Source organism: Sciurus vulgaris (assembly GCF_902686455.1).
Source record: "Sciurus vulgaris genome assembly, chromosome: 8".
Classification (NCBI taxonomy): domain Eukaryota; kingdom Metazoa; phylum Chordata; class Mammalia; order Rodentia; family Sciuridae; genus Sciurus; species Sciurus vulgaris.
The window spans coordinates 97,110,807-98,209,590 of record NC_136468.1 but is presented as its reverse complement, the minus strand read 5'-3'; the positions used below and the strand labels follow the sequence as shown (position 1 = coordinate 98,209,590).

The window sequence follows — 1,098,784 nt, the reverse complement described above, 5'->3', positions numbered from 1 at the left end:
TAAATCGATGAGGCAAAAATTCCCTATTCAACATTATCAGGATCATTTGGATTAGCCACAAACAAGACTACATCCCAACAAAGATGTTAGATGCTCCGGCAAAAGGAATCATCCTCTAAGACAAACGGGGATAAAGAAAAGAGATTATTTCAATCAGCTCCCTTACTGAGGACTGTGACCATTTTAAGAGCAAGCTGGATAAAGTCCAGGTCCCTGGGGTGCTGAGCAAGGCGGGACTCTGAGGGTAGCCTGGCACCTGCTGTGTCTTCTTCTAGGCTGGTCCAGCTGAAGGAACATGGGCATGGATTCAGATTTAGCCTCCCACTGACCAAGGGCTCCAACGTTTCCGCCCTCGAGGTCAGGCCCTCCCTGCCTGTGGGCAGTGTCTTGAGGATCCGCCCTGTCTCCCATCCACCCCCATCCCAGCAGGTACACCTGGGCAGCGGACCAAGAGCATCTGGCCCCTAAATTTTTCCACCATTTCTATGGCTACAGGAAGGGACAACTGAGTGTTTTCACCTCCACAAGGCTCCTCCCTCCTTCAACTGTCTCCTCCTAGCACAAGCGATGTGTTGGTTCCCTCCATCAGCTCTTCTAGCTTCTAGTATTAACTTTCCAAATGCAGATGGATCTCTCCTCGACTTTGAAGCCCTCCTGACTGACCAAGCTTTACCGTAAATAGAATGCTTACTCCTCAGATTGGAACAGAAGGCACTCTGAATTCCACAAGTGGCCTGACTCTCCAGCCTGGCTGCATCTACCCTGATGGTGGTGCTTGGACCTCCTCTCCCCTAGGAGATGGACTCCTGGACCTCTTCTTCTTTTTTTAACTATTTAGAATTTTAGACTTTCAAATATGTTGCAAAATGGTGCCCATGCCCTTCCTTCTGTTTCCCCTAAGGTTAGCATATTTCCTAACCATAACACAGTCGTCATGGAAACCATGATAAATTGATAGAGCACTTAATGACTGCAGATCTTCTACAAATTTGCAGTTTTCCCACCAATATCCTTAGCGGGTGCAGGATCCTGTCAAGAATCCTCCTTTCATTTAGTTGCGAGGAGGCACTTCTGGTCAGTCTTTGTCTTTTGTAATCTTGACAGGAGTTTTTTGTTTTGTTTTTAATTTCAATGATTATGTTATTTGTAGAATTTGCACCAAGAATAGTTTTAAGGTAACTGTGAAAGCATATTTTAATTGTGTTTTAAAAAGGTGACAAAATAATTAACGATCTTAACCATTTTTTAGTGTACAGTTTGTTAGTGTTAAGGATGTTCATATTGTTGTACAGTCTCCATTATGTTTTCATTTCCCTGAATTAAAACTGTACTCATTAAAAAACAGTTCTCTGTTTCCCCTATACCTGAACCCTGGAAATCACCAATGGATCTTCTTTTTCTATGAAGTAACTTTCAAAATATAGTCTCCTATTCTTGCCATATGAATTCTACCCTTTACCCTTACCTGAACATGTCATTTTGCTTCCTCTGTGTTCTCTCATTCTTGGGATGCATGTTCTCCTGTTTATTGGGTCAGCAGACTCTCCTTCATGGCTATTACTTTCCTATTGGTATTGGTAAATTCGAACTATGAGCTAATCTGTAGTAGGGATTGTTTTTGTGCGAGTTCCTACAACAGGATTGTGGAAACATTGCCTGGTTCCATCAATATTAGGGTGCCAGACCACTTGGATATGATAAAGAATACAGATGAAAAGTCCCTAGGATGGGAGCTTCTGTTTCCATGGAGATTGTGTGTGTCATGCTCCTGGTACTTGAATACTGTTTTAGTCAAATTTTTCATCACTGTGACCAAAAGATTTGACAATAACAACATAGAGGAGGGAAAATTTGTTTATGTCTCATGGTTTCAGAGGTCTCAATTCATAGATGGCTGACTCTAAGCCCAAGGTGAGGCAGATAACATAAAAGGACATGGAGGAAGAGAGCAGCTCAGGACATGGTAACCAAGAAGGAGAGAGAGAAAGAGAAAGAGAAAGAGAAAGAAAGAACTCTTCTCACCAGGAACAAAATATAAAGCCCAATGTACACCCCCAGGGACCTATCTCCTCCAACCACAACACCTGCCTACAGTTACCACCCCGTTAATCCATATCAGTGAATTAATGCTTGGATTAGGTTTAAGATCTCATAATCTAATTATTTCACCTCTAAACTTTCTTGTATTTTCTCATAGATGAGCTTTTGGAGAACACTCATCCCTAAGCCACAACAGATGTGTTCACTAAGTTCTGTGAATTATTATAAAATAGCACCACTCCCAACTTATAGCCAAGTTATATAGAGTAGGTAGCTTGAGGACCCAGTAGTTGAATTTAGCACTCAAAGTAGAGGGCAGTCTTGTAGGACTTAGTCCTTATATTTTGGGGTCTGAATTAAGTCCAGATACTTCATTTCATATTTGAATTCTAGGACACCTGGATGGTGTCTGGAGAAGTGGAGAATTTGTTAGTTTGCGGGGAAAAAGTCTTGCATACTATGTTGCTAGAAGTATTGTTGGGAGTAGACTAAAAGAAGAAACAGGAGAATTTTTTTTCTTCCATTAATTGACTTTTTATCCACATAGAATTCCATACAGATACCTAGTATCCTTGCTTCTTCTGCTAAGCCAGTGTGTGTGTGTGTGTGTGTGTGTGTGTGTGTGTGTGTGTGTGTGTTTTGTGGGGGATGCAGGGCATATTCTCCCACTTCAGAAATAGGCCACTGTGATTTTATGTTCAGTGTAGGTCATTCCAGCTAACAGTAAACGTGGAAGTTGAACCCTGGACTCTAAGAGTCACGTGTGTGGACGTGTGGGGATATAGATATTAGAATCCCAACCCCACTCATCAAGTCTCATTCTCCATACAAATACTACAATGAATCCTGCCTGTTTCAGTCATGTTGCCCTAAGGGACTTTGACTCCCTACTTCACTTTTCTTGCTAAGTGTTTTCTTCTCTTAGTTATGAGCTAAATTAAAAACTTGAAACAGAAACCATATCTGCCCTTTTTTTCAGTATTTCTGCATATTTAGACCTAAACTGGACATCTTCTGCATTAGCATGGTCAACTAATGATCTCACCATGCCTTGCCTATGATCTTATGATTATTATTTATGTTTAAAAATCAAACTTGCTTTAAGATTTCTTTAGTTCCCTCCAGTAGATAATTTTCAGAGATGATGCTTCCTAGCTTCCCTTAGCCGCACCCTCTCTAGAGGCCAAATTTATGTGCTCTCATGGCCCTTGTGATGCAATTTTTCTCCTCATACCTCCCCAGAGTGAGACCTGGTCCGTTTTGACCACAGGTGAATGACTGACCTGGCCTGAGAATTGCTTTGTGTTCACTTCCAGTGTGACCGAACTCTTTAGTAGCATCTACACCTGGAGTACAGGTTGTGTGCATAACTTGAAGTTTAATTCCCTGTTTTTAGCAAACTTTCATGGGTCACTCTGCCACTGAAGCAGATCTTCATTATCTTTTTATTTCTCTTTTATTAAAGAAATGAAATTCAGCTGTCACTCCCAGCATCGCATACTATAGCATTTGTCTGGATGCTGAGCAGCCTGAAGACAAACCTCCCAGAAATCACCACACCTCTGGCAGTTTGGCTTTCTAATATGCATTGCTGTTTCTTGGTATCAGACTGTTAGCTACCTCATTTCTGGAGCCCATTTCAAAAGCATTAGTATTTCAGTTCAGTTCTCCTTGAACTCTCTCCCAGAAATCCATCTGGTAAATGTCTGGGGAACCTAAATCTTTCTGTGAGCTCTTGGCGACAAAAACACAGATGCCACAAACTTCCCTCTTCAGAAACTCCTTTTTCTATTGTGTTGAACCAAAGAATAACCAAGGGTCACCATACTGACAACCAGACCCCACCAAAATAGCCATTATAAGAAATCTATAACACTCCTTTTAAATCAACAGACAGCAGAAAGGGATAAACTCTTGGCATCTATTCATTGGACAGAGGATTAATATCCAGAATTCATAAAAAAACTCAAAAAGTTCAACCACAAAATCTCAAATAATCCAATTAATAAATGAGTAAAAGAGCTCAACAGACACTTCTCAAGGAAATACAAACGGTCAATAAATATTTGAAAAGTTGCTCAACATCTTTAGCCATCATGGAAATGCAAATTAAACTATGTTAAGATTCCATCTCACCCTTGTCAGAATGGCTATCACCAAGAAAATGAAACATAGCAAATGCTAGCAAAGAAGCAGGAAGAAAGGAACACTTGCACACTGTTGGTGGGTATATAAATTAGTGCAACCACTATGAAAACAGTAGGGAGATTCCTCAAAAAATTAAAAATAGAACTACCATATGCTCCAGCCCTACCATTCCTGGGTATATACAAAGTCATGATACTCTGGAGCTACCCACATGCCCATGTTTATCATGGCACTATTCACAATAGCCATGTTATGGAATCAGCCAAAGAAACCCATCGGGGATGAAGGGATAAAGAAAATGTGATACATCTATACATCTATATCTATATCTATATATAGATACATCTATATCTATGTATTTATCTATATACACACACACACACACACACACACACACACACAATGGAATATTAGAAGACCAAGTCGTTTTTAGGAAAATGCATGGAACTGGAGATTATCATGTTAAGTGAAATTAGACACAGAAAGACAATCATCATATGTTCTCTTATTTGGAATCTAGGGGAAGGAAGTAGATAGGGGTCTACTAGGGAAGGGAAAGGAGATTAGGAAGGATAGATACCATCAAGTATGTTATATGTGTGTGTGAAGTCACAATGAATCACACTATTTTGTATGATTAATATGAAATAATAATTATAAGAAAATAAAACAACAGAAGAACTGAAGGAATAATGCATGCACTTTATTGATAAAATAAGGTTCTCATCAAATATCCTTTTATAGGTAATTCTGCTCGCTCCAAGGGTGGGGGTCTTGTCTATAAAGGTTTGTTGTGTTCATTTACCTTATGTTTCTTGTATCCTTTTTTTTTTTTTTTTTCTCTTCTCTCTTTTTGTACCAGAGATTGAACCTGGGGGTGCTTAACCACTAAGCTATACCCCTAGCCCTTTTGGATTTTTTATTTTGAGATAGGCTCTCATCAAATTCCTTGGGGCCTCAAGAAGTGGCTGAGGCTGGCTTTGAATTTACAATTCTCTTGCCTCAGTTTCCCAGTACACTGAGATTACAGCATGCACCACTGAACCTGGTTTGTTTTCTGTGTCTTAACTCATGTGCTGTCTGTAAATATTTTTAATAAAATTTTTCTTGTTAATCCTTAAAGAGCGTAGGCACTTATAGGAAGAGTTTAACAGGTGCCACAAAAATTCATGCAATATTTCAGGCAAATTTTTCACATAGTACCTTTCAATTTTAAGGGAAAACTTCACTGACACACATAAAATTTCAATCTATTATAAAACAAGAACAAATATTAATCACTATTGGTTAGATGGTGAATGTCCCTTCAAAAGTCCATGGGTGGTCCCCAGGGTGGTATTGTTGGGAGGTCTACTTCGAAGGACTGTGGGACCCCAGCTTCTACATCTTTCTCTTTTGCTTTTCTTGTCATGACGCAAGCAGTTTGCTCTGTTATTCACTTCCCACCATTGTGATCAGGCACCCCAAAAGATGTGCAAAGCACTTAACCAAAAAATGTATATATATAAATATATATAAATACATATATATGTATATATCTCTGTATCTTCCTGTAGTCTATTGATATTTGCATTTTCTCAAGACCTCAATATATGTGAAGTCCCACAGAAAAAAAACTGACCTGCAGAATTGATTACCTCATTCTACTCATCTTGAAGGCCTCTCTGGCACTTGCCATCACTGATGTACATAAACACTAAAAAATCAGTTAGCAAAATAGTGCATTTGGAATTAGCAGATATTGTTGACACATTTATGAACTCTTTAATTAGAATAAACAAAACATCTATTTTTAAAGTCAAGCAATCTTGTCTAAGGAATTAAGTAGATTGTTAGGAAAATAAGGGATTTAGAGACTTCAAGTTCATCAATACTGCTAAAGACAGAAGTAAAGTAATTTTCTGTCTGGAAGAAGTGTATACACCTTTTTCTTAATTTCTCCTATCCTGTACATAAAAATGCCATATGCTGAATCCAATTTTCAAAATCATATAGGTAGTAATACTAAACTATATATTCTCTTTTTCCATTAAATACAAAATTAAGATGCTAAGAATAATGAAAAGTCACAAATATTAAAATCTCTAACAGGAAGAATCTATTACTACTGTGTCTTATTGGGCACTGAAAAACCAATGGGTTTGGGTTAAGAAATAATTCTGGACAATTCCTAAGTCTAAGCAGACCTACTGACCTGCAATAATCAGGAAGGGCTTTGAACATCCCAGTCTTTTTTCCTGTCTCAGAGATTCATAGAGACTTGCAATAAAATAAAACAGTGGCCATCTCTCTGTAGTCCATGCACTGACTTGTGAAGCAGATGGAGTATCATTTTCTTCCAATCACTATATTTCTTGATGTATTTATTGAACATCACAATTCTTGCAAAATAAGAAAGGAAGGTATGGGAGGGTAGAAGAACTAGTTGGAGACATCCATAGAGTCAGAATCAGTGGTATGCTGATAAATGTGAACAGCCAACTCTCCTGAAAAAAACTGTATGTAATAATATGTTACAAATTTAATTGAGATCAGTGACGTCACACAAAAGTAACACTTGCAAAATATACAATACTCTTTATTGAAAATTCCATCTACCAAATTGATTTTTACAGAATGTTTTCATTATTTTTGCCAAACTCTCACATCCGTAGCCAAGTTATAGGTGCAATCCATTCAAAACTTGTCAGATTTAGCATATAAATAAATGTTTGCTTATGATCTGACTCAGGAAAGAAATTGCTCATGTCATCATGAATGTGTATAGTTCCAATAGAAATGTTGGTTGATATTTTCCTTTATGTTAATAAGCTTAACAAAGTGATAAAAATGTGTGTTGGAATTGCATGCACACATTTATGACATTTAGTGACTTCTTGCTGAATCAACTGTTTACAAATACAGGAAAAATATTTCTCAATCATTGGGTACTATTTAGAATGCAACTACAACAGACACAACATATTTTTAATTATTATCTGCAGTAACAATCAATAAACCATAAATCAAGTTCCTAGTTTGTAGCATTTGCAGAATTCCAAGGTCTAAGTATTTCCATGATGATCAATTTCAAGTTACTAACATAATGTCCCTAAACAAAAAAGATGTGCACTAGCACTTAATTACATGGTATGTTCACCTAAATATAGGATATTTATATATATAAGCATATGTGTATCATTAAAAAGAGTAAAGTGTGATAAAGTAGCGAGTGATGATTTTTGAGTATTTATTACTTTTACTTTAATATACTTTGTTAGTTTAATCGATTTAATTTTTCAAATGGCTGATATTAACAACTAGCTCACATAATTCCTGAAAAATATGAACCATTGGTTTCTTGAACTGGAATAACTTGGTTCCAAGATACCATCTTCTAATAATCTCACACCAAGTCCTGCATAGGGACAGAGAGAGGAAAAGCATGCACAAATTGTTAAGAAGAAATAAGTCACAGCACAATTCAATTTATTTTCACAAAGACTTCAGTACATTTTCAACAACAACAACAAAAAGGTATATTTTTTAAATGATATTGAAAAAATTTAAAATCCATGGGTTAAAAAATAAACATTGATCATCGATCCCCCCTGCTCTTAAATGCATGTTAGTTTAAGATGGATCATAGATTTACATAAAAGTTCAAATTTGAATGCTTCAAAAATATACAGAGAAGTATTTTTAAAATCTTGGAATAATTCTTAAGAAAAACACAAAGAGTGACCATAAAATAAAAATTAATAAATTAGACTTAATTAAAATGAAAACCATATATACGCACAACCCTATTCCATTCACTTCCATTCATAAGTTTTTTAAAAACTGAGTAAACTAAGAATCAAAAAATTATTCCATGTGAAACTTAGGGACAATATCGTATTTAAACTTAGAAATGTTCCCAATAGGGCTGAAACAAATCAAGAATGTCCATTACATTCCATACTCATGAACTGGAAGACTATATTGTCAAAATTTCCATACTGTCCAAACAAATCTATAGATTAAATGCAATTCCTTTCAAAATATCAGTGACTTTTTTTTTTTTTTTTTCAGTGCTAGGGATTGAACCCAAGACCTCATGCTAGGCAAGCACTCTTTCACTGAAAAATATCACCACACCCATTGACACTGTTGATAGAATTATTTTTTTAAATCTTAAAATTCATGTGGAGCCACAATAGATCCAAAATAACCAAAACAATCTGGAGGGAAAAGAGAAAGCTGGAGGCATCATACTCCCTGATTTTAAAATATATGATAAAGATAAAATAATTAAAATAGGATGGCACTATCATAAAGACAGACATGTGGACCCAAGAACAAAATAGGAAGCCCAGAAATAACCACAAACATGGCTTGAAGAAGTGTTCCCTGAATACTCAGCAGTCTCATCAACAAATGAGTTTTGAAAAATGGGATTGTCACTTGTAAAAGAATGAAATATGATCTTTGTACAAAAATCAACAGAAAATTGATGAAAATTAAATGGAAGACTCCAAACTATAAAACTCCAAGAAGAAATCATAGGGGAAAATCTTATGACAATAGTCTTAGCAATGATTTCTTGAATACACTACCAAAAACAGAGGCAAGAAAAGCAAAAACGGACATTTGGAACTGCATAAAACTAGAGAGCTTCCGTCTAGCAAAGGAAACAATCAACAGAGTGGACAGACAGTCTATGGAATGGGAGAATATATTTGCCAACCATATATCTGATAAGAGATCAATCTCTAAAATGTATTAAGAAATCCTACACAAAAAGCAACAACAACAAAAGCCAGATTTTTTTAAATGAGCAAAGGAATGGACTTTTCTCCAAAGAAGACAAATGCGTGGTCAAAATATAAATGGAAAGATGCTCAATAAAACTGATTATCAGGAAGAAGCAAATCAAAACCACAGCAAGGTACCACCTCACACCTATTAGGATGATTGTTATCAAAAATTAAGCAAATAATGATAAGAAGAAGTATTGCCAAGGATGTGAAGATCCTGGGGGTTTTGTGCACTATTGGTAGAAATGTAATATGATATAGTTATTATGAGAAATACTAGGGAGTTTTTGCTATACAGATTTAATACAGTTCCTATTAAAATTCCAATGAAATTATTCATAGAAATAGAAAAAGCAGTCATGAAATTCATTTGGAAAAATAAGAGATCCAGAATACCCAAAGTAATCCTCAGTGAGAAAAGTGAAGCAAGAGGCAACACAATGCCAGACTTTAAATTATACTACAGAGATATAGAAACAAAATTGACATGGTATCAGCACAAAAACCGACAGACATGAAGACCAATGGAACAGAATAGAAGACACTGAGACATACGCACATAAACACAATTATCTCATACTAGATAAAGGCACCATAAACTTACACTGGAGAAAAGATAACCTCTTCAACAAATGATGCTGGGAAAACTGGAAATCCATATGTAGCAAAATGAAATTGAACTCCTCTCTCTCACCCTGCACAAAACTCAACTCAAAGTGGATCAAGGACCTAGGCATTAGACCAGAGACATTTCACCTGCTAGGAAAAAATGTAGGCCCATCTCTCTATCATGTTGGCTTAGGAACCGACTTCCTCAACACGAGTCCTAAAGTGCAAGAAGTACAATCAAGAATCAAAGAAATGGGATGATATCAAACTAAAAATCTTATTCACAGCAAAGGAAACAATCAAGAACATGAAGAGAGAGCCTACAGAAATGGATAAAAATCTTTGCCACAAGCATCTTTACCAAAAGATAGAGTAATGATCTCCAGAACTCAAAAAACTTAACACCAAAAAACAAATAACCCAATCAATTAATGGGAAAAGGAACTGAACAGGCACGTCACAGAAGAAGAAACACAAATAGTCAACAAATATATGAAAAAATGTTCAACATCTCAAAAAACTTAAACTCCCATGTGATCCAGCAATTCCATTTTTTAGTATTTAGCCTAAAGAAGTGAAATCATCATCCTGAAGAGTTATTTGAGTTCTTGTGTTCTTTGCAGCATTATCTGTATTAGCTAAGATGTGGAAACAACCTCCACAGGTCCACAGGTGGATGAAAATCTAGAGAAAATATGGTAAGCCATAGAGTGAAGTACTATACAGTCTTACAAGGAGCAAATTCTGCCATATGTGACAACATGGGTGAACCTGGAGGACATTATGCTAAATCAAAAGTGCAATCACAGAAGTACAAATGCAACATGATTCCTCTCAACTGAGGGATCTCAAACAGTAAACTTATGGAAGGGAAGAGTAGAAGGGTGGGTTTTAGAGGTGGAGAGGAGGGGGGAATAAATGAGTTGCTATGCAACAGGAGAAACATTCAGTTAAGCAAATTCTAGAAATCTGCTCTATAAAACTGTGCCTTTAGTCATTTACACTGTGCTGTACTCTTAAAAGTATGTTTACTCTGGAAAGTGTGTTCAGTGATAGATTGTTAAGTGCCATCACTACAATTTTTTTAAGAAAACTAAAATGAATATACACTTTTAAAGAATGTGCATTTAAACACACGCACGCACACCCACCCACAAACTCAGTCTTTCAAGAGTTTCAGACTGATGCTATGAGGCTTCTTTGGATCCGGGCTTTGAAGTCCCAGGATGAATGTTTGTGGCATTCTTTTGAACAAGTAAGTTGAAAAGGGCAGCTCAGATTGAAGGGGAGAATATTTAGACTTCTATGTTAGTGGGGGTGAATACTACAGCCGCCAGTTTTCTGCTGCTATTCAGATGAAAATGAACTTTAAGTTCAATTATTGAAGGTGGTGGAAGAAGTAATGAGTGTCCCCTACAACTTTTCAGGTTACCAGAAGAAAAAAAAATTATTATAACAATTGAAAAAAGAATGTTCTTTACAATCCTGTGATTTAACATTGTGTTGGTAGTCCTAAGTAATGCAATATGACAATAAAAAGAAATAAGAACTATCATACTAGAAAAGACTATGTAGTTACTATCTCCCAATAAAAATATTCTTCTTGTTTAATTGTCATTTATATGTCTATTAGAGCTAAAGTAAAATCTTGGTATTATGATTCGATACAAAAGCATCACACAAAAATCAATTTTTTTCTTCTCCTTAGAACCAAGGATGTATCCTTATATACTTTTAGAATACACAATAACATGAAAGATTGGCAAGCTGGAAGGCATCTAAGAATAAAATAACAAAAAAGTTTGAATCTTCATGGATAAAAGAATAAAATTTAATCAGCAGACACCATCAAAATCCTGAATAAAAAGAAAATCTCCCATGCTCATAGTAGGTATGAAGACTTAGTAATTGTCTTTTCTCTATAAATTCATACCATTAAACACATTAGGGTCATAAAAATATTATCAAGAAACTAAAAATGTGATTTTAAAAATTTATTTTGAAGTGCAAATGCCTGAGATTAGAGGTCAATTTTCTACACAAGAAATAAATGAAAATCTATTCATACACAACCACAAACACAGATCCCTTATCACACATCTCAAAAATAAATTACAGATAGATTAAAATTCTATCTCAAAATTAATCAAAAGTATCAAATTATTGAAAAAATTTAAAAGTTTATATTTATGTAATTATGGTATGAGAGGTCATTTTCTTTTTTATACCAGGGATTGAACCCAGGGGCACTTATCCACTGAGCCACATCCCCAGCCCTTTCTATTTTTTATTTTGAGAAGAGTCTCATTAAGTTGCTTAGGGGCTTGCTAATTTGCTGAGGCTAACTTTGGACTTGTGATCCTCCTGCCTCAGCCACCTGAGCTGCTGGGATTACAGGCGTGCGCCATCACACTTGACAAGTGATCATTTTAAACATTAAAAATTTAAGGGTAGGTGGGCTGGGGATATAGCTCAGTTGGTAGAGTGCTTGCCTTGCAAGCACAAGGCCCTGGGGTCAATCACAAGCACTGAAAAAAAAAAAAAAATTTAAGGGCAGGGAAAACATTCTCCCTTTTTGTAATAAAATATAACTTAATATTATATTTTTACAGGACATGTGAAAGACTAAAAGAAAAATGTTTATAAGTACTTATCTAACAAAAAGCAAATATTCAGTATATAATAGACCTCTTTAAAACCAATAATAACCAACAACCAAATAAAGTACACAAGTAAAACCTTTACAGAAATAAAATATCAAAGAAAAATATCTATGTGCACCCAACCTTACTAGAAATCATAGAAATTGTAATTAAGGCAACATAAAATACTGTTTTTCAGCAATCAAATCTGTAAAAATTAAGGCATGCAGTAACATCTCAATTGCAGAAAAGGAATTCTCACACACTGTTGTGAGGATACATTGAAAGAGCACTCGTATCTCTTGCTTTTTACCTGAAAGTCACACTTAACTGTATGCTTAAGAAGCATGTATAAAATGCTTATTTCAGCATTGTTTATGAAAGTAAAATACAGGAACCACTTAAATGTACAACAAGGAACAGTTCAATATTCCATGCTATCCACATGCTATTGAATATTATACTGATGTGTATTAAATATTGCAGAAAGATCTATAAGTGCAGCCATGGGAATACCGTCAAGTTGTATCTTTGAATGAAAAAAAAAAAAAGGCAGGTGATAGAGTATTATAAACAATATGAACAAACAAACCCAAACATCCCTAAACCTTACAGTATTTCTTTAGAAATATTCAAATTTATTTATTCACACATTTATTCACTCAGTATTCATTAAGGGTCTCCCATGTGACAGGCATTTTAAAAAATTAATATAATATAAAATGTAAGTATTTGTGATGAGATAGAGATAGAAATAGAGATATACAGATAAAGATATAGATATAGATATATATGCCTCCAAATGCGGACATATCAAATAACAGTCATTTTTACCTGTAACAGTAACAGGATTCAGTTATAGGTCAAATGAAAAATAAGTTGTATCTGCAATATTTGGATACTGACACTGAAAATAGCCAGGTATTTCTTATAAAATTAAAATATATTAGTTCTAAAGAAACAATTATTGATGTTTGGCAGGATTGGTTATGAGAATGAAAATCAAAAGCAGCATAAATGACCTAGAGAGAGTAGATGACTTTATGAAGGGATATTAAAATTAAAGGATAATTAAAGAATATTATTATGCTGTATGCATTGAAAAGATATTGAACTTTTATCTTTGGATGGTGAAATTATTTCTGATCTTTATTTTGTCATATTTGTTTTACAAAAAGCAGCACAAAAAGTCATAAAAAGCTTATTTACAAAAAATGTAAATATTGTACAATCCATTTTTTCTCAATATTCTTACCATGAGCTTTCTTTGATTGCCCTTGGGTTCTTTTCCAAATACTCCTCAACTGTATTGCAAATGAAGGTTAACTTTCACTTTATCTGATTTTCCTTCTGACTTAAACATGGCATCTCACTTTTATCCCGAGTATTGTATTCTTTTCCTAATCGGCCACTTTTCAGAAACATGGGGGTACTACCCTGCCTTTCCTTTACTAAGTAGCCATAAGTAGCAAAGTGTTCCTACAAGGATATTTCTTCTTCTTCTCAAAAATAAGGGGCACAAACTGTGATGTCAAAAGATGTGGATGCGGTGGCGCACGCCTGTAATCCCAGTGACTCCAGAGACTGAGGCAGGAGGATCTTGAGTTCAAAGCCAGCCTCAGCAAAAGCGAGGAGCTCAGCAACTTAGTGAGACCTGTCTCTAAATAAAATACAAAATAGGGCTGGGGATGTGGCTCAGTGGTCGAGTGCCCCTGAGTTCAATCCCCGGTCCCGCTCACCGACAAAAAAATATGGGTTTAAACCCCAGGGGTGTATTTCCCTCAATCTGACCTGGAAGACATTCTGTACGATGTCAACTTTAGTTTTCCATCTTGAAATGGAGACTGTGGTAGCTTGTTTGAAATTGGTATGCAAAGGACCAATAGGGTCTAAGGAGGGAGCAACACAGATTTGGCACATGAATTTACTTCTGCCCTCCTATTTTCTTTGGTTGTTTCCTTTTGAGACAAAACATGATGACAGATACAGAATTTTAAAAGATATAAGATGCCCCAACTTGTATGACAACTGAAAGCGAATTTTCTAACAAGAATTTCACAGAAGTTCATGGGCTCTATTTTGTAAGATATTCCTAATTCCTAAAATGCTAAAATTCTTAAGAATATTCTTCCTTTGTTATTATGTTATTTATTCACTGAAATCAAAATAGTCTCTTAATTTTAATATATTCTCCCTGAAGCCTTTATCTCATTTTTTTTTTCATTTACACATATTTATGAAAAATGGCCCATGGCATGGTTTATTGTCTGTTCTACTTGAATTTTATAATGCAACTTCTCAAGACGCCCACCAGGTGGCAGTACGCACTTCTGTGGTGGCAGTGGAGAAGGAGCGCCGGGAAATCGCTTTGCTGACCACATCCCGCCGCTGAGGCTCTGAAGCTTTCCTGACCTTACTCATCATTCGGAGGACTAATCCTCACCTGGAGAATATTCAGAGCTCTGCGTTTCTGTCCCGGGGCTCGGCGTTGTTCTTCCTGTTGCCCATCAGCGTACACCTCAGTAATAAAATGACCATTTTAGAAGATGCATGAAGCCGGGAGATTCACACCTACCCACAAGGTCTTCAGCTCAGTCGTTTACAGTTTGTAGGGTCTCATTTCAGAGTGGAAAGGACTTCTGCGCAACCTTGAGGTACAACCAGAAAGCATGTCATAAACCTCTGGCACTGCATCCTGAACCCATGGTCTCACTTACAGCAGATGTCACTAACCCATCATGAGAGTTCTACTCAGCTAACTGCTCTTTTTCTCACAGCCCCCAAATTCCAATCCAGGAGCTTCCTTGGCTTTAGAGTTAGAAAATCTTGGATTCCAACATGAGTCTGGAGGTGCTGTCACCCATCGGCTGTTAAGTAGCAGGAACTGAATCTCCAAAATCAGTCTCCAAACTGAGTACAAATACCTCATCTCTAACACTCATCCTCCCACCATCTCTACTGTGCCACCAAGGTTCCCAGATTGTCTTTTCTGCCAAATTTGATATTATTTTCATATGTATCTTTATACTGTAATCAAGATTTTTTCTTTCCTGAATCATTTTCCAATTGCATCTTAATCTGTAACAACTCAGTAGTTAAAAAGAAAGAAAAAAAAAAAATCAAACCTTGTGTATCAAAACCTTAACTCTCATTAGAAGTGAATGCAAGATTTGAGTCAAAATCCCAAAATGGAACTACCAAAGAATCAGATTACACTTTCATCTTGAAAGATAGTCTGAGGAGAGGGAACTGCCAACCAGAGTGAGGAAATGAGGCCAGACAAAATAGTCCAAAATAGAGTAGCGGGGAGAAGAAGAAGGAAGACTGTTTGGTGGCTCCTGGCAACCTAACATGCTTCCTTCAAACAAAGGCCTTTGCTTTTATATTCCTCAGTCCAGAATTTATTTAGAATAGATTTCCCCAACCAAGGAAATTAGTCTGAGAAAAGTACTGCCAACCTTGTCCCAGGGCAGAGATGATGATGGTAATGGTCAGGATTAAGCACCATCACTTGGCAACATCTGCAGCCCTCAAGAGCAGTGACAGGTGAAAGGACTCCAAACCCACAGTGAGCAGAAAAGGAGTCCTTAGGCTGGGGGAGGAGCCTGACTCCTCAGAGGGACTCAGCTGTGATAGCAGCTGCAGAGGCTGCCAGACCTTCTGCTAAGGAAGTGAGCTGCAGGTGAGGGAAGTAGCTGTGGGTCCAGCAGCGGGTAGCTCAATAAGATACCATTTTTTTTTTTTTTCATTGTGACTCAGGAAATACTTCATTTGTTGTGAGTGTAATATTATGTAGAAGAAGAATATTTTGAATAAATTCTTAGCGATGTTATAGGAAAGATACTGTCTTCACAGGGATAATGGTAAAAACTCTATGGTGGAAAAATGATAAAAACAATACATAGTGTCTCATACACTATTTCCAAATTCTTTTATCTTTACTTGTATGTAAAATAGTCTTGCTTTAATATGATATAACTACCATGCTGTTGTTTAAAAACACGATATGGTTTTTGCTTCTTTTAGTGTGTTTCAAAACGCACTTCACTGTTGCAACTTTTCTCAGCTGGGATTCAGTGAGAGAGATACCACCAAATATACATTTAAGTTCACTGGAAAATTTTGCAATGCCAGTATTGAGAAAGTGTCAAAGTCCACGAATCCAGTTTCTGTTATTTTCAATTCCTAGGTTTTAAGATTAGTCACACGTAGATCAGGATACATTAAAACTTCGGAAATAATGAACCTTGTTATAATAGCGATTGTATTTTATTTCTGACTTCATGTTGGCTTACTGTTTTGTATCTTTTCTCCCTAATTCTCAAATTATGTAACTGAACTGCACAATTTAGCCTTTAATTTTATTGGTATGCAACACTGGTTTATTCAAATTGTTTTTCTTCAATTGTTTCAACTGCTCATGTCTCATCTCCCTGAAGTAGATTATAAACTCCTATAGGAAGGAATTGCTAAGCACAGGTTCATTTTGTTGCCAACGGTTTCTAAAATTTCACATTCGATTAAAATAGCCAGAGGTGATCCCCTCTGAGCACTCCTAAGGGGCAATTAGGTTCCATTGTTCCTTGAGCTCAGTGATATCCTTGTTAGTCATAAACCATAGTTCTGTAAGCATTGGGTGGCCACACATCTGGTAGCTATGGATTAATAACAACCTAATGCAGGATGCATTTTGGAATGCACAAGCTACTATTTCTGAAATTACACTGTCAACTGGAGGAGGCTTCTTTATCTTCCAGATGTAGAAACTGAGGCCCAGAACAGATTAAAAAAAAAAAAAAAAAAGTCTAAGTCACAAGAATTTTAATGTGAAAGAGTTACTTGAAAATTAAAGCAAAACATAACTTTTACCCAAATTTAGAATTTTAACACACATGAAACAAGCATAAACCTCTTCTTTCCCTCCCCTTCTGTCTCCTGTCATTCCAGTCAGGAAAGGAAAACACTAAGAAGTCCAGCGCAGCACCTTACCCAAGGCTACATTAAAACTTTGCTTTTTTTATTTTATTTTTTTATTTTGGTAAAGATAACCAGTGTTCCTGCATTTGCTGCTTTCACATCCTTCTGGGTCACTCTGGGAAGTGTGCAATGTCACTGGGAAGTGTACGGTATCACCATGTCACTCACTGGTCTTATGATCTAGTTTGGCCAATGGCTGTGACTAGAAATGACATGTTTAGTTCCTATTCTGAGGGTATTTTTCAAATATATTTTTATATGTTGATAGACCTTTATTTTATTCATACGTTTTTATGTGGTACTGAGAATCAAACCCAGTGCCTCACACATGCTAGGCAAGTGCTCTCCCACTGAGCCACAACCCTAGTCCCATGCTGAGGGTATTTATTTTTGGTATTCTTCCTCTACTCCACTCCTTAGTAATCACAGGGCAGAAGGAGGCTGGGTCTTTGAGTCATTGGCTGGATGACAGCGCTACTTAGCCTATCCTGGCCTTTATGTGAAGGACAGAAGCATTCCATGTGCTGCATGGTTGAGATCTGGCCTTTTCTTTGTTACCACAACATAGTCTAGTCCACCCTAACTAATATACTTACATAGAATCATGTTCATCATAGCAAATTCAATTTTTAAAAATTAATATTTTGTCTTTATACATATTTTTCTATGTATGTATATACTTAATTATATATCTGCAATAATTTCATTTACTTGCAAATAACATGAAATTCAAATAACAATGGCTCAAAAGTATAGTGGTGGAGGTTTCAAGATGGCGGCCTAGAGGGTGGCTGCATTTCATGTTGCTCCAGGACTCAGGATTCAAAAGAGGAGATATTGAGAGACTTGGGACCAACTCAAAGCAGCCAGGTGAGTCTCTCCCATTGGGGAGGCGTCCTGGATGGGACGGTAGTCCCAGAACGCAGGGAACTTTGTGAAGTGGAGCTGCTGGCGAGGCGCCCCTCCCCCCGCTGGAGCAGTGAGCTCGGACAACTGGGAGCATCATAGAGAAGGCCGCTCGGCGCAGTGCTGGGACTTGGAGCAACCACTGGGGCTCCGGTGGCTGCGGGGGGGCGGGAGGGACGAGGAGAGCTGTGTGGACTCAGAGCACCGGGGCCTGCCCTGAGGAGGAGGAGGAGGAGCATGGCCACTTGGATTCCGAGTGGCTATACCGGAGCTGCAGGCGGTTGCCAGAGGAGAAGCCGCGCGGTGAGCTGTTTGGACTCAGAGCGACTGCTTCTGAACACCGGGGTCTGCCCTGAGGACGAGGCGGAGGAGGAGGAGGAGTGCGGCGGGTCGTTTGGACTCGCAGTGACTGCATTAGAGCTCCAGGCGGCTGCTCAGAGGAGAAGGCGAGTGGTGAGTTGTTTGGACTTAAAACGACCGCTCCTGAACACAGGGGGGCTGCCTGGAGGAGAAGCGCAGTGGGTCGCTTGGTCTCAAGTGCCCGCACCAGAGCTCTGGGCGGTTGCCTAGAGGACGCGTGCAGCGGGTCACATAGATTCAGAGCCACTCAGAGCGACCGCTCCTGAACACCCGGGGGGTTACCAGGAGGAGGAGGAGGAACGGGGAGGGTCATTTCGACTCAGAGTGATTGATTGCCCAGGGCTACAGGCGGTAGGTGGGAGGAGGCACGCAGTGAGTTTCTTGGACTCCTAGTGACCGCACCGGAATACGGGGCTGCTGTCTGGAGAAAGAGGTGTGTGGCGGGTCTCTGGGACTCAGAGCAATTGTATGGAGCCCCAGGTGGCTGCTCAGAGGAGGGGGCCGCATAGCCAGGCGATTAGGTGCACAGCAAGGTCCCAGGATCTAGGAGGCTTCTTGGTGGAAGAGCCCCACAGAGACACGCTTAGGGGCGCAGCGAAGGTTCCAGGACTGCAGGCAGATTCTCTGAGGAGGGGCAGCCTAAGGAGATTCATCTGCGAAGGGTGAGGCTCCCACACCCAGGAGGTAGGGCCGGGCCCCTGGGAACTTTGCAGAGGAAGGCAGCCCAGCCCAGGCGGTAGCTGTAAATTGAGGAGAACCTCTAGGAGGGAACTGACCAGCGAGACCTCCCCACCGGGTGAGTCTTCCCTGCTGGGTGAGGTTTCCCCACAAGGACGGTAAAACCAGAGACACAGGCCCAAACAGGCCTTGCCTCAGCCCGCAGCCTAGGTCCCCTTTAGACAACCATTGGTCAACAAGTGGAGGCACCTCTGCCCACTAGCAGGGAATATACCCCACCTGAAGGCCACCACTCCTAGAGAGGCAGCTTCCTTGTGGAGCACCGCATTATCAACTTCCTCCAAGACTTCAGCCTACTGAAGGCTAAGGGGGGATATATATAGAAATCTTCAGGGACATTGTAAGTCAATAGAGGAAACCTACAATATCTCAGCGGTACACTGATACCTGAACAATATGAGAAAACAAGGAAAGAAAATGCTGCAAACAAATCTAGATGTTACATCAATAAAACCCAATGACAGCATGGCAGAAGAAATGACAGAAAAGGAGATCAGAATGAACTCCTTAAAATGATAATTCCCTGATAATTAAAATGATCAGGGAAGCAAACAATGAGATGAAAGAGCAAATGCACGCACTGAATGATGAGATGAAAGAGCAAATGCAGGCATTGAATGATTGCACCAATCGACAGTTAAAAGAGCAAATACAGGAAGCAAAAGATCATTTCAATAAAGAGTTAGAGATAATGAAAAAAAAACAAACAGAAATCCTTGACATGAAGGAAACAATAAACCAAATTAAGAACTCCTTAGAAAGCATATCCAGTAGGATAGAACACCTGGAAGACAGAACCTCAGACATTGAAGACAAAATATTTAACCTTGACAACAAAGTTGAACAAACAGAGAAGATGGTAAGAAATCATGAACAGAATCTACAAGAACAATGGGATATCATGAAAAAGCCAAATTTAAGAATTATTGGGATTGAGGAAGGCTTAGAGAAACAAACCAAAGGAATGAACAATCTATTCAATGAAATAATATCAGAAAATTTCCCAAATCTGAAGAATGAAATGGAAAATCAAGTTCAAGAGGCTTATAGGACTCCAAATACACAAAATTACAACAGACCCACGCCAAGGCACATTATAATGAAAATACCTAACATACAAAATAAACACAGAATTTTAAAGGCCACGAGAGAAAAGAACCAAATTACATTCAGAGGGAAACCAATATGGATATCAGCAGATTTTTCAATCCAGACCCTAAAAGCTAGAAGGTCCTGGAACAACATTTTTCAAGCCCTGAAAGAAAATGGATGCCAACCAAGAATCTTATACCCAGCAAAACTTACCTTCAAATTTGACGATGAAATAAAATCCTTCCATGATAAACAAAAGCTTAAAGAATTTACAAAAAGAAAGCCAGCATTACAGAACATTCTCAGCAAAATATTCCATGAGGAAGAGATGAAAAACAAAGAAGCAAATCAGCAAAGGGAGGAATTATCCTAAAGGAATTGTCAAATAAAGGAGGAACCAAGTTGTGTCAAACAAATAAATAAATAAAATTTTAAAAATGAACCAAATGACTGGGAAACCAAATCATATCTCAATAAAAACCCTGAACATTAATGGCCTGAATTCATCAATCAAAAGACATAGACTGGCAGATTGGATTAAAAAGAAAGATCCAACAATATGTTGCCTACAAGAGACTCACCTCATAGAAAAAGATACCCATAGACTAAAGGTGAAAGGATGGGGAAAAACATACCATGCACATGGACTCAGCAAAAAAGCTGGAGTATCCATCCTCATTTCAGATAATGTGGACTTCAAGCCAAAGTTAGTCAGAAGGGATAAAGAAGGTCATTTCATACTGCTTAAGGGAAGCATAAATCAGCAAGATGTAACAATCATAAACATCTATGCCCCAAACAGTGGCTCATCCATGTATGTCAAACAAATCCTTCTCAATTTCAGAAACCAAATAGACCATAACACAATAATACTAGGTGATTTTAACACGCGTCTCTCACCACTGGACAGATCTTCCAGACAAAAATTGAACAAAGAAACCATAGATCTCAATAACACAATCAATAATTTAGACTTAATGAACATTTATAGAATATACCATCCAACCAAGAGCGAATACACTTTCTTCTCAGCAGCACATGGATCCTTCTCTAAAATAGACCATATATTATGCCATAAAGCTAATGTTAGCAAATACAAGAAGATAGAGACACTACCATGTATTCTATCAGATCATAATGGATTGAAGTTAGAAATAAATGAAAGAATAAAACACAGAAACTATTCCAACATCTGGAGATTAAACAATATGCTATTATATGATGAATGGATAACAGAAGATATTAGGAAGGAAATTTAAAAATTCTTAGAGGTAAATGAGAACAAAGAAATATCATATCAAAATCTCTGGGACACTGAAAGCAATTCTTAGAGGGAAATTTATTTCATGGAGCGCATTTAATAAAAGAAGTAAAACTCAACAAATAAACGACCTAACACTGCAGCTCAAAGCCCTAGAAAAGGAAGAACAGACCAACACCAAAAGTAGTAGAAGACAGGAAATAGTTAAACTCAGAGCTGAAATCAATGAAATTGAAACAAAAGAAACAATACAAAAAATTGACAAAATAAATAGTTGGTTCTTCGAAAAAATAAACAAAATTGATAAACCTTTAGCCACACTAACAAAGAGAAGATGAGAGAAAACCCAAATCACTAAAATTCAGAATGTACAAGGAAATATCACAACAGACACCAGTAAAATCCAAAACATAATTAGAAGCTATTTTGAAAATCTATACTCCAACAAAATAGAAAATTTCGAGGACATCAACAGGTTTCTAGAGACATATGAATTGCCTAAACTGAACGAGGAGGACATACACAATTTAAATAGACCAATTTCAAGTACTGAAATTGAAGAAGTCATCAAAAGCCTACCAACAAAGAAAAGTCCAGGACCAGATGGGTTCTCAGCTGAGTTCTACAAAACCTTTAAAGAAGAGCTCATTCCAATACTTGTCAAAGTATTCCATAAAATAGAAGAGGAGGGAACCCTCCCAAACTCATTCTATGAAGCCAATATCACCCTGATACCTAAACCAGACAGAGACTCATCGAGGAAAGAAAATTTCAGACCAATATCCTTAATGAACATCGACGCAAAAATTCTCAACAAAATTTTAGCAAATCGCATACAAAAATATATTAAAAAGATAGTGCACCATGATCAAGTGGGTTTCATCCCAGGGATGCAAGGTTGGTTCAACATCAGGAAATCAATAATTGTAATTCACCATATCAATAGACTTAAAGTCAAAAATCACATGATTATTTCAACAGATGCAGAAAAAGCATTTGATAAAATACAGCACCCCTTCATGCTCAAAACACTAGAAAAAATTGGGATAGTGGGAACATTCCTTAACATTGTAAAGGCCATTTATACTAAGCCCATGGCTAATATCATTCTAAATGGTGAAAAACTGAAAGCATTCCCCCTAAAAACTGGAACAAGGCAGGGATGCCCTGTTTCACCACTTCTTTTTAACATCGTTCTTGAGACTCTAGCCAGAGCAATTAGACAAACCAAAGAAATTAAAGGGATACGAATTGGAAAAGAAGAACTCAAACTATCCCTGTTCGCTGATGACATGATTATATATTTAGAGGAACCTGAAAATTCCACCAGAAAACTCTTAGAACTCATAAGTGAATTTAGTAAAGTAGCAGGTTACAAGATCAATGCTCATAAATCCAATGCATTTTTATACATAAGTGATGAATCTTCAGAAAGAGAAATTAGGAAAACTACCCCATTCACAATAGCATCGAAAAAAATATAATACTTTGGAATCAATCTCACAAAAGAGGTGAAAGACCTCTACAATGAGAACTATACAACACTAAAGAAAGAAATTAAAGAACACCTTAGAAGATGGAAAGATCTTCCATGTTCTTGGATAGGAAGAATTAATATTGTCAAAATGGCCATACTACCTAAAGTGCTATACAAATTCAATGCAATTCCAATTAAAATCCCAATGACGTACATTACAGAAATAGAGCAAGCAATTATGAAATTCATCTGGAAGAATAAGAAACCCAGAATAACTAAAGCAATTCTTAGCAGGAAGAGTGAAACATGGGGTATTGCAATACCAGATCTTCAACTCTACTACAAAGCAATAGTAACAAAAACGGCATGGTATTGGTACCAAAATAGAACAGTAGATCAATGGTACAGAATAGAGGACATGGACACAAACCCAAATAAATACAATTTTCTCATACTAGACAAAGGTGCCAAAAAATATGCAATGGAGAAAAGATAGCCTATTCAACAAATGGTGCTGGGAGAATTGGAAATCCATATGCAACAGAATGAAACTACCCCATATCTCTCACCATGCACGAAACTAAACTCAAAATGGATTAAGGACCTCGGAATCAGACCAGAGACCCTGCAGATTATAGAAGAAAAAGTAGGTCCAACTCTTCACCTTGTTGGTCTAGGATCAGACTTCCTTAAAAGGACTCCCATAGCACAAGAAATAAAAGCTAGAATCAACCACTGGGATAGATTCAAACTAAAAAGCTTTCTCTCAGCAAAGGAAAATATCAGCAATGCGAAGAAGGAGCCTACAGAGTGGGAGAATATCTTTGCCAATCATACTTCAGATAGAGTACTAATCTCCAGAATCTATAAAGAATTCAAAAAGCTCTACTCCAAGAATTCAAATAATCCAATTGACAAATGGGCCAAGGAAATGAATAGACACTTCACAGAAGATCTACAAGAAATCAACAAACATATGGAAAAATGTTCAACATCTCTAGTAATAAGAGAAATGCAAATCAAAACCACCCTAAGATTCCATCTCACCCCAATTAGAATGGCGATTATCAAGAATACGAGCAACAACAGGTGTTGGCGAGGATGTGGGGAGAAAGGTACACTCATACATTGCTGGTGGGGCTGCAAATTAGTGCAGCCACTCTGGAAAGCAGTGTGGAGATTCCTTAGAAAAATTGGAATGGACCCTCCATTTGACCCAGCTATCCCACTCCTTGGCCTATACCCAAAGGACTTAAAATCAGCATACTACAGAGATACAGCCACATCAATGTTCATAGCTGCTCAATTCACAATAGCCAGACTGTGGAACCATCCTAGATGCCCTTCAATTGATGAGTGGATAAAGAAACTGTGGTATATATATACAATGGAATATTACTCAGCCATAAAGAATGATAAAATTATGGCATTTGCAGGCAAATGGATGAAATTGGAGAATATTATGCTAAGTGACAGAAGCCAATCTCAAATAGCCAAAGGACGAATGATATCGCTAATAAGTGGATGATGACACATAATGGGGGGAGGGAAGTGTTAGTGTTAGGGTTAGAGTTAGGGTTAGGGAGGGGGGCAAGTATGGAGGAAGGAAGCACTGTATAGAGGGAAAAGAGGGGTGGGAGGGGTGGGGGGAAGGGAAAAATAACAGAATGAATCAAACAACATTACTCTATGTAAATTTATGATTACACAAATGGTATGCCTTTACGCCATGTACAAGCAGAGAAACAACATGTATCCCATTTGTTTACAATAAAAAAAAAAAAGTACAGTGGTTGGTTTTTCTCAGGGTGAAAAGAAGCAGAGATGTAGGCAGTTCAAAAATGGTGCCTCATCCTCAAAATATCATTAATATCCTGCCTGCTGTGAGCAAACTTTTCTACCTGGGGTTGCCTGGTCTCAATGATTTTACCTCTGATTATTTATCCAGGAAAATGCAAAGCAAACATGGCATGGTGGGTCCTGGGAGCCGTCTTGACAATAGGTGCTTGGGGAATGGAGGGTCAGAAAAGGCTTCCTTAAGGAAGTGGTGTTTAAATGGCTTCTGAACAATGTCGAGGGTTTACAAGTTCGTTCCCCTGCAGAGGAAACTGACCTGTGTGGAGGCCATTGTGAGAGGGGCCAGACCATGTTAGGAAATCTGTAAGGCGTTCAGTGTAGCTGCAGCAGGGTGCAAGTTGAGCAGGGCGGGCAGGGCTGGGACTGAGCAAGTGGGGGGCAGGTCTGCAGGAGCCTGGAGGTCGCACCAAGGAGTTGGAACATCCAGATGGCAAAGGGAACCACCATAGAGGAGAGTGACCAATCATTTTCATACTTTAGAAGCCCCACTCTAGCTGGGGTCTGAAGAAAGGGTTAGAGGAGAGGGAAGAGGTTGGAAAATCAGAGGCCAGGGGAGGGCACTGGGCAATTCATGTGAAAATGATCTGTGGTGAGATAGCAAGGAGAAGCAGAAAACACCATATGGTGCTAAAGAGGCTGAGGCAGCACTTGATGACACATTCCTGGCCTGGGGTACCAGGTTCCAGACCACTGCAATAAAGCAAGTAACAGGAATTGCTTTTTTTCTTCCCAATGCACATAAAAAAGTTGTTTATACTGTATGATAGTCTATTAAGTGTGCAATGGCATTAAGTCTCAAAAAGTAATGTATATACATATATATGTCTATATATTAATTTAAATATGCTTTATTGCTAAAAATTCAATAGTTTATTAATGTGCAACAGCATTAAGTCTCAAAAAGTAAGGCACATACATTAATTTCAAAATACCTTATTGCTAAAAAATGCTAATAACCATCTGAGCTGTTCTAAAAAATGGCAATCATAGACTTATTTGACTCAAGATTGAAACAATTTGTTAAAAAAAAAAAAACATTTTTGTAAAGCACAATAAACTGAAGCATCCTGCACTAGTAGTCTGTTTGCATCTCAAATTGCATGCATATTCATAGGTTATGTACATATTTCATTATTGATAATTTATTCACATTATAAAGCTTATGCAAAAACAAATATTATACCAGGTTATTATCTAATTAAATAAATTGTATATTTTAATTATTATATCTTGTTTATTAATTACTAGTTCAGAATTTTATGGTTTCCTCAAAATATTAATATACATTTTCAGTTAGAATGTGTTTAATTTTGAAATCTTGGTTTAATATTGTGTGGTAGAGTGATTCAAATATCTATATCTCGTTTTAAATTTTAAATTTTATTTCAATGCTTAAAATACTTCCTTATTAAAAATATTTAAAATGAAGTTCCTCATTGGCTGTACTTACTCTTTCAGAATATATGAAATGTTTAATATTTTCAAGAAATTATGCAAAGATTTTATTATAATTATCCTGCAATTTGTCAACATCCTAGAGAATCTTAATTGGTTTCTCTGCCAAATGAATCAGGAGGATTTGCATGTAACAAATGACATAAAAAAAAATAAACTATTTGGGAAAATTTAAAAGCAATAAGAAAAGATTCCAGGTATTTTTTAAGAATATAAGTTTGAGAGCATTTATAACAGAATGCAAGAGACTGGGTAATTTGTAAAGAAAATAAATGCATATTTCCTGCAGTCCTGGAGACTGAGAATTCAAATGTCAAGATGCTGGCATCTGGATGGGTCATTTCTTATGGATACACTGCATGGTGGAAAGCAGAAAGCAAGATGGCATAGTTATGCTTGCTCCTGGCCAATAATAGGGTTGGGGGAAGGGGACCAAACTTACCTTTTTGTAAGGAGCCCAGTCCTGCATTAATTAGTGATAACTAACCACATCTGTGACAACAGCTTTAATCCATCTGAGGCTGGGCCCTCATGGTACAACTGCCTCTCAACACCATTGCATTAAAGATGAACTTTCCAACACATGAACTTTGGGGGATGCTTTCAAACTACAGCACATGTAATGTCTGTTTTCAATATTAACATTATGGTAGTTGTGGAGACATTACTAAATATCAGTTTTTATACAGGTCTATCTCTTTACCAGGAGTTGTTTCATAAAGCAGTAATTTTCTCAGTGTTTTAAAACATCACTCTAATTTTGAAGAGAAAGATAATGGTGATTATTTTTTCAAATATACCACTTAGATAGCAAAATACTGACAATCTTATGCACTCAAATTCAAAACGCTTTCTGCAGAATAAAAACAAAACTTGTCATGAGATAAACTCTAAAAACTAAGTGGGACTAAATATTTTTGTCATCATTCTCTGCTATGGTCTGGCTGTTTGTCCCCTTCTAAACACATGTTGAAACTAAATCCCCTAAGTCTTATATTAATGGTATGTGGAGATGGGAACTTTGGGACATAATTAGGATTAGATGAGGTCAAGAGGATGGGACCCCCATCATTAGTGGCTTCCTTGGAAGAAGAGCAACCCAAGCCAATTCACTGGCTACATCTCAGCCTGTGGTATCTTCTGCCATGTTATGGTGCACCAAGAAGCCCCTCACCAGATGACATTTCCATTCTTTTGGATTTCCCAGGTTTCCAAATCATGATTTAATCTTTATATATTTCCAGTCTCAGGTATTCAATTATAGCAACAGAAAATAGAACAATATGCTCTTTATCCCATACAAAATATTGCAAACTTTCTAGTGTGTTAAGATTATGTTTTTAATTAAATTAACAACTTGGATGTACTGTGACATATGTATAGGGTAAGTTCACCTCAGCTAGTTTGGATTGCTCATAGTCTGAAGTACCACAGTGATCTTAGTCAACACTATAGAATCCATTAACTAAAGACAATATGTGCTGTCCTGTAACTATGGGACTCAACTCTTTTGAGTTTTCTAGAGGGATATCTCATTTAAGATTAATGAATGGATCTAGAGTTTCTACCACCTGGTGTTGCTGGTGGCAGGGATGAAGAGGAGGAGAGGGGTTAATAGTCAAGGCTAGCACATAGCTGGGATGTGCCTGTGTGACCAGCTTTCTGTAAGAGATGTCCAACAGATTTTGACTTCCTGGTACCTTTACACATACATAGTGGTTGAAGAGCTAGAGACTAAGTTGTCTGTGTCCCAGAAATTTGAGGACAAAGAGGTCATTGAGAAATTACTGATAATGTATATAAAGAAACATTAATTAAGAAGATCATCTTTCTCATGTTTCTGATAAGCATATAAACAAAATTAGAACTATCTAATTTGTTCTTCCTGTAACTTCACCGATTAATTTTCATACCCAGGATAACTGTGGATCATACACTGGAGCATACTGGATATAAAATTGAATATTCAGGAAATATCTGGAGTAGAGGTAGAGATTTGCATGTAATTGGCATATAAGGAAAATAGCAGTAAAGGATATGGCCAAGGAAAGTGTGTAGTGTGAAACAATGAGTGTCCAGGAGGAAATATAAGGAACACTGATATTCAGGAGCAGATAGAGGAAGTGAAGCTCATGAAGGAAATGAGAAGGAATGACCAAAAAGAAAAAAAAAAATCATTAGGCTGAAGATATAGCTCAGTTGGTAGAGTGCTTGCCTTGTAAGCACAAAGCCCTGGGTTCAATCCCCAGAACCCAGAACCACAAAAAAAAAAAAAAAAAAAATCAGAAGAACCAAGAAAGATGATGTCATAGAAATCAAAGAATGAGGTGATGTTTGTTAAGGCAGCAATAATCAATAATTGTCCAGTACTACAGAGTGGCCAAGTGAAACAAGGTGTGAACATGTAAAATGTGGTTTATGTGAACTTAGCAGCAAAGATTTCAGTGTCGATGTCATCACAGTGTTTTCAGTGGTGTGGCCCTGGAAAGTCTCCTGAGGAGAGAATGTAGAGACAGGAAGTGGAGATGTAGAGAATCAACAGCTCTCCCTAGAAACTTAAGGGAGAAGAACTGTAGAAAAGGACGTATGGTTGCCACAGGGATGTGGGTAATGAAGAGTTGGTCTATCTTTTTCTTTAACAAGGGTGGAAGAAGTTTGACTATGCTGCATTTGACCAATGATTTAACAATCAGGAGAACAAGGTTGAAGAAATAGGAGACGGGAGGGTGGGTAGAGGGGAAGGAATGGATAGAGGGGATGGCCTCAGAGGCGAGGAGGAGTGCTTGTAAACAGTGCCAGATAAAAATGGTATCTCCAATCATTTCAAACTTCAATTGAAATAAATCTACACATTTCTTCTCTATTTAGAACCCTGACCTTTCAAGATCCTTTGTATTTTATAATGTTTATATATGTACATATCTTCATATATTTTACATCACATATGATATAATGATATATACACATATATATATTTATCAGAGTTGACTTCACTAGTTTTATATTTATATAATTTCAATAGGAACACAATGTCATTAGTAGAAAGAGATCATCTGGCCTTGATTCAAGTAAGAGTTCAGATTTCTACATTTTTTTCTTCTTTAGGGTATAGGAGAAAATCTTAGAAAATTGGTCTACTTACTTTTTCATTTATTTACTTATCACTGAATATTTATCAGTCCACAAGGCATTATTCTAGAATTTGAAGACTGTTGGGGGCTGTGCCATGTTGGCGGCGCCGGGATGGCGCCTGATCACATCGGCAGTGAGGAGGTTAATTGACATAAGCACACTCAGGTGATTTTCTCGTCCATGCACACAATGTATGCGCATGTGTTCTCGAGCACTAATTGCCTGCTTGGAGCGTCTTGCCTGATCTTTGCGTAAGAGGCGTGGCCCTGCTCTACGCCTCCTGGAGGTGATATAAGCGTAGGCAGAGTGAGACAGAGACACAACAGCCATTAGAAGCAGCCAGAGGGAAAAACACGGACAGCAGCCATTAGCAGAAGAAAAGCAGTAGCAGAAGACAAGCCACAGCAGCCATTAGCAAAAAAGCCAGAAGAAAGAAGACAGCAGCAAGTAGGGCAGTGGCAGAAGGCAGATCGCGGAAGCTCTAAGCAAAGCCTGTCCTTCTCTCAACGTCTCTCTTAAGCAAAGTCTCTCTCTCTGATAAGCAAAGTCTCTCTCTCTCTCTCTCTCTCTCTCTCCTCTCAAAGCAAGTAAACCTCATTTTCTCTATTCTCTATAAACAAGCAAGAAAGCAGTACACTAAAGAGAAAGATAGAAGTGCCTCAGTTTCCACTCCACCACCCATAAGACCCGTGCAAGTTGTTGCTGCAGGCGGTGACAAATATTCATAGATTTTGGAACCGCAAAGAGCCAGCGACAGAAAACGTAGAAAGAAATATCATTTAGCTTCCATGATATCTCTCTCTTTCTCTTTCTCTCTCTCTCTCTCTCCATAGCTTTTGCAATAGATAAATAGGAGTAATCAATTACTTTTTTGACCCTCTACAAGGTTTGGAGGTTAGAGTAGAAGGTGATAAAATAAGAACTCAGCCTGATGCATAGACTAAGGAAGTTGGAGACAAAGGAAGCGCCAGGAGAAAGGGACTGGAAGCATCTAGAACGTGCTCAAAGAAACACTGGGGGAGAAAAACAGTATGTGCAATGTCATGGAAGGATAGAGGAGCCTGACACGTAGGGGACCCTAGGACCCATGAGAACGATGACGTGAAGGACCTCCGTGAGGTCATGTGAGTCTGGAAAGGCAAGCTAGGGCTGCAGCCCAGCGGCCACCTATGCGTGATAATGAACTTGGACTTTATATGGAATATTTGAAGCTTCTCAAAGTTTGAAGTGGATGATTTATGACAGATGGATGACATAAAAAGGTTTCAATTCTAGAAAAATCAGTGACATCAATGTGGCAATTGAAATAAATGTGACTGAGGAAGTGGAACAATAGGAAAAGAGATAGGGGTATACTGTAGCAATCCAGAAGCACTGGGTCAAAAGAGTAACCGGAGGCAGAGGTATAGAAAAGGAGAAAAAGAGACAGACTTGTGAGACATTTAGGGGTTTATATCAGCAGGACTTGAGGAAATGACTGTTTGTAGGGATGAACAAGCAAGAAAAAAATAAACAGAAAACCCCTAAGTTTTAGGTTTCAGAGAATTAAATGATTTTCACATTGACAAAGACTCTCATTGAATAAAACCTTAATCAGTTTTCTCCAACTCCTCTGCTCAGCTAACACTGACTTGGGGCTTCCTTCTCTGTCTTTGTAGAATCCAATATGATCAAGATCCAACTAAGTCACTTCAATCAAAATCTCCAATTTTTGTCTGTTTGTTTGTTTTTTTACTGGGATTGAACTTGGGAGCACTCAACCACTGAGTCACATCCCCAACCCTATTTTGTATTTTATTTAGAGACAGGGTATCACTGAGTTGCTTAGGGCCTCACTGTTGCTGAGTCTGGCTTTGACCTCTCCATCCTCCTGCCTCAGCCTCCACAGCCACTGGGATTACAGGTGTGCAACCCCACACCCAACTAAAATTTTTCATTCTTGTTGTCTGACCATGTTTGATGTCTGGTCATCCTGGTCAGCCTTCAGCAAGAACTCTGTTGCATCAGTATAGCAGAAATCCCCCTTGCCCTTGACATTTCCTCATACCAATTTTCCAATGCCTGCCAGCCCAACTCTGCCTAGGCTATAAATTCCCACTCATTCTTGCTGGAGTTGGACCCAATCTCTCTCCCTGCACCCATAGCAATAGTTTCCCTTGAGTAGCCTTCTCTACCATCTTTAACAAGTGTCATCGAATAACTGTTTTTGTTAATGTCATGAATAAGACATGTAAAAGGAGGATCCAGATCTGGAGGGAAGATCATGAGTTCAAGATTTTTAGGATGGCAAAACAGAAGGAGAAAAGTCCTCAGTGTGATTGACAGTTAAACCTGGATTATTATAACGCACAGATAGTATGACTCCCAGGCGAACAAATAAAATGGCAAAAAAATCCTTTTCCATGATGAGGTTTGAATCGACATTTATCTACATTCTCAGTAATCTCTGAATAAAGTTTATTCAAGGATTTTTTCTAGTTAATCTGCCCCTGACACATTCTCAATGAATAGTTATGCTGCTGTGACCTCGGGAAAGTTTCCTAACCTTCCAGAACTCTAAGGTGTTTGCTGGAGATTATAAGAAAACCTAACGACCTATGCGAAGATTCACTGATTTACATTATGTAAAAGGCTTAGAGAAAGCTCCAGGTTATTTGCTATTTATTGTCACGCACAGATATTATTTTTAAATAATTGTTATTTATGATCATGCAGATATATTATGTTAAAATATTTTCATTAGTATTTCTGTGTGGAATATGTATTCTATCTAAAACTTGCAGAAATCTCTTTTTACAAAAATTTGTTTCACTGTCAAATAAGAACAGAATAGAAGTGGGGAAGAAAGAATGCTGGGGAGACGGGTGTAGGCATGGGGAAGGGACAAGAATTGCACAAATTTTTTTCAAATGATGGATGCAGATATCAACTTATACTGATGATACATTGATTGATTACTAAGCGAGCAAAATAAAATATGATTACAGCATCTGTATTTAGGTCATCTTAACATCATTATGTCATCTGAAACAAATTGCTCAGTCCACAGAATAAGAAAAGTCATGGATACTTATGGTATGCTGTTGTATATTTAAATTCTTATACTTCTGGCCAACAGAATATAGTAACAGGACTAGATTCACTCTCCTACCTGAAACAATTAAAAAAAAAAAAAAGACAAAATACAAGTGACAATGGTTTTCAAGACATTGAGTGAACATCAAGTAAAGGAGGACAGTGATAACAAGAGAAAGTAACCAGATGGGACAAAAGCTGCCTTGTGAAAGTTTCCAGTTTGCAAAAAGGAAAGGAAACCCAGACAGAACCAAAAAGAACTGCTCCTGGAGAAGGTCAGGGTGAACATCTAGACAGCTAAAATTTGCAGAGCAGACTAACAAAGAGCAGAATGGAGAGAGAAGAGCAGAGAACTACAGGCATTTACTGAGCCCCCAACCTCCTCCCTGTAATTCAAGTGTTTAGCTGAGTACTGATCAATTTGGGAAAAGAAGAATATGAGAGGATTAATAAGAATTGGCTGAGCATTCTAAAAGCTTTGCCAATAGTACATGTTCCCACTAGAGAGATTGAAGAACTTAATCAATAGGGTATTGGGCAGTGTTCAAGACAATTTTGACTGAATATTGAAGAATAAATATCATCATGCTGGACACTGCGTGCCATGCCTAAGAAATCTTAAAGGTAACACTTAAAATCATCAAATTACATTCCATGAGAAAGCATAATAATATTTATAAAAATATAAAATACCCAATATCCAGCCAGGTAAAATTTATGAATAGCATCCAATTAAAAATCCAATTAAAAATTGACAGTTATGTGAGAGAATAGGAAAGTATGACTCATATAGAGAATAAATATCAACCAATAAAAGTGAATACAGAAGTGACATAGACACAAGAATAACAGGGAAGGATATATCTATAGCTTGGATCTTAAATATCCCCCCAGGGACCATGTGTTAAAAGCTTTACTTTTAAACCATGATGTGATTCCTAGGTATAGTCCTGAAAAAATTTAAAATAAGGACTCTATGTTAAAAACAACATTTTGCAAGCGATAGATTTATGCAGGTTTTATTTTTCAATTAAAGATAAATTTTTAAAAATCAGTGACTCAGATACTTGTATACAGATGCTCACTATAGCATTATTCATCAGAGTAAAAGATGGAAATAATCCAAGTGTTCATCAAGAGTTGATTGAATAAGTGTGTGGTATGTTTATACAATGTAATATTCAGTCACAAGAAGGAATAAAGTTTTGATAAACCTCGAGAGCAGATACAAAAGGACAATATTATGTGATTCCACTTATAGAAATTATCTAGAATAGATTTCATGGAGATAGAAAGTAAATTAAAGCATATCAGAGGCTATGGATGGGAGTTACTGTTTAATGTTTGCAGTTTTAGACAGGGGTGTTGAAAAAATTTTTGAAATAGATAGTGGTGATGGTTAGACTACAATGTGAATGCAATAAATGCCACTGAGATGCATATGTAAAAATCATTAAAATGGCCAAGCACAGTGGTGCATCCCTGTGATCTCAGCAACTCGAGAGGCTGAGGTAAGAGTTCAAGGCCAGCCTCAGTAACTTAGCAAGGACACCAGCAATTTAATGAGACACTGTCTCAAAATAAAAAATAAAAATGACTAGGAATGTAGCTCAGTGGTAAAGTGTCCTTGAGTTTAATCCCCAGTACCTCCCCCCAAAAAAATCACTAAAATGGCACATTTTATGCTATACAGGTATTTACCATGATTTAAACAAAGAAAAAGAAAACATATCAGTGACCTGAAGAACTTCAATGAGCCTAGTGTACATGTAATTAAAGTCTTCAAAAAAGGGTTAAAATTCAGAAAAATTTTTCTAAACATAATGAATTTTTTATTTCTACACATCCACACAGCTCCATGAACCCCAAACACAGAAGATGTGAAGAAAATAACACCAAGGCATATCTTGATCAAATTTCTCGACTCCAGAGACAAAGGTAAAATCTTCAGAATAGCAAAACAAGAAATATCATACACAGAGGATGAAGATAAGAATGTCAATAGATTTCTCATCCAAAATAACGTTAAATGTTGGCACAGCGCTTACCCAAAACACAAGTTCCAAGTTTCAATCCCCAGCACTCCAAAAACACAAAACAGACAACAGAAACAAAAGGAAAGAAAAAAAAGTATAATAAATAATATAAGTGAGAGAAAATAATGTAGCAACACCTTCAAAGTACTAGATTAAAAGAAGTGTCAATCTAGAAATATTTTTATTTTCCTCCTCATTTATTAACATAAATTTTATTTTGTGTATTTGCAGTTTAGAACATGCTCTGATACACAAGTAGATAGTAAAATAGTTACTATAGTGAAGAATATTTATCTATTATCTTGCATGGTTACTTATTCTTGGTGCAAGAGCAGCTAAAATCTACTTAGTTAACAAAAATCCTTAATGCAATGCAAGTTTTTAACTATAATTCTCATGTTACAACTTAAATAACAAATTTTTAGAGAATATCAGTATGCATGTTGGATCTCCTCATTTCCTTGCTAATTCTTTTTGTTTATTTTCATGTAATTATGTTAGTCTTTATTTTATCCTGATCTCCACATCTTGGATATGTTTTCAGAAATTTCAATGCTTCCTTTATGAAGTTTTCAATATGGTCTTGATCTCTGAGAAACAAAATTTGGGATGCTTAATCTTTGAGATGGGTCAGCTTATATTCCATTGCCATCTGTTTCTATACTATGAATAACCATCAAGTTTTGACTTTCTTTATGTTCTTGTCTTAGAAGCAACTATTTTAGTCAAGAACTTTCTAAACATGAAGGTTTGCCAATAGTTTTCTCTGGGTTTCTCTGCCCAGAAAAGTTGACCTGTTCAACTTTGTCTAGAAATCAAACAGAACCACATCAATAGACTCACTTGCCTTCTGGCTTCTAATAAATTCTGCACAACACCAAAAGATTAGAGGAATGAATGAGGGTATGATTGTGGTGTTGATCTCACTGGTTTATATTCTGCAATTGCCTAGAATGGCTGCCCTTTTCAGTCACAGGTCATAGCATCTTTCAAAGCAGCCCTTTTCATATTACTACCTATTCCCAACTTCTGGAACTTCTCTCCTTTGTCATTTTATGTCTCCAGATAGTGGCAGTGCTGCAGTTGGTAGGCATGGAGTGTTTCACTGCTGTTTGTGCCTTCCCTCCATTGTCCCCATCCCTTTGCAACTAGTATCTTATCGTTGCATTAGACTCATGTGTGTGGTCCATCCTTCTCCTGATGGGACCTTGACTGTAGAGAAGCTGGATTTGCTTGAACCAGTTGGCGCCCCCTTCCAAAGCCTACAGCATTAAAGAATCTAGATAGAGTATTGATAAAAGTGGGTAAATAGTTCATTCTCCTTATAATTCCCCTCCTTATAATTTCTTACAATTGGACCATCTAAGAATGACCTTAAATGTACAGAATTTACCTAAAAGTTATGCTTGTTTTCAAATGACAAAGTAAGTGTTTGAAAGGAAAAGAAAATTATCAGGGATCAGTAAATCAAAAGATTGTCCTTGATCTGAATAATGTCTGAGATCTATTCTTCTCTCCATTTGATAATGTCCACTCTGAAATATCAATTTTTAACATCATTTATAGTGAAAGATACTCACTCAAGCCACCATCTGCCCAGGGTATAGTGCCATTGGCCATTCTCTGCTATATGCAGATTCCTTCCCAGGCAAAGAGCTCTTGAACAGACAACTGATACTTGAGGGCAGAATTCCAGATTTCACAATCTCAAATCCCAGTCAGTATTTGGTTTTATTCCTTGCTAGATTAATGAATATCTTGATTTCTAAACAGAATTAAACATATAGATCAGGTAAGACCCATTCCTTATTCTCAAGTATCTTGTATCATTGAGATTGGGATGTATAAGAAGGAATTATGCACAGAGAAGTAATTATAAGCCAGTTTGACAAGGGCAACAATAGAGGTTGCCTCTGTCTATAAATAAGTATGCCAGGTATCTGACAGCAATGTCTGACATGTTTTCCTATACTTTCTTGATGGTCAATTTTTTAAAAAAAATTTCATTATTTACTAAGTTTTTAAAATTTTTAAAAAATCAAAGAGAAATACTGAAAGGATTCCATGCAAAGATGAAATGGAGCCACAGATAGTACATGAGCATGGGAATGGAGGTCCTGAAGAACAAGTTAAGTGAGCTAAGAAGCCTATATATGCTGAAGAGCTGAGAAGTAGTAAATAATCAGGGACTAAAACAACTCATGTTTTGCATCTCATCTCAACTGGACTGATAAGTTTTCACCAAATACAGTGCCGGATGTTCACTGGGATTGAGACCCTTGCTGTATGTGACCGACCCTTCTACACTGCTACTTTCTTTCAGTAGTTGATACCCTGAATCTGGATTTTTAAGAACAGCTGCTAATGTGCCAGCATTTAGTAATCTGGAGCTTGAATCTGGAGGGGTAAAAAATGACAGGAGAAAAAGAAATTGGCAGTGAAAAGACCTTTGATAAAAATAAGAAACTAATGAAGGAAAATCTTCAAGAAAAAGCAATAAGATCCAAGTATAGTAGACTGGACAAAGTATTTCCAGCTTTGATGAAAAAGAAAAGGCCCCGCTGCCAGTTCCCGCCTGCCGCAGGTTGCTTCAGAGACCAGCACAGGGCGCCAGGGACTTCCCCAAGCAGCCGAGCCCCCTCCGGCAGGAAGCGCCTCTCTAGGCTAGTTTCTCGGGGCAGACCACCCAGTGAGAGCCTTTCGACACAGAGCCAGCCACAAGTCCCCAAGCCAGCGGAGACCTCCGACCCACAAGCAGCTTCTGGGACCAGGGCTGGGCAGCCAGAGACCTCTCCAGGCAGCCTTGCCCCCCTCCAGCAGCAGGCTTCTTCCACAGGGCGATCCAGGATGGCAGACTAGAGGGTGACTGCATCTCCAGTCGCTCCAGAACCCAAGATTCAAGAAGGGGAGGCATTGAGAGACTCGGACTAAAATAGAACCACGGGGTGAGTGTCCCTCACCCAGTGAAGCTCAGCTGGGTGGCAGACCCGGATTCGAGCAGCTTATTAGAGTAGGACACGGCAGATAGGGTCTCCCCCAGGCAGCTCTGAGCACTCTGGTGGTGGGCTCTTCCCACAGGGCCAGATTCTACAGCCTCATACAGCAGGCCCCCCAGTGAGAGCCTTTCTGCACAGAAGCAGCGCAGCCAGCTCTGGCCAGCCCCACTGCCAGCTCCAGCCCGCCCGCAGGTTGCTTCAGAGACCAGCATAGGGCGCCAGGGACTTCCCCAAGCAGCCCAGCCCCCTCTGGCGGGAAGCGTCATTCTAGGCTAGCTTCTCGGGGCAGACCACCCAGAGAGGCTGTCTACACAGAGCCAGCTACAAGTCCCCAAGCCAGTGGAGACCTCCGACCTGCAAGCAGCCTCTGGGACCAGGGCTGGGCAGCAAGAGACCTCTCCTGGTCTCTCTCCCTGGAACCAGTAGCGGGCTAGGGTCAGCGTTCTTCGGAAGCACTGCATTATCAAGTTAATCCAAGACTTCAGGCTACTGAAGGCTGGTAGGTGATACACTGGAAATCCACAGGGACACTATAAGCCAATAGAGGAAATCTACAATATCACAGAGTCCCACTGACATCTGACCAATATGAGAAAACAAGGGAAGAAAATGGCCGAAACAAACCTGGATACTATATCAATAAAACCCAATGACAGCACAGAAGAAGAAATGTCCGAAAGGGAGTTCAGAATGTACATAATTAAAACAATCAGGGAAGCAAACGAGGAGATGAAAGAACAAATGCAGGCATTAAATGAATGCACCAATCAAGAGTTAAAAGAGCAAATACGGGAAGCAAAAGAACATTTCAATAGAGAATTAGAGATACTGAAAAAAATAACAAACAGAAATCCGTGAAATGAAGGAAACAATAAACCAAGTTAAAAACTCCATAGAAAGCATAACCAATAGGATAGATCACCTGGAAGACAGAACCTCAGATATTGAAGACAAAATATTTAATCTTGCAAACAAGGTTGACCAAACAGAAAAGATGGTAAGAAATCATGAACAGAATCTACAAGAATTATGGGATATCATGAAGAGGCCAAATTTAAGAATTATTGGGATTGAGGAAGGCTTAGAGAAACAAACCAAAGGAATGAACAATCTATTCAATGAAATAATATCAGAAAATTTCCCAAATCTGAAGAATGAAATGGAAATCCAAGTACAAGAGGCTTATAGGACTCCAAATATAAAAATTACAACAGACCTACACCAAGGCACATTATTATGAAAATACCTAACATACAAAATAAAGACAGAATTTTAAAGGCCACGAGAGAAAAGAATCAAATTACATTCAGGGGGAAACCAGTAAGAATATCAGCAGATTTTTCAATCCAGACCCTAAAAGCTAGAAGGGCCTGGAACAACATTTACCAAGCCCTGAAAGAAAATGGATGCCAACCAAGAATCTTATACCCAGCAAAACTTACTTTCAGATTTGACGATGAGATAAGATCCTTCCATGATAAACAAAAGCTAAAGGAATTTACAAAAAGAAAGCCAGCATTACAGAACATTCTCAGCAAAATATTCCATGAGGAAGAGATGAAAAACAATGATGTAAATCAGCAATGGGAGGAACTAGCCTAAAGGAATAGCCAAATAAAGGAGAAACCAAATCATGTCAAAAAACAAAAATAGGTCTAATGACTAGGAATACAAATCATACCACAATAATAACCGTGAATGTTAATGGCCTAAACTCATGAATCAAAAGACATAGACTGGCAGATTGGATTAAAAAGAAAAATCCAACAATATGCTGACTGCGAGACTCATCTCATACAAAGAGATACCCATAGACTAAAGGTGAAAGGATAGGAAAAAACATACCATGCACACGGACACAGCAAAAAAGCTGGAGTATCCATCCTCATTTCAGATAATGTGGACTTCAAGCCAAAACTAGTCAGAAGGGATAAGGAAGGACATTACATACTGCTTAAGGGAAGCATAAATCACCAAGACATAACAATCATAAATATCTATGCCCCAAATATTGGCCCATCCATGTACGTCAAACAAATCCTTGTCAATTCCAGAAATCAAATAGACCACAACACAATAATACTAGGTGATTTTAACACACCTCTCTCACCACTGGATAGATCCTCTAAACAAAAATTGAATAAAGAAACCATAGATCTCAATAACACAATCAACAATTTAGACTTAACTGACTTATATAGAATATACCACCCAACAAAGAATGAATACACTTTCTTCTCAGCAGCACATGGATGGATCCTTCTCTAAAATAGACCATGTCTTATGCCACAAGGTTACTCTTAGCAAATACAAGAAGATAGAGATACTACCTTGTACTCTATCAGATCATAATGGATTGAAATTAGAAATAAATGATAGATTAAAAAACAGAAACTTCTCCAATACTTGGAGATTAAATAATACACTATTATATGATGAATGGATAACAGAAGACATCAGGAGAGAAATTAAAAAATTCTTAGAAGTAAACGAGAACAAAGACACATCATATCAAAATCTCTGGGACACTATGAAAGCAGTACTTAGAGGAAGATTTATTTCATGGGGCACATTCAACAAAAGAAGTAGAAATCAACAAACAAATGACTTAAAACTACAGCTCAAATCCATAGAAAAAGAAGAGCAGACCAACACCAAAAGTAGTAGAAGACAGGAAATAGTTAAAATCAGAGCCGAAATCAACGAAATTGAAACAAAAGAAACAATCGGAAAAATTAACAAAATAAATAGTTGGTACTTTGAAAAAATAAACAAAATTGATAAACCCTTAGCCACACTAACAAAGAGAAAGAGGGAGAAAACTCAAATTACTAAAATTCGGAATGAACAAGGAAATATCACAACAGACAGGATTGAAATACAAAACATAATTAGAAGCTATTTTGAAAATCTATACTCCAACAAAACAGAAAACCTCGAACATCTACAAGTTTCTAGAGACATATGAATTACCTAAACTGAATGAGGAGGACACACACAACTTAAATAAATCAATTTCAAGGAATGAAATAGAAGAGGTCATCAAAAGCCTACCAACAAAGAAAAGTCCAGGACCAGATGGGTTCTCAGCCGAGTTCTACAAAACCTTTAAAGAAGAGCTCATTCCAATACTTCTCAAAGTATTCCATAAAATAGAAGAGGAGGGAACCCTCCCTAACTCATTCTATGAAGCCAATATCACCCTGATACCTAAACCAGACAGAGACACATCGAGGAAAGAAAATTTCAGACCAATATCCTTAATAAACATCGACGCAAAAATTCTCAACAAAATTTTAGCAAATCGCATACAAAAATATATTAAAAAGATAGTGCACCACGATCAAGCGGGTTTTATCCCAGGGATGCAAGGTTGGTTCAACATCTGGAAATCAACAAATGTCATTCACCATATCAACAGACTAAAAGTTAAGAATCACATGATTATTTCAATAGATGTAGAAAAGGCATTCAATAAAATACAGCATCCCTTCATGCTCAAAACACTAGAAAAAAATGGGGTAGTGGGATCATTCCTTAACATTGTGAAGGCCATCTATGCTAAGCCCATGGCCAGTATCATTCTAAATGGTGAAAAACTGAAAGCATTCCCCTTAAAAACTGGAACAAGGCAGGGATGCCCTCTTTCACCACTTCTATTCAACATTGTTCTTGAGACTCTAGCCAGAGCAATTAGACAAATCAAAGAAATTAAAGGGATACGAATTGGAAAAGAGTAACTCAAACTATCCCTGTTTGCTGATGGCATGATTATATATTTAGAGGAACCTGGAAATTCCACTAGAAAACTCTTAGAACTCATAAGTGAATTCAGTAAAGTAGCAGGTTACAAGATCAATGCTCATAAATCCAATGCATTTTTATACATAAGTGATGAATCTTCAGAAAGAGAAATTAGGAAAACTACCCCATTCACAATAGCATCGAAAAAAACATAATACTTGGGAATCAATCTCACAAAAGAGGTGAAAGACCTCTACAATGAGAACTACAGAACACTAAAGAAAGAAATTAAAGAAAACCTTAGAAGATGGAAAGATCTTCCATGTTCATGGATAGGAAGAATTAATATTGTCAAAATGGCCACCCTGCCAAAAGTGCTATATAGATTCAATGCAATTCCAATTAAAATCCCAATGATGTACCTTACAGAAATAGAGCAAGCAATTATGAAATTCATCTGGAAGAATAAGAAACCCAGAATAGCTAAAACAATCCTCAGTAGAAAGAGTGAAACAGGGGGTATCGCAATACCAGATCTTCAACTCTATTATAAAGCAATAGTAAAAAAAACGGCATGGTATTGGTACCAAAATAGACAGGTAGATCAATGGTACAGAATAGAGGACATGGACACAAACCCAAATAAATACAATTTTCTCATACTAGACAATGGTGCCAAAAATATGCAATGGAGAAAAGATAGCCTCTTCAATAAATGGTGCTGGGAAAACTGGAAAACAATATGCAACAGAATGAAATTAAACCCCTATCTCTCACCCTGCACAAAACTCAACTCAAAATGGATCAAAGACCTCGGAATCAGACCAGAGACCCTGCATCTTATAGAAGAAAAAGTAGGTCCAAATCTTCAACTTGTTGGCTTAGGATCAGACTTCCTTAACAGGACTCCCATAGCACAAGAAATAAAAGCAAGAATCAACAACTGGGATAGATTCAAACTAAAAAGCTTTCTCTCAGCAAAGGAAACTATCAGTAATGTGAAGAGAGAGCCTACAGAGTGGGAGAATATCTTTGCAAATCATACTTCAGATAGAGCACTAATATCCTGAATCTATAAAGAACTCATAAAACTCTACACCAAGAATACAAATAATCCAATCAACAAATGGGCTAAGGAAATGAACAGACACTTCACAGAAGAAGATGTACAAGCAATCAACAAACATATGGAAACATATGGAAACATACATTGCTGGTGGGACTGCAAATTAGTGCAACCACTCTGGAAAGCAGTATGGAGATTCCTCAGAAAGCTTGGAATGGAACCACTCCTAGGCCTATACCCAAAGGACTTAAAATCAGCATACTACAGAGATACAGCCACATCAATGTTCACAGCTGCTCAATTCACCATAGCTAGATTGTGGAAAAAACCTAGATGCCCTTCAGTTGATGAATGGATAAAGAAACTGTGGCATATATATACAATGGAATATTACTCCGCCATGAAGAATGATAAAATCATGGCATTTCCAGGCAAATGGATGAAATTGGAGGATATCATGCTAAGTGAGATAAGCCAATCTCAAAAAACTAAAGGATGAATGATCTCGCTGATAAGCAGATGAGGACATATAATGGGGGGTAGGAGGGGTTAGCGTTAGGGCTAGGGTTAGGTTTAGGGTTAGGGATAAGGAGGGTGGTAAGAATGGAGGAAGGAAGGACTGTATAGAGGGAAAAGAGGGGTGGGAGGGGTGGGGGGAAGGGAAAAAATAACAGAATGAATCAAACAACATTGCCCTATGTAAATTTATGATTTTTAATAAGAAAATGGAAAAAGAAAAGCTATAGAACACATTCTTGGAAGATTCCAAACCAATATATTTTTTTTCTTTTTGGGTAGTGTCATCACCAGTACCATCATTGTTACCATCTCTTGTTCAATATTTATTCTGGTAATATCCAAATGTTCTGGCATTCTGAGGTCCTGCTTTTATATCAAATCGTTTTTTCTATAGATAGCTTCAGTGATTCTGTATCATCTCAAATATTTCCAAAAGTTCTCCAAAATTTAGAATTTTCTGGACACCTTGTGCTCTGAGCTCCAGTCAGCAGAATAACTGTTATGTTGTCCTATGGCCCCTGTTATCTTTCCTCCTACCTCCTCTATTGCATTCATTCACCCAAAGTACCGATAACCCAAGTGTTTTGTAATGTTGAGATGATTCCAAACACTTACATAATTTGCTCTGTGAGTGATGCATGTTTTGTTGTAAGCAGAACATGGAGTGTAATCCTTCTTCTTGCAAAAATAGTAATCACATATTATCCAAACACATGTGTGAATTATTTTCCTCACATACTGAACTTCAAAACACATAAGCTGAATACTGACAGACACATCGAGAACTCGGGCTGAAGAAGGACTACTCTCTGTCAGCCTTTGACCTGTTCTTTGAAGCCCTGTGTCAACACAGGCACCACTGGGGAGGGTGGAGGGACCTTCTCTGTGTCTGTGGGTCTCCACTTGTTGGTCAAACTGTCTCTCTCAGCAACCTATTCTTCCGCACTTCAGTTAGTCTACACGTCAACAGGGGCCTGCTTCTATCCAAATTATACAACTAGCCTTTGATCATTGCGCTCTAGAAGAAATGGGAACTCACTCACTATCTGGCTAATGTGCTTTGTCTATCGTCTATTGTCTCTCCAGTAAGTATTCCCCGTGAGATTTGCTCTCATTCTGCCCTACTTTGATCAAGATGGAGAAAAGCACAAACTAATCTTTTTGTATGGCAATAAACCCTGTAATTCATGAGTGTAATTCATGAGTGTAATTCATCAGTGTCTTATTTAAACCATACAAAACACCAAAAAGTGCTATGCCAAAATTTTAATATTAATAAAGGGTAAAACACAACACAGCACATAACAGAAGACGGATCAAATAAAATGTCTGAAGACTTCAAGTTTCAGGTTTCAAAGATAAGGAGCTTAGAAGTTCCCACACTGTCCTAAAAAGAAAGAAGCAAAACAAAACAAAACAATAAGACAGAAGGAATTCTTTTCAGCCGTAGACTTTTTCAGCTCCTTCGATGTCCTTGAATGTCCTCGGATGTCCGATGAGTCGGAGGCTGGATGTTGGGGATGGCAGTCTTCATCGCTCGAGTGGTGGTTAGTCTCCAGGCTTGGTGACAAGGGTTGCTTTGCAATCAGTGATGGTGTGAACAGCAGCCAGGGCAGTCAAGTGACAGAGCAACATGGAGTCCTTTGGTCGCAGTGTTGCTGACACTCTGCTCCTGAGGTCCAGGGGTTTAAGTAAGTGATTTTTAGTCTAGGCATGTTCTGGCCTCATAGATAAAGGTTCATATTGCCATTGGTCAGGCATATGTCTTGCCTGTGTCTTATCGACCTGCCACACACTTGCCCTACTTGCTCCACACAGCAAGTATGTAACAAGCGGACAAGGTACCTGCTACATTTTGTGATTTTAATTTTACAAGTCCAGGCAAATACCAAATACAACTTATTATTACTGCATAACACAAAAGTATAGCAATTCCTATTATTTTTCTTTTCTTGTTACATAGGTCAAACTACTGCCCACCAAATTAAAAATGCAACAGGCAGATACAGAAAAATCACAAACTAACTTAAGCAGAAACTCAGAAACCTCTGTAGGAAATCACAGGAAGTCAGTAGAAAATTCTGACCTGCCATTGACAAACTTATGGAGGTTTAGTGTAGACAAATCCAAGCATTTAGGAAGATCTTTGTGTTTCTGTGAGGTTTACCCGCAGAAGTTTGGTCAGTTCTCACAGTATATATCAGAGAAAAATCCCCTTGGGCTTCCCCCAAGGGAAGGAGAAAAAAAACATTTTGAAATACATTAGAGTATTCTGTTCTAAATAAAGTCAGTTCTCAGGAGAAACTATTTAACCAGAGCCTTGTCTTTGCTGGTTCTCCTCTTGTTAATCAAGATGGTTTATGGAACTGAGTCTAACAGAACCATACTAACTTCAGGGAAGGGAAATAATTTCAACCCACTCAGGCTATAATAAGCTTCAGTAAGTCATCCTCATCCTGTCACATGTGGGGCAGTGGAAGATAAACTGAGAACCATGTGTGCAGTTCACAGTGCAAAGCACAGGCTCACTAATAGGCTGAGACCTAATTGTAGGACTAGAGCATGCTTCCCCTCCCCCACACATTACCACTGCATTACTAAAGGCCTGTCTGTACTCCTTTCTGTTACCCACTGAATCATGTTCAGCTATGGAAACAAAATTGCAAGACATTCTCAATGGCAAAATACACAGTTCGAAGACACAAAACAAGCATTACAATCAGATACAGATATGACAAGGTTGGTGGAATGATCCAACCAGGATTTTAAAGAATTGTGAATAGTACACTACTTTCTAATGAAGAAAGTAAATAATGTGCAAGAACAGATGGCAGTATAAGCAGACACAGAGAAATCCTAAGGAAGACCCCAAAATGAAACAAACAATAACAAAATGCTAGAGATTAAAAACAAAAACAACAACAACAACAACAACAAACACAGGGCATTGGTGACGCAAACCTGTAATTCCAGCCACTGGGGAGGCTGAGGCAGGAGGATGGAAAGTTCAAAGCAAACCTCAGCAAATTAGGGAGGCCCTAAGCAACTCAGCAAGACCATGTCTCTAAGTAAGATACCAAAAAGGGCTAGGGATATGGTTCAGTGGTTGAGTGCCCCTGAGTTCAATTCCCAATAAGAAAAAAAGAAAAAAAAAAAAAGTAACAGAAATAAAAACTGCTTTTGATGGGTTTATTACCAGACTGGACTTGACGTAGCTGAGTTAACAATCTCTGAGCCTGCAAATATTTTAATTGATTTTTATGGAACAAAGGACATCCACGTGCAGAATAAGTAAATAAATAAATAAAATAAACTCAAATGTTACACCATTCACAAAATTTACCTCAAAATTTATCACAGAAATGTAAAGCACAAAAATATAAACCTCCTAAAATATGCACAGAAAAAAAATCCATATGGCCTTGGGTTTGGTGATGACTATTCAAAGACAATAGGAAAGGAACATGATTCATAAAATAATCAATAAACCAGACTCTATTAAAATTAGGAATTTCTGCACTGAGAAACATACTATGAAGAGAATAAATAAACAAAGGTTGAGAAAAAATATTTATAAAAGAGATATCTGATACAGGACCATTTTCCAAAATTTTCACAAAATATTTAAAACTCAACAATAAGAAAATATATAACCCAATTTAAGAACTGGGCCAAAGATGTTAACAGACACCTCCCCAAAAAAGACATACAGATGGCAAATAAGTATGTGAAAAGATGTTCCACATCACATGTTATCAGGGAAACCAAAATTCAAAGTACAGGAAATATCACTACTGGGCTTACAACAGTGGACAAAAATTCAGAAGACTAACCACAGGATGTCCCATTCGGTGCCTGTAGAAATGCAATACAGGCACTTTGGAAGACAGTGGTGTGACAAGTTCTTACAAAATAATACATAGTTTTACCCTGTGATTCAGCAACACCACTATTGGTATTTACCCATATTAGTTGAACACTTATGTCCACAAAAGCTGCAAAAACCTGTAGAGCAGGTTTATTCAAAATTGCCAGAAATTGGAAGCAAGTTCTTCAGTGGGTGAACAGATGAACTCTGGTACTCTACAGTGAAATATAGTCAATACTAAAAAGAAATAATATCAGGCCATGAAAATTTATGGAGGAAATTCAAATATATATTACTAAGGGAAAGAAGCCAATCTGACAAGGCTTCATACTGCATGATTTCAACTATGTAATATTCTGGAAAAGGCAAAACTACAGAGACTGTGAAAAGATTAGTAGTTGTGATAATGGAGAGAAGATGATACCTGTGTTCTCAGCTTCGTGTTTTCACATGAGACGATTTCAAGTGAGACATGAAACTTAGGAAAAATACAACAAAGTTATTAAAAGGGGAAGAAGATGAGGGGGACGCAGTCTCAAGGGAGAGAATGGGTCTTCTCAGAGAGGATGGTGACAATTCACTTCGTATTTATTGAGGTAGGAGGGAAATTGCTAGAAGGTCCAACCCAAGTATCACCTCTCAGTTCTGGATTGATTGATTACATTAGCCTGACTGACAAGTCCTAATTGGAACTGGTTGTACAGAATTTATGGTGGGTGGCCTCCAGTCTCAATCATGCTATTTGCCTAGGCCTGAGAATCTCTGGTCTGTGTTGTCTGGGCAGGGTCTTGCTTAAGATTTCTTAGCAATGATGCCCTTTTGAGCAAACATAACTGATTATCTTCCCCCTCTTGTAAGAGGAATAGTTTACAGGGCTGAATCAGCCAAAAGGCCTGAAATAACTGTCTTGTCAGTTCTTGAGGTGCCACTGAGGCAGAGCTGTTCATTAACTGATTTGCTTAAACTCCAGACCCATTTGCTCACGTCTAGATGCACCTAAGCATGAAGAGAAGGTTCATGGAGAGAAAGATGGGAGGTGGAGCACAGAAGACTTTTAGAGCAGTGAAACTATTCTGTCTGAGGCCATAATGGTGAATACATGTCCCTATACATTTATGAAAATGCATAGAATGTACAACACCAAGAGTGAATTCTAATGCAAACTATGGACTTTGGGGAATAATGATGTGCCAACATGGGTCTCTTGATGGTAAAGTAAATGTATCACTGCTAGGGAGATTGATAGCAGGGGAGGCTGTGAAGGTACTAATTTTTCTGTGAACCTAAAACTGTTCTCAAAAACTGTCAGTAAATAAATAAATACAATACATGACATAAAATAAATATTTGACCTCCCATGAGTCATTGATCCTTTCTGTCTCATAGATGTCATTTCCCCCAGGTCTATCTTTAAAAATTTTTGCAGTTCCTCTTTCCCTATTAAACTCCACCAGCTCTTCTTCTCTCTGAGTCCCTGAATCCCATCTGAAATTACCAGAAACAATACCTAAGTTCCTACAATTTCCAACTCCTCCATGTAGACCAACTGAGGAATTAAATCTGCTTTCTAAATCATAACATTTTATCAAGGTACTTTCCTAAACCAAGAACAGTTTTATCCCTATGAGAAAAACCTTGAGAAAGAATATCATCATTGCTGGAATGGTGTCCTAGAACAGTGGGTATCAGATCATGTGATCATTTCTCCTTATCATTTAAAAATTAGTGTACATTCCCATTAAATTTATGCTTATTCATAGTTTATATCCATACACTTCTGATCATCCACTTATGTAATTCTGATGACAATCTAGTTTATTTTTATAAAACAGAAATAGAAATAAATTTCTTCTTCTACTCTTTATGCATCCCAATAAATTATTGTTTTTCACACCCTCATTCTCCATGCAACAGATGCATGATATTGATATGGCACAGTGTGCTTTAGGTCCTATATCTTTTCTCTTATTAGTTTTCCTTCCTTTCACATAATCTATGTGACAGTTTTGCCTAATAGGCTCGGTGGAGAATCATATGGAAGTGGAAGCTCAAAAGTCAGTTTCTGGACATGTGCTCATTTGTAATTATTGGTGGATTTTCTCTGCCATCCCCAAATCCAAAATGTATTGAAAGCATTTTTATAAGATTGCACTTTAATGGGACTTTATGTAAAAACAATTTAAAGAGGAAAATCTTACCCATTACATAAACTAAGCTATGTAGAAATGCTAGTATTCAAAACAGAGAACTTTGGGGTTTGAGAAAGAGTTTAAGTAGAGTTAAGAAAGAGTTTAAGTAGCTGCCATCTTTTTGCAAAAAAGTATTGGCAAAGAGAAACTTGCCACGGCATTGCTATTTGTTAGTATCTGAGATGGGAATAAGGAGGTGCTAGAATCAAAAACCTCCTTCCAGATTCTTTGGTGCTCTGACATGATGTTCTTTTGGGTGAAACTGAAGCCTTGTGGTCTTTCACCCAAGGGAATGGGAACGAGCTGGTGAGTTCTCTTTAAGTTCTGTATAAAAGCCTGTGTTTACCTTCATCTAGCACTAAACTGATATTATGGTAGACATCTCCACCTCCTCTCCCCGTCCCGTTATTTCTTTGAATATATCAGTGTTCAAGAAAGCTTTGTGAAAAGGGGAAGAAGAAGTTTGAGTTAAGTGGGGCAAGCAAATGGAGAGGATGAGACTGGTTCTCTTCCCCCGCTTGTCTCAAGGAATGGGATTGAATGGATTTGAGCTCCTGTGAGGGACCAGTTAGTTTCTTTGCAGGAAATGGTGTTACCAACTGTTACTATTACTACTCAATGGGGGAGTGGGAGGAATAGGCTCTATTGCTCAGTGCTGCACTAGTATTCAGGGCAGATTGGTAGAGAAATAGGTTTTATTCAGCTTTGAAGGAAGACAGAAGAAAACTTTGTTTCAAAATTTCCAGTTTTGGAGACTCTGAGAGTTAGGAAAACTTAGGAGAAACAGCAAACTGGGACAAAAAGCAGGAAATATACATATGCAGATTTAGTCAGCCTTTGCTAGACAGACCAGGGGAGGGCAATCTGCTTCCTTGGTATCCTCCAGGCCAGGGTGGGCAGCCCTTCAGCCCTTATTCTCCACATGAGGAAGTTGTCCTCAATTTCAGAGGGGCTCTTAATTTCATTCTGTTTCAATAGAATTCCATCAGATGGACAAACTGAAGCCCAAAATGTAACTCAGATGGATAAACTTAATGAAGATGCTCTTTCAGAGGTGTGGGCAGGGATGGGGAAGTCATCAAGGGACATGATGTATCCAGAGACTAACACATCAAGATCTGAAGAGATAGAGGGAAGAAACCATGTTGATGTTAACAGGACCTAGTGAGATTTGGGCCACTGCCAGGTGTTGTCATTTGGAAGGGATGCGGGTCACACCTGAACTGTAACAACAAAGCAGGAGAAGAGAATATCACCTCAACCTTACTTCTTTTTCTAAATGGTATTTCCTGAGAATAATTCCCAGTAACAAAAACAACAAGTAGCCAAGGGGCAAGAAAGTCCATCACAGTTGTTATGGTTTAGATGAGGTGTCTCCCCAAAGTCCACGTGTTAGGCAATGCAAGAAATTTATAAGTAAAATGCCTGGGTTATGAGAGGTTTAGCCCAATCAGCGCATTAATCCCCTGATAGGGATTGACTGGGAGGTGACTGTAGTCAGGTAGGCTGTGGCTGGAGGAGGTGGGTCACTGCAGGTGTGCCTTTGGGGTTTGGGAGCTCCAGGGCATGGGAACTCTCTCTCCTCTCTGTACTTCCTGGTGTGGTGTCCTGAGTTGTTTTCCTCTGCCATACTTTTCTGCCATGATGTTCTGCCTCACTTCTCACCCTAAAGAATAGAGTCGGTCACACATGGACTAAGACCTCTGAAAACTGTGAGCTCCCAAATAAATTTTTCCTCCTCTAAACATTTTTTTTTTTGTCAATCTTTTGGTCACAGCATTGAAAAAGCTGATTGAAACAACAGTGCTACAGGCCAGTCTCCTGCTCAGAGCAGGGCAGAGCAAAGTGGAGAACAGATGTGGTGGGGCAAATGGAGCAACACAAATTGTCAGAAAAAGTGTAATCAGAAACATTCAAAACCATTTGTCAAGAGACTTGATGACATTCTACACACGGAATGGAGTCCAAAAGCTAATAGAACTCTGTGAGTCTCTTGGCCCAAGAAGAACTGCTTTGGGGCTTATCCAGTGAAGTATTGCTTCAATTTGGAAAGGAGATCATTTATTCAGTCTCTTCTTGGAACCCAGTACTACTCTACTGTCACAAGGACCACAAACACTGGGAGGATAAGAGACATCTAGGGTATGGACATCAGAGATCTTGTGCCATTTTCTAGAACAAGAAATTACTAACTATGAGTTTGAGCCAAAGAGGCAGGACAGGGCAAATATACAGGACAGCTACAGCTATCCACCTGGGGTGCAGACTCACAGAAGGAAGCATTTCTGGCCTTCAGATATATGGGCCTGGAACAATTATAAATTGGTTAATAAAAACATTCATGACAGTTTTTTTTCAATCAAAGCCTCATAATATCTGAGATATTCATCTTCAATATTTTTAAAGTATTTGTTTTTATTTAAGTGAGTAACATGTGTTGATGCCTGGGAATCAAATACACATGTAGGTAAGAGAGAATACGTGATATGGAAGAAACACAGATTGGGTCAAAGGAAATTAAAGATAGGATTCCTCAAGGAGATGCAGTCTGAGCAATTTCTCCAAGGAAGGACCAACTTTTAGGTCAAGGCTTATTTGTAATACAGAAGTGGTCAGCAACTGAGATCAGGGATGTTAGTAGGATGCAGAGACAAGTAGGCAGGAAGTAGGAACAAAGCTTTGCTGGGAAGTCCAAACTAAACTATCCCAGGAACACTAAAGACACCTGATGATACAGTTTTCTATCTCAGTATCTCCAACAAAGACAGTAATAATGATAAAAATTCACTTCTAGAGTCTTTGATACACACTGGGACATTGTCATTTTGTACCTTATGTAACCAAATATAATTTTCATGTCAACTTCTAAGTAGGTTTTACTCCTATTGCACACTAGGGAAAACTGAACGTCAGAAAGATTACAAGGCCAGGCTCCTATAAGGAAAGGATCCTGAATCCTACCTCTAAATAAACTCTGGATGATCTGTATCCATATTGTCCATTATAGTGACACAAGCTACATATGGCTATTGAAATACAACTTCTGAGAATTGGAATGTGCTATAAGCATTAAATACACACTGGAATTTGAAAATCTTTGCATGAATAAAATAATGCAAAGTATCCCACCAATAAATTTTATATTGAGTATGTCTTTAAATGCTAATAATTTTTTTATAGAATGGATTAAATAATGTTATTAAATTTAATTTTAACAGTTTCTAATTTTTTAATATGGCAACTAGAAAAATTTAAATTACATGTGTGGTAATTTGTTGGGAGAAATCCTAAGTCTTGACTAGCAACTGTGAATGTCTCAAGTGTGTAAAAGGAAAACCTTCACACATTCACGCCCATCAGGAATACCTATGGTGAGGAGCATTTCGCTCTGGCCACTCAGGAAAGTAAACAACTGCTCCCAAATTTACCTAGTGTTACCAAGGGAACCTGTATAGGGGCCTGGTGGTCTGATCACCCGTGGCACATTGTGATTGGGTTAAAAGTCTATCAAATGTATGGTTTTTCCTGCAATAAACGAGTTTGCAGGTTGCTTGCCACAAGCCTACTTCTACCCAAGTCCCGGGGTCTGGGTTCTGACTCCGCAGCTCTTACTTGCGCCTGAGCTAGCCTGGTACCCCCTACATTTCATTATATCTCATAATATTATGGGTCAGGAATTTAGGCAGGATGGAGTGGGCAATTATTCTGCACCATGCTATGTGGGCTGAGGTCACTTGGAGATGTTCACATGGCAGCAAGTTTGGTCTGGAGGGTTCAAGACAGCTTCATTCATGTATCTGGTGCTTTGGCTGGAAAAACTGTCTTACCTGGCTCTTCCTTTCCTCTCCATGTAGTCTCAGCCATCTCCAGATATTCTCTCCAACAAACTACCTCTCTGGTAGTTCAGACTCCAAAAGCCAGTGTTCACAAGACAGAATATGAAAGTTGACAGTCTCTTAAAGCCTATACCTGGAAGTGACACAGATTTTTAGCTTGCATCAAAATCACTGAAAGAACTTGTTAAAAAATCATGTCATGGATCTCACACCTGAAATTTCTGAATCAGTGGGTCTCAGGTGGGACTTAAGAATTTGCATTTCAATAAGGTGCTAGGTATAAACATTTTCCCTCAAATTGATAGAGATTTATTTTCTAATGCAATAGTTGGAAGTTGAGGCCTAATAAATGATTAGATCATGAGGGTTCTATCCTGAAAATGGATTAATGCTATTATCATAAAAGTGGGTTATTTAGTTATCTTAAGGGCTTATTGTAAAAGCAAGTATGGCTCTCTCCTGCTCTTTCTCTTACATTCTCTCTTGCCCTTTTGCCTTCTGCCATCAGATGATGGAGCAAGAAGACCTCACCAGATGCTGATAACTTGATGTTGCATTTCCCAACATCCATAATTATGATAAACAAATTTCTTTTCTCTGTAAATTAGTCTGTGGTACTCCATTACAACAACACAAAATCTAGTAATACACAAGACCACAGGTGATGCTCATAGTCAGGAACCACATTTGGAGATCCAATAGCCTATATTTCAGCATAACTAACAATTCTATCTTACTCCCTGTTTCTGTTGCAATCTTTACCCTTACATACCCCAAGGTATTCCCATGTACTCTCATGTATTCATACTGGTCCTCATCAAGGATCAAAATAAAGATTCAAATACAACTGCAGACACAGTTCTTAGTGCATCAGAGAATAGGCAAGCATGTGTTCATTATTACCAGCAACAGAAGCAGAGAAAGACTAGCAAGTGGGTTGTAAATGTCAGGCACAGGCCTTTACATAGCAGCATTCTACAAACATAAATAATTGGCTTATCATATTAGTTTTCTATTTCTGCATAACATAGCACATTGTCCCAAAACATAAAGGCTCAAAACCAAGAAAACAAGCATTCAGTATCTCATAGTTTCAGGTCATCAGTCTAGAATCAGCTTAGCCAAGTAGTGGGGTTCAGGATCTCTCATGAGGCAGCAAGCAATATGCTAACCAGGGCTGCTGTCATCTACAGGTCAAAAAGAGGATTCACTTTTTTTTTTTTAATTTTAATTTATTTTTATTGTAAACAAATGGGACACATGTTGTTTCTGTTTGTACATGGAGTAACAGCATACCATTTACATAATCATACATTTACATAGGGTAATAATGTTTGATTCATTCTGTTATTTTTTCCTTTCCCCCACCCCTCCCACCCCTCTTTTCCCTCTATACAGTCCCTCCTTCCTCCATTCTTGCCCCCCTCCCACCCCCCATTATGTGTCATCATCTGCTTATCAGTGGGATCATTCGCCTTTTGGATTTTTGAGATTGGCTTATCTCACTTAGCATGATATTCTCCAATTTCATCCATTTGCCTGCAAATGCCATAATTTTATTATTCTTTATAGCTGAGAAATATTCCATTGTGTGTGTGTGTGTGTGTGTGTGTGTATATATATAAATATGTATCAGAGTTTCTTTATCCATTCATCAATTGAAGGGCATCTAGGTTGGTTCCACAGTCTGGCTATTGTGAATTGAGCAGCTATGAACATTGTTGTGGCTGTGTCTCTGTAGTATGCTGATTTTAAGTCGTTTGGGTATAGGCTGAGGAGTAGGATAGCTGTGTCAAATGGTGGGTCCATTCCAAGTTTTCTAAGGAATCTCCACACTGCTTTCCAGAGTGGCTGCACTAGTTTGCAGCCCCACCAGCAATGTATGAGTGTACCTTTTTCCCCACATCCTCTCCAACACCTATTGTTGCTTGTATTCTTGATAATTGCCATTCTACTTGGGGTGAGATGGAATCTTAGTGTAGCTTTGATTTGCATTTCTCTTCAGAGGATTCACTTCTATGCCACTCCATGTCCACTCAGAAGATCCATTTCTAAGCTCACTCTCATGACCGCTAAGAGGCCTCAATTCTTTGCCACATATGCATCTCCATAGGCCTGATTCATGGCATGGCTTCCTCCAGAATGAAGCAATTCAAGAGAGAAAGAGAAAGAGAAACAGAGTGCCCAAGATGGAAGCCACAGCCTTTTTATAACCTAACATTGGAAATAACATTCATTTCTCTGACCTATTCTATTCATAGTTCAATGAAGGGGAAGAAGAATATATAAGGATATGATAATTGACAGTTGTTTAAGGGACTGCCTATGACATTAAAAAACAAACTCATGGACTTCAGTATATTAGGAATTTGAGTACTGACTAAATCAATTACAGTTCATCTTGAGGAGATTAGTACTTAAGGCATACTATGTCCCTTAAAAACATCGATTAAATGTAATTCAAGTACACTGCTGTTTATCTTGTTTTATGACAACAGAATTATGAAATAGCTCCATTATAGTATGTGCAGTATAATAATTACATTAATAGTAATAGCAAGTTCCTATAGGCAAGAATAGTAATAGGCATTCATTTAATTATTGATTTAATAATAAAGTATAAGATCAACATTGTCCAATAACATTTCAAGACTTCAAAATATATTGCTATATGGATCAACATTTTGTGGGATTTGGAGACCTATATTAAAATTTTCTTGCTAAAAATATGTCATGGAATTGAGAAAGAGAAGTAATACCATTCTGAGACCCACATGCCAGGCATTCTGCCAATATTTAAATGTATCGCTCCATTGTTCAGCTCCATCAGAACCCTATAACACAGAAAATAGCACAGAGATTATAAATATCTCACCCAAAGGTCCATGGTTACTAAACACAGTTTTGCCCCATATCTCCAGATGACTATGAAATTCCTTTGTATAAGCTATACTGTTTTGTTACCCACTAGGATTTTGTTTAGCTATATAGTTCATTAAATAAAGTCTCAAAAGTAGCATCATTAGTAGTGCATGTCAATTTCTATATCATAAAAGTTGGTTGTCTTGGTTGTTTTTATTGAGTTTCTCTGATATCAGTGTTAATTTTAATTATGTAATGCTACTTTGTTGTTTAGGGTGCCTTGAGAAATCATACAAGAAGACCCACCGTCTCAAAGATTTGAACTTCTCTGGTAATTCTTGGACTAAGTCCAGTTTCTTCTTACCTTTTCAGATTTCTTTCCCTGCTTAATGGATTCATGTTTGGGAAGGTAGATCTAGGAGTAGCCTCAACTTTCAGAGTTCCTACTATGTCTCCATCTGCATTGACCCACATCTCTCCCAGTCATTCAGGAAGAGTTTCCTCTAAATCTCTTGACTACTTTTTTTGAGCTAATGCTTTCTTTCAAATACCAAAGCCAGTAGCTTTGCTGGCAATCAGTAGTTCTCAAGAGGCAGCTTTCACAGTTGAATAAATTAAGGCTTTTCTAAAGCCCAATTTAACTATTGAGTTCCAACCTTCAAGTTCTCTGGATCTTAAAGAACAAAAATGGAGGGAAAGAGCATTCTAGCAAAAGCAAATAAATATCTGGAGAGTACAGAGGAAAACCACTTCCTGTGCTTAGCTGAAGTAAGTATCACATTGGGGGAAAAAGGGATGATGTGATCAATTTGCATAGTGCTAAAAGATTGAGCACACACTATGGTAAATGTGGGACTGGTAATTGTTTTTTTAAGAAAGAAGAATAATCAATCCTTATTATCTTTTTGTAGAAAACCAATGTTGATGAAGAGCAATTTAAATTTGATGCTTAAGAGCAAGGAGCTTGAAAAATCTTGAAACTACCAGTCAATTAAAACAATTTTGTCACACATATGGGGACACTGATTCCAAAGCAGGTGACACAGAAAAGTTTAATGGATAACTCCACCTATAAAACACAGCATGTCCAGGCAACAGACAGTTGTTAAGGCAATACAAATTTCATTGTAAAGAACTAACTTAGAATTTTCTCTCCCTGAATAATTCTGAATAAAGTATACTCGGAAGGTGTGGTGGGGTATGAAACAGATGACTATTACTAGGAGAAAGAAGAAACTCTTAATTTGGGCTCTATATTCTTGATGGGCCCACATGTCAGGCCAAAGAGACTTTATCAGCTGAAGGATGACAGCCATCTGTATCAAAAAGAGGATGACAACAATTGTCATCATAATGACAATCATAGAGTAGTTCATAATAATGATTTCCCTGCAGCTGAGATCTCTGTAGAACTCAAAGCATCTCTGTTTTTCTGAGTAACTTGGATCTGTTCCATATTGTAAAAAAAATATTGGCAAAAAAATAAGGCTTCCCACCATCCAAATAATAATGCTTAAGACTACCGCATGGTACTTTTGTAATTGTTGTGTCTGGAGTTTCTTAAAATAGATGAGTATTCGGAGTATGACAATGGCTATATAGAAAACAAAGGAGAAGTACATATGCCAGTATATGATGCTGCTAACCACCCGGCAGGTAAAGGTTCCCAGCTCCCAGATGACTGACAGGTAATAACTGAGGCGGAATGGAAGGCTGACCAGGAGGACAGAGTGCAGCACCATAATATTAAAGATGATGGTGGCAATCACTGACTGACTACTCCTCTTGAACATCATGTATGACATTAAAACTGTTCCAGTAGTGCCTCCCAGTAAAACCACGCTGTAGAGTGTTGTCAGAATCGTCCTGCAATATGCATCACAGTGGTTGAGGTCCATGTTTGAGACATTTGGCAAGGCAGTTGTATTGATTGTCTCCATGTTTTGACACGATGAACTCAGATCATAATTGCCTAGATCAAAGTTTAACAAAACTATGATGCACATATGAAAATTGTTCAACAGCTGAGCATTAATAGTATTGAATTTTGCAATCTCAGACTATTTACAAACCCAAAAATTCATACCAAAAAATATTGTCAGAGATTCTGCCTAATAATTCAAACATATTGAAGGAACATAATTGAGTGAAATAAAATAACAAAATTAAGTTTGTCTGAATGTAAACTTCAGAGCTGTGCATCTAGGTATTCTACAAACAGCTATGGGTATGCACACATATCAGGCAAGGAGGGTAGCATGAGACAGATAAACTTCAGGTGCAAAATTTATGGAAGGGTCAAAGATTTCAGTAATCAAAATAAAATTACATGTATGTGTGTGAATATTTTTTGTACCAGCAATGGAACCCAGGGTCGGTGGTGCTTTATCACTGAGCAACATCCCCAGCCCTTTTTATTTTTATGTTTTTTTATTTTGAGACAAAGTCTTGCTATGTTGCTTAGGGTTTTGCTAAGTTGCTGAGGCTTTGAACTTGTGATCCTCCTGCCTCAGCCTCTGAAGCCACTGAGATTACAGGTATGCATCACTATGCCTAGCTCAAAATAAAAAAATATTTTAAAAATTTAAACTAATACTAAAATTCATGGTGGACAAAATAACAAAATTTTAAATTAAGGGAGCATCAGTGTACACCCAGTATACATTCAGGTCAGATTTATAAAGGTCACCCTTCCTGTTGTCAAACTAATTTGGTGTGATGTGGAGACAAACTAATTTGGGATAAAGTAGGAAAAAAAAAAAAACCACATAAATCATGTGTAATTATTGTAAGAAAATGTATCAGAGAACATTTTAGAGTGTATCCTGTGAGCAGCTTTTGATCAGGGAGAAGCCTCTAATATATATTATATATTTCCTGCATCCCTTTCTTTTTCTGTTTTCTTTTTAAAGATTACTATCCATATTATGAAGCTCTCTTTTTTAATACCTTTATTTTATTTATTTATTTTTATGTGGTGCTGAGGATGGAACCCAGAGGCTCACGCGGCGAGGCAAGCGCTCCACCGCTGAGCCACAGCCCCCTTCCATCGGCTTAAAGCTGATTCTTTTCTTGAATGATGTTTTGGTGAAATGCTGGAGTTTGAGATGGATCTTATTAGTTTTTATTTAAGTTTTGCTGGTGTGAGGGATTAAGGAGCGATGATCTTGCAGTAAGCAGTACAGAGCACTGATAATCTGCCAACCTGCACACCAGGGCCAATTCTGCCATTAGGGGCTAAGGGACTGGTCATGAATCACTGTGCCTTCATGAAGCTGTGAAATGAGAAGGTTGTATGCCCTGCATTAAAGTGTGCTTCAGGAATCCAATGAGTTAGTGTGTTTGAATTGTGTTTGAATTTGTTTTTAAATTGAAAAAAAAATTGTTATGATTCTGAAGGTGAAATAAGATGAAGGCATTTTTTACCTCTTTCTCCTTTCTCCAAGTAGGACCAGGTACAGTGAGGTTATATAAAATCATTACTGCATCCATAAGATATTTAATATATATCTGACTATTTAAATTTGGTCTTTTCATGATATCCCATAATTCTTGGAGATTCCATATATCTGACTTTAAAAAAAAAATAAATAAATAAATTTTTTCCAGACCTTTGTTCTGACAGTATGAGTCCCAGACATCCACAGCTCAAACTTTTCTCTCTGGAAGGTCCATGTCATTTCCTCATGTATCTCCAGCACCCCTGGCCAGAGGCAAAGTTTAATCATTTGTGTTTGAGTGAAAAGTTATTCCACAGAGCAAATCTAAACATAGTGAAACTTGAAGTGAATAATTAAATTTTTGTTTGTAAAAAAAATCATTAGACATTAGATCTAGTAAGTGTCTTACCTACAAGGAGATTTTCTTGTACTTTAAAACATAATGACAACTTACTTAACAATCTCAATTTCACATGTTGAAATATGCATTATAATGAAGTGCATACAGATAAAATGTGAGGTTTATAATATTTTTATGTAAAGCAAGAGTTCTAATTGACTTTCAGAAAAACAAGTATACTGATTTACTTTATTAAATTTTGGTCATCTGAAAGTCTAAACAAACAAGATATAAGCCTGAAATGATTTTAAAACAATGAGAGCTGAGATTATTGATCAGTTCTGTAGTTTAAATGGACACATCTGCTAAGGCATTGTGCTATTTGAAAACAGGTAACATTGTCGCTTATCAACTGGCTCATAATGGGACAGACATTTAAAAAGAAGGCTGGCTCTTCAGCTATGAAAATGGAAATGACAATACTTAGTTTGTAAGATTTTTATGAAAAGTTAGATTGCATCTGTAAAGAAACTAACAGACTTTCTGAAATATAACATGTTGTCAAAATGTCAATGTCATCTGTCCCTTTATAATATATACAGGGATATTTCATAAATGTAACACAGAAGGAGCATTTTTTTTTTTGGTGTCTCTAAATGATCCTACAGATATTTAATTCATGGAGACAAGTTCACAGGAAAGGGAAAAGTTAGATGGTTACTTTTCCTTTCCTTCAAGATCTTACCCTTGTAATCACACTGACACTCTTAATCTTACCCTTCAAAAGCCTATAATTCTAGGGATTTTTCTTCTCACTAAACCCAAATATGGAAATTTCTAGATAGGCAATTTATCCAGAAATAAATGGCTACCCAAAGTACTTACTTACTCTTTTCCTTTTACGGTTTGCTTTTGGTGGAAGGCTCAAGGCACTGTGGCATGTTCTGATGTACAGCAGGACTGTTAAGAGCAATTTGCTAGAACCAAGTCACCGGTAACCACAGCAGTCCAGGGATGAATGATGAGGGAGTAGCTCAAGCTTCAGACTGAGGATGCACAAAGTTGAACAGCCAAAATGGAAAGCCCAGATGAACCATCTGAGCCACAAACGGATGTTTATCTCTACAGCTAGGGGTGAAGCAGATTCAGAATTACTCCTATCAGTGAAGACTTTCATTTTCACTACCACAGAGATATTTGCGAAAATTTCCTTCATTAAAATGAACAACTTCTTAAAGGGATTTTTTTCCAATGCTGTTTCTCATCCTGCTTTTATGTGCTACCCCAAATGTTCATATTCAGAATAAGAACAATTTTGAGGAAGTACTTTCTGGGTGACTTTCATTTTCTTAGGGAAAGTTCAAAATATTTATACCTCTCACTTCCAATTCACAAAAGTTTCTTCTCCTTATACGGGCTGTTTGGAGAAATGGTTCTTTTGAAGTTTGGTGCTCTGCTTCAACAAGATGGCTCATTTTTCTCAAATGCCTTTCATTTGCTTACATGAATCTTCTCACTTTCTGTCCTAACTTCATGGTCATTTTTAACAGTCCTAAGACATCAAAGCATAATTTTGAGGAAACACTGGTTTTAGTACAATGTAAAGATACAGGTACCAATATGCCTTCAACAGTTATAGCAAAACCCAGCCCTGAATAACATTATTGTTCATCCGAGGAAATTAAAAAGGACTGAAACTTGATCACCTATAATGCAAATTCATTACAGCCTGCATTTAGGTACCAACTGATAAAATTCTCATTTACTTTGGAAAAGAGCAAGTATCCTCCCCACCTGTGCCATCTGCTACATGATCATCCAACAGTGCTTGTGGCCACAAAGACATAAAACAACAGAATCTAAATGTAATGGAGCCATATGCTTAATTATTTCAAGAAGAACTCTCAATGAAAGGTAGAATTTCAACTCTTATTATGAAAGGCAAATTTGTACTGATTCAACTCAGCTGGAAAAATTTCATATGGGACCAATTTTTCAACCAATTTTAAACATCTCTCCTTAAATCAAATTAATTCAAAAATATAAAATCTGAGTATAGGCTTGGATTTGGACATATTATCTGACAGTCCTTATTTTTCAGATAAAATGTGTTCCTGGAATCTGCAGGATAAAGTACGTTCCCATAGAAACCATGCTATATTTAGGGGTTGCTTGTCTGATGAAGGACAAACTGAGAAATAAGTTAGATGTGACCAAAAATGGAGCAGAAAAATGAAATTCAACTACAATTCAGAACTATGAGCAGCACACAAATTAATTGTTCACATTGATGACATGAGGATTTCTGCTAAAATGTGTCTACGTTGCATTTACAGCATAGCTAGGGAATGCATGAATTCCATACTTTTTCCAACTAAAAATTCAACTTCTTCCTTAGGGGAGTGCCAATAATTTAAGGAAATATAACAAATCCTTAATATTAGATGTAATTAACTCCAGAATAGTATGATCTTCTTATCTAACAGATGAAGTCACCACAGTTCAGAGAGTTTAGGAAATTATCACAAGGCCACAGGACTAATTAGGGGGCAGATAGGGATGAAAACAGTGGGTCCTGTTCCAAATTTTCATTTCCACTGCACCTTGATGCACACACTGTGAGGAATTTAGGATGGTCTCTGTTAGACATGTTAACAATCTATGGCTTAATTGTACATCTGCTCTGGAAATGAACTGAACATTTAAATAAAGGTATATTTTTAAAACCTATAGAATCAAAATGCTTCTTTAAATATAGTTTCCCCCCTTCGAGGCTGTTAGAGGAAGACATGAACATCAATGGTGAGCTTGTTAGTTTTCAGAAGACAAAGTCAATCTGTCCTCATCTGGGGAGGTTAGAAGCAGAGTCGGCTGGGGATGCCACCATCTGAACCACTCCTCCCCTTCCATGGGAGATGTCATTTGAGATGGCCACTGGTGGGCAATCTCTGCTCCTGAAAGAATGGCAGGTGGGGCTTGCAGATCTTTCTGTTAAATTGCTACTGTGGAATATCCTTCGGAAAGTGATAACAAAATCAGAAATTGCTAATTCCCAAACCTATTTCCACTCACAAGTCATAAACTACGACCTTTTTAGTGCTGTGCTTGGTGCTTTGTTTTATCCGAAATATCCAAAGTCTCAGCAAACCTTGACACTGAGGCAGCACCTGGACTCTGAACTCTCCCCATGCTAAGCACCTGTGTGCTTAGTCTGTCTCTTCATCCATCTCTCTCTGTGGTTGGATTTGCATGTTTTACTCCATATCTCTGGTCTCACAGTGCAACCAAGATTTATTCCATGGAGACCTAAGATTGGGAATGAGAAGAAAACAGATTATCCCATCCATTCCCTCCACTTTGTGGACAAAAGATGGAAGTCCAAGAAAACCATTGTAACCCTCTCACTTCTTCCTTCCCCAGAAGATGACCCAGGCAGCATTTCTGAGCAGCTTTGGGAGTCAAGTGAACAAATACATTTTTGAAAAATAAGAAAACACATTCTCTGGCATTTATTTTTCTAGCATAAATCAAGTCTTAAATAATAAAACCATAGTAGGCACACAAAAATCTTGGTTAAGAGTTATGAGTTTTAGTCTTTAAGAGTGTATGAAGGTACAGTCTTCCCTCCATTTTTGCAGATCTATATGAGAAGATTTCAAACGTGGATGGAAAATATTCAGAAAAAAATTGTGTTTGTAGTAAGCATATATAGACTTTTTTCCTGTCATTATTCCCTAAACAACGTAACTATTCACATAGCAATTACACTGTGTTGAATATTATAATCTTGAGATTATTTAAATTATACTGGAAGAAGTATAAAGGTTACATGCAAATATTATCCCATTTTATGTATGAGAATTGAGCATCCATAGATTTTGATATCCAAGGATTGGATACCAAGGGCTAACTGTATACCTTGACCTGGTGGAATATTCTCTATATTTGAAACACAACAAAGATTGAGATTAGACCTTTAAAAACAAACCAAACCAAACCTCTCTACTGAAGGCTGACAAAATGACCTTAATTCATACCACACCAGGCCCCATTCCTTGGCTTTCTATTCGCTCCTAGAGTCAATTCACATCTTTGTGCACTGTGTCCTTTGCACCTCTGCCTAAGTGCTTTTCTCACTTCTGCAGGTAGTGCTGTCACTTGTCATTTAGTTCTCAACATTGATGTCAGCTCTTGGAAAACCCACTCCAACAGCCACAATGTCAGGAGGCTGCTCAGACACTACTATCACATGGCCTTGATTGATTTCTTTACATATGATATGCCATCAACTGTTTTTTCTTACCTATCTATTTCTAATGGTTTTATTGTCTGCATTCTTTTCTGCTGAGATACCTGGCCTCCTGTATCTCAATAGGCTTAACCTTGAATTTTTAGATCAAATAGAGCACACTGTCTGGCATTTTGAAGTCTTGGTCAGTTTCAACAAGTTTGAGAATTAACAGTTGCTGATTTATTTACCACTTCCGAAAGATATATTTCATAGGACCCTAACTGTATTGTTGTTATTTTACAGTGTCCAGAACAGTGCCTAACACACATTTGTTTAACTAATTCAATATATTGGATGAATGTATAACTATACATGATTTTTAAGAGATGCTGTAGAATAATCTTTCTTTTGATATTAACTATATAATATTTTTAAATTAATTTTTACAAATCTAGGGGGTCAGAGTTGAATGTAGAGCAAAGAGGCTCTAGCAAATCCAAGTACATCATCTTAGAAGAAACTGAGCTCAGAGAGGCAGCTTGACCAGAGGGCACACAGAGGACCTGGTTCTCAGCATAGTCTCCATTATTGACCTGGAGCTGCCCAAGGTGGCACTCTCAAAGCACCTACGACTGGAAGCTTCCCCATATTCCAAAAGGTGTTTTCTGCTTTTGGAACACATATCACTTTTCCTATGATCTTTTTAAATTTTGATTTTAAATGTTGTATGTGAATCATCTCTTGTGCCTTAGGGTTCCGGCCTGATTTTAGGTTAGAAAAAGCAGTTTACTTCTTTGAGAGTTATTTTACAATGTGGTTTAATTGTTTTTCCTTTTCTTTATTCTACTGTTTTGTGAAAGGAAGATACCATTTCCTTAAAGCACAGGAAAGGAGCTAGTGGTTTTACTAACACATGATGCATGCTAAACCTAAGAATGAGGTGTAGCTCAGATCAATAGATTAAACTCAACTGTTTTCTGAAATGATAATTATCTTTGAATTCTGACATCCAGAGGGAGTTCCATCAAGATACAATTCACCAAGTATCTGATTAATGTGACAAGGAAGACTTGGTGTAAATTCACGGAGTCCTCTTTGGGGTATGAGAGAACAGATGAACTAAGGTCTGAAAATCATCCCTTGACCACGAAGAAGTGGGCAGAGAAAGAAGGCAACAGTTGGCAGACTCTAGGGTCAGACAAGGATTTTTAAAGATGGAAGCATTTTGCTTATTTATATGATAAAACTTAAAAATGCCTGTCTTGGGCTGCAAGGGAGGCTTGATTTTGAATGCTCCCATCAAAAAGGGCCCAGTGATGGCCTAGTTTGTGCTTTGACAGTTCAAAGAACTCAAATAAATACCATTCGCCATCAAAGATTCCAGAGTCTCCAACGTAAAGCACAGATCTCAGGCCGCCAAAGGAACCTCCCAATTCCTTCTGGCTCAGTAGGAAAATAATTACTTTGTCTTTATTACACCAATGAACTGCAGAACTCTTGGCTTTTTAGCAGGATCTAGCTAGGATGAAGAGCAGTTTTACTAATCAATTTTTACTCAAAATCTCACCAGACCCTTAAAAAAAAGCCCTGTTTTTGAGGAGAGGCCAAGCCCTAAGGCAATTTTGCCTATCAAAATCTGACACCCTGTCCGAAGCTTGAAAAGCAGTTTTAATTAAGTGCACAGGCCAGCCAGCCTCCTTTTAATGGAAATAAAATTCTTTAAATTATATTGATTGCCTTATTAGCAGTAAATAAAAAAAGAATGCAAAAGCTTACAAAAAAAAAAAAAAGAAGAAGAAATAAAAGCTTACAGAGCTCAGTGATAAGTATGGCTGATTATGTTTTACTGCTACTTCAGCTCAAAGGCTCACTCAAGGAAAATGGCATGTGTCATATGCCAGGTTAGAACAGGGTTCAACTTCCCCAAGGACATGTGGTACATTGGTCACTTTCAGAATATTACCTTCTGGATTGCTCCAAATTGCTGCCCAACTGTTGCATCATTGTCCTGTGCAGCGGCAAAGGATAGCTGACAAGTTACTTTAATTGGACTCTTGAGACAAGTGGGACAACTGAAATTCCATCTGATGGGTGAATAGGGAAAGCTATGGAATCTTTGAACCCTTTTATTTTAAAAATGGACACCAGATATTTTTTTCCTGTCCTGAGAAGATCCCGATATTCATTCTCTCTCTCTCTCTCTCTCTCTCTTTTTCTCTCTCTCTCTCTCTCTCTCTCTCTCTCTCTCTCTCTCTCTCTCTCTCTCTCTCTCTCTCTCTCTCTTTTTCTCTCTCTCTCTCTCTCTCTCCCCTTTTCTCTCCCTCTCTCTCTTGGAACAAAATGTAAACCTGACTGGTTCATCAAACACATCTTGGTTTGCTAAGAAAGCTGTGTGTTCTAGCTTATGCTGCAGGCCTTTGCTAACTGTATGACGGTAGTCTTCTTTTTAGATAGTCATAGACTGAGAGCCTGAGGACTACCTCATGGCTCAGTGGGGACTTGAGAATGGCACAGCTAGCTGAGTTGGGCTCACTTACAGGCGCTGGGGGGAAAGATTGAGACAGGAAGGACAGCACTGAGAAAACAATCTCCACCCAAGGCGCTTTCCACAGAGGGACAGTTGGGCTGTTCGATGGAGGCTCAGAGAAAGTGATAGAATTAGGCAGGCTCCAGCTAGTGAGAAGGGCAAGGAGGCAGGAAGAAACCGGGATGGTGGGTGTAGCTAGATCATGGCAGCTACAGGCAATGGTCCTGTTAGTGCGTTCACTCATGCACAAGCCCAGGGAAGAAGTAGTCAGAGGGTAAGGTGGAGCTTTCAGCTTTAACCCACATCAGAGTCGCCTATGTGGCTTACTGGCATGACACTTCCTAATGGTCTGTGGAGGGGACCAGGCACCCACTTCTTTTTTTAATTTTTTTTTTTTTTTTTTATTTTACAGGCTGCATTTTGATTCACTGTACACAAATGGGGTACGTCTTTTCGTTTCTATGGTTGTTCACACTGTAGATTCATACCATGCGTGTAATCATACATGTACATAAGGTAATGATGTCTGTCTCATTCCACCATCTTTCATACCTCTGCCCCCTCCTCCCTCTCATTTCCTCTATGTAACCTAAAGTTCCTCCATTCTTCTCTCACCCCCCACCCCCATTATGTATCATCATCCACTTATCAGGGAAAACATTCGGCCTTTGGTTTTTTGGGATTGGCTAATTTCACTTAGCATGATATTCTCCAATTCCAACCATTTATCTGCAAATGCCATAATATTATTCTTCTTTGTGGTTGAATAATATTCCATTGTGTATAAATGCCACAGTTTCTTTATCCATTCATCTGTTGAAGGGCATTTAGGTTGGTTCCATAATCTACCTATTGTGAATTGAGCTGCTATAAGCATTGATGTGGCTGTGTTACTGTAGTATGCTAATTTTAAGTCCTCTGGGTATAAACCAAGTAGTGGGATAACTGAGTCAAAAGGTGGGTCCCATTGAAAACTTGGAGTTTTCTGAGGCATCTCCATACTGCTTTCAGAGTGACTGCACTAATTTGCAACTCCACCAGCAATGTAAAAAGGCACCTACTTCTGGTTAGCTCCCTGGTTATTCTGATGTCCTTGGTCAGGTGATCACATTTAAAGAGGGCAAAACCAGGCCTCATCTTTCAGGCATCAGGATAGCACATAAAAGGACTAGAGTTTACTGCAGAGATACCTAAAAGGGAAGCTGAAGTTCTCAAGAAGTAAAGGAAGCAGTCACAGTATGTTTGGTAAAAGTCATGAACTCAGAAGCTAGCCAGGTGTGTTCACTTCATGCAAGTCCTGCCCTACTTCTTGCTTGATTGTGGTCTGAGAGAAATGGCCCTAGAAGCAGGACTTAGAGGCAGATCCAACCACTCAGAAGTCCAGGGTATAGAGAAATAGCATATCTAAAGAAGCCTCAGTAGGTGTTTATAGCCAAGAGATGACTCCAAGTAACAGAAAACCAATATAAGTATCTTGAATGAGTTGACGTATTTCTTGCCAAACTTAGAACAGGTTCAGGGTGAATGGCTCCCAGGACAGGTCATTTTGGAAAACTCAAGGGTGGCAGAACTCTGGCCAGGTTTCCCTGTGCTTCTTGTGGCATTTCTCTCATGGCTACAAAATGGAGACTGTTAACCTCCCTTTCCAAGCCCTCACACAAGCTTCTGAAGAGGCAGAAAAAGGAACTGTATGTCCCATAGTGTTTACATTTCTCAGGGAGAAAACACTCCCTAACGCCCTCCCTAGGCCTTCCTTTATACCTGGCCAGAATAGGAAGTTTACTGATTCCTCAATCCATGTGAGAACCATGGTGGTTCACCCACAGTGACTGGAGATGGGTCTCCCTTCCTTGGGTCCTCTGTCCCCTAGTACAGAAAAGTATTGTGATGCAGTGAGCAAGAAGGAAATGGGCAGATCTCTTTCAAGGCAACTGACTGCCTCTGTGCTTACTCACCCCATGTAGGAATTGTATATGCTGGGAATTGATCCATGTTGAATTTATTGCATAAAATCCCTTATGGTTGGTTCATTATCAAATGATGGCAAGGAAATTATGGTCAGGGAGTTAGGCTCTGAATATAATTTAGAGCACTGCCAGTCCTTCCTCCATTCATCCTCCTCCAAATGACAGTGTTGATTCCCAGCACATACCCCTGTGCTGGCCCCGGGGGTCTTCTCTATGTCCTCTCTACCCTAGAGTTGAGAGACATTACTTTTTTAAACTTGGATGTTTTCTCATTTTTCTTTCTTGAGAACAGATTCCTTCTTCCAACCTTTTCCACTTCATTTTTATCAAGGGTCATCTCAGATGCTGCACCTCTACTGTCTTCCCTTCTTCAAGGGAAAACGTCTTAGAAATTGCTGTGCAAAAGTACTGCTCTTTATTCTTTTTTTTTTTTTTTTTTTTTGGGATGACACGATGTCATGCTTTTCTGTATGCCTACAAGAACATTTATGCTTAATGACTCTTACAACCATATGTATTTCTTCCTTGGTTCCATAATTTCACTGTCTAGATACTAATTTTAAAGTTACTTCCAGAGAATAAATACTATCAGTAAGACTATTTCAGTGAACTTCTGTATTCTTTCTTTCCCTTTTCTTTGACCAATTGAAATATTAAACAATGAAATGTGATCTCAATATAGAAACGAGCTTAAATTTGAATACTCAACAGAGGTTCTTTCTTTCCTTTTTTAAACTAGAAAATGATTTTGCAAAACAGTTAACCATTGTATCTATAATTCATGAAGAAATCCTGGTAGCTGGATAATAAATCCAGAAGTCTGAGTGTTGAGCAAAAACATAGAATCATAAAATTATCAGAATTGAAATGAAACCTGTTGGTAATCTAGTGAAGCCACTTTACTCCAAGTCATCTAAACCTGAAAGATGACAAACTTTGCCAGAGTCTCACCTGCAGGAAAGTGCAGAGATAACTCTGGACCCGCTGAAGCTTGTAGCTTGGAACTGCTCAGCTCAATGCAGCAGCCACACGCTAATATGTCGCATGTCGGGGACTTGGAGTTAAAAACATGGTCATACTCTTATCTTACACCATAATAAAAATTAATTCAAGATGTATGAAATACATGAACATAAGACCTGAAACCAAAAGTCCTTTGCAGGAATACAGGGGAAAAGCTCTTGATATTGGCCTTGGTGATGACTGTTTTGGGTAGCACACCAGAAACTCAGGTGACAGAAACAAAATTAAACAGCTAGGACAACATCAAACTTAAAAGCTTCTGCACAGCAAGGGAAACAGACAATAAAATCAAAAGCCAACCATGGATTGGGGGAAAATATTTCCAAACCCTATATGTGATCAGGGATTAATATCTAAAATGCATAAGGAACTTATAATAAAAAAACTAATAATTCAAAAATAGGCAAAGAGTATGAATACATGCACTTTTTTTGTTAAAAAAAGACACACAAATGGATAACAGGTGTCTGAAAAGTTGTGTAACATCACTAATCACCAGAAATGCAAATCAAAACACAGTGAGATTTCACCTCATGCCTCTTGAGATGATAATTACCAGAAAGACAAGTTATATTATAGCACGTGTTGGTGCAGGTGTGGAAGAAAAGTAAACCTGTGTCACTCTTGGTGGGAATTTAAAATAGTGCAGCCTTTCAGTATAGAGGGTTCTCAAAACATTAAAAATAAAACTATCACTCCTCTACTGGGTATATATCCAAAGGGAATGATATTTCTCCACATTGTAGAGATGATTGCAGTATTATTCACAATAATCATAGGAACAACATAAGTACCCAGATGGATAAAGAAGTTATTGTATGTATCTATGTGATGGAACATTATTCAGCCTTTAAAAAGGAGATGCTGCCATTGTGGATTGAACTCAGGGGCACTCAACCACTAAGCCACATCCTTAGCCCTATTTTGTATTTTATTTAGAAACAGGGTCTCACTGAGTTGCTTAATGCCTTGCCATTGCTAAGGCTGTCTCTGAACTTGAGATCCTCCTGTCTGAGCCTCCCGAGCCCCTGGGACTACAGGTGTGCGCCACTGCGCCTGGCTAATACTGCCGTTTTTTACAACAGGGATGAACCTAGAGGACATCATGCCAAGTGAAATAAGTCAAAAACAGAAAGAAAAATACTGCCAAACCTCACTCACATGTGCAATCTTAAAAAAAAATATTGAACTTGGAGAAATAGGATTGGAGAGGTGTTTGAAATGGAAAAATGGGTCAAATGTTGGGGAGGTGAGTCAAAGGACACAAAGTCGCAGTTACATAGAAGTATAGATATCTAATGTACATTAAGAGGACTATAGGCATTACTACATTGTATACTGGACATTTTCTAAGGGAATAATTTTAGGTGCCCTCACTACAAAAGAAGACAGAGAAGGGGGAAGAGGAGAGATACCTTGATTTCTTGACTGATAATCATTTTCCTATGTTCATTTATATCAAAATATCATGCTGGATATTTCCAATACATAATAGAATATATTATTATTAATATATTATTTTCTAAAATAACAAAAGTAGGTAAGGGCCACATGATGAAGTTATGCAAGACATAATGAAGAAGGTGAGATGAATTCTGCATGTCAGCACTTCCTGAACCTCCTTTGGGTTGCTGACCACTTTGAAAACCCAAGGAAAACTATAGACTTTCCCTGAAAACACATGTGCACAAGGTATAAATAGTAATTTCCAATTTCAGGAGACTCATAGGCCTCTGAGGTAAAAGGCAGTGAAGCATTTTTTGCAGGAGAGTGACAAGGTTAGATTCCCCCCTGCATGGCTGCTGGTAATTATGCTTGGCTGAGTTCTCCACAATCCCATGCACAAACGTTTCTCTTAGAAAAATTTTGTCACCCAAAAGAGAAGAGTAATCATATCATGTAAGCTCTAATTACACTTAACCAGCAATAAGTCATTTAGGACATGATTTTACTAAATAAAAATTCACATACACTCTGAGATATCTTTCTCTAACACTTAACAGACACATTAACTCTAACCCAGTGTTTTAATTCTACCATGTAGCTTCTGAAAAAAATGTCTTTAATTATTACCACCCTCTATAAATATCCATAGATCAAGCAAAGCAGGCTTCTAATCATGTAGATACAGGGAAAGAGGGGTTTGGTTTCTGCTTCTGAGAGAAGTAAAATCTTGGAGGGTCTACAGTGTTCCATATCTGAATACTTCATCCAATCTTAGCTTGTAATTATCTCAATTAGCTTGTAATTCCTCTGCAATGTTCAGGTCTCACTAAGAAAGAGATTTGATTTGTGTTTTATTTTCTTGTCATTTGTCTTTTTTTGTCTTCTTCTACATGTCTTGCATAGAGACTGAACAATAGCTTTCAACCACAGACACCAGGGTACAATCATATCTCTGTGATGTTCTAGCTGCATATCCTTAGGCCAGTCACTTAACCTTTCTGACTAGCAGCACCTGTAAATGAATAGCTATTAAGACCTTTGCTTGTTGGTGTATTGCTGTGAATTTGTATAAAAGCAGTACATAACTGCTCTTTAATAAAACTCCTGCCAGGCAAAGTGGCACCCACCTGTAATCCCAGTGGCTCTGGAGGCTGAGGCAGGAGGATGGTGAGTTCAAAGCCAGACTCAGCAACTTAGCAAGGCCCTGAGCAACTCAGCAAGATCCCATATCTAAATAAAATACTTTAAAAGGGTTGGGGGTGTGGCTCAGGGGTTAAGCGCCCCTGGGTTCAATCCTTGGTAACAAACAAACAAACAAACAAAAACCTTCCAATCATGGATGAGCTAGGAGACAACAAAAACAGTAACAGAAACAACAATCCGCAAACCTAAAGCTTGCAGAGACCACTAATGTCTATCAGTCACCCCAAACCCCACTTCCTGCCTTTGCAGCTTCCTCTGCAATTAGGTATGGTCCTGTGACCAAGTTCTATATGTTGTGAGCACCAATTTTCAGCTTAGACCAGCTAGGGGTTTATATTTCTCATAATCAACTCATGTTTTCTTTCTTTTCTTCGCTTTCTTTTCTTTCTTTCTTTTTACTGGGAATTGAACCCAGCAACACAAAAACACTGAGCTACAACCTCAATTCTTTTTTTTTTTTTTTTTTTTTGTATTTTAATTTTAGTTTTGAGACAGGGTCTTATTAAGTTGCAGAGAATCTTGTTGAATTGTCCAGGCTGACCTTAAACTTGCCTCATCCTCCTGAGTCCCTGGGATTACAGGTAGCATCTGACTTGGATCATATTTTCTTGAAGTTTGCCAGTTTAATTCCAAGGAAGGTGGAGCTTCAGGAAAAACTAAACTGATTCCTATTTTCATGTTCTGCTGGTTCACCTTTACCCCTCTTAGGGTAGCTAAATAGTGTGGAAGCAGTCATTGTCAAAAATGCAATGACAGAAATTATGACTTCAAGAACTTTGCTAAAATTCTAAAAAGTGAGGGGTCAAATGCACCCAGAATATGGAATATTCCAGAAGGTCACAAAGTCAAAGCGACAAACCTAAACAGTCAAGCCAGCAAGAGTCCAGGCTTACTCCTTGACCAGGGGAATCAGAACTAAGACAGCCCTCTGTTCCAACCCAGTCCCACGTTTCTCTTTAGCAAACAGATGGCCCCATTTAAAGATAAGTAAGATATGAGAAAGCAGAATTAGACTTTAGCATAAATATCAAACAAGCAGGGAGGAGGAAAGGCATTTAAGCAAGGCAAAGGAAGAACATCATCACAAAAAGAAATTTCCAAAGACAAACGGAGGAAAGATTCAGATAAATAATTACTCATGAGTTTCAGAGAAACGTTAGACAAAAAAGAACTCTAAATTTAAAAGTTCTAAAATGCCGTTATAAAGTAGAAGGAGAAAAAATGAGTTGTCAGATCTTAGAAAAGGAGTAAAAGACAAAAATTTTAAATAGGAGAAGAAAGGCATGTGTCAATTTTAAAAAATGAAATGAATAAATTAGTCAGGTATAAGATAAGCTTAAGGAGATTGAATTAAGTGGATCAGAAAAGAATAAGGATCTAATAAGATTAAGAGACTGTAAAGTTATGGAAAACAAAGATAATCCAATGGTGATATAATTAGTATTCCTGAAAGTGTGAAATAAATGAAGAGAAAAATAATAATCAAGGCCTGGGGATTAGCTCAGTGGTAGAGTGCTTGTCACACATCAGGCCCTGGGTTCAATACCAAGCACCACAAAAAAAAAAAAAAAAAAAAATTAAATACATAAGAAAGAAAACTCTGAAATAAAACATGAACATGAAAACTGAAGATTATCTGTCTCAAAGAAAAAAAATGAAGTCCTGAGCTATAAACATTAAAAATTATCCCAGTAAACTTACTGAAATCCATATTTTTAAAAATGAATATGGTGTCTCAGTAGACAACATCTCTTGCCCCCTTTCCTACATGGACACACACATAGCACATAGACATTTTCAGGAAAGTTCAGATTGGTGTAACTCTTATCCACAGCACTATTCAAGGGAAATATTCAAAATTCAAGGGGAAAAATGGAACGTTACCTTCAAAGCTCTAAGAGGCAAAAGGAGAGTTATCCACAGATTTTATGTCCATTCATATCATTCTTCACGTATAAAAATAATCAGTGTACCTAAGGGGCATGAGAGGATGGCCCAGTAGCATTTAAATAATCTATATAATTTCCCCTAAGCACCCCAAACTCAGGAAATAGTAGAAGAGTGAACTCAGTGATCAGAATTTTATTTTAAGTCCCTTGGTCCCTTCTCCTAACAGATTGCTGACTCTAAACTTCTCACAGATCAAAATTCTCAAAGCCTCACCTTTAAATCAAGAGTCAAATAGTCTCTCATATTGCAGGAAATCAAGAAATCATGATGAACAATGAAACTACATAAACAAAAGTGTAATCAAAATGGGGAAACTGGTCAAATGAATAGTCATGTTGAATCCATTTTTAAATCTAAAACTAAATAAATGTGTGGCATTATAAGAAACAATATAATATAGTGTCTCTGGAAATGAACTACCTGAGTTTGAATGCTCAGATCTATTGGTTTCAAATTTCTGCTCCTAGATTTACTTGCTCTGTGTCTAAGGGAAAGCTATTTAATCCCCAATTTCTTCATCTGTAAAAAGGGGGTCGTATTAGCCCCTAAACTGAAATGTCTTTGGAATAATCAAATTAGTTCCTTTCTGTAATGCTTAGTACATAGTGAGTACCTAGAAAGTGTCAGCTGTTTCTGGTTATCCATTAAACCACTGGGGAAGACCCCACTCCAAATTGCATGAGGAAGTTTCTGCACTGCATGATGAGAAGTGATACAAGAGAACTTGCCATTGCTTTGGAGTCAGATGAAGGCCAATATTTGGATGCCACTTCCTCCTTGTTCCTACACAATACCCCGCTTATTAATACACCTGTGTCCAATATGCAGCATAACATAGATGAAGGACTCACCCAAGTCTATAAATGTTAAGTGTCCAACTGAGATTCTGCAATTAGCCAATGACAGAGATAATGTTTTGACCCCAGATATTTTTTATTATTTTTTAAAAATGTTTTAGAGACTGCATTTTGATTCATTGTACACAAATGGAGTACATCATTTCATTTCTATGGTTGTACATAATGTAGATTTATACCATTTGTGTAATCACACATGTACATAGGGTAATAGTGTCTGTCTCATTACACCATTTTTCATACCCCCTCCCTCTCATTTCCTTCTACATAATCTGAAGTTCCCCCATTCTTCTCTCACCCCCACACCCCCCACACCCCCATTATATATCATTCACCACTTATCAGGAAAAACATTCGGCCTTTGGGTTTTTGGGAGAATATCATGCTAAGTGAAATAAGCCGACCCCAGATTTTTGAAAACTAGAAAAACATTTTCCAATGAACAATAGTGGCATTTATAAGTCAACTTCTTAATTTTTCTGTGGCTTAATTTTCTTCTTCATCTTTAAGCCTGAGGATGTATCAATATTATGAACTCATTTGCATTCCCTCAATTTAATTGACTTCCCTCTAATATGAATTCCTTTTTCTGAAAACCACCAGTAAAAGGAGAAAATTTTAACTTAAGACAAGTAAACACGCCACCCACATTCCTTAACTCTCTTTCCCACTCAAACTCAGAGAAACATTATAATCCTTCAAAACATAGCAGTCTGGGCAGACAATGTCCATCTGAATTAACAGGTCCTCCAGATGAAAATGTTTGATACCCTGAGTAGCTGATGTGATCACACAGCCTCATAACACAGGGTGAGCATCAACTCATTTCCTAACAGGCAGGCCTAGCCAAGGATGAGCTCTCCTCTCTGCTTTATTAGATTTACTTTTCATTTACCTGGAGATATTATTAATTTTAAAATTTAATCAAATTCACTGAGAGACTGTCTAATTAAAACGCCCTCAACAATTTTGTCAAAATTATTAAAGGTAGAACACAGTCTATTAAGGCCTGGAGCACATTTCAGATTTATGCTCTACTGGGCCAACTCAGAAAGTCAAAAAGAGTCATTATAAACGCATCAGAATTATAGGATTTCTTCAAGAAAACAACTTATCATCTCTGAAAGAATAATCTTAAAATTCTTCAGAAGAGACCAAAGAACATTTTATTAATGGAGAAAGTTTTCCAAAGAAATCTAAGCATAATGGTTTTATCTAAATCTATGCCAAGCTGTGTTATGGGGCGCAACTTAAGAACAGACCCGATCACCACTGAGAAGTCCAAATTTGAGAGTCTTTATTAAGCCAGCCAGCTGACTGTCTCACACAATGCCCCCAAAAATGGTTCTTGGGAGAACAGCCCTGACCACAGGGTTGCAGGGGTTTTTATACCATAAATCAGTACATCAATCATAAGTGTCTGTTGCTATGATTCAACTAACATCATGGGATCTGAAATCACTAGCAGAGAGGGATGTGGGTCAAAATGACCTTACTTAGGTACAAACTAAAGAATGGTTACTAATATCTAAACAATCACTGTTGACATCACCGTTAACATGTTTAGGAAACTAGGAATCAAAATGAGAACAATTTTTCATTACACAAGAATTGTCATCTGTCATTTTGTATTGCCAAACAAGTCATGCTAAGCAACTGTTGATGGGTACAGAGTTGGGGTGTTCCCATGGGAGAAGCATTTCCTACAAAACATGGAGTCTCAAGGTAAAATGGAGTCTGTTTAGTCATTGACCACATAGTCTGGCCTATAACATTTCCATGGAGCCAAATATGTCAATCTGCCACAAATTGTCCATTCAAGGTGATTCACATCTATACCCATGCTGATTCACGTGATTCCCATAGTGGCCAGCATGGTCTTTACACTTCATACATATCATCTCCCTTGAGATCTGCAACCAAAATAATCCCCAGTCCCTCAACAGGCTTTCCTGCTCCTGTCCTAACCAAATCTAAGGCAAAATCTTATTCCTGCTTCTTTCCAAACAATGCTGAGAACAAGCAGAAATATCTCAGCAGCTTGCTCAACATTGAAATACTTGCTCTTGGAGTACAACTGATCCTTGGTATCTGTGGGATACCTTTGAGGACCTCCCTCCATTTTCCTAAACTGAGGATACTACAGTCTTCTATTAAATGATACTATGTTTACATATAATCCATATACCTCCTCCCAGATACTTTAAATCATGTCTAGATTACTTATAATACTTAATACAATGCAAATACTATGTAAATGGTCTTTATATCATATGCCTTAGGGAACTATGACAAGATAAAAAATAGTGTGTATGTGTTCTGTATAGATGTAATCCCCTTTCCTGAACAGTTTCAATTTGCAGTTGGTTGAACCCATGGATAGGGGTGGGGCTACTGTGTGAGACTGTGAAGCAACCCAGTTGTTTATTTAACAGAGCTAACAGAACACTCATTTAAACTAGATTCAACATCCCTGACTTTCTATGTCCACTGAAGCGAAGTTATTTCATAACACTGAGCAATCCCAATCAGCTCCCCACCTTACCTGGCCATTTAAAACCACCCAGCCCAGGCTTTAAGACTCTATAAACATTGTGCCCAAATTTCCCCTTTTGAAATCCTACTGAGACTCCTCCAAGAGCTGACTTTGCTTGATCAGCAAGTATTTCTGATGGTGTTTTGAAGAGCTATCATTTGACACAGTGAATTCCCACAGTAAGCCTCTGAGAGTTGAATGTTTTCAACTGCCATTTTAGAGAAGAGGAATTTGAGGTTCTGAGAAATTCAGAAACTGGCTCAAATTTCATATGCTAATAAATAACAGATCAAGGATATAAATCAGAGTGGATCTGTTGAAAAATAGGAATTCATTCCCTCACCAATCCACACATTCTTTCAATATATATTTATTGAATGCCATTAAGCCCTAGCTCATAGTAACAAACAAGGTTTGTGGGGCAGAAGGGGAGGCTTCCTTTGTGATATTTAAATTGTAGAGGAGAGAGAAAATATATGTCTGAAAACGAGGAATAAATGCTATAATTTTTGGTAATGATGAATGCTTCAAAGACTATGAAATAGTCTAAGGGGTAGGTAATGAGAAGCTTTAGTTTTAGAGAGGGTGGTCATATTGGTCTTTTCTGAGACAATTTTGGAGCAAATGTGGATAATCGGAAGGAACCAGCCTTCTGAGGAAATGCTGAGGAATTTCCCAGTCTGAGGGAACAGCACATGCCAAACTTCAGAGGCACAACAAAACAAAGGCACAGAAAGAAGTTGAGAGGGAGGCCAGGGTCTGATCACAGAGTTTACATTTTAAGCTGAGTGGTTAGAAAGCCACTGGGAAATTTTCGGTGGACACTGTTGAGATCTAATTTGTACTTCGAAGTGGCAAAAGCTCATGTGTTAGGAATTGACTGTGATGCAGCAAAAATTGAAACAGGGAGAGGGAAGCTATTGTGGTTGTCCAAGAAGGTAGTAGCAGCAGACATGGAGAGAAGTGGTCAGATAAGAGGCATGTTTCAAAAGTAGAGTCGTCAGTGCTAGACGGTTGAGCGCAAGCGGGTGTGAAATAAAGACAGATCTTCCGAGTGTTGTCTCTTAGCTCCAAATGCACTGCTGTGAAACTAGCATTTCTCCCTTGGCAGTAGGCATGAGGTTAAACTAAACTTCTTCATTAGAAGGTGCTGAAGAGACCCTGGGGAGGAGCAGGCTATTCTCCCTGGTTATATAATATTTCTGAGGTCACCATATATGCCACCTCCCTGTAGGCAACTTCTCCTGCACTTCAAAACAGCCTCTGAGAGCACGAAATTCCTTGGGCAAATTTCCAGCATGGTCTGAGATGCAATTTCTACCCTGGGGAAGATTGTTCTAACATCTTTATGTGGAGCTTTCCAGAGAGACCCATCGGTACAGATGCTTTGTAAGTTATCCTATCATCCAATGGGTCCCCCTTGCACCCTTTCCAACAAGGTGTGCATTTCAGCCATAGGTGGTGGCAGGTGGTGAGGGGCACCTTCATTCACATTTGTTTTCTTTGCCTGTTCTTCCTCACACTTGAAAACAGTGACTTTTCCCTGTATCTCCTATTCCTGTATTCTTTGGAGTTCTCTTTACCTCTTCATGGGTAATTTCTTATTGCTCTAATCTGTTACAGCTAGTGATTTATGATACTAAACTTTCCCTGCTCAAGTTACCATGTGATTTCTGTCTCCTGATTGGATACTGATGGATACAAAAGAGCATCAAGAATAATTTCTTGGTATTTGGTCTGAGCAAGTGGGTAAAAAATGTGGTGTCATTACTGGAACGAGCAAGGCTCCTGAATGAAAGAAATCAAGGGTTCTGCTCTAGGTAAGTTATATTGAAGCTGCTTATGAATATAAGTGGAAATTTCAAGTTAAAAGTTTTCTATTCGTGGTCAGAATCCAGGAGAGAAGATAAAGGAAAGAGATATAAATTGGGAAAATCAGCATATAGATGAATTTAAAACCACAGGACTGTCTAGGATCTTTTCAGAAAGTGTGTAGAGAGGTAAGAACTGGGAACTGAATCCTATGACACACCATTTAGACACTAGGGTGGAGAGAATGAAAGAAATATAAAGAAATCAAAATGGAATGACTCATGAGTTAGGAGAAAACCTAAAAGCGAGAGGTATTCTAATAAATGAAGTATTTCAATCAAAAGATTGCTCTACTGTAGGATATCTTTCTTTGAGACTAAGCAAGATGAAGACTCACAGTTAACCATTGGATGTGTAGATTGATATCATTAATGACTTGACAAGATTGGCGTGGTGGAGTGGGCTATAAAAGAAACCATGGGAATGGACCAAGGAAATAACAGATGAGGAACTGCAAAGATGACAGACAACACTTTTGAAAAGTCTTCTTAAGCAAAACTTGAAGAGAAAGTGAAGGAATGCCACAGCCTTTGCTGGTGAGGATGGCGGACCGGGAGAGACATTGTGCCTTTACTCCACCCTCTCTTACACAGTTGTGAAAGTTCATGGAAAAGAGAAAATGGTTCTACAAAGAGTCATTTGAGACAAAGGCAAAGACTTGAGGGGATGAGGGCATGAGGGGATGGGACCCAGGAAATGACCAAGATTGTCACAACACTCACTGTTTTATCATTTTGGAGTATTTTTACTTTAAAAGATGATCCATGTTGATCTTTTAGCACAGTGTCTTATATTTAGATGCCCTAAAATGTTTTGTGGCTTCAAAACAGCATGGTAGAGAAAAGCCATTTACATCATGCATTATAGTTGCTTTGATCATTTTCATTTAGCTCAGTAAATTTGAATCAAATATGCAAACTCTCATATTTCCTAGTCACTCTATATGATTTTGCTTGGCAGGCTGGATATTATTCTTGTCATGCCATTCTGTGAACTTACTCACAACACAATTCAGGGCTTGCAGTTTTACCCTGTCAGGTCTTTTTAAGAATATTCAAACAGACCAGCTGGAACAAACTTCACTTTGACATGTTTAGCGTTCTTAATCTTTTAACATCCATAAAAGGCAGATTTTATCTTATGAGTTAAATATGTCACAAGTCAATGCTTTTGGAGCAGTTCAATGTGTGTTCACTTCTTGAATGTTTACAACTAACTTAAATCTCAAATAAAAAAAAAATTTAAACTTTGGCAGATCTTTATGAAACAGTGTGTCATCCGGGATGACATTACCAACAGCAATAGCAGATACAGGGCTCTTTTTATCTCTATAAATGTACCAAAATGGGCCAAAGGGTATCTAAAACCCAGGAACGGAAAACTGAGTGTCATTTAAATCATCCTTGTGTGGTTCTTATCACACCATCTTGAAGGGAATATGACTCTAGCCTTATGATTATTGTTTTTATATTTCTATTATGATACAATGCAAATAAAATTAATCTTAAAAATATATGTCATAATATAGAATTGGATATATTTCACTTTAAGAAAAACTCACTACATTATTGTTGTTATTCTTATTGCCCTGGATAAATAAAGATTTCATTATGGATCTGTGCCTCTTATTTGTATACTGATAAGGTTACCCAGAGGTTCATTACCATTGGCTAGAGGAGGTTTATACACAAGGATAGGGCAGTTCCCCCGCCCGCAAGAGGCATGCTGAGTACACAGGCTGGTGACTTAATGCAACAGTATTAGTAACCATAAGCAAGAAGCTGGGGCTCTGGTTTTCTGTAATCATTGCAGCCTCTCACCTGCCCTGGGGCTGCTGACTCCAGAAGCTGGCAATCAACTTCCCACCTTGCTAAGCAGTTGCTAGGAAGAAGTCACTGACACAGGCAAGAGAAGACCTGAGTGATCTCTTATCACAGAGGAATATGGGAACAGGGACAAAAGACAATGTGGAACCAAGTAACAGAAAAAAGTGCTTTTGAAAAGAAGTCCGAACAAGACAGAAAGAAACTGTGGACAGTATTGGTCAATTTTGAAGTGTTCATAAAGTTAGCAACATGTTTCCTAAACAACAGGAAGTTAGATATAAACATATAGGTCGATGGGTTAGGATAAAAATGGAAACAATGAAAGAGGTAGAAATTTAAGAAATTTTAGGTCATAATGTTGTGAAAGTAAACGTGCAATAAAAATTTGAATGCAAACCAAAATGTTGAAGACGATTCAAAAAGGGAGGAGGGAAGATACTTCTTTCAGAACAGATAGTTGGCTCTCTCCCAGTTCGGACTGAAAGTACCAAGGAAATATTAATGTGGGAGCTGGGATGGCACAAAACATGAGCATAGGAAGCTGGGAGCTGGAGCAGACTGCCTTCCTTCAGGGAAGGAACTTCCTCCTAGACTTAGTGCTTAATGGAGCCTGTTCTAAAAGGAAGCAGGATTCACCCGCAACTCACCTTCTAAAAAGATGTCTTGGACACAAGATGCTAAAGCAGAGTTGCTCTTCTACCTGGGGAAGACCCTGGTGTTAGAGAAGCAATGACTCTGGGTCAGTAAGAAAATCCCCTGAAGTCCTCTTATTTACACAGATGCCTACACAATAATTTGCCTACTTATTAAGTTCACAGGCACAATATTTTCCATCAAAATTTAATAGGTATTGACCACCCCTGGTTCCACCCCCATGCTTCATCTTCTGGCATTTCTACAGTGAAAGAAAATACTTAATATCTTTCAAATTGTTTTTAATTATTTTCCTTTTAGTGGCAAACATTTTCCTGGCCTCCCTTTGGTGAAATTTGGTTTTTGTCCTTAAGATTCAAAACTTTGTCTAGGATGTGTAAGTTCTGTCCATTTGTTTGCCCTGTACTCAGTAGGTACCCTGAGGTTCTGAACAGGGCTAACTAAGAGGACTACCTAAAATTCTCTACATCTTAGAGTATCTTTTGTCTTTCTATACTTTTTCTCCATCAGCTCATTGCCTATTTTTAATTTTTTTTTATTTTTTATAGACTGCATTTTGATTCATTGTACACAAAGGGGGTACATCTTTTCATTTCTATGGTTGTACACACTGTAGATTCATACCATTTGTGTAATCATACATGTACATAGGGTAATGATGTCTGTCTCATTCCACCATTTTTCATACCCCTCCTCCCTCTCATTTCTTTACACATAATCTAAAGTTCCTCCATTCTTCTCTTACCCCCATCTCCCTCACCCCCATTATATATCATCATCCACTTATCAAGGAAAAACATTCAGTCTTTGGTTTTTTGGGATTGGCTTATTTCATTTAGCATGATATGTTCCACTTCCATCCATTTATATTTATTCCTGTTACAAATATTGAATCTTGTAATTAAAAGATATTGAATCTTCTAAAAAAAGTTTGACTGTGGTAAACACACATAAAATCGACCACCTTAGCCATTGTTAGGTGTACAGTTTAGTAGTGTGTCTCATTGCCAAGCAGAATGCAATTAAAGTCCTGAAATTCTGAAAGCCTGAGGATAGATCAGAGAGAGTGGCAGCCAGCTGGACTGCGGTTAAAAGTGTCTTGTGTGTAGAACTGAGCATGATGCAGGAGCTAGCCTAGAGTCTTTCTACACCTGTCTGAACTTGAGACTCTATGAACCTGCTAGAAGATGGGGAGACTTGAAGAAGAGATGCAGGTGGCTGCTGTAGACTTTGATGATTGTCTACACTTGACATTTACGATGACACTCTCCCTAGAACAAATGGGAAAACATTTTCTTTCTAAATTCCAGTTTTTTTTTTTTTTAATTTCTTACTTGATTTAGAGATGAGCTTATCCAAAATCACTGTTCAGGCAACCAACAATCACATCTTTGCTTCTACATCCTGCTCTCTGTGAGGTCTGTGACCCAAACTAGCAAAAAAAGTTAGGAGAAAGTTGAAATAGAAAGGATGAACTTTAGAATCTTCTTACCTCCTATTCAAAACTGTCATTTTTGTATTCTGCCTCTATTGCCCCATGTGTCTGCCAAGAACTGATTTCTGCTTGCTGGAAATTCCCAAATAAAACTCAGTGACTCTCTCCTGCTCTCAGCTAAGGCTCCTCAGATCTGGGTCTCATTTCCTCAATGGCTCCTGCTGGTTCTCTGGATTTCCCGCATCTCTGATAGCTGCAGCTGCCCTTGCATGCTGAGTTCTTCTGGCATTATCCAAGCATAACCTCCATCACTGAGCCTCTTTGCCATTGAACTCTCACTACCACCTACTTTAAGAATGCCCCATCACAAGAAGAATGTCCTGTTCCCACTGGTTCCAAGAGGTAGGAGAATCCTTGTCCTGGGCCTCATTTTATTAGAAGTAAATGGGCAAAGTCTACCCGACCTAAGATATGACAGCATCACAGATGTGCATCTCACTGATCTCACACCCCCGAACTGATGACCAAGGATGGATTATCTTGATGCCTTCCTTCAGAAAGACATCTTCTCCAGGAATACCATTTCAATGGCAGCTCCACGGAGGACAATTTGGAAGCCAGAGGGATTTACTAGCACCTCTTGAATTACTCCACACAAAGCTTACTTCACAATTTTTACAGCTGAATATAGTTCCTTTATCTGTAATTTATATGACATTGAAGAGGAAAACATGGTGGGGGTGAGAGGGACTCATTGACCCTGTCACAAGAAAATTAAGAAATGAAACTGCTTGAGTAGCAAAACTTGTAATGAGTGCTGGGAGCAATCTTTCTACCTGGACCTCAAAAACTGTCATTATCCCTAGGTTCAGAATCTGATTGATGCTGACCAGAAGCCAATATAAGAATTATGAGGTTCAGAGAAACATTTAGTTGCTTCAGAAACAAAACAAATAATTTAGAATTAAATCAAGTTGAGGTAAGTATTCTCAGAACATGTTTTCCCTGTTCATCATGTTAAGAATTGGTAAATTTCCATTTTTTAAATTGACCCTGCTTGTGGTGATTCAGCTGTTTTCAAAATTCTCAGATGCCTTGCTATTTACCACAAATATGAGATAAGTCTTGAGCCATTCTCAAACGAAATTCATAGATAATTTTTCCATTTTAAAATGAATTTTGTGACCTTCCTATAGTAATAAGGTAAACCATATATATTTATATACTGTATATACAATGTTCTAACTATAAATGAGTAATGAAAGGAAAAAATATTTATAACAAAATAATATATATGTCAGTGTGCACTCAGGCATAATCACAAGGAGAGAAAAGGCAAAGCAGCCTGATGTTGTCATCCATATTGTAATACCCACCTGAATGCAACTGAAATTAAAGCTTGTGGGTGTGTTGCATTGTATTTTGATGTCATACGTGGTGTTCTTGCTATCAATTGTGTAAATTTCCAGAGGAATGAACAGCTCGGGGAATCAGAATAAAATCTTTCCTCAACATTCATGATAGTTGTACCAGGCATGGTGGGGTACACCTGTAATCCCAGTGGCTCAGGAGGCTGAGGCAGAAAGATCAGGTGTTCAAAACCAGCCTTAGCAACTTAGCAAGACCTAGTCTGAAAATAAAAATTAAGAGGTTTAGGGATGTGGCTCAATGGTTAAGTGCCCCTGGGTTCAATCCCTGGTACAAAAAAAAAAAAAAAAAATTCCATGGTAGTTGCATTTCCATTTTCAAAAAGTTCAAAACATTTCAACCGCACACAAAAAATACTATGCATTTATAAAACTGAATAAAAATTAACTGCTCTGATTATTTTCAGTGCATGCTTCAGTTTATGAATATCTGAAAACTCATTCAAATAGAGTGCAAGTACAAACAGGCTCTTTAATAAAAAAAGAAAGACCTGATAATACTTTTTTGTGCAGACAACTGTATCCAAGTCAAGATACCTGTCCTTGGCTCCACCCCCAAATATTAGTAATCCTCTCTTAAAATGGTAATATTCAAAAATGGTCCTTGAGGTCAATCTCATCCCCATTCCTATGTTATATCAGGTCTCATACCAATTAAAGACAAATAACAAGTGAAATGAAATTATTATATTTATTTCATTTATACTGATGAATAAGATATCTTTTTATAGAATGCTGCATTTTCATATTTGGATAATTTTTCTTTTATAGGCCCACAGAAGTAAGCCTTTTATTATAACACAGTATATATACAGAGAAAAGCATAATTGCCTGGCCTCAACATATCTGATATCTGGAAAAGGTCATAATACAACCTATAAGGTAGAAAATATTATGATAATAATAATATAAGAAGAGAAATCTCTTGAAATTCCCATGAGTAGTTTTTTAAACTTAAATATTTTACTATATTTCTTTATTTTCTCATACATTTTTTGGATATTACAAATTTCTGTAAAGTGTTCATATCTTAGTAATTGTTTTACAACTTTTAGGGATCAAAGAGAGAAATAAAAAACTAAGAAACATCAATGGGAAGAGAAAACAAATAATAAATAAAAGTGATCTAATTTAAAAGAGAAAAAATGACAAATTTAAAATGGAAAAAAATATTGGGAACCAATCATGTTCCCAGTATGTTGCTGTTTTTTCTTCCTTAGAATTAATTTCTATGAATTGGCAATTTTAATGCTAGAAACTCACAGGGCTACTTTCTGTTCCCTTGATGTATGTGTGGATCTATAATGTGATAGCCAACTATAGAAAATCATTAAATTGTGAAGATATATCTTGCTGGGGAAAAAAATAAGTTCTCGATTCACTCAGTTGTTCTGTTCTTACCATTAGTTACTACAGGTTTCCTGACGCATTAAAAATATGAAACTGGATTTGTTCCTTGGCAAGTTCAGATTATGAAATTTTGAAGGCACAGAAATATCAGCAGGAAGGAAATAAAATCCGCAACCCTAATATCAACTTAGCCATTAATAGACATTCTTGAAATAGAATGTGACACATATCACAAGTTGCAAATCAATGGCAAAATGCTACTCAGAATTTGGCAAAAACTCCAAGTTATTTAATGTTTTAAAGGTTGCAATTTTATTATTTTTAAGTCCATTTGTTCGTTAATTCCTCAAATATTCAGAAAACTTTCTTGATGCAGTCTAATCTCATACAGTCTAAATTAGTGGTTACTCCATACATTTCTCAAAAGATTTTAAGAATGTAGTTTTCATTAAAAAAAAAAAAAAAAAAAAAAAAAAAAAACAAAGTAACTTTAAGAGTGAAATGGAACTCCAAAGATTTCAAGAGAACTTTCTGTATCAAAACAAAATCTAAATTAACTGTAGCCCAAGACATCTAAAAATTCTTCCAAAACACAGAATGGGAAAAAAATGTCAATCATCTCTCTTGGGAACACATTTTAATGTCTAGCAGCACACTGATCAGGAATATTCTCTAATTTACAGTTTCACCATTGTTTAGATATGTTCAGTAAACATATAAATGATTTTTGGAGGAACAGCACAATTGCTGTTACTGAGAAGATCCCATGACCTTAAACTTGACCTTTCAAAAGACAAATCTAGAAATCCTTGTTCCAACAGTAGTCTACAAGTTCTGTTTCTCTTCATGTCTAGATACTGGACTTCTCACCAGTTATGATTGATTACCTTGAAAAGTTTCATACTGTTCCTCCCCTTTATCTCTTTTTGCCAGTATGAGTTGAATGGGCCATCTTAGCTGGTGAACCACACAGAGTATGTGTCTTTAGAACTAAAGTATAACCAGGTTATAAGTATAACCTGCCTATAGTGAAGGGGAGTGAAAAGAACTAGACGACTGAGTCCAGTCCAAAGCCCATGAAGAGACCATGCTTCTAGCCAAGGAAATTAGAATGAGCTAACTAGCACCTGTTAGACTCATGTTGCCTGAATGGACCAAGCATAAATTCCATACCAGAAAATAACGCAATATTGCAACTCCAGGTGGAGTCATCATCACTGATCTTTGTATAGGCATCTTTCAGAGACCATAGGGATAAAGTAAAGACTGAGATGAGTGCTCTGATATTTTATAGTCCTTTGTTTGGCTGGACCAAATAATGAAATGTCATTCTTACTTCGCTGGCCCATTTTCACTCCCAATAGGAAGAAATGAATATTGTAGTTCGTGGCTAACGGCACAAAAGGCAATTCCATAGGTCAATTATCTTCTGCTTAAACCAATGGCTTCCCCCCAGAACAAAGAGCAGCAAGTCACAGCAGCTAATTGCTGTGACACTCAAGAAAATTTCATTGTAAAATGCAACATTATCGTTGCAGTTCTTGGAGTGTGCCACAACATGCAAGTAATAGATCCGGAAGCACTGGTAGGGGAGAAAACAAGTAAGGATGATGCCTATAAAAAATAGGTTCTTCAGCTGAGCCCAGAACTCCTGGTGGGACAGTAAGGAGTGGCTTAGCTTCCGCACCATGGACATAATGATGAAGATCTGGAAGACCAAGAGAATCACGGCGAGGGTTATGACAATAATGACTATCATGTAGTTGATGACTTGAACATACTCAAGAGCAAGTTCCTTATGGAATTTAAAACAGTGCTGTTCATTGTACTCCTCATTATTTCCATACTGAGAAATGACCAGGGGTACCACGATGACAATCACCAAAAGCCACATGCCCATACTGGCAGCAACCGCGTGCAGTTTTCTGTAGAATTCCACTTTGTCCTTGTGCTTGAAAAAAATGAGGTACCTGATAACCAGGATCACCATGTAGAAGAGGAATGTGAGGTACATGTGGATGTGCAGCATGGCACTCACAAATTTGCAGAAGGGCAATCCAAACATCCAGGTCTCCTTGATGAGGTAGGACAAGCGGAAAGGTACCGTCAGCAGGAAAACACTGTGGACCACCACCAGGTTAACAACTGCTGTGGTGGTCACGGACCGGGTATTCATTTTCACCAGTTGGAACGAAATGGAGATAACACCTGCCAGTCCTCCAATGAGCACTATGAAGTAGAGCCTGGTTAAATGAGGAGTCAGTATAGGATCACAAGAGGAATTCCCGGAGATATTGTAGCCAGTCATTCTTCTGACATTGCCTGGAAGAGAAAAAGCATCAGCTTACCTGACAAACCTTCAGAGCTTCATTCAGATCACCTTAAAGGCACTGACAACATGGCTTTGCAATTTATCTATGCAATTTATCTATTTACATGACAAACTTTATGTGCCTTAAGAATGAAGATTGTGTCATATGCATGTTTATCTTAAACCTAAAACACAGCAAGTCATTGTATCAGTCCATTTTCTGTTCCTATTAATGCAATACCACAGACTAGATGACTTTATAAAGAAATTAGGCTTATTTTGGCTCATGGTTCTGACCAAGGTCAGGTGTCACCCTTGGTAATGGCCTTCTTGTTGCAGACTTGTAGGGTGTCACAAAGCTTCACATGTCAAGAGACAGGGAGCATGCATGTGTGTCTGTGCCTCTTCTGGTCTCTCTCCCTCTTTTTATAAAGATTCAGTTATAGGGACACCACCCTGATGAATTTATCTGATCTTAATCCCCCCAAAGTTGTCACCTTAAACTCCATAGTTGGATTAAGTTTCTACCCTCTTAACGCCTCACAAAGGGATTCAATTTCAGCATATGAAACCTAGGGAGATGCACACTAATCATACCTAAACCATAATAGTCATTGATTCTTAATCTTTAATAGGAATAAAAATCTAATCTTAATCTTTAAGATGCTATCAGAAAAAAATACACACACATACACACACGTATGGACAAAGTAATTCGCATAAATCTTCCAAGAGAATTACAGACAATGTGGAACTGATACATGAATACTAGTACTATAAGAACCACTAGGAAATATTTTTATACAAGGTATTTATTAAGCATGTGTCTAGTTCTCCAAATCCTTCCACCAGGGAGATTCAAATATATTCACATTGAATTGTTCACGCAGTATCTGACCTTCATAATACATTTGCAATTATTCTTATTCATTTCTTGAATATCTCTTTATACAATGGAGATGGATTGAAAGATGAATGGATGGATAAAATGATACAAGATATTTTTAAAGCATGATTCTAGTTCTCAAAAATCCTTCTAACTCACTTGCAAATGACCCAAGAAGATTCATACTTAATTCATTTAGGATACTGATTAATTTGACAAAAATTTAGATAAGTCAAGGCAGTGACAAGCAATAGAAAGGTTTATCTGAATTTTTCATTATAATTTTATTTTTATGTAACTGTGAGGCTTTACTGTTACATTTAACAGAGTCCCTAACAAAAACATGCATGTCTTCCAATTCTCTTATCCCCTGCCCTCAAATTCATAAGAGGGAAACTGACATTCCTCCTCCAAACTCCTGAAAAAATTCTCTCTCCAAATTATTCAATCCCTCATACTCCATATTCAACTTAGTTATTATGAAAGATTTAGAAGTCTTTCAATTTCATCAAGAAGTTATGTCACATTTCCTATTTAAATGCCTTCAATAGTTTCTCATGTAAGATAAGATCTATATATTTACATGTGTAGAATGTTCTGGTTTACAGTGACAAAGTCTGATCCTTTGAGACCAGATTCAAGAAATAATCAAACTCTGATGGATTGAACATAGGGACATGATGGGTAGAGAAGAATCATAATCATGACCAGATTTCTGACTTGAACAATTGTCTTTGTAGAGGTCTGCTTACTGATACTAGGGAGACTCAAATAAATTCAAAGTGAATTGTTCACTCAGTACCTGACCTTTATAACATATTTGCAATTATTTTTATTCATTCCTTAAATGTCTTTTCAAACAATGGAGTATTACCCAGCAATACAAATGAACCTACTTTTGATATATGTAACACTGATGAATCACAAAAACATACTAAATCAAATATATTCTCAAGGAGGTGACAGTGCCTTAAGGTACAAAAAATATTGTCCTTCATTTGTATTATGGCTTAGGTATGAGGTGTCCTCAAAAGCTCATGAGTAAGAATACTAGACTTTTCAGAGGTGAGGTGACTGATCATCAGGACATTAACCTCATCAGTTCATTGATTCCCTGAAAGGCATTAACTGGCTCATAACTGTAGGCAGGTAGGTTGTAAATAGAGGAGGTGGGTCACTGGGGGATGGGCCTTTGGGGTATATATATATATATATTGTCGTTGGTTAGCAGAACTTAGTCTCTCTGCTTACTGATAGTCATGTCCTGAGCTGCTTTCCTCCCTCATAGCCCTGCCTTGATGTTCTACCTTGCCCCCAGCACAGAGCAATGGAGTCAGCCATCTATGGACTGAGACCTCTGAAACCGTGAGCCTTAAATAAATTTTTCTTCCTCCAAATTGTTCTTGTCAAGTCTTTTGGTCACACCAGTGAAGAAGCTGACTAAAACAATGTGTGAGAAAATATTATTCTGTATATATAAAGCATGGAAATATATATGTATATATATATGTGTGTGTGTGTGTGTACACACACACACACACACACACACACAGAGTATGTAACCACTCAGATATATCTGCTGTATTAAAATTTCAGAAGGAGGGAAGAGATACTTAGGGAAAAAAAGAAAACCTAAAAATGCTTTCTAGGGGAACAGTAATTTTTAACAAATTGAGAAACACTGTGCTCAATGAAAGATACCAGCCACAAAAAGTACATACTATTTGATTTCTTTTTCTAGAAAAGGCATAACTAATGTGAGAGAAAGCAAATCAGTATAGGCTCTGGCCCAGGCTGTGGGGAAAGGAATCGGCTTCCAAGTAGGGTATAGAGATTATAGGGTTATGGAAATGTTTTAAGTCGTGTTGATTACTACCATGGTTATTTGACAACATTCATTGAATTATACTTAAAATTGAGAAATTTGCTTGCATATACTTATACCTCAATAGATTTTTTTTTTAAGTAATAATAACCTAACTCCAGGAAGCCTCTGATTTTGTGAGCATGGAATTCAACTTCAAAGAATCATGATCGGGTATTTCCTTAGGGGCTCTGAGAGGGGTTGCCTCATGGTAGACTTGATCTATGTGATGTGTCATCTCTGCTTGTCTCTTATTTTTCTCGGTGGAAAAGTAATTTCTCAAGTAGGAATTACCCTGCATTCATCTCTGAGTCAGTTATGGCTGTGCCACCATGACTTCTGTTCCCCATTTCCTTTGGCCATTGGCCTACTCAGACTGACTTCTGAAAGAAGAAAGTAAAATCAATAGCACATCACTTGACTTAGGTCCTCTTTCTTTATTATAAACTTTTGTGATATCGCTCTTTCAGATATCAGAAACACATGTTAAACAATTGTCTCTGTGCCAGGACTATACTACATTGCTATATTTAATTTAACCCTCAGTATATGTCTGTGAGTTGGGTAATGTATTATTATACTGAAATCTAGGTGATAAAACTGAGTCCTGGGTAGGATTTGACTAAGGTTTTCAGAATCTGTCTGTCTGTCTGTCTGTCTGTCTGTCTCTCTCTCTCTCTCTCTCTCTCTCTCTTTCCCACCACACACACACACACACACACATACATACGCATACATACACAATACACACATTCCAAAACATTATTGTATGTCATGGAGAAGCATTGTAAATCTGCCAAGTTCAAGTTTCTAAATGTTAACATAAGCAGGAGAGAAGGCCATCAGGAAACTTTGTTCCACTTGCAAGACTGTCTGACAATATATCAACAAAGCAGCTCTTTCTGCTTCTTGGAGTCCTAACTCTCCTAACCCCTTTACTTGGTTTTCAGCAGATCCCATAGGCTAGCCCACTCCCACTCAATAAACATTCTCTTTCTTGCCTACTTTTTATAGAATTTTTCTTGCTAACTTTTGTTAGAGATTTTTTTTGCAGCATTAGTATTTGCATATGACTTCATTTGCTGGTCTGTTGTTATACTGCAAATCTTGGAGGCAGATGTCAGCCAAATGAGAATGTCAACATGCAGAGAGATTAGATCATCTGGCAAGATAGTAGTGAAATTGGCTACTCTGGGACAGCTATGGCCTAATTCTGGTACTCATTAGTATATACCCTAGATTTCAAATATTAAGATGACATAACAAATGTAACTTCAATCAGAAATTATATCAAACGTAAATGGAGTAAACAGTCCAATTAAAACATAAAGTTTGTTAGATTGAATTAAAGAAACAGGATCCAGCTATCTAGTGTTTACAAAAGACACATTTAGAATGCAAGAATCACAATATAAGTGATATATTCATTCTAAAATGTCACTTTTATTTCTAATAGTGGTTCTTCTTTAGGAACTACTTTTACTCACACTTAAACCTTTTTTTGTTTAGTTTTCATACTTTACATATTTTCCATCCTCCTACCTGCTGTCTTTATAATTCTTACACTTTAAATGTGTCACTTGTAAACAAAAATTGCTATGTCTCTTCCCTTAAAAAACCTACGAATTCAGGTCATTTAACTCCGTTTATCCCACCCCTCCATTTTATTGTTTTCATGCATATTAATTCTACATGTCTTTTAAACCCCTGATGTTTAAACGATAGTCATGTATTTTTCCTCACTTAGTGTCCTTATCCATTGCTCTTTATTTCTCCCTGAATTTCTGTGTTTCCATCCAGGATATTGTTGAAGAATTCCATTTACTATTTCTTCTAGTATAAGTTAATTCTTTAAGGGCTTACATGTTTGTGAAAATGTTTTCATTTCATCTTCATAATTAGGATATATTTGCAAGGCATAGAAACCTAGGTTGGCACTTCCTTTCAATACTTTAAAGATGGTATACATTATCCTCTAGTTATCATTATTGAGACTTCAGTTGTCAACATGGCTACTGCTTATTCTGTTACAATTCTCTGTCTCTTTCTTTCTACTTTAACTTATATTGCGTTTGATGTTGTTTTGTACATGTAGTGTTTTTCTCTGTTTATGCTGCTTGGGGGTTCTCATGTTTTCTTAAATTTATGGGTTGGTGTCTTGGTCACTTTGGGGAAACTTTTAGTATTATATTTGCAAATATTCTTTTGCCCCAATCTCTTCTCTCCTGTCAGAGTTCATTTATATTTATACAAGGCATTTTTACTGTTTCTCTAACCTCTACATTTTTGTTAAATTCTGATGCATTTTTCCATCTCTATAACATTGAGTATTTTCAATTATTCTTGTTCAGTACTCCTATCTTTGGTTGTGTTTAATCTGCTGTGAAACCAACTTGTGGGTTCATAATATAAGATATAATTATTTTCAGTTCTAGAATGTGTAATTATTACTTTTATAAATTCTATTATGCTTATGGGATTTGCTCATAATGTTTCATTTTCTTTCTTCTCCTCTAATTTCTTAAATTTATTAACCATATTTATTTAAAAGCCTGTTAGTCGCATTTGTAGATGTAGTTCTATTTTTTTTCCTCTTGATTTTCTGTTACATGATCTTAGCTTTTGGTATGTCTAGTAATTTTGCATACTTTGTTTTTTAAAAAGGTCAAGTTTCCAAATAGCATTTTCTTCCTCCTAGGAAGCATTAGGTTTTCCTCCAATATATTCAGGTGATTTTGAATCAAGGTTTGTTTATTGGCCTACTAAGGTTTAATCTACCTCCAGGTGTCTGGCCCTCCTTTATTTTCAACTACCATTAAAACTATTGTCCTTGATCCCTGTTTTCTGATGGACTGGCATCTAATCATTGTCTTATAAAACTTATGATATCTCTGCTATGCTTTCCAAAAGTTTTCAGATTGAAGATCTTAGTCTCCCACTCCAAAAAGCTCCAGAATTCACCAAAATGTCCACACAAATTGATGAACAACTTCAATTCTCAATTCTTGGCCTTGAATTTAAAAATTCCACTCTTGTGAAAAGGAGCTGCTCAATGAAGCTCACCTGTTTGAGCTTTTCTTTGTTCTGGAATCTCAACCTCTTCATTCATTGCCTCAGCTGCGCTCCACCATCTTCAAGCAAATAACTTCTCTATTTCATTTAGCTTTTTAAATTATTCTTGTATGAAGCATTCATCAGCCAATAGCCATTCTTTCCCATGAAGATACAGAAGCTGATATAATTTTTAATGTTTTAAATCCTTATAGTCTTGAACTCAAGAATTCAACAAAAAAGTTAATTTCCTTGCAAACTTGCAAAGATTATCTCTCAAAGTTTCATAAAATTTATATTACGAAATGAATAGATTATGGTAATATGCTTTGGAAATTTTGGGGTGCACTAACTCGTGCATATAGTAGGCATGCTCTATAAATCCCCATTTCACTTTCTGAGCTTTGGTCACAATGGCCTTGTTCCAGGTGCTCCATCCAATACCTCATTTCCTTCTTTCTTTCTTCTTTTTTCTTCTTCTTCTTCCTCCCCTCCTCCTCCCTCTTCCTCCTTCTTCTCCTCCTCTTCCTCCTCCTCCTCTTCCTTCTTCTTCTTGCCTTAGCACCACTACATCTTCTCCCAAACCCCATTATCTAGCTTTCTAATCCTTTAGCCTCTAAAGCTATAGTCAGATCCTTAGGAATTCTGTGTCTGATCCCATACCAAGTCAGGTCTGCCTGACTTTCTCTTTCAGAATTCTCCCTACAAGTATGACTAAGTAATTACATGAGTGCATGAGTACTGGTTGCTGGCATGTCTCAACCCCTACCCTCAGATTTAAGTTCCATGGAGACAAGAACTGTGTGTATTTTTATTTTTTCCTATTCTTGTTTCTATAGCAGTAGCCAACACACAAAAAATGGTTCTTAAATCTTATGTGGAGGAATAACTAAAGGTCTACCTAAGAGCACAGTGCACTGCTTTGATTCTTACATCTGCTACTGTTTGTACTGTTACTATGGGAAAATTACTTAATCTGTATGAGGCTTATTTTGCTCACCAAAATGTAATCTCTGCCTATCTCATATAGCATTATGAGGCAAATTTGATAATTTATGAAAAAAGTTAAAATAATGTATAATACAATCGTTGATTAATATCAATTACTGTATGAAATAAGAATAAACCCAAAGAATAAAATGGAACATCTTTCAGCCTAACTATCCTCTTTGGGCTGCTAAAACCCTGCAACCTTTTTCTCTCCTGAAAGGAATAGCAAACTGATTGACAATAGCTGAAACAACAACAATCAGGGATACCAATCATGACAACATCTTTCTGTGGCTTTCCCCACCAATGTTCCTAGTTCATGTGCTAGAATAAATGCCACGTGTTATGTGACATCACAATTATTCCCAGGATCTGAGGTATCTTCCTTTCCAAAAATCTGGGACTTTTCTTGCCTGTCAGCATGAAAATAAAAGCAGGTATGGCCACATTTTCAAACCATTCAGTTATCCAATTACATGGAGCAAACCCCACATCTTCCCAGCCCAGACCCATCCACATCATCTATGTTACCCGTTGTTCACTTGCCACCCAACACCTGGTTTTGATTCTCTGACCTGACACACTCTGGTTCACTCCCCACCAAACCCCTGACTCAGATTCAGCAATCCTGACCTCATTATTGAGTGTTTCCCAAGCAAACCCATTGCCAGTACTTTCCCTCAGCTTGATTTTGCAGTCTGAATTCTCTTCTAGATAATACTCTCTTCAAAGCTCAGCTTAGCCCAAGGATTGTTTTAGCTATGATGCATGGGACAGAATGAAGAAGCTGAATTGGAGGAAGACCATCCATATTCCTACTTGATCCTTTCCTGTGGCTGCAGTTCCACTTCAAGTTCTGGAGCAATCAGTTCCCAATCAGGAAGTGTTTATCCACATCTCAGGAGATTCTGTAGGAGCCATTTACTGTTCCAACCCTGTCCTTATGGCATATCCAGTTCTTGCAAAAAGTTTGACTCTGCTTCCTTATCCCAGTTCTATTACTGGGACCACTTAGTTGTTCTGTTTACCTGTACAGGTGCCATCATTATAATTTGATGACCAAGCTCCCTCATCCCACCTGTCTGTGAATACCTCCCCTGTGACTGGGTCCTGACAGGTTTTTCAGATGCTACATATATGTCTGAATAGACCTAGCTTGTTGCTAAGTTCTGATTTCTTTTTCTTTTTTCTTTTTTTTACTCTGTTTTGCCCACACTTAATCAGGACATTGTGCAAAACTCCCAGATGGTCTACCTCCAATTCAGCTTCTTCATTCTGTCCCATGGATTGCAGCTAAAATAATCCTTGGGCTAAACTGGGCCTGCTCTCCTCCACTCTACCTGCTGGGGGCACACTCTTACTTCACATCACTCCTAAGAAACCAGGCTTTGACTCTCCTAGGTAACACAGTGCAAAAGAGAGGAGAGGTTAAAAAGTTCTTTCTGCCTAGAGCATGTTCCTTTAAAAAAAAAAAAAGCAAAGTCTCTTTTTCTTTGCCTCTTTCTACAAGGAACTTGCTCTTTTATTATTCTCTTGGAGACAACGTCATCCTATATAATGAGCACCCTACATCCAAGACTCACAAGCTTTTGAAAGCCAAGGAGGAAGTAGAATATGGCCAAAGGAGGAAGACCATGCAGCAATAAAAGCTTTTGAGATCACAGGTAGTTCAGGAGGCCAGATAGGAATTGGAGCCAATTTCTTCCACAGGAGAAAAACAAAAATGTATATGTGCAAGAAGTATTCCTCTGCATTTAGGGATTGATGGGACTTTTTAATTACTTGACTCAAAATTTCTCTTTCCCCTTTCATTCTCAGAGAGACAATTCAATCTCCTGTGTGCATGACTAGCTTGTAGTCATGACTGAGCATGTCTAAGGACATACCAACAGAGTTGGATGGTGATCTCCCTAGATATAAGCATATTGCTACATTTTCACAATAGCCTCTTCTCTGATCCACAAGAAGATATGGGCATGTGGGACCAGTAACATTATCAATATTGCCTTGAAGAATTGTATTTTCCACATTGAAGTTGAAACATTGAAATATGCGGATAATTTTAATCTGAGTTTTTATTTTAGTTGTGTTATATTGATCTTGCAGGTCAAATTTCTCTGTACAGTGATACAAAGATATTTTCAATTGCAATTGATAACAACAGCAATTCAACTAAAATAAATGTGTTTGTTTTAACCTCAGCTATTAAAGATTACCTAATCTGTTACTTTATGTGTCTGATAGATTTGGATGGAGGACACTTCAAGCATCTGCACATAAAAGAAAGTTCAAAGCTTAAAAACCTTGGAAGGAAATGTCTTCATTGCAAAAAAAATGAGCATATACAAAAACAATAAATGCTATTCAGAAATGTTTTCAATGTCTCACTTCAGAATAATAGCTTGCAAATGGGAACAGACACTGAGACTATGGGAAAGCCACAATGTCTGAGAGATGAAGTGGGCTGTGAAGCAGTGATTGACTGGGTACATGATAGACAGGACTGAGAGATGGATATCACATCCAGGACCTGGGTACGCAGAACAACTGAGCCAGCACCCATGGTTGCCATGCTCAAAGACCAGCTCTGTTCCTGGATTTGAAGTGTGCTACCTGCAGAACTTGCCAACTGTGGTGAAACAAACCCTCTCTTATTAAATGAGAAGCAGCTTCTTCTCCCGAGTGTTAAGTTTGGATTATATGTATTTGAATTTTTCAATATTAGGCTCAAGTTTTGTAATTTCCCTTGAGCTTTGGGATACAGACCATTTGAAGGTGAAAAAAAAAAAGGAATTTAAAAAAAACTAGAAGTCATATAGAATAGAATGTTTTAGACACACTTTTATTTCTTAAAAACTCCATACCCAATTTTTGTAGAAAAAAAAATAGTATAAGCACTAGCAGTATTTGATGTAAGATGGGTGGTTAGTGTTTCTGTAATGATTCAACAAACTCATGAAAGAAGATAGAATATCAACAAGATGATGGAAGGAAAGAGGAGGAAGACGAGAAAAAAGGAGAAAGTGGGGGAAAACAAAGGAAAGGTACAGGAAGGATAAGAAAGAGGAAAAAGAGGAAGAGAGACTCTGAAGGTCCCAGCCAGCAATGCTGTTGTTATTCTTAGGCTCTGAGCCAGCTATGTAATTTTCCTGGGTTTGGGTCTTTATACCAAGAAGTGATGCAAACGTCTTGCCTATTTACCCAGTTGGCTGTCTAATACAATATGAACCATTTACCAACAAAGGCAGCCAATCTGAGATTTGAAAGAAGGCAACAGATATCATGGATACAATCCATTACCAATACAAGGAACTAGGGATTATTAAAAAACAATATTTACATCTACTCGGTCATTCAGTTTTGATATCTCACCCATGTATCTTCACTTTATTTCCTCTTTCCAAAATATTCTACCCTATTCTAATGCTCTTATGCATCCTTGAGGTGCAAACTCAGATTCCAAACTCTCAGGAGCCTTGCTTAGCCCTATAGACATTCTCAATTGCTTTCTCAAAGTGATTTACATAGAACTCTCATTCCTTCCTTCATTAATTCATAATTCCATATTTAATTATTTGTGGACCCCTTAATTGTGAATTTGTTCCAATGTTAGCATAATTTTCTAAAATAGTAGACAGGTTATTAGTTGGATGGATAAAATAATGGTGAAAAAGTTATTGACCTCATTACATCTTTCTTTGATAGAGCTGCATTCAGGTCTACACCAGTAACTAATGTCAGGATCCCAGAAATAAACTGTGGATCCTGAGAAAACTCTCCCAAGGAAGCATGGCTGCCTCCCTGGCAGTGCATGGGCCACTTCATCCTAGGCATGAACCTCTCATTGTAGGTGAGGATCCCTTCTTTTACTCTGCAATGATTTTAGAAGTCTAGCATGAAGTCTTACCTTAAACTCCAGTTTGTTCTTTTCTACTCTCATTCTCCTACTTAAAATACTTTGTTTTCTTTTAGTGAACAAATTTTTAGGTAGATAGATAGATAGATTTATGGATTAGAAGATTTATCAACCTTCTAATATACCTATTAGCACAATATGTTGAACCAGGGCCCATTGATTATTGTAGCTCTGAACTAGCCTTCTCCCCACCCTGGTAGAACACTAGTGTTCTGCCATCTTGCCTGCATGATTTTTTTTTTTTTTTTTTTTTTTTTTTTTTTTCTTGTTCGGCTCTAACCTCAACCCACAGGACAGTTCCTTGGATTCACCTAAGACTTGGCTAGTGTCAATTTCCTTATGTCTTGCCAGTTCCCTTCCCAGTGTCTTGCCCACAAACTTTCTTGGGTCTCAGTGGTCATTGCCCGTGGTGAAGAGACTACCCCAGTGCCAGAAGTGAGACATGGAAGTGGTCTCTGTGGTTGTTATAAAAGAATCTATGATAGAACCAACATCAGAGACCATCCCATTAAATTAGAGTCCTACAAAATTTTCAGAATCCTCCAAAATAATGTTAAGCAATCCACATCCTTATGAGTGTATGGACCTCAGTTACCAGGACCTCTACTCTTTTCAAAATAAAAGAGCATCTATAATCTTGGATTTCTCACTTCACTTGTTGAAAAAATAATATAATTTTTAAATGTTTATTGTACAGTAGGTAGGAAAGATTCAGAAATGGAAAAAAATCAGTGCATTTAAGTCTCCTTCTGTTTGGCAAGAGAGAAAGAGATACATAGATTATTAACAGGAAACCCTACAGGGAAGAAAAAAGTGCTATAAAATTTCAAAAAAGAGAGTAGTTATTTTAAGATATAGTCAAGAGTAGTATCAAAATGGGTACAGGTATTTGATAGATACTGATCTTGAAGGATGAGTTGAAGTTCTGGATGTAAAGATGAGATAAGCACTCAAGCAAGGAGTCTGAGTAAAGAGTGGATACATATTTAGGGAATGACCCACAATCTGAGGTGCCTGGAACATAAAATAAATCAGTAGAACAGACGAGTGTTTGCAATGAGGCTTACACAGTATGTTGCCAAACTCGAGATTTCCTATTTTTTACTGAAAACTATGAGATGCAGGGTATTTTATAATATCAAATAACACTTAATATTTCAATTAAAAAACATTTTGACACCAATGAAGAGTTAGAGAAGGCCAAGACAGAAGCATGCTATCATTAGCTGGCTATCATGTCAGTCAAGTTTAAATAGTATAAGGGTTAGCATCAGTCAGCACCACTTAGGAGAAAATGTCACCAACTAAACAAAAATTGAAGACGGGTGGAAAGAATAGTTTGCGCTTGAGGCTCTTTATGGCAAGTGATGAAATCATTAGATCAAATACAAACTTAAAAAGACAAGAAATAATCACTGGAAATGTTAGGAAAATAAATGACACATTAGATAGAGTTCAAATTCCTCGGGCAAAAGAGCCAAGACTAATTAGTAAGCTAAAAGGGCAAAGAGGCAACAAAGCATCTATCAGTGCCCTCAGAGGACAGAGAATGATGTAAATATAAAAAAAAAAATACTCAGTTGTTATTGAAATTTAAAAATATCCTACTTCACAGTCACTGAGCTTATACAAATATTCAAAGAGACATTCACAGATGGAACAATCACAAAGGGTCAAGAGATGGAAGATTTATAAGAAAAGTTAAGAAACTCCTAAGGCAAAACTTAGAAGTTCCAACATAACCAGGAGACAGAAAAATAAAGTGTAATCCTTAAATGACTAAGAATATTTACTACACATAAAAAAAATGAAATTTTTATGTTGAAAGATCCTGTCAATTGATAAAATATAGCACCCCTTCATGTTCAAAACACTGGAAAATATAGGGATAGTAGTAACATACCTCAACATTGTAAAAGTCGTCTATGCTAACCCCATGGCCAACATCATTCTAAATGGAGAAAAATGGAACAAGATGGGGATGCCTTCTTTTACCACTTCTATTCAATGTAATTCCTTGAAACTCTAGCCAGAGCAATTAGACAGAAGAAAGAAACTAACAGGATACAAATGGGAAAAGAAGAACTCAAACTATCACTATTTGTCCATGACATGATTCTATATTTAGAGGATCCAAAAGATTCCACCAGAAAACTTCTAGAACTAATAAATGAATTCAGCAAAATAGCAGGATATAAAATCAACACTCATAAGTCTAATGCATTTCTATACATCAGTGATGAATCCTCTGAAAGAGAAATTAGGAAAACTATCCCATTCACAATAGCATCAAAAAAATAAAATAAAATAAAATGCTTGGGAATCAATCTAACAAAAGAGGTGAAAGACCTCTACAATGAGAACTACAGGAAACTAAAGAGAGAAATTAAAGAAAACCTTAGAAGATGGAAATATCTCCCATGTTCTTGGATAAGCAGAATTAATATTGTGAAAATGGCCATACTACCAAAAACATTATACAGATTCAATGCAACTCCAATTAAAATCCCGATGTCTTTCCTCATGGAAATAGAGAAAACAATCATGAAATTCATTTGGAAAAATAAGAGACCCAGAATAGCCAAAGAAATCCTTAGCAAGAAGAATGAAGCAGAAGGCATTACAACACAAGAACTTAAACTATACTACAGACAATAGTAACAAAAACAGCATGGTATTGGCATCAAAATAGGCAGGTAGACCAATGGTGCAGAAAAGAAGACACAGAGACGAACCACATATATAGAGTTAACTCGTATTAAACAAAGGTACCTAAAACAAACAATGGAGAAAAGATATCCTCTACAACAAATGATACTGAAAACTGGAAATCCATATGTAGTAAAATGAAATAAAACCCTTATCTCTCACCCTGCACAAAACTCAACTCAAAATGAATCAAGGACCTAAGAGTTAGACCAGCAACCCTACACCAAATAGAAGAAAAAGTAGGCCCAAATTTTCATCATGTTGGCTTAGGACCAGACTTCCTTAACAGGACTCCCAAAGTGTAAGAAATAAAATCAAGAATCAATAAATGTAAATAGACCAATTTCAAGTAATGAAATAGAAGAGGTCATCAAAAGCCTACCAACAAAGAAAAGTCCGGGACCAATTGGGTTCTCAGCCGAGTTCTACAAAACCTTTAAAGAAGAGCTCATTCCAATACTTCTCAAAGTATTCCATAAAATAGAAGAGGAGGGAACCCTCCCAAACTCATTCTATGAAGCCAATATCACACTGATACCTAAACCAGACAGAGACTCATCGAGGAAAGAAAATTTCAGACCAATATCCTTAATGAACATCGATGCAAAAATTCTCAACAAAATTTTAGCAAATCGCATACAAAAACATATTAAAAAGATAGTGCACCATGATCAAGTGGGTTTCATCCCAGGGATGCAAGGTTGGTTCAACATCAGGAAATCAATAATCGTAATTCACCATATTAATAGACTTAAAGTCAAGAATCACATGATTATTTCAATAGATGCAGAAAAAGCATTTGATAAAATACAGCACCCCTTCATGCTCAAAACACTAGAAAAAATAGGGATAGTGGGAACATTCCTTAACATTGTAAAGGCCATTTATGCTAAGCCCATGGCTAATATCATTCTAAATGGTGAAAAACTGAAAGCATTCCCCCTAAAAACTGGAACAAGGCAGGGATGCCCTCTTTCACCACTTCTATTCAACATCATTCTTGAGACTCTGGCCAGAGCAATTAGACAAACCAAAGAAATTAAAGGGATACGAATTGGAAAAGAAGAACTCAAACTATCCCTGTTCGCTGATGACATGATTATATATTTAGAGGAACCTGGAAATTCCACCAGAAAACTCTTAGAACTCTTAAGTGAATTCAGTAAAGTAGCAGGTTACAAGATCAATGCCCATAAATCCAATGCATTTTTATACATAAGTGATGAACCTTCAGAAAGAGAAATTAGGAAAACTACCCCATTCACAATAGCCTCGAAAAAAATAAAATACTTGGGAATCAATCTCACAAAAGAGGTGAAAGACCTCTACAATGAGAACTATACAACACTAAAGAAAGAAATTAAAGAACACCTTAGAAGATGGAAAGATCTTCCATGTTCTTGGATAGGAAGAATTAATATTGTCAAAATGGCCATACTACCTAAAGTGCTATACAGATTCAATGCAATTCCAATTAAAATCCCAATGACGTAACTTACAGACATAGAGCAAGCAATCATGAAATTCATCTGGAAGAATAAGAAACCCAGAATAGCTAAAGCAATCTTAGCAGGAAGAGTGAAACAGGGGGTATCACAATACCAGATCTTCAACTCTACTACAAAGCAATAGTAACAAAACTGGCATGGTATTGGTACCAAAATAAAAAGGTAGATCAATGGTACAGAATAGAGGACATGGACACAAACCCAAATAAATACAATTTTCTCATACTAGACAAAGATGCCAAAAATATGCAATGGAGAAAAGATAGCCTCTTCAACAAATGGTGCTGGGAGAATTGGAAATCCATATGCAACAGAATGAAACTAAACCCATATCACTCACCATGAACGAAACTCAACTCAAAATGGATCAAAGACCTCGGAATCAGACCAGAGACCCTGCAAATTATAGAAGACAAAGTAGGTCCAGATCTTCAACATGTCGGCTTAGGACCAGACTTCCTCAACAGGACTCCCATAGCACAAGAAATAAAAGCAAGAATCAATAACTGGGATAGATTCAATCTAAAAAGCTTTCTCTCAGCAAAGGAAACTATCAGCAATGCAAAGAAAGAGCCTACAGAGTGGGAGAAAATCTTTGCCAATCATACTTCAGATAGAGCACTAATCTCCAGAATCTATAAAGAATTCAAAAAATTCTACACCAAGAATGCAAATAATCCAGTCGACAAAAGGGCTAAGGAAATTAATAGACACTTCACAGAAGAAGATCTACAAGCAATAAACAATCATATGGAAAAATGTTCAACATCTCTAGTAATAAGAGAAATGCAAATCAAAACCACCCTAAGATTCCATCTCACCCCAATTAGAATGACGATTATCAAGAATACGAGCAACAACAGGTGTTGGCGAGGATGTGGGGAGAAAGGTACACTCATACATTGCTGGTGGGGCTGCAAATTAGTGCAGCCACTCTGGAAAGCAGTGTGGAGATTCCTTAGAAAACTTGGAATGGACCCACCATTTGACACAGCTATCCTACTCCTCAGCCTATACCCAAACGACTTAAAATCAGCATACTACAGAGATACCACCACATCAATGTTCATAGCTGCTCAATTCACAATAGCCAGACTGTGGAACCAACCTAGATGTCCTTCAATTGATGAATGGATAAAGAAACTGTGGTACATATATACAATGGAATATTACTCAGCCATAAAGAATGATAAAATTATGGCATTTGCAGGCAAATGGATGAAATTGGAGAATATCATGCTAAGTGAGATAAGCCAATCTCAAAAAACCAAAGGACGAATGATATCGCTAATAAGTAGATGATGACACATAATGGGGGGAAGGAGAGGTTAGTGTTAGGGTTAGAGTTAGGGTTGGGGGGGCAAGAATGGAGGAAGGAAGGACTGTATAGAGGAAAAAGAGGGGTGGGAGGGGTGGGGGGAAGTGAAAAAATAACAGAATGAATCAAACAACATTACTCTATGTAAATTTATGATTACACAAATGGTACACCTTTATGCCATGTACAAACAGAGAAACAACATGTATCCCATTTGTTTACAATATAAATAAATAAATAAATAAATAAGAATCAATAAATGGGATGGATTAAAACTAATAATCTTTCTCTCAACAAAGGAAACAATCAGTATTATGAAGAAAGCCTAACACACACACATCAGATAAAGCACTAATCTCCAGGATGTATAATGAACTCAAAAAACTCAACACCTAAAAGACAACCCAATTAATAAATGGGCTAAGGAACTGAGCAGACACTTCATAGACGAAGATAAACAATTGATCAACAAATATATAAAAAAGTTCAACTTCTCTAGTAATTAAAGAAATGTAAATCAAAACTACACTAAGATTTCATCTCACTCCAATTAGAATGGCAATAATGAAGATTACAAGCAACAAGAAGTGCTGAGGAGGATGTGGGGGAAAAGGTACACTCATACATTGCTGGTGGGACTGCAAATTGGTGCAACCACTCTGGAAAGTAGTATGGAGATTCCTTAGAGAATTTGGAATGAACCCACCATTTGACCTAGCATTCCCACTCCTGGGTCTATACCCAAAAGACTTAAAATCAGCATACTACAGTGACACAGTCACATCAATGTTTATAACAGCTCAAATCACAATAGCTAAACTATGGAACCAACCCAGGTGCCCTTCAACAGATGAATGTATAAAGAAAATGAAGTACATATACACAATGGAATTTCACTCAATCTTAAAGAAGAATAAAATTATGGCATTTGCAGGTAAATGGATGGAGTTGAAGAATATCATGCTAAAGTAGATAAGCCAATCCCCAAAACCAAAGGCCAAATGTTTTCTCTGATAAGTGCATGCTGATAGGTAATGGGGACGGGTGGTAAGGGAAGAATGGAGGAACTTTGGATCGTGCAGAAGGGAATAAAGGGAGGGGAGAGGGGATGGGAAAGTTGGTGGAATGAGATAGATATCATTACCCTATATACATGTATGATCACAAAAATGGTGTGACTCTACATTGTGTACAACCAGAGAAATTAAAAGTTGTACTCCTTTTGTGTACAATGAGTTGAAATGCATTCTGTTGTCATGTATAACAAAAACTAACAAATAAAAAAAAGATCCTGCCAATACTGTGCTAAACTAATAGAAAAGTCTCATATGTAGACAAATGAAGATGGAATATCAAATCACAGAGAACACATTTGCATATTCACATTGATGTCTAATAAGCATCTGAGACTTCACAGCTGGACACCATCCCCAGACCCATAGATAGACACAAAAAGTTGTTCCTTCAAAGTCCTCCCAGCCTCTGGTAGCAGCAACTTCTCTTCCCAGTTGCCCGATTAAAAACCTGGCATTCCTCCCTTATTTTTGTTTTCTCCCCAAATTCACCAACATTCCTATCCCCTGTCATACATAATAGTCCACATGGGGTCCCTGTGTAGGATGTTTTTCCATAGAGGATATTATTGGTACAATTGTAAAATATTAACAAAACCTGGAGATTAAGTAATAGTATTTCTATCAATGTTACTCTCCTAAACTTGATCGTTGTATGTGGATATATAAAAGCATATCTTGTCTTTAGAAAATATGTGCTGCATACCATAGGGATAAAAGCATCATGTTCTCAGTTTATTTTCAGATTGATCTAAGAAATATATAAATAAAAGTGAAAAGTCAAGGTTGCAAAAGCTAAAATTGGGGATTTGGGCAAAGCAGAAATTGAAGTTCTTTTTATCATTCTTACAACATTTCTGTAAATGGTCTGTGTAAAATTATTTCTAAATTATAATATTATAAAAAATTAAATAAAATAAATCTGGGATTGGTCTACTACTCACCATGTACATTGCTATGCCTGTGGTTCAAGTAACATCATCTCTCAGGGGATTCTAACAACAAACTCAGGAATCCTACCTTATTCTACTGCTGTCTCTCCTACAGTGTATTCCCAACTCAATAACCAGAGTAATCTTTCTAAAGGTAAACCAGAAGATGCCATTCTTCTTATCGCAATCCTACAATGGTTTCTCATCTTACTCAGAGTCAAATTAAGTTTTGGAAGTGGTCTGTACAGCCTTTTTGAATATAAGTGATCCTCCTCACTCTCTGTCTTTGAACTTACCCCCATAAGTTTTCCTTTCATTAACATATGCCAGGTAAACATGATGGCTGCTTGCTTTTCCTCAAACACCACTGGCATGCCCTGCCTCAGGACATTTTCACATGAAGTTCATCCTTTGCAGCTCCTCTTTCCCCAGATATCACACTGCTTGTTTGCTCACGTACTTCATGCCTTTGGTCACAGGTCACTTTTTCCGTAATTTTTTTGCCTTGCCACTTAAAATGTTGATACTTAGCCACTCCTAACCACCACACCTGCTATGATATGGATATGAAGTGTTCCTCAGAAGCTCCTAGGTTAAGGCAGGAATGTTTGGAAGTAAAATGATTGGATTTTGAGAGCTATAATATAATCCATTCATCCCAGTTTGAATGGACTAACTGGGTGGTAACTATAGGCAGGTGGGTATGACTGCAGGAAGTGAGTCAATGGGAGCAGGCCCAGAAAGACTTATCTTCCCTGTGGCCCTCCCTTCCTGTGCACCCTCTCTCTCTCTTTCCCTCTCTTTGTCTCCCCCTCTTTCTCTTTCTCTCTCTCTCCTTCCCTGCAGTCATGAGGTGAGTAGGACTCCAGCACCACACCCTTCCACCATGATGTTCTGCCTCACTTTGGACCCTGAGTTATGAACTCAGCTAACCATGTATTAACCTCTGAAACCAGGAGCCAAAATAAACTTTCCCTCCTTTAAGTTGTTCTTTTCAAATATTTTGGTCACAGCAACACAAAGCTAACCCAGCACCTTCTCTTTTCTACATTATTCTCTGTAGCATGTGCTAATGACATCCACGTGGTTTCCTCATCTGTTGCTCCTTCCACTGGAATTCAAGCAACATGCGGACAAAGCATATGCTCTGTTCACATTTTTACCTTTAAAATCTGGAACCATGCCTTTGTGTAACAGCCTCTTGATAAATACTTGCTGAATCAATGAAACCAAACTTCTTCCATGTTCCCAGAGAGCACAGAAACATCAGAAAGTCTTTGAAAAAAATATAAATAGTCATCAGAATTTGCCACATTGAACACTGGAAAAACATCTGAATGACTTTGAAATACCATTTTTGAATTGGAAATTTTGCTTTCTACCAAACTAGCATTCAAGAGAGTGAAGAGGAGAAGCATATTCTGATATACCAACACTCAGAATATTTACCTCTCTGGGATCTTCCCTGAATTATGCTTGTGTATTCCAGCTAAATGAAAAAGGAATCTATAAAGAAAATATACAGGATGCCAAAAATATCATAGTAAACTAAAGTATAAGTGAAACACAACTAAATCTAAAATGTTAAAGACAACACAAATTTAAAATTCCTGTGGGATTCAACATAGTGATAGTGGGGAACATTAAAGAAACAGTGTATGCTAACATTTTTTGTTTTACCAGAGGAGGTTGATATTGCCATTTAACTTGTAGAGAAATCAGAAGTGTGAGTTTAAACTCTTGATGAAAATTTCAGGGCAATTGCTTGGTGAATAAAAGTTGATAACTGGCTTACAAATTACTCAAAAGGAAAAATGAAGCACAGCAAACCCAATCAATCCAATCAGAGGCAGGAAAGAAAAAAGAAAACAGAAAACAAGCAATCATAGTGCATAAACAAGTTTAAAAAGAAAATAATAAAAAGTCAACATCTGAAATCATGCTCAATATGAATGATTTATAATTTGTTCCTTCTTCTACTTGTAAAAAGGAGAAATTACGTCCACAGCTTTGTGAATATGCTAAATCCCAACTGAATTGTATGCTTTAAAAGGGTGAATTTTCTTTCCCCCATGCATGTAGAAATATGTAAGAAATCTCAGTATTGTGTATAATACACCAATAAAAAATAAATTAAAAATAAATGAAAGATGAATATTATGGTTGGTGAGTCATCTCAGTGAAGTCATCATTTAAAAAGAAAGAGAGAGACTGTGTTTAACCAAAGCCTTGGTGATGAGGAAGGAGAGGAAAAAAATATAAGAACTAAGACAGAAGGTGGAGGGGTAGGGCATATGTTTGTCATGCATAAAGCCCTGGGTTCAATCCCCAGCACTCCTGGCCCCCAAGTCCCCAAAAGAACTAAGACAGAGACTGGACAGTGCTGGTGACTACCTTCAAGTCTGGGGCAGAGCAGGAGAGTGCATGGCTTTACAGCCTCCCTGCTCAGACAGCTCAGTGGCAGTACTCAAGAGCTCTGGGAGACTCAGATAAAAGGCCTGGTCCTTCTGATCTTATCACTAATTCCTCTTTGCATCTGACTCTGTCCTTGGATTCCCTTCCTCCTGCTGCCATGCTGAACAGATGGGTCCATGGATTCTACCTCCTGATCACTGCATACAAGGGAACCAACCCTACTCATTGTCTTCACAATGCTTCCCACTGTTATCTTGCTTTTTTCTCAGCCTTCTCCAAACCCATCCCTGCCTTTACTGTGTCTCCAGAGCAGGAGGGACACTTGTACCATAGATCAGAAGACCAAAATCACAGAAGCTTAGTGTTAGAGTGAAGTGTGGTGATTGCCTCCGTTAAATGAGGAAGACACTGAGTCCATGCAGGGACCTTAAAGCAACTGGTCGCTGGCTAAATCTCGGGTCCTGGGTTCCATTCTGGAACTGTTCCCATGACATGGCATTGCTACAGGTGGACTGCAGAGACCCAGGGAGTAGAAGGCAGCACCTATATGACAGAGCCTTGCTTTAAGTCCACCCCCATACTCCACTTCCAGGACAGAGCCAGGATGAATATCCAGCACAGCTAGAAGAGACAGAACAGATTTCCTAACATGAGATTGTTGGTGGACAAATGGCTACCCTGCCTTCTAAACAGCCTTACAACCAATTACATTTTGTTATGTTTGCTGAAAAAGAATAGCAGCAGTCACTTTAATCACTCGCTTTGGGAAAATCAAGCAGCAGTTTATCCAAAATGTATTGAGAAAAGACTCTGGGATGACAGCTCCCACATTAAGGACCATCTCAGGGTAGCTGAAAAATAAGGAAAGAAAGAAATGAAGCTGTCCAAAAATATCAGGAACAGGTGAAAAACAACAATAAAAATCAACCACAGAAATCCATTTGAGAGAATTATATGCCTAAGTAGCATACAAAAAAGTTCCCCCACACGTATCTTTTTTCTTATTTGCACTCTGTCACAGTCATCTTCCTGTACACAGACTGTTGTAGAAGTTTGAGAGAAATCTCCTGGATCTTCGACTACAGTGGCAAACAAGTGCTTAGTTAGGTACCTTTGAGTGAAGTCAGACCTGCAGCTGATAAAAAATACCTTTTTTCACCAAAGAGCATAGCTCAAACATTCTGGTTTGAGCTATTATTTCTCCTATCACTAGGGGAGTTAAACATGGTGCTGACTTTGTAACTCATAGTGATGCCTTTTGATTAACTAGAAGGGAAGCAGAAACTGAGGTCAAAACTCCATGAGGTTGAAACTCACAGGCTTTGTGTTTGTTTCTACAGGCAGAAGCCTACATGGCTCTGCAAGACACATCTGACACCTGTTTCACCACCTGCTTCTTCACAAGGAACAGTCCTTGAGTTCTTTCCATTCCTATGGAGAGCTTTGCACAGATCTGTAGGTCTAAAAGTACTGAGATGTACTGTGACTTCTGATATTCCCAGATGTCCCTCAGCCCATTACAGTTTAGATATGAGGTAGCCCCCAAAAGTTCATATGTGAGACAGTGCAAGAAGGTTCAATGGTGAGATCATTTGATTATGAGAGTTATAACCTAGTCAGTGGATTAACTCACTAATAGGAATTAAATGAAAGCAGGTAATGTGTGACTGGAGGAGAAAGACCACTGGGGATATAACTTTGAGATTTGTATTTTGTCCCTAGGGAGTGGAATTCTTTCTGTGGTTTCTAAATTTCATGTTCTGAGCTACTTCCCTCTGCCATGCCCTTCTGCCATGATGTTCTGCATCACCTCAGGTGCAAAGCAATGGAGTTGGCCATGTATGAACTGAGACCTCTGAAACTGTGAGCCCCAAATAAACTTTTCCTCCTCTAATTGTTTCTGTCTGTTCTTTTGGTCACAGTGCCAAAAAATCTAACTGAAACAGACCCCTACTGGAAATCTTGCCTTAAAGAAATTTCTTGATTTCCAGTAAATTGTTCTTAGGAAATAAGTCTGCCCGGTGGTGTCTGGAATTCTTGAGTTACCTGAGATACTGTGACAGATTTACCACCCTTGTCATACCTTGGGGTCCACTTAATCCCCAACTTCAAAAGACAGAGAAAAAATATACGAGATAAACATGTTTATATAAACACTTAAGGGAGCAGGGCTTCAGACAGACAGATGTGGGTATAGTACTCCTCACTTCTCTGTGGTTTCACTTTCCACAGTTTGGGTTTTCCGTAGTCAACCATGGTCCAGAAACATTATATGGAAAATTCCAAATCATTCCAATTCATTTTAAATTACGTGCCATTCTAGGTAGCATGATGAAATCTTACACCATCCCACTCCATCCTTCCCAAGACATGAATCATTTCTTTGTCCAGTGTGTCCATACAGTTTACACTACCCACTCCTTAGTCACTGAGAAGCCATCTACACTTTCAAATCACTGTCATAGTATCAGTGATCATGTTCACATAATCCTTATTTTTACTTAACCGTTCCAAAGCACAAGAGAAGCGATGCTGGTAATTTGAATATGCCAAAGAGGTCATAAAGTGCTTCCTTGAAGTAAAAAGGAGAAAGTTCTTGACTGAAGAAGGATAGAAAGAAAAGATTATGCCAAGGTTGAGGTTGCTGACATCTAAGGTTAGAAAGCATTTTCTGACTATGAAACTGTGAAGAAGAACAAAAATTGTACTAGTTTTGCTGCTACATCTCAAACTACAAAATACATTGCAACAGTGAGTGATGAGTACTTAGTTAAGATGGAAAAGGCATTAAGTTATAGGGTTGGCTGTACCCGCAATTTCAGCCAGCCAGTAGGAGCCTCGGAATGTATCCCCTAAGGAGAAGAGGGGACTATTGTATTCAGCAATAAACTTCCTCACCTCCAAGTTTCCCTATGGCCTATAAGACACCAAAACATAATTAAGCAAGAATAGGAAATCACTAAAGAATGCTGTTTTCATATGAGCATCCACAGAATCATAGTAGACTATTTTATTAGACTATTTCACTAGACTCATCACTAGACTATTTCAGGCATTTACCTGTCTACCTGCTCATCTGCTTCAACAGCAGTTTTATCTCTTCTTAGTAAGTCCCAGGATTTTATTTCCTTTTCTTTTCAGTGTTTCTATCTTTTTATCTTATTACGAAAAGAGGCAACATAATTAAATAAACTAAAGAAAAATTAAATGAGCAGAAATTTTCCACTCTTTCAAATATTTTAGTATATTCCCTGCTAGTATCTTTCTAAGCATGTTAGTCTGATAGTTATAATAACATTGTACCTCAATTTTCAACCAGTATTTTTCACTCACAGTATATCAAACTACTGAGACTTGATGTCCCTGTACTTTCAAATGACTGCACAATATCTCATCAAGTAGATGCCTCCAAAGTTATTTAATCAAATTGGCAGTGATGGTATGTTTCCAACTTACTGTTGTTGTAAGTAAGTATGATAAAAGCTTTTGCAATTTAAGCATTTTACATATTTTGGATGATTTCCAGAAGGTAATGTCCAAGAAAATGTAGTCATTCGACGTGGAAATATTTATGGATATAGATTTATAGTGCCAAACAGATTTACATTGAAAATCCAAAATATGGCTTAAAGTCAAAAGTTTATTCCTGCTTTCTAATTTAAGATATTCCTATTAATTAGTTTCAAAATGTTTAATTCATATGACTTCAATCAGCCAACAATCTTACTCCCTGTTCTTGTAGGCAAAATTCTGAAATGAGCAGGACAAGAGATGATGGGGGAAATGCCAGACTCAAGTTTGAGCCCTTCATCAGCCCTTGAGACTAAACCCTCAGCCCTCAGTGAGTTAAGCCAAGGGTAAAAGAAAGTTCTGCAGGTATTCTCAGATTCAAATTGTGTCTCCCCTTCACACCCAGAGAACACCCAAGCAGAATCACTGACTTCCATCTTGGAGCCCAATAGAAGCTGCCAGTAAGTTCAGATGCCATGAAAATGCTGAGGAGGACCAGGAATAGAAAGTGATTTTACAAAATATGGGCCCCTTTATTAAGAGAAAGAGGGCATTTCATTTGGAGAATTTACCAAAATCTATGGTAGGAAAGCACTACACATCCAAAGTGAACCTGATAGATCAGCTCATTCAGATCAAAGCTACTGAGGAAGTAGTCAGGCAAATCTGTTGAGAATCATCTTTATTTCATCTTTAAGCCCAGGTATGTCTGGGTTTATGATTCCTCATCAATAATGAGTATCTGTGGCAGTGCAAGTGATTGATAATTACATAGAACGGCAAGTCCTGAGTACCTCGTCGATTCCTGGCATTCTGATGGAATTTCATGTCATCTGGAATCCTCCCAAAGCATTTTTTTCATCCAAAATACTAGACAAAGAAATTGAGGCTCAGAAAAGTTAAGCAACTCTCCCAGATTTTCTCAGCTAACAACTGGCAGCCCTGAGATGAAATCATCAGGATATTTGACTCAGAAGCCCATGTTCTTCACCACCTGACAGGGTCACAGAGCCAGAGAAGTTCCCATACTGTGTGGAAACAAAAAAAAAAAAAAAAAAAAAAAGAAGTGGGCATTCCTTCCTGGCTTCATCCTTGCTCTTCTGAGCTGAGCATTCTCCTAGACTATCAGTCCTTGGTTTCTCAGTGCACTATTTATATCTCTATGACCAGTTAACAGGATCTTTAAAGGCAATTAATTTGAATATTAGCAGGAGTCTTAGAGAAATAATTAGAATGGGTCCCCTCAATATAATTTAAAGCCAATAAATGTTTGAAAAGTAGTTCGTCAGCTTGCAAAGTGAGAGAAAAACAAAACTGCATTAAAATTTTGATTACCAAAATTAAATTTGTCCTAGAGAGTAGTGAGCCTTTCTTAATTTCTCTTTACTTTTTGAATGCTAGGTCCTTATCTCCCCTTGTCTGAAATTGGAAATCCTTCTGGGAGATTGCTATAATAGGCCCTCCTCACCTGATCAGCCCCACATGGCTGAGACCAAGGAGGACTCATGGAGCTATACCTGTGCCCAGTCACCCACAAATGAGTGACCAGATACGGCCTCCTTCTGGAAGTTCCAGTCCTGAGATCTGTCATCTTTCCTCTCCCTGCCTTCTGCCTGGTTTCTGATTCACTTCCCAGTCCTTTTTGTATCACCAGCTTCCTTGAAACCCACCCAGCTGCCCTTGCGCCATAGTCCTTTTTCTTACTTCATGGATCTAGCTGTAGCTTAGACATTCCTCTCTGACCAAGGAACCTCCCAATACCAGCCACCCCTCAGATACTGGTTCTAGCCTGGCTCTGATGCTCTCAGGAGTTGACTTCCTCTGCCATTCCTGCTGGATCCTATGTTCATGGATTGCTTCTGTTTCTCTTCATCCTTCCCTTACATCTGATAGAACCCTGGTCAAGATTTTGAGCCCTGTTTTACACTTTCATTTCCTCACCTCTTCCCTCCATACACAGGAGTTGGAGACATTTCTGGCAAAAATCTTGGGAGACAGGGAGGATTGTGTCATTACTTTTTTTTTTTTTCAGTTTCCCATTGATTTTTCAACCCCAGCTGCCTCTGAACTGCACATTCTAAACATAGCCAAAATGAACTTAGTTTAGACAGTTTGGTCCCTCTGACAACAGTGACTCATGATTGACAGATGTATGCAGCCAAGAATGAGTGTCAATATTTTTGCAGAAAGGAACTTAGCTGCTAGGAACATATTGGCCCTCTGTAAAAGAAGGTCAGGACCTATTTTCCATTATTAAACACAGTGAGATCTATATTAGATGATAGAATGGTTAGAAGAGGAAACAACCATCAATTCTCAACATAGATATTCAAACATGGATTGGAAAATTTCTTGATAGATTTTCGTACAGAAAACTTATCACTAAATCTGATGATCAGCCAATATGATAAGGTAGCCAATCCTGAGATTCTATGACTTGATAAAGACCTGGCTTTTGTAGCCCTGTTTTCCTCTTTTTCTTAGCTCATACCAACTTCCATCTAATACTCAAATTATAGAATTATCCTCTGAGAATGCTAGTTACCAAGAAGCCAAAAACATTTCTTTCAGGGTTCCACTTCTGATTCTGGAACATCGAAATGGGCCAGATATATGTGGACATTTTGAAGTACAAGTTGGTGATGCTTTATATCACAGTTTTTCCAGAGTACAGAAGATAATTCAGAAGATGCAGTGAAACTTCTCATATGCAAACTGTAAAGTTTACTCTTTTTGCCTCCAAAATACTCCCTCCCCACACTCTGATCAGGGAAGCCTAAGATAGAATAGTATGGTGAATCTGAGTCCTGTTTAAGATATTGCATTTCCAAATTCTGTGCTTCTGCTCTGCATCTAAAGCTTAACAAAGTCCCTTAGCTACAATTCAGTGATCCAGAGAGATCCTCATACTCTTTCTCACCCTTGTGATCTCAGAAGAGTCAAGACTTAAACGGATGTAGATGGGGTTCTAATACAGGTTCATCTATCATTTCTGCTCAGGAACATTTCCTTTGCCAACTAGCCCCTTTTTTCAGGAAGCTGCATGAATGGGAGTTGCTCTATTTGTCTTAAATCAAGCTCACCAGCAAAAACAATTTTCTAACTCATATTTTCTTTAAAGTTTCTATTGTATCTTGAATCACTGTTTACTTTCTTCATGGCATTTAATATGATGTTGAATGATAAATGTATGTGTAGATTTGCATATTAATTGGAAATTCTCATCATTAGAATATCCATGAAATACCTCTGGGTACATAGTAAATACTAATTATTTTATTGACTATTTGCTGAATTTAAGGCTTCTAATATCCCTTACTATTTATAAACTTTTCAGTGATGAAAACTTTCGATATAATTGATTTATTTCAGCTGAGAAAGAGAAAGAGAAATAAGTATTTTCTTATACTATGAGACCAGTGCTTTCACTTCCTGGTGCATTCATTACAAAATTATGTTTATGAAAAATATGAATAATTTTTCTTAACTTAAGATACATGCATTTGCCTAAGAGATGTATAAAGGTTGTATGGTAAATGAATGAAGGACACAAAGTAAAGCAAGATCAACTACCCGCAAGCAGTTTATCATTTAGCAGAGGAGACAGACACATGGGGTAGAAATTCATGGAGGTAGCGTAAGACTGCGCCATGAGAGCAGAGTGGTGGGAGAATAAGCCAACCTGGGAGAAGGAGGAACCCAGGAAAACCTCATGAAAGAAGCTGATGTTGAAGTAGAGAAGGAGTGTGGAACGGATATGGCAGGCAGAGAAAGGATGAGACAGAAGGTGGAGACAGGAAATAACAGGAGACAGAACCAAATTAGCCCGTGGGGCAAATACCAAATGCTGAAATTCAACGATTCAACGATTAACGATCAATGTGGTCTTCTCTGTTACAGTCTGAAGTGTATCAATCAGCAAATATACAATCTCCACGTAGACTTTGATTACCTCATCCTAGATTTTCAGAGATGTCCTCAATCCAATTAACTTTTGTAGGGGAAGGGAAGTTTTGGTGAGAAATATATTTGCAATTCCCCTTTTCATTTCCATTTTAGACCATATGCATTAACCTCAAAGTATAGCTTTCCTTTTCATGTATTTGAAAACAGTTTTTTACTCTTCTCAGAAAGACTCATCCATGTTTTCTGAACCACATTCCCTCATGATATCTACTCTATGTTCAAGATATGAAGTAAATTTGAACCTTAGTTACAGATATGTATATTTAGCAAGGCCCATCTGTCATCAGACATAGCCATGGGCTGAACATGACCTTTTTCCCCTTTGACCTTATCCATCATGGAAATCTGAGGCTCTCTGACTAAGGAATTCTCCTATATCTTCCTGGGAACTTCATATAAATCTAGACCCTAGTCAGTGCTCACAATACTCTCAGTATCATGGCAGGCATGTTATCCATCTCCAATATATGAAGGAAAACCTTCCCTCAATATTTAGAAACAAAAAATGTCAGTTGAAAACTTAGCTGTCAAGTTCTCTTTTAGAACAAAAGAGATAGAAGTAAAGTAGTTGAAACTTCATTCAGAAATAGAAATTCTTAAAAGGAAACCATATAAATTGGAAAAAAAAAAAACGCAAAACTTTGCAGTGCACTGGTTTCCTCAACAAATGGTGTTAAGTCACTGAAGAATACAGAAGTTACCACTTTCGGTCGACAAGAAATTGAGCAAATTATGTTATGTGCATTTATGAGTACGAGACAATGAACCCTCCTATTGTAATCATAACTTTCCTATAAAAACATTTTTAAAAAGAAATCATACTTTTGGTCAGCATTCTCTTAACTTTTTTTTACCATCCCTACAAGGTGAACTGATTCCAAATAAAAGGGTCATTTCAACTCTTTGCAGTCCTTTATTTTCTACTAAAGCCTTGAGCATTATTTATTTTTTCTAATCTCTCTGTCTATTCTGTTCCCTAACAAGATTTATTTTTTTCTGTGTCCCAGTGTTTCTCAGCAACTTAATACACGTGGCCAAAAAAATCTTAACTAGCTTTTCATGCTCTATATTATTTTACCCCTTCAAAAATGTTTCATTATTTCTCCCAAAACGTAATTCTTCTACCTACTCTAAAAGTTAGTCATACCACTTTTTTATATCACATTATTTCAAGTTTTGAATACAGTTATTAATTTAGCTCTTCTCCATAATAAAAACAGATATCCAAAGTAAAAACTATGTCTAATTTTTTCCGTTTCCCCCACACTTCTTAGCAGAGCTGATGTCTCTTCAGTTTATTGGAATAATGGATGATATTGTAGACAGTTGTGTTTGCTGGTCTCCTCAGACTCCACGTATGCATTCTTCAAAACCCATTTCCATTTCAAAGTCCCTGTCATTCTGAAGAAGTTGACTCCATTTCTCAGGCCCATGAATGGGTACTGAACTTGGACTAGACTAAGTTGTGCACTACATTTTATCTCCCACCTCACCACTAATCATAATTCACTAACCACAATGGATATATGGCCTAAGGTGGTCTACTCAGTATGATTTTAGGACTCTCTGGAAATGCTACACGAAGACACATCCTCTAGTTTTAAATGGTGGGATGTGTATATTTGAAGCCTAAACAGATTGCAGTCATGTTATCACCATAACAGAAGTCAAGATACTAAACTAATCCTTGCTTCATGATGCTAATACTTCTTGGTTGCAGATATGTAGGTATCTGATATAAGAACTATGTTTTATATGGGAGAAAATGAGAAGAAAAATCCCTTACCAAGTTTTGAACCCATCAAAATCTGATAAAAAAAACAAAGTTAATAAAGTCTATTCAGCTTGAATTAATCAAAATGGTATGATTTAACAAAATCCCTTAGCTGCAATTCAGTGATCCAGAAAGATCTTCATACTCTCTCACTCTTGCGATCTCAGAAAAGCCAAGACTTAAATGGATGTGAATGGGGTTTTAATACCAGTTCATCTATCATTCCTGCTCAGGAATATTTGAATATGGAACCAGTAATGAGATAAATTATGTAGAGCACCCAGCAAAGGTAAGCAGCCACTCCATAAATATAAACAGTTTCCCTGTCATTTCCTTCACATCTAGAGGTCTTTGTCCAAAAACAAAACAAAAAGAAAGAAAGAAAGAAAGAAAGAAAGAAAGAAAGAAAGAAAGAAAGAAAGAAAGAAAGAAAGAAAGAAAAGAAAAAGAAAATGTATCAATAATCAACAATTCTAATAATAACATGTTTTGAAGAATTCGGGATAGAGGACTTCTAACTTTCATAAGGATAACACTAACTCAAATGAGGACTCACAGGGTTCTCTGAAACCTTTAATGCTTGAGACACAGATTAATGGGAAGCCATTACAAAAACCTAACAGTTTACATCCTGTTTCTACACATCAAACTAACAAAGCATGGTGTAACACTGCTTGCTACATTAGTGGAAGATCAAAAGAACACAAAGGAAAATAAATGTGTGGTTTCTGGGACTTTACAATGAAAGTATTCATTGGAAAATGAAGATAATATAAGAGAAAGAAGCTGCAATTTTCTTTATTCAAGTTTACTTAGATATATTTAAGTTAGCCAGACTGTTGGTTAACTTAAATTGTTCAGGAACTTATGTACCAGCAATAAGTTACTAAGAGTGCTAATGCAATCTATTATTCCTGTTCAGTAATATTCCTGTTCAGGAATATTACTGTTCAGGAACCAGTAATGAGATAAATATGTAAAGTACCCAGCATAGGTAAGCATCCACTCCATAAATATAGTTTCCCTGTCATTTGTCATTTCCTTCACATCTAGAGGTCTTTGTCCAAAAAAAAAAAAAAAAGAAAGAAAGAAAAAGAAAAAAAATGTATCAATAACCAACAATTGATAATAACATGTTTTGAAGAATTCAGGATAAAAAACTTCCTATAATAAAAAAATTCCTATGATAAATCTAATGCTTTAGAACCTAGTAGACTATATGACTGTATAGTAACTCTCCTTTACTAATTTATCTTTACATTGTTGAAATGTGAGGAACAATCACTTTTTCATTATTCCCAAGTTCTTCTAGAACATTATAAGAAAATGTAGTCCTTCAGTATCCAAATCAACTAACTAGTTCCATTAACAAAATTGTGGACTCTCATACTTTCAATTTTCATGATTAAATGCAGTAATTTAAATAATAAAGTAGAAAAACATACTGAGCCTGCATCCCAGCCTCACCACTTAATGGCTGTGTAAATCTCTTCATTTCAAAGTATTAGTACACTCAGTTTCAGAGGAAATAATAATAATGTGTGCCTTGCCAAACCATAGGCTCTTAAGAGAGTAAATAGGATCTGCTACCAAAATATCTGGTATAAAACCTGTCCAGCACTCTGTTTCAGATTGTGTCTGGGATTGGGGGATGATGAAACAAAAAAACATGGAAAAATAGTAGAAAAATCATTGACTTTGCAGCTGACAAAAACTGTCTTTGAATTCTAATGCTATTACCTCTGGTCTTAGCAGTTCATTTAATCCCCTGAGTATAGTTTGTGCAAAGGAAAATTTGTTATCAATATTGCAGAATTGTTGTGATTATTAAAGGAGATAATAAAGAGATGTAAGGGATTCAGTTTGCATTAGGAGATTCATTAATAAATGCTAACAAATTATACATAATAGTCAAGGAGAGAAATAAGGTGTCAGTTAAATATTTATATAACTGACAGGTATTTTACAGAGTAGATTGAAGGCTCTTTAGCAGCAAATCTGAAGACAGTGTATATTTAATGTGATGAAGCAATGGCAAATGTAGTGTCTGAGAATTTTAATTGACTAACACTCAAGGGAGACAAGTACAGCATTGAATCCATGTGAAACAGAAAAAATAATTAGAACAATCTAAACGGCAAAAGAAGAAATCTGAACAAAGATCAAACAGATATAAACACATGGGCTAAAGTTAATTCTTTTTTTAAACAGTTTATCCATAAACTGAAGCGTTATAAATTAGCTTCAGAATTCAGAGCTATTCTATCTGTATTTCCTTAAATGTAACAAAGTTGAAGTTAATTGATAAACCCTGGATATATTCATGCTGAGGGCCTTTTTTACCCAATGCTTGATCCATCCCTGATTGCACAAATTCACCACCACCACCACATGTGACTCAGCAGTTTTTCCCACAGCAGGAGTAGCATGTGCTTCTGGCCCTTGGCTTCCTGTTTGCAGGGTGACTTGTTCTGGCCAATAGACAAAGACGGAAGTTATGAGCCTTAAGTGTTAGTGATCGTGTGCATGCCCCTGGGTCTCCATCATTACCATGAAAAAAGCATGGTGAACTAGCCATGCTCCCAGGAAGAATACAAAAGACTCAGGAAGTGAGGTTCCACCACCCAGGAGAGCTCAGCCTCAGTCTGTTAACATCAGACATGGGAGCAGGCTGAGATCAGCAAAGCCAACCAGCTGAGCCAGACCAAATGACTGACTCTCAGCCAAGGCATAGGTCCATGAAGATAAATAATTGCTCTTTTATGCTATTGAGGCTTGGGATCACTTATTACACAGCATTTTGGTGGCAGTAGCTAACTGAACATAATGTTCTTAAGGGGCGTCTTGATTTTTAAATTATTGTCCCCATCTGCTCATGAATTATTCCCAGAAGGGCATCTACACTGTCATCTTTCAGATATCAGCTTTGCTTTTAAAAGAACCGAAAAAAAAGTCTTTGATTCATATCCTGACACACTGATATATTATCTAGAGAAAGAGAGATGGAATGTGTACTGAATGGCATTCTAACTTCTGTGGTCCAAACAAAAGCAATATTAAGTAGGCAAAAGAGAGTCTTTTGTTACCCTTCTGAGCTTTGCTCCTTCCATACTCTGGAGTACCTGTCCCACCTGTTCCCCATGCACACACCTCCTAAGTCCCTTAACCCCCCCTTAGTCCTCTGATCTTTCTACAGCAGCATACATCACCTGTTAGGGCAAGCCCAGGGGTAATGTAGGTGGGTAAGCCTCTGTTACTAAGAGGATCACAGGCAGAACTCCAGTCACTGGTATCTCACTTGGGACCCACTGTCAGTCAGTATCTTACCCACTCTTTGCCTTAGGACTTCTCTCTAGGGCAGAGTCCGCCTGCCTGAGACCTGCCCATGGGTTTTCAGATTTTACCACTAATTAACTAATGGACAAGAAATGTGAAAGATTTCTAGGAAGAGTTACAAAATAGTTAGAAACTTTGAAGTCCTAAAGGTGGTTCTTAAATGGGATTCTTGAATGAATTGAAGGTATCCACAGACTTTGAGAGCACCTGTAATCGATTTTAACCATATAGAGGTGACTGACTATCTTAAACCTCCAGCACTTCTGGCTGCATTTAATCAAACACTTGGGCTGTTGTTCAGATAAATCAGTGTTGTTCATATAAATCAGCGTAGTCTTTTGTCTGCAGTTAAAAATTTGTATTTCTGAGGCACGTAGTTTGCTAGATCACTTCCTGTTCAGTAACATTCAATAAATCCTCTCAGAAATATTTCTGGCAAAAACCAGGAGACAGGCAGGAGCTGTGGGATTTCAGAGAAAAATTGCCTGAAACCAGGAGACTTATAGGAAGCTCCCTGGTGGTGTTTGAAACAGGCAGAAGTTGAGATCAATGACTACCAGGAAAGGTAGATTTTTTTTCTAAGGGGCTTGATTTTTAAGAGGAGTTATCCCAAAGGAATAAATCTGGGATGGAAAATTGAAGATCCCAAGTAGATTAAGATTCAGAGAGGCAGTCAGATCTTCTCCCTGTGTCACTCCACACAGGTCATCACTGGGTCAACCCACAGTTTATCTGTTCCTGACCCCACCACTTGATTTTTCCACCATCTGCTCCCAGGTAGCTCAAATTGAGTTCATCAATACATCAATACTTTAACATGACTACAGCCCAGGGGAAACTAACTGTGGCTGTTCATTAGACAACATGTAGATAGTGGTGCTCAGTCGATGTGCTGGTAGCATCAGCATCACTAGGGTCCCATCCAGACCTGCTGATCAGGACCTCTGGGGGAAGGAACAGTGGTCTGGCATTATTAACACATGGGGCAGTTAAGTCCTGGTCATGTTAAAATTTGAGAACCAATGATTTAGGTCACCCTAAGCCAATCGTCTCTCTGGCCATGATGCATCTGCCTACCAAGTGAAGAAGCCAACTTGGATGATTTCAATAGATTCTTGTGGCTCCATCATTCCTCGGAGTTAATCCAAATAATATCAGTCTCTTCCCTTGCTTCTTTTTTTTTTTTTTTTTTTTTTTTGTACTTTTTAATTCATTGGTGTCACAGAATGTAAAGGAAGATTTTAAGATTCATATCACACAGTGATTCGTTCTCACTCTGACACTTAAAGGACCTGGAATGCCCTTAGTTACAACAATCCCACTATTTGACTAAGCAAGTACAGAGTCCCAATGCTCAACAGGAGAATAAAAGACTTATATAAATAATAAATAAATAGCAATTAAAACTGCATAAGCAAAACAAAAATATCCTTCTATTACTCACTTCCGAGTTCTGTCCAGAAATAATAACTGTCACAGAGAAAATAAGCACTCTTGGCTCTCACACTGTAGGCATTTATTAAAAACTATTTCCCACTAAATGCAATCAGTGCTGCCTACCAGAAAGAAGGAGAGTTGGGACTATACTTTTTAAAAATATGTATGTTCTTGACAAATCACCATGTGTAAGGTATAAATTTTCTGTTGATATCAACTCAAGAAAAAATGGGAAGAAATGAGATAATCAGAAAAATTTGAGCAGTAACTATTGGAGGAGTTTAAAGAATTATTTGAGGTAAGATGATATTACAGTTTTTTGAAATCATCTTTAGAAATGTATATCAAAATATGTATGGATAAAATGATATTATATATGAGATTTTTCTAGAGTTTCTTCAAAATGATGTAGTTGTGGGGGTTGGAGAGGAGATAAAATAAATCAAACCAGAGCATCCTTGAGTGGCATCTGTGTAGCTTCGTATAGCTGAATAATGGGTACAAGGAGTTCATTACTCTCTACTGTGTATTTAAAATTTTCCATAAAAACATTTTAAAATTACTAATCTGAAAATTTAAGAATAAGGGCAGAAACAGCCAAATTTTAAAAAGCGAACAATGATGAAAGTTAGTCACACTTTGATTTTCTAATGTCAAGAGTGGAATATGACTGAAGTCAATACCTCCAAAGACATACTGGCCATGACACTGCCTCCGGGTCACCAGGTGTTCTCAGTTTCTCTACTGGGAACACATCCTGTTTTACTCTCAGAAGAGAAGTTTTCTGGAACAGAGAATCCATGCTGTGAAACAAATGCCCAGAGAATGCTCGGTGCAGGCATGCAGGGCACACAGCAGGCATCTAAAACTGCTAACTCAATAAAAACACTCAAAGTCGAAGAAAGAGACGCAAGCTGACAAAGGACAGTCACGCATTGGCCCCTGCCATGATCCCTGCCCTTGTACTCAATACCTAAACCTCCCTCGTTTTGAGGTACTTACCTTGGCCCATAGGGAGTTACTTGTGATTGTTGGATCTTTGCCCTCCAAGGGAAACTTCTGGTGCCGACTGTCTGTGACAGATACTTCTTTCATCCAAGTTTTCAATGAGCTATCTTGACAAGGTAAAGTGACCAGGTTATCAGTGGTTTTCAAATAAATGAACATTAAAACAGTAATAAGATCTTCTTCATCTATCAAATCAGTGAATTAAACTACTGCGACAATCTTCAGTGTTCACAAAGATGAAATGACACTGTTCATTAAGAGTTGAGATTGGTGCCACATTGCTGGAAATCAATTTGGCAATGCATGGCAAATTCACTAATAGTAATTATGCTCTTTGATATAGGCATTCCTCCTCTAGAAATTAAAAAGAATAATACCAGTCATATATACAAAAGGTATATACTTTATGCAAGGAGATTTGCCCATAATAAATTTGGTATATTATACTGTATTCATATGCTCTAGTCTTTTATTAAAATGATGCTTACCCAGTATATTAAATAAAATAGAAAATTTCCATGAAATATAAGGAAGACAACACTGTGTATATTATGATCTCAGCTATGTAATCTGAATGAATGGATTTATTGAAAGTAAATATACCACAAATTTAAGCCTGATTTCTTTGGTTGAATCATAAATGGTTTTTATTTATTTATGCGTGTTTTTTCAGTGTGTACCACATTTCCCACAATAATCAGAATACTATTTTCATAATCACTAAAATATTTTTAAATGATTCGTTCTCCAAATATTTCTCTACCATACAAAATTGCCCTGTATCTCTCAATTGATTATAATGACTTTGATGACAAAAACACTTGGCATAGATGCTTTGGCCTGTGCAAGTGCATGTAGTTTTTCTGAGCTCAGTTAAAAATGTAATTTAATAACATCCCCATTGCAGGTTCATTTAGAAGATACATGAGACACTATCTATGAGAACACCTTCATAAACCTTTAAATCAGTTTCCTTTGTGTGTCAAATGTTGAGAAAGCTTAGATGGGACACCATCCTAAATATGCATTGTACTCTATGAAATGTTGTAAAATGGGAGCCATTATTAAGACTTAGTTGACGGTGTTCTTTGAGCAAGACATTTATTTGCTCTTTGACAGCTTCTTATTGCTATGCCGTTCTGGAGAGCTTCGTCATAATGAAGCTAAGGAAAGGGCCTGATCTATATGGGGTCAGTACCTTGCAGATCCTCCTTGCTCTCCCTTACTAGTACCTTAAAGCAATCAGCTTTCTCTGAGGAGGAATCCAGGTTTTTCTGCATGCACAGTGCACAATTACAGCTCTCAAACATGACACAATTGTTCATTTTTCCAGGTCTTACAAGGTCAGCTTTGTGTTTGCTACTGCCTGAAAATGGTATCTTGCTTTGCTGCCACCTCACTGGTACTTCTGTTAAGCCACAGAGGAAGAATGTGTCTTCCAAGTACAAAAATAAATTCAAGAACAACAACTCTCTACTTAATTAGAACGTAGGCTGCTCTCGGTTAGCTCTTTCTCTAAGAAATTTTTCTGGAGACAGTTTGAAAGAAATGCAGACAGCACCAGAGACTAACTTTCAGAGCCCAGTTCAATGACTAAATTAGTTCTTTACCTGCGTCCAACCATTTATCTTCGTTATGCTTCAACACGAGCACTTTAAAATTATATCCTTAAATCTCTTAGGCTACTGTCATAGTTCAAAAGAGCGAACTTGTACACCCAAAGCATCTGGGAGATCACCTATTAGCTTAGAGGTCATACATACTTCAATGTTCTCTTCAATTTAGGAAATTTCTTTATTATCGAAAAACTTTCAGGGTCAAAGAATTCACACTATGTTTTGAGAGGCTGTCTGTGGTATTGTTAGATAAAAATAATGCTGGAAAGGTCTGTAGCACATTTTATAGACATTTATCTCTGTAATATCGGACCTACTATCATAATCCTGTTCTTAGGAACATTACAATGTGAAGGTTGTTTCTTTCCATCTATTATTTCCTCCTCAACTGAATACTCCAATCTTCTCTTAGCTCTCAGCCACTGTCTTCTTCCTCTGGACACTGCCATCTTTTCTTATTCAGGCAAGTAACTAAGGTTTCCAGCATAGTTGATTATGGTAAGTTTTGGCTCTGGAACTTGCCTTTATCATTTAATAGCTGGATCATCTTGAGCAAGTTACTTAATGTTTTCATAGTTAACATTTTCCTTATATTGAAGTACTTATAGCAGTACCTATTTCATAGTTGTTGTATTATCTTATATACGTATGGATAACTATATAAAACAAAATAGAACTTGGCAAAGACATTACACTCAGTGGATTTTTATGAGAGAGATAAAGATGACATGAGTATCACATCACTTCCCTTACATGACCAGGCTATTTGGACACTTGAGTTTTCTAATGACCATCATAAATTATAATTCCAAAACTAGAAGCAAAACATGTTATAATTAGAGGGCTAGAGATAGAGTAAGTGGTGGAACACTGCCTAGTAGGCACAAGGCACAAGGTCCTGGGTTCCAACAAACATCAAAAAATATTGTAATTAGGAAATCTCAGAATATAGTGGGACATTTATCATTTGATTGAGTATCCACATGCTGAAACTGAGCAAGATATTTGACCTCTCTAGCTTATGGTTTCCTTATGTGTAGAATGAGGAAGACAAGTTAACTCCCCATTAGGTAAGGTAGCAAAAATGTGAGACTTCAGGTACCAAGTATGAAATTTTAAAATTATTTGTATTTTAAAACATTAGATATCATTATGATATGAGAGGTTCTGGGAGGTACAGGGTACAGCTGGCTGCCTGTAGGGTAATATTTTCTTCATGGGCATAGTGTCTGAGGTTGTGTTGGCCCTGAGAAATCCCACACTAGTCTGACCACATCTCTGCCTGGCTTGACCACCAGAAGACGGAAACAGGAAGAGGAAGAGGCAGTGGGAGTGAAAGAGAAGTGGGGAACACACCAGGTGGGCGAATGATTGCCCTCGGTTGGGAGCAGGTGGAGAGCTAACCCCACACAGAGGGGCATCTCTTACTTACCTTCACACATGCCCTGCCTCTTAGCAAGGGTCTATGGTCTTTATATGAAAAGGAGAAAAAAAATCCCACAAAATTCATGCTGTCACTTGGTTATAGAGATACAACAGTGTGGAGAACAAAGAACGTGAACTTTGGTATCAGACATACTTTCCTATTTTTACAATTACTTTTCATGACACCCATTATTAAACTTTTCCCTTTGGGTACCAGATTCAACATGAAGTATAGTCTTTAATTCATTTGACTAGGATCTTTGTAGAGATTCTTTTGCCATTGATTTGTGAAATTTTGAGAAAGTTCGCTGCCAGAAAACATAAAGAAACTATAGGAGGTTAAAAAAAAAAAATGTTCCCACTTCTTTCTGGTACTTACAGAAATCTAGAAAGTTAAACAACATTCTTTCGCTGGAAGTTTAACCTGAAGGCTTCTTGAATCTGGATAAATGCTTTTACAAACATTTCAATATTTTGAGATTACTGATAGGTCCAAGTCCATGATACTCTGAATTTTGAAAGTTCACCTATCCCAAAGCTGTGGTCCTCAATTTGTAGACAGATTCACACCATTTTCCCCCTTCTATGCATCCCCTAGAATTCCTAGCCACAGAACTTACTGTTGATGCCACCAATAATAAGAGGTGACACAATGACAATCTGAGGAAGGAACTGAAGTCGTTATTTTTCCTGTGTTAATAGCATGCAGGCTCTGGGATTTGGGAGAAAGAGGCCTTGCAGTTCTGCTGGTGGGTTTCAGGTTTCCTTCAAACCATCTGGTTGAAGCATAAGCAGCTACAGTCTTCAGTGGTGGTTTCCTAGATTCCTATACTTCCAGGACAGGGGGGCAGCTTTCCCTAATCTTCCCTCTCCTTGTCCTCCCAATACTACTGCAGTTGCTGACTCTCAATGTTAGAGTCCTTCCTGTGTGAAATACCTGGAGTAGATTCTGTTTTCTCAGGACCCCCTGGATGATGTATTAATGCTGGTTCCATTGTAGAATTGCCTAGGAAACTTTTTAATTCCTATGTAGTGTTCTCACCTGTGAGAATGTGGCCTCATTATCCATAGTTTTTAAAAGCACTCCAATTACTTTCAATGGACATCCAAGGATGAAAACCATCTTCTCTCAATCTCAAATTCTAATTTTCAGTCCCAGACTTTGATCTCCTTCTGTAAAACCCTCATCTCATAAAACAGGTTTATGAATCAGAAAATTCTCTTTATTTCTTTTCCTCAATATGTTTTCCTAACACATTGAGGAAAGGTCAGAACAAGCAATTTCTAATGTAAGAACCCTAGATTCAGGGATATACCTTCCCTAAGATGACCAACACAAACCAGAATTCACCTTCTATGTCGCACTTCCAAGAGTTTCCTTTCTCTACTGAGGTCATATAAATAGTATTATAATTGGATATAGTACATTTCCTAGGTGTATTAATGCTGCAGTTTAATTTATCAGTGATGTAAGTTTGGTGATCAAAATAAATGCAGAATATGGTCCTCCATTGTTATCCACAGGGAACTGGATCCAGGATCTCCTGAGGATATCAAAATCTGTGACTATTGAGCTCATATATAAAATACAACAGTATTTGCATATAACCTATGCACATACTCCCAAATACAATCATTTCTAGATAACTTATAATACCTAAAACAATGTAAATGCTATGTAAATAGTTTTATATTGTATTTTAAAATAATAACAAGAAAAAAGTCTGTACCCCATTCAGTACAAAGGTTTTGCCCTTATAGTTTTCCCTGAACTTTTCAACCTACAGCTAATTTAATCAAAGGATGTGGAACCTACAGATTTGAATGACTAACTGTACCCTTTTCCATGTAAAATGCCCTTTGAAAAGGGCAAACCTTTCAAAATTCAGGCAAATTTGGGGGATTTCTTCTATTCCAAATTTGTGGACTACCTATCTGAAATCAATAAACATTCCTAAAGTTGTAGAGCGAGGTCCTGATTCTGTTCAGTGCTTTGACAGATTGTCCCATTCCTCAGTCTTTTAGAGTAGTATCTAAATAATATCCAAGTTATAGTCAACTATACATATATTTATTCATTTATGTAGCAAATATCATCAAAGTAACTATTCCTACCAAGTATTGGGTTTGTCTGTCACTAAGAACAAAATGAAAATTCAGCTATGGAATTTGCAGAATTGTAAGAGTAGACATTAGCTCACAGGAGAAAGTAACTTAAAGCGCCAAATATAATTTTAAACTTGTGAGGTATTTGGGATTGAACCCAGGGCCTTGAGCATGCTAAGCCACCGAGCTATATTCCTAATCCATAAACATTTTTTTTTTAATTTCATGGATGAGTTAAAAATAGATTGAAAAAAAAAACTTAGTGGGGAAAAATAATTTCCTAAAGCATAAATCCAGAAAGGCAAGCTGGTAAATGAATACTGAAGGCAGTGATACTCTGTATTAACTCAGTGATCTTGGGGACCTTGAGCTTTCATGTTGTTAGGCCAGTGTACACAGGGCACAGCAGACAGAGCCAGGGTTCCATATGAGGTATAAATCAGATTACACTCAACCACACAAAGCCATGACATAAAGAAAGAAAAACACCTGAAGAAAATCCTACCCCAGAGTAAGACAAAGTATACCTGCTTGTCTCAAATTTAGGTTTGGGTGGAAGAGAAATGAATTCTCCCCAAACAATAACTACAAACAAAAGCACCATCATCATTTGGAGAAAGGAATCTATACTATGAGTAGGACCCCAAAACTTCATGTTGAAAATTCATTTTGACATGGTCCAGGGTTTCCAGATACCTGGCAGAAGTACCTGGCACACACACGCATTTATGTATATATTAAAGAATAAATTTAAAGTAAATTATATTTAAGTGATCAGGCATTTAAAAAATAACCAAAAATTACTTTCAGAAATTTGTACTTCTGAAAATGAAAAATAGGCAAATAGAACTAGAATTTCTAAGTACATACTAGAGTAATAAAGCAAAAATTAGTGAACTGTACAATAAAGATGAAAAGTTGCTCAAAACACAGCACAGAAAGAAAGTAAGGCAAAAACACTGTACGAGATTCTCGGCACTTGACACATGCCGCATTTTCTGTCTCAACCCTTACAGTACTACTGTGAAGGAAACCTGTTCCATCCCATTTTAGAAAGGAGGATGCTGAGGCCCAGTAAGGTTAAGTAACTTGCCCAAATTCATACACTTACTAAGAGATGAAACTGTAATTTCAGCCCAGAGAGTTGGCTTCAGTTTTGTCTTTTAACGAGTGTGTTACGTTCCTGTCGAGAAAATGGATATCACAAAAGGAGAGTTGCATAGAGGTTAAATTTGCCCCAGAGTAAATCTTAGAGCAAAATAAAGACAATTTCTTTTTGAGAAATGATGGCTGAAAATTTTCCAGAATTGATGAAAAAGCATCAATCATCAGATTCAGTAAGGTCAAAAATGCATAAGAAGAATGAATAAAAAGAAATCATACCCAGACTCAGCATGGTGAAGCTGCAGACTCCTAAAGAAGAGATGCTAATCGTAAAGGCAGTCCATTATAGAAAACAGATCACTAAAAAGAAATCCTTTACAGAGAGGTGGCTTCTCGAAAGGTGCATGGAGGCCAGGAGACAGTGGGATAGTATCTTTAAAGCAAGGAAAATACCATCCACCTACAGTGTGTACCCCATAGGATGGTCCCCCAAGAACATGGGCAAAATCAACACCTTTTATGCAAATTAAAAAATGGAAGGATAATAATACCATTCTGCCCTTATTAAAGGAACATGTAGAGGTTGCATTTAAGAAAGAAGGGAAGTTATATACAAAGGAAAATTTAAGTTAAAAAAGATATAAGTTAAATAAACTACAAATATATGGGTAAATCTAAATAAACAGTAACATCTACCTCATAGAATTAAAATATAAGACAATACTAAAATATCGGGCTGTAGTGTTACATAATAACTTGGTACAGGCTTTCATGTCAGCATTTTCTAAGTTCTGTGTATTATTGGGGAAGAAACTAAGAGTGTTTAACTTCAGTTTCCTTTAAATTTATATAATAATTTGTACTCATTTGGTAGCACTAAAAGAATAAAAATAAAATACATACCTTTTATAATTATACAAATATGTAAAACACACAATGAAGAAAACTAGAATACGTTAATTCAAAAGCAAAGAAAATGAAGGTTAGAAAGAAGAAAGAGAAGGAAAGAGTGAGGAGGAAAGAAGGAAGGGAAGGAAAATGAAACATACAAAAATGTATAAAATAACCAAGAATTAAACGTTAGAAATAAAGGCACATTTATTAATACACAATTTATAGACAAAATTCTACAGTTTTTAAAAAATATTATCAGACTTTTATGTCTAAAACTCAATTAGAAGTCCACAATTTAGAAGTATCTTACATAAAAAGACCTAGAAAACTTAAAAGGAAAAAAATATATATATATATGTATACATACATACATACACATATATGAAGCAATGCTTGGCAAGTACTAATGAAATAAATAAATAAAGTAGCTGATGTGTCTACATTGTCATTATTACAGAACAAGTCTTAAAACCATGTATGACAACAGCAGATATAGAAATAGGTACAATCTGTTGTCAGGGAAACGGGAATGGCAACTAGTTCTTCCTGAGAAGGTCAAGAAAGAATTGGAAGACACTGCAGGAAAAAAAAAAATTATATATATATCTATATATATATATAGATATATATATACATATATATATATAAACATTTGATCAATGTTTCCTTAGCATTTGCCTATTCCTGGACCTATAATCTATGGGATTTATTTACATTCTCTCCTTTTAATCCTCCTGATGACACTAAGATATGAATGACTACCTCCAGGCTATACTGGTAGTCAGAAGCTTCATATGTGACTGAGCAGGAGATTGAGTGCAATTTTGTCAAACCAGAAAATTTGCAACATAAAAACTCAGAGCCTCAAAGATCTGTTTATAGGTTTGACAGGTAAAATTCAGAATATTCAGTGAAATTTGAAATATAGAGAAGCAATAAATAATTATTTTTGTGTAAATATCCCATGCAATGTTTGGAACATACTCATTTTTAAAATTATTTAACATTTATCTGAAATTCAAATTTCACTGGAAGTCCTTTTGTTTTATTTTCTAAATCTGGCAACTCTGAGTAGGAGGTGAAATAAAAGGGAGGACATAGCTGAGCCGAGATACAATGATGTTTCTCAAAGTTCTCCCCTTGGGTCAAAAGCAAGTTCCTCCTCCATTCGTCTCTCAACAAAACACTCAAATAGAAATAAATACACACATATACATGTATATACATGTATATGCATTTATGTATGAAATTTATGTATATACAACCATTTTCCAATCATTGTTTAATTATTTTTATTATTATTTGATATTACTATTACATCATAGATTTATATACATTAAAATGTGAGAGGAGGAAAGATACATAGGAATATATTCAGACATTCTTTCTTCCATATTCCATTTGTAGCATTGGAAAACTTGTTTTTCTTTTCTAAAACCAGCATGAATCAGATTTACTGCCCCTAAGTTTGCAAACAAGACTCCTAGGAATATATTCACTATAACAATGTCCCACCATAATGACAGTTCCATGTACCATGGGGTCTTTATTTGCTTTGCAGCATAAACCAAGGACACAAATCCTGGCTGAACTGGAAGTGCAAAGCAATCCAGGTTGAGGTTAGTCAGAGATTTGCTGGGGTGGGAGAGTCTTAAACTAAGCTTAAAGATAAAAGAGAAAGATGAGTTGAATTCCATATAAGAGAATTCTATCTTAATGTCAATATCAAAGATTTGAAGATCTGGCTTCAAAACTCTTCTTCTGTAGATAATGTAAGATTGTTAGAGTAGCTTCTGCATCGAATATGTTTCATTTGCATTTAATTTGTTTAATTTCTGCATCATGTTGTTTAATTTGCATGAAAATATCATTGGGAAACATTCAACACCAAATCCTAAAAATACACACATTCCAGTGTATTTGTTTCATACACACTTGTACCGGTTTTCCACATCTGAATAATGGGGAGATTCTAACTGAAAATTCCTCTTGACTGAGAGAAATGGCAGAGCACGTGATCAGAGAGGTTTAGTGAACCTCTCCCCTGACATACCTCACATGCTCTCTTCACCCTCAGGTCGAAGGAGAGATAGTCTGTCCTGGTGGTGGTAGATACTCTCTGCGTTCAGTTGGGTCATTATGTTTTGCTTGGTGAACGTGGAATCTGTAAAGCGCCGACAGATGATGTGCCTCCAGAACTACAGAACTGAATTTCAACCTCAACAGTACCCTCTCATCCTAATTTATCAAAAAGTTAAGATGTAACAAAATATGCTCTGTATTAAACTTATTCTGAGCACATAATCTTACTTTGATGGTTCAGAAGGCAACCCAAGAATCTTATGCCCTTAGACCATCCACAGTTCTATCATTTATTAAAACTGAGGAGACCTAGGGAGTAGTGGAAACGATGTGGGGCCGAACTCACAATATCTGAAAAACTGAGAGCAAGTTGCTCAACCTCTAAGAGCCTGGGTTTCACTAATAAGATTTGTCCTTTAAGGAATAATGAAAGAAGGGGTCTAGAGTAGTGTGTGGTACAGAAAAAGGATAACCATTAGATGGGCATTTCAGCTCCCCTGACCACTGGTTAGAGCCAGAGAAGCAAATGGCATGAGGCATCATCCTGATTTTCTGCTGCCTTAGAAACCTGAGGTTTATCTAAAATAAATAAATTGACCCTTGAATAAATAAAAGCCTGTAAGATTCATATTTATTCACATTTATTATTCATATTCATAATTTACACATATTTAATTATTCAAAGCATCTCTTAAATATGTAAAATACATTTCTAAAAACATCCTTTTTGATTTGGAATTTCTGGTTACTTAAAATTTAGATCAAGAGTTTGCAAACCACAGCCCAAGGCCACATTCCATCTGCCACCTGATTTTATAAATAAGGTTTTGTTGGAACACAACCATACCCTTTCGTTTACATACGATCTCTGACTGCTTTCTTGCTACACTGACAGTTGAGTAGTTGTGACTCTTCACAAAATACAATTCTGAGTCCTTGACCCCAGATCTAACTAATTTTTCTGGTTGTGAAGTAAAGTCAAAGGCAACCTATCGCTAGTGAAAGGCAGAAATTCATTCATGTGCTCAAATGGTGCTAAAGTACAGCTCCATAAGGCAGTGGCATGCAAGACGGAAAATTTTGTTACTAAAGTCAGCTAGATCTGGCTTCAAATCCCACCTTAGGTAGATTATATACTTGTGAGACTGTTGGGAGGATCAAAGTTTAGCTTGATGGATGCAGTAAGGGTTCAATAAATATTTAATCTCTCTACTTTCTTTGCCTCTAAAATTTTAAGTAAATAGCTGCTTTTCCCCCACACTCTGTTCCAATCCAGATGCATGGAAAGCTCAGGTTAAGATCAGTCTGAGTCCATTATAAAATGAGATCAAACAAGGCCATTTTATACTTTTGTCTTAAGCATAGACAAAAATACCATTGCTGAGACGTCCATAAAATACCAAATATCCCCTTTCTTGGTCAAAATCAGTGATTGCTATTTCTTTACCCAGTCATAAAAATGTCTCTGCATTCTGACAGCATCCAATACAGAGTGAACTCTTATTTTCCTTACTCACCCAGCTGAAAACCCAATTCTAGAGTAGATTGTTTCTATCCTGCTAAGACCTCCCAACCCTTGCCGCCATGGTTCCCCATAGTGCATGTTCTCCCTTCTTGCAATGAATAATAAACCCTACCTGTTCAGTTACTGGTGTCCCTGTGGTCTTTACCTGAAAATTGTTGATGGACAGAAGAGTGAGGATTGTTTCAGTTTGATTATATTTGCAATTGTCAAAACAACTACATGTGCAATGGTGGTAGGAGAGAAGGGATATAATGATTCATAATACCAAATTCTAGGCATGTTTCATACATTATTCCTTTTGGTTATCACAAGTCTCACAAGTTGTATGTCATGGTGTCCCTTGTATTTACACAGGAAACTGAGGCTCCATGAAAATGGCAAAGCCACATTATCTGGGATGTGGCAGATGTTTTTGTTTCTTTGAAGTTTACAAGAGCAAAGAGAGTCACCACTGGCTTTCGTTGTTGTTTTGTTTTAATTAAGAAAGGATAGACAATGCAGAGTGTAGTCACTGGCCTTGTCTCCTGTGAAATCTGTATCTTTTGTGTATACTGCACACTCTTGGGCACTAGGACCAGGATGTGAAGATTGTTTCTCTGAACATCTTAGAAATTTGTCTGATCCTCCTTCTCCTAAACATAAACCTTCAGAACAGCTGTTAATTACATCTTTGGTAATAGCACTTACTATGCAGAGTTGAAAATGGGATGAGAGAGAACCATCCACCTAACAACTAGCCTTGGTAACTCCCCAAGGAGACAGTCAAACCACTGATGCCCAGAGGCTCATTTCAGACCTGTGGGTGGTGATCCCTGGAAAGACTATGAAATGGGTGCTGATAACAAGAAGTTCAGGTGATTTTGATACAAATGTATCTTGAGAAAAACTGCCAGAACACATCCGACTGTCTGATTCCTTGTTGTTTACCCAGAGTTCATTCATACTTCCAGACTCAGTCATAATCTTCTGGCTACTCCATCAGACCTCCCACTCCCAGAACTACAATAGAACTCAGGCCAACATTGGGCTACTCATGCCTGAGTGTGGGGCGGCTGGGGGAAATTCAAGACTTGGAGTCAAAATTCATTCTCCTGATCTGCAAGACTAGACAGGTGACCTTGAGTCTTTATCTCCTCATTTGCAATGTAAAGGAAGAATGGTCTCAAAGCTGGTCTGGATCAGAGCTATTCTGTGTAAGTCAACTCAGCACCACTTTCTTGTCGAAAGTGATCTGCATTCTTGATAAGAGGCTTCACATTTCTTTCCCATAAACCTTAATGGTATTAAGATCCATTCTAGAAAACTAGCTACAAACTAGCTACCCACTCAGTCTTTGACTAATGGTATTTACTCTGTATTCTTCGTATTTATGCTAACCATATTTATGCTAACAAATATCAGTCTGGCAAAGATAATCTAACCACTTTGCTTTTCTGTAAATGTCTTTGCCAAGGGCAAAGATACGAATTGGTCTGTTTCAGATCTTTTCCAATGAAGAAAATTTAGCACTACACTTGAAAATTCTCTTATTTAAATTTTCTGGGGAACAAAGTTTAACAAGAATTACTATACCCACTTGCTCTTTATAAACCATAAAACACTTGACAATATATGATTTTCATGATGACACATGACCAATGCATTTGTTTTACAGGCATAAATCCTGTCCTTCCAATAAGATTACAGTCTCCTAGGACACATGGATTATGAATTTTTGAATCACTCTCTTCCCACCCCGTGTGTGTGTGTGTGTGTGTGTATTCATCTTAAAGAGCAAAATAGATATAATGATCCTTATTTTACTGTTAAACATTCTTTTTCCTGACAACTCAACTAGAAGAAAATAAATATGTTTTTGTACAATTTGCTTCTTGGGAAGAGATCTGAAATTACCAGTTCAACAATTTCTCTTAGTAGAGATCTTTTTTGATACATTATACATACATGGATTATAGATATGGGGAGGGAGGAAACAGAAAGACAGGAGAGTAAAGGGAATGTGACCATTTTTTTTTTCTACTTTGCATCTCACATCTAAATGTCTTCATGAAGTCACTGCGTAGGATAAAGGCTGTACCTCTGCAGATAGTACCCCTCCTCTGCAAGATTACAATAAGATAATAAGATCAGCACTACGGTTATCTTTTGTGCAAGGCAGTATAGATGCATCATGTGAGTGTCATTGTACTGAATGACACAGAGAGATGTCAGCAAGTCCATCTGCTCATATCAGTGGTTTTGGTGCTGGGCTGATGACTAAGAGCTCCACAGAGGAAAACAAGGTAGCTGCATTCTAAGCATCGATCACGACATTCTAAAGGACAGAAAGAACATGCAGCGTGTTTTCAGGGGCAGCAGGTCGGAGAACAGTAGTAGATAATGCATGAAAGGTACATGGAGGGATGTTCTCAGACTAGTTCCCAATTCTTCCAAACCAGAGGTGGCTGGAAGCCCAGATGTATGGGTAATTTATTTTTTCATGTGACTCCAAGAATAGAAGCAAGAAATTTGTCTTCACACAAACCAGCAATTTATTCCACGAACTCATTTACACAAAGGACCTAAAATAGTCAAGTTCGTAGAAACTGAAAGTAAAAAAGAGATAACCAGGAGCTTGGGAAGGAGAGTGATAGCTCAACACATGCATTTTCATTTGGGGATGCTAAAAAAGTTCTGGAAATGGATGATGGTTGTGTTGCATAACAAAGTGAATGTCCTCAAGCTCCTGGACTGTATCCAAAATGTTTAAAATGGTAAACTTCGTGCACTTTCCCACAGCAATAATAGAAACTTACAGAGAAAGAACTTTCTTCAGGGCAGATCCTCTCTAGCAAAGAAAGGATGATTTGGGTGAGACTTTTAGAAGTGCAAATGGAATTGAGTGCCACTTCTAATACACTGGAGGGACTTCAGACCCAGAGAAGCCACATTTTTGTTTAATGGGTTAGAGATGATTATGATATGAGCTTTTGTTTGTTTGTTTGTTTGTTTCATTGCATCCTCCAACTGGGGAGTCTCAGGTCTGAGTACGGGCATGAAGGCAAGGAGGAGAGAGGACTTCTGAACAGGAATGGTGAGTAGGTCCCAGGCGCCTGGCCCCAGCCTAAAGTTAAAGTGAGAGGTGGGGAGACTCCAGGGAAATGAAGTGCTGATATCTCTGGAAGGCATTCTCTAACTCTGTGTTTTATTTCCCTCTACTACATTGTAAATTTTTACCGCAGTCATCAATATTCAATATGGTTCAGAGGCCTGGAAACGGCAGCCCAGAGTTGTTTTTGTAAGTAAAGTTTCAGTCTGATCACAGCCATGCCTATTAATTTATGTATTTACTGTGGATAGTTGTTTTTGATTTCTGCACTATGACTGTGGAGCTAACTAGTTGCAGCAGACATTGTGTGGTTCGTGAAACCTAAAACATACACTCTATGTTCCTCTAAGAAGAGTTTGAAAAAAATCATGTCACAGATTTAATTAGTTGTGTTTGTGAAGAAACACAAGGGCTTTGTAACCATTTGGAGGAAAGACTTGGTAGATGGGCAGAGGTCATCTGGAAGGAGATAATAGTCGGGGAAGCAGTCAGCAATGAACACTTGCTACCCATTTTGGATCTGGAGAACCCACAAGCACTGCCCAGGAAGTTTCTGAAATCCTTTAGTAGTGGACTTAGTTTCGTGACATCAACTAAGTGAGACCCTGGACCATGAGATACATTTGTGTTATTCATTTGAGATCTCATCAATGAAGATTTTGGGGTTTTTGTCTCTATCTGAGACTGTCTCATTCCCTAATAAGACCCATGAATATGTCCTCAGTACAATTGCTAAACAGGTGGAACAAAGGGTGTTATTGATCACAGTGATTCTGCATGGACTCACAGGACAATTCCACCCCACAGTAAGCAGTACATTGTTTTTTTTTCTTCCCCACAGCTTCTGAACTGGTGAGGGAGTGAAAGGGTGAGGAAGTGATAAGGACTCTTTTGTGCAAGGAAGTGACAGGCATTATACCAGATATACACAAAGCTGTGCCTGCTTTTCATTAACATTTCCTAAAGATTTTAAATTGTAACATTTAAATTGTCCCTGAGAAGTAAATGAACCACAAACTAACTACTATAGATTGAGTTCCTTTTTATTTTTTAATGGGATTATTCCTAGAGAGAAGAGGGACACCCATCACAAATTCTTTCCCTGCCCCACGAAACTGAAGGACATCCCTGACCAACAGCACTATGACTTTGGCATTGTTAAAGGAGCAGATAACAGAGCGCAGTCTGAACTTCTGTATCAGGGACCATAGTGGCACCCTCAATTCTATTTGGTCTGACCTTGGATTGTCAATGATAATAATAATAATAATAATTATTATTATTATTATTTTCAGCTGGCATTACTTTCTACCAGAGCTCAAGGTGGGAAGTGCTCAGATGCTGAGGGACTGAGAGCAAATAACAAAACTTCAGTCTCCAGTCAGTCCATCCCAGAAAGTAGGTTACATTTGACTTGTAGGAAAGATTTCTTTTTCTTATGTGAGTTAAATTCAACAGATGTCACTCTCTTCAAAAAAATAAAAAAATAAAAGCAACTTAATCCCCAGGAACTGCAATCTTTAGTCAACCAAGTATTTTGAAATCATAGTTACATCCAACCTTGAAAAGAGAAGCAATCTTTGGACTTAGCAACTATTATTTTTAGAGAACACTTAAGGGTTCCAGGCCTTCAGTAATCATGGCACAGAATCTCCATGATGGTGTCTTTTCATTCATTCGTTCACACGTCTATTTCAAGGATGTTTGGAGTTTACTGTGCACCAAATACTATTTGAGAATACAAAGGTAGGAAAGGCGTAGTCCCTGCCCCTAAGCAAATCATATTTTTATGAAAAAAAGACTGTTTATATTAAATTTGATTATTATGATCATCACAGATAATACCAATGGCATCCAAAATAAGAGGGGAGATAAGAAAATGTGGCAAGAAATTTGGTCTACTTTATGAACTACCTTTGAAGATATTTTGCAAAATAATATTTCACAAATATTTGCCCAATGGTGCAATTTTTCTCAAGATTTTTTGAAGGAAATCACCTGTTTGCACACATTCTAATCCTCTTTAACATATTTCTGACACATTAGTTATAACATGCTACAATCCTTATAGTGCTTGCATAATAGCTTATACACAGTAGATACCAATAAACATTTCACAAGTTCATTGAATTTTAGATTTGAAAAATTATTTAGAATAATATTTAGAATCAGCTGTCCCTGTGACCCTTTATCTAAATTAGATTTCTTGCTATTTTGAAAATATGGTGAAATCTGTAATTTTTCCCCATTTAAAAAAAAACACATATTTACATATGTTCACACTTTTGTATGCAGCCTGAGGGGACTGGTGAATCTCCTTGACATCCATGAACTTCCTTGGCATCTCATGAACTCAAGCTGAGCATATCAGATCTAGCCTGTCTTTTTCTTATAATTGTTGGAAATCATTTCTGAAAACATGGTTGGAAAATAATGGCCCATATACCATATCTGGCTCACTGTACCATTTTTATACAGTCAGAGAACTAAGAACAGTTTTCATGTTTTTAATGATAGCATTTTAAATTGCTATGCAAATACTTATATATCATTATCCTCAATTTTATCTCTTGGCCTCTAAAGCCTAAAGTACTATCTGGCCCTTTATTGAAAAAGTTTGCCAAATTTTTGACCTAGAATGGTTAAATATTTCCCAAATTACTAGAAATTACTAGAAAACATTACTAGAATTCATACTGCCTGATTCCTCCTTCACTGGTCTCATTACTCCCATTGGTTAACTAAAATATTTGATGATTAATGGATTGATTGATTTAAACCCACTGAAAAAGAAAAACAAGGAGTAGTAAAACTGGAGTGTTTAATAAATAATTTCTCAGGTAAACAATTATGCAGTTGTGTAGGAAGCTGAAGTCCAGTGAATTTAGTTACTCATCAAAAATCATATTACAAAGAAGCAAGACTAAACTCTTTAAGTTCAGGTTGTATGTTGCTGACTTCATTTTTAAAACTTTATTTCATTCCACATATTTGAAACACACTACTTTCTATAAATAGGAAATAATGTCATGGAAGGAGTTTTACTTAAAGTAAAATTATTTGAAAGGATATTGTTCTTAATTTTTATTTATGTGATTTTTAAAGTTATTTTTCAGATTCTTTCTGTCATGTAATAACAAGAATCAAATGAGAAGGATTATAATAACTATTCACAAGCTGTTTTAAAAATACTTCTTTAGAATTTCCTAAAGACCTGATTGCTATTAATTATTTCTTTCTATTGATTCAGGTACTCAGAATGGCTTCAGACTACATGGGACAATACTGTCAGTAATAGAATTAAAACATTTTGATAATGAAAACAAAAATGAACACACCATTTAAAAGATAAACATCTGAAAACATCTGAATAATTGTATGAATACCAGGTCTTCTGTGATGTTTTTTAGCCAAAAATTTTTTTTTTTTTTTTGACAAATTCTGAAATCATTTTTGTCCTAATTTAAACCAGACTGGAAGAACAGAAAATTCTTTTTTAATGGAGTCATGGTCACAGTAAATAAGCTTGCTTTTTACAGCAGGTACTTCTGAAGATTCTGAATTAAATCAGATCCATGGCTCACGTGCTACGGATCCCTATCCCAAGTCTCCTGCACTTACCTGGAAAAGCCAGCTTTCTCAGGGTGGGGTGCATAGATGGGCTACTTGTCTGACTTCCAAATAGGAATTCTTTGCTAACAGCAGGGCCACTGCAATGCTCCCACGCTCTGCTGCATTCACCAAGGCCCTGGACAGCTCACCCGACAAAAGGAAGCTGAAGTGTTCCAAGTTCCTCAGGATGTCAACAGACAGCAAAACCTCAAAACCATTTCAAGCACACTCATATTGAAAAACCGCGCTCTTAAAGATGAATGGTCCAAGTTGCAAAATGACAGGAAGACTGACTGTCCAGAAATATTTATTAAGGGTTGGGGTGTTTTCGATTTTGAGTCAGTTATTTCAATTGAGCTAAGCTTCATAGAGAATGAAGGGAAAAGAAAATAGTAATATAAGCAAACACAAAAGTAGGAGATAACTGAGTATTGTGTTTAGGGTAAAAGAATATGTATACATATATATATGCACATATATGATATGTTTATACATATACTACATATATTTGTGGGTATCTATGTACCTTGATATCTATCTGTGTATAGATCATTCTATATAGATAGGATAGATACACACAGAAATACATATATACATATATGAAATATACATATATGAAATTTACAGAATCATTCTGTATCCCAAGGGTGCCCTATGGCTTCTCCTTTTATAACTTTGGTGGTTATCTCCTGTACCAATTTTGTTAATACATAGCCCTAAGATATGACACTGTAATCATTTCATTTAATTATAATTAAGAGAGGGAACATTTAAAACCAGTGTACATTAGAGTGTCAGGGGAGGGGCGTGCATTTGTCCACAGCCTCACTATTTTTTAAAAATTTTTTTGTCAGTGGACCTTTATTTATTTACATGTGGTACTCTACCACTGAACTACATATAATCCCAGCCTCCATAGCCTCACTTTTTATATTTGACATTATCTCCAAAAAGAAAAAAAAAAAACTGCACACCCAGACATAAAGATACACTGAAAGTATTGAAAGAAAAATATGTTCCTCAAACAGCACTAATTTATCTTCCATTCTATGTCAATGACATAAATTAATACTTATGTTATAATTATATTGTAAATTGCATAATATGTAGAAATGCGTGAGCTAAACATTCTAATTTATTTATTATCAATATTTTAGACATACCCCCATTTTTAAACTCTATTTGAACATTTCCACATTTTTAAAAAGAAAATACGGAGTCAAAAAATTGGCACTAGCCTTGGGTTCTCTCTACTTTAAGGGCTCCAATTAGAATGATAATTTTGGTAATTTCTGATGGTTTCTGAACTCCTTAACAGTGCTGGGACATAATATTTTTGGCCAACATTGTGCAATTCATTTTTGGGCAACTTTCACATTTTTCATTCAGCAGATATGCACTCTTACTATTATGTGAGTGAAAGTCTTATATGCTTCAAAACTAAGTCATGCTTGAGGGACTTCAAATTTCAGTAATTGTAGAAAAGATTCTTGCAGATAAACTCTCCTACTGAGAGCAGCTAAAAGAAATTGAATGAAATAAAAAATCTATTGGTTTGAAGACTTTAGAAAGTTCCCCAGGCAGTTAGACCTTGAAGAAACAAAATCCTCAGGACAAAGGAAGTTCAAAAAGGTGAATCTGATTGTCAACCCTGCTTTTTGACCCAAAGTCCAGCTAATTTGCAACTGGGTATGGAAATGGAGCAGAAAGGAATGACTGAGATGGTTAGAAGTGAGGAATATCTAGTTTAAGGGGCAGAATGAGAGAAAACCAAGGAAATGGTGCCCTTATAATGATTTCAGTTTTTTATTGTAATCTGAAGGGTCTATGCCTTAGAAGAAGGTAAGAACTAAAACTATTTCATTATAAAATGGAAACCCAATCTCTAGTGAATTAAATGTTAGGTAACTAAGTGGTCACTGAATAGATCAAAGAATTTTCACCATCATAACAGCCCCACCTTTCCTATTGTGCAAAAATTCTCTGGAGCATGATTTGTGTAGTGGTAACTACACAAATTAGCTAATTGGCTCTCAAACTTTTATACACAATGTTCAAAATTCAGCAGCTATTAGCAGGCATGCCAGAAGATAAGACCAAATTACCAAAACTATGAAAATAAACAGAAAATAGAAACAAATGCACAAGGAGGTATACAATTATTAGACTATAAAATAACTAATTACTAGCTTGAGGAAAGGAGATAAAAACATAATTTTATGCTGGAATATATTTTTTAAAAATCGAATGGAAATTCTAAAACTGAAAAATAAAATAAATTAGATAACTGCTGGGGACTAATAGAAGATTAGATAAAGAATATGAGAGAATTGTAGTACAAATCAATAGAAAATAGTATATTGAAGAGCAGAGATGAAATAAAAAGGACAAAAATTACATAAAATCATATGAAAGACATAAAAGACACAAGAAAAAGCTTAATGTATGTATAATTGCTTCTCTAGAAGAAGAGAAGAGAAACTGGAAGAAGCAGTAAAGAGGAAATAAATGAAAAATTCCATCACTAAAAAGTGGCACAGACCCAAGAAATACTATGAACCTCAAACAGTATAGAAGCAAAGAACATCTACACCTGTTTATATCATATCAAAGTTGCCAAAAAACAAAAATGAAAAAAAAATCACAAATGAACTTGAAGGGGCAGAAAACTTTTAAATGAGTAACTTTTAAATGAGTAAGAGTGAAGAGTGGTGTTATGGTTTTGCTGTGAGGTGTCCCCCAGAAAATCACATGTGAGACAATGCAGGAAGGTTCAAAGGAGAAATGATTGGGTTGTAAGTATCTTAACCCAATCGGTGAATTAATCCCTGATGGGATTGAAGTGGTGGTAAGGTGTGGCTGGAGGAGACTGGAATTGGGACCTGGCTTTGGGGTATATATTTTGTATCTGGAGAGTGGAGTCTCAGTCTCTCTCTCTCTCTCTCTCTCTCTCTCTCTCTCTCTCTCTCTCTCTCTCTCTCTCTCTCTCTCTCTCTCTCTCTCTCCCCCCCCCCTCTCTCTCCCTCTCTCTTTCCCTCTCTCTTCTATGGACTAGGACATCTGAAACCCTTCTGAACCCTCAAATAAACCTTTCTTCTCTACAGTTGTGCTGGTCAGATCCTTTTAGTTACAGCAGCAAAATAGCCGACTAAAATAGTGGAAACAGACTTCTTAACAAACAGCAACGAAAACTGAAGGGAATTGAATGGCATCTTTAAAATCATGAAAAAAAAATGTAACGACCAACTTACAGGTACTTTATCCAGTGAAAATATCCAGTATCTTGAAACCAAAATAATAAATCTTTTCAAACAAGTCAAAACAATGATAATTTATATCCTTAGACATGAACTAAGACAAATGCTAAAAGGAGCAGTTCAGAAAGAGCAAGTGCCATCCCAGATGGAAGCCAGAAGTACATGAAGAACTGAAGAGCAACCGGGGTGTGGGTAAACCAAAATAAGTACTGAATATGTAAGACAGTAATAGCAATAATGCCTGACAGGATTTCAAATATAGGTAGACCAATGATTCTAATAGCATGAAGCATGAGAGAAGTAAATTTAATTCAGGTATTCTAAAATCCCTGCATCTTCTAGGAGGTGTTAAAAGTACATATTTATATTGGATTTTAGTTTTCACAAATACTGAAACAAAAGAATGAAAACTATATATAATGAAAAATTTATTTTAAAAAAGTTATGTACAAATGCATGTTCTTTTTAGTATATGTGTATGTTTGGGTACACATGTGCACATGTGGGTTTATCAAATAAATTAGACTTAAGGACAAAAAATTAATTCTCTAAATGGTTATATAGGGGATATGCAGAGGGAGAAGAGAGAGAGAAGGGAAGGGGAAAGAAAAGGAGGGTTTTATGGTTTGGATCTAGAATATCCACTAAAATGTCTTGTTAAAAGCATGTTCTCCAATGCAGCATGGGACTCTGATCTCACCAGTGGATTGATCCATTTGATACATTAGACCACTGATAACTGAATGGACTACTGGGAGGTAGGACCTAGTTGGAGGAATAGGTCACTGGGGGCGTGTCCTGGAAGGAAGAGATCTATCTTCTGGCCCCCTCCTTCCCCCTCTCCTCCTCGCCCGCTCCCTCTCTGGAGCTGAGCAGTCTCCTTCAACACACTCTCCCACTGCTATGATGTTCTGCCTCACCTTAGTTCACCTCAGTTTCAAGCAATGGAACCAGTGGGTTATGTACTGAAGCCTCTGTAACCATGATCCAAAAGAAATATTTTATCCTCCAAATTGTTTTTCTTATGTATTTGTCCCAGTGATCAAAGTAAAGGAATTAGAGAAAGGAAAGGAACATAAGAAAAATGGTGGCACTTCGCTGTCAAAAACGAGGTAATTAAAAAACAGAAAATAACAAGTGTTGGCAAGGATGTGTGGAAGCCAACACCTCCATGCACCAGGTGTGACTATGAAGCAAAGAGGTCCCTGTGGAAAACAATTGGAGATTGTCAGGGACCCAAAATGGGATTACCCTGTGGCCCTGCAATCCCACATTGGGCTACACCTCCAAAAGAACTGAAAGCAGAGTCTCGAAAACCATTTGCAAACCTCCATTCATTGCAGCATTGTTCACAGTAGCCCAGAGATGGAAGGGGCCCAAGTACCATTTACATCTGAAAAAGAAATGTGTTGTATTCATGTAGTAGAATATTATGACACCTTGAAACAGAAGGAAGTCTTACCACATGCTACAATGTGAGTGAGCCTTATGCTGAGTGAAAGAAGCTTGTCACCAAGGACTGTGTGATTCTGCTTATATTTATTTAGTGAGTTATTTTGGTACTGTAGATCTAACCCATGGATGCTTTACCCTGAGCTACATCCTCAGCCCTTTTTTTATTTTGCTAAAATAATAAATAAATAAAGTAACTAAGTTAAAATAACTAAGTTGCTGAGGGCCTCTCTAAGTGGCTGAGGCTGGCCTTGAACTTGTGATCCTCCTGCCTCAGCCTCCTGAGTTGTGGAAATTACAGGTGGGTGCCACCACACCCAGCATGCTTCTATTTTGAGCAGTCAAAATTACAAAACAGGAAGTAGAATCGTGGTTGCCAGTGCTGGGAGAGGGGAGAGGAAATATTTGATAGGTATCGAGTTGCAATTTTGCAAGATGAAAACTTCTAGAGATCTGCCTTTTCTGAGCCAGGGTCTCACTATGTTGTCCATACTGGCCCTGAATACATGGACTCAATTGACCCTTCTTGCCACAGCCTCTCTAGTAGCTGGGATGACAGGTGTGCACCACAACATCTGGCAAAAAATCTATTATACAACAGTGTGAATACAGTCAATGCTGCTGAACTCAAAAAAAAAAAAAAAAATAGTGGCACTGGGTCAATGAATGGTATTAGGTCAGATAGACATTCTGAGAGTGCAGTTCAATAAGCTTCATTGTTAGGAATTTGAGAGAATATACAGATGTTTGGGCTTTTCCAATCTATACAATTTCCAGTTTTTAGAACTAGTTCATTCCTGTTATTATTTCTCATCATTTTGTTTTAAATATAATATAAAATAAATAAAATAACAAAATGGTATTTTTTCTGTTTGTGAATTACACTTCTTGTAAATGCTTTTGTATGACTATGTTATACTTAAAAAATGTGTGTGTGTGTGTGTGTGTGTAAACTTGTTCAATTAAAATTTTTAAATGGGGAGAAATGAATCTTGACAACCTATTCCGTACCACGTGCAAAAATCAGTTCCAGATGGATAGTTGACCTAAATATGAAAAGTGAGTTAGTAAGACTTCTAGAAGATAACAACACAGAATACAAAAACTCACTAACCATTCAAGAAGAGACTGGTAAGTTTAACTGTCTTAAAATAAGATCTAATGCCTAATGCCTGTCAAAAACATCATGAAGAGGAGTAAAAGAGCAAGCCAAGGAGTGTGAGCACATATTTGAAATTCATAGTCACAAAAGACCGATGTCAAACATACATGAATAGGAAACAGATAATATAATAAAATTAGTACATACAAAACACATGCACAGGAAATTTGCAAAATATTTTCTAATAAACACATGCAATGTTGTTCATCTGAATTACTCATTGGAGATGATCAAAACTACAGTAGAGTTTCACTAAACATACACAGAGAGCTACAATTTAAAAGACTCAAAATACTAAGTATTAGCAATGATCTGGGACAAATACAATTTTCAAATACTGCCAGAGGGAGTTGAAAGTTCTACCAATAAAGCTTTACATCTAAGACTGAACATACAAATATACCATGATCCAGAAATTTCATTCTTACATATATGCCGATCTGAAAATGTACATATATATACATATAAACAAAAAACAAAAAAGTTGCAAGGAGGTTCATAACAGCAATATATATATCTGGAAACTTCCCTGATATTGCTCAAATGTTGGTATGGGATTTTCTAGAACATTGAAAATAAGTGAAATGAGGCTACACAGAAGAACATTTATAAACTCCACCTTGAGAAAAAAGAAGCCAGACACCAAAGAATTCACTTGCAGTGACATTTATATGAAGTTCGGCTGCAGACAAAATTGAACTATGATGTTGCAAGTCAGGCTAGTGATGAACCCAGGTGGGGGTCGGAGGGAGGCTGACGGGAGGAGTAGGGATCAGTGGCTGGAAGATGGGAAAACTCTGTGCCATCTCTTAATCTGAGTGGTGGTTACTTAATGTGCTCCCTTATGATGTGTGCATTTTTCTCTATATACATTATATTTCGATAATAAGAGTTTATTTTTTTAAAATGATCTACATGGAAAGTCAGTGCAATAAGCAATTTAACAATGATTATTTTCACAGTTTCATTTTTTCTAAAATAATAGTCCAGCCAACATTCTCCTTTGTCCCTTGGAACTTCAGATTGATTGTACTCCTTTTCCAAATTATTTGCATGTCACTGCTCATTTACCTGGGTAGGAGGCTAACACATCTTCTTCCTCGTTTTGAAATATATTTGGCTGATGCTCCATCTCCACTGAAATAAGTGCCAGAACAATTAGCTCCAAATCCATATTTAAAGCTCATTTGGAACAAATTTACATATGGCATTTGTGAGCTTCCAGTTCTCACCTGTTATGTCAGAATGCAAAATAAACTCTGGTTGAACTCTGCTGCAGATATCCAAAATCACCTTAATCACTTAAAAGGGATGGTTTCCAATATTGAGGCCCCATACAAAAATGACGATTACATGCTGAAAATCTAAAAATCAAGGGAGGGATCTGTGAAGTGCAACATCTCAGGGTTGGAAGACACTCCTTGATACTGAGAATACCTGCCAAATCATCCAGTTTCCATTTCCTCATCTGACAGGCCCAGCATTTAAGTTATTCATTATTATAATCTGAAATGTCTCCCTTTACTATCTACCCCCATCTTTAACTCCACCTTATAGTCACAGAGAAAAATTTTAATCTCTTTTCTGCAAGACAGGTCTGTAATTCCTGATAGCATTTGCCTGGTCTGGCCTGAGTCTTTTATCCTTGTCAGTAACTGTGATCTTTTAAAAATAACATGATCTGGTTTTCAGTTCCTCTATCTTCTAGTCACTTTGTGTCCTTCTGCTTATTTAAGTTCCTTCTTCTTAAGGTTCATCCAGAACTGCACCAAATGCCTTCAGTGTGCCCAGAGCTGTGAAGTGAAGTTCTGTTATGTGAGCTTTCTTTAAACACCACCTGAAGTACATCTTCCAGCATCCTGGGTTTTGGGACCTAAAAAAAGACTTTTGCATTGATCTTCACTAAATGTTATTTTGCTCCAGACTTTCTCAGGACTTTTTGGATCCAAAGTCTGACCACTACACTTTCATTCAATGTGAAAAATGATCCAACAGAAGAGAATCCAGGTTCAAGGCTTTCATCAGCCTCCAAAAGCTTCCAATCGGGCACAAGCCCATTCATTAGTGACCTTTTCCTAGAGCTATTCTGCAAATACCATACAGCCTGTTTCCATAAGATCAACACAGCCACCCGTCACCTTGCCAAATGCCTGGCTGAAAACCATGTAACCTCTGTCTAAAGAATTTGTTCTTCTGCATTATTGTTCACAATATCCCTCTTTTTATCTGATTTTCCAGCCTTATGAATTAAGGCATGAGCTCTTCAGTCACAGTAGGACTCAAAGATTTGGAAGTTCATCTGTCTTCAAGTGCCTGCCCACCAAGTAAGCTGGGTGTACCATAAGCTGGGTAGACCATATAGACTCTTTGGCATCATTGTGCCCCCTCACTACCCCCTCCACCTCTCTCTCTTTAAATATATATATATATATACACTTAATTTATCTGTTTTACAATTTGTGTGGCCTTTGTCTAAAGCAGAACTTTCTCTTCAAGGTGTTCTATGAATTTCAAATTCCACATACAGGGGATCTTAAACAGATGGTGATGAGGCCCAAAGAAACAAGTCTGAAGTCTACACCCAGAATGCTTCTGCTTTTGGAATAACTGATGTCACTGACCTGGTTCCTCAGAGTATGAGAAATTCTATTTATATTCATGTAAGGAATAAGGATTTGGGGGCAGTTGCTAAGGTGACAAATGAATTTTGTGGGCAATATGAATGCACCTCAAATCTAAACTTCCTTTCTGCAAAGACTAGGTTCAAGGCTCATGTAATTCTCAGCAAATAAAGTTTCATGGGGTCATTTAAAAAAAGAATCATCATGGACTTATTTAGAATGGTAGGAGATCTGAGCAATGGTCTTGGAGTAGAAATACTTCCCTTAAATGCGTATGATTTCATTGTTTGTTTGTTTGCAGGACTGGGGATGGAACCTCCGTCATCTTGCATGTGCATGTGAGGCAAGCTCTATCACTGAGCTGCATTCCCAGCCCCTGGCTGTCATTTTTTAAAGAACTTATTTTTTGAGCTGGGTGAGGTGGCACATGCCTGTAATTCCAGTGACTTGGGAGGCTGAGGCAAGAGAACTGTGAGTTCAAAGTCAGTCTCAGCAACTGCAAGTGAAACTCTGTCTTAAAAAATAAAAAAAAATAAAAAGGGCTGGGTATGTGGCTCAGTGTTTAAGTGCCCCTGGGTTCAATCTCTTGTAAAACTTCTTTTTCTAGAAGCAGTGCAACAGTCCTTGCATTGTAGGAGACAGTAATCCTGTATCTTTAGAGAAGAAACCTAATAGTATTTTAATTTGACCTGGATGTGTTAAAATATAGGGGTTTAATTTTTATTTTAAAAACCTTTTTTTAGTCAATAAGTTTCAAACACATCCATACGTACGTACATACATTAAATAAATCTAGTAACAGAATCAACAAATAAGAATCTGTATTCCAGGCTAAGCCAGGCTAGCACTGAATCATGAACTTCAGGTATCCCAGTCCTGATTACTGAAATAGTCTTGGACCTTTTCTCCTGACCCTGACCTTAACTTCCTGCCTCATCTCCGGTTCTGCATCTTCCAAGCTCTTGATTAGTTTCATCTCCCGTGCTTGCCCCTTGGGCTGGAAGGTCGATTAGTTTTCTTCAGTTCCCTGCAAGCTCCCAGCCACCTGATTGAGCCCTAGCCTGTAATTCATCATGAATGATAATTTTTTTTGGTTATATAATGCACCTTTCAACTAAGAGGTTCAGAGAATTTCCCAGAGAGTTGTCAGCTCTTGCCAAAGAGATGAGACAGTTATAGTGGGCCTTTACTTCAGTAGTCTCTAAAGAGCTTTATTCTTCTTTTTTTAATTCCTTGGTTTCCTGTTTACTCAACATTTTTGTCTCACTCTCCTCTTCTGATGGCTACAGAGTACATTTCTTCCAACGATGAATTTATTAATTCATTCAAGGAATGCTTATTACACTCATTATTGTACTTAACAGCTTGGGTCCAGAGCTTCCTGAGTTGGATTCTGCCTCTACTGGGGAAATTGTCACCTGTTTCTCAGCATCTCTGATAGGCCTCATTGTGTAGGCCAGCACTCTGCTAGGCAGCCTCTTTCTCTTCAAATTCCCTCATTTTGTATAGCAGTCTTCCCTTTCACACCCTCTGTCTCATTTTCTATCTTCCCCAACTTGCACATCAAAGTGTAATTTATCTGCCATAATGAATTCATTTACTTAGATTCAATCTCCATGTTGTATTTAGTCTTCAAGAGAAAAGGGGGTCTATGAAATTAAGGACTATGATTTATCTACAAACCAATTCACCAATAATTAGCACGATAGCATAAAACACATTACAAATGCTCAATAAATGTTTGCCTAATGGATGGATGAATGGGTAGATAGATGCTAATTTTGTGTCAGGGAGATATAAAGAATTTCATAATTTTTTTATATTATCCCACACCAATTTTAAAGGTAGGAACTATTAGTTTTATTTTATATATGGGAACCAAACTAGAAATATTGTAGTAATTTATCCAACTCATTTTTAACAAAGATTATTATTACTTGGTATTATATTAGTAAGATTGCATTAATGATATTTATAGTCCTACTGCCTAGTATTTATTGAGTACTTATGACTTCCTGAGTATTTTCTTTACATTGGCTTATGTAGTCTTCAGGCAATCCTGTAAGATAGCAATTTCACTGTGTCACACTCAAAAGTGTGCTTTAAGTGCATGATGATGTAAATGAGGGACATTAAATGTTATATTTTCACTTATTCACACTTCTTTGTCCATAGCGAACTGAGGAAGTAAAATATACACAGGAAACTTGTTTTCCTGGAAACTGTACTACCCAAATACAATCTGTTTATATCTACAGTTTCTCCTCTACCTAGTTCCCATTACCAGAAAAAAAGTCCTACAAATCACTAAATTGTTATCACTAAATCAATTTTTTTTTTTTTTTTTTTTTTTTTTTTTTTTTTTTTTTTTTTTTGGTGGTGCTAGGGATCAAACCCAGGGCCCTGTGCTTGCAAGGCAAGCACTCTACTGGCTGAGCACTCTACCGGCTGAGCTATCTCCCCAGCCCTAAATCAATTTTTTAAAAATATATTTTAGTTGCAGGTGACACAATACCTTTATTTTCTATTTTTATGTTGTGCTAAGGATCAAACCCAGGGCCTCACCTGTGCTAGGAAAGCACTCTACCACCGAACCATAACCCCAGCCCCCACTAAATAAATTTGAACCTTTTTATTTAGTAAGGGGGTCAGGATAGAATCACAAAGTTGGACAACCATGATATAGTATTAAATATATATGCGTATGTACATTGCCATTATATATACATAATATGTAAGCATGTGTGTATATATATATATATATATATGTATATATGTTTCACTTTTACATGTCATCTCAGACCAATAAATAGTTAAACTAGAGTACTGTTATGATAGAAGAACTCAATTATGAATCAAGTTCATCTAATTTCATCTTTCCCAATTTAAAAGTACACTACCATCCAGATCAGTATGTTCATCAATTGTTTTCAGGTGTTGAAATTTAGACTTCGATTTTATTCTTCTTTAAATACTAAAATTTGCACCAATCACCATGAACTGAAAGTTGACCTGAGGACAAAATTTCCTTTGTAGCTAGACTCTGCTATTGTCTAACCAGGAATTTCTCTACTTCCTTTCAAAAGGATTGTCATTTTTTTTCTTGGTTGGCAAGGTGCCCAGTCCTGGTGAATACATTCTTAGCCAGGTTTGGTGATGCCCACCCTCTTTGCTAGTGACTGATTGATCTAAAGATGGGAAAATGAGCAGGCATAGTCACAGGAATGTCCCAAGAAAGACTTCGTTCTCTCTTTGGGAAAAACAACAACAACAACAAAGAGAACTGTCCTTTCTCCTTGAAAACTCAGTTGAATAAAAATAAGTACTCATAGCAAGTCTAAGAACCAACATGCTGAGTTTGGCAGATCAGATCATTAAAGAACTGATCTTGACATCAATGCAACTGTACAAAACCCTATTCACTATTCCACTATAACACCTGCCTCAAGATTTCTTCCAATGTGAGATAATTTAATACCTGTATCATTAAGTCACATTTAGTTATGCTTTCTGTTGCTCTAAATCTAAATAATCCATGACTCAATCAATAAAAATGACTAGGTGCAACTGAAGGAAAATTGGCAGACTTTGCATCCTTCAGAGGCAGCTTAAGTTAAGGTCCTGCCCACAGCCAGAGTGAACCCAAACCAGAGTCTGCCTCTATCCACTTGGGTTAGTTACTGAAACTCCCTGGGTCATAAGATCTTCCTGTAAAAAAACAAGATAATACTTTACTTTTTTTTCTTTTTTGGGGTGCTGGGGATTGGGCCAAGCATTCTACCAACTGAGCTATATCCCCAGCTCTTCACTCATCTTCACAAGATAACTGTGAATAGCAAATGTGCATAATACACAGTTGATTAATATATTAATTGGTGTCAGGTAACTGGTAAGTGCTATTTTCCTTAATTTCCTCAGAATTATCTTCAACAGGGGATGAATAAAGTATTTGCTCAATAATTAATTGCTCTGAATTATCATTGTATGACAAAGGCTGTATGAAAGACAGGAAAATCTTATTTCTTCACTTCCAGAAATTTCTATAAAGAACTTCTGTCATATATCCACAATGCCTTTTTCATTGATGTCACACACTATTCAACCTTTATTTTCTTAATTCCTACCACCTGTGAAGAAAACATACAAAAAAAGTTTTCATAGCTTCCATAATCAGGCTAATGCTACTGGAAAACTAAAATATATCAATAGGTGTTTGAGGTAGACATTGGTGACATTTCCTGTTTGTTGTTTTCTTTCTTTCAGCATTTCTTTCTAGAGAACATAGGGTTTCAGGAATTCATCATCTGGGGATCATTGGAAAATTCATTCTGATAGTATTTCTCTGACTGTGCAGCTGTAAGTCTGCCCAATTTCCAATACAGGTAAGCAACAGACACATCTATACTGTGACTAAAAATGCCCTGCAAATATGTAAGTGAAATGTCCCCATTCTTCTCTACTTGGATCTCACTTTGGTCATACTTCCTGGGAACTATTTTGACTGAGATAAAGTTTGGAGTAGCTAGGAGTTCATTAATTCCCTAAATGTCATGTGTGTGGCTCTAACATTATGAAATACTTGAAAAATATAAGTACTCAATGACTTGGCCGTGAACTACTAAATTTGAGGTAAGTATATTCTTCCAGGTGTAAGACACTTCAGGAATTAAAGACAAACAAACAAACAAAAAACCCATTAATTCTGCTGGTATCAAAACCTCAGAGAGCTCACACGGAATGGATTGAGATCTTGGTAAAATAAATTTGGAACTTCAGTTTCTTTCAACTTTAACTTTCAAAGTCAAGTGAATTGAATTTCACATCATACTTCATTTGGTCTTTAATTATGTTTGGATTTTAACTTGATAGAGAACTTTACCTTTGAATTAAATTTTGTCCTGTGGGATATCATAATAGAAGAGACTTATATCCCAAATGGGGACGTCTTTTCTAAGTCAGCATCTTAATGTTATCATTTTGTCTCAATTCAGAGGTTTATATTGAATAAACTAGCTGGGTATAATATGGGACAGGGAATGACATAGAAAAAAATGTGACTTTGGGAACAGATTAATCATGGAGTTAAGTTTATTTAATATGCTGATCTGACATTTTCTGTAACCTTCTAGAGGAAAAAAAAATATTATAGTGAAAGTTCTAAAATGATCCTCAAAGAAACAGTGGTTCATCTCAGAGAAGCATCCTCACAGAAGTAGAACTATACTGAGAGGTCCCTAATGTCCCCCCTCAAGGGGGTAACCACATAGTTTATTTAGCACAAACTCAATGTTAATCTTGTTGAACTAAGCGAGGCAGCAGCTGAGTATTAGAGGGTTTACAGTGGAGAAGTTTTTTTCTTGTTATTTTGCTCACCTCTTAATCCTCCTCAACAGAGGTGAAACTGATTACTTTGATGTTGGGCAGTAGTAGTTGTCCTACATTTCCATATTGGGTAGAGCTATATCCATGTGATATAAAACCATGACCATGGGAGATGTGGTTTCTTTCTTCTCTCTTTTCTTCCACCATGACATATAGAAATCTATGACTCAAAGTTTCCTTCCTGCAGGTTATGTCCAGTGGGCATAAAATTGGAAAGCCCATTTGGTTCTCGTACAATATTCAGTATCAACTTTGTATTAGAGATCATCTTCATGCCATCTTCCTTGATCATTTTTATTATCTTTGTATATGGCAGTAGAATATATTTTGAAATATTATAAATATGAAGAATAAGTATAACTTGTTCCAATTAGAATTCCATTATTGTGGTTGTACATGCTGTAGAGTTACACCGCTCATGTATTTATATATGAGCATAGGGAAGATATGTCTGATTGATTCTTCTGTCTTTCCTATTACCATCACCACTCCGTTCCCTTCATTTCCCTTTGTCTAATCCAATGAACTTCTAATCTTCCCCTCCTTTGTTGTGGGTTAGCATCCACATATCAGAGAGAACATTCTGCCTTTGGTATTTTGGGATTGGCTTATTTTACTTGACATGAAGTTCTCCTGTCCCATCCATTTACTGGCAAATGCCATAATTTCATTCTTCTTTATGACTGAGTAATATTCCATTGTGTATTTATACCACATATTCTATATCCCTTCATCTTTTGTAGGGTCCCTAGGTTGATTCCACAGCTTGGCTATTGCGAATTGAGCTATTATAAACATTGAAGTGGTCGCATCACGATAGCATACTGATTTTAAGTCCTTTGGGTATTAACCAAGGAATGGGATAACATGGTCAAATGGTGGTTCCATTTCAAGTGTTCTGAGGAATCTCCATACTGCTTTCTAGAGTGGTTGCATTACTGTGCAATGCCATCAGCAATGTATAAGTGAACTTCTTTTCCCACATTCTCTCCAATATTAACTGTTGTTTGTATTCTTGATAATTGCCATTCTGACTGGGGTGAGATAGAATCTCAGTGTAGTTTTGATTTGCATTTCTCTAAGTGCTAGAGATAGTGAACATTTTTTCATATATTTCTTACCATTTGTATTTCTTCTGTGAAGTGCCTGTTCAGTTCCTTAGTCCATTTATTGTTTTTGTTTGTTTGTTTGTTTGTTTGTTTGTTTTTGTTTTGTTTTTGGTGTTAAGTTTTTGGAGTTCTTTGTATATCCTGGAGATTAATGCTCTGTCTGAGGTGCTGGTGGTAAAGATTTTCCTCATTCTATAGGCTTTCTCTTCACATTATTGATTGTTCTCTTTGGTGTGAAGAAGCTTTTTAGTTTGATTCCCATACCATTCATTGATTCTTGATTTTATTTCTTGCACTTTAGGAGTCTTGAGGAATTTGGTTCCTAAAACGACATGTTGGAGAGTTGGCCTAGTTTTTCTTCTAGAAGGCACACAGTCTCTGGTTTAATGCTTACATCTTTGATTCACTTTGAGTTGAATTTTGTTGCAGGGTGAGAGACAGAGGGTCAGTTTCATTCTACTACTTATGAATTTTCAGTTTTCCCAGCACAATTTATCGAAGAGGCTATCCAATGTATGTTTATGGCAACTTTGTCTAGTATGAGATATCTGTATTTATGTGAGTTTATCTCTGTGTCTTCTATTCTTTTCCATTGGTCTTCACATGTTTTGGTGCCAATACCATGTCACTTTTGCTACTACAGCTCTGTAGTATAATTTAAGGTCTGGTTTTATGATGCCTCCTGCATCACTTTCCTTACTGAGGATTGCTTTTGCTATTCTGGGTCTCTTTTCCAAATGAATTTCATGACTGCTTTTTCTATTTCTATGAAGAACATCATTGGAATTTTAATGAGAATTGCATTAAATCTGTATAGCACTTTTGGTAGTATGACCATTTTGACAATATTAATTCTGCCTATCCAAGAACATGTGAGATTTTTCCATCTTCTAAGGTCTTCTTCAATTGCTTTCTTTCATGTTCTGTAGTTTTCATGCAGAGGTCTTTCACCTTTTTTGTTAGATTGAGTCCCAAGTGTCTTTGCTTTTGTTTTGTTTTTTGAGGTTATTGTGAATGGGATAGTTTTCCTGATTTCTCTTTCAGAAGATTTGCCATTGGTATATAGGAGCACAACTGATTTATGGGTGTTAATCATATATCCTGCTATTTTGCTAAATTCATTTATGAGTTCTAGAACTTTTCTGGTGGAGTTTTTTCAGTCCTCTAAATGTAGAAACTGTATCATCAGCAAATAGGCGTAATTGGAACTCTTCTTTTCCTATTTATATCCCTTTAATTTGTTTCTTTTGTGTAATTGCTCTGGCTATGGTTTCCAGGACTATGTTGAATAGGAGTGGTGAAAGAGGGTATCCCTGTCTTATTTCAGTTTTTAGAGGGAATACATTCAATTTCTCTCCATTTAGAATGATGTTGGCCTTGGGTTTAGCATTTATGGCTTTTACAATGTTGAGCCCTATCCCCACTATCCCTAGTATTTCTAGCGTTTTGAGCATGAATGGATACTGAATTTTGTCAAATGCTTTTTCTGCATCTATTGAGATAATCATGTGATTCCTTCCCTTAAGTCTATTGATGTGATGAATTATATTTATTACTTTCATTATGTTGAACCAGTATTGTATCCCTGGAATGAGCCCCATTTGATCACGGTGTACTATCTTTTTAATGATTTCTTATATGATTTGTCAGTATTTTATTAAGAATTTTTGCATCTATGTTCATCAGGGATATTGGTCTAAGGTTTTCTTTCCTTAATGTGTCTGTCTGTTTTTGGTATCAGAGTGATACTAGCTTAATAAAATGGGTTTGGAAGGGTTTCCTCCTTTTCTATTTCATGGAATAATTGGAGGAGTATTAATGTAAGTTCTTCTTTGATGTTCTTGTATAACTCAGCTGAGAAGCCATCTCGTCCTGAGCTTCTCTTTGTTGGTAGGCTTTTGATGATGTCTTCAATTTAATTGCTTGATATTGATCTGTTTAAATTTTCTATGTCAACCGACTTGCAGAGTGGATTAAAAAGCAAGACCCAAATATATGCTGCCTCCAAGAGGCTCACCTCACAGGCAAAAATATCCACAGATTGAAGGTAAACAGTTGGAGAAAAACTTATCATTCACATGGATCTCATAAAGAGCAGGGGTCTCTCATATCAAATGAAGTGAACTTCAAGCCAAAGTTAATCAGAAGGGACCAAGAAGGCTTTTTTACTGCTTAAGGGAACAATACCTCAACAAGACAAAACAATCTTAAATATTTATGCCCCAGATAAAGGAACACCTACATACATCAAATGAAACTGTCACAATTTCAAGAATCAAATAGACCACAACACGATAATACTGGGTGACTTTAACATGCCTCTCTCACCACTTGAGAGATCTTCCAAACAAAAATTAAATAAAGAGGTTACAGAACTAAAAAAATACAATTAATAATTTAGACTTAACAGACATATATAGAATATTTCATCCATCAATAACTGAATACACTTTCTTCTCAGTGGCACACAGATCCTTCTCTAAAACAGACCATATCTTAGGCTACAAAGCAACTCTTAGAAAATACACAAAAATAGAGTTAATACCCTACATTTTATCAGCAATAAAATAAAAAAATAGAAGTGGCTCTTACACCTGGAGACTAAACAATACACTATTGAATGACCAATGCATAGCTGAAGAAATCAGGGATGTAATAAAAAAAAATTTAGAATTAAATGAGAATAGCATCACGATTCATCAAAATCCCTGGGACACAATGAAGGCAGTTCTAAGAGGAAAGTTCATTGCATTGAGCTTATTCTTTAAAAGAATAGAAAGTCACCAATTAAATAACCTAACTTTACCTCTCAAAGTCCTAGAAAAAGAAGAACAAATCAACATCAAAAGCAATAGAAGACAGGAAATAATTAAAATCAGAGCTGAAATTAATGAAATTGAAACCAAAAAAATTCAAAAAATTAATGAAACAAAAACTTTGTTCTTTGAAAACATAAATAAATTGACAAACCCTTTGCTGAACAGAGAAAAAGAGAAATGTGAAATCATTAAAATTCGACATGAAAAAGGAAATATCACCATGGACACCACTGAAATACAGAAGATAATCAAAAACTACTTTGAAAATCTATGCCTTGATCTTCTGTCCCATAACTCCAGTAATGGGGATCTTGTGCAAAGAAATGAAAACTGTTAGCCTTCCCTCCAATTGCAGCATTTTGCAAGCTGACCAGTTTCTACTTTCTGTCTTTATCTTATAATCTTATGATATCATTCTTCATCTAATTTCAGTGTCCATATTTTCTTGTTTGTTCTTGAGAACACACAGTAGATGCTTCCAAAATCATTACTTCCTGCTACGAATCATTGTCAAAAGGAGCTTATCCTAGGATTCTTGGACTTAGAACCTCCTAGGTTTCTGTTGTCTGTGTTGTTGCTTCCTACTCTAAGTAAACTACACTCTAAATGGGAATGGGGAAAGAAAGGAGATGAGAGAAGAGCTGCATTAGAAGGAGGAGACGGAGGGAGACAAGAGGGGCAGAGAATTCTTGATACCTCACAAAGGAGGTCCAAACAGAAAGTCAGGAGTTTCCTAGTCCTTTCACTGGAATCTGCAAAGGATTCCTTTGTCGTGTTGGCTCTACAGTTCAGTTTCAAAATCATAATCTGTGTTGGCCAACAGAGTGAGACTACTCATGCTGTATGTACACAGAGGTATTTCCTCATACAGTTGACAAATCATTGAACAATAATTGAGGATCTTTCAGATGCAGTTTTTAAAGAAGAATGCTCAAGAAAGGATAGGGTCAGAATAATGGGCATGACTCTCAGTTCATAAACTAGGATGCAATAAATGTCCAGGGTTCTATTTAAGTGAGGTTCTTCCTTCAAGACCCCATTCCACCTGGCAGGTTAATAAAAAAAAACAGCACAGCTCTTTAGTGAGAACCCTTCTCTGTTCCGAGCAATGTCTCATTTCCACAGACTAAATGCTTCCAAGACTCAGTATGGCCAGAGGAAGCAGTCATTAGGTCCTAGATTGCTTGTCTACAGTTGCCCTAGCAAGTCGCTTTAGTAGAATATTCAGATTTCTGCCACTCCAGTACCTGACTTGGAACACAGAGAAGGTCAATGGGGCTCCCACAGTCCCATCTGCCCCAAAGCACCAGCGGCCATCTTTTTTTAACCCTGTGCCTCTGTAGTAGAGCTGCCATCAGACAACATAGGATCCCTCTTCTCTCCTAATCTATAAACTTTCTGGTTTCTACTTAGATCCCAACCAGGGAAAGACCTAAGACTAGGGAATCTTTCTCTGAATTCTCTTCAACTCACTCTTCCTCTTTACATGATAAACTCTCCAAGGACATAGAATTATAAACAAAATAAAAATTTTCTTTCTCATTCTGTGACAAACTTCTTAATATACATGCTTCAATGTGGTGAAAGAAAAATACTTATATCACAAGCAAAAGATACTACAAAATGTTAGCCAGCTACTCTCCGTCCTAACCACAAAAACTCTCCTCTTATCTTTGCCTGCCCATCTGCCCAGTAGCTTTGTTGTTAATTTTATGTAACTTCAATTGCTGGCTTCTGCAATTCATAATTTATTTTAGTGGATAAATAACTTAAATATAGACTTTTTAAAGAATAATTATGTTTTTCTAAAAATGATACATATTACCCTCAGACTCTTCAGAAAATTATTAAAGCTGTATTGACGAAAATAATGATCTAAAATGCTACTACCCAGTAATAAACAGATAAGGACTTGATATGTATATTTGAGTGATTTCCAGTTTTATGTGGCAGAAGAGCTGAAATGGAAATTAAGTTTTGTTTCTCTCAGGTATAAGAAATATTATAAGCAATATTTCTATTTAGTTATGCATCATATACTTCAATACTTAATTTGGAGCCTAATGTCTCATGAAGTTATCTTTATTGTAGAATGTTCATTTCACTAATATAATATAAAATTATCTTCTTTATTTTTTCAAATGTGTTTGTCTGAATGTGTTTTCAAAATTAATATTGTCTTGGGTTTTCTTTGTGGTTTCCTAATATCAGAATTTTATTTTAGACATAGTTCTAGCTGCCTTTGTTTTAAAATCTTCGTTTGTCGTCTGTGTTTTAAGTAGGCCACTTCATTCATGACGCATATGTCCCTGTCATTTTAGTCTTACTCTCACTACCTAATTTATGCTTCTTTATCATGAATAAGGAACATGATTAGCTGAAAATCAGCATTATACTTACTGGAAAAATGCTGTAGAGATTCTCATTAAAATCAAAACAGGTAAAAGAGGATATAGACATTAGTCTTTGTAAGGTCTAGCCTGAGTCCTAAGATGAGGTGGATCTATTGATGCCCTGGTGAAGTTTTTAGCAATAAATATCCTGATCCCATTTCACTAATAGGAAGAAACAGAATTGGTTTGAGAACCCGATCACACTGTGACACAACTTATTTTATGTCACTCCTAGCTATGAATGATGGTGCATGCCTGTAATTCCAGTGATTTGGGAGGCTGAGGCAGGAGAATCCCAAATTTGAAGCCAACCTCAGCAATTTTAGCCAACCTAAGCAATTTAACAAGACCATAGTTGTCTCAAAATAAAAAATAAAAACCGGCTGGTGATGTGGCTGTATGGTTAAGCACCCCTGGTTTTCAATCCCTGATATGAAAAAAAGAAAAGAAAGAAAAGGAATGAAAAGAAAAGAAGGAAAGAAAAGACTACCCCATCTTACCAGATCAGGAACATTCATCATCCAGTCTAGACTTTTTTTAATCTAGATACTCTTATTGCTATGGATTACCAATTCCAAACACTAAGTTAATATGACTACTTAAAGGTAAGTATATTTTCAAAAGTCAAATAAATTTGCAAACAAGGAAAGATTTTCCTCACATTAAGTGAAAGATCTGGCAGGACCAATAATTCATGATTTCGTGTCTTCTCCCATCTTTTGTCTACAGAATCGAGTTTGGTACATCTCAGTTGACACATGACACAGACTATTTTGTACTTCCTAACTCTGCCATTTTGTCTCCAATTCCTCTCCAGTCCTGGCCACCACCATCTTACTAGCCACATATGTTTACTTACAGTTTTCCAAATAAACTCTGAACTTTAAATCTTAATGATTTTGCTCAAATTTCAAAAAGTATACTCCCCAGCCTGACCAACCAGAAAGCTCTTACTCATTCCTCAAGACATTTCAGTACCTCCTTTTTGGAACTTCAATTCCCTTCTGAGTAAAATTGTTTCTTCAAGTTTGTTGCTATAGCAATTCCCCTGATGAACCTCATTTATATATATTGATGATATCCTTGAGGAAATGATACTCCTCATATTTGAATCCCTGGATTCAAAACCAATGGAATAAATAATATTCCTTCACTCATTACTCAAAAAATACTGAATCATTACTCTATACCAGGCACCATTTTAGGCTTTGGCAATACAATAAGAAGTTAAAGGGAAATGCCCTCATAGAGCATTGCCAATAAACAGTACTGTAGTAGAAATGAAATTTTGAAAATATTCAATACTTTAGATCATATCATTATAAAAATTACATAATTGGCTTTAAATGAAATTTAAAATTTAATTTATTTCTCATACGATTTGTGTGAGAAACAATTCATTTATGATGCTACTTAACTGCTTAAATTTTTTAGCAATAGTATTTTTTTACTAAAACATACTTCATCTAAATTGATAAGTTTCTCAAGTATAAAATGAAGAAGGTAAATGTGGAAGTATTACTGAAACTTAAAACAATCTTGAGTTCAGTGGCTGACCTTAACACATAGGAGCTCACTCAATATTTATAGAATGAATGAATGAATTCACAGAGCTAGCTTTTATTATAAGAAAAAGATTGAGAAAGATGAAATGATAAATACATCCTGGTTGCTTAAAATATATGTGATTTCTCTGTGTATTATTTACACATATATGATTTCATATTCATTGTTTTTTCAGAAATTCAAATTCCATGTTCATAACAAGATAGGGTAAATTTACCTATTTGAAAAGATTTTATTTCAACTGGCATGAATCCATAACCTTAGTTGAAAGAGAAACATCAAATGCATCCAAGATAAATGTAAAAGGATTTAAAAAAATACAACAGGAAGATTTTGGTTTTGTTTTATTTTAAGTACAAGTCAAGTGCTTTATCACGAAACTAAACCCCTCAGACCAGTAGGAAGTTTTAACACTGAGATCTTACAAAAGAAGTATGTCAAAGAAGCCATTGAAAAGTACAGAGGTCATGTACTACTCTGAAAATAACTAGCCTGATATGTTAGGTGTGGCACTGATGAGGCTCCTCCTGCTATGGATTATCAGTCTGTCAAATTTAAATAATTCTTTAAAATGGTGTGAAAATATTCTGTTTATGTAGACTCTTCCTTAGATTTTGCAATGTTCTCGTATTTTTGACAGATCTAACTTTTTTTTGCCGTATTAAAGAAGACATTTTAAAAGGCTAAAACATCCTATGACTGCCTTGTTTTAGGAGTCCCTGTATTTCTCACCTTCAAGTTGTTATTTTCTTATCTGAATTATTTGGTTAAAAATAAGTACACATAGTATGTGCGCATTGTAGAAAGTATTAAAGAATTTTTAAATTCTTCATCATCCCACCACTCAAACAAAATCAAGATTAATAGTTTGGTATGTTTCCTACTATTCATGTGTGCCCATTCTTGTCCACCTGCAGCACATACACTGTAATCCTAATTTTGCAAAACTTTTGAAAACTAAAAAAAAATAATAAGAAGTACACAGGTACACATCTATATAGAAAGCTATATTTTTATAGTTCTAAAAGTTCTTTATGAGATAATGTGGACTCATAATTCAAAGTTCAAAACATACAGGTGGAGGAGAACAACTGTGCCCATGCAGAGGAGAGTGAGCCTGCTGCAGCTCCCCATGGCTTCCCCGACCAGGCTCCATGTTGAGATGCTGCAGCTATCACCATAGCTGTCCCCTCTCCATGAGGTTGCCTCTACCTTACAACAACAGACAGGGCCTGGAGGCAGCGGCCTGCCACAATAACACCCTCCACAGCACTACATATCCCAATAGGCCACCCAATGCCACTACACAGCCCACACACACAGTCATTTAAAAGCAGTGAAGTTCATCCTAGGTCACCTCTGCCACCATCTTGGGTTACCTCTGCTGCCACCACCACCTTTAGTTGGGGCAGCTTCCATCATGAGACACCAGCCAGGGCCTGGAAGCCCAACACCAGGATACCTACAGGTTAGACTCTGTCAACACTGCCAACTAGATACATGGCCCCTTAATCTAGGGATAACAGCCAGGACCTGGAAGACCATTTGCATGGTCCCTGCAGGCTTTATTACAGCTGAGAGTCCCTTTCTCTCTTCTCTCCTGCTAATAGCCAACTTCTATTAATTCCTCTTTCACTCTTCCTGTGATCTAATACCTCTAAATTCTCACCTCCTACCTCATAACCATCACAACCTACACTCCCCCATTCTCTCTTTGCCCACCATTAGAAACTGTAGACACTATTGCAAACCTACTGTTTATATTGTAGATAATAATTGAACACATTATTTTTGTTTATTGTGACAAAACTGTAAACATCTTACTAGGGGCTAATTGATTTAAAGCTCCATATTGTTTGCATTGTGTGCTGTTAATATTGATCTCCTCCTTAAGGGTGAGGTATTGGAAACCTGTAGGGACACTATACATCTATTGGGTAGAAACTGTAATACCTCAGATCTGCACTGCTAAAGGGGAAAACACATGAATGACATGAAAAAAACAAGGGAAGAAAGCACCCCAAAAAAACCACAATGCTACAATAACTGAATTCATTGACAGCACAATAGAAGAAATGTCAGAGAAGGAGTTCAGAATGTACACAGTTAAACTGATCAGCAAAGTAAAGGATAATGTAAGAGAGCAAATGCAGGAAACAAAGATTACTTCAATAAAGAGATAGAGATTCTGAAAAAAAAAACTGTTTCCTTCAGTGAAATGAAGGAAACAATAAATCAAATTAAAAACAATACAAAACATCACTAACAGACTAGATCACTTGGAATTCAGAACCTCGGACAATGAAGACGAAATATCAAATCTTGAAAATAAAGTTGACCACAGTGAAGATGGTAAGGAACCATAAACAGAACTTCCAAGAAATATTGGATAACATGAAAAGACCAAATTTAAGAATTATCAGGATAGAGGAAGGTATGCAGATACAGGATAGAGGAAGGTATAGAGATACAAAGGAATGCAATATCTTTTCAATGAAATAATATAGAAAATTTCCCAAACCTGAAGAATGAAATGGAAAATCGAATACAAGAGGCTTATCAGACACCAAACATACAATATTACAACAGATTCACACCAAGGTACATTAGAATGAAAATGCCTAGCATACAAAATAAAGATAGAATTTTAAAGGCTACAAGAGAAAAGTATCAGATTACGTATAGAGGGAAACCAATTCAGATCTCAACAGATTTCTCAACCCAGACCCTTAAAGCTAGGAGTTCCTGGAACAACATATACCAAGTTCTGAATAATGATTAATGCCAACCAAGAATCTTATATACAGCAATATTGAGCTTTAGATTTGATGATGAAAGAAAAACCTCCCATGACAAACAAAAGTTAGAAGAATTTACAACTAGAAAGTCTGCAATACAGAACATTCTCAGCAAAATATTCCATGAGAAGCTAAAGAAAAACAACAATGAAAGACAACAAAGGGAAGAATTATGCTAAAGTAAAAGTCAATCAAAGGAGAAACCAAGTCAAGTTAAAAACCAAATATTACCAAAATGACCAGGAATACAAATCATATCTCAATAATAACTCTGAATGTTAACAGTTTAAACTCATTAATCAAAAGACATAGACTGGCAGATTGTATTTAAAAAAAAAAAAAGACCCAACAATATGCTGCCTTTCCCATTTCATAGGAAAAGACATCCACAGACTGAAAGTGGAAGGATGGAAAAAACATATCACTCTCATTGTTTGCATATAAAAGCACAGGTTTCCATCCTCATAGCAAATACAGTGGACTTCAAGCCAAAGTTAGTCAGATGGGGTAAATAAAAACTTTTCATACTGCCTAAGGGAATCATACATCAACCAGAGAGAACAATCCTAAATATTTGTGCCCCAAACAATGGAGCATCTATGTATATCAAATAGATTAGATTTCAGGAATCAAATAGACCACAACACAATAATACTGTGTGACTTTAACATACCTCTCATCACTGGATAGGTCTTCCAAACAAAAACTAAACAAAGAAATGATAGAACTCAATAATACAATCAATAACTTAGACTTAACAGATATATATAGAATATTCCATCAAGGGAGAATACACTTTTATCTCAGCAGCACATGGATCCTTCTCCAAAATAGACCACATCTTATGCCAAAAAAGAAACTCTTGGCAAATACAAAAACATAGAGATACTACTCTCCATTCCTCCAGATAATAATGAAATGAAATTAGAAACCAATAATAAAAAATAGAAGCTACTCCATCTGGAGACTAAATTATATACTACTGAATGACACATAGATAACAGAAACATTAGTGAGAAGATTAAAAAATTCTTAGAGGTAAATGAGAACACTGAAAAACATATCAAAAATGTCTTGGACACTATGAAGGCAGTGCTAAGAGGAAAGTTTATTACATTGAGCTTGTTCATTAAAAGAATTAAAACTCAACAAATAAATGTTCTAATATTACATCTCAAAGTCCTAGAAAAAGAAGAACAAATCAACACCAAAAGAAACAGAAGACAGAGCGATCCAAGATGGTGGACTAGAGGATGACTGCATCTCCAGTCGCTCAAGAACCCAGGATTCAAGACGGGGAGGCATTGAGAGACTTGGACTAAAACAGAGCCACGGGAGCCAGCCACAAGTCCCCAAGCCAGCAGTGACCTCCAGCCCGCAAGCAGCCTCTGGGACCAGGGCAAGGCAGCCAGAGACCTCTCCAGGCAGACGTGCCCCCCGGCATCCCTTCGGCCGCAGGCTTTTTCCATGGGGTGATCCAAGATGGTGGACAAGAGGGTGACTGCATCTCCAGTCACTCCAGAACCCAGGATTCAAGAAGGGGAGGCACTGAGAGACTCGGACTAAAACAGAGCCACGGGGTGAGTCTCCCCTACCCGGTGAAGCGCTACCCGGGTGGCAGGCCCAGATTCAGGTGGCTTATTAGAGTAGGGCAGAGCAGTTAGAGTCTTCCACAGGCAGTTTTGCGCACTCCGGTGGTGGGATCCGCCCACAGGGCCAGATTCTCCAGCATCTCGGAGCAGGCCCCCCAGTGAGAGCCTTTCTGAAAAAAACCAAGCTTCAAGTCCCTAAACCAGGGTGGCGAGTTCCTGCTACAGGTTGCTTCAGGGACCAGGACAGGGCAGCCAGGGACTTCGCCAAGCAGCCCGCAGCCCGGCCCCCTCCGGCGGGAAGCACCTTTCCAGGCTAGCTTCTCAGAGCAGAGCCCCCAATGAGAGCCTTTCCACACAGAGCCAGCTCCAAGTCCTAGAACCAGTAACGGGCTAGGGGAAGCGTTCTTCAGAAGCACTGCATTATCAAATTAATCCAAGAGTTCTGGCTACTGAAGGCTGGTAGGTGATATACTGGAAATCTACAGGGACACTATAAGCCAATAGAGGAAATCTACAATATCACAGAGTCCCACGGACATCTGACCAATATGAGAAAACAAGGGAAGAAAATGTCCCAAACAAACCTAAATACTATATCAATAAAACCCAATGACAGCACAGCAGAAGAAATGTCCAAAAGGGAGTTCAGAATGTACATAATTAAAACAATCAGGGAGCAAACGAGGAGATGAAAGAACAAATGCAGGCATTAAATGAACACACCAATCAACAGTTAAAAGAGCAAATAAGGGAAGCAAAAGAGCATTTCAGTAAAGAGTTAGAGATACTGAAAAAAACCAAACAGAAATTCTTGAAATGAAGGAAACAATAAACCAAGTTAAAAATGCCATAGAAAGCATAACCAATAGGATAGAACACCTGGAAGACAGAACCTCAGATATTGAAAACAAAATATTTAATCTTGAAAACAAGGTTGACCAAACAGAGAAGATGGTAAGAAATCATGAACAGAATCTACAAGAATTATGGGATATCATGAAGAGGCCAAATTTAAGAATTGTTGGGATTGAGGAAGGCTTAGAGAAACAAACCAAAGGAATGAACAATCTATTCAATGAAATAATATCAGAAAATTTTCCAAATCTGAAGAATGAAATGGAAAATCAAGTACAAGAGGCTTATAGGACTCCAAATATACAAAATTACAACAGACCTACACCAAGGCACATTATTATGAAAATACCTAACATTCAAAATAAAGACAGAATTTTAAAGGATGCGAGAGAAAAGAATCAGATTACATTCAGGGGAAACCAATAAGAATATCACCAGATTTTTCAATCCAGACCCTAAAAGCTAGAAGGGCCTGGAACAACATTTACCAAGCCCTGAAAGAAAATGGATGCCAACCAACAATCTTATACCCAGCAAAATTTACTTTCAGATTTGACGATTAGATCAGATCCTTCCATGATAAACAAAAGCTAAAGGAATTTACAAAAAGAAAGCCAGCATTACAGAACGTTCTCAGCAAAATATTCCATGAGGAAGAGATGAAAAACAACGATGTAAATCAGCAACGGGAGGAACTAGCCTAAAAGAATAGCCAAATAAAGGGGAAACCAAATCATGTCAAAAAACAAAAATGAGTCAAATGACCGGGAATACAAATCATATCTCAATAATAACCCTGAATGTTAATGGCTTGAACTCATCAATCAAAAGACATAGACTGGCAGAATGGATTAAAAAGAAAAAATCCAACAATTTGCTGCCTGCAAGAGACTCATCTCATAGAAAGAGATACCCATAGACTAAAGGTGAAAGGATGGGAAAAAACATACCATGCACACGGACACAGCAAAAAAGCTGGAGTATCCATCCTCATTTCAGATAATGTGGTCTTCAAGCCAAAACTAGTCAGAAGGGATAAAGAAGGACATTACATATTGCTTAAGGGAAGCATAAATCAGCAAGACATAACAATCATAAAGATCTATGCTCTGAACATTGGTTCACCCATATACGTCAAACAAATCCTTCTCAATTCCAGAAATCAAATAGACCACAACACAATAATACTAGGCGATTTTAACACACCTCTCTCACCACTGGATAGATCGTCCAATCAAAAATTGAATAAAGAAACCACAGATCTCAATAACACAATCAACAATTTAGACTTAACCGAATTATATAGAATATACCATCCAACAAAGAACAAATACACTTTCTTCTCAGCAGCACATGGATCCTTCTCTAAAATAGACCATGTCTTATGCCACAAAGCTACTGTTAGCAAATACAAGAAGATATACTACCTTGTACTCTATCAGATCATAATGGATTGAAATTAGAAATAAACGACAGATTAAAAAACAGAAACTTCTCCAATACCTGGAGATTAAATAATACACTATTATATGATGAATGGATAACAGAAGACATCAGGAGGGAAATAAAAAAATTCTTAGAAGTAAATGAGAACAAAGACACATCATATCAAAATCTCTGGGACACTATGAAAGCAGTACTTAGAGGAAGATTTATTTCATGGGGCGCATTCAACAAAAGAAGTAGAAATCAACAAATAAACGACTTAACACTACAGCTCAAAGCCCTAGAAAAAGAAGAGCAGACCAACACCAAAAGGAGTAGAAGACAGAAAATAGTTAAAATCAGAGCTGAAATCAACGAAATTGAAACAAAAGAAACAATAGGAAAAATTAACAAAATAAATAGTTGGTTCTTTGAAAAAATAAACAAAATTGATAAGCCTTTAGCCACACTAACAAAGAGAAGAAGACACAAAACCCAAATTACTAAAATTTGGAATGAACAAGGAAATATCACAACAGACACGAGTGAAATACAAAACATAATTAGAAGCTGTTTTGAAAATCTATACTCCAACAAAACAGAAAACCTCGAAGACATCAACAAGTTTCTAGAGACATATGAATTACCTAAACTGAACGAGGAAGGCATACACAACTTAAATAAATCAATTTCAAGCAATGAAATAGAAGAGGTCATCAAAAGCCTACCAACAAAGAAAAGTCCAGGACCAGATGGGGGTTCTCAGCCGAATTCTACAAAACCTTTAAAGAAGAGCTCATTCCAATACTTCTCAAAGTATTCCATAAAATAGAAGAGGAGGGAACCCTCCCAAACTCATTCTATGAAGCCAATATCACCCTGATACCTAAACCAAACAGAGACACTTCGAGGAAAGAAAATTTCAGACCAATATCCTTAATGAACATCGATGCAAAAATTCTCAACAAAATTTTAGCAAATCGCATACAAAAATATATTAAAAAGATAGTGCACCACGATCAAGTGGGTTTTATCCCAGGGATGCAAGGTTGGTTCAACATCCAGAAATTAATAAATGTCATTCACCATATCAACAGACTAAAAGTTAAGAATCACATGATTATTTGAATGGATGCAGAAAAAGCATTCGATGAAATACAGCATCCCTTCATGCTCAAAACACTAGAGAAAATTGGGGTAGTGGGAACATTCCATAACATTGTGAAGACCATCTACGCTAAGCCCATGGCCAATATCATTCTAAATGGTGAAAAACTGAAAGCATTCCCCCTAAAAACTGCAACAAGGTATGGATGCCCTCTTTCACCACTTCTATTCAACATTGTTCTTGAGACTCTAGCCAGAGCAATTAGACAAACCAAAGAAATTAAAGGGATACCAATTGGAAAAGAGGAACTCAAACTATCCCTGTTCGCTGATGACATGATTATATATTTAGAGGAACCTGGAAATTCCACCAGAAAACTCTTAGAACTCATAAGTGAATTCAGTATGGTAGCAGGTTACAAGATCAATGCTCATAAATCCAATGCATTCTTATACATAAGTGATGAATCTTCAGAAAGAGAAATTAGGAAAACTACCCCATTCACAATAGCATCAAAAAAAAATAAAATACTTGGGAATCAATCTCACAAAAGAGGTGAAAAACCTCTACAATGAGAACTACAGAACACTAAAGAAAAACACAAAAGAAAGAAATTAAAGAAAACCTTAGAAGATGGAAAGATCTCCCATGTTCTTGGATAGGAAGAATTAATATTATCAAAATGGCCATACTACCAAAAGTGCTATACAGATTCAATGCAATTCCAATTAAAATCCCAATGATGTACCTTAAAGAAATAGAGCAAGCAATTATGAAATTCATCTGGGAAGAATAAGAAACCCAGAATAGCTAAAACAATCCTCAGTAGAAAGAGTGAAGCAGGGGGTATCGCAATACCAGATCTTCAACTCTATTACAAGGCAATAGTAACAAAAACGACATGGTACTGGTACCAAAATAGACAGGTAGATCAATGGTACAGAATAGAGGACACGGACACAAACCCAAATAAATACAATTTTCTCATACTAGACAAAGGGGCCAAAAATATGCAAAGGAGAAAAGATAGCCTCTTCAACAAATGGTGCTGGGAAACTGGAAAACCATATGCAACAGAATGAAATTAAACCCCTATCTCTCACCCTGCACAAAACTCAACTCACAATGGATCAAGGACCTCGGAATCAGACCAGAGATCCTGCATCTTATAGAAGAAAAAGTAGGTCCAAACCTTCAACTTGTTGACTTAGGATCAGACTTCCTTTACAGGACTCCCATAGCACAAGAAATAAAAGCAAGAATCAACAACTGGGATAGATTCAAACTAAAAAGCTTTCTCTCATCAAAGGAAACTTATCAGTAATGTGAAGAGAGAGCCTACAGAGTGGCAGAATATCTTTGCCACTCATACTTCACATAGAACACTAATATCCCGAATGTATAAAGAACTCAAAAAACTCTACACCAAGAATAGAAATAATCCAGTCAACAAATGGACTAAGGGAATGAACAGACACTTCTCAGAAGAAGATGTACAAGCAATCAACAGATATATGAAAAAATGTTCAACATCTCTAGTAATAAGAGAAATGCAAATCAAAACTACACTAAGATTTCATCTCACCCCAATCAGAATGGCGATTATCAAGAACATAAGCAACAATAGGTGTTGGCGAGGATGTGGGGAAAAAGGTACACTCATACATTGCTGGTGGGGTTGCAAACTAGTGCAGCCACTCTGGAAAGCAGTATGGAGATTCCTCAGAAAGCTTGGAATGGAACCACCATTTGACCCAGCTATCCCACTCCTTGGCCTATACCCAAACGACTTAAAATCAGCATACCTATAGAGATACAGCCACATCAATGTTCATAGCTGCTCAATTCACTATAGTCAGATTATGGAACCAACCCAGATGCCCTCAGTTGATGAATGGATAAAGAAACTGTGGCATATATAAATGGAATATTATTCCGCCATGAGGAATGATAAAATCATGGCATTGGCAGGCAAATGGATGAAACTGGAGGATATCATGCTAAGTGAGCTAAACCAATCTCAAAAAACTAAAGGACGAATGATCTCGCTGATAAGCGGATGAGGACATATGGGGGGGTAGGAGGGGTTAGTGTTAGGGTTAGGGTTAGGTTTAGGGTTAGGGATAAGGAGGGTGGTAAGAATGGAGGAAGAAAGGAATGTATAGAGGGAAAAGAGGGGTGGGAGGGGATGGGGGAAGGGAAAAAAATAACAGAATGAATCAAACAACATTGCCCTATGTAAATTTATGATTTTTAATTAAAATTAAAATAAAGAAATAATTAGGAAATTTTGAAAAAATTCTTGATGGAAGTGTCATATCTAAATATTGAAAAGTATGGAAAAGCATCATGTGATATAGTTGTAAGTTGATCTATAGTTAAAAAAGATGATTCTTTGTATGTCTGGTAATTTTTTTTTATTGACCAATCTTAATCAGATCCCCAATTAAATCTTTGTGACTCAGGTTTTGGGGGAACCACTCTGTCTACCTCTCTATTCCCACAGTAGTTTCCCAAAGCTGTTTCCTGTTACTCCAGGGATATCACTGGCCTGTATTGGTGGTAATTGCTCAGTTTTGGCTTTCTATGAAAAAAATAATATAAATATAAAAATGATATACATTCATATACCAAATCTATAAAAAAAATAAAATAAATAATAATAAATAAATGGGATGGATTCAAACTAAAAAGATTCTTCTCAGCAAAATAAAAAATCAATACCATGAAGAGAGAGCCTACAGAGTGGGAGAAAATCTTCACCACACACATATCAGAGAGAGCACTAATCTCCATGATATATCATGAACTCACAAAATTTACAGCAAAAACACAAATAACCCAATCAATAAATGGGTTAAGGAACTGAGCAGACACTTCACAGAAGAAGATATACAATCAATCAACAAATACATGAAAAAATGTTCAACATCTCTAGTAATTAGAGAAATACAAATCAAAACTATGTAAGATTTCATCTCACCCCAATTAGAATGACTATTATCAAGAATACAAGCAACAACAAATGTTGGCAAGGATGTGGGGGAAAAGGTACACTCATACATTGCTGGTGGAATTGCAAATTGGTGCAACCACTCTGGAAAGCAGTATAGAAATTCCTTAAAAAACTTGGAATGGAACCACCATTTGATCCCACTATCCCACTCCTGGGTCTATATCCAAAAAGGTTAAAATCAGCATACCACAGTGATACAGTCATATCAATGTTTATAGCAGCTCAATTCACAATAGCTAAACTATGAATCCAACCTAGGTGCCCTTCAACAGATGAATGGATAAAGAAAATGTGGTACATATACACAATGGAATTTCTCTTGGTTTTAAAGGAGAATAAAATTATGGCATTTGCAGGTAAATCGATGGAGTTGGAAAATATCAAGTTAAGCAAAATAAGCCAATTCCCAAACAACAAATGACTAGAAGTTTTCTCTGTTCTGTGAATGCTGATCCATAATGGGAGGGCAGGGGAGCCCAAGAGAAGAATGGAGGAACTTTGGATTGCGCAGGGGAGTAAGGGGAGGGGAGGGGACATGGGAGTGGCAACGATGGTGGAATGAGTTTGATATCATTACCCTAGGTACATGTGTGATTGCACAAATGGTATGACTCCACATCATGTGCAACCGCAGAAATGAAAAGTTGTGCTCCATTCGTGTACACTGAATGAAATGCATTCTGCTGTCATGTATAACTAATTAGAACTTTTTTTTTTTTAAAGTGGACTTGTACAACAGATAGAATTCTACACTGAGCCATGGGATTTATGATAAAATTCTATGACCAAATAAAAAAATTCAAAACATACAAATGATACAGGCTGACAATCTCCCTCCCTTTCCCTCTCCCATTCCTCAGAAGATAGCAATGAAAGCAGTCTATTAACTGACATTATTTCTCTATCACCCTCTTTTCTCCTCCTCTCTTGTTTTTTCTCTTGCCCTCCCTTTCCCTACAGGGGACAGAAGAACATAATGCATATGGTGATATGGTGTCTTGCACTTTCCCTCTCTCACATAATAATCTATCTTGGAGATTGTTCACTATTAGGATATAGAGGAGTTCAGCAAATTTTCCATACAGTTGCATTGTTTTTTACTGTACAGATGTGCAATTAATTATTAAAGTCGACTATTAATGGACATTTGTTGTTAACCCTATGCCTTTGAAAATTCTTATTCAAATTCTTCAATAAATAACTTTGCTCTGGAATCATTTGGCATGGATGCAGGTATAGGTGTGTGGTAGTCTACTTTTCATTGCTGTGACCAAAATACCCAACAAATACAACTTAGAAGAGAAGTTTATTTTGGGCTCATAGTTTCAGTGGTTTCAGTCCATGGTCAGTCAATTTCATTGCTCTGGACCTGAGGAATGGCAAAAAATCATGGCATAAAAGTGTAGCTGAGGAAAGCTGCTCACCTCATGGTGGATAAGAAGTGGAGGCAGGGGCAGGGGTAGCAGAGGGCACAAAGAAGATCGTCCAGGGCACACCCTCAGTGGTCTGCTTCCTCCAGCCATCTCCCCCCTGCCTACTCTTGCCACCTTGTTAGTCCATTCATATTATTAATCCATCAAGTGGATTAATATGCTGATTAGATAACAACTCTCACAATCTAATCATTTCACCTCCTGCATAAACACAGAGCTTTTTGGGGACACCTAATACACAAACCATAGCAATCTGTAAGATAAATTTCTACAAGTGAGAAAGTGTATGCACTGATTATTTTGATCAATATTGCTGTCAAATACTCTAGAGATTAATTTCTATTTACCTCCCCTTAACCATATGAGAGTACTGTTTCCCCACACCTGTGTCAACAACTCATGCTATCAAACTCTGTTTTTGTCAATATGATAGGAGAAAAACTACTTCAATGAAGTATTAGTTTATATCTCATTACCGTGAATGATGTACAATATCCCCAATGCATGCAAAAGCCATTCCTATTTGCTTACCCATGAACTGTTATCTGAGTTCTTCATCCTCTTTCCTGTTTTATTGCTGACTTTTTCTCTTATTGATTGATTAAATCTTTTCTACATTAAGGAAATTTGCCTTCATGGTTTTTTTTAAATTAGTTGAAACAATTTTTCCAACTTGCTGTGTGACTTTTGACTTGAGTTATGGTACTTCTGGCTGTGGAGAAATTTTGATTTTTTTTTCAGTTCTGAGAATCAAGCCCAGGTTCTGATACATACTAGGCAGACTCTCTACCATTAAGTTATACTTCCAGCCCCAGAAACTTTGGTTTTTAGGTGTTAAATTTTTAAATATTTTGTTTTATGGTTTCTAGGTTTTGTATCCTAATTTAAAAGACCATTTCCACCTTTCACATAGCTTCCTCCAGAGCTCACAGGTTTGTTCACTTGGAAATATTTGCTACATATGCAGCTTGGTTTAAAAGGGAGGTGTTAATCCAATAATATTCTTTTCAGAAGGATATCCATTTATCTTCACAGTATTTATGAATAATTTGCACTTTCTCTACTGATTCTTCAACCCACTTTAACATGTATGCATTTTTTTTATATTTGTATGGGCTTATGTCTATTCTTCTCTTTTATTCTATTTATCCATCTATTCATGTTGACATGGCCAGACTGTTTTAATTAATCACATACTTGTTATAGATTTAATATATATTTTAGTTTGGAGTAAGAATAATTTCCTTTCATTACACATTTTCTACGCATAGATTTTATTCTATTTTATTCTATTCTAGCTTATTCTTTCCTTGAACTTTAGAACCATCTTCTCTAGTTAAAAATATACACACTTTCAACATTTCCTTTGTTCATATCTAATGAATAAATTAATCTAAGGAAAATTTTCTCTGCATCTTCTGTCAATGTCACTGTTGGGCATTTGCATTTTTCTTCACATAAGTATTTTTAATGAAGGTACAAGTCTCTTTTTCTTTATGGCACATACAAATATGTCATCACATTTTGAGGTACTGGGTGTTAGGAGTTCAACAGAAAAATTCTGGGAGAACCCATAACCATCTAATACATATCTCATTTAATTTCTTTGGCACTGTACTTATTTCATAAAATCAATAAAAGGAACTGTTGATAATATTTACTTGTTCTTACTTTTAAAGGAAGGATTCATTGTTTCCCTGTTCAACATGGTTCAGGGTTTGCAGTTAAAATAAGTGCATTTACCACACGAATAAAGTATCTACCTGATCCAACAATCCAATTTCTGAGTAATATCAGATTGAATTGAAATCAGGATCTCAAAGAGATGTCTGCACTCTCTGGTTCATTGCAATATCATTCACAGTAGTCAAGACGTGGAAGCCACTTAAATCTCCATCTGCAGATGAATGGAAGAACATGACATGGCGTATACTTACCAAGGAATATTATTCGGCCTTTAAAGAGAAAGGAAATCCTGCCACATGTGACCACATGGATAAACCTGAAAGATATTATGCTGTAAAAAATAAAAGAATAAGCCAGACACAGAAGGGCAAATACTTTATGATACCACTTACATGAGGAATCTCAAATTGTCAAAATCATAAATGCAGAGAGTAGATTGATGGTTCCTAGGGGGTTGGGGAAGTGAGAAACAGGGAAGTATAGTCAAAGGGTAAAAAGTTTCAGTTACAGAAGATTAATACAGAAGACTAATCCTAGATATCTAGCATAGAGACTACTACAAAGTCAATAATACTGTATTATATCTTAAAATTTAAAAAAGAGTAGGTCATAAATGTTCTTGTCATACACACAACTAAAGCATTAATATAATAATAATAAAGAGCTCAGAAGGAAACTTTTGGAGGGGATGGGTGTGCAAGCTTGGGGCATAGATTGTGCTGGTAGTTTCATGGGTATATCTCTCTAAAGTCAAGCTGTATATGATAACTGCACAAGTTTTTGTAAGACAAAAGTGAAAAACAACACTGCTGATAACAGAAAAAGGAAGTCAGGGGGAATGAAGGAAGAAAGGAAAGCAGGGAGGGAGAAAAAACTCACCTCTTCCTGGCTTACTACAAGGTTTACTGAAAGCATTTTTCAGAAATATAGGCTCAACACTCCAACACATTAGCACAGGCATCAAATTTCTTAACAAGCTACTAAAGTACAAGAAAAAAATCAAGAACCAATAGGTGAGATGGCATCAAATTAAAAAGCTGCCCAGCAAAGGAAACAAGAATGTAAAAAGAAAGCCTACAGAATGGGACAGATCTTTGCCACCTTCTCCTCAGATGGGGGATTAATATTCAGAATATATAAAGAATTCAAAAACTTAAAATTTAACACCAAAAAAAGATAAATAATCCAATTAATATATAGGCAAAAGAATTAGAGACTTTTCTCAAGAGAAGAAATAAAAATGACCAATAAATATATAAAAAAAAAACATTTGATATCTTCAGCAATCAGGGGAATGCAAATCAAAACTTCACTGAGATTTCATCTCACTCCTGTCAGAATGGCAATTATCAAGAACACAAATAATAATAAATGGTGGTGAGGATATGGGGGGAAATGTACACTCATACATTGTTGATGGGACTGAGAGTTAGTACAACCACTCTGGAAAGCAGTATGACAGTTCCTGAAAAAACTAGGAATCCACCATATGATCCAGTTATCTCACACCTTAATATTTCTCCAAAAAATCTAAAATCAGCATACTATAGGAATACAGCCACATCAGTGTGTTTAAAAAATCTAAAATCAGCATACTATAGGAATACAGCCACATCAGTGTGTTTAGCATGCAGTTCACAATAGCCAAGCTATAGAACAGAACCAGCCTAGGTGACCATCAACAGATGAATGGATAAAGAAAATGTGGCATGTATGTATGTATGTGTGTGTGTGTGTGTGTGTGTGTGTATGTATGCTTTACTCAGCCATAAAGAAGAAAGAAATTATGGCATTTGCTGGTAAATGAATGGAACTAGAAAATATTATGCTAAGTGAAATAAACTGTATCCTAAAACTCAAGGTTTGAATGAATTCTCACATATGCGGAAGCTAGATCAAAATAAGGAAAATGGGAAGTGAAAAAGTGGGGGGAGGGGCTGGAGTTGTGACTCATTTGTCGAGGACTTGCCTAGCACATGGGAGGCACTGGGTTCAACTCTCAGCACCACATATAAACAAATAAATCAATCAATAAAAATAAAGGTCCATCAACAACTAAAAAATTTTTTAAAAAGAAAAAAAAGTGGGGGGAAATCTCATGATAACAGAAGAGATTTTAATGGATTAGAGGAAGACCATGGAGGGACAGGAAAAGGGAATAATGGTGGAATGAATCTGATCAGACTTTCTATGTACATATATGACTTTCACATTTTGTAGATCCATAATGCACTAATGTAAAAAATATATATAAATAAATAGAAGAAAGATCAGTGGACTAGAAGAAAGGGAGCAGGGGAAGGAAGCAGGGGATAGAAAGGGGAGACACTTGGGACCGAATTGGAGAAAATTATATTCCATGCTTGTATAATTTGCCAAAATGAATCCCAATAATGTATACATCTATGATGGACTAATAAAAAAGTAGAATTATAAGAAATAAAATAATGTTTTCCAGGAAGCAATGTGAAAACTTTTATCAATTATTTTTACAGCACTCAAGCAAAGAACCACTCTAATTTTTTTACTTTGAAGTAATTATAGATCCACAGAAATTTGTAAAAAGAAATAAAACAATATAAACCCAGAACATTATATTATTTTTATCAGTTAGAATCTGTTATGGTTTAAATGAGAGATGTCCCCCAAAAGCTCATATTTAAAACAATATTATTTCAGAGTTGAAATTAGATTATGAGAGTTGTAACCTAATAAGTGGATTAATCCACTGATATGGATTAACTGGGCAGTAACTGTAGACAGGTGGGATGTGGCTGGAGGAGGTGGATCATGGCGGGGTCTAGCAGGTATGTGACTTTGGGGTTTATATTTTGTCCCTGGTGAGCAGAACTAGCTCTCTCTGCTTCCTATCACAAGATCCTGAGCTGAGCTGCTTTGAGCTGCTTTTCTCTACCATGCCCTTCTGCATGATGTTTTGCCTCATTTTCAGCCCATAGATATGGAGATGGCTGATCGTGGACTGAACCTCTAAATCCACGAGTCCCAAATAAAATTTCCTCCTCTAATTGATCTTGTCAGATCTTTTGGTCACAGTGACAAAAATGCTGACCATATTTCCCTTAAGCTGTATGAAATGGTCTCTTTGTCCCTTCTGATCAACTTTGACTTGGAGTTCACTTAATCTGATATGAAGATGGAAACCCCTGCTTGTTTACAAGATCCATGTGAATAACATGTTTTTTCCATGTGAATAACATGTTTTTTCCATGATTTACCTTTGATTTTGCCTATGAGGTATTTCTCTTGGAGACTGCATATTGTTGGATTTTGTTTTTTAATCCAATCTGCAGTCTATGTCTTTTGATCCATGAGTTTAGGCCATTTGCATCCAATGTTATTATTGAGATATGATTTTTATTACCTGTCAGTTTGATTTATTTCTTGTTTTTAATTTGAATTTCTTTCTCCTTCTACTGACTACTCTTCTAGTTTAGTTCCTCCCTTTGCTGGTTTTCAGTTTTATTTTTCATTTCTTATTCATGAAATATTTTACTGAGTATGATTTATACTGCCAGCTTTCTCATTGTAAATACTTTTAACTTTTATCATGGAGGGTTTTCATTTCATCATCAATTCTGAAGCTTAATTTTGTTGTGTATAGTATTCTTGGTTTAGGTCCATTTTTTCAGAGTTTGATATATATTATTCTAAGACCTCCTATCTTTGAGGGTCTAGGTTGAAATCAGCTGAGATCCAGATTGGTTTCCCCCTAAATGTGACCTGATGTTTTTTCCTCTGACAGTCTTTACAATTCTATCCTTATTCTGCATGTTAGGCATTTTCATAATAATGTGCCTTGGTGTGAGTCTAGCCATGTTAATGTTTATAGCAGCTCAGTTCACAATAGCAAACTATGGCACCAACCTAGGTCCCCTAAAAAGGTGAATGGATAAATAAACTGTGGTCTATATACACACAATGGATTACTCAGCCATAAAGAAAAATGAAATTATGGCATTTGCTGGTAAATGGATGGAAATGGAGACAGTCATATTAAGTGAAATAAGCCAATTCCAGAAAACCAAAGGCTGAATGTTCTCTCTGATGTGTGTATGCTAGCACACAATAAAGGGGGAGGGGAGAATAGAAGTTCATTTGATTAGAAAAAGGAGAATGAAAGGAAGAGAGTGAGGATGGGAACAGATAGTAGAATGAGCTGGACATAACTTTCCTATGTTCTTATGTAAATAACATGACCAGTGAAACTCCAAATCCTGTACAACTGCAAGAATGGGATTCTAATTAGAATAATTTATGCTACATGCATGTATAATATGTAAAAAATACACTCTACTGTCATGTATATCTAAGAAAGACAAATAAAAATACTAAATAAAACAGTAGCATTGTTATGACAAATTGTAATATAGATTTTCTAATTGTTTAAGAGTTAAACAACTCACATGCTCTTGGAAAAAAAACCTACATGGTCAATATTTTTCTCTAAAAAACACTAATGAAACTTGTCTGCTAAATACTTTGTGTGGTAATTTGCCATCAATATTCCAAAGGAAGGTTCAATTTTAAGCAATTGTTGTTAGGAATAAGTATTGATTATTTTCAGTTCTTCAAAGGAATTTAGAAACTTCCCTTCTTTTTTCTTTTCTACATTTGAAGCCTTGGAATTACCTAATCTTAAAGGTTTGGTATGAAACTGTGTTGGTTTGCTTTGTTTGCTTGTATTTTTAGTTGTTTGTTCTTGTGGGAAGTTGGCAGCTCATAGAGAAATTTATTTCTTCAAAGATAACTGATATAGTTAATTTCTATATTGTTAATTTTACTATTATTATGTAATGTGCCTTGTCAAAATGACCTAAAATTTTGCCCTAAGAACAAACTGAGTTGACATTAACATAAGGATCCCTGCTGTTTTTAGTTTGCATTTCACTATCATTTCATTTTCCATATCAAGGGGATGGTAATTGGGAATTAGGGGTACTTCACCACTAAGTCACATCCCCTGCCCTATTTTGTATTTTATTTAGAGACAGGGTCTCATTGAGTTGCTTAGAGCCTCACTTTTGCTGAGGCTGATTTTGAACTAGTGATCCTTCTGCATCAGCCTCCTGAACCACTAGGATTACAGGTGTGTGCCACCACACCCAGCTCATTTTCCACATTTTTTCATCTTTATGAATCACTTTTTATTGAAATAGCTCAAATATATGATATTGAGTTGAGTTTTATTTAATGATCCTACCTAAAATTTTCTGTCTTTTAAAGGGTAAATTTAGCTTGTTTATAATTATTGACATGATAGTTATGCTAGGATTTGGTTCTCCTTTGTGAAATGCTTTCTGCCATATAGTACTGTTTTTTAATCTTGAACTATTTTTGGATTTATTTTGGGAGTACATACTTCTTGTGATAGTTGAGAAGTCTTTATTTTTCTTCTAGTTGCTTCTTTCTGAGTTTATTTAATATCAGTAGCATTATAAACCTTCTATTTACTAATAATACAATAATATCAGGAATCTTACATTTTGTCACTGTTAGTTCTCTATTCTGATCAGTCATTAATTGATATCCTTGTTCTCCGCTCCCACTTCCTTCCTATGTCATGACACTTCAGTTGGTAGTCTTTTCTTCTCCTTGTATATATTTTGTTGTTAAATAGACATATTCCTCTACTACTTGATTTATTAATTTTAAATGATGCCCTTTGACTTCAGGTAATGAAAATATAAGAGCATCAAGGAACTTAGACCACCTACCACCTCATCATGTTAACTGGTCAGAGTTTAAGACTTACACATTTCTCTTCTTTCACCATACTGTTTTATATCTTAATGTGCTCATATTGCTTTATATCTGTTATGTCTGCAGGAAGTGTTTAGAAAGAGGCAGGAAACTGTGCTGTTGCTCAATGGTAGAGTGCTTACCTGGTATGTACAGCCTAGGGTTCCATCCCCAGAACTACAGAAAAAGAGAGAAGGACCTATAGGGACAAGATTCTAAGAATACTTGTGTGTTCAAGCACATGTCTTTCCCAACTTTACACTGACAGGGCAGCTTGACTTGGCTTCAAAAAATGTTTTCATACTTCCATAACAACTTTAAGCATTTAGTCTAATTTTAAATATCATGGTATAAATATTTGAGGCCAGACTGATTTTTTAAAATTATAAATCAGTAGATCCCTTTAGCTTTGCTCTCCTAAAATTCTTTTTTTAAAAAATCTTATAACTTTACTAAAATATTTCTCCATTTTGACATACCTCTATTTTTGCCTAGGTTATGATATGCCTTACTAAGTACACATTCAAGTCACCTTTTGTATTTTGAAATATTATCTTGAATCATATTTTACAATATCTGTACACTTCAATTTCTTCCTCTGAGTTTCTAATTTTTTAAATATTAAATCTTCTTTGCCTGTGCTTGGTGTCAGATGCCCAGCAAACCATGGCCCCTGGGCCAAATTCCTCCTTTTCTTTATAAATAAAAGCTTATTGGAATACAAGGTATTGTTTATGACTACTTTCATACCACAATGGCAGGACTGAGTCACTGTGATGAAGGACATGTGACACTCAAACCTGAAAATATAATTTCCATCAGGTCCTTTACAGAAAAATGTTGTCAGCCTCTGCTCTCTATCAATAAATTTCTCTCTAATCTCTTTTAATTCTTTATTTCTATTTAATTTTTCTGAGTTTTCTTGTTCTTGTCCTTTATATTTTATATTCTTTTTCATTCAGCAATGTATTTTTTCCTTAGAACTATTTCCAATTTTATTTCTTTTATTTCTGTGATACTTTTATTTTAGTCTTCTACATATTTCTGAGTTCCACTAGAAAACACACTGTCTCCTTTGGCTTCAACATCTCTGATCGCTACCTTTAGTTTTTGTTTTATACAGACCGTTTCTTCCAAAATATTTGTTTTAAATTCATGGCTATATAGTAGGTCGTAATTCAAGATCTTCTCCATGGCAAAGTTTTCAGGTAACTCTCTCATTGACCATTCACTTTCCCCTACATTTTTTTCCATGCAGTGTTATTGTATGGACACTGTTGATTTCTGGGGTTTTCTCTTTTACATCTTTTTGTTATGATTTGACATCTTTCTGAGGAAAGTAGGGAAAGTAGAAAGTGACAGGCCTTACATTAGGAACTATTTCTCATGATTTTTCTATTACATTTGCAGACTTTCTTCTCCTTCAAAAATGGAACCAGGCAGCTGAGCAATATTCTCCAAGGCAGTTTCTCCATGTCCCCACCTCGTGGAGGACAGCGTTTAGAATCTGTATCCCTCTACATGGTGTCTGCTCCAGAGCTCCCACCTCCTACCTGAGAATCATTTGTCCTTCACTTCAAATTTCTCTCTTATAACTGTGGCTCCTAGTGGGCTCTACCTTTTCCATTTCCTGCCCTTTCTACTTTTCTGAGTTCCTCTCCACGTGTTTTGAATTTGGTTTGGTATTTCGACTGTCTCCTGTTTTGTCATTGTTGTTTAATGTACATTCCTATTACTTTTTTATCTCCATTTTGCTTTTTGTTGGTTTTCTAGAAGAGGTGGTTAAAGGCTGGCTTAGTTCTGCTCTGTCACACTGAAGTCTGTGCTGAACAGTTTTAAGTTTCATTTTCCTCATGTGTTAAATGAGGTATCAGCTCTGCTCTGTGGGGTTACTGAAAATGTGCTAAACCATCAATGTAGTCTTCCTAGCACAGCTTGTCTCTCATCCTGAATACCTACTCTGTGAAGAATAAGAGGCGATTATATTACTTCTCATCTTTCATGCTTAGGCTTGATTTCAAAATTATGCTGCAAATGTAAAATTATATCCATGTTTTCTAGTTCTCCAGTGAACTTCATTTATATAAAGAATCACATTAAATATTCCATATCTCAAAATCTTTAAGATGTTAGATACTTAACAAAATACTTGAACTAAAAATTGAAATGAAAAATAGCTTTCCAGGTGAAAGTATATAGAGGAAAACATTCCTGGCAAAGGAGCAGAACACATACAGAGGGAGAACAATGAACAATAGCAGAATATTAGGTCAAAAGGAAATTCAGCATCGGCAGAGGGCCAGGTTAGAAGGACATTGTGCAGGCATAGTTGGCCAGTGTGAGGTCACAAGGGAACGTGAGGCCCTCCACACCATCTAAGGAGTTCTCTCTTATCATAACAGAACATCAATTGAGTAGTCTCTCTGTGGACTCACCCATGCTGACATATGATGACTAATGGATCTAACTTATATCTTGGACATTTTGCACATCCTTGAGTAAGGTAGTCTTTGGGTTATCAATTATAATATCTTTATCTGAAGAAAATAAAAAAATACTTAATAGTTTATTAATGAAAATATGTATACTTTTCTGATTAAAATATTGCTTAAAAGTTTATGTATACTATTTGTGTGTGTGTGCATTCAGAAATGATACTTCCTAATTTGTAATGGTTAATCCTAGAGGGAGAGGAAAGAGAAGAATTAGAAAAAGTACAAAATATAACTTGAACTGCAACTAAGATTTTTTAAAAATTTCTCACTTTCATTTGCTCTGAAAGTCTCTGTCCTTTTAAAAAAAAAATTCATTTCTACTTCTTAGATCCATCTAAGATATTTTATGTTTGCTTCTTTTACTTTAAAAAAAAATCTAAGAAAATGTCATTGACTTTGTCAGGCTATTAAGTGTTGAGTGTTAAGTGTCTAGTTTTGTCAACAGGACAAACTGAAAGTAACGATCCAGCCTGTAAGTCACTGACTGACACAGTGAGTCAGAGGCTCAAAGGAACTCCAGCCCCTCAGTGTTCAGGGTGTCCCTTGCAGAATGCTACTAGGAGAGGTGCCAGTGGATGCCATGCAAGTACCAGGGACACCTCGCTCTTGAGGAGCCCCATGGGCCAGAAGAAAGAAGAGAGAGAAGGCTAGAAGTAGAAAAGTACTCCGTCTGCATGAGGAAAAGTGATTTGGTCAAGGCCGTCTGCCCAGAGGCCTCTGAATGGAGGCAGCAGGGTGAGGAAGGCGAAGGAACAGTTACATCAGCATGGCTAGGTGGAGGAGGAGGATCTGAATCCTTGGCTGCAACTACCCCCAGAAAACTTCAGTGCACTGGCCATGCACCAAATCAAGTCATTGTGAATGTACCATTCTATAGCTAAATTTTATATTTAATAATGTGGCATAGCATCTTTCTGAGATGTGTTCATTTAGCTCTTCACTTGCACACTATTACAACATACAGAGTGCTGCAGTAGTAGAGTGATATGGCACAATTTCTCAATCACTTTTAAATTTTTTAAATTAAAAAATGCAATGCACAATTTCTTATAATTATGAATAAAACTAAAATGTAGACTCATAATACATACATCTTTGGGTTATTTTGGGGGGTTAGATTTCTGTTTTGTTTTTTGGTTTTTGGTACCAAGGATTGAACCCAGGGGTGTTTAACCACTGAGCCACATCCTAACCATTTTTTATATTTCATTTAGAGACAGGGTCTTGCTACGTTGCTGAGGCTGGCTTTGAACTTTTGATCCTCCTGCCTTAGGCTCCCGAGCAGCTGGGATTACAGGTATGTACCACCAAACCCGGCTATATCTTTGAATATTTAGCTATTTCCTGAGAATAAACCCTTAAGTTTGAAATACTAAATCAGAGGCTATGTTAATGTTGACATTACCAAATGGCCTCTCAGAAGCTATGTGGCATGTGTACCTGCCAATACTACATGAGAGAATATCTTTTTCAACACCAAAAATGGTGTTGTTGAACCATTTTAGTTGTTGAAAAACTGAGAGGCAAAAGATAATTTTAGTTTCAATTTGTATTCTTTTATTAATAAGATTAATAATGTTTAATGTTTATTGCCCAAGATTAGCAATAATTAATATTGTGAATTGTCTACGCATTTTCATTGACTATTTTTCAATCTTGTTTCCCAGATCAAGTTTTCATGTTGATACACATAGCACTTGAGATCGATAGGTAGATGCATATAGGCATATATGTATAGTATAAAATACTTTGCATTGTTATATTTTATAGGTATTCTTTGCTTTTCAATTCTATGGTACCTATTGATAGAACTCTTGAGTTTTAGATAGCCATTTGTTCCTTTTTTATGGGTCTGTCTTAGGATCAGGTTTATTTCTGATAATGAGATACCATATTTGAAAATCTAAAAACTACTTAATGACTAATAAAAAACTAAGTTCAGGAAAAGGTAGGGAGTTTTTGCTTCTGGGAAGATAAATACGTTTTTCTCCATTCTTCCCACTCAGTACAGATTAAAACTCTTGTTATTCTATACTAAAAAGACATTAGTAGGCCCTGAAAGATGGAAACAAGGCAGACTGGCTTTGAACCTCAGGACTCAAACAATGGCATTGCAGTGAGTTCCTTGGATTTTATTTTTGCCTCATATATCCTAGACTGGGTGCTGGGAGAGGGGGTAACCCATAAATGCCAATGCATACACACACAAAAATTCTCCAGCAAAAGCATACTCTATTTAGCAAGTAGACTGGAAAAGGGGCACTCTGGCAAGACAGAAAACTTTTAGAATATTACTTCTCTGTGGCAGCCAACACCAGAATAAAGACAGCACCTCCATCCTCAGCCACACCAATGAAAGCTGTGTGGGCAGCCAAGACTTCCACTGCTGCCAGGCTGTAGCCAGGTGCCATTGCTGCCTGCCCACGGCTTAGGTAGTGCCAGAGAAAAGAGTAGGAGTGTGAGATTGTGATCATGTAGCCACACAGGGAGCCTGGTCATCCACCCCAACCTGCATTAATGAGGCAACACACACACACACACACACATGCACGCATACACAGACATGTTTTCATATAAATGAACATTTGAATACCAACATTAAAAACTCAATGCCACTTCTAATTTTCCAAAAACAAAATAAATCATCTAGGTCTAAATCTAACAAAATATATACAGGTCTCTGCTGAAAACTATAAAATATCCATGAAAGAAATCAAAGATATCTAAACAAATGAAGAGACCTACTATGGTTCTGATTAGAAGACAACATAGTAGAGATGCAGTTCTTCCTGCACTCATATACAGGTTTAAAGCAATTTGGATCAAAATCCCAGCAAGAGTTTTTATAGACATATACAATATGTTTTATATTACATGGAAAAGCAAATGAATCAGAATAGATAAAAAGCAATTCTAAAATTAAAGAATAAAAATGAGCGGAATCTGGTTTCTTAAACTACTGTTTCTCGATTCATTAACCATTTTTGTGCATTGTTCCTGACTAACTAACCTATCTTGATCTAATATATTTTGCACAATTCTATAGAGCAATAGTTGTTAAATCCTGTTAATCATAAAAATCATTGGCCCTGCCCCAGAGATTCTGATTTTGTAGTTCTGGGGTTGGAGAAGGAGAATTTGTAGTATTGAAGGATCTCCAGGTAATAAAATGAATAAATAAATAAATATATTTTTTAAATGAGAGAAATCAGTCTACCTGATTTCAAGTCATAAAGCATAGCTACAACAGTTAAGATCAGGTTGTATTTATAGGACAGCAACAATTTTTTACAAAGCTTCAAGAGACATTTAACCAAAAAGGACAGCAAATGGATAGCAAATTAGTCCATGAAAAGTTGTTCAACATCATTGGCTGTTAGGAAAATGCAAAGTAAATTCATAAAGTGGCTTTGGTAAAGATGCAGAGAAACTAGATCACTCAGACATTGCTGATGGGAAAGTAAAATGAAACAGCCTTTCTGAAATACATTTTGGCAGTTTCATTAAAAGAAAAAACCTAAATATTGAGAAATATAAGATACAATAACCATTTTGAAAGAAAGAAAAAAAAACAAAGATGCTACTATCATCAATTGGCAATGCACTCTTGGCTATTTATCTCAGGGAAATGACAATTTGTACACATACAATCTATATACATATGTTTATGCTGCCTCATTCATAATAAACAAAAATTAGAAACAACCTAATCTCCTTTAAAAGCTGAGTAGTTAAACAAACTGGTAGTCTATATAGGAGAATATTATTCAATCATAAATAGATAAACTCTGAATACACATGTTAATTGAATCCACGTATGTGGATGAATCTCCAGAGAACTGTGCTGCGTGGAAAGAGCCAATCCCACAATATTATATACTGTATTGTTTTGTTTATATAAAGTGTTTGAAGTGAAAAAGTATAGAAATGAGAAGCAGATTAGCTGTTGTAGGGGTTAAGGAGAGGGTGGGTCATGAGGGAAGTGAATACGACTATCGAAGGGAGACATGAGGGATCCTGGGGCTGAGGGACTTGTTCTGTATCCTGATTATCTATCAGTATCAGTATCCTGGTGTGATATTCTACTTAGTTTTTCAAATTTTTACTACTAGGGGGAATTTTTTAAAGTTTTCATAGGATCTCTATTATTTCCTGTAACTACATGCCAATCTAAAATACTTCCAGGTCTAGGGTTGTAGCTCAGTGGTAGGGTGCTTGCCTAGCATGTATGAGACTCTGGGTTCGATCCTCAGCACCACATAAAAATAAATAAAATGAAGGTGTCCATCTACAGCTAAAAATAATTTTAAAAATAAATAAATAAATAAGCAATGAGCCTGCCTCTGTTTATAGCCAAATATGCCATTGTTAAAACTTAAAAAAATAAAATAAAATAAAATACTTCCAAAATAAAAGGTTAATTTAAAAAAAAAAAAAAAGAATGTGTGTGTATAATTACATGTATATAATTATTATTGGACATCTAGGATCACCTCACAAAATAGAAATCAATAAATCCCAGGTCTATTCATGATCCCTACAATAAAGGCATGTTTATGTTCACCCTAAATGAATTCAGACTATATATATATATATATATATATATATATATATATATATACAGACACACATACATATACATTATATATATACTTTTTCTTTCAGATTGTTTTTATTAAAAAAATAAACTAGAGAAACTACTTAGAAAAATCTTTGAGAGCCTTTATCCGCCAAGGTTTTTAGGATCACATTATTTTTCTAAAGATTTCAGTACTTTTAATATGATTAAGCACATTCTTACAATTACATAACACATTGCTAATAAGGCCAAGCATTTTAGAAGTAGCATACAAATTTAAGGAGCAATTATGATTAGCTGTGCTGTCACTGCTATTTTGACATTATACTCTTTGAAGGAATATCACAATTAACTATGTATTATCTCTTCTCAAGACCTTTGAACCACTTAATTTTTACTGTATTGTTAAATGTGAAACAATTCAGGATATTTTGTTTCCATGTTATTTTCTATTTCTTGTTAAATATTTTATTTTTATCCATTACTGTAATTATTCTGAGTAAATCATTTGGCCTTATCATGTTCTTGAAATATAATAATCTTAAGTATGATTTAGTGAGAATAAATCTATTACTCTTCCTAGTTGATTTAATGGAAGAAATATTTGGCAAAATTGGCTTCTAGAACATTACCATTGTACTGAGAATAGTGATATAATGCCATCTACTTGCTACTTGGGAAAATTACTTGTAGAAAAAAAAATGACTTGCAAACTATTAAAATCAATGAAGTTTTCCAAATACATTTAAAATTGTTATTTGTTCAGAAATAAGTTAACAGTAATCAGATATTTTCAGCAATTTTTTCAAATATCTTACAAGTTCAACATTTAAGTCATGGATCTATCCATTTGTATATTACAATATTTGCTGATATTTTCTCAGTTAAAATCTCATTATCACTGCTCCCAAATGTCCTAGCTGTTCTTACATCCTTGAAAAAGTACAGTGCATGAATGTTTGTACTTTATTAAAGTGAATTTGATAATGGAAATTCTAAATGGTGTATGTTTTTTGTGACTTAAGCCCCAACATTTTATAATAAACACAAAAGTATTTCCTTGCTTCTCTTTTCTTTCAAAGAAAAAAATCATAAGTGTCTATGGAGTAAACTTTTTATTTAAACTGTAATTAAGCTACATTACCTAGAGCACTTTACTTTAGTAACATGTTAGGTTTGCAAAAACAAATGAGACACAACCTTTCCATAATGAAGTTCTAAATTTAATGTTTATTCCTGAATTTGTAACAGAAAATGCATATACCATTTGTAAGTACCATATATTAACTGATTATGCAACTGGAATTCTGAATATACCATTCAAATTAAATATGTGGTTCTTCTATATGTGTTTAACTTTAGTTAGTCCAATGGAACTTCAATAATTATTATAAGAGTGAGCTAATCTTCTTTGTGACTATAGCATTTGCATATAATTTAAAGTGTTTTAACTTTTTGCTTTTTAAATGCAGGAGTAATAAAATTTAAATAATACATAATTGCATCATAAAAAGTCAGACTGAATAAAAATTTTTAAATGCTATGTATGTTGTATGTTTGACTTATGCCAATAAAATTGCAGTGTATATTTGAAACTGATGAATGTTTTTTAACAAAATTAATCAAGATTAAGGAGTAAACAGGAATATAACAATAATCCTAGAGGAAATTTAAAAGATAAAAAGTGAAAAGCATAACAGTCCCCAAAATGACAATAGGCCAAAGCATGTTTACAGCATGTTTTATTAAACCTTCAGGAATACATATGTTTTATGACCTAACTGTTCCTGAGCAAGGGAAAAAACAGAAACTTAACACCTCATAATATACTCCCAACACCAAAATCAGACAAGGAGAGCACAGTTATCACACCATTCCGGTCCAGCATACATACACCTATAGGGAAATCTCATTAATAAGTTTACATGTAATGTTTTAGACTGACTATCATAGTTTATTAAGATACTAATACTTTATGATCCATAAGGTTTTATATAAGGAATACAAGTATGATTCAACATTTGGAATTCTTTTAAAGTAGTTATTATTTTCATAAATTACCAAATTAAGAAAAATGCAATTGTCTTGATAAGAGACTGAAAAAAATCAATATATTACTGGTGTAAATTTCTAGTAAACAACCAAAAAAAAAAAAAAAAAAGGGAAAAGAAAGAGTTCTTAACTTAAAAAAGAATTAGCTTTTAGAGAGAGTCACAACAATGAAATAGTGAAAGTATTCACATCAAAGTCAGGAAATACGGATACCTATTATTGTTGTTGCTAGTAGGCAATAATATGAAAAGAAATAACTGGCATAGAGATTGAAAAGGAACTTTAAAACTTTTCATCTGACTTGCAGGGTGTCTGGAAAACTATTAAAATCAAGAGTTTTAATAAGTAAGGTATAGCTTGTTCAGGCTTCCTTATTCATAAGCAATAGCCCAATCTGAAAGTAGAATTTTATAAGTCCTCATTCAAAACGGAAATAAAACCTCAAGTTACCCAGAAACAAACATACCCAGGAATAAAAAGACTTGGAAAAAATATACAAAGTTACCAAAAGTCAACTTTTCAGATAAAGTAAAACTTGAATTAACATGCTCTTGTGTGAAAAGATTAAATGTTCTTACTGAATAACTCTATAAATTCAAAGCAGTTCAAATCAAACTACCAACAATTTTTCAATTGAAATTTGATGAATGGATTAGAAATTCCATCAGGAAGAAAAATGCAAAAATACTCAAGACAGCTTTTAAAACACACAGGAGTTAGCCCAACCAAGTATCGAACATCCTATGGAGTTACAGAAACCACTGTGCGTAGTATTGATGCATAAACAAATAGATCACTGAATTTGAATTAAGACTTTAAATATATATGGCAATTCATTCCATACTAAAGATAACTCTCTAGTCATGTCTGCCTTCTAGTTATCCATCTTTTCTATCTAGACACCAACTCCCATATTTATATCTTCAATTCTATTTTTCCCAGTTGTCTCAGTGAATGTCTAATAACCAATTCAAAAGGCAAAATAGAACTTTGATGAAAAAAAATACAGTTCTTCAGAAAACCAGTTCCTGACTCCACCTTCTTCCCTTTAAGAAATGACAATACTATCTATTCAACTATTCAAAATCAGTATCTGGGTGTCATCTTTGATACCCACTTTCCTCTCAACAAGGATCTTTAAGCAAGTCTGACTGATCCCACCTCTAAAGGAAATCCTAATTCCAACCACCCTATTGCTATTAGCCTAGTCTGAGCCACCATTACCTGGCATCTGGGCTCTGTAGTAGTTTGTTAATAATTTTTCTCCTGCCTCTACTTTTGCCATCTATAATCTGTTCTCCCATGTCAATCAAAGTGACCTCTGAAGAAAAATCAAATTCCATTTATTCAATATAAATATGTGTTGAGGTCTTAATATGGCTCAGGTACGGTTCTAGTCAAGGGTTTTTCTCTTTTGTTCTTCGCTATATTCCTTCACCTAAAGAAGTGTATAGCCCAATGAATTGCATTCTAGTGGTTGATGCAAATAGAAACAAAATCAAAATGCAAAACACAATATATCAGAGAGTTGGAAATAAAGCAGGGGTCAGACATGACGTCTTTAGTTGGGTAGAGCCTCAAAGTCTAAATAGGGTAAGTAGAGAGGTCCTTACTGAGAAGACTTGAGAAGAAAAAGGAGGAAGGGAGAGAAGAAGTGACCCATGTGGATTTCTTTGAGTGGGGAGGAGGCTAATCTAAAAAAAAAAAAAAAAAAAAAAAAAAAAAAAAAAAAAAAAAAAAAAAACTAAAATAAAACTAGTTAAAAGTCCCAAAAAGACCCAAACAGTATCATTCCTATTATGTTTAAGGACAGTGAGGAAAAGCTGAGTTGTAGTGAGGGAGAAAAAAGTATAGAGATGATGTCAAAGAGGTAACAATAAAAGAGTGGTGTCCATCAGTGTTATGAACTGAAATTTTTGTCTGCCAAAAATTAATACATTAAGCTGAGTGAGGTAGCACATGCCTGTAATCCCAGCAACTCGGAGGCTGACACAGGAGGGATAGTGAGTTCAAGGCCAGCCTCAGCAAAAGCAAAGTGCTAAGCAACTCAAGAGACCCTGTCTCTAAATAAAATACAAAATAGGGCTGGGGATGTGGCTCAATGGTCCAGTGCCCCTGAGTTCAATCCCTGGTACCCTCCCCACCAAAAATCAGTACGTTAAAACCCAAACCCCCAAAGTCCCAAAGTGGTGGTATTTTGAGGCAGAACCACCATAATGAGATTAGTGTCCTTATTAAAAAAAAAAAAAAAAAAAAAAAAAAAAAAAAAGGACTTGAATCCAGAACTCTGTTTCTTCCATGAGAAGGAACTGGGAAGAGGTTCTATAATAGGAATGAAATCTGATGGCAACTTCCCATCATCCAGAACAATGAGAATTAAATGCCTATGTTTAGCCATCTGGTCAATGGTATTTTATTGTTGCAGCCTGAGAAGATCATGAAGGATCTCATGAGTGAAAAGAATGTTTAATTTTACTCTAAGATAGAGAGCCATGGAAGTTTTGAGAAGAATAACATCATCTGACCTCTGGAGACTGTGATGACAGAATCACCCTGGCTGTTCTGCTGACTGAAGATGGGTAAGGATGGAGAAAGAGATAACCATCCTGGCAGGAAGTGATCATGGCTAAATGTGTATGGTAGCCGTGGAGATGGTAAGAAGTGACAGATTCAGGAAAGATATTTAAAAGCAGAGCTGAAGGATTTAATGCCAGATCAGATATAGAATATGAAAGAAAGAGAGGGGACAAGTCAGTGCCATGGTTTGGGACTTAAGCAACAGGAAGGATAAAAGTATCCTTAACTGAGATAAGAAAGACTACCAGGATGAGCAGATTTGAGAAAAAATATTAAGAGTTTTGTTCTGAATATCCTAAGTACAATATGCTAATTAGAAAACCAAGTGTAGATGTTGCTTAAACAACTAGGTATGTAAGTCTTGATTCAGAAGAGAGTTACGGACTAGACGTATAAGTCTGGGAGCCATGAGTACATTTAAAGTCACAATCCTGGACAAGAGGAAGCAAATGAGGAATGAAAAAATAAGATACCTAAGTACTAAGTTCCAAGGAACTGTGACAATTTAAGGTCTAGGGATGGGGATGATCCCAAAAGTAGATTGAGAAGGTGCATTCAGTGATGTACAAGGAAACAAGATAAAATGTGTCCTGAAAGCCTAAAGGACATATTTCAAGACAGTATGATCATGTGGGTCAAATTCTAGTTGTTTTTAGTATTCTAAGGAGTGCTAGGAGGATTAGAAATGATACAGATTTAAGGATGGAGGTGTCATCATTGACTTTGACAAGGAGATTTGTACTTCCTGGCCCTTATGTGTGGAATGCAGATCCGAGCTTACTGGCAGCTTCTTGCTCTTTAGCTTATAACTACCTCCTCAAGAGTTCTTGCCTGACGACAGCATCCCATGATTTCCCACTGCCTGGGCTTTCTGTATCACAAAGCCTGTTTTGGTCTTGTTCAAACACATCTTAGTATCTGAAATGTTCTTGTTTACCTGTGTGCTTGCTCCTTTTCTTCCTCTGCCCACAAGAAGTCAGGCCCTATGAAAGAGGAGGAGGCCAGGGCTGCCTTACTCATCACTGAAAGTCTGGCACCTAGAACGGACACAGTTTTCATCAGGCTCGCCATATGTGTTCATTGAATAAATAAGTGATTTACTTTGAATCAGTAAAGAAACAGTTTTGAAAAAACTGAATATCTATGAGGTAAGTAATGTAAGTAGATGCCTGATACCGTATTCAAAGCAAATTCCAGATAAAATTATATTTTAGAAGAAAATTAGTAGTGTATTTTTATGATTAAAGTCTTCCTAAAGAAGACCCCAACGTATCAGTCTTTTTCTTAAAAGACTGATAATTTTTTTACATTGCAATTATTTAAATTTGTCTATGAAAAATCATGGTTAAAGATAAAGACTGCCATATTGATAAGTAACAGATTAATGAGGATGCTAAAAACCACATTTTCAAAAGATCCTCTAATAACTAGCCTTATTGATAATTAAGAATATTCACAGGAAGTTGACAGAATAAATTCAAATGACCCACAAATATGAGAAGCTATTCACTCAGTGAAATTGAAATTGAAGTACCAGTTTTTCCTCTTCAGTGGAAAATATTTAAATGACTGATATGATCTATTATTAGACTAGATATAGATTGATCCATTCTCACAGTGCTAGTGCACATACAGTTGGTGAAATTTGGCAGAATCCATCAAAATCTAAATATATTTGATACAGTGATCCCAATTCTAGGAATCCAGATATATATGTTGAGCGAGGGTTATATTATAGTTCAGTATCAGAGCACTTGCCTAGAATATGAAAGGTACTGGGTTCAATCCCCAGCACTGCAGGAAAGAAGATATAAAATGAAGGAAAAGAAAAGAAAGTAAGTAAAGGAACAAAAGAAAAGATATTGTTCACAATGTCCAAGAACTATTCTGATTGCATTACTTAATATTGGCTCATTGATACAGTTAGGCACTATTATTATCCAGTTGAGAAAACTGAAGCCCAGGGAGGTAAACTTCTTTGCCCAAGTTCATTTGTTTAAATTTGTGACTTGGGTTCAAACTCATCCCAACCATATACAGACTGCAGTTTAACAACTATCAGAAATATGTAGGGCCATTAGCCAGAAAAGTGTTAAATAGATTATGAACATCCAAATTATAGAACTCTATTTTTAAAGAATGGTAGGTGGCTGAATAAAGAAAACAAAGATACTTTATTGAATAAGAAAAGAATAAATCACAGTTGATAATTGTACTTTGATTTTGCCTATGTCGAATGTTAAAAATTCTGAGTGTGTATGTAAAATTGTACGTTTATCTGCAGAAAACCATCTGGAGTCAGAGAGACCACAATATTGGAGGTTCAAAGAGGAGATCTGAGAGCTATAAAAAGAATTTTCAGATTTTCATGTACTGTTATTACCTAATGTAAATAAATATTGCCTTGGTAAATGTAAACAGATATCAATACTTTGTATAGAATTATTATTAATTACATAAAAATTAATAAAAGAATACCCCCACACCCATCAGCTAGCTCAAAAATATATTCTGACTTCTCTGAATGCTCTGCTAAGTGTTTAAGTAAGAATTATTGCATAGGCATAAGAAAATATTCTTATTGGCAAGTGTGATGGCTATATTGTATTATGTATTATATTAAATTTTATTTATTATCATTACTTTCCTTTTCAAGGGTGGTTTGGACAATGGGAAATATGCATATGTGGTTTTATATGAAATCTCTGTCATGCAATTTATTGTAAAAAAAATTAAAAACTAGGAGTACCTTCATTGTTCCTTTTTATCCAAATGGCCAATTCCACAGTGTCATAATACAACTGTCTATTATGTGAATATGGGAAAAACTAGGATGGAAAAGCAGCACCAGAACTGGCCACCACTACAAAAATGTCTAAAAAACAGTGATAATGTCATAGACCTGTGTGCACTTGATGTTTACATTTGCTAAATGCAACATTTAGAATTTAATACTTTACTTTGTAATCTAAGTTGTAAATTTATCAATGATGATAATGTAAAAAAAAAAAAGCCAAACCAAACAACAACAACAAAAAAGAACTTAGTATGATGACACTGTAGATATATCTAGTTTTAAAAGAATATAGCTCTTGACTTACAGACTCAAAATTGGAAGTGAGAAAATGATATTATTCAAGGTACAGTGGGCTATAATAATGACAAAGTATTAATATAGATTCAGAAGGACATAGATGAAGTCCTCCACAGGGTGTGGTCAGATGCCTATAATCACTAATGTTCAGCAACCATACAGTTGGAAGAAATCTGCTCACCACCTCCAACCCCTGAATCCCACATCAGGGTGGGGACAGCCTGTAGCTACAGGTAAATCACAGAGCCACAGTGCAGCTGAAGTATACCTTTCTAAGGGTCCCTCACCATGGAAACTCCCTAACAAATAGACCTTTGGAATTTTCCAAAATCCAAGAAAGAGGATTTAAAACACTGAGGAAAAAAAAAGGTGGTTTAAACAATGATAGGAGGCAGACCTTGAAAGAGTACTAAGTTATACTAGACAGCTCCTAAATTTTGAATAGTATAATAAATACTGAAGTTTGCTTTATAAGTTTTCAAGGATACCATCATTTCTGGAAGTCATGGAAGTAATTAATTAGAGATTCATTTATGAGTTTTATGGGGAAGATTTTGGACAACTATATCACTGAGAAGGTTTTCTTCTATAGACCCAAGACTCCTGAGCTAAATGCCATGGAATTTCTAACCAGTTTTGCTAGTGCAGTGCAGATCAACATGGAGTTTATTTGTTCTGAGTTGTTAATGTTAACACTGATGACAGTTAAAAGAGTTTTGCAGGGAGTGAGGGCAGAAAGTTCAACCTGAAGAACCAGTGCCATTTTGACAACCAGAATGCCTAGAATTTAGTATCTAATCATTTATCTGGATAATTAATATTCAGTATTAATTATCCAAAATTTAGTAGTTTCATAGCAGCCCTTTATGAGGGAAGAATGCAAAGTTGATGCCCCAAACAGAATCATTTTCAAGAGGCTGTGGGGTTTTCCATTAAAAAATTATCCAGTTGATGAAAATTATCCAGTTGAGGAAAATGAAACTAAACCCCTATCTCTCACCCTGCACAAAACTCAACTCAAAATGAATCAAGGACCTTGGAAATAGACCAAGACCCCACATCTTATAGAAGAAAAAATACGTCCAAATCTTCAGCATGTCAGTTTAGGATCAGACTTCCTTAACAGGACTCCCATAGCACAAGAAATAAAAGCAGAAATCAATAAATGGGATGGATTCAAACTAAAATCTTCTTAGCAAAGGAAACAATCAACAATATGAAGAGAGAGCCTACGGAATGGGAGAAAATCTTTACCACACGCACTTCAGACAGAGCACTAATCTCCAGAATTTATAAAGAACTCACAAAACTTTACACCAGAAACACATATAACCCAATCAATAAATGGGTTAAGGAACGGAGTGGACACTTCTCAGAAGAAGATATGCAAGCGATCAACAGATATGTGAAAAAATGTTCAACATCTATAGTAAGTAATTAGAGAAATACAAACCAAAACTACCATAGATTTCACCTCATTCCAATTAGAATGACTATTATCAAGAATAAAAGCAACAATAGGCGTTGGCGAGGATGTGGGGGAGAAGGTACACTCATACGTTTCTGGTGGGATTGCAAATTGGTGCAGCCACTCTGGAAAGCAGTGTGGAGATTCCTTAGAAAACTTGGAATGGACACCATTTGACCCAGCTATCCCACTCCTTGGCCTATATCCAAAGGACTTAAAATCAGCATACTACAGTGATGCAGCCACATCAATGTTTACAGCAGCTCAATTCACAATAGTCAGATTGTGGAACCAACCTAGATGCCCTTCAGCAGATGAATGGATAAAAAACTGTGGTATATATACACAATGGAATATTACTCACTCATAAAAAAGAATAAAATTATGGTATTTGCAGGTAAATGGATGGAATTGGAGGATATCATGCTAAGTGAAATAAGCCAATCCCAAAAAACCAACGGCTAAATGTTTTCTCTGATAAGTGGATGATAATACATAATGGCGGGGGGTGGGAGGAGACAGTGGTATGGGAAGAATGGAGGAATGCTGGATTGTGTTGAGGGAGATGAGCGGTGGGGAGGTGACTGGGGGAAGGAAAGATAATGGAATGAGACAAACATCATTATCCTATGTACGTGTATGATTACACAAACATCATACAACCAGAGAAATGAAAAGTTGTACCCTATTTGTGTACAACGAATAAAAAAAAGAGAATAAAAACTGTGGCATACTAGAATCCTTTAAAAAAAAAATTCCAGTTGAGAGTTGCCTGTGTTTAAGGTCCACTGAGACTTTGTTGTGATCATTTCCTGTAACAGGTATGACAAACTGACCATGTTGCTACATGGAGTTCCCAGCTAATAATGAGACAAGTGGTTTTTGTGCTGTTATGCAGTATGGTTTTGTATATGAGCATATTTTGTCTTCAGGTGATGATTCCATCTATGACCAGTGACACAGAGTTCATGGACTCATACCCAAAGATCGTGCTCAGTTGGTGCTGGGTGAGAAGGACACAAAACCTATAACTGGCAGCCCTCAGTCTGAGCCCCTCTGCTGCTCTGAGCCCTGCTTAAAAAGGCAGAAAGTGAAGGCTGCTGTGCTGGTGCAGAAATAGAGAAAGTATATTTTCTGTTGAGTTTTAGGATTTTTCTTTCTCCCCCGCAAAAAAAAAAAAAAAAAAAAAAAAAAAAAAAAAAAAAAAAAAAACCTTCTATTGCTGTCTCTAAAGAGGGTGCTTTCAAAATTGATAAACATCCATTTTCTGGGGCCTCTAAGCTTGGAAACCCTAACCTCCCCAAGGATTCCAATGTCTGTAATTCTTGTCTGTATGCAAGATACTGGAATAAATACCCAAACTAGATGTACGCTGTACACCTGTTTAAGACAAAGAACAAGTGGGAATTTGAGGCTATAGGTTATGCTTGGAGAATTATATATGACTGCTGAGTTTCTGCTGCATTCATTTATCATCCATTATTCAGTGACAGATGCTGGATAATTTTAAAAGATGCTCCCAAATTTTATGATCCAGATGGAAAGTTTGTGTTCAGAGAGGTCAAGGAGTTAAATACCACTCTTTTATGTTTTGTGCAACTATTTGTATTTTTTTACTTTTGAAGCTAAATAAACTTTCATAAGCCGTAAGAAGTAAGTACTTTCTAAGAAGTAAGATAAAACTTCCCCCGCTTCTAAACATGGTTCAGAATCAAAAATGTGTGATTTCTCTTGTTGGTCCTAATAGAATATGACTCTCAGAAGGTGATTTTTTTTATGTTGTATTCTGGTGCCAATTCATTATATGCTTCTCACGATGAAAATGGTACTGAAAAAGTAAAACAGCGAGTACTCAATGTATGAAGAATTGTCGCTTTACTCTATAGTGGACAGTTAGATTTGGAAGGTCTAAAAGAGATTATTTCCATGGCATTTCTGCAGTTTCAGCACAAACATAAGGGCAACACCACGTCCTCCATGGCACACAGGGACAGATTTTGGTATGTGAAGCTGGCAGCGACTCTGCACAGCTACGTGCAGGCAGGGAACCAGACACTCTGGCACTGTTGCCTCCTGAAAGTTGCTTTCAGTGCCAAAAAATGACACTAAGCCCAAGCCTGTGAAGCAATGGGATACTGACATGCCACAGTTCTGGGGTATGGGTAATCTTTCAGACTATTTTGATAATGATGGTGATTTTTAAATTTTAAGGCTGTAATATTTAGGGTTGTTGTCCCACACACTTTAATGACACATTCTCAGAGCTTGAGGTTTAAGGTGGGTTCTATCTGGGAGACCCCCTCTTGCTCCTAGAGACCACTTTGGGGGTCTTTTTGGGAATGGAACGAACAATATCTATCTATATCATGTTTTAAAGATCCAAGGAGAAGTAATACTATTATGTCTTATGAATCTATCTCTTTCTGTACATAATTCCAAGAAATATTTGTAAGGCAGGAACAAACAAATTCTATCCATTTTGAAGCTCTTCAGAAATCCTGTTTGAGGCTGTTAAAAGCAAAATTGCATTCTGGCTATTCTTTTCTCATACTCCACATCAGGGTATGTGGAAAACATGTTTGTTTCCATTTTGCTTTACCTATGTTGAGGTCCCCAGCAGAACAAGTGTAACTGCAGAAACAAGGAGAACTGCTGGACAGGAACCTGAATGTGCTGAGATGTAAGAAGTTTGGCATTTAAAAGGAACTTCCACAGAACTCTTCAGTAATCCTCGTGACCACACCTAAGCCATAAACAAGAGGCTTCCAGTTTTCCCAGATGTATGAGACTCTAAGCCAGAAAGCACAAATGTCCTGAGGATTATCACCCTGTAGGGGATTTGTTTTGAATCCCCAACAGATGCATAAGAACCCACAAGAGGCAGATTGCCAAGTTATTTCTCATTTCTTTGGGTTATAAATTTGCCCAACAGTTAAATCTTTCCAATATTCCCTTCCGGAGGATGTCTACAGAGCTTGACCACTTCCTGTTTTCTTTTTCTTATGGCGTATCCTGATGCCAATTCATAAATGACTATACTGCTATCATTTGTTGGAAGATAATTTTATTTGAAGTAGCTTCCTAATACAGAAGAGTGTTTATGTCAGCATTGCTTACTTTAATTTAGCATTCACCTACAAAGAAGCATAATCTGCTTGATTTCGTAAATTAACATGCTTAATCATTGGTAAAGGATTCCATTATTTTTAGCAGCAAAGAAGAAAGACTGGGATCGTCCTGGAGCTGATTAGTAGGTTGAACTGTCTAGTGGGTTGGCGCACAGGAAAACATTGCAGAGACTGATTCAGGGACCCTGAGCCATCAGGAATAAAAATCCATCCAGGACAGCATTTACTCAAACTCAGATGCATTACCCAAAGCTGAGAGCAGCACCAAAATCAATGTTAATGGCTTAAAAAATTGCCTACTTCCCCAAATGGGTGTATAAGTCTAAAGACATTTGAAAAAGAGCAAGCCACCGTGACAAAAAGCTATGACAAATTGAGACAAACCATGTGACAAAAACATCAGCAATGGACTCCAATAAATGACTTGATGGTTTTAAAACACTTCCTCATACTGAGTTTTAGTCAGTGACAACAGGACTTCACATAAAACTGGACAGGTGCTCTAATTCAGGAGGTAGGTACAGTTATTTTGTAAAAACCTACAGGGAAAAAATAGAAATGAGATATTATTGAGAGTGTCAAAGGAAATCACCTGGTGGCATCTAATAAAATGATCAACTGGTTGGCCAGCACATCTAGGGACAAGGAGTCATGACCCAGCCTCCTAGGTGTGTACTTTATGGGTGATCTTCTTGGAGCACTTGATGATAAACTCCTGCCTGTGAGCACACACACTGTGATTGGGGATGTTCAAATTAATAGAGCTCATAACAAGAATAAAGTTAAAAACAAATCACACCAACCATGTCATCCCGAATTTGAGCCTTTTTAACACTGTTCAAAAAGTATTTTTTCAAGTCAGCAGAGCAAGCGGGAGGGTGAGCCAGGCCACCAACATCGCGGAGCTAGGCGGCGGGCAGCTATCCCGCCCAGCCAGGAGGCCAAGGACAGACGTCATAACTGAGCGACCCCGCCTGACCCCTGTACCTAGGTCGGTGCCATCACTGGTTGGACTCAGTCACAGAGTGAGCTGGCAGGTGAGTCAGGCTGCTTGAATCACGGAGGTAAAAGGTGGGCACCCAACCAGTCTGCCTTGTGGAGCTGGGTGGCAGGCAGCCAACCTGCCCAACCACCAGGCCAAAGACAGATGCCATCACTGAACAAACTGCTCAACCACCACGTGGAGGTTTGTTGCCATCACGGACTTAACCAGAGGCTTCTTTATAGGTGTAGGCATTTTGAATTACTTCTGAGGGTGTGGCCACCATCAGTGGAAGGGCAACTCCCTTCCTGAGACACCTACAGGAGGCTAGAGGACCTTTGACAAGACCCAGGAGCCAAGAAGAAGAGGTATTGAGAGACTCGGGACCAACTCAGAGCCACTGGGGAATAGACCCAACCTGAAGGCCACCACCCCTAGAAGGCCAGCTTTCTAGTGGAACACCACATTATCAAGTTCCTCTAAGACCTCAGGCCACTGAAGGCTAAGAGGTGAGTTATTGGAAATCTACAGAGACAACATTAGTCAACAGAGGAAATCTGCAATATCCCAGAGTTTCACTATTAGAGGGGTAGATACCTGAACAATATGAGAAAACAAGGGAAGAAAATGTTCCAAATAACCTAGATGGTATAGCAATAAAATCCAATGACAGTATGGCACAAGAAATGTCAGAAAGGGAGTTCACAATGTACATAATCAAAACGATCAGGGAAGCAAATGAGGAGATGAAAGAGCAAATACAGGCATTGAATGATCACACCAATCCACAGTTAAAAGACTAAATATAGGAAGCAAAAGATCATTTCAATAAAGAGTTAGAGATAATGAAAAAAACCAAACAGAAATCCTTGAAATGAAGGAAACAAATAAACCAAATTAAAAACTCCATAGAAAGCATAACCAATAGGATAGATCACCTGGAAGACAGAACCTCAGATATCAAAGACAAAATATTTAATCTTGAAAACAAAGTTGACCAAACAGAAAAGATGGTAAGAAATCATGAACAGAATCTACAAGAATTATGGGATATCATGAAAAGGCCAAATTAAAGAATCATCGGGATTGAGAAAGGCTTAGAGAAACAAACCAAAGGAATGAACAATCTATTCAATGAAATAATATCAGAAAATTTCCCATTTCTGAAGAATGAAATGGAAAATCAAGTACAAGAGGCTTATAGGACTCCAAATACACAAAATTACAACAGACCCACACCAAGGCACATTATGATGAAAATACCTAACATACAAAATAAAGACAGAATTTTAAAGGCCATGAGAGAAAAGAATCAACTTACATTCAGAGGGAAACCAATATGGATATCAGCAGATTTTTTTAAATCCAGACCCTAAAAGCTAGAAGGACCTGGAACAACATTTTTCAAGCTCTGAAAGAAAATGGATGCCAACCAAGAATCTTATACCCAGCAAAACTTACTTTCAGATTTGATGATGAAATAAAATCCTTCCATGATAAACAAAAGCTAAAAGAATTTACAAAAAGAAAGCCTGCATTACAGAACATTCTTAGCAAAATATTCCATGAGGAAGAGATGAAAACAACAATGTAAATCAGCAAACGGAGGAACTACCCTAAAGGAACAACCAAATAAAGGAGAAATCAGGTCGTGTAAAAAAAAAAAAAAAAATGAGCCAAATGACTGGGAATACAAATCATATCTCAATAATAACCCTGAATGTTAATGGCCTGAATTCATCAATCAAAAGACATAGACTGGCAGATTGGATTAAAAAGAAAGATCCAACAATTTGCTGCCTGCAAGAGACTCATCTCATAGAAAGAGATAGCCACAGACTAACAGTGAAAGGATAGGGAAAAACATACCATGCACAGCAAAAAAGCCAGAGTATCCATCCTCATATCAGATAATGTGAACTTCAAGCCAAAGTTAGTCAGAAGGAATAAAGAAGGACATTTCATACTGCTTAAGGGAAGCATAAATCAGCAAGACATAACAATCATAAATATCTATGCCCCAAACAGTGGCTCATTCATGTATGTCAAACAAATCCTTCTCAATTTCAGAAACCAAATAGACCATAACACAATAATACTAGGTGATTTTAGCACGCCTCTCTCACCACTGGACAGATCCTCCAAACAAAAATTGAACAAAGAAACCATAGATCTCAAAAACACAATCAATTATTTAGACTTAACAGACATTTATAGAATATACCATCCAACAGAGAGCAAATACACTTTCTTCTCAACAGCACATGGATCCTTCTCTGAAATAGACCATATATTATGCCACAAAGCTACTGTTAGCAAATACAAGAAGATAGAGACACTACCTTGTATTCTATCAGATCATAATGGATTGAAATTAGAAATAAATAACTGAATAAAAAACAGAAACTACTCCAACCCCTGGAGATTAATTAATATGCTATTGTATGATGAATGGATAACAGAAGATATCGGGAAGGAAAATAAAAAATTCTTAGAGGTAGATGAGAACAAAGAAACAACATATCAAAATCTCTGGGACACTATGAAAGCAGTTCTTAGAGGAAAATTTATTTCATGGAGCGCATTCAATAAAAGAAGAAAAAATCAACAAATAAATGACCTAACACTACGGCTCAAAGCCCTAGAAAAAGAAGAACAGCGCAACACCAAAAGTAGTAGAAGACAGGAAATAGTTAAATTCAGAGTTGAAATCAATGACATTGAAACCAAAGAAACAATCAAAAAACTTGACAAAATAAATAGTTGGTTCTTTGAAAAAATAAACAAAATTGATAAACCCTTAGCCACACTAAGAGAGGAAGACAGAAAACCCAAATTACTAAAATTTGGAATGAACAAGGAAATATCACAACAGACATGATTGAAATACAAAACATAATTAGTGGCTATTTTGAAAATCTATACTCCAACAAAATAGAAAATCTTGAAGACATCAACAGGTTTCTAGAGACATATGAATTTCCTAAACTGAATGAGGAGGACATACGCAATTTAAATAGATCAATTTCAAGTAATGAAATAGAAGAAGTCATCAGAAGCCTACCAACAAAGAAAAGTCCGGGACCAGATGGGGGTTCTCAGCCGAGTTCTACAAAACCTTTAAAGAAGAGCTCATTCCAATACTTCTCAAAGTATTCCATAAAATAGAAGAGGAGGGAACCCTTCCAAACTCATTCTATGAAGTCAATATCACTCTGATACCTAAACCAGACAGAGACACATCAAGGAAAGAAAATTTCAGATCAATTTCCTTAATGAACATTGATGCAAAAATTCTCAACAAATACTGGCAAATCGCATACGAAAATATATTAAAAAGATAGTGCATCACGATCAAGTGGGTTTTATCCCAGGGATGCAAGGTTGGTTCAACATCCGGAAATCAATAAATGTCATTCACCATATCAATAGACTTAAAGTCAAGAATCACATGATTATTTCAATAGATGTAGAAAAAGCATTTGATAAAATACAGCACCCCTTCATGCTCAAAACACTAGAAAAAATTGGGATAGTGGGAACATTCCTTAACATTGTAAAGGCCATCTATGCTAAGCCCATGGCTAATATCATTCTAAATGGTGAAAAACTGAAAGCATTTCCCCTAAAAATTGGAACAAGGCAGGGATGCCCTCTTTCACCACTTCTATTCAACATTGTCCTCGAAACTCTAGCCAGAGCGAATAGACAGACCAACGAAATTAAAGGGATATTAACAGGAAAAGAAGAACTCAAACTATCCCTATTTGCTGATGATATGATTATATATTTAGAGGAACCAGAAAATTCCACCAGAAAACTTTTAGAACTCATAAGTGAATTCAGTAAAGTAGTAGGATATAAGATTAATGCTCATAAATCCAATGCATTTTTATACATAAGTGATGAATCTTCAGAAAGAGAAGTTAGGAAAACTACCCCATTCACAATAGCTTCAAAAAAAATAAAATACTGGGAATCAATCTCACAAAAGAGGTGAAAGACCTCTACAAAGAGAACTACAGAACACTAAAGAAAGAAATTAAAGAAAATCTTAGAAGATGGAAAGAACTCCCATGTTCTTGGATAGGCAGAATTAATATTGTCAAAATGGTCATACTACCAAAAGTGCTATACAGATTCAATGCAATTCCAATTAAAATCCCAATGATGTACCTTACAGAAATAGAGCAAGCAATTATGAAATTCATCTGGAAGAATAAGAAACCCAGAATAGCTAAAGCAATCCTAAGCAGGAAGAGTGAAGCAGGGGGTATCACAATACCAGATCTTCAACTCTACTACAAAGCAATAGTAACATAAACGGCATGGTATTGGCACTAAAATAGACAGGTAGTTCAATGGTACAGAATAGAAGACACGGACACAAACCCAAATAAATACAATTTTCTCATACTAGACAAAGGTGCCAAAAATATGCAATGGAGTAAAGATAGCCTCTTCAACAAATGGTGTTGGGAAAACTGGAAATCCATATGCAACCCTAAGATTCCATCTCACCCCAATTAGAATGGTGATTATCAAAAATTCAAGCAGCAATAGGTGTTGGAGAGGATGTGGGGAAAAAGTTACACTCATACATTGCTGGTGGGGCTGCAAATTAGTGCAGCCACTCTGGAAAGCAGTATGGGATTCCTTAGAAAACTTTGAATGGAATCACCATTTGACCCAGCTATCCCACTCCTTGGCCTATACCCAAAGGACTTAAAATCAGCACAGTACAGAGACACAGCCACAACAATGTTCATAGCTGCTCAATTCACAATAGCCAGATTGTGGAACCAACCTAGATGCCCCTCAATTGATGAATGGATAAAGAAACTGCGGTATATATATACCATGGAATATTACTCAGCCATAAAGAATAATAAAATTATGGCATTCCCAGGCAAATGGATGCAGTTGGAGAATATCATGCTAAGCGAGATAAGCCAATCTCAAAAAACTAAAGTCTGAATGATCTCACTGATAAGCAGATGATGACATATATAGGGGGTGGGAAGGGGGCAAGAATGGAGGAAGGAGGGACTTATAGAGGATTAGAGGGGTAGGAGGGGTGGGGGGGAGAAAAGAATAACAGAATGAATCAAAAACAATTACCCTAGGTAAACGCATGGTTACACAAATGGTATGCTTCTACTTCATGTACAAATAGAGAAACAAGATGTATCCCATTTGTTTACAATAAAAATGAATTTTTTTTAAAAAAAGTATTTTTTCAGGGCAAGGGAAACTGCTCTGTTAATGAGAAGAAAAACACATGACTCTCCTTCAAAACCCTTGGGACCAATTAGGGATAACACTGACCCACAGATGTCCCTGTCCCAGGCACTTTTCCTTCTGTAACCCTTATATGATGTCACCACAGTCTCCAAGAGTACCTATCCATAGCTGTACTTATTTCTGAAGCTTACATTGCAAATTGCCACTAACTGGATGGCTTACAAGAACAGAAGACATCCTGTCACATTTCTAGAGGCCAGAAGTCTAAGATAGTGGTGTCAGCAGAACCATCACCCTCTGAATGCTCTGGGGGTAAATCCCTCCTTGCCTCTTTCAGCATTGGGGGATCCAGGAATGCTCTGGCTTGTGGGGGCTTCATGCGAATCTCCACCTCTGTCTGTACCTAACCTTCTCTGTGCTTCTTCTTCTTGAGAGCCAAGTAATCCAAGATAATCTCATCTCCATCTTACCTTAAATACATCCGAAAATACTCTTATTTCAAATAAGGTTAAATTCTAAGGCTCTGGGTAAACGTGTCTTTGACGGCCACCATTCCAACCCCTAGGGTGGACTAAACCCAGTTCCATGTATACAGGCTGCCAGTAACTGCAAATAGACTTATTTGCACCTCCCTCTTGGGCCTGAATGTCTTCTCCAGAGAACTGCCCCACCCTCTCCTGGACCCATGAGACAGCTGCTTGTCTTGCAACTGATAAAAAACCTGAACCTTCGAAGTTACTTCTGCAAACATCCCAAGACACAGGAAAAACATACTGACAGACCTATCAATTGATCTAGTTCTTACAGCCCTTAAGACTGTCCCTAACACTCCAAAGGGAAACATCTCCCAAGTTTCACAATGGATTCAGATTTTGAAATCAAGGCAAGAACAACCAAAGGTGGTAATAGGGTCCTCTTAAAACTGCAAGGTGCTCACTGGGCACAAGGGACATTTATCACATCCCTGTAGAGTTTCTGCCCAACTTAATTTCTCTTCCAGTCCCTGAGCCGTCAGGGAGGGAGGGGGCAGAAAGCTGAATTTAAGGAAAAACTGAATATACCTCCTGAAGAAAATGGAGTCTACCCTATCACATGAATATGAGCACAAAAGGAATGGCAAATACTGAAGTGTTTATAAAAATTATTTTGGAAATATGTAATGTTAATGTTATGAAATTGTGCTTTAACAAAACTTTCTATTAGAGTTAGAACAAAGAGAGAGAAAGAAGCAGGAAGAGGGAGGGATGGAGGAAGAGGGCGAGAGGAAGGAATTGAAAGGGGAATCAGCTTCTACTTCACCCAGCATGAATCAGCCATATAAAAAAGTACAGAACTGATTCTAAACAAAATGAAGGAAGTACAGAGGTTACTTTACAGTTAGAAAAGGGTCCAACACAGAGACACTAAGCTTCCATCTGTGGCAACAGAGACTTGGTCTGCATTTGCTAAAGAGTTGAGCACAGCTAAGCAACAACCTTAAGGGTAAGAAATATTTACAAAAATCTTATCAGAACACAACTTCCCATCTTGTATCTTAAGGAAACATACTTAGTGATATCAACTAGAGCAGACAGAACTTAAATCACCAAGCAACATGCTTCTAAATCAAAATGCCTAAAACAGTAGCACTGGGAAAGTGAAAGATCACCCTGTTACAAACCAAGTATCTTGAAGATAAAAGTATAGCTTACTTTTAAACAAAACAAAGTTTTGTTTAAAAAAATAAAAGTTGTGTAAACATTCTATCTATCCTCTTTAAAAGGAAAAAATAGAGAAAAAGAGAAAGAAATGGGAGGAATAGGAAAGAAAAAGAACAAGGGTAAAAACATGGGTCATGGGGGCAAATGCTGGGGATCACATCAGGGTGAGCCATGTTGGAATATAGTTTGTCCCCCCTGAACTCACTCAGGAGTTTAATCCCTAAAGTCACAACTTAATTGTACAAAGAGGATGGAAATTTAATCTAACCATGATGCCTAGAAGTGGGACCTCTGGAAAGTTGTTATATTACATTAGGTCATTAGGGTGGAATCCCCATGATTGAATCATAATGGCTTTATAAAGAAAGGAAGAGAGACCAGACAGAGATACACACATACTCCCACCAAGATGTGATGCAGCTAAAAGGGACACTGGCCAGAGCCTGTGCCTCTGAGTTTTTAGCCTCCAAAACTATGAGCTAAAATAAGTCCATATTTTTAATAAGAGAGCCTATCTTGGGCATTTTGTTATAGAAACAAAAAATGAACTAGTAATACAGGGAGATAATGGAAAATGGCATGGGTTGTGCTCATGGTGAGTATAGAGAAGGGGTCGTAAACACTTTTCTGTTAGGAACTGAATAATAAATACTTGAGGCTTTGCATGACCTGCCAGTTTCTATTGCAACTACTCCACTCTGCCATTGAAGGATCAAAGTAGTCATAGGCAATGCATGAACATATGAGTGTGGCTGTGCTCCTATAAAATTTTATTCACAAAATTAAGATGTGGCACCATCAATATGCATTTGGAGGAGAGATGATAAAATCAATAACAGAGTTAAAAAAAATATAATTGGTAATTCTACTGCTACCAATTGTAACAATTTTTTAGTGTGCATTTTCACAGATGACCAACCACCTTATCGGTCCATCTCTCAGTCAACAGTGCACAGAGAAAATGCCTAAAATGTTGCCCAATGTTTGAAGAGTTCCAAGTATCTGGCAGTGAAATATTATCCATGAAATAACATGTTTCTTTTATGGGTGACTTTTATGATAGTGTCCAAACCACTGTAGCTGAGCATTTTGACACTGTCATCGAAAGCTCTGGCAAACCAGATTTCTGCTCTCAGTTGCCCATTTAAAGCAGAAAGTCATATTCTGAAGATAGGAGATAGGGCAGCTCAGCAGATATTCCAAAGGCAAAAAATGCAGTCTTGACTTCATTCTTTATAATTTCCTGAGACCACCTGCTCCTTTTGGTGTAGTCCTGCAGCCTACATGGAAGTCATCCGTTGGTTCAGTTCCAGGGTTCCCCATCTACACCCAGAGACCTGAAATCAATATCATAATGCATACAGTTAAGATTTTCATAATAATACCTACTAATGCCATCATTATCCACAGAACCCCACACAAGTTCTATTAGCAACTACTTCAAAAACCAGATTTTCCTGTGTACATTCTCATCCCCTGAATAAGCTAAGCATCTTCATGTCTTCACTGTCTACCAAGTACATAGCATTGGCTGGGTACAGAAGTTCAGCAAGACCCATCAGGTCCACGTAATAAACAGAGAAGTAGAAAAGAGGTACAGTTTATAGATTTTTGCTGATGATAACTGCAATATTTAGCATGACTTTTTCTTGAAAATATATAGTTGGTGCAGAAGACCCAAAGGGAGAGGTCTATCTCCTTCTAGCAACCAAATATGAATGTTTCTTAGAATCTGAATTTCTTCTTGTTTTGTTCTGTCAGTTACCCGTTTACCGCATAATGAACTTGGTAAAACTCAGTGGCTCTAAACAACAAACACTATTTATCAGGTTTAGTTTGGTCCTTTTGATGAGTCAGCTGGTTTGGTCTAGCTTGGCTCGTTACTATAGTGAGCTGGAGGCTCAGCTGGGATGGGATGGTCATGAATGGCCTCATTGACACGCACATGGTTGGCATGAGGGTCGTTTCAGGGGCTCTGCTGGATTAACTGGGATTGTGAGGATGACTGGAATGTTTATTCTAGTGATTGGTCATAGTCGGGGAGGCCAGGCTTAGCTTGTTCACATGATCACAGAGATGGCAAATATAATGTGATACCACTTTTCAAAACTGTCCATGATTTCCATCACTAATGTCCTGACAGCCAAAATTCCCAGGACCGAGGAGGCACTAACAAACTGAAAGCCATCATAGTAAAATTTACTCACTGCAGAGTGTGTGATGGTGAGTGCTCACTCCAGCTGATTTGAGTGCAGGCTCAGAGGTCCCCACGATCTGGCTGATCCAATTGATGGTAGTGGCATGAGTGCACACCAGAGCCACACAATTTCCTTTTACATGTTTAATTGCTACAGTTTTCTATGAGTGGAAAACCAGAGCAACATTCATCTTCAGATCATCTTTACCATTTCTGAAAATAAAACTCGAACATTTTCCAATCATGACAATATGAGTTCTATCTTCAGAAAATCCAAATCCAACTTAGTGTTTTTGAATTTGAACATACAGGTGCCGTTAACTTGCCCTAAAACAGTATATCTCTTTCAAAAATATCTGTGTCACAGTCCCTTTAGTGTACTTTTTCATAGGAGCAATCTCTTTTATCCACATTATCAAGGTCTAGGAGAAAAGCACAAATTAGTCACATCAGAGAAAGATTTTTCGCACAAGACCCATCTTAGGGACAAGTCTAAACAAGCCACTAACACAGCTGGTTTGGCAGGTGGCTCCCTAGGGACACATACTCCTACCCAGCCCTGTTTTAATGATCTTACAGAAACAATCCCATAACATCTGCCAAAGCATCAAACTGGAGTGTAAAACCAATGCAAACTCCTCTATGGATTTTTCATCTTATAAACAGTTCAGAGTTGCTGTCATAAAATTAACAGTTTCCCTGATAAAACACAACATCTGCATTTTATATCTAACATTACCCCCAGCAGAGCAAGTATTTTGAGAGTACCGTCTCCTCCTCAATTGGTACTAAGTACAGGAAAGATATTCTGAGTCCCAGATTATATGAATTTTAGACCATCTACCAGGTGACATTTAGAAATAACCCACCACAGGAGGCCTTTCACATCCAGCTCATAAATTGCCTAACTGATCTTAGAAAAGAATGGTGAGCAGCAGATAGTGGAGGCTGATGGCCCATTCACAGTGGCAAATACATCTATATCCTCATTTCTTTGGTCAGCCATGAAACCTTAGGATGGAGAAGAAATAACATGAAATAAAATGAATTCCTATGAAATACAAAATTATGCCATCTATATCAATACCTAAAACCCATCTTGACTGGAGTTTCCCCTTGTTTCTTGGTACTAGTTTCCTAAATATGTAGCACACACTAGTTTTGCAGATAGTATCAATGCCCCAGACAATTTTTTTTTTTGCAAAAGTTTAAGGGTTACTCTGGTTTGAGTAAGTTTCCTAAAGAGTCCTATGGTAAATGTTTGGTCTCTAGTCCAAGGCACTACTGGGAAGTAATAGAATCTTTAGCCTCAGGGAAGGAAATTAGGTCATTAGGGGCAGGCCTTGAAGAGAATTTTGGGATCCTGACCCTCATCTTCCTCCCTCTCTCTGTTTCCCAGTTACCATGAGATGAGCCAATTCCTCTCTCACATGCTCCTACCATGTTCTGACTCACTACCATCCCACAGACAATGAGGCCAAGTAACTAAAGTTTCTCTATGAGCCAAAATAAATCTCTTCTTATAAACAGATTATTATGGTTTAGATATGACATGTCCCCCAAAAGCTCCTGTTTTAATGAAGTAAATGATTAGATTAAGAGCTCAGTAACTTAATCAGTGGGTTAATCCATTTGATGTATTACTAATTTCAATTGACTAACTGGGTGGTAACAGTCAGCAGGTTGGAGAAAATAGGTCACTGGGGTCATAAATTTAGGGTTTATATTTTGTCTTTGGTGCCTTGATCTCTCTCTCTTTGACTGCCAGCTGTCATGATCTGAGCAACTTTCCTTCACTACATCCTTCTGCTACTATGTTCTGCCTCACCTTAGGCCCATAACAATGAAGTTGAGGAACCAAGGACTGAACGTATGCCAGGGACATGGAATATCTGCCAAGGAAAGTTGCTGGCTGAGGACAGAGCCAACCTAACAGAAAGGCCATGTGGGTTGTACACAGCAATGCCATAGGGGCAGAGCTACCCATGTTCTTTGGGGCACCACCTTGTGCCCCAGAATTGGAGAGGGAGCTACAAGAAATGTCTAATCAACTGGGTGTTAGTCTTGCTTTGGTCCCATCCCTTCTATCTTCATCCCTGTTTCTCCCCTTGGGAATGGAAATGTTTACTCTGTGCTGTTATACATTGTATGTAACTTGCTTTTGATTTTTATAGGGGCTCACAACCAAGAGCTTGCTTTAAGTCTCAGAGGTGAATTTGGACTTAGAATTTGGGGCAATGCTGGAACTATTAAGACTATTGGAAGTCTTGGAGAGTAATTGAATGCATTTTGCATTGTGATATGGATAAGAAATTTGGGGTTTCAAGAGAATCTTATGGTTTGGATGTGAGGAGTCCCCCCAAAAAACTCCTGTGTTAATGCAGGAGGTGAAAAGATTAGATTATGAGAGTTATAACCTAATTTGGATTAATCCCTTTGATATGTTACTGACTTCAGTGGACTAACTGTGGGCTAACTGTAAGCAGGTGGGGCATGACTGGAGGAAGTAGATCACTGGGGACTTTAGAGTTTATATTTTGTCCCCAGTGCTTTGATATCTCCCTCTCTTGTTTACTCTCACTCTCCTCCCTCTCTCTCTCTCTCTTTCTCTCTCTCGCTCTCTCTCTCTCTCTCTCTCTCTCTCCCTCCTCCCTCTCTCTCTTTCTCTCTGCTTCCTAGCTGTCATGGTCTGAGCAGTTTTCCTCTGTCATGCCCTTCTGCCATGATGTTCTGCCTCACCTCAGACCCAGAGCAATGAGTTGTTCAACCACTGACTGAACCTTTGAAACTGTGAGCCTGAATAAACTTTTCCTCCTCTAAGGGTTCTATGCAGGTATTTTAGTCACAGTGATAAAAAGCTAACTAATACACTGTTTATGTCAGGTAGTTTGTAACAAAAGTAGAAACCTGACAAATTCAGGGAGCAACCTCTACAAACAACTTCAGCCTACTTTTTCTTCTACAGTGAATTCTGAGAAGAAATTCTCCTATTGCTCAGAACTATGAATTCATCTTTAGTCAAGTCAACTTCATGATTTATCTATTATTTTCTCATAAATTTCTAAGATTGTTGTCTCATTTTCTGAGTTGTGAGTCCTCTTCTGTTACTATTTTCTGTTGTTCCCCCATTAACATGCTTCCTCACATAACTCTTGTGTTTCTGTAATATTGGCATCCCTATTTCACACTTAAAAATTGTGAAGATTTAGAAATCTACTTTCTGATTTTAGGTTGATGGTTTTAGATTTGAAATAACATTGGTCAAAAATCTATTTTTTTTAATTCAAAAGAGAATTCCATTTTACCTGCTTGTGATCGGAAGTCTTGACAATGGACAGATGGTGTCTCTTGAGAAGAGAGTTCAGATATAAGACTGGGCAAAGAGTGCAGGCAGCCACATGCATACAGAAGAGAGTCTCCATTCTTCCTAATTATCAAATTCTTCTGTGGGAGTCTCTGTTTCAGAACTTTCTCTGCAGAAACTCATGCCATGGATCTCATCTGGGGACAGAGGCTGGCTGGTGTCCTTTGCTCCTCTTCCATTTAATTTCCGTCTGTCGCTCAAGGTGCAGACTAGTCTCCACCTCTACCCTACTTTTCAGTGCAGTCCACTCTCCCCAGAGCTCCCCCTGTTGCACAGTGGAAAGTGGGCAAGCAGAAGGACCACCTACCTCAGCTGTTTTCAAGGAAGGTCTTTAACTAATTACCCTGATGGTTGTTTGTTTGAATTTGTTGACTGAATTTCAAATTTCTCTAGAGCTCTTTAGGGAAAAAAGTTTCCCACATGAGATGTTTCCCCCAGCCTGTATTTTGTGTTATATTATTTTAGCTCTGATTCCTTCAGAATTGCAATGCCTCAGGATTTCTGCTCCAATGATTGCAGCATTTCATATTTTCTCATCACTGTTAGGATTGATTTCTTTTAAAATACATTTTTCAGATCTGTCAAGAAATTTTGGACAGAAGAGGAGATAGATAAAAGCGCTGCATCCTCCAACTTAAAGTAGAAATGTCAAGAGATTACTTAATCTTGTTAACAGAAGAAAGCTCTTGGTAAAAACATATGGATTTGCCTTCTCTTTTGCTCCCCCCTCTTTGTAGTCTCTCTCATTCTCTCTTTCTCTATAGATATTTTTTCATATTTTTCCAAACTTGAAATGATCTTTTAAAATATTATTGTCCTTAATTTTATAGATAAAGAATTTCAATTGAGGCACAAGTATTTTTAATTAACTTAATCTAATTTCAAATAATTAGATTTGAAACTCTGTACTATACCTTATCTACTGCCTGTTAACTATTTTTATCTATTTTTAAATGATTTACCCCACCTAGACTTAAATTCTATTTTATAGGATAATGGTCTGTTCATCTCTACCATTGCTGCCTAAGAGTGGCTTATACAGTAGACAGTGCATGTTTGCTGGATTCAGGTGAAGTGAAAGAGCTAGGATTCTAAACCAAGTGTATCTGACTTCAGTGCTTACACTGTTTTCACCACACTCCACCATCAGATCAAACAAATGTTTCTATTCTTTAGAGATAAGACCCCATTCTCTTCCAACACAAAGCAAAAGAAAGAAAGAAAGAAAGAAATTACATACTAATATAATCCCCTTCCTCCAGCCTGAGATATCCCCCAAGAGATAATGTGTACATTCCATAATTGGGGACACTTGTCTCCAGCAATGAGTTCTGGAGCCCTGGAGAGGGCAAGCAATATGTCTCAGTTTTGTTCTTTGCTTTTTCTTATCGCTTCCCTAGTGTTCATCGAACTTAATACACAAGTTTTCTGTATTAACTAGATTTAAAAATAGAATGTAGCATCAGAAACATCAGCTTGGGAGACAAATAGTAGCAACTGGTTTAAGCTGAAGTTGCACTAATGCTGGAATTCAACAGAGTCTGAACATGATTAGCACACAGTGCTTTTGTTAAAAGGAATCAGCTTATATAAATCAACTTGGCTAGGGCTTTTGCCTGGTTGGGAGGAAAGATGAAGACCGTATGTGCAGGAATACTTGTGTACCTAAAGACCTAGGATGGACCAATGGAATGTATCTCCAAGTATCTTCTCAAAGTTGAGTCCATGGGCCTAGTCCTAAATCCTATAGAGGGTGAAAAATCATTTTGCAAGGTATTCTCAGACTTGGGTAAGAGCAGTGTATTGGCTTCCCAGGTGGTAGCTAAAGTATAGTAGAGTGAGTGTCATGGGCATGGTTTCCATTTGTGCTCAGGACTCAGTAACCATTGTGACTCTGGCCCCATCTAGTAATGTATTGATGACAGGGACCCCACAGCAGTGCCAGGATACCCATGGAAACCTTGAGGTCCAGCAAGAGGAGGTGGGGGCACAGTGGATCTTTGCACAGACAGGCAAGAAGAAAAATAAATAAAAGAAAAGGAGCATTATTTAGTCCACCCTTGTAGTTATTGTAAACACAAATGAGATCCCTCATGAGTTTCCCTCAGAATATTCATAGGGATCTTCAGAAAGTGGACTCCATAGGGGGTTCAGTGTATATTCCAAGAGATAAGGGTATAGGCTGAAATAATTTGAGAAATAATATATTGACATGGTATCAGTTTTACCCACAGCTGTTGGGTATCTGTGAGGATGCTGATTTTAATTTCTTAATTTTTAATCATTTCTTTCTCTCCTAATATCAGGTATGTTTGGGCATAATATCATAGCTTACTTGATAGTGTAGGCTAACTTCCCCATCTAGATGCCCAATTTTACCTTTTGCTGGTTTTGTTGCTTCCCTGAGTTTACTTGCTTAACCTTTCTGTACTCACTCTAGCAGCCACAAATTGATACAGATGAACCCCCACAGTTATGTCCTGTACATCTGCAAATTCAACCAAACACATATCAAAACTCATTTTTTAATGCACAGATTTTTTGTCACTATTTTTATCTATTTTTAAATGATTTACCCCTAGACCTAAATAATATAGTATAACAACTACTTATATAACATATACATTGTATACATTAAATAATCTAGATATGATTTAAAGTGTGCAGGAGTGTGTATCTAGATTATATACAAATACTACTCCAGCATCCACAGATTTTGGTCTCCACAGGGGCCCTGGAAACAATTCCCTTTGAACTGGTTGTGGTGGTGCATTCCTATAATCCCATCTACTTAAGTCCAGCCTGGGGCACTTAGAAATACCCTGTTTCTAAATAAAAACTAAAAAGGACTGGAGATGTAGATCAATGGTAAAGCAATTTACCTGGAATGCACAAAGTTCTGGGTTCAATAGCCAGTACAAGAAAGAAGAAAACAATTCCATGTGGGCATGGCACAACTGTACCTACCTCAAAGCATTACTTTATGAAATAATGAATCCAAATACAGCACATGGCTCAGTTCAATGTAAGCATTAAATTACTATCTGCTATGTTCTTGTTTTTAGAATGATCCTCATAATTATTGAGTTCACCTTCAGTTGGGGCATTATATCCTCTCATCCCACTCTACTTTTCATTTTTATTGATGCTGTTATTTAATCATAGACTTAGGAAAGTTTCTGAAATAGTCATGTTAATACCAAGACTAAACTCTGTGAATCTCCTCTTATACCATGTGAGGCAAACACTCTACCAACTGAGCTATATTCCCAGCCCTCCTCTTTTCTTTTTGATAGGGAGTAGTGTTTGTTGTCAGATAAAGGCTAGCACAATAAAGAAAAATATAGGGAATGGTAAGTCATGATAGTTTAAATAGAAGAATCAGGGAAAAGACATCTATTTGCAATAGAGCTTGGGAGATTTCAAGCCCAGGCACTGATGAAAGCAGAATTCTTATCATTAAACAATTAAGAGAAGACTCCTTGATAACAATAAGAAAACCAGGAGAGCAGCTAGAAGTTGAATAGAGAAATAACCAGGGAATAAGTTAACAACCAAGAGACCTTTAGGGGAGAGCAAGCCACAAAAACTAGACCAGCAAGGGGACCCCACTTTAATTGCATAGGACTGTGAGCAATTGATATTTTAAAAATAACAATAAACTAGCAATTAGTGGAGGCTAACAGCTAGGTGTTATGTCATTCTGAAGATTAACTGAGTGTTGGGGAAAATGGACAAAGATAGCTGGTTAAAACCACATATCATAACTTGGAAGGGAGGTCATGGAAAATGCACATGACCAGTGCTATAATAACTAAGAATCAGTATCAGAGCATACACACTACAAGGGGAAAATAGGCTTTACTGAACTTACCCAACTGTCACTAAATAAATAAACAAGCAAGCAAGTAAATAAGAATCCTCAAGGGGATGAGGGAGAGAAAGCCATAGTTGCTATATCACTTTCAGAATACAATGTATACATTATCAAAATGACTAGTTTTAGCAAAAGAAAAAAAAAGTTGCAACATTAAAATAAGTAGGAGAACGTCCATAAACAGGAAGAAGAACACCCAACAGAAACTCTGAGGGTCCAGATGCTGAACATAACAGAAAAGGACTTCGATGTAGCTACTACAAATACCAAAGAACTAAATAAACTTGGGTTTTTGTTTTGTTTTGTTTTCTGTGGAGGTAGGTTACCAGGGATTAAACTTGGGGGATTCAACCACCCAGTCACATCCCCAGCCCTATTTTGTATTTTATTTAGAGACAGGGTCTCACTGAGTTGCTCAGTGCCTCGCTTTTGCTGAGACTGGCTTTGAACTCAAGATCCTCCTGCCACAGCCTCCCAAGGCCCTAGGATTATAGGCGTGCACCATTGTGCCAGCTGAAAACTTGTTAAAGAGATAAATTTATGGAAGACATGGTGACAATGCCTCATGAAATAGAGAAATTAATAGAAAGTGCCAAATGGAAATTCTGGAGTTGAAAAGTAGAATAACTGAAATTAGAATTTATTCTAGAAGTTCAATAGTAGATTTGAGCTGGGAAAAGAAAGAATTCATAAATATAAAGATAGATCAGTCAATAGTGTATAATCTGAAGAAAAGAGAAGGAAAAGAACAAGAACTGCATGACAATCTCCACAGACACCAGCAAAAAGCATCTGACAATATTCAACATCCTTTTACAAACAATAAACACTCAACAAACTAGAATAGCAAGGAATTTCCTCTATTTGATAATAGACATCTACAAAATAAATTGCACAGCTAAAATTACACTTAAATGTAAAAAGTTGAAAGCTTTCCCTCTACAGTTAGGCAGAAGACAAAAATGATTACTCTTGGCATTTGTTTGTTTTGTTTTATTTTGGGTTTTTTGTTTGTTTCGTTTTGGGAATTTTTGTTTTGTTTTGTTTTTTGTTTTTTTGTTACCAGGGATTGAATCCAAGGGTGCCTACCCACTGAGTTACTCCCTTAGCCCTTTTTTATGTTTTATTTTGAGTCAGGGTATTGCTAAGTTGTATAGGGCCTCACCAAGTTGCAGAGGCTAGCCTCAAATCTGTAATTCTCTTGCCTCAAGTTCCTGAGCCCTTGGGATTACAGGCATAACCACCACACCTGGCAGTGGTTCTTCTTTTAAACATTGTGCTGAGGTTCTAGTCAACCAGTCAGATAATAAAAATAAATGAGACATACAGATTACAAAAGAGAGATAAAAGCATCTCTAGTTTCAAATCACATGATCTTTTATCTTGTAAATTCTAAGGAATCCACTAATAAATGAATAAAGTAAGTTCAACCTACAAAACTCAGTGGTGTTTTTTTCTATACAAGAGCAATGAACAACCAGAAAATTAATTAAGACAGTAACTCTGCCTACAATGGTATCAAAAAGAAAAAATGCTTAGGAGTAATATCAGAAAGGAAACAAGATTTTTTGCAGTACAAAACACCATTGAAAACAACAAAACTATAGATCTATAAAACATCTTTGAAAGAAATTAGAAAAAAACCTAAATCAATGGGAAAATATCTAACATTCATGCTTCAGAGACTTAATGTTAAGATGCCAATACTCCCAAAATTGATCTACCAATTCAATACAATCCTTTTTAAAATTCCAGCTGGCTTTTTTGAGGAAACTGACAATCTCATTATAAAATTTATATATAAATATCATAGTCAAAATAATCTTGAAAAATTTGAAGCAATCATACTCCTCAATTTCAAAGCTAATCAAGACAGCATGGTACTGGCATGAGGATAGAGAGATAGATAAGTAAAATAGAATTGAAAATCTGGAGTTAAACTCTTACATTTAGAGTCAATTGATTTTTTGAAAAGGTGTCAAGATCATTCAATGGCAGAAAAAATATGCTGATGAGATCATTGGATAATCCAAGTAAAACAGAAGGAAGTTAGATGCCCTACCCTCACACCATATACAAATAATTAATTCAAAATGGATTAATTAATAAAATAAAACTTACAGAAGGAAACATATTACAAATCTTTGAGTCCCTGAATTAGGAAATAGTTTCTTAAGCATAAGACCCAAAGCCTAAGAAACAGAATTCAAAAATGTTAAATTAGATTTTGTCAAGGTAAAAAACTTTTTTATTTTTATTTTTTTAGGTCAAAAGACACTATTAGGAAAGTGAATAGATGTGTGGTAGAAGAAAATCATATATCTGACAACAGCCTGGTATTCAAGATATAGAAAGAACTATTATAACTCAATAATAAAGACAATCCAATTCAAAATGGGCAAAGAATTTGAATAGAATTTCTCCAAAGAAGATATACAAATATATACAATAAGCAGATGAAAAGACACTCAATATCATTATGTATTAGGAAAATACAATCAAAACCACTTCACACTCACTAGATTAACTATAATAAAGAAAGAAAAGAAAAAGGGGAAGGAAAGGAAGGGAAGAAGGAAGGAAAGGAGGAAAGGATAAACAGAAGTGCTGGTGAGGATGTAGAGAAACTGAAACTTTGCAATATTACTGGTGAAAATACAAAATGTTGCAACCACTGTGGAAAACTACTTAGTAGTTCCACCAAACTTAAGCACTGAGTTCCTGTACAATCTAGCAATTCCACTCCTAGGTGTATGTATGTCCAAGAAAACAAAAAAAAAAAAAACATGTGTAGAAGAATGTACATTAGCAGCAGTATTCACAGTTGCCAAAATTGGAAATAATCCAAATATTGTCAGCTGATAAATGGATTTGTTATGGTTTGGATGTGAGGTGTTCCCCAAAAGTTCACTTGTGAGACAATGCAAGAAGGTTCAGAGAAGAGATGATTGAGACCCTTAACCCAATCTGTGAACTAATCACCTGATGGACTTCATTGAGTGGTAATTGAAGGCAGGTGGGGTGTGGCTGGAGGAGGTGGAGCATTGGGGGCAGTCTTGAGGTATATATTTGTATCTGGCAAGTGGAGTTTCTCTCTCTGCTTCCGGATCATCATGTGAGCTGCTTACTTACACCACACTCTTACACAATGATGTTCAGCCTCACCTCCAGCCCCAAGGAATGGAGCCTGCTGTCTTTGGAGTGAGATCTCTGAAACCGTGAGTCCTTAAACTTTTCCTCCTCCACAATTGCTCTGTGTGGGTCCTTTAGTCACAGCAACAAAAAAGATGGCTAAAACATGACTAAACAAACTCTAGTCAACCTTAGATTAATATTCAGTCATAAGAAGGAGTAAAGTACACACAACAAAATGAATGAGACTTCAAAATGCTGTGGGCAGTGAAAGTAGTCAGACACCAAAGGTCACATATATTCCAGGATCCTTTGTATGTGAAACGTCGGGACAGGCAGTCAGAGGAGAGCTATGGCTGCCAGTGGTTGGAAGGAGAGAGTTGAGTGAGACTGAGTCAACAAGATGGACTTCTTTTTTGGACTGATGGGAATGTTCTGGACACAGATAGCAATGAGAGCTGCATAATATTGTGAATATGCTAAACACACACACACACACACACACACTTGGCAAAAGTTTAAAAAGATGAATATTACATTACATGAATTTTTAATATTTAAAGTAGTCTTCAGAAGCTTGGGTTAGGGAAAGATTCTTAGATACAACACCAAAACACAAATCTCACACACACACACACACACACACACACACACACACACACAGAAGAGGTAAATTGAAGTTTATCGAAAATGTCTTTGAGGAACAATAAAAATATGTTTTAAAGTTAGATAGTGGTTATGGATGACTGTATAATGCAAATATAATAAAAACTATTGGATTATTTGGTATAGGAATTATATCCCAATAAAGCTGTTAAAACAAAGAGCACTATGGAGTAGAGAGGCCAAAGAGGAGGTGGGATGCCGTATGCACAGGTATTTCCACTTATCTAAGGGAAAGGCATTGAGTTCCTGGCCACGACATGCAGAGGTGCAGGTGAACAGATGTGACTGGATTCAAGAGACATGTAGTAGGGAAAATCTGCAAAAACAGGAAAATAAACATGGCGATAAATAGCATGAGTCTGTAAATGAACGTGGCATTGGAATAATTTACTCTAATGAGCTCTTCAGAGAATAACTGTCAGATAAATCTAAATAAATAATGAGAATCTGCTCTTTTGACTAAGATGTAAAGCAATTCGATGAGTGTTCTGCATAAAAAGCTACATCTTTCTTGATTGCTCTTGGCAACTGCTCAGAACTTCTCACTTAATTGTTTTATTGTGGAGCAGGAAGTTTTGCCATTTCTTTTAAAACTTCCTTCCGCCAAGTAGATTCCCTGTGAGGGACATAGAGGGGAATAAGCCCAACACAGGTGCTCAGGGCTCTTAATAGCAAGTAGAAAGTCATTCGTTTCAGAATAGAGGTTTGAGGCTATTACATTATTAACTAACGGGATTCAATAAACGCAAATCTGAATTTTAAGCATTTTTTATCTCTCATCTTCCATGTACAACAATAGATAACAAGAAAGAAATGAAAGGATAAGTCATTGTTTTTCTGTAAATATGAGTTCATTCTCAGGTCACAACTCACATCTGCTGAGGTGCATTTTACTTTTAGGCTCATACCTTATACTTCAGTGTCTGCTTTATTTCAATCAGCAAAATTCATCCTTCTAATTCATGGCTTTCCTTTTAATTATTGATTTATTTACATAATGTACCAAACCCTACTTCTATACCTGAGATTGTGTCATTTGAAACTCATTTTTCCAAATATCATTTTAACATCTGGTTTTGTGTGCTTTCAGAATTAGATAGCCTAAAGGGAAAATGCTTTGCTGAGTTAACAATAAAAGTGTTTTTTTTTTCAATCCTATTCTGGAAAATGCAATTGATATGGGTTATTAAAAATTTTAGTTGACTGTGATTATCCCTGGATTTTATACTCATGAAGTCAAAGCCCATGTTCTAGTTATTTCATTATTACTAGATAGTGCTTTATTTTGTTGTTTTATTCTCCATAGTTCTGCTAAATTGGTGTTGAATTCAATACTAATATCAAAACTAATGCACCTTTACTTTTAACATTTATACTGTAGCAGCATTTGAATGTAAGAGTTTTTTAATGTGATAAGCTCTGCAAAGTGTTTATAGGAATTTCAGGATCTGAAAATCAGATAGCTTTAGGACAGATAGCTTTTTGTTCCAAAAGGAATTTAATATAGCTTCCCAAAATACAATATAGCAGAGTAAATTAAATTCTAGGTAGGTAAAAATCAGGTAAAGATTGATAAATTTAAAGAAAATAGCAGGACCTTATATGAAACTCTCTGTGGAAAAATTTTAAAATCTGGTACATTGTACATTATTGCAATATATATCCATATTAAGTAGTCTCCAGATAAAACCAGAGTGTTACAGCAATTGGAAGGAGACTCCACCTATCTAGATAATAACCCTTTTGATTAAATCGCTCTACATTTCTTTCCATGACAACTAAATTGGGTAGAAAGAACATTAACATTACTTTGTGCTTATGATAGGGCTTGGTCCATTTTCATAAATTGTTTTCAGATATTTAGGACACCAAAAACTCCAAAGTGATTTTTGTTTTTTGTTTTTTGGTGGTTTTGTTTCGTTTTGGTTTGGTTTGGTTTTTGCCTCCTAGTGGTAGTGTCGGTAACAGTAATAACAATAGAGTTAACTCCAAAGATGCCAGGCCAAGTCGTTACCACAAATAAGAAAATAAAACATACAGCTATATAGCAAAGAGCTAAGATAGTAGTGTAAAGAAACAGAGATGAAAAATGTTTATAATTACCCACAAATATATTACTAATAACAAGCACTCATAGCACACTGCACAGAGCCCTTAATTTTCTACCCTGATAGCATTTCAAGCAGGAGATGAGGATTTTCGTTGCATATTCTCATCATATATCCCTCTTTGGAAAAATGTTATATTCCAAAAGGAGTACCATGAATTCAGTGGGTCAATATTTCCAGTGATTGAATCTCAGAAAAGGAAGTATTAGAAAGCATGATAAACTACACTTTAGGATATAAATATGTGATGGATGGGTAGATGAATATTTAAATAGATTGAAGCCACTATTTTTAAGTATATACTTCATTGACATCAGACATTGTATCTGGTGTTTTGCATAATTTACTCCTTATAATAGAACTATTTCCCTCATTTTAAAAATGTTTTCAGAGTGAGGTTTATTATTATACCAAGGTCAAGTGGGGACAAACTAAAAATTCAACCCAGGGTTTTCTGTCTCTAACTCTTGTGCATTTTGAAAATCATTACATCATGCTCTGACTTACAATATTAACAATTATAAAGAAAATGTTTACTGGGTTCCAATGTGTTTACACTTTGATTGCATGTTATGTGTTTTAAATAAATGATCTCACTTGAGTTAAGTAGTATTTTATAGATGAGGCTCAAAAAGGTCAAACATTTTTTCATTACTGTCAAATCTCTGGGGTCCTTGGGGACCTTACAAATCCGATTATTTGCAAAATTATGTCTTTACTTTTAAGAATTATGACAATTGATGCACAGAAAGGTAAGAACAGTATCTCCCCCACCCCTTCTAGAGGCAAGTGAAACACAAAGAATTCAGTGACTTAGACAGTCTCCTTAGGCAATAAGTGTTAAAGCCAAAATTATAGCTCTTGGGTCTCAGTCATACTATTTCTCTGGAATGCTCCGCACCTGAAGAGGCTACAATCATCCTTTGCTAATTCCAAGGCTCATGAAGTCTTCAGGACTTTTGCCCAGGCTTTTCTGCCTCTGGTGATCTCCAGGGAGACCCAGAGATTGCCACTTAGTAGAAATAGTGCCTGTCTTCTAATGTGATAAGACCATGATGGGTCTGTCAGCACTGTGGGTTTTTTCCTGTCTTTCATTAGTATGTGGGTGTGTGTGTGCGTGCAAGCACATGTGTGAGTGTGTTTGTTAAAAGCCACATTTTAATAAAAGACATTTTGGGGGAATAATATGTTGCTTACTCTCAGTTCAAAAACTAGGCTGGTTTTACAACCTGTAAATAGAGTCTCCAAAGATATAAAAACCTGACTAAAAAGTCCATGATAAAGGACTCAGAAGCAGAGTTTGGGTGTTGGGGGATTATGGCTCAGTGCTCAAGTCTTGCCTAGCATGTGTGAGGCCCTGGGTTTGATCCTCAGCACCACATAAAAGTAAATAAATAAAATATAAAGTTATTATGTTAAAAAAAAGAAGTGAAGTTTAATCAGTACATACATGTGAGCTCCCAGGAAGAAAACAGAAGTGATTTGCAGAGCAGGATTTGGAGAATACCTGTGTATGAGAACACAAAGACTAGCTCTTGGCTAGCCTCCACGGGGGAGCAGATGGCTCCTCTTATCATGATATGGGTAACATGCACTGCTACAGGAAAGCAAAGCAGGACAGTAACTCTGCTGAGCTCTAACACCAAGTGGACGAAGAAGACAGAACAGCTGAGGACATACATACACCTTGCTCCTATGCACTTTAGTAAAAATAGCAACACAGTGAACGTGCTAATCTGAACTACTTACCTTGCCTGATCAGTAAAACGATGACAAAAAGTAGTAACAATGATAACTACGACTTGACAAATCTCTCTGGAAGAGTAAAAGAAGATATATGTGAGTGTATGAATATAAAACCATGCAGATATAGTATATATATTACACTTTATAACTATAGTATGTATATTAAATTTATACTCTATATACAGTACACATAGTATAAATTTATATAGTATACTAAATACATATATGTATATATACAAATACACACATACATATAAGCATTTTTTGCTGTAGTTTGAATCTTGAATGTTCCCCAAAGGGGTGCAGGTGTTAAAGTGTGGACTCTATAGTCTGTCATGCTATTGGGAGGTGGTGGAGCCTTTAAGAGGTGGGGTTTAGTGAAAGGAAGTTAGGTCATTGGGGGTATGTCCCTTGATATGGATATTGGGATCCTGACCCCTTCTCTTTCTCTCTGATTCCCAGATGCTTGAGGTACGGTGAATCGGTCTCCTCTGCCACATGCTCCTGCCATGAGGTACTGCATCACCACAGACCCAAAGCAACAGGACGAGGCAACCAGAGACTGAAACCTGAGAAACTGTGAGCCAAAATAAATCTTTCCTCCTTATAATTTATCTGAGGTATTCTGTCACAGTGGCAGAAAGTTGACTAATACATACAGAACATATACATACAAAACATGTATTTTATGTACACATAGGTAATATATACATTCTCTCTATATAAGGTACTTAGCATAGTGTTTATGCTTTCTTTCATTCAAACACACAATAAGTGCTTATTTCCTCAGTTTTTTGCTCAATTCTTTCCTTCCTTAACCTCATTTTTGTCCAAATGCTTGAGATCAGTCTGAAATTCCTTTTTCTATTTTCATTTGGATTAAAAGTGTGTTTTGATAGTTTACAGAAATCATCATCTCCTGTCTGCTATTAGGGGAATGATGACTTAGATGTTTCTGTCACCTCTGTCCCCTACAGCTCCAGACAGTAAACAGCTGGCATCAGAGGGTAGCAGAAGTTTGTTACCTCACCTTGTGAGTCACAGACACAAAGGAAAAACAAGAGATGAGCGACACAGCCTTCCTCTGACTGCATGCTGCTTTCTGAAAACTCAGTCTTTGCCTCCAACAACCTCATTCGCCCATCAGCCTACAATATCACCTCATCCTATGAATATTAAATAGCCTCACTGAATTGTTGTTACCTTTATGTTAAGGATTACATTTTCCAGAAGATTTGTTTGTCTATGACTTGCCTTTTATGAGGCCCAAAATGGCCTCAGTGGGCACTCTCCCCTTGTTCTGTGCTTCAGTGACCTCCCATCTCCAGTGCTCTGAATACCCATCCACAGCACTGCCACTGGCCCCAGAGGGTCCCAGTCACACAACTCCACCCTCAGTGAAGTCATGATCAGCCTTCAGATCTCGGCCAGAAAGTTGGGTCTCCTTGTTATGTTCTAAAAAAAGAAAAGAAAACAAACAACAACAACAAAACCCTATACTTTTTTCTCTAAGCACTTATTATAGGTTGCAATTGTGTATATGTCTGTGAGAAAAGGGTATTTGATAAATATCTATGTTTTCCACAGCCATAAGCTGCAGACTGGTCAAAACTTTATGTGTTTTCTTCTCTAAGGTATCACTGTAGTTTGAGTACCATGCACATGTTAGGCACACACACATTTGTTGAATAAAGGTTCAATAATGGTCCATCAGAAAGAACCATTCCCATAAGTATTCTTAAGACTTGGCTCTCCTTAGACTGATGCTGAATATGTCCCCATGGAAGTCTTAACTGGGACAATGAGTAAAATAGTCAGGTCTTGGGAAAAGTCAAGGTTGCAAGATTCCATAATGGTCAATCTTTTTTTTTTTAAACCTATTTAACACATTATGAATGGTGCTAGCATGCAAAAAACACCCAGTAAAACACAAGTTGTTCTCTTTGTTTCATGACTAAGTAACTTGCTCTTCCAAACAACAGACACACAAAAAGGGAAACATGTCAATCTCTGAAGCTCTACTGTGATGTGCAGAGTACTTTACCTATGCCAGTTCCTTCAAGGAAAGGACTGACATTTCTACTTATTCCACATCCCCTAAAGCATCTGTCAGTCCAGGACACATAGCAAGCATTTATGAATGTTTGTCAAATTACTGCATGTTTGAAAAGAGGAAGCCTATGCCATCTGGTCAATTATAGCAAAACCAAAGTTGGTTTATGAGAATGCATTTTATATTTATGTGATTTAGAAAAGAAAACGGTAACTGGAATGAAACTCTGAAAATTGATAAACAAATGTTTCCTTTATACCTCACCAGAAAATGTTGAAATAAAAGGCAATTAGGAATGTGTGTTAATCCTAAATTCTTAGCTAACTATGCAAAGGTAAGATCACCAAATTTCAGTGGGTCAGGACAAAGGATCTCAGTTATGTGGGACTTCTGGAAACATTCCCTAAAAAATCCCTTGGGCTTCACAATAGGAATGCTGCCTTGATCTCTTGTCATTGCTTACAACGGAAAATTCCAAGCAAGTACAAAAATATAAAGAATGGTGCAATGAATGCCATGTACCTATCACTTCAGCTTCAATAATTTTAAATCAGACATTTCCTGTTTCATTTATACCATCATCATTTTCTCTCCTAAAATTAGATTATTTTGAAGAAAACCAAACATATTACAGCACTTCATCCATAAATGTGTCATTTCTAAAAGATAAGGATTATTTTAACACAACAACAATACCTTTACACACTTTAAAAAATGATAGTAATTTCTCAAAATCTTCAAATACCCAATCAGTATTCAGATTTCCAAAAATGGTACATAAATGTTTTTATTGTTATTGGTTGATTGGTTTTTATTTTATTTTTTACAGTTTGCTTCTTTGAATCCACTCCAAACAAGGTCTACATCTCCTATGTCTTCTTTAACCTATAGTCCAACCCCTGCTGCCACATTGGCATGTTGTGATTTGTCTTTTGTGTTATTTGTTCTGTAAAGTCTTATACATACTGGATTGCACTGGTAAGTCACGAGGTGACCTATCAATCCCAGCTCCTGGGTTTCCTGTGCAGTTGTAGTTAGAGTCAGAGGCTGGACAGGAATCAGGTTTGATATCTGAAGAATGCTTCATAGCTAGTGTTGTGTGCTTGAGTGTTGTGTGCCATCAGATGGCACATGATACCTGATTGTCTTTTTTGTTATGTTAAATTTGGTCAGTAGATTCACCCAGAACAGGTCCTTGTGAATATTTGCTATCCATTATAAAGTTTTTCGTTAGCTTTCTGCCAAAGACTATAGGTCATTGAATCTCATCACCTGGAGTTTTTTATGAAGAACAATTTTTTGCCAACTGAATATGAAAATGCATCTGTGTGTGTTGATTACTTTTACTTATAGTTTGTCTACAAATTGCACATTCAATGTTTTTCCTTTCAGTTGCCCATTGTTAGAATGATTGGTTCCCTAAACATCTTCCAATGGTGTTCACAGAGTTTCACTGTTTTTTTCTTAAGGATTTAAACACATTTGAACGTATTTGAGTATATTTGTACAGTTATCATGCCTTGCTAATGGTTCAATTACCCATGAGTGGAAGCCAATTCAAGTCAGGGTCCTTTAGATCTGACCCCAGTGGTTTCCAATGACTTTTGTACTTTCAAGATTGAAGTTTCAGGCTTATTTTGTACATTGCTACTATAGACCTAGAATCAGCAATTTCACCCAGGATCCCTGATTCTCTTTATGAGAATTGGGATTTAGGGAATAGTCTGGATGCTTGGAATGATCACTTGTTCTGAGCTGGTAATTTTGCTAACCCTTTTCAGGGGACAAACTTTGAAAATATGTAGCTTTTTAAAGATAAAAATTCATCAGGTGTTTATTATAGAGTTCACACTAACACAATTAAAATTTGAGAATGCTGACTTTTGTGCAATTTTTTGACATTATTATTTGTAACTCTTTCCTCATATTTATATCTCTTAATTTGCATTTCTTTCCTCTTACATTGAATCCTAACAGCATTAACATAATTTCCTATAATTAGCCTAATTATTAGCATAATTTCCTGTACTCTAAAACATATGTACATGAACATACACACACCTATATAAACACATATTTGATTTAAAAGAATAACAATCTCAATAATATTAACACCATGATTGCTAAAAACAGTTTATACTGTTCTTGTTGTCCTGAGGTTATATTTCACAGAGTATGCTATCAAATCATTATGTTTTAAAATCACTTTAATTTTTCTCTCTTTGGTAAAATCACCAACTCAACCCTGAGTTAAGTTCACTCATATCATTTTGTTTTTTGTTAGTTATATTAAATCTTGTTTATAATTATGTAAACAGTATATATGATTCCAAAGTCAAATCTACTAAATAAAATGTGCTAAAACTTCAATCTTCCATCTTTATCCCTTCCACTCTATTTTGTCCCATCCACCTAGAGAAAACAATTAAAGTACTAGGTTTATCACTCTATCATTTTTTATTTGCTTGTTTGTTTGTTTGTTTTCATTACCAGAGATTGAATCCAAGGGTGCTTAACCACTGAGCCACATTCCCAGTCCTTTTTATATTTTATTTAGAGACAGGGTCTTGCTGAGTTGCTCAAGGCCTCTCTAAGATGCTGAGGCTGGCTCTGAACTTTCGATCCTCCTGCCTCAGCCTCCTGAGCTACTGGAATTACAAACCCTCCAGGCCCCTCCAGTGGTTTTCAAGTGTAAGCAAATGCAGACATATATGTATATATTTGTATCTTCCCTTTCTTTAGGTAAAGCATAGTTTGCACACTTCAAGATTAAGAATGTATAAGATTTTTGTGTTTTTAAATGGCTGTATTTCCTTTTTTATATAATGAATAGGTGATGTTTTTAATAACAACAAAAGTCAATAAAATGTGTGATCCCAATCATGAATGCAATTGCACCAAAATAATTGTGGTTACCTCTGGATGAAAGGGCTGTGGGAATTTTCATTTACTTTCATAGGCTTTTCAGTATCTGTAATGAGAAGGTAAAAATTTTGTGATCTCAATCAACAATGCTATTTTAAAAACAGAACTGAGACACTCTCTGTTTCTCTGTTGCTCTCATTATATAGTCCAATGTTTAGTAGAAGATAAGTAAGTTCCTCCACTATCTGACCCTTGCTCACTGCAAACCATCTCTCCTACTACCTCCTCTACTGTAGTTCAAGGTTGGACAGAACCATTCTATTCCCTGAAACCAGCAAAGCCGACTCTGCCCTCTGGGTTTTTGCTCTGGCCTATATGCATCTTCCTGACTTCTCTCCACTCTTCTGCCAACCTCATGCTCCTCCACACAGCTTACAGTCAGGCCCCCTGAGCATAGCTGCATCCTTGTAATAATTGCAACCTATCCTGCTGCAAATTTTGCTTGTCTATCTCAGTTCCTACAGGACAGCACTAGTGAGCACTTTATTTTTACTATTGCTAATAGAGGTAATCAACAATAAGAAAAGGGATGGAACCTGTCCCCCCATGTGCCTTGTACATCTTGTTCACTTTATCTCATTGAATCCTAACCAAGAATACAACCCTCCCTTTCCAGGGAAGGATATCAAGGTCCAAAGAATTGAGGAATTTGATCACCCCAACAACCCCAAACACATAATTTGGTACAAGAAATTATGTAATAAAAGTGTATGCATAATCCATGGCCATTTCTTTAACGACAACTAGGTGAAGAACTGAACTAAGTGTCTAGATCATTTAAACAAAAGGCACCTTACTAGGAGGATGGGATTGGGAGTAGAAATAGGAAATGTTATTTATTTTACCTTTTCCTTTGTGTCCTGAATTATTTCAGATGACTCCATAGAGTGATTGGATTCATCTGCATTGAAAACCCTTGAGAATTTGTATAGGTTGGACCAAAGCAGAATAATGAACTGAATCCTCCCAGGCAGCGAGGCAGAAGCAGACGTAAAAGATGATTTCTGCGTGTTACTTGGCCTTTATAGAATAAGCCATGATGAGCTCCTAGAAAATGCATTATTGATGTGCTATAATAAGGAGAGCTTTCTTTCTCTCTTTTCAAATAATGATTTATTTTATATTAACTGTGCTATGAAGCATTGCCTCTAAAGGTTGTTTTTCAGCACAAAGTGAATTGTATTCGATTTCATACCATGACTTTTCCTTCTATTGCAGTAGCCCTTGTGTTTTGTCAATTCATATCACTATTCGGTTTCTCATACAGCACAGAATCAATGAATTCAAGATATTTTTCTTTCCCCAATCATATCCTTTGTTCCCTGCCTTTAGTCTTCTTCAATTTCTAAGTGATTCCTGATTAATTTATGCTTGCCTCCATATTTCATTTATTTCATCTCCTTCTATAAAAAATAATCCCTTTTAATTATGCTAGGGCTGAGAAAACAGTTATGTTCCAATGTAATTAAATATTTCATGTTTTTAAAAGTGAAGCCTATACTTAATATCTTAAAAATATTAAAATCCACAGCCCCATTCTCATATTGTATATGCAAATTCCAATTGCCTGCCAGGTTGTTACCAGAGTACCAAGACAAACAAACACAATCCAAATGAAGGGATTTTATTTATAATACCAATTAGATAAGAAAAGTTAATTAGAGTTTGATATAAAATTTATGAATCCAAATTATACAATTATTAGTAATGTTCTTCCCTGACTACATTTGATAATGATTTATTTGTTTTCTACTTAGCATTCAGTTAGCACTAACTTATAAATACACACTTGCAAGTGCCGAGATATCTCTTTATTTCTACAATGGAAAGTCCCCATGTGCTAGGCACTGTGCTAGACTTGGTCCCTAATCTCATGGGCTGGGCGGAAGAAGATGAAATCACACTAATGCATGGATAATTATAAACCATGATGAGTGCCCTAAGGATGAAGAGCACAGCACAGGAGCTTTTCTGAGCTGGGACCTAAGGATGAAACAAAGTTAACACATCTTGCCCTCTGCCCCTCACCTGGAGGTTACTCTCTGCACTCAGGCACACACTCCTCTAAACCCTTAGACTGCATTACCTGGCAAGTCGTGGGATTCCTGTCCTGTTTGTAATCATACCCAGACATTCTCCCTGTTAAATGCTTGAGGTAAAATCCTTCTAGACCTGATCTGACCTGAATTTTAAATTGCAGAGCTTTGTCCAGTTACAGAGTTTTCTGCTTCTGCTGTTGACACTGAAGAACATCATATTTGCAGATTCAAAATAACAAAGTTTCGTGTTGGAGTGGCTGCCAACCCCCCAATGCTTCATTTAGGATGTGTGGTCCAAAGAGTTGAAGTATCCGCAGGTAGGGGAGGGTGCACAATAATGGCATGGCAGGGCAATGTGGGAGTGTCCAGGGGCTTTTAGCAGCAATGGGCTGGTGCTCCTGGAAAACTCTGTCCTGTTTATTACTCACAGATAAACTCCCTTTGCACCTTCATACAAACACCCTTACACCCTTCGTGTAAAATGTATACACTTAATTAGAAATATTAGGAAAAGAGTGATGAAGCAAGATGCCTGTGAACATCTAGGAAAAATTCAAGCCACAGAGAGAACAGAAGTAAAAGAAAAAAATGATGTAAATAGACATGGTTAAGACAGACACTGCACTTGGGAATGGATTGGATTCAAGGTTTAGTGAGGTCGTGTTAGGTTCTGAATGACTTTGAACAGGTGAAGTATCATCTTACAGAATTACAGCAATTACTGCAAGACACAACCCAAAACTTGTCCAAGGTCACCTGTCTTCTGAGTGACAGTCTAAATTCAAACTCATTCATCAAGAATTCTTTTTATATCATCACTTAAGTAGAAAATGTTGAAATTAAATGCATGATAAAAAATTCAGAGTTCTTTAGTGATGGCAGGAAAGGCTCATGGAGAAGGTCCTGGGTTGGGATGAAAGGTTCTAAGTTCTGGTCACAGAGGACCCTCAGCATAGCGAGAGGTTGGTAAGCCACACATCTTTAGACAGAACCAATTATTCCCAAGGTGAAGTAATGGGCTGTATGATATTTTAATGTAACCAATTCTCCAGGTAATCATCTCTGATTTAGAATCTTGATGGATGGGTAATGACCTTGCATTTTTCTTCAAAGAGAACCTTGTGGTTGGCTTCTTAATGTTCCCGTCTCTTTAATTAGTTTTAATCCTCATTTCCATAATAGCACACATTACATGTTTAACAAATATTAGTTTACTATCTTGACTTTTCTTCTTCCTAGACAAACATTTGATCAATTATAATGTCACATCAATTTAGTATCTGTGTAGAAAAGAAATATATGTAAATACTAGCTTCCAAGATATTTGCATAAGCAAGGAGAGAGCATTTAATCCTCATTACAACACTTTCAACACTGGAAGTCTGTATTATTATCACCATTTTACACCTGGAGAAACAGACACTCAAAACCAATGTCATGCAACATGTATCCCATTTGTTTACAATAAAATAAAAAAAAATAAAAAAAATAAAAAAAAAAACCAATGTCATATAACTCGGGTAACCCACAGAGTATTTGGCATGAAGTTATGGCAGTTTAATATCTAAGTCTGCTACCATCGGAGGAGGGTGGAATTTAATGGTGTTCCTCAGAACTGCCACATAATGATACAATTAGGGGATCTGTTTTACGTTAATCTTCCCACTCCTGTCACCAGATCATCCAGAACTTAGATCCTGCAGAACACAGCTGGCAGAGCAACCACAAACAGCAGAAAACAGGGAGGTGGTGAGCCAGCTGCAGCATCTCAAGCCACTGCTGAGCTAACAAGCAGAAGCTAAGGACTATGGAAAGGAGGGACAAGGCTCAAGAGTATGAGGGACAAGACCAACCAGGTGCAGAAAGAAAAGGAATCAGACTCCACCAGAGATAGATCATGAGGTATCAATCACATAGCAAGCAGGGTCTGGACATTAATATCTGGACATCTTGCATTTCTTTTAGTGCTAATTAAATATAACCATAGTTTTTCTATCAATTTGTACCTGGTTTTTAACACAGATGAAGGCTGACTCTTTCTATCTTCAGATCTGGTTATCATCTTCATAAGGCCCTAAATTAAAATACACCATGCAAGTCATGTTTCATGCCTCTCATTGAATATTCAAATAGCAAGAGGTACTAACAGGTGGCCACCAAGAACAGGTCCTTGATTTATTCACCATGGGACTGAGTATATAAGCTATAACTGGTGATTGGGGCAAGTTTGGAAGGAAATTATTTTAATGGAAGGAAAGGAAATGGAGAAGAGGGGAGTCTACAGAGACACTGTACGGGACCAATGTCCAGGGACCATACTACCAGGAAAAACAGAAACACCTAATGGAAGTTTTTTAAAGTTATTTTCTGGTATAAAATTGGTGCAAACATCCTACTCTACCCTCTAAGTCTCTTGAATAAAGTGTGTATTGACCCCCAATGCTTTTCCATTAATTAATTCTTATCCAGGATCATCAAGTGTTGAGCTGGTGTCCAGGTTGGTGCAGAAGCAGAAGTTCAGAGAGGTGGCATCCTCAACACAAGTGGGGCACTTCAGTGGGGGAAATATCCTTCATCACGCTTTGAGTCAAGATTCTAATGTTCTGGAATGGTGAGAAGGAGGTGAAGAAAAACAAAAGAGAAAATGAAGGGGAAAAGAGGGAGAAGGAAGGACGAGAGGGAGGGAGGAAGCGAGCAGTGCAGCCCATAGGGTTTGTTTCATTTCTCTTTGGATGTGCAGTTTCACAATTGAGCCTAAGTGTCTCCAGCCTCAAAGTTTTGTATTCTCTACTACACTGTATGCATACAACATAATCCTCATTTTCTAAGAGTCAATTCACTGCAAAACTCAGTCTGTGCAGATTTCAGAAAACAGAGTATATTAATCAGCTTTCTATTGGATTTCCATCACTATAATGAAATGACTGAGATAATCAACTTATAAAGAGATAAGGTTTATTTTGGCTCAGAGTTTTGGAGATTCCAGTTCATAGTCTATTAATCCCATTGCTTTAAGCATCTGATAAAGCAGCTGTTATGCAGGAAGCAATAAAGAAGAGGATGATCCAGGTTCCCACAATCCTTTTTGAGGACACATCCCCAATGAATAAGAACCTCCCATAAGTCCCACCTCCTAAAGATCCACACCAACACCATCTCCATTAGCACTACCCTAGGGACTGAGCCTTCAACATATGAACCTTTGAGAGACATTAATTATCTAAACCACATCACAGCGAAAACATAAATGGTTTCCCCATGACACAGTGAAAACACCTAAACTCTCAGGGAAAATTTCCCAGCCTCTCATCAAACAACTGGATACTATTGCCCTAACATTACTTTCTACTTCCTGGAACAGTCTAGTCTATCACTTCCTGTAGGTTGTCTCCTTCTCAACTTCCCTTCGCCTCACTTTCTGGTGACCAGTGTCCCTCACAGTTTTCAAGTCTCTGCAAGCACCATCCCACCCCTTCTGGACGGGGCTCCCAACTCACTTCCAATTCTCCTAGCTCTCTGCACATCTATTGCCTATCTCTATGTCTCAGTCACTTTAAGTCATCTGTGGCATGCGCCTTATAGACCTAGCATAGTGTACAGGCCTAACTGGATCCCAAAACATGTTGGTCTCTTTGAATTTAAAGATGAGGTGCCTGTGAATTTATTTGCAACAAACCTAAATAATTTGGCTCAACAAAGTGTTCCAAAAAGTTCTCCTGAAAGACAGAGAAACTCCTATTGCAATTACCTAACACTAAATTTAGACACTGCAATACCAGCATGGCTGGTTTATAAGCGGCTGCTAAAATACTGGTGCCTGACTCAGAGATGGCCTACCCAACCAGAAATGTGTTTCCTGCTAGATTCAACTAAAAGGATGAAATGATACACCAAAGGGTAAAGTGCCATCAATCTTGCTTCATACGGCAGCTCATCAGTGGTGGTCATGTGCCAGCCAGCTCCTGTGTAACAATAACCAGACCACTGGGTTGTTGAAGTGAGTCATGAGCTTGGGTGGGCACATGACAGAGGCTTAGTAGTAGTTGCCCTGGGAGATGTGCATGGGGAGATATCTATGGGATTCTAGTCTTTTGGCCAAGGTCCTCCTTACCCTGGAAGAAACCACAACTCCAGCAGACTCCAGGTCCCTCGGGTTTATGGGTATCAAATGTGCTCAGGACTTAAAAATACAGCACCCGCCTCTTCCTGACGCTTTCACTCGCCCAGAGAAGATTCCATCTTCTCAGGAAGTACTGATGGAAATAGAGAGTAGTAAGATAAATGAAGTGCCCCACCAAATGAAATGATAGCCATTTATTCAGTGAGCACTTACACCCAAAAGGAAGCAAACATAAAATTACAAAGTGGTTTACGTCCTCTCCCTTATTTGCTATGGCCAACATTATTCTTCAGGGCTGAGCACTTCTTTAAAAGGCCTCAATGAACTTCACAGATGGTATCCGGACACAAACATCCCTAACAATAGAGTGGATACTTCCGAGTGCTACATTGTGTCCTTGCTTTAACAGGCTTCTTCAAGTTCAATATTACTTGAACTTGAGAAAGGAAGTTTTTGAAGCAAGAAGGTAGGCTAGAGAGATAGGTAGAAAGACAGGAAGATGGAAAGTCCAGAAAGAAAGACAGCAAAAAGATAGCAACAGGGAGAGAGGGAAATGGAGTCAGAGGCATACATGGAGACAGAATGACGTACAGAAGGATACACAAAGGATGTACAGCAGAGCAAGCTGATAGACTACCCAGGCTGGTTCAAAACTGCTTCCATCACAGCCCCAGGGCTGCCCTGGGTTCAATGGCATCTGAGACCTTTTTCTTTCTCCTGAACATTACTCTCCCTCTGCTGTCCTGCCACTCCCTGTCCTCTTCCCTCTCTCAAAACGTATCAGCCCTCCAAGGCCTAGTGCCCGAGTGAGTCCAGCCTGGAGTGGAAGCAACGAGGAGAGGCTTCTCAAAGTGACAGAGGAAGAAACAGACTCCAGAAAAGAGAGCACAGGAACAGAAAGGTCCTGGGGAAAAGATGGGCTGCTGCTGTGACAAGGATGGTATCTCTAGGGAGCCATTTTCATGTTCCAGAGTAAGCGTGATGAGAGCAGGTATGGGCATGGGGCTTCCCTTGCATGGGGCCAGACTTCTCAGGAGGTGAGCAAGAGGCCTTTCCCTATTTCTCTTTGTAACCCTGATGCCAGCCATCTGGAGACCTCTGAGTCCCCCATTCATAAGGCTGATCCTTCCTTTTAATATTCAAATGATGGTGACTTATAGTTAGCAAATAGAGCTTAAGTCACAATAACCTGCAACTTACCTGCAAATGATTCCATAAGAAAATAATAAAATAAGTAATAAATTTTTAAAAACATGTAAAGAAAAATAAATAAAATATGACAATAGGCTAATAATGCATGACTGTGGTAGACATATAGGAAGTCAGAGTGCTATGCTTTTAATATTTTAGGATTAGCTTTCATTAATAAAAAGTTAGAATAGAACTACCACATGATCCAGCGATTCCTCTATTGGGTGTATATCCAAAGGAAAGGAAATATGTATGTCAAAGAGGTACCTCCAAGTTGATGTTCAATGCAGAACTATTTACAGTAGTCAATATATGGAATTAACCTGAGTGTCCATCAACAGATGAGTGGATAAAGAAAATAAAATATAAATACACAGGTGGAATATTTCTCAGCCATGAAAAAGAATGAAATCTTGTCATTCAAAACAATAGGAATGAGCCTGTTAAGGAGTGAGTCTTAAAATTATATTAGTGAAATGAGACAGGAACAGAAAGGCCAAAAGGGCATGTTCTCACTTCCATATGGAAGTTTAAAAAGTTGATCTCAGAAAAATAGAGAGTACACTAGCATTTAATCAGAGGCAGGGAAGGGGAGGAAGAGGAAGGAAAATGGTTAATAGGTACAGGGGTGCAGTTGAATAAGCAGAATAACTTCTAATGCTATAGCACATAGGATAACTATGCTTGAAAAGAATTCATTTTAAATTTTAATTAGCTAATAGAGAGGATTTCAAATGTTACCAACAGAAAGAAATGACAAATGTTTGAGGTGATGGATATGCCAACTACCCAGATTTGATCATATATACATCATATAAACATATATATGTTGTATCTATGTTTTCAAACTTATACTGTACCCCATAAATATTTAAAAATATTGTGTCAATTAAAATTTTTAAATGAACTTTATAAAGCTGAGCTTTTTTTATTAGAGCTTTATGGTTATACATAGTAGTTGAGTTCATCCTGACAGACTCACACATGCACAGAGATCCATTTGAGTTCACAATCCTCCCCACTTTTCCCTCCCATTCTCCTTCCCTTCTCCCTCCTCAGCTAGACTTCCTTCACCCATCTCAATTTGTATTTGATAGGTCTCTGATGGAATCTTATCCCTCCCTCCCCCTTTCCTTTATTTTACTCTAGCTCCTACATATGAGATAAGACATTCCACCTTTGGGTTTCTGACTTTGGCTTATTTCACTTAGCACGGTATTCTCCATTTCCATCCATTTACAAAAAATGCCATAATTTCATTCTTTTTAATGGATTGTGTATCTATCCCTATTTTTAAATAATAAAAATTTAAAAGAAATTTTTAAGTTGGCATTTGAAAAAAATAAAAATGAGAAAGAAGTGGGTGCAGCCTGTTTTCCCAGGAAGGGTGGGAACCCAGAGGGTGAGAACCCAGCTCCCTCTCCTGTTTCTCTTCCGCTGTTGTTTATGCTGTGTGTTTGGAGTTCTTCTTGACCCTTCCACCAGGCTGCCAAATCCGCTGCCTCTCTTTGATTTTGCATTTGCTGGTCCTGCCTTCTCCCCACCCATGTTGACCCCAGCATGGAATACAACCTCTTCTTCCTTGCTGCACACAAAGCCCCCATCCACAGCATTGGCAACATCACTTTTACTAACAATTCCAAGGCAAAGACTAGGGGGAGTTTCTCCATTGCAGAACACCGAAGGATAAATGAAAAGTGACCCAGTCATTCTATAGTATCTGTAGGGAGATTGGTTTCAGGATCCCAGTGGATACCAAAATCCAGGATACTAATGTCCCTATTATAAAAATGGTGTAATATATTCACATAGCCCATGCACATTCTCCTGTATCCTTTAAATCACTCCATATTACTTACTGCAGTTAATATATACACTATGTAAACAGTTGTTAAACAGGACTGTTTAGGGAATAATGATAAGGGGGGAAAAGTCTGTACATGTTCAGTACAGATATGTTTGTCAAATCTTTTCAATTCACCATTGGTTGGATCTATAGATATGGAACCCGAATGTAGTTTGAAAACAAAACTTACAAAACCTCAGTTTGCCCTTATAGTTTAAAAATGAATAACATACTTTAACATCTTATTCTTATGGTAATATTTCTTTAAAACTGGGAAAACTGAAGGGCAGTCATTGCTGATATTCGAAGTTCCCCTGCCACTCCTGCACCAGAAGGTCCAGCTGTGTTTATTCTGGTCATCTCTTCTCAAGACCCTGTGGCTATCATGCCGTTCAGCTGGTTCTCTTGCCCCCTCCACCCCCACCTCCCTGTGTCCACACAAACATTTCTTATGCAGAGCCACTCGGTTCTCTCTCTATTCTGCCCTCTGCTTCTAAATCATGTGTCTGTGTGTAAGTTAGGAGGGGAGCTGCCCCCTATAGAGCTACATATCTATTAATTCATTTGGTTAAGGGAAAATTCATGTGCCCCCTGAGAGCAATTATGCTAGCAGAGGGCAGAAGCCTCGATGCGGTGTTTGTTTTAAATAGCAATTTTTTAAACTCTTGCTTCTCGAAACTGTTAACTTCACCAAAGAACCCTATTTAAAATGTGGCACTCAGTACCAATTTGTATGGGAACTTGGTCTTGGAAGACTGCCACAGGAAAGCAGTCCTATTTAAAATGAGCTATAAGAATGCTACTGCCATTGTATTTTCCTGGGTCGCTGACCTGGGAGAGGACAATTGAGAAAATGTAAAGGAGTCCACCTCCAGTCTATTTTCCCAACCCAGTTATCTGCCCAACTATCATCTGTATTCTTGACTCAGCCCTCCTGCTGACAGCACTATTCAGTCTCAGTCTATTCAGTTTTTTTGGACCCAGATCTCACCCCCACTTTGGGACTTTACTTGGTTCTTTCCTTTGTCAGGATGCAGAACCTATTCTAGGTCCACCCTCTCGTGGGAATCTCTGCTTTCTGAGCATCACCTCCAAGGTTCAGACTCATGAACAGGACTCAGTGGCCTCTGTTCCTCATATGGTTTTTGGCATCCGAAACCTTCACAAGCAACATTCAGGATCAGGTCCCTGTTCCTGTCATTTCTTCCTCGACCACTACAACTCTCACAGGATGTTTCTAGCCAGAGTCTAATTTCAATTCTCCGATTTGGGAAGAGGCCAGCACTCTCTCTTCCTCACTTCTGGAAATTTAGACCACCAGAAAGAACCACTAAAGTATTAATGGCTTAAGACCAGTGAAAGGCCTCCTTGTTCTGACCAAGATTATCTTGGGGTCTTTTGTTGCAATGAAATAGAAACTTCAGGAGAATAAGAAATAGAAATTTATTCAAAGGTCTCACTCTCCAGTGCCCTAATAAATGAAGTACCAGACAACATTTTATTTATTGATTTTCAAAATTTTTGCAATACTGTGGATCAAACCCAGGAGCACTCTGCCTCTGAGCTACATCCCCAGCCCTTTTTATTTTTTTGAGGCAGGGTCTCATCTATGTTACCAAGCTACCCTGGTCTTCAACTTGGATCCTCCTACCTCAACCTCCCAAGTAACTGGAATTACAATTGTGTACTATCATGCCTGGCTACTAGGTAACACCTGCACAAACACACATGAACAAAGGTAGGCTTCTTCCACCACAGAGCAATCCAGCTCCAGAGCTGCACAGCACCACAGTGGGCAAAGCCACCAAAACTATGAGTAGCCTGTGCAACTCTTACCAGGGCAAGACATCGCCACTCACTGATTATTTTATTTGGACCAAAATTTACTGTCATAAATTTATTTTACCAGATTTGGACACTCTGGGACAAATTTCATCCTAATTTTGGTGAAATATGACGGCAAATAAGCATGATTTCTAAACATTTTTATTCCAGGATTTGCCAAAGTTACATGTTCTCCTTTGTTGTTGTAATTTAGTCTATCTGCAGGGGAAATTTAGACCTCATTGAATCTTTTCAAAAGGTCTGCAGTTAAACCATGGACTGTTAATCTCACCTACCCCAATGGAGCCAGGAGGTCTCCTATAATAATTACATGCCAGAAAGTGTCATTATTCTAAGAGCAAGGGTATCATGGTTTAAGAAAACTTCCTCCTGCCCCATGCTCTTATGGGCACACCCCTGTGGTCTCTTCAATGGCTATTCCCAGGCTGCAATCTCTTCCTCTTGGGTCAGTCAAAGTCCTTTCCTTAGATTGGTATAACAACTCAGGAGAGAGAGATCTTTCTTCTCTCTTGAGGTAAGATTCACATACTATAGGTCCGGTGTCACCAGCCATCCTTATCGTCACTGCATGTCCCTAGCTCACCTGCAAAAAGAATGAACCCAACACAAACAAGAGAAACAAAGGTAAGTGACATCCACAGTGTGGAAGTCTCAGTTTCAGAAACCCTCGGCCTCCCCAAAGCTCTGCTGTGAGGTGGTGTTTTCCTTACCTGATGTTGGTTGTGACTTTCTGAACTACCCTAATTACACCAATAAATGCTTGGATGGACTCAAGCTGACTTTCTATCCCTTTGCACTCCAAGAAGCCTAACTAGCCAATGGCCCATAATTTATCTTGATCTTTGACATAATTACTAGGCACCAGGAATTGTGTCAGGCCTTGAGGGAATTGAAATAAATAGGATGGCTTCCACCCTTAAAGTGTTCAGAATCCAGGGGCAAGAGGCAGATGGGTGGCTCTCCTTCCTCTGAGTTCCAGGTTCCTAGAGTTCCCACCCTGTGTGTCAAAGACTCATGCAGATAATGTGCCATCATAATCTGTTCCCTGGGGGCAACTATTTCCCTGGGCCCCTTGCATTTCTACCATCTGATGCAATCATAAAGACCCAGTGAAGACTTATTATGGGAATAAGTAGTGTTATGGTTTAGATGTGAAGTGTCCCCCAAAAGCTCATGTGTGACAATGCAAGGAAGTTTAGAAGTGAAATGATTGAGTTATGAGAACTTTCGCCTACTCTGTGATTCATTACTCCACTGATATTGATTAACTGGGTGGTGACTAGGCCGGTAGGGTGTGACCAGAGGAGGTAGGTCGCTGAGGGCATGCCTTTAGGGTTTATATTTTGTTGCTGGTAAGCAAAGCTCTCTCTGATTCTCTGTTGCCATGTCCTGAGTTGCTTTCCTCCTTCACATCCTTCTGATGTTTTGCCTCACTTGGGGCCAGAGTTATGGAGTTGGTCATCTATGGACGGAGAACTCTGAGACCATGAGCCCTAAACACACTTTCCTTCCTCTGTGTTGTTTTTGCCTAGTCTTTTGGTTATAGCAATGAAAAAAATTCATTAAAACACATGGCATGTAGTAACAATAACAATAATGGCACTTTGTGATTTCAAAGTTCTTTCAGCTATCCTATATAAAATATCAAGGATGCTCAGTTAGGAGCTATTTATAATAGAAAGTCATTTATTATGTATCACAGTCAGGTAAAAACATCCTTTAAAGCTTTCAGCATTCTTTTCTTTTATCTAATGTTAATTTGGGTTTTTTAATAAGCTTCCTCACTGGGAAAAGAACGCGCTGATGTCTGGGAACTAGGGAGGGGAAAAGGGTATTAAAGAACCTGGTCAACTTGTTTCCGTTTTCTGAAAACACAAATTCCTATGTGCTGAAGAGACAGCTCAGGGCCCCAGGGAGAGAATGACCTGCTCCTCCAACGGTGAGCTGGCAATCGAAGTCCAGGATCTGAGGATCTACAAAGCTAAGGACTCATTCTTTCATTCTGGAGACTCCATTGCATGTCAGTGGTGTGCCAGGCATTATTGTAATAGTCATGACTGTCCCCACTCTCCAGCGTTTACAACCTAGTAGTTTTCAAATGGACTTGTCCCCTAGAATTGCCTGGAGAACTTTAAAAAATATTGGTCCCTGGATCCCACCCCTATATGAGTCTAATGTGCAGGCAACGTTGAGAGCCACTGGTCGAAGGGGAGTGGAGGAAGAATGAGCAGAGAATTACTAGCAGAGGATTAAGCACATGATGAAATAGAACTACACGAGGGCCTCACAAGAGGCTTCCCAGAGGAGGCACATCTCAGCATAGACTCAAACAGTCTGATGATATTGGAAAGATGGGAGAAGAAAGTTCTGGTCAAAAAGAGGAGAAAATAAATGCCAAGAATACACCCTGAAAAGAGAGAGAGCCTGGTGAGTTGGAGAGCATAAAAAAAGACCTTATAGAAAGGAAGAACTAGCAGAGGCCAGCATCAAAACACAGAAATTTAAAATTTGAGAGCATTTCTGAAGGCAGTGGGGAGAAATTACAAAGTCTGCACCAAGAGAATGGCAAAGCAATCACCCTGTTTACACCTCGATTATCAGAATCATTCTGAGGGCCAAACCCGCAGAGAGAAGCAGCCTGGTAACAGCATGGTTAATGTGCGTAGATCATTGTGTTAATGATTTATTAGTTTGCTTTTTAAAATCTTGTCCCTATCTAGTCATCATGTTTGATATATTCATATGCTTCTTTTTCTCCCCAGGAGACCAAAGCCACTGCATCATCTCATTAACCTTCACTCACCATTTCTGTAGGAGACAGCAAGGTAAATTATATTAGGGGAAAATTGGAAACACTTAAAGTTTGAAAGACTTGCCAAAAACTCAGTGTGATAAGCTGAGAAAACGCCAAGTTCTGGGGCTGCTTTTTCCCCCTGATTCTGAAGCTTCGATTCATCTGCAAGATGACATTGTCGAGAAGAAGAGGTCAGCTCTGAGCATCTGCAGAGCAGGGCAGCGCTGAGCTTCAAGCTAACCTGCACTTAGAAAAGAAATCAGAGGGGAACAAAATTGCTTTTGCTCAGGGAAACTCTTCCAATTTCAGTTCCAGGGGAAGTAGTTAATTCATGAACCGAGCTGTGAGAAAAATGATTGCATTGGATCCCAGAGGAAAATGATCCAGCCAACTCTCCCACCGCTAATAAAAGACTTAGGTTATTTTACATCTGCCCTCATGGGGAAGGGTCTAGATATTGCTTATCTAAACCTAAAACACTTTGGATTTGATTTGACCTGGTAGAGTTTTTGCTAACTCAGCACCCCATGTTGAGGTGAGCTCATTTATTCAGGTTTGAATCAAATCAATTGTATTTCCCAACAAACTACCAACTCTCATATGCCCAAATCTGATTTTTCTGCTGCTCTTACCTCAAGTCACCTCTCACCTGAGCACTTGACAAAAGCGCTTCAGAGTTTACCTTTTAATTCCAGCACTGAGCTCATCTCACTGCCTGAGTGCAGAAAAAAAAAAAAAAAAAAAAAAGTCTGAGTATAGATTGAAACAGTGCCTCTTAAACTATGACATGCCCCCCAAATAACCTGTGGATCTTGTTAACATGCAAGGTATGGGTCTGAGGGAGGCCTCAGGTTCTGCATTTCCAAAAAGCTTCCCAGTGATACTGAAGCTGCTAGTCCATGAACCACACTTTTCCTCTACCTTTCCTAAAGCTCTGAGATGATTCCTCCTCTCAAAATGATCTCCCCCATCAGCCTGCTTCGATTTTCAGTATTAGAGAGAGGATCTTCTGGGTCTGAAAGGCCTCTGCCCTTCTATAGTCTCCTTTAAAAAATGTTCTCCCTGGAGGATTAATATTTGATACTCTCTCTCAGCTAACAGTATCAGGGATTAGGTTTCAATTGGTTGAAATCCAAACCAAAATGGAATAAGTTAGGACTGTGGATACTGAGAGGAAAAAGTCAGCAGGAAACAAAGGAACCCATTGGTGACGCATCCTCCCTGATAAAAGGGAAACAAACAAAAAAACGAAGACACAGGAACTTCAGATCAGAGGATGTCACTCACAACACACTGGAAAGTTACAGCCTTGGAGCTAAATCACACTTCTGTCCCCAGACTGGAGCCCAATTATGTAGCCTTCTGTATCTGTGTCCTAACCTGCAAAATGGAAATGACGATGCCTATCCCATCCTACCCTGAGGATTAAGAATGGAATATTTAATCTTAGATGTGGCTAAACAAATAGTATGGTAACTGCTCATTATTCCAAATGCAGTCAAAAATGTATTTAATGCCTGTAAAGTTTGAAAAATTCCAATTAGCAGGAAGGGGTGTGAAGGGAACACAGTCAATTACTCAATTTTCCAACTCTTTCTCTGTCATTTTTCCTCCTCTATCTTGTGTTTCTTGATGATCTTCTTTCACTCCTTTATTTGATGCTTTGTTCTTTCCCTAGTGAAAACCTACTAGGGAAATGTCTTATTCAAGAAGAAAAAAACACTAGAAGCTATCATAGATTCCTACTGGGATAGCTTACTTAATTAGAAGGCAACACTGGGAACTGAATACTTCACCTGCCCTTTAGGAACTGACCTTGGACAAGTATATGTTCTCACTCTTGGTTTTCTATTCTCTAAAACAGAAGCAATGATGGCTATCTCAAGGGTCATTGTGAGGCTTCAATGGAATATTGCATGTGGCCACTCCTTCACTGTAAATTGTAATCCCTCTGCATGAACCCCCATCAATGTACCTTGTATCTAATGGACATGTTCCTTAAGAGCAAACAGACCAAGCTAAAGGTTGATTCTAACCTTATTTCCTCATGTCTTTCCAAACTTGAAATGTCCACTCCTGTTCTTTCAACCCTTGCCCAAGCTAATGCTGTTAACTGTTCCCCAATCCGCAGCAATTCATAGGACGGATAGTGGAGAAGCTGAGTTGAATATGTTTTAGAGCTGTTCTTTTTAAACAATAGGTCTAAACAGGGCAAATTCAAATTTCTAAGGGGGCAGCATTTCAGCTACTCAGCCTCTAATGGAAGCTGCTCTCAAAAGCTGGAGGTATCAGGAGTAACATTCTGGCAGAGTTTAATGAGACATGGAGAGGGACTCCCCTTTTCCCCTAGAACTCTAATAGCCTTGAGCCAAGAATCAAAAGCAAAATTGCCAACATATGTTTTGTTTCCCATCAAATGATGTTCCATTTAGGCCATGATGATGTTTCTAAAATCCTATTTAATATAAATTTTGTTTTATATGGGTTAACAGATGGGGCCTGAAAGCTACAGAGCAAAATGGCTATACAGTATGTTATAAGTCACACTGGTAGGATGACAGGCTCCATGTGTTTGTGTAGCTTAGGGAGATATTAAAAAATATAAAGAAAATCAGGTTAACACATAGGTGTTTTTAAAGTGAAAAAAAATCATAATTTGGATGTCTAGGGACTGTTGATCTGATTTTTTTTTTTTTTTGAGAGGAAATGAAATGTTGAGATATCACTTGGATAGAGAATAGCATTTCCATTATCTCAACCTCTTTGAGCCCAGTTTTCTCATTCATAAAATGAGGCTTATTTTAGGCCAAAGACAGCAAAGAGATTTCACTTTATGTGCTATCTCTACCCATAGCAGTTGCTGCTGTTAGGACTAGCCTGAGAAGCATGAGGCTCTGACTTAGTTTTCTCCAGAAAAAGAACCAATAAAGCAGGCGTGTGTGTGTGTGTGTGCACGTGCACAGGTACACATGCACATGCACACATTCAATTATTATAAGGTATTGGTTCACGTTATTGTAAATTCTGAGAAGTCTGCTATGTAAAAGCTGGACACCTAGGACAGCCAGCACCAAAATCTAGGCCTGAGAGCAGGCAAGCTAATGATGTACATCAGCTGATTCTGAGACCCAGAATCACCAAGGTCAGGAGATCCATGTCCAGCTCAAGCAGGCAGGCAAGAAGAGAGTGAGGCCAAAATTCCCCTGCCTTTTTATTCTATTCAATCCCTCAATATATCAGATAAAGTCCACTCCTATCAGGGAGGACCATCTACTTTTAGTCTGCTGATTCAAATTCTAATCTCTTTGGAAATGCCCTTCCAGAAACACCCAGAAATTATATTTAATCAGATATCTGATCATCTCATGGCCCAGTGAAGTTGACACATGAAATTAACCATTATAGGTTCTATCTGATGTCACAATAATTAATACAGTGATGTGTCATTTAACAATAGCAATACGTTCTGAACAATGCACCATGGAGTGATTTTATTGTGTGAACATCACAGAGTGTACTTAGAAAACCTAAGATGGCTATAATATCACTAAGCAATATAATCATTATGGATCCACTGTCATATGTGTGTTCCATTGTTGACCCAAACATTGTTATGTAGCAAAAGACTGTATCTGTCATGAATCTAGAGTAGAATCTGTTAGAGTTTTAGCCAAATGCTTGCAGCCCATGTGAATTAGATAGTTGCTGAAGTTCTTTGCATTCTTAATAATCATTGGACCTAATTTATCCTCCACAAGACAAGGGCACATGTAGAAGGGAAGCAATTGAATATTAAATAGAATATTAGGTTGTTGAGTTAGTCAGCTTTCCATCATTGTGACCGAAAGACCTGAAAAGAAAAACTTAGAAGAGGAAAGATTTATTTTGGCTCATAGTTTCACAGGTTCAGTCCATGGTCGGCTAACTTCACATCCCTAGGCTCCAGATAAGACAGAACATCATGACAGAAGGGCATGGTGGAGGAAAGCAGCACAGAACACAGCTCAGAACATGGCAACCAGGAAGCAGAGAAAGAGAGGGAGGGAGGGAGAGAGAGAGAGAGAGAGAGAGAGAGAGAGAGAGAGAGAGAGAGAGAGAGAGAGAAACAAGTCACCATGGGCAAAATATAAACCCTGAAGGTATATCCCCAGTGACCCACCTGATCCAGTCACACCCTCCTTTCCATATTAGTGGATTAATGCACTGATTACAGCTCTCATAATCTGATCACTTCACCTCTGAACATTCTTGCATCATCTCACACAGGAACTTTTGTGGAATATCCTAACAGTTGAGAAGCCCAAGAGAGCATACGGTTACATAGAAATCATCGAAGAGTATAGTTTTGACTAATAGACTTTCTGAAAGTCGACCCAGCAATATGTGTGACACAAAGACCAAAAAAAAAAAAAAATGCTCACTTGTTTTTTAAAAAAAAGATGTAGGTGTTCACAAGTCTCTCATTCTCTCAGCAACTATAATGGCTTGAGTAATGGTCTCCGAAATGGTATACCCATTTCCTAAATCCCAAATCCCAGAATTTGCAATTGTAACATTTCTAAAATGGCTCTTTGTAGAAGTAATTTTAAAAATTTGGATCATTCGGGATCACACCAGTGGGTATTCAATCCAAGACAGTGTTCTCATAAGAGACAGAAAAAGGGGAGGGACTGAGACAATATGGAGAAAGTTGGGGTAATGCAGCCAAGGAAGCCCAGGAGCATTGACAACCACTAGAAGCTGAAAGAGGCAAGGAAGGATTCTCCTCTAGAGCATTAGGAGGTTGCACCTGCCAATGACTTTGACTTTGGACTTTTGTCCTCCAGAACTGTGAGAGAATAATTCTCTGTTGTTTAAAGTCATTGGATTTGAGAAAACTTTATAGTAGCTATAAGAAACTAATCCAGCAACCTACAGAGTAGTGGTGGCCACAGAGTGGCCCAAGCTGGCTTTGTTCAGAGGACACTGGCACAGATGCCCACCTTCCTTCCCCTTCCTCTGCCCTTCAGACTCCCTTCTTGCCCAGAGTCATCTCTGCATCTCTCAAACAATGAACCCTGGCATGAATTCCTCTAAATCTTGCCACTAACCTGCACCATCTTGCCTTTGATGGACTTCATCCAGGCCAACCCTCAATACTACCTTGACCTTGACCAAATCTTACAATCTAACTCAGCTACCAGCCAATCAAGTCCTACAATCTAACTTAGCTACCAGCCTAATCATCCATCATTAATTCTACTTGCACAGCATGCTCATGGCCACATTGGAGATCATACTGCCAAGCTAGACTTCCTCCCCTTTGTTACCCAAATGATAACGTAAACTGCACACACAAATACAGCCCAACTCTGCCAGCATTTGGCATCTGAGGAATGGAGCAAGACAAGGAGTGCCACAGTAAACAGGCTAGCTATGAGTGTCTAATAAAGAAACTTTCCTTTCTAATTTGTAATATAGACAAAGGAGTCATTTCTGAAATTTCATTGTTCTGGCCTCAGAATTACAATCTATAGGAACAAGAAGTCACATTATGAATAAGTAATCCAAACCCTTAATTTGTTTTGATGTTATTGGCACCTACCAAGGAAATTTGAATTTCACCATATAGCAAACCATCCCCACCACCTGGAAACTTGTACTTTCCAGCTCCACTTCTTATTTCATTCCATAGCCACTTATTTACAGGAGACTTCACTAGGAAAAACAGAGTTAGCTGTCTTGTGAGCTCTACCTCCACAGGGTATCCCTTCCCCCGCTGTCACAGAACACAGTGAGGGACTAATATGTCATCTGGCTTAAGCCTCTTGTTTTTTGATGAAAATGTGAGAAAAAAATAAGCTGTAGATTATATTATTTGCTATATATTATTCTTTAATACTGTGTATTACTCTAGGCTATTTTTACCATCTGTATGATGTAGACTTCCTACTGAAAATCTGGGAGACATTTAGTTCTCATTATAAGAAAGGAATAATCATAGCTTCCTTTCATGATGATAGTGGGACTCAACACACCTAGTTCAGGGCTCGCATATACAGAGTCTTCAGTAAATTTTAACTACTGTGAGTCACAGTAAATATGAGTTACAGTGAAATATTGGGTATTGTGTTTGATGTTATATCCACTCCCCAAAGATACGTATACTTTATTTCCCTACATCTTCTGTCTCCCACTCTAACATTTACACTTCTCTCCATATTCTCTCATAAGTCTGAGGGAGGGATAAAGATGGTGGAAGAAATATAAGCAACACTTGGTTCCTGCTGGATCAGAGAAAGGGCCTCAGCCATTCAAGGACTTAGAGGACGTTTGTCTATAAACTACTTTGCTTAACTGTTTCATATTCAGTACACAGAATCATCATTAGACACTTTTGCTTCAGAAAAGAAATTACAGCATACAAAATCACAGCAGCCTAACAGACACTTGGCTTTGTCTCCAAAATTTCTAACCTGTATACAAAATATGCATTATCCCAAGAAATCATCTTGTTTTGTGAATGACTGGACATGGGTCTCCAAAATTTTCCTGTGCAGACAGCCCTTGCTGCCTGATCCTTCCCCTCTAAATAGAGTAGCACTGCCAGTTTTCTATGGACGACTACAGAGGAAGGGTTTCTGTTTCTGTCCCTGCCAGAATTAATGATTGTCCATGGAGAACCCCAGCCTGGCCCTCTTGGGATGCTGACTCTATGCAGCACTTCAAATCCCAGTACCTCTCCCTGAAGCATCCTTACCCCTCAACTCTGACTGACTCATCTATGTACCCGGCTCCTCCATTCAATCTGCCCACCTCTGCCTTTGCTTCTCAGTCTAACCTATCCTTATTGTCCAGTCCTGGCTTACAGCAAAAATACAGGTAATGAACTTTACCTCTGACCTCCTTGACAAACTTCAGCTCTCCTGATTGCTCCCAATAATTTACCCCACTAGATTATAAGATAGGAAGTGTGCCTGATCATCAGGGTATTCCTCCAAGAACCCCCTGTAATTTTCTCAACCAAAGTCCTACTCTCCACCATCAAGATCACCAATCTCTTAGAAATGTACCTGATGAACTAATAACACTGCTAGAGTAGTGACTGATGAGAAAACCAGGTTTCCACTTGGGACAGGTAACCACAGGGTAGACATTCCCTCCCGCTAAGAGCCTTTCCTCAGGGTCCTCTATTGGCCAAAGCATTAAGATCACAACTTTGCATCATCAATGATGAGTTATTTCAAATCAGGTCAGTCACTTAGTGCATAAGTTGACTAGGACTGCCATAACAAAGCATCAATGACTATGTGGCTTAGTCAACAGAAATTTATTTTCTCATAGGTCTGAAAGCTGGAAGTCTGAAATCAACACATCAATAGGGTTGGTTCCTTCAAAGGCAGTGAGAGGCAATCTGTTCCATGCTTCACTCCCAGCTCCCAGTAGCCTTGGCCACTCCTTGGCTCATACATGGCCTTCTCTCTGTCTTCACATCATCTCCCTCTACTTACGTGTCTCTGTGCCCAGATTTCCAGTTTATGTAGGGACATCAGTCATGTTTGGATCAGATCCCACCATAATGGTGTCATCTTACCATGGTGATCTGCAATGACCCTATTTCCAAATAAGGTCACTTTTACAGGCACCAGGGGCAAGGACTCCAACATATTTTGGAAGAACACAATTTGAACCTTTAGCACTTTGGTACAGAATGTTCTTATTTGTATCAAGAGTCCTAAAGACCTTATATAATTTAAAACTTTTATAATATAAAATTAATTTTTTAGAAAGACAAATAATAATTGATTCCGGGGGGAGGGACTATTATCTCAAAATGCATTTCTTCACAAACATGCAATGTGTTTGTTCTTTAAGAATTTTTTTTTCTTTCTTTCTTTTTCTATTCTAAGTGTTTTCTCTAAAATTTCCCTTGGGCACTCACTTGAATTTACTGCCTGGTGTATCTCAGTGGTTTCTTGGCTTGTATAATGGCATTTTATGTAACTTCCATTACAAAGTTACTGATTTTCAGTACAAGCACAAGCAATATGATCTAATGGCATCTTGGATGATATTATGTGATATAAAAAGTTTTAAATTTTTAAATAGCAATGAATATTAAAAGAACACAAAAGTGACCAAAATCCCTTGCAGAAATTCTGATGCATGTGCACACGAGGGTGATCACAAGCCACTAGCAATGAAAGCAAGGTATTTCCATTAACCCACTGAGGCTGGCACTGGTACCAGGCAATGTGCAAATACAACATACAATCATATGAGGTCCCTGCTTTGAAATGGTGTGGATTTTTAAACATTTTTTTAATTTAGAAGATTTATGAGTATTTTTGGTGTTGCTATTGTTTTTTTCTATTCTGAGTAACCAGTTAAGAGTGCATTAGGTCTGGGACTGCAGTTCAGCTATGGAGTGCTGATCTAGCATGCATGAAGCCTTGGGTTCAATTTCCAACAATGGAAAATAAATAAGGGTTTGTTAATATTTTATGTCAAACTATTTCAAATTCACATGGCTCAAATTTGCATTAAATGCCACTGTACTCTATAACAAGCACCTTTCCTTCAGTAAGAAAAATCATACAGTACCCAGAGGAAACAAGGTAGAGCAGATAGCAGCTGTCTGTCAATACAGAGGCCAGTCTTGTGCTGATTCAGATGTCAATGAATTTTAAGCTTTCCTCTAGTCCTTGGTCTTCATTTTATTAATTGCATGGTCCTGTCTGCCTAGCTCTGAAGGCTACTAACAACAACAACAACAACAAAAATATTAACTCTACTGGCTGTTCTTTTGGCCTGTCCTGACCCTAGTCATGAAAAAGGCTTGTCATCCCTGTATAAGTTCTCAGCTTCTAAAACAAAACGACCTAAAAGCAAATGGCAGTAAACACTCAGCAGTGTGGTGTCATGGGCGGCCAGGGACAGGGAGTCCTAAGACTTGGCTTTTAGTCTTGGCTCTGCCACTTACTAGTTACACTTCCTGGAATGATTTGTTTAACTCCTCTGGGTTTCTATTTCCCTGCTGTAAATGGTTCTGTACATTTTTTGTTAAATTGGTAGAATGCCAAAGGCAACACACTAAATGTTCGACTACTCTTTTATAGAGAAGGTTGAGTCATGTGATGAGGATCTCAAATCATGAACCGTCTCATCTCCCGCCCATGGCTTTCCTGAGTCCCCTGAGGTACTGAGGTCTCACCTGTCCACATAGCAATTGGACTCCTCCCCGGTTTTGCCACCTGTCTCAGCAGAAATGACCACACCCACTGCTTCTGCCTGCAGCTTTAGTCTACACCCTCACCTGCAACCCACACCCCAGTAGGGAAGAAATGGCTATCTTGGCACGTGGGGGTTGACCCTGATCTTGACCTCCCAGTAGCTCCTGGGCAGACAAGCCCAAAGTAAATATGGTGTCCATATTTTCTGAATCAAAACACATCATTTGATTCACAAGAGATTTGTGAATTTTGAAAATAAAATAATCTGAAAAATATGAAAATCAAATCATGTTTTGTTAAACCACTGATGGTCTTAATCAAAAAGGAACCAAATCATGTCAGGTTCATCTCTCTAAGAAAATCTCAAATAGGGCACATGGTCAACACTTTCCCTTATCAGTGAGCAATAGGAATCCTTCTTTCCCCGCCATGCCACTCTGTACACTGCTTTCCATAGCCAAACCCTATTTCTTCTTTCCAAAATCCTTTCCTCTCTACATAAAGGAAGAAACCCCTTTTCAGCCTCATGGAAAAATAAACAGGAGAGCACATCTCTTCTGGGTCTTCAGAGCCTCTATGTAATTCATTCCATTCATTGAATGAAGGCTTGTTATTTTCACAGCATTTCATGAGAGGCGATTCATAAAAAGGCTAGGGATTATACCTTTGGGTTTCATGCTTAACATCTGGATTGGTTTGATTATGTTGTTTCTCATCTTTTGAGGGCAAGAATGAAGAGAGAAGGGCATTAAATCCTCATTTCTTTCCTGCCCCAACAGCACTGAAATTCTCTGATATCAATAAAAGATAGTGGGAAATGAGCTGGGATTCCAACATCTGTGAACCAGGTTTCCCTTAGATCTGATTTGAATATTGAAACCCAAAAGTTGAAGTTAGAAAAACAAGGTGTTCCCTTTGCAAGGTACAGTGGAGCAAATATTTTCCTGGGAAAGAAAAAATTCTTGTAGATATGAATATCATTCTACCCATTTTCTTATGGTAACACTGCTCAAAAGAGAGCTGACAGAGGTCAGAACACATGGCTATTTTAGTGTCATTTGGCAACACTTCTGTACTCCACCAAAAGGTCATTAGAATTGCAAACATCTGGTGTTGCATGCCAACTTTGTTGGCAAGAGAAACCACATATCAGAAATGAAACCCTCTTGTCTCAAACCAGTTTACGTGCCTGCTTGCCTTCAGAAAAGGGAAAGAAACAGATGTGCTTCAAGCTCTGACTTTAGCTTGCCTCCAACAGCCCCCACCCCCCAGCAACACAGATCTGATCTGAAGCCAAATGGGCACCTAGGAGCCCTCTGGGATCTGGTTCACCCACTGCAGCCTCTTGAACCCAATCAATAATTAAGAGGAACCAGAGCTCTTCTGAGTTCTTTCCTTTATTTAAAACAGATAGACGGTGGTCTTTTAAAATAACCAAGAGCTGCAGGGCTAACTCTCAAGGTGAACTTGGACTACTGAGTGGTGGTTGTAGACTCTGTGAACTGCCAGCTTGAGTGACAAGCTGTTTACAGTTATTAGGAGACTCTAGAGAATTGAAGTATTTTCTGTGAATTTCCTGATTTTTTTAAATATTTAAAAATAGAGTGTTTTCTTAAGGGCATCATTTAGAAATCATTTAACTATACTATACTTCCTAATATGTATACAAGGGGCCCCCATATCCCTAGGTTCCATATCTACAAATTCAACTAACTGTGGATCAAAAAATATTTTTTTAAAATTGTAGCTGTATTGAACATGTACAGACATTTCCCTTGTTATTATTCCCTAAGTAATACAGTATAACAACTATTTACATAACATCTGCATTCTATTAGGTATTATTAGTAATCTAGAGATTATTTAAATGGTACCGATTTTTTTTCAAACACTACATTAATTTATGCAAGGAACTAGAACAGCCTCAGATTTTGGTATCCACAGGGTAGGGGATCTGGGAACCAATTCCCCACAAATACAGAGGGATGCTGTATTTAACCTCTATATAGTTTATCAACACAGTAAGAGTAGGGACATTATAATTAATAATGAGGAACCATATAGGTTCAGAACATGTAGTCATCTAGACAGACAGCACAATACACTGACTGAGAGGCACAAACTGAGGAGCCAGCCTGCATTTAAATCCTGACTATGTAACCTTGGATGATTGACTTAACCTTTCTGATCCTCAGTCTGTAAAATGGGCAGAAGAAAAGTACTGCTTCACACAGCTATTATGAGAACCTGAACAATACTATAAAACTGAGAGCTAATCACATTTATAATTTGGTGAAGCACAAATTTGAATCATGTGTGTTGTAAGATTAACTTGCGATATTCTCTCACCTGACTTGAAGGTTTCAAGGAGGGAAGGATGAATAAATTCATAATGGTTCTGGTGCAGTCAATAATCCTTATGAAAAAAGAGTGAAAATACACCCCATGTCAAGACATACACAAAAGTCAACTATATAACTCAGTGGTAGAGTGCATGCTTAACATGCATAAGGCCTTGGGTTCAATCTCTAAAACAAAAAAAAAAGTAAAAAATAAAAAAAAACACTACAGATAGAAATAAATTAAAGACATATATATAAAAGACAAAACATTAAATCAAAAAACAAAAAGAATACCAAGATGGTTTCAGATTTGGATTTTTTTTTTAGGAGGGTAAGGGGTTACTGTGCATTGAACCCAGGGTTTTAAACAAGTTAGGCAACCATTCTACCATTGAGCTACATTCCCAGCCTTTTTCCTTTCTATTTTATTTGAAGACAGGCTCTTGCTAAGTTGTCCAGGCTAGCCTCAAGCTTGCGATTCCCTGACTCAGCTTCCCAAGTAACCGAGATTATAGGCATGCACCACTGTGCCAAGCAAGAATTACTTTTAAAAAAAATTGGCCATATTATTTTTTAAATCTATTAATAATTTCGACTATATTAATACTAAGAAATCCTCATTCGGACATCGTACAAAATTGGAAAGATAGGCACAAACTGGAAGTAGGTATTTGTAACATTTAATAAACAAAAGACTAATATCCAGAATAACAGGATACCTATGAATTGATAAGGAAAAAAGGAAACAACCCAATGAAATAATGAGAAAAGACCTAAACAAACATTCTTCAAGAGAAGATAGGAAAGGCCAAAGGCCTTGTGAAAACATGATCAATGTCATTAGCAGACAAGTTATAAAAGTTAAAATCACAATGAGATATTGTTTCACAACCACCAAGGTGAAATGCCAAGCAGAGGAGGATAGAGAGCAACCCACAGGGGCTCAGACTCACTACCCATATGCAGGTGCAACCTCTTTGTTTAAAATTAGATATTGCCAAGTAAAGTTGAAATAGAAAGTTGAAAAATGCATGATCCTGCACTCCAGGAAGTCCACTCCTAAGAATGTATCCCAAACTTTGTTACAGATCACAATTACTGGGTGTGTTTTTAGAAATCCTGATGCATAGGCTACATCTAAACTAATTAAATAACAATCAGGGATAAGACCCAGGCAGTGTATTTTTTAATACATCTACATGAGTCCAAATTACAGTCAAGCTTTCTAGCCACTTACACCCACTAGCCATTGTCTTTAGACTCTCTTTAGTGGGTGCGGATTGAGGAGGCCCAGAATTAGTGGGATATCTAGGAGACCAGAAGCCTGTTGGACAAAGTCCTGCACACACTTCCTGTCTATAACACAGTGTTCAGGAAAGAAGTCCTCTCCACCCTGAATATCTACCTTTTTTTACACATTAAAAAAAGGAAGTCTTCCAACAGTCCCTTGACCCAAGGCACAGCCATGATCTCCTCCCCAAACATGAGTTGGGCAGCCATACTCAAAGAGTACAAACTGAGAAGTGGTCTTTCTGAACTAAAGGGCCAGGGACTGGGGAGGTCAGGCAAAACTCCTGGAGAGGTAGCTTTAGTTAGAGGTCTTTACTATACAGTTCCAGCAATTTAGAGTTGATATTCCCTTCATGACATCCACTTTTCTGCAGGGTGACTACTCTAACCATGTAAACCTACTCAGCAAATAAGAGCTTTTTCATTATTTTGTAATACTTTCTGTTTTAAAAAAAAAAGTTGACTTTGAAATAGAGATGAATTATCAGGTCTTTTTAACCTAACATCTGTCAATGAAACAAAAGAAAAAAATTTATTTTGAAGCATCATTTTGAATTGCTATTAAATGGATCTAAAATTTTTATTACCTACCTTGGGAGCAATGTTTTTGCCAGTGGCAACTATCAAGAATATAAAGAGATCATCATTTAAAATCTTGACCAGAAGTGGCATATACTCATTTGCTACACAGAAACTGATTTTTCAAAAAATATGTTCAAACAGGAAAGCTCAAGTGACCTGTTTAAAAAATGTTCAAAAACAATGGAGTATTACTCAGCCTTAAAGAAAAATTAAAGTATGGCATTTGCAGGTAAATGAATGGAGGTGGAGAATATCATGCTAAGCAAAATAAACCAAACCCAAAAAACCAAAGACCAAATGTTTTCTCTGATAAGTGGATCCTAATCCATAATGTGGGGGGATGAAGGACCTTTGGATTGTTCAGAGGGGAGTGAGGGGAAGGTAGGGGATATAGGGATAGGAAGGACAGTGGAATGAGGTGGAATGAGATGGACATTATTACCCTACATACATGTATGATTACACTACAGCTGTGACTCTGCACCATGTTCAGCCAGAGGAAGAAGTATCAAAATGCATTCTACTGCCATGTATAACTAATTAGAACAAATTAAAAAATTAAATAAATAAATAAAATAAAATGTGCAAAGATTCTATGTTGAGGGACTGGGGTTGTGGCTCAGTAGTAGAGGTGCCTGCCTAGCAGGCATGGGGCACTGGGTTCGATTCTCAGCACCACGTAAAAATAAATAAATAAAATAAAGGTATTGTGTCAATCTATAGCTAAAACTATTTTTAAAAAAGGATTCTATGTTGAAGTTTTATGCAAATTCATTTCCTTAATATTCTCATGTGAGATGAAAACTTCTTTCTTCACCAAGACCCATGGAAATGCCCACAAATTCCTTCCAGTTCATCTCCATGCACTAGCCAAGGGTCATTATTTTCTGTGTGTGCCATGAGGGGACAGGAAGAGTGACCCTTAAAAATTTTTTGATACAACATGTGCAAGAATATTTATAATAGCATTGTCCTTAAAAGTGAACTACACTAGAAACCACTCAGAGGTCTATCGACAAGAGAATGGATCAATAGCAGGGGGCTCATTCAGTGGAATGGAGAGCACCAGGGGAAATCAGTGAACTACAGAGACATGTCAATATGAAATTATCTCAAAACCCTCATATGAAGCAAGAAAAAAAGCAAGTCACTGAAGAAACACACAAAATTCAAAAATATGCAAAGCCAAACAATAAATTCAAAGGAAAGAAGATACAGGTTTTTTTTTTTTAATTGTAAACAAATGGGATACATGTTGTTTCTCTGTTTGTACATGGCGTAAAGGCATACCATTTGTGTAATCATAAATTTACATAGAGCAATGTTGTTTGATTCATTCTGTTATTTTTTCCTTCCCCCCACCCCTCCCACCCCTCTTTTCCCTCTATACAGTGCTTCCTTCCTCCATACTTGTCCCCCTCCCTAACCCTAACTCTAACCCTAACACTAACACTTCCCTCCCCCCCATTATGTGTCATCATCCACTTATTAGCGATATCATTCATCCTTTGACTTTTTGAGATTGGCTTATCTCACTTAGCATGATATTCTCCAATTTCATCCATTTGCCTGCAAATGTCATAATTTTATCATTCTTTATGGCTGAGTAATATTCCATTGTATATATATACCACAGTTTCTTTATCCACTCATCAATTGAAGGGCATCTAGGTTGGTTCCACAGTCTGGCTATTGTGAATTGAGCAGCTATGAACATTGATGTGGCTGTATCTCTGTAGTATGCTGATTTTAAGTCCTTTGGGTATAGGCCAAGGAGTGGGATAGCTGGGTCAAATGGAGGGTCCATTCCAAGTTTTCTAAGGAATCTCCACACTGCTTTCCAGAGTGGCTGCACTAATTTGCAGCCCCACCAGCAATGTATGAGTGTACCTTTCTCCCCACATCCTCGCCAACACCTGTTGTTGCTCGTATTCTTGATAATCGCCATTCTAATTGGGGTGAGATGGAATCTTAGGGTGGTTTTGATTTGCATTTCTCTTATTACTAGAGATGTTGAACATTTTTCCATATGTTTGTTGATTGCTTGTAGATCTTCTTCTGTGAAGTGTCTATTCATTTCCTTAGCCCATTTGTCGACTGGATTATTTGAATTCTTGGAGTAGAGTTTTTTGAGTTCTTTATAGATTCTGGAGATTAGTGCTCTATCTGAAGTATGATTGGCAAAGATATTCTCCCACTCTGTAGGCTCTTTCTTCGTATTGCTGATAGTTTCCTTTGCTGAGAGAAAGCTTTTTAGTTTGAATCTATCCCAGTTATTGATTCTTGCTTTTATTTCTTGTGCTATGGGATTCCTGTTAAGGAAGTCTGGTCTTTTAAGGGAAGATAAAACCATTCATTCAAGTATAGTCAGACCTCTCAGTCAATGCACCTGCTGTTTTTTCTTCCTGAAATACTTTTTCCCCAGAGTTATTTGACTTCTTCTTCATTGCAATTAGCTCTCTGTCCAAATCCTATATTATATGTGAAGTCTTCTTAGACCAACTAATTTAAAATCAAGCAAGAGAAAACACACTGTACACACAAACATTCCACAGATACGCACCATGTATCTTAGCCTCTGTGCTGGACTGTCCTTCATAGAATTTAACACCTAACATGTATTTGTTTATCCTCTGCTCCTCCCGCTCAAGAAGACCATAACTTATTTTGTTCACTGCTATCTCTCTAGTACCACAAAAAAACTGGTACACACTAGGAGTTCAATAGATAGACAGTTATCTGATCCAAAATGGACATTTATTGAACACTTTGCCCCAGTCTACCAAATTCCAGGTTAGCAAGTATAAACTTTGGGATCATCAACTAGGGTGTATAAAAATGAAACTTTTTTTTTTTTTTTTTTTTTTTTGGCTATCATTTCATTTTATTTTGTTGTCCAACCCCAATTTTCACTGGTTGGAGAAATTCAAAACTTTCCATTTTAAGGTACACAATTTCTTTCTGGGTTTTTCCTTTGGTTCTTTTTAAGATAAATGGTAAATAGAACACTGTACTCCACTGACCACCTGGCCCCTTTTTGTTCCATTCTCTTTGGAAGTGAGCTTAGCTCCTGGGGCATTGGGTTCCTCTCTATGTGAGGAAGAGCTTACAGTACGTAGTTCTCGAATAGTTCCATCTTCTGCTGACATCTGTGACATCTATGACTTATCCAGTCAGATCTTTATTCACCAGCATCCGTCCCCACCTCATCACTGCTGAAATATTCCAATTTCACCTCCACCTGCTGCTCACTAGAGCAGCCTACATCACTGATTATTTTTGTTTTTCCTGCCAAGCTGTGAGTCCCTCTTAGGGGATTTTGCAAGTTCCAGATATTTGCCTGTACCATTCTAGAGCTGCAAGAGATCCAGGAAGGGGAATGCAAAGCTTTTCTCTCTACACAGTGATCCTCACACCATTCCATCTTTCCTGCATATCCCCCAGGTTGGTCTCTGGTACTGCTGCCTCTTCAGACTACACCCAGAAGAAAGACGTCTGGGTGTTTCCAAATTCATCTTGAAGTTTCTCTTCTCAAGCCCAGGGCTTAGCCTAGGGGTGAAGAGGACTTTCTCCTTTCTCAAGCATCCCCGGAGGTCCAAGTACTCATGTCCTTCTCCAACATCCTTCTACCAGCAAACCAAATGTGATCTTATATCTCATTAGCCCTTCCATCCTGAATTCTCTAACTACTCTAGACCATTTCCAAATACTCAATTTTTTTCAAAAATAGTTCTTGGGGCTGGGGTCATGGCTCAGTGGTACAGCACTTGACTAGCATGTGTGAAGCACTGGGTTCAATTCTCAGCAGCACATATAAATAAATGAATAAAATAAAGGTCCATCAACAACTAAAAAGAATATTTTTTAAAAATGGCCCTGGCCATTTTTCCAATAGTTGATTTTCCAAATAGTTGATTTTATTCATAAATTCACCTGTTTCTGAATCCATCATCACTCAAAGCATAGAATGACTCTTTGGGTAGAAGGCTAGGGGCAAAAACACACTGGGGAACAGAGAAACATCTGTTGTTTACTTGGATAAAATTCCAAACAAAATTTTCCACCACAGAAGAATCCATGGCATTGCAAGAACATACGAAATGGTTTTACTACTTTATTTGCTAATCCTTTGGGAAATAAGCATAAGTATATTTTTTTTCTGTAACAGATGTTCACTACCTGCATCTCCCACCCTTTGTTTTAATTTAACAATGCCTAATGGAAATATTCTGATCATGTATTTCATACTTTCGTAACTTGTTCAATATATCATCCAGAAAACAATGACCCTATTCACAAAAGAAGCTTACCTTATTTAGAGTATCAGTTATTATCCCATGTTATACAGTAGTTCTGGAAACTATCTTGATATAGAGAAATGGGAAGAAAGACTTGATTTTAACTCATCCTGCCTGATCTTCCATCTCCTTCCTTACATCAGCTTCTCTTACAGCTGCTAGCTTATTGGTCAATAGCAGTACCCCATACCCTTCCTGTCTATAACAAGTTATCTATGCTTTTCCAGGTATGTTCCATGGACCTGTAGCATCAGCATCAGCTAGGAGCTTCTAGAAATGCAGAGTCTTGGATTCCTCCAAGACCCACTAGATCTACACTTATCAAGTTCCCAAGATGATTCATGAGTACATTGAAGTTGGAAAAGTATTGTTGTAGGTTCAGTGCTTCCAGAACCAGACTGAGCCCCAGCCTCATCCCCAGGAGATATCAATTCATACCAGAATGAAGCCTGAAATCTTATCTATATAATTCTATTTTAGAAGGCCTGTGTACCAGCATGCGAGTTAACATTCCTCAGTACAGAACAATTCTCAAGTTGAATTAGAACCATTGTTCCTCACACTGAGTCTGCACTGACATTGGAGCAGTAACTCAGGGAGGCAGTTGATAGGAAAAAATATGGCCCAAAAAATAACCTAAGACACGCTCAAGCCCTGTCAGTCCTATTGCCATGCAGATCATTGCAATCACAGTTACAAAATCATGCATGTGCTTCCTCCAGCATGTCCCCTAAATGGTACTTTTTTGACTTATTTTTATCCACACATACATCTTTTTTATCTATTTCAAAATTATAACTTTCCTTGGGTTAGAAAGATGAGTGAGGACTGGAGGAGCAGGTGCAGATGTGCTCAGATCACCTTTGGGCTCTGTTGACCCCATCTGGACCATATCACTTAGGTCAGAACATGTGTTCTGGAGCTAGACCATCAGGAGCTCATGTTTTAACTCTGCCTGTGTCACTGAATGACACCACACAAGTCATTTCAACTCTCTGTGCCTCAGTTTCCTTATTTGTAAAATGTCAATGATCATAATTGCACTTACCTCTCAGGGTAAGTTCAATAATTACATGGATTTATATGTGTGTGTATATAGCTTAGAACCATGAATGATACACAGTAAGTACTCGCTAGATTATTACAATTATTTTTACTAATAATTTATATTATTACTCTTACTATATTACATTATCTACTCTTACTATTATTATCTAAATCCAGACAGAAGAATTTAAGTCATTTTTCTTTCATTCTTAACCCATTCTTTCAGCCCTAAGACTTTGAGCAAATTTACCATCTCTGAGCCATCAGTAAAAAAGATGATAAGACTAGCACTTTCCTTATATGAGAGCGAGAGTAATATCAGAAGATCTGTTAAAATCCCTGGTGAGAGTACCCACCACATGTAGACCCTAAGCAAATGCTATATGCTTTCTCTCATTTGCTATTAAAACAAATAGTCCATATAACTAAAGAAAGATTATTTTACACAATTCACATTCAACATGTGAGTCACAGACAATCTGTACTCACCCCTCAGGACTAAGCTGAATGTCACAGCCCCTTTAGTTATGTCCCCCCATTCTCCTTTATGGACCCCATAGCTCTAGTCCTACCTCTTCTAAAGCACTTGGCTCACTGAGTCATAATGTATCCATTTACATGCATGTTGCCCATTCTTTGGGGACAGGTATCATTTTATTTTTATCTATGTCCCAGCAGTCCAGGCAGGGCTGACCCAGAGCCAGCAGTTACATAGATGGATAAATGAATTGTTGGGTGGATGGGAGGAAAGGTGAATGGATAGATGCCTACAGAAGGAGCTCCAAAACCCTCTTGCTGTGGACAGATGTGGAGAGCTGGAGACTACTCTTTCCCATCTAACTCCCGTGGTTTCAGTTGTGTTGAATGACTTCTGCAACACATTTCTGGGTAAATGGTGCATTACTCTATTACATTGTGAATAATGAACCCTTTCCTCCTTGATGCATATACCAGCAGAATATAGAAACAAATGTCCAGAGTTTAGGTAATTTCAACTCCATATCTGAGGAATACATAAATATTAGGGTTGTGCAAACCCTTAGTGAGGTGTTCTAAGTCCTCTCTGATCTGACCCCAGCTTTCCTCCCTATTTTGGTCAGTTCTTTCATCACTGTGACCAAAAGACCTGATGAGAACAATTTTAGAGGAGAAAAAGTTTACTTGGGGCTCACCGTTTCGGAGGTCTCAGTCAGACGTCTGACTTCATGGCTCGGGCCCAAGATGAGGCAGAACATCATGGTGGAGGATTGTGGAGGAGAAAAACAGCTCAGGACATGGCAATCAGGAAACAGGAAAGGTTCAGCTCACCAAAGACAAAATATAAACCCCCAGTGACCCATCTCCTCCAGCCACATCCTACCTGCCTACAGTTACCACCCAGTTAAGCCACACAGTAGATTAATTCACTGATTAGGTTACATCCATAATATAATCATTTCACTTCTGAAAATTCTTGCATTGTCTCACACATGAGCTTTTGGGGAACATCACATATCCAAACTGAAATTTCATTTCTCCTGGATCCTCCTTCTGCCTCCTGAGAACTGAACAGTCCAAGAACACTTTACAAATGCCCCATCATAATCAATTACATCCTTCTCTTCACATCCTCAGAACATCACTGCATTTTTTCTTTACATTATTATTTATCCATTCCATAGATAAGGAAATGAAGACCAGAAAGATTAAGTGCTTTTTCCAAACCCACAAAGCTAATAAATAGAAAAACCAGGAATTTAACCTGGACTGGCTCCAGAACAAATGCTCTGGAACACTTTGCAAATAGAGGCAATACTAACTTACTTTAGTAGACACAGTGACATTCTTTGAAATCACTGCTGTGCTAGACTGGCACAAATTATTAAAAAGAAAAAAGATGAGTAATTCCATAAATCATAACCCTTGGACATTTTAGTGACTAACCGATCAATCTCTTTTTCAGATTGTTATCATGGGAATATAAGACAGACAAATATACACATACACACCAATACAGATATAGATATAGAGGATATGGATATAGATGTAGATATAGACATACATAAAGTCAGTTTCAAATTTATAATGTTTCCCTGGGCCAAAGTGAAGGCTGGAGTTTAAAGCAGAATCAAGTTAACATTAATACTTTTATGAGCTCTTTTACCTACTTGCTATGATAGGAGTTAGAACCCCCTGTCTAGTCTTCCCTCGATCTGCTTATTTCAGGGCATACTTTGGAATATCACACATTTTAAGACTGTGTTGACAACTGACACATGGTATTGATTTTCTTCACCTGCATTCCAGTCACCTTGGATGAAGCTAGCTAAGACCACCTCAGTTGTCACTGAAAATATTGTATTCTCAATTCACCAAAACCTTATAGTTCAAGAAAGGACAAAGGACTGCCTGTGCCTTCTTATATTTCCCTTAGGATACTCTAAACTACAAAATAATTTTAGATTTCCCCAGTGTCACCAAAGATTTACCAAAACCAGTTCCTTCAGTTTTTACCTAAAGACCCAACTGTCAGACCACTCACCTGTCCCCAGTATGGACCCTCCATCCCTGCCCTTCAGAACCCATCTCCTCCTTCTGCTTCAGGTACCAGACTCAAGGTTTGTATTTGACCCTGAAGCCCTTCTGAATGTTGGCATTCCTTGTAAATATCTGAAGATAATGACACCACCTTGCTTTTTTTTTTTTTTTTTTTTTTAGTTCTCTTCCAAATAAAGTGTCTCCTTGTACTTTATCATACTGATCTTTTTTGGGAACCTTGGAGATAAGCATTACTGGTATTACTAACTGCCCCAATCTGTAAATCCTCTGAGGAAGTACAGACAGGCAGTGGAAAAATGCAGAAAAAAAAAAAAGATTCCTGAAAAAAGTCAAAGATCTAGCTGTTTAGCATAGGTAGAAAAACCTGGGTAGTCATTCAAATCATGGTTTTCAACTTCAATTACACAAGAGACTCTTAACCAGTAGCTTGATTAGGACCAAATGTTCCTTTTCTAAGTTTAGAACAAAACTAAAGGAAATGCTTCAAACACTGTATTCCTGAGGGTTTGGAGTCAGTGTGTAGAAGGAGGTTATGATGAAGTCAACCAATGGAGCTACTGAGGGAGTTTCTGACAGTTTAAAATGAAGACTGAGGTTAACCTTTATGGTATTGCTTAAGGGCTCTCCTAGAGGGACATAAATTATATGACCAGAGGCACTCCCCCAGAATCTTGTGATTTTATTGCTTCGTTTATTTGTTTGTTTGATTTTTAAATGACCACAACCTGGAGCAACATTTCCAAAGAAAGTTCTACTCTTAAAATTTTTTTAAGAGTAACTTATTTGGTCACATAATTTTAGGAAATTTGGAGTCAAGTGCCAGGCAAGTGCTTTACCACTGAGCCACAACCCCAGCCCTATTTTTTGTTTTTGCAATATTTCCTCAAAGATTTCACTCTTGAGCAATATGAATCTTTATGCAAAAGAGTGTTCCCAATTTCCTCAATTATTCTTCCACAAAATTTCTTTTTCCTCAAGTGTTTTGTAGGATTCATTTTTACAAAATGTACTTGGGGAAAAACATTGTTCTTGATCTAATGTGTGAGTATGTATGTAGAAATGAAATGCATTTCTTCCCAAAAAAAAAAAACAAATAAACAAACAAAAGAACACACAGAGTTAGGCCCTTTAAGTAAAGTTTAATACTGACTCTATCAGGTATTGGGAGTGTTTCAACATTTTTGAAAATTTCAGTGTGTAACAAAATGCAATGTCTCTCCACACCATAAGGCAAGGGACAAGAGAGAAAGGAGAGTTAGTCATCCAGAAGGCCATTCTGAATTCAAGAGGAAGGTTAGAGACATCAGGGAAGAAAGAAAGGGAGGTGAGAGAGGGCTGCATTGAGCTCTGGGAGCCATGGTTATATCCAACACGGGCTCCATTTTCTGATTCTTTTAATGTGATCTTTTATCCAGACCACTCCTCTCTCTCCTAAGCAATCCTGCCTTTTGGCTCTGCCAAGGACTAGCAGGATAACCTCTCTTAGGCAAAAAATCTCAAGAGTGGTAGATAATCTGCCCTTGGGTTTTATGCAGCAAAATTCCCAAGAATTCATTTAGTATAAAGTCCAAGCTCAAATTCTGAGTTCCTAGCCTTCTTGGCCTCCAGACTCTGTGTTCATTTTTCTGGTCAGTTATAGACTGAATTGTCCCCTCATCCCACAAAATGCATATGTTGAAGTTCTAACTCCCACTGTGACTGTATTTGGAGATATGGCAGAGATATTTGGAAGTAATTTAGGCCAAATGAGGGTCTAGAAAAATGGGGCACAAAGACAAGCCTACATGAGATCACAGCAAGAAGGTGACCATGTACAAACCTCAGGATAGAGCAAACCTTCCAACACCTTTACCCCCAAATTCTCAGAACTTTGAGAAGATGGGTTTCTGTGGTTTGACCTCATGGTCTGTAAGATTTTTGTTAGGGAGACCATACTGATTAAGACAGTCCATGATAGCACCAAAGAGGTCCACTAGACAATTACAAGAAAACTTAATGCAGGAAAATTCCCCTTGGTTTCTTTAGAGAAATACATTTCTGGAACACTTATGCCCCATTGGTTATTTCTCACCATTGGCTACTCCATTTCCAAGAGAAGACTTCCTCCCCACTGCCTTTGAGCATCCTACAGAACAATGATTATTCACAGAAGAGACATTGCCTAACATCAACAACAGAAAAACTACTGGAGGGACCAAGGAACACCAGAAGAGAATTTTACTTTCTTGGTATCTTTTTATGCAAAAAGGAGTTGATGAAAAAAGAAGTTACCCCACCTAACAAAATTGCCCTGATTGTTCATGGTTTTCCAAAGGCTACCTACCATTCCATATACAGCACCAGCAGACACCCAACAAAGCATAAACTCTGACATTTTGGCAGCAGTTGTTTGTCTTATACAAATCATACTATTTTCACAGGCAACTGGAGCTGCCAAAAGGCCCGGCGAACAAACATAGCTTGGCAGATGCCACAATGGTCCCAAGAATACAAGGCCCGGGAAAGCAGACTGACAGGTTCTCACACCTCCCTAAGTCCCAGCAGGCGGACAGAAAGTGACAGACACAAACCCAGCTGCATGTTAATTCCTCTAGCATGCGAAGAACAAAACATGGGAGACGTCTCTGAGCAAGTCATATGGAAGTGTCTTAAAGTATAGCAAAATGCCTCTCAATCCTGCATAGATTTTCAGGTTGTTTAATGGCAAAGACAGCTTAAAAACAAAGTTCAAGATCATAAAATAGGTTTTTAATTGAAGGAGAACAAACCAAGAATATTTTAAATGGTTCATATAGTAAAAGAATTATTTTAAAATAGTAGGAGAGAAAAAGAATTATTTGAACTCTTGGCAATAAAGGACCATTAAATCATATTTTTACAATAAAGACCATCCCAGATTTATGGCAATTCGACTTAAGATGCTCAGCCTTTATGATGACACAAAAGCCTACCCATAACCATTCTGCTCTTGACTTTCAGTACAGGGTTTGTTAAATTGTGTGAGGTTCAGAACTGTATTATAAGATAGGCTTCGTAACAACTGGGATGTTTTGCCCCCCTGTAGGCTAAAGTGAGAGTGCTGAGGGGGTTTGAGGCAGGCTGGGCCATGCTGTGTTGTCAGGGTAGGTGTAGTAAACGCACTTTTGACTTAGATTTTAAAGGTATGATGGGGATTTGTCAGGATGTCACCCTGTCGTAACTCAAGAGCACTTATAATTGGTATCATCTTGCCCATGCACACATGAATCTCCAGGAGACTTCCAGGGAGTATGTGAAATCACCTGTGTCCAGGGCCACCCTTTTAGGTCCTCTACGGTACCCACACTGCTGCCAGGAGTTTTTCAGAACGCAAAACTTCACACCCCTCCATTACTACCATTTGTCCTCAAAGAATAATCTAGAAGCATCAACATGGCCTATCAGTTCCTTCATGATAGCCTTCTGCCCACTCCTCTGTCTTCATCTCCTGCCTCTGGGAACCACCCTACACTTTCCCTATTCCTAACTACTGGCTCCTGCACTTTCTTCATCTGTCTAGCTTTACACATACTGCTTTATCCTCTACTGTGTGAATTCTGATCCATTCCTCAAGCTATGCATCAAACTTGTCCTTCTTTTCCAGAGTTTTCTGAGAGCTCCAGCTAGTGAGCCTTACCCTTCTTCTACACTGCTGGTACATCACCGTCTGTCATGAGGTTAGTATTTGGCATTGTGATCATTTGTTAGAGTCTCTTGACACATGTAGGAATAGTAGGCTCAGTGGGCAAGTGCCCTTGTTCCTTCTCTTTGAATCTCTTTGATACCCTCTAAGTCAAGCATATTATTTATTGCCCTAGAAAGATCTTTTTCCTATTAAAATATGGGAAAACAAACAAATAATTTTTTTTAAAAAGATACAAAAAAAATTCTGAAGCCTATGGAAAAGATAATGTTTCCTGAAAACTGAAGAGTATGTATCTAAGAATAACTTTCAACAACAGAAGAAGAGAGGGAGGAAATTTTTAGTGTATATTGGTCAAATGGTCACAGAGGGTATGACCTTCAGTAAATAAACAAGGAAACCACAAGGACAGAAGAGATTGAGATGAACAAAGAAATATAATAGGAGCTTGTGGAACTTAAAAAAAAAAAAATAATTACAAAACCAAGACTGAATTAGAGTCATACAAAGCTATTTCTTATAGTTCAGTCACATTTCTCCAACTTGAACACCAGGCTTCTCCCTCTGGCTCAGTCTGAGCTGCAGGAATCCCAGCAGGTATTCAGATCCAGCCCTCCCTAGTTATGACACACACAACTTCCAATCCTTACTGTCTGGAGGAATCACAGCTGAGGGTGTAGGTGACAAGAGGGTGTGTAATTAGCTTTCCTGGGGAAGTAGTTGCTAGATCTTGGCAACTAGATGCCAAAAAGTTGAAGAAAATAGGTCTTCAAAGTGAGAGAAGAGAAAACAAAAATAAAAATAGCAGTAGAGAAAGAAATAGAGGTAAGGACTCATTTTCTTTATAAAATACATATTTCCCTTTTCCAAATAAAGTTTTATGTTTATGACAAGCATTAGAATATTTTAAAAATGTCCTGAAACAAGTATTAAAAAGAATTTTCCCACTGTCCCCAAATTAGCACTTCCAACGCTGTCATACACATTATTTCAAAAATCTTTCCACATTAATACATCAAAAATTATGTAGTTACCACATGGTCACTACATATCCTGCATACACATACCCTACACCACCTTTAAGTCCTTGTCAGTCACATTTTATTAGAGTAAGTAAATCTAGCTACTGTGAGAGAGAAACCCAGAAATCTTCGTCTTAACATGTTTGGAGCATATGCCTTCCTCAGACCACAGATTTTGCTTTCCATTCAGAGGCCCCTTCCAGCTCATGATGCTAGATGCTTGAAGGCAACATCTGCAATATGTCTCCAAGGTCTACATGGAAAGGAAGAAAGAAAGGTATCTTTCTTTGAGGTGGCCCAACTCTCAAAGAAGTGTATATCATTTCTGAGCGTATACTATTCGCTGAATTTCAATTGCTATGTCCCATCTAATTGAAAAGGGGCTAAGATATAAAATTTATCTTTGTGCTCTAAATATCAGGAAACACACATATCAGTGAGCATTAGCCATCTTTGAGATATATGACAGTTTTAAATTGCATTCACAAATTCTCTAATATATCTCCCTTCAAAAGGTGAAGTCTAATGCTCGTCCCCTAAGGGCTCAAATTCAAATGTGACTCAGTTTCAAGGAATAGAATACAATAGAAGGGATAATGTGTGACTTCTGAGACTACATAACTGTATTAGTCCATTTTCAGTGGCTAAAACTAAATACCTGAGGCTGGGACACTTATAAAGAAACTTTTGCTGGCAATTTTGGAGGTTCAAAAACATGATGCCAACATCTGCTTGGCTCTGGTCAGGGCCCCCTTGACTGCATCACAATGTGCACATCATGGAAGTAGTAGATGCAAGAGAGAAAAAGTACATGGTAAGTCAGGAAAACAAACATGGAAGGACCAAACTTGCTCTTTTTATAATAACCCACTCTGAGAGGAATTCATTGGAGTCCTACAAGAACTACATTAATCTTTTTCAAGGACAGCACCTGTGGTGTCCTAACCACTCCCCTACCTTTTAGAGTTTCCACCACCTCTTAATATTGCCACATCTGGGACCAAGCCACCAGCATTTGAACCCCTGAGGACAAACCACATTCAAACCATAGCAGTCCTAATAAGTATTATATCTTCCTCTTTGGTCACTCTTCTTCCTTGAATCCATTCCTCTGAGGAATACCAGCTGCTGTGTCATGAAGATACTCAAATTTTCAGAGACATTGAGAAGATGTGAAATTTAAGACCCCTGCCAATAGAAAGGAATGCATTGACAGAGAACCCCTGCTAACAGCCATGTGAGAGCACCAGCTTGCAAGCATCCTCCCACCCCAGGTCAGCCTTCATATACTATGGCCCCAGCCAACATCATGACTACATCCTCAGGAGAGACCTCAGCCAGAGTACCCAACTAAGCCACCTGGATTCTGACACACAAAAGCTGTGCAAAATAATAAACACTTATTGTTCTAAGCCATCGGCTTTGGGGGTAATTTGTTATGCAGCAGCATGTAATTAATACAGTATAGATCAACATGTATAAACAAAGACTAAGCTGCTATCACCTTACCACTAACTGGGGCTTTGAGCACAGATTCCAATATGGAACCTTTAATGGAGGATCAGTGACTCTTCCTTAAACGAGGCAGCTATGGAACTTAGAGTCAACGTCAGCAGGGATGCCTCCCCTACATGTTTCCTTTAGGCCCAGACTCATATACTGGCCCTCTCATTGTTGCCACTAGAATGCCTGGTAAGGCCAGCCCAAGACAAAACAGGCCAAAGAAAAGCAAGCAAGAAGGGAAGGGAATCTGAATTTGGCCAAAAGGACAAGGAGGGGTGTAGCAGGGGGAAGAAGACCCCTGCTCTGTCACCAAACCCCTCACCCCTTCTAGGGAAGTAGTCCAAGGAGAAAAGAGCACATTTGCTGAGAAGGAAACTAAAAGCGAAAGTTTTCCATTCTGACCTAGGATTAGAACCTCTTTCCTTGTTTCTCAAAATTCTGTTTACAAGAGCCCAAATTAAATATCCTTCCTCATTAGCACTCCTCTGATCCAGAACAGGAAGGGTTAATGCAGAGGGGCCTTGATATTCTGTGCTCCTTCCCTGGAGACCAAATGGTGCCATTTCTCAGCCTCCTAGTGCTCTCCTTGTCTACTTCCTGGTATGAAGAGCTCATATGTGCTTCATCGTTTCTAACAATAACCTATTTTCTCAATTTTCTCTGTTCAAATACTCATGAGTTACCCAAATGAAAAATCAACAAAGTGTTTCCAAATTAAGACCCTCTTAAGCTGGCATTAGTGGACAGAGTATTTAATACATTAATTTTTCATATACAGCAACAAACATTAATTGTGAGAGTTTGCCAACGTCTGAAGTTCTTAAATGATTTGTTTTTTTAATAAATTAAAACTGTCTCCTTTTATTGATTTCACACTAGTTATTTCCACCTGAGTAGATAACTCATGTTATTCTCTAGGTGAATTATGGTCAAATTCTGAATTTATGTAGCTCGAAGTTTTTTTTTTTTAAATGTTTCACCAGTAACAACTATTTGGTTCCTGTCAATTAATTTCTTCCTTGTTTGAAAGTCTAAATTGGATGGTGGGCCTATTCCTTCATGGGTGCACAAATAAAAGGATGATAGATAGATAGATAGATAGATAGATAGATAGATCGATAGATAGATAGATAAAGAGGTTAGTGAGAGAGGGCCTGAGGAAGAGAGATAGAAAGGTATAAGGGGATAGAAAACTCTGGGATGCTGACATAGAAAACAGAAGGCTGGACTGAAGCACACAAGAGATAAGACATCAGTACCGCCAGGCAGAAAGCCCAACATGTAGGCTCTGAGACCTAGTTCTGCATCCTGCTCAGGCACTTACAACTTCTTCACCCAAAGCAAATATCTGGACCCATTCTGCAGGTCTGTTTCTATACCTGTGGTAGAGAACATCACAGTTCACTGCCCTGGCAATAGTGTTGGAATATTTAAGTGTAAGTATTTTAGCAATTTAGGATAGTTGTAGGAACTTCTTAGACTGGGTGACTTCAACAGCAAGAATTTATTTCTCACAGGTGTGAAGATGAGATCAAGGTGCCAGCAGATCTAGAGTCTGATAACGGTCCTCCTCCTCATTTGGAGATGGATGACTTCCTATTGTATCTTCACATAGCAGAGAAAGAACACATGCATGCACTTTCTTGTGTCCCTTATCATAAGGGCACTTATTCAGTCACAAGGGCTCTATCCTCATAACCTAATTATTGCCCAAGGCTCCACTGGGGATGAGGATTTCAATATATGAATTGGGTGGAGGGAGGCAAAACAGCAAGTTCATAGAAATAAATCAGTATTAGTCAGGGTTCTCTAGAGAAATAGAACCAAAAGGAGACAGATAGATGATAGATAGATAGATAGATAGATAGATAGATAGATAGATAGATAGATAGCACTGGCTTATACAATTATGGAGACTGAAAAGGCCCATAATCAATCACCAGCAAGCTCTGGACACAGCAAAGCCCGTGGTGGGGTTCAGAGACTAAAGGTTAGAAACAGGATTGCTGAAGGCACAAATCTCAGTCCCTGGACCAAAAGACTGATATTCCAGTTTAAATGGTCAGGCAGAAGAGGCAAAATCTTCCTTCTTTATCTCTTGTTATATTCGAACCCTCTGCAGACTGGGTGATGCTCATTCACATTGGAGAAAGCAATCTGCCTTAACCATTCCCTGAATTCAAATGCTGGTCTTGTCCAGAAATAGCCAAAGACTAACAGAAAACAAGGTTTAGCCAAATATCAGATGACCCCATGATCCAGTCAAGCTGACACAATAAAATCAACCACCATAGTAGGTGACAGTGCTCCAGAAGAACAATCAAGAGTGTAAGAGAACATGAGGATGGAGAGAAAGTGCCTCCCCGAGCTGTCACCTCCAGTCCCTCTCCCTCCCTTTCCATAATTACTCATGGCTGTGCTGGTGGAGCACAGACGGCTTCTCAAGGACTCTAGGGTATTCAGTTCCCCCAAAACCCCTTTGTCAGAGACTGTGTAGCAAATGCCTAGAAGATGAGCCAGGGACTATTCACATCAGCTCCCTTTTATTTCATACTGTAGACACTTTGTCCTTGTCTACCCAAAACCTACAGTTCTAGAAAGGACCCAAGTACCCGCTAAAATAAAATATACCCAAGCATCTCTAATATCTTTGAGGGCACAACAGCCAAGATCCAAACTGTTCTGAGATAACCTGCAATGCTTGGCTGTGGACTAAAACAACCATTCCCTTCTCCTTCTTAGGGTGTTGAAATAACCTGTATCTCTGGGGCTAAGAATTCTAAGTATGGCATCCTAAGGCTTTATCCAAAGCCAAAATAATTCTTATTATTTTACAAAGCCCACTGTGAGCCACAAAGAATACCACACATTTATATTCTCTCCTAGAACGCCCCCACTCCCACCTCTATGAACGCATGATTGCTAAATAGAGCATGGTTCCTGCCCATCTTTTCCCACTGTATCCTCCACTCACCTGTGACATGGCATTTTGGTCAAAACATCACTGAATGAATCACAAACGGTGAGAGTTACCACTTCACAAATAGTGTTCAGTGTGGGTGGTACCTTACCTTAGTGGATTTGTCAACTGCTTCTCCAGGCTCTGGAATCATGGCAACTTTGCAGCATAGAGCTCAAGAAAAATTAGCCAAGAAACCCATTAATATGACACAAAACCGCAAAAGTGCTCTGGGTAGACAGAGGAGAAGACAGATGTAGAAAGCTAAGGAAGTGATTCATAGACACCTAGGTGTCATGAAAGGCTCAAGCCCCAGAAATACTTGGATCATCATTGCTACTCTTCTTATTAACAGAATCAGTTTTTCATTGATCAATAAGATGCTCAAAATGATCTTTAAATTGAATCAATCCAGTTTGGATTTCGGTGAGGCAAGGAAGAATCCCAGGGAATGTAGGATTTTGTCTCCTCTATGCAGTTGAATGAACATACTAATGACTTTAAGACCCTTTTTCATGACCCATGAAGCATGGGCTATGGTGTCATCCTCTTGGATCTCCAGTGCCATCAGGAAAATCTCCTGACCATCCATAGCCATTCGACATTTTTAGATCTTCACTCCAGTATCTCCCTCAATTGCTGCTGGAAATACATTCATTAGAAGCCAACCCAGGTGGATTTGGGGAGCCTGGTCTTTACCTACGGCTCTCAGGACTTTTATTGCCACTGCCACACTACTGCCAGAATTGACAACAGAGTAAGAAAAACTGTTTCTGTTATTATCACATGAAATGGTAGGTCAAATTAATTTTAGGGATCTTTAGAAGAGTGAGTATATTATATTTTAGAGTTGGGATTGAAGTGGAGCTTTGGTAATTTTCATGTCCTAAAAGTAAGAGCAAGTTCTCAAATCCTGGTCTCCAACCCAGATTAATGATTCAAGACTTGGGCATTGTGACCTTACAGATTTCTCCATCTCCACTCCTCTCTCAAGCCATGTGATATGGACACTGTTGATGTCTGCAATATATATGATGTACTCCCTGGACATCCCCTCAGGATTTATTTCTCCAGCTGCCTTGTGGAATACTGACCAAGATCCCTCAGTTCTCAACCCTTTTGGGAATTGCCTCAACTAAAGAGAACTACTTGCCCAAGGCAGTCCTTATCCAGTGACTGATCCACAGAGGGGACCCTCCACTCAGAGCCACTCTGAAGAGTTTCTCTGCTTCAAATCTCCCTGTGTGGTTAACTAAGACCTTCTTGGGTACTATGCTGTATTCAAACTTCTCCCTCTGCCTATTCCTGGTTCCTTCCCTTGTCCCTTGATTTGGTTGAGATAAAAGGTGTCCTCCCAAAGCTCATGTGTGAAACAATGCAAGAAAGTTTAGAGGTAAAATGATTGGTTTGTGAGAGCCTTCAACTAATCAGTGCATTAATCCAGTTGAATTAACTGGATGGTAACCTTAGGCAGGTAGGGTATGGCTGGAGGAGATGGGTCACTGGGGCCATGCCTTTGGGCATATATTTCTGTCCCTGGTGAGCCGAGTTTAATCTCTATCTGCTTTCTGATTGTCATGTCCTGAACTGCTTTCCTCCGAACCTTTCTGCCCTGATATTCTGCCTTACCTCAGGTTCACAGCAACAGAATCAGCTGTCTACCAACTGAGACCTCTGAAACAGTGAGACCTAAATAAACTTATCCTCCTCTAGAATTGCTCTTGTCAGGTCATTTGGTCACAGTGGTAAAAAAGCCCACTAAAACACCTCTACAGGTGTTCATCCCAAGAATACTTCCTAAAGTACTTCCCACTTGCTAACATCCATCCTAAGGCCTCCTTCCTAAAACCCAACAGGTTGCAATGCCTCACTTCATATCCCCTCAGCCCACCTCTGAGTTCTGTCACAGCTATGCCAGACAATCCGTGGCACATGACCAGCTTCCAATCTCAAACACCTGTTCATCCAAACTTGTCTCCCTGAGGTTTTCTCAGCAATGCAGGTTGCAGGTAGGCACAACCTGGGGAGGATGGTAACTTGCAGATAAAAGCTCCAGGTTCTCCATGCCTGAGGGTCCAGCATGCCTAAGGCATGCTGCCATCTCTCAGAGAGTCCTAGAGGAAGTGAAACTTAGCTATGCCCCACAGCCCCCACCCCCAGCAATGCTCCCCTTTCCTGACTTTTCTTCTGACTCACTTTTCCACTCCCTGCTTGTGGTTCCTGGGATCACCTCCTAATAAGCCACCAGCACCCAAGTTCTTGCCTCAGGGTCTGTTTCTGGGTGAAAGAAATGAAGGCATCCTTATTTCTCTGACTTGTATATTCAGCTTCCTGGGGATCAGAGCTTGTGGGCAACCAGGCCAGGTGAGTGGGAGAGTTAGAAAAGACAAGAGCTTAAGGACACTGAGAAAACAAGCTGAGTCAGCCCTCGCTATGCCTGGCCCATGTAAGCAGATTTTATGATAAAATTTATTTTTAAAAGATAGATTTAAAATGCCATCCCTGTTCTGATTTTCTGCACCAGAACTTCCCAGGAGCCATGAGGAGTGGGTGGGAGCTCCGGGAACTGAATGACAACAATGACTGTCCCTCACTGAGTAGGTATTCATGCTGCATGACAGAAAGAACTCTGGGTGGGATTGCATTCATCCTCCAAGTTAACAAAATCATCCCATTTTCACAGATTTCTAAGCTGAGGCTCAGAATAGTAAATCACTTTCTTTGGTCTTACAGTCAATCAGATAAGAATCAGAATTCAAATCCAGACCAGGTCACTCCCAAACCCAACTGCTCACCAGGAGGCCCTTGAAACATGTGGATACTCAGCGCAAACTCTGGGCAGCATGGGGTCTGCTGTGCAGAGAATAGGAATGGCATGGTCTGCATGCTGCAGGGATAGAAAGGAGAATAGATGGAAAGAAAAGGGCCCTGAAAGTCTAACCCAACAGGTTGCAATGCCTCACTTCATATCCCCTCAGCCCACCTCTGAGTTCTGTCACAGCTGTGCCAGACAATCTGTGGCACATGACCAGCCTCCAATCTCAAACACCTGTTCATCCAAACTTGTCTCCCTGAGGTTTTCTCAGCAATGCAGGTTGCAGGTAGGCACAACCTGAGGAGGATGGTAACTTGCAGATAAAAGCTCCAGGCTCCAGCAGAAAGAAGGTTAAAGAAAGAAGAAGATAAGAGGAAAAATGAAAGAACCACAGGAATGCAAATTGGTGCAATTACTATGGAAAGCGATATGGAGATTCCTCAGAAAACTTGGAATGGAACCATCATTTCATCTAGCTATCCCACTCCTCGGTTTCTACCCAAAAGACTTAAAACAAGCATATTATGGTGACACATCAATGTCAACTCACAACACTTAAACTATGGAACCAACCTAGGTGCCCTTCAACAGGCGAAAGGATAAAGAAAGTGTGGCATATGTATACAATGGAATATTACTCAGCCTTAAAGAAGAATGAAATTCTGGCATTTGCTGGTAAATGAATGGAGTTGGAGAATATCATGCTAAGCAAAGCCAATCCCAAAAAACCAAAGGCCAATGTTTTCTCTGATATGTGGAAGTTAATTCACAATAAAGGGTGGGGGATAGAGAAGAATAGAGCTACTTTAGATTAGGTAGAGGGAATAAAGGAAGGGGAGCGGATATGGGGGTAGGAAGGATAGTAAAATGAATCAGACATTACTATGCTATGTAAATATATAACTATACAACCAAGGAATTCCACATTATGTACAACTAGAAAAATGAGAAATTATACTCCATCTATGTATAGTGTATCAAAGTGCATTCTACTATCAAGTACAACTAATTAGAACAAATTTAAAAAATAAAAAAATTCTCTAATTCAAAATTACATTAATAAAATTAATTTGTAATTAAATTTAATCTTAATGATTGGGGATTTTATTACACATTTCTTTAGAAACAAAGATTGGGGTCAGGCAAATGTTCAAAATTTATAAATAAAAAATATGAAATTGATATTTAAAAAAAATATATGAATATTCCAAATATGGAAGGGAAGTTCAAAATATAATATTTATTTTTTATTTGTATATGAAAGCCATTTTTAAGTGGTAACACTGTGATTAATCACCTATCCCAATATCTATTGGCCTTTAAAAGGCATTATATATTTTTGGGGGCTGGGAGATAGCTCAGTCGGTAGGGTGCTTGCCTTGCATGCACAAGGCCCTGGGTTCAATCCCCAGCACCGCCACAACAACAAAAAAAAAGTTCTCAAAAGGCATTATATATTTTTTAAATAAATTTGTTTTATTAGCCCGAAAGAAAAAAAAAAAAAGAAAAAAGAAAGAACCACAAAATCTTGAAGGCCAGCAGGCAGCCCTTGAGAAAGGTGTCTGGTGCCAGTCTAACCAGGCTGATTCTGAGCTGCCTAAGGAGAGACTCTGGGCTCAGTACTGTGCCATCCAGCTGACACCATTTTTAAAATTTTTTTTAATTTTATTTGTTCTAATTAGTTGTACATGACAGTAGCATGCATTCATATATTTTGGTAGATCATACATAAATGAAGTACAATCTCTCATTTTTCTGATTATACACATTGCAGGATCACATCAGTCATGCAGTCATACATGTACATGAGGTTATAATGTCTGTTTCACTCTGCTATCATTCAGCTGTCAACTTTGAACCAATATTTATGAAGTTCTCTCTAGCTGAAGCCAAGGCAGTGAACACAAAAGGTAAGCGCCCTACCTCCAGCCCCAGAAAGTGAAGTACTAATAGGGAAGACTTAACAACTTTTAAGAACTGGTACAGATGTTCCAGAGCAATAAGAGCTATGAAAAAGTTATAATAGGAGTGGGTCAGAGGAGAGCAGTGTCATCTCAGCAACCTTCTCAGGGAGGGTCATGCCCAGGATACAGGAAGAGGTACAGGAAGGAGAGACAAAGCATTTCAGAGGAGCCCTTGTCTTGTGCAATGCTTGGGGAGCAGCAAGCACACCAACTTCAGGCTTGGAGAGAGCTACAGAGATGGGTTCAATCCTGCCTTTGAATGAAGACATTTTCTTTAACCTAGTAACATCCATGTCTAGACAATTTTCAGGCCTCCCTCAAAATATGAAAATTCCTCTGAACTTAATATTCTCCATCCTGCTTCTTCCAGTCCCTTTGTCCCCCTTTCCTGTGTATCACCTGATGACAACCCTGAATTGACCCATCACAGTTTTCTATAAGCAGTTTACAGCTTTTATATTTATTTCTAAGATTCAGAGGACATGAGGGAAGGATCACATTATCCATCCCACAGTCCTCTGCTCATTCCCGTCTTCCGCACTGTCTTCCTTCCACCTACCAAGACAGTTCTCCCCCTGTTGTATATTTCTATGCCTTTTCTTTCTTCAATCTTGAAACTATTTCTATCCCAAATGGAAGTTTTAAAAGCACTTTTCAACACAGGTAGAACTCCATAAAAGGAATGGCAGAACAATCACTCAGAGAGTAAGTCGTTATCCATGTCTGTACTCTTGCCTAGGCAGGTATGAGGGTAGCAGCCCTGGAACTCAATCTACTTGTCTTCAGGATGGGAGGAGCATCAGCTCCCAGCCATGGGGATCACCTTGCACTCAGACCTGCCTGGGTGTATGCATCTTTCTTCTGAAGAAAAAAAAAAAAATCAGGGCAGCTATAAATGGAGAGGACGGAGCACTGTAAAGCCATAGCTTTCTGCTGGGTGTCCTAGGAAATGGTCTACATTACAGAGTTGCTTGAAAGTGTCCTTGGAACACAGATGGGCATTAACAGGGTGGGCTCAGTTTCCTTACCTATAAATACACATGTCATTTTAATGCTGGGCCTGGGAAAGATGGATTTAGTGGGGTCTTTTTTTTTTTTTTTTTTTTTTAATTTGTAACCCAGATTTAGTTGTAAGAAGGGAGATAGTTTTCAGAAAATAGATAGGCTCTTAATAATCATAATATTCCCTGGCCTATGAAACCTTTGCAATGAGATTTATTTTCCCTCTCACTTCATCCCTCTCACCCTTTCACCCTGGAATGTTGCTACCATTTATTGAATGCCTAATGTATGCCAGGACATTTATTATGCTGCTTCAGAGACTCTTTCAGTTATATAAAAAAAAAAAAAAGTCATTTCATTCTGGAAAATCTCAAGCATGCAAGAAACGTAGTCATAAGCTAATATGTCTCTAGAAAATAAGTATTGTTGAGTCTAGAATTGGATTACAAAGGAAAGAAGTGGCAGGGTTTCACCACAATATATGCTGCTTTAAAAAGAAAAGCAAAAACAAGAATTAAGGGTGGAGTCTATAAGTCCAGACCCCTTTAAACAATATAATGGGGGCCATGATGTATAAATTGAGTATTTGGGATGAAAAACTGAGATAGGTCTTCAAAGCATCCCTTCCTTGGATATTCCCAACACCTCTGAGTAGATGTTTGCCATAAGTATTTTAGTCAATGAGAAAATGCTATAGTTTGTATCTTGAGTATCTCCCAAAGGCCCATGTTTTGAAGGCTTGGTCTTCAAGGGAGGCACTTTGAGAAGTATAGTCTAGTGCTCTCACCAGAACTGGGGCTTGTCCTTGAAGGGGATTATAGATTCCAGTCTGTTCCTCTTCCTCTCTATCCTCAAGTAGGAGGTATTCAGTTTTCCTCTACCATGCACTCCTACCATGATGTAGCACCTTGTCACAAGGGTGTTCCACTCATGAACTAGAAGCTCTAAAACTGTGAGCCAGGATAACTTTTTATCTTTATACGTGATTATCTCAGGCATTTTGTTTCAGTAATAGAAAGCTAACTGACACAGAAAATTGGTACTATGAAGTGGGACCATTGACTATAGCTATACCTCAGATGATGTGCCAGAAGCATTTGGAATTGTAAGGAATTTGTAAACATTTGGAGGAGCAGACTAGAGAAAGCGAACGATTCTGCAAGTAGAGTTTAATGGTGGGGACTCAGAGGAATGAATACTGGTAGAAATGTAGACATTAAAAGTGATGTTGATCATGTTCAACCCCAAGAATGGTATTTAGATTAGTCTAAACCCATTAATCTAATTAGAATTAGAATGAATTATACCCCATGTATGTATAATACGTAAAAATATACTCTACTGTCATATGTATCTAAAAGGAACTAAAAAAATAAAAGAATAAATTCTCAGCAGCCAAGTATCTGGAAAGACTTCAAGAAGATAGCGTGTTTGAACTGGATATTGAAGCATAATAGTAGTAGCAAGTCTGTTTTTCTCAAGTCATAAAATCAGTATAAAAATATATCTTTATTTTCCTAAAACTAAAGTTTCTATTTCTGCCTGATATCAGAAAACTTACACACTGCCAACAAACTCAGTCAAATATAAAGTCTTCTTAAAAAAAATTAAAAAGTGAAAGTGATGCTGATGAGATTTCAGAAGAAAATGAGGACTCTCTTGGGAATTGCACAAGAGAACACCCTTGTTAGACCATGGCAAAGCATTTGACTCCGTTTTGTCCATGCCCTGAGACTTTGTGGGAGGTCAAAATAAGAAGTGATGGACTAGTGTATCTGGCAAAGGAAATTTTAAGGCAAAGCATTCGGGCAGTGGCATGGACAGTACCAGCTTCTTTAAGGCAGTTTTACAGTGAGAATCAGGAGCAAGAGAAGCAGAGCAGAAAGATTTGAAGAATTTGCATCTTGGCCAGAAAAGAAGTCCTTACAAAGTTTTGGCCAAAAAAAGAGTGGTTATTAGCACAGATAAGAAGTCAAGTGCTTTGCAAAGGAATAAGAGGAAAGGATGCCACATTGGCATCTCAGGAATCAGCAAGGTCATCCCCTACTTGAAAACCTCAAAGGTGTAGAATGCAAATTTATTTCAAAGACTTTCCTCAGTAGAATCGTTGGAGAAAAGAGCCCCAGGGCATCCTGCCTGCCCAGGATTCACTGCCTAAGGATTCATTTTTCTTGTTCAGCCAGCAAGGCACTGTCACCATGGAGAAGGCCCAGACAGCTTGCATTTGCAGTAGACCAGGACACTGTACATGTGATGCTGGTTTTGCAGGTATGCAGAATGCAAGAAGTATAGGGTCATGCTGACTTCCACCAAAATTTCAAATGAAAACCTGAAAAGCCAGGAAGTGTGTTGTGGGCTCGGAACCCTTACAAGCATCTTCAAAAGGGCAAGGCATGCAACTATGGGATTGAAGTCCAAGTTACAGTAATGACCCACAAAAACAGATATCAGAAATATGTAACACCTGCCAAGGGAAGCTAAGGCAGCATGCAAAATCTGCCTAAGAATGAGGCCATGTAAATTACCACCAGCAAAACTGTAGCTGAAGGGCTGCCCAAGTCCACTTCCTGCCCCAGTATGCTCTGAAGACTAGACACAAAGATTTAGGATATAATGTTTGCCCTGCTGAGTTTTAGTCTTGCTTTGGACTAATTTTTCCTTACAATTTTTTTCCTATTCCTTCCTTCTGGAATAGGAATATTTACCCTGTGCCTGTCCCACCATTACATCTTGGAAAGAATTAACTTTCTTTTCAATTTTTTGTACAGGGTTCACATTTGAGTCTGCCTTGAGTTTCAGAGAAGAGTTTGGACTTGAACTTTTGAGTAATGTTGGAGCAGGTAAAATCTGGGGGACTCTTGAGGATACCCAAATGCATTTTGAATTGTGAGATGGATGTGAATCTGTGCGGGCTGGGGATAGAAGAGTTGGATCTTGAATGTCCCCTCAAAGCATTCAAGATTCATGAGTTAAAGGCATTGTTCCCAGGGGCACTATTGGGTGGTGGTGGAACTTTTGGGAGATGGACCTGGTGAAAGGATTTTAGGTCACTGGGTGCATGCTCTTAAAGAGGATTTGGGGACGCCCCTCTCTTCCTCCTCCTCTTTCTTTTTCTCTCTTTGCTTCCTGGCCATGAGAGAAGCAGTTTTTATCTGCCACACACACCCACCATGATGGGCTGCTTTGCCATAGGCCCAGAGCAACAGTGCCAAAACTGATCATTGACTGGAGCTACAAAACTGTGTGTCAAAATAAACCTATGGTTGGGAGCCAAGGAGCATGCTAATGGAGCTCAGAATACAAGCTTTGCTCCATCTCCCAGCAGAGAATAAACAAGTGAGTATCAGTGGGCCAGCTCCCTCTGGGCCAGTGCAGACTTATCTTCATTCCAGGAAGAACCCTCCCAGTGGAGGTCTTACCAAAACCAAATAAAACCACTTATGGGTTTGTGTAAAGTTTACTATTATAATTATACTAAATTTTCTGGGCTTAGCAAATAAGAATGAAATATTAAAGATTAAGTATTATGCCTATAAATCTAATTTTAAAGAAAAGTCTTCTCTATAATTATTTTTGATTCCTATGAACTAGTTTATTTTCCTATAAAAGGATGAGTTGACTGTATTTTGAGAAATTTTGCTTTGAATCTTTTAACTAAAGTCCTTCTAATGGGTTATTCAGCCACTCAGCACTGATTAAAGAACTACGACTTAATCCTAAGTGTCATAATAAGATAGCATGATATTACTTGGATATTAGACTATTAAACAAATAGCAAAATAAAATCTTATAGAAGCCACAAATGGACTCTTTCAGCCTTGTTGCTGTGCAGGCGGGGAAGCAATGAGATTCTAGCCTGGGAAGCAACCCAAGCAAATTCCCTCCAGGGAACAGAGCTGAGAAGTGACTCTTTCAGACCAGAACTTTATGTCTTCCCACCAAAGTCTGGTAGGACTATAAAGTCCACCCCCGCCCCAACACCACTAGCACCAGAAACAAGAAGAATACTCTGTTCATTTGTTTGCTGTGTTTAAACAGCTTGTAGATTTACAGAATGAGAACATCTCCTCTCCAGCAGTTACAGAGACTTGCCAAGAGCAAATGGGAGCATCCACAGCTAGAGCAATAGAAATACTGCAGGTATTAAAGGCTCAGTGACTTTATGTGCGAAGGTGAAGACTGCCCAGGGAGGGAAGGAGACACACATTAATCTAGACACCGGAAGTCCCACGAGGAGAACCCTGCTGTAAGTGGGTCAGCAGAACAGAGTGAGGGGTAGAATCCATGGGCATTTCCCACCACTGCAATCTTCTGGTGAGTTGCTCCCTGTAAGCACACCAAAATTAATTTGTTTTCTTTTGGTTGGTTGGTCGCTGACTATTCCTGTCCTTTGTAAAAGGAACATTGTAGTTTTGATTTGTCTCAATGAATCCCTTTGCTGATTTAAGGAGTCTCCAGTTTGGAAGCCCCTCAGGTACCTTTCAAGAATCTTTATTTAAATGAGGAAGAACCAAGTGGCAATTACTGTCATGGTCCTGGAGCTTAAAGTAGGTCCACACTCTAGGCCAACAGTTACTCTTAAGTTAAAGTGTTTCAGACAAAGGATAGGATGATGGCAGATAATTGAAACTCGAGGTCTTAAGGGTCAAGCATATTAAAATTAACTGATAAATGATCACTGCAGGCATGAGATGAGCAGTGAACAAGGATCATGTTCTTTATCCCTGGAGAATTCCTTAATGCTGTAAAAGGGGAGTAACTTGCACTAAAGGAAATTGGTTAGTATGATAAGGTGTTAGCTTACCAGTGAAATTTTTGGAGCAAGAAAGGGTAGATTTAACAGAGCCCCACCACGGAGTAGTTGTATGCCCTGGTGCAAATGACTAATTTTGTTTTTATTTTTAATCAGAGTTTTAACAGGCAAGTGCACTGCCAGGATTTCCTATCCTAGTCCTCTCTCTCTCTCTTGTTCCTTGTGTTAACTTCCATGCCTTCTCTGTGTTTGTCCCCAAATTCTTACTCACTCCCTAAGTTCATCTCCCCTCACTGTTGCCTACATATTCTTAAGAAATTTCCTTATAGCTTTTAGAATAAATACTTGATCACAAAAGGACAAACACTGTATGATTTCTCCAATGTAAGATTCTTTTAAAGTCCTCATATTCATAAAGAGAGAGTCTGGGTGTTTTGGTCAGCTTTTTCACTTCTGCGACTGAAAGTTCCAATCAGAACAACTGTAGAGGAGCAAAGATTTATTTAGGAACTAATGGTTTCGGAGGTCTCCACCCACAGACAGTCAGCTCCATTCCTAGGGGCTCTACATGAGGTAGGACATCATGGCAGAAGAGTGGTGGAGGGAAGCCACTCATAGCGTGATCAGAAAGCAAAGAGAGAGTCTCCACACTCCAGTTACGAAATATATACCCCCATAGCCACACCCCCAATGAACCAATTGCTCCTGTCACACCCCACCTGCCTCCAGTTAGCACTCAGTTAACCCCATCAGGGATTAATTCATTGATTAGGTTAAGGATATAATCCAATCATTTCTCCTTCAAACCTTCTTGCATTGTCTCACATGTGAGTTGTTGGGAGACACCTCACATCCAAACCATAACACTGAGGGAAGGGGACAAGGAGGAGTTATTGTTTAATAGGTAGAGTTCACTTTTGTAAGGTGAAAACGTTCTGGTAATGGATGCTCATGGTGGTTTCTAAACAATGGAGTGGGGTTAATGGCGCTGAACTTAGAGTTACAATAGTAATTTTTACATTATATGTACTTAATTCCAAATTTTTAAAAACAAAAAATATGACTCACTCTCTCCATATTTACCTACAAGAGCCAACAAAATAGAAATATGAATCACATTCAGACCTATCTAAACACACACTCTTAGAAGAATAGAGGTGAATACTTTGTTGTGTGTGACTCAGAGGATATTTAAACAATATCCAGCAGAGGGCAGAAGAGTCCAGGTGGCATTTCCCCCTGAACTTTTTATGCTCATTCTTCACTCTTCTCTAATGTGCTATCTTAATTTAATGTTGTTTAAAATGAAAGTCTTTCCAAGATAGCCACTTCAGAAGACAAAGGATAAATGACTTTCCCACAGAGTATCTTGGTTAAATTATCACAAAATTTAAATCATCACATAAAGCAATTACCCAATTGAGCTGGATTATCTGGTGGTAATAGAGTTCCAAATTAACTAGTCATTTTTTTTATTTATTTGCTTGTACACCATTTACTCAGATCATTTTGCAAGGTACACAAATGATTTTACTGGTGTTCCCACAAATGGACATTAAGAATCATGCTTAGGGCTGGGGCTGTGGCTCCGTGGTAGAGCACTTGCCTAGCATGTGTGAAGCACTGGGTTCGATTCTCAGCACCGCATATAAATAAATGAATAAAATAAAGGTCTATCAACTTCTAAAAAATATTAAAAAAAAAAAAGAATCATGCTTAGTCTCAGTGGAAAACCTATTGAAACACAACAGCAAAATTAACAGGATTCGGGTTTTTAGGTGTCCTTCCTTCCAGTTGAGCAATATTGCTATAACCAAATGTCACGAAAGGACCACCATTTGCATCATTGTTAATTGAGAAAATATCATTTCCTTCTCTTGATTTGTTCTCAACCTTGGTTTCACAAAACATATTTTCAAGTTGGCCTCAATGCACAATAACGACTTCAAGGACACTGCTTCTTGGTTTAAAAGAATATTATCATTTTATTATTTCAGAACTCCAAGGGAGTCGTGTACAATGAGAGGAGCAGCATTTTAGTGACAGGGGCTTACTCTCTCAAAGGAAGCCAACCCTTCCCATCTCATTTAAGGCTGGGGATTATTTTTTAACTTCTCATTCCAAACAGTCTGTGAGCCACACAGGTAGCATAAGGATTCGCGTGGAAGGTTTTGTTTAATGGCAATGAGTATTAGCTCTCTTTGCCTTCTCCCTTGACTGCCACTCAGCAACGAGTTTAAATGGCAATTGTGGCAGTCGCAGCAGCCTCTGCCCGGCAAATCTGGTTCTTCCATTTATTCCAATAATTTGGATGCAGATAGCCTTTCTCTTTCATGCATTGAATATGATTCAAGTCTCAAATAGCCATTATTATTTCACCTGCCTTGAAGTGGGAAGGGCAAGCACTCTGATAAATGATTTGAAAGACTGTTTAATTTCGGTAAATACCTAGGTCTGCTGTTAACATGCATTTTTACAACAGTGAAAACATTCTGAAATCCCTCTGTGCATATTGCTGAGTGAGTTGATAGTGATGTGTCTCCTGCATCAATACCACAAAAAGAAGAAAGAAAAAAAAAAAAAAGGATGGAGACTATTTTTCTCTTCTAGCAGTGGAAGAACACTGCTCTCAGAGGCAGCATGTATGAACAATGAGCCTTTTTCTATAGAAAAGATGGAGGATCCTGTAACAATGCACGCTAGGATGGGCTTCATTCATTTAATTCCTTTCCCAAAAATGTTCCCTTTTCCATACTAAGAGTCAAGGTGGAGAGAGAGGGAGGGAAGAGAGATGGGAAAATAGAAGATCAAAAAAGGACAACTCAATAGCTAAATGCCCTGTGGTTTCAGCATCTGAAAACCCTGAGTTAATGAACCATGTGTTACGCATTATGTGAATATTTGCTACAACGTAAAAATAGGTCGATGTCATCTGTAAGCTCAGCTGCCCTCCTGTGCATGGTGATTCATTATGACAAGCTAAGCTTTCATGTTCACCACATTTAGGAACTGTGTAAGAGTTACTTCCATAACCCTAAATCCAAAATTTCCATTCAGAGACTCTAAACAAACTGTATAGACTAAATAAATATCCTTGTGGGGAAGGAAGGGCTCCAATATGGAAATCGCGGTGCCACATGCATTGGCAGGAGTTGCATGCCACAGTAAATTAAAATACAAACAAACTTCTTTGATAGAAAAATCCCATACAGAAAATGGAATCTGGCTGTAGAGAATAGGTCACACAACAATTGGTCTCTGGACTGCGCCGTCAAGGCAAAGCAGGCGGTGCCGGTGAGGTGATGCAGCACACGTGCTCATCCCAGCACAAAGAGCACCATCACCAAGAGCCCAAGCGCAGCTCCTCCCCAACACCCCACACCCCACAGCCCCGCCCTCAAGGCACGTTCCTCCAGTCTCAAGTTGGCGACCCACCAACGTCCCTGCGTCCCACCTGAAGTCATCATAAGAGAGGCTGTGACCTTCAGTTTGTGATGAGGAGTGTGGAAAAGAATCTGAGTCTGTATTGTGTTCTGTGCGTGCCAAACAGCACCTCTTTTAATTAAAAAATAAAATAAAATAAAAACCCAAAGCCGGAAATCACATAACAGACACTGTCTCAAAATTAATAAATGCCAACACTTTATTATACTTGCTTCAGATCTTTGTGAGCTTAAATAATAGATGCAAAATATCCTAGTTAAAATTCAAGTTGTCATTGCTATCCTCCTCAAACCCATTCTCCTGCTTCCCTCCGACCATCCTGCATTTGGTGAATATCATCCTCAAAAGGCTGCTTATCCACATCATTCCATTTAGTTCTTCTAACAACTGTTTGGGATTGATATTGTCCCCATGTTATGGATTAGGAAACTGAGACTCAGGGAGATCAGTGTTTGCTCAGGATCACACAGGGAGTAGGTCAAAGATTTGAGCAAGTTGAACTTGTTCTTATTTGAAATTTGTGCCCTTTTTATTTGTTGCCTACTATCAAAAGAGCTGGCCCTCTGCCTCTACAAGGATTCTTCCCAGGTGAATCATTTTATTTCTTTGAATCTTGACTCATGAGCTTTCTGATTCTATACTGAAAATTCTCTGAAACATTTTCTAATTTTTGTCCACACATAGAAAGCCCAATGTGAACCTTGCTGGCAAGGGAAAAATGGGAGAATTGCACTATCTTATTACATGAACTCAGCATCATTTCTGTCTTTAAATACATGATAAGAACACAACGTATCTGTCTTTAGATATACACAAGTGCAAGCCTGCTATTCTGAGGGACAACTGTGCAATCTATCCTTCTCTGGTCCTTTGCCATTGGGAGTTATATGTGAAGTAGTTTTTCAAACGTCTCTGCAGATCCACTTTGTTGTATAGCCATAAGTTTCAAAAAAGACTCTATAGGAGGAAGGTAAGATATAAGCAAAACATATGCAAGCATAGATTCAACAGTGGCTGTAGCAAAAACTGAAAAATCACTTTTACAAATCAATTTGGGAATGTACATCAAGAACAATCTATCTGTAATGAAACTATCTGTAATGTCTAAGAACTGCTATATTGCTGGATAGGGTAGCACATGCCTGTAATTCCAGCAAGCCCTGGAGGCTGAGGTAAGAAGATCACAAGTTCAAGGTCAGTTTCAGCAATTTAGCAAGACCCTGTGACAAAAATATTAAATGAAAAGGGCTGTGGATGTGACTTAGTGGTGAAGCACCGCTGAGTTCTTCCCCCAATAGAAAGAAAATAGAAAAAAAGAACTGCTAGAGTTTGGGTGTTGAATGTCCCCTGAAGGCCCCCAGGGTGGCACTGTTAGGGACGGAAGAGACTTTTAGGAGATGAGTTTTATGGGAGGTCCTTTGTACATGAGGATTATGGGACCCCAGACTCTTCTCTGCCTCTGGACTCATGAGGTAAATGGTTTGCTTCAGCCCCCCACCCCTGCCCAAGTGATGTGCTGACCTTGCCACACACCCAAAACAATGGGAGTAGAACCTCTTGAATTGTAAGCCAAAATAAATATTCTTTTCTTTATAAGCTAATTGCCTTGGGTATTTTGTAATAGTAATGGGATGCTTACTAACACAAGAATTGTATTCTAAGGCTCTATTCTAAGGAAGAAAACAAAACAATTGGAAAAGCTATATTCAAAACACTTCCCAAGGACTGAAGTTATGGCTCAGTGGCAGAGTGCTTTCCTAGCATGTTGGAGGCCCTGGGTTCAATACTCAGCACCACATATAAATAAATAAAACAAAAGATCCATTGACAACTAAAAAAAAATTAAAAAAAAAAAAAAAAAAAAAAAACAATTCCCAAGTCTGATATTTGTTTCCCTAAAAACCTGGACAGAAACTAGGGGTCCAAGAAATGTGTGGATGTACTACAGAAGAACCCCTTGTTTGAAATGTATATTGATACTAAATTGATGATTTTGAAGGAAACAAGCCTTCCAGGCTCACTTTGGTGATTAGCTGTGTTAAATTTGTCAAGCCAGGTAACCATTCTAAATTTCCAGTTTCAAACTTGCAGAATGTGAAAAACTGACATTTATCTTAAAATTTCAGAAAACTAAGTGCGTTAAATACAAAACAACTTATCCCAGTTACTAGCACTGAGTAGTGCTCAATAAATTACATCTAATAAACTAATTACCTTTGGGGGCCGGGGCTGTGACTCAGTGGCAGAGCTCATGTCTAGCACTTGTGAAGCACTGAGTTCCATCCTTAGCACCACGTAAAAATGAACATATAAAATAAAGGCATTCTGTCCGTCTGTAACTTCAAAAAAATTTTTAAAAAAGAATAATTACATATGAAAGAAGTTTGGGCTTATTACACATGCCATGAAATATGCCTACAAAGGACTAGATTTGAATATACAAAAATGATTAGAATCTGATTTATGTCATGTGTTTTTAGTGCAATAAAAACGATAAGAATTTGATTTAGGGTAGTGACATTAAAACCTTTTTTCCCTCTGTGTAGTAAACATACCTGTTGAAATGCTGTTAGTCAAGTTTTATAAAATTTTAAGATAAAGTGCTATTTTCTAAGCTATTGTCATATAAACTGAGACAAAAGAAGACTTTTTTAATTCAAGGGAAGAAAATTATAGCACACTTTAAATTCAGAGTCCATTGTTATGGTGGAAGAAGTCCCATACTAGAAGCTCAAAGACCTCTCTGGCCGTATCACACATCACAGAAACAATGTTTGCCTGCTGTGTTCCCCTACCCAGGGACGGAGATCAGCGAGTCCTTAGGTTTCCTCACCTTCAAGTTATAATGATGTCTGCTTTGCATGTTTCTTAAACTGAATTACATCCATGTAGGTTGGAAAATTGTTTAGTTTACAAAAGTTTATGTTAGATTAAATCATGTTAAAACAGTATGAATACAATTGTATAAATAAATTGACATTTTATTCATGTAAATCAAGAGAAAGAGATGATGGTTAAACTTGAAAATTTGGGGGAAAAAGTACATATGAACTTACCTCCAGGGAATGCTAAGCTGACATTCATCCTTAGTCACTCTAGTGACTACAGCTTGCATCAATACTGTCCTTTCAGAGACAATCCTGTTTTGAAAAACTGGAGCCAAATAAAAGCCAGAGACCTTACTGAAATAAACAATAGCTATTAAGGATGTCCCCAAGCATGGTGACCTTGTAAAATGGGGTTGTTGTTAAAGAACATTACGTGCTCAAAATTCTGGCCCTGTTATTTCCATAGGTCAAACCAGAAATGTCAACTTCTTTGACCATCTCAGAACCCCCATCATGTTTATGGACTGACAATGGACTAATTTGGGGTCAGGTAATACTCAGTTAGACATGACATTTATCTGCTAATTTAACCAAGATTTCTTAATAAAGAGTTGTACCCAACCTTACATCCCTCCCTAAGTAAAAAGATTAAAGTAATCCATCAATGTAACTACTAACTTCAAAATTGTTTTAACAAGGTCCAAGTGAATATAAACATTGGAATCAAGTATTCTGTGCACAGAAAATTTTTATAACATGCTTCTAAAAATGAAGCTTTTCCTGTGGAAATTGTCAAGTAACTAGCTGTGCTCATTCCTAAGGAGATAAATAGCTACAGGATTTCATTACGTGTTACAAATTTTTTAAATAATTGGTTAAAATAAAATCCATTCTGGATAGCAATCCCTGATATAGCCTCTTATTTCCCACTAAAATATGCATTAAAAATTTTTAATGACAGTTATAATGCAATTTTTTAAAAAATATGCTTGTTAGAATCTGGGAAAATGTCTTCCAGCTCTAACTCCAAAGTCAACCAGTTGACAAAACAACAGGTAACTGACTAATGGGTGCTTTTCCTCTGATAATATGGAGACTTCTGCTATAAAACATGGGTAGGTATGCTGCATATTTTCCAGCTACCACCTCCTGATTCAGACTCTTTCATTCAATGGTTCTTCTGATGCTTTTGTGGAGGTTTTAAGTCACCAAATATTATTAGTCATTTCCCAGGGTACCTGTTGTAAAATGGGGTTGTTGTTAAAGAACAACATCTAGTCAGAAACTGCAGCATCCATAACAACTTGAGTTCTTTGCATCTCGAGAGTCACTATGAACTGAAGTACTAGAAATTAGGGCAGAAGGCCCACAGGGATGACATGACATCCTGGGTATTTCAATTTTCTCCATTTGCTCAATGTATCAGGGAATCTCAGGCCAACAGAAATGCCCTAATGAAAACCCATCAAAGTCTAAGAAGTATGCCATTAAACTACATAAAATGTGAGGGAGAACCATTTAGATATGGGACAGGGAACTGTGCATTCAACGTACAGTGTAGAACTTAAATAATAACGTTAAATGTTTAATATTCACAACCACCAGGACATTCTTCATTTGAGGTAGAATAAATGGGGGGGGGGAATAATGCAAATAGGAGGAAGGAAATATCTTGAATACTCAAATCACAATTTTGTAAAACTCTTTACTGAAGGCATCAGTAAAAAATCATTTTAGTACTCTGTCAGCTTCACTACAATGTTAGAGTACCTGATACCTGAGTCCAAATCTTGCTTGCTATATTACCGTGGACAAATTTCATTTCTATGCTAGGGAAAAAAATGAAAATACAATTATATTCTCTTACAGGATCATATTTAGAATTTACATGTATTAAAAATAATGTAGCTGGCACCGTGGCACACGCTTATACTTCCAGGGGCTGGGGAGGCTGAGGCAGGAGGATCAGGAGTTCAAAGTCAGCCTCAATAACTTAGCAAGATTCTAAGCAACTCAACGAGACCCTGCTTCTAAATAAAATATAAATAAAAGGGACTGGAGTTGGAGATGTGGCTCAGTGGTTAAGCACCCCTGGGTTCAATCCCCAATATTTAAAAGAAAAAGAAAAAAAGAATAATGTAAAGAAGTGCTGAAGATATACAGCTTTTAGGCAATGGAAGAGAGTAGAAGTGGTGATGACAAGAGGGCAGTGGTGACAATGTCTTCAGTGGAATAGAGGGACAACCCATGTACAGCTTTATGTAGTTTCCTATGCTAAAAAATACACCTGGGTAAGAAAGATTCCGTAACTAACTCTTCAGGATGATTATTTAATTTCTATTCCCACCAGAAACAAGTGAAAGAGTCAACCTTCCAACAATCCAACACCTTCACAAATACAGGTGACATTATTTTATTAATTTTGTAGACAAAAATGGAACCCTGCTGTTGTTTTTGCTACATCACCCCTTGAATCTGTACGTGCTTGCACACTGTACTTTCCCCTTTCTGAAATGCCTCTTCATATCCTTAGTCCAGGTTTCCATTGGGCTCTTGTTCATTTTCATAAATAGTCATTCTAACATATAAAATATAACATTTCTTTTTAATGGAAATTGAAAATGTTTCCCAAGTGTATCCTTTGTCTTGTACTTTCATTTACAGTTCTTTAAAAGTACAGAAGTTTTAAAATGTTTTATATCTACTATTCTTTACCTTTATATTGCACCTAGCATTTATTTTTAAGTAAGTTATATGCTACTGGGTGACAAATATCTATCAAATTTTCAACTCCATTTATTAACCAATTCATTGTCTTCATCCTCTTTTCAATTTGAAATGCTTGGTCTTTAACGTGTATGTATGTACACTCTCCACAAACACACACAAGCACAAAATTATATATGTGTATGTTTTAGTGAGCTTCTCGTCTCTGTGATCAAAAGGCCCAACAAGAACAACTTGAAGGAGAAAAAGTTTATTTTGACTCAAGGTTTCAGAAGTTCAGTTCATAATTGGCCAACTGCAGAGCTCTGTGCCTAAGGTGAGGCAGAACTTGATGTGGAAGGGCATGGCAGAGAAAACCTGCTCAGTTCATGACAGCCAGGAAACAGAGACAGAGAGTTCTTCTCACCAGGGGAAAAATATCAACCCCAAAGGCATGCCCCAGTGACCTACGTCCTCCTGCTATACCCTACCTGCCTATAGTTACCACCAGTTAATCCATACCATTGGATTATGAAGTTAAAGCTCTCATAATCTAATTATTACACCTCTGAATCTTCTTGAATTGTCTCACACAGGAGCTTTGGGGGAAAACCACATATCAATACTATAACAGAGTGCTTGCTTTTAACATTTCTATTTATTTTTCTCTGATTTAAATTTTTTTTCAAAGAAGTTATCTAAACATATCAAGAGTGAATTGAGTACATAAAGTATTATTGCCACACTGTAGAATCTTTTGTAAATTCAGAATGTGGCATATCTGCATCTATTGACAGGATAAGATGCCTGTGGCTTATGAACTTTTTTAAAAAAATCAAATTAAAGAGAAGTAGGCTGTAGAATTGCCCTTTATTAAATCCTCTGTTAAATTACATCATTCATCAATATGATATTAGGGTAAGCATAAATGATAATGAAAACACACAAAAAAAATCTTTTTAAAAATAATAAATTCTTTAAAAATTCAAGTTGAACTGTTATTTCTTCATGTATCAGATTTTTAAGTATCCACTGTTGTAAAAGTGTAAGGTATCAATTAAAAAAAGTCTGGCGGTCAATTAGGCAAAATGTATGAAAATGCTGGTTGTGGGCCCTTCTAATACTTGTCAAGCAATTCAAACTCTGAGACTGTAAAATAAAAGAACTTATTTGGGGTCTTTCGAATTGCTAGCCAGGAGTCACAAACTGACATGCACTGACTGACATGGCACTGAATGAGTATTCCAAAGGAAACAGGAAAAGAAATAGCATATGTAGGTAGAAAGCTCTGAAATCATTGCAAGATAATTAACATCATTTGAAGAGAAACTCCTGTTGAAGTTGGAAAACAATGACTGATGGAAGATGAAGAAAAGAAAGTATATACATATTAGAAATGTCCATCAAACAAGAGTCAAATAACACCTCGACACACATTTTGACTACCTGGACACCATGTAATTGTCTGGTCCTTCCAGATGCCCTCAGAAGGGTAAAAATGTCCAAAAGCTCACAATGTGCCCTGCAGCAACCCCAGATGTTTGCAAGAGCTGCTTCCTAAATGGAAGCTTTTTTTAAACAATATTACTTTTCTTGATCATCTTCCTTCACACACAGTTCTTCCACTTCTAAGGGATCCTAAAGTATTAATAGACCAAGTGCTTGAAGAATGTGTGTCAAGGATGAGTGTTCAAGGGACAACAGAGGACTATAACCTCTTCATCCGTCAAGATAGAATCCTGCACCAACAACATTTCAACCACACAGAGGAGCTCTACAGAGCAGTAGGAGTTATGGAGGTCAGTGTTTGACATTAATAAGTGCCCATGGCACGCATTAAATGTAAAACCAAAGTATTAAAATCAGTTATACTGTATTTGTTCCCTTAGATGTCTTCATATGTGTTTTTGTGTTTAAAAGCACAAAAACCACAAATTTGAATGATATATGACAAATATCAACAACAGTGGAATTAAGGGCTGAAAATGGAATTAAAGGCTGAAAACTTTCCTCATAATACTCACAGGCAGATGCCACAGCTTCAGAGAATTGTGAATATGGGAGGGAGCTGGGAGCCCAGGGTTCCCTTAAACCCAAGAAGCCTACAGAAGTGTTTATGTCACAGACAGGAAATGCTCACACTCAAGTGCAAGTTTTTGGTTTCCTTGTGTGGTACAACTCTTTAATTCTACTGAACCTTTGGACAATTTTGTGTGAGGTCACCACCCTGGACTCCCAGCCCATCTACCCACAGTCAAGGACCTGAGAAGAAAGGATCGCACCAGCAGTGCATTCCAGACCAGGTGGAGAAGTCACACAAGAGGCCACCCATGGCGATATGGAACTGGCACCACAGAGGAGCTCGGCTCAAGTGGAGGACTGAGGGGTGAATAGGAGGCCCTCTCCACCACCTCCCCAAGTACGAGTAAGAAAGGACTTCTGATGTCATGGGAGAAGGTGACACTTGATTATATGAGCAATACAGAGACAAGCTCCGTAGTTTGTATTCCTGGCTCTGCCATTTATGAACTGTGTGATGTTAGACAAATTACTGAATCTTTCTGTATCATCTGTAATTTAGGAAAAAGCATCAACCTATTTCATAGAGCTGTTTTGAGGATAAAATGTTTAATATTCACAAAATCTCTGTAAAGTGTCTGGAATCAAGTAAACAATCTGTTAGCTATAGTCTTTATACAATTTTTGCAACTAAAACATTTCTGAATATTTTTAATGAACACAACTTCTTTTAAAATCATAAAATCATAAAAATATTTTTTCTTTATTATAAACATATTCCAGGCCTTGATAGCATAGCAATATATTAAATGTCATTGAATTCTGCACTTTGAAATGGCAATAGCTGCTAAAACACACATCGCAGAGAATTAACCACTTTAACAATTTTAAAGTGCAGAATTCAGTGACATTTAACACATTCAAACTGTTATACAACTCTTCATTGCTATCTAGTTCTAGAACATTTCATTATCCCAAAAGGAAACCCCCTGCTCACTAAGCTGTCATTCTTCATTCCTCTTTCTACCAGTCCTTGAAAACCACTAATCTGCCTTTTGTTTCTGTTTGCCTTTTTAGATATTTCATATAAGTTGAATCATATGAGACGGCCTTGTTTGGCTTCTTTCATTCAATATCATTGTTTCAAGAGTCAATCATGGGTAGCAGGGAATCAGTACTTCATTACTTGTTACAGCCGTATAATATTTTATCACATGGACAGGCTACAGTTGGCTAATCCACTCATATTCTGATGGTTCTTTCTGCCTTTTCCATATTGTGAATAGAGCTGCTAAGGAAATGGATGTAGGTAGATTTGTTTCCATACTTGCTTCCAACTCTTTGGGGGTATATACATAGTAGAATTTTTGCATTGTGAAATTCTATGTTTAACCTATTAAAGATGCAAAGTATATTTTTAAGCAAAGGAATTAAGTGTGTTATAATATGAGAGGCAGTAGAAAGAAATGGAGGTGAACAGCAGGGATGTGACCCACCACTTGGTAACCTTAGGAAATTTACTGCCCTATGCCATCATGTCCCTATCTGTTAATTAGCAATCATAATACTCCTTACCATCTAGTTGTGAAAATTAGTGACATTACCATATGTAATATAGTTAGAATGGGGCTAGGCACATGGTCCTACCTAGTGTTACTTTGGTTTGGTTCCATCTATATGCCTGTGTACAGATTATACACATGCTTGTTTACATAAAACAGTTAAGAATGGTTTTCTTTAAGAAGTCGATTTGAAGGATAAATGATAGGATTCTATCCTCTTTTAATTGTTTTTGTGTGCATTTTTCTCTTTCCTGGAATGAGCATGTATTAATCATCACAATATTTTTAAACTAAGACATTGTAGATTTCTAAGGTGCAAGGTGATTCACTCACTAACTTAAAACCATTCGAGATCCTAGAGCAATGGTTCTTAATGGCGTTTATACTGATTGGCAAGATCAAATCACTGAAGAGCTTCTTAAAAACACAGATCCTTTCGAGTCAATCTGGCCCCATTGAATCATAAGTTCTGGTTGATTCTACTGTGTCATATTTGGAAACGATTGTGTTCCAACATTTTCCATGACCTGGCTCCTCCCTATCTTTCAGTCACATCTTTTCCTTTTTCTTCCTAACATAACACAACTTCCCTCCTGTTAGGTGACATGCTCTTCCCTGCCTCAGGTCATTCCTTTGCCTGGAACACAAGCTCCACCTCACTCCATGGTCTGATTACTAACCCCTATTTATTCTTCAGTCCTCAGATGAAGTGTATCTCCTCCAAGATCCACTGTCCATCAAATGAAGGATGTCCAACAAATGAAAAGCTTCCATGTGTCAGAAAAGTAAATTTCTCTTCTTTCAGTCTCCCAGAGCATTCTATAGCAGTAGCTCCAAACTGTCTTCCCCACATTATATTGAAATGAATAAAACAGGAGAACACAAACTCCAATAAAACCCATGATGTTGAAATATTTACTGTGAAATGAATATTTCAATTTTATAATGGGTAGTTTTATGTATATATTTCTCAAATTAACAGGAAAGTATGTAGTAAATTATGGAGCACAGGTAGCACTGGTTTGCTTTTTTCCATGCAAATCACACATGTGCATGTGCACAAAATATAAAATTCCCCACGGAGTCAACATTTTCTGAAGCAAGTTCTCAGAAACACTAGTTTGAGGATCTACTTAGTGAAAGGGACCTACTCAGTGAAAAGGCGATTCAGTGGACTGAGGGATGTAGCTCAGTGGTAGTGTTTGCCTAACATGTACAAGCCCTGGATTCAAATACCCACATGGCAGAAAGGAAAAAAGAGAGAGAGAAAGGGTCCCTCCAAGAGTAACAAATTTAGAGAATCTGAGATACCCTTTGCTAGGAGCATTGCTGATACTGTTGAACACAATGGTTCTGGGAATTACGTGACCAGGACATGATTTTGTCAAATTCACCTACAAGTGTTCAGAGACAGAAGAGTTCTGAGGAAACACATTTTGAGAAATGATGCCTGATGTATTGTAGCCAGCCCTTTTGCCAAGGTGGCAAACCGATCACACTTAGACACCATGGCATGGTGAATGGCACTTCCTGTCGGAATGGGCCATGTTCTTGCTGTGCCAGGACCAGAGACAGCAGACACATTCTGAGTAGTACTCCACAGGGGATCATCCATCTTCTTTTCCACCTCAAAGCACTCTGCTGTCACAGGCAGTCCTTTTAATTCAATGAATAATATTTTCTCCTTTTGGGACATGAATAAATGAAATGCTAGCTGTTTTGAATAGCACCCATCTGTGACAACAGTCATGCTTATGGGCAGCAGTTAATTAAGACAACTTGAAATAAAGACGATAACGTCTCAGGAATAAGAAGGAAGAAAAGGGGTCTTCCCTTTCTCTATCGGTCAAATTGATTTATAGTATTATATGTGTCATATGTATGTATGTATAGTACCATCTTGCTCACTTATTCCAATGAAGTAGGTTTTTTAAAGTTAGGACATAGTTTTAAGTGTGCATCAAAATGTACTCCTAATTTACAATTTTGGGTGGAACAAGGACAGAGTTTGACTTCTCCTATTTTATTCATGAAATCTTAGCATAGGAAATGCTGCACCATCCATTTATGTTTGTGGCTTCATGTTCGGCATAAAATTAAGGATTTCTTTTTAAACCTGGTGTCATTTGTCAAGTAAGCTTTTAAAGCAATCATTTCCCCAAGTCCCTTGCAAAGACAGTCTACCTTTAAAAAACCACAGTGTTCTGCGTTACCAAACTAGTTGTCACTAAAGAGAAGAACAGAGTGAGAGTCAGAAGTTATAATATTGACCAAGCAAGAAGCAAACCATCTCTGACCAAATGCAAAATCCAGAACGTCAACACTCTATCTCAATTTCCATAAGATAAGCACAACTAACTATATTATACTTAAAATTGTAGATGTTGAACATACCATTTATACAAGGGTACCCATTGTACTATAAAACATATACATATCAAAAAGGTTGAAATACTAAGCTCCATGTTCAAGAAATTTTACCCTGAATAAAATATTTGTTCCAGCAACAATAAATACTTTTAAACCTTTGATTAAGCGTATTTTTCTAAATGGTTAGGAATTAAAGGAGGTTTGGAGAGATTATAGACCATCCACATCTCCTTAATTGTCAAACAAAAAAGGCTGGTTGCCAAACCTCCCTAGAATTGTAGAAGCATTCAAATCATTCGGCACTTTCAAAAGAACCTGCAGTTACCTCTCTTCACGCTAGGTGGTGTACTATAAAATGGATGAATACACTCATTTCCACAAGGTCAAAAGAACAGGAAAGCATAATTTTAAACTTGAAAAATGGTAACTACTTTATATCAGGATTCTTACATGCTTGATAAAGAAAATAGACTTAGAGATGTCAAGAGAAGGAAACCCTTGTTCAAATAGCCAGAGTTTCTTAAAGAATCATTCGTAATGAACATTGGGATACACTGCCCCACACCAGCTCCAGAATGTGCCAGAAAGGTGTGGATGGAGTGGGGAGCCCAATCTGTTTTCCTAACATGTACTCAACTTGATTTTTATGCAAAACTCAGAGAACTTAATTGCTCTAAATCTATCAGTAAGAAATTCCAGTTGGTGGATAAATTCCTAATGTCAATTTTTCCAGTTTATTGAAACTTGTATCTTGACAAAAGTCAGCAGTTAGGGGCTGGGGATGTGGTCTATTGGTAGAACACTTGCCTAGAATGTGTGAGGCATTGGGTTCAATTCTCAGCTCTACACATAAATAAATGAATAAAATAAAGGTCTATCAAAATCTAAAAAAATATTTTTAAAAAATTTAAAGGTCACAGATTTCACTGTCAATATCTCCTAATGAATTTTTGCTAAATTACTGTCAATCCAAGAAAATTCAAAGTATCAGTTTCAGCCCTGTATGTAATAAAATGTTTGGAAAGTAGTTCTAACTTTGCAGAATAGGGAGAATGTATTTTATAGAATGTGATGAAAATGAATCTCTTCAGGGAGAAATGAGTGGTGTTTATGTTAGATATTCAAAAGTTGAACCACATTGATCTGTCTTTTGAAGTAATTACATTGATCTGTGGAGTTTTAAAATGTATTGCTCATTCCCTGTGGATGTTTTCAAGAAACTTAATTTTTAAACCAAAACAGTTTTTTCCCCCTAGTTTGATTCACAAAGGAAACTATCTTTCTGAAGTGCAGCTAATTGTCATACAGGCATACAGGCATGTGCATATGTGCATGCGTGTGTACGTGTGTGTATGCTCTAAAAACCCTTGAAATTAATATCTATATTTGTGTGTGTGTGTGTGTGTGTGTGTGTGTGTGTGTGTGTGTGTGTTGCTGGGGACTGAACCCATGGCCTTGTGTATGTAAGGTGAGCACTCTACCAACTGAGCTATATCTCCCGTCCAATATCTATATTTTTAACCAGATTTTTTAGAGAGTCAAAAACTCTACTCTGCTTCTTTAAACTTACTTCTTAAAAAAATATATTTTTAGTAGGTAATTGTCTAAAACATATTTCTCACACTCTGATTTCAATTAAGTAAAAAAGAAATTTGACTATTTTATAAAGACTTGGCACAATCCGTGTAAGAATGTATTCCCACCCAGTGTCTGAAGGCAGCCATCTGCAGAGGTGCTGAAGGAAGGTTGGCACCTACAGCATGTGGACCCAGGCAATTCTGCTCTTTGAATTGTTGCACCTGTTTTATGGTTTTCATCTTTCCTTTCTTTCTCCCTTCCTTCTTTTCTTTTTTAATTTGACCTGTTATTTCATTTTGCTATAAACACCCAATGCATTCTGGAGGGCCCCTTCTATTTCTGATTTGCAGAGGCCTTGGAAGGTTGATAGCCACACATCTGTTCTAAATGAGTATACAGCCTCAGTGGTTAAGAGTCCCTGGGTTCAATCCCTGTACCAGAGAAAAGGAAGGAAGGAAGGAAGGAAGGGAGGAAGGAAGGAAGGAAGGAAGGAAGGAAGGAAGGAAGGAAGGAAGGAAGGAAGGAAGGAAGGAAGGAAGGAAGGAAGGAAGGAAGGAAGGAAGGAGGGAGGGAGGGAAGAAAGAGAAGGGGGAGGGAGGGGAGAGAGTAGGGAGGGATTGGGGAAAGTGAGGAGAGAAAACAAGAAGGAGAACTGGGTCAAGGGCTGATCCATCCGCCCAGTAGCAGGTACTTTACGATGCCCCTGCCTAGTTTTGCTTTTTAATTACTTTTTCACTCTTGATTATTTCCCAAAAGGTAAAACTGCAGGTGGTTGACTTGTGGGTAGTTGAACTGTTATTTCAAACAAATCTTTCTAATCTAACTTGGAGCTATAATCATAACATTTATAGAAAAGCTTTGATGGCCCCTCAAGTTATATAAATCTTCTTAAGTATTTTATTGTTCATGCACTAATAATATAGTGTATTTTCCTTCTTAACAAAAATTTCTAAATGTGTTTCAGAGAGTTTACTTATAAGAAAGCAGATCTGTATTGTGATACGTGTGTGTGTGTGTGTGCGTGTGTTTGTGTGTCTGTGTTTACAGTAGTCCTTCCTTACCCACAGGGGCTACATTCCAAGACCCCCAGTGGATGCCTGACACTAGGGATGGTACCAAACCCTACATACACTATGTACTTTACTACCCACAAATACCTGTGATAAAGTTTAATTTTTTAAGTCAACATGGCAGGAGTTTAACAATATTAACTAATAATAGAATAGACCAATTATAACAAGAAACTATAATAAAAAGTTATTTAGAGCTTATGAACTGTTTATTGCTGGAGTTTTTCATTTAATATTTTCAGACCACAGTTGACTGTAGGTACCTGAAAGCTCAAACAGTGAAACCAAGGATAAGGGAGATTACTGCGTAGACGTGTGTGTTTGTGTGCATGTGTGTGTTTGTGTGTGTGTGCACGTGCTTGTGTGCGTGCATATACAAATGTACATATGTGAATGCCTGTTTTAATATGAGGTTGACTGAGGAAAGGGCTCATTCTTCCATTTTGGGAAAAGGCTTTCCCATATTTGAATCTGTTCTTGAGTTATTTTTATTGCTTAATTGTTTTCAATGCTTAATTATTTTTATCAAGAACATTGAATGGTAGAAATGTCAACAAAAAAGGAATGACATATTTTGCAAATAAACAGTACCCCTGGACTGTAACTATTTGTGAGCTCTCTCTGGGACAGGGTGGAGGAGTGGTGAACAAAAGCAACAGTTTCCAAGAACAGACAATGGCCTTCTCTGTGACCTGCAGTACAGCTGGCCACACTGGGTTCCCAAACATCAACTCCCTCGCTAAGACCCATGCTAAACATTTCCTCCAGCCAAGTCTGCAATGCCAACATCTCTCACATGTTGGAAACCCGTACTTTTTCTTTTGGATCTTAAAAATCATTCCTTCCGATGGACAAGAATAAAAAGAAAGCATTTTATACATTTTAGTTGGAGAATGACTCCAGTAGATTCATAAATTTCTAAATACATGGGGACCTGAGTTCCTTGCACCAGCTTTTGTCTGGGATTACTAAATAGTCATCTGAATAGAACTTGGTGGGGGTCCTCCTAGGGTGGCCTCACACGCCTGGCACAAAGTAGACCTACAATAAGCTTTGCTGATCAAAGGAGGAACCAGTCACAAACAGAAACTCACTTGTGGGTGAGGATTAAGTTTAGCATGTACAAGGATAAGTCAGATGAAGTTATAAATATATTTTTATTTGTGTCTCCCACAGATTTCTCTACTCTTGCTCCCTCTCATGTATCTTTGAAACATATTTTAAATTTTATGAGGAGTAAATGACACATTACAGTATGCTTTCTCAAATCTTTCCTGAATTCAAGTTTCATCTTCATCATAGAAAAGTAAGGCAGGTTCACTGTTGAAAAAGCAAGTGCAGAAAATTTTATTTTTAAATATCCATAATCTCACTACTTAGAAGTAACAGCTACTGAAATATCTGCAATTTCCTTTGTAGTTATCTATGTTTAATATCTTCAATTTATGTCTATGTTGACCTAATTGGGATATACATATAATTTCATATTCTGCTTGGTTTTTTTTTTTTTGTTTGTTTTGTTTTGTTTTAGTTTTTTTTTTGCACTGAAGACTGAACCCAGGGTTGCTTAACCACTGAGTCACATTCCAACCCTTTTTATTTTTTATTTTGAGAGAGGGTCTCTCAAAGTTGCTTAGGCCCTCACTAAGTTGCTGAAGCTGACCTCAAACTTGTGATCCTCCTGCTTCAAACTCCTGAGTCGCTGGAATTAGACAAGTGCCACTGTGCCCAGCTCCTCATATTCTGCTTTCTAAATTTAATACTATTTCTTACATGAATTCCATATCAATAAGACCTCATTAAAAAACAATATTAATAGCCAAATTTCTCTATCATAGATATGTCCTGTAATTATTTGAAACTCTTTTTTCTATTGTTGAACATTTAAATTATTTGAAGTATTTTATCTTTATTACCATCATTATGCATCATGTTTGTGCACATAATGTCTATGACTCTTTCAAAATAGTGTCCTGGAAATAGACTTAATTTTTAAGGCTTTTGATTAATTATTGTTATTTTACCTTCTAGTTTTACTATGGTTTGTAGATTATGGTTATACCAGCAGTGTATGAGACTGTAATTAGTAGCAGCTACCTTTTTTACTTGTTTGTTTTTTGATGTATTATATGCCAGGCATCAACATGTTTTATATGTTATTTCATTCAGCTTTATCCATAGCAATACAAAGGACTTGCTCTTTATACTCATTTTACAGATGAGAAACCAAGGCCAAGACAAATTACCTGACTTTCACCCAAGGTGATAAAACAAGGATGATCTACTTCTAGGCCTGAGTCCTCTTTGTATTTCAGCAAACTTTGCCCGTATTGAAAAATAGTGATACATTCAGTATTGCTATTTTGATAAAGAAAAATGGTATCGAATCATTGATTTCAGTTCATTATTTTTCTGTTAGCTACTCTGTGGGCTTTCCTGATACAGCTTGAGCCTGTTTCATTTCTTCCAATGTAAAAACATCTGTTTCTCTCACTTGCTATTTAGTGTCTCTTACTATATGAATTTGTTAAATACTGAAAAGCATTCATCCTACATACCTATTAGTGGCTAAATATTATTGCTATCTGGCATTTAATTGTATTTGTTTTGAACGTGTGAGAGTTCTTCATTCCTATGCAGTCACATATATTGATATTTCTCCTCATCCGCTTCCATCACTTCATGCTCAAAAAGCCATTCCATGTCCAGAGATCAAATCAATATTACCTTAAATTTTCTTCTAAAAACTATGTACTTCCCTGTGTTGATCACTAGTCTGCTTTGCCCAGAAAATCTGGCTGTTGGCCATGGATTTCTTCTATTTGATAACATATTATAATAATCCAAGTGGAAACAAGTACTGTCTGACATTTCTGTGAAAACATAATTCATGGAAATTTCAAAGCAACAACTTTGCCCTGCCCCATTAAGCCCCTGACAAAAGGAAAAAACAAAGAAATCATAGGTCCACATTTTTAATGACAACTGGATCCAGAGGATTGGGTTTGGGTCCTGGAGTCCTGCTTTGGTGTATCCAACACAAATCCCTTATCCTGGCACTGTAATTCACTTGCATTGGGTCTCAGTATAGACTGAGATAGTACCAATCTCTCACACATATTAGAAAGTCTGGCTTTTACTGTTTTTTAAATGTATTTTTATTGTAAACAAATGGGATACATGTTGTTTCTGTTTGTACATGAAGTAAAGGCATGCCATTTGTGTAATTATACATTTACATAGGGTAATGGTGTTTGATTCATTCTGTTATTTTTTCCTTCCCCCACCCCTCCCACCACTCTTTTCCCTCTATACAGTCCCTCCTTCCTCCATTCTTGTCCCCCTCCCACCCCCCATTATGTGTCATCATCTGCTTATCAGTGAGATCATTCGTCCTTTGGTTTTTTTGAGATTGGCTTATCTCACTTAGCATGATATTCTCCAATTTCATCCATTTGCCTGCAAATACCATAATTTTACTATTCTTTATAGCTGAGTAATATTCCATTGTATATTTATCCATTGATCAATTGAAGGACATCTAGGTTGGTTCCACAATCTGGCTATTGTGAATTGAGGAGCAATGAACATTGATGTGGCTGTATCTCTGTAGTATGCTGATTTTAAGTCCTTTGGGTATAGGCCAAGGAGTGGGATAGCTGGGTCAAATGGTGGTTCCATTCCAAGCTTTCTGAGGAATCTCCACACTGCTTTCCAGAGTGGCTGCACTAATTTACAACCCCATCAGCAATGTATAAGGATACCTTTTTCCCCACATCCTCGCCAACACCTATTGTTGCTAGTACTCTTGATAATCACCATTCTAATTAGGGCGAGATGGAATCTTAGGGTAGTTTTAATTTGCATTTCTCTTATAACTAGAGATGTTGAACATTTTTTCATATATCTGTTGATTGCTTGTACATCTTCTTCTGTGAAGTGTCTGTTCATTCCCTTAGTCCATTTGTTGATTGGGTGATTTGTATTCTTGGTATAGAGTTTTTTGAGTTCTTTATATATTCTTGAAATTAGTGCTCTATCTGAAGTATGGGTGGCAAAGATTTTCTCCCACTCTAAAGGTTCTCTTTTCACATTGCTGATACTTTCCATTGCTGAGAGAAAGCTTTTTAGTTTGAATCTATCCCAGTTATTGATTCTTGCTTTTATTTCTGTGCTATGGGAGTCCTGTTAAGGAAGTCTGATCCTAAGCCGACATGTTGAAGATTTGGACCTACTTTTTCTTTTATAAGATGAAGGGTCTCTGGTCTGATTCTGAGGTCCTTGATCCATTGTGAGTTGAGTTTTGTGCAGGGTGAGAGATAGGGGTTTAGTTTCATTCTGTTGCATATGGATTTCCAGTTTTCCCAGCACCATTTGTTGAAGAGGCTATCTATTCTCCATTGCATATTTTTGGCACTTTTGTCTAGTATGAGAAAATTGTATTTATTGGGGTTTGTGTCCATGTCCTCTATTCTGTACCATTATCTACCTGTTTACTTTGGTGCCACTACCATGCCGTTTTTGTTACTATTGCTTTGTAGTATAGCTGAAGTTCTGGTATTGCGATACACCCTGCTTCATTCTTCCTGCTAAGGATTGCTTTAGCTATCCTGGGTTTCTTATTCTTTCAGATGAATTTCATAATTGCTTAGTCTATTTCTGTACCGTATATCATTGGGATTTTAATTGGAATTGCACTGAATCTGTATAGCATATTTGGTAGTATGGCCATTTTTTCAATATTAATTCTGCCTATCCAAGAACATGGGAGATCTTTCCATCTTCTAAGGTCTTCCTCAATTTCTTTCTTCCATGTTTTGTAGTTCTCATTGTAGAGATCTTTTACCTCTTTTGTTAGATTGATTCCCAAGTATTTTCTTTCTTTCTTTTTTTTTTTTTTTTTAGGCTATTGCAATGGAGTTGTTTTCCTCATCTCCTTTTCAGATGTTTCATCACTTGTGTATAAAAATGCTTTAGATTTATGTGTGTTGATTTTATAGCCTGCTATTTTGCTGAATTCATTGATGAGGTCTAGAAGTTTTCTGGAGGAGGTTTTTGGATCCTCTAAATATAGAATCATGTCATCAGCAAATAGGGATAGTTTGAGTTCCTCTTTTCCTATTCGTATCCCTTTAATTTCTTTAGTCTGTCTAATTGCTCTGGCTAGAGTTTCGAGGACAATGTTGAATAGAAGTGGTGAAAGAGGACATCCCTGTCTTGTTCCCATTTTTAAAGGGAATGCTTTCAGTTTGTCTCCATTAAGAATGATATTGGCCATGGGCTTAGCATAAATAGCCTTTACAATGTTCAGGTATGTTCCTACTATCCCTATTTTTTCTAGTGTTTTGAGCATGAAGGGGTATTGTATTTTGTCGAACACTTTTTCTGCATCAATTGAAATTATCATATGATTCTTATCCTTAAGCCTATTGACATGACGGATTACTTTTATTGATTTACGGATGTTAAACCATTCTTGCATTCCAGGGATGAACCCCACTTGATTGTGGTGCACGATTTTCTTAATATGTTTTTGGATACAGTTTGCCAAGATTTTGTTAAGGATCTTTGCATCTATATTCATCAAGGATATTGGTCTAAAATTTTCTTTCCTTGATATGTCTTTGCCTGGTTTAGGTATGAGGGTGATATTAGCTTCATAGAATGAGTTTGGTAGGGTACCCTCCTTTTCTATTTCCTGGAATACTTTGAGAAGTATTGGAATGAGTTCTTCTTTGAAGGTCTTGTAGAACTCAGCTGAGAATCCATCTCGTCCTGGGCTTTTCTTGGATGGTAGGTTTTTAATGGCTTCTTCTATTTCATTGCTTGATATTGATCTCATTAAATTGTGTTTGTCCTCCTGGTTCAGTTTGGTAGGAGCATATGTCTCTAGAAATTTGTCCATGTCTTCTGTAGTTTCTATTTTGTTGGAATACAGATTTTCAAAGTAGCTTCTCATTATGTTCTGTATCTCAGTGGTGTCTGTCCTGATATTTACTTTTTCATCCTGAATTTTAGTAATTTGAGTTTTCTCTCTCCTTCTCTTTGTTAGTGTGGCTAAGGGTTTGTCTATTTTGTTGACTTTCTCAAAGAACCAACTTTTTGTTTTGTCAAATTTTTGAATTATTTCTTTTGTTTCAATTTCATTGATTTCAGCTCTGATTTTAAATATTTCCTGTCTTCTACTAGTTTTGCTTTTATTCTGTTTTTCTTTTTCTAGGACTTTGAGCTGTAATGTTAGGTCATTTAGTTGTTGACTTTCCATTCTTTTCTGGAATGCGCTCCATGCAATGAATTTTCCTCTTAGTACCGCTTTCATAGTGTCCCAGAGATTTTGATATGTTGTATCATCGTTCTCATTGATATCCAAGAATTTTTTTATCTCCTCCCTGATGTTTTCTGTTATCCATGTTTCATTCACTAGCATATTATTTAGTCTCCAGATGTTGGAGTAATTTCTGTTTTTTATTTTGTCATTGATTTCCACTCTCAGTCCATTATGATCTGATAGAACACAAGGCAGTATCTCTATTTTTTTGCATTTCCTAAGGGTTGCTTTGTGGCATAACATATGGTCTATTTTCGAGAAGGTTCCATGCACCGCTGAGAAGAAAGTGAATCCACTCATTGATGGATGGAATATTCTATTTATGTCTATTAAGTCTAGGTTATTGATTGTGTTATTGAGTTCTATAGTTTCTTTGGTTGGTTTTTGTTTGGGAGATCTATCTAGTGGTGACAGCAGTGCGTTAAAGTCACCCAGAATTATTGTGTTGTGGTCTATGTGATTCCTGAAATTGAGAAGGATTTGTTTGATGAACAGGGATGCACTATTGTTTAGGGCATAAATATTTACTATCGTTTTGTCTTCCTGATTTATGGTTCCCTTAAGCAATAGGAAATGTCCTTCTTTATCCCTTCTGACTAACTTTGGCTTGAAGTCCACTTTATCTGATATAAGGATGGAAACCCCCACTTTTTTACTGAGTCCATGTGCATGGTAGGTTTTTTCCCATCCTTTCACCTTTAATCTGTGGATGTCTTCTTCTATGAGATGAGTCTCTTGCAGGCAGCATATTGTTGGGTCTTTCTTTTTAATCCATTCTGCCAGTCTATGTCTTTTGATTGATGAGTTTAGGGCATTAACGTTCAAAGTTATTATTGAGATATGATTTGTATTCCCAGTCATTTTGGGGTTATTTTTGGTTTTTAACTTGGCTTGGTTTCTTCTTTGAGTGGTTTTTCTCTAAGGTAGTTCCTCCCTTTGCTGACCTACATTGTTGTTTTTCATTTCCTCCTCAAGGAATATTTGTTGAGAACATTATGTAGCGCAGGCTTTCTATTTGTAAATTCTTTTAACTTTTGTTTCTCATGGAAGGATTTTATTTCATCTTCAAATCTGAAGATTAGTTTTGCTGGGTATAGGATTCTTGGTTGGCAACCATATTCTTTCAGAGCTTGAAATACATTGTTCCAGGCCCTTCTAGCTTTTAGAGTCTGGGTTGAGAAGTCTGCTGCTATCTGTATTGATTTCCCCCTATATGTAATCTGATGCTTTTCTCCTGCAGCCTTCAAAATCCTATCTTTATTTTGAATATTAGACATTTTCATTATAATGTGCCTTGGTGTGGATCTGTTGTGATTCTGTGCATTTGGTATTCTGTAAGCCTCTTGTATTTGATTTTCCATTTCATTCTTCAGGTTTGGGAATTTTTCTGATATTATTTCATTGAATAGGTTGTTCATTCCTTTGGTTTGTAACTCTGTGCCTTCCTCAATCCCAATAATTCTTAAATTTGGTCTTTTCATGATGTCCCATAGTTCTTGGATATTCTGTTCATGATTTCTTACCATCTTCTCTGTTTGGACAACTTTATTTTCAAGATTAAATATTTTGTCTTCATCGACTGAGGTTCTGTCTTCCAAGTGGTCTAGTCTGTTGGTGATGCTTTCCATTGAGTTTTTTTATTTGGTTTATTGTTTCCTTCATTTCAAGGATTTCTGTTTGTTTTTTTTGTTTGTTTGTTTTGTTTTTTGTTTGTTTGTTTGTTTGTTTTTAGAATCTCTATCTTTTTTTTGAAATGATCTTTTGCTTCCTGCATGTGCTCTTTCAGCTTACTGGCATTATCATTCATTGCCTGCATTTGCTCTCTTATCTCATCCTTTGCTTCGCGAATCATCTTAATCATGTATAATCTGAAGTCCTTTTCTGGCATTTTTCTACCATACTGTCATTGGATTCTATTAATATAGAATTTAGATTTGTTTGGATGATTTTCTTCCCTTGTTTTTTCATGTTGTTCATGTATCTTCCCCTCTAGCAGTGAAGATCTGGGGTATTGCAGATTTCCACCTATAGGCTTATAGTGGCCCTATAGGTTTCCAAAACCCTTTCTTTAAGGGGAGATGAATATTAGCAGTGCCCAATTCAGACACTATGCAATCCTAGACCAAATAGCCCCTATGAGGACAATAACAATATTGTCATAATAAACAGAATGAGTTCAAATATTATCTTCAGTAAAACAAACAGATTTGCAATAAGGTCTGCAGTTTCTAATGGAGGACAAAGAGAATGCAGAGGAATGTAGAATTTAACTGTTAATAGGGTAAGAAAAGAAAGAAGATCTAGATAATAGAAAGGGTGAGAGTGTGCTCAAAAGAAATTGGATGTTGGCATGCAAAAAGGGAGAAAGAGACTTTGAGGGAACAGGTAAACAAAAGGAAAAGAGAGCAAGAAAAGTAATGAAATAAAAACTTAAAACTTTTCAAAAAGGAGAAAAAAGAAAATCTACAGTATAACAGTCATATAGTAATGAAACCTCCCAGTTTTCAGTAGCCTGATGCATGAGAGGTACCTGACAATGAGTTTCAAGTCTCCAGCAGGCATCTCAGGATGGGATTTGCCCCACCTAAAGATCAGAGCTTTGGCTCCAGGATTATCCAAGATGGCCGCTCTGGCTTCCAAATGTGTTGGCAAATGGGGAGCTGCAGCTCAGTGTGTGGACGTGGTCAGCTAGAGGTCCTGGAGGTGGGGTGCGGTTGGTCAGGCAGGGGTCCTGGAGGTCAGGCTTGTTTGGTGTGGTTGCGGGATCCTGGAGACTGGGTTCAATCAGTTGGTCTGGGGTCCTGGTGATAGGGTGCAGTCAATCGGTCTGGGGGTCCTGCCAGCAGGGAGCAGTCAGTTAATGTGAGGGGCCCAGAGGCAGGAAGTGATCGGTGGAGCTGAGGGATCCTGGAGATGGGGCTCAGTCAGTCCAGCCAGGGGACCTATGGGGCCTGACTGTTGTCTCAAAATGTGGCAGCCACGTGTAATCAAACCTGCAGGTACTGTAACAGTGAACTTCCAGGCAATAGTAGGCAGCTGGTGCTCCACTGGCAGTCGGCAATCAGTTTTCTGACTGTTGTCTCACAATCGGGAGGTGAACCTCGTGCAGTGGGTGATGGATATGTGTAAGGCAGGCGATGGACAAGCGAGAGGCAGGCAAATAGCGGATGATAGGTGCCTGAGAGTGAGCAATCTGCACTTGAAAAAGGCGTCCATATGCTGGGAGACTGCAGGTGATCACAGCAGACAAACAGGGTAAACAGCAGGGGATCGATAAGCAGCAAAAACTGCCTTACCAAGAAGATATCCTCTGCTTGAAACCGGAGTTACAGAGTGACAAGGAATGCAGCCTCCCTCTAGTCTGCCATCTTGGATCTCCCCTTGCTTTTACTTTTTAATCTTAGACATTAGCGATCAATTGGATTGGGGCTCAGTATAAGAAATCAAAAGAGTCCTTCATGAAGTGTTGCCTTTGAAATCTAAACCCTAAACGGAGATGTTTGCCTTTTGTGCTGAATCACAAAACTTTTTACAAAACTTTATATTATCTATTTGGCAAAAAAACCTCCAAATTCCTCAATCACAACTCCTTTCATTTTGTGAATGTTATTTACTGATAACTCTTCACATAAAAACTTTGACATAAACTGTATTTTTTTCATTCCACCAATTTGCACCATCATAATTGGGAGTGTAATATTCTGTTTAAAGAGAAGCATGAGAACGTTTTAGCGAGACCATGCAAAGCTTCTCTAGCCACTCTAAATTCTAAGTTTGAAATTATTGACATGCAATGTTCAGTAATTTATTAATGAACTATCAGCTAAAAGTAGGACTGATGTTGAAAAGGGTTGATTTGACATTGATTACTAAACTAGTCTTCAATTTCTAGGAAAGGACAACCTACAATTAAAAACTAGACACAAGCAAACATGGTAACAGATTCACTTTTACAACAAATAAAATCTTCCAAAACCAAATAATATTCTTTAAATATATATGCTCAACTGTTTGTTACAGATATCCCAATGTTAACACTTTGAAGAAATTAATGTCCAGGTAAAGATGAAACACTATTTATATTAACATAAGACTGATTATATGAGCCTAGGTTATATTAATTTTACACTTTTAAATCCTGCCACTCTTTTTGATCCAATTTTAGACTGTTTTCTGTTACAAGTAATTTATCAACAAACAGTTAATCAGGAAGTTACACAATGATTTATAATGTTATTACAGTATATTGATCAATCAGTATTTTAAACTAGTTACTATAATGAGAGTCAAAATAATGTTTCAAATATAATGAGCATTCACTCTCTTCCTATTGCTTTTCATACCACAAGGTTAGAAGGTATTTTAAAAATTACCTGAACCAGCATGGAAAATACATCCAAGAAACTGAATTGAGTAGCAATTATTTTCCAGAATACTCTGGTCACAGGTAATTATTTATAACAATTGCTAACATTTATTCACCTACTATATAAACTCAAGAGTTAGTAATTGACATTTATCACTCAGATGCTATTGTTGTCCCATATCATAGATAAGAAATTAGCCTTAAAGTGGTCAAGCAACTTGCTCGAAGTCAACATTTTGGCAAGGGGAGGCTGGGACTTAAACTTGACCTTTCTGAATTAGTGACCCAAGCTCTTAACTCCTATGGGATAAATAAATGCCACCCACATTTTGCTAACAAACCTAGATACACAGATACTAATAAAACTAGCTTTTTAATTTATTCTAAGCTTTTATTTAGTCAAAATAATGTTCAAAATATCTAGGGGATTTTGTTCTAAAAAAAGATGCCTGCAATGTCTCCATTAGTCACAAACACCTATTTTGGATAACAAAGATTGTTTGAAGGTGCCTTATTTTAAAAAGTCCCCCCCTTCCTGAATAAAAACCTTTTGCTGTGTGACAGTAGAGTTGAACATGACCTGGAATGATTTTTCTGGAACCCTTTCTTTTCAAAGAGCATGGAAGGTGTATGCTTCATTTATAACCATTTTTTAAGCAACTAGTTGACCATAATTTCAAATCCTAAGCACACATCTGGCAATTTGATGCCTATTCTCCCTTGCCACAAAAATATTGCCAATTTCCAGCTTAAACTATAGTCAAATTTCATCTTGCCAAGAAAATGAAAGTCTGAGTTTTGCATTTGTTAACTTACAACCAATCGAGTTTCTTCTTGGGTAATTAACCATCAATTTGAAGAAGCATTCATCTGTGATGGGGGTACTATTTGCCATTATGCAAGGAACAATGGACCACATCCACAAACCAGTGTCAGAGGTTCGACCCCTTGCCTTCCTCCAGGAATTTATGTGAGGGGCAGGCTGCCTCAGAGAAGCCTCATTAGAAACTGAAAGTCAACTTGTTGAAGAATCCCAAATGCCTCTGATGGTGCTAAATCTCCTGAACAAGATGAACTCGCCAGGTAACCGGATGAGATCTTCAGCATTTAGGAAAGAATTGACTGTGTTCCTTGTCTAGCTGCTGCCATGGATATTAACTGAGAGGTGTCAATGCCAAATCCTGACAGGGACAGATCACAGGAATGCTGGGTTCCAGGGGAGAAGCATCCAGTAAAGAGAAAAGCAAAGCTGTGCAAGAGCAGAGCCTCCAGAGTGTACAGGTGCTTTGTCATCAAGCAGAATGTTCACACGGTTGCCCAAGGAATCTACTTTCTGTAAAATATCTTGAGCACCTAGGGACTATTTCCAATATAAGAAACTTATTTGAACCACTGATATAAAGAAAAATTTGAAAGATCTTTTTCTGAAGACATCTACCTGGAATGCAATCTTTGCATTTGTTTTCTCCTGGGGGCGTGCAGGGAAATTCAAAGGATTCAATCACTTTGCCTCATTAATGAGGCTGATCTTGGAAGTTCTTGAAACTCACTTCAGTCCAAACTGACCAGAAATGCTATATCAAATAATGGATGCTTCTCCCTAGTCTTCAGTCAGAGGAATCTGTTAAAGGTAATATTGTGAGAAAGGTAAACTTTGAAAAGATAGAGCCACACACAGAGCAATTTGGAGGTGGAAGATCTGTTAACAGAATTTGTGAAGAAAAATGAAGGCACAGGGAATACAAGGAACTCTTGCACAAGCCATTTCATAGACTGCCCTGAATCTACCCATTCATCTTCTGCTGTCACCCTACCAAAAGCCCTGTTGGCAACATTGCAAACAGATAGCTAAATAAGCCTAAGCTTTTTTGGTTTGTAGAATGGTGAAGCAAAGAGGCAGAAAATTTATCTCCTGCCTATAAAGATCATTTATAGCATGGCTAAGTGACCCAGGATAAAACCACAATCAAGGTGATTCATGCAGGAAACCCATTCTGTTGGAAAGGAAAATCCAAGTTAAATCAGAGTCTATACGATGCATAGGAGAATTAGAGTGAGCTAGCTTCATGGATTCACAGGAACACTGAAGGCTAAATGCAATTGTTCTGGGGAAATGGGGAAATGAGACTCCTTCAAAGTAAGTACCTCCTTCAGTTCAGAGAGCAGGGTCCCTGCTGACGGGGTGAGCAGCCCGGTGACCCTGCCAAGCAAGCATCTGGGGCTGTATTCCCAGATGGCATCCAGCCTGGAGATCTATTCAATTACTGTAAGTTCCTTGCCAGGAGGTTTTCACCAGTTCCATTATTTATCAGGACAATTGGAACTGGTACAAAAACCACCTTCGCAAATTGCTACTAAGGGGGCTGACTGAGCTGGGGATGTCTGCTGCCTGTTGGAGACTGAACCCATCTGTAGACCTACCATATTTTCTCCTGGCTGCGATCATCTGCAAATGGCAGAATCCCTTTTCCTCCACTCCCCTCCATATCTCAAAGGCTTGGATATGAGAGGATGGCATAAGTAGAGGAGCAGGCTCATTCAGCAATAATGTGTGGGCCCATTATTTTGCACGTGACCTATTTTCCATGTCATTAAAATCCTCTCAGCTTCTTTCCCTTCCTTCATCTGGCACCACATTTCTTTACTTGTTTTCCTCTGCTATTTATCATTTGCCACTCTGCAAACCAATGGAGGGACTCTGGGTATTAATAATAACCGATTAAAATGCTTTCTATGCTCAATCCTTACATCTTAGTGCCTTTCAGTGAGAGTGCATCAAAATTTTATTGTAAGTTGACCAAAACTGTAGAAATTCCAGATCTGGTTTTCCTTCCCCACTGGTTCCTTCCTTTGCATTAGCCTTCATTCATACAGGGTTAGGGTTAGGGTTAGGGTTAAGGTTAGGGTTAGGGTTAGGGTTCCACCCTAGATTGGACCAGGATCATGGTCAATTCTTGCAGAATGGTGACTCTTCCTTGCCCATCCATCTCTTGGTGAAAGAAAATTGAAACTTAAATTTCCATTAATTAAACATAAAGAACCATCTTTAGTCCACTGGAAGCAAGGGGGTGACAGCCAGGAAGTCTGAAACAGAGAGTATCCATTAACTACATGCAGATCAGCGTGACTCTCTCCATAAATCACTGATCCTCATCTGTTGTCTTTATTGAAAGTTGACAGTGGTCATTGTGAGACATTTTAATGGGTGGTCCAAGCACCAGGCTCAGAACTTTGATAAAGGTGGGAATTGAACCATGATGGGTAAGGCAAAGTCAAAGTCTCATCTTCCATAATTTGCAAAAAATGGATGGAACTAGAGACCATTATCTTAAGAGAAATAAGCCAAAACTCAAAAGGTTAAGTGTTGCATACTTTCTCTCATATGTGGATGCTAGGGAGGAAAAAGAAAAAAGAAATAAGATGGGGTAGATTTCAAGAAAATCAAAGGAGATCAGTAGAGGAAAGGGACCAAGGAGTAAGAGAAGGTGAAGGAGGGGGAAGTGTTGGGGAATGATATTGGACAAATTATATTGTTATATTGCATACTGTGTGCATGTACAAATATGTAACAATAAATCCCATCAGTAAGTATAACTATAATGCACTAATAAAACAATGGGGGGGAAGAAATCTCTTCCGTAAAAGTAAGCAAAATCTGTTAACTTACTACTCTTTTATCATAAGCATTTATGTCCTTGGAGGCAATGGCAAACCACACTGTCTACTAACAGACACTTGAAAACTGAATTTATGTAAGATGTGTTGGCTTTTTTAAAAAATAATTCTTGCCTGTTCTTATACATATAGGGGACGCATGGTAAATATTAGCAATAAAGAAGTCTTATTTTATGGTTAAAAGCATTCTGGTAGATTATAGTAAGAACACTAAATTTGTGTGGTCATACAAACATTTGGTAAGCAAGAACTTTGAAAGCATCCATTAACCAGGGCTCTTACTGGACCATGTCTACAAAACCTGCTGCTTGTCTCAAGACAGTCAGTGTTTTATTTTGTTCCCCTTTTAAAGACTAAGGGACAGGATGTGCTCCTGGCAACTGGCTCCTGCTCATCAAACTATATGGGGAGAATTAATTTAATGAAGAGTTTCTATTTAGAAAAAAACTGTAGGAGGAAAACACAACAATTGGAGCTTCCACCAGGATTGCTGATGTTTCACAGCCAGAGAAGCAGCTTAAAAGGTGGATGACAGTTCTGAAAGATGAATGATAAGGAAAAGGTCAGGGAAATTGAAATGGTGGGTGGGGACGTGGAGCAGGCCCAGATAGTGTGGCAAAACTGAATCATCTCATGCATGTCAAAGCTTTTAAGAAACTTTTTCCCTTACACTTCAAACAGTTCGCTGTTCTCTCCAGTGACTAACTTTCCGGATGGTCTGCCATTTTTTCCTTCTGCCCAAATCAATCCTAATGGCAATTTTAAACTTTCATTTTGTATCATAAAGGATGTCCCCAACACACTTGAGTTAAATTGTGTTTGCATCTTTTGCATATTATGGCTTTGGGGGGGTCATTGATTGTTTTTGTTTGTTTCTTTGCTTGTTTGTTTTGCTTTTTGGTGAATGTTTGTTCTCAAACCACCTTAAAAGCAATTTATGGATTTATGAAAATAACAAATGCTATAGCTTGGAAAATTCCTTTGGCACACATGGTAATGTTCAGCCAAACACTCCTGACTTAAAAGCTGAACCAAATATAACTTGACAGCAAAGCAAAATATTTTATAGGCAAAGTGACATTTTATAATAATGGAATAATAAATGCAAAATGGAAAAATGAACTAAGGCTGAAATACCATCTCAAATCTCCTGGATACTAAAAGAAGGTGAATCTCAACTAGACTTTTCCTGTTTTTATTACACTAATAATTATGTCTATGACTAAAGCACTCTTAAAATTTCGAGAATCCCAGTATTTCTAATCATATTGTCACAAAGCTCCAATCACCTATCGATAAATGAGATCAGATGATCCTTTGGCAACAGGCTGAAGAAGTGGATGGAAAAAGAAAGAAAGGGATAGAAAAATCACAGAACCACTTTATCAAGCACTTCAATTTGGAACCAAATCAAGCAATGTTTTAAATTATCCTGATGCACACCACCCACCCCAAGCACATCTACAACTTGACATTAAATCAGATTACAAATAGAATTAATAATAATTGAGTAAGTTTACTTGCCTACCTCCAACTTCCACCCCCACTCCGTTCAGCTACTTTTGGAAAGTCAGCTAGGATCTATCCATCACTTTTCTGTTCCATAGGAAAATAATCATAAAGAGTATTTAAAAAATGTGTAATTTCAGGAAGGAGGCTGATCTTTCCAAAATGTTTTAGATTCAGATAAAAGAAAGCCAGGTTTGCCAGGAGGGGCAAGTTGGTGTGTGCACCTTCCCCAGTGTTATGCCGGACACACATGTTGACTTTCTGCAAATTCTGCCCAAGTGCTCTTTGGGTTGGTTCACAACATCTTCCTGGTTGGGAAAGTTCCTAGGTCCTCACTTTCATTTCCACACAAGGATGCTCATGCTGTAACACAAAAGAAATAAATCAAAACAAGGAACTCAATCATCATACCAGTGGTTGAAAAAGTATTTAGATAATGTATTATTGTTCATTTTTTTGACAAATATATATTGAGACCTACTTTATCCAAGGTAGTTTGTGAGGTGCTGGAGGACAATCAGAAATGATCTAAGCACCTTGTCTCTGGGCATTCAATTTCATCAGGTCTGGAGTGGAGGTGAGTGGAGGTTAGAGGCAGGTTAAGTTTTGGTTTTTTTTTTTTTTCCATTCATGAGATGATGCTAAGGATCAGCAAGTTTGGAATTCACTGATCTGATGTAGTGAGTCTCAATCATAGTGTTTCCTGGTAGATCAGAGAGGGAACAGGAGGGTGGGATTAGAGCTGATGCATACAGAATTGATAATAGCTGCAATGTCTGTGCTGGAGGAGAGCATATTTAGGGTGTGTTGCTGCAGGAAAGACTCCGAACTTTCAATCCAAACACTACGTTACTGCCTAGAAGCTATGAAACCATGAGTAAATTGCAAAACTCTTCAAAGGGATAATTACTTCCCCCTCTCAGAATTGTAAAATGCTCAAAATTAGATCATAATAAGACCTTTGGTCAGTGCCTGGTCCACGGTAACTGATATGTTAGGCTCAGCTTCTGTCCTTCCTCCCTCTCACTTGGTGCACCCTCCCTTTTCTTCCTTTGTAAAATTACTTTCATTCTCTGAAATCCAATCCCAGCCCACATGCCCCGGAACAGTTTCTCAGCACTCTTCCACCCCACCAAGGCACACTGACCTCCCTCCTCTGCAGTCCTAAAGCCCTTATATTCAGGGTCACACAGTCTGATACTTAGTTACCCTCTAATTATTACATGAGTATGGCTTTGGTTTTCCAGATCAGATTCTCTGTGAGCACTTGGATAATGTTTTCTTCCACAGGTGTAAAAGAATTACTTGTTGGTTAATCAATAAGACCTGTTGGGCTGCTGTCATCTAAAGGGAGTGCAGAAGCCTTCCTTGCAACAAGAAGCAGAGGAGACTGGTCAATGCAACATTGCCACTGCCCCTACTAGGCATTCGTATTCATCCTCAGAATGCCAGTCTCCTTCCACACCCACTCACTTATTTTGCTGGAAAAAAATGCAAAACCTGCATTTTTAGAGAGAACCAGATCTTTCTCTATGCACAGAGTGAATGCAGTGTCTGTGTTTAGCATCCCAATGTGATAATTACGCATTATGCTTACTCTGTGGCTAAATCTTACATTTTTAAACTAAAACACAAAGGAATGACTAAATAGTGTGTTATCTTGCCCTTCCTTTCCATTGTGATTTTTTATTATCCAGATTGCTTGCCCTCATGCTAAAGTGTGCCTGTAAGAATAAGCAAAAAACCTAGATGAGAAACACTTGAAAGGTGGATGACAAGAAAAGGTGAATTGCAGGGACATCTGTGCTAGCAAACACATAAGCATATTGGGAAGAGGCAGCAGTGTGTGTGTGTGTGTGTGTGTGTGTGTGTGCGCGCGTGCGCGTGCGTGTATGTGTGCGTGTGTAACTGTGTGCCTGTAGAGGAAGCAGATTTTATTAAAATATGGGGAACAAAGACTGGGTTATGTAAGCAACACTGAAAAGGCTTGTATAGCAAGAGCGGAAACAAGGTATGAATATTCATAAGTAAAACGGAAGAAGTGTTCATTTGCAAGGAGGAAGTGGAGATAAATTCTGAATATTGTTTGACCACAATATTATCCAGGAGGCATTGTGCGGATCATACAGCATGTCACAAAAACACAAAATTAGCTAATCTTATTGTCTACATTTTCCCCTTCTTCAACACATCAATAGCCAGTTTATTAATAGTTCCACATGTTGTTCAGCCAATTTGTCTAAACAAATTTCAATCTGTCATCTCTCGAGACCTACACATTTAAGAACAAAATAATAAAAGTAAGAACCATACACAGAAAAAAAATTAACTTCAAATGAATCAAAAGCATAAATGTGAGAGTTCAAACCATAAGCCTCTTATAAGACAACATAGGGGTAAATCTTTACGACCTTGGATTTGGCAACGGATTCTCACTAAATGGCACTAGAGGCATGAGCCAACAAGAGAAAAATATATAAAATATATATAAGTGGGACTTTTTCAAAATTAGAAACTTGTGTTTCAAAGCACACTAACAAGAAAATGAAAACAACACATGGAATGGAGAAAATATTTGCAAATCATATATCTGATAGAGACATTGTATCTAAAATGTATAAAACACCAAAATAATCAAATTTAAAAATGAACCAAGAATCTGAATAGACATTTCTCCAAAGAAGGTATACAAATGACCAATAGTATATCCTCAACATCATAGTCATTAGAGACAGCAAATTAAAACCACACTGTGATACATTGTCACACCTACTAGAATGTCTATAATGAAAAATAATAACAAAAATTGTCAGTGAGGAGTAGGGAGATTGAACCCTCATACTTCACTGGCAGGAATGGAAATTCCTCAAATGATTAAAAATAAGAATTAACGTTTGACCTGGTAATTCTGCTCCCAGGTACATACCCAAGAGAAATGGGGAAAAAAATGTCCATATGACAAAACTGCACACAAATATTCACACAGCATTATTTACAATAGTCAAAAGGTAAAAACAATCTAGATATTCAGTATCCATCAGGATAAATAAAACATGGTTTATTCATACTCTTGATTATTGTTTGGCCAACGAAAGGGAAGAAATAGATACATGCTACTACAAGGATAAAACTTGAAAACATTATGCTAAGTGAAAGAATATACAGAAGCCACAATATGCCTTTAATATGAAATGTTAACAGGTAAATCTATAGTGACATAAAGGAGATGAATGGTTACTTTGGGCTATGTAAGTTAAAACAGAACAATAGCTAAAGGTGAGAGGGTTTCTTTAGAAGTGATGAAAGTGTCTAAAGTTGAATGTGGTGATAATTGCACAATTCTATGAATGCACTAAAAAAGACCAAACTGTATACAATACTTTAAGTGGGCAAATTGTATCTCCATGAAGCTGTTACCAAAAAACAAAGACCAATGGAACAAAAGAGAAGACACGGACCTACACAGTTAAAGTCATCCGAGTCTTGACAAAGGAGCCAAAAACATAAATTGGATAAAAGAACTTCTTTAACAAATGATGCTGGGAAAACTGGATATCTATACAGAAGAATGAAATTTGTTCCCTATCTCTCACGCTGTACAAAAGTCAAATTAATATGGATCAAAGACCTAGGAATAGAAACTGTTAGAAGAAAAAGTAGGGAAGACACTTTGATATATAGGCATGAGCAAAGACTTCTTTAATAGCCCAGAACATAAGAGTAAGAATCAATAAATGAGTTGGCATCGAGTTTAAAAGTTTATGCACACAAAAGAAACAACAGAGTGAAGAGATAGCCTACAGAATGAGAGAAAATCTTTGCCAATTAGTCTTCCAGCAGAGTATTAATACCCAGAATGTATAAAGAACTCAAAAACTCAAGGTTAAGAGAACCTTAATCACCCAATCAATAAGTAAGGATATGACCTGAAGAGACATGCCTCAAAAGAAGGAGAAGAGGAGGAGGAGAAATGGTCAATAACCATGTGAAAAAATGTCCAACATCTTTAACATCAGGGAAATGCAAACCAAAGCTGCATTGAGATTCCATCTCACTCCAGTTAGAATGGCAGACATCAAGAATACAAATAGCAATAAATGCTGGCAAGGATACAAGGCAAAAGGAATTCTTAGACACTATTGGTGGGAACATAAATTAGTACAGCCAGGATGAAAATCAGTATGGGGTTCCTCTAAAAGCTAAAAACAGAACTACCATATGATCCAGCTACACCAGTTCTTGGTATTTATCCAAGAAGAATTAAAGTCAGCATCCTTTGGAGATACATGCATGCACATGTTTATTACAGCACAATTCACAATAGTCAAGATATGGAACCAGCCTAGATGTCTATCAACAAATGAATGGATAAAGAAAATGTGGTATATATACACAATGGAGTTTTAGTCAGCCATAATAAGGAAGGAAATTATGTCATTTCCAGTGAAATGGACAAAATCCGAGACCATAAATTTGAGCAAGATAAGTCAGACTCGGGAAAAAAAAAGTATCATATGTTTGGTTTAATATGTAGAAACTAGTGGGGAAAAAACAGGAATTTAAAAAAGGAATGCCATGAAAGTAAGAGAATCATGATTGGGGTAGAGGAAGGGAATGTGGGGAGGAAGAGAGAAGGGTAAGGGAGATATTGGAGAGTTAAATTGATCAAACTACATTTATATGTAGTTTAGAACATGACGCAATGATACTGCTGTTCTGTATAATTAATTATGCATCAGTAAAAATGTTGATGCAAAAGAAAAAAGGAGAGAGAAAGAATAAAAATGGAAGCTATTTGCCAGCATGTTGGACTCTGTCAGAAAGCCCAAGATATTTATCAAATGAAATCATCAATGAAATAATTACTTTGAAAGAAATGAAACAAAAATTATCAAAAGAAACTTCTACTCCAATCTCTAATCTATACCATAAGTTTTATTCCCCCATGATATGACATTTTAATGGTGAATCTTACATGAGTGATTTTTCCTGAAGAACTTACTTTATTGATATGCAAAAATCTGCATATACTTAATGTATATAATTTAATGAAGTTGAAAATAAGTAACACCTATGAAACCATCACCATAATCAAATTCATAAACATTCATCACTTCCAAAAGTTTTTCCTGTGCTGTCTTCATTAGACTTATTTTTGGTGTGATGGGATGGTACTGAGGATTGAACTAAGGGATACTCAATGACTGAGCCACATCCCCAGCTCTATTTTGTATTTTATTTAAAGACAAGTTGCCTACTGCCTGACCATCGCTAAGGCTGGCTTTGAACTTGCAATCCTCCTACCTCAGCCTCCCATGCCCCTGGGATTACAGGCATGTGCCGCTGCACCCAGCTTCATAAGACTATTTAACCTAAGATGTACCCTGTTAGCGATAAAGTATACTCCACAGTATTATTAACAATAAACATAGATTCCCTAGGACCTACTAATATCTGATAGAATTTTGATCTTCTATACATTTGCCTTGAAAAATCGAAGCCCCAAAGTGAAGTTGGTGGCAAATGACAGACTATAAATGGCACTTGTCTTCTGAGCTTAAGTTGATAGTTTTTCTCTTCTGCATAAAGCCAAGAACATAGGTTGAGAGATCTTCCAGAATTTGATTAGGTAATTAGTGGATCATGAGAATGAGATCAAATGATCAAATTTTAACATTGGGATCAGGCATAGTCAGGACAAAGACTAAATGTATCTCAACGTGTTCACATTATACAGATAATTAGCCCAGTGTGGATCCATAAGCTAGTTTTTTTTTTTTTTTTTTTTTTTTTTTTTGTGGTTGTTTTTTGTATGTTTGTTTGTTTTTTAGGTTGTACCCTGAGAGGACTCCTGGGAGGAGAGGGAACTTGGTAGGATGTGCTCCAAGTCCTCCACCTCTGCCTCCACTAGAGAAACCCCATATCTACCTATTTTAAATATGCAGTTTCTTCTTACAGAGGGAGTACTGCAGCTAAAACAAGTGTTGAAACCTATGGATCTAGACCATTTTAATTCACAGAAACATCTTGAGTTGTTCCAGCGTCATAAAGATTTTGGGGGAAAAAACGGGTTGCAGTAAAGGACTGAATTTCATTCACAGAGGAAAAATTCACCAGCTCACAGAAGACCTGCTTCCTATAAGATCCCATACCCACCCCAGGTATTTCTGGAAGTATCCTGGAGTGCCCTTGAGCACTTTTGCATAAGCTCAAGGATAAGTCATCATGCATTCATTCAACAAGCATGAAGCATGGTACAATGCAAGTATCCCCTAGGCCTCCTGGTGAGGAGTTCCTGCCCTGCCCTCACCCTTGACCCTCATTTTTGTCAATAAGATCACCACCTATAATCACAAGGGACAGAGCATCTTTCCAGTGATTTTTGACGAGTTGTTGTTTTTGTTTGTTTTTAGTTTTAAATATCCCTTAATACCTTGCGGGAGGGAAAAATTTCCCCTAATCCTTGCAGCACAGACATGAGAACAAGATTTTCTGACTATTAAAAAAAAATCTGTACTAAGATCAAAGATAATAGTTAGATATTTATTGTCACATATTATATATTACAGGGTTTTAAAAAACAATGTTCTATTACCTGTTTGCAGGAAAAAAAAAAAAAAACAAACAGGCTTTTGAAAATTAGGCTCTCAGAAGGAGCCATCACTGGTTTCACATGGCATCTCAATAGCAGATTCTGCACTGTCTTCACCCAACTTCCCATGAAGACTCAGAGGAAAGGATCCCTCGCACAGATGGTCCATCTAATACCAGAACATGCGGCAGTGGCGTTAGCTCATTAATGGAGTTCGGTATTTGTAAAGCCGAAACCAGATGTGGAGGAACCAATACATTTTGTGATTGAAAAAACTCTATCCCTCCCACCCAGGATCAGGGCCTGAGTCCTTTTCTAGCACTTGGACAAGTGTTCCTCTGCCTTATCCACTCTGGGGGATCAAAGCGTTAGAATAAACCAACCTTGGCTGGGAGAGTAGTTCAGTGATGGAATTTGAGTTTAGCAGGTATAAGACCCTCGGTTCAATCCGTAGAACAAAAAGAAGAAAGAAAGAAAGAAAGAGAGAGAGAGAGGGAGGGAGGGAGGGAGGGAGGAAGAAACAAACTTTTTTTTTTTTTTTTTTGGACGAAAACTAGGCAACAAGATTAAATATTGATATTATTATCTCTATATTTATATTTTAGGCAGTTATTACTTTTATATGGGCCAACATTATGGCAAAAATAATCTTAGATTTAAATCGTAATAGGAGAAAATCTATTTTATTCACTGGCCCATATCTAGGACCTGGAATAGTGCCTGGTACGCAGTAGACAATTAATATTCAGTGTTTAAATGTTTGTATATAATTAGTTTTTAAAAATCAATAAGACCGCAACTGGCTGCTAATCACACTTGCAGTTTGATTTTTGAAGGGAATTTAGGCACAGTATTTTAAATAATTGCTAAATAAGTAATTTCATACAAAATTTATCATGAAATTCATCAAAAGTTTAGAGGAATAAAAGCAAGAGCTTATTGGGAGAAGGAGTAATCCCTTTAATAGCAAAAAAAAAAAACAAAAACAAAAAACCCAAAAGTTGCCTTTGTTTACTGGTGACCTTCAGGACTCATCTCCTTACTGAAGCGAGTGCTTACCAGCTGGGTCATTTGTCAGGACAGAGTAGGCTGCTGTTAATGCCGTTGACACTGCAAGCAAGGAGAAATAATCACTTTTTAAAGTTATGCATTAATTTGTGCACTTGGGGATATTCAATTAGTAAAAAATAAAGAATAAAATGGGAGCAAAAGCAGTAATGCTTGATATCAGGTTAGAGGATTAGACATGGAAATTTGGTCAACAAAATGAAGCATATGGAAAGATGGTGAATTGAACCCAAGAGGGGGTCTACCCTACACTGCCATGTGGCTGGCTACACCTGGGAATGAGGCACTGGGTTCCACACACCTACACCTACCCATTTCCCTCTGTCCAGACAACACAGGGAATGGTCACTAACCTCCAGGAGCTGATTCTGGAGGTAGAAAATTACTTGTTTTAGGAACAGGCATTGAAATCACGAGTACTAATTGGAGACATAAATGACCATGAAGTTCAAATTTCTCTTTTCTCCCTGCACCCAACTCCCATGATCCCTCTATCTAAATTGCTTTATTTCATCACTTCCTCAGCTCTGAAAGATAACCATGAGGTAGTTGACTGAAATAATTTTAATTCCCTCACTTAAAAGCACTTGCATAGGTCCAGCTCACCAGATTAGTAAAGTGACTGCTCTGTTTGGGGTGGGGGGAGGGGCTCCATCACAGCAGGGGTTCCAGTTTGGGGGTGCCTGGCTACACATAAACTCAAAAACCAAGAAAAGTGATCCCAAACTAAATGTGAGTAAACTGCTTCTGTGACCTCAGAACAAATCTTATCATGACTTGGGGTTTTGCCCTCTCTGAGCACTAGGGAAATTACATCTAGGGAAGCAGGCATTAAGCTTTATTTCTAATTATTGTCACAAGATGTAAAAGGTTGGCTTAGGACTGCTGATGACAGCAGGAAGCTCTCGATATCTGATGGTGGAAATCCAACCTATTGGGTCATAGGAGAAGGTTTTATCACTCAATAAAACTTCAGAGCCTTGAAGAAATGAGTCTGTAGGAAGTTATTCTCATGGAGGAGAATAAAACTGGAATCAGGTTTTTGGTCCCAATGTGGTTCTAACTTACAAAAATAAAATACAGATGAAAATGTGAGGGGAAGTGGGTAATGTTCATCCACATCAAAAACTAGTATTTTACTTCCCTAATACTGAAGTTTAGAAAGAATCTTCTGGAACACTACAGCTGATGGGATTGGATTGGAAAATACTATTGTGTCATCCAGTGGATACCAATTTGCCATGAGATGAAAAGAGATCGCCTTCATCTTGATCTACTTCTGCCCTGGCTGCCAAAATCCTAACTCTGGAGTTATACAGACCTCTCTTCCCTGGGGTTAGATAGTCAAGCAACAGAAAGCAGACATAAAACATGCCTATAGAAACCATCTAGTAATAGGAATGGTACAAACTGCCCATCTCAACAGGATGGGGGGAAAATGAAACAGGAAAAATAGAGAATGGAAAGGGAAATGGGTAAGATAAGGAAGGCATTCAGGAAAAGCTAAAAATGTAATAGTAGAAGCAAAAATAACAGCACTGTCGGGGGAAAATCAACATCAGAAAATCAAACCCGTGATCAGGAAGACAAGATTAAAAAGCTCTCAGGAACCCAGAGAAAGGGCATTAGGAATGAAAAACGATAAGAATGAAGATGATAATTGGGTAGGACAGAGAATACAGAATCCACCGAAAAATTGTTCAGGATACCAGGTGAAGAAAATGGAACGATGGGACATAAACATAAATGAGAATTCATCCCTAGATTTAAAAATATATATATTAGGAAATGCAACTCAATAAGTTTCACCACATTCCTACAATAATTAGATTAGATTCTGACAAATACTTGATTTACAAGAACTGCAAAGAAAGGAGGAAAAAAAGTCTATAAGCAGAAAAGTGGGTTATGTGCAAAGGATAAAAAATCAGGCAGGCCTCAATCTTTTCCTCAGTGACACTAAATACTAAAGACAAAATATTGGCAGCGTTTTGAGGAGTAAAATTGCAACATAAGAATTTTATCACATGCAAGATGGTCTTCTTGCAGTGTAAAATCAACATAAAAATAGTTCCAGATTTGTAAGGATTCTGAAAATATTTTAGCCTTTTACCCTTATTTGAAGAGGTATATTCCATCTGAATGAAAAACTGAAGTAAAAACAGGAATGTAGAATTTTTTGTGTCAGAGTCAGACTGTAAGAACTGGGTCCATTTAGTTCAAACAACTGAAAACATTGACTTGCAACTACAAAAGCAAATCTCAATTTTTTTTTTTTTTTAAAGAAGGCATATACACAAAAAACTATTTATCCAAATCTTAGTCAAAAACAGAATTGTGTCACAAAACCCAAGACTTAGGGGGATTGTGATATTGTGAGAGAAAAAGTGTTTTCAAGTCTCATATTTCATATAAGGAGGATGGAAGATTCAAACAATTACTTTTCATTGTTGTTGTTGTTTGTTTGTGGTACAGGGATTGAGCCCAGAGGTACTTAACCACTGAGCAACATTCCTGGCACTCCTTTTTTTTTTTTTTTTTAATCTTTTTATTTTGAGACAGGGTTTCACTGAGTTGCTTAGGGCCTTGTTGAGTTGCTGAGGCTGGCTTTCAACTTTTGATCCCCTACCTCAGCCTCCCCACCTGGTGGGATTACAGGGGTGCGCCACCATGTCTGGAGCTTTTCATTCTTGACAGTGATGCAAGATGATTGTAGCTTTGCATTTAAGGAAAACAGTGAACCAAGGATAAAATAAAATACACAGTATATAAGCTTTAAATTAATGAGATAAATGCAAATACATCATAACATGATTCTATTTTTAGTTTCTACATGTCTATTAAAAATCTGTATGCAACACATGGAAATATTTGCTTATTTTATTCTTAATTTTCAGTGCTTTCGAAAATAAGCATTTATTAATTTTAAATACAAAACTAATCATGCCTACATAAATGGAAAGAGGTACATAAAACCAACTCTCCTGTCAATTTCCAGTGACTAGTATTTGCTTTCTGAAATTCACCATCAGAAATGTCCTTCTCATGTGCAAACACAACTAAGCATCCCATAATAAAATGGGTTTAGTGCAAACTTGTCAGAGTTGTTGAAAAAAATAATGTTCATTGCCTTCAACGACTTTTTGCACATTTACTGAGGTTTGGGGGGGTTCTTTTTATTAAAAAAAAGAAAAATCCTAGAATGACAGTCTTTCATGCACCTGTGGTTTTTATTAGACCTTGATCTCTTGAGGGTCCAAGATTTCTTTGTTATTCCAGCACATACACTACCGAGCCCAGAGCCTAGCTATATGTTTGTCAAATTGATGTGAAATAAATCAATATTGACAAAATTATCCTGCCAGATGATTATTGCTATTAGAATAGTCATTGTCATTAGTGGTTAAAAAGCATTCAACTCAGAGTCTTGTGTTTCTCTAGTTGTATGTTGAGCCATTTCAAACTATTTCTTCCTGCATATTTTTTAAAGTTTATTCACACCTGCAAAATCCAGGTGGTGTTTGTTACTATATATGCCTTTAATTACCAGTAGCTTAAATGAGCCATAGTTGTGAAATTGCATTTTCTACTTAAATGTAAAACTCTTTTTTCATGATCGGATTTTATTTAGGTCTTGACTTTCATCCCCAAGTTTTATGGATCATCAATAATTTTACTTTCTTTGGAAAATTTATGCAAGCTAACAACTGAAGCACAGCAAGCTTCTTCCCACTTCCAAGTCTTTGTTTATGCTGTTCTTGGCCCAAACATCCTCCCCCACCCCAGCATATTTACATTCATTCTAATGCAGATGTTACCTCTTCATTGGAGTTTCTCCATCACCTCTGGATTCCATTGCACATTATACAGTTATTATGACAGTGCTTATCAAGTAGGACAGGGTCTGCATCTCCTGCATATTCAGCCCTTCACCTAGAACACTATGAAAAGCATGCATTCAATAAAGCAATATTTACTGAAAGCTGACTGGGTGACAGGCCCTCTCTCAGACTCCCAGGACATAAGCGATGAACAGGTAAATATGGTACTGTCTTCAGGGAGTTCCCAAGCGTATCTAATAAATAATTCATTTTGAAAGAGCTGTAATCAAAATAAATGGAATTGTATACATGGAGTGTGAGATAGTCTACTTTAGATAAGGTGGTCAAGGCAGACCTACTGAGGTGAAATTAAGGGCACAGTCTGAAGCATGAGAAGGAGACAGTCATGCAGAAAGTCATTCCATGTAGATATAAGGATGTGTGCAAAGTCCCTGAGGTAGGCAGGAGTTTGCTCTGTCCAAAGGAAAGAGAAGGTCAGCGTGACTGGAACAAAGAACGGGAGTCCTCAAAAGAGAGAAGAGTGCCCAGCTGAATCAATTAGGCAGAGGGATGCAGATACCGCTAGTCCTACAGTCGGTGGGGAATTTGTAGTAGGGTTAGCCATGGGTTCCCATTCAAGAATTTTAAATAAGGAAGCTGTATTACCTCATTTCCATTTTTTAAAGGCTATAATGTGGAAGTGGATTGTCATTTTGATAGTCCAGTGGTGCCATTTACTGAAATGGGGAAGAAGATGGAGCATGGGGTTTGCAGAGGGTTGGTGTTTAGACATAGTTTATCTGAACATGGAAGAATCAAGTAGGCAGGCAGATTTATGAGTTCATGGGAAAGATCCAGATCAGTGATTTATGTTGGGAGATACTCACATGTGCTGGTATTTAAGGCTATGAATGGGAAGAAATGACCTCAAAGTAATAGGACCCAGTCCAAGTCCTGTGGCACCCAAACATTTGTAGGTTAGATGGAAAAGGGAAAACCGGTAAACAAGCCCCAAAAGGAGGAACCAGTAAGGTGAGGGAGCATGGCTTAAAGGAAAACAAAAGAAGAATATTTTAGAAAGAGCAACAGCCTGTGTGTGGAATTCTGCTGGGAAAGTGAGTAAATGAGGATAAGCAGGTGTCCTTTTGAGTCGGTAAGTGTGTTGGTGGCTTTTTGAGCAGTTGCAAAGGAGTGATGGTGTCTTAGTCAGCTTTTTCATTGCTGCGATCAAAAGACAAGTTTATTTGGGGGCTCACAGTTTCAGAGGTCTCAGTCCATAGATGGCTGATTCCACTCCTAGGGCTCGAGATGAGGCAGAACATCATGGTGGAAGGGTGTGGTGGAGGGAAGCAACTGGGGACATGATACCAGGAAGCAGAGAGAGAGACTCCACTCTCCAGAGAAAAATATGTACCCCAAAGGCAAACCCCCAATGACCCACTTCCTCCCGCCACACCCTACGGGCCTACAGTTACCACCCAGTTAATCCCTCTCAGGAGATTAATGCATTGATTTGAGTTAGATTCTCCAAACCTAATCATTTCACTTCTAAACTTTCTTGCATTGTCTCACACATGAACTTTTGGAAGACACCTAATGTCTAAACCATAATAGATGGGGACAGGACTCAGATTGAAAGGATTGTAGAGAGGACCAGGGGTAACGAAGGGAAGGTTGGACCTTGACGAAGATTTATTGTGAAAGAGAGCAGAGAAATCACTTTCTGCCCATTTCCACAATCAAGATTTTAAACACACTGTAATACTTTTTCAAGCCCAATTAAAATAAAAGAAGAATCATTGATCAATAGCAACGCTTCTAATAAATGGAATGAGTGTGAGAGAAGCATTCTGTTAATCACATTACTTTTTTTTAATTTCTGTATTATCCTACATAAATGAATTAATAATAGCTAACACTTTGTCAGCAATGAAAATTTTCCAATTAAAATATATTATTTTATTTTATTTTATATTTGAAATTACCCTAGGAGGCAAATAATCTGACTATCTCATGTAATAGATGAAGAATCCAAGTCTTGAAGAGTTAAGACATTGAATCAGACCACACAGTTAGTACCCGTTGGTAGAAGCAGGATTAGGATCCAAGTTCCAACTTCTGAGTCCATTTTCACATCCTTTGCAAAACAAGATCAAAAGATAAGAAAGACTGTATCAATCATATAAAAACTAGAATCTTACCCACCTCCACATAAAGAAATATGGTCTTTCTCAATTCACTAGTAATTTTGGTAATAAGATGAAAGTCTTTGTTGAATAATCTTCATTAGTAGTTTAGATAATTTTGCTGGAAGCTGAGAAAAAAATGAGTGGAGGCCCTAGGTGTATATTTTTTTTAATGCAAGTGGGAAAGGGCCTTAGGAAATGCCATCAACCTCCACTAAATCTGGAATATTTAAGATTAAATGTTCTAAATAAGGTCTCTGACAATATTCCCAAGATATTCATAAAGGAAGTGTCTATTCTAGTTTACTGAATTTATGAAAATGTGCTCACAGAAATAGCTTCTAGACTTGTTTAAAAAAAAAAAAAAAAAGTAGGCTCCCCAAACATTTGACTAAGCAGAGCCCTGCATTGCATCAGTGCTGAAGGCAAATTCCCAGTGGAAAGCTGAGATTCATTCCTTGCCTAAGAGATCACTAAATATGCATACATAAGGAAAAGACCAAGGAAGATGGAGCCGTGAGTCCTACACAGGATGGATGCCCCTCAAGACAAAATCCATTCAGCTCTCTATATACATAACTGCTCCATTACAAGAACAAAGTGGTACAACTCAACTCTGTGAAAAGTTTAAAGCTGACAGGCATTCAGTCACCCATGCATTTAGTCATTTTCTAAATTATTTTGAGTTTTACAAAGCTCATAGCATTGGCTCAGCATGGTGGCGTACACCTATAGCCCCAGTGACTCAGGAGGCTGAGGTAGGAGGATCACGAGTTCAAGACCAGCCTTAGCAACTTAGCAAGACCCTGTCTCAAAATAAAATATAAAAAAGGGTTGGGGAGGTGGGCCAGTGGTTGAGCACCCCTGATTATTAATCCCCAGTACCAAAAAATATATAAATAAATAAAAAGAAGCAGTTCAAGTTTTTGAAGAATTTATGGTCTTCAAAGGGAATGATTTTCTTGGTTTATTTGCCAAGTGCCATAGAAACAACAGACACCAAAATAGGATAGTGAAAGGACAGAAGAGATGAGTGACATGACATGAAAGACTCATGACAAAGATGAGATATAAATCATCTTTTAATCTTGCAATTTTTAAAGAAAATATGAGTCCCTTATTTGAATTGCAAAGGAAAGAAGTAAAACACACGATTCACTCAGAACTCACGGATATCCCTGGGTTATGCATTTATCTGTTGAGATATAATGCACAGACAGATTTCCCTTGTTTTCATTCAATGGTATGCAGTGTTTCATACTACATTATGTAAATTCCAACATCATTAAAAATTCTTCATGTATGCACGCCAATTTAATGACTGTTTAGTTCCATTACACGGGCGAACTGCGAATTATTTAAGCGTAGCCTTATTCCTGGCCATTTGGATTCCATGAAATTTTTTGATTGCTAATAAAATAAGCTGGGATAAACAGTTTTGTGCAAACCATCTTTGTCCTCATTTTTCATTATTTCCTATGGCCAGGAGTGAACAGTACTGTTGGATGAAAGGAAATGAACCTTTAAAGGCTCTTGGCAAATCACTTTAAATAAAGACTACAGCAATTTCTACTTCTTCTGAGAATGCATAAGTGTATCTGCCTCACCAAACTGTGACCAGGAAAATTGTACTCTGTCTGTGTTTGTGTGTGTACATATAGAAATATATGTTCTATATATTAATATATTATACACATTCATTTGATGAACAAGACTGTATCTAATAATTACTTGAATTTTTTGTTCTTTATCTGCATTATTTTAATGTTCCGTAAGCCATCCACTGTTCCCCCTTTATTATCTATTACCATCCTTTGCTCATTTGATATTTTGGAGTTTTAGTGTTTTAGTGATGCATTCAAGTTCATTGTATGTCAAGAACAGTAATCCATGATCATATTTGTAGCAAACATTTCCAAATATCTTCCTTGCTAATAGTCTTTCAATTGTACCTCTGTTTTTTATCAGAAGGATGGACAGAAGCAAGGCAGAGATGCAGGAAGCCAACTTCAAGGGCATGCCTCCAGTGCCCTAAATTTCTTCCACTAGGCTTTGCTGAGGAGCGTTTGAGTTGGTGTGCACAAGTGTGTAGCAACTGCTGCAAATGAGGCTAGAAAAGTGGGGTGTTAAGGACTGTGAATGGTTCATACTTTGGATTTTTTATTAAAAATCATAAATTTACATACAGCAATGTTGTTTGATTCATTCTGTTATTTTTTCCCTTCCCTCCCACCCCTCCCACCTCTCTTTTCCCTCTATACAGTCCTTCCTTCCTCCATTCTTACCACCCTCCTTATCCTTAACCCTAACACTAACCCCTCCTACCCCCCATTATATGTCCTCATCCACTTCTCAGCGAGATCATTCATCCTTTAGTTTTTTGAGATTGGCTTATCTCACTTAGCATGATATCCTCCAATTTCATCCATTTGCCTGCAAATGCCATAATTTTATCATTCTTCATGGCAGAGTAATATTCCATCGCATATGTATGCCACAGTTTCTTTATCCATTCATCAACTGAAGGGCATCTATATTGTTTCCTTCATTTCAAGGATTTCTGTTTGTTTGTTTGTTTGTTTGTTTGTTTCAGCATCTCTAACTCTTTATTGAAATGATCTCTTGCTTCCTGTATTTGCTCTTTTAACTGTTGATTGGTGCGATCATTTAATGCCTGCATTTGCTCTTTCATCTCCTCCTTCAATGCTTGCATTTGCTCTTTCATCTCCTCGTTTGCTTCCCTGATTGTTTTAATTAGGTACATTCTGAACTCCCTTTCTGACATTTCTTCTGCTGTGCTGTCATTGGGTTTTATTGATACAGTATGTAGGTTTGTTTGGGACATTTTCTTCCCTTGTTTTCTCATATTGGTCAGATGTCAGTGGGACTTTGTGATATTGCAGATTTCCTCTATTTGCTTATAGTGTCCCTGTAGATTTCCAGTGTATCACCTCCAGTAGCCTGAAGTCTTGGAGTAACTTGATAATGCAGTGCTTCCAAGGACAGCTGCCCCTAGCCCGCTACTTGTTCCAGGGCTTGGAGCTGGCTCTGTGCAGAAAGGCTCTCACTGGGTGGCCTGCTCCGAGAAGCTGGCCATGTGGGAGGAGCCCACCGCTGGAGTGCCCAGGACTCCCTGGAGAAGACTCTAGCTGCCCTGCCCTACTCTAATAAGCCACCCGGGCTGAGCTTCACCGGGTGGGGGAGACTCACCCCGTGGCTCTATTTTAGTCCGAGTCTCTCAATGCCTCCCCTTCTTGAATCCTGGGTTCTGGAGCGACTAGAGATGCAGTCACCCTCTAGTCCGCCATCTTGGATTGCCCCGTTGAAAAAGCCTGCGGCCGGAGGGGGTCTGGGCCGCCTGGAGAGGTCTCTGGCTGCCCTGCCCTGGTCCCAGAGGCTGCTTGTGGGTCGGAGGTCTCCGCTGGCTTAGGGACTTGTGGTTGGCTCTGTGTGGAAAGGCTCTCACTGGGCGGTCTGCTCCGAGAAGCCAGCCTGGAAAGGCACTTCCCGCCAGAGGGAGCCGGGCTGCTTGGGGAAGCCCCTGGCTGCCCTGTCCTGGTCTCTGAAGCAACCTCTGGATTTTTATTAGTATTCAGTGATGAATTACTGCAGGCTTTAAAAAAAAAAAGGAGTTGACATAATCTCATCCATGTCTTATGAATTATAGCTCAGAGCACCTGCCTAGCATGTGAGAGGCACTGGGTTTGATCCCCAGAATGTCAAAAAAAAAAAAAAAAAAAAAAAAAAAAGTAACTAAGAAACCAAAACAAAACAATAAAAAAGTAAATAAGGGAAAAAAGCAATAGAAAGAAATCAAGATCTAATGATGGGAAGGAAGTGCATTAGCAGTATGAAGTCTATTCTTAAGTTTCTTCATGTTGAATTGAATAGTTAAATTTAAATTATATATTGAATGGAGTAGAATGGACGCCTCCTGCCTCCTTCTCACAAAAAGAAATTAAATAGGTAGAGAAGAGTAAAGATCAATAAATTCAAAATATGTATGGTACTGATGTTAAAAAAAAGAAGGATCCTTCTTTTATGTCTGGTGAAACTATTTAGTCAAAACCTGGAAATTGTATAGAAAATTTGGACAGATAAAACCATTAGAAATAGGCTGACCTAGGTTTGGAAGGCAGTGAGTATTACGTAAAGCTTAAAATCATCTGTAGACAATGGGTAGCCTTGAAAGTTTGGGGCATAAATTAAGCAGTTTATTTGGAATATTGTCCTATAAATATGCAGTAAGAATTAGAAAAAATAAAAAAAAGAAGCAAAAAGGCCACTTATGAATTTATTGCTCTGGTAAAATTTCAGGAGACAATTTGTGATATATAAGAACTTAGAGAACACATCTTTTGATCAAACAACTTTACCATTAGGAATGTTGTGGTGGGGGGAGGTGGGTAGGGATTGAACCCAGTGTCTCCCTCATGGTAGGAAAGTGCTCTACCCATGATCTACATCTCCAGCTCACTTCTAGAAAAATTTTTTAAAAAATTATAGAAAAAAAATGTCAAAGATGGATGCATGAGGATATTCGCTAGATGGTTATTTATAAAAGAAAAAAATTAAAATTTAAATATCCAAAAGAATATATTAAATATTATGAAGTGATTACATATCATGATGAAAATTTGCATTTATTCACCTTGAAATTATTTTTTAATATATCTGCATGCAAGCAGAGGGACAAAAAGCAATATACTTAAACTGTCCATATATATCATCTGTGTTAGTCAGCTTACTGACATTGTGACAAAATGCCTGAGATAAACAACTTTAAAAAGGAAGTACTAATTTTGGCTCAGGTGTCTCAGAAGTTTCCATCAATGTTCTGCAGGCTCTGTCACTTTTGAACCTGTGGTGAAGCAGAACATGGGGGTAGGGAGTATGTGGCCCAACAAAACCGAACATCTCACAGTGGCTGGGAAGCAAAAATAGAAAGAGGAGAGGGGCCAGGATCTCAATATCCTCTTCAAGGTCACACTCCCAATGACCTCCAATAACCTAACTTCCTTCCACTAGTCCTTACCTCCTACTAAAGATTCCACCACCTTCCAATATCCCCATAGGCTGGTACTAAACTATAATATCCAGGCTATAGCATCGTCTTATCCAAGTCACACTTGTAGGACTGTTATCACAGTAAGGGTTTCTAAAGCAAACCATAATGAAAGTAAGTTTAACTAAATAGAATCGTCCAATTCCTCTCTTTCCTTTCTGTATGGAATGTAGCAAAATCAAGCAGGGACTGGGTTCTCTTTATGCATAGTCTCTGTTCCAAAATGGCGTTCCACAACTATGTGCCTCATGTTAAGTTAGTACATATTCAGTATCATATAGGCCTAAAATATGCAGTAATACCTCAGTTCTGCTCAAGTTATAGGCAAAGATACTTTCCCAAAAATCTAATTGATCATCTGGTAGTCTTTGAATTTAAGTCCTCAGCAGAACCTATAAAATCAGCTATAGAGGTACTGGGTGGATTTCTGTTGTAGCACAAAGATCATTGACTGTGGATTGAGAAATCTGCTTTCAATTCTAAATCTGCCACTTGATCACTATGAATTTGGCAAGCTACTTAACCTTTTTGACTTTCTGTTTCATTTGTAAATGGGGATAATAAAAGAAGAGCTTTCCTTTGGCTGTGATGAAATTGAACACAAAGAAAATTCCTTTCTTTACTTAATTTTTGTCTCTCTGTATCTGGAATTTCAGATGAGAAAATCAGTATCTAAAGTAGATAATTTTTTATCTTAATTAAAAAGTAACATACCCACAACCCGCTCCCTAAAATGCTGAGATACTTTTCCTTTTATAATTAGTCTCTTTGGAATAAACCACAGAATCATCTTTCCCAAGAATTATAAAACTTTCCTATTTTCATAAATGCATATGCAAATTAGAGAATCTTACCTCAATTATGAGTACTTAAGATAACATAATTATGTTATTCATGCAACCTATCTTGATCTTATATCCAAATCTGTAGTGTATTTTTCTAAAAGGCCTACCTTCTTTAGGTTAATCTAAAACATTTTGCTCATAGATACAAAATACTATTTAAAATTTTGCCTTCAGGCAAAGAAACAGGGAATTCTACTTACCCTTTACTTTCCTAGCTCATGCCCTAAATAATAGATTTGTTAGGAGAACAAATTCACATGCTTGGAAGCAAGCATGCCTGGTCATAAAGGCTATATTACTAACTTGAAATCTAATGTTGTTGTTCCTCTGAATTTTATCCACATATATAGCAAATTTTTTCTTCTTTTTTTCTAATAAAACTTAAGGACCATTTCATATCCAAAATCTCCAGAATGGAAATTGATAGTAAAATTCTGCCTGTCTTTAAATTTTCTTTTCACTGGTAATATTTTTTTTTTTTTTTTCAGTCATTTTCCTTCAAAAATAAAGAAGAAATAAGGTGGTGTTTGGGGATAAACAACATAGGGTTTTGACAAAAAATTGCAAAAAGTAGGACATTGGTCTTAAAAATAATGTCAGGTACATTTTTTTTTATTGTAAACAAATGGGATACATGTTATTTCTCTGGTTGTACATGAAGTAAAGGCATACCATTTGTGTAATCATATATTTACATAGGGTAATGCTGTTTGATTCATTCTGTTATTTTTTCCTCCTGCCACCCCTCCCACCCCTCTTTTCCTTCTATATAGTCCCTCCTTCCTCCATTCTTGCCCCCCTCCCACCCCCCATTATGTGTCATCATCTGCTTATCAATGAGATCATTCGTCCTTTGGTTTTTTGAGATTGGCTTATCTCACTTAGCATGATATTCTCCAATTTCATTCATTTGCCTGCAAATGCCATAATTTTACTATTCTTTATAGCTGAGTAATATTCCATTGTATATTTATCCATTCATCAATTGAAGGACATCTAGTTTGGTTCCACAATCTGGCTATTGTGAATTGAGGAGCAATGAACATTGATGTGGCTGTATCTCTGTAGTATGCTGATTTTAAGTCCTTTGGGTATAGGCCAAGGAGTGGGATAGCTGGGTCAAATGATGGTTCTATTCCAAGCTTTCTGAGGAATCTCCACACTGCTTTCCAGAATCCAGGTACATATTTTGGGAATTAGAGTTGAGGGTAAGCTTTCATCAATCTGGGGACTACATTTTTTAAAAATATCAATGGATGTACAATTATAGGTAAGTTAAGTTTCTCTAGATGTTTATGTTTTTGGAGAGGCACAGCTAGTATGCTGACCCCCTGTATTGTATGTGGTAACCCAGGCAGGGAAGTTACAAGATGTGATTTGATCTTGGAGAGTATTTGAGTAAGAGAAAATATGGAAGAGTAATATGGCCCACAGCATCAGATTACTGTGACTGTCCCTGGAAAAAGAGGGAAACCCATTTCAGGAAATTTTTGAGTGACTCTGGACACTATATCGGAGTGTACGTTCTACATTATGAAAGGAGAACTTTTTAAAAAGCAACTTGAGGGTTTGGGGTGTAGTTCAGTGACAGAGTGCTTACCTACCATGTGCAAGACCCTAGGTTCAATTCTGAGTTTTGCAAAAATAATAGAAATGACTTGAATGAGGCATAATTTACAAATGATAAAATGCAAACTTTGAAATATTGAACTTTTTGAGATTATTGAATGTTCATGTGCAGTTGTAAGACATCATAGAGAAAGATTCCATGTCTCATTTATCCAGTTTCCTAATGGTGATGCAATAGTAACTGTATCATACCAGGATCACAATATCACAACATATGGTGCAATATCACAACACCAACAGGAGGATATTGACATCCATATGGCCAGGATAAAGAGCAATTGCAAGGCCCCAAGGATCCCTCATGGAGCCTTTATAAAGACACACACACTCTTCCTTTCCCCACTAGCCATTTCTACACTTTTTCATCTTGGGGATGTTACTGAAATGGAATCATACAGAATATGACCTTTTAGGGTAGGGTTTTTTTAAATTTGGTACAGTTCTTTGGAAATTGGTCCAAGTTGTATGAAAAGTGGATTCCTTTTACTGCTGAGTAGTAATACACAGTGTGGGTGGATTTGTCTTTCGGTGACATACTGAAAGACAAAATGTACTCAGTTTAAGTTTACATTTTCAATGAGTTTTAACAAACTGATAACTCATGGAATCATCACCAAAATCAATTAATTGGGCATTTACTCATGAAAAATGAAAATGTTTGCTTACAGACAAACTATAGGAATTGTAGTTTGTAGCAGTTTAATTGGCAATACCTAAAAACTGGAAGCAGCCCAAATGTCCAACCACAGATGGATAAATAAATGAACCAATTATGAGATATCCATATGATGCAATTCCACTCTGCAATAAAAAGCAATGATTTTCTGATATATACAATATGGATGAATCTCAAAAATATCAGACAGTGAAAAAAAGCAAGACAAAAAAGAGTACATGATTCCATTTATATAGATTCTAGAACAGGTCAAATCAATCTATGGTGTCAGTGTATAAGTGATTGCCTAGGACTGGGTGAGTGGATGGGTTGTGAGAGGACGGGATTGACTACAAAGAGGCACAAAATCCTTTTCTGATTTAAGAGAACATTTTAATCTTAAATGTGGAGAGATTTGTTGTTTGGACTAGAAGGAATATGGCATAGTGAATCCCACTATTATATGTAAGTATAATGCACCATTAAAGTAATTAAAAGAAAGGATAGAAGAATCTTCCTTTCACAGAAGAGAAGGAATTGATGGAAAATAAATTTTTTATGCAGTACAGAAAATGGAGTAAAGTAGAACAATAGAGGCATAAGGAATCAAAGTATAGAAGACAAATGAATGCCAAAAGGGAAAATAGAGGACTCTGGAAAGAAACTCATGAAAACTCCAAACTTCAGAAAGCTGATTGTAGAATATAACACCAGAGAAGTGAGCCTGAGATCAAGTTTATATTATATGAACTCCCCCCTACTTGGCCCATCATCTTCACACAGCTGTGTGTGCTATGATCCTATACGGTCTTTAGGTCCTGTAGAAGAACTTGGCCCAGTAAATGCAAAAGAATAGAAGGTCAAGATCACAGGAATAGTCTTTCAGAAGAAAATTATCTGATTCCTTTCATTGTTCAGACATGGAATTACCTCTCTGGTATGGTTTGGATAAATATGTTTCCTAAGGCTTCATGCATTGGAGACCTGGTGTTCAATGTAGTGATATAGGAGGTGGGGAACCTTTAAGAGGTGCATCATAGTGCAAGGTAATTAGATCATTTGGGGCTTCCTTCTGGGAAGAGATTAAGGTAGTTCTTGCTATCAAGAAAGGGTTGCTATAGTAAGCACAAAGCCCTGGGTTCGATCCCCAGCACCCCCCCCCCCCCAAAAAAAAAAGAGAAAGGGTTGCTATAAAACAACAGGAGTACTTAGGTTTGGTGGTACATGCCTATAATCGCATCTTCTAAGGCGTTTGATGCGGGAGGAACACAAGTTTGAGTTCAGCCTGGGCAACATAATGAGACCTTGTCCAAAAAAAAAAAAAAAGGATAAGAAGAGTAACTCTTAGCAGTATAGCATCCCTGGGTTCAATCTCCAGTACTAAAAAAAAAAAAAAAAAAAAAAAAAAAAAAAAAAGACCAGCAACCAGCAGCAGCAGCTCCCCCTGTTTCACCCTGTGATCTCTCTCTCTCTCTCTCTCTCTCTCTCTCTCTCTCTCTCTCTCTCTCTCTCTCTCTCTCTTTCTCTCCCCCTCTCCCTCTCTCTCTCTCTCTCACTCTTTCTCTCTCTCTCACTCATGAACTCCCACTACGATGCCATTTTCCACAGTGGGGAAGCAGGATCTGCTCATCTGAGCCAGCACCATACTGTTTGAACTTTCAGCCTCTATAATAACAGTAATCTACATAAATCTCTTTTCTTTATAAAGTACCCAGCCTCAAGTTTTCATTATAGTGGACAAATACACTATTACTTGCAGAAAACAAAGAGACAACAATTTCATTCCTTTTCTTGGGATACTTTCATGATAAAATACAACATGTTATTTTCTACCAATGACCTGCTGGGAGCTCTCTCTGTATCTCCAGAAAGTATGTAATATTGATATAGTATTACAGTATAGCCAGACAGAAATAAGTTCCTCCCACCCAACTCACTAAAAAGGCCCAATTCCCTCCATCCCTGAAGGAGAAAGTACTTCTCTGGGTCACACATCATGAGAAACTGAAGCCAAAACAGTGAAAGACAACAGGACTGGAGACATGAGTTGAATCTGTACGAATACACAAGAATAGGGTTCCAAAAGCAGCTAAACATAGGAAAAGTACCAATTCCAGGGGTGCCTGGAGGTGGGAATGAAGTGAGATATGGTATGGCTACTAGAAGTCAGAATTGGGAAATAAACTAAAATAATAGGAAGCAAGCTGAATAAAATTGTAATTGGGGAGAATAATCAGTAGCAGCTAAAATCACCAGAGTAGAGATTGTTCTAGAATTGAATATTTGCATGAAATATCCTTCCACAGATTTCTCAACTGTGAAGAAAAAAGTGTACCTTTTCACTGGAGAGGTCTAGTTAATGGTGACAATATTGCCAAGTGGTCAGGTAAACATCACCAGTAGCGGGTCTGATTGACAGTGATGCGACGCAGTGTGAAGCACCATGTCACTCATGAAGTGTTCTCACCAAGAATGTTTAACGTGAAGTTCATCAGACCTAGTGCCTATGGAAATCCAAATAACAGCACAATAAACAACCATACATAGGAAACAGTTAGATAAATCCAGGGTGTGAGATGTTCCATTAGACAACATGCCTGGACCCTACAACTTATTGGTGATAGTAATTGATAATCCAGTTCTCAAGAAAAAGGAGTACTTTGCCCTCTAATATTGGAGGCTATATATAAAGTTAACGAGCAGGTAGAAACATGATGACTTTGAAGAAACTCCAGACAGACTCTTAAAACAATTGTTTAATGAGAAAACACATTGGAGATGAAAATCAGAGCCTCATAATTAAGAGTATAATTAAACTTAAGTTAACTAAATAATTAAATGTATATTTTATTCAATTTTATTCTGTTTTAATTCAATCTGGGAGTTTAGTCATTTCCAACTGGCCCTTTTGTTATCTATGGAGTCTCTAGTGAAAGCCTTTCAGGTATTCTTAGAGCTCTCTATAAGAACCTGCTAGATTCCAACTCATTCCAGTAGACAGATTCTGAGGCTCAGGGAGTTATAAAAGAAATCTATTTGCTCAGTGGAATTGGCCCAAGTATTCTGCATCAGCAGGTCGATACAGGCAAATCTCCAGTCCCAGGTAGCTATTGATAAAATAACTCAGAACTTGTCCTTCCAATAAATATGACTTGGAATCCAAAAATGTATTATCAAAAATTTCATACATACAAAAATTTGAACGAATGTTCAAATATGAATACCTATGTTCCCTCCTCCTAGGTTCAAGAAGTTTACATTTTGCCATTTTTGGTTTATATACTTGCATATGAACATTCCTAATGCAAACAATACCATTTTTATATCTAAGGAAAACTAATCCCATAACATTGTCTAATATATAGTAAATATTTAAATTTCTCTAATTGGCCTGATAATATATGCATATGTATATAATAAATAGAAAATCCTCTTCCCCCCACATATCAGAATCTAGTGCACTTTTTTATGTGTGATTGATCTCATTTTAGCTACAACAGACTCTTTACTTCTTCTTACTGGATTTTTTCTTTCTTTTTAAGATTTTCATGACACTGACATTTTGAAGAATCTGGGAAAGTTTTTCTGCCCATAAGGAGGGGAGGGTTGGCTGTAGGAAACCATAGTACTGAGAACTGGGTGCCAGGGCTTTGGAAATTCCAGTAAGGGAGGTTGTCATAGCCGCATGTAGCTGAGAGTGAGCAGGGGACACAAGCTGGGCTTTCTGCCCTGAACATGGAATTTCTATCATGATGAAGCCAAAGAAATTTCTTTGCGGGGGGCAGTCACCTATAAATATTCCACTTTACTGGTTTACTTATGAAGCGGTAATGAATCTGTGAAATCAACTAAGATTGAGTCTCTAGTCAATCCAGCACGTGGGTGCTGTTAGATTGAATAGATTCAGACAATTAAGGGAGGTTTGGATTAAAGTGGTAATGTGAACACTTGTCTTTTCCCATCTTCTTCCAAAAATCCCACTAAAACAGTAATAAATATATTCAAAGGGGGCTACATGGAAATTACAGGGAGAATGGAAAGGGAGGATCACAGTCCAGAGCCTGATGAATTTGTGAGTATAGAAAGCAGATGGGATCTTAGCGACTGTCTTATAATAGTGGAGGGAGATGGAAGCCAGTGGAGATACAAGAGAAGGCTGTTATCAAGCCACTGGACAAATTTGTTCATCAGACCCCTTGAGGCTCCAAGCTCAGAGCCTGCAGGTCCTGGGGTCAAAAATGGAATATGAAGCAATCATCCAGGAAGACAGTGATAGAAACAGGGTGCAGAAGCACTGGGCCTCTGGGTCCTGTCCACATTTAGGTGACTAGCATTGACGCTGTTTACCACTTAATTACAAATGCAGAGCTGCTGTCTGCAGAAACCAAAAGAGCTGGGGCTCTAGGTTTGCTATTGACATCCCTGAAACTGAGGCAGTGATCTGAGGGTTTGCGAGCAGACCTGTGGTTTTGTATGGACACTTTAAAGAGAGGATTGCTCATATCCCATAAACACAGGGTTCCCAGGCAATCCTCACGCACTGAGGAGAGGTCTGCTGGGTACAAGGAATTTCGTAATAGCTGAAACACCCACACATACACACCATCTATGTTCATGGATAAAAATGTTAAGAAATATAAACTAATGATCTAGAATCACAAGACTATAAAGAATAAAATAAAAACCCTCAGTGCCAGAGATAAGAACCAATGCTAACGAGCAAAGAATAGGGAATTTCATTCAACAGAGAATTCAGGAAACAGAGAATTAAAAAATTAAAAATGCCAACCAAACTACCAACAGCTTCTAATTAAAATCTCAGAAAAAAATTTCAGAAGATATTATATCCTTAAAAGAGGAATGGGCTGCTATGGAAAGAAGGGACTATCAGAAATACTACTAAAACTTCAGGGTTAATAACTAAAAGAATTCAAAACAAGGGTCAGAAAGTAAAACCAAGGGCATCTTCTAGAAGAACATAGAGTACGAAAGGGAAGGAAAACAGGAGACAGAAGGTCTGGGATGATTTAAATAGAACTTCCAGGAGCAATAATACAGGAAAATGGAGTGAAGTAAAGACAATATGGGGAAAAGTTTCCTCAGGCTGAGGTCTACACTGAAAAGGTCTGAATAGGGCCAAGTTGGAACAATGACAAAATACTTCCATTTCCATTCTGGTAAGAGTCCATGATGCCAAGGATAAAGAGGAGGTTCTCAATGTTGCTGGAAATGAAAACATGCGTACACAGGCATAGGCCAACCGTCAATATTCTCAGCAGCTTGGGTGAAGGTGGGAGAGTGATTAAAATAGCACCTTGGACCTGGCGAGACTGAGATCTGAGTGATGCACATACACCCACTAGAGGTAACTATGCAACAAGGCCAATTAGAAAATCGAAAATTTTAAGTTACGATCATCAAAAAAAATTTTGAACCTTGCTAAACTATATAAAAAGAAAAAAATGGACAAAGTTGAAGACCGAATGAGCCAAAAGAACCTGGAGATTTTCTAATAAGGTTAGAAAAATAAGAAAGAAGATAAGTCACACAAATGAAAATATCAGAAGACCCATGTGACAGAAAATCCATCAATAAAAAAAATACAATGATGCAATGAAAGAAGCAATAGAAGAATTGGGAAAAATTGATATAAGAATTGGTGAGAAGCAAAAGTTTAAAATATCTTTTATAGAACAGAGGTAATAGATATCATATGAACCTAATAAAACAAAGGAGTGTAAACAATTAGAACAGTATCATTAATCACCAAAAGAATGCAAAACAAAAATGATTAAGTGTGTTCACTACTAGGAACTAGACCTAGGGATAAATGTGGGAAGTTTCACTTTGTATTTACTATTTTATACTCTCTTCTTCTTCTTCTTCTTTTTTTTTTTTTTTTTTACAATAAACATGTGTTTCTCTAAACATTTTAAAAGACAGAGTAAGGAACATTAATATTTATCTGTCATGTAACACATTAATAACTTATGAGTACATAGGGGTTAACATTCATATTGGCTCAATTTATTGAACAAATATTTAGTACATTCTAGGCACTGTTTGAAAGAGGAGTCAGTATCCCAACATCCCCATTTTAGAGACTTAGAGATAAATACAATAATTTGTCCAAGGTTACATGGTTGTAAGAAGAAGAACTGAGATTGCCATCCCTGTAAACTACAGTGCACAGAAGTTCAAAAATTCTGCACATTTGGGCTGGGGTCATAGTTCAGTGGCAGAGTGCTCACCTAGCATGTGTGAGGCACTGGGTTTGATCCTTAGCACCACATGAAAATAAATAAATAAAATGAAGGTATTGTGTCCATCTACAACTAAAAGAATTTTTTAAAAAATTCTTCATATTTTGCTCTGATGAGACTTGCAGGTCAATCCTTTGGTTAGTATTTATTGTAGTGTTGGAAGGATTCCTGGAGTTACTATCAATGCTACTTCTTTGACCATTGGTCTTTGGATAATGGATGGTAGACCATGGATACATGGGTATAACTGAAAAGGCTTGATAAACCCACCAAACAAAACTCCAAACAGGACATCACATTTGGTTAACAGGTGAGTTGGAAGTCCGTAAAAATATTTTTGTTTTAAAGTAGTGTGGGATGACTGGAACAAAGGGGGTGGAGGGAATAAATGTTGTTTCAAGGTAGATGTCAGTAATATAATGACTAAGAAATGGGGAACATCCTGGAGATGAACTCAGGGTGATGGTGTCACAGAAATGATCAGGAGTCAAGCAAGGGTCATGTCTGTCGACCCTTTCATTTCCTGTGCTGGTCATTGACCTTGACTTCCTATGAGTTATGGACTGAATGTTTGTGTTCACTTTCCCAAATTTATGCACTGAAGTCCAAACTCAATGTGATGGTATTTGGAGATGGGGCCATTGGGAGGTAATTAGAGTTAAATGAGGTCATGCTATTAGGAACCTCATGGTTTCTCTTTCCTTCTCTCTCTTTTCTGTGCCATGTGAGGACAAGGAGAGAAGGAGGCAGTCTGCAAGCCAGAAAGAGCGCTCTCTCCAGAACTCAACCATGCTGGCTTTCTGATCTCTGACTTCCAGCTTCCTGAACTGTGGAAAAAAAAAAAAAATCAATTTCTGTTGTTTTTCACCCAGTATGGAATTTTGGCATGGCAGTCAACAGAATGGGAAGACACTATTCTTCCCACATGGAGTTTTGTCTACCTTTTAATCCTCTCTCTATTCAGTAGGATGACTTCTGAAATAAAAGTGACCACGAGAATCTCTTGCTTATAACATTTCAGTGGAAAACAAGACAAAACCAGACCAAACCAAAAATGTTTCAGTATCTTTCTGTTATTAATGTACTCAAATTCTGTGAAATGACTCTCAAATGCTCCCATATTTTGACTTTTGTCCACTGCTCTTATAATGTAAGTTTGATCTTTTCACGCTTTAGCCACATTGATTTTTTAAGGTTACGTATACACTGTGATGTCTATAGACTTCATGCAAAGAGAATTTGCTTATTACTGACCCACTTCCTTTGCCCCTTCAGAGGCTCATACCATTTTGCTCACCTTTCAGGTCTCCCAAGTGGAGCCTTCCCAAGAGGCTTTTCCTGACTTGTAGATCCCAGCACCATAACCTTCCGCCCTTCCCTGAGCACATTCCTCAGTTGTTACTACTGTTCCTTTAAGTCTGTCTTCTAATCTGGAATGGAAGTGCTAGGAGGGTGCATGGCATATCTCTCTCGTTCGCCCTGGGAGCTGCCCTGCTTCCCTTCTGAGGTACTCTGTGCACACAAATGAAGTCTGCTGCCCCAGCCCTGAGCTTGTTGGTTCTGGATGTCAGGTGTTTGCCTGCTGCTCAGACCTCATTATCCCTGGTGCAGTGGTTTCCTTGAACTGGAGCCACTGTCTGTTCCCAGAGCTGTTAAGGACTGGAGGCAGACCAGCATGAACCAGTTTCTAACATAGGACAAGCTATAGATCAAGGAACTTGACTGACAACTTGGGACAGAATTCCAAAGCATATTAATAAATGTCTTAGTCACTACACAAGGTCCATTTGGAACCTAATAAATATTTTTATTTAATGGGTTACAAATGAGTATCTGTGAGCACTTAGAAAAAGAAAGAGTTGATCAACATGAGTCATCATTGATTAAAAATACAACAGGACATTTTTGCACTTAGAAGCTTCATGATGACATTTTGATAAGCTCCCACTCACCCCTCCTATCTTGGAGTTCTGAACATGTACCAAAGAATAAAAATCTGGAAAATATAGGATCAAGGTATTTAAATCTGAGAAACTCCCCCAAACACCTATCCATCCATCAACAGTGCAAAGTCTTCTTATAAAAGCATGGCTGGGAGTGAAGTTTAGAGTTGATGCTTCAGTGAGTTTCCTTCTTTGGTCATCTGTCCCTACCCTGCTCTCTTTTCTCCTACTTATCCTGAGACTGAGATGAGTGGTCCTACAGAGGAGATCCTGAGTTCACCTCCCTAACCACTGGAGACATCAGTGAGACTGACCCATTGGTACAGAGTCCAAACCCTGCCCAAGTGGGCTTACTGGAAGTGCAAATGAAGAACTGCACTTGGATTCTGTTCCCTGCCATAGAATTCACCTCCTTCTTGCTAAAGTGTGACCTAATGATTGAATGGCCCAAGCTCTGACCAGGAGCTGAAAAAGGTCAGTAATACTAGCACTTTCCCTTCACCCTAGGCAGAAACTATATGTGGAAAGAGAGAGTAGATGTTGCTCTTTTCATTTATTTTTTAATCTGTTCATATGATGGGTGGATTGGAGGATTGTTGTAGATACCAATAATAGCTAAGTTAACATTCATTGAGTATTTTTATGTACTAAGCCTTGTTCTAAGAACTTCAAAATGAACTCACTTAGCCATTTCTCAATCCTACCAGTTAAGGTGGCTTCAATCCCATGATCTGAGTGATTTGCAAGGGCAACACAGCTAGAAAATGGGAATGTTAGTATTTATACTTGACAACCAGATCTAGAGATGGAGGCTTTATATGTGGTTACGCTACACTGCCCACTTTACTGTGCCACTACCAACCACTAGTAGGCCCAGAAAGAAGGTAGATTTCTCTAAGACACTTGACAGTGCTCTAAGATGTCTTCATAGATACAATAGGAAAGTGAGGTCTGGGGATGACAACGTAAGAAGCCAATTAATAACAGAATGAACCAGAAAACCAAAGAATACTATTCCATGCCAAGGCAGAGGAAGTCCTAGGGGGTCCTTTGTGGAGTGCCACAGGAGATCATAGAATTGTCAACTCATTTGTGGCTACAGGGAGACACTGAATGCCTGAATTGAATCCAAAGAGACTTAGAGAAGGTGAACCAGGTGGATTTTGGTCCCAAAGACCAACTCCACAAGAATGAATATGGCTTAACATAATATAGTAAAGGAGTTCCCATTTCCTCTTGCACTTGGATCAACAATAAGGTACAGTTGAAAAGTAATTCACAAGAGCTCATATGTATTATGTTTGTTAATGGCTAATTAGGTGATTTATCTACAACACAACTAATTTGTTTAAGGACAGAGAATAGTGTCCTTCGGGGGACAATGGCTAAGATAAGAGAGATCCAAAATCATTTCACATTAGAGGGTCTCAGAGTAACTAAAGATATTTAATCCTTGGAAGGAAATCATTATGTAAATCTGGGGACTATCATGAAAGATTTAAAAAAAAAAAATTATCTCATGGAGGAAAGATGTGGCCTACACTATATTAACTGCAGAGGGCACTGGTGGGACCACAGGTTATAGAGAACTATATTTCTCTAATTGTTGTGCAAGGAGGAAATGGTTATGACATCTCACACATACTGAGGGCTCTAGAAACCTGCACTAAAGTTAAGGTCTTAATATGCATCTGCTAGAAAGTTGTAGATCAAATTCATACTCATCACTACAAGCATCTCATTGATTCATTAGTAAAGTCTCCACTTAGTAATTACTTATTAAATGGCCTCATTTAATAGTTGCCCTGTTGACTGTTATTATTATTCCATTACTGTTTTATAGATAAGGGAATAGAGAAGTTCAGTTACTTTCTTGGAATCACCTTGCTTTAAGTTACTGGCTTATAACCATCTGGACCCAAGCAATACTACTACTATTACTGCCTCCCAGAGTTATATCTGTAATAAGGGGTTGGATAAGGGCTGTTCATTAGGAGTATAATGTGAGCCATTGATGAGAGCCATATGTGTGCCCTGGCTTTTTCTAGTAACCACTTTAAAATGTGTAAAAAAGAAATTAATTTGAATTATACATGTATTTATATCTTAACTGATACAGTAACCGAATTGACTTACAATATATCTAACCTATAGTTTCATTATTCATTGAGAGGATACAATGAATATAAAAATAATTAAACTATTTTACATTCGGGTCTTCAAACTAAATTCTGTGCCTATTTTATCCTACAGAACATCTCAGGACTAGTCACATTTCAAAGGCTTCACAGTGTTATGTGCTGTTAATGGACAGTCAACATAGGGTTAAACTTTTAACCTCCTTTGAAGGGGGCTGAATCTTAAAGGGGAACTTTGCTTTCCACCTTAAATTCTGATGCCTCCCAGCCTCCCAAAGGCTCTCCTTTGCCAGTTAGAAGGGAATGCAGAGTAACTATCTGCCTTTTCCAGTGAAGCCATGACAAAGATTTCTGAATTTGGAGAGGACAGGTGTTTCTCTTGCTACCTCCTGCCAGCAAGGCTGAGATTTAACATGTTTGATTTCTGCTTTGAAAATGAAGCAGTTTGCATGACTTAAATAATTTCTCCTAAATACCAGATTGGGGGTAGGACGTCTTGGTTTATGCAAAGTTATTTAAAATTAGGGAATCCCTGACTTCATTGAAAGAAACCTTATCGTTTAAAATTAGAGTCGGTAAATACATAGGTTATTTTTGCCACACTGCCCAAGAGCAAGAGAGAGGCAAATGAAACATCCCAACCACTTAAAGTAGCTTCAAAACAACCCACCGAAGTTTCCCTTTAAAATCCCAAACTACTTGCCAAAAAAGAATGCATATAAAAAGATGCCACGCGCTTTTGGCCTCCCGGAGGTGGCGCTACGAGGGTGACGGAGTTAATTAGTGCCTGCAAAACGCCGTGTGTGAGCTCATCGGAGAAGTCATGCTCTGCACATACATTATTTATAGCAGATATGAGGCGTGCATGGTGTTTGACATTTCCTTCTTGAAGTAGGGGCACTTCATAAAGTCGTGGGCACCTCCTAAGCAAAGTGCGGTGGGCAGGCAGCAGGGCGCGGGCGGGAAGAGAACGCGCCAACCACACGAGTCCCGGCGCAGGTGCCGGGAGCAGCGGCGGTAACTCCGCAGCGTCCGCTCGGGAGGAGAGTTCGCGGCTGCTCTTGGGATGCCTTGCAGATGCAAAATGTGTCTCTGGCCAGCAGGAGGAAGGAAGAGGAAGTGAGAGCAGCGGCAGCCGGCGGCGCAGCAGCCGGCCGACCCAGAGTGTAAGTGCGTGTGTTTGGGTGAGCGGGAGCGGGCGAGGATGGGCACGGGATAGAGGCAGAACCACCCACACCGCCGCAGCCCAGAGCTGGGTGACAGAGCCGCGGATTTCCTCTTCAATGGTCGCGGGTCGTCAGAGCTCTGATAGCTGGGAGCTCTCGCCGCTGCCGCCGCTGTCCTGAGACCCCGGGCAGGTTCGTAAAGTTTCCTGGGCTGGCTCAGAGCCCCGACTCGCTGACCTCAGCGCGGCCCGGGAGGGGGTTGGGCCCGGGCGGGGAGGAGGCGTCCTGCTCCGAGGACTCCGGGCGCCGCGGAGACACTTTTGTTTCCTCCCTGGGGGCGCCTCAGCTCGGGCGGGGGTGGCGGCCGCGCTAGGCTGGGTGAGGGCTGCCGGCGCGTCGGGGCGCTCTGCTGTTGGGGAAGTCTGGGCAGAGCGGGTGGCCCGAGTGGCAGTGGGAGCAAAGGGAGAGGGCTCCGGGGGTGCGGCGCGGGAGGATGGAGCGCAAGGCCCGGGCCCCGAGAAACACCAAGACGTTTGGACTAGGGTTTGCTAGAGCGGGGAGCAGGAGGGCTTCGCGGTTGGCGCGGGGACGTTGGGGACAGAAGAGTGTGGGGTTGGGAGCCTGGAGTCAAGATTCCTGGGGCCGGAGACCGGAGAAACTGCGCCCGAGACGGCGGCTGGCGGCTCGGACCCTGGGGTTTTCTCCGGCCATCGCAGATGGGAGGGAATCCTCTGGCGAGCGCGCTCCTGGGAGCGGGCGGTGATGGGCTAGATGGTTGGGGGGCTTGCAGAGGGGCGGGAGGAGGTGATCCGGGCAGCTGGGATTCCCGGGGACGTCTGTTAGTAAATACTTGCCTCCCGGGTGCACACTGAGGACCCGGAAAGGCGGCTAGGGGTTTTGATGGAGATCTTGGCATGGGAGAGGGGACGCACCGGAGCGCCTACAGAGAAGTGTGGCAGCAGAGCGCGGGACCCCTGAAATCAGAGAGAAGAGGGGCAGCCGCGATCTCCAGGAGTAGCTTTGAGGAAGAGGAAATACAGAACTCAGTCGGCCCAGGGGTGCGTGTTGTGTGCTTGGGACTGGAAAGTCCGTGCTATACCGCGGACGCGCGCAAGGCGGCGTGTGTGTGTGTGTGTCCGTCCGTCCGTCGGTCGCCGACTGCGAGGGCTGGGCAACCCGGACTCGGCTCCACTGCCTTTCCCATCTGGGGGCCATTTAAAGTTGGCAACTGGGGAGGGGTTGTTGGCGGCTGGACGGGCTTTGATTTAAAGCTACAGGGTTTAGTCCGCCCCGCCCCCCACCTGTCCCCCGGAGTAGGGTAGCTCCAAGGGCCTCTGGACAGCTCCCGAGGCGCACTGAACATGTTTTGTGAGTTCCTGCGCTCTGGGCCTCCCACTACTGGCCAGGGCTGATGTGGACCTAACTGATCATAGCTAAGATTTTGTAGAACCTAAGATGAGTTTGTGTTCTAGAGCCAAAGGCGCCCAATCTGGAGCCGCCAGGGACTTGGGGGTATGGTACGTGAATTCTTGAATTTTTTAAAACTTACATAAAATAAAATTAATAACTTGCGTTTAAATTCCAAAAATTTGAGAACATCTTCGGTCCTACAGAGACCTGTCCACTCACAGTTTTAGATACAAAGGCTGGCGGCATCTATTATTAAGGTCTCCTCTGGTTATGGGTTTTCATATTGTCTCACTCCATACCTGTTTCCCAAGGTTGTTTCAAGGTTTACAGAACTTGGAGCCTAGTAAATTAGGAGGTCAAATCCCCTACAGGCATATCACCAGACTTAATTGTTCCCCCCTCCCCTCTCTCTCACTCTCTTTCTCTCTTTTACAGCTAACCTTTTGATCCTCTGCTCTTTACTGTGGTACATTTCCTATCAATTGAGAGCTGTGGTTAAGTGTGTATGTGCCCTTCTTTTCTACTACATTTATTACTCAGGTTTTGTTTGTTGGTTTGTTTTTGTTCAATTAGATGTACTGGTAAAGTGTTGGAACTGGTGTGGGAGAGGTGTCAGGAGGGAAGGGAACTGGGGAGCAGGAAGCTTGTTATGTGTCAGGAAGGGGCAGGCTCGGAGGTAGACCCAGACATGACTGGGGGGGAGGGGGACTTAGAACCTGGAGCAGGCACTGAGTCACCGGATGGGTGGTCCTTCTGATGGATGGCCATGTCCCTCAGAACGCAAACAATGTCCTTGTTGACTGCAGCCATTCTGAGGGCCTTACTTTCTTTTTCAGAGTTCTGTCCCCAGTGCCTTTGTGCACACTGTTTTTTTTTTTTTTCCCAGAATTTCTCCTGCAGGTCCAGATGACTCACTCCCTTGCTTCCTTCAGGTCTCTGCCCAGTTGTCAGCTTACCTAGCTACTGACTACTCCATGAAAAATAGCAGCCAAACCCTTCTTGATCCTCTTGTGTTTCTCATTTATTTTTCTTAGCATTTTTTTACCCATTAGATCGTATTTTTGTTTGATTGTTTTCTTTCTCTTGTTGACAACTTTAATATCTAGATTGATTCCTAGTACATAGTAAGTGCTCAGTAAATGTTCACTGAGTGAATGAGAAAGAAAGTGCTGCCGCATCAGTGGCAAGTGAAAAAGCCCAGGATTTTACGTTTCTTCGGCATCTTCTCCACATTTTTTCACTGTCCTTTCAGATCTCTTTCTGCCTTGGGTAGCCTCCTCCCTTCGAATTTTATACTGAAGAAAAGAAGCAGAGGGATGATTTCTTAGAAAAGTATTTCTTTATTAAAAACACATCTCTACTCCTGAGCTGGTATTTTATCCCTCTCCTTGGGGAAACTCTTTTCAAAGTCTGCATTGCTTTAACCAAGGAAAACTCCCCTTGGAGGAGCATTGTAAATGGTGTGAAGTCCCATTCCACTCTCCCAGAAAATGTAAGTGAAGGCAAAGGAGAGGAGTCTGTGGGGGATGCAGAAGAAGCTGGGTGACAGATGCAGGGGAGAAGAGAAACAAGTGCCTAGGATAAGAAAAAAAATGAAAGAAAGATAGCAGATGGGGGCTTCTAGGAGCACTGCTACATCATAAAAATTTATGAAATTATAGTATTGAAGGAAAGATAGTGCTTGAGTGTTTTCATGTAATTTACCTCCTTTGGGTGTTTGGTATGAATGGGTGGGGAGAGGTGAAGGAAGGGAGGGCTTTGAAGCCCTTGCCCAGAGGATGTGGCTGGGGGTGTGACAAGAAACTCAACTGAGCACACACTTTACTTACTCCTATCTTGCCTAAGGCTGGAGGTTTAGAGATGATCATTCCTATGGAGGTAACATTTCCTGTCCAGATCTCAGACAGTGGGTACCATTATGGTTTGTAAGTGAAGCCTGCAACCACTCTTTAATGCCTACAGCCATCCAAGTAGATAGAGTTGGTTTATAAGACATCCTTTTGAATTTGAAAAAGGTGGGGAATTACTAAACCTTTTCCTTATCACAAAGCCTGAAGTGTTTGCTGCTAATTTTGCAATTACTGTTCTGCTTCCTCCTAGTCAAGAAAACTGGTGCTTTCCAAGATTAAGGGTATAACCCAGGAGGAGGCCATGATGCCAATTTAGTAGGACCAGACCAGCAGTGTAAAACATGAAATAGAAGAGAGCAGAAGGGAAAAGGGTATTTTGCAAAATGGACTTTGAATATTAATGTTGTTTGTATGGCTCTATATGAATGGTGATTTTTAAAAGTCTGTTTTTTTATAATTCTAGAGATTCTTAGAATCTGTGTAAACACTTCATGAGGGATTTTGATGAAAATGGTTCAGAGGGCCATACTTTAAGAAGTACTGAACTTGTCCCCCTTTTACAAAATACTGTTGGTTTAGTCCCTTGCAAAAGATGCTATTTCCAAATGTTGAACCAGATGCAATAAAAGCGTCAGTCATTGACTTAACTTTAAAAAATGCTCCTGTTAATAGAATTTGATGGTGTGCTAGGCCCAGATGCTGTCATCTTGGAGAGACTGGAAACCCAAGTGTCATGTTTTCCCTGCAGTGATAGGGAGCGGCAGAAGGATCATCCTCTCTCACCTCTTTCACTCTACTTAGGAAATGCTCTGCACATATGCTTTTCTCCCCATTTTATTTCAAAGTTTTTGAGGTCTTTGGAAATTTGAAATTTACTCTTCTTGACCTTTCCTTTTAATTTTTATGCCAACCATTCCCCATATGTGTGATTTTAATTACTTTCAAAGACAGTGGTAATATTTCCTGGTGGCAGCCACACTGCTGTGACGCATGATTAGCTTAAGGATTTCAGCTGGCCTAGGCTTGAGACTATCCAAAGTCGGTGGTTGAGAGTTTCAGCACTCAACCATACAGGTTGAGTATGCCATCCATACAGGGTAAGTCCCCTGTGACATATGCATAGCCTCCCCTAATGCTTTCCAGTATTCCAGCACAAGCACTTTGGGGTTCAGTAAAACCAGCCTGCTTGTGCCGTGCATACACTGGTTGCTATGCTCAGTTCCCTAGATAATTTCAGTTGTCTGAGTATTAACAATTGCAACTTATCTATAATAGCTGGAATTGAAGCCTGCAAAGCCAGATCATGACCTGGGATTCAATTAACTACTTCTGTCTTAGTACTCTGGTATATAACCTTTCACAAAGTAAGTGCAGGCACCAATTGAGCAGAATTTTGTCACTGTCCTAAAGCGAGGTGAACAGTTAAGTATCAGACAAAAATAGTGTGGGTGAAGGAGTGCTAGCTCATCAAAAGGAATTAACCACGGCAACAACCTGGCAGAATGCTGAGTAGAGAAATTAGTCACATGTATAAATAGCAGGAGATGCTTCTTAGTGTTCTGGACCCCCACAAACACTGGTTTCCAGAATCTGAGTTGGATTATTATTGGAACTTCAGTTTTAGGAATTGAGGGTACATTTGGGTTATTTTAGCTCTGACAGATAATGTAGGGAACAAAAATTCCCTCAGTAGAAAAGGCACTACTTGCTCCACTCTGGGGCTGCTATGTGTTGGTTGTATTTCTGGATGAGGTAGTTTGAAAGAATGATGATGGGGTAAGCCATTTACTAAGCATTGCCCCACTGGGGTTGGGGTCATAGCATTGATGTGATTCTTCCTCCATGGGCTAACACCATTCCTCCCCGGATGCTGCTGTTTTGGAAATGATGGAAAATAATCAGCATAGTATTATTATCCTGTTTTATAGATGTGATATGGAGGAATGAAATGTCATAGGTATTTGGAGCGTGAATCTGAGTCTTAAACTTTTCTGACTCTTTTTCTGTTGCTGTTTCCCCTGCACCATGCTGCTGGTACTAGGTAATTCCTTCTCCCATTGGTTTTCCTGGACTTGCCAGCCTCTGAAGCCAGGACCTGCCTGTCAAGCCAGGCTGCAGTGGCATCCAGGGAGGCTCTTCAATCCTATATGTTGTCAGAAATGTCCTAAATTGTTAAGTTGTAACATAGATGCTGTTTAAGAAATAAGAATGGCCTTAGTTCCATTGGGGCTGTAGCTTGGTGATAAAGCATGTGCTTAGCATACATGAGGACCTGGGATCAATCCCCAGCATCATGGAAAAAGAAAAGAAATGCCTTTGGTTCAGATGGAGGTGCCCTGGGTTGCCATGGCACCCAGGGATATATCTCTGCTACCACTGAACTTGAGTTTTTCAGAGTTGATCCTGCCTTAAATATCTCATTCTCAACTTGAACTTGGCCTTGAGTTAATGGATCCTTCTCTTGGGGACATTATGTCCATCACCCAAGCTTATGATATTGAAACTTGTGAGCCAGAGTGCAATTTATTAATCAAAAATGAGAGAAATATTTGCTAAGGAGCACAGACACATACTCTTTAGCCAACGCTTTTTTTTCATGTGGCTGAGTCATAGTGGAGGCAAAAGCCTGGAACCAGTTGGGCGGGAACCAGCTGGAAGGGGAACACACTTCACAGAGTGTTCTCCACCTTGTCATGACTTTGCTACTTCTCATGCTCATAGATTAATAGGACCAAGGGAACCAGAGGCTGGAGTCTGTTAACCAGGGTGGTTTCTCCTGAGGGTGATGCTAAGTTTACTGGTGTTGTTCTTTTTCTACTTGAAGACTGTTGCCCATTTTATTGACCATTTATTTCAGGTGGTTTCTGCCTCAGGTGCTGTTGGCATTTCAGGCTGAATAATTCTTCATTGTAAGGCTGTCCTGTGCACTGTAGGATGTTCACAAGTTTCCCTAGTCTCTGCTCACTAGGTAACAGTAGCACTACTCAGATGTGACAATCAAAAATACCCCTACACTTTGCAGATTGTCCTCTCAGGGGCAATTGAAAACCTCATGTCTTTGTTTTCTTTCAGAAGTTGAACCAATTGTGTGTTATTAGATCACCCAGACTTTCAACAGCAGTTGTAAGTGCCCCGGTTTTCTTTGAAACCTAGGTGTATTTGTAGATGGGGGCTTCCCCTTTAGGTTCATTTATTTTCTTTCCAGGTTTTCTACCTAACTTCTTTCATTCCTATGTCACAGTTATCCTCCTACACCAAATGGTTTGTAAGTCTCATTTTTATCTGTTTCTTCCTGGTTCCCTATAGCAGAAGAAAATTGTAACTAGTGAGTTTATGTCTCAGTTTCCTCCAAGAGTTTGAATTCTGACTACTGAGGACTGCACTGATTTCAACTATTACATAATGGGAATAAGGCAAATGAATGGAGGAAGGTGGGTCATAAACTCAGCTTGACTCCTTCAGTGGCTGGTATTGCATGCAAGGAAGTATCCCTATGGAAATGAGTTAACTGAGTGAAGGGCCTCCTGCTTTGCTTGGCTAGTTGAACAGTGATACTGCAGGAGTGTGACCAGGGCCTGGTAGCAAGCAGGTCAGGCAGAAGCCCTAAAGGTACTGCTCCAAGCAAAGCCCTTTTCCACTCTGTCCTTTAGATTTCTGTCCTAATCTTACCACGTTTATTTTCTTCGATCATTATGTGTCAATCTTTTATTTACCTTCTTGGTTTCACTGCTGTAGTGGTCCAGAGCAGCATCTAGTGGTTTAAATAATTTAGAACCATTGCTGAGTTGTGTATTGGCCTCGTCTTCCCCAGGCAGCAGCCCTGTCAAAAGTCGCAGCTTCCCCTCCCGCACCTCCCCCCCCCCCCCCCCCCCCCCCCCCCGCCTTCCTTCCGCCCTTTGTACCTTTTTATTTTCAGTTTGAAATTGCATTTAGAGCGCCAGTGTTTTGTGCTTTGCGTTCAGTGGCCGAGTAGTACTGGATGAGCTATATTTTCCAGGCTGCTACACACAATTACCCTTAATTTTGAAGTGTAATGCATTTCAAAATAATTTTTTTTTTTTTTTTTCTGTTTTGGGGCTCTTTAACCCAAATGCATAACCACAGCTGGCTTTGCCCTTGGCCTTCAGAAGGTATGTGGTTTGGGTAGAAGAGCCAATGTAAGGGTTTTGGTCAGATTGTACATTTTTGGCTGAATGAAGAGTGAATTCCAATAACACTTAGTAAGGCTGGTTTTTACTTGACTCCTGCCCCACCATGCCCTAGATTTTTATAGTGGACTGGTACCCTAATTATTGCAACTGTGGGCCACTCTGTGCAAATTACCATTACTTAAAAATTTTGGTTTGGGGGAAACCGGACTCATTCTTTCGTATACTAAACAATATGTGTGCTGTGATGTATGTGTGTGAAACACACCCATACATACAAAACATACCCATACATACAAAACATACACATACACATACAAAACACACCCATCCCACCCACACACACACACACAGATGTCCTAATCATAAAAGGTTTTAGAAGCAAAGAAACAAATCCATCAGCTGCTAAATCTTATTTTCTCTAGTGCTTGTTACTTTCATAGTAGGTCAGCACAAATCACTTTCGGTCAAAACTTTTATCAAGGAATGAATATGTTTCCATCATTTCTAGGCCCATTTCACTGCCAGAAAGTGACTTCGACTCATTAGAACTACTTCCTTGGGCTGGGGAGATAGCTCAGCTGGTAGAGTGCTTGCCTCGCAAGCAGAAGGCCCTGAGTTCAATCCCCAGTACTGCCAAAAAAAAAAAAAAAAAAAAAAGAACTACTTCCTTAATCATATCTGTTTTCCAGTTGAGGACTTTCGAGTAACATTCATCTGGATTGTGAGAAGAGCACAGTAAAACACCGTTTATTTATTATTTGTAGTTTATTTTGAAAAGGAACGTCAGGGGACTGGAGATGTAACTCAGTGGTAGAGTGTGTGTGTAGTCCGCACAAGGCCCTGGTTCAATCCCCAACACCAAAATTAATGAATGAATAAATAAACAAAGAATTGAAAAGTGGGGAGCTTACACTTAAAATGAACATAAATATTCATAAATATTTTCAAGTTGAACTTTTGCTGGGCTTACAGCACTCATCATTATACTTCATCCATCCATCCATCCATCCATCCATCCATCGGTCCATTCATTCTGTCAGTCATGCAGTGTCATCAGGCTCTCCATGTTTGGAGCCTGGGTAGAGAGGGCTGAATCAGAGGACACCTGCTAAGACATAGTTATTAATAACTAAGTCTACCAAAGGTATATTTAGACTGTTTGCAGATCACAGAGGATGAAATTCCTGAATGGTCTTTTGAGAAAGAGCTAGAAAGCTGAGTATTAAAAAAAAGCACATGATGTGTCTAGGGAATGCAGTAATCAGTGTGGTGGAATAGGCCTTGTGTCAGTTCTGGGTGTTTGGATTGAGGAGGCAAAGAAAAGATGGCAATTAGATTTCAGGCAGAACTCTTAAGTCCCAAGGCAACCTGGAGGATAGATTAGATAGCCCAGCAGGAGGGAGGAACCAAGGAAAGATGGGAGTTATAAGTTTCCGCCTTCAAGGCCTACCCAAATAAACACAAGATCTTGGTCAGATGAATAAATAAATAAAGCAGGGTGCTCCCTATGTAAATGCAACATGAAGACAGGTTGCCCCACCCCCACTTTCTTTTTGGAGACCCCACAGCTGGATGCCAGCCAGAGCCTTGAGCAGAAGGGAGGGAGGGCCTGCACTGCATTCCTGATGTTTGCCTATAGTCATTCATGAAGCAAATAAACCACTTGGTGACTGGATTGGGGAAAAAGGAAAAGAAGGAGTCTTGGAAGTTTAAAGCTAAGTAAATACAGACTTGTTGAAGTCTATTTTTGCATATACCAGTTGGGTGACTTGGGTTAAGTTAATTATCTTTCTCAGCCCCAGTTTTTGCATCTTTCAAATGAAGGTAAATCTAAGTCCCTAGCTCTTAGAGTTGCTGAGATGATTAAATGTAATAATGATTGCAATGGTGCTCCAAATGCACTGGATTTGCCATTCCTATTGATGTTATTATTACTAATTCAATAGTTTCTATTCAGGTTTTTAATTCAAGTGTCTTGCTAAAATCATTTAAAGGCACACATTTATTTTTTCATTTTCTTTAAATGACCTAGGCCATTCCTCCTGAGATCTCGACTAGACTGTTACTTTGCTTTTCTTTAAGAATACACGAGAAGTAAACTGCTAAAATACAGTTCAGGATAAATGACAATCAATTGTGAATGAAAGGAACTGATGTAATGAATCATGTTGGCAGTTTGGGGCCCTCGAATAAAAGCCCTTGTAAGTAGGTGTCTATCTCCAGTTCAATTCAAACTAACCAGGGGTTCACTATTTTATTCTATTATTATTTTACTCTGAGGAGAGAGAATGGAGGTTGTGGAGTAGGGCTCTTTCCCTTTTCTTGATTTTGGCTTTTGGGGGTTGTTTGCATTTGTCCAAGTGTAGACAGGAACCAGGTAAGAAATTCTGGTAGTGGAATAGTAGTGGAGGAGCAGTTGACAGGAATTTCATTCAATTGAACTGGGTTTTGTAGGTTTACACAGTGTGAAAAGGAGGCTCAGTGGTTCCAGTAACACTTGGTAAACATCCCTTTTGAATCATATAGAACCTTTGGGTAAGTAGGAGACTATTTAAATGTTCATTAGCATGTGGGAGATTGTGAAGTATTAATTTTTCTTCTTTAATCTGAGCCAGTTTGTCAGGCTGTCAGCCAGGTTAGAAATTACTCCGAGGATAAAAACAGGAAAATAAAAGGAGGATGAGGAGTGTCCTACTAGTGCAGATCCAGTATTGCTCTGTTGTCCCAGCATCATTAATTGCACCAACTTTCCCTTTCAAGAGTGTCCTGTGATGGGCAATTCACTTTATGGTCACTGAAGTAGAAGCCACCAGTTTTTATTTCTATTCATTACTTCTGGCGAGTGGTGGATGGTGTTGGGTGCCTCTTCTACTTCATGATACTCCAGAAAGGCAGGAACCAGCTCCCAGGCTCACCAGCTCCTTAAGCAGTTGCTCATGTATCCATTAAAGACTCCCTTAATAATGGCTTTTATGAAGTTGGTTGAAGAAAGATAAACCTCAATCTAGACCTGAAATGCTGTGGATTGAAGTTTGGGTGTGAGAGAGCAGTGTGCCAAATGGAAACTACTTCTCCAAACTCCCGCTCTCGGGGTACTGTTGTTTGGTTTCCATTCCCCACTCCCATGAATACTTTCGCGAGAAGTCACTTACCTAAGCACTGTATGCAAATATTGATTGGAACAAATTGCACACTGTCTTCAGTGTATAAGATTTCCAGTCTCTTTCTTTTACTAACTAGGGTGTTAAGCATGGGTTGGTCAGCTGCTGGAGAGTCAGTTGTTTGATGATGCCTCTTTTTAGTGTGTCAGGGATGGTGTGTAACTTTAAATAGAATCCAATGTTAAATATGTTTAAAGACCCATGAAAAGATTTGTGTACTGAAATATGGATTTATAGTTAATCACTGGAGAACTATATTCACACCAAAATATAAAACAGCTTAAAAGACTTCAGGCATATGAACTCACCTTGTACCCATTGTATAGACGGGAAAATTTAGGTGTCAGAGAGGCTTGCTGCCCATTCAAAATTGGATCCTCTTTTCTGCCGAAAAACATATGTTCTACTCTCTGTCAATTTCCCATCACTTTGTAAAATTCACTTTTGCCTTAGTTGGACCTGTTGCACCAGAACATTGAGTTGAGTGAGTCATAATACTTGTTGAAGTGTAGGGAATGATTTGTGTTACGACCTTTGCCTCCTTAGGAACATGTAAATGAGCTCAGTTAGGGCAGCAAACCATTATCCCTGCTATGGCCAACTACCTGAAAGATAAGAGATGACTTAATGGTGTATTCCTTTATACAACCAGGGAGACATCATTCCACTTTTGTAGTCACTGGATGAATTGGGTCCATTATGAATCTTTTTATATGTGCTGCTAGGATATACAGTTTTAATGTTGTATTTCCCCCTTCTTTCAAAATCCAGACATTGTATTAGGAAGATTTGGGCCCAACCATTTGAAAAATGCAAAAGAGGGTGTTTAGGACCATGTGTGGGGGAGAGGAAGCCACCACAGCATGTTAGCCCTTGGCTATTCGAGAAATATTGGAAACTTTGAAGAAGGATCAGGGTGTACTTTAAATTCTTCATTGCTGCCCTGCATCTGAATTTGCCCCGTGTTTGATTTGGAAATCCATTTTAATTCATTTGCTAATTCACAAATATTTATTGATCAACTGCTTTGTACCACATGGTATGCTGTGTTATGTGTAGACATGGGGACCTCCTTCCTAGGGAAAAAATAAACCTTTGCTGTTTCCTGGGCTGCTTTATACACCAGTGAAGGAAATACATATTAATCAAAAGATCACATAATTGAAGATATCATTTCAACTTGGCTAAAGGCTGTGGAGGAAATGTACTGATGCTAAGAGGGCTTGCAGTGGCAGAATTAATGTAGTAGGGATGTCTGGGAAGAGAGCAAAAGTGTTTTACTGGGTACAAAGGGATGGCCATACAGAGGAATGGCAGGTGAAGGCCAGGGGAAGGGTGGACCCTGGCTTTTGCAGGAAGAGAAGACCAGAGTGCCTGGGGCAGGGAGCATTCCATCTCTGCCTGAGACTGGGAAGGTAAGTATGGATTGTTCAGCTGCTGGAGGGTCAGTTTCGATTGGTACCATAGGTCTGGACCTTTATCAAAAGGGAACTGGGACAGGTTGTGGTAGCACTTGCCTATAATACCAACAGCTCAGGAGGCTGAGGCAGGGAGGAATGTGAATTCAAAACCAGACTCATTAACTTACCGAGACCCTAAGCAAGACCCTGTCTCTAAATAAAATATTAAAAAAGGGCTGAGGATGTGGCTCTGGGTTCAATCCCCAGTACCAAAAAAAAAAAAAAAAAAAAAAGGGAGGATATTGATGTGTCTTACTCAAGGAAGTGACGTGGTCACATTTGTGCTTTGAAAAAGTTCTTGGATTCCTTGTGTAAATTTTACATCATTTAAAACTGGTCACAACGTGACTCCACTATCATTACTTTTAGAATCTAACAATTTTCTAAAAGAATCAATTTAGCCGCTCATGTCTCCTTCAGATTTTTAGCAGCCATTTAAATGAGTGATTTAGCCTGGGTATTGCAACCACTTAGGAATGATAAAGGACCTACTTCTGTGCTTCTCAGACTTCAGATTGACTCAAAATTACTGGGGACCCAGGAAGCTCCATTTTAACCAGTCTCAGGTGATTCTGATGCACGTGGCCCCCACCTCCTCTCTGAGAAGCATCATTCTAGAAAGTAGTAGAGTGATAAGAGAATGAAAAACCTCAAGGCAAAACCTTATTAGACATCGGAAGAGGATGGAACCTCTTTAGCGCCCAGGTTTGAAACCGGACCTGTTCTCCCAGCGCTGGAGGGATTTTCTTCTGGTGCACTTGAAATGACTTCTAAATCCTTTGAGTTCTTTCTAATGTATTTTTTAATCCTTTCATATGCAGCTCTTTTCTCAGCTCTGTGGCCCACTCTTTCTGTGTCTCTGATATTTTACTTTTCATTTTGTTCCTGTTTAATGGGACTCTGAGTTCCGGATGAGGTTGGGAGTTGGAGGTGATGGCCTCAGGAGGTGGGGAGAGGGGCAGGCTGGTGGTTCTTTACCTACTTTGTTCTCTGGAGCAGGAGTCCTAGCTCAGCGTACAGGGGAAAAGACTGGTCCGTAACTGCTACAACAGGGACTTGTTTCTAGAGACATTTTAAAGGGCCAGGGATACCAGGAGATTTCATTTTGGGGGCCTCTCCTTTTATTTCCCTGTTCCCCATGCTTGTCTTCAAGTTCTGCTTGGAGGCTGTTGAAGAGGGAGAAGAAGGGCTCAGATTGTTCCCCAGGGAATCAGTATCACAGCCCAGAATTCCTCAAGTGGAACTGGGTGGATATGAATATTTAGGACAAGGATCAGGCAGAAAAGAAGCCACACGAAAGGCATCAGGCAGCTTGGAGGGCTAGCAGAGGGAGGGACCTGCTTCCGTTGCACATGAAGGACCTGGAAAATAGTTTCTCCTGGTCTTTATGAGGCACCTGGGTTGTCCTTTTCTCTAGGAGCCTTCTGTGGATGCCTCATGCTTGCTCCCTGGACTTGTTTCCAAGAGAAGGGCTCCTTGTGTGCAGGGCTTCCTTGTGCTGGTGGTGACAGACCTGTTCTACCCTCTGGTTCCTGTCTTTTTCCTTGACTGGAGGACTTAAGGCGCATGTGTCATGCTGACCCCTTAAGAGGTACCTAGTGAGTGTAGAAAGACGCTCTGGTCCCCATGAATGTGAGCTCTACATCTGTTCTATAGCCTCTTTGGGAGAGCCTTCCAAATGGTCTTTCTGTCCTTGAGTTAGGCCCCTGAGTTCAGCAATGCCTGGCATGTAACTCCCTTGTCCTCCATTTTGCTGAAGACCAGCCCTGCCCAAGGTCACTGTGCTTGAGGAGATTCTGGGTATTTCAGATGTGGGGAGACACATGGCATTGGCTGTGCATGTCCTCATCCTGGGAAGGCCTTGGTTTCTGCCTTAGCATCATTCCACTGTGCCCAAGTCTACCCTGGATGTAAGGAACGTTCCAGAGGAGGAAACCACATTCTGTCATTGTATAACTATATGCAGAGGCACTCTCCTGTCTACTTATAATGATCTCCTGGTTACAAAGAACCTATGGGGCATAAACATTAGAAAACCATAAAACTCAGAAGAATGCAGGGAGTGTTTCTTGCATTAAACCCTAAAACTTCTATCCCTTTTGTCACTTATCCACAGCGCAGCCAGTGTGGGATTTTTGGAGGGTCTTTTTCTTCCTTTCTCTCCAGGTCCTGTGGGTCACCAGGCATTTGTGACACACACTGGGGGCTGGGATCTTGACCACACATGCGGTAACCCACACTTCATTTATTACATTCTGAGAGTCCCGTGGCCTTGGTAATTTGTATTTCTAGGCTATAATTGTGCACTATTTTTCTAGCAGCTATCAGGGGTTTCAACTAGCAATTGAAACTTGATAGTGTCTTGGCTCTTCATGGCTGGGATGATTTATCCTGATGTTCAAATGCTGAACTGAGCCCATTTCTTTTAAGCCAAATAGCACACTCTCAGTAAACCCCAAACGTAAGTGTTCTGAGTTCACTCTGGAAAGAGAGAAGATTTGAGCCTTTGGAACCACATTCTTAGGCCTTCCACAACCCTATTCTCCCTCAATAGAGTAACCAAAGAACTCCCTGCTTCTTTAATGTAGGAATGCTGCCAGTTGCTGAATATGTCTATTCTCATTATGCATTCTGGAGCTGGAGAAATAACCATAGGAAGGATACAGGGACCCATAAGGCTTACTGTGAGATGAACCTGAGCTAAAACTCCTTAGATCATCTGACCCCCATAAGTCCTGCCTCTGACTGGGACCACAGTGATGTTTTGTGTCTTCTGGAATTGGTGTCAGTCAAAGCTTTTGTTCACCAGTCCCTGAAGGGCCTGTTTAGTTCCTTTTCCTCAAGGTACAGTCACTCTGGGAAAAGCCTATATCTTAGTCTACTTGGGGAGGGCTGAGAGAAAGATTGACTACATTTTTGTCAGTATGCTAGGGATCTTTGTCAAAGGAACCCAAATTCCCCTTCATTCTGGGTCTGTAAACTGGTTCAGATCTGAAAAATGTTTGAGAGGCTGTGGCTCTCTGTTTTTATCATTCAGATTAGACTTTTGTTTACTTGAACTTGAACTTTTCTGCTTATACAGATCAAGTGACAATTTTGGAGGCTTCTGTGGTAGTCTGGTTTTTGTTACTCTAACAATGCACCTGAGGTTAGATAAGTTTATGAAGAAAAGAAACTTATCTTGGCTCATAGTTCTGAAGTGCAAGGTTGAGGGTCTGTATCTGGTAATGTCCTTCTTGCTGAATCCCAGGGTGACATCATATGGCAAGAGACAGAGTGAGTGTGTGTGTGTCTTCTTGTCTCCTCCTCAATCATGGGGTCTCTACCTTGATGACCTTATCTAATCCTAATCACTTCACAAAGGCCCTACCTTAACTTAACACTATGCAATGGGGATTAAGTTTCAGTACATAAACTCTTAGGGGGACACTCTCAAACCATACCTAAACCATAGCAGCTTTCCAGCTTTTTCACTTCTAGATACACACGAGGCCTGTGCAAGGTAGACCATTCTCATTACTATCTTGACTGCTGTCTACTATGGTAACTCTCCCCACTAGGAAGTACTTGCCTGTTGCAAGGCCTGACCCCACTTGCTTCCTCAAATCCCCCCCTGTGCAGCCTTTTAGGATCCAGACCATCTGATACACTCATTTGACTTTAAACTTTGGATTTTTAAAAAATGCCATTTTCATTTGAACAGGTTTTATCTGCAAAAATAATTCACCACATTTTTTGTTCTTTGCATTATGACTTAAATTTCAAGTGCTGTTTTTCAGGACCAGAGTTTGTTTCCTGGGTCTTGTTTTTCTCTGCTCAGAGAAAATAAGTTCTGTCTGGATGAGGTAAGCCCTCCCCCACTTTAACTTCCCTGATGCTCTAAGGAGAGCTGTTCATGGGTCCCATTAAAGGTCTTCATTCATTCACTCATTCTTCAAGCATGCAATACCAGGGAAATGGTAATAGAGGAGTGATCTTGAACTCCCCAGGGGCAGAGGGGCAGCTCGGAGCACAGCTGTAATACTGTGAACACTACTGTCCTGAGGCAGAACCCAAGAAAGGGATTCAGAGGAGGCCTGTGTGCTATTGACCAAAGATGTGCTTGGTGGGAGATGTTGTGCCAGGTGGAGCTCTGTGGGGTCTGTGGTCCAGTCACTGAATTTGGAATTGAGAGGCCAGTCTCCTAGTCTCAAGGCTGCCAGTGACTGTCACCTGTGTTTCCTTGATGGCCCCAGTTTTCTTAGCTATAGATGTTGAGGGGGAGGGGACTAGATATGGTCCACGTATTCCAAGTGGAAATCTGTAAATTGATCAACTTCTTCCAGATTATCTCTGCAACTTGACAAATTCAGAATCTGGGTTCTCAGTGCCAGAAATCCTGATTCTGCTGTGGATTCCTAGAATCCCCATTTATACAAAGACTACCCTGTTCCAGGTAATTGTAATATGAAGCCTGCTTTGGAGATTACTAGATAACTTTTGATTTCTCTTCTTCCTAAAACTTTATCTCTCATGCTTCAAAACCTACAACCATCTTAAATGTCTCCTTCAGAAAGCCTTCTTGGCCTCTAAGTGGGCAGCCCCCCCCCACCTTAGAGGACTAGTTCATGCCTCTGTGAAGAAAAGGGAAACAACCAGAAAAACGAAGAAAACTCATCACTTTGTGCTTGTACACTGCTCCGTCTTCCCTGCTCACCCAGAAGCACATCAACCTAATGGTGGGCAGTCATTTTTTCATCTGCTGGGGATGCCCACCAGGCAATTTTCAAAGATGGCTAGATGGGAGAGTGGTGAAACTGAAGATCAGCCCTTTTCTTTGCCTCCTAATATCTGTTAGGCTGTTTCGTGTTGATGTCAACTGCGCCCCTGTTATCCTTATAAGAAAAGAGACTTTTTCAGCTTACATTTCTGGAAGTTTGAGAGCATGGTGCTCGTATGGACTTAGCTCTGGTGAAGGCCACATGGTAGATAGCCTCACAACGGCAGGAATATATGTAGTGGGAGAGATCACATGACAAGATGGGAAGTCAGAGCACAGCTGGGATCCCATGAGAACACCATCAGTCCCTTCCAAGTTCGATGACCCCAATGAGCTAAAGACCTCCCGCTAAGCTCCACTCTCAAATATGTCACCACCTCTTAATATCATCACACCAGGGTCCAAGCTCCCAACCCATGAACTTTAGGGGAACACATTTAAACCATACCCAGACCATAGCAGCACCTCTAGGGAAGATTTAAGAAATGTTTCAGACAGAGATGGGAGTGTAGCTCAGTGGTAGAACACTAGCCTAGCATACATGAGACCCTGAGTTTAATTCCCAGCACTGCAAAATCATCATCATCATTATTATTATCATCATTAAATAAAAAGAAATGTTTTGAACAAATCGCTCCATGGTATTGGGGATTGCCCATTGAGATGCTTCATCTGTGCCAGCCTCTTTCTTTGCAATCTGTGATTCTTAAATCCATTTCATCTCTTGCCCTGGAGCCCCCCAGAATGAACATGGAATCACTGAGAAAAGTGAGTAGGGAAGAGTAGGAGTTGGACACCCATAGTTTAAACCCAGGTGTTTTAAAATTCCTTCCAAAATATTATTTGGCATCCCCTCCCTGTACCTCCTCCTCACCCCATTGAAAAACCCACGATATCTGTGCCCAAGTCCTGGGGACTGAATGGAGCCTACTGAGCAGGAGAGCTGACTTCCTGGTTGTCCTCCCCCGTGGAGTTCTGGGTGGCGCCAGCCCACACTGTTTGCATCACGCAGCTCCACGCAGTGCTGAGACTGCATCTTAAATTTAAACACATTCCGCCAAGAATAGAGAAAGCCTGGGGAAGAGAGGTAACACTTCCCAGCAAGAGGCACGTAAGCACTGTGCATCTTGTGTTTTACTTCTGCTTTTGGATTAAGGACAGAATGTTAATTAAAAGTGAAAGGCTCATCTTCTGAGCAGTGATTAATTTGTGTGTTGCTCTTCTTTCATCTGTTGAGTCTTTGAATTTTTGCAAACATAAAGGGTAGAAAATATTTCCTGGGGGTCTTTCCAATGTGCCTTTTCGTTTGATTGTTTTGATCTTTCCACTGCGTGTTGACTTGAAACAGAACCAGTGTTATGAAAAGAAATGTCATCCTGGGGTTCCCGTTCCTTATGAACACTAGAGCGATACAGAAGCGACTAGGCTGTGGGCATACACATGCTTATGAGCTGGTTCTGCCCAGTCCCTGTCTGGTCTAGAATGTTCCATTTAGTCAAGATGGCTAAGCAGCACCATAACTCAATTCATTAACTTGAGTGCTGAAAGCTCCTCTTAAGAGTTATTTTTGTATTCATACAATTTTAATACTTGGGGACAGGCTGAACTGTTTTTTAGGTGCCAAAGTGATCACTCTATTTTTTTTTTTCTTTTATTAGGTGCAATTTTAGCTTTAAAATATTTTATTTTTATATGGACTGCTTTGTGTCTTTGACCCAATTCTCTTTTCCCGGGGATGTGTGTCCTTGGAGGATGAAGTTTGTAATATTAATGATATCTGGGATATTAATTCAAATGAATCCACCATCCCTGTTCTCTTTCAACACATGCACACACACACACACACACACACACACACACACATCCTTTCCAAACATGCACCCTCATGTTGATAAATGCCTTTCGAGGCCCTATGGGAAAACATATTTTCCCTCTTTTGATCAGGAGAAGGAGTCCCCACAGACTTGGGGGTCTCTAGCAGTGCCCAGCCCCTCTACACTGACAAGCCTGGGCACTCCTTCTTTGTTGTTCCTTGTAGTAGCATTTTTCTGCTCTTGGTGGATGTGCCATAAGTGTGTTTGGGGAGGAGGGCAGGCCTTGCAGCGATAGGAGAGTGCGCCATTCACAGAAGAAAAGAGCTGTCAGCTCCCATCTCCTCTGACTATAATTTGCTGTATCCTGGAAATGAGTAAGTGACAACTATTAAAAGGGCTTTAAAATAATTGCAGTTAAAAGCAAAGATAACTATATTATCAACTACCACTTATTGCTGTACATGAAAGAGTGAATGTTAGAGTCCATAAAATGTTTCCAAAATATCATCATAGGTCATCTTATTTCTGACTAGTTTAAGATATTTCTTTTGATTTTTACTTTTTTTCCATCTCGTAGTGGGCTTTGGTATTATAGGCATCTAAAGGAGAGCATCGTTCTGTTGGAGTGAGCTCAGACACATTTTCAGTGCTAGTTACTGCCACCCCAGGGTGAGGTAATGGGGGAGTTATTTCGTCCAGAGTTACCAGGGCTCTACAACATGAACTTTTCCTAGAGGGGAAGCAGAGACTCTTGATGGCCAGGTGCCATCATGCCTGTTACGTGCTTTCTGTGAATTTTAGAATCTGAAAATGTCTTAGGTCAAAATGTATCTTTAAAAATACCTCCTCACCTTTCACCTTTCAGTTAAAATAGCATATCACAGAGATGTCATTTTATTCTGTCAATTAAACTAGAAAACTTGTCCATTTGGGCCAACTCATTTGATCCAAATAAGTACATATATTAAGCTGCCTGACACAGAAAAAGGACTGAAATATCTGAGCTTGAGGGAGAATTCTGTATGCTGTAGTCAACTCTGTGCCTGTGTTAGTCAACTTTCCATTGTGATGACAAAAATACCAATTTATAAGAAGAAAATGTTTATTTTGGCTCACAGTTTCAGACGTTTCAGGTCATGGTGGCTGAACCCTGTTGCCTCATGGCTGTAAGTACATGGTGGAGCAAAGCTGTTCACCTCATGGCAACCAGGAGGCAAAAAGATTAAAAAAGTAAGGGACCAGGACTCCAATACCCCTTCAAGGTTATGTCTCCAGTGACCTAACTTCCTTCTATTTATCCAACCTCGTATAATTTCACTATCCCAATAGTGCCATAGACTGGGAAACACCTTTAACATGTGATCCTTTGAGAGATATTCAAGAGCCAGCCTATGCAATGCCCTGTGTCATCTCTGATGTTCAGATACTACATAGTTTGAATTTGTTTCTAAAAGGGGCCCCTTGGTGGTCTGAATTGCCTTAGGTGGCTCAGGTGAGTGTTTGCAAAGGTTAGTTTGTGATTTTTCAGAAGAGAAGGCACAGACCCTTTTTAGTGACAGGATCTTGGATGGAGATTCCCAAGTTAATGTTTTCCAGAATATGGAGAAAATGAGTAAGGCATTAATGCTGGCTTTTAAGAAATATTTAAATAATTCTTTATTCATTTTAATGATCTTAATGTGTATTCAAGAAAAGTATAACAAGCACATCAGATCTCTGATTTCACTGATTTTCTTGCTTTGGGTGAGACTAAGCTGCAATAATGAGAAATGTTAAGTATTGTACGGCTGGGAAATGGTGTTTGCAGAACTTGAGTTTGGAGCATACTGATATAATCCAAAGCACAGATTTTGCCTGAGCTGATACAAAGGCTAGATAGGGACTGGCTTGCCAAAGCCTCTTAGTGGTGACGTTGAGGTTACAGTGCTGGTACATTTGTGACTAGCAGCAAGGACACCTAGCCTCTTTAGTGTTGACTGTGAAGGATGCAAAGTGATCTATGTTATCTTGTTTGGTTTTCACTACACTCCTTTGAATCTACTATGATTAGTATTCCTATTTTTTGGATAAGAAGACTCACCAAGTTTAGAGAGGGTAAGTAACTTGCTGAAGAGGGACAGAACTGAGTGGAAAGTTGGACTGCCAGTCTGTGGGTCTTAACCCAGAATAGTTAACATCAAAGAAGACTTGAATGGTTCTGCCTGTGAGGAGAGTAAAAAAACCTTAGGAACAAATATTTATTGAGAGCTTAACAAGTATGTCGTAGGGCTGCAGACACCAGGGGTCCCAGGCTTGTTCTGGGGTTACTTGTGAGTGAAGGGTTTTGTCACCTCATGGTTGTGGGAGACTCTGCATAGGACATCCCCAGGGAAATTCTTTGTATATTAGTATACTAAAGATTGGGAACCTTGTGGTCAGAAGTCTGTTTCCTTCTGTAATATTGATGGTTTTCAAACTTGCTTAACCTCCTATTCCCTTTTCTCCAATAAAACCTATTACATTTTGCCAAATCAATATTCTGGGGTATGTCCATTTGGGCCTGACCTAATTTTTAAAATTAATTTTACACATGGATAGTCTGAGGTTCATGAGAACTCTGCCAAAGACAGAACTAGTTGTTGGCAGAGCTGGGTTTTTCATTCATTCATTCATTCATTCATTCATTCATTCATTCAACAGATATACATCTAGTGCCCCTCATGTGCTGGCTATTCTAGGAACGGAGGGACCACAGTGAAAAAGTGGAGCAGACATAGATATAAGAGGACACGTACATAATTTTAGGGAATAACTGCAAGGAACTGAATATTTGTGTCCACCCTTTCTCCCAAGTTCATATGGTGAAGTACTAACCCCTGATGTGACAATATTAGAAGGTGGGGACTTTAAGAGGTCATTAGGCCGTAAGGATGGAGCCCTCATGAATGACATTAGGGCCATTTAAAAGGGATCCTGGAGAGCCCTCTCACCCCTTCCTGCCATGTGAGTATACAACCATGATTTCAGACTTCCAACCTCTAGAACTGAGAGAAGTGAATTTTCTGTTGTTTAAGCCACCCACGCTATGGTACTTTTGTTTGGGCAGCTTGAATTAACTAAGAAAACAATAAATCTATGAAACTGGAAATCCTCTTGTTTCCTGGGTATTCTCAAGACAGAGGGCATGACTTTTTCATCTTTCATCTTTATTTTCTGAGTTTCTAGCATGGGGCAGAAACAACACAGCTTCTATAAATATTTGTTGAATAAATGAACAGGCTGTTGATTTGGAATCTTTCCCATCCTTAACAAAGTCAATTTAATAATAATAATAACTATTAGTTTTAGTGTATGTTATTCTTTGAGAAGTTGAAAACAAAATGTTCTAAGAGGTTGCCAGATTGAAGGAGGTTTATTGGTCACTTCTGCTAAGAAGCCCAGTTTTTGAACAGCGTTGACCTTAGGCATTCATTAGAGAACAGATTGTTTATGAGATTCATCTCTATAGGTTTTTCAGCATTGCTAAAATTACATCATTGACCAGAATTTTTAGATTATTTATATATATTTTTTTAATTCCTAGGACTTTTGACCAGTTTACTGGAGTATCAGAATATCTAGATTCTGGCCCAGGTTGTTAATATCAACATCTTCTTGGGGAATATATAATCTATTCAGATATCAGAGGGTTAAAATCCAGAATATTTTAGGGTGGTCAGTCCTACATGGCCTGAAGTAGAGAGTACCAGGTAATCTGTTTATCTGGCAATTTTCCAGCAATTTTCTGCCACACACATTGTGACATTGAAACTTTCTGCCCGTGGATACCAAGAAGAACTAATAGAAGAATGCATAGCTTCCCTTGCATTGTATAATTCAAGCGTAAGAAAAATGGTCCATGTTAGCAAAGTCTGAGGAGTCTATGAGCCCACTGGAATAAGAGGTTCTGGGCTGCCTAGATGGTTGCTGCTAGCAAGAAAAGTAGACAAAGTTGACAAAGCAAATGACTTTTCCACTTACATATGATTTTCTCTGAGCAACTCATGACTGAGGAAGACCATTCTGTTATGGAGGAAACGATGATCTGATGCTGGCATGCTTATCATGCTTGATGGTTTAGCTTGTGGTGGGAAGGGGGAACATCCTTCACCAGACTTGATGTGCATTGCCCAGGGTTTCCCTGCTCCAGAGGGAACCCTTCCCACGAGGTCTATGAATCATCCCCCTCACCCTCCTCTAAGGTTTCAGGAAGTCCTTGCCTAACACTTCATGGAGAGCAGATCATTTAGTTTAGGGGAAAGGTATCATCAATTCCAGAGAGTGGTATTTTAGTAATTACAAGTGCAACCTCTCTGGTAGAGGGCACTCATCATTTAAAAGAAGAGAAAGGGAAATGAATCTGACACCAACTATCAAATTCATTTCTAGGTTTTTTGTGGAAATCTAGGTTTCCCCAAGAAGGAATTTCCTTGAGAAGGAATTGTTTCGCTCTGCATGGCTTTATGGATTCTAGTAAAATCAAGCATTCATGCAAAGAAATTACCTATATAAAAAAGTTAGAATTAACTTATAGAAAAGAAAAGTTAGAATTAAGATATAGATGTTTGAAAAAAAGTAAAATAAAATGGAAGGTTATGAGTTTTTTTAGCTTCAGAAGTGAAAGCAAATTTTAGAGGTTAGCTAACGAGACACAGACTATATCATAATTGGAGTTTACTGTGGGTTATAAGCTGAATGTCTGATGAAGTGATGGCATATGTTACTAATGGGAAATGTTGTCTTTTTAAAATTTTTTCCTTACATAGTCTTAGGAAATAACCTAGATTGGGGAAGACATTGGTGCAGGGCAAAGAGCATGGACTCTGAAGCTAGAATAAATCAGGCTTGAATCTTCTCTGTTTACTAGGCATGATAATTTAAACATGCCTATGTAGTGATATAGTGTTTTAGAATCTCAAGTATCCTCATCTGTAAAATGGGGGTAATAATCAGACATGTCGATATCGCTGTGCATATGGGGCTTGGCATATGGGGAGAGTATTTAATGAATTGTCACTTTTACTATGAATTGTTAATAGAAAGTATCTCAGTGATCCCAACCAAGCCCAGAAAGGAATTTCTAGATGCCCTTCAGAGGTGTCTTCATACTTCATAACTTCAATGTGACATCATGCTAGTGTGATGTTTTTTGATTTCCAAAGACGTCTTAGGGCATGTCATTACTAGCACACATTTTGGAGGTTTTACAATCAGCTAATGAATTCTAAAACCCTTTTCCAATATATGAAGGTGAGTGTGGCCTGCTCCTCTGTCTGCTCCTATACCTGTTTAAGCATTTTAAAATCCATCAAAACATTTAAAATCATGAAAACCAATTGCTCCATGACTAAACAAAATTCCCTAAAAGCATTATTTGTTCCTGCCAACAGCTGAATCCTCTAAAAGAAGCAGGAAAGCCACATGAGCTTCTCTATTAATGCCACTGATGTGTTGTGACTTGTACCAGGTCCCTTAGGCCAAAGCAAAGCACAGATTTTGGGGGGTAAAAAAACCTGATGAATTAAGCCAATAACATCCAGCCTCTTGGCTAGAGAAATGTAAATTCTTTGTCTAAACTCACAAAAATAAGACTTGTTCAGGGCTGCAAAAGACTTTGATAAATATAGACTCCTTTTTTCTGCTTTGCATGTATTTTTCTGGATGCTATGTATGTAATCAGTAATCAATAAATATCATTTGCTTGCTTTGTGAATCAGGTTGGGATGAGGATGAGTCTGTGATGTTGAAATATAGGAAAGCTAATTTTTCTCATGCTGGGATTGGCTTTAATCTTGTTAGCCAGATGTTCTAAGCATTAGAGCTCACCAGTCAGATATGGCCACAAATATCTTTGTTGCACAATGCAATTGGATTGCAAAGTACATTCTTTAAAGGTCATCATTTGTATGGGGACAGAGGCACCCCTTGTTTGCATTTTGGGAGGATAGGTTGCTTCCTGGTCCCACTCAGGTCTGAAAAGCCACTGTCCATCATTTTTGACTTCAGTTTCTTGTGGTTAAATCCTACTGTCTTTGGAAACTGCAAACTTACAAATTTTGACCAATAAAAGTGGTTAACCCATCCAGCTAGCCCTCTTCTGCTGCATTTAATGATGCATGGCTGTTTTTTATCCCTGCTTGTTGGAAGAACGTTTAAAAAAAATCCATCACAGTCCCCAGCTTTGATAAAGCCTTTAATTTTCCACCCCTTTCTTTGAAGCTTCATCCATTTGCTTCATATTTAAACCCCAAGAAGTCAGGGTTGAATTGAGGTGATAGCTTCAAAACAACCTGGAGTTCAAAAGTCTTGATTATACTCGAGAATCTTCAGGCTTGAGTGTTCTTAGCTTTGATATCTGGAAGACTATCCTCACAGGGAAAGATTTATGGCATCTGGGGTGAGAACATGAAGTGTGACCCAAATGAACCGTGATATTTTGATAAGGTTGTTGGATGTAGAACAGTGTGTTTCTAAAGGGTGCAGCAATTTTGAGCCCTCCTAGCTGATGATTCCAAATGTGTTTGTACTGGGAGATCAGAAAATATGTTAGTGGGCAAGGTAGACAGAGAGTCAAGTTGGATGGAATAGGAAAATAGGGGAAAATGCTATTCGAGAGAGAACTTGGCATATATTTGGTATTTGTGTCTGTTTTTCTCTTGAAATGGGCTGATGTGTTGGCAGAAGCTTCTGGCTCTTGTCAGAGATATGAACATCTGTGCTCCTTTGCAGAAAACTCAGGATTTAAAGTGTTTGGTGGAAATTGTATAATTCTGCCACTCACTCTGCCTTCTCATTAGAGATGTAAGCCTCTGCTGCTCAGAGCATGCTTGTGTAAGGAAGACGTGGCTTCAGGTGCTGGACTTGACTTTCCTACACCACGTGGCATATGTTAGTTTCCAGTAATGAAGTCTAAGGCAGTCAGATCCTAGTGTGCACACTTGATGACTTAGTTGAAAGAAGAATGAAAGATGCCAAGTTAGCACTGTAATTGTAACGCGGACATACAAAGAGAGCCATCAAAATGGGCAGGGTGTGAGTGGCGCCTTGGCTTTCTTTAGTCACCTAGTTAATGCTAAATGCTCTTACAAATGTTGAAAGGGAAAAAATAAAAATTCTCAGACTAATTAAATTCAGCAGTTTATTTGAGAAGAGCAATTAAAAGCAAAGCAAAGCAAAGCAAAATGATTAGTGAATTGGTTAGCCCCCAGATGCAAAACAGGTTCAGAGAACTCAGGCCCACATGATCAGGCAACGTTTATAGATAGAAAGCAGAAGTGAGTTGTAAAGAGGATCTAATTGGTTACAGTTTAATTGGTTAATTAGTTATGGCTTGACATTTTACATTATTCAAATCAGCTGGCCTTCTGCAATTAACTGAAGCTTTGCTTCCACGACTGACCAAACCCAGCCATTCACAAGTGTGTTCCTATGTTAATTAGTTTATTTAGCATGAGTGACTTCATATTGGTTTGATCTGTTGGGCCCAATTCAGGACCCTAGTTCCAATCTACGGCTTCCAACAAATACCATTCATTACTGATGACCCCAAAATAGCAATGACTTGATAAAGTGTGATTTTTTTTTTTTTAATCACTTTCAAGTCCAGAACTGGCCAAGGGGTCTCCATGATTATCACCATTTAGGTAATATCCAGCCCACCTTTCACCTGTGTTCCTTTAGCCAGGACTTAATCCCAGTTGTGGCTGGGAGAGTCTGCGAAATGTAGTTTAGCATTGTGCTTGTGGAAAATGCCGGTGGCGTATGGAATATGTAGCATCGCCTCTGTCACAGCCCAGAATGTTCTTCCTAGACAAGGGTCCATATGGGTTTTGTGAAGCTCGCTTTAAGAAAAGAACACAAATTAGGTACAGAAGTGAAAATGTGTTCACAATGCAATTGGGCTGGGCTCAATCACATGAAGGTTTTCTTAGCTGCGTGGTTAATGCTTCTCTGCTCCTAGTCATCCAGATATGAAATGTGTTTGTCTCCGACTAGCAACCTAATAAAACTGTCCTTGCTCAGTGCCCCCGTGGAGCACTTAGTGCTGGCGAGGGTGTGCCAGGACAGCTCCTCTCACACTGCCCTTCAGAAGAAAATTGCTCCAGCCTTTCTGGGAAGCAATTTGGCTGTATGCACTGAGAGCTCGTGACTCTGTGTGCTTGACTCTGGTCTCACCCCAGCCTTTGAGGACCTGCAGTGGGCTGAGGGCATGGGTGCAGGACAGATTCCTGGGTGTTGTGAACCCAGCCATGATTTACCCCTTAACCTCTCTGAACTAAACCCCCTCCCACCTTTGTTAAATGGGCACAGAGCACATACCTCAGTGTTTATATCAAGATTACTTGGGTTAAGGCAGAGGAACTATTTAGCATAGCACCTACATGTTAGGAAGAGTTGTTTGTTGTCTAGCTTTTGTTATCATCCATTCTGGGCAAAGATTTGTGTTTAAAGATGTTCTGCATTAGTCATCTGTAAAAACATGAAAACATCCTAAATTGTCCAATGACAGGTGAAAGGTTGAATTCTGTCTCCATGCAAAGGGATATTATAGCAATCACAAATAATGATAAAACATTTTGTGCAAGGTAGAATACATATAAAAGAAAATAACATCATATGAAATAATATGATCTCAATTATGTAAATAATGAGTGAATTTAAAACACTGGGATAAATTATATGAAAACAGCAGGATTAGTCATGTCTAAATCCTAGACATGGAGGCAGACTTTATTCTCATTTTTATACTTTTCTGCCTCTTGCAAATTGTATACAGTCACCTAAATAATGAGAGTAAGGACCCTTTTATACCAATAGTGATATTGCTGTCCAAATTTACCTAATATTTTCTTGTTTCCAAAGTGCTATCACATACTACTATTTTTCATATTGAAAACAACATCAAGAGAACCACAAAGAAAACAACAACAACAAAAAAAACACCTTACATTTTTCATAGGAAGCAAAACAAACCAAACCCATTCAGCCACAGAACATCTTGAATTTATTGATGTTTCCCAATAGCAGGGTCACAGAAATCTCCCTCTTCTTCCTCATATTCTCATAAACATTCTGTTGTTCACCAAGCACTCGAACAAAGGTGAAAACACTGCTCTCTCTCAATTAGTATTAATGGTTCTTCTATTTCCATTTCTAATTACAAATATTTTAATAGCACTTGTTTGGGTTATTTCGTCATGGACATTGTACAGTAGAACTCGGAACCTGCTGTGGCTTGTATATGTTTTTTCCCTCTAAACTTTTGTGGGTGTTGAATCCCCAAAGTCACATGCTAATGGTATCAAGAGGGTGGAAACTTAATCCAACTATGCCATTCAGAGGTGAAGCCTTTGGGAAGTGATTTGATTATATGGGGTCATTAGGGTAGAGCCCCCATAATTGGATTCTGGTGGCTGTACAAGAAGAGGGAGAGAGACCAAGAGACGAGAGAGCCACATATGTTCCTGCCATGATGTGATGCCACCAATGGGACCGTCACCAAACCTGTGCAGTGCTGTTTAGACTCACAGCCTCCAGAATTATGAGCTAAATAAACTGCTTTTCTCTCTAATGTAGCCTGCCGCAGGTATTTGACAAAAACCTGACTAATGCCGAATACTAGCAATGTTCTACTGGATGTTTTAGAAGTGCACCCTGGGTCAAAGGCTGCCGCTTTCTGAGTACCTTTTGCTATTCTACTACATTCTTCTCTGAAGTCTCATCCCTGAGGGTGGGGAGTAGTTTCAGTGGAATCTCTAGGATTTGGGGGATCAACACCGAAGGGATCCTGATTACTCTGGTTGTTTCTCACAAGTGTCTGGTATTCTGTACCTAGCTTAGTCTTGGCCTAAGTGCCAGAATCCTAGCCTGAGCAGACTCTTGACTCTTACCGGTCCCCTTCCCTGTCTTACTCATCCTTTACTGTAGAAATCGAAGTTTGCCTCCCACTCCTATTCTGGTGATTGACCCCTCCTTACACTACTTGCATTCTGACTGCCTGCCTGTAACTGAGAACATGGTGTGTTCCTGGACTTTCCATCTCCACACTTGGCCCTGCCTGCTGCTTCTTATTCCAAGTCTGACCTGCAGATGCTGGCTAGGTTACTTGAGCTGCTTCTGATGTGTCCAGGGTGTTGATATTCTCCAGATAGAGTTCCACTGTGCAGCTCACTCCTTCCAGCTACCGAAGCTCTCTCTCCTTGCTAGAGGTCTGGCACACTCTGGGGACCTAGATAGTTCCAATTCCAGGTTCTGGAAACTCCCCATGGGCCTTACCTCATTGTGATGAACTGGGCCAGGCCACCAGATACTGTGCTTTGAAAAGACGATCTGTTTTTTAAGATGCTAACTGATTGAGTGCAAGGGGAGCTGCAGGCTGCTGGAGGGATGGAGGCTGGGGTAACAGTGAGGACAGAGCTGCTCTAGAAGATATTTAGGGATAGAATACTCTTACTTCACCTTCAATTTAAAAAATACTGTTAAAGACATTTCAAAATGTGCTGCATCTTCTACTTGGAGTTTCAAGTCCAAGAAGGGAATGGGGAATGGAATTTTCTGTCTCTGTTCTTTAACAGGTAGGTCAGGTGAAGGGAGAAGTACAGATAGGGAAGAGAGTACCTGGTGAAGGCCTGGGACATGAGCTGAGTGTCCTGGGGCTGCCTTAACAAACCAAGATAAGCAGTAGCTTAAGACGACAGAACTTTGTATTGTCACAGTTCTGGAGATGAGGAGTCCAAAATCATGGAGCAGAACCATGCTCCTGCAGAACTCTGCCCTGCCTTCTCCAACCTCCTGGAAGCCCCAGACATTTCTTGGCTTGTGTAGCTTGTCCAATCTCTGCCTCTGTCTTCATAAGGCTGTTTTTTTTTTTTTTTTTTCCCCCTGTGTGTTTTTCTGTCCTTGCATGCTTTTCCCCTCTATTTAGGAGGACAACTGTAATAGGGAGATTGGGCCCACCCTACTGACCTCATTTTAATTTGAATATGTCTGCAAAGACCCTGTTTCCAAGTAAGGTCACATTCACAGATAGGTTAAGACGTCTATAGATCTTTCTGCGGGGGATGCAGCTCAATCCATAACAGCTGTCTATTATCCAACCTCCCTGTCCCTACTTCACTGCTGGGGCCACCAGCAAGATTGCTTTGTGTCTCCATTTCCCTGGCTGTAAAGTGAAGGTACTAATAGTGTTCTGTTACTGGATTGTTGTGAGAATTCCATGAGGTCATCCTTGGGGCAGTATTTGGCTTGTAGAAAATGCTCAGGAAGGATTAGCTTAGATCACATGTCACTTCCAATCCTTTGGTTTCACAAGCTAGTTCATGGAGAAATTGAGGACGTACGTGAGCCACACACAGAGATTAATGCTGAGGTAGAGTGGAATGTTAACCCTGTCTGCTGGGAAACAAATTTTCTCTCACGTGCATACAAAGTTTGCTTAAAGCTTGTTGTCAAGCACTGATTTTGCTCAAGGATTTACTTGATTGAAATTTCTCAGGCTGCTTTGTAAAGTATATGCAAAGAATCCCTCCTGGGGAAGTTCCAAGGATTCTAGGAATTGAGCTAGATTGGGAAAATGTGTCCTTCCTTTCAGGGCTGACCTCTGAGATTTGTGGATTGTGCACTGCTCAATTCCAGGGACACCACTCAAATGTTGACCCGTGTGCATGAGCCTGGCCTGGGTGAGGTGGCTGTAGGTCCTTCTGGGGCTTCAGTGAGGATGGGAGTGGCATGATGGTGTGAAATGTGAACCATATTCTGCTGGCTTACTTGGCCAGTGGGAATGGATGGATGCCCAAGACTCTAATGCATTTTCTACAGCTTTGGACAATAAGTTCTTGTATTATATCATGCATCAAGTTAAAATCTAAGAGTTGACTGCAAGTCAGACTGTTTCCCTACCTGCTTTATCTTTGCGAAGTTCATATTGTCAGTTTTACTGACAGTTGCCAAAAATTAGTACTTTTTGCAGCATATCTGATTTGGGAAGTAGGTGCTAGAAGTTGAAGGCCTAAATAAAGCTTCATTTTACATTGAAACTCAGTGAAGAAATTATCTATAGTTAGTTCACTTATTTTGGTTACAAATCAGCTGCAAATCTGAAAACACAGTCTTGAATTTGCATGCTCATCTAGTGGTGCTGATACTTTGAAGTGCTGATTAGTAGAAGGATTGTAGATTTCATTATGAAATGTATTTTTAACTTGGTTTATATGTGGGTCTATTGATGTTCTGGGAATCATATTCTAAGCTATGTTGAGGAGGTGCAGTAGCTATTGGTTTATGAGTTGTTGAGATACTATTTATTTTTAATATACTCTATTCTTTCTTCTTCCCAAAGCAAATAATCAAGAATTAATTTTTAGGTTGGATCCATTTCCTTTATATTGAGAGTTATTATTACTTTAATTCATATTTCCTTTCCCTGCACCCCTGATGTGTCTTTTGGAAGATACACCTTTTTGTGTATTAATTTTACTTTCCAGGATTAATGATTACAACCACAGCAATGAGATTTCTTGTGGACTTTTTATCTGCCAGGAATTGTGCTGACAGCTTTAGATGGATTATGGTTATTATTTAATTTTTATGCAATACGAGACGTTAAGTATTGTCTGTTTTGATTCACATGTTATAATAATGACCTGATGCCTGGGGGAAGGAACTTGCCAAGGTTGCATGTTTATTGGTGATAGAGCCAGACTTCAAACCCAGTTGTTGGTCTGATTCTGAATTCTCTGCTCCGAACCCCTGCACTTTTTTTTTTTTTTTTTTTTTTTTTTTTGCATTGGTGATTGAACTCAGGGGCACTCAATCACTGAGCCACATCCCAGCCCTATTTTGTATTTTATTTAGAGACAGGGTCTCACTGAGTTGTTTAGCACCTGCCCATTGCTAAGGCTGATTTTGAACTTGCAATTCTCCTGCCTCAGCTCCCCCGGCCGCTGGGATTACAGGCGTGTGACTCCGTGCTGGGCTACCCCTGCACTTTTTTAAAAATTTTGAGACAAGATCTCACCAAGTTGCTGAGCGTGGCCTCAAACTTGTGATCCTTCCGCCTCAGCCTTCAGAGGTGTTGGGATTACAAGCATGCACCACCACACTCAGCATAACCCCTGTGCTTTTGGTACTGCAGATGTAGGCACATCTTTGCATTTCAGGAGGGAATTGCTGATATAATCTGTAATTTTTAAATGATTCTATAGGCCTCTGCATTTTCAAGTGACATGAATTTTGGGGAGTTAGGTTCACTTTCCTTAATTTCTTGTGATCAGGGGGACATTCATGCTCATTAGGCCTTGCAGTGGCTGAAAGCAGTGGAAGATAGTCCACCAGGGCTCCAGTTTGCAAGGGAAATGATCATGGAGGGAGAAGATGCAGAGGCTTCACGCACAGATCACTGTGAATTGACTCCATTGCTGTCAAAACAAGTACCGTGGCCCAGAGTATGTTTCAGAATGTAGGTTGCTACTTGGTTTTGTATAATACAACAATACCAAGATCCAATCAACTTAGGATGTGGTTTCCAAAGTTAAATAGGTTTTATAGTTTTCTCAAGGTTTTCAATACAATGCTATATGCATTGAAATGTCCAAGAGAGAAAAATAAAAATAAAAAAGGAATATTAACATTTTTGAAATGTTAGTGGCAAGTGTTTGCTTATTTATTTGTTCTGTTTTATTTTATTTTATTTTTATTTTAGGAAGGGTGAGGTTCATCATCATAAACTCTCAGGGAGGTGTTGTTTTAGAATTTTCCAGTGTCGCAATAGGATAATTCTGATAATCATCTATAGCAGAAAATTCAATGTTGACTTGCTCAGACAGGAAAAAACCTACATAACTGAAAAGGTTAAAGGTCTGATGAGTTATAGAATTAATTTGACTAAGCCACTCTCTGGTCATTTAAGGTTTGATTTCTTTTGTCTTTCATAATTTGGAGCTTGCTGTGGGGCAAATTCCCTAGTCAACAGAAAGGATGGTGATCAGAGAATGCCAGAACAAAAATCTGATAATTTTTAGCAAAAGTGAAGAGCACATCGATACTAGAGCAGCCAACAAGGGTCTACTGTGGCTAGTGACCCAGATACACATCATTTAGACTATTGAAAACGTCAGTTCCCTTTCTTCTTCACCTAGCATGTATTCACACACAGGGGCTGGGATGTGGCTCAGTGGTAGAGCACTTGCCTGGCATGCAGAGCAACACCAAAAAATAATTTAAAAATTTTCTACATGGAATATAGGGAGGGCTCCCCCCTCCTCAGATATTTAGGTGAACATTTCTGTAGTTCCCTCTGAACATAGAAACATTTCCAGTACAATACTAAGAGGTACCATTTTTCATTTTTCAGTTTTCCATTAGCAACCCCATAGACCTGATAAGATATTAGCATTGGCTGTGCTAACATCAAAGTAAGTTTTCTTATTTTCTTAGCAAAATGAATGTTGTAATGATTCATTGCTGTGTGACTTATATTTACACTTACTGTTATTTTGATGTTAAAGTATCCCAGTGGATATAGATTGACTTCTCTCCATTACCTTTCACTTTCCTGTTAGCAGTTTCCTTCAGATCTCAGAGAAGTGCTGAAGGGTGTTGTACTATATCCCAGGATGGAACTCTAGACAGTAAGAAATAGAGAAGTGAGGGCTGTAGTTTACATGTCAGGTGGACACATGTTTTTGGCCATGGGGATTTCTTCTGAGAAGTGAAAATGTCTTCAGATGACTTGGCTCATGTGGTGGTTGCCCTATTTGCCATGTAGCACCAACTGGTATTTCTCTCTTTGGCTCAGGAAGTCAACTGAATGCCCACTGTATGCAAGGTATTTTATGTGGATTCAGAGTTGGAGGGTTTAGAAATGCTGCCTTCCTGGGCTCTCATTTTGATCAGGGGGAGGAAACAGGTACACTAAAATTGAAAGACAAAGGGTCAAGTGCAAAGCAAGAAACAGGTCTAGGGAGCTGGGAGGGGGGAAGGAGAAGCCATGTGTGGCAGGGAAGGGAGAAGGGAGGGGATTTCAGACAGTGGGAGTGTTCAGAGGATGGCCTTGTTTGGTTGAAGCCTAAATATTGTAATGCAGTTGAAACAGAAATCATTTAAATTATTTTCTTTATTAGTAATTTATTGGTTCTTAGCCAGTTACCCCCAAGACTTGTGGTTTGACCCCAAAATAAACATTTATTCTGTTTTACAAATTCAGTTCTAGCAGGTCAGGAATGGGGATAACTGAGTCTGGTGTTCTGGCTCAGGGTCTCTGGTGAGGTGACAGTCCAGTGTCACTGGGGCTGCAGTTACTTGAAGGCTGGACCCGGGCTGAAGGATTTGCTCCAAGTGGCATGCATGTGTATCTGGCAAACCTGTGCTGGCTGGGGATGTTTCTCAGGGCTGCTTGAGTGTCCTCTTGACATGGCAGCTGCCTTCCTCCACAGCACAAGTGCAAGATAGAGATGGTTAGCTGTATCTAGCCTTGTAAATCACCAAGCATCCCTTACTACAATTTCTAGGTGTTAGGAAGGAGTTATGTGTTGGTTAGCATTCCATCACTGTGACTACCTGAGACAAACAACTTAAAAAGAGAACAGGTTTATTTTAGCTCACAGTTTCAGAGGTTTTAGTCCTTGGTGAGTTGGCCCCATTGCTTTTTGACTTGTGATGAGGCAGTGTATAATAGAGAGTGTGATAGAGCAAAGCTGCTCAGCTCTTGGAGGCTGGGAAGTAAAAGAAGAGGGGAGCCGAGGATTCCAGTATCCCTTTACGTGCACACCCCCAGTGATCTAACTTCCTTCTATTAGACCTCACATCCTAAAGGTTCCACCACAGACCAATAGCCCCCAGGCTGGGGACTGAGCCTTCAGTGCATGGGACTTTGGAGAACAATCCATATTCAAACTGTAGTGGTCACTAAGGTGAGTCTAGGGGCAGAATGGGTTAGGACTCATCTTTCAAAGGAAGGGATGTCTAAGAACATGGACACATTTTAAAACTAATACCATTCTTGAAAAATGTAACAGAAGTGAAAGTGGTAACTGCATTGGTTTTTCTTCAAGTTGTCACTTCTGCACATGGCTGGAATGCTGTGGTTTTTTGACTGGTAGAATATGGCATCCTTCATCTAGGAAACCACTTAGTTAAAATAGAAGTTGATAATTTATTCAAAAGATATCTTAAAGCAGAAGTAAGTCGCTGAGGCTGAGGTAGAGTTGGAGGGGCCCAGCCACCCTGCAGCACACATGAGGGTCCCACCCAGCTCTGAGAATAGAGCTGTTGGGAAGCCATTCCATGGATCCATCTGTTCTTTCTTGTACTTTCCTTGTGAAATTCACTTTATTCTTTTGAGGAATTTTTCCCTCTTGGAGGATGTCAAAAACATTGCTTTGCAAAAACGTATGGTCATCCTAAGAATTTTTTTCTGTATTTTAAATACCTAGTTGAGCTCTGAACCTGAAAGATGGTTAGTATTGTTTCTTCCAGAAGCTTTGTTTTGTGGGTAGAAGTGAGAGGTAGGTAGCTGAGAGTGGGGAAAGGGGGCTTTAGTTTGAACAGAATTTTCTCCTCTGTGACACACACATCAAATACATAGTCTTGTATCACTTAACAACCTACACAAGTTCACATGAGTGAGTCCTTAGGTGATTCTGTTGTGCAAACATCCTAGTGTGTACTTTCCAGAACCTAGATAGTCTAGGTCAATCCCTCAAGGAGGCCTCTTGATGCAATCAAGTCTCCTGATGCAATCAGCAAACATGAGGTGTCTGAGGCTGCTGCTGGGGTGACAGGGTGCTGTTTAACAGTAGAAAGAGTACACTCTAAGGATGAACAGTATAACAAAGTAAATAATAAGCCAGTAATGTCATGCATTATCATTATCAAGTATTATGTACTTACATAATTATACCTATTGTGCTTTTATATGACTGGTAGCACAATAGGTTTGTTTATACCAGCGTCACCACAAACACAGGAGTCACACATTGCTCTGTAATGGCTATAACATCACTGGGTGATAGGAATTTCTCAGTTCTTTTCTAATCTTTAGGGACCCACTGTCTTATATGTGGTCAGTCATTGACTGAAACGTCATTATGCTGCTCATGACTGTACTTGGAACTGAATCATAAACTGGTGGGTTATAGCAGAGAAAGACGTAAGCCACCATTCTCAGTGATGGAAACATTAAAGTCATCTGTGACCATGTCATCTCACACCATCATGGTACTACTGGTGGAGCTGGAGGTAGTTTTCTCAGAAAAGTGGAGAGTGTATGCTTTTGCATAAATGGCTTTGGAAATTACAGAAGGCACAGGAAATTATTATGGATCAGATGAAGAAAGATATGAATACTGGTTTTCTCCACATAATAATACATTTCTGAGGTCCTCTGCCCTCTTCCCCCAAACATTTCTGTAGACTGTACATGAGAAGAGACTCCTTAATACAATAGAGAAATGGGAAAAGCAGAAAATGTTACCTCTCTCTGACTTAACATACTTCAAGGGCAAGAGTCAGCAAAATTAAATTATATTTAAAGAATTCTGAGGATGCAAAGCACAAAGATATTATTTTTTTCCACTATACTTTCCACTTTAATCACCAATACAATCCATCGTGCCTACTTGTTCCTGGAAAAGAAAGAGCACATAGCTTCATGTGGTGATTTCTTTTTAAAATAAAGAAGTGTGTGGTAGATATAGAAAGCCTAAAAGAAACTAGTGGCTGGGTGGTAAATGAAAGAAAGGGAACTTCATTTACAAAGATGTGTGTAGGAAAGGAAAATATTGCTCTTTGAATTCATCCATTAACAATCCAGTGCACCTGTGGGATTTCCCATTTAGAATATTGGTAAAGTAGAATTAGTTGCTGCATCTCTGTAATTATTTCTTAAAATGGTTTCCTAAAAGCCAGTAAAATGCCCCACTACTTCTGATTCCTGCTTCCTGTTCTAGCTGCCCCAGGTTTTATTATGAAAATGTTTAAGTGGGAGTAAAAGCCCCAGCTCATACTTAGCAGAGTGCTTGGCAAGGAGTAGACTTCAGTAAACATTAATTCCCTTCCTCTTCTCTTCTTGTGTGTTCTGCACTTGACTCCAGAATCCAAGTAGAGAAGGTGACAAAATGTGTCAGAATCAATGAATGGGCTTATAAATTGCTTCCTTTTCCTCATTCAGCTAAAAACTCTTCTACTCATGTTTTCTTTGCTTCGTGTCTTTATCTGTTTCTCTCCAACATGAGACCCACTATTCTTTGTTATTTCTCCACTGGAATGTCAGGTCGCCTTCCTTTAGGGCTCATTTTATTAACTTTTGCTTATTTGAATGAAGAAAGTGATTATAAACCTGGAATGCCACTCTTCCTGTTTCCACCTGTATTTATCATTCATTTATTCATTCATTTTCAGGACATGCATTTCTTGAAGGCTCCCTTGTAGGGCTGGGAATGTTGAGGGACTGGTAAGTCTGCGGCAGGTCAGTTCCTGGAATCCAGAACTTCAGCTCTCTGTCTTTGCCTTTTAGTAGCCACAATCTGCTGGGGAGTTGAAGAGACAGGATATAAACAAGTAGGTGCATTTTGAATAAGTGTTTATTGAACTCCGGTTGTGTTTGTTCAAAGAACAGTATCAAATTTCATGTGGATATCAGGTCTTACTGAACTTGTTGCTTGCTTTCAAGGAGTTCATACTTAGTGGGAAGAAGACACATATCTATTTTAGAAAAAAATTAGAGAGCTTTCTTTGTTGTCAACTACTAAGCTGCTGTAGGGCTGGGCAGTTCAAGTTTATTTTCATGTCAGTTACATGAAATAAGCCCTTCCTATGCAAAGACAATAGATACCATTTGCACTACAGTAATTAGAGAATTGTAGAAGAAGTGGGAAACAGGACAGTCACAGCAGTTAAGGGATCTGACTTGTGAGTCAGATATATCTGGGTTTGGATCTTGGTCCATGACTTCACAGCTATGTGACTTTGGGGGCATGAAGGACTTATGACTTCTCCAAGACTCAATTTCCTCATCTACACAGTGGGGATGATGTCAATAACATGGTGGCAGATTGTAATTTCCAAAGATGGCTTTACCAGTATCTCTCACCACACCTTCTTGCAATATACCTTTGATATCCCTCCCATCTGATTGGGTTTATGTCTCTTCTCTTTGATCTTGAGTGAAGCATTGTGGTGACTTTCACCAGTGGCATCTAGCAGAAGCATACTATGTGGTTTGCAAGACTGTCTTAAGATTGCTGGGCACCTCCATCTTGCTCTGCAGTGTTGCCCTTGGTACCCTGCTGCCATGCTGTGAGGAAGCTGGGAAGCCCATGAAGAGGCCCAAGTGGGAGAAACAAGGCCTCTGGCCCACAGGCCAGTCTGACAGCTAGCACCAACTCACCAGCCATAGGAATGACCATCTTGAAAGAGGATCCTTCAGCCAGCCCAGTTCAGTGGCCTGGTCAACTCCACATGAGCATAGACAAGCTATCCCCAACCACCCTGCCTGAATTTGAGTTTCATGAGTGGAATAAAATGATTGTTGTTGTTGCCTATGAGTTTTAGGATTGTTTTTACACACCAATAAATAACCATGACAATTGCCATAAAAGTCACTAAGAAGAGTCAGTGAAATGTTACATATAAGCCAGTCCAGAACAAGTTCTCCACTAATGATAGATGGCTTTCTTTTTGTTACTGGTTAAGAGAAGATATTTAATATCATCCTAAGTGAAATAAACGGATCCCAAAGGACCAAAGGCTGAATGTTTTCTCTGATATGCAGATGCTAATTCACCATAAGGGGTGGCGGCAAGGTTAGGGAAGAATAGAGGTATTTTGGATTAGACAGAAGGGAATTCAGGGAGGGGAGGGGAATGGTGGTAGGAACGATAGTAGAATGAATTAGACATGATTACCTTATGTGCATATATGATTACACAATCTGTATAACTCTACATCATGTACAACCAGACGAATGAGAAGTTGTACTCCATTTATGTATGATGTGTCAAAATTCAATTTACTGTCATGTATCACTAATTAGAACAAGTAAATAGTAGAATGCAATGATTAAGTTTTCTTTGGAGCATCAGAGAGACCTGTGTACAGGTAACTGACATTTAGTTATACAGTCCCTGGCAAAGGAAAATCTTCTAAAGATTCTTTTGTAAAATTCCTACTCCAAAGGTCTATTTTGAATATTAAACAGCACATGTAGAGAAAAAAAAAAAGAGAAGATATTTAATGGAAATCAAAATTAGTGCAAGTGTGTTCACAACCTCAAGTGCTACCCATGAACTTCTGGTTTCCAGTAGGTTTAAGGGAGCTCATTTTGTTCACTTTATTTTTCATTAGCAAAAACAGTCATGTGTCAGCTTCCTGGGGTTCCTTTCTGCTAGAGTTATGCTGAGGTGTGCTGAGCTTTCTTCCTTCAGGTGGATCAGTATCTCTCTTAGGCTTCAGTGTCATGACCAGATTGTAAACAGTGTTTAAACTTCACGATTTTGTGACAAAAATCATGCTTCTGCTCTGATTTTATTTAAAAAATCTAATTGCTGTAGAAAACACACAACATAAATCTACAACCTTAAGCATTTTAAATGTACAGAATAGTGTTAATTGCATATTTGTTTGTGCTACAGCTCTCTAGAACTTTCTCATCTTGGATGATGGAAACTCTACCCTTTGAACAACTCCCCATTATCCTCACCCTCATCATCTGGAAACTACTGTTGTATTTTCTGTTTCTAAGAGTATGACTACATTAGATACCCCATATGAGTGCAATCAAACAGTATTTATCTTTATGTGACTGACTCACTGCAGTCAAAATAATGTCCTCCAGGTTCGCCCTTATTACAGCATAAGATAGGAGTTTCTTCTTCTAACCAGGGTCTTATACCTGCTGGGCAAGCACTACCATTGAGCTACATCCCCAGCCCAGGATATCCCTCTCTTTACAAGGGTATATACTATTTCACTGTGTGTATATGTTATAGTTTCTTTAGCTGTTTATTTATTGATGGACATTTAGGTTTCTTCTACCACTAAGCTATTGTGAATAATGCTGCAATTAACATGAGTGGGCAGATATTGCTCTGCTGTTATTTTTTTCCACCTTCTACCAGTTATAGAATCTCTGAAATACAATGGGGAGAGAGGCAGGGGCTTTTCTGGGTTCATGGCCATCTTTTTTCCTGCTTATCTTAGTGACACATTATCAGGGAGCCTGTATGTACATTTTTTCTGGGTGTTTCAATTTATTACATATATCTCTTGTATAATCTGGAGAGTATTAGAGTTAAGTCTCTATTTGTAGGGCTTTGTATTGCTTTCAGAGCAATTTTACAGGTGTTACTTTTTATCACCCCTGCCGCCTGATGGGGAACATGAGGGCACAGGCATGGAGGGATGGTCAGCTATAGCAGTTATCTGTACTGAACCAGTATTCCCTGTCCTTCACCAGAGTGCGCTTTGCTTACAAATAGACTTGACGTGGCTTTTAAAATTAATATAATTCATTTTTTAGAGTAGTTCTACGTTTACAGACAAATGGGGTACAGGGTCGATATATTCCCCCTCTTCTTGCAGTTTTCTCTTATGAACATCTTGAATTTCCGTGGTACATTTGCGGAACCACTCTTGGTGCTTTATTATTTACAGTAGTTCATAGTTTGCATTAGTGTTCACTGTTTTGTGCAGTTCTGTAAGTTAAGGCAAATAGGTCATGTATCCACCGTTATGCTGACATACAGAATAGTTTTCAAGTAGTTTTCTCAACAGAAGTTTAAAACTCATTTGGTAGATACCAGGGAGTATGATTGCTAGATCCTACAGTTAGGAGTATGTTCAGTTTTGTAAAACTCTGCTGAACTGTTTTCCAAAGTAGCTGTACCATTTTTCATTCTCATTACCATTGAATAAGAGTCCCTGTGTCCCCATTCCCTCATTAGTCTTTCTATTGCCAGTGTTTTGTACTTTAGCTATCCTAATAGGTACAAAATGGAATTTTCAATTCACTAATGATATATGATGCTGAACTTATTATTTAATTTTCACTTATTTAAAAAAAATTAAAACTCAAACTCATTGTAAATGTAAAAGAAAATTTGAAAAAAGTGTTAAGAGGTCCCTTAACCCAACTTTCCCAAGTGGTATCAACTTAAGTGACTAGAACATGATCCAGACCAGGAAAATTGACATCTTCACAGTACAGCAAGCCAGACTGTATACTTTACAGCAGTTTCACCAGTTTTAACATGATTCATTCAATGTTTGAGTGTGTTTATAGTTCTTTGAAATTTTATTGCACGTGGAGATTCTTGGAACCATTACCACAATCAAAGATAAGAACTGTTTCACCAACACAAAATTCCCTGAAGCTACCCCATTTTAGTCCCATCCTGGCTCAACTCCAACCCTGGCCTCTGGTGACTACAGGTCTGAATATTATTTAGAAACACATCTCCGGCATTATTGGTCCATTTCGTCTCTGCTTCAGTATATTTGAGGGTCACTACTGTTTGTTCTTCCTTTTGACTTTTCCCATTTATGGATCTAGTCTCAGGTTGGTCAGAATGAACACATGCATCTTTAGAGCAATTTCTTCTTACGAGTTGGATAGAAAGAAATTTTAATATGTTTGTTTTCTGCAGATCCTGATGTATGATCAGTAGTGCTTAATGCAGTGGATAAATTAGGCTAAGATTATTATATGATAGAAAGCTTCACCCAAGGTTCATTAGCAATTTCCTTTAAGGAATGACCTAGTTTAGTTCATTTAAAACATGTTTCAATTTACCAAAACATAATCTACAAACAATTTTCCAAAATAAATGTCAGTTTGTATTCACTAACCAGGAAATGAAGCCACTTTTATAAACCAGGGAATGATGGGAAGAGGCAGATGCAGATGGGCACAGGAAGGTGTAATTGGGGACGTGAAGGCATCATTGTGGGTTTTGGCAGTGATGAAGGATGTTTGACAGAGTGCTGTTGCACACAAAAGACTTTCATTACAATGTTGGGAACACTTTAATATCTAAAGTCTCAAGGGGATAATAGTGTACAGCAGTAGCCAATGTGACTTTTTTGAAAAGAGGAGACATGGCCTTTTGTGTTTGGAGTTGGATCATCCATACTCCAGCCAGTGGCTGGGTAAGAGATTTGTACACACTGGAAAGGGTAAGTTTGTGCCAGGAGATTTTAGTTCAGCAATTAAAATGTAAAAACAACTTTATTCTAGAGTTCTAAGCAGGGTGTCTTAACCTTAGTGCTGCTGACACTTTGCATGAGATAATTCTTTGTTGGTGGCAGATTGTATTTTGCACTGTTGGATGATTATCAGCATCCCTGGCCTGTACCCACTTTTCCACTAGCACCCCCAACCTGAGTTGTGACAAAGAAACGTATCTTCAGACATTCCCAAATGTCCCTTAAGTGGGGAGGTGAATCACCCCTGTTTAGGAACCATGGATTTCATACACACACATTCCCCCCAGCCTGTCATATACATCCATGAACAACAGTATGTAGTTTTTTTTTTTTTTTTTAAATTTATATAACAATCTGGTACTTAGATATTGTTCTACATCCTTTTTTTTAAGTTTTAATTTTTTATTCTAATTACTTGTACTACATCTTGCTTTGTCTATTCATTAGTATGTTTTTGAGACTCAACAACATTTATAGTGGAGTTTATTCCTTTAACTGATATATATTTGGCAGTATAGTTTGGATCTGAAATGTCCCAGAAGTCCCACATGTTCAAGACTTAGTCTTTAATCTTGGTACTATTGGGAGCTCTAGGAACCTGAAGGAGGTGGGGCCTAATGGAAGGAAGTTAGGTCATTGTGAGCATTGGGACCCTGGTCCTCCTCTTCCTCTATCTCTGGCTTCCTGGTTGCCATTGAAGTGAATAGCGTCCTCTGCCACATGTTTCTGCCATGATGTTCTGCTTTGCCGTGGCCCCAAAGCAGTAGGCCAGCCAACCATGGCCTAGCACCTCTAAAACTGTGAGACAAAGCAAAACCTTTGTCTTTAAAAGTTGATTTATTTCAGGTATTGGTTATACGAATGAAATGCCGGTGAGTGCATTGGGTCCTCTTAACACTGTGTGAATTCAATTTTATAAATGAAATAGACATGTAAGTTGTTTCTAATTTTATTATAAAAATCATTCATCAGTGAATATTTTTGTGCAGGTAACCCCGAGCATGTATGTGATTATTCTGGACACTGAAAAAAAGCCCCATGGAATTTATTTAACTTCATTATAAATTACCAAATTGTTCTCCACAAGGCTATGTTCATGTATACTCCCCAGTATATATGGTCCTATTTACTCTATATTATTATTAAAGCTTGATATTGTCAGTTAAATTCTTTAATCTTTGCACATCCGAAGGGTGAATGTGGTATTTTATTGTTTTAATTTACATTTTCTTGTGAGTGAGTCTTCAAGTTTTCAACTTGGAGTGACCCTTAAAATCTTCAAGTCAACAATACATTTTAAAGATGCAGAAAAAAGAAAAAAACTATTTTCTCACTTCCTTATTACTTTTATTTTTCTTTCCTAAGAATATTATTTTTAATCTTGTTGTGTGTCTTTGGTCGTTTTGTCATATTGAATTCAGTATCTCACCAAATGGAAATCTTTCACACATGGGAAATTACAAGTAGAGAAAGTGATGAAAGACCTCTCCCCTTCCTCCATTGCTTTTCACCAGCGTCCCCACAAAGATGGCTGTTCACCATTCTTGTAAATTGGATTATGTTTGAACAGGGCCTAAACTGGGGAGGGCATTCAAGCATTTGCATGAATGATGAAATGAATCCTAAGATGCAATGAGTGAAAGATGGCATCCTCAGAGAAATTTGAAAATACCCCTAAAGCCAACTGGTATCTCATCTCTGCAGCTTGAGCCTCATTTCCCGGTTCAGCCTGTAACTGCAGTGGACTGGGAATTACTGATAAGGAAAGGAAGTGTTGACATTTTCCTTATTAGGTTGGGTTCCCCATTTTATTTGGCTGATGCTCCTGAGGTCAACTCTCGTGAGGTCAGCCTCCCAGAGGCCAGCTGTTGGGGCCAGCTGGGTTGACCCTCTTGGGTGGAGCAGCATGTGCCATGTCCCCTGAGACTAGAAGGACACTTGGTTTCCTTTGTAAAGCTTCTGGAGTATTGGAAGAGGATTGGCTGGGCTCTGATTCAGCCAGACAGCATCTTAAAGGACACAACACCAATAAACCTATCTTCCTGCCTCTCTAATTCCCATTAAAGAGCCTGATGTCCTGTGTCCCAGTAAACCTGCCCCACTTGATTTCAGTGCCCCGTGCCCACATGCAAATTTAATTGCTTTGTGGTTGCAAAAAGAGGTGAAATGAAGGAACATGTTGCCTGCCAGGCAAGCATTTGTGATTCTGTGCGTTTTATCTCATCACAGGTATTTTTTGTGTGGTTAAAGCAACCTGCAAGTGTATTTGTTTTACTTAAAAGACCTGCATTTCTTTTGTGTTTCTCTGTGATTTGGAAGAATAACTACAGATAAGCAAGCGTTCCCCAGAGTTAAACTTTGTGGGCTTATTTTTGTGCTAAACGAGGCACATGAAGCATGTTAATGTTTTGTCAGGCTGAAAAACATTTCTTGCTGAAAAAGACTTCACATGCAGGCATGCTAAAGCCACCACACGCAGAATGGGTATAGAGTTCATTTGTGTGCTCATTTCTTCTGTGATGGTGTATTGAGTAGACATCTGTTGATGACCCACTTTAGACAGTGTGCTGTCACAGAGAGGCCCTGTCCTCCGAGCTCTCTGCAGACAGATGCTGTAGTCACTGTGAGAGGAGATGGGTACCAGGCAGTCTGGGGCAGAAAGGAAGAGCTGAATAACCAGTTTGGAGAATTCGGATGCAACATCCAAATTCAGGGACAAACTTCCCTGCTGTATCCTGAATAATGTGTGTGGGTGCGACAGACTTGGGATGGGAGTGAGGTGAGGCTGGTGGGGGTGTGTCTGGGCGGGGAGGCTAGTCCAGGCAGAGGCGTGTACAAGGCCTGGGAGGCATGGGAAAGCCTGACCTTTGGGAGGAATTGTGAGTCACTCATTTTTGTTGCTTTACAGACTGCAGGTATTGAAAATACCCATGACCCATTCTTGGGAATGATTTGTTCAGATAAAATCTCATTATCACTGAGAATTATGCTGTCTCGAAACCATTTCGGTGGCCCAGCTGGTGGCTCCATTACCAAGGCTTCATTGATCTGGCCACAGTGACTTCTCTCCAGGGAATGCTTGCTCAGCAAATGCCTTCTTCCGGCAAATTCCATGAAGTCCACGCTTTCGTGAGGACTACTGGGCATAGCCATTAGCATTTTACTCAGAAAAATATAAAAGAGAAACAAAAAAATAAAAGAAAGAGGGGAAGAGATGACAGCCAAATAATAGCTGTTTTTTTTAAACTACTTTTATTTTTATCAAGTAATAATTACCCAGCTACCACTGAAATCAGTTTAGAACTCGAATTTTAAACCAGCTTTCCAAAATCCAAAGAAATTTATGGCAAAAAAAAAAAAAAAAAAAAAAAAAAAAAAATTCAGCAAACCTTCTTTTGGTACTGAGGTTTTAAACCTTGCTATAGATGCACAGCAGAGGCGGAGCCAGTACTTATGAGCACCTGGGCCTTGCAGGTGGGGAGTCCTTAACAATGTCTTGGTTATGAGATCCTTTGTGGAAACAGCCCCAGGGCCCAGGGAATTCATTATTTACCAGGTTGTTACTTCCAGAAACATAAAGAAGCATCTAAAGGATATTTTCCTTGCCAGGGATGTCATTATCAGAGGTAAAAATAACATGGAACCCTGGGGAAGCACTGGCAAGCTGGGCGAGTGGCAGGGAGCGAGAATGAGTGGGCAGGTACTGATGGCGGGTCTGGCCCAGCAGAGGTGGACGAGTTGGCCCAACCCTTCCCGGCAACTCACTAAATTGAATTACTTTCTGAACTTATTTGAGAAAAAAACTATTGTCATTTTAGGAATTGCCCCCATCATCTCCTTTTACAGTGTTTTTCTATGTATAGATTTTGTGTTTCGGCACATTTTAGAATTACTGAATAATTGAGTTGATGGCCCAGAGAGTTACAATTATATGTCCCCTTTCCACACAGGGTTTTCCTGATTATCATCCTCATCCTGCATTAGTGTGGTGCACTTGTTATAATTAGTACACTCGTTTTGATATATTATTGTTGATTTGTGTCCATAGGTTGACATTAAGGTCCACTTTTTGTGTTGTATATTCAGTGGGTTTCACCAATTGTGCAATGTCATGGATCCATCATGACAGCATCATACAGAATACGTTCACTGCCTGAAACACCCTCTGGGCTACCTGAATGTCCCCTTCCCTTTGTCTGTCCTCCAAACCTATCTCCTGTCCTCCAAGTATCCCCCCACACCGCTTTTTTAAAATACTGCTGTCTATACTTTTGCCTTTTCTAGAATGCCAAATAATCAGAATCATACTGTAATGTACCTTTCGGACTGGCTTCTTCACTTAAAACTATACATTTAAGTTTCATTCATGTCTCTTTGTGGCCTAATAACTTATTTCTTTTTTATTGCTAGTAGTCCATTGTACATCAACCATAGTTTGTTCATCTTTTGCCTATTGAAGGATATCTTGGTTGCTTCCAGTTTGGGGCAGTTATGAATAAGGATATATTTGGGTATGGTTTTTGTGCAGACATACATTTTCAACTCATTTGGGTAAATACCTAGGGGCACAATTGCTGGATTTGTATGGTAAGACTGTTTTTAGCTGTAAAAGAAGGTGCCAGACTGTTGGGTAAGGGTGTATTCCCCCTTACTTTAAAATTTTCTGCATACTTAATGTGGAACGGAACTTAGATGTAATCTGTGGAAAAAATGTGGGTCCTACTTAAAGTGTAGCATCATGATTCTGAAATATCCAGAGATGTGTGTTGCACCAGGTGAGATACAGTAGCAAAGACCTAATAGTGTCTGTTAGTCTGAGGATGTTAATTGTTAACCAGAAGTCAAGTACATTATGGCTTAAGATTCATTAACTAAAGGATTCCATCAAGGACCCAAACTCTTTCTCTCCTATTTCCCCATCCGAAGTATGCTGGCCTTGTGTCTTTTGCTTGTACTTCAGAGACTCTAACGATGCCTGCTGCAGCTCCAGGCATCATTTCCCCCACACACTTAACAAGAAGAAAGAGGAAGGGGAAATGCTAGCAGCTCTGTTCTCACTTTGTCCCTTTTATCAGAAAAGTGGAAGCTCTCTCAGAAACCACCAGCAGATATCCTCTGATGTCTTATTGGCTTCAAATAGGCCCTGGAGTCACTCTAACTGTGTAGAGACCTGAAAATAGTTTGGTTGAGTCTTTCTAATATCCACTTATAGTTTCTTCCTATAAGGCTGCATTAACTTTCTGTTACTATAACAAAATAGTTGGCATTATAAGCTTAAACAGTGAAAAGATTTATTTGGTTCATAGTTTTGAGTGTTTGGGTCCATGTTCAGTTGATCACATTGCTTTTAGACCTGTGGTGAGGCAGTGTGTCAAGGTGGTAAGCTTATGGTGGAGCAATATGCTCACCTCATGGTAGCTAGGCAGACAGAGAGAGAGAGAGAGAGAGAGAGAGAGAGAGAGAGAGAGAGAGAGAGAGAGAAACAGAGGAAAAAACAAAAACAAAAACAAAAACAAAAACAAAAAAACCAGAAACAAAACAGTTTCCCCAAATCCCCTCCAAAGGCATGCCTGCAGTGATGTAACCTCCATCTACAAGGTCTTGCCTCTTGCCTCTTAAGGTTTTCACCACCTCCCAGTAGTGCCATGCTGGGGACCAAGCCTGAATATGGGCCTTTTAGGAGATGTTTGAGGCCCATATAACAAAACACAAATTAGTAGAAAATATACATACTTATTTAAAATAAGTTTTGTGTGGCACAGGAGCCTCTTGAAGATGCAGGAAACCTGTTTATTTTTATGTGTAGGTTTGATAGTCACGGAGAGCCATGATTGATGACAGGGGTCCTGCGAACTGGTCATAAACTGAGAAGCTCAACAAGGCCTGTTTGCTTAGATTCTTCTTGTTACCACTGTGACTTCTGCTCCTTTCCTCTGGATACAGGGAGGACACCTCTCCAGACAGTTCTTATGACCTGCTTCAGGGAGGGTCAGAAAATCCTTCCTGGGTTTTTAACCATCTCAGGGGAGAAAGGGTGTGGGGAAGGTTGAGAGTGGCCTTCCTGCTTCTGCTGTGGCATATTTTGGGGTAGTGTGTCTGGAGCCCCATCATCCCTATGTCCTTATTTCATCTGTGATATGTGGATGGGCTGGGTTATTCAGTCCTTTTGAATTGTGTTTTGTGGAGACCTCTAAGCTCAAGTTTCAGACATGAGGCTAAAGGTCCCTACAGGGAGGGTGGACGGGGTACAGCGAGCGGACTCTGGCTTCCCTCTTCTTCCTGGACACCCACCCTCACCCCCAGTTCCTCACCCCTGAGGGCTCATGGAGAACTTCCTTCGAAGAAGGACTCTGTAGCTCCCACTAAAGGCTGGAGATTAGAGGTGGGATGTCTCTTTCAACTCTGAGTCAAACTTCTGGATGAGGGGGAATCAGGACTATTAGCCTCCTCCTTAGTCCTTATAAAATCCTTAGGAGTTTTGCCCTGAAAACTTTGCCCATGTTGAGCCCAGACTGAAAGAATATTGGTTTTGTCTTTTGTGCTAAAGAAGGAGGGTATTCTCTGCCATTTTTAAAGTGGTTTAAATCTGAGTTCTTCCTTGATAAGGAGATGGCCTGGAAGGGGGAGATAAGAAGGTGGTCAGTGGTTTGTGTGTTGCTCCTGAAACATCTAGGGCTTGATCTTGCCTGGTCTCTTCAAACACAGCATCAAATATCTTCCAGCAGCCTTGGAAGAGATGACCTTCCATCTCTTCTGCCCTTTACTATCTCCCCTTTGTGTTTATGTGAAATCTGTGAACTTTTCAGATGGGTATTGTATATTTGTTGTCATATTTGTGCAGAAATGCTGAGAACTTTGAAAGTATTTTTTGGTTAAAATGTTTTGTAATTGGCATTTATGCCCTAAAGTGATTTATGAAATTTGAAGAATAGGTAAGTACATGAAAACAAAAGTAAAAAATAAAAACTGGGTCTGTACTTCCTAAGGGAGTCTACTGTAGGGGAAGCTTTTTTTTTTTTTTTTTAATAATTCCAATGGTTTGATGGTTCACACAGCACATTGTGATTTATAGAGAATGTACTGACTCTAAGCCAGCCCCCTGATCCTGGAGACGTGCTGGCTTTCCAGGCTTACTGGCACAGTCTTTAAATAAAGGAACTCTGCTGTTTGCAGCTGAAGGACTGCGGTCCTAAGTGAGCATATGCTCTCTGGTGGCCTATGTGTGCACATACCGTCTTATTGAGAGCACACCACAACCCCAAAGTGAGAGTTTTCCCATCTTGCAGTGGAATACAATGACATGTCAAACCTGTGCCACATTAAGTAGCTGAGCAGTGGCAGAGCTGGAACTACAGTCTCCCCAGAAACCTGTGTGCTTTGTCACTGAATCAATAGCCCTGCCTCTCTGAAATTAATTGGCATTCTTCACATAAATGCAAAGGGACGAGAATTAGCAAATTTTGGAATACATTTTCATGCCCAATGATTTACAGGGCTGAAATTGTTTAATCCTCAGGACAACTTTGGGGGAAATAACTTATGCTGATATGTGGAATGGGAAGTCCAGTATTATCCCCATTTTATGACACATCAAATTGAGGATTGAGAATTGTAGAGATAGGGGCCCTTTTAGAGCATCTGAAGATCTCCTAAATATATTGAAACAATGTTGCCACAGGCGACTTCAGGTGAGGGTTTTTGACCTCTGCACATTTGTAAAATCCCCACCCAAATAGTCGCTCAGCTTGTTCCTGTGATAGCTGGCACATCAAGCATTATCCAGAAGGGTGGTGAATGTTTGTCTCCCAACAAAAAGCTGAAAAGGCCCTCCTCTCCTCCTTTCTACACAGTTGCACGGTGGCTATCATGCAAGTACAGCCATCCCTTGATATCTCTGGGGGATCGGTTCCAGGAGCCTCCTTGGTAGCAAGCAAGATCCTCGGATACTCAAGTGCCTCATGTAGACTGAGGTGTTTGCATATAACCTGTGCACATCCTCCTGAATTCTTTAAATCATCTCTAGAAGAATTATAATACTAATACAATGTAAACACTGTGAATAGAGGTTATACTACATCATGTAAGGAATAATGACAAGGGAAAAAGTCTTTGTTCAATACAAATGCAAATTTTTTCCTGAATATTTTTGATCTGCAGTTGGTTGAATCCATGGATGTGGAGCCTGCTGATAGGAGGCTGCCTGAACTTGGTTTGCCTTCTCTGCCTGCACTGGGCCAGCATCCGGCTGAGGGAGAGGCATTACCTAGCCTGGTGCAGGGTAGCTGTGCACAGGGCTTCCTGAGTGGCAGTTTGGACTCTGGTGGAATGCAAAAATCAGTGGTTTCTCCAGCACTGTCAGTTTCACTGACTGAAAATTTGCCCACAAAGTTCAGATTGATAGTTAGTAAATTGCCTGTTCCCTACCCTGCCAATCCTAGGAAAGAATTGCTGCACATTCTCTTTCCTTCTCTTCCAAAGTTTGTTGAGTGAGTTGAACAAAAGACAAAAAGCCCCCATCAGCTCTTGGCAGAGTCTGGGTGGGTTATGACATTGAGGCCGATCAGGGAGACGCGGAGCCTGGAATACCACTTGGACTAAGTGGTTCCTGAAGGGGAAAATAAAATTCAGCAGGAGACTGAGGCTCTTCCTTCAGCCAACAGGCAGGATGGGGTTTGGGACTGGGGGTCCCAGGGACTACTCAGGTTGGTAGGCATTTAGCCCGTGGGGTTGGTAAATAGGCAGAGGCCACGTGTGGGATGCTGTTCCTTGTTGTGCTAGGCTGTCGTGTTCATGGAGCTGGGTTTCAATTGTCAGGATAGGGGGCTTCAAAAGAAGTTTTTCTGTGGTTTTGGGGAGGTTTTGAGGGAGGTTGCAGACCTCTTCATCAAATCTAGTGGACAACCCAGTCTAGAAGTATAGTGCAGTGGCACATTATGACATGCAGGTCAATGATGGAGTGCATATGTGACAGTGGTCCCATAAGTTGATAATGCAGCTTGAGAAATTCCTATTGCCTAAGAGCATGCAGTTGTCATAAGGTCACAGTGCAATGCTTTTCTCATGTGTTTGGGGTGATGCTTATGTGAACAAACCTCCTGTGCTGCCAGTTGTGTAATAGTGTAGCATATACGATTATGTATAATACATAATACTTGATCATAATAGTAAATGACTAGGTTTAACTGGTTTATGTATTTGTTTTCCTGTACTTTGTTATATTAGAGTGTACTCTTGCTACTTTATAAGAAAAGTTTATTATAGAGTAGTGAGCTGTTATGCAGAGCTAGCTGCTCAGTCATCTTCTGTTTACTGAGTCTCCTGGTCACATCCAGAGGTCACACTGAATGGTCAAACAATAGCACCTAGGTTTGTGTAAGTGCACTCTATAATAAAGGATCAGTGACAGAGTCACCTACGAATGCTGTGTGTGTGTGTGTGTGTGTGTGTGTGGCACTGGGGATGGAGCACGGAGGACTGCACACATGCTAGGCTAGTACTCTACCACTGAACTACTCCCCCAGTCCCCTTTTATATTTTGAGACAGGGTCTTTTTAAATTGCCCAGGTTGACCTTGAACTAGCAACACTTTGTCTCAGCCTCCTGAGTAGGAATCACTTAATGATCCATGTTCTTGGAACAGATCCTTATCACTAAGTGACACATGATTGTGGCAGAGGGCTCCAGCTAACGTTGTCCTTCTTTCCATTTTCCAAGAGGGATTCCTGGGTGCAACTATGTCCTCTGGTCCCTTCTTTGTTAGAGAAGGAAATGGTAGCCTCATGGTTTCCTTCCACTGAAAGATTTTCTTTTATTTCAAATGTCCAGGATTCAAATGACAGGAGGTAAATAAAATAGTAGAAACAAAGCCAACAGATGAATGAGGTGGGTGAATCATTCCATTTTTGGTTCCTGAGTTTCTTTATCCTGTTTCTTAAGTGAAATGGTGAAGCTTCAGAAGAAAGAGAGGTAGTGATTCATTGAATGTTTACATTTAAAGGATAAGTGGGTTCAATTTTCATTATAAAGAAACTTGAAAGTCCTGAAGGATAGGAAGGGGAAAACTACTTTACTTCCCAGGTGATGCAGAATATAGTTCAAAAGCCCTACAAGGGCTGGGGTTGTGGCTCAGTGGTAGAGCATTTGCCTAGCATGTGTGAGGCACTGGCTTCAATCCTCTGCACCACATATAAATAAATGAATAAAATAAAGGTCTACCAACATCTAAAAAGATTAAAAAAAAAAAGCCCTGTACTGCTTTTTCATGTATTTATACACTAATAAAAACCAATAACCCTGGGGGGCAGAAAGGGTAGTATATATTTACTGGTATCTCTTAAGTTGACAGGTGCTGAGCTAGAGACTGCAAATGTGAGCTCATTTAATTCCCACAATGGTTCTGATGAAATGTGCATTGTTGGCCTTAATCATGAGAACATGGAGGCTCAGAGAGGTGGTGTGAGCCGGATAAAGGGAAATCGTGGTGAGGGCACTGGATGAGGCCAGCTGTGAAGACAGACATGCTGCCTATGTCACTTAGTGCAGGATGATGCTGAATGGGTCTGTCTTAAGGATGCCTTCTATGACCATTCCTTTTACCCTACATGTTCCTATGTAGGTGGTCCAAAGATGAACTCAAACCTATCAGTTTTCTCTCAAACCCTGGATAACTGAATCTTCCTGTTTTTTTCTTTTTAGAGATACAAGACAGTAGAGTATATTTTGACATATCATATATACATGGACCATAACTTGCCATTCCTGTGGTTGTACATGATGTGGAGTGTCACTGGTCATGTATTCATAGATGAACATAGAAAAGTTAGGTCCCATTCATTCTGCCTTCCTATCCCCATACCCTCTCTCTTCCCTTCATTCCCCTTTGTCTGATCCCATGAACTTCTTCTTTTCTGCCCCCCCACCCCGCATCTGCATGTCAGAGAGGACATTTGGCCTTTGGTTTTTTGAGATGGGCTTATTTCACTTAGCATGATAGTCTCCAGGTCCATCCATTTACCTGCAAATGTCATAATTTCATTCTTCTTTATGGCTGAGAATATTCTGTTGTGTGTGTACACAACATTTTCTTTATCCATTCATCTGTTGAAGGGCACCTAGGTTGGTTGCATAGTTTTGCTATTGTGAATTGAGCTGCTATAAACATTGATGTGGCTGCAACACTACAATATGCTGAATCTTTCTATTTTGAATATGGGATATTTTAAGTGCTGTTATTCTTGAGAGTGGAAAGAGAAAGGACAAATGAGATTAAGAAAGTATAATAGGGCAGACCACAAGTATTTCAGATTTCTCATGGGTATTATGTTGTTTCTTGTCTTCATATGTAAGTCAAGTAATTACATAATATTCAATTGATATATATTGTGCAGACATGGTAGCTTGTTCATTAGCGTTTATAACTGTGACTGAGTCTAAATTCAACCAGTTTGTCACTTTCTGAGAAAAAATTCCTATTCAGTCTATACTAGTCTGTTTTCTTTGAGTTTAGCTATCAGATATAGACAAATAATTCTCATGAAATGACATAGTCATATTGAATTTTACCCATTTTTCTTCCTTAGTGGAAGCATTTGATTACTATGATTTTCCTCTTATTACTCCTTTGCTTGAATCTTATGGTATTTCACATATGACATTCTCTAAATCATTAATTTCTAGCTAACATTTATTAAATATGGCAATATTCTAATACAAAAGGAAATTGTGTACACATAACACTTGGAAATAGGCATATAGACAAAAGAACAACAGCATGTTCCTTCAATGTTGTATTAGATTATTGACCCCCACCCCCAAGATTACCTAATTCTCTGTGATATGTAACTTTCTTTGTTTTTCTTTGATTTAGTATATTTTATAAGTTTATAAGGAAAAATGGCTATCAATGAAAATGGATAGTGATGCAAAGAATTCTTGTGTGATAGTGATACAATTTATGTTGTCCATTAGAAAAGATAATCCTCGAAGTAAAATTTTTTAAAAAATTTTATTTTACTTTTTTATTCTGTGTACACAAATGGGGTACAACTTTTCATTTCTTTGGTTGTACACAATGTAGAGTCACATCGTTTGTGAATCATACATGTACATAGGGTAATGATGTTTATCTCATTCCATTTTCTTTCCTTCCCCCGACCCCTTCCCCACCTCTCATTTTCCTCTACACAATCCAATGTTCCTCCATTTTCCCCTTATTTCTCCCCCCACCCTGATTATGTATCATCATCTACTTTTCAGAGAAAACATTCGGCCTCAAAGTAAAATTTTAATGCCATCTAGGGCACTGACCAGATTCAAATCTACTTCGGCAATCTTGTTTCATCATTTAACTTTTAAAAATTACCCTAGACACACAGTTTGAGGCTTTCACATGCATTCTGTGGCTTAATCTTCAAGTAAATTCTCTCAGGTGGGCTTATGATTGTCTCCTGTGTACTTAAGGAGAAAAGAAGCTTAGACATATTCAAGTGACTTGACATAGGTTGGATAGTCAGTACCATGGAGGTGCCTGGTGGCCCAAGTTCACCTGAATCAAGGCCCATTGTTGATCACACTTTGCCATATCACCATGAAAAAATGTGATTCTCTCAAAGGATAATGTGCACCTGAGAGTGAGTGATTCAGTGAGGTACACAAAAAATGTAGGTTAATAAAAAATAAAAGGAAGAAGTAAGTACAAGAAGAAAGACTGAGATTGCCTGTGAAACAATTATGATACTATTGCATTTTTCTCCCTATGAGTAAGAAATAGAGTATGCAAATGACTGTGCAGTTGTTTTTATTCATTGTAGCATCACACAAATTTTACTTAGAAAATCCCCATCACCTGTCTCAGAATTGAATTTTACTTATTGAATATATAGAGAGAAGTAGTTTTAAATAAGAAGTAATAGAGTTGCTGGCTTCACAATAGCAAAATAAATGCAATGATGGGAGAGGAGGAGAAGAGCCATCATTGCTTCTAGACTCTGACCAAATATTGGGTTTTCATCTTCCAATATATAAACATAATGAAAATATGAACAGTCTCTAAGGTTAGCTTTTTAGCACCCTCGAGCGTTTTCAGTTTTTATGCCCCCCCAAGGATCTCTTGAAGTTTTGAAAATGAAGTTGATTATAATTTACTTTACTGGAAAGTAAATATATGAGGGATGTGCTATAAAATTAAGTCAACAATAGGCTGCTCCAACTCCAGCATTACTGGAAATGATTAAGGAGGTAGGTGTAAATGGTAGATGGTTGGGGGAGAGGTAAGGATGAACAAGTCTTAAAATACAGTTCTCTCTTTTTCTCTTCAATGCTGTAAAACTGCTCCCAGCTCTACCCACAATAATTACTATAGTATGTAACACTGAGAACACAAATGTAATTAAAATACTGGGAATGAAACCCAGCATGTCATGATACCCACCCATAGCTGCAAATTTTGTCTGAGAAACATTCTAGTAATCAGGATGAGTATAAATGCACAAGGGTCCACATTTAAGAGATTAGAAAATTGGTTTTATAGCTAGAAATGCTGAGTTACCAATAGCATCTTCTCTTCTTATCCAGGTCAAATGTACCCCACCACCATGCACTGGATCCAGGAGCCTTCTAGATTCTTCTAGATTTTTCTGAGGCTTCCCTCCCCTCCACTTCTCACAGCCCTACAATATCCCATGGATCCTGTGTTTCTCCACAATCTTTCCTCTACACTGTTCCTGCCTTAAATTAACCTCCATTAGCCTCTGGTCTGGAAGACACAGCAGCTGTCTCCTTGCAGGTATCCTCGTGTACCTCACTTTCTTTCTGATCTTCTCTCTTCTCCTTTTGCAAGGGTTCCTCAGGTTGTTTTAAACATGTCTATATGATCCACCCACATGACTTTGAACCCTTCAGTGGTTCCCATGGTGTATGGATGAGGTATACACTCTTGCTGGGCATCCACAGCTCAGTCTCTGTGGAGACAAGAGATTGCCTCTCTTGCAGCTCCCTTTTGCTCACGCTCTGACTTAGAGTCCTATTTTCATCTATTTCAGGTTCCTGGAGAAGCCAGCTTGAATTAAGCTATGTCTTGTGCTGGACTGCTTCCTTCCCAACTTGTGCTGCCTAGGTCAAGCATCCCCTTCTGAACACCGTCCCACATCAGTGTAGGCACAATACTTCTGTAAGAGATCATGCTCTCTTTGAGGACAGGGCATTGCCCAATATATATTAATATTCCTGTATCTAAGAGGAAGAAGCTCCCTAGAAATGTTTGTAGCATGAATAAATGAGTGATTGAAAAGGAACCTTTATTGCATGCAAGTGTGAATGCTGCTTGCTTCTGTTTTGTCCATAAAGCATATCCCTGTCTTCTTCCCTTCCCACCACTTTATCCCATCTCTGTAAATCAACTACCATTGCCATCAGACCAGTTCCCTCCAAGGAAGAAACAGAACATAGGCACCACAGAAGGTAGAGAAGGTGCAGACCAAGATATGCCCAAGGTCATCCTTGTTCAGCCTGACCTTAGGGTAGGCAGGGTAATCTTTGTGAGCTTGGATCTGAACATAAAAAACAAGCTGGGGAACAAGTGAACAGTATCAGCAACGGGACAAATCAAAATTCGGCACCATTTGATGGCTTGCAAGAAGAAGTTTGCAGCTTCTGTCTTTCTGTGATATTCCTGCTCAAAATGCATAATCTGAATGGAATCAGAGGAAACATTGGACAAATCAAATTGAGGGACATTGTACTCAAAAGCCAGCCTGTAATCTTCATAAGTATCAAGGTCAGAAAGATCAAGGGAAGACTGAGGGAAGTGTTTTCGAATTAAAGGGACTAAAGAGACAGAATAGCTAAGATCTGTGTGGATCTAAACTGGATCCTTTTGCTATAAAGCATATTATTAGGACATTTGGTGAAATTTGCATGATATCTGTGGAGCAAATGTAATATGCATTAAATGTTGATTTAGATGATTGTGTTGTGGTTATGGAGGAAACATGCATTGAAGTATCAGTGGGTGGTGGAGCATTGGGTTGGCAAGTTACTCTCATTTGGTCCAGGAAGAATGGAGGTTCTTTGTACTATAGCAATGATACATATACATATTCATAAATATATGTATATGTATATGTATACATATGTTTATATTATTTTTTGTAAAGTTGAGATTGTTGCAAAATAATTTTTTTGAAAAATAAAACTAATCAGCCAACATGCTTGGACTTTTCCCCATGGACAAATTTTCCAGGTGATATGTTTTCCACATGCACTGGTGGAATGCGCACAGGTGGTACCTTGGTAGACCTTGGGGTGAATTGAGGGTGGAGGACTGATGACTGAGGGGCCTGGCCATAAAAATCCCTTCATCCTGCTGGGCATGGTGGTGCACGCCTGTAATCCCAGTGGCTTGGAAGACTGAGGCAGGAGGAGTTCAAAGCCAGCCTTAGTAAATGTGAGGCACTAAGCAACTCAATGAGACCCTGTCTCTAAATAAGATACAAAATAGGGCTGGGGATGTGGCTCAGTGGTTGAGTGCCCCTGAGTTCGATCCCCAGTACTGCCCCCACCACCTGCCCCAAACAAACAAACAACCCTTCATCCTGTCTTGGTAACCCTCAGCAGGTGGCTTTACGTGTAAACAGGTTCAGAAAAGAGAACTACTGCTCCAGGAGAGCAGGGCCTTCTCCCAGAGGCAGGTGCAGTTATCACCTAGGAAGCAAGATGCCAGATTGATGATTTACTGTGAGAAATGTAATCAAGGCCGCTGGCATTCTTTGACTAGCAGATTTCTTCCCTGTAGGCAAACTTCAAGGGAAACTGAATAGTAATCTGGAGAGTGGTTGGTAAACATGGACTCGCAGCAAGAGAGGAGAGGAGTTGGCCAGTGTGCTCAGAAGGTCCAGAGGCATCTAGCCAGGACATCCTGATTCCTCTACTCTGCATGGAGTCCTCACTTGGCAGTGGGGTGTGGAGACGTGAGCTGGATGGTACTGGTGCTCACCCTTCATTGGACAGAGTGGGGTGACCCAGCAGGCTCCAATTTTTGTCTGCTTTCACGCTTGGCCACCTCTCTGATTCTGACTGATGTTTTCTTTCTCTACATATGGTAAATAGTCTCAGCTAGATTGTTACCAAGTTCTGGTGACTGTGGAGCCCCATGGACTCTTGAACATATTTGCCTGTTTTTGAGTCTGCTTTGGCTATTTCTGTTCTGATTTTATCTGTTAACTCTCAGAGGCAAATACCGCCTGATTTGGGTTCCTTAGAGATTTTCCTTGCCACCCTGTACCACCTCAGAGACCACTGGTCATGTGGGAACTTTGGTGAGGGGCATATTTGACTCTGAAGTAGCAACTTCCCTCTTTCTGTTTATTTTTTTAAACGTCCGAAGCCCTGAAAAAGGAACAATTTTTTTTTTTTTTTTTTTTTTAAAGCTTACTAACTTGGAATATTTTGCTATCTCTAGAGTTCTTTAACTTCCCAGGGTTGCAGACTTTTCTTTTAGAAGTAAAAGATAGGTATATTTGTCTTTGAGAATAGTGTGCCTCCCTGCTGTAAACCAAAGTTCTTCAGTTTCTTGGTACAAAGTCCATTCAGGCTGTTGCATGTGTGTGGAGATTACAATTTTCCCACTACACCTGAGTGTTCTCTCAGGGGTGAGATAGCTTCCTTCACCTCACCCCACCCTCCCCTGGAATTCCTGTTTTTCTTGCACAGGTGATCATAGCTCCTCTGTTAGTCCCTCTGGGCACTTAGCCCTGTAACCTGTGGCTCTTCATATAAAATCCATTTGTTCTCTGACAAGTGTTCCATGGGGACTTGAGTGCTAGAGCTTAGTTTGAAGAGGTGCAGGCGGATAAGAAACCTGACCTGTGAGTTGATCTATAGCTGGGGGCTCTGTATGGCTAGAGACCAGTCAGGAGGGTCTATGAGTGATCTGTGAGTGAGAAAGAACATGAGCTTTATCTAGCCTATGTCCTATACACTAAGGATTTTTAGAAAGGAAGTATCTCATACAGAGTGGCTCACACTGGCCCAACTTAAGGGTCCTCAGTTTAATGTAATTTTATATTTTGTTCTATCCTTTGTCATACCATTACAAGGCCTTTATAAATAACCATTCCTGTTCCAGAATGTGCCTGATTTGGCATTTCTGTACTGTTGACTTTGAACTAAAGGAGAAGTTCACTTTCTTTGATCACCTATGCATTTGGGACCTGGAAGAAAGTACCTTCAGGGTCATCAGGTCAACCTGGTGTTCTGGCTTGGCCACCTGGGCTCCTGAGGCTGTCCTTACTGGATCATCCTCTTTTCTAAAAGTGCTTCCTTCTGAGGCGTTTATGGCCCTCAGCACCTGGGTCCAGAAATAGTAGCTTGGAGTGTGGGGAGGTGACCACACCCAAGGCTCAAAGAACAGAGATCTGGTTTTCATTTGCAAATGAAAGAAAATAGTAAGCTGTTTCTGGATTCCACATTACTCTTTGACAACTACTTGATTGAGCCCTGGACTGTGATGAACCCCAAACTCTGTGCACCAGGGAAAAGGATTAGAAATAGATTTCACCTGAAACATGTGCTATGCAAAGCAGTAGGGGTCCTCAGTGTGCGTGTGGGAGTCAGAAACAAAAGGCGGACTGTAAGGAGAGATGTGCTCCTGGGACTGTGCCTCCCTCAGTCACATTTTCCTGCTTGCAGAAAGAGTTCTGCTGTCCTCAGCAATGCCAGGCGTTCCCCCTGCCGAGGGCGCATGGGCTCGATGTGAAACTGATCACTCTGCACACAAGTGGCATGAAGCTGACAGCTGGGGAAGGAAGTGCTCCTTGTAATGAGCTTCTGTCCTGGCTCAGGCAAGGGGCTGACTTTTGGCTCCCAGTGACAGCTGCAAGTGCAGATTTATGGCGGTGGCATAAGTGCTGAATTCCAATTACCTTTAGAGTTCTTAAAAAGTCTACCTTTCCATGTCTGTGATGCATTTGTACAACTTGCTGCTGTGATGAGCTGTACACAGCCATCCCCTGTTACTAATATTTCTAACTCAATGATTTGCAGAATGAGAGTGCAGGTGATAGATACTTAAGACTTTGCTTCTTGGGAGATGAAAGTGCTGGAGAATCTGCTCTGAATTTCAAAAGCTGAGACTAGCAGGTGGGAGGGGGAAGGCTATGAGATTTGGGAAGTTGGGTAACACCTGCAAGACTGTTTATGGTGATTGATTTTTGATTCAAAGAGCAGTTCTCCCTAATGAGAGTAGTATGTGCTAGAGAATTAATAAATAATCTGGGAGATGCCTGTGCTTCATGCTTTATGCACACTCATAACGGAGGTGGAAGCATTTGCTTTGCTACAGTCTTGACGGCCTATTTCCTATGGCTGAAGGATAGCTGGATTCCTGATTGTAAGGGCTGGATATTGGGATCTGAAAACTCATGTGTCCCCCTTTCTGAACCCAAGCTGTCATTTTGTGCCTTTTACTGCTTCACAAGATGGCAAGATGGAAAGTCTGTCTTCCAATTTGACAATTCATGACTTGGAGACTCTTGCATACTTGAGATGTGTTATCAGTACATTAAAGTACAAAGATTTCAAGTAACAGCCACATTGTTCTATTGGAGGAAATATACGTGTGCACATCAGCACAATGAAGGGGGGAAAAGTCTCGATGTTTTAAAATAGATCCTTTAAAACATTACCAAGACTGCTTAGTGCTTTTTTTTTTTTTTTTTTTTTTTAAGTTCTGCTTTTGAACTTCGAAAGTCTTTTTCCCCATACATAAAGGAAAGGTTTTATGTGGCTGTTTTGCTTAATGTGGGCTGGTTTTATTTTGGACTCTTTGAAACTCAGTGTGAAGGCAAAATTCTGCTATGTGGAGAAGTAAAAATGAACGGAATTGCTGGGTTTGGGTTGTGCTAAATTAAAGTGACAAGGTACAGATAACAGGGCACAGTCCTGCCCACAAATTAGCCCTTTCTAATTTGCTGCTGCAGAAAGTACTGCTTTGGGGTTGCATTGTAATTTCTTTCCTTGAATTAAAGTTTAAAAAAGAAAATCTAGTTTATTCAAAAGAGAAAACCTGAAAACGTAAGCCACTCAGTATTGAAATGACCCACCGTTGCCCTGTGTTCAGGGGACTGTTTGAGGAAGTCCTGCTCTAAACTCATGTAAATTACGTGGTTTTATTTTTAGAAGACACGCTTCTGAAATGCATGTCGGATCATTGTATGTGCTATGTAAATATCCTTTCCCAAAGCTTTTGTTGGAATTTGGAATGCATTTCGTGTTAACAGGTGCAGCAGTGTGCTGCAGGGTCCCTTCTGTACAGCATGTACCATGTCATGTACCCAGTGAGTACATTCCTGATGGGTGACGGGGGTGAAGAAGGCCAAGGTCACTTTCTCCAGCTTCTGTTTAGTTCTAGGCAATAGCTTGATACTGGTAGAGAGCCAGGATGACATTTGGTTTCTCCAGCCACAACATGCCCTGCCCCAAATTATAATTCTGCATTCCTTTCCCCGTCTCAGTTTCCCAGAGGGCTGAAATGTCCTTCTTTGGTGTCCTTCATGTGATGGCACATGAATTCTAATATTTTCAAAAGTCAGCTATATAAACTGTGCATCAAAAGTCAGGATTTGGGGGGTCTGGGATTGTGGCTCAGTGGTAGAACGCTCGCCTAGCACGTGTGAGGCACTGGGTTTCATCCTCAGCACCACATAAAAATAAATAAACAAAATAAAGGTATTATGTTCATCTACAACTAAAAAAGAAGAAGTCAGGATTTGGGTTGGAGATGTAGCTCAGTGGTGAATGATGTGTTTCACATGTGCAAGGCCCAAGCACCAGAAAACAGATAAATGACAACCCAAAGTCAGGATTTTTCATTACAACACTGTAAAAATGTGCTATTTTTTTGGTCACAATAAATGACCTTTTGTTTTGAGTGTCTATAAGTGTTTGTTCAAGGAGAGACCGATCATCTCCGTGTCAGACTGCTGACTCCCTAGGGGTGGTGACTGGTACCTACACCCTGATGTGTTGCTTTCATACATCTGTCCCCATGCTCATGGCTCTTCTCATACTATGAAAATATTTTTTCTCTTTTGTGATGCTGTGGATAGAACCTACATGCACCCTACCACTGAGCTACATCCCCAGCCCTACACTTTGAGACAGTGTTTCCCAAGGTGTGTTCCCCAAACTTGTTGATACATGTAGTACTTAAAGGGTACAATAGTGAAGTAAATTTGAGAGGCATTAGGATAAGCAGGCTGTACAGATGACTTTTCTGAAGGACTTTGCTCAGCTATTACTATATGCAAGTGTACCCTGACTTTTTAGGGCAATAATTAGAGGAGATGTTTCCCTTCCCAAGGGAATATATTCTTAGGTATGTACTTTGGGACCATGACCTCAAGCTTTGTCTCTGCCTGCCTGTTCTGGGTTGTTTTATTTCTCCCTCAAAAAAGATACATTGGTTTTTTAGGATTGGCTTATTTCACTTAGCATGATATTCTCCAGATTCATCCATTTACTGGAAAACGTCATAAAGTCATTCTCCTTTATGGCCTGAGTAATATACCCTTTCAAATGTTTTCGCTGATATGTGGAAGCTAAACCACAATAAATGTGGGGAGGGGAAGAAGAGAAGTTCAGTAGATTGGACAAAGGGGAATGAAAGGAAGAGAGCAGGAATAGGAATAGGAAAGACCAAAGAATAAATCTAACATAATTTTCCTTTGTACACTTATGATATTACCACCATCATGCCCACCCACAAGAATGGGATCCTAATTAGAATAAGATGTATAGTGTACTTATATCATTTTATCGAAATAGATTCTATTGTCATATATAACTAAGAAGAACCAATACAATTAAATTAAATCAAAAAGATATGTTGTAGTCTAAGTCTAGAACTTCAGAATGTGACTTTATGTGTAATTACTTAAGAAGACAATGTAATGGAGCAGGGTGGACTCTAATCTAGTAAGACCGGTGGCCTTATAAAAAGGGGAAATTTAAAGACAGAAGCACACATGGGGAGGACACCTGTGAAGACTGCAGTTGTGCCGCCCTAAGCCAAGGAACTACAAGAAAGGGGCCAGGAGAAAGGCACAAGCCTTCGTGGACTGCAGGCGTTTCCTTTGTACATGAAGTCATTCCAGGAGAAGAGCAGGAGGCTTAAGCAGAGCCTCTGAAAGATGCCAAGGTACCCTCAGAGTGAAATGGGACCTAAATCTTAAATTAATAGGTAGCTCAGCCCTTTACATGCCATTTTGGCTCCTCAGTGAATCATAGTTGGCTGAAGAGCACTCAGCACCATGATTGGCTCCTCTAGGGCATGGATAGTTTCCATAGCTCTATGGGCTTTCTGTTGCAAGGACAGAATTGCTCCCAGCCCCATATTCTGTGTGTGTGCATGTGAGTGTGCATGTGTTTTGCTGTGAGGAAAGGCAGGCATTTGTTCAGTTACTCGATCAACAGTGTTTCCTATGTGTCGATACATGCCAGGTCCTCCTCTAGGCACTGGGGAGCCAATGGGGAACCAAACACTCATGCTGGCATGAACCTTTTTTCCTAGTAGGTGATCCAGAAAACAAACAAGTAACAAATTCTGAGTAACAAACAAGTAAACAAATTCATTTCTAATTTTGAGAAGTACCATAGAGACGATTAAGCAGGTTAGGACAGGAAGCCCCATTGGAGTGGGGGATCAAGGCCCCCTTCCCCTGGGAGTTATCAGGTTAATGCAAACCTGAGTGAAGGCAGACAGAGAGCCACTGGGCATTTAGGGAGAATGTTCCAGGCAGAGAAACATCTGTGTGCTTGGTGCGCCAGGGAACAGCAGGAGGATGAGGTGCAGAGAGGGTCCAAGGCTTGACCACAGAGGCCAGCCACCTGCAGAGCTTTGAATGTTCTTCTAAATGTGATGGGATGGGTCTGAATGTTTTGCGCAGGAAGTGACATGATCTGATTTATGTTTTAAATAGCTCACTGAAGAATCGACTACCGTGGGCAAGAGTAGAATCAAAGACATCAGCTAGGGGTAGACTTTAAAGTCCTGTCCAAGGAACAACTGCAAGAGTTTTACATATGTGCTGTAGGCAAAATATTAAACCACATCTTCCAAATAATTCCCTAACAGTGTAAACTATGCTAAAAACTAATAAGTGAAGTATGCAATATATACCTTTTGCTCTTTGTCCTATAAGTTTGTCTGTTCGCAGAAGTGATGTTTGCAGTGTTGTTGGAACAGAGTCAATAGTTCAGGCAAGTTTGTGTGCATTTTTATTCATGTCCTTGCTGTGTGCAACCTTTGCAAGTTTGATTACAGATCAGAATGGAAGAAGTAATTTGTCAGGGTCAAATTTCTGAGACAGCTGCTGGAGGAGATCTAGAATTTTGAGTTTTCCTGGCAAATAAACCAATAGAAAATTTCCAGCTTTCCTCTAATTATTTTGCTTACTCTTGTTTATAAATGTTGTGTCTTTTCTGACTTACACTTTTTATTTGCTCTTGTGTCACCTCATTAATCTTGTTTGAGTCCAGGTAATTAAATGTGCATATTAACAACTTAATCATTTCATGTGTTTCTGGTCTGTGTTACCAAAACAGGTAATACTCTATATTACTAAGGAGGTGTGATTCCTTGGTATGAAGACACTGTCTATGCAACATATTCTGTACACCAAGTGAAATATAGAAGCCATCAAGACCTATATGTCTCAAAGAAAACCCAAAACTTGCATCTTCTTAAATGTTGCCTAAAGTAATCCATGATCAGACTTCTTTGCTGTAACACATGCTACAAGAGCAAAAGGAAAAATGCAGGGTGCTGTGATACATGCCTGTAATCCCAGAGACTTGGGAGGCTAAGGTAGGAGGATCATGAGTTCAAAACCAGCCTTGGCAACTTAGTGAGGCACTTAGAAACTCAGTGAGACCCTATCTATAAGTAAAATATAAAAAAGGACTGGGGATGTGACTCAGTGACTAAGCACCCCTGGGTTCAATACTCAGTACACAAAAAATAAATAAATAAATAAATAAATAAATAAATAAAAAATATCAGAAAGAAAAGTGCTAGAAACGTAATAATAATTGTACTTATAATGTTATTATAAACATAATACTCAATAATAAGAGGAAGGATTAAATAGGGATAAAATAAATATGACCCAAAATAAAATCTCTAAAAATGTAATAAAACAAGGCAGGCAGTGAGAACTATGTAAGTGGTCTCATTAGTGAAATGTTTTGAAATTTTTGTCTCAAATGCCGTGTCACTTAAATGACAAGTAAAACTTCATGAACTCACCAGGCACATTCAATCTCCAGCAAAGTGTTCCAAGTTAACATCTCTATTAATGAGACAAACCAATGACATGTGCCTCCTGAGGTGAGTCATGAACATTGCTCCTATGATTCTTCTGCCAAAAATGCATAACCTCAATCACTGTAAGGAGATGATAGATAAACCCAACCCAAATGGAGGGACATTCTACAGATTAGCTTCTGTAGATTTTTTCCAATACTCTTCAAAATTGATAAGGTTGGGCTGGGGTTGTGGCCTACTGGTAGAGCCCTTACCTAGCACATGAGAGGCACTGGATTCGATCCTCAGCACCACATACAAATAAATTAAAGGTATTGTGTCCATCTGTAACTAAGAATATTTTTTTTAAATGATAAAGTTGTGAAAGGCAAAAATAAATAACTAGCAAACTGAAGAATTATCCTAGACTAAAAGAGTCAAGGAGAAGGAACAGCTCAATGCCATAAGTAATCCTGGGTTGGCTCCTGGGCCAGGGGAACAAATTCATGTTTCTTTTATGATAATCAATTTTATTGGGACAATTAGTGAAATTAAAAGACTGGTAGATTTTATAAGACTATCAGTTTTAAGTCTTGATTTTAATATTTAGAAAGACACATTGTAGTATTGAGAGGACAAGGTGAAACACAGCTGCAACTTCTATGTATACTGTTTTAAAGAAGGAAAAGCTATTCTTTTTGCTCTACCTTCCTAGGTTTTCTCTCTGGGGCCTTGCAAATTAGACTGCAAAAGACAGATGAATAGGAGAAAACACTTTATTAACATGCCTGTGGGTGCGTATAGGAAATTCAGGGATGGGTAACTCTGAAGGGTGATTAGAACGTGGACTTCACAGAGAACATAACCATAAATTTGTAGCGAGGTGACAAGACAAAGGGGAAGGGTATTGGGCTTCCAAAGGTGGTGGGCTATGGGAAGGTAGATATATGGGGCTATTGCAGGAAACTCAGAGTTGATTTAGTGAGGCCTTATTGGGCAGGTCCATCTCCATGCCGTCTCATCTCAGGTGGTCAGGTTGTTATCTTCTTCCTGGTTTGGGAAGGTGAGAGACACGTTTACAATGGGAATTTATTTTCTGCTTTCAGGCAGATAGTAGGGATGGGGGCAAGAGCTTGTCCTGTGTCTATTTTTTTTTTAATTGCCTTCAACTCAAATTAATTTTTATGCCAGACTGGTGTGGCTTACTCTGAACTCCTTCTGAGTTCAGAAAGGGATTACAGGCATGTGTCTGGCCCAGGAAAAAAAAAAAAAAAAAAAAAAAAAAAAAAAAAAATATATATATATATATATATATATATATATATATAAAACAAAGATAAAGCTATTCTGATAAGTAAAAGAGATAAAGCTACTGTGATAAAATATTACTATTTAAGAAAACTAGGTGAAGGGATATACTTCACATTTATCTTGAAACTTTTATATAAGTCTGAAATTATTTTAAATTATCAACTCTAAATTGAGTTCAGGAGAGAACGTTTTATTTTCTCCAAAATTTCAGAACTGCCTCTAGACTAGTGGTTACTCAACAGTAGGAAGGAAACTTTGCTATTTAAAAGAAAGGCAAGTGTTTCTGAAATTATCTTCAACTTATTATATCAGGCAGCTAACAATATTTCAAGCATGATCTTCTATCCATAGAACAGTACGACTCCTGACATGCTGAAAGGGCTAGTTAGAATCAAGTGGATCATAAGAAGTGACTTTCTAATGCATGACTCACTCAATTCTTAGAGAAAGCTAATGTAATTTAAAATATTTTATTCATACTAGTCATAAGATTGCAGGGGTGTCCCAACTCTTGTTACTGAATGTGCTTCGAAAGAACAAATAAAAATTTACTGGGAAGTAAGAAATTCACTTTAGAAGGGCATTCCTGAGTGACAAAAATGGTCAAAGATTTTCTCTGCGTCTACGGGCAAAAGAAAGCAAGTTACTGAACTGAAAACCTTAGGTTCTTTTATAATCAGCATTCATGAGGGTGGAGCCCTTGTGACCTAAACATCTCCCATTAGGCCCCACCTCCCAACGCTGTTGCACAAAGGATTAAGTTTCCAACACATTCAAATCACAGCAAAGGTAGTGGCTAGTTACTGTAGTTTACTTCTTCAGAAGTGCAGGGTAGATTACTGCCTATTTTTATACAGACCTTTGTTTCCTTCATGAAGTTTGCTTCTCAAGCTCTGTACTTCTTGTAGAACTTTAGTAAGCTGGTAATTTGTTTGGTTGCGGGGGGTTAGTCATTATGACCAACCTAAGTAGAGTAATAGTATGTTGTTTTAGAAGGGATGATTCTTTTCTTCATAATACTGTTTAATGAATGGACACAGGTGGTAAGGTTGGAGGTCTTCTGGGGTCTGTTCTCAGTTAACAGTGGATGTGGAACCTTAGACAAATTGCACTCTATTTTCAGGTGTATATTGAGAATACCATTCCTTGCTAGTATCTTTTTCTGGTTTTAAATGTTTTTCATTTGCATTCTGAAAGTTGTCTATTCCAATAATGAAAATCATTTAAAAAAATGCACTCTGATTAGATGGCAGGGCACCTTGGATTAGCTTGGATTTCATTCTAGATTTTATGGTCATCCTACCCAGTTACTTCCTTTACCAATTGCAAGTTCTTTTCCTTGCCTGTCAGCTTGATAGACAGGTAGGAAAGGCAGATGTGGTCTTCCTTGTCAGTAGATCTTGATTCTTTGATGTGAAAGGGACAGCACAGTCATTTAAATTGATTCACCCTCTTTCCATCTTATAAAGTTAAACACCTAAAAGAAGTACACTAAGAAGGCCATGCTTGTGGAATTGAGATGCCTAATGCTGGCACACACCTCACTGTGATTTGCCTACTTAATTCTTTTATTTGATCATTTCTGTTGAAGCCAATTTTTATTTTTTAAAGTCTGTTTGAGACAGGGTCTCACCAAGTTGCTGAGGCAGACCTTGAACTTGCCCGCCTGCCTCAGCCCCCTGAATGCAGGCATGTGCTGTCACACACCTGGCAGCCGTGCATTTTTCTCTTGCATTTTTCTGTCTACTTCAATTTCAACTTCTGGAACTTTTTTTTTTTTTTTTTTTTTTTTTTTTAATCTCTGCTGTATCTGGCTTGTCAGACATGATTGCGTACGAAGTAGAATGACTTGCGTCAGTCACGGGAGTCGGGTCTGTGCAGTGGCCACCACAGAGCATCCAATAATATTTATTCATAACTGTCAAATTGTTGCTCACAGTGCTTTTGTGGTTATTTGCAGATGAGGAGGTGGTGAAAAATTTGAATCTCCCAGTGGGCACGTTCCCAGATGAGGTTGAACAAGGTAGCGTCTTGTTTCAGCTCCCATATGGTGAACGTGTGTTCTTTAATGCTACATTTTTCACATTGTTGTGCCTTTTGTTGACAATTTCAGCCTTTAAAATGGCCCCAAGCGTGGTGTTGGAGAGCTGTCTAGTGTTCCCAAGTGCGAGAAGTCAGTGAGAAACTACGTGCGTTATGCAAGCATGAGTTACAGTGCCCTTGGCCATGAGTTCAACAAAATATATTGAATAAGGTATCTTTACATAGAAACTCAGAAAATAAGGTTATGTGTTGATCAGCTGACAAAAATGCTGTATCCTTATTCTCACTGGGACCTGGCTCTTTTGTTTCCTTAGGATCAATAGTTTGGTATTGGTTAATTCTGTGTTTGTGATGACATTAAAGAACATAACTATCTGGATGATGAGCACAGATTTAATTTCTCTGCATCCTAGCTTCCTTATAGATAAGTTGACTATATTACTTGTCATAGAGCCCAGGAGAGTAAAAGTGAGACATTATCAATCATTATGTGAGGGCAATAGGAGCAATTAAGGACTGTGTTGAGCAAACTGGGTCATATGATCATCCTGTTATAGATGATGAGGAAATTAAAATACATCCCTGCAGAATATTTGACTATATCCTGTGAAGCTGGGTACTGTGGTGGGCAGTGGCTATCTGTGGGAAATAAAAACATCTTGGCCTATGACTGCATAGAATTTATAGTGTACTGGGAAAGAAGGATGTGAAATGATATGCCCCCCAATAAATATATCATTATATATTTTGACCAGTGGCCATGAAGAAAAAGAACAGGCTGTTATTGGCAAGAATAAATATCTAGAAATTGGGCCGTGAAAAATCTCTCTGAAGGATGACATTTAAACCAAGGTCAGAAGATGAACTTCATCCTACCAGAAGAGTTCTTCTGGTGGAGAATGAAGTAGGCTAGGTGGGACCTGACCTTTCAAGGAGGACTTTAATGGCTGACAATAATGAAAAGGGAGAATGTGATACAGGATAAAGTCGTGTTAAGGATTCTAGGAGCAGTGGAAATCCATGGAGAAATCTAAACAAGGAAAGGATATTTTACATTCTGTAGTGTATGGAATTGAGAGTGGATGGAAGAGCAGGTGAACACAGAGGACCAGGTAGGAGGTGACTGCAGTATCCTAGCAGAAGTCATGATGGCAGTGGACGGGAGAGGAGAAGACAGGTTTGAAAAAGGTACTTAGGAGGTTGTATCTGTTGCTATTGACAATGAATATGAGTGTTCAGAATGAAAAAAATATAACTATCAGTAATCATTTTCAGATTGAATGACTATATTGTTTTCTGAAAGAGGAAAGATTGAAGGAGAAAGAGATTGTGGGTATCAGAGTCAAGGATTTTAGTAAATTAGATATATATGTATTTGATTCTGTAAATCATAGTTTCTTTGCCCCTTTCTTTCCTGGTGGTAGCATTTTAAAAAAATGATATATATATACATATTTTTTTTCTTTCCCACTCTTTCACTGAGGATCTGTGTTTAGTGGAATAAAAATTGGGTCACTCTTCTTTCATTTTTTTGGTATCAGTTTTCTGAACATTCTTTTACGTGATTAGTCAGAAAGTCAACGTGCATCTACTCATTTCTGCCCTTATCGGTCATCTATTGTGGTTTACCTGGTGCAGGTTTCACATTTGCTTCAGGATGTCAAGGAGGAGAGAACTGGGCACCTCATCTGCCAGGATCTTTGCACCAACCACTGTTCCCCAGCACTGGCCTCTTAAGGTGTCAGCACTTCAGATTCCCTCCTAGGTTCAGCTACTGCCCCAGGGCAGAGTCCCCTGTCAGTAGTGGATACAATTTTGGAAACTTTCTGCTCCAGACATAACCACCAGCTTGACCATCCATCTACTGGGAGCTTCGGATTCTGCTTTTGGACTTGGTTTACTTTGACTTCTGCTTCTACTGTTGGGACCTGCTGGGAGGAAAACTTTCACTACCCACTCAGGTTTGCATGGTTTTGTGGGTGGAGACTGTGAATTAACTGACAAAAGACAGATTAACAGTAGAAAAGAGAAGATTTATTTATATATGCATACTGGAGTTCTCAGTGAGGAATATCTAAATAGCCAGAGGTAAAAATTTGTATGCCAATTTAACAATAACAACAAGACCAGACCGTTAAGTGGGAAGATTCTATTAGGGTCTTTCATGCTAATGGCAGCTGACTTATACTTCTTGGTGCCTGTAAGGTTAGTCTTCTCCCAAACAAGAAACTCCTTTGGAGGGAGTTTAGTAGCAACTCTATTTGCCAGGGGCTCTGCTTAAATTCAGATTTTTTTTTTTTTTTTTTTTTCAGTGACTGCTGATTTTTTGGATGTTTTCAGTTTTTAAAGTAGTTTTCATGTCATTTTGATGGGTTGTTAATCCCTTTAGACCCTAGGTTTCTTTCCCTGTCAGAATAATCCCAACCCACCAGAGAATCTAATTAAATATAAGGTCAAAAGGCAGGGGCTCCTGGCAGCTTCTCCTTTCCTTATGCAGAGGTGCCCAGGAAGGTTTCAGCGACCTCTGCCTACCAGGGAGCTTCAGGAGAGATACCCCTGGGTCAGGAAAGGTGGTATTACCCTCCTCTCCCCATCAGTGGTACTCGTGCACCCCATTTGCATGACCATGTAAGGTCATCTCTAACCAAGGAAATCTGCTTCCAGTGGCTTACTTTGGCAATCCCAAGATGGACACATGGCCTGGCAGCTTCCTTTTGTTGAAACTTGTAAGACCATCATACCCTGTGGATACAGAGATTTTTGATTAATGAATATTTAAGGGATGCTGTAAGTTCCAAGTTCAAGATTTCATGCAGCCTTTTTTGATCTAGGATAAATGGAAAGCAAAACAAAACAAAACCAGTGTTCGCTAGGTGAGGACTGGGTCAAAGGTATAATCCTAAATCTTGCAAACTGAGTTGGTTCAGCCCTTTCCTTTTGGGCTTTTTAGTTAGGAAACATTACCCCTCCCTCCTGGAGAAGGGGTTGGACCCAAAGCCTCTTGCATGCTAGGTGTATTAGTTAGCTTTTGTATCACTGTGACCAATATACCTGATAAGAACAACTCAAAAGGAGGAAAGTTTATTTGGGGCTCATGGTTTAGAAATCTCTGTCCGAAGAGGGCCAAGTCCATTGCTCTCACCCCAAGGTGAAGCCACATGTCATTGCTGAAGGATGTGGTGGGACAGAGCAGCTCCTTTTCTGACAACCAGGAAGCAAAGAGAGATGGTGAGGGTGGGCAGGGCAGGGAATGTAGGGAAGATGAAGCCTTCCAGGACAGTCTCAGTGACCTGCCTCTTCCAGCTATACCCCACCTGCCTACAGTTACCACCCAGTCATTCAGACTAGAATGGACTGACTAGGTTACAGCTCACGATCCAGTCATTTCACCTCCCAACATTTCTGCATTAACACAGGAGCTTTCGGGGAACACTTCATCTCCAAACCATAACACTAAGTAAGTCATTCAGACTAAGTTACAGCTCAGCTCTAAGTGACATCCTCAGGCCTGGTAGGAAACATTTAATATTTGTTTACTTGTTCATAAAAACAGGGAGATCTCTCCCATTCCCCCCCCCTTTGTTTTTTTTCCCAGTTATCACATTTTTAGCAGAGGAATTGTAGTCTTTTAAAATCTGATTATGCCTCCTCTTGCGCACTGCTTTGCTTCCAAGGAGAGGAGATGATACAGGAATCAGGAAGGTGGAAACAAAGGACAAAAAAAATTAAAACATATAGATTTGTTTGTTTATTTTCAATGCCAGGGATTGCACCCAGGGCCACATTCATGCTAGGCAAATTCTCTGTCACTGAGCATATCCTTAGCCCTAATTAAAAAAAACAAAAACCAAACAACTTAGATTTTGTTTTTGTTTTTTTTTTTGTGGTGCTGGGGATTGAACCCAGGGCTTTGTGCATGTGAGGCAAGCACTGTACCAACTGAGTTATATCCTCAGCCCATAGATTTTTTTAAAAAATATCTGTCCAGTGGTCATGTTACCTTGGATATAGTTATGTTGAGCTTTATGAAAACTTCTCAAAATTTTATTAATAAAGTCTTGGACAACATGGAGAAATGGGAGCTATGCGAATATGGTTAGACACAAATGATTTCATGAAAAAGCAACACCTCAGCTCCCCCTCCTCCTCTTTTCTGGGGCCCCTAGGGACCTGTGGAGCTGGAGTTCTGCCAGAACTTACTGGCATATTGGTCTGTAATGGCCACAGTCTATTCTGATCGGACATTATGTACCCTAAACTGATGTTCAATATTTTAAATATGATCTTAGGGTATAATAAACTGGAGCTCTTGAGAAAGGCGTGCTGAAGCTGAGCCACTGCCAGATTAGCTCTTTGGGAACTTCATGCACAGTGCCCACACCCCATATATAATTAAAATGAGAAACAATCATAAAACGAGTATAAGGAAGTCCAATACTGTGTACATTTTTCCCATGATGATGACTTTAGTATGTTTTTAGACATATTAAGTAACAAATTCTGTTTTATTTGCTCATCGATTGGATGCTCCTGCTTTCTCTTGCCTTAAACATTAGCCTTTGTTGAGCTGAGAGTGGGCCTCCAAAGGCAGCAGGAAAAGAACTAGGAATTACAGATTGATTCTATTTACATTTTGAGTTTCCACTGGTCGTTGTGTTGGCTTGCAGCAAGTAAAAATTGTTTGCACAGCCATTAAGAGTTTATGATAATGCATTGAGCCTTTAAAAGGAAAGCTCTGTTTAAATTAAAATAGCACCATGAACAAATAAGTCTTGTACTTCTTTTAACAGGAATAAAAGCAAAATACCCAACAGAGGGATTTTCCACAAAGGTCTAAATTTATTACACTATCACTTTTACCATTTGGATTAGTGAAATGATTTTCTTTTGGCTTTAGGGTAAATAAGAGTCTTTCTGAGATGGATTTCTGCTAGCGCCATCTTGAGTTGTTACACCTAATTGTGTCTCCTGCTGCACTATGAAATGCTGACTGGCAAGGCAGATGGCGTGGGGGGATTTCAGGAGGAACCATTTACCTGCTCTGGGTGATGCATCCCTGTAGGTGTCCCTGCGTACATTTCTCCAGCACTGCAAGTCTGGCTCTCTTTTTGCGAGGCTTGGGATACAAGGCTGGTTCTAGCTTCATTTGCCATCATTAAGAGCCTATCTGACTGGAAAAGATGTTTTCTCATGGTAATCGCTCCCGTCTGCTCCATGCCAGGTTGGAAAGAGAGATAATTATGAAAAAAGAGTGCTGAAGAGAAGCATCAACTGCCAGATCCCCTAATGAGTAAGGGATTTATCTAGAAACACAATGGAAAATTCCCATTAAATGTTTAAACTAGACTGAAGGGATCAGCAGAAAGAAGAGTGACTATTTTCTATTGAATTATTGCATTTTTATTACTTTGAAATATACTTGCATATGTTCCTTTTAGCCTTGGGAAAGAAAGAAGAATATATTAATATAAGTCAAAGTTATAAAAAGGGCTAATTATTTAATTTCTGTAATTTTAAAAATGAGGTACAGGTCAGGGGTGGGTAAATAGATATATTTATGAAAAATTTTGTTTTGGACCTGCCTGACTTTGTAACCTTAAAAAATAATAATGTTTGGATTGCACAGAAGGGAATGAGGGGAGGGGTGGGAAAGATGGTGGAATGATACAGACATCATTACCCTACATACATGTGTGATTGCACAAATGGTGTGTCTCTACGTAACCAGAGAAATGGAAAGTTGTATTCCATTTGTGTACAATGAATTGAAATGCATTCTGCTGTCATGTGTAACTAAATAGAACAAATTAAAGAAAATATTAACAATGAGAAAAAAATGATGATCTTTTGTCAAACATATATTATTTGTCAGGGATTCATCTGAACCACTTGGAAACATTCAGTGAGCACAGCAACCCTATGAGGTAGCGTTATCATTCCCACTTTATAGATGGAGGAACTGAGGTCCCATGATGTTAAGGGATTTGCCTATCATCAACTGGCAGGTTAGTGAAAAAGCCCAGATTTCAACCCAGGCCCTGTAACCTCAGGAATTATGGTCTTTGCATATGTTAAGTGCTTTTGTCATTTAACTTTTGTGGTTAGTTCCCCAATTTAAAAATACAAGATTAGGACCAGATTCTTCACAATCTATCAGAGAGTTTTGGAATTAGAAGTGCAGGTTTTTTTTTTTTTTTTTTTTTTGTAACTGAAACTGAGCAGAACCAATGCTCATCACATATTCTTTGCAAAGGTCATGAGAATGACTAAATGATAATTATCAGTAGTATTTGTAGCAATTTAAGTCATTTCAGGATTTTGCCTTTGACAGTTATTTTTATTAGTTTTAGTAACAGGGACTCAGAGAGGTGGTTTTTCTGGGCCTACATCTCAGTTGCTTTCTGATTGCTCCTTGGACAAACCTTCGCCCTACAACCACGTCATCTCCCGGGAGCTGCTACAACAATCTCAAGACAAGGAAATCGGCTGCTCTTACTAACTCATCAAGGGTGAGTTATGCAAAAGGTGAGCTAGAAGAGGGAATTTCAGGCTAGGCATGAGAACCACACCACTGACTGGAAGAACAGAGATTGCCCTCTGCATTGCTCAGTTTCCTAGACATAACTAATTTAAATGTGTACCAGAAAGTTTTCTACATGTATTAGGGTAGGAACCAGCATTCTTTTTTGTCATGTGTAAGTGTGGCGTTTTACATAAGTAAAATTTCCAGGTAAATGATAACCCAAACTAAACATCTCTTCATAAATTATGATGAAATTTTAATTTTGTATAAGTGTACCCTATAGGCAAATGAGAATTTAGAACACACGTGTATTGTTTAATGAAGAATTACAAAGTGAATCCCCATGTACCCAAGAAATAGAACATCGCAAGTACCTTTAAAATCTGGATCCCATTCCCCTCCCTCATTCTAGTAAAGATTTTTCTGAACATTTTATTAGAAATGTCTTTGTTTTTCATTGTGGTTATGTAAATATAAACAGTATATTTTGCAACTTTATAAAAATAGAATTATTCTGCCTGAGTTTTTCATGGACTTGTTGAACATTAACAGTATGTTTCTGAGAGTCATCTATGATGCATACAGCTGTAGTTGATTTTTGCTTTTGATAATGTATTCCATTTTATGAAAATAGCATGGTTAATTTCTCTTGAAATAGATATTTGTTTATTTCCTGTTATTTGCTGTTAGGAGGATGGTAAAAAATTTTTGTCCTTCTCCTAGTGTAGATGGGCAAGAGTTTGTCCAGGATCTATACCCAGGAAAGGAGATAATGTGTCAAAGACTATGAAGAATATATACACCTATGGATTTACTAGGCAACACTGACGTGTTTCCAAAGTTGTTTAAGTTCTCACCATGACTACATGAAGATTCCTCTTGTTCCACATACTTGCTAACTCTTGGGATTATCAGATTGCATACACTATCTATTAGGTGTAAAATGGTATCACCTTGACCTTGGGGTGTCTTTGCATTTCATTGATGACTTAATGAGTTTGAGCATCTTTGCATAGTCTTCTTGGATTTCATGTTTTCTTTTTCATGAAATGCCTGGATATACCCTTCCAATTACTTATTGTTTTCATATGGATTTATTAGATTTCATATGGATTCGTTATGTGTGTGATACATTGTTGTTTATTACAAATGTTATAAATATCTTCTCTCACTATATGGATTATATTTTTTCTTAATGCATTTTTATATTTCTTATTTTTTCTTGTGGTTCCTTTTGTTAAACAGAAGTTCTTAATTATATTGCAAATGAATTGGTCAGTCTATTTTGGATTATTTATAGTTTTCTTAAGAAATGCTTCTTATAAGAAATGTTTCTCATCTTATTAAGATATTCTTGTATCCTATGATTTACTAAGATTTCCATTTTTTAAAATTCAAATATGTAATTCTGGGATTGTTTCATGTGAGGTATATTGTGAAATAGGGTTCGAATTTTATTTTTCCCCCTACACTGTCTCAGTGCTGTTTATTAAATTCTACCTACTCTGCTTTGTGGTGTTATTTTTTACCATACACAATGTTTCCATGTGGGTAGAGGTTCTTATCTGGATCTGTATTAGTCATGCATTCTTTGTAACATCTTTACAATATAGGGTCCTCTCATTTATTAACTTTATATCTCTTTCCATCTATTTTGGTGTTCATTAGTATTTTTCAATAATTTTTTTTTATTTTTATAAGAAAGATCTTATAAAAGGTTTTATATATAGTCACCTCCTAGTATCTATGGGGAATTGGTTCCAGGACCCCGAAGATACTAAAAATCTGTGGATGTTCAAGTCTCCTGTATAAAAATCCTAGTATTTACATATAACTCATGTACATCCTCCCAAAGACCAATCACATATCTCTATATTACTTATAATATCTAATACAATGTAAATGCTGTGTAAATAGTGATACTCTTGTTTAGGCAACAATGACTAAAGCATGTCTGTACATGTTTAATACAGACACAAGTATCACAGGCCTAATTACATAAAACATGAACAAGAGTCAAGGTTAATAATTTTCAATGCTGGAAACAGGGTCTATAAAAAGGTGGGAGGCTACAGCAGGGTGTGCCTATATATCACATCACTCATATGGATTCAGCATAGTGTTCCTTGTGTGACAAATTAAAATTTTGCTTTGTGAAAAATACTGGAATTAAAAATATATATAGTTTCAGTCAGCAGTTGGTGGTTTGTATGTGTAAGATACTGTTCTAAGATTTTTTGCTGGTGTATAGAAATATAAACTCTAACATATTGATTTATTTTCAGAAACCTTCATAATCTGCCTTATTAATACTAATAAGGTTTTAGGTAGGACAATCATATCATTTCAGTAATGACAACTTTGCTTCTCCTGTCATTATAAGATTTATTTATTTTTCTTGTCTTATTATGTAGGCCTGGGCCTCCAGTGCAATAATTAACTAAGGTAGTGATATTTTACTTCCTTGCCTTGTTCTCTGTTTTAAAAGGAAAGGCCAGTGTTTGCAATTGAGGCTGATGATTACTATAGGCTTTTGGTAGAAATTCTTTGAGAAAGAAGTTCTCATCTCTTCCTAATTTGCCTACTTTATTAAGATGCTTAAAATATTATGATTGAGCTGAGCACCAGTGTTCATGCTTATAATCCCAGCAACTCAGGAAGTTGAAGCAGGATGATTGCACGTTTGAGGCTAGCCTGGGAAATTTAGCCAGATCCTGTGTCAAAAAATCAAGAGGACTGGGGATGTAGCTTAGTAGTAGAGCATCCCTGGGTTCAATCCCCAGTCACACACACACACAAAGTTATGATGTATGTGTTGGTGATATTGATATTATGTTTGCCAATTGCAGAAAGGTGTCACACACTTATTGAGCTGAATCTGTAACCTGTTATTTTTCACTCCTGAGGAGTTTTTTGAAAGTGTTTAAGAAATAAGTGATTTCCCCTGAGTCTGATTAGTTTATTTTTTTATTCACTTATTCACTTAGTTTGTAACTAGAGATATAATGGTGGAGAGGACAATATGCCTGCTTCTACAGAGTTTGTATTCTAGAGTAGAATCAGTACAATAAATCAGTACAAATAGGCAAGAGTTCAGTATGGTGCCAGACAATGATAAGTTATGAGTAAAGAAGAGTGAATGAGAGAGGGAGGGAGTAGATGGCCAGCAAAGTATGTGTGCGGAGGTAGACATGCCAATTTTACTGGCATTAGCTTAGCTACAGAGAAAAACTTCTCTGAGAACATGACATCTGGGCTGAGTCCTGCATACAGTGAGCAAGTTGGCAACAGGAAGTGGTGGGGATGGCAGATGGAAAGCTAGGAGGAACATGCTAGGGACAGAGGAGGAGATGGAGTCCAGGAAACAATGGACTGTAAACAACTTGAGCAGAGCAATTTTGCTTTAGATTTTTGTTGATGGAATGGAATTATGTGACCTATTTTAGTTGCATGTGGTATCTGTTTGTTCTTCTACTTTCGCAGTGGACTCTTGGATACAGTATCTGATTTCTGAGATGAACTTCTTCAGAACAACCACCCAGGCTTACTCCACTTTTGTTTCACAATCTCCAAATTCAGGGAGGATGGGCAGAAGATGTTTGTTAATATTTGTGAACTGAATCAAGAATCTCTCTTTCTCCCTTGATGGAGTTTGGCAAATACTGTCTCCGAACTTGACCTCATTCTTTGTGTCATGTTGGGAGATAATGCTATCAGGAGAGACTTCAGAGGAATGACCCTTGATGTCTTTTCAGCCTTGAGTCTCCTCTATGACAGGCTGTCAGTGTGAAGGTGGGAAACTCTCAGTCTAAATTCCTCCTTCAAATGGAAACTCACTGACATGTGTCAGTGATTCCCGTGTGGTTCCATTGCTTCATCTTGCTTTGCTACTGTTCCAAACACTCAAGGTTAGGACATTGGAATGAATCTCGTTTTCTACCAGGTCCTAGTTCCCTGTTTGTAAAACAAGATTACTGAATATTATCTGCGGATCTACCACACAGGCTCCATGTGAGATGAAATGTTCAGAGTGCTGAGAAGGGTGGTTTGTCTGTGCAAGGGTCCTCATCGGGGTCACAGGTGACACTCTGGTAACAAAAGACAGATTAACAAGAGAGAAGCATAACAAATTTATTTATTCAAAGTTTTACCTAAGGAGACTTCAGGAATGAAGACCCTCAGGTAACTGTTTGTATGCTTAGATTTGATGAAGAATAGGGCAGCCATGTAGAATTGTGTTGGACAAAAAGTGTCCAACTTAGGGGTGATAGAGAAGGAAACCCAGCAAGGTCTGTAGGTTCAGATTCTTTGCCTCTCTGTGTGGCATTTCTTCCTCCCAGGTATAGGACGAGACCCTTTCTACAATGAAGGTCCTGTGATCTACTACCAGATAAGAGATGTCAGAAAATTTCCTACAGCTCCTATACAAAAAGGCAGGGAAAGATTAGGGTAATATTTCTAACTTTTATGATTGGCTTCAGGAGAGAGTTCTAGTTTCTGTGATCTGCCCTGACGGAGAAAAGGAAGCAGGAGAAAAAAGATCAGGAGAAGGTTATAAAGAATCTTGCTTTTGAGAACATTTCCTTCAATTAAAAGTGTTCAGATGCAAAGACTCCATATTTTGGAGTATCATTTTTTCAACTCCAATCTTTGTTTTTTTTTTTTTTTTTTTTAATACATGAGAAATAGTTAGTGCTTAAGTATGATATCCAGTAGTTTTGATAAATAATGTTTGTTTTGTCGTATGTGACAATTTAACTCTGAAGGAAAATATACTAGATTTCTTCTTGTGGAAGAATGTCATAGTTATGAAAAACAAGGTTCAAGAGTAAGAGTACTCTTTCTAAATTTTCCTTCTTGTCCTTTAGCCTTTTTGAATATGATGAAATTTTCTGTTGGAAATTTGAAACAGTTTATAGGTCATTTTCTTTTCCTTGGAACTCTCCTTGGTAGAGAGAGGTCTCTGATGGAAGTAAAATCTTAGCTTGGTGATTCATCTGTCAGATGTTTTCTGTTTTAGTCAACTTTTTCACTGCTGTGACTAAAAGACCTGACAAGAACCATTTTAGAGGAGATAAAGTTTATTTGGGGGCTCATGGTTTCAGAAGTCTCAGTCCATAGACAGCCGGCTCCATTCCTCAGGGCTTGAGGTGAGGCAGAACATCATGACAGAAGAGTGTGGCAGAGGGAAGTGGCTCACATGGTGATTAGAAAGCAGAGAGAAAGATTCCACTGACCAGATACAATATATACCCTAAAGGCACGCCCCCAATGTCCACCTCCTCCAGCCACACCCCACCTGCCTTCAGTTACCCCTCAGTTAATTCCTATGAGGGATTGGGTTAAGACTTTTATAACCCTATCATGTCTATTCTAAACTTTCTTGTATTGTCTCATACTTGAGGTTTTGGGGGACACCTCACTTCCAAACCATAACATTTTCTTATCAACATAGTAGTCGTAATCTTTTGCAATGGATATGAGTCTTCCAACATTGTTATACTCAAGAAGCGCAAAATCCTGCACGTAGGTGATATTGCAACCACCCTGGAGGGAGAAGAATGCTATGGTGGAACTTCACTCCATCTCTGTCTGTCTGGGAAGAGAAAAGTGGCAAGTCGGGATAATTACTTAGGTCTGGCTGCCCTTGTCCTCCTGCGGCTGCTTTGGTGTGGGCCAACACTAACCAGAGACAGCCTGGGGACAGGTCGTCACTGTGGAGCTCTGAAGCTCCTGCTCCACTGTGGTCTCTGCCACATTTTAGCAGGATCTCTGATAACAAGCTTGGCAATTGATCAGTGTTCCTCAAAACAACTCCTTTTATTTTCAGGTGTCTTTTTGAAAGACTTCACTCTGTGAAGTTGGCCAGTCTTTGATTATGGTTAGAAGCAAGGGCCACATCATAGAATGTAAAACACAAAGTAGAAATGTGGCCTGCTATTAGAAGTTATTTTGGTAAGACCGGATGTGTTTTCCAATCGATGGGAGCAGACAGGTAAACTGCCATTGCTTTCCTGTTCTGTGCAGGCTCAGATGTAAACCTGTGAGGGTGAAAAGCTTTTTGTTTGATGAAAGCTAAAAAACCCACTCACATTTCTCATCTTTCAAGTTGTGATAGTCATTCACAACTGTCAAATATAAAGACATTTTGGGCACCATTCAGAGGTAATCTTTAACAAGTTCCAAGTGCCTTGACACACAAGAGTTTATAAAAACATCCTGAGCTTTTTAAGATGCTTCTGACCCATCTTCAATAGGATTCACTTCTTGTGTTATTTTTCCATCAATGGTGGTAGAACAGCAAATACTGTGAGCTGTCTGATGCCTGTGAAACAGGATGTGACCACAAAAGCAGTCTGGTTTGCTCTCCTTCCTGGAGCCAAGCTTGCCATATTTTAAGATGATGAAATGGCACGAAGGAGAAATTCGGTTTAACTTGATTGTTTTTCTTCCCTTGATCATCAGGATAATTTTTCTGGGGAGAAGAAAAGTATTAAAGCAGAATTAAGGCATGTCTTACAGGACCTATGAGTGATTTTTTTTTTCCCCCTATACATTAATGGCTTTAAAAAGAAAAGAAGAAGGGGCTGGAGTTGTGGCTCAGTGGTAGAGCATTTGCCTAGCATGTGTGAGGCACTGGGTTTGATCCTCAGCACTGCATATAAATAAATAAAATAAAAGATTCATTGACAACTAAAATATATATATACATATAAAGAAAGAAGCAATTCAAAGAAGACTCTTTCTCTAACTGAATTGACATTTAGTTGAAGGCAGAATATTCAAGTGTGAATAAAACACTTTAGGAGATCCCTAATTTCAGAATAAGTATGTTTCCACATTTTAACTTGTTATCTCCCTTTAGTCATTATTTAATATTATATTAGGCAGAGTACATGTTAGACAGGTAGCCATATGAGGGTTCCTTGAATCTCTCTGAAGGCTCATTTTATAATAATAAAGGCATTGATCAAAACTCCTTCTACTCTTTCATTCCAAGGAAAAAATGTGTTGAGGGTTTCACTTTGCCATGCTGGGAGAATATTGGCTTTTGCTACTCTTGGGTCTAGAGATGGGGTGCATGAGGGGTTATTCTCTGGTCTTCAGTGGGAAGGGCATTCCTTTATGGCAGAGAGCCCTTGACCCAAGGTTAGGTCTTAGTTGAAATTAAATTGAGTAGGGATTCCTGAGGGTTTGCATTAGCTTGTTCAGGAGTGTGGGGAAGGGTTTATGGCCCTGGGGGTCTGAGTCCTACTAGGGGGTAGTTTTCCATGGCAGTCTTCACTGACTGCTTTAGATTCCTGGTCACTCTCATTTCAGTTCTTCTCCTGATTCCCAGGCCCTGAAGGCATCTTCCTTCTCTCTCCAGTTCTACTAGTGGGTAGATCCTATGATACTAGGAATTCTGCCGTGGTAAGTTCATGAGTTACCTTCTTGTCTTCTGATTCAAAGGCAAGCATGTGACTTTCATGACACTCTTCAAGTTATTTCCCCTTCTAGTCAAGTGAGTTTTTGGTAGACTATTACATGAACTTTCCTATTTCTCCTTTCCCAGACACAATAGGGGATTGTACTTCTGTCCCCGTTACAGGCTAGGACCACAGACCAGCAACCCACTTTTTAATGTGAGGAACACAGAAGGAGGAATAGATTTTGCAGAAAAGAGTTCAGTTTTAGATATGTTTAGTTTGAGATGCTTGTGAGATAACTGAGTAGCTGTGTAAAGTAGGCAGATGGGTATTTGAAGAAGGACAGTAAGCAAATAGATAGGTTTGGGCTTTGGCTATCCATTTAAAGTGCATCTATGGGATTGTCTGAGGTGGCTTAGAGGGAGAATATAGAGACAAGGACTTGTAATGAACCTTGTATTATTTAGGCTGGGCTAAGCTCTGCTGTGGGCCTGGGCAATCTTGAAGTCCCAGTGGCTTACCACAGGCTTACTGTGCTGTCTGTGTGCTGTGGGACAGTGTGAGGCCCCACCTTATTATAATGGTTCCATCTGGGAAGAAACATGGTCTTCTTTGTTCAATGTTACATTCTTACTACCTGAAAGAATACTTGGCAGGCGGCAGTACCTGGCAATACTTGGCAGAAGATAGTAACTGATAAATTATATATGTGCATTCATCACGTACATACACTATTCCTTTTGGTTAGCTTTATTGAGGTGTAATAAAAATAATCAATTTTCATTTAGTAAGTATTGACAAATGTGTATAGTCATGTGACCATAACCACAGTTAAGAAGCAGACCATTCTGGACCCCTCAGAAAGTTCCCTTGTACCCCACTGCAGTCAGGCTCTATCCAGCCCCTCTCCTTATCTGTAGCCACCACTGATGAGTTTTCCATCAATGCAGTTTTGCCTTTTCTAGAATTTTCCATAAATGTAATCATATAACATGTGGTCTTGTGTATTGGGCTTCTTTTATTCAGCAGAGGGATTGCCAGACTTTTTCTGTAAAGATTCAGGTAGTAAATATTTTAGGAATGAAGGCAACGGGGTCTTTGTTGAAACTACTCAGCTTTGCTGTTTGTAGTGTAAGAGGTCTTAGGCTATATTGTGGGGTGGAAAGGTGAGACGCTTTTTCTTCCCCATCATACAGGTCATAGCCAACACTCCCATAAAACAAAAGTCAGGTTAACAAGAGAAAAATACAACACATTTCTTTAATCCACGTTTTATGTGACATGGGAGCCTTCAGAAATGATGATCCAAGCACCAGGGACAACAGTCTACTTTTACGCTTAGGTTTGGTGAAGCGTGGACAGCCACGTGGACATGTGGTTGGACAGAACGGTCTGACCTAATGGTAAGAGACTGAGGGAGGAACCCAGCAAGGCCTGTCTGTTCAGATTCTTCTGGGCCTCTCTGGCAGTTTTTCCTGCTAGCTATGGGGCAGGGCCTCTGAGGAGGAACAGAAAAGGGGAAAAGTGACCTTTATGGATTTTATGGCTCCCTCTATAGGAGAAGAGTTCTGGTTTCTACAACCAGCCTTGGGGAAGAGAAATTCTGGTTTCTATGACTTGCTTCTGGGGAACAGACAGAGCAGGAGAGAGAAGGATACGAGACCAGACTGCGGAGAGATACTGCTTCTGAAGCTGTTTCTGAGGCCTTCCAATCTCCTTAATTTCCGAGTATTCTGCATGCCAAAGCATCATACTTCAGGGTATTGTTTTCTGAGTGTGACAGTGTATAACTGAATGGGCGTCATTCTGGTCCAATGAAACTTTGATTGGGAAAATAGACAGTGATGGGACTTGGCCTGTAGGGTGTCATGTGCCAACCCCTGACATGGCATAATCCATTTCTGTTGTTATGTATATCATTAGTTCATTCTTTTTTATTGTTGAGTAATCTTCCATTGTCTTGATAGTGTTCCATAATCCGTTCAGAAATTCATCAATTGATGGGCATTGGAGTTGTTTCTAGTTTTTGACATTTATAAAAAAAATAATTTACATACAAGTCTTTTTGTGGACATATGCTTTCATTTCTTTTAGGATCAATCCCTAGAAATAGAATTGCTGGGTTGTATGGTAAATGTGTATTTATTATGATTAGAAACTGAGCGAAATGATTTTTAAAGGAGACCTACTTTTTACCAATAAAGTATGAGAGTTCTAACTTCTTGCCAGTGTAGTATGTATTGAATAAATATTTATTAACATTTTTATGTTAATAGGCACAAATGAATCAATAAAAGTATGTTGTGAATATTGTCTACTGCTATTGATTTTTTAATGTTATTTTTTAGAGGACTGATTATTCAATCTTATGGTTTCACCATATGTCATTAAGCCAGTTTTCTCTACAAATATATATATATATTTAAATATATATATATTTTTTGCTCAGTGACTTCCTCATTCCAAATATATATATAGACATATATATATATGTAGGTGGACACAATGCTTTATTTTATTTTTATGTAGTGCTGAGAATTGAATCCAGGGCCCCACGTGTGCTAGGTGAGCGCTCTTCCACTGAGCCACAACCCCAGCCCCAGTTTTCTCTTCTTAAACCTTAAAGTTTTTTATAAAATTTTCCTACTGAAGTTAGAGCTGTCACCATCTTTGTGATTGGCAATGAGTTCAGAATTACACTTACTGATAAAGGTGCAGGTACTTAAAACCAGATAGGCCTTCCTACTTAGTTAACCTGAATATTGGGTTGAAATCCTTTTGAAACTTAATTTGATCCCACTTTTAAATGGTTAGCCTCCTAAGTTGGTCAATGAATACCCACAGTCAGTGTCTGGATTTTCATTCAGAAAACTTATTTGGTGCTGCTGGGCCCTCAGAGTTTTATGCTTTCTGTGTGTGGCTGAGTTAATCTTTGCTTGGAAAATTTTAAGTAGATGTTTGAAATGTCAACCAGGGCTGGCTTTTTTTTTTTTTTTTTTCTTTAAATTTCAGTCAAGTTTCATAAACTTTTACTTTGAGCTGTGTAACTTCCCAGTGAACTCTCTTGTACCTCAGTGAATTGATTTGCTATTTAGGTTCTTTGCCATAATAAGCTCATTAAATGCTGCGACTTGCTACCAAAAAGTGGTTATTTCAGTTTTGAGTACTTGTTCTGAGACTGTGCTCTGACAGAGCTAGATGTCAATTAAGATTATTCCTTGTTAGTAGAAATAAAATCATGTTATCTGCTTATAAAAGAATCTCTGTTCTCTAGGAGGTGGGAGAGTATATTCAACTCACAGTGAAGTTTAGCCATTCATTTAATGAAAAGGTACAAAGATAGAGGTCATGAAAAGATCCCTGTTTTACCACATTGGATGTTAAGATCTGAGCTGTAGGGTGTTTTTCCTGTAGAATTGTCTCTCGGAGGCAGTATTAAGTTGCAGGTTCTATCACAGCATTAAGAATCACGTCTTTGTTGAGGCTGAAAATCTCAAACCATACCTTGAATCTTGTCCAGAGAGTCAAACTCTGAAGCACATTGGCAAGTCTCAGTTGATAGTGTGTAAACTCGAGTTGGTAAAGAGTGGCAGGGATCAGTTGTGGAAATGTGTTTAACACCCCACTGCCTTGCCACTTCTTCCTGGAGATCTGTGTTGGTCATCGAAGCCAGCCGCTTCATAGGCAGGGCTAATGGTGGTTGACTCTTCTCTGTGCTGGGCACTGTTCTAAGCACATGTGTATTAAGGTCAGAGAAGGTTTAGTGTAATGATCATAGCACAGACTTTGGACTGTCCAGCGTGCTAACTAACCAAGTTCACGATTGGTTTGCTCAGTGACTTCCTCATTTGTGGGGTGGGGATTTTAAGAGCATCCATGTGGCAGGGCTGTTGTGAGGACTGAATGAGTTAATAAGTGTCAACTGTTCAGCAGGGTGAGTGGGACATGGTAAGTTTTGTATGTGTTAACTGTCCTCATCAGCATCTCAGTGCTCATCCTAAGAAACCCGTGAGACAGGCGCTGTAGTTTCCCCCATTCTACAGTTGAGTAAAACTGAGACACGGAGAGCAATTTTCTCAAAGTTATCAAGCTAGGAGGTAGTGAAACTAAGATTTGAAGATGCGCAGTCTGAGTCCTGTATGGTTACAGCTGTGACTCTAACTGCTGTCCTCTGCTGCCTCCCACTTATTAAGGAATAAACGACCATGTGTTCGAGATCTGCAGTAGGTCCACAGGAAGGGGAGAGCAGGAGGGGTGTGACTTTTACTAACTCTTGAACTTTCCCCCCTAATTCCTCCAGGTGTGTCTGGTCACCTATCCACTTGATAACTGTTCAACAAATGGGCTGGGATTACACCTTCTATTTGGAATAGTCCTATCTCAGTAAAGGACATCATCATGCATTCTGTTATGGGAGCCAGAATCCTGGTCTCCCTAGACCCCAGCTTCCCCTTCTGCCCCTATTATCCATTTCTTTGGATCTTAATTTTTAAAGTACATTATAAATCTGTCACCTTCTCCATCTCCAGTTCCCCCTCAGCCCAAACCACTGCCATTGGTTTCTTTCTTACCATCTGTACCTGGCCACCTCTGCCCCATTTCAGTATGTTCTTCCTGTGGGCCAAAGTAAAATGCATATCTGCTCATCTTGAGACCTGGCTTAAAACATCCCGCCTTTTGCATTCAAATCCAAGTCCGTCTGCCTCCAGAACTTATTCTCTTTCTTTTGCATCTTGCTTGTAGGTAGAGTGTAGGAGTTACCCTTCCTTTGAAAGATTGAGAAAAGTAATATCTTTCTGTGTCCAGTGAAATCTGATTTTCTTTGAACTCACTTAGATAATTAGGTCCCAGAATCTGCTGCCATTACCAGACCTGTCTCCTAACTCAAGTGTTCTATACAGATTTATAATACTTGATATATTTTTCTAGACAAGGTAAAGTATACTGTAATCACGAAGTGATAAGATGCACAGTGTGTTTTTCTGATTTTTTTTTTTTACAATTACCCTCATAGATTTAGTAGTTTTTTTTTTCTTTTTTCTTTCTTTTTTTTCTTTTTTTTTTTGTGTGTGTGTTTTTATGGTTTGTTTTTTGCAGACAAAATCCTTATCAAAGTCCATATTTGCTAGAACTGAGTACAGATTAAAAGGATTTTAAATTATCAGCATCCTGTTAATGGAAGGTAGAGGAGAAACCAAAGTAAGTTTTCAGAGGTCTGAGAAATCAGCAAGCTGCCACACCGAATTGTAAGTTCCTCTCTTTTTAATCTGACCACTTCCCAGGGAGTGCAAAACAGGTCCTGGGGAAGCTCTGTCCAGGCTGCAGTGAGGGGGAAATTGGCATTAAAAAACAAACAAACAGCCATCCAGAATGTTATCCTCAGGATGGTAGTAAACAGACGGGAAACCCCAGGATGTAATCAATAATATTGGCTTTTAGAGAAGAACTGTATGCCTCATTTCCTCCAAATATGTTCCAGGGACTGTCTTTTAGCACCTCCAGGTTTTACTTATCAATAAATATGGTTAGGCATTCCTGAGTTCATCTACACCTCTGTGGAAGAGCAGTCCTGTTTTTCTTAAGCAGGACACTTTGGATCTCCTGTCATCCAGATATTGATGTGAAAAAATTCTCAAAGTGTGGCCATATGTTCATGCTGAGAGCTGATACCCTGCCTGTATTGCCTTAAGACAAATGTGGGGGAACTCAGATAAAGGCTAGATGGAAGAGGTTTGTGTTATAAAATCCAGGGGGCCGGGGTTTTGACAGAGCCTTTAAAGGTGAAAGAGATTAAAAAAAAAAAAAAAAAAAAAATCTACAGGCATTTTGGTTTGCTTTGCTGGTGGGTGTGCCTAAGAATTAGAGGGAGAAAAGAAAGGTGTCCCCTAGGATCCTTAGAGAATTTGTTCCAAGGCTCCAATAGTACACATATCTGCAGAGGCTCAAGTCTCATATAAAATGGTATAGTACTTGCATATAACCTATGCACATCTTCCAAGATACTTGAAGTCATCTCTAAGTTACTTAAAATACCTAATAATGTGTTTAATGTAAATGTTATCAAATAGATGTTATGTTGTATTTTTAAAAAACTCATTTTTAATCATGTTATTTTTTATTTTTTTAAAAATATTTTCCATTCAAAGTTGGTTGAATCCGTGAATGCAGAACCTGCAGATATGAAGGGTAGACTGTTCTTAGACCCCTGAAAAGGGGAAATTCATGTTCTCTAGCTGATCTTTCCTGAGAAACATTTCGAGGTTCTGTTTAGTGCCATATTTAGATATACTCTATGAATGGTACTGAACAATCACTGTGTTTTAGTCTTCACCGAAACCAGTTTTGGGAGAGCAGCAAGCTCACTGGGTCCCAGGTGAATCATGCCCATTCCCTGTCTGCTTGCTGGGAGGATCTGTCTCTTGATTAGAAAAGAACAGATGTCACTATGCAAGACTGGAAGGACACCCAGCCATAAAAGTTGTGCAGTGATGGTAGTAAGGACTCCTCTTTGCACCCCCTTGTCCTTCCTCAGGCACTTAACTGCCTCCAGACTCTAGGCAACACCCACTAGTTGGGGAGGAAGGATCTAGAACTAATCTAGTCCCTGTCACCTCCCTGTGGTCAGGAGAGAAAATGGGTCTCTTATCTTTCATCTGAATATCTGCTTAGGCAATTCTCTTCTCCCTCCTGCCAATCCTCCCATGTCTTACCCCTACTTTTCTTCCTCCAGTTCCTCCCAACACAGCCATTCTCCTAGAACTTTCTGCACATCTTTTAAAATCCCGGAGGGAAAAAAAAAAAAAAAAAAAAAAAAAAAAAAATCTTCAAATCTAAAAACCTCATTGGACTTAAGGCAATGTTATCATTTCTTCTTCGGTATCATAAAGCTGTTATAAAAGTAGAAAAGATTCCCGGGCAGTGAGACCACTGTGCATTTTCCATAGGAGACAACAAACATCTTACCTTGGATTCATCCATCCGGGTACCCAGTGTCTGGGTAAAGTAATAATACTGGGACAGGTCCTGCTCTAACTGCATTTTAGATATTTCATCCTCATAACAGTGTCATGAGAAAGATTATGTAGAGGTTGGAAGGTATGATATCTTTCCTTACCCATCATGTGGGCCACAGCTGACACTGCGCTAAAACAAAAGAAATATTAACAAGAGAAAAGCATAGCACATTTCATTAATCAAAGTTTTACATGGCACCAAAGCATTCAGAGACTCAGGGAAAAGTGTCTACTTTTATCATTAGGTTTGATGAAGAATGGATAGCCACGTGAAAATATGATTAGATCAAAAGGGTCTGATCTAATGATCATAGACAGAGGGGGCAATCCAGCCAATCCTGTCTGTTCAGATTCTTCTTGACCTCTTTGAGAAGCATTTCTCCCTCCAGGGCATAGGACAGGACCCCTCTGGAATGAGGGTCTTCAAGGAAGAAGGGAGAAGGCATAAAGTGACCTCTCTAGAATTTCCTCTCTAGGTTTTATGGTTGTCTTGGGGAAGAGAACTTCTTGTTTTAATGATCAGATTTAGGGACAAGGAGTTTCAGTTTCTGTCACTTGCCTCAGGGGAGAAGAGAGAGCTGGAGAAAGAAGGGCAGGAGAAGGTCAGAGAGAGACTTAGCTTCTGAAGCTCTTTCTGAGGGCCTTCCGATGACCTTCAGTTCAAAGTTCTCAGCATGCCAAAGCCCTGTACTTTGGGGTATCAAGGTATCATTTCTGAGCCCAGCAGTATGACTGTTGTTCCAGTTGGACAGATGAATAGGGAGTGTCAAATATGCTATGTAACTTGTTCAGAGTCACAGAGCTTTGGAAGTGGCAGAATCAGGGATTAATACCCAGGCCAACCTCCTACCCTAGATAAGCACAAGTCTATCTGGGCAATGAAACCCGGGGATTTGAGTGGAGGCGATTGCCATTGGGTGCGAGTGTGTCATGTGGCACTGCATTTTGGTTTGCAGAATCACTGTTCTGTGTGAGGTCATCAGGTGGAAGCCAGCAGAGACACAGCGCAGCACCCTGTGTTCTGCGGAGGGCCTCCCTGCTAATCTGATGCAATCGAATTTCCTAGGGTGACCCTTAGAGTTCTGCTGTTGCTGAGGCGCAGAAGGATGTTTCCCATATTGTTTTTTGATCAGCAGGTTTGGAAACTTTGAGTGCTTGGCTGCAGGATGGTGGAAAGGCTCCAGCATTTCCTGTGGCCCCGAGTCTGGGTTTTGCGATAGGGAATTGGGCCCAAGCTCTGCCTCCTCCGCTGGGGAATGTGTGCACACATGATTGAGTGACAGCACTTGCTGGGAGGAGGCGAACAGCCACTGGCATTATAACAGCTGAAAAGGAATTTGAAAAGCAAATATCCAAAAACCAGAACAAGGGAGGAAGTGTGTGCTTTAGTTTGCAAAATAATGAACTTTCCAGTTGAAATGCTGATTCCCAAAGTGGAGGAGAACTGAGTGAAGGGAAGAGGCCCAGCAGCTCTGCTAGGGTCTCATCCTGTTTTTGATACAATTTTTCCAGGAGGAAAAGGAATCTGGAATAGGCACTCTGCTCTCACCTCTGAGCAGCTCTGTTTCTATTTCTGTCCAATGAGACAACTGAATAGCTGCTGCTTGAAGAAACGCCTGAGGGGTTTCTGTGCAGAGAATTCTGGATTTAAAAAATGCATCATTGGCTTGAGAAATCCTTCATATGTTTTTTAATCTCCAAATTTTTTTAAGAGTGATTCATTCATTCATTCATTCATTCACTTGTCTGAGAAATATCCATACCATCTGGAGAGGACCAGAACTACAGAGATGAATAAGAGGATTCCTCCCTTTGGAAGGTCATAAACTAGTAGGGTAGGGTTGAAAAGGAGCACTGGTAGATAATGCTAAGTGCCCAAGAGGTCAGATTCAGGCCGTTACTTCTAGCATAGGAGGCTAAGAATTGAGGGAAATCTCTCCAAGAAGCTGGTGCGTGAGATTGGCTTTGAAGTCTGGATGGGAATCTTTGAAGCTGACCCATAGGAGAGGAAAGGACCTTTGAGGTAGAGGGAACATTATGAACAAAGGCAGGAGCACACTCAGGAAACAGCAGCCTTTGGATGAAGAAAGAGACAGAGAACATCTGTCACAAGTCTCTCACTCTTTGCTGTTAGACCTTGGCGCACCTGGAGAATGGTCCTGATTAGGCAGTCTGGGGCCTTGCTTTCTTTCATTAGTACTAGCAGCAGCCATTGCAAGGGATCTGCTGATAAGAGAAAACCAGTCTGCCTTATGTGACTTGCAGTCGTTGCTTTGCATGGGTGGTGGGGAGCAGGGATGCACTTGGTGAGGAAGGATGGGTCAGTGGTTATTTGGAGGTAGGCTGTGAAATCATATATCCTACAGGTCCAAGCCATCATCCTCAGACTTAAAGCAGGAAGTGTGATGCTCAGATTAAAATGACCGCACATATAGGCATTCTGGGTTTTTTGTCTTTTTTGTGACTGCTAATTTGCACAGTAGATGCTATAGTTAATTGAATTTTTGCTGTCTTATGTGGATTGGAAAGAGTTACTTAAAGGATTTGGGCTGCTTTCCTGGAGACAATCCCTAGATGCAGGTGATGATAATTCAATACAGGACTAAAGGAAAGAGTTTTCTTTGCCATGTTCCACTACATTTCTGGCCAAAACTATTCAGCAATTCTCTTTTTCCTGAGAAGCTGAAGAGGCATATAGTCTCAAATCATTATTTCCTACAGTATCTCCCATGAGAAACTAATGCCACAAGATGTTCTGTGAAGAAGAAAAAATTCTGGATAGATACATTTGAGAAATATTGTAGATTGCATATAGAGATTTCACAATACGCATGCAGGACTAAGACCCTGAGAGGTCCTGTAGGAAAAGAACCTTTTTTCCAAAATTCTGTAATGACTACAGAATAGGCTATTAAATCAGGCAGGAGTGGCTTGCATTCTTGACTGGGCTCCATGTGTGAATGGGAGATGATGGCAGTTTGCATAATGTCTCTGCATCTCAGTTTCCTTGTCTGTAAAATAGGCTGGTATGGTCTATTTCATAAAGTTCTCATGAAAAGTAGGTAGTACAAGTATTAGTGACTACTGTTCCATTCAGTGTTTTCAGAGAGACTTGACTTTTTTTTTTTTTTTGCATTGCATTTATTAATAACTCAGAGAAGCATTGTTGTGTGGGAAATGCTGTAGTGAGACTAATTCCTGAAATCCATGCATGACTTCTGTTAGCAGTACCAGAGAGCCCAGACAGCTTCTCAGCCTGAGGACTAGTAGACATATGGGCCCTGCACTTGGGGAGCAACAGACCACTCCCACTTGGCTGCAAGGTTAGATTGTGTAATTTGAATATGCAGTTTGTGCTCCAGTCCTCTAATGACAAGATTATAACTCAGGGCAGTAAACAGATAGGGTAGTGTTGCTGTATTAGGAGTTTTTCAATTACAAACAGCAGAGCTCTAATTTAAACTTGCTTAGTTAGCATAATGGGGAATTTATTCATTTGTATATGTTGTAAGTAAGTTAGGTAACTCAGAGAACCAAAAGGGAAGTGATAGGAACCAGGAGCTTGATGTAGTTAAGACTCCTGTCGTCTTTCTAGCTCTCTTCTCATTTTTCTGTCTCTCTTTGCCTCATTCCTTCCTATTGCAGAGGGTCCTGCCCCATATGGAGAGAGCATGGCTGCAGCAGCTTAGCTTCAGTCCCTGGCAGGAAGAGAGAATGCTGTCTTCACCCATCAATCTCCAGAAAATAATTTTTTGGGGTCATGTCCCTGTCTGTTGGATCAGTCACTGGTACCAAGGAGATGGGCAGTGTCATTGGCCAGGAGCCGGTGGGGAGGGACCTGCTTCTAGAAAGGGAGAGATGGAAAAGTTTGCTGGATGAACAAAACCTAATGCTACAAGATTTTCCCAGAACTGTATGTGGGAGAAAAGTGCTGGAGCAAAAATTTATCAAATTGCCCTCACTTGTTCTCCAGGTATTCATGTTTTCACATGGAGTCCCTTGTCCTATTGGATTTTTAGCAACACAAAACAGAAACAAAACCTTGAATTTCTTGAACTGATCCTTGCTTTACATCTCACCTCCCTTTTATGTACTTAACATATTATATTTACAGCTATTAATGCCCACTTTTAAAATTGGTCAATAGGGTGAGTGGGTTTTATTTATTTATTTTCGTATTGGGGATTGAACCCAGAGGTGCTTAACCGCTGAGTCACATCCCCAGCCCTTTTTATTTTAATTTTTAAATTTTAAGTCAGGGTTTCGCTTCATTGCTGAGGCTGGCCTTGAACTTGTGATCCTCCTGCATCAGCCTCCCCAGTTGCTAGGATTATAGGCCTGCACCACCATGCCTAGTTTGGATGAATGTTTTTAAAAGCAAAGGTAGAGTTAGTCATTTTAGTGTCCTGGTTCTTAGGGGAGATTTTGCCTCCAGGGGACGTTTGACAATACCTGAAGATGTTTGGAAAAGTCTTGATTGGGGAGGTGCTGCTGGCATCTAGTGGGAAGAGGCAAGGGATGCTGCCAACACCCTACAGTGCTGGGGATGGCCCCTATAACAAAGAAATATCTGGCCTAAAATGCTAATAGTGTTGTAAATTCTGCATTAGTGGTTTTATGAGAATAGAAATTCTAATGACCAAATTTATCACCCCAAATTTTGTGGTTTAAAAAAAAAGCAATTTAAATTTATAAAGGGCTTTCGCTTGTATTTTTTTTTTTTTTCTTGATGGCAATAGCAGGTATTATTTTTTTCTACATTCTCACAATCAAGAAACATTTTTCTTGCTAATATGATAGGCCAAAGGCAAAGCTTTGTTATTTTAATTTGCATTCATTTTATTACTTTTGGGTGGGGTGTTTATTGAACACACCTTCCCTCCTCTGTGGATTGCTTTGTCCATTTTCTTTAGGTTGTGTCATTTTCTTATAAATTCATAAGAGCCTGTGATTAAGGATATTTGTGCCAGGTTGGGTCCCATTCATTGCACGTATTTCCTCAGGTCATTGTCTTTAAGTTCTTACAGTGCTTTTTGGAATGTAGACTTTTTAAGCTTCTCTTGTATCACATCATTAATCTTTTTCTTATGCTTTCTGTCTTTGGTGCTATATTTATTGGTGTACTAGGACTGTCAGAACAAAGCCACAGGCTGGGTTTATTTTCTGACAGATCTGGAGGCCAGAAGATCAAGGGGTCTTTAGGATTGTTCCTCCTGAGGCCTCTCACCTAGGTTAATAGATAGCCATTTCTCCTAGTGATCTCACATGATCTTTCCTTCACACCTGTCTGTGTCCTCTTCTTAAGAGAATGCCAGCCATGCTGGAATAGGGCTCACCTGGAAGATCTCATTTTAGCTTATCACCTGTCTCCAAATACAGTCACCTTCTCAGGTCCTGGGGATTAGGACTCCAACATAAGGATAGTGGGACAGGAGACACAATTCCATAACAGGGATCACCCCAGAGAGACTTCTGTCACCCTGAGAGTATGTAAATAATTGAAGGAAAATATTTAATTGCATTACGATTATTTCCATTAATTTACTGCAAATAATTACACCTGTCACTCAGGACTGTGATGAGGACTAAGTGGAGAGGTGTGTCCAGCCCAGGCTCCAATATCCAGTGCCCAGTACCTGTTCTCTCTGCCCATAGTCCTCTGGAAGTGATTCCACGGCTTCTATGAGAGTTCAAGACATTGAAAGCAAAGACTTTTCTCTTCAGGTCTCTTTCATATTGCAAGCCAATAGCACTTTTCCCTTCCTGGCAAGTAAATGGGCCAAGTTATTACTAAGATTACCATGCGTGACTGTTGTCAGCAGCGTATACATAAAATGCAATATTGAGCTTCCACATTTGATTTAGTTCTTTCCTTTCCTCACTTTTTTTCTGAATGCTTGTATGTTCTGAAGCTACTGTGCTCCCTCTTTTCTGAAGCTGTAGAGTTTCTTCCACAGCTCTCTCCTGTCCTCAGAATAGATATAGAGTCTCTAATAGAAACAGAATCTGTAATGGTGTAGATATGAGGTGTCCTCCAAAAGCTCATTTGTGAGGTGAAATGATTTGATTATGAGAGCTTTAACCTGATCAGTGGATTAATTCACTGATATGGATTAACTAGGTGGTTAGCTGTAGGCAGGTAGGGTGTGGCTGGAGGAAATAGGTCACTGGGGGTATATAGCTTTGGGGTTTATATTTTGTCTCTGATGAGCAGATCTCTCTCTCTCTTTCTGCTTTCTGGTTGTCATGTCCTGAGCTGCTTTCTTCTACCATGCCCTTCTGTTATGATGTTCTGCCTCACCTTGGACTATGCAGTTGGCTGTCTTTGGACTAAGATCTCTGAAACTATAAGCCACATTAAGCTTTTCTTCCTCTGTACTGTTTTTGTCAGGTCTTTGGTCACAGCCATGCAAAAGCTGACTAACACAGAATCAGTGGTACACCACCATATACTGACCACCCTTCCACACATGCCCCACTCCTGCCCCCGTGGTCTTCCCTGAGGCTTTGCTCATACATTCAACTTGGCAAGAGGACTATCTGTCCCTCAGTGACACATGTTTAGAAGAGAAACAAAGATGGGTTTCAGGAGGCCTGGATAACCAGTACAGCCAGAATAACATCCAGCTGACAATTTTGCCTTTGTACAGGTAGGGTGAGATTGGTCTGTTTGGAATAGAAGGGTGCTGCATGAAGGACAAAACTTTATCCAGTTCTGTCTTCCAGGACAGTGCTCCATGCAAAGAAAGCAGCATCCTCAAAATGACAAGTAGGGAGCTCCAGGAAGACTGAGTAGGGCAGAGAGTGAATGGAAGACTGCTTTCCAAGGCTCTTTTCACCTCTTGCTAACCCAGGATAAAGGGGAAATGGTGTCAATTTCTTTTTCTATCAGGAATCACTTTATATTTTAAAAAATGGGACCAGCAGTTCCCTTCCCTTCCCCATCATCATTATAAATGTATTATCTGTCAATAAAGATAATGTCCATTAGTGGGGCAGAGGACCACCTTCCCGGGAAGGAGGAGAGGGATAGAGGAATTGAAGGACTTGTTTCCCCAACTGTTTGGTTGGTTTTTTCTCCTGTTGATCTGCCCTGTCCTGCATTGGCCTATCTGTCAGGTTCTTTCATTGAGGTGGGGTCAGGTGGGGGTGGCCAGTGCTAGTTTTCCCAGCACAGGGCTTCTACAGAGATCGTGCAGGCATGATGTATTGTGTCGTCCTCATTGCACAAGTATGGCTTGGAATGCAAGGGAAAGACTCCAGGTTGAATAAAATGGGTTGAAGCTATTACAGTGTCTCCCAAACAAAAACTATGTGGGGAATTGGAAAAATCCCAAAATCGATCAGTTATTTGGGAAACTTCGGAAACCCAAGATCTTTTCTACCTGCGTGGAAAGCCATGTAGAGATGTAACATCTTTAATCAACCAGAATGAAATGAGCTTCAGACATAAGCAGACACAGAGATCTTTGGACATGGACTGATAAGAAGAGAGAACAGACTTACAGATGACTGGAGCACTTACTTTCCCTTGTCTGGGAAACATGCCTCAAAGCTAAGGACGCATTCAGTGGAGGATGGCCTTGCTCAGGACTTTTGGAGACACATGCTATTGACAATGCAGGTGTTAGTAACTAATGCTCTAGCAGGAAGGGACTCCTCTGTCTCATTCAACTCATCCACTATAACCAGAATATTGAACATGCACATTCAGGTTACTGAATCTTAATAGTAAACATGAAATATAGTAAATTCAGCAGGAAAGCAGGAGCATATTAGAATTCTCTACCTCCTCGCTAGCTGCCTCCAGGGATTTGATAGTTGCCTTAGCAGGTGAAGTGGTTGGAGTGTCCAACCAGCTGCATAGTTTCCCTTTTGCTTCTCCCTTTAGTGGATCTTAAATTTCAGTTTGTGTACGGGTAGCAGACTGTCTACAGAGATCCGTATTGCTTATTATTTATTGGGCAATTTAAATAATACGAGGTATTGTGGTTTAGATATGAGGTGTCCCCCAAAAGCTCCTGTGTGAGTTGATGCAAAAGGTTCAGAGGTGAAATGATTGGGTTATGAGAGCCTTAACCCAATCAGTGCATTAATCCCCTGACTGGGCGGTGACTGTAGGCAGGCAGGGTGTGGCTGGAGGAGGTGGGTCCCTGGGGGCGTGCCTGTGGGGTATATAGTTTGTCCTTGTTGAGCAGAGCTCTCTCTCTGCTTCCTGCCCTTGTCCTGAGCCACTTTCCTCAGGCACCATGATGTTCTACCTCACCTCAGGTCCTGAGGAATGAAGTTGGTCGTCTATGAACTAAGACCTCTGAAACCGTGAGCCTCAAATAAATTTTTTTCTCCTCTAAAATTGTTCTTGTCAGGTCTTTTGGTTATAGCAGCAAAAAAAAAAAAACCTGACTAAAACACTGGGAATCTCCTTGGGTGATTTTGACACTAGATTCGGTTTAACCACTGGTAGCTCTAATGAGATGTTAATCACAGAGCAGATGCAGAAACTGCTGTCCAACCACCATGTGTTAAAATGCCTGCCTGATGCTGGACATGTAACTATGAATGGGATGTGGATCTTGCCTCCAGAGTGTCCAAGTGTAGTGGAGAGAAGTTGACAAGAGTCATGTGCCACAAATGCTCTGCTGGGGGAAGCAAAGGACACCAAGATAGTGAATGTGTTGACCAAAGATTTAAAAGTGCATTTCCATCTGTTATGGCCGACCAAGAGTTGGGCCTGTGTGTTGATAATCCCTGCAGAGCTTAATGAGGCCATTTGCCTGTGTCAGTTCAAGGATGGGTTGCCCTGATCATTACTACTCTGCTTGGAGGATTTGGTATCTTATAGCCTATCAACCAGGGATGATTTTGTCCCTCAGAGGACATCTGGCAATCTGGAGACATTTTCAATTGTGGTTACTGAGGGGGCCTATTGACCTCTAGTTGTGGGTAGAGGCCAGGGATGCTGCCACCCCCCTACAATGCTTGGGGCAGCCCCCCCCCAACCATAATTATGACCCCAACTGCTAATTATGCCAGGGGTGAGAAAGCCTGAGCTGGAAATCTTCTCCCCTGAATTTCATCAGAAGCAACAGGGACTGCCTTTAGAGCTCACTGTTTCCTCATGGAAATAGAAATTAGAGAGGACAGAAATGTGGACTCCTGAGGGTAAAATGTGGACTGGATTTTTCTGTCTGCAATTGTGTAGCTGACTCCACCCCAGAGGAGACGTGCTGCTGCCTCCACCCTTGCTGTTTGTTCATGGGGGAAGCCCACAAGGTCAGCTTGGCTTGGCGGGGCTGAGTGAGTCTCGGGGGAAGCCCCTGCTTCCGCCTCCTGTCAATGGCTGTTTTGTGCACACTGGCCTCTTACTCTCCTTCGGAGACTGGGGAGAGCCTCCTTATTGTATTCTCACCTGTTCAGCAGGTTTTCCCTGAACAGTCTTTGAGAAATAAATGCCAGTTAAAGGGGCAGGAAAACAAGCCTAGCCTTTGATTCCTCGAAGGTTAAATGACCTTCTCAGGGGTGCAGTTTCAGTGTTTTATGTAGACGGGGGAGCGTGGTGCTTAAACTGCATTTTTATTCCTATGACCTATTTCCTTAACCCCCAGGACTGTGTGCCCTTTGTTTCCAATAGTGTTACCTGATACAGAATCTGCGTGCACATTAGAGGCTGCTTTCTTAATTCTTATTCTAAGATGTAGAGCTGAATTTGGATCCTGAGTTGAAGTGATGCAGTACAGATAGAATGCATTTTTTTTCAAACTCTAGTATTCAGAGTGCAAACTATTCAGAGGAAGCCCAATTGTCTGTCTGTGTTTGCACATATGAGACACCATAATTATTTAACAAGTCCCTATTGTTACATATCCAACTGTTACAGGTTTGGGGAGTTACAAACAAAACAGCAGTTGGTATTGTTATGGTTAGGTTAATAATTGTTTCTTGAGGATAACATCCTAGAATATTAAAATTACTCAAATGGAATGCAAACTTTTCAGCCTTTTGGTAAAGGCCCCCTGGGAAATTTATACTCTGAAGAGAAGTGCATGAACATGAACTTCCTTCTTTAGAAGTCACAAGCTGAGGAGTATGATGGTCAAGTGTCAAGGGGGTCAAGGGCCTGGGGATGAGCCTGCCAAGCTATGACCCAACTGTTCTCTGAACTTATTCTCTTACTACTCTTGCTCTTACTTCGCTGGCCTAAACAACTCACTATTATCTAGTACATTCCTGCCTCAGGGTCTTTGCACTTGCTGTTCCCTATGCCTGGGATGTGATTTCCCTGCAGGGTCCCTTCCTCACCTCTCATAGGTGTTTACTCAAATCCTGCCTTCTCTGTGAAGTTTTCCCTGAATTTCTAGTTTCTGTCACCCTACCCCGCATCCTGCCATTGATATACTCATGCGCTGGAGTCTCCATCTTTGTTTTATTTTTCTCCACATCTTTGTTACTACCTGACACCTAGGTGTGCTGCTGTATCTTTAGCCTGGAGAATAGGCCTGGTGTGGAGCAGAAGCTCAATGATTATTTGTTGAATGAGTGATTCTGCCACTGCTTTGTAGATTTGCCCTGGCTAGTTATCACTGATTAGCTTCACAGCAGGCCTCCCTGATCATCCTTGGCCAAAGGAGCAGCAGTTTGTTTTGGTTCATTTCCTTGACTTGTCAGCTCTGCTGAACTTGATTATTTATGTCACTGAGGCTTCCATTATTAGCTCTGCTATCTCTATCATCACAGGGATGTCCAACTGCCATTGAGATTTGGGACAGACTGACAAGGCTTACTCTGGTCTGATAAAGAACCAAAGGCACCTATTTTATTAAAATCTTCAAAAAGAGATCCCTTAAAAAAAAAAACAAAAAAAAGGGACAGTTCACAGAAAAGTGAACATGTGAATTTTCCTCTATATTCAGCCTCATTCACAGTCAGAAAGAGACAAGTTGAAAGTACACTGTAATATCTGTTGGAGAAGTGTGTAAATAGGCAATCTCGTACTTTGCTGGAGGAAGCATCTCAATTGGTAGCACCTCTGTGGAGGGACATTTGGAAATGGCTCTCAAAATGTAAAACTTCATATGCTCTTTGACCCAGCAGTTTTACTTCTGTGAATCTTTGGCAAGGATAGACGTTCACATATGCAGAAATTATGTTTGCCTTGCTTAATGTCTCCCAGTCTTGTTTATCATAGCCAAAGGTAAGAAATTATTTCAACACCCACAAGAGAGCCCTGGTTCACCCGGTAGGAAACATCCTGCAGTGCAGCGGTGAACAGGAGGAGGATGCTTCATTGTAGTAACATGCAAAGATTGATAGGATAGGCTAAATGAAAAAAAAAAAAAAAAAAAAAAAAAAAAAAAAAAAAGGATAGGATACAATGCTGTCTTTTATGTAAAGAGAGGGGAACATGTAATGGGATATTTTTGTGTTTGTCTTCCATACATGAAGACATTCAGGAGGAAGGCATAAAAAATGAATTACTTGGGGTAGCTCAAGGGGCCGAAGGGGTGAAAGTGGAAGGGGAAGGGGGACTACTCTGTACATCTGCACTGCAACTCGCTGTAGGATGTTTCCTACCAGGTCTCTCTTGAAGGGAAGGGAAGAGGTATGGGGGTAGCAAGGATAGTGGAGTGGAACAGACATTATTACCTCGTGTATATATATGTGACTTCATGACTCTTGTGAACCTACAACATATACAATCAGAAAAATGAGAAATTATTCTCCATTCATGTATGATTTATCAAAATGAATAAATGCATTCTACTGTCATATGTAACTAATTAGTTCAAATAAAAATTAATAAAAAATTAAGTTTACTAAAGAAATGGGGAGAGGCAGTAGAGGATGATTGTTACTTACTTTGTGTAAGCAACCTTCATTCAAAGGAGAACTCAAGGTCTCTTCTGAATGTGGTCCTATCTGCTCATGTACATTTTCTTCCCTCTGAGACACATTGTGTGAACTGGCCTTGGGGAGTGTGTGTGTGTATGCGTGTGAACTCTCAGGGCATTTTCTCCTTCCTCATGATATCCTGGTTGCTATAGTGCGGAGATCTATTTGTGACACAGAAAATGCTTTAAATAAAAACTGCTTCCTGACCATGACTTCCTGGGCAATGTGTCCTTCCGGAGACTGCTGAGCGCCAGGCGCTGACATGCGTGTCTGGACAGGGTGAGCCCTGCTCATTCAGACCTTGGTCTCTGTTGGGAGCAGAACCCGGTGGTAAGGGGCTGCTATCTTTCCACTCAGAAGTTGCCTAAGCAGGACCCCCAGGGCAGCGTCCCCTGGAGGCTTTGACTCTTAGGCTTTGGTGTGGTCGCCCCCACATCTTTCTTCTTTCCTCAGGAGCTTGTGGTGCCATTGACTGTGCCCCTGCGTCTTCGGCACCCCGCGCCAAGGGGAGCCGTTTCTCATACCTAAACCACCAGTGAAAACAGGAAGTGATGAAGCAAAATTCGCCCTGCATCTGCACTGAACGACTTCTCTTTCTCTTTTTGTCATTCCTCCTTAGGTGTAGACACGTGTGGCCGTCCACGCTGTAGGATCCTCAGTTCCAAGGACTTTGGACTTTGTTGGGGCTCACAATGCCGCCACCCGCGGACATTGTCAAGGTGGCCATAGAATGGCCGGGAGCCTACCCCAAGCTCATGGAAATCGATCAGGTTAGTGATGCGGGCTGCAGTGGGGTGGTTATTTTCAGTTTCCTTTCTATACTAGAATGTTTATAGACTTTGGATAGCCCTTTTTTTCCTCTCTGTTGCTGTGTTGAAAAATATGTACAATAATGGTTGCAGTGTAGCTTAATTTCTGTACCACATGCAGTGGCGATGGATGGGGTTTTTATATTCTTGCAGCATCTTCTTGAATTGTGTCAATACGGGGTTTGTGTCTGAAGCAAAAAAGAGGCGGGAGTGACTGTGGATTGGACTCTGAGCAGTTGACACTGTGATGGCTGTCCCAGCCCTGCCTTGCAATGACACATGAATATGTACAGTTTGTTTTCACATAAGCAACATACAACTTAAATTTTTAAATCATTTTTTCCTCATTGTTTTTTTGCGGAAGCAGCCAACAGGTGCTTTAGAACTTGGTTATTTTAAGAGTTTTATAATAAAATTACGATAGAAGGGCTCAGTCTTGGATCCCAGCCAATTGTAATTTTTACTAGTATAAAATTCACTATGTATCTAGCATACTGTCTGACATGTAATACATACTCAGTAAATATTTATTGAATGACAAAATACGGCGGTTTATAAGAATGATTTTACCTCTCAAGGAATCTTTAGCTTGGATGTTGACAATCATGTGGTGTGGTTCTCACTATTTGATTACAGATAGTCTAAGGAAGAGTATTTTGTGTTTATTGTACCGTAGTCATTCTAGAGGAAATGATTAAATGAAAAAAGATTGAGACTTAATATACACTTATGGCTTCCAAAATGCATATAGCAGGATTCTAGAGGACCTTCTATATTTTCAAAATTAGAATACCATAGCAACTCCAATTTTATGTTTCTGATACTATATTATATTTATGATTTGCAACTTTTTTTCTTGGTCAGGTTTTATTATCTGGTTGAAGACCACTGCCAGAGTTATATGGTGTTTTGTGAATCCAAAGGAATCATTAAAATGAATGATCATGATCAAATCAGAGTTAGTTGAGCTTACCTGAATGTAAGAAAGGGTACACTTTGGGGATTGTTGTAAAAAAAAAGGTGCAATCCAATTAGCACATTACATTGCTGTCATTTTAACTGATCTCTGATGTGTTTTTTTTTTGGGGGGGGGGGGGGTGTGTTTTTGCATGTGTGACTCTAGAAGCAACCCATGCAACTAGAGAAAAGTAGAGATGGCTAATAGTTTCATACATATTTGTCAGGTAGCAGGTGTGATTTTTAAAAGGTTGCTAGTTAAATTTTACTTTTGAAAACTATAGGGATACTTGGTGCAGATTAAATGTGTTCAGGATTAGGTTTGGTCACAATCTAAGAGAATAATGACTTCCAGAAGATAGAGGTTGGTCTCATTTTGTCACTGTCCTGAACTCACATGAAGCTTCTCAGTGGTGAGCACCCAGGTCCTTCTGCCTTCTTGCTTTGCCCTTCTTAGTATCTGGGGCTGAGGACCAGATGCTTGGATATCACCTGGGAGCTCATTAGAAATGCACATTCTTAGGACTTTCCTAGACCTTTGGTCCAGAATGTGTACATTAACAAGATCTCCAGGGGGTCTGAGAGGTGTTGATCTGGGTAGCTGGTGCTCATCAGAACCACCTGGGGCACCGGTTCCTATAAATGTTGTTGATGGCTCCCTCCTAAGAGAGTCTTAATTTAGTGGTTCTGATGAACTATTTAGTTTTGACTCAACAGTGGTTGGTGGAGTTTATGAATCTCTGCTTTAACACAGCAACTCTTGATATGTATATATTCCCTGATACTTGGGGAGTTGGTGTAGTGTTCTTTGCTATATGTGTGTGTTTTATTTCATAAGAATAATCCTTTAATTTTATAATCTTTTCAGAATTATAGAAAATTGCAAAGATTGTATACCCTTATGCATATACCCTTCTCCTAACATTAACACCTTAACATAATCTTGCTACATTTGTCAAAACTAAGAAATGAACATTGGCACGTTACATTAACTAAACTACAAACTTTATTTGGATTTTATAAGTTTTTCCACTAATATCCTGGTTTTTATTTTGGTTCTAGGATCCAATCCAAGGATACCAACCACACTGTATTTAATTGTTCTGTTTTCTTGATCTTCTCCAATTTTTGACAATTTCTTGGTGTTTCCTTTTTTTTTTTTTTTTCCATAGCCTGATAGTCCTGAAGAGTAACCATTTTTATACAATTTGAACACAGAGAAATTGTGAGGACTGTATAAAGAACTCTTTATTTATTTATTTACTGTTTTTATTTTTTGGTACCAGGGATGAACCTAGGGCACTTACACACTGGCCATATCCCCAACCCTTTTTAAAAATATTTTATTTAGAGACAGGGTGTCACTGAGTTGCTTAGGGCCTCACTAAGTTGCTGAGACTGGCTTTGAACTTGCAGTCCTTCTGCCTCACCCTTCTGAGCCGCTGGGTTTATAGGCATGCGCCACCATGCCTGGCTACAAAGAACTCTTTACCTGTGCTTTTTCTGAATGACTTGAGGGGGTCACATGGGCACCACCCACCTTTACCTTAATGACTCAGTGTGTATTTTCTAAGAAAAAAAATCATCTTAACCATGGTACATGTACAAAAACTAGGAAATTGAACACTGTATTCTCAGAAGCTTAGTTCACACTCCGTATTCACATTTCATCAATTGTTGCAATAAGCTCCTTTATAGCAATTTCCTCAATAGTTAATATCCTGAGTGGGATCTGTACTGTATTTATTGTCATGTCTCTTTGGTCTCCATTGATCTGGAACAATTCTTCAGTCTTTATATTTCCTGACAATTTTGTAGGGTACAGGACAGCTATTTTATGGGAAATTATTTAGTTTGGAGTTCTTTGGTATAGCCTACCAATTAGATTCTGGTTTTGCAGTTTGTGAAGAAATACCAAAGAAATGATGGTATGTCCTTCTTGGTGCATCATGGCACCCAGCATTGCTTTCTTTCATTCTTGGTTATTTTTCCAGCTCTGCAGATGAGAATATTGAAGTTCAGAGAAGTTACACAATTTTACAGTTAGTGGGAGACCAGGACATAACCCCAAGCTTCACTTCTGTTAGGGTTTGGATGTGAGGTGTCCCCTAGAAGCTCACATGTGAGACAATGCAAGAAGGTTCAGAGGAGAAATGATTGGATTGTGAGAGTCTTAACTCAAACAGTGATAAAATCCCCTGATGGGATTTACTGAGTGGCAACCGAAGTGGTAGGGTGTGGCTGGAGGAGGTGGGAATTGGGGCATGACTTTGGGGTATATATTTTGTATCTGGAGAGTGGAGATTCTCTCTCTTTCTCTGCTTCCTGATGATGCAAGCTGCTTCCCTCTCCCACACTCTTGCGCCATAATGTTCTGCCTCACCTCGAGCCCTGAGGGGTGAAGCTTGCCTTCTATGGACTAATACTTCTAAAACTGTGAAATAAACCTTTCCTCCTCTATAATTGTGCTGGTCAGATCACTTAGTCACAGCAGCAAAAAAGCTTACTAAAACCCCTTCCTTCTAAGACTGAACTTTTAAACAGTTCGCAAATTTATAGGCTTCCTTGTGATGCCACATTGAGATATAGACAAAAAATTAGGAACTCAGACTGTTACTGCCTGCATTTGCAAAAGTTGGAGGGAAGCTTGTGGCAGAGTTGATGTCAAGTACTTTTTATTGATGGAGTCAGAACTTGGCATGAGAATTGTAAATGTACTTGTAAGTCCAATGAAGAGTTGAATCAATGATTGTTAGCTGGGTTTTCTCCTCCTCTTCTACTTTGTTCCATAAGAATCACATGGTCTGCCTTTCTCCCATTGTGTGTTTATCTCATTTAAAAAGCTCTTCTCTTCTTTTTAAATGGGATAGCTACTGTTTCACTAAAAGATGTTTTCAGGGTGTGGGTTAGGCATTGTTGTTTTGTGTTCTGAGATCTTGAGTGTCCATACTCATCACACATGTTGTTACTGTCTTTCAAACCAGTGGTCCTCAACCTTGAGTGTGCACAAGAATCATTCAGGAAGCTTCTACAAAGTGCATATTCCCAACTTCTACTGCAGAGATTCTGATTCTAGGCCAGGGCCAGGGCCTTTAATTGGGTCTGTAATAAGCAGCAGATGATTCTAATGCAGAGGTTCCTATATATTGAGACAGTCATTTGACAGGAGTTGCTTCATTTTTGCTGTTTCTCCCGTGTCTGGTTAATAGTCCTCACTTAATAGCTAGAGGTGTCATTAGTGAGTTAGTGGGAGGAGGAATTTCTTTAATGGTGATTATCTTAGGGTTCTTAATTCTACTCAGCCATCTCCAAAGATACTGGTTGTGTTCAAGGGGCTGTCTGCACAGCCCCTTGTTGATCTTTAATTTTGAGGAGACAGTTTTGTTTCCACTAGGCCAGAAAAGTCCCAGGAGCTTTTGAATTGATGAACTTTGCTGTATCACATGAAGCACTGCAAACAGTTGTCAACTCATTCCTGGTTTCTTCTCTGGTCTTCTCTATTGTTGAGTTTCAACCTCAGGAGTCACTTGAGGCTAAGAATGATGGTTGTCTGAATATACTAAAGTTAAAAGGCTTCCATGCCCAATGTTCTTGTTAACTTAGCTTTTACTGAATAGTTTATTTCTCAGTCAAGAGCATAGAGCTTCAGACACTTTGAGAAGAGGCACCACTAAAAGGCAGAGTGGACAGTGCAGATTCCAGGGACACTGAAATAGAGATTTGAGTACTTGTCTTAGTTTCTTTGGCTGCTGTAACATAATACTTAGAACTGAAAAGTTTACAAGCAACAGAATTTTTTTTGCTCACGTTTTTGGAAGCTGAAAAATTCCAGATAATGGCACCAGGGGATTCAGTGTGTGGCAAGGACCTGTTCCTCACACGTGGGCCTTCTGTGGTCCTGATCTGGTGGATGCAGCAAACAGGTTCCATGGAGTCTCTTTTACAAGACTGCACTCTTGGGACCTAATCACCTCCTAAATTGTCCTCTTCTTAAAACCATTAGCTTAGGGAGCTAATTTCAACGTATGGGTTTTGTGGGGAACACGGACACTCATTCCATAGCCGTTCAAGAGCCCTGATTTCTGTGGGAGGTTCAGTGAGCATCTTTGAATCTCAGTTTCTTTGTCTTGTGAAAGCAGGATTTTAATTTGCTACTTTTATGGTTCTTGTATAGATAGTGTGTGAAAAGAATGTAGCAGATTGCCTACCCCAGAATAATGCCTCAGAAAGGCAGCCATGATGGCTACTAGTTTAAGCAGGTTTTCATTCGACTGGAAAATTAGATATTCTGGTTTTCCTTTTTACCTGGCCTTCTATTGTGAACAGGCCCCCACTGCACCCTGTTCTTATCCTATCTAACTTTGTAAATGTTTAAGAAGGCGAGAAGATTAAAGGGCAAGAGGGAGGCATCACTGGGAATAAAGGAGTGTACCAGCCGGACACGAGGCCAGTTCATGCTGTGGAATGTTCACAGGCTCTCTAGAACGCCTCCATGATGTTTTCTTCTATCTCCTGGCTACCCACCAACACTTTTGGACAGCAAATCTTCAAGGCTTCTGCATCTCCTGCCCATGCCCTGTCCCTTCATTCCTTGCTTTCCAAGGACTCTGACCAGAAAGTCACCACTGATGTCTGTAAATTTGCACAGTAGCACAGACTGCTCCAGGCCTTTGGCATCTGCCATATGGCTTCTTTTTCTAGGAACGAGCAGAGAAGGGAAGAGGTACTTCCCCTTTGTCCCTAGGGCTTTTGGCCTATCCTAATCCACACCTCTTTTGCTCCATGTTTCTTTTAACCCATCCTTTTCCTGCAGCTGTGTCCCATCCATCTTCTCTTCATTTATTGTCTTCTTCTCTATCACCAACAGTAAGCTGTTCTACTCCTACCTTGGAAAATCCTCTCTGGTCCTAGAGCTGTCTTTTGCTAGTAGGTAATTTATTCTGTTTTTTTTTTTTTTTTTTTTTTTTTCTTCCCTAGTTCAAACTTATTTAAATGTCATCAGTACCATCCGCACATGCTGTCAGTATTGTTTCAGTGTCTTCTGAATCTTTGGACAGACAGCCATCTACCTTTCTTTACAATAGTACTCATGGATCTGCCCAATCAAATGGTCTCCACTCAGCCTTTCATAGTTTCCTTGCTTTCGTGGTTACACTGGGCAAAGCTGCTGGTTCAGGTCTTCTGCATCTCTCTCCTCATTAAGCTTCAGTGCTTGAGATTTTTCTCCTTATTTGATTAGTCTGTGTAAGTTTCCTTCATAGTCCCCACGTCTCTCTCCTTCTGTCTAAATCTGTCCCAACCTCTGCTTAGTCCTCTGATCCATGGGTTCATGACAGATGACCTTGGTGTCAGATCCACGCTCTCTCTGAAGTATCAACAATACCTAACGACACCAGCTCCCATCACCAGTGTGACCTGCTACCTGATCACCAGATTCATTTTCCTGCTTGATGGACATGCTGTTGCCTTGTACAGTCCTTCAGTTGCCTTTAGAAGACAGACAGACGCATGGTTAATAGAACTGCCTATTCATGAGCGTGAAGAAATGGGGTCTCAGAGGTGTTACCAACTTTGTCAAGTTATATCATATAGAGGGAACATGAGATGTATCACTTATGGCCCAGTGTATGGACTCCATCCTTTCTGTACAGGAGACAGATCTCACCTCTGCTCAAGGAAAACAAGTCCAGGCTATTTCAACAGGCGAGGGTGTCCTGACATCTTTACTGGGCTGTGTGTAGGATGAACACTTGGAGAGGCCATTGGTGTGGCTGATTCAGGCCCAGAAAGGGTGATGGGAAGAGATACAGAGTTTCAAGTCTTTGTTCTATATATCTTTCAAATTGCTTAGAATTATATTCCTTAACATAAATTTACATCCTTCCATATTTTCCCAAGCATTATCTGTAGTCCAAGGTATCTGCATGGTATAAGCAGTTCTCAAATATCCTCCTGTTTTGTAGAAACTGCTCCTTTAGAAATACATCCCTACACATTCACAGAGTTTCTCCTCTCTTACAGTTTCCTTTTAACAGTACAATAGCTCGAATTCCTCTTGCCTTGCCTAGCTCACCACTGCTCAAAATTCTGGCTTTGCTAAACCCTGCTGAGAGCTGCCTTTGTGCTCAAACCATTTTTGATCACATTATATGCAATAATTTCTCCAGCCTTCTATTTTCTTGAACCGTTTTTTTTGCCTGTAGCTTTTATTGGCAGTTAATATATTTGCACGCAATATAATTTACATTTCTCTTTATGTGTGCACATCTCTTGAAATAGAACACAAGCTCCTGGTGGTCAGCCTGTGGTTTACAGCCATTTGGGTCCTGTGGTCTATTGCATTGATCTCTATTTCTATGGGTCTACTGTAAATTTGAATTCTGAACAGTGACAGTAAGAATAAAACATTGATATTCTTCATTCTCCATTCTACAAATAGATAAATTATGTTAGCACCTATTTCCCATATAATGATGGGCTTTTGTTTTCCTAAAAAAACCCCAGAGGCATGTGTTTGTAGATAAGCACAATACAAAACGATTGTCTGTGGTTTTTAATTACCATATTTTTGTAGCATATTTTAGATCTGATTCAGTATGCATAAAATCAATTTACACAAGACCTTTTGAAAGCTCATTGAGTAAAGCACATTCAAGCACATTGTGTACTTGACATTATAGAGTTTTGCTCATTCTGTGCATAATAAGAGTAGTAATAGTAATAATAATGATAGCAACTTTTTTGCACACACTGTGTCCCAGGCAATGTGCTTCACAGAGTAGTATTTTATCATCCTGCTACAGACCTGCAAGATTGGCTTTAGATTTTCTATTTCAAAATTATTTACAGGTTCATTAATTTGCCTAACAATACTCAGCTGGGAGAGTGCTGATTTGAATCCCACACTGTTTGACACCAGACTGTCTTTCTGTTTGTCAGTTCTGTTTTAATGTCTCCATATCTTATAGTCCTACATAGTGGTTCCCACCAGTCACACCCAGCCTGGTTTGAACAGATGCATACGTCATTGCAGAGCTACAATGAGAATTCCACAGACATGTTCTTTTATGTATTTCCTTAAAAATTAGGAGAAACCTGGTGAGTGGTCTGGGTTAGTAGAGAGGGAGCCCTTCTGAAGCAGACACCAGCCTTGAAAAACTAATTTGATCAGGGCTGGACTTTTGGGCAGGCTTTTCAGCATGCCACTTAAGAGCATGGACTTCAGGGTGGACTGATATGGACTCTAATCAGGTTCTGCCACTTAACTGCTGTGAAATCGAGAACAGATTTAGTGCTTTATAAGGAGAATTGGCAATGTTTATAAACCCTTCCTGGTGTTATAGGGATGCTGTGAGATAATCATTCAGCTCTCTGCTTAATAATGGTAACCACTAAAAGCCAGTTGTAAATTCTATCTGGTACAGAGTAGAACAAGTGTCATGTTTTAGGCAAGATGGGAACCAATAATACCAAATTTCCCTTAAATGCATTAAAGCCTGCTCTTTAGCCTGAAAAAAAGCTTAATTCCCAGCACATTTAAATATTGACTACCTAGTGAAGGACAGTTAAATTCTAAATAAAGTGACTTGAATTCAGATGGGTCTTTCAAGATCACATTGAGTAAGGAGAATGGGACAGAATATCTGGAGAGCTGAGTTCTAACCTTGCATTACAGAAACTAGAAGTCCTATAATTTCCTCACACTGTTTTTACCCCCAAGTGGTCGGATTAGATCATTTTTTAACCTTTGCACATTGTCATTTTGTGTCTGATAATTCTTGGTGGTCAGGGCTGTCCTGTGTTTTGTAGTATTTTAGCAGCATCCTGGCCTTGATTTATTAGATGCCAGTATAACCCCTTCCCCAGATAGGATAAGCAAAAAGTGTCTTCGGACTTTGCCAAATGTCCCCTGGAAGGTGGACAGAATTTTCTCTTGTGAAAATGGACTGGATCAGGGCTTCCAAGCTCAGCCCTGCATTAGAATTGCTCAGGAAGCATATTGAAAATGTCAGGGAGAATTATTTTGTAAGTGGGGTTCAAGTTGTAGGGATTCCTTTTTTTTATCATGTTCCCCTGGTGGAACACTCATGTGGTTGGACCCACATTTGAAAATCACTATTGTGAAGGGCTTGAAATTTCTCACTCTATCTGCTGGTAATACTTCTGGTTCCCACAGTAACTTTGAGTCCAGAGTACAAACATAATATCTTCAATCACTTACTCTGTCCCATGTAAGAAAGGCAAAATAAAAATTGTGTGGTATTGCACTATTGCTTTTTTGCTTTCAGAATGACATTAGTGGATAAATAGCCATCCCTCATCTGATTTTTGCAACTGTTAGATTTGGTAATGTACCAGCTATTTGTTAAACTTCCTTTAAAATAAAGTGACTAGGGTACTTCCTTTTCTGGTTTAGCTTTCTTCTTGTGGGATAGTCTGTATAACCTCACTTGGAGTACACCATGCTTTGGAAGAGAAAGATGGCAAATGTGCTTGTCTCTTTGGTTGAGAAGTGAGTTTAATTGAGCCAGAATGAACTCCAGCATTCATTCTGTTTGTCCTTCTGAAAATGATCTGCAGAGTTTAGTTTGCCATCTAGGTAGGTGGAGGTGGTTTTTCTCTTCCATTCTACTTCCCTCCACAGCACTGTACTGAGGGAAGTTTGGGCAACTCAGGGCAGAGTCTTGTATCAACTGTATTTGGTTTTGATTTGGTGACTGAGACTTCTCACATTTCCAGACTCTTCTGTGCATGTCATACCATGTGCTTTACTTTCCTGCTAAGTCAACTGGAAATTTATTGGTGGGGTATGTACGTGTGTAGATTTCAGTATGAAGGAGGACTCCAGATTCCCAGAAAAAAGCAGTTTGTTATAGAAAAAGGCAGCTTGTACTTTATCCCTATGGGTATGTAGACATAATGTGCAGTATGCCCAGAACTCTATGGAAATGAGAGGAGCCTCAGAGAAAAAAAATGCATGCTTTTCTAGATTGTATTAGTTAGATATTCATCAAGTGGATTTGTGGGTCCTCTCAATCAAGTGTCACCCTCATGCATGACACCCCCTCCTCATCTCCCATACCCCCTCAAATAGCGAATTCTGTAGAACCTACTTCCCAAATGGTTCTGGGTTCCTTCTACCTCTTGTCCCTCCTCACTGCCACTGCTCCAGCTTATTTGCACTGGGTGACAGCAGGACTCCAGGACTCTGCTCCTACTTCCACTTCAGTCCATTTTCCCAGACTTACCTTGTTCAGTGGCTCTCCCACTGCTCTTGGAATAGAATGCAGACATTTTGCTGTTTTCTGGAACCCTGCTATCCCTGGCCCTTGCCTACTTCACCAGACTCATTTAGAGACACTATGGCTCCCTTATCTGGGTCTCATCAAGTGACCTTTTTCTCCCTGCATGAGCACAAATTCCTTTCCTCTTCTGAGTCTTCATAAATGTGACTTCTTTTAACTGGAAATCACACCCCTTGCTTCTCCTCCTATCTAACTCCTGTTTATTCTTCCATCCTACATGAACTATAATTTCCTTAGAAAGGATCTTTTCTGACTCCTCTGTCTAGTTGAGGACCCCTGTTAGCTGTGTTTATAACATCCTGTGTGGCTCCATTTGCCAGTGTTGTAACTCATTGTGTGATCCTCTGCATGGGTCAGCTGTGTTTTGTCCGGCATATGGTAAAGACATAACTCATAACGAATGTTTGTTGAGCAAAGGAGATAGGTGATGGCTATACTCTGTCTACTGATACAGAAAATTTAATATAATTATTAAAAGGAGTGACTCTGGTGAGCGCATTCCTTCCTTTGTCCTCACCATATATTCTAAACATGTTACTACATTTCCACCAATTGACTTTATGAAGACCTATGTGTATCCTCACATCAATGCCTCCCATAACCAGAAGGCAACCAAGTGACTTTCAGAGTAGTTGTATCCATTTTCAAAACGATTAATACTAATCTTTGCTTTGGGACAAGTTTGTGGTGCTGTGTTTGGATTTATCAGTTCATCATCATAAGATGCTTGTACTTTCTTGCTGACACTTTTTTCCTTGCCCTCCTGACCCATATAAATGACTATCCATCTGCCTACTTGCCTTGTTCATCTAGAGTCCCTTGTATTTCAGACTCTTACAGTCTTCTTTGTGCCTCCTGGCCCCAACCTGTGTAGTTTTTCTTCTTTTCATGTTTTCCTTTTCTTGGTGTTGGACGTGAACATACACCAAGTTTGCTCAGGCTGAAACTGTGTCTTCCTAGAGAATTCTCTCTTCCTCAACTTTTCTATCTAGTCATCACAGAAAATGTGCCTATAGCTGGGCTCTCTCTTTATCATATCTGCTATTGCTGTCTAGCTGGTCAGTGTGGAGGATCACAGAGTGCAAGGGAGAGCTTAAAAATGTGTCAAGTATCCTCACAGGGAAAACTTTAAAGAGAGAGAATAATATCCAGGCAGACAGAAGATTATGAACACAAAGTAGGTGGATATAAAACCCATGATGAGAAGAAACCGATTAGAAACCTTAGAAATGAAAATTTACATAAAACAAGTAAAATGTATAAAATAAATATAGCAGATATTTCAAAGAAATAAAATGCACAGATAAAGTAGATTTGGCTAAAGAGAGAATTGGTAAATTGAAGGGTAAAAATAAGGGATTCATGGCCCAAATGATAAAGGAGTAAAAAATGTGAATACCAAATATGTTGAAAAGGATAAACTTAAAAAATGCCAACCTATGTTCAATTGGCAGCTTTACTAACCAAGAAGAAAATGAATGGAAAAGAGGAAATATTTAAAAAGAGATCCTGCCTAGTATCCCTTTGGCACTGAAGAAAAATCTGATAGTGAGGAAGAGTAGGGTCTCTGGACTTGCCTGGTTGGGTGAGGTAAGGATTTCTCATGAAGAGCCCTGTGGACTGATACTAGGAGGTGGAGAAATAAAAGGTGTCTAAACAAGGCAATGACACGGTGCTTTGTACTTTTAGATGATCCTAGTTTGAGAATTGTCTCCTTGAGAAGTAAGATGGAATGAGAGAGACTGATTAGATTGCTCTTGTAGTAGCACAGTCAAGAAATGATCATGCCATCGCCTGGGATGGTGACAGGGGAGATGGAAAGAAGTTATATGCCTCAATGAGACCTGTGAGAAAACTGATTTGATAGAAATTATTAATAATTATATGTGCTGGTGAGGCTGAGGTGTTAAAGATGGTTCCAAGATTCTTTTCTTTTCTTTTTTTAATTTTGTTGCCAGGTATTGTACTCAGGGGTGCTTAACCCCTTAGCCACATCCTCACTCTTTTTATTTTTATTTTGAGACAGGGTCTTGCTAAGTTGCATAGGTCCTTGCTTATTGCTAAGGTTGGCTTTGGACTTGCAGTCCTTCTGCTTCAGCCTCCCAAGTCACTGTGAATATCTGTTGGTGACATCTACCAAGTTAGGCAATACCACTGGAGGAATATTTAAGTGGACTCACATTTTTCTTGGAAAATTTAGAAATGGGTACAGGAAAATGAGTCAGACATCAATATAGACATCAATATGAATCTTCTTCCATGTTACTTTTGGGTTTGGTGCACTGGCCAATTTGTCCACTTAACTAGTCTCTTAGCCTCCAGCAAAATCTCATATTGTTTGAAAATACACACCCAGTTATGTCACCTTCCTGTTTAAAATCATATGATGGGTCCAAACCTTCAAGAGTTGTCTATGGGACTTAGGCACTTTTTGCTTCTCAACTGCCTTTTTAACCATTCTCTCTCATTCATGTGACATTGTTAGTTCCTCCATATACATCATGAACATTCGCTGAGTATGCATTCACTGTGCCTTTTGCCCAAAACACCTGGGGCAATCCAAATAGAGTCTACTTTTAATTGCTCCTCTGTACTCACAGGCTGGTTAGAGAGGGACATCTAGAGAGCTGCCCTCAATTGAACTGGCAGGACTGGGAGTCGACACAATGTGAAAGCCAGGACAGTAGCAGCATCTACTGCAGGTTTACACGTGGCAAACCAAAACAAAATGAAAGCAAGTTGAAAACTGGAAGAGACTTTTGAATTCAAACTTATGGATAGATTTACACTTAAGTTGAAGTGACCTGAGATAAAAGGGGACTACTGAGAAGCTGAGTTGGGGGTTGTGATTTGGGCATTAAAAGAGAGAAAAGAACTGGAGCTGAGAGGTTTCTTCCCCTGAGAGAGGAGATGGTGTCTAAAGTTTCATTGTTAATGTTGGCTTTTGTTATAATTTGTGTAGATAATTCACGAGGAAGGATCATGGACTATTCTCACAGTAATGCTAAAACATGTGCTTAAGATAACATTTATCGGGCTGGGGAGATAGCTCAGTTGGTAGAGTGCTCACCTCGCAAGCACAAGGCCCTGGGTTCCATCCTCAGCACCAAAAAAAAAAAAAAAAAAAAAAAAAAAAAATTTATCAAAAACTTAACACATGCCAGGGACCAAGATGTCCAGAATTCCAGTATCCTTCCCCTCAGGTGTTAGCTCTGGGTACCTGAGCTTTTTGCTCCTGGTTGTGAAGACTCTAGATTTGGGAGGGAATGGAAGAGCAAGAATTCTGAAATCATGCAGGTATGGGTTCAAATTCTGATTCTGTGCTGTCCAGCTATGAGCATGTGAGTTAAAGCCTCAGAATCCTCATGCCATTTTCTCACTGGTAAAATAGACTTAGTGACGTCATTTTGTGGGGGATAAGTTGTAGTCAGTGAACAAAGAGCTACTACTGTTATCAATTTCATCAGAAGGGTTGGCTAAGTGATGCTAGATAATGACAGTAGGGGTTGATGATGTTGAAGTAGGGGAGTTTGGAGAAAGAATGTGAGATTGACACAATCTTTGGCTGATTTTAAGTCCTTCCTGCAAAGACTATTTTATTGTTCTGTGTGGCTGTGGTTCTGCCTCAGGTTGTCACTAGCACATTAATGGGACATTTGTTTGAGACCTGGAAGCCCACAATCTGCTGGCAAGATTCTTAGCACATTCATTACCACTCAGAAAAGGATGAAGTGGAATTGGTGCATTCTCACAGAAACACACAGACCAGCTCTGCAGTGGTGAGAGATCAGTCAAATGTGGGAAAAAACTAAATGGAAAATGTGAACTCACTGTGCCACCAATTCATTTTAGTATTAACTTGATTGCTGTATTCCTTCCCATCTCAGTTTCTTTGCTCTTGCCAAGCCTTCATAATCTGTGTTTAAACTGAACCTGAACCCTACCTGCCTTCAGAGCTTTCCCAGCTTTCTCATATCTACTCACCTAGTCTGATGCTATCTTGTCCATCAGAGTGGATGCTTATTTCTATTTATTCCTACTTTACCTGTTTGACTTTTAATTTTTAAACTATGCACATAAATACAGTTAGCCTTCCATATATGAACTTGAGACAAAAAAGGAGATTATTTCACAGGGATGAAGTGAACAGACCACAAGACCTGAAGTGATTTGCAGTATGAATCTTTCATTTCCACACACACACACACACACAAGAAAAACAAAACAAAACAAAACCACTTGAGTGCAAGGCCTGGTAGCAGAAAATGACCTGCCAGTGAATATAGAATCATCAGGAGGCTGAAGGTGCTTCTTGGAAAAGATTGATAATAAGGAAGGTGTGACAGGGAAGCAGAGAAAGAGGGATGAATTAGGAAATTGGTTGTTGCTATTGGAGATAGTGAAATTTTAGGAGAAAACATTGTTCCTTGTCTCCACAGTAATTTTTTACACTAATGTTGTTATGGGGCAGTATGAAAAAATCAAGGAGGAGGAAGGAGAATCACAGGAAAACATAACTGATACAAGTAGTGCTTTACTTTTGCGTAGTCCATCTCAACAGTTCTGTCTTCTTCTAAACTTGCAGTTTCTCTTCCAGTGGAAGGAAAACACAATTTCTACTGCATAGAAGTTTGTTAGAGTACCTAAAAGAGAAAGCTGTTTGTCTTTAACCCACCAGGGCTTTTGAGTGTTAATTATTTTTGTCTTCATTTATTATCTTCATAGTCCAGTGATTTTTGTGAGACATAGATTCGATTTTATCTTGGCGAAATATCATATTTAATTAGTTTTATGAAGCTTGAAATAAGTCCTTTTTAGTTAACCATTTTTGAAGCAAGTCATCATTTGTCAAGAAAAAGGTAGCACAGCCTGTCATCTTTTAATTTTTGAAATTAATGTGATAACATGGTTTTACCACATTGGAGAGGTTGTTGTGAGCCTGTCATTTCTATTAATTACTGGAATCTTGTGTCAGTGCTTCACATTGCAACTGTTGTCAAAATACTTGCTTTCCAAGAATCAGCTAAATTTGCCTCTGGAAAGTGTGGTTTTGTCATTATTTTCCTGACTAGTTAGGTCGTTATTAGGAAAATTGTGTGCACACGCCCGTCTTGGAACACTTCAGGTTGCTCCATGCTGAAAGTATATGGCTTGAAAATACAGAGCAGAGTCAGGAGGATCACTGGAGAAGGAAAACTGTAATAAAGTGGCTGGTGTCAGTGACACAATGTCACAAAGCCCCTCTGGGATCTAAATGGGTTACTGAACATTAAAGTTTCTACAAGTCACATAGTACAAGTCATAGTCAACATGCAGATCCTTTCTCAGTGGTGTCCTGACATTTGGAAGCTGGGTTTCTTTTCTTCCTGGGCCAACATTACTCATAACTGCTGTGCAGAATATGTTCAATGAATTTCCGTCTATAAAAGCAAAGGAAAATCCCAAGTGCTGTGTTGTACCACCTCAAAGTGTCAGAATAAAGCATCTGTCAGATTCTTTTAAAATAGTGGAGAAAGGTTGTTTTAAGAGTTGAGGACCAAAAACTTTAGAAACCAAAGTCTTTGGGAAAACAGTTTTGCAATTAAAGGACTGAGAGATGATGGCTATATGGGGAGGGGATTGAGGGGGTGATTGGGATTGCTTCTATCCTCTTGCTGTGTCCCCTCTTCAACTGCTCACCTGAGCCTCACTGGCAGTCAGAAAGATTGAAAAAAAGAGAGAGAAGCTAGAACGTGGGAAAAAGATGTGTTCTTAATTAATGCTCACTAATTGCACACCTATTGATGGTTCAGCAGCCACAGACCAAGAAGTGTCTCAGCGGCAGCTCTCTCTTCAAAGCAAGTATAATCTAGAGTTGGCAAAACACACAACAAATTTAAAATTAAAAAACAGGCTGAGTCAGGAGCTGAAGGCAGCCCCAAGGACCAGAGTCACTTTAAGAAGAAAGAAGAATTAGATATTCATTCATTTCTTTGTTTAATTTCTTTAATCAGCAATATACCTATGAAGTGTTCAAATGAGATATAAGAAATAAAGGAGGCTATTCATAGGTGATCTTTATATAATATTTCACTATGTACCAGATGTTACTCCAAACTTAAGTTAATCTCCATGATGTTACTTTAGGCTTGAAACTGCTTTTCAGAAGAGAAAACAGAAGCACTGAGAGAAATAATTAATAAATCTAAAGTTACAATGCAGTCGCTGCAGAAGCCAGGATTCAATTCCAGGAAGTCTTTTATTAAAGTCCTTCAAGAGCTCATAGTTCAGAGCAGAGAGAGAGAAAAGCCAATTAATTGACAAAAAATTGTCATCCTACATGCTTTTCTTGTGTCTAGTCCTTAATGTCATCTTGTGAGTATTTTTTCCATGTCATTGAAAACATGGAACAGCCAGACTATCTTTCCTGGGTATTGCCTGTGCTAGGGCAGGCATGTGCCTGAAGTGCACATGTCCGAGCAGAGCCCTGCACCCACAATGGGAAGTTACTAACAGGTGTGGGCATCTCAGTTGGGGTGCTGCCAGCCTCAGCAGGCAGGTGTTAAGGCAGTAATGTGGACAGCAGCAGACTGGAGCTGCAAGGTGAGCATGGGGGCTGAGTGAAATCCCCAAACCAGGTGTCTTGACCAACAGACAGGAACAGGTGGTTAAGCAGCCATAGGCTGCCAGGGCTCATCACAGGCAGGCCAGGGAGGGGATCTGATGAGGGGCAGCAGCTGGGGGGAGGTCCCCTGGGAAGGAGCCTCCTGGTAGGACAGCCTGGCCACCTCCTAAATAAACAATGAAGGACTCCCTCAGGGGGTCTCTGATGGCTTCAAGGGACACATGCCCTGATTTGGAGAGTGATCTTTTTTTTTTTTTTTTTTTTTTTTTTTTTTTTTTTTTTTTTTAAGAGATAAAAGGAAAGCAAAGGTTTAGTAAGGAAAAATATATATTACCTTTGAAGGGATGGTGGGACATCCTGTGGATGTGGATCCATGGATTTGCTCAAAGGGTTATGCAGGGTCAAGCTTAGAAGAAGGATAAGAGTGACAGGTTTTGGAATTCATGACACTGACCTTCTATTAAAGACAAGAGAGAAAGAGTACAGAAAGGAAAGCAAAGGATGAAAACCCATATTAAGGAATAAAGAATATTGCTAGAGATGTAGATTAGAAATGAACTGTTAGAAAACTTGGCTGTTTTCTAGAATCGAGCTTATTTTATGAAAAGTAGGCAAAAATCTTTTTATATAGGAAATGTGTTGTCTGAACTTAACTGCCTTTGGTCAATTAAATGAAGGAACACTTTTAGAGAATAAGAGTTAAGATAAGAGAGAAATGAATTCTTTCTAAAAAGGCTAAATCCTTGAGCATAACTGCTGTTACATGGTACTTTGCCAATCGGATTCATATGGAAATGCATCCTTCATCTAACAAATAAAAATGTTTTTGTAAACTTTAATAATATGCCAGATTAATATTCCCCTGGGTAAAGGGAATGAGCAAAAAGTGTGAGTTGAGGCTCACTGTGCCTCATAGAAATCTGGTCACAATCTCCCTCTAGGTTGTCCTGAACAATATTCCTCTTCTTTTGATCTGAGCTCACTGTTGTCTGAGAAAGGTAATTTTGACCTTCAAAATCAGATGCTTAATGAATTCAGATGATTTTTACAAAAGTTCTTAAAAACATACTCAGACAGTAAAAATAATTTTGCCTCAGTATTCTAAATCCAAATATTTTCAAATAAAGGCCAGAAATTAATTATTAGTTCCTTTAGGGTTTTTGGAGTTACAGGAAGAACTGATTCCTCATTTTAGATTCCGTGTTCTTTTCTCCTGGGTCTTTGTTCTCAATGAAGTGAAAGGCCAATTACTCAGTGAGCCTACAAAAATCTCAGGGCATTACTGAGGCCACCTCATTCCAGGTCTCAGAGAACTGGACAGACAGAGAATCACCTTATGTAACCTTCTGGGAGATTGCTAATGAACAATGGGTGAAGATGGTGTTTGTCTTGGAACTTACCAGTCTGGCACCTGGCTAGAGTCCAACTGAGGGGTTTCAGCCAGGTGGAGTGGTGCATGTCTGTAAATCCCAGCGACTCTGGAGGCTGTGGCAGGAGGATCTTGAGTTCAAAGCCAGCCGTAGCAACTTAGTGAGGGGCTGAGCAACTCAGTGAGACCCTGTCTCTAAATAAAATACAAAAAAGTGCTGGGATATGACTCAGTGGTTAAGTGCCCCTTGAGTTCAATCCCTCGGTACCCTCCCCCCCCCAAAAAAAAAAAAGAAAAGAAAAAGAGAGAAAAACAACAACAAAACTGAGAGGTTTCAATAGGAAGTGAGGAAAACTATAATACTAGGCCAGTGCTTTCTACTTGTGGTATCTTGGTCAGTCTCATCTGGTTGAAAGCAGGATGGCTCACTTGTTGGGTCCTCTTTACTGTGGCGATAGTCATTTGATTGCTATCTCTTTTATCATCTTTTGAGTTATGTTCTTCATGAGTTGACTGGCTCACAGCTTTTCCAAATCCTGCATTGCAGAACTTCTAGAAGATTGATTTTGTGCAGAAAGTAGCAACAGCTTCCATGTGTCTAACAGCTTATGGCCAACAGCTGCTTAGAGCCACCCAGCAGTGGAATATGTGGTAGGAAGTAGGAAACGTGCTGATGAGTCCAGGCTATCCTTTAAAATATTTGCCTCTTATTTATGTCTTTTTTTGTTTTTTATTTTATTTGTGGTGCTGGGGATTGAACCCAGGGCATTGGGCAAGTCCTCTTCTACTGAGGTGTACCCCCATCCCCTGGTTTTGTTTTTAAAAGGGAAGTTAATGAATGTATGGATTTTCCATTTAGCAGAAATATATTGAGTCTCCTGTTAGATCCTTTTAGCATTTACATACTTTGGTAACTAGTACTGAGGAATGGCGGGTGGGGGAAGTTACAGAGATGAATTAAGATGTCTTGTTCTCAAGGGGCAAGAAGAAAAGACACATATATAAAGTCCACAGGAGTGATTCATTTAATGTGCTAAATGCGGAGAGGATAATTATACCTATCTTGGGAGATCAGGGACATGTGCTTACAGAAGGTGGCTTTGACATGGATATTAAATGGTAGGTAAGAGTTCATTGTTAGAGGTGGAACAGAAATAAGGATAGGGACATTTCAACAGAGCAGATGGCATAAATGAAAGTGTAGAGATGGGATTTTTATTTTTTCATGAATCACCAACAAAACCCAGAAGCATGGGTGACATGTGCAGAATAGAATTTCTTGAGACTAGACTGTGTAAGGTCTTGTGTGTCCAACTCAGATTTATATTTTATAGGTAAAGGTCACTGGGAATCCATGGAGGATACTAAAGCAAAAGAGTGACATGAACAATATTTGTGGGTAAAATCTCATTTTGGTCTAATTGTAATTGACTTGGGGATTGGAGAGAATGAGACTGTGATGGTATCTGGTGAAGGGATCCTGAGGCAAAAGGTGGTAGGAAGGTCTGGAAGGGACAATGGAGAAAGAAGTTGTGGAGGAAATAATGATGAGATTTGGTGTCTTGTGAATGTCCATGTCACAGAACAGGGTGAAAAAGAAGGCAAGGCCATGTTCTCTGGAAATGCATCTGGAAGAACTGCCCAAAGCAGACCTAGTGGAGCGCAGGAACTCATGGAAGATAAGTTGGAGTAAATTCACCTGTGGTGTATGCGATTGGAAATGTATGGAAGTAGTTATAAATAAGGTGCTGGTGGGCTGGAGTTGTGGCTCAGTGGTAGAGCAAGGCCCTGGTTTTGATACTCAGCACCATAAATACATTTAAAAAAAGATTCATTGACAATTAAAAATATTTGGGAAATAAAAAAAGAAATGATGTGCTGGTGCTTAGGAAGGCGCTGGGGCTGGGGACGAGTTGTGGGTGTCTGTTGTACAGTTCATCAGATGGCAGGAGTTGATAGAGGTAGTAGTAGGTAGGAATGAGAGATGATGCTGTGCAGTGCATATAACGTGATAATAAATTAGATTGAAGAACTGGGCTGTTAATGAACCTCCTGAACAGTGGGATTGCCATAGTGGAAGCAGAGGATCATGGGAGAGTGGGAGGAAACTGCTGGGGTAGATGGAGGATCAGGGCATTGGAATTGTGAGGTAGTGGGTTTTTGCTTTTACATTTAATACGTGGCCTCTAACAGTCAGGGATTTGCCGGAGAGCATTGGGGACCAGAACTATGAGGAACTGACTGATTAAATAAAAGCAGAGAACAGAAATCTGGAGTTAGGCAGCTAGAGGTAAAAGAGGCACTGCAAAATCTCACTTGGACCTCACTGAAGGATTGGGGTTTGGGGGTGGGCATGGTAACATTTGATAGGTGCCTACAGGAGTGGGGCCGGAAGTGGGCTGTGGAGCCAGCCCCATCCTTATGTAATGCTCATTTCAATCGGTTCAACTGCATTATGCATGTTCAGGTAACTATCATTCCTTTTCCTCTCTGGGTTAGAGTTTTTCTTTAATCTTTCTCTATTGAGTCTCTAAGCTTTGTGCTTCCCTGATCTTTGTTCCTTTCACATATCTGACTTCAGAATGTTCTAGATATGAATACCCCAGAGACTTCTGTCTTTTTAAACTTGATTCTGTATCTGTGAATCAGACCTGAATTCAAAGCTGAGTAATTCTGAGAGACCTCAACCAAGAAGTTTAATTCTTGGAATAATTGCTTCCAAAGCCTTCCTGCCTCAACAATACCTTTTTGGCCTGATTTGTTGCTTCAGTGTAATTTTAGATTGAAACCCAGTCTGGTTATGTGTTTGATGTTTTAGGGTACAAGAAGTAAGTTTGGGGTTGGGAGGACTCTCTGATAGGGTCCTGTCACATACAGATATCCTGGAGGGGTCTCTTATGGCTGGAAGTGCAAAATCTTCATCTTATGAGGGAGGTTTTGTTCCTGTAGTTTCTTTGCCCTGGGGTTGAGAGTGCATTTGCCCCTCAGCTCACAGCTAGAGGACAGGTCCTTGCAGTGGCCCAGGACTGTGTAACCTATAACTTCACTGTAGACCCCAGTCACCATCACTAATCATATTCTAAAGGAGACCGACTCAGGATGTTGAGAATATCCCCAAATCTTGCCAATCCTCAATAATTCTCTGTTCCCTGGAGGACATTATGTTAGGAAAAGTCAGATTCAGAAAACCAATAGCATATGTTTTCACTTACATGTGGAAACTAAAATGTTGATTTTGAAGAAGTAAAAAACAGAACAGTGGTTACCAGAGCTTAGGAGGCCCTGGATGTAGAGGATGGTTAATGGGTACAGTGGGATAGATGGGTAGAAGAAATAGCTTTTTTTTTTTTTTTTTTGGTGCTAAGAATCAAACCCAGAGTCTCACACATGCTAAGCATATGTGCTACAGCTGAACTACATCCTCAGCCCAGGAGGAATAACTTTTAATGTTCTGTAGCACAGTATGATAACTATAGTCAATAGACATTGTTATCTATACAATGTCTGCCTAACAGACATTGTTCTGAACACCTGGAGGTGGACATAATGGAGAAGCTTATTGGGGGACACTGTACATTGAACTGGAGCTTTTTGCAGGGGCTAGAGAGTCCCTCAAACAGGACTATGCAGACAGTGTTCAGAATTACCAGACAGAGCAGCACCTTATCAAGGGCAGGATACTAGGATGAAACAGAGCTCTTTCAGGGACTTGGGAAGGCAAGGAACAGACTCTTTTAGAAATCTTTTGCCCCTTTAAATTAATTTCTTCTAAAACTAAAAATAATTTCACAATAGCCCTGAGGGATGGTTGGTACTATTCCATTTAACAGAGAAACTAGGTGAAATTCAACAGATAAAGGAAATGGCAGTTATACTGCAGACAAGTGATCTGAACTGATCTGCCTGATTCAGAATCTCTTCCCAGATACCACATTGCCCTTTGGAGGGACAGGTGTAGACCATGGTTTTATATAGATAGCTTTTGGATAGTGTATTGGAAAATCCAGGATCTCGCATAGCACTTCTCTGAGTTCTCTCCTCTCTTCCCATCCATTTCTTGTCTCTGATCTGTTTGTTTGGCCACACACCACTCCCTCCCTACTCTACAAGTTTGCATCCGAAGCAGAAAGAGTTTCGACATCTCCGGAGAGGGCCGAGCTGCTGTGTCTCCTTGCTGCATTCCTTCTATCTGGGGGGGCAGGCAGAGCACAACTGTGGCTGTCAGGGAGGGAGCACAGCTGAAGTCAGCCTCCAGTTGACAGGGTGGCACATGGTGTCATGGTCACATTACTCCAGTGTGTCTGACTCAAGCTGTTGTGTGACTGGCATTTATGAGGGCCACAGTTGGGGGAAGAATTCTATGCACTTTGTAGGAACAATTTTGCAGTGCCTTATATCCCATTTGCCACATGCTCTCATAAAAATATCATGAATCCAACCTTGTTTGCATAAAACCAAATGGCTGCTCTGCGATTCATGTACCACTTGAGAAATTCTGGTTATACCTCGACCTTCCAGGCTTCTATTATTGCCTGTGAGATCTTTGAAAGAAGCCCTATTTTCATCCTAATTTTAATAGGGCAAAATTAAATATGATGCATGTTTTGTTCAATTAATAATACTAAGTATAGAAAAAAAGGACCACAAAGGTGATAAATCATTTATAAATTTGGTGGTACTGGCTGGTAGATTGTTACTTTGAGAAAAGTAAGACTCATTGACAACAACTAAGAATAGCAAATGTAAATTCTTCTTGCTTACATTTAAAAAAATTAGGTGGCATCCTTTTAAATTTAAAATAATGAAATGAAACTAACAGCATTTCCTTTTTTGTTATTTTGCAGAAAAAACCACTGTCTGCAATAATAAAGGAAGTCTGTGATGGGTAAGTGTTCCTCAGGATTCATTTAAAACACTCCAGTTTGAGTTGAAGGCAAATACAATATTTCCAGTGCAATGGTAAAGTATTATTCATAACTCACACTTGACCATCCCAAGTCACTAAGAATTGCACACCCTTTTCCACCAAAATTTTGCTAAGAGAAGAAAGTGTGAAGTGGCTGGATTATTCAAAGTGGGATTGATTTTATTTATTTTGAAAAGTTGTGTTCCTTTTGTCCTACCCAGCAGGGGTTGGGCTAAAGATTCCTGAGGTTAAATATACATTGCATCTGGTATGAACTAAAGGATCATTCAGGCCCTCATAGAAGATGAAAGAATTTAGAAGACCAGCCCATGGGCAGTTGGACTACCATGTGGAGTTTCACTCTTATGGCTTTCCTCCTTCTCTTTGGCTGTTCTGACAGTCCAAGGGAAAGCACATGTGAAAGTTGAGATTTTGACTTGTAAAGCACAACTGTGAATAGAGTATTACTTGGAATTTATGTAAGACCTGGAATCCTTAATTGAAGTGTTCCAATCTGCATCAGGCATACTGATTGGGAATTATAGAACTCAGAGACAATTGAAATGTGCTAATTATCAAAAATTTAAATTGCATGTGTTTCCTTCCTTTTACTCTCTCTGCTTTAATCTTTCAAGATGGGGAAGAAGGTTCCAATTTATATTTAAATCTCTCACCTCAGTCCTTGAAGATGAAATGCTTCCAGGTGAGCAGTAGGCTTGGAATAAGTCCAGACAATCCATATACTGAATGTTTGGTGTTAGGGCAATGAAGCGTGGTCTAACACCATTTTACTTGAGAAACTCCATTGGGGTGTATGTTAGGACTGGCTCCATTCTAATCATAGGGCCTTTAATTCATTCACTCTGTGCAATTAATAACAATGAAAATGATCACTTTTATTCTCCTGATCATTTTATGCTTATATTTTTTAAGGTGGTCTCTTGCCAACCATGAATATTTTGCACTGCAACATGCTGATAGTTCAAACTTCTACATCACAGAAAAGGTAGGTCAGCCACATTATTTCATCTGGGACACTATATTTAAGGAAAGTAAATCATGACCGATGTTTCCTGTTTCCTCTGCTCAGGACTAGACATGCTAGTCTGAATTTTACATCTCTGCCATCTATGGAAATAGGGTCTATAAAACAAACAACTGCTGCTTTAGTATCAACAGGACAATATTTAGCCCATTCAAGAGTGAAGACAAATATGTTTCTGAGTCCTTTTTAGCGAACTACTTTTGCTTCCTAAAAGTGAATATTTTAATTACCTCTCTTTCTCATTGCTTGATTAAGGAATTTGCACATTGCAACTCTCTTCTCAGATCCCCCCTCTTTTATTTTTTGCTTAAAATACAAAATACTTGAAATAATGATAGGAAACCTTTCCAAATTCTTGGGAACTTGCTTTCTTATTGGGTGATTTTTAACTTCTTAATAAGCTCAGATAAGAAGGAGGGATTCATGAGGACCATGAATGGCCCTGGAAGCAAGTAAAATTAATATCTAAGAAATCCGGGCTAGGATCTGAGCCAGGCAAATGAACATCTTTTCTGTTTTTTTTTTCCTCAAGACTAACCTGTGATATAAAAATTTTGGCTTTGGTTAATAGATAAGAAACTGAATCATTGAGGTCAAATGGCTAGACCAAAAGTCACATACTTGACTTTTCAGGAAAGAAACAAGTTTAGATCTTTGTGCTTCTGTGATTTTGTCTTTTGGAAATTTTTAGAATAATCTAACACTCAGCTCAGTTTTGGGGAAAAACTCCCTGAAATGCAGAGGAGCCTGTACTGTTCTCATGGAACCTTGTGGGGTTGATGGGTAAGGAAGGAACAGCTCAGTGAACAGCTGCTAATACAAGGTGGCCAGCGCTGGTATGCAAGTACAAAGAGCTTTAGAAGGAGCGAGAATCATGTGGTTTTGTTCCCCTTGGCAGTGACTGGATACTTTACCCATGAATCAAGTGGTGGAAAGTGGACACAGTGAAAAGGTTCCTACTCACACTTATGCCTCCCTTGCACTACTTCGGAGAGGATGGGGGATTCAGTTAGTAGGAGGGGCCTGGCCAGTTGCCTGGAAATGCTTCTCAGCAATTGCTTTGTTCTTCCCAGGTGGACACTGCAACTTTCTTAACTGATCATGCTTTTCCCCTTCACATTGATTGCTACAAAGCTGAGAGTTAAGGAGGGGCCTAGATTTTCTGGTGGGTGTTGGTTGCATATACTAAGTTTACCTTTGATTAATTCCATAAACATTTAGTTTCCTGTTTCTTTCTCCTTTGCTTCTTTTCTTAGTATAATTATTTGTTTGACAATTTGCATTCTATTCTTTGTGAGATAAGAAGGATATAAATAAATAGAAGTTGAACGTGAACAGTTATGTTTATCTCTGAGTTACATTCATCAACCATGGATAGTGAAATCAACTCAGTTGGCAGCAAGAGTACTTAAAAAAAAATGGGAATGGAATAGTTCAGAGAACATCTCACCTGTGTTTGTGAAATCTTTGTTTCACACACCCACATGTAAAATGCATGTAGATTATACTTTTTTTTTTTTTAATCCTTTGGTCAGAAAGCTGCTGAGTCACAAGTAGCCTTGCCTTTGATTGATGTGTATAGGCTTCTGTGCCCACTGGCTGTTGTGTCTTCTGTCATCATTATCTGGAGACCTCAGTTTATTGGAGATTGTTTAGGACAGGGTTTTCAGACGTTAGAGAACATAAACATTATGGGGAGAATATTTTTAAAATGTAGGTTTTCAGATCTGAATTGCAGAGATCCAGATTGTGTAGACCTTGGGTATGTCATAGAATGTTTCATTTTGAGGAGCCCTCCAGGGAATTCTGATGCAGGATACCCAGCGACTACTCAAAGAAACACTGCTCTGGGGTCTCTTTTCTGAAGAATAGGACCCCTGTGTAGAGGGCACAGTGCACTCTGACCAGAAGGTGTCACAGAATTTGATTGAGGAGTGTGTTTGTGTACTGCCCTTTCTTGGAATAACTTAAAAATTACCAGCATCATATAATGTTCCTTCCCTTTTTCCTAATTAAAATTCATATACACTCAGAAAACTCAAAATTCTGAGAACAGGATGAAATTTATCATTTTACGAGGCATCCTAGTCATTTTCTGGGAAGCTTTGTTTTGCCTGAAAAATTTTTAATGTTGAATTTCTAAGGCACTGGCCACCTAAGACTGCCATCGGGTCTTTCCTCTTCAGTGGGTGGCAGCAGAAGTTATTTTTTATTAAGAGTTTAGAGAGTCAGAAGACTCGTCTTCCCAGTCATAGCCCTTTGTTTGTAAATAAAATGTCATCGCTCTTCTCCTGCAGCTGTTACTGGCACAGCTGTGTGTGTGTGTGTGAGACAGAGCTAGACACGCACAGGGCAGGAGGCATTGGTGAATCTTGGCTTCGCAGGGTCAAATCTGGGCTGTCCTCTGTCTGCTGTGTAGGTCCGACTAATTTCTTACAAGTATTCTTAAAAATAAAGACCCTTTCCATCCTTAAAATAATGTAATTAGCATCCTCTCTGTTACTTACAGCCCAGTAAGTTGTTAGGTAATATTTGTATCGCCATGGTAACCAGTAACTAATTTCTGAAACTTGTGCATGCCGTTAGTTACTGATTTCCACTTGCATATGAGATTCTCTCCCTCCCTCTGCCAAAGATAAAAATCACCTGTCATTTCAAAGGGGGAAAATTTTCTAGACCTGAACCAATGAGCAAACAGATGTGGTTACTGGGAATGCTTGATGATTCTCTCCTGCTAATATCATCAGGAAGACACCTCTCCTACTTTTCTCAAGTTATTAAAATCCATTTTCCTAAATGGTGTTACTTATTGGGCTGTTAGCATGGGGTTTTCAGTGCAGCAGGGAAAATGTCATGTTAAGTAGCATTCTGCTACTTAAGATTCAGGTATTTGCACATTCAAATTCTGCCCCGGGAATCTATATTTTAGGGTGATGTCTGAAAGGGAGAGAGAGAGAATAAAAAAATGAAAAGTGAATTGTGTGCTTCAGTGGATTCATCTTTTGAATAAGGATTGCAGAGGGAGTACTCAGCATTATAGTCACTACCCTTGACATAATTTAATGATGTAGGTATCATCTTCTTTTGAATAAGGAAGTGAGACCATGAGAATTTACATGACAACTTATGTAGGTCATATGGGCCAGAAATGACCCAACTGAGACTTGGACCTTGTTGGGTCTGACACCAGAACTTTCTTTGCCACCTCTGATAAACCCTGTGTCCACTGTCTCAGCCCCCATTTATTTATGAGGCCCTTTCTTTGTCGACATCAGGCCACTGTTCCTGATGGTAATTGCCTTGAAAAATTAAATGCAGGAAGTTAAAGGCTATAAGCACTGGTTGCCTGTTTCAGTCTATGGCTTCTATGAGAGGGTAAATTGGGGGAAGTTGTAACAGGTAATCTTCCACTCACTAGGGATTTGCAAAGTGCATTTTATTTGCCTTTTGCTCTGGATTGCATAACGGTTTAAGGGTGTATAATTACATTAATATTATTCTTTTTAGGCGGGTGAGAAAATTGCCTGTCATCTTTAACCCTAAGCATGCAGAGAGCTGTGTACCCCAAAAGTGCAGGGCATGGTGGAAGAAACATTATGGGATTGTGTACTACAGGATGATTGAAGTTTTATTATGATTGCAGGAAACTGTTTGACTCTCCTCTGCTAAGACTGACTCCAGAATGGATGAAACATAGTGATATAGCCAAGTGTCCTATGACCATAAATTTCTTATCTTGTAGTCACTAAGCCTCATCCAGGTCCTTTGCAAAGTTAGCCACAGGAGCCTCTGGGAGGAAGCATGGTCTTTTGGGGGACTCCCCATTTTTGTCATTCCCACTTTCTAAGTTAGGGTTCTTGAATAGCTCTTGAATTGTCCAGAATCCCTGAGCAGACATAACTGGGACATGTGCATTCTACCCTGGGAGATTATTGTGGGTAATTTAGTTCAATTGTCATGCTTTGGTGAACCCAACCTTAAGCAAGCAAAAGTAAAATCCATCTTTAGAAAGGATGGAGTTTCAGAGATATGAAGGATGAGGGTGTGTTCAGAGGGAGATGGAGAAGGGAAGATTCCTGTTCCAATTTCAATTTCTGGCTTCTGTGTCCCTTATCTTGTGCGTCCTCATGAGAGGGCCTGCTGGGGTCAGTCAGATCTGCTGCTGGACTGAAACCAGCAGTCCGCTGATTTTTGTGACTCTCAATCAAAGAGCTATCCTAGCAATGGTATGTTCACTTGGGCAAACCAAAGTCCAGGAAAGCTGTAAATTTCCTAATCCAGCCAAATACCCTGGTAAAAGATTCTGGATTCTTTCAAAAGAAGCCACTGTTGCTTCCTCAGGAGGCCACCCCTCATCCCAGTGTGACAGTCGCATGCTTGCACGTAGACCTTGGGCCAGCTCCTGCAGGACCAGCTCTCACCTGGCAGGGAGGTGTGTAGAAAAATCTTCCCACTCTTCTCTTTGCCCTGTCCCTTCAGGTCTTCTGGGTCTCCCAACTCCAAGCATTTCCTTCATACTACTTCTTTTACCTCTCCTTTCCCTTCCGACACCTCCATGCCTGTTTTCCCCTCTGTGAAAAATGTGCCTTGCCTCTAGAATTTTTTCTTTCTTGCCCTGTGACCAAACCTGTACTGATGCTTTATGGATGCCCTGTTGGCAGCTTGTATGTCTGTCCTTAGTCTTTGTCAAAATGGGACTGTCCTGGACAGCTTATATCCAGGGCTACCAGAAACAAGTGGCTACACTAGGAGGAAAAAAACAAACAAACTAAAAACAAATCAAAAAACCAACCATACATAAGTATATTCAATAAAAGAAAATTGAATTGTCTTTCCAGTACGTATCAGGCACTGTACTAAGCTCTGGAGACAGTTCCAATCTCCTTGATATTCACAGAGAAATATTAATTGATTAGCAGGACAGTAAATGTCACCAATTACAAATGTAAGTGTCTGGACATAAGGAAGCCTGGAGGAACATTAGGCAGAGATTTAAGAAGAAAGGAGGGAGAATAGATGGAAGTCTTTAAAATGGGCAAGATGAGTAGCCTACAGAGACTTAGAGGGTATGCCAGGTGTGAGATGAGCCAGATGTGGCCAGAAAGTTTTGCATAAGCTCTGATTCTCAAGGTCTTTTAAAGCCATATTAGGGACTAGGTCTGTAGTGCAGTGGCAGAGCTCTTACCTAGCATGTGTGAGCATTGGGTTTGATCCTTAGCATCACATAAAAATAAAACAAATAAAATAAAGACATGCTGTCCATCTACAAGTAAAAAAAAATTTTAAAAAGCCATATTAAAGATTTTGAACCTTGTCCTCAGAGCATTGGTAATCCTTGAGATAGTTTAAATCTGGACCTGACCACAAATGATTGGACTTGGATTACCCTGAATGCGCTATGTCGAAAGCAGTCAATCTATGGCAGAAACTATGAGAAAATAGTTCACTGTGGAGAGAGAAAGAATCCATGGGTGGTTTGAAATATGCAGAGAGATTGACAACAAATACTGGGTAGTACTTTTGATTCCAAGGAGAAAATGGGACCAAATAATAGTCTTGAAATGTCTGCATCTGAAAAGCTTACTGTCTGTTACCTCCTTGACAGTTGGCTAAGGATTATAATGATATTTTACAGGTGAATAAAACTGCTCATTTTACTTATTTCCAAAGTGACATCTTCTTGAAAATTTGTCAATTTACATGTATAATGTTCATATTTATATTTAGTTACCTGACTAATATATGCAATTTTAATTTCCCCCTTGGATCTAATTTAGAATTCAGACACTCCTAATTTCAAACACGAATTGTATTCATAGGAAAATAAGTACAGAAATACTGGCAATATTTTCCTATAGAATGGGTGATGGCAGTGTAAGGGAGAGAAATTTCTTTGCCCAGATTTGATAGTCCAGTATGTGTTGGAGTGAGAAAGATAATTAAGATATTGTCCTTGTTCCCATAGAGTTTTTAGGCTAGAAGTAGATTAGTTGATCTCACTTGATGATTAAAGTCATCATGTTTGAAAAGGTTATTGAGGATATGATTTTTGAATCACTTAGTCTTGTAATTCTGATTCTGTGCACATTAAACAAATCTTTTGCATAGGATAAAAACACATTTAATTTGATTTTGAAAACATTATTATTGAGATATAATGCATACACCCTAAAATATGACCATGTCAACTGTATAATGCAGTGGGTTTTAGTGTATTCAAATAATTCCAAAGAACTTTAGGTTTTAGATAGCAGAGCTGTGACATTTTTACCCAGGATATTTTCATCTTCCAAAGTAAGAGTTCTCAAACTTGAAGGTAGATCTGGATCCAGCAGCTTGAGACTGGGGTGCAGGCATTTCTGATGACTGCACGTGGTCCTGGTACCATGCCTCAACCCTTGCTGCTGCAAGTGTGGCCAGCCTCTGGATAGTTCCCCTTATTCCTGCATAAGACGGAAAACTATATTGTGAGGGTTTTGTTTGTTTGTGTGTGTGTGTGTGTGTGTGTGTGTGTGTGTGTGTTTTTGTACCAGCGATTGAACCAAGGAGCACTTAACAACTGAGCCACATCCCCAGTCCTTCTTTAAAATTATTACCATATTTTTATTTTGAGACAGGGTCTGACTGAGTTGCTTAGGGCCTCATCAAGTGTGGAACTTGCTTTGAACTTGTGATCGTCCTGCTTCCTGAGCTGCTGAAATTAACAAGCGAGTGCTGTGGTACCTGGCCATTTTGAGTTCTTATCAACTCCTAGGCTGTGTGTGGCCGAGCCAGTGTCATTCTGATTGGTTTTCACTGTTGCCTAGACCGAGAATGAAGTCCAACCTCCTTAATTAACTGGTGGCCAAGGTGTCTCACAGTTAGCCCCAGCCAACGTTTCCAATTTTATTTTCTTTCTCGTGTTCCTTCAACTTTAGTCAGACTGCCTTAGTCTTCTCCAAACATCCCTGCTTTGTCTCCCTCCTGTAGCTTTACTAACCTGGAATCAGTTCAGTCACATTCCTACTCTCCCTTCTGTTGTCCCTAGATTAGGGACTGAGGATGAAACATGACATGATATTCCCCTTGCTCCACAGGGCTGAGCATGACAGACAAGCACACACCTGCAAGCGATGTCATTAAAATAGCTACATTTCAGGAGCTGCCCTCCTTTCCTGTCAGTCCATTTTCTGCTGCTTAACAGAATACCACAGATTTGCTAATTCATAAAAAGGAAAGACTTATGTCTTATAGTTCTAGAGACTGGCAAGTCCAAGGTGGAAGGGCTGCATCTTTCAGAGGCCTTCTTTTTGTGTCATCCCATGGTGGAAGAAGGAAGGGCAGGAGAGTGTATGCAGGAGATGGGAAGAAAAGATCTAACTCACTCATACTCTCCAATTTACTGACCCACTTCCTGTGATAACAACTGTTATGGTTTAGATATGGGGTGTCCCCCAGAAACCCATGTGTTAGACAATGCAAGCATTTTCAGAGGTGCAGTGATTGGGTTATGAGAACCTTAACCTACACAGGTTGTGGTCGTGATTAAGTGGGCAGTAACCATAGGTAGGTAGGGTGTGGCTGTAGAGATAGGTCACTGGGGGCATGCCTTTGGGGTTTATCTTTTGTCCCTGGTGAGTGGAGTTCTCTCTGCTTCTTGTTGTCATGTCCTGAGCTGTTTTCCTCTGTCATGCCCTTCTGCCATGATGTTCTGCCTTACTTTGGGCCCAAGAGCTATAGATTTGACCATCTATGGACTGAGACCTCTGAAATAGTGAGCCCCAAATAAACTTTTCCTCTCACAATGACCAAAAAACTGACTAAAACAAAAGTAATCATTCTGATCTAATCACTTTTATTGGGCCCATCTCCTGACACTGTTGCATTGAGGATTTATCTCCCTATAAATCCTAAATCGTTTGAGTTGCAAGAAACCTTGGCTTTTTTCCTTAAATAATCTTTGCCCCAATTTTGGAGATTAGTTTCTTTTCTTGTTTTCTTTTTCTTCCTTTTTTTTTTTTTTTTTTGAGGGGGTGGGTGGGTACTGGGTTGAACCCAGCAGCACTTAACCACTGAGCCACATCCCCAGCCATTTTTTGTATTTTATTTAGAGACAGGGTCTGAATTCACTAAGTTGTTGAGGCTAGCGTTGAACCTGAGATCCTCCTGCCTCAGCCTCTGAAGCCACTGGCATTATAGCAGAAATTAGTTTCATAATTCAACCTTCTTCTAAGTCTTTCCATTCACTTCTCTCTGCTGCTGTACCAATCACTGTCTTTTTAGTTTACCATCTCTGAGGTCCTTTTTAGCTAATTGGGACCCAATCTCTTATTACCTTGAAATGTTGTTTAACTATTTGTATGTTGATTTGCTATTTTCCCTTCAGCCTGATTCCAGGTGTCTTACCATAAAAACAAACACCTGTGTTCCAACCCTGCATCCACTGTTGGTGTCTCATGTGGTTCCTTGAACCTAATGCCTAGGTAATTCAAAGATTGTTGATTTTATATGATACGGTTGCATTGTAAGATAAAAAGTACAATTAGTTGCTTAATAAATTATGTATGGTGTTGGTTAATTCAATTACCAGAATGTGCACTTAATGTGTTCAGATTATTCATAGTAGAGGAATTGCAGAGTGAATAAATCAATCTTAATGATCCTCTTAGAGTTTTAAAATAGTGTTAAGAAAGTTGTGTTGACTGAAAGTTGACTTTCAGTCCCCACAACTGATTAATTATCTTTTCCAAAATAAATACACATACATACATACAATCTGTACTGTGCTAAATGTCAACCAAAAATATTTAAAGATTCATGAGATGTCATAAAATGATATGTAAACCTTGTCCCATGGATTTAACATCCTCTATTTAGAAATTATATATTTCAGAGAACTTGGTCAGTTGTAGGAATTTGTCTCCAGTTTACACACAGTAGTGAAAGGGGGGGTAATGAAATAAATAGGAGACCCTTTGGTGCCTTATGATATACAAATAAACATCATTATGTAGATGATCAAACAGTCATACAATTTCAAAGTTAATATTACCAGTTTTGTTCTCATTATAGCAAATGACCTAAGAGCCAAATGATGGTTGTGAGAGGTAATTTACCCCAAATTCTGTGATGGCTCAATTCTGAGAAATTGGGTTTTACTATATTTTCTTCCAGACTAGGATCCATTAGTATTCCTGTAGCTCACTTCTTTCTTTTAGGCAGTTGGCTCTGTGAAGACAGTGGTCTTAGAATAGCAGAGAGACTTGTCAGCTCACACACAGAACTTCCATGAAGAAAAATATTGGCACCAATTCGGAAACCTTGCTGGTGTCCCTTGACACTCCCTTTTCCGTTACATGAGGGAGAGCTTAGGAGGGCCACAGCCCACTAGATGACACATTTTCCAATAACTGGGGAACAATGGGATGCAACTCTTTGTAGTCAGAACTCCACGTACATATGTTGAAGGCAAGCCACTGAGGATAAAAGTTGGAGTGTCATTTTGGCCAACTAGGAAAAGGCACTTTGAAATAAGTCATCTTGTAGTTTAACTTGAAATACGTAAACTGTGAACTGAGTGTTTTATGATCACCCGCTGTCCCCTAGACCCTAACTTTTGGGTTTCTCCTATCAGGAATTCTTTTGGATTATGGATCATATGATTCTCTACTTTAAGAACATTTTGGCAGTTCAGTAGTTGAAGACAAAGGCAGAGATCGAATTCACCCAGGACAGAATGAGGGCCATGGGGCATGCCTGGTATTGGTTCCTAGGAGGTTGATTGGGATGTGGGGGCTGGTGGTACTTTGGGCTCCCTTCACCCTTTCTTAGTTCCTCCAGCACAGCTTGCGAAACTGGAAATGCACAACATGCATGTACACACACACACACACACACACACACACACACACACACACACTCTGCAATGCCTCTTGATCTCCCCCAGGAACTACCCATCCCTGGCACTGGGCTTCCCTTTTCTGCCAGTGTCACCCCACCTCTATCCTGGTGCCTTTGCTCTTAGTGACTCAAACTAAATTGGCAGTAGACTTTCTGAAGTCTCTAAAAACATATTTTGGGTGGTTTTAAAATTTTCTAATTAGAGTTTGAGAACTGGATGGAAGCTATCATTTTAAATCACTTGGTGTTTTTCCTTTAGAGAGGAGTTGGAAGCATAGAATACTTATTTCAGGATGAAGAAAAAAAGACAGTCTAAGTTGAGTCACACAAATGAGAGGGAATGAGAGAGAGGAGGGCAGTGACTGCCTTTGGTATTACTCAGATGTCAGTGGACTTTGTGACATGTTATTTAATGTTTACCACTGACTGTTGGATCCAGGCTATAACAAGATGATTACACAGGCAGCTTTTTGCTTGGGCTCCCTAGCTTGTGTTTGGTAAGATACGACTGTTTCTAGAATTGCAGGCAAAGATAAATGCCAGAGGTCATGATAATTCCATGTTCTCCAGTTCAGCTATTAAACCAATGAATAGATTGAGTCAAGTCCTGAAACATCTAACTGTGTAATGCTCAGATATGGAATGAGTGACATACGGTTTTCCTCCAAAGGCAGGCGCTTTACCACAAATGACAGTGGAAACACCAGAAAGCTCTTTCCAAACAAAACTAACAACAGTGAAAAACAGAAACTCATTATCAGAGAAGATCAGTTTCATTTGCTAGAAACTTAATTGCAAATTTTCTAAGCACAATCCCATTTGTGAGTTTCATACTTAAGCAATAAAATTTATATTTTAATAGCTGTTAGACTGTCGAAATTTTGAGATGGAGACACAATATTGTGTGTAAGTATGTGTGTGTGTGTGTGTGTGTGAAGGGTAAATAAAAGATTCATGGAACAACAGACACTGAACTGCTTGGAATGGTTTTTTTGTTGATATTTTTAGTCTTTTATTTTCTTTTTCATTTTATGTTTTTAAAATATTTGCTGGAACCCTTTGGGATGATTTCATGACTATTGATGCTATGTCCCATAGTTTGAAAAACATTTCATTATATTCTTTGCTCTCCATGATCAAAAACAAAGCTAGATTTCCCCACTTTCGTTATCCTAGCACATGAAACAGTGCCCAGTAAATATTCATTTAATGGGAAAATGAATATCCCATACTACCATAAAGCAGCCACCTAAGTTCAGTCTCTGGATAGGTGTGGAACAAGTCTGAAGGGAGAAGGAGAAATGAAAGAAAAGGTAAAAAGTTAGGTTGGAAGACTGGAGAGAGAACCAAGGAGGGGGATCTTGCTTCCACTAGGAAAATTGGTGTGCCAGGGCTGTTTTATGCCGGTGACAGTCAGTGGCATATTAAGGTACTAGGTTACCCATTCTTTCCTTTGTGATCATAGTTAAGATAGAATAACTCTTGTATGATTGGCATTTTTTGGACCTCTTTAGACTGCTGCCTTATAAAATAACCCCAAACTCAGTGCCATAAAGCAAAGCATATTCCCAGTGTAGATGATGAGTTAGACTCACTGATGGTTCTGGTCAGGAATTTGGACACAGCAAGGCAGGGATGATGACTTGTCACTGCTTGATGTCTGGAGTCACAGCTGGGAGGACACAAATAGTCTGGGGAATAGTTGGGGGCGGGAAGCATTTGGAAGCTTCTGTCTTCATATGTCTGGCTTCTGGGCTGGGGTGACTCAAGGGTTGGCCTCAGTGGGCGTAACTGGAGTGCCCTCTGTGTGTCCTTTCCATGTGGCTTGGGCTTCCTCACAGTCTGGTAGCAGTGTTCTGAGAAGGCTCTCCCTGAGAGTGACTGTTCCATGAGAACCCAGCAGAAGTTGCATGACTCCTTATGATACAGCCACAGGGATCCTGCAACCTCCCTTTCCTATGCTGTACTGCTCCAAGCTCTCAGAGCTTGCCTTGATTTAAGTGGGTGGACACAAACCCCTTCTCTCCATGGAAGGAGTGGTAAGGAACGTGGGGCTGGTTAATAAGCCCATCCATCATCACTTTCAGAGACAAGTTGCAGGAAGTTATAATACTTTCCAGAAGTTATCCAAAGATGAAACTGTGTCTTTTGCTAGATTGCAACTTCAGAACTGAGAGCAAGAGGATAAGATAAAGTAAGAAAAATAGAAGAAAGTGTGCATGATAAAAACAGAGCAACAATGAGGCAATTTTCCAACCAATAAGGAAAATGTGGCAAGTAAAGCTCAATTGCTTCTCTCTCTCTCGCTCTCTCACTGGGGATTTAACCCAAGCTTGCTTTACCACTGAACTATATCCTCAGCCCTTTTGATTTTTTATTTTAAGGCAAGGTCTCACTAAGTTGCTGAGGGTCTTGCTACGTTGTTTAGGGTGGCCTCGAACTTGTGGTCTTCCTGCCTGAGCTTCCTGAGTGGAGTTGCTGGCATTGCAGATGTGTACCACCATACCCAGCTTGCTTGTCTTTCCTAAGGGTAGGGAGGAGGGAGCAACAGAGTAAACACGTCTATGTGAGAATTTATTATGTACTTAGATATTTACCCCTTCTTTGTACAATTCTTGAGGAAATTGGTTCACCTTGAATATACATGAAATTAAAGTCAAAAAGTGAGTGCTTTGTTGCTTTGTTACAAGTGGAAGTCTTGTAAACCAATAACTGCTCTTAATTTTTTTTAAGTACTTGATATGCTCTCTGGATGAGAGAAAGAACTGAAAGGGGGTGGTAATCCCCAGCTGTAGCCTCTTCCTCTCTCTGGGTCTGACATAGGTCAAGGTAACCTTGGTTCTCAAGCACCATCCAGCATAGTCTACATTCACTCTGCACTCTTGGAGGTGGGGGCTACAAAAAACAAACTTCAAAAGTGGTTCATTGTGATCTTATCCACGGTTTTCCATTTCATTAAGAGATAAGTAAAGAGGGATAGCTTCCTCTTCTAGGAGTCCCCCCCCTCCCCGCCTCCAATGAATTCTTGTATCTCTCCTCCCTAATGTTTATCTATTTATTTTCTCCTCTGGCCCTTTTGCTTACACTTAATTTCCTTTCTTTCCACTCTTTTTTATGACTTCATTCTTACTTCACTGTATGCATTCCTTAGTACTCTCGCCAATATTGGGTTGTTAATCTTTTTTTTTTTTTTTTTTAAACTTCCCTTCCTTTCTCTTTCCACCTACTTTTCTTTCTTTCTTCTTCCTTCCTCCCCTCTTTTGTGCTGGGAAGTGAACCCAGGGCCTCCCACATGCTAGGAACCTTCTATAAATCTCCAATCCTCTTCATTTTTTCTTAATGCTCTGTTGCCCTCTCTTGCAACTTTAGACTTGCAAGCACCATGGTTAGGTTCAGATTTTTAGATATTAAAAAAATAATGAGGTGCTACTTTACTAACTTAATATAACAGATGAAAATTCTTTTCAATATCTGCAGCTCTGAAGCAAACAGATATGAACTCTCAAATATCTTTTGAAATTTGTACAGATTAGGCACATTGGAGACATTAAAGGAAAAGAAGCATGGAAATTTTAAAAAGTATTAGAATCCTATTACTCAGAGAAAATGGATATTCTGGAATATATACTTCAAATATTTAAGTCTAGGATTATTTGCATTTGAAAAGTGTGTAAAATAGCTTGCACGTGGCTTCATACCTTGCATTTTAACTTACTGTATGGCAGGCATTATAACACACTAGTTAGTTTACTTGGCCTATTTCATTGTATAATGAAGATGAAATGCATTCATGCCAGCAAAACAGTGTACAAGGCATCTAGCTCCTAGTCACCCCTCAGTGAGTCACATTTCCTATTTACTTGTCAAATTTTCTTATTGGCTGAATAATATCCAACTCAACTTTTTAAATCAGTTCTTTGTATTTGGACTTATGTCTTTCTCTTCCCTGTTACCCCCCCCACCCATTGCCCTACACCTTTTGAAAACAATTAGTATCCATTTTTAAAACTAAGTTTTTCTATAATTCCTTAACTATTCCCTTATAAAATATTAGTAGATGGTGAATGATAAGTCAAGGAAACTGTGTCACCCAGGCGTGTATGTAGCCGCCATTTTTGAAAGAGCCCCAGGTGCTGGGCACATCCTTGGGTTATTTCATTTAAGCATTTAGAGTTTACAGAGGTCTTAAGAGTTTTGGAATTTGAATCAGTATAACTTCAGAATGTCAAAATTAGAACCCAAATCACGATCTCCAATATTATTGCAAAGAAATTTCCTTTTCAATAGCCTTCAACAATGGTTCAGGACTTGCTGACGGCTGTGATTTATATACAGCCTTTTAAAATATTGTTTTGAACTATATAAGAATGAATAAACCAATCAGCCTAAGCTCTAATGGATCAACCTAGACTCTAATAACTAACAGTGGCACAGTGAAGGCAAGCTTCAATATCATTAACTTACGCTGCCACCTCATGTTGATTTCGAGCAGACCTTAATTTGAAGCATTTTATTTCCTCCTCTCCTTGTGCATAGATAAATATGTCATTGACTGGGAAGATTGTACTGTTTTTATTTTAAACCAGGCATGAATCCACCCACTCAAGAGAAATCTTCTAAGCAAGTTAACTTCCACTGAGCCCATGTCCTTGGCTCATGTGAGTTCAGGGATAATTGCAGCTTATTGGCTGGGAGCATGTCAGGTGTCCCATCAAGGTGAAAACCTAATTTTACTCCTTTCTGTAAGTTTTGTGTACATTAGCCAGACTTCCATTCTTTACTATGAGGACTGACATTTGAGATTAGAAGTTAGTTATACAAATTTGAAAGGGAAAATGTCTTTTTCTTCTTCTTTTTAATGTATCAGTTATTTAATTAGGTTCTTGATAAGAAATCTAGAACACCAATTTGTGAGGGTAAATTCCATTTGTTAGAGCAAAATCAGATTGCATGTAGCCCTGGAGCTGAGGAATAGCTTTGATTTTGGGTAAAATTTGTGAGTCCACAGCATTCTGATCAATCTTGCGCTGCTTTGTAATCTCGTATTTCTCTTTCTGTGTTGAAGATTTCACCTTCCTGGTGTCTGGTCTTCCTCAACTTCTTCTTCTTCTTGAAGTAAGCATCAGTAAGATGTTTTGGGATTTTCACACTGCTGATATCAATCTTTGTGGAGGTGGCAATAACAAATTTCTGGTGTGTTCTACGCAGAGGAACTTGATTAAGGGAAAGAGGTCCTGTCACAAGTAGCAAGCCCCTGCTCAGCTGCTTCAGGAAAACCACTCTCTTGCTTCTGTGGTGTCCAGTGAGGATGATCAAGACGGTCCCTGGAGTGATGCTGGCTCGCAGTTTTCGCACATGCTGACTGAAGGGCTTTTTGCCGTGGCTCAACAGCTTTCATGGCACATCTTCAGTTGGATAGTATCTTGGCATTTTGCAAAGCTTAACCACTCTGGTTCCACCGTTCTTGTCACCACCGACTGGTTTTGTGACAGTAGCAAGAACTTTCTCCTTCTTCTTCTTCTCAACCTTGGATTTAGCAGCTGAGTACTTCCTCTTGTACATGGCCTTTCGGGAATACACAGCAGACTGGGAGTATCTGCCAATTCCTCTAACCAGGACAGGGTTTCGGCCGCAGTGGGGCTTCCCCTTCTTGGGTTTCTTATCCTTAGGGTCTCCCTTTTTAACCTTGTCAACAGCATCAGCCTTCTTGGCTCCAGGTTTCTTCTCCTTAGTGTTGGGCTTCTCAGCCTTTTCATCCCCCATCTTTCAAGAAGGGAAAGAGCATCTTTTTCTTCTTTTTGAATCCTCTGGAAGACTTCTTCCCTGGTGTTATAGGCCCTGCATAATGCTCTCCCCTTGAGTGTGGTCTGGACTTGTGAATAACATCATTCCTATATTTGTATCATATTTGTATGACAAAAAGACTTTGCAGATATGATTAAGGTCCTTAATCAGTTGACGTTGGATTAATCAATAGTGAGAGTATGCTGGTGGGACTCCTCAGGTGGGTCTTTCAAAGAAAGAACAATTAAGGAAATGATTCCTATTGGCCCTGAGGACTGCTATGTTGTGGAGAGGGCTATGGGCTAAGACCCTGAGAGCAACTGCTCGGAGCTGAGTGTGTCCCTGGTCAGCTGTCCACTAGGACACCTGGGGAAGAGGGCTCTTAGTTGTGCAACCAGAGGAAATGAATTCTGTAACAACCTGAGTGAACATGGAAGAGAACTCAGCTCCAAATTAGGAACAACTCAGCCAGCTAACATATTGATTTCAGCCCAGGAGACCCTGAACAGAGGAGCTGGTTAAAATGTGCTGAACTTCTGACTCAGAGAAACTGTGAGATAGGTTTATGGTAATTGGCTAGATAGCAATAGACTGCTTTTAGATTTTTCTCTACATTGAGTAAGACAACAAAACACAAAATAAATTAAATGTGGAATCTTGGTATTATAATGATCATCTATAATGCTGGTTATTGAATTTTTATGTTAATAGGAAAGTCTAATTATTCCTGCTTATTACCGTAATAAAACATACAATTTCAAACCTAAGCTCATAAAGCATACTAATATTAATGCAATACTTCTTTGTCTATTTTAGGTTCAGAGATATCATCTGTGTAAGCTCAAGGGTGAGGACTGGTAGCTAAACAAAAGTGGACAAAAACAGCCGAAGAAAGCTTTATTGGAATTTGGCTCTTGGGTGAAATTCCCAGCCCTCCAGGGTAGAGGTCAGGGAGGAGAGCCGGAGAAAATTGCACGTAGCCCCAGCTGCCCAGGGTCTTTATAGGCCAGAATAGGCAGGAGGTGCTGCTGAGTGATAGGTGGATACAAGAGTCAGTGGAATATAAGGGTCAGTGGGGTTTATCTGTCCGCATTTGATGGGTCGCTCTTTAGCGGGCTGCCTTAGTTGTTCTGCCTCCTTCCATGTAGCTGCTTAAATTCCGACCTAACATTTCGACCTTTTTGGTTATATAGGGTGCCCAAGTCTATCTGACTACTTTCTGCATGTTAGGGGGCATCGTGGGGAAAGAAACTTTCAGGTTCTATGTTGGTGGGGAGGCGGCTATAAGGATGTAGGAGCATTTGGTGTATGTCACCCAGGCAACCTCACTCATGCAGTTCTGGATGAACCTGAGAAGACAGGGAGTAACCATTAGTAGGAGTCCTATCACAAATATGGGAGTAAGGATAGGGTTCAGCCAGGTGACAAGAGTGGAATTCAGCCATCCTGGCCAGGAGTCATTTAATTGTTATTGCTTCAACTTTTCATTCAGACATCTGAGAATTTTGACACTTTTCCATCAGAATGGTTTCATTGATGTAGTAATAACATTCTTCTCTTAGGAAAAGTCATGTTCCCCCTTTGTCTGCCATTAAAATCTAGTGCTCCACGGTTCTGCAAGGACACTTGTGCAGTAAATGTTATTCATCTTTGTAGGGATGTCAGGGGGCAGCAGATACCTCTACTGCCTTCTGGAGTTGCTGTTCTAGCTTTTGGTTGGCAGTGACTGCGTAACTAAGTCCTCTTGTTGGTATAACCTGTGTTTAGTAGAGACCTCTATATTTCTGTGACTTAGGGTTAGATAATCATACTAGCAAGCATAGATGAAGCCTGGGTCGCTTAGGAGAATCTGTAGGCCTTAAACTGACTTAAAAACTCCTGAGTCTGCAGTTTCTCTTGATAGTTATCAGGCACATCTGCCTAAGAATCTCTCTCTTGTAACTTCCAGTCTTTATTTATTCTAGGGGGTTAACGCAAGTTGGCTAGGTTGCATTTAACTATTGTTTCTTTAAAATGCCCAGGAATGGCTATATTTCGGTTTTAACCATTTTGCTACTTGTTTAAGACCAAGCTGGTCAAATTGACCTGTTCCTGTCTGTTAAGGGTCGGCTGAGTTCCCACAGATCTGACTTTTTTTTTTTTTCCATTCTAGAACAAAAGGGTTCCATTATTTGGAAACCACTGGCTTGATTAATAGGCACTTTTTAAAAAGACTGTGTTTTGGTTGTTTTAAGAATGTAACTGTTGGCAGGAAGAAGAGTAGGATTTTACAAGGCTAATTTATAGTCAGCACATTGTTTTTAAATATGTGTTTACTTTTAATTGTTCTTTCATTACAAAGTAATGCATAGATGTAAAAAATTCGAACACTACTTTTGATTCAGACAGAGGAGTTTTGGGTTGTTGTTGTTGTTGTTTTAAAGCAGAATTCACTTAAAAAGTAATTTTAAGCTTTTAAATCAGGCCATGTTTCAGGTGTATCAAGAAAGTACAGAAAATGATATGAATGACATCCATACACCCTACCATCTAGATCTTCCACAAATGCTCCTGTTTGCTCTTTTGCTTCACATCACCTTTAAAAAAAAAATTACAAGTACAGCTATGGTCTTTCCTTCTCATTTTCTTTGCCTAACCTCCCATTCATCCTTTCTCAGAGGTAAATACTACCTTGAAATGGATGTGTGTTATTACTATGAATGTTTGATAGATTTCCTACATATGTATGTATTTGTGAATAACATAGTTTTTTTTTTTTTTTTTTTTTTTGGTATTTAAAAACAAAACTATAGGTATCCACCCACAGGTAACGTTTTGCAATTTAATTTTTTTCAGTCAGGTAATGTTTTTGAGATGAATTATGGATGGATGGATGGTGTCCTATGGCATGAATAAAGCAGTTGATTTATCTATTTCTTATAGATACAGTTTTCTCAATTTTGAAATCATAGATAATTCTGTGCAATACATGTATTTGTGTGGGAATGTTTGGAAGTTTGTCTAGGACAGAATGTAGAAAACTTTGGGGTAAGAAGGTTCACCATCTTGAACTTTAGTAAGTATTGTCACAGGGCTTTTCAAAATGATTCTATCAGCTTCCAGGGCCACCTGAAGAGTGTCGAGTTTCTCTTCCCTTTCTACCTAAACCAATGCATGTTGTCCTTCTAATGTCATCCAATTGAATGGAACTGCTGTGGGACTTCTTGTGACTTCAAGTAGTGTTTCTCCAACTGCTGGGGCTGAGCATACTTCCTGTATTTATGACCTATTCAAATTCCCCTTCTACAAACTGCCTGTACAATCTCGGTCCAACAGTGGGGTGGGAGAGTTTTATTCTCCTTGATTTACAGAAATTTTTTATAGGATGTGGACACATTCTTTTTTTTTTTTTTAATTTATCTCCAGACATCTCATAGAGATTTTTTTAGTTGTAGATGGACACCTTTATTTTTATTTATTTTTATGTGGTGCTGAGGATCAAACACAGTGCCTTCCATGCACTCGGCAAATGCTCTATCGCTAAGCCTTAACCCCAGTCCCTCTTATAGAGGGGCTTTATTTATCAATAGGACTTTCAGTATCTGGTTTAAAAGCACTGTCTATTTCCACATATTTTAAAGATATTTCTCTGTGATTTTTTTTTCTCAAAAGTTAGAAAGTTTTGATTTTCAAATGGAGGCAGTCAAATGTCCTAGCACCATTACTGAATAATGTATTGTCTATATCTCCACTTCCATGGTTTGCATGATCACCTTTGTCATATGTGAAGTCTTCATGAATATAGCAGTCTCTGTGGCTCTCCATCTTGTTCCATTACTGTACAGCTGTCACTGTTACAAGTTAGTAACAAGACTAGAATGACTCTCTGCTGCTGTGGGCTCCTTTCCTCCTCTTCTGTCTCCTCGTTCTCTTCTCCTTTCTTTCCTTCCTCCTCTCTCTCTTTCTTCTTTTTATCATTATCATCCAAATCACCTTGCCTGGTCTATCTTTATTCTACCATAGAAATAACATCTAATGGCCAAATCTCATTAATAATTTGATGAAAGTCAAATTTAATGCATAGATTAATTTTGGAGGGAAATTGCTTTCTTTAGGATAATGACTATCTCATCCATGGAAGCAACATATCTTTCCATTTATTAAAATGTTCTTTAACACTTTTCAATAAGGCTTAAGTTCTTGTAAATATTTAGTAAGATGTATGCCTAACTATCTCACAATTTTGTGTCCCTCATAAATTGTATCTGTTCCTAAGTACTTCTATTGTATATAGCTATTTATGTACCGTTTATTGTTTTCTGTGTACAGTACATTCTGTTGAGCTTAATTTTTGCAAATATACTGAGATGTATTTATCAGTGTATTTCCCCCTCTTCTAAAGATTTATAAAATTAAGCGTCAGAGAAATTGAAGTAATTTGAATATGGTTGTATATGAGTATATCTACAGCCTGAATTTGAACTCTATTTCAATCTAAATCTTTACTTTTTGCTAAAAGCTTTTCCTTTTAATTTGGCTAATGCATCTCTGATGTATGCTTGTTTAGCAGGATTTTTTTATAGGAAAAGTCGAAGTCTTATTATAGAGCCTTTATGCGAAAAAGGCATTTAATTCACCAAGTAGATGTCCCTTACGACCAATTAGTTAATTCATTTGGATAGACACATACATGGCAAAGAATAAGTCTATAAAATAAATGCTTTCTCCAACCATTATCTTTGGATCAGCTCTTAAGGAAAACACCAGGCCTAATTAAATTAGCCTTTTTAAAAATTGCTCATTACCTTATAATGCTTAGGTGAATGTAGGGTGAGTCTGCCCAAGTGATGGACAGCTCTAAAAACAAGGTCTAGAGCACAGTATGGGGGCTCCAGGGATAAAGGAGGAGAAAAGTTAATGCATTAGGCCAAAGTGCACCCGAGTTTTTAAATACATTCTGTTGCTTCTTAATTAATATATAATTGTTTTTCTTTTGGTAAAGTGTGATATTTTGATACATGTATATATTGTGTAATGATCAGACAGGATTTCATTCTTACTGATAGCTGAGTATTATTCCACTGGGAGCTGGGCATAGTGGCACATGCCAGTGATCCCATCTACTAGGGTCCGAAGCAGGAGGGTCACAAGTTTGAGACTAACCTCAGCAACTTAGTGAGACCCTGTCTCAAAATAAAAAATAAAAAGGGTTGGAGATGTAGCTCAGTGGTAAATTACCCCTGGGCTCAATCTCTGGTGCCAAATATATATATTATAGATATCTATAACATATTATAGATACATATCTGTATACACACATAGGTACATTATTTGTATACATATATATGTATGTACATGCCCCACATATATATACATATATATATATATGCATGAATATATTTATATATATTTTTCCTTATCTATTCATCTCTTGTTGGACACTAGGTTGATTCCATATCTTGGCTATTGTGGAGAGTGCTACAGTAAGCACAGAAGTATTATCTCTTTAACATACTGATTTCATTTCCTTTGGATATATACTCACTTGTGGTATTGCTGGATTCATATGGTAGTTCTATTTCCAGCTTTTATAGGAATTTCTAAACTGTTTTCCATAATAGCTGTACTAAATTTACATTTGCACCAATAGTGTATGTGTTCCCCTCTCTCCCATCTTTACCAGCAATTGTTATTTTTTGCCTTTTTTGCTAGTAATCATTCTGACTGGTCAGATAGTATCTGTTTGATGTTTTGATTTGCATTTCAGTTTTTAATACTTTCCAAGTTTTAACTGTTCAACTTTCCTCCTAAATATAGCATTACTGCTAACTCCTTTAGAAGTCAACTTAGATTCTAATTTTACTTCTGGCAAAAGGAGGGAAAAGAGAGAAATTGGAAGGAAGGAACTTTGAGTGGGATTTAAGTGAAATCCCATTCTCTCTCTGGTGTGTGCTGTGGAGTTGGTTCCCTTCCAGCTCTGAATACAGATCTTGTTTTTTCAGGGCTCATTTCTGGCCTTCTCTCAGATTAGGGTCCTTCCTCTTAGGGCTGGAATAGGTGAATTTCTAGGAGTGAGTGGTTTTGGACTGTTTTTGAGCCTCAGGGCACCATTGTTGCAGATGTCTGGTGGCTGTTGGTACCTTTGCTTTGGCCTTAGGGCTGTCTTGTGCTGTGACTTAGGTGAATACCAGGATGAAATATGGGTCATTTGTATTCAGGTCTCACTGCAGACACATGAATTGATAGAGGAACTTAGGCAAATATATCTCATTTCTCTCTTTTAAAAAATGCTTAATGATATATGCATACCTCATTGTAGGCATGAAATAAATATCCACTGTTTGACTGGAGGCTACAGAATAGGGAAGGAAAGGAAAAATAGTTTGAGACTTATCTGCTTTGTGAGAAAAAAGAAGTGACTATTATTTCTGTCTTTGAAGGCAGAAGTGACCCATTAGCTTTAGTATATAGATAGAGTTTAACAATCACTTCAGGCTCTATGATTAAGATAACCATTTCATTCATTAAAAAGTATTCATTATCTACATCCCATATGCCAGACTCTGTGCTAGGCACTGGTTATAAACAAAGCATGAAAAGGCCTTTAGCATATGTTTTGTGGGTGTGAAAACAGGACAATTTTAGAAAATGAACAAGGTATTTATTTTTAAATGAAGCAGGATAGTAAAGTCACAGGGGCAGAGGGTGCTATTTTGATTTATTCTGGAAACTTGGCCATAGAATATAGATTCAAAAATGGGCCAGAAGTATGACTTGGCTGGGTTCAATTTTTACAACAATAAGACGGAATAAGGCTGCAGGTGGGTGGACACGATTTCCAGAATTGGGGACTTAAGGCCTTTAGTCCTTCAACCATGTGAGTCTTCTCAAGAAATAAATGTGTACCCCAACTGAAGCAGTAGTTCTGCGGTTAGAATTTGCTCTACCCAAGGTCATTGTCTGGGCTGTGGGTTCACTTTCTGTGTTAGCTCTAGGGCAATCTGCATCTCTTTGCAAGGTCCTAGCTGTCCATCTTGACCAAGATTGCTGCAGGGTGTCAGGAACTGTCTAAAGAGAATAGCAAGGAGCCAGAGCATGGTGTGGTAGGAAAGGAATAGCCACTGCAGAAGCCTGAAGCGTGAAAGAGCTTGGTGTTAGAGAACAAAAAGAGCAAGATAGTGAGCTGGAGGTGGAGGAGGCATCAGACATGGTTGTATATGGCCTGGGCCACATTGGGCTGCATCTTCTATGAAGAAAAAACACTGTTTTAACCTATTGTACATGAACTAAACAAATAGGAAGAAAGTTGCAACTGTCTGAAATGTCAATTTTGCTTGACTTCAATCAGGAATGTAGGCAATAAGCCATGATAGTATAAGCTGTATCTGTGCCTTTGTTACAGAGCTATTACTGCTGTTATTAGTTATCTTGAAAATGTCATTTATGATTATTACACTTAATTGGAAATTATAGTAGTTATTAGGCCTGGTAACATATCTTGTTATCTAAGTCATCAATGTAGGGTTATGTAACTATAGTCTGTGGATCAAACCTAAGCTGCCACCTGTTTTTATACATAAAGTTTCCTGGAACACAGTCATATCCATTTATCTATGTATCACTGTTGCAACAGAAACTCTTATCGGTGATACTTAAAATACAATATGGCTCTTTCTGGAAAAAGTTTGCTCACACCTGCATTGATAAAGCAGCATATATATGACTGTGATACAATTTAAAAATATTTGGATAAATTTTTGGTTTCTTTGCAAGCTTTTGAATTTTATTTTATGCACTAAAAAACATTATTCAGAGAAGAGACCCATGGACTTCATCAGACTGCTGAGATATCTGTGACCTGGAGAGTGGAAAAAAAGAGAGAATCCCTGCACCACAGTGTCTTAGGCAGGGGCAACAAATGAACCTGTGTTTAGTTGTTCTTCCTGAGAGTCTTTTCATCCTTCTTTGGCAGAATGAAGAGACTCTATTTCATTCAGTATCTATTTCTATTTCATTCCGTATCTGGTAGCAAACATGCCTCTTCTTTATGAATGATAATTGAGCCCTTAGGTACTTATTGAGTGTGTTAGAGGTCTTATTCACACTGTCTGGTTTACTCCTCGCCGTGACACTATGTGGAGTAGGTATGACTATCTTCATGTAGTAGTGAGGGGAGGCCCAGAGACTTCATGTGCCATGTTTCTTCATATCTGTGGTTTCTGTGTCTGTGGATTCAGTCCTCAGATTCAACCAACCCTGATGGAAAACATTTGAAAAAAATTGTGTCTGTACTGAACATGTGCATACTTTTTCCTTGTCATTATTTCCTCAATGATACAATCTAACAACCATTTATATAGCTTTGACATCTTACTAGGAATTATAAACAATCTAGAGATGGTTTAAAGTATGTGAGATGATGCACATAAGTTATTGAATATATAGGTTATTTGAATAACACTCCACCATTTAAATTTTTAAAAATTTGTTCTCATTAGTTGTACATGACAGTAGAATGCTTTTATGCATTTTGATAAATCTTACATAAATGGAATATAATTTCTCATTTTTCTGATTGTACATATTGTAGGATCACATCAGTCAGGCAGTCATACATGTACATGAGTAATAATGTCTGTTTCACTCCACTGTTATTCGTACTCCTATACCTCCTCCCCTCCCTTCACTCCCTTCTACCTAAAGTAAAGTAACTCTATTCTTCCCTATCCCCACCCCACTTATTGTGAATTAGCATCCACATATCAGAGAAAACTCTGGGCCTTTGTTTTGGGGTTTGTGTTATTTCGCTTAGCATGATATTCTCTAACTCCAACCATTTACCAACAAATGCCATAATTTCATTCTTCTTTGAAGTTGAGTAATATTCCATCATATATATAACATATATATATTACATATATATATTACATATATATATGTATCACATTTTCTTTATCCATTTATCTGTTGAAGGGCGTCTAGGTTGGCTCCATATTTTAGCTATGGTGAACTGAGCTGCTGTAAACATTGATGTGGCTGCATCAATGGTAGTATTCCACCATTTTTATATAAAGAACTTGAGCATCTATGGATATGGGTATCTGGAAGGGCGTCCTTGAACCAGTTCTCTGTGGATACTTAGGGATAACTGTATTCATTTTACTCTGTACTTGCTGATACCTACTGTGTGCCAAGTGCCCAGATGATAAAACCAAGGTTGGAATTAGACCTGATACCATTATCTGGTGGCTCTTACCAAAGCAAACTCTATGCTCAGGATGTCCCTCGACATCACACTTGCCTTGTGCTTGGCCACTTCTTTTCCTGATGTTTCCATCCACTTTGTTCCATAGCACTTAGTTCTAAAGGTTGACATTGAATTCTCTATCCATAGGCCATTATCTGTATTGGTGTTGCCCAGAATGGGTCGTGGAGGTAGTCTTCTCTCAGTTGAAGTAGCATCCTTGGTGGTTTCTGCCAGTGTCACAATAAAAAACATTTAAAGATGTGCTTTTTTTTTTTTTTTTTCAATCTTGAACTTATTTCCTGTAAGAGCGGCTGTTGTTTCCAGCACTCTGTGGCTTTCTGAGACTACAGGCATGAACTTGCCCATTATAACCCAGGCTTACACAGACTCTTTTTTGCATTTGCCCTTTGATTGAGGGGTATGTTGAAGTTGATGGCAATGTTAGGTACTGACAGTCAGGTCTCCATCTCAAGGTAAAATGAGACTGTTAGATGTGGTTCATTCACCTTGGGCAGGGCTCTTTTGTCTGAAACCAGAGAGGTTCCTTTTTCCTATAGAAACAGGTGATCTTGGTCTGGGGATATAGCTCAGTTGGTAGAGTACTTGCCTTGCATGCACAAGACCCTGGGTTTAATCCCCAGCACTGTAAAAAAAAGAAAAAAGAAAAAAAAGAAAAAGAAAAAAAAAAAGAAACAGATGATCTTCATGACCAGGACTGGGCAAATACGTGCAACATCAGACATACTCCTACTTTTGTCTTTTCTATATTGCAAGTGATGAGCATTACACATGGTGTTTTTCTCATTGCATGAATACATACTTTATTCTCCACATTTGGACTCCCACTCTGCTATTTTTTTCCAGCCTACTTTGTTACTTCATGGTACAATATCCCACATTCTCATTATTAAATATTCTTTTATAGCAGTACTTTCATAGCTGTGTTAAATGTCATTGGCCTGACTGACCATAATTAATTTAAAATTTCCTTCATACTAGGGAGATTTTGGAAAGTTTGGAATCAGTCAGGGTCCAATCAGGGTACAGAAGCCATACCATTATTTAAAAGAGAATCAGTTGAAAGAATTGGCAACTAGTAGAAGCTCATTAAAGGTAAGGAAAGAGATGAAAGAGGACTCAGGGGTGTCCAAATGAAACAGTTGCAAAAAGTAGCAATGGCCTTTGTTCTGAGCTTGAGTGGGTGATATAGAAGTTGAAGACCAAAGCAGGCCCTGCCTCTCTCTGCCATGAGAGTTTGCCTACCACAGGGACATCACCACCTCCTAGTGGTGCAAAAGCAGGTCAGAGGAAGGAAACTTGGATAGCTGACATATGCTAGACTATAGAAGTGTCTATGTTGTCAGAGAGTGAGAATGTAGAGCTACTTAGAAATGGCTCCTAATAAGGAGAACAGAGACCCGGGGGCTTCCACACATGCACAAGGAAACCCCCCTTTTTTTCCCTGGGGAGAATTACTCCAATGCCTTCTATTGATGAAACTTCATTTTCCCCCAGGGGGCAAAGGTGAAAGGCATGCTTGGGCCAGCTCTGGTGTCACAAATCAAGGCCAGGGTTGGCTGATTTTGAGTTGAGAGACAACAAATAAATAACTGAAATTCTTGGGTTGCCTTTTAATATTTTTTCCCTTGGACATAAAACAATGTCTGCATCTCTGATGTTTCTGTTTGATAAAGATTTGAATGAAATTTGACTCTGAACATTGTAAAGGACATTGTTAAACACAACAAAACCATCCATCAAAAATGTGTCCCTGTTGACTTTCCTTTATGCTATTTAAAAAAAATTTTTTATTTGTTCTTTTTAGTTATACATGACAGTAGAATGTATTTTGACTATCAAACATACATGGAGTATAAGATCCCATTCTTGTGGTTGTACATGATGGTAGAGTTGCACTGGTCATGTATGCATATTTAAACATAGGAAAGTTATATCCCATTTATTCTACTATCTTTCCTATTTCCATTCTCACTCCCTTCCCTTCATTCCCCTTTGTCTAATCCAGTGAACTTCTCTCCACTCCTGCCCCCAGCTTATTGTGACTCAGCATCTGCATATCAGAGAGAACATTTGGTCTTTGGTTTATTGGGACTGACTTATTTCACTTAGCATGATAGTCTTCAGGTCCATTCATTTACTAGCAAATGCCATAGTTTCATTCTTTTTTATGGCTGACTATTATTCCTATGTGTATCTGTACCACATATTTTTATCCATTCATCTGTTGAAGAGCACCTAGGTTGGTTCCATAGCTAGCTATTTTGAATTGAACTTCTATAAACATTGTTGTGGCTGTGTCACTGTAGTATACTGATTTTACGTCCTTTAGGTATAAACTGAGAGGTGGGAAACTGGGTCAAATGGTGGTTCCTTTTCAAGTTTTCTGAGGAATCTTCATACTGCTTTCCATAGTGGTTGCATGAATTTGCAGCCCTACCAGCAGTGTATGAGTGATCCTTTTTCACCACATCCTCACCAACATTTATTGTTACTTGTGTTCTTGATAATTGTCATTCTGACTAGAGTAAGATGAAATCTCAATGTAGTTTTAATTTGCATTTCTCTAATTGCTGGAGATGTTGAATATTTTTTCATATATTTATTGACCAATTGTATTTCTTCTTCTGTGACGTGTCTGTTCAGTTCCTTAGACCATTTATTGATTGGGTTATTTGTTTTTTTGGTGTTAAGTTTTTTTAAGTTCTTTATATATCCTGGAGATTAATGCTGTATATCTGAGTAGCAAGTGGCAAAGATTTTCTCCCATTCTGTAGGCTTTCTATTCATGTTCTTGATTGATACCATCCCATTTATTGATTCTTGATTTTTGCCACATCTATTTCCTGCCACTCTGACACTTGACACCGTTCTGTTGGAGCAGAGGATTCAACACTTGACACGGTTCTGTTGAAAGATCATCCTCCCTCTTGGGGGCCATAAGTGTGGCATGTCTCCATGTGCAGTTACTTTTAAGACTAATCATCAATATATTCTTAGATTCAGATTATAGAGAATACTAGAGAGATTTCATGGTGTTGGGACACAAAATAACATACAATAAAGTTTAATATTAATACTTAGATGAAATCATAAATAAGCAATTATGATTTCCTCAAATTTGTAAGGAGCCTGTGATTTCTTTTAGTATACGAATTATCTAGAAGTTATATATGAGAGTGTATTCCTCTGAGCTTTGATGTGGTGTTTGGTCTTCATAGCTTTCTTAGTGTTTATGATTAAGTTTAAGGATATTTTTCCCACTTAATAAAAAAAATAGGTTAATCATAAGTACAATTTGTATTATTCCTATGTCTAGTTAGAGTTTTAGTCCGTCATTGAGTAGATGAAATAGAATAAATATTAACTATAACCTGATTCCTCTATTCTCTGTTAGTAATAACAAAAACATTCCACTGTTAATAACTAACATTAGCATTCTTGAAAGGGGTGACTTCTATAGAAACTTAATGACGTATTCTTTCAGGGAAGTTAAAACTAAACAGAGCATGGTACCCTCTACCTTGCTGGGAACTGTTTTTCTTTTTATTTAAGCTGTCATATAGTAAAAACATGTTTCTTGAATAAGATTGTTAATTATACTCTAAAAGATTTTTTACTTAACATTTCCTTATATTAACCATGAAATGATGTAATCAATACCAAAGAAAAAACATATAAAAAGACTCTGTGAACAATAAAGATTCAGACTCAGCCTCAGAACACTTGGTGTCTCTGTGTGCTGTTTCTTCACCGCACTGATGCCTCCCATCCACCTTGGACCCCCGACTACTGCTAGGGCTGGACCCTGGCGGATTTTATTTCTTGTGCTTTCGGAGTCTTGTTGAGGAAGTCAGCTCCTAAGCCGAGATGGTGGAGAGTTGGACCTACTTTTTCTTCTAGTAGGTGCAGGGTCTCTGATCAAATGCCTAAGTCCTTGATCCACTTTGAGTTTTGTAGAGAGTGAGAGATAGAGTCTAATTTCATTTTGCTACATATGTATTTCCAGTTTTCCCAGCATCATTTGTTGAAGAGACTATCTGTTCTGCAATACATGTTTTTGGCACCTTTGTCTGATATAAGATAACTGTATTTATGTGGGTTTGTCTCTGTGTCTTCTATCCTGTACCACTGGTATTCATGTCTGTTTTGGTGCCAATACCATGCCGTTTTAGTTACTATAGCTCTGTAGTATAATATAAGGTCTCGTATTGTGATGCCTCCTGCTTCACTTTTCTCACTGAGGATTGCTTTGGCTATTCTGGCTTCTTATGTTTCCAATGAATTTCATGACTGCTTTTTCTATTTCTATGAAGAACGTCATTGGATTTTTAATAGCAAATGCATTAAATCTGTATACTGCTTTTGGTAGTTTGGCCATTTTGATAATATTAATTCTGTCTATCCAAGAACATGGGAGATCTATCTATCTTCTGAAGTCTTCTTCAATTTATTTCTTTAGTGTTCTGTAGTTTTCATTGTAGAAGTCTTTCACCTCTTTTGTTAGATTGATTCCCAAATATCTTATTTTGACAAGGCTCTTGTGAATGGGGTCATTCTCCTAATTTCTCTTTCAGTTGATCATCACTGCTGTATAGGAACACAGTTGATTTATGGGTGTTAACATTATATCCTGTTACTTGATGAATTCATTTATGAGTTCTAGGGATACCAGGAATATACTTCAACATTGTAAAAGCAGTATATACTAAACCCAAGGCCAACATCATTCGAAATGGAGAAAACTTGAAAGCATTCCCTCTAAAAACTGGATGCCCTCTTTCGCCACTTCTATTCAGTGTAATCCTTGAAACTCTAGGCAGAGCAATTAGACTCTGCCTAATTAGTTTCTTTCACCTAAAGGAACACAAATAGGAAAAAAAGAACTCAAACCTTCCCCATTTCCTGCAACATGAGTCTATATTTAGAAGATCTAAAAGACTCTTTTATGCTATTGATGGGAGGAAATGCGCTTATCTTTGCCATAGAACTTGGTACTTCTTGGTGCTTTGGATCTTGGTTTTATCTCCAGGATGGATAACTTTGGGGCTGGGAGGAGCCAACAGCCAGCACTTCCAAGGTTGGAACCTATAGTCTGACTTAGTGATTGCCAAGCACAGTGGTGAGGGAGGCAGAGGTGCGTGGCTCATGTCCTCCATTCCCCTGGCTCACTCGCTTCAACTTCTTCCCCTCCCACGCTAGTTCTCTGCAGCCAGCAGATTGATTTCCCTCACAATTCCCTTCATTCTGTCAGTAATCTTGCTCAAGAATCTGAAATGTTCCCTCCTTGTTTATTGTATTGAAAGTAAGACAAGAGAGGAGAGTTGACCTTTGGGATTGGGCCCCTTGCCTCCATTCTATTGATAAAGAAACCAGAATGTTGACTTGCCCAGAGTCACATGGGAAGGTAGGTGGCCCAACCTGGTGCTTCCTTACTTCCTGTCATCTGTACTTTTCAGTCTGCTGGGCCACTGTTGGTCCAGCATCTCCACTGTTCTCTAGCACAACACCTGTGATGAGAGAGGTGGAATTCATATGTGATCTCGTCCCCATTGTTCACACTGTGCCTTTGATGGTGCCCTCACACTGTCTGGAATGCAAAAATTGTCCCCCTCAGCTCCTGTGCCCAAAGAGACTACCCTGTTCTTACTTCAATTCCAATTCTAACACTCTTATCTAAATGATTACCTCCCATCACTGTTTAACAAATTAGAGTCAATAACATCTCATCTTGGGTTATTACAGGGACATGGACATGAATGAAGTTCTATCCTGAACTTTTGATCCTGGGCCTAGGCACCAGGCTCACATAGTAGGTCTCAGCTTACTTCTGCTGTGTGGCATTAGCTAAGGGAGCAAGCATCTCCCCTGTCTTCTAACAAGGGACCTCTTATTTATTAATTTACTTTTTTGAGCTATAGTGGACATTGAATGGTGAGTGTTCCTTTAAGGCAAGCTTGTTCATCTCCAGAAAAACATATTATTCTTTATCTCTAGGGGTTCTTGATTAAAACACTGAAGGGGACAGTCAGTCTCCTTATGTCCTGCTCAGACTCACTGGATCTTGCTAGACTCCTGGATTTCTGGGAGCTGACTGTCCTCCTCTCCCACTCCTTCTGACCCAGATCTTATTACAGATAGAAAGAGAGCAAACCATTCATTGTGGAACAGCCTTCTACCTTCAGCGTCTCTGTTTGCAGACCACAAATAGATAGTTAAGAGACATCTCTTAAGAGCTGTCTTATTCTCCCTTTATTTTCAGCTTTTGGCATTGGGTACTGTGCACAGTAAAATTATTAAAAATATAAAATGAAAACTGAGCATGGAATCCAGTTAGGAGCCTGAAAAAATGAGTAGAAAAGTCAAACCACAAATGTTCCCATAAATGGGTGGAGGTGAAATGGCACAGCTCTAAATGGGTGGTGGGCACATCATCCCTAATGATGAGCAAACCCTGGGGAAAACCAGAATGTCAGTTATGGAAAATATTTACAAGTGTCTGCCAACTTTTCTCCTCTATGCTTCTTCTTCACCTCTCAGCCTTTCCCCCACTCCCACCTCTTTGGGGGATCAGATTTTATTTTAGGGTATTTTTAACATACCTCCTTAAATGTCAGATCCGGAGTCCTCTGTCTGGAGGCATTGCTCTGTAGCCTAGCAACCAGCGTATCACATACTGCCCTCAGTTGTTTCATTAGCCTGAAGATGTGAAGATCAAGCAGTGGACACATAACTGACAGAAGGAATGAGACTTATCTGCAAAATCAGTGCTTGTGATCATTAAGTAATGAACCTGAAGAACTGCATCATTTTGTAGCAGTACATCTGGAGATGTACCTCACATCTGGAGAGGGAGAGACAGAGATAGGCCAGGAAGGAGGAGGAGGAGAAGACATTGTGCCAAGCAGAAGGACCCGGAACTGCCTGCCCACTATGAGCCCGGACCCCTGAGATCACAAATGTCCCCTTCCCCATGGACCTTCTGTTGTCCTTGCTGAATGACAGAAATGGGAGCATAACTTGAATTTTTGTTCAGGCGGTAACTCTTAATTTGTGTGATCAAGTAGAAAGTTGGCATACTGAGGAAAATAAATTTCAGAGGGAAAGCTATGACAACAGTGGCATTTTCTGCAGGGTCTTATTATCCAGTCCACACAGAGGCTGAGTGGATGAGCTAGTTCTATAAAGAAACACAAAGACGTCCCGTGGAGATGTCTGTGAATGTCAGGGGCTAGCACAGTCTGGAACGGTCGGCGTGAGTAAATATGACGGCAGGCTCTAGCTGGCACCCCCCCGGGCCACTTGTCATTCTCCTCGGGCATCGTGTGCAGGCAGGACATCTCCTGGCAGAATCGTTCTTTCTGCTTCTTTTCTCCTCTTCATTTTTGAAGAGCTGTCGTTAGTTTTGTTCACCTCGGACTTGATTACCTTGAAATTCAGAAGACTTAATTCCAATGTGCTGAGTAATCTTATAAAGGTTTAGTGTTTCTTAAAGTTAAAATTTATGCTTTATTGTTTTTCAACTGATAAAGACATAAAAATTGTACGTGTTGATGGAATATGATGTGATATTTCCTTGAATCATTTGATATTTGAATCAGGGCAACATTATTGTGAAAACATTCAAAATTGTTCTTCTAGTCTTCTGAAATGCTCAGTATGTAATCGTTACCTGTAGTCACCCTACTGTGCAATTGCACACCAGAGTTCCTTATTCCTGTCTAATTGTAACACAGCACCCATTGATCACCTCTCCCCGTACCCCCCTGCCCACCACACTCCCCAGTCTCTGGTAACCACCATTCTGCTCTGTGAGATCAACGTTTTTAGATTTCATGTGGGAGTAAGCTTCACTGTTCCATCCACGTTGTCCCCCTAATCAGTTTCATTCTTTCTTTTTTGACTTAATACTATTTCATTGTATATGTGTACTGCCATTTCTTAATGCATTCCTCAGTTAGTGGGCACTTAGGTTGTTTCCATTATTTAGCTACTGTGCATAAATAATGCTGCAGAAAACACATGAGCACAGAAGTTTCTCCAACATACTGATTTCATTTCCTTTGGAGATGTACCCAGGCATAGGGTTGCTGGATCATATGTGGTAATTGTGTTTTTAATTTTTTGAGGAAACTTTGCATTCTTTTCCCTAATGACTCTACTAATTTATATTCCCACCAGTGGTGTTCAAGGATTACACTGTTTTTTCCACATCCTCACCAGCACTTGGTATCTTCGGGGTATTTTTGATGATGACCGTTCCCACTGGTGTCCTTTGCGGTTTAGATTTGTATTTTGTCGGATCTGATTAGTAATGTTGATCGTTTTTCCATATGCTTGTTTCTATTTGAGTGCCTTCTTTTGAGAAGTGTGTACTTAGGTTTATTGCCCACTTTTAATGGGGTTATTCATTTTTCTGCAACTGAGTTTTTTAGTTCCTGGTGCATTCTGGAGAGTAGACTCTTGTCAAATTTATAGTTTGTAAATATCTTCTACCATTCCACAGGTTTTCTTTTTATTCTTGATTGTCTCCTTTATTGTGCTTACAAAGAGTTAGACTGTGGTTATTCTAAACTTCATTTTGCATCAGTATTACTTGAGGTCATAGTGGAAATACAGTGTCCGAGGCCACTGGTTCAGTGACTAGAGTGGGAGCCCTAGAAATCTGTATTTCAATGCTGCCCTGGTGATTCTGAAGTGGGGTCTCAAGATCATAACCAGAATTGGAGAATTAAAGACTACTTTCCAAAAAAAAGGACACATGGCAGTCTCTTGCATTGTGAGTTGATGGATACATTCTTCATTTTTGTAGACCCTCCCTCTGCAGGAGGAGGATAGTATTGACTCATTGTTTTCTTCCCTTACCCACACATTTTTCTTTTTGGTACCAGGGATTGAACTCGGGTACTCGATCACTGAGCCACATCCCTGGCCCTATTTTGTAGTTTTTTCAGAGACAGGATCTCACTGAGTTGCTTAGTGCCTTACTTTTGCTGAGGCTAGCTTTGATCTGGCGATCCTCCTGCCTCAGCCTCCCGAACTGCAGGGATTACAGCAGCCACTGTGCCACCCCCTACACTTTTATATGTCATTTAATGATGTTCCTTGTCCACCCTGGGAAAGGCAACCCTGGCTTAGTCGAAAGCTGCTTGGATTAGCCCTAAGACATCAAGGTCCCTGAGTGTTACCACACAGCCAGTTGAGGAGGGAGAGAACCATCATGCCAACCTGTGGTATGATTTGGGGGCAAAGGTGTGTCAGTCAGGGTTCAACTAGAGAGGGGGAACCAACGGCAGCTATATGGTGAGAAGTTTACTGCTAGGAATTGCCTCGTGATTGTGGAGGCCAGGCAAGAAGATCTTAAATCCATCAAGCAGGCTGGAACTCTGGGGCACTGAGAAAATCTGCTTCCTACAGGCAGAATGTTCTCTTCTTCAAGGAACCTGCCGCCTGTTTTTAAGTACTTTCAACTTTTTGAATCTGACGCACCTAGATGATCTAGGCATGTTCTTGTAAAAATCTGCTAAGCATAAACTTAGTTACATCTGCAAAATACCTTCATAGCAACATCTAGACCAGTGTTTGTTCAAATAACTTGGGACTGCTGTTAGCCTAGTCAAGTTGACATATCATCAGACAGATAAACAAAACAAAGAACGAGAAAGAAAGGCCATCAAAGAAGGTTGGAGAATTAGAAATTTGATTTACATGGGTCTTTCAAAGTATGTGTGGATCATGATATTAGAGTCTAGGAAACAGCAGAGAATTTTGAGGTGAGGGATTAAAACAATCTTGGGGTAAAAACAGTTGATATTTTCCATTTAAGAGTTTCTGGGTGTTTCAGGAAGTTTCTGCAGTGATCAGTTGTAGCATTTGCCTAAGCAGCAGAGGCCTGGAAGAATAAAGTTATGCTACCAAAGTCAGAGGAAGTGCACATAGTGCTGTTTTTGTAGACAATAAGGTTTGGGTCTCAGTATCCAACTGAGCATGAGGCTGAGGTAGATGGTGTCTTATTCTCAACCCAGATGCTCTGGACTCCTGAATGAAGCAAGCCATGACACTGTTGTTCTGAAAGCAGGGACCTTGCAATTCCCCTTATTACTATGGATGGATATGGCCACCATATTGCCAAACTGGCTTCTCCAAAAGAAAAATTAACTAACACCACATCAAGGGTAGAATTGCACCCCAATTTACTTCTGTACTCCTTTTTTAAATGGCTGAAGGTCAGTCACCTGTCTTATGTTGCATCTTCTCATTCTTCACTCATCCTGGGTTCTAAGTGATGGCACGGGACTTCCCTCTGTTCTGTGAAGATGGCTTCTCATGCCTTAGAACTTTGGATGTCATGTTTTCTCCTCTTCCCTAGGAAATTCCACTTAGGCCAAGAGGGTCTTCTCGAATGTTACCTGCACTGAAAGTATTTATTCAGTTTCCCCCCACTTTCCCTCTCCCCATCACACATTTGCATGGAAGCTCTGCTGGTCACCCCCATAGTATTTTACCCTTGACTTTTTCATAGTACGTGTATAATTATTATGTCATGCTCTCTTTATTAAATTTCTAGGGAGCAAGAATTAGTCTTATTTCATTTTGTATTTGACCCAGTGCTTCATCTGTGGTCTAGCATGTAGTAGATGAGGGCATTTAGTCAACAAATGTTTACTGAATGCTGACCAAATGCCAGGCCATACAAACTCTGTTCTTGGTTCAAAGTGATACAGTAGTGATATATTGTCCATTCTCATGGAGATGACATTCTGGGGATGGAGGAAGATGGCCAATGAAGAAGACAGATAAATACAAACACACACACACACACACATACACACACACACGAGCACTTACTGAATACTTGGAGGACTGCATCAAGGAGTGCTCCTTTGAAACAGATGTGGAAGGCTGAGTGGGATGAAAGAATGAGTGACAGGTGCCCAGCTTCTGATGTGAGGCAACTCTGAGACACAATTCCTCCCTAGCCATGCTGTTCTGCTTACAGAAGAGGCAAACATTTGTTAATATTTATTATTCTGCTGGATGTGTGCTACTGGCCTTAACATAACATAGATCACACAATTTTTTTTTTTTAACAGAAGACATGCAAGGACTAGTAGAAAACGCATAAAGGTACAGCAGTACACATTGGGGATGTTATTTTGGCACTTAATAACAAACAGCTAACTTTTTCTGAGCACATTTGTACTGTTCTGAGCACTCTAAATGGATTATCCTGGGTCCTCATAATGACCTCAGGAAGTAGGCACGATCCTGTTTTCCACAAGTGGAAGGTGGGACAGAGAGGAGCTGTGCCTCCTGTCCCAGGTCTCTAGATAAAAGTAACTTGTTTGTCCAGTCCTGTCGGTCACATCACCCTTACTCAGGCTCTGAGCTGCTTAGGTGGGCTTCATGAAATCAGAACATCAGGGAACTTTTTCCTTGGTTAAAAAGGTTTGCATTCCCAGGAAGTCCTTCCTTACAGAGTGAGTGTGTGTCATTGGCACACGAAGAGGTTCCATCCCCTTTACTTTCCACTAGGGCCCAGTCTCCAAAGCAGGGCCCGCCATTGCCTTTCTGAGTTTGGTTTACATTCTTGCAGAACCTGAAACTTAACTCTTTCTAAATAAAAATATAAGATTAAAAAAAAGTAACTCTTCTGTAAATCTCTTTTTATTCAGAATACAAAGCACTGATTTTAAAATGTTGGTTGAGGAAGGAAGAGAAGGTGACTGGACTGCTGAGCCAGAAGGCCTAGCCAGGGGAGGAGAGCCACTCCCTCTGGAAGAGCAGAAGTCACTGCTATTCTCAGCCAGTCCCAGACCAGACCCCGCACATACAGCACCTCTTGTTCCTTCTGCACTCTTTAAACAATGAATTATTCACTCCAGTTTAGGGAGGAGGAAACAATAAGTCAGATCAGTTAAGTAGCTTATACTGAGTCTACCCAGCTGCTTTGAGGCAGAAAGCTCTGCCAATCAGTGGTTTTAATATGCTTTGGTTTTATTTATTTTTGTGAATTTTGGTACTTGGGATTGAACCTGGGGTGCTTTACCACTGAGCTACATTCCTGGCCCTTTTTATGTTTTATTTTGAAACAGGGTCTTGCTAAATTGCTGAGGGTCTCACTAAATTGATGAGGCTGGCCTCAAACTCACAATCCTCCTCCCAAGTTGCTGGGAATACAGAAGCATGCCAACATGCCAGGCTTGCTTTTATTTTATTTTTATTTTTGGAATTTAGGCTTGTTTATTAGGACTGATTATAACTACTTCAGCATTAATATGGAGGCGATATTCACCCAGAGGAATGCAACATGGGAATCCCTGACTTGAGAAGATTTTAAGTCAGTGTTGGAAATAAAACAGTATGAAATAAGAATGACACAAATGTAGAAATAGTGTTGTAGGCATTTAAACATGAATCACCCCAAAGAATTCAATTAACCATTTCAAAGAGAACTCCAGCAAGTCTAGTTTCCATGGTCACATACTTTTGCATTTAGATTGCAGTTGTCTCTGCTTTTGTTTTGTACCCAGATATATTTTGTTGTATCTCGTTGAATGCCTTCTCCTTTCCTTTAGTATAAATATCCTGCTTTGATTTTAAGCAAACAAATAATCCTGAAGGTCCTTTCTTCAAAGCATTCTTGGTTGGGTTCCAGGAAGCAAGGAGTCAGTATAACAGGAGTCTCTTGTGGGAGCCTGAATGTACCTGCTTGATTCCACCCTGTCCTGCTCCTTTCCAGGACCCTGTATGTACTCCTGGACTTGGCAGGGAAGCCATGGAAATCTGCAGAGCATTCATAAACTCCATTTTTATTTCTTCCCTTTCAAGAACATTTACTGACTATTGCCCCATAAGGATACAGACAAGATTTGAATCTTCTTTCCTTCTCCAGGTGGATAGAGCACAGCTTCTGGGGACCTGGGTCAGAGCCCTCCTGGTCTCGTGCATGATGTTGGAGGAATAAATAACTCAGAAGCTTTGGTTTTGGGTCTTTAAAATAGGCCTGGAGTTATTATGGTGGTTAAATAAGCACTAAAAACAAGAAACCTCAGCCCAGTGCCTTTCAAGAAATGATTAGCCTAATGCTGTTATCAGGAATGCCTCATTCTCCACTCCAGATTTCCAAGACGAGAGATTATCTCTAAATTATCTCCTGGCCTTCTTTGCTATCTGTTTAGAAAATTAGGGGGGAAGTACACTTCTCCCTTCTGCCTCTTGGGAAAGAACTCGCCTTGACTTTCCTAACCAGGCAAAACAAACCTGAGGGCTCATTTTGCTCGACTGCAGGTTTCCAGACTTCTCTGTAATCACTAATCATAAGGCTATTTCAGTTCTCTATCTTCTGACTCCTGGATTTCTGTATGTTTAGAAGCTGAGCAGGGAAGAATGTGAGATATATAATATCTATCTATCTATATATCTATAGACACATATATATATCTTCCCTAATTCGCCTTAATTAATGTTTGCAATCTTCCTCTAAAGTTCTCTTAGAGTCATAGAATTTTAGAGTGGAAAAGATTTTACAAATGACCTGAATTCATTCTGCCATCCTGAGCCTCCTTGCAGAGGGACCAGCACACTTCAGGTAATTAAGGTGCAGGCTCACTCAGAGGTGGCTCTTGTGTCAGGGATGCCTTAGATTGCAGTCCAAATTGGGTTTTCATCCAGCAGTGCTGGGTTTCGGTCCCACCTGCACTTGGTGTGAAACCTCCCGATGTAGTTTTCTCTGGGAGGGATTACTGACCTGAAGGCTGCCCCCTTTCAGGTAGTTCTTTTTAGAAAATTCATTATCCAGCTGGACCCTGTCGCTCATGCCTGTAATCCCAAGTACTCTGGAAGCTGAGGAAGGAGGATTTCAAGTTCAAGGCCAGGCTCAGTGATTTACAGGGCTTCTGTCTCAATTTAAACAATAATAAGGGCTGAGGATGGAACTCAGTGGTAGAGCACCACTGGGATTCAACCCCCAGTAACAGGAAGTAAAAATTTATTGTCAGTAAGTAGTCAGAATTGGCAAAGGAAACAGGATCCACGTGCCTTTGACATCTCCATTAATTTCCTACCACCTCTGTGCCTGATGCTTCCTGAGCAAATTCCAGCTTGTGTCTCGTCTTGATGCAGGAGAGCATCCTTAAGGCTCCTCTGTTAACCTCCTGGCCTCAGGATTCTTGTGGGGGATGCAGCCAGGTTGGGTCTTGGCAGGTCATTTCCTGGAAACTGAGCATGGTGCAGAAGAAAGCGCCAGTGTAATTCTGCTTTTAGTGCTGAAGATGCTGAGTGCTGGCTTCAACAAGCTCACCAGGGATTTAGTTGACAACTGCAGGCAGACTGGCTTGGGATGCAGAAGGGAACCAGCCAAAGTTAACAAACTAAGCTTCTAAACTTTAACAGTTTAAAGCTTTACTGAGATATACTTAATGTACCAACACTTATAAAATTTTTAAATTTGTTTTAATTAGTTATACATGACAATAGAATGCACAATGATATATGATCCATAAATGGAGTACAGTTTCTCATTTTTCTGCTTATACATGATGTAGAATTCCATTGGTCATGCAGTCATATAGGCACATAGGGTAATAATGTCTGATTTATTCTACTATCCTCCTACCCCCTTAATCACTACCCTCCCTTCACTCCCCTCTACCTAATCTAAAGTAACTCTATTCTTCCCTTGCTCTCTCATCCTTATTGTGAGTTAGCATCTGAATGTCAGAGAAAACATTGGGCCGTTGGTTTTTTGGGATTATCTTATTTTGCTTAACATGATATTCTCCAGTTCCATCCATTTACCAACAAATGCCATAATTTCATTCTTTTTTAAGGTTGAGGAATATTCCATTGTGTATATATCTCACATTTTATTTATCCATTTATCTGCTGAAGAGCATCTAGGTTGGTTCCTTAGTTTAGCTGAATTGAGCTGCTATGAACATTGATGTGGCTTATCACTGTAATATGCTGATTTTAAGTCCTTTGGGTATAGGCCAAGGAGTGGGATGGCTGGGTCAAATGGCACTTTTTAAATTTGTTTAATTTGGCAGTTTTTAGTATATTCATGGAATTGTACAACTATCATACAATTAATATCAGAACATTTTCATCACCCTGGAAAGAAATTCTGTACCCATTAGCAGTGACTCTCTGAGGTTCCCCCTCTCCCTAGCCCCTGGCATTCATAATCTGTTTCCTCTTTCTGTGGATTTGCCAGTTCTGGACATTTCCTATAAATGAAATCATACAAAATGTGTCTTTTCGTGACTAGCTTTTTAAGTTTATTGTTTTCAGGGTTCATCCATGTTATAGCCTGTATCGATATTTCATTTCTTTTCATGACCTAATAATTTCCGATTGACTGGATAGATCGATCTTATTTATCTCTTCACCAGTTGATGGACTTGCCGGTTGTTTCCATGTATAGATTATTATGAATAGTGTTTCTATGAACATTAGTGTACAAGTTTTTGTGTGGATAAGTGTTTTTAGTACTTTCAGGTATAGATATAGGAGTGGATTGCTAGATCATATTCCCTGAAGAAACTTTTAAAATTATTTATTTTTTGTTTGCTGTTCTTGAGTCCCCTATTTTCCTGTTCTTTAGGTTTGTATTCACTTACTCTATTCTGAATGTCATGTGACTTGACATAAAGTTAACACATCTGGAACCCTGGTTAAAATTCTTAATTAAAAATTAAGAATTTTTAAAAATAATTAAAAATTAAATAATTTGTAAAAATAATTAAAAATTACTGATGTGAGAATAAAGTGAAGGGTAAAAAAAGCTTATTATTGCCAGGCATGGTGGTGCATGCCTGGATTCCCAGTGACTCAGGAGACTGAGGCAGGAAGATTGTAAGTTCAAATACAGTCTCAGCAACTTAGAGAGGTCCTAAAGCAACTTAGCGAGACCCTGTCTTAAAATAAAAAATAAAAAAGGGCTGGGGATGTGGCAAAGTTGTTAAGCACCCCTGGGTTCAATTTCAGTACCAAAAATAAAAAACAAAACAAAAACAAAAACCCCCAAAATCTTTATTTTCTAGTGTGTATACCAGCTTATATTTGACTTTGTTTCTTCTTTACCAAGCTTCTAATTTGAATATTGATCAAGGCTGTCTTTTTTTTTCTTTTCCAGAATCGCAATGAAATAAAGAATGGCACTATCCTCCGATTAACTACATCTCCAGTAAGTCGATCTTAGTTCATCACTTACTAGTACACTCTTTGCCTTCCAGTTGTTTTTGAGTTGTGGGTACTGATTTTGGAGGGTGACTTTAGTGCATAACAGAAGGGCTCTGGAAAGTCTTCACATGCAGATTCTGAATTGGCAGGAATGCTCTTTCCGTACTTCCCACTGTAGCGGAGGAAGACTTCTTTCCAGGGTAAGAGGAAGTAATCCATTGTGAAGCCTTGAAGTTTGAGCTTCTGGGTCATCTCAACAGTTCTCATATGATCGATGGAATAACTGAGCTGTTCTGATTGGTTTCATCCATTTGTTCACAAGCAAAACCAAACCAAAGCCTGTTAATTCCCTTGAGAGTCAGAGGGTGTGCATGTGTGTTTGTATGCATATGTGTATGTGTTGGGTGTGTGTGAGAGAGGTGGATATATTTAAGAGAATTTAAGCATTTTCCAGCTTTGGTCAGTTCTTGTGACAATTCATAAAAATTCAGTTCAAGCCACATATGCTGTTCCATTGACAGCTGATTCTATATAAAACACTTGAAAGTCTCTGAATAAAAGATGCTAAATAAGATGCTGCAGTGTATTTAGATGATGCAGTGTATTTAGATGATGGTAGCTGATTGTGTCACTTATCTTGATCTTTCTGACTTCCTTGTAGACTCTGGGTAGTAACATCAGCATATTTAAACTACATTATTTCACAGTGCATTTTATGGCTTTCCTAAAAAAATAATCTACACAAAACACACAAAGTGTTACTATTTTCACTGTGTATGTGATGAAAACTGTGTCTAACTATCGTTTTCAGTTTCCACTGAAGCCATGTGGTAGGCTAAAAATAAATTTAAAAATTGGGAAAAGCATCTGGCTGGAATTAGACTGTGGGTACTGTAACCACCACAAATTCTTCTTGTTGAAAATTACATTAGAGAGGCTTAAAAACTCTTAAACTTTTTACCCCAGAACATCCTGAATCTCAGCATCATGATGAGCTCAATGGACTGCACTCCTGGAGCTGGTGGAACTGCCTTCTGATGCCTCTGCCAATTAATGGAAATTATAGTTTGTCTGTATTTTTCAATGGCTACATAATGAGACCTGAGCCATTTTTGTTCAATTTCTTGAGTCAGCACGAGTTAATGTTACCTTGACCCTTAGAGACAATTGTTTTATTTAGTTTTTGTAGTCCCTATATATCCAAAATTACCCATTTGCTTGCCAGGCAGCAGGAGTACACCTTGTCTTTTATTTCATCTTAGTATCAGAAAAACTCAGCTTTTCAGGTAGGCCTTCTCAAAGCCAAAGAACAAGAGAATTCTCTTTGTTACTGCAGTGGGTTCATGAACCAAGTCTCCACAATTTAAGTTGCTCTTGGAAGGAAGTTTATGGTTGGGTGAAGTTTTCAGTGTCCCTAAAGTGAACATATTAAGACCATGGCATAACTTGTCATCGGGAATGGTGGAATTGGTGTTCTGAAGAGGGCAATCCTTACTCCCCTCTCAGTGCATGGACTGATGTGAAAGCCAGTGTGCAAGGTGCTGTTTTACAGGATGATATCGCAGGAGCATGGGGAGCCAAGGCTCCAAGCCTTCGTTTTTGTGTCCTAACAAAATAAAATTTAAAGTCAGACATAAAAAGCCAAGGAAGAGAATTTTATTATAAGTGACACCAAAGAACACTCTCAGGAGAGAAAGAGGGTGGGCTGTCTCTGCAGAGAAAGACAAAGGAAACTTAATTCCACTTTTAAGTTTATTAGTGTTTTATGTTTGCCATGAGAACAGGGGTCCACCTTCTGCAGTCTTCACTAATCCTGTGTTTAAGTCCTCCTTTACATAGGGTGGAGGAATTTTGAACCCTCATTGGTCCTTTCTGGAACCATGATGGTGACCATCCCATGGTGATGATGGGGGTCATCTACCCATCCATTCTATGTTAAGGCAGGTGCTGGGCCAATGACCCAATAAACCTTGTCTTTGTTCAATGCTACTAAGTTTCCTTCTGAAATACATTGAGAAACCTATGACCATAAATCCTAAGTGTACAGTGATCCGAATAGAGTTAGCCCCCTTGATCTTTCCTTCTTGATATATTTCTTCATTGACTCCCTTTGTTTCCACCTGTTTATCCTCTGTTGTTTTTCTACAAGTTACTAAATTATTCATTAAAGGCAATTCAGAGAAACTCATGACCCTGCTTCATTATTGATTTTGTGTTTCACTGCTGATTATTAAGTACTACCTAACAATGGGAATCTATCTATACAAGACTGGTTTACATTTCCTAGGGCAATAGCCCCAAACTTGGATCAGTGGTGAAACTTAAAAATGCTCATATCTGGTCCTTGACAGGAAGGCTGAGTTAGGATGTCTAAGAATGGGGACCAGAATTCTGCACTTAGACCAGTTGCCTTGTGGGTTGGCTGTAGTCATAGAGTCTAGAACTGGGAATTACTCTATAGCAAGGTGCTTGGATTCTGTAAACTTAATGTGTTACTAGTAGATTTTTTTTTATTATTATTTTGTGTATAATCATGTGCAAAGTACAGGTCACAAATGCTCTTTCAGTTTTTACATATACGCTAAAAATATATTTTAAAAAACTGTCTTCAAATTTGTTAGGAAGTATTAGAGTATCATAAAGAACCCAGCAGATGTGGATTATACTAGTTTTTAAAATTCTTATATCTACCCCAGTTGAACTGTTCCTGCACTTAGATAAGAACATACACATGCAAACACATGTGCACACACAGACACACACACACACACACACACACACACACACACTCAGATGTACAAGCTCTATTCTTAGGCAAAGTGCAGCAGTGCTGAGTTTTATCTCCACTTTGGCAAAAAGTGGTCTTGGTTTTGATTGATGAATTAGTTTTTGTTTTGTTTTGTTGTTTTTTTGGTCACTCTATCACAGAGTAGTTTTTTTCTTAAGGAAGTAGAGTGTTAATACAAAAAGATCTAAACAAATGACTTGTACTATTTTTCCTGTGAAAGGCCTTGCACTTGGCTGACCATCTGGCTGACCATCCTCTGCTGCCCTGGCCAACCCCTTGAATGACCTTCTTCAGCACGTATCTTTCTGGCATCCTCTCTTTATCTGTCTCCACGGTATCATAAACACATATCCAGAAACACATCTGTAGAATGTGTAGGCTTCAAGCGGTTCAGGGATGGGGAGCTTCGAACTGGGCAGTTGAGCTGGGTCCGTGTCTCCCTGCTGTGATCATAACTACGGAAGTCAAATCTGAGGCCATGCTATGTGAGGCATATTTTAAAATAGGTTTTGACTACTGTTCCTATTACCAGAATATTGCTTTCACTTTCTGAAATTTTTGTTTTTAAAAGTCCTTACAATGAATCTATTTGTGGGTTTGAAGTGGAGAGAACCTCTCTAAGTAGGACCTGAAGCCCAGAAGTCATAAAAAAAAAATCAATAAATTTGACTACCAAAAAATTAAAAAAAAAAAGCCCTCCAAAACCTTTATGATTGGAATGAAATCCTGACACAAAGTTAAAAAAAAAAAGGCAATACGCATGATAGAGGACTAATTCCTTAATTTGTTGGATCCTTTATGAATGGATAAGGAAATTGCCCCCAAAGACAGGTGGTAAATATACATGTAAAAGAAAAAAACTCAACTCCTGTCTTAAAAGAGATGAAAATCTACATTCTAAAGTAATCAAGGCGTGAGGAAAAGCGGCCGTGGAGTTAGGGTATAAATTGGCACAGCCTATTTCAGTATTCCAAACTAAGATTTTTCTGAAGTGCCTCAGAAGTAAACGAACTGAATTCTTCTTGCCTATTATTCCTCGTCTTGGCCCCTGTGGACATAGAACCAGCTGCTCATTAAGTAACTTTCTGTTGCTTTCTCAGCTCCAAGCCTAATCCTCCCTGTCTGCTCCCTCCTGTTTGGGGAACCAGTAAGAGAATTATCTAGGTCAGAGTGCCTGTCACAGGAATTTTTGGGGCTAGTTCCTCTGTTGATAAGAACAATGGTATTATCTCAGTCGCCCTGTGGATTCAGGTTCTCAGAGATTTTTAACAATAAGACCATTAGCAGTTTATTACCTTTCAATTTTTTTCTCTACTGGCTTGAGAAACTATAAAAGGCTATAAAATGGCTTACATTCTATTTCTTGCCATTGCTCTAGAAAGCCTAACTCAGGAAGAAGAAGCCAGTGAAGGCTGCTGCCCAAGAACAGATTGTAGGGGCAGCAAAAGGACATGTTGGGAATTTCTGACAGTGGTCCAGGCAGATGGCCTGGGCCTCCTACCTTGTCGGGATGAGGAGAGTTGGAAGGGGTGTTTGAAAGAGTGAAGCACCAGGGCATCATGATATGGCCTTGAGGAAAGATGGCAGGATGCTCCTGACATTTTGCTAAACAGTATGCTGTTTCCTAGAATAGAAGGTTTGAGAGCGCAAAGATAAAGAATTTGAGATGCTTGTTCTGTGTCTGTGAGGACATGTCAGCTAGGGAGTTCCCGTATGTGCCACGTTGAGCAGCCTGGAGAGAGTCAGGTGTGCCAGTCACAAGCATGCCAATGTTCTTTGAAGCTGTGGGCTAGAGGAGGCACCACAGGGAAGGTGGGGGAGTGGGCTCAGCATAGAGCCCTGGGGATACTGTCAAGTTTAGAGGAAGTTGGCCACAGCAGGAAGTGAAGACACTGTGTTTCAGGGAGGAGGATGTACTTAGGTGTGTGGAAAACTGCAGAGCTGATGAGGAAGACTAGATGAGGGGAAGAAACCCACAGACCTGCCATCTTGGGTATTGATGGTATCCTGGAGACGCTGCCTGTAGGGCTGGGTGTGGAGGCCTCATTGGAGAGGGAGGAAGTGGAGAGGAGTGGAGGCAGGACTTCGAGCCCCTCCTTACTGCACAGCATTTTCTGAGCATTGAAATGAGGGGCAGCGGAAGGGGAACTGAATGGATGGATGTGTGTATGTTTTTGTTTGTTTTGTAAGACAAGAGCTATTGGAGAGTTTTGCAGCTGGAAGTGATCAACCGCAGAGAGAGAACCCAATGATACAGAAGCAAGAGGGATAATTTTTGAAGTAGAATGCTTGGGAAAGCAAGAGGAGGAGGATTTCGCAGCCCAGGGGACGGGCTGATCTCTGGCAGGAAATGGGCCGCTTGGTGCTTAGTATCTGAAAGAGGCAGAGGGTGAGGGAAGCACCCAGAGGCAGGTGCTCTTAGAAGTGGGAGCTCCTGGCTGCTTGCTCTGATTTCCTCAATGAAATGTGAGCTGGCAGGGCAAGGTGGGGGCAGGGGCAGGAGCTAGGGGAGGCTGATGGAGAGAAGGAAAGATTTGAAGGAATCTTTTACAAACATTCTAGGAAAGTGCAATAGGATTGCTGGTCAATATCGGGTGCATATTTGAAAATATCTGAGAAACTTGAACTTAGGGACTTTAAAGTCACTTTTTAAAGGTTATGATGGACTCAGGCTCATGCTAGAAGTTCCTGGGGGTGATTTTTACTAGTCCCTTGAAGAACAGAGGTGGTTAAGTATTCAGAACCCTCACAAAAGTACCCCTTCCTGTGGCCACTACTGATCCCCTGTGGGGTGCTTCTCCCTGGACCGTGGCCCAGAACAGTTCCCCTTCCTGAAAAGGAAGCAGCCATCTCCCACTGTTTGAGTGACCCTAAGTGATACTTGTTTTCTGTCCTTAGAACAATACCAGAAAACTTACTATGGGATAGGGTCACTCACACCGCTTTAAGACGCTTTTCTTTCTGTGCTGATCAGTTGAAAAAAAATCAGAAATAATAATCATTTTATTTATTTATTTTTTCTGGTACTGGGGACTGAACCAAGGGGCTCTTTTTCACTGAGCTACACTCATAACCCTTTTTGTTTTTTACTTTGAGATGGGGTCTTGCTAAGTTTGAGACTGGCCTCAAACTTGTGATATTGCCTCCTCCCCCAAGTAGCTGAGATTACAGGAGTGCACCACTGCAACTGGCTGCCACCTGATGTTTTAGTAATGTTTAGTTCCTCTCAAATATAAAAATAGCACAGAATCTTTATGGGAAAGAAATTTTAAGATTATGGAAAAAAATTAAGCTTGCTACAAAGAAAATTTTATGATTCATCAATAAGCATAAGTCATCTTGATTTGCCTTCTTTGACTATTTGTATGCAAATACATGAGTATATGTGGGCATACATGAATATGTATTCATTTACTTATTCATTCATTTCACAACTTTTCTTTAAATCCCTAGTAAGTGCCAGGCACTTACTGTTTTAGATGCTGGGGATATAGTGTTGAGCAAATCTAACAAGTTTCCTGTCCTGGAGTCTAGATTCTAATTGATCCATACAGGCTTGCACACATACACCCTTACCTTCACAAATACTAAAATATATTTGCATCCTGGTCCTTTTCCTATCATTCTGTCATGAGGCTGTGCCCATGGTATCTTACATTCTCTGAAAGTTTGAATTTTAATTCCATTTATTTCATCCTCTGTCCTGAGTGTTTCACCATTGTTCTATTGAACAGGGGCTTCTAGTATTGGATATAAATACTGTTTTAGGTGATCCTACTTAGTGTTCCAGATATCTGTTGCAGACATTTAAATGCATCCCTGCATGCAGGGAAACACATCACTACTCAGAAGGAATTCCCTTATCTTTGCACGCTTCAGAACACTCTAGAACACCTTTCCTTGTCACTTCTCCATCCTCTTCTTCCTCTACTCTGCCCCTTGCCCACCAACTCCACACACAGTGGTCCTCTGTCCCTCCAGACGTGCCAGGCTTGTTTTACCTGAAGAGATCTGTGCTGATCATTCCTACTGCCCAGGATACTTCCCCTCCCCAGTGTGCTTGGCTCTTTGTCCATGAGATCACTGCATGAATGCTACTTCCTTAGATAACGTGTCCCTGAAAACCACCCACCTAAAGAAGCCACCAGGCACTATCACTTCCCTCTGTTTTAGATTTTGCAATGAAACATAGCAATATTGCATTAATTTCTTATTCCTAATTTAAAAAAGTGTCCACCTCCCACCCTAAGGTGGGTAAGCCCCAGGAAGGCAAGAAATTTGGTTGTCTTTTCTGTTGGGGTATCCCAAATGTACAGAATGGTTCCTGGCTCAGAGTAAGCTTTCCAGAAGTAGTCAATAAATTAGTAGTTGAGGATTTTGAGGTTTGGCAATGCTTTCAAATCGATAATTATAAAGATTTTGTCTGAGTAGAGGCCAAGTAAAATTGAATACAAAGTGTCCTATAGTATATGATGTCCAAAATAAAAATTTTCCTTGCAAATGCAAACATTTTAATAATAAAAACTTTCATTCCCTTTTATTTTGTATGATAAAAATTTCCTATCCAGATTGTTTATAGACTAGAGAGACAAAAAGAATGCATATCAGTTCTGGTTCTAACTGGAAATATATTGCATTAACAATGTCCCAACAGTTTGACATAATATTTTGCTTGGAAGTCATGTTGGAGACTCACCTGGAGTACTTTCTCCTGGCAGACTACACGATGAGGGTTCCTGCCTAGCTGGGAAATAATTTGTCACTCTGTGGGCTGCAGGGAACCTTAACCGTGATCCCATCACTGTTCCTCCCCGTACCTACTGATGGGGAAAATGAGGCCAAGCGAAGTGGAGAGAAGTTCACTACGTCTCCAGAGCAGCCAGTGACAGAATTGGAAGTTGCTCCTAATTCAGGGAGCCTTTCAAGGTGACCCAGTACCTAATCCTCATTTATGATGTGTCCCTCCAGTGGCTCACCCTGTCCTGAAACAAAGAGGAAACCATATTCCAAAGCAAACCCCAGGGGAGCCCTACACCTTTAAGAAGAGTTGCTTCCCGAAATGATGGTACCAAGGGAAGGAGCAAGGGAAGGGAACACTTAAAGCAGCACCCTGAGAACAGGACACATTCTCAGACACTGGGGCCAGGAGGGGAGAATGGTTCCATAGGAATGTTTCTGGCTATTGCGTATTATGATCTTTGAACACTGCAGTTGGAACACCATCTGGAGGAGCTTTAATACTGGTCTTAGTGTGACTTCCTGACTGAGACCTCAGCAAGGCAGGGTATTGCTTTGCTACTCTGATGTTTGACTGCCTTGGTTAAGTATTTTATTTCCATTGCAGCAACCCCTTAGCAGTCTCGGGATTTGAGACTGTTCAGTCTCGATTCCTCTGTTTGGGACACTTGTCCTTTTTAAGTTTCTGTTGTAACTCTTCACTTATTTTAAATTTTACTTATTTACTTTATGTAGGTAACTTATCAAAGACAGTTAAATGAAGTAGAAAGCATGGTATAATTTATAAATTCCTCCTGCCTCGCTTCTACCTTATTGATTTTCCCATTATTTTCTTAGCAAAAGTTTTTCCTGAAAAATGCATGGCCTTTACAAGAGCAACTAGATTTTCTTTTCTTTTCTTTTATTTATTTATTTATTTTTTTGGTACAGTAAACTCAGAGGGCTGTATTGTGCCCCAGCTGGGGAAAACGAGGTGGTAATTGGAAGACACAATCAGAGTTACACATTCTATCATCTCTGCAAGATGCAATGTCCTTAGTGATTTAGAGCAGTAGGTCTCAGCCTATGATTAGGGACCAGCAGCATCTGCAACACCTGGGAGCTGGTTCAGTGTGTAATTTGGGGTCCTCCACCTCAAGCTATAGAAACAAGAAACTCCAGAGGTGGCCTAGAGATCTGTGTTTTAAGAAGCTGTCCAGGTAATTCTTGTGCATGCAACAATTGAAATTCACTGTTCAGAGTATGGTTCTTTAGGGGCCAGCAGCCTTGATTTTATCTTAGTTTCAGTACTGATGAGCTGGGTGACCTTGGGAAAGTTACTTGTCTATGGCTTCAGTTTTCTTTGTTAAGTGAAGATAATGAAAGTACCTAGGTGGTAGGACGGTTATGCATGTGAAATGAATTGCTTAATAATAGTATTTGGAATAGTGGCTCATCAAAAGTGCTAGGTGACTGCTAGCTATTTTTATTGATAGCATTAACATCACCAAACCCTGGTAGTTATTGTTAATAATAACAAAGAATTTTTGAGTACTTATTATCATAATCTATATATGAAATGCAGATTTCCTACTTGGAAAAAAGTCTATTTCCCAAGGAATTCAAGGTGATACACTTGGATCAACTATTATAGGTCAGTGTTATTATATCCATTTGAAATAACCATTGGAAAATTTTATCTAATGGTATACCTTTAAACAATTTTAAAAGATAAATAAAGTTCTCATTCAGCTCTCTACTGCCCCTTTAAGAAATTTGGGCATTTAGAATTTGAGGGACTTTTCAATTATTTGGGAATTAGTAACTCTGTAAGGAGTGTTCTCATTCCTCTCCTCCTTCTTTCTCCTTTTCTAATTTCTGGTGCAAACTACTGCACCAGATACTGGTCTTCAGTTATAACGAAATGGGAGACTCCAGTAGATCTCTGAACAAGAGATGGGGCATCTGGTCAGCCTTGACCTGGATACTGTCATTGCTATTATGGGTAAATCTCCTGCTCTCCATGGGGGCTGCTTACAGGTGACAGTGAAGGGAAATGGGCGGGGAGGGAGAGGCTGTGTCTGGGGGCCCTGTTGAGATAGAGTCCTTCTGCTCTCATTATCTGTATGGATTCCCTACCTCTTCTCTGCAATCTAATCCTCTCCTAATTCACAGGGTGTCCTTCAGTTATTTGCATCCACTTTCTGTTCAGGAGAGATAGCTCATCACTGGGGTCAAATGCTCCATATTAGACTGTTTTTTGTGACTGAGGAAATACCCGAGACTAGATAACTTACAAAGAAAAGGGGTTTGTTTAGCTCACAGTTCTGGAGGTTCAAGGGCATGGCATTGGCAATCATTTCAGCTCTGGTGAGGACCTCACGGTAGAAGCCATGGAGGAGAGAGTCTGTGAGAGGGAGAGATCACATGGTGGGACAGAAAGCCAGGGCATGAGCAGGGAGGGGCCAGTAAATAATGACCTTTCACTAAGTTTCACCTCTTAAAGTTCCCACCACTTCTTAACATGTTCACGTAGGGAATCAAGCTTCCAGCACACGGACCCTTGGGGGTCAAACTGCAACCAAACCACAGCAGACCTCATCTTCCCTTTTCTCCAAAGTATAATAGAATTGCAAAGGAGGAGGGAGGGAGTACCTGAGAAGGAAAATATGAGATGGCAGAGTACTTAAACCACTGCAATTGTGAGTTAAATAACTACAACAGATGTTCAGTTATTTTTAATAAGAAAAAATTATTTTTCTTATTTCCTGCCCCATGAAAAGTAGGTATAGTAAACCTTGCCTGAGAAGGAGAATGTGAAGATGGCAGAGTACTTAAACCACTGCAATTTTGAATTAAATAACCACAACTGATGTTCAGTTATTTCTATTAAGAAAAAATTGTTTTTCTTATTTCCTGTCCCAACTGAAAAGTAGGTATAGAAACCTTGTCTTAATGTGGATGAATGAGACACATAAACTACATATCATCCAGAGTTCATCTCTGCCTGTCTCTCCTGCATGCAGAAGCCAAACACAGACGCTTTGTGAAGGAGGACTCCAGTCCTAGGCATAGCTGTTCATTTGGCTTCTCTGATTATTTTGTTAAGTTCGCACAGTATGTAGCCGATGCTGTGAAACACATGTTGTTGAAAATTGGATTTGCAAGCAGCATATCCTGCTGCAAGATTTTCAGTAGCCTGGAAAGGTGATTTGGGTGTCCGGACAACACTTCAGAATGTATGTGTGGTTGGTTGTTATTCGGAGCCCTGACAGAGTGGGCCAGCATGCCATATGCATTTTTCTGATTGCCAATTGTCACTTGCAGATAATAATTTTACTTACAAAGTAAGCATTCTACCATAACTTTCCCTCCTCTCTGCCACACCGTTGTTCGTTTTCTGCTGCTTTAATATCCTGGTGCTCTTGCCCTGCTTTTCCCTGAAATCGAAATGGCAAGCTCTATTAAAAGAGGGCACTGGGTCCCACTGTGAAGTGAATGGACAGTGCGTCTTAGGAGGAGTCTCTGTAGTTGGAAACCTGCTCTTGAGATGCCCACTCTCCAGTATGCATATGGTCTTATGCTTTTGACCCCTATGTTATTTGTTGTGCAGTTGTGGTTTCCTTTTTGAACACTCTTCCCTCTGTTTTTGCCCTTGCTCCCCGTGAGGCTCAAAATGCCCAGCAACTCCATGAACGAATCCAGTCATCAAGTATGGACGCCAAACTGGAGGCCCTGAAGGACCTGGCCAGCCTCTCCCGGGATGTCACGTTTGCCCAGGAGTTTATAAACCTGGATGGCATCTCTCTCCTCACCCAGATGGTTGAAAGCGGCACTGAGTAAGCATCCTTTGTCCAGACTCTGTCCTATTGTTCCAGCATTTTTGATGTTTGTTAAATTCCCTGTGTTTGCAGTTTCTACTTTTAAAGATCAGAACTTTCTAGACTCAGGGGAAAATGGCTTTTAAGATAGTAGCTAGGAGTTAGGCACTATGATGTGTGCTTGTAATTTCCAGAGACTTAGGAAGCCAAGGCAGGAGGACTGCAAGATTGAGGTTGGCCTCAAAACTTAGTGAGACCCAGTCTCATAAAGAAGAAAAAAAAAAAAAAAAAGGCTGAAGATGTAGCTCAGTGGTAAAGTGCTCCTGGACTAAATCCCCAGTAACACACACACACACACACACACACACACACTCTCTCTCTCTCTCTCTCTCTCTCTCTCTCTCACACACACATACACACACTGTCACACATCCATGAAAATAGCTAGTGAGTTTGTAATTTCAGTAGCTCTATGTCCTCTTCTCACCAACTAGCCAGTATCTGAGACTTAGCAAAAATCCATAAATGCCTGAAGTTTCATATTTTGGAGGAAAAAAATATTAGGTCATTATATCTGTGGTCCTTGACAACATTAAAATTATAATTTTACAGAATATTAATCTCTCACATCTCTTGCCTGTCTCTAAGGAAACTTCCTTTCCCTGACTCTATCCACTAATGTTGCAAAGTATTGAAAAAGGGCAGCATACCACTCTGGAGTTATTTTTTCAATTAACATTTGAATGGTCAAATACATGTCACTAATTATTTAAAATTAAATGCGATAAGTATTTATTGAGTGTCTACGGTATGTGAAAGAATGGGGAGTAGGAAATTTTTAAAAGATGTGAACCTTGCTTTCCAAAAAGGATGGACGCTATGATACAGACAGAACTCCATTGGATATAGTTCCTGCTGAGGGGTAAGAGGCTAGAGGCTACAGCAGTTCTATTTCCCAGGGTCTCTAAGAGGGTATACTGGTGAACCGGGCTGTGCAGGAGCACCATAGAGATGGACTCCTTTTCTGGTGGGAGAACTCACCTCTTCAGTGAAGGCTTTGATTCTCTGGAATAATAAGGAGCCAGGAAGGCCCAGCTCTTACATGTGTGGACAGTCACCTCTCCTGACCACCAAATGCTGAGGGACAATGAACAGGGAGCTGCCCTAGTCACAGGGATGGGTGCTATTGGCATGAGAAATGACTGAATCAGTTAGTTGCATATTAATATGTGGAATTGATCATGTGTAGGATTGGGATGGGCATTTATTAGAAAAAATAAATGCTATCTAGGATTGAGGTTTGATTATGGGTTGTTTACATCTCTCTTCAGTACCTAGTGATATGAAGAATCAACAGATGACTGCACCTGTTGGAGACTTGTTTAACCCCCACAGTTGGCACTAGTGAAAGATACTTTTCTTCTTATTCAAAAACAATATGTTTTACAATAGCAGGGATATGGCTCACATAGTGATGATCTTTAGAGTTTGAATGGGGATCTTGCCTTACAGACAAGTAGAAAAAAAATCTCTAGAACTAAATGGGGTGGGGTTGTGGGGTGAAAAAACCTCAAATCCAAAAATGCTAATTGCTTGGATGGTCTGGAAAAGGTCAATTTTAGACAGGTACCTTTTTTTTTTTTTTTTTTTTTTTTTTTTTGTGGTGACTAAAAGTCTGCTCTTGAAAGTTTTAGAGTACATCAACTTGGAGTGGGACAGGGAAACTCAAATTCTGGGTGTTTCCAGACTCCAAAGTGGTTGTTCTAAGTTGGAGTTGGAGCTTGGACCAGGCAGGAGGAAGTTCAGTAAGAATGAGTTCAGGGATCCGAGGAACTTGACAGAGGAAAAGGATAAAAAGCATTCTGTCTGTGACAGAAGCTCCAGGGGAAGCCTAGCATGTCAGCCCTTTCGTCCTCATTTCTAGTGAGCAGGAGTATGAGCTGTGGTTATAAATACCTTCCCTCTCCACTGTGGATTACTGCAGGTGGCTGCCAGCTGTGGTAGACCTTTGCTATCCGCCCACCACGACTGAGTGGGATGGTGAGCCCTGGGGGCTTCAGCCTCAGCGACATTTACTAATGTATTAAATTAAAATAGAAAAATGTTACGCCATTTATGGATTCATCTAAGTACCAGTCACTGCTATGTCATGGGCAATGTGCCAACTGGAATGACAACTGTTAATAGTAGTAGGTGACTCTGCCACAGATGCCTAGGTGTCTAGGGTCCCCATTATTCATAGTGAACTGTGTAAATACTTCTGAGTTTACAAGAGCCAATTACAGTTTTAATAGTAAAGACATGTAAGCAGGGGTCCACGCACATGGAATACAGGACAGTGGTGAGTTCCAGCGCCACCAGAGGCTGGCAGTTGTGTAGTTTGACAACAAAGATGTCATTACAATGCTGGGCATTTTTCTTTTTCACATTCTTATTGCATTAGTCTGCTAAGGCTGCCATAGCACAGTGTCACAGACTGTGACACTAAACCATATACAGTTTTTTCTCATTGTTCTGGACCCTGGAAGTTCAAGGTCAAGGGTCCCCAGAGTTCCCTTCTTCTGAGGTCTCCCTTGAAGGCTTTGCAAGAGACTGGCTGCCTTCTCCCTGTGTCTTCACATGGGCTCTCCTGAGTGTGTGTGCACCATGGGCTCTGTGTGTACAAATTTTCTCCTCTTGTAGGGATACCAACTGAATTTGATTAGGACACACTCTAAAGCCCTCATTTGAATTTAATCACCTTTTTAAATGCCCCATCTCCACATACTTTTCATCAGCCCTGTTGTTTTACCTTATAACTTGTCTCAACCTATAGAGCTGCCCCAAAGCTCACCATCCCCAAGACCCAGGATGGTAGAGAGCAGATCTGATTCAGGTTTTCATGTACAGCATGGGAGAACATCAATGCTGAATTTTCTTTATGTTAAACATGCCATTAAGAATATCCTGAGCATTGACATTTTAACTATTTAAAATCAGTAAACCATTGCAATTTCTTATATCCATCCACATTTCAGACAGGTAAACAGAGCACAACACCAGATCTTGGATAAAGTCTGTTCTGCATTTTTCTCTCACACTTTCTCATCACACTCTTGTTTGTGGGAAGCAATGACATCTCTCTGGATCACCTTTGGTGTTGTCCCACTGTTTTATCTAAGTTCAAAATTATGCTACTTTTGAGGGATGGATCCTTGGGCCTCTTCTTCCTTCTGCCAGTGCTGCATCTCATTCTAAGGGGTGGCTTATTTTTCTGATCTCTTGCTCAGATTAAAAAGAAAAGAGAAAGATATTTTTCTTATAAGGAAACCTGGTTTCTCAATCGAGTTCACAGCAACATCTTAATTAATTAGTAGGAAACCTTTGGAATAGAAAGCATGGGAATTTACTAGATTCTGCAGTTGGGAAGGCAGTTAGTCATGACTCCTGGGCAGAGGTCAGCTCCGGAAGGTGGAGACTTCACTAGCTAGACCTGTGGAAATTTTTAGAAAACACTGAAGAAATGTAGCTGGAATTTTTCCCCTTACTTTTAATAATAATGAGATTCAGAGATTTCTCACCTGCTAGTCATGACCTAAGGCTGTGCTTTCAAAGTCTCTCTTCCCCTGGCATCAAGAGAAGCCATGGGGCTAAATCAGCCACCAAGGAGCAACAGGGAAGTGTCATGTTGGCAGAGCAGAGTACTTTATAGCCTGAATTCAATTTTTCCATCCTTGTGGAATTTGAAAATCCCATCCCTCATATCTGAAACATAGTTGTGGAAACAAAGTGGGGGAAGCATGTTCAACGGAATCAAGGCGAGGAATATGAAGGAGTACGCAGAGCTTCAAAAAGAGATGGCTATCAAAAAATTCTCAGAAATGAGGTATTTGATTTGAAAAAATTTTTTTTTTTTTTTAAACCTGCAACTTCAAGTTCTGGTCTGTTCTTTGGGTTTCAAGATAGCATGGTGTTCTTTGTGCCTCTATGCACAGAGATTACTGGGCAGTTGACTCTGTGCCCTTCCCTATTAAATGGCCAGTCATCACTGGGGGCAGAGAACAGTGGAACGTGTCCAAGAACGAAAGGGCAGGGCACTTGCAGTTTCCTTCCCACTTGGCAACGTGACGGGGAAGATGATGCTGCTGGGTCTGAGTAAGCTCTAGCACCACCCTGGGCAGTGGGGCTCCAAGCGAGGAAGTTGAAATCCACATTTTTCCAAAGAACACAGACAGTCTTTAAAAATTAACTTTCATTCCTTAACACAAAATCAGATTTATTGTTAAAAATATGTAAATAAACAGAAGAAAAATAATAAAAAATAATCTGTCATTTATTCTTCCACAGACAAGCACTTTTAATATCTCGGTATATATCCCTTATGTAATATTCTTTAAAATATATACATAGGCACAGAATTTATAAAAGTAGTTATAATATTCATATTCCTTATAACCTATCTGCTTTTTATATCTAACAATATTTTCATATCATTAAATATTATTCTTTCCAATTTCCTCACCTACATGTTATTTCATTATACAGCTTTTTTGAGGTACAGTTGATGCATAATATAATTGGAGGTAGTATAGTTAACCATCCCCCTCTTGTACGACCTTTATATCATTTTCAGGTTGCTTTCTGAACATCCTTAAGTCAGCTTTCCTTTTCACAAAATTCGTGTGACTATTTAAATTGTTTTATTGTGTTCAAATTCTTAACTCAGAGGATATCTGCATTTTAAAGCTGTTTTAAAATCTGAACCGCCTGGGAGCTTGCCAGAATGTTCTAATTTATGCTTTATCATTTGTGTAAGACTATCTCCATTTCTAATACCCTGATCAATACTGGGCTGGAATTCCCATAGATTTTCTAGTTTTTCTGGGAGAAATAGCAGTGAGGTGTTTGAGGAGTTCCCACTCATCTAGAGAACATGTAAATGCTAATTTATTTGTTTGAGGTCATTTCTCCAAAGTTTGGCTGTATCAGGAATGGTGTCGAAGAGTCTCATAATTACCTTAGTGGTATGGAAAATTCATAAGTAATTGTCTTCAAAATGAACAAAAGTAATTGTACAAATAATTAGCCCCCTATCCACTCTGTCATGTTTATATTTTAGAGGAAGAAACCTGGCTGATACTATATACAGGTATATTGTGTGTATGTATTTATAAAGATTGTTGTCATTACAACACAAGAACAGTGCCATATTAAACATTCATAATTCAAATTCTCTTTACCTAAACCAGAGCTGTTTTCATTTTTCAGGTATTGTGAAACTTAAGGTAGGAGGACTTCAGTTACACACACTGCACGTTTCTGTAGTTTCGTTGCTGAGCACCCATGCTTGAGAATAGGTTTATAGGTTTTATTTGTTGAGCAAAGTGTATGTTCTTGGAGTGCTGAGCAGTATTCCTGATACTGGGCTAGGCTTGTGAGGAGTGCAGAAAGGTATGTGGGAAGAATAAAAAGATGCATGTGACAGTTTTGATTATATGAACATTTCCTGTAATTTTTGTCTTCATCCAAAAGGTGAATTTCTTTTTTGAAAGAAACTTAAATGCCACAGTCAGATTGTCAGCTTCAACTCATATCATGGCTTCTGAGAACCTGGTGTATTGTTAAGCCCAGGCTGTTCAGGAAGACCCAGGCCAGGCCAAATGGATCAGTCAGCTCACTGCCTAGCAGCTCAGTCCAGCTCATACCATGAAAGTTTCACCTCCTCAGAGACCACAGGGAGTAGCAAATAAGCTCTCAGACTGCTCAGTGTGGTCTCTACAGTCAGCCCTGGCTGGAAGGACTGCCTGATCTTCCCAGCTCCCTCTGCCTGTTTTTTTCTGTAGCTTCTCTCTGCATATCTAAGGGAGTCCCAACTGGAACTCCCTTTTGGGGCCCTGCCAAAAATTTACATCACAAAGGCCTAGGAGGCCAACTTCAGCAGAAAATTCCTTAAACAGGATCTACCCCCTCCTTACCCGCCTCTGCTTTCTCTCTGTGTCTTTGTCCATCTCACTGGTAATGGAAATGAGAAGGGGTCATAAGGCCAGTTTCAAGAGGAGATTATCTTCTGCTAGTGCAAAGAATACCATTCCTTGGACTGGAGCGAGAGGTTTCTGGTCACTGTGAAACCTTAGCCTTTCCAGGAACCATTTCTCTTCTTACATTTCTTTCTTTCTTTCTTTCTTTTTTTTTTTTTTAAATGGATATACTGGATGGAGAGAGTATCTCAGTTAGAACAACAGACACGCATCACAACAAAAAACGGTTCCCTTCTGCATAATCTGAAGCCAAAGTGAGGATACACAAATTGAGATGTGAAGAATATTGACTCAGCCCTGGTGGATTTCTGCACTCTGGTCAGGGAGAACTCTCCAGGGCTGAACCACTAGTTGAGGTGAAATGCATGAAAAAACCTGAAGATGCTTGGGTCCCAAGCTAGAAAATCATTTTGAAACTTTGCAATGACTGCTCAATATATCTCATGCTCATGCATGTGCACATGTATGCACAGACTTTATTTCAAAATAGTTTCAAACTTACAGAAAAGTTTCAAGAATACAGAACTCCCTTTGTCCTTCACCTAGAGAGACCCCACTCAGGCTTTTCTTGTTGTCACAATTGCACCTTTTAATACAAAGGATATAACTTCAGGTAGTACCTTCTACCCTGTTGTCCTGTCTCCTGCAATTTGGATCTGTTCCGTAGTCAGTCATTCCTTTTCTTGCATAACTTTGATTTTTTTCTTTTTTAACATTATAGGTTAGCCATCTGGTAGCCTGTCCTCCAATTGGGTTTGTTAAAAGATCGTTATCCATTAATTGTATAATAATCATTTTCAGGGTAGGGTAAAACTATGACTTTCTTACAGATGTACAAATGAACATGTGTTAAAAGAATTTATTTTACCCATATGATATGAGGGGACCTGCAGATGGTATAATCGTTTCAAAAGGAAAAGTCAAAAGAGAACAAATTTATATGGAGCAAAGGAATGTTGAGATGAATTGCAAATGGAGACCAAACTGGTTTTCCACCAGCAGGGAGGAAGCCAATTAAATCACTACCAGACAGGATAAAAATATATATCCATTAGTTACCTACAGCTTGCAAGAGTTGTAAAATAGCTCAAAGGCAGCACAGAGCTAGAATCTGATAACCCAGAAGGGTGTGTTATAGACTGCATAGTTTTCCATTAAACCCCACATTTTTTTTTTGGCAGGTTTGTCTAATGTTTTCTCATGATCAGGTCTATATTATATGTCCTTGATTGGAATTTCACTGACGCTTATGATTTTGTTTCTGTTTTTTATTGTATCCTGTTATTGGCCCAAGATGCCTCTTTGTCTTAGTCATGTTCACTTTGGCCACTTGATTAAGAACATCTTCCAGGTTGTCTTCATTGCAGCCTTCACCACCAACCTTTACAATCATGTCATGAATAATTTGTAGGGAGATACTTTGAAACCATATAAAATCCAATTCCTCATCCCAATTTCACCCACCAGTTTTGACACTAATTTTCTTATCTAAATTACTTATTAGTATGATAATTTCCAAAGGAGATTTTTCTGATATTATCATTCTTTCTACATTTATTAGCTGCTTTTCCTCTGTTGGAAGAGACTTATGTTCTCCTATGTTTTTATTCATTTGTATATTGATTTCCAGTGGTGTGCTAGCTGCTGGCTTGTACCACTTCCAATAGCCACTTTTACACACAACTCTTCCCAGCTCCCTGCTCACCGATGTCATGGTGGTACTTTAAATTGGCCATGGGGAGAGTAGTGACACCGTGGACATTGGAAAGTGGTACAAATCAGATTTCTGTGAATTTTTTCCCAGGACTTTTGTTCTGAAACTTTATCAACATATTACTTGATAGTAAGTGGACTCATTTGTTCCTGTTTTATTCAGTGGCTATCATCTATCAGTACTATGATTGGGATCCTCACCTTGTCTCAGCCATGGTTGGCAGGAGCTCGTTCAAGCTGGCTTCTTATGTCCTTTTGAACATTTTCCCATCATTTCTTGAGCATTTCTTTGCCTTCTGCCTTAATCAGATGTTCCCAGCATATGTAGATCTTTCCTTGCCTCAGCCCTGGCATGAGCCATTTCTCCAAGGACTCCTGGTTCCTTTCAGTGGAAGCTTGTGTTTGGCCTTTGCAAATGTCCCCAGCTTCTGCTCAGACTAGCTGCCCCCTGGCTACCTATTTCTTTCTCTCTGCCAATAGCTTTTTGATGAAGGAAGAAAAACAATAAATATTTTAAAAACAAAAACAGGGAAAGGAAAGGAAGAGAGGAAATGAGGAAAAGTTACTTATGAACATTTTTTCATAGTTTTACAAAACACTAGATTTTAGCCTTCATGCAGCTATTTGGGTTGTTGAAGGAGTTACATTTTATGTGATTGAGAATGTGAAATCTTCAGAACAAAATCACGCCCCAAATGTTATTTTGAGTACCTACTCTGTGTGTGCCTGATGTTATGCCGTTATGGTATAGAGCCCTGGCCTGCAGGGAGTCAGGGCAGTGAGATGTCCTATGGCCTGTGGTTTATAGACACTGGCGCCCCCTACAGTCTAAATTAGGGAAATGAGAGGTCAGGGAGGCTCCTCACAGGAGCCTAGGGTGAAGTGAGTTTGGGCATAGGAGGTTACTAGTTGGAGTAAGAGAAGGATCCTTAATACAGATAGACAGCAGACTTAAAACTGGACTTTTGGCAGAAGTGAGGAGTGGAAAGTGGCTTGACCAGAATAGAATCGTTTGTTTCCTGATTTGTTGAGCCTTGGGGACCCTCAGTATTTTTCATTTCTTGGTTTGTTTTTTAAGCACCTCGTCTCTTTTTGCAGCCAGGTTTGCCTATTGCAGTCCCCTTACTGGAGTTTTGATCTTGGTGTCCAACACAATTTCTCATCACAGAAAGTGCTGTGTCTTCCCTCAGAAAAAGCCCAAATTTTGAAGAAAAAGTACAATTAGTGGGCATTTTGCCAAAGAAGGATAATAAATTATTTATTCCTAGTCCAGTACTTTTGTGCTGAACTTTTTTCATTGCAAATGTATGCATTCTTATGGTTAGGGAGTCCCCCCACTTTGGAACATAAACCCATTCTGATCCAAAGAGAGTGATCTTGTTACCTTTAGCAATACATCAATGCAGTGAGTTTTGAGAGTAGTTTCATCCTGATCTTTTGATTGCTTCTCATCATTAAAGAATACCAATTTGTTACTTTGAATGATGTTTTAAAATGGATAAAGTGGCTTTACTTGGTGGCAGATTCTCTGTCCTATATCTAATCTTTACTTTTCTTTCTTTCTTTCTTTCTTTTTTTTTTTTTTTTCAGTACTAAGGTTAGAGTCCATGGGTATTCTACTATTGAGCCAAATCCCCAGCCCTTTTAATTTTGGGTCTAACTTGCTGAGGCTGGCCTAGAACGTGCCATCCTTCTGCCTCAGCCTTTGGAGTCTCTGGAATTACAAGCATGCACCACCAAGCCCAGCTAATCCTGAGTTTTCTTTGAGATATATTCTTTGTGTAAAAATCATGACTTTCAAACATGCTCCTCACATGGCTGTTTTTAAATTTTGCAGACGATACCAGAAATTGCAGAAGATTATGAAGCCCTGGTAAGAATATATGATCAATTCATATGGATGATTTAATACTTCCTTTTCCTCTGTATAATTAAGCCCTGTCCCCTAACTTCATAACTATGCAGCTAGATATTTTGAGTAAGTGATTTTTTTTCTTTCTGTTTGATGTTCTTATAAACAAGTTCTTTAAAAATTTATTTTCCTTCTCTTTTGCCTTTATAGTAGAAAGAGCATTTTATGTTTGTAACCACTAAATGATCACATCAGGATTGCTGCCCTTCTCCTGAAGCAATACTAGGCATAATTTTATGCATTACTTTAAACAAAACTTTCTTTTTTGTGGCCTGTGTGATGTTCAAAGTTAAAAGTCTTTGATTTTCTTCAATAGCTCAGAAAGAAAAAAAATCCACATTTAAAAAAATATTCAGGACTGATCTGTGGAATGAAAATTATTTACTCTGGGTTTGAGAAAGTGCTCAATCACCTATGTATTAAGTGAATTGCCTGCAAATTGTGTCTGGAGATCTGAGTCTTCCCCCTTGAGTGACTTTTTTACCCTTTAATCAGGGTGAGTCCAAATATGATCTAACAACCTCCCTTAAGTAGGCTGAATAAATTTCCCTGGCACCCAGGTGTGAAGCAGATAATTTCATCCTGAGAAGGAAGACTGAACAGCACCTCAAAATGTGGACCTCATTTCTCAAGCCCTCAGACAAAATCCTTATCACCGTTAGTGTACTCTAGTATGGTACTGAGCTCAGGGGGTTCGCTGTCCCCTACTCCTCCCACATAGAAAGAGAATTAGTTACAGGAACTCTTGTGTTTATTAAATTCTACTAAAGTAGAAAGCATATTTTGACATACATTTTTAATATAGTAGAAGCACTTAATGGTAAAGGCAGCAGAAACCACTTTTATGAGAGTTTAACCTGGGCATAATCTCAATGTTACACTCATTGCTTCTTACCCACCCTTATATCCACCACACAAGATCAGTATGACTATCATCTTTTCCTTAATGCAGTAGTTAAAATCAGATGGTGGAGGTAGGATGGAAACCTTTTTTCTCCATCAGCATCATATAATTCGCTAATGTAGAGGAATTGGGGGATCTAAAACCAAAATAATTTCTTAAAAATTTGCCAGCCAATAGTTTTAGTCTGTTCTATGTAGGGATGCCGAACAGTTTGTGATCCATGATACCCATTTATCAATCATGGACAGAAATCAATTATCAGAGCCCTAGTTCTGCTAATGACAGAGTAGTATAATCAGATTAACACAAATACAGATAATACCTCATAGATAAAATATTGTGGACAGAACATCTAAAAATGACCATCTGAAGGCACTGGATAGCAAGGCAGAAAGTAGATGGAAGGCCAGATCACCTGCTCATCCGTGTAGTATGGCGTGGCAGAAAGCCCTGGCATTACTAAATTACTAGTTTTGAACTGTAAGAGTAGCTTGATCATTAGGGAGAATCCATGAAAGAAAGAAAGCTCAGATTGTATAAAACCCAACATCTACATATAAATTCTGCTGAAATCTATTACTGATCATGGCAACATGAATGCATATGTGTTTGTGGAAACCCAGAGGAGCTGGTAAAATGAGTGATCTGAAAACTTGAAGAATTGAACAGAGATGTGAGCTGTCACTCACTGCACAATTTGGAGTTTGAGTAACCTTCTGCTAGAACAAAAATCAACACTCTTTTTAGAGGAACAAAACTGAATTCTAAGCCTTGACAATGTTTTATCCACAATATTCAGTATACAATAAAAAATTTACTGTGTATACAAAAATAGGAAAGGATGACTCATAGTTTAAAAAAAAAAAGCAGGTGATAGAAACTGATTGTAAGAATTCCAGTGTCAGATGTTGGAATTAGCAGATGAAAATTTTAAAACAACTTTTAAAAATACCTTAAAAAACCAAAGAAAAGTGTCTATATAATGAATGTGCAGTTGAGGAATCTTAACAGAGAAATGGAAAACATAAAAAATAACTAATTGTAAATTTTAAACTGGAAAGCGGAAGAGTTAAAATGAAAAATTCATTGTATAAGGATTGAAGATGACAGAAAAAGAGCCAGTAACATCGGAGATAAATTAGTATATATTACCCAATCTGAGAAAATAGATAAAATGAATAGTAAGTACTTGACCTATGAGATAACAAGAAGTGACTTAAAATACAATTAATTGGAATCCCCACAGGAGAGGAAGGAAATTATTTGAGGAAATAATTATACAAAAACAGTTTAATTTGTTAACATACATATGTTAACATACATAAAGATCTAAGGAGCTCTGTGAACCCCCAAGAGGGATAAACACAGAAAAAACTGTACCTAGGAAAATAATAGTCAAATTTGTGAATTCCAAAGATAAAATGAAAGCAGTCAGAGAAAAGTAATTTATTAATGAAAATAACAAACACAAGAATGAAGGCTGACTGTCTACTAGAAATAACAGGGGCCAGAAGGACCTCTTAAATATGCTGAAAGAAGAAAAAGAGCTTGTCATTCCAGAATTCTATAACTACAAAAACTCTCTGGAAATAATGGTGAACTAAAAACACGTTGAGATGAAGGCAAACGAAGACAGTTCATTATCAGCAGATATATATTGCAAGAAATATGAAGTGAGTTTTTCAGGCTGTACGGACTTGGCCCTACATAGAAATCAGGTTCTATAACAGTATGAAGAAACCTGAAAACTGTAGAGGAGTGGATAAGTATAAAAGACAAAATATACTTTTCTTTCTTTTGTTCAGACTTCTTTAAAAGTCATATAATATATAAAGCTAAAATTACAGTGTTGTTTTATAGGGTTTATAATATGTAGAGATGTGAAATATATAGCAACAGGAGCACAAAGGATGTGGATATAAAAGAAACTATACCATTGTAGTTTTAAAATATTTAATTAACCCCAAAGAAGGTAGGAAAGGAGAACTGGAGAACACGACATAGTTGGAAAAAATGAAAAAAAAAAATTAACAAATTAAACGAGGCCCAGTGGTACACACCTGTAATCCCAGTGGCTCTAGAGGCTGAGTGAGGAGGATTATGAGTTCAAGAACTTTGGATTGTGTAGAGGGAAATGGGGCAGGAGGGCTGGGAGAAGGAAAGATAGTGAACTGAGACAGACATTATTACCCTATGTACATGTATGATTACATGGATGGTGTGAATTTACATTGTGTACAACCATAGAAATGAAAAGTTGTACCTCATTAGTATACAATGAATCAAAATGCAGTCTGAAAAAAAAACCAACCTCAGCCACAGTGAGGTACTAAGCAACTCAGTGAGACCCTGTCTCTAAAAGTAGAGTACAAAATAGGGCTGGGGATGTGGCTCAGTGGTTGAATGCCCCTGAGTTCAATCCCTGGTGTCAAAAAAAAAAAAAAAAAAAAAAAAAAAAAAAAAAAAAAAACCCAAAAAACAGATTAATGAACTTAAATGTAATCATATCAGTACATCAAGTGTAAGTGAACTAAGCACTTTAGTTAAAAGGCTTAGATTGTCTGATTAAAAAAAAAAAATCACAAAAAACAAAATGCATGACCTCAGCTCTATGCTGTTTATAAAAGACACATGGACACATATGACTTGAAAATAAAAGCATGGAAAAGTATATCATGCAGATGCTTATAACAATAAAATAAGATCTGCAGATAATGTTATCAGATAAAGAGGTATAAATAATAAAAAATGGTCAGTTCATTAGGAAAACAAAAATGTTAAATGTGTGTGCACCTAATAATAAGGGTAAAATACACAAAGCATAAACTGACAGGAAGGAAAATGGACAAACCCATCATTCATTTTAGTTGAATATTTTAAACCACTGTCTCCTAACTGATAGGAAATCTAGGCAAAATCAGTAAGAGTGTAGATGATCTGATTAACACTGCTGAAGGTCTTAATTGGCATTTATAGAGCATCACACCCAACAATAGCAGAATACATATTTTTTTGAAGGCACTGGGAAAGAGATCATATGCTTGAACATAGAAAGTCTTAAGAATTTACAAATGATTCAAACTATACAAGTTATGTTCTTTGATCACAAGCAAATTAGATTATAAATCAGTAACAATTATATAGCTGAAAATTTCTGGACATTTGGAGTTAGAAGATATTCTTATTGCCTGAGAGTCAAGGAACAACCTAGTTGAAATTACCAAATATTTTTAACTGGATGGTGTTGAAAATAAAACGTACAGCAAAATTTGTGATGAATCTAAATCAGCAGTTTGAAGGAAATTTCTAGGCTTAAATGTTTATATTGGAGAAGAATAAAGATTTAAAAAAATCAATGATCTAAATTTCTGATTAGGAAGTCAGGGAAAGAATGTGCACTTAGTAAGTAGAAAAGAGAGAATAAAAATAGATGCAATCAGTGAAACAGAAAAGAAACAAATAGTAGAGGAAATTAAAGCCAAACATGTTAGTTTTGAATTTTTTTTTTTTTTTTTTTTTAGGGAAAAAAGAAATCCAGATATCAACAGTAGGAATAAGAGAGGTGTATCACTATAGATCCTACTGACATTAGCAACAAAGTAAAGGATATTGTGAATAACTTTATGCCAGTAAATTTTAATTTTTAGATGAAATGGACAAATGTTTTGGGGAGCAGAAGTTACCAAATATATTAGTTTTGGAAACAGATGCTTTGAACTCTCTTCATGAAAGAACTTGTTCCTTGGTCACGAGGAAAGAAGTTAGCTTCTAGTCAGTGCGTACAAGATAGATGGCACTTTTTAAGTCAAGGCTGAACTCTTATCAGGCAGTTCCCAGTCAGTCAGCATGGTGGGATCCCAGGGCCTGATCATTTCTGCTCACTACGGGACTCCTCCAACAGGAAGTGATGTTCTGGAGTTCCCCATTAGTTAACAGACTTTACCAGATCTGTATCCACTTCCCTTCCCTGTTCTTCTCACAGATATCAGATCCGCCTCGTGTTTATACATTTTCATGTCCAATCCTGCTTTCTGCTCCTTTATGTTTCACAGGTGTTACCCAACCTCCCAGTAAACCTCTTGTTCTCCTAACTCCATCCCAGCCTCTGCTTCTCAGAGGACTACAGCTGACACAACAAAACTGACTCCTGATGAAATAGAAAATCTGAATACCCATAGCTATTAAAGAAGTGGAATTTGTTATCAAAAACCTTCCCTACAATGAAAACTGGTTCCGATGGTGACTTCTATTAGATATTTGTAGAAGAAATATCAAATCTACACTTATGCTTTCCAGAATGTAAAAGAGGGAGAAACCACTTTCCAATCACTTTATGCAGCCAGTATCACTCTGGTACCAAAACTTGACTACATAGGTAATAAAAATTTATAGATCAGTGTCCCAAGTGAATCGAGGTACACAAATCCCCAGCAGCATATTAACAAATATAATCAAGCAGTATATAAAGTAATAACATGTCACGATCAATAGAATTTATATCAGAATTGATTTAGAAAAGCAATCAATATAATTCAGCTTTTAAAAAATGAAGGAGAAAGATAAAGAGAAAAATCCTCTTGTTAGAGAAGAAGCATTTCATAAAATTCAACATCCTTTCATAATAAAGGTTCTCAGCAAGCTAGGAATAAATGGAACTTCCTCAACCTGAAAAAGGCCACTTAAGAACATCAAACTTAATTCTGGAAGACTGAAAAATTCTGCCATAAAGATCAGGAATCAGGCAGATATGTTTACTTTCTGCACTTCTCTTCAACATTATACTACAGTTCCTACCCATTGCAATAAGTCAAGAAAGAAATAAGATATATAATAATAAGAAAGAAATAAAATATTTCAGAAGAAAGATGTAAACACATCTGTACTCATAAGACATGATAGCGTGCATAGAAAATCCTAAGGAATCTACAAAGAAACTGCTAATTCTAATGGTTGAATTTAACAAGGTCTCAGGATACAGCATTTCAGTATAAACATCCGTGTATTTTCATATATTAACCACTGAAAACTGGAAAATGAAATTAAAAATTTTCCATTTATAAAACATCAGAGATCATTCTGATGATAAAAAATCATCAAATTCTTATGAACAAATTCAACAAGAGATATGCAGTATATGTCCTCTGAAAAATATATTGTGTAGAGAAATTAAAGACCTAAATAAGTGGAGAGATATACCATTTCATGAATTGAAAGATAGTATTTAAGAAAGTAATTCTCCCCAAATGAATCTATAGGTTCAGTGCAACATCAGTCATTTTTGTGTGTGTGAAAAAGAAACTATAAGCTAATCCTAAAATTTAATTGGAAATGTGTAGTAGCCCAAACAGTCTAAAAAACAAAGTTGGAAGCTTTCCTTAACATATTTCAAGTCTTAATATAATTTAGTTATCAAAGTATGATATCAATATAAGAGAAGAGACAAATCAAAATCATTGGTGTAGAATCCACTTTGATCTTTAAAAAAGGATCCTTGAAAATGTTTGCTGATATAAATCATGCTATGATTCTGAAGGCTAAGGGGGTATCTAGATGCTTTTATGTTTAAATTTTACCTGCCTTCAGTAGAAAATAATGAAAAAACTCAAAGGGCAGGGCAGAACTATAGCCATTAACTTTGGCAATTAAGGATGTATTTAATATGATTTATTGATAGCTTTACAAATTGTCTTTATTTTTACCCTTTTTCCAGTTCTGTATTGGACATGCCATCACATAGAAACATTTGGAAGCACAATTCTCTTATAAAATTAGCAACATAAATTTACATGCTTGTTTTGAGATCGGCTGGATTTTGTTGGAGTAGAGATGATCTCTACTAAGTTGATGAAAAACATTTATTTGAATCATTCCAGCACACATGGTGTGTTGGCTGTGACAGTGGCTGTCAACCAGCATGTAAAGTTTGCAGACGGCTTAATTCGTGGCAGTCGGTACTGCAGAATCTTTAGCCTAGCACTTTATCAAAAACAAATAAACCAAAAAAATTAAAAATGTTCCTAATGTGCCATGCGGTTGCTTTATATTTGTAATTTTTTTAAGGCTTGATACTCTGCACTCAGCATTGATTTCAAAGGTAGAGTCTTGGCTGCTGCCTTCCCTCTTTGGAGTCTGAATTATTCCTCTAGGAGTGGAAATAAACACTGGTGTCAGGGTATAATAAGAGCTTTTATAACCACCTCATTTAAAAGAGGTCCTTTTATTTGAAAGGTAATAAAATTTTAGCATGGCATCCTTTCCTTGCAACTGAAGGCTTGAAGTTTAATTTTGAAAAAAATTTCCTTTGTAGAAATATACCATGCTATTCAATCAACCAGTCATAATGAATTCTATATGTCACATATACAATATGTATATATAGTTTTTATATAATAAGTATATTATAGGTGTGTTAAATATTTTGTTATATAATATGCATTATCACAATATCCTATTTGTATTTAATATATAATGGATTATACAGTTCATTCTATATATCTACCTACAAATCATATTATTAAATGAAGAGAGAAAATGATCCTTCCACCACAGCACCTTGGTTGGTCTGTGGTGTGAAGAAGCTCTTTTCTCACTTGTCAGTCATTCACACCCAAGGATAACTGAAAAGCACAGAAAACCCTGTCTGTAGTCTCAGAAAGGCTGTTTCACTTCTTGGAGAGCTAGAGAGAGTGCAGTCCTAGGCCCCAAATCAACTTGGAGATTTGGAAACCAAATGGTATTCTTTCTCCTACTCTACATCATTTTTTCCAAGGTTCTTGCAGACTGTATGAGGCGTCTGTAGACAGAGTTCTGGAGCACTTTAGGAGAGATCAATCATTCCCAGGTGTTACTAGCACCATCTGGACTAGGGTTTCATTGAGTAGGTAGCTAGGGAGCCAAGTCATTTTATCTTCAGATAATAGAGGGAATGTATGTAACTTCTCTTTTGCTTTTAAAGCAGCTAATGAAGACTGCAAGACTAATGTCATCTGCATTCAGTCTCAGGTTGCTATCTGTGACTGTGAAAAGAAGTGTGTGAATACAACAGTGTGTGTATTCCTCTGCCACGAGCTGTTCCATGGCTGGTTCTGTTGTTGCCATTATCAAGGCAGAAATTTTTGCACTGGGTGGTGGCCCTGGATGCCATCATCCCATGGCATATTTATGGGAATCTCTTAGTTTTTGAAACGCTTTAACCATTCCAGAGAAAAGCAAATGCCAATTATGGTTATTATATGATGACTATTTTTTTTTGTTTTGAAGTAGATAAATAAAATGTCTGCTAATATTACTACTAATAATATTACATGTTATTATGTCATACATTTTTAAAGTAATACAAATGCTTACCTAGTCTATTAATAAAACTTACTAATTGCATTTATTACTTGGCTCTTATTTTCCTGAAACAGTTACCTTCTTTTGCAATCTGAGACGTGGATCTTCTTGTGACTCACTGTCTGTAAGGAGAGTTACTCTGGAAAATTTATTTAACCTTTCTTGCTACCCTGTTAAACTCATTTTCCACCCATCTTTCTAGTTTTATGTTCTCTCCTTTCAGTAAGTTTGTTTTTCTGTATGGGATTTTCTTTTTGGCCTCTGATGCCACCTAGGGGCAACTGTAGGATTGGTCCTGCCTGCATACTGCTTTGAAAAGTTAGAGGTGCTTTTCTTTTCCCATGTGACCTGAATGGTTTGGCTTTTCTTGTATTTTCCTTTCTGGCTCTAAGAACAGAGAATCCTTTACACAATGAAGGCAAAATGAATGATATTATGAACTTCATTCACCTTTTAAAATGCTACCTTTGTATAGTGCTAATAGCTAGCACTCACATGCTGCTTGCTATTTGCCACATGCTGTTAAAAGGGATTTAAGTATGTTAGCTCATTTCCTTTCTCCAGCAGTCTCCAAGTTGAATGCCACCACCGCTACTATCATCCTCATCCTTGTTTTTAATGAATGAGGAAACGAAGCATGGGATGGTGGATAACTTGCCCACTTAGAGCTGGAGGGGAACCTCAGCTGCCCTAGGCCAGACACCACCCTCTCGGCCATTTTGGTCTACTGCATCTCTTTCCCTCTGATCTCAGCAGCCTAGCATCACAGTTCTTCCCTAAGGGCTACTTTCCTCTCTAGAGGTTTCTCATAGCATTACAACTTCTGAGGTGGGGCAGAATTTTAAAGGTTGTTTTTGAGACTGGACTAAGTAGAATAGTAACAAGAAGGGAAATTGAGAAGATGTTTTAAAAGAAATTTGAACCTGTTTTCTATTCTATTAATTGAAAATAGTTAGGCAGATTCTACCAAAATTTGTTAGGAGACTTTGTGAGGTAAAAATAATGGCCTATAGATTAAACATATGACTAACCTTTATTTAAAAAAATCAATTATATAATATAGTGCAAAAATTGTGATTGGCATAGTTTTATGTACTCAGGGGGGTGGGGAGAGAAAATCAATCTTGAGGATTTTGAGTTAATATTGTGATGGTGATCATTTATGGTAAAGGTGATTATCTGTGAAGGATTCCGAGTATATACATGTCTGTCAAAATGTCTTTGGAAAGCACTAGAAATTAGAATATTGTCTGATAAGTGTACAAGATGGAACTATCATAGAAAGATGGTGCTTTTAGCCAGGCGTGGTGGTCCACACCCATAATCTCAGTGGCTCCAGAGGCTGAGGCAGGGGCGTCGCAAGTTCAAAGCCAGCCTCAGCAACTTAGTGTGACCCTAAGCAACTTAGTGAGACCCTGTGTCAAAATTTAAAAAAAAAGGGCTGAGATGGAACTGTGGCTATAGCTCAGTGGTAGAGCACTTGCCTAGCACATGTGAGGCACAGGGTTTGATCTTCAGCACCACATAAAAATAAATAAATAAAATAAAGGTATTGTGTCCATCTACAACTTAAAAAATAGTAAAAAAAAAAAAAAAAAAAAAAAAAAAAAAACCCGACTGGGATATAGCTAAGTGGTGGTTAAGTGCCCCTGGGTTCAATCCTTGGTACAAAAAAAAAAAAAAAAGAAAGATGGTGCTTTTATCTGAGCTTCCCTGTTTTAGCTTTCCATCACTATAACAAGTACCTGAGATAATCAACTTATAAACAAAGAAGGTTTATTTTGATAATGGTTTTAGAGGTATCACCCCATGACTGATTGACCCCATTGCTTTGGGAGAGGCAGCACATCATGGCAGAAGCTTGTGGTGGAGCCACAACCTTCATCTCGTGGCCAGAAAGTGAAAGAGAAGGAGACTGGGGTCCCACAGTCCTCTTCAAGGGCATGTCCCCAGTGACCTAAAGACTCCCATTAGGCCCCACCTCTTAATATTTCCACCACCTTCCAAGAATGCCAAGCTAAGGTCCAAGCCTTTAACACATGGACTTTTGGGGGATGCTAGTCCAAACCATAGCACCTCCTAATCTTTCTCTGGTTTCTGAACATGTTAGACCCTTCCTATAGCTTCTGAATCACAGTAAGCTTAGGTTTAGCAAAACCATCACACCGAGTGGTTATCTCCATAGGTACTCCATAAAACCCACTGGCTAAAGATGGAGTATCAGCCAGTGTAACATCAAAGTGAGCATTTTTACTTCCATGTATACTGTATTTGTGTACATACATAGAGGTAAGTATAGGCACTTGGATCCTTTCCAAAGACTGATACTCTTCACATTTTCAATCTTCCGCCTTCGTAGCTGTGGATAATAAAGGAAGCGCATTACTCTTTCTTAGATCTTTTATTTACTGAGAAGTTTTTCTTTAAGGTGGCGTTTATATGATGCATACTTTATTAAGTGCCCTTCAGGCTGCCTTGTGGTTAAATAGCTATTACTCACTACCCAGCTTTTCAGCTGAGAAAACAGGCTCAGAGAGGTTAAGTGAATTTCTCAGTGTGATGCAGCTCTCTGGAGTGAGTCAGCATGCAGCCAGGCCTGTCCAACTCTGAAGCACCAGTTGACTTTGAGCATCTGCCCCTTCCCTACATTGGTATGCGAGGGTTATCTGTGTCCAGCAGCTTAAGCCAGTGGTCTTTGAAAATTCTGCTTTCCTAAGACTTTTTCACTTCTGCATCTTTCCCAGTGCTCAGCTCTGGGCCCATGACTCTGGCCTCTCTGTTTTGCAGCTTTGGAGACATGCTGTCCTTCACTCTGACGGCCTTTGTGGAGCTGATGGACCATGGCATTGTGTCGTGGGATACATTTTCAGTGGCGTTTATTAAGAAGGTAATGTGAACTGTGCTTCCCTGGACTTACCATTACTTCCTCTTTCACAGATCTTTTTCTCTGAAGATATTTTATAATTTTTTTTTTTTTTATGTTAACAAGTGGTTGTGGTATTTTATAGCATTAGGTAGGTGGGAATCAGAGCACCCAAATTCTTTGTGAAAATTACATTTAGTCCTTGTAGACATTATAAGGGATTGCGTATGGGTACCCAGAGTTAAGGGAAGTGAAAGTGCCATGTTGTTAATGACCATATATGTGTCTGCCACTGCCCCAAGCAGGACTCCAAGTTCTCAAAACCTAAATAAGGTTCCTACTGTTCTTTAGTGATCCATCCCCGGGGACAAGGAAAGAAACAGGGAAAGGACACCAGTTTCCTGCATTCTTAAGCTTGGACCAGGGATTTAAGAGAAGGAGGCAAGGCATGCCTGGCTCAGTATGTCTTAGATAGAGGGTCCTACTAATTGTATCCCGGGGCAATAAATGTCTCAGACATCAACCAGTCAAACTGGTTCCTCCTTTGACAGGAATCTGACAAAGGGGTAGGCCAAGGTGGACCTGGATTAAGGAGAAAGAGCCAAAGAATCCCTACATTCCCAGCAATTGACACATGGTAAAGACACGCCTGCAAATTTCCAATTCTGTTTCCATTCTTCTCACAAAAAATAAGTAGTCCTGACAGGCATCATGGCACATGCCTGTAATCCCAGTGACTCAGGAGGCTGAGGCAGGAGGATCGCAAGTTCAAAGCTAAGCCTCAGCAACTTAGCAAGACCCTGTCTCAAAATGAAAAAATATAAGGGACTGGGGATGTGACTCAGTGATTAAACTCCCATGGGCTCAATCCAAAAAACAAAAACAAAACAAAGCAAAAAAACCTGACCATGTAACTCTTGAAATACAATATTAGAATATGGATGATTATTATTTCTTATCAATTCTAAATATTTGTAAAATAACTTGATTGACATTTTGTTCTGTCTGCTGTTGGGTAAGGAATAAAGAGATGTTATGAATTCATAAATTTTATTTTAAAAGTATGGATTCCTGAGAAGGGTTATTTAAAATAATTTCAGTGACTCTGTACAAAAGCTACAAAATCACAGTGAAGTTCAGTAAAGATCACTTGAAGTTGAAACCATTTATTCTGAAATAATGGTGGCCTTAAAGGAAAGTTACAAAAATAGTATAGAATGTGTGGACTAGTAGGAGAACCCTGTATTCTCTTCATCCGGTTTTCCCCCATGCTGCCTACATGATAGTACAGTTATATTGTTAGTTGATTTCACCATTTTTTTTTTCTTTAAGGATTGGATCCCACATAGAATTTAACTGTTAGATCTAGTGTTCTTCAGTCTGTGTCAGTCCATCAGTGTTTCCTTGTCACTCATGACTTTGACACTCGTTGACAACACTGGTCAGTTATTTTGTAGAATGTCTAGGTTTGGAGTGTCTCATTTTCCCCTCATGGCTCACCTAAGGAAGGTTATGCATTTTGAACAACAGTCCTACATTAGGATTGGTGTGCCCTTCTCCTTGCATTGTCTCAGAGTTATGTCACATTAGTCTTTTGATCACGTAGTTGAGGTAGTGCTTCTTGGGGAGAGTTACTGATTTTTCTCTTTAAAGTAACTGAGTATTTTGGGATGATGCTCTTGGAATGGAAGGGCAGAGGAATCCCCTCCTTTGTCCAGTGGGGGTACTGGGAACAGAGGCACCATGATGAAAGTCTATGTGGAGTTGCAGATTTGTTAAAGACAAAATTTTATTGGGAACTCCGAGCCTTCTTGAGCCTTCTTCTTCTTCTGGATCTTCTTTCCTTCTATAAATCCATAAAGCCAGAGAAGATAACTTAAGGGAACTGAAAGGAAACATGCATAAAAAGAAAGATGGTCTTTATTTGTCAGTGGTATGAGTTCCTAAAAAGAAAAGAAACTATTAGAGGTGAGAAAGCCAAAGGAATTCTAATGTGTTATAAGCACATTCCTTGTTTGGTGGCAGAGAAGGGAGACCTTAGATTATGAGAACAGAAAACAAATTGCTATATTCCGTTTTTCTAAGATAAGTTCTAGAGAAGCAAGCCCAACTCTGAAGATATTGAGTTTGGGAGACTTTCATACATAACCACAAATTTTTAACACATTTCTGAATTTGCAGCAGGCTTTTCTTTCCTATATTCAAATGGCCTTGCGCATCTCTAATTAGAGTATTTCTTGCTCTAAAAAAATAACTATAATGTCCTGAATGTGAATGCCTTGGACTTATGTTGTATTGTCACTGACTTGAGCTCCTTGGATTCCCCACCGCAGTTGTTTCCAGAACACAGCAGCTGAGTCTTGCTGTTCCTTGGTTAGGAGGCCAGGATGCTGTGACTAGAGGGTCCAGTGAGTTCATAGTGAGTGGGGGCATCCTTGGTTGCATACGCCAGAGCTCTTTCTCCCAGGGTTGCAAAAAGTCATGTCAGGAGCCTAGTTTAACTAGTACTGTCCCCTCTGTGGCCCTCCCGGGCCTTGTTGGTAAACTTAAGTAATTTCTGCTGCTCTCTGTGCAGCTCACATCTCAGATATTACTTGGTGCCAGCACTTCTCCCATTTTTGTGAATTTCTTGTTCATTTGATTGTCTTTCCCAATAGACCCTGAGCCTAGGAGGGAGAAACATGGCTTTTTTCATGACTTTATCCTCAGGACCTGGTGCAGAGTGAGACCTTCAAGCATTTCTATAAAATGAATAATTAGCATTTGCTTAGAAGCTTTAAAAGCATTTAAAAAATAGAACTTGGAAAAAAGAAGCAATATAGTGGTACCATATCTAATATATTTTAAAGGTAAAGTTTCGGTCTTGAGTGAAAAAGAATGACAAAGCTGTGTGTCTTTAAATGATGTGAGTAGTAGTCAGCAACAAAGACAATAATTTAGTTTTCTGAGTACTTAATGAATGAGTTTTCTGAGTACTTAATGGTTTTTTTCATTGAAATTAAATTTAAAAATCATATTAAATCTAAGGAAGCAAAGACAACAGTCTTGGCAATTAAAATAAAAAAAATGAATATTTTTTAAAAAAGGTAAGATATTTTAATATATTCCTTATTTCATTCTCAGTTATTACATTTCCCTTACATTACTACTTAGAGATTCCTTACATGGATTTGAAAAATAGTCATCAGAAAATTACTTAATTTTTTATAAGATTAACTTTTTATTCATTAGCTGGATCAAATTCAGCACTCTGACAACCCCGGATTTGTATGCAGGCAACTGTCTTTTAAATGGAGCTTTATTTCCACAAAAATCAACGAGGAAATGCACTGACAAAAGATGCCTATCTCTGTGGTCCAAAGTTGGCTTCCTATTAATGCCAAATTCATACCACTTTGGAGAAATATTTTTTCCCTGCCAGCCCCTATCTCTTTTTCTGTTACATTATATGTGGATCTAGATTCTGGTTTACAAATTGTGGCTGCAATAAATAACATCATTTCATAAACACTCTGAGACCTGGAATTCCTTGATGCCAATATATAATGTGGTTGCTTTTTAAACACTTGGCTACTTAGGCAAAGGGTAGGAAGACATGCAGAAGAAAGAGGAAAAAAAAAAAAAGAACTTTCTGTGTTATGAGTTGGTTTTCCCCTAGCCAAGTACAACATTAGCACCTTCTCTAGAAAGGAAAGTTTCATAACTGTGCTCTGGAGACCTTAGCTCTGAGGAGACCTGGCTCGCCCTGCACATATTTTCAGTGCCTGGACAAACATGCAGCCTTTTTTTTTTTTTTAAAGAAATATAGTAAGTTCTGCCTCCTACAATCTTCAGAGATTTATAAACCTCTGCCCAGATAATTTAAAATTTGAGAGTGGTGCTTCATGCTGTCCTTGGTTCTTTTTGGTTTTGATAACATACAAGATTTTTGAGATTGAGTTCTTAGTGACCCTAAGAAGGGTTATTGTGCTATTGGTTCCTGCACTGTGATGCCCTTTAGCTTCTTAAAAATAGTCCTCAGGTTTTTTAAGGTAGCATTTTAAATGAATGAGCAGCATGAAGAGGTCAGATGTATAAGTACCACTAACTCCTCTGACCTGTTCTTTATGATACAGGCTGTCAGGTTGAAGGTTGAGCCATGTCTGCCAAAGTACAATTGTGGAGCAGGGGATGATTGGAAGGCAAAGGAAACCATTCTGAATATTTTGAGGGGTAGAGGAAAATGAAATTTAACTGAACAGTCTGTAGTTATATTAATATCTACAGTTTCCAAACTGGACACAGGATTGTACATATCCTGATTTGTACATTCACGAGTGAGTTGGTCTTAAGTTCCCTTGAGCAAGATAATCTTTATATTCTTTTGGATCAGCTCTGACCTTGTTGTCAATATACATTCAGTGAAAGTCCTGGACCTTCTAAATGTCTGGTTAAAACCACTGACAAAGACAAAAGAAAGAAGTTAGTTTTAAAAGTGCCTGATACCTACTCTAGAATTATACAGAGGGCTTAACGAATTGAGCACCTTTTCTTTAAAAGGCAGGCACTCAGCCCACTGTGTTATACAAAATACTCATTAGGTAACCTACTTTAGCATTGGTACTACCTGCTAAGGAAGGGGTGATAGAAAATAATATTTTAAGAATGATTTTATGAAAGTAAAAGATTGGTTTCACAGGAAAGAAATAAGTAGAAATGGTGAATGGAAATGAAATATGTATGTGGGATATAAATATCTCTGAATTAAAGTAGAGACCACAAATTATTTTGTCATCATTGAACAGGGGAGAGTTAATGGTTTGTAGAGAATTTAAGAACCCATTATAAGAAGTGTATTTTATATCAGAAAACATGTGAGAAGCGATTGAACATTTTGAGAAAGGAAATATTGTTCAAAAGGTATTTGTGAAAGTAAAGGGTAAATTTATGTTCATTAGAGAACTTGAACATAGAAGAAACTGAAGAAGATAGAGGTTTAATCCCCATGAAGTAGGGGATTACTCTGGGACAGTGTTGTGTGTATATGCTGAATGTATATTTAGCATGTACTACAAATGTATTCACAGAGATAAAAAGTAGGAAACTGGGAATGATAATCACTATTGATGATGGATACCTAAGGAAGAGTTATAACAGGGAAGGAAAGAGAAAGAAGAATATGGGGTTGCTTTTCACACCACTTAATTTTGAGGCTTTGTCGAAATATATAAATGGAGGTTATCTTTTGTATGGCAAACTTAATATATTTAATATAATTTAATAGATTTAATATATTTTGTAGTAAATGATATTTGATCTATCTCTGCTAGACCATAAGGTCCTGAAATTAAAAGCTGTGTGGGTCTTGCTCATCCTTGCATTTCCAGGTCTGTAGGTCTGTGCAGGCCTGGTGCATGGCACACACACAAATACTTATTACTTGAGTGAATCAATTAACAGATGAGTAAATACCTAATGAATGAAAAGAGGGGATGAGGCCTGGGGTGGAGGAACTTTCACAATAACAGCAACAGGTGCTCAGGTGGAAGACTCTAGGGAGGCTTAGGGAATATCCAGATTTAACAAGTGGAAACAAGAACTGGAGGCTGGAATGAGGAGAGAATTAGTACAGAGAAAACAAGAACTATTGCCATCAAATGAGTTCTTTGCTTTCCTAATACCAGTGCCAATCATACTGGGATATTAAAAAGTGAGGGGGTTGGAGGTGGAGAAGTCAAAGAGTTTATACTCTACTTAACAGGGGCCTAAGTTAAGTATAAAATTGTGAATGCAGTGTGAGGGCATTGTCAGAGAACGATGGCCAAAGGTGGCCTTCATATGTTGGATTTGTTAGATTGGAGCAGATGTGAGGTTTAGTGCAGACGCTTGCCAAGGACAGTAAACACGTTGGGGGTTTATTAGGCATGAGAAGAACTAAAACAGTCTATTCAGGGTCTTAAGTTCTCATGCTCTTCCAGTAGTTTGTTTTATAAAATAATAACTTTTTGGAGTGTAAAATACTAATATCCCTGTACTTCTTCCCTCTTCACTATCTCCCATCCCCAAGCTCCAGATGCATCCAGAGCAGGCGGGGTCCTTATCTTCCCTTCCCACCTTACTTTCCATGGGAGTCTGTGGTCTGGAATTGGCCTGGGAATATTTGCATTTTATTGAGTACAGGAATGGAGACTGGATGCGGACGGGGTGGGACAGCAGAAAGGGAGAGATTGGTGTTGACAGAGGGAAGCAGCAAGTGTTTACTTGTCATGGGACCAAGTTATTTAGCTTTTAAGAAAGCAGTCGTTATGTTGATATAATAATGGCCTTTTAGTATGAGTTGTCAACAGACAGCAATAACTTTTAATGAGGTCTCTAAAATAAAACCTTTATGGTGCCCATGTGTTTGGATTGCTGTGATCCATTATTCTAACCCCTATTTTATTTCCCTCTTATATTGTGATTTATTATATTGAGGCTTTAGTGATTAATTCTTTAGGGAATATATTTGAGAGCTTAAAAACTAGTATTTTCACTTTTAGCACTGCTAATTTAAATGATTTCCTGTTTGCTACATTTGGGAGAAATGAGAAGAATTTATTTTAACCATAAGAAATTGAAAGAATAGGGGAAAGAGTTTTTTATTTAGGAATAGCCAGGAGAGTGGCCAGGCACTAAGAATTTGCCAATGTAGTTGCGTTGACAAGCGTGATTTGTGTGAGTCCCTTAAGAACAAAACGGGAACATAATAAGAATGTAAAAGTCATGGATCGTGTGGGTGAAGGACTGGTCTGGGAATGGAGGAGGAGTTGCTATTAGTGTTTGTTGAAATTACTGCCTCAGAGAAACACAGGGATCCTTACAATATATGTTCTGAAATTGCTTGCCCATGAAACCTGAAGCTCAGAAGAAGAATGCTGAGAAGACCAGACAGAATAGTTCTTTAAAAATGTCACTTATAGAAATGTCTAATTTTTATTGAATTAAAGAAGAGGATAAATGGCATTTTGTAATGATGTCATGAGCAGTCGCCGTTGGTTCATTACATTTCTTGCTGTTTTGTGCTATGTGTCTGGTTTCCTTTATTGAGTTCCCGGTACATTTCATCAGTTCCCTTCTCTACTTCCCTGCGCTGCTTACCATGAGCAATCAATGGTATCCCGCTTGGATTTTCAGATAGCAAGCTTTGTGAACAAGTCAGCCATAGACATCTCAATCCTGCAGCGGTCCTTGGCCATTTTGGAGTCGATGGTGCTCAATAGCCATGACCTCTACCAGAAGGTGGCGCAGGAGATCACTATTGGCCAACTCATTCCTCATCTTCAAGGGTAAGCATGCTGAGGTGCCCTGGGAGTGGGACTGTGCTTCAGGGAGGCAGCCGCAGTCCTGCCTTGGGAAACTTTATATAATGTTTCAATTAATTATACAAGGAAAAAAAAGCAGAATCTCGATTTGACCTGTAACTAAAATATGTACCAAGATCATCCACCATCACATTGAAACAACACAATTACTGCCTCCTACCCACTCTCCATCCCTGTGAGTTTCATGTATTGACACTGTCTGTCCCCAGTGTTTGGAACTTAGGAGACTCCCAGTTTTGGTGAATTTTAGTAGATATTAATAGTTATCCTTTTAATAAGACAAAATAAGACCCTTTGTTTTCTTCAGTTCTTAGTATTCTTTCCCTAACTATATAAGATAGTATTTTCTGTAATATCATGAATGTTTTCATAATTGATTAGAAATTTTATGTTAGGTATTTTCAACTAGGAATTTTTAGTGGTAGGCTTCTTCCTCAGTTAGACTCAAGGTGACAACAATGACATTCTTCTTTCGTGTTTTATAATATAATAAATTTACTTTTTCCTAGAAGTCTGAGCTATAATGTGGCAGTTAGCTTCCCTAGCAACCTACAGTCCTACAGGATTTTTTCCCTTCTCTCCACCCTGAGGAGACTGATACGGTTGTCTCTTATGGTGCCACCCTAAGAAGGACTCTGTTGTATAATGCTACAAAGTATTTGGGGTTGCTGGTACAACATATATTATGTTAGCTTATACTAGAGGGGGAGCTTATTGGAAGGATACATGGGGTACATTGTAGAATCTAGAAATGACTTACATAACAATGCTTTGGAAAAGAAACTATGGCCTCTGTGGAGACCTCAGCAGCAGACCTTTTCTATAGCATATTGGCTGGCACCAGCATGACAGGTTCCTGGTGGCTGTACCTCTGGTCTTTCAGGTCACATTTGCCAATTCTCAAGAGGAAATCTGCTTGGCTCATTTGGGTTGGTGGTGCAGGGTGGGAGTGAGAGGGAGTATTCAGTGGTTCTCTCAAAACACTGAAAATGTTAACTGTTGTGTTTATAATGTAAACTCCCTAAACACATTCTTGCCCTCCACCTTCATTTGGAGATGGGAGGATGACCAGAATTTAAAATTTAAGTCAAAGAGGCTGTGGGTTGTGGCCTCAGTGAATGGTACCTTATTCTCCAGAATGATGATTTTTTTTTTTATGTAACCTCTCCAGAAATAAGATGTTTCATGTGTCCTTGAAAGCGAAATGTATTAACTTTACAGTCAGCCTGTTTTCTTACTCTCTGGGGCACGTGTGCTCATTCACAATGTACTTTACCTAAGAAGAGAGTTTATTATTTGCTAAGCACTATGCTGAGGGTTTTATATGCATTATCTCATTTTATCTTCCTCACAGCCACACTGTGAAATATATTGTTCTTACAGATGAGGAAACTGTGCCTTAGGGATACCCACGAGCTTGTCCAAGACCACACAAGCAGCCTGTGGTGCACAGGGCTTTGAATCCCATCCTACCACAGGCCGTACTCTAAGCTCTGTCTCTCCCTGACCAGCCTGATAGAGGATCCCTAAATGGAGCTTCTAGGCTGCCTTTGTTTCTGCCTTGGGTCCTTTTTATTTACTATTTATCATGAGGCTTACCTTCAGTCTCTACTTCATTTAGAATTCCTGTTTTTTTTTTTTTTTTTTTTTTCCAGTGAAAAACAAATTTATGAACATAAATACCCATTCTTCTATTGAAAGTTTCCATTTGGAAATAGATTTTGGAAATATGTAATATAGCAATAGAGACAAAGTAGCTTCCTTTAAATAAGAATAGGAATGTGGAGGTGTCCATAGCTGCGCCCTGATATGTATCATGCATAACACACACACGCACACACACACACACACACACACACACAATGACTATTGTGGCTGTAACTACATCTCCTGGGTTCATGCTATTTTTTTTCTTCCTTCTCTCATGGTGGTGCAAATTGAATCGGGGGCCTCATATGTGCTAGGATAGTACTTTAGCACTGAGCTACATGCCTTTAATCCTATTAAAAGAGAGATGGGAGAGAGCTACCTGGCTGCCTGTGGTTCTGAGTGATCCCCAACAGGGTGCCTAGAATAGCAGTTGTGCACCTACCTTGTTTCCAGGCTCATGGTGGTTGAAATACATTCGAGTGCTGAATGCATTTCCTAGGCTCTGCCTTTCTAACTTCTGGGAAAAGGGTGCATGTATGTGATGCTGAACCTCATCAAGGTCTGCCTCAGGGCTCACCTCTTCTGACTTTCTGTGTTCTATATCTTTACAGAACAGACCAGGAAATCCAAACCTATACCATCGCTGTGATCAATGCACTTTTCCTGAAGGCCCCTGATGAGAGAAGGCAGGTAAGCTGCATCACCTTAGTCTTAGGACTGTGTCCAGGGCTGGGGACGTTTCACGCACTGAATGTCCTCTCCTTCCCATCTGGGGCCACCTTGGTCTGTGCTGCTGCTCTCTCTGTGGGTGGTTGTCCAGAGCAGCTCTGTCCTGGAGGTGGTGGGAAGATGGAGATGGGCAAGCCCTTGACTGATGAACACTGGAAATGTTGGGACAGGAGACTGGTGCCGTGAAGTCTGATCTGGTGTAAAAGCCCAGAGAGTAGACTAGTATAGCCTTGTATAGCCTTGCCTCTATGGTGCAGGCAGCATTGGGACCCCTGTTATCTTCCATTGTGGCATTAGATGCTCACTGGGGTGAAGAGGTGCTATCCCCATGTTTTGGATGAGCTGTTGCACCTTGCCCTGGGTTGGGGGACATGGAAAGGTGAGAAGACAGGAGGGAAAAGATGCAGATTACAGCCGTTGGGTGAGATAACTATGTTCATATGTCAGAGGGGATCTGCTTGGTGATGTCTTCTGTCCATGTGTGGATGTGACTGGGAGGAATGAGCAGTCCTTTTCCCCTCCTCTGTGCAGAAAAGAGAAGGGCCCCCCTTAAGTGTACCCATATGAAGTCTATCCTTTGCTCTCTTTGTAGGTCTTTGATTCTCTTCCACTAGGGAAAGGACCATTATAGTAGTGGGGGATGTGGAAGAAGTAGAATTTTGATTTTACTGTATCTTGGAATTTAACTCACTCCTAAAAGTCCCATTCATATTTTTTTTCCTCTCAACATAGCATATAATATATTTCCCTGGTCACATTTCACTTCCTTTAAAACCTGCATGGAAATATGAGATCTTTTAGCCATTAGAAAACCCGATGGGGGACTTCATGACAGTTGTCAAAGAATTATTTTGGAAGAAATTAGGAAGTTAACCTGCTACTATTAAAAGGCTGTGTCAAGAACCTTTTTTATTGTGGGCTGGGAATGTAGCTCAGTTGGTAGAGTGCTTGCCTTGCAAGCACAAGGCCCTGGGTTCAATCCCCTGCATTGCAAAAAAAAAAAAAAAAGAAGAATCTTTATATTTTTTTTCATTTTTAGAGACTTTAAACCTTGGGAGCTAAATGCCAGGGGGTTCAGGTTCATTTTCCATTTAGAATTGTTTGTTCATTCCTCGGGGACTACATTTGCATGGGGGGGATGCTACTTTTACACAGTGGGTAGTGTCACTTTATAGTTTCCTGTGAGTTTGATTTGAATTGACTAGAGCCAGGAAGAGGTGCCGGGCCTCTGGGAGCCTATGCTGGGTTTGTAAGAGTGGCTTTGCAGGTCGTGGGTGGGCTACTCCTTTGGTATTTGTACTTAAGTACTGCGCTTATAGTAGCTCCCAGGCAGCCCAGAAGTTGGCTAGCAGCTCTCAACTGGCCATTGGAGAAACATGATCCTTCGATCCTTGTACTGGCCCAGTAAAGGATATTTGGCCAAACCACATGCTAAGGGTAGAGTGTGGGGGTGGGGAGGGCTGCATTTTGGTCAGAACTCTTAGGGCTTTCCTTTCCCAAATGTAAAAGAAGAGGTTAGATCAGAGGAAATGAAAGCTCATGCCTGCCCAGGCCTGTGGTTTTACTTGACTCTCTGGACCTAAGCCTGAGTGAGATGCACATACCTGGCTTACTTTTGTATCTTACTCTATACCAAACACTACAGTTAGTTTATTGAATCGAATCCTCATGGCCATGGGCACATAGGGAACCTGGTATCAATCACCAACTGACTTTGGAATATTAATAACAATGGAAACATAATGGAATAGCAGAACAACTTTAGTTTTAGATTTTGTGAGACAAACTTTTTAAAATTATGCAGTATGGATAGATAAGACCAGTCTGATCATGTAATAAACCACCACTAAGAGTAATCTAATAACCTTAAACCATTTAGGAAAACAATCCAACCTAGAAAGCATATATATAATCCACCAAAAATTTACAAAGTATTATATGACAAATTCAGTCCTTGAATAAAAATAGCCACAGGTTATTTACTTGCCCATGGAAAATTGATGTTGACTTTATAAACCATTGAATTTAAGACTGTTGTTTATCAAAACAAAGGAAGTATTATGATTTTTAAGTTTAAAACATTTTTGAGCTGTGAGTGCTCTAAAGATGATTGCAAGTTCATAATGAAGAAAAGATTGCTGTTTTTTTTTTTTTTTTTTTCTGAAGGTCACTGGAGGCCTATAAAACAGATTATATTAACAGAAGATTATACTCCTAGAGAGTATAAACCAGTAAAATAAAGTTTTATCTGGGCTATTTTGACATGACCATTTTATTGGCATATGTTCTGAAACATTAAAGTTCTTAAAGAAAAAATCTGTTCAAATAGGAAAATCTGCCAAACTCTACCATCAATGACAGTATTATCAATAGTCTGCCATGTGCCAAGCATGATGTTCAGTGTTTTATATTTTATTATTTAATTAAATTTAATTCTCATATTAAGAGAAAGCTCTATTATTTTTATTTTACAAATGGGGAAATTGAGATGCAAAGAATGAAAAAACTTGACCAGGTCACTGAGCTTATAAGAGGCAGAGTTAGAAGCCCAACCTCCTTGCTTTTACCTGCAGAGTCCCATCAAATGCCAATCAAGCAGGTGCCACCCACAGAATTTCCTTGTATTTGCCACACAAGTACCTCCTAGAAGAGCAGAAGATATGAAGACCATTTTCTTGCTCCAGTTGGATTAAATGTAATCTAAAAACTTGTGTATTGCATTTACAGAACTCCTTGTTTGTGTGTTTAAAACCTACTTCAGTCTAATACTTTTATTTATTTTAGTTTCTTTTGCTGACTTGGGATTAATCATATTCACTGGACTCCATTATTTGGGTTCCCTTTATTTTTCAAAATGTATGAAGTGAATTTGAAACTCCTCTCCCTCCTGTCTGCTCTGGTTGGCTGGCCTTGGGGTGGTAGCCCTGCTTTCCCATGTCTCCTGAACTAAAGACACTCTCCCTTCCCCTGCACAAATGGTGGGAAGATGTACATTGGATTTTCAGGGAAAGGGGTTGCTAGTAGGTGAGCAAATTCCTTACAATGACTTGCCTTTGCTAAAATTATTACTTTAATAGCAAATGTGTTGATGAGATTGTTTCCAAAAATTTTTACAGTTATTGGTGATTTTGATAAGCCTTATTTGAAACAAAACTTTTTAGTTAAAGGACTTGGTAGATTAATCAGAAAAGACGGACTCTAAAGAAGTTTGAAAGACTCCCATAATTCCATTCTCAGAAAAAGAACCGCCACAGTTACTCATGAGTCTTGTGACTTTCAAGGCTCATGGGGCTGCTTCCTGCTTTTTTCCATGCAAATATTCTCCTACATGTATCATTTTTTCATGAACAGCAAACATACTATGTGCACTGTTTTTAAGAAAAATACCTGCTAAAAGCACTAAAAAAATATTTTGCAGGCATCTTTCAATGTTGTGTATATATATATATATGTATGTATATATATATATCCATATTAGTATATATCTATGATTTTAGACTTTTTTAGTGCTATAAAACATTCCCTGTGGATTCTCATGTTTACACAATTCCCTAATATTAGACAAAAATTTCCATGATGTGGACAAAAATATGTTTTTTCCTCTCTGATCCAGCTTCTGTTCCCTAGGAGGGTAACATAAAATATTCATTTGTTCTTTTATCAAACATTTATTGTCTGCTCGGTGCTAGACATCGTGCCTTGAGCTTGGAATACAAAGCCTAATGTATTCTCTGTTCCCATGAGAAGCCCATAGTGTTATGCAGAAGATAAATATTGTAAACAGACAATTAATGATTGCTTTAGTAGATATTATAAATATATCATCCCTTCTAACCTACTTTAATATTTCGTAAACAGGCCAAAATAGGCATAGAGAATATTTATTCTTTTCTCTTTCTGTTCCTGTGACTGTTGGGTAGCACTTTTACTTTTATAAAGGAAATTTATAAAAGGAAATGAAGAGAGACATAGGATTCTTTGGGACCTTTTGTTTGTCATCTGGTTTAAGAAAACAAAACCAAAGCAGATAAAACAAGACAAACCCACAGGCCTCCCTGTTTAGATGGGGAGGAGAGAGCTACTTTCCCTGAGTGTGAAAGAACAGGTTCCTTTGGGTTGCCCTTTACCATGTTTCCGAATGTGTCCTTGCTCTTGCTTTTGTGTTTCCAAGAGTGGGGGAGAGACCTAGTGCTGGGTTTAGTCTTCCATGCCATCTGCCCTTTGGAATCACCTGACGATATTTACTGGCTTCTCAATGCGGTGGGTCAGCAGGGGCATTGCATTAAAGCTGCCAACCTCTAACAGAGTGCTCTGAATTTCCATCCCTTCTTCTTTCCTGCTTGCTTTCCTTTCTGTGGTGGCGATGACGCCGTTAGGTTGATGTAGAGAGCAATGTTGACATCCTTGATTGTCCTCTGACTGTAAGTCACCCATGTTCCCTCTGTGAGCCTGAATAAGTAGGCCCCGCTCTGCCATTCTGCTCCTGTCCACCCTGCCTGTGTCCCCTCTTAGCTCCTTCCCCATGCTCTTGGTTCTCCTAGCTTTCTGCACATTTATTTCAACCTTAGTAGAATTTATGGTTGTTTTGTTTGAATCGTAGCTTAGTTTCTTCTCTGCTTAGTAAGAGTAGCAACACCAAAATATACTCCCCACCAAAACCCAACATCCCGGTGTCTTCCTGAATATGAGCAGTATTTTGACTTTTTGAAAGTACACCAAGGCTGTGCTTGACTCTTTAATTTTCCCTTAGTATCTACTTGTCAATATTTATAAAGAGAGTCTGCGAATCCACTCCCAAGTTCTCTATGCCATTCAGGAAATGCCAGACTACTAGGCACAACCTGCAGGAATGAGCCCTAGCAGTGTGGAAGTCGAGTGTGAACTCTAGAGCTTGACATTTGCCCAGGTGTTGGACATCTGCTAAAACCCCACTGGGCTCACTTGCAGAGCCTACTTTGCAGTCTGGGCTATGTGCTTCTCCCTCTTTGGTCTTGCACAGATTAAGATGAACTGGCTGTTAGAAGACTTAGCTCTTTAACCTGATGGTTCTTTCATATTGGACAATATTACAGTAGGCATGCATTGCCTTGCAGAAGCTTTCAGCACACAGTCTAATAAAAGATGATGAGCCTCCCTAATGGAGAACCCTTGCTTTCACTTGGAATGTTTGATTTTTATTCGGCACTCATCTTTTTCTGCAAGGAACAGTTTTCTAAAGGAAAAAATAAATAAATAAGCATACAGGTGCCAAATTTTCCTTCCTTGTTTTTAGACCTGGCTTTTATAATCTCAATGGAATATGCAAAAAGTAATTTGAATATGACTGCCTGTTGAAGTTCACTGTTTCCTAAGAAATACTGCTGATATACAGTTATGAAGCACACCCCAGGATAAAGTCATTTTTTGGCCGTGCTGAAATGTGTCTTTCTAACCTAAGCCTTTGTGTGGGCGTCTTTTTTCTTCCGCAGGAGATGGCGAATATTTTGGCTCAGAAGCAGCTGCGCTCCATCATTCTAACAGTGAGTACCTCAGGGCTCTGACTGCATTGCTGGGAGGAGCAGCCTGTGCACTTCCATGTCTCTTCTTTTGGCCTTAGTTGTGGTTGCTCTGTGACTTGGAACAGTGGTTAAGAAGCAGGAACTGCAAAGGAGGGGAACGCATGTGTTTGAAACTGGAGTAATTAAAGCTTTCCCACAGGAATTGCCTCCTGTGATTGGCTGGAGGAGTTTTGCCCTGCTCTAGGAAGCAAAGGGGCCTGAGGAGCTGGAACTGCCTCTTTCTGTGGCAAGTTTAGTACAGACACTGTGACTTTGGCTTTGCAGTCAAGAACAGAGGGAGCTTCCTTGGTTTCACCACTAAAATGAGCTAGTACTTTTTAAATGAAGAAGCTGTCTGGAAACATCCCAGGCCCTGAGAGAGAAGCCTTGAAAGTTTGGCTATCATTTTCCTGGCCTCCTTTCAGGAGGGAGGAAGGGAAGTAGTATATGGGAACCACTCATCCGCTGCAGTGCAAAACTGACCTTGTACCTCAGGGAGAAAGAAACCCTCAAAGTCGCACTGTGAATGTTTATAATTAAACCAAATGGCAGGGTTTCCTGAGGCCTTACCAGCTATTTGAGAGAAACAGGTTTGCTGCTTACAAAGAAAAAAAAAAAAAATTCTGATAATGTGATTTCACTTCAGCAAGCTTAGAATTTACCCCCCACCCCCACATACACAAGCAAAGTGTTTTATTATGGCTCAGTTATGGTGAAGCCAGCAGGCCTAGAGGTCAATGCCAGTGAAAAGAAGAACTTGCTACTTATAATTTCCAAAAGGAGGGACCTGCCACACCACAAGGGGGCCAGGGAAGCCAGGTTGGTCAGGAGGAAGAGGGGGAGCCAGAGGAAAGTGTAACCAAAAACCTTTACTGTGACTTTCTAGGAAAGGAGTACATGAGGCCAGACAAAGTAGCTAAGCAGGTTTAGGATTGGTCAGTTTGGATAATTTCAGTGGGCCTTAGGGATTATGGACTGTCTCTAGTTGTCTGGGACATGTCCCTTGGTGATGAGGACAGAGGGATGGTGGCATGAGCTCCAACTGGTTTGCATAAGAAAGAAGTCATTTGTTATCTCTAGAAATTGGCAAGGTCTCAGGGGCAGTCTTTCCAGAGTCAGTTAGGAAATACATGGCTCAGACACACATTCTCTCTCTCTCTCTCTCTCTCTCTCTCTCTCTCTCTCTGTCTCTCTCTGTCTCTCTCTTTCTCTCTTCCCCCTTCCTTGCCTCCTTTCTCTTCTTGAAACCCTGTTTTTCAGGCAAGGAAACTAAATATTCTAAAACTCAAGGCCAATGGTAAGGACCGCAGTTGGTGATCCAGTTTGATTTTAATCTTCCTGTCTATCAAGGATGAAGTGCAGTTTTCGTTGTCTGATAATAAAAGGTGTTTGAGCTCTGCAAGGATGGCAAATTGCCCCCCAACCAGAACTGAAGTCTGAAATGTGCCTTAGTAGAGCATCCTCATAGATTCTACATCTAATTATGGATTTGTAGAAAGTACAGAAAGATTCAAAGTAGGTCATTCTTTATCTTGGCCCTTAAAAATGTGGAAGCTGCAGTCAATATTAAGATGTCATTCAGAGAAGCTGTTTGTGCAGGGAGAGGGATCCAGGTGGGAGAAGAAGGATTGGAAATGATGGATAAAGAAGGGCTTAGCTTGTTCTTCTTTCTGCCTTGGTGTGGCACTTAATCTCCAGAGAAATGAGTGGGTGGAATGACAATAGCCACCTTGTCTCAAAGATCAGTTGGCTTCAGTGTCACTTCTTTTATGAAATGTTGATGGCTGGAAGTTCAAGGGTGGTAGTCTCTGGCAGTAAATTGAAGTGCAGAGATTTGGGGGCTTTTAATAAAACGGATACCCATACACGTGGGGCACTAAAGTTGTACAAGTTACCCTTCCCTTTTGGAGAATGAAGGACATGGGGTATGACTTCCTCCCACCTCCCATCCTCCAGCTTCTTCCCCTCCCATAATTTTGGTTTGGCCACTTCAAATTACATCCTCCTTGTTCTCCTCCTCCTCTTCCTCCTCCTCCTCTACCTCCTCCTCCTCCTCCTCCTCCTCCTCCTCCTCCTCCTCCTCCTCCTCCTCCTCCTCCTCCTCCTCCTCCTCCTCCTCCTCCTCCTCCTCCTCCTCCTCCTCCTCCTTTCTTTCATTCTTCTCCCTCTCCTCCATCTGCAGCAGGCTGCTTCAATATCATGTTCACAGCCCATGTGGAGATGTGGTGTGTGCCAGGTCAGGAGGTACCCAGGTAGCACCCTAAGAACCTAGACTTCCTCCAGTCCTGACTGAAAGATAATTTTTTTTCCATGTTGGGCAGCTCTGGTATTCACTGATGGATCATTTAGAAGTGAGTTTTCAGCCGTCAGCTGGTAGCAGCCGGGGATGCCAAAAGAAAGCCTTCTTGCAGATAGCAGGACCTGGCTGACTCTAGCACATCTGAAATCGTGAATTGGAATAGTGTTTCACTACAGTGACTTGTCATTTGGCATTTTCTAATTATAACCAAGGTCTCTCTGAAGAGGATACACGTTAGACCTGGGTGTTGAATGAGCTGTGGTGAAGCAAATCCCCATGCGCCCAACTTCCTGTCACCCTTCTGATGTTTGTTCTGCTTTTAGTTTTGTTTCTATGGAGAAAGGCCATTTTACTTTCATTTCATTATTTTTTTAAAAAATTTGTTGTTGTAGATGGGCACAATACCTTTATTTTATTTATTTTTTTATGTGGTACTAAGAATTGAACCCAGTGCTTCACAGGTACTAGGCAAACACTCTACCACTGAACAACAACCCCAGCCCACTTTTGATTTAATTATTAACTAGCAGTTGCTAAAAAAAAAAAATGTAGCTGCATTTGCTGACTGCACAAGGATGGAGATGGGGCTTGTGGAATTCCCACAGTGAGTTCACTGCAAATCCGATGAATATTTTGCTGTTGTGTGTTGCTTCTAAAACTTAGAAGTGGGATAATCTGGGAGAGGCCATCCTGGGGTGAAATGACCACGGGTTTTATAATAGGTGGGTGCCACTGGTCCCTTGTAGCATACAAGGCATGCATCTGTCATAGATGCCCAGAAGTGTCCTCCAGACACTCATCTCAGGCACATCTTTTCTTGAAGTACCTTTCCCCCTTCATCCAGGAGCTCCTGCACACAGTAGGTCTTTTTCTGGATTCTGACCTCAAGATCGGGAACCTTACTGGGCCCTGAGATGTCAAGGAAAGCTCAGAGATCATGCGCACCCTGACTTTTCTTCTGAGAGGTGGTTCCACAATCTCCATCCCTTGTGCCTCCAAATAAACACTGTTGAGGTTCTACTTAGTGTAATAACAAGGGTTAACTTTTACTGTTTGCTTGTTCTATCTTTATTTCTTAATTTTTAAAAGTGTCATCTGTGAACCATTTCTCTAGCATGTCATCCGAGCGCAGCGGGCCATTAACAATGAGATGGCGCATCAGCTCTATGTTCTCCAAGTGCTCACCTTCAACCTCCTGGAAGATAGGATGATGACCAAGATGGACCCCCAGGACCAGGTGGGTGCTCAGCAGACAGCACTGAGAGCACACGAGGAGGAGGAGCTGTCACCAAAAGTCTTCTCCGGAGCTACTCTGAAACCAGGAGTTTTAGATGATCACATGATTGATTTATTACCATCTCAAACTTGGTGGCGTGACTTTAAAATTTAGGTAAACCTGGGATCAGAGAATAAAATAAATGGATTCTTCCATTAGTCCCTGAACACATCCATGTTCTTCCTCTTTTAGATAAGAGAGCAAGCTTGTGGCCACAGACCTTGACTCTTGGCCACGGTACCTGAGATAGTGATAGCTTTGGGGTCAAGTTCCCAGATGACAAGGGCCAAGGAGAGCTCTGTGTGGTACTGATTCTGCAGGTTGGAAGTAACTTCCTTTCTCCAATGATCAGTGCCAATGGTGGATCCTGTGTTAAATAAACCTGATTTGCGGACTGGCAGTTTTGTTAATTGGCTATTTGCTACAACTCCATGCTAAGTCTTTGGTTGTGTCCATAAAAGATTCTGTCTCCATCCAGAAGCTTTTGGGGAACTTTGCTGTGTGAGGGTAGACTGAGAGGAAACAGCTGGGAAGCCTTCCCCTGACGTAGCACATTTTCAACTTAAGCAGTGCTGCAGCTTTGGAAAGGAAAACACTCATTATTGGCACGTGAGGGCCTGATCTGTTGCAGATGTGGACTGCATGTGCAGAGTGTGTGGCTGCTGCAACACTTCATTCATGGCACCAGGCCATGCGATTAAGAATGATGGAGAGGCTGAGAGAGGCCAGTGACCATGCTGCACATTTTTGGCAAGGCCAAGTGTAATCATCCCAGGGAGATGAGACTGTCATCTTACTGCTCCTAGTGATGGAGAGCAGTGCGTCCTAAAATGGAACAATGGTCCTTGTTTCCAAACTCTTTATTTATGACAGTGGTTTTATTATGATAAAAATACTTAACCTAAAATTTATCATCTAATCCATTTTTAAGTGTCTGGTTCACTAGCGTGAAGCTCATTCCCATTGTTGTGAAACATCACCAGGATCCACCTCCAGAACTCTTCCCATCTTGTCCAACTGAATTTTTGTGCCCATTAAACAATAGCTGCCTTTTTGCCCCCTTCTCTCCGCCCCTGGTAACCCCATGCTACTTTCTGTTTCTATGAGTTTGACAACTTTAAGAAGCTCGTAGAAATGAAATTAGACAATATTTATCATTTTGTGTCTTATTTCATTCAGCAAAATATCTTTTGGTTCATCCACATTGTCACCTGTGTCAGAATTTTGTCCCTTTCTGTGACTGAATACTAACTACCACTGTCTATCTCTTCCACATGTGGTTTATCCATTTATCTGTGGCAGGACACTGGGGTGGTTTCTTCCTTTTGACTCTTTTGCTTTAATGACATGTTAGCTTCCGTAAATTCATTCTGTAGTGGTCCCTTGTAACCCGAATACTGTCCATGAACCTGTGTGCCTCTTTAACAGCACAGTGCTCCCAGATTCTCCAACTTTACCTCTTTCAGTCACAACCCTTCCATCACATTGGGGCTCTCACGGAGGACAGCCCTGGGCAACTGATATTAGCCCTCCAAATGAGTTGGCTTCCAGAATAGTTGTGGAATACAGTCAAGGCTAACCAGCTGGGAGAGTGGCAGGAGGAAGAGAAGTCGGCAAAGCCCTAGCTTAGAACATTGGTTGTCTTTTATCTGTTTTTCTTTTGCCTGAATGCAGTGATTCATTTAGACTCTGGGGAAAGAGGGAGCCGATGTCACATCACACAATGAAAGCAGCTTTCCCTCCCTCCCTTTTCTACCCCCTCCCTATCTCCTTTAGGCTCAAAGAGACATCATATTTGAACTTCGAAGAATTGCTTTTGATGCCGAGTCTGAGCCTAACAACAGCAGCGGCAGCATGGAGAAGCGCAAGTCCATGTACACTCGGGATTATAAAAAACTTGGCTTCATTGTAAGTAAGCCGTCTCCAGTAAGCTCTCTCCTTCCAGCCTCCCCGTGGCTGACCTCAGCCGCATCAGGCGTGTGGTCCTCTTGTACTTTACAGAATAGTTTCCACATTTCCAGATGTTTAGCTGGTTTAAACAGGATCACATGAAAGTCTTCTGGCTGCAGTGAAATGGAATAACTTGCACAAGTGTGACTAATACTGCATTTGTTTATTCAGTTCTGATTAAGTGTAACCAGGAGTAGTTAGCCTGGATTGTTTCTCATCTCCCTTAAATCTGCTTCACAAGATGCTTGAGGGTCTGTTTAAATTAAATGCTGGATGCTGGCAATGACAGGATGGGCCTTATCATTGGGTCAGTGATTATATTATTTATATACACTGACTTTATATCAAAATCAAGTTCAAAATTTCCTGAAATTTAATGATGATAAGATTTATACAGTTGATATCTTCCTAAAAGGTTTATCTTGCTACAAATGCTAATAGTAGACTCCTAGATTTTCTCAGTTTGCAAATTAGAACACAACTTGTTCTGAGTGTAGCCTGTTGTTTTATCCTCTTACACTCTGTGCTTACCCTATCATCATGTTTCAGGATGCACTTCAGGTAGTCTTGAAATTTACAGGTGTCAATTTGGGTTTTTATTTTAAGTTGCATAAAAAAATGACATGAATGAGATTTTGGCTTCAGTGATTAGAAATTGCTAGGCATTTTTAAAAAATTTCAAATACTCTTTCTTGGACAAAATTATAAATTATGTATATATGCATGTACACATACACAGACCCACATGTTAATATATGCTAATATATACACTATGAGTAGGTATGGATTTTATATGTTAATGTTTACATTTAATTTGACAAAAGTGGTCTGGTACTTTTTATGTTACCTAGGAGGACGTGTATTCTTTAGGAACTTTCTCTGAAATTCACAATGTTTTTGAATATTCTTAGAAATTTTTCATTAAAAATGCTTCCATATCAGTTAATAGGTGTTTTTCGTTGTCAAGAGGCTTATTTTTTTTAATTTGAATATGCTGCAGTTTATTTAAGTTCTTTTACTGATTCAGTGTTTGAAAACTACCAATAACTTCCACTAAGTCTCTAATTAACATTTTTGCAGCCCAATATTTATTCACATCCATGACCACCTTATTAGGATAAATTTGTGGAGCTATAATATCTGTGGTATAGATTTTCAAGACTTTTGATATTGCCTTATTGCTCTCCATTAACTTTCAGTAATTTACACTTTAACTAGCAGTGGATCACACTGACCATATATATTTTTAAATCCCTGTTTGATAGTGTCTCTTAAACTTAAAAAAAAATCTGTTACCATTTTTTTATGTAGTCTCAACTTGTCTTTTCTACTAAGAATACTGGGTGGCAATGTATTCAGCTTTGCAACTTGCTTTAAAAAGGTATTCTGACAGCGTTTTTTACACCATGATATCCTGTATTTTGACCTTGACATTCAACATTTGATCTCTTAGTTGAATTGAATTTTAAAACTTACTGTAGAAAGTGTCATGACTGATGGACCAGGTGAGAATTTCCTATACCTGGTGTGTGTTGATGATCAAGGTCCTGTTCTTACTCATTTAGAGTAAGAAGAGCACTTTCCCAGAGATATACCCAGGGAAGGTGGACAGCATTTGCCTTCTGCCTCCCTTCCCATTCTTTCTAATTTCACTTTTGTGTGCTGAGCAAGACATATTTGTATCACTTGAGAGATTTGGCAAAATCCCTCAGCCTCTCAACCCTCAAGTCATATCAGAATTTCCAAGATGAGATTAAGGCATGTGCATTTCAAACATGCTCTGGATTGATTCTGCTACCCAGTCCTGGCCCAGAGCCTGGTACCCCTGTGTTGCTGCAATTTTATCATCCTTCTGCCACTGCCTAGATTTCTTTTGAATTATGTGGAAAATGCAGATGCTGAGCTCTTTCTATGAATTACCTCTAGGCAGGCACTGCCTTGTACCTCTGTGCCAGGTCTTGGTGGTTTGTGGTAGCAGACTGCACAGTGTGAAGGGACAAAGGAGAGGGAGAGCTTGGGAATCCATGGGTCCCTCTGAAGGTTATACAGAATGTGTGTGTGTGTCGGGGGGGGGCTCTGTTCTTACTCAAAATCTCCAGCTTATTCCATGAGCCAACATTAATTTTTCTCAACGTAGCTCCATCTGTCTTAACATTATTGCTAATTCCTTCCACACTTCTGCCTTGGGTTTATCTCAGTATTTGTTTTTCTGTGTCTGGTGAGTGCTCTGCTTTGAGTACTCAATGAAGCATCCCCGCACCCCGCCCCCCCCCCCCCAGAAGTCAATTTGTTGTCATTTTAAGACTTCAGAATTGATGAGTCCCCTTCCCAAGGACCTGAAAAGTTATTTTAGAAAAAACAAAGACCTCAAACAGAGAATAACAAAAAGAAACTATTGGTTTCTTTTATTTTTTCTGTGGTTTCTTCTTAGTTTTCAATTTTAGATCTTCCCCTACAGCTTCTTCCAGGCCGTGGTCTTGCATCAGAGAGTCTAGAAGTTGGAAAGACTGTTGAGTAATGATTTCTGTGCTGGAAGTGAGCCAGCCACTCTGACAAGCTGGTATTTTCACTTTTGAATAACCAGCCAGGCAGAAATAGAAGAGCCCCTGTCCAGGGACTCCTGTGCTCATTGCGCCACCTAGAGGCCGTTTTGCAGAAACACTGCAAGCTGACCCCAGAATCTCTTAAGTGGTGATAGCACCTGTATAGAATTATCTCTGTGCTTCTAAAAGAAAGATAATCTTCCCTTAATCTTCTCACTGAACTTAAAGGAGAAATGTGAGGTATGGATAATCTTTTGAATCTCTTTGAAGAAAAATTCAGTTTATAAGATGAACTGAATTTCTCATGTCACTTCTTCCAAGTTAGGCAACGGCCAGGAAGTGTTAAATGACAAGTCTTTGGAGTCCTTGGGGTCTAGATTTTAAATTTAATTTTAATTTGATTTTAATTCTCCTACTTCTGAACCACTGGTCATTTAACCTGGGTGGCATCAGTTTCCTCAGTTGTGAAGCTGGGCAGTGACTTTTCTATTTCAAGGTTGCTGGAGGGCCCTGCCAGGCCATCATCTGGTGACTATTATGGCTCCTGAAACCCAGGTATAGTTAGCCAATGATATTTGCATTCCTTCCGTTTGGGGAGCTCCCATTTTGGTAGTCAAAGGCATGTTTTTGAGTTTTCCAAAGTAGAAGGGGCTGTTATTCCAACAAGGCAGAAAGAACAGTTTGTTAAAGGATAATGAACCTCCAAAAAGGCAGATAGGCCTCTCATTCCTTCTCAGCACAGTATCACAACAGAACAGATTTTTTGATAAAATAACTCAAAATATCAATCTGAAGTAATTAAATGTTTGTATGATTCATCAAAACACAGAAAAGCGCCTGTTTTTAAAACTGCTTAATAAAGCTGCTTGGTAGGTCCCTGTGGGAGGCGGGGCAGGGTTGTGTGGGAGGAGGCTCTTATGGAATGTCTAAGGAAGGGCACTCATGTCCCTCAAGATGATGGAAGGAAGGGATTTTAGAATGACATGCTGTGTACAATCTATACCCTGCTGATTGTAATGATCAAGAACTGTGAAAACAGTTTTCCAACTGTGTGATTCTTGTGTTCCTGGCCAGTTCCCCTGCTGAATTTGTCTCTGCCTCTTTGAGAATTTTACCTCTTCTACTTTATCATATAAGTTCTAAAATGGAGTTTGCAGCTTATTTTCCTTCTGAACCACAGCATATGCTAAAATGGACAAGAAATATATATATATATATATATATATATATATATATATATTTCCCCCGCCCCCCCATCAGTTCTCTCATTCCTCCATTTCCCTTAACTTATTTTTTCTTTCTTTGTGCCAGGAATTAAACCCAAGGGCACTTAACCACTGAGCCACATCCCCAGCTCTTTTTACTTTTTATTTTGAGACAGGGTCTTGCTAAGTTTCTTAGAGACTCCCTAGGTTTCTGAGACTAACTTTGAACTTGTGATTCTCCCACCTTAGCCTCCTGAGCTGCTGGGATTACAGGTCTGTACCACCACTTCCAACCCTTTCATTTAACTTGTCTAAGGACAAAATAGACTCTCTCTCTCTCTCTCTCTTTTTTTTTTTTTTTTTTTTTTTTAAGAATCTTTTATAAACATATGATGTGCTTTAAACTAAGAAGTTGTATACACATTTTCCTTAATTTGTTCAGGTTCATCTTTAAGAAAAAAAACTAAGATGTAAAGGTAGAAAAGGTAATGGGTAATGAGAAAAATGTTATTTCAGAATTAAGATTCATGTTCTAATTTAATTTTTAATTAAAAACTTTATTTCTTCTAGTCATACATGACAGTAGAATGCATTTATGCATTTTGATAAGTCTTTCATAAATGGAGTATAATTTCTCATTTTTCTGATTGTACATATTATAGGATCATATCAGTCAGGCAGTCATACATGTACATGAGGTGATAATGTCTGTTTCACTCTACTTTCATTTCTCGCCCCTTACCCCTTTCCCTCCCTTCACTCCCCTCTACCTAATCTAAAGTATCTCTATTCTTTCCTATCCCTCACACCCCTTATTGTGAATTAGCATCTGCATATCAAAGAAAACATTCAGCCTTTGGTTTTTTGGGTTTGGCTTATTTCATTTAGCATGATATTCTCTACCTCCATCTATTTACCAGCAAATGCCATAATTCATTCTTCTTTAAAGCTGAGTAATATTTCATTATATATATATATATATATATATATATATATATATATATATATATATATATATACACACACACCACATTTTCTTTATTCATTCATCTGTTGAAGGACACCTCTGTTGGTCCCATAGTTTAGCTATTGTGAGTTAAGCTTCTATTAACATTGATGTGGCTGCATCACTATAGTATGCTGTTTTTAAGTCCTCTGAGGAGAAACTGTGGAGTGGAATAGCTGGGTCAAATGGTGGTTCCATTCCAAGTTTTCTGAGGAATCTTCATATTGCTTTCCATAATGATTGCACCAATTTGCATTCCCACCAACAATGTGTGAATGTACCTTTTCCCCCACATCCTCACCAACATTTATTGTTGCTTGTACTCTTGATAATTGCCATTGTAATTGGAGTGAGATGAAATCAGAGTAGTTTTAATTTGCATTTCTCTAATTGTTAGAGATGTTGAACATTTTTTCATTTATTTGTTGATTGGTTGTATATCTTCTTCTGTAAAGTGTCTGTTCAGTTCCTTAGCCCATTTATTGATTAGGTTATTTGTTTTTCTGGTGCTAAGGTTTTTGAGTTCTTTATATATCCTGGAGTTTAGTGCTGTATCTGAGGTGCATGTAATAAAGGTTTCCTCCCAATCTGTAGGCTCTCTCTTCACATTATTGATTATTTCTTTTGCTGAAAAGAAGCTTTTTAGTTTGAGTCCATCCCATTTATTGGTTCTCAATTTAACTTCTTGCATTTTAGGAGTCTTGTTAAAGAAGTCAGATCCTAGGCTGACGATGGTGAAGATTTGTGCCTACTTTTTCTTCTAGTAGGTGCAGGGTCTCTGTTCTAGTGCCTAAGTCCTTGATCCACAGTGAGTTGAGTTTCATGCAGGGTGAGAGATAAGGGTTTAATTTCATTTTGTTACATGTGGCTTTCCATTTTTCCCAGCACCACTTGTTGAATAGGCTATCTTTTCTCTAGTGAATGTTTTTGGTGCCTTTGTCTACTGAGATACCTGTATTTATGTGGTTTTGTCTCTGTGTCTTTTATTTTGTACAGTTGGTCTATGTGTCTGTCTTGGTGCCAGTTCCATGCTGTTTTTATTACTACAGCTCTGTAGTATAGTTTGAGGTCTGGTATTGTGATGCCTCCTGCTTCACTCTTCTGCTAAACATTGCTTTGACTGTTCTGGGTCTCTTATTTTTCCAAATAAATTTCATGATTGCTTTTTCTAGTTCTGTTAAGAATGTCATTGGAATTTTAATAGGAATTGCATTCAATTTGTTTAACACTTTTGGTGCTATGGCCATTTTGACAATATTAATTCTGTCTACCCAGGAGCATGGGAAGTCTTTTCATCTCTAAGATCTTCTTTAATTTCTTTCTTTAGTGTTCCATAATTTTCATTGTAGAGGTCTTTCATCTCTTTTATTAGATTGAGTCCCAAGTATTTAGTATTTTTTTTTTTTTGAGGCTACTGTGAATGGGGTAGTTTTCTTAATTTCTCTTTCAGTGGGTTCATTACCGATATATAGGAATGTACTTGATTTGCACAGGATATTGATTTTATACCCTGCTACTTTGCTGAATTCATTTATTAGTTCTAGAAGTTTTTTGGTGGAATTTTTGGATCTTCTAAATATAGAATCATGTCTTTGGCAAATAGTGATAGTTTGAGTTCTTCTTTACCTATTTGTATACCTTTAATTTCTTTCTTCTGTCTAATTGCTCTGGCTAGAGTTTCAAGAACAATGTTGAATAGAAGTGATAAAAGAGGGCATCATTGTCTTGTTCCTGTTTTTAGAGGGAATGATTTCAATTTTTCTCTGTTTAGCATTATGTTGGCCTTGGATTTAGTACATATGGCTTTCATAATGTTGAGCTCTGTTCCTACTATCCCTAGATTTTCTAGTGTTTTGAACATGAAGGGGTGCTATATTTTGTCAAATGCTGTTTCTGCGTCTATTGAGATGATCATATGATTCTTCTTTCTAAGTCTATTGATATGATGAATTGTGTTTATTGATTTCCATATGTTGAACCAACCCTGCATCCCTGGGATGAACCCCACTTGATCGTGGTGCACTATCTTTAATATGTTATTATATGTGATTTGTGAGAATTTTATTGAGAATTTTTGCATCTATGTTCATCAGGGATATTAGTCTGAAGACTTCTTTCCTTGATGTTTCTTTGTCTGATTTTGGTAGCAGGTTGATATTAGCCTCATAGAATGAGCCAATTGGTTGGCTTTTGATGGTGTTTTTTATTTCATTACTTGAAATTGTCCTGTTTAAATCATGTATGACCTCCTGATTCAGTTTAGGTAGGTCATATATCTCTAGAAATTTGTTGATGTCTTCCATATTTTCTATTTTATTGGAGTATAAGTTTTCAAAAGTTTCTAATTATCTATCTTCTGTGTTTCAGTTGTGTTCATTGTGATATTTTCTTTTTCATCATGTATTTCAGTAATTTGGGTTTTCTCTCTTTTTCTCTTTGTTAGGGTTGGGGTGGTTATCAATTTTATTGATTTTTTTCAAAGAACCAATTTTTCGTTTTGTCAATTTTTTCAGTTTTTTCTTTTGTTTCGATTTCATTGATTTCAACTCTGATTTTAATTATTTTCTGTCTTCTGCTGTTTTTGGTGTTGTTTTGTTCTTCTTTTTCTAGAGCTTTCATATGTAATGTTTGGTCATTTATTTGTTGACTTTCTATTCTTTTAATAAATGAGCTCAATGCAATAAACTTTCCTCTTAGTACTGCCTTCATAGTGTCCCAGAGAGTTTTGGTATATTGTATCAGTATTTCATTTACCTCTAAGTATTTTTTTTTTATTTCATCCTTGATTTCTTCTACTATCCATTCATAATTCAATTTTGTATTATTTAGTTTCCATGTGTTAGTGTAGCTCTTATGTTTTTCTTTTATCGTTGATTTCTAATTTCAGTCCATTATGATCTGATAAGAAGCAGTGTATTATCTCCATTTTTTTGTATTTACTAAGAGTTGCTTTGTGGCGTAAGATATGGTCTATTTTAGAGAAGGATTCATGTGCTGCTGAGAAAAAAAGTGTATTCACTTGTTGATGGATGAAATATTCTATATATGTCTGTTAGGTCTAAATTATTGATTGTATTATTGAGTTCTGTAGTTTATTTATTTACTTTTTGTTTGGAAGATCTGTCCAGTAGTGAAAGAGGTGTGTTAAAGTCACCCAGTATTATTGTGTTGTGGTCTATTTGATTCTTGAAATTGAGAAGGGTTTGTTTAATGCACATAGATGCTCCATTGTTTGGGGCATGAATATTTACAACCGTTATGACTTGCTAATGTAAAATTCCCTTCAGTAGAATGAAGTGTCCTTCTTTATCCCTTCTGATTAACTTTGATTTGAAGTCCACTTCATCTGATATGAGGATGGAAGCCCTTGCTTGTTTACACAATCCATATGGAGTGATGTGTTTTTTCCCATCCTTTCACCTTCAGTCTGTGGATGTCTTTGCCTATGAGGTGAGTCTCTTGGAGACAGCATATTGTGTGGGTCTTGTTTTTTAATCCATTCTGCTAGTCAGTGTCTTTCGACTGATGAGTTTAGGCCATTAACATTCAAGGTTATTATTGAGATATGATTTGTATTCCCAGTCATTTTGGGTTTCTTCTGGTTTTTAATTTGATCGAGTTTCCCCTTTGACTATTCCTTTAGTGTAGTTCCTCTATTTACTGGTTTTCACTATTTTTTTTCACTTCATCCTTATGAAATATTTTGTTGAGAATGTTCTGTAATACAGCTTTCTAATTGTGAATTCCTTTTAGTTTTGTTCATCATGAAAGGTTTTTATTTCATCTTCAAATCTGAAACTTAATTTTGCTGGATATAAAATTCTTGGTTAGCATCCATTTTCTTTTAGAGCTTGAAATATGTTGTTCCAGGACCTCCTAGCTTTAAGGGTCTGGGTTGATTTCATTTGAGATCAGAATTGTTTTTCTCTTATATGCAATTTGCTTTTTTCCTCTCATGGCCTTTCAGATTTTATCCTTATTCTGTATTTTAGTCATTCTCATTATAATGTGTCTTGGTGTGGGTCTGTTGTAATTTTGTACATTTGGGGTCTTGTAAGACTCTTGTATTTGATTTTCCATTTCATTATTTAGTTTTGGGAAATTTTCTGATATTATGTCATTGAAAAGATTGTACATTCCTTTTGTTTGTATCTCTGCTCCTTCATCTAGCCTGATAACTCTTAAGTTTGGTCTTTTCATGTTATCCCATAATTCTTGCAAGTTCTTTTCATGGATTCTTAACATCTTCTCTCCATAAGCAACTCAGTTTTCAAGATTATATATTTTTTCATTGCCTGAGGTTCTGTCTCCTAAATGGTCTAGTCTGTTGGTGATGCTTTCCATTGAATGTATAATTTGGTTTACTGATTCCTTCATTTCAAGGATTTCTGCTTGTTTGTTTTTTTTTTTTTTTCTGAATCTCCTACTTTTTATTGAAACAATCTTTCACGTCCTGAATTTTCATGTCCTTTGATTTCACTGTTTATACCATCCTTTACTTCACAGATCAGTTTAACTATGTACATTCTAAAGTCCTTCTTGAACATTTTTTCTACTGTGTTGTCAGTGGATTCTCTTATTGGGGCATCTTGGTTTGTTTGGGTCATTTTGTTCCCTTATTTTTTCATGTTGCCTGTGTGTTTTCCCATCTAGTAGTGTGACTCTGAGAAGTATAGATTCTACCTAGTAGACCTATATTGTCCCTGAAGATTTCCAGTGCCCCACCTTTAAAAGGGAGACCAATATCAATAGCACACAGTGCAAACAATATATAGCCTTAAATCTAATAGTTTTCACCGAGGCATCTACTGCTTTCTTGCTTATAAACAGGAATGAGGAGTTCAATCACTTTCTATATTATAAACAGAAGATTTGCTAAAAGGGTTTACAATTTCAAATGGTGGACAAAGAGAAACAGAAATAATGTAGGAAGTGGTTGATGTTCATGGGGATGAAAGAGAGAAGCTAGAAGTAAAAATCTACAAGAAGAGTGGAAGGGGAACCAACAGAGATTGGTTGTTAAGTGGAAAAAAGATAGAAAGGAAATCCAGGAATACACATAAAGAGAAAAAAAAATTGAAAATATGAGAATATACAACAGAACTGCAAAATGCCACCCATATATCACCATCCTTAACAAACTGATGCATGAAAAATGCCTTGCTTCAAATATGGTGCAGAGAGATGTTAGAGAAGAAAACAGCAAAATAAATCTCAATGAAAAATTGAACAACTTTTTCTGTTGGCATTTGAAAATTTCTCAACCATCTCTTGACTTCTCACAAGACTGCCTGGCCCAGACTGGCCCTGGCAGACCCAGTCACTATCCCACCAATCTGGCCTTCAGATGTCCTGGGTCAGCCATGTTGCATTCCCAAGATCTCAGTGCTGGTGGAATTTGGAGAGAGACCACAAGGGATGAGCAGTCCTGAGAAACAGCAACTAGATGGAGGCCACCAGCACTTCCAGGAGGAAGACCCCAGGTGCAGCCAAACCCACAGGCACCCTGACACTGAACCTCCAGGTCCCGATCAGTATCCCCAGACAGGGGCAACTGTGCCCCAAGATGGCAGTGGCAGCAACCCACCGACACCCCAACCCCCCAGGCCCTGGCCAGTGTCTCAAGATGGATGTGGCCACGTGCAACCAAACCTGGAGTCTTCCTGGCAGTGGACCTCTGGGCAGCGGTGGAAGGGGTAGTGGTGGAGGTTGGTGGCAGCAGGTAGAAGGTCAGCAGCAGCTGCAGGTGTGAGCAGCGACTGCAGTGGGTTAGTGGTGTTGGCAGCAGGTGCGGGGTGAGTGGTGGCGGCAGTGGCTGTGGGAGCAGCTGCATTGGCACCCCGAGAGGTGACCTTCAGGTGACCTCTGAGGGGCCACAGGAGACCACGAGAAGACCTCTGGACATGGGTTGGCAGCAACAGCGTCTGCAGTAGTGGCGTCTTCATGTTCTGAGTTTTAAGAGGATTTCTGCCTTCTTGTGTGAGAGAAGATAATTATGCATAGTTACAGATATCATTCCACATAATGACACACGCAGTGCTTGCTCTCATTGGAATATTTTTTTTCCTGGATGTCAGGTATGGAGTGAACCATGTATTTCTGTTTTCCTTCCTCCATTTCCATCCCTGTGCCCTACTGCACCTCTGTCTTAATGCTCCTGTATTTAGCAGTTATTGTAAGAGCGCAGCGCTGTGATTCTGCCTGGGCTCCAATTCAGGTTACCCACATCCCTTTCTGAGGCTCCCGCTCCTATGCTGAGTGACTTGGGCAAGTCAGTTGATGTTTTCAGTTGTTTTCGCATCTGATGGAGGGTTAGGATAATAACGGTCTCTGTCAATAAGTTGTCTAGATTAAATTCTTACTTGTAAGTTGTTGAGAGCAGTGCTTGGGCTTATAGTAAGCAGGCCATGAATCTAGCTCTATTATTATGATGCTGTGATTATTATTAATATTATTGGAACAGTGCCCAGAGTCCCATGACACTGTGACAGATGGGTTAGGGAAATGTGGGAGTAGTAGGTTGTCCCAGGAGGATAGTGAGAAGATGTGGGGTGCAGAGTAGCTGTGAAAGATGAAAGAACACCGTGTGCCTGAGAAGCTGGGGGCTGTTCCGTGATTCAGCTAGTGTTTACGTTGCCTCCAGAGAGAGAAGCGGAGTTGGCTTTAGGAGTGCGGGAAAGATCAGAGAGAGTCATAAATTCAAAAGAGTTGGAAATATACAGTAAGTACTTGCTATTCATGGATTCCCTTCTTGGAAATTCCCCATTCCTTAAAATTTGCTTGTAACTTCCAAACGATATTCATGGTGTTCTGGAGATTATTCTTGGGAGTTGCCCAACCAGTGTCTTCCCAGCTGGAGTTGAACAAGACAACAGGGCAGTGGTCTGCTTTTATTTCAGCTGTCTACTATAAATGAATGTCCTTTTGTGGTCTCTCTGGGACCACATTTTCCCCACTTCTCTTCTTTGCACTGCTAAGTATCGCTGTTTAAGATGACTTGGTATTGACACGCAGTCAGGGGCTCCTAAATGCAGCAGGGCTGCAGTGTGCACTTAGGATATTAAACATTTTCTCTATTTTATAGAGAAAATACAAGACACATTAGGTAAAATTCCTTGAGGCATCAGTTAAAATGCTGTTGGCTTCAAGTTGAAGGCAGTGAGTCAATAATATGTATTAAATTAGATGCCTTGAAATAGAAACACACTTAAAATAAGCTTACATACTATTAATGGTTTGGATCTAGAACGTCCTCCAAAGACTCATGTGTTGGAGGGCTGGTCCCCAGTAGGTGGTGTAAACTGTAGGGGGTGTGGCCTTGTTGGAGGAAGTAGGTTGCATATGTGAATGGTGAATCTTGTTCCTGTTCTCTTCCCCTCATTTCTCTCTCTCTCTCTCTTCACCCCCAACCCCTCTATTTTTCTTCTTTATGGCCACATGTTCCCTACAGTGATATTCTGCCTCAGCACAGGCCCATAGTGATGGGACCAAGAGATCATGGACTGAAACCTCTGAAACTGTGAGCCAAAATAAATCTTTCCACCTTTAAATTGTTTTTTTTCTCAGGTATTTTGTCACAGCAATGGAATAATGACTAGAACATATACTATTGACCAGTGGACAAAAGGTTTGTGAGAAAAGTCTCCATGGATTCTTATTCTGTATTACTCCTAGGAACAGTGGTTCTGTATATACGTGAATTTAGGGCTTGTATGACTTTATGGAACATAACTACTATTATTAAGGAGATCTACTATACTTGGATATTCCTGAGTAACTGCTGGACAAGAGGAAGCTACTCCTAAATGGCTTGTATTTATGTGAAAAGGACACAGTAAAGAGTTTCTGCCAATCATTTAGCACTATGCAGGACAGTGAAGGAATTCATGGGGAAAGCATTATAATTTACTGTTAACTTACTTGACTCATTTATTTTAAAGTGAGAAATTGCCTTGAAACTGCTCCTATACTAAAATACTATGTCCCTGAAAACTGGTGAATTCTCATTAAAATCATTCCAGGTAGATAATTAAGTCTCTTAGTGAAATTGTCTTACATTATAGCATTATTCTCAACAGGCCAATGACATAATGTTTGGTCACTGAAAATGTGATTCCATCTCCTGGAGTACAGCGACAGCATTAGTAAGAATCCAGGACACTTTTGTGGGAATCAGAGAAATTAAATTGTGACATTTGCCTAATTGTTATGGTGTTCACCCCCTCTGTTTTCTATTTTGTAAATTGTATCACTTTTCCCTATATGAATTATTTCCTGATTGGGATAGTAATACTCAAAAAACATTTTGCTTTTAAATGAATTACAGATATATCCAATAAACAAAAGATCATGAAAGTGAAAGGACAATGCATATATCTTTTTAAAATCCATATTTACTAAAATTCGGTAAATTTTAGCTGCATAGAATTAAGGAGATCCCTGGGTGTTCTGACCATGACACCAGCCCGAGGAAGCCCCTTCCATTCATGGGGGACATTAATGAAGGGGTGACCAGGGACCAGGACCCATTTATGGGTCCCTGTGTGGTCCCAAGTGGTTCAGGCAGCTTGGTTGTTCACCTCACTGATTGGCCAGTGACAGATGATATTCATTACAGGTGAAGAGGAGGCCACCAAAATTCTGCCTTTTCTGTTCAGGGTTGACTCTGTGGTGTGGTCTTTCTTGGATGTTTTTGATCAAATCATACAGAGCATGCTGGATAAACTCAGGTAGACACTGTGTAGACCTGTTGCATAGGAACCAGATCTTACTTTTTCTGCCTACATAGTATTTTTCTCTGTCCATGTGTCCTCTTTATCCATCTGAAATGTTGCAGATCCCAGTTCTAATCGTTTCTAGGCAATGTCTTGCTTGGGGAGGCAACATTGACTTGAACTAACCTGTAGAATTCCTTAGTGAAGCCAGAACAGAAACAGACACCAGGTGGCGCCAAAACACAGCTATTGTCTTGAAGCCAAGTCCCCTGAACTCTGGCAGCAATGCCTGGGTACATTGCAGCCCTGCTTCTGAGCCTGCAGAGTTTGAAGTTATAGGATGAAGTGAGTCAGGGGGCCTCAGAGTCCTTTCAGAGGGCTTCAAAGCCTTCCTCAGAGTCCTGCAAGGACTAGAAGCATGATGCCCACCTGGCCTTCCTATCAAGTGAAATTTGAGGCAGCTCATGGCACATGAGCTTTCGATCCAGCATACACATCTCCTGTGTCTTATTTACAATTATTTCAGTTTATGCTGTTCATAAATCCTGTAGAGGGGCACAGAAACTTGTAAACCAGCCTGTGTGATCCCTAGTGGTTCAGGCAGCTCACCTCACTGATTGGCCAGCGACAGATGATGTTCATTATAGGTGAAGAGGAGGCCACCAAAATTCTGCCTTTTCTGTTCAGGGTTGACTCTGTGGTGTGGTCTTTCTTGGATGTTTTTGATCAAATCATACAGAGCATGGCGAGCACCGTCTTCATGCTTAATTTACCTACAGTGACCATAGTTGTCTCAAAAGTTATAGCTGCGCAAGTAGGAAAAAAAAAAAAAGCAGCGCTGGAAATTCTCCTGCAGAACCCAAGAAGAACCACTGTGCAGCTTTATTTCCTGTTATCAAACCAGGATTGTGCATTGCTGCCCAGGGATCCTGCCCAGTGGGCTCTTCACACTGATGCTCAAGGTCTTGCGGGTTTGTCCTGCCCTTCTTCCTATCCCAGCAGGGGGAAGGAGCAGTGAACTTCCTGAGCACGGGGAGTGATCTCATTTCGGAAGCACCCACCACCTGCAGTGGATGCCCTCTGAAGATGGGACACGTAAATAATTATATCTTTAGAATGTCTTAATATTTTTTTAAAGGAAGACTTTTAAAAACAAGCAAATTTTATCACTCATCGCCATGAAAATAGCTTGTTTCAGTCTCCTAGTATTTTTCACTGAAATTAATTTTAACTCTAGACAGAGTTTCTCAGGGATAGTTTTTGAAGATGGGGTGAGGAGAAATTTCTTCCACTCCTGGTTTTCCCAGCTGCTTTATTATTTAGCACACATTGCTGCGCCTGAGAAGGGACATTTATTTATCTGCTGCTAGAGGCAGATCTGATTTCTTGCCACTAGAGGGCGCAGCGAGAATGTCCATTGCCAATGTCCATTGGCAGCAGGATGATGCTTTATAGCGAGCAGCTCTAATGTGCTGGAGTAGGTGGAATACTTAACCTTTTAGGTTGGGTGATTTTTAAAGGTCCAGAAGAACTTCTCCCAAGCTTAAACCTTCTTCCTTCCATTTTTAGCTTAAAATCCACAAAGGCTCTGTCTCCTTTGTAGCATGACTGTGACAAAAGGAGGCAACTTAAAGGAGGGTCAGTTATTCACCTCTTAGAGCATCATATAAATCTTCTTGGTATCTTTTCTTTCTATATGGGACTTTAGAGCAAAAATTACTGTCCAGCAGATGCAAAGGTGAAGTGTAGGGGAAAAGGGCAAGGAAACCTGAGGCTTAGTGAAGTATAAGCAAGCTGGTTTTACTTGACACCAATAAAGCAGAGCTTTTATGGCTGCAGCAGCCTCTGGCACCAGAGTCCAGATTTTGCATCTCAGCTCCCTTGCTCATTAATTGTGTGAACTTTCACAATTTATCTAATGTTTTAACACCTCATTGGTAAGTTGGGTATAGTACTAGTTGCTATTTAGGCTTGTTTTAGAGATTAATGAGTTGATAGATGTCAATTTCTTTTTTTTTAATGGAGGGAACATACGATATTTATTTTATTTGCTTTCTCTTGTTTAAACTCCATTTAAAGCAATAATTATAAAACTATAGTATGTGTTTGTAGTGTATGTTATAGTAAAATGTATGACAAAATAGCACAAAAGTGAATGAGAGGATGGAAATATACTATTAAAATTCTTATACTACATACAAAGTGGTATGCTATTATTTGGAGCTAGTTACATTTTAAAATGTATATATCAAACACTAAGTCAATGTCAATTTCTTAGAAACCTGTCAGGCACTGGGAAAATTTTCATACATTCTTAATATTGACATTGCCATTTGGATCTGATGGTTAAAATGAGTCCAGGGGTCTGCAATGTTCCCCCTGGATGACTAGAATAGTCCTCCATTTGACCATAGCCAGCTGGGTCCGAGAGTAAAAACATAGGGTTTCAACATCAGAGCTAACCCTGGATGGGTTGACACATCTTCAAATCTGCAAACTAGGGAATCTTCATAAAAGTGCTTAGCAGGGTAGGACTTTTAAACCCCTCAAAAAATCTCTAAAGAAAGAGGTGATTTGGATTTTTTATCTCTGCACTATTGTTACCCAGGAACTAGCATTGTAGGCAACTATGTCTGTATCGATCCAGTTCATCAGAGATGCCTGCTCTCAGGAGGATTTTCAAAAGTAAGTAAGGCTCAAAACCACAGCCTATAGAAAACTGATTTTGCTATCTGCAGTAGGAAGCACTTTTTAATTGGATGACTCCACCCATCATACCCTTTTGCAAATGCCTGACCTACACTGTACATGCTCGGACCAGCACGTATGATCAGTGAAGGCTAGGATGAGCGGTTAAGAGGTTCTGGCACCTAAGGTGAGTTGTTTTGAACACCCAGCATTTCTACCTGTTATGTTTTGCTGTAGTTTCCTGGTCTGGTGATTTTACCCTGGGAGCACCCCTGAGCACAGTGCTGGGTATTCTGGGATACAGGCAGGAGGGCAAAGAAACACCAGATTAGAGATCCATAAAACAGTCCCGGACTTCCAGTTGACCTTGTATTTGGCAGTATTGGACAGCTGGACTTGAACTTGGTGTGACTTCTCTTTTTATCTTTTTCCAGAAACACTGTGAAATTGAAATACGTTTTATTTCATTTTCTACTTTTCCAAGTGGTCACCATTTGTCAAGGTATCCTTCCTAGCTCAGCATTTGGTGTGATATGACCTTTGGAGAGAGGGTGTGAGCTTGACGTCCAGACTCGGACATGTCTGTTTCGTGTCTGAAAGGAAGCAATTTATACACCAGGAGCTAGCTCCATGGCGTGGGATTCTAATTCTGGGGATGGCATTTTGTATGTGTAGGAAGACTGTCAAAACCTTTCCAATGGGAAGGGACAGAACCAATTTGAGAATCGCATAGTTATGTAAGAACTGTCCCCGTGCAGGCATCTCGGCACATTCCCTGTTCTTATTCATTTTGAAGAAGAGGGAGAGATGCAGGAGGAATTTTCCATGCTTTCCTGCAAACCTACTAACTACTAAGTGACCCTCAGATAATGCTGGGGACAATGTAGTTAAAAACACAAGGGGTATATACTAACCTTTGATTTCTCATTACTCTTGCCTCTTCTCTTTAAATGTTTGCATCACCAAGCTAGTTAGCCTGCTGAGAATAGATCATCTGTACATGGTCCAGTGAGGTTTCGCACCAGTTAAGTGAACAGCTGCAGCCACCCCAGCACCAATAGTGTTTTGGGTACTTTTGGGGACCTGGGTCAGATGGTTCCCTTCCAGTATCTCACTTCATCTCCCCAAGCCACAAAGCCCAGGTACTATAATTCCTATTTCAGAGACGAAGAAAATGTGGCTTTAACAATTTCAACAGGTTAAATAACCTGCCCCAGAGACTGCAGCGTTGGGGCAGGATGAGGACACACAGGCAGACTTAATTTTCATTCTTTGAGTTGTTTAACTAAAACTGCTAGAATGGAAGCCAGGTGGTGAAATAGACAAGGCAGCGTACCCCAGTGTGGCTCGATTGTGGCCTAAGGTGCTCTAAGGGGGTACTGAGGACACTGCCCTTGGAGTCCTTGAAGAAACCGCCAAGCGCTTGTTTCATCACGGCCTTGTCATGCTGAGGTTGATGTCACCATTGTTGAAGACTCCCTCCCAGCCACCTGCTGGCTTCTCCTTCGGGGACCTGGTACAGATGGTTTTCAAAGTAAACCCCGTGGGATCTTGGCCACGTCCTTGTCTGGGGGCAGAAAGCAGAGTAGTGCTTACTTGTCACTGGAAACAGTGTTGCTTCCAGTTTTCCCAGGGTGCTGGCAAACCTTCCCACATGCATGTGGCAGGCAAGTGGCAGTGCCAGCCTTTGGCTCCATTCCTGCCTGGCTCTGGTTTCCCATCCGGCTTGGCCTCCAGGCTGGGCTGTCCTGCTCCTCCAGGAAGAGTAAAATGCTGGGTGCAAGGTCTCCTGGTGCCATGCTGATAAATCAGGGGGGATGATTTTTGCTCTCTGCTTGGGTTGCCTCTGCTGTTCTGTTTTATACTCATTTGAATTTCATTGATTCAGGTTTCTGTGATCTCCTCCTTCCTCCTGGTTTGGAGCCTTTCCACCTCAGAGAAGCCTTTTTTACCACACCTTGTTCACGTTGTTGTGTCGCCAGAGCAACCAAGGGAGGCAGGTGACAATGCAGGTGAAACCTGGCAGTGACAACCTAGTCCTAGTCCATAGTAACCTGGTCCGTGATAACCTAGCAATTGGCCTGAATTTTTTCCTCCCATTTGTTCATTTGTCAAGTTGAAGGTAGTAACTTTGATCTGGGTTCTCTCCACTCCCCAGCCCTGTTTTGTATTTATCTGAGATGTCATATACTAAGACTTTTCCTCTGTAGCTCCTGGAAGGTCTTTCTCACCTTCCCACTGTAGCCGTTCCTTGTGAGCATTAGGGAAAAGGAAAAAGGACCAGGAAGAAGGAGGCCCTCACAATTTGACTGCTGGTTCAGGGTGATCCACCATAGATAACATGTTTTGGGAGTAGATTTGTTAGGAGAGGAGCCAGGCCAGCTCTCATGGATAGGAAAGCTCTCCGGTGGGGTATACTCGTCCCTTATCTTGGGAGAGCATTGTGAGTTGTGCAGCCGCTGCTCACTGAGGGAAGCTCACCTCAGCTGGCCTGGCTTGGCTTAGGAACCACAGCAGGTGTCTGATACGTAGAAAAGGGGGCTGTGGGTTTCAACCGTCAGTCCTGAGTGGATCACTGAAGAATGGCATCCCCTCTGATCATCTGTAAGTCATCTTGATAGTGGATCATACAGTGGGAGGTCCCATTGGAGTTTAATCTAAAAATAAGAGACTCATGAATTGACTCTTTTTTAATTCAACAAATACTTATGAGCATTTGTGACATTTAAGGCATTAGACAAATGACCTATGGTCACAAAGATGAGTGAGGGGGAGGCCAAGACCTTCGTGGGACTTACTCTTCATGAACTTCATGTCACTCTAAACTTCCATGCATGCTGTTCCCTCTTCTCTCCTGTAAAATTCTTACTTCCATTGTTAATTCTTGTGGGTGAGTCTGCCTGGAGCTTCCCTAGCTCCAGGTCTCCCCACCTCCATCACCTGGTTATCACTTACAATCCCTCCAATCAGTAGGACCTTGTCTACTTTGCACACCACTGTATTCCCTGCTCCCAGAGCAATTCCTGCTTCCCAGGACGATTGGATAGACAGATGGTGAATACATGTTAAATGAGTCAATCAGTCGAGTAATGGTTCCACTATTCAAGAAGGGAGACATCTTTACCTTTGTGTGTGTATGTATGCATCTGGGAAAACAGGTAGAGGTTGATGTATATCATGGGAAAATTACAGGTAGACCATAAAGTAGCCTTGAAATTCCAAACAGGAATAAAAAGAATATGTTCAGGGAGTCCATGAAATTTTCCATGAACCTCAAAATCTATCTTTGGATAAGAGTAAGCCATGGAGGAGAAAGGGGTGCCAGGGTAGGGATCAAGAAGCCGAAGTTTGAAGGATATGAAATTACCTTCAGTGTTTGTGCCTTTGAGCCTGGGTCATGGAAGACTGCATGCTGGGTGTTCAGATGACATTTGATAACTTTATATTTGGAGGTAATTTTGAATTATTATGGCTGAAGCTGAGGATTTCACTTTGGCAGTAGTATAAAGAAGATGGTAGGAAGTTAGAAAAGAGTTGGTGTAATGTTGGCCAAAGTAGAAACAGGGACTATAGGAAGAGAAGGGAGAACACATGGTATGAAGTTATTGGAGTTTGGTGTCGGATTGAGTGTAATGTAGGACAGCCTACGTGGCCAGGGTTGCTCTTTCTGCATTGTTTTAGTCAGCTGTTTTGCTGCTGTGACCAAAAGACCTGACAAGAACAATTTTAGAAGGAAAAGTGTATTTTGGGGCTCATGTTTTCAGTCCATAGATGGCCAACTCTATTACTTGGGGCCTGAGGTGAGGAAGAACATCATGGTGGAAGTGTGTGGCAGAGGAAAGAAGCTGGGGAGACATGAAAGTGGGAAGGAGAGAGAGAGAGAGAGAGAGAGAGAGAGAGAGAGAGAGAGAGAGAGAGAGAGAGAGAGAGAGAGAGAGAGCCCCCTCTCATCATGGGCCAAATATGTACCTCAAAGTCATGTCCCCAATGACCCACCTCCTCCAGCCACACCTACCTGCCTACAGTCACCCCCAGTGAATCCCTATCAGAGAATTAATGCACTGAGTAGGTTAAGGCTCTCATAAATCACTTCACCTCTAAGCTTTTGTGCTCTGTCTCACACATGAACTTTTGGGGGACACCACATATCTAAACCATAACATGCATATAGGAAGCAACTTTGGTAAGGAAATGGCTTATTCCTTTGTGGATACAGGATGCTAGGGTCTGAATGTGTACCTCATGTTCATATATCAAACCTACTCCCTAAAGGTATTTAGAAGTAAGGACTTTGGAAGATGATCAGTGTTCTTATGAAAAAGACCAGATAGTTCGTTCGCCATTCCACCACGTGAGGACATAGTGCTCAAGTACCACCCTGGAAACAGAGCAGTCCTTTCTAGACCCTGAATCTGTTAGCACCTTGATTTTGGACTTCCCAGACTCCAGAACTGTGAGAAATAAATTTCTGTGGCTTATAGATTACCCAGTCTAAAGTATTCATTATAGCAGCCTGAATAGACTAAGACATGGGCCATTTGGATTACTAATCAGACTTTTACTTGGAGACATACAGAACACATTCAAAATAAAAAAAATAATAGCTTGCACTTAACTTTTGCTGGAGATGTTTAATAATATGGCCAGTGTTTCACGATCTTATTTTAAAGAAAAAGAAACTGCATTGGGAGGAGAGAATGAGAATCATCTGGGACCCACAGCCAATATGTGAGTCCCCTCCATGAGATCTGGGACTCCCTTATTCATCCTTCCAATCCTAGGGTGTTTTGAGAACTTCCCAGGTGAAGACAGAGCCTTGGGGAACCTGAAGTGCCAATGTCATTGATTGATTCATACAGAGGAAGCAAGTTGATGAAAAAATTCTGGGCCACACTGTTTGCTACAGCAGAGAGTGTACAGAAACAAAGGGAGGTTGGAGCTGCCTGTTTGGAGATCAACAACACCAGCATACAGCTAGGAGGAAAAGAGAAGCCATCAGAGAAAGCTGATTTTAGGTAGGCCCACGGGGAAAGTATTGTCACAGAAACTAGTCAGAGTGTGTTGGACATAGCAGGGGGAAAGAGTAGATGGGAACCAAAGAGAATCTGCAACATTTGGAGGAGCCACCAAAGGGGAGACTTTGGTGACCTTTGAGAAAATAGTTTCAAGAGTGTAGATGGGGCAGAGGTCAGATCATAGGGTGCTGGCTAATGTGAATCGATTAGAAATTTGAAGGATTTCTGGATAGGTGAGCACTTTTTTCCTTACATTGTATTTCTTTTTTTCTTAGTATAAAGGCAGTGTATTTCTCCTATGGAAAGCTTAGAAAATGTTAGTAAGCACACACACACACACACACACACACACACACACACACACACACACACAAAAGGCAGGGGCAGGGACCGTGCTTGTAATCCCAGCAAGTCTGGAGACTGAGGCAGGAGGATCACAAGTTCAAGGCTAGCCTAGGCCCTTAGCAACTTAGCAGGACCCTGTCTCAAAATATAAAGAAAATATAGCTCAGTGATAAAGTGTCTCTGGGTTTAAACCCCAGAGTAAAAAAAGAAAAAAAAAAAAAACCAGAAAAAGAAAAAAATTTCCTGTCAACCTAACACCTCCAAAAAGATGATTGGATCCTTCATGCAAATCCTTTCTGACTTTGCTCTGTGCACCCCATGGGGATGCAGGAGTTCACAGTGGGAGTACTCTGAGATGACTATGTTATGTACACAAGGTGTGTTCTAGTATGCAGAGCATGTGGAATAGTTTCACATGGTTGTGTGTGTGCACAGGGTGTGTGTGTGTGTGTGTGTGTGTGTGTGTGTGTGTGTGTGTGTGTGTGTGCATGTGTGGCCCATCTGCCAGTGGGCCAGAAAGTGATGGTGAGGGATAGTTGGACATGAAATTGCCTGTAACACAGGATGGATTAGTGTGTAAGAGCTAGGAAACAAAGTTGATGCTCCTCCTATTAAAAACCCTTGACACACTCCTATTTCTAGTGTTTCCTAGTGAATCAACACTATATATATGGCACTGCCTATTTTAAGATCAAGCATGAGTAAGTATGCTGCCTAAGGCATCTGGTTACCGAGGGGACTCCACCTCTAGCTCCTGGCCCTGCAGGGAGCTGCCCTGGGTGGGCATTCATCTCTGATCATCTCTGGCAGGGTACATCCTTGGTCCTACTGGTCTACTCCCCTATCTCTCTATCCTTCATTGCTGTTTATATCACAGATATTAATTTTTTATTTGTTTTTGTTTTTGTTTTTTGATCCACTTGGTTTACATATTAGAAAAAATTACTTCCACCTTAAAAGAGACTTCTGTGACAGTAGGAGCCTGGTGCAAGCACAGACCGCCAGGGGGCTGTGGCTGGATTGACATCATGATGTGGGTTTGGCAGTGTGGCCCCCATCTGGTCCAGGGGTTTTGAGTTTCCAGAGCCTCTCTTCTGGCGGGCTTTCTTTACCTTCCTCCTGAAGAAATCAAGCACACAACAGTCAAAGTTTTTATGAAATCCTGAGCAGTTTTCAGAAGATAGTACATAGCTGGTAAAAATGGTAACTCTCAGGTCCAATGCTTCAAGTCCCTCACAAAAATTTCCTCTTTGTGTGTAAGCATGTCTCTGTAAGGTTTTATTGCCACATGTTTAGCCCACGGACTTTTTCTTGTTATTTTTTTTACCAGTCTTTATTTCTGCAAAACGATGTTGTACATCCCTAGGGGAGGTGTGGGGGGAGCTTTGGAGAGTAAATTATGAAAAAGGCAAAATAGACACACAAGAGAACACTCATACTAATCCCACAACTGCAGGCAAGAACAGTACTATTGATGGACAATTTTCCTTGGCTCCTCTTTCTGTGCACTGCCTTCTTTACATAGCTGAGAGGGAGCTCTTAATGTTTGAGTTTCCAAAATTCCCATCAGTCATCAATAAGCCTTGGTACAGGTGCAGTGACTGGATAGTATTTCATTAAATGGTTGGACCATAATTTATTTAACATCTTCCTGTATATTTAAGGAGTCTTTTACATTACAAAACAAGTTTCAATGAACATGTGTGTTTAACTATTTGTCCACATTTAGGGTTATTTTCTTAGGAGGTATTAATAGATATTAATATTAATTTGGATAAAAAATGTGAGAGCCTTTGTGAAATGCCTATTTTTTTATTTTACTTATTTCTACTTTTTATTTTTTAAATTATTCTTCCTCCTTTCCAGGAGATGGAATTTTGCTCATATTTCTTTCTAACTACTTCTAATTCCTCTTTGTGTTTTTAATTAACTAGTCTAATTCTTGTTTGCATTTTAAATTAAATATTTTAATTCTGAAAGCAGGATATGCTTAATGAAGAGGATTCAGAAATGTAGATAACTAAAATGATTTAGATGAAAATCAGCCGTTCTCATCCATATGTAAATAAAACATTTTTATAGTTTTGATATAGCTTTACAGATGTTATCCAGGTATATTCTGTGCTTCTAGAAATAATTGTTCCTCCACTAAAACATCATATGAGGTTTTTAAAAAAAATTCACACTGAATTTTATTTATGAGAATTCTAAGTGAAAACCTGGAAGAGGAGAGTTTATTATGCCATCTGAGAATGTGCTTAGCTTTATCTGACACAGTATTATGAATGGCTTTCTCTTTTTCATGTCTCAGGTACAAAACTATGATTAAAAAAAGATCCTTCCCCTGCAGAAAGCATATTGAGAAATGTGCTCTCCACATTAATCTTGGGGTTAGTAAATATAATTATTACTATTTTGTAATATCAATCTGAGACTATCATCCATGCAACCTACAGAACAAATACAAGGTGTTGCCCTTGAGAAAGCAATTTTTTATGATCAATAGTCTATCATTAGCATAATGTTTATTTTATGCATCTGCAGACTTTTTATCACCTGAATTGTGGCTTATAAATATTATTGATACTTTCTGCTCTTCTGTCTGCCCTATTGATCTTTTCTGCTCTTCTGACACAAAAATTTCTGATAAATATCATTGTTCCTGTTTTATGTAGGTGAAGGACAAACCATAAAGTAATTTCCAAATGTCTAATGGTGCAGCATGATCATAGAAAGGTTCACAGCACAAGATTCTAACCACACAAATGCCAAAGGTCTTCACCAGGCTGACATTCCAGTTAATCCATAAAATTCACACTGGCAACGTGCCCCTTTTCAAATAAAAATGTAGAATGAGAATATGTCATTCAGTATTGTGGCTTGGGTCTCACATGTGCTTTATAGGTGATCAGATAACTTGCTGCATATGTACTTGATTCATGCCACAAAACTCTTTTGCCATTTATCTGGTTTTCTTTTATAACTTTTAGCAGAGTATTAGTCAAGATTTCCTGAATTCTTCCCTGGAAATGTGTCTTTTCATCCTTTGAGGCATTTATTACTGATCTAGGTAGCGGTTGATTCCATGTTGAGACTGAAGATCAGCTCTTTGATTGACCACCGTGGACATGCCTGTAGCCCTTGAGAGTGTCTGTTTTGTCCTTATATCATCTGAGCCACAGTTCTCCTGGATCTCAGTGTTTATCCTCTGTGTCCTCAGGGTCCTGTGAACTCTACCCTGTCTTTCTTGAATAATGGCACATGCTTGGAGACTCATTTTTCTTTAGATTCAGGGTTCAGGCAAATGACTCTTCTGCTTGAGTCAGTGGGTTGGTTCTCTTTAGGAATGCCAAAATGTTGTTGCAGAAACCAATGCTTCTCAGAAGGATTCTTTTCTTCCCTGCTCATGCTCATGTTAATGTTAGAATCTCCATCCTGTCTTTTCAAAGTAGAAAGTCTGATTCTTCAAGCACAAGTTAGGCCTCCTCTGTCTGCTTACTGTCCTATCTTGAATTGGGAATTATTTTTCTCCTATAGCAATGCATTTTGAATCTCTTTCTTGTAATTAAACATACCATCATCATTATTAAATTGACTCCATATTCCATACATGATAAATCAAATTATTTTGAATAATTCCTTATTTTTGAATTTGTATATTGTTACCTGTTTACAAACTATTCTCTACAGTGGCACAGTGAACCAAAAATTACACATAACTCAAAATGCATGTAACTCAAAATTGAGATGTGCAGTTCCTTGATCTAGGATTAGGTATATTTTATCATATAAATACAATTAATCAGGGAGAAAGTCTAAAACAACTGATAATTTTATTTGTCCGTTTTCCTTTGTTATAATGAAATTCTTGAGACTAGGTGCACTATAAAGAAAATAGGTTTATTTAACTTACAGTGTTGGAGACCAAAAGTTTAAGATAGGGTAGCTCCATTAATTCAGCCTCTGGTGAGACTGCCTTTGTGTATGTGATATCATAATGGAAGTGTATGTCATAGTGAGAGATGTGATGGAAAGCTAGGAAGCCAGAGAGCTGGGCAGGGCCAGAAATGACCTCTTACTAAGCCCTAGCTCTTAGAACTCCCCACCACCTCACACGTCTCTGCACTAAGGCTCATCCTCCCAACATGTGAAACTTTGGAGGACACTCTCAAACTGTGTCCAGATGAAAGAGCGATTTTCATAGACTTCATGAAAATCTCAAAATCACATGACCTAAGCTACACTAATGACAAGCCCTGTGCTTTCTGTATATTCTCATAGAAACTTCTAGTAGAAGGGTTGGCCATGAAGTTGACCACCTCCCAAGTATTCCATACTCCCATTCCCAACAAGATTTAGCTATCCTCTGAATGTGCTTTTAAGGATTTTAATGCATATTGCAAAATTTTCCAAAATGACCATTGTGACAATGTATCTTCCCAACATGAGTCTTACAAAGTGCTCATGAGACCGAACCCTGAATAATTCTGAAGGCTTTTCTTTTGTCTTATCAATTTTACAGTTAAAAAAAAAAAAGTCTCTGAAGATGTCTTTTCTCCGTATCATGGCCATGTTTCCCATTTCCCTAGTGTAGTCTTCTCTTGCTCTTAGGTATTTTTTTTCCCCCTACCTCCCCTGGCTAGTGAATTTGCCTTTTTTCTGTTTTTTAAATCTGCCTTAATGTTAAGCACTTTCCTCCCTTTGAATAAATGGTTAGGAGCTCAAGCCTCATTTAACTAAGGCTAGTAGAGTAGTCCAGGTCTGAGTAAACACATCTCAGCAATGTCGGTAGGAAACAGAGCTCCAAGGCTCTGTTGTCTCCCTTCCGTCCTGAGTGTCTGTTTACACATCATAAGGTGGTGGAAGGATTAGACCGAGAAGACCCACTGGCATTAGCTAACCAGGCAGGCTGTTCAGATGCTCAATTTGGGGCTGGGATAGAAACTTAAAACTTCCAGAAACATAATTCTCAGAGCATTCCTTTGAGTAATGAGCTTCTGCCTTTTTTCCTTTAATTCTTCTTAGTCACTGTGATTTCAAGCTCTTAACAATTTTTATTCTGCTTAGAAATTAGCCAAGACACTTTTTAATTTAATTGAAATAGTTACGTTGTCTCATTTTAGTGCATTTACAACCCTGTATTTAGAGTAGTCCTGTTTACCTGTGCTGTCATCCTTTTTAAAAATCAGAATATCCTTCGAGTAGATGACCAGTAAAAGAAAACCTGTTGTAGTAATATGTATAGTATACCAAGTTATTGAATGCAGAGTGCTAAAAGTAAAATACATCATTAGAAGAATGGGTTGAGTTAGGCAGTTCTATTTAATCAATTGTGTAAAATTTATAAAAGGAAATAACTCTTAGATTTTAAAGCTTCATTGATATAAAATTCATACACCATAAAATTCACTCATTTGAAGTGTATGGGTCATTGCTCCTAGGATATTTACATGGTTGGGCAGCCCTCTCCCAAATCAATTTTAGAATCTTTTCATTATTCCAACATGACCCTTGGTTGTCACCCCCAATCTGCTCATCCCTATAGCCTTAGGCAACCAATAGTGTACTGACTGCCTGTCTCTGTAGATTGGTCTATTCCAGACACTTCATATGAATGAAATCCTATACTATGTGGTCTTTTGTTGTTTGGCTTCATTCACTTAGCATAATGTTTTCAAGGCTCATCTATGTTGCATCTAGCTTCAGTGCTTTGTTGCTTTTTATTGTCTAATTTATATTCATTTATATGTATGTGTGTATATATATTCTAGATGCTATATATGCAGCATCTTTTCTTGTGCCTATTAGTCATTTCTATATCTGATTTGGAGAAATGTCTACTTGGGTCCTTTTATTCATTTTTGAATTGACTTATTTATCTTTTTATTGTGGAGCTGTAATAGTTGTGAGTTATTCTAGATAATAATAGTTATTCTAGGTACAAATTGCAAAATTGTTCTCCCATGCTGAGGATTATGCTCTCCGTTTTATTATGGTGTCATTTGAGGCTTAGAAGTTTTTATATTTGAGGTTGGGGGCATAGCTCAGTAGAAGAGCGCATGCTTAGCATGCATGAAGCTCTGAGTCCAATCCTAGCATTCCTCACCCCTAAATTTTTAAAAATTTGTTGATGTCTAGTTTTTCTGATCTTATTTAATTATTTGTGCTTTGGGGTATCATATCTAAGAAGTCATTACCTAAAGTCATGAATATGTAGACCTATGTTGTTTTTTTTTTTTCTAAATGGTTTATAACTTCATTCTTACATTTAGGTGTTTGATTCATTTTTAGTTAGTTTTGTATGGTATAAAAAAGGGGGTCCAACTTCACTTATTGCATGTGAATATTCAGTCATCCCAGCATCATTCATTGAAAAGACTACTCCTTCCTCATTAAATTGCCTTGGTAACCCTTCTGGAAATCAAGTTAACTGTGATTGTGAGGTCTTATTTCTGGATTCTTGGTCTATCCCAGCGTTGTGTGTCTATCTTTAATGCCACTGCTACACTGTTTGATTAGAGTAACTTTGTAAGTAAGTTTTGAAATGAGGAAGTGTGAGTTTTCCTGTGTTATTATCCTTTCTATGAGGACTCTTATCCATACTGGATCTCCTGAATTTCCATAAGAATTTTAGGATCATCTTGTCAATTTCTATAAAGAAATCCACTGAGCTATTGATAGGGATTGCACTGAATCTGTAGATCAATTTAGAGAGAGGATTGCCATCTTGACAACAAGAAGCCTTCCAATCTGTGCACATGGGATGCCTGCATTGGGGTCTTTATAATTTCTTTCTACAATGCTTTATACCTTCAGAGCATAAATTTTGTCCTTTTTCCTTTTAATTTTTTCATTTTTTTATGCTATCATACATGGAATTGTAGAGCCTATCTCTACAAATGTAGAGCCTATCTCTAAAGAAATAGACTTAATATTTTCTCATTGAGAAATCTTGTCTGATTGGCCCCACCCACCATTCCCAGAGTTGTGCGGTCCTTCCTTGCTGTATGCAGCATGGTTTTTCCTATAAAAGGGCATATGTGGTGGATGTGTGATTAGCATGTCCACTGCAACTCCCTGCCCCCAAAATGGACCTTTGTTTAGGACTTGGATATCACACAAATACTTATTGCTATTTTCTCAGAACTATTCATTTATCTTGTGAATAATAAAAACATTGTGTTATTTTCACAAGAAGTACATGGAAAAAATAAATAATATTGAAGTAATATTGAAGTCTCCATCAGTATAAGCCATACTAGTTAGACCTCCCTATTAAATATTCTGGGCCAGTATCAAATGCCATCATAATCTCTAAAAAGTATAGAAATAGTTTCTGCTTTAAAACTCCAGTTGGGCCGGGCATGGTGGTACACGCCTGTAATGGAACAAGAAAAGATAACAATCCAGTGATTTATGATGGACTAAAACATATTAAGAAATAGACCATTTACAGTCATTTTATCCTCTGGAAAGTGTCTTTTTTTAGGTTACATTTTAGGATTTTTTTTAACCTGTCTTAACTATGTAGAAATGTAGAACAATTCATAGGGATCCATATCAGTAGGCTTCTGCAGTTTAGACTGAGTATCCAGTCTTCCCAAACAGTCTCCTCAAACCCCATCTACCCATGCCATTGACTCTGAACCACACGTGCTTGGGCAGCCTGTCAGCAGCCCATCGCAGACAAAAGGGCTCAGTTGAGACCAGAGCTGCAGCCTCAGAAACAGCTTCCACTTTAAGCACGAACCAGAACTCTGCTACAACAAAGAAAGCTACTCTCATCAGAAAAAAATAACAGAATCCAGAATCTCCACAAGGTAGCACTTATAACATCCAGACTTACCTGATAGAGGAAGGACCAAGACAAAAAGAAAGCCAGTCCAGTCCAACTCTGAGATGAACCAGGTGTTGAAACTGACACATGGAGAGTTTAAATCCACCATGATAATGATCCCCATTGAAAAAAGTGGAACACACCTTTGTGAGTGAAAAATCTTAGGAATTAGAAGTCTCAACAGAGAAATAGAAATGGTGGCAAAGAATCTGTTGGAAACTCCAGAAATGAAATGCACAACTTCTGAAATTCCCAGTACATAAAAAGCAGTAAGGCATTGTTATTATGTATGAGGAATAAATAATAAATTGTATTGTTTTTATATTATTACATTTTAACTAGTGAAATAAAAGCATTGAGGACTATTCTCTGTTTTCATCTTGTAAGCCTTATTCCCTTTAACCTTGAAGGAATAAAAAAAAGTTCCGGAATCTAAGTACTGAAGGGATGAAGTTGAGGAACTGGGGCCACACAGAACTGGACCTTGACTACTCTTTCACCTGGGCTGCCCTTGGACCAAGAGCAGATTCCATTCTCTCCATTCCATTCTCCCCCCCTGGGCTTGAGTGACAGGAGGTCAGCCACCAGGTCGTTCTCATTTCTTCCCCTAACAGGACTTGAATGTGTGCTGAGTGAATGGACAAAGCTTCTGGGTCCCTCCATTCCTGTTGTTATCCTCTGCCCTTTTCCTCCAATTGTCATATCTGTTGCAAACAATTTAAGGATGATTGACAAGAAATTACATTGATTACTTACACAATATGATACACTGAGTCTGCTGGTGGAAAGTTTATTTATTTTTTTTTAGTAACTGGATTTTATTTATGTACAATCACATTTAGTCACTAAACCTGTATGCATTGATCACTATCAATAGACCCTTCCCTCCTCTTCCTCTTGTTCCTCCTGTCTGTATTATATCCTCTTCCTCTTCACTAGATTCATTTCCTCAGTCCTTTGAGGAAATTTTTATGATGCTGCATTCTAAATTACTCCCCTTTACAATCATTGCATTATCGTATGTCTACACACTGGTCACTTTTTCACATGCATCTTGGTCCTTGAATTTTAAATGTAGTTTTTGCATGGTTGTCTTCGAAGATATTTTTGAAGGTTTCTGTGATGAAAAAAGAGAGAATAGCAGAGGAGACCCCTCTTTACAGATTGGGTGCGTGGAAGAGAAAAAGGAACTAATTTCTTTTTGTATACTAATCATCAAAGGCCAGGCAGGGCCTCTCCTGTTTGACATAGTTTTCTTCCTTTCCAGCCACCTGGTGAAGCAGATGTTTTCCCCTCATCTTATATCTGAAATTCTGAGATTCAGTAACCTGCCCAGAGACTCACAGATAGAAAGAAGGGATAATGATAATTTTGTCTCATCCCTAAGCCTCTGGATTCTGTTTGCTTTTTGTTTCTTTTTGCACAAAATCATATTATGACTCTTTGAAATAAAAAGCTAATGGAACTCACGAATGCAAGTGAAACAGTACTCCTGGAGAACAAGCAACCTGTTGACCTCCTCTGTTGTAACTGTAAAGCTTTTTCCTACCACGGAAGCTCCCAGGGTTCTCATTTCAATATGTTCCCTCAGTCTGGTCTCAGAGCTGTTCTGCCCGTTTCTCTCTCTGTCTCAAGAGCACATTTGAGTGCACAGGCACGGGATTGCCATAGGGACTGTGTGACTGTACCCTACTGTATTTGCCAGTGTGTGGGAGCACACCCATGCAAAAGATGCTTTGCCAAGGTTACCAAGGCAGTCTTCCCTGTGCTGACCTGACTGCCTCACGCTGCCACCAGGGGGCAGCATCTCCACATAGTTTTGAAGGTGCACAGTGCCGAAGGTGGGTAGTACTGTCATGGATGTTCACACCAACCCCCTTTAGCTGCTCACCTCTTATCTTGCAAGCAGGCTGGTGCAATTGGGTAAGCCAAATACAAACCAGTTTCGTGTGTGTGTGTGATTTGTTTTCGTGTTTTTTTTTTTTTTTAAAGCAGAATTGTGAGGAAATATACCTTACATGTAGGCATACACATTTAACATATTTGGCACTGTATAAGACACAGTTGTTCTATGTGTCTTCCAGTGTTTTTCGCTCTACTGAAAGAACAACGAACTATTCCTTATCCTGGGCTGCTATGTTCAACAATGCCTGTCTCATGAATAAGTTAAATCTTATTTTCTTAAATATGGCAATAACTGGAGACCATGGTCCATTGTGTGGGTTCCAAGGTCACTGTTCAAAGTACTACCGACTTTAGAATTATCTGGTTTGCATTCAAACCCCCTTTTAGGCACTTCTTGGCTGTGTGACCTTGGGCAAGTTACCCAACTTCTCTGAAGATCACATACTCATTACTCATGTGAGCTCTATAAAAATTTCTATTTGTTTCATTCAATAAATATTTACTGAAAATACTTTTATACATGAAATGTAACATTACATTCTAGATATGATAGTCTTTCTATTTCTCAGTTCACTTGCATATAAATTGGCCTTTTGTTTCTGTAACTAGATCTGTATTTCTGTCAAAGGACCTGCCCAATTATGGGGGAATTCAGAGGTAATCCAACTTGAGAGTTTATAAGAAAGAGCAGGCACAGGTAATGCCTGATTATTTAAGCTGTGAAGAGTGAACTGAGAGTTATCCCCAGAGATGGCAGCCTTGGTGAAAGCCCAGGGGTAGGTAGGGGACTCCTCCACAGCTGACCCTGAGCCTGGGAGGAGGTGGAGCTTGAGTAGGTTCTGAGGTGGTTCTCAGGACATGGCACCAACTCCTGTTTCAGGCAGGTTCTCTGATGGCTGGCCATGGAAGCCCACGTCTGCCGCTTGTTCCCATTTTGACTTGGACAACTGTGGTTCCTGGAATTATGGATCGTGAGCCACTCATTATTTCTATTTGTATCGAAGTGAACTTTGTATAACATAAAAACAGCTGTTTTAAGGTAAACATTTCATTTGGCACATTCCCAAGGTGGTGTGACCTCCCTCTGCCTAGTGCCAAAAGTCATCACATTTAAATTTTTTTTTTTTTTGGTACTGGGGATTGAGCCCAGGGGCACTTACCTGCTGAACTACATCCCCCATCCTTCTTTGTATTTTATTTAGAGACAGAGTCTCACTGAGTTGCTTAGGGTCTCGCTAAGTTGCTGAGGCTCACTTTGAATTCCTGATCCTCCTGCCTCAGCCTCTCAAGTCGCTGGGATTACAGGCATGTGCCACCGTGCCTGGCTCTTACTTTGATATAATTTTAAATTAGGGGAAAATTACAAGAATAGTACTAGGAACTTCAGCATAACCCTCAGCCAGACTTACTCTGTCCATTTCCATTTTGTGTTTAGTCAGTGTTGTCTCTGTCTGTGTGTCTGTCTGACTTCCCCTATCAACTCCACATACACAGATACATTTGCAAGCACAGTGGAGACATTGTCCCCTTTATCACTAAATGTCTTAGCATATATGTTTCCTAAGAAGGTGCTCTAATAAAACCTGGAAGGTTAATGAAGCCTTGTTATCTAATCTACTTCAGTGCCGTCGAGTGTCCGTACACTTTTTTCCCCAGTGCAGGTTCCAGTCGTAGTGATTCATTGTATTTAGTCGTCACTCCCTGAGCCCTCTTTAATCTGGAATAGTTCTCTTGCCCTTTTCTGTGTTTCTTGACCTTGACTTTTCTTGAAGAGCACAGGAAAATTGTCCTGTGGATTGTTTCTCTCAATTTGGATTTGGTTAATGTCTATCATGATTAGATTCAAGTTCTCACTGTATTTTAGACCATCCTCCCCCTATGGAAACATGAGTCCTGATTTGCAAATGTTAATCCTGTGAACATTGTTCATCATTTTGACCATTCAAAAATTGGCATTTGCCACACACCTGTAATCCCAGTGGCGCAGGAGGATCAGGAGTTCAAAACCAGCCTCAGCAACTTAGTGAGACCCTAAGATACTTAGCAGGACCCTGTCTCTAAATAAAAAACAAATAAAGGACTGGGGATGTGGCTCAGTGGTTAAGCATCCCAGGTTCAATCCCTGGTATCAAAAATAAGTAAATAAATAGTTAGCATTTGGGTGGTGTTCTGGTTTGGACCGAGGTGTCCCCCAGAATCTCACATGTAAAACAATGCAGGAAGGTTCAGGGGAAAAATGATTGAGATGTTAGAGTCTTAACCTAATCAGTGAATTAATCCCTGATGGGATTAATTGAAGTGGTAGTACCCGTGTGGCTTGAGGAGATTAGAATTGGGATGTGGCTATGGGGTATGTGTTTTGTATCTGGAAAGTGGAGTCTGTCCGTCTGTCTCTCTCTCTCTGTCTCTCTCTCTCTCTCTCTCTCTCTCTCCCTCTCCCTCTCCCTCTCCTCCTTCCTGATGATGTGAGCTGCTTCCCTCTGCCATGCTATTCTGACATGATGTTCAGCCTCACCTCGAACCTCGAGGAATGGAGCTAGCCTTCTATGGACTTGTGAGCCCTCAATAAACCTTTCCTCCTCTATAATTATGCTGGTTCAGATCCTTTTAGTCACAGCAGTGAAAAAGCTGACTAAAAGAGTTGGCATGTTTTTCTTTTACCTTGAAATGATCTCCTGATCCTGTGGGCTATGATAATATGAGATTCTGTTTCTCTAAGACCACTGAAAGTCTGGAGCTGTTGGTTTGGATGCTGGAATCATTTAATGGGAGGTTTATGGCTTTTAAACCCCAAGGCAGGGATGGAGAAGCATGTCGTGCAGCCCTCTGTGTAAAAATCATTGTTCTTGATATCATGCAGCCAAATGGAGTTTGCTATGTGTTTATTCACTTGTCAGACGTTGGATAAGAAAGTGACAATTTGCAATGTAAATTGTTAAGATAATTAAGTCAGTCTTCCACAGCAGGGTGAAGAATACTGGAGGCCTCCTCTTGGGCTCCTGCACCCTTCTCAGGCAGGACGATCATTTCATTTCCTCAGCAGTGCAATTTCCCTCTGCCAAGGAAAAAACACGTTACTACCCTGAGAACAAATTGACAATCTCAATTTTGATATTTGGCTCATTTCTTTTGACTATTTTGCAGCTCATAATAGAATCAGACCCAGTGAAGAAGTGACTTGGCCTCTCTACTCTTCTCAATTCCCTTGGTCCAGCCTCTTCCAAATCGTTGCTTCTTCTGTCCCCATCCTGGTATATTCGATAACTCATCTTTTCCTAAAATATTTTTCACTTTCTGTTTTAAAAGTTAAAATGAAAAATCTATGCACAAGTATGTCAGATTAAATTTGGGTAACTCTTCAGCCACTTGGACAAAATTCCTCTCTCCCGTCTGTTCCCACTAAGGAAAAGTTCTCCATTGCCTTCATATTTTTTAACTTTTAATTTCAGATTAATTTTAGATGAACTGAAATCTTGCAGTGATAGTACAGTTACCCTTTCCCCTTTCTCCAGCATCTGAGAGTCACACTGTCCCCGTCCCCAGCATCTGGTAACTGCTAACATCTTACACAATCAGAGTATAATTACCAAAACTAAAGATGAATATTGTATGACACCGTAGTCTACAGAGAGAGCTTATTAGAATTTCACCAGGTTTTTTGCTCAAGTCCTCTTTTCTTTTCCAGGATCCCCTGTTACCTTTAGTTGTCTCATCTCAGTCTCCTCCAACCTTCTCAGCTTTTCCTTGTTTATCAGGACCTTTGTGCTTTCTAATGAGTTCTGGTCCAGTGTTTTGTAGAATGTTCTTCAATTTGAATTTCTCTGGTATTCACTCATGATTAGACTGGGGTCATACTTTTTTGACCCCAGAACACCAGAGTGTTAAAGTGCCCTTCTCATCACATCAGATACGGGCTAACATGTTCCTTTTCTTCCTCTGTTTTGTGGTTTCCTTATGGTCCTGATACTGTATTCAAAAGCAGAATGAAGCAGATCAGTTACGTGGTTTTTCAGGCAGAACACTTAGAACCCCTTAAGTTGTCTGTAGGACATGGGGCAGCTACATGGGAGGATAGCAAATCAGAACATTGCTTCCTCTTTCCCAAACCCTTGTCCAGCCTTTCATCTCCACCTGAAGAGCATCGATACATCACTTCTGAAACATCTAGAAATTATTCGACAAAACACATCAAGTCTTGAGATTTCCTTTAGGGATACTTTTTAGGAAATCATGAACTGGGACTCATACAGCAGAAGGAATAATGCAGGAAAAAATGAAGTGATCGAGTGAGGTTATTAGATGAGTCCTCCAGAGAAACCGAACCGATAGGAGAGATTGTTTTATTATAAGGAGTTGCCTCATGGAAGATGTTGGAAGTTGAGAAGTCTCATGATCTGCTGTCTGCACACTGGAGGCCCAGGAAAGCCAGAGGTGTCATTAGAAGGCCTGGGAACCTGAAAACCAAGAGCTGATGGTGGAGATTCCAGTCTGACCTGAAGCCTGAGAACCAGGAGCGTCGAGGGCAGATTAATGACCTAGCTCAAGTGATTAGGCAGAGAGTGAATTCAGTGTTCCTCTGCCCATTTGTTCTGTGTGGACCTCAGTGGACTGGATGATGCCCATCCACATTGGGGAGGTCCACCTGCTTCCCAGCCACACCCAGAAATCATGTTTATCCAGATTTCAGGACACCCATTGGTCCAGTCAAGTTGACAAGTCAAATTGACAGCTATAGTTTGAGTGTCCCCTCCTAAATTTAGGTTGAAAAAAAGTGCCATTTTTATAACATGCAGAGGTTACAACTTCAAGAATTTATTAGACATAAAGACTCTGCTGTCAAGAATGGATTAATGTCATTATTGAGAAAGTGGGTCCATGATCACAGGAGTGGGCTCTTAATGAAAAGGATACACTTGGTCCCACTTTTCTCTCCCTGACTCCCATGTGCCTAGGATGCCCTGTTAAGAAGGCCATCACCAGAATAGGCCCCTCAGATGTGGACTTCCTGGCCTCTAAAACTAAGAGGTAAATAGGCTTTCATTGTTTATAATTTATCCAGTCTGTGATATTCTGTTACAGACACAGAAAATTGACTCAGACTTGAACCATTCCAATGACCCCCTACAGAAGCACACACTGACTGTCTCAAGTTCGGGAGAAGGGGCTTTATTTATTTCAGAAAAATCAGTGGCTACTTCAGAAAGCCAATTTTATTCTCTATTATAAATATCTTTCTCAAACATGAGGAGCAACATAAATATGTATTTTATCTCATTTCCTTTGCTTATGAACCCTCTAGGTCTTAGTAGATACTGAATATTAACCAGCGATTCAAAAAGGAGAGCTGGACTCATTCACAGACCATAATCAATCTAGGACCACTCAGCAGCTTAGCGATCACATGCATTAGCTACACACCTCAGAAACCTTTAGAGTACTGTCCTCTCGAACAGAGTGACAGGATGCAATAAAACACCTGACAGAGGAAAACTGATGCATGTTTTTTTTTTTTTTTTTTTTTTTTAAATGGGGTTAGTCTTTAGAAGGTCACCTTCGTTTATTTCCTAAGGTTTAATTCTAATTATGGCTCCCAGAACACATTTGAAATTATTGTGCTGTAACTCAAATATCACTAATTACCTATGCTTCCGATTGGGAAAAAGAAAAGAAATTTAATTAGCTCTGAAGTTTGAGAACTATCGAAATAAGCACTATTCCCATACCACTTCTCTGTACTTCCTTGTGCTTCCGATGTTTTTAATTGCTAGCATCTCTGCTTGATGTGTGAATGTGTTTGGCAGCCATTGCTGCAGAGCTGGGTACCAGGAGCTTTCATAAGCCACATATGTGCAGACTCTTTTCCAACAGGGCAGAGAAAAGAAAGTCTCAGATCTGCCTCAGCCCACCATCTTCTGCTAGAGCATGCCACGTTAGAGTACCAGCTCTGAGAGTGTCTCCGGGGAGAGGTGATCTGTAACTCATTCAGACTCTTAATTTCAACTCCATTGAGAATTCATCTTCCCACCTTTTACCTCATTTTAAACATCCTGGGCATGCTCATTTGTGTGGAGTCACTGTCCCCACTGGACTATCCATCCACAATTCTTCCTGTGTGCTTTTAACTGCAGTGGCATCTCTGCACATTGTCCAGTAAGGAGCTAGGTATGCCTTACTGGTTTACATCAGCATTGTCTGACACTGACTGCGCATACTTTTCAAAGCCATGGATGGTTCCCCTTTTTCCTTCTTTAATTTTTCTTCCCATTTTTGCTTATTGCATAAATATCAGCATAATATGAATAAGGAAACAAAAGAAAAATTAGTTCTATGGACAATTAGTTCTAATTTTGTGTTGCTTCTAATTTTTGATCATTTTCCAAATGATCAAATAACTGTACTACCAGAGGAGAGGGTCTTCTCTGTTTTACTTGAAGTATAAGCACCTTTTCATGTTGTTACAACATGATCATCTTTGTGGCTCTTTATGTCATTGAGCTGAAGCATTATCATGGATTTTGGTATTTTTAGTTACTGGACATTGAAAGTTTTAGTCTTTTTCTATTATAAACATTATCCCTTTGTGCATCTTTTTTCTTACAGCTCTCTCTTTCCTTTGGAGTTACTTCATTGGGATAGATCAAAGTGTTTGAAGATTTTCCTGGTTCTTAGTCTTTGAGTTACCTTTTGGTTTCTTTTCTGTTTTTAGCACAGTGTCATTTATATGGAATGTGCTTTGTCAGTGACTAAAGATGAGATGGTGATAAGGAAGTCACCCTCTTACATGGAATTATTGTTGGGCTCTGAAAAAGTTGTTCTAGTGAGTGACAGAGAATTTCCAGAGATCTGTGAGTCTTTGGAGAAGCTTGTAGTATTGTTATTCTCTTGAAATTAATTCACGTAGCCAACTGTGGTCCACACTGAAATTATGTCTAGTACATAGCAGCATCTTCTCAACCATATCCAAAGACTATTGAAACTCACCTTGGTCACCTGTATATCATTCTGAACATGACTTGGAAGTTTTCTTTTATGTCTAATTTGAATCTCAGGCTGCCATGGAAAATCATTTCGAGCATTACAGTCTAACTTGAAACTAAAAGCAGCTTCATCCTTCTGCATTGAGAATAGAGGCACTGATCATTCTAACGTGATCATGGGTTGTTGCTGGGTTTTGAGTTGGGCATGGGGAGTGACCCTGGGTAAGGGTCTGTGGTGGGCCACTTGGACCAACCCGCTTGGTTTCTGCTGTCTGAAGGTCTTCTTTTGCAGTCTAAGGGCATTTTCTGTGATGGGTTACTATTGTCATCCTATTCCAACTGGACAGTGAAAATTCACAGAGCCAATTTAAAGTGATGTGGGCAGCGACTAATTTTGTATTACATGAGGTGATGATCATCAGTGACAGCTTGCTCTGAAGCCCATGTTCAAAATTTGGAAGGGACAGACACTTCATGAATATGCTCATCTCAAACTATTTCTCTTTTTTTTTCCTACCTATTTTCTGCCTCTCTTTTCAATGTTTTAAATGCCATTTTTCTTCTCCTCTCTCCCTTCCTCTCCCTTTCTCTTTTCTACATTGCTTTTCTCTCTGTTCCTTCCATTTCATCTTTAGGTCCCATTTTCCCCTTGGTTTTGTCATTCTTAACCCCCTTCCTTTTCCATTGGGAAAACAGGTTTTAAATTTAGAGCATGCTAAGAAAATGCCATTTGATAGTGAAACACTGCAGGATTTAGAGACTGCAATTTGTGGCTTTTTGATAGCAGAGAGGCTTATGGAAGTAATGTAAGGGTGACAGTGTGTGTGTGTCTCAGGTGGACTTGATTATGTTGTGGGACAGCAGATTCCATTTTAGCTGGGTTTTGACCTCTGCTTGCTATGTAATTAACAGTATGCCAGCCACAGATCAGAAAGTGAGTGCAGTTTGATGACTAATAACACATTCTGTTGCCTGGGATTTGTGTTGCCCCAGGGATCTAGTGGGCATGGGGTGTGCCTGGATATTTAGCCAGGAGTGGCATTTAAACTCGATTGCCTAATGCTGGGTTATGAGTGCTCTGACATGCATTCCCGGACAGCTGCTCAATACAGATGGCTGATGAGTTCTGAAGCTTCAAACTGACTGTCCTGAAGCCCAGGGGCAAACTGACCCTTTCCTCATAGGCATAGTGTCTGCGTTGGCTGTTTGGAAAATGATCAGAAAACATTCCCATTTATTTTTCAACTGAAGTCTAGGGAGTCAAGTTGTATGATTAAGCTAGACTTCCAGATAGATTTCCCCAAGCCCAAAACATGTGAGCAGAGCTGCATCCTTGGAAATAGGTTGGCATCCTTTGATGAGTGCCAGATCTTCCCATGGCGTCCATGTGGTAGGGGAGAAAGAAGCAGGGGATGTGTTAAAGCATGGAGTGGATAACTCATTTGCCTAAGATGCATACCGTGAGTCAGAGTTGGAGTGGGCTGGGAGAGATGTAAGACTGAAGAGTTAACCTCCTAATCATGATTTCATTTACTAAATTAAAGGGTTCATAGGTGGTTCAGACAGATCTAGGATCCAGAGAGAGTAAGACTGTAGTGAAACAGATCAGTAACCACTCAGGTAACCCCAGCACAAACCAGATGACTTGACTTTCACCAGGAGCTGGGCAGATGTGGCCATGCAGTCCTGAACTTGCTGGCAACTGGGAAGCCAGCACCATGGAGATGTATCTCTGTCCAGCTTCACCAAAACCAGCTGAGCAGGCATCCTCTGTGTTGGCCTTTCAGGCGGTTCTAAGTGGAGCCCTGAGGGGAGCCAGAGGCCGTTTAAAAGGAATGTAATTCTTTTCTCTTCTATAAGTAAGTTTTGAACTTAACAAGCTGAGATCAAAGGAGGATTTCACCTTGGGTTATGCTTTGAGCCTACCTGAGGCGAGATGCTTCCAGGGGTATGGAGTAGGTCAGAGAGGATGGGAGATATGAACTGTCCTGAATGCCCTTCAATTTTATTTCTTTAATCATTCACTTAAAAATGTTAGCATGGCCTAGGAACTGTTAGGGGTTTTATAATAAACCTCTAATAATTCCCTGGTAATTGGCACCATATATAATGAAAGACAGATTAGGAATTACACAAAGGTAAATCCAAGAGTCTTTGGTCATTTCTTCTTTGCTTCCTTCCATCAAAGGAGACTGTTATGACTTGACCTGTCCACCCCCTGCCACCCACATGGCCCTTCTTGGCAACTCAGATGGTGACTCAGGGCCAGCAGATGGTGTGGCACACACAAGCAGGTGTGGGCCACAGTCCCAGGCGCCCCTACTGGTCAGGTGGTAGAATCCAGGGATGAAGCTGCAGTCACTAAATCTAATTTGAAAGAGTGCATCTCTAGAGCTGAATGAGTTTATCTTAACTTCTGAACTGCTTCAGATGATGTAATTCTGAGAGACATTTTATTAGTAGATTAAATTAAGATACAGGAAGTGGTATTTCACATTTCACTGGAGAAGAAGTCAAGTCTTGTGAAAGCTGTTTACTGTAACTGAAGACTGCTGCCTGTCCATTTGGACTTAATTTTCTCATGGTTTCAGGTACCAAGTTCCGTGCTGCCCCCTACTCCTCCCACAGGAGAAAGTCAACCTGCTAGGAGCCCACCCAGATGAGGAAGAGTCAGTGGTGGGGCATTTAGGTTCAGTGAAAAGAACCAATGGAGACCTGTTTGCTCTACCAAGCTTGTGATGCTTGTATGCACATTTGGGACCTATTTGTTTAGCTCCAGTGTCATAACGAAGGTGACAATTTTCCTTCTCAGTGTAGCATATAATCTACTTACTGCTTGGTAATGGACTATGTGACTTGAGCTTGGCTTCTGGTATGGTTGGTGATATGCCCACTTATGACAAGTCATTTAACTGCAGATGTAGGCTCTGATATTCTAATCAAGGGTAATAGTACCTCCGAGTTGCATCTCAGCTTCTCAGCATAAATCCTGTGTCAAATTTTGCCCTTTCTGCATGTAACTGATGAGGTCTGCAAAAGGATGGGAAGAATAATATCATCCACTGGTTTTGATGCTGTGGTGTTTTGAACAGGGGTGCAGACAGGAAATGAAATGAGGAATATATTAAAACATCTCACTCAGGCTTTCTTATAATAAAAGTAGTACCAAGAAAGCATTTCCTAGTTGTTGCAAGGAATTTTTTTTTTTTTTATGAAATATCCTAAATGGTTCAGAAGAGGACTTGAGTTTGAAATGACCTTTCTCTTCCTTTTTAAATGAAAGCACAGAAAATTCTCTCTCCACCCTCAAACCTTTACAAAATTTCTAAGAACGGTGAGTTTCAAAGGAGAAGAGGAACGGAAATGAAGTTGACTCGAGACACCATCTAAAATTAAAACTCTCCATATGGAATTGCTTTTTTCTTTTCCTCCGACATTGTCCTCACTCTGAGACCTAGAAACTTGACTGTCCTTGAGACTTCTCACATAGGTTGGTCATCAGAGGCTCTAGTCAACCCTGGCTTTAGTAATCTTCCAATGATTTGTATCTTCTATGTGATACACATGTGTTCTCCCTAATGGCAAGTTTTTATTGTTAAAATATTCTTACTAACTTTACTCACATGTTGAATATATAATAGTTCAAAATTACACAAGTACAAAATCATGAGATATGTCCCACCATTTCTTCCAGACTCCCTCTTTCCTTCCACAAAGGCAAATATTGCCCTTAAATTCTTTGATGATATTTAGTCTTGGGTTTGGATCTCACTGTATTCTGAAGCAGATGTGGTATAAGCAAGATCTTTAAACTAGATAATGCTTTATTGCTTCCCATTAATCTAAAATGTTTTAGAAGAGAAAGTAAGGCTTAGTTATAGGAGTAAACGAAGGGATTATTTTTAGCTTAATCCCATAAGTTTATTTAGAAATCTTCTAGGTGAATCTTTGTTATATCTACATTTACGTGGCCATATTTCATTTCTAAGATGTCACCAGTTGGTAGATCCACATTTTATACACTGCTAGGTAAGGAATAAAAAAAACTAGCTAATTTTTACCTAATGCCTCCCATTAATTAGGTATTTTAAATCTATTATATTCATTAAAGGAACTTGCTTGAATTAATGATACATAGACATTTATATTTAATACTCTACAAAGGAAGTAGAGCAGCTAAATTCATTCCTAAAACTTTTCTCCATGGGATTCTGTTTTAGTCAGCTTTTTTGTTGCTGTGACAAAAAGACCTGACGAGAGCAATTAGATGAGGAAAAGTTTACTTTGGCTCTTGGTTTCCCAGTTCTCAGTCCATAGTGGTCCACTTTGTTGCTGTGGGCCCAAGGTAAGGCAGATCACTGTGGCGGAAGGGTGTGGTAGAAGAAAGCAGTTCAGGACATGGCACAAGGAAGCAGAGAAAGCTCTGCTCACAGAGAGAAAATATATAACCCAGAGGCCCCCAGTGACCCTCCTCCTCCAGCCACTCCCCACCTGCCTATAGTTACCACCCAGTGAATCCACTCAAGTGGATTAATGCACTGATTAGGGTGACCCAATCATTTCACTTCAAGTCTCACATGTGAGCTTTTGGGGAATGGCTCATTTCTAAACCTTAATAGTCCAACTTTTCTGAAAAACTGTTAACTCAACCATAGTTGGCCCCTTGTGCTATGAAGATCATTGGTGATTCAGTTTTAAAAGAATCTGAAAAAGAATGAAAATTTATTGTGCTTAAATGACTTCCTTCTGTGATTTTATAGAGTTAGCCTCCCTTTGACAGCTGCTGGTCTGGTAATGTACAGAAACAGGCCAGGTTGGTTGTGGTTCCCTCTGCTCCCCACAACCATTTGGAGTTTGGGATAGAACACTGCTCTGGTATGTCCCTGAGACTTTATCTAGACCCCGATACCATTCTGCTAATTCAAGGCTGGCTTCTTTAGTATTCACATGTGCCCCTGTAATGAAAAATATTTTATTGCTGCTGTCTTCCTGACAGCCATTGAACGGTGCCATTGATTCTCTCCAAATTTAGAACTGTTTAAAATTTGAAGGAAAAAAATAGTTTCTTAGAATCAATGAAAGATGGTAACAGTAATTCTGGGTCTTATCAATTTAAAATAGAATTTCTAGAATTTTTAATTTGCTTTAGAATTATCTATTGTTATCTAAATTGTGAACTTTGTGATCCTGATAAGTCAAAAACTTGAAGAATTTGAAATGTCTTAGTATCCTAAGTATGAGTCCCTCCTCTTTTAGAATGCTCACAAGTATTCGCAATACCTTTCTTTTTCTAAACATCTAAAGTGACTCAGTTTGAATATTTAAGTGGCAGGTTGAAAAATTGTTTCTTTCCTAATGAGTCAGTTACTTGTTTCACTATAAGAAATCCCAAACTCTGATTTAAGAATATTCTTCCAATTAACAATGGGAAAAACAACAGAAAAGTGTCTGTATTGGCAGCCCAGCATGGCTCATGCCACAGCTGATTTTCCCTTTGTTTGTAATGTTGAGTATTATGACCAGAGATTTAAAAAAATTATTCAGAAATAGAAATAAGACACCAAAAAAGGTGTCATCCTTTCAATGTCATTTTGGAGAATTTTTTTTTTTTAAACAAAGTTGACAAAGGATTATTTAATTCTCCAGAGAACGTTTTGTGTTTGACTTTGTTACTAACTGTTCACAATATCTGGACTACTGTAAATTAAATGTTAACATGTGGATTGCTGACTGATGAAACAGTCTACCGTTATGGTCTGAGCTGGGATAGCCCCCAAAGGTACATGTGTTGAAGTCTTGGTCCCCAGTGCATCTGTGTCCAGGGGCAGGGCTTTTGAGAAGTGACTGGATCATGACTGTAACCTCATGAGCAGATTAATCCACTGGGCGGATTAATAATTCAATGGACTACTGGGAGGAGTTGGAAACTGTAGGCAGGTAGGATATAGTCGAAGGAAACGGGTCACTGGGGCTGTTGGGGACTATCTCCTGTCCTGGGCCCTTTTCTTTCTGCTTCCTGGATGCCTTGAACTGACAGCTTTCCTTTACTATACCCTTCCACTGTGATTTTGCCTTGGAGCCAGATAACCATGGACTGAAATCTTTGAAATCATGAGCTAAAATAAGTCTTTCCTCTTCTAAGTTGTTTTTGTGAGGTGTTTAGGTCACAGCAATGAGAAGTTGATTAGCACAACTTGGAAAGCTAACCCTAAGTGTTGTAATGCTCTCTAGCTTTCTATGTCACCTAGCAGTCCTATACTAAAATTCTTCTAGCAAATACTGTCAACCTTTTCTTCCTGAAATGTTCTTTGAACTACCTTTTTACCATCCTGCTGGGTTCTTAATTGCTGTCTTGTGTAAATATCAAAACATCTATTCTATATTTTTAAGAGTCCTGAGTTTAACTTTAAGAAAAATGTATTTTGTTAAGATATAAACTTCTTAAGTGACACAGAATTGTTGTCAGTCATTATGAACCATATTTATAGGTTGATAAAAGTGCTTGGTGCTTGTCATGATTCATAGGAACCTGCACATATGATATGCATGTTTACCATGTTCAAAAGTAGTTCAAAAGACTTAGATTTCATCCAGTGATTCTACCATGACTAGAAAATGATTCTCCTTATGTGGATGAGGGAATTTCAGGAGCTGGAACTGGGCTTAGGCAGGGAATCGCATATAGAATTGTGACACCCATTTGTAGAAATCAGTCTCAGGGTGGAGTGTGGGTACAGGGGCATCTGTGCAGATAGAATTTGTGTTTCCTCTTTTAGCACCTGAAATGGGGATTTCTATGCTATTGATATTGTATGTAGTGGTTCTTTCAGTTACTCCTTGTCCATCATGGTGAGATGATTCTTCTGTTTTCAGAGGTTCCTGAAAGCCTTAGTGGGGTCTTTAGAATGATCCCTCAAGGAAAATATTGAGTGTAAGAGACATTAAACTTAGTTCAGAGCTCCTGGCTGCCTCTTTCTTCTCCTGCCTCTTCCATAAATCTCATTTCTCTCTCTCCCTCTCTTCCTGTTTTTGATCTCTCCCTTCCTTTCGTCTGCCAATCACAAATGCTACTACTTAGTGTGGAAGATGAAATCATGCTTAACTGTGATACATATTTATTTAATTGAATTTTCTAACAGTGTTTTAGTGAAATCCTTTATGGTAAATGCTTTTCCATGAAACATATAGAAATCAGTGACAACAAATGTCTTCTGTATTTGGTGTATTTAGCAATTTTCTGAAGATGGTATAGGTTGAGTTTCCTTTATCTGAAATGTTTGAGTTCAGAAGTGTTTCATATTTTGAAGTTTTTGGATTTTGAAGTATCTGCATAGGTTTTATTGGCTAAGCATCTTTAATCTGAAACCACAAATGCTTCAAAACCCAAAACTTTTTTGTGTCATGTTGGTGCTCCAAAAGTTTTCAATTTGGAGCTTATCAGATTTTAGATTTTTCCAATTAGGGATGCTCCACCAGTAATTAAAGTATTTCATATCTGAAGTAGGTAGGGTCACTAAGTTTGAACCGACAGAACACCCAAAGTACAGTGCTGCAGTGTCTTATATAATTTGGCACCTGGAAGTTAGGAACAATGTTGCTGAATGTATAAGTGCATCAAAAATGAGAAATGCTACTGAATCTTCTTTGCCAGAAATCCTTATAAATAGAACAAGTTACCATCCGGTTGGGACACTGGAAATTTCCATGCTTGAATAGAGGGAGTTGGAGAAGGAAGAACGTTCTCCATTATCTCTGGGAGGTCTTTTGATTCTTTAACTAGTTGTCCAATCCTTTTGGCAAAATGCTGGGCATAGGAAGATGGATCAGCAGTGCCGGAAGGAGGCCCTTTGGTATGATGTGAGATCCAGCAGTGTGAACTCAGAATGCTGTCCTGATTCAGAATCCAGAGGTCAGCAAGAAAACCAAACTTCAAATTAACATCTGAAGACTAAGAGTTCAATGACAGTTGAGATTCTAACTGATACCAGGCCACTTACCCAGGGGTTGCCTGGTACTAGATTCTCTTCAGACCATTTTCTATGCATCATCCCATTTAAGCTTCATTCCTTGTCAGTGAGAGAAGCGATACCACCAGAGGAAGATATGGGTTTAGAAAGGTGAAATTTCTAAGAGCATCAGCTATTATTGAAGATTGCCCTGGAACCCAGGCCTGTCTATTTTCAGTGCTGCTAACCACGATGCTCTGCTGCCTCCTAATTGCTTTCCTTTCCCACTATGACTGGTTAGCTGTCCTCTTTCAGGCCTGAAGGACTGGAGTCCGAAAGCCCAGTTGGAATGGATTCTCTGGGAGTACACAGGCTATGTGAGCCTGGTAGGCACGAGACGCAGGTGAGGGATTCTCTTGGGCATTAGTATTTTGTGAATGAGGAAAACCTCCCTGCTGTCTTCAGTGTTTTGTCTGACAGCATGAGAAACCAGCAAAACTCCTCATATGAGGGTTCCTGAAGGTGGGGGTGGGAAAGATCTTTGACTAGCGAATGGGGAATAGGAAAGGAAAGCATGTTCTTTGGTAGACAAAAGAGTATTTTATATAAATATGTTCAGAATGGTTTTACAGAGTCTGTGCATCTATGTACCAAGTCTGTTCAGCAAAGATTCATTTGTAGAGGATTGAAATGTTCCTGTTAATATTCCTTATCTAAGAGGAACAGAAGCATCTACTGGATGTCATGAAATGTAATATGAAAACTGATATCCAAAGGTCTTCTTTAATATTTTGCTTCCTCCCACATTGTTGAAAATATATTTCAGCTTTCCTTTACCTACCAGCATATAGCAGAAGGAGAGAATGGGCTACTCAGAATGAAAGTATTTTCAGATGCATGCCCCTTTTTGCATTTGTGGCAGCAACTGCTTTTGATCTTACATTTTGTTATTCTGTAATACTTCAAGTGCAATGTCCTGAAGTAATCAAACCTGCTTGAGTTTACTACAGTCTGTACCAGTTTAATTATGCTTGAAATGAATAAAATGTGGATTTTTAAAAAAAATCAGTATTTTCATTATTAAATACTTTGACCAGTGGGAGGAAAATAGATTGTGAGTGGTATTCATGTATGTACCTGACACTCAAATTTAACAGAGGCTAACATTTTGCTATATTGTCTTCAAATGTGACTATTTCATGACAATTAATAGTAGAGTGAAACAGACACTATTGCTGCATGCACATATGTGACTGCATGAGCGATGTGATCCTACAACAGGTACAATCAGAAAAATGAGAAATTATACTCCATATATGTATGATTTATCAAAATGCATAAATGCATTCTACTGTCATGTACAACTAACTAGAACAAATAAAAATAATTTAAAAAAGAAAATTATTTTAAAAATAATTTTAAAAAGAAAAAGAAAATAGGACATAACCCATATGGATGATGTCCAGTCCTTCCCTGCTCTTGTCCCCTCTCTCCTGTCTTGGTGCTCAAGTCTGTTATTCCCCTGCATGCTTTTTTCGTACTTAGAAAAATGATTGTGGAAATATTAACTGAGTTTTTTTCCCACATGTATTTTATAGTAACATTATCAGTTACTATAATCATAAGCCCTAAGTATATTTTCAAAACTATTTTTCTAAGAAATACCTACTTCTGAGAGAAGGTTGATTTTTTAAAAATAAAATAACTACTAAACACTGAGTTGGAGTTTAAGAATTTAGTTCTGGTGGCTCCTGCCCCTCACTGCCCTGCCCTGCCCTCTGAGAAGCCCCCCGTGTGTCCCATCTTCCTTTGGAAATGTAACTTGCACACACACATAGAGGCCTACTGTCCCCAGTACAACCAATTTAGACACTTAACACAAAACTTGCTTTTCTACTTCTTAGTATATCATGGACATGTTCACACACAAGTGGATAAAAAATCTGGCACTTTCTAGTGTATTTATATATAAGTTCATATCGCAAATTCTGTTCTTTTCATCTTCTTTTTTTAAACACAGCCTCTTCTCTTTCATGCCAGTCGATAAAACTTATTTTCTTTATACCTTCCCTCCCCGTAATGTGTGTTAACCATCTGCGTCTTTTTTTCCTGCTGTTTCTAAGTGCTGTATGATGGTGTATACATCTGAACACCGGGACACACACACTCCCCTCCCCCCACACATACATAAATGAATTTGGTCATTTCTATACAAAAATGGAATCTAGTATTGTAAGGCCCCCAAAAAGGAAACCCCAACTCTGTCCCATGGATCGACGGCAACCCCAATCAACCACAGGAGGTGTCACTTGATGCAAACCGCAAGAGGTGTTTATTCCAGCGCGCTGGGACCCAACTCGTGACTCATGCAGGAGTCCAGGAGTCGAGTCCCGAGCAAAAAATCTTGTAGGTTTATAAAGGCAGAGACCACACATCGGGAGGGGTCGCACATGAAAGGGAAAAGGGGAACAAAGCTGCCGGGAAATTTCAAAGGGGGTCTGGGTTTGCTGATAACATACAACATGTTTCACAATGTTTTACAACAGGGTGTAGATTCTGGTGTCTTAACTGCCTGAATACTATCTTGCTCCAATTACTCTTTTACTCTCTGTTTGGGGCTGTTTCCTGGAACAGCTTTAAGGGCTTTGTTCCCGTCACTGGGAGGGAGACCTTAGGGAGTTGAGATAAAATAGACAGCTTAAAAAAATGTCCATTCTTTCAGTATATTGTGTCACTTGCTGCTTTCCACATATTAATTGGCTGTTATTATTGAGATTTGACAAACATTTAACAAAATGCTATACAAAGAGAAAGTCTTCCTCAAGGTGTAATAAATCTGGCAGAGCCAAAACTCTCACTTGGTCTCCTCAGGCAAGGCATCCTTCCCCTGCACCTGAGCTCCAAATAAGGCCTCTATACAATCATGAACTATGGTCCCTGGTAGCACCCAAGTGATTATTTGTGGATCTTGTGCACCTTCCCTGACCACACCTCTGGTTTGAAAGAGGATGGCTACCTTGTAGTACCCAGACTTCAAGGTCGGCTCTTTTTGATGCCTGAGGTCATGCTAGATTTTCCATGGGATCGTTATCACATGAGGTTCACAAGGACAACCAAACCGTTTTTTTTTTTTTTTTTTTCCTTTTAAATATATTAGTTCTTAATTCCATTTAATCTGTTTGCTAAGGTTAGGGGCACTTGGCATTCCCATGCTATTTACCTAACATTTCCAGTATTTCTCATCCTCTTTCAAGGTTTATTACTTCTCCTATTGGTACTTGTCTCAAATTCTTATTCTCAGGACTGAGAAAGGCACATCACTGTCTGTAAATGGGCAGATTTTTATGGGCTAAAACAAAATTGCTGACCTTGAGTTGTGATATAAAGTAGAGTGTCCAATTCCTCCTATGGTTGCTAGTTTAATAGAGGGGTGTCAAAAGATGCAATATAAGATGTTGATATAAAAAATTAATTTCATGATCAATTTTCAAAGCAATAGTATTGTACTCCTTCTGATCTTTTATCCGTAACTCTGACTGATTCCCTCTATAATGACTTCCATTTCTCCAAAAAGCCATTGCCTTTCAACTTTCAAGGACACATGGGTTGATTGCATATATTTAGGTGTTGTTAGGTTGAGCTATGTGAAATTCAGTTTTTGCAGGTCAAAAGTGACTGGATGTTGGCAGTTCAGTGGGTCAACCCAATGTATTTATGGAACCCTGAATATTTATAAGTCAGAGGGCTTTGGAGCCAGGAAAATTCCATCAGAATCATATTATATGATTCTCAGCATTTATAGGTGGTCACCTGCAGCTGGCCTAGATTGTTCATTTGGTGATAAAGTGATATACCCAGGTTCAAGCCCTGATTATGCATTCTTCTTACAGACTAGGAAGTGTGGTATGAACTGTCAGGCTTCAGAAATGCTGTTTTCAAGGGTCAGGATAAAGGAGGTAGGTCCTCAAAGGCCTATAAGGCAGGGCCAGAAAATTGAGCAAATACCCTGATGTCGCCCAAGACCCAGAGGCCTCAGGACCTAAAATTGCCCCTGATTCTGAGGATTTGGATTAGACAGGTCCTCTTCCTGCACCCTTTTATTATAATGCTACTCTTCCCAGCCACACTGTCCAAAATGCTGCTCTTAGGATCCAGGCCATTCATCCTGTCTGCAAAGACCCTAATCTTGCAAGTGGCCCCGAGCCTTTCCAACCAGGATGCATCCCTCTGGCATAGTATGATGCTGATCTACAGGGAGCACTTCAGTAAAGACTTAGGATCCAGGATGAGAATCCAAAGTGTTTCTCATGTTTTACAAAATGAATTTGCTTCCTTGATAGAGACCAGTGGCACACCCCTAATCAAATGTAAGTAAAAATCAATGCATCTTCATTAGGAAAATATGGGGCAGATAGAAAAAGGATTACCCATCTACCCACCACTATAAATCATTATTATTAATACTTCGGTGAATTTCCTTCTAGTTTTCAATGCATTTTTAAAAACACATAACTGATAAGTCTGTCTTGTTTATGTAATAAGAATATGGAGAATATTCCATATAAAATACACACTTCTGAAGATTATCTACTACTATGGAAATTGTACACAAAATACCATTAGCATACATTTTATATTTCTATCCTTTTCACTTGTGATAACTACTCACAAGTAATGAACACAATTTTAAAAGGTTGCAAAGTATTCCACTGAGTAGATTTTCTGTCAAGCAACTAACCATTTAGGGTATTAGTTTACAACATAGATTCTTGACTATTGGTTCAAATCCAAGCACACTAGTTGTATGAATGTGGTCAAGATGCTTAACCTCTCTATGCCCTAGTTTGTTAATATGTAAATGTATGTAAGAATTGTACTTACCTTGTTATGGAAAAGAAACCATAGTACTTTGCCATTTTTAACAGGTACATTGAAGGGAAGAAGGAAGAGAATGCTTACCACCCAGATCCCTAACACATAACAGTCATACGAGTCTTTTATGTCTAAATATATTGAAGGCCCCATCCAAGGTTTGTTGTTGGACGATAGGGGAAAAGGGCATCCAAACACTAAGGTTGGGCATTGAGTCACTGTGACAGTGGCTGGCACGGGGAGAGGAACTCCTATTGATGAATGGAGGTTACGGAAAGCATTCCTTTCAAGATAACATTTGGAGAACATGGAATTTGTCCAGTTAAACATTTCAAATCTCTAATATCATTTCAGTATTTTTCGAATAGAGTAAAACATGAAACATTTTTAAAGGGGTCACAGTGTTATCTAGGCAGCAGAATGTGAGAATTTCATTGCTAGTTGAGATTTTTAACTTTGTTTAAGGAGGACTGATTTTCTCACCAGCTTTTCAAAGGGTCACTGTGAGGACCAAATGCTTAGAACAGGGGTTGGCATAACCACTATTTTAGGCATCGTGAGCCATCCACAGGTCTCTGTCACAACTACTCGATTCTGCTTCCTGGTGTGAAAGCAGCCGTAGACAAATTATGTAAATAAATGAACATGACTGAGTTCCTATGAAACTGATTATAGAATTGAAATTTGAATTTCTTGTAATTCATATGCTACAGATTATTTTTTGTTTGATTCAAAACAACTATTTAAAATGTAAAAGGAAAAAAATCTTAAATTCACAATCTGTGCAAAAAATAAATGGTGGACCTGGTTCATCTCCTGGGCTGTGGTTTATCAAGCCAAGGCTTGGAACAGTGTTTGGCATCCATTAAAGTGTTATGAATGTGTTACTTCTACTCCCACGACTGGGCTTTATCCCTGTCATCACCCTCTAAGCCTTCCTGCTATTATAAATAAATCCATGAAGAACATCTTCATGTAGAAAGGTTTGCTCTTCTACTTTTTGTAATTATATTGCAGTTCTATGCCAGGGTCAGACATTGCCAGGTTCTGGAAAAAACCAAGCTGCAGTGCCCAATTTTCTGCATCTCTTGACCTCCTGGGAGTCTGACTATAGTAGCTGGATAGGCTCCTGCAACTCCACCATGGCAAGGAGGTTTTGTGTCCCATGCTGGTGGTGGCCTCTTACCATAGTCTGCCCAGAGAGCAGGTTGGGATCCAATGGAAGGCGTTTTGCGAGGGATAAGTGAGGCCCCCCCTGGAGTGGTGGTTACATGTCAGCTCTGTCCGTCACTGGACTCTTAGCCTGTGGTCTCCTGGAGAGGGGTGGAAACAGGGAGTGGAGAAATGTCTGTACTTGACTGCTGTAACTTCAGTGCTGTTTTAAAGTGATAAGAGGTGAGAGAAAAGGGGGTCCTAAAATGAGTAGTCCCAAAAGAAACTGGAAAGTAAGGGAAGAGAGAAAAGGATGCTGTTGTCAAAGTGCGTCATAATCCTTGGAGTGTACAGAATCTCGCATGTGCACAGCGGAGTAGAAAACTCACAGATATCTTTATAAACCTTGACAGCACTATTTCATTATTCATAAAGACTTTTTAAAAACCATAACTGGCTTCATTTTTAAGGAAATTTATTCCCAAGGCATTTTTTAATTGAGTTTTTATGGTAATTCTGTGTATTGACTATTGAATCAACACACCAGATAAACTGTACTCCAGTTTATCCTTTTATTCAGCAAGTCTCAACTTGGCTTCTTCAAGATAAGGAAGTGAGAATCCACCCAGAATTTCATGAATTGTATGCATGGCAAGGTGTGATCTTTTCTGACTTTTTGAGAGTGATTTTCCAAAAAAAAAAAAAAAAAAACATTACTTTTTACCTAGAGATGTTTACCTTAAACCCAGAGTTTTAGGGTGGGATTTGCATTGTGTGCAAATGAATGTTTGTGCATGTGTGTATGCACACACCAACACATTTCAAAGTTGAATTGTTAATGCTTTTAATAACCCACCTTTGAAATAGAAGTCCCTTGAAATCAGAAACTGTTTTGTTTAAAATTCATCTTTAGATGAAATGTATCATCTCTCTCTGGCTCAGGACCTTGCACAGAGGTGGGCATCCAAAGTTACGTGATGAGAGGAAGATTGGGCTGGAGGTTGTGAGGAAGAATGCCCTTCCATTCTTGACAGTGATCCTGCTGTACCTCCAGACCCTGCTTCCGTATCTCATAGGACAAACTTGCCTGCTAAGCCCATTTTCTATAGCAGCATGGATTTAATATCAGGTGTTGGAAGGCAGGAGATAGTCCAACCTATCCTGCCCCACCCCCACCACCGTACTACACACACCTTTCTTTTTACCCTGGACTAAATTTTTAAAGTTGTTCTTCAACTTTTCTGACAGGCTTCTTGATTGTGACATTTAAGGGGCACACATTTATGTGCATCTGGAGATGGCCTGTAGTGTGGTCTTCCTAAGTGTATACTTCATATGACCTGCCCGAAAAGGGTGCAGCAAACCTCCTCTGTGCTAGTGCTCCTGGATGTCAGAGCCTCTGCCTGCCACATGAGATTGACTCCTCTCAGACTTATTGCCTGCTCTAACTTTTAGTTCTTAGTCATATGAATGGTTATGATTTGTCCTAGGATGAAGATTATTCCCAGGGAAGAGGTTTCCTTCATGACAATGGGTAATTTGAGATGGTTCCAGAGCTTAATAGAGCCATAGCATGTTATCTGACAGCCTAGTTGTGAAATTACAAGCCAGGAGACACAGCCTGGTTGAAGGTCAGGAGGTAAAGGGAATCAGACTGGTAGAGTGTTAGGGAGGCCAGGCAAAGAGAAGAGAATGTGCTCTCAGGAGGCAAGTACAGTGGGCCATTGCAGCAGCTTGGAATCTATTGCCTGAATCTTCAGCATCTTCTCGGGTGCTTCTTTCATGAGGATCCTTTGTGCTTTACCTCAAAGAATCACATTTTAATGATGAGGAGCTGGGTTTTCATGAATTATTTGTAAGGCCCATTTCCCTTATTCCATAGACATGTGCTTAAATTTCTAAAAATCTTTCTAACAGGACTTTGATTTTTCTAACATTTCTCTGATTAAATTCCTTCTTGCTAATGGGGTCCATATTTCTAGTCTCCAAAGATCTTTGAACCTAAGTAAGACAAAAAGCTGTGGAATCGTAGTGGCAACTCTGCTAGTTGTGATCTTGTGGAAGTTGCGAATCCTGACCCTCATCAGAAAGATAAGAATAAGATTTGTCTTGGGGTTGCACTTGTGGTTCAGTGGTAGAGCACTTGCTTAGCATGTGTGAGGCACTGGGTTTGATTCTCAGCACCACATACAAAAAAATAAATACAGGTCCATCGACAACTAAAAATATGTATATAAAAAAAGAATAAGACTTGTCTTTTCACAAATGCTTCAGTGGGGAGCTGGGGAAATCAACTGAAATCCAACATTTAGAATACCTGGCTGAGTGCCCACCTGTACCCATGCCAATACCCGATCACAGTTGTTTTTCTGCTCTTCAGCGTATTTGCCATCTCTCCCAGGCTTAACTCAGATTTTATAGGCTGTCTTCTGTGTTTTCAACCAAACCATTGATTTGTATTAAATGTAATGGAGAGAGACCAAGGCCAGAATCCAAAGATTCCTACGTGTTACTTTAGGGATCTTTGAGACACTGATCTTTGCTGGAGACTTTGAAGTCAGATGCTTTCAAGAACCTCACTATAGAAATCTGTGAGGTCACTATGCAAGAGAATGGTGAGCTTGTATCAACCTAGAGAATGTGTGTCTTACCTAAAGCAGCTGTTCCAATAAAAGTATCTGCCTAACCCAACGGAGCACTGGGGATTCCAGCTTCATCAGCTGGAGGTCAGAGATGCCTAACCCCTCATGCATTTGGTGACTGGTTTTAGAGCAGTGGTTCTTATGTGGTCCAGAGACGATGAGCAGCTTGTGGGAACTTGTGTGAACGGCAGTAATTGAGCTCCACCCCAGATCTACTAAACCAGAAACACTGGGGGAGGGTGCGGTAACCTGGGCTTTAACCAACTGTCTGAGACGTGCCAGTGGATGCTACAGTTTGAGAAACACTGGTTTGGTTTCCGTGCCTTGGCTGGGTATCACAATCACCTGGAGAGCTTTAAGAATTCAGTTGCTTCCCGTGCAGTGGTGCACTCCTATAAATCCCAGCAACTCAGGAGGCTGAGGCAGGAGGAACAGGAGTTCAAAGCCAGCCTCAGCAACTAAGTGAGGCTCTAAGCAACTCAGCAAGACCCTGACTCTAAATAAAATGTAAAATGGGCTGGGGATGTGGTTCAGTGGTTAAGCACCCCTGGGTTCAATCCCCAGAACAAAACAACAGCACAAAGGAATCCAGTTGCTTGGCTCCCAGCTGCAGGGTGTCATTTAACCAATTTGAGATACAGCCTGGACATTTAGATTTTTTTTTTTTTTTTTTTTTTTTTTTTTTTTTTGTGTGTGTGTGTGTGTGTGTTGCTGGGGATTGAACCCAGGGCCTTGTGCTTGCGAGGCAAGCACTCTACCAACTGAGCTACACCCCAGCTCAACATTAAGATTTTTAAGAACTCCCCAGAGAATTTTTAGTTGCCTCCAAGGTAGAGAACTGCTGTACTTGGGAGCTTGTCAAAGCACCATCACACTCATTTCTCCTGGCTGGGAAGGTGAGAGGGAACACATTCCATGTATGGATAACAGAGCACCTAGCTGGCTGTCCTTCCCCTTGGAGAACATTATTTTAAGCTGCCAGTCTCCTGAAACATCCTCAAATGGTTTTTTTTTGTTGTTGTTGTTTTGTTTTGTTTTTTTTTTTTGGTAAATGAAATGAATATTCACTCAATGTGATCTGTTTTAAAGGTTCCTTTTAATGCTATATTTGTTCAACAAATGTAGGCACTCATATTGCACAAATATTAACTCCTAAATCCTCAAAGGTTTTCCCCACGATCTGCCATCTGGCAGGCATTATTGTAATCATCTCTTTATTATCCACACTAATGAAGGACTAGCATGGCATTGATAATTGAAAAACACAGATCATTTAAAAATCATTCAGACTAGTGCCAGCTCCACTTCCCCAACCAGGAAGCACTCAAGAGTAGAAAATATTGACAGATTACAGCTTCCTGTGGAGGTGCTAATACATAGTATTTTAGTTAAAAATTTGAGCAACAGGATAAGCAAGAGGCTTCTAAATTATGATTCCCTTTTTGGAATAAAGAAGTTTGTTTCATCAATGAGAGGGCTAAACACAAAGCAGCTGAGCAGCATGTGTACTTAATATTTAACCAGTGAATTAAAGTGTGATGAAATGGATGCTGCATGAGATTCAAGAAGTTGGTAGATCTAGGTTCTGGATCTCCTGGTATTTATTACCTGTGTTATTAGACATGAGCCATTCTGTCCTTCACTGGGTCTCAAAATGCAGTCCCCAACTAGCAGCATCTGCTTCACCTAGGAATTTTTTAGAGGTGTAAATTTTTGGAGCCCACCCCAGACCTAAGAAATCAGAGAGTCCAGAAGTGGGGCCAGCAAGTGTTGCTCTAACAGCCCCTAGAGGTTTGGGTGCCTGCTCAAGGTTCAACACTGCTGTTCTCCACCACAGGTTTGGTTTTTTTTGTCTATATAGTAAGGGATTGGCCTTGGTTGTATTTATGATGCACCTTCCTCTCCAATGGCTGTTGGTGTATGGGCCCAGAGGAGATTTAGGGATATTATGTTTTAGAGCTTAAACCTTCCCTTGAATGTATAGTTGAAATAATTCAACTGAAAAACTGGCCTGTGAGTAACAGGAGAAAAACTGATCTCCAAGAACTAGATACCAAACTGCACATAGGGTGCTTCCTGTAAAATAACTCATGGTATCTTCAGCTGCTTGGTACCATGTACCCAAAGTGACAAACTCTGGCGCTTTGGAAAGGGAAGCAGCCGTTTCCCTTCTCTCTAGGGGCTGAGAGCTGTCCTCTGTGATTCACAGAGCAGCGCTTCTACAGGAACTAACAAATGACATTTCAGAAGGATGTACAGAGGTACACAGGCTTTGCAGTAAAACAAGGGGAAATTTCAAGCCATTTATCAAAGCTCTTGCAGCTTCCATTTCAAGACAGGTGGAAAAAAATAACATGGAACAAGAAAAGAAAATAAATCTGTACCCAGAGCATCTCATAAATAAGAAAGGAGTGGGGGAGCTCCTGGCCTTGCCGGTTCTCAGAGTATTTTTGTCACAGTACAGAAAGCTTTCAGATATTTGGGCCTGTAATTCGTTTCCTTTTTCCATTATCAAACATCCGTGGTTATAAAGTTATTTCACTAGCTATTAAAACCAAGAAAACAAAGCAATCATTTCTAGGGGAGAGATGCTGGGAAAATGATAAAATGATACCTGGGGGTGGGGAGGAGAGAGAGAGAGAGAGAGAGAGAGAGAGAGAGAGAGAGAGAGAGGGAGGAAGGAAGGACATAGTTCTCCCCTAACTACAAAATGATGCTTCATAATTTAGAGTAAATCATTGAAAATCAAAAGCAATTTTCTAATTGCCTTTTGTTTAGGAAGAGCCTATTTGTTGAAGACAATTAGGACATGGTTCATTGAACACAAGCGAGACTTAGGTCTGTTATAATGTCTGAGAAGGGTGGAGAAATTATAGCTTTTATTAAATGGGATGGATTGTGGTTCCTTTCTGCCTGAGGGAATAATGTTGACTGAGGAGGACTCCAACAACTGGGGACTTGCGCTGGACATCTTTGTGAAATCTGCAGCAAGGTCAGATTGGTCAGCAACTTGATACTACACGGTTCTTCCCCAATGCCTGTGCTCTGAGTTCACCTTCTGGGTTTGATCCATACTGTTTCTGAAACTTTGGACTAGTTAACCAAATTCTCAGGTCCTCAAGTTCTTTCTTGTCAAAGAAAATTGTGCTAGCATTGACCTAGTGAGGGGTTTGTGAGGAGAAAGAGCTAGCATATGCTAGAACCTTGCACAATACCTGCACATAGTAGGTGTTATTTTACTAGGATGATTTGCCAATTCTTAGGAGATTGCTAAAAATCAATTACAGTTCACCCTTCATATCTCTGGGTTCCTTATTCACACATTGAACCAATTGTGGATGGAAAATATTTTTAAAAATTGTAACTGTACTGAACATGTACAGACTTTTTGCTTAAGGATTACTCAAACATTATAGAGTAACAACTAGCTACATAGCATTTACATCATATTAGGTATTATAAGTAATGTAGAGGTGATTTAAAGTATACTGAGGATGAGTGTAGATTATATGAAAATACTATATTATTTTATATAGGGAATCTCAAGATGTTGGTACCCATAGAGGATCCTGGAACAATCCTCTATGTATATAAAGAATCAACTGTACATTGTTTTTTTAATTGTAAGGATCTTTTGAAAACAACAGTTTCCTATTTGATACCCACAGTACATGCCTCAGGAAGGATCTGATTGATAGAAGGAGGCTTCCAGGGGATCCTGAGTGCAAAATTCAAGCAAGATTGAAGGGCGATTCTGGAGCTGTGGGCATCTTCTCCCTGGTCGTCTTCACTAACATATAGTTTTAGAGGCTTATTGAAATTAGATTCAGGGAAATTAATTTTTTGACTTGATTTACTCTTCTGGGTTAGTTTTGAAATAGACTCATAGACCAATAATAGAAATAGATCTGAAATAAATGTCATTTTTTTTCTTTTATATCTGGCTCACTCTTCTTTGTTGGCTCATGCTGTGTGGAAGGTAACATTACTTAGTCTACGTTTTTGTCAAATAAAATTTTCTCCATCTATGTGAAGTCTAAATGCTAGGAATACCAAAGCAAAGGCACTCAGCTTCTAAACTGGCAGGAGGGAAAAGGTTGGAACAAAAGATCGCTGTCCAAAGATGTACTGTCCAAAGAGGACATTGCCTGCTCAGCCAAAGCCAAGGTTTGAGGTTCAGGGCAGGCTTCTGAGTCTCCGAGCCACAGTTTCCTGAGATAACAAGAGTACCTATTAATCAGTGGTGTTTTGAGACTTAATATATGAAAGTACATGATAGTTCTAGTTCCCAGAATATACTGACCAAATAGCAACCTTTTTTATGTTACTTATGTTCATGAAAATCTAATGTAGCAAAGTCTTCAATTTATGACTTTGTTACACACAAATGGGGAAAGTTCCACTATTCCTTGATAAATAGCTGAAAATATAAAATCTTTAAGTACAATTTATTCTTTTGACTAAATCTTTGGTCATTTATTTCCAGTTCTTTGATTTTTTTTTTTCTTTTCCCTACTCTTGAATGTGAGTTAGACCCTCTTACTCCAATGAATGTCAAATTAAGACTGAACTGCACTGCATTTGACATACAAATTGATTTTCATTTTTGTTACAATTATATGTATTTTATGAGCTCTATCTTTCTTATTGGCAGTAGTACTTTGGTATTTTAAAAACTTCCAACATTTTAACAAATGAATCAGGATAAAATGTTAAAATAAAATATTCAAATCACTGCAGTGACACAACCTACTTAAATAGACGTGATGAATAGGGATGTTTTGGCACTGGAACTCTGGCCAGTAGGCAGTACCACTCTTTCATGGTTTTAGATGTTGTTCATTAGCTCATAAACAAAATTTCAAAGCAGCTCAGTAAAGACTAAACTGATGTACTCTTGAATAATGTAGAAAAGTGTAGGTGGATTGAACCTTGAACAAGGGAATTAAAAGGCCTTCCTGTACCAGAATTAGAAAAAAATTACTGTTAACACCATTTTCTTCAGCAAAACAGCGATTCAAACTAGAATCAAATTAGAAAGTTTTCAGGGTCAAATATAAATATGTCTTTTCGTTCAAGTTGTTTGGGTCATAAGTTAAAAGCTGTTTTCTTTAATAATCCTTAGGCACTTAAATTATTTTAAATTTTTGTATCAACAGGTAATGTATGATTTTATCACGTACAACTTGGTGCTTTGAAATATATATATTGTAGAATGGCTAAATGTAGCTAATTAAACAAATGCGTTATTCACATAGTCATCATTTTTGTGGCTGAGTAAGATGCCCATTTTCACAACTTCTATTCAATATAGGACAGAAAGAACTAGCTAGAGTAATTAGACAAGAGAAAGAAATGAATGTCAGACAAATTGGAAAATGGAAACCAAATTTTCTGTTTGCAGATACATGATCTTTTGTAGAAAACCCTAAGGACCCCACCTAAATAAAGTTGTTCACATTACTAAATAAATTCAGTGAAGTTGAAGGGTACAAAATCAACACGCAAAAATCAGCAGTGTCAAAAGACTAGGAATAGAATCACCACATGACCCAGTAAACCTCTCCTTGGTATGTATCCAGAAGAACTAAAATCAGCATATTATAGTGATACAGACACATCAATATTTATAACGTGTGTGTGTGTGTGTGTGTGTGTGTGAGTGTATCTTACATTTTCTTAATCCATTCATCTGGTGATGGGCACTGGGCTGGTTCTGTAATTTGGCTATTGTGAGTTGTGCTGCTATAACTATATAAATGTGTGTGTATGTATCTCATACACACACAGAGTGAAGTGTTTCTCAGTCATAAAGAAGAGTGAAATTGTGGTATTTACTAGTAAGTGAATGGAACCGGAGAACATCATGCTAAGTGAAATAAGCCAGCTTCACAAAATGAAGGATCAAATGTTTTCTCTCATGTGTGGAAGTTAGAGAAAAATTAAGGAAAAAAGTGGGGATTGGGGGATAGTTTTGTGATTCCACAAAAATAGAGGGTAGATCATTGGAGTATATAAAGAGGATTGAGGGCAAAGGAAGAAGGATGGAAAAAAGGAAGAACTGAGGAATCAAATTGAAAAAGTTGTGCTATTTACATATAAGAATATACCACAGTGACTCCTACTTTTTTGTATATCTAAAATAAAAACAAATACATAAATAGAAAAAGGATCAGTAGAGCAGAGGAAGGGGAATAGAGTGAGGCAGGAGGTAAGGGAAAGAAGCCCTGGGGCCTGAATGGAGCACATTATATTCATGTATGTATGATTATATCAAGAGGGACCCCACTATTAGGTATAACTATAATGCACTAATAAAAACAGTAGTGTTTCTATACGGCAATTGTCTTCAAAATTCTCTTCATCTTTTAACATGGGAAAAAAACCCATGCTTTTTCTTAAATCATTCCCCATTTAGATCTACATTTTCAAGACAGTGCTTAGTGATTATTTTCAGTGACTAATGTGTAGAGTGATTTGGTATCTAAATAAGTGTCATTGTGCAAGGTGCCATGGCACTCGCCTGTGATCCCAACTGCTTGAGAGCCGGAGGCAGGAGGATGGTGAGTTCAGAGTCAGCTTCAGCAAAAGTGAGGTGCTGAGCAACTCAGTGAGACCCTGTCTTTAAATAAAATACAAAATAGGGCAGGGGATGTGGCTCAGTGGTTGAGTGCCCCTGAGTTCAATCCCTGGTAAGCACCCCCCCCACCCCACCAACACACACAAAAGAGTCATTGTGTTATTTATTTATTGGATCATCTCAAGTATATGGAGAATTTAGGTCAGCCAGGCCTGCTTCCCAGTTAGGCATATTTGTAACTATTATGTCATCGTGCTGTCTGTGGTGACCATAATACCAGATGTGCTCTCTGGGAGCAGGTGGATGTTGGGACCTTGTGGACACTTGAATTGCATTCAGTGTCTTGTACTTAGAGGCCTGTGGACTGTGTAACCTTGGACAGCTCCCAAAGCCCATGGCCAGGTGTGGCCATACTTAACCTCACACATGAGAGTGAGGAAGTTAAGGTGCTCATACGTAGTGCTTCCTGGAGTCAGTTTCTGGGATAAGTGGCAGACACATGGCTTTATCCAGGTCTTTTCCCCCAAATACTGTCAGTTTCACTTCAGTATACCTACCAGAAATGTAATTTTTATGTTTTTTTTTCTTTTTCTCACAATGTTACATGTCTATGAATAAGCTTACATTTTCAGCTGCAGCTGGGTCTCTTAACCCTGAATATTAAAACTGGTTTTGCTGAACCTGTAGAGCAGGGAGAAGTCCCTTTTCCAGTTCTGGTAGGCTTACAAGGAGATAGAAAACACTATCTTATTTGATTATTTGGAGCTTGCCTTATGGTACTTTTGTCCTGAGGAGGGAAACCAATTCCCTGGTGGTTGGTGAAGTCTGCTAACATATGCATGTATAAATATGCACAAAGAATCCCACTTTTATGTTTAATTATAATGCAATGATGAAAAAATATACATGTAAACAAATAAAAGAAATACTAGAAGAGTACAAGAAGGGGGACAAGGGGAGGAATGCAGAGCAGGAAAACGAAACACTGGGGAATGAATTGGAGTAAATTACGTTACGTGCATATATGAATGTGTCACAGTGAATCCCACGGTTATGTATAATTTTAATGCAGTAATAAAAACATAGTAAAGTTTACATGTATATCATGCTTATAGCCCATGAAAACCTTTTGTATTCAAATTATAAATATTAACTTGTATGAAATTTCAGGATTAAAAAATGTTAAAATATTAATGCAGCCTCAAAAATGTTTTTTAAATAAGTTCTTGGAAAGCAAAAATAAAAAATAATAATCTCATGCAACATTTTGTTTTCATCACAGAATCATGTCAACCCTGCCATGGATTTTACGCAGACTCCTCCTGGAATGTTGGCTCTAGACAATATGCTCTACTTTGCTAAGCACCACCAGGATGCATACATCCGGGTAAGCATGCAAGCCCCTTTTAGTTACTGTAAGTTTACTACTGAATTTTAATTTTAAACCTACAAATACAGAAGGGGTTACCTTTAGAAGAGTGATCCCAGAGTTTTGTCTTTCTTCACTTGGTAAACTACAAAATTAAAACTTGATGAAATGGATCAGGGGGTCTGAAAAAGGAATTTTTGACTTAAAATTGTTTCCACATAGTGATGTTTAAAAAAAGGTACTTGGAAGCCTTTTATATACTCTGATACTGGATTATGACAAAACTCTTAAATAACAAGGAACAGAAATGAACTATTTACACAAAACCTACACGACCTCCAGTTTAGTGGAGATTCCTTATAAGTTGGTAAAAACCCAGAATTGTCACTGGCACATGGCTTCTGTTCAGTCAAATGCTGGAACTACAATAAAATAAGCAAAAGGAAAGAGAAAAATGGGAGAGAGAGGGAAATAAGAGAAATGCCTTCTCTCACATTTCATAGCTGACTAGTGAGACTCCAGCTACTAAGTTAGATTAGTTGGTGGAGAGACAAAAGGAAGTGGAGTCCTCTGTTTTCTCTTTCATATAGAAGATGCCACCTGCTGATTGGACAGTGTCCTATGGAATAAATGGGGAGTGTTAGGTGACAGTGACATAGAAAGCTTGTCCCTCAGGATTGCACAATTGGAGCTCTGGGTTCATGATGCCCTCTCTCTCATCTCCAGAGAGAAGAGCCCAGGTGCAGTTAGGGTAGGGTAGGTCCAAGATTGAGATCAGGGAGAGATATGAATAAATAGGACAAGGGGGTTGGCAAGTAATTGGTATGATGAATAGATATTAACTTAGAAAATATTTGATGAATAAGTTACCTAAGGCCGGAAGTCTAAGGCTGAACCGAAAGTCCCATCAGAGCATATCCTTTACTTTGACATTCTCTGCTGGTCTCCGTGGCTCTGACATCCCAGAGACCTGGGCTCGAGAGACGGCACTGTCATTTTCTAGTGATATTGATGCAGGAAATTCCTTTTGTCTGGGCTACAATTTCTTCTGCAAATAAGGGAGCTCTCAGCTGGGACAGTATTCCTCCAAAGGGCTTTTGAAAATGTGGGGGCACGTTTCTTAGTTGTCAGGAGTTCTGGTAGGGAGCTACTGGCCAAACCTGTACTATGTGGGACAGTCTGCACAGAGAAAAATTATGCCCCCTGTCAGTGACCCCCTTGAATAAAGTCATGTCAGGTCTCCATGTTCTTTGTAGGCAGTATATTTTTAATTTATGTGATTTTCTATATATGCAATTTGGGAAGCTTTGAACTATTCTGAAATATTGTTTTCAGTTTGATGATATGGAGGAATTTATGGTCACATCTCTGAAAGGTTTGGTTCTTTGAAAGTGCTGGGTCAATAACACAGTCTTCCCTAAGAAAATTATTTTCTCATACAACTTTGATTTGACTTATATGTGTATATATTTATTACACAGAGATTTTCTAGGAATTCAATCTGTTTCATAGTAAGTAAATTAGTACTTTTTGAGATACTATGTAGTATATATCCTTGGAGAATTGAGCGTGAAAAACAGAAGTCAAGTAGAAATTGAATTTACCATCAACTGATTAATGTTTGCAGATGAATGTCTCTAAAATTAGAGTTTATTGATGCTGAATGTATTGTTAATTGCATAAGGAGCATATGTCTCATGAAAAGCCGTTTAATGTTTTAAGCCTGTTTTCTTCAGTGAGTTTTCTAACTGCTATAAGTGAAATTAATACCATGACAACCTGAAAGGAACTTTATATCCAATAGAGACTTAAAAGAAAAACCTATGTGTAAGGAAAAGTGTGACCCTTTTTATTCGTATGCACTTTTATTTATTAGTTAGACATTGCTATACCTAGGATGTCTTTTTTTCTCCCTCAAAAGTTATCCTTCCTTGATGTTTTCTGTGTCTTATCTGACACAGATTAAGGCATTAACTGCTGGAGCATTAACTACTGGATAGAAAGCTAAAGTTCTTTCCATGAATGATGTCATTAGTGGCTTGTATAAAATTAGAGGTTTTCTGCAAGAGAGTTTTCTTGTGACTATGAAGATAAACACCCCAATGATAAAGCACTAGTACTGTAGATAATGAAAACAGTGATCCCTGACAGTGCTTTAAGTTTTGATCTATGAATGGAATGGTCTCTTCTGAAACATAAAGTGGGGTTTTTTTAAGTTTGCATTTTGATAAAATTACTCTCTTTTTTTCCTGACAAGGTACATCCTCTGTATGAATGCAGGTACTCATTTGTTATTTATGTGTTCATTTGATAAACATTTACTCTGAATCTCTACAGTCTCACCATTTACTTTCTTTACCAGGCAGATTTATAGTTGAAATTTTTTAAAAGAGAAATTGTATCACATACAACACACACACACACACACACACACACACACACACACACACACACACACACACATATCCCTTGCTCTTCACACTGCACCCCAGCAGTGAGCTGGATGATGGAGGAGCAGTTTACTCATGGTTCTGACATGGTAAAATCTACTGCCTAGAGATGGAAATGACAGACAGGTACAGGTGGGGTGGGGGTGAAACATCAAAGACCAGGCAGTTTCCAAGTCATTTGCAGTGTATCTTGTTTGGGAAGAGGACAATGGACAGAGGAGAGTCACCAACACAGACAGCTATGAGGATCAGATCAGGAAAGCTTTCTGGAGGAAGTGGTGTCCAGGCTGAGAACTGTTGGATAATTCTAGTTGAATAGGTGAAGGGAAAAGCCTGAAGAATACCCCCAGTGGAGGGAAGCCTGTGAGTGAAGGTGTAAGGGTGTGGGCTTGGGAAGCCAGCTAGCATAGGGCCACTAAGATGGGAGTGGGTAGGTGATCAGGACTTCAGAGGTAAAGGTGGGATAGTTCATCATGGACATTTGAAGCCATATCAAGGTGCCTGTTTGGACTTACAGACAGTGGAGGATTTCTGAAATGTTTTAAGTAAAGATGATAATTAAGTTTAGAAAAATCCTTCTTTCATTAGAAAACCAACATGAGAAATCCAGAATAGAGGCAAAAATAAAATTGGAGAAATTGTAGAGAAATGAAAGTAATCTGAACCAGGGCAGTGGGCATGGACATGGAGAGAAGCCATTTGGTTGGGGCTAAATTAAACTGGACTATCTCCAACCAAGAGGGAGATTTCTGGCTTGAAGGAATAGATGAGCAGTGATGTCATCTATTCCACCTCCTTAAACATTCTTGTTCCCTCCAATCCGTTCATCTGCAGCATTGCATTTGATCCTAATGACTTCCTTGCCAAAGTCTGATACTTTCAGACCACCTTCCAAGCCAGCTGCTAGGATGATCTTTCTAAACATATTTCGGAATTCTTCGGGTTCCATCCCTGGGCCACAACCCATCTCTGTGGCTTTATTTCTCCCTTCCTACCCCTCTTTCTGTCTTCTCTGTCTTCCATACTGCCATGAACTCGTTCGTCCCTACAAAACGATGGCGGACAGCAAGCTAGCCAGGCAGTTCCCCACTGCCTGTTCTTTACAGTCACTTTTCTTTGTGCCCAAATGCCCCTCCCACACCATCTGCCTATTGAACAACCCTCAAGCAAAGCTCATCCCTCTGCACAAACCTTCCTGGCCTTCTACACAAATGACATTATCGACTCTCTTTACACCCTGCACACATGACAATTTCATTCCTATAATCTTTTCTAGCTTTAAATGAATTTATCTTCTGTCTCTCCTAATTGATTATAAACTCCTTGTGAGCAGGCATCTAAGGTCATCTATATAGCTAGACCCTGGCACATAGCAACTTTCAATAATTTCTTGTTAATTAAGCAAGTAAGGAGTTTCTTTAGTATTATTTATGTGGTCTCTTGCCAATGATTTTTTTTGAATCATCTGAGAATAATGGCCTTCATTCCTTATAGCAGTTATAAAGGTATATTTTTGCCACATGTGTTTCCTGATGGATGGCTTGCTTTCTTATGTAATATTGAATCAACTTTTGTAACTATGTACTAATGAAAGCTGTGGATGTAATTGAATTACCCCACACTTGGACGGGCACAGAACATGAGGAGGAATAGCAAATCTGAGCATCCCACTGTGCATGGATAAAATCTGGAGGCACTGCATGATTTCAGACTTCTGAGTCTTATTTACTCTGGGCATAATTGCTCTTGTTCTGGGGATGCTTCACTCCCCAGCTCTCCCCACGAAGGGAGCGATAGGTATTAGGCTCTCTTCTATGAGGAGACAGGCGGAAGATTGTCTCACTTCTGTGTTCCTGCTGTTAGTATTTCAGAGACAAGGTAGCAGAAAGAAGCTGTTGCATATTTTGTGTGTTGCATATTTTGATTCTGTGCTCCTCCTATCCATGGCAATCCACAGTGTGCTAGTCACTGTGGTAGCCAAGTTTCAACCACAAAGCAGGAAGTAAGGCAAGGAAACTTAAGACTCCCAAAGGTAGGATACCAGGGCTCAGGTGGAATGGGGTTTATAAAAGGCACCTAAGGAAGAGGCTACAACTGACAGAAAGGGTGGTTTCAGACAAAGTAATTCTTGATGCTAATATCCAACTTCCTGTTTGATTAGAGAAAATGAATGCCTAGTACAGGTTAGATCATGCAAGCCAGGATGCAGAGATTAGCTCAGTCTTCTCGAAACCCCGGGAAATATGCATTGCTATCATCATTTTATAGGTTCAGAAGCTGACACCTAGAGAGGTACAGAGTTCCACTCTGTCAAACAACCAGTAGACAAGCACAATTCAAACTCACGTCTTTGGATGTAAATCTCAAGTTATTTTCAGTTCTATAGCCTCCTGTCCCATGTTGAGTGTGATGCAGACAGCAGTGCTGTCCCTCCTGACATGGAAAGGGGACAGAGTCAGAGACGATGATTAGATGGGACGTTCACAGAACCATCAGACAAGGGGTTGTACTCAGTTATGATCTTTATAAATCCATCCTGGTCAGGAAGCAGTTTCTAAAATTGAAAGGCTGTGTCTTCCCTCTTTTTATTACAAACCTTATAGACAGTATCAAATTGTCTTTATTAGGTTGTAAATCCTTTGAAGACGGAGGTTGTCTCTTTCCTGTATACCACTGTATCACCAAATATTTGATTGACACTTGAACAATGTCATTTAAAGGAATAAATGAGCCTAGTGAAGGTATCATTGCAGAGCTTTCTAGATTTCAGCTGTGGTCTTTCAATTCAAACTAGTGACATGAGAAGGAGCATGCAGCAGCATTCCAGACCTTCAGAAACTATTGCCAGTCATCTGCCCCCCCTCTTGGCATTCCAGCCAGACAGAAGCATGCTGTGCATTAATCTCAGACCCTAGAAAATTCAGATAAACTTTTAATGTGCAGCAATAAAAGCCAAATGCATGCAAATGAGATGGTTCTATTATTGCTTGTATCTTTTTCAGAGGATTAAAAAATATACAGAAAACAAAAATAGTCCAGCTTCTTGGATGCTAAAAATAGCATCTAACTGAAGGAAGGAAAATCTCTTTAACATTCACAATCATTTATTTGTTGACTCATTCAGGAAATATTATCAAACACTACCAAGCACTGGGGCCATGCAGAGAGGATGTGGTGAAGAAGAAAGATAGGGTCTGAAAAACAAGCAATGAAAGAGAGTGACAGTTTTTTATTTTGTTTTGTTTTGTTTTAATGAGGATTCCTTGTTTCCTTTTGGATTGTCAGATGGGATCCATACGGGGCACCTCTAATGAATCCTCAAATTTTTGCTTGATACTTTTTTTCCCAGTTTTTCATAATATATCAAAATGGTAAATATTTTGCCATTTTATAAATTATTTTATTTTTTAATCAGATTCGCTCAGGACTTGCTTCCTTTCCCAGTGACCTGATTTTAAACAATGGCATCACTTCCTAGGCAGACATTCTGGTGGTTGGTCAGTGGAACAGAATGGTTTTATTTCTCATGGTGCCATGTCATAAATAAAGGTTTTCTTCTCTCTCTCTCTCTCTCTCTCTCTCTCTCTCTCTCTCTCTCTCTCTCTCTCTCTCTCTCACATTTTCTTTTTCCAGTCCTTTAGCACTCAAGACCTTCCTCATGTTGGGCAAGTGCTTTACCACTGAGCTACACCCCCAGCCTAAAGGTTTTCTTAATAAAACAGCTACCCAGCTGATTTAGAAAATCTTACCCAACAAAGCTGTTACCCAACAGAATTTATAAAATCTGGAGCCTTCCAGGAACAAAATGAAAAAGTAAATCCTGGAAACGGCATGTTCTTTACATCCCCTGCAATTCTTTCTTTATTGAGGTATAATTGGTATACAAAAACAATTCACATAATCAATGTATGCAATTTGGTGATGTACTCTGCAATTCTTGCTTCGTGGTCCCTCATAATTTACGACTAGCATTTCCCATTTCCTCCTGTTGTGATAACTCTGTATTCTGGGTGCCTGTAATAGAAGATAATGAATTTTCTGAAAGGGAAACATAGAAATGTCTTTAAAAATAAGATTAATTACTTTAGTTTCAAGCTGTTGTGATCCAGGGCATGTATATGTTTCTAACAGAATATCAAGTCAAGATAGAAATATTTATAATATGTCAAGTAAATGACACTTGGAAAAAGATGGATATTTCTACCTAAGAATGACTTTCTCAAGGTTCTTTCACTAAAGCTATCCTCCCCCAACAGATGAAAAATTTAGAGCATGTTTATATTATTTCAAAACTTTAAGTGGGTTCTTCCTCCTTATGATGCATACATAGTATACAAACTTCTTCAAATCATTGAGAGAAATCTTGGTTGGACCCACACTCATGGCTGGGTCAAAGAGGCCTAATTCTTGAGGCAGAAACCTCTAGAAATGTTACAAGTTGTCCTAGTATGAGAAGAACTAGCGTCTTTTGAGGCCTTACTCTGAGTACTTAACACACATTATTAACATGCATTATTTGTGATCTTCCCTTCAGTACCCCCAGGTACAGGGAGATCAGGTAACCTCTGAGCCCTTTCTTCCAGCCTATAGATCTCTCTGCCTTGTCTATTGAGGCCTACCTCAAGTCCAAAGTCATTTGAGGAAATCTCTTTTTAAGTTTTTCTTCCTCTTGTGTCAAAAAAAAGCACAAGCATAATTATAACAGCAAACACATTTGGAACTGGTTATGAGACAACAACTGTGCTAAACACTTTCATTAGAAGTGGGCACTGTTAGTATTTTCATTTTACAGTTGAAGAAACTGACACACAGAGTGGTTGAGTGGCTTACCCAAGGTCATACAACTAAGGATGTGCTAGAGCTGAATTGGATGTCCAGGTGGTCTACTTTATTTGTCCATGTCCTATTCCTTTTAGGGGCTTGTAGATGCATATGGAGGTTGCAATCACATTTCAAAGGAATCCTACAGATGTACTTTGCTCCACTGGCCAATAGTTTTAAAAGGAAAGTGAATTTGCATCTCCTGTAGGCAGGGCACACATTGTGTTCGAAATTAGCTCCAGACTCCTTATTATACTGACTGCTTCTTGAATTCTAGTTATCTGCTTGATGCTTGAGATAATCCGTGAGTAAGTGGGCATCTATACTGGTGGTCTGCAGTCATTTGCGAAGTCCTGAGTACATCAGCAGCACGTAGAATGTTTTGATTGACATCTCTCTTTGCTAGTCTATAAAGTGGTCCTGGGTAGACGTATAGTCTTCTGGGGTTTTATGTGTATATTTGTTGTATTTCCATCCCAGTTGTAAACTTCAGAGACTGGATACTTCATTGTGTGTTGGATGCTTATTTCCTTGCTGAGAATGAAGGACTTTAATTCCAATCTCCTAAGACAAAAGGAAAAGGCATATTTCTTAATTTCTCTTGTTGTAAATTTCAAAGAAAGAAGAGTCACCTGATCTTATCATAAATTCAGGGTCCAGTCCCGGGAGCTCTGAGTACCATCAGTCCTCTGCCCTGTGGTTTCAGACCACCAAATGGGTCCCTTGCTGTCCGGCATGTGTCAAAAGAGTCCTATGCACCAAGACAGGGTACTGGTGGAGGCGATGCTGAGTCTTCAAAGTAAATTAAGGAACTTTTAACATTTCAAGGGGGAAATTGGCAGTTTCCCAAGTGGCATAATTACAGGACAGTGTGTAATGTGTAATTAAACTTAACTATGAAGCAAATGATGGGAATGAAGCTTGGTGGCACATCATTTTTTTGTTCCCATAGTGCTGACAGATCTTCCCCTCCCCTTGTCCCTGAAACAGCTTCAGCAGCAATTGCTCCTAATTTTTTTTTTTTAATAAAATTATATGTTGCCAGTTAAACACAGAGTTTGGTGTAAAGGAACCTTTTTTATTTGAGTGACATTTTCCTTCTAGGTGATGTGGAGCAAAGATTAAGTTTAGAATAACAAGGACCACCCCGCACAGCCTCATTGGGACTTTTTAAATGATTCTTTGTCTAATAATTCATTTAAATAGTTTATTCCTGGCTTTTATTTTTATTCTTTCTTTGACCAAGGTCCACAGCTTGGAGGCTTGTTTTTATGTACAGTTTTTTCCCCCATGTTTTAAAAATAGCAGCATTAATTTCGTTGATTGTGAATAACCAAGCTGTTACTGCCAAACAATCGGGATCCCTTGAGAGTGTGAATATATGTGATTAGATTTACTAATTGAGTTGGAAGGCACAATTTCTGACTTCCAAAGCCAACGATTTGAATGGAATGCTTCAGGCCTAAGGATGAGATCACTGTTAAACATGGGCTTAGTGTTATTTCAGAAAACTCATCATATCCCAGGGAGGGCGGGCAGACTCCACACACAGCAGACTGCTGGATGTCTCAGGGTGCAGGCTGTGATCCCACCACCTGCCCTCCTCACCTGCCTTCTCTTGGTACTGGATTCAGTAAGTGCAATCTGAAGCAGGTCTCAGACCTGGTAGTTCCCTGTTTTAGTTTTTCACAGTACGAGCCCAAAGTGGGCATCAGGTTTAGAAATTTTCACTTAGCTTTCTCTGAAAACTCTTGCTATTATTTAAATGCTAAACACACTGGGTTTGGTCGGGGGTGCAACTCAGTGGTGGAGCATGTGCAAGGTGTGAGTTCAACTCCCAACACCAGAAACGAAACAAAACAAAACAAAAAGAGAGAAAACCAACAACCAAGACTGCAGACTTTAAAACAATGTTGGATTGGTTAAGGAAAAAAAAAAAAATGAAATCCAGTGATATAATGAACTATATGCAGTTGATGCATAGTAAACCCAAGGCCAAGGTGAATTATATGATTAAAAACTTGAGAAGGCTCATGTGTGGATGACCCCCTCACTGAAGTTCCTACCAGGCCTTCTGCCAACAGTTGCTATTGTGGTTACCCTGTCTTAGACCTAGTTACTAAGATCTTATTTCTCCAGAGTGGTTCTCCAGATTTAGTTCACATTGTCCATTCTTATGCCTGGCAGTGTTATCCAGATCAAATTTGTTTTGAGTACCTGCCTGGAGGGCAGCCCACCTTTTTTCCTCTGTAACCTGATCAAGCTTTCACCTCGATGTGCTTCTTCCACCTTAGCAGTACAGAGCTCTGAGCTGCATGCTGGAAGTGTGCGGTGACTCCTCCCTCATCCTGTGCACGGATTGCTGAACCATGTCTTAGCGCAGGGGTTCACAGAACAGCAGCTTACATTTGCCTATTCCTTTGCAAAGGAAAGGTTTCTGGGAATCCTCTCTCCTCCAGAGGTTATAGGTCTTCTGGCCTCTGTAATGTTTTAGAACAATTTTAGGTGTATTGCAAAGTTAAGCATAAAGTGCAGAGATCTCCCCTATATCCCTTCTCGCCCTTCTCCCACACGGTGTCCCCTGTTATGGACATCTTGTCTTAATGTAGTACCTTTGTTATCATTAATGAGCCCATGTCCCACAGCCTACCCATAATTGCTTATTAATTCCTGGAGTCTTTGTATTGATTCTTTGGAATTTTTTATATGGACAGTCATGTCATGTGTGAACAAGGACAGTTTTACTTGTTCCTTCCCACCCTGTACCCTTTTTATTTTCCCTTCCTAATGTATTGCATTACTCAGGATGACCAGAAAGATTTTGAATAAGAGTGACAAGAGGGAACATCCCAGCATCAATCCCAATCTTAGGGATAAGGAGTCAAGTTTCTCAGCTTCAAATATCATGTGAGCTGTTGGTGTTTTGTAGATGTTCTTTACCAAGGAAGTTCCCCTCTTAATTCTCAAGAATAAAAATTCCTGAGATCTTTATTGTGAATCAGTGTTGAATTTTCTCAAATGCTCTTTCTGCATCTGTTGATATTGTATCTTGAACCTGTTGATACAGTGGATTTTATCAATTGATGTTTCCAGTGTTAAGTGAGCCTGGAATATTTAAAATAAATTGCTCTTTGTCATGGTGTGTCATTCTTTGTATATATAGTTGGATTATATTTAATAATATTTTGTAGAAAATTTTTACAGCTGTGTTCAAAGAGCTGTTAATCCGCAGTTTTCCTTTCTTGTAATGTGTGTGGTTTTGGTATTAAGGCATAGCTGGCCTCCTAGAATGAGTTAGGAAGTGGTCCCTCTGTGTCCATCCTTTGGAATAGATTGCAGAGAATCAGTATCATTTTATTCCTTAGTGTTGGTAGAATATACGAGAGAAATCATTTGGGCTCAATGCTTTCTGTTTGGGGAGATTATTAATTATTGATTTAGTTCCTTTAATAGATATGAATTATTCAGAGTATATCTCCTTTTCTGAGTTTTGGTATATTATGTCATCTGAGGAATTAGTGCATTTAATCTGTTATCATCTTTGTGAGCACAGAGTTGTTCATGAGATTCCTTTATCATGTTCATAGGATCTGTAATACTGACTCCTCTTGAATTTTTGGTGGTAGTAATTTGTCTATTCTCTCTCTCTCTCTCTCTCTCTCTCTATTCTCCTTCCCACAACCCCTTCTCTCTTTGTTAGCCTGGCTAGAGGTTTATCACTTTTACTAATCTCTTCAGAGAATTAGCTTTCAATTGCATTGATATTTCTCTATTATATCCAGTTTTAATTTCATAGATTTGCACTCTGGTTTTTATTACTTTCTTTATTCAGCTTGCTTTGGATTTAATTTATTCTTCATTTTTCTACTTTGCTGAGGTGGAAGCTTAGATTATTGATTTTATATTTTTCTATTATTGCTCAACATTTTAACTCAACAATTATTTTATTACTCATAATATCCTCATAGCAGTGGCTCCCGCTTCTGCAGGAACTAGACATGGCTAGACCTGCTCATGAGATTCTGCTTAGATGTTTCACAGTAATGAGCATGGGTTGCTTTGACAGACACCCCACCCCCGTGACTCTGAGATCTCTGTTCCTCATCTTATTAAGACCCAATTACCAGCAAACCTCTATAAGCAAGTCATGTTAATTCCACCTTCTTATCCGTAGCTGCACTCTTTTTTCTACCTATACTACAACTAAAACAATACAGCCCATCAAATCTCTCTCCTGTAATAACCTCCTATTTTGTTCTACCTGCTTCCACCTTTTCTCCCCTTGCCTGCTCTCAAAATGGTAGCCAGAATTTTAAGATTCCAGGGTGATTCTTCCAAAACTGGGTGGATCATGTCACTGCCCTGCTCACTACCCTCCCATGACACCCATCTCCCACTGGGGCCTGGTAAGACTTTACAATACCGTGCCTATCATCTTTATTCTTCTGCTCCTCTCCCCCTCAGCTCCAGCCACAGAAACCTCCTTGTATTAGTCAGCTAGAGCTTCTGTGACAAACTAACCAAGGCTGTGTGGCTTGAACAACAGATATTTATTTTGCCATTGTTCTGAATCTGGAAGTCCAAGATCAAGGTGCCAGCAGGGTTGGCTCCTCCTGAGATCACCCCTGATGGCTTGGGAGTGGCTGCATCCTCACATAGTCCTCCCTCTGTCCACTCACATCCCAGGTGTCTCTCCGCAGAGAAATGCCAGTCATCTTGGATTAGCATCCCTTCCTCATGCCTTGTTTTAGGTTAAGTCCTCCTTTAAGGGTCTGATTTCCCAATAACTACATACTGGGATACTAAGGATTAGCACATCCTTGGGAATTCGGGGGAGGGGACCGCAATTCAGTCCTTAACACGCTGGCTGTCCTTGAATGTAGCAGGTGCTCTGTGGCCACTGGCATGTCACTTGCTTCTCTCCTGCCGATCTGTTCCCCAGGCAGCCCTGTGGCTCACGTCCTCGTTTCCTTCACCCTCAGTGCAGCCTTTCCGCGCTACCAAATAGCTGTAATTTCATCGCTTTGCTCTCTCTCCACCTTCTCTCCTTCGTTTTTCTCCAGTGTTCATTGTTTTACATGCTCTGTGTTTACCCTATTTCCTGGTGGCCCTCACCGGTGTGGAGGGGCATGGAGCATCTGCTGAGTCACTGCTGCACCCCCTTGCCCAGAGCAGTGCTGGACACACAGAAGGCTCTCAGAACACATTTGTTAAATGAGTGCTGGAACCAAGTGAGTGACTGGACCAGGCCAGATTCTGGTGCTCTGCCTTCTGGCAGGATTGACCTCAAGGAAGGAAGCCATGGAAATGGATTTCTATCTGGAGCACACTTATCCTCCCAGGCTGCAGCTGCCCTTCTGGCTTTGGCCACCCTGGAATGGAAACGAAATTAGAAGCTATATTGGTATGCCCCAAAATGGCCTTGTCCCAGATACGCTGATGCTTGTACTTGGGTGAATCACTGCTGACTTTCATTTTTGAGTTGTATTTATGTGACTAGAGGCCAGCCAGTATTAGCAATCCACCTACCAACTCAGAAGGCATTTTGCATTAGTATTATAAAACTGAGGTGATAATGTTTCCAACTGTCCCACTGTATTAGTTAAAAATAGCTTCCCCCTTAGGTACTGTGTGATACACCTGATGCACCCAGAACTGTTTGACATTGTCAGGTAACTTTATTTTTACTTTGACCTTAATGTTATCAACTTTTCCCCTGCATTGGTAAAATCCAAGATTCAAAAATTTAGTATAAATCATAAATAATATACAATATTTTCTTGTATTTTAATAAGCAAGAGAAACAATTTTAATGATAGATACAACAGCACTAATAACTAACTTCTCTTTGGCTAATTTATTAAATGCTATTTTATAACAGGAGTTTTGACACTTGGACATTAGAATTCGAGATGCCTGTACATGCCATTTATATCTTTTTTAAAATGTGTGATTACTAAGGTCAAAGAAGCCAGCCTGGCTGACCATTCAGAAGATAATACTCCCATACCCCAGGTCCTTTGCCTGTCATTTTTCCAGCCACCACTTGTCCACTTAGATCCCATTCCTTAGATCCCATTCTTCAGACTCCTCTTGCATTGTTTTTATTTCTGTGTTACTACCTTTTATAGCATTAGTTTGGAATTATATATTATGTTTTATTAGCCAATCATTATCTTCCTTAATCATGAAATGTTTGAGCCTGTCTCTTTTGCCCTGTGCTCTGGCTGTCAATCATTGAATCATTTAATTTAATTTGATCCTTGGGTTCATTAATGAATGATGAAGGATGTGCTGTGTAGAATCCCTGATGTGATGAAAGGTGTGCTGTGTTGCCTTCCTCCATCCCTTCGATATCTGTAATGTTCCTAAGTGACAAGTACCAAAGGATCACAACTGAAACTTACTAGGGAAGGAATCTCTGTGATGAGTGGTGGGACCATCAAATGTCCAAGGTTTGAGCTACATGTGGTATTAAGCCTTATATAATGTCTCAGTTATTAAAATTGTGAAGTCATATGCATGTACAAGAGCAGACATGAGCAGCATTAGCCAATAACTAAGAAGACCAAAGTTTAGTTAATTATTTTAGCAGAAGGGTCAATTGTACTCATAGCCTGGTAGCTTGGGACTCTGTAACTGACAATAAGAAAAAACAAACAAAAAACAACAAAACAAAATGAAACAAAAAGAACCCCTAAAATTTATCGAGTGATGAATGTGTGCCATGCACCCTTATGAACATTTTACACGTATTACCTTCTTGACTTGACAGTCACTCTCCAGAGTAGACACTGTTATTGTACCCCTTCTGCAGATGAGGGCACCAGGTGTCAGAGAGGTGATGTAATTTGTTCCTTATTACAATAAACAGTAAATGGCACACTTGGACTTTGGATCCAGGCGGTTCTGGTGGTGATGTATTTCACAGCTAATTCAAGAAAGTGAAAATAAATGTCTTTAAAAATTCTGCCTTTAGTATGGGGCACTTGCCACTTTCTCTAGCATAAATAGTCCCATCATGGCTGATGTCAAGCTACCAACAATTCCAGACTTACAGACCTTTTGGAGATCAAGCAGTTGCTGGTTAACTTGCTCCAGCACGAAGCTTACTCTATCCCTCTAGAGCCTCTGCCTTCTCATGCATCATCTTACTTGCTCCTCTCAGCAGTAAGCAAGCTATGGAGAATCCGAGGCATTAACTGCAGTGATCTGATTGATTTTGGTAGGTGAGTCCAGGGTCCAGTTCACATTGCTAAGCAGTCACAGAGTTAAGTGAGGGACACTCTCTGATTTACCAGTTCTCTCAGAATATCAGTAGGCACCTACAGGCAAATCCCACCCTCACTACCACTGGGGAAGGGAGGGCCTGATGGCTTTGCCGCAGGTTTGCAGCAGTGGTGCTGATTGGGAGAGCCTTTGGGCCTGCTGGCTGTTCCTTCTCCACCTGAGGATAGTATCAGGGACACACAGGATTTTCTTTACCCATCCTAAGTCCAGATGAGCCAGTGAAATGATTTAATAGGAAACTCTCCCGTGTTGCTTTGGGGAGCATGAAATGACACACATTTCTTAGATGGTGGTTTAGCTACATATTTTCAGTGGCAAAAATGCTGAGATCTTTCAACTTTAACTTTTCCATTTCTAAAAATGTTCTTAAAGGAAATAACTTTGTAAATCAGCATAAAAATTGCTGTGGAAGGATGTTAGGCCTTGGGCAGAGGGAGGGGTGCTGGAGACCAGGCTGTGAGGGAGAGGCTACCTATGCAAACAGAAGCAGAGCCAGCATCTGGCCAGTGCCTTGACAAGCTTCAGCACATTGGATTTGTGTCTTTCTTTCTTGTTATTTTTTCTTTTAAAGAAAGAATTTTGAAATGAAGGGAAGAAAGGTAGTCTGTGGGTATATAAACCTCTGAGATAATTGTTCTCCCTAATATTTCAATCCTTGTGCTGTTTGTTATGTTGACTGATGAGAAATCAGAAAAAACCAGTCACTCTACGGTACCAGTGTGTTCCTCATGGTACCAGTGTGTCCCTCATGTGGCAGAAGGAAGGGTGCTGGCTTCATTCCAAAGGATCTGCTCTGGGTTGCTTCCTAGGAAAACCATACTCATCCATTGCTTTGGCATGTGGCCCCTTTTCCTTCTCCATCCTAATCTTCAGAGGCCTTAGAGAGGAATTAAGAGAAATGTCCCTATTCATCTTGCTCTAAATAAATGGTTTGAGTCTCTTGTTTTCCAATGTTCCCTTTTCACCTAAAAGCATCCTCGAGGAAGTGAGGCCAGGCTTCAGGCAAGGAAAACAAAGTGGGAGTTTAGGGCATGTTTCCAGCTGGAACAGGGCACTTGGAATCAGAAAGGCTAACCACTGTACCCGAAGGGAGGGAATCCTGGGGGCATTATCACCTAGGAAACGTTCAGTGGTTTTGCTCTCTGTACTCCTTGTGGAGTGCTGAGCTCTTTGCCTCCCTGCTGGCTCACCCACCTGCATTCCTGGGGCCTCCTTTGTAGGAAACCTGAGGGTAGAGTTCAGGCAGCAGGCATGTGTGGTAGGGGACCTTCCTCTGCAATGGGAATTGGCTCTCTGTCATCCCCTATATTTTCCTGCTGGTTCTCACTCACAGCATCTCCAGGAAGTATTTGTAGCAAATACTTGCCAAGTGTTTTCCATAAACACACAACTAAGGACATTTTCCACACATTCCAACATTCTGTAAATGTTTATTTCTTCCCAATACACGAAGAAGGTTGAGCACACAGTTTCCACAAATAGGCCTTTGATATGTGGCCTAATGAGAATCCACTTCTGAGTTTGCCCTTCCATCAGCCAAGGAACCCAGGGGTGCACCAGACACGTGCAGTTGACACCAGCAGATTCCAAGTGTGCTTTCCTCCACAGCGTGGATAGCATGTGCGGATACCATGCACCGACAGCTGAGGACCTGCTGGACCCTGAGCCAGCCTCGTGATGACAAGCAAGGTTGGAGGGTCTGAGAGCCTCACCTGAGCCCTTGGGATGGGACGGTAGGCGACAGAGGATAGGAAGATGATTTTGCCTCATTGTGATTACATTGCATCTGAAGATAAAGAACAAATAAGTCAGGGAAACTCTCCTGTGAGAACCAGGGAAGGTGGAGGTCACCATCTAGGACAGAGATGCTCACGGTGGGGCACAGCCCGTCCAACCAGTGGCCAGGACTCTGTCCTCTGCTTTCCATTCGCTATTGATAACTATTTTATGCCACACTCTGCTGCAGGGTGAGAGGTTTGGAGGTAAGGAAGCCATAGCTTGAGCCTATTAGGAAAGGTAAAGCACACATACTTCACCACCATTTGGGGCAAAAAGGAAGAACTGCTGTAAGGAAGATACGGATAAAAAATCAGAGGGCTTTAGAGGAAGGAATTATGTAAGGTGTTTAATTGGAGAAAGTGACATTTGAGGAGAATCTGAAGGAGAAGGAAAATTGGGACAGGTGCTAGAGGGAAGTGGGGGGAGGGTGTCACGGATGCAGTTTCCACAGGAGGGATCCACATCTGGGCCTGTCCCTGTGGGTGGGCTCTTCCACAGCTGGGCTTCCTTCCTCTGGCAGAAGCAGCTAAGATTTGGGACTCATACAGAATGAGACCTAATGAGATGAACTCCATTTAAAAAGTTAGATTTAATTTTTAAAAAGTGAAAAAAAAAATTTTCTTTTCACATGCTTTTAACTTCAAGCAAAAAAAAAAAAAAAAAACAAAAAAAGAAACAAAAAACTTATGGCCTAATTTCTTAATTGGGTTTCAGTCAATCATTTTCCTATTGTAGCTAAGTTAGTATGTAACAATGGAAGTAACATTTCCCTTTTGGAAATATGTTTCTGAAATGACTTTTATTATTTGTCAGAAGAGAATGATGTGAATGGGTTCTCTCTACTCACCTTTCCATACCCTCAAGTCCGTTCTCTGCACTCAGTGAATTTCTAACTCTATGAGCTAAGTGAAAAAGGGAGCGGGGAGCTAATGTAGAGGAATCCACTTTGCCACTAGCTCTCCTGGAAGGTGTTTGTTTAGTATCACAAGTTACATCCAAATGTGTTTCAGACAATATATGTGCAAGGTAACTTTACTTTGAGACTTCTATGACTGTTGACACAGTGGTGACAATTTCTCAGTATGAAACCAGGCTTGAGAAATGTCAAGCTTAATTTTTCATCCAACAATGACTGTCAGACAAAGCCCAGTGTCTTGGTGTCTTTGCATTCTGGTGAAGGAGATGGGAGGCATTTGTATTCAGTGATGAATGTTGAGCCCTGTGATCTTGAGATTTATTGCTAATATTGCCCAAGATGCAGAGGGGCTTCTTTGCACTTATTCAGCATCCATTTCCCAGTTGTAATTAATCTTTATTGCATTCCCTCACTCACTGTAGTTTGAAATGTTAAAAAGATGCCTCTGGAGAGAGGCTGGCATCCATGTCTTCTCCTTCAAGAGGGGACTGAGAGCTCACCCTCTCCATAAGTCTCCCCAACCTTGCCTACTGCATCCCATCTATGTGATGCTTTCTTGTAAACAATGCAAACACTACAGAAGCATCTCAAAGAGGTGGCTAGGATGTGAAAGACTCTTCCCCACAGATCCCATCCAAATATCTTCCAAATAGACTGTAAGTTCCTCAAGACATTATTTTGTTCATACATGCTTTTCTTAAAAGCATCTAGCAAGTTGCTCTGCAATAATAAATACTTAAAAATAGTTGTCCAATGAATGAATCAATGAAAGAGGGGAAGCAATGTAGGGATTTGGGGAGCTGGCAGTGGAGAGCTAATATTCAATTGAGAGATTTGAGGAAGTGGTGCTCTGCTTTTCAAAATGTGGACCTTGGACTTGCAGCAACAGCATCACCTGGGAGGTTGTTAGAGACGTGGGGCCCCAAACCCCACCTCACATTGCTGAATCAGAAGTTGCATCTTAACAAGCTCCCCCAGTGACATGTGAATGCTTTAAAGTTTGATAGAAAATGTGCAGTAATTTAAAATGTGAATTTTCAGAAACAAAGGCAAGGAAGTACATTTGATTTGTGTTAAAGCAGAGTGCTTTGGAATAATTCTCCATCAGGAGATTCCATAAGACACTGTGAGACATCACCCTTACACACCCCATGATCTGTCCTTGGACCTCCTGTGGGACATAATAAAGGACATAAATATAAAATGGCAAGGAATTGACTGGGCTGTTTCTAAACCATCACCTATCATGATCCTATCTGGTCACTTCTTAACTGTAGCCAGTTTACTTAGCTCCAGGGTCTGATTGCCTCATCTGTGAAATGTAATCCTGCTTCAGCGACTGGTGAGGAACAAATGAGCAAAACGATGGAGAGTTTACACATGGTAATCATTTGATCTATAGTAAGTCTTTTTAAGGATTTTTTTGAAATTCACATACCATAAAAGTAACCCTTTTAGGATGAACTATTCAGTAGCACTTAGTCATTCACAATGTTACCCATCTATCACCTCTATCTAGTTCTAAGACATTACCATTGTTCCCCACTCCTCCAAACAAAACAAAACACCATATGCAACAAGCAGTTTGCTTCCTATTTCCCTTCTCCCCAGCCTCTGGCAACCAACTATCTGTATTCTCCCTCTAGGGCTTTTAACTTAACAATATTTTTTATTAGTCACAGCCAAAAAACAACTACCAGATTTATTACTTTTTCCTCATACCCTCATTTCTTTGCATGTCTTTAGAAACCAGAGGTTTGCTAATGATGGAATCTGGGAGGATAGATGTGGAATACCTTTTTTAAATTAATGTTTTTGCAGTGCTGGGAATCAAACCCAAGACCTCATGCAAGTTAGGCAAGTGCTCAGCCACTCAGCCACATCCTCAGCCCAATGTGAAGTGTCTTTAAATCTGTAGTTCCTGAAGTATGGTCCTAAACTAGGTGCATCCACATTACCTGGGAAACATATTCTTGGGTCCATCACAGAATGCCTGAAATACAATTCTGGGGGTGGGACCCAGAAATCTGTACTTTAATATGCTTCTGGCAGATTCTAATGCATGTTCAATTTAGAGAACCATGGCTTTAAAAAAACAAACCTGTGGTGGTGCCTGCAGATGCCCACCACATCTGCAGCCATCCTTGGATCCAGGAACACTGTTCTGGCCTGAGAGAGGAGATAAGCCAGCCCAGCTTCTTTCATGGAGGAGTCTGCTGGGGAATGGTCTCTACTACCTACTGGCCTTGGAGTGGTCAACAGAGCTGGTTCCTGGGTCTCCCTCCATGATGTTACGTCACTGTGCACACACAAACACAAGTTGTCCTTGCTGTGATTTAATCCTCTTTGTTCCACTCACCTGGGTGTTCAAAGGGAGGGCCTTTAGCAGAGTCTGGCTGTGATTGCTAGGTGTGTTTCACATGTCTGGCTTTTGTTGCTCTATATCAAAGTGCAGGGAGCGTTTCTTTTTGGTTGATTAATGTTCAATTCGAGGTCTATTATGAACCTCCAGGCTTTAATTACTACACCATTACCCAGTCAATTCCTTGCCATTTTATATTTATGTCCTTTATTATGCCTCTGTATGTGCAATTGCCTAATTTTATTCTAGAAGCATTTCACCTCATTAGCTGGGTTTTATTCCATTCCTCTCATTTGTCCAGATTGTTATTTATCTCAGTTCCCTGTGTGCATTTTCTACTTTTGTATTTTCACCAATCTGACCTCTTGAAATATTTTTTCTCCTCTTCCTGGAATGCATTGTTCTTTGGCCCCCTGGAAACAGATCCTGAAGGTTTTGCACCCTTTGCTCTGGGTGTTCTTTCCTTTGGTGGTCAGTTACACTGATACCTCTACACAGTTGTTTCTGACCTTCTGAAAGCCCATTAGATCTCATCATCATAATGGCCAATTAAGACTCAGGGAAGGTGAAGGATGTTGCTAAAAATAACCTTTAAATATTCTCTTCGATGCTTTTGCAATACTCTCATCCTCAATCCCCTGCGGTAGCTCAGAAGTATTTGAGGTGTGGCTCACTGACTTATTTTCTTGGGATCTACCCTCGACCAACTAAATCACCCCACAGGAGCTGTCCAGAGGTCTGTGTTTGATAAGTCTTCCAGCGGATTCTGATGCACACCGAAGTCAGAACCACCGCTCTAAAGAGGTGCTGCAGGAACTTCAGGGGACCTGTCTAAGTCAGAAATAATTTTTATTCCACTGGAGTCCTCACTTTGCCAAAGAGCAGTTTCTAATCTGTAGAAGCTGTGCTTTACTTTCTGTTGTATTTTCCCCACCAGCTTTGCCCTCTAAGAATTTTTCAGAAATGCAAATGGTAAAGCCCCAAAACAACAGTTCATGTCATTGTTATAACACTATTGGTATCAACTATCACCATCATCCAATATTTGCTGGTTTTGGAGCATGAGGGAGGTTGTTGCCTTCATCTGTGTTTTCATTTAGTCTTATAACTCTTTACAAGATTAAAACAATTATAAGACTAAAAAGGGTTTAGTTTATAACCCTTTGTGGTAGAAATTCCTGTCTCTAGTTTTACACAAGAAAACTGAGGTTAAGAAATGTGCACAGTCACCAAGAAATAGACTTTGTTAGAAGTAGATACTGGAGGTTCATTTCTGTCCAGAGTCACAATGCTATTTACTCATCTTTCATGTTAAACCCTTTTCTGATCAAAGCTTCATTACCATTTACATTTTCCTTTTCTTTTTTTCAGTAGGAATCAGTAACCAGGAATATGTGCTCTGGGGTCAGGCCACCTAAGTTCTCGTGATTTTTTTTTTTTTTTAAATTTCTGTGCCCTGTGACCTTTGACAAGTTATTCAACATCTCTTTGCCTGATTCCCCATCTGTAAAGTGGGATGGTGTAGCATTTCTGCTGAGTTAGTGCATGTGTGTGAAATGAGACAATCAATGCAAAGCCCTTGGAACAGGTCTGGGGGATAAACACTGTCTATAAAATATCAGCTGCTATTTATCTTGTGCTGCCATCTTATCTGTCCACACCCTTAAAGTTTCTTTCTTTCAGGTTTATTTTCTTTGGAGCCTCACTTCCTTTCCTGCTGATTTAGACTAGCAGCCTATTCTAATTTGTTCTGTTTTTCTGGTTGGCATACTTACTATAATTTTAATGTTCTTTCTTCGCCCATTTAAAATCATCCTATTAGGGCTTTGGCATGTTTGTTTAATTTCCTGGACTTGCTTACAATTCATGATCACAATTAACCTTGTGTGCAGCCCCCTGGAGGCAGCTTAGTGTTCTTCCCAATGCTCATCTCTGACTTTCTGGGGACCAATCACCATTAGTACTGGTGCCATGGGAGAATGGAGAAGTGACTCCCTCATGGCTCCCAAGCCTCTGCAAGAAGAAACAAAGCTGACTTCCTCTTTGACCTGGGGAGAGGTCTGGGTCTGGGGGTGTGAGCTAGGGGCAGAAGCTTCATTCTGGACATCTCTGTTACTAATTTAAAATGACTTATTTATCAGCATATTGGGGGGGGGGCTCTCCTTGCTAAAAATTTAGTTTTAGCTGTTAGTTTATTTCTTGGTTTAAAATGGGTTAAGGTGGTCATTTCCCTCTATTAGAGCAAGAGACAGGTTTTACGGTCTCTCAAGGTTGACAAGGGGTCTGAGGACAGATGTTGGCCGGACTGCTCAGCATTAGGACTTCACTGCCAGAAGCACCATGCCATGGAGTGGTTTGTTCTTTGGGGTCCTCACTCATTCTCTCCGCTGGCTGCACCTGGTGTTCCGGTGGGAGGTTTCTGCTTGAATGCAGTTGCACAAGGATTCCTGTTGTGCACTTCCGACGTAAATAGGGGAGGACACCAATGTTTGTCTTTGCCTCTCATGCGAAAATGATGAGAAGGTCTCTGATTTACTTTCAAATGTCCTGAGAGGCTTGTCACCAGACAACCAGTCTCATGAAATTCATGATTTTGGTTTAGGTGCTGGTAAGTGTGTTGTGTGAAATGTTGGACAAGGGCCACATGGGAACTGAAGGAGGAGGGAAGAGAGAGATAATGAACACAAGCTCCACAAAGTCTGTTTGGGCACTTTGCCTTCATGTGTGGCTTGACAGGCACAGCAGTCCCATGAAGTGGGTTTTATGTAGGTCCACACAGATCACAGAGACACAGTGCCTTGCTCAAGCCTCCGTGAGTTAGTGGCAACTTTGCGCGGGCTCTCTGCACTATCCAGGCTTGGGATCAGAACTGGACAATACCCACATCCCTTCTCTTTGGAGAGGACACCATATGACTTCTCACACTGACCCCAGTGGCCTGTGAGGAGGCCACCCACACTGACTGCAGGTTAGAGTCAAAAGAACATGAAGAAGCTTCATCAAGGGAGAGAAGCCTCTGTAGATAACAGGGCTGGAAGAAGCCTTCGTGCTATCCTCTAGAGCTGGCCCTGGGGCCACAGAATGGATTGGGTTTGTCCCAGTGGAGAGAGCTTCAACAAAGTAGAAGGAAGTGGGTGAGGCACAGCTATTTGGGTATACATCAGCAAGGTGATGCTGGGAAAAAAGATAACAGGGAGAGTGTGGCCCTTGCTGCCAAAGGAGGGCTGGCTGGCTGACTTTCTCCTCAGCACTGAATGGTTAAGCCCAAGCCAAAGGCTTCCTGATCTGCACAGTTGAAGAAAAACAGAAGAAACACATGGCATTTTAAGGGGAGCCCATAGTTTATGGAAATAAAATCTGAGGGGACACTCCACAGCTGCTTTGGTCACTGATCTTTAGGGGATAAATGAGATGAGAAAGAACCTTATAATTTTGTCTAGGAGGAGCTAGAACTCAGATACTCATTTCAATTTCAAGACAGAGGAAATTAAGAAAAGTTTCCTCAGCCTCCTTAGGCATGAAATGCATTGAGTTTCACAACAGTACTTATGTGAAGCCAATTTGTAAACTATAAAGGGGCAGGAAAAGATTTGGTAATGAAAAGTTGGTAGAGAATGTGTAAATACACTCTATAAACTATAAAGCACCTGATAAAATACGCAACATTGTACAGTATGGTGAGGTTGACAAGGGGTCTGAGGACAGAAGTTTATTTTGCAAAGCACGCAGTGAGTTACTTCTTTTGGTGTGTGATGAGTGATAATAACAGGTGTTAGTATTTCATTCTTCCTGAGTTCTGCTCCAGAATATTTGTTCTTAGAGTGAAGAATAAGGGGGAAATAAGGATATAAATATGCCTTGAGGGCTGGGGATATAGCTCAGTTGGTAAAGTGCTTGCCTTGCAAGCACAAGGCCCTGGGTTCAATCCCTAGCACCGCCAAAAAAAAAAAAAAAGCCTTGTTATTTCCAAATGGAACTTTTCTAAACATCTCAAGTGGACCTGGTTAATGCCAGAATATTGAAGGTGAATATAGATGTATCAGTGTGTTTAAAAAATAAGATCTGCTATCAAATTTAAGAATGATTTCTCACTGTCATAATATCTGATTGGTAATAGACATACCCATAGTCTTTTCTAAGGTATTCTTGTAAGAATTTTGATCTTAAAGCTTGTACAAACAACTTTAAATATCTGTGTCTTTGTTGACTACAGAAATCAGTCAGGAAGGAGGGTTTATTTTTCTTTGGGTAGGTAAATATGACAAGGTGGACAGTGCATTAAAAAGTAAAGAGAAGGGCTTCTTCAAGCGGATTTACATATTGATTACTTAAATTACCACTTAATTTAGTGCCTGCTAATAAACTGTGCCTCGGAAATGTTTTCTGAACATTTATTGGCTGCAGTAATTCTACCTACAGTGTATGCGGATCACATCCTCATTAAATATTGATGCGCTCATGAAATGTTAATAGAATGTTAATGTGAAATACAAGGGAATGTGCTCACTGGGAGCTGGGATCCCAGAGCCAGCTGAAAACTACCTGTCTCCTGTCTTTTCTTTATGCTCTGTCTTTTCACTGTTGTCCCCACGTCACCCTCCCGCCCCCGCCAATAGTTTCTCCATCATCAGGAGATTCAGATTTGCTTACCGATCTGGTTGTCTCAGACATAGAATTTTTAAAAGAGAAATAAGATTTCCTGATTGATGGGGGTTTACTTGTTCTCCCTGCTTCCCTGAACTAAAATTCCTGGTTAGAACCGGGAAGGATTCCCTTAAGAGAAAGAGGGTGATTCAGACATGGGTCTATTGAGATTCTTTGCAACAGACCATGAAGAGGGGATAAGGCTTTCCAGGAGTCCAGCAATGGCCCTTCGCTGCCTGCTAGGAGTAAGGGTGTAGTTGAATTTCCCACTCAGCTTTTTTGGAGAACAATCAGTCCATAACATGTGTTACCTACCTAAAGAGATTGTAAGGAAGCATATTTTTATCATCAATCCCAAGGAGAGTAAAGGCTGGGTTCATGATATTTGATGCATAATTATTCATGTGAGCGTATGTTACAAATGGTTGAAAAATCTCACAAAATGGCACAGTTCATCAGCTGCTTGGACAATCCTGAGGCTTTGAAAACTGCCTGTGATACATCACGTAATGTCCAGATCAAGAGCATGCAAGGTGCCTATGTGATCAGTAGGGTCAGGTAGAAGTGTCATGTGGAAGGAACATCCACAGATGCAACAGTTAACTTTATTATTAGAGTACTGCCAATTTGTGCAATCGTGTGTGTGTTTGTGTGTGATTGTTATGGTGTTCCTACAGAAAATAATGGGAACACATTTTTATTAAAATCCCACTCCTCTGGTTTTAAATAACTCGCTAACCAGCTGTCCTTATCCCTCCTCTCATTGTAATCACCCTGTCTGCATCAGCTTGTGTGCTTACTTTTCCTTCACCCCCACTCACATGGCTTTCTTTTTCCCTTCCAAGTCGTCTTCCTCTGATCTCTCTTTCCTAAATGCCCTCCCCTCCTGGCCCGCCTTGCTCCCTCTAGGTTTTTCCCCCTCTGTTTGGGCTTCCCTGGCTCACTCTGTTCCAGCCTGGCCCCTTTAGGTCCTGAAAGCTGCCCTGCTGCCCTGCACCAGGCTAAGATCCCTGATGCTGTAGATCAGGCAGCGTGCTGGGCTCCCTGAAATGCACACAACTTCCCTCATGCAGCAGTGACATTGATCCTACTATCTCAGTGTTTTCTTTCTTACAGACCTTGACATAGTCAGCACTTTTTCTCATTTTTCAATTCTCAATAGTCAGAGAACCTCCTTGATCATGTCATCTAAACTCTCTCCCTAAAGCTTTCCCTTTGACTTTTTATCACCTTGAGTTTTGTAATTTATTTTATTTTTTTATTAGCCCCTATGATGACCTGTAGCTACCTCTTTTGTTTTTTTCTGTCTCCCTTTAATTGTAATGAATACTGAGAGGTTAGGATCTTTATCTACCTACTTCCTTATATAATGAGACCCAGCTATCTTCCTGATAAATAAGGTACTTGATTAATATTGTTGATGAAGGGCTGGGGAGGTAATGTAGTAGTAGAATATTTTTCAAGTGTGTGTGAGACCCTGATTCGTGTGTGTGTGTGTGTGTACGTGCATAATTGGTTAAAAAAAAAAAAAAAAAAACCACCATCCCTGCTACTACTCTACCTAGAGTCTACATGGGTGTATCAGTCTGTTTTGTATTACTATAATGAAATACCTGATGCTGGAAAACTTTATATAAAAAAATTATTTGGGCTCATAGTTCTGGAGGTTTAAGGTCAAGGGCCCACATTTGATAATGACCCTCCTGCTGTCAGAGTCCTGAGGTGATGCAGTGTATCACATGGCCAGAGAAAAGGAGCACATGTGTGTCTCCTCTGATCTCAGTCTCTTTTCTTATAAAGCTACCAGTATTCAGTCATGGGGCTCCACCTAATGACCTGATCTAATCCTAATGATTTCCCAAAAGTCCATCTCTAAACAACATGGTTAGATTAAGTTTCCCCCTCGTAATACCTCATAGTGGGGATTAAATTTCAACACATGAAGCCTTGGGGATGCTAACACCATGTCCAAGCCAGAGCAAAGGGAAAACAAAGGAGCAGTCAGTGTCTGTAGAGCATCATTGTGGAGGTACCAGGCAACTCTTGCTTATTGAAGAAGAGTTTCAGGAACAGCTTCAGACATGAATAAATTATGTGTATGAGAGAGAAATACCAGTCTTCTTAGGTATTGTTCCTTTTGTGACATATGTATTTGAAGTTTAGTTACCTTAGTGTTTTGTTGGTGTGTTCTGCTTTTGTTTAATCTACGTGTAGAATGTTTCCCTTAAATTTAAGTGATGGGAACATATTGAGGTGGCTTAAGAAAAGAGGAGAATTTCTTAGATGAAATAAAGGATTTTCAGAGCAAGAACCAAGTAAACAAACCATAAGGATGAGAAGTAGCTCTGCTACAAGAATAAGTGGACCCGGTGACCCAAATGCTATTCTCATCTGTTTTCCTTTGTACTTGGGCTTGTTTTCATTGTTTGCAGGCTAACATCTGGGTAACTCCTGACCTCACCACCATCAGCTTAGGTGGACCAGTTTTTCCCCTTTTAGGAGATAGCTCGGGGAGGGTCTCTGATTGGTCCATTTTGTGTCACATGTCCTGTAAAAGTGGTTCAGGCAGCTAAAGCCAGTGGTGAGATCTTGCAAGAACAGGGAAACTTCCATAGGAAATGCTATAGGAATTAATCACAGAAGATGTTGCTGTTTCCAAGAAAGGGAAGATTGGACTGGAAAGACAAGAGTGTAGTTTTGTCACTTCAGTGAAAAAAATCTTCATTGCAATGTTTTGAAAAATTCCCTACAGGTACCTCTGTGTAAATGGAAACCAACAAGCAAAATATTTCCTCACAGAATCAGAGAGTTGTTGTAGGAGATTTGGAAAACATAAGAATTCAGGGTCCCGTGTACTCTGTGTTCTGTGCTGTTTTGCCCTGGCCCTGATAGTTTTAGTTCGGGGATCTGGAGTGGGTCTACTTGCTTCTCTATTGGAGTGGAGCCAGTGTTCTGGGTGTTTTCAGCCGCTGACTTCCTTTCTGACCTATTCCCTTTTCCACTGCAGATTGTGCTTGAGAACAGTAGCCGAGAAGATAAGCATGAGTGTCCCTTTGGCCGCAGTAGTATAGAGCTGACCAAGATGCTGTGTGAGATCTTGAAAGTGGGAGAGCTGCGTAAGTACTCTTATTTGCCACATGACATGAAACTTGGCAACACCCAGCTGCAGGATCCCCAACCTATCCCAAGAATCCCAAGGTGCTGACTGCTTTTCACTATCATCATTGTGGATCGATTATTCTCTGGCTGGGGTTTCCAGTGTATGTATTTCCACATGTCTGTTCTGGATAGGAAACTCTGAAACTTATGAGAGTGGAGAATTTTGCAGGTATTGTGACTGAGTTTCAAATGTATTAAAAATGAGTCTATATTACACCAACCTTGTTGCAGGTTAGGAAAATGTGAATCTCTTTTTTTTAAATTCCAGTTCATAATCTACCAGTAGATCATTTTCTTTTCTTTCTTTCAAAACCATTTTTCTCTATAAAGAAAAATTGAATACCTTAATGAAATTCTCTTGCTGCTAGTGTTTCTGTTGTATGAAGTACTTTGTCTAAGGGAGAAGGAATTATTGAAGAAAGTGGGTTATTATAACTGAAAAATGGGCTCAGAGATATGCTTATGGCTCTTTTTCTTACTTACATTGTAAAAGTTGCAAGAGGATGTCCAGAGAAAGAGGAGAGGACAATTTTCTTGCCTGTTGCTCTTGGCAAAATTCGACTTTAACCAATGAAGGTGGATATGACTTAACCTGGCCCCAATGTCTTGTCAATGATGACATTCTTAAAGTGGTTGACTTCCACTCCCTTCCACATCTATGGAGACAACCAACATATAAATCTTCCCTTTTAGGCTTAATAACATCAGTGCTAGAGAAGACTGTTTATATCAGGAAATTGTTGGGGTGTTTGGTATTATTGGGAAAGCATAAATATGCAGTCACCTGCTTGAGATCTTAAAATAATGGTCTGGAATGATGAATGGGAGGAATCCAATAATTAAGTTGAAAAGGGGGGTGATGTTTTATATACACCGTAGGACTGACTGTAGGTACTGCTGAGATCAACTTAGAAAATTCGGTACACAGGAAAGGCTAAGGTCCTTTGTGTTTGACCAAGTAGGAGGCCTTGTCACCTTCCATCGAGGATGGGTCCTGAGGAGAAACTGACCTTTGATCTGACACTGTGTGAAGTTCATTACTTTTATGTGCCCCAATCAGGGCATTTTCACATTAAGATAGTAGCAACCTAACCTGGAGATTTCTGTGTTAATCTGCTCTCATTTACTGCTCATCAGATGTTAAGATTGCAGTCTTTGACATGAGTTATCTGTCCCACCCCCTAATTAAACTAACTCCTGAGATCTTAGGCTGCAGTAACACTTACTGTTAATTCAATTTAAGATGTAAGTCCTAAATCAAACAAATCCTACTGAATCTCTCCATCTGATAACTGTGACGATTTCATGTTTATCTCAATTTCAGAAGGGGGAATTGTTGAAAGTCACTTGGTTAAAAGCATCTTAAGGCCATCTGAACTTTTTAGGAACTGGGAAACAATCCTGTTCTAGATTTGGATTTCTGAGTCCAAGTTGTTGCCTTGCTTTGCCCCTATCTCTCCTGGACCCTTTCCATCCTACCCAGTGACACTGGCCGTCTGTTGTCCTTGAGAGAGCAGCAGGAGGTACCCAGCTTTCTGCTCCTCTCCTTTTCCCTCTGGACATTTATCTACCGTAAGTGATACGGTGTAGGTGCAAGGGAATGTTGTCAGTGAAGAAAAGCTGGGTTCTCTCTCTCTGCCACGTAGGAGCATCGTGTCCTTGGGGAAATTACTCGTGGACCTCACTACTCTCTTATAGCCCCACATTTTCCCCAAGGCAAAATATCCAGAAATGATTGGTAGTATTTTGGGTGATGATCTGGGTGGGTTATCTACATTTTGGGGCTAAAATCATGGAGTCAGCCAGAAGAAGAGCCCCTTGAGGACAGATAATATTCAACCTGGGGGGATTAATTTGGAAAATATGGCCAGTTTCCACAGTGTGCCTGGACAGAGTAAAGGCAGACCTAATTTGGGCTGAGCTCTGGGTCTGTGAGGACTTATCTGGTGGGCAGAGGAGAATCACAGGGACTGCATATTTATGATTTCCCAATAATACCAAACACCCCAACAATTTCCTGATATAAACAGTCTTCTATGGCAGGAGTTTGAGCTCTGTCTTCCTCCAGTGAGCACGTGCTGTGCCTAGAGTTGAGGTGGGTGCAGACTAGGGGACAGGATTTGACCCTGGTAGATATAGAGCAGCTCTCTTGGCCTTTTGAAGACTTGGTAGTCAATCCTGGAAGCAGGATGGAACCCCTTTCCTCTGGGCTGAGATATCAGAGTGGAGATGGAGGCAAATACTGTAGAGAGCACTGGAGGTGATGGAGGTGCTCTTCTTGCACTGTAGACTACTCCATCTCCCATCTTCTGGTGGAGAGAAGGTCCCTGACCTTCTGCCACAACTCACGCAGCAGCATCGGCTTAAGCTGGTCTCCACAGTCTGGCTAGTCTTGGACAGCTGCGTCCTGGCATTGTCATTGCCAGTTTCCTTTCATCTAAAACAACAAATGTGTTTATCCATTTGTTCAGTAAAAAATCTACTGAACACTTAAAATGTGCCAGGGGCACATGATGGACATGTGGGTGCAGGTGAACCAGATATCGTTCCTGTCTCCCCAGGAACTTCCATAATATCTTAGACTTTAAAAAGTGGAAGAATGAGCTGAGACTGATACTTTTTTCTGTGAGTTAAATTCATTGTATTTTTAAATAAATGCCTAAGTGTTTAGTTATTCTAAAGCATAACTCTCTCAATGTTTTGATAGCATGAAGTTTAAATTTCCAGTTTGGCCTTTTTCTTACCATCATCTGCAAAGGCCATTCTGGATATTTTTCAAGGCTTACAAAAAAACTTGCACGTTTCTAGAGTCTACATGCCCAAATGAGTTGTTTTCTGCTCATAAAATATTAAAAGATTGCCACATTCTGATTGAATGCTAGACATCAAATGATAAAACACCCCATGGTAAGAGGAAAATTGCTTTTTTAATGGATTGCCTTTTGCCCATTGCCATATTAAATAAGTTACTAATATGAAAAACAAATCTGAATGCACCCCTATGTTGAAGGAGATATCTATTTTCCTTCCAAGGAAAATTAGTTTCACACACAAATTTATCTTCCTTTGGTTTGCATGCTTCCATTTTTCTTACTCCAAAGTTCTTGGTTCAGAGCACTTTTCAGATTTGTGTTAATAATTGACCTCGAAGACCAGGGTCAATTTAGTTCTTTAAGCGCTGAGACCAAAGAAGCATGCAATTAAAAATCCAATTGGTTGAAAAAAAGAATGTTTACAAAAGTACAAAGATTCACTTTTCTAGAAATGGATTCTCTTTTGATTTTAATTTTAGGTCTCTTGAAATACCATTTATATTTTGGCATTCAAAACAAACATTAATGTTCAATTAAATTACTTATTCCAAATAATATGTATTTTTTAAGGTTCCTTTAAAAAAATCTTGATTCTTCTGCTTCCCAATTACTGATGTTGCAAGAGGCAAATTTTATCTCTAACAGTGTGGTCTAAAATAATGTCTATTTATATTCTTAGAGCACTTTATCAAGGTTATTTAATTGAAGTCTGTAGAACTCCCAGGAGTTAATTAAGATCAATACCATCTATGTTTATTAATGAAGGGAAGACTTGCACTAACTGTGTACCATCTAAAGTCACTGAACTCAAACTGGTGTTGAGGATACCCAAGGAAGAACAGTGTAGGAAGAAACTGTGTGGTAGTATTTGGAGATCCTGAATGAGCCACCTTTGAATGACAGTCCAGCTATTAAGTGGATGCCTTGGACATGTTAACCCTCAGTTCTGAGTTTCTGGTTCCTTATCTATAAAATAAACATCATACCTTTGCATGCATTTTATGGGAGGCTTAAATGAGAGAATGAAAGTTGCCTTAGTTGCAAGATGGGTAGTATTTTGTTTTGTTTTGATTTGAATTTCTCGCACATATTAGAATCTTACTTTCCATGAGTAAACTGGTTAAATAAGGTGGGGAAGGTATTCACACTTAAGTGGCAGGTGGAACCAGAACCTGGAACAATGTCCCTTTTTCTTCCCCCTCTACATATTGACAAAAATTTAGTATAACTGGTCTTCCATGTCCATGGATTCTGAACAGATTAACCAACTGTGGATTGAAAATTTGGGAAAAAATAGCATCTGTCCTGAACATGTAACTAACATTTTTTTCTTGTCATTTTTCTCTAAACAATATAGTATAACAATCACTTACATAGCATTTACATTGAATTAGGTATTATAAGTTATCTAGAGATGATTTAAAGTATAAGGGCAGGAATGATTTTGTACAAATTATATTGTTATAGTTTGTGCATGCATGAAAATGTAAGTGAATTCCACCATTAGGTATAATTTATAAGGCACCAATAAAAAGATAGGAAAAATTTTTAGATTTTTGAAGTATAAGGGAAAATTGTATAGGATGTATGCAAATACTACATTATTTTATGTGAAGAACTTGAGCATCTATGGATTTTCATAACCTCTGGGGGTTCTGGAATCTATTCCCTGTAGAACCCAAGGAACAACTGTATCCTTTTAGCCTGCTTTTTCCATAAGACTCTTTTGAGAGCAAGGCCTGTGTTTTCCCTCTGGTTCAGTTCTAAAAGTTGAAAAAAATATTCATGAAAGAATACTTAGAGACCTGAATGTGCGCACAAATCCCATAGCCTGGGTTGTATGATGGGCAGCCCTAGTTAGAAGAATAAGGTTGAAGTAGGAGAAGCAAGTTTTCAAAAGAAGAGTTATATTTGTCAGTGTGGGGTCAGTGAGGGTAGAGGGAAACAGGAGGTGGTGCTTCACAGAACAAGAGAGGAATCACGTGGACATATCCAAATGCTCATTGCAGATCTGAAGTCCTTAAGAAGATACCCAAGTCCTAGTGGGATCCAAAAAAAAAAAAAGGGGGGGGGGAGACGTTGATTTTGTTATTATTACATTCATCCTAAAAGACATAATAAATTGTTGACAGATGCAAGGAAAAATTGATTTCTGATAACAGACAGGTTAATTATCTTTTGAATATGTAGAACCTTATTCCAATTATATTCCAGCATGAGTAGAGCTAGGGTCTGTCTCTCTCTATCTTGCAGTCATCAATAACTATAGGGCTCCTTTATGAGTGAGGGTCTTTTCTAATTACTGATCATATGGACAGAGAACATATTTTTCCACCCTTGAGCAGTCTGCATGCTAACTGGAGAGTGCTTCACATGAATAAGTGATTATAAGCCTCCATCATTTATAACAGTGCATTTAAGTCATGTTAATGTCTTTAAGAGGCAGTGTTTGACTCCTTCTGTTTGTAGGGAGCTGGGCAGAGCTGGGGAAGGGATACTCTTGGAAAGTGTGAAAGAGAAGAAGAGATACTTGCATGTGTGGTATCACAAAGGTAAAGGGAAGAGTAACCATGTAGGCACAGCTGTGTGGACACTAGAGCTTGGCTCTTGAAAGTGGCAGGAAGTGAGAAACTGCAGGTGGAAAGCTCCAGTGGTTAAGAAAGTTCTAGTACTGTGTTGTCCAAGCAGAGGGTTTGAGGGAGCAAGCAAGTGGAGGAGATGCTGGAGGGAACAAGTGCTGCATTGTATTTGTTGTGCAGAACAGTTTGGAGTCTACCTCAAAGGCTGTGGAAACCAGTAGAAGGATTTTAGTAATAAGAGGGAGTACCCAGTCACTGGCATCAAATTCTACAATTGGATTATGTTTTCTGGTTGTGATAAGAAATTGTGAGTGTGAAAATGTCTAGGGTTAGGAACAAGGACAAGCTGGCCTCAACTAAGCCCCAACCTGATTGCAGCTGTTAGATTGATAACCAGCTGCAAGTGATAGAAAGCCCAACTAGATGTTATGTTCCATTTGTGTACAATGTGTCCAAATGCATTCTACTGTCATGCATAACCATTTAGAACAAATTAAAAATTAATTAAAAAAAAAAATTCCAACTTGGTGCCCAGGTTAAGGTGAGCAGGTCTTTGGGCCCCATTAGCTTAATTGTTCAGTGATGTCATTAGGGCCCAGGTTCTTTCCATTTCAGTTCTGCTGGTAGCAAAGTGACAGGTACCATCACATGGTCCCCAGGAACAAGTGACTGACTCTGGCAGTGAGTCTTTTTTTGGTGTGTGAAAATGTTTCCAGAAACCAGTCTACAAACTCCCCTCTCATGTCTCATTGGCTAACACCATGGCCCGGGCCAAACCCAGGCATTGATATAGAATATGGTCCAGACATCAGGTCCATCATGACCCACTCCCTAGAATGGAGGTGAAACCAGCCTCCTCTTATATATGATAACAGGATGTTAGCTGTAGCAAAAGAAAATTGGAGTTCTGTTAAGCTGGAAGAAACTTGGAATCCTTGATTCTTTCCCTATCTTTTAAAAAGTCTTTTCTACATTTTCCTTATGGATGTAGAAAACTATAGCAAATTGAAGTCAGATTATAGCCCTCTGTCATTTTGTCTTCACCGGGAACTGGGGAAGTGCACTATTATTATTTTTTTTTAATCTAGCAATAGCAAAGGTTTCAGAAAAATGGAAAATTGAGATTTGATTATAATGCAGTTCTTTTTTCCTTACTGAGATGCTAGGGCTCCCCTACATTACTTTTCATTTAGCAGATGGATATTTCCACTTCCTCAATTATGGTTTTGTGTGGGAGTTACTCTCAGGTGTATTTTGAAGGATGAAATGGACATATATTTGTGATCGAAGGCTTCATATTTCTCTAAAACAGTTTTACCATCTTCACCTGTTTGAACATTCACAATTAGATTAAAATTTAATAACTGCTTCTCTGTTAAAAAAAAAAAAAAGTCAGAAAGTAACCTTTCATCCCACACTATAAAAACGTTCACCAGTTTCTTACTTCGTCTTTCAGTGGCAATATTTATTATAACACACCAGTGGCGCTGAGTGGAGCACCTTGTACAATTTATCACCCAGACACCTCTGCTTTAGCAAGTAAAAATAACACAGATGAGCAAGCTGAAGGACTCTTTGGAGTGCAGCAGCAATTAGAATAGACACTTAACTCTGGGACATTGGTGTTTTCATACGTTGAGAAATGCCATCCATCACTTTCATTCTTAGAACATTCTAGCTAAAGAAAGCTCAAGAAAATTAGCTTTTAACAATTAAACCTCTTAAGAGCATTTTTTTCTAATACTAGCTTGTACTCTTGCTCCTTGGAAAGCCTAAGAATTTCACATCTTGATTCTCCTTTGAGTTTTTATGTTATACTCCTTCTTTCATATTGTTTCAATTTTTGAAGTACAAAACGAAAACAAAATAAATGTCTAAGGTTTGAATTTGGCTTTAGAAAGTTATATGCAATTTGGCCCAAATTAAAACTGTTCCAGGAGAGAGTATAAACCATTTCTCCTTGAGATGGTTGCTTATAATAGTTATAAAACTGATGACAGGATTTATACTAGTACCAGGAAGGAGAACTTCAAGTAAGATTCTTGAATTCAGAATCAGAACCCCCAAGTAGGTGGAGTGATGTGAGGGCTTCTTTCTGGGTGGTCAACCTTTGTCTTGCTCTTCTGTCTCTCCATATCCAACATAGGGACATCATTGTCATGGTCACTCTCATTTGAGAGTCAGGTGGAGAAATTTAAAAGTTAAAAATGCTTCATTAACTGTAAAATGTCCTATTCATGCAGGAAATAACCTTATCCTGAGTACACACAAAAAGAGGTACTGAGCTGTATTCCATAGCAAAGCCAGTACTTGGTTGCTATCTTGTGAATTTGAAGAACTACGGTAGTTTGTTCGTGTTTGAAAAGGCCATATGGTAAATATTTCTGAAATTGCAATAAAATATTTATCTTCATAGGAAGTGATTGCTGAGAGAAACTAAACTTGACACTTAAAAAGGAGACTATATCAAGCACATCTCAAATATGTTTGGGTGGAAATAATTTATATTTATCCTAGACTTTTTCAGGACTTACTCCTTCTAAAAAGATACATAGCTGGAACCAATCAGAATCCATTCCTATGGACTCTTAAAGGGAGTAGGTTACATATTGAGAGGTAAACCTGGTGGATTTGCCCAGCCTCGTTGTGAAGAGAGATGACAGATTCCTGTCATCTTCTCCTTAGAAACACTTCTTTGGGTGACTTCTGATTCTTCCCTCACCTTGCTGCAGGAGAGCATCACCCCTCCCACCAGAAAAAGAAAACAAACAAACAAACACCTGAAGCACTTTATTTTTGCCTTTTTAAAATACTTCTACTGTTTACTAATATTTTCCTCTCTCTCTTTTTTTTTTTCTGGCCCTATTTTCCCTAAAAGTTGCTGCAATTTATAGGAAAACCTTGAAGATGATTTTAAAAATTTATAATAAAGGGTGGAAACATAGGCAAATACAAATTAAAATGAAAAAAATAAAAAAAGGAAGGCAAGTGTTTGCAAAGTGCATGCTATGAAGCTTGTGTGTTTGCTGACGGTAGACACTAACTTGGGCTCAAACATTCATCTGTGCCATAGATGTAAGAGGTGCTCAGTAACAGAAAGCAGATCAGTGCTCTGTCTCACATGAAGAAACTCAATGCAAAAACCCAAATGCTAATTTCAGTAAATGCTAAATTATTGTTCGATGACATTTAGCATCATTTGTGAAAGATAATGGAATAGGGTCACATCTTTAAAAAAGTCATTATAAAGCAACAAACCAGCATTGTACTTTTAAAATAAAGAAATGAAAACAGCTTTGCTATTAAAAACTGGAACTAAAGTAGAATGCTGATACTCACATATATTATTGTTTTTGTCAGGAAGACAAAAACAAATAGAGGTGGGAGTTCATTGACAGAAACAAAATAAATTATAGATATTAAGACTTTCTCTCTAGAAATTCCTGAAGAAGCAAAGGAAAAACTTCTAGGAAAAATATAATTTAGAAGAGTAGATAGAAGATAAACAGAACTTAGTAGCTTTGCATACATCAGCAGTAATTAATTATAAAATGTGAAAAAAGATTATTTTAGCAGGGCAATGAAAATGTAATTTCAGAATAATCCCAATGGAAAACATTTTGTATTTAGGTGAAGAAAACTATAAGACTTTGCCAAAACATACAGTAGAAGTTTCAAATAAATAACAAGAAAAATGCTTTATTTTTGGTAGGAAAACAATATTGTGAAAAAATATAAGTTGCTGTAAATTAGTGTAGGGATTCATATCTCATCCCAAAGAACCAAAGGGAATTAAGGTGGAAATTTTGCAGAAAGATCGTAGAGTTCATCTGAAGGAATAAAGAAGTGAAAATTGATAATGAAAAATCAATAAAGAATAACAATGAAAAGAGAGGAAATATATACACATTATTCATTTGTTTACTTTTTGTACAGGGGATTGAACCCAGGGACACTTTAGTACTGAGCTACATCTTCAGCCATTTTTAATTTTTATTTTGAGACAGGGTCTTCCCAAGTCGATTAGGCCTTACCAAGGCTAGCCTTGAACTCCAGAGCCTCAGCTTCCCAGTCACTGGAATTACAGATGTGTGCCATTGCATCTGGTTTATACCCTGGTTTAGAAAAAATATTTTTTCGAGAAAGCCCAAAGAACTTACTCATAGTCTTTTTTGTGCTACTATACAAGAATACCTGAGACTAGGAATTTTTATAAAGGAGCACCTGATTTGTCATGGTTCTGGTGTCTGGGAAGTCCAAGATGGAGGGGCTGCATCTGGCAAGGGCCTTCCTGCTGAGTCATTTTATAGTGGGAGGTGGAAGGGAAAAGAGCATGCAGGAGAGAGGAGGTGGGAAGGGGCCAAACTCATCCTTTTATCAGAACCTGCTCCTAAGTTAATTAGCTTACTACTGGAATACCCACGATAATTCATTCATGTCAGAGAGCCCTCATGACCTAATCATCTGGTAAAGGTTCTACCTCACATAATTTGCATTGGGGAGTAAGTCTCCAACATATGAGCTTTGAGTGGGCACATTCAACCCAGGCTCGCTATTGTGTTAACATTTTGCCACGTTTACTTTATCATTCACTGTCTTTCTCTGCACCTGTGCACATGCATGCAGGATATAATGAAAATATGGAAACTAGGTTACGTCTTGCCTAGAAAAAAAGTTTCCAAAAAAATATTTTGAATAACATGTACAAACAGAGAAACAACATGTATCCCATTTGTTTACAATAAAAAAAAAATAAAAAAAATAAAAAAAAAAAAAAGAACTAGCTATCAGGAGTTACCTTCTATAAGTTATCATAAATTAATAAAATGATAATAGAAAAAAAAATTCAAAATAAAAAGTATTTCAAATGGGGTTTTAGTGCTGGCCTCTTTTCTCTTTGAGAGAGCAAAACATGCCAGGAGCCCTGCCTGTGGAGGAGAGCTGTGGAGGAGGAAGGCAGTGCTGAGGAAAGTTGATGGAGGTCTAGAAAGGCTTGCCACTGCTTGGTTTCTCCATAGCAGGTCAGGGTATTCCTCAGTGTGATTTATTATGCCTCATCTGGAAAATCAATCTTGTACTACAGTTAGTAGCCTCACTTTAAAATGTAAAGTGCAAAAAACATCTTCTCCTACTCTGAGTGAAGCCATTCTCCTCTAAACCTCAGGCTAAGGCCCACAGGCTATTTCGTCGGATGAAATTTACATCCATTTTATCTTCTGGTCTTTTACAGCACTGTGGGTGTGACTTGCCTAAAATCCATCATTACATGCAAGAGAAACTAAACTGTGGATTCGGGACATGTAGCTTTTTATAGAAGGATAAACAAAAATGATAAAAGTAACAGGATTCTAGTCCAAGAAGGGGACCATTGGCATGAATGACATCATTACACCTTATCTGTAAAATCAATCTAGTGTTACAGTTACTACCATCACTCCAAAAATGTAAAGTGAAAAAAACATCTTCTAGTTCCAGAGATGCTTTGAAACCCTTGGCTTAGACACACCGTCTTTCTTTCTTTCTTTTTTTTTTTTTTTTTTTTTAACTTTAATCACCATCACCAGCATTTAGCATTTATCATATTTATTATAGGATCATGTTAGACCAGTTCAGGAGTTCCACATGTCCTCATAAGTTATAAAAGTAGAATGTTAATATGGAAGGCAGCATGAAATTATAGGAAAAGGATGGGCAGAAGGCTAGAAGTTTGGAAGAGATGGTGAAATGGAATAGGATTCCCCCAAAGAAAGTAATCAATACAACAGAAATCAGTATGTCACACTGCACTGAGATAATGAGAAATACTAATCTGTAAGGTTTTTAAAAAACTAAAATATACATGAGTAAAACAAACAGATGGAGAAAACAGCACAACAGAGGTATGCCCACAGCCAATGTCCTTAAACGGCTTCCCTCAGACATCCTGTTTCCCACAGGAAGCCCACAGTGGTTGGAGGAGCATCAGAACATAGAAAGTTCTAGAAATGGAAATTTTACTTTTCATTTTTAAACTATGCCCTTTGAGTGTAGAGATTTTCCTGGTGGTTGGAGGTATTAGGAGGTGGATGTCCATCAGATCTCCCAGTCCTAGGCACTTGAACTTCAATCAAAAACTACTTGCTGATTTAAAGATAAGTACAAAGAGTTGATTAAAAAAAAAAAAAACCCAAAAAACAAACAAACAAAAAAAAACACCACTTCTGGCTTCACTACTGTTTATTGGATGGTTTCTGTTTTGCAGACAATTCCCTGAGGCCAACACTGAGCACATTTTACCTCTGTTAACCCTTCTGACAATCCCATTTACAGATGAGGAACTAGGAATCTGAGAGAGGTTAAATAGACTGAGTTCAAGCAGCCATTAGATGCAAGCAACTCTTGCGCCTTTTGCATTTAACTTGTACAATACTATTCATGTCTCCTTTCATTTTTTTTTCTTGAATGTTCTTTTTTTCCTTATAGGCTGAAAGCTCCTTGAGGACTAGACTCATAGCAAATTCAAATCCCCCCCACCCCCAACCTCTAGTATTTCACACCAAGTGGGTTTAGCAAGGATGTGTTGCATGAATCAGTCCTTGTTATTTACTTCAGGGTCACTTCCAAGAATATTCTTCAGATATCACTCATTTTTTTTTTTTTTTTTTTTTTTAATGAACGCTGCACTTTATCTTGAAGACTCTGGAACAGATTCTTTTTTTTTTTTCTTCAAAAATAAATGAGAATGAGTTTTACAAAACGACTCCTCTTCATACTTCCCTTCCCCCTCCTCCTCAGGATAATTTGGTTGAGAAGGGCCACTGAGTCCAGATTTGAATTAGAAAATATCAACACTACAGTGTGTTCCCCAAAGAGGAAAAAATGATCTGTTTTCAATCTTGAGTTGCAGAACACACAGCTGTCTGACTTCCCAATTTATTATATCCCCAACTTTCTCCAGACAGCTCTCATCTTGCTTTTATTTTGATTTTTTTTTTCCTACTCACGCTCTTGCTATGGGAAATGGATCCAACTTTAACCAGCACAGAGCTTATCCTCTGGTTGAGGCAGGATTCCAGAGAGGGCTCAGAGAGGCCAGCGAACATCTCCAAAGACACATCCACCCCCAACAGGTGCGTGCATCCACCAGAACTAGAGGGGAGCCATGAGGTGACTGCTGCAGGCTAGGAAACCACACTGTCAGATGAAGCCCTTTGCAGGTGAGCACAGCTGTCTGGTTCTCCCTCCAGTGTGCTTGCTCCCTGCCTCCCAGGGAGGCCTTTCTGATCTCCTTGGAGAAGTGGAACAGTGTGGATCCCCAACAAACAAACCAAACGTGGCTTCCCTTAATTTGGCTTTCCAAGGGTTTTGGCCACCAGAACAGATTGCAGCTGTGGCCTGAGCATCTTTAGAAGTGTGAATCATATTTTTCCCCCTGAAGAAGCTATTTTGAGCTTTATAATTGCATATTCCCATGTTGTTTTTCATAGAGTGAGTAAGGAGAATGACTTGCACTTTTTTAAGTGGAAATCTGCTGGTTTCTTTGCTCTTCTGTCTTGTATAACCTAGTCCAGTGATTGCTGACCTTGGCTAGGCATCAGATTCACTTAGGGGAGTTTCTGTGAAATGCAAATTCCTGCAGAGGAATCCAGAACTTGGCACATTAAATAAACTCTCCAGCTGATTCCTAGGCAGCCCGATTGGCCCCTTCCAAGTTTGTATCTACCCTCCCATGGTAATTTGGATCATGGTTAAATGGTTGTCTTTATGGAATAATGGGCCTTAGAAAACCTATTCTGCTTCTGGCTTCAATACTGATGAGCTCTAGAGAAGTTTCTTCCGGGTGGTCCAACATGGTGATCCTGGTCCTGGCAGCCCAGATGGCTGCCAGCTCCAAAGCTGGTGTGGAATGGAGACTTCATTTTATGTAACCCAGTACAGGACTCTAATTACTATAGTTTTACGGAACTTTGTCATTATCTGTTCTTTTATGGAGAGGTGCTTGTTGTCCTTCCTCCTCCTCCTTTTTTTTTTTTTTTGCCTGTCCTGGTGACTAACCCCAGGACCTTGGATATAACTAGCTAGGTACTCCCCTCCACCTCTGAGCTACATCACCCCTGCCATTATTTGTCATGCAGGTTTGATTGTTCTCACCTTTCGAACGGAGAATTTGATAAAATGTGTTTTTGTCACTCGGAATATTTTCCTTCTTTGAAACACAGATCAAATATCCCTTTTCTGAATGCTAGGGACCAGAACTGTTTCAGACTTGGGATGTTTTTGGATTTTGGAATATTTATATATATAATGAACTATCTTAGAAATGGGACCCAAATCTAAACAGGAAATTAATTTATGTTTCATATAGACTTTATACTTTAGCCTGAAGGTAATTTTGCACAATTTTTAAAAACAATTTTGTGCCAGGCATGGCGGTGCTTGCTTATAATCCCAGCAACTTGGGAGACTGAGACAGGAGGATCACAAGCTCAAAGCAACCTCTTTCCTTTTTCTTTCTTTCATTTTTTTTTTTTTTTTTTTTTTTTTTTTAGGTGCTGGGGTTCAAGTCCAGCCTCCTACATCCTGAGCATATGTTCTACCACTAAGATACACTCTCAGGCCTTGTAGGGTTTTTACAATTAGTATTATTGTTGTTGCAGCTGCTGCTGTTGTCATCGCCATCGTCATTGTCATTGTCTCTATCATCATCATTTTTGGTGCTGAGGATTGAATCAGGGACTCACTTATGCTAAGTGTGTGCTCTCCCTCTCAGCTCACTCCCAGTCTATTCTCTTCCTTGTTTTCTGCCCAGCCGATTTCTTCCCCCCACCCTGTTTTCCCTGCTCTATATTCTGGGGACTGGGCTTGGTAGCTCTTATCACTCCATGATGCCACAGGCTGTTGAGCACCCAAACAGCTGCCCCACCCCATCTTTATTTGTAAACAGGAGTGTTTAAATAAATCCAAAACTCAGAGGAATGAATAAGCCTAAATCTAAGTGCTATTAACTTTTCTGCAAGTCATACCTGTCCCTGAGAAGCATAGCACTAATGGTTCTTGGGCTTTTATTGGTGATTTAATAGTTGGAGGAATTGCTTTGCATTGGAGTCCCAGATGCAGACTTATTTTCCCACTGAGGTCTGCTGTTTTCCTGTCGTGAGTGTCATAGGGGGCCCTCAAACTGAAGGTCTTGTGGGTTCGCTGCTGTGATCATTTCTGTGGTTGTTGTTTTGTTTTAGGATAGGAATTTACCTTACTTGAACAAATATTTCTATGGGATTTCATTTTAAAAATGAACTAATTTCACCCATATTTTTAATTCATTACCAGATTCTTTTCACTTAAGTGTGTTACAAATCTCTTTGCTTTCAACAGATGAATTCAAACTTTCAGTAGCCAAATAGTTTTCCGTCTCATAGATGTGGCCTTTTTGTGGATCTGAAGTAAATGCATTCCATTTTATAAGAGTATAGGCGCCCTATTGACACATATTTACATTGTTTGCAAATTTTTGATTTATAAATGGCAGCAAGGTGAATGTTTGCTCACTAAATATACCTAACATGTTAGCATTAGGACCTTCACAGTGAAAAGCAGACTGTGGTCCCTTCCCTTAAGGAGCACATATTTTAGTTGTAGAAAAACAGGCTATAAGCAAATGTGTGCAATAGTAGAAAATAAAATGGAGAAAAATCAGACAGAAAAAGGAGGATGCATGAGATCGCTTCACTGAAGAGGTGATCCGAACTATGGATGAAATGAGGGCATAAACCAAGATAGTATCTGGACAAGAACAGCCTATATAAAGGCTCTGTGGCAGGAGTGGCAGGAGTGTCCAAATTGGGAAAAGAAGAGCAGTGTGCTGAAACAGAGAGAGCAAGGGGAAAAGAGCAAGAGATAAGAGAGGTTGGTAGATGAGAGATCCTGCAGGCCTTTGCAGCCCTTGTAGCAAATTTGGCTTTTACTCTGAGTTGAAAAGGAAACCAATGGACAGATGGAACATACACATGATATTATATAACTTAAAATTTAAAAGAATTGTTTGGCTGATTTAGAGCTTACCTTAATGCATACATTTTAAAACACTTTTTTTTTTCTTATTTGGTTTTATTTTAGAAATGAACCAGTATTATATGTTTTTCTTTGTAACCTGATTCTTTTCACATAATGTATTGCAACTTCTTTCTTTTCAAGTACTCGATTTAAAAGATTGTATAAGAAGTGTTTGGCTGATCCACTAAGATTAAACTGTAGGAGGGCAAGTCAATATTCTCTGCTACAATAGATAAGTTGAGAAACGATGGTATCTTCAATGTGGGTATCAGGTAGAGACATTAAAGGAAGAGTCAACAGGATTTTCTCAACTATTTGGATGTGAGGCTAGAAATAAGAGGGTTGAGGGTTGAATAGCTAGAAGCATGCAGTCATCATGGAGATTGATGGTGGAGCATCAAATATCATCCCCTCTGCTTTGAGATGCATTTTTGGACATCCAAATGCAGATGTTGATTTTTAGTTAGACATATGCGCCTGGAGCTCTGGGCTGGAGATTTAACTTTGAGCATTACCCACATATAGATAATATTTAAAGCTATGAAGCTAAACGAAACATCAAAGAAACCCCAGGATTGAGACCTTAAATACCCCAAAATATAGTGGTCGGGGAGAGTAAGAAGGACTGGAAAAGGAGTTGAGCCAGGTGCCAGGCATATAAAAAGAAAACAAGAGAAACTTTCAGTTGTATGTAAAAGAGAGATTACCTCTATCATCTACTACTGCAGGTGGTGGGTTAAATGAGGACTGGGACTTGAACATGGGTTTGTCAAGTGGAGGTCAGGGGCAACATAAACAAGAGCAGTTTCTGTGGGGTGGTGCAGGTGATAGCCTCAGTCGATAGGTTAAAAGCAAGGGGGAACTGAGGCCATGGGGGACAGTGAGTGTGGCTTGAGGGTGTCTGTGAGGAGAGCGCAGAGCCAACTCAGGAATGTTTGTGTATGTTTGACATTGCCAGGGCATTCACATACATGGTCGTTTTCCAGTGATTAATTTTCATTATATTTTTCAAGGGTATCGGTTTCCAATCAAGAGATTAGAAAATTAAAACAAGCCAGTCTCTCACCATAAATAATATAGAAGATTCTTTAAAGGGGATTTGCTTCACAGTGGAGCAGAAAAGTAAGGTAGAAGCTAGAGGGTAAGTTATAATCAAGTAGGATATCGAGATAGATGATAGATAGATAGATAGATAGATAGATAGATAGATAGATAGATAGATAGATAGATAGAACTACATGTTCCTATACTCGTGGGACAGATTCAGTAGAGAAGGGGACATTGATTATGAAGATGACCTATATCTCTCTTGCTACATCTTTGCACACATCTTTAATAATTTCCTTAGCAAAATGTCTACCAATGAATTCTGAATCAGATAGTGTATACTTTTAGCCTTTTTTAAGTTCCATAGTAACATGATAATTACTGAAGATTTTTTAAATGCAGAGAAGCAAAATTAATAATCATCCATTATCCTACCACCAAGATAGATTGATATATTTCTTTCTACTTTTTTGGCATTAAAGTAGTATTAAACTATACTATTTTTATATTCTATTTTTTTTTTGAGAAAAAGGAAAAAAGAAGTTTTATTGCTTTGCTAGCAAAATATTTTATTTTTACATTTAATATATTGTGACCATCTTTCCACAACAATACGTATCTAATGATTTCATTCTTTAATGGCCGCTTTTTATCTCCTTGTGTGGTTCTATTTTTTAAGTACATATATTTTTAGTTGTAGATGGACAGCACACCTTTTATTTATTCATTTATTTTATGTGGTGCTGAGGCTCGAACCCTGTGCCTCACATGTGCTAGGCAAGTGCTCTATCACTGAGCCACAACCCAGCCCCCTTGTGTGGTTCTACTATGATTAATTTGACCAGAGTCTTATTGTAGAATATTTCCAATTTTAGGGAAAAATAGCACTGTGATGAACATCCTTGTAATTCCTTCTGCTTATTTCCTGAGCATTAATCTTGGAGAAATTCTGTGTCAAATGGTCTAAAATTTTAAGGCTTTATATTCCTTTACAAAATTTACTCACAGAAAGATTGAAGCATTTGCTTTCCACTGAGGAGGCATGTGAATCTAGATAGAAGATTTTTGAAATATTGAAAAAATTGGGTGGGGGAAGAGTCCTAAGGAAGATTTTGGGTGATCACATCAGGAGATACTAAGGTACGTGAATGGGTAACTAATAGTTAGAGACATGGTAGGGATTTATAGATATGGACATGATGGAGATTTATAAATAGAGGTTTATAGGTGCCATTTGCTTATCTGTGCTACAGCCACATGACTTCCATGGGCCTTAGGAATTTTTGCCTTTGTAGGTCTCCTCTTCCATAAAATAATATTAAAATTTATATCTTATCGCTGCATTGTTATAAAGATGAATAGAACCCAGGCTGGATTCATTATTATACTTCATTATTATTCTGCTTATGTTTTTCTTTTGACTTAAAAAAATTAAAACATTTTCATGGGCCTTTTAAAGTATCAGGTCTGATAGGCCTTATGGACAGACTGACCCTGATTAGTCCTCTCTGTATTTTTTATGTATTTGATAATGACTAGGATATTGCTTATGACACAGAAAATAAGAGAGGATGATATCAAACTAAATGTATAAATAGTCATGGTTCCTAAGTGGATTTCTTTCCATTTATTCACAAAGGGAGGAGCTATATTCCTTGTTGCTCATATATCTCATCCCATGTAATGGCTGTACGAGAAGAACTGGCTCCTTATGTACAGAAAAAGTTTTTAAAAAACATTAAAAACTTACTAGTTTCTCTCTCCAGCTTGCCGCTGCTGCTGCTGATCCCTGGTGTACCATTCACTAGGTTGTTGACCCCAGAAATCTGGTGTCGCTTTCAGTCACAGCCTCACATCCACAGCAAACCAATAATCTGCTGTCATTTTAGCATCTGGATGTTTCTTATTTCTACCGATCTTTCTGTGTTTCCACCACCATTATCTGGATTCCACTTGCCATCAAAATTTCCCAGATTTGGCCCCTCCCATTTATTCCTGCTTCAGTCTACAACCTGTTTTCTTCTAAGATTTGTTTAAAACCCCACATAGGCTGCTGATTCCTCTTAAGATGGATTCCAAACTTGTTTTCACCACACCACACTTCAGAAATCTCACAATGGTTTGCTTCATCTTCTCCTTGAAACGTTGTCCACTCTGGCTCCTCATTCTAGAATGTGCTTCCTTCTTCCCTTTTCTTGCCTCACTCAGACCCACTCCTTTGCTTCACTCCCTGCCAATAACCTGCTCCCAGAGTTGGGCTTGACCCCCTACCGAGGCATAGCTCACACTATATTGAAATTGCCTATTTGCATATCATTCTGTCAGTTCCATCATTATTCTAGCATAAGGTTGTCCATTAATCTATCATATATGATAAAACCAGAGGAGCTGCATGGGGGGCATTGAGTGAGTGGCATTTGGATCACATGGAAGACAATTCACTTTCAAAGTTGAATCCTTTGGCTGGGACCATAATCTAGGCAATCAATAGTCAATAGAATTTCCCAGTGAGGACAAAGCGATGTCACATGGGGTGATAGTGGCAGTGGGAAGGGGCTTAGCCACAGAGGCTGACACAGAGTTAGTGCCCAGCAGATCTTGCTTGTCACCATCATCCAGAAAGAGGTAGTGTTGGGAATCTGGCTGGCCTTGGGTTGGCTCTCTGCCCTCTGAGTGCTGTCTGTTAGGGACAGGGCAGCCCTCAGCATGGTAAATGTCGCTAGCTGTCATATAGAGGTCATAAACCAGCAGGTGAGACATGCTGCTGCTAAATTCTCACCAACAGTATGTAAGATCTTTGTTTTCTTTATGTGCGATTGGATCCCATGCTTCTGGTCCCAAGGAAAAGTTGGAATCATAGCCAATGACACTTATTGAGCTCTTGTGGCTGGCCGAAGGTTTGGGTTTTTGGGTGATGAGGAAACAGATTTTAAAAGCACAACAAACAAAGTAAATCTAATTGTATGGCTATTGATCACTTTTGCTTCTCTGTTAGAACACTGGTCATCCTGGCTGGTGGGATGATCAGAGAACTCTTCTTACACTCTCTCTTATTTCACCAGTTCCAATGCCATGTGGTAGTATCTGTGTTTAGAGTTAAAATAATCCCGTAATTTCTGTCATTTCTGAATATTTCTCTAGAGTCATGACCTTGAATCATTTGATTTCTGACTTTGAATAGTTTATGAGATGTGCTTGTAGGCATTTTATCTCAAGAAAGAGGAGAAAAAATAATCTCTGGAAAGAGGCAGTCAAATGGATTGCTCTCTTGAAGTAATTGCGCATAGTGACTCATCGGGGGGTAACGAAATCACTTTAGTGAATTTTGAATAGTGTTTTAAAAAATGGAATGAAATAATTTTTAAAGTGCTTTGCAAGTGGCAAAGGCAAGTGTTTCATTAAATCAGTTTTACATTCATCTGCATGTGTACTGGGATGCAGGACAAAATGTGTTTTGTACAGTAGGTCACAGCTGAAAAGATTTAAAAGTCCCCAACCCTCGCTCTATAATAGGGCAATTCACCTTGAAATTACTTACTCAATAGAGCATTGTCTGCTTTCACATTAATGTGCACATTACGCATTTCTAGATCCAAACGTGTTATTTTCCGTCAGGTTTATCTTGGGGGATGAGTTGCCTGCCACACAGAGATACAGCGAGGCTGGTTCTCATCCATGGCCACGTGCACGATTCCTGCTCAATAGTGTTTCTGTATCTTTTGTGTTATCCACAAACCCCCAGGATTTTTCCTCTTAGAAGGGCTCCTTTCTAATTTAGAATACGAAAATCATGTATGTGACATTTCCTACGTGTACATCAGAGGGAGCCACAAGATGTATCTTCAATTTAAAGAGCAATGTCCATCCTCTAAGCTGCTAAATAGGACTTTGCCCTCATCTTTCAGGACCTGGACCTTCAAACTCATTTTGTATCTCTTTGACATCAGTGTTTGTTTTAGTCAGCTTCTTTTGCCACTGCTACTAAAAGACCCAAATAGAACAATTGTAGAGGAGGAAAAGTTTATTTGAGGTCTCAAGGTTTTGGAGGTCTTAGTTCATAGACAGCAGGCTCCACTCCTCACAGCTCAAGGTGAGTCAGAACATCATAGCAGAAGAGTGTGGTGGAGGGAAGCAGCTCACATGAGAGACCTGCACTTGCTAAATACAAATATATATCCCAAAACCTTGTTCCCAAGGCCCCACCTCCTCCAGCCACACCCACCAGCCTTCAGTTACCACTCAATAAATCCCATCAGGTGATTAATTACTTACTGGGTTCAGGTTCTTGTGACCCAATCATTTCTCCTCTAAACCTTCTTGCTTTGTCTCACACGGGCCGGGGGGGGGAGCCCTCACATCCATACTTTAACAGTATTTTACCAGTGTTTTATCTGAAAGGGAATGTTCTATTTCAAATAATTGCCAGTGAAAAGTCCATTACTACCATTTATGTAAAAACCTGTATCTGAAATCCAGGCAGCAAAGGTTGATTAAATGATAAACACCCTTACTTCCTCTAAAACTCCTGCACACACAACCTAGGGAATGGGAATAAGTGGGGCATGAGAGAACAATTTCTCAGCCCCAACTAATAGGAAAATCATTGCATAGGCACTCACTCCCACTCAGCCACGTCTGTGACTTTACATCTTCAAAGACTTCAGAAGCTGGCCTCTAGCTGCTTTTCTGACATAAATTTCTAATACAAAAAATAAAAAAAATTAATTAGTGACCCAAACCAGCTAGCATTTTGTTTAGTTTTAGCCCATTTGCAACTACCTGAACAAGTCACACTATAGCACTTCTGCCTCATCATTTTCTCCAGCTGTGCCACCCCTGCCACAAAACCTTCAGGGCCCTCACATCTAATTTTAAGTCCATTGAGCATCGACCATGCTCCAAGTGTGGTGCTTAGATGGGACAGCAAAGCCACAAGCCTTGACTTCGTCTTCTCTCTCCTGAGATCTCACATTACAGAATTATTCAACAGATAACTATTGAATATCAACTTGTCCCAGACCTTAGTTTAGTTGCTGAGACTTTATTGATCTGGGGAAGATAATCTAAAAGTGAATTGTGGAACTATCTTATGCTCCTCTTTAGTTTATATTCTGACATCATTTTAAGCTTTTCGGCAAAAACGAGTTCCACAGAAACAAAAGAAGAGTAATAATAAAGTTGTTTTTTTTTTTTCTCATAGTAATCCTTTTCTACTCCTGTTTGGATATGTTATTCAGCATAAATTTTATTTCTGAATATTCTTTATAATATTATATTACACTATATATCTATATTACATGTAAACTTACACATAAACATGTGTATATTCTCTATATATGTTTATACTATTTGTCTTATACTACGTTTTTATAAGAAGTTTTAGAGAGGATTAATATTTTTATTTTTTAAAAATAAACGGCCATATAACAATTTTCCTTGATATTTCTCTATCATTTCTTCTACCCCCAAACAGGAAAAAAGTTGCATGAAACTTACTTTATTTAACATATATAGAAATATATTTTTAATGTTATAGAATCAGTGGATTAAATACAAAATATGTAAAAATAAAATGCTTATCTATTGTTGAAAATTTAGAAATTGTAGAAAATGGGAAAGATGTTTTAAAGAAGAAAATTAAAGCCAGTCCCTATTCAACCACCCTAGCATAACAGTATAGGCATTGTGATGTATTCCTTCTGGCCTCTGCTCTTTTTGTCTCTTCATATTATCTGCATGTACACATATGTTTGCATACACATGCGTATATAAAATATGAGGTCACGCTACCTCTGTAGTTCAGAGTCCTGTTTTTTCCCCATCATTCAAAAGTATGATATCAATAACTTATTTATAGATCTTAAAATATTCTTCAAGGACCTAGTCTTTAGCAACTAGATGTCATTCCATTGTTCAGCTATATCATAACTGACGTTTAACGGGTATCTCTTCTTACCTGTTGAGGTTTCCAATTTTTTGTTGTTACAAACACCTCTTGTGTCTACCACCAGAATGAATGCAAAGGATTCATCTTTGATATTTTACTTACAACAAATTCCTAAAAATGAAAGTACTAGTCGATGGGCATGTATGTCCTGAATTTATTAGGTATGTATTACCAAACTACTCTCTGAAAAATTTCTTTAATTTTCCAGCAGGTGTGTGATGGTACCTGTTTCACCACATTTGCACATAAAGGGCAACAGAAACAAGCAACAACAGAACCTCTTTGTCAAAATGAGAATGCAGATTGTTGTCTTATCCTCAGCTATTTTGTAAACAATGTTAAGCATTTTTGACATATGTATTGGCCACTTTTATTCTGTGTAACAGAATGGTTGGTTCTATTCTAATCACATGAATGGTACACACCTTGAGTTTTGTGAATAAAAGAAGTAAGTGGCATTCCCTTACTACAGGCTCTGCTTAGTTTGCAAGTGGCACATGTCACTGACATACAAACTAGCAAGGCTGATTCTTTAAAGTAATTAATGAGGAAGATGGGAATGTACACTGAATGGTGGTTTTACTTATATATTTCAAGCTATTCTGAAAATACTAAGATAGAATTGCTCAATTGACTTGAAGTCTTAGGTAATAAGAAATTAAACTGTGGAAGCCCACACCCTGTTTATAGAGATTACCAGTGCTGGAGGCTGGGAAGTCCAAGGTTGAGGAGCTACACCTGATGAGGGTCTTAGTGTATCATAACATGGTGTAGAATATCAGTCACCTGTCAAATAGAGGTACTGTACCCGCTCAGCTCTCTCTTCCTTGTCTTACAAAGCCGCTTGTGCCACCATGGGGGCCCTGCCTTCATGGCCTCATCTAACTCCAAATACCATAAACATTTCACTTTGGGGAATAGGTTTCCACCACATGAACTTTGAAGGACACATTCAAACCGTAGCAGGACCCCTTTTTAAAAAGTTTTGTTTTTGATATTTCATCCACTTAACTTTCTTCCCTTAATTGACTTACCAAAAGCTTATTGGGCAGTTCAATTAATATTTAACTTCTTAACATTTTTCGTCCTTTTATTTCGTTAGAAGAGTAGCAGCTGATATTTTAACACACTTAAATTATAATGCAGAATTAAAATAAAGAATGTCATTCCTTACTCTCAAATTGATTTTTTTTTTTTCTGGAGTCTCAATTCTCAGTTGATGGACTTTCCTATCTCTTTTTTTATAGCATGTATTAATCTGTTTTGTGTGTGTGCATGTGTGTGTGCATGTGCTCACACATGAAAGCAGTGTTATAGAACTCATCATCTTTAATGGCTGAATAATATTCCATATTAATGTCTGACCAAAGATAATAATTGAAATGTGATCACAAACCAAGTTAGATTTAGTACAGGGAGTTTGGTATATTTTAATCTGATAGAGAGAGTGAAGGGCCTTGGATGTAATCTTTTAGACTGATGTAGAGAAGATATGCTACAATGCTTTACTTTTTCTGGTTGTTTGTTTTTTCAGTTGCATGAAATAAAACATTGCCACATGTGGTTGTCCTCTTTACTTGCTGAATTTACTTGAAGTTTGGAAACTAATTAAAAAATTTTGAGTCAGTGATATAAACTGAATGTGCATCCTCCTGGAGCTGTCTCTGGAATTCTCATTAGGAGATTTGAATGAAAACATCTAAAATTATTTCTGCTCTTGAACAGTTCCACTCAAGACTATACAGCTTATTTATGAAATCTCTTGCTAGTTTTTTTTTTTTTTTTTTCCCTGAGAACATGAAGCTAACTTTGAGGAAAAATGTAGTTGTTTTTTCCCTTAAACTGGGGGTGTGCTAAGTAGCATAAGGTTTGTGTGTGTTCCAGTGGGGAGGAATGAATCATTCATTCTTCAAGTCCCAGTAAATGGCAGAGGCTCCCCTAAAGTAGATTGCCCCACTTTGCTTAATCTTGATCTGATTTGTTTCACAGGATGAACCAGGATCCGCCTTGGTGTTTTCCCCCCATGTTTGTTATTGGCACATTGTAATTATAATTACACATAATGGTGGAATCAATTTTTACATATTTGTACATGCACACAATTTAACAACATAATTTGGATAGCATCATTCCCCAGTATTTCCCCTTCCCCTTTCCTCTTCCCTCCCTGGTCTCTTTCCTCTACTCTACTGATCTCCCTATGATTTTCATGAGATCTCCCACCACACATTTTATTCCCCTTTTTCCTCTCTAACTTCCACCTATGAGAGAAAACATACAATCCTTAATTATCTGACCTGGGTTTGTTTCACTTAACATAATGTTCTCAAGTTCCATTAATTTTCCTGCCAATGATGTAATTTCATTCTTCCTTATGATTGGACAAAACTCAATTGTGTATATATACTATCTTTTCTTTTTTTAGGGGGGATGTTAGGGATTGAGCCCAGTTGTAAACAAATGGGATACATGTTGTTTCTCTGTTTATACATGGAGTCAAGGCATACCATTTGTGTAACCATAAATTTACATAGGGTAATGTTGTTTGATTCATACTGTTATTTTTCCCTTCCCCCCCACCTCTCCCACCCCTCTTTTCCCTCCATACAGTCCTTCCTCCTCCATTCTTACCACCCTCCTAATCCCTAACCCTAAACCTAACCCTAACCCTAACGCTAACCCCTCCCACCCCCCATTATATGTCCTCATCTGCTTATCAGCGAGATCATTCGTCCTTTAGTTTCTTGACATTGGCTTATCTCACTTAGCATGATATTCTCCAATTTCATCCATTTGCCTGCAAATGCCATAATTTTATCACTCTTCATGGCAGAGTAATATTCCATTGTATATATATGCCACAGTTTCTTTATCCATTCATCAATTGAAGGGCATCTAAGTTGGTTCCACAATCTGGCTATGGTGAATTGAGCAGCAATGAACATTGATGTGGCTGTATCTCTGTAGTATGCTGATTTTAAGTCATTTGGGTATAGGCCAAGGAGTGGGATAGCTGGGTCAAATGGTGGTTCCATTCCAAGCTTTTTGAGGAATCTCCACACTGCTTTCCAGAGTGGCTGCACTAATATGCAACCCCACCAGCAATGTATGAGTGTACCTTTTTCCCCACATCCTCGCCAACACCTATTGTTCCTTGTGATCTTGATAATCGCCATTCTAATTGGGGTGAGATGAAATCTTAGGGTAGTTTTTATTTGATTTCTCTTATTACTAGAGATGTTGAACATTTTTTCATATATCTGTTGATTGCTTGTAGATCTTCTTCTGTGAAGTGTCTATTCATTTCCTTAGCCCATTTGTCAATTGGATTATTTGCATTCTTGGCGTAGAGTTTTTGAGTTCTCTATAGATTCTGGAGATTAGTGCTTTATCTGAAGTATGATTGGCAAAGATATTCTCCCACTCTGTAGGCTCTCTCTTCACATTACGGATAGTTTCTTTTGCTGAGAGAAAGGTTTTTAGTTTGAATCTATCCCAGTTGTTGATTCTTGCTTTTATTTCTTGTTCTATGGGAGTCCTGTTAAGGAAGTCTGATCCTAAGCCAACAAGTTGAAGATTTGGACCTACTTTTTCTTCTATAAGATGCAGGGTCTCTGGTCTGATTCCAAGGTCCTTGATCCATTTTGAGTTGAGTTTTGTGCAGGGTGAGAGATAGGGGTTTAATTTCATTCTGTTGCATATGGTTTTCCAGTTTTCCCAGCACCATTTGTTGAAGAGGCTATCTTTTCTCCATTGTATATTTTTGGCACCTTTGTCTAGTATGAGAAAATTGTATTTATTTGGGTTTGTGTCCATGTCCTCTATTCTGTACCATTGATCTATCTGTCTATTTTGGTGCCAATACCATGCCGTTTTGTTACTATTGCTTTGTAATAGAGTTGAAGATCTGGTATTTCGATACCCCCTGCTTTGCTCTTTCTACTGAGGATTGCTTTCGCTATTCTGGGTTTTTTATTCTTCCAGAAGAATTTCATAATTGCTTTCTCTATTTCTGTAAGGTACATCATTGGGATTTTAATTGGAATTGCATTGAATCTTTATAGCACTTTTGGTAGTATGGCCATTTTGACAATATTAATTCTACCTATCCAAGAACATGGGAGATCTTTCCATTTTCTAATGTTTTCTTTCTTTAGTGTTTTGTAGTTCTCATTGTAGAGGTCTTTCACCTCTTTTGTGAGATTGATTCCCAAGTATTTAATTTTTTTCGATGCTATTGTGAAAGGGGTAGTTTTCCTAATTTCTCTTTCTGAAGATTCATCACTTATGTATAAAAATGCATTGGATTTATGAACATTGATCTTGTAACCTGCTACTTTACTGAATTCACTTATGAGTTCTAAAAGTTTTCTGGTGGAATTTCCAGGTTCCTCTAAATATATAATCATGTCATCAGCGAACAGGAATAGTTTGAGTTCTTCTTTCCCAATTCGTATCCTTTTAATTTCTTTGGTTTGTCTAATTGCTCTGGCTAGAGTTTCAAGCATGATGTTGAATAGAAGTGGTGAAAGAGGGCATCCCTGCCTTATTCCAGTTTTTAGGGGGAATGCTTTCAGTTTTTCACCATTTAGAATGATATTGGCCATGGGCTTAGCATAGATGGCCTTTACAATGTTAAGGAATGTTCCCACTACCCCAATTTTTTCTAATGTTTTGAGCATGAAGAATTGCTGTATTTTATCAAATGCTTTTTCTGCATCTATTGAAATAATCATGTGATTCTTGACTTTAAGTCTGCTGATATGGTGAATTACATTTATTGTTTTCCAGATGTTGAACCAACCTTGCATCCCTGGGATAAAACCCACTTGATCGTGGTGCACTATCTTTTTAATATATTTTTGGATGCGATTTGCTAAAATTTTGTTGAGAATTTTTGTGTCGATGTTCATTAAGGATATTGTTCTGAAATTTTCTTTCCTCAAAGTGTCTCTGTCTAGTTTAGGTATCAGTGTGATATTGGCTTCATAGAATGAGTTTGGGAGGTTTCCCTCCTCTTCTATTTCATGGAATACTTTGAGGAGTATTGGAATGAGCTCTTCTTTAAAGTTTTGTAGAACTCGACTGAGAACCCATCTGGTCCCAGACTTTTCTTTGTTGGTAGGCTTTTGATGACTTCTTCTATTTCCTTGCTTGAAATTGATTTATTTAAGTTGTGTATGTCCTCCTCGTTCAGTTTGGGTAATTCATAAGTCTCTAGAAACTTGTTGATGCCTTCGAGATTTTTTGTTTTGTTGGAGTATAGATTTTCAAAATAGCTTCTAATTATGTTTTGTATTTCACTCATGTCTGTTGTGATATTTCCTTGTTCATTCCGAATTTTAGTAATTTGAGTTTTCTCCCTTTTCTCTTTGTTAGTGTAGCTAAGGGTTTATCAATTTTGTTTATTTTTTGAAACAACTATTTATTAATTTGTTAATTTTTCCCATTGTTTCTTTTGTTTCAATTGATTTTGGCTCTGATTTGAACTATTTCCTGTCTTCTACTACTTTTGGTGGTGGTCTGCTCTTCTTTCTCTAGGGCTGTGAGCTGTAGTGTTAGGTCGTTTATTTGTTGATTTCTACTTCTTTTGTTGAATGCACCCCAGGAAATAAATCTTCCTCTAAGTACTGCTTTCATAGTGTCCCAGAGATTTTGATATGATGTGTCTTTGTTCTCATTTAACTCTAATAATTTTTTTTAATTTGCCTTCTGATGTCTTCTGTTATCCATTCATCATATAATAGTGTATTATTTAATCTCCAGGTATTGGAGAAGTTTCTGTTTTTTATTCTGTCATTTATTTCTAATTTCAATCCATTATCATCTGATAGAGTACAAAGTAGTATCTCTATCTTCTTGTATTTGCTAACATTAGCTTTGTGGCATAAAATATGGTCTATTTTAGAGAAGGATCCATGTGCTGCTGAGAAGGAAGTGTATTCGTTCTTTGTTGGATGGTATATTCTATATATGTCGGTGAAGTCTAAATTGTTGATTGTGTTATTGAGATCTGTGGTTTCTTTATTCAATTTTTGTTTGGAATATCTATCCAGTGGTGAGAGAGGTGTTTTAAAATTGCCTACTATTATTGTGTTGTGGTCTATTTGATTTCTGGAATTGAGAAGGATTTGTTTGACATACATGGGTGAGCCAATGTTCGGGGCATAGATATTTGTGATTGTTATGTCTTCCTGATTGATGCTTCCGTTAAGCAGTATGTAATGGCCTTCTTTATCCCTTCTGAGCAGTTTTGGCTTGAAGTCCACATTAATCTGAAATGAGGATGGATACTCCAGCTTTTTTGCTGCGTCCGTGTGCATGGTATGTTTTTTCCCATCCTTTCACCTTTAGTCTATGGGTATCTCTTTCTATGACATGAGTCTTTTGCGGGCAGCATATTGTTGGATTTTTCTTTTTAATCCAATCTTCCAGTGTATGTCTTTTGATTGATGTGTTCAGGCCATTAACATTCAGGGTTATTATTGTGATATGATTTGTATTCCCGTCATTTGACTCATTTTTGTTTTTTGACATGATTTGGTTTCTCCTTTATTTGGCTATTCCTTTAGGCTGTTTCCTCCCATTGCTGATTTGCATTGTTGTTTTTCATCTCTTCCTCATGGAATATTTTGCTGAGAATGTTCTGTAGTACCAGCTTTCTTTTTGTAAATTCCTTTAGCTTTTGTTTGTCATGGAAGGATCTTATTTCATCGTCAAATATGAAAGTAAGTTTTGCTGGGTATAAGATTCTTGGTTGGCATCTGTTTTCTTTCATGCTTGGTTAATGTTGTTCCAGGCCCGTCTAGCTTTTAGGGTCTGGATTGAAAAATCTGCTCATATCCATATTGGTTTCCCCCTGAATGTAATTTGATTCTTTTCTCTCACAGCCTTTAAAATTCTGTCTTTATTTTGTATGTTAGGTATTTTCATAATTATGTGCCTTGGTGTGGGTCTGTTGTAATTTTGTATATCTGGAGTCCTATAAGCCTCTTATACTTGGTTTTCCATTTCATTCTTCAGATTTGGGAAATTTTCTGATATTATTTCATTGACTAAATTGTTCTTTCCTTTGGTTTGTTTCTCTAAGCCTTCCTCAATCCCAATAATTCTTAAATTTGGCCTTTTCATGATATCCCATAGTTCTTGTAGATTCCGTTCATGATTCCTTACCATCTCCTCTGTTTGTTCAACTTTATTTTCAAGGTTAAATATTTTGTCTTCAATGTCTGAGGTTCTGTCTTCCAGGCGTTCTATCCTATTGGTTATGCTTTCTATGGAGTTCTTAATTTGGTTTATTGTTTCCTTCATTTCAAGGATTTCTGTTTGGTTTTTTTTTTTTTTCAGTATCTCTATCTCTTTATTGACATGATCTCTTGCTTCCCATATTTGCTCTTTTAACTGTTGATTGGTGCAATCATTTAATGCCTGCATTTGCTCTTTCATCTCCTCGTTTGCTTCCCTGATTGTTTTAATTATGTACATTCTGAACTCCCTTTCTGATATTTCTTCTGCTGTGCTGTCATTGGGTTTTATTAATACAGTATCTAGGTTTGTTTGGGACATTTTCTTCCCTTATTTTCTCATATTGGCCAGATGTCTGTGGGACTCTGAGAGATTGCAGATTTCCTCTATTTGCTTATAATGTCCCTGTAGATTTCCAGTGTATCACCTCCCAGGCTTCAGTAGCCTGAAGTCTTGGAGGAACTTGAAAATGCTGTGCTTCTGAAGAAAGCTGCCCCTCGCCTGCTAAGGTTTCCAGGGCTTGTAGCTGGCTCTGTGTGGAAAGGCTCTCACTGAGGGGCCTGCTCCAAGAAGCTGGCCCTGTGGGAGAAGCCCACCACCCGTGTGAGCAGGGCTACCTGGGGAAGACCCTAGCTGCCCTGCCCCCCCTGCTCTGTTAAGCTGCCCCTATCCTTGCCTGCTGCCCAGGCCAAGCTTCACCTGTTGGGGGAGACTCACCCCATGGCTCTATTTTAGTCTGAGTCTCTCAATGCCTCCCTTTCTTGAATCCTGGTTTCTGGAGCGACTGGAGATGCAGTCACCCTCTAGTCCGCCATCTTGGATAGCCCCGTGGAAAAAGCCTGCGGCTGGAGGGGGCAGGGCTGCCTGGAGAAGTCTCTGGCTGCCCTGCCCTGGTCCCAGAGGCTGCCTACAGGTCGGAGCTCTTCGTTGGCTCAGGGACTTTTGCCTGGCTCTGTGTAGAAAGGCTCTCACTGGGCGGTCTGCTCAGAGAAGTTAGCCTTGAAAGGTGCCTCCCGCCCGAGGGAGCTGGGCTGCTTGGGGAAGTCCCTAGCTGCCCTGTCCTGGTCCCTGAAGCTGCTTGCAGGCTGGAGCTCGCCGCGCTGGCTCCGGGACTTGGAGCTGGTTTTGTGCAGAAAGGCTCTCACTGGGGGGCCTGCTCCGAGAAGCTGGAGAAGCTGGCCGTGTGGGAGGAGCCCACCGCTGGAGTGCGCAGGGCTCCCTGGGGAAGACTCTAGCTGCCCTGCCCTACTCAGATAAACCGCCCCTATCCGGGCCTGCCAACCAGGCCAAGCTTCTCCCGGTGGGGAGACTCACCCTGTGGCTCTATTTTAGTCTGAGTCTCATTGCCTCCTCTTCTTGAATCCTGGGTTCTGGAGCGACAAGAGATGCAGTCACCCTCTAGTCCGCCATCTTGGATCACCCCCATCCCTTTTTTAATATTTTATTTAGAGACAAGTTCTCACAGAGTTTCTTAGGTTCTTGTTAAGTTGCTGAGGCTGGCTTTGAACTCGCAATCCCAGCCTCTTGTGCTGCTGGAATTATAGATGTGAGCCACCACACTTGGCTATACTATCTTTTCTTTATCGATTCATTCATTGATAGACACTTAAGTTGATTCACTGGTTTGGTTATTGTGAATTGTGCTGCTATAAACATGGATATGCATATATCATGATAGTATTTTGACTTTAATTCTTTAAAATAAATACCAAGGAGTGGTATAGCTGGGTCATATGGTGATTCTATACCTAGTTTCCTGGGGAAACTTCATATCGATTTCCATAGTGGTTGCATGTTGTGTTCATTTACAATCCCAATACTGTATAACTGTTCCTTTTCTCTACATTCTCTCTAGTATTTGTTATTGTTTGTGTTCTTGATAGCTGCCATTCTACCTGGAGTGCAAATGAAATCTCTGTGTAGTTTTCATTTGCATTTTCCTAATTGCTGAAGGTGTTGAATTTTTTATCTCTGTTTGTTGGTCATTTGTATTTCTTTTGAGAAGCATCTGGTTCATTTGCCCACTTATTAATTAGTTATTTGGGTAGTTTTTTTTGTGTGTGTGTTTTTTGAGTTCTTTGTATTCTAGGTATTAATCCTGCATCAGAAGAGTATCTAGCAAAGAGTTTCTCCCATTCTGTAAATTCTCTCTTCACCTTCTCAGTTGTTTCCTTTTCCATGCAAAAATATTTTACCATGATGCAAACCAATTTACTAACTCTTAGTATTACTTCCATAGCTTTAGGAGTCCTATTGAGGAAGTCATTGCCTGCTCCTGTGTATTGGAAAGTTGACTGTACATTTTCTTCTAGGAATTGCATTGTTTTTGGTCTAATTCCTTGGTCTTTGACACATTTTGAATTGATTTTTGTACAGAGTAAGAAATAAAAATTTAGTCTCATTCTTCTACATATAGATGACCAGTTTTTCAGCACCATTTGTTGAAAAGGCTGCCTTTTCTCCGGTGTATGTTTTTGGTACATTTGTCAAGGATCAAATAAATGGCTATAGATATGTGGGTTTGTCTCTTTGTTTTCTGTTCTACACCACTGGTCTCTCTTTCTGTGTGTTTTTATGCCAATAGTACAATGCAGTTTTTGTTAGTGTTACTCCGTAGTATAATTTAAGTCAGTTATTACAGTATCTTCAGTATTTCCTTTTTGACTTAGGATTGCTTTGACTCTTGCAAATGAGTTTTAGGTCTGTTTTTTTGTACTTGTTCTAAGCATATCATTGGTACTTTAATGGGGATTGTTTTGAAGTTGTATACTGCTTTTGGTAATAGGACCATTTTAACAATATTTATTTTACCCGCTCATAAGCATGGGAGGTTTTTCCATCTTGTGTTTTCTTCAATTTCATTCTTCAGGGTTTTATAGTTTTCATTGTGGAGGTCTTTCATCTCCTTGGTTAGATTTATTACTAGTTATCATTTTTTTAATGCTATTGTGTGAATGGGATTGTTTTCTTAATTTCCTTCTCAGTAGTTTCATCATTGGAGTACAGAAAAGATACTGATTTCTTTCTGTTCATTTTGTAACATGCCACTTTGCTGAACTTGTCAATTAGCTCTAACAGCCTTGTGGTGAAGCTTTTTTGGATTTCCTAAGTACAGGATCATATCATTGCAAATTTGCCTTCTTTATTTCCTATTTGTATCCTTTTCATTTTCTTTTCTTGCCTACTTGCTTTGGCTAGAGTTTCTAGTACTATACTAAATAGGAGTGATTGTTTTGTTTCAGATTTTTAAAGTAAATGCTTTCAGTTGTATTCTCATTCACCATGATGTTGGGTTTGTGTTTGTCAGATATAGCCTTTATGATGTTGTGGTAAGTTCCTTCTACCTCTGATTTCCTCAGTATTTTTATCATGCATGGGTGCTAAGTTTTTGAAATATTTCCCTGCATCTGTTGAGATGACTATGTCTATGTGACTTTTTTCCTTAATTTTATTTGTGTGGTGAATTACATTGATTGATTTACATATGTGAAATCATATATACTACCCTGAATGAAACCAACTTGACCATCATGTACCATTATTTTTTTCTTCCTTCTCCTCCTCCTCCTCCTCCTTCTCCTTCTCTTCCTCCTCCTCCTCCTTCTCCTCCTCCTCCTTGTCCTTCTCCTTCTTTTTTTTTTCTTTTTGATATGAGGAATTGAACCCAAGGTGCTCAACCACTGAGCCATATCCCCAGCACCTCCCTTTTTGTCAAAAAAAATTATTTTGAGACAAGGTTTTGCTAAGTTGCTTAGGGCCTCCCTAAATTGCTGAGTCTGGTTTTGAATTTGGTGATCCTCTTGCCTCAGCCTCCTGAGCTTCTGTGATTACATGCATGTGCTACCATGACCAGCTATAATTTTCTTAATATATTGTTGAATATGATCTGCTAATATTTTATTAAGAATTTTTGCTTCTAAGTTCATCAATTTTATTCCACTGTGAACAGACAACATGCAATGTTTAAAATATTTAAACATTTTTTCTTTGTGACCTAAAATATGGTCTGTTTTGGAAAAGGTTCCATGAGCAGTTGGGAGGAAAGTGAATATGACTGTTGTTGAATAAAATATTCTATAGATGCCTGCTCAATCCATTTGATTTATAACACTTTTTTAGTCCTGAAGACTCTTTACTGAGTTTATGCCTGGATAGCCTATCTATTGGTGAGAAATTTGTGTTGAAATTACCTAATATTATTTTACTAGCATCTGAGTCTTTAAGTAGATTAGTGTCTATTTTATGTGCTTAGGTGCATTTTCATAGCAAATCAATTTACATCCATTCACTTTCATCCTGTGGCTGTCTTTACCTGTAAGTGGAGTCTCTTGCAAACAATGTATAGTTGGGTCTTATATTTTAATCCATCCTGCTAGTCTTTGTCTTTTAACTGGAGAGTTGGGACCATTTTCATTCATGTTATTATACAAAGATGTTTATTAATTCCTGCTATTTTGATTTACTTCTAATGTTTAATTTAGTTTTGTTTCTCATTTGTTTAGCTATTCTTCAAATGAGATTTGTCCATTTGTGAGCTCTGAAATATGTTTTTGATTCTTCTACATGTAAAACTTCCTAAAGTATTTTCTGTAGTGCTGGCTTAATAGTCATGAATTTTAGTTTCTCCTAATTGAGGAAGGTTTTATATTTTTCTTAGATTCTGAAGGATAGCCTTGCTAGATATATCAATTTTGGTTGATAGTTATTTTCATTTAGGATTTGGATCATGTCATTCCAAGTCCTAGATTTTAGAGTTTGTGCTGAGAAATCAGAAATAATTCTGATTGACTCACCTCTGCACATGACCTGACATCTTTTTTTTGAGACTGCCACTACTTTATCTTTGCTCAGTGTTAGGCATTTTCATCATCATGTGTCATTGGAGAGGTTCTTTTTTGATCTTATCTATTTGGAGTTCTGAATACATCCTGTATGTGGATATTCATCTCATTCCCAAGGTTTGGAATTTTTTTAGGTATTATTTCCTTGAAAGGGTTCTCCATGCCACTAGCCTGCCTCTTATAACCCTCTTTAATTTCAATGATGCTTACTTTGTTCTCTTAATATTGTCCCGGAGTTCTTGTGTATTCTGGTCATGGTTAGTTATTTTCTCTTCTTTAATACTGTCTGGATATTCAAGGCTAGCTGCTTTGTCATCTAGCTCTGAAATTTTGTGGACAGCATGGTCTACTCTATTAAACATTCAACTGAACATTGTATTTGATTTATTGTTCCTTTCTTAAAATATTTCTGTATTTCTGTTTGAATCTTTCCAATATCTCTATCTTCCTTATTGAATGTCTCCTTCATGTCCTATATCAACTTCTTTAATTCTTTCAGTTGTTTTTCTGTGTTCTCTTGGAATTCCTTGATCATTTTTATAATCATTCTTATGAACTCTTCATCTGCTATTTCATTAACTTCAATATCTTTAGAGTCATCTGCTGGTGAATTATGAACATTTTAGGAGGTGTCATGTTACCTTGTTTTGTTTATGGTTCTTATATTTCTTTTTGAGTTTTGTGCATCTGTTGGGATGGATTTCTCTTCCACTCTATTTGAGGGCATTTTAGGGTACAGCCTTCTCTTAGCAAAGTGTTGTGGAGTAGCAGGTTGTTTGTGAATTTTTCAGTATGTTTCTAAGTGGGGTTTGTAGTATAGTTTCCTGCTGTTTCTTTGATGATCATTAGTGTATTCCAAGACAGTGTGTATTTTGTCAGAGTTTAAGGATTCCCCTTTCCCTGTATGTCTGACAAGAGTGAGTTTCTTCTTGTAAATCTAGCAGTTGTATTTCGTAGAGCAGTGTGTGTGGGGTATACCATCTCCTCTGTGATTGCTTTTCTTCACTTAACAGCTGTTTACATTCTGAATGGTATGGGAGCAATCTAGATTGAGACTCCTTTATTGGGGTGGTGCCCACAGTCTTTGCATTAATTCTCCTTGTTTTTGTTGTAGAAGTGGAAATCTGTGAGTGTTTGTGACCTGCAGGCCCACCCTATCCATTCTTACTTGAGGCCTGGTTGGGATTTAGGAATTTCTCTCTCCTGTTATTTGTTATAAAGTATTTTTGAAGCTTTAGCATGGTTAATTTGTGTGTGGAACAAGGTGCACTGTCTCTTGACTGGGTTTTGTATTATAGCTGAGCAGCAGAGTCTACCTTGTGGACCATGGTGTCTCTGAAGATTCCTAGCACCTCACAGAAAAGGGGAAAACAAACAACATCAGCAAATAATATACAGCATTAAAATAAATACCTACATTTACTATGATATCTACAATACTAATTACCACAAAAATCATAACTGCAGGGTCAATGATTGCCAGCAGCAACAACAGTATATAGCCATGAACTATATTTGGCATTAAAGTAAACAACAGGTGTCAATTGTGCCTTCTATAGTATTAATAACCACAGTAATATGAATGGTGGGGGCAAAAATATGTAAACCAAAAAGTTCTAAATAATTGTAAAAATAAATGTGATAGGAGGGTTAAGGAAAATTTAGAATGTTCAACATGTGAAACAGAGAAAACAGAAGATACGAAGCCAGCAATGGCTACAAAGGAGGAGGAAAAATAATAAAAGATGCAAAATAAGTAGAAAACAAGAGAATTTGGCTATTAATGCAGAAGAAAGAAGAAAAAGAGAAAAAACAAAAACATCATAAAAAAAGAAAAACTCTAACTCTTAAAAGACAAAACAAAGAAAAATAACAAGAAATAAAAGAACAAAGAAAAATAACAAGAGACAAAAATGAGAAAAATACAAATATATAAGTATATATATATATATATATCTTTTGGAGCCATATATATATATATATATATATATATATATATATATCTCCAAAAGCTAATCCTCACAGCAAGAACATTCAAAAAATAAAAAGCAAAGAGAAAAAAATTCGTAATGAGAAATGAAAGGATTGCTTCTTCTGAGGTAGTCAGAATGGTTGACAAGGGTGGATGTTCACTGCCTAAGTCAGACTGGCTTTCTTTCCATTTCTTCTTGGGCTGTGTACCTCTTAGAGCAAGGACTAGGGGTTGTTATGCCCGTGTGTGTCTGTGTGTGTGTGTGTGTGTGTGTGTGTGTGTTTGTGTTTGTGTCTCACTGATCTGCCTGAAACTGAGGGTGGTTGAAATAACTCTCAGCTTTTCTTCTCACCAGTATATGGTATGATGGATGGAAGGTACTGTCAATTGAAGTTTTGTTGGGACAGACCAGATGGATGCACTCCCAGAGTGAGGCTGCTATAAAGTTCTAAGTGGGAAGTTCCAGCTGCTGGGGCTTAGCGTTAATCAGGCCTCTGGGACTTTTCTGTCCAGTGGTATCTGCTCTGGAGAGATTAGATCAGCACACCCCTAGGGAAAGGAGATGCAGATTTCTGTTTGCAGTCTCAATTTCAGGGATCTCCTAAGAATTATACTCATAGGATAGGGCAACCAAACCTCCACAGGTCTCACACACTCTGACACTCAGGTCTGTGACCTTCCCAAGATCAGTCCCTGAGTATGATTGTACCCACATACTCAGTTTCCTGACCCTCTTCCACTGGTCACATGAACTGCCAAACTCAATAGAAAAGAGAGTTGCATTTCCTTCAGTATTCTGATTTGAATCCCCATGAATACAACTTTCTGTCTGCCGGTTTCACTCATGTTCTGCTAGGTGCATCCTAGGCCATATGATAGGTGCTTATCAAGACAGTATGGCATTATTTGCTACAACCTTTCAGACTCTTGCAGTATAAAATTGCAGCACAGCCTCCTCAAGATGGCTCTTGCCTCAGCTCTTTACTGCCAGTTGAGAAACAGCATTTTTCAAATACCAGTTCTTTGAATAGCCTCTGGATCAGCTAAGTTCAGGCTGCATTTCTGCTCCACATGTCTCTCTGTGCCAAATTTGTCCACAGCTTTTCTCTCTGTGTGTTATCCCTTCCCTCTGTGGTGAACTGGCACCACTGCAGGCACCAACTTGGCTCCCATGTGCTCCTCATTGTCCATTATTCAATGTACCAGAATTTTGTGGGTCTTTAATAAGAGTCTCTGACTGTCTTCATGTTCAATTTCACTGAATTCCCCCTTTCACTTGCTTTGCTGAGAAGCAGTACTCCTGGTACTTGAATCCTTAGGCATGGAGCAACTGAAAACACAGCCTTCCTCTAATCCACCATCTTGAATCTCATTTGCAGGACTCCTCTTGGACAATGGAGTAGAACTGATACCCATCACTATGAAATGCATCCATCATCTTTTAGTCATGGGCAGGATCAAAGATAAAGTCCCAGCTGAAGAAAGCAAGGGATCAGACATGAACACAATAAGGGACAAACCCACTATATTTGTTAATCATTTTTGCTAATTTATATTATCCCAAATTGATAGTTAAACACATATTCTGAGTGTAATACGTGCATATATGCATGAGAGTTCAGATTTCTGCAAAATTCAAGAAAGGGTGAGACCAAATTAATAAATCAGTATTTTTTTTTTTTTTGAGGTCTTAGCCCTCTTCTAAATTTATAGATGAAAGAAATGAAGAATACAAGAAGATGTGTCTTCATATAAGGTCTTTTCAAGAACTTCTTTGGGTCTGGTCAGCATACTCTCACAAGATGCAAAAGTCTCTTGAAAAGCTGTAGAAGGAAGTCTTAAGCAGCTGGGCTACAATGGTACCCCAAAGGTGGGGTAGTGAGGATGCAAAACAATATAGTTGCAGTTTCCTCTTGTTACCCTCCCTAGATTGCTATCTCCTCACCCCCTAGAGGAATATCTTCCATGTCTGATAGGATGAGGCAAAGAAAAGAAAATTGCATATATTTTAAGCTTAAAGTTTAACCAGATGGGAGCCAGCTTAAGTTTCATAGGAATGTAATTTGATTTTCTCCCCCTCTTGCCATCCCATGTTGAGTTGCTTCTGACAACTGATAAAATTCACATTTTCAAGCAAATCTAGGATTTAGATATAAATATGCAGAGTGAGCACACAAATTAACTCATGTTCTCCAAGTTAAAAAGGGTGAAATTGGAGTAACTTCATATAAAAAAAATTTTCAACTTATGCTAGATCAAGGAGCAAAATAGAATATAGTGCATAATTAGATCCCAAAATTCTTCCAATTCATAATATTTAACAGAGTCAGTAGGAACATTGTAGCAAAGTTGATTACTAAGTCTGAGACCCATTTTCTCATTAACTTTTAGTATAAAATTAGAGATGGGCTCCATTTAAAATAATTCTTCCAAACATTCAACTAAAAACTCTTGTTATGAGATAAATTACAAATTTGGGAATGTTATGAGAGTGGAGACATTAGAAATTTTAGCTCCTATTAGTGATTCATTTTTGGCACAATTTGAGAAGTTCTCTTCTAAGGGATTTCTTCATTTCGTGCTTGCAGCTGCTACAGCTTTTCTGCTTTTAGTTCCTCTGGGTCTAGATTTGTATCCTGCCTCATAGGTGAAGGCGCTGAAAAGTGATGGAGTGAAATTTGGTTTTACTCTCTCAGTCTGAGGATTAACTTTCTAATTCCACTGATTTGAATTTAGAAACAGGTTTTTCCCTTCTTAATAGATCAGTCTTAGGAACGGACTTGCAGGATGTGGGTAAAGCCAACTTTCATATATATATTCCTGTCCTCCTTAGACCCAGTGGGGAAGGGGGAAGGACTGGTTGGTACAACAGGGAAGTAAAAGTTACCAGATTCTCACAGCTTTCAGGTGGTTCAGGTGGAAGTGGGGACCAGGGAGCTCCCCAGGAAGCAGCAGCTGCCATCATGGAGGATAAAGGAGATTCCTGTTTTCTCAGACTACCTTTGAGCTCACTATGGGACTTCCAGGGCCAGCCCTGACCTACAAGAAGAGACTAGGCATTTAGGGACAAGTGACTCACCATTCATTTTTAATAAGGTTACTTTTATATTTCAGCCATGGAATTGTTATTTACACTCAAACTGCTAGCTTAAAATGAATTTGTATCAGTCACCGGGATATTTAAAATCAATAGCCTTCAGATACTTTGGGGAACCATCTGATGACCTAGGGGTCAGGCATGATCAAGGCTGGCTTGTGGGGCCAAGCCTTCTCTAAGAGGTGTCTCTAGGGACCCCTCAAGAGATCCATGCTTGAGTGAGCATCACATTCCCCTTTTGTAAGCCTGCCTGAGTGCTGCTTAGTTTCAGTACTTCAGGTAATGAGCCAACAACAGTACTCTACATCATCAATTCTATTGGTTGGAAATATAGTGGATCATGTTGATTTCTGAGTTACCTGAATTTTAAGTGTTATTTCCTTTCATGACATTGATTTGCTTATTTATGGTTTGCTCAGGCTTATGTTAAATTCATCTGCCTTCTGAAATGGGCCTTGTGTATACTGACATCTACAGTAGGATGCAATTGAGGGTATGTCCTGGAAATTAACATTGACAAGTATCAGATACACTTGCCACTCTCAACTGATATTATCCTACCTTGGTGGTCAGAAAAACATTGTTACTAATAGTAGTAAAGTGCCAAAGCTTGTGCTGATTTCCAGGAGCGAATTTAAGAATGCCTCCTGGAGAGATCATTCCTGCTGGCTGACATACTTTTCCCTAGAAGGAGAGAGTGGGATCAGGTTCTTGAGGACTGCAGAAATGCACAGCCCATCTCTGTCACTGCAGCCTTAATTTTGGGTCTCCCTGGCGTAGGGATTCAGCATGCAAACTTTCACTTGTGTCAAAGTGTTGGAGGAGACCCCCATTCAGTTCCACCACAGTGGAACTACCCTATTGTTCTCCATTCTTTTAGCCTAGTACTTTGTCTCTAATGATCAAATGCAAATATTCTGGGCACCTCCACAATAATCAATTTGGGATTTTCATAACATCAAGCAGAAGTTGAGCTATATTATTTATGAGTGAGAATAACCTGCCTGGAGTTCGTATTTCAACTCATCCTTCTGAGATTTGTGAATGAATACAGTCCAAGGAGAGCTTACAAGAACACATTTATCAGCCATATAACCTTCAATTCCAGGAAACTTTTTAACCTTCATGGTGCTAATAACAGGAAAATTCCACCTTTAAACAAAACAAAAAAAATTTATGTGAGTTTTCAAGCTGTTCCAGAATGTTTCTATTTCTGGTTTATTAATTTTGTGATTGCAAAGTTAATAGAGATAACTTAGAAGCAAAAATGGCTTAATGTTTTAACAGTCTGAGCCATTTCTGAAATTATCCGTTTTGACATTTTTTTTCCTTAAATAAAGTTCTGCTTTTTGTTTTTCTTTTTTTTTTTTTCCAATGATGAAAGAGATACTTTATACTTAGGTTAATTAGAAAATGAAGTTATAAGAAGGAAAATAAACATCATCCTAGTGGCCATTGCTAAGATACTTTGATTCCTGTCAATCTTGGATGCACATGTTCAGAAATCTTGTTCATCACTGTACTTCAGCTTCCAGTGGCCCTTCTGAAGAGGTATAGGATGCTCAGCCTAGCTGTGGCCTGGATGATCTTCTTCATGTTGATGTTTCACTATCTTTGCAAATGGTCTGGAACCTTAGTGTCATTTGATCAGAAAGTTTACTTCTAAAACATCACATCTACAGATGTGTGTTTGTGCTGTCTGCCACACCTCAGTAACCAGTAGCATCCACAAATTTAAGGGCTTTACCTAAAAAATGAATGGAAGAGTTTCTGGAGAATACATGGGCTCTGATTTTTATGAGATCTTCTTTAAATCCTGACAAAGTTTGCTTCATAAATGCAGCTTATATAAAACAGATTTTGACCTTAAAATTGCCCAGAGAATTTAATCCCAAGTCCTTTTGATTGATGTCTGTCTGATCAGCTGAAAAATCTTGCAGAATACTGTAACCTAGTTACTATAATATTTCTTAAGTGAGAATGAAAGTGGATTTCCAATAATCAGAACACATCACAAACATGGTATCCTCAAGTTTCTGTATTTTTAAAATTAATTTTGCTCCACTCTAAAATTGATGTGAGCTATTGGAGTTCAATTTTCTCAGAATCAATATCTCTTTAAGGCATTGAGGTTCATTGACCTTCTTTGGAGAATAACCCCAGAAAGCCTGACTATTAGGTGCTGAGGGACACCTCAGTGGCTGCAGCTGGGGCCTGCACTTGTCCCTGGTGAATCATTTGTGTGGAGGGAGATTCACTTTCCCCAGTTCTTGTCATTGTCCTCAAGTAGCAAAATACCAGATTCAGAAGAGTTGGGCACTGATGGACATGCCACATCCAGTGCACTCCACGTTTGTCACTTGCATGGTTGTGACTTGTATAGTTGACCAACTTTTGGGGTTAATTTTCCAAGATAGCCCAGATATTGTTTAAAGCTGTTAAGTCTATTATGCTTGTTCTATTGATTCCATATGCTATGATAAGAATATTTTCCCTTTCAAAATAGATACATACTGGAATGGGAGAACATAGGGAAAGCCTATATTATAAAATAAATTGTACCTTTTGCCCTGTAAATTGGTGCTAAGGTCATGAGATTGGCCAATATTCTCTCAAGAGAATTCAAAGCAAGAAACACAGAGGACCAGGCCTCATAGAGGAAGAAGAGGACAACCATATAAAGGACTTGGTGGAAGAGGAAGCCCAGAGCAGAAGATGTGGACACAGAGATAAATGATGCAGACACAGATGAGAAGAGGGCTGAAATGTGTCCTTATTTCCACTGGAGACCTCAGTAAGAGCAGTTTCCATGGAGGCATAAAGGTAGGAGACAGAGTGGATATGAGGCAAGGAGGAGAGGTTTGGTGGTGAATATTAAAGGCTGATGGAGCCATCTCCTTCCAAGATTGAGGAGTGAAAAGAGAGAGTAATAGCTGGTTGAGAGAGGAGATCTGTTGAAATTCTGGGAGCCTTTTCATTTGATTTTTGTTCATGTTGGTATATTTTTTTTTATTTGTATGAAGATGAGAGTACTCCAGTGTGTATCAGTGATGTATTAGAGACAATTATTAAATTTTCAACAAGTTTGGTAGCCAGTTGTGAAATAGTTGACAGCTGAAAATTGGACATAGTGGGAGTATTTATACCACAGAAATTGGCAAACACAAATAAGCCCCCACCATCACCACCAAAAGTTGGTTGTTAAACATTTACTAGAATACCACTGAGCATATCTAAATGCAGATAGACAGGATAACAAAGCCATAGACACTCATGGTGTCAGAGAGAGAGAACAGGTACTGAGTGATGGAGCTTGGTCTTGAGGATGGGGGAGGAGATGGGATCAAGTACGATGGAGAGACTGGATTTTAGGAGGGGGGAAGGAAAAGAGGATGACACAAAAGACAGTCAAGATCCAAAACAGTGATAATTATCCAGCTAACTCTCCTGAGTGTCTGTCGTGTGCAAAACATTGTACCTAGCCTGAATTATGTCCTGTGACAGCCACATCACTTAGACAAATATTGTCCTTATGTCTTCATAAATGAGGGGTCCGGGAAACAGAGAGGTAAAGTCACTTGTCCAGTGCCCAACAGCTGTCAAATCACAGATCCAAGATTTGAAAACAATGACCTGCTGCTTCTGCCTCATACCTGTCTCCTGCCATCTCTACAGCATCCCAGAGGCTGTGCAGAATCCACAGCAGGAAGCTGACCTGTATTCCCTACAGCTGGTTTCTTTTTCTCTATGAGGAATGCAGCAACCTGACCTTAGAGTGAGGATAGCCAGTGAACAATGTTTAAAGAAAGTAGAAATGTGTGAAATGATGTTGTGGAACAGAGGAAGCAAGCTGACCAGGGAAATATGAAAAGATGCCCAGGTAAGCAGAGAAGGCCCAGTTTGTGGTTTAGGTGACTTTGAACATCTGTGGCTGTTGGAAAACTTAAGCCTGTTAAGGAGGGAGGAGGGGAAGGCATCATTGAGAACTGAACTTTGCAATGTATTGATTCTGGTGACAGTGTCTTTTCTCATACTTTGTTCAAGGTGAGACTTTGGAAGGGGATAACTGACATGAGGAGGAGCAAGGGTCTTTGTAATGAGGTCAAGGGTCACACATGTGGATTTGAAAGTAGACCAGGGTGATGGTAGAATTTGTGATGAAGAGAAAGAATGGGCTCATGGCTCTAGAATATTTATTTTTAAATAGCATGTCATTGAACTTAGTATTGCTTATGCCGTAGACAACTTTTGCAGTTTTCTTAAACAAATTTATTCTATTTATTAGAGGAAAAGCATCTACGTGTCTTAGTTTTTATTCAACTGTATCTAATCTGAAGCTAAGGACCTGTGCCAGGAATTATTTCAAAGATTTAGACTTCTGTTGAACCTGAAAATGAGTCCTGCATAATAAAGAAGTCATTAGGTTAATATTAATCAAGATTTATTCACTAAAAACTACTGACTGATTTTAAGTGCAGTAATGCAATCAGGCTTTGTCTGGTGTAAATATCATTAATTGGAATGATAATCACAGAAGATTTGAAAGTTTGACCTTCACATAGGTTCCAGATCTTTGAATCTTTTCTCTCTTAGTCTTTGATTGAAACCTAAGAAAACTGGTGTTCATAAGTAGTAGAAATTTATATTGCATGTATTGGAACTTCTTTTCTTACTGGGTGAGTGAGATAAATTTGCATCTCTTGCCTTGATGTGTAGAGGAAATATGTCTATACTCTCTCTTTGTTCCCACTGGAATGTCTGGGCTCTTGCTCACCTGGTCAGGTGAGACCAGTAGAAGGGCACATTTTTCTTCCTGAAAAACAGCTAATAAAAGTGTTGCTTCCCTTGCACCTCATCTCCAAGAGAGTTTGCCACTCAGTTAATATAAAGTTCGACCCAACTGTGGTTTCCCTTGCTCAGGGGCCATGTTTCCTTATGCACTATGTAGGATTAATTTTCATAACTTAATTTACCAGGTCTGGGAGGCAGGATGCAGTTGCTATGGGAACAGTAACTGAATTTCCTGGCTTTTGTACATTCAACACATCAACAATGATGTTACAGTGACATAAGTATTTCTTCATTTCCCCACTTTCATTTCCTTTTCCCTTTTTAGATGGAATATTGTTGGGGAAAAGAGAAAGGATTTAATTTCACAGGCTGTTTGATCTGATTCATATGTGGTAGAGTTCACCTGGCAAGTCATTTTCGGTTATTAGGTGTCCAAAGGATGCATGTATCTAAACTTTATTTGCCACCTTGGGTGCTAGTTTTGATGAACTTTCAAACATCTTAGAGACCTATGCAGAAAGTTAGAAAAATGTTCATCTTCATACAGTTTATCGCACTTACATTACTTTGTGTACTAAGGTAAGTAAACTGCAAACTTAGGACGCTGTGCTCATTCACATTTTTTCCTAATCACCCCAAGTCATTTCTCCCCTAAAATTGAAAGGCCTTTGAGGTCAAATATCTATATACACATAGAGTGTGATTGTCAGAGAAGTACTTGCATTGCATTTCTAGGCCACATAATCTTTAGCCTAACATTTGCATATTAATGGATAATTGTAAAACATTATGTAAATTGCACATGGTGGTGAATATATTATCAAATCAAATGGCCTTTAGGGGTGATTACAGGATGCTGCTGTGTCAACTACGACACTGCAGGTTGAATGCTCAACACTTCCCATAAAATGAAATATAGCCCTGCCAGCATTTATTTTCAACCAGAGTCTTGCATCACCTTTCAGTGTGCGTCTCCATTTTTTTTTAGATGAAGCATATTTGGGATTTCATCAAGTCACAGAATATCAAGGATTAAAAGAATAAGATTTCAAATGTAAAATATTAAACTGTGAAAATGTCAGTACTTTATCTAACTCTTTGAGTCACAAAGTCCCATGAGTATTGAGGTCTTTCAATATATTCAATTGAATATAATTTATTTGCTTCCCTTTTTTATTTAAAAAATCCATTATCATTGTAAAATGTAACAAACAGCATAGCCTCCTTAAGTTACCCACCTTAGCCCATTTTCTGCTACTATCACAGAATACTTGACATTGGGTACTTTATAAAGAACAGAAATTTGTCTGGCTCATGGTCTGGAGCTTGAAAGTTCCAGTATGGCACCAGCATCTGGCAAGGGCCTTTGTGCTTCCACATCCTGCAGTAAAGGATGGAAGGACAGGAAAAGCTAATTTGCAAGGCAGAGAGGAACGTGGGCGAACCACTCAGAAAATGGTATTAACCATCTAATCATCTCTTAAAGTTCCCACCATTTAACAACACTGCTGCATTAGGGATTAAGTTTCTAACACATGAACTTGTAGGTCAGATTCAAGCCATTGCACACCCTATTGCTAAATGCGTCTGCCTTCATTCTTCGGTTGTCTGCTTACATGTGCTCTTTGAAGACCACTGACTGATTTAGCACTCTGTTCCCCACTAGTCTAGCTCAGTATTCCTTCTGTATATGGTGATCAAGGAAACAACGTAGAAACTAGGAAGGAAGGAAGAAGGGAGGAAGAGAGGATGAAGAATAGGAGAAAGAAAGGGAGGAAGTTGTCAGCCTAGTCACTTCTTTCTTCAACCATTTGTTTAAAAAAAAAAAACAATCAAAGCTTTCTCTTTACAATAAGTTTCTTCATTCAGAATAGATTCCTAAATTGTGGCTGTATCCAGTGTTTAGAAGGGGGACTACCTTTATGTAACTACCTGGCATAAAACAGTGAGTGACAATTCAACTGTTTTTTTTTTTTTTAAATCATCGTATAAATCTATTCTTTTTAAATTCCTTGTAGGTTCAAAAATAAACCACCTTTTCCATCCTACCTGATTTCCATGTAAAATGCCTCCCTCCCTATTAATCTAACTACATCTGGTTCTCTGACTGTAGTCAATGACAATGGAAGGTAAACATTTTAGGCTAAAACATACCTGATGTTGCTCGGTATTTTAGTGAGCTTTTTCACTGCTGTGACCAAAAAAACAGACAAGAACAATTTTGGAGAGGAAAATTTATTTCGGGGCTCAGAGTTTTGGAGGTCTCAGTCCATAGACAGATGGCTCCATTCCTCAGAGCTTGTGGTGAGGCAAAACATCATGGCAGAAGAATGTGGTGGAGAGAAGGGGCTCAGAACATGGAAACAGGAAGCAAAGAGAGACTTTCATCATCAAGGACAAAATATATATACCCGAAAGGCACACTCCCAGTGACCCTCCTCCTCCATCCACTCCCTCCTTGCCTATAGTTACCAGTCAGTTAATCCCTGTCAGGGGATTAATTCACTGACTAGGTTAAGGCTCTTATGACCCAGTCATTTCACGTCTAAACTTTCTTGCATTGTCTCACACATGAAGGATACCTCATATCTAAACCATAGCAACCAGGTATTCTCTTTGCAAAAACACAAAGCAAATAATAAAAAAGCTAGGGGAAATAAAAAATAGACATTGGCAGAAGTGGTCATTTATTTGTGTACTTGGAAATCTGAATCTTAGTCTGCAGAGCCTCTGTGGTCAGAACTGTCTGAGTCCTCCTTCTTTCCCTCCTGGGTTTCCCTCCTCCCCAATACACTGCCAAATGGGGCCAGAATCAGGTGATGCAAATAAAGCAAAGCCAATGTTTAATATTCCATAGGTTTCAAAACCCCAAAGAATTTTCGACTCTGGTTTTTATGGTTTGGTCCATTGTTCTAGAATTCTGTAGGTTCATTTCCAAGCATAAAGAAAAGACAATTCTATTTCTTTTTCAGTGGCAGGGTCAGAGTTAGATCACTAAACCCTCATTTTGTCTCTTGCTGTGACAGCACACAAGTTACTTAATGTAAACTCTCCACTGGTCTTTAAAAGCGTGGGTAGTAATTCCTAATCATGTGAAGGTCACAAGCAATCACAGGTTTAGAACTCCCTAACAGAGGGTCAAATCCATAGTAGGTGCTGAAGGTGTGTCTTTCCTCGGAGACATCTTTCCTTGTTTTTATCCTCTTCCCGTGGTGGTATCACAGAAGCCTCTGGAAGTGATGACTGTCATAACTAAACCGCCAACAGGTAGCCAATGTGTGGGCCTGTACCTGCCCTTGGGCAAGTCATTTATTTATCATTCCTTTCCCTTACTCCATTGCCAGCTCAGATGGGTAATTTGGAGCCACTGGGAACTAATGAGAAAATGAAAGGCATTGTTACCATTATTGCTCTGGTGCCATGAGGTCTCTGGTGGGAACATTTGAGGGAGGAAAAGGATAATAAAGAAAAAGAGAAACCTGCCCAGATTTAAACCGTGCCGCCTTGTGCCTCCTGCACATGACTTCAAAGCCACATTTCCCCAAGTGGGAGTTAAAGCCTTAATCTCCTTGCCAGTTAGAAATAATTCCTAATGATTAACATAATACTGAATCATTTTTTGGCTCTGTGAGATACTATTGATGGCAGGCCCTACTGAAAAGCAGTGAAACAGAGAGATGGCTTCTTCCATACAAGGAAAAGGGAAAATATAACAGCTAATTAATAGGCCATAAAATAGTTTCTACTATTATATACTAGAAGTTTAACACACATATTATTAGTTTTCCTCAAGGAGAAGTTATCCAATTTTTATGGTATTCCATATGCACAAGCTGAGACAGTGTTCCTAATCTTGCATTCTTGCTTCAAAATAATTTTCAGCTACTACTCTTGTCTAGTGCTGCAAAGGATTGTGACTGGCTGGCACCCACAATCTGGGGTTCCCACTAGAGACCTCCTGGCACCAAAAAGTAATGGTAGCAATGCCTTTCATTTTCTCATTAGTTCCTAGTGGCTCCAGATTACCCATCTGAGCTGGCAATGGAGAAAGGGAAAGAAATGGTAAATATATGACTTGCCCAAGGGCAGGTACAGGCCCACACATAGGACAACTGTTGGCATTTAGTTATCATCACTTCCTGAGGGTTTCGTGATTCCAGTGCAGGAAGAGGTTGGAAACCAGGAAAGATGGCTGCAAGGAAAGACGTGCATTTGGTACCAACTTTGGATGAGGATTGCATTGTGATTTGCTGGTACTCATAGCATCTGTGTAAAACCTCCGTGAGGTGCTAGTTGCCCTAGGTGGATTGCAATTGATCTCCTTGGGTTTGTGGAGAGAATTAATCAGCATAAAGAATCATATAGGAGTGAAGGTAAAGGAGCTGTCTGAAGGGGTTCACTAGGCATAGGAAGAGATCCCAGCATTCAGCTCTCACCTGAGTACTCACCACAGGGAGACCTTCCACTGCCTCTGTGGCCGTGATGGGAACTCTTAAACCAGTGGACTACCTCACTAGGGCCTAGGCCCCTACCCACAGTGCTTAATCCCTTCTTGGATGCTCCATCCTTTCTTGGAAGGGGCCTGCCATGAGTTCCAGAAATCTCTGATAAATCCTTTTTGAGTGTGGATGAAATCAAACTGCAAACTCTTTACTAAAGAGTTCACAGGTCCAGAAATGGTCCTAGTCCTGGACAACTGCCTCAGGAGTTCCTGAATTGAGATTCTGTGGATAGAATCTCATGATAGAAGGAAGTGAATCCTTGTGGAACCAAAGTGATTTTACTCTAGTGACATGCACAAAATCAAGTCCCATGACTTCCTCAAGTCCCACGAGAGCTTGGCAGGATTCCTTCCTTTTCCTCCCTTTCTTCCCTGATCACTTCCGGTTGGGGTGCCTATCTCCTGCACCTCTGTGTGGCAGGGCAGCATAGGTATGCCCTTGAGGACCTAAGGAGACAGAGCAAGTGGCACATGGCTCCTTGCCTCCCAGGTTTTTTAAAGTGAATTTTAAAAGCTACAATGAAAACACAATAAGCCAGCTAGAAACTCTCCCCCTAAGAGTGGGTGATTTAAAAAATGATTTTTAAAATTTGATCTTTTTAGTTATACATGACAGTAGAATGTATTTTGGCAAATTATATATACATAGAGTATAACTTATACTATTTAGGATCCTACTCTTGTGGTTGCACATGATATGGCATTACCCTGGTGGTGTATTCAAATACAAGGCTAGAAAGGTTATATACCCAGTTAATTCTACTATCTTCGCTATTCCCCTCCCCCACCCTTCCCTTTATTTTCCTTTGTCTATTCCAATGGATTTCTATTATTCCCCTTCCCACCATCCATTGTTTTGGGTTAGCATCAACAAATCAGAGAGAATATTCAGCCTTTTTTTTTGGGGGGGGGGGATTGGCTTATTTCACTTAGCATGATATTCTCCAGTTCTATTGATTCATTGGCAAATGCCATAATCTCATTCTTTATGGCTGAGTAATATTCCATTGTGTATATATACCATATTATCTTTATCCATTCATTTGTTTAAGGACAAATTAAACCTAGCTTGTTTATATAGGTTGGCTATTGTGAGTTGAGCTACTATAAACATTGATGTGGCTGCTTCACTGTAGTATGTTGCTTTTAAGTCCTTTGGGTATAAAACAAGGAGTGGGATAATTGAGTCAAATAGTAGTTCCATTCTAAGTTTTCTAAGGAATCTCCATACTGCTTTGCATAGTGGTTGCACCCATTTTCAGTCCCACCAACAAGGTATGAGAATATCTTTTCCCCTACATCCTTGTCAACATTTATTGTTACTTGTATTCTTTATAATTACCATTCTGACTGGAGTGAGATGGAATCTCAGTGTCGTTTTAGTTTACTTTTTTCTAATTACTAGAGATGTTGTACATTTTTTCATATATTTTTGACCATTCATATTTCTTCCTCTGTGAAGTATTTGTTCAGTTCCTTTGCCCATTTCTTGATTGGGCTATTTATTTTTCTGGTGTTAAGTTTTTTGAGTTCTTCGTATATCCTGGAAATCAATGCCTTATCTGAGGTGCAGGTGGTAAAGATTTTCTCCCATTCTTAAGGATCTCTGTTCATGTTCTTGACTGTTTCCTTTGCTGTAAGAAGCTTTTCAGTGTGATACCCTCTCATTTATTGATTTTTGATTTTCCTTCTTGCACTTCAGGAGTCTTATTGAGGAAGTCAGTTCCTAAGCTGACATGATCGAGAGTTGGGCCTACTTTTTCTTCTAGTAAGCGCAGGGTCTCTGATCTAATGCCTCAGTCCTTGATCCACTTAGAGTTGAGTGCAGGGTGAGAGATAGGGATTCAATTTCATTCTATTACATATGAATCTCTAGATTTCCCAGCACCATTTGTTGAAGAGGCTCTCTTTTCTGCAATGTATGTTTATGGTGCCTTTGTCTAGGATGAGAAAACTATATTTATGTGGGTGTGGAGTGGTTGGTTTTGAAAACATTTTACAGCTCTGTTGCTTTGATATATCCTGAAGAAAACAACTTAGCATTTATATGCAACCAACCCCGCAGAATCAAAGTAAGACATATAATATTGTATAAAAATATAATATATAATTTGTGTATGCATGCATGTACATGTGTTTGTGCATGCCCGTGAATAATTGGCATCTGTCTTTCTTTTTGTGTCACTGAAGGACTAACCTTTCCCTGCAATTGTGTCCTTTCAACTTCTTTAGGGGGAAAAATAAGCCTTGGTCTTTAATTTATATTGGCGGTAATGGCAGAAGAATCTTCACACGGTGTTACTTAACACAATAGGAAGTTGGTAACATTATGCCAAGGCCCAAATTTTAAAGATAACGTTTTCTAGTCTGAAAAAGCTCCAGCTAGAGATCATTAACTAGAAGAGCTGCCAGCACCCACTCCTTTCCATCCGTGTTTAGATTAAGCTCAGAAAAGTGAAGAGCGGCATTCTCACTAATAGACACAAAGGCCAGCACTTGGTGGGCACAAGGGTGGGCATGAATGTGTACCCACATGTGCACACACTCGCATCAAAAGCTGTGACCAGCTTCTCGGCAGTGCTGAGTTTGCTGGACTGAGGTGGTGTGACTGAGCCAGATATGGCCTTAATGGTTGGGGGACCTCTGAAGAGGGGAAGGATGAAGGCTCTGTAAAGAAAAAGGTCACGTCGTGTACAACCCTAGGAATGAAATGATGTACCCCATTTGTGTACAATGAATCAAAATGTAGTATGTAAAAAAAAAATAAAAATAATGATAATAAAGAATTCAGTGAGAGCCTCATGGTTTGGGAGAACTTGATTTCAACCTCCAAAGGGCAGAATGTGCTAATGTATAACCTTGCCTGAGGAGACCACTAAAGGAGATTAGTCTTCTAACACTCCTTCTCTTTAATCCTATAAAGTTAGACATTGGTTTAAAAAGGTTGTTAAAATTAAATTTTTTTCAAAAATATAACAACTATGTGGCATGAGATCATTGACTTTAACTCTTAAACCAGAGGCAGGATGCAAAGCCTACTAAAGAACATATACATGGAAAGAATCACATAAAAACTCCCTTGGTAATATAATTTCTTTCAAAGAGATTATAAGTAATGTCTGTCTTGTTTCAATGTTTCCTTCAATCCATGTGACTTTATTTATTAAGCACCTTCCCTTCCTCTTCCTCTTCTCTGTGTTATACCTGACATATTAAAAATGAAACAAGAATATTTTTGAGTACTTAATATGTGCTGGACGTGTTGCTAAAAATTTTGACCTTTATTATCACATATAATACTTAAGCCATCCTATGAGACAGATTGATATAGTTTGGATCAATATGCTAAAGTGCCATCGTTAAAGATGTGGTCACCAACCTGTGTTGCTATTGGTAGATGGTAGAACTTTAGAATGTGGAGTCTAATGGAAGGAAGTAAGGTCCCTAGGGTGTGCCCTTGAAGGGGATATTGGGACCCATACCCCTTTCTCTCTCTGTTTTCTGGGTCTTGTGAGGTGAGCAGCTTCCTCCACTATGCTGTTTCTGCTATTATGTGCTCAAGCAACCATGGACTGAAAGCTCTGAAACTGTGAGCCTCCCTATAAGTTGATTGTCTCAGGTATTTTGTTACAGTGACAGAAAATAGACTAACATGCAGGTAGTGCCTTAATCTCCATTTTATAGAAGAGAGCATTTATTTGGAGGTCCAGAAACTAGAACAGATTGCATACCTGAAAATAACTCAAATAACAGCTGGAACTCAGAACTCTATTTCCAGCCCAAACCCCACCCCCACCACCACTAGGCTCCTCTGATCTTTTCCTGAGTATATCATTATATTTATCCTTTCCTCCTGCCCTCCCCCACCCCATGACATGCACACCCACACAGATATCAAATCAACTGTTTGGGTGGTGGATGATCTTATATGGTCATCTAAGAACTTTTCCTCTTAGTGTGCAAAGGGATTTCACATTTGGTGCCTTATAACCCAGGCTAGGCTAGCTAGTCAGATCTCTTTGCTTGGAAAGAACCAGAGGAAAAATGTGTTTCTTAGATTTTCAAAATTAACTTCTTCAATTCTTAAAACACTCACAGATGAAACTCAGTTTATGGTGGGGACGTCCTGTTTGGTTTTCTAACAGGCACTGACACTCTATCCAGATGCACCATGATTTAAACTTGAGCTGCATTTGGTCTGAGCAAGGTGGCTGCAGTGGAAACTCTGAAGGATAGTGTGCCCAGAATTACTTATCTCATTGTGGGCTGATGCGTGAAAAACTGGCCCTGCCTGGTGCCCCTATTGTGAAAGTCACTTAGAAGAAACAGCAACTGTTGTTGCTTTTTAATCACTGCATTTCTTCCCTCCTGGGTACACCAACCTTGTAATGAACTGGCTAGAGATCTATAGTCAATAAAAATAGCTTGTGTTTATAAATCACTTTTCCCCCAAAGTATAAAAACTTCTCCACAAATTTTACTAGAACCAAAATCTTCTTGAAATAATCGAGGAAAGCAGGTAATTGCAAATTGTAAATTCTTTCTGGGTAGGATTATGTTTTTACATTTCTCTTGTTCCTTCCAAAACACCAGGGTTTACTAAATACTTCGTGGTTAATTGACTCCTAATTAAGTTTAAGTTTAGCACTAAATCTTAACGAATTATAGGGCTGCCCTTTTAGCTGAGGCATGAGTAGGACATCTCCTTTGGAAAGGTTGTGGCAGCCTACTGTGGGGTCTGCCCATCTCTGGAGCATATCATTTACATAAAATTATGGGGATAAGGGTGTCCCTGGAATGGGACCAGTGACCTAGTCATGGGTACTGCCAGATCTAGAGATGAGACTTAATACAGATGTGGGGAAAATGTGCATCCCCGGACACCTTCTCACACTCAGAATCCCGGGAGACATTACAGTGAGAGAGTCCACCTGCTGGAGGGCTGGCACTAACACCTGGTCGAACCCTAACTTACAGGCTGGTTGGGTCTTTCCTTCAATGAATGGCTAGAGACCACATTTTGCTGGTTCTCGGGACAATACTGAACAATAAGTTGTGGGGGGCTGTGGTTCTTGACTGCTAAAGCCTTGATTCTAGATTCATGGTCATATCGGAAATTCTGAAATCCATAATTATGGACCCAGGAGTTTTAGCTTGGCTCCTGCTGTAGTGTCAGTTGCCAAAAGATAAAGAAATTGAGGTTCCAAGAGGTAATTCAGCTTGCCCAAATTCACATAGCTACTACAAGTATAGATGGAATTCATCCAAATCTTTAAAGCTTGTGTTCTTTACAGTGTACTCTGCTGCTTCTAGTTTGGACAGGTTTTTTTGAATCGACATTTCAACTTTGGGTTTCTTGTTATTATCCACTGGTCACGGAAGCCATTTGCATCATATTTGCTTCCATGTTCAGTATTTTTGTTGCGAGATGAGTTGCAACTGCATCTTGACATGGCTGACAGGGAGACATGGGTATCTTGGGAAAGCTAAATGATTAGCTCCTTAGAAATCTGTTCCCTGGGTGATGGAATATGCTCAGTTCTATTGTTTGTAAGCAGTAACATTTCTGCTAGGACAAGAAATGCAATACATATGCTAATATGTACATGAATGTTAGGAGAGATGTTTGTATCAAAGAAGCTTGTCTGTTTCACATTTACAGCCAATGGAAACTGAAATTTTTTTTTAAAGCAGGTTTTCAATGAGGGCAAAGAAGTGCCAGAAACTGGCGAATTCTAGATAGCAGTGCCCACCTTTGATTAGAAGTATGCATGCTCTTTGTAAGGGGCTGGATGGAATGATTGCTAATCTTAAAATCCTAAGATTCTCTGAAATGTCACATAATATACATTAGGTCAACTCCTCAGATACACTGAACATACAGGTTCTTAATTAACCTTACATTGGGATTGCAGAAAAGCTTGAATTTTATTTTTTACTCTATGGCCTAATATTTCCTTAAGGTATTTCATAAAATATTAGCACAGTTTACCTATTATTATTAATCTCAAAGCAAAATGGCTCCTTGAAAAAGTGTATGTTACTTTATTGTAGTAAACATCACTTTCCTCCTACCAATGTAGTAGCTGGGCCCATAAACAATCCCCCACTCTTCCCAGATCTTTGAAAATAGAGACCATGTCTTAAGCATCTGGTGGTAGGAAGTTAAGTGTATATGCTAGGAAACTAATGATCCATGTTATTTTCACAGTCGTTTAAAAAATAGATTCTGAAAACTATATCACTGATAATTTTTAATGTATTATTGAAAAATCTAGTTTTTAGTGTTTATGGAAGAAAATAACACATAATGTGGGGCCATGTTTGCTTGATTCAATTTAATTTTTACCCCCAAATCACTTTCTTGCTAGGTAGAAATACTAAAGTGATGAATTACACAAGTGACCTAACTATAGAGTACCTAGGGTCTAGTGTGAGGACATATTTTGAGAATCCTTAGAATAATTTCTCTGGAAGAAATGCAGGTCTACCCTTGGTTGTGTGTTTGTGAAGACTAGAATTCGTAATCTGAATAAAGGCCTGCAAACTGTATTCACCAGAACTTTTTTTCAGAATACCCCAAACCAAGAGGGGGATATTTCATAATTAAGAATTTTTTTTAATGTCCTAATAGACTGAAACAATGGGACAAAAATCAAGATTTATTTAACTTTGATAGCATTCTGAACTTAGGTTTTAAGTCAGTTGCACAAGTATAGAAGTGAGGAGACTTTAATCAATAACTCTGGGTGAAAGAACTGATAATTTAGTTAACAGCAATGTCAGTGTACACTCAGGATAAATGACTGTTAAGTAAAACCAATGTCATATCAAGATACTAAGAAATAATTTCCAGATCCAAGGAGGGAGTTAATAGTCTCATGGCAAGAGTACTTGCCTAAGACTATGCCTGGAATACTAGGAATAATTCTGGGGTATGTATTTTAAGAAAGTCTTTGGCAAACAAAACCACATACAGAAATTAGTAATGATGTCTTCAAGTAGCAGTTGAGGAAATGGGGCATGATAAGCTCTGAGCAGGGAAGGCTAAGAAGAGACATAATAACTCTCTTCAGGTATTTTAAGTCAAGTGAAAAGATACTGGACTTTGTGCATATTACTTTAGAGGATAAACCAGAACCAAATCATTTGGGAGTGTTAGGAGAACTGCTTGCAATTTTTGTTCTGTATCGCTAAATATACATCCTGCAAGGTTGTGGGGCTCCTGTTCTTAACGAAATTGTAGGAGAGTTTTAGTGGATGTCGCTAAGGCCTAGGTTAGAGTTTCCTTTTCATCTTTTGCTCTTGTGCATATATTACTAACTTCTTAAAAAATCTAGAGAATTTTCTTTTGCACTGAATTTACAAAAAAAGAGCATTTTATTTGTGAATTATGTGTTACACATCCTCATAACAGTAAAGTGATATATCTATGCACCCTTTCATTTTTCTAAAAGACATATGCGAGAGATACAGAGAAATCCTAACTTAGCAATAACTTACTCTATTTTCGAGGATCTCCAATTATTAGAAAGTTCTAATATGTTAAGGAAATCTACATGTATGTTTCTTTTTTAAAAATTTTAAAATTTGTTCTAATTAGTTGTACATTACAGTAAAATGCATTTATACATTTTGATAGATCATACACGAATGAAGTGTAATCTCTCATTTTTCTGATTACATATTGTAGGATCACATTGGTCATGCAGTCATACATGTACATGAGGTAATAACGTCTGTTTCACTCTACTATCCTTCCTACCCCCATACCCGCTTCCCCTCCTTTCACTCCCCTCTACTTAATATAAAGTAACTCTACTTTTCCCTCTAAAGAAAATTTTGTGGATTTCCCCCCATGTCTGGAAATGACAAACGTATCTGGAAAAAAAAAAAAAAAACAGAACACAGAGCTGGGGGTTTTCTTTGCCTGATGCCTGACGCTATAGCATCTGTTGAACATTCAATAAGCCACTGACACATCTATCCAGCTTTCTATGGAAGAGGCCAGACTGAAACATTAGGAACTCTGAGACAGGAAGGCTTGGGGAGGAGCTCTCCTTGGTGCTGAGTGGAGGCACCTTTCAAGCTTCTTTCAAGCTCCTTTCCAGGCTGTTTGCTTTTGGTTTTTCCTGCTCTGCATCAATTCAGGCTGCACCTTGTGCTTGTTAATCTACCTTGGTATTATGACTTCAAACCATATAGATTGCATCAAGTCTTCTGATAATTCTGCTTGCCAACCTTTCTTAAATTTGGCTGGCACCCCTATCCTGTCTGTCAAGAAATATGAGTTATTGAAGAGATTTGAGAATGAATTGTAGCAGGTGAACCATCACTTTCACAAGTCTGTATTAACTGGATAAGCAATTGCACTTCTTATCACCTCCAAAGCCATCTATGCATTGATTCTTAGTAAACGTAGACATGAAGGCACATATTGAACATTGGTTCCTCTGCGAAAGAGACATTTTAAGTGTTTGATGAGACCACTGATAGGCTATATATTTTTTAAAAAATTGTATTTTTTTATGCTTTTGATTTATCTCCTAGATGCAAAGCACAGTTCTTGGTGACTGGAGATATAAATTCCTTAAACTAGCATGGCTTTGCATGAAATGAAAAAGCCTTCAGTAAAGGTCACCAAATGACAACCAGAAGAATGACATGGACAGAATATCTCAAAAACCAAAGCAGATATCTGATGAACTCAGGCTGTACAGAGTTCAGTCATACTCTGTAGAGGAGAGGAGGGCACTACTTGACTGGCAGGGAGCAGTGCTTCAGCCCTACTGTGGTGTCTCGACAGACAGAGATTTTACTGATGAGCATTGCTTCCCCTGAGTCAAGGGAACTGGGATTGACTTCAAAGGAGAGGATTTGGGGAATATCAGCATTAAAGGGAGGAAAAGGATCTACTAAAAGAAAACAGTGTGAATTATATGGGAAGGGAAATACTGAGAACCTCTGGTATTTAATGACAATTAACTTATATAAAAAACCTGCACAGAAGAAAAACTATTTCAGATTCATAAATTATACAGCCATAATTTAATGGCAAAATTCCTTGAGGAAAGGATTCATTCAAAGTACTTCACTAGTTATAATTTATAGAACATTGCTATACCCAATTATGCAGTTAGTAAATGCATTCCATGATTCATGTAAGTTTAGTAAAAAGAGGAAAAAATTCCTTCAAAAATAAGGGGAAAGATAGAAATAGGGTTTCAGGAAATATAACAAGTGAAACACTTAATTCTCAGTATTCATCCAGTGAGATTTTGGAACTGAATAATATTTTATATACAGAATTTGAAGAATGAAAGAATTTATACTCTTTCATAATTTAGAACAGTCTTTTAACATATGGTCAAACTCAAGGTCAGATTTATTAGTCTTAGAAAAATTATCCAAATTGGGAAGAGCCGCTAAAGAAGCAGTCCATTTATTGAATAATTCATTTGAAGTTTTTATCCCCTGAATGAAATGTTCTTCAGAGTTAAGGTGTCCCAGTGTTAATTTAAAAGCTGTCATTATCATACCTCACCCAACATGTTCAGGAATCCAAGTAGGCAAAGCCCATTTCTCATTGTTTCCCTGTCCTTTTAGCATTGCCATTCTTTCAAAAGTTGTGGTGATACTTACTTCTACTCTTAGGGAAAAACAGCATTCAATCCTTGACTTCATAGAATAAGCACTAAGCATTTTCCAGAGGAAGAAGGAAGAAGTAATACACATGGAAAATTCCATGATTAAGATATGGCATCCCACCTGAAGCCCTCCGAGTACACCAGACACTCCAGCTAAGCTGTATTCTGCAGGTAAATTGCCTTCCTGGATGGTACTTAAACCTCAGTTGGAGCAGACTAAATATCAGCAACGTTTCTTCCACTGAAATACAAATGAGGTTGTGATAAACACACTTCAAGTTGGCCTTTGAACTTGGCTTCTACATCTATCAAATAGGGATTAGCTTTTAGCCACATATATTTACATTATACAACATGATACTTCCATTTACATTTACATAATGAAATGATGACTACAGTCAATCTAACTGATACATCCCTCAATTTACCAAATACCTCCTAAGGGTATGTAGGAGGGGAGGGAAAGCCCCTGATATCTAGTCTCTTGCACACAACTGTAACCTAGTCACTTGGGAGGCTGAGACAAGCAGATCAAAATTTCAAGGCCAGCCTCACCAACTTGATGAGATCCTATCTCAAAATAAAAAGAAAATAAAACTGACTGGGGATGTAGTTCAGTAGTGAAGCACCTCTGGGTTCAAACCCTAGTACCAAAAAAAAAAAAAAATCACAAAGAATTTTTGGTTTACAGCATGATATTATTAACTATAGTCCTCATGTTATGCTTTAGATCTTTAGACTTGTATAAATGACTTCATGGAGTTGCTATAAGGAATTTGAACAGAGTAGGGGCACAGTATCTGTTGGCTTTCTTTTAAGGTTAAGATACACACTTTTCAAAAAGAGAACAAGGAAGAAAAATTTTAAACTGCTAATTAGTATCAGAATGCTTAAATACATAGATTTCATTTGCCTCTGAAAGTCTTATAACTTCATATTACTTCTGTGAGGGATCCATCGCCTCCTGTAGAGGATGTCCATGGGGGTAGGGGCAACACTCTTCCAATCCAAGATTGAATATGACTGATAAGCCACTAAGCTAAATTCTTTTCTTTTCTATTTCCTTTTTTTCAATTTTTATAGACTGCATTTTGATTCATTGTACACAAATGGGGTACAACTTTTTGATTTTATGGTTGAGCATGATACAGATTCACACCATTTGTGTAATCATATATGTACATAGAGTAATGATGTCTGTCTCATTCCACTATCTTATTCCCCCGCCCCTTCCTCCCTCTCATTTCCCTTCACATAATCCAAAGTTCCTTCTTCTTCCTTACGTGTCATCATCCACTTCTCAGAGAAAACATTCAGCCTTTGAATTTTTGGGATTGGCTTATTTCACTTAGTATATTATTCTCCAATTTCATCCATGTACCTGCAAATGCCTTAATTTTATTCTTCTTTATGGCTAATATTCCATTGTGTATATATACCACAGTTTCTTTATCCATTCATCTATTGAAGGGCATCTAGGTTGATTCCACAATCTAGCTGTCATGAATTGAGCTGCTGTATACTCGGATGTGGCTGTGTTACTGTGGTGTGCTGATTTTAAGACCTTTGGGTATAAACCAAGGAGTGGGATAACTGGATCAAATTGTGGTTCCATTCCAAGTTTTCCAAGGAATCTCCATACTGCTTTCCAGAGTGGCTGCACCAATTTGCAACTCCATCAGCAATGTATGAATGTACCTTTTCCCCCACATCCACGCCAACACCTATTATTGCTTGTGTTCTTGATAATAGCCATTGTAATTGGAGTAAGATGAAATCTTAGGGTGGTTTTAACTTGCATTTCTCTAATTACTAAAGATGTTGAGCACTTTTTCATGTATTTGTTAATGGCCTGTATATTTTGTTCTGTAAAGTGTCTTGCTTTGTCCATTTGTCATAGAGAAAAGGAAAAAGCATTCTTTTAAAAGAAGCCACACTTGGGGAAGCAGGTATAGATAGATTGATATGATATGAAATTTAAAATTTATTAAGCTAAACAAAGTCATTTCCAATGACTCGAACTACAGAAGATAAGGAAATAAAATTTAAATACTGAAGTAGATGGGTAGTGACTGTTGATGGCTAAAGAGTTTTTTTTTTTTTTTTTTTAATTTTGCAAAGATGAAAACGTCCTAAAAGTATACATGATGGTGTCAGTTGCACAACTCTGAAGCACACTGACAACCATTGACTTGCATACTTAACTGGGTGAATTTCATGGTATGTAGATTAGATTCCAATAAAACAATTTTTTAAGAGAGTGAAAGAGTGGCATTTTCTAATAGCATAGATATTAAAGACAAGAGTACTTGAGTTTAGAGCCTCATAGATTTGTAGCTAATAATTGGGTGTCCCTGGGAGAACTATTTACTGTTTCTGCATCTCAGTTTCCTCAGCTCTCAGAGATAAGCAGACTGCCTCATGCAGTTGTGTGAGGAGAACTGAGATAATATGTGTCAAACATTCACCAAAATGTGTAGAGGGAAAGTCTAGTTATTGGGAGTGGGAATAAAATGTTTCATTGATAGCACATTTGGTCATATTTGGTGTCGTCACAACTGGTGGAGAGTATTATTGGTGTCCAGTGGGTAAAGATCAGGTAGACTGCCAAACTTCATTAATGAACAAGACAGTCAGTCACCTATCAACAACTCTCAATAGTACTGAGGTTGAGGGACCCTGGCCTGAGTCATTAAAATAAAATGTTGCAGACTTCAAGATTTAGTTTTATAAGGCAAAACTGATGATTTATATCGAAGTAGAAGATTTTTCCCAATACTGTCATAGTAAGTATTTAAGACAGTGACATACTCTGAGTTTAGAAAAAAAAAAACCCAGGATTCCCTTTTGTTAAGATTTTAAAAAACTTTCTCTTACTAAGAGATAGGGAAATGGAGGCGGGGGTGGGGACTTTGACAATATCTTTTCCTGGACATACTTACTCAGTATCCTCAAGTGCACAAAAGAATTTTTGGCTGACACATAGAAAATTCAAGTTCATGCACTAATGTTCACATACTTTATTCAGTGAAGTGCCCCTCAAACAGATGTACAGAGTGGGTTTATAATTAGTAGAGGCATAATTCAGACATGTCTGTGGTGGTAAGCCAGGGTTATACTTACGAGTCTTGACTAAACCTGGAATAGTTCACAGCTGTAGTGTTTCCCCAGTATTTTCTTACTGGAGAAGATCCTGAAATTTTGATGCATGAATCCCATAGGGAACAAGTGACAATTGCATAGCTAGCTGCAGTCACTGTCTTGGATATTTGTTCTCATTGATTTATCTCAAGTGCTCATAAACCAAAATAGGTCCAGACTTCACTGGGTCCAGCCTGTCATTCATGTCCATTTTCTAAACTGAACCCAAGTGGTGTGGTCAACCCAATTCTCTTGGTCATATGTTTTAAAGCTTGTACAAACCAGCAAACATCAGGAATATGAAGACAAGGAAAGGTTGCAACAGGAAGGTAACTCTGATTAATGAGCTATTTCTGTATTTAACGAGCTATTTTGTTAAATTGGCCTATAAAATGAAATGCCAGGTCATTTGTATTCAACAAACATATACTGCAGACAAAGTACTGGAGGCTGGGGACAGAAAGGTGAGCAAGATACAGCCCTGCCCCTGGAGACATTCATTTATGTGACTCAGCTCTTTCTGTTTTTCCTTATAAGTTAAATAAGCAACAAAATCTACTACCTAAAACAATCTGTTTCTTTGAAAATATAATGTTTGATTGATCCTTATATATAATTTCTTTATTCTGGAATTCATGGCTTGTAAACATAGAAGGAGAATTTGTTTTATTAGGGAACACACAGCGATTTGTTCCCAGCATCTCCCAGTCTCTTCCCCAAGCTTGAAAGTATCTTGAAAATCCCTTTGTGCTTTGTACTGGAATTGCTTAGAGTTCCCGGGTTCCCTTTAAAAAAAATCAGAAAGTGAATTTGTGTCAGCTGTTATTTTGCTCCCCAAACTCCCTTGATCTTTCAAAGACCTCCTTCTTGATCTAACAAAATCTGATGTGAGGTACATACCATTGCTTTCCCCTTGATCCTTCCATGAGTTTCAGAGCATCAGGGTTAACTGCAGACATTGGCTTATTCTTTGATTGTCTCATACTTTGATTTCTTTTTGTTTTTTGTTTTCATCATTCCTATTCCCCTATTTGATTCTTCTGTGATTATAAAACATCAAAACATAAAACATAAACCCCTGGTTTAATGAGAACAGTCACACTGGGTTTCTTTCCTTGCACAACCCTAACCCCAGAGGACAGCTTCAGGGGGAATGCCCCACACTGTCATTCTCCACAAGAAGGTCCCTGGGTAGAGGCCTGGGCCTGTCCACTTTTTCTCCCATTAGTAAATGCACATATCTTGAGAATCCTTGTGGGGAAAATGCAAAGAAAGCTTGATGTTACTGGTGGAGTCATCTGTGACTTTCTGACTTCTAAAAATATGACTTCACATGTATAGAAACAGTCTCTCTTTCAAACCTTGACCTTGAGTTAGTCTGTTTCAGTCTGTTGAAATTGCATATAATTACTGAGCAGTTATACAGACTCTACAGTTTTAAAAGGAGAGGAGGAAAATATATGTTATAGGTGACAGGAAACGACCAGCTGACTCTTGGCTTATTTTTATTCAGGAAGCAGGGACATTGTGTGACTGGAAAGGTGGACATGGCGATTATAACTTTAGGACTGATTTAAATTTTGGCAAGATGCTTCTGAGGACATAATGCACTTGTGGCTGCCTCCTGTGGAGCAGCAGTTGGCCCCAAGGCCAGCAGGGCAGAAGAGAGGACATGGGATTTTCAGGAAGCAGACAACCCTGCATGACTAGGAAGGTTTTACTTGAGAGCCCCAAAGAAACTTCTAAACACCACAGTTGTGCTTATCTAGATAATGCATGGAAATGTGTGGGGAAAGGCTTTGTTGACTCTGAACTATTGCATACAAGATACTTATTATCATGGAAATAAAGACTTTCTTAATCTTAGGCTATTTTAGGGAATCTGGGAAGAGAGACTTTATTTAACTGTTTTCTCTAGTTCCTTTGTGGAACGAGGCACTGCATAAATATACAAATACATAAGTCTACTTCTCAAGTTCAAAGAAATGATATTTTTACTTCTTCTATGCTGAAGTTTAGAGAAGAAAGGAAAGGGAAATTGCTGCTGTGTAAAAGCAGTGAGCAAGGGGAAAAAAGCATTTTTTCAAAAAACTTTGAACTATTGTGATTTTTTTTTTTTTTTTTTTTTTTTTTTTTTGCGGTGCTGGGGATTGAACTCAGGATCTTGTGCTGCTTGCACTCTACCAACTGAGCCATATCCCCAGCCCCTTGAACTATTGTGATTTGAAAGGAAAAAAAAAAAATTTTGTAATAATGACCTGTCATAAATTTGGGGCAACCAGCAGACAGTGCAAGTACTTATATTATTGGATCACCAAACCATAACTTTTTTTTTTTTTTTTTTTTTTTTTTTTTTTTGGCACTGGGAATTGAACTCACGGATGTTTGACCACTGAGCCACATCCCCAGCCCTATTTTTGTATTTTATTTAGAGACAGGGTCTTACTGAGTTGCTTAGTCCCTCACTTTTGCTGAGGCTGGCTTTGAACTTGTGGATCACCAAAACATTTTTTAGTGAAAATTTGTTGTCATTTTTAGTACAGTTTAGCTAAAAATACAAAGATAGTACAAACAGGTCTCATATACCCAGCACCCAGTCTTCCTGTTATTAGAATTTCTTGTTAGTATGTTATATTCCTTACCATTAGTAATCGTAATATTAGCTAAGGTTCATACTCTATTCAGATTACTCAGCTTTTATCCAGTGGCCCTTTTCTGTTTCAAAAACACCACAACACTACATTACATTTAGTGGTTGATTTGTCCTGTAGGTGATATAGAGCTCAGTCTCAATTTGTAGTGTGTGTCTGTGTGTGTCTGTGTATTAAACTAGTTACTGTTTCTCCAAGTCTCTATTGATCATGCCAGCCTCACATTGGGATAGTAATATTACCTCTATCCTAGAGCTCAACTGTATGGCCCCTTTATCTAAACTAAACACAGACAACACTTAGCACAAAATTTAAAAAAATATCACAGAGCAGCAACAGCAAATGAAAGAAGGATAACCATTTAATGCACCTGACATTCATACTTACTGCTTTTAATTTTACACACAACTAACCATTTTGTTACCAAAGATTATTTTGAAGACTTATCTTTCAGAATGAGTCCATATCCACAATCAGCTGGTGTTTAATTGACATTCTAGAATACATCTTACAGCCCAAGGACCCATAAGATAGTATGGATAAAAGTATTATCCTTTTACTAATTTTAGTGGCTTTGCATCCAACATGATGAGAAGAGTAAAGGTGGATATAGTCCAGACAATAACAACAGTGTGCATGTGTTCAAGGAAGTTGTGAAGAGTAATGCTAAGAGTAAGGCTCTGCTTATCTCAGAGGAAAGTGTAGAACTTGGAGAGGGGTTTGTACATGAACCAGGAGATCCCCCTTTTAAAGCTAAGATTCATCAAATTACTCAATACTTGTGACTTCTTTTTCCACCTAAGAGGCAGTGCTGCCTTGGGAAGAAGGCCAGCCTCACAGAGTCAGCAGAACCTAGGTCAAGTTTGTGCCCATGCCACTTATCAGCTGTGTGATGGGATGTGGAAGTTACCTACTGTGAACTCCTCTGTTCACTGAACTAGCACTAGTACAAACAGGTCTCATATACCCAGCACCCAGTCTTCCTGTTATTAGAATTTCTTGTTAGTATGTTACATTCCTTAACATTAGTAATCGTAATATTAGCTAAGGTTACAAAGACACTAGAGTTACAAAATGAACGTATGAGATGAAGGACTTGCCCAATCTCCCGGAGCCTACGCCCTGTTCTCTGTTTAATCTCTGTTTGTATCAATGCATGATTTCAGGCAGCAGTCCAAACCAAGAAAAAAACAAAGGAGCAGGGTGAGGGACATGTCAGAGGGAGCCACGGGTATGTCAGAGGGAGCCTCTGTGATGAGGTGACACCCAAAGAGAGGGGACAGAAGAAACTGGGGAGTGAGCGGTGAGGGTCCGTGGAAACCTGAGATCCTGAGACCCTGAGCTGGGAGTCAGTTTATCAGCTTGTGGGAAGCAAAGTCAGGAGGCAGGTGTGAGTGAGCACAAGGTGGGGATTGGAGGATCAGAGACTTCAGCCAAGGTCTGGGGCATTTTCCCTGAATAAGACTGAAATATCTGTGAGGCAGAGTGGCAGTGAGACCCTCTCCTTAGTGTTATCAAAGGACCACTCTGGTTTCTTCATGGAAGAAAGGGAGGAACAGGACAGTTAGGAGGAGGCCACTTAGGAAGGAGGCAATGTGATTTGGACACAGATCACATTGTGGTGACAATGGTGATTGTGACAATAAGATTCTGAATTTATTGTGCAGATAAAGCCAGCAGGCTCTGTTGATGGGTTGGATGTGGGATTTGAGAAAAGAGGAGTCAAAGATGCTGCAAAGTCTTTGATCTCTTTGGCCAGAGAACAGGGAATTTGAGGATGGAAATAAGAATCGCAGCTTTAGATGTCAGCGAGAAATCTGAATGGAGATGTTGAAAGCTTGCATCTAGTTGCAGCAGAATCACTCTTGAACTGTGATACAGGATGAGTAAATGCAGGTAGAGAAGCAAAGATCAGAAGGACAGAGCTCCAGGTTCGGAGGTTGAAGACTGGAAGAGGAGCCAATAAGACAGGCAACCAATCTTTAAGAATGGATAAAGAAACTATGGTGTATATATAGAAAGGAATATTACTCAGCCATAAAGAATAATGAAATTATGGCATTTGCAGGCAAATGGATGAAATTGGAGAATAGTATGCTATGTGAGATAAGCCAATCTCAGAAAACCAAACGACTAATGATCTCGCTGATAAGTGGATGATGATACATAATGGGGGGTGGGAGGGAGGCAAGAATGGAGGAAGGAAGAACTGTATAGAGGGAAAAGAGGGGTGGGAGGGATGAGGGGAAGGAAAAAATAACAGAATAAATCAAACAGCATTGCCCTATGTAAATGTATGATTACACAAATGGTATGCCTCTACTTTATATACAACCAGAGAAACAAGTTGTACCCCATTTGTTTACAATAATTAAAAAAAAGAAGAAGAAGAAGAGCTGGGTGTTGTGGTACATGCCAGTAATTTCAACAACTTGGGAGGCTGAGGCAAGAGGATCACAAATTTGAGACCAGCCTCAGCCATTTAGCCAGGCCTTCAATATCTTACCAAGACCCTGTTTTAAAATAAAAAAAAAAAAAAAAGGCTGCAGATGTAGCTCAGGTGAAGCACCTCTGGGTTCAACACTCCCAAGAAAGCCAAGAGGGAGTGAAATTCCACCTGCAAGAGGAAGGGTGATCACCATGTCAAATCTTCTGTAGGCAGAAGATGGAGTTCACTAAGAACCTTTGGATTTGGTATTGCAGAGGTGGTGGGGAAAGGCACAGTTGCCTATTTTTAACTGAACATAGAAATAACACATACCTACAGTGTTACAGGACTCCATATGCCGTGCGTGTGAAATGCTGAGCACAGCAAATACACAATTCATGTTGGCTGCCTTAATGGGATAAAGTGCATAGATCACTTCCACATAGGTTCTTAGCCTCCTGGGTGATCTGAAAGCAAGTGGAGGACTTTTCAGACATTGTCCTTGATTATTGGTGAGGATGCTTGCCCTCAGAGAGGGGAATAGCAAGGTGGCTGAGACAGAGGGCTTCCCTGTCCATGTTTCCCTGAGTATTTAACATCTGGCCTGAGAATCACTTGTTTGCTATATTACAAAAACTAAACCAAAAAACAAACCTGTTTATTGTAATTCATCATTTTAAAAAGTGAGTGGGTTTTAGAGCTTTTCTCTTGTAAATAAACATCCCATGCTTCATTCTGTTCCTTCTTGAGTATGTTTAATGTTTATTTAAGAAACAGGTTACTCATGATTTTCCAGCCCCTTTTTGAGTAATGGAGATGACCTCATGCAAGGAAGAGACAGAGGAACCCAAACTGAATAACAAGGACCCTGAATTCTGCATCCAGGGCAGGCAGCAAAGCTGGTCTTAGGCCCCAGCTCCTTCTATGCTCATCTCCTCTGTTTGCTGTGATTTCCTTTTGACCCAAGTTCCAGGCTCCCATCTTCCCAATCCTGGTTGCATACCGGAATCAGTGGAAACTGTAAAATAGTGTCCATCTTCTCACTCATGCTCTCATTTTCTGATTTAATACACCTCGGGGCCAACCCAGGCAGCAGTAGGTCTTTATCATTTAGTTCATTGAGATGTGCTTTGCACATAGTATGATTTACCACGTTGTATGCACAGTTCTTTGAGTTCTGGTGCATGCACACAGCATTGCAGCCTACACTGGCCTAGTTGCTGCCATTTGTATCACTCCAAACAACTCCCTATCCTTTCTGGTCCTCTCACCCTGGGCCCTGGGGACAACTCATCTATTTCCTGCAGCATCAGCAATTTTTAAAGTATGCAGCTGAGGTTGAGTATAGCTGCCTTAGCAGCCTTCAATGGATTGCCAGGGCAGCAGGAGGGGAACTGCCCGGCTCTGCCAGCACAGCATAGGGAGGCCGTCAGATGGCCTCAGACTTAGGCTTTCATTATGACTATGAGCTAGAGAAGAAGACTCTACTGTTCACCATTGGCTGTTGTTGGCTTTGCTTGTTTGTTGTTTGTTTAGTAGTGGCTCAAAGGGAGACAGGAATGGAGTGGGAGGCTCCAAGCTGTTGTCTGTGGAGGGTCTGCATCCTTTACCTACCAGGGTAGATACTGGGCCAGCACCAGAGACACTCCCACTCCTTCCTAGTGCCAGCACAGTTCACAGCACCGTGGTCACAATGGTGAGCCTTGTATACAACGTCCCTGATCAAGTGTGGCTTATTTCAAGTGACTAGAGATAGACAATGAAAACGAAGAAGAAAATATGTTCTAGAAAATGTTACCTACAAAACTGAATCTGAGTGATATGACAGAGAGGGTATGAGGGCGACTTTATATTTGGTGGCCCAGGAAGGACTTCTGTGGTCACATTTAAGTCCTTGAATGTCAAGGGAAAGCAGCCATGCAGAGTGAAGGCGTATTCCTGGCTGAGAGAATAGGTAGTGGGAAAGCTTACCAGTAAGAATTATGGCAGTGAGCACAGAAAGCAGGCCACTGTATGCTAAGCAGAGGGAGAGTGGTGGAGGTGAGTGGAGGAGGCAGGCAGGGGTCATGTCTCCTGGGTCTTATACAATGACATCCAAGCAGTTTTCATTCTAAGTGTGATTGGCCTGTCTTTGCTACAAGAAAGTAACATGTTTTGCTATGTTTTAAAATAATCCTTTGAGTGCTGTGTGAAAAGTGAGTAATAGGGTTAGAGGGGGGCCCAAGTGGGGTCAGGATTAGTTAAGAGACTGTTGGAGGATGATTGGTTTAGGCTAACATATGGCAGTGAACTGCATCAGCCACCATTCAGTCACTCTAGGAGGGAGGGTAGTGGTCCATTCAGGTGGACTTTAGAGATAGCTATTTTGGATGAGTGTTCCACAGACTTATTGAGAGTAAGAATGGATTCAAGACATCTCAGATTCTGAATATTTCAGATCACTTGTGTCTTCGCCCCATAGAACCTGTATCTTTCCCTACAGATCCCCAGTCACTACCTGAAATTCCAGCTTATTTGACCCAAAGATGTAAACCACAGCCGTGATGTCACTCACCTGGCAGTTGAGCAGATCTGCTTTGGACTGTGGTGCTTCTGCCAATTAACAGTAGGAGGAAAGAAATCAGACTGCAACAAGGTTAAATCAGTGCAGCCACAAGGTTAAATATGGAAATAAGGTTAAATAGAGGAATATTCAATTAGTTGCTACAGTATGCCCCAAACAAGCTGGGTTTCTGAAAAGATAAGGCTCTGAATATGCTTTTACTGCATAACATAAACTAAAATATGAAATTCAAAGTCTCGGTGAACGTGTAACTCCCTTGAATGAAATAGAGCTGTCAGGAAAACATAAAAACAATTGAGCATGTTGTAAAACAGAAATCATGAATCTCTTTATTTTCAAAAGCATAATTAGCTATGTGTGTTTCATCTGGATAGAATATAAAAATCTAGAAAAGCTATGACCACTCTGGTTAACTCTGTGGGCAGCTATTCAGGTACAGTGGATTCCTGGGTGGCTGCTGCTCTGCCACGTTAACTAGGTGTGCAGGCCACTAAGGCTACTGCTCTGCATGGCTCCACACTCATCTTGTCAAACTGCTTCCTTTAGCCAGGTGCTGTCGCTTCACTTTAAACTTAAGTTTTTATTTTGGACTCATGCCACAAACCCACCATTTTGTCTCTTTGATCATGCTTTTCAAACAATGCCTCTATCTTACACCCCACTCCCTCACTCTGGATGTGAACTTCAGGGAGAAACATGTCAGACTAAGAGACTTGAATGGGGCTTGTAGCAAGAGGGTAGGGATAGGCAATGAAGAATAAACACACGTACAAAGGAAAAGTAGAAAATGTTTTGTGCTGAACTGAATGCAAGTGACATGATAGACACCTTCCAATAGGACTGCCATGGAAGCCCTCCCGGGACCCCTGCCTGTTGTAGCCATAGCTCAGGAGCTCACTGTAGATGAGCCAGGCAGGTGAGGACCTTCCTGTTTGAAAGAGACCTTGTGTGTTTCAAGGTCCTACAGTTTATGTGTGATGAATAAGGGCTTCATGTTGTTCAGGCTTATGGCTATGAAATGACAAATGATGACATTAATCTTTGTGTTGTTTCTTTCTGTATGGACATTACAGGGATAGCCAAGGTCAGTGTAACAATGAGGCCTGGGTACAATTTTCCCTTCTTTCCTTTCACATACAAAACATTGACATTAACTATGATATATGCAACATTTTCCTCTGATCTGCCAACTTCCTATTCTCATATAGCTTTAGGCTATAGAATCATGAAGATATAAGGGATGGGTGTTCCTTGTAACTGCTCTGTTGGCTGATGAGTGACATAATGTCCTGTTCTTCACTAATAGAGAAACACACCAACAGACAGTAAGAACATGGGGTGTGAAATATGCACTTCTTCAAGTTCGTGACTGGCTGTTTTTGTTCCAGGGCCCACTGTAAACAATGTCTTATCTTGAGGAGTGGGGATTTACCATCTATAGACGTCTGCATATCACATCAGGCACATAGCAATAGCAGCCAGGTGCCCTGTGGTTTATGTTCTTGCTGTTCCTTTATCAGTTAATGTTTTTGTCATAATGTTACTAAACCCTTTTTATCCATGGGTTCCCCTGTATTCATCTTGCACTAGAAGATCTAATATGCATGAATCATGCATACAGCATCACAACTACTTTTGACCCTAATAAAGTCACTCCTACATAATCATCACCCCCAGCAGGTAATTATGAGGAAAATGATCCCAAACTATTTCTGCTTGGCTTTCATTTGGTGGCTTGAGAATGATAACAGTCAGTAGGTGTCTAATCTGAATGTCCATCTTCCTAAAGCTGTGCTGTTCAATACCTTGGCCACTAGCCACACGTGGTTATTTAACTTTGAATTAAAGAGAAATTAACAAAATTTTAAAATTCAGCCAATTTTCCCACTCTAGCCCCGACACTTACATACGTGGGAACATCCCCATTATCACAGAAATTTCTGCTGACGAGCACTATAATGTAACCTTTTCTAAGCAAAATGAAAAAACATAAATCTCTGCACTTTTTAATTTTTAAAAAAATTTTAAAAATATTTTGTTTTAGTTGTAGGCAGACACAACACATTTATTTTATTTTTATGTGGTGCTGAGAATCGAACCCAGGGCCTCACGCATTCTAGGCAAGTGCTCTACCTTTGAGCCACAACCCCAGCCCTACACTTTTTAATTATTTAGAATTGGTTAGCTATATTCTAAGTTAAACCAATAAGGTGTTGATCAGGTATAGAGAGGAAATGAATTCATATCCACAAATAAGTAAAACCAGAAATTGAGTGTATCCAGTAAGCCATGTGGAATGTTAAGTTTTGATTGTCAGTAGTGGGGAGAGGAATTGGTTACAGACTGGATTAGGCACAAGTGCACTCTAGATGAAAAGGAGAATTTTCCCCTAAGGAGAATATGCAGGACTCTGGTGGCATTTTTTCTGCTTTCTTATTTCTGCAGCTCTCATGCTGAATGACTGATGTGGAATGGTCCTGTGCTATATTATGCTTACTTATAGTGAAGTCACTGGAAAGTTAAAACTGCCCTTTTAGCATTTCAGTTGTCTTCTTTGTTGGGTCAGTGATAAGAAAAACTAGAATAGTGAAGGATCAAAGACACTGTATGCTACATGCCTTGTCCATCCAAGTGGTCTGCCCCCAGAGCACAATGTGTACGTCAAGGAACCGGGTAGAGTGGAAACCATCTTGTATCTCCTCTGCTCCCTGGCCTGTGGTCAGAGTGTTAAGGAGGCTTCTGGAAGGATGGAGGCAATGCAGCTCTCACTAGGGAAAGAATGTCACACAGAGTGTGTGTGGTGCTGGGGTGGAGCTCACAGCCTCACACATGCTAGGTGAGCATTCCACCACTGAGCCACGTCCCCAGCCCAAAGATGAGTATTTTGAAACAAATCATTTAACCACAGACCATGAGTGTCACAATCTTTGTGTCCTGCCCCTTGGTTAGTATTTAACGTAAAGGACCATCTATTCTGTCCAGGTGAAAACCTTTGCAAACGAAATTATATTTATTTATAACAGAAGTTCTTCTAAACATTATATAGAACTTTTTCTTCTTTGAAGAAAGTCATGAATCTCAGCTTTTCCCCAGTGCTAAGGACTTAAGTATGACCCTCTCACTAAATTCATATGTTGAAGCCCAAACCCACAATAGGATAGCACTTAGAGATAGGGCCTATTCTAGTCAGCTCTTTTTCTGCTGTGACCAAGAGACCTAACAAGAAAAATGAGAGGAGGAGAAGTTTATTTGAGGGCTCATGATTTTAGATATCTTTGTCTATAGATGGTTGACTTCCTTGCTCTGAGCCAGAGGAGAAACAGCACATCATGGAAGAGTGTGGTGGAGGAAAGCAGCTGGGAACAGGAATCTAGGAAGCAGAAAGAGCTCTGCTCAGCCAGGACAAAATATATACTCCAAAGGCATGCCCTCAGGGACCATCTCCTGTAGCTATAACCTATCTGTCTATAGTAACCAACCAGTTAATCCCTATTAGAGGATTAATGCACTGATTAGGTTAAGGCTCTCATAACCTAATCATTTCCCCTCTAAACTTTCATGTATTGTATCACACATGAGCTTTTGGAGGACACCTTATATTCTAAACCATAACAGCAGACCAGGAAGAGAGATGTTGCAGAAGCCTGCCATGATGAAACGATAATCTTGGACTTCCATTCTCTGAAACTGTGAGAAAATAAATTTTTTATTGTGTTTTGGATGGGTGAAGGCTTACAGTTTATGGTATTTTGTTATGGAAACCCAAACAGACTTATATAATAAATTTGTAAACATAATATTAGAAGGAAAATCTCTAAGCAAAGAAGTTTAGATCATCATTCCATTTCTGTCCTCAGCTACTGAGAATTCACGGTGTATGTGATGCTTATAGTATTCAGAAAAACCAACAACTTTCATGTTAAGAATTAAGGGAAATCAGAAAGTTATCCTACAATATCATGAACATCCATCCACAGACACAGATGGAATCCCTCACCTGCAGGAGACTTCTACTTAATTAAAAGTAACAGTTCCGGGAAACAATGGTAGTACAGGTGTGGAGTTCCTAGGTATGTGAGCCTGCCCAGGCAGTGTATTCTCATGACTTGTGACCTAAAGCATACAGGGGCAGGACAAACATGTGACTGAGTGCATTTTGTGTTCCATGAGATAGAAGCCAAGTAAACCAGAGAGAAGTCAAGAACATGTGAATCTGGGAAACATTGGAACCAACAGGAGGGGACTGGGCAAGTGTTCAGGTAAAGCTGGAGGCTCCAGGATAGTTGTGCCTCAGGGGCTTCTGTCTGATGCTCATTTTGTTTGGCTTCCAGTGAAGCAGTCTATGCCTGGTTCCTTAGCAGAAAACCTTGAAGCCATGGAGGACATTTAAGGAATATATCTTATTAGGATATAGGGGATGATGACCAGAGCAGATGGTTCCATTATAGCATGATATCTATGTTAAATCAGGACTGGGAACATTTGTTGTCCTTTCAGATGCAATCTCCAGGCAGTGTTGTTCAAATGGACGGACTTGTCCAAAATTTCCATTATTCTCTTATTCAGGATTAACAGTTTAGAGGTGTCAGCTCCCAAGCTGACCATACCTTGAAGCCATACATTAATGTATCTGTATGTGCATCTCAGCATCATCCACCCAGACAAAACAGGATGATATCTTGGAACATAAAAACCCACACCTGCATTTTGGATGAGTGAGGGGTCCAAGCTAATGAGATTCTGTGGCTTCTGATACAGAAATGTTATTTGCCCCAACCCACTTTCCACTCACTCCTGGTACTGTTTGCTAAGTCCTTGCCACAGGAAAAGTTGGTTACTTCCAGGTAGCAGCTCAGTTATTTTCCCATCTCCTCTGCCATGGGAGTTAGTGGACAGAATTGGCTGGAACCCAGTGAATGAGCAGCTGATCAGATTTTGGCTGACTCTAGAAAGGAAATGTAAACATAAATGTCAACCTAGAATCAACAAAAGCTTTTAAGGTTATTGAAAATAACAGAAAAGCATGTGTGAATCTCCCACATGATGCACAAGAACTGTTGGCATCGAACATATTCCCTTGAGAAACCTATTCATCACAGATTTCTTTCCTTAAAACATTAAAGGGCATGTTCTGCTCTTCTTCCTAGGGCCAGTTCCCATTTTATTTGCTGCAAGTTTAACTAGTAGATGGAGAAAATTCCACAAATTAACTTTCAAGGCCTCATTTTATTATTTTATCAGAAATTTGTCCTATTCTACAATAACGTCATTGGTATTTATCACCAGCAAAATCCTTATTTCTCACCAATTTATTACTGTTCTCCTTCTATCTGCCCCCTATTTATGTTGATGATTTCGTTCTATGATTTCTATGAATTCCATCTGCAAAGTAACCTTTTTTTTTTTTTTTTTTGTCTTCTGTATAACATTTCTTAAAAATGTGTTTGAATGTTTCCCTGCTGTGGGAGTTTAAACCCTAGCCATATCACTTCTGGACCAGTAGATCTTTGAGAGAAGCTTCTCTCCAACTCCAGTTTGTTGCATCTATTTGAAAAGAAGACAATTCCGAAACCAAAATGTGTGGCTCCAATTTGTGAACTCTCTCCTAATTTTCCACTATTTCCTAGAACCAACAATAATCCTAACATTTATATGGCACTGGGTATCTTTGAAGGTGCTCTTTAAAATACTCTAGATTGTTTCAACACTGGGATTTTTTTTTCTTCACTATTCTGGAAGCTACAAGTCAAAGATCAAGGTTGGAGTCTTCTTGGAGTCTCTCTCCCTGACTTGTAGACCCTGTCTTCTCCCTGTATCTTCCCAAAGTCTTCCCTTTGGGGTGTCTGTGTTCTAACCCCCTCATCAAAGAAGGGCACCAGTTATGTTGTAGTAGGGCCTTACTTTACCTTGTCTTTTTAAAAGCCCTGTCTCCAAATGCAGTCACATTCTGAAGTACTGGGTGTTAGGATTTGAACATATGGATTTTGAGAAACACAACTCAGCTCATGTTACTATACATTTTCTCTTTTGATGCTCTCATCTGTGTGAGGATTGAGGAAATTAAGCAATTCATCCCCAAAACACACATGTATTTCGCACCAGAGAGGAGCTTTAACTTAACCCCTCTAAGTCTCAATCTTACTTCCCTGCTTCACCCTCCTCTTATCTCAGATCTAATTTAGAGTTGCTCACAAAGTGTTCCCCCATTTCCTTCGTTGTATGTGGTCTTTATCCTGTGCCACTGAATATTCTGGACCACCAACCTCTTTCTGCCTTGGGTATTAATGTTTTTCTCCATGTGTCCTCTTCTGGACTCTCTACCAATTCTATTTTTGCCAACCTCCAGTGTTCCTGTCCCTGATACCACATCATGGGATTTGAATTTGCATTGAAATTCCTTTTCCAGATTCTTTATTCTTATCAGTAACTTTGGTCGTTAATGCATTTGCCTCATTTCTTCATATATTCATATAACCCTAGACCATTAAGCCCCTACTTCCTGGGGGTGGACATTTGGGCCTTGACTGTGAATGCTGAATTGCTTGAAAGTTATAATCCTATGTCTCTCTGGTGGTTTTCCCCCTAAGCTCATGTCCTAGATGTTGGCCTTGCTTCATTTTTCACCCAGCGTTCCTGATAACGAAGCTTTGTTTTCATAAAGCACTTTTCTCCTGAAGAATTCAGAGTTCTGTGAACAGGATCCATCCTGGCAGTGTGCCTCTGAGGTAGGTAGGTGGCAAGTATTTTTATCCACTTTTATTAAAGCAGAGGCAGAATTCACTGCACAAGGATCCCCTGGAAAGCAGAGCAATTTGGACTGAGCTAGACTCTATTCTACTTCGTTTATCGGCCACCAAAAACCCACTCTTGACAGAACCGTGCACAGAATTGTGTCCTTTGCAGTCAGTCTTATATGTATGCATTTAAAAGACTTCCAAGTGACGGTGATTATGGAATTTGGAGTTTGAATATAAATGGACTTTGAGATGTGCCTGACTGGAAAATTGTTCAGAAAGAAAAGCATGTTCAGAACCATAAAATAGATTCTACCTATCTTTTAGTCCCATTCAAATGCCTGTTCTCTAAGAAAATATACATACCCTTGCTCTGGACTCTCTGAATCTTTTACCTATTCTTCCTTTGTGGTATAGTTGTCTCTCCTTATCCTTGGTTTTGCTTCCTGCAGTTTTAGTTACCCATGATCAACCATAGTCCAAAAATATTAAATATAAAATCACAGAAATAAATAAATCATAAATTTTAAATTATACACATTCTGAGCAGCAAGATGACACCATGTCCCTCCATCTTACCTGGGATATGAATGATCCCTTTGTCCAGTGTATCCTCACTGTATATGCTACCCACCCATTGGCTGCTTTGCAGCTGTCTGAGTTATCAGATTGACTGTCATGGTATCACAGTGCTCATGTAACCCTTATTTTACTTAATAATGGCCCCAAAGTGTAAGAGTAGTGACACTGGCAATTCAGATACACCAAAGAAAAGCTGTAAAGTGCTTTCTTTAAGTAAAAAGATGAAAGTCTTGACTTTATCATAGATATGTATGTACAGGAAAAAAACATAGAATAGATACATTTTGGCACTATTTGTGGTTTCAGTCATCCACTGAGGGTCGTGGAGCATTTCCCTTGTAATAATAGAGGACTGGGTATCATGTACTGTACTTTATTCTTTTGTTGTCCTGAGTGGAGTCCATGTCTTTTTTTACCTCTGTGGATAAGTACTCAAAAATGTTTTCTGGAATGGAATGAAAGGAATTAACCTCTATCATTTTCAACTGTCATGGAACCTAAACATTTCTTTCATGAGCACTTTGAAAGGCATGCAGAAGAATGCCTTCATTCATGGTCCTCTCAACTTGCTTCATGTTCACTGCCTAACTGTAGTGGAGAATGTCTGCCTCCTTGGCCAAGCCTTTGGATATGATGACCGAGAGTATGATCCAACCTGCCATTTTGTCACCACAGCTCTGAGAGACCTGCAGAGGGACATTGAGCAGCCTCTAGACCTCCGTTAAGCCTTCCTGCTCTCCATTGATTGACAGGGCAGAGCAATAGTGTCCAGTTTCTGACCTCCGGGGAGCAATGTGAGCTTGGATATGTCGGTCCTCCCAAGTGTAGCTGTGTTGCTCTGATAAAAGGCACTTTAAGTCGAGCTGCTTGTTAAAAATAAGTAATGCCAGTTCTCCATCTGCCCCCTGCCTTTCCCTTTCCCTCGCTCCCTTAGATGTTTTTCAAGGTGCCAATAAAGCCTGAAAACCCTGGGTAATGGGAAGGAAGGGCGAGCAAGCTCTTTTTGTCATAAGTGTGAACTGTGAGTCATCTTTTGTGACTCACCATGAACATACAAAGGAAGCCAATCCACAGGGTGCGCTCTAATAGGATGTTTCTCCAGTGACTCACGCAGGCCTGGAATGAGGAGCCTGAATCAAGCCAAACAAGTATATTTTTAAATACGGGAGGGCACATTTCCTGGTACAATATGATGATGAGTCCCACACACTTGCAGGCTTATTTTAGCCCAGGCCCTGAAATGTGTGGGCGTCGTCTCCACGGAGGCTTCTCCCGTGGTCATGTTTTGTTTTGCCATGTTTGGGAGGGATGTTTAATGATTAACTGGCACTAGCAAGAATATAATATTCCAGTGCAGTATTTCAACGCAAGGAGATGAAGAATGTTCCACCACAGTGACTTCGGTAACTGCGCTCCATTGGATGAGGGCCATTTTACATCTAACCAAGCATTCCACATACATTTTATCAGGCCTTAAGTACTAAGTAAACAAAGACAGAGAAAGCGTAGTCCCAAATCACAAGGACCTTAGAATTTCTACAGGGAGACAGTGAAGCAAACAGAGGTGGAAATTTGGCAGAATGTGAGACGGAGACACTCAGAAGAATCAGTCTGTAGCTAATGGGAGTAAAAGATTCCTTGGAGCCGGTAACAACTGCACTGCATCTTCAGATATCTATAGCATTTGTCACTGAAGCAGTAAGAAATGAGGAAGAGTGTTTAAGACAGAGGGAAAAGCACATGTTAAACTCTAGAGGCTGTGCAGTTTACTTTTTCTCAGCAAAGGAAACAATCAATAATGTGAAAAGAGAGCCTATAGAATGGGAGAAAATCTTTTCCACACACATCTCAGACAGAGCATTAATCTCCAAAGTTTATAAAGAACTTAAAAAACTTTACACCAAAAATACAAAGAACCCAGTCAATAAATGGACTAAGGAACTAGGCAGACACTTCACAGAAGAAGATATATACAGGTGATCAACAAATATATGAAAACAGTTTACTATGATTTGGGTCATTCTATTTTATTTTCAAAATATTGAAAATTGTTTTCTTCTCTCTCCTGACAGATAGATGCATTCTCGAAATTTCCGTTTTAAAAAAACTGGCTCTGAAGTGGGCTCACTCCAGGGAAAGCGGAGTGAGGATTTTGCTGGAGGGTTTTATGCAGAGGAGGTGTGACTGAGCTAGGTATTAATGAGCTACTCCCCAGGAAAAATGGATCTGTCTTGGGGCTGGGTGACCATTGACCCATGTGTCAATCTGGACAGCAGCAATGAACTGCTCTGCACTGAACTGTACTGAACCAAGGCCAGTGGCAGTGGGAAGGAAAGAGGTACAGTTACCAGATGGAGGTGGCAGAGTCCAGGCTGAGCTGGGCAGTTGATGGAATGGGAGCTGAGGCAGGGTATATGGTAAGTCTGGATAGACCATCAAGATGATGAGTTCAGTTCTGTCCCTTTTCAGTTTAAAGTGACTCAGGTTCATTGAAATGAACATGTCTGGTTAGGAGTTAGAGGTCTGGACTGGAAATAAAGTTTTGGCAGCTGTAAGCATGGAAACTACAGGCCTCAGGAGTTCTCCTATGACAAGAATGAAGAGCGAGAGAAAAAGAATGGTGAGAACAGAACCTTGGGAAGAAAACCAAAGAAAAAGGAAAAAACACATTAAGTAGACAAGAGTAGTGACTTTGGAAAGATCAGTTATCCAGGTTTTTTTTTGTTTTGTTTTGTTTTTCCATTGTTAGCAAGCTCTTATTTTTTCCACCCTGGGGTACTAAGGGCTGCCAAATAATTTTGAGGTGTTTATGAAGAATCCACATGAGTTACACACACTAGATATATTGCCTTTCTTAGTGAGAAGCAAAGTATTATCTTGAGCATCTTCTGGTGCATTCCAGTGACCATACAAGATGTTCTGGGTCTGGTGTATATAAGAGAGCAGGAAGAATAACAAAATCATCCTCTGCTTTTAGAGAATTGGGAAGGTTTTACAAAATGAAATGTCCAGAAGGTATTTGTCAGGGGGGAGAGAAAACAGTTTCAAAATATCAATCACCAAATTGAACAACTAAAATATAAAATAAAATATAAATAATCTGCAAGAAATGGGGATGAAAGTGTTCTAGACCGTTTACCTAGAAGCAAGGTCTGAGAAATTCCATCAGTATTTTCCTCCTAAGGTAAATCACATCTTATTTTTGGTCCCATCTTCAGTCAGGTTTTTTCATTACACATGTCCTTATCTAAGATGTTCTCTTCTTGGTGGGAGTTTAAAAAGAAAGAGAAAAAGAAAAATGGCAATCAAGAAGCTGGAAGCTAAAGCAGTCCTTGCTGAATTTGGTTTAGGGCCAATTCAACTGAAGGCAAAGCTGTAATTGCATAACATACATCTGGAAAGATTTGCAGGGGTTTTATTGAAACCTCAGAGGCTAATCATTATAAGTTAGTAAGGCCAGTGTAGGGGTGCAGGAGTAGCCGACATTCAGTGTTAAGAGCTTAGGAGATAACTCACTTCACCGAAATCATGTCCAGTCATCAATTTAAGACTCTGAATTTCTTACTAACATACATTTTTAAAGCAAAATCTACACATGCATCTGTTATGGTTTGGATGTGAGGTGTCCCCTAAAAACTGACATGTGAGACAATGTAAAAAGGTTCAGAGAAATGGTTGGGTTATGAAAGCCTTAACCCAATTAGTGAATTAATCACTTCATGGGATTAATTGAGTGGTAACTGGAGGCAGGTGGGGTGTGGCTAGAAGAGGTGGGCATTGGGGGCGTGGCTTTGGGGTATATATTTGCATCTGGCAAGTGAAGTCTCTGCTTTCTGATCATCATGTGAGCTGCTTCCTCCTGCCAGATTCTTCCTCCATGATATTCAGTCTTACCTTGAGCCCTGAGGAATAAAGTCTGTTGTCTATGGACTGAGACCTCTGAAACCGTGAGCCCTTAAATAAACCTTTCCTCCTTTACAGTTGTTCTAGTTGGGTCCTTTAATCACAGCAGCAAAAAAGCTGACTAAAACACATCCTTCCCCGTGGCCTGGGAACAAGAAACCTGTGTTTCATTTGTTGCAACACCAATTAGCTTACAGTGCATGTGGGATGAAAAAATAATCTCATTAAAGCAATAAGAAGAGCTTAAGCCTAACTTTATTAGTGCTTTTTTGTAGTGCAAATATTTTTTATCATCTTTAAAACCAGATACTACTAAGATGTCTGCATGATAGAGGCAATTTCATGCATTCTGGGACTACACTAGTGAATAGGCCATGGTCTACTCAATTTTTTTTCACCCCAAAGTATCACCAAATATCTAACGCCTATTTTGTTTTTTGTTTTACTTTGTTTTTTTTTTTTTTCAGATTTTCTTTTTTTCTTTTTTTTTTATTTTATTGTAAACAAATGGGATACATGTTGTTTCTCTGAGGCTTTTTCTGAGAATTAAAGAGATCCAGACCTTACATAATATTTTTAAAGAAAAAAATTGGAGTCCATGGAATTGTTTTTAATGAATGGAAGTCATACAACTTGGCTACTGTTTTTTTTTTTTTTTTTTTCTTTCTGGTTTTGTTTTTTGACACACAGTAATCGTAAATATTTATGGGATGCTGGGTGACATTTTATGTGTACACAAAGTATAATGATCAGCTCAGGGTAATTAGCACATCACTTTGACTACTATTGATGAGAGATTGTAAAATCTGAGAAATCTGGGAGTAATTATGGGTATGTGTGGGATCAGCCAGCATCGAGGAGGCTGGGTCCCTATTGTGGAAACTGGGCAATTCTTGTCTCCTACTGAATAACGGTTAAGAGCTGTTGCTGCATCTGGGTACTTAGCCTCTGTGCCCAGGATCCCTCCAAGTGCACATATTACCCACAAATTTGGTTATAAGTAGTGCCTCCTGCATGTACCCCCTGGCAGCTCTGCCTCTCTGGCCATAGTATAAATCAGGCAAGTCACTTAGCTTCTCTGTGCCTCAGATTTCTTAGCTGTGTAAGAACCAAACCCATCTCATGGGGGTCATATGAGAATTAAATAATTCAGCAATTGTAAAGCACCAAGAACAGAGGTGTGTATATGCAGAATTCTACATAATTACACAACAAAAAATAAACTGGTCTGATTAGCTTGATTTTCTTAATCTTTCAGGGTATTACCCTTGCATTAAAGGAGTACATTTCATGTTTTCTTTATTAAGATAAGGATCTATTAAGCTAATGAAGAAATAAAAGGTCCCTGAAACTAAGAGTCTATGAATTGTTGATTATTTTTCAAGCCTCAAAAAAAAAAAAAAGTAAAATTTCTATGGGAATACATATTCGCCATAGATTAATTGGAAAATGCAGTGCTGTCTTATTAACTATAAGCATTGCATATTCAAAACTTACCTTAGTTGGCAAGATCAAGTCTTCTTGAAAAGGGTGGGTTAGAAAAGAAAGATGTAGATTTTTTTTTTTAAAAAAACACAAGAAAAAAGCATTCTAGAAAGTATTCACTTTCTTCCATTAAGAGTCCCTTTCTGGTGAGTGGCAGGACACCAGGAACTCTGACCCCAAACTGCTGTGAAACTCCAGCTCTTCCTGCTGTCAGCTCTGTGAGTCTGGGTGAGCTCCTTCAGTCTCTGTGCCTCCGTTTCTCATCTCTACAGTGAAGCTAATAATAGCAGCACCAAATTCATGGAATTGTTATGCAGATTAAAGAAAATACTTATAAGAAAATAACTGCTGATACATGTCATTGCTCTAAAATAAATAGCTCACCTTTCTAGGCTGCATTGCTACTTTGCTGAAGCAGATTCCCCAAGTGTCATGTTATTCAGATTGTGTCCTTTTCAGATTTTCTAGCCAGCTGTTACTGGTTTGATCTTTAATACTTTATCCCTTACCTCCCCCAACTTTTTTTTTTTTTCTTTTTTGTAATTCTCAGTCAAGTGCCTATGTGAAGTTTGATCTTTTTGTAAATTATTTTCATGATGCTTGAGAATATGCTTCGTGGGGCCTGGTGTCCTGTCCACATGGGGGACCTCTCTGTGTTCCCCTCACAATGCTCCCATGTGATCCTGAGCAGCAGAGACCATGGTCTTTATACTTTCTTCCTTAAGGGACCGAACAGAACAGTATAAAAGCAAAAATTGTAGAGATTTAACTTATTTTTTTGTTTGTTTACGATATAAATCTCTATCCTCTCAAATCCCACATTGGCAAAAGCATGATTGTCAATGGATTATTCCCTTAATATCTTGCACATCTCCCTTAATTCCACCACCCAGGGTTAACACGTTGTTAACGCCGTTAAGCAAACCTTGGGGCTTTATGTTCATCCGACAGAGTCTGAGAAGGGCTACGGATGACAGTGAGCCTGTGCTCCTGCTCAGAGCTGGTGCAGGGTAAATGAATGCTAAGGGAACCGCTTGCTATTGATCTACAGAGGAAGGTTTCTTCTCTGTAATCAGATTTGTTTTTCTTTTCTGTTGAATTTGTGTAAAAACCTTGCTTGCTTTGTAATGGTCTTCATTATTCTCTTTTAAGAGAACACCTATACTTGCTTTCAGAAAGTTGGGGGAGACAGGAAGAAAGACTGGGTGGGTCATTTTAAGACCAACAGGTGAAGGCATGTGTAGAACCTTCTTGAGCGAGTGCCCTGGGTGAGTGCTGGCTCCACTGCAGCACTGCTCTGACAGGCGTGTGTAATCTGGAGGACACTCTTCAGCCCATGCATGAAGTGAGACATGATGAAACCACACAACAGGAAAATGTGGAGCTGAAGGTCCAAGGAGGAAGTGGGTGCAGTCACATGTTCATGGAAGGTTGGTCAAGGGAGAACCATGAAGGGTGCAGAAATGACTGAGTCAGGGTTGATATTTCTTGTGGGCTCATAATCAAGAGTGGGGATCCCAACAGGTGACAATAAAAGGTCTGTGTAATCACAAAGGAAGAGGAAGTTAGAAGTACCTTTAGCAAATGGCTGGGCTTTGGAAGAAAGCTCAGTGGGTTCACGTGGAGTGAAATCCATGAGCTAAGCATGTGAAAATAGTTGTGGGTTGTTGGTTTGATAAAAAAGTAGAAATGTTGATTGACTTTAGGACTGTCTCACAGGTCAGAGAAAAGTTAGACATGATGGACAGGGTCAAATTAGTTGACCACATTGCTGAAGCATTTGCATTTTATCCTGACACACACAGGTGCTCACTGTGTGGTCATGACTTATTAAGGGGGCATCTACAAGCCCTGAGAACAAGAAAGAAAATGTGCTATGAGCAAGCCTTGGCAAGTCCTCTTTCCTTAAAGTCACATCTATCCTACTGAGGATTCCCTAATTTTAGCTTGTTTTTGTTGGTTCCCCAGACCTGGCTAATGCTATGAGCCCTAGTTCAACGAGTAATCTAAGCTCACGTGATGATCCTGCACATCACAGTTCTTACTGGGTCTTCAATGAGGCACATCACTAAGCTCATTAATCTGCCTTTATCCCAGCATAACCCTCAAGTGCCCATCTCACATAGGTGGACAGGCAGTTATTTATGTCCATGCTAAATTTACTATATGACAGTCTCTTAATGTGCCACCTCTCAGAATAATTTTCCTCATAAAGAAAATTTGAGCAAGAGAATACGGAAATCACTTCTTAAATATGCAGTCCTTTGACCTGCCATTGGAGTATTTACCATATAACCAGGATTTTCCTTCTTTTAGTTTTTCTACTATCCCTTCCCATATTAGAATTCTCCAGAGAAATGGAGCCAACAGGATATTTATATAATGACAGATTTATATATATATATATATATATACACATTTATACATACATATATATAAATATATCTCATAAATATATGTATATTCATGAATATATATGAGTTTTATTATGAGGAATTGTCTCACACAATTATGGCAACAGAGAATTCCCAATGTCTGCCCTCTGCAAGCTGGAGACCCAGGGAAGCTGGTGGTATCATTCATCCCTTGCCTAGAGGCTTGAGAACCAGAGGTGGCAATAGTGTAAATCCCATTTTATCCTAGAAGATGAAATGACTTGTCCCAACTCAATCAGTGAGGAAGCAAAAAGGACCACATTCCTCCTTCCTCCAACTTTTGTCCTGTTGAGGACCTCGATGGATTGGATGATGCTACAGTGCTACTACACTGGGGAGGGTTACTCTCATCCAGAGCTACCCTCCAGACCAGCCTTGACCTCTTAGCCCAGTCAAGTTGACACACAGAATTCACCATCACCTCTCCCTATGCTCAGCAATACCACTCCCAAAAGGTAGGTCAGGTATATAAGGCAAGGTAAGTGTGCCCCACACTTAGTTTTCCTTTGCTAACTCACACCACAAACTTGATACTCCTTTCTAGGAAAATTTTTCCTGCCCCCCCCCACCTTTTTTATCCTTTTGGCCAAGAAAAATCCATTTCTTAGACCTGTAGGTGGCTCCAGAAACAATTACTTTAGAAATAGATGTGGCATCAAGGATACAGGTTCTGTTCCCTGCATGTCTTGATGGTTTCAATTAGAGGACAAAGAAAAAGAGTAGATGCATATCAGCAAGATCATTTTTAAATTATAAGCAAACTCCCAGGGGTCACTTTGCTCCTCTTATCAGAAATCTTCATTTACTGGAATTTCTGCATATTTTGTCTTTTGGTTAAGCATATCATGAGATGACCTTGGGAGTACTGCTCTATGACTTTTCAGGGGATGGAAAGTTAAGTACATACGATTTCATCCCAAGTTAAACCTTAAACCAAAGATGTTTGGGAAAAATTTATATATCATATTTATATTCTCTACAACGTTTTTATGACTAACATTTATTGAGGGCTTAGTACATGCTGGGCGCTGTGCTAAGTGTTTTATGGGAATCCTCTTACTATATATATATATATATATAATATTCACTCAGTTCTACTAGATATAAGTTATTGTTATTTTCCTCATCACAGGAGAGGTCCAGAGACCTCAAAGGACCTGGTTGAGAACACACAGTTAAATTTCAGAGGGAAAATTTACCACCAATCCTCCTAAGTACAGAATGAATACTTCTAACTACTTTGTGCTAACATTTTTACCTGGTTCACTACTCATCCTTGATACACTAAAGTATCAGTTAATTAAATTCAAGATTAACAAGATTCTTCAAATCACCAGAATGTTCCTTCCGTTAAAAAGAGCCAAAAAGTAAAAACAAGAAAAAAGATGGGAAGTTGTCACCTTATCACAGTCCCGTTTAATCCTCTTCAGTGGTGTTCCATTGGGTGTGGAATGAAGTTCACACTCCATAATGTAGTCTACAAAGCATTGTATGAGTCCTGCCTGCTTCTTTAGCCTTGTCTTTTACCCATTTCTCCTTGCTCATGAGCTCAAGATCATACAGATAATAAGTGGCAGAACCAGGATTCAAATCCAGAAAAGCTGGCTCTAGAGCCACACACTCTTCAACACTTTGCTAGTTGGATGGATGGATGAACATGTGTGTGGGAGGAAAGAAAGGAGGACAAATGGGTCTATAAATTAATGGATAAAGGGAGGAAGGATAGAAAGGGGGTGATTATTTAACAGAAACATCACATTTTTAAATTCATACATCATCAGTCATATCTGGTATAGTTTTAAATTAGTCTCTGCATACTTTCCAGTAAAGTTGGGATCCCCAGCTACAAAAGAATGTGCACACATATACTCTTATCCACCCAACAGATGAAATCAAACTGAAGTTGAGGAATGGAGAGGTAGCCTCTATTCCAGTCTAGAAGCTGATACCATTTAGGTGTAAATGAGTTTGCCTGCATAAATAGGTTGTATGATTTTTTAATCCAGCCAGGAAACCTAGCTACATGAAACAGCAGTCTCTCTTCCCAGAGGTAATGTGCCAGGCAAATGCAGCACGAATTCTGAAAAGCCCGCTGAACTCGTATATATCATATGAAATGGTTAACCCTGCCTACAATGTCATTGTCCCTTCAAACCATCAACCATCTTTCAGTGGTTATACCTATCCATCTATCATGCTCCTACTTATCAAGAAAGAGGGCTACTTTCAAGAGAGTATTATGCAACCCCCGGAAATTCTCTTGGGCCATCCCCCAAACTGCCAATCCCCTTCCAAAGGAAACTTACCCTATTTCCACTATCATAGATGACTCATGGCTGTTTTGAGCTTTAAATGAAGAGGATCTAATCATGTATTCTTTTTTTCTTTTACTAGGAGTCCTTTCCATCAATAGTGTATTTGTTTCAGTCCATTCATGTTATTGTGAATGTCCTCTCAATATATTTATATTGCGTATAGCATTTTGAAAAATAATTTCTTTGCAGTGAAGTATGCTGCTATATGAACCATAATTTATTTATCTAATCTACTGCTGGGTGGACATTTTGATGGTTTCAACTTTGAGGCCGTAATAAATATTGCTGCTGTGAACATTCATGAACATTTCTTTTAGAGCACATGCATTTCTCTTGGGTTTATATCTTTGGCTAGAGTTACTGTTTCATAGAGTAAGAATATTTTAATTTTAGTAAATACTGCTAACCTATTTTTCAAAGTGGTTGAGCTACCAGGTGCAGTGGCACATGCTTGTAATCCCAGCACCTCAGGAGGCTGATGCAGGAGGATCACAGGTTGGAGTCAGCCTCAGCAACTTAGCAAGACCATGTCTCAAAATAAAATGCTAAAAGGGCTAGAGATGTGGCTCAGTGGTTAAATGCCCCTGGGTTCAACCCCTGGTACCAAAATAAATAATTTATTTTGTAAAAGTGGTTGAGCTATTTTGCATGCCCATGATCAGTATATGATGATTCCATTAGTTCTGTAGTATTATCAACAATTAATATTTTCAACCTTTTTACTTTAGCCATTCTATCGGATGTTTGAAAGTGTTTCATTGTTTAAAGTTGCATTCCCTCATGACTTAAAAAAATCTTAGCACCTTTTCACACGTTTATCACTTAGATATTCTATTTTGAAAAGTTCATATTACATTTTGCCCATGTTCCTATTGGATTGCCTTTTTTCTTATTTATAGAAGTATGCATATTTTTACAAATTAATGAGATGTATTTATATATACCAGTTCTCTGTCAGATAACGTTGCAATTTTTTTTCCCTATTCTGAGGTTGCCATTTTAATGTATCTTTTGATAAACAGAAATTTTTGTGGTTTAGTGTAACCCAGTCACACCTTTTCCTTATGGTTGATGGTTTTTCTGTTTTGTTTAAGAACCTTTTGCCAACCTTAAGGTCTCCTGTATTAGATAGGAGCCCCACTGTTTTTCCTTTTACCCTGAGATCTATAATCCATTTAGAATTGATTTGCAGATGGTGTGAGGTAGAGAGTCATACATCATTTCTTCCAGATGCATGTACAATTAGCACAACCCAACCTTTTGGAAATCCTTTCCATCATGGTGCCATTTATGTCATAAATCTAGTGACTACATATGCAGGTCTCTTTCTCTGGACTCTATTCCATTGTTCTGTTTTTTTCAGCCATGTACCACACCGTCCTTATTGCTGAAGTTTATTGTAAGTTTATATGTGGCAGTGTTAAGTCCTCCAAATCTGCCATTTGGGCTAACTGCAATAATAATTCCTTCTGTTAAAACTGGTAGCAACCAATATTTATCAAGTACTTGTTTTTTTCTCAGATAATATATGAGTCACTTTACATTTATATTTAACCCCAACAGCAACTCAGTGAGGTACATAGTATTATCTTTTATTTTTTTTAATGAGGAAATTGAGGTCCAGAAGAATTGTAAGGTGGTCAAGGTCACCTTGCTGTTAGTAGTGATACTAAGATTTGTTCTCAGACCAACCTGACTACAGAACCTTTGCTCTTTTGTTAACACACACTGTCTACCTGGGATGTGGCCTCAGTCATTTTTGCAGAAAGGACTGGCTTTTGGTGCTATGTATCTGATTTATAGCCTTGACACTCTTTTGTTTGTTTGGTTATTTTTTTTTTCCTTCTCTCCGTGTCCTCAAATAAATAAAGAAATAAATAAGGCACATAGGGAAAGTGAACAATGAAGCATTGGATTAGCTCCTGTGTGTCTTTTCAGTGTAGATTTCATGCTATTTATAGGCATGGTAAAAGATAGAAAAGTCTATTCAGAGTCCTATTAAACCAGGCTTCAGGAGCTGGGAAGAGCTGGGAGGCATGAAGCCTCTGATCCCTATCCTGAAACAGTGGGGCTGGTGGCTTCTGTATTGGCTGAACTTGAGGGAACTTGAAGTTCTTTGCCCTCACTCTCCTCTTTTCACCTCTTCTACCTACAAAAGGTTCTGAACTTTTAGCATCTTCCCCCACAGTTCTGCCCTCCAAAGTCAAACTATTATGGAATATCAGGTCTAAAAATAGAAAAGTCAAGGTTTTCTAGGTAGGGTAAGATGAATTTTCTGTGAAGGTATAAATATGCATTTGCATCCAAGAATACATAAATACATAATCCAGACTGACCCTAGAACCACAAATAGTTCTAATTTGAATTTCTGTGCTGTGGATTGCTAATAAGATTTCATGACTACTCTGGCAATTTTCACGTATTAAATGCTTTGGGGATGTATGATTTACTCCCCTTTTTTCCTGTAATTCATAATTTTACAGCAAAGTGCCCTTTGTATTAGGCCTACTTATCTCTTTCAAAATGCACCATTTCCAAAGACCATTGCTAGTAAAATAGCTTATAATGCTGTGGTAAAAATATTCTAATTTTCCCAGCGCCTCCCAAATCTGTGTCCTGCTAGTCATTTCAAAATGAGTTCAACATCTCTATTAGCATAATAAGGGTCATAGGAAGCTTTTCAACATCTGGAAAATTATACAAGTCTTAGAAAATTCCCATGAAAGAAAAAAAAAATTGTCTGTATTTGCCTATGTCATTCTGTCCTTAGTCCAGTAATTTTCTTATGTAATGGTCTACATTAGGTGGTATGAACAGGTTGAAAAGGTGTAAAACTGAGTAACAATTTTCTTATGAAGAGTAAATACTAGCTCATCAACATTTGCTAATCCTATCAAATACCACTCTGCTGCCTAACACCCTAAGTGAAACGTGTAGCCATCCTGTCAATCAAGGAAATCACAGTTAAGCTACTAAAGTTCAGTGCAGGCCCAGTCTCCAAATTCCGTAAGTTCGGTGGACACTAGATAGTTAAAAATACACCATCTAGTATGCATGCGTGTGTGTATGTAGGCAGGTGGGATTTTAGACTTGGCAGAAATCTTAGAAATAAACCACCCAATCAACCACCCTACCTCATTTATAGCTAAGACACCCAGAGCCTAGAGAGCTGAGAGGAACTTCTCAAGATTGTAGGGCAACTCCTGAACTCATGCTTCACACTCCTTTTTTAATGTTTAGTTGTTACCTTGTAGCAGCCCTCTTTTTCTGAGTCCCTCATAACAATACCTGTTCACTTCACATTATCCAGTAGAAGAGGAATGAATCTGCTTTGATGGATGCTAAGATTTGGGTGTGGTTCACAGCCCAAGAGTTCTTGTGCCTGAGGCTTGGTTCCCAATGTAGCTGTATTAAGAAATGCCGAGACTTCTCAAAGGTGGAACCCAGCAGAAGCTAGTTAGTTCATTAGAGGCATGCCCTTGGAAGGATTTAACGCTGGTCTCTTGAACTAAATTTGTTCTATTAAGAGAATGAGTTGTTATAAAAGAGCAAACATGGTCCCCAAATCTTTCTCTGGCTTTCTTTCTTGCCATGTGATCTCTCCCTCTAGCACACACTCCCACAGTTATTCCATCTGCCATGTTGTGATGTAGCCAAAAGGCCTTCATCTGAGCCAGCAGCTGCTGGTTCCAAGGTCTTGGACATTCAAAACTGTCAACTAAATAGGCTTCTTTTCCTTTTAAAGCATCTAGCCTCAGGCATTTTGTTATAGAAATAGAAAACGGGCTAATACAACAACAAAAATGCTACATAAATGTAAAGCATTCTTGTCTTTATTTTTAAAACCTATATGTGTAGGTTTTCGTTGCTTTCAAAGCTGGCCTACTTATAAATAAATTAGATGTCAGAAAATTAATAGCATCCATTTTTACACTCAATTCTGAAAATATCTTTATATTCCAGACTTAAAAGACCAGTGAGTTGATTCTTTTTTATAAAGCAGAATCTCATTGTGTTAAAAATAGTGTGCTTAAAAACAATTTGGTTTTTAAAATGTCTTACTATTTTTGTCTCATTGAAAGCTTCTCTCTAAATTTCATTTATAAAATCATTGCTTGCTAATCTTTTTTTTTTCTCAATAAGTGCTGTCTTCCTTTAAAAGTCCAATAAACCTCACCTTCCTTGTTTTTGTGTATTTTTTAAACTCTCAAATGGACAGGGTTCTTAAGCATAGTAATCCCTGAAATCTCACACAAGTTCACATTTATAAATACGTAGGCTGTGATAGAGTCCACTTGATAAATGTTGAATCTGAGATCCTCATGGCCCAAACTTGCATTGAGCTTACTCTCATAGTTACCCCTCCCATCCTCACAGCAACCTAATAAAGTTTGCATTCTTGCTGTCCCCAATTTTCAGCTGTGAAGACAGAGGCACAGAGAGGTCAAATTACTTGCCTAGATGACTCAGCTAGGATTATAGAGCCAGGACTTCAGCCTCAGCAGGATAGCTTCTGATGTCCTGGTGACATTGCTACCACCATCGTCTCTTGAGTGAGGGATTTTGCCTTTTCTGACAGTGCTTACCTACAAAGGGATCGAATTATCTGGACAGTGCCTTCCTGCAAGATGACCTTCAATCTTAAATACCTACATTTTGAAAGTTTTACAGAAAAAAAAAATCAGTACTTAATACTTTATCCTGATCTCTAATGGAGACAGAGTTCACTGAGATACAGGAGGAGAAGATAAAGTACATCTGAACAATGATGGTCTTTGGAGTCATGTCGATCCAAGTTCCAATCCTGGTTCTGTGGCTTGTAATCCATGTAACCTTGAGCCTCACCTTCCTATTCCTAAATATCCTGTTTCTGACACTAAAAAAAAAAAAAAAAAAAAAAAAAAAAGAGAGATTAATCACAGCTCTCTCATGTGCTTGTTTCAATAAGTGACCATAATTTAGATAGAGCTTGCCATCCAGCACCTGGCCTATGGTCACAGTCAGTGGTGTTGCTGGTGTTGGTACTGTTTCCACAGGTCAGGTGTCCTCAGTCAGCAGGTGCTGGCTCTGCACTTGCTGGAAGCCCCATTGGACTGCAGGTCACAGTCTGGGTTTCTGTTGAAAGAGAAGACAGGAGAGTAGGTGGAGAAATTAATTTTCAAAGCAGCAGCCATAAGGAAATGCCCTGGGCTCTTGATGTCAACAAAGGCAGGAAGGCTGCTGTTGGGTCAGCTAAACTGTGGGTTTCAATGGTGCACTTGGGGCCACCTAAAAGAAGCTCAGGATGGAAGGTTTTATTTCTCCAAGTTTCATCTTCCTTATACATAAAGCAAGGATGCCCATGATGCCTGCCTTTTAGGGATACAGTGTGAGACAGTGCCTGGAGAGCCCCCGGCATGTAATGTGCATCCAGCTAACACAGCCTGTTATTAATGAGGTTACTTCTTCCCTCTTCACCTAAGCAAGAACGGGGCTTGTGGGTCTCAGTTTTGTCTGGCAATCTCAGCTCCAGTAATCCCGTAAACATTTTATCTGGGGCATAAAGTACACATATAATCACACTAGGTCCAAAAATGATACTGTGATAATGTGATTAATAACGAGTTCTTGGATGGTAACAGTGTTTTAAGGTGCTTCTGTAGACTTGTAAATTTCATTGGCTTCAGTGCTTATGAAAGTGAGACTGACAGCTCATTGCCCAGGGCAGCAAACAGCACAATCCGCCTGTGTTGATGTTCCAAGTTCCCTAAATAGCTTTGTGTCTCAGGTCAAAACTTCACATTTGCCAGTGTCTCACTGCCAGCCACACAGGCTGGGGGAAAGGGTGACTTGTGTGTTATTGCTTCTAATTGCTGAGATATAAACAGACTTGACTAGGAATTAGGGGAAATGTCACACAGTCTCCCATGATCCTGGAACCACTGTGCCACTATAGCGTTTGTTGTCACTGCCACCACCTCCCTGTGCATCTGTGTTAACCTCTTTTATCCTCTCTGAAGCTCTTTCCAGTGAATTGTGTTATTTGATCCTGGATAAAGCCTAGGGAGAAGGCATAGGAGATTTCATTTTCATTTTCTAGTTAAGAAAATCCAGACACAGAAAGGGGAAGTGACTTGCTTCTTATTGGCATGGACTGAACTTGAACCTAATCTTGTGTGCTCAAACTCTTTCTTCATGACTGTATATGGCAGCTCACCTCTACCTTTATGCTGTCTGGGAGAAAACCTTGTATTCAGATCTGGTTGTGCCTTTCAGGGGTGAGCTTACAAACACACATAGTCGTGACTGAGAATGATCAGAAGTCTAGAATCCACTATATTCAGAAAGGTTGAAGATAGATCAGATGGATATACAATAATTTTATCTATGTCAGAGCAAAGCATGTTCCCCTTAGGTCTGGTCAGGATTCATTCAGCTGCTGGGGGCCTGTGTCAGAGTCTTCTCTATGAGTGAAGTTGCTGTCATCCACACAGTAGGCACTAGGGCTCTCCTCAATAGAGGGTCTCTGCTGTCCATCTCTACTCTGTCCTTCCCTCTTCTCTCTCGTACTTCTAGTGCCTAAAATTTCATCATCCTAGGCCTTGAGGACTATTCAGTCTTTAGCAATTCCAAATAAAATAAAAACACACCTGATGTAACAGCATATGTATTTGTTTGGGGGAGATGGGTCTCAAAGCCTAGTTTCTTAAACCCTGCAATGTTCTTGTGAGTAGTAAGAGACCTTGCAGAGATCGAATGAGGTGTCATATGTATAAAAGGGCTGTGAAAGTATAAATTTGGCAGGTAGCAGAGATGCAGGGAAGGGCTAGGATCCTCGTCTGAGAAGGAGGAGGAGAGAGGTGGCCAGATCTAGAGCCCAGGGCACAGGGTGTGACCTGAGGAAGCCCACCAGGGGTGGGCTCAAAGGCAGTTTTGACCGATTTCATGGTATTGTGCAAGGATTGTACCCAACGCAGCCTTCACAGCCATTTTGGTTGGTCTGACCTCCAGCCATCTGTGCCTGGAAATGTAAAACAAATGGTTAATGGCATCAGATGGTTAATGATTGCAAATGACCCCTTCTCGCTGCCATAAGAGGGAAAAGAGCCCCCTGGAGACACAATCACGGATGCCGTTTCCAAACTTGGAATTAATTGTGTATTCAGGAAAGCCCATCTTCTGCCAGTCATTCTGTTAAGAAAGGGGAAATTAAGGGTGATGGAGGCACTGTACCCAAGGGGGCAACTGGAATAATCTCTATAAGGTCAAAAAGGCAGATACAGGGCTCATATTCAATGTGGTCCTGGAACAGAGCCATAAGGTCTGTGTCCTGGAGCTGATCTTCAGACAAAATATGTGTGTAAGTGTAGATCTGTCAATCTGACCTTACACTTCTACGTTGCATGAGGGCTAGCCTTTGGTTGCCTTTTTAAAATGTCTTTTCTCCATGGCAGCTTAAGCAAAGATGCCATCCTTGTCTCTTTGTGGGGAACCTACATTTGTGGTGTCCTCTCATTTCACTGTTCTAAAACTTCCTTATTTCCCACCTCCTTCCTCTAGCTAGTGAGACCTGCAATGACTTCCACCCGATGTTCTTCACCCACGACAGATCCTTTGAGGAGTTTTTCTGCATCTGTATCCAGCTCCTGAATAAGACATGGAAGGAAATGAGGGCAACTTCTGAAGACTTCAATAAGGTAAAGTGGATGTGGGGTAGAGGAAAGTGCTCCCCATCTTGTTGGAGGGGCATCTTTCTCTGCCTGTGGTATGATTCCTTAGCTGTCTGTAGAAGGTGGTGGGCAAGGCAAGAGGAAGAAGAAGACTACAATTTTAGTTTTCTTCAAAACTAAAACAAATCTCCGGGTGTAAGTAGATTTGTTCCTTTTGTCCAAGCCAGAGTCACCAGTAGAGACCCTTTCTTGAAAAACTTTGTCAAGGTGAACTTTTCACTTCATGGCGTTAGTTTTAGATCACTCGTCAATTCTATAAGATTAATGGGAAGGGTGCCTTCCTCCACCTGTGGAGTAGACAAACACACAGCCAATTGGATCAGGAAGACAGCTTTGTCTCAGCCATTTGTCTCTTTGTGGATCATGCAGGTGTCAAAAAGAACTCTTATTAAATGAAAGGTATCTTTCAGGGAATTGTATAAGTTTATATGGAGAATTCTTGGTTTATAATAAGCATCTACTCCTTTGACCTGAGCTGTGCTTTGGGTTTTTTTTTTTTTTTTTTTTTTTTTTTTGTAAACAAATGGGATACATGTTGTTTCTCTGTTTGTACATGGAGTAAAGGCATACCATTTGTGTAATCATAAATTTACATAGGGTAATTTTGTTTGATTCATTCTGTTATTTTTCCCTCCCCCTACCCCTCCCACCCCTCTTTTCCCTCTATACAGTCCTTCCTTCCTCCATTCTTGCCACCCTCCCTAACCCTAACCCTAACCCCTCCTACCCCTCATTATGTGTGCTTTGGTTTTTCTATGGTATAATTCCACACCAAGAGCACAACTTTCCCATATACATTTGTATGTGAATGTCAACTGGAGAGAAAGGTGTTGACCAACCTAAAGGTAACAGAAGCACAGTCCATGCTTTTAGAAATAAACAAACTTCATATCCTTCAATAAAAGCCTGATTAATAATACTAGCATGACTAATGTCTGATTTTAGGATTGGATCAGACATATGTTGGGCTTTAATGCTTTAAATGTGCTGTTATATGTAGCTCTGGGTGTGGTTGGCACCAGCACCATAGCCCCTTCACCCAGTATGAGGAACATAACTGAAGAGTCTGAGAAGCTGGCCTCATAGTCACACCATGGGGCCTTCATGGGCTGTAACTTGATGCATAACCTATCTGAATTCCAATTGCACTTAATGTTCTTCTTACTCTTTGCTTCCCTGTCTCCTTCTCTCTGAACTTACATCTCATTCTTCCTTTTCACTATGTTTCTGGTTTATGGCATCTTGAATCAACACTGATTACAAAGACAAAATCAGGAAAAGGACTCTATCCTTAGGTTCTAACCTGTCTGCACCTCAGCACAGTGATCTCATCTGCCCTTATGCACCTACACCATTCTGTCTCAGCCATATCTGCTATCTTTCCTTTGCATCTTGGGCAATCTATTGATTTCAATAAATTAGGCCTCAGTGATGTCCCTTCATGGCACACTGATTGATCTAGAAGCTCCAGTCCAGAGCTTCTGTGTGCTTGAGCAGCTGTGTCAGAGGATAGGCATGGCTCAAGGAGGACATGGGAATAAAGAAGCCCATTAATTCCCCTGTGATTATAACCAAACCTCTTCAGTGTACCTAAGTTGATTATGGGATACTCTATAATTCAGGTGCAAATTATCTCCAGGATGATAGTCTTCGTCCAGTCAAGCCGAGAGAGAGAGAGAGAGAGAGAGAGAGAGAGGAGAGAGAGAGAGATATTTAAATCAGTAATGGCCACTTTGCCCTGGATCAGTTCCACTCTGCCAGGGCTGTGTTGTGAAATCCCTCCAGTCCTCAGCATTATGTATGAGGACACGTGCTTCTCCAGGGCTAGAAGACCTAACCACCCAGCATGTGTCTTGGTATCAGTCAAGATATCAGAGAAGGGTCATGGATGAGGAAGACAAGGAAATTTAATTTTCTACATGAAATATTCCCACCCCCCTTCCTGGTTACTTTTGTGACCAGAAAAGTACAACCATTATACACATTGTTATCACATATGTTTCATTTTTCTATTGTTGTTGTAACAAAGTACCACAAATTTAGCAGCATAGACAATACAAATTTATTATCTCACAGTTCTATAGTTCAGAAGCCAAAAATGGGTTTTGCTGGGCTAAAATTAAGGTGTCAGCAGAACTGTGTGTCTTTTTGGAGGCTCTAGGGGAGAATCTGTTTCCTTGCTTTTTCCATCTCCTAGAGGCTGCCTGTCTTCCTCAGGCTGTGTGCTGTTCCTCCATCTTCAAAGCCAGAAACTGCAGATCTAGCCTTTCAGATGTTCCATCCCATTCCTCTTCTGTCTTGGTCATGCACTTTTAAGGACCCTTGTAATCACATTGAATTTGGATAATCCAGGATCATCTCTTTGTCTTAAGATCAGTGGATACCAACCTAAATTCCACCTACAATTTTAATCCCCCTTTGCTGTGTAAGGTAACATACTCACAGGTTCTGGGAGTTAGAACAGGGCATCCTCAGGGACCCTTATTCTGCCCATCACAGCACATATTTGATTTGTAATTCTATTTGATTTTTAAGTGTGTATATCAATTTGAATTAATGAAATCTGGACAACATAAGCCTTTTGTTTTTCTTTTTGTGGGCAGACATAATCTTAGTTATGGCATTTTGCCAGTGGCTACTCAAATTCAAATATATTTATGTCCCTTTTCTTTATGTCCCTGTTCTGCCTCCACTAGCCTTTTTAACAAAGAAGGGCCCAGTGTAAGAGCCACTAGTTCAGTTTGAAGTCCATCTTTCTGATTTTTTTCCTACTGCCTGCCTATCAGCCACTGTTCTGCTTTACTCGATAATAAATTGAAGAAGAGAGAAGTGCTGAAATTGAAATCAGTTCACTTTTCTTCTTGTTATTAACTTGGTAGCAGAGGAGATTGAATTTAGGAACAAATGTGGGCTTGGAGTTACTGGTTGATTTAATGTTTTCTCTTGTTCCCTAAGACTGTCCAAATTCGAATTCAGAAATATCTTAAAAGACCCAACATGAAACAATTTCTTTTGAACTTTCTTGGACACTATCTCAGACTCTCATCATTTTGAAAGAGTATGGAAGGCAGATTTTGTCAACTCTGAGACTCAGGGCCCTGTGAGAAGGGCTCACTAATCTGCTTTCCTGGGTTCCTCACTGGAGAAACAATGCCCCTCAATTCAAAAATTTAATTTATCCTGGAAACTATATGAGAGTCTATCAGAACAGGAATAGCTCCCGTAACCCACCTTGCTTGGGACATCAGTTTGTAGATATCTGATGCATGGTAGTTAATGCGGCTGCTAGAAGAGAATGTTTGGAAAAGCAGCTGTCTTCTGCTCTTCCAGGCTTTGGATACAGCAGATGGGATGTTTTTTATTTATATAAGAGAAGTAGAATTGGAGAGTGATTAAAATATTTATGCTTTGAAAAGTACTTTCTTTCAGTTTTTCAATATAGCAGTCTGCAGAATAATCCATTGATTCAGACCATTGAGTTTGTATTCTGTTTTTGCCTTTTATTACCAATATTTTAGAGCATGCATTATTCATTTTTATGGGCATTAGAGAAGAGCTAAACTGCAGCTGGTTACCTCAGCACACAAGTGGCCCCATAATCATTTCATGGAAACCTTCATTTTTGAGCAGGATAGGAAAGAGGACACAAGTGATTTGGAAATTTCAGGTACAGGAATCTCATTTAAAGCTCATGTGGCTGACTGCTCCCTGATAAAAAATTGTAACAAGAGTGTACATGTAAAAAATAGATCTCTGTGTATCTGTGTTTCTCATCCTTGACTATGCATTAGCATTATCTGGGGCCCGTTATCTCAGGTCCAATTGCACAAAGAATAATTAGCTCATGGAGTGGGGGCAAAGCTATCAATGAGTATTTTCATTAAGGCAGATTTGATCTCTATTGATGATTTTTGTCAATAGAATTACTATCAGCTCAGAAGCACATCCTTGTGTGGAAGTAAATTTTGCCTTGCTGAGCTAAATAAACAAAAAAAGATGATCAGCTGATATATGGGACATGTATCACCTAGTTGTACCACCAACTAGGACAGATTGTCTACATGGATGGGGAAGCATGTCTGTTAGTCTATAAGAAGCAATTCTAATCCTCATTCTGCTACTCAGAAAATTAATGAAAAATAAAAAAAATAAATGGAGACTAGCATCTCCTCTCCTATGGTAGGGCAATATTAAATGGAAGTAATAAATGTAAAAATGCATTGAGGAAGTAAAATGTCATATGCAGGTGTAAAGTGCTCTTTTCGTAATCACAAGATCAATCCTTCCTATGAAGTATGAGTAAATTGCCCTTTTCAAAAGACTTATTTTGTCCATTACATTAAAAAGAAAAAGAAAAGTGAAGCTGTCTAGGATTCCTATATTAAGTTCTGAAACTGAATTAATAACCCATTTAACTTTGGCAAAAATAGGCTCTAAGCTGAAAATTTCATGAATGTTGGCATGATCTTCTTTCAAACAACTTTATTAGGTACCTTGGTTTCTCATGAGTAGTAGCCTAAAAATCAGCAGGTCTCATGATTCTCTCGTGCTTTATGGCTGACCAGAATGAAGGCCTCTTCAATAACCACCTACTGTCTGGGGTAGCTGAGTCTTTTTAGAGACCATTAAAATACTTCTTTGTAGTATTGGTGCTACTTTAGACTCTATCAAAATCAACATTATAAACCAAGATCACGTGACTTTGCCACACTTTCAACTTACCAAAATGGAAGAAACTAGTGATTTGGAAAATGTAGTCATTCTAGTGTAAAAAGACTATTGTGAAACTTTATCCAGTGGCATAATAAGCTAAGTACACAGGATGGAGTTAGAATCTCAGGCTTGCAGATGAGAAACCATCCCTGCTTAAAAGAGCAGAGACTGTGCAATGGGAGAACCCAGGCCCAACAAAGACGCAGCTGCCCCTGGCCAGGCTATGAGCTTCATCCGAGTCAATGGGAGAAAATCTCAATTAGGAAGAATTGGAGATCAGGCCAGAAGGAAAAGATCCTGAGAAATCCCCTGGAAAAGTATCCATAGAAAATTACCACCAACTAGTCACATCTAGTGGATTATGGTGTGGTATAGAAAAGGGATCACATTTAAAACCTTAAAGTCAGCAAAGGCATGAATAAAATGGAAGAATATGTTTGCTCTTCAAGCTGCTTTCAGCTTACTGACTTTCTGTGCATGCTTTTCAAGGGACAATTACACATTCAGGAGTCCCCTTCCTAGGCCAGCTCAACTTCATAGTGGTGCAGACAGCGCTCTGTTGGTTAGCCGAGCTGGCCCAGGGAATGAAAGGTGGTCTGTAAATCTCACCATGAATAAACATGAATCTCCTCATTTGCATGAGGCAGGTGACTGTAAAATATCTTGGAGCAAGTTATGAAAGGAAGCTCTGTGTGTCTGTGCCCAGGGGAAGCTGGGAGGACTCAGCGTTGTTTATCTTCATTAGAATTCCATCTAGTACTGCTGTTATTGATCTAAACTGGGCCTGGTGTGGCTAATAAAGTAGGTGTACGTTTTAATTGAAACATGAATATTTAAGTAGAGGAGAAGTTTTTAAAGAGCCCTTATGTCGTACGATTGAGGTTATCCATTTTTCAACTGTCGAGGCCATTAACTAATATTTATTCAAAAGGCTTCTCAAGCTTCACACAGGTCTTTGGGGTTGCCACATCGGCAGATCTCTGGAAGTAAATGCCTTATATGAATAGATTTATTTTTTTCTTTGATATTTCCCATTGAATAGATAGCAAATGATTCTGTGTGTGTTTGCATTGAAGCAGCTCATTTAAGGTAGCAATAGCCTTTTGCTCAGGGACTTTGACACTTTCTGTTAGACAAGCAGTAGAGGTATGTCTCCTACAGTCCTCATTTGTAACAATTATACTATCCAAAGACAGATGACTAAGAGTGACTTCATTAACTTACTTTTTTTCTAAAATGTATTTGTTTAAATAGATCGCAGTGCATAGGCTTTATATAAAGAAATGTTTTAATAACAGGTAACATGGGCCTGGCCAAGTCTGAAAGGCTACTGGGCAAGAGAGCAATATTTCTCAACCTCTTACATTACCAACCCCCCCCCCCCCAAGAGCCTTTTTAGACATTTTATCCCCCTAATCATCTTTCCCTTAAAATTGTTATAAGTTTATGTTATGTATGTTTACTGTGCTTTAGACATATAAAGAATGGATTTTATTGCCCCTCCAAGAACCAATTTTCATCCCCCTAGGGTTGAGATATCTCTCCCTCCTGGAGGAAGCAAGGCTGAGAGCCAGCAGGAGGACCTGGTGGCAGTGCCAGCTTGGCCCTTCACCAGCAGCATGACCTTGAGCATGCCCTCTGGCAAAGAAGTCCCTTCTCATCTGTACACTGGTAGAAGCAATAATAATAACAGTGATATTTCCCAGAGCCACTGTGAGGATTAGGCCTTATAAAGTTTGCCTTGCAAATGGTTCTATACATGTGAGAGATGTTGATCTCAACAGACAAAAACTAAGTTGGCAGTACGTTGCATTTAGTACTTCACTATGATTTGCTGCTTTCAGTTCCCAAGATAGATTGTTCAACTGTCTATAAATACATATTTTCTCATACCTTTGTACTGAGATACATTGAAGTTAGGCTGGTCACTGAACAATTTTGACCACTGTGAAAATCAGCTCTTAAGTGAGAGAATCCTCTTGCTTATTTATGTTGAGGGTCACACATCTCAAGCCCACCCACAAACACCCTACAGGTGACCCAGGGCTGGACACTGTGGTGATTAAAGAACCAGGTCCTCGCTTCTAGCTGGATGACCTTGTGCAAGGGCTCAGCCCTGTCAGCTTCAGATTCCTCATCTGTGACATAGAAACAGGGACATTACCCATGGCTGCAATGGCTCTGAACCTTCATATGCCAGGCATAAATACTGCTTGGTTCAGTTTGGGCCTGGAGCCAGCACCAGTCAACGGTAATATGGAGCTGGGAGAAGACCAGGTGACATAGATTCTAATTACCTCTGTAATGGGAAAAGGATCCTCGTGGCAGTGCTAATGCAGGCATTTTAGGAAAGGTGGATAAGCTTCTCCCTTGGATTTAGCAGCAGACTTAATGGAGCACCCATTATGGTGGTCCCAGCTGTTCACAGTCTACACCACATTTATGAGGCACATAGAGATGACTCTAAAGAGGTCCATTCCCAGGTGCTTTGCATCACTCTTCCCCCTACACTGTCACTGTCACAGCATTCACAAAGAAAACATGCAAAGACCCAGAGTTATCCAGGAAGGGTTAGGTTTTCTTGACCCTATTCATGTACTTGCCATAAAAATGGTTAAATGGTTTAAAATCTGAATTTTAGTTAGCTAAATCATTGCTAAAAGATTTTGCTTTCTGATCATTGTCTGTAACTACAGCATTTACAAAAATCGTGCTTACCATGAGTGAGTTTCATGCACAATTTTGGCCAAGATTGACAATAGTTAAAATGCTTGGGGAGTGTTGCTTTGTGATCAAGGTCTGGTGGAGTTCTTAGTACGTAAGCCTTTCTAGAACTGGTTTATCTTCCTTTGCATGTGTAACATGAGCAAAATTGAGACTTGCCAATTATGAGAAGGAAATCACTGATAGGCTCTTTCGCTGGGTAGCAAGGTCATATGCCAGTCCCTTGGTTCAATTTCAGACCATCCCTGAACATGAGAATAATGACTGTTCTCCAAGTGAACTGCTTTACATAGCTCTGTATTCACCGACTTCTGAAACTTCTTTCCCTTTTATTAACTACACTTTGGGACTCTGTACAAGTTGGTAACAGGTTCCTATGACCTGAATTTCAGATTCCATTGTGGATTATGTGAGGGATTTGATAATGGCACAGAAACCATTTTATCAGTATATGTCCAATTAAAAGGAAATCACCTACGTTTTAAGTAAGGCATAATGAGATTGAGTATTTTTAAATTAAAGGGTGGATAGGAATGAGTTGCTTAGCTAAGAAGGGTATTTTAGGTGGGGATCTCTGATAAAATATAAGTCCTCTTTGATTTTAAAGAAACTATTTATCTTGTTATTGCAGAGTAAGTTATGTTAGATGGGAGATTGAGAACACACCACTAGTAACAGATCTGTCTCCTACAGTAGAACAGAAAGAGCATATAGGTACTGTTTTATGGGTGCTTCCTCTTGCCAGCTGAGGGTACCAGATGAGATGGGTGGAGGATTGAGGGCAAAGAGGGTCCCAGAATAAGATGAGATGAGAAATCAGAATGAAAGAGTAGGACCAGAAGTCATTGCAACAACTCCAATACAAGAGAAGTGAAGAAATTCCACATGAAGTTTCCTAATATCCTCTGCAAAACTGCCAGATCTGGAAGGTCAGGAGTTTAAATATACATTTAATTATTTAAATATGCATTAAATATTAAAGTGCTAATTTGCCATGCTTAAATGTCTGTGCAGATTTTTTCAAAATCAGGCTTTCGTTTCTAAAAAACAATGAATTATGGGTAAAGATTATCCACTTTCTCTTTGCCAAATAGGACCTGAAACATTAGTGCCTTGTTCAACACCCACACTAGCTTATCTGTTCCATTGCCAGGCACAGAGTTAAGCCACTGAGTCAAACAGGTTAGAAGCATGGACAAAGGTTGAAAGGCAAGAAGACAGCATTAAAGGAAGGTTAAATTTGCCAGCATTTTCTCCAACCCTTTTGTGGCAATTGTTATGGGGAGAAAAATGAATATTGAAACTTGAATTTGAGATATTAGGTTTCCAGATTGCTGGTGCCCCTGTACTTCTCTTTCTTTTGTTGTTTCTCTGTGTTTTCCCACTGTTCTGGTAAAATTATAAGTAATAAGCTGGGTGTGGTGGCACATGACTGTAATCCCAGCAGTTCAGGAGGCTGAGGCAGGAGGATCATGTGTTCAAAATCAGCCTTAGCAATTTAGCAAGGCCCTAAGCAACTCAGCAAGACCCTGTCTCTAAATAAAATATCAAAAAGGGTTGGGGATGGGGCTCAGTGTTTAAACACCCCTAGATTCAATCCCTTATTCAAATAAAAAAAGTAGTAATAGTTGGTGCTCAGTGCTTCTGTGTGGCAGAAATCATCTAGACAGATACCATTTCCCTGTTGGGGCAACACCTTCTGTTTTTAAATATACTTTTTTAGTTGTTGACCTTTATTTATTTATTTTTTTCACTTATTTACATGTGGTGCTGAGAATTGAACCCAGTGCCTCACACATGCTAGGCAAGCACTCTACCACTGAGCCACAACCCCAGCCTCAGGGCAACACCTTCTTTTAAGAAGTTCTTAAGCCTACAACTATCATCGTTGGCATCAACTGACTCTAATGCCCTGGAGATGCCCCTCTAGCTCTCTTCCTATGAATGTGCATATCCTAGAACTTATCACAGTGATAAGTTTCCTGAGAGCAGAGCCTTGCATATTCTATATTTCAGAATCTAGCAATGTGCCTGTGATTCAAAAGACATGCAAAGTTACTCTCCCACAACCACCATACTGTCAGCACGGCCACACCATGTCAATATCTTGGTTAGCGGTCAAGATTCAATCTACATTTTCAGTGCTATCCAGTCTTTCTACAAATGTTTATTTGTGTCTGCAGCATGGTGAGCACTGTGGTAGGCATGGGAATATGGAGGTCACAAGACAGGAAGCTGGCAGCCTGATACATTTCTATTTGGAAAATTAAGAAGTAATTATCTCTTTGCAAAACCAATCACTGACCAAAGTCACTACAATCACTACTTGGTCCTGTGCCTTCTCATCATTGCCTTGATTCATGTTTTCCTCTCCTCTCACCCCAAACATGGTGTGACTGACCAGTCACAGTTTCTCACGGCTCCATGTGGTAGTATACCTCTACCTCCTTGCCAGCACTCATGGAGTGTGAAGCATTTTTCCCAACCTTTTGACTTGGTCAATGACTTGCTTGAGGTGGGGAGGCGTACGTAGTTGTGAAGTGAACAGAGGCTTGGCTATTACTTGCCGAGTGGGATTGGGCTCTTGTACTTCTGCCTTCATCTTGAGAATGACATACCCTGGATAACCATGGTGCTCATTGTAGGTCCCATGACAAGACACAGGGAGCACAGTTTCCCCAGTCATCCCCTAGAATTACAGCTTGAAACAGCCATCTCAGCTGACCTACAGGCCTGTGGGTATGAGGAAAACTTCCTCTTAACTGTAGGAACTGTCATCACCCAGCATCATTGTGGAAAAACTAAGACATCAGCTGTTGCACTAACTCATCTCCCAGCTTTGATATCTCATTTTCAAAATTTCCCCCAACATAGATCTGACCATAACACTCTTGATTTTCCCATCCTTCCCTCTCTGTACATTGCCTGGCTTAGAAAGTTTCATGGCCTTAGCAAGGTGTTCTGATGTCTCCTTGATTAGCCACGGTACTTTTTCTGTTCATCACACGTCTTTACCCTGCACCTGCCTGGGCAATACCAGCACATCCTGAGTGCCCATCATTTCTGGTGTGTGCTTTAACACTTTAGTATCACAGGAATTAGCTCATCCTCATTTCCTCTGCCAGGAATGTCTTCCCCCATCTGCCTGTTGAAATTCTCCTTATCCTTCAGGATTTTGCACAAGCACCACCTTAGTGAGATGGTTACCATCTCCCTTTCATTCAGTATGAATTTTTGCACCTCTGCCTCCACAGCATGGAATTCAAAATTTCTTTTGAAAAATATCTTCCAGCTCTATAGTAGTTATTTATTTATAAATCTACCTTTCCAAATTAAGTCCGTATATCATTGGAAGCAAGAACTTTTATGGTTCACTATCTTCCTGATGCTTTTTAACTAGTATCTGCTCAGTTACTTTGGGTTGAATGTTGAATGACTGAATGGCTAAATATGTCTAATTCACTCATTAATTAAAATGGCTCAAGTGGCAAATAAGCTGAATCAATTTACAGTTTTAACATGGGATAGTCATTGTTACTCAATTCCCAGGAACTATTATTTTGTAGTTCAGTGGAATAAAGAATTTTCTTGCCCCAAATTCTGATAGGTCATACTGAGAAACACTTCTAGAACCACCCCTCAAAACTGCATTTTCAGGAAGTTATAAAATGATTCTCCCATTTGTTTCTTAATAAAAACGACAGTGATATTTTCCCATCTATATAACTTTATATAAGGTGAATGGAAAGCCTTAAAGAGATCAAATTGTTGGAAAAAAAAAATCAACCTGAATTTCTCTTCTCCAGTGAGCTTTTTTGCCAGCCCCTGGTTAAAAAAAAAATAAGAAGAAGAAAATCCCTCTTTCATTTTTCACCTTAACTTGTTTATTATGTCACTCTTAGGCATGCTTAGCCCATGCCCTGGCAATTCAGGGAACACTCTATTTCCCCACTTGACTTGTTTCCTGGCCAGTGGGGAAAATAATATCTACATTGTCACTTATCTTTTCCCAGGATGGCTGTCGAGAGACCTTCCAGTGCAGAGGACAATCGCAGCTTCTGGCTGTCCATCCCATTTAGGTGACTGCTCCCTACCCAAGCAGATCCAAGAAACGTGTGCCTGCATAGTAGGCATATTAAATCACAAACATGAATTCATCACGCGTTAGCATTTTACCTTGACCTCACAAAGTTCTCTTAAATTAGAAAAAAATTCGCATTCCCCCAAGTTGCCACAAGTGCTGTGTGTTTGCTGGAGGTAATCAACTCTCTAGGACGGCTCGGGTCCTGTTTTCCTGATTTCTCTTTCACACATCCATTTGCATGGCTTGGCTGAATCTGAAGTGTATGGCATATGGCTTTTTGCCGCTTGAGCTGCCATGGAAGTAAATGTCATTGGCATAGAACGCCAGATTTCCATTTTGTGAATCACAGAGCATGGAATTCTGTCCGAAAGCTCCCTGGCCGTTCTGTGTTCTTAAAGCAGACGTAGAAAAGGGTAAGAACCATGCGTCACAGAAAGATGCCATTCCTGTTAAGATGCACTTATTGTGATAAGAAGAATGTATGAAGCAGACATGCTCGTGCCCTCGATTGTCAGAAAAAGCAGCTTTGCTTGTTTTGTTGTGGTCAGGGCACTTGGCGAGCTGGGATATGCTCCCAAGCCTCAGCTAAGCAGAGGCTGGTCAGGAAGCAATGGAGAGTTGTTTTTGAATTTTTTCAGATAGATAAGAATTCACTTGGGCATGTACCGGAAAAATAAGACTGTGAGTACTAAGATATCCATGTTCACTGGATGCAGTTTACCAGAATTTTGTATTCATTAAATTTTTGAGCTATAAAACACTATAGGACCTACTTGATTAATAAAGGAGACCTGAAGCTGTTACAGATGCAACCTCAGTCCTTGTCTCCCTCCATTCCCATGGAAGAGAATCCAAGGGAGGTATTTGGAAATTCTTAGAAGGAATAAAGGATTGGATGGTACCATATGACATTGCGAATATTTGACTTTTTTTCTGACAAGGGCAGCAATTTCAGATAGTTCAACCTAATGATTGTTGCATGTCCTGTGGGATCCAGAAGTGTTACCCACACACGTATTCATTGATTTTTGGACTCAGTCTTGTATGTTATCCATAGTATCAAAGTCTCTTTCATGTACCCTTGTTCTGTAATATTTAACTTGTTAAATAAATTGCAATACAGTTTACAGGCAAGGCCGTTGACTCTGAGCCCAAAGACTAGAGCTCAAACCCCAGCTCCATTATTTCCTTGCTGGGTAATTAACCCATCCTGTCTCTCAGTCTCTTCATTTGGAAAATGTGAATCTTAATATAGTTGTTGTGAGAGTTAAAATACATCAATATGAGGCAGAACCATATGAAATGGTCACTATTTGCATTTCTGAATTGCAAAATTAGAGGTTATGTATGGCACATACTAATATATGTAAAAGTATTGGGACCACTTTTGGGAGGGAAACAAGATGAAGAATTGATAGATTTGATGTGGGGAGGCTTGGTTTCTATCCAGCTCTGCCTTAACTCACTGCGTAACCATGGGCCTTTCTCCTGTATCTGCACTCACAACCCCTCTCCTGGACAAAGGTGGTGTCCCTAGAGACATCTAAGGTGGGTTCTGTGGTACTCTGAATTCTATCCCTTCTGGCTGCTCTGAGACTGCTCTGTCACTTCTAATCCTTACATCATCAGTCTCTTCTTCTCCATGCTGTCTTCTCACCAGCATACAAAATTCATTGAATCTCTCATATTTTAAAGAACAAATAACTTTCTCAACCTTCTGTTCACCCCTGGTCCTCTCCAAGCCAGGCTTCCTCAAATGGCTGACACTACTCACCTCCTCTCCTTTTCCCTTATCAATCTGCTGCAATCTGACTTATGCCCTCAATAAAAATACAACTAAGTAGAGGAAAAGAAATATGGCTTTAAAATGCACCAAAATATATTGTAGGTCCTTGAAACCCTCTTCAGCCACAAAAATCACTGGTTTTGACAAAGTTGAGGATGATTTCTGATGGGCAGATACAAATCTCCATCTTATTTACCTTCTTTGCAGCACTTGGACCTATTGGCTACTTCTGTCCTTGAAAACTATCTTACTGTGGGTTTGGAAACACATATGCACAATGATATTTAAACCAATGCACACAAGATAGCTACACAAACAGCACATTGTGTGTGTGTTTCTGTTAATACCAAGGTCAAAAAGGAAAATATGACTGCAAAACACATTAATTCAATGTAACACTTTTGAAAACTTCTTTAGCCACAGAAAACGTGATTATTTTTCAATGTAGGGGATGGAAGCCAGGGCTTCTTGCATGCTGTGCAAGCACTTACCACTGAGCTACTCCCCAGTCCCTAAAAGACATGATTTCCAAGAGACATGTGGGTATTGAGAGTAGCTATTTAGCTGTTCTAAATTTAAGACTGGAAAGAAATCATGTTCTTATGAATCCCTGTACTGGTGAAGAAGACAGACATCAAAAAATGATAAATCTTTTATCCCTTTATACCTTCACGCTTATTTGCACCCCCCCCCACTCCCACGTCTTCTCTTCAGCCCAAAAATATACCAAAATCACTCCTATCCTTCAACAACGTATTTTAATCCTGTTCCCCTTTCAAGGTCTTATTCAATCCCTGCCCTTTCCTACACTGCCAGATCTACCAGGAGAGAATGGCGTCTCCACTCCCCTCTGTGTTCTGATGGTCCTCCAAATCCAGGTGCTTCAGGTGCTTGTTTGGGTCAGCAGTCAGCTCCTGATTGTCAAGTCAGAAGGCCTCTTCCCGGACCTCATTCCATTCTGCGACCCTGAGGCATTGGTTCATGTCCCACCCCGTGATTCCTGCTCTGCATTCCTGGACTGTGGTGACTCTGCATCTGTCCCTCACTGACCCCTTAAGCAATCTTTCTCCAGAGCCACCTCCTTTCTCTCCTACTACTTCATCTTCTCCACCCAGTTTTTCCCTTTCAATCACCACCTAAGGCAGAGAGAATCCCACCCTCATCATCTCCTCTGCTGCTCAACTTCATCTTGTGGATGATCCACAGACCCCTCAAACCCCCTAGGTCCAAACTTAGGCTCCCCATTCCCATTGCTTTTCTTCCCTGGCTGTTTCTCCTGTGCTCTCTAACTCCAGGAGCTATGTGAACTTGAAATCCTGGAGTGGTCTCTGACATCCTTACCTCTTCTCCATAGTGGGTCCCCAAGTCACCCCAATCTATCAGTGTATGAGGAAGGGCCATTTCCTTGCACTGATACAACACCCTTCCTGCTGCCTCCGTCTCTTATACAGACTACATGTTTGTCTTTTAGTTGTTCTTCCTGAATCTGGACTTGGCCCACCCATAAGCACTCTTATCCCAAGCTTCCAGAACTACCCTTCTATAACATAGTTCTTGTCAACACACGTTCACAGCAAAAAAAAAAAAAAAAAAAAAAAAAGCCTCTAATTCACTCTTCTTACAGCATGATAATAAAGCTCCACATTCTGTCCCAAATCATTTCCCAAATAACATACCTATTACTCCCAGGAACACAGCCCTACTAATCTATGAGTAATCATACTGAATTAATCATATTGATTGCTCCCTGAGCATAACTTGTACCTCCTAATAGCTGTCCTTGACTGTAATCCCTTAACAAGGAAGACCTTCATCCTATCTGTTGAAAACCTGCCCATCCTTCAAGACCTAGCTCATAGACCCTGCAGAGCCCTTCTGTGGGGACCAAGTGATTGCTCCATTTTTAGTGCACTTTCTTTTCCCTCTTGTAGCACTGAACACATGTTGTCCTTAGAAGCTTCCTTTCCCCAATTAACTTTCCTTGAGGCAGGTCTCTGGCCACTCCTTGTCCCACCTCATGATTGCCTTGAGGCAATACTGTAGAATCCTGGAAGACACTGGATTCTGCTATCCTGGACTCTTCTCTCTCTCTTTGTACTCTACTCTTGAGAACTGGGACTAATTCTTATTTACCCAAGGTGTCCACCAGACTAGAAGAAAACAAGAGAGACAGTCAACAAATATTGCCTAAATTGAATTTTAATGCTGTCATTGATGAAAAAAAGTAGCTAACATGTATTTCTTAAAACAATCTGATAAAATGTTTTAAAAGGAAAAAGCATATTTTAGAACAAACTTTGCTACCTTAGAAAGGCATTTTGGGCTAACTTATGACCCAAGAAAGAATGATTGTTTATAGTGGCAATTTCTTTTAAGACCAGAAAGAAATTAAGATATTTCTAAGAGAAAAGAAAAAGGCTTTTTTCCCCCTTGCCTTAAAAAGACCTTTGGGTTTTGTTTTGGTGGTATTTACAAAAGCCAATTGATTTTTCAAGCTGGCATGTACCCGCTGTACAAAACCAAATGCACACCCTAAACCACACACACTGTGGCAGAGGCTGTTAAGACTGAACTGCCAGCTGGGTAAGAGGTTGATTACCCATCTCTGCATGGGAAGAAGACCGATAGCTCCTTCCGCAAAGAGGAAAGGAAGAATTGGCATCCATGTGCATATTGATGGCCAGTGCCCCTTGGTTTACTTTACGGGCAAAGAACTCAACACTTCAAGTCAAAATTTTTTTTTTGAAACTTAATTTGTTTATTATTTTTAAGTTAAAATCAAACAGAAATTATACAAATATTTTTTCACATTCCAGTAAATTGTGCTGACCATAACCTTTGCTAAATTTAACTCCCTTTATAGATGACTAAATTAACATATTATAAATATATTAATATTTATAACAACATATTATAATATGTAAGTTATATATAATATATATTTATACACAATATATGTATTTATACATAATATATAATTTATGATAACATATTTTTTTAATTTGCCCTTGTTTTCTTTTTTCTTTTTTTTTATTGTAAACAAATGGGATACATGTTGTTTCTCTATTTGTACATAGGGTAATGTTGTTTGAGTCATACTGTTATTTTTTCCCTTCCCCCCCACCCCTCTTTTCCCTCTATACAGTCCTTCCTTCCTTCATTCTTACCACCCTCCTTATCCCTAACCCTAAACCTAATCCTAACCCTAACGCTAATCCCTCCCATCCCCCATTATATGTCCTCATCCACTTATCAGCAAGATCATTCGTCCTTTAGTTTTTTGAGATTGGCTTATCTCACTTAGCATGATATTCTCCAATTTCATCCATTTGCCTGCAAATGCCATAATTTTGTAATTCTTCATGGCAGAGTAATATTCCATTGTATATATATACCACAATTTCTTTATCCATTCTTCAAGTGAAGGTCATCTAGGTTGGTTCCACAATGTGGCTATGGTGAATTGAGCAGCAATGAACATTGATGTGGCTGATCTCTGTAGTATGCTGATTTTAAGTCATTTGGGTATAGGCCAAGGAGTGGGATAGCTGGGTCAAATGGTGGTTCCATTCCAAGCTTTCTGAGGAATCTCCATACTGCTTTCCAGAGTGGCTGCACTAATTTGCAACCCCACCAACAATGTATAAGTGTACCTTTTTCCCCACATTCTCGCCAACACATATTGTTGTTTGTGTTCTTGATACTTTACGGGCAAAGAACTCAACACTTCAAGTCAAATTTTAAGAAATCTGTTGGGACAACATTCTTCTTGGAAAATCCACCAATAGCAGGTGACCTCAGTTATAAAGCCATTCAGTACAATGCAGCTGTATAGAATTAAAGACATTCACGGGGTGTGGGGGGAAACAAAGGTATGCATACAGATGTTCATTTCATTGTTATAAGAGTGAAAAAGATTCTGATGAATTTCTCTAAAATAGAAATTAATAAATTCATGTATGGTTACATTATTTATATATTAGAATTTTTCATTCAAAAAATCAGTACATGGTATATAAAAATCAAAAAACACTTTTTATTATATTTAATGTTGTGAGAGCAGGATGCAAAATTATCTCTGCTAAGAAAAAACACAAAAAGTTTTGAATGATTTTTAACAGTGTTTTCTTCTACATAGTATGATTGTAGCTTTTTCTTCTTGATGATTCCAGATTGTGTCTACTGAACATGCATGCTCTTATAATCATATTTTTAAAGAACACTTTGAATTACATGAGTTCAGAACCATCACTGAGCTCCAGGTGTAGTCTGGTGGTGCTGGTCTGAGGGAATTCCTTGGTCTTGACAGGGGAAATTCCTTGGTCTTGACACTCCACATTATAAATTCAGGCTGTTGGTTGAACATTCATTGAAATAAAGCATGGGTTTGGCCAGCAGTACTAGCTCAGACAGTGGCCAGCATCTTATCCTAAAGTCAATTGGTACTGAGATCAAAAGCACTCTGAGGCTTGATTCAAAGAATACTCATTAACTGGAAGGAGCTTCTGAGTAGATGTGGCATCCTTGAAAAAATAAGCCAGATTGCTGACGGAGCTGGGCCCAGCACCTGCGCTGCTTGTGAAATGGGTTTCTGAAGTGGGGGGGGGGGGGTGCAGGAGTGCTCTCCAGAGCAGCCTCCTCCCTCTTAGGCTGGGATTTCATGAGTGGGAGGAGGAAGGACTGGGAGACAACAGAGAATGAGTCACTGAGATGTTTTCAGATATCCTCATCTCATGACTTTATCCACGATGTTGGGTAGAACAACAGAGAAGTACACAGAAGGCATTCATAACATGCCTAAGTGTCAAGGTTTGCAATTGGATTTTGACTTCTCTACTAAGGTATCAAAACATCTAGAAATGGTATTCCTAGTGTTGTGTTGCTGAGTACTGCAGGTAGCTCTGGAAAGAGATATGTTTGCAAACACATGACATGTGCAATAGCAACAACACATCCATTGGATATTATCCAAAGGGAGGAGTTACTTAGAGGAAAGACCTTATTAGGAGAGCTTTAACATATGAATAGGAGTTCACCAGATGAGCAGAACAGTGTCTGCTGGGAGGGACATGAAATACATGAAGACAAAACTTAATAAAGTAGAACTTTATTACTTTCCGGATATTAAGTCTATATTCTTAGATTCCTAAGACATGAAAGAAACATGAGGCAATATGTGAAAGCTCATTATAGACACTTCCTAAATATTATTTGAATGGCTAGATATCAATTTCTTACTTCCAAACTGGAATTTTTTGGTGCAAGTTATTTTTTTCAGTGTATGTTCAGAATAACTGAGGTGTCGAATGAATACACAATAGATTCCCAAAACACAAGCGAGAGCACTTATTCATGGTTCAATTGATGTGCTTATTTGAAATATTTGCTTCACCATTCTCGTTTGTCACTGTGCTGATAGAATTGTAGGCAATGCATTTTGTAAATTATGTTTCATATCTGCCTTGGGATGACTTGGTGAGGGCACAGGAGCACTTCTGCATTACATATCAGTGGATTAGTTATTGCCCTTATTTTTATTTATATTTTCAAATTAAGTCCTTTCTGAAATTAGTGACTTAAAGATGAAGGCAAGTACTGGCAGAGCAACAAAATAAGATTGTATTTTTATCTGAATCTAATTTCTGTACAAATTAGGTTGTAGAGCTTGTTCTCTGCAAGAGTTTGGAATTAACCTATCAATTTTCTTTGCCTAGGGGGGTCATGGTTCACACTTCCATTTCCTTCCTTGGAAGTGAGAGTGTGAAGCAATGTGGCTTTTAGGAGCTGTTGATATGGGATGGTAGAACAAGAGACCTCTGCCCGAGATGGCACTGGTGATCCACCATGACCAGGCATACTCTTGGGTTGGTTTTCCTAGAGAAGCAAGGGGTTGTTTCTGGTGCTCATTGAAACTCTGGGGACAGAGTTGTGGTGTGACTGAGTTCTGATAAAGCCTCTTTCATTACCAAGAGATAAAAATAACTGGGTTGAAATAAGTCTCACCTTAGAATTCCACAGGTGACCCCTTAGCCCTATGCTTCCTCCATCTTGTGGTCCCAGATTTGGCCCTAGGCAGACCTCTTGCAGATCTGCTTCAAGTCCCCCCTGCCTCCTTCTGCATCTCAGAACATGATGTCCCTGGCATGGACTCTGAATTTCTAGCATCTCCGTCTTCCTCCCTGCTTGCCTGGGTGCTCAGAGTCTACAGGTCTTCTTGATCTTCTTGGTTTCTTTCTCACTCAGTGCTCTTCCCCCTTCCTCTTTTCCCTGGCATGACTCGTTCTGTTGCAGTGTGATTCCTATTGGGATGGAGGACCAAGATGCGCAGGTTATCCCTGGGCCTTTCATCTGCCAAAGTACCTGTGAATCTGTGAGTAGAAAAAGCAGAAGATAGCCTCTAATATTTAACTATTTGATAAAACATGGTGAACCATGGATTTAATCTCTGTTAAAACTTGATAGAATTAGTGTTTGGGCTGAAATATCAGAAACTATTTTTTTTTTTTTTCTAGGAAAGTGGAATTACTTCCATCTGAAATCGATGTGTTTCTGAATCAGGAGTAGACTTTCATGTTAGGTCTGAAAACCAAGACAGATGTGATGACAGCCCAAAAGCTTCCCTTTTCCTAATGGTAAAGAAATTATTCCCATTTCTCATCGTCAAAAGAGTATCCTGCTTCTGTTCCAGTAGTTTTTTGCTACCATATTGCCCGTGGACATGCTTGGCAGGACTGAGCTGAAAATTTTGGCATTTTCGTTTTTCCTTTTGGCACAACTTTTTTTTTATCAGCCTGCAATTCTCTATTTCATTTCCCTGGTATATTTGGAAAATCAAATTGGCAAGATGGTAAGCTTCCGGAATTTCTCCAGCTATCCCTTCACAGGCACTCAGAATTATTAGAGGTGCATAATATCAGGCCTTGCTTTTTTGGCCTCCGGGTGCTTCTCAGCTCAGCCCATTCCATTTGGTCAAGTCAATCATGCCCCAAAGATTCCACACTGTGACTCTCCAACCCTGTAAATTCAAATCATGGTCACCTGTGAGAGGCTGGTGCTCTGGAGGAGGTAGGAAGAAATGTGTGGGCTAGAGATCTGCTTATAAATTGGTTTCCATTTTGTAGATCTGGTTTTATTTCACAGTGTTTGTAGGATTTGCTCATATTTTAGGCATTTTGTGGACAATATAAATATAGCAAACTCTAGGAAAATAAATGGTCTCATATTAATGCCTCATAGTTCATAAATCAGCTTTACATACTTTGAGAGCGATCTTGCTCTAGCTACATGCCTGGGGAGGTCTGATGCTAGAGTATAATTTGCTCCTTTTGGTGCCCCATAGATAAACTCCTGTGTTTTGGTCCTAAGAGTCCTCCATCTACACAGGGTGACCATAGACATGTTATTTATATGTCTTGGACCTTAATGTCTCCATGTGGAAATGGAGGCTTTTGTAGCATTGACCAGTGGTAAGCACTGTGATGCCTCTGTAATCCCATGGATATTCAGGCCTGTCACATACAGCCTAGCATCTGGGAATATCAAGGGACAGTGTAGCAAGCTTCGTGTATTGTTAGGATCTTCTCTCCATGAAAGTAAGAAAAAGGAAAGCAGCTATCTACCTATGGGAATATATCCATGAGACATTATGATTATCCACACTTGGTGATCAAAAATATGGAAAAGTCACCCTGACCATGTTTAGTTGAGGTTTTGCATGTTTGGGTTTTAAAATGCACCATGTAAAACAGTCAGAGATAACGGTATACTGGTCAGTCCAAATGTCTAGAGAATAATTTCTCCTGTGCCTCTGGAATGAAATAAATCAGGGACTTTATCTCTGACCCATCATGTCAGAGTCTCATTCTAATTTTATATCTGAAAGGAATATAGTTAGGTCCAGTCTACACTGAGCCTAGTTCTGTTATAGAAGTGCAGTCAGAGAGAGAGGTATGGACATGCAAGAGGTGTCTTAAGAAACGGTCCAGGTGTAGTTAGAGGTGAGCCTCTAACCTGTAATACACACCCGACTTGTTTGGAATTTCCTCCAAAGTTCAATTTGACCCTCTGGACCTCATGGTAAGAATGAGTCAACCAAGCAATAATAGGGTACATGTAGTCATGTTATGAACTATGGGGATCATTCCCATCACATCCATTTACTGTGATTAAGATGCATCCTGATGAAATAGATGCTCAGACTATGTAAGCAACCTTTTTGGAACCAAGAGTTCGAAAAGGGGAGAACTGGCTATTAGTGTCATTTCCCTGGGATGAAGTAAATGAAAACTCTCTGCTCTTCCTTTAAATGCTTAATATAAAAGGTGCTCATTTCAGATAATACCAGTAGGTGGGCTAAGGAAAATCTGGACAGCAAGTTTAGAAATCATTCTGTAGTAGTCACTTTATTTTCTGATCCAGTAAAATTCATGGCATATCACCTAACAGAACACTTTGGTTTGTGAATTAGTTTAAAAGTATTATAAAAGTACATGAGTTATACCAGATTTAGTAATAATATATGTAATAAATCATATTTATAGAAAGGAATAAAATTTCATTAGATTAAATCTGCCCCCAAGGAAATGCAGAATAAATGGTACTGGCAGTGTCTATGCAGAGCAGAACAAAAAATATAGGTTTTAATGTGTGGTTGAAGTGGAAAGAAATTTCTTCTGACTCATATTCAGATATCCAGGGGTAATTTTTACCCCCTCAATTTTTGTCCCCTGTGATTCCATCCTTTACTTACAGACACTAAATAATTAATCTAGACGTGTTCAGAAGCTTGATGCTATACTACAAGCTGAGCCACAGGAGTGTTCAGATACATGTCAAACACCTTTGTAGCAGTTCTTGGGACCTTGACAGGTAGTAGTTAAAATATCAAACCAATAAAATCTAGGTCTCCCTATTTTTGTGGTTTAGCAGCAGCTCTGTATATATCCTCTTTTCATTGCACAGTCTAGAAAGGAAAGAGTAATCAATAAGGCCAAATTAACTAAATAGAGCACCCAGTCTACGATCTCAGTAAACCATTGGACAAGATTCCTTGGGAAAATTCTTTGCAGATGTCTTCAGAGATACTGAAGCTATTTAGTATGAAGTGACCCCTCTGGAAATGTCAGTGAAGTTGGTTGTTTTTCAAAACTGAACCCATGATTAGCTAGGTGAAGCAAAATGCTTATTGACTAGATTTTGAATAACTAAGGGGTTATGGATCAATCTAAAGGTTAAAAACATTACCCATCTATCTTGCAGTTTTATCTTAAAAAGGAGTTTTCCAGGGAAAAAAAAGTTACATAAAGCAAATATATGACATTTCACTTAGTGTCCAAATAATACATGATCACTGAACCTTAAAACTGGTGGGTTTAAAAGCATCTGTAATTCCTTAGTGAATGTGGTTTTTAGGAATTTCTGTATTTCTTCATAAACTTGCTTAGTGGGAAGCTACTGAGCCCCATAACTACCCTTGATTTCTGTGTTGTAAGATGCAATGGGAATTTGCACTCATTCAAAAGAAGGTGACCTTGTTCTGATAGGGATGGGTCTTTTGTGATGGCTTGAAGTAGTGAGAGTCTGCATCCCCCGCAAATGCAGACTTCACACTTATACATTATTATTCCTATTATGCAGATCTTAGGGATAATAATGTGTGTAAATTAATTAGGGTTATTCTTTTCCTCCTTTATGTAAACAAAGCAATGATTCTCAAACTGAGTTAGATATAAGAATCTTGTGAAGTATTTGAAAAATGCTTTTAGACTAGCCCGATCTTTAGATTTAGTAGGGATACGATAGAACTCCAAAAATCTACTTTTTAAGGAGAATTCCAAATGATTCTGATCTAAGTCGTCCATATATATAACACTTAGAGAAACTGGAGGTAGAATCCCTTTGTTCAAATCCCAGATCTGCCACTTATTATCTCTGTAGAGCTGGTCATGTTGTCTGATCTCCTTATTACCTCAGTTCCATCTGTATAATAGGAATAATAATGATCTTTCACGGAATGTACTGAGGATTCAATTGACTAACTCCGATAAAGTTCTTAGAATGCTACCTGTGCTATTAATGGCTCAGTCAGTGTTCACTTAGATCAAGCCAACAAATGATGAATGTCTTACAACCCATGTTTTTCATCAGATTGATATTCTGCTAATACATCACTGAGACCAACTGGAGAAGATATGTGTTGGTGTGGTGGGGATGAAGGATTCATTTATGGAGAACTGCTTATAGGATAAAACCAAACTCTTAACCTGGCCTCTAGGACCCTGATCTCACACTGTCCTCCTGATCATTCTGTACTATCAGCCATACTTGGCTTCTTTCAGGTTTTCAGATGTGCCATACTGCCTCCTAGCACAAGCCTATGCATGTGTTATCCCTTATGTCTGAGATACTTTTCTCTCACACTCAGTTCATTAACTTTCTTTTCCTTTAGATATTAGCTGATATCACTTCCTCAAAGATGCTTTCCCTGATATCACTGAATCCATTAGGTCTGTTATTTGCACTCATAGGATGTAAAGCTCATAGGTCTCCTTTGTGCTCCATATACAGCTATGCTTTAATATGTTTTGCCTCCTACACGAGAGTCCATGGCCATAACACAGGAACCATGTCCATTCACCCTGTCACTAGTCACAACTTCCTGACATACAGAGACTTACTATTTGTTGAAAAAAAGTATTTTGATTACTGGAAGACCTGATTGGAATGACGTCAGAAAAGAGAGGGCATTTGGATGGTTTTAAAAGGGTGAAAAGGCAAAGGGTGGATGAGCATCTCTATGGCAGAGGAGAGTGAGCAGGTTAGGAGAAGGTATAGAGAGGTGTAGAGGAAATCTGAGCTATCCAAGCCCTGGAGGCAGCTGAAAAAGAGTTGAGAAAAATTACCAGCATTGAATTTGGTACCTGGGAGGCAGAATTTAGGTGAGACTTCCTAAGTTCATAGGGGTATAAGGGACAAAGTGAAATGTTAGGATTCAGATTCTTATAAAAGCAAATCCTTTGTTGGGGACAAAGGGGCGGAGCTGAGCACTAAGAAATAGATGGCTGTGGGACTTGCACCAAGTGTTGTGTAAGGAATAAAGGAAGCCGAGGGTTACTACTACTGCTTTTAGGACTGAGGATATGGTAAATGGGTAGTTCACCTTGGCTTCAAGACATTCATTGTATGTTTTCCAAGAGACATGCAATGAACCATCTCAATCCCAACCCCTTCAAAAGCCTGGTCTGTGTCACTAACGTGTGAGGGTCCCTGGCTTGCAAGACCTTTATGTTAAGAGAAGGTTCTCCTTGAAGTTGTGTTGATGTTTAGGTTGGTGATGGGGATGGGAGTTCCCTTCTCCCTAACGTCAACACAAATAATAGCTTTTTTCACACTTACCATTTACCAGAAATTGACATATCTCTGTAGAATGGAGGGCTTCAACAGACGCATCTCTGAGAGATGGCCTCTATGGGATCCCCATCCTGTGTTTGACCAGGCCATTCAAACAGCCCTTTATTGCTCAGTGGCGGCCCCTGCTGCTTAGGAGAAAGATGGCAGCACATGAAATCAATGACATTAATTCTGATCTTGCGATCAGGAAAATGTGGAGCAAACAAGGGAGGAGTCAGAGGGAATGAAAATGGGCTGAGGAAATCCAGGGAGATTCCTGGAACTGAGGGCACCTTGTCGAGGTGCTGGTGCAGAAAAGACCTGAGCCTAAAAGTGTTGTACTTACAAAGCCTTCTATAAGCTTCCTGGCTTACTCACTTACTCCAAAGGTTTGCTAGGAACCACCAGAGTACCCTCTGAGAAATATCGTAGCAAACTTATTTAGGGACTTTCTGGGCTATTAGAAAAATACTTTAAAAGACATCCCTACTAATTCTTTAGGTTAGAAGTTGCCATAAATTTTAATTAGGGGTGGAAGCTGTTTATGTGTGTTTACATCCTGAATAGGAATCCCCTGGGATCCCTGCTGGGATACACTCTTGCCTGCATGCATTCCTGGGTATGGGAGCATCTCTGGTGTGCATGCCTAATGTGTACAAAGCAAGGTGCTTACATTGACATTTCTGGACAAAAACTGTATGGAAAGAGAAGGTGGAAGTAAGCAAACTCACAATCAAATAAAAGTAGAGACAGGGGAAGAGATGAGATTGCAGTTGATTATGGGTCTGGCAGCAGATGTTCTACACGAATCCAACTCGCTGCAGCCAGTCTGTTTCCATAGCAACAGAATCAGTAATTATTGAGCCCAGGCACTCCCCCCACCCTCTCTCCCAACAAGGTGGAGGCTGATGAATATGAACTATCCCCAGCCCATCACTAGCTCTTTCTTTTTCTCTTCTTTTCTGATTTTCTTTAAATTCTTTATAAGAAAAACTGGGGGTATTGAGTAGTACCAAGAAGGGGAGCTGTATGCTTGACAAAGAGCATAGGATACTGAAACAGAAGTGAAGTTATTATTTTTCCCTGTGATACTATAAGAGAAAAGCTCTTCCCAGAAAAAGCCGATGATCTCTGAAGATGCTAAATAAATGAGCAGGAGTTTCCCTGAAATGGAGGCTCCCTTTCATTGGCTGATCTTTCCACGACTCCTGCCAATCGGAGCACCCCTGGGCTCCAGCTCCATAAACATAAGCAAAGCTACATGCTTATTCTTCTGGACTTGGAGTGTATACCATTCAAAGGTGTGCAGCGGGTCTCAGTTCACATGGCTCAACTGGAAACCTGTTTCATGAACAAGCTTACTCGGGAACCATCTGGTGTTCTAGCACATTGTTCTTCTGGGAGACGACTCTAAGTCATTTTGTGGTGGCAGCAGCTTGGAAGCAGTGTTTGTAGTTGGAGAAGATGGACTTACGGGAGCTTGGTGAGTAAAGCTCAGTCTTACACATCTGTCCACCGGTATTAGCAGCCTGAATGAGAATCTAGCTTTGTCTTATTGTCTGCCAAGGAAACTGAATTGGAGCAAGCACATGGACGAACAGGCAGTCAAGAGTTCCCATAATGTAGAGACTCTGAATTCAAAAGGCTGCATGCTTTGCTTGGGTCTGATTGGATTTGTGGTTGACTGTATATTATATTCGGACATTGGTGGTCTAGTTAGGATTAGTGTGAGGAGTTTAATTCTGCATTATCTCCCTGGGTATTGATTCATTTAAAAAGAAAATGCTTTTAAAACTAAATTAATTAGAGTCACCCCTGTGCATTGCTAGGAAGAGAAAAAGAGGTACAGGCACAGAGCCCAGAGCTGTTCGATTGTGTTACCGGTGTTTGCATTGTGGAGAGAGATGTTATTACAATGGTCTGTCAAGCACTTCTTAAGACCCCTGGCCATTCAACGAAGCATCTCTTCTCTGTGCGCTGCTATTCTCTGCTTGGTAAATGTGCAGCCGAGCTGGGTCGTGTCCCTTCCTTTCATGAAACCCATCTCCAAATTGAAATATTTTTTTAACCATGTTCAAAGATGAGTTGATGTGCACTCAGAAAGATTTGAGCAGTCAAAAAGCATGCTTTGATATGACTCTGTTTTGCATCCTTTCAAACCTCTGGAAACCAGAGCAGGTTTGCAAAGTTATATTCAAGGATTGGCTCTTTGCCAGAGAAAGGATGCTCTGAGCTATTGCTCTGCTCCCTGGGGTTTAATTTTCTGACACTGGTGATGAAATTTTCAATTTCGTTGGGTAGAATCAGGAAGAACGGGAAGGCAATACTATAAACAGGCAATGGAGGGACAGCTTGGGGAAAGGGAAACTCTTTGCCTTTAGGGATCCTCCTAGCTGCAAACTTAAAAATATATGTGGCAAAGCAGAACCCAAGCACAGTGCAAGATTCCAGAAGAGCTATAATCTTTCCAGACATGAGAGGAAACGTATTGCCTCTGCCCTGGGTGCAGAGCATGGGGACTGAACTTGGGTTTCTGTCTCTGCTTAAGATCTGATCTGTGTCTACCTGCTGATTTTGAGGCTTTATCACTCACTGGTGCTTTTTATAAAAATATGATTTTTCTGTCCTATGTGCAAGAAAGTGTCATAGCACAGTTTTGCATGTTCTATACACAGCCTACTTGGGTTCAAATAATGGAGAGAGGAAAAGAGGATAGAACATTATCATCAGATGTATAAAGAAATGCATGTAAAATAATTGTACATGGGTATTCTTATTGATTTGTCCTTTTCTAAAAATGTCCTTTTGATAGAGAAGAGTGCTTTGGGTCTTCTTCATGCTCTAGAATGGAATTTGCATTGTCCCAAATGGGGATTTGTGATGAACTGATGAAAAAACAAAAGAGCTAGGAATGTTTTACCTGTCTGAGACTCAAGGCAGGCAAGGGCAATGGGTGTCTGGGAGAGAGAGCCCTTCCACTCTGTGACATTCAGGAAGCAGGGTTTATGCTGCAGGAGGAGAAGGGGAGTTTCCTGACAGGGTGGTAGTGCACTTGGGGATACCTGTCATTTGATCAGTTCAGTGACCTGTTTGTTAGCTGATGACCTTTCTGGAGATGCAGGCTGTCCTCTGGTCCCAAGAGGCTTCTGATGGTCACATACATTGAAAATTGCACCTGACCAGAGGTGTCTGCTGCAGGTTAACTCTCCCTGCAGCATCTCACTCTGCGATCCATTCCCATGTGTGAAGAATTCTGAGGAAGTCTGGTGTCCAGTGGATGTGTATTAAGTAACCGTCATCTCATTAGGGTGACTCTACATCCTCTTTTGGTCCCTTCTCTCACCCAGTACTGATGCTTCACATTGAAGTGCTGGCACCTGTTGGCAAGAATGAGAGAAGAAACCAGCCTTTTATGGAAGCAGTAAAAATGTTTTTTAAAAAACCTAAAACCAGAGTTCATAATCTATTTTTGGATCCTGGAACTCTTTAAGAATGTGAAAGCTATGAACCTCTTCCCTGCCCACAAGAAAATGTATTTTGCAGAATTCTCTAATACTTTGATGACAAACCATTTCAGAGTAAAGTAATCCCTGTCCTGAGGGAATATCAAAAAATTACTATGCCCTGAAGTTCACCATCAACTTTTTTTCAAATGGGTCCACTAACTGATGCTATAGCTCCACCTCAGTCAACTGTAGGACTTGTTCATGGCTCTGATCCCCGAATGAGGTCCTGGGCACTCTTAGTTACTGCTCAAATGAAGAAGTCTTGAGTCCACAGGTGTAGCTTAGTGGTAACACTTGCTTAGCATGTGTGAGGCCCTGATTTTGATCCTCAGCTCTGGGAGGAAAAAACGTCTTGGAAATGATCCTGAAACATGGTTTTCTGACTGCTGAGCTTGGAGGGTTTATGAAACTAGAATTATAGGACTTGAACTGAAAGTGCTCTTTCGTGTGCCAGAGTGGGAACTGCACCCTTGTAATATTCTGCTCATTCCCCAAAGAGAAGGTTTCTCCTCACTGATTCCTCTTGGCATTTGTAGGATGTGGGACATACTGAAAAGACAAATGTAAAGACAAAGGAAGATGAATTCCCTTAAATTTTCAAGTGCACATCAGGATTACCCCATATAAGTCAAAAAGAATATAAATTTGTTGAATCCAGTCTTTGAAATTAAGTGTCAAGTGCTTGAATGATAAAATTCCCCAGTTTTTCCAGCAATTGGAATATAATTAATCACAATGTGAATAGCTGATGTGCCTTGAGTTTTTCTGTCAGGCACAGTTCAACACATTTTATATGTAGAGGTAATAACTCCTTGATTTTCACAGTGGACCTAAACAGGACCATTTTGGTATTTTACAGATAAGGAAATTGAGTCACCAAACAGTTGAAGAACTTGCCCACGTTGGTGTAGCTAGGAACTGGCAAGAACCTGGGCTTTCACATATGTGGATTTTAGTGCACATTTGTAGATGGGAGGAGTGTGAGTGGATAGGGAAGAGTTCTCATCCGCTTACCAGTCTGTGTAGTGAAGTCAGGCCACGTTTAGTTAAATCAATAATCATTACAATAACTAAAATCAAAGGCATTCTGGAGTGGATGGTTAAATTATTAATAATGCCATTAAAGAAAACAGGTCTAAGCTAAGAATCATCATCAAAATTCTTAGCCCTTTTGGTTACCTCCTTGTGTTATTGCCTGATAGGCGACTTCATTCCATGCTGTTTACTTGACTGGTATGAAGTGGATCCATTTTCATAGGGAGATCAATCCTGCTAGGTCATCTGAGAGAGGTGGGATGGCACATCTCTCCTTTGCTTGCATTTTCCAGTAGCCAGAGCAGTGGCTAAGGTTGTGACGAACAACAGGGCAGCCAAATTGGGAGTGTGCATGACCACAGTGCTGCAGAAATTGTCAGGGCTGCCATGCTTTCTGAAGACCTTGTGAGCAGGAGTGAGGCTCAGATTAGAAATTGGTTCAGTGTAGTGACCACACATTGATGGAGCAACCAAAGGCTCATAGAAGATTAGTCTTGAAAATTATTGGCTGAAATGATTTTCAAACCATACTCCTCAAAGTTCTAGAGAAAATTGAGGGCTACTATTATAATGTGGAACTGAGCGGCCCCACTCAATCCTAGCATCTCCACTTCTTTTTTGTTTATAGATATACATGACAGTAGAGTGCATTTTAACATTATATGCACATGGAATATAATTTATTCTAATTAGAATCCCATTCATGTGGTTGCATATGACATGGAGTTACACTGGTTGTATATTCATATATGAACATAGGAAAGTTATTTCTGATTCATCCTACTGTCTTTCCTATTCCCATTACCCTATCTTCTCTTCATTCCCCTTTGTCTAATCCAGTGGACTTCTATTCTTCCCTCTCCCACCTTATTGTGTGTTAGCATCTGCATATCAGAGAGAACATGCAGCTTGGTTTTTTGGGGGGCTTGGCCTATTTCACTACAGTGCCATCTATTTGCTGATAAATGCCATACTTTCATTCTTCTTTATGGCTGAGTAGTATTCCATTGTGTATATGTACCACATTTTCTTTATCCATTCATCTGTAAGAGCACCTAGGTTGGTTCCATAGCTTGACTATTGTGAATTGAGCTAGCATCTCCACTTCTGTTTTATAAACTGACATTCACAATGTATGTAACTTAACCCATTAGGTCTTAGATGCTATCATTTCAGCATATAGCTGCAGAATTATTAACAAAATATTTACATTGAATTTTTCATGCTCAGTCTTTGAAAACTGACATGTGTTTCATACTTACAACCCAGCTCGATTTGGATACTGCATTTTCACAGGAAATCTGTATTTAGACTTCATAAAATTTTTAGTTAAAAAAGTAGATTCACATATGCAAGTTGTTCCACATATACTTAAAAGTTTTCCAATATCTGAATTGAATATCAATTTTTGAACTTGAGTTAGCTAAAATTAAATGAAATTTGAAATTCAGGTGCATAGTCACACTAGCCCACATTCCAAGGCCTCCATAGCCCCATGTTCAGGGGCTGTTCCACTGGACAATGTGGGGCTAGACTCTCAAGGAACTTTCTTCAGACCCTAGGCAAGTTGCTCCTCTATCTCCGTCATTGGAAGAATGCTCTGGTAACAGAAACGAAATGCTAATATTTACAAACCTTTTCCCTTACCACTGCACGTGGCAAATACAACATGTAGCTAAATCTTGACTTCTTCATTACACTCTTTGATATGGGAAATGAAACAGTGAGTTTCTTCCTGTTGTAGAGAGTCAATTTTCATCTCTGTGGCATTTTTCAGTCCCCAGGTATTTTGGTGCTGCCTCTTTTGTGTGATTTGAAGCCACCTCCCTGCCTTAGTCCATTTTCTCCTGCTACAACAATGCCAAAGACTGGATCATTTATAAAGCAAAGAAACATATTTGTCACAGTTCTGGAGACTGGCAAGTCAAATGTCAAGGTGCCAGCCTTTGGCAAGGACTTCTCTGCTACATCAGAATGTGGTGAAAGACTGAGGAATCGCATGCTGAGGAATGAGAGAAGGTGTAAACTCAATTCTCCCTTCCTCCTCTTATAAAGCCATTACTCCTGCCAGGCCCCACCTTTGTGACCTCATCTGATTAACCTTGTTACCTCTCAAGGTCCCACCCGCAAATACCATCAAGATTTGGAATTCAGGGATTGAGTTTCCAACATATGAGCTTTGGAGAGAGGGACACATTCAAACCATAGCATCTCTCAACTCAGCATGGAACATGAATTTAATTTTAACAATAAACAGACCATGATTGGGAAGGTAACTCTATCATAAACATGAAAATAAGTATAAATTAGGGATAAGGGACAATTTAATTGCTATTATTTTGTTCAATTCTGCAAATATTTTAGCAAGAAAATATTTGGTCTCAAAATCTTTACTTTCAGCACCTGACAGCATATTATTTATCTATTGCCCAAAAGATTTTTTTCATGTAAAACCAACCTTCAAGAGTAAGCAATCTCTTTAGAAACTAAATCAAAGTTATGCTACAAAGGCTTCTTAGAAACATCCACTCTCAGTCTCTTAAAGAGGTCCCAAATGGACAGTTGGGGCCAAATCTGGCAAATGGAAGATGAAACTCACTGTAAGCTCAGTTCTCTTAAATCTTCCTTCCAGAGATTATCAAAAACATTGAGAGAGAAAAAAATTTTATGTGATGGAATACTATCTATAATATCAGGGATGCCTCCCAGTCCATTGGTCCCCATGTCCTGCATTTTGGACAGAATCCCCAGGGAGAATGCCTCCTGTGCTCAAGAGATATTTTGCTAGAGTCAATCATGAAGGTTCTTTACAACTCCTTCATTTGCACAGCATGATGTAATCATCTTTACTAAGGTGATACTGGTGGACCAAGTTGATTAAACCATGGGTAGGTTGAATCTAACTGTGAGATATTGATATTTGGTCAATCCAAAGACCAATACCCTCAATCGTGAAAAGAAAGAAGTCTTTGAGATTTCAGTGAGGGCAGAGACACTGGGAGATATCTGTACATTACTCAAGTAAAGTTGTCATTATGATGTGTCTTTTTGAATTACCACAGGATTTTGACACCTACTAACTTGCTAGCCTATTTCAAGCAATCTATAATATTCTAGGAATCTGGAACTTCCACAATTCATATGGATGACAGAGAATTAATGTAGAATTTAAGGCCTTAGGTTATTGTTTCCAGTTTAGCAACTACATTTTGTATGTTACTAAACTTTTGTGCTCTGAATCTTCACATTAATAAAGAAGAGTTTAGACATGGTGGCTTCCTATGTCATATATATCTCAAACTTCTGAATAATGTAGCCATCTACCCACTGGGGCCCATGTTCAATTGATCCTAACATTCTTTGCCAGTGTGTCCAGATAGGGCCTCAGAATCTTTCCTAACTCAGCATGAAGTCAGGCACAACTGAGATAGCAGAATTGAATTACAGCTGAAACTGGTTTTTCATTCCTCTCCTAGGTCCTTTCCTCATCTCTGTGCCTTGTGCAAGACCTTGAAAAGGACCATGCAGGGAATTATCATCAGTGTGCAGGGTTTTAGCGATAAGGCAGCGACAGCTCTTTACCCTTCCTCTTGCTCAGCTGTTCCGTGGAGGTGTTGCCATCTGACAGGGAGGGCTGCAGCCTGGCACTTTGGGAGCTCACTTTTCTTTTCCTTTGAGCTGTAAGTGATGAGAGACCTGTCAAGGAGAGCTGTTCACTGGCATCATTCCCAGACCTGGAAGCATAATGAAATAAAGTTTCATTCCGACTCAGTTGGAATTCTTGCAGCTCAACATTTAAGATGGCATCTGGGGCAATTCTAACATCCACTTGCCTTGTTGGAAAGAGGCACTCATCAGTTAATGGAACTTGGGCCTTCACACTGGTAGATCAAAGCAGGATCCACTCAGAGCAACTCAGTTCTAACTCAAATCAGTCAGGCCATGGTCTCAGCAGGCAAAATGGAGCCCACTCCTGTCTAATGGGCCAACATTGTGAAATCTTCATTTCAGAAGCTTGATCATATTACAAAGAGTGATATCAAGGCAGAAAGTGGTTTGGAAGCCAGTGACACTGGTACTGCTTCTAGACCAAGATGACATAATGTGAAGGGTTCCATCTGTACTCTTCTAGAACCCACAATGGTAGAAGCAAGGACACACCCTTTGACTTTAAAGAATAATAGGAGTCAAGGCATTAAAAACTCATTCTTGATTCTGTGAGCCTGGCTCAAACAACTCTGCAGAGTCAACACCAAGGTCTTTGCAAAGAACACCCTATGATCACCCTTCTGCCCCCTTTAAACTTTCCTTAGAGCTGAGTAGATGTACTGCCTCATCTCTCTGAACTTTAGTTTCTCACCTGTAAAAATGAAAGTGAAAATACATTTATCATGGGACTGAGGAAGAATGAAAATTAAGAATGGTGTCTGTGTGAGCATTTAGCAAATAATAAGCTTCTATGTGAGGGGAGAATGGCATGATGGCATTCTTGGGTAGAAGCCTTTTTTTTTTTTTTTTTTTTTTTTCAGATCTCCCAGAATAGCTAATTTTACTCTTTTGCTAGGAAAGAGTTTCTGTGTTCTCATATGGTTCTCCTTCCTACATCGTCAGCAATGTTCCTGGACCTCCTAGCACTGGATGGACCTCCTAGCACTGGAGACCATCCAAATTAAAAGAGAGAGAGAGAGAGAGAGAGAGAGATAGGTAGATTACCCTTACAGACAAGAGCCTGTGGTCAACTTTAGCCACCAAGTGAAAGTTGAGATTCACCATATTGTCTCTCTAATCTTCAGTATTTTTTCCTCATAGATGAAATATTGATAATGTCTATGCTGACATGTAGAAATGTTTAGTGAGCACACATTATCACATAGGCTTTGTGAATTGTAAAGTAAAATATTACTCTTATCATTCCAAATCTAATATCTTCAACAACTCGATCTTGATTTATTGAGGAAGAATTATTGGGAATCTGTTTCTGGAGCCAGGGTACCAGAAGCTTCAGGGTAATGATGTATGCCTTCTTGCTTTTGAAAACCAGTCAAGATCAAATGATATTGTCCTTCTAGGCAGTTTCCTGTAGCCTTCAGAAAGGCTACGACCTACCATAAGTAATTGGTGACTTTTACATTTATATGTCACAAGATGTTCTTGGTCTCTGCAAGGGCCCATACGTCTTTCTGGATAGCCAAGCCCTAGCCATTCTACACTAGCTCTAGTCTTCCTTTTTTGTGAAGACATGATGAAGGCATAGAAAAACATGTACATTTTAGTTCTTCTGTGTGCAGATTCCCAACCCTTTCTTGATGGCTTCCTTCCCCACCCCTGCACTGCCCACATACATACACCTTTGAATTATACGTTCTGTCAAGATAGGAGAAAAGGTGATTTCCTTCATTACATCTGGGAATCTATTTAACATAAACCCGTAGCATCCTAGAACAACTTGAAATCTGAGTCCTGAGGTGGCAGATAGATTCCTTCTGGAAATGACCTGGTCCACTGGTGGTGACTGCCTTTGGCTTTATAACTGGACCCAGTGGGCCCATGGACAGGAAGAGGACAGTAGAACAGTGTAGTTACTGTAATACTGGGGAAGAAAAAGAAGTTCAGAAAAATTAATTGACTTGCTAATATGTCACTTCTAACAAGGGACAAAATTCCCATTTCCTTGCTCTCTTGATTTATTCAACAATATTTTCTGAATGCCTAGTATATGAGTTACTATTCTAAGCTTTAGGATTACAGGTTGTGAACATCTATGAGTTAGCCTGCATGTTTTTTTATGCAATAATTAGCCTCAATGTTAGAATTTCCCAGAATATGGAGGCTCTAATAAGAAAACATCCCAACAAACCACATTTATTTATATATTCACTAAATCATTTGCACGCATACTTAGGCATTTGTTTTCATGCCCTTTTAAATGAAGAAAAACTACCCACTTTAAAAAATCAGGGCCTTTGTTAAGAGTATCTTGAAAACAAACTGAAAGTAACTGATGAAAACAAATTGGCCAATAACTGTCTTTGCCCTCTGCCTTCCTGCCCCTTTGAATACCTAGGAGAAATTGAACTGTAACAGACAACTCAAGAGCTGCACACTATCCTAGTTCTATATAGCAACCTACAAGACCAGGCCTGGATGAACCAAATTTTTTCTACTTTATGAAAGGGTTCTGAATAGTTAGAATTGTCAAGGAAGAAAGATTTTGCAGTTATGGCAATCTAGAACTGCTGCTTTTCCATGTTTCCTGGGTAGAGAGGTTCAAATGATAATGGATATAAAAGTCTCTTGTCCCCGAATTTGAGCACTGCAACTAAATACAATAACCCAACCAACTCTGTGTGGCAAGTCATCTCTCTCTGGCATCCTGGTATAATGTCCTTCATAAGCTGACTTGCTTATGAAGGTCAGACCTAACTTGGAAATGCATATACCGATAGCTATTAGAATTGTGTAGTGTGCTAAGCACTTTGCATATTCAAAGAAACCTTTAGTGCAATTTCCTAAATTATGTTTTTAATTCTTAGTGTACCTATTATTTTTAAATTACCACATGAGGTAGTCTGTTACGAAACGAGTTTTATGAAAGAATGCATTTTATATCCAAAGGACGAAGGGCTCTGACCAAGAAGACTCTAATTTTCAGTCTCTCTTATTTTCCTAACAGTTTCTGTAGTGTTAAAAGCAATATTAAAAGGCATTATATCCCCTTTTGCAGATAAGGAAACAGACACCTAGAATGTTACCTTATTATCCACCTAGCAAGTGGCACAGTGAAGTTCAAATCCAAGTGCATCTTATTCCCAAGTTCATGTTTTTACTGATGTCTAAAACTCCATTTCAACACCACCTGTTTGTTAATTGGTAGCTAATGCACTAGATAAGTAGCATTCAACCTGAGACTATTCACTGGAAAGGCAGATGTGGATAGTTTTAAAGTAATCCATCTGCAGTTTATCAGCTTCCACATGCACATTGAAATTGACGATCTTCCACCTGGGGCTTTCCCAATGACTTTTGCCAGTCACACATTTTCCTCTTATCAAAGGAAAGACCCCCCTCTCACCTCCAGCAGACATTACTAAGGTATTTGTTGCCCAAAGTAGGTAAACCTTCCCTGAGAGCCAAACAAAGAATGTATGGTGAATTCTTTAAATAAGGATCCATACATGGATCCTCACCTCATTAAGAGATAGATGCCCAGGGAGAACTTTCTTTTGGTTTAATAATTATTTATCGAAATATGCCATGTACTTATATTTTAATTAGTTCATACTAACAGTTGTACTGTTGAATGCAATCAAGAAATTTTAATATATATTTTTAGTTGTAAATAGACACAATGCCTTTATTCTGTTTTTTGTTTTTATGTGGTGCTGAGGATCGAACCCAGTGCCTCACACATGCTAGGCAAGTGCTCTACCACTGAGCTACAAGCCCAGCCCAAGAAGAAAATTTTTGTTAGAGCCTTCTGTTTATAGGAGATGCATTTTAAGAAATTTTAGTATGTGCATATTTTTGTTTCAGGGAAGTACGATGATATGATTAATAGATGATTCTAAACATAAAATTATATGATAAAATTCTGTACAAGTAGAATCAAGAGAGGAGAGGGAAAATAGAAAGTAGAATGGTGATTTGCATTCTAGGATAGACATTGGCAGATAGTGTCCTGCAGGTCAAATTTGGCCCACTGCCTATTCTTATAAATAAAGTTTTATTGAAATATAGATATGTCCATTCATCTATGTACTATCTATGGCTGCTTTTAGATTATTTAGATTTGGGGCTTTTTCATTAAAAAATTACTGACCCCTATTCAAGGAGGAAAATGATGATGTAAAATTTTTAACTATTAAGAAAAGCTTATTTGTGTTTTTAAATGAGTAAGTATGGAACTTATATCATTACTATATGTATATGCAAGGATACATTTAAAAGAGTGAAGGATAGTAGAGTGAAACAAACATTATTACCTCATATACATATATGACTGCATGACTGATGTGATCCTACAATATGTATAATCAGAAAAATGAGAGATTACACTCCATTTATGTATGATTTATCAAAATGTATAAATTCATTCTACTGTCATGAACAACTAATTACAACAAATTTTGAAAAAATTTAAAAAAGAGTGACATGACCATTTTCTTTTGTAAGTGCCAATACTGTAATATGCTAAATATTATATTCTTTGAAACTTTCAATGAAAAATTTCACCTGTCAACTTAAAAATATGTGAGGGGTTCAGAGATTTAAAAAAATAGAGAGTTGGGAAACTTCTACTCTAGAAGACAAGGTTAGGACGTGGTTCCACAGTTCAAGATCATCCTAAGGATGGGAGAGAGCTTGTTCCTTTCTCATAGAGCAAAGTGATTGTCCCAGCTCTCACTAAAGCAATTCTACTGCAACCTGAGGGGAAGCTGATAGACATAAGAGACTCTAACAAGATGTTGTCAAAGACTTGTTTCTAACTTGTGAGCTTAGTCATAGAAATCAGCAAAACTCTTCAAAGTTTGGCCCTTCCATCAGCCATCTAAGGGAATAAAGAACAGCAGTGCCCTTTGGGAGACAAAGGGGTGACCTTACAGGATGTGCTTGCAGAGCTGGAGGGAACTGCACTGTGCTCTGCCACCCTGACTGTGGGTTATATCATGGAAATGAATGTTTAATCCTATTTGGTAATCTTGATACATGTTATGGGTTGAATTGTGTCCTTCCTAAAAAAGGTAGGCTAAAGGTCCCACCTTAGAATGTGACCTTATTTGAAAATGAAGTTAAAATGAGGTCATTAGATGAGCCCTAATCCAATATGACTTGAGGTTTTTATTTAATAAAGAAAAAGAAAAAGAAAAAAAATTTGGAGAGACAGACATTCATAGAAGGCTAATGTAAAGAGATACAGAGAAAAGATGGCCATCTATCTGCCAAGGAGAAAGACTTGAAGAGAGTCTTCCTTATAGCCCTCAAAAGGAACCAACCCTGCTGACACCTTGATCTCAGACCTCCAGCCTCCAGAACCATGAGATAGTGAATTTCTGTTGTTTGTACCATTCAGTCTTTGTTATAGCAGCTCTAGCAGCCTAATACAGTGCACTCAAAAGCATAGGCTTTTTTAATGGACTTTCGAAAGCCCAATCATCTTTATTTTTACTATAGTATGTTTTGAAACTACTGCATGGCACCGTCTACCAGGACAAGTTTGTTCTGGCCCCCAGTCTCCCTCCTTCCTTCCCCTAAGGGCAGTCAAGATCAAGACTGGAGCCTGAGCTCTTGGATTTAAATCTTACTGTGCGACCTTGGGCTTAAATGGCCTCATTTGCAAAATCAAAGAATAATACCTGTCTTATTAGATTATTGTGAGCACCAAGTAAGTTAATAACATGTAAAACACTTAGTGCTTGGCACAGTCTGTGCTCACAAACAAAGAAGACTTCATTGCAGTTATTGGGAAACAAAAGCCACCTCTGCTTAAATCTATACCAGACCCCAGAGTGACCCAGCAAGGATGACTTGCATACTCCCCTGAGCTTCTAGAAGTTTTATTGGCAAAATTACTATATAAATGGGGGGGGGTACTTAAAAATCTCTGATTGTCTTTTCTCTTGTTTTATCCTGCCTTATTCTTAGAAAGGCTAATATTTGAAAATAGCTAGCATCCTTTATTAATCCTTTAAAAGAAAAGGGGGGGGGTCTGCTCCAGCATCACTTGGCAGTTAGATCTCATCAGTCACTCGAGATTATGGATTAACTCACTGATCTTTTTACCCTGCGAGCTAATTAGCTTTTGAACAAATACAGCTAGTCACAGAGGCCAAGCACAGCTGACCAAACACATTGCAAAGAGTAAATTTGGCGGGCAAATAATGCCAGGCTTAGATCTCTTGGTAATGTTGTTTTTCTAATCACTGGAATCCAAGCAAGAAATGGAAACTCCATGTTTACAACTCTCCCAAAACAATAGGAAAAATGTAACTAATTAAACAGCTTTCTGTACCCTTTCTATCATCACCCACCCCTATTAAAATTATTTTTTGGGGGAAGGAAAAGATAATAGAATGAGACAAACATCATTAACCTATGTACATGTATGATTTGCACAAATGGTGTGACTCTACTTCATGTACAACCAGAGAAACAAAAGTTGTACCCCTTTGTGTACAATGAATCTAAATTCATTAAAAAATAAAAATTTAAAAAAAATTCTTTATTTCTTCTCTATGTCCTCAAATAACTGGCCCAGTTTAATGGCTTAAGTGTATCCTTTGGGACCCTTGTTTAATAGATCTCTCTCAAAGGGAGGTTTCCCTAGATCCCCAGCTACAATGCCATTTTTCTTAAATCAATTACCTCTATCTGCCAAGACTTTCTCACAAAGAAGCAAAGTTCCTTAAACAGTTCATGTTTCACCTTGGTGCTACGTCTGCTAAGTACTTGTAGATAGTTACCATGTCTTCATAGAGTCTGGGGAAACTCAATATTTTTAGACCTTAAATTCTTTGTAGAAAAGACCTTTCCAGGTAGTCCTTTTCAAGCTCCCCTCCAGTTGAAATGATTCATAAACACTGCCTCACCAGTGAGCCAGGATGCCCTTGGTAAAAGCAATGAGAATGGTGTGACCATTCTGGTGTCCAGCCCTATTGGTCAACAGAAGCTTCTGACCTCCCCCCGATATCTCCTCACCTGAAGAGCTTTACACTGAGCAACAGGTTCTTCTGAATGATCTCCACCTCTTCCTGATTCCACAAATCAGAGTTCTGGGGGAGCAGGAATTCCAGACGGAGTGACCAGCTCTTACATTGCACAACCACAACCTAAGTAACTCAGATTTTTGTCTTTTGTTCCTGTATTGAGGAGGATAGAAAAGAGTAAACTATTTAATTCTTATTTCAGAAGAGTAGTAAAAGTGTGGTCATTATACATTGTTATCAATGTTCATTGATTCAATAAAACTGTGGTCAGGTACATCCTAAGTGCTCAGGACAGATTCTGCTTTTGCTGCCAAAGATGTCAGAAAACAGTGAAAACTTAGAGGGTAGAAAGCAATATTATCTAGTTAAGTCATACAGATCTAAACCTCAAATGGATTAAGTCCAAGGACAGGGTTCTGTAGCCACATTTGGAAGCACCATGCTCCACGCTTACATGGTGATTCCATGTTATCGTGTCTGCTGTATGGTGGCATCTGGATAAGTAAATTGTGATAATATGAATTTATTGCATAGAATGAAGTGCATCTCTGTGTATTTGATATGGAAATATTGCCAAGAAATAATTTTTGAACAAAGAAAGTTGTAGGACAATATACCATATATGACTTGTGTGTATTGTGTATGTATACTTGTTTTAAGTATATGAATATATTTGTGTGTGTGTATGTTTTCATATATGTAGGAAGTCTGGAAAAGGAATATAATTCTAGTAAGGATGGATGTTGGAGAATGAGTTTAGGAATCAAGAGAGGACTTTAATTTTTAGTATATTTGTGTTAGGTTCCTACACTATAACCAATACTTAAGATAATTAATTATCTAGAGGATTATTATATGACTCATAGTTTTGGAGATTTCACTCCATGATCAGTCTGCCCTGTTACTTTTGGACCTGTAACAAGGCAGCACATCATGGCAGGGGTTACCTGACAAAGCAAAGCTACTGACTTCATTGGAAGAAAACAACAAAGAGAAAAAGAGGTCAGGGTCCATTATCATCCCCTTCAAGGGCACACCCCCAATGACCTGCAGACCTCTCACTAGGCCCCACCTCATAAAGATTCCATACCTCCCAACAGTACTGTGACTGGTGACCAAGCCTTTACCACATGGACCTTTGGTAGATATGTAAGATACAATGTTCTGCACTAACTTTTACTATCAGTGTGTATCAACTTCTATAATAACTCTAATCAACATGAATTCTTAAAATTTTTTTCTAGAATATTAATAAGAAAAAAAAATCCCTTACAATATTACTAACAATAAGGAAGTGAATGGAGAGGTTTGCTGAGGGAGCTCTTTTAACTCTTGACTTTGATTATTAAATAAATATAATGAAGAGATTGGAAATATTTAAAGCAGTGTTCTCATCCTTTGCAGCACATTGTACTCACTTATTGAGCCTTAGATCTAGAATCACCCCAGAGTTTCTAAACTGAAGAGTAGTGAAGCTTAAGCAAGTGTGTTTAAAAATAACACACATGGCACATACTATACAAATAAACCACCACCAATTACAGTTCCTCGGTTGATTCAGATATGCACAAACTTACAGTATAGCACTAAAGAGGAAATGTCAAGGATAAAAACAAAACATTGTGGCTATAATCAGACTGAGTTAAACTTCTTGTGAGATTGACAGAGATCTCAAATTGAACTTAAAAATATACAGTCATGTACCATTCAAAACAACAACTTCAATGGTAGAAAAAAAATTAAAAGAATGTTATTGCACGCAAATGAAAATAGCAGAAAGTAGGAATGGTGATATGCACATCATGAAGCCAAAATGTTTTAAATGTGACAGAGTCATTTCAGAGATTAGAAGTTCAAACTATAAGAAAAAGAACAATGGTGAATTTTTATTCTTAACCCAGTATCATCAAAAAATATGGGGGGGGGGGTGGCTAGAAATGCAAGAAGAAAAGAACAAAAACATAGTTGTGATGACATATTACATTATTGCCATATTATGTCAAAATGTAATATATAGCTGGACATGGTAGAACAAGCCTGTACTTCTTGCAACTTGGAAAGCCTGAGGCAGAGGGATTGCAAGTTGGAGGCCAGCCTTGGCAACTTTGTGAGATCCTATCTCAACATAAAAAATTAAAAGGGGTAGTACTTAGTGGTAGAGCACCCTTGTGTTCAGTATACCATACAGTAAAAATAAATAATATGTAGAATACTTTAATAATTTTATTAATAAGGGTCAACTAATAGGTTCATATTGAGTTGGTACCTTTCACTGAGAGAATGCCTCAATATCTATACAAACTTTTAAAGAAGGGATCAATCACCATAGAGCACTTCACTTGGCTACCAAAGGCCCTCAATTCAATCATTGGTACTGGAAAAAAGGTGTATCTCTTAAATGACTGAAGGTCCTCAATAAATTCTGAAAATAACAGACTTGTTATGGAATAAAAAATACAATTAAAGACTATCTAGAAACAATGTCATTGAAACATGGTATGGTGAAACTTATGGGAGCCAGGCATGGTGGCACATACCTGTAATCTCAGCAGCTCAGGAGGCCGAGACAAGAGAATTACAAGTTCCAAATTAGCCTTAGCAACTTAGCAAGGCTCTAAGCAACTCAGTGAGACCCTGTGTCTAAATAAAAATATAAAAGGGGCAAGGATATGGCTCGGTCAGTGGTTAAGTGCCCCTGAGTTCAATCCTCAGTACCACCAAAAAAAACCTTATGGGGTACAGCCAAAGCCGCCTTCACATGATGCATTTATAGCTCTGCAGTCATTTAAAAATTATTCATAGAAACCCTGAAAATAAATAAACTCAGGATTTAACTCATATTAGGAAATAACCACAAAAGCACCCAAAGAATACAAGAAGAAAGATAATGAAAAGTGATAAATTAGAAAATAAAGAAATGATTCAACCAATAAGTGAATCCAAGAACTATTTTCATTAAATAAACCAATGAAGATAAACCATTGACATATTTCTCAGATCAAATATAGAGGAAACATGAATTAACAAAATTATCTGAAAACAGAGGAGACTGAAACATTATTAATGGCTGTGATGGGTGTCAGCATGCCAGGGTGCTTGACAGAGCTCAGTACATATGCAGATCAGTGCACACACAGCAAAATAATTATAGCCTACTCGTGAATCTTCAGAATTTGGGAAAAAACATATGAACCTCTAATAAAGCAAAGTCTTACACTCTCCTGTTTGAAGTACAGATTAGTAGAGTCTTCCTGAAAATGGCCGTAGGTATCAAGGACTTAAGTTTCTCCAATCTTTGACCATTGGTTCCAAAACAAGGAGTATATCCTAAAAAAATCAGAAACTCAGAATAAACACTGGTATTTTAAGAGATAGGTACTTAAGAAGACTACTGTCATGGGAGTGTGCTAATGGTTTTAACATTTGTGGTGAAACATAAGACAAACATAATGATTTCATCTAGAAAAAACATGCAATTATAAAATCAAATAATTGTGGAAGACTGTACCATCATGTTAACTCTTAGAGCATAAGGATCACAAATGATTTTAAACTTCTTTGTAATTTTTGTATATCTTCCAGACATGCTTCAATTAAATTGTGATATTTTTGTAAATGGACAGTAAAATTGCTAATACAGAGAAAGTTAAATATAAAAACAATGGAAGGGTTATAACAACAGGAAAAGCACATACGAAAAGAATGTGTACATGTAATATGAAGACTCAGGTTACCAAAATATCCAGATGCTCCCTGAGTGGTTAATGTACTTTCCACTTCCCTGGAAGGAATATGGTTGAGAGTCAGAGGGGGCAGATATTAGCTAGGACACATTCTCTTTCCAGAAACTTGAGGTCTTTGGTAACCCTTTTGAGTCTTTTATCATTAACCCCTAATAACTCAGTCAGATGTTCATTGCCAGGTACCTGAATTGCTGCCAGAAGTGCCTCTTGGTTTTACTCACTCAGGGACAATGACTTCTCCCTCTCATTTTGTCTCCCTGTCCTTCCTTTCAGTGAGTCTGAGCTTCTGGAAGCAGTCAGCAGTATCCTCCCTTTCCCAGAAGCACAACATTTAGCCAACACTCCCCCTAGTGGCAGATTAGGAAACCTCCTAAAATGGCCTACCCCAAGCCAGGGCTGAGAACTGGGGCCAGCCTGGGATAATTGGGGTGATCATTAATATGACACATTATGGGATCCAACTCAGAAGTGTGACTTAGAAGTATGTTACCTTTTTAAGCTAGAAGCCCATTATGATGGAAATATTCAAGTTTTCTGTTGACCGAAATTATATATTCCTGTGTATTTTAGAAAAGAAGATAATGTGATAAGGAGGCTCTCATACACTAGCTTATATCAATTTCCTGCAATAAAAACTTGTGGAAACACTGGCTGCTACTTTATGCTCCTAAAAATGAATAGACGTGTCAATTACAAACAAGCCAGTTGCACCAGGGCATTGATGCTTTATTGTTCTCCATGCACATTTCTAAACATCCTCTACACCTTGAATTTTCTCGATGGTTGCTAGCCAGCCAGCCCCATTTGAAACAGCCTGCTGATGTAATCAACATGCTGCTTATCATGTTTTCCAGATGGCTAATGGGTCTCTTAAATAAAACTGGCCCTAATTCTAACTGGGTTTCTATTCTGGTCTCTTTTATAGAATAATTTGTTTTATGGTCAAAGTTCCTCTTTCATTATTACTCCGTCATCTTCTGTGATTTCTTTTTACCTCTATGTTCAAAACTGTCAAATGGTGCATTAATTCAATTCATGGATGTTAGTCATACTTGCAAGAAGAAAGAGACCGTTCATATTGATATCAACACATTGCCCCAATCATTTATCATTTACATGTAAAGTTTGATAAATTAGGTTTGTCAGTATTATTGAATGAGCAAGGAAATAGATTTTCTGTTGTGGAATCACTGATAGACAGTTTCTTGCCATTGCTGATTCTGCCTCAGGAAGGAGTGCCCTTGTCATATGAAACAGTATTACTTGGATGGAGATCAGCATATATAGACCAAGTTTTCAGAATTTCATTTAAAAGTCCATGGTCTTAATGTTTGCTGCTACACAAAGTATTCCAAATATAGATAACCTTTGAGCTAGAAACAGGTCTGATTCCCAGCTCACAAATAGTTTCCAAGGTCTACAGTTAGGTGGTATAAAAGTGACATTAAAACTCATGTTGGCAGAATGCCATGGTGGCATGATTTGTGCAATAATGAATGGCTGGAAGAAGGCAAGATAATGTAAGATTTGAATGGAGTTGCATTCCGAAAGGAAGGCGGTCAGAGGTCCTGAGAATTAATGAAGCAGCTACAGAAAAAATATGGCTCTATTACACCACACACTTTCCTCTTTTCTTTTCTATTGCCTGCCTGTGATGATTTGGCAGAGTTTAAAAATAAATGAAGTGTATTCATTTTTCCTTCAGAGTTTTGCTTTAAAGACATTCTGTAAGGAAGGAAAAAAATAAAATACTGGAACACAGGCAGTCTGGGGTGATCAAGACTTCAGAAAGCAAGTATTATATCTGGTTTGTGTATCCTTGTATGGGGGGACAGGCATGCTTCCAGTTAAATCCATAACATACAGACAAACATGCTGCTCCCGAGCAATGTTAACAATCTTCTAGGTGCTGTGGAGGAAAAGATGCTTTGAGTGGATCTGGGTCCCATTTGTACCTTTCCACTGTCATCTTTATGGACTACAACATATAGTGATCAGGATTGGTTTTTAATAGAATCTTGATTCAAATTTTTAATGCTGACTAGAGAGAGTATTCTTTTGCAGGCATATCATCTGTCAATCATTGCTTTTCACATTTTCTTTTAGCTGCTGCACCTTTCTATAAGAGAGGAGCCATGTATAGAGAATGTGGTGCTAACAAAACCATGTGGGAGGTCTAAGCCACTCCCCTGCTGAGCTTTCCTCCCCACCCTCTCCCACCCCACCCCACCCCCAGACCCCAGGGCCTCCCTCACTTCCCCCTTGGTCATGCTGAGAAAGAACAAGGTTTCTCTCTGCGACCTAGTGCGGGAGTGTGTTAAGCATTCATTCATTCTCTGATGGAGCAAATCTTTATTCAATGCCCCTTATAGGCCAGACCCTCATCTAGGCACAGGGTTGACTGTGAAGAGGAAAGATGAGGTGCCTGTCCTCAGGGAGGTCCCAGAGAGGCACCACAGAGGTGCTGGTGCCTTGGAGAAAGTGAAGAAGGGTGAAGTGCAGAGAAGGACCTTGAGAGGGCATTCATGTGGGAGACTGGGCAGGCAGGGCCTGGGGAAGAAACCTGAATGCTGAAGAGAACTTAGGAAAGAGTGTTTCAGGCACAGAAATGTCCTGAAAGCCCTGAGACAGAAGTATTCCAGGACCAGCCAAGTGGCCAGAGCCTATTCGAGGATATGAAAGTTCTAGGGCTGGGGAAGGACAAGAGGTCACAGGTAAGCAAGTCTGCTGAGGAAGCCTCCACATGCCGTGATGAAAAGTCGGTGTCTTCACTTTATTGAAAATTCACTTTTAATCTTGTTTTAATTGTCAGATTATTACTTGTGACTAAGCTCTCTGTTTATCCCATCAACTTTCAAAATGACTTTGAGGTAACTCCCATGTAGTATGTCTGTCCACAGGTTCATTCAAGTGAAATCTCAAGACCATGGAGAGAGAAGGAAGCAGGATGTTATAGATAGCAAGATGGAAGATTTAAAATGTAGTTCCGCAAAGCCCAGGTAAAAAGAAAAAAGAAAAGAAAAGAAAATGATGACTTATATAAGTTTGATTAGTTACAAAGGAAGGCTCTCCATTCTTAAGGGAAGGAATGGCTAGCACTAAATTCTAAATATAACCTATTCCACTGGGTCTTATATAAGAAACATCAATAATTCTCTTTATGAACATTGAATACCTAATATATGCAAACTATTGGCACTTCAGGGAATACAAACCCTAATCAGACATAAATTCTACCTTCCAGGAGTTTGTAGTTTAATAGGGTATATAACGAACATGCACAAATAACCCTACTACAAGGCAAGCAGTACAAATATGAGATTAGTTTTCAGAGTATCTAGAGATGGGCTTTCATATAACTTTTTGTCAATCATAGAGGTAGTGCTAAAGCATGACTCAGACATTTCAGCATGAGGAGAGGTGAAAGTAGCCATCAGGTTTATGTTATTTTCTGTAGTCAGGGACTTAATGCACAGTACCCACAGGCAGGGCATGAGGGTAGGTTCTTTTGGGTTTCACCCACTGGTTTCACTTGTCTCAGATGCAGAAGCTTATCCTCCTTCAATTCACATTGTACTCTGTCAAGATCCTGGGGCAGGTGTTCTGCATGGCTAATTAGAGGGACATTGGATATCGATGTATCCATGACAAATCAACACTGTAAAACTTGAGTAATGGGCTTTGTTTCCTATTAAAATACTTCTTTTATATTGAGTTGATTCATGCTATGGGTGAAAATATTTAAATGTGTGTATTACAAAAGGAAAAATATCTGTAATCCATCCACCCCAAGAAAAACACTGCTGATACTTTGTTCTATAGGCTCTTGGACATTTTTCTGTGTATGTGGGGGGATTGTCACTCCATCTCAATCGTGACCCTTTTCTCACGTGTTTTCACATGAAGTCTTGAGGTTTGAAGGTGCCACTATTAGTTGTTACATCACACACTAGTTAATAAGTGGATCAGCAATCTTCAAGAGTAGACATGTAGGTTGTTCCCAGCTTTGCACTATTAGATGGTGGGCTGAACCTTCTTTAGAATACATCTCTTCTCTCTTTTCCAATTTTCTCTAATACTTATGTAGAAGTAGAATAGAGGGGTTTTGATCCTACTTCTTATGAGTCACACACATATCCAAAGCTTTTATTTCAGACCTTCACTTGTTGGCTCTAACTGCAAACAATGCTAAGCTATAGCCTTTTTACAGAAGGAAGGACTTCAAAGCATCTAATGAGTTCATCAGGTTTAGATTCTCATTTGCTTTTCCTTTCTTCTTTTCCTCCCAGGGTCCATGTTAATTCCCTTAAATCAAGCCAGGGCGTGGAAGGCATTTCATCTCCTCCTGTTTATGCAATACCTACTATGTCCAATTAGTTACTGAGTTCTTTAAGTTCTGCCTCCTGAAAAACGTCCTGATTCTGCATGCTTGCCTTCTCCCACACCTTTCATCTCACCCTGATCACCTACTCTGGGTCACTACAGAGTTTCCTGAATACTGTCCTCTATGTGTGTTTGACTCCCACTCTAATCCATCCTTTGTACTTCCTTTTAATTTCCATCTGCTGATATGATGCCCTACCTCAAAATTTTTAGTGGCTCCCACTTGCTTTCTAGGTACTTCAAATTCCCCAGCTTTACATGTTGGGTCTTCATTTCTGGATCCAGTTGCAGGGCTGAGTGAGACCTGGGAATCTATATTTTTGTAAACCTCCTCTCTGATTGTAGTGCAAGCAGCTTGGCCCTTCACAGATCCCAAGATGGGCATGGTGGACACCCTGGTCTGCTTGGAACACTCTCTAAGGGCAGCAGGCCAGCTACAGATGGAAACTTCCCTCAGCCAGGGCTTTAAATTATCCAGTACAATGTGGTTATTTTAGGAAAAATTTCAAAAGCATTCCGCCAAAGAGCAGCATGTTTGCAAGTATAGATTAGAAGATCATTTCCATTTAGGAAGCCTAATTTAATTAAGTGACACAATTTTTGAGGTATGAAAGCTTTTCCTGCTGAGTCAGGATCTTTTTTGCCTCTCTGCTAAGTAAAGCAGGTAGTTGAAATTAGAAACTGGCTCCAGCAGAATACTACAGTCCTGTTAGGCTGTAACAAAGGTCAGAGCAGAGAGGATTGTTTTGTGGGGCAGAAGGGCAAAGGGTATTTTGAGTTAAATTCTATTGAAGCATTATGTTAATATTTTTCAATTAAGACATCTAAATTTTTGGTTCTTTAGGAAAAAAACCTGAAATTCTTTGTATTTCTATGAAAGGGAATTTATAAATACCATCGAACTATCAAGAAAACATTTTTGACCAGTTGTATATTTCCTTGGGATCAATGGTGACATTTTTAGAAAAGTCTGTGTGTGTGTGAGAGAGAGAGATACTAAAAAGGATATTGCAACAATAACATTTTATTTTACTTTTGTCATCTTTCTCACTAATCTTGGAGTCATTTGATGGGTTGAAACTCCCTAATTTTCATATCATGTACTGGGTACAACCTGTATGGTCACTAATACTGTTTAATATCTTTCTAAAATAATAGAGATGAGATTTTAAAACAATTTGGTTGTCTTTCCTCCCACAAGGATGTAATTTCCACAAAAACAGTCTCTTATCTTATTCACAGTATGTCCCCAGTGCTTGGTCCATGGTAGGCACAGGGTAAATATCTGCCATGTGAATGATAGCATACTCCTACAAGGAGGAAGAACAGAAGGGAGAAATTGAATCCTGGAACTGAAGGAAGCTTATAGTAGCAGAAAACATCCTTTTGTTCTAACCTGCCTGTTTTATCAAATCATTATCATGCTGTGCACATTGGAAAATAGACTTTTCTACAGAAAATCTATTTCTTCTTTCATATCTATCTTTTCTCATCACCCTTCATACACATCATCAATACATGTATCCCAAAGTTTTCATTGACATGTATATCATATGTGTATGTGTGTGTTGAGGTCAGGAAAGCATGCTTTCTTACTCTTGTCTCCAGCCATGTTGAGAAATTTTTAAAAATAGTTTTCAAAAATATAGTAAAGAATTGCAGGGAAGAGAGAGCTAGATGAGCTACATCAATGTTACTCAAAATGCTGGTCAGCACGTCCTTTGTGACTGACCTGTAACAGAATAAGGATCTTGCACCAAATGTAAATCAAGTGTATGATCAAGCACTGTTGAATTCAGTCCACTTCATTTTCCTGCTAAGACTTTCTAGATGAAAGAAACAGTGAATTACTTGCCTTCTTATGCAAGCTCTTGTTCTTCTTGTAAACTTGTCTCAAATTGTTCATGAACTATCACTAATCTATAACCAAGCATTGAATAGGTACTGATCTTCGTCAAAATCCAAAGAATCTCCAAATTGCCTTTTAAAGAAGTCAATTTCAATTTGTTGAATGTTTTTTTTTTAAAAACTTAAGATATAAGGAATATTTTAATGGAACTTGACAGAGAGATATTATGTCAGGTAGAAAGAGTGTCATAGGAAAAAAATGAAGTTGTTTTTTGAGACAGAAGACTCATGAATGGTTTCTCTGGGGAAGTTAATAACTTGAACTGTGAGAAAAGAGCTACAGAAACCCAGCTGGGGAAGAGTGTTCCTGAAAGAAAGAAGAGCATGTTTGGAAAGGACGTGAGTTGGGAAAGAACATAATGTTTTTTGTTTTTTGTTTTTTTTTGTTTTTGTTTTTATAAAAGCAAGGCAAAAGTTAAAATAAAATTAATAAAAATTTAAAAGCAAATTAGTGATTGTGTTTGGAGGGCAGTGAACAAGGAGTAGAGCGATTGGGAAGTGGGTCAAATACCTAGCCAGGGGCCAGATTTTGCAGGGCCTTATAAGGCATGGTAAAGACTCTAGCTTTCATTTTGAGTGAGAAAGGGGACCTTTGCAGGGTTTTAAGGACCAGAAATGCCATGATCTCTGAAACACTGTGACTGCAGGGGAGTAAGGATGAAATGAAGCAGATGAAGAGACTGTTGCTGCAGGTCAGGCAAGAAATGAATGATGGCTTAGGCCAACGTGGAAGGATTACAGATGATGATGAGGGGTTACATTGTGAGGCTTTCTACAGGTACAGCTGATAGGCTGTATTAACTGGATATGATAGATGGAGTGCCAGATGGGAGAGAATGAATGAAGTCAGTATGACTCAAGGTTTTGATGGCACTATTAATGGAAACGAGGAACAGGTGGAAAGAGAAGAGATTAGGCAAGGCAAGAGGAAGAAAGAGTCAAGTTTAGAGCTGTTGGATTTGAGATGGTAGATGGACATCCAAATGCAGATGTTGAGAAAGCAATGGGATACATGAATCTGAATACAAGGAAGAGTTCGGGATTAGAGGTGCAATCTGGGAGGTATCAACACATAGATGGTAGTAGGTCAGATCACCTAAAGGGTGAGTGAAGACAGAAGAGGACCAAGGGCCAACCCCACAGCTGAGGGAAAACCTAGCAAAGAAAACTGAGAAGGAGATGCTGAGGGGAGAAAGCATAAAAACAACAACAATATCAAAAATAAATAAATAGATGGTGTTATGAATGCCATAAAAAGGAAGCCTCTGTAAGAGGAGGCAGTTTCAAGGGCTATTGTAAAATGAAGATCGGAATTGCCACATTTGGTCTCAGGGAGGTCATTTGTGCCCATGGTTAAAACAGTTTCAGCTCTCATTCACTGCTTGATTAGAGGAGTTCCCTTAAGATCAGTTTTAGTTTCTTGGTGAAATGAGAATCAAAGTTACATGATGAAAAATGAGAAGGGAAGGCAGGGGCCCTGGAGGTTTGTGAGTGGAGCAGAAGCCATGACATGATCATCTGAAGAGTGAATCAGCTAGGCAAACACAGTAAGATTTTTGAACCAATGAAGAACACACTTGGTAGTTCAGGTCATAAACTTAAAATGAGACTACACGGCACCATCGTATTCTTTCCTTCAGCCTTGTTGAGTTGTTCAGATGAGGGGAGGCAGAGAGTAGGACTTAAGTAAGGTCAGTGTTTTACTAGGCAAATATGAAGGGTTGCAGGGCTAGGATTTGGGAGTGGATATAACAGGAGTGATTAGAATAGAAGTTAGGTAAAGAAAAAAGTGGAGACATGAATGAAGTGAAGGGCAAGGGAAAAGGTGGTGATAGCACAGATCAGTAGGATCAAAGATTTTTTTGCATTGGAGATACTAGAAAGAGTGAATTGGACATGAGGCAGTGCTTGTAAGCCTGAAACTTTAATGATAGTTCTGTATTGGAAATAACAGTGTTTAGGATCCAAACGCAGCCAAGGTTGGTGAAGGAAGTTTTAAAGGGCAAGTGGAGGAGGTTATGGAACTGAGAAGCTAGACCTTGGAGGGATCATCTGTGGAGGACACTGAAATTAATAATCTTGATAACAAGAAGGCAAGGCAAGAAAATCTTCAATGAATTATGTTATAACTAAAAGAAGATTATGAAACATAAGGAGGAATCATGGATAGAAAAGTCTGCTGGCAAGCAGCTGGGTTGTAGAAATGATGGTGGTCTGGAAGGATCAATGAAGAGTGAGGACACCAGTACAACTTCCAAGATCACTAGTAACTAGGGTGTGGGAGGAAAATCTTGAGAAGACTGAGAGAGAACAGCAATCACCTGGAGAGTCAGTCAGGTTTCTATTAGGACAAGAAATAGAAGCAAATGCTTGGAGACCATGCAGGAGAATTTACTGAGGACAGGCCCTGAGTCCCAGAGGTCATCCTGCAAAGGTTTGGTGATAGTGGAGAAAAGGGGAGAAGAGCTTAGATGAGGGAGTAAGCAGAGTCTTTGGGAGTGTAGGTCTGCGAGAATTGGTGCTATCGAGTGAGCTGGATGGAGTCCTGGCCTCCTGCCCCTGGCTGAAATATACAGGAATGGGAGGACAAGCTGATTCTGGTGAGGTCTCAGAGTGGAATACGTGGTACTAAATGGAGTTGCTTTGTGGGTTCTCGCAAGGAGATGGAAAGGACTGGAGGAGAGAGAGTAGGAATTGCAGCAGAAGCAAGGGCAGGATGTAACCTTTCTGGTGGCCAGGGAGAGGGGGTCTAGCAGGGGCTGCAGAGCTCTTAATGATTGTCAGGGACGCAGAGCCAATGCCTCAATTTTGTCAAGGGCAACCTTAAGGTTTCCGGAAACCATGCTTCTTCAATTGTCCATTATCTTCTCTAGATTGGAAAATTACCATGCTGTGACTGGGGTCTTAGACTGAATGTATTTCAGAATTACTAGGTTGGTTGAATGCTTCAACAAATACTGTTTTCATGGAGAACACTTCGCATTTACATTGGAAAAGAACTGGTGCCATCCTCTCCACAGAAACAAGGCTGACAGCACTTAAATAGCTTTGGCTATCTCATTGGGAGATCACAGTTGGTGGGAAATCGACATTACCATGGAACATAACTTGGAAATGATATTTTTCTTTGCTCACCACTGAACATTTTGGACTCAGGAAACTCAGACTACCAGAGGAATAGTTATTATGTAAGGGCAATACTTTGCTTACTTGTGAAGCAATACTTATGAAGGGAACTTGCTTCAGCTAATGATTTCTTGCCATTTTTTTTTCTGCATTATAATCAAATCCATAGACTACTCATTATTTACCTATTATAAGTTCAGCTTTCTTGCTTTTTCCATTTCAAAGTAGTCATTGAAAAATTGCCCAACTGATGAATTTTATGTAGGAAAAACATGTTTTTGATGGTGGTTTCTTCAGCATCTACTAAAAGACTTTATCACTACTGGCTGTCACAAGATAGCCTCACTTGGTAGTCTTAAAGTCTAATTAGTTTTCTTGTACGCCTGGGTGACTTTTGGAGCTGTAAAATAAAACTTGTTGAACAAAGTGACCTTTTTCCTATATGCAATCTAGCCCATTTCAGAATTGTCCTTTACAAACATATAACACATTGATTGATTTGATGGCATTTGGGTCTAAAATTACTTCTTGGATATAGGAGAGAACAAGGCCTTGTTTCGAAAGTTTCTGACTTAATGATTTTCATTCAAAAGAGAAGAAGGCAAATTCAGAATTTGAAGAGAAGTATAGATTTTGTCCTGACTTATTCCTGAATAGAAATGTTTATAGCCTTAAGGACACCCTAGATAAGAGAAGGTTTTTAGAGCAGATATGGAGATAAATAAATTTGAACTGGGCACCTATTGTGCATCAGACACTGTGATAAGAGATAGCGGTATAAAAAAAAATCTTATCTAAGGGGAATAGTCTAGCAGAGGGAGAGACATGTAATCCATTAACCCTGTTAAGTTAGCCTGAGACTTAAATAGAGGACTTGGGAACGGTTTGTTGCCTTGATGAGGAAGCAGAGTGGGTGGGAGATGGGTGGGAGGGAGAGCTGGGAACCTAGGAAGAACTGAGATGTTAGAACTGGACTTTCAGACATAATTGAATAATTTGTCATCCATTATGTATAGGAACAGGGCAGAGAGCATCAGAAAGGGAATTCAATGATGAGGCAAGAGCCTGAGCACAGGAGTGACAGCATGACTAAGGTGGCCTTTGGGAACCTGGGGAGGTAGCAAGGGGCAGAAAGAAGTCCCTGGTGAACTGGATCCTTAGAAAAGACCCTGACTGATTCTTGGCACCCTACCTTTGACACATCTAGAGAGAACTTTTTAAAATAAATATGTTTTCAAGATATTATGGAGGACACTGATTTTTGTTCATTACTTACACACTCTAAGCCATTCAGGTATTAGATTACTGTACTGAACTAATATGGAATCGAACCATTTTTCCATGATGAAGTAATTCGTCTAGTGGATATTTTTGTAAAGGAAGGTTTTATTCTTCTTCAGTTCCTTGTTTTTCCAAGGATGTTTACTTTGGACTTTGTTCTTGAAAATGGATTCTCCAACTTTTGGTGAATGGGGATCAAAGGGTGCAATAATGAAAAGGAAGAGAGATAAGATGGTGTAGGAAAAGAAGCAGAGATGTGAGTCAGAAAAGGAGGGTTGATTTCCTAAGGAACCAGTTAAGAGCCATGTGCCCTTAGATTCAAGTCTCTTGGCCTCCTGGGGCCCATTCCTTTCTCTGTGTAGGGGAGGTGACGAGTTGTCCTGAGGCTCATCTGTTGCCCTTCTCATGTTGTGGAACATGAGAAAACCCCTTGATGTGCCATAAAGCACAATAGAAATGAGAGCAGATGATCATGCTAATCTCTCAGTGTACTTTTAAAACTCTGCTTTATTATAGCCTCAGAGTCACAGGTTGTGGGATGAATTTAAGAATGATTCTCAAGCTTTGAAAACATCTCTTACCTGTTAAGCTCGTGAAAATGTCAAATCTTGGGAACCACCTCCAGGATTTCTGATTCAGTAGGACTAGGATAGGGTTTAGGAATCTATATTTTTAGCAAGCATCCCATGAGATTCCAAAGTAGGTGGAATTTTTTAAAGAAACTGTCCTAAAAGATCTTCAAAGATATATGCATTTGATAAAATCAGGCCAAGAATTGCTGGGCCTAGGAGACCTTGAATTCTTGCCTTCTGGAAGTGTGGACACCCCTGTTTAGCTTTTGAGGGTCCTCTTTGATGGGCTCCACAGCGGAGGGTAGCCATGTTATCTTGCACCAAAGGAAGAGGGCATGCACGTTTCCTGACTCCTACCGTTGTGTATGCGTAAAGGATTAAAGACATGATTTCCTCCTGGCTTCCCAGCCCTTTTCAAGAGCTGCATAGGCTCGGACCCTCTGGCTCCCTGCTGCTGCCTCCCACCCAGTGGACCCTTCTTTGTCAGCAGTCTCCCTGAGTGGAAATCAGTCTAACTGCCTTCTGAAGCCTCCTCTCCTCCGTCTGCTTCCTCCTCCTTCTTGCCTGAAGGAAACATCTGTGATGCAGTGGAAGTTACCTGAATTCTAATTCTGATACTTAGTGGTTCTGGGACCTCTGGCAATTCCCTTGCTTTCTAAGTCTCTGTTTTCTCAACTGTAAATGAGGATGACATATGGAACTCACAGCTTTGCCATGAAGATGAAGCAGTGTGGCAGGGAGCTTGATGCTCTGTGTGAGCCTGCTGTGTGGGGTCTGCTGTCTGGACCACGCTTAGCTCTGGCCTCCCAGGAACTTGTGCACTGATGCACTTCTGAGAACAACAGTGTCTTTAGAAAACCTGTCTAGAAGTCAAAGTAAAGGGACTGAGGAGTAGGCATGGAGTTGACGGCAAAAAGCCATATTTAAGTTTTCACTAAAAGACAGTTATCCTCAGGAAATATATGCCAAGACCCCCTCCCCACCCAGGGGATACTCGAAATCATAGATACACTATGTTTTTTCCTCTCCATATGCACTTATGATCAAGTTTAATTTATAAATTAAATTAGGAACAATAAGAGATTAGCAAAAATAGCTAATAATAAAACAGAACCATTCTAATGGTGTACTGTAAAGAAAGTTGCTTAAAACTCATCAATTTTTTATTTCTGGAATTTTCCATTTAATATTTTCAGACCACAGTTGGTTCAGGTAACTCAAAACTACAGAGAGCAAAACCACAGATAAGGGGAGAATACTACATTAGCTTCTGAATAAAGAAGGTAATTTTGGATCATAACATTTCATTCTCTTCCTTTTAAAATTTCCATCGAAATGACCAACATACACACAACACCACATCATAGTGAATGTGCAATAGGAATGGGCAATGGAAGGGTCATTCATTCAGCAATGTGCAGTACATACACAATATGAGCTGCAAGTCTCACAGTGGGTTCATTTCCTACAGGCAAACATTGGAAGTAACCTACATGTTCAACAATGGGAGAACAGTTCCATACATAGAAAACTGTTTTATATTTAAAAGATAATGATATGTAAGCATCATAACTTATATAAGAAAACGTGTTTATGTTGTTACATTAAAAAGTTTAAAAACAAAAGGTACCATATGATACTAAACCTATGCTTAGAAAAACTTAGGAAGATAAGCACCAAAACCTTTAGCAGTGGTTTTCGGTAAATAGTAGAATTAGAGATCGTTTTAAAAAAATATTGCATAACTATTCATTCTAATTTAATTACATTGAATTTAATCTACTTGTGTGATGAACGCATTGGTCTAATCTATTGTAACAGTTGGAACTTTTAAACATTAGCTGCAGCCCTAAAAATATTTGCCCAGTTAATTGGGGGCTTTTGTGTGATGTCTTCTCTATGTCGAGAGAGCGGTATCTTCCATCGTTTGGCACCCCGATGTCATTATATTGAGACATTCTCAGGGGTGTTCAACAATAGAAGAACAGGAACTTGTGCACTGATGTCCCCTCAGAAATGCTTTGGGAACAACAGAAAGATCTGTCCCCTCTCAGAACAGAAGCTGCTCCAGGCCTCCTGGGTCCTCTGTGTGTTTATTTCCTCCCCAGCTGTCCACACACCCATAGAATTTCTCTTATGGAAGTTGACCTCTGGTAAGACTTTCTGTGATAGAAAACAATGTACTGAGGTTTTCTTTTCTTTTTTTTTTTTTTTTTCTTTCTTTTTTTAAAGCATCATTACAATTCCCACTTTCCCTCCTTTTATTTTCATAACTGAGTCTAAAGTGATTCTTTTTCTTTGAACCTTGCTTGAAAGTGTCCCCATCCCTTTGTCAAGAGCCCTCTTTTACCTGGGAGCTTCAGAAGGTTAGCTGATGATATGGAGGTGCTGCCTTATTAATCAAACATGTGCTCTGTGCTGGGCATTAATCAAGTAAACCTGCACAGCTGGGTGAGATTCATTAGTGTCATCTTTCACTGCTGTCCTCTCCCTACCCAGCTCGTTCTCCCGTGGTTTTCATTAGAATGCCTCCATTGCTCGGGTTACCTGCTCCCTCACTGTCTCTCACCTCCCATGGCCAGGTGCTGTGTTTGCCCTACTGGGTGCAGGGAAAGATCACTAAGAGGTTACTAAGCAGAACATTTAATTAAAGGGCCTCAGATGTCCTCTTTGACTGATTTCCTTTCAAATCCTTGGATCCTCTGGTAGCTTCTTCTCAAGATTTGTGCTCCACACTGAGCCAAATGGCAAACCCCCAGAGTGAAAATGGGCCTCAGCATGCCACCGAGCATCTGTGTGGAGTGGGTTTGCCAGTATGACAGCCCTGTTCATCAGTCACTGCCCCCCATCCATCTGGGGACATCCTGCTGGTGACAGACCTTCCTGCCTGGTTTCCAGCCATCTCCTTTTCTCATGTCCTACCAATTTCCACATAAATATCTTTGAGTTCAGTTCTTTGCTTTTGCCTTTAACCTTCATTCAGTCATTCTTCAATACACATTTATTGATTACCTATTATGTACCAGGACCTGCACCAGCATCTGGGGACATACGATATGAAAGAAGTATGATTCTGCCCTTATGAAATCAACATTCTAGCAGAGAAGAGATGCAAAAGCACAACAGAAGAGTAAACAAGTCCTCAAGTATAAGAAATGCTATGAGTAAACAAAAAAGGTACAGAGACAGATTATTAGGGATGGACAGATATGATTTCAAATAGTGCTGTCAGAGAAGACTTTTGTTCCTGGACCAGGACCATCAGCAGAGCCTGGGAACTTGTTCAAAATGTAGACTCTTGGACCTGTTCAACTGCTGACTCATCAGAGACTCTGGAGTGGGACCCAGTAGTCTATGTGAGCCCTTGAAGTTCTAGTGGCCACACCAGTTTGAGAGCCACTGATTCAGGCTGCAATTGTATGATAAGAAGTAGGCAGCCATGTAAGTACAAAAGTACATTCCAGGCAGAGAGTACAGAAGAACAGATTGGAAAGAAACTGGCTTGCTCAAGGAACTGAAACAAGACCATATTGGGTGGGTGGAGAGAGTGGCAGAAGATATTGGTGGTGATGCGGATATCAGATCATGTGGTATATTAGTCAGTTATGCATTACTACAATGAAACACCCAAGGCCCCTAACTTTATAATGAGAAAAAAGTTCATTTAGCTCATAGTTTTGGAGGTTCAGAGTCCAAGATTAGTGGTCCCACTGGTTTGCCTCTGGTGAGGGCAGCAAGCAGAGGAAAATCATGGCAAGAGTGATGTAGGAACAAATAGTCACACCTTGAACCAGAGCAGAGGGAATGTTTTAGTCAGATTTTTCACTCCTGTGACTAAAAGATCTGACCAGAACAATTTTAAAGGAGGAAAAGTTTATTTGAGGGCCCACAGTTTCCATAGACAGCAGGCTCCATTGCTTGGGGCTCAAGGTGAGACTGAACATCATGACAGGAGAGGGTGGTGGAGGGAAGCATCTTGCATCATCAGGAAGCAGATAGACTCCACTCTCCAGATACAAAATATATACCCCATAGCCACGCCCCAATTCCCACCTTCTCCAGCCACACCTACCACTTCAATTAGACCCATCAGGGATTAATTCACTGATTGGGTTAAGACTGTTACAACCCAATCATTTCTTCTCTGAACCTTTCTGTATTATCTCACATGAGCTTTTGGGGGACACCTCACATCCAAATCATAACAGAGACAAAGTATGGGCAGGTTCCCCCAATCCTTTTGAGGGCACACCCCAATGATCCATAAGACCCCAACTCTTAATGCACATAACACCCTCCAATACCACCACCCCAGGGACCAAGTCTTTATATTCCTTTGAGGAATATTCAGCACCCAACCATAGCATGCATGTTTTTATAGAACTACCTAACGTAGTTCAAGTGAGAGGCTGTTGAAGTGTTTTAAACAATGCTATGCCATGGTCTAAGATGATCTTGGTAATTCCACAATAAGTTGAAGAGGCTTTTAGGAGACAAATTCATGGTCCAAGATCTTGGTGTCCTGGTCCAAGTGGCTACAGTATAAAAAGAAGTAAGAAAGTAATCCTTGGATTGTTTAGAAAGAAGTTCAAAAAGACTCATTGATGGATTGGAAATAGGTGAGGTGGTGTTGAAGAGAGACTCATGTCTGACCTGAGTAACTGGGTGGATGGAGGTATCACTTTCTGCTTTGGAGAGCACCCTGTCTCTCAAATCTCCCTAATGTGTTCAGGTTATAATCCCTGAATTAGCTTCTTGGAGCCCATCCTCAGATTTGTTCATAGGCTACATCCTCTGTCTGTCTCAGACCCCTGAGCAAGGGAGCCACTGGGCTGATTCCATAGGGCTCTGTCCCTATATAGCATGGTGTCTTGTGCAGTGAAATTTGAGGAATACCTAAATTTTCATGTCTGCATGAAGAGCAGCATTCCTATTCAAAAAGGACTGAGTTTGTCCCAGCCTTGCCTGAGGTGTCTATTGTTACTTTCACTGTAGGATGGATAAAAGTAGGAAGGAGAGATAAATTGCCTAGAGCCATGAAGCACAGACAGCCCAAGAATTCAGTGGGGGCTGAACCAAAAAAAAAAAAAAAAAAAAAAAAAAAAAAAGAAGCAGAAGACAAGAGTGGCCAGGGGCAGGAGAGGAAATTGGAGAAATCTATAGCTCTGTGATGAGTGACCCTTTGAGCAATCACCCACTGTGAAGAGTGAACTACAGGAGGGAATAGGGAAGAAAACAGATTTTTAAACTCTCCTCTTCTCCTGCAGAGAAGGTGGACTGCTCAGTTCCTGAGTCTTGCTTATGAGGCTGTAGGAAACATCCCCTCTGTCTTTCATACCCATCAAGAATGAGCATACCAGTCAGTCTACCCAGTCAGGAGTTTGCCATCTCCAGCTGTCCAGGATGTCTTACTGATGGTGCCTCTTGCACAGCTCCTTGTCCCTTGTTTACAGTGCATGTTTGGGTATCAGTAGGCTGCATATTCTAGATGTAAATCTGAGAAAAGTGGTGAGATAGATGGGGCTGTACAGGGCAAATGTAATGAGATGGGGAAAACATAGAACATGGAAACTCTGATCCAAAGAGCCTTGAACTAAATCTAAAGAAGTTGAACCAACTTAGCCAGTATGACTGAGGATTTGCTTTGGAAGGATGTTCATGATATCTGGGTATTTTGAATGAGGCTAGACCAGTGTTATGGTTTAGATATGGTGTCCCCCAAAAGCTCACATGTGAAATAATGTGAGGAGGTTTGGAAGAGAAAAGATTGGGTTATAGCCTTAGCCTAATCCATGAGTTCATCCCTGATGGGACTAACTGAAGTGGTAGGGTGTGACTGGAGAAGGTGGGAATTGAGGCGTGGTTATGGGATATATATGTTTGCATCTGGTGAGTGGAGTCTCTCTTCTTTCTGATCACCATGTAAGCTGCCATACTCTTCTTCTATGATGTTCAGCCTCACTTTGAGCCCCAAGGAATGGAACCGGCCTTCTAAGGACTAAGACCTCTGAAACCATGAGCCCTCAAATCAACTTTTCCTCTTCTACAGTTATGCTGGTTAGTCCCAGAAGCTAAAAAACTGGCTAAAACAACCAGTAATTCAGAAATGAGGGGAAGGATTCACCTGGGGTAGTATATTTGACAATATTGGGAGTTGGTTTTGTGTTTGTCACAACTGAGTGGAAAGAGGGGGCCATTGACAGGAAGTGGGTGGAGACCAGGGTTGCTGCTGAACATCATCCAATGCATAAGATAGTCCTCACAACAAAGAATTACCTTTGCCAGTACTGCCAAGATTGAGGAATGCTGGGCTAGACCACGTGAGGAGTACAGATCCAGAAAGCATAGTCTGATGCCTGCCATTAAAAGAGGAAATGGCCATACATGTGGGAAAAGGGTGCTCTTCTGCTGGACATCATCAGAGGAACTAGATGAAGAGACGAGGTAAAATCCCACCTGAAATTCCAGCTCTTGTGTAAGTCTCTCTGAAAATCAGCAAATGTCTATCATCCTTCATCTGCAGGCCAGCTACAAGGCAAGGCAATATGGGGAAGACAGAGGGGAATCAGGTGGTCTCCAACCTCAGGGAGCTTATAGTTCAGTGGTGGAGTCCCCATTATATAAGGTAGATTAAAATAGGCCTCTCTGTGATGGAGTGAAAAACCCTGTCATGAGGGTTTTGAAGAGTGACCAGGGTCTTCTATGGAGAACATGTGCTAGAGGCTTGCACTGTGATGGAAATGTGAGATACAAATTCCATCTTGATGTAGAGTCATGGTTAAGAGTACAAGTTAGGAGCAGTGAGGATTGAGTTTGATCTCCATTTCCTTCTTCATAGCAGAGATTCATAGAATTATGAGGAAAAAATGAGATAATCTAAAGTGGTTCAAACAGTTCCTAGCACAGAGTGCTCCATAAATGGTAGACATTGTATTTCTATGGATGAAGTTATTGTTCTTAAGAAGGCTAGTCACTATGTGGCTCACGTTTATATAATTTATTTTAATTTTTCTGAACCTCAGTTTCTTCATCTGCACAAGGGAGATAAAATCATTTGCTTTGTAGAACTTTTGTAAGGATAAAATGATAATGTATGCAAAGTGCCTAGTGCATGACTGACATACTAACCAAATACTGAATCTTCCCCTTAGACCAGAAGGAGCTGGCTGAAGGAGTCTGGCTTCTTCCGCACACCCTTATGTGAAGTCAGGTCCAGCATGTTGCCTCTGGATCCCTCAGTTTCCCCATAAGTACAAGGAAGCAACCCCAGCTTCCATTGTCCATCTTATCAATTTTAAAGAAAAAAGTATATGCCCACTAATGTGCTTATAAGGTGATCTAAGATGAATATTTCATATAGAATAAAGTACCTGTTGATTTAAGTTATGCTTTTTACCACTTCTCTATTCCAAGTGCATTTATTGAGCATCTTCTGCATGATGTCATTGAAGTTGGGGATAACAAATCAAAGAATGTACAATGCCTCACTTAACATAGACAAGTGTTTTATAGACAAGTGTTTGCTTGTCTTCTGTACTTTGATCTCTACCTTCATGAAATTTGCCATATTATTTAATTAAATGTACTTGGGACACATCATAAAGGAGAAGGGGTTCAGCCATGAGAAGAATCTCCAGGTAAGGGTACAGGTATGGACATTCCAGGCAGACATAGCACAGTGGCCTTGTTTGTGGAAGCCAGAGAGATGGAGAACACTTCCTGGTCACTGGTCAGAGTGTGAGTGAGTGAGGGGCTGGGGTCAGTGGGAAGGGCCTTATATAAAGTGCTGTGGAGTTCAGGCTTTGACCTGAGGTCATTGTGGACCACAGAACCATGGTAAGCCTAGAAGAGACACGATCAGATTTGTGCTTTAGAAAGAGAATACTTTGATAAAACAAAGATCACTGGAGGAGAGGCCAGTTGAGGAGGCTATTGCCAAATCTAAGCTTGAGATGATAGAGACCTCAATTAATGTTATAATCCCAAATTGGAATGGGGTCAATAGTTGGTTAGAATGTGGACTCAATAGATTCAGGTGTGATTGAGATTGAATTGGAGAATAAGAAATTCAGAATGATTTCTGGATGAAATTTGGTGTACACTGAGTATCCATAAACTAAACTCGAAAATCTAAAATCTCCAAAACGTTTTGAGAGCTGACATAATGCCATGAGTGGAAAACTTCTACACCCGATCTCATGTGACAGGTCAAAATCAAAATACAGGTACCTTAAAAAGTTTAAAATGCCTTCAACCTATGTGTATAATGTGTAAATGAAACATAAATGAATAGTGTGTTTAGACTTGGATCCCATCCCTAAGATATCTTATGTACATGCAAATACTTCAAAATCCAAATAATTTGAAATTTGATACATTTCTGGTCACAAGTGCCTCATAAGAGATAGTCAGCCTCTATCTATAGATAGAGAATAGAGAAGTAGGAGAAAACCAGAACTGGGGAAAGAGAAGATGAGTTTAGCATATGAACTTGAGGGAGATGCTTTAGGTAAGTCCAAATAGAAGATATTGTCTTGGTCAAAGCTAGAGAGTCTACAGAGGAAAGCTCAGGGAGGTGGGCTGGAGATACAAAATTGGAGTCTTAAGTATTAGGTAAAATGATAAGTCTTTTGAATAATGGCAACATTGAGACAGAAGGTGGAGAGGGAGAGGGGAAGGAAGGCCTGGCACTGTGCACCTGCATTGAAGACATAATATACAGAAGAAAATGATTCACAAAAGACTCACAAGGATAATCAGAGAGGTAGACAAGATGGTTGTTTGCAGTGAAAATGAAAGCTCCTCCTGGCTTCAGAAGAAAGTGGGGTTTTATGGGGGAGCAACCTGGCCCCTCAGGCTTACCCTAATAACAATCTTCCTTTGGAAGTCATAGAAAAACACAACACAGAGGTTGTTGCAGAAAATGTCATCCTGGTTTTAGCTAGGTGTGTCTTTGAAGCTTCAGCCACAAAGAAATGATTGGGAGAATTCCATTTTATCATCCTGACAAGACGTCATCTAAGGAGCACAGTGGGAGTGGCCAGTGGCCACTTGGACAATGGATACACTTATCCTGTAACCATTCATACCCCTCATCCTCTCACCTCCTGGGAGGGGAGCGTGGCCCTCCTAGGTGCCCCCAGTCTCCCTTCCTGGTGATGAAAATTTCCATTATTGAAGGGGAAACAGCAGGCTAATGGCACAGATGAATTGTAAATTTTGACAACCCCGACAGGTAAATATTGGCTTTGCACAAACAAGTTTCTATAAATAACCTGTCTGCAGCAGAAACTCCACAGATGGCAGCGGGGCTGCCCAGGCGTTGATTTTTCCCAGGGTGCTTGGTGCAGAAAAGCACAGCTGTCAGCTTTGCTGTTCCTGTTCCGAGCCCAGGCTGCCTCTGCTATGCTGCGGACCTTCCATACCCCATCCTCCTTTGGTAGGCCGAGTTGAGAACAGGTGAAGATCAATCATTTCAATAACCTACCTTTCATTCCAGGATTCCAAAAGGTTTCTTAAAAATGTTACTTCCTCAGGTTTTATAGTCAAAGTGGGAATTTGTCTGATCTGGGGATTTGCTGTCCTCTTTTAATTAAGGTTGGTCCTTCTGAAGAGAAAATCAGGTGGGATGAGACATAGTCATTCTGGTCTGCATGCCATATGGCTGAGCTGCTAATAATAGGGCTTCTGAGGCTCTGGGAAGAATGACAGACATTGTCTCTGTGCACATCATGAACTCTGACCTGAGGGGAAGGTGTAGGGCAGGAAGCCCCTCACATCAGCAAGTCATCTCAGCAGGGATGTGATGTGAACGATGAAGTCATGATAGGGCCACACCTCACACAGAGAGTGGTCCTGGTGGTTTCTTTGGCCTCATTATGGGAGAGGACAGCTGAGCTGATGTGGGTCAGCAGGCACTGTTGTCTAGCAAGCACATCTCCTAGTCCTCTGTGTGCAAGGAGTGAATTCAAGACCCTTAATTCCCACTCCTAGGCAACTAATCATCATTATCACAGACTTCTTAGCATTTCTGGCAGGATATTGCCTTTTAGTTATAATTCCATGTTCAGAAGTACCACTGTTATATTAGGACTCTGGGATTTAGGATTTTCCTTCACGTCCTATCTCCATGGTTGAGGGCCTATGTTTTCAGCAAGGGCTGAGAAAACCTTAGGGAAGATCTACACTGAGTTCACTGTGGGTTGTACAGTGCCTGGCATCCAGCAGGCAACAGATCAATATTTGTGGAGAAGACTTCAGTGAGCTCTGGATATCTGGAAATCTGATTTCCATATGGAGAAGAGACCAGAGAAATTCTTCATGAGTAAAATTGCAGCCCCATGTTCTATAGTAGAGCTGAGCAACATGCTCAGCATAGAAAATAATGAATCATCTTCCACTAAACTTGTGAGAAGGATAGAAAAGATTGTGCAGGAGGCCCCAGTAGTATCATGACAAGCATGTAGGCTTTGAAATCAAGCAGACTTTCCATTTGAATTGTGCATTCCTTCATGTGAACTGATGGACTTTTTCACGTTGAGTCTCTTTGAATCTCAGCTTCTCCATTTTTACACTATAGATAATAATAACTGAACTCTCAAGGTTGTCATATCCAAGAGCTAATAAACTATTACAGTTGCAAAGCAGGGCCTCTGGAGCTGCATTGCCAAGTTCAAATCCCTGCTCTGACATTTACTAGGTGAGTAATCCGCAGCAAATTACTGAACCTTTCTGTGCTCGATTGTCATCATGTTCAAAATGGGGTGGGGCCTGCAGGTGTAGCTCAGTGGGCATGTGCTTAACATGTGCAAGGCCACAAGTTCAGTCCCCAGCATTGAAAATGAAATGAGGAGAGTTTCTGTGAAGAAGAGTTATGTGTGCCACCTCTTAGAACCGTGTGGCACACGAGTGCTTTGCATGTCCTTATGTCTTGGAAAAGAGATGCCCTGCCTCCAGTGCTCTCCTCCCTCTCAGCTTCTGGAACATCAGATCTGGATATCGTTGTCATTTTCATTAAAGGACTGCACACAATATTCTTTTGTGATGCGTTGCCTATCTGTGAGGGAACCTTGTGCCTGCTCCATGCTAAGCCAAGAAGGAAGCTCTTGAGGCCCCAGGAGAGAAAAGAATGTATGCTGTTCTTCAGAATAATGGTTAAGGTTTTATTTCCCTTTGTTTTTGTGAAAATAGCTTCTTCAATGGAAAAACAGTGCAAAGTGTTCTGAAAGCTAAACTAATATACATGTTTATTGAGTAAGGAGTGAACTCTTCAGAGAGATGTAATAAATCTCATGAATTCAAGATGAGAGATAAATACTCCAATTATTCATTTATTCAAACATTCTTATGTAGCAATTGTACATTCAGGTCAGGAGCTGGGGCTAGAAATAGCAGGATTGTCCTTGCCCCCAAAATTCCAATCAAATTAGTATTCCAATCAAATTAGTAAAGTCAATGAATGAAAATTAGTGATACAAGCAGTTGAACAAAGAACTATGCATGAGTAAAGATCCAGATTACCTACAGGGAGAGTACAGAAAAGGGGAAAGCAATTAGCCTTGTGTTAGGACGAGTGCAGTACCTTAGCTAAGGTAGAACTCAACAGAAGAGGTGGGAGCGGGGAGACTTAAATGGTGAATAAACACTGATTTCACTTTGAATTCTTCTTTTTTTAATTTAAACAATGGAAGATAAGGCATTGTGGACAATGTGAGAACTACATAGTCAAAGTAAATAAGTAATAATGAACAAGTACAATGAAAGAAGATTCTTTTTTATTTGTTTGGTTTTTTGGTTGTTTTACCAGAAATTAAACACAGGGCTGTGTAACCGCTGAGCCACATTCCCAACCATTTTTATATTCAATTTAGAGATAGGGTCTTGCTAAGTTGCTTAGGGCCTCACTAAATTGCTGAGGCAGACTTTGAACTTGATATTCTCTTGCCTCAACCTCCCAAGCTGCTGGGATTACAGGAATGCACCCCCATACCTGACTGGAAGGAGCCTCTTCATCCATTCCTGCTGCTATAACAAAATACTGTGGTGTACATAGTTTATAAACATCAGAAATTTATTTCTCATTGAGGCTGAGAAGTCCAAGATCAAGACACCAGCAGATTTAGTGCCGGGCAAAGGCAAAATCTCAGTTTTCAAGTTGGCACCTTTTGCTGCATCCTCACATGGCAGAAGGGGCAAACATTGTGTCCTCTCATGACAGAAGAGACAGAGGGCAAAGGGACGAGGGCATGTCCTTCCCCACCTATTATAAGAGCAACACCTCCACTCACTCATGAGGGTGGAGTGCTCAGAACTTAACCATCTCCCCAAAGGCACCCCCCCTTAATAGGGTCATACTGGGAATTAGGTTCTAACATGGATTGAGGAACACAATGCATTCAACCCATAGTAGTCACTTGAGTGAGTTTGCTCCCTTCTCATTTGTATAGGGATCCTCCTCTAACCACTGCCAGGGTCAGTGGTGATCTCATTGTATAGGTAAAGAAACTGGAACTCAAATAAAATGAGGGCAAAGCACTCACAGGGAGTCCTCTCAGAGGGGGTTCATGTTCCACAGGTAGCAGTGATCTGTGCCACAGTTTGCCACCTCCTGTGCCATCTGCTGCCACCATGCTCCGAAGTGGTCCACCTGATGATTTATTGCTTCACCAGAACTCTGGAATCTCTCATCTTTATTGAGTGCCTACTATGTGCTATGTACTGTGTTGAGTGAGTTACTTGATAGTCTTCTTTAATCATAATTTAATTCTCATTATACTGACTATGACAGGTCAGTAGCATGCTGTAGTGACTGCCTTTCCCCCCTCTGGCTCCTTGGACATCTCTTCTCCTTCCTAGGAGCATCTTATCACTCACGTAAGGACTCATGGACTTCCTGTACTATGAATTCCTTTTCTTAGGAAGTGTTCATCATAGCTGTAGATTCTTTTTTTTTTTTTTTTTTTTTTTTTTCCCACAAAATCTAAAAAAATGTCCAGGCTGGGGCATTAAGTCTCTTAATTAGCATGCAAAACCATGAATGATCTCAAGCTATAATTCCTCCAACTAAAAAACAGTGAATCTGTCATCACAGTGAGCACTTCCTTAGGTGGAAATAAATCACGCCATTTGTCCAGATTCTTCCTTTACAGTGTAAAATCTGTGGTTTTTATGCAGCTGAGATTAATTCATTGTCTACATCAAAGAAACGTGCTCTCCATTTCTCACCTGACGTTCCCATCCTGTGTTGTAAGCTTCCCTCAGAGGGAGGCAGCACCAACCTGTCTCCTGAGACAAAGAAAGCTCCTGCTTTTGAGTCTTTCTACAATTCGAGAGTTGTCACTTGTAATACTTCAGATTTCTATTTTAAGGGTTGTTGACATGCTCTGGTAAAATCATTTTGTTTCTTCCAGATATAGCTGAGGGGTCTTGAAAGTAGCATGCAGCTGCACTTTCTGGTAGAAGAGAAAAGATTTTCTAGCTGTGGAAGAGAGGAGGGAGCTATTTAGTGGGTCTGGCTCAGTGACCTATACAGTTCTGTGGTCAGTGTCCATCAGATTGAGAATCAGTGTGTAAAGATCTGGTCCAATAAGGAAGTGCTTTGGGCTGTTGTTCCTTTAAAAAAATTATATATAACTGTTGGTTAGGTGATGACTGTGTAGTCTATTAGTTTTTATGTAAATTACAAATTAATGTTTGTCTTTACCTCCTCCCCACAAATTCTTACTCCCTGGAATTACCCAGCATGGAGGCAAGGTGATGGTAGCTTCCAACACTATTGTGAATCAAGAGGGCTGGGGTGGAGCAACCAGGCAGAATAAGGAAACAATTGAAGTCCTGTCACTTCCCAGCTGTATAATGTAGGCAAGTGGTTCTCCTCTCTGAGCTCAGATTTCTTACCAGTGAGGGAAAAGAATAAGGCCCCACCTGAGAGGGTGATACATCAGAACACATAGGGTGTCATGGAGGAGTAGATATAGTGTCTTCCAAAGGGAGAAGGTGAGTTTAATCTTTTGAAAGTATATGCTTGATCATTAATCCAGAAACAGTCTCAAGGCAGACGCCATAGACTTAACCTTCTAGATTGACAGAAAGGCTTTAGGTTTGGCATTCCATGCTAATCACACTTTGGCAATGCTGTGCCAGTCACTCAAGGTGACAATTTCCAAGGTATTGGGGAAAGTTTAATATCTATGAACCTCTAAGGGATATTAGGACAAACATGATTGTGGTATACTAAGTTTAAGAAATTGAGTAGATCTGATTTATGTATGCTAATATCATAGTCAGCCTCCAAAAGAGGAGGGTAAGAAATGGACTTTCTCAAAACTCTACATCTTAAAATTCTTCCCTCCATCTCTCACTCCCTTTCTTTTCCCCTACCGGACCCAGTGTATCATGGAACTAATGCAACCCAGACAAATACTCTGAAAAATGCTGATTAAGGAAACCTAAAGTGACTACCAACTCTTGATCATCTGTGCTAGGGACAAAGGCCTTGTATCACAAATAAAGCCAAATACAAAACACTACATAAAGAAAAAATGTACATGTATGACTTCATGACCAATGTGATCTTGCAATATGTATCATCAGAAAAATGAGAGATTACACTCCATTTATGTATGATATATCAAAATGTATAAATGCATTCTACTGTCATGTACAACTAATTAGAACAAATAAAATGAAATAATTTTTTTAAAACAAGAGAAAACGTGTAACATCTGAATATACAGCGGAGTAAGTAAAGGTGATTGAAGCACTAAGCCTCTTATTCCTACATTCTTTGTTCAACTGAAATGTCAGTAATTGACTTTTTTTCTAGAACCATTAAGGATAAGAAGTGGTGGAACTTATTCAAAGAATGTATATTCTAATTGGAATTTCTAACTAGAAATTCAGTTTACCTTGCTTAGGAATATTTCATAAAACACATAACTGACAGCCAAAACCACCTTCATGAAGCTGCTCTAGACTCCTCAGCTAGAAGTTGTGTTTTCTGTCTCTAGTCATTTATCACACTTTTTCTGTATCTCATGCTTTTATGATTTCCCATCATGCAAGAGCTAATTGCATACATGGCTTATTTCCCTAACTGATGAAGAAACTCCTATCATGGAGTTCCACAAATGCCCAGCAGAGAACTTGCATGTGCTAGACACTCAATGGCTCACTCAGTGAGTTTGTTCCTTTTAATTTTCTTAGTTGCCATTATTATTATTATTATTAGTTTTTGTTTTATTATTTCTAATTAGTTGTACATGATGGTAGAATGCATTTATACATTTTGATAGATCAAACATAGAATATAGTATCTTGTTTTTCTGATTATACATTTGCTGGATCACATCTGTCATACATGAACATGAGGTAATAGTGTTTGTTTCATTCTACTATCATTACTTCTTAGTTGCCATTATTATTGTTATTACTCATTAACTTATGTATGTGCAAGGCACTTTGAGTTATTTCATTTGATATTCATAACACAACTCTGATTTTTTTTTTTTTTTTTTTTTTTTTTTTTTGTACCTGGGATTGAATCCAGGGGCACTTAACCACTAAGCCACATCCATAGCCCCTTTTTTATATTTAGAGAGAGAGTCTCACTGAGTTGCTTTAGGACCTCTCTAAATTGCTGAGGCTGGCTTTGAACTCACAATCCTCCTGCCTCAAACCTCCTGAGCCGCTGGGATCACTGGGGTGCACCCCACACCAGGCTAAATAGATACTCTTTCCTTCAGTTTACAAATAAAGAAACTGAGGCATTAAAAAAGCTATAAATGTCTTGCCCAGGATAAACTATTATTACAGGATTACGGCTGTATCTCACTGAGTCTGTTACAAATTACTAAATTGCCCTCCTAGTGGATTAAAGAATATATAAATACCCACAACCCAAGAGTGGCCTCAGAAGAACTTTTGTGGTTCTCCATTCCCCTTAAGTCCCACTGTAGAGATAATCACTCCCAGAAATGAAAGACTCAGAGACCACTAGCAGTTTCTTCTCTTTCTCACATAGTTTGAGTTTGGAAGCCTCTCCTTGGCCTATTCTATCTGAGGTTGCTTTCACCAGATCTGCCCTGCTGTGACAGTAAGCCCTTGTTAAGCTTGGGTTAATTGCCAATTTAGCCAGCGTTCAAGTTTAAAAAGTCCCTCCAGGGAGAACAGCCTCCAAACTGGGAGATGGTTCTCTGTTTGCACTCCACTTGCCCAGCTGCTAATGGGGTTAGGAGGATGCCAACAACATATGCCACTCCAGATTCTTCTCATTTCCAAAGTTTTCATGATTTCCATACCCAAAATTCAGTCTATGGCCACCTGTGGAGTCCAGAAGTCAAACCGACCAGTATTTATTGAGCACATGTCCCACCTCTAAGATAGGGTGGGCATTACAAACTCATTCTTGTTCATTTTGATTCTTCTTCCTGGTGTGCTTTTATTAAGGGCATAGAGCATGGTATGAGTTCAGCAGGAGATTTGACTTCTTGCTCTGGGTCAAATGCTACTCTGTGTGCTGTGGGCCAATCACTCATCCCCTCTGTCTCACAGTCCCCACAGCAGTAAAGTAGGAGAATGGGCTTTCTGAGAGCAGGAGCACCTCTCAGGAGAAGGATTTCTCTGTATCTGAAGGGTTAGGGACCCTTGTCTGCATACTGCACAGCAGGAACCACTGGAATGCAGCTGGCATTCTTTACCCCCCAACTCATCCCAGAACGTTGAGAGAACACAGCTCCACATGAGTGAAATCAAAACAGAAAACACAAGCTGTGTGTGCGGTCTGCTGTCTGTAGGCCGTTATCTGCAAAAGGTATAACATACAGAGTCTACATAAGGATATTCTGAGTACTCAGGCCCCCAAGGATGACTGGGTTAGTTCTTAGAGCAGGTTTAATTTCTGTTGCTGGGTAGTAGTGGCTGAGTATTTGCCCTATGATATGATATGACTAGAAAATCAACAAAGACATTTCTGCGATGTGTTGAGATGCACCATTATATCCATGAGAAGGTGAATTATGGGTTATTTTGTATCAGTAGCTTCAAAAAATCATACAGACAAATGCATTCTCATTTTTACAAAATTATAATGTATATAATGAAACAATATAATTTTGAAACAATATGTTTTTTAAAAATGAATAACACTGAATAAAACAAACATCCTCTCCTTCATGAACTTTCATTCTAAATGACATCTTGACAACTCAGGTAGGGGAAAAAAATGGCTTTACCCATCCAAGAACACAGCATCCAAATTGAAGTAACTGCAGGAGAGATCCTGTTAGCACATTGAATATTTAATAAAATGATTTTCTTAGTCTGTTTTCTGTTGCTATAATAGAATACCCAAAGACTCATAATTTATAAAGAAAGGATGTTTATTTTCACAGTTCTGGAGTCTGGGATGCTCCAAGAACTAGAGAAAATCTCATGTCCCAACAGCACCATAATGGCAAATTTTGACATGAGTTTTGGAGGGAACTAACCATATTCAACCATAGTAATGGTTATGGTTAATTATAGCATGATACATGCATCCATTAAACATTTTAACTTAAAAATATCCAAATGCCTATGCAGTGACTCTCTATTATAGAACCCAGGCATTTTCTTAGGTTTGCTAATTGGAGTTTCTAATTACCATTCTTAGCCAAACCATGCTTAAAAGATGTCACTGTCTTTTCCAGTTTTTTTCTTTAAGTGGAATGAGACCTTAAAGACACTTTGGAAGCAACCTACATACAGAATCTTCTAGTTTTTCATGATTGACCCACCCAAACCTGGGTTGACAGCAGGTTTGGTTTAGTTTCAGCAACTTGTCTTTATCTAGTCTTTTAAAAGCATTCAACTTACAACTCTTTCTTTTCACATTCCTATTTCCTGTTTTTTTGTTTGTTTGTTTGTTTGTTTGTTTGTTTTTGTTTTTTTTTGTTGTTGTTGTTTTTGTTTGTTTGTTTGTTTGTTTGAAACTGGGAATTGAACTCAGGGGCACTCAACCACTGAGTCATATCCCCAGGGTCTCACTGAGTTGCTTAGCACCTTACTGTTGATGAGGCTGGCTTTCAATTTTCGATCCTCCTGTGTCAGCCTCCCGAGTTGCTGGGATTACAGGCATACACTACCAGGCCTTGCTTTTACATTCCTATTTCTTCAGTGTATATAATACGCAACCCAATTACATAATAACAATAACAAGTGTAACTGGCAGAAATACATTTGGAAGCGGAGACTCCTAAATCTAACATCTCAGTTGGTGGAAGCAAAAGTGTGGGAGCATTCCAGCAATTTGACTGTGAGCTTGGAGTGTCAGCTTGGGCCTCAGTCAGTACATTTTACAGAAAGAACTAAAGATTTTTCTGATTCTAGCAAGTCAGTTACGTGGCAATGAGTTAAGAGAATTCCCACTGCACTCCTGAATGTGGACATCAGCACATGTTATTTGCAATCCCTAAGACAGTGTTCCTCACATGAGTGCTAGGGAACCCTGGGGGTCCTGTGGCAGGAGGCCTCAGAAGTTATCCCAGAGAACTGGAAGTGGGTCTGAATTTCCCCACCTCTCATCAACTCTATGAGCTCCTGTTTTAATCTTCTTTATATATCTGACTGCTGTATTTCATTCCATTAAAAAAAAAAAGACTTAGAAAGATGGTGGATTGAAACAGACATCATTACCCTATATGTACGTGTGTGATTACACGAATGGTGTGATTCTACATTTTATACATTGTGTACAACCATATAAATGAAAAGTTGTATTCCATTTGTGTACAATCAATCAAAATGCATTCTGCTGTCAAGTATATAACTATAAAAGCAAATAAAAAAAGACTTAGAAAAATGATAGTATCTTTAAACAAGGTATATTGGAATGCTTTAGAGAGGAAATCTTAGACTTTTAGCAATCTAAACCTGGACACCTAGTAGCAGTTTCAATTCTCTAAAAGACAAGTGGTTTAAATTGTGTGGTTTCTACCTGATTTCTTTCCATGACATGTTTCTGAGTGGACATTGGTACCGGAGTGGCTAGCCATCTCCTGGGGTCGGGAGAGTAGTTACACAGTCTCAGCTTATTGGAAATCTGGTTGTGGAAACACTTGACCATGCATTTCCTAGTAAGAGCACAAAGAGCCTCATTTTGTGCTGTTGAAGTGTCATTGAGTTTAGCAGGAGAATTCTGGGGGTGCTTGTGATTGGAAGCTCCCCTCCTCAATAGAATTGCTATTGTTATCTTCCCTTTTGTACTTTAATGCTCTTTGGTAAAGATTACCAAATAGGCTGTTTCACAAGGTAAGGATGTCAACAAAAAGAGAGGTAGTCTCTCCAACTTTGCGGTTAGTTCCTATGGGTCTTTTTTCAAAAGAATAAAAGGCAGGACTTGAACAGCCTCTGGAGCCTGCAGTGGTACTCTTAACAGTATTGTTGAGCAGAAACAGGAATACTCCAAGGTGGGAGGAAACTTCCCCATGAACCGTCATCTCAGTCAAGTGAAACCTTAGGGGCAGCCTGAGTTGAACTCTTTTCAGGTGTTTTCTTCAGAATTTCTCTGGCCCTCGACTATTTAAAGCTTTTTCTAGTGTCACCAGAGGAAGACTGCAACACCCAAAAGTTTTTCAAGGACATTTCCTCTTATGAACATTTGACTTTTTGTCAAGGAGAAAAGAAAAAAAAAAAAAAAAAAAAAAAAAGAAAACCATTATTAACCTTCACACTAATTATTTCTTTTTTCATCTCCTATCATCAAAGCACATGTTTTCATTTCCATTTCAATCATTTCAATCATTTGCATCCAAAACAGAAACAGCCCTAATGATATTAACTTTATATATTAGGTATACATGTCTCAGCCTTGCCATGCCTGAAGGTTCCCACTCACCTTGGAAGGCACTTCTTCCAGGTTTGGTGTCACATGTGCGTGCAAAAGAATGCAATCGAGTTTGGATACTATCCAGTTCAGCCCCCTTCCTGACCTGTAGAATTTCTAGAAAACAGACAGCTATGGTTGGCCCCCACGTCCCTTTCCTTTCCTCAGCCTGCTGGGAAAGTGCTTTAGCAACCTGCTTTCACTGTCTTGGTCAGGGACAGACTTGGATGAAGTTCACCAGGAATGAGACTTATCATTGGTGTTGCCCTCAGTTATCCACATTCAGCTGCTTCCACATTGACCCAGCCTCATCAAAACCTTACCTCCCTGCCTGCTGCTCCACAGTTTCTCCAGGTCGAGACTTGTCCTCAGGCCAAGCCTCTTCTTGGCTTCATTTCTGGAGGGTTCTCTCCAACTCCTGAAAGCCAACTAAAAGTTGGGGATCCGGCCAGCAAAACCTATATCAGCCCAATTTGGGGCTTTTTCCACAGCTAAACACTTTCTTCAAAAAAAGGTTTAGGGGAAACTTAGTAAGCGAGTTCAAAGCAGAGCTTTAACTGGGGGCGGTGGTGCATGCCTGTAATCCCAGTGCCTCCTGAGGCTGAGGTAGGAGGATTGCAAGTTCAAAGCCAGCCTCTGTAACTTAGTAAGGCCCTAAACAACTTAGTGAGAACCTGTGTCCGAATAAAAAATAAAAAGAGCTGAGGATATGGCTCAGTGGTTAAGTGCCCCTGGATTCAATCCCTAGTACCAAACAAAAGAAAAAAAAAAAAAAAAGCAGAAGTTTAGTTTGCTTTTAGTGGGCAACTTGGTCCTCTGAGATGAGCCCTCAGTTCACATCTCCTCTTTGAAATTCCTCTACCTCTTTTGAACACTGTGAAATATCGAACCACAAGGATGCTGCCCATCTGGCTGGGACTCCCACCTGTCCCTGTGTTCTGTTCTGCAGCCCCCACCTCCCGGCCGAATACCTCAAACCTCTCCATTTTTCCATGTGTCAGGGAAAGTGACATTGGATTGCCCTTCTTCCCACAGAGACAGAATTTCTTGGCAGGAAAGTGTTGCTCTCCTCTGCTTGCCCTGGTCCTGGACTTCTGTGCTCCAAGGGCTTGTGTTGGTTGCACGCTTCTCATTCTGGCACCCCAAGCACCCAGAGTATTCCACACAAGAGCTTTTAAAGTGTTTTTCAGGCAATCGTGATTTCACAGCTCCTTTCTCAACTGGGAGGCTTGGCAGGAGCTACCCTTCATTATTCCACATTCAAGTACCAAGAGAAGAATGTAGACTTAAGAGCCCTTGCAGAGTTTCTGGAAGAAAGTAACACATTATTCCTATCTGGGGTTCCCTGGACCAAATGAGTTAGTGTTCTTTGTAACTATCATTGTTGCGGCCTATAGAAAATCTGTGGCATTGTCACATCTGAGTGTATTGTGGTACAGTCATTTCTAGCTCGCATCCTGAAGTTCCACAGTCTCCTCAAAGGAGAAATGAGTGACATAGCTGATGTTTTCTAGCCCCACATAATCTGAGCCACTTTAAGGCAAGAGTTAACTGAGTCAAAGGACACTTCATAGCCTAATACTGTAGTGCTGGGTTGCTGTTAAGAATGGGCAGAACTGATTCTTCTTGTCTTTTCAATGCCAATATGAATGGAATCCCTGAGTCCTGGCTAGAGCACCAGCTCTGGGGAGGCTTTTCTCCACCCACTGTCTCTGTAGCACCAGAAGGATTCCAGCTGTGGGGAGCAGGCATTTCCCATTCATCTGTTGCCTCAACAAACATTTCTGGAGCCCTTTCTGTGCCAGGCACTGAGCCTGGGCACTTGGTGATGAATGGAACATACAGAGCGTGTTGCCAGCCTGACAGAGTTGGAGAGTTATGGGGAGCCCTCATCTTATGAGGCTATTGGAAGCTAGAGGCACAGAGAGAAGGAAATCAGCTCTTGGCTTTTCCTTTGTGTCTCTTCTCTCTGAATCTTCTCAGCCTGCTCTTTCTCCCATTAACAAAACAGAACCAACTTTTCTTCATTTAGTGTTTCCTAGTGCTCTATCCCTCCCAACCCCTTACCTCTACAAGAGGAAGCAAATGTCAGTCAATTCCTGAATTACAAAGACTTTCAATTAGTGGGGTCTGCATTTGTGAGATATATTATTCATGCATTTCAAGATTCCAACTAGAAAATAGATAAATTCCTGAATCCTAACATACCTTTTTCTCCATTCATCAAACTGGAAGTAACCAAAGAGTGTTTAAGTACATTTAGCTCTTTGGCCACCTATCATCCAATCCTGAATTGATTTTAATTTGTATCCCAGTTAACCAGGGATCTTCTTGAGAGAGAAAAAAAGAAAATGCATACTTCTGATAAAGGACATTGAGCTAGGCACTGTATGGGAACCTGTGCACGGGAGCCATGTCTCATGAAACTGCATCCAGTAGGTCCTTGCTTGCCTCTTAACACACCTACAACAGATGCTTTATGAATGAATGGCCAAAGTTTACCCTCTAAAGGACACGCCATCTTACATTTCAGCCCATGCGCATTGGCATCTGGGCTCATGTAAATTCTTGTGGGTTAAGTCAAACAAAACCTTACATGATGCAGAAATTTTTATTTTTATGCACATCCTTAAAGAGTGACACACATATATATGCAAAAGTTCCTGGCACATATAATTTGTTCAATTACTGTATAAATTCAAATGGTCATTAAGAGAACACTGTGAGCTAGGTAATACCCTCTCCTTTTTCATGACCCAAGGTCACATCACTCACGTTTGGGATTTGTGTTCAATTATCATAAATTAAGGACTTACTAGGTGTTGGGTGTACCACTGGATGCTGTCCATGTGTTTGTAATTTAATCCTATAAGAACTCAGCTTGTCTATATCCATATTGTGGTTTAAGGAGATTATGAAATTGAGGTCATAAGAAAATAAGTGAATTTTATTTAAGGCTACAAATTCTCAAATGACAGGCCTCTTTTCCAGGAGTATCCATTACAGCTCAAGCAGCTAGTACTGGTTCTGGAAGATTGATCCTCTGGGATAAATCCCAAAACTCTACCTAATAAACCATCTGAAAGAAGCATTTTTTCCAAATTTGCATCCATCCTTTTCTCTATAACATGGTGCTCAATAGTGTGGCAGTGGCCAAAGTTTCCATCTTATTAAATTCTACATTATTTCAGATTAAGTTCCTCAACTATCAAGTTGACACTAATGGATCAAGGGTAATAGGAAAGCCAGAAATTTGTTTCCATTCTTTCCCTTTTCAAAGGCTGATGTGGGTAGAGAGAGAAAGTCTGCTGAGGAGACCCAGAGTCACAACTCACATGTGATCCTTCACAAGTCCACTGGATTTTCCTGCAAACCATCAGTATGCAAACAGGAAGAAGTATGTCTTTTCCACCCTAGACAACATGCTGTGATTTCTATTTTTTTTTTTTTCACTTGCCTCCTTGGAAACATGACATGGTTGAAACCATAAACTTGCTCATTAAGGGAAGAAAGCAAAGTCAAGTTTATTTTTTAAAAATCAGTCACATGTTGTCTAAAAATACAATGTTAAAAAATGATGTACTTGAGCATGTTCTGTGGAAGATGATTTTTCTCATATCTTAGGGGTATTTCAATTATGGCTACTCTTGTGATGACCCTGGAGTGCAGGAGTGAGTAGCCACACAGGAGTGAGCACAGCATGCATCTTGGGAGGCTTCTCACTAAGTGAAACCCAGAAAATTAAAGGCATAAGTAATTTAAATGACAGCCTAAGAGAAACGAACCTTCAAAGGTTAGGAAATTTTAGCTTTAACATGGGGGAATTGCACGAAGCTAGGCTTTCTACTCTTTTTATCTTAAAAAGGCACATCCTAAAATATTACGATATATGCATGTGGAATAAAATTCACTGAATCTGTAATTTGGAAGCAAAATATAGCTTTTGAATTAGCCTAACATTGGCCTGCTATTGATATTATTAACATACCTGCCTTGGGCTCAGAAAGCCACCTTAGAATTTCTAGACACTCCCAGAGGGTGTAACTATTCGCTGGTCAATAGCAACTGGCCCATGAGCTGGGGCATGTGCACATCAGAAGAGTTGTTTCAGACACATGATGTAGAGACAGCTCATGCCTGCTCAGTGACTGCATGTGTTGTCTGCCTCTCTTTGCTTTGGGTTGACCAGTTCTCCTTATTGCAGAGACGCTAACTAATGAGCAAAATACTCACTAAACATAATTTAGTTCCTTGTGGAAGTGCATTATTTCATTAGGGCACTTAGATCTCATGGAGCAGTGGTCTGTTCATTTTCTCAATTGTTCCCAAAAGAGTGTGCAAAGCTGATGAACTTCCTTACTTAAACTTTGGGAACAACTCATTGACCAGACAAGCTCTGGTCTGTATTTAAGAGATTCACTTGGGAGGGATGGTGTTCTAGTGCATTTGAAAGCCAGTACGATAGATCTGACCATTACAGACTTTAATATTTCATATTTCAGTGCATGTCACTAGCTACTCTCGTATTGTTTCATTACAGTGAGCCCAGGACAAACTGAGCCATTCAGCATTCATTCATTCAACAAGTATTTTCTGAGTGCTGACCACTGTGGGATGGGCCACACTGAACATGGAACTGGACGACCATTAAGGGTATTTAACAGAAGTTTGGAGGCTGATGCTGAGGGTCATGATATATTGGCCCATTAAGAAGTAGGTTATGATCGTATTAATTCCAAATTAGAGTGGGAAATTTTCTATCCAGCATCTTGATATGCAATCACCTGCCTTAAATTGAAAAGTTCAGGTTTGGGAGACAAGAAAGTGACCCTGTGGAACTAAGAGAAGATGGCAATACCAACTCTTTAATCCACACAGGAGGGGATAAAAAGGTCAGTTCCCCCTCCATGTGAACAAAGGAGTTGGTACAAAACTGGCAGTGTAACCAGCCTGTGGACATGAGGAAGTGAACCCACAGGAGTCCACACCCCAGTCTGTAATGCCCAGATGGAGGTCACCCTGTCAGATGCAGCAGCAGAGAATCTAGGCTTTATATCTAGATACAGGATATCTCCTGTATCCTGTCTGCTCTTTATAGGCCATGTGACCTTAAGTAAAAATGCTTAACTGCTCTCAACTGCTCTTTCTTGGTAATTGCCACTAGTAGGGCAGATAAAGTACTTAGCTCAGTGAGTGACTAGAGGAAAACATTCCTTAGATGGCGGCCATGATGCTGCCGTCAGTCCTGTCTTTCTGGCCCCTCGTGAACCTCCACGCATGTACACGACTGCACCGTGCCCACTGTGAGGCTCAGTGTGCATCACATAGAGCACTTTGGAACATTCCTCTCATTCAGAAAAACTGTTTCACACTCATTCTAGTTTAGAGAGGCCCCCTACTCCAGCAGCAGGGTTGTCTGATTCCCCAGGGCCTCTTCAAACAAACTCAGTGGGCGGCATAACTGACTGCAGTTTCGACCACAGTTAATATTTACAGTCTGGACTGGGAAGGGAGCTGGGGGATGCCTGGTCAACTCCCCAGTGGCGAGTAGTACTCACCAGGCTGCAGAAGAAGCAGGGCCTGAGATAGATGTCTACACTCACTCATTGTTGCGGGATGTTGCTGCCCCTTGTCTTTTCTTGTCAGTGTTTCCTGGATGGGAATTAAAAAAAAAAAAAAATGGCACATTATGTCATTCTTAGAATCTTGGCTTTTCAAATATAGAGCATCATCCTCTGTGTGTCACTGAGGTTCTTGTAATCGCCTTCTGCACCTGAGTTCCAGAGGGTTCCTGTTGACTGGTTACGCTCGATGATTTCTTTAAAGTCTTATTGATTGGATAGGGAAGGGCAAGCACTGCTGTCAAAGCCCGTGGAGTCTGCAGGAAAGAAAGGGAGGAGATCCAGAATGTCTTCAAATAATCCTCTTCTTGGGTAGAAGAGCAGGCAGTAGAGGCAGCCAGCTTTCTCTTTCCTGGAGCAGAGGGAAGCGCATTTAAGAATACTGAAGTTAATCCTGAAACTTCACTGGAATCAAAGGGGTTTATCTTCTTGGTTAGCGAGTGGTATAAAAAAAAAAAAAAAAAAAAAAAAAAAAAGGCTGGCAGGGCAACTTTCAGATCTTCTTTTCCCTTATTTGCCTTTTGAGATATTTCAGAGGTCTGCCAATACCCAAGGTAAATCATAAACACAAAGAGGCAAAATTTGAGTGTCTGAATAAAGGTTGACTGGCATGGTTATTAAGGTTAAATGAAAGTCTACCTTCGCAAAACCATTAAGAGATGAGTCACCTATTTTATGCTATTCAGCCCCCCAAATCTCTTCCACCTGACTCTCTCACTATTATTATACTGGTTGAAATAACAGTTCTTGGAAGTAACCAATTTCGTAAAGTATGTAAATAGGCCTTGGGCCACTGTCAGTCATTCATAGCATGAACTAGTTCAAGTCTGAAGCTAAGAGTTAGCTAAATGCATGGGGAGAAGGGAAAAAAAGGATATAGTTTGGTACTGTCTCCCAAAAAGTAGGACAAGATTTGTTACCCCAGTGGGGAGTCCCCAGTTCTGGGATACCTCAAGTACTATAAGCTTTTAACTTTGCTACTCAGATTTCTCTCAAGGAAAGATTATCATAGCTCACTCCCTCATGTTAGTGTGAGAATCAGCCTCGAAAGACTCTAGGCCTTTCCTGGCACTAATTTAAACAAGGATTCCTATATATGGGATTGTTCCTGAGCACCAAATTCTAAATTAGATTCCATGGAATATGTGTTCCAAGGATGTTAACAGGTATTTTTAAAAAAACACATCAAAGTGTTCTGGGCCAATCCACTTGAGAAACTCTAGTTTAAGCAAAGAATCTTAAATTTGCTAATTGCTTATAAATCTACAATATATCCCTTGTATCCCTCTTTGTTCTTTAGACCCATTTGGGAAAGAACATCTCTTGATGCAGAAGAGTATATTGATTAAAGACTCTAAAGCCAGACAGTCTGGGTTCAAATCCCTACTCAGCTTCTCACTTGCTGTCTGGCCTTGGCAGGGTACCTCAGTTTTCCTCATCTGTAAAGTGGGGAATAATCGTAGTACCTACCTCCTAGGGTTTTTGAGATAATTAAGTGAATGTAACTCTGTAAAGCATTTAGAGATGAGGGTAGTACAGGGTAAGTACACTGTAAGTGTTAATACTACGGATTTTATAATTTTTGAAACTGTAAGGACTGGACATCTTTTCAAATGGTACTAAGCACCTACTGACAACTCCCATAAGGAAGCAATTTTTTTTCAGGGCTACTTGTCTATTGTTTGCTTTAAAATAATTTATGGAACTTTATTTTTTCCTCTAGCATAGGTGTAATTAGGACAAAATTAATTCCAAAAAGCATGGAAGTACACTAAAATGGAATTATGGAATTCTATTGCATGATAAATTAGCTAGCACTAATTTGCATTATAAATATAGAAAAATACAAATTGTGAGAGTCAAATAGGAATTGAACATAATATTTTGGGAACATCTAAGGGCAGGGACTCTGAGCTTCAGTAACAAGTGGTGAAAGGAAGCTCCAGCATCAGATCATGTGCTCCTGTTTGCAACTCCATACCTTGAGAGCTGGCATGACAGCATCCTCCCTCACAGGGAGTGCAAGGCACTGCGTAGCTAGGTTTCCTTTCCTTCCTGCTAAGAGGAGAAGGAGGAAGGGAAAGGCTTAATCATGTGAGTTAACTAGAGTTCTGAGCAGTGTTGCAAGTTAAGAGTCCAAACCTGGGACTCCAACCTTGGTTTGAGTGAGTCAGCTTCCCCAGGGCATTCTATCCACCCAGGAAAACGGGTAACTGACCCACACCTTATCCCATATTAAAAATTCAGCCATCCTGTGAATTATGGGAAAGAGGAATAGAAGTCTGTGAGGCCTGGGCTCTGATCTTGTCACTGCATGACCTTGAGCAGATCACTTGGGCCCAAACCTGGTTCTTCATCCATGAAATGAAGGGGACAGCATGTGATGGTCCTGACCATGGCAAATTGTGCTGAGACTACAAAACAGAGGAGAGATGAAAATGGACGCTCCATATGGAATTTGGAATGCTTCCCTCTCTCCACCTCCTTGCCTTGGGCAGCTGGGATCGTTCTTATGTAACACGTTCAGTAAAAGGAGGGCAGGAAGGTAAAAATATTACCCGACAACTGTAGCCAAGCCAGTACTATGCTGGGTTCTGGGGATGGAAGAATGAACATGAAGAGACGTGGAGGGAAATGGGCAGGAGCAGAGGGCACGTAAAATGGAGATTGATTCCTCTGGCCCCCGGGCCTTCATCTGTATTCAGCCCTCTGTGTGGCTGCTGGGGCTGCGGTTGGAAAAGAGGCCGCCAGGGTGGGGCTGGAGGGGAGACACATCCATCACCATTGCTCAGAGTGTTTAATTTTCCAGAGACTGTCATTAAACAAATTTAGGCTGCAGCCTGGCAGCCTTCACAGACATTTGTTGGAAGAAAATTACGAGTAGGTGATTTGTCTGAGGTAATCGCCAGGCTGGGTGCTGGATTCTTAACGGCATTTAGACCTTCTGCCTTTTTAAAAATTGCTCATTACAAAATTCATTTTTTCACCCTATCCTCACAATCAGTTGGAGGACTTAGAGTAAAATGAAAGGGAACAAACACTTTCTGGGCTTTTGAGGCCTGCAGAGGGGCCCATGAAAATTGAAATGAGTCGGGGGCAAGCTGGGGATTGAATAATGGGCCGAGAGAGTTTCTGGTCATAAGGAAGGAAATCTTTACTGGACGTTTCTGACCATTTCCTGCTGAGAATAGCATCCTTTCATAAATTAAGGTTTTATCTTTTGTGCAGCAGCTAGCCCCTGGGCGGGGGGGGGGGGGGGGGGGGGCGGTGCTGAGGCGCCAATAGAGAGGATCTGAGGCTAGGAGCTAAGTATAGATTGCAGAGATGCTTCTCCCAGACTTGGGGAACCTTCAAGCACTCAGAGAGTCACGAAGAAATGATCACTCCGTTTGTTCCTTGAAGTATAAAAATGGTTTTATTTTTAGATATTACTTTTTTCTCTCTCTCTAATCTGCTGACAGTTGTCTTCAGAGACAGCCATGGAGAGTAAAATAGTGCATCAGAGGGTGGACGCTGGCAGGGACTTCCTGAGGTGTCAAAGGTGTGATGGTCTCAGCAGTCCTGGTATTTTGGGTCGGATGGGCTATGGGAGGCCATCCTGCATGTAGCAGCATACCTGGCACTTGCCCACCAGATGCCAATAGCACCCACATCTCCAGTTGGGATGACCACACGTTACCATTGTTCCTTGAGGCACGAGATTATCCCAAGTTGAAACCTTGGCTCCAACTTCATGCAAAGTGAAGACAGAATGCAACAGAATGCAAAGTGAAGACAGGAAACCTTCGCTCCAGCCCCTGCACAGCTTTCTGCAGTCTTCAGCTTCACACTCAGGCAGTTGGCCTCCCTGGTGTCCTCTCTCCTTTGAGTCATCCTGTGCCACCTCCCATGGGGCATTGTTCCCCCATCAGATGATATGCATTCCACCCTTCCCCCGCCCCAATGAGCTATATCAAGTGTAGTGCACACTGTTCTTGTTGGGAAATGTTTGCATTATATTTACCAAATATATTTCCTTAAGTAAAAGTTTGCCAAATGTGCTACTTCAGCAGGAGAAAATACATTTCCACTCAGTGTTTCCATTTGGCTTTGTTTATGTGTGTTTTTTAAAGGCAGTGCCAAGGGGACGCATTCATCCTGAGGTCTCTGTGGTTCTGGTTTTTGGTAGTGTTAGTTTCCTTTTAGATCTTCCCAATACTCTGAGTCCTGGAAGGAGAGCAGGGAGCTATATATCCATCAGAAAGCCCTCATGTCCAAGCACCTACATGTCATATAACCAGGGTGGTGTGTACTGAGCAGGCACAGCCTCCCTCCAGTAGCCTCTTGCTCCCAGATGGGCGCCACCCAGGTAGAAGGAAGAGAGACATTTTTCCTAAGAAAGGGGAGATAAGCCATGAAATCAAGGCAAAGGCTATTGGGGAACATTCCAAGATCTAAATGTTTAATAAGATCTAAATTTAGAATTTGGAAGTTGAAGCTGACTGGAACCAATAGAATTAAGAGCAGTTGTTCTAATTCATGGCTCCCGTGACCAAATTTTCCTCGTTTATAGCTCTTTGGTGGCTCCTGCAGGATGCATCTGGCCTCCCTGGCCTGGAGTGCAGGCTTCTGTGACTCGCCCATGCATACGTCCTTGCCAGTCTTCCTCTGGCCATGACTCTTATTGTCTGTGTTCCACACAAGCCAGACTATTCATGCTGTTTCCTGAAATGTCCCTGCCCTCTCTTCTGCCTGGAAAACTCCTACTTACTCTTAACCCAATTAAAACATCTCTTTGGTACTACCTCCCTGCCTACTATTTATGGCATTTTCTAGTTCTTTTCATGATATATTGGCATTATTTGTTTATATTCTTTTCTGAATTTTCAATACTTGGTACAAAGTGGACTTTCTCTCAATTTAATTACATGAATTAAGGCATGACCATGATCCCATAAAGAAGATTCAGGGAACAATAAATAATTTAAACTATTTAACTTAATACTTATAACACTGTGTAAGAAAAATTCATTGCAACAATTATTGAATTAAATTTATCAATTTATGCGTGTCCAACTTCTAAAATAAATACATGATAAACATTTTGTTAGTGAATACGTGAAAAATTTTCAAGGTTGAAGTTTTGCAAGTAATTTTTGATGTTGTCTAGGCTTCCTATAAAATAAAGTAATATTTAAAAGTTAAAAAAGAAAAGAAAAGAAAATTCAGGGTGTACCATTCTGGAGGAAAAAAAAAATTTTTTTTTAAATCAATCACTGAAGTTTCAGGAGTTACCTAGGAAATTACCTACCCAATCTCTTCCTCTGGGAAAGGCCTTGCCAACCTTAAACACACATATATTTCTCTGCTGCTGTGGAGCCAACCCACAGCACAAAGGTTCTTTTTTGGCAGCATGCCTGTGCTGTAGCATCTTGTTTCAGGCCTTGTCATTCATCCTCCTGAACCTACATTGAATGATGGTCATTCCTACACATTATCACCTTTAAAAAAGACAAGAGGTAAAGTGAGGGGCTCCGAGAGCATGATTCATAGGAAATTCACCATTAGATTGAAGTTTTAGGCCAGCACTCAGCTGATTTTTTAAGTTATCATGGAATATAAAGGTGACTGGAGGTTCTGAGACCTTGATTAGTGCTGGCGACCAAGGACAGCATCCACAAGGAAGGTACTTACTACTGCCTGGAACTCAGCCACTGGTTCCCCTTGCTACATTCCCAAGCAGTGGTTAATTGTTAAGTCAAATTCATTTATACAGGGAGGTTTACATTGTTTTTTTTTCTCTGTCTCACTTGTTTTCCTTCCTTTTCCTTCTCTGTCATCTTGGGGAAGCTTTCTTAATTTTTAGAGGGAAAAGATTCCACGATCCAAGAATAAAACTAATTATAATGACAAATTGACCAAAATGAGAAAAATAACAATCTGTGGTCTGAAATTTCCCCAAAAGCCAGGAAATAAATAAATGTCTCTTACGGTGCCTGGTGGAGGAGGCTGATAAAAGAAACTCTATTGAGTTGGGGATTTTTTTTTTATGTCTATGATACCTGGCTTTAAAAGGGGGAAATGGAAAAATTTTAAGATATATAGCAAAATAATAATAGAAGTTCATGAGCTTTTGTGATTTGGAGGTGACAGAAAATATATTCATAGTAAAATAGTGAAAGAATCTATAGGTTTGCTTTCAAAATCCGCATCCCTCAACGGCCTTCTCTCCTTTATGGTAAATTGCTCTTTAACATAAAGCAGTTTATTTTTTAAAAGTAATTGCTATTTAACAACTTTATGTTATGTTAAAGTTGTCAGACAACTGGGCACCTGACTGCCTATTTATTGTGATTAGAACTTTTAACCAGTTTACTATAAATAAGTACCATACTTTGTTCCCCTAAAATTTGTCTCATTCCCATAAGGCAATTAAAAATTAAAAATTAGCAGGGAGCAAATGTTTAGAATTTCAAGTGTTTGAAGGGGAATGGGGAGAGCGACAGAGATGTACACAATGCCAACCAAACATATACAGAGGGTCCATCACTCTTTGGATTTGACTTTACCTGATTCATACCTGAAGCCCATAAAGTTACCCAGATGTGCTCTTTCTCAGGGGACTCTTTCAGGAGATTTACAATTTGGAAGATAAAAGGCTGCCATAATTATGGGAATTTGTGCACTGAGTCCTATCTCAATTTTTCTCCACAAAAAAAAATCTTAGGATTTGCCTTTCTGGAAAATGTGCTGGTTGACTCCACAGCAGCAGAGAATTACACATGGTTTAAGATTGGTGAGGCCTTCCCCAGAGAAGGAGGTTGGTTGGAAAATTTTCTAGGCACCTCCTTGAATTCAGAACTGCAGTGAATTGTTTTTGTTGTTGTGTTGTTTTCTTTTTTCTTTTTCTTTTGTAGTTGTAGATGGACAGCATGCCTTTATTTCATTTGTTTGTTTTATATGGTGCTAAGGATCTAACCAGTGCCTCATGTGTGTGAGGCAAGCGCTCTGCCTCTGAGTTACAGTCCCAGCTCTGTTTTGTTTTAATGGGTAAAAAGCATCAAAATCATCTTTTCTGTGTGTTAAATAAGGAGTTCTGGGGCATGCTTCTAAGGATATCGAATGTCTGTAGTATACCAACAGTTAATAGTTGACTCTTGAGCAAAGTGCAAAAAAGAGATCCTCTTCTGGGTGCAAAGGAAGCCACAAACAAGGTGAGAAGGTGCGTAGAAGGCGCGTAACAATAACCAACATTTGTCACTATGCTTGCAGCTTTGCTTTTAGTGCCAGAACATAAATGACTGCAGATCACACCCCACCATTTTCACAATACTTTAAGGTAGAAGGGTGTTATTTTATAGTTGAAGCAACTGAGGCCAAGAGATGCTAAGTAACTTACCAAAACCATCTAGCTAGTAAGACTAGTTTTGAAGGCAGAAGTTCTGGTCCATTGGGCCTGTTCTTGACCACAAGGCTACACTGCTTCTCAAGGAAGTTGTCTTAGACCCTTCAGGCTGCTTAACAAAATATATTAGACTGGGTAATCTATAAACAACAAAAATTTATTACTCACCCTCCAAGAGGCTGGGAAACCCAAGACCCAGGAGTTGGCAAATCTGTCTGATGAGGGCTGCTCTCTGCTCTATAGATGATGGCACCTTCTTCCTGTATCCTTATATGACAAGAAGCGGTTAACACACTCCCTCTGGCCTCTTTTATAACAGCAGTAATCCCACCCTGATTGCCTCCCAAAGACCCCACTTCTTTTTTGGGGGGCAGATGGGCAACCAGGGAGCAAACCCAGGAGCATTTAACCACTGAACTACATCCCCAGCCTTTTTTTATATTTTATTTAGAGACAGGGTCTTGCTGAGTTACTTAGGGTCTCACTAAGTTGCTGAGGCTGACTTTGAACTCATGATCCTCCTGCCTCAGCCTCCTGAACCATTGGGATTACAGACTGTTCCTCTGTGTCCCCATTTCTTAATACTGTTGCATTCCATATGAATTTGTTAACAGACTTTGAAATTAATCCTAAAATGTGCTCATAAAGACCTATAAAAAATATCCGGGGTCTACAGAGAGTAGACTGCCTTATGTGAGAGTCAAAAAGGACTCCTTGAATAAGATGACATTTCAGGAGAGGCAAGATGGTCAGTCTAACAGGAAAAAATTAAGTCAGCAGTAGAAAATAACATGAAAAATTCCATTCTTATGATTTTGGACCATGATTTAATTCGAATATGTTTTATGCCAGATATTTTATGCATAAAGCCATAGTGATCTATTGAGATTCATTAAAATATGTGCACATATATATGCATGAATTCCATTATGTAGATGTGTAAATTAATGTATCAGGTGAGAGATTATGTTTTAGAATATAAACTAGAAACCATGTTATGATTAAATTTTAAAGAACCATGTAATTTTGGACACTGTGGCAATTGTTTTTAATATCTACAAATCAGCTGAATGAGAACACATAAACCCTCTGGAGCTGTATGAGGTCAGCCTCTCTCTAGAGGTAGAGCCAGACAGCGGCTGCCTGCACTGGGCAACCGTCCAGCTAGCCAATCAATCCAAATCTAATTCGGAGATGAGGAGTGACTCGTTTCATTCACTCAGTCATTCGTTTTCATGGACTCATTGACTCTTTTATTCCACAAATACTTTCTGAGTAGGTCCCAGGCCCCACAGGTTGGCCCTTGGGTGCCTTGGCCAAGGAGCATATTACTCAGGGCAGAAGAGGTTAAAAACTGGGTCTTGCTGACCAGGCTGGAGAGATAAAAGTCTAAGGCTAGCTTTTGGAGGAGAAAGCTATTAGACATCTGTCCATACTAGAATGCCCAAAGGAAAGGACCAAAGCTTCCTTGCCTAGGCCACTGCTGATGTCAAAGGGGTGAACCTTTTGATATCCCATTGAGAGTTCCTAATGGTGACACATTAGAGTTCTGAATAGTCCACAGAATTGAAAGCAGTAGGTTCAGACATTGGCTGGAAATTTATTGATGCAGGGGCTAGGACTTAAGAAACAGGAACTGGAAATGATTTAATAGATTGTTCCAGTTGCCTCCAGGTTGACAATGGGATTCAGGAAGGGCTCCCATTCTGATGGGAGCTTTGGATTGCAGTATCTCCTCCACATGAGCAAAGTGTTCATCACAGATAATGGAAACGTGAACTGAAATTTGTGAGCACTGGGCATCAGGGCTTTTCATAAAAGGATTCAATCAATACTGGGTTTGCAGCAACACACTTGGGTCAGCTGCAGCTTGGTGTCCACAGTGTCCATACCCACTCTGTTCTGTTCTGTTCTGGGCACTATATGTACATTATCTGATTGTCACAGCAACCCAGCACAGTTGATGCCATGGTCCCATTTGACAGATAAAGAAACCAAGATGTATTCAGTAAGAGACAGATTCAGACTTCAAATTCAGAACCATCTGACCCCAAAGTGTCTGATTTTCCATTTTACCATGCTGCTTCCCTTGAGACAATCCAAGCTCCAACTGCTGACCAAAAAGACTGGTTCAGGAACTTGTCAGGAATGGCCTTAAGTCTTCAGGGTCTCCAGCCTGCATCTGAGCAGCATTAGAAAAGGCAGAAACTGACATGGTACTGAATGCCATGAGAAATGTAACAGAAGTGAATGATTGTCCTAGTTAATATTAACTAAAAGCTGAATTCCATAGAACTCATAGTGACATCTAGCAGAGAGTTACATTCTCAGCCATCTAGAATATTCCAACCAAAGGCACACAGTTACTTGTTTGAATATTGAACTGTGAGAAAGAAAATTGCTAAGTTCATGCAGGTTATCTTTATGAATGCTGAATTCCTATAAGTTAGTTGAACCAATCTCAGAATAAAGTACTTGATGTTAGTGCAGGTGTCGACTGACTGAATGAATGAAGGCATACTAGCTCACTCTTATAGATTAGCTCTCTTGCTACAGGCAAACCAAAGGAAAACATATTTTCCCTTACCCCTTAAAGTGAGTCTACTTTGTTTTGTGGGAGGTAGCAATTTATAGACCTATCTACACATTATTTTCTAAAACTCAAGTATTTTGGAAGAGCAGATGGAGTACCATACTGTATACACTAGTCATATATTTTGAAATGTATTTCTTTTTGACCAAATTGGTGCTGCTTTTTTTAGCAAAAAGCCACTGAAAGTTTTAAAAGCAACAATCCTAAGAACATGAGTGACTGAGATGCTGGTGGACCTTCAGGTACAATGCTAGTGCCTTTCAAATTCTGCTCCGCTGACCCTGGCCCTGCAACCTAGGTCCTCTCACTCTAGGGTAATGTTCCACTCTGTCATAAGGAGAGAGGGAGGGGATTGAACCTGGTTGTCTATTTTTTACTAAATCCTCTGGGTGATTCTGATTTGCACCCAGGTTTGAAAACTAATTATGCTTCATTCTCTTGAGACTTGTATTTTCACCAATACAACAAAAGGGAAAAATAAGAAAAGAAACTCCATTCCTGCTATAGGTGTTGAGCAGCTCCTCCATTGCCAGGAAATTTGACTGACGGATCTTACTTAATCTTCACAAGAATCACTTAAGGAATGAAGTAACACACAGTTAAGGAATTGTGTATACTTCTTATTTTAGAGCTGGTTATCATCGCAAGTCTGTGTACGACCCTCCTTTTATTTTGTCATTGTTCCCCACATCTATTTCCTTTCTTCCATAGATGGTACCTAAATATACTGGAACTGAAATCAGCATGTCTTTATAAAATACATGTGTGTGTTCTATATTTTAATTTACATAAATCTCTATAATATAAATAGACCATAAAAAGTAAGAACGTTTTTAACTTTTTCTCTCAGTATTATGTTCTCAGATGTATCCATGTTGCTGTGTAGACTTTCAATGCTTATCTAGTGTTTCCTTGTCTGCATTCACTCCATTTTATTTATATCTTGCCTGGTTGATAGACACCCATGAAACCTCCAGTTCCTCGCTGCCACAAGGAGTTCTGCAACTAACATCCTCATCTGTGACCCATGGGGACCTGTGTAGAATAATTTCTGGGATGTATGCCCAGGAGGTGGAACCTGAGGTCACAGAATATGCATATTTAATTTCAGATTGGTTTCCTGAATGGAAACAGTGCATGAAAATTCTCATCTCTCACTTCCCCACCAATATTCAGAAGAAAAAACCTTTATGTTTTGGTCATTTCAATGTCAGAAATTGGCATTTCATTGTTGTTTTAATCTTTGTACTGTGAATTACTAGTGAGTGTGAGCACTTTTCTCTTCTGCAAATAACTTTTCCATGTCCTTTATCAACATTTTAATTTTGTTTTTATAATCTAAGTATTAACCCTTACCAGTTTCAGATGCTGTAACAATTAACTCAGTTTATAATTTGATAACTTAACAGTAATTTCTTTTTCTTTAAAACAAATACCCTTACATTTAAATGAAGTAACTCCAACAGGGTTTTTTTTTTTAAACTATATTATAGTTAGCAATTCTAGGACTCTTTTATGAAATAATTTCCCACCCAAAGTAAGAATTTCAATTCCTTTTTTTGTGAATGAGGAAATTCTTCCTTATCTAGTATTATTGCCTAAGATTACTCTGTTGTGGCATGATTTGAAACTATTAATCATTAGCTATTAATTAATGAAATCACAATATTCTCAACATGTTTTAAACAATTCTCTGAATTTTACTCTGAGATCTCTCAAAAACTTCAACCTACAACTTCTGTCAGATTTCACTGAATTTTCCTTTCTGCCCCTAAATTCTTGTAAAATGTCTCAAATTGCATTGCAACCAGGCTAGTCAAAATTATAGCTTTGGCCTTCATTAAGCTAATTACTACTTGTATCCAAATGGAGTCATTTCACTCAAATAACACTGTAAACCAGTCCCTTTTCTTCAATGTCTCTGCCTTGTCAAGGAAAGTACAAGGCCGATAGCAGAATTTCCTCTCTCTTTAGGAAGGGATCTCAAGCTGTATTTTCTCTAAAGAGTTCTGGGAGGTGGAGCATGTAAGAGGAATCAGGAATAAAATGGGAACTGCAGAGGAGGCTGAGCACACACCCCCTCCTCCAATTTAACCCACACAAATGTCTCCATTATTGGTTTTGTATATTAGAGAAATGTAAGATGTTTGAAAAGGGATTCTACTGCAAAGCCCAGGTTGGGGGATGAGAAGCACTGTCTTAGAGAACTAGACCACTTAACCTAGACCACTTAATATAAACTGATACAGTTCCATCTTCCTGCTTATGTCACATTTATATAGTGCTTCACATTTTAAAAAGACACGTTTATACTATTTGAATTTATAAAACCTAGAAAGGTAGGCATATTTTAGCAGCTATGGCAAAATTTTCTCACAATTAAAGCTCTGAATAACAGAATCTATTCCAAGAAGAGGCTGGAGGGCTAGATATCAGGAGCATGATAGAGATTCTCCCCAGCTTGGGTAGAAGATGGGACTAGGTGATCTCTAGTCTCCCTGATTGTGCAAAGATGTTATGAAAATCTGAAAATGATTGGAAATTAATATCAAAACCTCAACTAAGCCTGTCATCTGGTGGGGTTGGGGAGGAAGGACTTCACACGCTCACTGAACACCTGGTTTGGTGTAGTCACATTGACAAGTGCCTCATTTCATTGAATCCTGACAGCTGCACTGGGAGAGATTGATTACTGGACCCAGTGTAAAGATGACCAAACTGAACTTGGTGAAGATGAGGTGGGAAAGCTTAGATTCACCCCCTAAGCTCTCTAACCCCTAAATCAGAGCTCTTTCCACTATACAATGATAATTCCACATAAGCCTCCCAAGAACTTTATTGAAACAACTGCTATTTTGGAAGGAAGTTCTTTATAAGTAGCTCTGGCTCACACTGGGCATCATGTTGATAGCTCAGTCCTTTGCAGGCTTCCAGTACCTTCTGCTCGGGGTTCGAACCACATAATCTGTCACACACAGCTGCATTCATCCTCCTCATAGATGAGGTCACTTGCCATGACTCAGCTGGTAGCATCTTTCCTGCTTTGATTTCTTCGGTTGCCAACACAAACCCATGCTATTTTTAGTTTGCCTGGGTTAGGAAGATTGAAAAGCAGCAGTTCAGCCTTCTGGTTTACCAAGTTGTTGTTTTTCCTTGGCTTTCTCTCTTCATTCATAAATTCTTCTTGTACTTCAAGCTGAAGAGGTTTGAGAGAATAAAAAGCTCTTCCTTCCTTGACGTGGGTGCATCTTTGGGACCCAAAAACAGTGGCTCATTGTGTTCTCATCTGTGGTTATCTTTGTTTCATTCACTCTTCCAACTCAAATCCCTCAAGGTATGAAATCACCTTTTCCTTTTCCCATCTTAAGTAAATGAACAAACATATTGAATTACATGGCTGAAAAGCTATGTTTCAAATATGCCTGTATTATGACTAATGTCCTGAGCATAACAGAGGAGTTACCAAAAATAGGTGCATTTAAACTTAGTCTTTTTTCTTTTCTTTTCTTTTTGAAACTGCTTTGTTAAGTGAAATCTGCCTGAATTTCACAACTTGAACTGAGACTATCGTGTATTTTAAACAGCAGGAGGCTGTTTTACTCAAATGTTTCTGATCATTCTAAGTCATTGGAGAGTAAAAATGTACATTCATATAGCAGCTTGCAATTTATGGAGTGCTTTCATATACATTGTCTATTTTGCCATAATGACTATGTGGAATAGATTTTATCATCCCTATTTCAGGTAAGCAAATTCATATGCAAAAAGTCTTAAACTGTATAATAGAGCTTAGTTTCAAAAAACAAATGTAGGCATAAGAGGATTCAGCAGAGTCACCTGGGCTAACACATGCAAGCAATTCATCTCTTTTGTTGATGAATGAATAAAAAAATTATAGTATTCTTTGGGACAGTTGATCTGTATGAAAAATTAAGATAGACTGAATTGCAGGTCCGTGTCAGAGGGGCAGCATTCATGAAAATAAGCGGGTCTATACATTCTTCAGTGAAGTCAGGCCTTTAGTTGGGACTGCATTTTGTTGTTGTTGTTGTTGTTTGTTTTGTTATTTTGGCTTTTGTTTGTTTGTTTGTTTCTTTTTAGTCATACATGACAGGAGAATTCATTCTGATACAAGCATGGAATATATCTTATTCTAGTTAGGACCCCATTCTTGTGGATGTACATGATGATGGAATTCAGGATGGTGTATTTATATATGTACTTAGGAAAATTATTTCTGATTCATTCCACTGTCCTTCCTTTTACTATCCTCCCTCCCTTCCCTTCATTTCCCTTTTTCTAATCTACTGAATATCTGTTCTTCTCTTCCCCCCATTATCACTGGTTAGCTTCCACCTATTAGTGAAAACATACAATCTTTAGTTTGGGGGGAACTGGCTTATTTCACTTAGCATGATAGTCTTCAACTCCATCCATTTACCTGCAAGTGCCACAATTTCATTCTTCTTTAAAGTTGAGTAATATTCCATTGTGAATATATACCACAATTTCTCTATTCATTCATCTGCTGAAGTGTGTCCGGGTTGGTTCCATAGCTTAGCTATTACGAATTGAGCTGCTATAAACACTGATGTGACTGAATCACTGTAGTATGCTGATATTAGCTTTTTGGGATGTAAACTGAGGAGTGGGATAGTTAGATCAAATGGTGGTACCACTGCTAGTTTTTTGATGAATCTCCATACTGCTTTCCAGAGTAGTTGCACCAATCTGCTATCCCACCAACATTTATTGTTACTTGTAGTCTTGATAATTGCCATTCTGACTAGAGTGAGATGAACTCTCACAATAGTTTTAATTTGCATTTCTCTCATTGCTAGAGATGTTGAATTTTTTTAATATATGTGTTGACCATTTGCATTTTGTCTTCTGAGAAGTGCCTGTTTGGTTCCTTTTGTGGTGCTAAAATTTTTTAGTTCTTTACCATATCCTGGAAATTTACCCCCTATCTCAGGTGCAGATGGCAAAGATTTGTTCCCATTCTATAGGCTCTCTCTTCACATTCTTGATTGTTTCCTTTGCTGTGAAGAAGTGTTTTAGTTTGATATCATCTCATTTATTGATTATTGATTTTATTTCTTGCACTTTAAGGGTCTTGTTAAGGAAGCCGGTTCCTGAGCCAATATATTGGAATGTTGGGCCTACATTTTCTTCTAGGTACAAGGTTTCTGGTCTAATGTCTATGTCCTTGACCTAGAATTTCAGGTCAACTCAACTTTGAGTTGAGTTTTGTGCAGAATGAGAGATAGGGATTAGATTTCATTCTATTACTATATGGATTTCCAGTTTTCCCAGAACCATTTGTTGAATAGGCTATCTTTTCTCCAATGTATGTTTTTGAAGCCTTTATCTCATATTGAAGTAACTGTATTTTGTGGGTTTGTCTCTGTCTTCTATGCTGTTCCATTGGTCTTCTTGCCTGTTTTGGTGCCAATGCCATGCTGGTTTGTTACTCTAGCTCTGTAGTATAATTTAAGGTCTAGTATTGTGATACATCCTGCTTCACTTTTCTCTCTAAGGATGGCTTTGGCTATTCTGGGCCTCTTAATTTTCCAAATGAATTTTATGACTGCTTTTTCTGTTTTTTATGAAGGACATCATTGGCATTTTGGTGAGAATGGCATTGAATCTGTATAGTGCTTTTGGTAGTATGGCCATTTTTATAATATTCATTCTACCTATGCAAGAACATGGAGGTTTTTACATCTTCTAAGATATTCATTGACTTCTTTATTTAGTGTTCAATAGTTTGAATTGTAGAGATCTTTCACCTCTTCTGTTAGATTGATTCCCAAGCATTTTGTTTATGTATTTTTTATGATATTGTGAATCGATTGTTTCCCTAATTTCTCTTTTAGCTGACCCATCATTGGAGTTTAGGAATACAATTGATTCTTAGATGTTAATTTTATATCCTGGAAAATTTTTTTAAAAGTTTATATCCTGCTAGTTTGCTGAATTTGTTTATGAGTTCTTGAAGTTTTCTGGTGGATATTTTGGGTCTTATAAATATAGAATCATATCATCAACAGAGATAGTTTAAGTTCTTCTTTTCCTATTCATAACTGAGAATCAATGATCATCTCAATAGAAGCAGAAAAGCCTAAACATTGTAAAAGCTATATGTGACAAACTCAAGGCAACCCTCATTCTAAGTGGAGAAAAAAATGGAAGCCTTCCTTATAAAAGCAATAACAAGACAGGGATACTCTCTTTTACTACTTCTCATTCTTGAAACTCTAGCCAGAGCAGTTAGGCAAAAAGAAAGAAATTAAAGGTTGTTGTTTTATTTTGTTTTGTTTTCAGCTTCCTATAGTTAGCTGCCCTTGGCCAATTTCAAACACCCAGAAACTCTGGAGGTAGAAAAACACACATGTATATGTTCATGAAATATGACACAATTTCAGGGTATTTTTTTGGAACTCAAGTTAATAACTCTTGTTTTAAATGGGGCATGGAGTTTTAAAATTCCAAACAAATCTTTGAGCTGCCAAGTTACATATTGAAAGACTGTCAAGGACCTGGTTCCACTGCTATATGACTGGAGGAGTCTAGTTTCAGCCCTATGATTTATTGTCAACAGCAGACCATAGATTAGCAAACAATTGTAGTACCCAGGAACTATAGCATACAGCCTCATTTTAACTCAGCAATATGTTATTCCAAAACTTTTCCTCATGACCTTACTCTTGGTCTGATTTACAAACTTCTCTAAGACTTCCTTCCAAGGTGGGGACACTAGAACCCATGTTCAGGCTTTTATTAATCACTGACTTCTCAATAGTCTTACTTGTCCCAATTCATTGTATAAGGCAGGATTCTGTTGTGAGGACAGTAAGAAGGGTGTGCACACACTTGACCATCCATTCTGCCCTTTGCTTGAGCTAGTCAGAATGCACATGGAACTCAACTAACTTTTCTTAACACAAGAATATAAACATTCTGTAGTTTTCACATTTATCTTTTGACTTTTTTTCCACAAGCTCTGCCCAGGTTCCCTTGAAATAAGCTTTTTCACACATTCTGTTCAACAAGAAAGGTATTTTTTGATACTCCTCTCCCCTAATTCAATAAGTAGTCCTTCAGATCAGGAGTCCCCAGATACAAAGGTGCATTTACTGATTACTTATTAAGTACTAGTGTTCCTTGGAGAATCCACTCTGATGAAGGAAGGCAAATATGTATTCATATGTTGAACACAGTATAATTGACATAGATGCAGGCCTAGAATTTCAAAATATCCATACCATGCTGTTCCTTACCTGATAGTCCATGTTACTTAGTTATTTTTTAATGTTACACACCTCCTGAGAAGCAAGCCAGGTGCTTCAGAGACAGATCCTCAAGTAAATCTTAACTTTGAAGCACTTTTACAGTATATACAGAATATGCTATAATGGAAAGACAAATGATACATACCAAATAAGGGAAAAAAGAGGAACCTAATATTTACTGAACACATGCCATGTGCCAGGAATCATTGTTAGTACTTTCATTACATTATCTAATTTAAAACTCCTAGCTAGTTATCCCTAGCTAGGCTTTGAGATAGAAGTTGTCCCCATATCATAGAGGAGGTGATTCAGGTTCAGAGGTAATAAACAAGTTGCTAAGGATCTCCTTATTTCTAAACCTTATGCTGTTTCTACTCTATATCACTAAAATGCTATAGAAAAATATTAAAGTGAAAAAGAATTTGACCCATTTAGCTACAACTGGGTGTTCCAGATTTTTCTCAATTTCTCTCTTTTCTCCTTCTTAGTACAGGTAAGTATATACTCTGGAACATCCTTAGGGCTTGTCCCTCAATAGCTCTAACTATTATGAATATTCTGGTAATTTCAAAAAAGAAATCCCTTGAATATGGACAAGCAACTCTGTCTTCTCCTGTGATTTACACAATCCCTGATAGCATTCTTGTTAGGGATAATTAATCATGCTGCTTTTACAAGGTGATTTTCCATGGGCCACCATCTTTTTCCCTAAAGCATGAGTATCTCCCACTGAGACACAGACATGGCAGACACCTTTTCTTGTAATTCAGGGCCTCTCGTGTCCCTTTTAACAAAACTGCTACCAAACCAACCCTGGTGGCTTCCTTTACTCGAAGGGGATTATTACAGCTCTAAAATATCTATTTAGTATCACAGAAATTGGTGGATGTACTCACTAAATGACCCAGATTTTATCCTTCTCACAATTTAACACTCTAAATAAATGTCAGCAAGCTTCAATGCATTGGAAAATTACTATATGTCTGAAACAACTTAGATATCAATATTTGCCATACAGCATTCTTCGGTGTCACATCTAAAGCAATACTCATTTAGCTGACTCATATTCTCTGAATGTGTTTACCCAACAGTCATCACTCATGTTTGTTCATGAGGTGTTGGGGTGATGAGCCAAGCCACTGTATTCTCAGCTGGGCCTGGAGCCTGCTTAGTTTGGCACTGATTAATGATGTGTAGGGAACATGCAGTTTGCAGAGCTACCTTAGAAACCCAGTTAGCCAAAGATAAATAGCTGAAAGTCAGTTGCTGGCAGCTATGGAGGTGGGCTTCTACAAAAGAGGAGTCTTTCAGAGACACCAATACGATTTCTGGGTATCCTAACTAGTGAAAGGGACAGGTTCTATAGTAGATGATGTTTTCGGATCTGATTTCTTGGTACAGATGCTCCTTAACTTATGATGAGGTTATGTCCCAATAAGTCCACAGTAAACTGAAAACATCAAAAGTCAAACTGCATTTAGCTGAGCAAGGTGGTGTGCAAGGTGGTGTACACCTGTGTTCCCAGCTACTCAGAAATCGCAGGCAGAATTGTTTGAGCCCAGGAGTTTGAGGTCAACCTTAGTAACATAATGAAATCCCATCTCAGAAAAAAAAAAAAAAAAAGCATTTTAATACACTAACCTACCCAAACACCATAGCTTAGCAACACAGTGCCCTATACTGTGCTCATTATTTGCTCTCATGGCCATGAAGGTACCTGGAAGTTGTAGTTTATTTGCCAGTGCCTAGTATTAAGAGAGAGTATCATATCACATATCGTGAACTCAGGAGCAGATCAAGATTCGAAATACAGATTTTACTGAGTGCATATTCTTTTCTGCACTATCTCAAAGTCAGAAAATCACAGCCAATCCATCATAAGCTAGAGAACATTTATATACATTAAAATGTATCACATCCCTGTACTTTGGGTCTCACCATTTATAAACTTACTAATGGCACTGCCTATTTCCCAGTCATGCTCTGAGACAAAATGCACTTGAATCAGTAAAGTATCTTGACGCTTTACTTTGGAATATCTTATGCCAAGAAAGCCTTGCTTTTTCTCTACCAAATGGATTTTACACTGAGAAATGTTTCAGTGTGGTCCCATTTTGTCTTAAGCATTTCCTCTTTTCCTTTTCCTTCCTCCTTTCATTCACCTGTTGCACTGTGTTTGTTTGGCACCCATTTCTTTACACACATTTTCTCCTTTGTGCCTCTTTCTATTATTTAGGTGGAGCAATTAGCAAAAGATTTGGAAATTGTAGAGAAAATGTCTCAGTTCTACTTGGGGTGCTATCCTTTTAACAATATGCCAAACTGAGTCCAGAACATTTTTTTTTTAAATTTCCTTTCCAGAATAGTCTCTTCTCTCTAGCACCATGTGGATGTTTGTTCCTGGCAGAAACACCTTTCTCGGTCTTAAGTTCCATTGGCAACTCCTGGCCAGAAAACTTTAGGAACTTCTGTTCCCTAAAGATAAATAAGTTCTTGTTTGGAGTGGGGGTTCACTCAAGGGCCCACCCACAATCTTCAAGTCACAAGTTACAAAACCATTTGGGAAAGATGAAAGAATTGTGTCAAAGGTTTTGCAAAAGGTAGAATATGCAGCAAGATGGGAAGCCTGATAGGCACCAGGTGTCCTGGCTTAGCTGGTAATCTGTGATTGAATCATTTAATTTCTCCATGCAAAGGTCTTACATTTTCCCACTTTGTGCTAGATACAATTCAAACTCTTCCCTTTGTCAGGTATGGATGCCCTCAGTTTGATCTTAACCTGACTTCTACCTCCTGCCTCATACTAAATTAATAAGCAGCAGTCATTATTTATGTCTAGTCCCATTGAAGCTCTTGACACCTCTCTTTGGCTCCATATCCCACACTATGGGACCTGTATTGCACTCTCTGGTTTATTGGGAATCGGAGAGAGAGGTTTAGACATTTGCCCAAGAACACACAGGTGCTAAGTGAGAGAGCCAAGGATAAACCCAGTTTCTTGAATACAATTTTTTCTTTCAACTTTTCTATGAAGAATTTTAGGTAGCTATCTTTCCATTGACCTAGAAAGTTCTAACCCCTCACACTTCCCTTTAGACCTAAACCATACCCACCTTCAGAACCCCACCCAGAACCTACTTTTGTCATACAGTATTTTCTAACCACTCAAACTGGGTCTTCCTCCTTTGAACCACATAGTACTAGAGCAGATATCAGGGAGCAGGCAGGGGTCATGAGCTTTAGGTTCCAATCCCTGCTCTGTTACTATGTAGTAGGTGATTTTGAGTAAGTCACTTAATTCTGTCTTGGCATATATTGCAACCTGACCTCTGAAGTCCACCAGTCAAAAAATTCCAGGATTCTAAGGTTAGTTTATGATATATATCATAAAATATATATATATATATATATATATATATATATATATATAATTGCCAGTGACTATAAGTTAAGTCCTATTCTCACTTGTACCCACCTCTGCCTACTTTCCCATTGTCCTGTGGAATACCTTGTGCAGAAGAGGGGACAATTGAGTGTTGCTGATAGAACTTGACTTTCACCCATCCATTCTAACTCACTCCCATTTATTTGCTCATTTGTCTATTTAATTAATCATTCTCGTATTTTCTTCAGCCATTGAATTGTCCTGTTACTTCCCCAGATCTTTTGTGAGATCTTCTGGAGGCCTTACTTTTGCTTTTGGAAAATATAATTATTGGTTTGGATTAAGTCCTCAAGGATAAGGACTTTCCATTTTTTTTTTTTATAACTAAAACAAATAAGGAGAAGTCACTTTATAATGTGAGATCTCAGAAAAAGAAATTCGTGACATTTTCAGCATCATAGATTTTTTAGCATTTCACCAATCCCCAGGCACCTGTATGTACAAGCCCATAGTTACCAACCTTCATAGAAAAATAGATGGTTGCCAAATTTTTTTTTTTATTGTAAACAAATGGGATACATGTTGTTTCTCTGTACATGGCGTAAAGGCATACCATTTGTGTAATCATAAATTTACATAGAGTAATGTTGTTTGATTCATTCTGTTATTTTTCCCTTCCCCCCACCCCTCCCACCCCTCTTTACCCTCTATACAGTACTTCCTTCCTCCATACTTGCCCCCCTCCCTAACCCTAACTCTAACCCCAACCTACACCTTCCCTCCCCCACCATTATGTGTCATCCTCCACTTATTAGCGATATCATTCGTCCTTTGGCTTTTGAGATTGGCTTATCTCACTTAGCATGATATTCTCCAATTTCATCCATTTGCCTGCAATATGCCATAATTTTATCATTCTTTATGCTGAGTAATATTACATTGTATATATATACCACAGTTTCCTTTATCATCATCAATTGAAGGGCATCTAGGTTGGTTCCACAGTCTGGCTATTGTGAATTGAGCAGCTGTGAACACTGATGTGGCTGTATTCTGTAGTATGCTGATTTTAAGTCCTTTGGGTATAGGCCAAGGAGTGGGATAGCTGGGTCAAATGGAGGTCCATTCAAGTTTTCTAAGGAATTCCACATTGCTTTCCAGAGTGGCTGCACTAATTTGCAGCCCCACCAGCAATGTATGAGTGTACCTTTCTCCCCACATCCTCGGCCAACACTGTTGTTGCTCGTATTCTTGATAATCGCCATTCTAATTGGGGGTGAGATGGAATCTTAGGTGGTGTTGATTTGCATTCTCTTTATTACTAGATGGTTGCCAATTAATTCAAGTCACCATGCTCTATTTTGGTTACAAGAGAATATCACCTTCCATATCGCCTTCAGTGACATTTGTCCCCTTTAGTTTCTAAAGTCTTTGGTCACTTTTAGCTCCAGCAAGATGCTCAGTCATTCAATATAGTTGTGGTTATTCCATGTATCCCATCTGCAGGTGCAATATGCAAAGCGGAAGTCATCTTTATGTCTCTGCCCCACCACAAATTCTTTGGACTTCAATTTTCCACTGACGTGTGTTCATGTTAATTTGTGAACCCCTTCATAATAATAGTAAAAAAAAATTAATTCTAATGTTGAAAGCATTTTATTTATAATATACTCTTTTTGAGTTGATTACGACTTGAGTGCCTACTACTCACTAGGAGATTTGTATACTCACTAGTCTTTCTACCTATTTAGTGCAGTGGTTTATTCTTTAGCTATACCTTAAAGTGAAACACATTTTTCATTCAGCACCTCAAATTCTGACATCAACTGGAGCTCAAGATTTTCATTGTAATAGTCTAAAGCATAGGAATCTGGATTCCTGTACCTCCCCTGTCATTTGCCAACATAAATTTCCGAGTCTTGGTTTCTAAAACTGAGAGAAGCAGCTAGTCTCTATTTGATAGTATTGTGGTAAAAATATAATGAGTTTAGAGAAGCCAAGCCTAAACTGTACTTAGGATGTGCCCAGGAGACGTGAACAGTCATTTCACTGTTGCCTGTAGAGAAAGGGACTTCACATGCCTGTCAACCCATTTGACCTTTTTGACTGTGCCACATGGGTGGGATTTGAATTTGTTTTCATTTAGAAAAGTATGTTTTCTAATTCAAGAATGAGATGCATGGAAAGGTCCAACGTAACTTGTATACTTTTCTTAAATAAGAAATTGAGAACTGCCTTGGTGGGTTTAACATATATTATTTGTGCCACCAGTCTAGTTTAATGTTTATTTATTATGAAGCTGCTTTGGTTGTCACTTTTATGTTACATGCTTTTTAAATTTTTTTTTTGCCTTCTTTCACACTCTCTGTCTTTTGTAAAACATAACAAAACCTAAACGTGACATTGACTCAGAGTTACACATCACTGAACAACAGGGGCATTGAGAAATGTGTTGTTAGGTGATTTTTGTCACTGTGTGGACATATCATAGAATGTACGTGCACCAACCCAAGATGGCTTTGATAAAATTAGGTGACATAACCTTATAGGAAACATTGTCATATATGTGGTTCATCTGTGACTGTATAACTGAACTCTAAAACAAGTTAAATCCTTTAGAAACTTTATGTTGATCTAAAAATAGGAAGAGCATTTTATTATCTAAATAAATATTATTACTAAAAAGAAATCCTCAGTTAATTTCACTCAAATTATAAATTCAATACAAGTTCCTAGAGATGAATATAGTCAGTAATTTTTTCTTCAATTAACAAAATCATTGAAATTTAAAAGAAATAAAAAGATGTTCATGCCAGACTTTAGTCAGAAGGTCTACAGTTGACCTAGATCTGCCCACTATTTTCTTTCAGTCAACAACATTTGTCAGCTGCTCTTGAGTGCTTTGCCACTGTTATAGTGCCCATGATTTTGTCCTTACCAAAAACATTACACCATTTCCAGAGGTTATGTGTGGGCTTTGAATGTCCAAGATGGTTAGCAATGTAGAAGTTCTGTTTAGCTATCGGATTGAACAACTTTCACGAGGACACAAAGTGAAACAGAAGTCCAAGTCCTAAGAATACTTGGGTGATCCCAAGAAAATTTGGGTAGTGGACATTGGGACTTTCAAGAAACTTTAATCCAAAGTTATTGACCAGTCTTTTGCCTTAAGTAAAGTTAACTAGTGCTCACCAACACCAGAAATGGAGGATGGGTGCCACTGTGAATGTCAACTTCAATTGATGGGTCATGGTTACTTACAGGCAGATTCCTGGTTTAGCAGAAAAATGTGCTGTGATAGATTGTCATGGGAGAGAGGGAATGGTGGTATGTATATCACCAATTGCCATCTGTGTTGTTGCTGTGATGGACACATAAGTAAAGAAAGGGATCACATTCAGGCAAAAGCAGGGCCATACCAATGGACTTGGGGGAACCCCAGGAATAGTAGCTTCACAGCTGTGAGAGGCATGCTGATAAAGTAGAGAAACACAAGAACCATTTCAGATCCCTTGGGCTCATTGGCTCTAAACTACCAAGTGCCTGTCCAGGTTTGCCAGGAGTCAGAACACTTTGTGCAGTTTTAATTGTCTGAGCTTTGTGGCTTTTGGGGGACAGGTCATCCTTTAAAGATAATAAATGGCTCTGCAATTATTTTTACTTTGGAAAGTGCTCTTCTGCCCCTGTGGACACTGTAATAACCTGGCCAGAGAGAGGAAAAGCCCTGGGGATTTATAAAGTGTCCCCAATTTTTCAACCATCTGGGAGAATTACCGCAGGACGCTGGCATGACAGTGTGTTAACCAGAGTTAATCTATCATTGCTCCTGCTGTAAACCCTCTCTTTCCTTCTGTTAAAACCATCCCAGGAATTTTTCCCTGGCCTTCACAAAGACTTGCCAAAAATCAAATTTTTTTTTAACGTGTAGTTTTAGAAACACCATCTAGTTGACCTTCAGTTTGCTGGACTGAGGGGAAATATTTCCAGGTAGTAAAGGATTTTTAAATCTCTAGCGAATCAAAGAGACAAATGAAGTATGGTCCCTTCCTTTAAAGGTCCCTAATGGGGAGAGGAGTAAGTAAGTAAGTAATTTCAATACACTCTGAGAAATGTGATTGTTGGAAAACTTATAGAGTAATAATAGGAACATATTCATATGATGCAAAAAACCAGTGGTATGTTTATAATCTCTTTGTTTTCCCTGCCCCCAAATTCTGTTGATTGCCCATCCCCATAATAGTGCTTACCACTGTTATTCTTTGTTTACACAGTAAGTTCCCCTTAGCTGTCTGCAGTTCTGTTGGGTGGCCACTGGGTCTGGTCTTTGCATTGCCAACACCTTACCCAGTGATGAGCATGTTGGGTGCTAGGTAAATGTTAGCTGAGCAAATGCAGGACTGATTATACTTCTAAAATCTCTACGGCAATAACAGGAACCAATACTTGTCAGATAAATTTAGAAAATCAAAACATATTTATTCTTAGGATATTCTGTTGATAATTCAGCTATGTTTATTTGGAAATTAAAATGCATATCATGGTGTTCTCACTGTGCCAACAAACAATGGACCATTTGATATCTCAGACTAAGTCTGGTGTTTGCTAGAAGGGTGAGAGTATTTGGAAGGTAGAGACAAGAACAGCCTTTTCTTGGCAGTCAGTCCTCCATATTGGCAGATTCCCTATCCACCGATTCTACCAACTACAGATGGAAAATATTAGGAAAAAAAATTGCTTCTGTGTTGAACATTGAAGACTTTTTTCCTTGTCATCATTTCCTAAACAATACTTAATGCCAACCATTGACATTATATTCAGTATGATAATCTAGAAGTGATTTAAGCTACATGTGATGATGTGGGAAGTGATACTGAAAATACCATTTTACATAAGAGACTTTTGGTAGCACTCTTGACACCTTAGTATCATGAGGGTCCTGGAACCAATCCTTTGTGGATACCAAGAGATGACTCTCTCTGTCAGAGTTTTTGACTAGAGGGCTCTGACCATGTGTCCATCTCCCCAGTCTGATCCGTGTGCTGAGTAGCATCCACCTTGGTCACATGTGGTTTGCTCTCTTCTTGTGGAGGGACTTGGTGAAACAGCTGTCCAGATTTGCTCTGGGTTGGGAAGCCTTGCCTGATGAGCTGGTTCATGGTAGTCAGACTTTGCTCTTTGCTCCTCCCAGTCTTTTCCCCTGTGGTCTTGCCTGAGCAGTTTGCTTAAGCAAAGTTTATTAAATTTCACTTCCATAGGGGCAACTTGTCCCATTTCATTTTTCACTGTTTAATAATGGATCCAAAATAGGCTGAGAAATCTAAACATGCAGGGCTTCAGGTTTTACCCTCAAAATGAGACCAGAGGCATTTCATTTATTTCTTAATAAGGACTAATCTTGAAATCATTTAAGGCTCACTTATCTATCCTCACCAATGCTCCTCTTCTCCTCCTTGCTTTTTGATCCTTCATTCATTCAGTACACAAATGTGTAGGAAATGATATTAAATAATGGAAACATAAAGATGAAGTAGGTAAATCCAACCTTCAGAGAGGTTGGCACATACTAAGGGAAATCAGCAGTTACCACTTGCTCCTTTTCTAGGCTTTACTGATAAAGAGAGTGACGAAGGGGCAAGTGATCAGCTCTCAGATGAGTTGGCAAGAAGTCCATAAAATGTTTAAAGGAGACACTGAATACCGTTTACTCATTAGCAAAGACAATGCAGCACTCATCTTTCTTAGCACCATTTTGAGACAATGATTATGGAAATTAAAAAAGAAAAATCCACTGAAGCTCAGTTACTTCTTCAATTAAATTCCTCTCCTGACTTTGGGGAGTTCTTGGTAAAGTCAGATCATCATTTCCCCACCCCACTCCCCATAATCAGGCAGCCATAGCATCAGACGACCAGCACCCCACTAGCTCCTCCAGTTTGAGAGACCTTCTATTGGTGAAGGTCATTGTAACTTTGAAAAGACTACTTTTAGCCTCCATGCTTGGAAAAGAATGGAAAAATATTCTGAACTAGCCTTAGAAAACCAACAAGTAGTGTGATTATTCAAAATGTGTAGGCTTTTGACCCCCAATCCTCAGGAGAGGGTGCAAGAAAAAGAATAAGTGTCCCCCATCTCAGAGACACACACACCCACACACATACACACACACCCACACACACACACACAGAGTCACATCTTTTGACTGACTTGCTTGACATGTTGTTTATTTAAAGCTGTGGATTAAATGCCACCCGCTAATGTGATTTGCTCGGACTTCTGTCTGCCTGAGGCAGACTCCAAGATACACTGGTGAAAATAGCTTCATGTGGTCTGACCGGGGCCTTCAATTAGCTAACCAGCAAATTTAGTCTGATTGTTGTATTAATTTGGCTCCCCATTTCAGTGGGGAAGAGCAGTTTGTCACACAGCTGTTTGCCTCCTGATCTCTCTCCCCTCGAGGCCAGGCTGCAAAAAAGAAAGCAGTGATCCCAAACCTCACCTTTCCTGTCTCCTCTTTTGGATTGGCTTCCTGCAGATGCAAAAGGAAGGCAGAAGGATGTTGCATTTATATCCATTGTTCTTCAGCAAACCCAGCCCTAATTGGTTCTTGGATGAATCACTTGTTGAAAGATTTTTTTTTTATGACTATAAAAATGCCTTAAGCCTTAAATGAAAATACTTTCTTGGGAGGAACAGGGCAGCTGGTAAAGCCATACATTTTTAGCTTTCGCAGTGTCCCATCTCCTGGTTAGCAGCACCTATACTGAACTCCAGGGTCAAGAATTATATGATGAATTATTATTTTATTATATATTATTGTATTATTTTAGGGACTAACATTAAGGTCCTGAAACGTCTCCATTTGGATCATGGTCAGATTCTCAGCATTCCTGAAGTTGCCCAAACATTGAGACTTATTGCCCTTCTGCTCATGTTTCATGAGAAGTCAAAAGCAGAGCAAGGCAGTGGCCAAGCTGGGCAGCAGCTCCCTTTCCCATGGCATTGGTGTCGTCTATTTTTCTCTCAGGGCATACTTGAAAAGTCACCTTTGATCCTCTTTCATAACAGGCCTCTCTGGGGTTCCTGGGCCCTGTCTGGACACTGCCAACTACAGGCTTGCCCACTCAGGTTGGCACATAAGCTGCTGCCCTGCTCTAATCAGGTGTCTGGGGTACTGATCCTGACTGCTGCCCAACGAACCATGGGCTACTCTGGAAGACGTTGGTTGTCCTTGGTAAAGTGGTCCCTGATCTAAGTAGAAGCAGACAGATGCCTTCTGCATGGTGGCAAGAGCCATCTCCATGAGGAGCCCAGGGAGAGTAGTCTGACCCCAGTGCAGGAAGGTCACCCAAGGACCTGCCTGCGCAGACTGAGAGCAGGCACAGTCCTCCAAGTGTATTTCTGATGACCCTGGTGAGAGCACAGATCCTGTCCATGCTTCAGGAAGCTGACGTGTCTCCTCTGGTGGCATCTGTAGGTCACACTCAACCCCTTCTGAAGCTCCTGAAGGCAGGAGCAGACCATTCTCCCTTTTTCCATGGATCTGCAGTCCTCTCTACTTCTCCCTCCTTGTGCCCTTGCAAGACCAGTGTTTCTCAAGCCCTGCTGCACATTAGCATCCCCAGGGAAGCTTGGTAAAATATGACCATTTTCCAGAACCTATTCCCCAATCAGAATCTCCAGGGATAAGGCACACAAAGGCACATCATAAATTCCGTTTTACTGTGAGGGTTGAGAACTACTAATTTTGGAGGCTGTTTCATCCTTCCATCAATCAATGAGCCCATCAGTCACAAATTAAACAGATATATATGTATATATATTTTCCAATAACTGCTGTGTGCTTGTACTGTGCAGGACCAGAGAATAAACAGAAACAAGGAGTACACCAGTCATTCCATTATGGTACGGTCAGTGCTGTCATGGGAGGATGGCAGAAATTACACCCTATTTGCAGGTAGGGCAGAAGGTCATGTAATGATTATCAAGGTGGTAGCTTCTAAGTTTAGACACAACAAGTGAACAGGTATCCAAAGGAAAGTATTAGTCACAGGTGGGGGGAAGAGCAGACATGAAGGCACAAGAATGAAGTTGTAGGCACTGAGAAGTTCTCATGGCAAGATCATGGGATACTAGGCTGGGCCCAGTAAGTATGGATCTGCTAGAGGGGGAAGTGGAAGGTCACATATTGGACACACTGGTCTGCATCCCAAAAGCAATACTGAGCCAGTGCAGGTTTTCAGCAGGCAAATGATGTTTGACATGAGTTTGAAATAAGGAGGCTTCTGTGAGGAGAGATGAGGAGGAACAGAATGGAAGCTCTAAGGCTATTGAGTAAACCAGGAGGGGTGATGGGGCAGTAGCTCCAGTAGGAGTCAGTGTGAATGACATCAAATTAAACAGAAGAACAGGTACTCAAGAGACACAGCCAACATCCATCACCCTGCCTCTGACAACTGTGATCTGCAGAGCAAAATTCCTAGCTTCATGAACATGTAGTTCCCCAAGCCCACATAGTCCCCTTACTTTAATCATTGCCTGCATAGTCTACTGGCACTCTCCAAAGATACCTTTCAGGGTTGCTTGATGGCCACAAATACAGGCAGGTATATGGCACCCAGAGATCCGGCCTTGGATTGTCAGCAGTTGCATTCCAGAAACTCTAATTTAGGAGGAGTAAAACCATTGGAAAGATCCAGCCGCAGCTAACTGTTATCTTCTCAACTTGTCATACTTAGTTTTTGATATAAGGTGCTACAAGCTTAGCACTTAATGGGCTGTGAATGCCATCTTTCAGAATAAGAGTTTCAAGGACCTCTCTACTCATGTCAAGCACAGCACTAGCTTTTAGCTCTGACTTAGGCTTCATTGATCCTTCAGAAAGATGCTCATAGGACCTGGGGGCACAAAGGTCATTAGAGATGCACTGGAGAAATAGAGGCAGAGAGAAATTTAATGACTTGCTAAGTCTTATTACTAGATGAGACCATGTCCTTTGTGAAATGCAGAGAAGCTATTTTGCATTTATTAATGAACAAAATGTTTCAAATTTATCTGGTATAATTGAGGACACATTGTGAAATTGAGAAGGGGTCAGAGGTTGTGCACCAGCTGAACTGACCCTCTGTGATTTCAGAGCAGTTTCTCTTCTTTTACATTAAGCCTGACCCACAGGGCCCTGAGCAAGCTGGGCCCTGCACCAGGAGACTGCAGTGGTCATCCAGGACAGGATGTGTGGCAGAAGGGAGCATGGATCTGCCAAAACCCTGAAACTATTCAGGGTGAGAGTTAAGAGTACTGTTTAAAGAAAATAACTCTGTAATCTATTGGAACCAATTCTGTTGAATGGAACCTGCATGTAAACATGAATTGCCCTGTGTGTTCCATGAACACATGGAGTCATTACGTGAGAATGTGAGGTTTGTTTGCAAGCTTCAAGGAAGTTTATTTTCTTTAGATGAGCTGTCTTTAGGACTGTGGTTAAAGAGGGAACCTCATAAGGTATTGGGCTTAATGCTCTGCATCTCCTAAACGTAACTAAAGATAACTACCTCCACTGTATCAATCAGGAAACTGAGGTTCAGAGAAGCTGAGCCATTTGCCCAGTGGTGTGTAGCAGAGCTAGAATTCAGTATAAACACTAACTCCAAAGCCATGTTTTTCCTCAAACCAGGGCTGGCAAGACTGCTGCTGCAGGCCAAATCCAGCCCCACCTGTGTTTGGTAAATAAAGTTTTATTGGAACACAGCTGCACCTATTCATTTACTCATTGCTGGCAACTACTTTCACTCTGACACATCGAAGTTGCAACAGACTCCATAGGACCAGCAAAGCCTAGAATATTGACAACCTGCCCTTCAACAGAAGTTCCCCCACTCCTACCCTCCGTCTCTCTGCCCCAAAGTAAATTCTGAAAACTCCAATGCTTCTCTTGAGTCCAGAGAGCACTTTTATTTTTGCTCTCCTTCCTCGTAGTGCAATTGACACCACTTAGCAAAATGTCCTATATACATGGCCTGGCTAAGTTATCCTTTCCCTAACAATGGCAAAACTGCAAAATGACACCACCTTGATTTTCCAGAAGCTTCCCTAATTTTATGTTCTTTCTTTTTTTTTGGTGAGGGAGAGTACCAGGGATTGGCCCCAAGGTCACTTAGCCACTGAGCCACATCCGCAGCCTTTTTTTTTTTTTTTTCGAGATAGGGCCTTGCTAAATTGCTGGTGCTGGCCATGAACTTGTGATCCTCCTGCCTCAGCCTCCTAAGTCACTGGGATAATAAGCTTGCTTTTTAAAGATTTCTCTGGGGAGGTGGCGGGGCAGGGAAGAATCAATGGATAGCCTGCCTTTGGGTCAATAATTGTCCCTGCCAGCTGACTCACCAATGTTTATCCTAATTTCTCAGTACTTTTTCTGAACAAGGCCATTTCTTCACATTCCACACTTACAGTATAGCCCCCAAATTATCCCCGGCCTCTGGGAAATTATCCTTTACACATTTAGGGTCTTCCTTCCCCAGAATTCTCTCCAAACAGAATTCTTCCTTTTTCTTTTATCATTTGTTTTTGTAGAAGGAGCATTCCTGAGAAGAAAAATGGTCCAGTGCTGAAAACTGTCTCCCACATGAGCTGTTTTTAAGCTGGACTGTGTTGGCATCTGTCTTCCACTAGACAACCTTTTCTCTTCATTGTGAACATAAATCAATTTAATGGGCACCTCTGAGGTGGGGATAAATTATACTTTTTTGCACCCATTAATGGCAGTACCCAGTAGTGTACACCGTGTGGCTTCCCCAGAAGCATTCTGTCCAACCATACATCACCCCTTTCTGCTCAGCTTTGTTTGGAGGTCCACAATGACCTCTGGTACCCTAACATACCGTCCCCAAGCCACAGACACCATTCTTTGGGCTTTGCAAAAGTATGTTACAAAACTTTCTCAACCGTCTTATCACTCTTTTAAGGACATATTTGTTGTTTAATTCTATAGATGAGTCTTTGACATTAAATAGTCTTTAATGACATTAAATATATAACTCATTATTGTAGTCTAGAAGTTACTGTGTTCAAAACTATGGGCCACAGTGCAAATAGAAAACAGATTCTACCCTCTGGGGATTTAGAGATCTAGACCCAGTGAAGGGCACACCAATAATAAATTTAACTACTTTCTGACAAGGCAAATGAGAAGAATATGACCCCAAATCACTCCAGGGCATAAATGTCATACTGAAGGCTCAGAAAAAGAGCTGAATGTTGCTGAAATCAATGGTCCTCACACTTGAGCATCAGAATCATCTGGAGGACTGCTAAAACCAGGATTGCTGGACATCACACTTGGGGCTTCTGATTCAGCAGGTCTAGGTGGGCCCAACAAGTTTTATTTCTAGCAGGTTCACAGGTAATGCAAATGTGATCTAAGAACACCCTACAGAAGGTATCTTTATAGGAAAAACCTCTGATTTAAGTAATCTTCCTTCTGGGAGGGTAAGGGAATGGATATTATTTGGTGTGCGATATTCTCCACGATGTATGAGATACTTTGCATCTAATATTTATGTTTCACAGTAATTCTTTGTTATATAATTCTAATAATTCTGTATTATTATTATTACTACCACTTTACAGTGAGCAAAATACAGTGAGGAAGGGGGAAATGGCATTGGCTGAAGTGTCAGGCATCATCTCATTTACAATCCCATGAATTCTACATTGTTAGTATTCCTAGTTTACAGATGGTAACAATGAGTATTGGAGAGTTTGAGTATCCTGTGGAAGTCACGACTTCAAGAAACATACAGCCTTATTAAAAAGCCAGTGTGGCAAGTTCCAGTGGCTGAAAAGTCCTATGCAACCAGAACCCACCGTTTGTGGAAAGCTGCTGGTGTAGACTCCAAAAAGCATATTTTTTAAGTATCTGAGCGTGAACTCCCCACCTCCCTAACTTTGCTTTCACCACTCCCTCTACCTAGAATTCCCTTCCTCTCCTTCACTGAGTAACTCCCATTTATCCTCCAACTCTCAGCAGGAATTTTGCTTCAGCCTTGAAGACTTCTTCTCTAACATCGCTTCCTTACCCCAACTTGAGCACAAATGACTATTTCATAGGTGACCTAGCCAGCTTAAATGAATTCATTGCACACACACCCTAAATCCTCTAGTAACCTATCAGTAGTTAGAGAAAACAAAAATTCCAAATTTTTCATCATAGTTGTCCATGTGGCCCAGCCTGCCTTTCAGCTACACCTTGGAGCCCCACCTCATTTCTCCATCCAAAGGAGAACAGCATATACCCCTCCCCACTCGCAGTTGTGTCTCCTCCCTCCAAGCCTTCCACCACATTATTTCTCCCAAGAATGGCCTCTCCCCTGCACCTCAATGTGTCTACTTGTGGCCTTTCCTCAAGCCACAGCCAAAGTTCCCAGGCTGTACCCTGCTGGCACTTGAGAGGGGCTCAATATTTGTGGAATGAACACACAGCCTCTTGCTCCATTGTAACATCCCTTCCTCCCTTGGGTAAGGGCCATGTGTGTCTGAGCCACCTTCCCAGACTCAGAGCTCATTCCATACAAGGCTCCCCGTGTCACCCAGTGCCCTTCCCCAAGTAAGTGCTGGAAACACATTTGTTGAATGAATGGATGAATGATGCTGGATGAAGATTGTGGGCATTAAGGCCGGATCAGGGAAGTGATTAAACCTGGAACATACAGAGGCTCAGCTGATCTTGGAATAAGATGCAAGAGCACATTTAAAAGAACAACAATGAAACCAGGTGCACAGTTAAACTACTTTGCCAGCAACAATCTTGATTCCATTCTCTAATCCAGTCTTCCAGGCAGCCAAAATTTTTCTGTTTGAAGTACAAACATCTTGTGGGAATCCTACATTTTTGTAACATATGACATTATTACAGAGACACACATGTACTAAGAAAAGTTCAGAAGCATACGCTGGTATGTTGCAGACATTGCTTGAAGAAGGCGTCAATACCACCAGCAAGTGCAGATTCTAAGAGCATTCTTTTCTTTGATGTCTATGGTAAAGCACATGCTGTAACTACAAAGTATAACTCTGCTGATTTGCTGACACTTCTGCAACACCTTCTGCAGGGTTTTCAAACAAATAGTAAAAAGTCTGCTATTTTCCCGAGGACAAAGTTAACGATGGTGGTTATGAATGTCTTGATTTAAATTATACACATGGAACATTCACAGAGACTTAACACCATTTATTATAAGAGTTGTAGAAATTACTTTGCAAAGGCACAGAGGAGTGTTTGACTTACATAACACTGTGTTGTTTTCTTAAAATAAACAATAACAGAGGGCTGGGGTTGTAGCTCAGTGGTAGAGTACTCGCGTAGCATGTGTGAGCCACTAAGTTCAGTTCTCAGCACTGTATACATTAATTAATTAAATAAAGGTCCATCAACACCTAAAAAAATTTAAAAATAAATAAACAATAACATCTTTCACTGAGGTCACTTTCCTTAGCATACAGAGTAACAATAGACCTTTTCAAAGTTAATGCCAAGCAAAACTGGGAAGTGGCATACACAGAGTTACCTTTGGACTCCACTAGCCTCTGTTTTGTGCTTTAGACCCACTGCTAGTTCCCCCCCACCCCTGGAACCTGATGGTGGTGTAGTCTCTTCTCCCAATCACCCAACCTATTCTTAGGAAAGGTTCTATACTTTCCTCAAATTGAAGTGTGTGTGATTTAGGGGGATTTAAGGATTTCTCTACTATGCATTCTTGCATCTAGCAGGGATCAAAGTCTTAAGCTAGAGTAATGAAGTTCTAAGAGTGGATTTTAAGCATGAGATAGAAGTAGGAGTTTTGCTCCCCACATTCCATAACAGATCATCCTTTCCATGCAAAGACTCAAGCAGGCACACATTAAGTAAAAGGTGATTTTTTTAAAAGGTGTTTTCTTCACGAGGTACTTCATTGTTTCTATCCAACTTCCCCCTATTTCTCCCTCTGTCTGGATAACCTCAGCCCCACAATTTGGTGCTCCTTTGGACTTCGTTGCATATATATATTACTGTGTTTTCAAGTGACAGGAATACCATTCAAACTATCTTAGGAGGGAGAAAAAGATTCATGTGACCTGATAAAGTTTAACCTAAGAACACTCTCTCAGGATCCTGATTCTATCTTCTTCTGTTGGCATTGGTCTCCTTATCTTCCACTCTCCTATATTAAGGGACATGGTCTTATAGTTCTCAATCTGAGGAGCAAAGAGCATACTTTCATCTCAGGTCAGGTCAGAGCAGTCTGAGCAAGCATGTGAGTTAGTCAGTTTAAGTCACAGGCTCACTTATTAGTCCTGTTGGCTGGGTCTAGATTCATGGAAACTGTCATCCCTGCGACGACCCCTTAAGAAACCTGTGAAGTGAGGGCATCAGTTGACCCTCTAAAATTCTGTTTCTTTGTCTATAAAATAAGGGGAGCATTCAAAAGCTCTCTCAATATTAATCTGATATTTAAAAATCCTTCTTCCTTTCACTCTTTCTTTATCTCTATTACATGTTCTCCCTCTCACCAGAAGGTCAGATAACATTGGAAAGCAATAACGACCTTTTTTCCTCAACTCTGAGACTCTCTAAATGGGGAAAGGGACTCCCCTGTGGTGCCCTTCACATAAGATGGCAAAGTCTTATAGTCCAGACTTGACTACAGTGAACACCATTTAAGCAGCACGGTGTAAGATGGTCACTGTTTCAAAATTTGTCATGCATCCCAAATTTAGCATTTTGCTTGAGTAAAAAAAGAAGCAGATTGGGGAAAGTCAACTGGGAATTTTCCTTTATGCCTTTCTGCTGAGAGCATGAAATGATGCTTATGTAACTGGTTCCAATTTAAATGTAGCCAAGGTTCAAAGTGGCTAATGTGTGGTGACATTCCAGGGAATTCATCTATTTCCACACTACAGAATACCCATTCTTCCTTTAAAACCCATATCAAATGTCATCTTCAATGAAATGCCCACCCCCACCACCAACAAAATCCATCATTCTCTGTCCTTTCCATATTCCCCTGTGATGATCTGTGGCCATGCCCTCATCTCTCATTAGAACATCAATTCACAGAAGGCAAGGACCATACTTCATTCATGTTTGTTCAACATCAAGTCTGTGGTGTATCCATCTGGGCTACTTGATCTCTTAGGATTCAAGGATGTGTGATCTTGGGCAAGTTGTCAATCTTTTCTCAGTCCTTTACCTTTAAAATAGTAATCACACCCCCTGGTCCATTGTATTAGAGGGAGAATTAAATGAGATGATGAATAGCAAAGTGCTGGGCACACAACTAGGTGGATAAGAGGTACATATTTGTTTTGTCTCATTTTTAAAAATATTTTTTACTTGTTGATGGACCTTTATTTTTATTTATTTACATGTGGTACTGAGAATTGAACCCAGTGCTAGGCAAGTGCTCTACCACTGACTCACAACCCTAGTTCCTGGTTTTGTCTAATTTTTAAGTTTCCAAAAGACATAAAAAATGGTGGAATGAGTGGAAATGTAGGTAGAATGTTTAAAAATCTATGATCAAATCCCAGCCACATGCCAACCAACTATGTGATTTTTAACTAATTTCTTAATGCTCCAAAGCAGTTTCTTCATATGTAGAGATGATGTTGATATCCACCTTATAGATTTGAGTAAACAAAGAGCATGTGTGTGTGTGTGTGTGTGTGTGTGTGTGTGTGTGTGTGTGTATCATAGCATCCAGCACATAGCAGACATCTTATGAAGGATAACACTTGTTCTCATCTGTAATGGAGGATCAAAAGATCTACAAGATTACAAATCCCATGGATGTCCTCTGTGTTCTCTGTTTTTGTTTTTTTTTTTCCCTTTCTTGTGTATGATGAAGATGAATCCACATTCATAAAGGCAATGGTTAATTGCCTTTGTGTGAGTTAGACCTGTCTTGAGGCAGCAAATCACCATTTTCTTTTTTCTTGAGGTTTCCAATGGGATCTGCCTATTCTAATTTAATAATCCTCTTTGTTTAGACCACATGCGTATAACCAACTGCATAACTTTCATGCACACTCAGGGCCTAACAACATGGGGAAAGAGGACTGGAAGATGTGGGTATCTGTACACATTTATTACAACTGATGTCAACCAAACTTCCACCGTTAATTGTCTCAGCAATTTTCTCCTGTAAAAAATAGTTAGCAGGCAGGTTTGCTAGCTATGGTTTGACCTTTGCTCATTTCTGACTCTTGAGTTTCCGTTGTTTACAGTGGTATTTCAGCAGCAGTCACATAATGTGTGGAACATATGGAGCACTCCTCCTTCCCCAAGCCTCCAACCAACAACTCCTCCATTCCAAGTTAATCAGTCCATTTCCTTCCTTGTGGTTAATAAAAAAAAAAAAAAAAAAAAAAAAGACAAGGTAGACAAGGTAATATGGAAGATGCACATAATGGAAGTTTACTCTTTGGAAAAGCACACTTAAGGCTGGGGCTGAGAGTCCATGTAGCAGTGACTGTGGAGAGGCAGTGAGCTAGCTATCAACTCCTGAGGACATTTCTGAACAGGATACAATAGTCCCCAGGAAAGTGATGATCTTTCTCTTTTCATCTGCAGGTAATGCAGGTGGTGAAGGAGCAGGTTATGAGAGCACTTACAACCAAGCCTAGCTCCCTGGACCAGTTCAAGAGCAAACTGCAGAACCTGAGCTACACTGAGATCCTGAAAATCCGCCAGTCTGAGAGGATGAACCAGGAAGATTTCCAGTCTCGCCCTATTTTGTAAGTTTCCCACTTCTGACATCCTTGTCCCCGAAGGCACTGACACACTATTTCTAGAGTGAATGCCTATCACCCAAATGAGCTGTCTTGACTTCACTAGGGAAGGTCAACAGAAGACCTTCCAAATGATCTCCAATTCTGTAAAGCAGTCTTGGCAGTCCCTTGAGGAAGGGCTGAGCAGGTGGGCTGAGCTGAGGGGATGCTGGGGCCAGGTGCTGGCAGAATGGATCTAAACCAGGAGCTGGCCCAGTTACTGGCAATCCTCCAGGGATTTATAGCTAAGAAGTTCTAGACCTTTTCCAACACTTGGAACAAATTTGTTTGCTTGTGAAACTGTATTTTACATAGGTGCCCTTTGAGTGGCAAGATATCCCACCCCAGCCAGAGTGAAACCCACCAATAATTAAAGCAATGAACCCCAAAGTAGTGCATGTGTGAGTGAGTGGAGAGAGAGCATGAGAGGCAGAGAGAGATCCACCCTCCCCGTGCCCGGTTGGCATTGAGCATCTTATGTCACTCTATAGCTTTAAACCTGCAGGCTCACGGTGGAAGGCAACAGATCTCCTTTGTACAGGACTTTGCATCTAATGTCACAAGCAGCTGGTACAAAAATTTCATGTACGTCCATCTTTAAAATATTCTGAACCTCTAACATGAAAACTGTTTTTCTTGCCTCATCTCTTGCCATGTCTTTTTCTAAGAACTCAGTTTTGTTACCCTTATATTTTATGGAAAAGAAAATAGAGAATGGGTGGGAAAGGGGAAAGATGTGTGACATTAATTCTCATCTGTCCTCAGAATAGCCCAGCTTCTTCTGAACATATATATATGAATATGAATATGAATATGCCAACTCATAACTCATAACATAGGTGTAATTCAGAAGCCCACCTTCAACCTACCCTTAACTCTCTGTTCCTGATTCTTTCTCTTTCTGTACCTCATGTATTTCTTCCTCTCATATTTGTCATGTTTAATGCATGGGAATTTTGCAAACGTTCCTCATGCTATTTCATTTCCTTGCATCCCTGAGATGGGTGGGTCTTGCTCCCATTCAGAGTCTCAGATATAGTCTACAGAGGTGACAGCCTTCCTAACAAGTGGAGATCCTGGACTTGAACTCTAGTCTGCTAATTCCTCCACGACCACTTCATTTGCCCCATCAGAACTTCTTTGCCATGTGTGAGACTGAAATGAAGCTAAGAAAGTACACAGGTCTGAAAAGACAACAGCCAAGCAGTAATAATATCAGGTATATGTTTGTTCCAAATCTTAAGCACCATTAAAAACTGCAGAGTAGAACTACAGACTTTGGAGGGCAGGGCATTAGTTAGCTGAGAGCAGGAAATGCTTCCAGAGGGCTTTGGCTAGCACCACTGTAAACCCTGTCACACCGGTGCTGTGTACCAGCCAGCCTTAGCAGAGGCTAGGCTGCTGGGATATTGCCTTGGCCCTCAGTCAGAAGATGGCAACAGCTAGAAACACTTGGAATAAGTTACTGTCCCCTTGCAGATGTGGGTTTTTTACCTGCAAGGAGGGATGGTGGTGCCTTTGCCTGTCTAGGTCCCACATTCCTGAAATGCTGCATTTCACAGTGTCTGTTTCAGCAGATGAACATACACAAGGACACTTTATTTTGCTTTCAACAACAATTCATAAAACCTAAAGGGATACTTGAGGAATCACTTAAGTGAAGGCCAAGTGATTCTAAATTAATATCACTTCAGTTAAAGCCAAGTGATTCCAAATTAATGTTTGACCATGACTTTGTTCCAAGGAAGAATGTCAGCTGCATGTCCAGAGTAAACACTTGGCTTCTGCTTTGCCTTTATATCTTCGGTTCCCAGGGTTCCACTTGTCATGTTAGGAAGTTTCTTTCCTTTTTGTTACTAGAAACTCCTATTACATTGCCTCTGTAAGGGGAAATGATGCAAATAGAGAGGAAATCTACACAGACAGCTTTTGCATCATTAGTTGACTCTGAGACTGAAAAGCACCACAGCCCCACTGGATCTCTGGGTATATACAGCTGCAGTAAAATAATAAAGAGGTGATAGAAGCTATAGCACAAACAGGAAGTCCAGGGATTGTTCTCCCAGTCTCTGGAACCAGCAGGAAAGAACCAGGATATGTTTTGTCTATTTCCGTGATCTACTAGATAGAAACTCATTGTGGATAAAATCTAAATGCTGCCAACATGGCTCATCTGATAAATCTAAGACACCCAAGACAGAAGGGAGATCATGCATGCTTTTGTTCATTTACTCCTTTAACAAACAGGTATTCAGCAACTTCTCCATGCCAGGCCCTGCCCAAGGTGCTGGGGACACCTGGTCCTCTGCTGTTCCAGGCTTTAAAAGCTGAGGGTGGGGATGGAGGTGAGGAAGGTTGTCACAAACTGCTCAGTGCTTGATTCTGGGAAGCATAGGTGGGCTTCCACAGAGCACACAGTGTGGAACTCCACTGGCCATGGGGCAGAATGCCACTACCTCATCCCCACAGGGTTCTTTCCTTAGCATGGCTGCCTCTGTGTGCCTCACACAGCAAGCACAGTGGCAAATCTCAGCCCCATCAGATCCCTTTTGCGCACATTCCATTTTTATAAAAACAGTATGTCTCCTAAAAACGAGTGTAAACTCCATGCAAACAACTCTTTGGGGAATATTTATTCAGTGTGTTGAAGAAGTTCTGTTTTATTTCTTAGTTCTTGATTAATTACTTTAAAGAGGAGATATTTTTATTACCTACTTAGTATAACTCAATAGAGAAGATGAGTCCATCTACTCAATTAATCCAACTAATGGAGATAAAAAGCTTGAATAGTCTGAAAATAGATCATTTAACACTGCTGTGGAGGCAAGTAAGAGGCAATGACAATCAACCAGTGACACTGGGAAAGAAAATGTTTGAAACCTGGACCAGGCAGCTGACACACCTGTGGTCAGATTCCAACACCATCATTTACAAATGTGTCTTTTTGGGCAAGTTACCTACCCCATTCTAAGCTTCCTTTCCTCATCTCTAAAAATGAAGATGGTAAAAGTGTCTACATCATTGCATTATTATGATTCAATAATGTAGTGTATAAAAAGCATTTAGCACATGCAAAGCATGTAATATCCACTCAAGGGAAAGATCACTCTTATTTAAAAAGAAAAGTTTAACAAGTTGTGATACTGTTAACTTGTAAATGGTAAAACTGATACCGTGATTTTATTTGTACATACCTCACCTTGTCTCAGAAGCACAGTACACATAGATGAGCTAAGAAAAGTGAAAGCAAACAGAGCCAGAAATACAGCTAATGCCTATGCTGCCCATCTGCATCCTCCCTACACCCTTCTCACCCATAACTAACACAGACCTGATGGTCTGGTCAGGTATACAATGTTCAGTGTTTAAACACTCAACTGATAATAAGGGTCTGCCACATGCCAGCCACTCTTCCCTGTGTTGATGATTCAGACACAACCCCCACCCCATGTAGATTATATTTTAATGGGAAGAAATAGACAATACATGTGTTAAATTAGATGCATCATATTAAGAAGGAATTCATTCATTGGGTAATAAAGCAGTATAAGAGGAATGGAGAATTTAGTTTTGAAAACAAGTTAGAGTAGATCTGTCTAATTAGGATGATAAGGGATTCAGGGAGCACACCATGTTGGTATTTGGAAGAAGGATATTCTTGGCAGAGAGAACCATCATTGCAAAGTCCCTGAGATCAGATCAGATCTTAGTGTTCAGTGAATAGCAAAGAAGTCAATGTGTCTAGATCAGAATGAGCAAGGAAGAGAGAAATAGGAGGCAAGGTCTCTAAAAGGTAGTCAGGAGTCTGATTACACAGGGTCTTGTTGGAAGCCATTGAAGGGCTTTGAGCAGAAGACTGACATGATGTGCTATACTGAGAACAGATGTAAAGAAACAAGTTTGGAAATAGGAAGGATCTAAGGGAGCTCATTCAATAATCCAAGCAAGAGGTGATGAGAAGTGATTAGAATCTTTACTATGAACTTGATATATTTTGAAGATAAGAGACAATGTTATTTCCTGATGGATTAGATGCAGTTATAAGAGAGGAGAGTCAAGGATGAGTTCAAAGATTGGACCTGAATAACTAAAGGACAGAGTGAGTAGACAGAGTGAGTAGAGCAGATTTGGACAAGGGGATCAGAAGTTCAGCTCTGCACATGTCAAAACTGTGAGACTTCTAAGCAGGCAGTCAGACAAATGAATCTGAAGTTCATCAGATAGGTCTAAGTTAGAAAAATAAATTTGGAAGCTGTCAGTGTAAAGTTGGTATTTAAAGTCATGTGTCTGATATAGAAAGAACAAAAGATGTTCAAGGACCAAATCCTGAGTCCCTTCAGTATCAAGACAAAAACAGATCAATTTCTATGAAACTGACACAGTCGATTAGCCCAAAGTCTATGCAAACTGCTTCTAGACCAAGGAGCCACAAACTCATTTGGCTCTTTGGCCAAATGTGCCCACACCTGTTTTTGTAAAGTAAGTTTTATTTGCTTATTGACCATATGGCTCACAAAGCCTAAAGAGCTTACAGTCTGACCCTTAACAGAAAAAGCTTGCCAACCCCTGTTCTAGGTTAACAGTGGGTAGTAGCTCAGTGGACAGACTCCAGGTTGAGGAAGGAATTCACTGCTCTAATGGTGCTATCTGTCTTCTGTGTATTGCAGTGGCCTCTTTGGACCTGGACTTGTAACTGTTTTCCAGAAATGGTGTTAGATTGAATTCCTCTTCATACACTATTTTATCCCTCCTTCTCCTTTTTTTATTTACAAAATCTTTGGGTAGAATTAGAGGAGTAGCTATCAAAGCAGAGTCACTGAACCCATGACCCTAGCCTCACCAACCCCAAGCTAAGAATTTCAAAACCCATTTGCAGCCCATACTGTTATTATCTAAGTTACCCAGGAGGTCAGATCTCAGCCACAGAAGCATAGTGTAGGAAGTACTGTTTTCTTAGTATGTGCAAATTTTATAGCTCTGAGTCCAATCACAAAAAAAGAAGAAATCCATTAGAAAAAGAAATGTTAGCTCATTTTCCCTCATTGCTCAATCAGGTTTTGGAGACTTTGGGGTTAAAAACAAAAAAACTGGTAACTTTTATAGCAGCAGATTCACTTTTGATAGTAGTGTCCCCTGAGGATGGTTCTGTAATGAAGCATGCCATGACAAGAATATCTGAGTCTTACCCATCAGTTAAAATTACTGAGAATTTCCTCCTCTAGTCTCTGCATCTTCCTTTCCCTTTTAAAAAGTTAACCCAGCCTAGTGAAACTATTACTTAAAGACACATTTATAACCTAAGAGTGGCTGAAATTCGAAAACTCATTCTGTGGTTTCATCTGCCGGTCCCATCTCTACCTCTCCCCTCCACCCCAGTCGCCTGGACTTAGAAGTCAGCAGCAGTGATTTATTGCTGTGTGTGACTACTCAGGCGATTCCTCACCTTCTTCTCCATTCAGTGCAGGGTTCATCAAAGCTGCAATTTACTGAGTCCATTTTACAAAAGCTGAAGGCTGATGATAAATAGTTTCAGCTATTTGAAAGCCCGAGATGAGACCCTAAGAGACCTGTGTAGAGAAACCTTTACAAATGTTCCAAGCTATATTATTACTAGGGCAGAATTTTCATATTATGCTTTATAAGTATTCACTTTGAACATCATCAAATGATAGGAGGGTTGAATCAGCTACCAAATATGTATTAGTGCAGTACTAGAATACCCTCTTAGATGGCTGAATCCTTTCATGTAAATCTTATCTTTTTTAGCTCATGTTTAAAGAGAAGACACTTGCATGAGGCAGACCTGGGTCTGTACCCTATCCTATACTCAAACTCCATGATCTGTTTCCCCCTTGGTTACATGGGAATGATGATATTAATGCCTGCCCTCAAAAGTTGTTTAGGGTGTGTCAGTTAGATTGCATAACATGTTACCAGACTCAGGGCAGGTGCTTGGAGAGCATCATTGCCTTCCCCATTGGGCAGGGCATCAGGCACACAGGTTGTCTGTAATCCAGTGTCAGGGCAAGTACAAAGTCAAAGCTGAAACTGATGAACATAATGGGTCTCAACGTCCAGTGTAGCATGGGCATGTGGAGTGCTTCAGCTGAGGAAAGGAGAGATGATCACCAAAGCAAAATCAGTGATGTCTTGCATTCCCACCCAGACTTTATAGACACCACACTCACCCTGTCTCCTCTGGGAGTCACAGCAGTTTCCCAGAAAGATTTATTTTTTAAAATTTTTTCCAGTTATATTTTTCACATGATAGAGTGCTACAAATAGGTTCCAAATAAAACATTGACAACAAAAATGCAAAATTTAAGCATAAGCATATGAAATAAATAATGACAGTAAAAAATGAAAATAAATCAGAATTTAGTAAACATTATGATCAAACTCTTTTTCCTCCTTTATTTTTTAAATTTTTTAAAGTATTAAATTTTAATTTCTTTAGGTATATATGACAGCAAAGTGTATTTGGACGTATTACACATAAATGGAGTATGAATTATTCTAATTAGGATCCCATTCTTGTGGTTGTACACGATGTGGACTTTCACTGAGATTGTGTGTTCATATATGAACATAGGAAAGTTATGTCTGATTTCAGGAAGATTCTTAGCCTCATTTTACAAATAAGAAAACTAAGACTTAGATGAGCTCCATGAAAACCTAGTCCTGGGCATGGCCTAGACTATGATTCTAGTCTTCTGAGTTCTATCTCTGTGTTCCAGCCAATACTTCCAGCATAGCTCTGAGGGTTGGACTCTGTGTCTCCATGTGCAGCTTCAGCTAGAACATCTCTGGCTTTATTAGGCTAAAATACATAGAATTTCCTATCTTAAAATCTCTTTTAGATCAATAGCATATAGGAATGGGAACAGGGAGAGAGAGGGGGAAGAGGAAGGGTTAGTACTGGGGTCTGAATTGGAGCAAATTATATTCCATGCATATAATTTATGTCAGAATGAATCCTAGTGCTATATATAACTAATACGAACCAACAAAAAATGAAAAAAAAAAAGAAACTCTTTAAAAGTAGGAAACCCACTGCACTCTTTCATAATATCTTTGTAGCATAGTGCATCTGAAACTAAATTACATCCTATTAGCCTGAGACGAGATGCAAATAATGTTTAATTTATCCCATTATTATCTCAATCTCTGTGGACTAGAATCTAGGACAATATGTGGTTCCCACTTGTGAGAGATGGAATGGAAAGCAAAAAGTAATCCCATGTTTTACCTAAGTTACATTTGCTATGGAATAGCAATCACACAGTTTCTTGATAATCCTGTTTGATCAGATCACAAATGTAATCTAGGTGTTAACTTTCTGCAAGGGAAAAAAAATGGACAGGGATTTACTGTCCTGGACTGTTGCATTAGTTATATCTGTGCCTTCGTAAAATAAAAGAAGGTATTTCACGGAATACTTTGTTCTGGAAAAACATCATTAAAGTCACTGGCACTTTTGTGGATAGACTGTAAATGTCAGAGGCTCTGTCATGCCATAGTGACAGATAACCCTGGCCACTGATACTTAATAAATGATTCTCTGAAGCACCAAGTTGGCAGGTCTGGGATGGGTTCATGAAAGGGAGAGGCTCACACTCCCCTGCCCATCTTCCTGTGATGCCAATCAGGCCATCCCTCTTTCTCAAGGCACACGGTGGAACATGTGTTTATTCTCTAACAGGGAATTAAAGGAGAAGATCCAACCAGAAATCTTAGAGCTGATCAAACAACAACGCCTGAACCGTCTGGTGGAAGGGACCTGCTTTAGGAAACTCAACGCCCGGCGGAGGCAAGGTAGTGTTTGGGGACACTCTACGCTTGAACTGGGTCAACAGTGGCCTGCTCCCTGAGATATCACAAGGGCATGATATTGGTTTAGCAGCACTGTTCTCAGGACAGAAATAGCAGTCCAGGTAAGTCCTTGTTTCCATGCCTACCTGGGGAGAACCAAGTCCAGAATTATCAAAAGGCCCATGGAACTGAACAACCATTGTTTGTCATTTAATGACAGAAAGCTATTGGTGTCAACAATAACTAATGTGTACTGTGTGCTTACCATATGCCACACTTCTCTCAAAACATGTTGTTTATTCAGTCACGTGCCTCATAACATTTCTGTCAATAATGATCCATTTATACAGTGGTGGTCCCATAAGGTTTTATCAACTAGCAACATTGTAGCCAATGTTTGTGTGTAAGGGTACTTCATGATGATGATACCACCTAACAACACATTTCTCAGAGTGTATCCCATTATCATGCAATGCATTACTGTATTAATGCTATTAATTTTCACAATTACCCTATGTAGTAGCTATTGTGATAATGCTGCATTTATAGATAAGGAAACTTAGCACTGAGGGGTGAAGTAACTTGCCCAAAGTCACAGAAGAGCAGGATTCGTCCTCCGTAGCTCCATGGTCCGTCCTTACCATGAATGTGTGCTATCAGGCAAGTTGGCACCCACCAGTGAATTGGAACTAAGAGCTTTCAGCATAGATGGCCCTTGTTCTCAAATACCCAACACTGATTCTCTTCCAGATCAGAGGTTTTTATTTGGAATATGAGTAAAAATGAATTAGGTGAAGTAGAACCAGTTTCCATAATTTTCAAGACTAATTTGTGAATTGTCTTTACAATCTCTTGACCTGAAAACGTCCAGTGAATGGTGCCGGTAGATGAGATCCCACAACTGGGAAGTATTTCCAGCTGTTTGTCCACCTTGAACATATTCTTGCTCTCTTGATGTGCTGCTTATTGTATAGTGGAAGTTATCCCTATCAAACTGCCCTAGAAACAAACAGCCAGAAAATAAAACTGAAAAATAAGTTTTGGGGAGAGGTAAAGAGATGGAGGAAGAGCCAGGAATGCATGAAGGCGTTAACAGGTGTACTAAGGATGCACATCGGTTACAGCCCAGGGGAAACTCTGGCAGATATTTTGGAAACCCAACGGATGCCCTGCTCAGACACAAAGCTGACCACTAATGACAATCAATGTTTTGTGTTTGTGTTCAACCCATTTCCCTGGCCATTCTCTTTAACTTCTCAGTACTAAATATTAAGTACATTTGAAATATTTTAATGCTGCCATTAAAAATCACATCGAGGAATTTCTAAAGGCAGAGCTTCCTGGAGGAAGGAAATTGAGATTCAGAGTGAGCCTTATGCTGGGCCACAGGAGAGGAAAAGGGGCAGTGTCACTGGCTCTTTGCGGTACCAAATCCACAGGTATTTGTCAATGCCTGCAGCAACATTTTGCGCGGGTCTTATGGGTGGTGGACTGGAAACTGAGCTACTTCTATCTCTGAGCTGCTTCCTTACTTGCTTGTTCATTGAGGATAGAGGAAATGAAGCTTACTTGCTTTGAGAGGAGAGAGAGAGGCTTTGCATAAGAGAGAAAGACTCTATATCTTCTTAGGCTTCTGCAGCTTCTTCTTAAAGGTGCGTCCTGCATCCTGTGAACTAAGGGTGCGTCTACCTAAGGTGCTTTAGTGATGTGTCCACGTACTGCGATCTGTCTATCTGTGATCTGCAACCTAAAGGTGTGTTCTCAGTTCTCCGCTCTACGATCTGCTTCTGCCGCTTCCCTTACTCACTGCTTCTATCTGCTTGCTGCCTTTTCTTCTTCCTTTCTGCTAGTGGCTTCTCTCCACCTCTTGCTGCTAGCTGCTGCTTTCGCTGTGGCGCTCGCACCTTCCGCCTACAGCCCGCTTATATTCCCTCCAGGAGGCGGAGGGTAGGGCCATGCCTCTTATGCAAAGATTAGGCAAGACGCTAGATGTCCGAGCAGGCACCATCAGGGGTGCTCGGCTGATAAATCACCTGAGTGTGCTTATGTCAATTAACCTCCTCGCTGCCGACAACCTTTGGCTGACTGCCAGGTGCCATCCTGGCGCCGTCTGCATGGCACAGCCCCCAATAGGGCAGAATAATAAAGGACTAAGTTACAGCTGGGACAAGAAAGGCTCACATTAGGAAGAGCAGTGGAAGGGGGTGCACCTGTCCCATGCACCCACCAAAGGATGAGTTCATGCCCTCCTTACTCACTGCAGACCTGGCATTGAGCATCATGTCAGAGTTACTGGTGTTCCAAAAAGACAGATGGCACAGTGGCCAGAAGAGGACACTGGAACCAGGTGATATGGCTTGCCTCCACCCCTGTCCAGCCATGTGAACTTGGGTGCCTTTTACCTTAGATAATCATACCCATCTCCTAAGGTTATTACAAGGAAGAAAGGTGCTCATGAATGTCACTTTTCAAAAACAACACAAAAGGCAGCCACTATTATTCTGGAAGATTAGGAAGGGAAAAAGCAGTGAGCTGAGAGTGAATAGATTTGGTTCTAGACTTCTCTGCTCTTCAATTAACCACCTCGGTGTCTTCAAACAGGACATGTCACCTCTCAGGGCCACAAGTTCCCATCTATAGGGAGGATAGCACTGGAGGCTCAGAGAACTCAGTCAGCTACATAGTCCATTATATGCCCTGATTTTATTGCCTTTGGAAAGAGCAATATTCAGGATATAGGGCTCCCATCAAGGTGACTTAGAAAGTTTTTAATTATTTGACATTGAGCAAAGAGCACAGAAGTCTGGGAATGAGAGATGGCAAATAGAACAATACCAACAGTCACCTCTTCTGATGCCCAGGTTCAATCCCAATTTTTAAAATTTAATTTAACCTTCCAGTCTGCTTCACTGTGAGACTTACCAGAATAATCCTATTTCTAGATGAAATAATTACAGCTTTTTTTTTTTTGTTTAAATAAAAATGTTCAGCCCTTATCTCAAAATTTTTTTCAACTTTCTAGAAATGAGCTACCTAATGAACAACAAAAATTAGCATCTACATGATAAATGTATTAGCTGAGCTCCCTAGGGAACACAACCATCTGTGTTTAATACAAGATCATCCTTCCACATGCAGAAAGGGAGGCTTTTGAATGCTTGGTAAGTGGATTTCAAAATGGATGACTGATTCTGTGCTTAAAAATAGGGATTCAAAATAGACTGTGCTGAAATTGGTTTCCTATCACCCATCAAAACATTCCGTTTAGATTTACACAGATTAATGAGAATGTGACATAAAATCAACTTTAATCCCTTTAAGAGAAATTTGCTTCCACAGGAGATCTCACATTGGGAGGGACACCTCCCTGCCAGAAGTCAGGACAAGTTAAAGAACAGGTGCTGCCTGTGTAGGAGCCAGGGCCTCACTCCCACACTCCCTTTAAGCTTGTCCAACAGTGAGGAGGACACAGATGAGTGGATGTAAGTAATTAACTTCATAGAGGAAAGTATGAAAGAGCTTCCAGCCCCTGGAAAGGGGAGAAGCAGAGGGTCCTTTCCTGTGCCACATGTGGAGGGAGACCCCTTGGTTGATTCTTGCCCATCATTCTACCCTTCTCATCCACAGCTCTGCTGCTTGAATGGTTTGGTGCAAACAAGACAAATCTGGTTTTCTGGGAATACTAGGCATGTTAGAAATGGGAGGCAGTAACCCACGTGAAGCTGGATTCAAGACCCTGCCTCCTCACTCAAGAGCTGGGTGGCTTTGGTCAAGCTTCTCATCTCTGTGCTTCTGTTTCCTCTCCTATCAAGCAGGGATACTCCTGGTTAGCATCAAATAGTTTCAGGGGTTAAATAAAATTATACATCCTTTGCACTAAGTACGGTACTTGACCCATTAATCAAACATTCATTAATGATGTGTATTCTTAATTTTAACTTGTAGTAACTCAGAATATAGACTTTTAAACACAGGAGGCAGAGTGGCTTTTTTTTTGGAGTTACATACCAAATTCCCCATTCTGTCCTTACCATGGAATCCAAGGCTCTACCTTGCTTCTGGGTTCCCTGGACTCCCATAGAAGAGAGCAAAAAAGAAATCCCAGGAGATGTCTGTGTTGAGGCCATTATTTGCTTTATGAAAATCTGTAGTCTCAGGATCTGCCTTCTGCTTTCTGTATTTCAGAAATTATGGTCTTTCAGAATCACTTGCATTGAAATGGTCTTAATAAGATATGAGGGCTAAACACTAAGAGGCATTTCATGAAATGATAACATGAAAGTTGTTTTTTTATCCAGGACACTGTCCATTTCAGTGAGCAGCATGACAAAATGACCTTGGAATTCAACACTGGATAAAACTTGCCCAATCCCACCCCCAAAGAATAGGCATGCCTCCCCACTTGTGCCAATAGGATATTCTTTACTTGACTTCTGTGGCCCAGTCAGAAAACCTGGAACTCAATGGGATATTCAGACACAGTACCATATAAACCCTTGGGGCATCAGACTATTTCTTCCTCTATCTTTGATTGAAATTTCCTTTAAATATTTTATTAAACCTAACTGTAACTCATTTTAACAAAAAGGTAGATATAAATAAATGCATATTTTTCAAGTAAAATGCTAGTTCATTTTCAGGAAAGAGGTACTTTTCAATAAATCAAAATAATGAATAACCTCTGTTTCTCAAATGTGGAAGGACCTGTAGTGTGGATGAGAGAGACCACCGTTGAATGGAAAAGCAGGAAGACTTGATGATTTATTGAGCGCCAACCAGCCAACCCTGTGGAAGATGCTTGATGGATACTTTATATGAATTTTACTCATGCATTTATGACTTCATATGTACTTTACATGTGTTTTATTCATGAATTTATGACCATTACTTAAGAAATGAAGAGCAGGGCATTTTTATAATTTGACCAAGACCCCCAGGTAATAAGTGTTGGGACCAGATGTGTAACCCAGGTCTGTGTGATTTCAAGTATCCCAAGTAACATTTGCATGTATTCTGTGCCTCTGAATTCATGAGCTGTGAGAAGAGACAGCTGTCTCGAGGGAGAATGAGTTCTAAATTCTCTGGTTTTGAACATGCAGTGAAGTGAGAAAGATTTGAAAGGTATGCTGACCTTCATCTCTATCTATAGCTGTGTGGGTTTTTTTTTTTTTCGCCTCTCTTTTACTGAACCAACAGAGAAGTTGCACATCTCATCACCTGGAAGGTGACATTTTCCTTTGAAGGCATTGCTGAGACCTTCCCATTTTATGACTTGGAATGTTTCTATCTCAGGCAGGAAGCAGACCTTCTCCTAAACACAGTGAAACTTGGCACATTTTAGGTCAGCCTAGGATAAACATGAAATCCTAGTGAAAGCGCTCTAAGAAGGTAGTTTGGATAAACCCTCTGCCTCCTGAACATAGGACTCTAGGGGCCCTCTGGGTCAGTAGCCAGCTGCCAACTGTGAGCTCTATGTCCAAGACAAGGATGTTCTCTGCTTCCCTAGCAGAATCCATCAGGACTCGATTCTGGCTGTGCTCTGTGTCTCACAGAATGACCAGCATGTCACCCTCACCAATGGGAGCTATTGCCAGTCTCTCCTAAAGACCTGATGATGGCCAGTTACCTGTAGCTAAGTTAATTAAAGTGAAGGAAATTTTGAAATGTATTTCCTCACTATGGAATAAAGCAGATATAGAGAATTTCCATCACTGCAGAAAGTTCTGTTGGACAACGCTGCAAGAATTCTAGTTGTCAATGGTTATTAGCTCCATAATAATCTATGTGACTTTGGGGGTAGCTTTAATTATCCCTTCTTACCAAGTTTCTGAACTTTGAAACCAGTTTTTTCTTTTGATCCTTTCCATACACACACACACACACACACACAGAGGAAAAGATTGAAGTACAAAATTGTCTCCATGTTTTTGAGTTTCAGAATGAAGAGATGGCTATTAACATACTCTCGTTTGTAATTGACTAGAAGACCTCCATATTAATGCTTATTTTCTCCTTAAACACTAGTAAACAATCTTTGATAATGTTCTCATCACTTCCTACTAATTGCTTTTAGTGACGGAATCCACTCTTTCATTGCCCAGAGGGATTGAGGAACTAGTAACATCCTGCTGGGTTTTGAAAGGAAAAAGTACATTTTTCTTACCATAAAAGAAACTGCAAATCAAGCTGCTGCTGGTGGCTGACACCAAAGTTGTCTCCACCAACATGTCAGTGTGTGATCCTGGTGGTAGTTGACAGCTGGACTCTCCTGCAGCCCCACCTTCTATAGAAATGCATGGCTGAAGCTGGACTCCAGCCTTCAACCCCCATACTGGCTGATTGGATTACTAGTCGAGGCAAGCTTGTCAGCCTTGCAGCCCCTTCTTCCAGTATTCTGTCATCCATCCAAGACTTCCTGTTTGGTGAAGAGGAGCTGAACACTTCACTTATGTTGGTGATGCATTTTGGAAGATGACAGAGAAAGAGAAATTTGTATAAGATGAGAGAATTAGCCAGAGGTAGGAGGGAACCCAGGGGAGAGTGGTGTTGTATAAATCAAGAGAATTTAAACTCCTAGAAGGATATTCTGTCAATGCCATACCAGAAGGTTATGGCAGAGTTCCAGGGGGACTTTTGTGTTTCTTTTAACTAAGCGTCCATGGCAGCTTTGCAGGGAAGATGGTTGTTTGCCTGCTGGAACCCTGATAAGTAGTCACTGTTCCCTGACAGTTTATGAACACAAGAAGATATTGCACGGGAGATCCTCTCTTTCCTATTTTTCCATATACTACATCCCAAATTCCTGATTTGTCTTTATCGCTACTTCTCAGACCTGGGAAACCAGTATTTCTGCCATCTTTCTCCTAGCCACCATGAACAACTGAGGGAACTCCTTTCCCTGGAGCTTCTCTATTTTCTCTCTCATGTCTGCCATTCATTCTAATGATTTCTTGCTACACCCAGTAGAATGCTGTCTGCATAGCAGCTACACTGCAATTATTTGTTGGATGAATACATTTCTCCTGAAAGTATAAGCAGCAAAATATTTCAAAGTCTCACAAATGAATATATCTTACAAATGAATGTTGTGCAATTTACTCATATGTGTACTAAACTGTGTGTGCCAGTTAAATTTCTTTTCTCCCCTTAAAATATTCTGAGTACAAATAATCTTCTTTGATTGTTGTGCCTTATTGATTCCTTGTCTTCCAGTACCAATGCTCAACAACCCTTGAGCCCTTCCAGCTTGAGAAGAGGATTCCTAACAGAACAAACTAAGACCTTATTCAGCATAAGATCACCTTGTCTAAGTGTCATGTCTCACTGACTTCCTGCTTTCTGTTACTCTTGTCACTCACTTAGCCCAAAATCCCACCTCAGAGGTAGCAGAGGAGGGAAAGCCCCATATAGAAAATTATGGTCCTCATGGGGCATGGAGATCAGATGAAAAGTCCTTGTGGGGAGATAGCCACCACAACCTGTCATGTCAGGTCCCCAGGAGCACATTGGATGCTCAGAAAAGATGGCATCCTCCTTTGGAGTCCACAGTTTGTATTGTGAATTTCAAATCAAATTCCCAAATGTGTTCTCCTTACAGAAAACCAGTAATTGCCCATTTGCCTAATGAAAATGGCTGTCAGATACTCCAGGAATAACTTTTCTCCCTTTGAAGCACTCTCCCAGAAAAACCCCGAGCTTTGTGTATATATAATGGTGAAAACTGAGCAATTCCATATATTTTCCTAGCCATTAAATGACCCACCATTTCAAATTTTTTCCACAGAAGTCAGATTCCTTTAAATATGTGGGTTGCCATATTCTGACTACGCTCGGGAATTCTCAAGCCCTCTTTGCAGATGAGGGAGGATAGGAATCACAGAGGCCCTTAGATTTTGTGGCTCAAGTCGGTGCATTTTCCTTGATTGTGGCTTTGACTTCCATTCTTAAAACATTTTTGACTATTAGAGGAAATATCGTTAAAACATGATTTTGCAGTGAAAGTAATTCCACTTTTCTTAAAATGTAGCAGAGAGCTTTTTTGTCAGAGTGGTTTCAAAACAATTTGAATTGCAAGCACAGTAATGAGGTGACTTGATCAAAACCATAGCATTAACCGGCTGTATAAAGCTTCAAAGGTTTGTAGATAAAGGATGCCATGTGCCCTGTGGTGCTCTAACCTGTCCCCTTGGGTCTTCACTGATCAACTTAGCCAACACCAACTATGAAGCATTTATATGCCAGGCTTGCCACCCAGGGATTGGAACATTGCAATTATGAGGACAGTGGCTGTCAGCAGAGAGACCCTGACTTCTACACACCGTCAGGGCCAATTTTTCCTTCTGTTATTGTTCACAGCACACCTACTAGGGCGAGTTGCTTCCCTAACACCATGGCAGATGCAGGGAAATACTAAGCTGGTTAACATGAGGGCACCAGTAGTGCCAGTCCAATCTGTGTTCAGGTACAAAGAACATGCTGGAGCAGCTCAGAGGATGAGAGGCCCTTCTGCTGAAATGATCAAGGGGAAGCCTTCCTAGAGGAGGTGGTGTGAGCAACAGGAATGTTGCAGTTCAAGTTCCTTATCTATACATCTGTAGATCTACACAAAGTGCTCTTACCTCCTTCTCCCAGTCTCACACACCTATTCAATAATACCTTTAGGGGTTGAGGGGGTAAAATTGAGGCAATCATTTGTAAGAATAATCCTAAGGTCCAGATCATACCCATTCAGGAAGCTAAACTTAAGATATTAGGGAAGAGATCATTCAAATGATCCTTTCATGATTACTGCCACCTGTGTGTATCACTAGTCCCTAGCAATTCATTCATTGGTCTTTGTGTGCATGAACCCCGGAGGGTGGGGTTTGTTAGTTCAAGCAAGATGTGACCTCTTAGACAACTATCTCAGCAGTCTGAAACCCTCAGAGAGGAAAGTAGAAGTCAAAAAGTTTTAAGAAAGCTGTTTCTCCTTCATCTTCCTCCCCAATTTGTTGCTGTGGTGGTGCTGGCGATGGTGGTGGTACTGACTGGGAACTGAATCCAGGGCCTGACAGTGACAATGCTTTACCACTGAGCTATACCTCCAGCCCTTTTTTTTTTTTTTTTTTTTAATTTTTGAGAGAGGGTCTTACTAAATTGCCCAACCTGACCTTGAACTTGTGATCCTCCTTCCTCAACCCCCAAGTAGCTGCCATGACAGGTTCTGAGATTACAGGCCATGTCACTGCACTCAGCTCCCTATCCACTTTTGTCAGACCTAAGGAATAGTCCCCTGGGTAGTTACAGATACTGGTTAAATACCCTCTAGAAACCACCACTGCAGAAAATCTTCTGGGCTTGGAGGATTGGATAACTTTCCCAATGCTTACCAAGTACATATCAAGCAGGGCAGGCGATACAAAAATATCAAAATCAGAAGGAGGTTTTACTGCCCAGGGCACTAGAATTCATGCTTTCTCAAGACTTAAAAATCAAAGGAATTGTAACTCTTACCTGTTCCTCCAGGTTAGAGTATTAGGAAATAACTGTGCCAATATATTTTGTATACTGGAATCACTTACCTTTTTAACTTGTGTTTTTCTCCTCAGACAAGTTTTGGTATTGCCGGCTTTCTCCAAATCACAAGGTCCTACATTATGGAGACTTGGAAGAAAGCCCTCAGGGAGAAGTGCCCCACGATTCCTTGCAGGACAAATGTAAGTGACTCTCTCATGTAGGATACCTGAGTTTTGGTTGGTTGATTGTTTCTTTATCACATTTTTTTTTTTTTTTTTGCTACAAAACTATCCAAATAAACCCTTTGAACTTGCTTCATCTTTTGCATCTACAGAGTGTAAACAGAATGCTGACGTTGTTCCTGAAAGATATAAATTTGAAGCTCTGATATCTGCTTTTCATATTATTTATCCAGATGCTATTTCAGGGAGCCTAATTTTGTCAGTTGTCTTTTATTAATGACCCAAAAGAATTTCACATAACTTATGTGCTTGATCTCTACCATATTTATTCATTATGGTTTAATGTGTCCCATAATGATAATGTAGAGTCAATGGCAGACCCAAGTATGGTTGACTTGCTTCAAAGAAGTAATTCAAATTCTTTGAAAATTTATGATCAGTGACATTCTATTATTTGCTAAATATTCCTCAAGATATATATAACTTGTATTTATTTGCTTTTTTTTTTTTTGTATGTTTTCTGTTTAAACATGCATGCTTTTGAAGAGGGATTATAGGAAGGATTCTTTTAGCCCTATATCAAACCAAGTGCAAGTTCAGTGTTTAGTGCAAATTTAAACAAAGCATTACAGAAACATTAAAATACACAAGGGTGATGATTTAATTTGGAAGAGAAATGAGAAAAAGGGAGCATAGCCTTGGAGGATATACCGGTAGAAAAAGCAAACTCTTTGCAGTCAGGACACTTTTACGTAACACTTTAGAAGTCACATTAACCCTGCAGTGTTCAGATAAGCATGTCCCAGACAGACTCTTTATCCCCCCCTCCCCCAATCTCTCTCCTTCCTCTTGTCACCCCAGGGCCCATGGAAGTTGAATTTGGAATATCTTCCTTATAGCACATGGCCATCAAAGACAAAAATAAACCATGAGTGGGAAACTTCCTGACACTTTCAGACTCTGGGCTGACATCTCAGGCAGATAGCCTAGAATATTCTTTCTTCCTGCAGTTTAAAAATGGGAAATCTGAGCTTTGTAGTGTCATGTAATTATTTTCCTTCCATGGGACCACATCATTGCCACTCTAAAGCAGGAAGAAAGAAATCTGAAATCTACTGCAGAGTCTGGGGCTATATCTCTGCATACCTGTCTAGGGGGTCCTGGGTTTCTGCCTACAGATGAGGACCTTTGATCAGAGTTCAAAAATCCAGGCTGGTGGTTCTCTAAGTGTGGGAACTTCTTAGCAATACAAATTCTTAGACCCACACCCCCAGACCTGCTGAATCAGAAACTCTGGGGTGGGGTCTGGCAAATTCTGTTTAAACAGACCCTCCAGGTAATTAATGCCAACACAGGTTTGAGAACTGCTGAGCTAGATATTTTCCAATACTCCACATAGTGAGTCCCCAAATCTGGCTTTCACCAATATGTAATTTTTTTTTAAATAAATGGATAGTGTGTTGCCAACTTTTTATTTGGGGAAAAATGAATGTTAAAAATTAAAATCTAACTAAAGTTTCATATCACAATTTTTGTCACCAAAAAAGGATGCTTGATCACAACAAAAAAAAGAAGGACCTAATCTTGGAATAAAAGACAGTCCCTTCTGCTGAATACATTAATTTTATGAAAATGAATGTCCTAATTTTCCCCCACTTACTATTAATTGATGAAAACTCAGTGGTGAAAGCCAGGGACCATCCAGGGCTAGTACTTCGGAATCACTGCTCATCAGTGGTTCGATAAAGAGTTAGAGGTTATTAGAGGTCAGAGCAACCAGCGGCCCTCTAGGAGGATTCCCCACCGGCAGTTTTCACCTGTCCAAAATACTGAAAAAATTATCTGGACATAAAAGCCAGTTTATTTCACTCCTTCCATGTGGCCCAGTGAATCAGCTCTTCCACTCAGGGAGCATGTTATATATCCCCATAATTATAGAGATAAAATTCACTTCTCAACCTAAAAGTAGTCATGTGAGTGGCAGGTTTGCCACTGTCAGGTGCAGCACACCCATTCCAGCTGGCCAGTTGCTCAGGCAATTGGCAACCCTGCTCCTGAAGCAGGTTCTCAGGTATGAACAACACTGAAGCCCTATGTGCTGGCACTACCTGGGTTTGCACACAAGCTGATGCCCTTCCACTTTACTTAAGGCCTTACCTCCAAGAACCCAGGGTGGAAGTGACTAGCTGGGAGCCAGGAGTGCCGATGGCAGGAAGAACCACCCTGCCAGGGTGATTGCAGAGGAGCAAGGTCTGAGCTACCAATCTCCACACAGCTTTTGGTAGTGGCCATGGAATGATGCTGGTTCTGGGAGGTTTCATCAGTCCCTCCTAGCAAAACTCCTGTCCCTTGTCCCTTCCTTTTCTCTGCTACCTTTGAAATCCAGAAATGTGAAATTTCAAAGCCTGCTCCGCAAACACTTCATCCATTGCAAGATAGGTTGAGAATGAGAAGTTGTGAGGGACTGTGCATGTGGGAGTGTGTGTGTGTGTGTGTGTGTGTGTTGGTGAGATTTTATCTGTGTACACCTGTTTCCCTGATCTGGGTTACTGAACTTTGCTGCTTCAAGCATGCATATTTTATTTAAAAAATAAATATAACTAAAAAATTTACACCAAAAGTTACAAATCACAGTTTTCTTCACAAAACAAAGGACGCTTTGTTACAAAATAGTAGGTAAGAAGGACCTAATCTTAGAATAAAGAACAGTCCCTTCTGATGAATAAATTAGCCTTATGAAAACACACACCAGTGTCCTGGTTTGCATTTCACTCCAATTCTGCATTCTGCCTGGAGCAAAATAGCTACTCTCTTGGAGCCCTTAAAAGTCAGAAAACTTATTCCACTAGGAGAATGAGACTTTCCTTTAATTAATGTTAAGTGCCATTGCTCTTGCCACGTACAATTGCCCTCTCTTAAAACCAAGGGGAAAATTGTCTTCTGCCCCTTGAGTTAATCAGGGCTGAATATTGAGATATTGATGAATCCAATAGTGTAATTGAATCCTCTTAATTCAGCTAGCACTAGCAAAGATTGAGGGCCTGTCCTTGGCTGTCTTCTTCCCAAAAGGTTTGGGAAATCTCTCTTTTCATAGCTTTTTGTTTGCCAGGAAATATGCCTCTTGCAAATCCATATGTTCTTATATCCCTCTTGTCCTTCCCCCCTCCCCAGGGGGCAGGATTTATAGGATGTCATCATCAACACTAGACACGGGGTTCTATTGCTTCTCAGCCATGCCCCAGGCCCCTCACAGCCTCCTTTTGAAAGAATCTAGGCCAACACTCCTCATTCCCACATCAAAGGGACAGGCAGACAAGCACAGGCTGATGCCCTCCCAGAAGGAGATTAAGCCTGTCATGGTGGGTGAGGACAGTGCTGACAGGACCAGGCAAAGTGGTACATTTGGGTCATGGAAGCACCGTGAAGGATTTGGGTCCCTCCATCTACAGAGAGAATGAACTTTGATTACTGATAATGGGAATAATCTCAAATGACCTTTGTTAAGTGCATATAATATGCCAGGCACTGTGCTGAGAGCTTTACATAAATTTTCTTCTACACACAAAAAAGTAGATATTACCACCCTTATTTTTCTTCATCTTGGTTAAAGATCACAAGATTAATCATGCTAAGTGAAATAAGCCAATTCCAAAAAACCAAAGGCCAAACGTTTTCCCTGATAAGTAGATGATGATATATAATGGGGGTGGGGAAGTGGGGATGAGAGAAGAATGGAGGAACTTTAGATTATGTAGAGGGAAATGAGAGGGAGGGGCTATGAAAAATGGTGGAATGAGACAGACATCACTACCCTATGTACATGTATGATTACACGAATGGAATGAATCTTCATCTTGTACAACCATAGAAATGAAATGAAGTACCCCATTTGTGTACAATGAATCAAAATGCAGCCTGTAAAAACTTAAAAGATAAATAAAAAATAAATAGTAAGGCAAAGATCCAAATGCAACCATCCAACATCATGGTCCAGATTATTTCCCCATACTCTCTACTGACTAGATTAAAAGTCATCCTTGATCTTGGCTCCAGAGTTAGGAGTTAATTCTCAGAGCAACCCTAAGATAGATAATGCTGTAGGTTCACCTTGTAAATGAGGAAGCTGAGGCTTTGAGGACTTTAGCCCAAAGTGATAGAACAGTAAAAAAAATCTAGAATTCAAACCCTGGGTTTCTGAAAACCCAGGGCACAGCTCTTCCCATCATCCTAAGCTGTTGGCCAGCCTACCAGGTTGGAGAGACCAGATTCTACACTCAGCTCTCCTGAGTCATCCTGCCCCTTCTCTGTTTCTCCACCCAGGGGAGCTTCTCCTATGGAGCTATGTACTGAAGCAAGTATTCAAGACTTACCGACTACTTGGGGACAGTTTTACCTTGCTCCATTCCCAGTAGTAAAAACTGAAATTCTGTCGATCATGCTGGCCACATTTACTTTTTTTCTGTGATATTTTTTTCTTCAATCACAATTAAAGTTTCTTCCACAGATACTAGCGAAGAGTTTCCTAAACATGTCTGAAGTGACATCTACATTTGGGGCAGTGCTCCAAATGATTTGGGGTACTGGCATCTTCTAACCGTAGTAAGAAATCACGGCTTAACACAGGAGCATGGAGCACTAAGCCCAGCTCTGTCTTCCACTAGGTGTGTGACATTATATAAGTGATTTCCTCTCTTGAAACCTCAGTCTTCCCTTCTGTAAGACGGGAATGTTGAATTAAGATCATCTCAATCCAACTTGAACTGAATAATTCTAAGCAATGAGGCCATGTCCCAGAGGCTAAGAGTAGGGTGGTGCTCCTTTCAGTGGTGACCCTCCTGGTTCTCTTATCTCTGGGCCCCACCTCTTCATTTTGCTCCAACATAAAAAGATCTGATCAAAACACTGGCGTGGCTTTGAAGTCATCAAGATTCAAGAAGCATGAGGCTGACCCTTCTGTTTCTGCCCCTAGGAATAGTGAGGATGGCATTTTCACACCTTCCTAGGCTTAATCTTCTGGTGTCTGGAGAAAAATCATGCAAAAGGCAAAGCTACTTTGCATTTAAAGAAGTTTGTATTTTCTTTTGTGAGTTTCATAATCCTATGAGTGAGAAAGCAATTTATCTCCCTAACAAGGGACAATACATATTTTAAAAGATAAAATAGTGTGCTGCCACAAAACCCACTGGAGAAGTAGCTTTTCTTCCCTGAAGTCTTTCCATTAGAGAAGAACTGACTCCGTTTTAAACTTGTCCCATTCCATACAATGAGTTTTCAAACCAACAGGTAACTTACTATTTGTAGATCATAGATCCTTTCTGTAATTCATTGACCATGTAACGTATTATACAAAGACTTTCTACAATGTACTTGTAATCCAAACTTCATATGAATCTTGAGGTTTATTGAATTGGTGTGCTAGTCATATTGAAAATTCACTTCACGGTGCCCATTGAAAATTTAATCAACTTCCCAAAGTATCTGAATCTGCCCTCTTTAGAGTATTGATTAGGCAGCCAGATCAGCTACTTAGAGCAATAAAGTTGATTCTTCATTACGAAAATGGATTTGAGGAGAACTGAAGTCAGTATTTATGGTTAAATGTAGGTTCAGGAACCACAGACCATCTATGGCAAGATGCTAGTCCAAAGGTGTCCAGGCAGGGAGATAGAACAGGCATCTGAAGTAAAGGGTTGTAATAGTCTGGACAGACTGTACAGTCACATTGTGCTGTAGGAACAAACTATCCCCAAATCTCAGTCGCTTATACCCAACAAAAGTTTGTTTCTCACTCATGTTATCTAACTTGCATGGGATGGTCACTCAGGAACACAAGCCAATGCTTGCTTTGCCATCCATAGCTGCACCATTTGGGATAGAACATGTGCTCCTTCAGTTTCTGGACTGGGGAAGACTGAATAGAGAGTGTGACCTTTTTACTGGCTCAATCTAGAAAAGAAGCACTTCCTTTTACATTTCATTGGCCAAAGCTAGTCACATGACCCCACCTAACAATAAAGACTATTGGGAAATGTAGTCTTTCAGGTAGCCAAAAGAAGCAGAAAGGCAGATATAAGAGAGCAAATAATGTCTACCAAAAGGGTCTAGAATCAGGACTGCAAGATGGAGGAACACATGAGATGGGTAGCCTCCAGAGAATCCTGGAAGGGCTTCTACAACCCCAGTCCTCTTACAGTTAGAGAGAGCTCAAGGGCTGTCAGCAGGTTTAATTTTACTCAGAATACATAAGCCTTCCTGTTTAGTTGTTTCAACATTCTGTTGTGTTCTTTAATTTTATATTTATCTATCAACTTTACAGCCAGTTTTCTGAATAAAATTATGTAATCTTTAACTGTGAAATCTCTCGTTCTCTTCATGATTTGAAGGAGTGTAAGGAATGGATTATTCAGAGATCCTAAATTACCACCTTTTGTAAAGCCAAGCTAGTCTGCATGTACCCATAGATTCACAGTCTCGTGGAACTGAAGGATAAGGGATTGAAGAGGGAGGGATGACTTTGCATTTTTACCTTAAGATTTCAAACCATCCTACTACTATCTCCTCTTGGTTGATCTTAACAAAAGTTTTTAATGCCAGAACTTTTTCACATCTTTTCTTATCATCCTCCAACTCCTAAGACATGAGATAACATCATCTTATCTGACAGCATTATTTTCAGAATTCCCTATTAGAAATTAAGTTTTCCTTGAAGTTTAATTTCATTGTCTGTAAAAGTAGGGATAATCTAATCTACCTCACAGAATTATCCCAAGAAATAATGAGATGGTAGAGGGAGAAACTGGGAATGAGAGTTTAGAATGGTTGGGAGTCAGATAAGTTTGTTAAAATAGGGCTGCTTTCCCTCTTTATCCAAAACTTAGGGACTACATAGGTGCAGATGCTACATAAAGAGATACTGACATGGAGAAAGCACTTGGCATTGTCCCTGGCACACAGAAGCCCTCTGTAGGGACTGTAGTCATCCACTGATGCCTTGATATCACTGTTATCTATTGCTGCTTCTAATGCCATCACTTCAACACTTCTAGGATGGGATTTTTTTTTTTTTTTACCAGAATATAAGAATGCATTTTAGTCTCTAGTCCTGGGACCCCACCTGACTTCTCTTTTTTCACCACTCTTTTCTATTTTTGCCATCGTTTTTGGGAATGGCAAACATGGAAGCAGACTCAGTGCTTAGTCCTGCTTCTTTATTGATGTTGAAGCTTTCAATGGTGGTCATTACTTTCATTTTCTTTTATGAATTGCAGTGCCAGTGGCAGATATCAAAGCTGTGGTGACGGGAAAGGACTGCCCTCACATGAAAGAGAAAGGTGCCCTTAAACAAAACAAGGTATGATTTCCAAATTATTGCAAATAGCTCTGTCTACACAGTGCAGTCAGTGACTGTGATAGTCTCAGCCCTCCTTTATAGCAGTGTGTGTGTGTGTGTGTGTGTGTGTGTGTGTGATGTAGGGCCACATGTCTTAGTTCTCCTTTTTCCTTTCCTGATTCATTTTGTATCTCTTACCCTTATTCCTTCTCTCCCCCAGCACTTTTATAATGCCCACCGTCTCTTCCATTCTCTCACTTCCCATCTACTTCCAACCCTTGGAATTGTCCTGGCTCTTCTCATCTGTCCTGTCTTCAGCCTCCTCCGCGCATCCCCATCCATTCTGTGGGCCTCTCCTAAAGTTTTGTTTGTGTTCTTTCTCCCTCCCTTCCCCACTTGCCTCCACAGGAACCTTGCTGGGGGTGGGGGCAGTCAATGGGACCTGGAAAAGGCAGAGCCCGGCTAATTCAAAGAATTACAGAAAACTATAAGGACTTGATATCATTCAGCATTGTGGAAAATGGTCTGGAAAAATCTCGAACCCAGATTAAAGGAGGAAAATTTGTATATTGCTAAAACTGGCTTCCCATTGCACATTTCTGGCCACCCCACCCCCTAGTCTGCTAACCAGTCCTCATTCCATTACAGAAGGTACACGAGGGGCCATTGTTTGGAAAGACAGAATAATTTTCTTTGTTCCCAGTTTGGATGGATTTACCCTCAAAGGGGTCATCAAGGAGCAAATTCTTTGCTTATTCTTTTTGATATCTTGTGATATATATATATATATATATATATATATATATTATATAATAGGTGAACAAAAGTATCTGGATTTATCTAGCTGCTCTAGACACACTGGTGTCAAAAATGTCATATGGATCAATAGGTTGCTTCTTTATTTTCAGCATTGGTATCTAAGAAGAAAATAGAATTACATACATTCCATTTATCAATCAGAATTAAAATACATAGTCCCTGTTCTGTAATTTCAAATGTCAGATAAAGGAGAATCCAGGTCTTTGTGAGATGCCCTTATCTATACTTAAGAAAAACAAAACTACAATGGAATTATTGTTCAGTTTGATAGAAGGGTAGAAATGCAGCCAGGGAAACTGTTTGCTTCTCATGTTCCATGTGTAACTCGTCTCAAGTTGATGTGCATTCCTTCTTTGGCAAGCCCATCAGAATTATTATATAATGAACTTAAATGGCAAGCATAATGATGCAAGGGTCTCAGAGGCCAGGGTCTGCAAATTATCAGTTATATAGCACGCATTGGGATTCCCATGTCTCTGTTCATGATGTGAGACAACAGGGAGTGTGCAGTTCATCAGATTCCAAGAAGCGTCCTTACCTGTACGGCAAGTCCTTGCTTTCATGATTTGTGGCACTGCCTTCCTGTACACCAGTAGGGATTACCATATGCTGTGCACATCAGGTGTTCCTTCCACAATCTCAGAGAGCACTGGCTCTGCTCAGCTCCAGTCAAGTGACCCTGGTTATACAACATTTGAAGCTGAGCAGAAAACTAGAGGAAACCAGCAGCAATGGGAGTCTAACCCACAGAAGGCCAGGAGGATTACAACTGGCAGTGAAGCAGGCTGCCAAGACTCAAGCATGCTGAAAAGAGACAAAGAATTAAGTAAAATAAATCAGAGACACTTCCTGCTTCATCCCCAACATGTAAAGAGCTTGAGAATTGTCACTTCCATCCTTACAGTAAAAAAAAAAAAAAAACAAACTAAAAAAAAAGTTGAGCAAAATGGAAATCAACAGCCTTTCTTGAACTTGTCAGAGGGCTGAAGATGCAGGCAAACCATCACCCTGAAATGTGAAGTCCGGGTCATTGAGAGAGTCACAACCATGATATGCTTATCTGGAACAAAACCCACTGGAGCCCTAAACTGTAGGAACACTCATGATACTTCAGATGAATTTCTTCAGCTGAGTGTAAACTTGTGTTGAGAAAAAGAAACTCCTGGAGGTTTTAGTTGGGTGAGTGGGGGACATACTTTCATGGATTTCAGAAACCATTTCAGAAGGTTCTCACAGTGAAGATTTGAGAAAGATCCCTCACAGCTATGGCAAGGGATGGGCGAAAATAGTTATGAAAAATTCCAGAGCTGTCTTCATTAAAGAATCCTATTCTACAGGCCTTTATTCCAACTAGGGGAAAGGAATTCATCTGAGTCCAGCCCCTTTTATCACCCCTATCTCAACTGTGGGGTTGGAAGTTAAAGAAACATAGTCAATATTAATCAGGGTCTCAAAGAATTTAGTTGGAAATTCTATAGCTGGGGAAAAAGGGAGGTCACAGGAAGAATAAAGGTATACTCTTGGAAAGGTGACAGTCCCAAGACACAGAGCCCCTAAAAGATCGAGATTTGATTGGAAGATTTTAGAATGCTGTGTATCTTCCCTGTACCCCACCACCACATCATCAGACTCCAGAATAATAACAGTGAATTGTAGATGGAAGATCTGTAAGATACTGATTCTCTGAAGAGAAGTACTTAGGGAAACCAGAGACAATAAAGGACATAAAAACGAGGTCACTAAAAGACTTTGGAGCCTCTAATAGTTAATAGCTACAACAAATATAAACATAACCCAGTTCCTTGCCAAATTAGCATAGATTATCACTCTAAAGGCCTAAATACCTTACTTCCTATTATTTGATAGAAAATGTCTAGATTTCAACAAAAAATTAGAGAAATGCCAAAAGAAAATGAAAACAAAATTCTGAAGAAACAAAGCAGTCATAACAACCAGACTCCAGAATGACACAAATATTAAATTGTTGGGTGGGGAATTTAAAATAACTGATTTAAAATGTTAAGGGCTTTCATGGAAAAAAGTAGATCATGTGCAAGAACAAAGAGGTAATGTAAGCACAGAAATGGAAGATTTATGAGTCTGAAGGAAAGTCTATCAATTAAAAACATTGTAATGGAAATAAAGGATGCTTTCAGTGGGTTCATGAGTAGACAATATGGTTGAAAAAAGAATCAGTGAGCTTGAAGATGGATTGAGTTGATATAGCTTCCTAAATTGAATTGAAAAGAGAAAAGAAAAAGTCAGAATGAAATATCAAAGAACCATAAGACAGTTGTAAAAGGCATAACATACATATAATTGCAAGAACAGAGAAGAAGAAAGAGATTGAAACAGAAGACATATTGAAGCTATAATGGTTAAGAACTTTCTAAAATAATGACAGACATCAAACCACAAATTCAGAAAATTTAGAGGACACCAAGGGGAATAAATACAAAAACAAACAAACAAAAAATCCCTCCACACTTAAACATATCATCTTCAAACTACAGAAAACCAAAGGCAAAGAAAACTTTTTGAAAGAAGCTGTAGGGAGAAAAACACCATACTCATTAAAACCAAAGATAAGAATTAGAGAAGACTTCACATAAGAAACTGTGCAAGCAAGGAGAGTAGAGTGGAGCAGAAGTTTGAAAGAAAAAAGCCCACCTACCTTGAATTCTAAATCCCGTGAAGTTACCACATACAAGAAGGGAAACCAAAGGGTTTTTTTTTCCAGGTAAATGAAAACTGAGATCAACTTGTTGATAAGAATTCATTGTCAGCAGACCCACTCTGAAAGAAACATTAAAAGAATTGGTTCAATCAGAAGGAAAACTTTAAGGGTCAGAAACCTGAATCTGCATTTTAAAGGATAGAGTATCAGACAAAAACAAATGAAGGTAAAATAAAAATATTCATTTTTATTGTTAATACATCTAAAAGATAAGTACTCATTGTTTAAGGTCATCATAGTAAACATGTATTGATGATTATAGCATGTGGATAAGTGAAATGAAATGAATGGCAGTAAGTAAAAAAGGGAGAGGTCACGAAAGAAGAAACAAAGAACAAAGTCGACCAAAAGAAAAGAGTTACCAACATGTCCGTGTTAATCTAGCTATGTCAATGATCACTTTAAAAATAAGTGATCTAAATGCAACAATTAAAAAATATTGTCAATTTCTTTAAAAAGAGTAAGACCTAACTGTATGTTGTCTACAGGAAATCCCTTTACATATAAGACTAAGACAGGTTAAAAGTAATGGATAGGGATAGATATACCATGTTAACACTAATCTAGAGAAAACTGGAGTAGCTATGTTAATTTCAGGCAGAGCAAACTTTAGAACAAAGCAAATTATCAAGGAGTCAATTTTCCAAGAAGATATAATAATTTCTCACACATATGAATCTAACAAAATTTCAAAGTACGAGTCACAAAATTGATAGAATAGGAAGAAGACATAGACAAATTCATTATTATATTGGAGATTTCAACATTCCTTCCACAATAATCAATAGATCAAGCAGGCAGAAAATCAAAAACTATATTGATGTCTTGAACAGCACAATTAATCAACTTGATCTAATTGACATTAATAGAATAATTCACCCATGAAACAGCAGAATATATATTCTTCTCAAGCTCACAGGAAATATTTGCTAAGATAGACCACATTCTGGGCCATAAAATTTGTTTTAAACTTAATAACAATCATACAATGTATATTTTCAAAACACGCTTAAACTAGAAATCAGTAGCAGTAAGATAAAGAAAAAAAGAATCCCCCAAATATTTGGAAATCTGACAACTCACTTCTAAATAACTCATAGTTTGAAGAGGAAGTTTCAAGAAAAATTATAACATGTTTTAAATGAAATAAGATAAAAATACAGCTTATTGAAATGTGTTGGATGCAGTAACAATGGTGCTTGTAGAGAGATGTATAACATTAGATGTGTATGTTATAAAAGAATAACAATATCAAATCATTAAATTTTTACCCTATGTCACTAGAGATAGAGGAACAATTTAAGCCTAAAACAAGCAAAAGAAAAGAAATAATAAAAATTAAAGTAGAAATCAGTGAAACTGAAAACAGGAAAATAGTAGAGAAAAATCAATAAAGCCAAAAACTGATTCTCTTCTGGCCTAACAAAAAAAGACACAAGTCACCAAGATCAGAACAGTTGTGGAGAGGATGATCTTGTTTGAGCATAATATATGTGTGTGGATTTGGTCTTCTTACTTCTGACTCTCTTCCCTTTAAGGAGACTAACATAGTAAATGAAGTTTTCTAAACATTTCTTTATTATCGTTGTCAATGGCACTCAGAAGAAATGGATGGATGGATGGATGGATGGATGGATGGATGGGTACATGGATGGATGGATGGAGTACACTGTGGTAAACACATAAATTAGACTGCAAATGGAGGTTGCTTCCTGGAACTCAGTGGCCCTGATGTTTTATCCACCCACTGTCTTCTTTCAGTCTGACTTCAGTGAGAGCAGTAGTATCTCCATTAGTCTAGATCTTTCCTTTGCATGTTCATGAAAATTACTTGTCTGGTAACTTTTTGTTCATATACCTACTTCTTTAGGCAAAACATCAAAAGTTGGAAAGGAAAACCACAGTTCTTCCTCAAGTCCCCATAGTCCTTCTCCCAAGACCCCTTTGGGACTCCTGGGTGAGAAAGGGGACATCAGCAGCTTCAAAGGAGAGTTAACCAAAATCTGTCCATAGGAGGTCTTTAGGCACAGGATTGGCAACAACCCAGTCTTGCTGCCAGCCCTTCCCACAGAATCTCCAGAAACTCCATAGTTTCTGACATTTTGTACCTCAAGACTTGGTTGGCTTAATTGCTGAACAAGGCAAACTGACATAGTAGAATCCACAAAGGAGACATTTTGTTAATAGAAAAATAGTAGTGACTAGAGGTCCTCTCACCCATTTAACGTTTGCTAATGTCCCTGACCTGGAAATAGAAAGATGAAGCTATCTGGCCCTTTTCCTTGAGTGTTCTATTACAGAGGCATTTATTCAAACATTTAGTCATTCAGAATCAGGTGCCTGAGATCTGATCAGCACTGGGCATGGGGTGGCAAACAGGGAAGACATGGTCCAGCCTCCTGGAGCTTAATCTAAAGTGTCCAATAAAGTCAGTGCAATAGGCAAGTCTCTGTGGAGACAAATGCCAGATTCTTTGCAGAGAGTGGAAAATTTCTGACTGAGAGTTGGAAGGAATTGTCATGGGTGGGTGGAAATTCAATTGTAAGACTTTCAATTTTTGAGCATTAAAGGATTCTACATTCAAACTCCATAATTTATAAAAAATAAGTTGACTTCTTGTTGTGTGGCTTAAGTTGGGCATTCAGTGCTCATCTCACTGGATTTGGGGCTTAGAGAGTCACCATGTAATCACCAGAGGGCTGACCTCACTGCATCCTGATTCAGATAGGACAATATTCGGTCGAAAGGAAGCTACCATCTTCCAATGTTCCAGAACCCACCTTTTGTTTTTACAGTGCAATTCTTGAATCTTAAATCAGAAACAGATTCTCCTAGAAGGTGATGTCTCAGAGTCAGCTTGAAACATTCAGTCTTAAGTAAAAAGCCTTGTATTCAGGTTAGCTGCACTCATCTCCCATTCAGCCTCATCTTGTCCAGGCAGGTGCTGGAATCCAAAGGTAAATATGACCTGGCCCTGGGCCCTGAGTGTCCACTGATATGATTTGTGTACAAACATACAATTATAATTCATCATCTGTGCCAAAAAATATTTTAAACACAGGAGTAAAGAACAGTTCAGGGAGGAAATGGCACTTGAGCTGGATTTTGAAAAGGAATTGGCCAGATGGAGAAATGAGGGGGAAACTTTCCAGGAGGAGGAAACAGTGTGTAAAAAGGCCCAGGGACCTCACCATGTGTGAAAGAGCAATCTCTGGCTGGGAACCAGTGAACTCGAACCCTAGGATACCCGGGGACAGGGAGAAGAAAATGGGCTGGAGAACCAAAGTGAATGCTGTTAAGTTGGATTGGAGCCTCGAAGTTACGGCTGCCTGAAGAAGGCAGCCTCTTCTACGAGTGAATTTGTTTGCCTTTTGAAACAGAAACTCAAGTTCACAAGTGTGTAGGTGAGCAGCAGTATACCCTAGCCATGAAGCCTGCTGTTATTTCTGTGGCCATTTGAATACCCACACACAGGCCAAATTCTATCCTGTGTCTTTCATCAGAATACCTTGCCCTTAAGGTGACCTGGAGAGATGGAGAACCAACATGCTTAAGGGAATGCTGAGTAAAATGGCCAAATACGTTGCATCACCCTAAAGCAGTGTAAACCGACACTGTGCCCTGAAAATAAGTCATAGAAGATTCTGTTCTTATATTGCCAGTCCATCACATGACTCACAGAAGAATGCACATTCAGATACTTTCTGCACAAAGGTGCCATTTCTCTGAACATCCCTGACCCAGGGTGCCTTGTCACTGATCTCAGGGCCAGAGGCTTGAGTGCAAAGTCAGAGATCTGACGATATGAAGGGATAGAACTCAGCCCATCCAGAACCTTCCTCCAACGTGGCAGGTTGGCAGGTGTGTGTCAGCAAATCAGGAGGAGATAAGCTGCTCCTGGGTGTGATTTTTCACTGACTTAAATCCAGAGGGAATGAAAGGCCTTCGGAAGTGAGCAGCAAAGCCCCAGAGCATTAGATGTCTGTGTGAATATTGTGGTCTGTGGCAGGAAGCCCCTAGGGGGACACTGCCCCAGTTTTGTGACAGCCTACTCAGCCACCACCTGGCGCCTCTCTCCCTCACAGGCAGTTTGGACAGGTGGCATCTTCCAGAGTGTTGGCCTGCAGGGTGCCCTTGCTCCCAGCTCTGCAGCCTCTCTGCTCCAAGTGCTGCAGAGCTGACCTCCACCAATGATTCAATGACAGCAAGCCGAAGACGTCAATAAAACCCATTATAAGTGATAGCACCCTTTCACACAGGCCTGTGGTTCAGAGAATTCATTCCTCCCACCCTCCCAGGCAGCCTGAGTGAAATTAAAATGGGGATTGACATTCTCACGAATTTCCCATTTCCTGCCTGTGTTTATCAGCAATCTAGGTCAGGATAGCGCTGATCATTTGTGTCCTAAGCAAGGCATAGAAGGGCAAAGCCCAAAGTCAGTCACCCCTTTTTCTCTCTTCCTTCTCCATCCCTCTGCAGAGGAGAAAGTGTTACAGGGTCACAGTGCTGACCTTGATGACACCGTGGTCTCAGGAGACTCCAGCACCTAGTCAGAAGGTCACAGCCCAGGTGGTGGTGGTGTTCACACCAGCTGCTGCCACAAGGGGTGACTGGCCACATGATTTCCCTGAGCAAAGCAGCAGTTGTCATCCAGGCTCAGCCAGAGAGACCTTGATGAGTTTTGCCTTGTCCTGTTTACCATGAAAAGTCCCCTCATGCTGCTGTGATATCCAGACTGGTTGTCCAAAGGCAAAGCCCATCTCCTCCCTTCTCTCTAGTCTCTCAGGGATGACTCAGAGCTTTCCTAATGAATGACTCTCCGATGAGTAAAGAAATAGTCACTTACACAACATTCCTTACCCAACAACGATTTTTGTGAATTTATGAGATTAGAGTTTAAGGTTTTGGTGTTTGTTTCCTTTTTTATTTATTTTTTATTATTTTTTTTTTTAGTTTTACATACTGCATTTTGATTCATTGTAAAAAAAAAATTTTGAGGAGAAACGACTTATCATCCCAGCACCTTAAAGTAATGTTCATTTCACAGACTGGTTTCCAGTAGTCTGTCTACAGTTGTTCATGATTATGATCTGTATGTACATAGTGTTCATTTCTCTTGCTTCTTTCCCCTTAATATAAGGTGTTTGTAATTACCTTAGTGAATGGCTGACCACATATATTTCTTTCAGTTGCTCTTTTGTGATTTCCTTAATTCCCAAAGGAGGGAGAGATACTTAATTTTGTCATTATTTTCTTACAGATAATAAATATGTAACTTTAGCTTGCTTTTGAATATTCTTTTAGAAATAACCCCAGGAAGAGGATCCTGGGTTCTTAGTATGCATTGCTTTATTGTTTTTTTTTTTAAAGGGTAATATCAACTTATACTACCACTGTAGAGCCACAATGATTTCATTATGCATTAAAAGACCCGAGAGATATGGTTATGGAAACAGGTGCCAAACTTAATGAGAAATCAGGCTTGTTTGTTTATTATTGGTCTTGGTGAGCTCCTTCATTACATATCATCTTCACTGGACAGAGAACTGCATGGAATCCTAAGAAAAAGAACAAAAAAATGAAGAGAGGAGTGTTTCTTCAGAATAGCTCCCATTCCACGACAGCCTTCTTTCCTTCAACTGTTTCTATTTCTGGTGAGGGAAGCCATTCAAGTGTGAGATACCGGAAGGTCTGGCTGCAGAACAAAAGCTGCTCCTTCTCAATGAGGGGACAGCTGAAGGCAAGCCACAAGAACTCCATGAGAGCCAGAAATAGCTTGTTGGAGGACCCTCTTGGGAGAGGATCCAGCTAACAATAGGTCTTCAGAGTTTTTTTTTTTTTTCTTCTTCCATCTTCTTCCTGCACCATTTGTGCTATGGGTCACTCACCAAAGACAAATCCTCTGACACATATTAAGGTAGACAATGATGTGGAGAGGTCTGGCTCCCTAGGAAAGAATGCTCTGGGAGTCAGTTACTGAGCAGTGCAGCTCCCATATCATAAGAAGGGAGAGGGACAGCCTTCAATGGTGCCTAACAAAGGCATATAGAAAGGTGTGCTAGAACACGTGTGTTACAACATTGCAGAGCGCTGGTATGGATGCACTTGACCCTTCCCCTCCAGATTTGGAGCCGCAGGTGTTGAGATATGCCAAGGACTCTCATCTTCCAGAGACTCCACCCTGCTGACTGCTCAGGCCAGTAGGATGATGGTGGTGCTTGATATTGGTACAGCACATATGACTGGAGAAGTGGTTTTTAACTTAATTTTAGACATGACACTGAGTACCTTGACTGAAGTCATTTAGCTGCAGTGAAATGAAAGTATCACTTTTTTCTTGGAACTCTGGGCCTAGCCCACAGTTTGCCCTCAACAGTGCTCACCAGTGAATGAGTCCAGGTCTGTCTCCTGAGCCCATGCCTTTCCTTTATATCCTACAGCCTCTAAGAGATAAAATCTGTGTGCGCATTTGCTCCACAGTAGTGCAAAGAGCAGAGGACAGACGTTGAGGTTGTGGGTTCACCCAGAAACTTCATTGCCTTGGATATAGCCTCTGTGTTTTGGGGGAGGTCAGACCTTTATGGACCTCTGTCTGTTGGGGGTGATAGAAGGTTGAGCAGCCCTTAATGCTGCTGCTTGTGAGAGAGTCTAGCATTTACCATGGCTCCCTGGGAGGGAGATAGTGCAGAAAGGAGAAGAGAATGGCTTTGGGACCATATGGACTTAACCTCTCTATACCCTGCCCCAAATAAGGACAGTGACAGCATTTACCACATTGGCTGTCATGAGAAATCAGGTGGTTCCCACAGACCTCTGAATAGAGAGGGGCATTCATGCCACAAACCTTGAAAAGCATGCCCCTTCTTCCCATTAACTCCATTGTTGCTCCTCTTATCCAGACAGCAAGCCCTACTCCATGTTCAAACTACAGCATTTATAGTTATAAAAAGAACATGCCAATCTTCTTTAATGTAGTGTTTTCTTGAATCCTTTGTAGGAGGTGCTTGAACTTGCTTTCTCCATCTTGTATGACTCAAACTGCCAACTGAACTTCATTGCTCCTGACAAGCATGAGGTAAGGGTCTCAGTGGGGTTAATTTATTATAAAATTTTATATTGTCTGTAGAAAAACAGCAGAAGGAAAAATACTGGAGAGGAAGAATTTTTTTTAAGTTTGACTGAAAAAATCATAAAGAAAGGGAAATCTTATTGTCTTGAAGTAGAATAGAAACCTCTTAAAATACTGCCAATTACAACAAGTCCAACTTCTTAGTAGTTTGAATGATATTTCACGTGTGTTAGTCAGCCTTCTATTACTATGACAAAATACTTGAGATAATCAACTTATAAGCAAGAAAGGTTTATCTTGCCTCAAGGTTTTGGAGGTTTTAGTCTGTGGTGGTTGAATCTATTGCCTTTGGGCCTATAGTAAGACAGAACATCATGGCAGGACGCTTATGAAAAAGGAAGATTTTTAGTTCATGGTTAGTTTATAGTTCAAGAAAGAGAAGAAGAAGGGGCCAGCATCCCAGTATCCCCTTTAAGGCAACCCCCAATTACCTAACTGCCTTTAACTAGGCCCTACTTCCTAAAGGTTCAGCTGCCTTCCAATAGCAGACAGGCCAGCTACCAAATCTTTAACACATGAGCCTTTGGGCGACATTGGAGGTCCAAATTATAGCATAATGGTAAAGAAAATGGATATACAAATGCTTCAGACTTAGCAAAGGCATCATTGTTAATCCAGAAGAAAAAGCAGCCCTGGCTAGAGCCTTGGTTTTCATTGAATGTTTAGTTTTGGGTCTGGATTTTCCCAAGATAAACTAGTCTCTATTCTTTAAAACATCTGATGGAATAGGTTCTTTCCAAGTTTCTTTAAGCTATTTTAAGAGGTTTAGGGCTGCCTCTGCTGTTGGAATTTTATTTCCAAGATGCTTTTATTCCTTTTTGACATCTTGTTATATGTATAATTTGTTTCTCTTCTTGAAGCACACTGTCAGCTATATTTAAAAGATTTAGCATAAATCTAGGAAAATGCATTTGTAAGACAAAGTAGCAGTTATGGTTGATTTAACTTTTTCTCTTGTAAACTGGAACCCAACATCGTGCTTGAAACTTTTATTTTTAGTCAAGACCATTCAAGTTTTTGTTTTGCATCTCATTGCATAAACAGCTTTTAGAAAGGAAAGGGAACATTTTAGTAGAATCTGACTTTTGTTCCTCATTTCCCCTAGGAGATGTAGCTCATTTAGAAGGTATTTAGTATCTGGTTTTCACTGGTTTGAAGCTTTTGAATAAAATTGTACATTCCAAAGAAAGAGGAAAGATTAGACACAAATCCTGCATTTAAAATGGTGCTTAAATATAATTCTGTGTCACTTGACATTTAGTTTGCAGAAGGGTAAGACGTTGTCTTCATCTTTCTGAAAATAGATACTGTGTCCTACTATTTCTGTTTTTAAATAAAAGAGTGGTTATACACAGGCCACCAAACCAAGTCCCAACCTCAATCTAGCAGTCCTACCAGGCAAAGTACAAAGACTATGGGCTCTGGAACCAGACTCCATGGATTCTGTAGTGCAATGTTGGGCAAGTGATTTAATCTCACAAATCCTTAGATTATCATCTGTAAATGGAACAATAATACTTATCATGTAGAATTTTTTTTAAATGTAATAAAGTAATGTATGTGAAGTATATTCAAAAAAAAAAAAGAAAAGAAAAGAAAACTACTCAAAATAGTAGAACATTGGCTGTTATTTAAATCAATACAAGACTGTTTTCCCTGGTGTGGGTACATTAATTCCAGATAAGAATACATGCTCTAGGACTGCTAGGTTTTTATTCCTATCTGTCACTTCTTTTAGAGACAATGAGGAGAGAGAGAGAGCATACTTTTATGAATGCTTATAATTTCTTCAAAACACTTGCATATTGATTACCATTTTATTTTCACAATAACTCCTATAATGGAAAGTTCTATTACAGATATTATTTATCAAATGAAGGGAGAAAGATTTTCCAAACTGAAGACCTCAACAACAGAAAGGATAATAGTGATTATAACTAGCCTCACTCATTCTGTGCCAGGCCCTATTAAATACTATAGATACTGACATAAATATATCGATATATAGGTATACAAATCTAGATGATTTTATGTGTGGATCACCTCAATCCTTACATAACACTACAAGAAACAAACTAAGAGTATTCCTATTTTCAAAATAGACAAATGAGGCATATAGAGGTTAAGAAACTTCTTGGACTGGGGTTGTGGCTCAGTGGTAGAGCACTTGACTAGCACATGTGAGGCACTGGGTTTAATCATCAGTACCACATTAAAAAAATAAATAAAATAAAGGTACTGTGTCCATCTACAACTAAATAAATTTTTTAAAAAAAAGAAACTTCTCAAGGTCACTCAAGTAGTAAATGATAGAGCTGGGATTTGAACACTGGCAGTCCTGCTCCTGAAACCCTTTCTCAGTAACCCCTACACTGGAGGGACAGAGCCAGAACTGAGCTCAGCACTTCCTGCCAGTCCAAACATTTGGCTTCAGCATTTTATCTGGCTTCATTGATGCCCCCATCCAGATTGTCCCCACCCCACCTCCAGCTGTCACCACTCCCCTGGATTATTTTGAAGCAAATCCAGAGATCACATCATTTTATTTATAAATATTCCTACATGTATCTCTTGGTAATAGAGTAATAGAGTTATGTGAAACATAACCTCAATGCCATAATCACACCTAAATAAATTACTCATATGGTAATTTTTAATATCATCATGCACAGTCAATTCTCAGATTGCCACAGTTGCATTTTTTTTTTTTTTTACACTTTGTTCAAATGAGAATCTAACTCAGATGCATACACTGCAATTGGTTGCCAAATTTTAGGTCTTTCTGAATATTTAGGTCCCTCTCTTTGTTTCTCCTTCTTTCACAATAATGTGCATGTGCTTCTTTATTCCTTGCAAGCACTTATTGAAGATACCAGGTCATTACTCTCAAAATGTTGTCAATAGTCTAAGATTGTGCTGATTATAATTCCATCTATTGTTACTGTTGATACTGTATCACTACCACAGATTGTTGGTATTAAACAACACAAATTTATTATCTTGGAATTCTGAAGGTTGAAAGTTGGATGTGCCTGAGCTACCACAATGGCACAGGTTGCATTCCCAGACTCAGGGGAGAATCCAAGTTCCTTTTTACTTCTAGATTCCTCTTGCATTCCTTGGCATCCATCCATCTGGGGCAATGGCGCCTTGAGCCTTCTCATCAAATCAGCCTGCACTTCTGTAGTCAGATCTCCCTCTGCCTCTCCCCTCTCTCTCACTTTTGAGGATCCATGTAATTACCTTCATTCCCTGTGCCACATAACCTAACATTTTCACTGGGTCCAGGAAATAGGATATGAACATCTTCAAAAGGCAGATATTGTTCTGCTCTCCATAGCCTGCAATATCATTTCACATATCAATCTCTTCCTAATATTTCCTATAAATTGGTGATTAGAAGACTAACCAAAGTCAGGCTCAATTTTTAAACAGCAGAGGTAACATTTTTTACTTCTTGCCTTTCTTTTTTTAAATGTTAGCAACCACTGATGGTCACTGTCCAGATCCTTGAATCCACCAGAGATTGCAAAAGGTTGATATCTAAATCCTGTCATTCCATTTTCATTTATTAGTGGGATATAGAAAGTGAAACTGGCCTCATCAACTCTTTGGTTTCCCTAAAGTTACATAAAATATATGATAGGCAGGACAAATACTTGATTCTCACCACCATTTTCCAAAATAATAAGTATGTCTTAGGACCAATGAGGTGTATTTGTTGTCTGAGTATCATTATGAAGTCATGGATTTAAACATGTCTGTGTCTCAATATGTTGCAATTATTACCATTGTTAGCACTCAAATTATTCTATCTGGGGCAAGTAGGTACACCATCAAGTTGGCTTATAGATCCTAATGACATGACCTTATATTTTTTATAATGTTCTGCTATAATATTCTGCTATGACAAGATACACCAGGTTCATCTTTCTTGCCTTTTCTCTCCAGACCCTTGGTTACTTTTAATAGGAAATGGTAGCTAGAAGAACCTGGAAATTATTAACACTTGGTCATTATCTTTAGGTCTTTTGGGGGACAAAACTAGGAGTTATGATTTTTTGATATAAAATATATCATGAGTTGATACTAATAGGTCCAACTCAAAATAAGTATTGCAGGATTTTTAATTTATTGGTCAACATCATTTTTAATAAAATGTTCTTTGTAGGTTGCTTCTCAAAAAAATGTTCCTCTGGGTTAATTTGTACCAGGAATCTAGCCAGGGCTGACAAAGTTGTATATAGGAGCAGTAATCCCCAGGACTTGGAGATTCCCCATGAAACAGTGTCAGAGCTGGTAGTGACCTTTGAGAACATGGCATTTGGTGGTACCCATACCTGAATATTCATCAGAATGATCTAGGAAGCTTTTACAGATAAAGTTTTCTCACCTCAGACCAACAATATCAGGATCTTCAGGGTAGAAACTAGGTATCTATTTCTATCAAGGTTATTTGTGAGGAAACAGATGGTTAGACATGTTTGGAATCTGGCTGAGGTATTCATGAGGACACTAATGCTTCCAGAAATCCCTTAGCACTAAACCTATGTTTAGATGGGTTAAATGTTTTGGCTGAGATCACACAGCCCTGACAGAACCAAAGCCCAACAGTTCACTGCTGCACTCCTCAGACAGGGGGTGCACTTCAGCCTAAAATGTGATGTCAGTGGCATGCATCATGGCAGATTTCCATCCCATCACAGTGACAAGATTTATATAACGCTTGCAGTCTTTTAGTGCTATGTTGAGATCTGCTTGAATATTCTGGGCTATAGCCCAGGTAGCCACTATCAAAGGATAGACTAATCAGGATCTGGAAATGTAACTTGACCCAGTAAAGCTTGTAAAGGACTGAATTAGAGCATATGGTAGAAGGAAGACCAGTCTAGCAGGAAGCAGAGCAAATGCTACTGTAGAACCTTATGTAGGACCAGGGACAACTTACGCAGTTTTCTGAGATGCTGGTAATAGAAGTTGACTCCTTTTCCAGATATCCTCTTTCCCACCTCCCATTGAGATCACCCAATAATTTTAGCCATTTTGGCCACATTGGGCAGCCAATGTGACATTGGGCAGCTGAAGGCTGTTTCCTAGCCCTTTTGCTGAGAAACACAGGTAAGACCATCTTTGTAGAGTGGAATGGAGCTGGCATTGTGCCTGCTAAGAATTATGACAGGAAGACATTAGCTACTGGACTAGAAACTATGTTTGGAGTTAAGAAAGAAGCAAGCTTGGCATGATGCTGAGTCCAGGAGTGCTGGAATATATCCCACCATACCTCAAAGCCAGGAACTCACTGGCGGGTTGTAAGCAATACTATGCTGCACAGTCATGGAGAACACAAACCCTCAGCTGCTACCCAGGGAGATCTTCCTGCATGGAAGAGCAAAGCCTCTAGAGTCACATTGCCTGAGTTCCAATCCCACCCATTCCACCTACTACCCCTTTACCTAATTCCTCTGTCCCAATTCTCTAACTTGTAAAACAGATGATAACAGAAGTGTCAAATGTATAGAGAGGTATTTAATATTAAATGGCAGGAGTGGCAAAGCTCTTAGTGCAGAGACTAGCAATGTCGAGTATTCACTAGATCTTAGCTGGCTTTACTACTCTTGTAATTGCCAACAGTAGTGATCACCCTTGCCTCCTTTTCCTTCCAGTACTGTATCTGGACGGATGGTCTGAATGCGCTGCTTGGGAAAGACATGATGAGCGACCTGACCCGGAATGACCTGGATACTCTGCTCAGCATGGAAATTAAGCTCCGCCTCCTGGACCTGGAAAACATCCAGATCCCTGATGCGCCTCCACCAATCCCCAAGGAGCCCAGCAACTATGACTTCGTCTATGACTGTAACTGAAGTGGCTGGGCTCAGACACGACCCCTCCCAAACTGAAAAATCTAGCTTAACAGGAGAGAGGAATGAAAACATACTCGCGCTTTGGAATCATCTATTGGTAAAGGGAAGCTGCAGATCATCCTTCCTTTGGCGTCACCTCTAACCCTAACAGGTTTTGGCCCCTTCCACCTCCTTGGATCTGTTTCTGGACTCACTGCTTTAGATCACTTCCCATCGCTGCAGTTCACTGGTGGGACAATAGCAAAAACCACTGCTAGCAAGAGAGCCACCTGGCACTTCCATCCTACCCCATGGCAGGCCAGTCCTTCCTTCCTTGAGTAGGAAAGCCAGCAGCCCCAGACTGCCCTCAAATTTGCCCCAGACCACAAGAAATGAATACCCCATGGACTGTGCCTGGAAGAAATGGCCCAGCTACTGATCAGAAGATAAACACCATGCCTTCCTTTCCTTTCTCTCAAGGGTCAGCTTATGTCACCAGGTTCATTTGAGTTGAGATCTGCTGTGGGATCTCTCTCCCCCTTTCCTGACTTGGCCTTGCCCTGGTCCTATTTGGTCCCAAGAGCAGCAGCAGTAGCCTCATAGTAGTCCTCGCCAGTACTGGGTCTCCCAAACAGTCCACAGAGCCCACGCCTACTCCGCATCTGCACTGTGACCGTGACCAGCCTCCCGCTGCCCACCGCGTCTCCTAGTCTTGGGCTTCCTCTCCCTGCCCCAGCCCAGACCTGCCTTCCTCATTTCCACACATGCTCCCAGCCTCTTAGCTGAAAGCACAAATGAAATCAGTAGTCACACTCCATCTCTAATAGACTAAACCTAAATGCCTCTATGACGGGCTGTCACTATCCGAGGGTTTGGTGTTACCTTCTCCTGGAGGACCTGCTGCAACACAGGTTTTCCACGGGATGGTCAAGCTGTCAGACATCCAAGTTTACATCGTTGTAATTATTACAGGTATTTACAATTTGCAAGTTTTTTTTTTTTTGCTTTGTTTTTGTACAAAAGAGTCTAACATTTTTTGCCAAACAGATATATATTTAATGAAAAGAAGAGATACATAAATGTGTGTACTTTCCAGTTTTTTTTTAATTATTTTAATCCCAAACATCTTCCTAAGAATAACATTCCCTTAAACATGCTGTGGAATAAAATTAATCATGATGAGTTGGGAGCTGGTGTTTTGATTTGATAACTTGGGTTCTGTCTCCTCAGTCATTGGCACCATCTGGGAGCTTCTTAGAAACGCAAATCCTGAGACCCCACCCCACCCTACTGAGTCAGTGATTTGTGTGCATATTAGTTTGGGAAGCACTGGTCTAAAGGATCAACCCTCTTCCACTGCTAGGCCATTGTAGACTCTGAGCTTCTGTAAAGGATGTTACTTCTAAGAAGATCATCTTAACTCACCTAGAAAAAGAGACTCGCTGTGTAAAAATATGATCTACTCATTTTTCATTGTTGCCTCCTGACTATAACTTTCTCAATTGATTTTTTTTCTTTTACCATTATAACTTTTAGAACTGGTGAAATTAAACAAATCCCAACTTTTAGGGAACACATTTAGCAATGAAAAAGAATATAAACCCACAGACTGGAAATAAGTCAGAATTAAGATCTAACTGAATTAATAAATTACAGGTCAGAGCACAGCCTAGTATCGTCTTAGTTTAGTTCCACTAGAAGCATCATCTGGATCATAGACTCCATGAGCTGAAAGGGATGACCCAAGGGTCCAAGCATGCAGCACTCAGCGTGGGCAGCACGAGCCACTGAGCTCCCAGCACAAGCTCTTAGGTGCATCCAGGTGAGCGTTCTTCACCGCCATCAGGATGTACGATTACAGACTGACCTGGGTTGAGATGACATGGTCCAGAGCACTCCAGAAATTGCAGGAACGAGTCCCTTATAATTGCTAGTCATTCCAACAGAGCCTTTCTTCCCATCAGAGCATTCACACCTGAGTATCAAGTCACCAACTGTTCTATCATTAAACTTCTATGTTGTTAACATACATGTCCTTGATGTTGAAAACATCATTGCTCTACCCAGCCAGCATCATGATAAAATAAACAACAGGCAAAAACACACAGAGTCATGACATTTTTTTTTTTTACTTAAGGAGTACAAGAACCCATTCAGGAAAAGGAGAATTCCCTGGACCGAAATATCCGACTCTGGGTTTAAGAGAATGGTCTAACCTGTATGGGAAGAATTGCCCCCTCTCTCCTGGTCTTCTAGTATTCCTTCTTTGGTTCATTAATAAAAATGAACACTTTCAGGACTTCTTCTTTTCTTTTTTTTTTTTTTTGACTGCCACATAATTGCACACATATGAGATACCGTGTGATGTTTTGATTAATGTATACAATAGGTAACAAACCAGGATAATTAGAATATCCATTGCCTTAAGCTTTTATTATTTCTTCATGTAATCATTACATTACATTATATTAAAATTCCTCTCTTCTAGCTATCTTGAGATAGTCAATGCATTGTTGCTAACTATATTCACCTTATGCCATAGAATGCCAGAACTTATTCTTCCTGCCTAATTGTAACATAGTACCCATTGACCAAATTCTCTCCATCCTTCCTGCACTCTCCCCAATCTCTGGTAGCCACTCTTCTACTCTCAACATCAATGAGATCAATTTTTTTAGATTCTACATGAGTGAGGTCATATGGTGTTTGTCCTTGTATGCTTGATTTATTTCACTTTATGTCCTCCTGTTCCATCTATGTTGCTGCAAGTGACAGATCTCACCCTTTCATGACTGTATAGTATTGCATTGTGTATATAAGACACATTTTCTTTACCTATTCATTTGTTGATGGACTTTTAAGTTAATTCCATATCCTGGTTATTGTGATTAGTGCTGCAATAAATATGGGAGTGTAGGTGCTGATTATGTCTCCTTTGGGAATATACCTGTTAAAGAAATCACTCTCCTACATTTCCTTAGACTGGTGAGATCTTAAAAGTGTGTGATCATTGTTCGGTATTCCTTCATTTTGTGGCAAGGAGGTGAAGGATTGCTGCCCATGTTTGGACACATGAACTTCTGTCCTGAGGCACCCAAGGCTTTTTCTGCATGCAGTGAGCCCAGCTCCCCAAGTTGAGCTCTTGCTTCCCACACTTCTCTAAGCCTCAGCAAATCAGCCACATCCAGGGCAGAAGTGAAACAGGAAACCTGACTTTGTCATTAAGCCTAAGTCATGTTCTCCAACTCAGCTTTACCTAAAAACAAAACTGATCATTTCATTTGAATCTGCTCATATTTTACTTCTTATCTTACTCTTGTTCAGAACTCACAGGAGAAAGGATAAATAATTGGGCCTTTCAACCCCTGTGACTACTTTTAAGGGCAGTGTGTTAGTCAGCTCTTTGTCAGTGTGACCAAAATAAGCAATAAGAACAACTTAGAGGAGAGAAAATTTATTTTGGCTCATGGTTCCAGAGGTGGAGTCCATGGTTGGCAGAATCCATTGCTCTGGGCCCAAGGTGACTCAGAACATCATGGTGGAAAGGCCTGGTAAAGGAGCTCCATTCATGGCAGCCAGGAATCAGAGAAGACACAGGAAGGGGTCACAGGGAAGAGCAATCTTCCAGGGCACGCCCCAGTGACCCACCTCCTCTGGCCACAGCCCACCTACCTACCGTTACCACCCAGCCAGTCCAGCAAATTAAGATGAACTAATTAGGTTACAGCTCTCATAATTTAATCATTTCATCTCTGGATATTCCTGCATTAACATAGGAGCTTTGCAGGGGGTGGGGGACACCTCATATCCAAACCATAACAGGCAGGAAAAGCTAATGGTCGCTGCAAAAGAAAAAGCACAAAGTTGAATGTTTCTTCGATCTCCTTGCAAGTCCATTCCAAACCATCTTCCAATGAGCAACTCAAGCATGTTCTGCCTACCTGCACTAATGACGAGTGAAGCAGTTGGTGCCCCTGTGACATGCATATGTCTCACCTAGTTTGTTTTAGTTATAAAAATATTTTACGATTAACATAAACCTTTAAGGAAACAAAATATCCATAATAAAAAGCATGCTTAAAATTCAGCTATTAGGAGTACAACAAGAACATAATTTTGTAAAATTGATGAAATAGCATTGTCATTTACTCAAATATCAAACTAAAACATTGCAGCCTAGCATGGTAGATGGTATTATATAAGTACATTAGAGGAAGAGCAGAGGAAAGGAGGTGGTGACCCCCACTTTCAAAAGTGGGGTAAGGGGAAAGTGAGAGGAGTAGAGCATCCAGTGAGGTCTTGAAAAGGAGATGTTTTCCATCCAAGAGATGAACCTTCCAAGCAGAGCAGAGAGTACAAACAGAGCTTGGAGCTTCCTGCAGCCACTCAAGAATCTTGAACCATTCTGTGTAGCTGTTGTAGGATGCATAGGCAAGAACAAAGGGTGATGATACCTCAAAGGAAGAAGGCACAGATCAGGCCAGTTGGCAAGAGACTTTTATTTTAGGGGAAAGGAGAGTGCATTAAGAGGCGTGATGTCAAATTTGCCATCCAGCAATATCACAAAACAGCCATGTGGGGCAAAGATTAGAGAAGGAGAAAATTGGAAGCAATGATATTAGCAAAGAGATTATTGAAATAGTCCCAAATCAGAACCATTTGGGCCCAGACTTTGGTATCAGCAATGGAAATAGGAAGGAGGATAAAGTTATTAAAAAAGCAGAATGTGCTGGAAGCAGAAACCTAATTAAGCAGGGGATAGAGGAGAGAAGAATGCAGATGGCACCAGAGCTTCTGGAATGGGTGAGTAAGCAGAATGAGATAACAGAGCTGTTACCTAAATTCTGGAAGAGAGGAGGAACAGGAGATTTTAGGAAACGATAATGAAATCAGATAATGAGGTAGTAAGCATTTGCTGGATTCCTCCAAACAGAAAAATAAGATCTGGGGCAAGTCATTTAACCACTGTGAGCCTCTTATTTCATTTATGAAATGGAATTCTCATTACTTGAGGGAGTTGTAAATGGTGTGCCTGGAAACTGTCAGTGTTCAGAAAGTGAGTCCCCTCCCTTCCCTGCCTTTCTTTTGTTACCCAGGGTGGTTTAAGCATAGGATTTTAGCACAGTTGAACTAAACGAGATATTTCGACCCATTCAGCCTGTTTTATGAGGAAGAAAATTAAGAGAGGGAGTGGAAGAATGGAAAAATTAAGAATTATAACATGTTTCTTGAACTAAGGATTTGAGGTAATGTAGTAAAACCACAATTTAAATACACATTCAGGAGGGAAGTATGTGGCATAATCCCATATGAATGTATAATTATACCCTAAATCTTTCTTTTAATGTAACTACATATTTTCTGATGGTATATATGTAAAATAAGCACATCAAGTTAAGTGCTTTTTAAATTTTTTTTCAGAAAAATAACAAGCACACACTCAGATGAAGGAGGGAAATAATTCCATAATTCCTCAAGAAACATGACATAAAGATAGTTGCAACACTTGAGTGTTAAACCTAAATCTGGGCTTCCTGGAAGTCCATGTAAATAGGGAAGTAAATTGGGATATGTAGCTCTTAGTTTTTCAAAAATGTTTCATTCCCTCATAAGAAATTATTCTTTCTCAGGCACCCAATGATGAAGAAGGTAAGCTATTGAAAGCACTTACCTCCTTCATTAGTTGTCTCTCAGAAGGTGCTATTTGTTCTACTTTGCAGAATGAAAGATGTTACCCTTCAGCCCTTTGAGGGATTAAAAAAAATTTTTTTAAAGGCAACTGAGAAGGAGACATTTGAATCCTAGAGTGAATTTAGGGACCAACTGATTAAAGAATCAAAAATTAGAAGAGAAGTCTGAAAGGATTGGGTGGAGAAAGAGGTTCAGAAATGTATGGGTGTCGCCAGGGCTAGAAGACAGGTACTGAGCACAGAGAGAACAGGGGACACAGGAGAACAATGATCAGACAAGAATAGGATGTTCATTGAGCACTCACTATGCACTAGACACAGTGCCCAGAACACAAAAATAATAAGAAATGGGCTCTCCCTTCAAGGAACTGGAGACAGATACATGCAATGCAGGGCTAAAAGGACCACAGTGTACAAAGGCTTGGCACACAGAGCACAAGGTCGCTGCTCTGCCTGGATGATGGAGGACTGATTGACTTGGCAGGATGAGCAGGAACCACACCCCTGGGGCTGAGGAAAGAAGGCTGCTGGTGGGTGTGGCCACACTCACTCACCACTCACCCGTGGAGGCTCCATTCAGTCATCCCTTTTCCTGCCAGGTGTTTCTGGACATCAAAATCAAGGGAGGGCCTCCATAGCCACCTACTTACCCCACGTTGTAACTGATGGACTATTTCACTGCCTTTCTCACTAGTTGTGAGTTCCCTGGGAGCAGGAACTAATCTAGCTGTTCTTACCACTCCCGCACTGTGTTCAGCACAATATCAGCACTTAGGGTGCTCCATAAATACAGTTGTCCCTTGGTATCAAGTCCCTTTTATATAAAAGGCAGAGTATTTTCACATAACCTGTGCACGTCTTCCCATATATTTTCAATCATCTCTAGATCACTTATAATACCTAGTACAATGTCAGTGCTATCTGAATAGTTGTTATACTGTCTTGTTTAGGGAATAATGACAAGAAAAGAAATCTTCATGTGTTCCATACAGACATGATTTCTTTTTCAAGTGGTTTTGATCCATAGTTGGTTGAATTCACAGAAGCAGAACCCACAGATACTGAGGGCCAACTCTTACTTTCTAAATGAATTGATAAAGGACATTTCAGGAAGAATTAACAGCATAAGGGGTCAGAAGCAGAATTCTATGACTGAAACAGAGAGGAGTATGGGAGATGCAAAATAAGAGGTGAGCTTAGAGAACAGGGCAAAGAACCTTGAATAACATGTCAAAAAGTTGGAAGTGTATCCTTCATGTGACCAGGAGTCACTAGCATTTTGCTTGGGTGAGTGGCATAAGCAGATTTGCATTTTAAGATCACCACCATCACACTGGCAGCAGCAGCACAGAAGACTGGTTAGGATGAGTGAGACTGGAGGCAGGGAGACCAAGCTAACCATATGTCAAGGGTGCTTCACTCGGGAGGCTGAGGTAGGAGGTTGCAAGTTCAAGGCCAAACCCAGCAACTTAATAAGCCCCTGAGCAAATCGGCAAGACTCTGTCTCAGAATTTTTAAAAATAATAAGAATAGAAAGGGCTGGGAATAGCTCAATTGTAGTGTGCCCCAGGGTTCAATCTCCAGTACCAAAATAAAAAAATAAATAGAAGGCCAACATCTATTACACAGGTTAAGCAACCCTTATCAAAAATGTTTAAAACCAGAAGTGTTTTGAGTTTCAGACTTAAGAATATTTGCATGTCCATAATGAGATAACTTGGGTAAATTCATGTATGTTTTACATATACTTTATGCATATAACCTGAAAGTAATTTTATACAATATTTTTTGATGCCTCTAAGCATCTGTTGACTGTGACCTATCATATGAGATTAGGTATGGAATTTTCTACTTATAGCATTATGTTAACCTCAAAAAGTTTCAGATTTTGGAGCACTTTGGATTTTGAATTTTTTGGATTAGAGTTATTCAACCAGTATATGGGGTGCTGCAATGAAAAAGATGAGACTTAATCATCATCATGAAATATAGAAAAATAAAAAGAGAAAAGGGTGGATTTTCAAAATCTAACATATAATTACAGAAATAGACATAAGACCAATTCTTTCTCAGAGGGCTAAAAAAGCAAAATCTGGACAAATGCTGGTTACAAGATAGACACCTAGAACAAAATGAGGCAGCATGATTGAAAAAAAAAAAAAATAAGCAAGATATGCCACCAAATATCAAGTCCAGGTAGAGTACGTGAAGAAGAAAGGAGATGACATGAAAGGAAAATAAATATTAAGCAAAGTGAAACTGAAGATGAAAAGGCATGGGAAAGAAAGATTTTTTAAATCTATATACATCAATATAATTTACCATGGTACTATGACTAACAAGAACAACTGTATGCCAAATAAAATTGCCCTGAAATAACATAAACCAAAACTTTCACATGTACAAGAGAATTGATGAGTATCAATCCTCAGGCAGCAATTTTAAATAATAGCACATATATTTTAACAAAATTATTAAACTGGATTCAATAGATGTTTTAATATATGCAAAGACTGTACATTCTTTATGGATCTTAGGAATATGTTCACAACATTTAACCACAAAGAAAATATTTAGATCCTAAAATAGAAATAAAGTATAAAGGACTTCTGCTTCCATGGTAGTACCTCAAACATCCTCTTCCAAAAATCATTTTCAATGCAGCAAAAGCATGTTGATACAATAAAAGTGATTTTAAATTATTTAACCTTAACTTTCTTAAAGAGAAGGAAATCCACAGGTACCAGCAATAAGGAGAGAACTGAAATCCATACCTATAGGCTTGTAGGTAAGACTATATTCTCTTCCACATGTTCACAGTCTCGATAGAGGTATGGACTCTCATGTCCGTGTGGGGTTGGAGAACACAGCCCATGTGCATAGTGGAAAAGCGGTAGAACTCTGGTCTTCCCATAAATGCCAGGATCCTTAAAAGGCTACAGCCTTAGTTGTAGGTTATATGGGGGAAAAAGAATATCTCTCCATTGGCATAGGAAGATAACATGAAAGCTCTATATCAAAAAAGACTTGCCTGAAATTTTGATACCTTAGGCCTATGACTTGTTTACAGGTTCAAATTTACAGCACTTCCATATGTCCTAGGATGCTTTAGAGACTATTATAACATGAGGTCTTAGGCTGCACAAAGCTGGATATCCTGGCAAAAGTGAATGAAACAATTATTCTAGAGCCAAGTGTGGTGGCACACACCTGTAATTCCAGTGACTCAGGAGGCTAAGTCAGGAGGATTGAAAGTTCAAGACCAGCCTCAGCAGCTTTGCAAGGCCCTGAGCAACTTAGAGAGACTGTTGTCTCAAAATAAAAAATAAAAAGTGCTGGGGTTGTGGTTCAGTAGTTAAGTACTCCTGGGTTCAATTCCTGGTAACAAAAAAAAAAAAACAAAAAAAAAACCACCCATGATTTTATAAGCCAGGCTACAAGAAATTTCCACAGAAAAACCAAACACCATTAAAAAGTCCTGGTTACTATTATGATTTAGATGTGAGGTATCTCCCAAAAACTCATGGCGGAGACAATGCAATAATGTTTAGAGGTGAAATGATTGGGTTATGAGCCCTAGCCCAAACAGTGAATTAATCCCAATAGGATTAGGTAGGCAGGTAGGGTGTGGCTGTAGGGGATGGGTCATTGGGGGTGTGCCTTTGAGGTATATATTTTGTCCTGGAGCAGACCTCTGTGTTCTCTCTCTCTCTCTCTCATCACTCTCTATCTCTACTTCCTCTTTGTGACATGTCACCAGCTGCTTTCCTCCGCCACACTCTTCCACCATGATGTTATGCCTCACCTCAGGCCCCAAAGAACGGAGTCACCTGTGTATGGACTGAGACCTCTGAAATCGTGAGCACCAAAATAAACTTCTCTTTCTCTAATTGCTCTTGTTGGGTCTTTTAGGCTGACTAAAACAATTACAATCCAAAGCAATGCAACATATGGAAATGATCTATAATCAGAGAGAGATCAAATACCCAGAATCAATAAAATAAAATAAAAACATGAACATAACAAAATAAATACACTTTTTAAAAGAAATTGGAACTCCAATAATAAAAATGTCAAAAGCAATAAAATATAATTATTGGAAAAAAGGACTCAGGGACATGTTAAACAAGGGTAAACACAACTAAAGAGAGAGTCAGTGAGCTGAAAGTTAGATCTGAGTAAACTATCAAGAAAGCAACTAGCATGTATTCTATCAGATCATAATGGATTGAAGTTAGAAATAAATGAAAGAGTAAAACACAGAAACTATTCCAACATCTGGAGATTAAACAATATGCTATTATATGATGAATGGATAACAGAAGATATTAGGAAGGAAATTAAAAAATTCTTAGAGGTAAATGAGAACAAAGAAACATCATATCAAAACCTCTGGGACACTATGAAAGCAGTACTTAGAGGGAAATTTATTTCATGGAGCGCATTTAATAAAAGAAGTAAAACTCAACAAATAAACAACCTAACACTACAGCTCAAAGCCTTAGAAAAAGAAGAACAGAACAGCACCAAAAGTAGTAGAAGACAGGAAATTGTTAAACTCAGAGCTGAAATCAATGAAATTGAAACAAAAGAAACAATACAAAAAATTGACAAAATAAATAGTTGGTTCTTCGAAAAAATAAACAAAATTGATAAACCTTTAGCCACACTAACAAAGAGAAGACGAGAGAAAACCCAAATCACTAAAATTCGGAATGAACAAGGAAATATCACTACAGACAGGATGGAAATACAAAAAATAATTAGAAGCTATTTTGAAAATCTATACTCCAACAAAATAGAAAATTTCGAAGACATCAACAGGTTTCTAGAGACATATGAATTGCCTAAACTGAATGAGGAGGACATAAACAATTTAAATAGACCAATTTCAAGTACTGAAATAGAAGAAGTCATCAAAAGCCTACCAACAAAGAAAAGTCCGGGACCAGATGGGTTCTCAGCCGAGTTCTACAAAACCTTTAAGGAAGAGCTCATTCCAATACTTCTCAAAGTATTCCATAAAATAGAAGAGGAGGGAACCCTCCCAAACTCATTCTATGAAGCCAATATCACACTGATACCTAAACCAGACAGAGACTCATCAAGGAAAGAAAATTTCAGACCAATATCCTTAATGAACATCGACGCAAAAATTCTCAACAAAATTTTAGCAAATCGCATACAAAAACATATTAAAAAGATAGTGCACCATGATCAAGTTGGTTTCATCCCAGGGATGCAAGGTTGGATCAACATCAGGAAATCAATAAACGTAATTCACCATATTAATAGACTTAAAGTCAAGAATCACATGATTATTTCAATAGATGCAGAAAAAGCATTTGATAAAATACAGCACCCCTTCATGCTCAAAACACTAGAAAAAATAGGGATAGTGGGAACATTCCTTAATATTGTAAAGGCCATTTATGCTAAGCCCATGGCTAATATCATTCTAAATGGTGAAAAACTGAAAGCATTCCCCCTAAAAACTGGAACAAGGCAGGGATGCCCTCTCTCACCACTTCTATTCAACATCGTTCTTGAGACTCTGGCCAGAGCAATTAGACAAACCAAAGAAATTAAAGGGATACGAATTGGAAAAGAAGAACTCAAACTATCCCTGTTCGCTGATGACATGATTATATATTTAGAGGAACCTGGAAATTCCACCAGAAAACTCTTAGAACTCATAAGTGATTTCAGTAAAGTAGCAGGTTACAAGATCAATGCCCATAAATCCAACGCATTTTTATACATAAGTGATGAATCTTCAGAAAGAGAAATTAGGAAAACTACCCCATTCACAATAGCCTCGAAAAAAATAAAATACTTGGGAATCAATCTCACAAAAGAGGTGAAAGACCTCTACAATGAGAACTATACAACACTAAAGAAAGAAATTAAAGAACACCTTAGAAGATGGAAAGATCTTCCATGTTCTTGGATAGGAAGAATTAATATTGTCAAAATGGCCATACTACCTAAAGTGCTATACAAATTCAATGCAATTCCAATTAAAATCCCAATGACGTACCTTACAGAAATAGAGCAGGCAATTATGAAATTCATCTGGAAGAATAAGAAACCCAGAATAGCTAAAGCAATCCTTAGCAGGAAGAGTGAAACAGGGGGTATTGCAATACCAGATCTTCAACTCTACTACAAAGCAATAGTAACAAAAACGGCATGGTATTGGTACCAAAATAGAAAGGTAGATCAATGGTACAGAATAGAGGACACGGACACAAACCCAAATAAATACAATTTTCTCATACTAGACAAAGGGGCCAAAAATATGCAATGGAGAAAAGATAGCCTCTTCAACAAATGGTGCTGGGAGAATTGGAAATCCATATGCAACAGAATGAAACTAAACCCATATCTCTCACCATGCACGAAACTAAACTCAAAATGGATTAAGGACCTCGGAATCAGACCAGAGACCCTGCAGATTATAGAAGAAAAAGTAGGTCCAAATCTTCATCTTGTTGGTCTAGGACCAGACTTCCTTAACAGGACTCCCATAGCACAAGAAATAAAAGCTAGAATCAACCACTGGGATAGATTCAAACTAAAAAGCTTTCTCTCAGCAAAGGAAACTATCAGCAACGCGAAGAAAGAGCCTACAGAGTGGGAGAATATCTTTGCCAATCATACTTCAGATAGAGCACTAATCTCCAGAATCTATAAAGAACTCAAAAAACTCTACTCCAAGAATTCAAACAGTCCAGTCAACAAATGGGCTAAGGAAATGAATAGACACTTCACAGAAGAAGATCTACAAGCAATCAACAAACATATGGAAAAATGTTCAACATCTCTAGTAATTAGAGAAATGCAAATCAAAACCACCCTAAGGTTCCATCTCACCCCAATTAGAATGGCGATTATCAAGAATACGAGCAACAACAGGTGTTGGCGAGGATGTGGGGAGAAAGGTACACTCATACACTGCTGGTGGGGCTGCAAATTAGTGCAGCCGCTATGGAAAGCAGTGTGGAGATTCCTTAGAAAACTTGGAATGGAACCACCATTTGACCCAGCTATCCCACTCCTTGGCCTATACCCAAAGGACTTAAAATCTGCATACTACAGAAATACAGCCACATCAATGTTCATAGCTGCTCAATTCACAATAGCCAGACTGTGGCACCAACCTAGATGCCCTTCAATTGATGAGTGGATAAAGAAACTGTGGTATATATATACTATGGAATATTACTCAGCCATAAAGAATGATAAAATTATGACATTTGCAGGCAAATGGATGAAATTGGAGAATATCATGCTAAGTGAGATAAGCCAATCTCAAAAAGCCAAAGGAGGAATGATATCGCTAATAAGTGGAGGTTGACACATAATGGGGGGGAGGGAAGGGTTAGAGTTAGGGTTAGGGAGGGGGGCAAGTATGGAGGAAGGAACTACTGTATAGAGGGTAAAGAGGGGTGGGAGGGGTGGGGGGAAGGGAAAAAAATAACAGAATGAATCAAACAACATTGCTCTATGTAAATTTATGATTACACAAATGGTATGCCTTTACGCCATGTACAAACAGAGAAACAACATGTATCCCATTTGTTTACAATAAAAAAAAAAAAAAAAAAAAAAAAAAGAAAGCAGCACTGAGAAATTAGAGATTTAAAAAAAAAATTGGTGGGCTGGGGAGATAGCTCAGTTGGTAAAGTGCTTGCCTTGCAAGCACAGGGCCCTGGATTTGATCCCCAGCACCACAAAAAAAAAAAAAAAAAAAAAAAAAAAAAAAATGGCTAGGCATCATGAAGGTAAGAATTAATAAGAATTCCAGAAGAAGAGAACAATAAAAATGCAGTAAGTTAAGAAACAATGGCCGAGAACCTGCCAATGAAACATAAATTCTTAGATTAGGAAATACAAAGTGCTAAGCAGGATATAAAAATATTCACCATCATAAATTTGAAGAAATGCAGATTTAAACAAGATATCTTTTTAATCTATCAAATTGCCAAATGACTATATAAAGATTATTTCTCAATGTAGATATGGTCTTAAACATCAATAATAAAAGCAGAACAATCTGTAAGAAATGTGAATATAAGATAGTAAATAAATTCTCAAAGAACCATGAATAACCAATAAGCAAAGGAAATGTACAAGGTTATGAATGATATAAAAAAGTGACACAGTCACATCAATGTTTACAGCACCTCAATTCATAATATCTGAACTATGGAACCATCCTAGATGCCCTTCAACAGATGAATGGATAAAGAAAATGTGATATATATATATATATATATACACCACATATATATATGATGGAATATTACTCAGCTTTGAAGAAGAATGAAATTCCAACATTTGCTGGTAAACGGATGGAGTTAGAAAATATGATGCTAAGTGAAATCAAACCCAAACAACCAAAGACCAAATGTTTTCTCTGATATTCAGAAGTTAATTCCCAATGGGGTGGAGGGGTTAGGGAAGAATAGAGTTACTTTATATTAGATAGAGGGGAGTAAAGCAAGGGGAAAGGATACAGGGGAAGGAATGATAATACAATGAAACAGACATTATTATCTCATGTATATGTATGGCTGCATCACCAATGTGATCCTACAATATGTATAATCAGAAAAATGAGAGATTACACTCCATTTATGTATGATCTATCAAAATGTATAAATGCATTCTACTATCATGTACAACTAATTAGAACAAATAAAAAATTAAATTAAAAAATAAATGAATAAAAGCACATACTATCTCAAGACAAAATTTCAGCTAAGGAGCTTGTTCACTGATGGTAGAAAGATAAGGAGCTGTCTGTCACATCTCTCTGGGGGAAAACTTTGTAACATATTCAGTTTTCAAAATATGACATGCGATTCTACTCATCAAACAGAGCAGCTCTGGTTTGTTCTATCTGCTCACATGCTAAGCCCCTGTGTATAATTCTGTTTTACAAAAGGAGCAGAGTGTTTAAAGTAAATTGTTAAAACCTCAGGCTAAATAAACTGTGGGACACCATTTACACCATGACCCACGTGACCAACATTCAAAATCATATGAAATGCTTCATTAAAGGGAAAGAGTTCAACTGAAAAAAATATATCATCAAACAGTATGAGATAGACATGTATTTTTATAAATGTGTGTATTGCATTTGCCTAGAGAAGGATCTAGAAGAATATACACTGAGATATTTTCAATTTTTTTTCCAATTGGGTGGAATTCTGGAAATGTTTTTGCCTGATTCTAATTGAAATTCTGTTTCAGATTTCTATAATAAGCATTCCTTGCCTTTAAAATAACACTTTGTGTTTTCAAATCCAATGTCAGTAGCTTCAATTCTAGACTACCTTTATCCACTCGGCCTCCCACCTTGCCCTCTGCCCATTGCATTCCCGCTTCCTGTTTTGTCGCTACCTCCACTGATTCTCTATGCCCAATGCTCTATCACCCACAGTTGGCCCTCTGGACTGGCTCCACTCGACCTCTGACCTCATCTCCATCACCTCTTCCCTCATCTCCCCCTTCTCTGACCAGCCCCTCCCTAGCCTATGGCAGTGGCACCTTTATTCCCATCCTTAGATAGCCCAGCCTAGATTCTTAACAAACCTTCCAACAATGATGAAGAGTCTCACTTAATTTTCATGATGAGATTTCATAGACTCTTGGTAATAGAACTTTAGTGATTAATCTGACCTACCACCAAGTATAAAAAGTTCATCCTCAAGTCAGTGAGGAAATTATGGTGCCAAAAGTCCAATAGTCATTAAAATGCTCCTAACACAGAATAACCTGAATATATACGAGAATATCAGAACACTTGCTCCATTTAGTAGTTTTTATTGAACGATTCCATGTGCACCCCATAGAGAGGTCACATAGATATATATGCTCAATCCTTCTACTTCATAAAACTTTTAAATACTTGAAGGCAACATTATGTTCCTTTTGAGTTCTCTCTTGTCCTGTTTTCTTTTTTTTTTTTTTTTTCAGCCCTTTCTATGTGACAGCTTGTTGTTCACCTTCAGTGGATAAATTTCAGTTTGACAATGATCCACTTAAAATAGACCATTTAAAACCAATGGTTTTCTAAATACCTTCTGGTTGTCCCACAAACCAGACTTTACTTAATTTGCAAAGTATTTTTTCATGATTAAAGCACAAGAACACAATCACTTTTGTTTTATTGTTTCACTTAATTTCATACTCCAAACCAGGTAACATTGTGAACCACAAACTGAGAGATTTGGCAAAATTTGATGATAATAATTTTCAAGAACAAAGGACATGGGCTGGGGTTGTGGCTCAGTGGTAGAGTGCTTGCCTAGCACAGCTGAGGCACTGGGTTCAATCCTCAGCACCACATACAAATAAATAAATAAAATAATAATAAACAAAATGATAAAGAACAAAAGACAGTAAAAAGTAGTAAATAATTCATGAATGTCTTTCGACCTAATTTTGGCTGCGTGTTTGGGTTATGTGTATGATAATTACTAATTATTGAAAGAAGGTCTAACTTATGGGCAATACCATGACTCCCACTGGACAAGGGAGGATTATTGTATGTCATTTTCCTCTCTGAAATCCCCCAGGCAGTTGGTCTGGTTACCTACTTCCCAGTTGAAAAGTCAAAATTTAGGGCACTTCCCAAGGTCACCCGGTCAGACTTTTTCTGGCACCATATGCACTACTGTGCTCAAAAAGACCATTTATGGTAGGCTTTTACCCATTGATGATCATGCCATTCATTCTCTTTTATCCTAAGCTTGGAGCCTCCTATTTCTGTCTTGCACTGGGGATGCAGGTCATCTCTTTTTGTTAATGGAACTACTTATTTCTGACCCATTGCCTTCAAGCCCTGTGAGTTGTGCCCCATACCACAGCTTGAGAGCCTGTAATCCCTGTGGACCCTGGGCTCCAGGCCTCATACAGCACTGTAACCTGGTCATAAGTTGTACAATAACTTTCTCACTGTTCTCAACATTCCCTGTGAACCTTGATTATCTGGGGTTTTCCCACTCCTTTTTTCCTGGTCCTTCTCTCTGTTTTGTATCTGCTCTTGGCTAACTTCTTCAGGTACTTCTCCAGTCTCTTTGTGGTCTTTGAAAGTTGTCAGGATAGCTCTTTGAGAGGGTTAGTTTAGAAAATGTATAAGTGGATGTTGTAGTTCCAAAATACTGTGCATGCCTTTTGACTTCCAGTGGGTTGTCCCCTTGGGACAGAGAGCATTCACCGTTCTTCATATCAGCAGCTTTGAAGCATCTTCAGTGGCTCTTTGAGAAGTGAGAACATTTCCTTCTCAAGACTGAATTTTGCATTTTCCTGTTTACATTTAGGAAAGAGTGATAGGTATCACAACCACATGCAAGGGAAGAGAGAGTGAGGGCCCGGTGTGGGACGTGCTTCAAACTCAGTCTCCCAGGCTCGGGGGACAGTATTGCTACACTGCTGTGCTTTCAGCTCCGTACATGCAGCTCCCCAGGAGCCTGTGCCAGGGCTGACTTTACCCCTGTGAAGAGGAGAGTGATGCTATGCCATTTCTCCTACCCTGTCTTGGGGCCATTTATTCCTGACACCTGCTGTGAGTGGAGAGAGGAGAGATGAACAGTCATACATGCAGTTTCATTTAGCCCGAGTCATTTCAGCATCTGTAAAGCAAGAATTCATCTATCAACAAATAAAGTCATTATCGAAGCAGCTGTTACCCAGACGTGACTCTCAGCTGGGGAGGTGGGAAAGCAATTTATCTCTTAGCAGCAGCTTGCCAACACCTAACCTGCGACTTTCAGAGGAGGAGAAATCCTCAGAACATGAGGTTTAGGCAGATGTATTCAAAATGTCTTTTTATATCTTTTTTAAAATCAGGTCTATTGTTTCTAATAAATAAAACACTCAGATAATTTGGAAAAAAACCAAAAACATGTTCACAGGGAAAAATTATTTCTAATAAAAGAAAAACATCATTAATATTTTAATATCTTCCCCTTTCTGGTATCCAAAATTGAAAGACTATATTGTATATTTATATGCCTTTGTATAACCAACTAAATGGCATCAGCCAGAGAGAATGAGTCAACTGCCCTCAGTTTCACCAGATTTCCTTGGGATTCCATCTGGTGATCCTATTGATCTCCCAGGGCTCGGCATCTTGCTTCATGAGATCACTCCCCACAAGCTCTGAAAAGTCCCTTTAGTGGGTCTAGGTATTCGTTCCTGCACACACCAAATGTCTCTGGGTTTATTTCTCAATGACAAGTATTAATACACGATAAGTGCAGCAAAATTAAGTAAATCCCACATATCACATGGGGAAAAGTTGAAGGAAATACTTTAAGTCAAAAGGAAATGAGACAATGCAGGATGTTAGAAAACCGTTAACAGACTTCAGCTTGAAGAACAAAGAGGAGAGAGATACTGGATTTAGAATCTCAGTCGAGGCTGAATTTAGATCTGTTCCCCTTATGCTCAGTAATTGGAGCTCACGGCAATCCCACTTGCGTGCCCTCCCAGCCCCCACCAATCCTCTTTAAAACCTCCTTCAAGAAAGGAAGATGTACAAGGTACACATCTTACCTTTAAGGAACACATTTTACCTTCAAGGAACTTGTGAGTGACAATGTACCCTGTTCGGCCAAGTTTCTCAATTCCAGTACTATCACATGTAAGCCCAGATCACCTTTGTGGTGGTGGCTGTCCTGCCTTTATAGGATGTTTAGCAGCATCCCTGGCCTCTACCCTCTAGATGCCAGTAGACCCTCTCACCTAGTTATGACAACCAAAAATATCTCCAGGAACTGCCAAATATCCCTTGGGAAGCAAGTTGAGGACCACTGAACTAGATATGTGAATGATTCTATGTGAAAGTCACAAAAAAAAAAAAAAAAAAAAAAAAATCAGCAACATCTCTAGAGCAGCCGGGTGCTATAGCACACACCTATAATCCCAGTGGCTCAGGAAGCTGAGGCAGGAGGATTGCAAGTTCAAAGCCATCCTCAGGAAAAGCGAGGCACTGAACAACTCAGTAAGACCCTGCCTCTAAATAAAATACAAAGTAGGGCTGGGGATGTGGCTCAGTGGTCGAGTATCCCTGAGTTCAATCCCTGGTACCCACTCCTCCCCCCACCAAAAAAAAAAAAAAAAAAAAAATCCCTAGAGCTAAGAGCTAAGAGTGATAGAGTGATTTAGGAGCTATAGCTGTCTGGGTTTGGGAAAAGAAGGGAAATAAAAATGTATGATAGCTCACTTATTGTAATCCTTTTAACAACCCTTCAAATTAGAACTTACTTCCCTTGTTTTCTAGGTGGGAAAACTGAGGCTCAGAGAGGATGAGTAACTTACCCAAGATCACACAGCAGGTAAAAAGCAGAGCACTTTGCTATGCAATTATATATCTGGCCAGAAAAAAATAATAGTTCCTGGAGTTAGGAGTAAGCAAATCTCATAAAGTCTAAGTACATAAATTACAAATCGGAAAACCTGTGACCTATGTTAAGTAAAAAAAAAAAAAAACCCTGTAAATATAATTGTATGTCCATTAAAAAAAGGAAAAAAAAAAAAAACAAAAAAACCTGGAACATGAAGAGATGGGCTACAGGGAGACAGGTTTCTGTGACACCAAAAACTGACTCATTTCACTGAGAAGATTTTTACCCACTTAGAAATCTTTCAGTTTGTTTAGAATCACTTCATCAGCAAAATTGTCATTGGTGTATTTTGCGTACTGATTGGACCCTGCAATTAAGCTTCCCTTGATGAAGACATGTTAGGGCTAATTTTAAATTCTGATTACCGTCAGCATGGCATCCACTTGAAGCTGCTTTTTAAACAAGCAGCAGTGATTTTTCCCAAAGATATCAGTGTCAGGGTGTATTACCAGAAGTCTCTGCTGGCACATAGTCCTCTCCCAGCCCTGGAAGCCCCTTCAGACACCACTGAGTTCACAGTGTGTTAAGCTAAAGTGCCGTCATGCAAAGAAAGCCCCAGTGCATCTCTTAAGAGCCCGGCCATGCTGAGGCGTCCAAGTGTTGACCTGAATCAGATAGCAACAAAAGATTGAGGGTCTAATCAGATTAGTGAGAGAAAAGACTCTTGGGTCCTGGCCTGAGGTCACTTGACTTGAATCCTCCTGTATTAATAACAATAAGACATGGCATGTGTGGCCTCTGCTCTGTTGTGGAGGGATAAAGGCAGAAAGGGATTGACGTGGATTATTAAAAAGCCTCTTGGTCCCAAAGCCTTTCACTGTCTCAGATCTTCCTGTCTTTGAATAAAATGTATGTTAAGCAAGACAGGAACTGTGAAGGCTGGTCTCTACAGACCCACTTCCACCAGTGAAGGAGCTGAAGATGATACCATGTCCACATATGTGTGCCAAGTCATGTCAAGTGGAACAGCACAGGGCAGGCCCCATGCCATCAAAGTAGTTCCAAAATTCATGTCCGTCTGGATCTGGTGCTAACCAACCATTTTCTGAATGTCAGTTTCCCCCAGCTTCTGTGCACAGCTTGCCCTTGAGATATAACATACCACTGTAAAGCATTATCTTTTACACAAATTTCTAGTGTTATAACCAGAAAATGAAAGCCCTTCTTGTTACAGTCCTGTGTCTCTCTTCAAATCCACTTCACTTCAGTGAAGCTACGAAAAGTGCAGAGTTGACCAAGATGGAAGAGAGATTTGGGAAGTTAGAAGACAGTGCCTGGTGGCCCATTGACTGTGGGAATGGGAACAGTTCAGAGTGGCTCAGAGGCCATCTGCTTGGTTGATGAGGCTAATGGTACAAGACATTAACCTGAAGAAACAAGAGATGGGTAGGGGTGAGGTTGGAGGTAGAGATCTTGGAGAAAATGGTTAGCTTAACTTAGGTCAAGGGGATTTAAGCACCTGTGGGACATTTCAGGAAACATGCAATGAGAGGAGGAAAGTTTTTCCTGCAATGACTTTCACTGCCTTCTTGTTCTCCCGGTTCACAAGATTCCTGCTTCATTGTCTACTCAGATTTCTTCTAACTGGGAAGATGACCTTATTTTAATATTTTGTAGCTATGACAACATACTTGAGGCTGGGAACTTTTAAAAAAGATTTCTTTAGTTCTTGGAGGCTGAAAGTCCAAGATCAGGCAGTCCCATCTGGTTGACCTCTGATGAGAACCTTCTGGCTATGTCATCAACAGATGGGATCACATGGCAAGAGTGTGTGCAAAAGAGAAATATTACATGGTGAGATAGGATGCAAGACACCAGGGAGGGACCAGGCTGACTTATCTACAGTAACACGCTGTCCAAGAATTAGTCCAGTTTCATAAGATCTGTCCCACTCCCTAGAGACAACATTAATTCACTCATGAGGGTGGAGCCCCTATGCCCTAGTCACCTCCACTCGCCCCAGTTCTTAAAGTTTCCACCACCTAAATACAAGCACACTGTAGATCTGAAGGAGTCAAAATTTAAGTGCCCATAATTAAAGCACAGAATCTGTAGTCTAGCAAATGAATTTAGGAAAAGAAACAAAGAGGGACAGGCCTGAGGCCTGAACATACCTAAACAAGCCTAAAATAAGACTGCCAAAACATCAAAATCTAACTGGCCATGGAGGATAAACAATCTCCACAAGGCCGTGGACCATCTGGTGTCACCCACTTTCCCCCTTCTTCCCTTTTCTTTAAGGTTAACTTGACCCCTGCTAACCAAAATAAACTGCCCTACCACATTGCTGGAATGTCAATTTGCACGTACTACTTGCTGATGTAATCAATGTAGTCATGTGCCCGCTTATGTTTGAATCAGCCAATTATGTGTACCCGTGCCAAACTCCCTAACTTTTCCTATATAAACCCCTGATTTCTGAGCCTTGTGGTCAACTCCTCTATCTCCTGCGTGAGATACGTGTTGGCCCAGAGCTCCGTTATTAAAGTGCCTCGTGCTTTTGCATCAAGCCAGTCTCTCGTGTTTCCTAGAGCGCGCCATCCTGAGACTCGAGTAAGGGTCTTCCTTTTGGGGGTCCTACAGATCAAACTCCCAGCCACAGACCTTTGGGAAACAAACCACGACTGTAAGGAACAAGGCTGCAGCTATTTCTCCCCTGATTCTGCCCCCGCCACACACACACACCATTTTATAATCTAGATTGTTAACTTTCTTGTCAGTCATTGTTCTAATTAGCCCGCAGGCTTTCACTATTTAAGAGTAAATTCCCCTGCTATTTGCTCTCTTTTTTCTCTCACTTTTCACTCTCTCTCTCTCTCTCACTCTCCCTCTTTCTCTCTATTTTGCCCTTAAGAGAAGACACTTTGTCTGCTAATAAAGTTTCTTGAGTGAGCTCCCGCATCCAGAGTGGTTTGTGGGAGCTTTCAATGTCCAAATGTTATGGTTTGGATGTGAGGTATCCACCAAAAAAGTTCACAGGTGAGACAGTGCAAGAAGGTTCAGAGAAATGATTGGGTTATGAGAGCCTTAACTCAATCAGGTGATTAATTCAGTGGTAACTGAAAGCAGGTGGGGTGTGGCTGGAGGAGGTGGGCCTTGCGGGCATGGCTTTTGGGTATATATTTGTATCTGGCGAGTGGAGATCTCTGTCTCTCTGCTTCCTGTTCACCATGTGAGCTGGTTCCCCCTGACACACTCTTCTGCCATGATGTTCTGCCTCACCCTGAGCCCTGAGGAATGGAGCCAACCTTCTATGGACTAAGACCTCCAAAACCATGAGTCCCTAAAGAAACCTTTCCTCCTTTACAGTTGTTTGGTCAGGTCCTTTAGTCACAGCAGTGAAAAAAACAAACTAAAACACCAAACCATAGCAGGACCTTAAGGGAAATGGCAAGCCAGGATCTTACAATAAGATTTTGGCTGTGTAGAGGGAGTGGAAGGAAGCTACTGATTTCTTGTTTTTATTGCAGACCAGCCCTTAAAGTTCTAGAAAAGTGACTGCAGCTGTGATCTCCAGATTCAGTTTGGAGGACTCAGACCTCAGCCCTGAAGAACCTTGGGGTCTCTGAGAATCCACAGCCTCTGTAAAGAGCAACTAACCTGGCTTTTTTTAGCCTTTCCTTATTGACATTTTTGTCTTTGACATCTCAACTTTAAAATGCCTTTCTACCACGCCATTGTAGTACGTTCTATCTTTTTTAATGTTTTTGCCAAAACTTTTTTTTTTTTTCTCTTCTGACATATCTAGTCTTATTTAACCACTTTCCCACTTGATCTTCAACCTTCTTGATTATAGAGTTAGGACTTCCTTTTTAAGTGTTTGTTCATGTTTTCATTTTTAGCATTCTGTTTTTCATTTTCTTATGTAAATGTGAATTTGTTTTGGTTTCCATTTTACCTTTGGAACTTCAGGTTTTAATTTTAATTGACCGTTTTAAAATCATTGAATCAATTACCAAAAGTCTTTTTTATTTAAATCTTTAAATTAATTCATTGGAATTAATTCATGTTCCATTTTTTTTTTAATATTTTCAAAATTCTTACCCTTAAGATTGTATCCTGTAGGGGCTGGGGATGTAGCTCAATTGGTAGAGTGCTTACCTCACATATCACAAGGCCCTGGGTTCAATACCCAGCACCACCACCAAAAAAAAAAAAAAAAAAAAAAAAAAAGATTGCATCCTGTATCCCTCAACCCTCATCTTACTAACTTATCTTTTTTTAATACCATTTTTATTTATTTATTTTTACTTTAAGTCTATTCTTCCTCCCAGTCTTCTGTTATTGGTATGTTTGTTCACATTATATAGTAAAGTAGGCCTTTGTTTTAAAGGTTTGAATGCAATTCCCCCAATTTTTTCACCACACAGAGACAAAGCATTCCCCCCCTTTTAGCTGAGTAGTCTGTCTCTTTCTCTCTGGATGGTCCCAATAGATTTTTCTGTAAGGAAATCCCACGAAACCACGCCGGACATGGGAAATCACATAAGGGAGTTTATTAAGCAAACAGTGTCTCCCTGCAGGGTAAGGGAGAAAATGAGAGGAAAAGAGAAAGGAAAGAGAAAGGGTGCATGCTAGAGAGAGTGGAAAGCGAGGAGGAGGAAAAGCAAGTGTGTAGGAGAGAGAAGCAAGAGAGGAAAGATGGCGGTTGAATTCCACGGGCTAACAAGGGACCAATATCGGAGAAGAATACTTGCAAGCTGAATGATGAACCAATAACTAGCTAGGATGTTCATAATTAACAAGTGGTTGGGAGGTGGGGAAAATGGCTGCACCAGAAAGGGCGGGGAAGCAGCTTTATACATTACATTTTCAATATAGATTTTTAGAAATGAATTCTAAAACCAAGTGCATACACATACACACAGGCTCACATTCACACTTCTTAATTCTGTAACAGTAAATCTGCCTCTACCAACAGCACATCTAAAGGGCTAGTGTCACCTCACCACTTGAGGAGGTGGGGGTTCATTTCTGACTCCAAAGAATTCAAAGAACAATGGAAGAGAAGAAATTCCACAGGCCTTAGTCATGTTCAGGGAGAATTCATGCCTTGAGTGTAAGAAATAGGAAATTGGACCCATCAATGGGGGTAATATAAATGCAAAGTTAAGGTTGACTAGAAAGAGCAGCTGGAGAGTTAGGGAGCTGTTTTAAACCCCTTCTATGAGTCAAAAGGCACCATTCTAAATGCTATGCAGACATGATCTCCTTCATCCTATGCTTCCACCCTGTGTGGAATGAATTACCCTCCACTATCAGACACCTTACACACTAGAAAACTAAGGTTTACAGAAGTTTAAAGAGTTCATGGAGTTTCAAAAAAGTTTTAAAAAAAAGGACCACATGGCACCCTCCTTTGTGCCTGCACCTCTGAGTCTCCTCTTCCAATGGCACTAGTCACATTAGATTACAGGTCTGCCTTGTTGGGGGCTGTGCCATGTTGGCGGTGCTGGGATGGCGCCTGATCACATCGGCAGCAAGGAGGTTAATTGACATAAGCACACTTAGGTGATTTTCTCGTCCATGCACACAATGTATGCGCATGTGTTCTCGAGCACTAATTGCCTGCTGGGAGTGGCTCGCCTAATCTTTGTGTAAGAGGCGTGGCTCTGCTCTCCGCCTCCTGGAGGTGATATAAGCGTAGGCGGATCGAGATATACACACAGCAGCCATTAGCAGAAAAGCAGTAGAAGACTCAAACACGAAAACAGCTAGGAAACGCGCGAGGGCAGCTAGTAGGGAAAAGCGGCGGCAGCAGCCAGAAGAAAGAACACAGCAGCTAGTAGGGACACACAGCAGCCATTAGCAAAAAAGCAGCTAGACGCGCGGCAGTAGCTAGTAGGGACATACGCAACAGCAGCCAGAAGAAAGGAAAAACACATGCGGCAGCAGTGAGTAGGGGCAGCTGTGGAAGGCAGAACGGAGAACTGAGATGCATCACTAAAACACCTTAGGTAGACACACCCTTAGTTCACAGGATGCAGGACGCACCAGGAAGCAGCAGACCTTAAGTGAGGCGTAGCAAGTCTCTCTTCCTCTAAGCAAAGCCTGTCCTTCTCTCAAAGTTTCTCTCTCTTAAGCAAAGTCTCTCTCTCTCTCTCCTCTCAAAGCAGTAAGCCTCATTTCCTCTATCCTCTATGAACAAACAAGAAAGCAGCACACTAAAAAGAAAGATAGAAGTAGCTCAGTTTCCACTCCACCACCCATAAGACCCGTGCAAGTTGTTTCTGCAGGCGGTGATAAATATCCACAGATTTTGGAACCGCAAAGAGCCAGCGACATGCCTTACTCCAGTTTGACCTCCTCTTAATTACATTGCAACAACCTATTTCTAAATACAGTTGTATTCTGAGATTCTGGGAAGAATATCAATTTGGGGGCACTATTTGAACCCAAAGAATATGAGAAGCAAAGTAGGACAAGCATCCTGTGAGAGCCTGTGACACTCTGTCACCAGGATCTTAGTCCAGGGTTATTGTGCTTGGCTGCACTGTGGAATCACCTGGATGCCTGGCTCTCCTCTAGAGATTCTCAGTTAATTGTTCCCGGAGCATCCTGGGCTTTGGGATTTTGAAGGTCAGGATCAGGAACCACAGTGCAGAACCCTTTTGCGGTGAGCAGTCATCCAGTCTCCAGGGTCATACAAAGCTAGATAATTGGGGTGACTTTACCTCGTGCCCCTAAGGATTTGAAAAGCTACCGGATGGCAGTGAAAGGAGCTCTGGCCTTGTCTCTCAAACAGGTTTAGGTTCAAGTTCCTTTTCATTAGCCATTTCCCCTCCCAGCTCTCAACCAGAGCCTCAGATTTTTCTATAAGACAAGATGGTTGTGCTAGGTGTGTTCCAAGTACCCTGTGTGCTATTTTAAAATACTTCATATCTTTTTATTGTAGTCATTATTTGCAAGTATCAGACATCTGCTATTAAAGAGATTCTTAACCTCTGTGACTTCCACTGAAATAAGGATAAATTCTGGTTAATTGGCCTACCAAAGTGCAGACTCGAGGTAGAGTCCATGCATGTTCACTTTTCCACCACTAACTTCTTAGCACTCAGAATAGTGTCTGGCACACAGGGAACATTCAAAGTAGTTGTTGACCATCTGATTGCTATATGTATAAGGAACACTGTAGTGCAGATTAACCTGTCTCCACTCTGACCCAGAGCTGTGACCGGAGTCATAAATCAAAGTCAATAACATGAAATGGGTCTGATACTTTGAAAATCACAAGTTTCCGACTCTGTTTCTTACTAATTGAAAGGTACGTAGGTGTTCAATCCATCTCTCTGAATCTCAGTCCTCTCATCTATAAAACAAGAACAATAACTAGTGAAGAGCACTAAGGATTGAAGATTAGAAAATTCCCAACATGGTGGGTGGCAGTACCTACTGAATTATTTAGATAGATACACTCAGCCCTATTGTTGACGTTTTAAAAGATTCCTAGGCTTTGGGCGTAGATCAGTGGCAGAGTATTTACCCACCATGTAAGTGAGATCCTGGGTTCAATCACTGGATGTTTTACATAAATTGAAAAAATTTTAATTAAAAAATTAAATTAAAAATACCTCTGGAGGTTGAGATCTATGCTTAATTTTGAATAGAGAACTATAGTATTATTAAATAGAAGCAAGAACGATCCCTTCTTAAGTTATTAAAGTTTAGTGCTACTAACATTTGGAAGTTTCTATAGAAACTTATTATATTGGACATTAATATTATAATATTGGACATTTGTCACCAAACATCATCTCTGGTATAATATATATGATGCAAACTTGTGTATGGAACTGTTTTTAAGGAGTGGCTGATGGGATCAATGGTGTACCTTATTAGCAGTATTCATTAGTTATCTATTGCTGTCTCACAAATCACCACAAAACTTAGTGTGATCAACTTTAATCAACATTTATCATTTCACACAGTTTCTGTGGATCAGGAATACAGGAGGGCTGAGCTGGGCCATGTGGCTGAGGGTCCCTCTGGAGCTTCAGTTGAGATCCTGGCTGAGGCTGCAGTCCTCTGCCAGCCTGACTGGGGCCAAGGACCTGCTTCCCATGTGGCTCACTCCCATGAGTGAGCTGCCCCTGGCTTTTGGCAGGAGGCCCCAGTTCCTTGCCACAGCAATGTCTCCACAGGACAACACCTGTGTCCTCAGGGCAGTTGACTCCCTCCAGAAAGGGTGATCCCACAGAACATCAAGTAGATGTTTAAATGACTTTTACAATCTTGCTGTGGAAGTCACAATTCATTGTATCTGACATAATCTGCGGATTATAGAAGGATTACAGGGGCCATATTGGAGACTGGTCTGCAGATCATGTGCATCATTATGTCTGTCAAAATCATCTGAATTCCATCTGCATTTTTAACAAGTTTCCTAGATGATTACATGATCTAAAGTTTGAGAACGATTACTTTACTGTTCTTAAACATGTCTATGTATATACATTTGTGCAAACACATAGAAGTTATTACATATGATTATTCCATGGAGCAGGATAGAGTGATAGGAACAAATATCACTTTCTGAATAATTAGCAGGTACCACTTTTCTAATGAGATTTTAATTAAGTGATTTTTAAGTGTTATTATGCAATCCCTTTGAATGTCTTCCTGTGATGTATGAATCTCTTCAGACTTTAAGATATAAAGCTGAACAAGTTACCAGAACATGGACTCCAATAGGGATGCTGTTTCCTGCCACATGAGGACAGAAGTTAGAATTCCACCGAGAGCCACTAATGGAAACGCACTGTTCTGGCCTTGCCATGTTCCTCTTCAAAGAACTGGAAGCTAATCAAGGAGAGGCAAGGTGGCCCAGTTTCTCTACCCTTTCCCTCCTCTCACTTAGCTCGAACACATCTACAGGATAGAGATCAAACACTTTGGCAGAGAACTCATTGGTGCGAGTGAATGAGGATGTCCTTGTTTTAACACCCCAACTACTTTCATTGTCCTACTTTCAACATTTATTTACACAGCCCCATGCCACTTCTGGAGCTGTTTCCAGATCAAAGCTTCCCTGCAGAATTTAATTGATCAAAGCCAAAAGCTGATCAGTGTTCTCTTCAGGGATTTTAGCCTGGGTCAAAGCCTGGGTAAAGAGGTAAGAAAGACAAATGGAAGGGAGAGATGAAAAGGGTGGATACAGAGGAAATTTGCAATCACAAATCTGGTGGACCACCTAGTGCCTTGGGCATATATGGCTTTATATTATCCCATTATCAACACTCCTCTGATCTGCGGGGAGTGTGTCTATATGGGGTGTTGTGTTGGAAGCAGGCAGGTTAACAGCCCTAGAGTCTGCACCCAGAATCACCCTCCAGTGTAGGAGACCCCTGTCTCCTTTCTTCTTTGTTCATCCCTTATCATTTAGGCACTTATGTTTCACTGATAAAATCTGGTGCCAAATACCACCTTTAAATGTATCTGGATAAGAATCAATAATTGTCTCTTTAGGAGAGATTTCCTGAAGTAGAATTAATTACTAAGTCAAAGAACATGAACAACTTTGAGAACCTCGATTCATATCCATTCATTAGGGAAATATTAGCTTTTTTCTGATGGATGACCTATTAGAGACAAGTATTCTATAACTGACGTGTTTTATAGGCACACAAGTGACAACTTGTTAGAAATAACTGGGCTTGAAGTTCATTAAACTTCTTCTCCCAGTCTACTACTTTGGCTTAAAGTGTTTAAAACTGTTCATTATAGTCCATGAAGCTTTCAATGGCAATGCCATGTGAGCGTGACATTGAGGATTCATGACCCAGGATATACAAATCAATGTGGAACACAATTCAGATGATCCAGGCACGGCTGTGTCAACTGATAAAGAATGTATGTGTCTTGATGATTTTTAAAAGGCAGTGTCTTGCATATAATATACTATTTTGGGGAAGGTTTTTAAAAATTGAGACATAGTTTATATATCATATGATTCATTCTTTTAAACCATAAAATCCCATTGTTTTTTAGAATACCCACAATGTTGTACAAAGAGCACCACTAATATTGTCATCACTCCAAAAAGAAACCCCATACTCATTACCAGACCCTGGCTCGTTCTCCACCCCTCTAAGCCCTTGGCAACCACTAAAGCAGATTCTGGACAGTTCATATGTGACCTTTTGTAATTGACTTCTTTCATTTAGAATAATGTTTCCAAGGTTCATCAATGTTGTAGCATTATCAGGTACTTCACTCCTTTTTATTGTTGAGTAAACTTTATTATATGAATAGTTCATCTTTGTGACCATCCCATCATCTATGGAAAGTTTTTAAAATAGAGCCTTTAAATATGAAATTCATCCAGAAAAAATGCCAGTCATAGACATATACCTTGATGAATTCTCACCAAGTGAGTCACTGGCACCCAGATCCAAAATAAGCACATCTCCAGAATCTCAAAAGCCCCTCAGTCCTTTTCCAGTCCCCCCTACTCACCCTCCTACTACAACCACTTCTAACTCCATAGATCCGTTTTGATTATTTTTAGTTTCACAAATGAAATCATACTTCATTTGAATGTAATCCAGTTTACCAATGTTTTCCTTTATGGTATTAGTGATTTTTTTAATATTATGTTTAAGAGAACTTTTCCTCCCCCGGGGTCGTGAGATTGTGTTTGACACTGAAATGTTTACTACCTCTCAACCCCATGCTATAAGGCAAATGAACCTCCATTATGGGCACAATGTCTTAGAGATACAGTGAATGAAAACAAGAACAAAGGGACAAGTCATATGATTTGCCAACACCTCACAGAATCTGCAGGCTCTTCCCTGGTAGCCTTTCAAGGGACATGATTCAGAGTTGTTTCAACTGAAGTTCTATGCTGTGACCCTAATTTCTTTCCAACTTGTACAGTATCCTCATTTGTGACAATTAGTTTGGACTCATTAATCTCTGTCTTTTCAGCTAAGTGTAAACCACACTTCATGATTGTATTTAAGTCAGTTTATAACCAGTCCAGGCAGGAGTAAGAAACTTTATGGGAGGGACAGCTCTACATTGTTCTCTTAGATTTATCTCCCCCTCTGAACCCTTTTTGAAGATGCCAAGTATTCTTTCATTACCAATCTGGTGACACTTTGAGCATCATCATAATTTATATTGTAGGAAGTAGAAATTAGCCTGATCTGCAATGACATTGCACTGTCACATGAAACAGAATTCTGCACACAGGCCAACTTCTCTCCAAGGGTCACAGTACCTTCCTCAACTCATCCCAATAAACACAGCATTGGCATTGAGCTAATGGCAACGAATAATTCTGATAGTACACATCACACTGCAAATGCAAACCCCAATTAATTAACTTCCTTCAAATTAATTGCTGCTAAGTACAAACAAAGTTGCACAACTAAATTGTCAAGGAAGGATTGATTCATGGGTGCTCAGAACAGCTAGACAGTGCATCAGAGGGTCTGGTGCCCTCACAGAGGACAGTATCTGCATTTCACAGTAATGGGAAATTGTCTGAAACTTCATTAAGTATGGCAAGACTCACAAAATGGGGCTACTGGGAAGATTAAGACAGCAAGAGAATGGGAGGTACCATCAAAATGGTATGCCTTCACACTGAATTCACACAGCAGGTGTGCACACTAAGGCTGTGCCCTCTGGGATCACTTCCCCAGAGGCTGGGAAAGAGAACAGCCTAGGACGATGTGACAGAATATACATGATCTTGTGTCCAAACACATGATTCTCACAAAGTTTGGGAGGAAACAATGAATAAGAAGCTAAGAGTATAAAAACTGCTTGTTTAAAAACTGTCATGTGTAAAGGGTTAGGGAGGGGGTTAGCATGGGTAATAATCTAACCAACAAAACAGAATCTCAATAAAATAATCAACAAGAGTGCTTTCAATTGCTGTTCAAAAAGGGTCAGGGACATCTAGGTTGGTTCCACAATCTGGCTATTGTGAATTGAGCAGCTATGAACATTGATGTGGCTATATCTCTGTAGTATGCTGATTTTAAGTCCTTTGGGTATAGGCCAAGGAGTGGGATAGCTGGGTCAAATGGTGGCTCCATTCCAAACTTTCTGAGGAATCTCCACACTGCTTTGCACTGATTTGCACAAATCTCCACAAATTTGCACTAATTTGCAACCCCACCAGCAAGGTATCAGTGTACCTTTTTCCCCACATCCTCGCCAACACCTATTGTTGCTTGTATTCTTGATAATCGCCATTCTAATTGGGGTGAGATGGACTCTTATGGTAGTTTTGATTTGCATTTCTCTTATTACTAGAGATGTTGAACATTTTTTCATATATCATATATCTTCAATTGATGAATGGATAAAGAAACTGTGGTATATATATATATATATATATATATATATATACACACACGATGGAATATTACTCAGCTATAAAGAATAATAAAATTATGGCATTTTCAGGCAAATGGATGAAATTGAAGAATATCATGCTAAGTGAGATAAGCCAATCTCAAAAAACCAAAGGACGAATGATCTCGCTGATAAGCGGATGATGACACAGAATGGAGGGTGGAAAGGGGGCAAGAATGGAGGAAGGGGGGACTCTATAGAGGGAAAAGAGGGGTGGGAGTGGGGGGGGGGAGGAAAAAATAACAGAATGAATCAAACACCATTACCCTATGTAAATGTATGATTACACAAATGGTATGCCTTTACTCCATGTACAAACAGAGAAACATGTATCCCATTTGTTTACAATAAAAATAAATGTAAAAAAGTCACTGGTCCATCCTGGAAATGCAGAAATGTACCAAAAATGAAATGTGCTAATATCATTGTAGCAAGTTATGATGATGGAGTTATAATACAGGCGAAATTGGATGCTGAAGAAATAAACATTTTTATAGAAACATTCAGGTCTTTAAAAAAGTAACTTTATGAAGACCCATTCTGAGCTCTCTGGTGGCATCAGATCCTGAACTCAGGGATAGAGACACCTGAACCTTCTGGAGGAAAATTTATGGTAAATTGTTCCCTCCATCTTTCTGACTTCCGCAACTTGGCTAAAGTTCAGGGGAAGAGCAAAAGTTGGAGGCCCAGGACCCTCTCAGCAATTCCCTTCCGTAGTCAAAGAGAGAAAGGTCTGTGCTGCTGAGGAAATGTCACCTGGCACCATGAGTACCCCAGAATCCATAGGTCCACTCACCTGGGTGGCTGTGCTGCAGACAAGCTCTGCACTGGTCCTTCTGACAAGGGGCAGCTTCCCAGGTCCCATTTGTACCCTCTGGGTGTGTGGAGCTCTTACCTACCATGAACCACCACCAGGACTCCAGTTGTCACAGTTGACACCGGTCAGGGAGAAGCAAAGCCCTGTAGAACCTCAGTCCCTGAGGGAGGACTTTCCCTCTTCCTCCACAATTACTATGTGTGATGGGCTCAGAAGTCACGCCAGGCTTAATTGGGGCTTAATTATTTTAATAGACGTTTGTGCAGAGAGAAAGTGAACAGCCAGACAAGTTGTGTTTCTGAGTTCCTGTGTCTTGGCCTCCCTTCCCCTTCCCAGAGTCCAGAGTTGAACCAGAGGGGGAAAAAAAAAAAAGGTCAGGGATGCTGGAGGGCAGAATCTAGAATTAGTAAAACAATGAAGAGAAGGCTGCCTATCTGGCACCAAGGTCTGGGGAGCCTTAGTCAGGTAGGAACCAGAGTTCAGAAAGGAGCTCCTTATGGAAGGAGTTTCCTTCTGGTCCATTTTGCCAACTTAGGACCTTGCTCTTACTGTGTTCTGCCTTTGTTATGGTTTCGATGTGAGGTTTCCCCTAAAAGCTCATGTGTGAGACAGTGCAAGAAGGTTCAGAGGAGAAATGATTGGGTTATAAGAGCCTTCACCCAATCAGTGGATTGATACCCTAATAGGGATTAACTGAGTGGTAACTGGAGGCAGGTAGTGTGTGTCTAGAGGAAGTGGTTCCTTGGGGATGTGGCTATGGGGTACGTATTTTGTACCCAGAGAGTGGAGTCTCTCTCTCTCTCTATGCTTTCTGATCATCATGTCACTTCTGCCAAGATGTTCTGCCTCACCTCGAGCCCTGAGGAATGGAGTTGGCCTATGAACTGATACCTCCCAAACTGTGAACCCCTAAATAAACCTTTCCTCTTCTACAATTGTTCTGGTTGGGTCTTTTAGTCACGGCAGTGAAAAAATCTGATGAAAACAGCCTTGTATTCTTTACCCAATCCCTTTCCACAGCTTGCTCCTTCTCACCGTTCAGATATCAGCTCAAATGCCATTCCTTACAGGGACCTTCTGGACCACCCAATCAAGGGAAGTTACCTCATCCCAGTCACACAGCTAGTTACCCCTATTCAGGTCACCTGTGTATTTATTTATTCCATGGGCATTATCACCAAATGCAATTACCTTTTTAAGTGATGGTTTCCCTCTTATGGTCTGTCAACAATAAAATAAACCCTGCATGGGAGAGGGACTTTGACACTTGTTTACTCCTATATTCATGGAGTCTGAAACTGGAGCTGGTGTAATGGGTGATTAACTATTAGTGAAATAAATGAATGACAGTGACAAGTAGGTAAGAATTACTGACCAACATTCTGGAATATTAATCACACACTAAGACAATGAAAGTATCAATATATTGCAAGTTCTGAAGACACAGTCTTTTCTGATAATAAATGTACAGACCTTCACACTGTGAAATTGGAGTGGTACATTGGTTATCTATTGCCTTGTAATAAATGACTCTAAAACTTAGCAGGTGAAAATAATAACCATTTGTTATCTCACAGTTTCTGAGGAGTTGGGACCCAGGACTGTCTCAGCTAGAGGGTGGTGTGTGAGGTTGCAGTCAAGCTGTCCTTTGGGGTTACAATAATTGACTGAGGCCTACGGAACCAGATCCAAGCTCACTCATGTGGCTGCTGGCAGACGTCAGTTCCTCCGGTGCTGGCCTCTCCATAGGACTGCTCACAACACAGCTTCCTGTGGAGCAAGTAATCCAAGAGGGAGAACACAGGCAAATGAGAGGCTACCCAAAACAGAAAGCAGTCTTCTACATCCTAATCTCATGAGGGACATACCACTTGTGTCACATTCCTAGAGACCAACTACACACAATGTGTGAAGGGACCATGACAGTATGCAAATACCCAGAGGCAGGGATCATTGGTGGCTGCCTTGGAGGCTGGCTCCCTATCTGGCAAAGAGAGGTCTTTCCATTCTGGTCTGGTTTCCTGGTGTGTCCTGATAGTCTATGATCTGCAGCTCATTATGGGAGGTCCTGTTCTCTTCTTGCTCTGGATTATCTGTCTTGACATGTTTGTTTTGAAGCAGGGTCCCTCTTCCTAAGCTTTTGAACTAGTTCCCTCTTCACTTTAGTTATATCCATTTTCAGTGATACAAAAATTGTACGTCACTCAAGTAGACCCTACAAAAGCATCAGCCACTGATCACTTTTGTCCTAAAGTGGGTTCTTTTGCAGGATGTGGCCTCTCTGCTCTCTAATTGGAGCATCTCTATTCTGTGCCATCACTGATCGTTCTAATTTCCGCTTGCTCTGTGGAGTGGGAAGTAGAGTTTCTCCTGCCCTCTTTGGAAAGCAGCAGGCTCTTCAAAGCAAACACATGGATGCTGTGGAACACCACAAAGACTTGGCCCAACATCTGCCTTTTTGCAGTGATGAAAGAATTAATCATTTAACCAAAGGTTTAAGCAATGAATGCCACAAGGTTGGCAGGCCAATGAAATCCAAACTTGGTTGAGCTGAAGAACTATGTGGGTAGCTTCTGTTAAAAACCATTTCTGATATATGATTTCAAAATATTCAGGTTGTTTGTTAATGTTGTTTTTCAAGTTCCTGGAGTGATTCTGATGATCAGAGTTTGGAAACACTTGTGGTAGGCTAACATAAGGAAATGGCAAAGAGACCTTCAACTAAAGTCATATCAGAATTTCATATGTGCTAACAAGAGCTTCTAGAAGCAAATGATATGCTCTCTATTTCTATAACTTACTTAGGCAAAGTCCTGAGAATGAATTCCCGTACCACACTGGCTCTCCCCTGTTCCTAAACTCATAATGTTTTCTTTCTCAACATGGGTAAGGATTTGGGGAAATCAGACTTCCTAAATCTCTTGGAATGTATTCTTCCACTGTCAAGGAGTTGGGTTTTTTTGTTTGTTTGTCTTTTTTCTTTTTCTTCAGAAGAGGAGGGATGGAGAACAGGACAAACAAATGCAGATGGACACCTGAGCACACCATCTGGGGAAATTGCCAAACATTGGCATTATATATTCATCAGTCCATTTAGTGACTTTAACAATCCAACCTGAAAAGAGGAAGGAGAACAGGGTAAGCTACCCCTCTAGGCCTCTTTTGAAAGTTAGCTGATAGTGAGTTTGGAATGATTGTTTGACTAGTCAATCCTTGCTCCTGAAGGGATGTGCAGAGAAAATATCTTGGTGCCTGTGTTAATACACAATAGGGGATTGTTTCAGCCCTAGTTTCAAACTAGAAATGCTGTTTCCCTCCAAAAATAATTTAAAATATCCTTCAGCTTGTTCTAGTATGCCAAGCACTCACTCATCAGAGCTGAGAGTGCCAGCCAGGCAGAGCAACCAGAACAGAAAATCACTGAATCCACATCTACAGCCAGTGCTGGCCAAGCATATTGGAAGCAAAGAATGTCCTTCCTAGACATTGGCAATACTCAAAATAAACACGGTTCTGTTAGGAAGCACAAATACTCAGATATTTTAACCAAGTTTTAAAACAAAGACAGACAACTGGTCATCTCCTTTATAAGTTAAGGACACTGTAGTACCCAGGAAAGGAACAGGCTAAGAACAGCTGTAATACACCCTCAGAGAAAAGGAGTCAGAGATTAACACATCAGAGTTCATTATCTGTTTTTTTTTTTCCCCTTGCTTATTGTACATAGGCATACATGTATGTCAGCCATATGTAGATTTCACTAATGGGGTGGGCCCAGATGTTCTCAAGTAGCCCCCTGGTCATCTCTATTCAGTCTGAACCAAACCATCTCTCCAAGGATTGTAATAGAAATTCTCTGAGTTAGACGGTTGCTAGCAGACAGGGCAAGCTACAACTCCAGGGTTAGAATCAGGTGCATTATTTTCCACTGCAGAATTCTATCTTGACAGATCTTATTTCCTTCTGGGAGCATGCAAGTCTCCAGTGCTTTGCTACTGCACAAATCTTTCTAAAACAGTTGTTAATTTTTAATAGACCAAATTTATATATTTTGAATACAAATTTTCTTTTTAAGAAATCAGATGGCATTTAAAGATTTACTTCATTCAATGTTCTTTCAGTGACTTTTTTCCCCAGAAACTGTCAAGAACTTGTTAATTGCATTTATATAAGTTTTATAATGAATAATAGATTGTTTTTAACAATGATGGTGATCAGATTTCTCTATTAATAGAAAATGAATACAAATCAAAAAGCAATAGTCATTTCCATATCCTCAATTATTTCATCTAGGGAATGCCTATACATTCTAAAGAAGAACAATTTAGTTAGATTTAAAGAAAAAAGTAATGTCTGCTTATGGTTTGTTTAATGAATCCCATTACTTTATACTGTCTCTTATCTTTTCTTATAAGCTTCACATTATTTATTTTTCTGCTGCTTATAAGCCAGCCTACATTAATATGGATGAATGTTATCTCCCTTAATTTTAGCACATGTAAATGAACAAGCACAACTCTGCACACCCATGAACACACATGCACATTTGTGCATACACACAACATACTCGTGTGACCACATGCAGAATGAATTTGTCTCCCCTAATCAATTTTGCAGTCCATACAGAGCAATAAGTAACCAGGGGGGAAAAAATAGGATATTACCATTGATCTTCTCCAGATCCAAATACCATACATTTTTTTTTCTTTTGCTTAAGAGTGAAAGTCAATTTTTAAAATATTTTAAAATTTGTTCTAATTAGTAATACATGACAGTAGAATGCATTTTGACACATCATACATAAATGGAGTATAATTTCTCATTCTTCTGATTGTACAGGATGTAGAATCACACCAGTTATGTGATCATATATGTGCATAGGATAATAATGCCTGATTCATTCTATTATCCTTCCTACCCCCATCCCCTCCCCTCCCTTCACTCCCCTCTGCCTAATCCAAAGGACCTCTATTTTTCCCTAGGCCCTCCTTATTGTGCATTAGCAATCACATAATAGAAAAATGTTTGGCTTTTGTTTTCTGGGGATTGGCTTATTTCACTTAGCTCCATCCATATTCTCCAGCTCCATCCATTTATCAGCAAATGCCAGAATTTTATTCTTCTTTAAAACTGAGTAATATTCCATTGTGTATATGTACCAGTTTCTTCATCCATTCACCTGTTGAAGGGCATCTAGTTTGGTTCCATAGTTTAGCTAATTTGGCTATTGTGTGGGCTGCTATAAACATTGATGTGACTGCATCACCATATAATGCTGATTTTAAGTCCTTTGGGTATAAACCAAGGAGTGGGATAGCTGGGTCAAAAGATGGTTCAATTCCAAGTTTTCTGAGGAATCTCCATACTGCTTGCCATAATGGTTGCACCAATTTGTATTCCCACCAGCAATGTATGAGTGTACCTTTTCCCCCACATCCTTGACAACATTTGTTGTTTCCTGTATTCTTAATAATTACCATTCTGATTAGAGTGAGAAGAAATCTTAGAGTAGTTTTGATTTGTATTTCTCTAATTGCTAGAGATGTTGAACATTTTTTCATAAATTTGTTGATCAATTGTATATCTTCTTCTGTGAAGCATCTGTGAAATCAAAGAGAAAATACGGACACTTTTTAAAATAAGTTTTTATTTTTATCAAAATTACATATGCAGACACTGAGGTCCGACACCATCACAGAGCCTGCTCTACCCCACACCGAGGTCAGACATCATCGCTGAACCTGTCCTCCTGCCCCACTACTGTTGAGGGACACTGCACTTGCCTCTGTGCTGACTCAGCACACCCTCTTGGGGCTCCCCAGCTTCTTTGGAGGCTGGTGCAGGCATTTTTAATTATTCCTGAGGGTGTGGCCATCATCATCAGAAGGGCAGCTCCCTTCCTGAGACACCTACAGGAGACTGGAGGAACTTTGACAGGACTCAGGATTCAAGAAGAGGAGGTATTGAGAGACTCAGGACCAACTCAGAGCCACCAAGTGAGTCTTTCCCACTGGGCAAGACTCCCTGGACAGGTCAGTAGTCCCGAAAAACAGGGTACTTCATGGAGTAGAGTTGCCCAGTGAGACTCCCCTGCTGCAGCCATGAACCCAGACAACCAGGAACACTGTAGAGGAGGGCCGCACAGCAAGAGGCTTGGGTGCAGAGCGAGGATCCCTGGCCCAGGCAGTAGGTCTTCTCCCCAGGGAACGTCACAGAGGAGGGCCACTCAGCAAGAGAGTCCCTCACAAGGTCAGGCTCCCCAGGCCAGGCAATAGTTCTGGACCCCAGGGAACATAGCAGTGGAGGGCTGCCTAGCTAGATACTCAGCCCAGGCGGTAGTTCTGGATCAAAGGGAATTTCTCAGAGGAGAGCTGCCCAGTGAGACTTTCCCGCCGGATGACTCTTCCCCGCTGGGCAAGGCTTTCCCACCAGGGTGGTAGAACCAGAGACACAGGCCCAGATCAGATGTGCCCAGGTCTGCAGTCTAATCCCCTGTTGGCTGACCATCAGTCAACAAGTGGAGACACATCTGCCCACTGACAGGGAATATACTCCACCTGAAGGCCACCACCCCTAAGGGGCAGCTTCCTTGTGGAGCACTGCATTATCAAGTTCCTCCAAGACTTCAGGCTATTGAAGGCTAACAGGTGAGTTATTGTAAATCTACAAGGACACTATAAGTCAATAGAGAAAATCTGCACTATCTCAGAGTTTCACTACTAGAGGGATAGATACCTGAGCTATATAAGAAAACAAGGGAAGAAAATGTCCCAAACAAATTTAGATGCTACATCAATAAAATCCAATGACAGCAAGACAGAAGAAATGTCAGAAAGGGAGTTCAGAATGTACATAATTAAAATGATCAGAGAAAAAAAACAATGAGATGAAAGAGCAAATGCAGGCTTTGAATGATCACACTAATCAACAGTTAAAAGAGCAAATGCAGGAAGCAAGAGATCATTTCAATAAAGAATTAGAGATACTGAAAAAAAAAACCAAATCCTTGAAATGAAGGAAAAAATAAATCAAATTAAAAACTCTGTAGAAAGCATGACCAATAGGATAGAACACCTGGAAGTCAGAACCTCAGACATTGAGGAAAAAATATTTAACCTTGAAAACAAAGTTGAACAAACAGAGGAGACGGTAAGAAATCAAGAACAGAATCTACAAGAATAATGGGATATCATGAAAAGGCCAAATTTAAGAATTATTGGGATTGAGGAAGGCTTAGAGAAACAAACCAAAGGAAAGAACGATCTATTCAATGAGATAATATCAGAAAATTTCCCAAATCTGAAGAATGAAATGGAAAACCGAGTACAAGAGGCTTATAGGACTCCAAATATATAAAAATACAACAGACCCACACCAAGGCACATAATTATGAAAATATGCAACATACAAAATAAAGAGAGAATTTTAAAGGCTGTGAGAGAAAAGAACCAAATTACATTCAGGGGGAAACCAATATGGATATCAGCAGATTTTTCAACCCGGACCCTAAAAGCTAGAAGGGACTAGAACAATATTTTTCAAGTTCTGAAAGAAAATGGATGCCAGCGAAGAATCTTATACCCAGCAAAACTTACTTTCAGATTTGATGACAAAATAAGATCCTTCCATGATAAAAAAAAAAGCTAAAAGAATTTACAAAAAGAAAGCCGGTACTATAGAACATTCTCAGCAAAATATTCCATGAGGAAGAGATGAAAAATAACGATGTAAATCAGCAAAGGGAGGAACTACCCTAAAGGAATAGTCAAATAAAGGAGAAACCACATTGTGTCAAAATACAAAAATGAGTCAAATGACTGGGAATACAAATCATATCTCAACAATAACCTGTATGTTAATGGCCTGAACTCATCAATCAAAAGACATAGACTAGCAGATTGGATTAAAAAGAAAAATCCAACAATATGCCGCCTGCAAGAGACTCATCTCATAGAAAGAGATACCCATAGACTAAAGGTGAAAGGATGGGAAAAAACATACCATGCACATGGAAACAGCAAAAAAGTCAGAGTATCCATCCTCATATCAGATAATGTGGATTTCAAGCCAAAGTTAGTCAGAAGGGATAAATAAGGATATTTCATATTGCTTAAGGGAAGCATAATTCAGCAAGACATAGCAATCATAAATATATATGGCCCCAAACATTGGCTCATCCATGTACGTCAAACAAATCCTTCTCAATTCCAGGAATCAAATAGACCACAACACAATAATACTAGGTGATTTTAACACACTTCTCTCACCACCAGTCAGATCTTCCAAACAAAAATTGAACAAAGAAACCAGAGATCTCAATAACATAATCAATAATTTACACATAATGGACATATATAGAATATACCATCCAACAAAGAGCAAATACACTTTCTTCTCAACAGCACATGGATCCATCTCTAAAATAGACCATATATTATGCCACAAAGTTACTGTTAGCAAATACAAGAAGATAGAGATACTACCTTGTACTCCATCAGATCATAATGGATTGAAATGAGAAATAAATGACAGAATAAAAAACAAAAACTATTCCAACACCTGGAGATTGAATAATACACTATTATATGATGAATGGATAACAAAAGATATCAGGAGGGAAATAAAAAAATTCTTAGAGGTAAACAAGAACAAAGATACATCATATCAAAATCTCTAGGACACTAGGAAAGCAGTACTTACAAGAAAATTTATTTCATGGAGTGCATTCAATGAAAGAAGAAAAAATCAACAAATAAACGACCTAATACTACAGCTCAAAGCCCTAGGAAAAGAAGAACAGAACACCAAAAGTAGTAGAAGACAGGAATTAGTTAAAATCAGAGCTGAAATCAATGAAATTGAAACAAAAGAAACAATCCAAAAAATTGACAAAATAAATAGTTGGTTCTTCTTTTTATTTCTTTTTTTTATTGTAAACAAATGGGATACATGTTGTTTCTCTATTTGTACATGGAGTCAAGGCATACCATTTGTGTAATCATAAATTGACATAGAGTAATGTTGCTTGATTCATTCTGTTATTTTTTCCCTTCCCCACCACCCCTCTTTTCCCTCTATACAGTCCTTCCTTCCTCCATTCTTACCACCCTCCTTATCCCTAACCCTAAACCTACCCTAACACCTCCCACCCCCCCCTTATATGTCCTCATCTGCTTATCAGTGAGATCATTCGTCCTTTAGTTTTTTGAGATTGGCTTATCTCCCTTAGCATGATATTCTCCAATTTCATCCATTTGCCTGCAAATGCCATAATTTTTTCATTCTTCATGGTAGAGTAATATTCCATTGTGTATATATGCCACAGTTTCTTTATCCATTCATCAATTGAAGAACATCTAGGTTGGTTCCACAGTCTGGCTATGGTGAATTGAGCAGCAATGAACATTGATGTGGCTGTATCTCTGTAGTATGCTGATTTTAAGTCGTTTGGGTATAGACCAAGGAGTGGGATAGCTGGGTCAATGGTGGTTCCATTCCAAGCTTTCTGAGGAATCTCCATACTGCTGTCCAGAGTGGCTGCACTAATTTGCAGCCCCACCAGCAATGTATGAGTGTACCTTTTTCCCCCCCTCCTCGCCAACACCTATTGTTGCTTGTGTTCTTGATAATCGCCATTCTAATTGGGGTGAGATGCAATCTTAGGGTAGTTTTGATTTGCATTTCTCTTTTTTTTTTTATTTTATTTTATTGTAAACAAATGGGATACATGTTGCCTCTCTCTTTGTACATGGCGCAAAGGCATACCATTTGTGTAATCATAAATCCACATACAATAATGTTGTTTGATTCATTCTGTTATTTTTTCCCCTTCCCCCCACCCCTCCCATCCCTCTTAACCCTCTATACAGTACTTTCTTCCTCCATACTTGCCCCCCTCCCTAACCCTAACTCTAACCCTAACACTAACCCTTCCCTCCCCCCATTATGTGTCATCCTCCACTTATTAGCGATATCATTCGTCCCTTATCTTTTTGAGATTGGCTTATCTCACTTAGCATGATATTCTCCAATTTCATCCATTTGCCTGCAAATGCCATAATTTTGTCATTCTTTATGGCTGAGTAATATTCCATTGTGTATATATACCACAGTTTCTTTATCCACTCGTCAATTGAAGGGCATCTAGGTTGGTTCCATAGTCTGGCTATTGTGAATTGAGCAGCTATGAACATTGATGTGGCTGTATCTCTGTAGTATGCTGATTTTAGATCCTTTGGGTATAGGCCAAGGAGTGGGATAGCTGGGTCAAATGGAGGGTCCATTCCAAGTTTTCTAAGGAATCTTCACACTGCTTTCCAGAGTGGCTGCACTAATTTGCAGCCCCACCAGCAATGTATGAGTGTACCTTTCTCCCCACATCCTCGCCAACACCTGTTGCTTGTATTTTTGATAATCGCCATTCTAATTGGGGTGAGATGGAATCTTAGGGTGGTTTTGATTTGCATTTCTCTTATTACTAGAGATGTTGAACATTTTTTCCTATATCTGTTGATTGCTTGTACATCTTCTTCCATGAAGTGTCTGTTCATTTCCTTAGCCCATTTGTTGATGGGATTATTTGTGTTCTTGGTGTAGAGTTTTGAGTTCTTTATAGATTCTGGAAATTAGCGCTCTATCTGAAGTATGAGTGGCAAAGATTTTCTCCCACTCTGTAGGCTCTCTCTTCACATTACTGATAGTTTCCTTTGCTGAGAGCAAGCTTTTTAGTTTGAATCTATCCCAGTTGTTGATTCTTGCTTTTATTTCTTGTGCTATGGGAGTCCTGTTGAGGAAGTCTGCTCCTAGGCTGACAAGTTGAAGATTTGGACCTACTTTTTCTTCCATAAGATGCAGGGTCTCTGGTCTGATTTCAAGGTCCTTGATCCATTTTGAGTTGAGTTTTGTGCAGGGTGAGAGATAGGGGTTTAATTTCATTCTGTTGCATATGGATTTCCAGTTTTCCCAGCACCATTTGTTGAACAGGCTATCTTTTCTCCATTGCATATTTTTGGCACCTTTGTCTAGTATGAGAAAACTATTTTTATTTGGGTTTGTGTCCGTGTCCTCTATTCTGTACCATTGATCTACCTGTCTATTTTGGTACCAATACCATGCCGTTTTTTTTTACTATTGCTTTGTAATAGAGTTGAAGATCTGGTATTGTGATACCCCCTGCTTCGTTCTTTCTACTGAGCATTGCTTTAGCTATTCTGGGTTTTTTATTCTTCCAGATGAATTTCATAATTGCTTGCTCCATTTCTGTAAGGTACGTCATTGGGATTTTAATTGGAATTGCATTGAATCTGTATAGCACTTTTAATAGTATGGCCATTTTGACAAAATTAATTCTTCCTATTCAAGAACATGGAAGATCTTCTAAGGTTTTCTTCAGTGTTCTCTAGTTCTCATTGTAGAGGTCTTTCACCTCTTTTATGAGATTGATTCCCAAGTATTTTTTTTTTTTTGATGCTATTGTGAATGGGGTAGTTTTTCTAACTTCTCTTTCTGAAGATTCATCATTTATGTATAAAAATGCATTGGATATATGAGCATTGATCTTATAACCTGCTACTTTACTGAATTCACTTATGAGTTCTAAAAGTTATCTGGTGGAATTTCCAGGTTCCTCTAAATATATAATCATGTCATCAGCGAACAGGTATAGTTTGAGTTCTTCTTTTCCAATTCGTATCCCTTTAATTTCTTTGGTCTGCCTAATTGCTCTGCCTAGAGTTTCAAGGACGATGTTGAATAGAAGTGGTGAAAGAGGGCATCCCTGCCTTGTTCCAGTTTTTAGGGGGAATGCTTTCAGTTTTTCACCATTTAGAATGATATTGGCTATGGGCTTAGCGTAGATGGCCTTTACAATGTTAAGGAATGTTCCCACTACCCCAATTTTTTCTAGTGTTTTGATCATGAAGGGATGCTGTATTTTAACAAATGCTTTTTCTGCGTATATTGAAATAATCATGTAATTCTTAACTTTAAGTCTGTTGATATGGTGAATGACATTTATTGATTTCCGGATGTTGAACCAACCTTGCAACCCTGGGATAAAACCCACTTGGTCATGGTGCACTATCTTTGTAATACATTTTTGTATGCGATTTGATAAAATTTTGTTGAGAATTTTTGCATCAATGTTCATTAAGGATATTGGTCTGAAATTTTTTTTCTCCATGTGTCTCTCTCTGGTTTAGGTATCAGTGTGATATTGGCTTCATAGAATGAGTTTGGGAGGGTTATCTCCCCTTCTATTTTATGGAATACTTTGAGAAGTATTGGAATGAGCTCTTCTTTAAAGGTTTTGTAGAACTTGGCTGAGAACCCATCTGCTCCCAGGCTTTTCTTTGTTGGTAGGCTTTTGATGACCTCTTCTATTTTCTTGCTTGAAATTGATTTATTTAAGTGTGTATGTCCTCCTCATTCAGTTTAGGTAATTCATATGTCTCTATAAACTTGTTGATGTCTTCGAGGTTTTCTGTTTTGTTGGAGTATAGATTTTCAAAATAGCTTCTAATTATGTTTTGTATTTCACTCGTGTCTATTGTGATATTTCCTTGTTCATTCCGAGTTTTAGTAATTTGCGTTTTCTCCCTCTTTCTCTTTGTTAGTGTGGCTAAGGGTTTATCAATTTTGTTTATTTTTTCAAAGAATCAACTATTTATTTTGCTAATTTTTTCGATTGTTTCTTTTGTTTCAATTTCGTTGATTTTGGCTCTGATTTTAACTATTTCCTGTCTTCTACTACTTTTGGTGGTGGTCTGCTCTTCTTTTTCTAGGGATTTGAGTCGTTTATTTGTTGATTTCTACTTCTTTTGTTGAATGTGCCCCATGAAATAAATCTTCCTCTAAGTACTGCTTTCATAGTGTCCCAGAGATTTTGTTATGATGTGTCTTTTTTCTTGTTTACTTCTAAGAATTTTTTATTTCCCTCCTGATGTCCTCTGTCATCCATTCATCATATAATAATGTATTATTTAATATCCAGGTATTGGAGAAGTTTCTGTTTTTTATTCTGTCATTTATTTCTAATTTCAATCCATTATCATCTGATAGAGTACAAGGTAGTATCTCTATCTTCTTGTATTTGCTAACAGTAGCTTTGTGGCATAAAACATGGTCTATTTTAGAGAAGGATCCATGTGCTGCTGAGAAGAAAGTTCATTCGTTCTTTGTTGGATGGTATATGGTATATTCTATATATGTCGGTTAAGTCTAAATTGTTGATTGTGTTATTGAGATCTGTGGTTTCTTTATTCAATTTTTGTTTGGAAGATCTATCCAGTGGTGAGAGAGGTGTGTTAAAATCACCTAGTATTATTGTGTTGTGGTCTATTTGATTCCTGGAATTGAGAAGGATTTGTTTGACATACATGGATGAGCCAATGTTTGGGGCATAGATATTTATGATTGTTATGTCTTGCTGATTTATGCTTCCCTTAAGCAGTATGAAATGTCCTTCTTTATCCCTTCTGACTAGTTTTGGCTTGAAGTCCACATTATCTGAAATGAGGATGGATACTCCAGCCTTTTTGCTGTGTCCATGTGCATGGTATGTTTTTTCCCATCCTTTCACCTTTAGTCTATGGGTATCTCTTTCTATGACATGAGTCTTTTGCGGGCAGCATATTGTTGGATTTTTCTTTTTAATCCAATCTTCCAGTGTATGTCTTTTGATTGATGTGTTCAGGCCATTAACATTCAGGGTTATTATTGTGATATGATTTGTATTCCCAGTCATTTGACTCATTTTTGTTTTTTGACATGATTTGGTTTCTCCTTTATTTGGCTATTCCTTTAGGCTAGTTCCTCCCATTGCTGATTTGCATTGTTGTTTTTCATCTCTTCCTCATGGAATATTTTGCTGAGAATGTTCTGTAGTACCGGCTTTCTTTTTGTAAATTCCTTTAGCTTTTGTTTGTCATGGAAGGATCTTATTTAGTCTTCAAATCTGAAAGTCAGTTTTTCTGGGTATAAGATTCTTGGTGGCATCCATTTTCTTTCAGGGCTTGGTAAATGTTGTTCCAGGCCCGTCTAGCTTTTAGGATCTGGATTGAAAAATCTGCTGATATCCATATTGGTTTCCCCCTGAATGTAATTTGATTCTTTTCTCTCACAGCCTTTAAAATTCTGTCTTTATTTTGTATGTTAGGTATTTTCATAATTATGTGCCTTGGTGTGGGTCTGTTGTAATTTTGTATATCTGGAGTCCTATAAGCCTCTTATACTTGGTTTTCCATTTCATTCTTCAGATTTGGGGAATTTTCTGATATTATTTCATTGACTAAATTGTTCTTTCCTTTGGTTTGTTTCTCTAAGCCTTCCTCAATCCCAATAATTCTTAAATTTGGCCTTTTCATGATATCCCATAGTTCTTGTAGATTCCGTTCATGATTCCTTACCATCTCCTCTGTTTGTTCAACTTTATTTTCAAGGTTAAATATTTTGTCTTCAATGTCTGAGGTTCTGTCTTCCAGACGTTCTATCCTATTGGTTATGCTTTCTATGGAGTTCTTAATTTGGTTTATTGTTTCCTTCATTTCAAGGATTTCTGTTTGTTTTTTTTTTCAGTATCTCTATCTCTTTATTGAAATGATCTCTCGCTTCCCGTATTTGCTCTTTTAACTGTTGATTGGTGCGATCATTTAATGCCTGCATTTGCTCTTTCCTCTCCTCCTCAATGCCTGCATTTGCTCTTTCATCTCCTCGTTTGCTTCCCTGATTGTTTAATTATGTTCATTCTGAACTCCCTTTCTGACATTTCTTCTGCTGTGCTGTCATTGGGTTTTATTGATATAGTATCTAGGTTTGTTTGGGACATTTTCTTCCCTTGTTTTCTCATATTGGGCAGATGTCATTGGGACTCTGTGATATTGCAGATTTCCTCTATTGGCTTACAGTGTCCTGGTAGATGTCCAGTATATCACCTCCCAGCCTTCAGTAGCCTGAAGTCTTGGAGGAACTTGATAATGCAGTGCTTCTGAAGAAAGCAGCCCCTAGCCCGCTACTGGTTCCAGGGCTTTGAGCTGGCTCTGTGCCGAAAGGCTCTCACTGGGCGGTCTGTTCCGAGAAGCTGACCGTGAAAGGAGCCTGGCACCAGAGGGCGCAGGGCTGCTTGGGGTAGTCCCTGGCTGCCCTGTCCTGGTCCCTGAAGCTGCCTGCGAGCCGGAGCTCCCACTGGCTCAGGGACTTGGAGCTGGTTCTGTGCAGAAAGGCTCTCACTGGAGGGCCTGCTCCAAGAAGCTGGACTTGTGGGAGGCGCCCACCACTGGAGTGAGCAGGGCTACCTGGGTTAGACTCTAGCTGCCCTGCCCTGCTCTGATAAGCCGCCCCTATCTGGGCCTGCCACCCAGGCTGAGCTTCACCAGGTGGGGGAGTCTCACCCTGTGGCTCTATTTTAGTCCGAGTCTCTCAATGCCTCCCTTTCTTGAATCCTGGGTTCTGGAGGGACAGGGGTTGCAGTCACCCTCTTGTCCGCCATCTTGGATTGCCCCGTGAAAAGAGCCTGCGGCCGGAGGGGAAGGGCTCCCTGGAGAAGTCTCTGGCTGCCCTGCCCTGGTCCCAGAGGCTGCCTGTGGGTTGGAGCTCTCTGCTGGCTCTGGGACTTGTGGCTGGCTCTGTATAGAAAGGCTCTCACTGGGTGGTCTGCTCCGAGAAGCTAGCCTTGAAAGGCGCCTCCCGCCAGAGGGAGCAGGGCTGCTTGGCAATAGTTGGTTCTTTGAAAAATTAAACAAAATTGATAAACCTTTAGCCACACTAACAAAGAGAAGGAGAGAGAATACTAAAATTACTAAAATTCAGAATGAACAAGGAAATATCATGACAGACATGATTGAAATACAAAACATAATTAGAAGTTATTTTGAAAACCTATACTCCAACAAAATAGAAAATCTAGAAGACATTAACAGGTTTCTAGAGACATATGAATTACCTAAACTGAACGAGGAGGACATACACAAATTAAATAGATCATTTCAAGTAATGAAATAGAAGAAGTCATCAAAAGCCTACCAACAAAGAAAAGTCCGGGACCAGATGGGTTCTCAGCCAAGTTCTACAAAACCTTTGAAAAAGAGCTCATTCCAATACTCCTCAAAGTATTCCATGAAATAGAAGAGGAAGGAATTCTCCCAAACTCATTCTAAGAAGCCAATATCACCCTGATACCTAAACCAGACACAGACACATTGAGGAAAGAAAATTTCAGATCAATATCTTTAATGAAAACTGACGCAAAAATTCTTAACAAAATTTTAGCAAATCGCATACAAAAATATATTTAAAAGATAGTGCATCACGATCAAGTGGGTTTTATCCCAGGGATGCAAGGTTGGTTCAACATCCAGAAATCAATAAATGTCATTCACCATATCAACAGACTTAAAGTCTACACTCACATGATTATTTCAATAGATGCAGAAAAAGCATTTGATAAAATATGACACCCCTTCATGCTCAAAACACTAGAAAAAATAGGGATAGTGGGAACATCCCTTAACAGTGTAAAGGCCATCTACGCTAAGCCCATGGCCAATATCATTCTAAATAGTGAAAAACTGAAAGCATTCTCCCTAAAAACTGGAACAAGGCAGGGATGCCCTCTTTCACCACTTCTATTCAACATCATCCTTGAAACTCTAGGCAGAGCAATTAGACCAAAGAAGTTAAAGGGATAGGAATAGGAAAAGAAGAACTCAAACTATCCCTATTTGCTGATGACATGATTATATATTTAGAGGAACCTGGAAATTCCACCAGAAAACTTTTAGAACTCATAAGTGAATTCAGTAAAGTAGCAGGATATAAGATCAATGCCCATGAATCTAATGCATTTTTATTCATAAGTGATGAATCTTCAGAAAGAGAAGTTAGGAAAATGACCCCATTTGCAATAGCTTAAAAAAAAATAAAATATTTGGGAATCAATCTCACAAAAGAGGTTGACCTCTTTTGTAGAGGAAAGACCTCTACAGTGAGAACTACAGAACACTAAAGAAAGAAATTAAAGAAAACGTTAGAAGATGGAAAGATCTCCCATGTTCCTGAATAGGAAGAATTAATATTGTCAAAATGGCCATACTACCTAAAGTGCTATACAGATTCAATGCAATTCCAATTAAAATCCCAATGATGTACCTCACAAAAATAGAGCAAGCAATCATGAAATTTGTCTGGAAGAACAAGAAACCCAGAATAGCTAAAGCAATCCTTAGCAGGAAGAGTGAAGCAGGGGGTATCGCAATACCAGATCTCCAACTCTACTACAAAGCAGTAGTAACAAAAGCAGCCTGGTATTGGTACCAAAATAGACAGGTAGATCAATGGTACAGAATAGAGGACACGGACACAAACCCAAATAAAAATAGTTTTCTCATACTAGATAAAGGAGCCAAAAACATTTAATGGAGAAAAGATAACCTCTTCAACAAATGGTGCTGGGAAAACTGGAAATCCATATGCAACAAAATGAAACTAAACCCCTATCTCTCACCCTGCACAAAACTCAACTCAAAATGGATCAAGGACCTCGGAATCAGACCATAGACCCTTCATCTTATAGAAGAAAAAGTAGGTCCAAATCTTCAACTTGTCAGCTTAGGAGCAGACTTCCTTAACAGGACTCCCATAGCACAAGAAATAAAAGCAAGAATCAACAACTGGGATAGATTCAAACTACAAAGCTTGCTCTCAGCAAAGGAAACTATCAGCAATGTGAAGAGAGAGCCTACAGAGTGGGAGAAAATCTTTGCCACTCATACTTCAGATACAACACTAATTTCCAGAATATATAAAGAACTCAAAAAACGCTACACCAAGAATACAAATAACCCAATCAACAAATAGGCTAAGGAAATGAACAGAGACTTCACAGAAGAAGATCTATAAGCAACCAACAGATACATGAAAAAGTGTTCGACATCTCTAGTAATAAGAGAAATGCAAATCAAAACTACCCTAAGATTCCATCTCACCCCATGTAGAATGATGATTATCAAGAATACCAGCAACAATAGATGTTGGCGAGGATGTGGGGAAAAAGGTACACTCATACATTGCTGGTGGGGCTGCAAATTAGTGCAGCCACTCTGGAGAGCAGTGTGGAGATTCCTCAGAAAACTTGCAATGGAACCACCATTTGACCCAGCTATCCCACTCCTTGGTCTATACCCAAAGGACTTAAAATCAGCATACTACAGTGATGCAGCCACATCAATGTTCATAGCTGTTCAATTCACAGTAGCCAGATTGTGGAACCAAACTAGATGCCCTCAATTGATGGATAAAGAAACTGTGATATATATATATATAATATGTATATATATACATACAGTGGAATATTACTTAGTGATAAAGAATAATAAAATTATAGCATTTGCAGGCAAATGGATGAAATTGGAGGTTATCATGGTAAGTGAGATAAGCCAATCTCAAAAAACCAAAGTAGGAATGATCTTGCTGATAAGCAGATGATGATACATAATGGGGGTGGGAGGGAGGCAAGAATGGAGGAAGGAGGGACTGTAGAGGGACAAGAGGGGTGGGGGAGGGAAATAACAGAATGAATCAAACATCGTTACTCTATGTAAATGTATATTACACAAATGGTATGCCTGTACTTCATATAGAAACATTGAAACAAGTTGTACCCCATTTGTTTACAATAAATAATTACATATGCATATATTGACTCAAATAGTTTTATCAGAATTATTAACAAATTCAAAACTCAAAATCAAATCAAAGTAAAAAACCATTCTTTGTTCCCCACCACAATCTCATGTTTCTATTTCTAACAGGCTACTTTTTGACACTTTTTATACTATTGTTCTTGATTTTCCACTTTCCTATCCGCAAATAACATACTTCTTTGGCATACTTAAACTTTTTTCAGTATTTGGCAGCTTAAGATGATTTCCCATGGTAGAAGGTAAGCATTTATCTCTCTTTCACTCTTCCTTTCACCATTATTATCTTTTTATTTCTCTCTCTCTCCTTTCTCTCTGTCTCCCTCTATTCCCTCTCAAATTCCAGTTATCCCACGTCAAAAGTTTGATTACTTGAATATTTCACATTGACTACTCAGTTGAACCACATAGAATATACACAACTATTTGTTTTCTGTGAAATTAATAACTGGATTCTTAAAAAAATTTACTCAAAGTGAAGGTTAATTTTATGTGTCAACTTGATTGGGTCATGGGGGCTGAGTAATTTTGTTAAATATTATTCTTTGTCCATGAGGTTGTTTTTGGATGAGGTTAACATTTAAATTGATAGGTGGAGTAAATCATCCAGATTGCCCTGTGGATAGGCCTCCTCTAATTTGGAGGCCTGAACAAGACAAAAGGCTGAAGAAGGGAGAGTTTGCTCTTTACCTCACTGCCTTCATGCTGGGACTCTGGTCTTCTGCCTTTAGAATCAGACTTGAACTAGCCCTTATACCACCTGCTGTTTTGGGTCTTTGGCTTGCTGACTGCAGAGCTTGCATATTTAAGTGTCCAGAACCATGTAGCCATGTAAGTTCTTTTCTTTTTTTTTTTAATGTAACATATAATTTTACTTTTGTATGCAGTTGTAAAAGTAGATATTTATATCATAAACTTTTTTCCTTCTTTGTTTGTTCTAATTAGTTGTACATGACAATAGAACACGTTTATACATTTTGATAAATCCCGTTTCTTATAGTAAACCTCATATATGTGTCTGTATGTTTATCCATCTCTTGCGCCCAACAGTTCTTTCTCTGGACAACCCAGATTATTAAACTTGGTTTCCTTTGAATTTGCTCAGATTCACTCCCAGATCTCTCAATCTCCCCTCAATACTGTGGAACACATCAATTTCATCTTCTGAGAGATGTTCTTGTAGAGCACTCTGTATGGTGCTAGGAACCTGTGCCCCACCTGCCCAGACCAGCTTTCAGGGAATTCTCAGCTCTATATCCACTGTATCTCCTGTTCTCTGGATCCCCTACATTCTGTTTTCTAGGTTTTCACCTTAAGTTTGGAATCCTTTTCATTAAAGATCATGGGAAATTTATCACTTTTGCAATTTTGAAGTGTGCAGTTTAGTGTATTCATACTGTTGTGTGGCCATCACAGGGCACTAATTCCAGGATGTCTCCACACCCAAAAGGAAACTCCTTACCCACTGAGGAGTCACTTCACATTCTACCCTGCTTCCAGCCCCTGCAGACACTTACCTACTTGCTGTGGATTTGCCTATTCTGGAAATTTCATAGGGTGTAATCATAATCATTCAATATCTGGCCTTTTGTGATCATCTGCTTTCACTCAGCATAATGTCGTACTGATTTTAAGGTTCCCCCATGTTGCGCATGTATCAACATTTCCTTCTTTTTATAATAGAATAGTATTCCACATTTTTTATCCATTCTTCACTTGATGGACATTCAGATTTTTTCACTTTTTAGCTAGTATGAGTAACAGTGCTATGTACATTCAAGTATCTCTCTTTTTAGTTCTTTCAGGTATATATAGGAGTGGAATTCTTGGATCTTATGGTAATTCTGTGTTTACCTTTTAGGAACTGCCAAACAATTTTCCATGGCAGCTGAAACATTTCATGTTCCAACCAACAAGACTTGTAACAAGAGCTCTAGTTTCCACATTCTTACCAATATTTGTTCTTTTCTTTTCCTTTGTTTCTTTATTAAAGTAAAGTAGTAACTCATTGTGATTTTGGTTTGTATTTCTATTTCTCTCATGACTAATGATATTAAGAATTGTTTCCTGTGTCTCTGACCATTTGTATGTCTTTTTTGGAAAAATAACTATGAATATCATTTGTCCATTTTTAATTGGGTAGTTTGTCTTTTTGATTTTGAAATGCAAGCGTTCTTTATTTCTTCTATTACTCGACTTTTATCAGATATTTCCTCCCATCTGTTGATTAGCTGTTAACTTTATTAACAGTATTCTTTGACACAGAAAACTTTTTTAAAACTTCAGTGAAATCCAATTCATCTAATTTTGGTTATTATTCATGTTTTTAACATCATAATTAAAAAATGGTTGCCTGATCTAAGATCATAGAGACTTACATCTACATTTCCTTTTAAGAGTTTTATCGTTTTAACTCTCACTTTTAGGTCATTGATCTATTTCAAGTTAATTTTTGTATACAATGTAGGTAGTGGTCTACATTTATTCTTTTCATGTGGATATACAGTTCTTTCTGCAGCATTTTTTTTTTTTTGGAAAGATTATTCCTTCTTCATAGAGTTATCTTGTCATCCTTGATAGAAATCATCCTGAATATAGACATACAAGCTTATTTCCTTACTCCCAATTCTATCCCATTGACATATATGTCTAGCCTATGCTAGTAAAACACTATTTTGATTAGTATTGCTTTTAAGTAAGTTTTGATATCAGAAAGTGGGAATTTGAGGAGACAATTGTTAAATCTGCAGATTATTTTGAGAGTATTGCCATTCTAACATTGATTTTTCCACAAACACAACATTCTTTCAAATTTGGCCCCTTCTTTCAACAATGCTTTACAATTTTGTTCTGTAAGTTTTGTCCTTCTTTGGTTAAATTTATTTCTAAACAATCGTACATGGAATTTTTTCTTTTTGAAGATATTTTCATCTTCAAATTGTTCAGTTAGTATCAGCTGATATAAAACTAATTTTGTGTCTTTATCTTATATCCCACAAACTTAATGAATTTTTATTAGTTCTATTTTTTTTAAGATCTTTTAGGGTTTTCTATATACAAGGTCATGTCATCTATGAATAGAGATGATGTTACTTCTTCTTTTCCAATCTCAATACCTCTTATTTCTTTGTCTTGTTAATTGCTCTGGCTAAAACTTCCAACACAATAATGAATAGAAGTAGCAAAAGTGGATATTTTGTCTTGTTTCTGATATTGAAAGGAAAGCTTTGTGTTTTTACCACTAAGTTTGATGCTATCATTGGGGTCTTCATCAATGCCTTTTATCAAGTTGAGGATAGTCTCTTCTATTTATACTTTATTGAGTCCTTTATCACAGATTTTGTCAAATTCTTTTTATGCTTGAGGAGTTTTTCCTTCCATCCTAATTTGGTGTATTGCACTGATTAATTTTCTTATGTTCAAACATCCTTGAATTATCAGAAGAATTCCTACTTTGTCATGATTTATAGACCTGTGAATATGTTGCTGGATTTGGTTTTCTAGTATTTTGTTAAGAAATTTGCACTTAGATTCATAAAGGATATTAACCTGTAATTTTATTTGTTCTTTTAATGTCTTTGTGTTTTCTTACTAGTGCAATACAGGTCTCCTAGAATGAACTATAAAGTATTTCTTTCTTTTATTTTTTGAAACTGTTTTAGTATAATTGGTGGTTTTTTTCTTTAATCAATTTGACCCTTTTCTTTATCAAAAGTTTTTTTTTTTTTCCTTTTACTACAGATGCAATTGCTCTTCTTATTGTAGGTTTATTTGTGCTTTCTATTTCTTCTTGAGTCAACTTCAAGAGATTGTGTGTTTTTAAAGGAGTTTTTCCATTTCATCTAGGTTACCTAATTGGTTGGCATAAAATCATTCATATTACTTTTTTTTTTTTTTTTTGGTGCTGGGAATCGAAACCAGGGCCTTGTGCTTACAAGGCAAGCACTCTACCAACTGAGCTATCTCCCTAGCCCCTCTTATAATCCTTTTTGATTTCTGTAAGACTGATAATAATGTTCCTGCTTTCCTAATTTTTGTAATTTGAGTCTTTTCTCTTTTTTCTTGGTCAGTTTAGATAAAGGTTTCTCAATTTTGATATTCTCAAAAAATGATTTTTTCTTGGTAAAGTAGATTTCAATAAAATAGTCTTTCAGTAAAATAGATTTTTTTTTCAAATTTTAGATACTTGTTTAATCTCTAGATGTTTAAGAGTTTTTAAAAATTCTTTATTAATCTTTCTTTCTTTCTTCACAATAAATCATGTTGTATTGGTCTTCCTTTGCCTGGAGTATTTTAGTTAACATAATGTCCTCCAGATTCATCCATGTTATCACAAATGACAGAATTTCCTTCCTTTTTTAAAGCTAAATAACTTTTCATGAAGAATCAATTTTTGGTTCATTAATTTTTCTCTATTGTTTTTCTATTATCTAGTTCATTAAATTATATTCTAATCTTTATCATTTCCTTACTTCTGCTTTCTCCTCGTTTTCTCACCCTTAAGAAGATTTGAGATCTTATCTTTAAAAAGGGTCTATAATGAAGGAACTTCATTAAAATATATCGAGTACTACATTCCATAAGTTGTGGGGTTTTTTTCTACTTCAGGCTATTTTCTAATTTCCCTTGTAATGCATTGTGAGTCTTGCATTCAAAAATGAGTTCTGGGCTAGAGATTCAAATGTGAGAGTGTTACCATATATGTATATATGATATTTAAAACCAAGACACTAAGATACCACTCTGTGAGGCAGAGAACAGAACCAAAGTCTTAGCTTTGTGACACTCCATGTAAAAAAAGTTGGGAAAAAACAAAGAAGAAAGCAGCAGAAAGAGGCCCAAGGAGTTGGAACCATTGATAAAGCAAACAAGTAAAGAAACCAAGTGAGAAAGAGCAAGCAGTTTTGTCAAATGCTGTTTTAGTCAAATAAGATTGGGGCTGATAATTAGTCAACAGTGTTAGCAGCATTGTGGTCACTGATTATAATGTCAAGGATAATTTTATTAGGATGGTGGGCTCTATTTAAAACTTGATTCATTTATTTATACAGGTATTCAGTGTTGTCAGTGTGTAAAACCTACAGCCTGATGCTCCACCAATAACTTATAAATGAAATGGACATTAGATATAAATATAAAATCAAAACCTAATTGCTCCATGGAAGATATGTAAAGTTACATTAAAATTATAAAGGGTATCTTCCTAGTCAGCAAAGTTTAAAAATTAGGCATTAATACATCCAAGATGGGACACAGTCCATTAGGACAAGAATGAATTGACAAGGAAGCATAGAAAGGGACATCTTCAGTTAATGGTGGTTCTATCCAAGGGACAGAGAATCTTAGCATCAAGTATTCATGTACCTGCAACATGGAGTTCTCATTTAAGTCAATAAATTGACCTCATAAATGTGGTTATGTGATTCAGTTTCTGAGAATTGAAGCCATCACATTTTATGTCTGTCCACTAATCTAGATATTTTACCAGACCCCCAAGCTTGAGGGATGGTTTAAATCCCCCCACTCTCCAATTTTCTCCTTGTGATCACTCTTGGAGGACAACTTGCTGGGCTTATGGGGACAGCCCTTCATGCATCGCTATCTGAATTTCAATACCAAAATCTTTTTATGTATACAGGTTTTTCTCTATGCATTTGGGGTTCCTGGAGAAGTAAAAGAACATTCCTGGGCTCAAGAGTTCACAGGCTCAATAGGGCAATGATATGTGAAAAATTAATAGCAAAAGAGAATGTCAGAGCAGAAATGGCAAAAGATGATATAACCAAGGGCCAAATGAGAGTTTCTGCCAGCCTCTCTCCCCTGCCAGTCCCTCTTCTTGGGAGTTGCTGTAGCCAAGAGTTCAAGTTCTTTGGCTTTGAGCAGAGTGAATATCACTTTCCAGACTTCCTGGTTTCATGTGATGTAATTAAAAGATGCAGTTACTTTGGAAGCCAACAGACCTGGCTTCAGGTTCTGTCTTTCTCATTTAATTGCAATATGACTTGGGGAAGTATATTAACTCCTCTTGGCTGCAGTTCCAGCTCTTATAAAACCAGGAAGAACCACTTTCCTTGTAAGGTTGTGGTGATGATTAAAGAAAATGTGTGGAAGAGCCTGGGGACAGAAAAAGAAAAAAGATAATTGCCATTCTGATTGGAGGGAGATGAAATCTTAGTTTCGATTTGCCTTTGTCTAATTGCTAGAGATGTTAAACATTTTTTCATATATTTATTGATCCATTGTATATCTTCTGTGAAGTATATCTTCAGTTCCTTAGCCCATTTATTAACTAGATAATTTGGGGGTTTTTTGGTGTTAAGTTTTTTGAGTTCTTTATATATCCTAGAGATTAATGCTTTATCTGAGGTGCATGCAAATGTTGGTGAGGATGTGGGGAAACAGATACACTCATACATTGCTGGTGGGAATGCAAATTGGTGCAACTATTATGGAAAGCAGTATGGAGATTCCTCAGAAAACTTGGAATGGACCCACCATTTGACCCAGTTATCCCACTTCTCGGTTTTTACCCAAATGACTTAAAATCAACATACTACAGTGACACAGTCACATCAATGTTTATAGCAACTTAATTCACAATAGTTAAACTATGGAACCAACCTAGATGCCCTTCAACAGATGAATGGATAAAGAAAATTTGGACATATATACGATAGAATATTACTCAGTTTTAACGAAGAATGAAATTGTGGCATTTGCTGGTAAATGGATGGAGTTAGAGAATATCATGCTAAGTGAAATAAGCCAAACCCAAAACACCAAAGGCCGAATGTTTTCTCTGATACGTGGAAGCTAATTCACAATAAGTAGGGAGGATAGGGAAGAATAGAGTTATTTTATATTAGGTAGATGGGAGAGAAAGAAGAGTAAGGGGTATGGAGGAGGGATTGATAGTAGAGTGAAACAGATATTATTACCTTGTGTACATGTTTGCATGACTGATGTGATCCTGCAATATGTATAATCCAAAAAATGAGAAATTATACTCTATTTATGTATGATCTATCAAAATGTATAAACGCACTCTACTGTCATGAACAACTAATTAAACAAAGAAAATTTTAAAAATTTAAAAAAAGAAAAAAGAATGTTGCTCTTTCTGATGCTTGATCAAATGACTCCCTCTCAGCCAGAATGTCACAGCCTATGAACTTGAGGAATTAGTTGTAAGTTCAAGTTGAAATTTAGACATTCATTCAGCCGTTACAAACCTGTTTGCTCTTCTGTAACATATAGATTTTCAAACTCATAGGACTTTTTATTGTGAGACCCCCAAAAAATTGTCTAGCCCAGATCCAGGGCAATCCCCATCAAAATACCAATGACATTTTTCACAGAACTGGAAAAAACGGATCTTAAATTCATTCATAAAAATAAGAGACCCAGCATAACCAAAGCACTCCAGAGAAAGAAAGGCAAAACTGGAAGCATCACAATACTGATTTTGAATTATAATATAGAGCTCTTGTAACAGCATAGTATTGGCATCAAAATAGACATAAAGACACAGACATAATTGAATAAAAGATACAGTCAAACCCCAATACTTACGGTCATCTGATGTTTGACAAAGATGCCAAAAAATATACTTTTGGGGAGAAGATAGCCTTTTTAACAAATAGTTCAGGGAAAACTGGATATCCGTATGTAGAAGAATAAAATTAGATCTCTATCTCCCACCTCACAAAAAAATCAGCGCAAAGTGAATCAAATACTTTGGAATTAGACCAGAAACTTTGCAACTGCTAGAAGAAAATATAGACTCAACACTCCATCATGTAGGTGCTGGCACTGACTTCTTTTAAAAGACTGTTAAAGCTCAAGAAATAAAACCAAGAATCAGTAAGTGGGAGGGAATCAAATTTAAAACCTTCTGCCCAACAAAGGAAATGATTAGAAGCATGAAGGGAAAGCCTACAGAATGGGATAAAATTGGGCTGGGGATATAGTTCAGTTGGTAGAATGCTTGCCTGGCATGCATAAGGCCCTGGGTTCAATCCTCAGCACCACACAAAAAAAAAAAAAAAAAAAAGGGGGGGATAAAATCTATGCCAGTTGATCCTCTGACAAGGGATTATCCAAAATGTATAAAGAACTCAAAAATAATAATAATTCCATCAATAAATGTGCAAAAGAACTAAACAGAGAACAAAAGAAGAAACATAAATGACCAACAAAAACATGAAAAAATATTCACCATCTCTAGCAACCAGGGAAATGCAAATCAAAACTACACTAAGATTTCATCTCACTTTGGTTAGAATGGCAGAATACAAACAATAATAAATACTGGCAAGGATGCACCGGAATAGGTACATTCATACATTGTTGGTGGATTCATAAGTTAGTACAATCACTCTGTAAAGCAGCATAGAGAGTCCTCAAAAAACTAGAAATGGAATTAGTCATCCCACTCCTTGATATTTATCCACAGAACTAAAGTCAGCATACTATACTGATACAGTCACTGATTCAAAACAGCCAGGTTACAGAGTCAGCCCAGATGCCCACTGATACATGAATGGATTAAGAAAATGTGATACATATACACAATGGAGTTTTACTCAATCATGAAGAATAATAAAATTATGGCATTTCCATTAAATGAATGAAACTGGAGAACATCAAGTTAAGAAAAGTAAGCAGATTCAGAAAACCAAGGGTTGAAAGTCTTTTTTCATATACAGAAGCTAGAGCAAAATACAGGGAAAAAAGAGGGGATCAGATATCATAAAGCTATAGGGAAGATTAGTGGAGTAGAAGAAAGACATCAAGAGGGAGGAGGAGGGACGGGAATGGGGAGGAAATGAAGAATGGAGTAGATGAAACTATGCTATGTGTACATATAAACATACCACAATGAATTCTCCCTTTGTGAATATTTACAAATCACCAACCACACATAAATAAATTAATTAATTTAATGAGTGAGAGGAATACCAGTAGAGTAGAGGAAGAAGAATAGGAGGAGGGAAGAGGTGAGTGAAGTATCAGGGAAACCAGGGACTGAAATGGAATAAATTAAATTCCATTCATGTATGATTTTGTCAAAATGAACCCAACTATTATGTATAACTGTAATGTACTAATAAAAGAAAAGTTGTATAGTCTTAGACTCACAGTCAGGCATAGACTCCAAATCCCCTGATCTTAGCCTGCTCCCTGTTTCCATTGGCATTGGCTCATGCAAGCTGGTAGATGGACCTGATGGCATTTAGTGAAAAGCAGCTGAGGGTTCAAGGCCTGATGTCATTCTTCTTTTCGACAACATCAAACAGTCTTTTGACAATAATTAAAGTTAAATCTATTACAATTATGGACTATTTGACAGTTTGGTAAGATGGTTGTTGGGAAAATAGAATACCATTCTTGATCACAGTGACCCTGGAAGGTGAGCACTATCCTCTCAGCCTGTAACTCACCCACAGGTTGCACAGTAGGTGTGTGCAGACTCAGAAGTAGAACTCTGCTCTGAATGGCTCACCCAACCTTGGTTGCTCGGTGTTTTGTCCCTGTGAGCTCAGGACTAGCTCCTAGTAAGTAGCAGTTAAGGTTCCCTGCATTTTAGCTCTCCCACTTTGGTTCTCCAAAGTTCAGTTTGGGTCATTCACTCCCCAGAGTAACTCATGGAGCCCCTCCAGTAACCAGAAATATCATCAGGCAAGATATCAATCTCTGATGAGGCCCGAAATAAGCCAACTGTGAAGGCCACATGCTTTAATTTGGGGGACATAAGCTGAATAAAAAGATTCACTGTTCTGTTTGGGAAGAGGAGAAAGGGAGTCCATCCTGCTATGGCAATTTCTGATTAATCAGACCAACTGACAGTCTGTAGGTTTGGCTCTGTAAATAGAAAGCAGATGCCACTATGGGGGCTGCCAGAATAAGGAAAATAGCAGAAATGACTTCAAGCTGTAATAATTTCAATGAAAGGAATTTGAAGAAATAATGTGTAAGGTTTTAGACATGTTATTATATTTAGTAGGAGGCGGGTACAGCCATAACACTTTATTTTTCTCGGAGAAAAGCTGCCTGAAATATTTTTTTAAATAAACTTCTCCAATCTCCTTGTCAAAAACAAGCAAGAAAAAAAAAAAAAAAACAATTTGGAAATGTAAATTAGTAACAGGATGTCCAATTGCCAACTGGACTTGCAAATGCAACGTATATTTAACAAAATTACTTCTTGTTCTATCAAAAAATGAACATCCCATATTCAGGGATCAACTGTGTCAGGCCCTTTACAACCCTTATCTCATAGATTCTTATTTAAAAAAAAAAAACACACACCCTTTAAGAGAGTTGACTCCTATCCCATTTATCTTCTTTTAGATGAAACAAGGGAGACAAAGAGAATGAAGCCCCTTGCTCTGGGTCCTGTGGTTGGCCAGGGAAGGGAAGGTGCTGGGAGGGCCAGGTCTGATAGGAGAAGCTGTGGTGTCACCTGGTGGTTTGGAGCACTAAGTCTAGGGCCATCATCTTTTTGTGTAGTCAGTCTTTCATTGTTGCATTCCAGCTGAGGACACTGAGTCACAGACATCTTAAGTAACAATGCCTACAGCTTTGTAGCCAGTAAGGACAGACCTGTAATGTGGAGACAAAAGACTGACTATACAAAGGGCCAATAGCCATACAGACCTTAGATGACAAGAGAACTCTGACACTGTACCTCTATAGCAACCAGCTTGGGAAGTCAAACCACAGCCCTTGGAGCAACTGGTCCAGGAAAGTCAGGATGTGGGCAATGATGGGTAGCTGCCTCAATCACACACCCTTCCAACCAAAGAAAGCCAAGCTGCCTGTCAAGACTCCTCCCGCTCCTGCACTCACCTTTGAGTACCTGCCAAGAGATGGTTACTGACTCCCTTGCCATAGCAAGCCTCAAATAGTCTCTGTGTGTCCTCCATGGAGTGGTCTTCATACATTTCCACAGGGATAATTATAATAATACCAACTTTAAGTTTGTCTTAAATTAAGTGGAGTAAGACCTTTACCTTAAGATAGATAGAACTTGGCACATATTAAGTACTTACAAAAATAGCTTTTAAAATGAATTTCGAAGACACAATATTCCCATGACATAACTTGCCTATGTACATATGTGACTATGCTATGGTGAATCTCATCATAGTGTATATCCACAGGAAATTAATTTTAAAAATAACTATGGATAAATGGCAGAAAGATTAGTAGAGGGAGGAGAACAGAGGGTGCGGGGAGGGGAGGGGAAGGGAAGGAGAGGTACTGGAGACTGAATTAGAACAAGATATATTCCTTGCTTTTATAATTATTCAAAATGGATTCTTCTGTTATATATAACTAAAAAGAACCAATTTAAAAATCAATTTCCAGTGGAAAGGCAGATTCCAACAAACACTTGGAATGAGAAATGAGGAATTTTAAGAACTACCATAAAATGAAGCTTTGGGGGAATATTTAGTTTAAGCTCTTCTGTGGGCCTCTCCTGACCAATTGCTATTCTCTCTCCATAAATGAGGAATTTGAGGCTTAGCAAAGCTGAAATTGGAGGATGAATATTGAGGCCAAAGTCCATGTGATTTCTACTGAAACCCACTTTCCATGATGACTATTAAATAGATTTCCATTGCAGATACCTAACATTTAAGGGTTTGTGCAACCTTGGTCCTTGTATGGGCATAGAATGGGTAGATCACCTGACCCTGATTCATGCATGCACCTACACAACAATACGATGGTAGAATTTTCTGAAGCAGTAAAGATGGCATTAAGTTAAATAGATTTAGAGTTTATTTTCAGTAGAACAAGCCCCAAAGCAGAATATGTTTTTTGGTCTCTGCACAGTGATAATGGAATCTAACTTGGTGAAATCTGTATTTCATTTTAATGAATGGCTTCAAAACATTTTAAGATAGGTAGATCTGACTTTTTTATTAACATGCTATATTTGTTACCAAGATGAAACTGAAAACCTAAATTAGGAGCAGCCAGAGATATGCATTCTGTGTTATCACACAAAACACTGGGTAGATGGGAAAAGTGACCTTGGAAGATGAACTTTCTGGTTTCAGGTCCTGCTGCTTACTGGGAAAGAAAAAAGTCAGAACCACTGAAGACTTTGGAGCTCAGTGGGAATAAAAATATATAAAGGAGGTCATGGACACCTCCATTCCACAGTAAAAGTTCATCTTACTATAGAGGAGACAAATCTATGGGAAAATCCTGCAAATGGCAGAAAGATGAAATAAGCAAATATGTTAACAGCAAAGCTCAAACTTATCAATGTAATTTATTGTACACAGGAGATGTGTTATGGTTTGGATATGAGGTGTCTCCCAAAATCTCATGTGTGAGACGATGCAAGAAGGTTTGGAGGAAAAGTGATTGGGTTCTAAGAGTCTTAACCAAATCAGTGATTTAATCCCCTGATAGGAATTAACTTAGTGGTTACTGAAGTGGTAAGGCGTGGCTGGAGGAGGTGGAAATTGCGGGGTGGCTTTGAGTATGTATTTGTATCTGTCGAGTGGACTTTTTCTCTGCTTCCTGGTTATGATGTGAGTTGCTTTCCTTTGCCACACTCTTCCACCATGATGGAATGGAGCCAGCTTTCTAGGGACTAAGACTTCTGAGACCTTGAGCCGTCATCCAAACATTTTCTCCTCTAAAATTGTTCTGGTCAGGTCCTTTAGTCAGTGTAGTGAAAAAAAAAAAAAACTGTCTAAAACAAAATGTTTTTAATTTTTTGATACATATTCTAGTTGTAGCATTGCATGGCCTTGTAGCAAAAATGATGGCTCACTAATTCAGTTTCACTTGTATAAATATCTCGTTGTTTAGACTTGATGAGACATGGAAGATCCTGTGTTTAATTCCCTTTCTTCCTTAATTACAATGACAAAGAAATAAAAAATTAGGGAACAGCCTGGAAGGTGGAGAGGACTTGCTCTGAACCCTGCAGCTCCCACAATCCTGGCAGAGAGGAGCCAGAAGTCAGGACAGTACCTGGGGCACACAGGAGGCAGCAACTCTCAGGCTACCAACATTCGGTAGAAAGAGTGTAGTTTGTTCACCTCCCAATAACAGCTTTTGTCCCTGACACCTTTGAAATGTCTGTCCCTTTTGTTGCACTGAAATCAAGTAAGCATTCATACTTGAGAAAGACTTTTCTCTGTAATGGTAAGCAAACACAGAAAAATCACCAAACATTTGACAAGTCTCAGTGGTTCAGAAGAAAGGAACTTTATGTAAGGAATACATTAAAAAAAAAAGCTCATCCTACATAACAGACTAACAGTGGACAAATAAATACAAAGAATGTATTTGAAAAATAAGCTTTTAGCATCTTAACAGGATTTGAAAGTATACCTTGAAAAGAAATCAAAATGATGAGAGAAAAGATTATTTGAATATGAAAAGCTTGGTAAGTAGGTTTTTAAGTGCATAAGCCGATTCAAATGATGATGTCAACACTAGAGGAAGGGGACTTTTTGGAGGGAGCTCAGGCTGAAGTCATCACTATTGTTACCAGTATCACCTTAGCATCAGCAATGCAGCACCAAAGGCAGTTCATCCTGATCATCTTTCTCTCAGGGGGATAGAGTGGAGGCACACAGCACCACCACTGATGGACTCCTGACAGAAAAGGTGAAACAGAATCTAGTCAAATCTTTGAAGTTAACCATTTATAGAAAACATGGGAGAAGAGGGAAAGATGGACATGTTGATTGCTACCACAGTTCTGCAAATACTGAGTACAGGACATTTTATAAGATGAGCAGCTGTCATAAAGCAAAAAACAAGAAGGGAAAATATAGAAAGAACTTAGAAGGAAAAAAGAGATCAATTATGAGGTAGGGGCTTTGAGTCCAATTCATTCAAACCAAAGCAAAAGATGTTTTTAGGAAAGTTTAGAAAATCTTGATTACAAAATTGAATATTATGTAATACTAAGGATTTTTTTTTTAGTTTAACTAGGTGTAATGGTGGCATGATGGTCATGTAAGAAAATATCCATCTTATTTTAGTTATGCATACTTCAGTGTTCAGGGGTGAAACAACAGAATGTCTCAGAAAGTTTTAAAATATCTCAACAGAAAGAGAAAAATAGAAAAAAATAAAGTGTTTCAAAAGCTTGATTATTGTTGAATCTGGCTGCTGGTGGTATGGGAATGTTACATTTTTCTTCTGATTTGGTCTTGAGGTCTCTCTCTGCAGAGTAGCTATGAACTCTATCCCTGTGCTGTGGTTCTCCAGGGGAGGTAGTAGTGGAAGTTTACAGTGTGTCTTTGATGGGATACTTCTCTCTCTCTCTCTTTTTTTTTGGGGGGGGGGGGTACTGGGGATTGAATCCAGGGGGGCACTTAACCACTGAGCAACATCCCTAGTTTGTATTTTATATTTTATTTTGCAAAAGGGTCTCACTAAGTTGCTTAGGATCTTGCTAAGTTGCTGAGGCTGGCTTTGAACTTGCCATCCTCCTGCCTCAGCCTCCTGAGCTGCTGGGATTATAGGCATGTACCACCATAACCAGCAATCTTAGTGAATGGCCTAATGTCTACGTGTTTAACCATGAACAGATGACCCCTTCATAGGAAACTTGATTATACAAGCAGATGCCACTGAGGCTCTTGTCTGAGCTGTGTCTGGTTTATCTCTACCAAGATTGCCATCTAGGGGAGCCCTGATGGGGAAAGAAGTTATCTTCAGATGTGTCAGTCAGCAGAAACAGAGAAGACTACGCAATAAAACACATGAAATAACAGAAGCAGTGTGTCACATACAGATTGGAGAGAAGAAGGTAGCATGCCTTGTAAGCCATCAAGGATGGAGAAGTTGTTGGACACACACATTCTCAACCAGCATGTGGGGAGGAAGAGAGAAAAAGTGGGACATTTGAGTGCTTCAGCCTTCACTGGAACTAGGGCATTAAACCAGGTAGTTTTCCCATGTGGAGTTCTAGTTGGTGGGTGTAAAGAAAGCTGGTACAAGTTCTCACTGGGACTGAGAGGTGGTCTCAGTAACATGAGGGTATCAGTGAGTCGAGATGGCCATATCTAGCAGTGAGACCAGGAGGCAACTACATAAGGCAGATATCTAGATCTACTACACTGAGAAATTGGGAGGAGGGAATAATAGAAAGCATCAAGGATGAGCAAGGCCTGCTTCAGGAAACATAAAATTATAGGAATTCTTTATAGGATGTTTATCATACTAGTTTCTCTTTTAGTATATTTGAAATGTTCATATTAGTTATTTTATTATGATCATGACACTTCAGTCAAAGTGGACATCATCTTCACCATGCAATACACTACTCACAATAGGCAGCCCGGGAACAGAATATGCATTTTTGGACCTTCTCTGAAATGCATCACATGTGAATTTCATACAAGGAGATCTATGGGCACTAGTGTGTGATAGATGCTGGGATGCTCCATCCTTCAGGATAAAGAAACTATTTTCCCAGTTTCCCAGAGGGTTGTTGATGTCTCAAAAGCTGAATCTCTCCTCAGGAACTATCCTTGGCCCAGGGAAGATGCCTTGTGCAAGTTCATGGCCTTTCCCTAGGGTTGGTTCATGCCCATTTTCAAACCCATGTAGGGATAAAGACACCTCTTGCTGTGGTGACATTTCAATAGACCTTTTCCTTCAGATCAAGCCCACTCCCACTACTCCTCCACAGGTGTTATTCTTAAGAGCTGTGGCCAATGGACCTCCTACACACAAATCTCCAACTCAGCTTCTGTTTCCCGGGAAACCTAACCTGAGCTAGCACAGAAAGACCTCCACTAGTTATTGCTCAATGAAAAAAGAAAACTGCAAAACAGTATAAATATAAAGGTTTCTAGGTAAATAACTAGAAAAAGCAAAAGTATACATTTCTATATGTGTATAAACACTCAAAAGAGTGATACAATATACCTTTTTTACTTTAGGAGAGAGAAATAAGTTGAGAAAGATATTCAGGTCAGTTTTTATTGAATTACTTTAATTTTTGTCAATAAGATGGATCAATTAGTAATTTGTATTATTAAAGTAAGTCTGCGGGGGGGTTCAAGATGGTGGACTAGAGGGTGGCTGCATTTCATGTTGCTCCAGGACTCAGGATTCAAAAGAGGAGATATTGAGAGATTTGGGACCAACTCAAAGCAGCCAGGTGAGTCTCTCCCGTTGGGGAGGCGTCCCAGATGGGGCGATAGTCCCAGAAAGTAGGGAACTTTGTGAAGTAGAGCTGCCCGGCGGCGGCCCAGAGGAGGGGCTGCGAGGAGAGCTGTTTGGACTCAGAGCGACCTCCCCTGAACACCGGGGCCTGCCTGGAGGAGGAGGAGAAAGAGGAGGAGGAGGAGCAGCGCGGCGAGGCGCTTGGACTCGGAGCAACTGCACCAGAGCTACAGGTGGTTGCCAGAGGAGGAGATGCTCGGCGAGCTGTTTGGACTCAGAGCAACCACTCCTGAATGCCGGGGCCTGTCCAGAGGAGGAGGAGGAAGAGGAGGAGGAGGAGCATGGCCGCTTGGATTCGAGTGACTATACCAGAGCTACGGGCGGTTGCCAGAGGAGGAGCTGTGTGGTGAGCTGTTTGGACTCAAAGCAACTGTTCCTGAACACCGGGGCCGGCCCAGAGGAGGAGGAGGAGGAGCGCAGCGGGTCGCTTGGACTCGCAGTGACTGAGTTGGAGCTCCAGGCGGCTGCTCAGAGGAGGAGGCGAGTGGAGAGTTGTTTGGACTCAAAGCAACCGCTCCTGAACACCGGGGGGGCTGCCTGGAGGAGAAGCGCAGCGGGTCGCTTGGTCTTGAGCAGCCACACCAGAGCTCTGGGCGGCTGCCTGGAGGAGGCGTGCAGCGGGTCACGTGGACTCAGAGTAACTCAGAGTGACTCAGAGTGACCGCTCCTGAACACCCGGGGGGCTACCTGGAGGAGGAGGAGGAACAGGGCGGGTCACTTGGACTTTGAGTGACAGCCCAGGGCTACGGGCAGTTGGCAGAAGGAGGTGGCACTCAATGAGTTGCTTGGACTCCTAGTGACCGCACTGGAACACCGGGCAGCTGTCTGGAGGAAGAGGCGTGCGGCGGGTCGCTGGGACTCGGAGCGATTGTACGGGGCTCCAGGTGGCTGCTCAGAGGAGGGGCTGCATAGCCAGGCGATTAGGTGCAGAGCAGGGTCCCAGGATCTAGGAGGCTTCTTGGTGGAAGAGCTGCACAGAGACACACATAGGGGCGGAGCGAAGGTTCCAGAACTGCGGGCAGATTCTCTGAGGAGAGGCAGCCTAAGGAGACTCGTCTGCAAAGGGTGAGGCTCCCAGGCCCAGGAGGTAGGGCCGGCCCCTGGGAACGTTGAGGAGGAAGGCAGCCCAGCCCAGGTGGTAGCTGTAGATTGAGGGGAACCTCTAGGAGGGAACTGACCAGCGAGACCTCCCCACCAGGTGAGTCTTCCCTGGCGGTTGAGGTTTTCCCACAAGGACAGTAAAGCCAGAGACACAGGCCCAAACAGGCCTTGCCTCAGCCCACAGCCTAGTTCCCCTTTGGATGACCATTGGTCAACAAGTGGAGGCACCTCTGCCCACTAGCAGGGAATATACCCCACCTGAAGGCCACCACCCCTAGAGAGGCAGCTTCCTTGTGGAACACCGCGCTATCAACTTCCTCTAAGACTTCAGCCTACTGAAGGCTAAGAGGGGATGTACTAGAAATCTTCGGGACATTATAAGTCAATAGAGGAAATATGCAATATCTCAGCGGTCCACTGGTAAATGAACAATATGAGAAAACAAGGGAAGAAAATGCCCCAAACAAATCTAGATGTTATATCAATAAAAACCCAATGACAGCATGGAAGAAGAAATGACAGAAAAGGAGTTCAGAATGTACATAATTAAAATGATCAGGGAAGCAAACGATGAGATGAAGAGCAAATGCAGGCACTGAATGATGAGATGAAAGAGCAAATGCAGCCATTGAATGATCGCACCAATCGACAGTTAAAAGAGCAAATACAGGAAGCAAAAGATCATTTCAATAAAGAGTTAGAGATACTGAAAAAAACAAACAAACATAAATCCTTGAAATGAAGGAAACAATAAACCAAATTAAGAACTCCATAGAAAGCAGATCCAATAGGATAGAACACCTGGAAGATAGAACCTCAGACATTGAAGACAAAATATTTAACCTTGAAAACAAAGTTGAACAAACAGAGAAGATGGTAAGAAATCATGCACAGAATCTACAAGAACTATGGGATATCATGAAAAGGCCAAATTTAAGAATTATTGGGATTGAGGAAGGCTTAGAGAAACAAACCAAAGGAATGAACAATCTTTTTTTTTTTCTTTTTTTTATTGTAAACAAATGGGATACATGTTGTTTCTCTGTTTGTACATGGTGTAAAGGCATACCATTTGTGTAATCATAAATTTACATAGAGCAATGTTGTTTGATTCATTCTGTTATTTTTTCCCTTCCCCCCACCCCTCCCACCCCTCTTTACCCTCTATACAGTAGTTCCTTCCTCCATACTTGCCCCCCTCCCTAACCCTAACTCTAACCCTTCCCTCCCCAAAATGAACAATCTATTCAATGAAATAATATCAGAAAATTTCCCAAATCTGAAGAATGAAATGGAAAATCAAGTTCAAGAGGCTTATAGGACTCCAAATACACAAAATTACAACAGACCCACACCAAGGCACATTATAATGAAAATACCTAACATACAAAATAAAGACAGAATTTTAAAGGCTGTGAGAGAAAAGAACCAAATTACATTCAGGGGGAAACCAATACGGATATCAGCAGATTTTTCAATCCAGACCCTAAAAGCTAGAAGGGCCTGGAACAACATTTTTCAAGCCCTGAAAGAAAATGGATGCCAACCAAGAATCTTATACCCAGCAAAACTTACCTTCAAATTTGACGATGAAATAAAATCCTTCCATGATAAACAAAAGCTAAAAGAATTTACAAAAAGAAAGCCAGCATTACAAAACATTCTCAGCAACATATTCCATGAGGAAGAGATGAAAAACAAAGAAGCAAATCAGCAAAGGGAGGAATTATACTAAAGGAATTGTCAAATAAAGGAGGAATCAAGTCGTGTCAAATAAATAAATAAATAAACAAACAAATGAATAAATAAATAAATAAATAAAATTTTAAAAATGAACCAAATGACCAGGAAACCAAATCATATCTCAAAATAACCCTGAATGTTAATGGCCTGAATTCATCAATCAAAAGACATAGACTGGCAGATTGGATTAAAAAGAAAGATCCAACAATATGTTGCCTGCAAGAGACTCACCTCATAGAAAAAGATACTCATAGACTGAAGGTGAAAGCATGGGGAAAAACATACCATGCACATGGACTCAGCAAAAAAGCTGGAGTATCCATCCTCATTTCAGATAATGTGGACTTCAAGCCAAAGCTAGTCAGAAGGGATAAAGAAAGACATTTCATACTGCTTAAGGGAAGCATAAATCAGCAAGATATAACAATCATAAACATCTATGCCCCAAACAGTGGCTCATCCATGTATGTCAAAAAAATCCTTCTCAATTTCAGAAACCAAATAGACCATAACACAATAATAATAGGTAATTTTAACACACCTCTCTCACCACTGGACAGATCTTCCACACGACAATTGAACAAAGAAACCATAGATCTCAATGACACAATCAATAATTTATAATTAACGGACATTTATAGAATGTACCATCCAACCAAGAGCAAATGAACTTTCTTCTCAGCAGCACATGGATCCTTCTCTAAAATAGACTATATATTATGCCACAAAGCTAATGTTAGCAAATACAAGAAGATAGAGACACTACCTTGTATTCTATCAGATCGTAATGGATTGAAGTTAGAAATAAATGAAAGAGTAAAGAAGAGAAACTATTCCAACACCTGGAGATTAAACAATATGCTATTATATGATGAATGGATAACAGAAGATATTAGGAAGGAAATTAAAAAATTCTTAGAGGTAAATGAGAACAAAGAAACATCATATCAAAATCTTTGGGACACTATGAAAGTAGTACTTAGAGGGAAATTTATTTCATGGAGCGCATTTAATAAAAGAAGTAAAACTCAACAAATAAATGACCAAACACTACAGCTCAAAGCCCTAGAAAAAGAAGAACAGACCAACACCAAAAGTAGTAGAAGACAGGAAATAGTTAAAATCAGAGCTGAAATCAACGAAATTGAAACAAAAGAAACAATACAAAAAATTGACAAAATAAATAGTTGGTTCTTCAAAAAAATAAATAAAATTGATAAACCTTTAGCCACACTAACAAAGAGAAGACGAGAGACAACCCAAATCACTAAAATTCGGAATGAACAAGGAAATATCACAACGGACACGATTGAAATACAAAACATAATTAGAAGCTATTTTGAAAATCTATACTCCTACAAAATAGAAAATTTCGAAGACATCAACAGGTTTCTAGAGACATATGAATTGCCTAAACTGAATGAGGAACACATACACAATTTAAATAGACCAATTTCAAGTAATGAAATAGAAGAGGTCATCAAAAGCCTACCAACAAAGAAAAGTCCGGGACCAGATGGGTTCTCAGCTGAGTTCTACAAAACCTTTAAAGAAGAGCTCATCCCAATACTCCCCAAAGTATTCCATGAAATAGAAGAGGAGGCTTCTATGAAGCCAATATCACCCTGATACCTAAACCAGACAGAGACACATGGAGGAAAGAAAATTTCAGACCAATATCCTTAATGAACATTGACACAAAAATTCTCAACAAAATTTTAGCAAATCGCATACAAAAACATATTAAAAAGATAGTGCACCATGATCAAGTGGGTTTCATCCCAGGGATGCAAAGATTGGTTCAACATCAGGAAATCAATAAATGTAATTCACCATATGAATAGACTTAAAGTCAAGAATCACATGATTATTTCAATAGATGCAGGAAAAGCATTTGATAAAATACAGCACCCCTTCATGCTCAAAACACTAGAAAAAATAGGGATAGTGGGAACATTCCTTAACATTGTAAAGGCCATTTATGCTAAGCCCACGGCTAATATCATTCTAAATGGTGAAAAACTGAAAGCAGTCCCCCTAAAAACTGGAACAAGGCAGGGATGCCCTCTTTCACTACTTCTATTCAACATCATCCTTGAAACTCTAGCCAGAGCAATTAGACCTACCAAAGAACTTAAAGGGATACGAATAGGAAAAGAAGAACTCAAACTATCCCTATTTGCTGATGATATGATTATATACTTAGAGGAACCGGGAAATTCCACCAGAAAACTTTTAGAACTCATAAGTGAATTCAGTAAAGTAGCGGGATATAAGATCAATGCACATAAATCTAATGCATTTTTATACATAAGTGATGAATCTTTGGAAAGAATAATCAGGAAAACTACCCCATTCACAATAGCCTCGAAATAAATAAAATACTTGGGAATCAATCTCACAAAAGAGGTGAAAGACCTCTACAATGAGAACTACAGTACACTAAAGAAAGAAATTAAAGAAAACCTTAGAAGATGGAAAGATCTCCCATGTTCTTGAATGGGCAGAATTAATATTGTCAAAATGGCCATACTACTTAAGGTGCTATACAGATTCAATGCAATTCCAATTAAAATCTTAATGACATACCTTACAGAAATAGAGCATGCAGTTACGAAATTCATCTGGAAGAATTAGAAACCCAGAATAGCTAAAGCAATCCTTAGCAGGAAGAGTGAAACAGGGGGTATCGCAATACCAGATTTCCAACTCTACTAAAAAGCAATAGTAACAAAATCAGCATGGTATTGGTACCAAAATAGAAAGGTAGATCAATGGTACAGAATAGAGGACACAGACACAAACCCAAATAAATACAATTTTCTAATACTAGACAAAGGGGCCAAAAATATGCAATGGAGAAAAGACAGCCTCTTCAACAAATGATGCTGGGAGAATTGGAAATCCATATGCAACAGAATGAAACTAAACCCATATCTCTCACCATGCACGAAATGGATTAAGGACCTTGGAATCAGACCAGAGATCCTGCAGATTATAGAAGAAAAAGTAGGTCCAGATCTTCAACATATCGGCTTAGGACCAGACTTCCTCAACAGGACTCCCATAGCCCAAGAAATAAAAGCAAGAATCAATAACTGGGATAGATTCAAACTAAAAAGCTTTCTCTCAGCAAAGGAAACTATCAGCAATGCGAAGAAAGAGCCTACAGAGTGGGAGAATATCTTTGCCAATCATACTTCAGATAGAGCACTAATCTCCAGAATCTATAAAGAATTCAAAAAACTCTACACCAAGAATGCTAATAATTCAATCGACAAATGGGCTAAGGAAATGAATAGACACTACACAGAAGAAGATCTACAAGCAATCAACAAACATATGGAAAAATGTTCAACATCTCTAGTAATAAGAGAAATGCAAATCGAAACCACCCTAGGATTCCATCTCACCCCAATTAGAATGGCGATTATCAAGAATACAAGCAACAACAGGTGTTGGCGAGGATGTGGGGAGAAAGGTACACTCATACATTGCTGGTGGAGCTGCAAATTAGTGCAGCCACTCTGGAAAGCAGTGTGGAGATTCCTTAGAAAACTTGGAATGGAACCACCATTTGACCCAGCTATCCCACTCCTTGGCCTATATCCAAAGAACTTAAAATCAGCATACTACAGAGATACAGCCACATCAATGTTCATAGCTGCTGAAGTCACAATAGGCAGATTGTGGAACCAACCTAGACGTCCTTCCATTGATGAATGGATAAAGAAACTGTGGTATATATATACAATGGAATATTACTCAGCCATAAAGCATGATAAAATTATGGCATTTGCAGGCAAATGGATGAAATTGGAGAATATCATGCTAAGTGAGATAAGCCAATCTCAATAAACCAAAGGTCGAATGATATTGCTAATAAGTGGATAGGGACACATAATGGGGGGAGGGAGGGTTTAGTGATAGGGTTAGAGTTAGGGTTAGGGAGGGGGACAAGAATGGAGGAAGGAAGGACTGTATAGAGGGAAAAGAGGGGTGGGAGGGGTGGGGGGAAGGGAAAAAATAACAGAATGAATCAAACAACATTGCTCTATGTAAATTTATGATTACACAAATGGTATGCCTTTACACCATGTACAAACAGAGAAACAACATATATCTCATTTGTTTACAATAAAAAAATAAAAAATAAAAAAAAATAAAGTAAGTCTACCGACTTACTTTAATTTTTTAAACAATACAGTGGAAGCAGCATTCAGAATTTATGAGATACTATAGACACAAATGAGTTCATAAGAACATGATGTTGAGTCTCCCAAAACATAGGCAAATAAACAAATAAATAAATAAATACCAAGCATGGAAATATAAGAAAAAAAAGATGAAAAGTGAGTCTAGAGAATTACATGTGTGTTTTACACAAAAGAGAAATTTTAGAAACAAGTAGAACAAAGGAGAATAGTGGAATAAAAATTGCTTGCTTTGAAAAGAACTGGAATCTTCAGAGCAAAAAAGTCTTCAAGTACCAGACAAAATATCCAAAAAGAAATGAACACCTATATGGTAGAATATAAAAACTCAAAAGACATGGAAAATGTCAAATATTAGCTGGCATTGAGAAATTAACTCATGAGAATTAACTCACCCTGAAAGCACTACAATAACTCCTTGCTAGGTCAGCACGCCCAATGACCTAATCTTCTTCTACTAGATTCCAATTTTTGAAGGTTCTACCACCTCAGGACCACCTTACTGGGGACCAAGTTTCCAGACATGAACCCTGGGGGAAAAACCACACCTAAAGCACAGCAGACAGGAAATTAATGATGAGAAGTTATAAAATAGGTAAAATTTTGAATTACTCTTAATAACTGACGTTAGCTTTAAGTGAAAATGCAGTTGTCAAGAATTACTCTGTTCAGATTTACAACATAAAAAAGAATCACTGCTATTGTTTGGAAGGAAGGAAGAAGGAAGTATGCGTCACTAATTCTCATATTTACGGATGTATTAATGAGACATTTTTTTTTTCAGTTTCAAGATTATCACTGGGCTGGGCAAAGTGGTGTATGTCTGTAATCCCCAGAGGCTCAGAAGGCTGAGGCTGGAGGATTTCAAGTCCAAAACCAGCCTCAGCATCTTAGCAAGGCCCTAAGCAACTCAGTGAGACTCTGTCTCTAAATAAAATTTTAAAAAGGGCTGGGAATGTGGCTCAGTGGTTGAGCATCCCTGGGTTCAATCCCTGGTACCAACGCCCCCCCCCCCCCAAAAAAAAAACCAACAAAAAAATATTATCTTGGTAGATGAAAATTAAATTTCTATAGAAAGGAGAAAAAATTAGAAAAATCTGGCTAGTGTAATAAAAACCAAGAAAAAGAAACAGTAAAATATAAGAAAAATGATTAAAAGAACAAAATAATTTGACAATCAGGTTGAAAGAAATCAATTATTAAGATGAATATAAATATATTAAATGGAAGTATTAGAAAAAACTTCATTTGGTTAAATAAAAATTCATTTATATGTTTTTTTTCCAGATATTCAAGTAAATAAGAAAATTTTAAAATAATGAGATGGTTAAAGACATGTGAAACAAAATAAATAGATACCAGAACAGTAATATCAGATAAAGTTGGGATAAAGAAACATAACCACTACATAGAACAAAGTAGGTTGCTTTATATTTTGAATAATGTCTCTTATAAATATATAATGGTATGAATTATGGTTGAATGTATTCAATGAATCATATATCATCAAAATATTGAAAATATATTGGAAATAGGAGAGGACATTGATAAAAAAATGTATGCAACAGAGAATTTTAGTATAGAGTAAGCAGAGAAAATTACCAAGGATATAAAAAATTAATGTGATTAATAAACTTGAATCTCTAGCTAGTTATTTTGAATTGAATATTTTACGATCATCCATAAAATATTTATAAAAATCAATTTCTTAGGCAACAAAGCAAATTTCAGTAATTCTAAAAGAGACATTGTATTTGCTAGATTTTTCACCACAGTGCAAAAAATTGGAAATTAACACTACATGGTTTTTAAAAATTCTACTTGAGAACAGAAAAAAGGCACCAAACAGTAAAATCAAAGAGAAATTGAAAAAGCAATTAAGGATGATTTATAAAGTGTTTATAATGGCTAGACTGAACCTCCCATTTCAATGATGCACAGACAAAGTTATATCAAAGACATTTCATAAAGAATAAAAGTGCATAACCCATGCTCTTGTCAATATTAACACAAGAAAAGGAATATCTGAACTGAAATTCATGAACTAGAACAATTAATATACAAAACAGGACAATTAATATAAGAAATAAAAAGATTTAATTTCGATAAGGTTAACTAATAAAACAAAGAATACAGAACATCAATATATAACCTTAAGAATGAGAAAGCATATATTAGTACAGAAAAAGAAAACATTAAATGATTAGAGATGACAGGAAGGATATCAAACAAAGACTATAAATAGATTAAATTCTCTTACTATAAAACAAAGGTCCTCAGATTATGTATGATTTTTTTTTAACAAGAGACACATCTAAAAGCAAACAAGAAGAAAGTTTTGAATGAAAGAGGAGGCAGAGATCTAAGTGAATACACATATATATAAAAAGGGAGAGGGTAGCAATATTGTCTGACAAGGTAGAATTTGAGGCAGAAGCATTAAATAAAACCAAAAAGTTTATTTTTCATGGTAAGCGTATAATTTGTAAACATAGCAACCATACACCTTTGTATGTCAAATAACATAGTCCAGAAATAAAGACAGAAAGACAAGAAAAAACAACAGACCACAACTGTGACCCACTTAAGAAAAAATCCTTGGAAAACCTCTTTTCATGGACTGGGGCTCTTTAGCACTGCTGTATGAAAAAAACATCATTCTCTTAGAAAACAAATGGAATTAATAAACTGTGGCGGTTTTTCCAAGCTTCATATCCCTTCCCAGAGAGACCATGTAATGTTTGCAAAGTTCCTTCGAGCACTGTCTCTGTCTAGAAATGATGCTTGCTTGCTGTTTAATGTTTCTATTAGAGAAAAAGAAGCAACAAACAAAGATGGTCCCTTAGCCTTTCAAATCTAATAGCTTTGTGATTTGATGTCATCCTTAGGAACTTTGATTCCACCCCAGGAGAAATGATAAAAGGGGACATAACACAACTCCCTTGGAACCAGCCACCTGGAAGTGCCCATCAACCTGAGTCCTTGTGTCAAAGCAAACTCTTGAATTCAATAGAACTAGACTGTCCCTCTTGAATTCAATGGAACTAGACTAACATGAGAGTGTGGGACACATGGGAGTAGAATAAAAGCTTTATTTATTTTGTTCTTAGCAGAAGGATAAAAGCAATTTGGGTAAAATCTGAATATTGATTCATCTTGTCTTGCATTGGTTGAGCTTTGTCTTCTGAAGCCATCAAACATCTCATTGTTTTTAGAGGATTCAAAATACAGCCTCATCCAGAAAAGTAATCATCTCCACTTTCTTTTTTAACATTTAAAACATGATATAAGTGTTTTGAACTATTTTCTTAATAAACTGAGAAATCAAACAAAAATATAAAAATTTATAGAGGCTTTGAAATACACACCTACATTGATCTAATAAACATAGACCTGTTTACCATAACCCCAAAATGTACTCTGAATTATTCCTGAAACACTTATACCAAACTTGGTTACAAATGCAACACCAACTGAGTCAAGGATAAAAATTCTAGATCCCATTCTCTCTGATTTATTCACTCATTCAATATTTACTGAGAACCCCTGAGTTGTCAAGCAGTAAGCTAGGTGCTAATGATAGTGCCAAAATATTTTTTTAGTTTAAAAACATTTTAAAAATTAACAGAAAAAAATATTCATGCTTTTGAGTTTTGTGGAACTCAAAAACTATTTCTTCAAAATAACTCTGGAATCAAAGAATAAATCTAAGTGCAATTATATGCTACTTCAAAATATTAATGATAATTATATTCTAATGAATTGTACTCAGGGGAAATTCTTAGCATTTAATGATTTTATTATTAGAGAAGCAAGATTTAAGATAAATAAATGAAGTGTCTGCTAGGTTCCTTTAATCACAAAAATAAATAAAACAAAAACAATAATAAAAATACTGATCATGGAATGTATTTAAAAGAGCCCCTGGTCCTCTATGACCTGGTCATTTGGGAATTCCAATTTTCCCACTGGAATAGGTCACAGGAAAAAAAAAAGCACAAAAGGGAAGTCAGATCTCAGCCTCAGGAATTCATAAACCTTTTTTTTCAAGATGCTGAATGAGAGAACTGGATTATAACTGCTATTCATCTCTGAATGTTGCCATGCCTGATTGAACTTTCCAAAAGAGAAGGTCTTAAGGTACTCTCTTGGGTAACCTCATCCAGGCAAGCTGGGATCACATTATTTGGGGCTAGTAGAATCACAGGTAGTGTAAGAAAGAACCATTTCTTAAAGAAGAAACACTGAGCCGAAAAAAGAAAAGGAGGAGGGAGGGAAAAAAGAAGGAAGGGAACAGGAGATCTATTCACTACACTCTTCATTCCATTTCAGAGCTAGAAAAATACAACAAAATAAACCACAGGAAAGTAAACAGAATTAACAGAGTACTTAATGCCAATAAAAAATCTATTCTTGCCACAACCAAGAGCAATTAACTGAAAAATTCAAATAGAGCCAGGGATCATTCGAATTAACATATACTTTATTCGAACCTAAAATATAAATACACTGTTATTCTCCAATCTTTTGGGACTGAAGTTTTTCTTTAGTAGGGTCTACTAATTAGAGTGCTCCATCATCTTTCTCACATCAACAATGTCCATAATGTACCTTCTCTGATTACTACTTTCAATTTCTTCAAAGTAGGAAAAGAACTGAAACACCCCTTGAGAAGCAATATGAAAGCAAAATCCTAGTAATTGGCAGGTCTCTTCCATATTTTAACAGTTGTCTCTCCTACACCTAATTCGACAGCAAAACCTAAGTAATTTTTGAAATATGGAGACTTTAAAACATTTAACCTAGTTTTCATACAAACAACTTTTTAAAACAAGTTCATATTAAGTGATTTCTACAATATTTAAATAGATAACATAGTTACAAAAATATTCATAACTGACATAAACAAATTTCAAATAAGCCTATAACTCATTTGGGGGAAAGGGTCAGAAACCTATTGGAGGTGAAATCCTTGTGAACATTCTAGATACAGCAGATCAGGCATCAATTTTACAGGGTGAATGAAAAGCTTGGTGAATATAGTCCATCAGTAGATGCAAATTAAGAGAGTTTCTACTGTATTAATACAACTGCAACTTTCATTTTTCTAACCCCTCTTATTCCTGTACCCTGATTCTAAAAGGGTTCAGCCTAAAAAAAAGGGGGGGGGGGAGAAAGAGAAAGAAAAAGAAAGGAGAAAGGAGAAAGAAATAAAAACACTGGAATTAAAGAACATTTAACTATGGTTAAACGGATGTGATTTTTAAAACTTCAAAAGACTTAGATAAAATGATAAATACATTTGAGAATGCGAGTTGTTTGTTTTCTAGAAAAACATGAACTCCAAGAAATGGTAGAAAACTTACATAGAATGGTAGTCAGTAAAGAATTGAAAAAACAAAATCACTGAAGTACATCTATTCCAAAATACAAAATAACTTTATAGGAATTTTTTATAAAAAGAGATACATGTAAGTTCCATTTTATTTGAACTATTTTAAGAAATAGAAAGAATTTACATTTTGTGATTCATGTTACAAGAAAAATGTAAATTTTATACCTAAACTTGAGACCAGTAATACTAAAAAATGAAAACATAAGATCAATTTTATGATTGTAGGTGCAAACATTGTTCATAAAATACTAGCAAACTGAATCCAGCAGGGTCTTAATAGAATAAGGCACTGTAAATAAGCAAAATCAATGGTTGGCATGCAAGGACAGTTCAATTTTAGAAAAATCTCCTGGTAACCTACACATCGATTAAGACATCTCTACTCTTCATGAATTTGGACTCTATTTCCTGCTTGTGGGGCTTCATAAAGGCATTCTTATAAGTCTTGGACTTTATTTCTTTGGGCTTCTATCCCTTTACTAACTCTAACCAGCCATCTAGTACCAACCACATAACAATATCCCTTTTCTTCTTCTCCATTTTTAACAAGAAATTTTATTGCATTGTTCATTTTATGATGTTACTGAACATTTTACCTTAGCAAAAAAAAATTATTTTACTTACTATACTAAAAATATGATGATATCCTAGATGAGGAATCCTATTAATGGTCCTCTGATCCCTTAGTAATGTTCTCTCTCCACTTCATCAACTTCCAAGGCCAGTATTCCCCACAGTATTCCCCTCTGTCCATCTGGAAATTATAGTTCTGATTCCACCTTCCCCTCCTCTCTCTCTCTCTCTCCCCTTCCTCCTATCACTTACATCACCATGTAATATATGTATAAAATACATTCTCATCAGGAAAATTGAATGTAATTTTTATATTAACAGGCTAAAGGAGAGGGGAAAACATATAATAGTCCCAACAAACATCCAAAGCATTTGATAAAATTTAGCATTCATTTTTTCTTAAATTATTTTTTAACAGATAAGAATCAAAAAGAAGTCTGGGTTTGTGACTCAGTGGTAGAGTGCTTGCCTAGAATGTGTGAAGCACTGGGTTCAATTCTCAGCACTGCATGTAAATAAAAAAATAAATAAAATAAAAGCCCATCAACAACTAAAAACTATTTTTAAAAATGAATCAGAAAGATTCCCTTCTTAATATGATAAACAAACACCCAAGTACCTAAGTCAAATACTTGATATTATACTTAACACTGAAATAATAAAGGAAACTTGTCAGAGGGAGACAGGAAACATATATGCCCCCAATCACCTATGTCTGTCAGTGAGCATTGTTCTGAGAGTGCAGCATTAATAGAAAATTAAGTAAGAACAATGGGCTTTCGGGGACAAATTTACCAGTATTTTCAGAAAATATAATTGCCTTTTTGGAAAACTCATGCAAATCAACCAAAAAGCTATTAGAGTTCATTAAGACAGTAATAAATAATAATAACAAATACATAGCCTCCCTACAAATCAACAAAACCATCATTAACTTCTTGGAAAATATGACCGAAAAGCTGTACTATCACCACCCAAATGTAAAATTCTGAAGATGAGATTGAATCAGAAATGTGTTAAACCTTTCTAAAGAAACCAATTTTTTTCTGAAGAGCAAAAGGAGAAAAATCAATGTCAAGGTTATCCATGTTATACTACTGAGGAGAAAAACCTGTAAATATTGCAGGACTGCATTTCTCCATCAAAGTAATTCTGAATTAAACAATATTATATGCACTTTAATCCCATGTTTATAACAGTAGACGTGTGTGTACATGCAGACACACACCCTACAATCATATTCACCACAATTTCAAATGTGATTACTCAGTAGTGTCCTTTTTGGTGATTTATCTGTTAATTTAAAAACATTCAATATGATTTTATTTCAGTTTTTCAGGACTGAACTCTAATTTACTATTGAAAAATAAATATATCTCTTGGGAGGGAACCTGAAATTATTGAGTGATTCCAACTTTTCCTCCCTTCATTGCAAACTCACAAAATCCCAGGTAAACAACCACAACCAACTTACTTTCCTATTTTTTCATCCTTCTCAGGTCATGTAATGCATGACAGTTGATTTGATCTTGATTTCTAAGTTCCTATGTTCCCTAACATCTTGTATCTTCAAAGCAAAGGGGGACAGTAAAATACCATGTCCCTGAATGCCCCTTTCTGTTCCCCAAACTTAGCCAAGTTAAGAAAACTATGAGAACGAGCCTGGGCCAGCCAGATTCATCTTGTCTTGAGTGACACTAGCTTTCTCTTAGGCACACTGGGAACTAGGGCAAGTTAGCATTATCTCCTGAAAGCTACTTTCTTGCATATACAGCAGGGCAATCACTCCTTGCAATGCTGGTGATACAGCACCATGCAAGCCAAGACTGATGATACTACTGCTTCTGTAGCCAAATATAAAAACTCTTCTCTGAGTGGAGATAGATGTGGAACTGGGGCATATGGAAAGGATATGTCCTTCATCAAGCCAGCTACTGCTGGACAAAACACTGTGAGGGAGAGCAGATACTGCTTGGTGAAGCACAATGAGGGATGGAGGTGCTACTTGTTGAGTCTCCTGCCACTTTTTGGAGGAGTCACTGATCTCTTGCAAACTTTTCCAAATACATCATGTATCCCCCATGCTGTCTCAGGTCAATTTCTTTGGCCTGTCTGCAACCTACTCTACTCCTCGGGCACAATTGTGCTGTGGACCAGACACTTCTCTTTAATGTATTCTTCCTACTCATAAGCTAATGAAGGTTGTGAGGCATACCTATGTGTGCTGAGTGATGGAACCACTCCTTTGGCAGTAACTTCTACCTGCTGAGCCTGCTGCACCCTCATCTTGCACCATTTGGTAGTAATTGGGCATGCCTGCAAGGAACTAGGAGCTGAGATTCATTCAATTTGTCCTGAGATGCCGCATGTTCCTGTGATGACAGAAATGTCACGCACTAGTAAAGATGTGTGTATTGGGTGGAAGAGGCAGGTAGGTAGGACTCATGATTCTACCTCCAAGATGTCTCCATTCTCTCCCACCATCAGCCTATTGCAAACACACACAGACACACTTGTACCATGACTGGAGATGTTTGGAAAGAGCACTTTATATCCTAACTTTCCATAGTGTACGGTATGTGTGATTGTCATGCGTACAGACCCAGTTGGGAAGTCCAGATGTCTAGATCACAGTTGCTGTGGGCTCATGTGCTTTGAGCTTCAGATGGGCCTGGGTTCAAAGTTTAGCTCCCTTCCTGACTACTGCCTTTACCAAGTCACATGAGTCACCTTGACAGGCATACATGCGTTAGTCCCTGGATGTAGTGATGAACCCAACTAGATATGTCCTGGGGCTTAGAGTTCAACAGTATACTGTGTGAAAATGGGGTTACCTTACAGTGCCATTATGAGGTTTCAATAGAGTCAATATCTGCAAAGTGTGAGCCTGATATACAATTTTTCCTTTCTGTCCACATCCCCTCCACCCTTCCCTCACTGTTTTCTTTCCTTGCTTCCTTCCGTCACTCTATTGCTCAGTAATTCCTCCAAAAGAGACTGGGACAGATAATGGGAAAGGCACATTAACAAAGTTTTCTATGGCTATGGCTAAGAAGGCTGACACACTGGTGAGAGTGGGATCTAAATATTAAATACAGACCTAAGAGGTATAGATTTTGCCTAAACATGAATATATCTGCCCATCTGCAAACTTCTGTCTAAGGGTTGACAAGCTATGTATTTGTCTGGTTACAAGTGGGGGTATCTGAAGAGCCTGGGGGGCGTGGTCATGCAAATTCTAATGCAAATAGATCCTTCAAGAGAGCTGTGTGTTTGTCTTCGTTTTCTTGTTTTCTCCTGGCATTGACTTTGACAAAGACTTTTAATCTCAGAAGTCATATTAAAGACAATACATACTAAGTTTATTTCAAATACGTGATGGGTAAGCTGGCTAATGAAATCTGGCTTATTTCCCTGTACAGATATTTTGCTTCCTGTGGAGTGATAATAAAAATAATAATAATGCAGCTCATGGTTATTCAACTTATACAGTGTCTCTCACTGAACTGAAGTCAGTTTTCAAGCTCCTTCATGTTTTTGAGGTCCTGACACATATCACATGCAAGAGCCTAAGTTTTCTCAAATGACAGTTAAAACATTTCTCTAGTAAAATGATCACAGGAGAAGAATCACTGAGAAATGAAAAATAGCTTTTCATCTGATGAGCTACAAGCTGATGTGATGAGTGATGTGTTTAAGACACCCTACAGATGCACTACTACCATCGTGCTAGAATTTGAGTGAGAAGGGGAGTGGCAATATATTTAACATTTTTGAAATTCTAGAGTCAGTCCTGGGGCATCTCCAGGGCAACAGACTGGGGCCCTGTGGGGAGCAAGCTGTCTCCTGCTGGATTAGCCTACCCTCGTGTACCAGGGCAGTGTGCCTCAATTGAATTACTGTGGCGGGTCCTGCAACCAGAGGTTCTGACTTCATCATAGGTCTAAAAGATTGAGCATCAGAAAATTTGAAACTCTCTAGATGATTCTAATGCACAGCCAGGACTGAGAACTGGGGCTCTCCATCTCCCTTTTAAATGGGGAACACACCTGGACAGGATCTAGGCTGGAGGAGCTGCTGGGACCTGAGAAGTCAGCCATTGGTGACCTGCCAGCATTTCCCATATGGTGGGAAAAGGAAGAACTGGCCTAGGGGTCATTGTCACTCCCATAGGTGGTGACTCTGCAAAGTCTCTTGCATTCTAAAGGACAATTTTCCCCAAATAGTAAAACTCCAGACAGAAGCTTTCTGGGAAAAAAAAAAAAATCTTCTCCTGACCACACCTTTTGTTCTCTGACATAAGAGTGATAGTTCACCCCTTCCAAAAAGACTGCTTGATTCTCTTCTCATGTCATCTGTCTTCAACATGTGTTTGGACCCAATATTATCAAGCTTTAGGCCAGAAACAATCTGTTTCTGGTGGTCTTCAAAGTACTTTTTAGCATCTCTCCCAATGCCTTTAGTAGATCTGTGAAATTCTGACTTGTATGAGATGCAATGGCTTTTGGGGTTAAAATTGGGGAGCAGGAGCCATAAAACTCAATTAGGCTTCCCACAAAAGGGAGGCTCTGAGGTGCCTCTTAAGAAACATGAATTGAAGCATGCCTGTAATCCCAGCAACTCAGGAGGTTAAAGCAGGAGAATCATGAGTTCAAAGCCAGCCTCAGCAACTTAGTGAGGTCCTAAGCAATTCAGTGAGACCCTGTCTCTAAATAAAATACAAAAAAGGGTTGAGGGATGTGGTTCAGTGGTTAAGTGCATCTGAGTTCAATCCCTGGTAGAAGAAAGAAAGAGAGAGAGAGAGAGAGAGAAAAGGAAGGAAGGAAGGAAGGAAGGAAGGAAGGAAGGAAGGAAGGAAGGAAGGAAGGAAGGAAGGGAGGGAGGGAGGGAGGGAGGGAGGGAGGGACTGGAAACCATAAATCTCTTCACATCTTCCTTTGCCGGGAAAGCAAGGATCTGAGAGGTTGCCCTGTTCAAGGTCACCAGTTGATCAAGAGCCCCATCTGGTTTGAAACCTGGGTTCCTAATCTCAAAACCAGTTCTCTCTGAGTCAAAGGTGCTGATCTGTACCAGTAAAGATGGGTTTTTTTATTGATGTCATTCAAGAAGTCTCTTAGGATAATATACAGAATAGATAGAAAAGGACCCAGAGGCCTAGTTATTAGGACCTTTGGAAAGTTTACCTTTTCCTTCTCTGACCCTGGCCACTTTTCCTAGTTAACATTATAGAACCATGCAGGATTAGTCAGGGAACTTTCAGTGGAAGGGCAGGGATGAGGCCAACTCCCCCATCCCCTGAGCTCATGCAACAACTTGGCTGCAGATGTGGATGTCTTCATGGGTTGATGCCTTACTCTCTTTCTGAAACACCTTTCCCAATATAGCCACCCTTCATTTCCTCCCCCATACTCACTGCTTGCTCATGAAGGATTCAATCAGACTACTTCTCCCCAGGTGTTTCTTTGAACTCTGAACATATCCTCCTGCTTACCTAAAACAGCAACAATATTATTATGACTAGGATGACTATTGCTATAGGTTTCCATTCAATTATAGTCTTTATTCAGAGTCCTTGCTGTGCAAAGCATGGGGCTAATGAATTACATGATCAGCCAACTTGGTGCTCTGGTTTGGTATAGAAATGGCCCTTTAAAAACTCCTTGGTTTATAGCCATGGGATTTAAAATCAGCATACTACAGTGATGCAGCTACATCAACATTTATAGCTGCTCAATTTACAATAGCAAAACTATGGAACCAACCTAGATGCCCTTCAACAGATGAATAGATAAAGACAATGTGGTACATATCTACATTGGAATATCACTCAGCCTTAAAGAAGAATGAAATTATAGCATTTGCAGGTAAATGGATGGAACTGAAGAATATCGTGCTATGTAAAATAAGCCAATCCCAAAATCCTAAGACTGAACATTTTCTCTGATAAATGAATGTTGATCCATAGTGGGGTGGGTAGGGAAGAATGAAGGTACTTTTGGATTGTACAGAGGGGAATGAGAGGAAGGTGGGGTGGGAGGGGAAGAATGGTAGATTGTGAGACAGACCTGATTACCTTATATACATACATGTATGAAAAAAATTTTTTCAAAAAAATTTATCACTGTCAAAAAAAAGTTAATGAAAACAAATAAATAAATAAAAATTTTTAAAAAACAACTCATGTTTTGAAAGTATGATTCCCAGTGCAGGAAAGTTCAGAGGTGGTGCTTTTAATTAATGAGGAGAACTACAACCTCATCAGATTAACCCATTTGATGGATTTATAATGTGAATGGACTATTGGGTGGTAACTGTAGTAGGCCATAAGGGTGTGCCCTTGAGGGTTATGTCTTGTTCATGGCTTCTCTCTATCTCTCTCTCTCTCTTGCTCTCTCTCTGCCTCCTTCCTAGCTGCCATGAGCTGACCAGCTTTCCTCCATCATGTCTTTCTACCTCACCTCAGTCCCAGAACAATGGTGTCAGCTGACCATGGACTGAACTTCTGAAACCATGAGCCCAAAATAAACCTTTCCTTTTCTATGTTTTTCTTTTCAGGTATTTTGGTCACAGTGATGCAAAGCTGATTAACGCTTGGTTCTCACTATGACCCTGGGAGACTAGGAGCTTTATTGGCTTCATCTTCCAGATGAGAAACAGATGAATAACTTGGATGAATTTCTTATCAGTGCTATAACAAATTACTTCCAACCTAATGTCCTTTGTTGTTGTTGTTGTTTTTTGTGTTTTTGCGGAGGCAGAGTAGTGAGGGGTATATTCAAAGCATAAAGTGAACCACTACTGCATTTCCCCATGGTCAATTTCTACATTCCATTTCTATGGAAAAAATGGGCAATGACATCTCCAAACTGCTTCCTGATGAAAGAGGACTAAGTTAGGTGAACTAACCCAAATGCCTTCTTCTCTATCAGGTGGGGTGTGGACAGTTAAGGGTGTTCAGCATCAGAGCAGTTCAGAGGTCCACAGTGGCAAGGCAATATGTAGGGCAGAGATCATGCTAAGGCAACAATAACCAAGAGAGCAAAGCATTACTGTTTTTGTAAACAATTAGCACAAGAGCAATTAGTATTTCAGCCAGTCTCTGAAAACCACGAAGACACTAGCTCATAATATTATCAGTGAATTTATCAATGCAGGAGGTTAGTTTCACCTACAGGCCAGTTTCACCAGTCTTAAAGTGGGAGTAACACTTTCATACCTATAACTTTCTTTTTAATATCTGTAATTTTACAGTTACCCCTTTCATTTAATTGGGGTCAGTATTAGTACTAAGTTAGCATTATATACAATCTGTCTTATAGGTGATGGGTTATTATCTCAAATTGACTCAAATTGTTTTATTAGAAGCAGTATCTCTACAAAACACTAACATGGGTAATAGTTATAAAGTTTACAAGAAAAATACAAAATGAAATTAACTAAGCAAAAAAATATTCAATTTGTATAATAGCTATGAACCAAGAAAAAGGATTTTTATAATCTTAAAACTTTACTTAGTTATATATTATATCCCCTGTTTATTTTGGGATCACAGTAATCTTCACAACAAAAATTGATCTTCTGAACACAATTTTAAATGAGCTGAAGTCTAGCCTATTTTGTAGTCATTCTAACATGGAATAAGGTGAGAAGCAAAGCCTTATCTCAGGTAAAGTGGGACTGTTGACAAATAACACAATACAACATTATATCTGAAACATGAATCAAACAATAGCTAAGAGAGCTTTTAAATTTCTTTTTGTGAAAAAAGTTGCAAAATGCTTCCATGTTTTACAATGCCACCTTTAAATAGATCAGGCTTTCCTTATTACCCTCCAAAAATACATTTAAATTCCTATTCCACTGTGAAGAGTAACACAAAGTTGTATATGTAACTTATTGACAACAGGTTACTTTATTCAACTGTAAACATCAAATGACATGAATAAATACTAACCAAATTTATTAATTTTATACAAATTTGAGACTCTTGCAACAGATAATTTTAGTCTGGAGAGTGTTCTCCAGAGTGTTTACCAGACTCTGGTAAAGTGCTCTCTTTCAACTTGGACTTCAGCACAAGAATATTACTTTACCAGACAAAATACTTTCTCATCCAGAAGCATTTCTTTTACCTTCTAATTTTCTGTACTAATATATTTTCATACCTATAACTTTCTTTTATCTGCTCTAGTTTCAGATACTTTCTTAAATTTATATTCTGAAACAATCCTTATGAATGTTATCTGTGCATGTAATTTACACAATCTGCCACCACATACAAAAACTTTTGCCTTAACCCTTTTTCTCCCAGGTTGCATTCAAATGATTGGAGCACAGGATTTCTGAGCCTGACCTATCTGCTTATCATTATCACTATGCCATCAATTTTAAGTGAATTTCTCACTGTAGAGTGTACCCAGAGGCTCCTTTCGGGCCTTTTTCTTATACTAGGTATATCTATATGAAGTATGAAGGAGCTTCTTTCCATCCTTTTCTTTAGGCTTTCTTGAAGATCCTTTTGCAGAACCTGCTTACAAAACTCAGATTGGCCTCAGTTTCTGTCTTTTTCTTTTCTGGGTGCACCAACTTAATGTTTTAAAATAAAAATTTAATAACTTACAATTCTGGAAGCCAGAAGTCTGAAATGAGCCTTGCTGGGCTAAAATCAAGGTTGGAAGATCTCTTTCTGGAGTCTCTAGGGGAAGAAATACATGCCCTTACCTTTTCCAGCTTTCTAGAGGCTTCCCACACTGTCTTGTGACCTCTTTCCATCTTTAAAGTTAGTAATTGTGGGTTGATTTCTCATATCCCATCACCCTGAATCTCTTGAATCTCAGTCTCTCACTTATAAGGACCTTTGTGATTACAGTTGGCTCTCTGTGTCTGTGGGTTCTGAGTCTTGTGAATTTAACCAAGATCAAAAACAATTTTAAGAGTTTTCTCATCATTATTCCTAAGCACTACAGTGTAACAACCAATTATATAGTATTAACATTGTATTAGGTAATGTAAGTCATCTAGATATGACTTAAAGTTTTAGGAAACTGTGTTTAGGTTATACATAAACACTATTTTGTATAAGGATTTGAGCATCCACAGATTTTGGTATCTGCAGGAAGTCATGGAACCAATCTCCCACGGATACAGAGGGACAACTGTACATTCAGTCCCCCTGGATAATTCAGCATACATTCCCTATCTAAAGGTTGGTTGATTAGTGATATTAATTCCACCTACAATTTTAATTTGCCTCTGATATGTATGCAACATATTCACAGCTTCTGAGAATTAGATGTGAATATCATTCGGGGACCATCATTTCTGTCTACCACAGAGCTATTACATAACTTAGAGCTAATAAATGGAATTTTTTAGATTTGAATCTTAATCTGTCTGATAACAAAGTCTCTATTCTTAGCCCCAGCGTACACTGCTACCAGTAAAATTCTAACAACATCACTTCTTAAGATCTCTTTCTGAGACACTGCTTTGGACACTGGTGGTTCATACATGAATATGAGTTAACCACGCTGCAGAACAGCTCACAGGCTTGTTGGGAAGAGAGGCTCACAAATGTCAATAAATAACTATGATGGTAAGGGAGAAAGAAGTTTATGCAAAATGCTGTGGGTACACAGAGGAGGGAGTGATTAATTCTAAAGGAGTGGAAGGCAGTGTGAGATGGAGTTGGAGAGGATATTTGAAGTAGATCTGAAGGATAATTAAATTGCTAGGCAGGGGAGGAGGTGAAGTATGCCTCCTGCATAGAGAATGATGTGAGAAAGGCTGAGCTATGGAAGTGGCTGGGTTTTTGTGGGGAAAATAATTCATTTTGTTAGAATCATACTGAATTCTAAGGAGAAAAGATGGGAACTGTCACTGGAATGAGTTCTGATAGTGAAGGGCCTCAGAGGCCACACTAAGGTGTTTGGGGCTTCTTGAGGAGAAAATGGGGCATCATCAAAGGACTTTAAGAAAGGGGAGACCATGATCAAACTTGTACATTGGACACCTCATTCTGGTCACATCTCAGAAGATGAATGAAGTGATATGTTTGGAGTGAGGCAGTAGAGATGAGGTCACCATCCAGGAGAGAGATGATGAGGGGCTAAGGGTGACCAGTGACCATGAGCATGAATGTGAAAGGCATATCTAAGATTTTTTTTTTTTTTTTTGGTGATTTCAACAGACACTGGTGGGCATGGAAAGGAAAAGGGTCATAGGGAGGGGCAATAAAGAAAGTAGGGCCAGGAATTACCCAAATGCTGTTCAGGGTCCACGGCTATCCCTTACACAGAGGTAGAATTTCATGCAAACCTACTCCACCATTTATTACCAAGGATATTTGTAAACTCAGTATCATAGTTTCCAGGGAGAGAACTTTCTCCCTGGAGCCTGAATCTCTTCACAAAATCATGAAGAGGGAAGTGTTCACGGTGTTGGTTGTGATGGCAGATGCTGAGGTAAGTAGGTGTGGGGGGAGGAGCGTGCCCTTCCAAAGCACCTCCTCATGTCATGGCAGAATGCGGCTTCCTTTTCTGGTGCCACACAGGACCACTTTAGGCAAAGAATCAGCCTTCTGGAACCTTTTTAAACTGCATCGACCCCTATATCTCAACCCTGTTTTATAATCTACCCCACTCTTTGAGTGAAAGCTAAAACTGGTATTCTAACATTTTGGTAGCGGCAGAATCTGTTATCAGGAACTAAATTTTGGGTATGTATGTGTTTGTGTGCATTTTGGATGTATGAGCTTGCATCTTTCTGTATGTCTTTGTGTTTGTGTTTGCATGAGAGTTGCCAGATTTAGCAAATGAAAATACAGGATGCACAACTAAACTTGAATTTCTGGTTTAAAATCAACAAATGATTTCTGTAGTATAGATACATCCCATGTGTGTTTGTGCATGCAATGTTTATGATTTATCTACACTAAAATAATTACTCATTGCTACCCGAAATTCAAATGTGTAACACGTTTGTTAGTGTGTATTTTGCATATGTGTGTTGTGTTTTCTCATGTGCTTTCATAATTGTGTCTCTAACTGTACGTGCATATATCTAAATGGTCTTTCTTTGGTATCTATGTGCTTATGTGGACCTGGGTTACAGGACTTCTGGTAAAAGATTTGTCTTAACCCTCTGGGCCCTGGGAAAAACAGAACTCTCCACTTACTAGGAATAAAAAGTCAGATTTTTTTTTTTTTTTTTTTTTTTTTTTTATTAATTAATTTTGACTTTGGACAAGTCCCTGCAAAGTGAAGAGGTTGAGCTAGACTCATTCATTTAAATATTTATTGATCATCCTAGGAGCAGAAAGTACAAGGACAAATAATTCATAGAGGGCTCACAGTCAAGAAAGGACATCTATACAACTGATGAGATTACGACATAGTAAATGCCACAATAAACGTGCATGCCAAGAGCCCAATGACTGGCCGGCACCTTCCAGTGCTTTGTGTCTGTGAAGCCAGCCTTGCGGTGGAGGCAGGAAGATATTTCAGTGTGAAGCTTTTATAGCTTGGACTCCTTAAGTTATGATTATTGATGGAAGCACGCACACAGCTCTGCTCAACACGGACGATCGCCCAGGCATCGGTGGTGGGAAGCATTGCTCTATCTGTCAAGTTTGTTTGCTTTTAATACTAGCAGTGCTCATGAAAGCCAAGAAATGTCACTGGCTTCCGCATGGGAAGCATTTTCCATCGCCCCTCCCGTCATCTCGAGCTGCACACCTTGCTGCTTTCCAAAGCTGCCTTCTTCCCCAGAAGGGTGTCTGAGCTCCGTTTAGAGTCCGAGCCTCACGCTCATACCATTTCATATTCTTTTGTTTGTTTTGCTTACCCACCGTTTTCAGGCTCGTCTTTCAAAATAAAATTAACTGACTGAGTACAATCTTGGCCATTCTGGCTTGAAATCTGTCTCAAGCGAGTGTTCACACCCCTACAAGAAAATGCCATCAATAGTGTAATTATGTAGGAATTTCTGAACCCAGTGGTATAAGTTAGAATACAAACCGAGCTACTATAGCAAATAGACCTCAGTGGCTGCAACAAGACAAAAGTTTATTTCTCACTTACCTAGTAGACTGAGACTAAGCTGTACTGGATGACACTGTGGCCCCAGAGAGACAAGGAGCCCTGTTCATCTGGCTCTTTGCTCTGCTGCCTTCAATCCATGGTCCAAAACATCTCCCTGGCTGCCATCAGTGTGGACTATTCCAGAAAGAGGGAGAAAGGAAGTGCAGGATGGGGCCATTTTCTCTAGAAGTGAGACCAGCAGGTGCATGCATCACCTCCCCCACAGCCACAGGTGAGAATGTAGCCACACCTGGCTTCAAAAGTGCCCAGAAATGTGGTCTTCAGTTGGGCCCTCTCAAAACTTCCATCTCTATGGAAGAAAGGAAGAGTGGATATTGGGGGGTAATCAGCAATCTTCGCACAAAAGCATTGCTTCAGGATATTCAAGAGCTTGCAGGCAAATAGTCCTCAGAATACCCCTGACTGGTGTATACATGTATTAAAATAACACTGCACCCCATAATATGTACAATTGTTATGTGTCAATTAAAATTTTTAAAAATGCAATTGTCTTTTTATAGCTGGAGGTATGCCAACAGCACTGACTGAGCAACCCTGTGTTCCAGATGCTCTGAGAATCATCTAGAGAGTGTTTATTTGATCCTGTCAGCAAAGAACCTGAGAGATAAAGTGACTTGTCTACTGACAACTGCAGGTGACAAAGGAGGTACCGGGGGCCAGAACATTTGCCATATACCCCTTTGCTTCCTATAGTCTGCTATGATCAAATGAATCCCCTGGACATGTGCTGGGCTCTCAAGTGTGGACTTGGCATCTTTACAAGATGCCTCGAGGTCTCTCCAGTGGGACAGCAGGAAAGACCTTTCCAGAAGACTGTTCCCTAAGGAGCCATGTCAGGGAGAGGACCCTGGAAGGTAGAAGAGGAGCAGAGGTCTTTATCCTGTGAAGACAGTTCTAAATCTAGATACCTGGGCAGATGGGGCTTCACAGAAGCTTCACAGGTCCTCCTGAGAACCCCCAGCTCTAGCAATTCTGGACAAGACCTTGGTGGCCTCTTTTCTGCCCTTGGCACCTTAGGTTCTTCCAAAGGTTGCATAAACCCCTGATTGCTATATAAAACTCCTAATACCTAGGACACACAGCCTGAGCCCTCACGGGCACCCAGGGTAAGAACAGGAGATCAGGCAGAGTTCTTTTTTGTGCATGGTGCTGAATGAACTGAATCCCAACTTTCTCACTCACCAAACACGCCCTTGAGCATGTCACTTCACCCATAAGACTACCACCATGTTTTCTTTAACAAATAAGTATATATAAAATCATTTAGAGGATCACATGTGATAAAATATAATAATCAGGACAACCAGAAAGTAGGATGCTATTATTATTATTGCTAATAATATCTAAGCATTTAATGGGTGCTATTGCATTAAACCCCAAAACACCTCTAGTTGCCATAACTAATACTATTTCACAAATGGAAAAACTGAGAAACAGAGGACTGAAATCTTGGTCACAACCAAAGTTGTAGAAGTTTCAAGTCCAAAATAGGATTTGCCTAATTTTGGGAGAATTTGATTTGCATACTTCTTTTTAGGGGGGTCACAAAGGTCTTGGAGAATCAGGTGAATTGATAGACAGATATTCCAGTTCCCAACAGCCTTTATATTCATTTAGAAATACCCAATTTGTATAAAACAGTAAAGGAAATCACCTCCTGTGTGCTGAAAGATATCTCTGCACAATTCAAAATTCTTCTGCTTGGCCTTTGCAAAGGGAAGGCACAAGGAAGTCCTGAGACCAGGAATGGCCATCAGAGTTGCCAGAGGGTAGAAGAGGGAAATGTAAACCACTGAGTCCTTCGTAGCCTGACTGGGTTATGAAGCTCTGAATTAAGACACATGTTCTGCAATTTCTGACCTCGAATTTTTATCAGAAACCTTCTTTGGTAATCCATTGCCTGCCTTCCTATGACATGTTCCCAGAAATAATATGAACTGCTCACTTGATTGCCTCCACCTTTTTAAGCAAGGCTCCAGGAAGCAGTTTGTGAATTTCCCTTTGAATAGCTCATTAAGTTATTTGCTTTTGTTCCTGCCTCCTGTCTCCTCTCCCGTGTTCTGCTACCTTATTTGTGCTTTTCCTTTAAAGCCAACAAAGAGCCCAGAAAACTCCCTTATGTAAAATTCTAAAATTCAACTGTGTTTTTACCCCAGGCTTAATTATAAGAAGTTGTGCCTATTCTATAGATGGCTTTTCAAAATGCACCATTATGTAGAACAGCAAGCAGACGCCAAAGGTAGTGAACCTCATTGGCAGTCTACTCTGCACAGAGCGGTCCCTATTGAAATGCTGTAAATAGAAATAATATTCAAGAAAAAAGAAATTGCCTCAAGGGCTGTGCCCAATAGATCTTTTTACAAACCCCAAACAAAGCTCCTCCAGTCAAGTATATCTCACCTCGTGTCTGAAACACAGCAATCATTTTAAAAATATTTGTTGAGTTAATAAATTATTTTCATTTCCCCCTTTGCCATTCATTCTCTGCTATCCATCCTCCCCTGGTCACCTCTGTCCTGGCCCTGGGGGACTGCATCACTCCAGTTCATCTGCAGGCTACCACAATGGGAAATTGGAAGGTGGAAAAAGACACACTTTGGGCATCTCTTCCCATTCCCATTTGCTTCTGCACTTTGCTCTGGCCTGGTTTTGCCCAACAACATCACCCACAGGGTGACACCTTCCTCGTTGGTGCCTCCTCTCCCTCAGTCCCAGGAATATCCTTTGATCTTCTTTCCCCTTTATTTCTAGGCCTAGTAACAGCTTCCTACCTTATAGGTTCCAGTCTGTCTTCACATTATTTTTGGTTTCTTCAAACCCACTCCCATCTCAGTAAATCAGTCCTTTGTTAAATCCTTTTGGTGAACCAGATGAGTTATATTTTATTTTTTGCCAAATATTCTAACACAATAAATAGATGAAATAGTTACCTCTAGGAAAAGATTTGGAAAGCCAGCTTTAAAGTGATTTCTAGGAGTATTATTTATAACATTAAGAAATAAACCTGTAAACATAAAATTCGTTTTCCAAAGCAACAAAATCTGAATTGCTGACATTTTATTTAAATATGTTATATTAATAAAAGGGTACTTTTGGGGGGAGGGATATCAGGGATTTAACTCAGGGGCACTGGGCCCACTGAGCCACATCCCCAGTCGTTTTTCATATTTTATTTAGAGACAGGGTCTCACTGAGTTGCTTAGTGCCTCACTTTTGCTGAGGCTGGCTTTAATCCCTTAGCCTCCTGAGCCGCTGGGATTACAGGGGTATGCCACCATGCCTGGCAAAGGGGTCTTTTATTTTTATGTAAAATATGCTAGTAGTCAGGGACTACTCAATGTAGTTGAGAAAATTGATCTAGGTTTCAAGATGAAAAATTACTAAGAGCCTGATAACTAAAAACTAGCAATTAGCTAGTACATGTATTATAGAGTAGAAACTTGCTACATGTGTATATGTATATGTATTTCAAAAGAGTGCCAGTATTTTATAAAATGGATAGATGCAGCCCGGGTACATCATCTGTAGTTCAACTTCTCACAAAGAACAAAAATCTTTTTCTATTGTAACTACATGGGTTTAGGGAGGTAGGGCCTAAGTGGGGCTCAGACACAGGCATGGATTGGTTTCAAGTGACAGGCATGAACAATTTAAAGATAGCTGATAATCAAAAGGATCTATTAAAACACCTGGCTTGAATCACTTTACTTTTGGAGGTAGCTTGATAGCTAGAGTCATCATCAGGGTTAAGGTGGATGACTAACCACTGGAGAGTCCGGGCGAGCTATAAATGAACTATAAAAGAACACCGTCTCTTCTGTCTCACAGGGACACTTGCCCTACCATGCTGGCATTCGCTCTTTTTGCCCTCTCACCCTCGCTCATTATAATGCACCACAGTTTTCTTACTTTAGAAGTAAAAAGTATCCAGCAGAGGAAAAAATACTGTAGAAATAAAGATAAGCCAAAAGAAAATAAAACCTAAAATGACCCACCATCTTTCCACACAGAGATAACCAGTTTCAGCAGTTTGCTGTGTGTCCTTCAATAGTTGGATGATTGACGGCTAGCTAAGTGAAGAGAGGAGAGGTGGATATTTCCTAGGGAAAACCTAATCGAATGTGCATGTTTTATAACTTGCTGTTTTCACTTAACAATATGTTTTAATATCTTTCCAGGTTATTGCCTACTCTTCTACATCATCATTTTTATAGCTGGGAAAATATTTGTATGAATTTGTCATGGTTTATCTACCCTATTCCCTGTTGTTGGAGATTTAGAGTCTTTTCAATATTTTTCACTTTCAATAATGCTTTAAAAGATATCTTTATAAATCCTCACTATTTCAGTGGTAGGGTTATTGTTATTATCTGGATATTTTAAATTTAAAGGGCTTCTTTTTTCCATTTTATTCATTTTATTTATTTTTAAATTTTTATGAAAACTTTTTATTATATGAAATTTAAATATATACACATATAATAAAGTGAATAGTACAATATACTTGCCACACAGATTTAATATCTGCTGATTACATGCCATTTCCACATCTTCTATGCTTCTGTCCATTCCCTAGCCCAGACTCACTTTATCTTTTGGTGAGATCAGATGTACATATTTTGACTGTCACAAATATTAACTCCATAACTTTGATAAATACAGCCATAAAACCTTCAAAAAAGAGTGAAATGGATGAACAAATTGTGGTGTACCCATACAATACAACAGTACTCATCAATATGAAGGAGCACATTACTGAAGCACACACCCTGGCTGACTCTCACAAGCGTGTGCTGAGACATTTGACCAAAAATAATATACATCACATGATTTCAGGCAAAATGAACCTATGGTTAAAAAACCATAATAGTTGTCTAGGAAAGAACACAGGTATTTTGGGGGGGACGACGTAAGTAGTCTCTGCTCGAAGGGCTTCTTACAACTGAAGGAATGACTGTGGTCAGCGCATATAGGGATCCGATTAGCTATTGAATTTTAAGGACTAGGGCCTGCTTATCCAACCTAGTGCCCTTGTTGGAGCCTTGATTCTCCTGGCACCTGAAGTCCTTTTGTCCATATCCTGCAATGTTGGCCTGGGCACTTGGGTAATCAGTTAACATTTTACTTAATATTTCTCTTCCTGATGAATACTAGTGGCAAAATGAAAGGGACAGGCATTCTTTTCTAATTCTTTCATAATACTCTCACCTATAGACTATATAAAGTGACTTTTTTAGGGGGGAGGGTGTACCGGGGATTGAACTCAGGAGCACCCCACTGCCGAGCCACATGCCCAGCCCTATTTTTTAAAATTATTTTATTTATTTATTTTTTATTAAAATCTTTTTTATTTTTACAGATTGCATTTTGATTCATTGTGCACAAATGGGGTACCACTCTTCATTTCTATGATTGTACACAGTGTAGATTCACACCATTCATGTAAACATACATATACATAGGGTAATACTGTCTGTTTCATTCTACTATCTTTCTGTCCCCCACCCCCCCACCCCATTTTCCTCTACACCACCCAAAGTTCCTTCATTCTTTTCTTCCCTCCACCACCCCCTCCTTGGTATATATTGCCATGCACTTATCAAAGAAAACATTCGGCATTTGGTTTTTTTGGACTTGGCCTATTTTACTTAGCATGATATTTTCCAACTTCATCCATTTGCCTGCAAATGCCATAATTTTATTCTTCTTTATGGCTGAGTAATATTCCATTGTGTATATATACCACAGTTTCTTTATCCATTCGTCAATTGAAGGGCATCTAGGTTGGTTCCACAATCGAGCTCTAGTGAATTGAACTGCACTGAACATTGATGTGGCTGCATCATCGTAGTGTGCTGATTTTAAGTCCTTTGGGTATAAACTGAGGAGTGAAATATCTGGGTCAAATGGTGGGTCCATTCCAAGTTTTCATGATGTTTCTGTCTTGAAGCCAGACAACTATGAACTGAAACCTTTAGAACTGTGAGCCAAAATAAATCTTTTTCTAAGTAGTTTTTCTCAGGTATTTGTCACACAGCAATGAAAAGCTGACTAATACAGCTATTCCTATTCAAGCCATGGCAGAAGACCAAGAAGTAAAAAATGACAGAAGTTAAGCCAGGAAGATAGCAGAGTTGCTACAATTAACTGAAGGATGATCCAATTCTTGAAGCTGTGCTCTAAGACAAGCTACTCTGTTTATTCACTTTCCTGTGCAATTTTTAGGATGTCCTAAGCAATTCTGTGCTCCTTACAATCCAAATAACCTGTATAGAATTATGTGTATGACAATTTCATAATTCTATCAATACCATGAGAGATACTCTCTTCTCTTTTGTGCTTTTGATTGGTGTGGAACACATTCTTCTGCATTCTTTTCTGCCCTTATCTGAAGCCCAAACAGAAAGATATCTATGCAGGAATTCACTGGAAAGATAAACAAAGCATAGAATTTTTAACCCTGTGGCATATTGGCAAGCACATACGAGGCACTACACCATATAGTGCTTTGAAAGAAATAGAACATGAGACCATGTTTGAGAAACTGTCTTGGCCTTGCTTATCCTTTTGCATTTCAATTTTGTTACTCTACCCAAAATGAATCTGAGGAAAGATGGATTCTATTTCCCATAATTTTCCAATTCTCTGCTTTCTTAGCTCAATTAAATCTAATTTGTATAGGATTTAAAGTATCTCTTTAAAATGGAACTGGAGAACTTATCAATACAAAGTTTTAGGGATTTGGTCAAAGTAGTTTATCTTTCGGGAATCTAATTTTTACTATGAAAATAGAGGTAATTATCTCTTTCAGGAAAAAAGGAAAATGTTCAAATTTCACTTGATACCTTCATAGGACTTGTAAAGAATGGAATGCAGCGTGGTGTAATGAAACCACACATATTTGGAACCTGGTACTCTTACATTTAATTCCTAGCATTGCCATTTCATAGCTGTGTGTTTTCTTAGCTGGGTGATTCCCTTAAATGGGGCTCAGTTTTCTCACTGTAAAACGGGGAAAATACTAACCTCACAGATCATTGTCAGAGTCTTTTCTCTTTCTACATTTTTATTGGTGCATTGCAAAGGTACATTATGATGGGATTTGTTGTTACATATTCATACCTGAACACAGTATATCATTTGGTCAATATCACTCCCCAGCACTTCACTCCTCCTTCCACTCCTCCCACCCCCAGTACCTTTCCTGTACTGATCTCTCTTTGATTTTCATGAGAATTTGAATCTTTAATTGGAAAGATTGGCACATCATGGCAAGACAATGCTAGGCTCCTTACTTCTTCTGTCTCCATTTTCATTGTCATTATGGTTTGAATATAAGGTGTCCCCCCAAAGCTCCTGTGTCAATGCAGGAATGTTCAAAGGCAAATGATCAAATTATGACCTAATCAGTTCTTCCTAGTTTGAATGGATGGTAACTATAGGCAGGTGGGACATGGCTGGAGGAGGTAGGTCACTGGGGACATACCCTGTAAAGTTTTCCTCCTGAGGCTCCTTCCCCTTTCTCTCTGAGCTTCCATGAACTGAGCAACTTTCTTCCACCACACCCTTTCACCATGATGTTATATCTCACCTTGGGCCCAGAGCGATAGAGTCAGCCCACCATATACTGAACCTCTGAAACCATGAGCCAAAATAAACTTTTCTTCCTCTAAGTTGTTTTTGTTGCATATTTTGGTCACAGTGATGAAAACATGACTAATGCAATTGATTATTCTAATTCCAGGTTGAAATCCAACTGGATCAATGTCAGATTTCTTATTTCTGCTTCTGATAAGGGCTGAATAAGATCTTCCCAAACTGACCTTTCTGAACAGAACAATGTTAAGTTTTGGACATAATGCAAGAAGCAGCTTCCAGGTCTTTGAGTGTAAGAAAAATGAGAAGATTCAGGGGGAATAATACATGCTCAGAGGAGGGGGATGATAGGGACAGCTTTTCACCTATAGACCAATATAGTTGAAGTGGCCCACAGGGTGTCAGAGTCCTAGTAGGAAAAAAATCACAGTTTTTCTGGCCTAGGGAATGAGAATTTAAATCCAAGGAAATCATGGCCATAGGAAAGAAAGAGAATTCAGGAAGGGAAAGGAGAGGGGATTCTCAAATTTTTCCTGCTTTCAATTCTGGCCAGTCCTTGAACCACATTGTAAGCATAGATTAAAAGAAGCTTAAATAAAAACAAAAGATTTTAATGGAGACACAAGTAGCCACTCCAAATAGTTTGTACTTAATGGTTTTCCTCATTGAAGCTAAATAGCACAGCTTAGAATCTCTGTGACTTTATATTCACAATGTCCAGGGTATAATGAGAAATTATTCAAATTACAAATAGCCAAAACAACAGAACACATTCTCAAGAGAAAAGAAATATCAACTGAGACCACCCCTGAGATTATTCATATATATGAATTAGCAAAAAAGGGCTTGAAGCAGCCATTTATAACAGTTCTGTGAAGTAAAAAAAATATGTAAACAATGAATAACAAGAGAGGAGATATAGGTAGAGAAGTAGAAAGGTACAAAGAATCAAATTTTCAAAATTTGTAACTGAAAAAGATGATAACTAAAACTTTAAAATTTTTCTAAGTTAATAGTCAAATGGGAATGCTACAGCAATTGTGCAGAAAAAAATTGCCTTCTCTTGAGAAATGTTTCAGCCTAGATTTTTGTTGTTGTTATTGTTGTACTGCGTGATGTGCTTTACCACCAAGGCACATCTCCAGCCCTTTTTATTTTTTTTTATTTTGAGCCAGGGTCTCACTAAGTAAATGAGGCCCTCCCTAAATTACTGAGACTGGCTTTGAACTTGTGATCCTCCTGCCTTAGCCTCCCAAGCTGCTAGGATTACAGGCTTGCAGTGCCTGGCTCAGCCTAGATTCTATTAAATGAAAGCTCAAGACAAACAATTTGAGTGAGTAATTTCCCAAAATATAAATGTGGTCATTAATAAGATCCTGGAGAACATTGCAGTGTGAACTTGCTTCTTGTCATTCTTCCTTGAACTCTGTGCTTTTCTGTGCCTATATTCCTTCACATGTGAAGTTCCATTTTTTTCTAAAGTCCACTTCCTCTTCATTTATAAGTATTGAATTATGCTTGTCTCCTTCACTTAATAGTGAAGTCTGTGAAGGATTGTGAAGAAAGAGAGAGAACCAGCATTTAAGTACCTGTAATGAACCAAGCATTGCACTGGGAAATTCACATATATCATTTGGGTGAGCAGCAACCAATTTGAATTCATCTTTATAGATTCAATGCTTAGCATACTGCATGGTTTTTCAGCTTTAGGCAAACACAAACTGCTTTTTTCTTCTTTCAACTCCAATGCACTTTGTGAGTGTATTTGTATTTACACTTTCAAAATCATATACTAATTAATTTATTGCCAAATGAGAAGTCTAGAATGAACAGACTATTGATGTAATGCAAAAGTATAGTGAAGATACTTTAATGAAGCTAGGATGTAAATGCCTAAAATGTCCTCAGGGGAATACTGTAGACCACAAGGTGGAACTCAGTGAGTTAGAAAATCAGATAAGACCACAGGAAGAGGGAAAACCCCAAGTCAGAGCAGGTCCATCATTAGGATAATTTAGTACAGAATCTGTTTCAGGGGGATACATTTGTTGGGGGAGAGATAATGGAAGAAAGCAAATTGACCTCATTTCAGTGCATCATTTTATAGCTGTTCTGGTAATTCTGTTTGTACCTGTAGGGAATTAGTTACATTAATTACATATCACAGTAATAATTTGACTCAATTCATATTGTAATTTTCCTTGTGGTTAAATGTTCTAATCCTAGAAAATTTCCCAACTCTTTGGGTTTTGGTCTATGTCCTACATCTAACAATACCTTTTCAAACCGTTGGACCAACAGTGGGCATTACTGCCCCCTGTCTTCTATCTTTATGTTGATGTTTGACCTCTTCTCTGGCATTTTCTTTATGCCTCTCAATTGAAGACTGAAATGCTGTTTTATGGCTCTGGGTCTGTCTTCTGTGACTGAATTGATTTTCCATTCTCTCCCTCCTTTTAACTACTTTCTTAGGTAATTACTCTCCACTCTCATTTATCTTCAACCCTTTTCTCTCCAACTTTTCCATATTAAATAATAATAATTTAAAAGAAAGCAGACACCACCTTATAGCCAAACATCTTGGAACCCTTTGACAGTCTGTACTCCTTATCTGCACTTCTCCACCAGCTTTGACTCCAACACCCCATTGAAACTGCTCTCCCCACGCTGATCTATGGATAAGCTTCGAGTGCCAAATCAAAGGATGAATTTGCAACGCATATTTTATTCAACTACTTTGTGGTATTTAACAGTTTAGCACATCCTCATTTTAGACGCTGTCTCTTTGCAAACTGCTGGCTCTTACTTTTCCCCCCAGACCTCTGAGCCTTTGCTCACTTGATCCCCTCTCCTTGAGAGGTCTCATTGACTCTCAGGGTCTCAAGGACCAGTCACATACTGGGCACAGTACAATCTATGTCTTCAGGGTAGACTATTCTTTAGGACTCTAAAGAATACATCTGATTGCTTCATTATATTTCTCTGTTTATATTAGACATTTTGGTGAGTGCCTCTTCCATTCACTCTTTTTGCTCAGAAACTTTAGAATCACCCTGAACTCCTCTTTCTACCCTCATCCCACAGCAAGGCAGTCACAAGACCTGTATATTCCCCAAATAGTTCTCAATTCCATCTACTCTTCTTCTTTTCCTATAATTTCTCCATATCCTAGACTACTGAATAAAATATACATCTTATGTGGGCTCCCTACTTCTTAGTGTTGCTTTTTCTCCAGTGTGCTGTCCTTGTTTGTGTTAGAATTTGCATTTTTGAAATTAAATCAGTTACCCCTTAATGATGTCTCATTGCTTTCAAGATACAGTTGAACTTCTGTTACATAACCTACAGTGTCCTTTCTTAAATTTTTTTTATTTATTTTTTTTTAATTTTTAATTTTAATTAAAAATCATAAATTTACATAGGGCAATGTTGTTTGATTCATTTTGTTATTTTTTTCCCTTCCCCCCTCCCACCCCTCTTTTCCCTCTATACATTCCTTTCTTCCTCATTCTTACCACCCTCCTTATCCCTAACCCTAAACCTAACCCTAACCCTAACAATAACCCCTCCTACCCCCCACCCCCGTATGTCCTCATCCGCTTATCAGCGAGATCATTCGTCCTTTAGTTTTTTGAGATTGGCTTATCACACTTAGCATGATATCCTCCAATTTCATCCATTTGCCTGCTAATGCCATAATTTTGTCATTCCTCATGGCGGAGTAATATTCCATTGTATATATATGCCACAGATTCTTTATCCATTCATCAACTGAAGGGCATCTGGGTTGGTTCCACAATCTGGCTGTAGTGAATTGAGCAGCTATGAACATTGATGTGGCTGTATCTCTGTAGTATGCTGATTTTAAGTCCTTTGGGTATAGGCCAAGGAGTGGGATAGCTGGGTCAATGGTGGTTCCATTCCAAGCTTTCTGAGGAATCTCCATACTGCTTTCCAGAGTGGCTGCACTAATTTGCAACCCCACCAGCAATGTATGAGTGTACCTTTTTCCCCACATCCTCGCCAACATCTATTGTTGCTTACGTTCTTGATAATCGCCATTCTAATTGGGGTGAGATGAAATCTTAGGGTAGTTTTGATTTGCATTTCTCTTATTACTAGAGATGTTGAACATTTTTTCATATATCTGTTGATTGCTTGTACATCTTCTTCTGTGAAGTGTCTGTTCATTTCCTTAGCCCATTTGTTGATTGGATTATTTGTATTCTTGGTGTAGAGTTTTTTGAGTTCTTTATAGATTCGGGATATTAGCGCTCTATCTGAAGTATGATTGGCAAAGATATTCTCCCACTCTGTAGGCTCCCTCTTCACATTACTGATTGTTTCCTTTGCTGAGAGAAAGCTTTTTAGTTTGAATCTATCCCAGTTGTTGATTCTTGCTTTTATTTCTTGGGCTATGGGAGTCCTGTTGAGGAAGTCTGCTCCTAAGCTGACAAGTTGAAGATTTGGACCTACTTTTTCTTCTATAAGATGCAGGGTCTCTGGTCTGATTCCGAGTTCCTTGATCCATTTTGAGTTGAGTTTTGTGCAGGGTGAGAGATAAGGGTTTAATTTCATTCTGTTGCATATGGTTTTCCAGTTTTCCCAGCACCATTTGTTGAAGAGGCTATCTTTTCTCCATTGCATATTTTTGGCACCTTTGTCTAGTATGAGAAAATTCTATTTATTTGGGTTTGTGTCCGTGTCCTCTATTCTGTACCATTGATCTACCTGTCTAATTTGGTACCAATACCATGCCGTTTTTGTTACTATTGCTTTGTAATAGAGTTGAAAATCTGGTATTGCGATACCCCCTGCTTCGCTCTTTCTACTGAGGATTGCTTTAGCTATTCTGGGTTTCTTATTCTTCCAGATGAATTTCATAATTGCTTGCTCTATTTCTGTAAGGTACATCATTGGGATGTTAATTGGAATTGCATTGAATCTATATAGCACTTTTGGTAGTATGGCCATTTTGACAATATTAATTCTTCCTATCCATGAACATGGGAGATCTTTCCATCTTCTAAGGTCTTCTTTAATTTCTTTCTTTAGTGTTCTGTAGTTCTCATTGTAGAGGTCTTTCACTTCTTTTGTGAGATTGATTCCCAAGTATTTTATTTTTTTTGATGCTATTGTGAATGGGGTAGTTTTCCTAATTTCTCTTTCTGAAGATTTATCACTTATGTATAAAAATGCATTGGATTTATGAGCATTGATCTTGTAACCTGCTACTTTACTGAATTCACTTATGAGTTCTAAGAGTTTTCTGGTGGAATTTCCAGGATCCTCTAAATATATAATCATGTCATCAGCAAACAGGGATAGTTTGAGTTCCTCTTTTCCAATTCGTATCCCTTTAATTTCTTTGGTTTGTCTAATTGCTCTGGCTAGAGTCTCAAGAACAATGTTGAATAGAAGTGGTGAAAGAGGGCATCCCTGCCTTGTTCCAGTTTTTAGGGGGAATGCTTTCAGTTTTTCACTATTTAGAATGATATTGGCCATGGGCTTAGCATAGATGGCCTTCACAGTGTTAAGGAATGATCCCACTACCCCAATTTTTTCTAGTGTTTTGATCATGAAGGGATGCTGTATTTTATCAAATGCTTTTTCTGCATCTATTGAAATAATCATGTGATTCTTAACTTTTAGTCTGTTGATATGGTGAATGACATTTATTGATTTCTGGATGTTGAACCAACCTTGCATCCCTGGGATAAAACCCACTTGATCGTGATGCACTATCTTTTTAACATATTTTTGTATGCAATTTGCTAAAATTTTGTTGAGAATTTTTGCGTCGATGTTCATTAAGGATATTGGTCTGAAATTTTCTTTCCTTGATGTATCTCTGTCTGGTTTAGGTATCAGGGTGATATTGACTTCATAGAATGAGTTTGGGAGGGTTCCCTCCTCTTCTATTTTATGGAATACTTTGAGAAGTATTGGAATGAGCTCTTCTTTAAAGGTTTTGTAGAACTCGGCTGAGAACCCATCTGGTCCTGGACTTTTCTTTGTTGGTAGGCTTTTGATGACCTCTTCTATTTCATTGCTTGAAATTGATTTATTTAAGTTGTGTATGTCTTCTTCGTTCAGTTTAGGTAATTCATATGTCTCTAGAAACTTGTTGATGTCTTCGAGGTTTTCTGTTTTGTTGGAGTATAGATTTTCAAATTAGCTTCTAATTATGTTTTGTATTTCACTCCTGTCTGTTGTGATATTTCCTTGTTCATTCCGAATTTTAGGAATTTGAGTTTTCTCCCTTTTTCTCTTTGTTAGCGTGGCTAAGGGTTTATCAATTTTGTTTATTTTTTCAAAGAACCAACTATTTATTTTGTTAATTTTTCCGATTGTTTCTTTTGTTTCAATTTCATTGATTTCAGCTCTGATTTTAACTATTTCCTGTCTTCTACTACTTTTGGTGTTGGTCTGCTCTTCTTTTTCTAGGGCTTTGAGCTGTAGTGTTAAGTCATTTATTTGTTGATTTCTACTTCTTTTGTTGAATGCACCCCATGAAATAAATTTCCCTCTCAGTACTGCTTTCACAGTGTCCCAGAGATTTTGATATGATGTGTCTTTGTTCTCATTTACTTCTAAGAATTTTTTAATTTCCCTCCTGATGTCTTCTGTTATCCATTCATCGTATAATAGTGTATTATTTAATCTCCAAGTATTGGAGAAGTTCCTGTTTTTTATTCTGTCATTTATTTCTAATTTCAGTCCATTATGATCTGATAGAGTACAAGGTAGTATCTCTATCTTCTTGTATTTGCTAACAGTAGCTTTGTGGCATAAAACATGGTCTATTTTAGAGAAGGATCCATGTGCTGCTGAGAAGAAAGTGTATTTGTTCTTTGTTGGATGGTATATTCTATATAAGTCGGTTAAGTCTAAATTGTTGATTGTGTTATTGAGATCTATGGTTTCTTTATTCAATTTTTGTTTGGACGATCTATCCAGCGTTGAGAGAGGTGTGTTAAAATCGCCTAGTATTATTGTGTTGTGGTCTATTTGATTTCTGGAATTGAGAAGGATTTGTTTGACATACATGGATGAGCCAATGTTCAGGGCATAGATATTTATGATTGTTATGTCTTGCTGATTTATGCTTCCCTTAAGCAGTATGTAATGTCCTTCTTTATCCCTTCTGACTAGTTTTGGCTTAAAGTCCACATTATCTGAAATGAGGATGGATACTCCAGCTTTTTTGCTGTGTCCGTGTGCATGGTATGTTTTTTCCCATCCTTTCACCTTTAGTCTATGGGTATCTCTTTCTATGATATGGGTCTCTTGCAGGCAGCATATTGTTGGATTTTTCTTTTTAATCCAATCTGCCAGTCTATTCTTTTGACTGATGAATTCAGGCCATTAACATTCACAGTTATTATTGTGATATGATTTGTATTCCTAGTCATTGGACTCATTTTTGTTTTTTGACATGATTTGGTTTCTCCTTTATTTGTCTATCCCTTTAGGCTAGTTCCTCCTGTTGCTGATTTTCATCGTTGTTTTTCATCTCTTCCTCATGGAATATTTTGCTGAGAATGTTCTGTAATGCTGGCTTTCTTTTAGTAAATTCCTTTAGCTTTTGTTTATCATGGAAGGATTTTATCTCATCGTCAAATCTGAAAGTAAGTTTTGCTGGGTATAAAATTCTTGCTTGACATCCATTTTCTTTCAGGGCTTGGTAAATGTTGTTCCAGGCCCTTCTAGCTTTTAGGGTCTGGACTGAAAAATCTGCTGATATTCTTATTGGTTTCCCCCTGAATGTAATCTGATTCTTTTCTCTCGCGGCCTTTAAAATTCTGTCTTTATTTTGAATGTTAGGTATTTTCATAATAATGTGCCTTGGTGTAGGTCTGTTGTAATTTTGCATATTTGGAGTCCTATACACCTCTTGTACTTGGTTTTCCATTTCATTCTTGAGATTTGGGAAATTTTCTGCTATTATTTCATTGAATAGATTGTTCATTCCTTTGGTTTGTTTCTCTAAGCCTTCCTCAATCCCAATTATTCTTAAATTTGGCCTCTTCATGATATCCCATAATTCTTGTAGATTCTGTTCATGATTTCTTACCATCTTCTCTGTTTGGTCATCCTTGTTTTCAAGATTAAATATTTTGTCTTCAATATATGAAGTTCTGTCTTCCAGGTGATCTATCCTATTGTTTATGCTTTCTATGGCGTTTTTAACTTGGTTTATTGTTTCCTTCATTTCAAGGATTTCCGTTTGTTTTTTTTTTCAGTATCTCTAACTCTTTATTGAAATGCTTTTTTGCTTCCATTATTTGCTCTTTTAACTGTTGATTAGTGCGTTCATTTAATGCCTGCATTTGTTCTTTCATCTCCTCATTTGCTTCCCTGATTGTTTTAATTATGTACATTCTGAACTCCCTTTCGGACATTTCTTCTGCTGTGTTGTCATTGGGTTTTATTGATATAGTATCTAGGTTTGTTTGGGACATTTTCTTCCCTTGTTTTCTCATATTGGTCAGATGTCTATGGGACTCTGTGATATTGTAGATTTCCTCTATTGGCTTAGAGTGACCCTGTAGATTTCCAGTGTATCACCTACCAGCCTTCAGTAGCCAGAAGTCTTGGATTAATTTGATAATGCAGTGCTTCCGAAGAACGCTGCCCCTAGCCCGCTACTGGTTACAGGGAGAGAGACCTGGAGAGGTCTCTTGTTGCACAGCCCTGGTCCAGAGGCTAGTTGTAGGTTGGAGGTCTCCACTGGCTTGGGGACTTGTGGCTGGCTCTGTGTAGACAGGCTCTCACTGGGTGATTTGCCCCGAGAAGCTAGCCTAGAGAGGCGCTTCCCGCTGGAGGGGGGCTGGGCTGCTTGGGGAAGTCCCTGGCGCCCTGTGCTCGTCACTGAAGCAACCTGCAGGTGGGCTGGAGCTGGCAGTGGGGTGGGCTCTAGCTGGCTGTGGCGGGCCGGAGCTGGCCGCGCTTCTTCTGTACAGAAGGGCTCTCACTGGGGGGCCTGTTCCGAGAGGCTGGAGGATCTGTCCCTGTGGGCGGAGCCCACCGCCAGACTGCAGCGAGCTGCCTGGGAGAGACGCTATCTGCCCTGTCCCACTCTAATAAGCCACTCGAATCCGGGCCTGCCACCCAGCTGAGCTTCGCTGGGTGGGGGAGACTCACCCCGTGGTTCTATTTTAGTCCAAGACTCTCAATGCCTCCCCTTCTTGGATCCTGGGTTCTGGGGCAACTGGAGATGCAGTCACCCTCTAGTCCGCCATCTTGGATTGCCCCGTGGAAAAAGCCTGCAGCTGGAGGGGGACAATGCTGCCTGGAGAGGTCTCTGGCTGCTCAGCCCTGGTCCCAGAAGCCGCTTGTGTATCGGATGTCTCCGCTGGCTTGGGGACCCGTGGTTGGCTCTGTGTCAGGAGGCTCTCACTGGGCGGTCGGCCCCGGGAAGCTAGCCTAGAGAGGCGCTTCCCACCGGAGGGGGCTGGGCTCCTTTCTTAAATTTTTAAAAAATTTTATTTGTTCTAATTAGTTGTACATGACAGTAGAATACATTTATGCATTTTGATAGATCATACAAAAGTGGAGTATAATCTCATTTTTCTGATTATATGTATTGCAGGATCATATTGTCATGCAGTCAGTCATACACGTACATAAGGTAATCATGTCTGTTTCACTCTACTACCATTCCTTCCTCCATACCCCTTCCTCTCCCTTCACTCCCCTCTACCTAATATAAAGGAACTCTATCCTTCTAATCAATCCTGCCTTCCTTTCCTGTTGGGGCAGTTTTTGTTGCCACACCCATGTCCAATCTGCTCTTGATTCTCTCAGGATTGTCCAGCCATTAATCATATTTCCCATAAGTTTAAAGGTGGTCACATGATAAAGTTTGCACTTCATTTGCTTAATAAAAAATCTCTTGGCTGGGGCTTCATTTTTCTACTCATTGAACATGGAACACAGAAATGGCTGTGACCCCATCCTCTACTGGGTAAATGTACAAGAACAAGATGACTCTCAGGTATTTTTAGAGCAAACCTCCTGCCACTCCAGGTCAGCCAGAAAGTGTAAGAAAGGAAATAAAAATCTCTCTTCTTTGGGCCATTGCATTTTGGAGTCTTTTAATATTTTCGTCTTGGCCCTAACTAGTAAGCCTGCTTTCTCCTCAAGCCACTGTTGCCCCCTTTCCAACAGGGTTGATGGTCCCTCCGTTCCAGGCAGCTGCAGTCTCCAAATGCTGAACACTCACCTTCCATGTTCATGCACTTGCTGTCTAGAGTCTGTCCCCTTTCTACTCTGCCTGAATAACTTCTATCCACACCTTAGAAATCTTGTGAGGCATCCCCACTATTTGGCTCTTTCCCTAAGATACCCCTCTCCCACCCCCACTCCTCTTTCCTTCCACAGCACCCCGTGCATTATCACAAGGTCCTGTGCATTATCACAAGGTCACTGGTTTCCCTTTGTGAACATCTTGATAGCAGGGACTATCTTTAACCTCAGACATGTAGTGGGGCACAACAAACGTGTAGTAAACTAAGAACCAGAGAAGCTCATGCTATTCTGAGGTTCCCTGGAGGACATTTATTTGTATTTATCTATAAATGTGTGTATGTGCATCTGGGACTGAGCTGTCTTAACTGAAGTACTAGGAGCCTAAAAATGTAGGTGTAGGTGCAGGTGCTGGGAGCATAGCCAGAATCTTTAGAGAGTGCTGAAGGGTAAAGCTGGGGCTAGGGGTTCAATTACCAAGTCCTAAGGTCAGGAGAAAGGGAGAAACCAAAAGGGGCAAGAGAAGGGTAATCCAGGGCAGTCTTGGGTGGGCAGAATGGCTCCATATAAATGTCCAAATCCTAATCTCTAGAACCTGAGAATTTGTAAGGCTACATGACAATGGACAATTAATGGAGTGGATGGAATTAAGGTTCGACCTTAGTATAAAGAGATTATCCTGGACTCTCCCAAAGTCCCAATGTAATCACAGGATTCTAAAAAGTGGAAGATGGAGGTGGAAGATGGAGAAATATGGAGATGGCCAAGTGAGAAGATTCAGCCAGGTATTTGATAATGGAAGGAGGCCACTAGTCAAGGAATGTGGACAACCTTTTGAAGTTGAAAGAAATGATTTCTGACCGAGACCCTCCAAAAAGGGAAGTAGTCCTGCTAACACTTTGGCTTTAGTCTAGTGAAATCTATTTTGGACTTCTGACTTTCAGAGCTGTATAATAATATATGTATTGATTTTTAAGCCATGAAGTTTATGGTAGTGTGTTGCAGCAGCAATAGGAAACTAATAAAAGTATTATCAATTGAATAAACATGGACAAGATACTTAGTGTCCCTAAATCAGTCTCTTATAATTTACAGATTATATTGTGTGATTATAAGAATTAAATGAGATATTACATAATTTAAAAATACACATGTTCAGCACATAACGAGTGCTCCATTGATGGTTATTCTTAGTAATAATAATATCATTAGCATTGTCATTTACTACCACTGTTCACTAATTTTTCTGGTACATCTAGATTAGAGAGGGAGGAGGAGACAGAGAAAGAGAGAATATAAAACAATAAACATCTGTTTTGGAAGTCTGTAGGCATATTTGTCTTCAGCACTTTTGTAATGTATCTTCTTAACTTGAGAATTTTATTTCCTCTGCTTTCCCTCTCTTACTTCAGTTATTAAGGTTTACTTTAAATTTAGTATTTTGAAATCTCCTTGACATAGCAAAAATGTTGCACTATTAAATATATATTCATGAGTGTTCAAGCAGTCTGGCTCCCCTGCCAAGAAATGGAGCCCTGTAGGTGGGCAGGTGTAGGAACGAGAGACACACTGCTGCCCACAGACTCTGCTGTCCTTACCCATGAAGAGGACCACACTTCCCAAACTCCAAATCAGGGCGTGTAGTCTGACAAATACTTCCCCTCCTCAGTTTAAATTTATTTTTATGGAAAGGCTTTCACAGATATTAAATTAAATCACGTGAATTTTAACACATAGTCTGTACTGTGGAGAATAAAATTTCATGTGAAACTTCAAGGAAAATCTGCACTGGTTTTTATAATATTTAGAATTTGAATTTTCTGAGACAATGGAGCGGGCCAGGTTTGGTTGGCATGCCTATGGGTTTTTGTCTTAGTTTGTTTTACTGTCAGGTGCCCTGCTTCCCCTGCTCTTTTCCTCAGAGGCATGCTTCCCCCATCCTGATCCAGAGACTCTGGTAAGCTGCCAGGCATAGAACCCCACCTTAATTGAAGGAACAGATTTGTGACTGTGACCCTGGCTGGTGATTGGGTTCATCAATGGACAGCCAGACCAGATGGAGCTACTTTCATTTGTAAGGACAGATGAAGAGCATGCTTTTCTCTCTTTCCTTTGGAATATCAAGCTGTGGAGATGTATGTGGTGCCTGTTTCTGCCACAAAAAGGGAACACATCTGCAGGAAGTGAAGAAAGCCCCAAACTAGAAAGAGACAGGGTTGAGAAATACAGAGGAGGAAAAAACCCTGACGGCTCTGAGTCCTCAGCCCCAGCTGTGCCCTGCACCACTTAACACCTCCCCCTCTGTACATGAGCCAATCAATCTCGTTAGAGTGAGATTTCTGTCCCTGGAAGTGGAAAGAACCTCAGCGAAAACACAGGGTCATTGCAAAAATGTCAGAAAAAGACCTTGGAAAAACAAGCCCAGAGTTGGGGAAAACAGGGGCAGAAAAGACAAATGGATAGAGCAGGCAGCAGGTGAAGTGGGAAGGGAAAGAAGCTCAGAGTCAGGGCCCTCGGATCTACCTATGATGAGACCTTGGGTGATACCAAAACTGTATTAGTTGGCTTTCCATCACAAGGACATACACCCAGAATAATCAACTTATGAGGAGGAAAGTTTGGTTTTCATTCATGATTTCAGAGATTTCAGTCCCTGGTCCCTTGGTCACATTGCTTTGGGCCTGTGTCAACACAGCACAACATGGTAGGAATATGTGGCAGAGGAGGATGCATTTGCATGGTGGCCAGAAAGGAAAAAAGAGAGATAAGATGCAGCCAGGGTCCCCAGACCAGTCTCCTTCAAGGGCATGCCTCCCATGACCTAACTTTCTTCCACTGGGCTCCACCTCCTAAAGCTTCCACCATCTCCCAATAGTACCACAGGCTTATGACCAAGCTGTTAGCATATGGTCATTTGGGAGATACGTAAGAGCCAAACCATAGCAGTAGAATCTGGGTTCCATAGTCTGCAGAGTGAGGGTATGATATTGCTGCCATATGTAACAGTGCATTAAAGGATGTTCACCTAAGACAATAAAGGTGAGTATTCTTTATAAAATGTTAAGTACTTAAAAATTGCACACAAAAAGCAGCACATTTAAGCAAAGTATGAATTGAAACAGAGTAAAAGGGAAAAGATTAGAATTGAAGTAGCTAAAATCTTGAGAGAGAAATATGGAAATCAACCAATGGTTGGATCTTTTTAAAAATATCTAAAGGGCAGACTTTGTACTGAATGTCGCTGGTTGGAGTAAAAATGCATTCAACACACACATAACACCTAGAAAACAATTTTAAGACTGTGTATGAAGTAGAAATGGTAAGAGGCATTTACAAGGAGCCTGCTGTATCCTGGGCCCTTTGTATTACATGTGTTGTCTCACTTCATTCATGAGGCAATACTATAAAAGTCACTTGTTACTATCCCCACTTCATTTGAGAAAAATAAGGAACAGAGCTTACAAGATCTCAAGTCCAGATCTTATGATTCTAAAACAGGATCACCACACTATCACTGGTCATATAATCCATTTGATACTCAATTTGGGCATTAGATGTAAATATGCTTAGTTCTCTTTCTAGATTGTATGAACCAAACAACAGTGTTCTGAAGAAAGTCAGAGCTTATTTAAACAAACAAACGAATAAGAAAAAAATAGTTGTGTATAGTTTTCTGCTAGATATAAAGTCTAGTGCTTTCAGTAGTTACTAAAAAGTTGTTTCTCTTTACCCAGTGTCAAGAATTGTAAAGGGTCTGGGATTTTCCCCTGCTTAGAAACTAATAAACTAGGATGCTATTTTATGGATGCTAGTAGAAGACATAAGATTCCCAAGCCAGAGACAAAAGATTTTATGGCCAAAGAGTAGCCATAGCTTCATGTTGGTTTGTGTCTGTTGGTTCTTCACCCTCATTCCTCCAAGTCCAATGGGGATGACACAGAGAGCCAATGATGTGTGCCTGCTCATCAGTGAGCTGCATTGCAGGAGGGAGACATCGAAATTGGGGAATTCACTGCATTTGTAGCAATCAAAAGCAAGTCCATTCTTTGCCTGCATAAGATGCTAAATGTGTCTGTAAAAATAAAAAAATATTTTAAAAAAGGATGCTACCTGATCCTTCAAGACTGCCTACTGCATACACAACTCTGAAAACTGGCCCAGGTAAAAAGTGGCCAGCCAGGACCTTGCATTTTGGGCATACCCAAGAATGTGTAGGGAGGCTCAGGGACCATAGTGGATTACTTCTTCCCACACCAAGTCCTTCCCCGGGCAATACTGACCTTGATGCCTACTTATCCTTTCCAACTACATTTTTATTCATTTATTCTCCATTGAAACCATTCTTCTAGCTGTTTCTTTTTCTAGCTGCAAATGTCTCTTTAGCTTTATTCCTGAAGTTTTTACACACAGTCCTTGTGTAATGCTTCTGCAATGTGTCAACTGGGCTAAGCTAAACTAGTCTCCAGAATGGTCTCTCTAGTATGTTCCCCCTTAGGGCAGGCTACAAGGCACACTCTTTCATGGGAATTTCATGGTGTCTTTCATGAGAATTGTAACTATTCTCCCTGTTACATAATCAAACACTAATCTACGTGCTGCGGTGAAGGGATTTTACAGCTGTCACCTGTCTTATCAGTTGCCTTTAAGCTCATCAAAAAGGATATGAACCTCAGGAGACACAACTTAATCAGTGGAAGCCTTTAAAGAGGGCATAGGCCTTAGGAGGTAGGGATAGCAAACAGCTGCTGACCCTGTAGTGGCTCTCCATTCCCTTTGGACCTTCCACTTCCAAAACCTGACTATGGACAAGTTTCAGCTCATCCCTGTGGGATTCCTGCCTGCTTGTGGTCTCTTCCTACAGTCTCTGGGCTTGCCAAATCAGTCTCCACATTGTGCAAGTCGATTACCTATAATAAATCCCTCAATATTGTTAATACAAATTAATATTATGATATGTATAATTAATGTGCATAATCTGCGTACATCTTCTACTGGATTTGCTTCACTGAGTTCTGACTGGTACAGGCTGCCACTTACAGACACTGCTCATTTCGTGAGACTGAGACTTTCTGCCTTCCAACTCGAACAACATTCTCAGTCTTCATTCCATATGACTCCTCTACAAATATCCCCTCTTTAAATCACTTCTCTCTTGGATTTGGAAATAGCTTTAAGAACCCCCACCAATCTCTATTTTTCTCCATTCCTAGTTCCACTAGCTCATCATTTTCCTGCGACTATTCTTCCCATGTATTATACTTCTTCCTCCTGTCATATAGGTACTCTTCCATTCTCCCGGTTTTGACTGTACTTAATGCCAATGACTTTGATATATACTTCTCATTTTTACCATGTTGGTGTCTCTTCGTATAGTTTTTGCCCAGCTCAGTTAATGAAAAATGCATGACAAAGGAGACTAGCTCCAAGACATTTTGAATCTTCTGTTCCTCTGGACCTTGGAGAAATTGCCTTCACCATCATCGTCATCATCATCAATGACAACAACATCAACATCAGTACCACTTATTGAGTCTTGATAAGCATAGCTATATTTTAAGTTGATTTACAAACATAATCTCATCAAATCCTTATAACATCCATGTGAAGTAGATATGATTCACATTTTCTTTAGGAGAACACTAAGAATTTGGAAAAGGTATACGAGTGGACCTAGGTCTCACAGCTAAGAGATGCTAGAATTAAGATTTATACTCTTTACCCAAGCTCTAACCAACTGGCAACATTGATTGCCTTTATTAGAAGATGTGAGCAGTAAAGGCCATTTAAACCCGGAGCATCTGGCTCACTGTGGTAAAGCTGAGCATGTAGCTCTATCTTTTTTTATTATTATTACTTTCAGTTGTCAATAGGCCTTTATTTTATTTATTTATATGTGGTGCTGAGAATCAAATCCAGTGCCTCACACATGCTGTGCAAGCACTCTACCACTGAGCCACAACCCCAGCTCCAGGTACCTTCTTCTTAAAAGTTGACAGTAGCTTTCAGGTGACAATTGAAACCACTGCACCTGTAGGTCTATTCTAGCTGGTATAATCCCAGGTTCCATTTGTCTTTAGTTTCGAATGCAGCTTTGAAAATTTTCTGGATGCCATTCTCTACCCTCAGACAAAGGACAGCCAGATTTTTCCCTTGCCAAACCTCTCTGCCTCTGGTGATGGACAGCACCCCAACTAACAAACCATATTGTTTCTTTGCTCTTACTGCTTCCCCACTCCTGACCCTGTGACCTTGACATTACTGAACTGCAATGACACCATGTCTGGAAGACACAACAGGCCAGGCATTTTGATGGTCATTTCTGTTAATGACCAGTCAGCACAGTGTTATTGCAGAATCATGGTGCTTTAAACATCCTGGAGTAAAAAATTGCTGCAAATAGGGGAAAAAAATGCCTTCTTCCCCAAACAAAAATTGCTGGCAATTGTTTTAGTCTTGGCTAAAGCTTGTATGCTGTTGGCATTAAGCTCACTTTATGGGCCAATCATAAAACACTGATGTGTCTATGAATAAAGATTATGTAGAATATGAAAAACAAATTACAGAGATGGTTATGGAAGTTTTGCAGATTCCAATGAATATGTGCCAGGATGGGAGGACATCTTGGCAGATGCTGTCCTTGGTAGAGAAGAGATAGGACTTTTGCCCTTTGCTTCTCTTAAGAAGGAGAAATCTTTCAAATTTTGCATTTAACCACTTATTTTGTGGTATATTGGTGGTTTATGTTTATTTAAACCTTTATTTCAGTTGGTTATAAACTTATTACAGTATTTTTAGAAGTTGATTTGACAGGTTCACTATACCAGTTACCCTAGCCAGTAAAGTGACCGCCACCTTCTTGTTTGTTAGGTCAGGGGCAGGAAGACAAAAAATGGACCAAGAATAGGCTCAACACTCAGTTGAGTTAAATGCTGATTCTGTTTTCTGGTAGGGCACAAATCTTGAGATCTTTGCTTAACACCATTCATCCAACCACTTCTATTTCCTTTGGTTCCTAGGCCCATGAATTTCTGATTACAAGGAAGATGGAACCAGTTATTGACTGCTGGTTTAAGACATAAGTTTATAATTATCTTCATCAGGCCATTCTGATGATCTGTAAATTCATCTGTTTCTGAGTTAAAGGCAAAAAGGTCAAAAGTCCATTGCCACCAGCTAAGAGGATTAGACAGTCATAGCATTTTGTGAGATACATGTCAAGACAGGGCATCTATAGGTCAATACGTGGGAATGCTTGGAGAACAATTCTGAAAGAGAAACACAAATGCATATTTAGAATATATATCGATTCCTGTGAGGATGAATTGCTGCCCATTTCCTGGAATGGTGCTTTATGAGGGACTTAGTTGAGGCTCTAGTCAAGTCAGCCTTGAGGATGAGAAGTCTATGTTAAGCCACCATTTCTGTCTCTTTCACCACTCTGGACAAAAGCTCATTGAACAAACATCACTGTGGCTGTGGAAGGAGGCTGGTTGACAGTCACTTTTCCCACCTGTCTATTGAGAATTTTTGCAAACCAATAGCTGAAAACCAGCTGATAAAGTGGTTATTAATTTGCTCCAATGAAGATATCACACCTGAATCCTCAGCTGTGAGTGCCATAACCACCTGATAAAGTCTGTGACAATCCACAATTATTCTCTAAGACCCATCTGGCTTTTGCACCAGCCAAACAGCCCAGCGAAATGGAGATGTGGTAGGAATAATCACCCCTGCATCTCCCAAGTCTCTGATCATGGCATTAATCTTTGCAATACTCCAGAGAGAGCACATTGCTTTGAGTTTATTATTTTGTAGCTTCCACTTGATTCTTCCTATCAATATAATCCTCACTACACAGGATGAGGAACTAATGTAAGTATTCTGCCCATTGAGTTTATCAGTTTTTACTACATTTTGGGAGTACAGCATAAGAACCAAGTAAGAGGATACACTTTTTCATGGCATGAAATATATCTTCCTCCTCCCAAAGAGGTTAGCTGTACACTCCTCAAATATGGGCAACCCAATCATAGAAGAAGGCTGTATCCTGGGACCACTTATCTCAGGACTAATTACCATGTAAGTCAAGATTCCAGCAGGAAACACATTGTACATTCAAATGAGGTAATTGGAGAATGTAATAAAGGGGCATTTCACAAAAGCGTGGGCAGACTTAATAGAAATCAATAGAAACAGAGAAACACCAAGGGATCAGAAATAGTGGGGAGGCACTTATTGGAACTCAAGGTTGAGGGAATAGTTATTGGAGCTCAGAAAGAACTGTACCCCTCAGTAAGGATTCTAGCCACTGCCAATCTGAGTGTAGCAAGGAAGAAGTTTAATGGCAGGGACTGTTTAGTGCTAGAATTAATGTGCTACTTTTCTCTTGTGCTACTGTCTTCCATTGTCTTGCTAGTGTCATCCATTAGCTCAATCCTATGGGAAGGCAAAGGCCAACTCAAGAGGGCCTATTTGAGCAGTTCATGTAGGGCACAGAGCAGAGCAAAGAGCAGATAATGGAACTTGAGGGTCTACTAGAGATGATTCAAAGGGCCCACCTTAACAGCTCTAGCATATCAACATGTCCCCAGCCTCCAACACTGCCCATCCTCCTTACCCCACTCTGCTTTTTTCGCCATGGCACACATTATCTACTATTTGTGATATATCTACATTTATGTTATGGTATGTTGTCTAGCCCCTTCTAGAAAGCTCTTCTAGCAGAGGTAGCTTCATCTGTTCCATTTCCAGATGAATGAAAGTCATGAATTGTGGATAAAGATGAAGAGATAAGTGGGAGAAAATCTCTGCCACTCATACTTCAGATAGAGCACTAATTTCCAGAATGTATAAAGAACTCAAAACACTCTACACCAAGAATACAAATAACCCAATCAACAAATGGGCTAAAGAAATGCACAGACACTTCACAGAAGAAGATCTACAAGCAACTAACAAACATGAAAAAATGTTCAACATCTCTAGTAATTAGAGAAATGCAAATCAAAACTACACTAAGATTCCATCTCACCCCTATTAGAATGGTGATTATCAAGAATACAAGCAACATAGGTGTTGGCAAGGATGTGGGGGAAAAGGTACACTCATACATTGATGGTGTGGTTGCAAATTAGTGCAGCCACTCTGGAAAGCAGTGTGGAGATTCCTTAGAAAACTTGGAATGGGACCACCATCTGACCTAGCTATTCCACTCCTTGGCCTATACCCAAAGGACTTAAAATCAGCATACTACAGAGATACAGCCACATCAATGTTCATAGCTGCTCAATTCACAATAGGCAGATTGTGGAAGCTATCTAAGTGTCCTTCAACTGATGAATGGATAAAGAAACTGTGATTGATATATATATATATATATATATATATATATATATACACACAATGGAGTATTACTCAGCAATAAAGAAAAATAAAATTATGGCATTTGCAGGCAAATGGATGAAATTGGAGAATACCATGCTAAGTGAGATAAGCCAAACTCAAAAAACCAAAGGACAAATGATCTCGCTGATAAGCGGATGATGACACATAATGGGGGGGGTAGGAGGGGGGCAAGAATGTAGGAAGGAGGGACTGTATAGAGGGAAAAGAGGGGTTGGAGGGGTGGGGGGAAGGAAAAAAATAACAGAATGAATCAAAAACTATTACCCTATGTAAATGTATGATTACACAAATGGTATGCCTCTACTTCATGTACAGCGAAACAAGATGTATCCCATTTATTTACAATAAAAATAAATTTAAAAAATAAAATAATGGATACATTAATTAGATCAATTTAATCATTTCACAATGTATACAGATGTCAAAATATCATGTGTATATTTTAATTATATACCATTTCCTTAGTCAATTATATCTTAATAAAGTTGGGAGGGAAACATTAAAAAAAAAAGATGAAGAGATAAAGAACAATGCAAACCTAATTGCTGACATGCTCATGACAGATCTCCAATTCTTCAGGTGTTGTAGGAGTTAGGAAAAGGGATGATGGAAAAAGAGGGAGGCACTGAGAGAGTTTATGTCAGAAAAGGAGAGAGAGCCAGTAAGATGTTTGTTTCTAGTTAATCTCATAAGAGTATTACTATATTATTTAACTTGAGGATTCTCTAAAGAAAACTGGCCAGCGCTTGAGAAGGGTCACCCCGTATGGTGTAATTTGTTGAGCTCCCACTTCCCCTGAGTGTCCTTTCCTCAATGCCTCCTTCTCCTTTGCTCTGTTCACAATATTGAAATGGGATGTGGGTTTGGAATGAAGCTGAGGTTAATTGGGAGGAAGCTTTAACTCCTCTAGTTTCCTAAACTTTCTCCCTCAACCAGAAATCATTTATGCCATTAAAAAACAAAATTATCATTTTATAAATAACAAAAAATGTACTGGAAATGGCAGCACCTTTGTGTTTATCATGTCAGTTCAGAGGAGCAAGATGAAGGGCACCTGCTTCTCTTGCCCGCCTGGTAGGTCCTTCCCCTTCATTTGGTGACAATAGCATGCTTATCAATAGGGTGTTAGGAACAGAATTGTGCCTCTTTCAAATCCACATCTAAAGTACCAGCCCCCAGTGTGATTGTATTTGTCGACAGGGCCTTTAACTGAGGTCATGAGGGTGGTGTCCCAATTCGGGTCAACTCTTGATATTTTAAGAATAAGGAAGAGACACCAGAGATGTGCACAGAGGAAAGGCCATGTGAGGAGGGTGAGCAACCCAAGGAGAGAGGCCTCAGGAGAAGCCAAACCTGTCAACAGCACAATCTTGGACTCCCATCCTCCAGAACTGTGAGAAAATGAATGTTGTTTAAGCCAGCCAAAGCATGGCATCTTGTCATAGTGGCCCTACCAGAGATTAAACTTCTCTCATGACTTGTGGAATGACAAAATCAGTGTCACTCCCAAGCTAAGACATCCCCTCACCCTAAGCCAAGCCCACTACTTCATCCAGTTAGACCAATTTCTTCTCTTTCTCTCTTTTATTCCTCTGGAATTTTAATTCTAGAAAAAGGGATGGTGTAGTAAACACTGTAAAAGCACCACCTAAACTTGACCTTCCCTATTAAATCCACAGAAGTGATTCTGTTCCTGCACCTTCTGAAGTCTGATTGGTCAGCTTTTCCTTCAATTTAATGAGCTACCTGCCTTTTGTAACAATAGTTTTTCTTTATGCTTTTGCTTAAATTAACCAGTCATGAATTAATACCAACAATAATTTACATATGACTCTAGCATCCTAAAAACGAAAAGGTTCCCCCCCCCCAGTCCAACCTCTCTCCAAGAATTAATTTCTTTATAGATAAAGCAGGTTTGAATAATGAATCCTAGAAAATAAACCAGTGTGTAAAAGGAGGAGAGGAGGGAACACATGTTCTAAATAACCTTCCAGTTATTAACCTTCAGGTTATCTAAATAACTTCCCGGTAACCGTTGCAGAAAGAGAACAGATAGGGCCTTAGAGACCAAAACACAGTTTGGAACAAACATGATCATTCTCTAGGTAATTCTAGACTAAGTCTTTTCATCAGTTCTTTGCTGGAGTTAATATTTAAATCCCTCAGATGGTCTTTTAGGAATGTTAAAAATAGTGACAACTAAGTTAACAGTATTGTAACTTCACGATATTCATGTCCTGTACTTTAGTGTCTCCACAAGGTCCAAGAATTTTTAACATTCACCAGATAATGTAAGATGTATTCACGCCTTAAGTAACTGTTGCCAAAATTCTGGTTGGGAATATCAGGCAGGCAGGCATGATTTTCCACATGCAGTTGATTTCTCTCTGGATATGCTCTCCCATCAGGGCTGGCTTCCAGGGTGGGAGATCAAGAGCCAAGTTCAGAAGGACTCTATGCTTCGTTTCATGCTCTGCTATGTCCGTTCTGAAATTCTTATTATATTTTTCTTTGATCCTGTGTATTGTAAGCCTGACGGGACTCTGGAGCCTGGGCAAGGAATGGAGGAGACACATGCAACCTGCACTTCCACGGAGCCCTGCTGCCCCATTCATGCACAGCTAGCCTTAGAGATGCATCATGAACCTAGACTCCTGGTGGGGCCACATGCATGGGAGTTCAAAATAAATGTGTTGAGTGAGTGAGGTGCAGACAGCCCTGAGAGGCCCTGCTCTCTGTTCCAACCAGAGCTTGCTTTGAATGTAGAGAAGAGGCAAGAGCATTCTAACATGAATTGCCAAGGAACCCTATCGTGTCTTTTCCTACTGTTGTTAGTGCCCTGTGGCAGCTGACCACATACTAAAAAATTATGACCTAGAAGGAAAGGGGGAAAAAATGGGCAACCACGGTTCTCATTCCTCTCAGTCCTTCCTTTCTCATCAATTTGCTGAAGGTAGGGAGGAATAGTAGAATGTGTGCATTTCAGAAGTGAAATAAAAACAGAGAGGTTTTTCTATTGGTTTCTAATTTTGTGCAGTGTTTCCACTTTGGGAATCTAAATGAAAATATATACACTTATAGAGACTATGAAATATAAACTGTGTGACTTGGGTGATTCCACATAAGAGTTAAATGTTATTTTTATTTTTAAAATTTTATTGGTTTAAGTGTTTTTACATTTGCATTTAAAACTTATAATTGCTTTTAAAATTATATTGATGTATAAACGCATTCTACTGTCATGTACAACTAATTAGAACAAAAAATTTAAATTAAAAAATTATGTTGCACAATACAAATGTAAACAGGAAAATTCAAGATAATAATTGAAAAGTTCAATTTCTCTTTACTCAAGATAATATAAAAGTCTTCATTTTAGTAACTTAATGCTACTTTTCCCCTCCTATTTCAACCACCTTTTCCTTTTGTGCTGGGCTCTGCAAATTTGGTAGTTAGCCTTGCCCATGAGTGCATGAACCACTGGTTGGTTCATGTGGCCTTGGGACAATTTGTTCAGAACTTGATGGGGGCAGGGATGAAGGCTGAGAAGTTGCATGAACATTATTAAAGGGGACTCAAGAAGAGGAAAAGCAGTCTGGAAGAAAGCTGGCGACATTAGCTAGTGTTCTTTAGCAGTATGCTTTGTACAGCCTGCAAGGGACAACAGGGACAGCATGACTAAACAAGGGATGCTTGGTGCAAAGAGGCAGGTTCCTCCCTTTAAACGGCTTGGGTAAGAGCAATTTAATGTTAAGAAGTGATGTTCGAGAAAGGTTCTGTTCTCTTATCATCACTGATAACCTTCCGTCTATTACTTGAGTTCAATATTGGGATATATTTGTGCGGAAAAGCTGAGTGCTTGCTTTCAGGAAACCCAGGGAATAGTGTAATAGATCAATTGATTTGTCAAGCCCAGGCAGACAGAAACAATTTCCTTGGCTAGACTTAGTTAATGCAGATGGCTGATTCCTTTACCCTTTAATACACCTCACATCCGCCATGGACTACATTCTCAGGAGGATATCACTGATTTCCTAGAAGGCTTTGGGCTCTTTCTTGAGGCATTTTGAAAGAGGAGATAAAGCAGTGCAATAAGAGCCCGAGAAAGCCATTAGCAGGAGAGTGTGCCTGGGAGAACAGTCAGGTTAGTAGCATGCCTGCTGGTGATCATGTTAAAATAGGAATTGTGCCTCCATTTCCCGTGTCCAGTCACATGTCACATCTGCCTACGAAATTCCTGGGAAAATTAGAATAGAAACTCCCACAAAATGCTACTTCTTTATACCTGGAGTGTCAGCTCTGAGTTTCTGATTGACTGCAGTGGCGCAGAGCCTTTAGCTCAACGGCAGCCTGATCACCCTACTCCATCCTTCTCTTCCTTGCACCCCCTTCGTTCCTCATCTTATTACTTATTACTTTAAAGGCAGGGAAGAGAAGAAAAAAGAGACTTGCTCCTACCCCTCCCCTGGCCGTATGTCCCTTCGTGATGGACATGCATTCTGAGAAACGCATGATGAGATGATATCGTTATTGTGTGAACATTATAACATGGACTTAAACCTTGATGGTCCAGGTGAGTCACCTGAACTGGCCTCTTGATGCAATCAAGAGATGTGTAAGCACAAGATACACAAGGCTACTACCAGTGTAGCATGGTGGACATTTTTTAGTAAGTAGAAAATGTACACTCTAAAATAATGGTAAAAATATAGAAGAGAAAATATAGAGAGCAGTAACATTAGCATTTATGATAATTATAAAGAATTATGTGCTGTGGTATACTTTTATACCACTGGCAGTGCAGTGGGTTTACTTCCTCCAGCATCACCACAGTCATGTGATGAACGTGTTGCTCTATGACCTCACAACAGCTGTGACACCACTAGGTGATAGGGATTTTTCAGCTTCACTATAATCCCATCAGACCATCCTCCTACATGTTATCTGTTGTTGACCAAAGTGTTGTTATGCAGCTCATATCTGTGTTCATTTCAGATTTCAAATTCAATGCTCCGACCACTGCTAGTCCCACACCAGGGAGATAGGCTCATGCTATACTGTGGGCCTTCCACCTTTAACCTTGCCTTTTACACAGCTTCTGACAATGCCAAATAGCTTGTAGCTCCCTGTCGATGCTACAGCAGTCTTCCCTCCCTGCCCCCTCTATTGGAATGCCTTCCCTATTTCTTCATTGGCTGGCATTCATCAAACCCATTTCTTCTTCCTCTGCTCCTCACAGAAAGGACTACATTTCCCAACCTTCTTTGCTATTGGTGTAGTCATGTGACAGAGTTCTAGCCATAGAATATGAGCAGAAGTGTCGTCAGCCTCTTCTGGGCCTGATCCATAAGAACCTCTTACCAATGCTTCTTCTAGAATAACCATAACAATCATGAAAGCCATGGAAGAAAGGTGATAGGGCCCCAGGAAGGACAAGGTTCTTTAATAGATACTGGAGGAGAGCCACCTGATACAAATCAGGACCATCTAGTCTGGACTCTACCCAAGTAATAAATGAACTTTTATTATGTTCCTGTAGGGTTGTTTCAGTAGCCAGTGTTACCATAACTAATTCAACTAACCCCTAATAATATTCCCTCTCCTTCTGGGGACTGTGACACAGCTGCATCCCCTATGTTAAGTTCTCAGATATCTTCTAACTGGAGGCTCCCTGTTCTGTGATATTTAATTTTAAAGATGAAATGAGGGAAAATACTGAGGAGAAATTTCAGAGCTCTCTTCCTCCCATTTCTGCCCCTACACCTGGTTTCCAGAAGGCCTTGCATTTTTCCTGGTCACATCTTGCTCTGACATCGTGCAGGTAAAAAAGAATGAGACAATTCCTTGGTCATCTGTGTGTCTTAGCGCCTCATTGCCTTTTGCTATGCTGCATTCAAGCTCTGATGTGAATGAGAAGTGTCTCCTGTGCCGGTCAGTGCCTTGCTTAATCAGCGGTAGGTGTAATGCACATTCTTGCATTCACTTTGGTGTTCCTAACCTCCCACACTGAGGGTCCCTGGTGTACTGGACCTGATGGTGTCCAGCAATGCTCCATGGAAATGCAGAGGAAGAACAGCTGATGTGCATACTACATGCATCACCTGTGATCCTACATATGCTCCCTTGTTCTGTGGACTTCACAGAGTTCAATGATGAAAATATTAATGATTTTAGGAGAAAGTAAGCATGACATTAAATCTCACATTTTTGAGTTTGGGGCTCTCTGTGACTACACAGGCCACGGGGCAGTGACTCTGGCCCTGGAAGAAGAAACCTCTCCTCCCCTCCTGTCACCATCAGGCCAAGCATTTGAGTGAGGTCTGGAGAAAAAGGAATGGACTGAAGAAGGATTGATAAAGTGCAGGATGGGAAACCCTTTTCTGATCTTCTACTGAAATTGTAGATGATGTTTATGAGGTTGCTTTTCCCTGAAGGAATGTGATTCAGTACTAACTCATGCTTTAGGTCTGATGAGGGCCGAAAGTGTAACCAGAAGTTGGGCATTGGTCACATCCTGCAGGTTTGGGCTGTGATTCTCACACAACAAACAACTTCAAGTTGGATAATGAATTCCTGTTTTTTAACATTCTTTACCAACCTGCTTCTGGAGTATTTTTTAATTTTTTATTATTTTGATACCAGAAATTGAACCCAGCAGTGCTTAATCACTGAGCCACATCCCCAGCCCTTTTAATATTTTTATTTTGAGACAGGGTCTTGCTAAGCTGATGAGAGTCTCACTAAATTGCTGAGGCTGACTTCCTCATGCCTCAGCCTCCTGAGCCACTGGCATTACAGACATGGGCCACCACACCTGGCTGCCACTGAGGACTTTTCCCTGATAAGGACTCTCCCAGCCTCCTCCCTCTTTCAGTCCTCGTTCTCACCCGCCTCGTCTCATTTCTTCTTGGATTCAGCCTGCTCCCATAATCCTTCCTTTAGAGTGAACTGTGGAAAAGCAAAATGTTCTCTTCTTTATTTGCAGAACAATTATTTCCTCCTGGAATCACTTCTAATTGATCACTTGTCCTTATAGGCCAAATTGTCCCATCAAAGTAATTTGCTGAGCAAAACAACATCCAAAACAAACAAACCAATAAAGAGGTGGCTTATTAAAGAATTTGACTGCCGCCATTTACATAATTGGTTTTCTCCTAGGTTCTCTGGTAACAGAACTTTTTGACAAGGCTAAGGACCTGAGTCTCTCCCAATCCCAGTTCCCTGGGGTCAGGGGTGGAAGGCCCTTTCTCTGGTCTCCTTTAAAATCATGTGCATATCATTCATACACACACACACACACACACACACGCATGCACGCACACACATACTAGCACCCACACACATGTTGTCAAAGACAAACACAGATGGACATTAGTTAAAGAAGTCAAACATATTTTATTCAGGAACTACTAAGACAAGGGCAAGAGCTGAACTCCATGCCTAGTTGGGCTTTTTAAAGGGAATATGGGTGAGCAGGGAGGGGGCAGGTGGAAGGAAGTAAAAAATGACCAAGAGCTGGCCCATGGGAATGCTATTAGGCCAGTTGTTTGTGGATTGGTCACTATCAAAGTTAAGCCTCTATCCTCCTACTGATGCCAAGGACAGAAGTCCTGTCCTCCTGATGATTACATTTCAAGGAAAGACTTTCAGGTCCTTGAGAAAGATATTTCAGAATCGTAGGACATACATATTCCACAGTGTAAGCTTTTTATTTTATATTTTTAAAATTTATTTTCCTCTTTTTAATAAATTTTATTGTGTATATTTAAGGTACATAATGATATATATATATATATATATATATAATAAAAAGGTTACCATAGTGAAACAAATTAATATATCCATCATCTCACATAATTACCCATTTTCCCACCTCTGGCAAGAACAGCTGTAATCTATGCCTTTAGCAAGAATCCTGAATACTATACACTGTTATTAACCATAGTCCTTATGTTGTATATGCAGGATGAACAAGTCTAAGCCCTTTTTATGCTTAGAATGCTCCAAGAAAGAGTGGTTAAGCCTATATCAGGTGTTGTCTACAAAGAATAGCACATTTTCCTGGCAGTTTTGGGCTTCCTCTAGCAGGCATTTAAGTGGGATCTGGAGTCATGCTGGGGATGGGATGCTAGAAGCCATTGTAGAGTTTGGTGGTCTCTTAGAACAGAGGTTTAGACTAAGTCATATGCTGAGAATTCTGAAGTTTTCAAAAAAAAAATTTACACACACAAACACACATATGAACATAACTACACACATGCATACATAAAATCTTTTTAAATAAGTTTCCAATGGTCATAATACCACATGCATGAGGCATAAACCTTGTAAGTTGTGCTTAAAACATATAGACCTCTACAATGAAAACTACAGAACACTAGAGAAAGAAATTGAAGAAGATCTCAGAAGATGGAAAGATCTCCCATGCTTCTGGATAGGCAGAATTAATAATGTCAAAAGGGCCGTACTACCAAAAGCATTATACAGATTCAATGAAATTAAATTCCAACAACATTCCCAATAGAACTAGAAAAGGTAATCATGAAATTTATTTGGAAAAATAAGAGACCCAGAATAGCCAAAGCAATCCTTAGCAAGAAAAGTGGGGCAGGAGGCATCATAACACCAGACCTTAAGTTATACTACATGTAATAGAAAGCTGCTCCCCCACCCTTTCCGCTGCATCACAACCTAGCTTGTCAGTATGAAAGCTGCTCTCTGCCTCCTTTCCCATGCAGCCATTTTCCCCACCTCCCAACTACTTGTCAGTCTGTGAACATGCCAGCTAGCTATTGGTTCATCAGTCAGCTTGCAAGTATCCTTCTCCGTTATTGGTCCCCTGTTAGCCAGGCAGAATTCAACTGCTTAAGGGTAGCTATCCCGCCATCTTTTTCTCATGCTCTCTCTCTCCTACTCACTTGCTTTCTCTCTCTTCCTCACTTTTCCTCTCGGTTTCTCTCTTACCCTGCAGGGAGACACTCTGTTTGCTTAATAAACTTCCTTATGTGATTTCCCATGGCTGGTGTGGTTTTCTTACACTTTAGAGCTATGGTAATCAAAAAAGTATGGTATTGGCACCAAAACAGACATGAGGACCAATGGTACAGAATACATACCCACATAAATATAGTTATCTCATACTAGACAAAGGTGCCAAAAACATTCACTGGCGGAAAAATAACCTATTCAACAAATGGTGCTGGGAAAAATGGAAAGTCACACATTACAAAATGAAATTAAACCCTCAACTCTCACCCTGCATGAAACTCAACTCAAAGTGGATCAAAGACATAGGCACTAGAACAGAGGCACTGTGCCTACTAGAAGAAAAATAGGCCCAAATTTTCACCATGTTGGCCTAGGACCTGACTTCCTTTACAAGACCCTTAAAGCACAAGAGGTAAAATCAAGAATCAATAAATGGGATGGAATCAAACTAAAAAACCTCTTTTTGGCAAAATATACAATCAACAATGTGAAGAGAGAGCCTACAGAGTGGGAGAAAATCTTTACCACATGCACCTTAGATAAAGCATTAATCTCTAGAATATATAAAGAACTCAAAAAACTTAACACCAAAAAAACAAATAACCCAATCAATAAATGGGGTAAGAAACTGAACAGACGCTTCACAAAAGAAGATATACAATCTATCAACAAATATATGAAAAAATGTTCAACATCTCTGGTAATTAGAGAAATGTAAATCAAAACTAAGATTTCATCTCACTCCAGTCAGAATGGCAATTTATCAAGAATACAAGCAACAATAAATATTAGTGAGGATGTGGGGAAAAAGGTACACTCATACATTGCTGATGGGACTGCAAATTTGTGCAAACACTATGGAAAGTAATATGGAGATCCCTCAGAAAACTTGGAATGGAACTACCATTTGACCCAGCTATTCCACTCCTTGGTTTATATGCAAAGAACTTAAAATCAGCATACTACAGTGATGTGACCAGGTCAATGTTTATAGCAGCTCAATTCACAATAGCTAAACTATAGAACTAACTTAGATGCCCTTCAGTAGATTAATGGATCAAGAAAATGTGATATATATCAATTTACTCAGCTTTAAAGAAGAATGAAATTACAGCCTTTGATGGTAAATGGATGGAGTTGGAGAATATCATACTAGGAGAAATAAGCCAAACCCAAAAAAACCAAAGACCAAATGTTTTCTCTGAAATACGGATGCTAATTCACAATAAGGGGGGTGCACTAGGGAAGAATAGAGTTACTTTAGCTTAGGTAGAGGGGAGTGAAGGGAGGGGATATGGGGATATGGGGATAGGAAGGAGAGAAGAATGAAACAGACACTACTACCTTATGTACATATATGACTGCATGACCAAGGTGATTGTACAACATGTACAATCAGAAAAATGAGAAATTATTCCCCTCTTATGTACATTTCAAAGTACATAAATGCATTCTACTGTCACGTATAACTAATTAGAACAAATTTTAAAAATTTCAAAAAATATGTAATAAAATGAAATTGGCATGTCAAAATCCATGGGAAACAAACTCACATCAGCTTGAAAACTCCTGAGAGATTTCTGGAGGGCTGCTCCCTGTGTGGCATCTATAAACAGGGAGAAATTATTGGTAGGAGAATCCAAGAGGATAGGCTGGAACTAGATCTGTTTGGCAAGTGCCAAAATTTTGAAATGTATCACAAAGGCCACAAAAAGACTGAGTGGCACAAGCCAAGTGAGCGAAGCCCTTCATGGAGTATTTATTTAACTAAAATACTTTTCTGAGAAAAAAATTATTTTTAATATTAGGATAAGTATCATAAAGGAAAATGTAAAATGAAAATTAACTTCTCTTTAAGATAAAGTTTGAGACTCCAATTAATATTCCCTCTGGCTCTTCTGGAAATTTTTAAGAAGTAGTCCCAGGTGGCTGCCCATCAGAGCAGCTTCAGACATAGGGTGCAGGACACAAGGGGGTGGCAAGACACACCGTAGGTCAAAGATAGATGGGGTGGGGAGGCATCAATCAGCTCTGGGGTCAAGAAAGTTTTCCAAAGACTTCTTAGGCTAAGCCACGGTCTCTCACCAGCATAAAAGGGGAAAAAAAATTGAAAACTCAGCTGAAATTCTTCTGGCAAGAACAGGTTAGACTTGTGGGGATATCCTCCCCCAGGATGCGGGCTACTTCAGTAGGATGTTGCATTGGAGGAGGGAAGGAACAGTCTGCTATCTTGGACTCCCCTTTGAGTTGCAAAGAGGCCAGTACTTTAATATTTAGACCAGTGGTTGGTAAACTATGGCCTGCGGGTGAAACCCAGCCTACCACCAGTTTTACACAACCCGGGAGCTAAACATAGCTTTTATATTTTTAGATGTTTGGGGAAAACATCAAAAGAAAAATAAGAGTTCTTGATACAGAACATCACATTACAATTAACTCTCCAGTTTCCATAAACGAAGTTGAAAATATGAATTGGAATATAGCACGCTCACTCCCTTACTGCATTCTCTTAAATCTTTTCACACTACAATGGCAGGATTGGGCAGTTGAAGCAGAGAACAATGACTGGAAAAGCCCAGCCTGATGATACCCTTCACATGGAGGGAGGTTCCCACAGACCCTAACTCCCATTTGACAGCTCTCCCCAAACTTGTCTTCTGTAGTAAACTATCTATACCTGAATTTCCCAACTTGTGCTCCACAAGATGGGTACATGTATTTCAAAGAAAAGAAAAAACTTTGTAGAGCCTGGCACATGCTCATAATCCCAGCAGCTTAGAAGGCTGAGGCAGGAGGATCCTAAGTTCAAAGCCAGCCTCAGCAATTTAGCAAGACCCTAAGCAACTTAGTGAGACCCTGTCTTCAAACTAAAAATATCTGCATATATTTAATTTGGCTGGAGATGTGGCTCTGTGGTTAAGTGCCCCTGGGTGCAATGTCTGATACCAAATTAAAAACAAAAAGGCTCTATAGTCAAATAAATTTGATCATTATTTTTAAAAAGGGATTTTGTTACTGCAAATGTTTTCAACTCCTTAAATATGTATTGTGACCTTCCGCACAGGGATGCTTTACCTCTGAGTTATATCACCAAACCTTTTGACTTTTGATTTTGAGACAATATCTCACTAAGTTGCCACAGCTGGTTTCCAACTTGTGATCCTCCTATCTCAGTCTTCCAGGTAGCTGGGATTATAGGTGTGCACAACCGGGACTGGCCCAAACAGATTTTACCACTCAACCATGTTTTTAAAGGAATACCTATTATTATCTCAAAAATCTTCCACTTAACAGTTTTGTCAATGCTCCTCTATACCTTTATCAGACATTAGAAAATTGCCTTCTCATTTGGGCAAATAAATTTTTAGTGAGGCCCTTCCTTTAGCTTAGGAATTTACTGTGGTGATTGTGCAAAGTGCCCTTCCCTCTCTACAGACACACTCCATCATCCGCACCCTCATCTTCAATCTTATCCACCACCTATATCTCCTCCTCAAAGATACAGGAAGGCAGGAATTTTAAAGCCAGCAGTGGGTTATGAAATCAATTTACAGGTCAGCAACCAGCAGTTTTTAAAAATTATATATAATAGGATATAAAATATTGGAGTGCATCTCTGTATTACTCAATGGAACATTTCATATGTGTTCTGGGTCAGAGCATAAAATATACTTCTTATTTGGGGTCATGGAAAACATGTTTGAATTAAAAGTTAAGAGCCTAAGTTCTTCCTATATCCCACCGCTGCACATGCGACCTCATGTAATCCAGGGAAAGTGCTTATTTTTTGATCCACAGAAAATGCAGTCAAGGCACCAATCTCTTCCCAAGATGTAGCCTTCCTGAATTTCCAGTTTCAACTCTGCCAGCTTCTGCTCTAGCCACTATCTTCAGGAATCCTCTGTGCCTCTGTATACATGATTGTTCCTTTCACTTCATAGTGTTCTTTCAGATTTGACCCCAGCTGAAATCTCTTTTACATTAAATCCCTTTTGCATTGCACAGATCTTCCCTCTACAAAACCCTTCTGACACCCTACCACAGTTTCATGTGCACTTTTCCACGGCCCACAGGATTCTGTGCTTGCATCTGTAGGGCAACAAGAACACTAAGTAGATAATTTTTATGTACCTGCCCATTGGCTTCCAAGAAAAGAAGGTTTATTTATCTCTGAACTATCCATGCCTTGCATGGTATGACAACAAGAAGGTGTCTGATAATGCTTTAAGTGTGAATGAAAAAGAAGAGATAGAATGAAAGATCAGAGGGGTGCAAATATTTGCTTATGGGATATCCCATATTACTTCCTTACTCTACCTTCAATCCAGGGCAATGTTTGCTTAGGTCACTGCAGAACCTTCAGACGTGTTCATGGAGTGGACAAGTAGAAATCAGATGCACTCTTGCATTCCAGGTATCTCAGATAAAGAACTGATGCAGCAGCCTCTTCTACATGGCTGCCCTCCTGAGATTTGTAACTAGAGCAGGCTACATGTTAGGGAGAATTTTTTAAATTTTATTTGTTCTAATTAGTTGTGCATGACAGTAGAATGCGTTTATACATTTTGATAGATCATACGTAAATGGAGTGTAATCTCTCATTTTTCTGATTATACATATTGCAGGATCACATTGTCATGCAGTCATACCTGTACATAAGGTAATAATGTCTGTTTCACTCTACTATCCTTCCTTCCCCCATTCCTCTCCAAGGGAGAATTTTTAATTGCTTGTGGAGCTTCAATGTGATTGCAAGTCTAATACAACTAGTAGTAAATGATTAATTACTTCTGGAATTAGCCCAAATGGGAACTTTAAAATAGTTAGAACCATAGGATTGCAGGGTGGGTTTTATGTTCTGACTTTTCTTCAAGGTTTTCTGTTTAGATCCTTCACTTCTTTACCCCCTCTGATCCACTACTTCCCCATGCACATCCAAAAGATCCCTTGGTTTTATTTTCCACAGAACTAGAACATTCTCTTGCCCACCAGTGCCAGGCAGGATGGACTGCAGTCTCCCAAACCAGCCTGGGTGACAGAAGTGTCTCATTCCACCATGGATCAGAGCAATGCCTTCCTGGATTATGTCTGAGTCACCCAGGACTGAGAGTAGTCTACCATGAGTGTTATAGCTATTGCTGATGATTGAAAGCAACTTGTTGGAGTCTACAAGGAAATTCATGTAGAAATACTTGCTTTATCAGTCACACAAACTCCATAGTAGAGAAAGAAAAGAAAAAGGATCCCAGGGAAGTCCTGGTCATCTATTATACATAGAGAGTATGTCACTCGTGACCTTCATTCTTTTGGGGTTCTATATGGGTTCCTAAGAAGCAGAACTGAAATTATTTCAATTGCTTGTGCAACAAGGCCCAGAGATTGAAAAAAGTCACAATAGAAAAGAATAATCATACTTGATGAAGCTGGTAATGAGTTCATTTCAATTTTTTCTGGGCGATCCACTCTGTGCCAGGGACTACTCAGCTGTGCCTTTGGTGGCCAATTATAGTGGGTACTGGTACTGCAAAGACAGTGACCCTCAGGCTCATCATTTTCATTCCAAAGCAGCTTCTACCTGGTGAACCACATTTAGTTCAAGGAAACAAGTCCACCTCACTGTTGAGGTCAAGACTCTGGGCATCGTCCATGCCACTTTTTCTCTCACGCATTTCTTATCCAACCAAAATAACCCAAATACTTTACCCCTTAGATATTTAAAAATCTCTCCCTTTTTAGTAGAACTTCCTCAATCCTTTGTATGACCAACAAGACCTTAGGTGACCAAGTCTAAGACTAAACCTCCAGCCTTGGCTCACTCAGGTCCTCCTAATCTACCCTCATACTTGGAATTCTGCACTGTAAACTCAAGTATAAGTAGAAGACAAATGAAAATCATAGGACAGTATCTGTAATACATATGAAACTCAAATAGTTAATATATAAAGAGCTATTGTAGATCAATAAGAAAAACATGAACATCCAAAAAGGATAAAAAAGGTAATTAGGCACTAAAAATATACATATGACACACATGAGGCAAATAAATATGAGACCCAACCTCAATAGTAACAATAGATTTATAAATTCTAAAACAATGATTTAAAATTTTCTGCCTGTGTTAGTGAAGTGAGGGAAATCAAGACCTTCCCTGTTAAGTGTGAAGTACAAATTGGCAAACAATTTCTCATGAGAAGCCTTAATGAAAAGAAGCCTTTAAAATGTGCATAATATTAACTAAGCAATTCAACTGACATGAACTTATCCTAAGGCTATAAGCAATGGATTCAGAAATTTTTTCCCTTTGGAGATGCATAACATAGCACAATTCTTAATGGCAAATTACTAGAAACAATTCAAAGTTCTAACAATGGGATATTTTAAAAGCACATAATAGATTCTCTGAGCCTATTTAAAAGGAAAATGTGGAAGTATGATTGTTGATATGAGACAAATTATTACTGGTAAATTTTAAGGGAAAATACTTTACACAAATTTATGTACAGTATTATTACTTTTAAAAAATGTATATACATAAAATAACAAGAAGGGTATATGTCAAATTGTAAATATTAATTATATTTAAAATAGATTATTGGTGAAGAAATTTTGGGGTATCCTGTCTACAATTTTTCCATTTTTAAACAATAAAATGATTTACTCTATGGTAAAAAGTAGTTTAAAAAATAACTTGAACAAAATTGCTAAACTTCAAGTTGTTTATTATTGAAAGCAAAGACTTGAGCAACTTAATTTTAAAATAAAGTCAGCAATTTACTTCAGTCTAGAAAACACTTATTCACCTTCCAACAGCCAACATGGAGATGTGCTTGGGAGAGATGTATTAAAGTGGTAATTCACACAGTTGCTTAAGTAAACATTGTGAAAATCCAATTCATGAAAATTGGTCTTGATTTATGAATTTTGACTATCATGCTAAAGCTACTTTAGTGCTGATTAAGTTAGGTAATATAAATAAAATATATTTAAAATAAAATATCACAGTTATGCAAGTATAAACATCTGTCAAAAGTCATCAAACTACACATTTAGATCTGCACATTTTGCTGTATGCAATCATATCTCAAAAACATGAAGGCAGACAAAAACTTGCATAAAAATGACACAAAATATCTTGGTTTTGTCTTTTTTTTTTTTCCTTTTTGATACTGAGGATTGAACCCAGGGGCACTTAACAACTGAGCTATATCCCTAGTCCTATTTATTTATTTATTTATTTATTTATTTGCTTATTTATTTGCTTATTTATTTATTTATTTTGAGACAGGATCTTGCTAAGTTGCTGAGGCTGGCTTTGAACTTGCCATTCTCCTGCCTTAGCCTCTCCAGTCACTGGGATTGCAGGCATGCATCACCACACCTGGCTTTTATTTTAAATTTTTAATGGGTCTCTAAGTCTACTATATTGAATCAACTAAAAACTAAACACAAAAGTAATTCCACTTAAAATTGATGGAGTGGTTGTAGCAGATGGACCTCCCACAGAAAACAATTGTAAATGTGGGGTGGAATAACCGCAAGAAGAACCATTTGAAGGCATCAGAGAGATACCAAGACAGCTAAGTGTCCTTGACAAAGTGAAGTTTCCAAAGACAAAGTGAAGATACCGCAGAGAAGGGAAACCCACTGAGCTGGACTTTCTGGGCTGAAGTAGCCCTCAAGGCATTTTCTGCCCATCAGTTGTGCTGGTGCGGAGCTAAATGAGAAACAAGTAACAAAGCAGGCACCGAAAATGTCAATAGAAATTTTAAGTTTGTGAAGTACTGGAGAAGGAAAAGAATAAGTTGAGGACTTGCACAATAGAAAGGGCCATGATAAACTTCCAGGCTTATAATTGAAACTCTTGAAAAACAGACCAGACTCAACTGGTCCCAGAAAATCTGCTCATTTCTTATCTGCCTGCCAGAAGAAAATAACATCAACTAGAACTTCCCTGTTTTTTTATTACACATTTCTGTTATTCAAGCAAAAATGACAAGAAATATGACAAGAAATAGGAAGAAATCATGGAAAACTAAGAGACCAATAGCCAGAAACTAGAATACTTAGAAAGACACAAATATTTAAGTCATCAAATACTAAATTTAACTATAATTAATAAATGCCAAAAATTATGAAAGGTGAAAATTTTACAGAAGAATTGAAATCTATGAGAAAAAGTCAAATAGAAATCCTAGAATTGGAAAAAGTAGTAAATTCTATTAGAAATTCAGTAGGTGAATTTTACAGCATAGCAGGTACTGAAGAAGGAGGCAGTTACCAGGAAGTTGGTGAATAGAAAATATCTAAATTGAACCACAAACAAGACGAGAAATAAAAATATAGAAAAGAACAAAAAAGACACAGGAAGTACATAATTAATATCCAGAAGTGAAGAAACAAGTGGAACGAGGCAAACACAATATTTGAAGGAATGGTTGAAAAATTTTCCAAAACTTATTAAAAAAAATCAAGTCAGCTTGAAAAAGATCAGCAAGTCCTAAGTAGGACAAATACAAAGAAAACCAGTTCTATGCACAAATAATTAAACTGCTAAAAACCAAAAGCATGGCAAAAATCTTTAAAGCAGTTAGAGAAAAGAAAAGAAACATTATCTTCAAATGAATTGCAATCAGTCCGTGGCCATTTTTCAACAGAAACTATAGAATTCAGAACACAATGGGATGATATCATTAAAGTGCTGAAAGACAGTAACTGCCAACTTAGAAAATTTCTCCCCAAAAATGGAGATTAAAATAACATTTTCAGACACACAAAAATAGAGAGAATTTGACACTAGTGGATTCATATATATTAAGGAAAATTCTTCAGGCAGAATAAAAATGATTTCATAAGAAAGCACATTAAGGAAAGGTTGAAGGAACCAGATTCAGATAAATCAAATGTTTACTATTTGAAACAATAAAATAGTAACATCTGTGGAATTTAATATGTATAATTACAAGCATATTATATATATATATATATTTACATGCAGTTCGGTTATACACAATGTTTAATACAGTATATAATGGAAATTCTTGAAACATTAGAACAAAAGGAGGAGTTAAATGGAATTAAAGTGTTAGACAGTCCTTATGTTACATGAGAAGGGGTGAAAGTAGCTATCTTTACAGTAACTCTCAACCAAGGGTAATTTTGGTCTTCAGAGGAATTTGGAAGTGTCTGGAGCCATCTTTGACTGTCACATTCAGTGGTAAAAGGCAGGTGTGGTAGCCTGCCACTAGCATTTGAGGTGTAAAGGCCAAGGATACTGCTAAACATCTTGCAATGCACAGAAGAGTCCTCACCACAAAGCATCATTTATCAACAAAATAGCTTGAGAAATCCTGCTACACGTAGCCACTAAAACAATAATAATTACACGCATGGCTAATGAACGAAAAGAAGTTATAAGTGTAATAACAGAATAATCCATTAATTCAGAAGACTAGAAAGGATTTTTTGAAGAAACAAATAATGAATAAGAGAAATATAAACAAAGATCAGATGTTAGTATCAAAACGTGATCAGGAATTACATGAAGTGTAAATAGATTAAGGATTCTACTTAACAGATAGACTGGGTTAAAAGCCAAAAGCTTATCTAAGTCAGACTTCTGTATCTGTGGGTTCCACATCTGTGGAGTAAACCAATCACAAATTGAAAATATCTAGGGAAAAACATTTTTTCTTGTCATTATTCCCTAAACAATACAGTGTAACACAGTATTATGTTATATTAGGTATTTTAAGTAATCTAGAGGTAATTTAGAGTCTGTAGGTGGATATACCCAGGTAATATGCTAATACTGTGGTTTTACATAAGAGACTTGAGCATCTACAAATTTTGGTATCTTCTAGTGGTCCTGGAACCAATCCCTTGTGGATACCAAGGGATGTTTTTACGTATATCCTTCTTAAAACAGAATTTCCCATAAAGGTGCAAAATGGTTGAAAATAAAAGGATAAAAAGAAATATGCCATGAAAACATACACTAAAAGAAGTTGATGTAATGATATCAGTAACAGATAAATTAGCTTGAAGCAGGATATATTTCTAGAGATAAAACAGGTTATTTTTTAAGGAGAGAAAATATATAAAAACACTAAGATTTTAAGCACTCAGTAACATGACCTCAAAAGCTCATGAGTGAAATCAATGTAACTGAAAGGAGAAATAGATAAAGCCATATTAATATTTGAAGAATTTAATATAGCTCGCTCAGTTAACAGAACAATTAGCCAAAGAATTAGCACATATGTATAAAACTTTTACATAACAAATAGAAAATATGTACTAATTGACATACAAAATAGGGTACCAAATATATGAAAAAAATGCACAATCTCTTTTAGTACACATCGAATATCAGCCCAAATACACCAGATGCTGGATCAATAAAGTCTAAGGATGGTAATTATTTTAAGTATGTTTTCTGACCATAGTTGAATCAATGCAGAAATCAATCAATAATAAAAATATAATCAGAAAATTCCTACATATATGCAAGTGTAGCTACATACTTATAAATAATCCATAAATCAATAAAAATGGAAATTAGAAAATACTGTAAGTGAAATATAATGAAAATACAGCATTAAAATTTATAGAATGTCACTAAAAGGGAATCAGTAGACTTGAAAGTTTACATTAGAAAAGAGAAATAGGCCTGGGGCTGTGGCTCAGTGGCAGAGCACTTGCCTAGTATGTGTGAGGCACTAGGTTTGATCCTTAGCACTGCATACAAAAGTAAGCAAATAAAATAAAGCCATGCTGTTCATCTACAACTACAAAAAGAATTTTTAAGAAAGGAAATAAAAGCCAATGAGTAATTCTTTTTTCAGAAAAGGCTATAAAAAGAACAATAAATTAACCAGGAATGACATTTCCAAAGTAAATAATGAAGATAAAAGTAGAAAGCACTGAAATAAAAATCAAGAATACTCTAAAAGATAATCAGCTTAGTCAAAATGTTGGTTCTTTTAAGACTAATATAACTGATGGTTAACTAGCAATGCTGATAAAGAAAAAAAGAGGAGGTAAGCACGAATTAATAATATCCAGAATGAAAAATGGGTCATTACTATGAATCCAATAGATGTTACCAAGATAAGAAGATACTATGAGCAACTTTACACCAACAGAAAATTTAGATGTAGATAAAATGGAATGTTTTGAAAGACACAGTATTCCAAAACTGACACAAGAAGTAGAAATTTTGAATATTGATTGTACTTTCAACAAAAATTACAAAATGAAATTTAGGAAGTAGCACATATGTCTGAATCAAAAATATTTAAATATCTAGGACTAAATCTAAAAAAAAATACATGAAATATCTCTTCAATATATTCCTGAAATAAAGAAAACCTAAACATCAGGCAGTTATACAATGTTCATGGATTGGAAGATGTTTTAAAGATGTGTATCCTCCCCCACATTGGTCCTTAGATTTAGCGCAATCTCAATCAAAATCTCAGTGGTTGTGCATGTTTTGTATCTGGAAAGTGAAAAGATGATTGTAAAATTTTATAAAAATGCAAATGCTGAAGAATAATAAAGATAATTTTCTTGAAGAAGAATGAAATTTTAGGACTTGTGCTAACAAATGAAAGTCTTTTCATAAAGCTACATTAATTAAAAACTATGGAATTCATGTAAAGATAGATAAATCAATAAAGGGTCTAAAAGCACCCTATTTTTAATAAATGTACCACTGCAAATCAACTATGAAAAGAACATCTTTTTAGTAAATGATATTGGATTATATGAATACTCACAATTTAAAAATTATCTTTTTGTCCTCACATAAAACTCAATTTCAAGAGAAAAGGTAAAAGAAAAAAACTTTCATGATCTTGGTATATACAAATATTTCCAACAAAAAACACACAAAGAAAGTGCTAACCATAAAGGAAAAGGGTGATAACTTAGACTTCCTTAAAATTAAGAACTTTTCATCAAAAGACATTATTAAGAAAGTGAAAATGAAAACATCAAATGGAACACAATCCCTAAAATACATACACCCAACAAAGGATTTGTACCAAGAATATAGTCATACACCACATAATGATATGATGTTTGGGTCAACAACTGACCAGTACATGATGATAGTCCTATAGCACTATAATGGAGCTGAAAAATCCCTAGCACTCAGTATTGTCACCGTGCAACCATTACTCATGCGTATTTGTGGAGATGCTGTGTAAATAAACCCTCAGATGTTTAAAGGTATAGCACCACCGATTACGTACAGTACATAATACTTGATAATGATTATAAATGACTGTGTGACTGGCTTATATATTTACTATACTATATTTTTTATCATTACTTTAGAGTGTACTTCTACTTATACAAGAAAAGAAAGTTTATAGTAAAAGGGTATGCCATATTATGCCAGTGTCTCAAGTTTGTTGTGTCTTTAGGATTGCATCTAAAGGTCATGTTGAACAATTGACCTATAGCACTATAGCATCAAGGTTTGTGTAAAACTCATTCTGTGTAAAGCCAGACTCAGCAATTTAGAGAGACCCTAAGCAACTTAGTGAGACTCTGTCTCAAAAAAAAAAAAAAAAAAAAAAAAAAAAAAAAACCCAAAAAACAAAAAACAAAGAGCTGGGATGTGGTTCAGTTGTTTGGTGCTCCTGGGTTCAATCCCTGGTACAAAAACAACAACAAAAAATCTATGATGTTCGCACAACTACAGATCTCCCAAGGATAGAGTTTCAAAATGGTGGGCTAGAAGAAGGCTGCATTCCTAGTTGATCTGTGACACAGGATTCAAGCAGCTCCTGTGAGGTGGATGAAAGAGGGATTTCACTAAAACTCAACATTGGAGAGTCAGAGTGTCATTTTTCAAGGTTTTCAGTGATACATGATTATGTAAAAAGTGCTCCTATGACTTAGTAAGAAAAAGTTTTGACCAATAAATGGGAAAACACTTGGTTAGATATATCACAAAAGAGGGTATTTGAATGAGAATTTTAGAAGTGCACAAAATCAGCACTCTTTGGGGCAGGGTGGGAGGGAAGACTACAACATACCACTAAAATTAAACAACAAAACTTGATAAACCCAGGAATCGATAAGGAGGTAGATGGAGCTCTCACATTCTTCTGGTAGGATCGTAAATAGGTACAATTGCTTTGCTTTGGAAAACTGTTTGGCAATATCTATGTACATTCCCTGTGATCCAGCATTTCCACTGCTAGATATTCGACAAAAAATGTGTAATATTTTTTGTGCAGCAAAGGCTTTGGATAAGATTTCTCATGGCAGCACTATTCACACAAGTTAAAAATTTGAATCATCTAAATAATCATGAACACTGGAAAGGATAGGTGTATTTAATACTTACTACTATATGTGAAGGAAAGGTAATGAACTACTGCTTTATTAACAACATGAAGTTCAAATCAGGCCAAATTAATCAAGGGTAATAGAAGTCAGAGTGGAGGTTATCTTCAGAGTGAGTAGCATCTGAGATGGGTCACAAGAGAACCTTCTTGAATGCTAATAGTGTTCTCACTGTGGGTGGTAAGTACCAGGATGTGTTCATTTTGTTAAAATTCAATTCATAGAGCCAAGATTCGTGGATTTCACTTTATGTATATTACACATTCATTAAACCTCCCAAAAAGGGAAATGAACAAACATAGACCTAGTATGGACCACCTGCTTTCTGCATACCAAGCCATGCATCTACATATTCTATGCACGTTTGACTTCTCTGTGGCTTATGGATGCGCTTACTCTTTCATGATGCTCAGTGAAGTGAATGTGAGTGAGACTTTGGATGCATTTGTTTTTGACCTCTGTTTACCCACCAACCACTGCAGCCATTGTTCTGACTTTGGTCAGTCTAGAGTTCCTCTCAAGCCCTGGTACTGTGATGTTAACTAATCAAATCCCTCCAAATGAGACTCAAGATACATATCTAAAATGGCAATGGACTACATTATTTTTAAAAATCTTTATGAGGAATAGTAGCAGGTCAGTGTTTTACCCAGGTTTATGCTTGGAGTATGCTTCACAGATATGATCACAAGTACATATGCACACAGGTACTATACTGGGAAACAGAGCTTCCTGCAGATGCAGACCCAGCTCTGACCCACAAGAGAAAATATATTTATCTCAACAGTACATTTACTAATCATAAGGACAAGATGTTGTGTTGTCCAGCAACACAACACATTCAACTTATCCATATATGGACAATAAAAAAAGGCATTTTCTCAATATGTAATGTAATGACTTAAATGAGACATGGAGGCAGTTGTTCAGATAATGGTCACAAGCAGACTTGCTCCTTTTAGCAATGACCAAAGCTCCAGCATGATTGGAGTGTAAATCAGACCTTAGAGAACAGCAACTCCAGCAAGAGCTTAAAGCACTTTCCTCACATGCCCACACTCCTGTGGTTTTAGTGCCTCACCCACTTTCTCCTGGGTTGGCTGAGGAGACAGTGACCTGGGCCTCAAACTGTTGAGTGATTGGGGAAGTTAGGTACCTGGAGCCCCTACCTGTGTTCAGAGGCCCACACAGAGAAAGTTTTCTAAAATGCTCTCCATCATGACATGGATGCAGGCAGCCATCACTTCAATTTTGCATGTCATAGGAATTTGCATACACATGAATAACCCAGGCAAATTCAGTAGCTTGCCTTCGTGTCTCAGAACTCAAGAAACCACAGGTCCTTCCATCCTGGGTTATGGCTGCTTACAGTCAGATAGTACTTTATATGATAAACTTGAACAGATTTGCAGGAAATGCTGAATAAATAAAACAGCACAATAGTTTGTTTAAAAATAGCTAAAGGTGAATGGTTGATTTTCTCAAAAAATCAGGGAAGCTTTAAAAAATTAAGTCATAAATACAATTTTCATTCCTCCCTTCTTCAACTCCTCCCTCTCTCCTTTTTTTTTTTTTTTTTTTTGTTTCTCTTTCTCCTTCCTCTCTCCCTCCCTCTTCTCCCCTGATACCTGGCACAGACTGATGCAAACTCACTGGCTCTGATCCAAAATGCAACTACATGGTACCATGTGGTCATCCTGGAAGGCATGCTGTTCCAGATGATAAATTCGTGGCCCCAGATGTACAATCTGGAAGCAAACTCTCCCAGGACTAGTCTCTCCTGATGACAATAAGTAAACAGGCATGAGCAGAAAATTGGTTAGACAGTCACAAGATGCAACCTACTTTTATTTCTCAATTTTATGAAAAACTAACCTTGCCCACATGGAAGGAGATTTACTATTTGTTGAATACTTAGAAGATGCTGCTTAGTGAGGTTGTATGCTGATAAAATTAAATTATAATATCATTCCCATTGTATCAGTGGGGAAATTGGGGTGTAGAGAGGATAAGTCACTGGTCTCAGGTAATAGAACTAGCAGGAGGCAGGCTTAGGATCTAAAGCATGTCATCGTCTATGCCCTTAACCAGGAAAATGGGAGCCTTGCACATGGCCATCTCCTAAGCCAGACCAATAGTTTCCCACTAACAGATGCCCCATTTGCATGTGGCTCTGCTCATGATGTTTCAAGAAGGTCTGTTGCACTTAGAGGATGGAGTCTATAACCCTATCTACCAACCCACTTTACTGGAAAACTGTAGGCTAAAATCTCCACTAAATATTCTTTTTTTCATATATAAAATTTTTTATTTGGTGTGATTATGAACTAGCAATTTTAAACATATAATATTTCAATTATTTTTTCTTTTCAAAAAGTTTATTACTGGGGCTGGGGTTGTGGCTCAGAAGTAGATGCTTACCTAGCATGTGTGAGGCACGGGTTTGATTCTCAGCACCACATAAATAAATACAGGCATTGTGTCCATCTACTTTTAAAAAATTATGAACATTTTTTGATTGATAAATGGTAATTATATCACTAAAAGGGTACCTCATGAGACATTGACATGTGCATACAACGTGGAATGATTGAATCAAACTAACTTATCCATCACCTTACTATCATTTTTTGTGTTGAGGCTTTGGAAATTTGCTTTCTTAGCTATTTTTAAATATACAATATATTATTACTGACTGTAATATCCTGCCATGCAAAACCTATTCCTCCCGTCTATATGAAACTTTGTGCACTTTGATCAATAATTCCCCATTCCTTCCCTGGTAACCATCATTCTATTCCTTCCTTCTGTTGTGTTAAACTTTATTCCATTCCACACAAAAGTAAAATCATGTTGTATTTGCCTTTCTGTGCCTGGCTTATTTCATTTCGTATAATGTCCTCCAGGGCCATCTATGTTGCCACCTGACAGGATTACCCCACCCCCTTTAGGGCTGAGTAGTGTTGCGTTATGTGTATGACCACTTTCTGTTTATTCATTCATCCACTGGTGGACACTGAGGTTGTCCCATATCTTAGCCATTGTGAATAATGCTGCAGTGAACATGGAGTGCAGCTATCCCTTGGATACAATGATTTCAGTTCCTTCGGATGAACACCCAAATTCAAAAAACATTCTTAAAGGGAACAGTCAAAGAAGAAAACGTGGACTTTTGCCTGCTCTGTCTTTGCCTCATTGAGCCTGACACACCCTCACACTACACTGAGCTATCCAGCCAAAAGAGCATTCCAGTGATCCTGTCCTAAAGTTAACCAGCTCCTGACTTCTGTCCTGGGTCCCACCTGGCATTTAAATGTGGTTTCCTTGCTCCCAGTGTTCAGCATCGTCTAAGGACTTCAGTTTATGCTGGCAGGATCTTCTTCAGCTGAACTGTCTTATTTTTAATTTTCTTTTTCCATGACAGTAGAATATATTTTAACATATTGTATATACATAGAGTGTAACTTCCCATTCTTGTGGCTATTCATGATGTGGAGTTAACACTGGTTGTGTATTCATATATGAACATAAGAAAGTAATGTCCATTCGTTCTACTGTCTTTCCTATTCCCATCCCCTCTTCCTTCCCTTCATTCCCATTTGTCTAATCCAGAGTACTTGTATTCCTCCCTATCCTCCTCCCCTTATTGTGCCTTAGCATCTAAATATCAGAGAGAACATTCAGCCTTTGGTTTTTTGAAATTGACTTTTTTACACTTACGATGATAGTCTTCAGTTCCATTCATTTACCAGCAAATGCCATAATCTTGTTCTTATTTATGGCTGAGTAATATTCCATTGTGTATATATATCGCATTTTCTTTATTCATTCATCTGTTTAAGGGCAACTAGGTTGGTTCCGTATCTTATCTATTGTGACTTGAGCAGCTACAAACACTGATGTGGTCACATCACTACACTATGCTGATTTTAAATCCTTTGGGTGAATACAGAGGAGTGGGATAACTGAGTCAAATGGTTTTTCCATTCCTAGTTTTCTAAGGAACCTCCATACTGCTTTCCATAGTGGTTGCACCAATCTGCAGTCCCACCAGCAATGTATGAGTGTGTCTTTTCCCCACATTCTCACCAACATTTATTGTTACTTGTATTCTTGATAATTGCCATTCTGACTGGAGCGAGATTAAATCACAGTTTTGATTTGCATTTCTCTAGTTGCTAGAGATGTTTAACGTTTTTTCTTATACTTGCTGACTGATCATATTTCTTCTTCTGTGAAGTGTCTTATCTGTTCCCTTGTTCATTTGTTGATTGGGTTACTTACTTTTTTTTTTTTGAGTTATTTGTATATCTTGGAAATCAATGCTCTATCTGAGGTGCAGGTGGCAAAGATTTTCTCCCATTCTGTAGGTTCTCTATTCACATTCTTGAGTGTTTTCTTTTCTGTGAGGAAGTTGTTAGTTTGATACTATACCATTTTCTGATTTTTAGTTTTGCTTCTTGTGCTTTAGGAGTCTTATTGAGGAATTCAGTTCTTAAATAGAGAGTTGGGCCTACATTGTCTTCTATGAGGCCCACAGTCTAGTGCCTAGATCCTTGATCCACTTTGAGTTGAATTTCAAGCAGGGTAAGAGATAAGGGTTTAATTTCATTTTGCTAAATATGGATTTCCAGTTTTCCCTTCACCATTTGTTGAACAGGCTATCTTTACTCCAATGTTTGTTTATGGGACCTTGGTCTAGTATGAGATTTAGTATGAGTATTTACATGGGTTTTTCTCTATGTCTTCCATTCTGTACCACTGATCCTCATGTCTGTTTCAGTGCCAATATCATGTTGTTCTTGTTACTATAGCTCTGTAATATAACTTAAATTCTGGTATTGTGATGCCTCCTGCTTCACTTTTCTTGCTAGGGATTGCTTTGGCTATTCTGGGTCTCTTATTTTTCCAAATGAATTTCATGACTGCATTTTCTATTTCTATGAAAAATGCCATTGGAACCTTAATAATAATTGCATTGGATCTGTATATTGCTTTTCGTAATATGGCCATTTTGACAATATTAATTTTGCCTGGGAGGTTTTTCCATCTTCTAAGGTCTTCTTCAAATTCTTTTCTAGTGTTCTATAGTTTTTACTACAGACATCTTTTACTCCTTTTGTTAGGTTGATTCCCAAATATTTTATCTTTTGAGGCTATTTTGAATAACATAATTTTCCAAATTTCTCTTTCAATTAATTCATCACTGATGTATAGGAATGCAATTCACATATGGTTGTTAATTTTATATCTTGCTACTTTGCTGAATTCATTTATTAGTTCTAGAAGTTTTCTGGTGGAGTTTTTTTTTTTTATCTTCTAAATATAAATCTTGTCATCAGCAAATAGGGGTAGTTTGAGTTCTTTTCCTATTTTTATCCCTTTATTTTTTTTCTTCCATCTAATGATTAGACTTACTGGATTTATGTAGAGTACTTCATCCATCACCAAGTTTGAGTTATTTGTATATCTTGGAAATCAATGCACTATCTGAGGTGCAGGTGGCAAAGATTTTCTCCAGCAATCAGCAAAGATTGCTGTGGCTATGGTTTCAAGGGTGATGTTGAATAGCAGTGGTGAAAGAGGGCATCCTTTTCTTGTTCCAGTTTCTAAAGGGAATGCCTTCAATTTTTCTCCATTAAGAATGATGTTGACCTCGAGTTTAAAAAAAGTTTAACATAACTTTTACAATATTGAGGTCTGTTCCCACTATCCCTAGTATTTCTAGTGTTTTAAACATGAATGCATGCTGTATTTTGTCGAATGCTTTTTCTGCATCTATTAAGATAATCATGTGATTCTTGTCTTAAGTCTATTGATAAGATGAATTATGTTTATTGATTTCCGTATGCGGAACCAACCTTGCATCCGTGGGATGAACCCAACTTGATTGTGGTGCATTATCTTTTAAATATGTTTTTACATGTAATTTGCCAGAATTTTATTGAGAATTTTTGCATCTATGTTCACCAGGGGTATTGATCTGAAGTTTTCTTTTCTTCATGTGTCTGGTTTTGGTATCGGGGTAGTACTAGCCTCATAGAATGAGTTTGGAAGGGTTCCCTCCTTTTCTATTACATGGAATAATTTGAGAAGTGTTGATGTTAATTCTTCTTTGAAGGTCTTGTACAACTCAGCTGAGGATCCATCTGGTTCTGGGCTTTTCATGGTTGGTAGGCTTTCGATGGAATTTTCTTTTTCATTGCTTGAAACTGATCTGTTTAAATTATGTATGTGCTGCTTTGGTTTGGGTAGATCATATATCTCTAGAAATTTTTCAATGTCTTTGAGATTTTCTATTTTATTTGAGTGTAAATTTTCAAATAGTTTCTTTTATATTTTTTATTATTTTTTGGTTTTTTGGTTTTTTTATTTTTATTTTGTCTATTGTAAACAAATGGGATACATGTTGTTTCTCTGTTTGTACATGGCGTAAAGGCATACCATTTGTGTAATCATAAATTTACATAGGGTAATGTTGTTTGATTCATTCTGTTATTTTTTCCCTTTCCCCCACCCCTCCCACCCCTCTTTTCCCTCTATACAGTCCTCCTTTCCTCCATTCCTGCCCCCTCCCTAACCCTAACTCTCACCCTAACACTAAACCCTCCCTCCCCCCATTATGTGTCCTCATCCACTTATTAGCGATATCATTCGACCTTTGGCTTTTTGAGATTGGCTTATCTCACTTAGCATGATATTCTCCAATTTTATCCATTTGCCTGCAAATGCAATAATTTTATCATTCTTTATGGCTGAGTAATATTCCATTGTATATATATACCACAGTTTCTTTATCCATTCATCAATTGAAGGACATCTAGGTTGGTTCCACAATCTGGCTATTGTGAATTGAGCAGCTATGAACATTAATGTGGCTGTATCTCTGTAGTATGCTGATTTTAAGTCCTTTGGGTATAGGCCAGGGAGTGGGATAGCTGGGTCAAATGGTGGTTCCATTCCAAGTTTTCTAAGGAATCTCCACACTGCTTTCCAGAGTGGCTGCACTAATTTGCAGCCCCACCAGCAACGTATGAGTGTACCTTTCTCCCCACATCCTCGCCAACACCTGTTGTTGCTTGTATTCTTGATAATTGCCATTCTAATTGGGGTGAGATGGAATCCTAGGGTGGTTTTGATTTGCATTTCTCTTATTACCAGAGATGTTGAACATTTTTCCATATGTTTGTTGATTGCTTGTAGATCTTCTTCTGTGAAGTGTGTATCCATTTCCTTAGCCCATTTGTCGACTGGATTATTTGCCTTCTTGGTGTAGAGTTTTTTGAGTTCTTTATAGATTCTGGAGACTAGTGCTCTATCTGAAGTATGATTGGCAAAGATATTCTCCCACTCTGTAGGCTCTTTCTTCGCATTGCTGATAGTTTCCTTTGCTGAGAGAAAGCTTTTTAGTTTGAATCTATCCCAGTTATTGATTCTTGCTTTTATTTCTTGTGCTATGGGAGTTCTGTTGAGGAAGTCTGGTCCTAAGCCGACATGTTGAAGATCTGGACCTACTTTTTCCTCTATAATCTGCAGGGTCTCTGGTCTGATTCCAAGGTCCTTAATCCATTTTGAGTTTAGTTTCGTGCATGGTGAGAGATATGGGTTTAATTTCATTCTGTTGCATATGGTTTTCCAGTTTTCCCAGCACCATTTGTTGAAGAGGCTATCTTTTCTCCATTGCATATTTTTGGCACCTTTGTCTAGTATGAGAAAATTGTATTATTTGGGTTTGTGTCCATGTCCTCTATTCTGTACCATTGATCTACCTTTCTATTTTGGTACCAATACCATGCCATTTTTGTTACTATTGCTTTGTAGTAGAGTTGAAGATCTGGTATAGCGATACCCCCTGTTTCACTCTTCCTGCTAAGGATTGCTTTAGCTATTCTGGGTTTCTTATTCTTCCAGATGAATTTCATAATTGCTTGCTCTATTTCTGTAAGGTACACCATTGAGATTTTAATTGGAATTGCATTGAATCTGTATAGCACTTTTGGTAATATGGCCATTTTGACAATATTAATTCTTCCTATCCAAGAACATGGGAGATCTTTCCATCTTCTAAGGTGTTCTTTAATTTCTTTCTTTAGTGTTGTATAGTTCTCATTGTAGAGATCTTTCACCTCTTTTATGAGACTGATTCTCAAGTATTTTATTTTTTTCGAGGCTATTGTGAATGGAGTAGTTTTCCTGATTATTCTTTCCAAAGATTCATCACTTATGTATAAAAATGCATTAGATTTATGTGCATTGATCTTATATCCCGCTACTTTACTAAATTCACCTATGAGTTCTAAAAGTTTTCTGGTGGAATTTCCTGGTTCCTCTAAGTATATAATCATATCATCAGCAAATAGGGATAGTTTGAGTTCTTCTTTTCCTACTCGTATCCCTTTAAGTTCTTTGGTAGGTCTAATTGCTCTGGCTAGAGTTTCAAGGACAATATTGAATAGAAGTGGTGAAAGAGGGCATCCCTGCCTTGTTCCAGTTTTTAGGGGGAATGCTTCAGGTTTTCACCATTTAGAATGATATTAGACATGGGCTTACCATAAATGGCCTTTATAATATTAAGAAATGTTCCCACTATCCCTATTTTTTCTAGTGTTTTGAGCATGAAGGGGTGCTGTATTTTATCAAATGCTTTTTCTGCATCTATTGAAATAATCATGTGATTCTTGACTTTAAGTCTATTCATATGGTGAATTACATTTATTGATTTCCTGATGTTGAACCAATGTTGCATCCCTGGGATGAAACCCACTTGATCATGGTGCACTATCTTTTTAATATGTTTTTGTATGCGATTTGCTAAAATTTTGTTGAGAATTTTTCCGTCAATGTTCATTAAGGATATTGGTCTGAAATTTTCTTTCCTCGATGTGTCTCTGTCTGGTTTAGGTATCAGTGTGATATTGGCTTCATAGAATGAGTTTGGGAGGGTTATCTCCCCTTCTATTTTATGGAATACTTTGAGAAGTATTGGAATGAACTCTTCTTTAAAGGTTTTGTAGAACTCGGCTGAGAACCCATCTGGTCCTGGACTTTTCTTTGTTGGTAGGCTTTTGATGACTTCTTCTATTTAATTACTTGAAATTGGTCTATTTAAATTGTGTATGCCCTCCTCGTTCAGTTTAGGCAATTCATATGTCTCTAGAAACCTGTTGATGTCTTCGAAATTTTCTATTTTGTTGGAGTATAGATTTTCAAAATAGCTTCTAATTATGTTTTGTATTTCAATCCTGTCTGTTGTGATATTTCCTTGTTCATTCCGAATTTTAGTGATTTGGGTTTTCTCTCATCTTCTCTTTGTTAGTGTGGCTAAAGGTTTATCAATTTTGTTTATTTTTTCAAAGAACCAACTATTTATTTTGTCAATTTTTTGTATTGTTTCTTTTGTTTCAATTTCATTGATTTCAGCTCTGAGTTTAACTATTTCCTCTCTTCTACTACTTTTGGTGCTGGTCTGTTCCTCTCTTTCTAGGGCTTTGAGCTGTAGTGTTAGGTCGTTTATTTGTTGAGTTTTACTTCTTTTATTAAATGCGCTCCATGAAATAAATTTCCCTCTAAGTACTGCTTTCATAGTGTCCCAGAGATTTTGATATGATGTTTCTTTGTTCTCATTTACTTCTAAGAATTTTTTAATTTCCTTCCTAATATCTTCTGTTATCCATTCATCATATAATAGCATATTGTTTAATCTCCAGGTGTTGGAGTAGTTTCTGTTTTTTACTCTTTCATTTATTTCTAACTTCAATCCATTATGATCTGATAGAATACATGCTAGTGTCTCTATCTTCTTGTATTTGCTAACATTAGCTTTGTGGCATAATATATGGTCTATTTTAGAGAAGGATCCATGTGCTGCTGAGAAGAAAGTGTATTCGCTCTTGGTTGGATGGTATATTCTCTAAATGTCCGTTAAGTATAAATTATTGATTGTGTTATTGAGATCTTTGGTTTCTTTGTTCAATTTTTGTTTGGAAGATCTGTCCAGTGGTGAGAGAGGTGTGTTAAAATCACCTAGTATTATTGTGTTATGGTCTATTTGGTTTCTGAAATTGAGAAGGATTTGTTTGACATACATGGATGAGCCACTGTTTGGGGCAAAGATGTTTATGATTATTATGTCTTGCTGATTTATGCTTCCCTTAAGCAGTATGAAATGTCCTTCTCTGTCCCTTCTGACTAACTTTGGCTTGAAGTCCACATTATCTGAAATGAGGATGGATACTCCAGCTTTTTTGCTGAGTCCATGTGCATGGTATGTTTTTCCCCATCCTTTCACCTTCAGTCTATGAGTATCTTTTTCTATGAGGTGAGTCTCTTGCAGGCAACATATTGTTGGATCTTTCTTTTTAATCCAATCTGCCAGTCTGTGTCTTTGATTGATGAATTCAGGCCATTAACATTCAGGGTTATTATTGAGATATGATTTGGTTTACCAGTCATTTGGTTCATTTTTTAAATTTTATTTATTTATTTATTTATTTATTTATTTATTTATTTATTTGACATGAATTGGTTCCTCCTTTATTTGACAATTCCTTTAGGATAATTCCTCCCTTTGCTGATTTGCTTCTTTGTTTTTCATCTCTTCCTCATGGAATATTTTGCTGAGAATGTTCTGTAATGCTGGCTTTCTTTTTGTAAATTCTTTTAGCTTTTGTTTATCATGGAAGGATTTTATTTCATTGTCAAATTTGAAGGTAAGTTTTGCTGGGTATAAGATTCTTCGTTGGCATCCATTTTCTTTCAGAGCTTGAAAAATGTTGTTCCAGGCCCTTCTAGCTTTTAGGGTCTGGATTGAAAAATCTGCTGATATCCGTATTGGTTTCCCCCTGAATGTAATTTGGTTCTTTTCTCTCACAGCCTTTAAAATTCTGTCTTTATTTTGTATGTTAGGTATTTTCATTATAATGTGCCTTGGTGTGGGTCTGTTGTAATTTTGTGTATTTGGAGTCCTATAAGCCTCTTGAACTTGATTTTCCATTTCATTCTTCAGATTTGGGAAATTTTCTGATATTATTTCGTTGAATAGATTGTTCATTCCTTTGGTTTGTTTCTCTAAGCCTTCCTCCATCCCAATAATTCTTAAATTTGGCCTTTTCATGATATCCCATAGTTCTTGTAGATTCTGTTCATGATTTCTTACCATCTTCTCTGTTTGTTCAACTTTGTTTTCAAGGTTAAATATTTTGTCTTCAATGTCTGAGGTTCTGTCTTCCAGGTGTTCTATCCTATTGGATATGCTTTCTATGGAGTTCTTAATTTGGTTTATTGTTTCCTTCATGTCAAGGATTTCTGTTTGGTTTTTTTTCAATATCTCTAACTCTTTATTGAAATGATCTTTTGCTTCTGTATTTGCTCTTTTAACTGTCGATTGGTGCGATCATTCAATGCCTGCATTTGCTCTTTCATCTCATCATTCAGTGCCTGCATTTGCTCTTTCATGTCATCGTTTGCTTCCCTGATCATTTTAATTATGTACATTCTGAACTCCTTTTCTGTCATTTCTTCTGCCATGCTGTCATTGGGTTTTATTGATGTAACATCTAGATTTGTTTGGGAAATTTTCTTCCCTTTTCTCTTATTGTTCAGGTATCAGTGGACCGCTGAGATATTGCAGATTTCCTCTATTGACTTATAATGTCCCTGAAGATTTCTAGTATATCTCCTCTTAGCCTTCAGTAGGCTGAAACCTTGGAGGAAGTTGATAGTGTGGTGCTCCACAAGGAAGCTGCCTCTCTAGGGGTGGTGGCCTTCAGGTGGGGTATATTCCCTGCTAGTGGGCAGAGGTGCCTCCACTTGTTTACCAATGGTCATCCAAAGGGGACCTAGGCTGCGGGCTGAGGCAAGGCCTGTTTGGGCCTGTGTCTCTGATTTTACTGTCCTTGTGGGAAAACCTCAACCGCCAGGGAAGGCTCACCCGGTGGGGAGGTCTCGCTGGACAGTTCCCCTCCTAGTGGTTCCCCTCAATCTACAGCTACTGCCTGGGCTGGGCTGCCTTCCTCTGCAATGTTCCCAGGGGCCTGGACCTACCTCCTGGGCCTGGGAGCCTCACCCTTCACAGACGAGTCTCCTTAGGCTGCCTCTCCTCAGAGAATCTGCCCACAGTCCTGGAACCTTTGCTCCGCCCCTAAGTGTGTCTCTGTGCGTCTCTTCCACCAAGAAGCTTCCTAGATCCTGGGACCCTGCTCTGCACCTAATCTCCTGGCTATGCAGCCCCTCCTCTGAGCAGCCACCTGGGGCCCCATACAATCGCTCCGAGTCCCAGAGACCCGCCGCTCGCCTCTTCCTCCAGACAGCCACCCGGTGTTCTGGTGCAGTCACCAGGAGTCCAAGCAACTCACTGCGCTCCTCCTCCTCCTGCCAACCACCTGTAGCCCTGGGCAGTCACTCCGAGTCCAAGTGACCCGCCCCGTTCCACCTCCTCCTCCAGGTAGCCCCCCGGGTGTTCAGGAGCGGTCACTCTGAGTTGCTCTGAGTTGCTCTGAGTCCACGCGACCCACTGCATGCCTCCTCCAGGCAACCGCCCGGAGCTCTGGTGTGGCCACTTGAGACCAAGCAACCCACTGTGCTCCTCCTCCAGGCAGCCCCGTGGTGTTCAGGAGCGGTCGCTTTGAATCCAAACAACGCACCACTCGCCTCCTCCTCTGAGCAGCCACCTGGAGCTCCAATGCACTCACTGCGAGTCCATGTGACTCACCGCAGTCCTCCTCCTCCTCCTCCACGCAGCCCCCCCTCAGTGTTCAGGAATGGTCGCTTTGAGTCCAAACAGCTTGCCACGCAGCTCCTCCTCCGGCAACTGCCCGTAGCTCTGGTATAGTCACTCGGAATTCAAGCGGCCACGCTCCTCCTCCTCCTCCTGCGGGCAGGCCCCGGCGTTCAGGAGTGGTTGCTCTGAGTCCAAATAGCTCACCGTGCAGCTCCTCCTCTGGCAACTGCCTGTAGCTCTGGTGTAGCTGCTCCGAGTCCAAGCGCCTCGCCACACTGCTCCTCCTCCTCCTCCTCCTCCTCCTCCTACTCCTCCGGGCAGTCCCCGGTGTTCAGGAGTGGTCGCTCTGAGTCCAAACAGCTCTCCTCGCTGTCCCTCCTCTGGGCAGCCACTCAGAGCCCCAGTGGTTGCTCCGAGTCCCAGCGCTGTGCCGAGCGGCCTCCTCTACGACGCTCCCAGTTGTCCAAGTTCACTGCTCCAGCAGGGGGAGGGGTGGCTCGCAGGGCAGCTCTACTTCACAAAGTTCCCTGCATTCCAGGACTACTGCCCCATCCGGGACGCCTCCCTTTCGGGAGAGACTCACCCGGCTGCTTTGAGTTGGTCCCAAGTTTCTCAATATCTCCTCTTTTGAATCCTGAGTCCTGAAGCAACATGAAATGCAGCCACCCTCTAGTCCGCCATCTTGAAAACCCTCAAATAGTTTCTAATTATCCTATTATTTCAATAGTGTCTGTCATGATATTTCCTTTTTCATAACAAGTTTCAGTAATTTGAGTTTTTTCTCTCTTTCTCTTTGTTAGTGTGGCTAAGGATTTATCAATTTTATTTATTTTATTCAATGAATGCTTTGTTTTGTCAAATTTTTCAATGGTTTCTTTTTTTTCAGTTTCATTGATTTAGGCTCTGATTTTGTTTCCTGTCTTCTATTGCTTTCGATGCTGATTTTTCTAGGGCTTTGAGATGTAATGTTAGGTCATTTATTTGTTGACTTTTTATTCTTTTAATGTATGAGCTCAATGCAATGAACTTTCCTATTAGAACTGCCTTTGTAGTGGCCCAGGAATTTTGATATATTTTATCAGTGTTCTCATTTACCTCTAAGTATTTTCTATTTCCTCCTTAAGTTCTTCTTTTATACCCTCATCATTTAATAGCATGCTATTTAGTCTCCAATTGTTGGGGTAGCTTCTATTTTTTATTTTATGGTTGATTTCTAGTTTCATTCCATTTTGATCTGATAGAATGCAGGATAGTATTTCTATGTTTTTATGTTTGCTGAGGGTTTCTTTGTGGCATAACATACGGTCTATTTTAGAAAAGGATCCATGTGCTGCTAAGAAGAAAGTATATTCACTTGGTGATGGATGAAATACTCTATATAAATCCAGTAAGTCTAAATCATTGATTATATTATTTAATTCTATAGTTTCTTTGTTTGGAAGATCTATCCAGTGGTGAACAAGTTGTTAAAGTCACCTATCATTTTTGTGTTGTGATCTATTTGATTCTTGAAATTGGTTTGTTTGATGTACATAGATGCTCCATTTTGGGGGGCATAAATATGTATGATTGTTATGTCTTGTTGATGCATGATTCCCTTAAGCAGTATGAAATGCCCTTCTTTGTCTCTTCTAACTTTGGTTTGAAGGATGGAAACCCCTACTTGTTTATGCAGTTCATGTGAGTGATATGTTTTTCCCCAAGCTTTCACCTTCAGTCTGTGGATGTCTTTTCCTAGGAGGTGAGACAGCATATTGTTGGGTCTTTTTTTAAAATCCATTCTGCAAGTCTATATCTTTTGATTGATGAGTTTAAGTCATTAACGTTCAGGGTTATATTGAGGTATGATTTTAATTCCCTGTCATTTTGGTTTATTTTTGATTTTTAACTTGACTTGGTTTCTCCTTTGATTGACCTTTCCTTTAGTGTAATTCTGCCCATTGCTGGTTTTCATTTTCTTTCTTTCTTTCTTTTTTTTTTTTCATTTCCTTCTCATGGAATATTTCCTGAGAATGTTCTATAGTGCAGGCTTTCTAGTTGTGAATTCTTTTAACTATTGTTTATCATGGAAGGCTTTATTTCATCTTCAGACCTGAAACTTAATTTTGCTGGATATAAAATTCTCAGTTGGCATCCATTTTGTTTCAGGGCTTGATATGTTATTCCAAGACCTCCTGGCATTGAAGGTCTGGGTTGAGAAATCAGCTGAAATCTGAATTGGTTTCTCCCTATACATAATTTGATTTTTTTTTTCTTTTGTAGCCTTTAAAATTCTATCCTTATTCTGTATGTTAATCATTCTCATTATAATGGGCCTTGGTGTGAGTCTGTTGTAATTTTGTACATTTGGGGTCCTGTAACTCTCTTGTACTTGATTTTCCATTTCATTCTTTAGATTTGGGAAGTTTTCTGATATTGTGTCATTGAAAAGATAGTGCATTCCTTTGGTTTGTATCTCCATGCCTTCGTCCGTTCTGCTAAACCTTAAATTTGGTCTTTTCATGTTATTCCATATTTCTTGGAAGTTCTGTTCATGGTTTATTACCATCTTCTCAGCACGGTCAACTTTATTTTCAAGAGTATATATTTTGTCTTCATTGTCTGAGGGTCAGTCTTCAAGTGGTCTAGTCTGTTGATGATGCTTTCCATTGAATTTTGAATTTGGTTTATTGTTTTCTGCATTTTGAGGATTTCCGTTTGATTCCTTTTTATAATCTCCGCCACTTTATTGAAGTGATCTTTCATTTCCTGTATTTTCTCTCTGATATCATCCTTCATTTTGAAGACCAATCTAACTATGTATTTTCTAAACTCCTTCTCTGACATTTCTTCTACCGCATTGTCTGTGGATTCTATTGTTGGAACATTTTGGTTTGTTTGAGTTGCTTTGTTCCCTTGTTTTCTCATGTTGTTCGTGTGTCTTCTCATCTAGTAGTATGGATCTGAGGCAATACAGATTCTACCCTGTAGTCTTATAGTGTCTCTGAAGGTTTCCAGTACCTCACCTTTGAAGGGGAGACCTATATTAACAGCACTCAATGCAAACAATATACTACCTTAAACCTAATAGCCCCTATTAAAACATTTACAGTTATGTCACAATAATGATGTATTCAATTATTATCGACAATATAAACAGTAAGTTTGCTGAAACGATTTACTCTTTCAAATGATGGACAATGAGGAAACAGAAGTAGTGTAAGATGTTATGTTTATGAGGGAGAAGGATTGAAGATAGAGGTAAAAATCTATAGTAAGAGCGAAGGAGGAATTAATAAGGCTGGCTGTTAGTATGAGAAAAGTGAGAAAGGGAATCCAGGGAGACAGATGAGTGAGAGAAAAAATATTTAAAGAATTTTTTTAAAAAGTAAAAATATAGAATATGCAACAAACTAATAAACTATTCAGACATCCCATTCCTCAATAAATTGATGCATAAAAAATATTTGGATTGAAAGATGGTAGAGGTAAGAGAGAAAGGGTGGAAATAAAAAAGGAAAGTCTCAATGGAAAATTGAATGAGTGCTTTCCGTGGCTTTCAAAAATTTTCTCAGCTTCCCTTCTCTACCAATAGGTGGGGTTGTCTGAAGTTTGACATTAGCTCCAGTCCTGTGGGTGCCAGACTGGTTGGGTGTGTTTGCCACTAGCAAGATGCCTTCACACCCTCTTATAGTCTTCTCACCCATTGTAGCTGGCCCCTTCTGTCCCTGCACACTTCAGGACTCACTGAGCTGGCGAGAGTCCATTTTTCTCCAGTTTCTTCAATCTATGCTCCCCCCAGGGAACTGCTCCTAGTCTCTAGCTTCCTGAAGGCTTGCCAGGCCCAGACAGGGCCATGCAAACCCAGCTGCAGTCCAAAGGATCTGGGCTTCAGCTTCCCCAGGCCCTGCCTTGCTGCAGTCCCAAGATCTCAGTGCCCTTTCAACTTGCAGAGAGACCACCAGGGATGTGCTCACACAAAGGAGTGACCCTGCAAAGAGGCAGCCAGATGGCAGCCACTACCACACCAAACAGAAAGACCTCAGGTGCAACCAGACCTGCAGGTACCCCAGGGTATCTCCATGCCCTGGCCCCAGACCAAGGTGGCCACACCTGGAGATGGTGGTAGTGGCAGTAGCAAATCTACAGGTCCTGGCTGATGTCCCAAGATGGCAGCAGCCACATGTAACTAAACCTGTAGGTACTATGACAGTGGACTTCCAGGAAACAGCAGACAGAAGGCAATCCACTGGGGATCTGTGGGCAGTCTGCAGGCTAACAGCGAACAATCAGTTGGTAGACATTGGATGGTGGGTGATGGGCAGGCAAGAGGTGGGCAAATGGGTTATGGCTTGGATATGAGGTGTCCCCCAAAAACTCATGTGTGAGACAATGCAAGAAAGTTCAGAGGAGAAATGATTGTGTTGTGAGAGTCTTAACCTAATCGCTTAATTGATCTCTGATGGGATTAACTGAGTGATAACTGGAGGCAAGTGGGGTGTGGTTGGAGGGAGAGGTTCATTGGGGGTGTGGCTATGGCATATATATTTTGTATCTAGAGAGTGGAGTCTCTTGCTCTGCTTCCTGATGGAGCAATCTGCTTTCCTCTGCCACACTCTTCTGCCATGATGTTCTACATCACCTCACCTCAAGCCCCAAGAAATGGATCCAGCCTTCTATGGACTAAGACTTCTGAAACAATGAGCCCTCAAATAAACATTCTCTACAATTGTGCTGGTCAGATCCTTTAGTCACAGCAGCAAAAAGGCTGACTAATACATGGGCAAATGGTGGATGAAAGGCAGTGGTCAGCAAGTGATCTCGTTCTATTGAATTTTTAGTTTGGTTTATAGATTCCTTCATTTTGAGGATTTCTGCTTGATTTTTTTTCAGAATCATTATTGAAGTGATCTTTCTCTTCCTGTATTTTCTCTGTTTTCACTCCTTACATTGTCCGTTACTTCACAGATTAGTTTAACTATGTACTTTCTAAATTCCTTCTCTGACATTTCTTCCACTGTGGTGTCACTGGATTCTGTTATTGAAGTATTTCGGTTTGTTTGGGGTGACTTGTTCCCTTGCTTTTTCATGTTGTTTGTATGTTTACCCATCTAACAATATGGATCTGAGGCAGTAGAGTTTCTACCCTGTAGACTTACAGTGTCCCTGAAATTTTCCAGTACCTTAACATTTAGGGGGAAACAAATAATAATGACAATGAATGTGAACAATATACAGCATTAAGCCAAATAGTTTGGTTATGACATCTACAATGTTGTCATAATAAATAGAAATGATATGACCAGTTATTGCCTACAATAAAAACAGTAAGTTGGCGAAAGGGTTTTCAATTTCAAATGGTAGACAGGGAGAGAACAGAAATGATGTAGGATGTGATAATTATGTGGAAGGAGGAAAGAAGATAGAATCAAAAAAATTAAAGGAAGAGTAAAACAGAGAACAACAGAGATTGGCTGTTAGCAGAAGAAAAGAAATAAAGAGGATCACAGGAAACAAATAAGTGAGAAAAAGTATATATAAAAAGTAAACATCTTAAAAATTAAAAATAAAATAAAGAATATAAAACAAAACTGAAATATCCTAATCAAATATCCTAGTCCTCAAAAAACTGATCCATGAAAAATAACTGGTTTCAAAAATACTAGAAATGAAGAGAAAAAAAAAACAAATATGAATATGTATAAATGTCCATACATCATTAAGGTTACAATTAAGTAGAGAAAAGAAAAAAGGGGAAAAAAGGATCTCAATGAAAAATTAGAGAATTGTTTCCATTGGAGTTCAAAGGATTATCAACTTCCCTTCTCAGCAGTGTTGGGGGGTTGTCTGTAGTATGATGCTTGCTCTACCCTTAGGGTGGGTTTGCCAGAGTGAGAGTGGTAATCCCATTGGCAGCGTTTCTGAAGGTAGGATTTAAGCTTAGGTGGGCTCCAGGCTCTTCACTGAATGCCAATTGGTCTGGAGATTTTAAATCAGTGCATCTCCATGACCCAGTAATTGCTGGTTCACTCTAAAAGACTGCACCCCAGGAATCTCCCCTGGGTTCCACTCATGTGATGGAGAAGCCAATTCTTATTCCACTAAGTCACCTGTGGAACCCACATTTTCTAGTCTTGGGTTTAGTCTTCAAACTCAGTCATTTCCACCCCTGCCCTTTGAATGCCTGGCAGGCACATCTCTCACCGCTGGTCCTGTAAGCAGCCAGATTGGAGGGGGAGGGGAGCCAGGTGGGCTTCCACCAGCAGTTGTTCTCGTGTAAACCTCCTTCCATGTTTGATTTTCTCCTGGTCACTTGGGCACACTCTATACAGTGTGGGTTTACCAGGTTTGTATTTCAGGTCAGACTCAGATTTGCCAGGAATTGGCTCCCTCAGCTGCTGGCCCCTGGGCCACAGTTGCAGAATGGTTCCTTCCTTTATCCTCCACAGGACTCTGGGAGAGATGCAGTTTTCTTTCCCATACAAGGATGTTGTGTAGAGCACATTTCCATTTAGTCAAGCAGTGTCTTCGATCTCTAAATTCTCCGCACCCAGACACACTTCAGGTGACTCCAGTTGTGGCAATGGCTGTGGTGCTGACCATTTTTTATTTATTATATCCAGTCTCCTGAGAACCCAATCTGCTTTAAGTGTCCCAGTATTAAATTCCAGTAAAGTCCCCCCTCCTTATTTTTGTTCACCTACCTTGCTGAGAAACTGTCTGTTTGCTTTCTTGGTTTCATGCCATGGAGCAGCCAGCAAAGTGACCTTCTCTATTCCACCATCTTGAAACCCCCTCAGCTGAACTGTTTTATTCTTCAGAAAAATTTTAAAATTGTGATGAAATACCCATAACATGAAATTTACTATTTTAACCATTTCCAAGTATGCAATTCATTAAGGGCCACTCACATTATTGTGCAACCATCACCAACATTAATCTATAAAACATTTTCTTCTTTCCAAAATGAAACCCTACTCCCATTAAAACAATAACTCCCCTTTGCCCACCCCCAACCCCCAAGAATCATCTTTCTGTCTTTATAAATTTGATAGTTCTAGGTACCTCATGTAAGTAGATTCACATGGTATTTGTCTTTTTATGACTGGCTTATTTTAGTTAGTGTAATGTCTTTAATGTTTATCCATGTTTTACCATGTCTGAGTTTATCTGCTTTTTAAGGCTGAATAATATACCACTGTATTCATATACCATGCTTTATTTACCTATTCATGCATCAATGGATATTTGGTTTGCTCCCACCTTTTGGCTACTGAATAACACTTTGTTACACAAATATCTCTTCAAGGTCTTGATTTCAGTTCTTTTAGGTATATCCCAAAATGGAACTATGGAACTGCTGGGCATACGGTGATTCTATTTTTTTTTTTTTTTTTTTTTTTTGTCTTAAGAACTGCCACACTGTTTTCTGCAGTGGCCGGATCATTTGACATTCCCATCAACCGTACGCAATGGCTCCAATCTCTTCACATCCTTGACATCAGCAGTTCTTTTCTGGTGTTTTGATAGTAGCCATTCCAACAACGGGTGGGAGGTGTATCTCATTGTTGTTCTGTCAGATTTCTTGACCAGCTCACCTACCACAGAATCCAGTCCCAGGAAGCAGCTTGCCATATGAGAGTCCGAGCCAGGCCTCCAGGGAGAAAGGGGAGATAATTCTTATAACTCTTAATAGGTTTCTGCTATAATCATTTGTTAAGTTGAATTGTTTGCTAAACCTAAGAAATAGAACATCTGTCATGTAGTTATGATATAGATCTGTGAGGAGGGAGTGATTGAACAAAATAACTTGCTGAATTGAGTGTTAGGGTTTTGTGAGTGAACACCATTCTCAACTCTCCATTGGAAACTGAAGAAGTCATCTTTTAGGAGGTTATTTGACTTTAGGTCCCTTTATGTTACATATGCATCAAGCCAGTAGAATAACTAGAGCTGGGGAATGAAAAATAGTGGGTCAGTGAGAAAGGACTCCACTGACAGCTAGCCTGGGAGACTGGAGGTAAAAGTGGGAAAAACTGAGAATTAGTTGAAAAAGAAACTACAACTTTCAAAGCAAAAACCTTGCTCACAAAACAGGTTTGTTGTGCCAGACTATATCACACTGTGCATCAGACCACCTAAGATTCAAGTTTAAAAACACTAGCCCCAACCGGCCCATTTATTCCAAGATAGGGTCACAGAGAAATTAATCTAATGGTAATTCCATACAGACTTGTGTGCCCCAAAGATGAGATCATGTGCTTTTCTAGGAACATCGTAGTTTACAAAATCTGAATAAATCATGCCAAAACCGTCCAGTAACTAACTCCAATCCCACCCCAAACCATACTGAATATCCCTTCCTTAGTCTTCCTTTTGAAGATGCCCCTGAGTCCACCATGGTGGGTAGCATTAATAAAGTGTCCACTGTATTAATAAGTTTAACTTTATTGTCTACAGCTATGTCCTAGGTGGTCTTATGCTGCAGGACATAGGCAAACATCAAATTATATATGAGGCCTAGAGTTAGCCCTCCATAATGCCCTGATTCTGGAAATGAACAAAGCCACTCTTTCTGTACACCTCCCACATTTCCCTTATTTTCATCTGCTCCTTCCCCTTTCTCCAAGTTCCAAAAACTTCATATCTGACATCCCAGTACTTACACTTTTATTTACATAAGCTTCTTGTAAAAATGAATAATTTTAATGTCACAAGAAACTTCTCAGGCTGAACCAAGAATAAAGCAATCAATGCTACATTAAAATTATAGCATCCCCCACCCAAGACTTATTAAAGAACTGGGAGAAAATCAGTATCTCCACCTGTTGTGAAATCCCAGTGTAATGTCTAAACAATTTCTGCCTTTGAGTAATATCCCCACCATCTTTTTTTTTACTTAATGTCAGTTTTACTTAATTTTCTTAAGGTGGTATTATGAAAAAAAAATTTTTTTTTTTTTAAAAAGCTAGGTGAGCCTGTAGCCACCCCTGCTCCCCTGTTTCCTGACTTATGATCAGGAGAGTGCTGGCTCAAGTCCAAGGGGAGGTAAACACAGAGCTATTTTCTACCTACTCCCAATCACCTTCCCCAAATCATGCCCTGCTCTCTAGAGTTTGCTTAATGGACTGAGGAGAATGCCATGCCCTTTTGAGCAGCCTGAAAGGGTGGAGCCTTTACCCCTTACTCATAAATCATCCCCTCTTACCACCCACAATGTTGCTTTGGTTGAAGTTTTGTACCCTTCACCTCCCTTTCTCCTGTCTAGAGTCAATGGGTGTAGAGGAGGCAAAGCAGTCCCTTTGTGAGAAATTTCAACCAAGACAGAGAGAATCTTGGCCTTCAACATGTCAACTCAGGCCCTCCCTACTGGAAATTGCAGGCTAGTATCCAAGCTGACCTTCTTGGATACTTTACAGGCTCCCCCTGGCCTGTGCCTTCCCTAGCCCCATGATCTCTGTTCTTGGAATCCACGGATTTATGCAGTACTCTGTTGTGGTTTAGGTTTGGCCAAGCCAGCTCCAGTATTTTTCTATAACTTGCAGCCATAAGGAAGGTGCCAGGTTCTGTAGCTCAGTTTCATGGCCTAGGAGACCTTTGCTTCCTATAAATGGTGAGCTTGTTCCCTGCCCAGTTCACAACACCACCTTCCTTGGGGAGTTCTCTCTCCTTCCTGAGCTGAGCCTGTCTCCCTTGACTCTGTGCTCCCTGCCTCTCCTAACATGCTTCTGCCATAGCCCTTAGCCCCTCAGCCTTGGTCACTAACAAGTCTGACCAAGAGACCCTACTTGAGAGCAAGCCTGAGTGACCCTCCTTATAGCCCCTGCTATTCTGGTTATAGCTGTCATGGATGTTGGAATCAAAAACTGCACACACTGCCAGATCACTAAGGTTAACAGGACACTGATTTCTTTTTTTTTTTTTTTTTCTACTTATGGTAGAATCTTCCTTTCCTCTTGTTAAAAGCCTGCATGGGGGTTACACTATGAACTTTCCATTTAGTAAATAATATCTCAGCTTCTGTAAATTGGAACAATCTCTTTGGGGCAAGCAGGTCACTTTTGGATAAGTGTTCAAACTTTCAGGTGTCTGCAGTCCCTTCCTTTTCAAGATGATCTTGGGTGTGGAAGACAGACAGATTTCAAGGTGATGGAGAAGAGTAGACTCTGCTTCATTTGTTTGGTTCCCCCAAACAAAGGTTATTGCTTGGCAACCTGCATGTCAGGAGGACAGCCCCTGCACCATGCTGAAGTGTGTACTTGGTGCATTTACTGCTGGTCTCTGGACTCCATCTAGCCCTGCAGCCTGCCCCATAGCATTGACCCCCACTTGGCCCTAGCTGATGCTCCAACCTGAGTAGTCTGTGTATGGGATCTCTTTGTCCTTATGACGGCAAACCTCACCAGCCCACTTCTGCTTCTTCCACAGGCAGAGTGTAATTTGTAAGTCCCCTTCGAGACCACGCTTCAGCCAAGGGAAGTTTGGAAATGCTAACTTGGGACCTTTCCCTGCCAGATCTGCCTCGCCACTCTTTCTGCCCTATAGGCAGGTTCCCTATGCAGAGTCCCAAGCAGAAAGCAAGGGGGAAATCCCTTTGCTTCTGGAGCTCCGCTCATGCTTTCTCACACCTGTGATCATTGGTTTGGACCAGGATGAGAAGTCATAATAGATTCTTGGACCACTGTCTCTGATCCTCTTCTCTTCCTCCATGTCACTGGCTCAAAGGGACATGCTTCCCTCTCCCTTTTTGTCTGACCAAAACTCTACGTTATTTCCTTCTTTTTATCTAGTCAATAAATCTCCAAGCCTAACAGCCCCGAGCAAAAAGATCCACGGACGTGGTCGTGTGCTGAATCCCTCAGGTATCAATCAATACCAAAGCTGCAGGACAATGAGGAGTTAGAGATGACCCCAAATGAAAATACATTGGTTTAACAGTCCCCAAATATTATAACTATTAAACATTTATTGAGTGCCAAGTATGCCCTGGTGCTTTATATACTTTATAATTAATGAATTATTGTATCTTTTTTTAAAAATTTTTGTTTTGTTTGTTCTAATTAGTTGTATGATATTTTGTATATTTTATAGCAGGCTTACCTGATAGGTGTCCTTAGTTTCATCTTGAAGATGAAGAAACCAGGATCACAGGTTACTCTGCAAGAGCCCAGAGGTGGGATTCAGACTCAAATATGTCATCATTTCCAAGTTCTGTTCAGCACACCACCCCCGGGTGGCGTCTGGGCTCCCTCTCCAGCCCTGGTTGGCACTTGGAACAAGCTCAACTAACTGAATAAGCGTATAAAGAAAAAAGGGGTGAAGGATTTCTACCAAAAAAATAAAGAATCTTTGGTATCTCAAAGCAGTGGTAGAGAAATAAAACTTGCACTGTGACAAGTGTTAGTCACCATGCTACAGAGCTAAAAATAAAGCACTTTCATGTGCTATCTCATCTGTTCCTTGGGAGGATCAAGTGACAAAGAAGAGAGGGCAAGCACTGTGATGCCCATTCTTACAAAGGAGGCAGGGTGCATCAAAATGCACAAAGCTACTCAACTGGTAAGCAGTCTTCTAATTAACCTCCCTACACATGACATGGACCCATTATAAAATTATTGCCATAACAAAATTTGTGAGATTTGCATCTAACAACAATATGTTGATAACTCAGTTTATTTGGGGAATACTTATCCAGAACACCCAACTATTCTGAATATGAAGGAGAAAGAGAATGTAGATGAGATAAATAATTAAAGTCTTCAGGGTCAAAATAGATGCCACAGTACAACCCTTAAAGATCATGTGGTCTTTTCATAAGGGATTCTCAGTTCTCATTCAAAGGCTTTTTTTCTCTCTTTTAAAGTCAATCATAATTTGTTTGATATTTAGCCTATGGCAGATCAAAGGTAGCAAATGAGATCAGGGAGGCATGCAAACTCTCTGCAGGAAGACAATGAGGGGGAGAAAGGAAGAGCAAGGGCTATGAGAGAATAGCAAGCTAGAGTCAGTCCATGGACAGTAACAGCAACATACCCTTAAATGAACTCCAGTGTGTCCTATTTTATACGTTTTAGGGGACAAAGAAAACGCAGGTTCCTTAGGAATTCTGATCTTGCTTCCACTTTGTCCTTCTGTTCCTTTTTAAAGAAATGGTTAATGACCGCATTCATCTCCTATTGTTATTGTAACAAATTACAATGGTGTTTAAAAGCAACATAAATGTATTATTTTATGTTCTGATTCTCAGAAAGTCAAAATGAGTCTTGCAGGCTGAAATCAAGGTGCCAGCAGAGCTGCTTTCTTTCTGGAGGCTCCAGGAGAAAATCCATTTCTTGACTTTCCCAGCTTTCTGCATTCCTTGGCTCTCGGACCCTTCCTCTTATCCATCCAACTGTATGTTTCCACGGGCACATATACTCTTTTTTTTTTAAATTTGTCTACATGACAGTAGAGTGTATTTTGACATATCATACATACATGGAGTATAACTTTCCATTCTTGTGGTTTTACATGATATGGAGTGACACTTGTTGTGTATTCATATATGAACAAAGAAAACTATGTCCAATCCATTCTGCTGTCTTTCCTATCCCATCCCTTCATTCCCCTTTGTTCAATGAACTTCTATTTCCTCCCCCATCCCTGCTCATTGTGTGTTGTGTATCCAAGTATCAGAGAATATTTGTCCTTTGGCTTTTTTGGAATTGGTTTATTTCACTTAGCATAATGGTATCCAGTTCCATCCATTTACCAGCAAATGTCATAATTTCATTCTTCTTTATGGTTGAGTAGTATTCCACTGTGTACATGTACCACATTTTCTTTATCCATTTGTCTGTTGAAGGGCATCTATGTTGGTCCCATAGCTTAACTATTGTGAATTGAGCTGCTATAAACATTGATGTGACTGCATCACTGTAATATGCAGATTTTATGTCCTTTGGATATATATTGAGGAGTAGGAACAACTGAGTCAAACCCTTCTACTTCTCCTTGATAAAGACCATTGTGCTTGATTAACCCAATCTCCCTATCTCAAGATACATAAATTAATCTAAATATCAGCAAAATCTCTTTTACCATGTAAGATAACATGTCAGCAGATCTCAGGATCAGGACATAAACATCTTTGGGGAGCCACTACGTGGGTTGCCACACTGAACAATAATTTTCAGAACCAATTCTAAATGAATGTCACCATTTTTTCTTTGAAAGCATTCCTTCTATGGCCAGGGAAATGATGACAACCCACCCTGGTAGAGGTGGGTGTCCACCTGTTCTTTCTCTGAACTGTGAAGATGCGATCGATGTTCAGTGGATTTTGTCAAAGGCAAAATAGGAGCACAAACTTACACAAAAACTTGCTCAAAGATGTAAAGCAAATATATAAAGGAATGTAGGTTTTATTGCCACAAACTGAAAAGAAGAAATGAAAACCAGCATGTAGTTCCCGACTTGAAGACAGCAGACCAGTGTTTGTGCTGGAGTTTCCCATACATCATCTCATGTCAACAGCTGGACCAGAGATAGCACAATGTTTCCTCCAATGACCTTGCTCAACGGGAAGGGCTACACCACCACGCTAATACTGTGATCCAAGGGTCCCACACCATGTCTCATCCAAGCAGCTAAATTTAAAGAGAACTTTAATTCATAGAAGTTTCATATATATGGCATACAGAATAAGAAGAGCAGAAAAATAAGGTCTTCCAAGCCATGGGTTCTTGACTGGGACCCATGAACCACTACAAGATAAATAAATAGGTTTGGAGTGCTCGTGGTTTTTACAAATCCATGAGTTTCATACATCAAATTTAATGTGCTTGTATTGTATGCATTTTTATTTCCATCAGAAGACACATAACTTTCATCATATTTTCAACAGGGGTCTGTGACTCTGAGATATTTCATACAAGGTGACCAATTGCAAACAAAGTCCCAATGTCGTTATTATCTTGTAGAAGAAGTTGTTTCATTTTATCCTGGAAGGTGCTAATAGTCACCATCATGGGGACCCACCTATGTACAGGCCCATCCCAGCCTCAGCAACTCTCTGCCTTACTGCAATAGTGAGTTTGTGAGTTTCCCAAGGAGAGGCTGTGCATGCAGGTGTCAGCTGTGATCATATGGATGAATAATGACAAAATGCAAAAGCAATTTAACATATTTAAATAAATAGATTTAGCAGGTGACATGGCAAGTCAACAGGGAAGGAAGAAATCTATGAAATATTCTTAACTTTCAGTCCTACAACAGTGCCTGACTGCAGATAATCCAGAAATCTGCATTGAAAGCATGAATTGATAGAGTTTTCTAGCCCCCTATCAAGACTGTTGGTGCAATTAAATTAAGCTGACTTTTTAGCTTATTTTACCATTAGGAAGAAATGCATTTCATTTTATTTAAAAGCCATATATTAGCATTGAACATGAAGTTATAAATTTCATTAATAATTGCTGCAGTGCTGAAAGCTGTTCACTGAAACATTTTGACCTTCATCAATGTACTATTTTTTGTATTTATATGAAAAATTCACATATGAAAGAAAATGAGGAGGAAAAGACACTACCTGATTCTTTCCACTCATAATCATATCATTTAGGACCTATGACCCCATGGAAATAAAATATCTAAGTTTCAGAGTTAATAACGACAGAATGAAAGTTCTTTCTGTTGCTGTTTGGGAATGAACAGTTTCCCTCCACGGTAGATTTCAAGTATGTCATTCCAGGTGTCATTTGCTGATGGGGTTGTCTTTGGTGCACCTGGTAGAAGCCTGACATGCATTACTTCTTATGCATATCTTGAGGCAGGCCCACCAAACAGCAGCATTTCAATCCACAGGTCTGTTTTGAAGTCTAAGCAATTTTTCACATCAAAGAGTGGAAGGAACGCTTCTGAATCTGAAATTAAGATTTCTTATATCAAGGCCTGCAGCCATGAGATTTTCCTCCCCCTCCAAGAAAGAAGTCTCCTCAGAGCTTTTGAAGTGAGGTGCTGGCTGGGTATTTTACCTGCCTGGCTCAGTCTGCAGGGAGATGACACCCTCTGAATCAGGTTACAGGAAATACCCATGTCATCCCACCGTCTTTTGGCTCAAACTTTCGGACAGCAGAGGCAGTGGAGCCATGGAACAAGAATTTTGAAGTGCAAACATACTGAAATGCATTCCAGCAAAGCACAGAGTGCCAGGGGCAGTGGATGGTCTATTGACTGACCCGTGTGAGACTAGTTCCTGGGGATCAAGGGATTAAGGTCTGAAGACAAAGTCATTCTAGGTCGGAGCAAACTGGACAGGTAGCAGTGATATAAAGACAATTAATAACTTTGGGCCATACCCAAGGTGCTAACTTACTTTTTAGGCTTCATTACAGTCATGGCATTTACATCCTTTCCAGGGACTGAAATTAGGCCTTGGAAAGATTCAAAATTCTGATTCCACCTTAGAATGACTTCAAGCCTGGGACATCCTCACTCAGATGGCCTCTGCTACAAAACCACCTGAACTTCAGCCTTGCAGCCCAGTGAAGGTGGAAAAGGTCACAAGACCAAGTTGGACAACGTCGAGGTAACCCCAACACAGCTACTAGGTTGGCCTAATCAGGGTAGATACACAGTTCATCATTCAGGGTCCATGGGTACAAAGAATCAGGTTTTATTTCAGGCAGACACTAATAACCCTGAAAGTCTGGTCCAGGAATCAGGGCATAATTGAGATGCAAGCAACAGGGAATATGCCAAGTCAGGTGTACAAGTGAGATATGGTCTGGAAAATCTCACCACCCCAGTGAGGCTCCAACTGCCATCTGAGAGATGGGGACTGAGGAAAATTCTAGCTCCATGAAAGTGGCAAGAGCTTGCTGGCGGCAGAGGCCTAGTATGTATAAGTCTTGGATGGGAATCAGATCAGATGGGGACCCAGAGAGTGTGACAGGGGACTGAAACCATCAGTCCCCAGAGCTGAGTCAACAGATGGCACAGGACCATAGATAGCATCAGGCTCCCCTTGAAGCACACAGCCCTGAGAGAGACTAGTTCCTCATTTCAGACTTCTTCAGCTGAAGAGGACTGACATACCTCCTCCTCTGAATTAAATTAGGTGAGGAGAACCTAAGAGAAGCTGCCTCTTTAGGAAAAAGCCTTATAAAAGATTTGACATGCAGAAGGGAACTCCAATCCCCATCAACCTGGAGCAACTCCCCTGGAACTTCTGGGTTGGCCTCAAGGTCTCAGCCAAATCCAGACCTATCTAAGGGATGAGGCTGAAGCCAATTTCATCTGGACCTTTGCTCAGTGGCAAATCCTTATCTTATGAACTGCTGCTTCAGTATACAAAAGCAGAAGAAAGGAGTCATTGTTTTAGCAAAATGTGAGTGATTTTTAAAGTTTTGGGATTTAATAGCTCTGAAGATCTATTAAAGCAAAGTTATTTTATTCTGATTATATTTTGACACATGATTCCTATTCAACCAACATTCTTTATTTTTACTTTTATGTCTTCCTACAAAATATTTATTCAATTAAAATGTGAATGATCAATAAGGTAATGGCCCCTTGAAAGCAAGACATGGGAGACAAATGCATTTAGAGGAATGTGAAAGGAAATAACAGAAAGGGTTCTGGCTCAGAATCAATGAATGGGCTTCCACCTTGGACTTGGACCCCAGACAAGCTAGGACAGCTGGGCTCTGTTTGTATAACGTTCTGTGTGTTACTACTTCTAACCTGATTCGGGAGCCTTGACTTCTGGGGAGAAAGGAATCAAGGCAGAAGAAGCCTCACTTGCCAGCTCTAAAGAGATTTTATCAACCTCCTGGTGCACAGAGTAGGTAATAGTTGATCCCAAACCCAGTTCAAAGGAGCAAATGTTGACAGAAGATTCCACAACCTCAGTCCCCCTCCAGTTACAACAGGCCCTGCAAACCCTGGACAGGTAACCTCATCACCCTCCTCCCACTCTCCTCCCGTCTCCACCATAATTGGACCCACATCCCTCAATAAGTAGCATAAGTATCATCAGGAGACTGGAAAGGTGAGTCAGAAAATACGACCATTGCCCCCTATTCAAAGACATTTATCTCTAAAGGTCTCACATGGTTCTTTCGTAAGTCTGGGTTGTCATTTCTTAGGGATACACATCAATCACCTCTGATCACAAGGAAAACCCAGCACCTTTGGTGTAGTTTGATACAAAATGAATGATAAGGCTCCCCCAAGTACAGTACCCAAAAAATGGGTCACATTGGCCAAAACCCTTAACAACCTGAATAACACAGACTGGCCAACCATACCCTAATTTCCAAATGACCAGGAACTTAGAGGCTTCAAACAACCAAACTTTTATTTTCTGTTGTGTTGGCAGAATTCAACTGGGTGATTCTTTTGCTCAAAGTAGCGTCAACTGGAGGGCCTAATGGAATTCAGCTGGCAATTGGGCTAGTCTGGAGGGTCAAGGATGGCTTTACTCAGGTCTGAAAGGTCAAAGTTGGGCTCAGTCACATGTCAGCTGCCTTCTCAGAGACAGCTGGAAGGTCCTCCTGCCTCCCCATGTGGTCTCAAGGTCTGAACAATGTCTCTGCTGCAAAGGAATCAGACTTCTTACATGGAAGTTCAGGCTCCAAGAGACCAAGGCAGAAATAACCAGTTCTCTGGTTTTCAGGACGGACCTGGCACTAGCCCAGGGATGCAATCACATGCCAGACCAGATTCCAAAGGAGGATAAATAAATCTTACCTTTCAATGGTGGGTGTGTCAAAAAACTTGGGAACATCTTTAATCCAACATAAGCACACACAGTGAGAAACTAGCCAGGCTCCTCTGAGACCTCTTCTCAAATGAGGTCCCACCTTGGTCTATGAATACTTGAATGAATGCGAGCATGGTTTCTAAGCTCAGTGTGTGATGGGCTGACAGATCTGGCTCCATGAGAATGTTATAGGCCAGACTCTAAGGGAAATGACTAAACAGACTCCATTTTTCTTTGAGACTCCGTGTTATATAGGAAATAAACTTCTCCCATGGGAACACCCCGCCTCTGTGCCCATCATCAGTTACTTAATGTGACATGTTTAACAATACAGAATGATAATTCCTACGTAAAGAAAAATTGCTCTCTTCTGATCCCTATTGCTCCTAAATAATGTACCATGTGAACAGTGATTGTGTGGTGTTAGTAACCATTCTTTAGTTTGTACCTAGGTAAGGGTCATTTTGACCCACTTCTCCCTCTATTGATGATCTCATGATGTTAATGTGTAATTTCGAATCATAGCAACAGACACTTATGATTAATGTGATTTTTGGTATAAGAACCCCTACAACCCTGTGGTCCAGGCTGTTCTCCCAATAGCCATTTTTGGGGCATTATGTGAGACAGTCAGCCAGCCAGCTTAATAAAGACTCTTAAATTTGGACTTCTCAGTGATCAGTCTGTTCTTAAGTTGCACCCCATAACAAGTGCCACATTTCTGGGGGTGACCCTGACTCCCCACTAAGTAAGTGCTTGCCTGAGAAAATTCCAGGATGCCCAAAGAATTGAAGATTGGTGCCAGATGACACTTGAAGACAGGGTCCTAGCCTCCCAGTCTCTGTGGGAGGGGAGGAGCCTGAATTTGAGCAGTGCCAGGAAGCAGACCCCATGGGTTTTACCTGGATGAGCCCCTCTTCCCCTTTTTGCAATTGTTTTCATTTCTCAACCTCTCTGAGCCCTTGTCATTCCCCTCTAGTCCCCCATTTTCCTTCTAAAATGCCTCAGGACAAATGAAAAACCCTGGGTTGAGTCCAGTTCATACTGAACTCTTCTCCCTGTTGAAATAGTATCTTGCCGATTCCAATCTGTCCTTACATTTTAACAAGTGTCCTGTTCTGTTTACCTTTGACAATGGACACACACACTCATATTATAAAACTTTGTATGATAAAAGGGAGTGCAAGATGATAGAGAATCATTTTTGAAAGTACTCTTTGGAATGTGGGTGGAACTCATTCCCCACTTGCTTTGACGCCCTGAGCAGGTTACCAGGTACACCTGCTCAATTCCCTTTCCCAGCTCTATCATTCATGTTTAAGTCAGCCCTTCTCTTCCCACCTGATGCCTAATCACTAATCATGGCATGAAGCAACAGGTGTTCTGCCTTATCTTGGGCCCAGATCTATGGAGTCAGCCATCTATGAACTGAGACCTCTGAAACTGTGAGCAAAATTAAACTTTTCCTCCACTAATTAGTCTCATCAGGTCTTCTGGTCATAGTGAGGAAAAGCTGACTAAAACACTATTTGTCTCACCACTTCATCTCTCAGACCATTCAACCCATAACACCTTAGTTTGGCCATATCCTATGAGGATTGCATGCAGTGGCAGTTTTCTGTATTATCTTCCTGAAAAGCCCAGCGAAGGATCATTAAGCCATCCCTGAGCTGCTGAAAGAGAACCTGCAGCTGTAGGAGCAAACAACATGACCTTTTTGGCTTCTCTGTCCAGCAGGTGATCAGGGATCTAGCCGCTCACCTCCTTCCTACTTCTCAGAGCAGCCATCACTGGGGGTCTGAGCTCAGCAAGTGACACCAGTGCTTCCTTCTCCACTCCCCTGGGTCAAGTCAGGTCCAAAGTCTTTAGAGAAATAAACTTTGCCATCTTATTACAAAGATTGTGACAGACTTGGAGGAAGTTACACAACTGCAGACTTTCCATCCTGGAAGTACAACACTCTCACTTCCTGTTTTCTCACTACCCAGTCCAGGGACTGCTTCAAATCTCAGTGCTCAGCTATTACTCCATCCTTTGCTGACCTGATTCCTCAGCATTAGGGTTTTGTTCTGAGTCACAGATTTATTGCTCCTGATGCATTTCTTTTACATATTACTCCAAGAACATTTTTTCAAAACATGCTCACCTACCCCACTGTACTGCTATAACATTGCATAACATATTTTCTCTTTTTCCTTTGTTTTCCTCATTCTCCCACTCCATGAACATTTACTGGGCATCTGCCATGAGTTAGCTGCATGCCCTACAGTGATGGTGCTAAATAACCTGCCCTCCAGGAACCCACAGCCAATGGGGGAGGAAGAAGGACCCATTGATGCCCAAATGTCCTAGAAGACAGAGGACAGAGGAAATCCCTGTGCTTGGCAAGGGATGGGGAGGGCTTCTGAGAAGTGTTGGCCTTGAAAGGAAAGGAGGCCTTCTCCTGGAAGCCAGAGAGAAGGACATTCCAGGCAGATGAAAGCTCATTCAAAGGCACTGTGGCATGAACATGTGGACATATTGAGGGACGTCCCAGGTAATTTGGCAATCAAAGCACGGGGAATATTAGAAATCTGGTTGGAGAAATGAGCAGGTTCCAGGTGACAAAGAGCTCTGTGAAGACTTTGGGGATTTCACTCTTGATTTGATGAGTAGTGGAGAGCTTTGACAGGTCTTATGTAAGAGGGTGATATAGTGCATTGTGTTCAGCTAACGTTACTATTTTTCTTTCACTTTAATTTCATCTTTACTGATGTTCCTGGGGCTTCCCTCTTTTCTGAAAGTCCATATTATCTTAACACAAGGTCATTTAAGGATGTGTTTGGTTATTGAATTTCCCAAATCTATAAAATGTACCATCCCCACCCTCACTTCCTTCCCATCATCTCCCATTGGAAATACTTGGGCAGTGTTTAGGTGTGGATTTCAGATTCCATGTTTTGAGCACTTGCACTGTGTTAAGCACTATGTGAAGCAACTTCAAGATGCCCGCCCCCCCCCCTCCACTTATCGTGTCTCTTTCCCAACTCCTGAGGCAATGACTTGGAAGAGAACTTCAGTCCCAATATGGAAACTGCACGGCAGTCTGTAATTTTCTGGCATGAGCTTACATTTGCATCTGGGGCACTAAGGACTTGATCCTCCCTGTCCATGCAGTAAAATATCCACTGTTCACCAAAAGTGAGGCAAGGTCTCAGGGCTGCTATTTGTTTTAGCTGAGATCTGAGGTGTCCCCCAAAAGTTCATGTGTGAGACAGTGCAAGAATCTTCAGAGTTTAAATGACTTGAATATGAGTTGTGACCTAATCAGTGGACTAATCCACTGATATGGATTACCTGGGTGGTAACTGTAGGCAAGTAGGGTTTGGCTGGAGGAGGTGGGTCACTGAGGGTTGTACCTTTGGGTGAGCAGAGCTCTCTCTCTGCTTCTTTGTTGCCATGTCCTGAGCTACTTCCCTTCCCCACATTCTTCCATCATGATGTTCTGCCTCACCTTGGGCCCAGAGCTATGGAGTTGACCATCTTTGGACTGGGACCTCTGAAACTGTGAACCAAAATAAACTTTACCTCCTCTAATTGTTCTTGTCAGGTCTTCTGGTCACAGTGAGGAAAAGCTGATTAAAACACCATTTGTCTCACCCCTTCATCTCTCAGATGATTCAACCTGGAACACCTTAGTTTGGTCATATCCCATGAGGATTGCATGCAATTGCAGTGTTCTGTGTTATCTTCCTGAAACATGAAGCCATTTTCAGCATTCTGTTCATGTCTAATTTGCAGTATACAGCCCTTTACTTGGGTCCTCTGTGAAAATATCCCCAGAAGAGATTTAGCTAATCCATAATTTTTTAAATAGAAAAATGTAGTTGCAAACCCCAATAAGGCAGGAGCCTGTCTTACAGTAGCCCCCACAACCACAGGTGAACCCACTCATCTAAGTCTCAGCTGAGATTTTCAGCTGAGATGGCCTTTTGTCACCATTGTTTCTCTGAGCAATCCAGGACAAGGGGATTGGTGGAAATGTGACTTTAGGAGACATCTCTCTGCCCATTATTTGAGGAAAACCCCACTGGGAAGAACAGGTTTCTCTCACCTTCCAAAAATTCATAATACAAGGTAACCAAACACATTGAGTTCAGTACACATATGTGGCATACCTGGTAGACAGTTGACTCCCAATGTCTCATTTTCTCCCTTTTTAAAAAACCCAGATTTTTTTTCTTAGTACATTGCCAACCAAATAAAAACTGCATGTTCCAACTTCTCTTGCAGTCAGGAGTGACATAAAATTATTTTCCAGCATCTAGAAATGTTGGAAGAGACATTCAGGGAGGAGAATCCTCAAAAGGGAAGGTGTGAGCTCTACTGGACTTCCTCTGCTTCATTCTACAGAAGGCTTGGAACATAGATATGATAGCCGGAGCTCTAGCAGTCATTTTAGACCTTTAGTTATCTTGAAGATGCAAGTCAGTTCTAGAAGAGTAGAAGAAATGAGGAGCTCAGGTCCCCAAGGACATCATTGGGCTACCATACAGGCCTGAACTGCCAACTTCTAGATTTCTCCTATCTAAAAGCAAATGAATGAATGAGCCAACTTCATGGTTGCTTAAACTATATTTACTTTGTTTTATTCTCTTACCTGCATTCAGATTTAACTTTACACCTCGGAGGTCTAGGTAAGAGTGGTTAACCCTGTCTATAGCAAATGGGAGTCTGAAGTCCTCCCTGCCTGTGCACTTGTTTCTACCTGCCTTCTTAACTCTGCCCTACTTTGATCCAAACAGGAACCGCAGCCTCTCATTGGTGTCCACGAAAGCCCATTCAGGATCTGGGCACAGTACCTTTTCTCCCACAAGGGTCCAACAAACTTACCCCCCCATCACACTGTCCTGTGAGTATAGGTCTTTTTGCCACCCACCTCACAGCACTTCTCTCATGGCTCCTTAGAAAGTAAGAACCCAGTATCCCTGCCCCGTCCCTGCCTTCCCCTTCTCTCTCTCTTTCCACTACTTCTCATGTCCGATTCTTCTGCCTGACTTACAAAATGCCATTTGCACAGTTCCTTCTCCCAACCATCAGGTACCTGGCAGACAAAAGAACTTCTTCTTCATAGAATTCACCCTCTTTAGAAGGTAGTTGTATTAGAAATGACATTATTTTTCCAAAGCATGTTTCTGAAAATTGAATAAAAGTGTCCTAAGACTTTTATTCTTAGTAGATGCTAATGTATCTCCCCCAAATCTCAAGCATCTCAAAGCTCAGGAATGAGTTGGTATGGAACAGGTGGGGGTTGGGAAAGGAGGATTGGAGCTCAGCTCTGTTGCTGGCTGGCTAGTCACTTTGCAAGCTGTGCAATCTATTGCAGCAATAATAAGGCATGCAGGTCACTGGTGCATGGTTCTTCCTCTGTAAGCAGCTAGTGTACTTAGGAGATGGGTTCCCCAGATCTCCACCAATAACAGTACTCATGGTTGATATCTTTTGAGCCTGTTCAGTAAGAGCTCACCTACCAAGCATGAAGATCACCTCCACCTATTGAAAAATGATGTCATTTCTCTGGAGTTTTGTGAATTCTAACCTCGTATGTATGTGACTTCATTACTAAAACGAATCCATTTAAGTGTTCTGAGATAATATATAATGTGAAACATATTAAAATCCGATGTCACTTGAGAAAGATAATGTTAATTCATTGTTAGCTTTGACATTTTTAAACTTTTTTTATTTGACACATAGTAATTGTACATATTTATGGAGTACAGTGTGACATTTCAATACCTATATACAATTTATAATGATGAGGTCAGAATAATTGGTGTAAATATCACCTTGGACATTTTACATTCTTAGTTTTAAATTTATCTAGCATTTAATTAGTTTTTTAACACATGATATCTCTTTAATTCTCACAATTTTCTATATTACATTATACACCCCACTTTGTAGATAAAGAAACTGATATTCAGAGAGGGAGAGTAGGTTGACCTAGGACACACAGCAACAGTGGTGGAACCAAGATACAAGGTACATGTATCATGTACATTAATAACAATGTAGGTTTTCCCCTCCTAACCCTGGAACTCTTTCTTCTCATGGACTCATTTACCATTTCCTTAGCAGAGGAAGGATAGACTAGAAATAGAATGAGACTAGAACTAGAATAAGAAGCCACCAGGAGTGTGTCTATGAAGGGCCTGGGTTTGCTAGGCTGGAATGGATGAGTGCAGAAGACAATCCTGGGAAGCCTCCGGGAGCAAGGAGAGGGCAGCAAGAACTTAGGCATTAGAAAAAGGAGCAAGCCAAGACTCAAGGCACCTCTGTGCAGGGCCAACTTTTACTATGTCTTTTGTCACCAGGTCTTTTTCTTTTCTTAATTTGTTTTCTGATTAAGGAACTTGCTGTGAATGAGATGGCAGAGGCCAATGCAGGTCAAAAAGTAATCAGGAAGCAAATTCCAACTAAACAAGCCAGAACCACAGGTGAACATTTGGGGATCATAAATCCTTAGCCTCCCACTGCAGAGAGAAAGGCTGTGGTTGGGATCTGAACTCTATGGGCAAAGTAAAAAAAGTGCTTCCAGGAAGGAATCTCATCCTCTAGAAGAGATTTTGAGAAAGTCAAAATTGGAGGATCTGACAGCAGGATTCCTCTGGGGACTCATATTGGGTCTGGCTGGTTGTTACAAAGCACAGGTGGGTGCAGGGCTCTTCAGAAGTCTGTTCAGACAGCCTAGGTCACTTGCACTCAGTATTCATTGAACAAAGGCAGTCCTATCCTGCAGATGACATCAGCCAGCATGCAGACACCTGTGCAAATGGAAGGACCCCACTGAAGTGACAGACAGGAGACCAAGATTCCATGTGCACGTGCCTTGGTTTTGCTCTCAGCATCAGCTGGCAAAGTCACATGCTGACTTCTGTAAGGAAGTCCTTGCCCAGTAAGAATTACACTCCAGGCATGAAAAGCACTTCCATTTATTGAAAATCTACTATGTGTCAAGTATTACCAAGACACACCTTTGGGAAGTAGCTATCTTATCTACCTTTCCAAATGAGGAATCTAACCCCCGGGAACAGTAAGGGACAGGTTCAATGCTGTACAGCTAAACCAGTGACATTCTCTTGGCCAACCCAAAATCTGAACATGACAGATTTTGTCAGGGATTACCATTCTTGGAATGGTTGTGGGTGGGCTGCTTGGCTCACATATACATGATAGAGGGTATAAAATCAGCAAACAGCCTGCAGTAAGAAAGTTCCCACATTTTAAGATTTCCCAATTCTATACAGCTATATAATAGACCAGGAGATCCTCAGCAGGCCCAGAGCCTGTGCCAGATGCTCTTCTGGAAGCCCTCAGAAGATGCCTCATCAATCTCTGACTGGACAAAGCAGACCATGCACTCCTGGAATTACACAGGGCACAGAGAAGGTACTTAGTAAATGCTGCTTCCTTAATGACCATGCCACTTCTACACATAGTATTGCTTGACTGCAGTCACCATGGGCACCTTGAAATTCTCTAGAAGCCTGAACTGGGCACAGGTTCATCATACTCCCACTGGGGAAATAGCCAGAGCTTCCATTTACTAAGCACTTACTTCTTGCCAGGCAGGCTGCTTTGAAATTTGGATACATCATCTACCTAAGTCCTTCCAGCATCCCTATCAAGGAGATATTTTATTTTGTATATGGATATATCCTATTCTTTTGGGATAATATCATAAGCCTGTATAAAAGAGGAAACAGAAAGGAGACAGTTTATGTCACTGGCCTAATACATGACTCAGAAACAGTAGATACAAGATTTGAACATGTCCCTTCCATCTTATTCACTCCATTATCCGGTCTCCCCAGGAAGCCTCTGGAACTTCTCTAAACTCCACTCCTGTGATGGTTGACCTTAAGCAGCAACATCTTAGCCTCAGAGAAAGTCACAGTTTGTGGGTGACCAGGAACATTCAAAGATATCCATGGCATTCATTGACCCAACCTGTGCTGGGGGCATAATGAGAGAAACACCCTGATGTGTGCCATCTCTGCTGCAGATTTGGGAATTTTAGCCCCATTGACATCTGTAAAACTAACACCTTCCCAAGAAATCTTCAAACCATAAAAATTGGTACATCCAACACCCTGGAAAGGATACAATTCTAGAATTTTATCTGCTATTTAAAATGTTATTCTTTTTTTCAAATGCTACCAATTTAGATAGAATCCATAATATTTCAAAGTCTGTAATAAGCTTTCCTTCAAACCCAAGCAAGGAGAAAAAGAATTGCATGATTTCTCACACTTATCTAGACTGTAGTACTTTGACCTTGTCCTCTGATCTTGTGTGAGAATGGCATATGACTGCTGTATCCTATTTTAGAATCAAGTATTCAAATTATATGTCTTTTCCTTTCTCCAATCTTTTAAAGACTTTTTTTCCTCCCTGAAAAGTAGTATTCAGTTCTCACCTTCAAAGCAGAAAATAAGTCTTTTAAAAATGAACAAATATCCACAGGTGGGAAATGTAAATGCACTTTGAAATTCTGGAGAAAAAGATGCATCCCGCACAATAAATAC

The 1,098,784-nt window shown here is 39.0% G+C and overlaps 3 protein-coding genes and 1 pseudogene across 15 annotated transcripts; 1 reads left to right on the top strand and 3 right to left on the bottom strand.

Annotated features, from left to right (window-relative positions):
* Positions 1-54,810: 54,810 nt before the first annotated feature.
* Positions 54,811-60,565, bottom strand: LOC306668708 (putative G-protein coupled receptor 141). Of its 2 annotated transcripts, XR_013765946.1 has the most exons (4): positions 60,329-60,565; positions 59,275-59,366; positions 56,028-57,635; positions 54,811-55,635 (listed from the first exon to the last, which is right to left on the bottom strand). XR_013765946.1 is itself a non-coding variant. In XM_079152379.1 (3 exons), exon 3 carries the CDS (start codon positions 57,601-57,603, stop codon positions 56,716-56,718), a length of 888 nt encoding a protein of 295 aa, XP_079008505.1. In that variant the 5' UTR covers positions 57,604-57,635; positions 59,275-59,366; positions 60,329-60,565; the 3' UTR covers positions 54,811-56,715. The 2 variants fall into 2 exon arrangements, 1 of the variants encoding a protein (XP_079008505.1); XM_079152379.1 differs by having other exon boundaries at positions 54,811-57,635.
* A 24,515-nt stretch (positions 60,566-85,080) lies between these two features.
* GPR141 (G protein-coupled receptor 141) lies at positions 85,081-141,473 on the bottom strand. Of its 6 annotated transcripts, none has more exons than XM_079151182.1 (4): positions 141,213-141,473; positions 123,746-123,858; positions 107,469-107,580; positions 85,081-88,069 (listed from the first exon to the last, which is right to left on the bottom strand). In XM_079151182.1, exons 3-4 carry the CDS (start codon positions 107,485-107,487, stop codon positions 87,138-87,140), a joined length of 951 nt encoding a protein of 316 aa, XP_079007308.1. In that variant the 5' UTR covers positions 107,488-107,580; positions 123,746-123,858; positions 141,213-141,473; the 3' UTR covers positions 85,081-87,137. The 6 variants fall into 6 exon arrangements, with proteins under 6 accessions (XP_079007308.1, XP_079007309.1, XP_079007312.1 ...); XM_079151183.1 differs by having other exon boundaries at positions 123,746-123,854; XM_079151186.1 differs by lacking the exon at positions 107,469-107,580.
* Positions 141,474-353,343: 211,870 nt separating this feature from the next.
* On the top strand, positions 353,344-919,018 carry ELMO1 (engulfment and cell motility 1). Of its 6 annotated transcripts, none has more exons than XM_079151165.1 (22): positions 353,344-353,673; positions 455,602-455,752; positions 478,871-478,911; positions 479,866-479,938; positions 521,023-521,073; positions 532,243-532,412; positions 541,962-541,997; positions 553,063-553,162; positions 560,291-560,442; positions 562,740-562,818; positions 568,326-568,376; positions 571,808-571,930; positions 573,746-573,877; positions 636,629-636,733; positions 663,985-664,093; positions 758,422-758,558; positions 876,286-876,449; positions 884,185-884,297; positions 893,882-893,989; positions 901,240-901,322; positions 911,855-911,932; positions 917,650-919,018. In XM_079151165.1, the coding sequence occupies exons 2-22, from the start codon at positions 455,675-455,677 to the stop codon at positions 917,848-917,850; spliced, it is 2,184 nt and encodes a 727-aa protein (XP_079007291.1). In that variant the 5' UTR covers positions 353,344-353,673; positions 455,602-455,674; the 3' UTR covers positions 917,851-919,018. The 6 variants fall into 6 exon arrangements, with proteins under 6 accessions (XP_079007291.1, XP_079007290.1, XP_079007293.1 ...); XM_079151164.1 differs by lacking the exon at positions 353,344-353,673 and adding an exon at positions 353,680-353,865; XM_079151167.1 differs by lacking the exon at positions 353,344-353,673 and adding an exon at positions 393,804-394,721.
* Positions 494,704-495,652, bottom strand: LOC306668113 (large ribosomal subunit protein eL6-like; annotated as a pseudogene). The gene has a single exon. The product of its transcript is annotated as a large ribosomal subunit protein eL6-like (transcript).
* Positions 919,019-1,098,784: the final 179,766 nt, after the last annotated feature.

Excerpts from the sequence above, each read along its gene's own strand:
- ELMO1 (XM_079151169.1), top strand. The coding sequence starts at position 455,675 with ATGCCGCCACCCGCGGACATTGTCAAGGTGGCCATAGAATGGCCGGGA. Across the intron at positions 521,074-532,242 it reads TCCGATTAACTACATCTCCA|GCTCAAAATGCCCAGCAACT; the intron begins GTAAGTCGATCT and ends GCTCCCCGTGAG. Across the intron at positions 562,819-567,233 it reads CCCCTGATGAGAGAAGGCAG|GTTGATGTAGAGAGCAATGT; the intron begins GTAAGCTGCATC and ends TGACGCCGTTAG.
- LOC306668708 (XM_079152379.1), bottom strand. The coding sequence starts at position 57,603 with ATGGAGACAATCAATACAACTGCCTTGCCAAATGTCTCAAACATGGAC.
- GPR141 (XM_079151181.1), bottom strand. The coding sequence starts at position 141,246 with ATGCACCCCACCCTGAGAAAGCTGGCTTTTCCAG. Across the intron at positions 88,070-141,212 it reads GAGAAAGCTGGCTTTTCCAG|GCAATGTCAGAAGAATGACT; the intron begins GTAAGTGCAGGA and ends TTTCTCTTCCAG.